This window comes from Mobula hypostoma, chromosome 10, assembly GCF_963921235.1.
Source record: "Mobula hypostoma chromosome 10, sMobHyp1.1, whole genome shotgun sequence".
Classification (NCBI taxonomy): domain Eukaryota; kingdom Metazoa; phylum Chordata; class Chondrichthyes; order Myliobatiformes; family Myliobatidae; genus Mobula; species Mobula hypostoma.
Genome location: NC_086106.1, coordinates 75,490,390 through 76,643,822, shown reverse-complemented (window position 1 = coordinate 76,643,822; position 1,153,433 = coordinate 75,490,390). Strand labels below are relative to the sequence as shown.

Sequence of the window (1,153,433 nt, the reverse complement as noted above, 5' to 3'; positions counted from 1 at the left end):
CCTAGAGGTTTATGGCAGGGAACTTCTCCCTTTTGCCGCCTGTTATCGGGGACTCGGGAGTCAATCGACTCGGGGACTTTTGAGACTTTATTTACCATGCCCATGGTTTGTTCTTCATCAAATTATGGTATTGCTTTGCACTGCTGTAACTATATGTTATAATTATGTGGTTCTGTCAGTGTTAGTCTTTGGTTTGTCCTGTTTTCTGTGATATCACTCCGGAGAAACATTGTATCATTTCTTAATGCATGTATGCATTCCTAAATGACAATAAGAGAGGACTGAGTGTTCTCATAATCTATCTAAAAAGTCAGATTTCTTTAAGTGGGGTCATCTGTCACCCAGGGAATTCCTGTATTTATTGAGTGGGTTCTGCTCCTGTGCTCACCTACTGAGGTGCATTAATATTACCTACCCATTTATCTTGTCTGTACCTGGAAGGAAAAATCATGCTGATTTCAAAACAACTTGAACCTGAGTGGTGCTAGGTATGATGTAACTGAGATACGTGGGATGGGCCAAGCCTCACTCTCAAGGCTCCTCTAAAAACTTTTACAGAGAAAACTGTGCTCCTCACTTTGCTATTACAGATTTTTCGTGCTCCTGAATATCCCTGATGTTTGGAAACATTGAAAAAATATTTATTTCAAATCACTGTAACCTTGATATCCTTTGCTTGACATTTTTTGAGGATTAATTAATTACTTTGACCTTGGCCCGAAATGTCGACTTTTTATTCATTTCCATAGATGCTGCCTGACCTGCTGAGTTCCTCCAACATTTTGTGTGTTGCTTTGGATTTCCGGCAGCTATAGAATTTCTCATGTTTATTTTTATATAAATTCTCATTCCTTGGTTTAAATTACTTAGCGCTTATTTCCCCCTCTGCTTGGAACTCTCACAATTTAAAGTTCTCACTTGTTTTTGTAAATCACTTGTTTCTGGTAATTCGCTCCCTCAGTGCTTTGAATCCATATCTGCGTGTTCTCAGGTTTCTGTTATTGCCATTTAGCTTATTTCCCATCATTCTTTCTCTTGCATCATTTTTTAACTTAATATTTTCTTCCGTTCAAATTTGGTTAAACACTGAATTGCCACATACAATTACAGAGCATTATTTTCATCTCAGTCTACTGTAAAAAGCAGCTTTGGACTTCATAATATTACAATTTTATCTATTTTCTCATATGTCCTTATGAACTTTGATAGAAATGCTCAATAATATAATTATGCTCAAAGTGGACTCCAACATATAATTATCTATCTTTGTACCATGGTATTATAATCCTGTTACTTTACAGAATTACAAAATATTAATGCTTCAAATATTCTCTTTGCCCAAATAATTTTCAGCTCCATGAATCAACATGCCCAATTCATCAGTAGCAGGGTTTGTTTTCCACAGTGCAAGCATGCCATCCTCTACCCCAAGGGCTTGCTTAAGAAGCAGTGCATAGACTCAGTATTTTGACTGTAAAATTCTCTGCTTATGGTTTCAATCTTTGAAGGACTATACATTTACCCAACACCATAACCCTCACATCCAATCCCAAACTTTTCATTCTTCTTGCTCTGGCATCTTGTGTGCCCAGATCCTTTATACCATTTGTCTATCTTCAGCCCCCACACCATGTTTCTCAATCCCTCACTAAATCCTTTCACCTGCCCTGCCTCCTTTCAGACCATCCTTTAATCTTGCCTCTTTGATCAAAACCTAGAGTTACCCCTCCTAATTTCTCGACCTTTGCCTTGTTTATTTTTGTGTTCTGGAGAGTGCCAGTCAGCATATCTTGACCTAGAGAAGATGGTGGTTAGTTTCTTCTCCAGGATTTAGAAACGGCAATAATGAATGGCCAGATAAATACTTCTAAATCAGGGAGGCATGTGATTTGGAGGAGGAACCAGCAGATAGTGATGTTTTCATGCCCATGTTGTCTTAATCACTCTGTGGTAGAGATTGTGGGTGGGGGCAGTGCTGTCTTTGGCCTGTGTCAGTAACTGTTGCGCAGTTTGTAGATGTGTGCCTGTGAAGTTTGTCAGTCTTTGTCGTTGTTAAAGTGCATGATAAATAAGTTTTACTTCAGACATAATATTTCTCAAGAACGGTTTACACTTGGCATATGCAATTTACTTGGAGACAGTTGTAACTCAAATAACAAAGGAAGAAATGTAAAGTTGGAGCAATCCAGGACAATGTTCCCTGATGAACTGCCTTAAGTAAAGATATTTCTTAACATAGAAACATAGAAACATAGAAAATAGGTGCAGGAGTAGGCCATTCGGCCCTTCGAGCCTGCACCGCCATTTATTATGATCATGGCTGATCATCCAACTCAGAACCCCACCCCAGCCTTCCCTCCATACCCCCTGACCCCTGTAGCCACAAGGGCCATATCTAACTCCCTCTTAAACATAGCCAATGAACTGGCCTCAACAGTTTGCTGTGGCAGAGAATTCCACAGATTCACCACTCTCTGTGTGAAGAAGTTTTTCCTAATCTCGGTCCTAAAAGGCTTCCCCTCTATCCTCAAACTGTGACCCCTCGTTCTGGACTTCCCCAACATCGGGAACAATCTTCCTGCATCTAGCCTGTCCAATCCCTTTAGGATCTTGTACGTTTCAATCGGATCCCCCCTCAATCTTCTAAATTCCAACGAGTACAAGCCCAGTTCATCCAGTCTTTCTTCATATGAAAGTCCTGCCATCCCAGGAATCAATCTGGTGAACCTTCTTTGTACTCCCTCTATGGCAAAGCTGTCTTTCCTCAGATTAGGGGACCAAAACTGCACACAATACTCCAGGTGTGGTCTCACCAAGGCCTTGTACAACTGCAGTAGTATCTCCCTGCTCCTGTACTCGAATCCTCTCACTATAAATGCCAGCATACCATTCGCCTTTTTCACCGCCTGCTGTAGCTGCATGCCCACTTTCAATGACTGGTGTATAATGACACCCAGGTCTCGTTGCACCTCCCCTTTTCCTAATCGGCCACCATTCAGATAATAATCTGTTTTCCTATTTTTGCCACCAAAGTGGATAACTTCACATTTATCCACATTAAATTGCATCTGCCATGAGTTTGCCCACTCACCCAACCTATCCAAGTCACCCTGCATCCTCTTGGCATCCTCCTCACTGCTAACACTGCCGCCCAGCTTCGTGTCATCCGCAAACTTGGAGATGCTGCATTTAATTCCCTCATCCAAGTCATTAATATATATTGTAAACAACTGGGGTCCCAGCACTGAGCCTTGCTACTCACCGCCTGCCATTCTGAAAAGGTCCTGTTTATTCTCACTCTTTGCTTCCTGTCTGCTAACCAATTCTCCACCCACACCAGTACCTTACCCCCAATACCGTGTGCTTTAAGTTTGCACACTAATCTCCTGTGTGGGACCTTGTCAAAAGCCTTTTGAAAATCCAAATATACCACAACCACTGGTTCTCCCCTATCCACTCTACTAGTTACATCCTCAAAAAATTCTATGAGATTCGTCAGACATGATTTTCCTTTCACAAATCCATGCTGACTTTGTCCGATCATTTCTCCGCTTTCCAAATGTGCTGTTATCACATCCTTGATAACTGACTCCAGCAGTTTCCCCACCACCGATGTTAGGCTAACCGGTCTATAATTCCCCGGTTTCTCTCTCCCTCCTTTTTTAAAAATTGGGGTTACATTAGCCACCCTCCAATCCTCAGGAACTAGTCCAGAATCTAACGAGTTTTGAAAAATTATCACTAATGCATCCACTATTTCTTGGGCTACTTCCTTAAGCACTCTAGGATGCAGACCATCTGGCCCTGGGGATTTATCTGCCTTCAATCCCTTCAATTTACCTAACACCACTTCCCTACTAACATGTATTTCACTCAGTTCTTCCATCTCACTGGACCCTCTGTCCCTTACTATTTCTGGAAGATTATTTATGTCCTCCTTAGTGAAGACAGAACCAAAGTAATTATTCAATTGGTCTGCCATGTCCTTGCTCCCCATAATCAATTCACCTGTTTCTGTCTGCAGGGGACCTACATTTGTCTTTACCAGTCTTTTCCCTTTTACATATCTATAAAAGCTTTTACAGTCCGTTTTTATGTTCTCTGCCAGTTTTCTCTCATAATCTTTTTTCCCCTTCCTAATTAAGCCCTTTGTCCTCCTCTGCTGAACTCTGAATTTCTCCCAGTCCTCAGGTGAGCCACTTTCTCTGGCTAATTTGTATGCTACTTCCTTGGAATTGATACTATCCCTAATTTCTCTTGTCAGCCACGGGTGCACTACCTTCCTTGATTTATTCTTTTGCCAAACTGGGATGAACAATTGTTGTAGTTCATCCATGCAACCTATAAATGCTTGCCATTGCATATCCACCGTCAATCCTTTAAGTGTCATTTGCCAGTCTATCTTAGCTAATTCACGTCTCATACCTTCAAAGTTACCCCTCTTTAAGTTCAGAACCTTTGTTTCTGAATTAAGTATGTCACTCTCCATCTTAATGAAGAATTCCACCATACTATGTTCACTCTTACCCAAGGGGCCTCTCACGACAAGATCGCTAATTAACCCTTCCTCATTGCTCAAAACCCAGTCCAGAATAGCCTGCTCTCTAGTTGGTTCCTCGACATGTTGGTTCAAAAAACCATCCCGCATACATTCCAAGAAATCCTCTTCCTCAGCACCTTTACCAATTTGGTTCACCCAGTCTACATGTAGATTGAAGTCACCCATTATAACTGCTGTTCCTTTATTGCACACATTTCTAATTTCCTGTTTAATACCATCTCCGACCTCACTACTACTGTTAGGTGGCCTGTACACAACTCCCACCAGCGTCTTCTGCCCCTTAGTGTTACGCAGCTCTACCCATATCGATTCCACATCTTCCCGGCTTATGTCCTTCCTTTCTATTGCGTTAATCTCTTCTTTAACCAGCAACGCCACCCCACCTCCCCTTCCTTCATGTCTATCCCTCCTGAATATTGAATATCCCTGAACGTTGAGCTCCCATCCCTGGTCACCCTGGAGCCATGTCTCTGTGATCCCAACTATATCATAATCATTAATAACAATCTGCACTTTCAATTCATCCACCTTATTACGAATGCTCCTTGCATTGACACATAAAGCCTTCAGGCGCTCTTTTACAACTCTCTTAGCCCTTGTACAATTATGTTGAAAAGTGGCCCTTTTTAATGCTTGCCCTGGATTTGTCGGCCTGCCACTTTTACTTTTCTCCTTTGTACTTTTTGCTTCTATGCTCACTTTACACCCCTCTGTCTCTCTGCACTGGTTCCCATCCCTCTGTTGTGAACTAACCTCCTCACGCCTAGCCTCTTTAATTTGATTCCCACCCCCCAACCATTCTAGTTTAAAGTCACCTCAGTAGCCCCCGCTAATCTCCCCACCAGGATATTGGTCCCCCTAGGATACAAGTGTAACATAAGTGTTTGCTCTATGTATTTTTGCCGCAACACAATGACTTTTTGGAGTATGTTTCTTCAACTTACCAAACTTTTTTTTGCTCTAACATTTTATACTCTGAAGCGAATGCACGGAACATAAAATAGTACAGGTCAGGGACAGGCCTTTTGGCCCACAATGTTGTGGCAAACCAATTAAATTAATAATCATTTATCTGTTCCTTGCATACTACTTCTTGTTTAAGATTGTCTCCAAGTGCAAGCAGAACCTCCCTGCATGCCTGGACAACAGGAGCCACTGCCTCATCTATATGAATTTTGTTTACCTCAGGTATGTACCCGATCCTTTGAAAGACTTCTGTGTACTTTTCCATGACTGAAGTGTGGTCATCTTTGGTCTGTGAAGCCACTATGAAAACTCTTTTCACCAGATTGAGCTTTTCACATGCACTCAGACATAATATTGGCTGTCAACAACAGGAATTCTGCAGATGCTGGAAATTCAAGCAACATACATCAAAGTTGCTGGTGAACGCAGCAGGCCAGGCAGCATCTATAGGAAGAGGTGCAGTCGACGTTTCAGGCCGAGACCCTTCGTCGGGACTAACTGAAGGAAGAGTGAGTAAGGGATTTGAAAGCTGGAGGGGGAGGGGGAGATGCAAAATGATAGGAGAAGACAGGAGGGGGAGGGATGGAGCCGAGAGCTGGACAGGTGATAGGCAGAAGGGGATACGAGAGGATCATGGGACAGGAGGTCCGGGAAGAAAGACGGGGGGGGGGGGGTGACCCAGAGGATGGGCAAGAGGTATATTCAGAGGGACAGAGGGAGAAAAAGGAGAGTGAGAGAAAGAATGTGTGCATTAAAAAGAGTAACAGATGGGGTACGAGGGGGAGGTGGGGCCTAGCGGAAGTTAGAGAAAGTCAATGTTCATGCCATCAGGTTGGAGGCTACCCAGACGGAATATAAGGTGTTGTTCCTCCAACCTGAGTGTGGCTTCATCTTTACAGTAGAGGAGGCCGTGGATAGACATGTCAGAATGGGAATGGGATGTGGAATTAAAATGTGTGGCCACTGGGAGATCCTGCTTTCTCTGGCTGTACTTTCTTTTCTACGATCAGTAGCTGTGCCTTTAGGTGCTGCCCCTTGTGCTTGAAGGCAACTATATAGCCCCCTTTTACTGGAATATTCTCTCCAGTATAGCCTGTCACTTCTAACTTAACTGGATAAACCTTGCTCTTTACTTTGAAAGTCTTGAAATCATCCATGGACAACAGATTCACCTGGGCTCTGGTGTCAAACTTAAATAGAATTACTGTCTCATTCACAGTCACTCAAATGATCTATTCTGTCCTACCAGCACCAGAGAATCTGCAAAGACTTCAGAATCAGAATCACGTTTATTATCACCGAGATGTGTCGTGAAATTTGTTAACTTAGCAGCAGCAGTTCCATGCAATACATTATATAGAAGAAGAAAAAAATGAAAATATTAATAATAATAAATGAATAAGTAAATCAATTACAGTACATATATGTATATTGAATAGATTAAGAATTATGCAAAAAACAGAAATAATATATATTAAAAAAGTGAGGTAGTGTTCACAGGTTCAATGTCCATTTAAGAATCAGTTGGCAGAGGGGAAGAAGCTGTTCCTGAATCACTGAGTGTGTGCTTCAGGCTCTTTACCTCCTACCTGATGGTAACAGTGAGAAAAGGGCATGCCCTGGGTGCTGGAGGTTCTTAATAATGAACACTGCCTTTCTGAGACACCACTGCCTTTCTGAGGCACCTTGAAGATGTCCTGGGTACTTTGTAGGCTAGTACCCAGGATGGAGCTGACGAAATTTACAACCCCCTACAGCTTCTTTTTGTCCTGTGAAATAGCCCCCACCATACCAGACAGTGTGCACCTTTCTCTTGTTATCCCCCACTTTACAGCATTTTGCAAAATGATTCTTCTTCCCAATATCATTGCAGAACTTTCCATAAGCAAGTCACCTGCTCCACATTTGCTGCATTTACTTTTTAAGCCTACCTCTATGCTATCCTGATGCTTTAGGAACCACCTTGTGCTCTGCCCCTGTGTTTACAGCATACACTGTTGTTTGTGCCCTGTGCAGCTCCTTAGCTTGTGATTGTGTGGTCTCCGCTGCCCTACACATAGCCACAGCCTTTTCCAGCGTTAAATCTTTCTCTGAGCCCATTATTTGAAGTTCTGCAAATGATTTTGTCTCGAACTAGGGTGTGTCCCAAACCTGCAAACTCATAGGACTTACTCTGTGTGAGATGCTCAGCTAAATATTAGTCAAAGCTAGCACCTTGTTTCTGGTCACAGAAAATTAACTTGTATCTTTCAAATATGATGTTTTTACTTGGGACAAAATGCTCATCAAATTTTGACATCAGAGTGTCCAATATAAAGACTATATCATCAGTTTGAAAGTTGTTGTAGACATCCAAAGCATCTTCACCAATTATATGTAGAAAGATAGATGCTCAATTTTTCATACACCTCTCCAGCTCTACTCGCCACTAAATATATATTGAACTGTGATTGCCAGTAAACTGCAAAGGTGCGGGAGGACTTGCATTATCCATGACGACATTTACCTGTATTTCTCTTGATGAATCTGGTGATCTTCTGGAAACAGTGTGATCTGTTGCCTCGCTGGCTGCCAACTTTACTTGCTTCTAGCACACTCTTTTCTCCCCTGTTGTAACTAGGGTCTCTTTCTCAGCCACACACTGGTCATTTATGCTCCATGTTTAGACCACTCACCGACTTCTGACACCATGTACTATTTGCTCTTGATAAAGTACAAACTTAGTGTGGGTAAAACTAATACATTTTATTTACAGTAAATGGCTTCAGCCCAACAAGAGAGTGTGCGACCAGCTCCCTAATGTCACCTCTGGGATAGCACACTGGGAATTGAAGTTCTTTATTATGTACACATAAAATAACACAATGACTACCTCATTAAAATCATGTTTCATCTGTGAGGTTTGCAGCCTCCTGGATGGTCCTGAGTAAATCCAGCTTCAGACCCATGTACCAATATTTATCCATACTACATTTTACCCAGTTTTTTGACTTGTGAAATTTGGGTTGATTTTCTAGGAATGGGATATAAAAACTAGTTGAGTGGTGTCACAGCAACAATCTTGCATTCAACATCAGTAAGACCAAAGGATAAGATGAGGGAATACAAACTTATTCTTATAGAGGGATCAGAAGTGGAAAGAGTGAGCAATTTCAAGTTCCAGGGTGTCGATATCATTGAGAACCTAACCGGGACCCAACATATTGATGGAGCTATAAAGGAGACAATACAATAGTTATATTTCATTTGGAATTTGAGGAGATTTGGTACGTCACCTAAAACACTCACAAATTTCTCATTATGTACTGTGGAGAGCATTGTAACTGGCTACATCACCATCTAGTATGGGGATGGGGGAGTTTTTGGGGCACGGTCTACTGCACAAGATCGAAGTAAGCTTCAGAGAGTTGTAAAATTAGTCAGCTTCGTCATGGGCACTAGCTTCAGTAGTATCCAGGATACCTTCAAGGACCGATGCCTCAAAAAGGTGGCGTCCGTCATTAAGGACCCCCAACACCCAGGACATGCCCTCTTCTCATTGCTACCATCAGGAAGGAGGTACAGAAGCTTGAACACACACGCTCAACTATTCAGGAACAGATATTTCCCCTCTGCCATCCGATGAAAACTACGTTACTACTTTTTCATCTATTTATTTTTGCACTGCTTATTTAATTGAATTATTTTTTATATATGTATATATATATTCATACTGCAATTCTGTCCTTTTCTCTATTATATATTGCATTGTACTCTTGCTGTAAAGTTAAACAAATTTCATAACATACGCCTCATGTATTTCTGTTCTTTCTTCCTTAATCTGTGCTCTTCTCATCTTCCCCAAATTGCTCACTCATAAATCAGAAATCTAAAATTATAATTGGTTAAAGAAGGATGGGAAAACATTGGAAAAAATGGACCAATACCAGGAATGGGCAACTTTTGGTTTTGCTAAAGGGTTGGACAAACTTAAGGGAGAGCCTAAAACAAGCGGTTACTGTTTAAAAAATTTTTTAAAATCATTTGTTTAAGACAAATGCAGTGATTTTTTTCCCTGAATATTCAGAGTCTTTGGAAAACTTCTCCTCAAAGGGCAGTGGAATCCATTTTTGAACAACTTTACTGCTGAGGTAGCTAAATTCATGGTTAATGAGGGTGTGAAGGGTTACCAAGGACAGACAGGAATGTGGAACAGATTAGTCAAAATAGTCATGATACGTTGAATGGCCAATTTCTGTTTAAAATACTTCATTTGCACTAAATTAGAGTAATGATTTTCCTTCAGGCGCTATGGGACATGCAAAGAAAAGGTTGAAGCTAATGGGCAGACAAGGTTGATGGTCCAGAAAGCCTTTGGGAATTGGAGTTGAAGTGGGGTGTTCAGTCTGTCCTTTGAATTTTGGGAATGGGATTCAGATCCGGGCCTCCACCTGGGGGAGTAGTAGTATCAGGGTTTTGGAGCATTGGGTTCTTTGGGGCATCAGGGAGTCAGGGTAATTGTGGGTTAGGAGTGAGATATGTGGATGTAGAGCCACTAGGGCTACAGTAGATGCTTGTTTGCTGTAGCTATGCATTAAGTATGGATAATGTGAGCTAGAATGTATGAAGGATGCTAAGCATTGCAATACTTTTAGTCAACACAAGGTGGTGGGCTTCTAAAATAAATACACCACTGTTCCTTTACTTTCATCGCAGGGCAGCGAGTCTAATACAAATCGAGAATGTTTAGCCTGTGTTTTGCAAGACAACACCACAGTTATCCTCAAGTTTGATGCATCCACGTAGCTGAGAAAAACTTCAGGATTTAGATGGCCATGGGGAGACAATGTACTATTGAGGACTCACTTATATCTATAGAAAAGAGTGACCAACACTTTGATTATGAATCCATTGTAACAACTGCATTGCTATATTTCCTTATTCATTTGTCATTCTGTACACCCAACTGCCACCTTCTCCATATCTTATGCCTGTGTTCTCCTGAGGTACTGTCACTCCATAGTGACCTCCCTGCCTGTGTCATTAGCTCTACTCATAGAAACCATAGAAACTACAGCACAGAAACAGGCCTTTTGGCCCTTCTTGGCTGTGCCGAACCATTTTCTGCCTAGTCCCACTGACCTGCACACGGACCATATCCCTCCATACACCTCCCATCCATCTATCTGTGCAATTTATTCTTAAATGTTACAAAAGAACCCGCATTTATCACCTCGTCTGGCAGCTCATTCCATACTCCCACCACTCTCTGTGTGAAGAAGCCCCCCCCCCATGTTCCCTTTAAACTTTTCCCCCCTCACCCTTAACCCATGTCCTCTGGTTTTTTTCTCCCCTTGCCTCAGTGGAAAAAGCCTGCTTGCATTCACTCTATCTATACCCATCATAATTTTAAATACCTCTATCAAATCTCCCCTCATTCTTCTACGCTCCAGGGAATAAAGTCCTAACCTATTTAACCTTTCTCTGTATCTGAGTTTCTCAAGTCCCAGCAACATCCTTGTAAACCTTCTCTGCACTCTTTCAACCTTATTTATATCCTTCCTGTAATTTGGTGACCAAAACTGAACACAATACTCCAGATTCGGCCTCACCAATGCCTTATACAACCTCATCATAACATTCCAGCTCTTATACTCTATACTTCGATTAATAAAGGCCAATGTACCAAAAGCTCTCTTTACGACCCTATCTACCTGTGACGACACTTTTAGGGAATTTTGTATCTGTATTCCCAGATCCCTCTGTTCCACTGCACTCCTCAGTGCCTTACCATTAACCCTGTATGTTCTATGTTGGTTTGTCCTTCCAACGTGCAATACCTCACACTTGTCAGTATTAAACTCCATCTGCCATTTTTCAGCCCATTTTTCCAGCTGGTCCAAGTCCCTCTGCAGGCTCTGAAAACCTTCCTCACTGTCTACTACACCTCCAATCTTCGTATCATCAGCAAACTTGCTGATCCAGTTTACCACATTATCATCCAGATCATTCATATAGATGACAAATAACAATGGACCCAGCACTGATCCCTGTGGCACACCACTAGTCACAGGCCTCCACTCAGAGAAGCAATTCTCTACCACCACTCTCTGGCTTCTTCCATCGAGCCAATGTCTAATCCAATTTACCACCTCTCCATGTATACCTAGCGACTGAATTTTCCTAACTAACCTCCCATGCGGGACCTTGTCAAAGGCCTTACTGAAGTCCATGTAGACAATATCCACTGCCTTCCCTTCATCCACTTTCCTGGTAACCTCCTCGAAAAACTCCAACAGATTGGTCAAACATGACCTACCACGCACAAAGCTATGTTGACTCTCCCTAATAAACCCCTGTCTATCCAAATGCTTGTAGATTCTGTCTCTTAGTACTCCCTCCAATAACTTACCTACTACTGACATTAAACTCACCGGCCTATAATTTCCCGGATTACTTTTCAATCCTTTTTTAAACAACAGAACAACATGAGCCACTCTCCAATCCTCCGGCATTTCACCTGTAGACAGCGACATTTTAAATATTTCTGCCAGGGCCCCCGCAATTTCAACACTAGTCTCCTTCAAGGTCCGAGGGAACACCCTGTCAGGTCCCGGGGATTTATCCACTTTAATTTTCCTCAAGACAGCAAGCAGCTCCTCCTTTTCAATCTGTACAGTTTCCATGGTCTCACTATTTGATTCCCTCAATTCCATAGATTTCATGCCAGCTTCCTTAGTAAATACAGACGCAAAAAACCTATTTAAGATCTCCCCCATTTCCTTTGGTTCCGCACAAAGCCGACCACTCTGATCTTCAAGAGGACCAGTTTTATCCCTTACAATCCTTTTGCTCTTAATATACTTGTAAAAGCTCTTTGGATTATCCTTCACTTTGACTGCCAAGGCAACCTCATGTCTTCTTTTAGCCCTCCTGATTTCTTTCTTAAGTATTTTCTTGCACTTCTTATACTCCTCAAGCACCTGATTTACCCCGTTTCCTATACATTTCATACAACTCCCTCTTCTTCTTTATCAGAGTTGCAATATCCCTTGAGAACCAAGGTTCCTTATTCCTCTTCACTTTGCCTTTAACCCTTCCCTAGTTCACTTGGCTCCATCTCCTTGTCAATCTTTCCACTCCTCCTCACCTCTTAAAACTGACTGTCTCACCTTCACACAGATCTGATGCAGATCTTGACCTGAAATATCAACTCTTTCTTTGCCTCCCTCCACAGATAAGACCATATGATATAGGAGTAGAATTAGGCCATTCAGACCATTCAATGTTGATTTATTTTTCTCTCTCAACTCCATTCTCTGGCTTCACCCCATAACATAGAACAGTAAAGTACAGTTCAGGCCTTTTCGGCTCATGATGTTGTGCGAACTTTTTAACCTACTCCAAGATCAATTTAACCCTTTCCTCTCACATTGCTCTCCATTTTTCCATCATCCATGTGCCTAATTAAGTTTCTTAAATGTCCCTAATGTATCTGCCTCTACCACAACCCCCCTGACTGTGTGTCCCATGGACCCATCAATCTTTGTGTGTAAAAGAAACCTCTGACAACCCCACCTATACTTCCTTCCAATCACCTTGATATTATGCCTTCTTGAATTAGCCATTTCCACCTGGGAAAAAGTCGCTGGCTGTCCATTCCACCTATATCTCTTATCATCTGATACACCTCTATCATGTCACTTCTCAACCTCCTTCACTCCAAACAGCAAAGCCCTAGCTCTTTCAACCTACCCTCATAAGACATGCCCTTTAATGAGGCAGCATCCTGGCAAATCTCCTCTGCGCCCTTTCTAAAGCTTCCATATCCTTCCTATACTGAGGTGACCGGAACTGAACATGATATTCTGTGGGGCCTAAAATCCTGTGAGTTTTAGAGAGCTGCAATATTTACTCATGGCCCTTGAGCTCAGTCTCCTGACAAATGAAGGCCATCACACCATGTGGCTTCTTACCTCACCCCACCAACTTGAACAGCAATGTTGAAAGATCTATGGACGTGCACCCCAAGATCCCTTTGTTGTACCACACTGTTGAGAATCCTGTCATTAACCCTATATTCTGCCCTCAAGTACAACCTTCCAAAGTGTATCACTTCACACTTCACTCTTTTTTCAGTGTCATTTTCCAGTGCTATGATGACCACTCTTGCCTCTCTTCTACTCTTTATATATCTGGAAAAAAAAACCTTTTGGTACCTTCTATTATATTATTGGGTAATTTTCTTCCTGTTTTATCATTTGTCTCCTTATTGTTTTTTTTTTAAATTTCTGTTGGTTTTTAAAAATTTCTTGGCTTTTATGCTCTCCCTGACTTCCCTTGTCAGCCACAGTTACCTCATCCTCCCTTTAGGATACTGCTGCTTCTTTGAGATGATCTGATCTTGGATCTTCTGAATTACACCCAGAAAACTCCTACCATTACTGCTGTACTGTAGGGTCTTCTTTCAATCAGATTTGGCTTGCCCCTCTTTCATGCCTCTGAGGTTACCTTTACACAATGGTAATACCAATATATCTGATTTTAGCTTCACCTCAAACTGCAGGGTGAATCCTAACATATTATATTACCACCTCTCAAGGGTTCCTTAATCTTATGCTCCCTAATCAAATCTGGTTTATTGCACAATGCCAAACCCAGAAATGCCTTTTCCTTAGTGGGCTTAATGCTGCTTGACTTGCTGATTTCTTCCAACAATTTGTTCATTGCTCCATCTTCAGTCTTTTGTGATTATATTTTATATCCATTCTGCTTAATCTTTCATCACACAGCAAACCCACTACTCAAAGTATGTGTCACTGCAGTCTGTTGTAAGTTTATCCTTCCATATGAAGGGACAATCCTGATTTCCTTTGTGTAGATCTAATTGCTCATGTAACCGATACAAGAAAGTGTTCTACATTTTGCATTTACAAGTTGTAAACTTTGCAACAAAGCTTCATAATGTAAATACCATTATCATTGCCCTAAGAGAAACACGACTTAGTATTTAAATCAAAATAATTCTATGCTTTGTACAGTTCTCTACTGGGGAATCACAATGGTTAGACATTAACAATCTTACAAAAGATGTGTTGCTAGGTGATTGTAACATTAGACTTGAGATTCAGGGTTACATTATGTGAACTCCGGAAAACAAATTGGGTGGAGGCCTTAAAAGTAACAAGAAGTTTGTCAGAATAAGTAAAACAGGTTATGAGGATTTTCAGTTCTTGAAAGCATTGAATGAAGGGTGGAGTGAATTACATATTTGAAAGATATTTTTCTTCAAAATATTTGAATTAATTTAGTTGAACATGTTTCGCATGAGGTATTTCAGCAAGATCTACTGGATAGAATAATAGAATATTACTCATAGTACATTAACATAATTGCAGAGTAAGGCAAATTACTGTGCAGTGTGCAGAAAAGATATACAGTATGCATAAACTTGCAAATGTAATGGACTTTTAAAAAATCTAAATCCATTCTGTTTGTCACTGACTGTCATCATTAATGTTGGAAAATATCAGCTTAGTGAATGAACTTTTTGTAATGTTAGAATAATTATTTATAAACCAAAAACTTTTTAATTTGAGGCAGTTTTGATTGATTTACATTCTTGTTTGAATTTTTTAACCTATACCTGTAGTTGATTTATGTTCTTGTTTAGTTTTTAACCTATACCTGTTGTTTGGCAATTGTTTGTGATACCTTTATCACTGGGTTCATTGCTCTGGGAAAAAGTAAACAGTTCTTTCCCAAATCACATCCCTTTTAAAGTTCTTCAATGACAACCATCAACCATTTAGACTTTATCTGAATCAAACTATGCAAAACCTATAATGTCATCCAATTGCCAAGGAGTTTGACTACATGATCCCCATAGGATGTGTATGTATGAATTAGAAAGGGCTGGTGTACCTCCCTTGGCCCAAAAGCTCTGGCATTTAGTAAGATCACAGCTGATTTGATTGTAATGTCAATTCCACTCTCCTGCCCACCCCTCATAATCTTTTACTCTCAAGCTCAAAACTTTTATCTACCTCTACCTTAAAATGTAAAAAGATAATTTTCTCTGGGGAGCTAAGAAGAATCATAGGATATGAATATAAATTTAGGAGTGGTATGAGGAGGAACTGTTAATCTTGCTGCACCAGATTGCTATGAATGTTATTTTTTGGACAGAAAGAATCTGAGGGTTACATGGAGCTGAAGCTAAGGATCAAATCAGCTCCCATCTTACTAAGTATGAGAAGGCCATATGGCTTCTTATGGTTACTGAGGGAACAAAAGATTATTAGATTAAATAATTGCTTATGATTTATGAGGGAGTGTTTAGAGAATGGTAGTAGTGGACTGATTGTGTGTATTTAATGTGTAAATAAAACTATTCGGTTTACAGGTCTGTCCACCCAGAAGATGGCTCTCTGATATAAAAAACATATGCAAGCAGTAATTGACGATCGCTCTTCAGACTTTGCAAGTAGCTGCAACACTCCTGTTCTTTGACAACCTACTTAAAGAGGGCCTTGGTCGCTTCTCCAATAATACCAACTTGTTTTAGCCCATGTTTAATTAATATGCACATTACATGTTCAGCTGAGCCACTGGGTACAATAAATTCCGATTTAACCAATATTTATGCATCCAAGACTCTTGTGCAAGTGGCAAAAAATTCTAAAAATATTAAGTAATTTCATAGCTTATGTAACTGTTTTATTTTTACAAATATACATTCACTGAACATAATGCAAAACTGGTGTCTATTTGTACACAAAGGGAGAGCAGATGTGGGCAGATTAGCAGCAATGTGATGGTCAGTACAATCATTTGATTTATTTTTGTTGCATTTTACATTTGCCTTAAAAAGAGAATTGCAAGAAAACACGGTTAGCTAAAGGGGTATAGAAATGACAGTTTTGAATCCAATGTATAGAATAATAGTTATGTACAAAAAAACAATTCTTGAGCAATATATGCCTATGGATAGCAGATGGTCCAGTGGATACCATATTTAACAAGGTCTAATCTTTCTGCCTTTGTGCCACAAGCCATAATTAAAGTAATCCAAGTAATAAAGTAAGCCTAGTGTTTGCGTTAGGATCTCATTTAAAAAGACAAGTGTCAGAACAAATAACATAGGGTGACAAAAGGCAATTTTTATCAAAAAATTTTATTTTTTTAAATTTCATGGATACATAGAAATTCATTCTGTGGTGTTGGCTACTTTTAAATTATCATAGCCTTAAAAGCTTCCAAGCGATACAAAAAAAAGATCTATTTGTATTAACTTAAAACAAAGCAATTTCTAACATCCCAGCATGTATGAAATAAAAGGAAGTGTTAAATTTATACAATTGTTTAAGAGACTGGTAGGATGATACAGTTAACAATTTCCAACATTCAAATGAATAGTTGAGATATGTACATAATAAAGTCAGTTGCAAAACTTTGAAGTTGCTTATTGCACAAAAAAAGCACACTGGGAGTAATTTTCTTTAGCCACAAAGTCTAAAATAAACAATGTATATAATGATCAGTTTTATTCTCCAAGCCTCTAAAATTTGAATCAGTGGTATTTCACTTAATACAAACATTATTGTTTGGAACAAAAATGGGTAGATCTTGTTTAAAATTAGAATGGTTGATGTCATTGTCAGTACTTCAAAGTAAGGTGTATTAATGTTCAGAGAACACTAGTTCTTAATTGGCAAATGTTATTTTAAATATAAATAAAATTTAATCTTTAGAAAAAAATTATTCAAAGTCACCAAGAAATTCTATACACCTTAAAATCTATATAGAATGCTGATGAATTAGTCATCTACAATAAAACACAATCCAACGGCAAAATGTCTTCAGAACAAAAAGGTCATCCATTTTTATAAATACCTAATTAATTATTGGCATACATATACTTGGGTGCATTTACAAGTAAATAAAAGCAATGACAAATAAAATGCTCTTTTGTGTATTGCTACTTGGAAATCAGTTTTGCCCAAGTGAAAATGGCACTAAACATAGTTTTAAAAAAGCCTTTCATATAATAATACACAATTAACCAAAACTTATCACCATTCAATATGCAAAGAGGAAGCACTGGCTCATTAATTGGGTATTCTCTTAGCTTGCATTTATTTTCTTTCCCAGTTTATGCACTTTATTCTTCATAGCATTCACCTTTTTTGTTACATTTGATTTCATTCTAACATTACAAACTAAAATAGCAAACCCTCATACCTACAGCCTTCAATAATATACTAAACAATAATAAACAGCACTTTAAAGTAAACTAATACAGACCCTTCAAAATCCATTTTGGCTAAGCAAGAAAGGACACCATGAAATGAGAAAATGTTGAGTAATTTCTGTTGCGAAAACCATTAAGTACCTCCCACTGCATTCAATTAGTCTTCAGTATGCTGAAACGAATTCCTAACAGAAAAATAAAAAAAATGGATTTTATGAAAGATTATTCTAGAATTTAGTCCTAATGTACTGTGTGTGAACATAAGCAAAACCATCTTCAATATCAGTAGCTTTAAGCTCTTCCATAGTTATCTAACTTTGCATGTTAAAATCTTTCTAATAAACACTACAGGGTTCATGAGCATTCTGCTGGTTACCCAACAGATGAAAGAATTAAATTAAACTTAGATGAAATGTACCTGTGTTTTTGTTTTGCTTAAAATCTTCCATTCCTTTGAATTAAAACAGTCTTTAATTCTTTACTTGGTGAATTTGGTTTAGCATCTTTCAAAAGGCCCAGAATTGGATAATCAAGGTATCTACAGTGTTAACAAAAAGGTAAAATTATCCTTCATTAGCATTCACATAGCAATTGAAGTAAACATACAAACTGGAAAATCAATGCACTACTCAGGTCCTAAAGAAGGGTCTTGGCCCAAAACGTTGACTGCTTATTCATTTCTATTGATGCTGCCTGACCTGTTGAGTTCCTCCAGCATTTTGTAAACATTGCTCTGGATTTGCAGCATTTGCAGAATCTTTTGTGTAGCACATTTCCTTGAAGCCATAAAATCTTTCACAGCAAATTAAATAAGGACAATGTTCCTTCAGCCTCAATCATAACACCATGGAATGTGACTCAGTAACTCCTCATAAGTTTAATTATCACACCAACTGTGGATGCCATTTTGCTCAACTGTCAATTTTTTTAAAATCAAGTATATTGTTAACAATAACAGAGTACCGATATATTTATTGAAACAAAGTAAATTAGTTCATTTTGAATTTGAATAATTCAAAGCATTGTTTCTCTGGATACAAAATCAAATTTTCATCATGTTCAAAATCTACCAAGAGATTTCCCCTTTCCTTTACTGTATCACCTCCTCTAGTTCTATGATCCTTGGACCTCTTCTTTCCTCCATTTGCAGCAACTTGAGCATTGAAATTTCCCTCATCCCACCAATGGATGAGATGTGAAACATTATCAAACAAGCTGAGGTGCAGGCAATTTGGCTGCTTGTGTATACTCTTCCAATCAAATGGATCACAGCTCAATTTTTAAATCTCAGCAACACCTTCCTGCATATAACCACATAATTTGTTTCTTCTAATATCAAAATACCTATCAGTCTTCACTTTGAAGATGCGCTTAGACTGAGCCTCCCAAAACCTGTAAAATTTAAGGAGTCATGATGTACTGGGCAAAGAAGTTTCACCTCAGCTCAGTCTTTGAGGCAGTGATTCTTGGTTCTAGCATTCCAGCTGTGGCAACCATCATTCTCACATCAAACATGTCAAGCTCCAGAAGAATTTGGTCTGTTCCAATGAGATTAGCTCTTATTCTTCAACTCAACATTTTATACTGTAGGTTCAATTAATTTAACCTCTCTTCATACAACATCTCAGTAATGAAACTGGTGAACTTTCACTGCATTTCCTCTCTACAGGTCTGGTCTTCTTGAGTAGGAGCACCAGACCTATACACAAGATTCCAGGTGCAGTCTAACCAGGACCCTATATAATTAGAGCAAACCAATTCTACTCTTAGATTCAAATTCTCTAACAAATAAGTTTCAAATACCTTTTGTCTTCCTAAATGGTTGCTGTAACTACATGTTAACTTTCAGGTTGTGATCCTCTAAACACCCATGTCTTTCAATTACTAACTTTTTAGAAAAATACAGTTTTCTACTTTCCTACCAAAGTAAATAACTTTATTTTTCAACCGTTATATTCCACTTGCAATGTCTTTGCCCACTCTCTTAACTTATCGACAACCTCCTCAGGGCCCACAACTTCCAGTCAGCAAACCATAATGACTTAATAGCTGGATCTAGCACCAATCTGTACCATATTTCAAACCATGACTATTTATTCAATCTACTTATTCACAATTCAATCTACTTGCTTTTATTATTCAAGGCACTGAATTCAAAAGTCAAGAGGTTATGTTGCAGCTTTATGGAATGCTGGTTAAACCACACCTGGAGTATTGCACACAGTTCTGGTCACCCCACTATAGAAAGAATGTTGAGGCTTTAGAGAGGGTGCAGAAGAGGTTTACCAAGATGTTGCCTGGTTTAGAGGGTATGGGCTATCATGAGAGGCTGGGCAAATTGGGTTGCTTTCTTTGAAGCAGCAGAGGTTGTGAGAAGATCTAACAGAGGTTTATAAGATTATGAGATGCATAGATGGAGTAGATAGGAAGCATCATTTTCCCGGGGTAGAAATGTTTAATACCAGACGGCAGCATTGAAAGTGGGAAGGAGTAGGTTCAATGGGGATGTGACAGGTAAGTTTTTTCTCAGCGAGTGGTGGATGCCTGGAATGTGCTGCCTAGTATGGTAATATACATTAGAGGCTTTTAAGACACGTTTAGATAGGCACATGGATATGAGGAAGATAGAGGAATATTGTGTAGGTAGGAGGGATTAGTTTTTGGGATTTTTTAAATTTAATTTTTAGCTGATACGGCACAACATTGTGGACCAAGGGACCTATTCCTTTGCTGTATTGTTCTAAGTTTTAGGTGATATATTCTACATATTCCTACAGTTTTCAATCCCTTAACCAATTTTCAATCTGCATCCCCATAGCTTGCTTAAAGAGCACTTGTATGACACCTTATCCAAGGCCTTCTGGAATTCGAAAGCAGTGGAAATCTAAATCTATGCATTTTGCTGTTCAAAAACCTTTAATAGATTTATGAAAAAAAATGTTTGGCAAGTCTATGATTCCTATGCCCAATCCAGTTGTTTTTAGAATGCCTTCTTAGCATTTCCCAAATAACATCTTCCTTTCTACTAACTTCAAGCTACGTGATCTACAAGTACCTTATTTTCTCTCTCCCTCTTTTCTTACAGAGTCAGATTACATTTACTACCCTTCCTATCTGTGGGAACTATTCCAGAGAAAGCTAACCTGGGGCCTAATAGCATGAGAGGAATTGTCTTGGAAGCTCAGTGGCAGGTGGTTGGAAGTTATCCAAAGTGCATAGCCTGAAGAAGGTATTACCATCACTACGGACCGTCAACTTCTATTGTCTTTTTTTTCTTTGATAACAAATTAAAACAGTCACTTAGCATCACCGTTATCCTCTGGATTAATAACCATCAATTGATGGCCCTACTATTTTGCTGAATCTAATGCTGTTTGGGACTCAATCATTCAAAAGTCAGTCTCTCAGTTACTCCACATGAACTTGAGATCTCACACAACAACCAAGAATGCATAATCGATATATTGTTTCCGATACTCTGGTTTCAAATCCATTTGTTATAAAACTGAACAACTGCAACAATTAATTCTGCCACTATTTCTTGCACTTTAATTGTCTGCTTGTAATTTTTCTTCCTTCTTTACTGAGGAGAATGACTGAAAATATAACCATTAAAACAGCGGTCCCCAATCACTGGGCCGCGTACTGGTACCGGGCCGCGAGGAAACGATATGATTTGGCGATATGAGTCAGCTGCACCTTTCCTCATTCCCTGTCATGCACTGTTGAGCTTGAACGCACACAAGGTCATTACCCACGCGTCATCCATGTCAGCGCGGGAAGGAGATCAACTCCTCGAGCTTGCAAATGACGGCGGGCTGAAAAGTATGTTTGACATAACATCTCTGCCGGCATTCTGGATCAAAATCAAGGCTAAATATCCTGAGATAACCATGAAAGCACTGAACAGGTTGCTTCCACTTCCAACATATCTCTGCAATGAATGCAACGAAAACTAAATTGCGGAATAGACTGGATATAAGGAACCCACTTCGAGTATCACTGTCTCCCATCACCCCTCGATAGGACCGTCTTGTTGCAGAGAAATAAGCCCAGGGTTCCCACTGATTCAGCAATATTGGTGTGTTGCAACGATTTTATATGTTCATACAGGGAAAATATGTGCTGTGTATTTAATATCAAAACGTTACTTAAAATGTTATGATGCTATTGACTTACTTATATAACCATATAACAATTACAGCACGGAAACAGGCCGTCTCGGCCCTTCTAGTCCACCAAACTCTTACTCTCACCTAGTCCCACCGACCTGCACTCAGCCTATAACCCTCCGTTCCTTTCCTGTCCATATACCTATCCAATTTTACTTTAAATGATAATATCGAACCTGATTCTGCCACTTCTACTGGAAGTTCATTCAACACTTACTTCAAGCTCCCCTGATAATTAACTTATCACTACATTCATGCGAGGAAAATATGCGCTGTGTTTAATATTAAATTCGTTAGATAAACCCTTTTAGAAACTAAATTGAGTGTATTAGCCACTTATTACTTATATTCTGGTCGTGATTAACACCCCCCCCCATACAGAATCGCCAAAAAGGATTTGCAGGGGAAAAATTGGCAGGTCACGACGCGCATGCGCACTGGTGCCCGCGCAAGGCTTAATGGTCATTGTAGTCTTTTTCTGGGTAAACACAATGTATTTGACTGCCAGTCCACAAGAATATTGTCAATATTAAACCGGTCCACAGTGCAAAAAAGGTTGGGGGCCCCTGCATTAAAAGGTAGTCATGCTGCAATGCAAGAACACCATTACTTTTGTCGGTTATCAAATACTGAATCAAAAGTTTTACAAAGATATAAACAATCCCCGTAGGCTCCTATACATCAGCAATACAACCTCATCCATGAAATATTCCATATGTTTATTTGGTAACTTATGATATGGCATTCTCCAGTGCTTTTATCAAGACTATAATTATATTGGCGACAACTAGTATCAAATTGGTTGGTACCCGTATGTTGGTTCAATACAATTGGCATACTACATCTGTTCTAGAGAAAAAACAGCACTAACTTTTTGAAAGCAATTGCTGACAGGTCAGTAGCAATCTAATAATCTTACAGTTTTTAAACAAATGTTAACATAGATTACCGTTTTGTGATGATTGTATGCGTCACATTATTTGACCCAAGTGATGAAGATTTCAGTCTCATGATTTCCTAAAAAGGAGATTAAAAGTTATCAGAGACTCTTTCTTGGAAATTCAACCACAATTCTTCATACAGGAGCACTCAAGGTATCATTCAATGCTCAGCAGGACATATTCCCAAACGCTATCATGGAGAATCTTTTCATGAACTTTAGGAACCCATTTTATTTTTTTAATAAATTTTAGACATGGTCTTGACAATTGTTTTCTGTACAAATAATAGCTGATCCTCTTGTGGCTGTGGTTAAATAATGTTGTCCATGCTAGCTTGCAGAAGGATTGTGATAACATCCTCATACATGCCAGGGAATAATTTAATGCCATGTTCCACTGACTACATATAAATTGAGTCACTCCCCGTGTTCTCAGGATTTATTTTTACTGCTTTTATAGCTTGTATATTTGCTGAACTCTTTTAAAAATATATTTACACTCTCTTTATTCTTGTTAAACCTATCACATGCGTTTTCAATTATAAAAAGTATTATTGACCAGCAAGATTACACTCAGCATTGGTGACTGAAATTACACCCACACAATAGCATTCATTAATAAATTAGAAGTCACAGAGCGCCAGGACATCTTTCTAGTAAAGTGTGAAGACAGGTTTAACTCTATTGCATCTGTTCGTTTGAGAGTTCCTATATTTACTGGTGTACTTACTTAAATTCAACTCCTAGAATATATGGATCAAATGTCATCTGAGGTTTATAAATGATCAACTCTTCTGATGTTCACTGTCCAGGTGTCAAAAGCTACCTGCTTATTGAAATCATTTACCAATGACAGCAAAATAGCTCTTCACCCACTGAAGGCAGGGCACCCATCCTAAACAGCCTCACCAATTCAAGTTCCTCGGCATCCACATTACTGAGGACCCCAGTTGGTCTGTACACACCAGCTGTGTGGTGAAAAAGGCACAACAGCACCTCTTTCACCTCAGACCATTGAGGAAGTTTGGTTTGGGCCCCCAAATCCTAAGAACCTTCTACAGGGGCACAATTGAGAGCATCCTGACTGGCTGCATCACTGCCTGGTATGGGAACTGTACCTCCCTTAATCGCAGGACTCTGCAGAGAGTGGTGTAGGCAGCCCAGGGCACCTGTAGTTGTGAACTTCCCATGATTCAGGACAGTTACAAGGACAGGTGTGTAAAAAGTGCCCATAGGATCATTGGGGACCCAGGCTATCCCAACCACAATCTATTCCAGCTGTTACCATCCGGGAAGTGGTACCACAGCATAAAAGCCAGGACCAACAGGCTCCGGGACAGCTTCTTCCACCAGGCCATCAGACTGATGAACTTACACTGATTTGAGTGTACTTTATATTACACTGACTGTTCTATTTATTATAAATTATTATAAATTACTATGATTCCACATTTAGATGGAGACGTAACGTAAAGATTTTTACTCCTCATGTTTGTGAAGGATGTAAGAAATAAAGTCAATTCGATAACCTCGGGCTTAGACTGGAGTAATATTTTACCAACAAGGCTATAATAGGCTGAGTTCCAATTCTAGTCTGTTACAGTCTGGAGATAACATCAATTGGTAGGTTTTCAAAACTTGTGATTTATGTGGTTACAAACTGAGACGTGTCTGTAAAATTATCAAATACTGACATCACTTTGCTGCGGCTTTGAATTCCCAGAAGGTAGATTGCAGCATTACTGAAACAGTGCCTTGGTTTACATGGTTGAAGCTCGACAACCAGAATGCTTCACATGGCTAGGACTGAATGAAATGTGCAGATACACCTTCCCAGATAGAAAGTAGTTTGCAATTAACATCACAGAAGTTGCATGCATTTCCTTATAACCAATTGGAGAGGTGGAATGGTTCCTGGGTGGAGAAGGGGTGTAGTGCACAACGTCCTAGCTCAGGACCATTAAAATTGTTGAATGATCCCAAGAATAGAAGAAGAACTTAGAAAAACTGGGCATAAAATAATTCAAATGATTTTCAATAAGAACAATATCAAGTTGGAGATATTCCACTGGAATACACCATAGGGTCAGAGAAAATCGCAGAGAAAACAGATTACAGATGTTTACATCACTTCTGGATGCTTCCACAAGCTGCTGCTAAAACAAAGAGAGGGAAATCAAGAAAACTCAGAAAATATTCCACACCAATAAAAGCAAGAGCTTTGAAACAGAGCAACCAAACTGAACTGATTGGAAGGAGGTAAAATGGATCTGCTGCAGACCTTTGGAGGCACACACACACAGTAAGACGCAACAGAATACTGCAGCCGCTGGATACCTGGAACGTGCAACAGAAGATACTGGAAGTAACAGCTATGGAGTGAGGAACAGAATCAATGGTTCCGTTCAATGATCTTTTGAATTGAGAAGTTGCAGTTCCAGTTTATTCATTCTTCAGAGTAAGAACTGACACGAGTTAGAAACTTGTAGTTTACTGAAGCTAAAAATGTTAGCAAAGCATGGCGTGATAGCATCAGAATTAATTCAGACACGTACAATGATGCCACACAATCAATGCTTGCTAGGTGGCTCTAAATGATGACTTTAGATCGACGTGCATGGAAAATATGAAGTCTAAACCCATGCTGGCACTGCACATCCTAGAACACAGCAGCGCTAATCCAAAACCACAATACTGAGCATTGTTCTACATTTGACTATTGATTCATTCCAGCGAAAATGAGACAGTGTCAATGAAATGAGACAAACCATGTGATCTTACCTCATTCTTTTTTTGGATAATGGAATCCTTCTCAGTTAGGCTATTACTGTATTGCATTAACTTCATTTGCAAGCTGCTGGTACTGTCTTGCCCTGATGACATTTCTCGTTTCATGTTGTTGATTTGCGACTAAGAGTTGTGTAAATAAATAAGGCATATCAGTAGTTCATATGTACAATGACCTCCCCCCCAAAAGGAACATTACACAGTGATGCCAGATAACACTAGCTTTTAAATGGCTAAAGTGTTATTAAAAGACCAAAGAACTGGACTTTTTTCAAAAATTTCTGTCAATAGATTTGACCAAATTAATAAAGAAACATTGGGAAGGTTGGCTTGGACAACAAGTATCAACAATCTGCATTGAAATGGCGCCTTTTAACAGAGATTGAATTTAAACAAAATGGCCAGAGACCCCAGTAAGAATGTCTAAATCGGTAAGTGTCAAAGTTTGATCAAAGATGCAAGAATCAAAGGAGAGAAACAGAGAAAGATGTAAATTTTAGGAGTTTAGGTGAAGGTTGGGAAGAAATGATTAGACTCGGCTAAGCAGTGTGGGATGTGTTTGGATGAGTACTTAAAGGTTGAAGTTGTGGGAAGGGAGGAAGGCATATACAAGGATGGAACATTTTTTTTTGAGGCACCTGGGGCCAGTAGTTTCATGGAGGAAGGCATCAGCTGGAGTTGGGTTGCAAGAGCCTTAACAGTGCTTTATTCATCCAAGTGGCATGGTGCTAGTCTTCAAAGGAAAGGTGCTCATACAAGAGAAGTCATCTTACCAATGTCTAATAGCAAAGCAGCTAAAAGCTGATGCCAACTGGTTAGCACTTTGGACTGGAGGAAGTATAGATTTCATGTCAATATAAATATTTAATTGAAATTTAAATTGAATATGTTTCTAAGATGTAAACACATTTATAAAGATCAGAGTAAGCAGGACTAGGTATAAATTTAATCTGGGAGAAATATTCAGGTGGGTACATATATCAAAGGATGTGCCAGGGTACCAAGCTGGTAAATAAACACCTACCCAATAAGTCTGACTAAGGAAATATAATAATTTTGATTCTGGAACAAGCAATTAACAATAAACGGTGCACAAGAAATATTAAAGCAACCTTCATCAAAAAACTCTCTCAAAATACCACCAGAGAATTAGAGTTATTATACTAGAATTGCATTGAATTCAGAAAAGTAGCAGATAAACCGGTTTATTTTCCAGTATCTTTGAAAGAGAGCAGTACCAATGAAGGAGTAAGACAACTTTGCCATGATAAACGCTTTCATGTCAAACTATTTCACAGATACATAAATATGTATAAAAGTAAAGTAACACTTTTGTACCCAAGAGGACTACAACTTACAAATGTCTATTTTGAAAAATAAACATACTCATGACCTTTCATTTCTGCTTACCCCAAAATAGGTATCCGCACAGTTCATTAACTTCACCTGTCTATGGGTCTTTTTAATTTTATGATGTAACCATGTTGGTTAGCATACAGCCCATCCTGTGTCATTACAAATCTTGGATTTTTGGCTCTTGAAGGTGTTACTTATTCAGTCACTTCTTTCTAACTCAAGTACTTGCCCATTTTTCTCTGCTGGCTTTCGTGTGTTAACTTCCAAAGAGGCAGAGATCAAGTAGAAATAGATAATACCAGGGGCATAATTTCAATGATGTATGGGGGGGGGGTGTCAGAGGTTCTTTACAGAGAGTGCATGGAACGCCATGTCAGGGGTGGTGGTAGAAGCAGATAGATACATTGGGGGGCATTTAAGAATCACTTACACTAGGCACATGGATGACAGAAAAATGGAAGGCTATGTAGGAGGGAAGGGTTAGATTGATCTTAGCATAGGTTAAAAAAGTTGGCACAACATCATAGACCAAGGGCCTATACTGTGCTACAGTATTCTATGTTCCCTGTTAAAACAACCTCAATTTCCTGTGCTTTAGCCAAATCTTACTTGGAAGCTCACTGGATTCACAGAAACATAGAAATAATTCCTCTGGAAGTGTACATGATCTTTGGGTGCCTATGACCATTCACTGTGTGAAATAAAATTCACATGCCCCCTATGTTTCTCTTTTTCATGCTTTTATTCTGTGTCCCACGTTCTTGACCCCTCTGACAATGGGAAAAGTTTCTCCATTTAATTTCTATCCTGCAAGATTTAAAATTCCCCGTCTGAATTTCACAGCTTTTGATGTTCCAAGGAGAATCACCACAGCTTCTCTATTTTATTGACACACTGAACTCCTTCAATCCTTGGCTATCGGTTTTTGGATTTGTTTAAATTGAACAGCACCTACTAACATTTTAATAGGTTCGTTAATTCTTTGCCCGGGTTTTTGATTTCAATTATAGTTTATTTATATAGATGACTCACAACAATGGGTAAATCAAATTCAATAGTCATTTTAAAATTTTGTATCCGATTATTGTTCTTACAAGGTAAAAGTTACTCAAAAATACAAACTGCACAGCAAGAATATTGGAGTGAGACTCATTGGATAGATCTTCCAGTCAATCCAGGCACAAGTGGTAAGATTTTACAATTTCCCACATGGGTCAACATAATGAAAAGAGTTTCCATACCCTTAAAGCACTGATCTCCTTGTCCTTTTCTTCATGGAGTTTATTGACCATTTCATAGTAATTATTTGAAATTTCTGTATTAAGTATTGCAGTGGTGGTTGGACTCTTGCTTAACTGTGAATAGAAAATAATAATGACAGTGTAGAACTATGGTTGTGCGGCAAGTTAAAGTCCAAGTCATTCATTAAATATCAATGAAATCAGTATTCTTCACCACTATATTTTATGTATGCAATACTCATTGTTACACTTCATAACCCTGCAACAAGTTACCCAACTGCTCACGTAAAAACATCCTCACTGAAAAACAGGTGCAATCCAAAGCATTCATTTTCACCCAAGATTTGCATGGTGACGTAGGGTAAAACAAATCTGTTCTGCAGAATTCTGGGCCCGTTTCCAGCCATTTGTGGGTAAGCTGGACAATAAGGAAAATATACAGCCTAGTGCACTTGCCACAAAATGAACTATTGTGTCAAAGTATTTTGGCTGCAGAAAATGCACAAATTAGAATTTGCTATTTAGGATACATTGTAATTGCCTTAATAGTATTCTATACAATTTCATTCATGTTGCACTGTAAAACCAAGATCTAATCACAATCATAGAATATCAGGGAATAAAAAACTGTACATTTAAGAAACTATAGAAATGCAGCCATTTTGTATAAAATTATTTAAAAATTCATAAGGTGCAATTTGGCCCAGGAAGTTGCTGCAGAATTCTAAAAATCTCTGTGATACAAAGTTTGGGCTCTGGCCTTGATTTAAAAAGTTTGGGCTGGGCTAAGTTTATGTAGAAGTGATCACGTTGCTTTGCTGGCTGCCAAAAGCTAATCAAGTTCTAACCTCAGAGGATACAGAGGATTTCAACAAAGATTACAAATCATGTGCTGAAAGGGCCGTTTCTTTTTTGTACAACTCTTACTTTGCCAGTAATCATGAAATGCCAATTATACAGTGTGAAATAATCTAAAGTGAAACATTTTAAAGTAATGGAGTTATAACCATAAGACTACAAGACATAGGAGCAGAAGTAGGCCATTCAGCCCGTCGAGTCTGCTCTGCCATTTCATCATGGCTGATCCATTTTCCTCTCAGCCCCATTTGCCTATCTTCTCCCCATAATCTTTCATGCCCTGACTTATCAATAACCATCAATCTCCACTTTAAATTCACTCAGTGACCTGGCATTCATAACTGCCTGTGGCAAATAATCCAACAGATTCATCACCCTCTGGCTAAAGAAATTTTTCATCCCTGTTCAAAGTGCATGTCCCCTCTATTCAGAGGCTGTGTGCTCTGGTCCTAGACTCACCCAAACCTTTCAATCACCACTCAAACGATAACCCTTCCATTCCTGCAATCATTCTCATAAACCTCAGAACCATCTCCAATGTCAGCACACCTTTTCTTAAGTGGCCCAAAACAGCTCACAGTACTCTATGTGAGGCCTCACCAGTGCCTTACACAGCCTCAGCATTGCATCCTTGCTTTTATATTCTAGTCCTCTTGAAATGAATGCTAGCATTGCAGATGCCTTCTTCATCACCAATTCAACCTGCAAACTAACTTTCAGGGAATCCTGCCTGAACTCCCAAATTCTTTTGCACCTTGGATGTTTGCATCTTCTCCCCGTTTAGAAAATAGTCTATGGCTTCATTTCTTCTACGAAAGTGCACGACCATACACTGTCCGACACTGTATCTATCTGCCACCTCTTTGCAAATTCCCCTATCTGTCTAACTCCTTCCGTAGCCTCTCTGCTTTCTCAACACTACCTGCCCCTCCACCTATCATTGTATCATCCACAAACTTGGTCACAAAGCCATCAATTTAGTTTTCCAAATCGTTGACATACAACATAAGAAGAAGTGGACCCAACACACACCTGTGACACCAGCAGCGAAAACGAAAAGGATTCCTTTATTCCCACTCTTAGCATCCTGCCAATCAGCCAATGCTCGCAACTTTCCTGTAAGATCATAGGCTCTTATCGTATTTAGCAGCCTCATGTGTGGCACCTTATCAAATTCCTTCTGAAAATCCAAGTACACAACATCTACCAATTTTCCTTTGTCTATCCTGCTTGTTATCTCTTCAAAGAATTCCAGCAGATTTGTCAGACAAGATAAATGCTGCATTTGGCCTTATTTGTCATATGCCTCCACGTACCCCCAAACCACAACCTTAACAATCGACTCCAATATCTTCCCAACCAGGCTAACTGACCTTTCCTTCTTGCTTCTTGATAAGTGGAGTGACACTTGTAATTTTCCAGTCCTCTGAAACTATGCCAGAAACTATTGACTAATGACAGATCATTACTAATACTGCCACAATCATTTCATCTAGCTCTTTTAGAAGCCTGTGGTGTAGTCCATCGATCCAGGTGACTTATCGACCTATAGGCTTTCAGTTCACAAGCTCCATCTCCCTAGTAATAGCAAATTGCACTCACTTCTGCCCCTTGATACTGTTGAACTTCCGGCATACTGCTAGTGCCTTCCACAGTGAAGACTGAAGCAAAATACTTATTCAGTTCATCTGCTATTTCCTTGTCCCCATTACTATCTCTCCAGTGTCATTTTCAGTGGTCCAATATCTACTCTCACCTTTTACTCTTTATATATCTGGAAAAAAAACTTTTAGTATCATTTTTTATATTATCGGCTAGCTTATGTCCATATTTCTTTGGGACGTTTCTATCCAGTGCATTCCTAATTGCTCCCAGAAACTCCAACCATTGCTGTTCTGCCATCAACCCTGCTAGTGTCCCCTTCCAATCAACTTTGTCCAGCTCCTCCTCATACCTCTGTAATTCCCTTTACTCCACTGTAATACTAATACGTCTGACTTCAACTACTCCCTCTCAAATTGCAGGGTGAATTCTATCATATTATGATTACTTTTCCCCAAGGGTCCCTTTACCTCAAGCTCCTTTATCATATCTGATCCATTACACAACACCCAATCCACAATCATTGATCACCTAGTGGGCTCAACCACAAGCTATTCCAGAAAGCCATCTTGGAGGCATTCCACAAATTCTCTCTGGAGATCTAGCATCAACTTAATTTTCCCAGTCTATCTGCATATTGAAATCCCCCATGACTAATGTAACATTACCTTTTAGACATGCTTTTTCTATCTCCCACTGTAATTTGTAGACCATATCTTGGCTACTATTCGGAGGCCTGTAAACTCCCGTCAGGGTCTTCTTATCCTTGCAGTCTCTTAACTCTACCCACAAGGTTTCTACATCTGTTGATCCAAAGTCATCTCTTTCTAAGCATTTTTTTAAACCAAAAGAGCCACCCAACACCTCTGCCTAACTGCCTGTCCTTTTTGAAACTAGGTGCATCCTTGGGTGTTAAGCTCCCAACTACAATCTTTCAGCTATGACTCTGTGATACTCACAACATCATACCTGTCAATCATTAACTGCACAATAATATCATCTACCTTATTTCGTATACAACATACATTCAAATATAACACCTTCAGTCCTGTATTTGACACCCTTTTCAATTTTGTCTCCCTTTTACACTGCAACCCACTCCATTGATTGTAATTTTGCCCGAACATCTAGCTGTTCTTCCCAACACCCTCACTACACACTACCTCTGCTTGTAAACCAACATCCCTATCCTCAGCCCCATCACTCTGGATCCCATCGCCCTGCCAAATTAGTTTAAACCCTTCCCAAAAGCTCTAGCAAACCAGCCTGCAAGGATATTACTCCCCCTTGGGTTCAGGTGTGGCCCGTCCCTTTGGTACAGTTCCTACCTTCCCCAGAAGAGATCCCAATAATCCAGAAATCTGGAACTCTGCCCCCTGCACCTGCTCCTCAACCATGCATTCATCGGCAAAATCATCCTATTCTTGTCCTCACTGGCACACGGCACAGGCAGCAATCCTAACAATGTTACTCTGAAGGTTGTGGTTTTCCAGCTATCTACCTAGAACTCTAAATTCTTTCTTTAGGTCCTCTTCTCTTTTCCTTCCTGTGTCATTCATACCAACATATACCAAGACACCTGGCTGCTCATCCTCCCCCTTTAGAATGTCGTGGACATGATCAGACACGTCCCTGACCCGGGCACTTGGGAGGTAATACCTAACATCTGGGTCTTTCTAGCGTGTCCACAGACTCTCCTGTCTACACCAATCACAATGGCATCTCCAATTACCACTGTATTCCTAGTCTCTGCCCCCTTCCTTACTGAGCCACAGCACCAGACTCAGTGCCAGAGACCCAGTTGCTGCAGTTCCACCCCCCCAGTAGATCATCCATCCCCCCCCCATTAATATTCATAATGTTATACTTGTCATTGATGGGAATAGCCACAGGGGTACTCTGTGCCAGCTGCCTACTTCCCTTCCCTCTCCTAACACTCACCCATTCACCTGCCTCCTGCAACCCAGGGGTGAATATCTCCCTGCACCTATCCATCTTCTCCCCAGTTTCCTGTATGAGCCGAAGGTCATCAAGCTGCAGCTCCAGTTCTAGAACATGCTCTCTGAGGAGCTGTAGCTTGGTGCACCTGGTGCAGACGTGGCTATTCGGGAGGCTGGAGGTCTCCCAGAATTTCCACCTCTCACACAGTCCCTGGAGCTATTCTTACTGCCCTAACTCTACACCTACAGTTGAAGAATGAGCAAGAGGAAGCTTAATTACGCCACTCATGCCTAAGCTTGTGAGCCAAGCTAAAAGTCTCCCTAACAATGGCCGTTCCATTTGCCCCACTTTATTTTTATTTGACCTTGCTATTGAAAAGCAAACTCCAATTTTTTTAAAGCCGTGTCTGTGACCTGGGTGAAGACAGTTATTTTTCGCCTCCACACTCCAATTAACTGCTATTCAAGCTCCAAGAAAACAGCTACAATGCAGTGATTTTTAAAGCTCTCTTTGATCTGAGTTAGTTCCGAACTCCAACTGGCTGCTGTTAACACTCTTATAGGTAAGGAATGGATGTTAACATCAACACTACTTTATGAAATAAAATACTATTTTATGGCACAAAACTAAACTAAAAAAGATGAAAATGTCATTAACAAGCAATTTTTTTCCCATAATGAAATAATTGTTGTTCCTTCCCAAGCATCCCGGGAGATGGGGAGGAGAGTGTCAAAATTTGCTTTTCTGAGCTGTTCATTTAATAACCAATGAATGGACCAGCAACAATCACTGCCTCACTGCAGCTAAAATATATGACTGAATATTTTATCAACTTTTATTACTAATCATATTACTCCACAGTCTAATTTTAATGATATGGTGCTCTAATCTTTATAACTTTAATGTGCATACTGAATTTGGTTTGTCTATTTGAGAAAATAAGTGTATTTGTAAACATTGGTGATGTACTTGTATACAAATAAATAATAAATATGTTTGTATACAATGCGAGTGCGCCCCAACTCTTCCTCCGCTACATCGATGACTGCATTGGTGAGTTTGTCAGTTTCATCAACTTTGCCTCCAACTTCCACCCTGCCCTTAAATTCACTTGGTCCTTTTCTGACACCTCTCTCCCCTTTCTCAATCTCTCTGTTTGAAAGAAATGAATGTGAGGAATATGGAAGGATATGGACATTGTGTAGGCAGAATGGATCAGTTTATTTGGTCATTTGATTACTGATTTAATAGAGTCAGCACAACATTGTGGACTGGAGGGTTCTGTTCCAGTGCTGTGTGTTCTATGCTCTATTTAACTTAAGCGCTTGAATGGCTTCAAATATTTTAATTAGTTTTGAATACCTCTTGCATTCAAGCTATTAAGCAAATTGTTCAAGTTGCTTGGGCATGGCACAACTGGATGTTAAACTATTTCAGTGTTCAGCAAGTTCTCACAAGGAGGATTCACACATGGTAGCCGATTTTTATGTATAATCAAAACATATAGTGAAATGCATCATCTGTGTTAACAAGCAACACACCCAAGGCTGTGCTGGAGACATCCCATAAGTTTCACCACACAATAGTTGCCAACGGAGCATAGCCACACCGTTCAGCAGAACAAAGAAGCAAAAACAAAACAAACCCATACACACACACACACACACACACACACACACCCATTCCCACACACACACACACCCACATTCACCCATTCTCTCTCACACACACACACACCCATTCCCACACACACACACACACACCCATTCCCACACACACACACACACACACTCACCCATTCACACACACACACACACACACACACCCATTCCCACACACACACACACCCACATTCACCCATTCTCTCTCACACACACACACACCCATTCCCACACACACACACACACACCCATTCCCCCCCCCACACACACACACCCATTCCCCCCCCCACACACACACACACACTTACCCATTCACACACACACACACCCACACTCACCCATTCACTCACACACACACTCACCCATAAACACACACATTCACCCATTCTCTCTCACACACACACATTCCCACACAAGCAGGCCTCCAACCCCAGGACAACCCTTCTCTGGCCCTTCAGTCCTTGGCAAGTCTTTCAGATTCACAGATAGTAGGCCTCCAACTTTGGACCGCTAAGCTCCAGGAGTCACCGATCACTGATTTGACCTATGGGACCAAACCTCATCAATCTTCAGTCCTCGGCTTCCAGGCTCACACAGATCAATGACCCCAGTGACCTGGGGAGTCACTGGCCCTCATGACTCCCACCGACACAGACCTTCAAGACCTGGGACTTGGTCTCCTCATCGCCTGTCCACCCGCTGACCTTCACCCGCAGATGCTGCAACCAGGACTCTGAACGGGAACTCTTCATATACACATGAGATGCTGGAGATGCTGGAAATCCAGAACAATACACACAAAATGCTGCAGGAACTCAGCAGGTCGGGCAGCATCTATGGAAATGAATAAACAGTCTACGTTTCATGCCAAGACCCTTCTTTGGGACAGGAAAGGAAGGAGGAAGACACCAGAATAAAAAGGTGGTGGGAAGAGGAAGGAGGACTAGCTAGAAGGTGATAGGTGAAGCCAGGTGGGTGGGAAAGGTAAAGGGCTGGAGCAGAAAGAATCAGAGAGGAAAGTGGACCATGGGAAAAAGGGAAGAAGGAGGGGCACTGGTGGAGGTGATAGGCAGATGAGGAGAAGACGCAAGAGACCATGGCTGTGGTAGTGAGTCTTGGTGAGTACATGGTTGAAGAGTTGGAGAGCAGCAGATATCACAGAGGGTGAATGGAGAGAGAGGGTCTCATTGAATTCCCAAAGAGAAGATTTAAATATCTTCAGGGTAGGCATCCCTCAAGGAGACTTTGCAGTGGAGCACAAATCATAAACACATGAGATTCTGCAGGTGCTGGAAATCCAGAGTAACACACAAAATACTCAGGTCAGCCAGCACCTATGGAAATGAATAAACAGTCGACACAGTTGAACAGACTCTGTATTTACTGCTGCGACCTCCAATTTCCCCTCATCTGTCCCTAAACCTAACTTGTCCCTTAATTCTCCATGACTATTGCTAAAAAGCTGAAAAAAAAGTAAATCTGAACCATGACATTTGACTGACATCGCCACTCTTTACCAGTAGCAGCAGGACATTGGCTCAGCACTCCCATCAGATTCTGGACTTCAACACTTTGCAAATTATTACTGACTCAAAATTTATAATATCCAGATGCACCATGTAAGCCCTGGAAATAATCAGGTCAATGGATGATTCAAAGCAATTTGAAGAGGTTAGTTTCATTGTCTCTGGTTTACTCTGGCAACCTCATTGTCCTCAATTAAGCTCTAACTTCTAGAATATTTACACATTATTGTATACAGATGGTCTTTATCTTTACCTGTCGCCGAAGTAGCTCATTTTCCTGTTCCAGTGCTCTTTTGCTGCATTCCAGCTCTTTCACACGGAATTGTTTATCAGCCTCTGAGTCCTTCAGAGACAAGATCAAATCCTCAAGGGATCGGTTGTTTGAACCACTCTCCTTTATGGCACTCTAAAAGGGAAGAAAATTACAAAGAGGGTTATGCTCATTTCAGATCCCTTTCCATTGTTCTATCTAATTCCTGAAGTTTTCCAGTAAGGCATATTGTCAACTAATCTAACAATTTCCATTGGAATCATTAGTCTGTGCATAATAAATTTTAATGTGAAAATCATTGATGTATTTGTGCATGTCAAAATAAACACTTTATGACACCTTTAAAAGTGTTGAGTTTTCTTGTCACCAAAGGCCAGTTCAGTATTTACAGTACTACACACTCGTAACTTCCAGTGACATGGTGGAGGGACGGTGACTTCTTGAACAACAGCAGTTCTAGTTAAGTTATTCCCACAATGCTGTTTGTGTAGGAACTTACAAGACTTCGACGCGTACAAAAGGGCTGGTGATACAATTTCGAGTGCAACTTGGAAGAGAACCTGCAGGTGGTGGTATTCCCATGTTCTTGCTGCCCTTATTCCTTTCGGTGGTCTGAGGCCACACATCCCCTACATGGCATAGGTGAGTAAATGCAGTGTATTTTGCACACGGTACACACTGCAGTCACTGTGTACCACTGACTGAGAGTAAAAGTGATTTTCATAGCAGGGTTGATTATTGAATACTGATAAAGGTCTTAAATCCCTTAGCAAGGATGGAAAGGAAAGGCATTCCCACTCATTGCAAGAATACTTTCCAGAAGTCATGAATTGGATAAATATATAATATTTTGCAAGTTCAGTATGTCATTAATCATAAATTATATGTACAAATTAAATTCTAGAAACAGACTCCATAGCAGGTTTTGGCTGACGTGTAGAATCATCTGACATTGATGCCCCTAAGCCTGTATTAAAAGATTTGTGGCATATCACAAAAGCTTTAATACAACTGATGAAACATAGAATGCAATAACTTCTTGGCATGTGGCCAAGTGGTTAAGGCGTTGGAATACTCACGTTACCCTTATGACAGTATGACTAAGCACGCTAATGCCATATTCAAGTTTGCTGACAACACCACTCTTGTAGGCCAAATCAAAGGTGCCAACAAATCTGCATATTGGAAGGAGATTGAAATTCTGAAGGAGTGGGTACCATAACAATAAACTCTTGCTCAATGTCAGCAAGACCAAGGACCTGATTATTGACTTCAGGAGAAGGAAACCTAAGGTCCATGAACAAGTCCTCATCAGGGAATCAGAGGTAGAGAGGGTCAGCAACTTTAAATTCTTTGGTGTTATCATTTCAGGGGTCCTATCCTAGTAAGTGTAATTATGAAGAAAACACAGCAGCACCTCTACCTCTTTAGGAGTTTGCAAAGTTTCTCTATGACACCCAAAACTTTGACAAACTTCTGTAGATGTGTAGTGGAGAGGATATTGACTGGTTGCATCACAGCCTGATATGGAAACATCAATGCCTTTGAACGTAGTAGATAAGGCCCAGGCCATCACAGGTAAAGTCCTCCCCACCAGTAAACACATCTACATGAAACACTGTCACAGGAAAGCACCATCCATCATCAGGGACTCCCACCACCTATGACAGTCTCTCTTCTCATTGCTGCCATCAGGAAGGTAGAGAAGCCGCAGGACTCACACCAGTCCAGGAACAGTTATTTCCCTGTAACCCATTCCTTCTCACATGCCCATCAAGTCTTTTATCATTCACCTATAGAAGGAATAATTTACAGTAATCCATCTACCTAACTGCAGCATGCCATTGGGACTTGTGAGGAAAGCAGAGCACCAGAGGAAACCGGGGGAATATATTCCCTACACAAATGGCACCTGAAGTCAGGACGGAACCTGGGCCCCTTCGGCTCTGAGGCAACAGACAGCTCTACCTGTTTGTACATAATAATGAGAAGTGAGCACTACAATCACAACCGACGTAGTACCAGTCTACCTGCAGCAGTCGATTGTTCTCTCGTACAGACTCCAAGAGCTTTAAGTATTCTGTGACTTGCTGCGATTTAAAACTCAAGTCTTTTTCCAGCATTTCCTTGTCTGTGGCAAGTTTCTGTAGAAATGAAAGAAGGGGATATTAACTTAAATTAAAATCTGATATATACAGTTCCATTCCTAATAAAACTTGAACTGCTAAACAAGAGTAAAAATGTAGAATTATTTATTATAATTATCTGAATGCCAACTTTACTTTCACTAGCAGAAAGGTTTAGAAAGTCTTCCTTGTTGCAGGTGCTCAGTAAAAGTACAGACTGCATGGAGCTGATTTCATACGTGCATAACTCATGTTCTAATTCTGCAGTAACTGAGATTCTGTATGATTCTACACAGAAGGAAAAGAAACTTGTATTTAAGCATACAAAAATACAAAACTAATTTCTTTCAACTGAGTTCCCAAAGTATTTCTCTAGATTGTTACCTCTATATCCAAGAATGGCAAGACAATTGATTTACTTCCTTTACTGCTTTAACATTACTTTAACAAATTTGAGCAAAAACAAATCTATATTTATAATTATGATTTGGAACCAAGTCTACATATTTAATTTTGGCCTTCACAGGCCAACCTATTTTATTAATCATTCTCAGTTACACATGTTTAAGAAACAACTCAAATTCTTTATATGTTATAACTATTTGACTTTAGTAACAAAATTACTACAGCTCTTGGACATACACTGAGGTCATCTTGCAGATGGAGCAGGTCTTCACGTAGACTGCTGAAAGTGGCCAAGAGAAGTCGCAAGGATTTGTCCACAGTAAGCCTCATCTGAAAAATCAACAACACACACTTTATCCATAACATCCAATGAATAAAGTGAAACCTTCTTCAAGTTTGATTATCTATCTGCAAAAATCAAACTGTTGACCTCCCCACAAACGAGGATTTCCCTGTGGCTGACGATTAACAAACACTTTACAACTGAAAATTTACCAAAGAGGGAAATATTGTTCATGGGTTTTCTGTGAGGTTATTAAATTACAATGCTAAAATTTTTCTTTCAGTCTATTGCTGAAGGCAACTAGGATGATGGTTTGGAGACTGCCTTTGTAAAATTTTAAACTACAAAAATAATTATAGCATAACATGAATAGCAAATTCAAGTAGGAGGCCACAGAATTATTAACCTGAAAATAACCTGTTTAAAACCTACAGCCAGGTACTCCTTTCCTCAGATTTTTTGAAAGTTCGCCATCCCTAAAAATGAACTGTTTCTGTGTTCAAAGGTACTACCTGAGCAATGCCATCTCTTTATATTTTCATCAAGCATTTACTCCAATCTGTACAAGAACAAAAAGAGCCCAGAAGGAACCCTAAATCCAATTGAAAGCCAACCTGAGAAAAACAGCCAGCTGGGACAGTCGATCAAGCACTGCATTTGACCACTACAGTATTCAACCAGAGAAGCAGAAATTGCCAGATTTCTTGCTCCTGTGTTGTTTGCTACTCAGAGAAGTACTATATGTTAGTTTGAACAAACACAAGTGTCTGTGAAAAGCATCACTGGAATACTCTTACATCAAGAGATACTATTGTGTAATGCCTTATTGTGTAGTTCCTATTATTTAGGCTGCTTGGTAATAGAAAGATTAAGGTGCTTGGGAAGCTGCAAGGTTTGATGGTTGGTAAGTACCTGGATCAGGTGAACTACACCTCCGGAGTTCTAAAAGAGGCAGCTGAAGAGATTGTGGATGCATTAATAATGCATTAGTAAAGACCATTAGTAAAGCTCTTTCAAAAATCAATAGATTCTGGAATAGCTCCGGAGGAATGGAAAATTGCAAATGTCACTCCACTCTTTAAAAATGGACAAAGGCAGAAGAAAGGAAATTGTAAGCCAGTTAGACTGACTTCAGTGATTGGGAGGATGTTGGAGTCCATTATTAAGGATGAGGTTTCAGGGTACTTGGAGGTGCATGATAAAGTAGGGCAAACTCTGCATGGTTCCCTTAAGTGGAAATCTTGCCCAACAAATCCGCTGGAATTCTTTGAGGAAATAACAGTCAGGATAGATAAAGGAGAGCCAGTGGATGTTGTTAACTTAGAATTTCAGTAGGCCTTTGACAAGGTGCTGCACACAAGACCGCTTAACAAGTTAATATCCTATTGCAAAAAAGATACTAGCACGGATAGAAGATTGGCTGACTGGCACGCGGGAGAGAGTAGGAATAAAAGGGACCTATTCTCGTCAGCTACTGGTGGCTAGCGATCTTCCGCTATTGGGACTGCTCCTTTTCACGTTCATTGTGAATGATTTGGATAATGGAATTGATGGCCTTTTGGCCAGGTTTGAAGACGATACAAAGATAGGTAAAGAGCAGGTAGTACTGAGGAAGCAGGGGGTCTGCAGAATGACTGGGACAAATTTGGAGATTGGGCAAAGTAGCAGATGGAAGATAATATAGGGAAGGGTAAGGTCATGCACTTTGGTAGAAGAAATAAAGGCACAAGCTCTTTTCTAAATAGGGAGAAAATTCAAAAATCAGAGGTGCAAAGTGACTTGGGAGTCCTTGTGAAATATTCCCTAAAGGTTAGCTTGCAGGTTGAGTCAGATGTAAGGAAGGCAAATTCAATGTTAGCATTCATTTTGAGAGAACTAGCATACAAGAGCAAGGATGTGATGCTGAGACTTTACAAGGCATTGGTCAGACCACACCTGGAGTATAGTAAGCAGTTTTGGACTACATATCTAAGAAAAGATGTGCTGGCATTGCAGAGGGTCCAGAGAAAACTCACAGGAATGATTCCAGGAATGAAAGGGTTAATGTACAAGGAGTATTTGATAGCTCTGAGGCTGTACTCACTGGAGTTTAGAATAATGAGGGAAATCTCACTGAAACCCATCAAATATTGAAAGGCCCAGATAGAGTGGATGTGGAGAGGATGTTCAAAGTTCAAATGACAACAAGCTACAAATACAAAAATAAATAAATAAAATTTCAATAAATATCGAGCACATGAGATGACAAGTCCTTGAAAGTGCGTTTATAGTTTGTGGGAGCATTTCAACAATGTGGCAAGTGAATTAGAGTGAAGCTATCCCCTGTGGTTCAAGAGTCTGATAGTTGAGGGGTAATAACTGTTCCTGAACTAGGTATTGTGATTCCTGGGACTCCTGCATCTTCTTCCCAATGGCAGCAGTGAGAAGCAAGCAGGACTTGGAAGGTGGGGGCATCTGACGACGGATACGGCCTTCATGTACATGTGCTCAGCAGTGGGGAGGGCTTTACTTGTGATGGACTGGGCCGCAGTCACTACTTTTTCTAGGATTTTCTGTTGAAAAGCATTGGTGTTTCCATACAAGGCTGTGATGCAACCTGTCAATATACTCTCCACTACACATCTAAAGTTGGTCAAAGTTTAATTTTCAGTTTATCTTTTGTAACAGTAAAGGGTAATGAAGATGGATTGCCTTTCTGTGTCTCAGTGCAGTGGGTTAAGACCATTTGTATGAGTGTTCTCAACTTATCAGTCTGTGGGGAACGTTCAGAGTCCAAAGCTTCTACCATTTTAGATAATGGACAAGCATGCAGTCCCTTTCTGAGATTAGCTGATTTTAACAAGAAAGAAATATGCCACAGGAATCACCCAAATCTGGGGCAGAGGCAACAAGCCTGATAAACATAGATGTTCAAAACTTAAAGAGAAAAGGCTGATAACTTAGTTCAGATATTTTCTGCCTACTTGGTGGAAAACTGAAATTTCTACGGCTTCTGCTCGAAGGTGTACGATCTGCTACACTGCATTCATGGATAGATTAGCATGTTTACAAATACTCTAAATGATTTTCACTGATAGACACCCTACAATAATAATTCAAACTCTCTGCCTATGCCAAGTCAAAACCAATACTGATTATCATCTTATAGTAAGTTCAGTGTGCTATAACAGAGCGCAGTTCTACCTCAGCATTCAGGACTCAATGTAGTCTTCTTTTGTAACATCAGCACAAATAGCACATATGCACCAGGTAGTATAATTGTAAATGCACCTATTAAAATTATGAGATGACTTTCAGTACACTGTTGTATCAGCTACTGGTACTGGTTGGGAACTAATTTCCTTCAATAAAGAATGTTTATTGATAGCTCTACCTTTGTTATTTGCATTGTTGAATAGTAGCACCAAAGAGCCTACAGACATGACACACTCATCCTCAGGGCTTCCACAAAGAAACAAGCACTGAGGGAGGCAGAGGGGCTCAGTGGGACATCAGACCCCTCGAAATGGCATACTGAACACTATAAGCTCAAGGACTAGTGAGTATAGAGGTAGTAGGATGGAAGTTCCTGGGTTTATGCATCAATAATATACTAATAAAAACACAAACCAATTTTCCACCTCTAAAAATCAAGGTATCTTGGGCACCTGCATATCTGCACTATGTACAGATCTGAGCTATATTAATTTTGCCCCAGGCTGAAGACCATATTTGAATTTTACTTTCATTTGTTAAAAATCACTCAGTGAGAAAGAAAATCTTATAATGCTTTGATGCAATTTATTAAAAGGTTTTCAGAAAATTGAGACTAACTATTTTACCTCTTGTTTTAAAGTGCAATTTTTTTTAAAGAAATTCGCTTTACTTGTCACACATACATTAAACATACACTGAAATGTATTTGTTTGCATCAAATTAAATTTACAAGGATTGTGCTGGACAGCCCACAATTGTTGCCATATTTCCGATGCCAACCACTTACTAACCCTAACTCATACATCTCAGGAATGTGGGGGTTAACTGGGACACCAGGAGGAAACCACGCAATCATGGAGACACCCAACAGTGGAGGGATCAAACCTGAAGCATACAACCGGTGTTGTAAAGCGTTACCTGAAACACTACACTATCGTGCTACCCTGTTTTGTACATGTTCTATGAAAAATATCAAAATTTCCACTTGGAATAATATCATGGGAAGTTCAACCTATAATTAATGAAGATAACAATGAAATGTGAATCCACCCCATAGAAATGGTGTATTTATAATAAATGAACCTCAAGTAGAAATACGATTCCAGTAGTTTACACTCATTAGAAGTAGAGTGATTTCCACTTTGTACTGACAATTGCCATGTAAGTATTAGACTTACCTGCAAGATATAGCGCAAGTGTTGTTTTGTCAATTCAGATACCCCTTTTGGTATCAAATCTTCAACATTTTCATTACCACCCTGGAAAGCAAACACATTCTCTTCAGGGCTTGGGATAATTTTAAAAGGCAGATACATCAGTGTATATCATAAATATTGTCACAGAATTATTAAAAAGATCCATGGCAAACCATTTTTAGAAACGTAGAAAACCTACAGCGCAATACAGGCCTCTTGGCCCACAAAGCTGTGCTCAACATGTCCTTAAGTTAGAAGTTACCTAGGGTTACCCTTAGCACTCTATTTTTCTGAGCTCCATTTACAAGTCTAGGAGTCTCTTGAAAGACTCTATCATATCCGCCTCCACCACCGTCACTGGCAGCCCATTCCACGCACTTACCACTCTCTGTGTAAAAAACCTACCTCTGACATCTCCTCTGTACCTACTTCCAAGCACCTTAAAACTGTGCCCTCACATGCTAGCCATTTCAGCCCTGGGAAAAAGCCTCTGACTATCCACATGATCAATGCCTCTCATCATCTTATACACCTCTATCAGATAACTTCTCATTTTCTGTCGCTCCAAGGACAAAAGGCCAAGTTCACTCAACCTGTTCTCATAAGGTATGCTCCCCAATCCAGGCAACATCATTGTAAATCTCCTCTGCACCCTTTCTATGGTTTCCACATCCTTCCTATAGTGAGGTGACCAGAACTGAGCACAGTACTCCAAGTGGGGTCTCACCAGGGTCCTATATAGCTGCAACATTACCTCTCGGCTCCTAAGCGCAGTCCCATGACTGATGAAGGCCAATACACTGTACGCTTTCTTATCCACAGAGTCAACCTGCGCAGCACCTTTGAGTGTCCTATGGATTCGGACCCCAAGAGCCTTAGCATTAATACTATATTCTGACATCATATTTGACCTACTGTAATTAACCACCTCACACTTACCTGGGTTGAACTCTATCTGCCACTTCTCAGCCCAGATTTGCATCCCATCAATGTCCCGCTGTGACCTCTGACAGCCCTCCACACTATCCACAACACCTCCAACCTTGGTGTCATCAGCAAATTTACTAACCCATCCCTCCACTTCCTCATCCAGGTCATTTATAAAAATCACAAAGAGTAGGGGTCCCAGAACGGATCCCTGAGGCCATTAGTGACCGACCTCCATGCAGAATATGACCCATCTACAACCACTCTTTGCCTTCTGTGGGCAAGCCATTTCTAGATCTACAAAGCAATGTCCCCTTGGACCCCATGCCTCCTTAATTTCTAAATAAGCCTCGCATGTGGTACCTTGTCAAATGCCTTGCTGAAATCCAAATACACTACATCTACTGCTGTACCTTCATCAATGTGTTTAGTCACATCCTCAAAAAATTCAATCAGGCTCGCAAGGCACGACCTGCCTTTGACAAAGCCATGCTGACTGTTCCTAATCATATAATGCCTCTCCAAATGTTCATAAATCCTGCCTCTCAGGATCTTCTCCATCAACTGACCGACCACTGAAGTAAGACTCACTGGTCTATAATTAAATGAACAGTGCAAAATGGGCAAAGTAGCAAGGTACAGTGATGGATCATTCAGAAATCTGATGGCAGAGGGGAAGAAGCTGTTCCTAAAATATAGAATGAACATCTTCAGCCTCCTGTACCTCCTCTCTAATGGCAGTGATGAGAAGAGGACACATCCTGTATGGTGAGGGTTCTTAATGATGATGTCGCTTTCTTGAGGCAACCTGCTTTGAAAATGTTCTTGATGGTGGCAAGGTTGGTGTCCTTGATGGAACTGGCTGAGTCTACAATCCTCCGCAGCTTTTCTCAATTCTGTGCATCTCAGAATTTCTCAGTTGTGTTATCAGCCAACATATAGATGGCATAAGAGGAGGCATTCATGAATACAAAAGGAGAAGCAAAGAGACTTCACAAACCATTGATGCTGCTCTCACTCGCCCAGTATTTACTTCTCATCTATGCTTTGGAAATTCTTCTAATTTGACACCATAATTTGTTGCGCGTCTTTTTATTCAACCTTAATACTCAATCTTATCTCTCTTCATGGAACATTAATCTTTGTCATGAATAAAATATATTTAATTTTTTACTGAATCCAGCTTATATTTATACTTATAATTTTTATCTTCTAGTTTATAAATTATAACTATTGATTTATTATTGAATGCCAGTTATTGTCAATTAAAATATTTTGACCATGTGTAAGTGGTTAGGAAAGTCAATACATATTGATTTAAAAAAATAATCACTCTATGACATGCTTATAGATTATGAGGAAACTGTGGTACTTACATCAAGGTCAATATTCATTTCCAACATGCTCTGTCTGCCAAAAAATAGAATTATAAAATCACTTTAAAATGGTAATATTTACTTAATCTATTTGTTGCATGTATACAGGAACAGTTATTGGCAACTACTATTAGGTCTTCATTAACTAACTAGTTTCAGTTTTCATAATTGCATGGTTTTGAAGTCAAGTTTATTAAGACAGTAATGAACAGTCAAGCCCATCAATCATCAGCAGGGCTTGACAGACTACACAAATGGTTAACCACACTGAGGGCTAAACAAAGGTCATTCGTTGAGTAAATATGCTTTGAATTACTCAGAGTACTTTTTAGCATGAGTGCACCAACAGGGGCCATCTGTACCCAATTTACACACTGTTTCATCAATTACACAGGACACCGACATAAGGCGAGGACGTATTCAGAGATCAAGTAACATTACTCCATGGCAACACTGGGTATAAGCAGGCAAGGTGGAGAACTGAATGCATTTGAAAATGCTTTCAATGATTCACTATTTCACGTGGAAAATCTGCACTTTGATAAATTGGAAAATGATGGCATGGGGAACTAGCACAGAAGAGGGGATGAAACTCGGAGCAGGCTACCCATGATTATACTGAGTGGCCACGTAGACAACAACTGCTATTTTCCCAAGTTTGTGTAACCCTCAGTTTCGGCTAGCGGCTAGTGGCGTACTCTAGGCGGGGGACAACCTCCGGCCCGGCCAAATTAGAGAAATCTTGTTTGGGTTGAATGCTGTGTGATGTGTTCCCCTGTTACAAATCAATACCACAAAATAACAAACAGTACACAACATGCAATTAAATGATTGAGCTTTATAATTCTTAATTTGACTATAGGGTTAGTAGAGAAACAAAAACAAAAAAGGGATCATTCTCATGAAGCAGTCTAATGTGCAACGTTGGAGCTCACTGTTTTCCTGTCTGTTCGTTATCTATCGATTCCCCCCCACCCCCCCGGGGTATCGACTCCCGACCCCGTTCCAAGTCCACTCCGCCCTGCAGACTATGACTTCCCCATTCTGGCATCTTCTCTCTCCATCTGTCGCCTGACAAAAACCCATGAAACCTTCTCTCAGGCCCATGAAAAAGAAAAATACACCTCTCATTGGGTGGCGCACATTCCAAAGCCCCCATTATCTCTAGTCATAACACAAACATTGCTGCTACAGAGAAACCATTACATTAGCAGTGAAACATTACAGAGCGTTACATTTGTATTAAAAGAATCCTGTTAAGTATTCAATTTTTAGTGTGAACGTTTTTAATACTATGCCTTTCTTTTCTTTATTTAATTTAAAACTTCCTCTTTTTATGTAAAAGAGCTTCCGCTCGGTGGCAAGTGCCCACGCTTTTTGGTTGCGGGGGGCAGGGGATTGTTGCTTGCTGCCGCTTACACACAGGAAGGAGGGGGGCTGGGGGGACTTTAGGATTCTAACCTTTAACTGTTGCTCATTCTTTGGGGCACTCCTCTGTTTTTGTGGATGGATGTGAAGAAAAAGCATTTCAGGATGTATATTGTATACATTTCTCTGACATTAAATGTACCTTTGAAACTTCTCAACAGAGATTATCAAGCCACAAAACGTCAGAGAAAGCCAGCAGGTTAGGCATCAACTATGGAGAGGAATAGTCTCTAGTTGAAATCCTTTATCAGGACTGGAAACTAAGAGGAAAGAAGTCCAAATAGGGAAGGAACACACACTAGGTAATAAGTGAGAGGGAATATCCCCAAAATTTCTCACATTTATCTAGTTCTGACCATTTGCAGATCCTTCAATATTTTATTTTAAAGAGATTGTGAATGTTAAATTCCATCAATGAAATTGTGCCATTATTTTAAACTTATTTTGATACTAGACTTAGTCTTTCATTAACCTAAACTGATAAATTTCAAATTTATCTCTTTGTGAAGATCACTATTATTGATATGCTGCTCCTCAGCAAATAGATTCAATTAAAAATGACTGACAATTAGAATTTTCACTACTGACAAACTACGCCTGCAGTCTCATTAGCCACAGGAGGCCCATTCTGAGAGAATCCCTTTAGAATTCAGCCATCTGAGGGCATTGTGGAATTGTTGAACCACCCCTAGTGGTGGATACTTAAGTGCTTCATTTAGAGAAGGTTCCCAACCTGCAGCTCCATGGACCCTTGTTTAATGGTATTAGTCCATGGCATAAAAAGTTTGGGAACCCCTGATTTAGGGTATATGCTCTGCCTTTGCTATTTCTGATAGCTTCCTGCAAGTGGGGTTCATCACAGAAAATCACTAAAATTTGTCCTTGCCTAGGTTAATATCCTCTCAAACTTCTTAGTATCGAGGTCAATCTTGATGATTCCAGACATCAATACCTCTTAACTGTTCACTGCTTTGCTACCACCTCTGGTAGAACAGGACACACCCAAAGACTTTAATGGAAATCTCTAAGTCTTTGGTTGGAAGGCATGATTCCAAGAAGACAGCTGTGAGTGATTGCTCCAGTCATCTCAATTTAGATACCTCCCCAACTGTCCATGAAAAAAACGAAGGGTCGACAGAGTGGGGCACATCTCCACATTGCCCAGATCTTACATCCGCCCTATTTTAGTCTTATTTGGGATTTAATCTACAATGCCTACAAAAAGTATTCAATGCCCCCCACCCCCCCCGGAAGTTTTTGTTTTTATTGTTTTACAACATTGAATCACAGTGGATTTAGTTTGGCTTTTTTGACACTGATCGACAGAGTAGACCCTTCCCTGTCAAAATGAAAACAAGTTTCTACAAATCTATCTAAATTTATTACAATTATTAAACACAAAATAACTGATTGCATAACTACGCAACCCGTTCAACTCAGTACTTAGTAGATGCACTTTGGCAGCAATTACAGCCTTCAGTCTGTGTGGATAGGTCTTTATCAGATTTGCAAATCTGGACACTGTAATTTTTCCCAATTCTTCTTTACAAAACTGCTCAAGCACTGTCAGATTGCATGGGGATCATGAGTGAACAGCCCTTTTCAAGTCCAGCCACAAATTCTCGATTGGATTGAGGTCTGGTCTCTGACCTGGCCACTCCAGAACACTAACTTTGATGTTTTCAAGCCATCCCTGTGTCACCTTGACTTTACGCTTGGGGTCATTATCTTGCGGGAGAAAAAAAGTCACAGTTCTCTTGCAGACTGCATCAGGTTTTCCTCCAGGATTTCTCTGTATTTTGCTGCATTTATTTTACCCTCTACCTTCACAAGCCTTCCAGGGCCTGCTGCAGTGAAGCATCCCCAGTTTGATAATCTGGTTTCTCTGGCTGGAATTTTTATGAGATTCAAAAATCAACAACTTTTATGGTGGCATGACCATTACCTTGAAACAACCTTTACACATGCTTTCCTACAGGGCTGAACTAAACTAATTAGGACAAAAGCAGTCACCCAAGCTCTTAATAAGGCAATAATTGTTCTGATTATAACTCCAACACTATGCTTCTACTCATCCATTTACATCCTTTTGCTTTATTAACTATTTACCACTGGTTTCACAAACATTCAAAGATTGTGCTTTTTGTCAAAAATAGTTCCAAAGACTTACGACATTCAGCGAGAAAAATAAATCACTTCATCTTTGTCTTAATTTTAAAATAGTGACCTTCAGTTATAGATTCTCCCACAAGAGAATGCAACTTTTTCACATCCAGGCTCAAGATTTAATCAAATTCCGCCCTCACTCTTTTGAATTCCAGCAGATACAGACTTAGAACATTTAACCTTTCCTCTTAAGACAACTTCCCCATTCCATGCATTAATTTAAGAAACCACATGAACTGCTTTCAATGTAGTAACTCCCTTTCTTAAATATGGTAAGGGACTTTCCAATGATTTTCACTCCCCTTACAACCAGCCACACTACAAAAGGAAACAGTAAAAAAAACCTGTAAAAATGAGGATGAAAATAAATAAGCAGCAAGTACACAGGGAATTCAAAAATACTCCAAGCTTGTAAAAGGAGAGGAGGGTGAATGTTTTATGTGGTATTTCTGAAATAATAACACATCCAAAAGCACAGAACAGGAGCATCAACAAGTAAATACAGACACTAGTGAAGATGATGCATTATTTGTTCAATGAAATTAAAGAATAATCTCCCAGCATTCACTTTGAATTTTCACTGACAGTGAAGGCAGGTATACTTATTCATAAGTTCTTGGAGAAACAGATGGGAATGGTGAAAAATATGGCTGGCCTAGGGGAAAATTCCATAAATATTTTAAATTGAGTGATAAACAAGAGCAGGGTAGGGTAAAGTAGGATTACTAGTTTCAAATTGCTGTAGGACAAGTTGTAAATTGGTTTATTACTGTCACATGTACTGAGATATAGTGAAAAAACTTGTCTTGCACTCTGTTCATATGGATCAATAGAGCCTGGAGGTAGTAAAAGGTGAAAGAGTAACAGTGCAGACTAAAGTGTTACAATTGCGGAGAAAGTGCAGTGCAGAGAGATAATAAAGGTGCAATAACATAACAAGGGATATCAAAATAAGAATCCATTTTATTGTACTAGGGAGCTATTCAATAAATTTATAACAGATCCATGGAATAGACACAAGAAAGGTTAAATATACACTTACTTTCCCTTTATTTTCTGTATATTTTCCACCAGGATGTTGTGGACTTCACTGGTTTTGCACATCAGTTCAGCCAGCAGCTCACCAAAGTAGCGAGGATCCAATTTCTCTGTGTTATGACTGTCATAATCCATCGCACTCTTGATCTGATATCAGAAAATTACTGCATAACTAGCTATGTTGTTCAGAATCATAATTATCAATTATAGTTAAAGTAAGAGGCATTATTTGGAACAGAATTCAATTAACAATTATTAAATAGAGAAAGGAACTGGAATAAATGGAAGAAATGTTTGTTCAGCCACAAATATAAACTTAAAATCAAAATCTAGTTCACACATTGGGTCAATGTATAATGCTCCACACAACTTCCCAAATGGTTCTCATTCAGTACCAAATCTTTTCACAAGGTTTCTCCATTCCAGTGCATTTGTCTGGCAACATAGTGGATTCTGATTAATTGGGACACATCGGGACCAGTACATTTTGGCCGTATTAAGCGGCTGCCACAGTTATTCAAAGATTCATGGAAATAGCCAAAAAGGTATAAAAGAGACAAACTACTGTTTAACTGAGTAACACATTGTGTATTTAAATGAAATACAGAACACATTAGAACACCACCAATACTACTACAGTACTATAAAATAGCTGTGTTCTTTTGATTGACCGTAAATGCCGCTGTTGCATTCTTTTCATCGGCTGTAAATGAACAAAATCTGTGCAGTCACCTAGTTCAGATAATGGTCTGCTTTCATTCAATCCTTTTGAGACTGCATCCTCCAAAATCTTCATTTTCATTGTAACTTTCAAGATGATTGTTGATACTTTCAAATTCTTCATAGTTCTAACTTGTTGAGGTAGTGAAATATTTTCGTTCCTAATCCTGGCTGTTTCAGGCATCTCCAAGCCTAAATTCTTGCACAGCGAGCTAAACGGTTCTGAATTGTCTTTCTGCTTATTTCACGCCAACTGCCAGTGACAGAAATCTCTGCTTTCTGAACACAAATGCACACAACTGACCTATTTAAAAACTGTTCACTCTGACCACAATATAGTGTCTAACAGCCAAGCAAGTGCACATGGCTGATGCTAGTTTGAAACTGCTCAGCAAAAGTCTCCTGCTCCAATTAAGCGGCATAGCATCCTAAACAAAGGAATCCAACTATTTTCTTGATTCGTTTTTCTGCTTTAAAAGTCGGCCCAAACAAGTGGCTGCCCCAATTAACTGATGGTCCAATTAGCCAGAATCCACTGTGTTTACATTTGTCTAGCATTGCCACAGAAATGTAAAAAATTAATCAATTGTTGGTGGCCCTTTTAAGCAATGCCATGCCATTGACTGCAGAAATAAAGGCTGTGTGCTTAGTTCCCTGCTGTATTCACTTTACACTTATGACTGTAGTGTCCACCCACCCAGGCCATGCTCTCTTCTCACTACTACCATCAGGAAGGTAGTACAGAAGCCTCAGGACTCTCACCACCAGGTTCAGGAACAGCCATTACCCCTCAACCATCAGACTCTTGAACCAAAGGGGATAACTTCACTTGCCCCACAGCCAATGTACTCACTTTTAAGGACTCCATCTCATGTTCTCGATATTTATTGCTTATTTATTACTATTATTTATTATTACTATTAGGAGGAGAAGATGGCAACGCGACGCAGCGCACAGCGGCCACTCCTGTGAATGATATCTGTAATCTGTCTAGTAGGATGCCGTGCACAATCCTGATTTGATGGAGACAGACACGCAAGCACGGAGGAACATCTGGAGGAACTGCTGAAATGCCTTCTTCGCTGCCGCTGCTACTGTGTGATCGGGAATCTCCGGAGAAGGCCCCAAGTCCTCGGCTTCGCTTGTTGCGGAGTGGGGTCGAAGTGCTCGGCAGAGGATGGTGCTTGGGAGGCTGTATTGGAGGGGCTGGTCGGAGGCTCAAAGTTTTCGGATGGACTCAGAGTCAGCTGTGGTCAGGTGCTTCCAATGCATCAGCAGTTGTCAGCGCCTGGAGGTTTACGGCAGGGAGAGTTTCTCCCTTCTGCCACCTGCTATCAGGACTATCGGGAGTCGATCGGAACTTTGAGACTTTTTTTTAACCGTGCCCATGGTCTGCTCTTTATCAAATTACGGTATTGCTTTGCACTGTTGTAACTATATGTTATAATTATATGGTCTTGTCAGTGTTAGTCTTTGGTTTGTCCTGTGATTTTTTGTGATATCACTCTGGAGGTACATTGTATCATTTCTTAATGCATGCATTTCTAAATGACAATAAACAAGGGCTGAGTGTCCTCATAATCTAATAGCTCCTCATTTTGATCACAATTTCTGACTGTGTTTTCAGATGGCTGAGAAGTTAATTCTTTGTGGAGCACTACTTTGATGCTAACCCTCTCACAAATGCAATAGATACATGGGAGCCCCAGTGCTTAGCTACAGGTAGACCAGTCCCACAAACACCTGCAGCTGTTAAAGGGATCCTCATAATCTAATCTAATCTATTTCTTTCATTTATATTTGTAAAGTTTGTTGTCTTCTGCACTCTGGTTGAATGCCCAAGTTCGGTGGGCTTTCATTGATTCCATTATGGTTATTGTCCTATACATTTATTGATTATGCCCATAAGAAAGTAGACCTTGTATATGGTGCCATGTATGTACTTTAATAATAAACTTAGTTTGAACTCTGAAAATGGCCTGAATAAATTAAAATGACTGGGGTGGAAAAAAAGAACACTATTTATCAAGCATGCTTTAATATCTGGGAGTCTTAAGAATCAAGCCATGAATTCTGCAACAGCAAACAAGAATAGCAACTGTGAATATGATGGTAATAACTAAACAAATGACTGGTGCTGACAGTCAAATGGAAAAACTGTTAACAACTTCGAACAAAAACCGAAATCAACATTGTGCCTCTTGTTGGTACGACAAAAGGCTGATAATTTCCCTTCACCTGCCGAAGCAGCTGAATGAAGAAAAGTGAAAAATTTTGTGATGAGTCACATATGATCTAATGGATTAAATTGGTCTGTTATTTTACACAACAGATCTTTTGGGTGAAGTTGTAACGCTAACATTAATGCAGTTGCCTCACATTTTGACTGATAGTATTTGAAAGAGGAGTTGAATTTAGCAAACAACTTAAGCTGGAAACTGAAGCAGATGTTGAGAGATTATTGTAATATGACAAACAGGAGCTTTACCAATTGGATATTTCGACCATAGCACAGAAGCAGAATTGATCCACACGGTACACTGAGTTTGCTCAGCGATTCCTTCATGGCAGATTTATTACTCTCTCAACCCAAATCCCTCTCAATCTCCCTGTAAGCTTTGACAACCTGACTAATCAGGACCTCATCAACTTCTGCAATAAAGATAACCAATGACTTAAGACTCCACAGGTGTTTGTGGCAATTACTTCGTCAGATTCACCACCCTCTAGATAAAGAAATTCCTCCTCATTTCTGTTCTAAAGGGAGATAGAGGGTGATAAATGGAGGCATAAAAGATGCAAATACTGGACTAAGATAAATAAGGAAGATGATTAGGAGAGAAGGGCATCTAGAACCAGATTGTGGAAGGAAACAAAACCAATGATGGGGTCTTGATGGGAGTACGGCAAGGAAAAGGAGGAAGGTGGACACACATGGATTGGGGGAGGGGTAAGGTTGGAAATAGATACACAAGAATAAGGGCTACCTTATTCACCATTCACATCATTGGGTTGAGGATTACTCACCTGGACTACAAGGCAATGCATTTGGTCTCACTTAAGCAGTGAAGGCCAAGGATGTACAGGTCAGTGTGGGGATGGGAAATGGAGTCAAATGCATCTCCATTTTCCCTACAGGACCAGTTCCTAATCAGGCATCTGAGCTGACATCTTAACATCCAAAATCTAATTCCGGCGAATACTGAGAATGCAGTCTCACCTTTAACAATGAGCAAAGTGGTTTCTAAGTGTCATGAATAATGAACAAAATTTAAAATCTGTGACAGCCAATCAAAGCGGGATATTCAAGTTCAAAAAGCGTTATGCAGAGCACATCTTTTTGGAAGAGGGAGAGAGAAATGGTCAAGTTTAAAATAAATTGTCTGAGCATCGCCAGTTCAATGATGGGCTTAATGATGTGTTGAGAGATTTAGTTTTGAAATATTACAAGAAAGAATCAAAAACTGCTCCTAACTGAAGCACAAATTGCATTTAAAAGAGGAGTTGAAATAGCTGTATCAATAGAAACAGCATAAGAGCATAAGAAATAGGAGCAGGAGACAGCCATCCAGCCCATCAAGCCTGCCTTGCCATTCAATAAGATCATGGCTGATCTGTAAACTCAGCTCCATCTACCTGTCTTTCCCCCATAACCCTTAATTCCTCTACTATGTAAAAATCTATCTAACTGTATCTTAAATATATTTAGTGAAGAAGCCTCAACTGCTTCACTGGGCAGAGAATTCCACAGATTCACCACTCTCTGGGAAAAACAGTTTCTCCTCATCTCCATCCTAAATCTTCTCCCCTGAATCATGAGGCAATTTCCCTTAGTTCTAGTCTCACCTACCAATGGAAACAACTTTCCTACTTCTATCTTATCTATCCCTTTCAAAATTTTGTACGTTTCTATAAGATCCCCTATCATTCTTCTGAATTCCAGAGAGTATAGTCCCAGGCAACTCAATCCCTCCTCATAGGTTAACCCCTTCATCTCTGGAATCAACCTGGTCCACCTCCTCTGCACTGCCTCCAAAGCCAGTATATCCTTCCTCAATTATGGAGACTAGAAATGCACACAGTACTCCAGGTGCAGTCTCACCAGTACCCTGTACAGTTGCAGAATGACCTCCCTGCTCTTGAATTCAATCCCTCTAGCAATGAAGGCCAACATTCCATTTGCCTTCTTAATAACCTGTTGCAAGCCAACTTTTTGCGATTCATACACAAGTACTCCCAAGTCCCTCTGCACAACAGCATGCTGCAATCTTTCATCATTAGATAATAATCTGCTCTTCTATTATTCCTTCCGAAGTGGATGATCTCACATTTACCAACATTGTATTCCATCTGCCAGACCTTGGTGCACTCACTTAAACTTTCTATATTCCTCTGCAGACTCTCCACATCCTCTGTACAATTTGCTTTACCACTCAGTTTAGTATCATCAGCAAATTTTGCTACGCTACACTCAGTCCCCCCTTCCAAATCATCAATGTAAATGGTAAACAGCTGCGGGCCCAGCACCGACCCCTGTGGCACCCCATTCACTGGAAGACTGCCAACCGGAGAAACACCCATTTATACCAACTCTCTGCCTTCTATTGGTTAACCATGCCAATACACTTTCTCCGACTCCATGCATCTGTATCTTACTTATAAGTCTCTTGTGCGGCACCTTATCGAACGCCTTCTGGAAATCCAAGTATACGACATCCATCTGTTCCCCTCCATCCACTGCACTCATTATGTCCTCAAAGAACTCCAGTAAGATTGTCAAACAGGAACTTCCCTTTCTGAATCTATGCTGCATCTGTCTAATGGAACCACTCCTTTGTAAATGTTTTGCTATTTCTTCCTTAATGACAGCTTCAAGCATTTTCCCAAATACAGATGTTAAGCTAACTGGCATATAGGTGCCCATCTTTTGCCAACATCCTTTTTTAAAAAGTGGTGTGACATTTGCTGTCTTCCAATCTGCTGGGACCTGCCCAGAGTCTAGAGAATTTTGGTAAATGATTACCAAAGAATCTACTATAACCTCCGCCAATTCCCTCAGCACCCTGGGATGCACCCCATCAGGACCAGGGGACTTACCTACTTTCAGGTCCTCTAGTTTGCTCATCAATATCTCTTTAGTGACAGTGATTTTATCGAGGTCCTCACCTCCCATTTCATACATAACATCATTCTTTGGCATATTAGATGCGTCCTCCACCATGAAGACCGACACAAAATAGTTGTTCAATGCCTCAGCCATCTCCTTATCACCCAATATCAATTTCCCCTTATCGTCTTCCAAGGGGCATACGTTGACTTTAGCCACCCTCTTCCGCTTTATATATTTATAGAAACTTTTGCTCTCTGTTTTTATATTTTGTGCTAATTTACTTTCATACTCTATCTTCCCTTTCCTTATTTCTTGCTTAGTTGTTCTTCCTTGTTTTTTAAAGTTTTCCCAATCCTCCAGTCTCCCACTACTCTTTGCGAGCTTTTAATTTGATACTACAGTATCTTTTATTTCCTTAGTTATCCAAGCCAGAGACGCAGTCGAGTTGCAGTTAGGAATGAAGGTGAGAGTGAGCAAAATTACAACGTCTAAACAGAAACCTGCTTGACCAAACAAATTTTGTTACCGTTGTGGCAGGGGCTCACATACATGAAAGCAATGCAGGTTTAAAGGTGAAATGTGCACAAAATAGGTCAGATATAAAGAGCACGTCAGGCAGACAAAAGTAAATGGACTGCACAGGGAGCAGAAAAAGAGACAAAAGTCAAGTTACAGTTTCAAACAGAGCACTAATCTGCATGCGGTTGATGAAATATCTGACAATGATGAGAGTGATACAGGACTGGGTAGCTTTGAGATTTAGAATGTGAAAACTAGCAATAGACAAGCAATATGGCTTACAGCAGAAGTGAACAACAAATTAATTCAAATGGAATTGGATACCGGCTTGGCTGTTTTCATCATTCCACAAAATAAGTTTGAACAGCATTTCAAATATACTTGAACTAAAGCCTACAGATATCCAGCTTACACTGGAGAAAAGACACTTGTGTGCGAATAACATTTGTAACAGTGAAATGCATCAAGCAACAAGCCTCACTAAGCTTGTGTGTGGTAAAAAGGAGGAGTGTCAGCATTCTAGGGGCATGATTAGCTGAGACAATACAACTTGATTGAAGATCCATCCACTATCTGCATGCCACATCTCCTGTAATAGAGTCAACTAGCAGCGAATGAAAAAAAGGTACTGGATAATGCTGCAACTGTCTATGCAGTACACCATGAACCATTGCCCAGATGGCACCAGCCTCCGTCTCTGGTTGGAAAGCATATTGGACCAAGGAAGGACCATGCTGCTTAAACGAATCGCGAGTGTGACTAAAGCAGAGGTCACACTACAATAGTTTTTGTAGGCAGCATATCTGAGAAAGTTTGCGATATGTTAATCAAATGTGAAATGTGACTTGGTTTTAAATTGGAAGAGAACTCAAGGAGGTTCAGGAAAGTTGCAAGCATTCGGCTTTTGAAAGTATAAAGAACCAGAGTCTACTCTGTGTGCATTAAGGTTACTGCACAAACTTCAAGTCTGAGATAAAAAGCTACTTGTAAAAAGTAGATGCAAACACAAAGCCCAGCTGGATGAATAGAAGGCCAACAAAAAAAGAAGTCAATGGAGATATGAAAACAGTACTGACAATGTTGATCAGATGATGTTGTGGATAAGGAAAAGTCACATTGTAAGGGGAGCAATAGAAAGATTAATAATACTCCAGTGAACTAATGACCTTCCCAAGATAAAGGTGAACATTCTAGAAAGGAAAAGAAAGAGGGTGACATAAGTGTCATGACACAAGAGGATAAATAAGACTTAATTTCTTGAGAAATTATCAAATTCAAAGACACTTATAAGAAAACAGAAAAAGGCGAGGAAAAGAAAGACAAGTTGAGAAGGAGAGAAGAGAGACAAGGCGAGGAGGAAGTGTCCAGAGCTGTCAGAACCACTTCCTGCAGTCGCAGAGTCAACTCCTACGATGGGCATAGAGGAGGCTCCAGAACACAAGATTGATTTCACGGCCACAAGTCTCACCTGCCAAGCAGAGTGATCCCTCCTGTCTGGAAAGATGTTATCCCACAACAGTAAGAAAGCCTCCACAGCAATTAAATCTTTAGGCCTGAATGGGGCAATTTAAAATTGACAATGCTATGGATGAGAAGATCCTCATCATCTTGTCTCTCTTCTCTCCTCTTCAACTTGTCTTTCTTTTCCTCACCTTTTTCTGGTTTCTTATAAGTGTCATTGAATTTGTTGGTAAGCGAAGATGGCAGCACGACACAGCGCGCAGCGGCCACTCCGGTGAATGAATATCTGTAATCTGTCAAGTACGGTGCCGTGCACAATCCTGATTTGATGGAGACAGACGTGAGAGCACGGGGGAACATCTGGTGAAACTTCTGAAATGCCTGTTTGGCTGCTGCTGCTATTGTGTGATCCAGAATCTCCGGAGGGGAAGGCCCTGAATCCTCGGCTTTGCCTGTTGCTTGGCGGCCGGGGCTGGGGTCGAAACGCTCAGCAGAGATGGTGCTCGGTGCTTGGTGTCAGAGGGCTGGTCGAAGGCTCGAAGTTTTCAAACGCACTCAGAGTCAGCTGTGGTCGGGTGCTTCCAGGGTGCTGCATCAGCAAGTTTACGGCCCTGGAAGTTCATGGCAGGGAGAGTTTTTCTTCCTTCTATCGTCTGCTTGAGATGATGGGGCTATCGGGACCTTGAGACTTTTTTTACCGTGCCCATGGTCTACTCTTTATCAAATTACAGTATTGCTTTGCACTGTTGTAATTATATGTTTTAATTATGTGGTTTTTGTCAGTTTTAGTCTTTGTCTGTCATGTGTTTCTGTGATATCATACTGGAGGAACATTGTATCATTTCTTAATGCATGCATAACTAAATGACAATAAACGAGGACTGAGTGTCCTCATAATCTAATCTAATGCCTAGATATTAGTTGTATTATATAAAATATGCAGTATACTGCATACACACATCATTTTGCTGCAGTACAATGCAATACATATATAGCTAGGTGCCCAAGACTTTTGCACAGTACTGTAGTAATTTTATGCATTATACTATACTGCTGCCATAAAATAAAACAAATATCATGACATGTGAGTGATGATAAACCTGCTTTTGATATGGGTCTCTATTGTGGACTGAGAGTGGGAACGGGCAGGGAGAGGGGAGACATAGTTGGGAAAAGGGGAAGGGAGTGGGAAGCACCAGAGAGACATTCTGTAATGATCAATACACCAATTGTTTGGAATCAAGTGACCTTACCTGGTGTCTTAGAGCTGGGTGAGTCTACACCTGCGCCACCCCTCACCCCGGGTACTCCTTACCTGCCACCTGTATCACACCACTCCCTCATCATTCCCAACATCCATTGCTCCCACCAGACTTACAAACTCACTCTCCACTCCACATTGACAAATGCAGAACTGTTCAAAAGTCTTGGGTAACTTAGCTCAATACGGTAATAAAGTCATCTGGATTTGTATTGCACAGTACTGATGGCATACAAGTTGAGGTCCATTCTACAGTGAGTTGGAGTGTATAGCTACGCAGGGAGGAGCACTATGTAATATATTGGTAATATTTGAGTAGTTTTGTAAATATATTGTTTGATTAAGCATTCTTTGTTTCAATAATTTACGATTACACATACAAAGTACATATACAGCACAAGTGATCGTGCCACCGCATCATATACACATGCCTCGCTTCAAGTAAAAACAAAAATGGACACTTTATTCCCAGTTCTGTCTTTGCTTTTAATTAGTTTGAGTTAGAAAACGTAGCAGTCAGAGGAAAATGGCCAGACTTGTCATGCTGAAATAACCACTCATTGCAACAGTGGTGTGCAGGAGAGCATCTCTAAACACACAATATGTTAAACCTCGAAGTGGATGGGCTTTAGTGGCAGAAGACTATGAACATACACTCAGTGACCACTCTATTAGGTAAAGTGGCAATTGAGTATTGCTGACAGCCTTAAAGTTACAATAATTATAGACACCTTTTAAATGAACAATTGATTTAACAGTCACCTATTTCTGCACTCACTATAATCTTTTGCTACAATGTTATTGTCACTTGTCTTGAAGCCACACATTCACCAATCAATTCATCCCTTAATCTCTGTTGCCTTGATTCTCACTGGATACATCACACATCAATTTCTCTTAAACAATGGTTGGTCTCACTTCATAAGTGTATCCAATCTCATACTTTGTTACTGTACTGAGAATCATTCGCTGGATTTAAGTGATCTTTACAAAATTAGTTTTCAGTTCACTCAATCTGATTCCTGGACCAAATACTTCCAATATTTCCCTAAAATCTTTAACTTGCTGAAACAGTCCAGTACACAAATTGCTGAACCTATACTTTATGGATTATCATGATGTTTTCCCCATTTCAAATGCTTCTTTTCTACTTTCTCTTCCAAACCAAGTCTTATCCAACCCCTGAGTCTTGAAATCAATTTCTGAATCTCACGCAGTGCAACCACTTCTTTCCCACAATATGGAGATCAGAACTGTATGATCCCATGTTGTATACAGTTCAAACACAATCTCCCTGCTCTTACATTACATACCTTGGCTCATAAAAAGGATCTTGTAATCCTATTTAACTACTTATTTTTCTAGAGATACAAGAGACTGCAGATGCTGAAATGTGGAGCACAAATAATCGTTTGGATGAACTCAACAGATCAAACAGCATTGGTGGGAGGAAAAGAATTGTTTTGGGTTTCTTTCTACAAGATCCAGAATTCCTCCATCAGCTTGTTTGTTATACCTAATTTTCCACCTATTGCCTTTAAAGCTTTATGAATTCAAATTAATAATTTGCCACATTATGTATTTCCTTGTCTTATTGAACCTCCCAAGTGATATCCTCACACTTCTTGGGATTAAATTCTAATGGTCACTTTTCTGCTCAGATGACTGAGGTAAATACTGTATACGTATTTTCAATAAGGAGGAAAAAAACTGCAAAGACCGAAAAGCTGAAATAGCAACTGAAAATATTTTAAAACTTTGTGGAAAGATACCAAGCCCTGTGAAATTCCACTAGTAACCCTTCCAAATACAAAACATTGACCAGTCATTACCCCTTTCTTCCCACCACAAAGTCAATTTTGAATCCAGTTTGCCATATCTCAGACTTGGGGGTTGATAAGTTAATTTGGTGCTGCAAATTGCTTGCAGGGTATTGGTGAGTGCTGGAATCTAGAGGTGTTAATGGGAATGTGAGGAAGGTAAACCAGTAATAACATAGAAATAGCAAAAATAGTATAAACAAGTACTGGTGATCAGAATGGATTCAATGGGCCTGTTTCTGTGCTGTCATGATGTAGTTGAAGACTGGACAAGAGGAAAGTAAGAATTAAGATAGAAAGATAAGAATTAGGATAGGAAGAATTGAGAGACGCAAAAAGAAACTGAATGGTTATACCAGGGCAGTCCTGCTGTGCATCTTAATAGCAGGAAAAGATAGGCTGTGCAAGGCTGGGGATTACGAAATTCAAGGCCAAATTTGCAAGGTCACCTGGAGTTGGCAATCATTCAGGGAACCATGATTCTAGATATTAAGTGGTGATGTCATGGGACTCTAGGCAGTAGGTGGTATTACAGAGTTGGTGTTCAGCCTTAATGTGAGATTGATCTACACAATAGTCCATAACACATCAAATTGAGGAATACACTAAAGCTTGGAAAATACTCCTCACTAATTAGCACTCACAAAAGATTGGATAGTTGCATAAAGCAAAATAAAATATTTTTGTCTGATGCAATGCAGTATTTCATTTCACATATTCCAGGCTTTACATCAATTTTCATTCAATGTAGATCTAATTAAGTGATAGGAAAAGATGCCACTGGAACTCCTCCTTGACCACAAGACAAAATATCTGTACCTTTGAAGTCGATCACAGTAGAATGTTACAATAACATTGAGCAACTTGCCAGCAGTTGGAAGCCATTAATAATAAATACCATGCCAAAGATTCATCAGTCCAGGTTTATTAAACTACAACACACACTGACAACTTTAAATTTGTAATTTCTTTTAATGCAAATCTTTACTAATAATTTAAACTATATGCAATTTAATTTTTAATGCCATTATCAATTAAACAAAAAACTTTGTTTCGAGCAAAGAACAGGAACTACAGTTAAATGGGGAAGGCTCATACAGCTTATTTTTGTTAAAGCAAGACAAAGAACATAAAATAACCTTAGTTCCTCTCAGAGGAGGGAATAATTTCAATCATTCTACCCACAGCCTTTTTAATCCAAGTTTGTTTTTCCATATGCTGGATATTTATTAACCTCAACAATTTACCCATACTTCCTCCTACCATCAACCTAATGAAAAGTCAGATGTATTTAAAATGCTCAGCACTGTTTTCCTCTCACTAACATGGAGTCATTTAATCAATATACCTCTTTACTGATTTTGATAAGGAAACTAATTTAAAGCTGTGTTCATTCCCAGATTATAGCTTTTGCTAATTACTGTATAAGTTTCTTCAATTATCTTATGTCACTTAATGTGCAATTTATATTTCATCATCTTGCCAAAGGTGTGTAGGCAGATACTCCTGCCCTACAGTTGCGTGAGAAGCATGTTATCTCAAAGAAGCATTGTAAGTGATTAAAGTCACCGCCAATTGATTTTAAGTTACTGTAAAGTTAAGTATGATCATCACTTAATTTGGGTGGATTTGTTAAAAGCCAATTACATTTCTGGTGCAATTGAAATTATGTTTCTTTCAACAGATCTTTAGAGACTGGTATCTATATATGAACTGTTTAATTGTGTAGATTAACTAGCGAAACAACAAGTGTGAAATCAAATTTTTGCATCAGTTAGTTCAGCAGAAGACCATCATCTGCAAATAATGCATAAATTGAGCCATGACACCAAAATTTAAACTACAGTGTTACGTACCCCGTAACTGGGTTGCCAAACCAGCAGAAATGGATCACTCAGTTGGAGTCTGGAGTACTAGAACTAAGAAAGTTTTATTAAAGAAACAAGCAACACAGTAATCGAAAGGATAATAAATGCAACAGTTCAGTGATGATAAACACACATGTGCACAGAATTAAGATAACAGCATCAATCAAGCTCTATCGTTGTCTAGGGGTAAATGACCAATTTCAAAATGACTCAAAGTTCAGTCCAGTTTAGTAGTTCAGTTCGCAGTAATCGTTGCCATGGCGGTGGACAACGTGGGGGAAGAGAGAGATAGAATAGGAACAACTCATCATTCAGAACGGCTTCACTCACAGACCAGCAAGATGGCTCACAGACCAGCGAGATGGCTCACAAACAGCTTTTGGGCGGGTCCTTGGTGATGTCACCTGAGGTCACCGACTGTGACCCCTCCTCCAGATGCGGTCGATCCTCTGCAGTGAACCCGGCACCCAGGCAAGGGCGGACACACACCGGGTTCCCGCTGATCGTACCTTTCCACCCTGGTCGTTGTCTGGCACTTCTCACCTACTCGTGAGAAGCGTACCGCTTCCAGGGTCTCGTTACCTCGGGTGGCGTGTGTGTCTGTCTTAGCGAACCTGTCCCTTTTTATCCCCCTGCTGGGGTATCGCCTGTCCATCACTTCAAACAGTTCAGGGTTCAAAGGGGGGAGCCGCTCCAGACAGCTCTTCCTCCCACATCCCTTCATTACACATCTCCAGACGCTGCTCCATTGTTCCTTATCTCTCCTTCCCCTGAGGGCAGGTGGCAGACCAACTGCTGATGCCACTGATGCTAGCCCAGGCCAGCAAACATCTTAATTTTATGTGTATTCTCGTAACAACAGTTAAACAGAATATTGGGCTACATTCTCACAAATTTAACAATTTCCCTTGAACTGGAGTTGGAATATGAAATTTGGGCTTTTGCACCAACCTGCAGCTCAACTTGATAATTAATCGTGCCAAAGACACTGGTAGAATAATCAACTCACATTACATCTTTTCTAAACAAAGATCCAATTTTTACAAAATTCCAATTGTAAAACATTACAAATAAATGGGAAAAAACAATTTAAAAAAATAGGCCAGCTTTGACTATGGAGGGATTTGAACTTCAACTTTAAACAGAAAGTTATATTTAAGTAACACAGATGTCCCTTACAAAATATCCATCTCTAAACTGAACCATTTAACTACAGTACTAACTTCTACTGCATTTTGATATTCCAAAGTTCTTGCATTGCCAAACTTCATGCCCATATTCCGCACAACTCTGGATGAATTCTTCCAATGCAATCTTTGTCATCTCCCCCCAACCAATGAACTGAGGTTTCCCTATCAAAATTACAAATGATATTTTCAGAGACTAATTATTTTGCATAATTTTTCCTGTTATTTCTGAAGTATTCCGTGCGGTTCATCAGTAAAAGCCAAGAGTGATGTGGGAACGTGCAGATTATTATGCTTCCTCTCAAAGTGAACAGAGATTTACTTAAGAGCACAGTTGGTCTACAGAGGAATGCTGGTTCAAAAACTGTAAAAGTAAACATGCAGGCAGAGCAAGCAGTTATGATCGCAAACACGTTATTTGCCTTTACCGCTAGATAGTTAGCGTCATGAAAATATACAGATTGGAACCAAGTCCTTTGGCCCACCAACTCCATGCTTGCTGTTGGGGCAATTATCCTACCCTAACCAATCCTCTTCTTCCCACATTCTACCATTCATCTACATACTAAAGAGCAAATTACAGTGGGCAACTAACCTGGCAACCTGCATGTTTGCTGGTATACAGCAGAAGCAGCATACAGTATCTGGTTTTGTACAAGACTTATGAAATCACAGTAGAAAGCATTTTCAGTTAACACATACATACAAGGATTTATTTAACTTGAGATGGGGCAGCGTTCATTTACTTGATTAATATTTGATGGGGTTGCCAGTAATGTATGTCTTCCCTAGAGATTAGACAAGTTGGTCTATAGTTGTTTAACTACTAGGATAACATCTGTTCTTACTGATATGCCAAAGGTTCTGATTTATAGGATAGATGCTGAGAGACTGCATCCTCTGGCTGGGAAGTCTAGAAGCAAACGATGGTTATGTGACAAGAATAAAACTTCTATGAATAAGACAAGGAGAAATTTCTTCTTTGTGGGTTGTATTGGGATTCTACAGCACAAAGGGCTTTGGATCCTTGGTCAATTGTATTCAAGGCCAAGATCAATAGTTTTTTTTTTGGAACTCTCAGGTTTTCAAAGGCTACAATGATCAGGTGAGAAGGGAATGAGGCACTGGATCTGCCATCATCCTGCTGAATGGGGCAGTAGATTGATGGCCCACTTCATCATCTTATAAAAGCCTCGACCAGTCCCCGCTCCCCTTTTGTTCCACCCTGTAGCACTCTCTCTTCTTTTTGCAGGTATAACCTGAAGTCTGAGAAAATTCATCTTCCTTTTTCCAAAAGTAGCAATACCTGTATACAATTTGATATTGTTTGGAATAAGTGACTTATAAATTGTCCACCAAAAACCACCGACAAGTTTGGAATTGTAATTAGATTTGCCAGCCATCAAAATAACTGGTTTAACCTCATTAGAATAGGTTTTAATGTAATTCTTGCAGAATACTAAATAATTCTGTAGATGTGATATCTTTGCTTTCATGAATGACTTCCGCTCAATTGCACTCACCCCCATCACTGCAAAGTGCTTTGAGAGACTGGTTCTATCACATCTGGAAGCCCGTCTGCCCACTACCCTGGACCCCCATCAATTTGCCTATCGCACCAACAGGTCAACAGAGGACGCCATCTCCACGGCACTTCACTCTGCCCTGATCCACCTGGACAGCCCTAACTCTTACGTCAGAATGCTGTTCATTGACGTTAGTTCGGCATTCAATACTGTGATCCCCTCCAAGCTGATTGCCAAACTTCGCCAGCTTGGTATCAGCTCATCCCTCTGTAATTGGACCTTGGACTTTCTGACTAACAGACCAGCCCTCTTCTGTACTCCCTTTTCACCTATGACTGCGTTCCTGTACATGGTTCTAACTCCATAATCAAGTTTGCAGACGACACCACGGTGTTTGGCCTGATCAGAGGGGATGACGAGATGGCCTACAGGGCAGCACCTGGCCACATGGTGTGCCGACAACAACCTGTCCCTCAACACCCAGAAGACCAAGGAGATCATTGTGGACTTCAGGCATGCTAGGAGCCACACTCACATCCCCATCTACATCAACGGAGCTGTAGTGGAGCATGCGTCAAGCTTCAAATTCCTTGGTGTCCACATTTCCGATGATTTCACCTGGTCCCTGAACTCCTCTATCCTGAACAAAAAGACGCAACAGCGCCTTTATTTCCTGCGGAGCATCAAGAAAGCTCACCTCTGTCCCAGGATACTGACAGACTTTTACCACTGTACCATTGAGAGCATACTCACCAACTGCATCTCAGTGTGGTATGGCAATTGTCCCGTATCGGACCGCAAAGCACTCCAGCATGTGGTGAAAACTGCTCAGCGGATTATCGGCACCGAATTGCCCACCATTGAGAACATCTACCATAAATGCTGCCTGGGCAGGGTGAAAAGCATTATGGGTGATGCATCTCACTCTAACCATGGACTTTTTACTCTCCTCCCATCCGGTGGGCGCCACAGGAGCCTCCACTCCCTCACCAGCAGGCACAGGAAGAGCTTCTTCCCTGAGGCTGTGACACTGCTGAACCTCACATCACAGCGCTAAGTAGTATTGCACCCATATTGTACTGTCTCAGTACTTTTATATTTGTGCTGTAGCACTTACTTTTTATTCACAGTTATTTTGTAAATAACACTATTCTTTGCATTTCTGGTTAGATGCTAACTGCATTTCATTGGCTTTGTATCTGTACTCAGCACAATGACAATAAAGTTGAATCTAATCTAATAAGCTATCATGTATTATGTGTACTATTGTGTGTTACACTCTGGTTCAGAGAAACATTGTTTTTTTTTACAAGAGATATATATATATACATATATATACACACACACACACACACACATATATATACACACACACACACACATATATATATATATACATATATATAGTTTATGGTAGATATATATACACACATTAAATGACATTAAATTTGACTTGACCTCACTTTCTACAGTGTGAGCAGACTTCAGCAATGCATTGGCAAAAGCTAAATGCTCAAATTCAATAACACAATCTACCTTACTTTAAATTTCGTCTAAGTTCAGACAGAACGATCTGGAAGAAATGAAGTATACTTTGTTTCTACATTCTCTCTGAAATGAAGTCTAAAAGCCCACTTCAAATATTGCCCTCCAAGCTGCATTGAATAACAAACTGCTTCAAGTACCCTTTCATTCTCTTTTGGATTTTGCTTCGAAAGAAAGCAAGTTTTCTACAAGCATGCATGGAAACAACAATGCAAGTTTTAAGTATCAAGTAATGATTTAGTACAAATGTCAGAAAAAAAATGCAGTACTTGACGTGTTTGAGGACTCTGAACTCTGACTGGTGTTGGACTCCGTCTTTCAGGGTATCTCACATGGGTTCCATCAGATCGCATGTCAAGTTCTTGAGACGTAACAGAGCTTCGAGCACTCCGAGACCTGAAGCGTTCACCGGGAGGGCTCAGAAGCTGCAATACAAAACATACCAACTCAGGTTTAATTTTTCATTCCCAGGCCTTTCTCAATTGATCATAAAAGCTTAGCATCAACTTTATCATTTAATAGCTCACTTCTTCATTTAATTCTGATCATCAAATCGTTGAAATGTTTAGCATCTACAGAAATGATTTTGCTGTCCCATTTCAATGAACATTACAAATAATAATGCTTGACCAACACATTGACAAAACAGATATTCATACAGTCATCAGAAAATACTCATCTAAGTCATTCATATCAAAACTAAACTTAATCCATTCTTGCTTGTTATTTTCACAGAATTTAACATAAATGTTTACAAATCAAAAGTTAAATCTCTTTGCTCAGAACTCAGTTTACTACAATATACTAGAGGACAGCATATGTGGTATGCTCAAAATAAGTAATTTTATCCTCCTATACGCCTGTAAAGACCACAATAGACAAATACATTAACTGCAAATAGTAGAACTTTGACTATGTTAAAACACGGAGTGTATATACAGTCAGTGGCCACTTTATTAGGTACAGGAGTGGAACCTGGTGTTGTCCTCCGCTGCTATAGTCCATCCATGTCAAGTTCGATGTGTTGTGCATTTAAAAATGTTCTTTTGCACACTACTGTTATAATGGGTGGTTATTTGAGTTACAGTGCCTTCCTGTCAGCTTGAACAAGTCTAGTCACTCTCTTCCGACTTCTCTCATTAACAAGGACTTTTTGCCCACAGATCCGCCACTCGCTGGACATATTTTTGTTTTTCACACCATTCTCTGTGACTGTTATGAACAAAGATCCCAGGAACTCAGCAGTATCTGAGATACTAAAACCAACCCATCCGGCACCAGTTATTCCAAAGACCCTTAGACCACATCCTTTCCCCATTTTGATGTTTGATCTGAACAGCACTGAACCTCCTGACCATGTCTGCGTGCTTTTATGCATTGAGTTGCTTCCACATGATTGGCTGCATTAACAAGCAGGTAAGGTGGCAGCTAAGTTTATGTTTTTCTTATCAAATATTCTTCTGCAAATTAAAGTGTTTCATTCTGTAAAAGTTTGCAGTATGTGAATCAAGAATAGAAAGCTCAAACCTACCCTACCAAATAAAATCCCAAATCATTAAACAATAAATCCAATCAGCTAACCACAAGTTATTTCAGTTTATTTCAATGCAACTTTAGACAGCATAAATTAGTCCATTATTCTTGGCTGAATAGCAAATGTAAAAATAATTTTCCTTTATAGTCTCTTCAGTACATGAAAATCATTGAAAAGCGGTGTTATAAATGGTACCTGCACAGGGCTATGCACATTTTGTGTGGGGCTTTCATTATACTTGACTTTTTCCCAGTGGGTTTGTGAGTTTCCGATGTTCTGATAGGATTGAAAGTCCCTGGTGTCATTGTATACCTATAAACAGAGAGTCAAGTGCCAGTTAGACCTGTGTAAGCATAACAAATGGTTTGAGAGCTTAACCCATACCATCATGAATGACAGATGCTTGAATATTTAAAGACTGTTCTTTGGTTAAGAAGGTTTTGACCAATGATAGCAGTGCAACCAGAAAGTACTAATAGATGAGTATAACAATGAGGATGATGGGAAGGCCCCAGGTAACTCTTCACGAGGGAGTAGGAGCACCGAAGCCCAGTACTGGATGTCTAGGCTGGGTAGGAGAGGATGGTTAAACACTGAAGTTCTTTGATGGGTGGCTGCTGTTGGGGGCAAAAGATATAAAAAAAACCCCATTTTAAAAAAAACATGCTGGAGAGTGATAGAAGACAGGAAGACATCAGAGCTTTGTGAATTATTGGCAAGATACTTCTGGGAAGAGGGTCAGTGGTCAGGGAGAAATTGTCTGCCAGGGAAGTCAGACACCTTGGATGCAGAGTGAGGAAGGCTGAAGACAACTGATTAAAGGGAAAATGTTGCATTGCGAGACCTTCTCCAAAGTATAAATGCTACAGGCAGTCCCACAAAGCATTTCAAGGACCAAAAAGGAAAATGGATTTCTCGAACTTCTGGTAATGCTCCCCCGCACCCCGCCCCCCCGACACCTTTTCCATTCCCATCTCTCACCTTGTCTCCTTACCTGGCTCCCTCCGGTGCTCCTCCTCCTTTTCTTTCTTCCATGGCCCTCTGTCCTCTCCTATCAGTTTTCCCCTTCTCCAGCCCTGTATCGCTTTCAGTAATCAACTTCTCAGCTCTTTACTTCATCCCTCCCCTTTCCCTGGGTTTACCTGTCACCTACTACCACGCTCCCCACACCCTCTTACTCTGACTTCTCACCTTTTTTCTCCAGTCTTGAGAGGGGCTTGACCCGAAACATCAAATGTTTACTCCTTTCCAGAAATGCTGCCTGGCCAGCTGAGCTCCTCCAACATTTTGTGTGTGTCAGCATTTTCTATTTTTGGTTTCAGATCTACAGACAAAGCTTTTTTGATGTTTACGTCAAAGAGCAGGTTATCCTGAATGTGGTGCACATTCCAGGGCATCCTCGTCCAAATGATCTACAATAGTCAAGGAAACCAGAGGCTCAAGACACTGCAGTTTCTGGAACCTGAGCAACAAATAATCTGCTTCAGGAACTCAGTGGGTCAAGCATCATCTGTAGAGGGGAATGGAACATCGATATTTCACATCAAACCCAACATCAGATAGAAAAGGGAAAACTATTAATATTGATAGTATTAATGCTGCATAGAGTTATGAAATTAATACAATCACATGTATTTTATTTTGAAAAACTTGTTTCTCAATGGTAATTTCACAGATACTCAGAAATGAAGAAAATAAAGACAGACGATGGCCATTCAGTTCGGAGCGTGTGCTCCCCATTCAATATATTCTTGGCTGGTCATTTATTTTAATACCATGTATCTGCTCTCTTCCCACATCTCCTTTTGCATACCAGTTTATCTACCATCTTCTTAAATACGATACTCAGTGACTTGGCCTCTACAGCTTTCTGATTCTACCATCCTCTGAATGAAGAAGTTTCTTCTCATCTCAGTCCTTTGACATGAGACTATGACCCCTCCAGCAAGTGGAGACATCCTACCTTCATCCATTTCATGGAGATCATTCTCATTTCTGGAAACACTAGCAAATACTAACCTAGTGTAACACACAAGATTCTGGATGAATTCGGCAGATCAGACCACATCAATGGGGAGGAATAAAGAGTTGATGTTTCGGGCCAAGACCCTTCATCAGCATGGGAAAAGGGGGACGAAGCCAGAAGTAGAAGGTGGGGGGGGGGAGAGAGAGGAGATGGAGATATGTGAAGCTAGGTGAGGGAGAGGCAGGTGACTGGGGGAGGGAGGATGAAATGAGAAGTGTGGAGGTGAGATAAGGAAAAAATGGTAGGAAAAGGGAACTGCGGCTGACGAAACACATGAGGCAACTCATCAAGAGGAAGAAACAAGCATATGTTAGATATAAGAAGCAAAAAGCAGGAGGGGCTCATGAGAAATATAGGGTAGCCAGGAAGGAGCTTAAGGAAGGAATTAGGAGAGCTCGAAAGCCTTGGCATGTAGGATTAAGGAGAACCTAAAGGCATTCTATGCGTATGTGAAGAAAAGAAGGATGACAAGAATGAAGGTGGGGCCGCTAAAGGATAAAGAAGGCAACATGTGCCTGGAGGCGGAGGAGGTTGGGGAGGTCCTAAATGAATACTTTGCTTCAGTATTCACAAGTGAAAAGGACTTTGATCAGGGTGAGGTCGAAATAGAACAGGCCTGTGTGCTGGACAATATGGAGATTAAGGAAGAAGAAGTGTTGGATCTTCTTAAAAACATCAAGCTTGATAAATCCCCAGGGCCGGACGTGATATACCCCAGGGTGCTGTGGGAAGTGAGAGAAGAGATCGCTGGAGTAGTAGCTATGATCTTTGAATCCTCTTTGACTGCAGGGGAGGTGCTGGAGGATTGGAGAATGGCAAATGTAGTTCCCTTGTTTAAAAAAGGTAATAGGGAGAATCCTGGGAACTATAGACTGGTGAGTCTCACGTCAGTGGTCTGCAAACTATTAGAAAGGATTCTTAAGGATAGGATCTACCAGCATTTGGAGAAGTACAGTCTACTCAAGGATAGTCACAAGATCACAAGACAAAGGAGCAGAAGTAGGCCATTCGGCCCATCAAGTCTGCTCCGCAGCTCCCCCATGAGCTAAGCTATTCACCCATCTACTTCCAATTTCCAGCTTTTTCCCCATATCCCTTGATACCCTGACTAATTAGATACCTGTCAATCTCCTCCTTAAACACCCTCAATGATTGGGCCTCCACAGCTGTATGTGGCAACGAATTTCACAAATCCACGACCCTCTGGCTAAACAAATTCTCCTCATCTCTGTTTTAACTGGGTACCCTCTAATTTTAAGACTATGGCCTCTTGTCCTGGACTCACCCACCAAGGGAAACAACCTTTCCACATCTACTCTGTCCAACCCTTTCAACATTCAAAACGTTTCTATGAGATCCCCTCTCATTCTTCTATACTCTAATGAATACAATCCACGAGCCAACAAACGCTCCTCATATGTTAGCCCCTGCATTCCAGGAATCATCCTCGTAAATCTTCTCTGAACTCTCTCCAACATCAGTACATCCTTTCTAAGATAGGGGGCCCAAAACTGCACACAGTATTCCAAATGAGGTCTCACTAATGCCCCATAGAGCCTCATCAACAACCTCCTTACTCTTATACATTATTCCTCTTGAAATGAGTGCCAATATAGCATTCGCTTTTCTTACCGCCGATCCAACTTGGTGGTTAACCTTTAGGGTATCCTGCACGAGGACCCCCAAGTCCCTTTGCACTTCTGATTTTTGAATTTTCTCACCATCTAAATAATAATCCGCCCGATTATTTCTTCTTCCGAAATGTACAACCGTACATTCGTCAACGTTGTATCTCATCTGCCATTTCTTTGCCCACTCTCCCAACCTGACTAAGTCTCTCTGCAACCTTTCCGTTTCTTCAACATTTCCTGCTCCTCCACCTACCTTGGTGTCATCCGCAAATTTAGCCACAAAACCATTTAATCCATAATCCAAATCATCGATATACATCATAGAAAGAAGCGGCCCCAACACCAACCCCTGCGGAACACCACTAGTAACTGGCAACCAATCAGAATAGGATCCCTTTATTCCCACCCTTTGCTTTCTGCCTATCAGCCAATGCTCCACCCATTTCAATATCTTTCCTATAATTCCATGGGCTCTCATCTTATTAAGCAGCCTCATATGCGGCACCTTATCGAAGGCCTTTTGAAAATCCAAATACACAACATCCACAGCCTCTCCCTTGTCAATCTTATTCGAGATTACCTCAAAAAATTCCAATAGGTTGGTGAGGCAGGATCTTCCCTTCATGAAACCATGCTGGCTTCGGCCTATCTTGTCATGCACCTCGAGGTATTTCATAACCTCGTCCTTGAGGATTGACTCCAATATCTTTCCAACTACCGATGTCAGACTAATAGGTCTGTAATTTTCTTTTTGCTGCCTCCTTCCTTTCTGAAATAGCGGAACTACACTTGCGACCTTCCAGTCCTCCGGAACCATGCCAGAGTCTATTGATTCCTGGAAGATCATTTCCAATGCTTCCACAATCTCCAAAGCCACCTCCTTCAGAACCCTTGGGTGCACCTCATCCGGACCGGGAGACTTATCTATTCTTAGTCCACTTAGCTTCCCAAGCACTTTCTCTCCAGTAATCTTGACTGTACCTAATTCTATTCCCTGATACCTCTGGCTATCAGGTATATTGCTCACGTCTTCCACTGTGAAGACTGATGCAAAATACTCATTCAGTTTCTCCGCCATCTCTTTGTTATCCATTATAATTACTCCAGCATCATTTTCAATCGGTCCCGTATCTACCCTTGTCACTCTTTTACTCTTCATATATTTTTTAAAACTCTTAGTATCCTTTTTATGTTAATCGCCAACTTCCTTTCATAATTCATCTTTTCTTTCCTAATGACTTTCTTAGTTTCCTTCTGTAAGTTTTTAAAAGTCTTCCAGTCCTCATTTTTCCCACTAATTTTTGCTTCCTTGTACGCCATTTCTTTTGCTTTTATTTTTGCCTTACCCTCTCTCGTTAGCCACATTTGTGCCATTTTTCCATTCATGATTTTCTTTTTTCTTGGAATATATTTTTCCCGCATTTTCCTTATTTCTTGTAGGAATTTCATCCAATTCTGCTCTGCCGTCCCTCCATTTAGCTTACTTTTCCAATCGACTTGGGCCAGTTCCTCTCTCTTACCACTGTAATTTCCCCTGTTCCACTGAAATATCGATACACCTGATACCAGCTTCTCCTTTTCAAATTTGAAACTGAACTCAATCATATTATGATCACTACTTCCAAGGGGTTCCTTTACCTCCAGCTCCCTAATCACCTCAGGTTCGTTACACAACACCCAATCCAAAACAGCCAGTCCCCTGATGGGCTTCTGGACAAGCTGCTCCAAAAAGCCATCCTGTAGGCATTCTACAAACTCCCTCTCATGTGATCCATTACCTTCCTGACTTTCCCAATCCACTTTCATATTAAAATCCCCCATAATTATCTTGACATTTTCCTTCTGACACGCTTTTTCTATTTCCAGCTGCAACTTGTAGTCCACATCCCGGCTGCTGTTTGGAGGCCTGTATATAACTGCTATTAGTGTCTTTTTACACTTGCCATTTCTTAATTCTACCCATAAGGATTCTACCTCTTCTGATCCTATGTCCCTTCTTTCTATTGATTTGATATCATTACTTACCATCAGGGCCACGCCACCCCCTTTACCTACCTTCCTATCTTTCCTATACACTGTGTATCCTTGGATATTCAGCTCCCAATCACATCCATCACTTAGCCATGACTCGGTGATGGCCACAATGTCATATCTTTTAACCTGCAGCTGTGCAGCAAGGTCATCCACTTTATTTCTAATGTTGCGTGCATTTAAGTACAGTACATTTAGATCAGTATCTGTTGCAGATTTTGCTATATTTCTATTTTGCAGCAAATTATTCTGTATATTCTCTGGCCTGTCCTTCTTGCCATCTTTGCTGCACAGTATTTTTGACTTATTTCTATTTTCCTCTTCCTCGACCCTATCATCTTTGTTTCCTTCCCCTTGCCAACTTAGTTTAAACCTTCCCTATCAGCTATATTAAATTATGGGGTAGTCAACATGGCTTTGTGAAGGGAAGGTCTTGCCTCACGAACCTAATCGAGTTTTTTGAAGAGGTAGCAAAAGAAATTGATGAGGGTAGAGCGGTAGATGTGGTCTACATGGATTTTAGCAAGGCAGTTGACAAGGTCCCCCACGAGACACTCATCCAGAAAGTCATGAGGCATGGGATCAGTGGAACCTTGGTTGTTTGGATAAAAAAATTGGCTTACAGGAAGAAAGCAGAGGGTAGTAGTGGAAGGAAAGTATTCTGCCTGGAGGTCGGTGACTAGTGGAGTGCCGCAAGGATCTGTCCTGGGACCCCTGCTGTTTGTGATTTTTATAAATGACCTGGATGAAGAGGTGGAAGGATGGGTGAGTAAGTTTGCGGATGACACGAAGGTTGGAGGAGATGTGGATGGAGCTGTAGGTTGTCGAAGGTTACAAGAGGATATAGGCAGGATGCAGAGTTGGGCAGAAAAGTGGTAGATGGAATTCAATGCGGATAAGTGTGAGGTGATGCATTTCGGAAGGACAAACCAGAAGGCTGAGTACAGGGTTAACGGTCAATTACTTAAGAGTGTGGATGAACAGAGGGACCTTGGGGTTCAAATCCATACATCCCTCAAGGTCGCTGCACAGGTTGATAGGATAGTTAAGAAGGCCTATGGGAAGCTAGGCTTCATTAATAGGGGGACTGAGTTCAAGAGTAGAGAGGTCATGTTGCAACTCTACAAATCTCTGGTGATACCACACTTAGAGTATTGTGTTCAGTTCTGGTCACCTCATTATAGGAAGGATGTGGAAACTATGGAGAGGATGCAGAGGAGATTTACCAGGATATTTACCAGATTTACCTGGATTGGAAAACAAGTCTTATGAGGCAAGGTTAGCAGAGCTGGGACTTTTCTCTTTGGAGCGTAGAAGGATGAGAGGGGACTTGATAGAGGTCTACAAGATTATGAGAGGCATAGATAGGGTGGATAGCCATTACCTGTTTCCCAGGGCACAAATAGCAAACACCAGAGGGCATATGTACAAAGTTAAGGGAGGGAAGTTTAGGGGAGACACCAGGGGTAAGTTGTTTTGTTTTACACAGAGGGTTGTGGGTGCCTGGAATGACTTGCCAGGGATGGTGGTGGAGGCCAAAACATTAGGGGTATTTACGAGACTCTTGGACAGGCACATGGATGAAAGAAAAATAGAGGGTTATGGGGTAGTGTGGATTTAGTACATTTTTTCAGGAATATATGGGTCGGCACAACATCGAGGGCCGAAGGGCCTGTACGGTGCTGTAGTATTCCAGTGTCTAGTGTCTAGAAAGTTGGAAAAGGTATAAGGCTGAAGAATGAGGAATATGATGGGAGAGGAAAGTGGACCATAGGAGTAAGGGAAGGAAGAGGGGCACCAGAAGGTGGTGGTTTGTGACAGGCAGGTGAGGAAAAGAGAAGCAGAATGGAGAATAGAAAATGAGGGGGTGTGGGATAAATTACTGGAAATTAGAGAAATTGATATTCATGCAGTCAGGTTGGAGGCTGCCCAAACAGAGTATCTTGCTCCACCAATCAGAATGGAGCCTCACCATGGCAATAGAGGAGGCCAAAGACCAACAGGTTGAATGGTATTGAGGACTGGAAATAAAATGGTTGGCCACCAAGATATCCTCCCTAATGCAGACGGAACAAAGGTGCTCGACAAAGCGGTTCCCCAATCTGTGTCGGGTCTCGCAAAATTAGAGGTAGCCGTGCTTTAGAAGGCCCGACAGACTTCCACGTTAAATGTTGCCTCACCTTGAATGACTATTTGGAACCCTAAATGGTGGTGAGGAGGTAAATGAGACAGTGTAGCACGAGTTTTGCTTGTAGGGATAAGTGCCAGAAGGGAGACCAGTGAGGAGGAAATGAATAGACAAGGGAATCATGGAGAGAGTGATTCCTGCAGAAAGCAACAGGGTGGGGTAGGTAAAGATGTGTTTGTTGGTAAAATCCCATTAAAGATGGCAGAAGTTGTGGAGAATGATGTGCTGAATGCAGAGGCTCATTGTGTAGCAGGTGAGGACAAGAGTATCTCTATACCTGTTAAGGTAGCAGGAAGATGGGGTGAGGACTGATGTCTGGGAAATGCACGTGAGGGGAGTGTCAATGGCAGACAAAGGGAAACCACATTCTTTGAAAGAGGACATCTCAGGTGTTCTTGAAATGTCCTGAGAACAGATGTGTCAGAGGCAGAAGGACTAAGAAAAAGGAATGGAATTTTTTTTCCCAAGTCACAGTGTGAGAAGAGCTATAGTCAAGATAGCTGTAGGAGTCAGTAAGCTTACAAAAGATGTCAGTAGACAGCTTGTCTCCAGAGATAGAGAAAGAAAGATTGAGACAGGGGAGAGATGTCAGAAATGGATGAAGTGAATTTAAGGGCAGGGTGCAAATTGGAAGCAAACCTGATGAGATTGATGAGGGGTCAGTATGGGTGCAGGAAGCAGCACCAATACAGCCATCTATGTAGCACAGAAAGAGTTGGGGAGCATTCCCAGTGAAGGCTTGGAAGACAGACCACTTCCCATAGCCAATGAAAAGGCAGGCACAGCTGAGGCCCATGTGGGTACCCATGGCTACACCTTGGCTTTGAAGAAGAGCTGAAGGAGAAATGGTTGAGTGCAAGGACCATTTCCGCCAGACGAAGGATAGTTGGGGTGGAGGGGAACTGGTTAGGTCTGTTATCTAGAAAGAAGCACAGAGCATTATGGCTTTCTTGATGGGAAATAGAAGTGTATAGGGAATAGATATCTGCAGTGAAAATGAGGTGATCAGGACCAGGGAACTGAAAGTTGCAGTACAGATCGAGAGCGTGTGAAGTGTCGCACATAAAGATGGGAAGGGACTGAACCAAAGGAGAAGAAGTGTAGTTGAGATGTGCAGACACAGTCAAAAACAATGGGCTAACTGATCTATAGATTGTGAAATCGTTCCCACAGATTGGAGAATGGTAAATGTAAACCTGTTATTTTTAACAAGTAACTGTATTAGGCAGGTAGGGCAGCTTGAAAATTCTAATATTTCACCAGTCTGCTGAATGAGAAGAGATTAGATTTATTGTCCCCAGAGTTTATTAAAAAAACTGCAGATGCCGAGAATGTGAAATGTGAAAAAAATCCAAAATGCTGGAAGGACTCAGGTCAGACAGCATCTATGAAAACAGGAAAAAAAAGTTAACCCTTCAGATCACAGAGTCTTTCAACACAAGCTATCCTATTTTAAAAATAGCAGGTTGGTGGGAACTATTTCACAATCTACAAATTTCTGGAAAATGATAACCAACGCATTGACTACTTCCACAGCCAAGTGTTGATGAAGGGTCTTGGCTGGAAACGTTGACTGTTCATTTCCCTCCATAGCTACTGCCTAACCAACCAAATTCCTCCAGCATTTTAAGTACGTTGCTCAAGATTTCTAGCATCAGCAGAACTTCCTGTGTCTCCATAAATAACTTTGAAACATCAAATTCATGAGTTAAAAATTCCTTTACAAATACAAGCGGTGGTTGGGAGGGGTGCGGGGAAGACGAAGAATTCAATTCTGCATTAGGTCTCACCAATGTAGGATCAAAGAGACAGATTCTCTGGTATAATGATAAAGAAACTGGTATAATGATCAGACTTTTCCACTGGATCATGTTAAGTCCAGCAGTGGGGAAATGGCGACATGCATCAGCATGTATCACTCAATTTCTCACTGACGAATGAATTCAGGGCATCCGTACTTACTTATTAGTAATTGAATGCCAGTGGTTTCCTTGGAAACACTGGTCGTAACCAGCTTAGTATGAACTAGTCATTGTTGCAGAAAAATTGATTTTGTTCCGACAAAAGAACTTAGATTCACACTTGCTCTGCAAAAGAAAAACTCTAAAAATTAGTCTCAGTGGAGAGAGTGGAAATAAAAATGTTTTGTTGTAATGGTTTCAAACTTACTGAAGTTCAGTCACTCTACAGGCTCCAGGATGTGTCAGCATAATAAGGGAGGACCCTTGGAAAAAAAAGCTAATTAACCTAAGAATGTACACAAATGAATCTAATAATTCAACTTTAATGTACAATCATAAACTCAAGTGCTGGAAAATGTTGCAGGAACTCAGCAGGTCAGGCAGCAGCACCTATGGAAATGAAAAGATAGTCCACTTTTCGGGCAGAGACCGTTCTTCAGGACTGAGAAGGAAGGGGGAAAGATGACAGAATAAAAAAGGTGGGGAGTAGGGGTAGAAAAGGAGGCTGCCCGAATGTGATAGGTGAAGCCAGGTGGCTGGGAATTGGTGGGATTATTTTTATTCATTCTTTTGATTTCTAAGAGAATATAAAAGTATTAGCAATTCATGCCTTTAAAATTAAAAATTATTTGCTTTAACACATACCTGTATGGAAGGAAGTTGATCAACCGTCAAGTACGTTTTATGTACGATGACTTCTGAATCTTTGGGCACATTTATTCCTTTCATGCTTTGGGCCAGCACGTACTGATGCTGTCTGTTTTGTATCTGTGTCACAAACAAATGGAAATTCAGATTTATACATTTATAAAGTCAAAACACCTCATTGAGTACTAAAGATATACAGCACAGAAACAGGCCATTTGGCCAACTGAGTCTATGCTATCAACCATATTGTTTTTACACTAAACCTACATTCCCATTAACTCTCCCTAAATTCTACAACTCAGGTATGCATCACAGGCGATTTATAGAGACTAATTAACTTTCCAATTTGCATGTTGTTGGGATGTGGGAGGAAATTGAAGAATCTAGAGGAAACCACAAAATACAGAGAGAAGGCGCAGACTTCACACAGACAACTCAAGGTCAGGATTAAACCTGGGTCTCTGACACCACTGTGCAACATTTGTTTTTAAAAATACTAACCCTAAATCAACCTCCTCATCCTAAACATAGCAAGCAAAGGTTTTATCAACCCAGGCATACAAAGACGACACATCACACAATTTAAACAAATGTTAATAGATAAGGAAAGTTTCATTCATACTGCAGTCTCATTCTTCAACATATCCCAAATCATTTTACAGCGAGTATGCTGGTCACATCTTCACAATTATTGATAACATGCTTCAATGAACAAAATTGCTTTATCTCATGCATTGTGACACTGCAATAAGGAACATAATCACAGCTCTAAATCATTGACTTACTGGATCAACATTTATCTTAAGAATCTATATTAGATAAAGCTAATTCTTAGTCTGTCTTTAATGTGGATATATAGTATGACGAGTTCAAAAGGCATTCTCCCACAGCAAGAATGCAGTGATGTGCATTTACATGTGTAATAGCCACAGCCTGCTCATGATTTCACACTTATTTATCTCTGGATTAAAACATTTTAAAAGTTCCCAGAACAAATAAATGTTTTGATCCAGTCTAATGTACAAATTTTTTTTAACAAAATCAAATTACAATGATAGTTCATTTATGCAGTGTTTCCTGACAATTAGAGACACAGCATGGAATGGGCTCTTCTGGCCCAGCAAGCTGTGCTGCCCAGCACCCCCAGCCCAATCACAGGACAAGTTACAATGACCAATTAACCTATGTACTAACTGGTACATCTTTGGTCATACAGTGAACTACAACTTCCATGAATCCATTAGTATTCAAAGAAACTTTGCTGTTGTTGGTTTTGTCATCTTCAGTTTATCTCAGCTCAAAGTGTTTTGGGCATGAAAGTAGAATTAAGGCCAAGGAGTAGAATAATTATGATAATTTAAAACAGTGGTGTAGACTTCAGAAGCAAGTTTGAATGTTGCCAGATTAAACAGGTTTAGCTTGTAACTTCTTAAATTTAGAATAGTGCATCTGTAGTTGTGAACATGATTCAGGACATTTACAAAGACAGGTGTGTACAAAGGCCCCATAGGACCCAAGTCACCCCAACCACAATCTATTCCAGCTACTACCATCCAGGAAACGGTATCGCAGCATAAAAGCCAGGACCAACAGGCTCCAGGACAGCTTCTTTCACCAGGCCATCAGACTGATTATCTCACACTGATTTGAGTGTATTCTATGTTAAATTGACTGTTCTATTTATTATAAATTACTACCATTGCACATTGCACATTTAGACGGAGACGTAACACAAAAATTTTTACTCCTCATGTATGTGAAGGGTGTAAGAAATAAAGTCAATTTAATATCTCACTGAAATGTTCAAGTTTCTTATGAGGCTTGCTAGGGTGAATATGGAGATAATGTTTTCCTATCTAGAACTTATGAACAAGAAAGTACCATCCCATAAAACGAAGTCAGCAATTTAGGAAAGAGATGAGGAATTTCTTCACCTAATGAAAAATGAACCTTTGAAATTTGGCAGGGCTACACAAGCTCAGACACTGAACATATTCAGAATACAAACTGATAAATCATTCCCTATCAAAGGAATCTAGGGATAAAGGATTTGTGCAGAAAAAGAGGTCGCAAAGTGGAAGATAAGCCACAATCTTATCGGATGACAGAGCAGACATACGGGATCAAAAGACAAAGCCTTGCTCCTCTTTCTTAAAAAATTTGGTTGAGATGGGGACAGGAACGGATGCTTAGTGTTTCAAGATTTCAGAAAAAAACTAGACAACGGGGTTACCCGTTGGGGCACCCTTTGAGAGAAGGGTGGTGAAGTCTGATGTGACCAGAATGAACATTAAATTTTCCTGAATGCTATTGGTATCACTTTGCTTTGGAAACTGAAGTAGAAAACCTCAGTTTATTAAAGAAGAAGGATGCATAGCAAAGCACATATAGCTGTTCCTCATTTAATGAAAGACACTTTTGATGGTATGATTTCTGGTTTATCTGCCACCCTCGTGCCTCTCGTTGTCATTCTGGAGACATGCAGCCCTTTCATCCCCCGTCTCTTCATCTCTTCTGCTGTTTGTTGTTTGTCTCTGATCCTGGAGACGTGCATGCCTCTCCTCCTCTGTCTCTTCTTCTCTCATCTCCTTTTGTCCTGACTCTTTGATCCTGGAGTCGTGCGGCCCTGGCCTCATCCGATTCTTGTTCCCTCCCTCTCCTTACCGCTTCCCGAAGACGTTTAGTGTCATCTTTTGACCATAATGTCCCCCTTCCCTTTCCATGCAGCATAATTAGGCTGACCATTTTTTTTTTTACCCTAATGCTGGATAGAAGATACGAAGCAGTAACACCAAAGGATGCTGATTATTCTTGATGATGTGGTTGGCGCTCTCCTAAATGGACGTGATATAGTCACTGCTGTCTTTTGACTGCAGCAAAGGGTTTTATGGGTGTCTCGAAGTACGTCATTACAATAAGATTTAATTATCTCTTATTGATGGGTGGCAGTTAGATCTGTCCCAATCCTGCACATGCTGATGGTGATTAGCAGAGTGTGACCCCTCGAAATAGAGCTGCCCTGCCCTTTTGCTCTGGTAAGTGTCGCTGCTGAGACTGGCCGTGCACATGCGTCAGGCTGTCGCGTCCCGATTTCCATGATGGCGGATCGGCTCTCAGGTTAAAAGGGAGCCTGTTGATTTTTGCGACTGAGCGATTTTATACGAATATATAACCCTGAATTTTGCCTGCGTTCTGTAAGTTAGCGCATTTTAATTCGATTTAGCCCAAAAAAGTGCCGCTGTAATTAATGGTTTGCGCTAATTGGAGGTCACAAACAGACAAACAGAGCATGAGAGTTTTAGTAGTATATAGATAGACTAAAGTTGAGGGGGGGAGTGGGGAGAAAGAGTTAATCAGGGACAATATCACAGCTACAGTCAGACAGAACATAATGGAGGGCTCAGCTACTGAATCCATATCAGTAGAACTCAGAAATAAGAAAAGGTGTAATTAATCTGACAGAATCTACTACAGACCCACAGTAGCCACCAGGACACTAGGAACAGCTAAGCAGGCAGATTAGGGAAAAGTATAAAAGCAACTGCATTATTGTTATGGGCAACCTAAGCTTTCCTAATAATAGACTGGGATCTCCTCTGTGCACGAGGCTCAAATGGACCAGAATTTGTTAAGTGCATTCAGGAGGGTTTTTTTTTAAATCAATATGCAGATAGTACAACAGGAGGTGGATCTGGTGTTGAATAATAATAGAACATAGAACAGTAGAGCACAGAACAGGCCCTTTGGCCCACAATATTGCTCCAACCTTTTAAGCTTGCTCTAAAATCAATCTAACCCTTCCCTCTCACATAGCCCTCCATTTTCCTTTCATCCATATGTCTATCAAGGAGACTCTCAAATGACCCGAATCTATCCGCCTAGACCACCATCCCTGGCAGTGTGTTCCATAAACTCACCACATTCTACATAAAACCCAATTCTGACATTGCCCCTTTACATTCCTTAAAATTATGCCTCCTCGTATTAGTCATTTCCACACTGGGAAAAAATCTCCGCCTGTCCACTCTGTCTTTGCCTCTTATATACCCCTATCAAGTCACTTCTCATCCTCCTTCACTCCAGAGAGAAAAGCCCTAGCTCACCCAACCTATCCTTATAAGACATGCTCTCTAATCCAGACAGCATGCTGGTAAATCTTAAACACAAAACACTCTGCAGATGCTGGGGTCAAAGCAACACTCAAAACACGCTGTAGGAACTCAGCAGGTCGGGCAGCATCCGTGGAAACGATCAGTCAATATTTCGGGCCAGAACCCTTCGTCAGGACTGAAGAGGGAAGAGGCAGAGGCCCTATAAAGAAGGTGGGGAGGGTGGAAAGGAGAAGGCTGGTAGGTTCCAGGTGAAAAACAGGTAAGGGGAAAGATAAAGGGGTGGGGGAGGGGAAGCAGGGAAGGGATAGGCAGGAAAGGTGAAGAAGGAATAGGGAAAAACACAATGGGTAGTAGAAGGAGGCGGAACCAAGAGGGAGGTGATAGGCAGCTGGGGGAGGGGGCAGAGTGACATAGGGATAGGGGAAGGGAGGGGGAGGGAATTACCGGAAGTTGGAGAATTCTATGTTCATACCAAGGGGCTGGAGACTACCTAGACAGTATATGAGGTGTTGCTCCTCCAACCTGAGTTTAGCCTCATCATGGCAGTAGAGGAGGGCATGTATGGACATATCCGAATGGGAATGGGAAGCAGAGTTGAAGTGGGTGGCTACCGGGAGATCCTGTCTGTTGTGGCGGACAGAGCGGAGGTGCTCGACGAAGCGGTCCCCCAATCTGCGTCGGGTTTCACCGATGTAGAGGAGGCCGCACCAGGAGCACCGGATGCAATAGATGACCCCAACAGACTCACATTGCCTCACCTGGAAGGACTGTTTGGGGCCCTGAATGGTGGCAAGAGAGGAGGTGTAGGGACAGGTGTAGCACTTATGCTTACAGGGATAAGTGCCGGGTGGGAGATCCGTGGGGAGGGACGTGTGGATCAGGGAGTCGCATTGGGACCGATCCCTGCGGAAAGCGGAGAGGAGTGGAGAGGGAAAGACGTGCTTAGTGGTGGGGTCCTGTTGAAGGTGGCAGAAGTTGCGGAAGATAATGTGCTGGATCCAGAGGCTAGTGGGGTGGTAGGTGAGGACAAGGGGAACCCTGTCCCTGTTGTGGTGACGGGAGGATGGGGTGAGGGCCGAAGTGCAGGAAATGGAGGAGATGCGGGTGAGGGCATCATTGATGACAGCAAAAGGGAAACCACGATCCTTAAAGAAAGAGGACATTTGAGATGTCCTGGAACGGAAAGCCTCATCCTGTGCAGATGTGGCGGAGACGGAGGAACTGGGAATAGGGAATGGCATTTTTGCATGTGGCAGGGTGGGAAGAGGTATAGTCGAGGTAGTTATGAGAGTCAGTGGGCTTGTAGAAGATGTCAGTGGACAGTTTGTCTCCAGAGATGGAGACCGAGAGATTGAGAAGGGGGAGAGAAGTGTCCGAGATAGACCAAGTGAACTTGAGGGCTGGGTGGAAGTTTGAAGTAAAGTCGATGAAATTGACGAGCTCAGCATGGGTGCAGGAAGCAGCACCAATGTAGTCGTCAATGTACCGAAGGAAAAGTTGGGGAGCAGTACCAGAATAGGTTTGGAGCACAGACTGTTCCACATAACCAACGAAGAGGCAGGCGTAGCTGGGGCCCATGCGAGTTCCCATAGCTGCACCCTTAGTCTGAAGAAAGTGGGAAGAGCCAAAAGAGAAGTTATTAAGTGTGAGTACCAGTTCCGCCAACCGGAGGAGGGTAGTGGTGGTGGGGAACTGGTGAGGTCTATTGTCCAGAAAGTGGCAGAAGGCTTTGAGGCCTTCTTTATGGGGAATGGAAGTGTAGAAGGATTGGATATCCATAGTGAAAATGAAGCGGTCGGGACCGAGGAACTAAAAGTTATTGAAGAAGTGAAGGGCATGGGATGTATCCCGGATGTAGGTGGGGAGAGACTGAACTATGGGTGACAAAATGGAGTCCGGGTAGGCAGATACAAGTTCGGTGGGACAGGAGCAGGCAGAAACTATGGGTCTGCTGGGACAGTCAGGCTTGTGGATCTTGGGGAGGAGGTAAAACTGAGCAGTACGGGGTGGGGAATTATGAGTTTAGTGGCTGAGGATGGAAGGTCTCCGGAGTTGATAAGGGCGGTGATGGTGTGGGAGACAATGATTTGACGTTTTTTGGTGGGGTCCTGTTCCAGGGGCAAGTAAGGGGAGGTGTCAGAGAGCTGCCGTTTGGCCTCAGTGAGGTAGAGGTCCGTCCGCCAGAGAACTACGGCACCACTTTTGTCAGCGGGTTTGATGGCGAGGTTGGGATCAGTGCGGAGAGAGTGGAGCGCAGTGCGTTCAGAGGGAGCGAGGTTGGAACAGGAGAGAGGAGTGGTGAAGCTGAGACGGTTAATGTCTTGGCGACAGACGGTTATGTGGAACAGTCTGTGCTCCAAACCTATTCTGGTACTGCTCCCCAACTTTTCCTTCGCTACATTGACGACTACATTGGTGCTGCTTCCTGCACCCATGCTGAGCTCGTCAATTTCATCGACCTTACTTCAAACTTCCACCCAGCCCTCAAATTCACTTGGTCTATCTCGGACACTTCTCTCTCCTTTCTCGATCTCTCGGTCTCCATCTCTGGAGACAGACTGTCCACTGTCATCTTCTACAAGCCCACTGACTCTCGTAACTACCTCGACTATACCTCCTCCCACCCCGCCACATGCAAAAATGCCATTCCTTATTCCCAGTTCCTCCGTCTCTGCCACATCTGCTCCCAGGATGAGGTTTTCCGTTCCAGGACATCTCAAATGTCCTCTTTCTTTAAGGATCGTGGTTTCCCTTCTGCCATCATCAATGATGCCCTCACCCGCATCTCCTCCATTTCCTGCACTTCGGCCCTCGCCCCATCCTCCCGTCACCACAACAGGGACAGAGTTCCCCTTGTCCTCACCTGCCACTCCACCAGCCTCCGGATCCAGCACATTATCCTCTTCAACTTCCGCCACCTTCAACAGGACCCCACCACTAAGCACATTTTTCCCTCTCCACCCCTCTCTGCTTTCCGCAGGGATCGGTCCCAACGTGACTCCCTTATACACACGTCCCTCCCCACGGATCTCCGACCTGGCACTTTTCCCTGTAAGCATAAGTGCTACACCTGTCCCTACACCTCCTCTCTTGCCACCATTCAGGGCCCCAAACAGTCCTTCCAGGTGAGGCAATGTGAGTCTGTTGGGGTCATCTATTGCATCCGGTGCTCCTGGTGCGGCCTCCTCTACATCGGTGAAACCCGACGCAGATTGGGGGACCGCTTCGTCGAGCACCTCCGCTCCGTCTGCCACAACAGTCAGGATCTCCTGGTAGCCACCCACTTCAACTCTGCTTCCCTTTCCCATTCGGATATGTCCATACATGGCCTCCTCTACTGCCATGATGAGGCTAAACTCAGGTTGGAGGAGCAACACCTCAAATACTGTCTAGGTAGTCTCCAGCCCCTTGGTATGAACATAGAATTCTCCAACTTCCGGTAATTCCCTCCCCCTCCCTTCCCCTATCCCTATTTCACTCTGCCCCCTCCCCCAGCAGCCTATCACCTCCCTCATGGTTCTGCCTCCTTCTACTACCCATTGTGTTTTCCCCTATTCCTTCTTCACCTTTCCTGCCTATCCCCTCCCTGCTTCCCCTCCCCCACCCCTTTATCTTTCCCCTTACTGGCTTTTCACCTGGAACCTACCAGCCTTCTCCTTCCCACCCTCCCCCCACCTTATTTATAGGGCCTCTGCCCCTTCCCTCTACAGTCCTGATGAAGGGTTCTGGCCCGAAATATTGACTGATCGTTTCCATGGATGCTGCCCAACCTGCTGAGTTCCTCCAGCGTGTTGTGAGTGATGCTGGTAAATCTCCTCTGCACCCTTTCTAAAAGTTACACATCCTTTCTATAATGAAGCAACCAGAACTGAACACAGTTTTCCAAGTGTGATCTAACCAGAGTTTTATAGAATTGCAACATTATCTCGTGGCTCTTGAATTCAATCCCCCGACTAATGAAGGCAAACATCCTATACACCTTCTTAACCACCCTCTCCGATTTTAACTATCAACTTGTGTCACGACTTTGAGGGATCTATGGATGTGACCTCAAGATCCCTTTTTTCCACCACACTGCTAAGAAACTGGCCATTAACCCAGTATTCTGCCTTCGTTTGACCTTTCAAAGTATATAAGTTCATACTTCCCTGGATTGAATGTCATCTGCCATTTCTCAGCCCATCTATCAATGCCTTGCTGTAACCTATGACAATCTTATCACAACTGACTTGCGTCATCTTCAAATTTAGTAACACACTTTTTCATTTCCTTATCTAAATCACTTATAAAAATCTCAAGAAGCAGGGATCCCAGAATAGACCTTTGCAAGTGCCCCACTGGTCACCAATCTCCAGGCACAACACGCTCCATCTACTCCCACCTTCTGTGGGTGAGCCAATCCTGAATCTATGCAGCCAAGTTCCCCTGGAGTCCATTCCCCTTGACTTTATGTGTCAGCCTACTATGGGGAACCTTATCAAACACCTTACTAAAATCCATATAAACCACATCCACTGTTCTACCTTTACTGATCTGTTTTGTCATTTCCTCAAAGAATTCAATAGCTATGCCAACTATCCCTAATCCATCTATGCTTTTCCAAATGCTTGTAATTCCTTTCTCTAAGAATTTTCTTCAGTAATTTGCCCACCACTGATATAAAACTCACTGGTCTACCATTCCCAGGATTAGTCCCATTATCTTTCTTGAACAAAAGAACACCATTTGCCAATCTTCTGGAATGATTCCTGTTTCCAGTAATGACGCAAAGATTCTCACCAGAGGCACAGCAATCTTTTTTCCTTGCTTCCTGGAGTAACCTGAGATATGTCCTGACAGGCCCCAGGGACTTATCTATCCGAATGTTTTTTTCCCCAAGGGTTCCAGCACATCCTCTTTCTTAATATCAACATGTTCCAGCATATCAGCCTGTTTTATGTGGTACTCACATTCATCAAAGTCCTTCTCACCAACAAACACTGAAGCACATTATTAATTTAGGGCCTCGCCTACCTTAACCGACTGTGGGCATATATTTCCTCTGATCCCCAATCAGTCCTACCCTCACTCTAGTAATCCTCCTGTTCTTCATGTACATGTAAACTGCTTTGGGGTTTTCCTTAATCCTATACACCAAGGCCTTCTCATGTCCCCTTCTAGCTCTCCTGAGTCCATTCTTAAGCTCCTTTATAGCTCTCTAGAATCCACTCTACTCCTTAAGAATGCTTCTTTCCTCTTGACTAGATATTCCTTGAAAAAAAAAATTCAGCCCCTGCAACTATTTTCACATTTTACTGTGTCATTTTCTAAACTTAAAATCTATTGAAGTAGGATATTGAAGTAGGATTTTGGAGGTAATCTACAAAACACTGTTCATCATGTCAAATCAAAAGAAAAATTCCAAAACACATCAACAACCTACTAAAAATTAAAAACCAAAATTGAGGCTGAAAAAGTATTCATCCCCTTTGTAATTGCTACTTTCATGAGGTGCAAGGTACAGTACGAGCATATCAACTCACCCAATTTGATGTAGAAAACTGGAGGATCACCTGTTTTCAATGAATTCATAACCAATACCCTTCTCTCTGTAAGGTCCAACAATATGGTAGATTTTCAACAGACCAAATAAAAATGAAGACAAAAGAGCATTCCAAGGCTATTCAGGGCAATGATCAGATAAGCACAAATTTGGGGAAGGGTTCAAGACCATCTCAAAGGTACTGAACATACAGAGTTTGGTGCGGTTCATCATGAAAAATTGGGGAAAATATGAAACCATAGCCACACTGCCTACGTCAGGACGCCTAAACTTAGTTGCCAAAGAATGACACTTGTAAAAGAGGCTACTCTGATGTTAACAGTCACTGTGGAGCCATGAACTTCATCTCCAGTTACAGCCACAGACTTCTGCAGCTCCCTCAATCTTCAAGTCCTTGCACAAAAAAGGGTATTTATGGAAGAGTGGCAAGGAAGACAACTTGGGTAAAAAAAAAAGAGATATCTTTGCCCATCAAGACTTTGCAAAGCGTCATTTATCAGATACTGTATACTTACAAAGCCTTGTGGTTGGGTGAGACTAAAGTGGAACTTTTGGCCTCAACGCTAAGCAGTACGTGTGTTGTAAATCTAATACTGCACATCAGCTAGGTTAACACCATTCCTACTGTAAAGTACAGTGGAGATAGCATCATGCTATGGGGATGTTTTTCCAGCAGCAAGGACTGGAAATCTGGTCAGGATCGATGGGACGATGAATACCGCTAAATATAGAGGGGTTCTGGATAAAAGCCTGCTAACCTCTGCCAGAAAGCTTCAGCTGTGGAAGAAGTTCAACGTTCAGCAAGACAGTGACCCAAAGCACACTGCCAGAGCAACCATGGAGTGACTTTAAACGAAAAAAATTGATGTTCCCGAGTGGTCCAATCAAATAACCCGGCATAGCTTGAGAAATGGGCAAATCTTGCTCCATTACATCATGCAAAGCTAATAGAGACTTACCCCAAAAGATTACTAGCTGTAATAGCTGCAAGAGGTGATTCAACTAAGTACTGAGCAAAGTGGAATAAATATTTTTGAACTACTGACATTTGTTTTTGAATTTTTTGCTTTTCATGCTTTACAATTTTACTTGATTTTTTGGCTCTACAACGGAAATTCACAAATAAAAATGACCAGTTAAATTGATCGAAATCCATGGTTGTAATTCTCCATGTGAACAAAGGGTTGGGGGTTGAATACTTTTACAAGGATAAAGATCTAGATTTGCTGGTTAGTAATTTTGCAGATGATAGAAAGACTGGTGATGTTGTGAACTACATAGAAGACAGGCTAAGGATACAGCAGGATATAGATCAGTTGCAGATGTGGGTGCAGAAGTGATAAATGGAGTTTAACCCAGGCAAGAGTGAAGTGTTGCACTTTGGGAGATAAATATTAAAGGGTCAGCACACTGTTAATGGCAAAACCCTAAATGCATCAATGTGCAAAGAAATCTTGGGGTCCAAGTCCTTAACTCACTGGAAGTGGCTACACAGGCCTTCTATAGGTCGTGGTCGGCCATGGATATTGTGTCCTGGTTATCTGTGTGATATGCAAGCCAGGTTAGTGCAATATGGATAGCAAGTTGTTACCCATGCAACAGGCTCCCCCTCTCCACGCAGCTGATAGATCCGGAGGAATGGCAGAGACCGATGCAGTTTGATAGAGTAGGCGTAGATAGGCATAGAGAGAGGAGCATGCTGACATCTTTCTCACAGGTTTCAAATGTCTAACAACAGTGGGCATGCATTTAATGTGAGGAGCCAAGTTCACACAGTAGTAGGTGCTTGAAATTCAATGCCAGAGGTGGTTGTGGGGGCAAATACGATAGAAATATTCAAATGCCTCTTAGACTCTTAGATAAGCAAACAGGTATGTAGGATATACAAGGATGTGGACAGTGCACTGACAGAAGAAATGAGTTTAGTGAGCATTCCATTACTAATTTAATTACTTTGGTACAATATTGTGTGCCGAACGGCCTGTTCCTGTGCTAGCGTTCTATGATTGTATTTACAGTCTGCTCCGGAATCTTTATACTCTCATTTAGGAAGAGGAGTAATAGGTAATTCAGGAAGTGAGAAAGAAAATAAAAAATTTATATTTCCCTATTTGTTCCCTTGTCTTAATAGGATGATGTAGAAAATTAGAAAGAACCATATTCTCCAGCTTCAAATGACTAGAAATCACATCTTCATGCTCCAAACAAATAACACAAATAACAGGCCTGTTGAGCTCCTCCAGCATTGTGTGTGTGTGTGTGTGTGTGTGTGTGTGTTGCTCTTAATAGGCGTGGAGACTTAACTGCTTCTGTAATTTCTTATCAATGGGAAGCATTTTTGATTTGCATTGATGTTGGAATGGTCATCTACTTCTGGATTCACACACAGAAATTTTTCCCCAAGAATATTACATCTAATCTTTTTGGGAGTAACAGACACAAGATTCTGGAGGAACTCAGAAGGCCTGACAGCATCTATGGACAGGAATAAAGGGGGCGACACTTCAGGCAGAGACCCTTCCTCCTTTCCAGTCCTGATAAAGGAAGAAGCCAGAATAAAAGGTAGGTGAGGGGAAGGAGAACAAGCTGGGAGGTGATAGGCGAAGCCAGGTGAGGGGCATGAAATGAGATGGTGGAAGACGATGGGTGAAGCCAGGTGAGGGGGATGAAATGAGATGCTGGGAGGTGATAGATGAAGCCAGTTGAGGGGGATGAAATAAAATGCTGGCAAGTGATAGGCGAGGCCAGGTGAGGAGCATGAAATGAGGTGCTGAAAGATGACAGGTGAAGCCAGGTGAGGGGGATGAAATGAGATGCTGGGATGTGATAGGTGGAAAGGTAAGGGCGGCTGCAGAAGGTATCTGATAGGAGAGTGGACTATGGGAGGAAGGGCACCAGAGGGAAGTGATAGGCAGGTGAGGAGATGAGAAGAAGGATTAAGTGGGGAGTCAGAATAGGGAATGGAAAAGGGGTGATTGGGAGGGGTAAGAATTACTGAAAGATGGAGAAATCAATATTCATGCCGTCAGGTTGGAGGCTACCCAAACAGAATATATGATGTTATTCCTCCAACCTGAAAGGTGCCTTTATCATGGCTGTACCAGATGCCATGGACCAATATATTGAATGGGGATGGGGAGTGTAATTTAAATGGTTGGCCATTTTAATTCCATGCCAGGAAATCATTCCTTTTGCTGACATAGCCAAGGTACTCAAAGTGGTCCCCCAATCCATGTTGGATCTCACCAATGTGGAGGAGCAGACCACTCCAGATACAGTAGATGACTGTACCAGACTTGCAGATAAAGTGCTGCCTTATCTGGCAGGTCTCTTTTCAGACCTGAATGGTGGTGAGAGAGGTGTAGCACTTGTTCCACTTGCAGGGAAAAGTCCCAGGAAGGAGATCCAGTGTGGATGTGTGAACGGACATGGGATTCACAGAGTGTGAGGTCCCTGTAGAAGCGGAGAGTAGTTGGGTGGTGGGGGTGGGGGGTGGTGGTAAAGATGTGTTTGGTGGTAGGGTCTCATTGAAGATGGTGGAACTTGTAGAGAATGATATGCTGTACATATACAGGTGGCCCCCATTTTCCAAACGTTCGCTTTACAACACCTTGCTGTTACGAAAGACCTACATTAGTTACCTGTTTTCGTTAACAGAAGGTGTTTTCACTGTTATGAAAAAAGGCAGCATGCGCCCAAGCAGCCAAGCTCCTCCCCCGGAACTGCATTCTAGCTGCCATTGCTTAAACACGTGTTTCATCTCAATTTATTTTGTGCATTCATTAGCAAGATGAGTTCTAAGGTATCGGAAAAGCCTAAAAGAGCTCATAAGGGTGTTATACTTAGCGTAAAACTGGACATAATTAAGCATTTTGATCGTGGTGAACGAAGTAAGGACATTGTCCACGCATTGAACTTGTCCACCATTCACACTATTTATACACAGAGAGAAAGAATTTTGAAAGCTGCCGATGTTATTGTTGGTTCTGCTCATAGCAAAGTGGTCTCTCTTAGTCGGCATCCAGTAATGGATAAAATGGAAAGTCTATTGCTTGAGTGGATTGATGGGTGTACAAAGCATGGTGTTCCGTTAAGTTTTCTTATACTTAAGGAGAAATCAGTCAGTTTTTTTTTTAAATAAGCTGAAACAGAAAGCACTGGACGATGGTGATGAAAGTGTTACAGAAGTGGAATTTAAAGGTAGTCATGGGTGGTTTGATCGATTTCTGAGGCGAGGGCAGCTTCATAGTTTAACATTTACTGGAGAGTGCGCTTCGGCTGATACTAAAGCTGCCGAAAAGTTCCCAGCAGAACTGAAGAAAATAATTACAGAAGGTGGTTATTCGTATAAGCAAGTGTTTAACTGTGACGAAACTGCAATTTATTGGAGTCTTCCCGATTCTGGTAAGTGAAACTACACTGTACATACATTATTTCTACTTTATATAGGCTGTGCATTTTTATGTGTTATTTGGTATGATTTGTTATTTGGTATAATTTGGCAGCTTCATAGCTTAAAGGTTACTGGAGAGCGTGTTTCTGCCGAGAGCGCTTCCGCCAAGAGTGCTGCCGTGAGATTTTCGCTGCGCTAGACAGTGCTGCAGGAAAGTATTTCTACTTTATATAGGCTGTGTATTTATCATGTCATTCCTGATTTTACTATATGTTACTGTTATTTTAGGTTTTATCTGTTATTTGGCATGGCTTTGGAGGTTATTTTTTGGGTCTGGGAACGCTCAATAATTTTTCCCATATTAATAAATGGTAATTGCTAATTCACTTAATGACATTCCGGCTTACGAACCGTTTCATAGGAATGCTCCACCTTCGGATAGTGGGGGAAACCTGTAGGGTGGCAAGTAAGGATAAAAGGAACACGATCCTGGGTAATGCGGTGGAAAGGTGGGGTGAGGGCAAATGTCTGGGAAATAGAGGAAATGTAGCTGAGGGCAGCATCAGTAGTAGAGAGGAAACACTTCTCTGAAGGAGGACATGTCAAACGTGTATTGGACTCTATAAAAGTCGATATGGAACTTCAGGAGAGGTATGGTTATTTAAATTTTATGTTCTGCTTTTACCACTTCACCATGAACCTTTTAGGAGTTCAAAATCATTAAGGGTATAAGTAAGATGGTTGCCAGCTGCTGCTTCAAAATTAGCCCATCAAAAAGGACACAGGGCCATTGGTGGAGACTAGTTGGGGGAGATTTCAGACCATCATCAGGAAGTATTTCTTTACACAGCGAGTTGTGGACACATGGAACAAACTACCTAGCTGTACAGTTGAGAGTAGTACCTTAGAGACTTCCAAATCTAAACTCAATAGTTATTTCAACACACTATGTGAATAGGAATTTGGCAAGCTTTCCTGGGCCGAATAGCCTGCTCTTGTCAAAAACTTTCTAATATTCTAATGTTCTAATGAGCTCTGTAGAATGAGACGTTGAAGTTACTTTCCCTCTTTGCGGTGGTATAACCACTCTAGAAAGCAGTCATTAATGAAATCTTCCGGTCAAGATGGCACCAGCAATCAAGATTCTCTAATAACAAACGAAAATAACCTTTTTTTTAAAGCTTCTTTTTAGAGCCCACGATTTAAAGTTTGAATGATCCAGTGCTTTGCTGTCTCCGAAAAGTGTGTGTGTGTACTCGGACTGTCTCGATACGAAGAAACTTTGAGATGGGGCGCGAGCCAAAGTTTGACTCCATTTCACCATCCAAAACGTCCATTAATCGCCGATAAAAGCATCGAGGAATATGGAGATATCGAGGCAAATGCAGAAGGCGAGCAAGAGTTTCAGCACCGACTGCCTGCCTTAAGTACGCGAGCTTGCTGTGTGGCTTGCTGTGGCAGGCAGGTAGGCCTCTCTACTTCATGTGATGTCTTTCTTTCAATGAGTGTTGGTGATATCGTAGGATGGTATTGTGGTTCTGCGTTTATGGATTGTGGACTTCAGACTTATGGATTTAGTATTCTGTTTTTTTCTAATAAAATTGCCCATCCCTTTTCCCTTTTGTTGTGCAAGGGGAGAATATTTGCAGGTTGATGTTCTGTTAGTTTTTGTGTGGGGAATGGGGGTTGATGTGGAATCAGGATGCCATTCTTTTTAGTACAGGGTGTGAGGTTGATGGCTCTCTCTGAATGACATTCATTTTCTTTCTTTGTTTTGTGGCTATCTGGAGAAGACAAATTCAGAGTTGTATACGGACACATGCTTTGATAATAAATGAACTTCCGATATACAACTGTCTGAAGATTCTAATATAATAAACAGACATCTTTCTGCAAAAAAAATGTCAAAAGGATTTTTCTCTTCAATAAATTATACAAAACTAAATTCAATAAGCATTGCTACAAGGTAGACTTTTACTTCAGTTTGGCATTGCACACAATGATCAGTGAGTGAGATTAAATTGGCCGCCTACCATTTTAAAATTTATAGGGCAAACTGAAAGTGACAAGACAATTATAGGCTCTGTTCGGATACGACATCTTGTAAAACTGACAACTCATACCTCTGCAGGGTTTGTCAGCCCCAATTGCCCATGGCTGCTCTGTACGTAGGTAACTTCATTTCCACGATGATATTGTTCATCATCTTGTACCTGCACAAAAAGATCTACGTTAATCAAGGATCAACAAGGTTGCTGTTCAGTAAGGTTATCCAATTTGTAGAAACCACTCCCTAGTTCAATTAATTTTATGGTTAGTTCTTAGGAACTATGATATTATGTTTTGTTAATCATTGCAGAACATTATTCTTATCTCTGGAAGAAAGGTTACTTTCACAAACAAAATCCAAAAACATAATTTAAATTAGCTAACATGCAAAACACAATATGATTCATAATCATGTGCACAGATTAAGGTGGTTCTATTAGATACAGAGTTCATGCAAAATCTGAGACAAATTAGCAATTCCTAGCTTCTGGAGTTTGAATCAAGCCAAAAAGGTTTATAATTTAATTAAATATTTTTATTTTTATTTCTATTTATTACAAACAAACAAAAAAACACAAAAAGAATACAGCACATCCACAAAAACCACAACCATAACAAAATCAAATTAAATATTGAGCAGCAAATGGGAGAAAAATATACAGGCAGAAGTAAACATACACAGCAGAGGTTCACCGCACCAAAAAACCTCGGTCCTCATACCGTGAGAAAGTCCAATACAGGGCCCCATATCCTTTCAGAGATGTCCCCTCTGTCCTCATTACATAGTCTCAGTCTCTCCAAATGTGAAGTATTTGCCAGTTCTCTCAGCCACAGATCCTACGTAGGCACAGAGTCCATTTTCCACATTTGCAGGATTAACTTTTTAGCAATTACCATTCCAAATAATACATATTTTCATACATATTGCCTGAAGGTAGGGAGCTTGTTGTTCCAAGGATGGCTATGACCGGGTCTGGTTCCCACTGCTTCCCAAAAGCCTCACAGAAACAGTGAAAATTACTTTTCTAGTATGCATAAAGCTTACAACATGACCAGAATGAATGTGACAAGTTACTGTTCACAGATTTACATCTATTACAAACTGGTGAAACATCAGGGTAGAAACTGTGCAACTTTTCTTTGGAATAATGGAGTCTATGTATCATTTTAAACTGAATAAGTCTGTGTCTGACGTTGACCAGACAGTCATATATACTTTTTAAACACTCATCCCAGACCTCCTCTGTCAGTTCTATACCCAATTCATCCACCCATGCCTGTTTAAAACCTGCAGTATTCACCCGAGCTCCATTACGTAGGATCTGATAAAAATAGGATACCGCACTACGAGCAACAGGATCAAATTTATTTATTGCCTCCAGGGACTCATGTTTGTCTAAAACTTCAAAGTTAGGTATATATTTCCTAACATAATCTCGAATTTGTAAATATCTGAAAAAACTAGATGCAGGGATATTGTAAACTGCTTGTTACTGCGCAAATGAGGCAAAGTTTCCATTAATATATAGGTCACCTATACTACAGATGCCTCTCTGTTTCCAGGTAGAAAAAAACAGTATCATTCAGGCCAGGCAAAAAGGAATGATTGTCACAAATCGGAGTGTCAATATATGTTTTGGGGCCCTAATATGTAGTTGAATCTGCTGCCAACCACAAAGCTGTTACTAAAATGTGACTTATTAACTGCAGTGGGGCTATTAAGGAGAGCTGGTAAGGAAGTCTTCTTACAAAGCCTTCGCTCTATGAGTAACCATGCTGGGCATGAGTCTGAAGTAGAGGGTGGGCCTTTCTTCCACCATGCTAAAATGGATAGGTGGGCAGCCCAGTAATACATTTTATCGTTCGGTAGGGAAACACCATCTGCTTCCTTGGGCTTTGATGGGTGTTTTTTTAGTAATTCTAAAGGCGTTATAATTCCAAATGAAGGGTATAGTAATTGAATCCAATTGCTTAAAATATGACAGATAAATAAAACTTGGATGGACTGAAAAAGATGAAGAAATCGTGGCAGTACAATCATCCTGATTGAGTTAACCCTCCCCACCAAAGAAATTGGAAGGGTTTTCCAAAAGTCAGTTTTGCGTTTAACCTGCTCAACTTTGTTTCACCAATTCACTTGCAAAAGGTCATCTGGGTTTTTTGTAATAGTCACACCAAGATAGGAAAAATTATCGCAAGTTATTTTAAAGGGAATGGACTGTAAATATGCTGTATTAACCACTGCAGTGACTGGCATTAGTTCACTCTTATCCCAATTAATAGAGAAACCTGAGAAACTGCTGAAATTATTAATTAGAGTCAGAAGGACGGGTATTGATGTTTGTGGGCTGGAGATATATAAAAAGGACATCGTCAGCGTATAACAAAAGATGATGTTTATGTCCATGCATATCAATGGGAGATATCAAAGGGTCCTGTCTGTTGCTAGCAGCCAGTAGCTCAATGATAACTGCAAACAAAAACGGAGAAAGGGGGCAGCCTTGAAGAGTCCCATGATGAATTGCAAAAGGGGAGGAAATATTCTGATTCGTGATAATGGAAGCAGATGGGTGTGAATAAATTATCTCAATCCATTTAATGAAAGATGGTCCAAATCCAAATTTCTTAAGTACAAACATCATATATGGCCATTCCACTCAGTCAAACACACACTGCACATCTAATGAAATGACTACAGCCTCTTCTGCATGTTTTGTATATAAAATATTGAAAAGATGACCCAAATTAAAATACATATGTCTACCTGGCATAAAGCTGGTTTATAATTTGCATGAATGATCATTTGCCCAAAGGTCAGATTAACATGTTCAATTACAAATTACTTCTAATAATGCTTGTAATTTTATCTCTGAAACATACAGATTAATATCAAAGGATTTTAAAAACCTTATCAAAGAGCATTAAATCAGAGGTTATTTTCCCAATAATCTGGTTAGGAACATTTACAAAGTTCTCAATCTTAAAAATATCTCATGTCAGAATACTGCAAATATTAGGCCACTTTTAATTCAAACCACATTAATTCGTTTTTACAATTGAGACATTTAACTTGGGCATGATTACATTAATGATTTCATTACTAGACCAATCAAATTGGGGGAAGTAGCTTGGAGGACTTTGTCTCAAAACAACGTGCCCTGGGAAATGCCTATAGCAGATCTTGTGTTGTATGACTCAAATGTGTTGCTGTAACCTAAAGAATTCCTGACTGATCAATCTCAAACTAATCTCATAATAAGGACAAACAAGAGAAAATCTGCAGATGCTGGAAATCCAAGCCACACACACAAAATGCTGGAGGAACTCAGCAGGCCAGCAAAAAGAGTACTCTTTTCCATAGATGCTGCCTGGTCGGCTAAGGCAGCGGTCCCCAACCACCGGGCCGCAGAGCATTTGATACCGGGCCGCAAGGAAGCGATATGATTTGGTGATAGGAGTCAGCTGAACCTTTCCTCACTCCTTGTCACGCCCACTGTTGAGCTTGAACACATGCGAGGTCATTACCCACGCGTCATCCATGTCAGCGCGGGAAGAAGATCAGCTCCTCGAGCTTGCAAATGACGGCGGGCTGAAAAGTATGTTTGACATAACATCTCTGCCGGCATTCTGGATCAAAGTCAAGGCTAAATATCCTGAGATAGCCACGAAAGCACTGAAAACGTTGCTTCCATTTCCAACATATCTCTGCAATGAATGCAACGAAAACTAAATTGCGGAATAGACTGGACAGAAGGAACCTCCTTCGCGTATCGCTGTCTCCCGTCACCCCTCGATGGGACTGTCTTGTTGCAGGGAAACAAGCCCAGGGCTCCCACTGATTCAGCGATATTGGCGTGTTGCAATAATTTTACATGTTCATACGAGGAAAATATGTGCCGTGTGTTTAATATCCAAACATTAATTAAAATGTTATGATGCTATTGACTTATATAACCATATAACAATTACAGCACGGAAATAGGCGATCTGGGCCCTTCTAGTCCATGCCGAACGCTACTCTCACCTAGTCCCACCGACCTGCACTCAGCCCATAACCCTCCATTCCTTTCCTGTCCATATACTTATCCAATTTTTCTTTAAATAATATCGAACCTGCCTCTACCACTTCTACTGGAAGTTCTTTCAACACTTACTTCAAGCTCCCCGTCCTCCCCTAATGATTGACTTATCACTATATTCATGCGAGGAAAATATGCGGTGTGTTTAATATTAAATTCATTAGATAAACCCTTTCAGAATGAAATTAAGTGTATTAGCCCCTTATTACCAATATTCCAGTCGTGATTAACATGCCCCCCCCGAACAGAATCGCCAAAAACGATTTGCAGAGAATAATATCAGCAGGTACATGCATGCGCACTGGTGCCCGCGCAAGGCTTCATGGTCATTGTAGTCTTTCTCGGGGTAAACACAACATATTTTTTGACTGCTACTCTTGTCCGTTGGCAACCCTACCCCCCCCCCCAGGGTCAGCCGGTCCGCAAGAATATTGTCAATATTAAACCGGTCCGCAGCGCAAAGAAGGTTGGGGGCCCCTGTGCTAAGGAATTCCCCAGAAAAAGGTGATAATAACATTAAGAAATAGCAGCAAGAGCATTGTCTCACACCTACTCTGACAACCATGCTGAATTTTAGCTTAAGCGCCACTTTTCTATACTAACCCCATTTCCTTCAATTTTCTTAATATTCAAAAATATGTTAATTATCTTGAATTTGTTCAATGACTGAAGCTCCACAGTTCTCTCAAATCCAAAAATTCCCTACCTCCCAGGCAAAGAAATTTATTCTTGTGTTACACACAAAATACTGGAGAAACTCAGCAGGTTAGGCAGCATCTATGGAAAGGAATAAAAAGTCGAGATTGAGCCGAGATCCTTCTCGGGCACCCCTTCTCCCCCTCATCACCTCTTCATTCCTCACAGCCACCACCTTCCTCCCACCCTACCTTCCCTGAATACCTCTACTCCCACTTCCTCTCTGACTCCTCCAACTCTCTTCCCCTATTGGGGGGGGGAAGAGGGGGGGAGAGAGAGGGGGAGAGAGGGGGGAGAGAGGGGGGAGAGGGAGGGGAGAGGGAGGGGAGAGGGAGGGGAGAGGGAGGGGAGAGGGAGGGGAGAGGGAGGGGAGAGGGAGGGGAGAGGGAGGGGAGAGGGAGAGGAGAGGGAGAGGGGGAGAGAGAGGGGTGGGGAGCCCCCTTACAAGTTGTTATCCTGACATCAACTGTCAAGAAAATTCTTCAACCTGTTATTCAAGTAATGGCACCTAGAAAACTACGTAAGCAATGATTTATTAAAGGGAAACAGAGTGAGAAATTCAGGCAGTTTGACAGCATAATGAGCAAAGTAGATATAGATGAACATCGATAAGAGCATTTCTGGCATTTGTCATACACAAAATGGAAATATTCAGGTTAAAACATTCCTAGATTCAGAATGTTGGTTAATCAGAAAAATGCTATATTGAATAAAGAAACACAACTTAATTCCAACTCCCAGCACCATTATTTTCATCTTATAGGTCACATCATTGAGGATACACGAAGGTATTGTTTAAATGATGAGATTTCCTGCCACATCCACCACGTCAAGAGGCATGTTCAATACCTCCATTCTTCCCCCCATCTCTCATAGAAGAAAAAATATTTCCTCAACTCCTCAAACCATCTATCAGTTTAACCATGTCCCCTGGTTGTGCCCTCAGCTTAGATTCAGAATTATCATATGTACGGTACATGGAAACTTGCAGTGAATGTGTTATTTATGTTAACAACCAACACACCTGAGCATGTGCTGAGGACAGCATGCAAGTGTCACCAGAACAGCATGCCCACAATGCTCTGCAGAACAACAGTACACAACACACAACAAGCGCTTTTCCTCCTTCCACCATCTCCCACCTACCCACACACAGTCCTCCAGCTCCAGGGCAGACATCCAGTCTCCAGACTTCAGGCCTCAACTTCTGGCCCTCTATTTGATTCCCGGACTCCAGGCTCAACTCTGGGAGTACTGATTGATCAACCCTCATGAGCTCTGGGCATATGGACATCTGATCCCAGGTCTCATTGCAGACATCCAACCCTACAAAAACTCATTTCAGGTCTCAACCGGAAGTCTCAACCTCATAGCAGTCCGTGTCAATGAATTTGTTAATTTTGCAAGACATCAGATTCACAAGTGTTTTGTGAGACAGCTGACTTCTGAATTCTGTCTTAATGTGCCGTGTTGCTGTCTTGGTTGATGAGCAGGCATAGTTTTTTGCTATTTCTGAATCAGGAAACATTTTCCTGAATAGCTTGCCTGTGTGCTTATACACCTGGAATGGCAGGTTATGCTCAACGATGAAAGATGTAAAGTACACGTCAGTTCTAGTGACCTTCTCTGTCAGACTTCGGTTTTCTGCTGAAAAGAACTGTGAAGTACTTGATCAGCCTTCCCTGCGCTTAGCCTACCTAATATGTTGTGGTCCCTAAAAGAAATAAAAGCATAAGGTGTATCCTTATGACAGGTGTGCACCGCTTAACATCCATTCGGACTACGTCCGATCACATATACGTCCGTAGTCTTTCTCTCTCACACACACACACACACACACACACACACACACAGCCTGCAATAGTCGGGATCAGAACTTACTTTTTTACATCGAAATGGGGGATTTTAAATGAGTGATTTAGAAGTTCTGTATCTTCAAGTTCAAGTTTATTGTCATTTGGCTGATTGTCCACAAACGCAACAACTTCTGTCCGGACCATGGTGTAGCCACAATACATATATCACGCACACCACATAAAACAATATATTACCATATTATTTAATAAAGTGTAATTCAAAATGCATATAAAGTTTGCAGCACAGGTAAACAGTTCACTGTCCTAATGACGAGATCTCGGTGGGGGGCCGGGTATTTATTAAAGTTGTTTTTTCTTCTGAAAATGGCTGCGCTTAAACCCAGCCCATTGGGGGCTTCGATGTACCTGTAAGTGGAAGTGTTTCAAGAAAAAAACCCCGAAGAATTTGCTTGCTGCGAGCACGTTTTTAAAGATGTCTTAGCGGATGATTTTGGAATTTCGCTCCAATTTAAACCCCGTTCTAATCCCCTTTAAGACGCCAACGCGCCCCACCCGTATAGGACAACCTCGCGTAGTCAGGTTGTCACCACCAGCCTTGGGAATTTCATCGCCAGGCTTTTGTACTTCATCACCGACAGTTGTCTGGATGATTTATTCTTGTGTTACACACAAAACACTGGAGAAACTCCGCTCAATCTCGACCTTTTATTTCTTTCCATAGATGCTGCCTAACCTGCTGAGTTTCTCCTGTGTTTTGTGTGTAACACAAGAATAAATTTCTTTGCCTGGGAGGTGGGGAATTTTTGGATTACAGATGGCAGTAACTGAACTGATGGAATATGGAAGAGAGAGAGAGTTCGACTGTAAAGCCCACCCACAGAGAAAACAGATAGGTCTACTTAGCACAAAGAGAAATCAAGCAGGATTCATTCATTTTCTTTCTTTTTTTCCCCTCTCCCTCTCCCTCTCCCTCTCTAAAAATCGATTTCCGGGATACTGTATACAATTTGCGGGCATCGGGGAGCCGCTATCGACATGCAGGAAACTCCCGGAACTCCCAGGAGAGGTGGGATGTCTGTCATTGACCTGGTTCAGCCTGCCATTCTCAGGTGTTCTTCGTCACCAGTCCACGTAGCTGGCCTTTGAGCTGAGACATAGGCTCTGGATATCCTTCATCTCCATGAAGATAACGCTGGGCTTCAAGCACAGAGTGGCAGCCTGGGACTCCAGACAGCCCCAAGCTTCACATAACAAGCCTTTCTTATTTACACTGAGCCCTTCAAAATTTTATTCAAAGTTAATTAGCCTCCTCCGTTCCACAGGAAACTACCCTTTGCTTATCCAATCTTCCCTCATACAATTTCCCATTCCTGGCAACATCCTCAAATCTTATTTGAACACTCTCTAGTCCAATCACATCTTTCCTGTACTTGCAGTGACCAGAATAGTTATGCAATACTCAAATAATGGCCTAACTAGTGTTGCACACACTTCTAATATAACATCTTATTCCTACTGGACTTGAGTACATGTTCTCCAAAACCATTTTGTTTTGCCAGACCACTCAACACCTGCCAAGTCCTGTTGTACCTTATCAAATGCATTGCATCACACTTTCCTGTGTACTTGTTTGTCCAAATAACTGAACATCTGCAATTCTTACTTTTCAAAGCTTTCCTCTGCATTATGATCCAAATAACCATCCAGATTTCTAGCTAAGTCATTTTCATTTCATTATCCCTTGTTTTCTGTAATGGGTCCTTGGGATCCCAAATGAAAACAACCTCAAAGACACCCAACTAGTTTAAATTTTTGTTTCCAGTCACCAGCCGTAATTTGAGTCCAAGGTGCCACTCCCCACTTGAACTCGGATTTTTACTTGTTTGACCAGCAAAAAAATGTAGGCCCTTCTCAAAGGCCTTGCTAAAATTCAGACAGACTCGAATCCAACATTCTTTGATACGCTGCTTAAAAAACCTCAATCAATTTAGTCATACACAACTGTTCCAGAGCAACTTGCTCCTATGTAGATGAAAATTTACACTGCTCATTTGAATGGTATCAGTAATTTGCCCATGATAGAACTTAAACTGACCGGACCATAACTAAAAACAAAAAATCCTTTTTTTTAAATAAATGTTCAATGGTGAGACAGCATTCAGGAAAAAGAATTATCCTTACACAATACAATTAATGTTTCCGGTTGTTGGCCTTTAGTCAGAATTGGCTTGGCATTATCTTTTCCACAACCTGTCTTGTTTTCCTGATTCTTATCTTTTATACTTTTCTACTTCTTTGCCATGTGAAGCTCGGATATAAACACACTTTTATTACCTTGCCCTATTCTCTGTGAAGCTTGCTCTTGACTTGGCAGTCACACCCTTTTCTCTTGTGCAAACAGTTTAAGCACACACCCTTTTGGTCTCTTTCTTAAGTGCCTTGCATTCTTGCGAGCAACTAACTTTCTTGGAGTCTACTCCTACTAAATAACTTCTCAGCTTTGTAGAAGTGGACTTTTCCCAGTATGGAAACTTAAATCTTATTTTAAATTTTCCTTCCCATAACTATGTCAAATCTAAATGAATTAATTATGATCACTACTCAAAAAAATGGTCTCCTAATAATTCTCCTTCCAGCTACCTAGCTTCATTTCCCAAAATCAGTTCCAGGATCACATCACCTCTTATTTGGCTTACTTTATTGGCAATTACAATTGTAAAGAAAGACCAACTTGTTCTTTTCCATCCACACAACTTGTTTTTGTTTTAATGACTGTTTTCAACTACACACCCCTCACCACCACCCTCCCTAGTGATCATTAGCAGCTTCTACGAGTTGGGCTAAAATTGTTCTCAGCAAGATGAGTAAGGAAACTTATTAACTTCTAGCTGGACAGCTTAATTCTAAAATGGCAAATCTGGACATACACGAACCAAAGTTCATTTTAACAGAACTTTTCCACTATTTCAATGAAGACAGCCTCACAGGGTCAAGAAGGGTTCTGACATAGTTGATGAAGCCAACACGAGATTGCCCCACATGCAGCAGGTGATTGATGGAACAGGTAGATGAAGACGTGGGGAGATGGCGAGATCTTCAGCTATTTATGCTGGGTATTATCGATGGCCTTTTCGCCATTTTGAGTGATCATGAGCCAGGAATGCCAATGAATCTTTGGAGTTTGTTTCTTGTGACCTCCAAGGGATCTCTTATCTTGGAGTACAGAATCTGTTTACGGAGCAGGATATTAAGAATGCCATGGCTTACCCACTGACTACATTTGAAACCCCGCTGACTTCCTTGGCTACGCAAGTCTAGGGAAAACACACTCTAGACCAGCTAAACCCGTGAGACTGGGTCGGCTCTGCTACTCCAAACCCCGGTTTGTGTGGATGCTGTGTAACTTGCAACCCTGTCACAAACTCAGAGCCAAGAAACAACAGACAGCATTCTGCGTGCAATTAAAAGGAATTATATCTATGAATCTTAACTAACGAGTTAGTAAAGAAACGAGAGAGGAAAAAAAACCAAAAAGGGCCCATTATAGTTAAACAGTCAAATGTGCAGCAGTTGGAGCTTAATTCGTCGATCCTCAGTCAATCTCGCCACCTGGGTCCATTGAATCACAATCTCTCCACTAGGTTGTATCCAACGACCGGTTCTCTCCAACGTTTTCTCTCATCTCACGCCAAACAAAAGACCCAGCTCACATTCCAAAGCATCCGTTATCTCTAACCATAACCCAAGCACTGCTTCTAAGACAGACCATTACATTAGCAGTGAAACCTTTCCCAGGGTTTTGAAGCTGGAGATGATGCTGAAATTGGATCACTTTACCTGTCAGAGGATTTGGAGGAATTTCCTGAAACAACCTCAGTGGTCTCTCTCCACTGTTTAAAGTACCCGTTGTGCATATAGGAAGGCAGGGATCACTATTACTTTTTAGGTTGTGAGCTTCGAAGTCTAACTCTTTAAAATACCACGTTTTTACAGATGGCCAAAGGCCATGCCAGCTGAGGAGGAGGGCATTAATGAATTTCATCACACCAATTGCCTGCCTTAATTCAGAAGTAGTTCCTGATATATGGGAAGTGGAACTCGCTTGTAGACTAGCATCTTTTACCGTTATTGTATTGTGCTGCAAGGGGGTAAATTAGCAAAGGATTTTTATTTTGTAGTTCTTGTAATTCTCTTGAACGCTTCAGAGAACGAGTCAGTGATGACTTACAGCTCAGTCTCCAAACCTGTGTGTACAGAAACACCATTCACACACTACAGCTTAATTACTAAGCTTGGAGTCATCTTGGCTCTGCATTATGGGTTAAATGATTTCCTACTTGCCTTGCACGTTAGGAAGTTTTTCCAGAAGTGAAGTGCAGCACAGCACTGAAGCAAAGGAAATGGAGGAAACGCTTGAGACTGTGATGTAGCCTTGCTTGAGATCAGTCTGCACTGATGTTGTGGCCCCTTGGACTGAGATCACAGCTTGCATGCCATCATGATGATCAAGATGAGTGGCTGTCCCACAAACACACACACACCTGGTAGTGTTCTTTTCATTATTCTGTACTTGCAAAAGCACACAAAATGCCTTCCTATTTAAAATAAACCCCATAAAAGTTGAAATTTGTTTGTTCAAGCGAAAGAATGAACAGTAATCCACACCTTGTTCTAGGGAAAAAAAAACTGGCCAGGCCACCTTAACTCACATCAATTTACCCAACCACAAATTAAATGAAAATATAAATAAAATCATCGCCTGTCACTACGTTGGAAAGCCAAGTTGGCTCGAATTCGATATTTGCAGTGTTGAGATGAAGAACATCAGCTTGATCAGCCACATTCTTTGCTTTGGACCTAATTGAAAAACAGCATCAAGACAAAACAACACAATGTGGTAGACTGACATTTGCACTAAGCCACAAATGTATACTCTGCAAAAATCCCACAAATCAAATGGCAGGAAGTGAAACAAGGACAGTGTCAAGGCTAGTATTGGCCAGGCCAACAGTTCAGGAATTGAGGTCCCAATTGCATTCATTCAGTTCTATCCATTAGGCTACATCACACAAATAACCTAACACCAGATTCCCAAAAGAGGTTCAGTATTCTGTCATAGAAAGAGCTTACCAAGTGGACAGAAGAATGTGTTAAAGGATTTTTTCAAAACCACCTTGCCTGACCAGCTGAGTTCCTCCAGAATTTTTTTTAATGTGTTTCTCCTTGAGAAAGTTAAACTTTCTCATCAACTCCTCAGAATCCCTGGCCCACTACCACTCAAAAAGGAGAGGAAACACCTGGAATAACACTGAAAACCTCTAGTCCATCCATTTACAGCTTAGCACAAATGGTGGTGCATCACTTCCCAAGCTAACCACCCCTCCACTTCACTGAGCACCTTCTGGCCTACTTGTTGCAAGATCTGCAGACTCACTGCTTCCTCAACACCACCTGCTCCTCCACCTGTCTTTATCATCTGCAAACTTGGCCACAAAGAAATCAATTCAGTCATCCAAATCATTGACATATCATGTGAAGAAGTAATCCCAATATTGACCCCTGCAGAACACCATTAATCACTGGTGTTGTGACTTAATGAGAAACATGGTACTGTAGTTTCAAAGTCTTTATTCGGCACACACAGGTGATGTTCTTTGCAATCACTCTGGATTGAGAGACTCCCTGACCCAATATTACATCACATTTTTATATGTTAAAAAACAAAGACAATTTCTATAGTTAAAATACATTCCAAATCTCCAGAATACACCCTATCAACCAGCAGCCAACCAACGTGGGTTCCCTTTACTCCAATTTTTTGATTTCTGCCAGTCAGCCAATCTCCTATCTGTGCTAGTATCTTTCTTATAATACCATGTGTTCTAATCTTGTTAAACAGCCTCATGTGTGGCATCTTATCAAAAGCCTTCAGAAAATCCAAATAAACAACCACCACTGACTTTGTCTATCCTCCCTGCTACTTCCTCAAAGAATTCCAACAGATTTGTCAGGCAAGAATTCCCCTCAAGGAAACCATGCTGACTTTGGCCTACTTTATCATGTCTCTCTAAGTACCCCAAAACCTCATCCTTAATAATGGACTCCAATATCTTCCCAACCACTGCTGTTAGGCTAACTGGGCTACAATTTCCTTTCTTCTGCCTTCCTCTCTTCAAGTGTGGAGTGATATCTGCAATATTCCAGTCCTCCGAAACCACTCCGGAATCTAGTGATTCCTGAAAAATCATTACTAAGTCCTCCACGATCTTTTCAGCTACCTCCTTCAGAACCCTAGAATTCTTTCAGAAGTGGAATGGAAACAAGTCATCCAAGATCATGATGGAACACCAAAGGAAAAAAAAAGGCTTTAGTGCTAAAAAAAATCAATACTTTCAATTTCACAGAACATTTAAGGATAACTACCAAAAATGGAGATGCCTGTTTAGTATAGAAATAGGCCATCTAATTTAGTGGCAATACAATAAATTCTCATGGATAGGATATAAATGATAATGTTTATCTTTAATGCAATTTTGAATTTGCTTGTAAGTAAAGTATACTGAGAATTAAACATTTGACCACAACGACATTCTGTCATTAAAACTATTCTCCACCTAGAAGATTCTGGAGGCATAAAATCATTCCACCAGATTGTATCAAAGAGCACCGTCCATAAATTAGAAACCACACTAGTATAGAACTAAGCATAAAAAGGTGATCTCATGGGACTGGTATTTTTGCCAAGAGCAAAAACAAGTCACAGTTTAGCAAATCGTATTCATAGCCATATGTCTCATGCTATACATATTATGTCTGAACATTACAGGGAAATTCCATTGAACAATATCTCTAAGAAATTCAGATCAATTTTGTATAACTATATTCAAACACATGGCAAATTTACACACACACGCTCAAGGAACTCAGCAAAACAGGCAGCATCTACGGAAAAGATTAAACAGTTGACATTTTGGGTCGAGTCCCTTCTTCAGGACACGACAAGTTTTGAGCACTATGCAATTGAAATCACTTTCCTCCTTCTGGAGTGAAATGCAGTAATGATATTTCTGAGTCATTTCTCATCACAATGGGAATTTCATTGGACACTTTGGGATCCGAATCATCCTTACTTCAGTATGATCTCAGTCTGGGATGCATGGCATAACATTCAACGTCACAATGGAATTTTGACCATGTTATTACTGGAGCATTCATCACTGGGTAAATTCTGCACAACCTAGTCCTCTGGGACTTTCGCAAGTATCAATTACTTACCTTCACCCTTCATGCTCAACACCTCCCACTGCCATCGAACTAGCCACAACACTGAACCTCACCCACATCAGCATCACTATCTTCTGATAGCCAGTATTCCACCCCAACTCTGAGTCCTAGGTCTCAAACCCTTTGTCGGCTGCCTGTATTCTGCCTCACCTTTGCTCCTTTGAGTCATAACAGCTTCAAACCTGGGCCATTGATGCACAATTATAGATTGTTGTGGCACCCCTAAAGGCCAGAATAGTTGCTAGTGCTCCATTATTGCACCTACTAAGTACAATAATTATGGCACATTATCACTTCTAGGCATATATTCTTTCAGGAAATTGGTTCAGTTCAGTCAAGTAGAACATTCAAGTTAGTAATGAAATACATCAGTAAACCTAAAAGGATTATTTTTTAAAAATTTACAGTAAAATGTAGCAATTTTAAGATTTGTGGATGGAAGTTTTTGTTAATCATAAAATGTTTAAGCATAAAATACGATTTGAAAGCCAGTATATCAATCGTGCGGAAGTCCATAATCTCAGGTTCAAAATGCTTGGTTAGATTCAAAACAAATATTAGTCTTGCAAACAAGCATCTAAAAATACCAAGTGTTTATATTGCCAAAAGATGCTGTCACAGCTTACATAGCATACCATACCATACAAACAAATTAACATCTGAACATGAACTGTTCACACTTCATATCAGTACATCTATGTGATAGTGAGGAGATATTGTTACAGAGTACAATATTCAAAGTTGATTTACTTCTATAGGTATGCTATGCAAATTGAAACACTACTTTTTGTTTGCAGAAACACATTGATCTAGTAGCGTCATAAAAGAATTTACAGTTTCTTCTTTCACATCTTCAGGACATGAAAAAGGTGTAAAATAGCCAATTTCTAATTTTGAAATAAAATCACTTATTTTGTGGGCAAATGGAGCAGTGGAACAGTCTAAATATGTAAAAGAACGATTAGTAAATTTGTTTCAGTGGCAGAGGACAAAATACCAGGAGGACTATAGAGATGAAAAGGCCCTATTGAATCTCACCAGGGTAGACAAGGCCTCTGATCAACATCTACTGTAGAAGTGAGTGTTTCCAAGAGAGTAGCATTTCTTTGGTAACTATGAATTTTCCTCCAAAATTAAAGTTCAAAGTCAAAATTAAATTTTATTGTCAAAGTACATAAACAGTATGTCACCAAATGCAGTCCTGAGATTCAAGTCAAGTCAAGTTTATTGTCATTTCGACCATAAGCTGCTGGTATGTAAACCAAACAACGTTCCACCAGGACCATGGTGCTACATGAAACAACACAAAACTACACTAGACTATGCGAGACAGCACAAGGCTACACTAGACTACGTAAAACAACATAAAAACTGAACTAGGCTACAGACCTGCACAGGGCTACATAAGGTGCACAAAACAGTGTAGGGCAGTACAATGATTAATAAACAATTTAATCGGCACAGAGGACAAATTACAATATAATAATAAATGATGTAGATGTCAGTCTTGACTCTGAGTATTGAGGAGTCTGATGGCTTGGGGGGAAGAAACTGTTGCACAGTCTGGTCGTGAGAGCCCAAATGCTTCGGTACCTTTTGCCAGATGGCAGGAGGAAGAAGAATTTGTGTGAGGGGTGCGTGGGGTCCTTCACAATACTGTTAGCTTTACGGTGCAGCTTGTGGTGTAAATGTCTGTAATAGCGGGAAGAGAGACCCTGATGATTTTCTCAGCTGACCTCACTATCCGCTGCAGGGTCTTGCGATCTGAGCAGGTGCAATTCCTGAACCAGGCAGTGATGCAGCTGCTCAAGATGCTTTCGATACATCCTCTGTAGCATGTGGTGAGGATGGGGGGGTGGGAGATGGACTTTTCTCAGCCTTCGCAGAAAGTAGAGAGGCTGCTGGGCTTTCTTGGCTATGGAGCTGGTGTTGAGGGACCAGGTGAGATTCTCCACCAGGTGAACACCAAGAAATTTGGTACTCTTAATGATCTCAACGGAGGAGCCGACAACGTTCGGTGGGGAGTGGTCACTCCGTGCTCTCCTGAAGTCAACAACCATCTCTTTTGTTTTATTCACATTCAGAGACAGGTTGTTGGCTCTGCACCAGTCTGTTAGCCGCTGCACCTCCTCTCTGTATGCTGACTCACCATTCTTACTGATGAGACTCACCACAGTCGTGTCATCGGTGAACATGATGATATGATTCGAGTTGTGTATTGCTGCACAGTCGTGGGTCAGCAGAGTGAACAGCAGTGGACTGAGCACACAGTCCTGGGGGCCCCTGTGCTCAGTGTGATGGTATTGGAGATGCTGCTTCCGATCCGGACTGACTGAGGTCTCCCAGTCAGGAAGTCTAGGATCCAGTTGCAGAGGGAGGTGTTCAGGCCCAGTAGTTTCAGCTTTCCAGTCAGTTTCTGAGGAATGATTGTGTTGAATGCTGAACTGAAGTCTATGAACAGCATTGGAACGTATGTGTCTTTTTTGCACAGGTGGGTGAGGGCCAGGTGGAGGGTGGTGGTGATGGTGTCGTCTGTTGAGCGGTTGGGACGACACGCAAGCTGCAGGTGAGGGGTGACATCAGGGTCTTTATGTGCCTCATGACGAACCTCTCAAAACATTTCATGATGATGGATGCGATTCTTGTGGGCATAGTCAATAAATCTATCGTAACTATAACAGGATCAATGAACGGCCAACCAGACTGCAGAAGACAACCAACTGTGCAAATACATATATAAACAAATAGCAATAATGAGAACATGAGATAACGAGTTAGAGTTCTTGAAAGTGAGATCATTGCCTGTGAGAACATTTCAATGATGGGGCAAATGAAGTTGAGTGTAGTTATCCCCCTTCATTCAAGAGCCTGATGGTTGAGGGGATGTACCTTTTCTTGAAACTGTTGGTGCGAGTCCTGAGGCACTTGTACATTCTACCTGATGCCAGCAGGGAGAAGAGAGCAGGACCTGTGTGGTAGGGATCTCTGATGATGGTCAGAGCCTTACCCAACAAAGTGCTTTCATCTAACCAAGTGCTGTTAATATAGAAAGACTACTACTATGTCGACTCAGGCTTAGGGGGCCGGCGTCAGGCAGAAAGACCATCTCAAGCTATTCCATGGAAGTCCAAATAGACAAAATTAGATGACAAATAGGTTGAAAGAGAGTTGACGATGTTCAGGGGTTAACTTTATCATAGCATTTAAACATTGAAATATTAATTGATTTTTGAATTCTATTAATCATCTTCCTAAAAGTTGAAATATGTTGGCCTTGGTGGTATAGAATGAACAAAACAACTTGCAAACAACAAGAAAATGACAAATGATCAAACACAAGGCATCATAAGCAGACACATGATCAAACCCTATGTAAATAAATGTCACTCAACTACACCCTTAGATGTGTGTCAAATCACAATTGAAAATCTTTTGTACATCGAAATTTAATTCACATGCAAATAGCAGCTAGGTTTCTACAGTTTGCAGATGTTTACCCTGGTTTTACCCCACCTGGGATATTTCCTTACCCTACCTTCCCAGCAATTTAACAAGTTTTTGTCTCCTACCAACTCTGATGAAGGTCTTTAGCCTGAAACACTGACTCTGTTTCCCTTCCCACCAAAGCAGCGCGACCTGCAGAATATTTCTAGCATTTTGTTTTTATTTTAATTTTAGATTTCTAGTATCTACAGTGTCCTTTTTCTTTTCAATTCAGTATGGATCCTGAAAGAAAAATAAGGGGCTAGTGTAATGCAAAGGTCTAATAAATTGTCATGTTGTTTTTTTTTAAAATCTTTTTATTGAGTAAGTATACAAAAAAGGTAAGCCATATAAACATTAATACAATGTTAAAGTATAATAAAATTCCAAAAGATAACAATACCAAAAAGAAAATACTACAATGTAATTTAAGCATAAGAAACCAAGATAACATAATAGTTTACTAAATTTTATATATATCAATGGAAAAAAAGAAAAAAAAAAACCCCAAAAAAAAACCCACCGTGCAACTAACTAAAAGCAAGGCAAAGCAATGGGCTAACTTGAAACCAAACAGAGTTAAACTTAAAATCACGTCCTCAATCCCGACCTCCATTAAAACAGTGAAAAAAAAACAAGAAGGGTAAATATTACATTAAATGAAAATATCGAATAAAAGGTCCCCAAATCTGTTCAAATTTAAATGAAGAATCATAAAGGTTACTTCTAATTTTCTCCAAATTCAAACATAAAATCGTCTGAGAAAACCAAAAAAAGGTAGTTGGGGCATTAAGCTCTTTCCAATGTTGTAAAATACATCTTTTCGCCATTAAAGTAAGAAATGCAATCATTCTACGGGCTGAAGGGGAAAGATTACTAGAAATTTTAGGTAGTCCAAAGATAGCAGTAATAGGGTGAGGAGAGATATCTATATTTAATACCTTAGAAATAATATTGAAAATATCTCTCCAAAAAGTTTCCAAAGTAGGGCAAGACCAAAACATATGAGTTAAAGAGGCTATCTGCCCCGAACATCTATCACAGAAAGGATTAATATGCGAGTAAAAAAGCGCTAACTTATCTTTGGACATATGTGCTCTATGAACCACTTTAAATTGAATTAGGGAATGTTTAGCACAAATAGAGGAAGTATTAACTAATTGTAAAATCTGCCCCCAATCATCCACAGAAATGGTAAGCCCCAATTCCTGTTCCCAATCTACCCTAATCTTATCAAATGGAGCTTTCATAAGTTTCATAATAATATTATAAATCATAGCCGATGCATCTTTCTGACATGGATTAAGGTTAATTATCGAATCTAAAATATATATAGGAGGGAACATTGGAGTCATGTTGTATTCAGCCAAATGCAAGAAACACATTATGTTGAAGAGTGTCAGAAGAAATGGGATGTAAAATACAGTTTAATACCATTAGTTAAAAACTAAAGATGATTTGATAACATGACATATAGCTTCCAGCTATGGTCAATTCTGCAATCTAATTTTGAGTTGAAAAGGTCTGGACCAAATTGTTTGCATTCAACTAATCTAAGTATTTGAAATAGATATGGTTACAGTCCACGTCTTCTGGGTTTCCATCAGGCAAACTTTGCACATGGCAATGCCATGAATGTTTTTCTAACCTTCAGGGTCTTGGGTTGTAATGTTTCCCGGTTTCGTCTGTAGTGACATCACAGAACTATAGAATGGTTCCAGCACAGGAGACCATTCAGCCCACTGTGGTCATGCTGTCTCTCTATCTGAGCAACCCTTCAGTTTCATTAATGTTCTTTCAGCATACATTTATCCAATTTGATTCCCTCTTCAACACCACAATGGAAATTATCCCCTCTACGTCTACACATGCTGCATAAAAAGTCTGTTTTGGTCATTCTTAATTCTCTTCCCATTTATTCTGCATCCATGACCATAGTTCGTGACCATTCCAATAAAGGGAAGAGCCTCCCTCCAACTGCTCTGTCCAAACCACTCACTTCCATTAAATTTCCATAGAGCCTTCCCTAAATAAATCAGTCCCAACCACTCTAATCACCTCCTCGCATTTGGATGGCAATGTTGCAGTCAGTATATCATCATGGGTCAAAGGGCCAAACTGTGCTTTAGTTTTATGTTCTATATTTTACCATATTAATATTTCTTCTGCCATGCATTCATCCATTCCAGCAGCCTGTTTATATCCCACTGCAGCTTGTTACTAAACTTTTCACATTTCACAGCTCTGCCCAGTTATGTACAAATCTGGGTCAATGAGGTTAAGCAATGTAGATGAAAAATACAATGATCTAACATTAAACATTAGGGAACAGCACAATTCATCTCCCTTCAGCAAACAGCCATTAGCTTTGAACTACTGTTATCAGTTGATTAGCTACATTAATTTAGACATTTTTTGCCATGTTTTTGAAGTTTGATGACAAGCCTGTCATCACATTGAACCAATTCGCCCATCAGCTGAGATGGAGTTACTGAGCAAATAGAAAGCTTAAAGGTTGTCAAAGCAGACAATGAATCAACTTCCAGATTCTTCCATTCCATTCCATATGGCTAGAAAGTGATTTATTCAACAATCTCTGCCAGCATCTACATCTTTGCTCTGGGCAAATTAACTGCTGTAGGGCATTTGTATTGGTACAGTAGACCAAGTATCACTGCATTATCAAATTCATCACTTCTTCATTCAGGGTTTATGTCTGTAGCATTCAAATCAGGTTTCCATCATCTTTAGAAAAATGTTGAGATATGACTTCAGTAAAACTAAGAGCCATGAGGTAATACCAGCCGAGTCCCAGATCAGTTGTGGTAGCATTTACACGCTATAACGACTACTACAAAGGGTCAGGCAGCATCACCTACAAAAGCATGCCCTTTCCAAATGAGCTTAACACACTCTATGATTATTTTGAGCAGTAGGGATTAGTATGTCAACATCAAGCCAACAGCCTCTAACGCACCAGAACCCACAGTCAGCATCGCAGATGCAAGATCAGCTTTTGGAAGAGTGTCCCTGGCTGCCCTTAGATCTATATTGTGCCTTAGATCCTGTGTAGATCAGCAGGCAGGGGTATTGCTCTTCCTTACTTCAATCTGAGATTTGCACCTACTCTAAGACCCTTATCATCATCCAGGTACCTAAAACATGCCTTAATGACTATAACCTGGTGGCCCTCATCTACCATTTTGAGAGACTAATCATGACGTGATTAACTCCAACCTCCAAGGTAACCACAGCATATTGCAATTCGTCTACTGCCATAACAGCTTCCACATGCCATCTCCCTGGCACTAGATGGTCCAGAAATAAATGTAATGACACCTATAAATCAAACTATTGTATATTGATTACAGCTGTGTTTAATTCTATAAATACCAAGCAAGCTCTTCACCAAGCTCCAAGAACTGGAAGTCAACACACCCTTCTGTATCTGGATCCTTGACTTCCTGACCAATGGATCATAATCAGTTAGGAAAGGCAGAAACTTGACTTCTTGGCCCATAGGTCACAATCAGTATGGAAAGACAGCAATACTATTCTGCACTCATGCTCCATGTGGCTGCATCCTTCAGCCTCTAACTCTACTCCCTAAATTCTTCTATCTGCACAGCCAGATTCTGTTCCAACTCCAACTGCAAGTTTGCAAATTGTAGTCGGTTACATCTCAAATTACAATGAGTCAAGAGTGCAGGGAGGAATGAGAACGCTTAGTAACATGATGTCATGACAACAATCTTTCCCTCAATGTCAGCAAAGCAAAAACAGCTGGTCATTTACTTCAGTAAGGGAGCAGAGCACAAGTTCCTGTCTTCATTAACAGTGCTGAGGTTGAGCGATTGAGACCTTCAAGTTCCTAGGTGTGATCATCACCAACAGCCCATCCTGATCCGAAAAAACCATAGTCAAGAAAGCTCAACAATCTCTTTACTTCCTCAGAACGCTAAAGAAATTTGGCATGTCCCATCACCTCTCACACTTTCCTCATCAATTCAGCATAGAAAGAATCCCATCTGGGTGCATCGTGGCTTGGTATGGTAACTGCTCTGCATGCGATTAAGAAACTGCAGAGAGTTACGGACACAGCTCAGCACATCACAGAAACCAGCATCCCCTCCACAGAATGTCTACTTCTCACTATCTTTGTAGAGCAACCAGCATAATCAGAGCACACCCATCCTTTTCTCCCCTCACCCACCAGGCAGAAGATACAAAGCCTGAAAGCATGTATCACAAGTCTCAAGAACAACTTCTACCCTTCTGTAATTAAACTATTAAATGGTCTGTAGAATGATAAGACAGATTATTGACCCCACAATCTACTTCATTATGCTCATGCAGCTTATTATCCCTACCTGCCCTGCACACTCTCAATAGCTGTTGCACTTTGTTCTGCATTGTTATTGTTTTACCTTGTATTACCTTAATGCATTGTGTAACGATTGATCTGTACGAACAATATGCAAGGCAAGCTTTTCACTGTATCTCAGTAAATGTGACAATAACAGGATTCCAATTCAGCCTAAGACAGCCATCCACATTTCCTCAATTTGTACATTGGCATCTTTCCAAACATATTTAGAAGGCTATCTATTTTATTTTTGGGAAGAGGGGTCATAGAGGGGTCACATCTACAATGTGGAAGACTTTTCTCCAACAGTAACTACATAGATATTGATCAAATTAAAATTTTAAAAGCTGCAAACAATTGATTTCTTTTGAACTAGATGACCCTTTTTAACCTGTTCAGTTATTTGAAATTCTACCTGCTGCCCTATCTGAAAAAAAATGTAACTCCTAAAATTTATATCTGCTTGTAAAAAATTAAAAACAATCTTCATTGATTAAGACCTCTTTTTAGAAATTCTGTAATCATTTTCTGATGAGCAACACTCCCTCTTAACACTGTAGTTTCAACCTAATCTCCTGTCACCATCTCAGGTTCAGAGGAATTTGACGACCTTACTTGCTGTTAAGTTTTTGTTTTCTTTTTTGTCTCTCATCTACAGGTGTATCGAGGAAATATAACTCAGGAGTCATGTGCTGTAAGCTTTGTGTTGCCTGTCAACACTTTGTCAGATGCTCATGATAGTTTGAAATAAGGGACCTTCAACATGTGCATCTATTAAAATCAACTATATACATAACTATTACCAAAATATTCTAAACTAAGTATGTAATAAAACAAAAAAAACTAAAAAATGCTGCAAATCACATTATTCTTCATTAGTCATTGATCATGATTCCTACACCAGGATCCATGAGATTTCCTAAAGGAAATGTTGGAATATCTCAGCCAGCTCTGCTAGAAAAAATACTTGTCTAATTTCAACACTTTGCAATAAGGAGGAAGAGTAAAAGGTTTTCACTGCAGACTCCAGGTATAGGACTAAGTAACCTGGAAATACACACATACTGATGCCTTTTGGCTCAAAAGATCAAATGTGTGAGATCCAGCACAAGATGGAAATCCAGAGCAACACACAGAAAATGCTGGAGGAACCTCACAGGTCAGGCAGCATCTTTTAAAATGAATAAACAGTTGATGTTTCAGGCCAAGGCCTTTCATTAGAACTGGAAAAGGAGGAAAGATACTAAAATTAAGGGGGGGGGGAGAACCAGAAAGAGGACAAGCTAGAAGGTCTTGGGTGAATCCAGGTGGGTGAGGAAGGAGAGAATGAAGTAAGAAGCTGGGAGGTGATAAGTGGAAAAGGCAAAAGGCCGGAGAAGAAGGAATCTGATGGGAGCGGACAGAGTGGACCATGGGAGAAAGGGAATGAGGGGCACCAAGGGGATGTGATACGTAGCTGAGAAGAGGTAAGAAGCCAGAGTGGGGAAATTAAGAGGGAAGAGGGTGGGGAGAAAAATTACCACAGGTTGGAGAAATCGATGTCCATGCTATCAAGTTTGAGGCTACCTTGAGGGAATACAAGGTCCAACCCGAGAGTGTCCTCATCATGGCTGAAGAGGCAGCCATGGACTGACATGTGGGAATGGGAATAGGGATAGGGATAGGAAAAGGAATTGAAATGGTTGGCTACCAAGAAATTCTGCTTTTTGTGGATGGAGTTGAGGTGGTCAACAAAGCAGTCCCCCAGTCTACATCAGGTCTCACAAAAGCAGAGAAGGCCACATCGAGAGATTCATCCTCCCCCATCTCCTTCCTAGCAATTGGCAGAAGTGCCACACACCCCTATTCACCCCCACCCACACCTTCCCATTCACCTCCATCCTCACCTCCACCCTCACTTTCCCATTCACCTTCACCCTCACCTCCACCCTTACCCCCACCTTCCCATTCACCTCCATCCTCACCCCCACCCACACCTTCCCATTCACCTCTACCCTCAACTCCACCCACACCTTCCCATTCACCTCCATCCTCACCCCCACCCTCACCTCCACCTTCCCATTCACCTCCATCCTCACCCCCACCCACACCTTCCCATTCACCTTCACCCTCACCTCCACCCTTACCCCCACCTTCCCATTCACCTGCATCCTCACCCCTGCCCACACCTTCCCATTCACCTCCACCCACACCCCCACCCCCACCCACACCTTCCCATTCACCTCCATCCACACCCCCACCCACACCTCCATTTAGGGCCCAAAAAGTCCTTCCAGGTGAAAGGAAGCTTCACTTGTGAATTAGTTGGGATTGTCTTCTGTATTCAGTGTTCCCAAAGCAGCTTCCTCTACACTGATGAGACTTGATGTAGATTGGAGGACTGCTTTGTTGAGAATCTCAGCTTCATCTGCAAAAAGCAGAATTTCCTGATGGCCAACCATCTCAATTCTTATCCCCACTCTCATTCCAACATGCCAGTCCATGACCTCTCCTTCAGCCATGATGAGGTCACTCTCAGATTGGTGGAGCAACACTTTATAGTCTGTCTAGATAGCCTGCAACCCAATGGCATGAACAGTGATTTTTCCAAATTCTGGATAGCTTCCTCTCCCCTCCTCTTTCCGTCTTCTTCAATTCCCCCACTTTGGCCTCCTACCTCTTCCCGTCACCTGTCTATCACCTCCCCATGGTGCCTTTCTTTCCATTCCTGATGAAGTGACCCGACCTGAAACGTGAATTGTTTATTCATTTCCATAGGAGCTGCCTGACCTACCAAGTCTCTTCAGCATTGTGTGCATGCCAATCAATGATCACATTTGTGGTTTGTATTTTTTTATTGCGTAAACAAATGATTGTCACTATTTTGTCTCAGCATATATGGTGCCAGCAACCAGGGCAGTATCCTACAAACAGTTCAAAACTACTACTACTGCTTTCAGATATGATTCTACTACTAAACTGTGTGCAATTGGAGCCAGTAAATTACAATTTGATGGCCTGTTTTTGGACCGATTGAGCAATCTTGCACTTTGCTATCTCTGAGGGAGCTCTGAGGGTGGGAGTGTAGGACCTGGAGACAGAGAGCAAGTTCAAAACCAGCTTCTCTCTGAGGGATTACTCAATCTTGAAGTCAACGAGGATGAGAGCCGAGGGTGGGTGGGTGCTCAGTACTGTCTGCCTGTGTCTGATCAGTCTTCCTCTCCCTCTCGCTAGTTGCCATCAGAGGAAAGTGCAGGAGCCTTGGTTTCCACATTGCATGGACTGATTGGCGAGGCTCGAGGCTGTAAACTCATTTTGGGGGACTGAGGCTCATGGTGCATGTGCTTCTGTATTATGGTTACTTTTTTACTGTTTTTGAGGAAATCAAGTGCTTTAGTACAATCTGGAGTACGTCAGCAAAGACTGGCACTGTGGCCTGCAGTTGGCTAGTGGTACGGCCCTGAACTGAACTAAATACTCCTGGTTTGATGTTTGGCATGCTGTGTTGTTCATTCATCTTTTGGCATTTGCTTTTATTTTTGTTGGGTGGTTGATGTTTTCTTTGAATAAGTTTCATGTTGTTTCTTTGTTTTGTGTCTGTCCGTAGAAAGAGGAATCTCAGAGTTGTATTCTGTCGATACTTTAATAAATGTACTTTGAATCTTTGAATTGACTGAAAGAGGTCAAAACTGTTCCCAGAACAAAGTTGCAGTAATATTTGAAAAATTTGTTAACTTCAGTAATAATAATTTCTCTATTACTCATAACATTTACATTGGGCACTTCAAATACTATATTTTACACAAATGTATCAAATATTTATTTTGCTTGATAATAATCGTAAAGCAAAAATGTGAGAGATGTACTGTAGCTAAATGCTTCACACCAAATGTTTTCCACACCACTTAAAAAACAGACATTCTGAGCATAACGACTGATATAGCTTCAGGGCATTTCCAAGAACAATTTCTGTTTCAGGAAAAGGAACGGAGAACTTTTTTTTTGAATCGAATATTTCATAAATTAGGTCTCCATCAGAAGATGCAAGGGAGGGGAAGTAAAGGAAATTAAGGGAACCAGGAACAGAAAAAGGCAAACAGATGAAAAAGGGAGACAAGGGAAGGGCAGACAGATCAGAAAGAAACAAGGGTGAATAAGAAGTCAAACAGAATGGAAAGGAGGAAAGGAAAGAGGGTGGAGTGATCATAAATATACAAGGATGGGGGAAGGAAGACAAGAAGTCAAATAGAATGGAAAGCAAGGCAAATACAGGAGATGAAAGGTAGAGAAAGGCAGTAATACAGTGAAAGATCCTACAGGGACATAATAAAGACAGGAAAAGAGAATGGGGTGGATAGGAGATGCCAAATGTTTGTTCAAAAGACAAAACTAATTTGTTCAAAACACTAATTTATGCCCAAGCATGTCAGAGAGATTCAAGAGTTTTTTTTAAATAAAAGATAGGTTTACCAGCTTGATTCTTCCTCTTCCCCCAAAGGCTGCTACATTGAATCAGTGAGCTTTCGAATCATAGAACACCATAGCCAGGCACTTCAGCCCATGCCAAAATGTTATTCTGCCTGGTTCCATCAATCCACAAGTAGACCATAGTCCCCTGTCCATGTACCTATCCAAACTTTCTTAAACATTGCAATTGAACTCATATCCACCACTTCAGCTAGCAGCTTGGTCCACACTCGCACTACCCTGAGTGAAGATGATCCCCCTCTGGTTCCTCTTAAATATTCCACCTTTCACTCTTATGACCTCTAGTTCTATTCTCACCCAACTACAGTGAAAAGCAGTCTGCTTGCATTAATCCCATTCATACTCCATATAATTTTGTAAGCCTCTATCAAATGTCCCGATTCTCGTACACTTCAGGGAATAAATTCCGAACATTCAATCTTTCCCTATAATTTAAGTTAATTTGGGCTTTGACCAAACATGGATTAATAACAAGATAGATAGAAAATGTTCATAATACATCAATGCTTACTAATTAGATGTAAATATACCTGCTTTATAGACTGCTGTATATATTGCAGACCAGACTTAATGGGCCAAGTGGCCTAATTCTGCTCATATGCATCTTATGCATAGGCTGAAGCACAAGTAAGAAAAAAAATTCCCCACCAGCAGTAAAAAAAAATGATCAGGCCATTATAGTGTTTTGCTACTTGAACAATGGTTAACCATTTTAAACATGGCTCCATATGAAATTTCTGGTAATCAGAACAGATTTGTAAATTATACATTAAATATTTTAATAAACGGGGGTAAAAATGTTAGTGGATATCTCTAAGAGTAAGGTAGGGACTGTTTTTGTCTCCCTCTTTTTCCAATTATTATCCACTGGAATTGCAAACAATTTGCTTTTAGTGTACTGAGTTACTCAAGATTGAGTAATCCCTCAGAGAGAAGCTGGTTAAAAATGTGTGCCTAAATTATATCAGCAAATAATCATTCTAATTGGCACTCTACATGAAATGTATTTCCATAAAATAGATATGAATTTGTGTCAACAGGAGAGCCCATTCTGCAAAGATTTCCCAGAGAAGCAAAAAGTTATTAATTACTTCCACTAAGATCTCAGTGGTGAATATAATATTGGAAATTGCTGGCTTGTAAATTCCCAAATTCCTCTATCTACAGCAGGTTTTATGATTTTAGAATAATTGTACCAGAGCAATGGTTTTCATCAGCTTCAAGAATCCTACTTGAATATAATGGAGGCAAGTTATTTACTATCAAACATTTGAGGCATAAAATGGATATAATCAATATACCACAGGCAGACCCCTCCCCACCGTTGGTAGTGTCCACAGGATATTATCATTAAAGACTCCCCACCATCTGGACCCATGCCATTTTCACACAGCTACCATCAGGCAGAAGAAAGTCCCACATCAGTTTCAAGAACAGCTACTTTTACTTCACATTTGGTTCTTAAACCCACCAACTAAATGCCAGTCACCCAGTTTAGAAACACTATAATCACTTTAATTGGTTTCCACTAAAGTGGACTTGGATTTTTTGTTCAAATTTTTTTTTTGTGTAAAAATTGTGCAGGATTTATGTTTTTTCTTGTGAATGCTGCTTACAGAATGCTATATGCCAGTGATGGTACTATAAACAAATTTATCTTTGCATCTTCACAAATGTGGCTCTGAGTTTTGGAACCACTTCCCAATTCTTCAGCTCACTCACAGGATACAACAGAGCTGCAGCTGATGAGGTGGTCACTGGGCTATAACACATTGGACATCCACAAGGCCCAAGCAACTATTCCTATTATTCTTCTTCAAACTCAACCTTGGGATGCAAATTATTGCCGCAGTGTTTTATATTACTACATTGTTTCCTTCAACAACAGAAAGTACATAACTAAATTGTTCTGACCCATCAACATTATCTTGTAATTTATACCATCTATAACAATAAAGAGCCAAGGCACTTCACCAATGGGGCAGCTAATACTAAAATTTAATCATATAATGGCTTCCCTAGCCTCAACTTATCAAAGCACTTTACAGCTGATGACAAGCATGAGAAAATCTGCAGATGCTGGAAACCCTAAGCAACACACAAAATGCTAAAGAAACTCAGCATCAATGGAAAAGAGTGAACAGTCAACATTTTGGGACGAGAGTCTTCATCTTGATGAAGGGTCTCAGCTCAAACTATCCACTGTTCATTCTTTTCCACAGATGCTGCCTGGCCTGCTAAGTTTCTCCAGCATTTTGTGTGTTGCTTACAGCTGATGAATTACTTCTGTTCTTAGAAAAGATGAGAATGCCTCAGGGTTGAGGATGACTTGTTTCCAGTCTAGTTCTGTGTGCTCTGAGCAACTGATGAAGCCAATGTAAGATAGGCATACTGAGCATAGGATGCTTAGAAGGAGCTGGGTGGGAAATTCAGAATTGGTACACCCCTCCCAGCACCTACGCGGTACTTTCCAATGCATGCATTTAAGCTTCTCAACCCCATCCCAAATGATGCTTCTCCATTTTGAGCAGCCCTAGCCAAAGGATTCACACATCATGGGAAAATAATAATTTCTACCAGAACATTTCTGAACCTTTTCTTGTTTACCTGGCGATGTCTTGCCACGACAGAGCTCAATATTGAGCAAATGATCCGTTTCTAATGTGCAAACACGATTACAACATAGGGAAATGCAGCAAGAAGCTTGCGTGCGACAAAGTCTCACAAATCACAGAAAAAGAATAACCAGATATACTAAAGTGACAAATATTGATCAATCCAGGGGGAAAAGCCACAGTGTTCTTCTAGTGGTACGAAAAAATATTTTATACCAAAGGAAAGTATGTCTGGGTACATTATACATAAAGTGAAACCTGGGAGCTCTACAATCACCCATTTTATTAAGTTAATAATTCAGAACAAGATATTTGATTCAATAAAACATGCATCCTAAACTCTAGTTTCCCTATCCTTTAGACTTTCATCATCATCTTAAATTCCCTCACCTGCCCCTACCCCTTGATTCCTAATCATAATGCCTGACCCAACAATGATTTCTTCTTATTCTTGAGCAAAACAATGGATAAACAGAAAAGCATTCGGTTTGACCGAAAACAGGCTGGTGAAAATGCAAATCAACTCAATGGTCCAGTATGATGAAGAGACTTCTTTTAAATCTGCTGACAATGCATTAAAGCCACGGAAAAGTCACTTGGACAGTGTATAAAACATCACTGAAGGATGTAACTGAGTGTTCATAACTGATGCAACTGTTCCGTGAATAAACACAGAAACCTACAGAGTTGTTAAAGGTGTCATACCAGAATATTAATCTTTCCCATTCAGATACTTGTTCTGCTGTGCCTCCAAACAAAGATACTATTCCTTCAAACCTCCAATGTTCCCTTTTCTATTTCTGCTACAGAAGCACATTAAAGGAAGACACCCACCATCTACCCTCTCTAGTAGCTTCATTATTCTGTGGATTCTGAATTCCAGCACCATAACCCCTGGGTAATTAAATAAATCACTTCTCAATAACTAGAAAAAAATGCAGTATAGGATAGTCTTGGGTACCAAGTAATATAAAAGCAGGTAATGAAATATTGAAAACACAAGAAGGTATGCAGTTACTGGAAATCTAAAGTAACACACACAATGCTGGAGGAACTCTGCAGGCCAAGAAGCATCTATGGCAATGAATAAACAGTCAATGTTTCAGGCAGAGACCCTTCTTCAGGACTGAAAAGGAAAGAAGATGCCCTTGAAGTATTATATCTAACAAAATGCCAAGTCAGTCAGCAAGCCATGGTGGATACCGATAAAAATAAGCAGAATAAAAATTCTGAGCAAAGATCTGAGCAGTGATTGTTAGTGGAGCAACAACAGCGACCAGTGGCTTAAAATTTTCTTCTTGTTTCATAATGATTTAATCAGTCTCCTTATTACATCAGGAATCAAAATGTCTGTAATTTTACAATGCACAGTAGTGCTGAGAGAAAATAAAGTCAGACCAGATTAGGCTATTCCCCAGATACCAGAGGAAAGTCAAGATGATTGATAGAATTAAATGATGCAGCATACTAGCCCTGATTAATATTACATGCAAAGTTTTATTTGCACAACAGTACTCATTTTCTAACTCAATATAATTTCTGGGCAAATCAGATCAAATTCTTTAATTTCTCAAGAACAAGGATTAATTTTAAACAGACTTTTCTGGTCCACCTGGGGGTCTAAAGGTATCAATTTGACCAGGTCACTTACAGGGCTGTTCAGTAAGAGATTAAAAATCTATTATACTCCAGTACCAGCTCAAAACAAGCAGACACTAAAAGACTTGCACTTCACACTGACTTTTCTTCTATTACTCCAATTAGATCAAAACTGCCCAGTTTTTTTCCCATGCAAAGAGAAAATGATCGGAAGCCATCTCCCAAATACTAATAAGCAGTGTGGAGTAAAGGAATTTGATCTCCAGTCTTTAAAATGTGTTCATACATGGAACTGGTGGATAGATAGGCAATTCCAAATAGATATTGAAATTACAAACTTATTTACTGAAACCTTGCTTTGTAATTGTTCCTACACCACAAGGTTTGACTTTTAAAATACCTCAGTAAATCCAGTAATGTGGCAATTTTAGCAGTAGATATTTGATACACTATTCGCTTTGGAATGAGGTTGAAGATTTTAGGGAAGGAGAGAAGGATACACCAGGAAGTTTATAAGTGTAAGCAAAAGATACTAGGGTGAAGTAAAACAAGACCGGAGAAGCGAGAGTCAGTCATGTTTATGATCACCGGCAAAAAAAAGTTAACTGTGAGCAGCCTGTAGGGGCAGACTTGTCACCCCGCACAGGTGAATCGCCCTGTTTAATCAGCCAGTCATATCAACCGTCTGTTTTCACCACAGATTGACAAATTATAGAAAGTTTTCAAGATCTGTATAACAGACATGTACAAAGGAACCCGTTAACATGAAAGAACAATGCGCGAAGTCTATTGAAACATCATTTTATTCTAGTAAACCCCTCAATGGTAATCGCAGCTGCATTTCGACAGTTGCCTCACCCGTTCGATGATCTGGGGACCACCGCCCTGTCGGATTACCCTGGTGACGGTGGCGGTGGGACTACCAACGGCGATGTAGTGCTTCTGCCCTTGCATGTTGAACATGGGATTGGGAGAACTGGCGCGCTCAATACTCTCGTAATACGAATTTTCCGAGACGGTGGACGAGCTCCCTGGTCGCATTCGCAATGACATGTTGGAAAACTGGCTTGCGAAGGGGGAATGGCAGCCCCACACAGAACCGACGACTCAGACAGGAGCGAAAGGTGACGCCAACGGAGTACAGAGAGTATTAACTTTCCAAGGCATAGGCGTGCCGAGGTAGAGACACACCTTTACTGGATCACAGGGAGGTGTCGCTTGTTTCGCATCACGCCCCTTTCCACTCAAGCCAGACCTGAAAGAAAAAAATAACTTTTTATTCTCTTGATTTCCTAGGCGGTTGAAACAGCTCTGTAAATATCTCAACTTGTGAGTTTTTAATAATGTCTAATCAGAGTAAAAGAAAGTTTCTTTCTTTAAAGGCCTTCCCGGAATCTGTGTCTTTTTTTGGCCTATTTTAAGGCAGCTGTTTGTTTATTGATTAATTGAGATACTGTACAGCGCAGACGCGGCCCTTCAACCCCCGATTTAATCCTAGCCTAATCAATTTGGGGCAATTTACAATGACCTTTCATTATCAGATTGCTATGAGCTGCCCATGATGTGCCATGGAATATAAATTGCAATATATAAGAAAACCTCCTAATATTCTTATTGAGTGACGAAGATGTTACAATGTCAGAGCCATACTAGCAAGGAAAGAGGCCTTTCTGCCCACATTGTTGTATAGATCATTGAACACCTATCTACGTTCATCTAATTTTACACACATCTCATTACCTTCAACGCCCCCACCCACATCAGTGCAATTCTACAATCAACTGACACATCAAACAGCACATCTTTGGTGTATGGAAGGAAATCGGAATGCTTAGTTGAAACACATGGTCACAGGGAACTCCACAAAGACAGCAACCAGGTTGGAATGAAATTGAATCCAATTCTGGAAAACCAAAAAAAAACACATAATATTGGATGATGTCAAGTGATGGAGAGAAAAGGCAGAATATTTTTGGGAAAAAAAGAAAGGAGACTTCAAGGTATGGTTTAAATTTTACCTGGACAGCCGCCTTCTATCAATACCATTAAAATTAAAATCACATGTAGAGAATATAGCAACACACACAAAATGCTGGAGGAACTCAGTAGGCCAGGTAGCATCTATGGAAAGGAGTACAGTCAATACTTCAGGCAGAGACCCTTTGACAGGACTGGGGGAAAAAAAAGCTGAGGTGTAGATTTAAAAGGTGAGGGGAGAGTGAAACACAAGATGATAGGTGATACCTGAAGGGGGAGGGATGAAGTAAAGAGCTGGGAAGTTGATTGGTTAAAGAGACAGAAGGCTATGGAAGAAAGAGAAGGGGGGAGAAGCATCAGAGGGAGACAATAGGCAGGCAAGGAGATGAGGTGAGAGAGGGAAAGGGGGATGGGAAATGGTGTCGGGGGCATTATCTGATGTTCATGCCATCAGGTTGGAGGCTATCAGACAGAATACAAGGTGTTGCTCCTCCAACCTAAGTGTGGCCTCATCACGGCAGCAGAGGTGGCCATGGATAGACATATCGGAATGGGAAGTGGAATTAAAATGGGTGGCCACTGGGAGATCCTGCTTTCTCTGGTAAATGGAGGGTAGATGCTTGGCAAGGTGGTCTCCCAATCTACATCAGGTCTCATCAATATACAGGAGGCCATACCGGGAACACCGGACACAGTAAATGATTCCAACAGACTCACAGGTGAGGTATCACCTCACCTGGAAGGACCGTTTGGGGCCCTGAATGGTAATGTGGTAGGAAGTGTGGGGGGGGGGCGGGGGGAGATGTGCTTGGTGGTGGGATCCCGTTGGAGATGGCGGAAGTTTCAGAGAATTATGTACTGGACGTGGAGGCTGGTAGGTTGGTAGGTGAGGACAAGAGGAACCCTATCCCTCGTAGGGTGGTGGGAGGGTGGGGAAGGGCAGATGTGCATGAAATGGAAGAGATGAGGCTGAGGGGAGCATTGATGGTGGAGAAAGGGAAGCCCCTTTCTTTGAAAAAGGAGGATATTTCCTTCGTTCTAGAATGAAAAGCCTCATTCTGAAAGCAAATGTGCTAGAGACAGAGGAATTGAGAGAAGGGGTGGGGAGAGGTATAGTCCAGGTAGCTGCAAGAGTCCGTGGGTTTATAATAGACATAGGTGGATAAACTATCTCCAGATATACACAGAGTGAGATTCAGAAAGGGGAGGGAGGTGTCGGAAATGGACCTGGTAAATTTGAGGGCAGGGTGGAAATTGGGGGCAAAGTAGATGAAGTCAACGAGTTCAGCACGGGTGCAGGAAACAGCACCACTAGTGCGATGTAGCAGAGAAAAAGAGCGGGATGGTCACCAGTGTAGACTTTGAACATAGCCTGTTCCATATCGCTGATAAACAGGCCGGCATAGCTAGGACCCATGTGAGTGCTCCTGGCTACACCGTTGTTTGAAGAAAGTGGGAGAAGCCAAAGGAGAAATTATTTAGAGTAAGGACAAGTTCCACTAGGTGGAGAGTGCTGGTGGAAGGGAACTGGTTAGTCTGGTCTCCAGAAAAAAAACGGAGAGCTTTAGGGCCTTCCTGGTGGGGGTGGGGGTGGGGGGGGGAGATGGTGGAAATATATAGGTACTGGACATCCATAGTAAAAATAAGATGGGCGCCAGGGAACCTGAAATCATTGAAAAAATCCAGAGCATGTGAAGTGTCACAGAGGTAGAGAATATAGATTGTGCTCGTACTTTGAGGTAATATGTCAGTCATTTTTAAAGATAAGAAACAGTGTGAGAAGGCATTACGTTTGAAGACTTTACTTGGCAGAAAGATAGTATCCACAATGCCTATAAAAAGTATTCACTCCTCTTGCAAGTTTTCATGTTTTATTGTTCTACTCCATTGAATCACAGTGGATTTAATTTGGCTTTTTTGACACTGATCAACGGAAAAGACACTTCAATGTCAAAGTGAAAAATTTCTACAAATTGGTCTAAATTTATTACAATAATTAAACACAAAATGCAATTGATTGCATAATTACTCAACCCTTCATGTCAGTATTTAGAAGATGCACCTTTGGCAGCAATCACAGCCTTGAGCCTGTGTGGATAGGTCTCTATCAGCTTTGCACATCTGGACACTGCAATTTTTCCCCCGTTCTTCTTTACAAAACTGCTCAAGCTCTGTCAGATTGCATGGGGATCATGAGTGAACAGCCCTTTCAAGTCCAGCCACAAATTCTCAATTGGATTGAGGTCTGGACTCTAACTTGGCCACTCCAGGACATTAACTTTATTGTTTTTAAGCTATTCTTGTGTAGTTTTGGCTACACCACCATGCTTCACAGTAGGAATGGTGTGTTTTTGATGCTGCGCAGTGTTTGGCTTACATCAAACATAGTGTTTAGTCCGATGGCCGAAAAGCTCAATTTTGGTTTCATCAGACCATAGAACCTTCTTCCAGCTGACTTCAGAGTCCCATACTTGCCTTCTATCAAACGCTAGTCGACTGTTCATGTGTTTTTTTTTTCAACAGAGGCTTTCTCTTTGTCATTTTCCCATAAAGCTGCAATTGGTGAAGCACCCAGGCAACAGTTGTGTGCGCAATCCCTCCCATCTCAGCCACTGAAGCTTGTAACTCCTCCAGAGTTGTCATAGATCTTTCGATGGCCTCCTTCACTAGTCCCCTTCTTGCACAGACACTCAGTTTTTGAGGACAGCCAACTCTAGAGGTGGTGAGGGGAATGAGCACGCTGATTGTTTGGTCAAAAAAGCTCTTAAGATTCAACTGTGGATATAGACACATTTAGTAAATCAGAAACTATGGAGTTGGTGGAGCTAAGAATTGGGGGTTATGGCAAGACTTGTAGGGCAAGGGGCATAAGGGGAGAAGAGAAGGAATTATATTAATTCAACTCAGAATTGGGCATACAATGCTTAATTATTCCTTGTATCTTGTTGGAAAACAGCACTCTGGGGTGTGTAGGTCTTGTCGTCATTATGAAACAATTGAACATGTTCTTTTACAATGTGAAGCATAGAAGGTTGAAAGAAATCAAATGCAGGCTTCACTACTATCTTTGAGGGTTGATAGTTTCAGTTTAAAAACTTCACTAAGTTATGGAAGTGTCTTTAATTCACAATATTGTCTTTCATTATTTACAATCTTTAGGACTTTTGGGGGTAATTTAGTTTTCGTTTGATAAAGAACTATTAGGGGTTTTATTTCCCAACTCTCTACTCCAGTCTCAGTTGGCGGTGGTAATGCACCTTTAAGTTGGACTGCCATCCGCCATTAAAAGTCAGGAGAAGAAGAAAATCAAATCTGTGTCTCTGGAACTATGAGGCAACAGCATTAGGCACTGCACCACTGTGCTGGTTGAGGATCAGATCTTCAGTTTGAGATTGAATAAAATACTTTACTTATTGATGTTAGCCTAAGATGCACCAATAAAGGTTCATGGGGTTCATATTGGAAGTATATGGATGTTTGGAGGAAAAAAGGTTTAATAACATGGTAATGGAAAAAGACTTGATTCATCCAGGCTTTGTTAGAATAGACAGTTTGTAAGAAATGCCCTAAAGTCTGTAGAGTTGTGTCATATGCCTTTGTGTAAGGTTTGCTTCAGGATGAAGGAATATCATGTGGTTAATAAATAGGGACCCAATTAAGAAATGTGTCATAAAGGGACAAGATAAATTATAGATGACAGAATCATGGACTTCCCATAAAAGATAACATGCAAGATAAGCATTTTATAGAGTACTTCATAAAATCTGAGACTTTAAAACTCACATCATGCAAATTACTTTCCGTAATACATTCTATTTACTACGTAACCATATCTGTCAGTTTATTTTACACATGGTAAGTTCCCTCAAATCATAATAAGAGGACTGAACTGCTTTTCTACTGTTAAATAATTATTAGAATATCAGCTAGGGAGAGCAACCTGCTATTTGAATATTATTTGGGAGAATGGAAGTATAATTATAAGGCATCAATATTTTACAGGACTTTAAAAAGGGAAATGGTGAAGATAAAACAGTAGTGTTTGCAAGGAAATCATTTGAGGAAGTAATGGTTTTAAAGATAGAGAAGCTACAGCAGGACATAAGTAGTTAACTGATAACACCTTCAAAGCTTTGGATGGAATGTAATCTACTGAGAGTGAAAATAAGAGTCAACCTCTCCTCATAAGACATGCTCTCCAAACAAAGCAGATTCTGAACAACTGATAAGAGAGAACTTAATAAAGGTATACAAGATGATAAGAGGGATAGATAGTGGAAAGCCAGAGACTTTTTCCCAGGGTGGAAATGGCTAATATAAGGGGTCATAATTTTAAGGTGTTTGGAGGAAAGAAGAGGGTATGAGGGATGTCAGAGTTAGTATTTTTTTACAGTAGGAGTGGTAGGTGCATGGAATACACTACCAGGGATGGTGATGGAGGCAGATACCTTTGCAGCATTTAAGGTGCTCTCTGATAGGCACATGGATAAAAGTAAAGTGGAGGGCTATGTGGGAGGGAAGGGTTCGTTTGATGTTGGAGTAAGTTAAAGGGTCGGCACAGCATAGTGGGCCAAAGGGCCTGTACTGTGCTGTGTTATGCTATTTTCTGTGTTCCATGTTTGAATTACATTTTATACACTTTAATTAATTTGACTGATATGTTTTATACTGGCTTTGTTAGTGTTTTATGAATTAGAGATTTTAGCACCTCCCAAAATGTTTGGTTCAGGTGTGATATTTTGCCTTAAGCTGCTGTACCATGGCCTCTGCTTGGACTAAGTTGTTCAAACATGTCCCATTTGCAGTCAAATCACAAATACTTTCTGGCCAGAGAAAATGTTGTGCCTCTTGCCATGAATGGCTTTGTCAGGACACTTTCCCAGATCTAAAACTATCCTATTGTTTTTTTTTAATATATGTAAACTGTAGAAATAAATTTATTCTTCAACAATTGAAGCTGAGCCAGAGGAAAAAAGGCTGAATATTAGAGGAAAATTATTTAAAGATTCTGGAAAATGTTATAACAGTTTAATGGTGTATAATTACAGTAAATGTTTTACAGAAACTCTGCTAATTCTTTCACATCTGCCTTTGATGAAAGAATTTACAAATAAACCTAATGTTTAGCATGCTAGAATCTGTCTGATTGGGTTAATCATTTTGCCTGTGTGAAAATGTTCTCATATTACTTGTTGGTAGTTCTTTCAAAAAATCTCGAGGAGATACTTATCTTGATAATCTCTAACAAGGATACTATCATTTTGTGCTATAGGCAATATACCACACAGCAAGGCATGTACATAATGAAAATGTTTGGTACCTTCCACTGACATTTCTGCTGTCAACTCAAATACTCCTATCATTTTCATGAACACCTTCACATAGTGAGTTAAAATATGACATCTTGAATGCATATGTTATTATAAGGTAAATAAAAGAGGCTAATAATTTACAGTGTTTTCACTGGGCTTTTAAAGAAACATGCCAAAACTTCCAACTAATCACACTCCTTCAGTGGTTTCATTCAATGGATATTATTGGCATTGAAAATGAACTTACGATTTTGATTCACTTGATGTTTAGGAGAGAAAAAAAAATTCCTGTTCCTTAAGTTTTGCTCAACATCAGCATATTTGAAAACTACAAAAGTTATATAGCTCTCCAAGCACAGCAGGATCAATGAACTGTCTGTGAGATTGCAGGGAAGTGATTAGAGATAGCAATTATGACACACAAAGGCATTGAGGGAACAAAATATGAAATTGGGCTGGGTTGAAACTACAAAGAACTGTCAAGTATATTATTTTAGCAGAACACTGGCTGAGTTCATTAAAGTCTTTCAAGTTGTGAGAGGTTTATTGGGAAAAATATCTAGCAACAAGCAGTGACTTGATAGGGAGTGTCTCGTTGCAAAGTAATTAACCTATATTCAGGCTGATGCATCAGAATTTATGCATTATTGTCGTGGGATATCAGCTTCATTGAAAGAAATTTACAAAGAGCAGTTGTTAACTAGGTGAACTCAAAGGGGAGTTCTTTTAACAGACCTAACTTTTTGGTATTTACTACATATTGATGATTAAAAAGGGGCACATTGTATTTGTCAGTTGCTGACTTGTGCTTCCATCAGTCACAAAATAAAATAGTTTCAGGTGGGTGTTGAATGAAGTATTTGGTGTCCCACCCAATGCCATTAGTGAAATACCGAAACAATTTTGGTGATTGGATTGGATCCAGTTTTCATTGGCATTTCTACTGGGCCAGGTAGCCTGCTGAAATGCAGCAATGGATTTCCAGGTGTTCATTTTACCTTCAAGTATGATTTCTTTCAGTTTATTTGCTGATTTTTACTGTACATGTGAGATGTTTTGAAACATGAGTCATTCTGTATGACCATTTAGATTTAGTGAATTAGCAGCAGAGATTCTTGACGCACAAGTGAAAACCACAGGGAAATATACACCAAGAGTACTGCAAAGTCCAGGCCATTGTTGTCTTTTAAATGTCTGGAGTCTGATTGTCCTTCCTGTGGAGTAGTTGGCTTCTGTAATTATCCTTTCTATAGGTAAATAGTAAGGGGGAGAAATTCAATGGGAATTTAATGGGCATATGAGAGAGAAATTGCAGGTCTACAGGAAAATACAAGAGGGAAAAGGAGCTCAGGGAATTGATCCGTTTGGATCCCATATTGGATCTGTTAAGAATAAATGAATTTCTGTGTCATAAGTTAACAGATCGAAACGTAGATGATAGGAGCAGGAGTGGACTCTTTGGATCTTTAAACCTGTTCCACCAATCGTTATGATTAATTCATTTCCGTAGTTCTTGCTCTCACAGAATACCTCCTAACACCTCTTGTTTCTAAAAATCTGTGTCTTATTTTAAATATATTAAGTGAATTGTCCCTCACTACTTTCTGTGCTTAAGAATTCCACAGGCTCACCACCCTCTGAGTGAGTCTTCATTTGAGATCTTTAGACCTTCCATCTCAGCTGAGGGAAACATGCAATCTATATTCAACCTGTCTAGGTCTATCAGAATTTTATACATTTCAAATAATTTCCTTCAATTCTTCACCACTATAGTGTTGTCGGTCTTTACAACCAAATCTCTCCACAAACAATAATCCTTCCAGCCAGGAATCAGTTTGGTAAAATCTCCCTTCATTCTATGGAAAGTGTACCTTTTGTTGGGTTAGGGGTCAGCATTTTTTTGACGCTTACCATAGTCAATTAACTTAGGTTAGGTAAATGACTACACAAATCTTAATTAATTCAAACTCTCAACATTATTGTATTAACTATTATTTCAATGCAAATATCCATGCAAGTTATGGTGACCCACAGGTCATCAATTCCTAAATATTTTTGTTCCTTTAGTACCAGAACTCACCCGAAATATACTCATCCCACCAAAACAGGGGAATTCCCATTGGATCCTTCTCCCTGCCCAGACACAGGAACTTCTTTTTGACAGTCTTCCCAGAGTTTTCAGTCTTCTAACTCTCAAATCATTGATTTGTATTATTTTTCCTTCTTTGGCAATACTTTGATTCCGTTTGTTTTGTCTTGTGTTCTGTCCTGTGTTCACTTTTCATTGGCTCTGACCTGAGGCTATAGATGGCAACACTTCATCACTCTTGCCAGTAATGAAAAGCCTCTGATGTCATTCCCCCAAATCAGGCCACTTCAAACCAGTTACATCCAGTTCAAGTTACACAGTGAGCTCGGGTTCATAAGCCTGTATTGATTCTTCTGCCTTATCAAAGGGCATCCCACAAAAAAACTTCACTGGAAATGATACGCAAACACGAGGAATTCTGCAGATGCTGGAAATTCAAGAAACACACATCAAACTTGCTGGTGAACACAGCGGGCCAGGCAGCAGCTCTAGGAAGAGGTACAGTCGACGTTTCGGGCTGAGACCCTTCGTCAGGACTAACTGAAAGAAGAGATAGTAAGAGATTTGGGAGGGGGAGGGGGAGATCCGAAATGATAGGAGAAGACAGGGGCGGGAGGGATGGAGCCAAGAGCTGGACAGTTGGCTGGGCCTCCCCCTCGTACCCCATCCATTATTTATTTATATACACACATTCTTTCTCTCTCTCTCTCCTTTTTCTCCCTCTGTCCCTCTCACCATACCCCTTGCCCATTCTCTGGGTTTTTCCCCCCCTCCCCCTTTTCTTTCTCCCTGGGCCTCCTGTCATATCCCTTTTGGCCAAATATCCTGTTTCCATATGGTGTAACTCTATGATTCTGACACAAAGTGCACATTATACTCAAACTGCTAGAATAAGCACAGAGAACACCCAGACAACTCATGCCCATACAGTTCAAAGAATACATACGTCACCTCCAGGAAGACCACAACCTTGTCATTGGATTTGGAGGCTTGCATGCCTCAGTGACCTGGAGAGCTACGTTATGTTGGCTGGGGTCAGGGCCTTGTGCTTTGACTCCTGGTACGGTCACCCATACCAAACAGGTCAAAGGGTAGAAGCCAATTTTAGAATGGTCCACTGGTGCTCCAGGTTTGGGGGTTCAGCTCAGAGCCGACAACCCTGACTGGTCAAAAAAATATTGTTACAGAAACAGCAGTGGTGAATCCGACATCTGTGCATGCACCGGATGTTCCTGAGTCTCTACACAGGATCTGCATGACTGACAGCAGAGAAAACAAGAGGAAGCTACTGCCAAGATCCGATCAAGTCAAGTCAAGTTAATTGTCATTTAACAATATACATGTATATAACATACGTAACCATATAATGTATTTAGAAACAAGACAAAGTTTCTTTGAACCAGGGTATAAGCACAGTAGTACACATAGCACACTATAACTTATGAAAGTAAAGATAAAATATACAGATGAATCACACAAATAATAAACTAAAGTACTTTAATGTTAAATGCAGAACAGGTTAATCAGTGACACTTCGAATAATACTAAGGGTCCTGTGTATGCAATGCTCTTGATAAATGATCCCGATGGACAGTAGGGAGACCTTATGATTCCTTCAGCTGTTCTCACAGTCCTTTGTAGGGACTTTTGGTCCAATTCTTGACTGCTCCCGTACCAGACTGAGATGCAACTTGTCAGGATGCTCTCAATGTTGCTCCTGTAAAACACAGGATGACTGGGAAGGGGTCGGAGCTTTGCTTGCCTCAGTTTTCTTAGGAAGTGGAGGGACTGCTGTGCCTTCTCGTTCAGGGAGGTGATATTAAGGGACCAGGTGAGGTCATCTGTGATGTGAGCTCCCAGGAGCTTGGTGCACTTAATTCTCTCTATGGAGGAGCCATATATTTGCAGAGGGAGATGGTTCATGTCACCTTCCTGAAGTCCACAAAGATTTCCTTTGTCTTCTCCATGATCAGGCTGAAGTTGCTCTCACACCGCTCCACGTCCTCTCTATACTCCATCTCATCATTGTTCTTGATGAGGCCAACCACTGTTCTGTCATCCACAAACTTGATGACACGGTTTGAGTGGATCCTGTGACACAGTCATGCGTCAGCAATGTGAACAGCAGTGGGCTGAGCACACGTCCCTGGGGAGCGCCAGTGCTCAGCATAATGGGACAAGAATATAGCTGCCCACACAGATTGGCTGTGGCCTTACTGTTAAGAAGTCCAGTATCCAATTGCAGAGGAAGGTGTTTTGACCCAGCAAAGACAATTTCCCTGTCAGTATCTGGGTTTGATCATGCACAAAACTGTTTTTTGGAATGTCTGAACCATGTACAACACAGGCAAGCTGGCACAAGTAATTGCAGAGATGTGTCATTACAACCTATGTATAATGAGCGTCTGTGAAAGCAGGTGGACAAAGTCTGGCAGACAAAAGGCAGCAACTGGTGAAACAGTTTTATACTTAGGAAGAGAAGGTAGTCAGCATCATGATGGTGTAGCTTCCATTTTGAAGAAAGCATTGAGAAGTGCTTGCTGGAGTGGAAACCAATCCACAGTCAGGCTGAAAAGGAAGCAAGTGAACATGACTATGATCCAGTGCTAAGCTCCAACTTACAATAGTGACATTGCAAAATATGGGGATCAACTGAGTACAGTGTCCAAACTCAGGTAAAGCTGTACCAGATCTATGTTCGGTCCCCACTCTCGTACAGGTCAGAATATTGGCACATGACAGAGAAGGACCTTGCCAAGCTGTCATCATTCTACACCATGAGCCTCCAGATGCTCCTCTGTATTTTCTGGCCCAGAAAGATCGCCAACCATGCACGATTCCTTCAGTGTCATCAAGAGGACATGGCCACAATCATCATGAGGAAACGTTGGAGACGGACTGGGCACGTGATGAGAAGAGAGGCCAACTCCATCATCAAGACAGCTCTTCATTGGACCCTAGAAGGGCAGCAGAAATGCAGGAGACTAAAGGCAACTTGGCACCATATATGGTAGAGGCAGAAATGAGGACCCTGAACCACACCTGGGGCACAATAGTGAAGATGGCTAAGGACAGACTGAGCTGGAGGACCTTCACTGCTGCCCTAATTGCCGGTGGCGTAACAGAAAGTGACTAAGTAACTATGTACAACCCTGAGATTAATTTTCTTGTGGGTTTTCTCAATAAAGCCATAATAGAATAATAACCATAATAGAATCAATGAAAGATCGCACCAATCTAGGTGTTCAACCAATGTGCAAAGACAACAAATTGTGCAAAAACAAAAGGAAAGAAATAATAATAATAATAAATAAGCAAAAACTATTGAGAACATGAGATGAAAAATCCTTGAAAATGAGGTTGTGGGAACATTTCAGTGATGGGGCAAGTGAAGTTGAGTGTAATTATCCCCTTTGGTTCAAGAGCCTGATGGCTGGGGAGTAATAACTGTTTCTGAACCTGATTCTGTGAGTCCTGAGGCTCCTGAACCACTTTCATGGTGGCAGCAATGAGAAGAGAACATAACCTGGATGGTCAGAGTTCCTGATGATAGATTCTGCTTTCCTGCAACAATGCTTCATATAGATGTGTTCAGTGGTGGGGAGGGCTTTACCTGTGATGTACAGGGACTTATCCATTACTTTTTGTGGGATTTTCCATTCAAGGACATTGGTGTTTCCATACCATGTTGTAAGACAGCCAGTCAATATACTCTCCACTACACATCTATAGATGTTTGTTCAAGTTTGAGATGTCATCCTGAATCTTCACAATCTCCTAAGGAAGTAGAAGTGCTACCATGCTTTCTTCATAATTGCCTTTATCTGCTGGACCCAGAATAGGTCCTCCGATAGAACACCAAGGAACTTAAAGTTGCTGACCCTCTGCACCACCGATCGATCCCCTGATCAGGATTAGTTCATGGACCTCTGCTTTCCTTCTCTTGAAGTCAATAATCAGCTGCTTCACCTTGCTGACATTGAGTAAGAGGTTGTTGTTGTGGCACCACTTCAATCTCCCTCCTATATTCTGAATCATCACCACCTTTTCCTTGGGCTATACAGTGGTGTCAGCAGCAATTTTAAATATGGCATTGGAGCTGTGCTTAGCCACAAAGTCATAAGTGTAAGGCAAGTAGAGCTGGAGCCTAAGCATACAGTCTTGTGCTCCACTTGTGCTGATAAAGATTGTGGAGATGTTGTTACCAATCCAAACTGTCTGGGGCTGCAAGTGAGAAAGTCGAGGAATCATTTGCATAAGGATGTATTGAGGCCAAGGCGTCAGACGAAGGGTCTCAGCCCGAAATGTCGACTGTACCTCTTCCTAGAGATGCTGTCTGGCCTGCTGCGTTCACCAGCAACTTTGATGTGTGTTGCTAATTGATTAGTTTTGAGGGGATGATGGTATAGAATCCCAAGCTGCAGTCAATACAGAGAATCCTGATGTATGTATCTTTGCTGCCCAGATGTTCCAGAGTTGAGTGAAGAGCCAACGAGATGGTATCTGCTAATAGCAGATTCCATCTCCTAATAGGATTATAGCAGCACTCTTGATAGGCACACCATTCACAACTTCACTCTATCACCGACGCACTGATGCAGCAGTTTGTCCCAACTGCATGATGCACTGCGGCATTTCACCAAGATTCCTCAGCACCGTCCAAGAGCAGCAAAAGCATAGGAATACCATCATCATGGGAATAGACACCACCCTCCCTTGGAAATATATCACTGTTCCATCACCATCACCGGGTCGAGGTTCTGGAACTCTCACCCTACCAGCACTGTGGCCGTAACCAGCCCTCGAGGGCTGCTTGCCACCACCTTCTCAAGAGCAAGGATGGGCAATTAAATGCTAGCTAAGTCTGTGAAGTCTATCTAACTGGAATAAATAAATTAATAATAAAGTAATCTTACAAATGGACTGCGTAATTACAGTAAAACATCTTTGCTGCTGTACTCAAATCAATGACTGGCGACATACCATTTGTCATCTAACTACTTGCTTTATTTGTACATCTGCTTTCTGCAATGAGAGTAATGGACACCTAGATCCCTTTAAAACATTAATATATCTTAATTCTCACTGGTTTAAATATTACCCTGCCTTTGGTTTTCTTATTAAAATATAAAATGTAACATTTATTCATGCATCTGTCATATATTTATTTGACCACTCACTCAACTTGTCTAAATAACCTTGACCTCTGCATTGCCCTCACAAACCCACTCAGTTCTATGTCGTTAATAAGCAACCTTGATTTCATATCTAAATTATTGATATACTTTGTGATTGGCTTTAAAACCTGATTTGAACAGCAAAGGCGAAATCATGTCAGGTTGGCACTCAAAACTTCTCTGCAATGTCTCACACTCCTCCTCCAGTCACTATAGAACATTGCAAAAACTCTACGCTTACTCAACCACACTTTCAACTTACCGCTTCTGCCTTCAAAACAGACACAGACAGCAATCTGCCTCTACCTGAATGTTTTCGGAGGGGCGGAGCACAGTAGGATGGTGCCTAACGGCAATTCCTTTGCTTGCATCTTCAGAAACAGCTCTATTTCCATCTTTAATTTCTCTTTTTTATCCCTTTTAAGGTTCTTTTGAAGACCCTGACCTGGAGTTACATGCTGACTTCGGTTCTTTGCGGAACTGGCACCCACTCGCAGGGCCTTACGACCGGCTGCTTTTCAATATGCCAAGGATGCGGCCTGGAAGACCAGCGCACTTTCAGGGGGCTGGATTTTCATGGCTCTGGAGGAAGGTAGGTTCAAGGCTGGTGTCGCCATCGCCGACTGATGTGTCATGGGAGATAGAAGGTCAGAAGCAGTGAGCTCCTTTGGGCAAGAAGCTCAGAAAAAGTGACGCAACAGACTTTTAACATCATAAATCAGCGAGTTGTTTTGTTACATCTCCCCTTTCACTGTGAAACGGGGACACCTCTTTTTTCCTTATTAGGGAGAGAGAGAGAGCCTGTGGTATGTCGAATTGCCGGGTGAACAAATAGTCTTTGGGGTACTGCAAGTCTGTGCCTTTATTGGTGCTTTGCTGCAGGCTTGAGTGCTCAGTGGGGGGGGGGGTTGTTGCTTTGCTGCTGCTTTTGCGTGGGAGAGGGGAGTTGGGGGGATTTGTGGTTCTGACATTTAACTGTCATTCATTCTTTAGGGCATTTCTCTGTTTTCATAGATGTTTGCAAAATAGAATTTCAGGATGTATATTGTATACATTTCTCTGACATTAAATGTACCTATTGGTGTAAATGTGTGTGTCTTTTTCCACTGGTCCCTACTCCAACATTTCACTCTGCATCTACTCCTCAAATACAGCCACCATCCTCACATTCCCTCCTACATTATGGGCAACACAGTAGTACAGCAGTTAAAGCTGCTGCTGGCTTGCGCAGCCAGAGAACTGGGTTCAATCCTGATCTTGTGTATTTTCTGCAAGGAGTTTTCACATTTGCCCTGTTACTTTATGGCAGGTGAGTGCTCTGGTGTTCATCCACATCCCAAGGATTAATTAGCCACTGTGAATTAGTCTAGTGTAAGTAAATGGTGGAATCTGTTTATTGCTGATGGGAATATGGTGAGAATAAATAAATATAAATCGGATTAATATGAGATTAGTATAATTGAATGGCTAATGCAGACACAGTTGCCCAAAGGCTGTATCACTCTAAGACTCTAAGTAGCCTTCAAAATCAGAACACGGCATTACAACACCAACTCACTAAAGCCCACAGCATCTAGGATAGAAGTAGAGACTCACAACCAATGGAGTGGTGGAAGCATTCTCCATTCAGGCCTTCTCACTGGAAGAGGCAAGCACAAGCTGTGCAGATGACTGACTGGTTAAGGCAGCTTGTTTCCTGAAGAAAACTACACCATGCTCCCAATTAGTAAATGTTCAGATTTTTTATAAGCACTTCCACAGTGTTCATGCATTGTCATTATTTAACTTCATAGAATTGTGTAGCAGAGAAACCGACCCATCAGCCCACACTATCTATGCCAACATTGAGCATGTTACACTACTGATCCCTTTAATCAGCACTTGATTTTGAAGACAGGGAAGTAGAGAAGAAAGAGTCGAGTGGAAGGATTGAAAACAAGAAGACCGACTTAGTCAGTTGAAGGGTCGAAGTGGAGGGAGGTCATGCTAATATATGAATACTTAGTTTATGTCAGTATTGGAACATAGCTGCAGTAATTTTCCATTTGAAACTTTTTACTGGGCTGCGTCCCTTTGAACTTTGCCCCGCTCCACCACCCACTATTCCTGATACCAAGAGATATAGACAATGTGATGGTATTGTGTACTAGGGACAGTATTATACAAGTCTAAGTCTGATAAGTGCAGACCAGATGGCTCAGGTGATTATGAGAAGCAGCAAGAATTTGAAGGTATCAAACATAATGTAGAAAAGGAGCCGGTTTTAGCCATAAAATAGGCTATAAACTCATAGCAATGTCTGAAAAGTTTAGAGAAAAATGTATAAAAAGATCCTCATGAGATAGCAGTCTCCCCCGAAATCAATGATTGCATGAGCCTCACCTTGCCAAATCTTGGCGCACTTCTAGAGTATGTAATATCTGAATAATATTCATGAGTTTTGGGATCCTCATGGTGCGTGTCCTACCCTCATTATATCCCACAAAATGCATCACGTGATTCTTATCAGGATTAAGTTCAATTTACCATTCCTTTTACCAACTGATCAATATTCAAGGATTCCCTCCTCACTAACACCAATCATCATATTATCTGCAAACTTACTAATCGTATCTGTACGTTCATATCAAAGTTGTAATGAATATAGAAAATGGTTGATTGTCATACACAAGTGAGATGAAGGGTCTCCATTGATGTGATATCTCTCTGTGATGCTACAGCAAAGAGCAAGGATCCCAGCATTGATCCCATTGACACAATTCTAATCACACGCTTCCAATTGCAAAACTAATCCTTCATGGTCACCCTCTATCTCCTAACTGACTTTGGATCCAGTTTGTCAACTTGATCTGGATCCAAAATGTGGTGCCTGCCCAGACCGCATTTAAACAATTTCATGGAATCCAGGCCAGAGAACTGGCCTTGGACAGGTGTCACACAAGCTAAAACTTTTATTCCTCAGTGCGGGTATGTCCACAGCATCCCAGAATGACCCCAGCACTAAACCAAAAGTGATCCCTTTATTTCAACCCCTTGTTTTCGACCATAAGACATGGGAGCAGAATTAGGCCATTTGGCCCATCGAGCCTGCTCCACCATTCCATCATGGACTTATTATCCCTCTCAACCCCATTCTCCTGTTTTCACCCTGTAACCTTTGATGCCCTTACAAATTAAGAACCTATCAACCTCCACTTTATACGGAATGATCTGGCCTCCACAGTTGTCTTTGGCGATGAATTCAACAGATTTACCATCCTCTGGCTAAAGAACTTCCTTCTCATCTCTGTTTCTATCCTGAGGATAGATATATACTATGGTCCTAGATTCCTCCACGATAGAATCATCTTCTCCATGTCTCTCTCTAGGCTTTTCAATAGTTTTCAAGATCTCCCCTCATTTTTCTAAATTCCAGTGAGTACAGTCCCAAAGCCATCAAAATCCTCTCATACGTTAACCCTTTCATTCCAGGAGAATTCTCATGAATCTCCTCTGGACCCACTCCAATGCCAGCACAGCCTTTCTTAGATAAGGGGCCCAAAACAGCTCACAATACTCCAGATGCAGTCCTACCAATGCCTTATAAAGCTTTAGCATTACATCCATGCTTTTATATTCTAGTCCTCTCAAAATGAATGCTAACATTGCATTTGCCTCTCTGTTGTAAAAAGCAAGTTGTTTGAGTTATGGTGTTGTGATAACATGGAGAGAATCTGTATTGCGGAGGGGACAGAGCGGGGAGGGTCAGAGTAAGGAGGGGTCAGAGTAAGGAGGAGACAGAGCAGGGAGGGGACAGAGCGGAGTGGGGAGGGGACAGAGTGGGGTGGGGACAGCGGGGAGGGGACTGAGCAGGGTAAGGGATAGAGCGGGGTAAGGGACAGAGCGGGGAGGGGACAGAGTAAGGAGGGGTCAGAGCAGGGAGGGGACAGAGTGGTGAGGGGACAGAGCGGAGTAGGGAGGGGACAGAGCGGGGTGGGGACAGCGGGGAGGGGACTGAGCAGGGTAAGGGACAGAGCGGGGTAAGGGACAGAGCGGGGAGGGGACAGAGCGGTGAGGGGACTGAGCAGGGTAAGGGACAGAGCGGGGTAAGGGACAGAGCGGGGAGGGGACAGAGCGGTGAGGGGACTGAGCAGGGTAAGGGACAGAGCGGGGTAAGGGACAGAGCGGGGAGGGGACAGAGCGGGATAAGGGACAGAGCGGGATAAGGAACAGAGTGGGGAGGGGACAGAGCAGGGTAAGGGACAGAGCGGGGAGGGGACAGAGCCGGGTAAGTGACAGAGCGGGTAAGGGACAAAGCGGGTAAGAGACAGAGCAGGGAGGAGACAGAGTGGGGACGGGACAGAGCGGGGAGGGGACAGAGCGGGGAGGGGACAGAGCAGGGTAAGGGACAGAGCGGGGTAAGGGACAGAGCGGGGAGGAGACAGAGCGGGGAGGGTCAGAGGAGGGGACAGAGCGGGGAGGGGACAGAGCAGGGTAGGGGACAGAGCAGGGTAAGGGACAGAGCGGGGTAAGGGACAGAGCGGGGAGGGGACAGAGCAGGGAGGGGACAGAGTGGGGTAAGGGACAGAGCGGGGAGGGGACTGAGCGGGGTAAGGGACAGAGCGGTGAGGGGACAGAGCGGGGAGGGGACAGAGCAGGGTAAGGGACAGAGCGGGGAGGGGATAGAGCGGGGAGGGGATAGAGCCGGGTAAGGGACAGAGCGGGGAGGAGACAGAGCGGGGTAAGGGACAGAGCAGGGTAAGGGACAGAGCGGGGAGGGGACAGAGCAGGGTAAGGGACAGAGCGGGGTAAGGGACAGAGCGGGGAGGGAACAGAGCAGGGTAAGGGACAGAGCGGGGAGGGGACAGAGCAGGGTAAGGGACAGCGGGGTAAGGGACAGAGCGGGGAGGGGACAGAGCGGGGTAAGGGACAGAGCCGGGTAAGGGACAGAGCGGGGAGGGGACAGAGCGGGGTAAGGGACAGAGCCGGGTAAGGGACAGAGCGTGGAGGAGACAGAGCGGGGAGGGGACAGCGGGGAGGAGACAGAGCAGGGTAAGGAACAGAGCGGGGAGGGGACAGAGCACGATAAGGGACAGAGCGGGGTAAGGGACAGAGTGGGGAGGGGACAGAGCGGGGTAAGGGACAGAGCGGGGTAAGGGACAGAGCCGGGTAAGGGACAGAGCGGGGAGGGGACAGAGCGGAGTAAGGTACAGAGCGGGGAGGAGACAGAGCGGGGAGGGGACAGAGCAGGGTAAGGGACAGAGCGGGGACGGGACAGAGCAGGGTAAGGGACAGAGCGGGGTAAGGGACAGAGTGGGTAGGGAACAGAGCAGGGTAAGAGACAGAGCGGGGAGGGGACAGAGCAGGGTAAGGGACAGAGCGGGGTAAGGGACAGAGCAGGGAGGGGACAGAGCAGGGTAAGGGACAGTGGGGTGGGGACAGAGCAGGGTAAGGGACAGTGGGGAGGGGACAGAACGGGGTAAGGGACAGAGCGGTGAGGGGCAGAGCAGGGTAAGGGACAGAGCGGGGAGGGGGACAAAGCGGGGTAAGGGACAGAGCGGGGAGGGGACAAAGCAGGGTAAGGGACAGAGCAGGGAGGGGACAAAGCAGGGAAGGGACAGAGCAGGGTAAGGGACAGAGCGGGGAGGGGACAAAGCGGGGTAAGGGACAGAGCAGGGAGGGGACAGAGCGGGGTAGGGGACAGAGCCGGGTAAGGGACAGAGCGGGGAGGGGACAGCGGGGAGGAGACAGAGCAGGGTAAGGAACAGAGCGGGGAGGGGACAGAGCACGATAAGGGACAGAGCGGGGTAAGGGACAGAGTGGGGAGGGGACAGAGCGGGGTAAGGGACAGAGCGGGGTAAGGGACAGAGCGGGGAGGGGACAGAGCGGAGTAAGGTACAGAGCGGGGAGGTGACAGAGCGGGGAGGGGACAGAGCAGGGTAAGGGACAGAGCGGGGACGGGACAAAGCAGGGTAAGGGACAGAGCGGGGTAAGGGACAGAGTGGGTAGGGAACAGAGCAGGGTAAGAGACAGAGCGGGGAGGGGACAGAGCAGGGTAAGGGACAGAGCGGGGTAAGGGACAGAGCAGGGAGGGGACAGAGCAGGGTAAGGGACAGTGGGGTGGGGACAGAGCAGGGTAAGGGACAGTGGGGAGGGGACAGAACGGGGTAAGGGACAGAGCGGTGAGGGGCAGAGCAGGGTAAGGGACAGAGCGGGGAGGGGGACAAAGCGGGGTAAGGGACAGAGCGGGGAGGGGACAAAGCAGGGTAAGGGACAGAGCAGGGAGGGGACAAAGCAGGGAAGGGACAGAGCGGGGAGGGGACAAAGCGGGGTAAGGGACAGAGCAGGGAGGGGACAGAGCGAGGTAAGGGACAGAGCGGGGAGGGGACAGAGCGGGGTAAGGGACAGAGCGGGGAGGGGACAGAGCAGGGTAAGGGACAGCGGGGAGGGGACAGAGCGGGGTAAGGGACAGAGCGGGGAGGGGACAGAGCAGGGTAAGGGACAGAGTGGGGAGGGGACAAAGCGGGGTAAGGGACAGAGCGGGGAGGGGACAGAGCGGGGTAAGGGACAGAGCGGGGAGGGGACAGAGCAGGGTAAGGGACAGCGGGGAGGGGACAGAGCGGGGTAAGGGACAGAGCGGGGAGGGGACAGAGCAGGGTAAGGGACAGAGCGGGGAGGGGACAAAGCGGGGTAAGGGACAGAGCAGGGAGGGGACAGAGCGGGGTAAGGGACAGAGTGGGGAAAACTGTGTAGTGGAATACTCCTCCTTGAACTAAAGGGCTAGTTGAATCTACTGTACACTAGCAATGAGCCAGGGAGAAAAATGCCGTAAGAGAACAGGCTACCTAAAGTACAACTAACACACACAAAATGCTGGAGGAATTCAGCAGGCCAGGCAGCATCTATGGAAAGAGTGCAGGTGACATTTAGGGCCAAAATCTTTCAGCAAGACTGGAGAAAAAAAGATGAATAGTAAATTTTAAAAGGTGAAGAACAAAAGTGCAGTGATCTGTGAGTGGGAATAAGCCATATCATTAGTAGAGGTAAACTTCTACCTAGATCAATATTATTGACATACCACTAAAGAATTCCCACTGCTACTTCATGAACCCAGTATACAGGCGAGTAGCTAGGTGACTGTCAGGAGAAATAGAAATAGGCAGTTAGAGCAGAGCACCCTGTGGCCATTCCCCTCAAAAACAAGTATACCCCTTTGGAAACATTTGTGGGGAATGACCTCCCAGGAGAATGCTACGGCGACCGTGTTATAGGCACTGAGCATGGGTCCATGGTGCAAAAGGGCAAGAGAAAAAAGAGGGAAGCGGTAGTGATAGGGGACTCGATAGTGAGTGGAACGACAGGAGATTCTGTGGATGTGGCTGGGACACCCGGATGGTACGTTGCCTCCCAGGTGCCAGGGTCTGGGATATCTCAGATCGTGTCCACAACATTTTGGCGAGGGAGGGGGAGCAGCCAGATGTCTTGGTACATATTGGTAGCAATGACATAGGAAGGAAAAGCAATGAGGTCCTGAAAAGAGAATTTAGAGAGCCATGTAGAAAGCTGAGAAGCAGGACCTCCCAGGTAGTAATTTCTGGATTGCTGCCTGTGCCACGCACCAGTGAGGTAGAAACAGGATGATTTGGCAGATAAATACGTGTCTGAGAAGCTGGTGCAGAGGACAGGGCTTCAGGTTCTTGGATAATTGGAATCTTTTCTGGGGGAGGTATGACCTGTTCAAAAGTGACGGGTTGCCCTGAACCCGAGGGGGACCAGTATTCTAGTGGGCAGGTTTGTTAGAGCTGATGGGGAGGGTTTAAACTAACTTGGCATGGCGGGGTGGGAACTGGAGTGAAGGGACTCAGGACAGGACAGATGGTAAAAAAGTAAAGATAGTGTGCAGTCGGATTGTCAGGAAGGGCAGGCAGGTGAAGGGACTTAGTTGTAGGCTGAGTATCATATCATTAGGGATGCAGAATCAGAAAGGACAGCAAATAAGGTACTCAAGGTGTTGTAACTACTTGCGCGTAGTATAAGAAATAAGGTGGATGATCTTGTTGCAGTGTTACAGATTGCCAGGTGTGATGTTGTGGCCATCACTGAATCGTGGCTGAAGGATGGTTGTAGTTGGGAGCTGAATGTCCAAGGTTACACGTTGTATCGGAGGGATAGGAAGGTAGGCAGAGGGGCTGGTGTGGCTCTACTGGTAAAGAATGGCATCAAATCAGTAGAAAGATGTGACATAGGATTAGAAGATGTTGACTTCTTGTGGGTTGAGTTAAGAAACTGCAGGGGTAAGAAGAAGTTGATGGCAGTTATATTCAGGCCTCCCCACAGTGACTGGGAGGTGGACCACAGGTTACAACAGGAAATAGAAAAGGCGAGCCAAAGGGGCAATGTTATGGTAGTCATGGGAGATTCTAACATGCAGGTTGATTGGGAAAATCATGCCGGTAATGGATCTCAAGAGAGTGAGTTTGTTGAATGCCTAAGAGATAGCTTTTAAAGAGCAGTTTGTCATTGAGCTACTAGATGATCAGGACTGGAAAACTGCAAATATACTCCACTCATTAAGAAAGGAGGAAGGAAGGAGGAAGGCAGCAGAAAGGAAATTATAGACCATTTAGCCTGACCTCAGTGGTTGGGAAGATGTTAGAGTCAATTGTTAAGGATGAAGTGATGGAGTACTTGGTGACACAGGGCAAGATAGTACAAAGTCAGCACGGTTTCCTTCAAGGAAAATCTTGCCTGACGACCCTGTTGGAATTCTTTGAGGAGATTACAAATAGGATAGATAAAGGGGATGTAATGGATGTTGTATGTTTGGACTTTCAGAACGCCTTTGACAAGGTGCCACACATGATGCTGCTTACCAAGTTAAAAGCCCATGGTCTTACAGGAAAGTAACTAACACGGTTAGAGCATTGGTTGATTGGTAGGAGGCAGTGAGTGGGAATAAAAGGATCCTTTTCTGTTTGGCTGCCAGTGACCAGTGGTGTTCCACAGGGGTTGGCATTGGGACCCTTCTTTTAATGCTGTATGTAAATGATTTAGATGATCAAATAGATGGCTTTGTTGCCAACTTTGCAGGTGATACAAAGATTGGTGGAGGAGCAGGAAGTGTTGAGGAAACAGGTTGGATATAGAAGGACTTGGATAGATTAAGAGAATGGGCAAGAAGATGGCAAATGAAATACAATGTTGGAAAAAGCATGGTCATGCACTTTGGTAGTAGAAATAAATGTGCGGACTATTTTCTAAATGAGGAGAAAATCCAGGAATCTGATTTGCAGAGGGTCATGGGAGTCCTTGTGCAGAACACCCTGAAGGCTAACTTGCAGGTAGAGTCGGTGGTGAGGAAGGCAAATGCCATGTTAACATTCATTTCAAGAGGTCTAGAATACAAGATCAAGGATGTGATGCTGAGGCTTTATAAGGCACTGGTGAGGCCTCACCTTGAGTATTGTAAACAGTTTTGGGCCCTTCATCTTAGAAAAGATGTGCTGGCATTGGAGAGGGTCCAGAGGAGGTTCACAAGGATGATTCCAGGAATGAAAGGGTTATCATACGAGCAACATTTGATGGCTCTGGGCCTGTACTCGCTGGAATTCAGAAAGATGAGGGGGGATCTCATTGAAACCTTTCAAATGTTGAAAGGCCTAGGCAGAATAGATGCGGAAAGAATGTTTCCCATGATAGGAGAGTCTAGGACAAGAGGGCACATCCTCAGGATGGAGGGGCACCCTTTCAAAACAGAGATGTAGAGAAATTTCTTTAGTCGAAGGATGGTGAATTTGTGGAATTTGTTGACACATGCAGCTGTGGAGGCCAGGTCAGTGGGTGTATTTAAGGCAGAGATTGATAGCTTCTTGATTGGATATGGCATCAAAGGTTACAGGGCGAAGGCCAGGAACTGGGGTTGAGGCAGAGATTCTAAAAAAAGGATCAACCATGACTGAGTGGCAGAGCAGACTTGATGGGCCAGATGGCCTAATTCTGCTCCTACGTCTTATAGCCTTTTGGCGGTATGACTAACCTATTCTGATCTACACTGAGTGGTACCTCCTACACCTAACAAAGTGGCCACTGAGTGTGTGTTCGTGGTCCTCTGCTGCTGTAGCCCATCCAGTTCAAAGTTCGATATGTTGTGTGTTCAGAGATGCTCTCCTGCACACCACTGCTGTAACGCATGGTTAGCTGAGTTACTGTTGCCTTCCTGTCAGCTTGAACCAGTCTGGCATTCTCCTCTGACCTCTCTGATTAACTAGGTGCTTTCGCCTGCAGAACTGCCACTTACAGGGTGTTTTTTCTTTTTTTTTTCAACACCTTTCTCTGTAAACTCCAGAGACTGTAGTCCGTGAAAATCCCAGGAGAGCAGCAGTTTCTTAGTCACTCAAACCACCATGAATGGCACCAACAATCATTCCATGGTCAAAATCACTGAAATCACACTTATTCCCTATTCTGATGTTTGGTCAGAACAACAACTGAACCTCTTGCCATGTCTGTGTGCTTTTATGCATTAAGTTGCTGCCACAGGATTGGCTGTTGAGATATTTGCGTTAGCAGGCAAGTATACCTAATAAAGTGGCCACTGAGTGTGTACATGACTTCATACATGTGTAATTTCAAAGCTGGCCTTGCGTGAAATTGTTATAATGTTTGCATATAAATTATAGGTGTGGCATTAGTGATCTGACATTTTGATAGTCTTTGGAAATGTGTTTTGAAAATATATATGGTAAGGATAATTATATTTGAAAGATTTGTAAAAGTTAATCAAAATCACAACATTACATGTCCATACATGGCCCCCTCTACTGCCATGATGAGGCCAAACTCAGGTTGGAGGAGCAACACCTCATATACCGTCTGGGTAGTCTCCAGCCCCTTGGTATGAACATAGAATTCTCCAACTTCCGGTAATCCCCTCCCCCTCCCTTCCCCTATCCCTATGTCACTCTGCCCCCTCCCCCAGCTGCCTATCACCTCCCTCATGGTTCTGCCTCCTTCTACTACCCATTGTGTTTTCCCCTATTCCTTCTTCATCTTTCGTGCCTATCACCTCCCTGCCTCCCCTCCCCCACCCCTTTATCTTTCCCCTCACTGGTTTTTCACCTGGAACCTACCAGCCTTCTCCTTCCCACCCTCCCTCACCTTCTTATAGGGCCTCTGCCCCTTCCCTCTTCAGTTCTGACAAAGAGTTCTGGCCCGAAACGTTGACTGTTTGTTTCCACGGATGCTGCCCTACCTGCTGAGTTCCTCCAGCGTGTTGTGCGTGTTACTGTGAAAACATCTGATGCATCACTGAAATGCAAGTGTCCCTCACTCAGAGTTGGCAGATCTGAAAGAGGCTGAAAGGAGACATAACAAGTTAACTGGTTATTTTTATGAAAGTTACCCAACAAAACTGATATATTTACCATTAGTCACCTCCAATGTAATTTTAATTCAACTTTTAAGAAAGTTACAAAGCGAATTTTCTAGTGATCCAAGTGTGTTTAACACAAGACTGGGAAGCAGAACTCAATGAATTTAGAGTGTGGGAAACTAAAGCCAGCGAATGGGATATTGAATCCCTGAGATTTTTGAACAATTAAATAGCAGATTATTGGAGTTTTAATGGAGGATTATGGATTTCAATAGTGCCTTTAACAATCAAATTCTTAAATTGAGCTGTAACTGAGGAACATCAAAAACAAATTTTCAGTCCGTTGGAAGTGGTTGAATACAAAATTGAGATAGCTACCCACGCATTAAACTGGTATACCCTCTCCGCTACTTTTCCCTAGTAAGACATGTTGTGAAATTTACCTCTTTGGCCAGGACTTTTGTTTATGTAGTTAAATATCTTCTTGTGGCTCACTGTAAAATTCTGTCCAATAACATCTTTGTCAAGTAGTTTGTTTAGTTTGCTATATATACAGTGGATCATAATTCTGGATAACATAACTAAGTAACTGGGAAAGAAGACAATTTCTAATTTGAAGATTGGATGTATTTGCAACATCCCTAACATCAGTTTGACTTCAAGGCATGCTCTTTTAGCTGAAGCTCAAATGTAGTGGAACAAACACTGATAGTAAACCATTAACAGGATATGAAATGGTCCTTGTATAATGAGTAGCCAGAAATATTTAAAGTCAAGATGCATTAGATCTTTCCTCCAGCACATGTGCGAGGCTGAAATATTTACCCTCGGTATTCTGAAGGTTCACCCAGGTTTGCTCATGGACTATCTGAATTCAGATTTTACAGATGAGCTTGAAAACCACCACTATTGATTCCTTACCCTCATGTTAGTCAGTTTACAGCCAGCAATGATTGCCTGTAACACCCAAAAAGTTAGCCCTGTAATAGCCTAATTAACGCAATGACCATCGATTTTAGCTTTATCTGCCTTATAAGCCACTTAATTAGGTATTAACGTTTCCAACCCTTCCCATTCTTCGTGTTATCCATAAGACCATAAGACATTGGAGCAGAATTAGGTCGTTCGGCCCATTGAGTTTGCTCTGCCATTTCATCATGGCTGATCCATTTCCCTCTCGGCCCATTCTCCTGCCTGCTCCCTGTAACCTTTCACGCCCTGACTAATCAAGAGTCTATCAACCTCCCCCTTAAATACACCCAGTAACCTGGCCACCACAGCCACCTGCCGCAAGGAATTTCACAGACTCATCACCCTCTGGCTAAAGAAATTCCTCCTCTTCTTCATTCTAAATGGACATCCCTCTATTCTGAGGCTATGCCTTCGGTCTTAGAGTCCCCCACCATAGGAAGTACCTTCTCCACATCCAATCTATCTAGGCCTTTCAACATTCAATAGGTTTCAATGAGATACCCTCTCATTTTTCTAAATTCCAGCGAGCAAAGACCCAGGGCCATCAATCACTCCTCATATGATAAGCTTTTCGTTCCTGGCACCATTCTTGTGTGCCTCCTCTGAACCCTTTCCAATGTCAGTGCATCCTTTCTTAAATAAAGGGCCCAAAACTGCTCATAATGCTCCAAGGGAGGCCTCACCAGTGCCTTATGAAGCTTCAACATTACATCCTTGCTTTTATATTCTAGTCCTCTCAAAATGAATGCTAACATTGCAATTGCCTTCCCCATCCCCACTCAACTAGCAAATTAACCTTAAGGGGAACCCTGCACGAGGACCCACAAGCCTCTTTGCACCTCGGATTTTTGAATTTTCTTCCCATTTACACCTGGTAGGGTGCAGTGGGCAGCTGAGGTGTTTGTCTAAAGCAGGAGGTACGTAATAAATCTCTGCATATCAGGATGCTCCTGTGTGATTGGGGTTATGGTCCAATTGGTCTGTGAGACACAAAGTCAAATATCAATGTGTTGCTTGCTGGGTATCATTAGAACATAAGAAATAGAAATCGTTCCAGGCCATTCAGCCCCTTGTGTCTGCCCCATCATTGTATAAGATTATGGCTGATTTTAAACCTCAGAGGTATATTTTGGCACTATTGTCATATCCCCCAATTTCCCCCAAAAATCTAACAATCTCTGCCTAAGCATATTCAAATGGTATGAAGTAATACATTTTAAGGATTTACTGACCTCCTGGGTGAAGAGGTGGCTTCCCTTCTTAATCATGAATGGTTGATCATTACTCCAAGGTTCTAGATACTCCTGCAGAGGAAACATAAACCCTTTGCAAACCACATTAGAATTTTACATGTTCCAATGAAATCACCCCACATTCTACTGAGCTAGGCAAGCTCTTGTAACAGCCCCCTTAATTTCTCCTCATGTGACAAACATGCCAGAATTCTCCCAATGCCACATGTGATTCCCCTACCTCCCTTCCATAGATGTGCTGCCATTCCCACAAGGATAGTCCTCTGGAATTCCTCTCCTTACCATTTCTACACATGAAATTGTGATGTATCATCTTCATGCCTGTTCTGATCAGCACTGGAAGTGATGGCCCAGAGGGTAAACTACACTGTGCCTGAAACACAGATCAGCAGTTCACATTTGGTCAATTCACCTGCCCAATCCATTGCAAACTGGTGCTCAGTTATCTCCAATCTGGCTCCCTAAATGTTCAGCGTTTGCATAGCTGGCCATTCTGATTGATTATTGTAAAATTATGGGCTGTCCTGGATTGAAAAAGAATATTACACAATTTAAGCTAGGAGCTTGTATCATAACTGGATGGAAGTCTTAATTTTCACTTTTGGTAACATGAAATGCACCAGCCTTCATAGGTTTGACCGGCAAAGTGAGGTCCCTGTAATAAACTAAAACTGATTGATAATGCTAGTCAAGAGTCATGTACAAAGGCTTTAAGGTATTGCTCATCTTCTGCACAATACTGGGTCCAAGTTGTTGGTACAGATTGAGTCATTGTTATGTTGCCTTAAAAGTGAACACAGAAGAGCTGTTTATTGCAATGCTTCTTTGAAGTAATACAGTTTATCAGAGGTAAACAGCAAACTGAATAAACTGTATAACCTAAAAGAATGCATACATATAAGCATGTTTACATTTGTAAACTATGGCAGGACATACTCCATGTAAATAATGTCCTGAAGCACCTTTGTTGATCTGTCTCAGCCCTGGAAGGAAAAGGTCAGACTGAAGCAATACTGCCCTCTGCTGTTCAGATGAGCATTTTTGAATTGAACTGACTTTATTACTTACGTCCTTACTTACATGAGAAGTAAAAATCTTTATGTTACGTTTCTGTCTAAATGTGCAATGTGCAACTTATAGTAATTTATAATAAATAGTATGTACAACAGGATAGTCAATATAACATAGAAATGCAGTTGTGTCAGCAGTCTGATGGCCTGCTGGAAGAAGCTGTTCCAGAGCCTGTTGGTCCTGGCTTTTATGCTGCAGTACCGTTTCCTGGATGGTAGCAGCCGGAACAGTTTGTGATTGGGGTGACTCAGGACCCCAATGATCCTTAGGGACCTTTTTACACACCTGTCTTTGTAAATGTCCTGAATAGTGGGAAGTTCACATCTACAGATGTGCTGGGCTGTCTGCGCCACTCTCTGCAGAGGCCTGCGATTGAGGGACGTACAGTTCGCATACTGGGCAGTGATACAGCCAGTCAGGATGCTCTCAATTGTGTCCCTATAGAAAGTTCTTAGGATTTGGGGGCCCACACCAAATTTCTTCAACCATCTGAGGTTAAAGAGGTGCTTTGTGCCTTTTTCACTACATAGCCAGTATGTACAGACCACATGAGATCCTCGGTGATGTTTATGCTGAGGAATTTAAAGCTCAAACCCAGATCCATTGATGTCAATAGGGGCTAGCCTGTCTTCATTCCTCCTGTAGTCCACAACTAGCCCCTTTGTTGTTGTGATGTTGGGGAAGACGTTGTTTTCTTGACACCACTGTGTCAGGATGATGACTTCTACTCTGTAGTCTGCCTCATTATTATTTGAGATTAGGCCAATCAGCAAATTTAATTAGCAGATTGGGGCTGTGGGTGGTGACACAGTCATGGGTATACAGAGAGCAAAGGAGGGGGCTTAGTACACAGCCCTGAAAGGCTCCTGTGTTGAGAGTCAGAGGGGCAGAGGTGAGGGAGCCCACTCTTGCCACCTCCCGGCGATCTGGCAGGAAGTCCAGAATCCAACCACACAGCGCAGGGTGAAGACCAAGGTCTCTGAGCTTTATGTCGAGCCTGGAGGGAATTATGGTGTTGAATACTGACCTGTAGTCCAAGAACAGCATTCCCACATAAGCACCCCGCTTCTCTAGATATGTAAGGATGGTGTGTAGAGCTGTGGCTATTGCATCATCTGTTGATCGGTTGTGTCAGTAGGCGAATTGTGGGGGCTCCAATGTGGGTGGTAGCAAGCCGCAGATGTAATCCTTGACCAGCCTCTCAAAGTACTTGCTTGTTATTGAGGTGAGTGTGATAGGACACTAATCATTCAGACATGTTACCTTGGTCTTTTTGTGTACTGGAACAATGCTGGATGTTTTGAAGCAGGAGGACACTCTACACTGGGAGAGGGAAGAGATTAAAAATGTCTATAAACACACCTGCCAGTTGTGCTGTGCACATCCTGAGTACCTGCCCTGGGATGCCGTCTGGCCCCGCAGCCTTGCGACTGTCCACTCGTTGGAAACACCAGCATACTTTGGCCTCAGAGATGACCAAGCTGCAGGTCACAACATCATTGCTCTTCAATACACAAGAACATAGAGGAGCAAAGCATTCTTAAAGCAGCAGAAGGAAGCATTTAAAGGAAATGGGAGGAAGCAGGATTACCAAGAGTAACATTCTTCATCCACCCCCCCCCCACTTCAGTGCGGCTTTGAGAATGTACTTGAATTTGTCCAGCAGGTATGCCTTACAATGATACAGCTCAGTAGTTCCTGTCTAGGACTGAGTGTTGAGTATGCGAATGATATGGCCTGCCCAATGGAGACAACTGAGTGTAACTTGGTCCTCAATACTGGAATGTGAACTCTTCAGTGCTTCGAGGTCACCCCATAGGTAGTCCATGTCTCAGAAGCATACAGAGGGACAATAATTACTCTGGCCTGGTTGACCATGAATTATGTGCTTGATTTGAGGTTTTAATCCAAAAGTTCTGTCTCTTTATTTCAGGTTCAGACTTCCAAATGAGTGGATCTAATGTGCAGGGTGGATGGAAAACTGTTCAACCCACTTTCTTCCATCAGGCTGAAATTGGATATCTTATCATTGAAGTCTAGCTTCTAAGATGTCACTGATTTGTTCGCTGTAGTATGACAGCAGGGGTGTTACACCCAACATCCACAAATAAAACCCCTATGCTAACCAACCCTCATCGTACAACACTGCCCTACAACAGTAAAGGTGCACGATGGACTTTGAAAATGTGGACTGTTTTATCCTTCCAGTATACCTCCTGTCACCCCTCCAGATGAAGGCAAACATCGCTGATGAAATTCACCATTGCCTTTCAGTGCACGAGCACAATCTTAGGCCATGTGAGGAAAAGAGACACTACCTTGCAGTACCCAGCGCATCTTTAGGTTGTGCAGGTTATTAATGCACACAATGCATTTCAATGTATATTTCCATGTATTCTGAATGTGGATCTGAATCTGGACTATGAGCCTTTTGAAGATCAGTCCCTCAAACAAACACTTCTAACTTCATGCTTAGCCAGGCAGCTATAACATATTCACAACTGCAGTACACAACACTCAACATTGATCCATACTTAAGAACATATAAGCAAATGAACAATCTATTTCTGAAACTTTGAGGGTGTGCCTTCAGACTTCTGTGTCTCCTTCCTAATGCTAACAATGAGAGGTTGCACACGTTCCTTGGCCTTGGGACATTCACCATTGTTTGAATTTTCTCAGCACACTTGTGTATTCCTTGTGTATGAATAGTAACTGATGCTTGGTATAAGTAATTCACACTTGTTGTATTGTGTTCTAATCTTTTAAACACTGTCTTGATATTTTGGAAATATTCCTTGACATCCTCACCAGTACTCATCCAGGTAACACTGGGTAACTGGACAGTCTGGTCCATGGCTTTCCACCAGAGTGCAAGTGCAGATGCTACTCCAAAAATAAGCCTATCAAAATGATAAAGCCCTTTGTGAGTGTTTATGATGAAAAACTCTTTGGACTCTTCTTCCATCTCCATCTGTAGGTAGACCTCAGCTAAGTCCACTTTGCTGGACTGTTTTCCCCCAGGAGGCCAGTGAAGGAGTGGAGCTTTGAGGCTTTGGCTCGATGGATTGTGCAGTCAAGTCAGTCAAGATTTGAATAGCTCAGACTCAGCAGAAAGCAGCTGATTGGGCAGTCGAGGTCGGGTGACCAAGCAGTTTGATTGGGCAATTGAAAATTGAAAAGCTCAACAAACAAATAAAAAGAAGGGTAGCTCAAGTGGAGCTTTGAGGCTTTGGCTTGAGAGGTTTCGGTGAGCAGAGGCGGAAGACGAGCTTGCTCCTAGTAAGGTAAGGCTGGGTAAATGTCTTTAATTAATTTAATCAACTTAGGAGTTGGTGATGGAGGCAGTAAATAGAGCAGTCCAGTGCTCTGATTGTAGGATGTGGGAAGTCAGGAACAGCACAATTGTCTCTGATGACTATACCTGCAAAAGATACATCCACCTTCAGCTCTTGTCAAACCCAGTTAGGGAACTGGAGCTGGATGAACTTCAGATCATTCGGGAGGCAGAGGCAGTAATAGATCGGTGTTTCAGGGAGACAGTCACCCCTAAAAGTCAGGAGACAGGTAACTGGGTGACTGTCAGGAGAGGGAAGGGGAATAGACAGAAAGAGCAGAGCACCCCTGTGGCTGTTCCTATCAACAATAAGTATACTCTTTTGGATATTGTTGGTGGGGACGACCTACCAGGGACAAGTTGTAGGGGTCGCATCTCTGGCACTGAGACTGGACCCTCAGCTCAGAAAGGAAGGAGTGAAAAGAGGAGAGCAGTAGTGACTTGATAGTTAGGGGGACAGATAAGAGGTTCTGTGGGAAAGATCAAGAATCCCGGATGGTCTGTTGCCTCCCTGGTGCCAGGGTCCACCATATCTTGGATCAAGTTCTCGGTATTCTTAGGAGAGAGGGTGAGCAGCCAGATGTCGTGGTCCACATGTGGACCAATCACATAGATAGGAGTAGGGATGAGGTTCTGAAGAAGGAATATAGGGAGTTAAGAAAGAAGTTAAAAAGCAGGACCTCAAGGGTGGTAATCTCAGGATTGCTGCCTGTGCCATGAGACAGAGAGGGTAGGAACAGGAAGTTATGGCAGATGAACATGTGGCTGAAGAGTTGGTGCAGGGGACAGGGGTTCAGATTTTGGGATCATTGGGATTTCTTCTGGGGAAGGTCTGACCTGTACCAAAAGTACGGGCTGCGCCTGAACTGGAAAGGGGCCAATATTCTGGCGGGCAGGTTTGCTAGAGCTGTTAGGGAGGGTTTAAACTAGTTTGCCGGGGGGTGGGAATCAGAATGTGGGTGCAGAGATTAGGGTAGAAGGACAAGGGCATGATGCTATGTATTCTGAGTTGGTGAGGAAGGACAGGCAGGGGACAAAGCATAAATGTAGCCAGTGAGAGGTGTTGAAATGTGTCTATTTCAACACTAGGAGTATTTGGAATAAAGGGGATAAATTTAGAGCATGGATCAGTACGTGGAACTACGATATTGTGGCTGTTGCTGAAACTTGGCTGGAGGAAGGGCAGGATTGGCTGATGCAGGTACCGGGGTTTAGGTATTTTAAAAGGAATAGGATGGGAGGTAGAAAATGTGGGGGAGTAGCATTACTAGTCAGGGATAGTATCACGGCTATAGAAAGGGAGGACGCTGCAGAGGGAGTGTCCATTGAGTCGGTGTGGGTGGGAGTCAGAAATAGGAAGGGATCAATCACTATGCTGGGAATAGTCGGTAGACCCCTAAATAGCCCTTGGGACATGGAGGAGCAGATAAGCAGGCAGATTTTAGAATGGTGCAGGAAATACAGGATTGTAGTTATGGGTGATTTCAACTTCCCTCGTATTGACTGGCACCTCCTGACTGCAAGGAGGACAAATGGGGCTGAATTTGTCAGGTGTGTTCAGAAGGATTCCTGACATAGTATGTGGACCGGCCGACGAGAGGAGAGGCCATACTGGATCTAGTTCTGGGTAATGAACCTGGTCAGGTGGCAGACCTCTTGAGTGGGGGAGCATTTTGGTGAGAGTGACCACAACTCCCTTAGCTTCAGGATAGCTATGGAAAAGGATAAAAACAAACAAAATGGGAAAGTGCTTAACTGGGGAAGGGCTAACTATGAAGGGATGAGGCAGGAACTAGCGAGAGTAAATTGGAAACAGATGTTCAAGGGTGAAAGCACAGAAGTAATGTGAAGGAAGTTAAGGGGCCACTTGTGCTGGGTTCAGGATAGGTTTGTCCCACTGAGACAAGGAAAAATGGTAGGAAAAGGGAACCGTGGCTGATGAAACACGTGAGGCAACTCATCAAGAGGAAGAAGGAAGCATATATTAGATATAAGAAGCAGGAAGCAGGAGGGGCTCATGAGAAATACAGGGTAGCCAGGAAGGAGCTTAAGAAAGGACTTAGGAGAGCTTGAAGGAGGCATGAGAAGGCCTTGGTATGTAGGATTAAGGAGTACCCCCAAGGTGTTCTATGCGTATGTAAAGAACAGAAGGATGACAAGAATGAAGGTGGGGCCACTAAAGGATAAAGAGGTCAACATGTGCCTGGAGGCGGAGGAGGTTGGGGAGGTCCTAAATGAATACTTTGCTTCAGTATTCACAAGTGAAAAGGATCTTGATCAGGGTGAGGTTGAAATAGAACAGGCCTGTGTGCTGGACAATGTGGAGATTAAGGAAGAAAAAGTGTTGGATCTTCTTAAAACATCAAGATTGATAAATCCCCAGGGCCGGATGTGATATACCTCAGGTTGCTGTGGGAAGTGAGAGAAGAGATTGCTGGAGCAGTAGCTATGATCTTTGAATCCTCTTTGGCTGCAGGGGAGGTGCCGGAGGATCGGAGAATGGCAAATGTCGTTCCCTTGTTTAAAAAAAGTCAATAAGGAGAAACCTGGGAATTATAGACTGGTGAGTCTTACGTCGGTGGTCTGCAAACTATTGGAAAAGATTCTTAAGAATAGGATCTACAAGCATTTGGAGAAGTACAGTCTACTGAAGGATAGTCAACATGGCTTTGTGAAGGGAAGATCGTGCCTCACGAGCCTAATTGAGTTTTTTGAAGTGGTAACAAAAGAAATTGATGAGGGTAGGACAGTAGATGTGATCTACATGGATTTTAGCAAGGTGTTTGACAAGGTCCCTCACAAGAGACCCATCCAGAAAGTCAAGAGGAATGGGATCAGTGGAACCTTGACTGTTTGGATAAAAAATTGGCTTAAAGGAAGAAAGCAGAAGGTAGTAGTGAAAGGAAAGTATTCTGCCTAGAGGTCGGTGACTAGTGGAGTGCCACAGGGATCTGTCCTGGGAACCCTGCTATTTGTGATTTTTATAAATGACCTGGATGAAGAGGTGGAAGGCTGGGTGAGTAAGTTTGCAGATGACAGGAAGATTGGAGGAGTTGTGGATGGAGCTGTAGGTTGTTGAAGATTACAAGAGGATATAGGCAGGATGCAGAGTTGGGCAGAAAAGTGGCAGATGCAATTCAATCCGGATAAGTGTGAGGTGATGCATTTTGGAAGGACAAACCAGAAGGCTGAATACAGGGTTAATGGTCGGTTACTTAAAAGTGTGGACGAACAAAGGGACCTTGAGGTTCAAATCCATCCATCCCTCAAGGTCGCTGCACAGGTTGATAGGGTAGTTAAGAAGGCCTATGGGATGCTAGGCTTCATTTATCGGGGGATTGAGTTCAAGAATAGAGAGGTCATATTGCAATTCTACAAATCTCTGGTGATACCACACTTAGAGTATTGTGTTCAGTTCTGGTCAGCTCATCATAGGAAGGATAGGGAAGCTATGGAGAGGGTGCAGAGGAGATTTACTAGGATGTTGCCTGGATTGGAAAACAAGTCTTATGAGGCAAGGTTAGCAGAGCTGAGACTTTTCGCTTTGGAGTGTAGAAGAATGAGAGGGGACTTGATAGAGGTCTACAAGATTATGAGAGGCATAGATAAGGTGGATAGCCAGTACCTGTTTTCCAGGGCATGAATAAGCAAACACCAGAGGGCATATGTACAAAGTTAAGGGAGGGAAGTTTAGGGGAGACATCAGGGGTAAGTTTTTTACACAGGGTTGTAGGTGCCTGGAATGACTTGCCAGGGATGGTGGTGGAGGCTAAAACATTAGGGGTATTTAAGAGCCTATTGGACAGGCACATGGATGAAAGAAAAATAGAGGGTTACGGGGTAGTGTGGGTTTAGTACTTTTTTTGGGATTATATGGGTTGGCACAACATCGAGGGCTGAAGGGCCTGTACTGTGCTGTAGTGTTGTATGGTTCTAAAGGTTTGCAAAGATATCCTCTATCCTGGGCAGAGGGCATTGATTTACTTTCAGTACTGGATTAATGAGGATCTTAAAATCACCACAGATCCTCACAGGACCATTCTTCTTGGCTAATGGGACCACTGGCATTGCCCATGAGCTCTACTCAACCTTGAAAAGAATTCCTCCAGCCCCCACGTGATCTAGCTCACTGGCTACTTTATCACAGATAGTATAAGGAACTGAACGGGCTTTGTGGAAGTTGGGTGTGGCATTTTCAGTGCACAATGATTTATCCTTGATATGTTTGAGTTTTACAATGCCATCCTTCAGCACTGCTATGGCATCATCCAGTACCGTTCTTAATTTGCTTTCAGCTGATTCTATTACAAGCGATGTGGCATGCAAATACTGGATCGATCTCCATCAAGTTGTGGTTGTCTCAGCCAATCACATCCCTACAATGTTGGCCCTTCTGGTTTTAATCACATACAAGTCCAATGTGGCTTGTTGGTTGTTGTATTTCACTGTTATGAATGTAATTACACAGGAGTCATTCTTTCTCCAGTATGAATTCTTCAATAGATAGCTGAAGGCTCCAGTTCTATGTCCTTGAAATGCCAATCGAACTTTTTGGAATGACTGAAACAGCCAAGCCACTGTCCAATTCCACTTCAATTAATTTACCCCTCACTTCTGGTGTAAACCATATTGTTTGTGTCTTGTTAGTTTTCACATCATAAATCTTAAGGCTACTAAGTTCTTGGTCACTCTAATCATTATCAGTTTTTTCATCAACGGCATGCAGATTAGTGCTCTTTTTGAAACTGTAACTTACCTTTTTAATCTCTTTATCTTCCCTGTGCAATCCATTTATTTGGTCTATCCAAGATACTCCATGTGTCCTACTTTGTTGCATTTTCTGCAATTTTCGCCTTTAAACATGAATTGGTTTGGTTTATGTGAGCCCTTGCCACAATATTAACACAATTTGTTCAACCAGGCAGATTTCTGTCTGGATGCTGCAATTTTGCTTATGCTCCCATTCTTTCCTGACTGAAGCTCAATTGCATCTCTAGTTGTTGATTCCATTAATATAGTGATTTCAATTGCTCTTTTAAATATACTTCAGTGAGGAGCCATTTTTAATGCTTTCTTGTAAGATTCCACAAACTAAATGATCACCTATTGCTTTCACTTGTTTTTCATTGGTTAATTATAGGCATCCGTTAGTCTCGTGAGACCATGGATTTGCGCCTTGGAAGGTTTCCAGGGCTCAGGCCTCGACAAGGTTGTATGGAAGACCAGCAGTTGCCCATGCTGCAAGTCTCCCCTCTCCATGCCACCAATGTTGTCCAAGGGAAGGGTACTAGGGCCAGTATTGTTGCAGAGCGATGTGTGGTTCAGTGCCTTGCTCAAGGACACAACATGCTACCTCAGCTGAGGCTCGAACTAGCAACCTTCAGATCACTAGACCGACGCCTTAACCACGGCCACACACCAACATTAATTTGCTTCAAAACACTGTTCAATTCATTCAGTATACAGCATCCATTTATCTGTGTCTATGTGAATGTGTCTAACTTTCCGACATAGCCAGCTATTTCACTATTTATGAACCCATAGCCGTACTCGTTGCTTGTTAATTTCTTTTTTTTTCCTGCCTCTTTTTTAAAATTCTAACATCTCTCTCCCCTTCCGAAGATAAGCATGCTGCACTTTTTTTTATATAACTGTCACTCCCCTTCTGAAGAAAAATGCACTGTGCTTCAAAAGGCAGGTAATTGTCTTGAGTTCATTTAAAAACTTCATCATCACCACTGTTATGCTTTGTAACTCCATAAACTAATTGAAAGCCAGAATATGTTTTGACTGCTTAGTATTTTTGGTGAGGCACGCATATATGATGTGGTGATGTAATAACATATGCTATTTACATACTTCTTACAGAAAACCCACAATGAATTATGTAAACAAAGAATGCTTAATCAAAAATATATTTACAATATTACTCAAATACTACTGAAATATTAAACACACTACAGTCATGCACAGTGTAGAGAGCACAAGCAATGTCAGAGATATAAAGCAGGGTATAAAAAAATAGAAACATAGTTGTATGTAACACATAATAAAATCAGCATCGTGGTTTTTAGGAAGTGATTACATCAAGTTTTAAAGTGTGAAAGCAGGTAATGTCCTCTAATAGATCATGTTGCAGTACAGACAGAGAGCAAATTAAGAGAAATAAAAGACAAGTGCTCAAAAAACAGGTTTCCAACTGTCTAAATAAAAGCTCTGATTAAATAAATAAAGGGATCCAGTTGTTTGTGCAGCTTCACTGTGAGTGAACTCACTCGTTAAGTCACAAAAAAGAAAGAACTCTGTGTTGAGACAGTTCTTACTGCATGTTGGAGCAGCTTGTGGTATTGGATAATTTCCAGAAGATCCGGATATGGAACTACCACTGCAAACCCAGTGGGTTTACCAGTTTAACAAGTTAGAGCAGGAACATTCTGACACCTGGTGGAAGACCTTGGTAAATTCTCCACCTTGCTGTCTTCATTTCTATGTTCAACACCGATACATATCATTCCTACTGGAAAAGATCACCAAAAGTAACAGACAGCAAGTGAAAAAGTTGAAGATAAAAACAGGTGAGAAAGCCCAAAGAGGATGCAGGTGCTGGAACCTGGAATTTAAAACAAAGCAAAATGCTAGAAAAATTCAATGGACCATGAAGCATCTGAGGAATTATAGTTGGAAGTCAACATTTTGGGTCAAGACCCTGGTGTCAGGATGAAGAATTAAAAATAGACGCAACATTTTCTGGTTTTATGCTGTTTTATATTATTTTGTATCTCAAGCTCAAATAAGAAGTGGAATTGGGACATTTTAAAAAATAAATTAGAGTATGAAACCTTTTACCTATAATCTGTTTCTAATTGTCAATTCATTAGACTTCCATTTTTGACCAAATATAGTGTCAACAGAAATCAATGGGGGAAAAAAACAATGACCTTTCCTGAATATTACATAACATTTTTAAATAACTGTGCCTTTTAAAATATAGCATCTGTCATTTAATAAATAGTTTTTGTGCTGATGTGAATGCTGTACAGTATACATTTTAAACCCTGAATCCTCCTCGGGTAACCATTCTGTTGCAAAGTCTCTAAAATGATCTATGTAAAAAACACTAACTTTTATTTGGATATTTGACTTCTCAAGATCACCTGACAATTGAAAGATGCCTTGATGCAGCTTGATGTTATTAGAAGGGATTCTTGCCACAAAAATCTAGCATTAGCACCAAAACATAAAAAGTCCCAATCAAAAACATGTATAAGCCAGCATAAATCTGCAGCTGATTCACAAGCTGATAAAAATATCCTGCCTGGGTTTTGGTGAAAGTGAAGAACCCTCCCTGCCTGTTGAATTATCTAACTGCTTCTTCATTGTTTCAAAGCCCATAAATCTCACTACTCCAAGTTGATAACCATTCAGTGCACCCATTGCTCTTTTATTTATTTATTTAGAGATAGGCCCCTCCAGCCTGCCCAGTTACACCCATGTGACCAATTAAGCTACTAACCCGTACATCTTTGGAATGTGAGAGGTAACCAGAGCACCCAAACGAAACCCACACAGTCACTGGGAGAACGTACAAACTCCTTATGGACAGTGATGGGAATTGAACGTGGGCTGCTGGTGCTACAACAGCATTACGCTAACCACTACGCCTCCGTGAAAGGTATATTTTGGACTGAATTCGGAAAATTGTTCATGGAAAGAATCAGTCCAAAACATACTCTTCAACTCGTAGTTGTATTTCTGTAGCTTAATTTGAAAACAAATTCAAGACCATCTCTTCCATATCTTTACCGTTCCCAAGCCAGGAAAACAGGAACTTATCATTCACACTTTTAGCTCACATCATTGATAAAGAAGATCAACCTCAGTGTCCTTATTTGCATTGCCTTCTGCTCTCAGATGATCCCTGTGTCTCCAGGGTAAGAAGTGAACATAGAACATAAAACATAGAAATTTACAGGCCATTTGGCCCACAATGTTGTGCCAACCACGTAAACCACTCCAGAGACTGCCTAGAATTTCCCTAGCACATAGCCCTCTATTTTTCTAAGTGAATGCAGTGGTTCAGAAAAATTAGGAGCAGGAGTAGGCTATCACTCCTATAACCCAGTCTGCTGTTCATCATGGCTGATCATCTACCTCAGTGCCATTTTCCAACACAATCCTCATATTGCTCGATTCCCTAAATATATAGAAAACTATTGAGTTCTGTTTTGAACAAACGTGATAGAGCAACTACCTGGAGTAGGGAGTTCTAAAAAGATTCACCACATTTTGAATGAAGAAAGTACTCATTTCAACCTAAAAAGTTGCTTCTTATTCTGAAGCAGTGCCCCAGGTCTCGACTCCTCAGCCAGAAATGCTCAGCAGATGAGACAGTACACAGACAGAGAAAAACAGATAGGCCACAGTGGGAAAGAGAATGGAAAAATGGGTCATTTTAATTGTCCCATGATTAGGTTAGGGTTAATCGGGGTTGTGGGGTTGCTGAAGCAGCGTGGCTCAAAGGGCTGGAAAGGCCCATTCCGTGCTTTGCTGCTAAATAAATGAACTAAAGTGACCAGAGATTTCCTTATTCCTTACCTCACTGAAGAAATTCCCTTTATCATTCCCATCCTTCCTCTGCCCTTTCTATCACTTTAGACAAGCCAGTTTTCTTATTTCCCTAATTCTGATGAAGGATCTTCCACAGAAAAATCATCTTTACATGGACAATAAGGATAATATGGGACACACCACCACATGGAATACATAAAGCAGATTACTTTAATATATTTATAAGGGTGCTTTGGGCAAAATAAATTGTGGGAGATGAGAATTGAGAAGAGGGAAGTAACAGTAGGAGGAAGAGGAAGCCCATGGAGAAACAGTTGGATTGTTGTTTTTTCTTTGCAAGAGCAAAGAATAGAAGATACTTCTCCCCTTACCTCATTGAACATTAGAGCACAGAAATAGGTCCTTTGATCCACCTAGTGCGTGCAGGACTATTGATCTCCTTAGTCCCCTCGATCTGCGCCTGCACCATAACTTTCCATTCCCCTCCCATCCAAATTTCTCCTAAATGTTGAATTTGAACCTGCACACATCACTTGTGCTGGCAGCTCATTCCACACTCCCACCCTCTGAGTGAAGAAGTTTCCCCTCAAGTTTCCTTTAAACATTTCATTTTTCACCTTTAACCCACAACCTCTAGTTGTAGACTTGCCCAGCATCAGTGAAGAAAGCCTGCTTGCATTTACCCTGTTCTATGTATACCCCTCATAAATTTTGTGTGCCTCTATCAAATTTCCCCTCAATCTTCATGAAATAAATTCTTAACTTATTCAACCTTTCCCATAACTCAGGTCATCAAGTTCTTGTAAATTTTCTCTGCACACTTTCAATCTCATTTACACCTTTCCTATAGGTAGGTGACCAAAACTGCACACAATACTCCAAATTAGTTCTCATCAATGTCTTATACAATTTCAACATAACATCCTAACTCCTGTACTCTACATTTATTTATGAAGGCCAATGTGCCAAAAGCTTTCTTTACAACCTTATCTACCTGTGACACCACTTTCAATGAATTATGGACCTATATTCCTAGATCCCTCTGGGTACTACCACACTCCTCAGTGCCCTACCATTCACCATGTAAGACCTACCCTCACCATATTGGTCCTCCCAAACTGCAACACATCACACTTATCTGCATTAAATTCCATCTGCCACTTTTCAGTCCACTGTTCCAGTTGGTCCAGATCCCATGGCAAGCTTTGATAATCTTTCTCACTGTCCACTACATCCTCACTCTTGGTGTCATCCTCAGATTTGTCGATCCAGTTAACCACATTATCATCCAGATCATTGATATAGATGACAACAATGGACCCAGCACTGATACCTGTGGCACACCACTAGTCATAGGCTTCCAGTCAGAGAGGCAAGCTCTCTCTGGCTTCTCCCACAAAACCAATGTCTAGTCCAATTTATGACCTCATCTTGAATGCCAAATGCCTGAACCTCCTTGACCAACCTCCTATGCAGGACCTTCTCAAACTGTCTTGCTTCTATCAACTCTCCTGGTAACTTCCTCTTTATGATTGGTTAGACACCACTTACCACACACAAAGCCATGCTGACTTTCCCTATTCAGTCCCTATCTATCCAAATGCGTATATATCCAGTCCATTAGAATATCTTCCAAGTGACTAAGGATGTTTTAAATATCTCTGCTAGGGTCCCTGCAGTCTCTGCATTAGTCACCTAATTTGCCTCGACAGCAAACACCTCCTCCTCTGTAATCTGTATAGGGTCCATGACCTTGCTGATGCTTTGCTTTGCTTCTACATTCTATATCTGTCTCCAGAGTAAACACAGATGCAAAAAAAAATCCATTTAAGATCTCCCCCATCTGTCTTGGCTGCATACATAGATTACCACTATGATCTTCCAGAAGACCAATTTTATCCCTTTCTATCCATCTGCTCTTAATATATCCATAGAAGCCTTAGGATTCTCCTTCATCTTGTCCGCTGGAGCAACCTCATGCCTTCTTTTAGCCTTCTTGATTTCCTTGCTAAACGTTCTCCTGCATTTCTTATGGCATATTCTTGGGGATTTGATCAAAGTGTTCAACAAGTCCATCAGTCTGTGGATGATGGTTTTTATAGCAATGATGTCCAGCTGCCAAGTTCGCTGCTTGGTCAGGTGGGAGGTGAAGTTGGTGCCCTGGTCTATGAGTATCTCCTGTGGGATGCCGACTCTGGAGAACAGCCGAACCAGTGCGCTGATCACCTTGGGTGTTGTTGTGGCTTGCTGTGGGAAGGCCTCAGGATATTTTGTGGCATAGTCAGAGATGACCAAGATGTTCTGCTCTTCTCCAAAGGCCCTACGATGTCCATCGCGATGCACTGGAAGGGAGTGCTGACTCCAGCAAGGGATGCAGAAGGGTCTGTTAGACCTGTGGACAGCACTGCTTTTCTGATAGGGCATGTAAAACAGTATGACTGAACATCAGTGTACATTGTGGGCTAAAGAAACAGGTACACATGCTCATGTACATATGTCTTCTGGTGTGCTAGGTGACCTGCCCATGGAATGGCCTTCATTGTGCTGGGACACCCAAGCGCTTATCGGTTCCATCATTCCCTCTTTTCCCATGCGGAATACCATTCTTTACAACATATTCCTCCCCACAATGATAAGAATTGGCCTCCCCCTGCCCCCAACCCCATATGCCTTGTCACTTGCAAAGCAGCAATATTATCATCAGCTTCCATTCACTGACATCTAACCCCGATACATCAATATCAGGAACAGGAGAACCCAATTGCTTCTCTGAACGTCATTGCTGGCGTGTAACACAGACTACCATACAAGTCTAGCAGTGGCTGCAAACCAACTTTCGCTTGGGCCCGGGTGACCACTGGTCATAACATTTTGACAGTAGAATGTAGTTCAAAGCATTTTGTAGCCATTAAAAGGTCATTCAACACAGGCAGATCCCTCCCCAAAATCATATCCCCAGGCCAACCCCAACATCAAGTACATTTGATCTTTTACAACCACAGTAACCTCTGTCATTGGATACAATTTACAGTCCCCATGAACACATTCAGCATGGGAGCAGTCCCTGGAATTAATACTACTTCTTAATCAAAGACAAGGAGCTGCCATTGTCTAATAATGCCTGTATTTGTTGTCCATTTACAGTCACTTCACAGCAAGCAGAATTACCGCCCCTCATCTCTCACCCCGGACAATCACCCTCCCATGGCACATAATGAAACCCAACCAACTTGGACTTCCTTACTGAACACACTGACACTTTGTGTCCTGGTTACTGACAGTAAAAACACGCTGACATTTTGTGTCCTGGTTACTGACAGTAAAAACACGCTGACACTTTGTGTCCTGGTTACTGACAGTAAAAACACGCTGACACTTTGTGTCCTGGTTACTGACAGTAAAAACACGCTGACACTTTGTGTCCTGGTTACTGACAGTAAAAACACGCTGACACTTTGTGTCCTGGTTACTGACAGTAAAAACACGCTGACACTTTGTGTCCTGGTTACTGACAGTAAAAACACGCTGACATTTTGTGTCCTGGTTACTGACAGTAAAAACACGCTGACACTTTGTGTCCTGGCTACTGACAGTAAAAACACGCTGACACTTTGTGTCCTGGCTACTGACAGTAAAAACACGCTGACACTTTGTGTCCTGGCTACTGACAGTAAAAACACGCTGACACTTTGTGTCCTGGCTACTGACAGTAAAAACACGCTGACACTTTGTGTCCTGGCTACTGACAGTAAAAACACGCTGACACTTTGTGTCCTGGCTACTGACAGTAAAAACACGCTGACACTTTGTGTCCTGGTTACTGACAGTAAAAACACGCTGACACTTTGTGTCCTGGTTACTGACAGTAAAAACACGCTGACACTTTGTGTCCTGGTTACTGACAGTAAAAACACACTGACATTTTGTGCAACACACATCAAAGTTGCTGGTGAACGCAGCAGGCCAAGCAGCATCTATAGGAAGAGGCGCAGTCGACGTTTCAGGCCGAGACCCTTCATCAGGACGAAGGGTCTCGGCCTGAAACGTCGACTGCGCCTCTTCCTATAGATGCTGCTTGGCCTGCTGCGTTCACCAGCAACTTTGATGTGTGTTGCTTGAATTTCCAGCATCTGCAGAATTCCTGTTGTTTGCCTGACATTTTGTGCCTGGTTACAGATAGTAAAAATACACTGACACTTTGTGTCCTGGCTACTGACAGTAAAAACGCACCAGTCCCTTGGTAACTGTTGTTACTTCCCCTTTAGCTCCTCGCCCCAAAAGGGCTACCCCCAGTGTCTGTCTGTTATCCTGGTCTGCAGGTCTCTATGGGCTGAGTGTGAGGCCCTCTCGGTGAACATTGATGTGCTACTGAGCCATTTTCACCGCTGTCCATCCATTGTCTGGTTCGAGTTCTCTGACCCAGGTCTCTGTCACAGGGTAGGACATAAAGTAGCTGCTCCAAGATGATCATCTCTGCAACCTGCTCGCGGCAGCTCTGCTTTTTGTATCCAGTGACGGTATTGTCCTTTAAGGCTGTGGTAGGCCTCGGTGGGTGTCTCTCCTAGTGGAGTTGCGGTTGCTCTGAAGCGTTGCCGGTAGGACTGTGGTGAGATGTCTAATTACTTCAATGGTGCTTTCTTCAAGGCATCATAGTCATTAGACTGGTCCTCATCTATCACAGGTAAGCCTTCAATGCATTGCCTGTGAAAAGAGGCACAAGTCGACAGGCCCACTTGAATGGCCATTTCCATGTTCTTTCCATGTGCTCAAACCACAGCAGGTAGCTTTCACTGTCCTCCCCTGCTGGTAAACAGGCATCTTTGGTTCTTTCCTCTGATATGGTAGTTGGAAACTGCAGCCAGACCAGAAGATCATCAGTTCCTGACCCAACTGGAAGTATGACATTGGGCCACTGGAGTGGGGGTTGTCTTTGGGTCGCTGGTGTGGACAGCAGGCTGTCCTCCTCTGAGGTACTGGAGGACCTTGCTGCACACTGCTCCTCAGATACTTCTAACTGATTGGCTCGAATGGAGTTCCACACACCTCGAAGCTCCTCTCTCAGGGCCTCATCCTGCTTCCCATGGGCAGAAAGAAAGTCTTTGACTGGAGCTAGAACCTTTGAGGAAGGGTCATCTCTTCTAGCACTGGTCTTGGGTGGTGTACCTTGATCCTTGAGCCCACTTTGCTCCTGTTCTGACACCTCTGATAATGCGTCCTCTTCCTCTTTTGCCCTCAGGTTACTGCCCTGAGACCAAAGGCCAATGTCCTTGTGCAATAAAGGACACACTTTTCTCTGGCTGGTGATCTCACTTCTGACAGCAAACGTGATGTATAGGCATTGTAAAGATTCCATGTCTCTTTAAGAATCTGGCTCCACCGCAATAACAGGTACACTCCTAATTTTTCCACAAAGTTCCAAACTGTGCAAATATATGTAAACATGAATATATATAAAGGCATATATAATTTAGTAGTACCAGATGTTTGGAGGGTGACAAATGTTATTCCTTCGTTCAAGAAAGTAAGGATAACACTGGGAACTGTGAATCAGTGAGTCTTACTTCAGCAGTGGGCAAATTTTTGGAGAAGATTCTTAGAGACAGGATTTACGAGTATTTGGAAAAGCATTGCCTGAGTAGGAATAGTCAGCATGACTTTGTAAGGGACAGGTTATGCATCATGAGCTAGATTGAAATATTTGAGAATGTTACAAAGTACCTTGATGAAGTTAATATGGTGAATATGGGTTTAGCAAGATAGTTTAATCTACATGAACAGCAAGAAAGGATTTTCATTATACCTCAGTAAATGTGATAATAATAAACCAATTCCAATTGTGAGGTCAAGAGTCCATCATACAAGAGACTTGTTCAATAGACTCATAACAAAACAGAAAGTTTCCTTGTGCTTGGTGGCATGTCCTGTCAGGTCTTGTATCTGCTGCCTGTTGGAAGAGGGGAGGACAGAGAATGTCTAAGGTGGACATGTTTGCTGCTTTGATGATATTGAGTGAATCACAAAGAAATCAAATTGAATTGAATTTACTTTATTTCTTACATCCTTCACATACACCAGGAGTAAAAATCTCTACGTCTCTGTCTAAATGTGCAATGTGCAATCATAGTGCAAAAATAATAATTTATAATAAATAGAACAGTCAATGTAATATAGAGTACACTCAAATCAGTGTGAGTTAATCAGTCTGCTGGCCTGGTGGAAGAAACTGTCCTGGAGACTGCTGGTCCTGGCTTTTATGCTGCGGTACCGTTTCCCAGATGGTAGCAGTTAGAACAGTTTGTGGTTGGGGTGACTAGGGTCCCCAATGATCCTATGGGCCCTTTTTACACACCTGTCCTTGTAAATGTCCTGAGTCATGGGAAGTTCACAACTACAGGTGCCCTGGGCTGCCCATACCACTCTCCGCAGAGTCCTGAGATTGAGGGAGGTACAGTTCCCATACCAGGCAGTGATGCAGCCCGTCAGGATGCTCTCAATTCTGCCCCTGTAGAAAGTTCTTAGGATTTGGGGTCTGTACCAAACTCCCTCAACCGTCTGAGGTGAAAGAGGCACTGTTGTGCCTTTTTCACCACACAGCTGGTGTATACAGATCATGTGAGGTCCTCGGTGATGTGGATACCGAAGAACTTAAAGCTGTTTACCCTCTCAACCCCAGATTCATTGATGTGAATAGGGATTAACCCGTCTTCAATCCACAACCAGCTCCCTTGTTTTTGTGATATTGAGGGAGAGGTTGTTTTCTTGACACTGTCAGAGAGATGACTTCTTCCCTGTAGGCCACCTCATTATTGTTTGAGATGAGACCAATCAATGTAGTGTCATCAGCAAATTTAATTAGTAGATTAGTGCTGTGGGTGGCAACACAGTCATGGGTATACAGGGAGTAAAGGAGGGGACTCAGTACACGGCCCTGAGGGGCTCCTGTGTTGAGAGTCAGAGGGGTGGAGGTAAGGGAGCCCACCCTTACCACCTGCTAGCAATCTTACAGGAAGTCCAGGATCCAGCAGCACAAGGCAGGGTCAAGGCCGAGGTCTCCGAGCTTCTTGTCGAGCCTGGATGAAACTATGGCTTTGAATGCAGAACTGTAGTCCAAGAATAGCATTCTCACATAAGCATCCTTCTCTAGGTATGCAAGATGGTATATAGAGCAGTGGCTATTGCGTTGTCTGTCGATTGGTTGTGTTGGTTGGCGAATTGTAGGGGGTCCAGTTTGGGTGGTAGCAAGCTGCAGATGTAGTCCTTGACCAGCCTCTCAAAGCATTTGCTTATTATTGAGGTGAGTGCAACAGGACGCCAGTCATTCAGGCATGTTACTTTGGGTTTTGTTTTTTAGGTATAGGGACAATGGTGGGTAATTTGAAGCAGGAGGGCACTCTACACTGGCAGAGGGAGAGATTTAATCCAGGTGTTATGGACAACATTTACAGTATAGGGCACTCAAAACTTATACTCACTTTGAAGTTTCAAAGTGCATTTATTAACAAAGAATGTATAAATTATACAATCATGAGATTTATTTGCAAATTGTTTGCAGTTGCAAAGCAAGGAACCCAAAATAACCCAATTTAAAAAATAAGACCAACCCCCAGTGCCCACAGAGAGAGGAAAAGAAACACAAGTCATATAAACAGTAAAAGCGAGCAACAACAACAGCATTCCGAACCAAATTGAGTCCTTAGCTCCTAATTCCTGGAGTAGGCCCAAACCCTCAGTATTCAGTTCATTGTATTAGTGGGGCAAATCACCACAAAGTTCACAGATATGAAGCACAGCAGTCTCACAGCCTTAGTGTCTTGGAGAGAGAGGTCCCCAGACTATCTGGACCAGCATTTAAATTGTCCAATCCTCACACTAGGACCCAGCCCCGCTGCTGGCAAATCGCTCCAGGCCTAGATTTTCCTGCTGAAGGAGCTGTTCTCAACCTCTCCAAAACACCTTGGTGCCCAGAGTAATCCAACCTCATCCAACTCTCGACACCCTGCCTATATAGGCTGGCATTTGCTTGACTCCTGAGTTTTATTGAAGGGTCTCGGCCCAAAACAGCGACTTTTCCATAGATGCTACCTGACCTGCTGAGTTCCTCCAGCACTTTGTGTGTGTGTGTGTGTGTGTGTGTGTGTGTGTGTGTGTGTGTGTGTGTGTGTGTTACTTGGATTTCCAGCATCTGCAGATTTTCTCTTGTTTCTCATTAATCTTATTCTGTTCCTCCCAGGGCAAGCTGCAGGGGAAAGTGTGCTCAATGCGTTACATCCACAGCATATGCTTCCCTCAATATGGAGTGTGAGGTAAAGGGCGGGCCAAAACAGGATTCTTTTCGCTGGAAAACTTTTAGCAACTCACCAGACTCCACCAAAACCCCGCCACCCACCCCAAACAAAACTTGCTGGAAAATCTATTAAAAATACTGGCTATAAACATAAATTATTTCTAAATGTACAATTTTAATACAATGAAACGACAAAATTATTTAAACTCAAAATTAAAATGATAATACCTACTTTAGTTCCTTACAGCAAATCCATCTGATGGAAATAAATGGAAATGGAAAAGGTCATTTAGTTGTATATCACAGTTGGTGGAGAACTGTGCAACTACTACTCCTGGCCTAGATTCTGGCATTGTAGGGCTGTGAAGAAAACTATCTTAAAGAGCTGCCTATGATCTTGGAAACTCTTTGGAGAGTGGTCAGTATATACAGAGAAAACAAGTAAGAAAGCCCTGCAAAATCCAAGATGTTCAAGTTTTGCAGAAGCTACTTCCCCACCCCACCCCCGACATCACAAATTACAAGAACATTGTTCCCTGATGGGTGATTGTGAATTTTTAAAACAATGATGCAGCCATAAGGAGTATTCAAGTTTTGAAAGCATCTACCAATGTTTCAAGCCAAACCAAATTTCCAAGGACCTCCTCAACTGGTTAATTTAAAATGACGCTGTCGTCAATTAATGTGGAAGTCATGCTTGTTCAAATTCAGTATGACGCACTCTTAGATGAAATTTTGGTGCTACCAGCCCTTCTTAGGTTATGAATACTCATGACTGAGCATTTGGAAGACGAGCAAGTTGGGTTTTCAGGCAGCTATGAGGCCGCAGGCATTTTCTCCTGTGTTGTGGATGGGTCATTTCAAAGTACCGATCCCCTCCCCAGTCCCTGGAGCTGCAACGTCTGGGCATTGGGGCAGACTCAGTCGCTATCAGTGAAGCCTGATGGCAGCTGATGTCCCTACACTTGGCCACTCTCCCCCCACCCACCCCCCACATCTGTTCTGTAGACTAGAGACCACAGTTGCTGGAATCTGGAGCAAAATGGACACTGCAGAGGTACTCGCTGCTTCAGGTAGCATCTGAGGGAAATGGATAGCCAACATTTTGGTTGTCATGTACATTGGTAGATGGAATGAAGGTATTTATTTTATAAGTGGGGTGTGGATTCAGAAATTGGAAGTGCAAAAGGATTTGGGAATCCTAGTGCTAATCCTAGTCCCTAAAAGTTAACTTGCAGGTTGAGTTATTAGTAAGGAAGGCAAATGCAATGCTACCATTAATTTCAAGAAGAGTAGAATATGAAAAGCAAGGATGTAATGCTGAGACTTTATAAGGTATCAGTAAGACCACTTTTGGAGTATTGTGCACAGTCTTAGGGCCCATATCTAAGAAAGGAAGAGGGGTGATCGCATTGAAACCTATAGAATATTGAAAGGCCCAGATAGAGTGGACATGCAGAGGACGTTTCCAATAATGGGTCTATGGGACAAGAAGGCGCAGCCTCAGAATAGCAAGAAGTGCCTTTAGAACAGAAATGAGGAGGAATTTTTTTTTTAGCAAGGGTTGGTGAATCTGTGGAATTCATTGTCACAAATGTCTATGGAGGCCAAGCCATTGGGTACATTTAAAGTGGAGGTTGATAAGCACTTAATTAGTAAGGATGTCAAAGGTTATGGATGGAAGGCAGGAGAATATGGTTGAGAGGGATAATAAACCAGTCAGGATCAAATGGCAGAGCAGATTGGGTGAATCAATGGCTCAACGTTAACTGGAGGGAAAAGGACATCTAACTGCAGGTGATGAATTTCTGGTCAGGCTGCATGTTAGGCAGCCTTGTTTAAACAGTATGTCAGCTACCAGGGCTTGATAGAATAAATAACTCCCTCAGAAGAATGACCACTGGAGTCAGAAGACAGAGGGAAGCCTTTTGCTCCCTCTTGTTTTAAACAGCTGCCTCACTAGCCCTGATTTCCTGCATGTTCCCCTTTCCCCTGCACTTCCTGTCCTTTTCAAATATAACCAAGTTCCCTTTCAAAAGTTATCACCAAATCTGCTTTGAACACCTCTCTAAGCAGGGAATGTAAGCACAGCAACGTGCTGCCAGAAAATATTTGCAGTGATAAGCCTTACCCAACTGCTAATTGTGGAATGAATTTGATTTACAGTCTCTCTGCGACTCCTTTCAGCTCAGAGATCTTTAAGGATGCTACATAAATTAAGTTGTCATGGGTATCCTTCTCAATAGTTCATTGTCTTCACTGCAGTTTCTCAATTTTAAAACCCCTGAACATGCAGGTGGAACAGCCTATTGAATCAGCCCATTGCAAAGGCAGCTTCAATGTTAATTTCCTTAGGATGCATTTGATTTCAGAAAGTACATTAATTATGTAAATAGAATGCAGCTGGCTTTTACAGGTGATGTTGACCTTCATCCGGTAAGTTTGAAGTGGGAGCTTTAGAATGTCCATCAATCAAATTCATTTACCTCAGTAAATCCAGTCAATTCATGGTCAGGTTTTTGGTTTATGTCTCACATGGGAGCAAGGTGCTATGTCTGAGAGAGTTGTAAAGTTCACATTTCAACTTGGTCAATTTATAATATTCTTACCTCATGACCTGAGAATGATACAGCTTTGATTTACTGAAGATATAAACTTAGTTATTTTTGTCTCAAAATTTCTATATTAAATAATTTACTAAAACCATATAATAATTTTTGACTAAAATTGTGAGCAGTTCTAAGCAGTTGCTCTAGCAATGAAAAATATTTAAATGAAAAAAATCTACTGCTAAAAACAACACAAGTTTTCTCCCTTTGGACTTTTCATCTCTCTGGAAGTGATGCAAAGGGAACCTTCCATTACCTTGAAGAAAATCATGAAAAGACCAAATTAATTTCTTAATAACTAGAAATCATGGAATCGATGGAAGACAAGCTGGATTGTGTTTGCCTGCGGCTGCATTAGTGCATGATGAGGAACTGCTGTATGCTTGTTCTTTCAGAAATGTAGCTCCAGAATAACATCCCATGCACCATCAATCTACAGGCCATGTCACTCAGGGACGTGAGCTATATTATTTTTGTTGTGACTATATGTTTTCTGCTATAATAACCACATGCCCTGTGTGTGACTGTTGGTACAGCATTTTCCACCCTTACCGCAGAGGAACACAGTTGTTTGTTTGGCTGTATTCACAGCTATGGTTGAATGGCAATTGAACTTGAACTTGATTAAGAAACTAATTGCAAGAATTCTCAAAGTTGTTATGGTGGAAGGACCCATTTTGGTTTTATGCAATTCTCTGGCCTATGATGGAGAGCTGAAACATTTATACACACTGCATTTGCTGGAAGTGTGAAATAAAAACAAAACAGTTGAGACAGCAGGTCAAGGAGCATCTGTGGATAAAGGGGTTCTGCTGAAAACACTTTGACATCGAAACGTTAACTGCTTGTCTTTCCACAGATACTGTCTGACCTATTAAGCATTTCCAGCATTTACTGTTTTTACTCTGGACACTGCATGTGAGCAATGGAGAGGCAACATTGAACAGGTTGCCATTAAAAAATGTGTACAAAATCATATGTAATGAAATAGCTATATTTTTTATTTATACAGGCAGAGGTAAGACACCAATTTAACTTTGGCCAAGGTGTTTTAGGAGGCAGAATCGGAATCAGGTTTATTATCACTGGCATGTGTCTTGAAATTTGTTAACTTTGCAGCAGCAGTTCAATGCAATACATAATAATATAGACATAAAACAGTCAATTACAGCATGTATGTACATGTATATTGAATGAATTAAAAATAGTGGAAAAACAATATGTATTTTTTAAAATGAGATAGTGTTCGTGGGCTCAAAGTCCATTTAGGAATTTGTTGTGTTCTTTATACGTGCTGTAGGTTACTCACAAAGTCACATATTCCAGAAGAACATAACTAGAACTTTTATTTAATCGCAAACAGCAACCATGTCTAACATACAAGCTTCTTGATCATTCTGTCAGTTCTGCGTATGCGCCGAACTCTGTCATGTGACAAATGATATCACCACATCCTCCTTTCCTTAAAAAGAAAAACAATTAGCAACATTAATCAAAACAAATACATAATTTAACATGTCTCTATCGGTCTCTCTGGGGGTTTATGAACATGAGTAGACCTTCTAAGTGGTTCACACAGTTCTTTTGTTTTGTTGTTATTTCCATGTTTTGTGTGGTCTGCATCAGTTAACTGAAACTCTGAAGTTGGCTCTTCCTTGAGGTCTTTGCGATTTCTTCTTAACACTGCTCCTTCTTCTGTTTGGACCATGTATGATCTGGGTTGTACTTCTTCAAGTACTGTAGCTTTCTGTGTCCATGTGTTCATTTTGTCTTGTATCCTCACTTCATTTCCTTGGTACAGTTCAGGTAATGGACAAGAACACCTGTCAAAGTATGTTTTCTGCTTTGCTTTGTGTTCATCTTTCCATCTTTTCACTTGTTCACTTCCCTCTGTTCTCAGAAGACTCTCATCTATTGGCAGATTGGATCTCAGGCAGCGTCCCGTCAAGAGCTGAGCAGGTGAAAATCCACATTCAAGTGGAGTACTACAGTAGGCTAACAAAGCTTTATAAAAATCACCTCCACTATCTTTTGCTTTGTGCATCAGTTTCTTAATAATTCCTACCGACTTCTCAACTAATCGATTGGGCTGAGGGAAAAATGGACTAGATATTGTATGAACAAAGCCCCATTCCTGAGCAAAATGTCTCATGCATTCACCATTGAATTGTGGACCATTGTCTGTGAAAACTTCATCAGGTACACCATGTCTGGAAAAAAACTGTTTTCATGCATGTAATTACATTCTCTGCTGTTGTTCTGCCCAAACCACACACCTCAGGATACAAGGGGAAGTAATCTGTTATTAATAGATAATCTTTGATCTGTTTGTCACTGACAACAATGCCTACCTTCTGATAAGGTCTCTGAGGACTAGCATGTGGATGCAGTGGCTCCTTAGGGTTGCTAGGTTGGTACTTAAAGCATATTCGACAAGAAGACACCAATTCTGCAATTTCTTGATTCATCCTGAGCCAAAACATCACTTTCTGTGCCCTTCTCTTACATTTTTCAATACTAGGTGACCTTCATGGATTTTCCCAAGCATTTCTTTTCGGAGACTTTTAGAAATTACAATTCTGCTACCTTTGTACAATATCCCATCCACAACAGAAAGTTCTGATTTGTAGTTCCAATATTCTTGTACTTCTGAGGTACAGTCATGCTTATTATCTGGCCATCCATCCATCACCACTTGTATTACCTGACTGAGAATTTTATCCTTCTCTGTCTCAAGACACAGCAGTTCCAACTTTTTGGGAGCAGCAGGTACAGTTTCTATGACCATATCAGTAAGTACCTGAACATCAATAACGTTCCTGTGACTGTCTTTTGTTGTTGGATCCACAGCTCTGGAAGGTGTGTCAGCTATTACAAAAGAATTTTCCACGTGTATATGACACATTCAACTCATATCTTTGCAATTTGATCATCATTCACTGAATTCGCAAAGGACATTCACTTAAAGGTTTGTTAAACAATGCAATCAAAGGCTTATGATCGGTTTCAACATCCATAGATTGCCCTGACACAAACTGTTGAAATTTCTCACAAGCAAACATAATGCTGAGCAATTCTTTTTCAATTTGGGTGTACCTTGTTTCTGGATCGGATAATGCACGAGATGCATACGCCACTGGTAGCCATTCCTGATCATGTTTTTGGAGTAATACTGCCCCTAAGCCTGCTTGAGATGCATCACGTGAGATTTTGATGGGTCTCTTAGCATCATAGAATTTCAACACCGGTTGTTTGGTGAGCACTTCCTTGAGATTATGCCATGCCTTCTCCTGTTCATGATCTCAGCTTCATTCGTTTTTCTTTTCTGTTAGCTGCCTCAGTGATGCAAGCTGTTCCGAAAGATTGGGGATGAATTTTCCCATGTAGTTGACCATTCCTAAAAACCTTTGAACATCCTTTTTACATTGCGGTCTTGGCATGTTCTCAATAGCAGAAACCTTCAATGGATCAGGACGCACACCCTCTTTGCTGATGATATCACCCACAAAGGTAAGTTCAGTCACTCCTAGCTGACATTTGTCTTTATTCAACTTAAGGTTTGCCTTGCGTGTTGCCTCTAAGGCTTGTCTGAGTCTGGCGTCATGCTCTTGTTTAGATGATCCCCAAACAATTATATCGTCCATATAAGTATCCACGCCCTCAATGTGCTCATATAACATGTGAATGGTTTTATGGTACACTTCAGGAGCTGATGCAATTCCAAAAGGAAGCTTAAGAAAATGGTATCTGGCAAAAGGAGTGTTAAAGGTACACAACTTTGAACTCGGTTCATTGAGTTTAAGTTACCAGAATCCAGAGGATGCATCTACTTTACTAAAGTACTTTGCATTAGCAAACTGTGACATAATTTCTTCACAAGTAGGCAACTTGAAATTCTCTCTTTTAATGGCTCAATTCAAGGCTCTTGAATCCAAGCAGATCCTCAGTTTTCCATTTTTCTTATCAACCATAACAAGTGAATTGATCATTCAGTTGGTTCATCAATTTTTTGTATGACTCCTAACCGTTCCATTCGGTCAAGCTCTGTTTTCAGTTGTTGACGTAATGCAAAAGGTACTTTTCTACATGGATGTACTAAGGGTGGCATTGTGTTGTCAATTTTAATCGTGTGCTCTCCTGGAAGACAACCAAGCCCTTTGCACAAGTCCTCATACTCTTTCATCAAGTCACTGTATTCTGACTCTGTGTCACTATCCAGGACTAAGACTCTTTTCACCAAATTCAGTCTCTCACAGGCAGATAAACCAAGAATTGACTGTACATTCCTCGGCACGACCACAAATGCAAGCGTGTGCACCATGTGTTTGTGTGATACTTTTGCCACACATGTTCCTTTAACTGGAATGTCTGCACCAGAATACCCAGTCACTTTTATATTTGTCTGCTGTAACTTTGGTCTTGGCTTTAATGCATTAAACTCAGATTCTTCAAGAACATTTACTTGTGCTCAAGTATCCAATTTAAACAGAATAATGTTTTGGTTCACTTGCAATGGCATAGTCCAGTCATTCTTACTTCATTTGTTTTCACAAAGCACATCTATGTAAAACTCCTCATATTCATTATCAAGCACTGCATTTATGTGCTTTATTTCCTTTCTACTTCTGCAACAGCATGAAAAATGATTAATCTTACTACAGATGTTGCACATTTTCCACTACACTGGACACATCTTAGGTCGGTGCTGCTGCTCACAGCGATCGCAAAGTTTTTTTCATTCAATGTCTTGCTCCCTGTCAGTTGCGTAGTTGCTTCATTATTTTTTCTAACATGTTCGCGGTTATTCACAGCTTGTACGCTGCAGTTCTCAATAAAAAGCTCTTTAGCCTGCGACTTTATGGTTTCCGAAGCTTTGCAGAGAATCAAAGATTTTTCCAAATTTACGTCTGGTTCTCTTAAGAGTCTTTATCTCAGAGCATTATCCAGAATGCCGCAAACAATTCTGTCTTTAACGAGAGAGTTCGTCAGCTCTGCAAACCCGTATATTTTACTGTGGCTTCTCAATTCCATTACAAATTGATCAATCGTTTGACCAGCTTTCTGCTTGCATGTAAAGAATTTATACCGTTTATATGTCATATTGCGCTTCGGTATACAAAATGACTCAAACTTGTCCATTATCACTTTTAGATTCAAATTATCTCCATCCTCAAAAGTAAAATGGTTATATACCTCAATTGCGTCATCCCCAATCACGTGGAGCAGAATTGCAGCTTTTGTTTTCTCCGTTTTATTATCTGCTCTGATCACTGACAAATAAATTTCAAAACGCTGTTTAAATCTTTTCCAGTTTTCAGCTACACTTCCAGTCAGCTGAAGTGTTGATGGGGGTTGCAAAATTTCCATTCTTGTTAGCAAACAACGAAAAGGTTTGTGCTCTTTTTTTTTTCCGATTATCTTCGCTTCTCCCATGTTAGCGAAACGAATTATTCTTCCAGTCCGACTTCTGACACCTTGTTGTGTTCTTGATACGTACCGTGGATTACTCATAAAGACACATATTCTGGAAGAACTAGAACTTTTATTTAACAGTAAACAGCGACCACGTCTAACATACAAGCTTCTCGATCATTCTGTCAGTTCTGAGCATGCTCCGAACTCTGTCACGTGACGCATGATATCACCACAGAATTGTATGGCAGGGGGAAGAAGCTGTTCCTGAATTACTGAGTGTGTGCCGTCAGGCTTCCCTACCTCCTTCCTGACAGTAGCAATGAGAAGAGGGCATGCCCTGGGGAATGGGGGGGGGGGGTCCTTAATATCGGACATCGCCTTTCTGAGGACTGCTCCTTTAAGATTCCTTGGGCACTACGGAGAAAATGGGATACCCCTGAAGTGAATGCCTGTGCTACCTTGTCAACATGTGGAGGTATGTTAGGGCACCTCGTTTTTGGTGGCACGCTTTTGTCTTCCTTCTAATTTCTGCAATACACTGTCCAAAAAAAGTCAAATGAAACATTCGCCTCAGCTCACAACGTAATGTGGATGCTTAAGTATCTTTATTGGTTATTATTTTCCTACTTAAGGAATATTTACAAAGATGCACAATGTAACAAAATACATGAACTTGAATAATATTCTGCTTCCAGTGACATTCGAAAACAGATCTCTATATCATCTAAAGCAGCAACAATACATTATACTCCAGTGACAAAACACCAAGAAAAATCTGTTGTTGCGCAGTCGGAAATCTTTCAGAGGGAAGGCCTCAAAATCCCCGGCTTTGCTTGCTGTTGGCGACTGAGAATCGTTCGGATAGAGATGATGCTCAGTACTCAGTGTTGGAGAGCTGATCAGAGCTTGACGTTTTCGGATGACTCAGAGTCGGACCGTGGTCGGGTATGGCAGGGAGAGTTTTTCTTCCTTCTCCCATCTGCGTGAGATGTGGGACATTTGAGAGACTTTGAAATTTTACTGTGCTCATGGACTTCTTCATCAAGTTATGGTATTGTTGCACTGTTGTAACTATATGTTATAATTATGTGGTTTTGTTAGTTTTTTTCAGTCTTGGTCTGTCCTGTGTTTTGTGATATCACACTGGAGGAAATATTGTATCATTTCTTAATGCATGCGTTACTAAATGACAATAAAAGAGGGCTGTGTGTCTTCATAATCATAATACCCATAGCCCTCTATTTTTCTGAGCTCCATATACCCGTCCAGGAGTCTCTTAAAAGACCCTATCATATCCACCTCCCCCACCGTCACCAGCAGCCCATTCCACACACTCACCACTCTCTGTGTAAAAAAACTTAGCCCTGACATCTCCTCTGTACCTACTTCAAAGCACCTCACATGATCCATATTCCTCCATTCCTTGCATGTTTACCTGTTTCTAAATGTCTCTTAAACTCTATTGTTACATCTCCTTCCAGCTCTGCTCCTGACATCATATTTTTTGTACCTACCATTCTCTGGTAGAAACCTTGCAACACCATACATCTCCGTTAAACTTGGCCCCCTCACTTGAAAGCTATTTTCTTCACTATTTGACATTTCTATGCTGAGGAAAGACCATCTTGATCTACCCTATCAAAACCTGTCATAATTTTATGAACTTCTATCAGCTCTAAATAGAAAAATGTTCCAATGGGAATCAATTTAAACGCTGAATTTGTATGCAAATGGCCAGTTTATGCAAATTAATATTTTGCAATTAACTAAGTAGATATGATAGCATTAGAATAAATCAGTAAAGAAACAATCAATGCTGTGCACTGTTTAGTGATTAACTATGGCACAATAAATTGGAAGATACAAGGGCCTGAAGTGCTTCTCCAAACACCACAACTGAACACACAATCTGCAGTTTCCTCTTACAGCAACTGCTAGCAGCTCTGTGGGAGGCATTAAATAAAATAAGACTTTTACTGCCCTCAGATATCCAAAATAATCCTAAGACAAAAGCAAAAAAACAGATACAACATCCACAGTCTTGCCTAGATGGAGGAGTGTTCCAACTGCAAAGCTGATGGTTACTTTGGGACAGGCCAACCACACAAGTTGCAATTTTAAAGGCAAGTACTGACTGAAGTTGAAAGATCATAACATATAGACTGGATTCTTGTCGTGCCCGCAGCAGAAACAGCAACAGAAACTATAGCTGAAAATGCTGAGATTATTCAGCTGTTCGACTGAAGCATCAACTCTCGCTCCACAGATGCTGCCTGACCTGCTGTGTACTTAGGTTGCCAGCATCTACAGTTCTTTGGCTTCACAAAGAAAAAGTTCATCTTACTTTTATTATCAAAGTACATATCTTATATACAACCTTGAGATTTGTCTCCTTACAGGTAGCCACAAAACAGAGAAACGCAATAGAACCCACTAAAATGAAGACTGTCAATAGCCAATGAATGTGCAGAAAAAAATACAAACCGTGAAAACAATAAAAACAAGCAACTAATATTCAGAACTGGAGTTTACAAAAGGAGCTCACAGCTGATTCAGGAGACTGTTAGTTGCAGTTCACAGCCTCAGTTCAGCGCAGTGACCAATAAACCTCGCGAGCCGTGAGCTAAACACCAGCCCATCCATCACAGGGTGAGCATTCACATGTGAAGTAATTTTACTGATCTCAATGTGCATTTGCCGTTCATTAATTTGAACCTACTATTCTTTTCATCATTGTCATTATTTTGTTTGCATTATGGTCAGCAATATCACATTCATGATATTTTAATATCTTATGGAACTACAAGGTTCTCCATTCCTCCCAATGAGGTATGATGCCCAGATTTCTCCAGTTATCAGTTCAGGAGTCTTTACAAAGTCCCAAGTGATAGACTTCAAAGTCAAGTTTATTGTCATATGCAGAGGCATAATGAAAAACTTACTTGCAGCAGGATTACAAGCATCTAGCATCACATAATTCTCTGTGCAGAGTTTATGTTCATTATGGTAACCAGTCACGAGTGGTAAAAGCAAAGGGGGTGATTTACATATTCTTGCTTATTTTGTGTCAGTTTGTAGCTTGGGAATGGCAGGCTACAATGGTTCAGTGGTTTTGCTGACCACTGAAAAGTGCCGAGCTTACACTTGTGTATGCTTAAATTGAATTGCTTCAAGAATTGACATTATTACTTACATCCTTTATATACATGAGTAAAAATCTTTACATTACATGTCTAATTGTGCAATATGCAATTTAGAGTAATTTATAATAAATAGTATGTACAACAGGATAGTCAATATAACATAGAGATACAGTTGTATCAGCATGAGTTAAGCCGTCTGATGGCCTGGTGGAAGAAGTTGTTCCGGAGCCTGTTGGTCCTGGCTTTTATGTTGTGGTACCATTTCCCAGATGGTAGCAGTTGGAATAGTTTGTGGTTGGGGTGACTCAGGTCCCCAGTGATCCTTCGGGGCCTTTTTACACAACGATCTTTGTTTTGAATAGTGGGAAGTTCACATTTACAGTTGCGCTGGGCTGTCTGCATCACTCTCTGCAGAGTCCTCCGATTGAGGGAAGTACAGTTCCCAAACCAAGCAGTGATGCAGTCAGTCAGGATGCTCTCAATTGTGCCCCTGTAGAAAGTTCTTAGGATCTGGGGGCCCACACGAAACTTCTTCAAATGTCTGAGATGAAAGAGGCACTGTTGTGCCTTTTTCACCACACAGCTGGTATGTACAGACCATGTGAGATCCTTGGTGATGTTTATGCTGAGGAATTTGAAACTGTTCACCCTCTCAACCCCAGATCCATTGATGTCAACAGGGGCTAGCCTGTCTCCATTCCTCCTGTAGTCCACAATCAGCTCCTTTGTTATTGCAACATTAAGGGAGAGGTTGTTTTCTTGACACCACTGTGTCAGGATGGTGACTTCTTCTCCGTAAGATGCCTCATTATTATTTGAGATTAGGACAATCCACGTAGTGTCATCAGCAAATTTAATTAATGGATTGGAGCTGTGTCCAACTGGGAGGGACTGAAAAGCTGTATGGTGGTGTTTGCCCGAAGAGTTTGGCCACTTGGTTCTGCTGAAAGGCTGAAGAATTGAATTGCTTCCATTGTTGAAAGCTGAATTGAATTTGCCTTTGTTTTGTCTGGTTGGAAAATAACATGAGTCCAGCTGGAAGCAGAAACCTTGAATCGAAGACGAAGAGAGAAATTAGACAAACGTACGATGTTGAAGGTCAGTTTGTCAGAGGAAATTAGAGTGGAGGCTGATTTAGCTGAGTTATCCACAAGACAACATATAATGAGGGATAAATACGCCTTGGAAGAACAGGAAGAGTAACTTCAGAGTAAAATGGAACAGCTTCGAAAAAATCAGGAGGAAAAGATGGTAACGCACATAAAAGTTGCTGGTGAATGCAGCAGGCCAGGCAGCATCTCTAGGAAGAGGTACAGTCAACGTTTCAGGCTGAAACCCTTCATCGGGACTAACTGAAAGAAGAGCTAGTAAGAGATTTAGAAGTGGGAGGGGGAGGAGGAGATCCGAAATGATAAGAGAAGACAGGAGGGGGAGGGATGGAGCCAAAAGCTGGACAGTTAATTGGCAAAAGGGATATGAGAGGATCATGAGACAGGAGGCCTATGGAGAAAGAAAAGGGGGAAGGGGGAAAGAAACCAGAAGATGGGCAAGGGGTATAGTGAGGAAGACAGAGGGAGAAAAAGGAGAGAGAGAAAAAGAATGTGTGTATATAAATAAATAACGGATGGGGTACGAGGGGGAGGTGGGGCATTAGCGGAAGTTTGAGAAGTCAGTGTTCATGCCATCAGGTTGGAGGCGACCCAGACGGAATATAAGGTGTTGTTCCTCCAACCTGAGTGCGGCTTCATCTTTACAGTAGAGGCGGCCATGGATAGACATATCAGAATAGGAATGGGACGTGGAATTAAACTGTGTGGCCACTGGAAGATCCTGCTTTCTCTGGCGGACAGAGCGTAGGTGTTCAGCGAAACGATCTCCCAGTCTGCGTCGGGTCTCATCAATATATAGAAGGCCACATCGGGAGAACCGGACGCAGTATATCACCCCAGCCGACTCACAGGTGAAGTGTCACCTCACCTGGAAGGACTGTCTGGGGCCCCGAATGGTAGCGAGGGAGAAAGTGTAAGGGCTTGTGTAGCACTTGTTCCGCTTACAAGGATAAGTGCAAAGAAAAGATGGAATGGCTTTGGAGAAAGCAGGAAGAGCAGCAGGGGGAACAGCTTTGAAGAGAAGAAGAACAACATCGAAGGAAGATGGAGGAACTTAAGTTGCAGGAAGAAATTGCAGCCAAGATGGCCAGAGTTGAAATACTAAGGGCTTCAAGTGCTTTGAGGGCTAAATATGCTCCAGCAGAGCAGTTCTCTGAAGAGAGTTCCTATGTTGACATGAAACAGATAAAATCCAGCAAACTCAATATCAATGTGGATACATTCGAGAAATAAAAGTCTATGAGCCATGTTTGAACCCCAAGGGTAGTTCAGGGTGCTCACTCTCAGCCTTCACCAAGGGGGCACTCTGAACTAATGCCATAATCCAATAGCACAAAGTGCTTCTGAGAACATTAATTCACAATCAAAAGACACTTGTGTTGCAGATGATAAAGATCTGGAGTCCATAAAGACACAAAAGGAAATAACAAGCATAGTGATGGAACAACAACAACACATGGTTCTCTACTGCCCATTAGTGCAACAATGAAGGTCCTCCATCTCTCATGGTGTCTAATGGTTCCTTCACCACGTCAGCAGCTTGGTTTTCACTACTATCAGTCATGGAAGCTCCGGTTGGAGACTCAGGAGTACCACTGCACTCAGATGTAGAAGTAGTCTTCATTGCTGTTTCTGTAACAATTTTGTTTTACCAGTTAGGATTGTTAGTCTTGAGCTGAACCTCTGAACATGAGGATCAGTGGACCACTCTTGGTCTAACCTTTACCCTTTGACCTGTATGGCATGGGTGACCCTACAAAGAGCCAAGGCATAGAGCCCTGACTAGGCACGCAAGTACCCAAACCCTATGACAAGGTTCTGATCCTTTTGGAGAAACAACATATTGCATCTCTGCCAAAAAGAGAGAGGAGATTCGAAGCTTTGATGGCAATCCATTGCAGTATCATTCATTTATGAGGGTTTTCAAGAATAGTCTTGAAGGTGAGACTGATGATTATGGTGACCATCTCTATTTTCTGAAACACTTCACTGAAGGTTATCCTAGAGAGCTTGTCAAAAGTTGCCAGTGGGCCGACCGGGAGCAAGGATATCTGAAGTCCCAAGGTTTACTGCAAGGACATTTTGGTGATGAGCACAAAATTGCTGTGGCCTACATGAAAAAGGATCTTTCTTGGCCACATATCAAATCAGAAGATGTGAAAGCTCTTCTGGGCTGCAGTCTTTTTCTTAGAGGCTGCTGCAATGCCATGGAGGCGTGCAGGACCTGCTTTGGTTGAACTTGCTTGCTAATAGGAGGATTGTTGTAAATAAATTGCCTGATGAACTTCGGGAAAAAATGGAGATCAGCGGTCTGTAAACTGCAAGAAAAACATAACCTTAAGTTACTTTCACTGACGTTGTTAACTTTATTGAAAGACGAGTAATGATTGTGTTACGTACCCCGTAACTGGGTTGCCAAACCAGCAGAAATGGATCACTCAGTTGGAGTCTGGATTACTAGAACTAAGAAAGTTTTATTAAAGAAACAAGCAACACAGTACTCTAATCAAAAGGATAATAAATGCAACAGTTCAGCAATGATAAACATACATGTACACAGAATTAAGATAACAGGATCAATCAAGCTCTATCGTTGTCTAGGGGTAAATGACCAGTTTCAAAGTGACGCAAAGTTCAGTTCAATTTAGTTCAGTTCAGTTCGCAGTAATCGCTGCCGTGGGAGATGGACAATCTGGGGGAAGGAGAGAGAGAGCAAAACGAATGAATATTCAAGGCTTCCACACAGACCTTCGCAGTCAGCTTTCGGACGAGTCCTTTGTGATGTCATCTGAGGTCACCGACCGTGACCCCTCCGTTTCCAGATACGATCATTTCTCTGCGGTGAACCCAGCACCCAGGCAAGGGTGGACACGCACCAGGTTCCCGCTGATCGTGCCTTTCCACCCTGTGCATTTATGGCCTGGTACTTCACACCAACTTGTGAGAGACGCACTGCTTCCAGGGTCTTGTTACCTCGGGTGTCGTGTGTGTCCTGCCTTAGCGAACCTGTCCCTTTTTATCCCCCTGCTGGGGTATCGCCGGTCCATCACTTCAAACAGTTCAGGGTTCAGGGTGCCAGCCCAGGCCAGCAACATCTTAATCTATGTGTATTCTTGTCACAATTGCTACACACGCAGTGTTTGGATCACCAGCAGTAAGCAAAGGTATGAACAAAACAGGATTACAAATTCGTTCTCAACCTAAAGGAAGCTGCTTTGCCACCACTGTTGCTACTGTAGAAGGTGAAGCTGAAACTGAGCCTGGAACAGATGAAAAGACTGCAGATTTGAACCAAGCCATGAATGGAACAAACACAGCAGCAAGTACCACCCTGGTGTCTAATGGCTATATGGGGGGCTGGTGATCATGATTGCAAATTTCCTATAATTCCAGTTCAGGTGACGGCTAAGAAGAGTAAAAACACGGTTGTTTTTTTTATGCTTTCCAAGATCAAGGAAGTACAGCAGTGTCCTGCACAGAGAGCCTCCTGAACATGCTCAACCTGACAGGAAAAGGAACATTAATTCTTTTAAGCACTACAGGTCAAGAGAAATGTGTGCGTAGCTACATTGTTTTAGGATTGGAAGTGGCTGGCTTAGAAAGTGAAAACTGTTGTGAACCATTGTAACGTCGATATACAGGATCGTATGCCTGTCCACAAAGGGAACACTCCTCATCAGGGAAATCTTCAAGACTACACTCTCCTGAAGTATGTTTACTTGCCAGTAATTGAGCTGCCAATAGGGGTAAATATGCCTAAAGGTTTGGAGCAGTTCCAAGTGATTCGCAGTGTTAATGATGGATCATAGCCAACCAGAACACTGCTGGGTTGGACTGTTAATGGACCATTGAAAAGAGACTATGGTGGTGGAAGAGACTAATGTTTGGCCACAGCTAACAATTAATGGGACTTCAGATTTGTGCTCGGATGAGCTTTGGCAGCGGCGATTCAAGACAGATTTTCCTGAATGCAGTCAAAGGGAGCAACCTGGCTGGAGAAGATCACCATCCAGGAAAGTCTACTTACCAAAAGAAGATGTTCTTCCAACTATTGAGATTTCATGCCTCCTGTGTTTTGGTAGCAGTATTTGTAATTATTGTAGTATAATAATTAGGGGCTGGAATTTAGGGGTCATGCATCTGTTCTCTATCTGCTTTGAATTCTGGGTGACGGAGTTTATTATGGAAATTAGTCACGTGAGTGGAGGAGTGAAGCAAGGGGAATAAGTTACATATTCTTGCTCATTTTGTGGGAGATTGTAGCTTGGGATTGGTGGAGCTTGAATCTTTTGCTGACTGCTGAACAGTGCTTAGCTTACACTTGTGTGTGCTAAAGTTTCATCGCTTTGGGATTGTAAGTTTGCTTATTTCAATAAAGGATTCAACTTTTGGAGCACTCACTGGAGCTGGGGGTGCATCATGCACGTATAACAACTCCATAGCGGTTGCAGGCTAGCAGCGATTGTTTTGGTTTCGCTTTGGTTTTGCCACTACAGAGGTATTTAATAGAAAATCATAAATGAAACATCAATCAGCATCATTTATTGCAACCTATGTGGCCTCCTCTATATTGGCAAGACACAATGTAGATGGGAGGGATTACTTCGGTGAGCACAAGATCTAGGAACAGATTTTGGCTATTCAGCCCTTCAAGTCTGCCATTTGATCATGGCTGATCTATTTTCCCTTTCAACACCATTCACCTGCCTTCTCCCCTTACTAATGAAGGATCTATCAATCTCTGCTTTAAATATGCACAATAACTTGGCCTCCCACAGCCACCTGCAGCAATGAAGATGTGCAGATTCACCATCTCTGGCTAACAAAATTCCTCATCTCTATTCTCTGCACTCTTGCTCCATCTCCATAGCTGGCAAGATCTTGTGGCCAGACGTATTAGTTCCATTTCCTGTTCTCATACCAATATGTCTGTCGATGGCCTCATTTACTGCTAAATTGAGGATAAATGCAGATGAAAGGAATGGCACCTCATATTCTGCCTTGGTAGTCTCAAACACATCTCTCTCTCCTTTGCACTTAACTGATTTTATCTCCTCAGAATAATAAAGCATTGAAAACTTGCTTTAAGCTTCATCTAGTTACATGGATGGCTGCTTTCGGCAAAGGAACAAAAAGATTTTGCAAACACACCACACCTACTTCTTTTCCAAATGTGTATGGTATATATCTGTATGGTAAATACAGTGCCATGCAAAAGTTTGGGCACCCCAGTCAAACTTTCTGTTGCTGTGAATAGTTGAGTAGAAGATGAGCTGATCTCCAAAGGCATAAAATTAAAGATGAAACATTCTTTTCAACATTTTAAGTAAGATTAGTGTATTATTTTTGTTTTGTACAATCTTTTTTTTTGGTATGTGCCTGCATGCGTGCAAGCCTATGTCTGCGTGTCCATGCATGCATCCATGATGATGCCTTTTTCATGGCTTTTTTTTTTACAAGGCGCAGAGCAAGAGAGAGAGAGAGAGACTGTGTGGCGCGCCACTCCCCACACAGACATTTTCGCAGTATTTTCCCTTTTTTTTTTAAACGAGGTCGAGTTGTGATCTCGACACTCAACCCAACATGGATGGAAAGCATACTCGGGAGTGGATCTGACAAGTTTCGAACCCAGGAACCTCCGCTCCCGAGTCCGGCGCCGATGTCGCTGCGCCACCAGCTGGCCCTGTTTTGTACAATTTTAGAGTGAAAAAAGGAAAGGAGCACCATGCAAAAGTTTGGGCTCCCCAAGAGATTTGAGCTCTCGTAACTTTTACCAAGGTCTCGGACCTTAATTAGCTTGTTAGGGCTATGGCTTGTTCACAATCGTCATTAGGAAAGGCCGGGGATGCAAATTTCAAAGCTTTATAAATACCCTGACTCCTCAAACCTTGTCCCAACAATCAGCAGCCATAGGCTCCTCTAAGCAGCTGCCTAGCATCTGAAAATTAAAATAAATGATGCCCACAAAGCAGGAGAAGGCTATAAGAAGATAGCAAAGCGTTTTCAGGTAGATGTTTCCTCAGTTCGTAATGTAATTAAGAAATGGCAGTTAACAGGAACGGTCGAGGTCAAGTTGAGGTCTGGAAAACCAAGAAAACTTTCCGAGAGGACAGCTCATAGGATTGATAGAAAGGCAAATCAAAACCCCCGTTTGACTGTAAAAGGCCTTCAGGAAGATTTAGCAGACTCTGGAGTGGTGGTGCACTGTTCTACTGTGCAGCGATACTTGCACAAATATGACCTTCATGGAAGAGTCATCAGAAGAAAACCTTTCCTGTGTCCTCACCACAAAATTCAGCATCAGAAGTTTGCAAAGGAACATCTAAACAAGCCTGATGCAGTTTGGAAACAAGTCCTGTGGACTGATGAAGTTAAAATAGAACGTTTTGGCCGCAATGAGCAAAGGTATGTTTGGAGAAAAAAGGGTGCAGAATTTCATGAAAAGAACACCTCTCCAACTGTTAAGCACAGGGGTGGATCGATCAGGATTTGGGCTTGTGTTACAGCCAGTGGCACAGGGAACATTTCATTGGTAGAGGGAAGAATTAATTCAATTAAATACCAACAAATTCTGGAAGCAAACGTCACACCGTCTGTAAAAAAGCTGAAGATGAAAAGAGAATGGCTTCTACAACAGGATAATGATCCTAAACACACTTCAAAATCCACAATGGACTACCTCAAGAGGCGCAAGCTGAAGGTTTTGCCATGGCCCTCACAGTCCCTTGACCTAAACGTCATCGAAAATGTGTGGATAGACCTCAAAAGAGCAGTGCATGCAAGACGGCCCAAGAATCTCACAGAACTAGAAGCCTTTTGCAAGGAAGAATGGGTGAAAATCCCTTAAGCAAGAATTGAAAGACTCTTAGCTGGCTACAGAAAGCATTTACAAGAAGTGATAATTGCCAAAGGGGGTGTTACTAAGTACTGACCATGCACAGTGCCCAAACTTTTGCTTCGGGCCCTTTTCCTTTTTTGTTATTTTGAAACTGTAAAGATAGAAATAAAAAAGTAATCTTGCTTAAAATATTAAAGAAATGTGTCATCTCCAACTTTATGCCTTTTGGAAATCAGGTCATCTTTTACTGGCTTAGCTATTCACAGTAACAGAAATTTTGACCGGGGTGCCCAAATTTTTGCATGCCACTGTATATGTATGGTATAAAAGTGGCCTTTTAATATTCATAGATTTCCTATGCATGGAATAAACAAGTGGTGAAATTGATAGGTTTCACAAAAGTAGAAAAATACAATGCTTACTGCATGTAGCAACACTTCTGCCACTGCTCTGCTCGTGAACCAGCTCTCCATTTGTCCTGCCATATCAAATCTATTTCGAAACTTCTCTTGGAATCTCACACTATAAATAAATTAATCAAAGCTGTGTCTTCAAACTAACACTTGGCAATCTCTTAAGCATTCTATTGTTTGGGCAACTGTGTAGAATATGCTAGTTCCCTGCTGAATTATCCAGTGGCTGGGTCATGTAACTGGCAACTGTTTTCCAATAAGGGAGACGGACCTTTTAAAATCACACTGCAGAAATTGTGACCCAAGAATTTTCTGAAAACTTCATAAAAAAAAGATAATCATTTGGAAATGTCCAAAAGATAACTATGTCTCACTCTCAATTGCAGCATTTGTATTGCATTGTTTCCAAGGTACAAAGAGACTGCCATCGTTGAGTTAAAAGTGTACTTCAAGGGTTAAGTCTGGAATTAGAATTGGTGATCATTAAGAATACAAGTTTATTTCAGGAGAATACTGAAGGAGAATGAAAATGATGGACATAATTGTAAGAGAAAGTCAAGTAATTAAATTATAAACAAAAGATCATCAAGGCTTTGCCAAAAGTACAGGAGCAAAGTTTTAATGATTTTGAAGGAGTTGATTTCAGGGCAGAGAAATTTGCAGAAGTAATATTCTGCCAACTGCAAAACAAATTATGAAAATCAGTAGTCATATTCATTTCTGAGAAAAAGTGAAAATGTGTTTGTGTACTTTAAAATATTAAAATCTGCCTGTGCAGTTTTTTACTTAGGTTATTTTTTTTTCTCCAATACACAATCATTAGTGTACTGTGATTTGTTGATCCAACCCACAATTTGTCTGGATGACAGGGTCGGCTGTACCTGAGGTTGGGGAGCAAGACTGGAAAAACAGAAAACACACCCAAAGAGTGGCAAAAAGGAGGCTGGAGATCACCAAAGTGGAGCAGGTCACATGACATAAGCCCATTTCAGGAGAGGCCCGATGAAGCAGAATCCACAATTTCCATGTTATTATTTAGGCCATAACTTAAAGCTCATCTATTTGGTTTTGCAATAAATGTAAACTGGGGCAAGGCAAGCTCCTTGGCTATTCTTCGAGTCATCCTTTGGGATGTTTTACATTCCCCCGAATGGACAGAAATTTAGCATTATTTGTATCTGTACTCAGCACAATGACAATAAAGTTGAATGTAATCTAATCTAATCTAAAAATGGCACCTCTCACGAGAACACCCTGCACTTACATTGAAGCACAGAAGGCAAACTCGAGTCTTAGTAACAAACCTGAACTTGGAACTAAAGATGCTTCTCTCAGCCAGTGACAAAAATGTTTTGTCTGCCTGCATGAGATCAGACTGAAATCTTATTGTACATTTTTAATGCACTATAGCCCCTTGCCCCTCAGCTTGCTTTCAAAAGCAGAACTCTCAAATACTTATGAAATTGTCAGCATCTGTACACATTACTGAAAATCACCAAGTGTTAAGTTAGAGCTCATGGCTTTTCGGGTTTGGATTTAGGCTGATAAAAATGGAACATGACAGATGGCTGCAGTAAGGAATAAAATTATTGAAGAGATATCAAGTTAAACAATTCGTGAAACTTAATTATTTTGCAAGAATGGATAGGGCAAAACTATTTCCTCCATTTGGACAGTTAGGGATGAGAGGTTGTAAATAAAACATTATTATTCTGCACAGAAGAGAAAGAAACTTAGATGCAAAAGGTTGTTGGAGCATGAAATATTTTGCCACTAGGATTGCTGCTCTAAGGTGACTGTTAAAGGAAAATTGAATACATATTTTTAAACAGATGATGCCACTGGGCTGTGTAGAAAGCATAAAAGCAATACTATTACTTGAGAGTTGTTCCTATAAAATAACATCATGGGCTGAATAGTTTCTGCTGTTAAATTGCACATTCGTTTTACAAAACTGTTGGGATTCCATTTCAGATTCTTAAGAACCAACTTTCTTGCCTCCAACAGACAATTAAACCTTTCTGAAACAATTCTCAGAGTTTAGGATTTTTTGCTGCCTGCATTGACCCATGTTTTTTCCTCCATTTTCATCCCAACTTCCAAACACATTCTGATTTCCTCAGTTATGATAATGTATGGGTGAAAATGATTTCTCTGCATCGACCAGTAGTCTCAAACTGCAAACGATCACTTGACATCAAGTGCTAATTCTTGGCCAATGGCATCTTTCAATAACTGAAATACTCCTGTCTTAGAAAACTGTCTTAGCATCCCTTTGTTACCTATAGTCCTCACATTTAACTTTTTGTCTCTCTCCCACTTTGCCCCCTTTACAGGGTAGAAGACAAACATCACAGTTTTCCTTGTGGAAATGCCAAGGAGATTCATGTTGAGTTGGAGTTTAGGGGCAATTGTAAGGTTGATGTTGTTGGGAAAGTGAGGCTTTGCTACAGCAGCAGACATGAAGGACAACTATAAACATGCTAGATGTCTCGTGAAATTAAATTTTGAGCTGCAATATAAGTTATTATATAAAAGCTCTGGCGAAGAGCAACATTTCTCTCATTAAAATCCCCACAACAGAACTATGAATTATGAAGCTCCTTACACCCATAACAATAAAAGTTTCATTTCTTGGTCATAAAATGAGTATAAAGACAACAGTACATCTTCAGACCTTAATACACATTGTTAACTAGAAATATGAGACACATGGATTTGCCCATCTGCTGCTTTGAGGACCAACAGCAACTCTTAAAACCTTTCCTCATTGTCAGTATATGACACCCTCCACTATGGAATAAATTTACACAACACTAATTTCTGACTTTTAATCTCAGCATTCAAGCTAATAATTTAAAATGACAGAACTGCATCAACAATCATACAATTAAGTACTCTGTGCTTCGGTATAGTTTTCTCCCCTGGACCTGAGTAGTGAAATCAATCTGGTATTCCTTAGATAAATGCAATGAACCAACAATTATTGAAACACTTTAGTTCATTTACTTAAATTGTGCAGAGGGGGAAGGGGCTAGTTTACTCTTCGGCTTTATTAGAAGCATTGGAGTATAGTCCAGCAGACTACCATTAAAAAAACCTCTATAGAATGAGACACGGAGAATCCAAAAGTTGAGCTGACTGAAAAAGGTACCTAGGAAAATCAATGGGCTGCAAACGTCCATCTGCAGCTCATATGATAGAGATGGTCAGGCCAGAGTGGGCTATGAGCTGTATCAGTCGACATTCAACATGGAGTGAACTACCGCCATCTTATGGGCCAGAGGCTTTGAATTGTAATCAATTTCCTGATGTGGGGAAATTTAGTTAACAGTATTTACTGGAACAAATTTCAGTAAAAGATTTAAAAGACCAGCTGATCTTTAATGCTGCTAACTTTCAAAGCAGACAGAGCTCCCTATTCAGACTCAATGAGGAGTGGGTATTTGGGAAAAGTACCCACAAATTGTCAGCATTTGAGGAGATACAGAAAGTGTATAATGTAGACCATTCATCCCATTGTGTCTCTATGAAGATTGACATAGAGCATAGAGCAGTACAGCACATTACAGTCCCTTCGGCCCACAATGTTGTGCCGACCCTTAAACCCTGCCTCCCATATAACCCTCCCACCTTAAATTCCTCCATATACCTGTCTAGTAGTTTCTTAAATTTCACTAGTGTATCTGCTTCCAGCACTGACTCAGGCAGTGTATTCCATGCACCAACCACTCTGAGTGAAAAACCTTCCTCTAATATCCCCCTTGAACTTCCCACCCCTTACCTTAAAGCTATGTCCCCTTGTATTGAGCAGTGGTGCCCTGGGGAAGAGGCGCTGGCTATCCACTCTATCTATTCCTCTTAATATCTTGTACAACTCTATCATGTCTCCTCTCATCCTCCTTCTCTCCAAAGAGTAAAGCCCTAGCTCCCTTAATCTCTGATCATAATCCATACTCTCTAAACCAGGCAGCATCCTGGTAAATCTCCGCTGTACCCTTTCCAATGCTTCCACATCCTTCCTATAGTGAGGTGACCAGAACTGGACGCAATACTCCAAGTGTGGCCTAACCAGAGTTTTATAGAGCTGCATCATTACCTCGCGACTCTTACCTCTATTTAGTGAAGCCTTTCCCACCTTCCAGCACTGGGTCAGTAGCCCTGCAAGTCATGGCTCTTCAAGTAGCACTTAGTAATACGTACTGTAGAAATGTGATGGGAGTGTCTTCCTTTACCAACCTTCTTAATAGCAGGTTCTGGACCTCTGGCATCCTCTGGGTCATATTCTGATTCATCTATTAATAGAAATTATTCATTTCTATTTGCTCAACACATGCACTTTAATATTTCAAAGAAAGTTAATGTGATTTACTTGGCCCTCATAACATCCTCAGAAATCTTCAGCAGACCCCTCCAGAGCAATCACAACTTTTGAGTTATGTACCAACCAGATCTGCACTGCGTGCAGTAGTAGATACCTAACTGATACAGAGCATACTTCTAGAAAAAAAAGTTTTACTTTGTAAGCTAATAAGCAAGCATTCCAGATGCTTTTTTTTAAACTACCTTTAAGAATCTGTGGATATATACTCCAAGTTCCCACAGTTCTTTCACTCTCAATACCTGCTCACTTATCCTTTGAATAAATAAAAGGTTGCACCTTATTGAGTACGTGACCTCACACTCATCTGTGTTAAGTTCCATTTGCTACTTAACTGACTAAATCTCTTCATTAATTGCCTTTAGTATAAAGTTTTCCATGATTTATTGATTTCCACCAAAATTTTCCCACCCAAAGTACTTGGATACCTGGAGTGAAACTAACACAATCGATTATCATCAGAATAAAGAATGTTGTGCAGTGGAAGTGTCCCTTGCAAAGGTTGTAAATCTACAGCCTCTATTTATTCCGGGTCTTTGGCCTAACCTGTCTGCTCTGTGTTCATTCTCCAGTCAACTCTCCACCCATTCACCCCTGCTGCATTGTTGTACTCTTCATATCCTTTATGACCCTCATCAGGCCTTGTCTGAATAAAACAGGTAATTCTCATGACTAATGTGAGAAAGCCAAAACTTTTTTCCTGCCACTCTAGTTATCAGTGGCATCACCTCACCAGGAGAGGATTTCAAACCTGACCACCAGCCGCGAAATAATTGCTCTGAAAGTCAATACATTTTGCAGTAATATGATTTAAATTTCAAAGATTATTACATTGGGAAAATAAAGCATGCAGTACATTTATTTTGAATCTCGTCATTGCTTATTGAATGTTAGTAAGTTACAATATATTAAAACTGTTTGTAAATCTAAAGAAAATATTACTCTATTTCACAACAAAATGAATCAATAGCCAAGGAAAACATTTCTAAACCACAAAAGCAACGCTTTATATCAACTGGCCATGATATAAGATGCTTTGGAGACTACAGCACTCGGTGCCAGTTGGATAGACGTCTTGTACAAAACAGGATTCAAAATTCACTGCAGTTAAAACTGCTGGTAGAGAAATGTATGCAGTAGCTAATTTAGTTTTGCACAATGTTTGATGCAAATTTAACCAAACCTTAAAGTTATTTAGTGAAAGGAATATCAAATTATATAAATATAAACTGTATAGAAACTAGGTTCTGATGAGAATATCTGAGATTTCTCTCTTGAATTTTACCCTTTTGCTGAAATGATTTCAGTAAATTAAACTTTTTGCGTTAGTAATACAAAGAATCAAGTGGATATATTATCTGTGTTGTGACTGAAATTTACTTCTCACTCCTTCCACTGGTCTCTGTTCTGTTCTCATTCTCTTGTTTCCTGCTTTGTTTTAGACATTTTCCTGAAAATTTGTGCTGGAGTGTGCTTGATCTCAATTATAATTTGTGGCTGGAAAGTTAAATCAGTTCTGGGTCAACAGTCAGGCAAAGACAAGGTAGCAGTGAGAAGGACAAAGCTGAAGAAAGGACAACTGTAGCTGGATGGGATTGAGCCAAAGGCCCACTTTCTAATCCCTATGGGGATAGGGTGTGAGAAGACGAGCACGTAGTTGATCAGCATTGATATAGAAGGCAGGAACATTGTCTGGTAAGGTTGTTCATTCACAGATTTCAGAGGTCTGGAGAACAGCAAATACAAGGGCCTTGTTCAAAGAAAAGCACGGAAGGACATGCTGGGCGCTACCAGCCTGTTAGTTCAGCCACATGGTGAGACATTTATTACAGCAGAGGAGTCTGTTTAGTCCCCTCTTTCTCACTCTATCCTTACTCTTACAAGCCTAACTTCCCTCAAATTACTCTTTGCCATTTAGCTGCATCAAAGGTAATTATACAACCTGTACACACAAAATAAACTGCAGATGCTGGGGTCAAAGCAACACTCACAACACGCTGGAGGAACTCAGGTCGGGCAGCATCCGTGGAAACGATCGGTCGACGTTTCAGGCCGGAACCCTTCATCAGGACTGAAGAGGGAAGGGGCAGAGGCCCAATAAAGAAGGTGGGGGAGGGTGGGAAGGAGAAGGCTCGTAGGTTCCAGGTGAAAAACCAGTAAGGGGAAAGATAAAGGGGTGGGGGAGGGGAAGCAGGGAGGTGATAGGCAGGAAAGGTGAAGAAGGTATAGGGGAAAACACAATGGGTAGTAGAAGGAGGCAGAACCATGAGGGAGGTGATAGGCAGCTGGGGGAGGGGGCAGAGTGACATAGGGATAGGGGAAGGGAGGGGGAGGGGATTACCGGAAGTTGGAGAATTCTATGTTCATACCAAGGGGCTGGAGAATACCTAGATGGTATATAAGGTGTTGCTCCTCCAACCCGAGTTTAGCCCCATCATGGCAGTAGAGGAGGCCATGTATGGACATATCTGAATGGGAGGGGGAAGCAGAGTTGAAGTGGGTGGTTACTGGGGGATCCTGTCTGTTTTGGTGGACAGAGTGGAGGTGCTCGACGAAGCAGTCCCCCAATCTGCGTTGGGTTTCACCGATGTAGAGGAGGCCACACCGGGAGCACCGGATGCAGTAGATGACCACAATATCATAGTTCCACATATTGATCCATGCTCTAAGTTCATCTGCCTTGCTTATGATGCACTTTGCGTTAAATAGACAGATTTCGAACCATCTGGCTGAGTGCATCTTTGCTCTATCATCTACTCATCCGTCTCTACTTGTAAACCAACTGTTCCACCCTCTGCCTCTTCACTTTTGTTCCCAGCCCTCTGCAAATCTAGTTTAAATCCTCCCCAGTAGCATTAGCAAACCTCCCTCCCAGGATATTGGTCCCCCTCCAGTTCAGGTGCAACCTGTCCCACTTGTACAGGTCACCCCATCCCCAGAAAAGGTTTCAAGAACCAAGAACTTGAATCCCTGCTCCCTGCACCATCTCCTCAGCCACTCATTCATCTGTGCTACCTTCCTGTTCTGACCTTCACCAGCTCGTGGCACTGGGAGTAATCCGGAGATTACCACCTTAGAAGTCCTGCTCTTCAGTCTCCTTCCCATCTCCCTAAGCTTATCCCTCTCCTGCCTATGTCATTGTACCACGACCTCTAGCTGCTCACCCTCTCCTTCAAGAATATTCGGCAACCATGCAGAGACATTCTGGACCCTAGCAACCGGGAGGCAACACGTTATGCTGGTGTCTCTTTTGCTGCCACAGAATCTCCTATCTGTCCCCTAACCATTGAGTCCCCTGTGACTATTGCTCCACCTGACTTCACCCTACCCTTCTGAGACTCAGAACCAACCACAGAGCTATTGGTCTGGCCGCTGCTGCCTTGCCCAGATAGGTCATCCCCCTCAGCCAGAAGAGTATACCTGTTGCTGAGGGGAATGGCCACAGGGGGACCCTGCACTGACTTCCCTCTCACTTTACCTCTTTTGGTGTTCACTCACGTACTCCCCAAATTCTGCACTCTGGGTGTTACCACCTGCTCAAAAGTCGTATCTATTAATTGCTCTGCCTCCCGGATGATCCTAAGATCTAGCTCCAGCTCCTTAATGCAGTCAACAGATGACCCCAACAGACTCACAACTGGAGTGTTGCCACCATTCAGGGCCCCAAACAGTCCTTCCAAGGGAGGCAACACTTCACTTGTGAGTCTGTTGGGGTCATCTATTGCATCCGGTGCTCCTGGTGCGGCCTCCTCTACATCGGTGAAACCCGACGCAGATTGGGGGACCGCTTTGTCGAGCACCTCCGCTGCGTCCGCCAAAACAGACAGGATCTCCCAGTAGCCACCCACTTCGCCATTTGCATGCCCCTTCCCTGTTATAGAATCAAATGAAAGCAAATTAGGAAAGGTACTGGATGATGCCACAGCAGTGTTCAAGGATGATATTGGAAACCTGAAACACATTAAGGTTAAAATAGTGTTAAATAAAAATGTAACACTCAAGTTTTGCAAAGCCTTTACCATCTGTGATAAAGTAGCCAGTGAGTCAATCGTATGGAGGCTGAAGGAATTCTTTCCAAGGTTGAGTGGAGCCCATGTGCAACACCAGTGGTTCCAGTAGCCAAGAGGAATGGGTCTGTCAGGATCTGTGGTGCTTTTAAAGTCAGCATCAACCCAGTACTGAATGAAGTTCAATAACCTCTGCCTAAGGTAGAGGATATCTTTGTAAACCTTTCTGGAGGAAAAAGTTCCTCTTCAGCAAAGTGGAATTAGCTGAGACCTACTTACAGATGGAGATGGAAGAAGAGTCCAAAGTACTTCTCACTATAAACACCCACAGAGAGCTTTATCACTATAATAGACTTATTTCTGGAGTAGCATCTGCACCTGCAGTCTTCCAGTAAGCTATAGACCAGGTCCTGCAAGGCTGCCTAGGCTCTCAGTATTATTTGGATGACATCAGGATTACCAGTAAGGATAATAAGGAATGTCTCCAAAATCCCAGGGCAACACTGAAAATACTAGAAGAGTATGGGCTTGAACCATGACATAAGTGTGAATTCCTTCAACCAAGAACTGCTTAATATGATCAAACCTCGACGCACAAGGATTACATAAGTGTGCTGAGATAATTCAGGCAGTGGTGGATGCCCCAAGGTCAAAGGACATGTCACAGTTGTGGTCCTTTTTAGGATTTGTCAATTACTATAACAGGGTCCTGCCAAATCTGTCTGCAGTGCTCCATTTTTTTTGAACTAATTAAAAAATGACAATGGACAAAGTAGTATGAGGTAATCTTCCAAAAGACAAAGGAAATGGTGGCATCAGATACTGTACTCACACATTATGATCCACATCATCCAGTGAAGCTTGTTAACACTTCCAGAACTGTCGGATCCATTTCCTGCAGTTGCAGAGTCAATTCCTACAACCAGCATAGAGGAAACCCCTGAACCTGAGACTGTTTCACAGCCACAAGTCTCTCCTGCCAAGCAGAGGGATCCCCTTGTCAGGAAGTACACTATTCCCCAAGAGTAAGAAATCCTCTACAGTGGTTAAATCTCTAGGCTTGAATGGGACTATTTAAAATTACTGATGCTGTGGATGTCTATATAGTAGTTGTATTATAATATACATGTATATACTGTAAGTTGAGATGCATTCTATATCAAGTTGGTGTTTAAGGGTAAAGCAGGGAGGAGTGTTGTGTATTTAATATTTCACTATCATTTGAGTAGTATTGTAAATACATTGTTCAATTAAGCATTCTTTGTTGTTTACATAATACATCACAGGTTATACGTATAAGTACATAAATGGCATACATCATTATGCTCCCATATCACACATGCACGTCTCACTAAAAGTAACACCAAGAAAGGACATGAGTTATTCTTGGCTCTGTGTTTTCCTTTCAATTAGTTTTTGTGTTTTGGAGTTACAAAACATAACAGTAAATATTACCTGTTCAACAATTCTTAGGCTACCCAGTCATTAGTTTGGTCCACACCCAAGGGGTTGAAGGAGTCATGTACTGTCATGATGCTTTAGGAGGCATTTAAATGACCATGTTTGAACCACGATTTAGAAGGCTTTTGACCAAGCATTGATAAATGTGATTAGTGTAAATGGTTAGTTTACAATGGGCACTAATATGATGACCTGAATGGGCTGATTTTTGTGTGTGTGTGTGTGTGTGTGTGTGTGTGTGTGTGTGTGTGTGTGTGTGTGTGTGTGTGTGTGTGTGTGTAGTATCTCCATGGCTAAATCTTCTCTGAAGTGCCTCCAATGTATTAGCATCATTCCTTACACAGCACTTCAAATCTGGTTTCATCGACAGACCAACTTAAGCACATTCTCTCACTTTCTGTATTGTTTCCCTAGCAATAAATACTATTATGTTAGCTTCCTTAATTAACCATAGCACTTGCACATAGCACTAGTCTTTTACAAATTACATACTGGGACACCCAGACCCCTACATTGATGGAATACAGCAGACTGCACCCCCTTATGTTTTATGCAGCATTTGAAAGAAGTGTCAAAGGACTGGTTAAAAATATTGAGGTCTTCAGAACTGAAGAGTGCTGGCAATATGACTAGGAAATCAATTTACATGCAGAAAACAGAGATTACCTTTCAAGGTGAAGGATGGCAAAATGCTGGTGTTCACAAGGAACCTTCTTTTGATGCAAGTCAATGACTGAAGGAATTGGTGCACCAGAGTAAAATTTCTGAATTTGCCAACGTCACAAAAGTTGGAAGCATGCTACGTAATAGCAAGGGTTATACTTTGGGCAATCATTTAACCGGCAGTTGATTTACCAGCTCACGGGTTACATGAAGGTTTCAAAGGCATATGCTGTCAGTTTAAAAAGCTCAGATTCCAGCTTTAAAAATCTGTCTCCAGAGAACGCAGTGAGAATATAACTACAGTCGTACAGTAAGTGCATTTGCTGCATTTAAGAGTACAGTACAAGTGCATTAGTGATCAAACCTTTCAAGTTTATTTACACCACATCGTGTTCAAGTGAGTCATACTGCACAGTAAATATGTCTGTAAATGTAAAGCTGTGAACTTGACCAAAAGCAGCGCTTGAGAAACTCAGAAATGTACTACTGTAAAACACAATGAATAAATTATAAATTAAGTACTGTGCAACCCATTTGGTGCCTTTTAACATGTCTTGAATTATCCATGGAGGTGCACCCCACTGTAATCTCAGATAATGGAGAGTTGACAGTAGCACATCACATCAGAGAAAAAGGCCAGGTGAATGGATAGACAATGCAGTTCAGCAGAAAATATAAACTGTCGAAAAATGACAGAGTTCTAAAAGATGTGCAGGACAGACGAACATGTGCATAAATCTCCAGCAGTGGCAGGGTACATTGAGAGTTGTAAGGTACATGAAATCCTGAGATTTGTAGAATATAAATGCAAGATACTTGTCTTGAATATTTCTATGCTTATGGATGTGACGCCATGGTAACGGTGCAGAAAATGCTTACGAGGATCATTACAAAGATGAGGGTGAATAGCTGAATATTTAAAATTAAATAAAGCTGGGGTTTCCCTGCTTTGTGTAAAGGCAGAGATTTGATAGAGATGTACAATATCATGACTAGCTTAAAGTGACCTGATAGCAGATGCTTGAAGGTTCAGGGGACGTGTGAGGCATTTGGGGGGGGGGGGCGGGTGAGGAGAAAATATTGCTACAATCTGGAATTCAAAGCTGCAAAGGTGATGGAGTTAATTAATGCCCTTGAACAGGACACTGAATAATTTGCAGGGCAATAGGGTAAGAACAGGAAAATGAGACTGATGAGATCACTATATTAATAACTAGTAAAGACACACTGGCCTAAATGCCCCACCTGTGCAGTAACAATTCAAGAATCCCTTCCGTTATTTTGAAACAAATAGCATGCAATGAATGATTAGGCAGCTGTCATGGAAGAGGTCAAAGGCTTATTATTCCTAACTTGTGGGATTCTGTGATCTTTGTAACAATTTGGGGATTACAAATTCACACTGCAATATATTTTCTTTGAAAATGTAAATTATAGCCTTGCCCATACCTTTCTGTAATTGCTGAAAGGAAGCTTCTTTTGCACATAGTTAAATGTGATAATGTACAAACAAAGTAATTTCCCTCTTCTGTTTTCTTGGAACCTTTCTCCTTTTAACATTGACTGTTCAAGTGCAACTTCACAAGTCTGGCACTTTAGATTTGATCATACAACCAATTTGCATTTAACTAGGTAATTCAACCAGAAGCATTGAAGAATTATGGGCCTTTACCACTCTTAGAGGAAAGTTAGTTACATCATTAACATGCTCTCACTGTTCCTAGATCAGAGGACAACCAAGGGCCTTTTGGTCTGCATTGCAGTTAGATTCTTACAAGAAAAATCAGGGCCTCTGTCAATTAACCTTGATGAATAAAATATTGTTAGTAATTTCCCCTCACTATTCCACTATCTGTCAATTCAATGATGCCATTTTGTGTGTACCGGTCATCTAGTGCATTACTGTATTATAAGGGTTAATTATATTCAATTATTTCATTTACAGCCCTGGGCAACCAGGATAAGTACATTTACTTTTAATAGAGAATGATCAATGGGAAGGATTAGATAAAGAAAATGTTTTAGATGACACAGAAGTAATCCCATTAAAAAAGTTATATACTACATTAGGAATGGATTTCAAGATAATTGACTTTCAAAAAAAATAAAACTGGTCCTCAGCATAAAATTGTTCCCAAATGTTAAAATGATTTAATGACTAATGTGCTTCTCAATTACATTAACTATAGATACTTTTGTCATTTTATATGGACGACTAATAGTCTTAATCTTTATAAATTTATTGCCCAATTCAGTATCATAGATTTAGAACATAACTTTTAGCTTTTAAAATATTATAGTTGTTTTACTCCTTTAAAGATTAGAATAACACATTAATTTAAGCAGCTAGGATCTGATAGCTTTGCAGTTAGTGGTAATATCAAGATATGAAAGGGATTGCAAGTAAAATTGTGGTGGTTTAATAAATACAACAGTAGGTGATATTGTATAGTTGCAAAACATGATGCAATTAGAATATAAACCGCTCTATATTGTAATACAGTGTAAAGGTCTGACCAGTTATTTTAAATATGCTTTCATCACTTCATGACAACCCAGATAGTTATTCCTAAGTTTCTGCTTTCCAATGGTCAATAACTTACTGTAACATTATGTCAATTCTATTACCGTCAACATGGTATAGTTTACTTAATCCAAAGTTTTATGACGCCATAGGATCATAATAGTTCTCAAAATTAATGCTGAACACTAACTATCTGATTTCTATCAAAATATCCAAACCCGAATTATGGAACAAAAAGGGAGATGGGCTACACAAGTTTACAATGTATCCAGATACATCAGGTAATATTATAACCATGCTGTGGTTTACCACAATCCATACTGCCAGGATTTGTGAAGTACTCTTCTTTTGACACAATTCAGCTTTCAATGTAATTTCTTTAGTTTTTTAATTCCAACCAAATAATAGAACCAATACCATTCAACCGGTACCCATTTGAGGTTCTGCACACATGCCCCAAACACTTGCAGCTCTACTGTGACTTCAGCAACCAGCCAGCATCAGCAAGGCTGCACTCATCTCATCTCCTCTCCTCGTGGTGTGTGGCTCACACTACTGCATAACAGCCCTTATTGCTCAAAACTAACTTGTAGCTCAAAGATGCAAGTTGTGACTACTGTAAATAATAGAATTCGTCAGGAAAATCATTGTGACTGGTAAGGTGGACTTTGGTGCACATGGGGATGGCTCTGTAATTTTCGGATGCTGTACTGAAGACCTTATTGATGAGGTGCAGGGACTGACAAGCCATTTCAGCAGCAGATCCTCTGAACATAGCAGAGTAATGAAGTGTTAGCTATGGAGATCAAGCCTCGAGTTCAATAACCTCACTAGTCTGGTCAAAGACAGTGAATGAATCGTCATATGCCAAGTCCCACCAATAACATCAGACATTGCCAGGTGTATCAGAATGAAGCCAACAATCTCCTTTATTCAGAACCTGGGCCAAACATTTCTCGGCTCCAACTCACTCCGGTATATTTATCACTGCAAAAGGACTCAAAAACATCACTTTTTCAAAATGCCACCTGTCAACAAGTTGCATGCCTGCAAACATTGTGGGTTGGACATATTTCCTTCTTGTATAGAACAAGGTGCTTCACGTCCATTTAACCAGCTACGTTTCATCTACTGTATAAGACATCTCTGTGGCTAAGTGATTTGATTCGCCCTGGTAGAGTGGGGTTGGTATCACCGTTTAGCTCATCTGTACACCTTGTTCGGCAGTGGAGAAATAACTGCACTCTCATACATTTCTCATCATATCCCACATTACTTTCATTGAAGCCAATTGATGCCCAGTATGATAAGATCTCCAATTCTATTTTAGAAACAAAAACAACAAATTTCCTAAAATGTTTTGGCCTTATGTTGCCATCTTAGGATAAAGAGTAATAGGAGTTCCATACTCTAATGGTTTCTCTTATTGTGTAGATTTTCAAACATGTGTACCACCATTAACCTCTTACTAAATCAGTGGCACTTTGATCAAAGTCACATCAGTCTCCACTTAAGAGATCACCTTCTGGTTAGATCCACATATTCTAAAGTTACCTTGATCACAATTCATATCTTAACCAAAACCAGACTAAAAGTCCCAGAGACACTGACAAAATATATTGCAGCATTGGATAAATTCATATTTTTCCATTTATTCCCCAATTCAATCAAGCTTCATTACTTTTTTTCTTCTACACATCAGTGGCAATGCTTGAAATCACATTTTGGCTTAAGTTTGTAAAGATTCCTTTTATTCGAAAAAAAATTTGTAAGATTCTCTCTCCACCCTTTATTCCACACATTGATCTATCTGGACCCAACAAGCTAAAGAATTAGTGCTAAGTCCACTTTTCTTCTCCAATTTGACTATCAAACTACTTGGGATGCTTGAGTTTTGTTTTTCTGTTTCTTGTATATTTCCATTATTTATTGACAGAAAGCAGGTGTGATAGAGAGCTGTTATTACTACAGCCCAGTTAAACTATTCCCTAAATGCTTTATAGTGTTTTTTTTAAGTGCAGCAACAAGTTTCTGAATTGCAGTGTTGCATGACTTACAGGGAAACACAGATGTGGTTTAATCTCCCTAATTTTGAATGCACTGTTCTTCCATGTGGTAGAAGTCACATTATTTTTTAGGGTGCTGCTGATATAGTTTAGGTTCATTCCTCCAGCACAACTTGCAGATAGTTTGCACTGCACCAAAGGAATAGACTATGGCAAATCATAAATTAACAAAATCTGTCATCTCCATTCTTTATATTAATTGTGCCAAGTAAATATACATTTTAAAGCCTGCACATGTAAATCATCTTACATGTAAATCACAAAACTTAGTTGCAATTGGTCACAGGGAGGCATATCAATTACAGGCTCAGTCCCATTCTTATTATTATAACCAAAAGTAGCAAGAATGTTGAAAGTAGGCATTTTAGCAGATGCCACCATATTCATCGTTGTTTCTTTGACTGCAACAGCAACTAATTGCTTTTTAATACTAGTAGCAAAGGACAATTAAGTTAAAGCAAACATGTTGAGCCACTTGGCCATTAATTTCAATTAGATGAAATACTTTCCAATATCAAAAATGAGTACACAGGTTTTAAAATAAAGTGCTACTTCAATCGAAACTTTACGTGAGAGTCCCTATAAAACAGCATTTAAGGAGATATTCTAGACATGATGTTTCATTAGCAAACATTTGCTTCTGCAAAAACATTTTCAAAAAGTTCTTCTTTTCTGCACCAATACAATTAAATGAATACACGAGTCAGATTTACTTCAGATAATTCTAAACTCTTCTTCATGCAAGGTATAAATAATTATGCTCAAGACCACTGTAAATAGAACAATAACCTTACATGCTCAGCAAAATATTTCTGAATGCATTTCGGTCAGAATTGAGCATGTGTTTGAAGTTTCTAAAATGTACATTGAGCAATATTGATATAAATAATTCTCAAATGCAACACTGAAGCTCCCCGCTCTATTTGCTTTATTCTTATGATTGTGAGGCTAAGTACAGCTCCAGTACCATATTTACGTTTGCTGACGACACCGCTGCTGTAGGCCAAATCAAAGGTCATGATGAATCAGCATATAGGAGGGAGATGGAAAAACTGGATAAGTGGTGCCATACTACAACCTCTCACTCAACATCAGCAAAATCAAAGAGCTGAGTATCGACTACTGGAGGATGAAACATGAGGTCCACGAACCAGCCCTCATTGGGGGATCAAAGGTGGAGAGGGTTAGTAACATTGAACTCCTCAGCATTATCATTTCAAAAGCCCTGTCCTGGGTCCTACCGATATTACAAAGAAGACATTTCAGTACCTGTATTTTCTAAAAATCTTGCAAAGATTTGGCCCATCATTCAAAACTTGAACAAACTTCCATAGAAGCACTGTGGAGAGTATACTGTCTGGTTACATCACAGCCTGGTATGAAGCCCTAGAACAGGATCATTGACAAAAAGTAGTGGATACAGCCCTCCCCATCCACAAGGAGCACATTTGCAGGACAGCAGCACCCGTCATCAAGGACCCCCGCCACCCAGAAAGGAAGTATTGTCCCACAACACATAGGTTCAAGGACAGCTACTGACTCTCACCCATCAGGCTCCTGAACCAGAGTAGATAACTTCACTCACTGCAACACTGAGGCCCCAACTGGCTCCACAACCAACAAACTTTCTTTCAAGGCCGCTAAGAGCCCTGCTTTCAATATTACTTATTATTTTATTTTTTGAATTTGCACAATTTATCTTTGGCACAATTCGCTGTTATTCATCTTTATGTGTTAATTTTTTTCTTTTTTGTTGTATTTCTTTGTATTCATTGTAAATTCTTGCTAGAAAATGAATCTCAGGGTTGTAAATGGTGACATTTATGTACTTCATTAATACATTTACTTTGAACTTTGAATCAGATGCATGGGCTGACCCAAACAATATTTAATGCATAGCACTGGAATCAATTTCAAAGCTGCTCTTTTCTAAACAATTACTAATCCAGGAATGCTACCACATACTGTATTTTTTTCAAAAGTTATTGGGACATCTTCCAAAGTTTTACATAAGAACATAAGAAATAGGAATAGGCCATCTAGCCCATCGAGCCTACCCCACCATTCAATAAGGTCATGGCTGATCTGTCATGACAATGTTATGCCTTTTCCCCATAACCCTTAATTCCCCTATTATGTAAAAAAATCTAACTTTTATTGTAAAGATTTCTAAAATAGAAGGCAGGCACTTTCTTTGCCAATCTAATTCCCCCAAATTCACTAGCAAAGATATTTAAGATTCTCTCCAGATCAGCTCAAGTTAAAAAGTCACCCTAATGGCAGCAAATGAATCAAGTGTGATTGCTCAAGCAAATGAATTCCATCAGAAATTTCAGCTGGTAGAATTTTGCTGGTACTACTCCCCTTTATATTGTCAGCACTTCCATGCCAGCTACTCTTAAAATCATCTGAGGAAAGAAGTCTGAAAATTGTCTTTAACAACATTGGTTTCTTTTAATAGCCTATTGCAGTAAGAAAACAAAAATAAAAACAAAGAAACTTAATGAATGTCTCTGGCCATGTTAATAAGTGTCTAGGCCATACTCAGGCCCATATAGATTTAGGAAACCCATAGGAAGGGGTTGTATTAAGGAGTGCCTGGATTCAACAAGCAAGTTGAAATGATGATTAGTGCAAGTCAGGTTACAGACAGATTTCTTTCCAAAAACCTCACAAAAATGTGTTAATTTACTTTAGTATTGTAGCAAATTCTTCAGATGGAAAAAAACAGCTTCATAAATCAAAGATTTTGTTGCAAAACTTGCAGTACTTTTAAACCTTAAAATGTTAATTATAACATTTAGATAGCCCTTCCCACATAGATAAAGGATTTATTTAAAAAAAGAAACTTGGTTATGTTCATTCAGAATATTTTCCATTAATATTCAGTTAGAAATGAAGTACTTTGATTCTTGAACAGTTTAATCCAATAAATAAATTAAGATGAAAGTTTTAAATTTTATTAAAATATTTCTGCTCCTGCACACAAATCTAGCACTACTCTATTCTCTCTAATTGAAGAATAAGTGTGTTTTGGTGAATGACTAAACATTTGCTGCTACTTCAAGCATCTGTGCAAGCCACACAAATTGCATATGTGGATGTACGACACAATGATATGTACATGCTTATTTAATGGCCACAAATTGCTATAGAATGTCACCAGGTTGCATATGATCAAGTAGAATTGTTCATGTTGAGAGTTTGTATCTTGGCAGAGGACAGCTGTGAAAAAGCTACCTGGGGAAAAGACTTTGAACATTACATATCCATAAAGGAAGTGTATTCATAGAGCACACAAGGGAGAAGATGCTGTTTCATTTGCATTACAATGTTTCCTAAATTACGAGGAGGTCTACAGTTCAAAAATGCTTAATTGGTTGTAAAGTGCTTTGGGACATGCTGAGGTCATGAAAAGCATTAGAAAATCTTGCACTTGTATTTCTTCAACTGATGGCAAAAGATAGAAAGGAAAAGGAACATTTAAAACTAAAAAGGCTCACCCAGAATGATTTCTGTATATTATATGACTTTTAAATGAGCAATTAAAATGGACAGCCAAAAGTACTAATCAGTAAGCAAGCAATCTTGAATCCATTTCTGCAAAAGAACTATTCTTCATTAACAGAAAAAATTGACAATATTAGCTGTGTTAACTATTTAGTTTAATTATAAAGCAAGATTTTTCAATTTGTCTGAAATTCCTTTTTATTGGTTCAGCATGGCAAATTGTGAACATGCTTTAATTTTAAAAAAAATTCAGCTACAGGAATAGAATCTGATTGGAAAACAAATTACAATGCTGTGATTTTTGCAACATTTTAATCACTTTTGTTTACATAGGCATTAAACAAGGAGGATTTTCACAGGTTATTGCACAGTATATGTTTTTGATATTGTACACTTTAGTCATGGAAAATACTACCTTGATCTGCAAAACATCTGCTGCTCCATCACATATCATTACAGACCCATTTGATTTTCCACTGAGAAAATTGTTCGCACCTGCCACCACTTTCTAAAGTATATTCATAACATAATATTAGCACTTAATTTTTTCCAGTAAACAATTTTTCAGAATGTTGAATGGTTTGTGTGTTTCTTGTCAAAAGAAATATTTTCTACGATTTATCATGAAAGATTAGGGCACAATACTTTGGGCAGCAGTATCATTGGAATAAGTGTTCCAGCAAGGCAAGCTGCAGCTTTGAATTTTATGCTTTAATTGTTTTTGAACATTCACATATTTTAGGCAAACTTATTTCAGCATTTGTTCCCCCTCATCTCATTCTAATGATAAGACAACAATTTGCTTTCAATTAGTGTGAACAAAGTTCAACATTTATCATCATTAGAATAGGTGGGGGTGGGTGGTAATGCAAACCAAGGAAAAATAGAAGGTAGAGGAAATTGTAACAGCAAGTGGATCTACAGTATTTGCTAGTTTATTTTTAAAGTCAGATAACTCAAAGGTTGTCCAACGAATTTTGATGCTCAATTGTGTTTTGCATGTTGCTGCATGTTAGAGTGACCTCTACATTTGGCGTTTGCTTCAATATAATTTGGAGCAACAGACATCCCCAATAACTTGACTTCTCCTACCTAAATACATTATTCTGCACCTTTTAGTTCCTCTGTTTCATTAATATTATTTTCCAAAGTCTGAGGATCTGACTTGGATTTTTCAGATTCTCCACCCACTTCCTTAGCAGTCAGTATTTCACTGGCTTCTTCCTTTTTATTATCACCATTTTCTGCAGTATCTGTGACTACATCTTTTTTTACATCAACAGTTTCTGAAGATTCTGAAGGAGAACCAAAGCCACCATTTTCTGGTTTTGCGCCGTCACTATCATAAATAATGTCTTCAGGGTTTGGAGCAGCAGGACAGAACTCTTCCCCAGGACACAGTTGATGGAAGATGGCTTCTGCCTAGAAAAAGCAGACATCAAGGCAGCATTGTGAACAATGAAAACATTATTCCTGAAGCATTTATACAGCATGATTAACTCAGAGCATAAAGTATCCACTAAGAGGAAAAAAAAACAAATTTCTATCTCTGGCCAGGGCTATTATGAAGGTCAAAGAGTTGTGGAAACCATCTCCAAAATGCTCACCCACTGAGAGATCTGTCACCGGTTAAGTTCATGCCTAGTAATCAATCGGCTATGACCCCTCCTCTAATCATCCTGTCCATATACTGTGACAGGAATCCTTCTTGAACACAACTTTAACAAATTCTGCCTCATCTAAACGTCCAGCACCAAGGAGGTGCCAATTAATATTAGTGAAGTTGAAGTCATCCATGACAACAACCCTGTTATTTCTGCCAAAATATGCCTCCCAATCTACTCCACCCTGCCTCTGCTGCTACAATTGGGGGGGGGGGGGTGTCGAAAGAAAAAGCCCAATAGAGTGATTGTTTCTTCCTGATTCATTCACCCCCAAACTCAGTCAATCCCTCCACAATATCTCCACTTCTGCAGCTGTGATACCATCTCTGATTAGTAATGCCAGACTCCAGAAGACCATAGGAACATAATTCTGCCATTCGGTCCGAAGAGTCTGCTTCACCATACTTTCATATCTGATTATTAACCCCCTCAACCCCATTCTCCTGTAATTAAGAAAATATCAGCCTCTGCTTTAAGTACACTTGATGACTTGGCCTCCACAGCCATCTGTGGCAATAGGTTCCACAGATTCACCACCCTCTGGCTGAAGATATTTCTCTTCATCTGCTCCAAAGATATGTCCTTCTATTCTGATGCTGTGCCCTCTTGTCCGAGGCTTCCTCAGTATAGGAAATATTCTCTCCATATTCACTCTCTCATCCTTTCAATGTTCAATCAGTTTCAAAGAGGAACCCCTCCCACCCCCCCCCCACTCTTCTTAACTCCAACGAGCAAGGCCCTGGAGCATCAAACGCTCCTCATTCTTAACCATTTAATTTCAGGATCAGTCCTGTGAACCTCCTCTGAACCCTCTGTCATGGCAGCACATCCTTTCTTAGAAAAGGGCCCCAAAACTGCTCACAATACTCCAAGTGTGGTCTGACCAATGCCTTATAAAGCCTCAGCATTATATTCTCTTTCTTTCTTTTATATTCTAGTCCTCTCAAAATGAATGCTAACATGGCATTTGCCTTTCTTACCACTCAACTGGGAAGTTAACCTTCAAGGAACTCTGCATGAAGACTCCCAAATCCCCGTGCACCTCTGATTTCTGAATTTTCTCTCCATTTATTAAACAGTCCACGTTTTTATTCCTATCAAGATGCGTGGCCTTACAATCCCCTACGTTATATTCCATTTGCCACTTCTTTGCCCATTCTCCTCATCTGTCCACGTCCTACTGCAGACTCAGTTTCCACAACAGTGTCTGACCCTCCACCTATCTTCGTATTATCCACAAACTTGGCGGCACAACGTCATCAATTCCATCAATCTCATTGACATATAACAAAAAACAGTCCCAATACTGAACCCTTCAGAACACCACTAATCACCAGCAGCCAATGACAAAAAGCATACTTTATTCCCACATTTTGCCTCCTGCCAATCAATTAATCTTCTAGCCATGCTAGTATCTTTCCAGTAATACCTTGGACATTTACCTTGTTTAGTAGCCTAATGTGTGGCACCTTGTCAAAGGCCTTCTGAAAATTCAAGTAAACAACATCCAACAACCCTTCTTTCTCTGTTATTTCCTCAAAGAACCCCAGATTTGTCAGGCAAGGTTTCCCCTGAAAGAAACCATGCTGACTTAGGTCTAGTTTATCATGTACCTCCAACTACCCCAAAACCTCATCCTCAATAATGGACTCCAACATCTCACCAACCACTGAGTGGTTAAAGAGTGGAGTGATATTTGCAATTTTCCAGTCCTCTGGAACCATTCCAGAATCTAGTGATTCTTGAAAGATGACTACTAATGCCTCTATAATCTCTTCAGCTACCCCTTTCAGATTTCTGCAGTGTAGAATATCTGTTCCAGGTGACTAACTACCTTCAGACCTTTCAATTTCTCAAGCACCACATTCTTAGTAATAGCAATGACACTCACTTCTGCCCCTGACACACTCACATTTCTAGAATTCAGCTTGTCTTCCACAGTGAAGACTGATGCAAAATACTTGTTTATCCACCATTTCTTTGTTCCCCATAACTATCTCTCCAGCGTCATTTTCCAGCAGACCAATAACCACTTTTCACTATTTTATTCTCTGTACTATATATCTGAAAAAACGTTTTGAGTCCTCTCTTATATTATTGACTAGCTTACATTCATATTTCATCTTCTCTCCTTATTACCTTTTTAGGTGCCTTTCATTGATTTTTAAAAGCTTCCCAATCCTCCAGCTTCCCACTCATTTTTGCTATATTATATGCCTCTCTTGCTTTTATACAGTTTTTGACGTCGCTCGTCAGCCACTGTTGCCTCATCCTCCCTTTAGAATACAACTACTTCTTTGGGATGAATCTATCCCGCACCATCCAAATTGCTCTGAGAAACTCCAGCCATTGCTGTTCTGCTGTCATCCCTGATGGTGATCCCTTCCAATCAAATTTGGTCAGCTCCCATCATGCCACTCTAATTTGCTCTACAGTCCTGATGAAGGGTCTCAGCCTGAAATGTTGACAGTTGACTCTTTTCCTTTGATGCTGCCTGGCCTGCTGAGTTCCTCCAGCATTTCGTGTGTATTACTCCATTGTAAAACTAATATATCTGATTTTAGCTTCTCCCTCTAAAACTGCAGAGCGAATTCTATACTATGAACACCATCTCCTAATGGTTCCTCTACCTTAAGCTCCCTAATCAAATCTAGTTCATTACACAACACCAATCCAAAATTGCCTTTTCCTTGAGTGGGCTCAACCACAAATTGCTCTGAAAAGACATTTAGTCAGCATTCTACCAAATTTTGCTCTTTGATCCAGAACAACCTAATTTTCCCAATCTGCATATTGAAATCTTCCATGACTAGCATAACATTGCCCTTCTTAATTGCCTTTTCCATCTCCTGTTGCAATTTGTAGCCCACATCCTGTCACTGTTTGGAGGCCTGTATATAACTCCCACCGGAGTCTTTTTACTCTTGCAGTTTCTTAACTCGACCCACAAGGATTCCACATCTTCCAATCCTATGTCACCTCTAAGGATTTAAATTTCATTTTTTTTTAAATCAGAGACACCCCCCTCTGCCTATCTTTTCAATACAATGTGTACCCTTACATGTTAAACTCCCAACTTGATCTTCTTTCAGCCATGACTGACACCCACGTCACACATGCCAATCTCTAACTGCACTACGAGATCATTTACCTTACTCCGTGTACTGTGTGCATTCAAACCTAATACCTCTAGTCCTGTATTCACTGCCCTTTTTGATTTTGCCCCCATGTTACCAGAGGTTAAATTCTTATCCAATTTTAAACTTTGTCTTTTTCTTTCTTCCAGAGACATTGAAACCTCTTTCCTTTTACATTATCCTCACTTTTCCAAACTGTTTACTAAATGGTTGATTGAGATTCAAGGTGGAATAGGCCCTTCCTGCCCATTGAGCTGTGCTGCCTAGCAGTCACCGATTTAACCCTAGCCTAATCATGGGACAATTTACAATGACCAATTAACCTTACCAACCAGGAAGTCTTCGGACTGTGGGAGAAAACCGGATCACCTGGAGGAATCCCATGCAGTCACCGGGAGAACACTGAACTGCTGAATCTACTATTTAGCAACTCATCCCACTGACTGCAATTTTACCCTATAATCTGCCTGTCCTTCCTCACAGTCTCACTGCACACTGTATCAACTTGTATACCAACTGCCCCAACCTCAGCCCTATCACACCGGTTCTGATCCCTTGCCATATTAGTTAAGAAACCCTCCCCAACAGCTCTAGCAAACCTCCCTGCAAGGATATAGGCCCCACTCCCCGAGTTCTTGTGTAATCTGTCCTTTTTGTACAGGTCACACTTTCCCCTGAAGAGATCCCAATAATCCAGAAATCTGAAACACTGCACCAATTCTTCAGCCACACATTCATCTGCCAAATCATCCTATTCTTACCCTGAATGGTGTGTCGCACAGCTGCAATCCAGAGGTTACCGCCCTTGAGGTCTGCTTTTCAGCTTTCTACCTAACTAGCTATATTCTCTCTTTAGGGCCTTATCCCTTTTCCTACCTACATTGTTGGTACCAAAATGTACCAAGACTTCTGGACGTTTACCCTCTCCCTTTAGAATGCGCCAGACCCAATCCCAGACATCTCTGATCTTGGCATTTGGGAGGCAAAATACCATCTGGGTACCTCCTTCATACCCACAGAATCTTCTGTATGTTCTCCTAATTACTGAATCCCCTATCACTACCACTCTCCTCTTCTGCCCCCTTCCCTTCTGAAGCACAGAGCCAGACTCAGTGCCAGCAACCTTACTTGTTATTAAGGTGTCCAGCCACAGGGGTACAATATACTGTTTGCCTATTCCCTTTCCCTCTCCTGACAGTCACCCAGCTATCTGCCTCCTGTAAGTTAGAAGTAACTGTCTCCTGAGCTCCTGTCCATCAACACATTCTCCCAAATGAGCCTTGGGTCATCCAGCTCCAGTTCACTAACAGGGTCTGTAAAGAGCTGCACCAAAATGCACTTCTCACAGATATAGCATTCAAGGAGACTGGAGGTCTGCCAGATCTCCCACATCGAATTCCGAAGCCTTCTGGTAAAATAGCAGTGTGTTTGATCACAGTGGCTTCTATGGAGTCAACCAAAACTGTTAGTCCTTTTCAAATGCATTTTTATGATCACAGGACCCTACTGGACATTAAAAACGAAAAGTACTACTGCAAGTCTACTCCATCAGCGAATTGCACGTTGGCAGAAAAAGGGAAAGAGCTGGACATGGTGCAGAGAGTGATGCTACCTGTGTCTGAGGAGTCTGTGTGCAGTCCAACAGTGAGTGATTGTTTTAATCACTTTCTTGTAGTTACAAAATTCCATTTTGTGGAATGCTGCGAATCCAGTTTCTGATTTATTTGCAGATGGCAAGGGGGTGGGGGACAGTGGGGAAAGCTGCATGGCCTTGGTCATAGTGACGACTGGGTCTCAAGCCACAGTGTCGCCTCTTTGCAGCCATCCAGGAAAGAGGTGGAGTCAGTACACTGCACCACAGGCAGTGTGGTGCAGCACCAAAGCTGGAGTTGGTGCTGCCTCCTAGTGTTTACTGGGCAGAAGACAAGCTGTATTGTGATTGACTGCAGACTCCTGCAACATTCAGACTCAGGGTCTGGGACTCTATTTTGTTTTACTGTATTTTACTGATCTTGTACGTGCTTGCTATGTTATGTGCTATATGTTCCTTGTGCTGCATGTGACTGTTGGTACAGTGTTTTAAACCTTGACCCCAGAGTAACACTGTTCCGTTTGGCCATATTCATGGGTATTCATGTATAGTCGAATGGCAATCAAACTTTAACTTGAACTTCCATATCATTGTGGGAGATTTCAACCAGGCCAACCTGAAGAAATCCCTGAACCACCATCACCATCATATCACCTGTAGATCCAAAGGAGCCAACACACTTTACCACTGTGAAACCACCATCAAAAATGCTTACAGTGGCATTCCAAGCCCACACTTTGGAAAGTACAATCACCTGACCTGTACTTCTACACCAGGTGTCCAGGCAGAGACTAAAAACTGCAGTACCAGTGGTGATGGACCAAGAAGGTATGGTCAAGGGAGGGGTAGGAGCATCTACGGGATGGCTTTGAGTCAGTGGGTTGGACAATATACAGGGATTCATCTTCAAATCTGAATATGCCACAGTTGTCACCAACTTCATCAAGATCGGTATGGATGAGAATGCGCGCCTTCGATAACACACCGGACATAGCCAAACCAAAAGCCATGGATGAACCAGGAGATCTATAGTTTGCTGAAGGCTAGATCTACTGCATTCAAGACTGGTCATCCAGAACCATACAAGTCGTCCAGGTATGACTATGGAAGGCTATTTTAAGAGTGAAAACACAATTCCAATTGAAGTTAGAGATGGAATCAGATGCACATCAACAATGGCAGGGTTTGCAGGTCATTATTTCCTGCAAGGTGAAACTCAAAATGGATGTGATGCTATACTCCCAGATTAGCTCAATGCCTTTTATGCACACTTTGAAAAGGAGAATAAAACTACACCTGTGCAAATCCTTGCAGCATCTGATAACCCTCAGATCTCTGTCCCGCATGCTCAAGTCAGAACATCTTTTGAGAGGGTGAACTCTTGCGAGGTGTCAGGCCCCGATGGCGTAACTGATAGGGCACTGAAAACGTGAACTGGGGGTGCTCAAAGACCTCTTCAATCTCTCATGGCTGCAGTTGGAGGTTCCCACCTTCTTCCAAGGGTGACAATCATACCAGTGCCCAAGAAGAGCAGAGTGAGCCTCCTCAATGACTCGCCCAGTTGCACTCACATCTACTGTGATGAAGTGCTTTCAGGAGGTTCATCATGGCCAGAATCAACTCCTGCCTAAGGACCCAGACCCAATGCAATTTGCCAATCAGCACACTAAGTCTATTGTGGATGCAATCTCACTGGCTCTGCATTTGGCCTTCGATTACCTGGACTTGCCATCAGGCTGCTGTTTGTATAGCTCTGTGTTCAACACCAACATATCCTCAACTTCCTCATTGGTAGACCAACAGGCAAAGTGGATTGGAAGTAACATCTCCTTGCTGACAATCAAGGATGCTACTCAGCCCACTGCTCTACTCTCGCTTCACAATATCCTCACGATAAAGGAGGGAGGAGAAGATGGCGGCGCGACACAGCGTGCGCGGCCGTTCCGAATGATAATGTGTATTAACTAGGGGGCTGTGCACAATCCTGATTTAATGGAGACAGCCGTGAGAAGCACGGAGGAACACCTGGAGAAACTTCTGAAATGCCCACTTCGCTGCCGCTGCTACTGTGCGATCAAGAATCTCCGGAGGGGAAGGGCCCAAATCCTCGGCTTTGCCTATTGTCTGTTGCCGGGGCCGGGGTCGAAACGCTAGGCAGAGATGGTGCTCGGTGTCAGAGGCTCGGAGTTTTCGGACGGACTCTGAGTCGGACTGTGGTCAGATGCTTCCAGGACGCTGCATCGGCAAGTTTGCGGCGCTGGAGGTTCACCGTCTGCGTGAGATGATGGGAATTTCGAGAGACTTTTGAGACTTTTACTGTGCCCATGGTCTGTTCTTATCAAATTACGGTATTGCTTTGCACCGTTGTAACTATATGTTATAATTGTGTGGTTTTTGTCAGTTTTTAAGTCAGTTTGTCATGTGTTTCTGTGATATCATTCTGGAAAAACATTGTACCATTCCTTAATGCATGCATTACTAAATGACAATAAAAGAGGACTGCGTGTCCTCAGAATCTAATCTAATCTAACGATGATTCTATGGCTAGGCACAGCTCAAACACCATAAGTTTGCCAACGACACAACTATCGCTGGCAGAATTTCAGACAGTGACAATGAAGCGAACAGAGGTGAGACAGATCAGCTGGTTGAGTGCTGCCGCAACAACACCTTTGCACTCAACATCAGCAAGACCAAGGAACTGAATGTGGACTTCAGGAAGGGGAAGTCGAAGGAACACACACCAGTCCTCACTAAGGGATCAGCAATGGAAAGGGTGTCAATATTTCTGCGGATCTATCCTGGGCCCAACATTTAGACGCAACTACAAAGAAGGTATGACAGTGGATATATTTCAATAGGAGTTTGAGGAGACACGAAAGACTCTCGCAGATTTCTACAGATGTACCACGGAGAGCATTCAAACTGGTTAGAACACTGTCTGGTATGCAGGAGCCATTGCACAGCATTGGAAAAAGGGACAGAAAGTTGTGAATTCAGCCAGCTCAATCAAGGGCAACAGCCTCTGCAGCATTGAGGACATCTTCAAAAGGTAATACCTAAAAAAAAAAGGCAGCAACCCTCATTAAGGACTCCCTGTCACACAGGACATGCCCTCTTCTCATTGCTACAATCAAGAAGCAGGTACAGGAGACTGAGGAGACCCACTCAACATTTTAGGAACAGTTTCTGCCCCTCCGTCACCACATTTCTGGATGGACAATGAACCCATGTGCACTACCTTATTTTTTTTTGCTCTTTTTGCAATAAATTTAAAATTATAAAACATTTCTTATTGTAATTCAGTTTTTTAAATTATGTATTGCAATGTACTGCTGCTGCAAAACAAATTTCATGACATGTCAGCTGATTCTGATTCTTGCAAGAGGAGCACACCACTAACGTGAGATCTATTCTCACTGCTCTAGCTAAGAACCAAGAAAGAAACAAAAAATTGACAAGAACGTCAACTAAGCCTCCACCTCTTGCTGAAATTTCTTGAGCCAAATCCTTAGTTCTCCACTCTAACTCTATCTATTCACACAATGCCCGCTCTGCTTAAATCTCACTTCCTTTTATTAGTCCAATAAGTCTAGCTCTTTTCAATGCTCGCTCTTGCTACTCTAAAGTAAATCCCCTATGACAAACATCATGAAAGCAACTTTTACTGCTTACCTCAAATGTTTGGGTTGCGATTTGTAAATTTTGTACAGGTGAACCTGTTTCCCTGAACAGTTGTAATGCAGGAGTCCCCTGCACGTCCTTAAATAGTTTGCAACCACCCGACATTGGATCATATGCTTCTTTCATTTATTCAAGTTCCAAAGTCAAATTAGGAGGTTTTTTATTAAATCACTGCTTCCACCCCATCCCAAAATAAAATTCCTAAAATTCCCAATTTTTCTTTAGAAATTTACCCACTTGCTTTCACCACCACTCCTCATCTACCTGTTTTTACTTCCCTATTAGCCAGTGTACCACAACTCAGTTTGACTTTTAAAATCCAGATTGCCAGCCAAAGCTTCCTCTGATTTCCAGACTGGTCCTCAACTATCATCTTCAATTGTGTAAAAGTTTATTGTAACTAAATCAATCCCATACTACAATTCAAATCCACAGCATGAAATATGGCTACCTATTACAACCAAAATATAATGCAATAGAAATTTTTACTCTAAAATTGAAAAAATATTTTGGTATTTAAAACAACAAATGTCATTGTTTAGCTCATTAACACTATTTCAAATAGAGGTCAAGCAGTACTCCAGAAATTCAGCAAAAAAATCTTTCATTTCATTACATTTGTACCAATATAAGAGTAACCTTGTCAGAGATGCTATCTCAAGAACATAAAAGTAATATGGGTGAACTTTGTTCAGATGGGAGACAAGAGAAGCTGCAGCACAAAGTGAAAAGCAACACTGGAGCTTGTCCTGTACTGTCCGACGTTGACCAACAAAGACAAATGCAGTTATCAGTATCAGATTTTTAATCAAATGCAAAATTATTGCTCTAATAACTTACTTTATACTTGTGATACCACTTTAAAAAACAATTCTATGGGTCTGAAACCCTGTGACAGATAGCAAGCAGGCACAATGCTAGTTCTCATTTTAGAACTTTTTAAAAAATCTGACTGTACCTGTTCAACAGACTGTTCAAATCCAAGAGTAGCACTAGGTCCAGAACAGACATAAACATTACTGGGAAGACCTTCATACGAGTTTCTGTCAACTGCAGATGAATCTCTTACATTGAAATACAAAGCCCAAAGCACTTTAGGTTTCTCTCCGTCATCTAGAAAAAAAACAGGCAAACTATATTTTCAGTCAAATGTATAACAGGGGTAGAACATACATATCAAAGGTGCTGAATATTATCAAGTTATTTGCCAGCTTTAGTGAGAAAATGTTTTGTAAAGTCTGGTATGACCCAGCCACGTTCTAAAATAAATGGCTACTTCTCAACCTGTGCTTTTTGAACTTTGGCTCTATAGCAGAAAATAGCCAGGTTGTGAGACAAAGATTTTGCTGTGGATGGCATATAAAATTGAAAAGCTGGTTGGTTAATGGTTGAACAAACCAAAATTCTGTCACCGTGAGATTTAAGACAGAATTCAACTCAAAGTTACTGGGGTAAACTAAAGGAATTGAAATAAGGATACAGCAATGAAAATGTCAACTACCATGTCAAATTGTCTCCGCCACCCTTCTATCACCATTAAAAGGCTTTGCATTGATTAGGAGCAAACAGGGAGAGTTTACACTTTCATGTGTTTATTTATGTTTCTTAAAGAAAATTAAATTCTGCCTCTGCCAGACAACCAAAAGTAAATGACGAGGATTAAAAGGTAGAATCTAACAACTCCATACAGTCAGTGGCAATTAATTGAAAACCAATTGTTTTGGTACATAAATTGGCATTTAATGATTACAGGTTTCCCCTGCCATCTGAAGGTAGAGCGTTCCTATGAAACAGTTCGTAAGCCGAAATGTCGTAAAGCGAAGAAGCAATTACCATTTATTTATATGGGAAAATTTTGTGAGCGTCCGCAGACCCAAAAATAACCTACCAAATCATGCCAAATAACACATAAAACCTAAAATAACAGTAACATATAGTAAAAGCAGGAATAATATGATAAATACACAGCCTATATAAAGTAGAAATACTTTTCCACAATCATTGCCGGCACTGTTCTCCATAGCGAAAATGTCACGCAAGCGCTCTGGGCAGAAAATCTCACGCAAGCGCTGTTCGCAAAAACACTCTCTCCAGTAACCTTTAAGCTATGAAGCTGCCAAATCATACCAAATAACACATAAAAATACACAGCCTATATAAAGTAGAAATAATGTATGTACAGTGTAGTTATCACTTACAGGAACTGGGAAGACAGCGCAGAGCACACTGATGATGGTGTGTTAGACTGAGGTTGGGTGGTGCAGTGGCCCCCACCCTCCAGGCCGCCAACCGATACATTGCCGCAAAGCACGCAGGGGTCCAACGGTAGCCAGAAGAAACACAGCACATCTTTAAGAAAAAAACCGAAATATACTAATTAATTAGGTGCCGCCCGACACGTAATTGTCCGCCCAGATCAGTGCCGATTGCATTGCCTCTGATCTGGGCTGACAATTACGTGTCGGGCAGCACCTAATTAATTAGCTTGTTTATTTTGGCTTTTTTCTTAAAGATGTGCTGTGTGCCTCCCGGCTACTGCTGCATTCTCCATGAATCGGTATCTGTCCGTGGCCCAGGGGTTGGGGTGGTGGGACACGGGGGTGTCATCTATTTCCATTAGAGCAGGCGGCTCATCTTCTCTTATGACTGCCCACCTCGATGTCGAAGGTCAAGGTTTGCCATCTGTTGTGGCTGATGTGGAAGGCTTGCTTGACTGCTGAGCCTCGCGCATTTTTCTATCATACAGTTCTTTGTAAGCACTCAAACCATCTTGCAAATATCCCCTAAAGCTACATACCCTTTCAAAATTAAAGTCGTACTTTATCATTACTCATTCAGTTTCGATTGTTATCCTTTCGTCTTCTAATTGCATTAGCTCTTCCTCTATCAGTTCGTGGTCACGGGATGCCAAAACCTCTTAAACATCATCTTCATCAGCTTCCACAAGCCACACTCATGTTGTTCTTACTTCGTTCACCATGATCAAAACGCTTAATTATGTCTAGTTTTACGCTAAGTCTAACACTCTTACGAGCTCTTTCAGGCTTTTCCAATACCTCAGAACTCATCTTGCAAATGGCTGCTTCCAGGCACGTGTTAAAGCAATGCCGTTCCGAATCCGGGGGAAAGCGGCTGCTCGGGGCACGCACTAATTTTTTTCGTAACAGTGAAAACACCTTCTGTTAGTGAAAACAGGGTACTAATATAGGTCTTTTGTAACAGTGAGGTTTCGTAAAGCGAACGTTCGAAAACCGGGGGGACACCTGTATTTGTGTGCAATTCCAGTCATCCCATTATGGAAGAATATCGAGGCTTTGGAGAAGAGGTTTACCAGGATGTTGCCTGGATTCGAGGGTATAAGGAGAGGCTGGACATACTTGGTTGTAATACCTATAAAGCTGAGGGAAGGCCTGAGACAAGTTTTAAACAAATTATGAGAAGCATAGATAAAGTTAGAATCTTTTTGCTAGGGTAGATATGTCAAATACTAGAGGAAATGCATTTAAGGCATAAGGGAGAAAGTTTAAAAGGAAATGCAGGAGGCAAGTTTTTTTTAAACATATACAGACAGTGGTATGTACTTGGAACAGGCTGCAAAGGAAGAGGTAGAGATGTTGTGGTATTTCAAGGCTTTTTAGATAGGTAAAAAAAAATAGGTAAAGGCAGAACAGAGTTTAGTTTGGCACAGACACTGTGGAACACAGGGCCTGTTCTGTGCTGTACTGTTTTATGTTTTATGATCCCATCTTGTAGCCTAATAACTCACTGCTAGTAAGGCATCAACTTCCCTTGCATTTTTATCAAGTGTACAATTTAAGACCAAGATCGTTGCTCACATTTGATCCAAAATGCTACATTTTAAGTCATTGTACCATTTACTTGATTTCACTTTTTTATTTGACACCTATTTATACTTAATATTTATATACACACGCTGTATCCCTTTCACTTCCACAGCTTCCCTCGAAAAACAGAGGCAAATATTTTTTTAAAATAGCACAGATTTAAGAAGAGCACAGTACTGTACTCTTTGCAGTTTAACCACCGAAGAAGCCAAGCTCATTTCCAGGTGCCTTTGTCGTTTTGACCTGCTATGGCTTACTGCTCACCTGATCTGGTGATTCGTCCTGAATGGCTCTAATAGAATCTGTCCTGACATTTTAATTAAAATACTGCCACTGCCACACAGACTGCAATCACAACCAGATGATAAAAAGGGCAATGTAAAACTCATGCATGCAGTATTTTGGAGCAGAACTACACCTGATGCTTTTTATTATCATCTCTGGCATGTGAACAAAAGAATTTCCATCATGATTAAAGCAATGTAAATGATAGTGAAGCTGTTCTTTGAAAATAGCCTAAATGTTTATATTACATTAATAAGGATAACATTAAAGGTTAACATGCATCATTATCTTACACAAAATATAAGCAGTATCTGCAGACTGTTTCTACTCCTTCAATACAGTTAACCAAAAATACAACCTAGCTAAAGTCTCAGCTTCTATAGACTTTTGCTCTATTGACAAAGGAGCAGGATTAGTGTCCCAGAACCTGCTTCCCAAAACAGTTTTGAGAACAAAATGAATGTTCTATGATATCAAGCAAAAACAATGACAATTGCTTTTTTTTTTAAATATAGAAAAAGAACAAAATTTCCCAAATGATAAAACATTGTTTTAAATTACAAAAACAAGCTATACAATGAGAGCAGTAGAGGAGGTCATTCAGCTCATTGCACTTATGCTTGCTCTTCTCACTAATTAGTTCCACTACATTGCTTTTTTTCTGTATAGTCAAATTAGCAGGCATTTACTCTTTTACTCAAAACAAGTTCTTAAAACTAAATATCATATTGATGCTTGAAATTGAAAATATATTAAAATTAAGCTGTCCTTAAAGATTCTGAACCAAAAATTAGCTTGATTTTTTTTTAAACCTTCAAATGGCTCTGTCAGGATGAGAAAATAATTATTCCTGGGAATCTCTGCATCGTCAGAAATAAAACGAGTCAGCATCTCAACCTGTTCAGCAGTCTCAGCTCAATGAAATCATAGTCAAGCTTATGAGTAATAAGTGTTTTTTGCTAACTTTTGTGAAGTGTGTCCCCAGAGCGCATCAATATTGTCCAAAATACACTGCAATTGGATGCAAATAATAAGCACACAATTTAACACTATGTGAAACTACCACCAGATGTTAAGTAGTAATAGGGTAAAGATAACTTTAAGTAAACCTCTGAGTAGGTTTTTTGATTACTTAAGAAGCATCAATGACAAAATTAGCTTTCATCAATCTTAAATGCAGTACAATTGCTTAATCATTAAAAAGATATGTTACAGTAGATAAAATAAATACTATTAAAATTCTGAAATCAGAGCATGAGGTTTCATTTGCACCTGTGACATATACACACTATACAACTCAGCACAGTAAAGTGCAACGCCCACAAGCCATACAACTAAACTAGTTGGACCATCAGCATGACAGGTAGCCAATCAGTCTATGCACTATTATGGCTTAACTAACAACACATTTAATAAACGCAACAGAATGTGGAGATGCTGGAAATCTTGAGTGCCATAAAAAAAAACTGCTGGAGGAACTCAGCAAGTCAGGCAGCATCTATGGAGGGGAATAAACAATTGATTTTTCATACTGAGACCTCAAAGGAAAGGGGCAGGAACTAGAATAAGGCGGTGGGGCAAGGGGAAGGAGTACAAGTTAGAGGGTGATGGGTGAGACCAGGTGAGGGTGAATGTGGGTGGGTCAGGAAGAGGGGATGAAGTAAAAAGCTGGGTGGATGAAGTTAGGGCTGTAAAAGGAATCTGATAGGAGAGCACAGTGGTCCACGGAAGAAAGGGAAGGAGAAGGGAACCAAGGGAAGGAGAAGCGAACCAAAGGGGGGTGATTGGGCAAGTGAGAAGACAAAAAAGGGCGAGACGGTACCCAGACAGGGGAATGGAAAAAGAAAGGAGGTGTGAGAAATTGTCAGAAGTTAGAGAAATGAATGTTTGCGCCATCAGTTTGGAGGCAATCCAGATAGAATAGGAGGGAAGTGTAGCTCACCCAACAGGAGTTAGCCCTCAACACAGCAGTAAAGGTGGCAATGGACAGACATGTCTGAATGGGATTGGAAGATTGAATTGAAATAGGTGGCCATCAGGAGATTCTGTATTTTGCAGCAGAGGAAATGAAGCTCCTTGACAAATTGGTCCCCTGATGTGGGTTGAGTCTCACTGATGTAGAGGCAGCCACACCAGGGGCAATGGGTACAAAAGATAACCCTGGAAGACCTGTAGGTGAACTGATGCCTCACCTGGAAGAACTGGGGCTCTGAATAGTGATGAGGAAGGTATGATTAAATACTTAATTGTTGCTTTGAATACAAAAACAATATTCTAAGAACAGGAATTACTCAAAAATTAGCAACAGATTTACAAATAACCTAGCAAAAACAAGTCAGACTCACTGCACACATTCACTACTTAAATACCCCATTGATCTCATCATCACTGATAAAGGTTATTTGCTTCTTTCGTGAACATGTGTGCAAATTGGCTTCTAGGTTTTGTACATCACTCCACTTCAAAAAAAACTTTAGAGGTAAATGTAATGTCATTGAAGATGCATGAAAGTTGATATTGAACTGCAAGTCTTTCTAGCTCATCTCCTGCTAATTGTGACTTAGATTGAAGATTCTGCATCTATCAAGCATTACCTCAACAAACCCCAAAATAATAAATGAGCTCTATACAGTCATAGGGTTCAGAGATAAAAGCTACTTTTTCCTCCAGCTGTAGAACATCCTGAGTTTTGATTCTGAAACTCATTACAGCAGTGCATGCATACAGCTGAAGCTGCACCAGTCTGTGAAGTGAAAGCTAGATGCTAGATTAATACACGAGTGTGTAATTATGAAGGATAGATTGAACAGGAATGATGAGGAATCTCAGGAAAAGATGCAGAAGAGGTTCACCAGGATACTGTCCAGATTAGAAGGAATTAGATACAAGGAGAATTTAGACAAACTTGTCTCTTCTCTGGGGCACAGGCCATACAGAAGTTTATAAAATCATGAGAGTTGACAGTCAGACTCTTTTCACCAAGGAACAAACATCATTTTTCTGAAACTTGTTACTCCATACCAATCACTCCAGTAAAATAGATTAATTTATTTTGACTTGGCAAATGCTCAGAACATCCCAGGCATATCACAACTGATGTAGTTGCTACTCCTTCTCCCAACATGCTGAACATCAAGCCTTATACCAAACCAGCACAAGCTTTCAATGCCTTTGTTTATAGATATCTAATGAAACACCATCTTCATAAAACATGAATGAATTATAACAATCATAATTGAATCCATTACATCAGAATTGCATTTACAGAAGAATGACTGTTAAAGGCAAGACGGGGGTGGGGAGAAAAATCGACTGAACAGTGCTGCAATATCATGTCATTTTTTGCGAATGTGTTCTCATTAAAATGTAACCAGAACAACAATTATGACCCCAGGTGTTATACATAATGTCTAGCTTTGGAGTGTGAAGAGATTGCTTCATTATGTGCATGAGTTATTGATGTGTTAGTGTGTGTGATTACTGTAAAGTCACGTCAGAAATTCACGTTGAGGTAGTTGGGTTCCAGAATAGTATTATCTGGTTCACTCTTCATATCTATTTCAAGACCATTAGTTATAAGCTCCTAATTTGTTTCCAGCCCCATGAGTGTATCACATTAGCTGGCAACTCCTTTTGGTAAATCCTACTTCTTGTGCAATTATGTCTCATAATAATGAAACTTTACTCGATATTTGCTTCTGATTACAAGTCACTGGAGACCAGTTCAGAATTACTGTAGACCAGTATTTTGATAGTAAAATACAAACTGTGTCATCATTTTATAAAATGAACTCTGCAGCAATACATTGACCAGAAAAGCCACAAAAGTTCGATGAAAGGCTCTCAGTTTCACCCTTGTCCAGTTCAGAATTTGATTCAACTGGATAAGATCAAAGTATCAAGCATTAGTGTTAATTTCAATGAAAGTCCTATTAACATGAACAGGACTTTTACACATCTTATGTCAAAGTCATGGCAACAGACTGTGAGATCAAGGGAAATATTCCAAACATTATGGTGGGCAGGGGAAAATGGAATTTGTTAGGACTGCAAGACTGAAAATAATGCAACCGAGTTCCCGAAGTATTAGCTGACCTCAAATAGGAGTTATATACACTTCAAGTGAACATCAGTGGTAAAATCAAATTTTTGAAATAGAGGATAGAAAACAGGAAAGCAGGAGAGTTAAAGTAAGAGAAGGTAAGGGGCTAGGATAGATTGAGGATAACTGAGTGCAAATAAAAGGAAATGAGAGGCAAAAATGTTGTGGAAAGACAGCTTCCATGCTTCTTCAGGTACTTTTCAAATTTGCTGGGCATTTGGATTCATGGTTTTCATTCTCGCTTTAATTTACTCATTCAATTCCAACATTCTTCCTCCCTTTCCCCTGTCATGTGCACACCAATTCTTCCCATCAGAATTCCATATTCCTTACTAATATACTTAGAGGCTTTACTTGTTTTCAAATACAACTTGGTGTACTATTAAACAAATTATGGGAACATTGGCACTACTAGTTTGAAGATTTCAGCTTCTTCATAATTCAACTTAAGTACTGAGGACAGGAAGATGGTTTTATGCATCTTAATAGGCTTCCTGAAGTTTAGAGACACAGGAGAACAGTAGAGAAGTAGCAAAGGACACATTATTGGCACTCAGATGCTGCAAGACTTGGATAAAATTCAGGCTTCACTGAGAAACAATAAGCAGCCCTTGCGTCACATCAGTGCTACGTAATGATCATCTCCAACAACACTTCAACCTCCTTTTCATAACACTGCCTTTGTGAAATCATCCACAACATCACCCATCTTCCAGGTAACCACCTTCTTACAGACTTATTACTGGAGTAGACACGCAAATAAAGCAAATAAAAAAAGACCAATTCTTCATTGACTTCCTCTGACTTCAAGTTTCTTGCATAAGCCAACCACCTGCATGTTTCCTTCGAGGTCAGATATCCTGAATTGCATATACATTATTATGGGCTATGGGAAATACCTGGAATCTTACCTCAAGAGAATACCTTCCCAATATGGCCCGTAATCACAGATGCTTGAAAAACACTTCCTTGCTAGTAACATTTGTATTTCATATACAATTAGAATAAATTTACTAGAGTTTAAATGTCTACTTAATATGGTGTGCAGAGAATAAAGTTATCATACCATTTTCTTCATTTCCACTGTATTGCGTGAAAAGTTTAGATATCACAGGCTCCAAGTCTTCTTTGGCAGTTTCATTCGACGGACAAGTTAAGTGGACCAAATCTATTTGCAAGTAGATCATAATGCATTAATTAAATTACTACAGAGCAATTAAAGTGGATAAAAATATAAGCAACTCAACTACTATCCAAAAGAAACTTTCTGAACTGTGTTCTAGCACAGTATCTTATCATATTTTTTATTTAACATATAAAGAATATAATCTAAAGATTTTATTTCAAAGTTCAAAGTTAACCATTATCAAAGCATATACATGTCACCAAATGATGGGGCAAGTGAATTTGAATGAAGTTATTCCTGCTGGTTCAAGAGCCTAATGGTTGAGGGGTAATAACTGTTCCTGATCCTGGTGGTGTGGGTCCTGAGGCTCCTATAACTTCTTCCTGATGTCAGCAGCAAGAGCAGAGCATGGTCTTGGTAGCAGGGATATCAGTGATAGATGCTGCTTTCCCATGACAGTGCTCCATGTAGATGTGCTTAATGGTATCTGCTACTTTTTGTAGGAATTTTCTGTTCAAGGGCATTGGTGTTTTCAAACCAGGCCATGATATAACCAGTCAAGATACTCTCCACTACACATCTGTAGAAGTTTGTCAAAAGTTTAGTTGTTACGCTGAATCTTCGCAAACTTCTAAGGAAGTAGAGGTGCTGCTGTGCTTTCTCTGTAATTGCACGTGTGCTGGGCCCAGGTTAGATCCTCTGAAATGATCCACAATATCCATTTTTCTTTTATTGCCAATCTGCACAGATTTAATCACTTTGAAGCAATCTTGCTGTGGTTTCAGCACCTACTCCTCCAACACAATGGAGGTAATGTATGTCACAAGCAATGGAAGTTTACACATCAAGGTTAGAGATCCAATTTATGTTCAGGCTCTTGGTATAAGCAACTTTATTAGTCACTATGGGATGTATATAGTTCCTTGATAAAGGAACCTTACAAAGAACATTTATTAGCCAAAATGAATACTGTGAATTTAGAAAAATAAATGCTTGACATTTCAAATTCAAGACAATGTTTATGACTTGGTCACCAGCGTAGTATTGTCAGCATCAACTACAACCTGAAGTTTAAGCAAAATGGTGGTGACGATTTTCCAAACACTATGATATAGCAATGTGCGCACAGAAAATACACCCGCAGTAAGTAAAAATGTTCCATTAAACCATTAAATTTGAATTCCAAAGATTTCCAAACTATATACTGGAAAGTGTATGCCTAGCTATTTAAATTGCATGTGCTTTTAAGGGAATCCCAAACCAATGATTTCCCAAAATTCAAAATTTTGAGCTTTAGATTAAAGTGGTCCTAAATTGCACCTTAGTGAGTAGAACTAACATTTAATTTTGTGTCCCTGGTAACAAAAAGTACAGGTAGCTGCACTTTCCCCTCTTTACTGCTTTCTCTGTGATTTTAACAGCAAGCCACACCCTGGTATAGGACCACCGACGGGCAGTCAAGATAGCATTGCTCTTGTGCAATTCCAATTTTTGATTTTCATGTTTAAAATGTTTTAAAAGTGCAGACAAAAATCAGGCAAAGACTATGGGAATGCTGTAAATGCCCACACTGCCCACCAACTAGAACCCTGATCACTGCTTTTGTCCACTGGCTGCCTGAGCTGAACTGGAACATGGGATCACGGTAACCTAGGAGCTGCTGATGGCCAGGGCGTTTGTCTTGAAGGGGTAGAAGTTGGGCACCTAACAACCAGGCTCCATGAGGTGGGACAGGTGCTTGCTCAGAACACTTCAAAATATCAATTTCTGAATCCAGGTGAACTTTCAATCATAGGGAAAGCAAAATCAAGGGGGCAAATTAATTCTAATGAAAATTCTCTAATTTTCAGCTATTATCATACAACTTGCAAAAGTGCTCCAAGTGGTATTAATACTAAACAATAAGTGACAATGATAAAAGTGAGCAGACTACCACTGTTGTGCTTACTCAATGCAGTGATAGTGTAATCCAATACAAGCAGCTTTGGACAGCGTGAAGTCCTGCATTTACTGTTTACTTGTGAGATTGTAACTCTTGCTATTTGACCAGATGGTACAATTCATTCACCACTTAAGCACTTTCAGAAGGTACAAGAGCATTGTTACTTAACAGTAGATATACTACTTCTGTTAAAAGTTGAAGCAACAAATTACTTTGCCTATTTAATTGCTCTCTTGCAAATCATTCAGAACTGTGCAAGCACATCCTGTATTTCCCGAGTTAATGAAATTTAAGACTACATTACCATTTATGACCATTGCCAAGTACTGCATTTGGACATCATTGTGTGATGTGCTCCCCATAAGAGACTTGTAAAATTATTAAAAGGTTTATATCTTAGGTATATAAAATGGTTTCTATATTATTAACTTTTTAGCTAGACTATTCACATTTTAGCAAAGCACAAGAGTTCTAGCTTTGCTCTTCGTTAATGGTTCCACTTTTATTCTATATAAATGGTAGAGATATTTTATGGACTATGGCTTCATCTTGGGTTCTAGACTACAACGTACCCAGAACATCTTCAAGGAGTGGTGTCTCAGAAAGCCAGCGTCCATTATTAAGGACCCCTAGCACTTAGGACATGCCCTTTTCTCACTGTTACCATCAGGAAGGAGGTACAGAAGCCTGAAGGCACACACTCAGTGATTCAGGAACAGCTTTTTCCCCTCTGCCATCCGATTCATAAATGGATATTGAACCCTTGAACACTACCTCACATATTATATATTTTATTTTTTGCATGATTTTTAATCTATTCAATATACATATACTGTAATTGATTTATTTTTTTCTTCTTAATATTACATATTGCATTGAACTGCTGCTGCTAAGTTAACAAATTTCACGACACATGTCGGTGTGAATAAACCTGATTCTGATTCCTTCAAACATTCAAAGCTGCCTCTTTCAAATAAAAAGAGCAAAGAACTGTGTCAAAAAAATTGTTTGACAATAAATTAACCATGTAATGGCTCAAAATAAAATAACTGTTTAGTTTATTCTTCAAATTATGCTTAGTTACCAAAGGCTTTCACATCTGAATATCCTTGAAACAGTCTTGTTGGGCAAGTGTACAGTACAAAGCATCCCCATTAGCAATGACAGCATACTATCTTATGCTTTCAACATGGGGGTGGGGGTGATGAGAATGTAATTTCCGTTATTGCAAAATGCCTAATGCCACAAAAACTTTTTACACAATTGAACGATAAATCAAAAATAATCACTGTATTTTATGGTGCTTCATACAGTCTTTACTTTATGCCCTCTGCAGAAGCCTGCCACATCAGTTTCTATTATCCAACACGTTTTACTCATTCAGGTATGACTGAATTAGTAACAGTAGCTGAAGCCATTTGTCATGTAATGCTCTCCTAGCAGGAAGAGCAATGATTTCAGTTCATGATTCAATCATTTGAGTTATATTTTCAGGGCAAGTGAAAGACTTCAGTTCCAGTCAGCTAGCAACTCTGATTACATGCGTGTAATCTTCAGAACACACGATCTGGGGTTTGAAGTATAAATGAATTAATCTTCAATAATCATTGACCAGGGTAAATCATTTGGTTCAAAATCAATTTAAATATGAAAATAATACAGCAATACAGGATTAAATATTGATTTCAAAACAAAATAGCTGTTTTTTTTGGGGAAGTAAATGTAAAATCTTAACTTACAGGTGCCTTGTGGACAGGTCATTGAAGATGGACAGAGTTCAATGATTCGTACAGATGGTTGGCAATCTCCCACTGCAGGCACATTCAAAATAGATATCTGTAAAATGTGTATGAGGTTAGTGATTGAGTGCAAACAAAACAAAGGTCACATTGTCTACATGATAACCTTATAATGGAACTTGCATGGTTTCGCCATTGTCATTTATGGTACCTTGCAATACATAACTGATCTGCCATATTTGCATGTTTCCGATTTGCTTCATTACAAAGATTAACTTTGTTGTTGTGAATACAGCAGCGCTAAGCAGGATACCCAAAATATGCATTGAACTTGCAAGTTCCCTATATCAGTAATACCATCGACAATCATGCTAAATCAGAGGTAAAACACTACTGCTAAATACATTACAGTAGCAATTTCAGTTGAGAAATGAGGAGGATGTGGCACAACATTTCTTTCAGGGTAGCTGAATGTTGTCCGCTATAATAGTTTACTTATCGTTATGTTGAATACAGTTACTCCCCCAGTTACGAACGTCCGACTTATGGACAACTTGTACTTACGAAAGGACTGCCATAAAGCCTATATTAAAAATTTGTTGGCTCGAGGAAGGAGAACGCTGTCCGCCATTTTAAGTTGGGTCATGTTGCTGTTAACACTGTGTTGAGTGTGTCCCATTTAACCTGTCTCAGTGCGGGTGGACTTTAGGACCCACGGCCCACCTGCAACGTGCTGAATCTGCAGTGTTTCTGTTCTGTTGGCGGATGCGATAAACGAGTTAAAATCATGAATCAATAATTCCCATCTCGTGTTTATTTCCCTCTGTGATGAAGAATTTGTTGCAAGGAGGGGTTGGTTCGATCGTTTCAAAGTGAGGGCAAATTTACAGAATATTAAAGTGCAAGGTGAAGCAGCGAGTGCCAATGTAAGTGCTGCAAGTGATTTTCCTGAAATGTTGAAAAAAATTATTGAGGGGGGAGGTTATTTGCCAGACCAAATATTTAACGTAGACGAGACTGGCTTATGCCTGAAAGGACCTACATTTCGAAACAGGAAAAAAGTGCACCATGGCATAAGGCATCGAAGGATAGGCTGACCTGTTCCAATCTGACGTAAAGACAGACTTGGGAACGGAACTCGTTCATAACCCGGGGTCTTCCTGTACCTATAAACTACAAACGTTTGTATATACAAAGTGGTTAATTTTTTTTAACGAGATACAGTACGGTAACAGACTGTTCAGACCCAACAGTCCCACACAAATTACATGTGACCAATTAACCTAAGAAGTCTTTGGAATGTGGGAGGAACCGGGACACGTGGAGGACACCCTCACAGATACAGGAAGAATGTACATTTCTGTACAGACAGCGACAGAATTGAACCCCGGTCGCTAGCGCTGTAATAGTGTTACACAAACCGCTACACTACCGTGCTGCCTCAAATATCTTATATTACAAAATATGACAGACTCATCATTCGAAATATCATCAATCACAGCATTCAGAATTTCCAGAACATATCCATAGTTTTTAATTTCTCCATACTACCGAGAAATCTATCCTGTTTAAAGCTCAATTATCAATTTTTGGATTTGGATCTTGGGGTTGACCATCCTATAAAATGTCCCTTCGCAAACACACTTGCAAAAGACTGACCAGGGATAACTTATCCTATGATTTATTCGGTGGTACATACACATTCCTCAGTGCTTCTTCCTCTTGTCCTCACCTACCACCCCACTAGCCTCCACGTCCAGCAGATTAATTCTCCATAACTTCCACCATCTCCAACAGGATCCCACCACGAGCTTATCTTTCATTCTCCACCACCCCACCCCGCGCCGGACCCGTTTCCGTAGAGATCACTCCCTATACGACTCCCTCGTCTATTCATCCCTCCCCACTGATCTCCCTCATGGCACTTATCCTTGCAAGCAGAACAAGTGCTACACCTGCGCCTACACCTCCTCCCTCACTACCATTCAGGGTCCCAAACAGTCCTTCCAGGTGATATGACACTTCACCTGTGAATCGGTTGGGGTCACCTACTGTATCCAGTGCTCCTGGTGTGGTCTCTTGTGTATCGGTGAGACTTGACATAGATTGGGAGACATTTCACCAAGTACCTATGCTCTGTCCACCAGAAAAAGCAGCATCTCCCTGTAGCCACTCATTTCAATTCCACTTCCCATTCCCACATGCCAGTTCTTGGCCTCTTCTACTGCCATGATGAGGCCATGCTAAAGTTGGAGGAGCAACATCTTGTATTCTATCTGGGTAGCCTCCAATCTGATGGCACGCACATCAATTTCTCAAAGTTCCGGTAGTTGTCTTCCACTACACCATTTCCCATTGTTTCCCTCTCACCTCATCTCTTTACCTCCCCCATCACCTCCCTCTGGTGCTCCCCATCATCCCTTTCTTTCATGGTCTAACCTTTCCAATCAGATTCCCCCTCCTCCAGCCCCTTCTCTTTCACCAATCAACTTCCAAGCTCTTTACTTCACCCCTCCCCTTATCCCAGTTTCACCTATCACCAGCCACTTTGTACTTCTTCCTTCCCTCCCACCACCTTCTTGCTCCAACTTCCTCCCCTTCCTTTCCAATCCTGAAGGGTCTCAGCCCAAAACATCGAGTGTTTACTCTTTTCCATATATGCTGCCTGTCCTGCTGAGTTCCTCCAGCATTTTGTATGTGTTGCTTTATCAGTGCTCAGATGTTCCAGTGATCAACACTGTAAAGTCCATCTGAATATTTAAAACATTGAAAAACTATAAACACCTAAACTGGGTTGTTAAAGTTTTCATTAACAGGTGCTGATTTCTGGTATATGTTCTAAACACTTAATCTTTGTAAAAGAAAATATAACAAAGCATTTTATCCACATTTAATAATGCATCTTGTAACCAGTTTTCAGTGTCTTAAAACTATTTATCCAGCTATCAGAACAACAAATTTTTGAAATGCTATTTGCTAATATTTCATTATACATTATAAGAATCAACAAGCTTCAGTGACTGCCTCTACCTGCTCAGAGTCAGCCTTCAAGATCGAAGAATCTGTGATGAGTACAGCTCTCGAAATGTACCTGATAAAAAAATTAAACAAAGTAAAAAGACTAAAATGAGATGTAGCAGCACAGATACAACAGCTAACACAATGGCAAGTGAACTGATTAAAAGTGTAATCTGGTATTCAATGCTGGGAGCTGGGACAAGATGCCAACAATGGTTCACTTATCCTGCCTATGCATTTAGAGGATTTTGCTTCAGTAGTCTCTCCAGTACCTGTTGCAAATAATTCACATCTCAGATGCATTTACCAGTTCAGAGACAATCTTTGCACAGATGAAGTGGATCCGAGGCTTTGAATTTCAAAAGTTCTTTTCCCAAGATGGCCAAAATCTGTGCTAATGCATTGTACACACTGATGATTTTCACTATCAGCATCTACCTTCATTGAGGTTTGTCTCCCAGTACAGGGAAGCAATCAATGTTTTCCAAGGTGTCCTTGTGGACTCAGTGAGTGGTGCTTTACAGTGGGATAGGTCAGTATAGCACCTTGCTTTGCAGAGATTCTTTTGCGTCTTTTAGAAAATAAATGGATGACTTTGAGTTCTGCTTCTAATGCTGTGTACGTACATGTGCATATTGCAGCTCAACTACCATTGACGTGATCCTGCTGGAAGAGAGATGCAGCTTTGCAAGAAAGACTGGAGAAGATGGGAAGATGCCAGAGCCTTACATGACACCATTCTCCTCAGAGACTGCACAATTGTGGGCCAGTGAAGATCATGGCTTGCATGCAAACATGCAGTGTAGTGATATAATGCTCAGTCAGTACAAGTAATTGAACAACTTCAATGGTAGTATAAAAACGGGTCAGTTGAGTGTATGCCAATAGATGCACCACCTACACAACTGAAAACCACAAATACAGAGGTACACATCACATGATCCAGAGCACATTACAATCATGTAACATCCTGCACACCATCATTAATTTTTCATGCTCCTTCTTAATCATTTCCACATTAGAAACTTATTAAAATCTACATTAAAATTCTGCCATGTTATTGCTCTTCATAATAGGAAATTTTTTTCATCCATGTAAATTTTGTTGATTGTGCTTTCTTTTGAATTACAACCTTCTTAAAGTGGTCATTTTTAAACGGGAAAATAGACCTATATTTGGCAGTTTAATAGGAATACCTATTAAAGAACAATGCAATAGCTCTTACCCGTAGTGGACATTTTTAGTACTTTTTTCAGGTAGATAGCCATCATTCACAATAAAATGTTCACAGTCTATGCGATAGCCATTACTGTCAACTACAGCTTTACATCTGCAAATTAACACACAATGCACAATGAAGGAAAATAGGCAAGATGATTGATTATACACAAACTACACAGGGAAATCAAAAAAAAGGTGGCACAAACAACTATACAAAACGATCAAGTGACAAAATTCTCATTTAAATTGATGATTTGTCAACTCGAACTTGATTATTTTACACTAAGATTGGTTTAAACTGTAAATATAGCATGATGACATATTGATAATGAAATTAATCTGTGGTATTCATGAAATTCTGTTCTCAAATTCTAAACTGAAATTAACTTTAACTAATGGGGAGAAAGCAGGACAATAGGATTGCGGGGGAAAATAAATTAGCCATGATCAAATGGCGGATCGATTGACCCAATTCTATTCCAATGTCTTTTGGGCTAACTGGAGTTACTGAAGTGTTCATACTATAAGGAACCAGACCTCACTAGAGTGTGGATTCTAGGGAATCTAAACTGTATAAACAAATGGTGATCATGTAGCAGAATTTAATTTATATTTAAATGTTTGGAAAGTTGTTTCTAAATGTGCAGGATAATGAAATTTGGAAAAAAAAACATTCACTAGTAAACTTAATTTCAAATCTCTGCAAGGTTTCTCAAAATGCTTGAGTTATACAAGGAATCCAGCTTGTAACTTCCTTGCCATGCTCTGCATGTAGATATATGGACCTTGATGTATAACGGAAGCAATACATTTTTTTCAGTGGCTAATTATCTAGACCAATGAATGCAAGTGGCCACCTCCTGAGAAACAATGCACCTTAAAGACAAAATACAAGCCATAGAGAAGATAGAAATACAAAGATACAAATATGCAAAATTTTTGCAAATTAAAGCTGTACAACAGATAATTGTGCCATCCTAAATCCATTTGCCAGATGCTTTTTGATTTAATTTAATTTACAATATAAATACCAGACATTTTCTATTAATCTATGAAGAGAATAAAATTTAAAACAAAATGCTGCAGGCAAGTTTACCCTAAAATTATAAACATATTGATATTAAGGTAAGCATAGGTCAAGAAACATTAAAAAACAAAGGTGACCTACCCATTCTACCAAGTATTTTATCACCAGATTTATGAAACAAAATGTACCCCATGCCCTGCTCCACATTGAAGGACTACACATTAATATTTTTCTAAAAACTTCCCACAAGGATGAATATAACATTTACTGAGATTAATGACTTAAACTTATGTTCTATTTGTTCATATGCTTCCCTTTTATTTACAGGGAGGGGAAAAAAATCAAGGTAACATGAAAATAACTTCCATTACAAGAGGAATTCTGCAGATGCTGGAAATTCAAGCAACACACAACAAAGTTGCTGGTAAATGCAGCCGGCCAGGCAGCATCTCTAGGAAGAGGTACAGTCGACGTTTCAGGCCGAGACCCTTCGTCAGGACTAACTGAAGGAAGAGTTAGTAAGAGATTTGAAAGTGGGAGGGGGAGGGGGAGATCCAAAATGATAGGAGAAGACAGGAGGGGGAGGGATAGAGCCAAGAGCTGGACAGGTGATTGGCAAAGGGGATATGAGAGGATTATGGGACAGGAGACCCAGGGAGAAGGAAAAGGGTGGGGGGGGGGACCCAGAGGATGGGCAAGGGGTATAGTCAGAGGGACAGAGGGAGAAAAAGGAGAGTGAGAGAAAGAATGCGTGTATAAAAATAAATAGCGGATGGGGTACAAGGGGGAGGTGGGGCATTAGTGGAAGTTTGAAAAGTCAATGTTCATGCCATCAGGTTGGAGGATACCCAGACAGAATATAAGGTGTTGTTCCTCCAACCTGAGTGTGGCTTCATCTTTACAGTAGAGGAGGCCGTGGATAGACATGTTAGAATGGGAATGGGATGTGGAATTAAAATGTGTGGCCACTGGGAGATCCTGCTTTCTCTGGCGGACAGAGCGTAGGTGTTCAGCAAAGCGGTCTCCCAGTCTGTGTCGGGTCTCGCCAATATATAGAAAGCCACATCGGGAGCACTGGACACAGTATATCACCCCAGCCGACTTACAGGTGAAGTGTCGCGTCACCTGGAAGGACTGTTTGGGGCCCTGAATGGTGGTAAGGGAGGAAGTGTAAGGGTATGTGTAGCACTTGTTCCGCTTACAAGGATAAGTGCCAGGAGGGAGCTCAGTGGGGAGGGATGGGGGGGGGGAACGAATGGATGAGGCAGTTGCGTAGGGAGCGATACCTTCGGAAAGCGGGGGGAGGGAGGGAAAGATGTGCTTAGTGGTGGGATCCCGTTGGAGGTGGCGGAAGTTACGGAGAATAATATGTTGGACCCGGAGGCTGGTAGGGTGGTAGATGAGGACCAGGGGAACCCTATTCCTAGTGGGGTGGCGGGAGGATGGAGTGAGAGCAGATGTGCGTGAAATGGGGGAGATGCGTTTGAGAGCAGAGTTGATGGTGGAGGAAGGGAAGCCCCTTTCTTTAAAAAAGGACATCTCCCTCGTCCTGGAATGAAAAGCCTCATCCCTTCTTGCAATTCCTCCGCCTCCGCCCCCTTCTCACAATTCCTCCGTCTCTGCCGCATCTGCTCTCAGGATGAGGCTTTTCATTCCAGGAGGAGGGAGATATCCTCCTTTTTTAAAGAAAGGGGCTTCCTTTCCTCCACCATCAACTCTGCTCTCAAACGCATCTCCCCCATTTCACACACATCTGCTCTCACTCCATCCTCCCGCCACCCTACTAGGAATAGGGTTCCTCTGGTCCTCATCTACCACCCCACCAGCCTCCGGGTCCAACATATTATTCTCCGTAACTTCTGCCACCTCCAACGGGATCCCACCACTAAGCACATCTTTCCCACCCTCCCCTCTCTGCTTTCCGCAGGGATCGCTCCCTACGCGACTCCCTTGTCCATTCGCCCCCCCCCATCCCTCCCCACTGATCTCCCTCCTGGCACTTATCCTTGTAAGCCGAACAAGTGCTACACATGCCCTTACACTTCCTCCCTTACCACCATTAGGGCCCCAGACAGTCCTTCCAGGTGAGGTGACACTTCACCTGTGAGTCGGCTGGGGTCATATGTGTCCGGTGCTCCTGATGTGGCCTTCTATATATTGGCGAGACCCGACGCAGACTAGGAGACCATTTTGCTGAACATCTACGCTCTGTCCACCAGAGAAAGCAGGATCTCCCAGTGGCCACACATTTTAATTCCACATCCCATTCCCATTCTGATATGTCTATCCACAGTCTCCCCTACTGTAAAGATGAAGCCACACTCAGGTTGGAGGAACAACACCTTATATTCTGTCTGGGTAGCCTCCAACCTGATGGCATGAACATTGACTTCTCTAACTTCTGCTAATGCCCCACCTCCCCCTCGTACCCCATCCGCTATTTATTTTTATACACACATTCTTTCTCTCACTCTCCTTTTTCTCCCTCTGTCCCTCTGACTATACCCCTTGCCCATCCTCTGGGATTCCCCCCCCCAGCTTTTCCTTCTCCCTGGGTCTCCTGTCCCATGATCTTCTCATATCTTTGCCAATCACCTGTCCAGCTCTTGGCTCCATCCCTCCCCCTCCTGTCTTCTCCTATCATTTTGGATCTCCCCCTCCCACTTTCAACTCTTCCTTCAGTTAGTCCTGACGAAGGGTCTTGGCCTGAAACGTCGACTGTCCCTCTTCCTAGAGATGCTGCCTGGCCTGCTGCGTTCACCAGCAACTTTGATGTGTGTTGCAATAACTTCCATTATTTGGGTTTCCTAATGCCTTTTCACACTACAGCTATTGATATTCTTTAACCTCTTACATTTATACCCTTTACCCACCCCAAGTTAAGCTTCATAATGTATACATCAATTATGTTGAACTTTGAGATTCGATGATAGCTTTCACTTTACATCTTTAATGGTTCATTCTTCATTGTGATTTTGCTGTAAGTGTTCGGAAGCATAACATACACATTTTGAATGACGACAGAAGAATGCAAACGTCAAAATCTAGAGTGACAAATAATCAGATACAGGGCTTTCACCCACAACATAGCCAATTCCTTCTCTTCCACCCACCTCCATCCCAACAAAAAAAGCTGTTCAAACCAAGCTTCCTCCAGTGGTCAAAGTAAAGCGGATTCCAAAACAAATTCAATTTGTTTAGAGTTGCCAAGCTGAATGACTTCAATCCTACTTCAATCTCATTTTCACTAACAGTCCTTGCATGAGAACACACTGGTGTAACTTACTCCCAAAGGGGTAAGAATTTACTTTCACCTCTTCCCACTTTCTTGTCGCTCTAAGAATTGGAATGCACTCGAGAACTTCATGCACATGGCTATGAAGGATGACGATGCAAGTTGAAAAATGCAAGAGATCAGAGGGTTGCCAAGCTGAGTGAGATAACAGGCATAAGGAAAATATTAAACATGCTGGAATTTACACAGGATCAAGGACAATGACAAGACTTCTAAATTTGTACTTGAAATGGAAATCAGAGGGTTGATGAGAGACTAACAAAGTACTAGAATGATAGAATGCAGGTAACAAAGACCTTGATGACTGTTTTAACAGCAGACTGGTTGTGGAAGAAAGATGGTGGTTAGGCAGACTGTTTAGGGGAACTATTGAACAATGCAATCTTTTTTAACGTACTAGATACTTAGCTACATAAATCAAACCTCCAGTGTTATGCCTCTTGGCGTCCTTACCCACCTCTTTCCTCCCTACACCATGTTTAATCAATGTTGAGAAATAATGGCTTGGAAAATTTTACATCACACAGTTTTCACTTCCTGTGCATACTTGCTTAACTACTCAGATTTTCAATTGTCAGCAAAACAGGAGCAGGTCAGTATTGAAGAATACAAGGAAAACCGATGAGAGGCAAATGCCAATAATAAAGTTTTATAGGCTTACAAATGTAAACCAATCTGGAACTGCCACTCACAAAACAAAACTATCAACATGAAAGAACTTAAGTGAGTCTCAATGTATATCATCTAAATTACTTCCTCTAATAGAAAATATGTGATTGTAATTGCCATAGGTTTGAGTCAGACTTTTCACCTCCATCATATTAGATTGTGAGCACCTTAAACAGCCAAGCATCCCATAATTCTTCTATGTTTCTAAGCACTGTTTCTGATAATATGTAAGACACTGCAGGAATGCCACATTTGCATTATAATTTTAAGTATATCCTCCAACCATCATTTTCTTTTAATTTAGTGACCATCAGATAACAGTGCCATTTCCCACATTCAGATTAGCCACATTAAGTACTTAAAATATTCTTATTCTGATTGGAATGCTTAATATGTTAATATCTTTTAAGGCACTGCAGCGTTCAAGTGGTCTAGGTTTGATATGATACTGTTTGCGAAGTTTCCTAAACTCTACAGATTCCTTGGTTGTACCACTGATTTCTCAAATACTTTTCAATTATGTTAGCAGCTGATAGTTTGTACAAAGGAAAACTTTCACATCAAAATTAAATGAAATGCAAATAGAACAATTTATTGGCAATCGCACCTTAGACAAAAGGTAGCTTTGTAGAGACAAAGGGAACCATTTCTAATCTTAAAATGGGAATACACTGGCTGAATTTTGCCGATTTAAATGAGTTTAACTAATGGGAAAGGGCAACCCTATTTACTACAATGAACTCTGAAAATTCATTAAAGTTTTTCCCAATTTTAGAATGACAAGCATTATCAACAGCGATTAATCTGGTGAATCTTTTGGTGAACTCAATTTATAAAATACAACAGAGAGGCTTTTTGTCTTCAGATGAAAATCAATTAGTGTACGTAAGGCCACATGGAAAAACTAACATCACTCATCACTGGCCCCTGGCTGCTCAAATGATTTGTCTTCCAAGCTTGGGTGATCAGGAGCTGCTGTAATATCTCGAAAATTAATTTCGTTTCTATATTCCAGACCTGGTTTCCTTGTTTGCTGAACCTTTACACAAATAACTTTTAATCAAGGCTGATCTTTGATTAATACTACAGTTAATCTCAGAAGGCGGCTCCTTTTTCTTGTGCCCTTACACTTTTCCCCAATCTGCTGCGTGATAGATAGGTCATTGCCCATGTCCTTACCTTCCTGTTTCTCTGTCAACCACCAAGCACTGCACTGAATGCCGTAAACAATATGTTCCACCAAAGACTGCAGACATCCTGCAGAAAAACAAAATCACTTACATTTAATTTTTTATATATATCTTAACATACAATTTGAAGCAAGCAGATTTAACAGCACTTTGGAGTGAGGTTTCAGCTTGGTTCTAGAGCTAACTGTTTCAGCTCTTATTTGAAATTACAGGCAATCCAGGATTTGCCAAAAAACATCAAAACAATTTGTGCCCTGACAAGAATTTGGAACTTCATTTTATCTGAGCACATGCATTATTCAAATAACTTCCTCATTGAAAAGAGAATTAAGGGTTTTTAAATGTTAATCACCTTCAAACAATAGTGAATTAAAATTGTAGCTTTCTGTTACTGTCAAATACAATTCATTAAACAGTAACTTTTTATCAAAGTAATCTTAAATCCAATTTTTCCTTAATACTAGTGGTCTACATATTTAGTAGAATATCTATATTCAGTACAGCAAAAACAAGCATCAACGACTATGCCACAAGCATTCAAGCTTTTTTTTTACTTAATACAAATAAGCAGGGTTTTTTTTGCAGCTTAAAAATCTGTTTTTCATCTGCTTTAGTTTTCCTGCAGTGACCTGCAGAGTAACTAAACATTTTCTAGTCATGGACAGAATTAGTATACAATGTATCCAAACCCGAATATTATTTCACTACATCAGGTGCCTAACATATTTGCTTGGATTTTACTGCAGCAATAGTGGTAACATTTTGGTATATTCACCCTCATCATTAACAAGGGACAGTTACCAAGTTCAACAATTTTGTGCATGCACTGCATAACCTAATTCCCAAAGATGCAGTCAGTAATTGCCACACAATTAAGAGAAATAGTTCCGCTGTTGTCCCCTGTAAAATACACTGAAAATCTTCCTTGTTGCTATGTACAAAATACCGTTATTTCAAAAAACATGGGATGCAGGTCCTCCTCAGGTTATGGCAGGGTTCCACTCCTACAGAGGTCCAACAGTGAACAGAGTTTCCAATGGCAGATGCCTGCAGCAATTGGGAAATCCATACCACAGCTCTCTCAATCACTCATAGAGCCGTGCACAAGTCGGGCAGCAGTTACTGGGAAGGACCTGTACTTGGCTATTGAGCACTAAAATACAGTGCCTTGAAAAGTATTCTGCTCTTGCAACTACTTTCACATTTTATTGTCTCATTTTCTAAATTTAAAATATGTTAAAGTAGGATTTTTGAGCTAATCTACAAAACATTGTACATTATGTCAAAACAAAATCCTTCACCTTTGTAATTACTACTCTAACTTTCCTAAGGCACCATATCAGTATTACTTTATCAACTCACCCAATTTCTTGAGGAAATTTGAAGGATCACCTTTTTCAATGAATTCATAAAAATAAATACCCCCTTTCCCTGCCAAGTCCAACAGTATGGTCTATTTTCAACAGACCAAACCAAAATGAAGACAAAGAGCATTCAAGACTAGTCAGGGAAATGATAACAGAGAAGCACAAATCTGGAGAAGAGTGCACGACCATCTCAAAGGCACTGAGCGTATATTGGAGCTCAGTCCATCATGAAAAACTGGAAGAAATACGAAACCACAGCCATGCTGCCTAGGTCAGGCCTCCCCTCTAAACTTAAGTCACTGGAGAAGAATGGCACTTTTGTGAGGCTACTGAGCCACCAACAGGCACTCTGGGTGAGTTACAGAAGTCAGTAGTTGCAACTGGAGATTAAGTTCATGGCTCCACAATCTCAAAGGCCTCGCACAACAAGTATATAGATGGAGAAGTGGCAAGGAAGTAGTACTGGCTTTTAAAAAAAAAGCATATCCTTGCCAAGCAGCACTTTGAAGATACTGTAAAGATGTGGAAGGAGGTCCTGTGATTGCATGAAACTAAAGTAGAACTTCTGGCCTCAACACCAAATGATATGTGTGCTGTAAATCTCAGCCAGGTAACATCATCCCTACTGTAAAGTATGAAGGTTGCATCATGCTATGGGGATGCTTTTCGGTGGAAATCTGGTCAAGATTGATGGGAAGATGAATGCTGCTAAATACAGAGATACCTACTAGCCTCTGCCAGAAAGCTTAAACTTGGGAAGTTCATCTTTCAGCAGGACATGACACAAAGCACACTGCCAGAGCAATCACGGAATGGCTTCAACTGAAGAAATTTCAAGTCCTTGAGTGGCCCAATCAAGGTCCTAACATTTACCCAATTGAACATCTCAGGCAAGACCTCGAGATTGCTGTCACTGCTGCTTCCCAAAGGAAATGGCACAACTTGAGCAATTATGCAAGAAGGAATAGGCAAATCTTACTCCATCACATTGTGCAAAGCTAATAGACACATCGAAAAAGACTACTGGCTCTAATAGATGCGAGAGATAGTTCGACTAGATACTGAGCAAAAAGGGATGAATACTTTTGAATGCTGACATTCCAGTTTTTCATGCTTTACAGTTTTCCCTGTTTTTTGGGGTGGCTCTACTGTGAAAATGAAGGAGCATGCGATTCACAAATAAAAATTCTCAGTTAAATTGATCAAAATCCCTGGTTGCAATGTTCATTTATGTGAGCAAAGTGTTGGGGGCTAAATACTTTTACAGACACTGCATGTGTCATTCCCTCAAATAACCAAAATAAAGTTCCTTATTGGATTGGGGTCAAATTTCCATTTTAATCTTATGTGAATATTCCAATATTTAATACTCCATACAACATCAAACAATTAAAATTTGTTGTTTCATTCTTGGTTTACAATCAATGATTTGCCATATAACAAAATGGAGAGGTCTATTAATATGAAAAATTGGAATAAGGCTACACAATGATTGTGTTTATTACAACCCAAAACCGACATGGACAGATATACTTGGGACAAAACATATCACCAAAGGGCATGAAAAAGGGATTTTCCCCCTCCCATATTACCTCAGTTTTGTAACTACACTCTTCGCCATCTTAAATCAGTAGAGTGCAGTAACCAAGCTACTGCTGGTCTTGGCCTGCAGTTCCTGACTCAAGAACATCCTATGCCTTTGCTACGAAGTGGAAAATCTGCATCCTTTGCTCACAGCAGATTAAACTCAGATCCCGAGTAAACTCAGTGGCATCACAATTGTAGGACATTTAATCTCCCTGACTTGATGTCTTGTAACAGGTCAGAAAATAAAGGTCCCATCACAGTTCAATTTCTTTGTTACTTAATGGACAGTGAACATTATCACTATCTATTGAATGACTTGCAAAAATTGTGTCATGCCATCTCTGGATTCACAATGATCTTCATAGTGCTACTGCTTTGCACAAAAGCACATTTAAAAACAAAACGCTCCTAGATCAAACCACAAACATGAAGTAGGTCAGATCAAGTATTTTGTCTTTAAAAGAATACAACTCTACTTCAACAGAACATATTGCACTTTGAATAGTAGACTGTGTTTGCCCTAATAAATCAGCGTAATTAAGTATGGGAGCATTGTTAATAATTTTGATGGATTTGAAGGCAGTGATGGGGGCAAGGGCTCACAATTAATATGGGTTAGAAATAGCGAACCTAAAGCAGTACAAACCCTTCCATATTCTAATTAAAGCATCTGTTGAAAGCTTTATATAGTAATTATATGCAGCTTTTATACAAAATGGGATTTGCTCATACACTTAAATAGTTAAACTATCCTATCCGGGAATTATGTTTAATAAACCATAGAGAACTACTGATGCTGAAATTAAAAAAAAAACTGAAATCCATCATGAATGTGACTACACTGCAACATTTGTTATGACATAACATATTTAGTCAATATGGGATCAATTTTTACAATCTAATCTTATTGCAATGACAAAACTATTTAAGGATGTAAATTATTATGAAAGGACAATGATGAGAATGTTTCCAATAAATGGTGAGGTGGTAGATTAGGTCAGAACTATGTTGAGACAGAAGGAGCTGGATGCAAGTCACTTTGATCTTTGGTTATCTTTTCAGCAAGATGTTTACATTAATCATGAACTGGAAAGTGCAAACTTTAGACACTAGATGTTAGATATTAATCAACATCTTAAACTTATGTTTTTAAATTAGTATCACCTTCAACAATGACAGTTCACATTCAGGTGGGAAATGAACTACTAGATTATTGAAGGCTAAAAATTACCACGCAAGTAAAGCAGTTCTGTCTTGTAGATTTGGTTTCTAATTAAATATTCTGGATTTGAATATTATCACCAAAATTTACTTCCAGTTTAAGATGGCAGTGCTGAGGACAAGCAACAACTTATTGGTCGCTAACAAGAAATACAACTACATTATTAATAACATTTTTTCTGTTTAAAAATTATGGTAAACAATCACCGCAAACAATGATGTGAACAAAGGTGAGGCTGAATTAAGGGTCGAAGCATGCAGGTACGAGGCAAAGTTGGAGCAAGGCAGAGGCACGTTCAAGACGAAGTCAGGGCAAGTAGAGTGGAGGAAAGTCAGAAACAGAGATTTGGGGGTCAAGAGCAAGATTTCATTGATCTAACTGCAAGGCTGATTTGGAAAGGTTGCGTACTGGCTGTAACATGGCAGTAGGGTCCAGGCCTAGGACGTACTGAAGCAACAGGACTCAGCATCTTCGAGCAAGGAATGACCCGATGTGTGGACATTTTAAACGCCCAGCTGGATGGATTGAAAAGGCAGGATGTCGGGACCAGAGGTGAGGGTCAGGCTGGTTCTGCTCGCTGCTCTGCAATGTTTACTCTGCTTTTTGTTGACTGAGGCAGAGGCTATGGGCTTGCTCTGGGCTTCGTGTCTGAGGGTTCACTTTCATTCTAGATGCCATTTGCTTATTTTTATTTTTTTTATATAATTTGGTTTTTCTCTGTGCACTTTGGTATTGGCCGGTATTTTTTTTTTAAATGGGTTCATTTGGCTTCTTGTTTTGTGGCTGCCTGTAAGAAGAATCTTTAGGTTGTATAATATATACATAATTGGATAATAAATGTACTTTAAGTCATAGCAATATGCTGCCAGTTAATACAGAAGTTAGAAATCTGCATAATTGATAAAATATGGAAAACTGTCAAACTGCAATAACTGAAAAGCCAAATACTGAAACTATTTTCCACATCAGGCAGCATCAGCTAAAAAAAAAGTTCATGTTTTATGTTAATGAAGGGAGGAGCACAATGTAGAATCCAGGAACAATTAAAAATGATGAAAGGATCATGCTGGAAAAGTCTTCAATATTGATTGAACTCTGGTTAAGTGTAATTGTAGAGAGAGGATATTTTTCAGTTAAAGGTAATGTATCTTGGTGGGGCAGTTCTGCTTCTGCTGATGACCTACAGCACCTTATAAGGTATCTGGTTTAGAATCACCAAATGGACTCAAAATACATCTCATTTTACATGATGGCATGCACATAACAAATTGAAGGGTTCTCTCAATATTAAAGAAGGGAATTGGCCTCACAATAATTCTATGCTAAATGTTAATGGGCAGATACGCTTAGGACAAAATACATGGTCAAGGATCATTATTGATTTCCCCCTCACCACTTACCCCAGTTTTGTAACTAGCTCAGGTCTCAGCCAGCCAGATCAGTAAAATGGAGCAAGTGAGCTGCTGCTGCTGATCTTGGACCTGAAGTTCTTCAGCAGAGAGTAACCTATGCCTTAGCTACCAAATGATGTTTAACAGTGAATTAAGATTAATTTAATTAGCTCAAAATCAGATTTATTATCACTTACATGACATAGTTTGTTGTTTTGCCGTAGTACAGTGCAAGGATAGAAATCTGTAACTTGCAAAACAAATAGTGCAAAAAAAAAGGAAGGGTTCATGGATCATTCAGAAATCTGCTGGTAGAGGGAAAGAAGCCTTTTCCAAATCACTGCCCACGTGCTTTCAGGCTTCTGTACCTACTCCGATGGTAATGACAAGAGGGCATAACTCGGATGGCGAGGGCCTTTAATGATGCATGATGCCATCTTGTGGCACTACCTCTTGAAGATGCCATCAAAGGTGTGGAGGGCTGTGCTTGTGATGGAGCTGTCCGAGTCTATAGGCCCTACAGGCTCTTGCAATGCTATGTATTGGAGGCTCCACACCAGGCTGTGATTCAACCAGTCAGAATGCTCTCCACTGTACATCTATAGAAATTTGTAAGTCTTTGGTGACTTAGCAAAAATGAAGTAGAGCCACTGATGTGTCTTCTTCATGATTGCACCAATATGCAAGGCCCAGGATGGACCCTCCGGAGATGTTGATACCCAAGAAATTGAAGTTGTTCACCTTTCTACAGCTGATCCTTGAATGGAGGGATTGATGTGCTTCCTCTGACTTCTTCCTAAAATCCACAATCAGTTCCTTTGTCTTGCTGATGTTGAACGTAACATTGTTATTGTGACACTACTCAACCAGTTTATCTATCTAAGTCTGGTAAGACTTTTCATCACCATCTACAGATTCTACCACCAGTGACATCATCTGCAAATTTATAGATGGCATTTGAACTGTGTTTAGCTAGCAATCATGAGTGTAGAAAGTGTAGAGCAGTGATTTATGCACACATCCTTCATGTTCTTAGTCACTGAGATGATGTAACCAACCATTTACAACAATTCCTGATGAGAAATTTAGAGATCGAAAAGCCCAGGTTCCAAAGCCTGGCTATTAATACTGAGGGAATGACGTCATTGAATACGGAGCTGTGAATTCATGAACAGTAGTCTAACGTACACGCTGCAGTTATCTAGATGCTCCAAAATTGAATGGAGATGGTGTCTACTGCAAGTCTGTTGTAGTGGAAGCTGAATTACAGAGGTCCAAGGCCCTGAGTTCACAGACAGGAGTCAACTCTAGCCATAACCAACCTCTCAAAGCACTTCATTATAGTAGATGTGAATGCTGATTGTGAATGTGATTGAGGCAGTTCATCCTGTCCCTCCTGGGCACTGGTATGATTGCTGCCCTTTTTGAAGTAGTGGGAAGCTCAGCCTGCAGCAGGAAAAAGGTTGTAGTTATCGTATGAACACTCTAGCCACTTAGTATATTGTCAGCCTGAAACCTTCCGATTGTTCACTCTCTTGAAGGATGTTTAGACACAGCCTCTGAGACAGATCATAGGGTTACCAGACGCTTTGAGGATTTGTACAAGCATAGTGTCATGCTTCCTTTCAAAGTGTGGATAAAATTGTTAAGCACATCAGTAAGTGAAGTGTCACTGCAATTTATACTGTTAGGTTTTACCTTGAAGGAAGTAATAACATGCAAACCCTTTCACAGTTGTATGTATCCAATTATGTCTCTCGCTTCACTCAATTGCCTTTTTGCTCTTAGGATGGCCTTTGCATCAGTCATACCTGGACTTTAGTTTTCTGAATTTTTTTTTAAATAAAGATACATCATGGTTAAGAGCCCATACCACTTAATTACACCTATGTGACCAATTAATCCTACAAACCTATAGTTCTTTGGAATGAGGGAAGGAAACCAGAGCACCCAGGGAAATCACACGGAGAACGTACTGTGACGGGGTCCTGAATTACCCCTATGAACTGTGCTTTTAAAAAGAGACAGAGAGGTGCCCAACACAAACACCTTGTTAAAGAGTTATTTAACACCAACATCTTGTTTTTGCGAGAGAGAGAGAGAGAGAGAAAGGCAAAGACTGCTCACAGCATGTTTATACTTTCTCCAAGGACGCCACCTGCTTGGAAATTCTTACAGAGAAGGGAGGAGCTGTTTGAGTGACAGTTGGTATTCAACACGGTGCGATAAATAGAAGGTCAGATGATAGACCTCAGACACATGGTTTTGGATACTGAATGAGCTCTATTGTGTCCACAGAAAAAGTGGGTTTTGGAGGATCGATCAGTGCCTCTCGCAGTGTGAAAAGGGGGTGACTGGTGAGGAGTTATGTGTGTGTCCAACCCTCGCCTGGGTTGATGATTCCACCACAGAAGAACGGTCCCCTTTGTTGTGGTTACCGGTTTCTTCTAAAGGATTTCGGAGGACAACCGGAAGATCAACCGCATCAGCTCATTTGAAGACTCAAATCTCTCCCGCTCTCTCTCTCTACATCACTACTCAACTCAATACCACGAACTGAACTGAACTTTACTCATCATCGTAAGACTGTATCTATTTACCCCTAGACTTGAAACAGCTTGGTTTTCATATATTTCCACACTTACTTATATATAATCATTACTAACCTGTTTTATATGTCTGATTTTATATTACTGTATTGCGTAGTTACTAATAAATACTACTAGTTAATAGCAATACTGGACTCCAAGGTGTTAACCATTTCTGCTGGTTCTTTAACCCATGACAATACAAATTCCTTCCAGAGAGTGGTGGAATTGAACCTGGGTCACGGATGGTACCAGAGCATTATGCTAACTGCTATGCTACCAAGCCATCCCAAATCCTGCTTCTTGTGGAATTCCAGACAGTTGGCCTTAAACATCACAGCTCTCAACCTCAGCAGACTGAGGATCTCCTGGTTCATTCAGGACTTCAGGTTTGCGAAAAGTTGGTATGTTCTCAAAAGGTACACACTTGTCCACACAGGTCTTGATGAAGCCAGTGAAGTCAGCACAATTATTCAGATCCAAAGATTAACTCCTAAATAGTGCCCAGCTCACCAATTCAAAGCAGTACTATAAATAGTCCTGTGCATCCCTTGTCCATATCTTTGGTGTTCTCACCACTGGTGTACATTCCAGGAGTAAAAAGTATAGCCAGGTAATTACCAAAGTACATGCAAGGGCATGGTATGCTTTCTTCATGGTCATGGAACAGCACCTGAGTATGTCGGCCCCCTCCCTGGGTTCTGCAGGTCATATGTCTGCTGTAGCTCATCAGAGATTTCAAGCAAGCTTCGTTGAATGTCAATTAAGAGAATATTGTTTGGCTGACACACCTGGCAGTGCCTTTTTAACAGAATACTTCAACAATAGGTGAACATTCCATTTTACTCATTTTCATATACGTGAGTGATGCATCCAAAAGATCTTAGGTCATTTTCAAACAGATGCAACAATTTAATAACATGCCACAAATTGAAAAGAACTGTGGTGTTTTGCAGAGGGACTACCAAGTTTTGCAGTGTGCATCCCGCACCCAGTTTAGAGATGGACAATGTAGAGGTGAAAATTAAGAGCAAAATTGATAGAATATTGTTTTTGAACTTGAGTGGCATAATAAATCTGCAAGTAATGACAATAAATAAAAAGTGCCTGATCACACTGCATATTCAAATACACAAGAATATGTGTGGGTGGGTGGGTGGGTGGGTGGGGGTGTGGGGAACTTTAGACAAATGCAATAGCACTGAACTTATGGTCGAGAATGTATGCATTGCAATAGCCTTCAACTGTGGAGACGGTGGAGAAACCTTAACTTTGGCTCTAGCTTGCATAATTTTTAAGACCCCTGAAGAACTACTCTAGCCTCCTACCACTGTAATCATGCTCTTACAAGTATCTGCTGATTCCTACTTAAAGTCAACCATTTTAAGCAAAGACTCACATACTATTATTCAGTACTCAGAGCCAGTTAATTTCTCTCTAATGGCTGATAAAAATCATAAGTGAAAGAAGATCTAATAGCCTCTTGATATTTTATTAATGGAAAATGATACTAGCGTAAAAATACAATAAAACAAAATCAAATAGTCATCTAAAATGTCAATGTTGCTATCATATTTTACCTTTTCAGAACTGTATGCATGTAATTGGAAGTCTTGTTTTATTCTCGTTTCTGAAATTCTGGAAAACATCTAGTTTTACTGTAAACGTGTATAAACTGCTGATCAGTACTAAGAGCCAAAAGAGTATTCAAAGCACAGCCCCAAGATGCAGCTCAATAATTGTGAGAAGGACCAACCAAGCAGTTTCAATTCTAGCAATTGGCATCCTGCACTGTGATAACATACCAGCTACACAACTCAGAAATCTTCAATATTTTGCTCATGCTAACTATGAGCTTCAAGCAGAAGCTCAAGGACAGATGGGACATGAATGATTCTCCAATACAGTAAGGTGAACATTTAACCTCAATCTACCTTATGACCTTGCATCTTATTGTCTACCTGCACTGGACTTCATCAGTAACGATTTATTCTGCATTCTGTTATTGTTTTCTCTTGTACTACCTCAATGCACAGTTGTAATTAATTGATCAATTTGAACAGTATGTAAGACAAATTTTTCCACTGTACCTTGATGCATGTGAAAAGAATAAATCAATTTACCAGCTCCAAATAACTTTTATTTTGGTCCAGTAGACAACTTTATTACTCAGTGCTGAACTCAAAATTGATCAGTCACATCCTACAGCTCAAGCTTTTCCTCAGTACACACTCTTGTCTTATTATTATTTTATCCCACTTCAAAAAATTCAACTTACCTTCCCTTGTACATCAAAATAAAACATTGCCAACAAAGTGTTCAGTCATTTGCAAACAAACTTCTTTTTTTAGAAAACGCAGAGTAGTGAATGCGTGGAATGGGCTACTGGCAACAGTGGTGGAAGCGGATATGATAGGGTCTTTTAAGAGACTCCGAGACAGGTATATGGAGCTCAGAAAAATAGAGGGGTATGGGTAACCCTAGGTAATTTCTCAGGTAAGGACATGATTGGCACAGCGTTGTGGGCTGACAGGCCTGTATTGTGCTGTAGGTTTTCTTTCTTTTTCAATCTTTTTATTAGTTTCATAAAATATAAACATAAGATAGCAATAATACAAATAGTTGGAGATACATTGTTGTACTTAAAATGAGTAATTATAAGACCAAATAGTATAAATTGACAAAACTCCCAATCGTATAGGATAACAATGAATGATACAGGACAAAAAAAAACTGGAAAAAAATCATGAAAAAGAAAAAAAAATAGAAAAAAACCAAAAAAAAAACTGAACTAAACAGAATTAGTCAACTAAACTAAAAGACTTGGGTAATTCTAACAACATAAAAATGGAAGAGAAGAAAACCTTAGTGTTGACGACTCCATTCTTCTCAACCAACAGTACAGAGAAATAAAATAAGTTTGGAAATGGTCAAATTACATCATATGAAAATGCTGAATAAATGGCCTCCAAGCTTTTTCAAATTTAATGGAAGGATCATAAACCACACTTCTAATTTTTTCCAAATTCAAACATAACATAGTTTGTGAAAACCAGTGAAATACAGTAGGAGGGTTAATCTCTTTCCAATTCAGCAAAATGGATCTTCTAGCCATTAAAGTAAGAAATGCAATCATCCGGCGTGCTGAAGAAGTTAAATAATTTGAGTCTATCATTGGTTATCCAAAAATAGCAGTAACTGGGTGAGGGTGTAAGACTGTATTCAAAACCGTTAAAACAATATCAGAAACATCTTTCCAATATTTTTCCAACAAAGGACATGACCAAAACATGTGAGTTAAAGAGGCCATCTCGAAATGACATCTATCACATATAGGATTAATATAAGAATAATAAAGAGATAGTTTATCTTTGGACATATGAGCCCTGTGCACTAGTTTAAACTGTATCAACACATGTTTAGCACATATAGAGGATGAATTAATCAACTGAAGAATTTTTTCCCATTTTTCAATCCGTATAATAATCTTAGGTTCTCTTTCCCAATCAGCTTTAATTTTATTGGAAACATCAGGACATAAATTCATAATCATATTATAAATAATTGCTACAACACTTTTCTGAGAGAGATTTAGATCTAAAATTTTTTCCAAAGTATCCATTGGATATGAGTGTGGAAAATTAGGAGAAACAGTAATTAAAAAGTTTCTAATCTGTAGATATCTAAAAAAGTGAGATCTGGATAAGTTATATTCATTAGAAAGTTGATCAAAAGACATGAAACAATTATCCAAAAATAAATCACGAAAACGTACTATACCTTTGGTTTTCCAATCAAAGTAAGCTTGATCCATAATGGAAGGTTGAAAAAGGAAATTAGATGTAATAGGACTTGCTAAAATAAATTGATTAAACCCAAAAAATCTTTGAAATTGAAACCATATACGTAAAGTATGCTTAACTATTGGATAAAGATCCTACTGATTGTGCATCATATAGACCGATATCTCTTTTGAATGTAGATACAAAAAATGTTTTCAAAAATTTTAGCAACTAGGTTAGAAAAGGTATTACCTCAAATTATATCTATGGATCAAACCGGATTTATTAAAAATCGTTATTCATCCTTTAATATTAGGAGGTTAATGAATATTGTTTATACGCCTTCACTTATTACCCCGGAATGTATTATCTCATTAGATGCTGAGAAAGCCTTTGACAGAGTCGAATGGCCTTATTTATTTAGTGTGCTTGAGAAATTTAATTTTAGTTTGACATTTATATCTTGGATTAAATTGTTATATTACTCCCTGGTAGCCTCGGTTTGTACTAATAATCAAAGATCTCCCTTTTTTCATCTTTTCTGTGGTACTAGGCAAGGATGCCCTGTTAGTCCTTTACTATTTAATATCGCCCTTGAACCTTTAGCAATTGCTATCCGTGACTCGCCCAATATTTTTGGTATTACCCACGGAAACGAAATACATAAATTATCACTATATGCAGATGATTTGTTGTTATACATCTCTAATCCAGAGAAGTCAATTCCTGCTATTCTAGCTTTGTTGGCTCAATTTAGTAATTTTTCTGGCTACAAATTGAATCTTAATAAGAGTGAATTATTTCCCCTAAATAAGCAGGTACCTATTTATGGACGTTTACCATTTAAATTGGTTACTGACTCATTTATATATTTAGGGATAATAATTATGAAAAAGTATAAAGACTTATTTAAAGCTAATTTTTTACCTTTAATTGATCAGATTAAACTTTTGTTTACTAAATGGTCACCAATTTCTTTGTCTTTGATTGGTCGGATTAATGCTATTAAGATGATTATTTGCCCAAATTTCTATATGTATTTCAATCGGTTCCAATTTTTAATCCCAAAATCTTTTTTCGATAATGTTGATTCAAAAATTTCCTTATATATATGGCAGAACAAAAATCCTAGGTTAGGTAAAAGGTATTTACAGAAATCTAAAAAGCAGGGGGGGCTCGCCCTCCCGAATTTTAGATTTTATCACTGGGCCATCAATATTCGATATTTAAAATTTTGGTTACGAGATTTGGATGTATTTTAAATCCACATTGGGTAAATCTTGAATGTAATTCATTACAAGGGCCTTCTTTGGATTCAGTTTTAGGAACTTCGCTTCCTTTACTTCTTCTAAATTGTGCTGTAGGTTCTCTATGTTTCTACGTTTAAAACTCAATTAAAGATATGAAGTTTACCTTTATGCACTTCCACCATCTTTCCCAAGTTCTAGTAAACCACAATCATTGTCAATATGAAAGGTGGTACACCGTTCAAGATTAATTGAGCTAAATGATACAGTGTGCGAGTCACTATCCGGTGAATGCATAATTCTAGTCTTATTTTCATGATAAAACTCTGCTATATTGGAAAAATATTCTACCTGGTGTAAAATGGCATCAGCTTTAAATGCGACCTGTTCTATTCAGCAGAATGTCTTTCTGCACTTCAGCAGATTTTAATCTCTTGCTATTTAATCTTTGTGATTTAAATTGATAGATTAGGACTTGTGGGTGTATTCTGTTAATTCAAAATAAGGTTGCATTCAGCATGTCTTACAGCTAAACTAATTTTAAAATTCCTTATTGCTTATTAAATTTCCCGGATCAACCTTTGCCTCCACACAACAGGATTAAATTTTGTTTGGACTGGAGTTCTCATTCATCTGCAGAATCAAATGTTCTCATTGATGGTTCCCCTGCCCAACCCCTCCCAAACACCCATCCCTTCTGCATGTGTGGAGCCTTCCTATCTGTACCAAGCAGTGATGCACCTTGTAAGAATGCTCTCTACTGCACATGGAAAAATGTCAGCCTGGGTGTGCGAAGTCCAGCCCTATCAGCTTCCTTAGAAAATAGAGGCATTGGTGAGCTTGCCTGACTGTGTATGGTGTGTTCTGGGACCATGGGAGGTTATGTGTGATGTATAGGAGTTACTGCCGCCGATGTAAGGGAGGATGGGGTGGTACGAGTTCCCCTCAAATCAATAACCATCTCCTTTATCTTCTTAGCATTCAGGAAGTGGTTATTTGCCTGACACTCTTGAGCTTTCCCACCTTCGCTCTGTTGGCTCCTCATCGTTAGTGATGAGTCACACCACAGTTGTGCCATTGGCGAACTTGACAATGTGATTGCTCAGGTGTTTAGCTGTGCCGTTATGTGTGAGCAGAGTGTACAGCAATGGGTTCAACACACAGTCCTGTGGGGCAACTGTGCTGAGGATGATGGGGAAGGGAGGAGCAGTTGTCTATCCGAGCTGTCAGTTCTGATTGTTTGAAAGCCCAACACCCAATATTTAAGACTGGGCAGGAGACTATTCACCAAGGTCTGTGGAACAATAGAGTTGGATGCCGAACTGAAATCCTGAAACAGCATTCTGCATAAGTGTCCGTGTTTTCTAGGTGCGTCAGGGCCAGGTGTATGACAGATGCTATAGCATTTGCCACAGAGTGCTTCTGTCAGTAGGCATACTGGTAAGTGTTTGGTGTGGCAAGAATGGAGTTTCTGATATGTGCCATCACCAGCTATTCAAAGCACTTCATGACAATTGGTGCCAGTAGCATTCATAATAAAACCAGACCCCGATTAAAAAAAATTGCAGTTCCCACACCCAAGAGGTATGTTGTTCTACTTTGGCTTAATGAGAGGGCATTTTTAAAATGAAACAAAACTAAGAACTTGCAGGGTAAATAAGTGCAGTTTATGACAATAAACTTGATTTGACCCATGGGTTGCTGTGCCATAATAAAGCTTCTCTACCAGTTGAATGATTCAGCAATATTACAGGTCTGGACCAGTGTTATAAAATGAGTTATAAACTTTATGTTAGAGTGTCATTGCTCTTAATTGACCACATAGATTACTTTTATCCATTTGGAGATCATTTCATTTTAAATAACTCAGCTGGCATATCAACCATCAGCTGGTGCCAACCTCATTATGAAATATGATTCTATCAAATTCATACTCAAAACAGTAAACGAGTCAGAATATGCATCATAAACTGCCATTCTCAGGTAAGGAGCTATTCAGAATCATGTGGTAATCAAATGGATTGAACAGAGTTAAATTCAGTAAATCAACAAATCCTACAGAAAGAAAAAGCAGAAAATACTAAGAAAAAGGGACCCCAAAAAAATTGTTGTAAAAGTCAAATACACAAAAAATTCAGCTCCAAAGAGGAAGGAAATTCAGAGAAAAGATAAAATAAAACAAATTGTAAACATGCTGATGATGACTGTGTAAGATGATAAATCTATACGTTGGGTTCAATTTTTGTGTTCTATCAAATGTTTAAGTGAAATAAAAACTTCAGCTTTATAAATACTGATTTGCAGTCTGAGAATTTTCCTCAATATCAATGGCTACTCAACCAGTTAGGTGTTAAAGTAATTACTGGGCATTAAAAAACATAACTAATTTCTAGCAGCAACCAAAGGGAAGGCCAGGTTATAAAGACTTTCATGGGAAGCTTGCAACATTCAGATAATCCAAAGACATGGCAAAGGGAGGGTCCAAGAAGAAAAATGTATTGACCATGATACATGCTAGATTGCTTTGGCAGATAATGTGAAGGTAAACCCAAAGGGTTTCTACAAGTATATTAAGAGTAAAAGGATAGTAAGGGACAAAATTGGTCCCCTAGAAGATCAAAGTGGTCGCTAATGTGTGGAGCCTCAAGAGATGGGGGAGATCTTAAACAATTTTTTTGCATCAGTATTTATTCAGGAAACTGGCATAGCATAAAAGGAAGAAAGGGAAACAAGTAGCGGTGCCATGGAACATATAAAGAGGAGGAGGTGCTTGCTGCCTTACAGCGAATAAAAGTAGATAAATCCCCCGGGGCTGACATGATATTTCCTCGGACCTCGAGAGAGTCTAGTGTGGAAATTGCAGGGGCCCTGGCAGAAATATTTAAAATATTTGTATGGTGCCAGAGGATTGGAGGGTAGCTCATGTTGTTGTTGTTTAAAAAAGGCTCCAAAAGTAAACCAGATAATTACAGGCTGGTGAGCCTGACATCAGTAGTTGGTAAATTATTGGAAGGTGTTCTGAGAGATCGGATATACAAGTATTTGGACAGCTAAGTGCTGATTAAGGATAGTCAGCATGGCTTTGTGCGTGGTAGATCGTGTTTAACGAATCTTGTAGAGTTTTTTGAGGAGGTTACCATGAAAGCAGATGAAGGAAAAGCTGTGGATGTTGTCTGCATGGACTTTAGTAAGGCCTTTGACAAGGTCCCACATGGGAGGTTAGTTCAAAAGGTTCAGACACTAGGTATCCATGGAGAGGTTGTAAACTGGATTCGAAATTGGTTGTGTGGGAGAAGACAGAGAGTGGTAGTGGATGATAGCTTATCAGACTGGAGGCCTGTGACTAGTGGTGTGCCTCAAGGATCTGTGCTGGAACCATTGTTGTTTGTTGTCTATATCAATGATGTAGATAATAATGTGGTAAATTGGATCAGCAAGTTTGCTGATGACACTAAGACTGGAGGCATTGTGGACAGCTAGGAAGGCTTTCAAAGCTTGCAGAGGGATCTGGACCAACTGGAAAAATGGGCCAGAAAATGGCAGATGGAATTTAATGCAGACAAGTGTGAGGTGTTGCAGTTTGGAAGGACAAGTCAAGGTAGGATATACACAGTAAATGGTAGGGCACTGAGGAGAGCGGAGGAACAAAGAGATCTGGGAGTTCAGATACATAATTCCCTGAAAGTGGCATCACAGGTAGACAGGGTTGTAAAGGCAGCTTTTGGCACCCTGGCATTCATAAATCAAAGTATTGAGTATACGAGTTGGGATGTTATGGTGAGGTTGCATAAGACATTGGTGAGGCCAAATTTGGAGTACTGTGTACAGTTCTGGTCACCTAACTATAAGACCATAAGACAAAGGAGCAGAAGTAGGCCATTCGGCCCATCGAGTCTGCTCCGCCATTTTATCATGAGCTGATCCATTCTCCTATTTAGTCCCACTCCCCCGCCTTCTCACCATAATCTTTGATGCCCTGGCTACTCAGATACCTATCAATCTCTGCCTTAAATACACCCAATGACTTGGCCTCCACTGCTGCCCGTGGCAACAAATTCCATAGATTCACCACCCTCTGACTAAAAAAATTTCATCGCACTTCTGTTCTGAATGGGCGCCCTTCAATCCTTAAGTCATGCCCTCTCGTACTAGACTCCCCCATCATGGGAAACAACTTTGCCACATCCACTCTGTCCATGCCTTTCAACATTTGAAACGTTTCTATGAGGTCTCCCCTCATTCCTCTAAACTCCAAGGAATACAGTCCAAGAGCGGACAAACGTTCCTCATATGTTAACCCTCTCATTCCCAAAATCATTCTAGTGAATCTTCTCTGTACCCTCTCCAACGTCAGTACATCCTTTCTTAAATAAAAACTGCCCACAGTACTCCAAGTGAGGTCTCACCAGTGCCTTATAGAGCCTCAACATCACATCCCTGCTCCTATACTCTATTCCTCTAGAAATGAATGCCAACATTGCATTCGCCTTCTTCACTACTGACTCAACCTGGAGGTTAACTGTAGGAAGGATATCAGTAAGATTGAAAGAGTGTAGAGAAGATTTACTAGGATATTGCCGGGTCTTCAGGAGCTGAGTTACAGGGAAAGATTGAACAGGTTAGGACTTTATTCCTCGTAGCCTAGAAGAATGAGGGGAAGATTTGATAGAGGTTTACAAAATTATGAGGGGTATAGACAGAGTAAATGTGAATAGACTCTTTCCACTTAGATTAGGAGACATAAATACAAGAGGACATGGCTTTAGGGTGAAAGGGGAAAGGTGTAGGGGGAACTTCTTCACTCAAAGAGTGGTGGAAGTGTGGAATGCTGCAATCTGACGTAAATGTGGGTTCACTCAAGTTTTAAGAATAAATTGAATAGGTACATGGATGGGAGAGGTCTAGAGGGTTATGGACTGGATGCAGGTCAATGGGACTAGCAGAATAATGTTTTGGTACAGACTAGAAGGGCCAAATGGCCTGTTTCCTGTGCTGTAGTGTTCTATGGTTCTATGAAATAGAAGAGAACTTACAACACATAAATCAGTATATGAACTGCTCACATCACTGCAAAAAGTAGGATAATGCAACCTGGGAAACACATGCAAATGTTGATCGCCTTACCTGGACTAACGGACTTAAGTACAGGGGGAAGGACTGTGAAATTTAAAAGCAGAGGATTTAATGACAAAGCATTCACAGAATTAGAAGTAAATTTAGCAACACCAACTTATGATAGAAATTGAGTAAAAACTATCCAAATTTAAACTTTTAATATTTTCAGCAATTCAAAACTGATAGGGACTTAAAACTTGCAACAGCTAATATTCAGCATCATGGAGCGAGGAGGTAACAGAAAGGAGTTATAGGCAGGTGGTCATACTGGGGCCATGGGAGACAGACAAGTGGGTAACAGTCAGGAGAGGGAAGGGGAAGAGTCAGGTACTTCAGAGTACACCTGTGGCTGTCCCCCTGAACAATAAGTACTCCTGTCTGAGTACTGTTGGAGGGGACAGCCTACCTGGGGGAAGCAACAGTGGCTGTGACTCTGGCAGAGTCTGGCCGAGGCTCAGAAGGGTAGGGAAAGGAAGAGAAAGGCTGTAGTGATAGGGAACTCTATAGTTAGGGGGTCAGACAGGCGATACTGTGGACCCAGGAAAGAAACTCAGATGGCAGTTTGCCTCCCAGGTGCCAGGGTCCGGGATGTGTCAGATCGCGTCCAAAATATCCTGCAGTGGGATGGAGAACAGTCAGAGGTCGTGGTACATATTGGTACCAATGACATAGGTAGGAAAAGGGAAGAGGTCCCGAAAACAGACGACAGGGAGTTAGGAGGGAAGTTAAGAAGGTCTGCAAAAGGTAGTAATCTCGGGATTATACCACATGACAGTGAGTATAGGAATAGAATGAGGTGGAGGATAAATGTGTGGCTGAGGGATTGGAGCAGGGGGCAGGGATTCATATTTCTGGATCATTGGGACCTCTTTTGGGGCAGGTGTGACCTGTATTAAAAAAAAAAGGATGGGTTGCACTTGAATCCCAGGAGGACCAATATCCTGGTGGGGAAGTTTGCTAAGGATACTGTGGAGAGTTTAAACGAGAATTGTTAGGGGGTGGGAACCAAACTGAAGAGACTGGGGAAGAGGAGGTTGGCTCACAAATACAGAAAGCTTGGAGACAGTGCGTGAGCGAGGATAGGCAGGTGATAGAGAAAGGACATGCTCAGACCGATGGTTTGAGATGTGTCTATTTTAACGCAGGGAGTATTGTGAACAAAACGGATGAGCTTAGAGCGTGAATCAGTACTTGGAGATATGTGGTGGCCGTTAGAGACTTGGGTGGCTCAGGGACAGATGTTTCAGAAAGGAGAGAGAGGGAGGCAAAAGAGGTGGGGGCATGGCACTGTTGATCAGAGATGGTGTCACGGCTGCAGAAAAGGAATGTCATGGAGGGATTTCTACAGAGTCTCTGTGGGTGGAAGTTAGGAACAGGAAAGGGTCAATAACTGGGTGTTTTTTTTTTATATATAGGCTGCCCAATAGTAACAGGGATATCAAGGAGCAGATAGGGAAACAGATCCTGGCAAGGTGTAATAATAGAGCTGTCTTGGTGGGAGATTTTAATTTCCCCAAATTGGCATCTCCCAAGAGCAAGGGCTTCAGATGGGGTAGAGTTTGTTAGGTGTGTTCAGGAAGGTTTCTTGACACAATATGCAGATAAGCCTACAAGAGGAGAGGCTATACTTGATTTGGTACTGGGAAATGAACCTGGTCAGGTGTCAGATCTCTCAGTGGGAGAGCATTTTAGAGATAGTGATCATAATTCTATCTCCTTTCCAATAGCATTGGAGAAAGATAGGAACAGACTAGTTAGAAAATTGTTTAATTGGAGTAAGGAGAATTATGAGGGTATCAGGCAGGAACTTGGAACTGTGGTGTACAAAGGCCGTAGTAAATCGAGTCAAGAAGAAAAGCTTACAAAAGGTTCAAAGAGCTAGGTAATGTTCGAGATTTAGGAGATTGTAACGCTAACAGGAAGGAGTTTAAGGAAATTAGGAGAGCCAGAAGGGGCCATGAGAAGGCCTTGGCGGGCAGGATTAAGGAAAACTCCAAGGCATTCTACAAGTATATGAAGAGCAAGAGGATAAGACGTGAAAGAGTAGGACCAATCAAGTGTGACAGTGAGAAAGTGTATATGGAACCAGAGGAAATAGCTGGGGTACTTAATGAAAACTTTACTTCAGTATTCACTATGGAAAAGGATCTTGGTGATTGTGGTGATGACTTGCAGCAGACTGAAGAGCTTGAGCACATAGATATTAAGAAAGAGGATGTGCTGGAGCTTTTGGAGAGCATCAAGTTGGATAAGTTGCCGGGACCGGATGAGATGTACCCCAGGCTACAGTGGGAGGCGAGGGAGGAGATTGCTGAGCCTCTGGTGACGATCTTTGCATTATCAATCAGATTGGGAGAGGTTCCGGAGGATTGGAGGGTTGCGGATGTTGTTCCTTTATTCAAGAAAGGAAGTAGAGATAGCTCAGGAAATTATAGACCAGTGAGTCTTCAGTGGTTGGTAAGTTGATGGAGAAGATCCTGAGAGGCAGGATTTATGAACATTTGGAGAGGTATAATATGATTAGGAATAGTCAACATGGCTTTGTCAAGGGCAGGTCACGCCTAACGAGCCTGATTGAATTTTTTGAGGATGTGACTAAACACATTGATGAAGGAAAAGCATTAGATGTAGTGTATATGGATTTCAGCAAGGCATTTGATAAGGTACCCCATGCAAGGCTTATTGAGAAAGTAAGGAGGCATGGGATCCAAGGGGACATTGCTTTATGGATCCAGAACTGGCTCGCGCACTGAAGGTAAAGAGTGGTTGTACATGGGTCATATTCTGCATGGAGGTTGGTGACCAGTGGTGTGCCTCAGGTATCTGTTCTGGGACCTTTACTCTTTGTGATGTTTATAAATAACCTGGATGAGGAAGTGGAGGGATGGGTTAGTAAGTTTGCTGATGTCACAAAGGTTGGGGGTGTTGTGAATCGTGTGGAGGGCTGTCAGAGGTTACAGTGGGACATTGATAGGATGCAAAACTTGGCTGAGAAGTGGCAGATGTGATCTGGGAGCCAGGGGGGCAGAAACCACTGGTGTAAAACTCGTGAACAAAAGTTGAATACTGAATTATTACGGAAAGATTATTAATCCACCTGACAAAATTGGTGCTGGTTGTTCAAATTTACATCACTTTTATAATTAATCGAATTCTATTGCTTTTCTCTGGCATAAATTTGTTGGGCTGAATGACCTTCCTCAAAGTTTACAGAATTAAATACAAAAACAAACCAGCCAGTAGCAAAGTTAGTATTTTGTGATTTGCTCTGTGAATTACTACAGAGTTTAAATTGAACATGTTGTACATGTAGGGCATGCAGTCAGTGATTTTATCCAGGTAAGTGATGAGAAAAATAAAGTTTACTAGATTTAAAACACAAAGCTGAGATGCACGTCCTTCAACCCACAATATCCACAAGGAATATGATGCCAAATTAAAACAAATTTTACCTGCCTGTACCTAATCAATATTGTTCCATTCCCTACATATTAGAGCTTCCATTCAAAAGCATCCCAACAATCAATCACAGCTGCTTCCACCACTACCCATGGCAATCTGTTCCAACATCTACTGCTTTCTATATTAAATAAAATTTGCAGCATACATCTCTTTTAAACTCTGCCCCCAACTCTCACTTCACCTTAAATACACGTCCTCTAATATAGGATATTTCTCCCTGGGAAAATCATTCTGACTGTTCACCATATATATGAATTTTATAAACTTTTATCAGAGTTGGCCTCAGCATTGAATGCTTCATAGAAAGCAACTCAAGTTTGTCCAACCTCTTCTTTTTGCTCATGTCCTCTTACAGGCATTCTCTTCTGAATCCTTTCCAAAACCTTCACCTCCTTTCTGTTTTGAACCAACCAGAATTGCACACAATACTCCGACTGCAGTTGAACTAAAGCTTGATATAGCTACAGAACTTCTTTACATTGTGCCAAATGTTCATTTCTTTCTCTTTGTGGAATATGAGAACTTGACCTTCAGTTTAAAAGACTAAAGCCGGATAAAAATTTCAAGCAATATGTTGATATGCCAGTGTGACACATTAAAGTCAAAAGAAAATATACTTTTTGAAGCAACATACACAAAATGCCTGAGGAAATCAGCATGTCAGGCAGCTTCTATGGAAATGAATAAACTATCAACGTTCTGGGCCAATTCCTCCGTCGATAAATTAGAAACTAATACAATTTTATAATACTGAGTTGTATTGGTAGTGTTCTACTTTATTCTGTATTTCATTTAAATACATAATTTGTTATTCAGTTGGTCTTTAATTTCTTTAATTATTTCCATGAAACATCAGCTAATTGGGGCAGCCACTTAAATGGGGCAAAATGTACTGTCCCTGAAGTATCCCATTAACCAGAATCCACTGTATATACTTCCAAAAACTGGAGTTGCCTCTTGCTTCATAACCCAGTATAAAGACTGTTCAAGAGACAACGCCCACATTTCAATAATTAGCATTATTTCTGAGGAAAAACAAGGATGGGCAATAGCTACTGGATACCTTATGATGGATAGCTTGTATCTGTACATTATAGAGCAACGCACACAAAATGCTGGAGGAACTCAGCACCTATGGAAAATAGTACAGTCAGACATTTTGGGCCAAGACCCTTCAGCTGGACTGGAGAAAACTGATTTTTGATTCAAGAATCAAGTTTGTCATGAGTAAATCAAAACACAGAGTGAAACTCGTTACAAACAAGAGAAAATTTGCAGATGCTGGAAAGCCAAGCAACACGCGTAAAATACTGGAGGAACATAGCAGGCCTGACAGCATCTATGGAAAAAAGTACAGTCAACATTTTGGGCCAAAACCCCTTGGCAGGACAGAAGGGTCCTGCTGAAGGGTTTTGGCCCGAAACATTGACTGTGATATGCTTTGTTTGCATTAACAACCAAAGTGTGCGCTGAGAGGAGCCTGCAAGTGTCGCCATACATTCCAGGGCCAAAAAAGCATGCCCACAATGCCACAAACAGAAAATACAACAAGCAACACACACTAATAGCAAGAACAAGCACCATTCCTCCCTCCCACCCACGCACATGGGTGCATGGTCCTTTAACCACAGTACAGGCCTTCAGGTCCAACTGACACAGACGTAGGCTTGAAGACACTGGGCTTCAATCTCCCAGCAGACTTGTAGAGATTCACAAACTTTGCTCCAACCAACTAGCCTTGACTTCTAGGCTTCTGATTCACCCTCTGGCTTCAATCCTTGGTATCGATTCCAAGACACTTCAATCACTGAAAACTAGGCCTCAAATCTGTTACCATCAATGGTGGGAACCCAAAGAAGAGCCCTCAAACTCTGGTCTCACTGATTTGTGAACCCAGAGGATTATCAATCTTGTTTCTCCAGCTCACACAAAACTAATTCCACAAAGCACCAACAACTCTCACATCTGGGTTCCATCATCTGCCTCCATCCACGTGGTTTTGTCAGTCTGACACCAGTCTGACCGGTGGTCCTCACGGCTGCATGTTCAGTCCGTTGCTAGTGAATGACTGCGTTGCTAGATCTTATTCAAACTGAATCATCATGTTTGCTGATAACACAACTGTGGTAAGCCTCATTAATAAGGTGATGAAATGGTGTACAAAAAGGAGGTAGAGCAGCTGGTAGAATGGGGCAAGCACAACAACTTGAGTTTCAGTGTGGACAAGACCAAAGACGTAACTGTGGACCTTAGGAAAGTACAAGCTGATCACTCCTCATTGCACACACATGGCTCCTCCATGGAGAGAGTTATGAACACTAAGTTTCTGGGTGTGCAGTGAACTGATGATCTCATCTAGTTTCTCAACACCACCTCTTTGGTCAAGAAAGCACAATAGCTTATGCACTTCCTGAGGAGACTGAGATGAGTGAGACTTCCCGACACCCCATCATTCTGATCAACTTTCACAGGAGGACTATTAAGACTGTCCTGACCAGCTGCATCATCCTCTGGTATGGGAATTGTGGGGCATCTGACAGAAAGTCCCAAAGGTTTGTGAGGACTGCGGAGAAGATCATTGGGGTGTCTCTTCCAGACATCAGGAGCACTGCATATGCAGGGCCCTTAGCATTGTCAATGATCTCTCCCATCCATCCAACAATCTCTTTCTTTCTTTTTAAATCTTTTTATTGAGTAAGTATACAAAAAAGGTAATCCATATAAACATTAATACAATGTTAAAGTATAATAAAATTCCAAAAGATAACAATACCAAAAAGAAAATACTACAAACAATGTAATTTAAGCATAAGAAACCAAGATAACATAATAGTATACTAGATTTTATATATATCAATGGAAAAAAAAGAAAAAAAACCCCCCCAAAAAAAAACCCACCGTGCAACTAACTAAAAGCAAAGCAAAGCAATGGGCTAACTTGAAACCAAACAGAGTTAAACTTAAAATCACGTCCTCAATCCCGACCTCCATTAAAACAGTGAAAAAAGAACAAGAAGGGTAAATATTACATTAAATGAAAATATCGAATAAAAGGTCCCCAAATCTGTTCAAATTTAAATGAAGAATCATAAAGGTTACTTCTAATTTTCTCCAGATTCAAACATAAAATCGTCTGAGAAAACCAAAAAAAGGTAGTTGGAGCATTAAGCTCTTTCCAATGTTGTAAAATACATCTTTTCGCCATCAAAGTAAGAAATGCAATCATTCTACGGGCTGAAGGGGAAAGATTACTAGAAATTTTAGGTAGTCCAAAGATAGCAGTAATAGGGTGAGAAGAGATATCTATATTTAATACCTTAGAAATAAACAATCTCTTTGAACTACTACCATCAGGCAGAAAGTACCACAGCATTAGGACAAGAACTGTTAGGATGGGAAATAGCTTCTTCCCACAGCCCATAAGACTACCAAACTCTGCCACCACCCAGGTCTCATCATGCATGAAGCCCAGAGCATAATAATGTAAACTTGTGTCATAAATGTACCTTTTTATTTGTTAATTTACTTGTGGTAATATCACTTGGTGTTTGGTGTGAGCTATATGTACTGTGTTGTGCAGCTTTCTCTAGAGGAACATTATTTCATTTGGTGGTATATATGTGTACAGTTGAATGACAAAAATTTGAATTTGAACTTTAAGTTACTGACTACAAAATAACTCTGGTTTTAGCTTGCACCATCAGGATTTAAACTGAACCACTTGGGCCATTGAAGAAAGGGTCATCTCCATTACCCTTCACATTAGTATATCAAAGACAAGCAGTTTTAGTCATATACAGAAAATAACTGAAAATTGCAGTTGAGGAACCTTTTCATGTTACTAACCCTAAAAAAATTGTAATGTCATTTGAAATATCCAACGACCTGCTACCATTACTAATGTGCATTTCGCTGTAAAAAGGATGCATAAACTGTATTTGTTCTCACCTTTAGCCTTCTAGTATCAAATCGTATTATGACTAAATTAACAACTGCAAAAACTTCAGACCTCGCATCATACTGCTTCACAGTCCTTAAACCTTAAATGGCATTTCAGTTCCTATCAAGACAAATCAGTGAAAGCAATTTTTAATGCAGCTGCTAAACAATAAGACCCATTAATAGCTGAACTCTGACAGCACTATACATGATGATTTATGGTTCTGTATATAATTTGATTATTCTATTAATTCTGCTGATTACTGTTTTTGCTAATATAGTGAAGGTCACTTCCAAAATAAATCTTCATTACACACTTACATTAATGGCGAGAAAATACTGCCTCTAACTAGTTGTTTTTCTTAATTAAAAGCTAACATAACAAGAACTAAATAGGCTTGAGGGCTACTTTTGCTTCTGTTACGGAGTTTGGATGTTGAAACCATTTCAACTTAAACTACATTTCCAAACATAGAATTGAAAATATAAAATCCCATGTGACTCATTGAATCTGCAAATTATTAACTATTTTTGTTAAAATGCATGATGACCAAGTTAAAACATTTTCATGTTTTTCATTAAAACAAACAAGTATAAACCATGTAAAAAATTGAATGGAGACAAAAAAAATCTGTAAATAATTTTACATTATTTCTGGTCACCTTGAAACACTGCAATTTAGACACAAACAAGGATATGGCTAAACCATTCAGAAAATGTTGCCAGCTGAAGCAGGAATGTTTGCATCTGAATATTACATTTTAAGCTCACAATGGCAAAGTTAATTGGGATTAACTATCTTCATTGTGTACTATTCAATTCAAGCTTTTGATCAAGTAAATTCTGTTCAAATGCTCTCAATCTGTTTCCCACAATTCCACTTAATTTTGTTTTGCTTGTTCAAAAAAAAAAGCGGATTCCGGTTAGTTGGGCCATTAGTTAATCAGGGAGGCGCTTATTTGGGACAACTCTTAAAAACCAAAAACTAATCAAAAAAATAGCTGGAATTCCATTTGTTTATTTGTGACGCTCTGCCACTTGATTAGGGCAGGAGACCACTGTTGAACTGGTTTTAACCAGTGTCAGTTGCAAGCACTTGTGTGGCCACTAGGCACAATTTGTAGACCCTACATTGTGCTTAGAAGAAACAGTTTTTAAATAGCATCATTGCCTGTGTTTATGTTCAAAGTTTGGAGGTCCGGTTTGCGGGAACCGACCATAGACTCACAGGGTGAAAAGGTACGATCGGCGGGAACCTGGTGTATGTGTCCGCCCTTGCCTGGGTGCCGGGTTCACCGCGGAAGAACAGTCGTATCCAGAACGGAGGGATCACAGTCAGTGACCACAGTGGGATAGAAGACACAAAAGGGTCCGCCCGAAAGCCAACTGCGAAGAACAAAGGTCTGCTTGAATCAAAATTTGCATCTCTCTCTCTCCCCCCAACGGCACAACAGCGATTACTGCGAACTGTACTAAGCTGAACTGAACTCTGCGTCACTTGATCATTTTACCCCTAGACTGCGATAGAGCTTGGTTGATTCCTATTACCCTAGTTCTGTGTACATGTGTGTTTTATCATTGCTAACCTGTTGCATTTATATCCTTACGATTAGAGTACTATGTTACTTATTTCTTTAATAAAAATTTATTAGTTCCGAGTAATCCAGACTCCAAGGAGCGTTCCATTTCTGCTGGTTTGGCAACCCAGTTACGGGGTACGTAACAGAAGTGGGGATCTCGTCCGCAATTTTGAACGCCAAATTTGGGACTGGGTAAATTGATTGGGTTAAAATTCCCGAAAGAAAGAAAAAAGGCGCCAACCTTGGAGGCATTAGAGGATGCCAGGAAATCAGAATTGGTGACTGTTGCCAAACAGTTGAACCTTTTTAAGGGGAAGTCGACAATGAGGAGAGCAGAGATGCAGAGAGCTGTCATTGAGCATTATGTACCTAAAGGTGTGTTTCCCCAAGGGGAGCTGGAGGTGGTATCTATGGGCAAACCTGGTGGAGAAGCAGTACAGCTGCAGATGGAAAAATTGAGACTCGAGCACGAGTTCCGGGTAAAACAGCTGGAGCGAGGAGAGGGATTGGCAGTTAGAACGAGAAGAGAGAATAAAGCAGCTGGACCGAGAAGAGGGGGACAGGCAGTTAGAACGAGAAGAGAGAGAAACAGAGGGAAAGGGAATTTGAGCTGGTGAAGTTAAGGATGACGCTAGCGCAGGGCCCCATGCCGAACCAAGGTGGAGGGTTCAGGGCGACCCAGGAGGTTAGGCTGGTTCCCCCATTTGAGGAGGCCGATATTGATCGGTACTTTCTACATTTTGAAAAAGTCACTGCAAGTCAGGACTGGCCGAGGGATAAGTGGGCTGTTTTGCTTCAGAGCGTACTTAAAGGGAAGGCTCAGCAAGCTTACTCGGCATTGTCCGCAGAAGATGCCCAGAGGTATGATGTGGTGAAAGAGGCGATACTCAGAATTTAGGAGTTGGTCCCGGAGGCATACTGGCAGAGGTTCCGGAATGTGAGGAAGCAGTGGGGCTGTACGTATTTAGAGTTTGTCCGTGAGATGCAGATGTAATGTGAGCGTTGATGCGCCTCGAAAGGGGTCAGTGGGGATTATGACAGACTGTTACAGCTAATACTGATTGAGCAATTTAAAGGTTGTGTCCCGGAAGGTATGAGGCCCTACCTAGATGAGAAAGAGGCAAAAGCCTTAGCCGCAACTGTTAAGTTAGCGGATGAATACGCGTTAACGCACAAAGCTAAGTTTACCCCAAGTAAAAGCTACCAGAAGGGTAGTCAAGAGGGCGGAGAGAGTCCGCCAAAAAAGTCAGAAAGTAAGTCGGGGACTAGTGAGAAGGGTACCGAGCAGTTTAGTAGGAAGTCTCCTGGGGTCGTATCCTATAATTGTGGGAAAGCCCGTCATTTTCCATCCAGGTGCTTTGCCCCAAAGAAGGAGACGGGGAAAGGAAAAACGACGATTCCAGCTGGCTGTATTGAGCTGGCAAAGAAACCGCTAGGGGAGAAGAGGTCTGATAGAGTTCAGGAAGGGCACGAGAAGTTTATTTCAGCCGGATTGGTGTCAGTGATGGAAGGGTCAAACCCAGTTCCAGTGCGGATATGGAGAGACACTGGAGCTTGTCAGTCACTGATCTTAAGGAGTGTTTTAGACTTTAGTTCAGAGACCGAGACTGGGGAGGTCAGTGTGATAAAAGGCATTGGGAAAGGGACTGAAGCAGTACCTTTGCACCAGATACACCTAAAAAGCGACTTGCTCTCCAGACAGGTCACAATCGGGGTGAGGCCCGAACTACCGATGGAAGACATGGAGGTCTTACTTGGTAATGACCTCGCCAGCGGAGAGGTGTACCCAGCAGTAAGATTGACAAGCCAGCCTGCCAGGATTGAGGCCCTGCCCATGGACTCACAGGTTTATCCTGTTCGCGCAGTGACTCGGCGCATGTCCAGAAAGGCTGCCAAAGCGAATGTAGATTTAGCTGAGACGTTTTTACCAGCCTTGTACCGGGGGGGGGGGGTTAGAAAGTGAGAAGAAGGAGCATAGTAGAGCGGAAGGAAGTGAGGGAGTTGAGGTAGACTTATCATTAGCAAGGAAAAAATTTATACAGGCACAGGAACAAGACGAGGAGCTAATGGTTTTGGCGGAGACAGATCTCTCCGAAGCAGAATTAAAAAGGGAGCCAGTGGGCTATTATGTGAAGGAGGGAGTACTAAGGAGGAAATGGAGACCAAGTACCGTGCCCGCAGATGAGGAATGCGGGGGTGGTGCACCAGGTGGTAGTGCCGAAAATTTATAGGGGCGAGATTTTTAACCTGGCCCACAAGGTACCCCTCAGTGGACATTTTGGGGTGAGGAAGACAGTCGATAGAATTATGCAAGAGTTTTACTGGCTGAACATGAGGGAGGATATTGTTGAATATTGTAGGCGATGTCATTTATGTCAGGTGGTAGGAAAGCCAAATCAGGTCCCGCCTAAAGCGCCCCTTCGACCAATACCCGCTTTCGGGCCATCCAAATCGGAATGGGTGTCCCCCCGTGTGGTTGTCCCGAAAGTCGATGGGAGCATACGATTCTGTACAGATTACAGAAAAGTGAACGCCATCACAAAAACTGATGCTTACCCCATCCCAAGGGTAGATGATTGCATCGATAAAGTGGGGAGAGCTAAGTACATCACAAAGATCGATTTGCTGAAAAGGTACTGGTGCGTTCCTTTAACCGACCGAGCTAAAGAAATCTCAGCATTTGTCACTCCGTTCAGGTTATACGAGTATAATGTTTTACCTTTTGGCATGAAAAACGCCCCAGGGACCTTCTAGAGAATGATTCATTCAGTGATAAAAGAGTTAAAGAACGCAGAAGCGTATATTGACGATTTAGTGGTCTGGAGTGACACGTGGGAGGAGCACATTGTGGCAGTAGAGGAACTATTTAAGAGGCTGTCTGAAGCCAACCTGACAGTGAACCTCGCAAAAAGTGAATTCGGCCACGCGAAGGTCACTTATCTGGGATTTGTGGTAGGACAGGGGCAGCTGGCACCGATGCAGGCTAAGGTGCGGGCTATCTCTGAAGTCCCCACCCCGACGGACAAGAGAGCCCTGAGAAGGTTCTTGGGAATGGTGGGGTACTATCGGAAGGTTTGCAAAAACTTTGCGGATATCACCCTCCCTCTTACTAAGCTCTTGCCAAAGAATGCGAAGTTTGTGTGGAACGACCTTTGTCAACAGGCCTTCGAGAGTCTGAAGGCTATTCTGTGTCACCATCCTGTGCTGAATGCACCTGACTTTTCAAAATCCTTCTCCCTAGCAACGAAGCAGCCGGGGCGGTGCTGTTGCAGACAGTTATTCCACTGTGGAAAAGGAGTTACTGGCCATCATACTAGCATTACAACATTTTGAGGTTTATATTTGTCTGGCACGGAAACCACTAGTAATTTACACTGATCACAACCCAGTGTTTTTGGCCACTATGAAGGATAAAAACAAAAGGTTGCTAAGTTGGAGCCTGGTCTTACAGGAAATTGATATTAAAATAACACATATAAAAGGAACGGACAATGTGATTGCTGACTGTCTGCCAAGGTGTTGAAAACTTAAAGTTCTTTGTTTTAGCCGAATAGCTGATGACCCTGTATATTAGTGTGTATCCAATAATGTATTCATGCCCATAATTTTTACCCCAGTAAAAATCCTTTGAAGGATAGAGGTGTGACGAAAAACCAAGTTATCAGAAGATTGATGCTAATGAGAGAGAGATAAGGGAGACAAATGGAGAAACGTTCAAAATGTTAATGAGAGAGGAGAGAGATAACGGAAAAGAAACACAATTGAGAATATTGACAGACCGGTTGCTTTGAACCTGAACTGTTTGAAGTTTGATGGACAAGCGATACCCCAGCAAGGGGATGAAAAGAACAGGTTCGCTAAGGCACCACACACACCATGAGATCACGAGATAACGAGACCCTGGAAGAGCAGTGTGCCCCCACAAGTTGGTGGGGGTTTGGAGGTCCGGTTCGCGGGAATTGACCATAGACTCACAGGGTGAAAAGGTACGATCGGCGGGAACCCGGTGTGTGTGTCCGTCCTTGCCTGGGTGCCGGGTTCACCACAGAAGAACCGTCGTATCTGGAACGGAGGGGTCACAGTCGGTGACCACAGCTGGATAGAAGACACAAAAGGGTCCGCCCGAAAGCCAACTGCGAAGAACATCAAAGGTCTGTTTGAATCAAAATTTGCATCTCTCTCTCTCCCCCCAACGGCACATCAGCGATTACTGCGAACTGTACTAAGCTGAACTGAACTCTGCGTCACTTGAGACTGATCATTTTACCCCTAGACTGCGATAGAGCTTGGTTGATTCCTATTACCCTAGTTCTGTGTACATGTGTGTTTTATCATTGCTAACCTGTTGCATTTTATATCCTTACGATTAGAGTATTATGTTACTTATTTCTTTAATAAAACTTTATTAGTTCCTAGTAAACCAGACTCCAACCAGTGGTCCAATTCTGCTGGTTTGGCAACCCAGTTACGGCGTACGTAACAGGCCACAAGGCACAATTTGTAGACCCTACATTGTGCTTAGAAGGAACAGTTTTTAAATAGCATCATTGCCTGTGTTTATGTTCAAAAAGCAGTGACTTTTGTCACTGATAGCTGATGAGAACTAAGCAGAGAGACAATTCAGTACTGGTTTTTCCTCACTGAGATTTCAAGCATTCAGGCTTGAGATGCCCAAAATGATTTTACCACTTCAACTTCAGAACAATGAAAACTTGAGGGTATAGACAATCATCTTCAATGGAAATCAAGACTCACAGGATACAATTGTCAAAAGTATTGTATGACGGCACTCTGTTACCTGCACAAGATGTCTGCGATGATTCTGTTCATTTACATTCAATCAAAAGAACACGACACAGTACACTGGATGAATTATTGTATTGGTAATTTACAGGAACAATTTTAGAGCACTGTGGTAATATTGGTAATATTCTAATTTGTTCTGTATTTCATTTAAATACATAGTTTGTTACTAAGTTAAACTGTAGTATGACTTTAAAAAATTACACCTTTTTTAACTATTTCCATGAAACTTGGGCAAAATGGAGCAGCTGATTATTTGGGTCAAAGTGTGCCAATCCCAATATGTCCCAGTTAACCGGAATAAACTAATTTCACTGTTTATTCAAACAATTGCCCTCACTCATTTCTGCTTTCATGCTAACTTGGGAGATGGTTAAGCAGCTTATCAATATTTATTGACTAAGAACTGTCTTCCCATTCTTCTGCCCATACGAAAAGGACTGCATGTGAAAAATCACCTTCATAATCTGAACACTAAAAAGGTATCAGTTAATTTGCTGATATGGAATATACTTTTAACACTGAAAATATTAATTGCAAATGTTAACTTTGTTAGTACCATTTTGAAAATGATAATCAAAATAAGTTGACCTATACCAGCCCCCTCAAGGACCCAAAATCAGGCAACTACAACTTTGTTGCCATCAGAAGCAATTTTATAAACATTCCGAACTGCTATCCTACCAGTCAGACCCAGAAAACATGTAAATTTAATAGCCTGTAGGAACATTACCAGGAGTTGAATTTTTAATAACATTTCATTCAGCATTTGAAGCATTTTCAGGCTACACTGTCAAATTATACAGCTTGGACAATACCTGTAAATGGTATTACTGGAAAGCCAAGCAAGAAAACCCTATTCTTCTGTGGCTAACAAACTAGTCTTGATGTGTAATCATATTCTTATGTGGATAACCAAACCCTCGCCTTGATATGGATAACAAGAGCATCTGCATTACATAGCTTACATCTACAAAAAGGATTTTCTGCTGAAAGAGTGCCATTTCATTCCCTTCCAAGCAACATTAATTTTATTGAGAAAAAGTTCCATTGATTCCATTAAAAATTCTGAGAAATAGTAACTGGCAACTTGAAAGCTGAAGATGACAGATAACTTAAAAATGTATTTTTTTCCTGCAAAAATTTCACAATATTGTTCAAAATTTCTGTCTCATCATATCTGGTCTGATGATATACATTTCTTTAAATATTCCTCAACTGTGGATTTCTTTCTATCAAAGAGGATAAAGGAATTGACCACGTGCACTAATTTTCCACAATTCTACTCAATCCCTCTCCTTTCTGAAAGGGCAAAGATTGAGTTTCGCTGACTGTTGCTAAGTCCCCTCTCAGCTTTGTGCTCAGTAAAAATAAATCCAACCCATCCATTCTAACTGAAACATCCCATTCCAAGCAAAATCCTGCTAAACCTTCTCTGCACCCTCTCCTGTAGGTGGCACGGTAGTGCAGTGGTTAGTACATTGAATACACAACAGTGATAACTGACAGGGGCTCAATTTCTGTCACTGCCTTAGAGTTTGTATATTCTCCTCATGACCATGTAGGTTTCCTCCAGGTGCTCTGATTCTCTTCCACATTCGATGTACAGTTTGGGCTGGGGAGTCGTGGGCATGCTGGCACCAGAATCATGGCAAAACTTGTGGGCACAATCTTCACTGATCTATTGCAAACGATGCATTTCATTACATGTTTCAATGTATATATGTGACAAAGCAAGCCATCTTCTCAGAACAATATCCTTCTTGCACTTTGCTAACTAGACTTCCATACAACATTCAAGCTGCAGACTAAGCAATGTTTTATAAAGCTGGACCAAGGTCTCCCTGCACTTTTATTCTATGGATACAGGGGTAGAAGGGTGGGTTGGCAAGTTTACAAACGACACAAAGGTTGGTGGTGTTGTGGATAGTGTAGAGGATTGTCGAAGATTGCAGAGAGACATTGATAGGATGCAGAAGTGGGCTGAGAAGCGGCAGATGGAGTTCAACCCGGAGAAGTGTGAGGTGGTACACTTTGGAAGGACAAACTCCAAGGCAGAGTACAAAGTAAATGGCAGGATACTTGGTAGTGTGGAGGAGTAGAGGGATCTGGGGGTAAATGTCCACAGATCCCTGAAAGTTGCCTCACATGTAGATAGGGCAGTTAAGAAAGCTTATGGAGTATTAGCTTTCATAAGTTGAGGGATAAAGATTAAGAGTCACAAGCTAATGATGCAGCTCTGTAAAACTCTGGTTAGGCTACACTTGTAGTACTGTGTCCAGTTCTGGTCGCCTCACTATAGGAAGGATGTGGAAGCATTGGAAAGGATACAGAGGAGCTTTACCAGGATGCTGCCTGGCTTAGAGAGAATGCATTATGATCAGAGATTAAGGGAGCTAGGGCTTTACTCTTTGGAGAGAAGGAGGAAGAGAGGAGACATGATAGAGGTGTACAAGATATTAAGAGGAATAGATAGAGTGGACAGCCAGCGCCTCTTCCCCAGGGCACCACTGCTCAGTACAAGAGGACATGGCTTTAAGGTAAGAGGTGGGAAGTTCAAGGCAGATATTTGAGGAAGGTTTTTTTTTAAACTCAGAGAGTGGTTAGTGCATGGAATGCACTGCCTGAGTCAGTGGTGCAGGTAGATACACTAGTGAAATTTAAGAGACTACAAGACAGGTATGTGGAGGAATTTAAGGTGGAGGGTTATATGGGAGGCAGGGCTTAAGGGTTGGCACAATATTGTGGGCTGAAGGGCCTGTACTGTGCTGTACTATTCTATGTTCTATGAAATCAATGTTCATGCCGTCAGGTGGGAGGACACCCAGATAGAATACAAGATCTTGTTCCTTCAACTTAAGAGTGGCCTCATCGTGGCAGTAGGAGAGGCCATAGAATGACATGTTGGATTGGGCAGTGGAATTAAACTGGTTGATCACAGAGAAATCCTGATTTGTTTCAGACTGAACGATCTTCACACTTTTTGCAATACAAAACTAAGGTTTCCTTTCCCAAATCTGATGGAGTGTACAACATGAACGATTAAATCTACTACAGATACTGCCTAATCTGCTGCATATTTCTAGCATCTGCAGTTCTTTTTAATTACACATTTTAAAATTACATCAATTCCTGCTCGTAAGGGTTACATCATCCAAATTAGAAATCATTTTACTTGTAGCATGACAGCACTTCAAATTAAAGCAGCAAGCACTTAGATTCACCAGTCCATCATATTTATGGTGAATATACAGCACTGTTGTGTTAGTACACTGTTAAAAGTCGAAAAGTGAGCAAGTTTTCTTCAATGCCCTACAATTACTGAAGCTACCTGCAAAACAAAAAAAAACATCATTTCCTGTTAAGAGTGTTTCAAGCTTGCTGTGTCTAAATCTAGGAGCTTCCTACCCAACTGCACTGAGAGCGTACCTTCATCAGAAGGACTGCAGTGAATCAAAGTGGCAGCTCATCACACACTGTCAATTAGCACGGCCTTATCAGGCGTGTCACAATGCCAAAATGTGAACAGTAAAAGTATCATACTCAATTCAGACTGTACTAATATAAAGGTAACAAATGTTCTATTCACTGCTCTCGCCACAAACAATACAGAACTAGAGGTTTAAACAAAATGGGAGGAATCAAAGTTACATTTCGGTTCATCATTCTGCATTCAGCCAACCGAAACGACGTCCAAAATCCTTGCCAATCATGCTCAGACTTTCAATGACTTGGGATACTTTGGAAAAGTAGTCTGATAACACCTGCTTTCATCATTAATTTGAGTATCAAGTTCACTTTGCAACCAACAAAATTCAGTATCTAATTTAAACATTATGTAAAATTGGAGCAAGATGTTTCAATGAACTCATGACATTTATGTTTAAAGTATTTTTGGTGTATAAATTCAGATAGTTGCAGCTCTGTGAAGAAATATACATACCTGCAGAAGCACTGTGGTAGTTCTCCAACGCCATACAAGGGAAAAAGGAATGGCGTGTTCCCATAGCGGCCAAGGCAATGTAAGAAATGCTGTGTTGCTTTGAGTCCCTCAGTTGTGCTAGCACTTTCAGAGACCATAGCAATGGAATGCAAAACGTAGTGTTGAAGACTGGCAGTTAACTTTGGTGTCTTCAAGAAAGATGAAAATGCACTGTCCTTAAAGGCTGTAAATAAATAAGTGAATGTAGTTAATTTACAATACAATGTCCAATTACCCACTCAAGTTTTGGGATCCAAACCACCACTGTATCTATAATTTACAGTAAAACCAAATGAGCAGCATTTGTTAGGTCCTGATTCTAGAAGATTTGAAGTAAAACTAAAAACTTTATTTGCACAATCCTTCTCTCCAAACAAAGTTTGGCAAGAAGAAATGTTGTAGAAACATAGTTGGAATTGCCATGAAACTTCCAGCTGAGTGCTGTGAGACATAATGGAAAGTGAAAGACAAAACAAAGAGCTATACTGAAAACAAAAATCTGGCAGGTATCATTATCTCAGCTACTTTCAAGCCATTTTTGATGATCCAATAATAATTATTTAAATAGCATTAAGTTTATGATATTGGTATTTATTTCAGAACCATGCCTAGACCCAAAGGTTCAGGAACTGGTGAACAGATTCTTTCTTTGGATCTTCCAGCAGTGGTAGGTTAACATAACATAGATAAACAAAAAAAAAAAGCCACAAATAACCAGCAAGTCAGGCAGCAGCTGTTTGGAGAAAAAATGTTTAATGTTTCAAGTCACTGATTTAGCATAATGATCAAGGGCCTATAATACAAAACATTAATGAGCTTTCTCCGCAGTGATGCTCTCTGATGAGCTAAGTATTTCCAACATTTGTAGTTTTCTCTCCTTTTCAATTACATAAAATACAGAGCCAAAATATTTAAAAAGTACCATCACCTTGTGCATATTAATATACTTGAACAAGCCTAGCTTATGCATAATTAAATGTTATTAATCATAAAGAAATAGTGCAAAGGTTCTCAGTAAACAGATAAGAAAATCTGAGAAAATACACAAAAACAAGTGGAATCATGGCAAAACAAGGAACTGAGTGGACTAAACCAGTGATATGCAAGTCTTTTTTTTGAGGGAAGGGCAAGATTTAAATCCAAAACTGCTTTTTGAAGGTCATTAGTGCAAAGATGGAAGCCACAAACTTTGAGAAATTTTGCCACTATTCATTCCAAGTGAGCTCCAACGTATATTCTTCATGAAGTCCCGAGGTAATGCTTCAACTTCATGCAGATTCCCCAGCAACTACACAAAGGCATCTAGATACCAGGCATGCGTCAGATTCAACCAAGCACGAGAGGAACTCAGCAGGTCAGATTGCATTTATGGAGTGAAATGGACCATTAATATTTTGGGCTGGAATTGACCTAGCAGATTTAGCATCTCCATTCACAGTACTGAACAATCACACCACTGGGGCAAGTTTCAAGCCATTTGTTAACACAATTTAAATGTATTTAATTATTTTAAATTTTAATAAAATTCATGCCATTAAAAATTGTTTTGGACTATTTTTAAACATTTAATAACGGCACTGACATTCAGACACTCAGTGTTTAGATAGCTGATTAAGTCTTCACACAGGGATCAACCAGCAGTTACAACTTAGAAAGGGAACCTGTCTACTGCGTTGGCAGTGGGCAAAGGCCCACTAAAGCTCACTGCCAACCAAAGATAACCATGCTGAGAACTCAAGTAGGTATTGCAAGTAAGTGTGGACATGGAAGCAATGAATGGGGGCAGCTCACTATTGACCAGAGAAGGCCAGATAGAACAACACTACAGACTGAATTAAAACCACATTCCACATGTTGCACAGGACTAAGTGAGTCACCTCCTAAATTATGAAAGGAGACAAATAAAAATACAGAATGGCTTTGGGCATTCAAGTACCTAGATATTCATCTGGATGTTGCTCATATTCCAAACAGAAAGTAAGGAACTTCATTAACATTCGCTTTTCTATCATGGTGAGACGTTTGCTGGCAAAGACATCTGCTCTGGAGCAAGGCACCTGAAACAGCAAGAGGAAAGAATCTGAAATAATCTTCCTTCAGAAAGAAGTACTGCAATATACAAACCAGTTGTACAGTATTCAAACAGAAAATTCAAAGGCCTCCACAAAGTAACAAACAGCAGTACGCAATGTAGTAAACTGTTTTTAAAGGTTACTTTTCAGTTCGCTTTGAATTGGCTATATTCATGTGTATGGTTGAATGACCAGTGAACTTTAACTTGATAAACATTTTAAGATAACTATACAACTATATTAAAACAACAAATTCTTAAAATAACTTTTGCTGCAAACAAACAGGCCTCAAAGATATTTCACAGCAAAGATTGGCAAAGTTGACCTGCATTTTCTGACCAGTGAAACAGACTTTCATGCTTCTTTGCCTTGGTCCACTCATGCAGAGAGTGCAACTTCATGAGGTTGTATAGTAAACTAAGATATGGAAGTTTTTGTGCGTTCTGATGAAGGGTCTCAGCCCAAAATGTCAACTCGTTATCTATTTCCATAGACGCTGCCTGACCTACTGAGTTCTTTTAGCATTTTGTCTGTGTTGCTCAAGGTTTCCAGCATCTGCACGATCTCGTGTTTATGATATGGAAACTCTAGTGCTTCATTTCTTCAGCAGTTTGAACAGGCCACGACTGCGCAAGCGCATGAAAGTCAGCCAGTGAGAACAGCAGGAGAGTTTAAAAAGCAAGCAGATTGAGAAGAGGAAGGTCATTTCTTCAGCAGTTTGAACGGGGCACACCTGCGCAAGCACATGAAGGTTGGCCAGGGAGAACAGCGCCTCCCGCTGTTAAAAAAAGCGAGCAGATTAACGGAGCGGGAGACGGCGTTGTGGGAGACAGCAGGAAAGCTTTGGCTGGAGAGGCTTCAGCGAGCAGAGGCTGAGGACGAGCCTGCTCCCAGTGAAGTAAGGCCAGGTAAGCTCCTTTAATTACTCTAACTTAGAAGTAGGTAATGGAGGCAGCAGTTAGGGCAGTCAAGTTCTCCGCTTGCAGTTTGTGGAAAGTCAGGGTGAGCACAACTGTCCCTGATAACAACATCTGTAAAAAGTGCATCCAGCTGCAGCTCCTGACAAACCGAGTTAGGGAACTAGAGCTGGAGCTGGATGAACTTTGGATCATTCGTGAGGCAGAGGCACAAACAGACAGGAGTTTCAGGGAACACACATCAAAGTTGCTGGTGAACGCAGCAGGCCAAGCAGCATCTGTAGGAAGAGGTGCAGTCGACGTTTCAGGCCAAGACCCTTCGTCAGGACTAACTGAAGGAAGAGTGAGTAAGGGATTTGAAAGTTGGAGGGGGAGGGGAAGATCCAAAATGATAGGAGAAGACAGGAGGGGGAGGGATAGAGCCGAGAGCTGGACAGGTGATAGGCAAAAGGGGATACGAGAGGATCATGGGACAGGAGGTCCGGGAAGAAAGACAAGCGGGGGTGGGGGGGACCCAGAGGATGGGCAAGAGGTATATTCAGACGGACAGAGGGAGAAAAAGGAGAGTGAGAGAAAGAATGTGTGCATAAAAATGAGTAACAGATGGGGTACGAGGGGGAGGTGGGGCCTTAGCGGAAGTTAGAGAAGTCGATGTTCATGCCATCAAGTTGGAGGCTACCCAGACGGAATATAAGGTGTTGTTCCTCCAACCTGAATGTGGCTTCATCTTTACAGTAGAGGAGGCCATGGATAGACATGTCAGAATGGGAATGGGATGTGGAATTAAAATGTGTGGCCACTGGGAGATCCTGCTTTCTCTGGCGGACAGAGCGTAGATGTTCAGCAAAGCGGTCTCCCAGTCTGCGTCGGGTGCCCATTCAGAACAGAAATGTGAAGAAATTTTTTTAGCCAGAGGGTGGTGAATCCATGGAATTTGTTGCCACAGGCGGCAGTGGATGCCACGTCATTGGGTGTATTTAAGGCAGAGATTGATAGGTATCTGAGTAGCCAGGGTATCAAAGGTTATGATGAGAAGGCTGGGCAGTAGGACTAAGTGGGAGAATGGCTCAGCTCATGATAAAATGGTGGAGCAGACTCGATGGGCCAAATGGCCGACTTCTGCTCCGTTGTCTTATGGTCTTAAATACGTGGCTAAGGAGTTGGTGCAAGAGGGAGGGCTTCATGTTTCTGGACAATTGGGCCTTGCTCCAAAAAGGTGAGACCTGTTCTGATGGGACAGGTTGCACCTGAACTGAAGGGGGACCAACATTCTTGTGGGAAGGTTTGCTAGTGCTGCTCTGGGGGGTTTAAACTAGATTTGCAGGGGGAGGGGAACCAGAGTGTTAGAGCAGATAGTGAGGTGGAAGAGGATAAAGGTCATGTGAGTATAGTGCATGGAGTAAAGCCAGATCTAACATATAAAGAGGCTTTGAGGAAAGAGAAGCAGAATAAAGGGTGTAAAGGTAGTAAGGCAGAAGGGCTAAAGTGCCTGTACTTCAATGCAAGAAGCATCAGGAACAAAGGTGATGAACTGAGAGCTTGGATACATACATGGAATTATGATGAAGTGGCCATTACAGAGACTTGGCTGGCACCAGGGCAGGAATGCATTCTCAATATTCCTGGATTTCAGTGCTTTAGAAGGGATGGGGGGGGGGGAGGAGGAGGGGAGGAGGGGTGGCATTACTGGTCAGGGATACTATTACAGCTACAGAAAGGGTGGGTAATGTAGCAGGATCCTCTTTTGAATCAGTATGGGTGGAAGTCAGGAACAGGAAGGGAGCAGTTACTCTATTGGGAGTATTCTATAGGCCCCCTGGTAGCAGCAGAGATACCGAGGAGCAGATTGGGAGGCAGATTTTGGAAAGGTGCAAAAATAACAGGGTTGTTTTCATGGGTGACTTTAACTTCCCTAATAATGATTGGCACCTGATTAGTTCCAATGGTTTAGACGGGGCAACGTTTGTTAAGTGTGTCCAGGACGGATTCCTGTCACAGTATGTTGACAGGCCGACTCGGGGGAATGCCATACTGGATCTGGTATTAGGTAACAAACTGGGTCAGGTCACAATCTCTCAGTGGGTGAGCATCTGGGGGACAGTGACCACCGCTCCCTGGCCTTTAGCATTATCATGGAAAATGACAGATTCAGAGGAGGACAGGAAAATTTTTAATTGGGGAAGGGCAAATTATGAGGCTCTAAGGCTTGAACTTGCGAGTGAGAAATGGGATGTTTTTTTTGCAGGGAAATGTACTATGGACATGTGGGCAATGTTTGGGAATCTCTTGCAGGATGTTAGGGATAAATTTGTCCCAGTGAGGAAAATAAGGAATGGTAGGGTGAAGGAACCATGGGTGACAAGTGAGGTAGAAAATCTAGTCAGGTGGAAGAAAGCAGCATACATGAGCTTTAGGAAGCAAGGATCAGACAGGTCTATTAAGGAATATAGGGTCGCAAGAAAGGAGCTTAAGAAGGGGCTGAGGAGAGCAAGAAGGGGGCATGAGAAGGCCTTGGCAAGTAGGGTAAAGGAAACCCCAAAGCATTCTTCAATTATGTGAAGAACAAAAGGATGACAGGAGTGAAGATAGGACTGATCAGAGATAAAGGTGGGAAGATGTGCCTGGAGGCTGTGGAAGTGAGCGAGGTCCTTAATGAATACTTCTCTGCGGTATTCACCAATGAGAGGGAACTTGATGATGGTGAGGACAATATGAGTGAGGTTGATGTTCTGGAGCATGTTGATATTAAGGGAGTGGAGGTGTTGGAGTTGTTAAAATACATTAGGACGGATAAGTCCCCGGGGCCTGATGGAATATTTCCCAGGCTGCTCCACGAGGCGAGGGAAGAGATTGCTGAGCCTCTGGCTAGGATCTTTATGTCCTCGTTGTCCACGGGAATGGTACCGGAGGATTAGAGGGAGGCGAATGTTGTCCCCTTGTTCAAAAAAGGTAGTAGGGATAGTCCAGGTAATTATAGACCAGTAAGCCTTACGGATGTGGTGGGAAAGCTGTTGGAAAAGATTCTTAGAGATAGGATCTCTGGGCATTTAGAGAATCATGGTCTGATCAGGGACAGTCAGCATGGCTTTGTGAAGGGCAGATCCTGTCTAACAAACCTGATGGAGTTCTTTGAGGAGGTGACCATGCATATAGATGAGGGTAGTGCAGTGGATGTGATCTATATGGATTTTAGTAAGGCATTTGACAAGGTTCCACACAGTAGGCTTATTCAGAAAGTCAGAAGGCATGGGATCCAGGGAGGTTTGGCCAGGTGGATTCAGAATTGGCTTGCCTGCAGAAAGCAGAGGGTCATGGTGGAGGGAGTACATTCGGATTAGAGAGTTGTGACTAGTGGTGTCCCACAAGGATCAGTTCTGTGACCTCTACTTTTCGTGATTTTTATTAACGACCTGGATGTGGGGGTAGAAGGGTGGGTTGGAAAGTTTGCAGATGACACAAAGGTTGGTGGTGTTGTGGATAGTGTGGAGGATTGTCAAAAATTGCAGACAGACATTGATAGGATGCAGAAGTGGGCCGAGAAGTGGCAGATAGATTTCAACCCAGAAAAGTGTGAGCTGGTACACTTTGAAAGGACAAACTCCAAGGCAGAGAACAAAGTAAATGGCAGGATACTTGGTAGTCTGGAGGAGCAGAGGGATCTGGGGGTACATGTCCACAGATCCCTGAAAGTTGCCTCACAGCTAGATACATCAGTTAAGAAAGCTTATGGAGTGTTAGATTTCATAAGTCGAGGGATAGAGTTTAAGAGTCACGAGCTAATGATGCAGCTCTATAAAACTCTGGTTAGGCCACACTTGTAGAACTGTGTCCGGTTCTGGTCGCCTCACTATAGGAAGGATGTGGAAGCATTGGAAAGGATACAGAGGAGATTTACCAGGATGCTGCCTGGCTTAGAGAGTATGCATTATGATCAGAGATTAAGGGAGCTAGGGCTTTACTCTTTGGAGAGGAGGAGGATGAGAGGAGACATGATAGAGGGATACAAGATATTAAGAGGAATAGATAGAGTGGACAGGCAGCACCTCTTCCCCAGGGCACCACTGCTCAGTACAAGAGGACATGGTTTTAAGGTAAGGGGTGGGAAGTTCAAGGGGGATATTAGAGGAAGGTTTTTTACTCAGAGAGTGGTTGGTGCGTGGAATGCACTGCCTGAGTCAGTGGTGGAGGCAGAATACACTAGTGAATTTAAGAGACTGCTAGACAGGTATATGGAGGAATTTAAGGTGGGGGATTATATGGGAGGCAGAGTTCAAGGGTCGGCACAACATTGTGGGCCAAAGGGCCTGTACTGTGCTGCACTATTCTACGGTCACATCTGGCTCTTTCAATAATACAACAAGAGCTTGCAAATCATCAGCTTACTACATATAGGTCACTAAGTATTATTTGGAACTGTGGGTCACTTGCCCAGGGAGAAACAGAGTTTGGCTCAAGAACATGGACTGAAGCACATTTATATTTCAGAATAATGGATTCTATTGCCGCACTGATAAAATTACACTTGTGTAACATGCAAAAATTAAATTAAGAACTGCACAAAAGTAATAACCAACAGTTCAAAAGTCTGCTCAACTGGCACCAAATTCCCAAGGGTGTTGGATTATTGAAGTTTCACTGCAATTTACTTTTGGAATGGATGCAGCTACTATTTCACAGGCAATGACAAAATTAAATTTACAGTGTAGAGTTAAAACTTTGCTGCAATTCCCTGCTTGGGGATTGGGTCACAATGCCACTAGTTTATCACTGGTGAATGATTCTTCATTTCATTCCAAAACTTCACCCTTCTTTCTCCCTTTTGCTCAGGGAACTACTCAGAAATGCTTACTTTGCAACCAGCCAAGCCTACAATGTTGCCCATCTTGATATCTTAATGGAAATTTAAAAAGTGCACATTTCAGAGCGAGCACTCATTGTCAAGAAAACTTCTATGGCGTACAACTGGCAAACTTGAATTCAAATACTTCAGTTTAGCAACTTCTAGAACACTAATAAGATAATATTCATGGAATTATTTCCTATAGAAAATAATGCCTTTGTAAACAAATATTTAAGAAACTTCATAAAATTGTTTGCGCTATATCATCACCCACATTCCTACACAAGCCCAATTGGAATATTTTAATTGTTGGAGTAGAGTTCCTTTAAAATTTCGACTCACGATATTAACTACAATTGATAGAGAAGCAATTTCTCCAATCAGAAGTCTCAGAATAGACCCACATTATTCCTTAAATTAGCTAAGAATATCCCCAAATGTCTGTGCAATCTCTATCTACTTCCAAAGACCTACAAACACTCCTCCTTCATATAAATCAATGTATTTAAACTTTATCTGCAGTACTAACCTGGCACTTGCAATCAGATATCCGCCTGCATAAAACAAAAGACCTAACTTTAAAAGTATACAAAATAAGCAGTAAAGATGGTATTAAGTGTTCAAAATGTCAAAAGTAAAACAAAAATCAATATAGTGGATATTTATCACGTAAGCACAAGTTACCTGCCAAGAACTTAAAAGGGAAAGAATGGATATGGGGTTAATACAGGAAAGTGCATCAAGGTAAATGAGCACACATGATACAGCTGCAAGGGACAGCAGCAAAAATAAGCTGGTCCTGGTTCTTAAGCATTTTTTTTGTTTAAATATTCTCATCTTCATAGATTCTTAGAAAACATATTGAAACAAACAGGCACAGGCACTGAGTGCAATGTCTAGCAACTGCCATGAGGGCATTATCATTTCTGTGGAGGAACAGACTTCAATATATTTTTCTTGAACCACAGCAGATGCTCGAAGTATACACATTACATCATTTGTCACAGAATGAACACCAATCAGCTGAATAAAGAGAAAATCACAACCATTTTCCTCATCTGATCCCTGTCAAGTAAGCTGCTCTGTATTCAGAACACAAACCAGCTTGCCTTGAGCCAAATTATCTTTGTTGATCAGGAGCAGTAACATTAAGTAGCAGTTGGATTGTAATTAAATATCATCTATTGATCTGAAAGCTATTTCAGTATATCAGCAGCTTTTCTGTGTCATGTTTTAGTCAATTTTCAATATTCCCTACAAAACTGGAACGTCTGGTGGTTCTAGCAAACCATCAGTAATTTGCCATTTTTCTGAAGAAAATAATCCATGAGATGCCTAAAAGACAAATCCTGAATCTATGTATCCTGAATCTAAAGTATGAAATCTCAAGTGTTTTAAAATGTAAAAGTTAAGTTTTTCCAGCCTAAAGTAAAATGCATACAAAGAAACTTTCCAGCAAACAAAAAACTAATGACAGAAAGTTTATCATTGGCTGGATAGGTGCACAAGTGAATGTTTATTCACCTTATAGACAGTTATTCACAGGGGTGAGCCGCAACCTGCATATTGCTTTGGGGATCTGTGATTTACCTGAAATTACATGCAAGCGATAAATAGTTCAGCAGTTTATGGGCTGTTAACCATGGGTCCACTTGCTAAATTAACATTTCAAAGTATATTGATGAATGAGTGCGAGCTTCAGAAATGAATCCTCAAACTTATTTTTGAAGGGTGGGAGGAGGGAGAAAAAGAGATCTTGCAATACCTAGCACACAAATAACAAAAGAAAAGCGAAATTTCAGCAGCACTATTAAAATGGAGAGATTAGTACCCAAGAATTTAAAAGGGGATAAAGTTAGTTAATTGAAGAACGGGATGTACATATTATGATAAGACTTTAGCAGGTATGGAAGAACAACACAATGAGACTTATGCATACAGCTACCAAAAAGATCCAAGCAGCAAGCACAAATATTTGGACATGGTAATCTCCTTAGTTCTGTATCTTCTTCTAACCCACTTCCCCACCACCACAAAAAACAAAAATGTGTAAGATGTCTTCCTACTCTTAAAAATGCTCATCAGCTTAACTGGGCAGGGAAAGAAGCTCGCATGAACATAACGATGTCACTGCGTAATCATCAGGTTTGCTGATAAAAACATGACACATCCGAGACAACATGGATATTCAACTTGTGCCAAGGGGCAGCTGTGCAAACACATCACACTAAATCAAATTTAAAATTGTAATCTGTTCATAGTAAAATTAAAGCTGCCTTCTAAGTTTCTTTCACAATTTGCAATGTAGTATTTATAATTTGGTTCACCATTGGATAAGGTGCAGAGAAAGATCGAGTCTGCAATTAAAGATTTACCAAACTAGCTTGACAGTTCACAGAAAACAGAACACGGGTTCATGCATTTAATATTTTTCCATATATTTGCCAACAGCCTCAATTCCAAGCAGCAAGTGCAAAGAGAAATGACGATACCTGCTCAACTTTTTCTCCTTGAAAAGCAAGTATCCTGTTAATATTTTTGAATTCAGCATACCGACTGACATTGGATTTGATAAGAAGATCGACAAGAGAACCACGGGAATACAAAAACTGGAAGAACACAAAATCACAGTTACATTTCAGTGAGACATTCATCTGAAACTCAACTTTATTTTAAGGTCACCATTGGTTTTAGGTGCCTTCTTTCTGTATGGTACATTAACTTCACAAAAATCTTAGTATTTACATACATAAAGACACTATAAACTCATGAGTTTGCTTCTCAAGATTTATTGACAAGCAGAAGTGCCAAGAACCTGCAACAGTCCTTCGCATAGTATAATGAAGAGTGGAATTAGAAGTTTCATGGCAGTAAATAAATATTTCTCCAGGTTATTTGTGCTCGATTTCAGCACAGAACTGAACATAGATGGCGCTTAAATGCCAATAACAGTCAATGAACACAGACTGCCCATATGTATAACCTAGGGAGGCTCAGAACTGCTCCATGCAAATCATATCAATCCAAACCACAATACAAAATTCCACAAAGCACAAGCCCTACTTCTAACTTCCATGGTCACATTTATAAACATCTTAAAATATTAGTGAAGTAGAAAGTCATTACCTTTGAAGTTAAATCAATGTTAAATTTTCTGCCATTCTTAATAATTTGTGAGTAAGTCCATTTTTTGGTTTGATTTTTATCTTCTTGAGCAGGAACATCAGTAGTGTGTTCTATACTGTCAGCTTCAATCTCAACTGAAGCTACATCATTAGCAATCAATTCTTTGGCCAGACTTGTATCATTGGTGGTGGATGAAGGAATGTCTGCACATGAAGGTTTGTCTTCTGGTTGAATTACTTCAGTTGAAACTTCCTTTGTGGAATGCGAAGTATCTTTGACCTTGATATTTTCTGGATTTTCTTCACTGTTGCTTGTACACTTAGACATCTGATTTTTCTCATCTTGGCTGCACACTGCTCCATCCTCTACCGCACTACTGGAACTTACATTACATTGCTTATTCTCAAGTGCTCCTTCTTCCACAACATCATCTTCTGCAACTGTGCTATCAAATAGAAAAAAAAAGTCATTGCAAAGCAGAAATATCATATAAAACAAGGGGTAAATGGTCTACCCCATCTTTATTTTCCTATCGGAATCTCAGTGACTCACCCCAAAAATGGGGAAAGAAAACAATCACACAACATTGAACAAAAGAAAATCTGCAGATGCTGGAAATCCGAGTAACACACACAAAATGCTGGAGGAACTCAGCAGGCCAGGCACATCAAAAATACAGGCGACATGTCAGGCCAAAACTCCACACATCTTGAGTTTGCTTACATGATTGCATTTTGTTGGTTGGAGGTCAACGAAAAGAAAACAAGTTATAAAAGGTACAAACACTGCTTATAAAATGTTCAAGGATTTACAAACAGAATGGAAAACCAAATGGAAAATTATTGGATCCAATTAAGGCTATGATATAGGGTGAACCTCAGTGACTTCTGGCTGGTGGCTGATGAAACAAGGAAAACAACTAAATACTTTGTTGGTAAATACTTTTCTGGTAAACTATCATTGCAAACAATAGTTTGTAAGCTCCCTTTGGACTTGGAGGCAACTTGAAGTGGCGGAACCAAGGTGAGGAGAGGCAGAGGGCCTATTGCCAAGAGTGAGGAAGACCTGATGATCGACTGACTTAAGCACCAGGTCGAATCGGAAAGGTCGGGTACAGGCCGAATCAACGTGATGGGATCTGGGATCCAGCCTCCAGCACGACTGAACCAGATATCTGGACCAACAATTTAGGTGCCAGGCTGGATTGAAAAGGTCGGGTGTTAGGGTGTTGGCGCAGAGGATGGGGACAAGCTGGTTCAGCTTGCTGCTCTGCGGTGTTTACTCGGCTCTACGCTAAATAAGTGTTTGGCGACGGACTGTGTGGACTTCGGTTTAGAATGCTTTTTGCTTTCATTTATTGTTGGCATGATTTGTTTTTTTTCCCCCGCTGCAGACTGGATTTAAAAAGGTTTAAAAGGTTCATTTTATCATTGAACTATGTGTGCAGAATACAACCCTGACATTCGTCTTCTCCAGACAGCCATAAAATACAGAAAACCATAGCAGTTGAAAGATAGACATCTCTCCACACAAAAAAAAACTCTCAAACCACAAACTTCTCCTTCACGCAAAAACTATCACCCAAGTAGTCCTTTTTTTAAAATGGGTTCTTTGTTTCATGCCTGCCTGGTAGGAGACGAATCTCAAGGTTGTATAACATATACATACTTTAATAAATGTACTTTGAAGAACCAAAGTGTTTAAGCAAAAATACTTACACCTGCGGCTTGCCAGAACAATGAGAGATTCAAATTACCGCAAAAATTAAATAGACTCAAACTGATGCTCCAAACAGCTTAGATTTGCTCCTTTGAATAAAAATTTGACCCATGTTTGTAATAAGATGATCTTTCCTATGCAGCCTCAGAATCATAGCATTTGCCAGTTGAGCCCAATATCAACTCTACATAAAAGCAATCTTGCTAATCCGATTTTGTTCACACTCTCCAAGGATCTGCAAATTATACTCTGAGACTCTTTCCGCTCCCTTGTAAATGCGACAATTGAATCTGCCTCCACTAATTTCATTAGCCATAGCCAATGTTAAAGTTCTTTGGCAGAGACCAAGATACTATTCATTAAGCAGGGTCGTGGTCAAATTCTCACTGCTGCCATGAGTAACCATCAAGACGTGATATGATCTATGAAAGTTTAATTACTTATCATGCACACCAAATAATCACTTCCATTAATTCAGCAACACACCTAGTCCATTAATCCTGTTACATCCACATTCACTCCACAGCTATCCCACAATCATCTTAGATGCAATATCTACATTCATTCAACCGCCTCATGCAAGAACAGGCATACATTGTGGGAGACCAGAAGTCAGATGGAGGTTTTTGAAGAGAATATGCTGGATCTGGTAAGCCTACAGCAGGGTGAGCCAGTAGCAGCGGAGTCCAAGGAATGGCATGTATAATTTCAATGCGTCTTAGAAGTAGCATGATGATACACTTTCCTGCAGTGTATTCCATTGCCACTTCTTTACCCATTCTCCTCATCTGTCCAAATCCTTCTGCAACACTACCTTTCCCTCCACTTATCTTTAAGGGGCCGTAATATTCTTACTGAGCTTACCCACATCACATTGTGGGCAGGGTGGTTGGGAGGGAGGGAAGAGAGCAGGAATGCGTTTCATATGGGGAGATACCAAGCATTAGTTGACTGCAGTGAGGCAGAAGGGTAAGTGAAGCTACTCTTCAAGTTCCAGAAAGGTCAAAATCTCTCAGTAGTTGCAACTTGAAGGTGTTCGATAAGCCAGGCAGCAGTACAGAGAATTTAATGAGCTGTTCTTGGGTAGAAGGTCTAAAATGGTATAACAGCACTTAGCCTATTTGATTAGTGTCATCAGATGACATGAACGTATTTGATAGTCAGTGCAGAGCTATTGAATCTTCATTTCCAATTTGGAAATTATTTGTTCTTCCCTGCGAGGCAATTGCAAAGGATCAGCTTTTATTCCAGCCACCCCCGCCCCCCCCTTCCCTGAGTGATATCCCATCACAATATAACAAATCTCTGTTGACTTGACCAGTGGCAGGTTGAAATCACAAGGAAAGCAGTTTGCAGTTCTTCAGGGCATTAGGTAGCAACAACTGTCCTCCAACAGATGTAGGCCAGCCTTGGTAGAGGTTTTTAAGAGGTCGAACTGGATGACAGTTGTGCCACCTGACTCATAAGATTGTAGTTAATAGTGCAGGAAACTTCAAACCAGTTCCTCATGCGGATATTAGATGGTTCTACAATTGCTGGTTCTCAAATCACTTTAGTTGCTAGCCCTGCTTCTTAAAATTGAGGCACACTGCAGTTTGTTCCCTACATCATGTAGCAGTCCCATCAAAAAGCAGGTGTTTACTCTGCATATCCCAAAACCTTTGTATCACAATGTTAAGAGAGACAGCCTTTCAAACACAGCTTCAATGTCATTTACACGTTTACAATGTGGTTACAATGTGGTTCCAAATAATTATGCTAAAACTTTTCGTAAAAGCACAATTTAAATATCTGATATGCAATTTAAATATCAGACTGCTTGTTTTATACTTAAATCGAAAACAAATTGAGCCTTGAACAAAGACACAATCGAGATGTACAGCATTCATATGAGAAGAACTTACTTCTCTTATCAGAGGGAGCTCACTTTCTTTTTAAAAAAAAGGCTCAGAGGGTAGATGAAGAAAAATGTGTTTCATTCAAAGATGCAAGCTGGAGGAACTGCCTGAAAAGGTGGTGGAGACACCCTGACATTTTAAAGCACCTGGGATGGTAGGTTATAGCACACAAGGTCCACATGGTCATTACTAAGAACAGGACAATGAGATTGGTTCAAAAAGATCCTTGCTGGTCAATGTGGACATGGTTGCCCAAGTCATACTACCGATTCAACGAAGTACCCAGAAGTGTTGGTAGACAAAGTGATATCATGTTTCCATTTCACCTTTTTATATTCTCATACAGGACTGAAGAGTAAAAAGCAGCCAGAAAAATTCCTGTCATTGTTTAGAAAAAGATAGTCCTGAATTTCAATGAACTCTAGTAAAGCTGCATTCTGAGTTTAATAATCTGCAGTACCAACATACCAGAGTGGGATAATTTCCCTAAGGAAAAAATAAAACTTTTCTAAGACAAACCTTGCAAAACAGAAGACTTCCACATTTTTAATGGACTTATCAATTTGATCAAGTTCAATGGCATCTTCACCTTCCAGTATCTTGTCCTTCCAGTTAACTTCTGCATTATTAGATTTTTGTCCCTGATAAAGAATTGAAATCAAGTGAAAGGAATATTAGTACTAACAAATATACTACAAAGTATAGTTTGCATATCATCTGATGTAGTTCAAAGAACTTGTTAGTGAACTAATTCAAATTTACTGAAGCTACGAAACACAAGGTTCTTTCCACTTTATAAAGCAATTAAAATGAATACTTATTTTACTATCAATAAATTTGAAACAAATACCTTTTTTCAAAAACGAGTAGAACTGTTTTTATGAACTTCCTAATTGTGAGTTGTTTAACATATTGAAATGCATTTTAAGATAGAAATGACAAAGTCCACTTTCTTCTTTTACTCAGAATCAGGTTTAATATCACTGGCACATGTTGTGAAGTTTGTTGTTTTCCAGCAGCATTACATTGCAATATATAATAAATGCTATAAATTACACTAAGTATATCTAAAAATAAAAATTAAATATGTAGTGCAAAAAGGAGGGGAAATACTAAGGTAATGCTCATGTGTTCATTGTCCATTCAGAAATATGACGGTCGGAAGAGGAAGAAGCTGTTACTGTAACGTCGAGTGTGTGTCTTCAGGCTGCTGTACCACCTCAAGGGCAGCAATGAGAAAAGGGCACGTCCTGAGTGATGGGGATCCTATATAGATAGATGCCACCTTTCCAAGGCATTGTCTTCAGAAGGTGTCGCGGATGCTGGGGAAGCTAGTATCCATAATAGAACTGGCTGAGTATAAAATCGTCTGCAACTACTGCGAAGCCTCTTCCGGTGATGCCTACACCGAAGAAGTTTAGATCCTCTCTTCGACGGGAGTTCAGTGAAACCATCTCTCACTGCTCCCCATCTGTGATTTCTTCGGCTCTTCAACTTTTCGACCAGACTTTGACTCAAACTCGCTATCACTGCCATGTATCCTTTCTTGGAACGTGCCTCCGTCGCCAACTTACTCCAGTTGGCTTTAGGATTCGTTTCCAAGCCTCTCAATTTGGACCTTCTGAGGATCCCAGGTACTCACATTTTATTGACTCTGCCTCTCGCCGCTTCTCCCGTCAAGCTCTGAAGGCGACGCTCTCCGCCATGAGGTGGTACTTGGTGTCCCTATCCCAGACCCTTCCACACCTTCGGGACACTTTCTTCGCCGTCTGTAATGGTCCTACCCGCTATTTCATCCTCCGTCGGATCCACACCTGCAATCGCCGTTTCTTTGACTTTGTCATGTTAGGCAAAGATCGCAAGATCTTACATCTACGGACTGCAGAGCCTGCCGGCCCCGACGCTAGCAGGCATGAACTTTCGGTTGCGGCCTCTGCCGTTGGTCTCGGCGGCTCCAACACCTTAGGACATATTCAAAACCCGGACTCCAGCAACGACCATGGAGACATTCAAAGCGATCGCGCAACCACCAACTGCGACTCCAGCCTTGAACTCCAGGCCGGGTCTTTATGTGCTGCTGTTGTGACTCCCGTCTCCCCTTCCCCCACCACCACTCCGCAGCCCCGTCTTCCTCAGATCCCACCGTCAGCTCCTGGGCCCTCAGAGGCTCCATCTTCCTCTCACCCCAACCCTCCCCTCTCCATTGACACCCCCAGCCTCCCCCCTCCCCCCTCTGATCCCAGCTCTCATCCGTGCCGGGTCTTTACCATCCCCTCCGACCTTCAACTGTCGGAGGCAGAACGCTCTGTTCTCAGTAAGGGCCTCACGTTTGTCCCCCTTCGCCCACACCTCAGCGAGTTCCGTGTTCGCCACGATGCGGAACTTTTCTTCCGCCGTCTCCGTCTCCGAGCCTACTTCTTCGGCAAGGACTCTTCCACCCCCACCGATGACCCCTTCTCCCGTCTTCATCCCTCCTCTTCTTCATGGACACCCCGCTCTGGTCTTCTGCCTGCTCTGGATCTCTTTATTGCCAACTGCCGATGGGACATCAACCGTCTCGACTTCACCGCACCTTGTCCCCATTCCAACCTCACTCCTTCGGAACGCTCTGCTCTCCACTCCCTCCGCACTAATCCTAACATTATTATTAAACCCGCTGATAAGGGGGGTGCTGTTGTAGTCTGGCGTACTGACCTCTACCTTGCCGAGGCACAGCGACAACTCGCGGATACCTCCTCTTATTTACCCCTCGATCGTGACCCCACTAAGGAGCACCAGGCCATTGTCTCCCACACTATCAACGACTTTATCCGCTCAGGGGATCTCCCATCCACTGCTACCAACCTTATAGTTCCCACACCCCGCACTTCCCGTTTCTACCTCCTACCCAAGATCCACAAACCTGCCTGTCCTGGCCGACCTATTGTCTCAGCTTGCTCCTGCCCCACCGAACTCGTTTCTGCATACCTCGACACTGTTTTATCACCCCTTGTTCAATTCCTTCCGACCTATGTTCGTGACACTTCTCACGCTCTTAAACTTTTCAATGATTTTAAGCTCCCTGGCCCCCACCGCTTTATTTTCACCTTGGATGTCCAGTCCCTATATACTTCCATCCCCCATCAGGAAGGTCTCAAAGCTCTACGCTTCTTTTTGGATTCCAGACCTAATCAGTTCCCCTCTACCACCACTCTGCTCCGTCTAGCAGAATTAGTCCTTACTCTTAATAATTTCTCCTTTTGCTCCTCCCATTTCCTCCAAACTAAAGGTGTAGCTATGGGCACCCGTATGGGTCCTAGCTATGCCTGCCTTTTTGTTGGGTTTGTGGAACAATCTATGTTCCGTGCCTATTCTGGTATCTGTCCCCCACTTTTCCTTCGCTACATCGACGACTGCATTGGCGCTGCTTCCTGCACGTATGCAGAACTCGTTGACTTTATTAACTTTGCCTCCAACTTTCACCCTGCCCTCAAGTTTACCTGGTCCATTTCTGACACCTCCCTCCCCTTTCTAGATCTTTCTGTCTCTGTCTCTGGAGACAGCTTATCCACTGATGTCTACTATAAGCCTACTGACTCTCACAACTATCTGAACTATTCCTCTTCTCACCCTGTCTCTTGCAAAAACGCCATCCCCTTCTCGCAATTCCTCCGACTCCGCCGCATCTGCTCTCAGGATGAGGCTTTTCATTTTAGGACGAGGGAGATGTCTTCATTTTTTAAAGAAAGGGGCTTCCCTTCCTCCACTATCAACTCTGCTCTTAAACGCATCTCCCCCATTTCACGTACATCTGCTCTCACTCCATCCTCCCACCACCCCACTAGGAATAGGGTTCCCCTGGTCCTCACCTACCACCCCACCAGCCTCCGGGTCCAACATATTATTCTCCATAACTTCCGCCACCTCCAACGGGATCCCACCACTAAGCATATCTTTCCCTCCCCCCCTCTCTCTGCATTCCGCAGGGATCGCTCCCTACACAACTCCCTTGTCCATTCGTCCCCCCCATCCCTCCCCACTGATCTCCCTCCTGGCACTTATCCGTGTAAGCGGAACAAGTGCTACACATGCCCTTACACTTCCTCCCTTACCACCATTCAGGGCCCCAAACAGTCCTTCCAGGTGAGGCATCACTTCACCTGTGAGTCGACTGGGGTGATATACTGCGTCCGGTGCTCCCGATGTGGCCTTTTATATATTGGTGAGACCCGACGCAGACTGGGAGACCGCTTTGCTGAACATCTACGCTCTGTCCGCCAGAGAAAGCAGGATCTCCCAGTGGCCACACATTTTAATTCCACATCCCATTCCCATTCTGACATGTCTATCCACGGCCTCCTCTACTGTAAAGATGAAGCCACACTCAGGTTGGAGGAACAACACCTTATATTCCGTATGGGTAGCCTCCAACCTGATGGCATGAACATTGACTTCTCTAACTTCCGCTAGGCCCCACCTCCCCCTCGTACCCCATCTGTTACTCTTTTTAATGCACACATTCTTTCTCTCACTCTCCTTTTTCTCCCTCTGTCCCTCTGAATATACCTCTTGCCCATCCTCTGGGTCACCCCCCCCGTCTTTCTTCCCGGACCTCCTGTCCCATGATCCTCTCGTATCCCCTTTTGCCTATCACCTGTCCAGCTCTCGGCTCCATCCCTCCCCCTCCTGTCTTCTCCTATCATTTTGCATCTCCCCCTCCCCCTCCAGCTTTCAAATCCCTTACTCACTCTTCCTTCAGTTAGTCCTGACGAAGGGTCTCGGCCTGAAACGTCGACTGCGCTTCTTCCTATAGATGCTGCCTGGCCTGCTGCGTTCACCAGCAACTTTGATGTATGTTGCATAAAATCGTCTGCAGCTTTTTCTGATGTTGTGCAGTGGCCCCTCCATGCCAGGCAGTGATACAAGTTTGAATGGTCTCCATGATACATCTGTAGAAATTTGAGTCTTTTGTGATGTACCAGTTCTTCCAAAACTCTACTGAAAAATAGCCATTGCCATACCTCCCTTGTTGTTGCATCAATATAATCGGGCCCAGGATAGATCCTCATAAGTTGACATCCAGGAACCTAAAACTGCTCACTTTTTTCTCTGACCTCTCGAAGACTGATGTGTACTGTATTCTCGCGACTTCCCTTTTCTGAAGTCCACAATCAATTCCTTGGTCTCAATGGCATTGAACGCAAGGTTGTTGTTGTGACACCACTCAACCTGCTGATCTATCTGGCTCCTGTATACCTCCGTGCCACCATCTGAAATTCTGTAAACTATTGCTGTGTCATCGGCAAATTTATAAGTGGCATTTGAGCTGGGCCTAGCCACACAATTGTGGGTGTAGGTTGCTAGTGAGAAGATGATGTTATTTTCAATCCGCAGAGACTGTGGTCTCCCAGTGAGGAAGTCAAGGATCCAGTTACAGAGGGTGGTACAGAGACTCACATTTTGGAGCTTGTTGATTAGAACCAAGGGTACGATTGTGTCGAACGTTGACCTGTAGTCAATAAACAGCAGCCTGACATAGATATTACTATTGCCTAGGTGACCCAAGGCCTAGTGGAGAGCCAGTGAGGGGACCGATTGTGGGGATAGGCAAATTGCAGTGAGTCCAGTTCCTTGATTCTAACCATGACCGACCTCTCAAAACACTTCAGAGTAGATGTGAGTGCCACTGGGCAATTGTTCCTTGAGGCAGCTCACCCTGCTCTTCTTTGGCACTGGTATGATTGTCGCCCTTTTGAGGCAGATGGGAATCTCTGAATGCAGCAGTAAGATTGAAGATGCCTTTTGTTGGCAGTTTTGTGCCTGCTGATTACAGTACTCAGTTAAATATTAAAAAATATTTAGGACATGGTGAATAGTCATCTTCTTAATTAAAAGGAAATTTCCACCTTAAAGTGAATCACAAAAAGGTCAGAGAATATATTTATATATACATACAAACACACAGTCCTAAACAAGAGGAAGCATTACAGCTAAAAATGCCAAATTTTTGGTTTGGGCATATTGCCATTATTGTTGCACAGATGCACAATGTCTGTACTACTTGCTAAAATTAACCACTTACTAAGTGCAATGTAAAGGAACCAATAGTATACTGAAGAAATCTGCCATTAATCAAAGAAAAACCCAGAAACATTAGGAATACTTTTTGCATGAACAGATTACATTGGACTGAAGTAACTGCTTCTGCTTGTTGATCTTTGCTTCATAAGATTTCAGCCAATTTCAGAATGCGTACACAATTTATGTAAAAAAATGCAAAAATGTTTTACAGTAGCCTCAATGCACAGGAACATATCAAGTAATGAATAGATACCCAAATAACCCATAACATTGAAAAGAACTGACTCATTTAAAGATACAATAGTTCCTTTTAAGTGCGTTGACAAGATATCTTGATACAAGAATCTCTAACATTCTAGTTCAAATAAACATACATATTGAACTGCAGTGTGGTCAGTTTTGCCATTATTCTTATCAGACTTACAGGTGATCAAACATTTAAACAGCATGTTCTAGACATCATGTGTGCCCTTGAAGTTCTGAACCCTGCATTTGAGAGTTCCAGATTTCCAAATTACACTGGAGAATTTTGATTGTGTCCTCCGCCAATTTAACTGTTTAGTCGATTGGGTTTTTAGAACTATTGATTATGACACTTAAATTATGAGATATGTTAAAATCATGTTTTAACTATTTTTTTAAGATTAATGTTTTACATATTTCAATATTAACACCTTATAAATAACACGTAATCAGAAATTTAGTTAGTAAAATAACTTCAATTTTTTACATCAGACAATCTTCTGCTTTTGACTTTGGCAGTTCTCTGGATTATGAAGTTAGCCCTCCAAAACTGGCTATTCAAAGCCCAACCGCTGCCCAGATCTTGCCACTCGACTCCAGGTTTGACAGAGGGATAGTCCATTTACTTTCAGCGAGGGGAAGGCTTGCAAGCTTGTGGCAATTCCAGTCCTGCAGGTTCAGCATACTAAAAACATTCATGTAAACTGTCAAAACAACTCACTCTGCATTCTTCAATCCACGACAGTAATCCAGAAAAGCTAAAGCTGGCCCAGTTCCCTCCATAGTAGTTGTTTCTGCAAGAGATTTTTTAAAAAAGGTAATAAATCAAAATCATGAGGTTTGAAGTGCTTATTCTTTGAGAATTGTCATACACCTTGAACACAAATTTTTTGTTAGTACATGTGGTTTGGACATTGCTGACAAAGCTGGCCTTTATTGCCAATATTAATTGCTCAAAAGACCATTTCACTGGCCAGTCACAAGTTAAATACACTGAAATAACAAGCAGGAAACCATGGAAAGGATACAAATTTTCTCTCCAAATTACATTGATGAAGCAGATAAGATTTTACAACAGCAAGTTTCATGATCACTTTGCTGATTCTATATACTGAATTCCAGCTTAGAATACTTGAATTTAAATTCCCTTGCTGCTATACATGGATGCATCAATGCTTTAGCCCTCTGAAGATTAGTCTAGTAACACAATTATTATGAAGACTGAACTATAATAGTTATCAGTACATTCCTCAAAATGGAGAGGTCTTGCTTGCTTCCAACAGGAGCAGTAAGAGTCACTGGCTTAAAACCAAATTTAAGCAGTGACAGTATCTGATACACAGGAAATAAAAATGAGTACAAACATTGCTCAATTTTATGTTTGTTGATTGTTGCACACAGCAACTTCCACTTAAACTTTACAAATCACCATTGCACAGCTGAAATTAAAACGTAAATGGAAAATAAAACCTCTTTGCTCCAGTAGAGTCAGGCAAGTAAGGTTCATGTTACTGATGGTCATAAAAGGTTGCAGTCCCTGCATTCTCTCCTCCCTCCCCCCGCCCCCTCCCAACAGACCAAGTCAGGAGTAACCACGTAACCTGCTTCATTTTGAGATGAGCAAAGGGTTTATTCCAGCAATTATGATTATCAAAAAGCAAGTTAGTGAATGAAATTAAAAAATTCATGACTTCATCCCCATTACATTCTCTTGTGTAATATTGAGCTATGTTTTCCCTTAAAATATTTACATTGTTTTCACTGTCCAAAAATTCTTCTGGTGTAACATGTTTCTCTCCTTTTACCAAAACTAGACTGAACACTGCTTACATCATTGCAGAGGAAACAAATCAGATAAGGAACCTCTCTAGCCAAAACCATAATTTATTCCTATTTGCCCATTATCCCAGTCGATAGCAAGATAATTGCAACTGTCATAATATCACTAATTTTTGCATTTCTTCAAACTGTATTTAATTCCTTCCTATGGAAATACAACCATTGAAGAGCAGAATGAATCCTTCATTCTTTAATTCTAATCCAGGTGCTGGATTTGCCAATCAATCTCTCCAAGGCTACAGAAAAATATTTGGTCAATAATACAACACTCTTTTCCTGATTATTTTCCTCCTCAAAATTCCTTAAAAAACGCAAAACTCTAAAGCAGACCTCTGCTATAGTCACAAAAGTACTCTGCCCCACAGAAGTTTGCAAACAGAGTGAGTGTGTGCACGCAGAGCCTGGATTATTTAAATGTCCATGCAATTCCGTCTATTTTGAAGTACTCTTTATTCTAGACTCTCAATCCTTTCACAGACCTATATGTGGTACCCTCTCTGATGTAACACCCTGTTACCCGCCATCCTTTTAAATAAGCAAAATTCAAATGATTGGGTTAAGACCCATTTTAAAAGTACAATTAGGCATTAAATTATACTGTTGCTTATACCAGTATTATGAAAAAAAATTTTTAGATTAACATACTTGTTTTATAAATGTCAATATCAGCTTCTTGTAGAACAAACGTCAATGGCAAAATACCTTCCAGCTTTTATGAGGCATTTCAAATACAATAAATCTTTCCTCATAAACACAGTAATAAACAATTCAAACATGAGCTGCAAAAGCATTTTATGAGATTATTTGCACAATATCCCAATGTTAACTTGGAACAGTAAACTTTCAACATCACTCTTAAATCAACTAAAAATGTTTATTCCATATTTACCGATTACAATGCGACAGATTAAATTTGCTACAATTTCAAGGCAAAATGTTTTCAAGCATAAACTTAGTAAAAGAAAATCATTGCATGTAAAATTTCATAAGAGAATTTGTGGTGGAAGTACTTGTAAGAACAACATTCATTAGACTGTAACCTTGTAACTTCTAGCAATTGTTTGTACAATTAAACACAGAAGTTAGCAGGTTGCTTTTCTAGTTGTATAATTTTTTTATGTTATTTGTTTAATTGGGTTCTCTTTATCTAGATTTAGGACATGTGAAGATCTGATCACATTTCAGGTCATATTTATGCAGAAATAGAAAAAATTCTGAAGGGTTCACAAACTTTCTAGCACCACAGTATCAATGTACACAAGCAGCTTACCCCACAAGGAGCAGAGCCATTTTTTAAAAATGAAACTGCCACCCAGAAGTATGAATACCATATTATCCAATAAATTGGATGCAAAATTCAATAGCAAATCTGTTGGTAAGGGTCACTATTGTTATTTAGCAAAGGAGCAAAATTTAATTCTGTACTTGGATATCCTCTACTGGAATGAAATTTAATTAAATCAAAATGACTATCCACAAGGATCCATGAACAACAGATGGCCATAAAAAGCAGCATGACCAACTCTCCCTAGTCTCTACCCATAAAGATTACGATGGGTAGGTGTTCAACTGGGCACCAGTGAAAGTTATGGCGCAAGCTAATACATGGCTTGCTAGAGAATTCCTAGAAGGGTGGCTTTCCGCTAACAATTCTGTAAACAAACATGTGGACCTTGGTCCTATTTAGGATTGAAGCCTGCTTCAAGCAGGCTTCAACTGTGAGAGTGCCCAAGAGCAAAATAAACTGTCTATATGGCCATTGCCCAGTGGCACTTACATCCATAGTGAAGTGTTTTGAGGGGCTGGTTGTGAAAAATATCAGCTCCTGCCTGAATGGCGACTTGGAACCGCTCCAATTCGCCTAATGATGCAACAGGCCTACAGGAGATGCTATCTCATTGGCTTATCACACAACTCTGGAACATCTGGACAGCAAAGATGCATACATCAGGATGCTCTTTATTGACTACAGTTCAGCATGTAATACCATCATCCCCTCAAAACTAATCAGTAAACTCCAAGACCAGGGCCTCAATACCCCCTTGTGCAATTGGATCCTGGATTTCCTCACTTGGAGACCCCAATCAGTTCTGACTGGCATAAACATCTCCTCCACAATCTCCATCAGCAATGGAGCACCACAGGGATGTATACATAGTCCCCTGCTCCACTCACTTTACACCTACGACTGTGTGACTAAGTACAGCTTCAACACTAATTCAAATTTGCAATAAACACCACTGTTGTGGACTGTATCAGCATACAGGAGGGAGATTGAAAACTAGTCTGAGTGATTTGATAACAACCTCTCAATGTCAATAAGACCAAGGAACTAACTGTAGACCACAGATCAGGGAAACCAGAGGACAATGAGCCAGTAATTGGAGGATCAGAGGTGGAGGGAGTTAGTAACTTTAAATTCCTGGGTGTCACCATCTCAGATGACCTGTTCTGGACCCATCATATAAATATTGTTGCGAAGAAAGCACGACAGCACCTTTACTTCCTCAAGTCTGTGAAGGCACGTCTTCGAAAACCTGGGCAAACTACTATAGGTGTATGGTGGAAAGTGTACTGATTAGCTGTGTTACAGTCTGGTATGGGAACACCAATACCTTTGAGTGGAAAATCCTACAAAAGGTAGTGGATTCAGCCCACGTAAACCCTCCCAACCATTGAGCACATCTACGTGAAAGATTGCCATAGAAAAGTAGCATCCATCAAAGATCCTCACCACCCAAGCCATGCTCTTTTCTCTCTGATGCCATCAAGTAGAAGGTACAAGAGCCTCAGGACTCGCGGCACCAGGTTCAAGAACAGTTACTACCACTCAATCATCAGGCCGATGACACTACATTGATTGGCCTGATCTCAAACAGTAACGAGGTGGCCTACAGAGAAGTAGTCATCTCTCTGACAGTGGAGTGAAGAAAACAACCTCTCCCTCAATGTCGCAAAAACAAAGGAGCTGGTTGTGGATTACAGGAGGAATGGAGATGGGCTAACCCCTATTGACATCGATGGATCAGGGATTGAGTGAGCAAACAGCTTTAAGCTCCCCAGCATCCACATCATCATGGACCTCACATGGTCTGTAAGGAAGTTTGGTATGGGCCTCCAAATCCCAAGAACTTTCTACAGGGGCACAATTGAGAGCATCTTGACTGGCTGCATCACTGCCTGGTATGGGAACTGTACCTCCCTTAATTGCAGGACTCTGCAGAGAGTGGTGTGGACAGCCCTGCGCATCTGTAGTTGTGAACTTCCCATGATCCAGGAGATTTACAAGGACAGGTGTGTAAAAAGGGCCCGAAGGATCATTGGGGACCCGAGCCACCCCAACCACAATCTATTCCAGCTACTACCATCCAGGAAATGGTTCCATAGCATAAAAGCCAAGACCAACAGGCTCTGGGACAGCTTCTTTCACCAGGCCATCAAACTGATTAACTCACGCTAATTTTAGTGTATTTCTATGTTACATTGACTGTTCTATTTATTATAAATTACTATGACTGCACGTTGCAAATTTAGACGGAGACTTAACAAAGATTTTTACTTATGTATCTGAAGGAAGAAAGAAATAAAGTCAATTCAATTCAACTCTTGAACAAAAGGGGATAACTACTCTCATTTAAGCACTTACATTGTTATTGCATGCTCGTTATTTTTTGTGATTTATTTATATCTGCATTTGCAGAGTTTGTTTGCAGGTTACAGTCATTGTTCTATAGATTTGCTTAGTATGCCCGCAGAAAAAGAGTATCATCCATTTTATCTACTCATTTGGAGATTCTAGATTATACAAGTGGATTTTTTTTAAAAACTGACACGGCCAGAACTCTGATCATTCACTGGGCCCCTCGATGAAAGATCTTATTTGTGGGATATTATAGCTTACCTATCAACATGAAGAACGCTCTTGCTGATTCGGGAACAGGCAGCTGCAACAATGGCCTCTTGCAGACCTGCAACAGAAAAATATTTAAAGGCATTGTGTAACCATTATACAGAGCATTGCTCGACTACTCTTCGACAGACTAAGGTTAGGACTATTCTACCGGAAAGAAAAATGTTTAACCTTAAAACTAAAACAAAAGGTGAACGTTGAACATATATTCTATATTCATTTCCCTTTAAGTAGCAAGCGACCTGTTGTTAGCTGAATCAAAGGTTGTGATGAATCAGCATATAGAACGTAGACAGAAAATCCGGCTGAGATGCCACAACAACAACCTCTCAATGTCAGCAAGACCAAGAAGCTAATTATTGACTTTAGGGGGAGGAAACCAGAGGTCCATGAGCTAGTCCACATCAAGGAATCAGAAGTGGAGAGGGTCAGCAAATTTAAATTCCTCAGCGTTATCATTTCAGAGGATGTATCCTAGGCAAAGCACACAAGTGCAATCACAAAGAAAGCATGACAATGCCTCTACTTCCTTAGGGGGGTTTGCAAAGATTTGGCATGACACCTAAAACTTTGACAAACTTCCATAAATGTTTGGTGGAGAGTGTATTGACTAGTTGCATTACAGCCTGGTATGGTAATACCAATGCCTCTGAATGGAAAAATCTGACAAAAAGTAGTGGACATTAGACAGCCCATCATAGATAAAGCGCTCCCCATTCATTGAGCACATCTACACAAAACGCTGTCAGAAGCCAGCAACATCCATCATCAGGAACCTCCACCACCCAAGTCAAGCTCTCTTCTCGCTGCTGCCAACAGAAAGGTGGTACAGGAGCTTCAGGTTTCACACCACCAGGTTCAGGGAACAGTTATTACCCCTCAACTCTCAGGCCCTTGAACCAGTGGAGATAACTTCATTAGCCCCATCACTGAAATGTTCTCAATATTTATTGCTTATTTATTATTATTTTGTATTTGGACAGTTTACTGTCTTTTACACATTGGCTGTCTGTCCGCTCTACTGGGTACATTCTGTCATTGATTCTATTGCGGTTATTGGATTTACTGAATATGCCCACAAGAAAACAAACCTCAGGGTTGAATATCTTGACATACAGCACATGCACTTAGATCATAAATTTTCTTTGAACTTTGAAAGCAGTGCAAAAGTAATCGGGGTTCAATGCTGACCTCCACTGCCCTCTGCCTGGAGTTTATACAGATTTTGACTTCAGATTCTCACTGGTGCTCTGATTTCCTCCCACATCCCAAAACTATGCCATTTGCCAGGTTCATTGACTGCTGTAAACTACATCCAGCACAGCTGGATGGTAGGAGAATCCAGATGGAATTGATAGGAATGTCAGACATCAAGCTCTCGAAAAATAAGCAAGGGAAATAAAATTTAGCATGAATTAAATGAGATGAATGGCCTTCTTTAGGTCATGGAGTACTGGGTTCTGCTGGCAAAGGGCCAGTATCATGTGAGGGGAAGCGCAAATGTAAGCTCCGAAGGGAGATAATAAGTGAACAGGGCATATGATTGGGCAAGACTGAAGGAGCGGGATGTAGAAAGGCTGCAGAAAAGGGGGAGTGCCAAGAAAGAATGTGATAAGGATGCAGCATAACCTGGTTTCCAAGAGCCTTGCATCACCTTGTTATTGCAAGACTCACGTCCTATCAAGACTGTTACAGGTGCTGAATGTGTAATATTCACTCCATGTTAAAAGAATTCATGCCCTGGCACTTTCTATTCCTTAGAAACAAAACTGAAGCAAGTCATTCGAGATTGCGAGCCATGTTGACAGGTTAAGTAAATGAATAAGGACATGGCTGATTAGTCAAATACAATGTCATTCACTGGGGCAGAGGAGGGAAGCCAAATTTTCTTTAAAATGGTGAGAGGGGCTGACAAATGAGTGGGATCTGGTTGTCCTTGTACTAGAAACTGAGTTAATATGCATCAGGAAGGCAAATGGCACATTATCCATTATAAAATGTAGTTATATTTCATCTATCTGATCTCTCTCACCAAAGAATCAATAAACTTTGCACTGAACAATTCACTAGATTACTTCCCGAGATGAGTCACGCTTAGGAGATTAAGCAGGATGGGTCCATGTTTTAAGAGTTCAGAAGAATAAGAGGGTAACAAATGAAGTATACAGTGTTTCCCCCTGGGTTTTTTTTTAAAAAAAAAGTATGGACTCAGTCTTAACTAGAGTGTCCAGGACCAACGTCTCAAACAAAAGGATTATTCGGAACAGAGAAAAAAAATCTCTACCCAGAGGAAAACGAATCTGTGAAATTCTCTACCCAAGAATAGTAGGGTTTCAAAGTAAACTGAAGAATGAATAGGTTTTCCCATAAAGAAAATTGTCTACTTCTCTTATTTTCTCTCTACATCAATGACTGCATCTCTAGTGATCCACCAGTAAAAATGATGAAGTTTACAAATGACACTACTGTCATTGGCCTAACCACCAGAGACAACAAATCCAAGTACCACCAGGGAGTAAACAAGCTTGCATCCTGGTGCAACCACAAAAACTTGGAACTGAATGCCCTCAAAAACATGCACTTCAGGAGAAATGTGTCTCTGCTTCGCCTACTCAGCATTAGCAACTCTACAGTTAGCACCATTTCAAGATTCACCATATCATTATTTCGCAGGACCTCATCTGGGAGAAATGTCTCCTTCATCAACAACAAGGCTTGGCAGAGGATGCACTTGCAGCAGTTGGTAAAATTTCATCCTCCTCAAAACATACTGGTGCAATTTTATACTGCTATCATAGAGAGCATCCTCATATCAACCACTGCTGTCTGGTATGGAGCAGTATCTCTGACAACATACAGAAACTACAGTTACCCGTCAGGTCTGCAGAACAGTCCTCGACTGCAGTCTACCTTCACTGCAGGGCATGTATATGTCCAGAGCAAAGGAGGAAGCAGGAAAAAAATATTGAGGACACAACCCACTCAGAAAACTGCCTTTTCTTAAAAGTTCCCTTATGAAAAAACACTCTACAGCTATTAAAACAAAAACTTCACATCTTAAATGATTCCCCCCTCCCAAGATGGTTAATCTGATCAACCATTCTACTTAGCCCCCCTTTTATTACCCCCATCATTGCACTGCAAATACTTTAAACCACGTTTTTATATAATGTTGCTAACATTGTAAATAATGCTAGTATTTATTTATACACATTTTATTCCATATCTGTACTTTAACCTCCAACTTAATTTTTTTTAAATATTCAATGGATTCATTGGGGCAGCTGCTTATTTGGGACAACTCTTAAAGAACAAAAACAAATCACAAAAATAGCCAGGGTTCCCTTTGATTATTTGGGAGAAAATGCCACTTAATTGGGGCAGGGAACTGTTGCTGAATATTTTCTAACTGGCATTAGTCATGTGCCTATTGTTTGACCATTAGACACTCCTTTATACTTAGAGCAAATGTTTTTAAAAAGCACCAGTTATGTGTGTTTGTATTAAAAAAGTAGCGGATTTTTGCACTGATAGTCCTTTTTATCGTTATCTATTTCTCACCACTAACGAAGGGTCTCAGCCCGAAACGTCGACTGTACCTCTTCCTAGAGATGCTGCCTGGCCCGCTGTGTTCACCAGCAACTTTTGTGTGTGTTGTACAAGAAGGATCTAATGCTTTCCCAGCATACATGACAAATGAACTCTTCTTGGGCTTCCAGCTGGGTACAGATATTGATTATAATCGACGCATCGACGACAAACTCTGCCATCTTCTTCAGGGTAGTACAACAATTCTGAACTTTTCTGTTCGCTGCAGTTTTGAGCATTCAGTCATAGAGATGCCCAAAAAGACCAGGAGTGCAAATGAAACTATTTCATTACCTTAACAAGTTAGGAACTACAAAGAATTTGAAGGCATCAAGAATCATCTTAAATGTTTCTTTTGGTCCCCAGACACTGTGTTCACCTGTAGCTCCAAGCAGCTGTTTGCATGTGACAGAGGCCACACCCCGGCACACCACTTCGACAGGTGGGCTAAACCAAGTGAGGATAGTTGCCAGGTCTCATACCCCAGTGAAATAGGAACATGACTGCCCGAGCATACAAAGTTAGTTCCGGCAGACTGGGCAGATGAGATCTACAGTGAGATGCAACGGTCAGGAATGCGGTTCTGCAATGCTATGTGGAGAGCAAAGTGCATAATGAGGCACAGAAGTAGTCAAGGTCACCCACTGCAACCAGGGAAGACCCGAGTTGTAACATCTACTCGTCCCACTGGACCTGGGCTTCCAAGGTTGATAGAGTGGAACTGACCCAGTGCAATTGCTTTTCCATTTTAAAAACACTCCCACACAGGTTTCCTGTTATCGGATACATTAAATAATCAGTGTGGTTTCAGTACCATGCTGTGATGCAGCATGTTAGGATGCTCTCTACTGCACAACTGTAGAAGGCTGAGAGTATTGACGTGCATGGCCCAACTCTCAGCCTCCTCTGAAAGTAGAGTGTTGGTCAGCTTTCTTAATTGTGTAGGTGGTGTTCTGGAAGCATGAGAGATTGTGTGAATTGTGCACTCCTAAGGAGTAAAGGATATGAGTGGTGCGGTTTCTCGTGAAGTCAATAACCATCTCTTTTGTCTTGTTGACATTAAGGACGTGGTAACTTGCTGGCGCCAGGCCTTGAGCTATTCCACCTCCTCTCTGTAGGCTGGTGATGAGCCCCACCACTGTCATGTCATTGATAAACTTGACAATGTGATTACTTAGGTATTTGGTCACGCAGTTGTGTTTGAGCAGAATGTACAGCAGAGGGCTCAGCACTCAGTCCTGACACCACCCATGTTGAGGATGATGAGGAAGGAGGAACGATTGTTCATCCTGACTTTCAGGTCTGCTGGTTATGAACACCTCTCAGATTTAAAGGTTTTGAATTCAGGCTTTGATACTGTTCAAAAGGAATCACAGTTAAAATTCAATTCGGAGATCAACACATGAATGCTTGTAATGCACCAAGATGTGGGAATGGAAGTTGGCAATTCCAGCAAAGAATCTGCACTTACTGTGTTTGCGGACACTGACACGCAGCTGCTATTGATTTTACATGTACTGAATTTTGTTTTCCAATTCTGCTGGAACAAATAGAAGCTAATTTCGCATTTGCCCATACACATTAAAAGGCACCAGGTACTACTTTACGTACAGAAGCATTGAATTTCTCTTGCACCTGAAAGCAAAAAGCTCCTTTAATCCTTCATAATGCAAACAGCTCTCTGCCAGTCTTCAGACTGATTTGAATAAAAACTTCAATTTTACATTCTGAAATTTTACATGTGAAAACCCAGCTAGCAATATTTTTCCAAGATTGAAAAAATATGGAATAAACACATCAAATAAAGGAATGGAAGACAATAGGATCTAAAGGAATAGAAATGTCAAGTGCCATTAGTAGAGGGCTAAACATATTTTAAACCCATCTTTGGTCACAAGGTCCCTTTTATCTTTGATGACAATTACAATCCAAATGAATTACAATAACAGCTGAGTTTTATTGTATTTCACTTTTCTTTACAATGTTTATTTCAAATAGACTTGAATTAGTACGAGTTCAACAATAGGTCTTTTTAATTCACTGTAGCAACAAAGAATTCTGAAATATGCAATATTTTTATATAAAAATGCTTTGAGGTTTACTATGTTATTAAATACTGAAACAAATGTTCCCAAAAAGACTCTGTTAGGCTAAACAATATTTTTCAGTCTAATCTATGGACATCTTATTGACTCTATATTCAACATTGGTGGTTGCAGAGCAAAGAAAACAATTGCAAACAGAAAAAGAAAAATAAACCTGTGTCCATTGGTACTGTCATTGGGGTGAGATTAACTTCTTTCAGTTTTAACAGATTCAAAAAATTATAATGTGCATCTCATGGGTTTCTTGACAACTGAGCTAGCCCCATTTGCCTGGGTTTGACCCATATCCTTCTGAACATTCCCAATTCACGTACCTGTTCAAATGTCCTTTTTAACATTGTGAGTGAATCTGCCTCTACATACCCACCACATTGTATTGAAAAAGCTGACCCGTAGAATTACTTGAAATCTTCCCCTACTCACCTTCAATCTGTACTCTCCAGTTTTAGCACCTCCATCCTGGAAAAAACATTATGCCCATGATTTTATGAACTTCCAGGGTCACTAGTCAGCCTCCTGCATACTATTGATAACAAGTCCTAGCCCATCCAGTCGGACCTTTTAACTCAAGCCTTCAAGAGAAGATCTGTTGTATATTGCATACATAGTTTAATAAATGACCAGGACCCCATGCAGTCTTGTACAATTATATTATGTCCTAACTCAATGCCCTGATCAATGTAATCAAACTTGTCAAACACCATCATCTACTTCACTTTCAGGGAACTATGTACCACAGGTCTCTGTTCTTCAATACTCTCCACACCTTGCCATTTACTGTACAAATCCTGTTTTAATTTTCCAAAAAGCAGCACTTCTTAATTATCAGAGTTAAATTCCATCTTGCCATTCCTTAGCCCACTTTCCCAGTTGATCTACATTCTGTTTAATTTTAACCTTCTTCACTATCTCCAATTTTGGTATCAACATACTTACTAAACATGCCAACTACATTCTTATGCAAATTGCTAATATACTGTAGACGACAAACAACAGTGGACCTAGGAGTGATCAATGCACCACATTATTGGTCACAGGCTTCACAATCACCAGGACAACCCTCCAATTCCTTCCACCAAGTTAATTGTATCAAATTAGCTAGGTCAATTTCCATGTTACCCAACATTCTGGGGCAGGGCAGCCTTCCACTTGGAAACTTGTCAAAGGCCTTTCTGAAGTCCGCATAAACAACATCTACTACTCTACCCTCGTCAATAATCTTTGAAAAAAAACAACAACAATCTAATTTGGGAGGCAAGATTTCCCCAAGCACACAGCCATGTCCAATATTTGTAATTAGTCCTTGCAGTGGTGCCACTGACCTGGCTGCTGTTATTGTCAAGTTCTAAGTTGCCACCCCAAGCTCAACAGCAAAGTGGTTCCCTTGCTTGAGGAATGAAGAACCACAGAAGACTCCTGCATTACCCACCTTCCCAACTTGGCAATCACTCACTCGCAAATTGCTACAGATGTACCATGGGGAGCATTCTAGCTGGCTGCATCATCATCATCATCATCATCTGGTATTGGGGTGGAGGGTTATCCATCAAGGATCCTCATCACCCAGGACATTCCCTGTTCTCATTGCTACCATCACAAAGGAGGTACAGAAGCTTGAAGGCACACAACAATTCAGGAATAGCTTCTTCCCCTCTGCTTCAATATTCAATGATTACAGCTCAGCATTTAACACCATCACCCCCTTCAAGACCTGAGCCTCAATATAACCTTGTGTAATTGGATCCTGGATTTGCTCATTTGTAGATCCCAGTCAGTTTGGATTGGCTAAAACATCTCCTCCACAATCTCTATCAGTACAGGAATACCACAGGAATGTGTACTTAGCCACACAGTCATAGGTGTAAAGTGAATGGAGCAGGGGCTAAGTACAGCTCCAACACCATACGCATACAGGAGGGAGGTTGAAAACTTGGCTGAGTGGTGTAATAACAACCACCTCTCACTCGACTGTCGACTTTAGGAGAGGGGAAACCAGAGGTCAATGAGCCAGTAAATCAGATGATCAGAGCTGGAGAGAGACAGTAACTTTAAATTCCTAGGTGTCACTGTCTCAGAGAACCTGTCCTGGACCCATCATATAAAGATAATTGTGAGTAAAGCATGATAGCACCTCCACTTCTTCAGGAGTCTGCAAAGATGCGACATGTCATCTAAAATCTTGGCAAACTTCTATAGATATGAGGTGAAAAGTGTGTTGACTGGCTGCGTTACGACCTGGTATGGGACCATCAATGCCTTTGAGTGGAAAATCCTACAAGGTAGTGAATTCAACCCAGTATATCGCGGGTAAACCTTCGCAACTATTGAGCACATCTGCATGAAACATTGCCATAGAAAAGCAGCATCCAAAGATCCACAACTCCCAGGTCATGTTCTTTTTTCGCTGATGCTATCAAGTACAAGTGCCCCTGGACTCACGCAACCAAGTTCAAGAAAAATTTCATGCTCATTTTTATTTATATTTGCATTTGCACAGTTTACAGTTTATCTACTGTTCTATACATTTGCTAAGAATACCCACATGTATGTGGTGACATGTACATACTCTGATAATAAATTTTACTTTGAACTTTGACAAAGACCAGTATGCCAATAACCTTCTTCACAACCCCATACACTTTCAGGAAACAAGGTACTTGTCCCACGTCCTTGTTCTAAACACTCCCCACAATACAACTACTACTGCAAAAGCCCTACTGTAATTTGTATTCCCAAAATGCAACACCTTGCACCCATCTGAATTAAAATCTATTTGCCATTCCTCAGTGCACTTATCCAGCTAACCAAGATCCTTCTAACTCCTAATAACCATCTTCACTGTATGACACCTAGTGTCATCGTCAAACTTAACTGTACCTTACACATTTTCATCTGAATTATTGATAGATATAGCCAATAATGGCCCTTAGCACTAACCTCTGGGGATTATTACTAATTATGGACCTTCAATAAGAAAAACATCCTTCCAACATCATCAACTCCTAGCACGGTCCAACTTTCCTGAACAGCTAGCGTGATCCCACATGTTCCAACTTTCCTGAGAAGCCAACCACATGTACTTATTGTCTGTTACATCACTGGTGTTCAGGGCAGCAAAGGCTCTCCATTTGGTTATCCCTGGCCATCTTCTCTATTGTGCTCCAGACATGGTTCAGGTTCCTCTTCTCTGCCTGTGTGGTACGGTGCCAAGTTGCCTTTGGTCTCCTACATTTCCTCCACCCTTCAGGGGTCCAATGAAAAGCTGTCTTGATGATGGAACTGGTCTCCTTTCTCATCGTGTGCCCAATCTCTCTCCAGCATTTCCTCTGGTGATTGTGGCCATGTCCTCTTGATGACACTGAAGGAGTAGGGCATTATTGGAGATCTTCCTTGGCCAGAAAATACAGAGGCTCTTCTGGAGGCTTGTGGTGTGAAACAAAGACAGCTTGGCAAGGTCACGATCACGTACCAGTATTTTGACCCGTACAAGACTGTGGATAGAACACAGCTCTGGTACAGCTTCACCTTGGTATGAACCCTGTACTTGGTTGATGCCCATATGTTAGTCATTGATCTGAAGACACTTCTAGTCTTGTCGAGTCTACATTGGATGTCGTCCTTGGTTCTACCATGACGCTGCCCAAGTAGGTGAATCTGCAGTGTTGGGCAAGTAGATGCCATATACCTTGATGGGAAGAGGAGACTCTACACTCAGGGTCATGGTCTCAGTCTTTCTCTGGCTGACTGACCAATCTGTCCACCAAAGGTACACAAGGTGCTGACTTTTTTCTTGTACATGATGGTGAAGATGTGACAGTAATGCAAGGTCACCCACAAAGTCAAAGTTTTCTGAAGTAGAGAATAGAGTCCACCTAATAACTCTTTATCTTTCATTATTTCCTTCATAACCCAGTCACCACAATGTTAAGCAATATTGCCGACATCACTGTAGTTTCAAACATTCAGGCTCGAAGATGCCAGAAACAGCAGGGAGTGAAAATGAAACAATTTTACCACTTAAGTTAGGAATTATGAATAAATTTAAAGGTGTTGACAATCTTGAATGTTACAATTGCATTGTATGAAGACAGTTCATTTCTGCACTAGGTGTCTGCATTGATTTTGTTCATTTACAGTCAAAAGAACATGGAAGATGAATTCCTCTGCCGATAACTATTATGACCTACAGTTTTATCGCACTGCAAGAGGTATTGGTAGTGTTCCAATTTGTTCTGTATTTCATTTAAGTACATAATTTGTTACTCAGTGAAAAAGGTAGTTTGTCTATTTTTATACCATTATTTCCATGAAACCATCTTATTGGGGCAACCAATTAACTGAGCCAAAATGTACTGGTCCTAATTAACCAGAATCCACTGTATATCCAAACTACATGATTACTTCTAACTTTTTCTACCATACTTTATTAGAATCATTACTATATAGATTGACTAATACAGTTGAACTACACAAATTCCATCCTGGTACAACATTCTAAACAATGCAACACCACCATCAACCAAGTACTTTGGATGCAAACTTTAATTGGCAAATATATTCAATTCTATAAAGTTGCCTATCCTGTTTGCGGTTAAAATTTTCTCAAGTCATTGAAGATACAACAGATCAGATGTGCTTCTTTCTCTCAGCCATGTGTAAAATGTAGATAAACGGTGAATTCCATTTCAAAATTTATATTGAGATAATCAGGATAACAACATGTACGAGTCTGTATCACGGCATTCCATCCTGCCACTTTTTTTTTTTATTTGGAGTTTACTCATTGGTTGTTTGGCCATCCTGTTGGGCATGGTCTTTCACAGTGTCTATTGTGCTTCTTGGGTTTATTGTGCATGTCCACAAGAAAATAAATCTCAGGATTGTATATTCCTGCCACTATTGACAAGGAACTTTGTATGTTCTCCCTATGACCGTGTGGGTTTCCTGCGGGTGCTCTGGTTTCCTCCCAGTCCAAAGCCTCACCGATTGGAAGCTTAATTGGTCATTGTAAATTGTCCTGTGATTAGGCTGGAATGAAATCAGAGGACTGCTAGGCAGCACGGCTCGAATGGTCAGAAGGGCCTATTCTGCGCTCAATCTCAATAAATAATATAGTGCCCTGTGTACTTTGATAATAAATTTACTTTGAACCTTGTTTAACGTAAACAGTTCTGTTACTGTTAAACTAAGTGTGATATTCAAGATACGATACAATTTAAAAGTTTAACGTTACAATTTCCCCTTAAGCTACAGCAGAAGTCTGGTTTCTTTTTAAAAATACACTAAATACCAACAGTAAATTCTTTTTAAAAATTGCTTGTATAAAAAGGCTTCAGAAGCAAGCCTAACTATACATCTTTAGGTCTTCCATTGATGAATGCTGCTTTTGGGTCCTTAAAATGTTTTGTTAAATTCTATTCAGAGAATCGTATTTCCACAGTTCTCTCCCCCCGAATACAGAAACACAATCCATAAAGTCATTTCCATTATGCAAGTGTAAATGTCCAAAATATTAAAAACTTCAAAAACCACTTTTTTGACATTTCTAACAAAATGTTAACCACAATATATTCATTCTTAATTGTTTTACTGAAAACATTCAACTAAAACACTCTGTTGGTCTGGTTACTTAAATATACTGTATATGTGCAAAACACGAGGCAAACTTTAACAGGAATTACTTCATATGTTTTTGCTCACTGTTCTAATCACCCAAAACTAGAAATCCCTCAATCAAATTTTAAAACCTCGCGTTTCAATAATAAGATGAAGAAAGGTACTAGAACTGAACATTCAAATTGGGATTACAGGAGGACCAGGCGTACTTCTGACAAAGTCAGTTGCAAAGTTATAGGGTGGATAAGAACATATGCAAACTGGCTTTGGTGATAATTCACAAACCTCATTCATATTTAAACACCAAACATGAAAAATACAGTTAAGGATACATTAAAGTGAGATTTTCTGCTAAATTAGGACAATATTCTTAATGATGTAATACAGATTTAATCTCATCAAATATGTATAGTCAGCAAAATTTGCCCACACAAGTGCAATAGTTATTTTTTTAAAAACCTACCATCTGATAGATTAAACAAATAATGCAAATATTACCCACAAAGGTCTTAATGATTTTACTCTTGAATTTTTAAGAACATGGTTGACAGACTAAAAAGTATACTGTAACACGAAATCTTAAAAGTTAAAACTGACACAATACCTCTGAAAAAAAAATTCAGAATTGTGACTTCAGCATTTTGTTGATAAGTAACATTTATCGCAAAACATTTTATTAACTTAACTGTAAATTTGCAATAAACATGATCTACAGGCTATAGAATCATGAAAATGGCTCAAAATATCAACTTACACTTAACAGAATACCAAGCAGAAAAAGCTCATGCAGAAATGATTTACTGCTAAACAATCCTCATCTTGATCCAAGTCACAATACACTCACAAACAGCTGGAGTGATACCTGTAAATGCAACTAAAAACTGAACACTGCCTTACTAAGATATAGTATTTGCTTTAAGCAAAATTCAGGGTACTGCTGGGTATAACTGCCCTTTTCAAATAATACAAACTTGTCACACTTCATAATTTAATCACTGCTAGAGGTCCACCTCCTGAAAAGCAACCTGTCAGCACCTTGGCAGGCATAAAGATACAAAGTCATTGTCTGAAGGGCAGTGCAGCAATCCTGTGGTCCTGATCAATGCCTCTTCAAAGTAAGTGGATTCTGATTAATTGGGCCAGCCACTTTTTTTCCTGGGACAACTCTCAAAGAACAAAATCTAATCCAGATTAGCTGGGATGCCCTTCATTTATTTGGGATACTATGCCACTTAATTGGGACAGGAGACTTGACAGTTTTTAATTACTGTCAGACGTGTGCACTTACGTGGACATTAGAGACTACATCATGCTTACAGCGAACATTTTTTTTTAAAGTAGCGTCAGTTGCATGCATTTGTGTTATGTTATCTATTTGGACTGATGGACGCCAATTCAAAAAAAAAGCAGTGATTTTTGATCATTTTATCTTGACTTTTAAAAATTTCAAACCCTTGACAAGGTGCCACAAAATGATTTGCTACTAGGTGAAAAAATTACCCAACTGGACTAAATTAAAAACTGTTCTAACACCACTTATTTATTGTTGGATTATGACACTATTTCACGCAGGAAGGCAATGATGGCAGCCCATTATCTGCACTAGGCGTCCGCACTGATTGTTGTTCATTTACAGTCAAAAGAAAACCACACCACGCACAGGATGCATTCCTCTGTCACTATCCATTAGAAACTAATAGTTTACAGTACCGTATGTAAGGCTATAGACAAACCCCGCAACCAGCCAACTACGTAAGCCAGTTTATGTGGAGGCTGCGTAAATGCCCAGTTCACAGATCAAAGAGAACACCCTAAGCGGTTAAATACGTACACTTTATAAATCCTACTGCGAATATCGGTTAACAAAGAATACACTCTAAAAGAATAAAACAAAGAAAGGCGCCCAAGTTCGAATACAGTTTTAAAAGTCAGTGCACTTCAGGTTTTGTTGGAGCTCAATATCCCACAGAACCTCGACCCTCTGCCTCCGACGACCCGCACGGGATCACTCCTCGGGTGGCCGACCAGAGCGCCTCCGAATGCGACCTTCCTCCGTCTTCTCCGCCCGAAAAACCCACCAAACCACACTGTCCCCAGCCATATGAGACAAAATATCACCCACAAAAATATCATTGACACTCATTGGTTTGTTCCCCTCCTTATCAATAATATAACCTAAACAAGCAGGGAGAGAGAGAACTCCTTACATCGCAGTTGTTACTACAGAAAAGCCATTTTAGACACCTCAGCAGCCAGTGTAACCAAGACCCAGTTACACTCTTCCCCCCACCAAATAAAGTAATGTCCTCATGACATTAAAGCAGTTCACCACTCCTCCTTGCAAAACACAAAACCCAACCCAGGTGCATAAAGCAGTGACAGAACTTCCCAGGACGGTAGAGATCACACCCTGTTCTCCTCATGCTACATAGGTCACCCTCTCTGGGGGGGGGGGTTCCTGCTTCTCTGAGACCTCCGTACCCCCTCTGGCGACCCTTCCGGCTTAGACACCACTGGAGACACCCCGGGTCTCCCTGTCGAACCTTCACCCGCTCCCTCACTGGGACCCCTCAGCAACTCGGAGCCCTCTGTCTCCGGTTCTAGTTCCACCCTCTCTCCTTCCAAGGCCGGCTGTATCCCAGGCTGCCCCCCAACGCTCTCCCTCCTCTCACCGAACTCAGTGGGGGAAGGGTCAGAAGCCTCTTCTTCCGGTACCGAACGGAAGCAGGTACCACACATCCGAATCATCATCTTCCAAATGAGTATACTTCTTCGGGGCCAGGCACAGTTCAGCCTTCCCCGAAGTGGGTTCTCTTGTCACCCTGCGGCTCTGTAAAATCCTTGTACAAGGCACAGGCTCCACATCGGGCGCTGGGTCCACCTGCATCTCCTGTCCTGGGGCAACAGATGGTTGCGATGAAGAACCTTGACAAGCCCATTCCCATTCTCTGGTCTCACCCAGTAAACAGGTAGGTTCTGCATCTAGGGGGTGGCCGCCCAGCGATCTACCAATTTGTGCTTACCAGGTAGTCCTAAGTTCCATATAAGGATCCGGCCTCCCGGCATAAGTTGGGTGAACTTCACTTTCTGATCATACCTCCTCGTATTCCCTTGATTCTGCTTGGTGGCCGCTGCCTCAGCCAACTTGTATGCCCTTTTCAACTTCCTCCTCATATCAGACACATACTTCAGATAGGGCTTCGAAGGTTATTCACTTGCTTCAGTCCCAAAACAAAGGTCAATGGGCAGCCTTGCTTCCTGCCCGAACATCAGATAATAAGGCGAGTACCCCGTAGCGTCATTGCAGGTACAATTGTAACAGTGAACCAAATGCCTGATGTGCTGACTCCACTTACTCTTCTGACTGATCTCCAGAGTCCCAAGCATGTCCAGCAGGGTCTGGTTAAACCTCTCGGGCTGAGAATCACCCTGTGGGCGGTAGGGTGTGGTCCTGGATTTCTCCACACCAAGCATATCCAGTAATTCATGGATAAGCCTGCTCTCGAAGACCCATCCCTGATCACTATGCATCTATTTGGGGAGGCCATAATGAAGAAAATACATTTCCCATAACACCTTCGCCACTGTAGTCGCTTTTTGGTCCTTAGTGGGGAAACTCCTGAGCATATCTAGTGTAGTGATCTGTGATGACCAAGACATTCGTGGTGTTGCTAGTGTCTGGCTCAATAAACAGGAAACCCATGCACACCAGGTCCATGGGTCCTGCACTCTGCAAGAGGGACAAAGGAGCTGCCTGCACAGGCAGGGTCTTCCTCCAGATGCAGCGACTGCATGTCTTACAGTATTCTTCAACCTCCCCCCTCATCCGGGGTCAGTAAAACCGGTCCTTGAGTGATCCGTAGGTCTTTTCCACCCCCAAATGCCCCGAATCATCATGTAGTGATTTGAGCGCAGTCTTCCGATACTTCTCAGGCAGGGCCAGCTGGCAACACCGGGGGCGACGTGACCTGGTATAAGATTTGGTTCTTCAGCTTCAACCAAGGCCACTCCTTCAGTAGTAAAGACACTGAGGCGTGTTTCGTCTTCACCGCTTGAGCCATATCCCCCTTTCTAACCGCGTACCAGATAGTGCCAATGCCCAGGTCATCTCGCTGAGCCGCCCCCACTTCCTTGGGGCTCAACTCCAGCAACTGCTTGTTTTTCAGAGCAGTCAAATTACAGTAAACAGTGGGCAGCGTGTCATCATCAACCCTCAATTGATCCACTGCCTGACCCTGGCTTTAGTGTCGCTTGCAAATTGACACATACTGATTGCCAGAAGTCTTAGTACACATTGGCACCAAGAACAGGACCTCCAAGGTGGTAATGTCTGGATTGCTGCCCGTGACACATGCCAGTGAAGGCAAGAATAGGTTGATTTGGTAGGTAAATGTGCGGCTGAGGAATTGGTGCAGGGGTTCAGATTTATGGATCATTGGGATCTCTTCTGAGGAAGGCATGATCTGTACAAAAGGGACAGGTTACACCTGAACCTGAAGAAGTCCAATATCCTTGCGGGCAGGAGGGTTTAAACTAATTTGGCAGCGGGATGGGAACCGGAGAGATAGTGCTGAGGATGAGGTAGCTTGTTTACAAACAGAGGCAATGCTTAGTAAGACATCTAGCAAGGAGAGGCTGATAGGGCAAAAGTGCAGTCAGCAGGATGAGTTGCAATGTAAAAGGCAGACAAAATTTGAAAAAGATAAATAAAGGACTGAAGGTGTTATATTTGAATACACTCAGTATACGGAATAATGTAGATGAACTTGTAGCAGTTACAAATTGGCATGCATGATATTGTATGCATCACTCAATCATGGCTAAAAGATTATACAGTGTCTATAAAAAGTATTCACCCCACTTGGAAATTTACGTGTCGTAGTTTTACATCATTGAATCACAGTAGATTTAATGTGGCTTTTTTGACACTGATCAACAGAGAAGGACTCTTCCGTGTCTAAGTGAAAACAGATCTCTACAATGTGACCCAAATTAATTACAAATCTAAAACAATATAAATGATTGCACAAGTACAGGTGTTCCCTTGCTTTTCAAACATTCGCTTTACGAAACCTCACTGTTACGAAAGACCTACATTAGTACCCTGTTTTCGCTTTCAGAAGGTGTTTTCACTGTTACCAAAAAAAAGCAGCGCGCGATAAAAAAAATTCAGCACGCGAAAAAAATCAGCGCGCGCCCTGAGCAGCCGCTCTCCCCCGGATTCAGAATGGCATTGCTTTAACACGTGCCTGTGAGCAGCCATTTGCAAGATGAGTTCTGAGGTATTGGAAAAGCCTGAAAGAGCTTGTAAGCGTAAAACTAGACATAATTAAGCATTTCGATCGTGGTGAACGAAGTAAGAACTAAGTGAGTTTGGCTTGTGGAAGCTGACGAAGATGATGTTAAAGAGGTTTTGGCATTCCATGACCAAGAACTGATAGATGAAGAGCTGATGCAATTGGAAGAGGAAAGGATAACAATCGAAACCAAATGCAGTAGCGAAATAAACATGAAGCAACTGCGTTAAGATTTTCGCTGCAATGATAAGTATGACTTTAATTTTGAAAGGGTACGTAGGTTTAGGAGATATTTGCAGCATGGTTTGAGTCCTTACAAAGGGGTGATAGAAAAAATGCACAAGGCTCAGCAGTCAAGCAAGCCTTCCACATCAGCCACAGCAGACAACGAACCTCGACCTTCGACATCGAGGCAGGCAGTCATAGGAGAAGATGAACTGCCTGCTCTAATGGAAACAGAGGACGAGATGACACCCCAGTGTCCCACCACCCCAACCCCCACGCCGCGGACAGATACTGTACCGATACGCGGAGAAAGCAGTAGTAGCCAGGAGGCACATAGCACATCTTTAAGAAAAAAGCCAAAATAAACATGCTAATTAATTAGGTGCCACCCCACACGTAATTGTCGGCCCAGATCAAAGGCGATGCAATCGGCACTGATCTGGACTGAGAATTACGTGCCGGGCAGCACCTAATTAATTAGCATGTTTATTTCGGCTTTTTTTCTTAATGATGTGCTGGATGCCTCCCGGCTACCGCTGGACCCCTGCATGCTTCGCTGTTCGGCATCTGTCTGCAGCCTGGAGGGTGGGGGCCACTGCACCAGCCAACCTGCGACTACTCAGTCTAACACACCATCATCAGTGTGCTCAGTGCTGTCCCAATTCCGGTAAGTGATACTACACAGTACATACATTATTTCTCCTTTATACGGGCTGTGTAATTTTAAGTGTTGTTTGGTATGATTTGGCAGCTTCATAGCTTACAAGGTTACTGGAGAGTGCTTGCGCCATGTTTTTGCCAACAGCACTTGTGTGAGATTTTCGCTACGGAGAACAGTTCAGTAATGATTGTGGAAAAGTATTTCTACTTTATATAGGTAGTGTATTTATCACATCATTCCTGCTTTTACTATGTGCTACTGTTATTTTAGGTTTTGTGTTACTTGGCATGATTTGGTAGGTTATTTTTGAGTCTGCGAACGCTCACAAAATTTTCCCATATAAATAAATGGTAATTGCTTCTTCGCTTTACGACATTCCAGCTTACGAACCGTTTCATAGGAATGCTCTACCTTCGGATGGCGGGGGAAACCTGTATTCACCCCGTGTTAAAATGACACACCAAAACATCATTGTTGTAACCAATTGGTTTTAGAAGTCATGTAATTAGTTAAATTGAGATCACCATGTGCAGTCAAGATGTTTCATTTGATTGTTGTAAAAAAAATACACCTGTATCTGGAACTATCCTGGCAAAAACTACACGATTAAGACAAAAGAACACTTCAAGCAACTCTGAAAAAATTATTGAAAAGCTCAAATCAGGAGAAGGATACAAGAAAATTTCCAAGTTACTGAATAGCCCTTGGAATACAGTTAAGTCAATCATTAAGAAATGGAAAGAATATGGCACAGCTGTAAATCCGCCTTGAGCAGGTTATCCTCAAAAACTGAGTGACTGTGCAAGAAAGGGACTAGTAAGGGAGGCCACCAAGGGACCCATGACAACTTTGGACGAGTTACAAGCTTCAGTGGATGAGATGAGAGAGATCGCGCACACAACTGTGGCCCAGGTGCTTCACCAGTTGCAGCTTTACGGGAGAGTGGCAAAGAGAAAGCCAGCTGAAAATAGCTCACATGAAATCTTGGCTAGAGTTTGCCAGAAGGCATGTGGGAGACTGAAGTCAGCCAGGAGGTTCCGTTGTCTGATGAAACCAAAATTGGGCTTTTTAACCATCAGACTAAACCCTATGTTAGGCATAAGTAAACACCAATCATCAAAAACATACCATCCTTACCACGAAGCATGGTGGTGGCTACATCATGCTGTGGGGATGCTTCACTGCAGCAGGTCCTGGAAGGCTTGTGAAGATAGAGGGTTTTATGAATGCAGCAAAATACAGAGAAATCCTGGAGGAAAACCTGATGCAATCTGCAGGAGAACTGCAACTGGGAAGATGATTTGTTTTCCAGCCAGAGAATGGGCCCAAGCATAAAGCCAAAGCTTCATAGGAATGGCTTAAAAACAAAGTTAATGTCCTGGAGTGGCCAAGTCAGTGTCTAGACCCCAACCCAATTGAGAATTTGTGGCTGGACTTGAAAAGGGCTTTTCATTTACAATCCCCATGCAATCTGACAGAGTTTGAGCAGTTTTGTAAAGAAGAATGTGGAAAAATTGCAGTGTCTAGATGTGCAAAGCTGACAGAGACCTCTCCATACAGACTCAAGGCTGTAGTTGCTGTCAAAGGTGCACCTACTAAATACTGACTTAAAGGGGGTAATACTTATGCAATCAATTATTTTGTGTTTTATATTTGTAATTAATTTAGATCACTTTGTAGAGATGTTTTCACTTTGACAGGAGAGCTTTTTTCTGTTGATCAATATCAAAAAGGCCAAATTAAATCCACTGTGATTCAATGTTGTAAAACAATAAAACATGAAAACTTCCAAGAGGGGTGAATACCTCTGGCACTGTTGCTGGGAGCTTAACGTCCAAGGACATACATTGTATCAAAAGGTCAGGCAGAAAGGCAGAGGGGATGGCGTGGCTCCGATGGTTTTAAAAAAAATTAAATCATTAGAAAGTGGTGACACAGGGTCAGAAGGTGTTGAATCATTATGGATAGAATTAAGAAACTCCAAGAGTAAAAAGACCCTGATGGGAATTGTATACAGACCCCCAAACAGCATTAAAGATATGTTCCACAAATTACAACAGGAGGTAGAAGTGCACACCAAAAGGGCAATGTTACAATAGTTATGGGGACTTTCAATATCCAGGTAAATTGGGAAAGTCAGGCTGATGTTGAAGCATAAGAAGGGAAATTTCAAATTCCAATGAGATGGCTTTTTAGAGAAGCACATGGTTAAGACCACAAGGGGATCAGCAATTCTTGGTTGAGTGCTGTGCAATGAACCAGAATTGATTAGGGAGCTTAAGTACAGGAATCCCAAGACGACAAGTGATCACAAGATAGAATTCACCCTGCAATTTGAGTCATGAGAGAGGAGTTGGCCAGAATTGATTGGAAAAGAACACTTGGAGGGATGCCATCAAAGCACCAATGGCTAGAATTTTTGGAAGCAGTTCAGAAGGCACAGGATCTATTCATCCCAAAAGGAAGACGTATTCAAAAGGCAAGATAACGTTACTGTGGCTAACAAGTCAAAACCAACATAAAAGCCAAAGAGAGAACATATAGTAGTGCAAAAATGAGTGGGAGGTGACAGTATTGGGCAATTTTTAAAACCAACAGAAGGCAATTAGAAAGTCATTAAAAAGGTATGGATGGAAAGGAAAAGTAAGCTAGCCAATAATATTGAAGAGGATACCAAAAGTTTCTTCCGAGATGTAAAGTGTTAAAGAGGGGCAAGAGTGGATATTGGACTGCAGGAAAACAATGCTGTAGAGGAAGTAATGGGGTGACAAGGAAATGGTAGATGAACTGAAAAAGAATTTTCACAGCAGAAGACATGAGCAGTATGGTGGAAGTTCCAGGTTTCAGGGGTCATGAAGTGTGTGAAGTTACCATTACTAGGTAGACGGTTCTTGGGAAACTGAAAGGTCTGAAGGTAAATAAAATCACTTAGACCGGATGGTGTACACCCCAGGGTTCTGAAAGATTAGCTGAAGAGATTGCAGAGGCATTAGTCATGGTCTTTCAAGAATCACTAGATTCTGGAATGGTTCTAGAAGACTGGAAAATTGCAAATGTCACTCTACTCTTTAAGAATGAAGAGAGGCAGAAGAACTATAGGCCAGTTAGTCTGACCTCAGTGACTGGGAAGATGTTGGAGTCGATTGTTAAGGATGAGGTATCAGGGTACTTGGAGGCACATGGTAAAGTAGGCCATAGTCAGCACAGTTTCATTCAAGGGAAAATCTTGCCTGACAAATCTGCTGGAATTCTTTGAAGAAATAACAAGCAGGATAGAAAAAGAGAATCGGTTGATGTTCTGTACATGGATTTTCAGAAGGCCTTTGATAAGGTGCCACACATGAACCTGCTAAAAGCCAGTGATATTGCGGGAAAGCTTCTGGCATGGATAAAGCAGTGGCTGATTGGCAGAAGACAAAGAGAAGGAATAAAAGGAGCCTTTCTGGTTGGTTGCTGATGACTAGTGGTGTCCCACGGCGGTGTGTGTTGGGACCACTTCTTTATATGTTATGTGTCAATGATTTCGACAATGGAATTGATGGCTTTGTTGCAAAGTTTGCAGACTATACAAGTTGGCGGCACAGGTAGTTTTGAGGAAGTGGACGGCAAGTAGACAGATTAGAAGAATAAGCAAAGTGGCAGATGAAATACAGTGTTGGGAAGTCTATAGTATGCATTTTGGTAGAAGAAATAAAAGGGTTGACCATTTTCTCAGTGGAGAGAAAATATAACAAACTAGGAACAAAAGGACTAGGGAGTCCTTGTGCAGGATTCCCAAAGGTTAATTTGCAGGTTGAATCTGTGGTGAGGAAGGCAAATGCAATATTAGCATTCATTTCAAGAGGACTAGAATATAAAAATGAGGATGTAGCGTTGAGGCTTTATAAAGCACTGGTGAAGCCTCACGGAGTATTGACAGTAGTTATGGGCCCCTTATCTGAGAAAGGACATTCTGAAACTGGAGAGGGTTCAAATGACATTCACGAAAATTATTCCAGGACTGAACAGCTTATCATATAAAGAGCTTTTGATGGCTCTGGGACTGCATTCACTAGAATTCAGAAAAATGAGGGGTGACCAAATTGAAACCAATTAAATGCCTTGATAGAGTGGATGTGGAGAGGATGTTTCCCATGGTGGGAAGAGTCTAAGACCAGAGAATACAACCTCAAAATAGAGGGGCATCCTTTTTGAACAGAGATAAGGAGGAATTTCTTCAGCCAGAGTGGTAAACCTGTGGAATTTGTTGCTACAGGCAGCTATGGAGGCCAATTCTTCATGTATATTTAAAGCAGAGGTTGATACATTCTTGATTGGTCAGGGCATGAAGGGATATGGAGGTGGGGGAAAGCAGGAGATTGGGGCTAAGATAAAAGATGGATCAGCTATGATGAAATGGCAGAGTAGACTTGGAGCAAATGGCCTAATTCTGCTCCTGTGTCTTATGGTCTTATTATTGAACATTATCCCTTTAGCCTCAGCACACTTCAGACTTAAAACGATATACATTTTATTTTACTGACATACAGTGCAGAATCGGGTCTTCGAGCCACGCCGCTCAACAATCCAATTTAATCCCAGCCTAATCATGGGACAATTTACAATGACCAATTAACCTACCAACCAGTTGTCATTGGACATTTGGAGGAAACCACAGCATCCGGAGGAAACACACACAGTCACATGGAGAAAGTACAAACCTCACAAGCAGCAGCTGGAATTAAACCCAGGTCACCTGTACTTTGAAGCACTGTGCCGCCCAAGATGTTACACTATATTATTTTAATTTTTTTTCAGTGAATCCAGCAAGCTTAAAGGAGGCGTAGTAAACATCACCCAATAATCCAGATACCAACCCATCAGGATTTCTGAAAAGTCAGATAGCAGATTGTGATAATTTTACTTCAATTGGCTCTCATACTTGCATATGCTTAGACTTCAAGATTTTACCAATTAACTGTAAAATTCAAATACAAAATGCTAGAATTACCAAGTAGGTCAGGTCAACTCTTTAGGAAGAGGAACAGTCAACATTTCAGATTGGAGACTTCCATCAGAACTATTAGAAGACAAAAGCTTGTAAACCTGTAGAGAGGATGGGGGTGGGGGGCTTCTCTTGTAGCGTGAAATGGTAGTGACAATAGAGACAAGCTACAAACAAAACTACCAGATCAGTGGGTAAATGGGAGCAGTAAGAGAGCAAAGACAGACAAAAGAAAGTGGGAGTTGCAAAAAAACTGCAGAGCAGGAGGGCATCCCTGCCAGGTCAGGCTAGGCATGCCCTTCATTCCCATAAAGAGAAAAAAAGTAAGATCAGTTAATACCAGTTACGTAACTGATATACACTGACAAATTAAAGACCACAAGGCATAGGAGCAGAATTAAGTCATTAGGCCCATGAAGTCTTCCCTGCCATTTCATGGCTGTTCCATTTTCCCTCTCAACCCCATTCTCCTGCCTTCACTGCATTACCTTTGACATCCTTCCTAATCAAGAACCCATCAACCTTCGCTTTAAATATAACCAGTTTTGACCTCAACAGTTGTCTTTGGCAATGAATTCAAGATTCACCACCCTCTAGTTGAAGAAATTCCACCTCGTCTCTTCTCTCAGGGAACACCCTTCTATTCTGAGGCTGTGCTCTTGACTTCTCAACTCTGCCATCATTGAAAACATCATCTCCATGTCCACTCTATCACAATCTTTCAATATTTGGTAGGTTTCAATGTGATATCCCCTCCTCCCACTGATTCTTCTAAAGTGGATACAGAATTAGGACCATCAAACGCTCCTCCTACTTTAACCTTTTCTTTCTCAGGACATTCTCAAACCTTCTCTTTCTCTGGATGCTAACGCCAAGACAGACTTTCTTAGATATGGGGCCTAATATACCTTTCGTAGACATACGTTGCTCTGAATTTCCACCAATTGCAGAAATTTCGAGTTCACAATACTCTGAATGTGACCTGACTAATGTCTTACAAAGGCGCAGCATTTCATCCTTGCTTTTTTTATTCCAACCTACTCAAAATGAATACCAACATGGCTTTTACCTTCCTCACTATTGATTCAATCTACAAATTAACCAAATTTTCCAAACCTGCATCAGGACTCCCAAGTCACTGCACCGCTGACTTTTGAATTTGCTCACCGTTTAGAAAATCTTCTTGCCTTTATCCTTCTACCGAAGAACAGTTGCCTATATGATATTCCAAGTCCCACTTCTTTGACCATTTGTCTGAGTGACCAACTCCTTCTGCATGCTCCCTGCTTCCTCAACACTACATGCTCCTCCACCTATCTTTGTATCAACCACAAATGTGGCCACAAAGCCATCAATTCTGTCATCCGGGTCATTAATATATAACATGAAAAGTAGCAGATCCAATGCCAGTCCCTGGGGAGCACCACTAGTCACCGGCAGCCAACTGAAAAAGGCCCCCTTTATTCTCACTCTTTGCCTTCTGCCAGTTAGCCAATCTATCCATGTTAGTTCCTTTCCTGTCATATCATGGGTTCTCATCTTGTTAAGCAGCCTTATTGTGGCACCTCGTCAAAAGTCTTTGGAAAATCCAAGTAAACAACATCTGACCCTTCTTTGCCTATCCTGCTTATGAAGACTGATGTAATATATTCATTCAGTTCATCTATATCTTTTTTATCCATTATTACCTCACCAGCATCATTTACCAGTAGTTCAATGTCTATACTTGCCTCTCTTTTGCTCTTTATATATCTGGGGGGGGGGGAAGGAACTTCTGTTATCCTCTTTTATATTATTGACTAGCTTACCTTCATATTTCATCATTTCACATTGCTATTTTAGTTGCCTTTTGTTAGATTTTTAAAGCTTTCCAATCATCTAGATTCCCACTTTTTTGTTAAAATGTATGTGCACGCTTTTGCTTTTCTCCGGTCTTTGACTTCTCGTCAGTCACAGTGGCGTCATCCTTTCTTTAGAATGCTTTTTCGTCACAATAATAACCTTTTACTCTATATCTTCAAGACCAAGGACCTGATTATTGACTTCAGGAGGAGGAATCCGGAGGTCCATGAGCCAGTCCTCAGGGGATCAGAGTTGGAGAGGGCCAGCAACCTTAACTTCCTTGGTGTTATAATTTCAGAGGACCTATCCTAGGTCATGCACACAAGTACAATTATGAAGAAAGCACGGCATGCCTCTACATTCTTCAGAGTTTATGAAGATTCGGTATGACATCGAACCGGAGAACCACAATTGGTGTGTATTGGTGATAATATCGCTCAATACCAACACTGGTGCACCTCAGGGATGTGTTGTCAGCCCACTGCTCTACTCCCTTTATACCATGACTGTGCGGCTAAGTATACCTCAAATGCCATCTATCAATTTGCTGATGATACAACCATTGTTGGTAGTCTCTCAGAAGTAGATGAGAGGGCCAACAGGAGTGAGATATACCAGCTAGTTGAGTGATGTCGCAGCAATAACTTTGCACTCAATGCCAGCAAGATGAAAGAGCTGGTTGTGGACTTCAGGAAGGGTAAGACAAGGGAACATGAACCAATCTTCAGTGGGATCAAAAGAAGAGTGAATGAGCAATTTCAAGTTCCTAGGTGTCAAGATCTCCGAGGATCTTACTTGGTCCTAACATATCCTTGCTGCTATAAAGGAGGCAAGACAGCAGCTATATTTCATTAGGAGTTTGAAGAGATTTGGTTTGTCACCAAAAACTTCTATATCTCTAGAGAGCATTCTGACAGGTTGGATCACTGCCTGGGCTTTGTGGGGGGGGGGGGGAAGGAATGCTACTGTAAAGGACCAAAAAAGTTGTAAAATTAGCTCCGTCACAGGTACTAGCTGCCATTGTATCCAAGACACCTTCAAGGAGCAGTGCCTCAGAAAGATGGCATCCATTATTAAGGATCCCCATTACCCAAGATATGCTCTCTTCTCATTGTTACCGTCAGGAAGGAGGTAGAGAAGCCTGTAGGCACACAATCAACAATTCAGGAAGGAACAGCTTCTTCCCCTCTGCCATCTGATTCCTAAAGGGACATTGAACCCATGAGCACTACCTCACTTTTTTTTTAAAAATACATCATTTCTGTTTTGCACTATTTTAAACTATTTAATATACATATATACTTGGTGTAATTGATTTTACTTTTTCTTCCCTTTCTATATTCTCATGTACCCCATTGTACTGCTGCTGCTATGTTAACAAATTTCACGCCACGTGCTGGAGATACCCGATTCTGATATCTAAAAAAAACTTTGACAAACTTCTCGACGTGTGGTGGAAAGTTTATTGGCTGCTCACAGCCTGGTATGGAAACACCAATGCCCTTGAATGGAAAAACCTACAAAAGGTAGTGGATACAGCCCAGCCCATCACAGGTAAAGCCCTCCTCACCATTGAGTGCATCCACACAGAGCATTGTCGCAAGAAAGCAGCATCCATTATCGGGGAACCCCCACCGCCCAGGACATGCTCTCATCTTGCTGCTGCCATCAGAAAAAGAGCCTGAACCAGAGGAGATAATAATTTCATTGAACTACATTTGCCCCATCACTGAACTGTTCCCACAACATATGGACTGACTTTCAATGACTAATCTAATGTGCTCATGATTTATTGCTCATTTATTATTACTTTTTTCCCCACTTTCTTTTTGTATTTGCACAATTAGTTGTCTTTTGCACACTGGTTGTCCACCCTGGTGTGGTCTTTCATTAATTCTACTATGGTTGTTAGATTTTTTTTTGAGAATGCCCAAAGAGAATGAGTCTCAAGATTGTATACAGTGACATATACCTTGACAAAAATTTTTATCAAAGTAAATTTATTATGTCTTCAGAATTACTATTAGAAACTCCAGCCATTGCTGCTCTCCCATCATCCCAGCTCGTGTGCTGTTATAATCAGTTTGTCTCTCGTTCCTCTGTAGTTCACTTTACTCAACTGTACGACCGATACATCCGATTTTACCTCCTCCCTCTCAAACTGCAGGGTAAATCCTGACACATGATCACTGTCTCATAAGGATTCCTTAATCAAATCTGAGTCATCACACAACATCCAATCCAAAATTGTCTTTTTGCTTGTGAGCTTGCCCACAAGCTCCTCTGATAAGGTACCTCATAGTAATTCTGTAAATTCTCTCCAGAACAAGCACCAACCTGATTTTCCTCACAATATACTTGCATTTTGAAATCCCTGATGACTACTGTAACACTGTTCTTTTTACATGACTTTCCCATCTGTTGTAATTTGTACCCCATATCCTGGCTACTGTTTGGAGGCCTGTATACAACACCCATCAGGGTCTTTTCACTCTTGCAGTCTGACTTAATTGGCTAGGGCCTCCTGTATCATTAGTGAGACCCTGGACAAGCTTAAGAAACGTCAGTACTTCTGTCTGAGCACACTGCTTTAGATTTCCAGCATCGGCAGTTCTGATTTTTACTTAACTGTAAAATGCATTCTGTCGCCCCAAAAACTTGACCTCCACACAGAGATGTAACAGGGTTATAAGAATGGTACCATCTTGCAATCAAACAAATATTTGAATCTCAAACAAGGGAAAATCTACAGATGCTGGAAATCCAAGCAACATGCACAAAATGCTGGAGGAGCTCAACAGGCCAGGCAACATCTCTGGAAAAAAAAAGTATAGTCGACGTTTCAGGCCAAAACCCTTCAGCATCCATACTACTGCCTAGCCTAGCCTAGCCTACTGAGTTCCTCCAGCATTTTGTGCGTATTGCTTGAAGAGTTGAATCCTGTGTTCCAATGCAGTCACAGAAATTCTTTTTAAGAGCAAACCAGGAAAAATTTTGAGATACAAGTTATGAATAATTTGCTTCACTACACAGCAGGTTAAGGTGCAATAGCACATTAATAGTATGTGGGGCAACAAAACAATAATCAAGTTACTTTTCCTCCATACAAAGGATAGCATTGCCCACAAACAAAAATCAGATTAAACATCATTGCCAACTGGGCAGCAATCACCTTGTTTAATGTACTTGATATTGATACCATTTCTATTATTAACTGAAAACAACCAAAGTGATGTCACAGTAGGCTTAACCACCATTATTGCCTATTCACACATCCATAAATTGCAGATTTGCTGATGCATCTGATGGTATTGATATCCTGCTTAACATTACACTGCAGAGCACACACTTCCTGTACCTTTTTTTTAAAAAAAAGACATCTGTTTGGCTTGCACACTGCATGCTGTATTATTTATTTTGCGATGAGGAGGTCCTTCCAGCCCTGCCACCCCAGCAACCCCAGAACCCCGATTAACCCTACCTAATTACAATGACCAATTAACCTACACAGTGCATCTTTGGACTTTGGGAGGAACAAGGGGCACCCAGGGAAAACCCATGCCTTCCACAGAGAAGATGTACAGAGACTCCTTACAGAATGGCCACAAACAATTCAGAATTTCAAAGGGAAAATTATCAGCTTTTGAATTTCCAAAAGGCAGTGATTACAATACAAATTAAAATATTTTTGGCTTTCCACATCAATTTAAAAAAAATAGGGCTGGTAATATTGCCAGCACAATGTTGTATATTTACATGATCATGACATGAACAGAATGGTGCTGGAATTGAACAATTAACTCCGGGACACCTCAAGCTGTAACCGCTTGCTCCCTCAGTAATGAACAGCCCACGGCTCAGTATGGAGAGGCTTTTGCACTGATTGGTGTTTGACAGAAAGGAGTGAGTCATGGACATGGGGCTCAAGAGCTGCAACATGGTCGATTTCAGTAATGCTTTCATTCCCAGGAATACACACTGAGCATCAGGTACTAGAAGGCACTTGATAATGCCAACATCTTTTAGACACAGCAAGGACAAGTCCATGTTTTTGTAAATGCTTTCTTTTACATTAAAATATTGCTAAGCAGCAGTGTTATCCAGCAACATATAAATTCCAAAAATTGCTTTGGCTTTTCTAAACATCAAATGAGTGAAGTTCAAACATCTGCCTCTCCTCATCATTCAGGTACGCACAGAAGAATAAGATATTGCAATTTAAAACCTGGTCACGCCATTATAAAGGAGGAAATTTCACTCTTGCACATCATAGCAACACAACAGAAAAATGTTTGACACAATTAGAGAACCTTGAGAATTAAAACTGCAGTATTTACTAACCAATTATTTTAAATTAACAGATTTGAAACCATTTTTTAATGATGGTAGTTTCACACAAGTCATCAATTGCAATCATCACTTTTCTCAGGCGGCATATTCACCAGGCAGAAGCTAAAATTAACTCAGGGGAGGAAAAGAGTAAAGATCAGCAAGTTGGTGAAAAGTTAAATCAGAAATTTTTGCATTTATTCTCACAGCTTTGAATAAAGTTCTATTAAAATTTATGAATTCCTTGGGTTCTTTTTTCCCCAAAAAGTACAAAAGTGATGCAAAAATACTGTTCTTACAACCACCACAATTGTTTGCATTTCCAAAATAATTTTAAAGATCTACTGCAGGTCAACATTGGTTTTGTACTTATAGAACCTTCAAGTTTAACCTCAGGGAACATTTTGCTGTGATTTAAGTTTATTCTATATCCAACTCCACTGTTAAAAGATTTTTAAAATGTTTTACTCAAAATATTAAAGTTTGCAGAGAAACAGTTTATTCAATAGCTTGTTAAACAAAGTGACTTTGTGGAAAGAGCACAGCCTATATAAGATTGATATTTATTGCACATTCCAATCTGTCAAGCAGCTAATCCAATCAGATGCATCAATTATGCCTGTCTGACCCAAAACGGAGGCTTCCTTCCCCAGAGGACAATGACTGTGACTGCAAATAATCTGTACATTTTAGTAAAACAGCTTTACATTTTTAAAATATAATGGTCTACCAGGACAGTTATAAAGAAAGAAAAAAAGGGAGAAGAGCTGGATCAGGGTCAGATTTAAATTTTAAGTGATCAGTTCTGATAGACAGAAAGGAAGTAATGTGGAACTGCTCAATTTCAGTTTTTTTTTGTGTTCTGAATCACTAACTTCTTCCATCAGCTCAATGAGTTTATCTGTCATTTAGCACCCAAACAACTTTTGATCTCACTCTGTCAGAGATATTTATTTTGTTCTAGCTATCCCTTCCATACAAGGTGCTTTTTCCTCTTGCCCAGTTTTGAAAGGGGTGTTTCATCTGAAACATTAACTGCTTGTTTTCCTGCAGATTTTGCCTGACCCAAGTGTTTCTTACACTTTTTTTTCATATTCCTAGTAGCTGCTATTATTTTCAATGTTCACTTCCTGAAAAGTAAAAATACGAGATTTTTCATTTGACAAAAGCCCCAAAGGGAAGAAGTGAATTCATTCATTTAAATAGTGGGATAGAGACGTCTGAAGTGGTCATTAACAGGGTAGTCACATACTGTTGCTGTTTACTTCAATCTTATTCTCAAATTGTAACTATGCCTATACTTCAAGTCGTACTAAGTAGCTACAAACACTTTGCGACGTGTCGCGACATTAAAACGCGGGTTTTCTGGCATACTCCTCGTACAGGGCGACTCTACATTTCATTGAAGAACCAAGGCCCAGCTTCAATACAACCTCCTGACAACTGCAACGCAGGGCTTGAAAGCTCCAAAACCCATGACTCAGGCTGACTCTGCCACGTCTGGGAAAAGCACAACACCAAGTAAGTCGCCTTCACTTTTTCCATCCTTACCTGTACCCAAGACTACCATATCCACCTCCGCAGGGAGAGAATCCGCCATCTTCGCATGCCCAACGTGACGCAGACTACGGAAATTACGACACTTATCCGCCCCGTAACTGCTGTCAATCAACAGGAAAACGTCACACTTGATGATAAATATATCTGTACTAATAAGAAAGAGATACTTACATCTCCAATCATACATAAACAAAACTTTAAAAAGGAATTCAGCTGAAATGGAATTATAAGACAAACATACAACATATTTCTCTCCCCGCACTGCCTCGAATTGTGAAGTCAATAATTGACGTATCACAATAACATGTAAACCTGGAAATACATTAAATAATGTAGCGGGTATTTTGGTGAAGATAGCTTTATTAGTTATTAGTTAGTAAGTATATCAATCATGTAACAATGTGACACATTTTTCATACTTCACTCTTTCATATATACTATACTGTATTTCTTGATTTGAAATCATTTTAAATGGTAATCTCTGTCAAATGCTTCGAACTATTCAACTACTTCCATTTTGCGCAAAAATAAGCTAACTTTCTAGGTTGCCCAAAAACGCCCCCTTTGCATTTTCGTTTGTTATCGAGATCGCTTACATTCAGAAAGTTATATGATTTTCCCCCCAACCGACAAAACTAACTTGCAAAATTAGAACTCTTTTCCATCAGACAGCGTATTATTCTCCTTCCTGTGTGGGAAAGTGATGGAGAGGGACCGTTTTAAGTAAATGTATTCAATTGCAACTGAGAACAATTAAATTGAACTTCTGTTTAGTCTCCTATTTTTTAAACCAAAGCTCTCAGATTATCAGTGTTCCACCTACATAAGGTTTGTTTAAATGCTTGTGTATTGAAAGTGCAGTTACAGTTGTACGTTTCCACAAATGAAGATTACGATCGTCTTCTGTTATAAGGCAATACAGGGTACTGACATTGTGCTGTCTGGGCTGCCTGATGAGCAATACAGTCTTATTTAGATGGCAGAGACCTCTAAATCGAATAAAAATAGTTCGAAGTTAGACCTTGATGTCGATGCGCCTGTCAGACTTTTAGTAAGCTTCTTTTCAATAACTAGTGCTTGCTCTGCGTGCGTTTGGTGAGGTTAAAAATCACATAATAGAAGTCTTTTTTGTGAATGAGGCTAGATTGATTAATAATAACATTGTTTTGGATACGACTCAAATTACAGAGATTGATTTTATCAACAATTTGGCAAAATGTGTTTAAAGAACAAATTAGTTTACTTTTCCCTAATTATACTAATGAGGCTGTTGTTGAATCACCCTTCCCGCCTTCTTTTTGCTATTGCTTCGGTTAATATTTATTTTAATAGATAGTTACCAACAATCATCCTCGAGTTCACGCAAAAGTGGAATTATCAACGCGTTTGTAAAGATAATTCGGTCACTGAGAAATTAATGGAAGTACTTTCCACAGGAGTTTTAAGAAGTCGTGTTTAATCCTGTATCATAATTATAAAGACTGGAAATTTAGACGTGCCTCAGACGTGAGGCAATAAAAACTTCCCTTAGCAAAAGTTCCAAATCATCAGCTGGAATATTTTGATATTCTAAACAGCTCGCACATCATTGTCATAACCGGCGCGACGCTTATTATCAATGATTAATTTCCGCGTGTTCATGTAAATATATGACATTGCTCTGGCAATATTACCAGACCTATTTTTTTCAATCGACGTGGAAAACCAGTAATATTTTAACTTGTATTGTAACCTCTGCTTTTTAGAAATTCAAAGGTTGATCGTTTTCGCTTTGAGTCAGTATTCTGAATTGTTTCTGAGAATTAGTTGTATTCATTGCTGTACATTATTAACTGGAAATTTAAATGAAAATACCTGTAATTTTTAAATTTTTTTCGGAGTTTCCACATTAACAATAATGAAACAAAAACGTGCATGATATTTAATTAACACGGTTAACTTCATGGACAGCAATGTTTATTATATACGTTGTAAAAGTTTTCGGAAATGTACATGTTTTCCGCAAGCACGACTGAACCGGTAATCCCAACCCTAGTTAGAATTCTGTGAAAGATTATGTAAAGTGAAAAGAGTAGAGGCAATGTAAATATATAAACTTAAGGCAATTTACATTTACGATCTTGGTTTTTCATTGCAAATTCTTTCCATCGTGCACAACATGATGAAAAGTTCAAAGTTCAAAGTAAATGTGTTATCGAAGTGTATATGTCACTATGTACAATCCTGAGATTCATTTTCTTGCCGGCATTCACAGTAAGTAAACACAATAGAATCAACAGGATGGCTAGATAACTAGTGTGCAAAAGACAACAGACTGTGCAACTAAAAAGGAGAATAATAATAATAATAATAATAATAATAAATAAGCAATAAATATCGAGAGCATGAGATGAAGAGTTCTTGAAAGTGAGTCCGTAGGTTGGGGGAACAGTTCAGTTATGATGTTAGTCTGCTGTCTTCACATGCAACTTTGTTTCACTTTTCCTATTTATTAGGAAAAGATATTCTTGCCCAAACTATGCTGCACCTGTATTCAAATTGATGCAGCGATAAGGGATCCCGCAACATCCACTTCCGGGTAATGTGCAGGTGTATAATCCTTGCATTTTCTTCCAAAATCTGAGCGTGCGTTGGTTAACTGAATTCGCAACGTTCTTTGATAGTACTTCATGCACTGGGTTAACAGAGATCGATATTTAAATACGGATTTGTCATTTTGTATTCCTTTCTCGATATCAAGCAGTGGATAGCTGCTGAAAAGTAAACATACGTTTTATTACGTGCATGATTACTGTTTTCCAACCTGTGACGTATGTGTCCGCAGAATCGCCTCCACTCACCGCAATCAGGATGAAAAGAGAAGAGGAATGGGATCAAAAGATTGTCGAAATTAAAACAAAATAAATATACTTATACTCAGACAACGGACCGAAAAATCTTCTCAAAACCAGTCGGTTTCAAATATTAAGTTGGATTTCGAACTGAGTTTACGATAGCGTTTATTGTTTTTCCGTCATTTCCAGATGTTAACCATTTCTATTGAATTACGAAGCACTTCATATTCAGTGGTACTTGTGTTAGGGCTGCTATTCCTTACATCATCTTGTGCTCTTCTGACACAAGTAAAATATAATTTGCAAGAAGGATGAAGTGTTGAAAAGGAAATCTGTTTCACGTCTATAGCCTTGTTTATTATACATTTTATGAGTACGACGTGTTATTTCTTTCTTCACAGGTGTTTCGCGATCTCAGGTGCGTTTCCAATGTCTTCTATATTAAACTTTCCATTACCTACGTATTCCAAAATGATTATGGGGTTTGCTTTTGACCGAATTGTTCTGTGCAAGTTCCATGTGAAAGGATGAAGTTGGTTCAGAGATATATGTACCATTTCCTTTGGATTTGGATTACGCTACCCCTGAAGGAAATAGTTGAAAATCGAAAATGTATCATATGAGCCAAAATCTCCAAATATCGCGAATATAAGTTTTTTTTGGTAAAAAGACGTAACAAAAAACATTCATAAATTTAAAGATATCCCTTGTCTGACTCCTTAAAGACGGAACACGCTTTCAAATAACACACATCAAAGTTGCTGGTGAACACAGCAGGTCAGTACCTCTTCCTAGAGATGCTGCCTGGCCTGCTGCGTTCACCAGCAACTTTGATGTGTGTTGCTTGAATTTCCAGCATCTGCAGAATTCCTGTTGTACACGCTTTCAAATTCATTAAAAAATCGTTTTATAATAATTAATCCAATGGAAGAATAATGTAAGCCAGAAAACATGCAATTCTGAAAGCTCGACAAACTTCAGGAAACTTACGGGTGAGTTCAGCTTTAAATTCAAACCGAGCGGCTCCTGTTCATTCAGTGATTTATTGATATATGCTCGGCACGTACTTGACTGAAGGCAGCAGTAAACTCCGCCTCCTCTTCCTGATTGGTAGAACCATAGCGCAAACGTGCAATAGGGAATGTCTCTGCGGAAGCCATGTCGCGGATTGGCTGCGTGCGATGTCAATTGGGCGAGAAGGGCGTAGTTGTTGCGAGGACTAGGTGACTGCGACTCCTCGCTTTTCCTTACTACATTACACAGATACTGAGAGGGAGAGAGACGCACACAGAGAGTACATGTGGAAAAGTGGCCATGGCTGTGTCAGCTCCCGTTATCCCACCACCCCCTCTCACTCCCACTTCTACCCCGTTAACAGGAGGCTTGTTCCGCACCGATTCTGTGTACACCAGCCCTTCGGAATCACCCAAACTTAGTAGCATTAATAACAACATCAACAGCGGCAACGAGTGTAAGATGGTCGAGCTCCGTGGAGTCAAAGTGGCGTCTTTCAATGTGGACGGGCAGGAGCTAATCTGCCTCCCGCAGGTTTTTGATCTCTTCCTCAAGCATCTGGTGGGCGGTTTGCATACGGTTTACACTAAGTTAAAGAGACTGGATATAACGCCCGTGGTCTGCACCGTAGAGCAGGTCAGAATCCTCAGAGGACTCGGAGCCATCCAGCCCGGAGTTAACCGTTGCAAACTCATATCCAGAAAAGACTTTGAAACTTTGTTCAACGATTGCACCAACGCAAGGTAAGCTCGATCTCCTATTCCCTTGCTTTGTTTCTCTTCTCACTCTTACTTTCCCCCTCTCTTTTTAGTTATTTCCTTCCATTTCCATTGTCACCTGTTTGGGCATTTATTCTAAAGGTCATTTGGGGATTTTCCAGTGATCTGTGGCATCGTGGTATTTCGTAATGAAACGATTAAGAATATTTCTTATTCATAGATGTTAAAATAAAACTGGAATGCATCATAAAATATTCACCGGCATTTGCACTTACTGTTTGCAAACTCCTTTATCGTCATCGGTAATGTTTCAGTTTCACTCATTTCAACCCCACCCCCACTCCCACCCCACCCCACCCTACCCTACCCTACCCCACCCCACCCCACGAATCCAAAGAGCTCAGAGCAGTAAAATGAATTCAAGTATGAGGCACCCGATTTTGAACCCGCTTTCTAATTATATATACGGGAAACCCACCGTCGCACGAACGTAACAAATCACATTTATACTTGTGCTGTGTTGGTGTTAAACTAACACAGGGGTGATTATGCACAACAGCACAGTGATCTGAGGGCACAAAGTTTGACCGAGGAGCTAAGGATGGTTTGTTCTTAAATTTCTCTCCTTGGGCACTATAACGTTTCTTTAATTTTATGGCTATCACGGAGCAGAGCCGCTTTGCTGGGGGTTGTATGTTTTCTGTTTCAGCCTGCAGGACTCGCTGTTGTCATTTCTAATCAGCAAAAACAAATAAAAACTTGCTCCAAAGTGCTAAAGACATTCACAATTAGCAGATAATGCGAGACGCAAAATAAACTAAGGTGCCAAACTAATCCGCTGGTTGATTATCTGGTGCATTTTTTTTTGTTCCCTTAGAATTGATCGAGAATTAATTTTCTAGAGCGTCTTATCAGACTGCAGATGCTGCAGTTTGTATAATAAATCAATGGGAGCAAATCTAAATGAATCGCCTTGGATTTGAATTCTGTGCATGTTTTGATGTTACTCCGTTCTTTGCATGTTAACTGACAGCTTTATAAATGGTAAGCATTTATTGCCAGATATGCTTCTGGGAACTTTGTACAGGCTGACCCGTCAAACTCAAAGGATTAAAACAAAACTTTTCGATCAGTAATGGTGGGCGAATAAAATAATCCTGTAAAATTCCTTGCTTTGAAATTGATCTGCAGGTTTTTATTGCATTCATTATTTATTGAAGAACTGCAAGCTAAACACAACGTTAAGCTATTTTGCACTTAGGGACTGCATTTAGAAAATTGGATGGAAATTGCATTACTGATGAACATCTGTGCAATTTTTCCATTGTATTGTTATACATAGGTGTAATGTCTCAGCAGAATTTTTGACCACATACTGTTGTTTTGTCCTTTTTAATTGTATTAAGAAATATTCTATGTGCAATTTATTTATTAGAGATATACTGAAAAATATCTTCAAAAATTAATTTTTTATTTGCCTCTAGCACAGGTTTAATAGAGTACACACTTGCCTGTTTGCAGAAATATTGTTTAATCACTTTAATATCACAGCCTGAGGAGGGAAGATAATTGTACAAATGCATATAGAAATATCCATTGCTAACTTTTTATGATTAAATTATGTAAATGACCCATCTACTGTCTTTTGGAGCACTAATCATCTAATTAGGAGTGATGTCTCGAATAGATGTTTCTGAATCTGGATATATGCAATTGGGAATGCATAAAATTGGAAATGACATTCATAATTCGAGAAAGTAGCTTGCAAAAGAAATGTTATCGTACATTCACATGTACTTGCTTACAAGGTAGAGGTTAAATAAGCTTCATTACTAGTTCTTTGATTACTGTCTCCATGAAAAACAAATGCCACAGAGATTTTTTTTGGTGTGGGCTAGTTTCTGGATTAAGCCAGCAATTAGAATAATGAATTGGACAGAGTATTTCCTGTAATGAATTAGATTGCTGTGTATTAATTCAACCAAAATATATGAAAACTATTTAGGTTATTAAATTAATGATTAAATCTCTTTCTTGTATTTTCAGTATCTTAACACTTTCAAAATTTGATAATCACAACACAGGTCCAGAAATTGAGGTATTAAGTTTGTAACTCACATTGCATTGATCAATGTAAATAGTGCATTGTTAACACTGTTAACAGGATTGAATCAGAGTATATTTTTTATACTGATTGCAGTATACAATGCTGATTTCCATTTACCTACAGTAAATAGAATGTCAAATGTGTCACAGGGAAATAAATACAGTGAAGTTTAAAGGGAGACAGGATGCCCCAAAGCATCACTCAGCGGATTGATTTATCTTGCATGATATAATGACTGCAGATGTGGATCTGTTATTCTAGATGAGGAATGAATTTGATGAGCTGATAGCACAAGCCAAGAAGCGTGGTTTTAATTACTGATGTGGAATTTATTTGTGAAGCACAAATGATTTACCACATTACTTTTCTGCTATTGGTAAATGACCTTGCTCTATAGACCAGAATATTGTTTTCAGATTATTCAAATGAAAATGCATTTTTCAAGGGCACAGCCACTTAATATACCATTTGATTGGTCAAGGAACAGGCTGAAATATGAGGATTATAACTGATTGGGTGACTATGCATTGGAAAACGTTGTGAGTTTCGTGGTTCCTGTTAGGGTGAGGATAGCTGTGGGGGGGGGGGAGTGGAGTCATGGGCAAGGGAGTTGATTAGGCTTGGTTTAAAACCCCAACTTTGCATCAGGCCCATTACAAGTTTCATGTTTTTCAGAACTGTTCTGATTCTCAGATGAAGTGAAATAAATTAAGCATCATGAAGTGAAATATGCAGGATATTTTATGACTTTCTTTGGAGAAACAATAGGAGTAATCCATACCCCTGATGTAATTTCCAGACCTTGGGGAGGTTTCAGAACACCTGGTTTACAGTTTTGGACAGCTGATAAAATAATAGTTAAATTTTAGATTCCTGTGGCAGCCTGAAGAGAAGAAAAATAACATGAGGTTTCTTTTGTAAACACAATAAATGGAGTGGGGAGATAAATGTCTCCCAAGCTCTTTAATCATTCTTTGTTAAGTAAGTTACTTTAAGGGATCAAAGTACCTGAAATGGGAGATTTGTTTTTCCTAGAATTTGTATTGGTAATTCAAGGAAGATACAGTATGTTTCAGTTTATTAAATTAATACTCTGCCTTTTGAAAGTTACATTTTATTTTTAAATCATAAGTAATATTGCCTTTCATTTAACTGATGCTTCACTTGAAGAATACCAGATAAAACAGTCTGGTGTAATACCCTCACAGTTGTGTGATTTGCATCGTTCCACACCGTAGAATTGTGGAGGGTGTTTGTTGTACAGCATTAGCCAAAATAAGACACCTTTGCCTCAGAAATATTCAGCAATGCATTGTGTGGGTTTCCCATTATTATTGAAGTAAATAATTGATAGTTTGGCCATTGTTATTTACCAGTTATTATGTCTAAAATGCAGTGACTGGAACACCAGAAGATACTTATTTTTATGAGGAGACTAGTAAACCTTACATAAAATTTTAATAATTGAAAAATTTCAAATAATGTTACTAAAATAAGATGGCTATTTCTGTCTTCTGCTTATTCTTAGAGTTCAAAGTGTGGAGATTTAAGAATTTAAGGAATAAATATATTAGATATAAACTGCCCTTAAGGGCAGCAGCATAACAGGCACTAGCTAAGTAATATTAGATATAAACATTTTTGTGTAAAGATTTGTTTTTGAATACTTGAGTTATTAACTTTTAAGATGCAAATGATTTTTCCGACTACTGGTATGGAATCACATTTTAATTAGCAGTCACAAAATAGTTAGAAATTTTAATGATTACTAACATTCATTTGCACATAACTTTAGGTCAAAGGGCCATCTGTCTCTCTTTCTGGGCACAGTGCTGTCTGTTTGCCTTCATCAATGATTATGGTAGCTGCAGGTTTATAAAATTCTTCATGATTTAATCTAATAGGTACTCAATTGGAAAAGTAATTATCTGCCAAAAAAATCCCATTTTATCACTCGAAATTTACACAAGAAATTATTGCTGTTATAGGATAAGGCAGTGTGAGAAACTAAATGCAACTTTGCATTGAAGTCTAAATTGTCTGGCTTAAAAAAGCAGGACATTTGCAATAGATTCAAAATCTCTTTCAGGTCTTTACTGTAAGTCAACAGTTGGTAAATGTGTCAAGAGAACTAACTGATTTAATATGCCCTCACTGAAGACAGGCCCCTGATTAAATCCTGACACAAGAATCACATCAAGTTCTTGTTATTTAAACTCAGATTGAATACCCCATTTAGTCAAAGTAAAATATCTAAATCAAACCCAACCTAGCCAAAGAGAGCAGTTAATAGTACCCTTGGTAATGACTAGCAATTTGCCATGTTGTCAGTTTTGGATGATGTTTATTTAGTATTTTGTTCCCATTTCTCTAAAGTTAATTTGGATACATTTCTGAGTTTCAGTATCATCTATGTTCTAGGTTTGCAATATTATTTACTTTCGTAGATTGGCAGATCAACAAAAGTAGAAAGTCAAGGAATTTTAAGTTATACATCTTCAATAGTTTAAAAAAATCAATACCAACCAATAACAGAAGAACATTACAAAGGCTGAAGATATTTTAACATTAAAATGTCCCCAAAACATAACAGTGCTCTCAGAAATGATGGAGAAAAAGATATCAGTTGACAATACCCCTGGACATTGAAAACAATTCAGATACAGAAGTTAAATTGCTCACACAAAGCAACAACACAATTGACTGCATTAGGATCCAATTAATTTAATTGAACATATAATTGCAGAGAAAGTGATTGTGTCATTGAAACTGTTCCAAAGCAATGTTGTTCCAAAAATAATGAGTTCCATGCTGCTTCAATGTGGGATGCTCCAGTGGTGTCTTTATATTTCTAAATATGCACTTGCTTCTGGTATAGACTTGTTTCTAATTAGATAATTAAAAATATGCCCAGAAAGGAGCACTGACTTTTAATGGATTTACTGAACCTGTATATTAGTGACATTAAATAGTTTAATGAATAGTTAATTATAAAAAAATATTAATGTTAGCATGCTTTATAGAATGTCACAATCATCACACTCCAGCTGACTAAACAGAAATTGAAGAGTAAGTCTGGGAATATTAAAAAATTAGATTTGTATAATTTGCTCAGACTACTTGTAGGTATTTGTTGAGGCAAAATGTAAACTAGAAAATAAAACCTGTATGTATTTTGCATCATGGTAGAAATATAGTGGGGGGGGGGGGAAGGGTGTGGCGGAGGCAGATTCATTTCATTAGGGCCTTCATTTACTTGATTGATGGAGAGACATCAATAATCAATACTTTAAAGGCGACACTAAAAAAATAACAAGCACATTATGTAATTGTTCCTCTCGAAGTCTTTCACAGCACCCTAGCAGTAAATTTGTGTTCAAAGTCAAATTACTTCTGTACATTGAGAGTCACTATGTGATTATGTCCCAACTGCTCATTTTTGTTTGCTTCTGTGTGATATTCTATATATTCTGATAACATGTGTTTTGGGAACTTGCAGTCCAATTTCTTAGTCACTATGCAAGTTAAAAGATTCTCATCCTTAGTAATGTGCGGATGCAGCTATGGACGTAGTATGAATTGCGCCTCCCAATCCCACATTTGTAAACGCTAAATAATGTGCCAAATATTTGTTCATCTGTTTGTTCCAAATTTTCATTTAGTAATGGCAATCGAGCTTAAAGTCAGTGGTGTATAAAATTCTGAAAAGTATGAATAATTCTGTTAATAGAAATTATGGCACAATTTAAAATAGAGCTATTGATCTGTTCAAATGCATCACTAGTTTTACAATGTCAGAAGGCATCTATTCCTTGAATCAGCTCCTCATGCATTTTAAGACATCACGTTCAGCCTTGGTAAAGGCTACTCTGTGCTGTTTTCATGCATAGAGTATTGTCTGTGGGAAAAATTTATGACTCAAATGTTGATTTTTCTGCCTGCATGTAAGGCCAGTGAATGAGGCAATAAATATGTCATTCTGATCAGACAGATCACATTTGAGTGTCAGTTATACTGGAAATATATGCAGGGTTAAACAGTAGCAAGAATGAAGCCAGACCTTTTTCAGATGTGATACTGGTTGGCCACAAATTCCTCCATCCATGTCTGGCGATGACTAATCAGTATAACTGTTCCATTTTGTGTTTGACATCAACCAAAGCTGCTGTACATAAAATTGTTTTAGATAATGATATCTCCATTTAACTATTTGCCTAGTTCAATTATAGTGTACAAAAGGGAACATAGTACAATTGTTACAGAATGCTACTATATTCAAGAAAATATGAAGTATTTCCTTTTCTACTTCAAAAATTTCAAACAAGGCTCTGACAGTCTAAACTGGTAGGCACAATTGGCAGCCTTTCCATTCACTCTAATGACCATTTCACTGACTCTAAAAGTCCAGACAGCCACGCAACCCAGACCGACATCATATTCAAATACGACAAAAGAGTCTATGACTCTGTTAATCTCTTTGGTTGTTTGCTAATGATATTCTCGGCTGTGCTAGGTGGGAAAACACAAGACTGCTTCTGGATAATCAGGCAATTTAAAAGGAAAGTCTTTTTGCAAATAGAATAATATTAAGATAAGATATAAATAAGCCATAAAAATTATTAGAGGCAATTTTAACATGAACTCTTTTGGGAACCAAACTTATAGATAACATTTCCATACTGGAGTCAAATAATGTTTACCATATTCTCCTTGGAGAGCATACAGATGCAAAGCAGCTTTTCAAACTTTGACAGGCAACAAGATTCTGATTCAAAGTGTTCATTCAGGTTCCGTTTTACTGGATTTTGGGATTTCAAGACCAATGTGTTTCGTAATTCTCTTCTATTTGGTATTTTAGTTACTTTTTTTATCTTGGGGAAAAATATGCCATTATAAATTAATAATAAGTAACAATTTTAATTATTACTTTTAATAATTAAAATTATGACATTGCTGGCAGACTAAGAACACAGAATCAGAGAGCATCATTGACTCAGATCCCAAGAAAATGAGTAAGAACAATTACAACAAGAATAATATAACTTAAACAACAGTGATGAAAAGATATCTGCAGAGTCTCTCAATGAAGAGAAACATTCAAATTGGGTTTGTATTATTACTGCGGAACATGTCAAGTCACAGTTTCAGAATTCTGAGATGCGAATTACTAAATATCTATTTCTGGCCTTTTGAAATCAGGTTTAGTGACATCATATTGCCAGCAAAATTAACTAGTATTAGGTTAAAATGTATGGTCAGTTATAACATGAAACTAAAGATTTGATCCAAATGTTAGATTAAAAAGTTACCGGTTATGTTAACTTCTCTAAGTATTGTGTAAATAGTGTATGCTAAAAGAAGGTGCTGTGCGCCTCGTAAGATGAAAGTAGTTCATGAAAAAATAAACCAGCAAGATTTTACTGAGTAAACTGCACAACTGTAATATCTGCAAGGGAAACTTCAAATTGTCCATTAGCTTTTCCAGATGAAACTGCTGTCGGAGCAATCTTCTGTTAGAGAGCAATACATGAGAAAGGTTAATTCAAACATGTTAGTTTCCAGTCAAATGCTATACTATTAGTAAGGATTTTGTGTCATGTGCCAAGGCTACCCATTTTGTAGCTTTTATCAAATTGGAGAGAAATGTTTGTTTAGGTATCAGTTGATAATTCTTCCTGTTTCCTTCATTTGCTTGACAAAATGGAAGTTCCATTGCTGGTAGTTCAGTATCCAATGTTTGAAAGCTACAGGGGGAGTTGAAATGCTGGAGAGCTCAGCAAAGAGCTGTAGCTTGTGGACAATTGGAGGAAAAAAAATCCTCTGCAATTTTTTTTTGTGTGGGTCAGCATGTCACCATCTGTTAGATGCAGAAAAATGTCTGTAATTGTGCATGTAGGACTTTTCCTCCTTGTGTGTGTTTATTCAGGAAAATTTAAAAGCAACCAAGTATTTTGTGATGGACCTACTGAAAGTCAGCCCAATTATGGGGAAATCTCTGGTTGGCTGAGTTTGAATTTGTGAAATTGACTTAATAAGAATGTCACTTTGAAAGGAGATATGGCAGCTTTAACTGCAGCTTCATCTTTATATTAGTTAATTAAATTATTTCAATTACTTGAAGCCAGGTTTATTAGGCGATGAGTCCAGAGAGTTCCACTAACACTGAGATAAAAGGAAATTTGTCTGTTGATGCCATTGTTTAGTTGAATCTCTTTGGTGCTGACAGATGTCCTATAGCACCATCAGGGCAGGGAGGCCCCCGTTAAAGTAATGGATAGCAGTCTCATGTAAAGATTGGTCCATTACAAGGATGGATTTTCAGCAGGCTATAAATCAGTGCCTGACTCATTTTCTTTTCCAGCACAGAGATGAGCTGCTGTTTTTCTTGCTATAATTGAACGTCAGCCATGAGCAAAGGGCAGAAAAGGGAATTTTATGTTGACATTCATTATTTTTTTCACCAAGTAAAAGACAGGAGGGTTTTTGTTAGGCAAATATTCATATCATATCTAGAACCTACATTAGCACATGAATGTGATGCCTTTTTCACCTCGTTTCAATAATTGCTGAGGGGTTCCAGCTCACTGTTTACTTATTACTGAATATGTCATGCTTTTATCAAAGCATTTTTAAAGTTGCAAGATTACAATGGCCTTAAATTTAAGAGAATGACAGTCACTGCTGTGTAAAGAGAGGTTAAATGCACAATTTACATATTCATTTCATGATTCATTTGTTTGATGATTTATATGTAGTTAGAGTGTGTTTTGCCAATTTTGTGGCCATATACCTTTAATCATTGTCTGGCAGATCTGATGGGCTTGGCTGAAAACAGTATCAGAGCATTACTGGAAATCCAAATTATTGTGTGTGTGTGTGTGTGTATGTATATATATATATATATATATATATATATATGTGTGTGTGTATATATTTGAACCCTTACATCATTTTTCTCTGCTTCTGATGCTGATTCTTACCTTCCTACATCCTGTTAACTTAAAGGTTGGTTGATCTAAGCAGTATAACTCTCCAGGTCATCAGTTAAATCTTTTTAGCTAACTAGGAGGAGGTGCATTTAAAGCAAGAAAAGGTGTCTATTTAAATTATTGCAGTATGCTTCTCTTTCAAGACAGAATGCTTTACTGGAAGTCCGAAAGGAAGCTAATAAAACTTAAACAATGATTCCAAGTGGAGTGCTGAAAAATTGGTTTCTAACCCGAAAGCTGGCAATTAAACACTCTTAACATTTTGCAGGTCAGGCAGCACATGGAGTGTTTCAAAGCAAGTTTTATTTTCAAACAAATACTTGTATTAATTAACACATTATAGATTTTCCATCACGTTTCAAACAAATCCGTTCTGGTTTATGAAGCAATTTCTTTTTCACATCCCTCTTTGTGTTTAAAAGACGTCTAGTGCCAAGAATGCAGATATTGAAACTATTCTTTCAGGTTGTGGATGGAGGTCTTTGCAATCCAGATTGGTGCTCCTACCATGCACACCGGGTATTGTGCTGTAAAGAGCTTTGGGATAGTAGAATAAACATTTTGACCCTGGATATCTACTTCTTGAGTTCCCAAACAAATCATGTTGACACTAGTTTGATATTAGCTAATTTTCCCATGTCAAGTGATAGATTAAAGGGCGAGACAGTTTGTGCCATCCTTTTGCACATCACTTCAGAATCAGGTTTAGTATCACTGGCATATGTTGTGTAGTTTGTTGTTTTGCGGCAGCAGTACATTATAATACATAATAATGAAAATGCTTTAAATTCCTAAATTACAATATTACAAGTGAGTGTGGGTGTAGATACTAGATGTAGGTGTGATATATATCCAGTATGTACACCAACACTCACTTGTAATATTGTAATTTAGGAATTTAAAGCATTTTCATTATTATGTATTGTACTGCTGCCGCAAAACAACAAACGTGTGTGTGTATAAAAAAAGTAATGCAAAAGAAATGAAAAAGTTATGAGGTAGTGCTGGTAGATTAATATGCCATTCAGGAATCTGATGGTAGAAGGGAAGAAGCTGTTCTTGAAAAGCTGAGTATGTGTCTTCTGGCTCCTCTACCACCTTCTTGATGGTAGCAATAAGAGGGCAAGTCGTGGGTGATGGGAGTCCTTAACGATGGACTCCATCTTCTCCAGGCATCACCTTTTGAAGGTGTCCTCGGTGCTGGGAAGGCTAGAGCCCATGACAGAGCTGACTGAGTTTACAACTTTCTGCAGCTTTTTTCAGATCTTGTGCAGTACCCCCTCCATACTAGATGGCGAAGTAACTCGTTAGTATGCTATCCATGGTACATCTGTAGAAATTTGTTGGAGTCTTTGGTGACATATCAAGTCCCTCAAACTCCGAATGAAACGTAGCCACTGTTGTGCCTTCTTTGTAATTGCATTGGTATGATGGGTCCAGGATAGATCCTCAGAGATGGTGATATCCAGTAATTTGAGAATGCTCACCCATTCCACTGCTGATCCCTTAACGAGGAGTAGTGTGTGTTCTCTTGACTTCCCTTTCCTAAAGTCCACAATCAATTCCTTGGTCTTACTGATGTTGTGGCAAGGTTGTTGTTGCGACACTACTTAGCAACCATCTGATCTGTCTCACTCCCGTACGCCTCCTTGTCACCATCTGAAATCCTACCAACAATAGAGCCATTGGCAGATTAGAGATAGTGATTGAGGTGTTGGTGGAGAGAAAGAGTAGAGCAGTGGGCTAAGCATGCACCCTTGAGGTGCGGATGTCTTGATTGTCGGCAAGGAGTTACTTTTGATCTGCACAGACTGTGGTTTCCCATTGAGGAAGTCAAGGATCCAGTTGCAGAGCTGGGTACATAGACCCTGGTTTTGGAGCTTGTTGATTAGAACTGACGGTATGATTGTGTTGAATATTGAACTGTAATCAATAAACAGCAGCCTGACATAGGTATTACTATTGTCCAGGTGATCCAAGGCCGAACGGAGAGCCATGAGATTGCACTGAGCATCGTCAATTCATGAGCGGTCCTGTCAGAGGCTTAGAAACAGATCACCTGTCAACCTCCTGTCTTAGAAAATGATGACCAAATAAATTAGAAAATATAAATACTTTAAAATATAGGTAATAGTGGACTGCTGGGGCCCAGAGAAACATATTCTTGTAAGAGGGAGCAAAGGCAATGAAATATAGATGTGTTACCTTTAAAGTCATTGTAAGGTTATACTTCATCTCCGAGAAAGTAAATTGATAAATGCTCAGTAGAAATAGATGCTAATGTTTTAAGTTAAATATGATGGCATGTGTATTTGGATTCATTAGTATTTGGTAATTTTATTATTTTGGTATTTCTGCTGCAGTTAATTTATAAATCAGAACAATTAATGTACTGCTCTTCTAGTTAATGTGCCTTTATCTTAAACAAAGATCAACAATGCCATGAAACATTTATTTCCTGTCAAGAAGATGTGAGATGCGTACTTTATGAAATGTTTTGAAATCAGTGGGGCTCTTTATTTGACACTCTTGTTCCCTGTGGCTGACACTGGAAAATGTTTGTTTAGATTATTTATTTTCTGAGTTGCTGACTCAAAATAACTGATGGAAGATATCTTCAGTTATTTCAGCAAAGTGTTCCACTTGGTAGATTGTGTTCTTTGGTTCCTGAACAACACCAGATGGCGTCACTTTAGTCGTAGTGCAGGTAGGGTGGAGTGTGCAGATAGAATAAATTCCATGCTTCTTGAAGTCAGATTTTAGAATCAACAATACATAATTGTCACAAGTTTGCTATAGGAAGGAAAACCAACATATGATATTTGATTTGAATTGGAGAAAGTCTTCCAGAGGTGATCTTAATTTAAACAAGGAGGAAAATGCTGAGCAAATCATGATATCAACATTTTCAGAATATATGTAAAAGAAAGAATAACTGCAAGAACAATAACAATTCCATCAAAATTTATTGATATGCTGGGTCTTCTCCATTTTTGTCTATCTTCATTTGTTCTTTAATTTTTTTCCTGTTTGTGTTGGATTCTGTGCCTTGTAATCTTTGTTCTGAATGACGCAGGAACTCTAGCAGCCTGCTGTCTTATTAATTTTTAATATATTAAGTGTTTTACCATCGGGAGCAGGTGTCAGGAAAATATTTTAATTGTCAGCTTTAGGCAAAAAATATTGAATATTGGTGTCAGTTCTCTGAGAATAGACTGCAGAGAAATCAGCGAATTCTTGCTTATGTTAAGTGTTCCTGACATTTGTTCGACTGGAATTATATACAGTTTATCTGCTAAGCTGAACATTTTATCAGCATGACAATTGAATTGTGCAGTGTATATGTGGCAGAAAAATGGTAATTGAGTATTTTATCAGAGGCTTCCATGAAATGGACTTTGTAGTCATAAATGAAGATTAAGGCTGTTGTTCACAGAGACGAACAAATTGGAGTGATTTATTATCTGTGACATCAATATGTCATTGCTTGGATACAAAATGAAAAACACTGAATTGCAGCTAAGCAGCGGAAGGTAAATACAGGTTTTAATTATTTGCTCCAAACCATTAAAACTGAGATGAAATTGTCATTAAGATCGCACAGCTGTTACACTAGGATCATTTGTGTGGATTAAAAAAAGACAGTAATAAAGGATCATGTCAGAACAGAGGAACAATGAATGCATGATTCATTGTAAATAATCATTAACACAGAAATCCTGAAAGGACTTTTTGACTTACACAGTTCGCCTGGCACTAATCTGTATATGCTTATTGAATTCTTTTGAACAACCTAATTGAAAATAGGTTTTTAAAACAGCCATTAGACTTCTCGACTCTTGCTGCACCATTCAAAACAGCAGACAATTCAATTAAGGCACTGTTTCTGAATTTCTATTTTACAAAAACAATTTTAATACTCAGAAGTATCAAGCAGTAAAATGATTTTTTAAAGAATATACTCTCTATTGAATTAAGTTTGATCATGCACTGCAGTTAAATTGTAATTAATTTGATTACATTTCTGATTTTTACAATCTTAAATTCAAGTCTGAATTTTACTTTGGTAAGGTTACGGTTTATTTTTGAGAATGTCATTGTTCTATCAGTAAGTATTTATTTTCTCGGCATTAGTTATGTTATCAGTAGTGTTAGATTGTATTGTGAATTATATGATAATACTTCCACTGTTGAGAAGCTCTTTTTACAGGAGATGACATTGTTGGTCTGTAAGTTGTTTCTGAAGCTCATTAGCATTTTAAAAGCACAAAATGTTTTGGGAATTTTGTAACATGCTGTCTTATAACTAATACTTTAGTATTTATATTAACTCTCCCTCCTTCAGTCATGCAATAAGAACACCACAATTTTTGTCTTCAAAATGGCAGCCTGTAGAATTACCTTTAGTTCCACCCGTTTCATGTTTTATTTCTCTTGATACATACATTTCTAACATCGCATTTTAAGATATCAGAAGTATTAATATAAGGAAAAAAACATGGTTATTTGATTCCAAGATCAATTACAAGTTAATTTTTGATGCCATTGGAGCATTAAGCTGGTAACGTGCCGTGTGTATTCCCTGCTAAACTAAAGCTTTAAGCAACTTTATGCTCTCAAGACCATGCGCTAATTTGCCACACGTGAGTGGTCAATTGGGGATGGATACTTGTAGATCCTCCGGAAATCAAGCAAGCTTTATTGAGTGCAACACTTCAGGCTGGTTGTTGTTTTTCAGAACCAATTTATTTTTCTTTTCAGTTCATACTGATGGTTTACCTCATCTCATAAAAATTTTAACAATGATATAATTATTTGGTATTTAGAAACACAATTATGACGTTTAATGTTTAATAGGTTTGGTGTGCCTTAAAATGCATGCACAGTTCCTTATGATATTAAACATACCTGCATTCAGTTATGGTTGTATACTGCATATTATATGTACTAGATTTCCATCATTACACTATTATTGATTATTAAGGATGTCAAGAAGGAAACAGTCAGAATTTTCTGTATAAAAAGTTTCCCCGTATGCTGCCTGAATCTTTTGTCCATCCACTAAAATCTGTGCCTTTAGCTCCTTGTAATATATGGTAATAGAAAGGCTTCCCTCCACTTATCCCATTAAACCCCATTATAATCTTGCATCGCTCTATCAAATCTCCCCCAGTCTTCCTTTTTGAAAAGAGGACAAGGCCAGATTTTCTGTTCTAACCTTGCAGCTGAAATTCCTCACCCCCAAAACGATTCCAATAATTTTCCAAACTCCACATTAAGAAAATGCAGATTGTGAAGCAGGAAAGAATATTGGCAAATATGTCAGCTGCTTCTTATCTGTCATAACTTTTTTTATGAAGGGAAAATCCTACTAAACTCTGATCTTACCAATCTTTATTTCACTGTGGTTATATTTGTTAACTTAAGAAGGGCCAAACGTGAAAATTTTGCAGATTTTGGAGTTGCAAGTATATGCATATAAGTGGTTTTTTGAATAAAGTTGTTTCAAAATTATAAGGCACCAGGTGAGGGGATTCTCAGCCCAACTTTCAAAACCCAATGATACCCATTGTTGTTCTCTCACTTGTTGTTCATTTTTGTGTGCCTGTGACCATAGTGACAGAATGACAGACTATGTAAATATTCCAGACCATTTTTATATCTCTAGCCACAAGACCCTTTATTGTTTGTCTCCTTCTCTGAGGGGTGATTGATAAGTTCATGGCCTAAGGTAGAAGGGGTCAATTTTAGAGAACCTAGCACATTTATTTTTCAACATAGTCCCCTCCTGCATGTATACACTTAGACCAGTGGTCGTGGAGCATACGGATCCCTTCTTTGTAGAAGTGGTCCACAGCAGGCATGATGGATAAGTTCGTGGCCTAAGGTAGAAGGAGATGAGTTATTAACTTCAAACTTTCTGCATTTTCACTCAAAGAGTTGAGCTGCACGTGCATGTAACGAGAGCGTCTTGGACCTCCAGGTGGTCCACAACAGGGGTGATTGATAAATTTGTGGCCTAATGTAGAAGGAGATGGGTTATACAGCTCTTGTTACATGCCCGTGCAGTTCAACTCTTTGAGTGAAAATGCAGAAAGTTTGAAGCTTCTCCTCATCTCCTTCTACCTTAGGCTACAAACTTATCAATCACCCCTGCTGTGGACCGCTTCTGGAGGTCCAAGACGCCGAACTATACAAAGAAAGGATCCGTATGCTCCATGACCGCTGGACTAAGTGTGTAAATGTAGGAAAAATAAATGTGCTAGGTTTTCTAAAATTGACTCCTTCTACCTTAGGCCACAAACTAATCAATCACCCCTCATACCTTTGTCGATCATATATGGCTACATAGTACTATTGTAGCATTGCAAACTTGATTTATAGTAGGTTGATGATTTACACTAGGGCATTGTCCAAACGCCTCAGAGGATAACATCAAGTGGCAGGCCTATAAGATCTGGTTTTGGGCTCTCAAGCAAAAGCAAAGGAACTGAAGTAGCATTAAGAGATCAGACTTGCTACTTTGCTGAGAGAATATGAGAGATTTGTGCTTCATAAAACCTGTCACCATCTCATGATAATATCCTCCCAATCATAGCAATTTATTGGGGATCAAATTGTTGTATTGGTTTGATACACAAAATCCCATGATCCCTGTGGGGTGGCTATTGCAGGACCCAGCATTGGGTAGCTTTTGGTTGTTTGACAGAGATATCAGTCATAAGACATTGCACAGTATATGTCCCGACAAGTGTTAATAGCATTGGCCATGACTGGCAGGCCCATTTAAAGAAAAACAAGAAATTAATTATCTCTTTTTTTTCCTGGAAGTTCTCTTCTGAATCCTTTCCATCAGAACTTGTTACACACTTTCCTTTCTCTCTCCCCTGGGAACTGGCACCCGTTGAGGAGAGCTGTGAGAGCAGGATGGCTGGGCATGGAAAAAGATGTGCCAGTTGCACACACAGGAGAAAACAAAAGGTGTGTTTTTTTTCCCCCATTGCAGTTTTTAAATGGGAAATTACTCTGAGATACGATCAAAATTAGAAGGTGAAGAGAGGATTCTGTGCATGGAACCATCATCTTCTGTGTTGGTGATGGCCACAGTACCATTGAGGGACTTGCTACAATATGGAACTTTTTGCCTCTTCACCATTAAAAAGCAGAGGTTGCTTTGCTGTTCCTGGACCAGTTAGCTTCTGATGCCCCTTATCTCTCTATGTAATCAACAGTAACAGGCCCAAGAAGCCGATGCTACCCAATTACACCCACGTGACCAATTAGCTTACAAATCCATATGTTTTTGGAATATGGGGTGGGGGGGGAACTGGAACACCTGCAGAAGACGCATCCAGTCATGGGGAGAACACACAAACTCCTGACAGACAGTGGCTGGACGTGAACTCTGGTCACTGGTGCTGTAATCGTGTTACACTAACTCCTACAATACCACGCTGCCCAGTGTTTATGTTCAACATTGTTATGCAAGAGAGTGGGAAGTTTATTTGTGAGGATCACACAAAACAATGTGAGTGATATGCCTCTCATGGAGGAGCGATCGGCAATTCTTGCAGCGTTTGAGGATGCAGTGGCAAAAAAAAGATGGAGATTTTTGATAGGTGAGTAGTTTGGGTGTGCTGCATTGAGCAGAAACTGTTGGTGTGGTACAGCATTGAAAAGTTGCCCTGACCACTTGTATGAGGATTTCTTGCAGCAATTCTTCCAGTTGCTTTGGGCCTGATACCCGTCTTTGGCCATCAAATTATCTCTTTACCTTGCCTTTGCGGTGTTCTCCTGGAGCTCTCTTGTTCTTCTTTAGGTAGATGGCATCAATCCTATATCTCACCCTACTGACAAAGATCTTTAGTGTAGTGCTGTGTCCAGAATTGATGGACATCTTCCCCGTATGATGCTCCATGGCTATACTTATATCTACCTGCAGCAAACGCCCTTGAAATAATAATGGTGCTGATCATTTGATATTGGGCTTCTTGCTGAGGAGCCGAATCTTTCCCTGTACGAGGTGAAATCATGGCAATGAACAGTTGGCAAAAGTTGTTCGGCTTCCTGTATCAGATCACTCCTGTGCCCATTCTCAAGGACTATTCAGTTTTACTTCTGAAGAGAATAGAGTACGCATCACAATGGTTGCTGACACTTTTCTAGCTGTTTTGTGTTGAGGATATAATGTATCCTGCATGCTGTCAAGAAAAATAACCTGCATAATAATTGCAATATTACTTTAGATTTACCAAACGCGAGTAACCATTAATTTTCCCTCCTCAAGAAAAGGCCATCTGTTTGCTTCAGTAACTTAAAACCATCAAGTATCTACCCTTGCCGTCTTTCTCTTACTGGAGTCTTTAGCAACACCCCTCACTCCCACTGAGTTTTCTAATAGCTTTTGCCACAGTCCACATAATAAAGACTCTTTGCAATATAACGCCACCAGTTACAGTGGTAGCTCCCATATGTGGTGTCTACTAAGTTCAATCATAGGACACCTTGTCAACATCCCCTTTTGTTCTACTTCCAAAATCTACAATATTTTCACTCATGATGCAATAAAACATCCAAAATAACACTATCCTGGATTAAAACTATTAAAATCCCAAAATCCACTCCTTCACAGGATCTGGACTGACTGCCATAATACAATTTGGGCATTGTATTTGTATGAATGCAGGCTGAAGAATTATGACTTGCATGAAAGAATTTTATACACCAAGTCCCATATATACACATTATAATATTACATTCTTGTTTGTGTAATATTTTATATACATTTACCCAAGTAAATTTAAAAATCACAGCCAAAACAGTAAGGAGAATATTTTAGTTGGATTTGTGACGTACCATACTTATGTGCAGAAAAAAATAATTGAGGTGTTGCTTCCTTTTCCCAATTTCTTTCTTTTGATTTATTTATAATTAGCGGATTTTTTTTCAGGTGAGAAAAAGTGTTTTTTTAACAATCTGGGATGTGTTTGAGTTTGTTTTTCAGGTTTTTTTTTGTTCTCACCTTTGGGTAGAAGTAGCGGGTGGAGGAAGAACTTCCACAGAACATGGAACATGTTGCAAAGTGTCTGAAAGGCAAAGAAATTTTTTTAAGTGTAGTCCATTAATGAAGGGAAATTCTGAAGAGCAAAAGCACACAGGCAGCATCAAGAGAGTGTGAGAAAAGTTACCATATAATTGTTTTCTGTGGAGGTCAATTTGTAAATGTTGGTGAAGGCACTGAAGAATTCCTCTTGAATGATGATATGGCTTCTGCTATTCACCTGGGGAGTCCACAGAACTTCACTTTATGATCTCATCCAAAATCCTAGGACTTACAGTCTTAGCACTACCAATGTAGTGTAGACTGCTATGGTCTCCAGAGCAGACTTTACCCCATGGTCTGATCCAAAGAGAAGGAGAGTAGTGCCATCACTGGGATAGGCTGATAAGGTATAAATAAATCAAATATGTTAGAACTTTGTTACTTCGACTAACAGTTCTCCCATAGCTTGGCTCAGAGGTATGCTACTGTAGGGTATATTTCATAATTCATTATTCCAAGAATAATGTGTGGTTGTGTGCAACGTTGACTATTCCTTTAACATCACTACGTGTCATTTCTGCATCACGTCATCTCTGGTCTTGTTGCTCCCTGCAGATCAGTATCACTCACCTATAGCAAGAAACTGATGTTTCAGATGAGTTGACAGGATGGGACATCATCCCAGGCTTAAATTTTCTCAAATTTATCATCAGCAAATTTGCCTCCATATGCAAGACTGCTCTTTATTGTTTTTCTTTTTCTGTTTTTAGAAAACACTGAATGCAGGATTCTGTAATTTTGATTTTTTTCCCCTGAACCTGTGTTTGTGGAACATAATTTCATTTTTTCTTATTTTTCACCAAATCCAAACATACTGACTCTGCCAATAGCAGAGGATGTGGATTTATGAAGTACTTTGAGCCTCCCTCAGCAATTCCAATGTACATTACAGCCATTAGGAAAGTGTAGTTGTTGATTTAATGCAGAACATGTGGCAGCCATTTTGTGAACAGCAAGCAGCCATGCAAAGCAATGGAAGCATGGCCAAAGAAAGTCTTTTAGGAATGTTGTGTCATTGAGTCATACAGCAGAGGAACAGGTCCTTGGCGCATCACATTTGTGCCAAACAGTTACTACATTAATCTGTTCTTATTTTTCATACATTCCCATTAGTTCTCACATAATTTGATCCTATTATTTCACTGGGGACAATTTACAGTAGGCAATTAATCTGTCAATCTGCAATCTTTGACACCTGGGACGAAACCAGAGTGCACAGAGGAAGCCTAAAGCAACATACACAAAATGCTGGAGGAATTCAGCAGGTCAGGCAGCATCTATGGAAATGACTAAGCAGTTGATGTTTTGGGCCGCCTTTGAGACTTGTGGTCACGGAGAGAATGTGTAAGACCATAAGACACAGGAGCAGAATTAGGCCATTTAGCTGATCGTCTGCTCCGCTATTCGGTCCTGGCAGATTCATTATCCCACTCAGCCCCATTCTCGGGCCTTCTCCCTATAACCTTTGACACCTTTACTAATCAAGAACCTATCAGCCTCCGATTTAAACACACTCAGTGATTTTGCCTACACAGTGCCGGGGCAATGAATTCTACAGATCTGCCTGAAGAAATTCCTCCTCACCTCTGTTCTGAAAGGACATCCTTGTATCTTGAGGCTGTGTTGGAAATGCCTTCTCCAGATGGACTCCTCCTGAGGTCATGACTGAACCTCGGTCTGTGCTGCAAGGTCACAGCTCTACCAGCTGTGCCACTCTGTTGAATGAAGGATAACTCTGGAAGCAACAGTCTTCTGAAGGAAGATTTGGCGTTATACCAACAAATCTTGGGATGTAACTCAGGATCAAATCCAGGAATTTGCTTTATTGGAACTCCAAAGATATTAAAATAAGCTCTGGATCACTGCAGGTACAGAAGTCTAAATCATCAGACTGGCAGATATGCCAGCATTTCTCCAGGTGTCCAGTTAGAATTTGCAATCTGAAGTGTCTTAGAGTCAATAAGATAGGCATTTTGGATGGTTGACAAGTAAAATAGGTTTCTTTTTTATTAAGAGAGCTATTGCTTGCTGAAGTACCTTGTTGAGAAATTAATTGTCAATAAGGGGACCAGGCCTTCCTTGTCCAGATTTCATTTTGGATCCCAGTATGAACGGGATCTTTGATTATGTTGGATGCTTTACTGAGGTAGCAAGAAATGTAGATAAGTCCGTGGAGGGGAGGTTTCTGTTATGTGCTGAGCTGTGTTCTAAAGTTTTCTACGGCTTCTTGCAGTCATGAGCAGGACAGGTGACATACCAAGCCATGATGCATCTAGATGGGATGCTTTCTACGGCACATCAACCAGAACTGCTGAGGGTCAAAGGGGACGTGCAAATTTCTTTTGCCTTCCGTGGAAGTTGAGCTGCTGATGAGTTTTCATGGTTGTGGTGTCTGTGTTGGCCCAGAATAGGCTGTTGGGATGTCCACTGTTAAGAACTTTAAGCTTTTAACCCTCTTGACCTTAGCATCACTGATGTAAAGGGGATCATGTACACTGTCCCCTTCCTGAAGTCAATGATCAGCTCCTTTGCTGGCATTAAACGAAATGTTGTTGTCATAACACTATGTCACTAGGCTCTCTATCTTCTTCTTCTGTTCCAAATTTTTGTTTCTGAGACACAGCCCATTAAGGCAGTATCATATGCAAACTTGTAGCTGGAGTTACAGCTGAAAAGGGTATATGTTTGTGAGTGTATAGGGAATAAAGTAGGGGGTGAGGATTCTGTTTTGAAGGTTGTGAATAATTGTTGTGGAGGTGTTGGTGCCTGCTACTGATTGCACTCTCTTGGTCAGGAAGACAAGGTTCCAGCTGAAAAGGGAAGTATTGATTCCCAGGTCTTCCTACACCAGAGAGGAATGTGGGGCCAGGGAGATGGCATCCACTGTAGACTGTTTGAATGGTAGGCAAATTGTAATGGGTCCGGGTTGTCTGGGAGGATGGAATTAGTGTGTGCCGTGACCAACTTCTCAAAGCACTTCATGATGGTTGATATTGGAACTATTAAGGTGGTCATGCTACCTTGTTTTTCTTGGGTACCAAAATGATGGTGGTTTTAAAGCAGGTGGGTACCTCAGATTGAAGTTGAGAGAGGTAAAACATTTTCAAATACCCTTGACAGCTGACCTTCACAGGATCTTAGAACATGGCTAGGAATACTATCTGGGCCAGATGTTTTCCTTGGGTTCACTCTCCAGAATACTGATCTTGCATCCATAACAGTGACTGAGAGTGCAGGTGCATTGGAAACGGTTGGAGAGGGGGATGGCATTCAAATCTCTTTCTTTTCAAAATGTGCATAGAATGCTTTAAGCTAATTGGGAATGGATTCACTCTTAGTGATGCCTCCTGACTTTGTCTTGTCGCATGTAAATCCTGCCACAACTGATGGCTGGTCTGGGATTCCATTGTGGACTGGCATTGTGTCTTGGCATCACCAACAAGTTCATATCTCTATATTGTCCTTCTGTTCCCCTCCAAGTTTGATCTTGCAGTTGTACTCCTGGCTTTAAAACCACACCAACACCTACCCATCCTGGGCAGCTCAAGGCTGGCATCCTTACTCTTTCATCTGTCTTCCAACCCAATTGTTCTACCAATCTGACAGCATATGTACTTTTCTAATCGCTGGCTGGGCACGTCTGCTATACTGTCGTACCAGCTTGTCTCCACAGTGGCGAACATCTAATGGTGCACACCTGTTCACTCTCTAATTGCTTTGGGCTTCCTAGCTACTAAACCTTTTGGTAGTAATTTCTCAGGCATATTAGTCATTGGTTCCCTGTCAATGAATAATTTACAATTGCAAATAGTTGCTTTCAAAGTTCTAGGCTTTTGCATTTAAAAACTATCCTACAGAGCTCAAAGCAGTACGTGTCTGCAATTCCAAAATATTAGTGTCTCCCCACAACCTGATCAAGAACTAGCTTGCTAAGCACATGTCAGTGTTGTCTTTGTTCCATTGAACAGTTTATGGAGGCTGTCCATCACTGACAGCTCGAGGTAAGAACTCCTGAGTAAATCATGAACCAATTGTTGTCCATCTTCAACACCTTCAGAGCAGATGCAGCTTTGAATTTGGACCTGAAGACAGGGCCAGATTCATTGCTAGATCAGTGAGTAAAATTAAAGAAAAAAAATGGCATACGAAGCTTTCATTATAAACCAATTAAAACTTCGTTAAACTTCAAGCTTGGAAGTTATGGTGGGTAATTTATGGTGTATAATGGGTTTTAAATCATTGTTAAATTAATAGAAAACTGATTAAAACTTCTCCTGATGAAGTGCTTTACAGCGACAACAAGATAATCATTTTCTTAAGCAGTACAATTGCAGGATTTTCCTCTATGGTGCGGAAATAGTATCACTACTGACTTTCATCACAGACGGTAATTTTCAGCTTTCAGGGTGGAAGCATCGACACAGATATTTTAATTGTCCATGCCTCCATCTGTCAACAGGAAACAGGGAGACATCATGCTACCATTCAGTGGTAAAAACTAGAGATCCAGGCTGAAGTGAAAGTGGCTCCTGAAAGCAATTATACTTCTAGTAAGTTGTGTAACATAAGACCGTAGCTGACTGGCAAACTTGGGAAGTATCTCCATGGTCAGAGGGATAATGTCAAAATTTGCGCTGCCTCTCCACCGCTCATCTTGATAAAAGTCTGAAGCTCAGGTGTGAAGTGAAATCTGGAAACACCGCATAACCTGAGATCCTTCCACTTGGTGCAGGCTACAAAATGTATATGATTTTTTTTACATCCACCTATGCCAGATTGTATATTGTTGGTATGTTTCTGATTAAATTATCATGGTATCACACTAATTGAACCCAAACAACAATGCATTTCTGCCAATTTTTGGGGAGCTCCTGGTTGAAGAGACAGTGCTGGAGTTCTGCTGCCTTGCATTGTTCACCTGTTCCTTGCAGCAATAGGGCCAGTTGCTACTAATTGCCTGCCTGTCCTTTTTCTCTCTGGTTAATAGAACTGTGGTCAATATGTGTGGAAATTACTTTTTAAATAAACCAACGATAAAGGACAAGTGTATTTCAAAGCCAAAGCTTTCCATTTGTACTGGGTTAAGCATCGAGCTAGCAACCTGGCCTTGTGAAAAAAACAGAAAAATGCTAAGGAAACAGTAAAAAAATGCCACCCAATGTGCCACAATATGCGAAAAGGAACAAGAATCAACCAACTTAATCTAAATATTAAAAAACATATTTGAAATATTTTTATAAAATCCTATGTAACCATTAAAATATTAAGCTAAAGTAAACAATGTTTTAAATAACCACTACTTTCCCCATTCTGCAGGTGGCATTTCCTGTTATAGTGAATGGGACCAAAAATTACTCAGGAAATACTATCACCTGCCTTCATGAGACTTTCGTAAGGAATCTCCAATTTTCCTTCTGCTGAGTCACCTATGCCTCTTTTACTTCATGGCTGCAATTTTGTCTACAAACTTGTTATATGCTATTCTATCCAAAACCCTTTGAAAATTTCAACTGCATTGCTCCCTTTAACTGACTCTGTGACCTCATTACCGACTCAAGTTAGTTGACCAGTATTTATCTTTCCTTTATTAAGCCACATCTTGCTCAGATGACAAGTAATTTTCTGCCTAATTATTGTTTTCATTAGCCTCCCCATAACCAGCTTTAATTTTAGTGCCTTTTAATTCCAGGGTTTATCTTTTTCGATCAAGGATGTAAAATATTCAATAATATGGGACCACAACAATGTGCATTTAAAGATTATGCTTAATAGTTCTGTAGCTTCAGCTCTTGCTTCCCTCAGTTACTGGGTACAGACAATCTTTGCAAAATGAGCAGATGTAATCTTCAAGGATTAGGCCCACCACATGGTATAGCTGTTTTTTTCTGTACACATGAGAAAATAGACTATATGTAGGGACTGTATGCAAGGGATTAGTTTAATTAGGTGTCATTTGCTTAATTAGTTCGGCACAACATTGAGGGTCGAAGGATCTGTTCCTGTGCTGTACTATGTTCTACTATTCTCTATACTTCAGGTACATTCCATTCAGACATTATCTACATTAATGTCTGGTCCTTATTATTAATTAACCTGCTCAATATCACATTTCCTGGATTTCCATATTTCCTTATAACATAGAAAGAAACTATTCGTCCCTCAAATTGATATTGCTTTACAAAGCAATCCTATTCCTCAACTAGTTTCCCCCTAATCTGTTCTCCCCACATTCCCATCAATTCTAGCACATTCTACCAATCCCCTACCAGGGATAATTTACAGTACCTAACCAAGAGCACCAAGAGGAAACCCAGATAGTTTCAGAGAAAACTTGAAAATTCCACACAGACAAGTATAGAGGTTGAGATCAAACCTGCATTGTTTGATTTATGAGGCATCTGCTCTGCATGCTGCACCACTGTGATACCCTGTTCATCAGTTGGAAAATGCACTAATTGGACCACGGATTAGATAATTGGTCAGTGGACCTTGATCTGTGTATCCACAGCTCGTTTCTGATGGAGTTAACCCCCCCGCCCCCCACATACCCCACAAAACTACGAAGAACACCAACAATGCAGCAAAATGCAAATGTTAAGTTTCCAAGTTGATTTTAACTGCTTTCTGGCCCATCTTCCAACCGGCAGGTAGAACTGTGGTTAATATTTTGGAATTTATTCTTTAAATACAAAAGCAATGAGAAAGAACTTGTCTGTCTCAAAGCCAAAATAGTGGACAATGACCCATTGTTACAATATCTGGTAATGCTATAACCTTCTGCAAAATATTGAGCTGCAAATCAAACTGCAGTCAAACTGTTCAGCCAGCTATGACTGTTGGGGAGAACTGGTTTTCTTGGAATCTGTCAGGATCCAAGAGTGTTGGCAAAAATGGCAGCTGATGAGGTTTTGTGGGCAGTTTAGATGCCAACTGGAGTTCCAGTAGGACGTTGGAGGAAGGTGTGATGGGGTGGTGTGGTGGGAGTAGAGGGGATGAGGTATGTGGTTGCATCGAGTGATTAGGACTTTGGAGGCCAGAGATTCTGGGTCACGAGGTGGGAGAGTTAAGATTCAGAAGGGCAGTCGGATTCTCGGGGATGGAGTGTGAATGGAACTTGAGGATCATGCTTGAGTTTTGAGATCAAGAACTGGGCTGAGAATATGAATGGGATTCATGGGGATGATCAGGAGCTGGGGAATGGGGAGTGGAATTAGGGGCCCATGGCCAGATCAATAGTATTGGGGATGGTTAGTTATGTATAAGGACTTCCACGAGAATCATATCCAGTGTAGAGCCAAGAAAATACTTTTTTCTTCTGGGAATCACCATCAACAAGTGGAACAATATGATTCAAATTACTTGCAATCCACCAAAGGGAAGCAAGGGTCATCCACAAGTTCTAGGTCAAACCTTTGGCACACCAAAAACCATTGCTCCTGTTAATGTTGCTTACCAATCCATGTTGGGGAGATTAAAAAAAACTGTGACAGATATAATGTTGAATCTCAAACTATCTATATTGTCAATGAAAAGGAACACATTTCAATTAACAGTCTGTGTAGATTCAAGTGAGTGAAAAGTCCAGAGCCTGCAGGGCTTTAAAGGGCATTGGCCACGTCAGGTGATATTAGGAATACTTTGAAGCTGACGTAGTTTTGTTTGATGCTCAATGATAGCTCCACAACATCCAGTTTGTTATTAACTTCTTTCTCTTGTTCAACTATGAACAGAATTTCATTATGTGAACTGGTCAGTTTTAATTTGAGGTATCATTAGGCAGAATAACTTGGTCTTGATGAAAAACATTTTGGAATGCATTAATCAGTAGCAGCACATCTCAGGAGCAGAGAGTTCAGCGCAGTCTTACTTTTTGACTTGCTGGAACAATGATGATTTTAGGTCAGTTCGAACAATGTTCTTGTCCGTGTCAGTCAATACGGTAATAATTACACAAAAATCTGCAGACTGGTTGATTTTGACTTTGAACTTTGCTTTTGGTCAGAGTCAATGAAATTTTTAATTATAAAGGTTTGTTCTCATCAAAAACATGTCTTTGTAACTGTCAGTTGCACTAGTACTACAAAGTGAATGAAACTTCTCTCTTCCCCACCCCCTCCCGCCTCGCCCCCCACTGAGGTCAAAGGTTCAGTGGTTAAGTTTGTGGTAGCAGCACAAGTATAATCAAAATAGGAAAGCTGCTGCTATGAGCAAAAGATTGATAAAGTTCAACCAAAATATAACATTTATTCATCCATCACAACATAAACCAGAGCTGGAGTTTCCATTTGGGTTCTACCAGCAGACTTGATGCATACTGACCTGTTTTGAGAATTTTTTTTCTTCAACTTCAACTCAAATTCATTTTCATGAATTTATCATGAAATTGTGCAATTAGGCAGGTTTTTAGAAATGTCTTGTTATAACTTTGATTAATTTATCAGAAAATGAATTAAATCACAGAGAAATGCAAACCCACCATCTGTGACTAACTTATTTCTAAATTATTATAGATGTCTTTTTAAAGTGAGTAAGAGCCCCCATTTACCAGTTGTATTAAAATATTGTCATTGATTTCATAAAAATTAAAATACTATAGTTCTAAAATTGTTGTCATTGCCCCTTTCCCCATACAAAAAACACTTAAGGTTTAGAGCCAGTTTGAAAGCTTACAAACAAGCACATATAGTGAAAACCACAAAGGTCATTAATCTACCTTGGGTGCATGTCCAGCTTTGAGAGCGGCTCGGTTCTTGTGCAATGTGTTTTTAAACCAGATTTCTGAAGTTGTACATAATGTAAGCTGTGCTTAAAATTTATGAACCTCTCCACTATTATTTCAGAAATTGGCTGAATTATTCAAACAATCAATCTAACTGGGGAAAAACTCCTCAAGTACAGATCTCAGTGACAATCATATTATCAGTATTACCAAAATAAATAGAAATCTGCTGGATCTACACTAGGCACCTGTGTGTGTGTGTGTGTGTGTGTGTATATATATATACACACACACACACACACACACACACACACACACACACACACGATAAAAGGTCAAGTTACTGTTTGGGTTTGACAAAGGTATCCAAGACAAATGTTAGCTTGTCTCTTCTTTTGGATGCTTTCTTCAGAATTTTCTGTCTTTATTTCACATGTCCAACACATTTAATTATAAACACTCTTTTCCTATGTGGATACAGAGTTGATACGTAAGTGTAATTCTTCCTGATGTCCGTATCTTGTCCCATGGGCAAGCTTCTTGGGATCTTGCCATTGTGGGCCCTAATTATGTATTCAGAAAGAAATGTGGACCCGTAACAGACCTAGCACTGGGAATTGAGGGATCAGCAGCTTAACTCCTCTGTAGATCTGACAAGAATATTCAGCATAGTATTCTATTCATTCTAAATTAAGTTTTCTATCTTGATGATGATGAGCGCAGAAGAAAGGCTCCAGTCAGTGGAAGGTTGATGGTGGGTCTTTCTGGCACTCTTCTGCCAAGAATGACTAAAAGCTGAAGCTAAAGGTAGCAACTCTCCTGCCTGAAAACTACCTTCTCATATTATACAGTATTATATATATAATTATTGAATTTCAAATCTTCCATTCCATTATATTGGTGATCTATTCCATTTGTACGACTCCTAAACAACTGACTTTAAATAGTTGACTTGAGCTGAAACATTGAACAACAGGATTTCCTTTCTATCATATCTGCTTTTATGGAAATGTAGAAGTCTTTTTGGTCTGGTCGGTAATATTATTAATTATAATAAGTTGGGCTTTCGGGTGTCCTGACCAGCTTTGAATCATTAATCACTGCCATCAACTTATTGTGGAATCATGTTGGCACCATTTGTTTGGTGGATCTGATTATTTGATGCCAATCCCTTCTCTTTCTCCATAGTGTGAACATTTTACTCTTCAAATCCCCATCCATTTCTCTTTTGAATGTTGCTATTGAATCTGCATCCCATGCACTGTAAAACACAGCGGTGCAGATCACAACTTGCTGTGTAAAATACCTCTGCTGTATCTCTTGCTCTTCAGCTAAAATCTGTTTTATCTGTTTTCCCAACCTTTTGCCACTGGAAACAGTTTCTTTTTATTTACCTGAAACATTCAATGCAAACCATGTACTATTTCAAAATGTTCTTGTGTATATTTGGCTGCTGTGTTTGCTCTTTCCTGAAGAGTAATCCAAGCACTGGGAAGTTCTTTGTTTCTATTGTAATGAAAGGATTTAGTGTATTAATACTGGAGTGAACTTGTGTGAGATTGTACTTATGGAATGCATTTCAAGCATGGCAGTTAATAATTGACTTGTTTCTATCTGTGGTAGAGGAAGACACAAACTGAGTTGATATAATTGCAGATGTCACCATGTGTTTCCTAGTGCAGTGACTTTTAATGCTCAGTAACATTTTTACTTTTGTCCCTATGTAACTATACTAACCACAGAGTGAAAAAACTTTCAAGGTCTAATTAAAATATGTAATGGATCCAAGCTTGTTGTAAGCTGTTATTTTCTGTTCATGTGAACTATAATATTATATTGTTGAGTAATGTTCTAACTCCATAGGAATGCAGAACAATGTCATTATTAATCTCAACAGTAATATAAGAACTGACCTGAGATCAACAAGTCACCTCTAGCTGATGCTCAATTGCACTATAAGTGGTAAGTCAGGAAGAATTTATCTGTAAAGTGAGATTTCATTTATTTATATCCTCCCACATTGTATTTCTCAGTTTTTGACTCACTCATTTGATGGACATGCTGTTCAAATAAGAAGGGTGAACGTGATGTCCACTGTGGTATTATAGAGTTGACCCACTAGGAGGTACTCTAATGCTGCATGGGAATCAAATGTATTATGTTGCAATTGCCCTCTTTGCCTCCCTATTTCAAGCCCTTGCTCATCTGTGGCTTCAGGTACAATCGTTATTTGCAATACTTTTCTCCTCAGTCATAGATAGGTATCTATATGATTTGGCACTATGTACACAGGCTACAAGAAATGACTGGCTACTTGACTGCAGTTGGTATCCTAAACAGGCCCAATCTGGCTCTCTTTCAGCCATGCCAATCAGGGAATACTGGGTGGCTGTTATGTGCAGGGAGCCTGGCTGAAAATTTAGCCCTTGTCCATGAGATGCTTCTTATTCCTTAGTTGGACCAGCTGAGAGCAGACATCAGACATGAATGATTCTGATTTGTATCCTTCAGCTAATCACTGGATGAATTAGAAGACCCACCTTCCTCATTCCTGTTTAGAGCAAATGTCAAACTGAGTGACGGTATTCCCTAACAGAAAAAGCTAAATATTTTGTTTGACTACAGAAAATTTGCTGCCTTTAGAACAGTGCTAGGAGTGAGTTGAACTGCAAAGTAAAATGCCTGCACTTTGATTAAATATACTATTCTCCATTGTTTTGGTTTGGGAGTTAGAGATTTTAATGCATACATGTCCTCAAATGCTTGTTTGCTTCAGAGGTTTGAATGCTGTATGTCATTATTCATTTAATGGCGACATCTGAAGGAACTCCTGTCCCAATCCAACTCATGTTATATCAACTTTCTTTGTCACTTTCAAATCATGATCATGTTTCTTGCCATTTAATAGTGAATATGAAGCCTCCGTAACAAAATAGAATTTAAAAATAGGAAATACTGAAAAAATCTTCCATGTTGCAAAACTGAAGAGAAAATAAATAGATTTATCAGTTTTTGGAATTGCACATAATAGTTTCTATGTACACATTTCACTGAAGGGAAGTGTATTCTTGTTTTTAGTGATAATTTGAGTGACTACCTCACTCTAAGTTCTGTCATTTTGATATATAGTAATGCATGAAAACAGAGGCCAATAGGCATTCAGCAAACTGTCACTAACACCAGTGATAACAATTAGGTAACAATTTGTTCAGTCTGTAGGCCAAGGGATAACTGTTGACCATGTTGGTGAGATCTCTCATGCTCTTCAAAGTAATTGTACTTTGCAGATGAAAGGCTGTAAAATGAAAGAAAGCTACTCAGTTAATTTAAATTACTTCATTATCAAAAAGCCAATTCCTTGCAGTAACATTACTTAAATAATACTGAGATGAATAGCCAATCTCTGTGGCGTTGTTTCTATGCAAGTTTTTTTTTCCACATCAATTGATGCTCTCTATCCTGCCACCTCTCATTACAACCACTGTTCAAGTCTAACATAACTACGTACATAGGTAAAACGGGCAAGCAAATCAGTTATTTTGATCGGAGCACTTCTTTATGGTCCCCCTATATACAGCCACACCCATGTTTGGCTGCATAGTTCTGGAAGCATTGGATCTTTCTATTTATCATGGTATTCTGGTCAAATGATTTTTGAGGTAGAACATTGAAAGCTGATTAACACAAATGATCATGGAACGGGATAATCTATGGTGGTCTTTAGCTTGGGTTCATAATGGAGTTATTTGCTGTGTGGCTATCACAACTGTTTGGGGGGACAAGATTTTTCTAGGAAACAAGACTGTTACTGACAAAGCATCTTTTACTTGTGATCGATAGTACTCTATATATGTATATCTCCATAGTAATTTTGAAGTTGACACATGATGGTAGTGTATTTGTAGTTCTAATGGTGGTTGTTTGTTAGCTGTTGTACTCAAGAGCATTATTACTTACATGGTTGCTATGTTACCTGACTCTGGCAAACATGATGTCATGCTTGTTGGTACATGAACATGCCAACAAAAATCAAGTAATTTGCTTTTCTTATGGTCTAGGACTATGTTTATCTGACTGGGCTAATTTCTTCTTGGCCATTTTCCTGTGGGTTCACCTCAGACACATTACATGAAGTTTGTGGTTAGTTGCCAAATAATTGCTTCTGTGGCATTTGAATGAGATGTTCAAAGGAAGTATACATTATACAACCTTGAGATCTGTCTCCTTGCAGACAGCCATGAAACAAAGAAACCCAAAAGAACCGCTATTTAAAAAAGAAGGCTGTCGAACACCCAATGGGCAGAGAAGATAAAAAACCAAATTGTGCAACAAGTAGAAGTAAGCACATAGCATTCAGAACAGAGGTGAGTCCACAGGTGCGAAACCCAGAGCACGCCGCAGTCTCAGTTCAGCACAGAGCCGAGTAAATGTCGCAGAGCCGTGAGCAGAATAGCCCGACCTTTGCCTCTGGTCCCGAAACCTTGCCTTTTCAATCTAGCCCAGCGTTTAAATCATCCAAACATCAGGTCATTCATCAGTCTAGGTCCTGGGCTTTGTCATTTTGATGCGCTCCGAGCCTGGACTCTACAGCTATATTTCAGTCCGTAACTGACCAAAATGTTTTAGCAGATGGTGGTTTCGTGTAATATCCATATAAAGGGTGGCGTCTCCGGCAACGCAGCATACTGTGATGATAACTTGAAGTGTTAATCTTCCCTGCTGACTAACTGATGTTTGTGGTACCCAATAGGATTAGTCTGACACTTACAGTTGAAGTCAGAAGTTTACATACACCTTAGCCAAATACATTTAAACTCAGTTTTTCACAATTCCTGACATTTAATCCCAGAAAACATTCCCTGTCTTAGGTCAGTTAGGATCACTATTTTAAGAATGTGAAATGTCAGAATAATAGTAGAGAGAATGATTTATTTCAGCTTTTATTTCTTTCATCACTTTCCCAGTGGGTCAGAAGTTTACGTGCACTTTGTTATTATTTGGTAGCATTTCCTTTAAATTGTTTAACTTGGGTCAAACGTTTCGGATAGCCTTCCACAAGCTTCTCACAGTAAGTTGCTGGAATTTGGTTCCATTCCTCCAGACCGAACTGGTGTAACTGAGTCAGGATTGTAGGCCTCCTTGCTTGCACGTGCTTTTGCAGTTCTGCGCGCAAATTTTCTATTGGATTGAGGTCAGAGCTTTGTGATGGTCACTCCAGTACCTTGACTTTGTTGTCCTTAAGCAATTTTGCCACAATTTGGAGGTATGCTTGGGGTCATTGTCCATTTGGAAGACCCATTTGCGACCAAGCTTTAACTTCCTGGCTGATGTCTTGAGATGTTGATTCAATATATCCACGTAATTTTCCTTCCTCATGTTGCCGTCTATTTTGTGAAGTGCACCAGTCCCTCCTGCAGCAAAGCACCCCAGAACATGATGCTTCCATCCCCATACTTCACAGTTAGGATGGTGTTCTTCGGCTTGCAAGCCTCACCCTTTTTCCTCCAAACATAACGGTGGTCATTATGGCCAAACAGTTCAATTTTTGTTTCATCAGACCAGAGGACATTTCTCCAAAAAGTAAGATCTTTGTTCCCATGTGCACTTGCAAACTGTAGTCTGGCTTTTTTATGGCGGTTTTGGAGCAGTGGCTTCTTCCTTGCTGAGCAGCCTTTCAGGTTATGTCGATATAGGACTTGTTTTACTGTGGATTTAAGATACTTGTCTACTTGTTTCCTCCAGCATCTTCACAAGGTCCTTTGCTGTTGTTCTGGGATTGATTTGCACTTTTCGTGCCGAAGTGCGTTCATCTCTAGGAGACAGAATGTGCCTCCTTCCTGAGTGGTATGACGGCTGCGTGGTCCCATGGTGTTTATACTTGTGTACTGTTGTTTGCATAGATGAACGTGGTACCTTCAGGTGTTTGGAAATTACTCCCAGGGATGAACCAGACTTGACATCATTTTCTGACCTCAATCCAATAGAAAATTTGTGGGCAGAACTGAAAAAATGTGTGCGAACAAGGAGGCCTACAAACCTGACTCAGTTACACCAGTTCTGTCTGGAGGAATGGAACAAAATTCCAGCAACTTACTGTGAGAAGCTTGTGGAAGTCTACCCAAAAAGTTTGACCCAAGTTAAACAATTTAAAGGCACTGCTACCAAATACTAGCAAAGTGTATGTAAACTTCTGACCCACTGGGAAAGAAATAAAAGCTGAAATAAATCATTCTCACTACTATTACTCTGACATTTCACATTCTTAAAATAAAGTAGCGATCCTAACTGACCTAAAACAGGGAATGTTTTCTGGGATTAAATATCAGGAATTGTGAAAAACTGAGTTTACATGTATTTGGCTAAGATGTATGTGAACTTCTGACTTAAGCTGTAAGTGCCAATTTGCTTTGATTTTTTTTCTCTATTTATTTAGGTCCAGAAGTACTAGTTTAATCCATAAAAGGTATTATGCATTTGTGCTTTGTGGGTGAAATGTTACAAAATGGACTTACAAGTTATAGTCTGTTAAGCACATATGGTAAACTATCTTCATTAGAAACAGAAAATGAAGGAAAATGTTGAATGGGGATCCAGTTAAACAGAAGTGTTTGGCTCAGAATTTTAAGCTATCTTTAATTGTTAATGCCTTAAACTTGGCAGTTTTTATCTCTATTTGTGGTATATTTTTTATTGAGGCAAAACAATAGAGCTTTTTAAAAAAAAAGTGAAATCATAATTCTTTCTTGCTTGGTATTCATTTCTGCTCTTTGCCCTGGAGAAGAGACACATTGAAGATCAGCGCATTATTGAAACTCTTGAACAAATATTGAGTAATTTGTGCAATCACAAGGGTAATGGGAACTTCACACAAAGGGGAAAAAAGGTTGATATTGCAGTGTAAAATGATGACATCAGCAAATAGGGAGAAGAATGTTCCCGTGTATGACAAATAAGCTCACAATTAAAGAGATCATTAACACAGACCTATACATAAAATATACACAGAGAGCTGTTTGAGCTGAGCTCTCACTTTCACAAAAGAAAAAAAATAGATTACACGCAGCTGAGTAAGCGCTAATTTTCTCCGAGGAGGTCAGTGTCTCTTGAAGGCTGGGTTCAGGAGTGAAATAATTACTTAACAGCGTGTAAACAATTGGAAATTTGAAGTGCAGCCTTGCAAAGAGAGACTTCTTCTCTTTAAGCTCCACTGGGACAAGCAGCAGAGAAATTTGATTAAATGTTGCCCAGGTCCTGACACTGTCTAAACATGCTTCAGCTCTCAGTGTTAATCAAAGAATGTAAAAAATTTCTGACCTTGTGGCATACAGTGGATTCCGGTTAATTGGGACACATCCAGACCACTACATTTTGGCCCAGTTAAGTGGCTGCCCCAATTAGCTGAAGTTTCATTGAAATAGTTAACAAGGTCTTAAAAAAGACAAACTGAGAAACAAATTATGTACAAACGTTTGTACTTAAATGAAATACAGAACAATTTAGAGACTACCAGTACTATAAACAGTACACAACAGTACTATAAACCTGAGTATTAGTGCCTAATATTTAGCGATGGAGGAATTCAATGCTGCTTTGTTCTTTTGATCGACTTTAAATTTGACTTGATTTTAAATGAACAAAATCAGGACAGACACTTAGTGCAGATAATGGACTGCCTTCATACAATGCTATTAACGATTGCTGCCTCAAAATCTTCATTTTCATTATAACATTCAAGATGGTTGTCGATACCTTCAAACTTTTCAAAGTTCCTAACTTGTTGAAATGGTGAAGTAATTTCATTTGCGCTGTTGGCCCTTTCTTGCAGAGTTCTGAATTGTCTTACTACTTGTTTCTCTCATTCTATGAGTGATAAAAATCATTGCTTTTTGGAAGGAAACACACCCAACTGATGCTATTTTAAAACTTTTTGCTCTGTGCATGTTATAGCATCCAATGGACGCACATGTGCACGCAACTAACACTAGTTAGAACCTGTTTGGCAAAAGTCTCCTGCCATAAGCGGCGGAGCATCCCAAATAAATGAAGGCTGTCGTGGTAATTTTCTCAATTGGGTTTTGTTTGTTAAGAGTTGTCCCAAGTAGGTGGCTGCCCTGATTAACCAATGGCCCAATTAACCAGAATCTACTGTGTTTGGAATCATGTGAGCCAATTAGGAAGAGAGTTGAATTATAGCAAGTGACTTTGAAGAATATGGAGCCCCTTTGAGTAATTTAATATGTAATATTTAGTAATGCTTCAGTATTATGAGGGAAATGCAAAGCCTACTTTGTCCTCTACTTAACTATTCACTGTTACAATATTATAATTTATAAAATCTTCTGAACAGTTACTTCCAACATATAAATGCTTGCTTCTTGCTAGGAGAAAATGCATAAAAAAGGGAATAGATTAATCACCTTCTTCACTCAACTCAAAGTTTTAGGAATAGCTTCTTCCCTTCTGTCATCGGATTTCTGAATGGTCCATGAGTCATGAACACCATTTATTTATTAAATATTTGTTACTGTAATTATAGCAATTCTTTTATTATTGCACTGTACTGCTGTTGCAAAGCAATAAATTTCATGACAGGTAGTATGTCAGTGATAATATACCTGATTCTGATTCTTTTTTAAAATTATGCTTTATTTCATACTATTTAATTTTGTCCATGTGTATATTTTGTTGGTAGCTGGTTTGAAAATAGCCTCGCTGAAGAGGAATTTTCAAATGATAGACATTAACATTTGGTTAGTATGAACAGTTATTGAGAGTTCAAGAGTGCTATGTGAAGCTGTCATTTTCTAAATGTATTTCATCTTGTTAAATTCAATAAATTGCTTCCAAACTTTCCACCATCTGGATCATATCAACACCTGGAATTAATGCAAAGTTTGGTCAATAGGTTTTTCAATGCTTTTCTGAGCTGTGATACCAGTATATCTCTGTGACATAACCTTTTGAAGAAGTTCAAGATTAATAGGAGAACAATCATTTCACAGTGTACTAGACCCACTAAGCTGCTACTGAATTTTAAAGATATATTCTTGTTTGTCAAAGTAGTTAAATAACAATCTCAGCAAAATTCCTGTGAGGTATGTAACACACTTCTAAATGTCAGTCAGTACAAAGTAACAAGGATACATTCTGTATGTTATTCAGTGGTTCAATGGTCCCATTTAATATCAGAGAATGCATACAACCTGAAATTCTTAACTCTTCACAGACATCCACGAAACAAAAGAAAAAAATCCCAAGGAATGTATGACATTAGAACCCCAAAGCCCCCCTCCCCCTCACAAGCACAAGCAATAACAAAGCCCCTGAAGAGACTATGATCTAGAATCCATCGAAAAAAAAAACACTGTTCATCCGAACACTTGGACGTGCCACAGGCTGTTTCTCATGAATGAGGGTGAGAGAGGTATAACTCCAGCCACGCAAAAGGGGAGGCAGACAGCTCGCTGTATCGATGTTCCATTCTGCAGCGTCGCTTATTTCGACAGCAGCGTACATTACAGTCTTGACGTTCCGATCTCCCGTGACACTTGAGTCGGCAAAACCAGCAAGGAATTGGGGCCACTCTGGCAGAAAACACTAGGCCGCTTGGCGAGTTCCGAGAGCAGGAACCCACTGCCTTGCAGAACCACAGTTTGAGTGCAGCTGTAGATCACGGACTCTAACAGGATCCCAGCTATCTAGAAAAGGGAAAAAAGAGACATTAAAGAGAATTTAAACTGTTTCGTAGATGATCTGGAAGAAGTTGCCCTCTGGTGCCATCTCAGCACAATTGTGGTGTCCCAAATACCCTTTCTGAAGTGTACGGAAAGGGAAAGTGTGTACAGGAGAAAACATTGCAGCATTGTGTGTTCCTTTTTGTTCAAGATCTGCTTGGCCAGAGATGCTGTACAGTTTTTGCAAATGACATGGTTCCTTTTGGCACAATTTTGCAATCGAGCAGTACATAGATTTCCATTACATATATTTTATCAATAGTTTTCAATGAGTACTGAGTTACGTTGAGTTGGGGCTCTCCAGCTTTGCCCCTTGGTGTCTGCTTTGTTTGTGGATCTTATTTTGATCAGGCACAATTTGAGAATTCCCAGATATCGTCCAGGATTCCCAATTCAGATTACTGGTAGATGAGCTGCAGTGAAAATATTTGGATGTTAAATGGGAATACTAATGGGTCAGGTTGTGAGTTCCTTTCTATAGTTGCATGGGCCTTCAATACCATAATGAACAATTCTCCTGTGACCAGAAATGAGAGAATGAAGAAAATAAAAAATAATTTATGGAATTCTAAATGAATGATGACAATTATCTTTAATTGGCAAACATTTTCATGAGCATGCTGTGCCTCTTTAAAGTGAAGGCTCTTTGATTTGTCAGACTACATAAGTTGCTGCTATTTGCATGTAATGTTGAATTTTGCTTTTACTTACACTTAGCCACTATGAGTTGAAAAAAATATTGCTCCTGGTACAGATCTATGCTGACTAATATTTATACAGCAAAGAAAAGTGCCCTTATGGCCTATCTTGTCCATGCCAATCATAATGACTATCATTGTTAATCCTATTTATTCATATTAGTTCTGTGTACTTCTGCTACTCTTCCATTCAAGTTCTTGTCCAAATACCTTTTTGGTGCAATAATACTATCTGCTTCCTTTGACAACTAATTCCAAATATTCAGTACCCTCTGTGTTTAAAAAAAACAACTTACCCCTCAGATGTCCTTTAAATTTCTCTCCTGTCTTTAAATCTGTGCTCTCTGGTTCTTGATTCCCCTGGCGGGGAAAGAAAAAATCTGACCATCTCTATGTTCCTCATGATTGTGTTAATTTCTGTCAGGTCACCCCTCAGCATCCTACATTTAAATGATAAGAAACCCATCCTATACAATCTCGCCTGTCATCTCTCCATTCCAAGCAATGTCTCGGTGAATCCTTTCTTCACTCTTTATTGCTACCACATCCTTCCTGTCATGTGGTGACCAGAACTGTCTACAATATTCCCAATAATTCCTTCACCCTCCCTTCCCCTATCCCTATTTCACTCTGCCCCCTCCCCTAGCTGCCTATCACCTCCCTCATGGTTCCGCCTCCTTCTACTACCCATTATGTTTTCCCCTATTCTTTCTTCATCTTTCCTGCCTATCCCCTCCCTGCTTCCCATCCCCCACCCCTTTATCTTTCCCCTTACTGGTTTTTCACCTGGAACCTACTAGCCTTCTTCCCACCCTCCCCCCACCTTCTTTATAGAGCCTCTGCCCCTTCCCTCTACAGTCCTGACGAAGGGTTCTGGCCTGAAACGTTGACTGATCTTTTCCACGGATGCTGCCCTACCTGCTGAGTTCCTCCAGCGTGTTGTGAGTGTTACAATATTCTCATCTGCCTCTACTACAAATATTGGGCATTAGGCAAGAAAAGTCCAAAAAGACCAAGCAGCTAGCCAAATCCTTTCTGGTCTACTTTTAGAATGATTACATAGATGTTAGATATTATAAAACTAATCCTTTAGTTCTGCTCAAAACAAAATATTTGGACTTATTTCAAAATACTTTTTGGGTATGCAAATAGAAAATGTGATTGACTGGGAACCAGAAAGTCTGGGACCAAATATAATTTAGGAGTTGACCCACTTGAATAGGAGATTCCTGAATTCATTTGCTGAGGGTGCAAAGCTAATAATGTCCCTGGGGTAAACATTCTAAAATTAAGTAAAGGGTTTTGTTCTGCTCCATTCCGTACCAGCTATCCATATTCTGGAGAGTTAGGGCATCTAAACCTCGAAACCTGGTGCAGTCGGGTGCACATCATAACAAGAAATGGTATAAACACACCCTGAAGACTTCCCTAAAAGACTTTTGCATCAACTCCCACACATGGGAACATAATGCCCAGGGTCGGGTTGAGTGTTGATCCTCCCTCCATCAGGGTGCAGTGACATGAGGCAGAAAGGATAATTACAGCAGAGAGACGCAGGCCAGCCAGGTAAGTCCAAACCAGCGACCCCATCTCCCAGTCTAACGTAGTTGCCATCTTTTCCCACAGATCAGCCCAGCCCCAATACATCGCGCAAGTCTAGAGTGGTTCTCATCATTGCACGATAGATGGACATATAAAATACAATATGTGTACTGTGTTTTGCAAATTGGTTCTGGGGAGTGCTGTTTTCTTTAACTGTACATGTGTACAGCCAGGGATGATAATATAGGAACACAAATTCAAATCCCATCATAGCAGCCAAAGAAATCAAATTAATTTCTGTAGGACAGAAGAATTATGAGCAGGTGCAGGCCATCAAGCCCTTATTGCCATGCATTAAGATTATGGATGATCTTCTAACTTAGTATTACTTATCATCAGTACTTTAATATCCCTTAATTATTTTGAAATCCAAACATCTATTAATCTCTGTATTGAACAAACTGAACAACCAAGCCTCTTCAACTTGCTCAGTTAGAGAATTCCACAAATACACTGCTTAATAAGTCAAGAAATTTCCCTCCATTTCAGATCTAAATGGCTTACACTTATTCTAAAACTATCCCCCTAGCCTTAGATGTTTAGCCAAGGGAAACATCTTCCTTGTGTCCAGCTTCTCAGGACCTTTAGGAATTTTGCAGGTTTCAATGTAATCACCTCGCATTCTTCTAAACTGAGAATTGAGTCCTAATTTATACAATCTCTCCTCATATGGCAAATCCTGGAGACAGTCCAGTGAATCTTTACTTCACTTTCTCAAAGGCAAGTACATCCTTTATTCGGTAAGGAGAGCAAAACTGTGTATGGTCCTCCAGGAACTTTCTTACCAAGGTTCTGTGGAATTGTGATAAGACTTCCGTCCTCACATCCTCTTGTAGTAAAGGCTAACATATCATTTACTCTTTTTAAATTAAATTAAACCAGGAGTTAAAAGCTAACATTAGTAATGGTCACTACGAAACTACTGAATAGTCACAAAATTCCATTTGTTTCACGAATGATCTTGAGGGAAGGACATCTATCATCCCTGTACAATGTGGCCTTCATGTAACTGTGGACTCATGGTATTGTGGTTAGTTCTTAACTGACTTATAAAGTGACTGAGTAGGCCACTCAGTTTAAAGACAAGGAGGATTGGGCAATAAATGTTGCCTTGCCAATGATGCCCACAATCTTTGAGTAGATCGGAAAGTAATGGGATTTGAACCAAGGCCTGAGAAAGGTTATCTTCTGTGGGAAATTAATAACTTAATTCTCGAGCTTTCACAGCTGCAAATTGGCTGCAATAAGTATGTGAAAGTATTCCACCTCTGATTTTTTTTTTAACACCAATCTCTGCTCAATGCCTCTTTAGACTGACTGGATTGAAAACTTGGTAAATCTGGGGATTGAACCTGCCTCCTGCCTGCGCTACAATAATAATACAGACGGAGTACACACATATTAACAGCAGCTAGTGGTGAAGATCTGACTGTATTTAAATGCTGAGTGCACGGCTATGCCAAGCCACAAGGTCAAACTGAATTGGAGACTTTAGGTGCATCTTATATATTTGATCTGTGTAAATGATGTTCAGAATTCATCTATATGCTGGCATGACTTTAGTAGCAGAATCTTAAGTCAGTGTTTGATCTCTGAAGGTCAATTTTATATTGAGAGGAAAACTTCAGTCGCATTGCATTAAATTTTGTTGTTGACAAAATGAGTAAATCCTGAGGTTGGCAAATTTTGCTGGAACCTTAAATCTGCATGTTCAATCTGCAATGGAGCAATTTATATGAGGGTAAGAGAAGGGAACACCCACCAAACATCAGGGGGATCAGAAGTGGAAGGAGTGAACAATTTCAAGTTCCTGGGTGTCAGCATCTCTGAGGATCTATCCTGAGCCCAGCATAATTAAGGCAGATACAACAAAGGCACGGCAGCGGCTACGTTTCATTTGGAGTTTGAGGGGATTTGTCACCAACGATACTCGCATATTTCTACAGGTGTACCGTGGGGAGCATTCTAACTGGTTGCACTGCACAGGATCAAAGTCTGCTGCAGAAAGTGGTGAATTCAGCCAGCTCAATCATGGGCTTTCGCCTCTCCAGCATCCAGACATCTTCAAGGAGCGGTGCCTCAAAACGGTGGCATCCATCATTAACAACCCCCATCACCCAGGACATGCCCTCTTCTCATTGCTACCAACAGGGTGGAGGTACAGGAGTCTGAAGACACACCCTCAACAATTCAGGAATGGCCTTTTCCCCTCTGCCATCAGACTTCTGAATGTTTATTGAACCCAGGAACACTACCTTACTTCTTGTTTGCACTATATATTTAATTTAACTACTTAATACACTGTAATTCACAGTTTTTATCATGTATGCAATGTACTGCTACCATATATCAACAAATTTCATGGCATATGCCGGTGATATTAAAACTGGTTCTGACTCTGAGTTAAACATACTGGGTTATTCCTCAACAATTTTCTTCTCCAGGTTTGGAAGGAATGAGCAATTTTAAAACTGTACAAGGCCATCAATGCCTTGATGATCCACATGTGGATTTACTCAGCTGATCTGTGTTGGTTTAGAGAGATGACAGGAGATCAGAGTAAGCATCAGCAGCTAGTTGTCATCCTATTTGAAGTGACAATGCAAATGAGAGGGACAAGACTAACTACAAGCAGAAAGTAAATGTTATCTGTTGTAACGCACTGTTCAGAATAACACAGGGAGATGGAATTACTTCCCTCAAGAACACATACCAGAAGATTTGGCTTGACAATATTTTTGGCAAAATCATTTGCCCACTCCCCCCCCCCCCCGGTATCAATGGAGACTTGTACTAAACTGTTTCATCATCACACCTGTACACATTGGTTATGAATGTGAAAAACAAACTTTGAGACAAGTCTCAGATAATAAGACAATCCAACAATCACCATTCCGTGAGTGTCCATATTCAGCAGATCACTCTCCATAACTTATGTTATTTACTATCAAATCCTCCCACAAGGCACATCTCCACCCCACCCCACCTCCCTCACGACTTTCCATAGGGATTGCTGTTTATGTGACTTGCTTGTCCACTAGGCCCTCCCCACTAATCTCCCTTGTGGCACTGACCCCTGTAAGTGGGAAAAGTGTTACACCAGACCCTAAACCTCCTCCTCCATCACCACCATTCAGGGCCTGAACAGTGCTTCCAGATGAGACAACACTTCACCTGCAGATTTGTCGGGGTCATCTACTTTATCCAGCGCTCCCGAATTGGCCTCCTCTACACTCATGAGACCCAATGTACATTAGGGGACTGCTTCCAGCACCTTCGCTCTGTCTACTACAAAGGCCAGGATTCCTCACTGGCCACTCATTTCAATTTGACTTTGCATTCCTTTTCTGAATGTTAGTCCATGGCCTCCTCTGTTGCCATAATGAAACCCTCTTCAGGTTGGAAAACACCTTGTATTCCATCTGGCTAGCCTCCAACTGATGACATAAAGGTCAATTGCTCTAACTTCCTATACTTTCACTCCCACCTACCTTCACTCTTTTTTCCATTCCTTATTCTGGTTTCTCTCTTTTCCTCACCTCCCTTGAGTGCCCCTCCTCCTTCCTTTTCTTCCTATCAGATTCCTTCTTCTTCAGACATTTACCTCTTCCACGTATCACCTCCCTGCTTCTTACCTCATCCCACAACCACCGACCTTCCCTCTCACCTGCTTTCACCTATGTCCTGTCGGCATGTACTCTTCCCCTGGATGTGCAACTGGATCTTCATGTCCACTCGAGCAGGCAAGCAAGGCTGGCTCGTACATGAGAGTGTTGCAAGCCAAAGATGGACTCAGTGGAGAATAGTTTTTAATTTTGAATTTGGAAGATATGGAATAGTATATCATTAGCAGACACAAGTGGCTGATATACTATTACTGTAGGAATTTCTTTAGCCAAAGAGTCATGAATCTGTGGAATTCTTTGCCACAGGCAGCTATGGAAGACTAGTCATTGGGTATATTTAAGGCAGTGGATGATGTATTCCTGATTAGCCAGGGCATGAAGGGATACAGGGAGAAGATAGGAGTTTGGGATTGAGAGGGAAATGGATCAGCCAGGATGAAATGGCGGAGCAGACTCGATGGGGCAAATGGCATTATTCTGTTCCTTATGGCCTATTCCTGTATAAGCACAAATTTCTTAAATCACAAATGTAGGAGAGAAGTGTGCTTTTTGTTGCCAGTGAAAGTTGGAAGCAGATACTCTTGTACCAATTTAATGTCAAGTTCAAACAATTTGAGCTTTTCCTTATTGTTTAACCAATCCAAACAATGCACAGTACTCTGAGCAACACACACAAAATGCTGGAGGAACTGGCAGCATCTATGAAAAAGAGTAAACAGTCGATGTTTTGGGCTGAGACCCTTCATCAGGACTCTAATCGATGCAAAAATATTGATTAATTAAACCTTTTTGTAATAATCAGCACATTATATGTTAAATGTAAACATAATTTAAATATAATATGTTTAAAATAGCCAGAAAATTTACCATTGGTACAATTGCTCTTGTGTTTAACACATACCCTTTTACAATTTATTTTCAGGTGAATGAATGATTAAAATACCTCTGCTATAAGCTGGATATTTTTTATTCTTATACTTAGGGATGTAGAAGCAGGGATGTAAGAATTCTGTGTGATCTGTTTTTTGATTTATGTGAACAGGCTTTATAGACTTTGATACACATGGATGAAGTTTCTTACTGGACACGATAAAGCTACTATGAAATCTTTTGTTGTGTTTACAAAATTTAGACAGTTTAGGATGGCTTAAAGAAACTTAGATATATGACATTTACTCTAACTACCCTCCAGTAGTTAGTGAATAATGAGGTGTTAAACAGACCCATTTAAATGAACAATTAACACATTAGCTTTTACAAAGACAAGAGTGGGGCTATTAATCTACTGCTTAAGTGTGCATTGTGTGTATAGACTGCAAAATTATACACTTAAAAGAAAATTATCCTTGTTATTGTAGACATAGCAGAACAGGGTTTGATTGTGATGAATGAAGATAACTTTGCTACTTGTGAACGATGATGCACTTAAAAACCAGTGCACACTTCATAAGTATATTCCTAAGTGGAGTGTTTATCTTAAGTGGCATGTCTAATTACTTTTATTGGTAATAACTTGATTGCCTTTTAGTGCATTAACCCCTAGCTTACTGAATAAACAATTAGAAAGACAAAACAAAGGAATATTTCTTGTTTTAACTCCCTAGTTTTCGTTATTTCATGCTGTGCCTTCAGTATTGTCATTACTCCATCACTGACACTCATGTTTTTCATGCCAAACCACTGCTTTCAAGCAACACACATAAAAGTTGCTGGTGAACGCAGCAGGCCAGGCAGCATCTCTGGGAAGAAGGACAGTCGATGTTTCGGGCCGAGACTCGCCCGAAACGTCGACTGTACCTCTTCCTAGAGATGCTGCCTGGCCTGCTGCGTTCACCAGCAACCTTTATGTGTGTTGCTTGAAATTCCAGCATTTGCAGATTTCCTCATGTCCACTACTTTCAGTGTGGTCTGGGTTAGTACGTCAGACCTGTTAATGAAGGAGTGATTTGATGGGTCATCAGGTACCTCCTGGTGTCCGGTGAGCATGGATATTTAACTGTTATTAAATCCAGCTAGATGAGGAGGCACTGTTACAACCAAAGGTTTAAGACCTGTTCTTTGTCCATCAGTAGATTGATTAGATGAATTGCTGTACTTTATCATTCTGTGCCTATTGAATAGACAAGGAAGTAGGGATGAGCCATGAGGGTTGAGAGTGCAGCCCAGAGTTACACCACCCATGCTCTGAATAACAATGCCCCAAACTTTCCCAGTGCTGAAGTGTAGAGGTGTTCTTCCCAGCCATATGCTGAGGCTGATACAAGTGAGTAATGTACCTGAGAAGTAGTCGAATCTATTTTATGGAAACTGAGGACAAGGTTATTTGAAATAGCCGGCAGACTTCGTAACAGGTACAAATCTAGTGGTGCTTGTTATTCTGAGTCTTGGACTATCTCCAATAAGCATCTCAAAGTACTGGAGAGATACCACCAGCACTGTTTCCACAACATCCTCCAAGGACAGACAATCCCTTGTCTTTGAGGCTAATGTCCCCAGCATTGTGATGCTAGGCTACGATGTTAGCTTGTCCAACACCTGACTCATGAAAATCCAATCACAAACAAGAGACAATCTGCAGAAGCTGGAAATTCAAGCTGGAGGAACTCAGGCCAGGTAGCATCTATGGAAAATGGTACAGTTGATGTCTCGGCCTGAAATGTTGACTGTACTCTTGTCCATTGATGCTGCCTAGCTTGCTGAGTTCCTCCAGCCTTTTGTGTGTGTGTCGCTTGAAAGGCCAAGTTCTGTCACAGAAAAAAATTGCCAGATGGACAGAGAAAATGGTTCAAGGATATTTTCAAAGTCTTGAAAAAATGCAACATTACTTGGTCTCCTGGATATTTGTGGCTTGTAACCACTCTAAGAGGAATAGGAGGGTTTGAGATGGCAAAGAGGATCTCAAGTCCATGCTTTGCAAGCATGAAAACACTGCACTACCTCACAAAGCATCCATTTATCCACCCTGCCTGCTACTTCCTCACCCATCTGTCGAAGGGCCTATGGTTCTCACTTTGGCCTCATCAATTGCATTAGAACCCACAGAAGTAGAGTATAAACAAGTTAGGCTTGATCCCAAGGGATGCCTAAGAACGTGTAATAACAATAGATCACGTTTAAGATGACAATTCATTGTCAGCTGGAGCCCCACAATTAGAGGTTTTAAACGAAAAATGTATTATAAAACCAAAGTGAGAACTTGTCATCACCCTGAGTGATATTTATTTTTTCAGTGAACCTTTCCATCCCCAATGGTTACAACTGAAATGTACTTTTGTGATAACCTTGTCAATATGAATACGCAGTGAGTTTTCTGATACAAATTAAATCTAACTCTGATTTGTGGAGAGTCAATTAACGCCCAAGAACTCTGTGTCTACATTAGCTGCCATTCAGCCCATCGAGTCTGCTCTGCCATTTCATCACGGCTGATCCTGGATCCCATTCAACCCCATACACCTACCTTCTCACCATATCAGTTGATGCCCTGACTAATCAGGAACCTATCAATTTCTGCTTTATGTATACCCCACAGACGTCCTCCACCGCAGTCTGTAGCAGAGCATTCCACAGATTCACCACTCTTTGGGGGGAAAAAAATTTCTTAGCTTTGCTCTAAAGGGTAGCCCTTCAGTTTTGAGGCTATGCCATCTAGTTTTGGATACCCCCATGAGAGGAAACATTCTCTCCACATCCACCTTATCTAGTTCTTTCAACATTTGGTAGGTTTCAAGAGAGCCTCATGCATTCCTCTAAATTCCAGTGAATACAGGCCCAAAGTTGCCAAACACTCCTCATATGTTAACCCCTTCATTCCCAGAATCATCCTCGTGAACAAATGACAATACATCCTTTCTGAGATAAGGGGCCCAAAACTGTTGAAAATACTCCAAGTGCGGCCTGACAAGTGTCTTATAAAGCTTCAGCATTATCCTCCTTGTTTTTGTATTCTATTCCCCTTGAAATAAATGCTAACATTGCATTTGCCTTCTTTACCACAAACTCAACCTGTGAATTATCCTTCTGGGAGTCTTGCATGAGGACTCCTAAGTCCCTTTGCATCTCTGATGTTTGAATTTTCTCCCCACTTAGACAATAGTCTGCACTATTGTTCCTTTTACCAAAATGCATTGTCATACATTTCCCAACACTGTATTCCATCTGCCACTTTTTTGCCCATTCTTCCGAGTTGTCTTAAGTTCTGCTGCAATTGCATTGCTTCCAAGCACTACCTACAATTCCATCTATCTTCATATGATCCACAAGCTTTGCAACAAAGTCATTAATTCCACGATCTAAGTCATTGATAAACAATGTGAAAAGTAGCGGTTCCAATACTGACCTCTGAAGAACACCACTAGTCAACTGGAAAAAAACCCCTTTATTCCCACTCTCTGCCTCCTGCCTGTCAGACATTCCTCTATCCATGCCAGTATATTTCCTGTAACACCATAGGATTTTATCTTGTTAAGCAGCCTCAAGTGAGGCACCTTATCAAATGCCTTCTGAAAATCCAAGTAAGATGACATCCACTGGCTCTCCTTTGTCTATCCAGCTTGTTACTTCCTCGAAGAACTCTTAACAGATTAGTCAGGCAAGATTTCCCCTTACAGAAACTATGCTGACTTTGACATTTTATCATTAGTCTCCTAATAATAGACTCCAATACTTTTCCAACCACTGAGGTTAGGCTAACTGGCCAATAATTTCCTCACTTTTGTCTTCCTTCCTTCTTAATGAATGGAGTGACATTTGCAATTTTCCAGTCCTCCAGCACCATGCTGGAATCAAGTCTCTTCAGCAACCTCTCTCAGGATTCTGGGATGCAGTCCATCTGGTCCAAGTGACTTATCCACCTTAAGATCTTTTAGTTTGCCTCACACTTTTTCCTTTGTAGTAGCAATGGCACTCAGTCCTGCTCCCTGACACTCACAGACCTCGGCATATAGCTAGTGTCTTCCAGAGTAAAGACTGAAGCAAAGTACTGATTAAGTTAATTTGCCATTTCCTTGTCCCCCATTACTACCTCACCAGCATCATTTTCCAGTGGTCCGATATCAATTCTCACCTCCTTTTACTCTTTATATAACTTAAAAAAAAACGTTTACTATCTTGCTTTATACTACCAGCTAGTTTGCCCTCATATTTAATCTTTTTCTTTCTTATAGCTTTTTCAGTTGCTTTTTGTTGGATTTTAAAAGCTTTCAATCACCCAACTTCCCGGTCCCTTTTGTTAATTTATATGCCCTTTCCTTGGCTTTTATGCAGTCCTTACCTTCCCATGTCAGCCATGATTGCCTAGCTGTGCCATTTGAGAACTATTTCTTGGTGACAAATCTGTCCTGCACTTTGTGAACTATTCCCAGTAACCAGCCACCTCTGTTCTGCCGTCATCCCCATCAGTATCTCCCTCCAATTCACCTGGACAAGCTCCTCTTTCATGCCTCTGTAATTCCCTTTATTCTATTGAGATATGTGACTTGAGCTTCTCCCTCTCAAATTGATGCATGAATTCAATCATATTACAATCATGGCCTCCAAAGGGTTCCTTTGCGTCAAGCTCCCTAATAAGATCTGGTTTATTACACAGCATCCAATCTAAGATAGCCTTTCCACTAGTGGGCTTGAGCACAAGCTGCTTTTAAAAAGCCATCTCGTAGGCATTCAACAAAATCCCTGTCTTGAGATTTGACACCAATCTGATTTTTCCAATCCCCTTGCATATTGAAGTACCCCATTGCAGTTGTGTCATTACCCTTATTACATACCCTTTCCAGCTGCCTTTGCAATCTCAACCCCACATCTTGGCAACTATTTGGAGGCATATATATGATTCCCATCATGATTTTTTAACCCTTGCAGTTTCTTAACTCCATCCAGAAAAATTCAACATTCTTTGACCCTATATCACCTCTTTCTAAAGATGTAATTCCATCTCTTACCAATAGACCCACGATACCCTATGCCTTCCTGCCTGTCTTTTTGATACAAAGCATAACCTTTGATGTTAAACTTCCAACTATGGCCTTCTTTCAATCACGACTTGGTGATGCCCACAACTTCATACTGGTCAATCTCTAATTGTGCCATAAGTTTGTCCACCTTATTCTAAATGCTACATGCATTTAAATGCAGTATCTTCAGTCCTGCATTCTTTGCCCTTATGAAGTTTGCCTCTGTGGTACAACTTAACTCTTTGCCCTGTCTGCAGTTGTACCCAGTTATTGGTTTGTCCTTACATTCATATTACATATTCCATCATCTATTTGTAAACCTGCTGGCTTATTCTCAGCTGTAGTAAACTTGCCTGCAAGGATATTGGTCCCCCTCCGATTCAAGTGTTACCTGTCCTTTTTTTTTTACAGGTCATATCTGCCCCAGAAGAGGTCCCAATGATCCAGAAATCTGAATCCCTGCCCACTGCTCCAATTCTTCAACCATGCATTTATCCGCCACCTCATTCAATTTCTATTCTCACTGTCGCGTGGTACACCTGCTCATTAATGCAAATATCTAATCAGTCAATGATGCGATCTAAGTGACTTTGACCGTGGAGTGACTGTTACTTCCAGACAGGGTGGTTTGAGTATCTCAGAAACTGCTGAGCCCTTGGGATTTTCATGCACATCAGTCTGCAGAGTTTACAGAGAATGGCGCAAAAAACAAAAGAAAAATCCGTTGAGCAGCTGTTCTGTGGGCAAAAACACGTTGTTAATTAGAAAGATCAGAGGGGAATGGCCAGACTGTTTCAAGCTGACTGGAAGGTGACAGTAACTCCGATAACCACGCCTTTCAATATGAGTGTGGAGAAGAACAACTCTGAATGTGCAACCCATCAAACCTTAAAGTGGATGTTACAGAAGGTACCTAATAAAGTGGCCACTGAGTGTACAACTTTATTTGACTGCTGTGCTAAGAATATGAAAGGTTTCCTTTACCAATTCCACAATCATTTTTCTATTAGTTTAGTTCTTTTCCCCTAAAATGTCAATTTGTAAGGAAATTCCTGAAAAAATGCAGCATTTTTAATCTACCTCAGGACTGGCAATAAAACCATTCATCAAGGTCTCTTTTTCTCCTTATTTTGTTTTGTTTTTCATTATGAGAATAAATTGAGGACAGTAAAACCTAATGACACAATGTGTTTACATTAATAATTATCAGCCCAGTGGCAAGGTGCTGAGCTTCACTGTAAATGTCAGCATGTATCTTGGAGAATAATCTGAAATTTAAACAAAAACAGGTAGACTGGTCTGATTGTTGTTTATGTCTGTGTGCTTTGCTTATTCAGTCATGCTGAGTGTTTTTCACAGAACGAAATGCAATTTAGCTTTTCCCAGGCCGTGAAATAAACATTGGACCATAAAGCTTGCAGGATAGGGTGGGAGGAGAGAGGAGGGGGCAGGGTGGACGACTGAGCTTTATTTAGGGCTATTAATATATCTCTTTATTTTCTGAATGCAGGACATGTCTTCTTTACTTTTTTAACATTGTTTCTCCAGATGTTCTCTTTTGCTAACTGGATACCTGCAATATACCCTTTCAGGCCTTAGGTTTGTGAGATGATTGGACTTCTGTTTGAAAGAGGCACAGAAAACATGCCTACAGTAGAACTCATTTCCTCATTATTGATTTCATGCACCAGCTGTCTAGCGTATTCTTTGTCCACTTAAACCTCTGGGTGTCAGGGCAACATTTGTGGCCAGCTGCCACGCTTAAATGTGCATGGTTACAATAAATGACTTTCTTTTCCCCAGTCATTCCCATACAAATGTGCTATTAGACAGGAGTGAAATAAAGTATCAGTCGGGCTATACCTGTGGCTCAGCGATTGCTTCTTGTTTAAGAGGAGAAAAGTTGGTGAGAAGCTGAGTATTATTTCTGCATGAGCGATAGCATTATAAGCCAAATATTTAACCCAGGAATCTTGTATAAAAGCTATGCTGTCAAGTGGAACTTAAAAAATAAAAAGTTGTCTTAGCACAGAGTACAATTATGGCATTGGCCAGTAGAATTATGAAAGCTCCATGAAGGCTGACTCTAAAGATCCCGTTGCAGATTCTATTATCTGTTTGTTCAGATTTTGGGTATTTCTGGCTGCTCAGTTAGGTGTGAACTCTGGACGTCTCATGGCAAATTCTGCAGGTCTACATGGGTTCAAATGAACTTAACTTAAAGGAGTTTTCAAATTAAAAGAAATATTTGTCCTTTAGACCTGGTCCTTAAATAGACTAGCAAAACCACTTAAAATGCACAGGAGAATTTTATTCTGCTCACTTCAAGCAAATCAAACAAAATTCTATAAATAACTATATTTTATTACATTTTGTTGAGGAGTTATTTTTCTCGCATAATATTTCCAGATTAGGAATCGTTATGAAGAGCATAACACTTGACTATTTCTAACTTATAACCTTTGGTCACACTCCATTTACTTCAATCTACATTATCTGTTTGCTGCCTCAGCGTTTTAATACACGGATTAGATATCCACTGAATTTATCATGAGAGAGATGGAATTCCTTGTATTGATTCACTGAAAATGTAGCTGATGTTTTTTTTAAAATCAGCATTATGGAAAGAAACAATTTCATTTCAATTATCCCTCAGCAACAACAACAGCTGCCTCCATTAAACACCAACCTTCCTGTTGTCTAATTCCGTCGGGCTTTTCACAGGAGTTTTATCAACCAAAATTTGGAACTGAAGCACACAAGAAAGGATTGAGACAAGTGACAAATAACTAGTCCAAAAAGGAGATTTTTAAGCAAAGATATCAAATTAAAGAAACATAGAGATAGAGGGGAAGGGATTTCCAGTGATCAAGAAATTAGAATCAATGATGTATGATGAGTATAGAGGTAGAGCAATGAGGGTGTTGAAGTAATGGTTGTTGGCCTGAAGAAGATGGCGCCAGTGAACAATACAACCAAAGGCGACCTCTGTCAGACAGTTCACGAAGCAGCTAGTTTTACTCTTCCTCCTTCCTTCAAATAAGATTCTGCTACCGATTGGAACCTGTGATTTAAATTTTAATAGTGTGATTGAGTGATCTGGTGCTTTGCTGTCTCCAACGGAGTTTGGCAAGGTTTCAATGGAGTGTGCAGCCTGGAGCCCACGTTCAATTCTATTTCTCACCAATTGAAGTGTTGAACAAGTTTGAAATCAATGAGGACGAGAGCGGAAAGCAATTGGGTATTCAGCGTCATCTGCCTGTGTTTGACAGGTCTTTCTCGCCCCCCCCCCCCTCACTTCTTGCTGCTAGAGGAAGATGCTTGTGTTAGCATGGTCTCTCGCTCTCTCGCTCTCTGCTCCAAGAGGAAGGTGCCTATGTTTGACTGGACTCTTTCTCCCTCTCACTCGATGCTGCTGAAGAATGGTGCCGGAGTCTTGGGTCTTGGGCAAAGTTTAATCGATGTGGTTTGTGGATTGGACTCTGAAGTTCCTGTTTTGATGTGATTCTGGTTTCTGGTTACTCTTTTTTTATTATTGCTATTTTGTGTGATTTTGATTGGGCCCTCTGGCTCTGTGGCTTGCAGTCAATGAGACACACACTGCTAAGTTGGCCTGAACTAGCCACTTTTAGACTGTTTCAATGACTCAATGTAGTTTGACATTTTACATTCTCTCTTTTTCACTTGTCTTTTGCCATTTGCACGATTTTTTGATTTTTTTGCTTGTTGGGTGTTTGATGTTTTCTTTGAACTGGTTCCATGGTGTTTCTTTGTTTCGTGGCTGTCTATGGGAAGATAAATCCCAGCGCTGTATACTGCATACATCCTTTGATAATAAATTCATTTGAACTTTGAACTTTTCGGACATATTAAGGACGTATGTGGAACACTTCTAGCCAATGATAGCACAAGTCCCACCCTTTTTGGCCAACGATAAGTCCAATGCCACTCGATTTTGATGGGCCATAGTACAGTGTGGACTGTCCCTACTTTGACGGTGATGACATTGACGGCCGGACTCCTATCATGTATCAGTAAGGCTATATCATTAGCCAATTATCCAGTGCTGAAGCCATATTGATGCTGTCATGCACGAGTCTGGCAGGTCCCCGGAAAGGGGATGCTTTTATCCAGATATGCTCAGTTTTGCAATTCCCCTTCAATGGCGGCCCTTACAGTGGGATTTAAAGGGAGTGTGGACAGGTGGTAAATCAGACACGATGATTCAGGGGGGTAAGTTGCATGGGCAACCCACCTTCGAATGTATAGACCCTCTAGAGCACACCTAACAACCTGACTGGTTAGTACATGACGCATATTCATAACTAAGGTGAAGAAGAGTGTTAGGAGTATTAATGTCATTAGGCACTTCTGCATTTAGGCAGAAAATAGATGTCCAGGTTGCCCAAAACATTAAATGCATATTGGTTACTTAAGGTGCCAAATAGCAAAGATCAAGAGTTCAGTCCATCGACAATCTTGTGGCCACCTGTTCCCTAGTCAGGTGGCATCACTGGCTGAATGGGCTAATCGCGTGTGCATGTTGGCTTTCCTTTGACCTTTAAAGCTGTGTAGTGTGCGATCAGCGACAATTGGAATGGACCTTCCAACCGAGGTTCCAGGTAGTTCTTTCGTCAGTAGGCTCTCACAGGAGCCCAACCAGTTTGGGTGCAGCCCATTGTCATGAGGGCCAGTTGTGGGCCACTCTAGTCCAATTCCCTCACACAATTTAGCCAGCTTGCTTTTCAGGGCCCCGTTCTGTCTTTCAACTGCCCCAGTAGATTGAGGTTGGTAAGGACAGGGGAAATGGCAAGGCTTTCATTCCTTTCTGTATCATCTTGCCTGTGAAGTGTGGGCTGTCACTATTTGAGATCTTTTTGGGGATTCCAAACCTCAGTGTAAATTCTCATAATAAGAGTTTAGCATCAGTTATAGCATCATTTGCACAAGCTCAACAGGCTTTTACCCACCAAGAAAACAAACGATGATGAGCACATAATTATTCCAACGCACACAAAACACTGGAGGAGCTCAGAAGGCCAGGCAGCATCTATGGAAAAAGAAGTACAGTCGACGTCTCAGGCTGAAACCCTTCTGCAGGACTGGAGAAAAAAAGATGAGGAGTAGGTTTGAAAGGTGGGGGGAGGGGGGAGAGAAATGCCAGGCGATAGGTGAAACTTGGAGGGGGAGGGATGAAGCAAAGAGCTAGGAAGTTGATTGGTGAAAGAGACAGAAGGCCATGGAAGAGCACCAGAGGGAGGTGATGGGCAGCAAGGAGATAACATGAGAGAGGACAAGGGGTTGGGAAATGGTGAAGGGCAGCAGGGGTGGGGTGGAGGCATTACTGGAAGTTTGAAAAATCTATCTTCATGCTATCAGGTTGTGGAGGCTATACAAACGGAATATAAGGTGTTGTTCCTCCAACCTAAGTGTGGCCTTATCCTGACAGTGGAAGAGGCCATGTATGGACAGTTTGGAATGGGAATAAGAAATGAATTAAAGTGGGTGGCCACTGGGAGATCCCGCTTGCTATGGCACACAGATCGTTGATACTTGGCGAAGCGGTCACCCAATCTTTAAACATAATTATAACCTATACATTTGGGTAATTGTATAATGTCCTTTTGGAGATGCACAAATGGTCTCCAGGGGGAGGGTCCAACAGCGGCTGGTACCAGTGATTGCTACTTTGCTCACTAAGCCTGGAAACCTTGGCGCATACCACTCATTTTTGATCATTGCAATCATTCCCACTTTCCCACATGTGTCAAATCGTGTACTGCAAGGGCATGCCAGGGGTGGAGAGCGGAGGGTGCCACAGAGGATGACCATCGGGGCGAGGCCAGAGTCTTATACACAATGTGCTTTAGTCCATGAAATCTTTTTGACCTCACTGAAATTGTACAAGTTCATCAATAGAATTTGAAAAGAATTGGCAATCTGAGAACACTGGGGTACCAAATGCCCATAAAGATTCACTGCTGCCCTGGTAGTAGAATCAGCCCATTCATTACCTTTAGATGTTTCATAACTTCCATTAGTGTGAGCAACATACATAATAACTGGAGTGGTAGAAGGTAATTGAATAGAGGTGAGAACTTCAGCGATCAATCTGCCATGTTTTATTGGAGTTCCCCAAGAGTTGATAAATCCACATCGTTTCCATAATTGTCCACAGTCATATGCCACTCCGAAGGCATCACACGGGGATGTACAAAAATTCACAGTAGTTATGGCTGAAGGGATGCTAGCTCTTGTTGAAGCAAGAAGCTCAGCTGTTTGAATGGAACAGGAGGAGAGGAGTTGTGCTGCTTCAACGGTTGCTTATTTTCCCGAATCAGATTGGGAGGAAGAACCGTCCAGAAAGAATATTAGACGTAGGTTTTACAAACATGTATCTTGTCGGTCTAGTCATGGCAGGGTGCTTCACATTGACAGGGTTCCCTGTGATCTTCAGTCGGTGGGGTTCAGTATGCTAATAGAGGGTCAGACAGCAAAGCAATCTTGTAACGAGCCACTTGGGCGACTCTTAAATGTTGGGTGCTGAACGATTAAGTGAAGCAGAGACAGCATGAGACACTTGAAGCACAACTGGGTCGACCAGAGTCAGATTTTGAGATGAATTATTGCATGGGAGGCTGCAGCCACAGCTTTCAGGCGACCAGGGTAACACTGAGCTACAGGGTCCCGGTGAGGACTGTATGATTGGAGTCCTCCTTCAAAGAATAGCTTTTCCCTTCCGCCAGCTTTGATGGTGCCCCCGCCTGTATCTCCTCCATTTCCGGGACATCTGTGCTCACCTCATCTTCCCACTGCCTTAACAAGGGTAGTATCCCTCTTGTCCTCACCTACCACCCCATGAGCCTTTGCACCCAACACATCATTCTTTGCAACTTCTGCCATCTCCAAAAGGGATCCCATCACTAAACACCCACCTCCTTAACCCCATCCACCCCACCCTCTGCTTTCTGCAGGGATTGCTTCCTCTGTGATTCCATTGTCCATTCACCATTAATCTCTCTCCCAGCACTTAGCCCTGCAAACAGCCAAAGTGCTACACTTACCCATTCACCTTCTCCCTCACCTCCATTGAGGACCCCGACAGTTCTTCCAGGTGAGACAGAATTCTACCTGCGAATCTGTTGGGGTCGTCTGTTGTACTCAGTGCTCCTGGTGCAGTTTCCTGTACATCGGTGAGACACGTCATAAATTGGGGGAACTGCTTTGTTGAGCACTTCCACTCCCATCTGCCAAAAGCAGAATTTCCCAATGGCCAACCATTTTAATTCCTGTTCCCGTTCTGACACGTTGATCCACGGCCTCCTCCTGCCACTATGAAGCCATCCACTGGGTGGAGGAGCAACAGTTCATATTCTGTCAAGGTAGTCTCCAGCCTGATGGCATGAACATCACTTTCTCCTTCCAGTAAAAACTTTTCCTTCCCTCCCCCTTCCCTCCTCTTCTATTCCCCACTCTGGCCTCTTACCTCTTCTCACCTGTCTGTTGCATCCCTCTAGGTCCTCTCTTCCTTCCCTTTCTCTCATGGTCCACTCTCCTCTCCAATCAGGTTCCTTCTTCTCCAGCCCTTTACCTTTCTTGCCCACCTGGCTTCACCTATCATCTTCTCGTTTCTCCTTCGTCCACTCACCCCACCTTTTAATTCTGGCTTCTTCTCCCTGCCTTTCCAGTTCTGAGTAAGGCTCTCTGCCTGAAATGTCAACAGCTCCTTTGTTTCCTTAGATGCTGCCGATACAAGTGTTTCATCCTCACTTCCTTTAACAGTTCTAATCTTTTGATATTGTAAAACATTTACTACTTTGTTTAACTCTTCCCCCTCTCATCCCACCCAATTTGCAGCAAGCATTTCTTTTAACCTGGGCTGCAGCCCTCTCACAATGACATTTAGCAAGGCGGGCATCCCTGTTTCTGAGGGTAATCCAGAATATTATTGAAATGCATCACACACATGTTCGAGGTATTCATCTACATTTTCATGTATTCTCTGCATGACACTGTATCTTATGCCAATCTCAATGTGAGAGAAACACTTCCTCAGTGATTCTAGTAGATTAGTCCACAGTGCGTTCAGATCAACATCTTGGCCATTCAATATACTCTCAAACTTCTTTCCACTTAACTGTCCCCAAACACGTCCATTACTTCATATATATCATCAACACTTGGAGCATGACATTTATGGAGGGTTCACATTTTACGGTTAAGTTTTTCTACGATCAGGAGTCAAATCTATTATAGCCCTGTAATTCAGAGCTAGACTACGGTTTGTAAACTTCAACCGGGTGTGCGTCCTGTCCTGAAAGTGCACCTAAGGTACAGACCCACATTAGAGTCATGAGATCTTGTACATATGACCACCAGATCTTTACCTAGTGAACTGGTAACGCCTCCCACACCCCACTGATGTTCTCTGCCTTTTGAAATGGTAGTCAAAATCTCAGACGGTGCTGGAGCACTGGTTGGCTCAATAGGTCCCGAATAATCGGGAGGCGACACCTGGCTTAGGCTCATTGGTCATGGTAATTGGAGATGAGGATTATAGTCATCTAATTCGTCTTCAGATTCTGGCTCAGTTTGTTTAAATTGTTTGTTTTCCCCCCCTCAAAACAGGTACCATCACCTTTGCCTGTTCTTTTTGTATCTTTTCCGTCTCGAGCTATTCATTTTATCTACTTTTTCTACAGGGTTCATCTAACAGTTTCTGCATTTTGCCCTTCCATTGAACAAATGCAGACTACCCTATGATCTTCCCATCCTTCCCTTTCTCTAGTAACACCATTTGCAAGCATTCCGAATAGTCTGTATTAAACGTACCATCTGGAGGGAATCCCTTTTGAGCTCCCTTGGTCCATTTACTCACTTCCCAATATACATAACAGTTTCTGATCCATAGTGTACAAACATATACCATGCCGGAGTCCCCTCAAGGGGTGTGGAACAGTCTTTGGATATCGTACTTCCCATCTCAGTCATTGTTAGCCACCCGCGCACACACCGTGCATGCATGCATGCACATATACATGCACATGCACACGCACACTCACACTCACACACTTTGGAATTGCTCGTCATTTTTCAACACACTCAGCTAATTTTCATATGGTTTGTGTGGGTTCCAGCCTGGATCATGGCAACACCTTGTACAGGGCTTGGTACAGGCTCCAACCCAGATGACAACGCCTGGTACAGGCTCCAACCTGAACCACAACAGCAGCTCGTGTTGGCGCTAACCCAGACCACAGCAACACCGCTTGTGGGCTCTAACCCATATGGCAACCTCATCTTTTCTTTTTAATGCTGCAGCTTTTCTATGTTGGCGACTAAGATGGCACTCCGTGACTACTCCACACAGGAGGAAATTTGGTTTCCAGCAGCAGACTCATTTCCTTGCTCGGATATGAGAAGCCTATGATTTAGGACTGATTGGCTACCAGAGCTAAATTCCTTTCTTCCGTATAATAAAGCCAAGGGTTTGCCACCTCGAATGAACCTCCAAGTAACTGTTGTTACTGATGATAAAATAAAATAACTGGGCCCAGAACACACGCACTCTTATGGCTCAAGCATTCTTTTTATTTTACTTGTGCACAAGGAAAGCAGCTTGGGCCCACATCGCCCACACTGTTCCGAAGTCTGAACAGGAAACTGTTGTTTATATACAGAATTGTTTAGCAGTTATGGTTATTGATTATTGTAAATTGTATGTTTGTATTCCTTAATTATAAGATCAAACATCAGTCCTAATAGAAGTGTTAAAGTCAATCGAAACTTCAAGCTGACAGCTGATGATATTTCAAAGTTAGTAAAGACAATGGAGCCTTCGTTGCTGGGTACATTTAACATCCTTCCACTATCTCATCTGTCTCTCCATCCCATGTTGGGTAAGAGGAAGCTATATTTTCCGAAGATATTTCTGGAAAAGTCTCACCCAGAGGCCTCACTCATTTGGCTTGAGTTACACTATCTTGTGTGCAGTAAGCGGAGGTGGTCTCACTTCAATGCTCTCGCTTGACTGCAGCTGCTCCAGGCTCACCTTGCCTTACCATGACTTCCACAAGTGTATTTGAATGAATGAACGAGAGGCTTTAAGTCAGCATGTTACATATCTGAATTTCAGTTATCACTGAAGTTATCCACTTTCTTTTTCTTTATACCCTGAAACCCACCTTTTCCTTTCATCACCTGAACTTGCACCTTCCAAGTAATATCTGACTTCCACAATTTTTCTGCAAAAATGTACCATCTCACACTTGCCTATATCGGTTCATTCATCAATTATTTGCTTGTTTTTCATTCATAACTTATTGCAATATTATTCAGCATTTTCTCTTCTCCACCACTGTCTCATCTGGAAATTACTAATTGTAATATTGATTTAAAAATCTAAAATGCTAATGTAAATTGTAAATAACTATGCTGATCCTTATGAAACACAGCCAACTTCTTCTTTCTTCTGTGAATAGCTATCCTTTCACTCTGCTTTTTGTCTTCAAACCAGTTGGTGATCCATTCTGCAGTTTGCTCCTTGACTCCAAGCTCTCCTACATTGTCCATTCGTCAGTTATGTGGTGCCTTTTCAAAAGCCTTTTGAAAACCTGGATAAATTATATCTACCGAATTACCATTGTACATCTCCTCTATTATCTTGTCAAAAAATTCAATAAAGCTAATGAAGCAAAATTTCCCTTTCGAAATTCCATTTCGCATCCATTATTACACTTTCCATTTTCTGTTGTTTTTCTGTTCTCTCTTGTTTGGATTCCATTATTTTCCCTATCACTGATGTTAAACTGATTGGTTTATAATCTTTCGGTCATGTTCTGTCTTCCTTTTTAAATGTAGGTATTAAATTTGTGATCTGGCAGTGCTTTGACACTATAGCTTTTCTCAATGTGTTATTTACTAGGTGTAGTAATGCCTCTATTATCTTTCCACTAATTTTTAAAATATAAATTTACTGATGCAATCCATTTGCATCAGGGTTTTTCCCGCTCTGATTTGTCAGTTCATTCGACATATCTCTTTTTCTTAATTTTAAATGCATTATTCCATTTCTCATCTCATCATCCAATGGTGTGTTCACCTCCTCCCACAGCATAACAAATCAAAATAACGATTTAATACTTTTGTCATCTCCATAATGCTGTTTGTGGTCGATCTTTGATGGCTTAATTCCCATTCCAACCTTCCCTTTTCCATTGATCTCTCCATAAAGTATTTTGTTTTATGTTCTTTGGGCATTTAATTTCTTAATTCCAATTTGTCTTCCTAAATGATTTTCTATTTTCTCTCCTAATCCTTCATATTCTGTTTTATCATGTATTCCTTTCCTGTCTATTAACTTGATCTATGTCTCTTTGCACTCTTGCAATAGTCCCCCTATTGCTTTATTCATCCATGAAGTCTCACGAGTGTTTAATCTGTTATTTTTTTGTTGTAGGATACATTTTTGAGTACTATTTTCCATTGTTGCTTTCTGTCATTGTTTTCCCATTGTTCTCTTCCCAAGTTTAACTCTCCCCCTTCAGATCAGCTTTTCTTTGATCTATTAACCCAGTTTTTGCCAATTTAATGCCCTCCTCCATTATCCTCTTCAAGCCATTATTTTACGGTTATCATTGCCTATGTGTTCCTTACTTTTACTTCTTTCATTTCTGCTGCTTCATTTCCCATCAGCAGATCCAATTACAAACCCACCCCTGTTGCATTGGAAAGGAGTCACATGTTAATTGCAGTAACAACAATTGATGGTCCCCTTCACCACCACCTCCCCATTTAGCTTGCGTAAAACTTTCCAAAACCCAGGCATTTGGAAGAATCACACAGCCAAATTACATCTTTGCAGTTATCAGAACTTCTTTTGACCATTAATATGTACCTGAAGATCTCAATATTTAAGGAGAAGGATCAGATTCGGATTGATTACCACTGACGTGAAAATTATTGTTTAATGGCAGTGGTATAGTGCAAATACACCAAAACCTGTAAATTAGAGAAATAAATTAATAGTACAAATAGAACGAAATAGACGGAATGAGATGGTAGTCCAAAAATCTGATGGCGCAGGAGAAGAGGCTATTCCTTAGTTTTGGTTCATTGTTGAGTTCAAAATTCGAAGTAAATTTATTATCAAAGTACATACATCTCCATATACAAGCCAGAGATTCATTATCTTGCAGATATACTCACTAAATCCATAATAGAATAATAACCATAATGGAATCAATGGAAGACCTCACCAACTTGCACGTTCAACCAGTATTTAAAAAACAAGCTGCAAATATAATAGAAAAAATAGTAATAATAGATGAATAAGCAATAAATATCAATAACATGAGATGAAGAGTCCTTGAAAATGAGACCATAGATTGTGGGAATATTTCAATTATGGGGCAAGTGAAGTTGAGTGAAGTTACCCATTTGGTTGCAGAGCCTGATGATTGAGGGGTAATAACTGTTCCTGAACCTGGTGGTGTGATCCTGAGGTTCTTGTACCACCTTCCTGATGGCAGTTGTCAGGGAACAGAGTTTGTAGTAAACAATGAAGTTTACTTTTAGTTTTCTTTACATTTGGAGATAGAGATTTTCTAATCCTGAAATAGCAGAGGATACAAAAGCTTCCGGTTTAAGATGGCACGACTAAAGATGGGCGATAGCTTACTGGCGGTTCATAAAACAAGAAATACAACTAATTACTTGATTAATAACACTTTTTCTATGGCAAATTGTGGTAAACTATCATTGTAAACAATGAAGTGGGCTGTGATTTGCAGTTGTGTTGCAAAGTCGGAGGGAGGTTGAGGCATGTTCAAGATGGCTTTGGAGTGAGCGGAGCCAAGGAGTTTCGAGGCCTGTCCACCTAAATTGAGAGTGAGGTTGGATCGATCTAAGTGCCGGGTCAGTTTGGAAAGGTTGGGTACAGGCTGGAATGTAGAGGTGGGGTCTGTGCCCAGAGCATATCGCTGTGGCAAGGCCCGGGTCCTGATGTGGGGGACGACCTGGTGTTTGGACAATTCAAAGGCTGGGCCGGGTGGACTGTAAAGGCAAGGTGTTGGGACCAGAGGCGAGGTTTGGGCAGGTTTTACTCACTGCTCCGTGACGTTTACTTCGCTCTCCATGGCGCTGAGGCTGTGTCCTGCTCCAGGCTGCGTGTCTGCGAACTTTGCGACAATTCCCTCCACTGTGTGATAAACTGAGGCTGAGGCTGTGGGCCTGCTCCCTGCTTTGTCTCTTTCATCCTGAATGCTGCTGCTCGCTTTTATTGTTTGCGCAATTTGTGTTTTTTTCTCTCTCTCTGCACCTTGGCTGTTGGACTTCCTTTTCACATGGGCTTCTTTCGGATTTCTTGCTTTGTGGCTGCCTGTAAGCAGGTCACTCTCAAGGTTGTATAATTTATGTGTACTTTGATAATAGACGTACTTTGAACATTGAACTGAGGAAAAAGCTTCAGGACAATTTAGAGGTTGTGAGAGAGGATGGGCTAAGACCCAAATGCCAATATATAAGTGGAGTGTGTGTGTTTGGTTGACGTTGCTGAGGAGTAACACGCCCATAAGACATTGAGTTATCCTCTTAAACCTGCTCCTCTGGCTATAGGAGTGTCTCAGAGCTGCTCTCATTCCTAGTTCTCCTCTAACCTATCCAAGTAGGTATTTTTAATCGGTGTGGTCAGGACTGCAACACTAGAAGAGTGCATTGAAGACAACTGGAATTAAAATTACTTATGGTGAATAAATACTTTCTCTTAAAGTAAGTATTATTTTATGCGTTTGGGCTGATTATTGCAATCACCTTTGGATGTGCATCACTACAATTCAATAGGGAGTCGGATGAGTAGGACACCAGGTCAGATACCACCAAAGCTTCTGAAAGGTCAGTGCAGACTGAAGTAGGAAAGGACAGTTGACAGGAGTCCATCCATTGGGAATATTTCAGGTGAGTAATATTTTGTCTACACCTGATGTCTACAAACACATATGCACACGTGTCCACACAAACCCACACACACAGCAGGCAAATTGTTGCAGCTGTGATCAGTTAACTTGCCTGACCAGGAATTGAACCTGTGATAAAAATAGAAAATGGGAGAAATACTGACAGGTCAAGCCAAACTGTTGGGAGAAAAGAGAATTAATATTTTATGTGGATGATATTCACCAGAGCTGGGAAAACTAAGACATTTTTAAAACTTTTATTTAATTTTCTTCAAAGTAAATTTATTTAAGTTCATATGTCACTACTTTACTACCTTTCTGTTTTTCTGCGCAGATGCTACTTGATCTGTTGAGTATTTCCTGCATTTTTCTGCTTTTACTTCAGATTTCCAGAATCAGCAGTGATTTTTTTTTAGGATCAAAGTTAAGATCTTCCTGGTTAAGAAGGGTTGTACAAAATATTTACCTCCTAGTCACTGAGAGAATCTTTCTGCAAATAAATCACACAGGTTGTGTTGCTACAGTGGGATCACAGACACATCATTTTCTCAATGTATGGTTTCATCCACTAGGTCAGAGTTGCCTAATATTTTGCATTGCCCACATTTTCAGAAAACTAGTCCTGTGATATAAACAGGTCAGCAGAACATCTCTTGAATAGTAACCACACCTGGAGATATTGATCCAGGTCAGTACATGAATGCGGCAAGATATCGCTCCTTTCAACAGCAATTGCTTTTATGCTGTCCTTTTGCACTCATCTGGCCAGCAGTCAGTTTTGGGAAGCAGGTGTTAACCCCATCCTAAATCTGGACAATCTTCATAAACACTGATCATTTTTGGAAAAGAACCCTCTAGAAATTAGAACTATCAGAACTCTGTCTATATGGTGGAGTTCACATGAGTACAGTACCCATCCTTTTGAGCTTCATGTTAAGGGCAGTCTGTGCACTATGTAGTGCTGCTTCCTGAGTATTACACTGTACATATTGATGTAGCCTGATGGTATTTTGAAAATTATATGCATGTGTATAATGTATGTGTGTGTATGTATCTATATGTGTGTAAATACTCTGTGTGTGTGTGTATATATATGTGTGTGTGTGTGTGTGTATATATATATATATATATACACACACACATATATGTATATATGTACATATGTATGTATGTATGTATGTGTGTGTGTATGTATATATTTATATCTCTGCAAAATAGAGGACCTGTGAAAGCCCTGACCTAATGTAAGGATAGATTGTGAAAGTAGACAGTCTTGAAGGCAGTTTTGACATGGGAGAGTTAGGCAACACGGAAATAGCTATTGATTAAGTTGAAGGAGGAAGCTGCATTTATGAGATAAGGGTCTTGACACAGTAATTATATTGGACGGGTCTGGGCTCAAATAACATTGGTTAGAGTCCAATTTGGTGAATGTGTAACTATGATGTTGTAAAATAGGAACAAAAAGAAAATATGTTATTTTGTGGCAACAAATTCCCTGGTTGAAATACATGATTAAAAAGTAAAGTCTTATTAGAAAATTTATTATTTTAATTTGTCAATTAAATTTTTATGATTGTATTTGCTATTTCAAAGCTAAGGTGTGAAAATCACATTTGATACATTTTGAAGCTAATCAAATCCTAACTTAATTTTACAATGATTTGAAGTTTCTAAACATCTAATACTGATAAAGTATTCCAAATTGTTGGCATTTTGTATATTCTAATCACTAATCTGTTAATTAGAGATGGTGAGATATAACAAATATAGGAGCTGTTTAGGACAAAGACATTTTGTCAAACTTGCTTACAAAGCAAATTACAGCCCACATTAAATTTTAATACAGTTGGTGCAGTGTATTGGAAAACCAAAAAATAAAGGTGATTGTAAAGAATGCAAGCAAACATTGAAAACAGCACACTTATTGATATTTTCATAGACTGAAGCCACATTGCACAAATTCAAAGGTCAAACTGTAAGATTAATACAAGCCAAGTGGTAATTGCTGTGCCCAGTGACTGTTCTTTTGCAATCAAGATTTTATATTGATTTTTGACTTCAGGTGGCTCTGAAAATTGTCCACTATAGCTTTCCTTTCTGCTAAGTTGTATGTTTCTTCCTATATTGAATGTTATTATCATTCATAAACATGTGACTATGGTTTGATGCTAAGTGAAGCATAAGACATTGATCCTATTTTATTGACCATGAACGTTTACAATTAATTTCCTTTCTAGTTTTGAATAATTTATGTATCAAGCAGCTTCTGGCATGTTGTTTTGCACAGAGCTGGAAAATTAATGCTCGTTAGAACACAGAAATGATCAGAGACTATTCTCCAAGTACAGTGGGCGGATCATAATGGGAACATACACAAGTCTGATAGTTTATGTGCATTGCAATAGTTTCCAGAATGACTTTGGCTGTTGATATTAAGCTATTTTAGTTTTCAAATAGGGCGTTGAACAAATTGCACATCTTGCTCATATACTTTGCATGTAATTAGGTAACTTTATTTTGCCTAAAGTCAGTCAGGCAATTTATTATGATGTTATGTAGGTGTATATACATGTGCATATGCAGGCGTGAACCTGTTGCCGGATTGGTCATCTATGTTGCTGATGTGGACTGGGTTACACATAATGACAGCACAGGTGATCATTGAAGAAAGTGGCTGGTTACCAGGGTCTGCAAAATGGGCGCAGGCCTCCTTAAAAACATGCAGAAAACATGTTGAGAATGTTCTATATTGTATGTAATTACAAGACATATTCTGTCAGAGGAATACCTGAAGTGACGAGTTCAAGTGGAGTTGAAAAGCGTTGTGGAAAAATGAAAATGCACAATTTGTTTTGGGTATTTTCACATTTCAACAGATAAAAACCAGTTGGTTATTCTGCCTCGTACTTGGACCAAAGGTTTCCTCCTGTCCTGTCAATCGTCAACTGCTTCGAATCAGCCCTCTTAGACACACAGTCACTCATACTGACACTGACACTCACACTCACACTCACACACACACACCCCCCTCTATACTCTGCACTATAGGATTAGAAAGAATAATTATAATTATACAATCAAGACCAGAAAAGTGATTAAAATTGTGTCCTCCATTAGTGACCGAAACCATTACCAATAATCATTTTTGCCCAATCCATTGTCCTCTTGAATTCCAGCAATATCAGCACCGACTACATAGTCCCAAGAGGTAGTAACTGTGGCCTCTTGTACTGTTTCAATGCAAGGCTGAGGAACAACCATTCAATATCCAATTCTCCAACTTCATTTAATGTTTGTTCATTGATTGTTGAATTGATAATAACTATATTGTCATTAATACATAATGAAAAATGATGAGCAACAAGGTTTATATTATTATTTGACTTCCATTTTTCAAAAAAAATTCCCAAAGAATGCTGTTGAGTGTTAAAAGGTATTTGCAATCAGATTTTAATATTTATGTTTTGCTTAATGAAAAATAATTAGCTAGAGTAGACAAATGACATGATGTCCCTTATGTGTTTTGAGTCCCTAGGAAGACCTTATTGGTAATTTTCATGTTTGAAGCGATCAGGTTAAGGATTGTATTTGACTGTATTGGTTGCAGTGACCTGTCTAGGTACGATAAACCTGATGGAAATTGAACCCCAGCTGGAAGGCTAGCAGCAAGATATTTTCTTTAATAATGTTCATCACAGGGAATTAGCAGAGTGAATTCATTGAGAAGTACAGAGCATGCTTAATAGAAAGAGATATATTTAAAAAAAACATTCGATTTGTTTTGTCTGAATTTTCCCAGCAGGCTATCAAGAAAACGGCATGGGAGGGGGAGGTGTGGAGATTCAGCGAGACCGAAAATGGTGTTGAGGTGAATGACATACTACTAAGATTTATGAAATGACGGTGTTTTTCTCAAATTTCATTTGACCCAACTGCTGGGAGTGCAGGCATGGAGATAGTGTTCAACATCTGGTTATCTAAGAATGAACTGGAGAGGTCTGACAAGAAACGAATAATCCGACGACTCCTGTCTTTGTGAGCCTCATCAGCAACCACCTTACAAATGTCTTATGCCATTTCATGGAGACACCGAAACCATGAGGCTTGAAGAAGAATTGATGAACTTTAGATTCAGAATGTAAATTTTGAAGTTTTAAATAATATAGAAAATTATCCAAAAACAATTAAATGTCTAGTGGGATCAAGGTTAATTCACATTATAACAGGTCCAGTTAAGTGTATTGACATTTTACAGACTATATTGTATATATTGATCACTTTGGAATTAGCATATTTATCATTCCCCTGAAATCCAGATAATTGCTCTTTTTAAAGGCAAATTTCTTTGCAAGGTTAACATGTAGTTTCATATCATAACAATACAAGAACAATGACTCTTGACTATCCTACTACTGTATGTTGGCTGCACTTTGTAGTTCAATGCAGCCAAAAGTAATACACTTTGAAATGTATATTTTCCTAGATGACCCCTATATACCAATTAAAAATACTTCCACAAACACTACAACTTTCTCAGAATGCACAGGTACAGTATGTTGGTTTGCTGTGATTTTGGGAATTTTAAATGTCATCAGTCATGGAAAGGTATACCATATGTGTTCTGTCTGAAAAATAGCTTGCTGTACATGACATATAGACTAGTTTAATGAAATTAATTCATCTTCTACTTGTATGTGACGGACAACATAAGAAATATGTTTGAAGGAGGAGGAGAAGATGGTGGCACGATGCAGCGCGCAGTGGCTACTCCGGTGAATGGTATCTGTTATCTGTCAAGTAGGATGCTGTGCACAATCCTGATTTGATGGAGACAGACACGCGAGCACGGAGGAACATCTGGAGAAACTTCTGAAATGCCTTTTTCGCTTCCGCTGCTACTGTGTGATCCGGAATCTCCGGAGGAGAAGGCCCTGAGTCCTCGGCTTTGCTTGTTGCTCGGTGGCCGGGGCGGGGTCGAAGGGCTTGGCAGAGGATGGTGCTCGGGAGGCTGTATCGGAGGGGCTGGTCGGAGGCTCGAAGTTTTCCGACGGACTGAGTTGGCTGTGGTCGAGTGCTTCCAATGCATCGGCAGTTGTCAGCACCTGGAGGTTTATGGCAGGGAGAGTTTCTCCCTTTTGCCACCTGCTATCGGGACTATCAGGAGTCGATCAGAACTTTGAGACTTTTTTTTACCGTGCCCATGGTCTGCTGTTTATCAAATTACGATATTGCTTTGCACTGCTGTAACTATATGTTATAATTATGTGGTCTTGTCAGTGTTAGTCCTTGGTTTGTCCTGTTTTTTTTTGTGATATCACTCTGGAGGAACATTGTATCATTTCTTAATGCATGCATTTCTCAATGACAATAAACAAGGGCTGAGTGTCCTCATAATCTAATAGCTCCTCATTTTGATCACAATTTTTGACTGTGTTTTCAGATGGCTGAGAAGTTAATTCTTTGTGGAGCACTACTTTGATGCTAACCCTCTCACAAATGCAATAGATACATGGGAGCCCCAGTGCTTAGCTACAGGTAGACTAATCCCACAAACACCTGCGGCTGTTAAAGGGAACCTTAATTGGTGATTAAGTAGTTAGTAAGTTGGACGAAATTGTGCAAATGGAGAATTTTGTTGAAGGTAAGGTGGTGTAGTGGCATCAGCACTGGACTTCAAGGCAGATGGTCCTGAGTTCAAACCCAGCCGGGTCCCAAACTGGGCAGCAGCAGTATCTACACAGAAGAAAGGCCTGGCAATCTACTGTCATGAAAACCCTCTGGTCCATGAGCTCACGAAGAGTTGGACTCAGCTGAACGACTGAACAACAACAACAAAAGACATCCATAGCAGATAAGCAGGGTTAACGAATATAGTCCTTATCCTGATACGCTGATGGACGGCAGCCTATGCAGGTAGCTCTTACAAGTCCTCGCTATACTTCCTGCTGTTCTGACTTCAGCCACCCCTTGCATCTCTTTCCCCTTTGTCTCACCAGTGACATCTTAAGTTGCCTCAGCCTTCTGTTCTGAATTTTCTCCACCCCCTTCTCCTCTGCCCTTTCCTTTCAAAGATCTTCCTTAAACCGACTGCTTTGATCAAGTTTTTGGCCACCTGCTTCTGAATCTTACTGAATATGATCTTCGATGCCAGAGATTCCGCAGATGCTGGAAATATTGAGCAATACACAGAAACTGCTAGAGGCACTCTGCAAGTCAGGCAACATCTGTTGAAGGGAGTAAGTATTTGACATTTCAGACCAAGACCCGTCACCAGGAGTGGAAATGAAGAGGCTGAAGCCAGAATAAGAAGGTCGGGGGAGGGGATGGAGTACAAGCTGGCACATAATAGGTGAAGCCAGTTAGAGGGAAGGTGGGCAGCTTATTGGTGGCGGAGGGGGGATTGATGTAAGAAGCTGGGATGGGAAAGGTGGAAACAGGTAAAGAGCTGAAGAAGTAGGAATCTTAGAAAAAGGACTGTGGACCATAGAAGGAAGGGAAGGAGGAGGGAAACCAGAGACATGTGTTGGCAGATGAGGAGAAGAGAAGGCATAAGAGGGTAACCAAAATGGGGAATGGAAGAGAAGATGTGGTGGTGGGGGGTGGATTTGGTTTGAGAAATTACTGTAAGTTGGAAAAATCAGTGTTCATTCCATCAGGTTGGGGGCAACCCAGATGGAATATGAGTTGGCCTCGTCATTGGCAGGAGAGGCCATGGCAGATGTGTCATGATGGGAAGTGAAATTAAAATGGGTAGCCATTGGGAGATCCTGTCTTTTATGGCGGACAGAGCAAAGATGCTCGATAAAGTGGTCCCATAATCTATGACAGGTCTCATTGATGTCTCTGATTCATTTTATTCTGTTTAGATTTCTGTGAACTCCCTCATTATATATGTCATTGTTAAAGACACTGTTTTAAAACATTTGTTTCTTTCCATAAGAGAAGATACTGCATTTTAGTAGTGAAGTGCTCAAATGAATAATCAGTAGCAGAAGATCAAGAATTTCTGCAGTGTATGCATGAAACTCTGAAGGCCAGAAAAACATGGCAGGGCAGATTGCTGCTTCAGTTGACAAAGAGTTAATGTTGCTTTGGATCATGAAACGGTTCATGATTCTGAGAACTGGCAATCATGACAACAAATGCATCACTGTTTGACTGTTAGCTTTGCCAAAATTTCTCTACTTTAACATCTGGAAATGTACAGATTGTCGGGATGGCAACAATGGGAGGAATATGGCGTGAGTTAGGGGGAAGAATATGGTCATCACTTTATGGAACATCCCTTGCTTCTTTTAGTTCAGATACATCAGCTAGAATTTAAAATAGTTTGTGGATTAAATATAGTCTAAGCATTGTGCATAGAACATTCCAATTACAAATTTGGTCTTTGGAACCTCTTCTTTGCATATACACTTTGTTTTATGTGTTGAAGGGTGAGGGAAAATAGAAGCAGAGGGTGGAAACATCATTCAACTGCATTCTTGTCTCAATAAGTTTCAAACAGTTTAAACTGATTAAATATTCATCCTTTGACTCATGTGTCTGGTGTTCTGTGGCAAAAAACTATTGAAAAAAGCGCACCAAAGGAATATTGCATGACCTGACAGCGAATGCGTGGTGTGTATAAGTATATGAGCGTTCTTCATTTCCTTTGCACAATGATGCTGTGTAAAGGAGGTTTCATTTTTTTAATATAAAAAATGCTTTATGGATGAAACAAGAGAATAGACCAAGAAAAACCACATAAAATGCTGAACATAAGTTTTAGCCAGTTTTACAATCAGCAGGTGAAAAAGCAAGTTCGTTCTTCTTAATCTATCAAAGTGAGTCTTCTCCACTGTGATTAATGTAATCAGAAGGGGAACTGTTCTCTGTTTAAGGATGAATTGCGGATGAATGAGGACACTATGGATTTTTTTTTTGCTGATATCTATTCAGTAAGCTGGAGAATTTGAAATGCAAGAATATGAAGATATTATAGAATCTTACTTCACAAGCAGATGAAAAACAAGTATTTTAATCATGCATACGGTATCAACTATTGAAACTAATGACTTAAATAGCTTAATTCTTTCTATAACTTGCATTGCTCATACAGAGGACACTGCCATGCAGTTCACATCATCCAAAATATTCTGCTTTAAATGACAATTGAATGACTCACTGAGACTTTTTCATTGTTTTTCCTGCTTTGTGTTGGCAGGGAGGAGAATATAAGGTCATTTCAGGTGAATCATACAAAATTATAATGTCCACTCTAGGCATTAGCTGTGGAGGCCAAGTCTTTGTGTACATTTGAGGCAGAGGTTGATTAATTTTTCATTGGTCAGAACATGAAGAGATACAGGGGGGAGGCAGGAGATTGGGGCTGGGAGGGAAAATGGATCAGCAATGAAAAAATAGCGAAGCAGACTCGGTGGGCCAAATGGCTTATTACCAATCCGTGATCTATCTAATAAAGATACATTTTTCAGTTCACAAAATGTATATATGCAAAGGGCTTGGCAGATTTGTGACTATTAAGTTATATTTACTTTGACTAAGGGGTTCACTGTGCTATATTCTTTCAATGGTAGGTCTGTACATTGAAGTTAATTTGAACAATGAAAATATGTAATCACAATTTGATTGTGCTGTGCTACTGATTAATGTCACAAGTGACTGCAATATTTTGCTAGAGCAGTTTTCCATGCCTCTGCATTTTGGTCCTGAGTCTCAAGTTTGTCATCTGTATTACTGGATTTATTTTGATTTGGATTTTTTTTGCTGCAACATAACATTTGGCTTTTGATTTACCATCCAGATACATTGGGTAAATCAGTATAGACAGATCTCTGGGGATTCTTGTTGCTTTAAAAGATTTTTGACCTTATACAATATGTATTAAACAGTATCCAATACAATCAATCTTCAATTCTTTTTCTTTCTGAGCTTTGGCATCAGTTCCATTGGCATGCCCCCCCCCCCCCAAAAGAGTAATTCAGAACTCCCACAACATGGTAAACTAATAAAATTCAGAATACTTAAATAAAAATACCTATAGTGAACACAGTGAAGAAGCTTGCATGTATTTCTGCAAAGCCTCTTCTATCATTCACAAAAAAGCACGAGTAGAAAAGGGTTGCTTTTATATTTCAGGTTAGAATAGTAGCTGTTTATCAGAATACCAATCTTCTCTCGTTTACTGCAGGATCAAATAAGGCATTTGTTGAAATCCAAATATTTTGAGAATAGAACTTGTTTCAATAAAATCTCTGTACAGGCCAGTGAGTTCAACTACAGGGCAAGTTTATGCTATGCAGCAGAGATGCTAATCAGCCTTTTTGAACATGAGCTGTGCTTGGGTCATCAGCAGTAAATAAGGGTGAATGGTTCAGAACCATTTAATAACAGAGTACCAGTCCATGTGGTGGAAATGCTGAGAGAATCAGATCCTATCTTTGGAGAAAGAAACAGAGAACAACTTCTTTCCACTTAATATTTAATAACACAATCTTGAATCACAGATGTGGTTCCCAATCTTTTGACAGTTAATGCCAAGCACAAGAAAAACCTGCAGAAGCTGAAAATCTTGAGCAATACGCACAAAATACTGGAGGAACTCAGCAAGTCAGGCAGCATCTGTGGAGGAGAACAAACAGTAAACATTTTGGTCAGAACACTGATGAAGACTCTTGGCCTGAAATGTCAACTGTTTATTCCCCTCCATAGATGCTGCTTGACTTACTAAGCACCTCCAGCATTTCATGTGTGTTCACAGTGAATGGTACTTCTCTTCTGATTTAGAACTCCTTTGGACACATCTTTTGTTTCTTTACCTGTGCCATTATCATTCTGTTTTCCCTCCTATTATTATTCATGTTGTCATTTAATTATTCCTGTCATTGAAATCAACTCAAGCTTTCTCTTCTTAGACTTCCCTTTACGTACTGGTTCCCTGACTGCTTAAAATATGCTGCAGCTTGACCTTTGACCGAGGACTTTAAATAAAGTATTTGTTACCAAAAACTTTGACAAACTTGTATAGATGAGGAGTATCCTAACCAGTTCCTTCATGACTTGGTATGAAAACATCAATGCCCAGGAATGGAAAAGGCAACCGAAGTGGTGGATGTTGCCCAGTCTATCACAGGCAAAGCCTCCCCCACAATTGAGCACACTTACTTGGAGCACTGCCTCAAGAAAGCAGCATCGATCATTAAAAAACCTCACCATCCAGGCCATGCTGTCATCTTGCTGTTGCAACTGGGCAGGAGCTACTGAAGCCTTATCTCCCACACCACTAGGTTCAGGAACAAATGTTACCCTACAACCATCAGGCTCCTAAACTAACAAGGATAACTTCATTCATCATGATTGTGAATTGAGGCGGGAGGCGAAGATGGCGGCGTGCTTGCGCGTGCGCAGCTCTCTGGTGAAGAATGATATTGTATCTGTTAAATAGGGGCCGTGGACAGTTCTGATTTGATGGAGAATGGACATGAAAGCACAGAGGAACATCTGGAGAAATTTCTGAAACGCCCGTTCGCTGCTGTCGTTACTGTGTGGTGGGGAACTTTCGGAGGGTAGGCCTCAAAATCCCCGGCCTTGCCTGCTTTTGGTGACCGAGAAGGAGGTGGAATCGTTCGGACAGAGATGGCTCTCAGTACTCGGTGTCGGAGAGCTGATGAGAGCTCGAAGTTTTCGGATGACTCAGAGTCAGATTGTGGTTGGCATGGCAGGGAGAGTTTTTCTTCCTTCTCGCACCTGCGTGAGATGTGGGACATTTGAGAAACTGAACTTTACTGTGCTCACAGACTTCTTCATCAAGCTATGGTATTGTTACACTGTTTGTAACTATATGTTATAATTATGTGGTTTTGTCAGTTTTTTCAATCTTGGTTTGTCCTGTGTTTTGTGATATCACACCAGAGGAAATAATGTGTCATTTCTTAATGCAGGCATTACTAAATGACAATAAAAGAGGACTACGTGTCTTCATAATCATATATATAACCTGCAGCCTTACTTTCAAGGACTCTTTACAACTCTTCCTCTCAGTATCGTTTTTATTTGCACAGATTGTCTTCTTTTGCACATTGGTTATTGTCTGTTTTTGTCTGTTTATGTAGCGTTCTTTTTGGAACATGCTATTGTACTTTTTTCTTTGTAATTTCCTGCAAGAAAATGAATCTCAAGGTGGCACATATAATAAATTTACTTTGAACTTTTCTACCGGTGTTAATTGTGGCTTATCAATCTAGGAAGTTTGAGTTTGGCTTTCTCCAAATTGATGCTGGCCGAGCTGCTGAGTGTTTCCACAAAATTCTTTTTCTTTAATCAGATCCGCAGCAATGACAGCATTTTGCTTTTATTTCCATAATGGGGATTCCAAAAACCAGAGTTGATTGGATGGGAGGGGAAGGTGATGAGCAACAGGGCTTGTTGATATTGCCCCTGACCCCTACGTTCTACAGAAGCCAATGACTATAAATAAAATATTCCCAGTAATTTAATGTTGTGTTTGGAAATCACGGTTTTAATACTCAATTATGTATTTTCTGTTGTTCCTCTATATTGAGATCTTATCTCACTTTGCATAGTCTAATCTATGATTGAATGCAGTTACAGCAAAAATGACTTAAGTGCTTACATTCTGACACTAACAGTGTAAATGTTTTCCCAGTGTTTCAAATTTGGCTTCTGATTCTTCTGTTCCAGAGCCTGGTACTTTGAAGGTGTATCAGTAAGTGGTAAAACTTTCACATTTAATATCCTGAAACTATTAATAGTGTTGAAAGAACTACTCAAATTCACCAGTACGTGATTTATTCCCTTAATACAGGATCAGGTCTGTGCGACACCGCTCAGTGATCTGTTTATATTCATAATTCGACCTCCTTTGATTGAGTGTTGTTCATGCCATTGCAGCCTGACTTGGCTTCATCAGAGGTGGAAAGCTATCATTTAGAGAGGACCAGATGGATGAATATAATTACATGGCTTGGTCACAAAATAGTCTTCTTTCATTTGACAACAACATGGCACTCAAATTTCATTCAGAATTCATCCCAACAGTGATGTTGGAATTCCATCTGGCTCAAAATCATGATGGCTTTCTTTCCCTTTTCACTGAAGTCTGAAGTGTACTGTGTGAGGTGGGAGTACCAACAGACAGACACCTACTGCTATGTGAACAGAAGGAAAAATATTGAAAGGTTCACTTACCATTTGAGCTTCCAAAAAAAAAGCTCAGCTTGGCATAACATTACCAAACTGGAAATTATTGGCATGTTGGAAGTTTGGACTCACTATTGCCGTCACTTAAAACGAAAAGGTTTCCTGAAGCACTGGTGGGAAATATATTAAATGTTCCTGCCAAGGACTTTTAGATACAGAGCATTGTTGTTTATTTTCTTTTCCAGTGCCACCGTTGCATGCATTTTTGGATCAAACAGCAGATGCTGGAAATCTGAAACAAAAAACAGAAAATGTTGGAAAAACCGAACTGTGACATTACTGATGCGAGAAACAGTGACGATATTTTAGATCACCGACCCCTTCAACAGAAAGGTCAAATTAACCAATCTGGACTTTCAACGAGAAGGTTCCAGTCCTGAACCTTAATTTTTGGAAATTTGTTGAGAAAATCACTACTACTTGTTCTTAGGATGCTTATGGCACCCAAGCCTGGTTTTAATAATGCTAATCTGGCCTAGGACCACACATACATAAGACACATCACTGAACTGTGTAACATTCCTCACCATCTGCAAAACTCTCCTTTACAGTATCATTCTCTGCATGTGGTCCGCACCCTTTTCCCTGGCTCAGCCTTGCACCCGGATGACCCTGAACTCTTCAACCACTCAAATTGCTCGGACTCTGTTTGCCTTGACTCCCTCCTACTCCAATTTCATTGGTTCCCCTTTGTGTCCCAGGTGTTGAATCTCCAGCCAACCAGTACTGTCCACTCCTCTGTCCCAGCATAGCCAACAGCTTCGGCGTTAATTATATCCCTGAACACCAAGCCTCTCTCACCCCACTCCCAGGCCAGTATCTCATCACATACAACATACAAAGAAATGTGTGAGGGTGGCTCAGCAATGAATCTGGGTGGGGCCCGATTGTCAGTGACACATTTCATAGCATCACTTTAGGCTGCAGATCAATTCTATCCATTCCTCCTTGTTGCAGCAAGTTGACTATTTGTGCTTCTTAGTAGTTTTTGTACACAGGTGGCTTTTAATCTCATTATTTCAGCAATTTCAAAAAGTGAAATTAATCTGATTTCTTATGCAGAAGTTTTGACAGAAACTAAAGTAGCCTGGCTTCAATGCTTAAAAATGAGCAAAAGTGCATCCTGACAAAAATCTGTTAAAGGAATCAGCACTTCTGATGATTTTCCAAACACTGTAATGTAAATTTCAACAAATTAGCGCATTCAGCGGAGGGAGAGGGGGAGAGGAAAAGAGAGGGAGAATATGTATGTATGTTCAGAGAGTTCTTTTCCTAAGACACAGCATCAATGTGCATTTATAGCTTTAACATCGTCAGATCCCCTAAGCAACTTTACAAGAATGTTACGAAATAGCATGAGACACCAGTCCATACATGCAGATTAGGATTGATAATCAAAAGATTGATCAGAGAGATGTTTTAATTATTGTGATAAAGATGAAAAAAATAGGAATAATGGTGAGGAGCCTCGTGGAGGAACTTTCGAACGTTTTGTGTCTTTACCATCATCGAGAAAGTGATTAAAGTCAGGAATGTTCATGTAAATCCAGATATCAGGGCTGTACAGCTGAAGGAGCTTGTAGAGCACAAGGGAGCAGCAAGGACATAAAGGGATAGGTTAACAATGAGAAATTTTTAACCTTTTGATGGAGTCTGGAATGCATTGCCTCTGCGTGTGGTAGAGGCTTTTTCTATTGTAGCTTTAAGAGGAATTGAATTGGTATATAACGAGGAAAGTATAGTACTTCTTCCCCCTCTCCCCCCCAACCTCCTCCTTCTGACTTCTCTAAGTGACTTTGACCATAGAATAATTATTGGTGCCAGACAGGGTGGCTTGGGTAGCTAAGAAATTGCTGATCTGAGATTCACACACACAACAATCTGTAGAGTTTAGAAAAAATGGTGCAAAAAAAACCCAAAAAACAATCTAGCGAGCTTCAGTTCTTGTGGGTGAGAACACCTTATTAATGAGAGAGGTCAGAGGAGACTGGCCAGACTGGCACAAGGTGACAGTAACTCAATCATGTGCTACAACAGCGGTGTGCAGAAGAGCATCTCTGAATGCTCAGCATGTTGAACCTTCTGGATGGGCCAGAGCAGAAGAAGACCATGAACATACAGACACACACTCAGTAGCCATTTTATTTGGTACCTTCTATAGCTAGCAAAGTGTTCACTGAGTGAATAGATGAATAAACAATCTCAAGCTATTTCATCGGAAAATGTGCTACTAGAAACAGACCTAAAATAATTAACGTGTATGGTACTTGGATCAGAAAATGCTCTGTCTTAGAAACCCAGTAGCACCATGTGCTATTCTTCAAGTCACAGTAAGGGTCCCTTTGCATGCAAAATTATCAGTGATCTTTAGCTGGTGGCTGAAAGTGACCTTATGTATGTGTGGCAATTTTTGAACCTTTGGCTCTGTGTCTACCATGTGCATATATCAGAAGCTCACAGGGTATTCAGGGTGATGTGTGCAATCCACTTTTGATTTCCTGCCACTTAAATTGGTTTGCATTTGTATAATGAGCACAGATTTGGGTCTCCTGAATACCAGGAAGCTACCCAGAAGCATCATATGTAAATTTATAATCAAATACTTGCAGATTTTCAAATTTTCTTATAATACATTCCTTTATCCGAAATTCTGAAATCCAAAAAGCTCCGAAAACCAAAGTTTTTTTCGCCAACAGCTGACGTCACTCGTGTAACGTGGCAGCACTAGCAGAGGCCGCCAGACATCGGTTGTGGCTCAGCGCTCGTACTAATTACATGTGCATTTGCTGTTCACTGATATTTTGTGTTCACTGTTGACTTTGTGTTTAATTTAAATGTCAAAAAGAGCTGCAGATACCCCTATGGGTAACAATGAGAAAAAGAGAAGGAATCTTCTCTATCAATAACACAGAAAGTGGAGTTATTGCAGAAGCTTGATGGTGGTGAGTCTGTGCGGTGTCTTACTGAAGAAAATAGTGTCGGAGCTACCACTGTATATGATTTAAATAAACAGAAAGACAAGTTACTGAAGTTTTATAGTGACAGTGACATTATTCCAGTAAGTCATTTACCATGTGTTTAATTCAGTTTGTTTGAAGCTGTATATTTTTATGTTTTATTGAATGTTATTGTTGGAAATAAAGTTTCTCCTTGTCGTAATTCCCTAAACAATACAGTATAACAATTATTTACTTAGCATTTACATTGTATTAGGTATTATAAGTAATCTAGAGATGATTTAAAGTATACAGGTTTGGTGCGCCGCTGGGTCTTAAAGTCCACAGCACTGAGACATCTTAAATAAGGGACTTGAGCATACGGGTCTTTTGATATCGGGGAGGGAGGGGAGAGTCTGAAATCCGAAAAATTCTGAATTCTGAAATGCAACTGGCCCCAAGGATTTCGGATAAGGGATTGTGGACCTGTACAGAAGGAGGCTACTGTCCCATCATGTCCAAGGCAGCTCACAGAGGAATCCCAATCTCCCACTAGTTTTCCTTTCCTTGTCACCTATTTACACCACCCACCTACACAAGGGGCAATTTACAGTGGCAAATGAATCTGCTAAGTTGCCCCACTTTGGGAAGTGTAAGGAAAATGGAGCATCTGGGAGAAAGCTGCATGGTCACAAGAAGAACAGACAGATCTCACACAGACAGCCTGGAGATCAGGATTGCACCCAGGTCCCCAGATCTATGGGGTTTCTAGTTCTTGGAGTTGCTTAGGGTGAGCTTGTCATGGTGAGTTGGCGGTGTAACAATTGAGGAAATTGTTTGCCAGGAAGCCTCTCTAGTTTTATTTCCCCCAAACTATACCAGATTTGTGCTCCACAGGGTACTGATAGTCCTCCAGGTTGGGACAGTAGTGACCCTTGCAATCTTATTGTCTTGTCGCTCTGCTTTGGAGCCTCTAGACAACAGAAAAACATGCTAGTCTGCTGTTTATTGATTATAGCTTGCTGCTCCATACCATCATGATCTTATTCTTGTACACCTCTTTGCAATCTAAGATTTTTTCCAACAACAGTACATGTTCACAGATATGTTTGATCTGTTACCCGCCACACTGTCAGGAAGAGAGAGTAGAGCAGTGGCTAAGTACAAATCTTTGAGGTGAATGTGTTGATTATCTGTGGGGTGGACATGTTATGACCGATTCACACTGCCAGTGACCTACTGATGAAGAAATTGAGGATCCAGTTGCAGAAGGAAGTACAGAGGCCCAAGTTGAGAAACTTGATGTTTAAAACTGAGGGGATGATGATGTTAAACACTGAGCTGTAATCAATATACATCAGCCAGATGTACACACGTCTTGCTGTTCAGGTGTTCCAAAGCAGAGAGCAGAGTCAATGAGATTGTATCTGCGTAGGGCACAGTGGGATTCATTGGGCTTGTGCTTTGCCCTCTCTTTCAGCCAATACTGGAGGATTTCCCGGGCCACTGCTTTTGTGTCCACCAGGGTACCATGCTTAATGCTGGAGAAACAGATGCCTATGCAGCCACTCTGTAAACAGCTCAGCCAAACGACACAATGAACTGCAGTCAGTGCTCACCTGTCCTGCAAGAGTTCCAGATGTGGCGTAGATTAGCTCAGTTAATTTAATCCGATGCACAGAATTGCTGAAATTACTCACTGTTACTGTGTGTGACTTTGATAGGTTCTGCTTAAACCCAGAGACCCAGGCTTGCATGTCTCATGCAATGGTCCCGCATGCTGTGCTATTTTTGTGCATGGTTTCACACACAATGGAATTTCAACCCCACTGAGTTCAGTCTGTTGATCTGTCATTCAGTTTTAAATGCAGGTTCTGATTTGATCAATTCACTAACATTTTGGGCTGGCTTCAGACATTTGCTGGACTGTTGTATATGCAATTAATGCTTTTGAATGATTCTGATAGAAGATAGGTTTGCACTTACAATTATGCCTCCATGCAAACTGTAGCTTCAATCTTATTTGAATGGAAATCGGCACCTTGTGTCATAAAAATGTAGCATATTGACTGAGTATGTCCTATTTACACATAGATTAATTTATAACTAGTGCAGTCTAGACTCCTGAGACTGAGGAAGGAATCTTTATATATCCATCCATTTTTAAAATATTTGCCTTTAACATTTATGATACCTGATGAAAACAGAGATAGCAGTTATTATGTATGCACTTAAAGGAAGATTAGGATATTTATTGGCTGCTTTTGAAATCTTAGTTTGCTGCTGATGTATATTCATACATAATGTGCTTCCAAATGAACTATGGATTGGAACAGGTCTTCTGCTGGCACTATTGACTCTGTCTGCTTACATATATTTCATCCCCGAAGTCCGAAGCCCAGTGCTGGCTTAAGCCATCAGTCACTGTGATGTCTGTGATGTCTGTGCTGCCAGTGGTATGCATATGTACCAGGCAAATATCGTATACCTGCCAGCTTGCAGCTGGTGAATTCACCCACTAACTCTGAGCAGGGTTGAACTTTGGGTCAAAGCCTTGCAAAACTATGGAAAGTAGATATTTGATTAAATTTAGTATTTTAAATATGTTGAGTTCTTTTAAAATGTGTTGGTATTTTAGAGCTTTTATCTTAAATATATAAATATTTACTACTTCCTAGTGTTTTTCTTTTGTATCTCATTGGCTGTCAATGGTTTCTGGGGGCTGGTCAGTCACTTAGTTTGGAAAAGACTGCAGTACACTCTGGAACAAACTAGTACATTAGGAATTAGCCTTTTGGTGAAAATATGCACCAGAGATGTCACTGGAATGATGTGGTCCAAGCGTTGGCAGTGAGCAATTTCAGAGCAGTGAAAAACTTGTCTCATTCTCTCTATTTGTTTTCAAGTTAATACCTTGGAGAATTTTTCTTACAGAGCACCATCTCTGACACAGTCGTTACAAACCCCATTCCCATACTGACATTGAGGATGATTTTTAGATTAATAACCCAGCGTTGTTGTGTAATATTAAAACTCAGTTGGTTCATGTGAAGTTTCTATTTGCTGCCATAACAAAACTTTTAATCCATTATACTAAGATTAGCAATTATTAAAATGTGAACAGATATTTGAAGCCATTTCATCAATTCAGATGTTTGCTATAACATGTGTAATCCAAATTGTGCTAAGTACATGCACTTCATTGCTTTAGACAATATAGTTCAAAATTTTGTGTAGCAAAAAAAAAATTAACTAAATCAGAAGAAGCAGGAAAATGCTTCCAGCTTGACTCAACTGAGTGGTGTTTTAACCTTGATCTACCAGCCATCAGTGAGGTTTATTACTTAAAAATATAATCATTGCATTAGTGTGTGTAAGAGCAGAATGTGAAGGTGTGGTCACCCTCATTCTATCACACAGAAATGAAGGTTGGACATAGTCCAAGACTTATTTGCAAAGCTGTACACTTCCTGCCAACGATTACTGATGTGCTGCAGAGGAAGAGATACAATGTTGGGAAGTAAGCCCGTTGATGCAGAGTCATGCAATGCCCACCCTGGAGCCCACCCTTCAGACTTTTTATTACCAATGCAGTTTATCAGTATCCTCGAGCCATCACTTTGACTTCACTAAAAAAGGGTTTGTTTTCAAAGAAGTACTGCCACCGCTGGTATTCTTGGCTACATTTTAACCGACACATAGAGACTCACATCCACCAAAACATCCAACTGTCAGTTCAATGTAGCTTTCTCCGTTCCTCATCCATAAAGCTACAAAGAAAACAGCCTGATCAATCTTTGGCTCTAATTGAAGGGGTATTTGCAAAATATTTGCCTGGAAGTTGTTTCATGTACTAGCTTGATTTTGTAAGCTACAAAATTTAATTTAGATGAAAAATCAATTGTAAAGGAACATCAGGGGTTTGCTGGAAGCTGCATGAAGACTGGGATTTTCTTCCAGCTTCTTCCGTTTGGCAGGCTGACTCACTGAGTAGCCTAAACATGCAGTTGTTTCTTACAACATGCAGCTTGATGCTGCTTCTGAGGTTTTCAGCTGTGTGTGTGAGGTCCATGGCGGGCATGAACCACTTATACAGAAGGATGTCTTTGTAGCATCTAAAGCCTGCATGTGGGTTATTTAAAGTGGATCACCCTGAGCAGATCCTAGCCTAAAGATTCTGCAGTGGTTCAACTTTTAAGTGTAGTGTTTACTTGGTCCTTCCTTCTGTTCTTCATCCATTCCCACCGCTACTGTTGTAGGCGACACTTACTCAATGTAGTTTAGCTACAGGCCTTCCACTTGACCATCCATCTGTCAAAATAACCAATGATACACGTACCTCCTTCCAACCTACGCCAGTCTGACTGTGCTTCACTAAACCCTGACAACTAACTTCGTGCCAAACCACTTCCACCTGCTTCCTCACTTCCAAGTGCCATTCTAATCTCCAGTGACCCTTCTCCCTTTCTTAGAATATTTGTTCTTTATTCCCTATATAATCTCATTTGATGAGCTTTGCAATATACGGATTCTTCCTGCAGCTGTTATTGTTTCTTTAATCAATATTGGCCACCCTGCCATTCCCTTTTTTCTTCCCATCCCTTTTCCCAGTTTGTCTGAATGTCCTATAAACAGGAATATTAAGCTGCATTTCTGTTCCATTTTAATGCAAATTGGGAAAAAGAATATATTTCATGTATTCATGCCTTCAGCTGATCTGCCTTGTTCGTTGTGTTTTGGCTTATAGGAACATAGAAAAAGAGGACATTTGACTCCATTTTTAACTCAGTACTACTGTCCTATATTAATGATAGCCTAACAGCATTATGGAAGAATTCTACAATCCACTTAATATCTTGAATGTACCTCACAGGTGAAGCTTTTGAGGTGAAGGAAATTATTCTTATCCAGTAAATTGCTGACCTTTTATTTTGAGCCTGAGCCCTTTGTTTCTCGACCCCTCCAATCAGAGGGAAGAACATCTTTGTATGCACTAGATCAAGTCCTTTAAGAATTTTTCAGTTAGATTACTCTTCTAAACTTGAAGATAACATTCCAATCTGTTTAAACTCTCCTCATATAATTTCCTCCATCCAGGAATATTTGTTCCATTCTTTCTGCCATGAGGTTGTCCCTCCTTGGGTAGGATGACCAGACCTGAACACAATATGTGCTCTACAAGTAAGTGAAGAGCAAGAGGGTAAGACATGAGAGAATAGGTCCAATCAAGTGTGACAATGGAAAGGTGTGTATGGAACTGGAGGAGATAGCAGAGGTACTTAATGAATACTTTGCTTCAGTATTCACTACGGAAAAGGATCTCGGCAGTTGTAGGGATGACTTTCAGCAGATTGAAAAGCTTGAGCATATAGACATTAAGAAAGAGGATATGCTGGAGATTTTGGAAAGCATCAAGTTGGATAAGTCTCTGGGACTGGAAGAGATGTACCCCAGGCTACTGTGGGAGGTGAGGGAGGAATTTGCTGAGCCTCTGGCAATGATCTTTGCATCATTAGTGGGGATGGGAGAGGTTCTGGAGGTTTGGAGGATTGCAGATGTTGTTCTCTTATTCATGAAAGGGAGTAGAGGTAGCCCAGGAAATTATAGACCAGTGAGTCTTACTTCAGTGGTCGGTAAGTTGATGGAAAAGATCTTGAGAGGGAGGATTCATGAATATTTGGAGAGGCATAATGTGATTAGGAATAGTCAGCATGGCTTTGTCAAAGGCAGGTTGTGCCTTATGAGCCTGATTGAAATTTTTGAGGATGTGGCTAAACACATTGATGAAGGTAGAGCAGTAGATGTAGTGTATATGGATTTCAGCAAGGCGTTTGATAAGTCTTGTCCCCCATGCAAGGCTTTTTGACAAAGTAAGGAGGCATGGGATCCACGGGGACCTTGCTTTGTGGATCCAGAATTGGCTTGCCTACAGAAGGCAAAGAGTGGTTGTAGACAGGTCATATTCTGTATGGAGGTCGGTGACCAGTGGTATGCCTCAGGGATCTGTTTTGGAACCCCTTCTGTTCATGATTTTTATAAATGACCTGGATGAGGAAGTGGAGAGATGGGTTAGTAAGTTTGCTGATGACACAAAGGTTGGAGGTGTTGTGGATAGTGTGGAGGGCTGCCAGAGGTTACAGTAGGACATTGATAGAATGCAAAACTGGGCTGAGAAGTGGCAGATGGAGTTCAACCCCAGATTAGTGGGAGGTGGTTCATTTTGGTAGGTCAAATATGATGGCAGAATATAGTATTAATGGTCAGACTCTTGGCAGTGTGGAGGATCAGAGGATCTTGGTGACTGAATCCATAGGACACTCAAAGCTGCTGCACAGATTGACTCTGTGGTTAAGAAGGCCTTCATCAACCAAGAGGTAATGGTACAACTATACAGGACCCTGGTCAGACCCCACTTGGAGTACTGTGCTCAGTTCTGGTCACCTCACTACAGGTAGGATGTGGAAACTATAGAAAGAGTGCAGAGGAGATTTACAAGGATGTTGCCTGGATTGGGGAGCATGCCTTATGAGAATAGGTTGAGTGATCTCTGCCTTTTCTCCTTGGAGCTGCGGAGGATGAGAGGTGACCTGATAGAGGTGTTCGAAATAATGATAGGCATTGATCATGTGGATAGTCAGAGACTTTTTCCCAGGACTGAAACGGCTAAACACAAGAGGGCACAGTTTTAAGGTGCTTGGTAGTAGGTACAGAGGAGATGTCAGCCATAAGTTTTTTATGCAGATAGTGGTGAGTGCGTGGAATAGGCTGCTAGCGATGGTGATGGAGGCGGATACGATAGGGTCTTTTAAGAGACTCCTGGATAGGTACATGGAGCTTAGAAAAACAAAGGGCTATGGGTAACTCTTGGTAATTTCTAAAGTAAGTACATGTTTGGCGCAGCATTGTGGGCCAAAGGGCCTGTATTGTGCTGTAGGTTGTCTATGTTTCTAATATTCCAGGTGCAGCTTCACCAGGATCTACACCGACCTAGTAAGACAAATTCACTGCTATAGTTAACCTCATACACAAAATACTGATACACTATTGGCTGTTTACTGACAGGAAAACTTTCAGAGATTCATTTAATGTGTTTTAATCTCAGCATTTAAAAAATTCTATGATTTTCTATTTCTGTCAAAGTGGATAACGTCACATTTTCCGTATTTAATCTGCAATTTAAACTGGCCTCTATCTGAATAAAACTTCTCTGCATTCTCCTCATATTTCACACTGCTACCCAACTTTGTAACATCAGCAAACTTGTATATATTATGCACGGTACCTTAAGCAGATCATTGATATCGAATGTGAACGACTGTGATCCCAGCACTAACCCATGCAGAATTTCACATGTCACAGCCTCTGAGCTTGAAAATGACCCACTTATTCTTATTCCGTCTTCTGCCTGTTCATTATTTTCCATTCCACACCAGTGTATTTCTACCAATCCTATCTGCTCTTTTTTATATGTGGCATCTTGGTTCCTCCTTATTGTGCCAATTAGAATCTCAAATACAAACATACTAATGGATTTATCAAATATGATTTCCCTTGCAAAAGTCATTTGTTCCTCACTATCCTTTATTGTTTTCCAAGTACTTCATTGTCACTTCCTCAATAGATTCTAGCACTTTCCCGAACTAATGATGCGAGGCTAACAATTAAGCACAGCCAGATACTTCATTTCCTTTGCCTACTAAGCTGTCTCATTACTTTTCTACCTTCCATTTCCATTTTTGCTTTTCTACCTTTTGCATCGCTGCTCAGCTTCTCGTCCCCTGCCAGGTTAATTTAAACTTTCCCCAACAACACTGGCAGATGCACCACAAAGATATACTGGCTTCTCATGGAGAGCCAATGTAAATTCAATAAGGTGTTTTTATTCTTTGTTATCAGTCCTTTTACAATAAAGGCGAGCGTGTCATAGACCTTCTACATTTCCTCATAGACCTTGAGGAAACGGAGAGTCTGCAGAGAGACTTGGATTGATTGGAAGAATGGGCAAAGAAGTGGCAAATGAAGTACAATGTTGGAAAGTGTATGGTTATGCACTTTGGCAGAAGTAATAAACGGGCAGACTATTATTTAAATGGGGAAAGAATTCAAAGTTCTGAGATGCAACGGGACTTGGGAGTCCTCGTACAGGATACCCTCCAGGTTGAGTCAGTAGTGAAGAAGGCAAATGCAATGTTGGCATTCATTTCTAGAGGAATAAAGTATAGGAGCCGGGATGTGATGTTGAGGCTCTATAAGGCCAGCACTGGTGAGACCTCACTTGGAGTACTGTGGGCAGATTTGGTCTCCTTATTTAAGAAAGGATGTGCTGAAGTTGGAGACGGTACAGAGAAGATTCACTGGAATGATTCCGGGAATGAGAGGGTTAACATATGAGGAACGTTTGTCCGCTCTTGGACTGTATTCCTTGGAGTTTTGAAGAATGAGGGGAGACCTTATAGAAACATTTCGAATGTTGAAAGGCATGGACAGAGTGGATGTGGCAAAGTTGTTTCCCATGATGGGGGAGTCTAGTACGAGAGGGCATGACTTAAGGATTGAAGGGCGCCCATTCAGAAGAGAAATGCGAAGAAATTTCTTTGGTCAGAGGGTGGTGAATCTATGGAATTTGTTGCCACAGGCAGCAGTGGAGGCCAAGTCACTGGGTGTATTTAAGGCAGAGATTGATAGGTATCTGAGTAGCCAGGGCATCAAAGGTTATGGTGAAAAGGCGGGGGAGTGGGACTAAATGGGAGAATGGATCAGCTCATGATAAAATTGTGGAGCAGATTCAATGGGCCGAATGGCCGACTTCTGCTCCTTTGTCTTATGGTCTTCTTGAGATGCAACCTTCACCAGAACCGATGGCCACACAGTCAGGATTGTTGAGACAGTAAAGCAGTGAGTTAATCAGACATCCTTGCTTATATTTGTCAGTGAGGAAGAGAGATGTTATTACCAATCTGTAGTGACTAGGATCTTCTGATGTGGAAGTCATGGGCAGGATCCATCTTGGACCCAACATCCTGATGCAGCCATGAAGGTGGTATGCCAGAAACTATATTTATTCGGAGTTTGAGCAGATTTGATGTGTCTTTTGTAGAGAGAATCCCCAAAATTTGAATCTTGTTGATCAGTACTGAGGGGATAATGGTGTTGAAAGCTGAGCTGTAATCAATAAACTTGACGTATGTATTGCTATTTTCCAAGTAGTTCAAAGCTGAGTGGAGAGCCGGTGAGATGGCCTCCGCTATAGGCCTATTGTGGCATTGGGCAAACTGCAGAGGATCTGGGTTCTTGTTCACGCAGGAGTTAATTCTTGCCACGATCAACCTCTCAAAGCACTTTATTGTAGTGGATGTGAGCACTACTGGGTGATGGTTGTTGAGGGAGCACAGCCTGCTCTTCTTGGGCACCGGTATGATTGATGCCCTTTTGAAGCAGGTGGGAACCTCCGACTGCAGCAGTGAGAGATTGAAGATGTCCTTGAATACTTCAGCTAGTTGGTTGGCACAGGTTCTCAGTACCCAGCAAGGTGCACAATCAGGGCCTGACACCTTGTGAGGGCTCACCTTCTTGAAGGATGTTCTGATGTCGGCCCCCGAGACAGAGATCACAGGGTTGCCAGGATTTATGGGTATTCACACAAGTGTAGTTTTATTTTCCCTTTTAAATTGTGCACAAAAGGCATTGAGCTCACTGGAGAGTGAGGCATCACTGCATTTATGCCCCATAAAACCGTGTCAGCCTCCGTCTGCCTTGCTAGTCCCAATTCCCTGCATTCAGCCAGTAGTCATCTGGGTCCCTCCCCTCCATATACCTATCCAAATATTCTACATCCATAGAGTAAACTATAATTTCTGGCGTAAAATCAATCAAAGGGTGATTGTGCCATTCATAGCTGTTAATGCAACTTCTGATGTAAAAACAAGATAAATTGCCAGGCAGGTGGTTTTAGTCATCACTTCACATACCTGAAGTATTAACTTGGTTCCTCTCACTGCTTTCTCCTGCATATTAATTTTTATTTCAGATTTCCATATTTTTCATTTGTAATATGACTTTGGGCTGGGTGCTTCAGTGTATGCATGCAGATGTGTGAATTTGTAGATTGCTCGTGGGTGACGCCTGTTTGTGGGCAGCAAACCAATTGACAGCTCCCCTTTGAAATCGAATTGTAGAATATAACTGACACCCATCATGGACCAAACACAGGAGAGCAGATCTTAATAGCAGGGATTAAGTCTGTGTTAATAGCTATGCTAATAGCCACCAGTTACTTGCAGGGTTTGTTTGGAGAAAGATTTATTGCACTTGATGGGTCTATAGATGGCAGATTGAAGACATGGTGAGTCTCGGTGGTTGTGGTTGACTTTAATTGCTAATTATTATGGGTGCTTTAGTGGTACTTCCACTGGGGTTTTGGGAATGAAAATAATTCCAGGGGAGAGTGAAAGAGGGTGGGGTGAAGGGCTTTCAAAGCCTTATTTCCTCCATCCTCCACCGGCCCCCCCCACCCCCCAGCAGACTCAGGACCATCTTATTCCAACTGTCTGAGCTAAGTATACAGGTCCTAATGTTTTCTAAGGGACTGATGAAAGAGACCTTTTCCTCCTGTGATCAGTGCCCCAGTCATGTAACTCCGTCTGGTCCCTTTCTCTGGGGAGAAAGGCTATATTCAACATGTGCTTCACCCTCTGAATCATTTTGGGTGGAGCCATTGAAGCCCTGCATCTATCACAGGTAGCAGCTGAGTACCGCAAACTGTTTTTTATTCAAGGCGAGGATTCGTCATTTTCTTGCCTTTGAGTAGAGAGCAGCTGGAATTGCACACATGTGGATCTGTCCAGGCTGTGGGCTTCCTAAAGGCTCAACAGTGATAAACTGCACATACCTGGAGCCCAGAGCACTGAACATGGCTGTTCATCATCTTCAAAGGCTATCAGCCCCAAAATACACAGATGGTGTGTGATCATCTGCAAAATCCATTTACAGTTAATGCTGTTCATGTAGGAAGCTCAAGTAACGTAGTGGCTACAGCATGCTCCTCTGCAAAATGAACTACAGCTACTTGGCCAGGCCACTGTAACAACCCCACCCAACCCGCGAGCCTCTGCCACCAAAACGGCCTCCTTTTTGTGCTATCGCACTTTTTATTTACTATTCTAATTGTTGGACCTGTTTATTTTCTGATTCTTGGGGTTCTTCCGGGAGTCAGGAATGCCAAGCAGTCCTAATTTCAAGATTTCAGTTTATTTTAGTGTACAAACATACACAATACGAAGCTAACTAAATTAAAGAGCTGAGAAACAATGCGAAGACAAAGGAAAAAAAGAAGCCAAGCTGGTGCCTTTGAAAAATCTAACAATTTAAGGAAAATTCCATAGACAGGAATGAATTAGTTAATAGGCTACATAACTTAAACAATTACATCACACGGGGAATGCTCTTTTTTGTGTGTTTTGCTCTCCATTCAGTCACATTTTTCCATATTATCTTCCTAGACTTCACCCCCACTGAACTCTGGTATTATACTTCTGCCAATTTCAACACCCTGCACAATTATCATTCACTGATGAATCTTCACTGTATCAGTCCAAATGAAAATCACAACTTTGCTTATACTAGGAATGGAGACCAGCTGGACTTGATTTTTAGCCCAACCTTGATTAAATCTGTACAGACATTGTTTTTATTGCTTTTGCAATTTTATGGTCTAAAACATTCTCAGAAAGCTTTGTTATTAAAACAGCTCATTATAGCATCAATAACTATGGGTCGTGGCTCAGGAAAATGGAAACAAAGTTTATCAAAACATTTTGTGTTTTGTGGGCATGTTAAGTCAAGGATATACATCAGTAAACAATAGCAAGATTCGATGTCAAACTTTGCTTAACTGATGTTTGAAATAAAATCAGTTGTCCATTCAGTATAGCAATACCACAAGGTAAATGTTACTGCTTTAGTTTCCCTATTAGTAATTCCCTGTCTTTAACCAAAGTTCAAAGGTCCCAGTCTAACACTGCCTTATTGCCTTAATGTCATTTTATAGCAGCATAGTTCAAGAAGACTCTGGGAAGGTTTCGCAGAATTTTCTGGGTCACAATATTGGGTTTGCTATTGTGCATCTCTGACTTGTGGTGTGCCAAACTTGTGAGGTGCAATGTTTCCTGGTGTTTCCAAGGGAGTGTGAGATGCGGGTTAGTGGCAGGGGAAAGAAGTGGTGCCTTAGTGCCTTTAACAAGTTTAACCTGTCATGTTGTTCTCATAGATTTTCACATATGTAGGCAAGAACATGCATTGCTTCCATATAAAGTACCCATATTACAACTCAAAAACTTGTTTAAATAAAATAATTGGCTGCGAGCTGTTGTTATTTTCCAGCAAAATGGCACCAGCAAGCAATGGTGACATCTTGAAGACCGCTTACAAAACAAGATATTCCTCTTCTTCTAAATATACTTCTTCTGAACTATGATCGATTGCAGCCTGTAATTTCCTTTTTAAGATAGCCAACTAAATGATCTGACACTTCTGTGATCTCCTCAGGGATTCGGCGTGGGTGAAAGCAGAGAGTGCAGTGATGGCCATCACTGGGGGTGTACAGTGATTCCTAATGGCCGAACAGGAACCCATTGTTAGCTCCATAACCACACCATATTAAAGTGTCAAGCAAGATAATATTGTAGAGGGTGAGAGTGGGAAACGGAAATGTGTTCGGTGCTGTATGTCTACGTTTGACCGGTCTTCCCACTGCTGCCGGCAAGAGTCTTGGGTTTTACACTGCTGGCTTCGCGAGCAGCTGTTGCCCTGTAGACATCAGGATCCTGGATGGGTCCAGTTACCTTAGCTACAGTGCTGTGGACTGACTTTCGGGGACTCTTCAGGTCATTTTCCTTGTGTTTTAGTTTACTATGAAAATACTTTGTGCAACTTGATCAAGGTGCTTCAGCGCTGAACTGGCTCTGCAGCTGTGACCTGTAACAATGGCACGGTGCTGTGGACTGACTTTCCAGGGTCCCTGCAGTTAATGTCATTTGTTTACTTTTTATTGTTTGCACGATTTGCTCTTCCTTCACACATTGGAGCGCCTTGTTTTGTGGGTTATTCTTTAAATGGGTTGTAATGTGTTTTTTTTGTTTCGTAGATACCTACAAGTAGATGAACCTCAAGGTTCTATACTGTATACATACCCTGATAATAAATGTACTTTGACCTTGAACTTTACCAACTGCATTAACTATCTTGTAGAACTTTTTTCCTTGCCTGTTACTTTTCATTTTGGTAAAAGCATTCAGTTTAAGTTATCGGCATTTTCTCAGAGTGCTGCTGCATGCTAAGATACACGTGACAATATTGGGAGGATGGGATTTCTCCTTGAGTGTAGTCTTCATGCTACATGGATTTACGAGAAGATATGAGGGAAAACCGTCATTCTGAATTGCAGTTCAGAAGTTTGTCCCCTTCTGTGATTTCCAGAGAGCTGCCTTTACAAATCATAACACTCCTTGGATCCGTCAGAGGGGCCTGTCTTCACTAACTCTCCATGCCAATGTCGAACAACTGACTGATGTCAAGTCTGTAAAGAGTAATGTCTTCATTATTATCTCCGTGGAAAGAAGAAACAAGCTGAATGGACATCACACTTTTATTAGCTGCAATGTATCCCGAGGGTCCAATGAATTATTGGTAGAAGTCTTTTTGCCAACAGATCTAATATATACATAAAGAGAAGGGGGCACACCAACCCTAATGCACATATGAAGGGAAAGGGTCCACCTGTAAATTAGGTATCAGTGTCCTAAAAATGTAGGCTATATTTGTGAAATATTCTCTTTGCTTCTATAATATTGCAATAGCTGGTAATTATTGGAATGTGCTAAGACAGAAGATACACGGCAAAGCAAATCTTTGCAATCAAAATGGATGGCTCGAAGCCTCCCATTTAAACAACAGCCCCAGATTACAGTGAAGTCCACACCACAATTGTGATACCTTCATATTCACACTAGAATGCCAAACAGAGATTTTGTTTCTTAGACTAATCAAAGGAAATTGTAGTCTGCAATCCCAGTGAAGGTCTCTTATTTTACTGCTGCCATCTGCATGCTGCCAATTCTATCATCTAACAATGATACCTTTCATTTAGTTAGATTGTTTAACATTTTAGAAACAGTCTAAATTGTTAGAGTATTACCAAGCACAATTTGACATTTAGTTCCATATATAAAGAGAACTAAAGTTAACTATTTATTTGAATAATCTTTTAGCTGTACATAAAGGAAGCACGAATTAGAGAGGCTAATGGGCTTGGGGAGAAATTCCTGACCCTCAGGCCCAGGCTGCCTGATCACATCTCCCATTGGTGGAGTTACACAAACAGATGGAGGCCTGGTCAGAGAGAAGTTGTTCCAACACAACAAAGAGCCTATGTAGCTGCAAAAGGACAATGTCCATCTGGAGAGTGTTGAAGCTGAGAGAGTGGCTTCCACAGAGAACACTGATGAAGAACCAGTTACACCTATCTGCCATTGACTCAAGATAGTTTGCTTTGAATATCCTGACATTGTTCCTCTGCCTCACCCTCTTCCAGCTAAACTAAAACATCATTTAAAAATAGCAGCATAAGATTATTTTCTATTATTTAGCTACTTCCCAGGCTTCATATTTCCCATGGCTCACCCAGTAAATATATAAAACAAATAATACATTTTTGTTTGCAGCGATTTGCTCCACTCACTGACCACACGTACTCCTCCCAGATTTCCAAACATAAACCAAAGTTATTTCTCACAAGCTTCTTGAACACGAGGAATAATCTCATGATGACTATGACTGTTTGGATTTGGTCATGAGGCCATGCAACTATCACACGCACTCACACACACACTCACACTCACACACTCACTCTCTCTCTCTCTCTCTCTCTTTCACACACACACACACACACACACACACACACACACACACACACACACACACACTCTCACTCTCTCTCTCTCTCTCACTCTTATTGTAACTTAGTTTTGCTTTCTAATGCCAAACATGTAAAGAGGGATTAAGCGATTTCAGTTTCAAAAATCACTAAAAGTCGCAATGTACATTAAAAATAATGTACAAAGTAAGCTACGTTCTTGGGTTTATCTCCGGGAACTAAGACTGAATAATAATTATGCAAACCTGCATTAACTTTTTGTTATCGTCATCTTGGGGTGCTTTGTAAAATAATGGTTTCATCTATAGGAATGATACATGAAATGCAAGGTGGTGCCTACCTGGAAGAGATCAGCAGACTTGGGTCTTTTATTTAAAAAGAACATGGGAAATTAATCTACGGCCTTTGAAAATATGAAAAGAATAAGGAAACATGGAGAAAGTCTTTCCACTTACGGAAAGGGCAAAACTCATGATCCTCAAATATGCCATTGACAAGTGAAATAAAATACAGAATTAAGAAGGAATAATAGAGTAATCTCATATCATTAAAGCACCTAAGGAGGGTCTAGATAAGAAAATGAAGGAGCAGGAAATTGAGGTCAGCACAGATGGAGTTACAGGAGGAAAAGATGGGAGCAGGTTTGAGTGAAGCATTTTCTTTTCAGGAATTGGGCTTTACAGGTAAGAATATCAGTTACTTCTTGTCCCGAATTGCCCTTGAAACAACAGTTACTTCCCATCCCAAATTGTCCTTGAAACAACAGTGCAGGATTGGCTTCTTGAACCATTTCAGCCGTCCAGGCGAAGGCACTGTGGTCAGTGAGTCTAGGATGTAAACCCTGTGACAGTGAGGGAAAGTGTTCCATTTCTAAATCATAATCAGTTGTGAAGAAGTTGAGCTGAATGTTCTGTTTATGAGCTCTAAGTTCTAAGTAATTCACCTGTCCTTCAAGGAATAAATGATCAACTAGCAAAGAGATAAGCTGACTCATTTGACACACATATACCAATCAATGGGCATCCCAGTCAGAAGATCAGCAATCATCACTGGACCAGGCTGTAATGTCTGTCTTCAGCAGATTAAATTCACGTCCCTGTTCCGTGCTCCCATTTACTCTGGTTGTGCCAAGCTCCTTCTGGTTTCGCCGAAGCTGGTTATCATGAGCAGGGAGCTTCAGCCGGCTCTGTAAAGGATTTTCTCCTGCAGCTTGAAGCGGCAGCATGAGGGCAGGATGCTGCAGTGAGCTGTAGTGATGAAGAATACTGAGGAGACGGGTGAGCAGCCTGTGCTCAAAATTGTTGGCCTCCTGGGGAAAGATCATACTGCAGCCGTCACATCTGTTACATTTGAACTCTTCCCAAGCAGCTTAATATATGAACAGGCAGAATGAGGCAACATCATTATTATTGTTTTTCTGAAATGTACATCTCAGAAGCACCTTGCACTATGTGTTTTTCATTGATGCCATATTTTTGCTTACCCTCCCATTTTATGTTTCTGCAAGGCAGTATTCCAGACCTAGACGTAAAGGGATTGATTGCTTCCTAAAATTCTACATAACAGGGTATTGGTTGGTAAGGTTTTCTTTACTTGGATAAGGTTGGCTTTAGGTTTGTTAGACTGCTCTTGAAAACTCTTATGTGAGGAACGACTTAGGAGGACAGGGAATTCTGGAGCAGTTAGTTAGCACCTTGACCATTCACTTTTAATGATTTAATTTTTGCTGAGAGGATGACTATCTCTCTTCCCTGTCCAATTGGAAGAGTCCAATTTGAAGGGCACGCCTCAAACCAGTTCCCAGAAGGGGAAAGAAAAAGTGGTCTACTGCACAGTGAACCTCTTCACTTTCCAATTTGTTTTTCAAGGAGAGGTGTTTGTGATGAGTAACTGAATTGATTTTTATTTCATTTCTTATCCAAAAGCAAGCATTTATGACCTGTCATGACCAAAATTAGAGTTTTGTTTACAAATACTTTCCACGATTATTGTGCTTCACTGAAAAGGATACACTCTGGAATACAGGTCGAGTACCCCTTATTGGAAATGTTTGAGACTGCAAATGCTTCAGGTTCTGGAAGATATAATCAGACTCTGAATTTATGTGCTACTGCTAAGCATTCTTTGTCTTACACTTGTTCATCACATGTATAGTATTCACTGATGCTGCCACTCACCATGTTAGATTTTCATCAGTGAGATCTTGGAGCAGGCACTTTATCACCACAAATCATTAAAAATTTAATGCTGTGTCTTAAATTTCTGTAACCAACCTGCTGAATATTCATGGTTACCTTCAATTTTCAGTTTGTTGTGATAGATCTTCGCTTGTTTTGCGATCAGCATACTGTTAAGCGGCATATTTTCACTCCGCTGATGAATCCACTCTTTCAATACATGATTGAGATCTTCATTTTTTGCTTTATGCACTGCTTTTCTATTTCATTAACTGCTGTGGTATGCAGAGACCTGAACGTCACCTGGGAACCTTCTTAGCGCCTTGTGGAATTTTTCCATTTCAGCGCACAAAAATTTCGGATTTCAGAGGTTTTCAGATTTTGAAATTTTGGATAAGGGGTACTCGAACTGCATTATAAACTTATCCAGTGTCTACATCTTAATGAGTTTGATATTTTCCACTGAATTCTGACCTGGAATTGGTGTTCACTTTGACGTCATGCCAGATTTCGATCAAACTAAGGGGACTTCTCACCATAATGCTTCCATGGAGAAGAATTTTGAGGAAGTCTCTGCCCTCCAGAGTAGGTTACTTCCATTGCTAATGCCATGCCCTGCACAAGTAAGGCTGGCACTGAAGTAATGCATGGGGATGGGGGTGTGTTAGTGAGTGTTGATTTGTACTGATGGATGCTCAATGTTGTTAAGGCATATTTATTCCCTCGGTTTGTACGTTCATGATTTAGACTCAAGTTAGTCAACAGCAGAAGATATCTAACATCAGAACTATGTGTTTGTTTGTTCAGGATCTCTCATAGGATGTGTATATTGTTTGAAATTCAGTTTTACATTCACCATCTCAAAGTGGTGAGGACTTAATTTGCTGGCTCACACTGATGCCCATGGCACTCTTGTGTTGATCCTCTAAGAACAGCTCCAATATGGAGTTAGAACAAGCACAAAGGAAAATGGGGTTTAGATATACAAACAACAGGAATTCTGCAGATCCTGGAAATTCAAGCAACACACATCAAAGTTGCTGGTGAACGCAGCAGGCCAAGCAGCATCGTCGACTGCACCTCTTCCTACAGATGCTGCTTGGCCTGCTGCGTTCACCAGCAACTTTGATGTGTGTTGTTTAGATATACAATGTAAGTTCAAAGGTACAATTTATTGTCAGAGTGATGTATACAATATACATCATGAAATGCTTTTTCTTCGTAACCATCCACAAAAACAGGAGTGCCCCAAAGAATGAATAACAGTTAAATGTTAGAACACCAAAGGCGCACCCCCCAGCTCCCCTCCCTCCAGCACATAAGTGGCAGCGAGCAACAATCCCCCCTCCCCCCACCGGCAAAAATAAAGTGCACCCGCTACCAGCACTCAAGCGTGAGCAAAGCAATAGCAAAGATACAGACTTGCAGTTACCCCAAAGACTACATTGTTCACCCGATAATTCAACATGTTGCAGGCTCTCTCTCTCTCCTAATAAGGGAGAAAGAGGTGACTCCATTTTCCAACGAGCAGGGCGAGATAATAAGCAACTCACTGGTTTATGATGGTAAAAGTCCATTACATCACTTTTTTTCAAGCTCTGTGCTTAAAGATCGTGAAGATCCTGGGTCCCCAGGCATACGACAGATGTTCCGACTCCCCCAACAACACACGACACCGACCCTTGATCTGCCCGTCTCCAGTTACTCGAGATCCCAGGCTTCTGAATCTGTGCCGAAATCTTAGGCCGAGACTTTGGTGTGCCAAACAGCGGCCAATTGTGGAACCCCGAGAGCGGGTTCCATTCCCGCAAAGAACCGTAGTCAGTGTGTAACTCCAGGTCAGGGTCTTCAAAAGAACCCTGAAAGGGAAAAATAGAGATATTAAAGATGGAAATAGGACTATTTTCGAAGATGCAAGCAAAGGAGTTGCTGTTGGGCACCATAAATACTTAGCTCTGCTAAGAAAGCAGAGGTCATAGGACTTGACCCGGAGTGGGGCAATGATCCAATGAAGACCAGGGAGATCGAAGGAGGATCGACGTAGGGGGAACCGTGACCTCCAACTTGTGCACCTTAGACTGTTTCGCCCTTTTTTTTTGCTTGTTCTTTACTAACCCTTTAGTCAAATTAAGAATTATGAAGCTAAATCGTTTAATTATATGTGGTGTACTGTGTTATTTCATGGTACTCATTTGTAACAGGGTAACAAGTCACACAGCATCCGCACAAACAGGGGTTTTGGGGTGGGCTTGTGCCTCAATTTCACACGTTTGGCGGGGCCAGAGATTGTCTTCCCTAGACTCACACAGCTGCCAGAACCAGAGTGTTTCATAAGATCTTCAATATGTTCAGAAGAAAGCTGCCCTTGCTCTTCTCTGTGGTACAGGTCAAGGCTTTTCCTTGTGCTGGCAAGGAAGGTCTGAGAAGATGCACCTTACTCATTCATGAGCACTGGACATTGTGTCAGGGTTTGGTTCATTTGAACATTCACGGTAGTGATAATGCAGCAGACCACTTTATACTGAATGAGTTAAAGTTTCTTGATTGTCTTTGGAGGTGCACTCATCAAGAGACATTGGGCGATACCTTAGCAGTTCTGGTGTGTTTTCATAAATGGTTGAAGTCTTTGTAGATCACTCACTGCGGCATATGCAGCCTCCAATGAGTTCTTGAAGCCTTTGTAATTAATTGGCAGATGCAGGAGGGTTCCTAGTCAACCACAAGTCCAGGATGTTAATCGGGGGATTGGGCACTGGGGATGCCATTGAATGCTAAAGGCAAGTGGTTGGATATCCTGTTTCTGGAGATGGTCATTTTCAGCCACTTTGCATTGGATAAAACCATCACAGATTGGCCAATCACTGTCTGGAATACCTGTGTACAGTCAACTGGGGTGACCTTGAGTTGACTGATTCTTGCTACTTAAATTTTTAATTCCTATCCCACTACGAACTGTTGGGTTTTGGCCTGATGTTTTGTTACAATGAAGTCAACACTGGCTTGAGGAACAGCACTTCATCCTCTGTCTTCTGTGTTCTAATACTGAATTCTACAACTTCAGGTCATTTTTTCCTTCTATACCTGTGATAGTGGCTCACCTTGTTTGTTTCTTTTTCTGCACTTTTCTGTGAGCAGAGGACATACCCAGTTTGACTTGCATTCCACAACTCCTACATTCTACATACCCCTATACTCTGTAACTGATCCCATTTGTTAATTGACCTGATAATTTTGTTTGAGGGTTATCCCCATGGTTACCCTGGTTTTATCCCATCAGAGACTTCTCGCTCCATCTCCTCCCTGCAGTTGAAAGCATTTCTTTTGCCTCCATCTCAGTAATGAAGAAATGTCTTTGACCTGAAATGTTAACTCTCTTCCTACAGGTGTGTCCTGACCTGCTGAGTATTTTCAGGCCTGAGAATATATCCTCTGCACTTGAGTGGATGGTATCTGTAATGTCAGAAATACAATAACGTATTGCAAATTGTGACTTCTAGAATAAAGTGACCAACATTCAGGACCATTGTGATGGCAGAGAGACCAGTTCAGTGTTGCAGGGAGGGAGTACTGCAAGGGAGGTGTATGCCTTTCCTTAGTGGCTTCCTCTAGTGAGGAAGCCTTGCTTTTGCTTTCTTTCCTCTTCTGGTCATGTTGAAGGATCAGTTGAATCTTTACTAAGGCACTCATGTTTAGCTTAAACATTGTAGTTTCCAGTTGAAATATGATCTAGGATTCTGTCAGGTGCAGATCGTGGGGGCTCAAAATTGGCTCTATAAAGTTTACAGGTGATTGGCAATCTCATCAAATAACACAGATTTGAAGTTTCAGCTTGTTCTGTTGTGATTCCATCTGCATGTGGTTGAGATTAAGAGTGAGGTATGGTGGATGAATAGGATATTGAAGTCCTGCAGTGACGTTGGTGGGATGAGCGATAGATTAATATCTGTGCTAAATATCTATCACTCAGGCTTCCAAGATCAATGGACGCACAATGTAATGATCAGTGAATGGAGGAAGCCTGGTGCAGCTTGGCTATCTGAGGAATTAATGCAAAATAAATGACTTCCCTATTGGGGTCCCAGTCCATTTCAGTGGCCCCCAGCACATTGTAGACTGCAGTACTCCAGAAGGGATGTTACACTGGGAATCCTATCAGGAGCATACAGGTGATGTGCACTTAAACCAGTCATTCAAATTTTTTGGAATGGTGCCAAATGATCCCGAAACGTAAGTTGTTCAGGAAATATACTCTGTGGCCACTTTATTAGGTATGCCTGTACCCTTGCTCAATCATGCAAGTATTTAATCAGCCAATCATGTGGCAGCAACTCAATGCATAAAAGCATCCAGACATGGTCAAGAAGTCAGTTGTTGTTCAGACCAAACATTGGAATGGGGAAGAAATGTGATCTAAATGACTTTTACTGTGGAATGGTTGTTGGTGCCATACAGGGTGGTTTGTGCATCTCAGAACAGCTGATGTCCTGGGAATTTCATGCACAACAGTTTCCAGAGTTCTCAGAGAATGGTGCAAAAAACAAAAAGCGTCCAGTGAGTGGCAGTTCTGTGGGCATCTTTCCCTCCTCCTCCCCCCCCCCAGTTTCTGCTTTCCACAGGGATTGCTCCCTATGTGACTCCCTTGTCCATTCATCCCTCCCCACTGATCTCCCTCCTGGCACTTATCCTTGCAAGTAGAACAAGTGCTACACTTTCCCCTACACCACCTCCCTCACTACCATTCAGGGGCCCAAACAGTCCTTCCAGGTGAGGTGACACTTCACCTGTGAGTCTGTTGGGGTCATGTACTGTGTTTGGTGTTCCCAGTGTGGCCCCTGTATATTGATGAGACCTGACGTAAATGGGGAGACCGCTTTGCCGAGCACCTATGCTCTGTCTGCCAGAAGAAGCAGGATCTCCCAGTGGGCACCCATTTTAATTCCACTTCCCATTCCCATTCTGATATGTCAGTCCATGGCCTCCTCCACAGTCATGGTGAGGCTACACTCAGTTTGGAGGAATAACACTTTATATTCCATCTGGGTAGCTGCCAACCTGATGGCATGAACATTGACTTCTTGAACTTCAGGTAATGCCCATACCATTTCCCATCCCCCTTTCCGTCTCTCACCTTATCTCCTTGCCTGTCCATTGCCTCCTTCTGGTGCTCCTCCCCACTTTTTGTTCTTTAATGGCCTTCTATCCCCAGCTAACAGACTTCCCCTTCTCCAGCCCAGTATCTCTTTTACCAATCAACTTCCCAGCTATTTACTTTATTCTTCCCCCTCCCAGTTTCACCTAACAACTTGTGGTTCTCTCTCCTCTTAAATCCACTCCTCAACTTTTTTTTCTCCAGTCCTGCTGAAGGGTCTTGGTTCGAAACGTCGACTGTACTTTTTTCAACAGATGCTGCCTGGCTTGCTGAGTTTCTCCAGCATTTTCTGTGTGTGACTTTGAATTTCCAGCATTTGCAGATTCTCTCTTGTCTGTGGGCAAAGTTGTCTTGTTAATGAGAGAGGTCAGAGGAGAATGGTTCAAGTTGACAAGAACGCGACAACAGTTCAAATAACAGTGCATTACAATAGTGGTATGCAGAAGAGCACCTCCAAATGTAAAATATGTCAAACTTCGTAGTGTAGAGCTACAGCAGCCGAAGACCATGAACATACACCCAGTGGCCACCTCCTGTACATAGTAAAGTGGCTACTGAGTGTGGTCAATTCTGAACTGTGAAATCAAGTTTTAGCCAAACATTTCATTATTTAATTCTGCATACAGTATTTAACTACATGTGCAAGTAATCATCAGCAAATAGTTCAGACACGTACTTCTGTTCACTTGCTACCAGCATGCTGCTGTATAACGGACAAGTGAAGCAAAGTGCAGCTGGAATTAATGGGCTAGATCTTGCTGCCAGCTGCCAATTCCAGATGGACGTGGAGGGGGAAAAGCGGAACAAACCCCATGTTTCAGGCGTAACACAAATGAATGAAGCCACGTGCCTGGTTTAGCTAGCTGTCAAACCTGTCAGAAACATTGAATGTTTCTGAATATCTTTGTCCACGAGGAGCCTAACCTCAGATGGCAGTCGAGACATCACTTGTGTAGCACAGCCAATAGGTTCTGGAATGCAGCACTCACACAGGAATACAAGATCGGGTGATATATTCCAAGAAATTCCAGTGGTTCTGCATGGAGGATCAAGCTATTAATAAATACTTAGTGGGAAAAACAAGAAGCTTTTGTTGCTATCTTCCAAAAAAGATGCTAGTATTTAGTATGATAGTAACATATGGGAGTAAGTAGTATTTCTTTTGGAGTAAGTTTTGACGTTCTAGCCTTGCTGTAACTTGATGTGTCACAGAGTAGTTTGGTAGGGTTAATGTTGGCTGATAGCATATCTCAACAGCTGTAAGTAATGTAGCCAGAGAGCTACCACTTGTAAAGGCAGTGCACCTGTGGTAACAGACTGTCAGACCCATTTCTGAATCCCAAGAGTGCTGCTGTTTCATTTGGAAGTTATAGCAGCATTTGGAAGTGCACTGGTTGCTCCTCTTACTCTGCCCCAGGGTCACACGTAGAGACTTCTATTTTCTTTGCTGCATAATTTTTGTTGATTAATGGTAGTGCTGTGAAGAGTCCCAGAGCAGGTTCTTTTGTGGATGATTTGACAGGGGTACAGCCTGGAGCAGGGGCTGTCAAGTGATAAGCTTTGAAATTGAGCTAGCACTATTATTAACTGGGGAATAACGGGCCATGCTGTGCTATAGCTCGCTTGCATTGGCTTGGCTCTTGGTGGCTGTGGCTGAATACAATGTGGCTACCTCTAGCCCTTAGTTTTAAATAAGTTCACTGATAAACTAAAGAACAGCTGATTCTGGTAAGCCTTGAGTGTTGTAATTAAATCTGGAGCAATTATGTTATCAAAAATACATACATCGACCATGATTATACGTGATCAATAGTTTTACTGAAATTGCTGTTCCTTTCTGATTTAACAACAATCAAATCAGTAAACATAATCATTAGAGATGCATAGGAGGTAACTATTTGGAACTTTATCTCATCTTATGCTATGACCTATGTTTTTTTTTGCAAAGGTGTTGCTGTTAACATTTGTTTTTCATCCGTATTCTATAGGTTGATTTTTAAGCTCAAAAGTAACTTCTCTCAATTACTTGCCAATGTCCCTGAAGATTTTTTTCACTTCACAAGTGTAGATAGAACCATGCTGCTATTGACTTTCTATCAGCTCAGTGATTTATTTCAGTGATGATACTTGCATAATAGGCAAGATTGAAGTTTGCAGTGCCTGGTATTTGTTCAAAGACTCATGTGTGTCTAATACATTAGGATGGCCTACTAGCTTCCTCAGAGACCTGTGGATCTTGGAAGGGTACTTGTGCGAGTATTGTGAAAACTGCAAGTAATGAATGTGAGGGTTATCATAAATTCCAAACTCTACAGCTGGATTCTGCAGAAAACTGCCCCATGGGAAGGGAATCCAGTCAGCACATTTTTCAGATCAACTTGGTTTGAAATTTGCTTGGTAATCCAGGGTTGCAGGAGTGCTCAAAATAGGAAAAATAAATATGCATTGACTGTTTTGTATTATTCTGAGATGTTACTGCATTAGAGTTATAGAGTCATACAGCATAGAAACAGAGCATTCAGCCCATTGCATTTTAGTATAGATAGTCATAGATTGCTACACCACAGAGAAGGTCTTTTTGGCCCATTTAGTCTGTGCTGAACTATTATTCTGCCTGGTCCCATCCACCCATACCTAGACCATAGCTCTCCATGTCTCCCCATCCACGTACTTGTTCAAAGTTCTCTTAAGTGTTGCAATCAAACCCACATCCACCACCTGCACTGGCAGCTCATTCCACACTTGTGCCATCTTTTGAGTGAAGAAATTCCCCCTCAGGTTCCTTTTAAATATTTCAACTTTAACTAATGATTTCTATTTCAAGTTTCACCCAGCCTCAGTGGAAAAAGCCTGCTTTCATTTACCGTCATAAATTTGAGCACCTCTATCAAATTACCCCTCATTCTCCTACGCTCCAGAGAATAAAGTCCGAACCAATTCAATCTTCCGCAATAACTCAGACCCTCAAGAATTGGTTACATCCTTGTAACTTTTCACTGTACTCTCTTAATCTTATTGATACCTTTTCTGCAGATAGATGACCTGAACTGCACATAATACTCCAAATTTGGCCCCACCAATGTCTTGTATAATTTCCACATAACATCCCAACTCCTGTACTCAAAACGCTGATTTATGAAGGCCAGTGTTCCAAAGGCTCTGCTTACAACCCTATCTACTTGTAACACCACTTTTAAGGAACTATGGATCTGTATTCCCAGATCCGTCTGTTCTACCACACTCCTCAGTGCCCTCTCACTCACCATGTAAGACCTATGCTGGTTGGTCCTTTCAACGTGCAGCACATTGCATTTGCCTGCATTAAATTTCGTCTGCCATTTATCAGCCCATTTTCCAACTGGTCCAGATCCTACTGCAAGCTTTGATAGTCTCCCTCGCTGTCCACTAGGTCAACTATTATGCCAATTTACACTAATCCTATTTACCTGCATTAATAAAAATAACCTTCTGCATCTCATTCATTCAATTACCAACTGTCAAAGCTCTAATTACTATGGTTTAGCAACATTATGATCACTTTGACCACTTTGCACTTTTGCTTATAAATTTTTTGTGTACTTTACGTTTGTGTGATTTCTTGTGAATGCTGCTTCTCCGATGCCCTGTGCCTGTGAATCAGAATCGAAACAGGTTCAATATCACCAGTATACGTCATGAAATTTGTTAACTTTATGGCAGCAGTACAATGAAATACATGATAAGTAAATATAGAGGGAAAGCAGTTTTTTTTTAGTATATATATGACTATTAAGTAGTTAAGTTAAAATAAGTCGTGCAAAAACCAAACAGGAGAAAAAAGGAGTGAGGTAGTGTTCATGGGTTCAATGCTCATTTAGGAATCGGATGGCAGAGAGGAAGAAGCTGTTCCTGAATCACTGAGTGTGAGCCCTCAGGCTTCTTTACCTCCTTCCTGATGGCAACAATGAGAAGAGGGCATGTCTTGGGTGGTGGAGATCCTTAATGATGGACGCCGCCTTCCTAAGGCACTGATCATTGAAGATATCTTCAATAGTACGGAGGCTAGCACCCATGATGGAGCTGACTAATTTTACAAGTTTCTTCAACTTACTTCGATTTTGTGCAGTAGCCACCCCACCCCACCCCCGTACCAGATGGTGATGCAGCCAGTCAGAATGCATCTAGATGCTGCCAGAAGTGCATATGATATTCAGCTTGATTTTAACTTAGATTTTTACTTTACCTGCCAAAATGCCTCTTGAACATATCTTGAACCTGCCTCCACCAGCTCCTTTGGTAGCTCATTCTAGATATCAACTACTTTGTGTGGAAAAAATTGTTGTTTAGGTCCCCTTGAGCTTATGCCCTCTTGTTAGACATCCCTACCATGAGAATCAGACATTGGCCATCTACCCTACCTACCTATGTGTCTCATAATCTGTATACCTCTTTCATGTCACCTTTCAACCAACTTATACGAGCCCAAGCAGTCTCTCTTGATAACTCAAGCTCTCCTGTACTTATAAAATCATTGTGAATCTTTTTTACATTCTCTGTAATTTAATTGTCTTTCTGGAGCTGTACACAATACTCCAAGTGCCACCCGATTAACTCTGTTGGACCTTCTCATTACCTCCCGACTCTTGTGCTCAGTGTTCAGGCTAACAAAAGCAAGCATCGCTCTTGCCACCATATTACACAGAGGAAATACAATCAATAAAGGAAAATCCAAATCTTCAAAAATAAATAATGGGATGAAAACACTACTGGCCAGGACAGTATTTATTACTCATCCTGAATTGCCTTTTGATAAGGTGGTAGTGAGTTGTTGCCTTGAATGGCTGTAATCCTGATGCAGATAGTAAAGTCGGATGGTCAGGGATCCCCAACCCTTTTTGTACCGCGGAACGGCCGACCGGGGTGGGGGGGGGGTGTTCAAGGTCAATAGTGCGTGATAGGGAATGAGGAAAGGTGCAGCTGATTCATATCGTTTCATATCGCCAAATCATATCGTTTCCTTGTGGCCCGGTACTATCACACAGCCTGGTGGTTGGGGACCACTGAGATAGGTGGTTCTAGGCTTTTAAGTCTGCGATAATGAATGAATAGTGATATATCCCCATGTCAGGATAGTGTGTGATTTGAAGGTGAACTTGATTTATTTTTATTTGTTTCAATTCAATCATGTTTTCTGAACATCCTTCCCTCTGTCCATTTATGATACAATGCTGTAGACGGCCATCTTCTAATATGAAAATTGCCTTTCCCTGAACTGTGTTTCTAAGAGGTTACTAATATGGTTGAAGATTGATAGGAGGAAAAGTACTTTTTTTTTACCATTTTAGTGATGGTCACATTTGTCACAATATTTTGCCATTCACTAAACCAGTCCATTTCCAATTGTAAGCTCTGCCACTCTTCACTATTCTTCAAAGCTAGGTGACATCAACAAATGTGGAAGAGTTACTCTGTCTATCTGAAATGTGTAAACTCTTCATCTATATTAGTGTGAAGTGAAGTTTTAGCGGTGTACGGAGAATACAGCTGGTAACAAATTGTCTATCAATTATAAACCCAAACTGACTTTTTCATAATTTCATGGAATGGGCAAAATGCCTAATCACTGATGCACTATTGTCCTTGAAAGATTATTAATTCATAGAAATAGTAGCGCAAGTTCCTGTGTGGGGAATGGGCTGGTTTAGCCTTTAATTTTCAAGGGAACAAATGGAATGCAGAGAAGGTTGGCACAGGTCTACAGATCACTGCCTTATCCAATAAAATATTGCAAGGAAATAAGGAAACTGAAAAATCCATAATCTTATCCTGTAACATGAAATTATTCCTCTAATTTGCACAATGTTAAGCGTATTTACTAAAACTTCCATCTTAAAACAATAAAGCAGCGTACTCCTAGCAATATTATTAAGCACTTCAGTCTGCTTTAAAGTACGCTTGCCGAAACTGTGGGATAATTAGAAACCTGGATTGTGATTAGATTCTGCTTTCTGTGGCATTTTACTGCAAATAGTAACACTGACAGATGCAACATTACATACTTAGCATAAGCCAAGAACTTTATTATCTCAAGGGGCTAAATCAGTGACAGCAACAAACTTAAAAAAAGAAGAATGTTAATTTGTATCCTTGACTATATTTATGTATTAATTACAGTGCCAGGAAAGCACAAATTACTGTGTGGTAACTGTTTTTCTCAGCAGTAATGTTGAAATTAATAAATAACAATTTTGAAACAGAGTCAACATAAGTAATCATATCCAGCGGACCAGGTTACTGCTGAGGCTCAATCCTGTTTCATCTACATGTACTCCCAGGTCATGACCACTAATGCGACCAAAATGAATACACTTGTCAAAAAAAGTACTTTTCCTGTATTTACTGTGAGCGCTGAGGAAAAACGTCAATATTGTTGAACCCTTTAGAGAAATTTGCAGGGGAGGAACGGGGGAATGTGACTAATTGGAAAGCTCTTTCAAAGATCTGGCACAAGTGGAGGGATCAAACGGTCTCCTTCCGTGCAGTACAATTCCTGCTTTCTTTAAATGTTTTAACAATACAATTATAATAGTCACGTTATCAAAATTAAATCAAAAAATCTTTGTGTATGCATTAGGGGACTTGCTCTTCCTTTATTTAGGCCCATACAACAAACATCAGACCAAAGACCATTCCCCAAGTTTTCCTTTCTGCTTGTCCTCGGGATTATTAGGAGGATGAAGTAATCTATGAATGGATATATCCTCTTTAATATTCTGAGGATTGGCTCCCTGATCAGAAATAAATACTGAATAATTTTGAAGGCCTGTTTTAAATTCTTCTTACCTTTTCTTTGAGTTGGCCAACCCCATCAGCGGTATTTAGATTTTGGTTCACATTCAGTTCATTCTTAAAGAAATGGCAGTCTGCTTGTTCAAACAAAAATGCTGTTTCCAGTCACATTTTTCATTTGTATTGGATATGCAGTTTGCAGATCAATACTAAGCCAAGTACGAGGTTTGTGAAGTACCGCCAAGTTTACTGGGAATTCATGATCTGTTAACATCTTCCAGGGAGTGCATATGTCACATACTCTTTAATTAAGCTGGTGACAGAAAATAAAAGACCAGGTCTTACTGCTTTTCCTCCCCTTACAACTTTATCTGATTTAATTTAGGAACTACAAGCTTTGTTGTTGTATTTCGGTATCAAGTTCATAGGAAATTTTCTAATCTTGCTGTATATCCCATTCTTCCAGTTGGTAAGTTCTTCATAATTAATATAATTGGTTCAAAATTCAAAGTAAGTTTATTATCAAAGTATATATATGATACTGCAAACATCCCTGAGATTTATTTTCTTGTGGTCATACTCAATAAATCCAATAACCATAATAGAATCAAAGAAAGACTGCGCTAACTGTGTGTACAACCGGTGTGTAAAAGACAACAAACTGAGCAAATACAAAAATAAATAATAATAATAATAAATAAGCAATAAATATGGAGAACGTGAGATGAAGAGTCCTTGGAAGTGCTGAATTGGTGCTGAAACAGCTCAAGTTTGGAGTGACTATCTACCCTTATGTGGTTGGGACAAGTGTGACCAACAGAAAACCATTAGTCCTCCTGAAATGTACCAATTCTGAGATAGAAATTTTCTCAGCACCAGGTTGCCCATGTTCACCGATGAGCTCTGAAGAATATTTGCACTTTATCTTGAGTAGTTGTAACTTTCCAAAATTGTCAACAGGTACAGCTCCAACGATCATCATGGTGCCTTGCACACTGGGTGACCTTCCATCACTTGGCTCCATCAAGGGTTAGAAAAAGCTCCACTAAAAAAATTATGACAGCTGGCTACTCTGTTGAGCCCAAGGCAGTGAAGGAACTGAAATAATTATAGCATCTCCGGAAATGTTCAAAACTTACTACAATCTGTTCAAATTATTAACATAAATGAAACTTGTAAATATTTGCAGGAGGAGAAGGGGGTCGCGCGACACTCTCCGGTGAAATGATATCGTATTTGTTAAATAGGGGCCGTGCGCAATTCTGATTTGATGGAGACAGATGTGAGAAGGCACAGGGGAACATCTGGAGAAATTTCTGAAATGCCCGGTTTGCTGCCACTGCTACTGTGCGATCAACAGTCTCCGGAGGGAAGGCCCCAAAATCCCCGGCTTTGCCTGCTGCTGGCGACCGAGGCTGGGGTTGCAGTGTTTGGCAGAGATGGTGCTCGGTGTCGGAGGGCTGATCGGATCTTGAAGTTTTCAGATGACTCAGAGTCGGACTGTGGTTGGGCATGGCAGGGAGAGTTTTCTTCCTTCTCCTGTCTGCGTGAGATGTGGGACTTTCGAGAGACTCTGAACTTTTTTACTGTGCTCACGGCCTGTTCTTCATCAAGTTATGGTATTGTTGCACTGTTGTAACTATATGTTATAATTATGTGGTTTTTGTTAGTTTTTCAGTCTTGGTCTGTCCGGTGTTTCTGTGATATCACACCAGAGGAATATTGTATCATTTCTTAATGCATGTGTTACTAAATGACAATAAAAGAGGACTGTGTGTCCTCATAATCTAATAATCTAAAAAATAACCAGAACCTAAAATACTTCAAGAATTAAAATACTTGCCTACCTTCAAAAACTGTTCCTTACGTAGGTCACTCACAACCATTCTCCTCCATTGGTATCAGGTTGCTTGCATGGATTCCCTATGGTGGGAAATTACCACGGCTTCATAATCCTTCCCCTGGGTTTAATGTTCATACCCAGGCAAATATATACACACAATTTTGGGATTTTGTATCTGTGGAACTGTGCAAGTTGTGAACCTACCTGTATTACTGGCAGGGTTTTGAAGCTTAATCATGCTGAAGGGGAAATAGTGGGTGGGTGTTTGTATCTTTAGTAGTGTAGCATACAAGAAGCAAGGAAAGCACCAAGTGGAATGACCTGATTATTCATTTCTCTTTTAGATTGCTCAGCAATTTATGTTTCACCTTCTTCATCATAACTGATGTCATATTTACTTTCATTACACTACAGCCTTTAAAAGGAAAGAGTGAAAGTGTCAATAACATTTTACATTAACCAGTTTACCTAATTAACTGAACTTTGAATTCTCTTTGATCTTCATAATAATTGGGTTGCTTATATTAATCACGGGGATCTTTGTTCTCATTAAAGGTTTCATTTCTGGACTCACTTCTGTTGTGTTCTGCTTCTACAATTGTAGACTCATTTCAGAAGAAGATTAAACTCCCAATCTTACTTATTATTCCCTTGGCTATCTTGTGTTGAGATGATACTTCATGAACTTTGATCCGTTTACCTACTCCAAATCGATTACTCTTGAGAAATAAACTCTCCACAGGCTCTCTAATGTCAAATTTTGCAATTTCCAACATGTCTGAAGGTGTGAACACATGAATGTTATTGTGTCTTTCATTTATGGTATGTGTTGTACTGTTTGATTCTGCTACCTTTCTTCCATGTTTCATTTCAGACTGAGTTGAGTTAGACTCCCAATTCTTCAGAAACTCACTCAGCAGTGGAATAGGGCACCAATCCCTAAATCAGCAGAAAATATGGGAGTTGATGTTTCATGGTCATACTTGATTTGCCTTCCATAAATATATTATTTTTCATCCTCTCAGTCTTTTTTCCTTATGAGACTGGATGGAAAGGAAATTTAAACTAATGGTCCATTCCAGTTTATTACAGAAACTGTTCAAATTGAATGACTGAGATTTTGGACCATTATGTAATATAATTATCCTGTGAAAAGCATGCCTTGCAAAAATTTGATGTTTTTCTTTAGTGTGTTCAATGGTGTTGCAAGACCAAACAAGCTTTACCTCAGTCTACTTTGACTGACTGTCCACCAACACTTGGAAGAATTCACACTTTTTCCACAGAAATTAATATACTAGATTGCCTTTCGGGCTAATTGCCGTGGTTTTCTTGGTGGCTGTGATCTGTAGCCTTGGCAGATTGTATTCCCACTTGACACTGGTTTCAGATTTTTGCCCATGTTGGGTTAATGGATAAAGCTGCAAGCTATTGCAATTCTTCCATTTTCCATCTTGGAAGTTCTTTTGGTATAACCGCCCTCCAATCCCATTCGATTCAGTCCCAGTTTGTGGACCACTTAGGATATTTGTGGAAGTACATTTCTATATTCTTGTTCAAACCTGTGTTTGAATCAAGCAAATCACTAAAAGTAGACCAATATCTTTCTTAGCCACGCTTCTGATAAGACAACAGTGCGCTCAGATGCAGCAGCCACTCTGGGTCCAATCAATGGTGTATTTGACCGTCTCTTTTACGATCGCAGCTCACTGCTGGATACTGAAAACATTAAGTGCTGCAGTTCTACCCTATCAGCAAGTTGCTTGATAGCGATGAAGCTGGACTTATTGTGTACTGTTGTTTTGTTGTCACCCGGACTTCTGTTCCGTTGAGACTGTGGCCCGGTCCAACAATGGTGTGAGTGATTGTCTTGAACATTTTTATTGTGACCGCAAGACCCTACTGGACATTGATAACATAGAACACGGTGCAGCACATCACACAAATCAATCTTCCGTCCTTGGACTCACTTTACACCGAACACTGTCGGAGCAGTGCTGCCAGGATAATCAAGGACACGACCCACCCAGCCAACGCACCTTTTGTCCCTTTTCCCTCCGGGATAAGGCTCAGGAGCTTGAAGACTCGTACGGCCAGATTTGGGAACAGCTTCTTTCCAAATGTGATAAGACTACTGAACGGATCCTGACCCAGATCTGGGCCGTACCCTCCAAATACCCGGACTTGCCTCTCAGTTTTTTTTGCACTACCTCACTTCCCATTTTTCTATTTTCTATTTATGATTTATAATTTAAATTTTTAATATTTACTATCGATTTGTAATCCAGGGAGCGGGAAGCGCAGAATCAAATATCGCTGTGATGATTGTACATTCTGGTATCAATTGTTTGGTGACAATAAAGTATAAAGAATACTGCAAGTCCGGTTCACTGGTTCATTGGCACGACTGAGGGTTGGGGAGTCGCGTTGCCTCACTTGTTGCGTGAACAAGGCCCTCGTGCCTCGGAGTCTCCTGTGCAGTCACTGGTGAAGGAGACACTGAAGCTGCTATGTGCCACTGGATTTTGTACTGGGTCTGGGGCTGCCCTCTCCCATCATTGCTGCTTTCTGGTGTTCACTTGGTGCTGCCCTCCAGTGTTTGCTCAGTCCTTCTCTCCAGTGTTTGTTCAGTGGATGGACAAGCTGCACCAGGCCATCTCGGGGACTAGTGACTATATTATGTTCTTTCATTATGACTGTTTTTTGCTGATATCATAATCATTGTGCTATGTGTAGTGTGCTGTGTGCTGTTGATGATGTGTTTTTTTTTCCCTTGACCCGGGAGGAATGGTAAAGAAATTTGAACTTGATCTTTGATTCAGTACTGGGTCCTTCTGTGTCAGCCTTCCCATGTGCAAAGGAAAATCTTCCTTAACTGTCTAAAGGGTGAAAACTGCATTGGCTATACTTGATTTTATACTTGATTTAAACTAAAATGGATAATATGTCTGCTGGTTGGATGCCTGATATTCAATGCATAAACAGTTTCGGAGAGGAGAATGGCTCATGCTGTATTTTTGTGGGTGCCATTGTGGGAATTATCATCTTAGGCTTTAATAAAATCCAGCTAAGGTTCTGATTGGCACCAGGCAGCAGGCCTCTGGTTCTTCCCCCTCCCCTCAGTAGGCTGCACTGTGGCGGACAAGGGGGCTGTCCAATAAGGACAGCTGCCAGAAAACGTCAGCAATCTCACGAAGAATCCCACGAACCCTGCTTATGGACTGTATGTCCCACTCCTATCAGGGAAGAGGCTATGTAGCATCCACACCAGGACCACGAGGCTCAAAATTAGTTACTCCCACCAAGCTGTCAGGCTGGTCAACACTTGCAGCCGTTAACCCACCTCACCTCCCCCTACATACACATAAAGCTAGCATTACTTTATATACATAAAATTATTCAATGTATATAACAGTTAATTGCACAATTTTTTGGATTGCTTTTATGTTTACATTTATTGTGCTTTTTTTGTGTTTCCTATGCTTGTTATGTATTCTTGTGCTACTCTGGATTTGGAGGAACAATATTTTTGTTCTCCTTTGCAGTCGTGTACTGAAGAATGACAACAAACAATCTAGAATCTTGGTTGAGGACCTGCACAAGTGGCCCACCTGACAACGACATATTTGTAATCCTAAGTATGATTGCTGATGCTGCCTTCTCTGTTTGAGATGGCTTTTCTTGCTGTTGCCATTGTTCACACTCCAAAGCCAGTGGTTCTTTCCTGGCTATATGTGGTTTAGCAGTTCCCCAATTACATCTGTATATCCTCAACTCTACAACCGGATGTACTGCACATGAGCTTCAGTGCACAGACAATGTCACAGCACTTCATGGAGGACTCGCTACTGAAACTTCTTTTATGCCCTCTGCTATTGTATTACTTATCACTGTGCTTCATCCTTTTGTTACAGTCAAAAGGAGAAATGCCAGTACCATTGCAAGATCCCACATTAAACTGGTAAGACATGGAGGTTCAGTGACATTCTCACCTTTAAAATGACCTCAACTTTTTTTGACCACACTGGTACCCTTTAATGAAATTGGTGCAAAAGTGGTCCTTGTATTACGATATGTACAGAGAGATATTTACAGCTGGGAACCTGGGTATGAATCCTTACCATTCATTGGCTTTTCCATTGTAATATATCACTCATTGTTTGATGTGGAAAGGCAGCCTGGGAGGGCTGACGTTAGGCAGGGCAAATTGTGTGGCGTTCCACTGTTGAGACATAACACACAGGCTCACGCAATGGTGAACATGACCGTGATTGAGTACTGACAGTGGCTGCTTCATACTTTGACAGACGATCTGGACACGATGGTCGCCCATAACCGTGTGGCTAGGCACAGCTCAAATGCCATCCATAAATTTGCTAATGATGCAGCCATTGTTGGCAGAATCTCAGTTGGTGACGAGAGGGCGTACAGGAGCAAGATGTACCAGCTGGTTGAGTGGTGACACAGGAACAGCCTTGCACTGAACATCAGTAAGACCATAGAGCTGATCGTGGACTTCAGAAGGGGTAAGATGAGGGAACACACACCAGCCCTCTTAAAGGGATGAGAAGTGGAGAGAGTGAGCCATTTCAAGTGTCGGGTGTTAATTTCTCTGAGAACCTAACCTGGTCCCAACGTTTTGATGCAGCAATAAGGAAGGCAAGGCAGCAGCTATATTTCATTTGGAGTTTGAGGAGATTTGGTATGTCACCTCAGGCACTTAACAAATTTATACCATTGTACCATGGAGAGCATACTTCCTGGCTGCATCACAATCTGCTGTGGGGTGGGGTTGAAGGAAGCTGCAGAGATTTGTAAAATTAGTCGGCTCCATCATGGGCAATAGCCTGTGTAGTATCCAAGGCATCGTCAAGGAGCAATGCCTCAAAAAGGTGACATCCATTATTAAAGACCCCAACTCCCAGGACATGCCCTCTTCTCATTGTTACCATCAGGAAGGAAGTACAGAAGCCTGAAGGCACACACGCAGCAATTCAGGAATTCTTTTCCTTTGCTATCCAGTTTCTGAATGGACATTGAACCCATCAACACTACCTCATTACTTTTGTATTTCTGTTTTTGCCTACTTATTTAATTTTTAATTTAACATGTATATATGTGTGTGTGTGTGTGTGTGTGTGTGTGTGTGTGTGTATGTATGTGTGTGTGTATATATATATATATATATATATAGTTTTTCCCTATATTATCATGCGTTGCATTGTGTTGCTGTGGCAAACTCAACAAATTTCATGACATATGCTGGTGATATTAAACCTGATTCTGATTTTGATTCTGTGCTGGATGCTACTGCCTTTCTGTTTCTTTGGCCACAGAGTACTCCCAAACCCAGAGTTTTCTCCAATATTTAGCAATCACTTTTCAGTCCCATATGTCTTTGCTGAATGGTCGCACCCCTTGTCCCAGCCATCCAACACCAACCCCTGCAGACTGATTCTTCACACTGAGCCGCAGGTGGCACTTTGCTGTGGGAATTGCTGAAGGAGGGCAAGAATTAGCATTAGGCTTTGAGAACAGCACTGCATACCACAGAGTCAAAGTGGGAGTCTCTTTAAAGTAAATTGCATACCGTGGTGTGTTCAGACTGGAGGACCAAGAATGTTTAAACAAATCAGAATTCAGCCATTTGCCAGCAAATTTGCATCCAACTTTAGACTAAAGCAAACTATTCCTTTCTGCAGAAAGGCACATTTAGTCTTCTGAAGCTTAGCGTGATGCTGGTGACTTTTCAGGTGTTCAGAGATTTTCCCTTTTTCTGGCATCTGTGATAAAAGTGTCACCTTTGTCACATGGACAGTGGTAAACTCCCTTTAAAATTCTACTAATGGTGATCAAACCTAAAATATTTTCAGCAAAATTCACACTGTACAGCAGAGTGGTATTTGCAAAAGTCTGGTGCAGCTGCCAGACTTTGAGGCAAGTGGTCCTGAGTTTGAATCCGGCCAGCCCCTTGCATGCTTTCTAATCTGTGCTGGGTTGAGTGTTGAGCTAGCAACTTGGCCTTGTGAAAAACAGACAAATGCTATAAAGAAACAGCAAGGCTGCTGCCCTATGTACCATAGGCACAGAGAGGAACTACAGTCGACCCTCCGTATCTGCGGATTCAACCAACCGCGGATCAAAAATACTGTACCGGTTTCTCCCACGGAAATGGCGTAAAGCGAAGAAGCAATTACCATTAATTTACATGGGAAAATTTTTGAGTGTTCCCAGACCCAAAAAATAACCTACCAAATCATACCAAATACAGGTTTCCCCCGCCATCCGAAGGTAGAGCGTTCCTATGAAACGGTTCGTAAGCTGGAATGTTGTAAAGCGAAGAAGCAATTACCACTTATTTATATGGGAAAATTTTGTGAGCGTTTGCAGACCCAAAAATAACCTACCAAATCATGCCAAGTAACACATAAAAACTAAAATAACAGTAACATATAGTAAAAGCAGGAGTGATATGATAAATACACAGCCTATATAAAGTAGAAATACTTTTCTACGATCATTGCCTGAACTGTTCTCCGTAGCGAAAATCTCACGCAAGCACTGTCGAAAGAAACACGGTACAAGCGCTCTCCAGTAACCTTTAAGCTATGAAGCTGCCAAATCATACCAAATAACATGTAAAAATACACAGCCTATATAAAGTAGAAATAATGTATGTACAGTGTAGTATCACTTACGGGAATCAGGAAGACAGCGCCGAGCACACTGATGATGGTGTGTTAGACTGAGTCATCAGAGTTTGGGTGGTGCAGTGGCCTCCATCCTCAGCAACCCGATCCCGATCCACAAATGTAGGGGTCTAGCGGTAGCTGGGAGGCACACAGGACATCTTTAAGAAAAAAGCTGAAATAAACATGCTAATTAATTAGGTGCCACCCGACACGTACATGTCGGCCCAGATCAGAGGCGACGCAATTGGCAATCACCTCTGACCTGGGCGGACAATTACGTGCCGGGTGGCACCTAATTAATTAGCATGTTTATTTCGGCTTTTTTCTTAAAGATGTGCTGTGTGCCTCCTGGCTACCACTGTACCGCTGCATTCTTCGTGAATCGGTATCGGTCTGCGGCCCGTTCGCTACTGCATTCGGTTTCGATTGTTATCCTTTTCTCTTCCAATTACATCAGCTCTTCATCTATCAGTTCTTGCATGGGATGCCAAAACCTCTTCAACATCATCTTCGTCAGCTTCCACAAGCCAAATTCACTTTGTCCTTACTTCATTCACCACGATCAAAACGCTTAATTATGTCTAACTTTACACTAAGTGTAACACCCTTACGAGCTCTTTTAGGCTTTTCTGATACCTTAGAACTCATCTTGCAAATAGCTGCTCACAGGCACGTGTTTAAGCAATGCCAGCGAGAATGCCATTCCGAATCTGGGGGAGAGTGGCTGCTCGGTGCACGTGGCGCGCTGATTTTTTTTCGTGTGCTGCCTTTTTTCGCACACTGCTTTTTTTCGTAACAGTGAAAACACCTTCTGTTAGCGAAAACACCTTCTGTTAGCGAAAACAGTGAGGTTTCATAAAGCGAACGTTTGAAAAGCGGGGGACACCTGTAACACATAAAACCTAAAATAACTAACATATAGTAAAAGCAGGAATGATATGATAAATACACAGCCTAAAAGCTTTTATAGATATGTAAAAAGGAAAAGACTGGTAAAGACAAATGTAGGTCCCCTACAGACAGAAACAGGTGAATTGATTATGGGGAGCAAGGACATGGCAGACCAATTGAATAATTACTTTGGTTCTGTCTTCACTAAGGAGGACATAAATAATCTTCCAGAAATACTAGGGGACAGAGGGTCCAGTGAGATGGAGGAACTGAGCGAAATACATGTTAGTAGGGAAGTGGTGTTAGGTAAATTGAAGGGATTAAAGGCAGATAAATCCCCAGGGCCAGATGGTCTGCATCCCAGAGTGCTTAAGGAAGTAGCCCAAGAAATAGTGGATGCATTAGTGATAATTTTTCAAAACTCGTTAGATTCTAGACGAGTTCCTGAGGATTGGAGGGTGGCTAATGTAACCCCACTTTTTAAAAAAGGAGGGAGAGAGAAACCGGGGAATTATAGACCGGTTAGCCTAACGTCGGTGGTGGGGAAACTGCTGGAGTCAGTTATCAAAGATGTGATAACAGCACATTTGGAAAGTGGTGAAATGATCGGACAAAGTCAGCATGGATTTGTGAAAGGAAAATCATGTCTGACGAATCTCATAGACTTTTTTGAGGATGTAACTAGTAGAGTGGATAGGGGAGAGCCAGTGGATGTGGTATATTTGGATTTTCAAAAGGCTTTTGACAAGATCCCACACAGGAGATTAGTGTGCAAACTTAAAGCACATGGTATTGGGGGTAAGGTATTGATGTGGATAGAGAATGGGTTAGCAGACAGGAAGCAAAGAGTGGGAATAAACGGGACCTTTTCAGAATGGCAGGCAGTGACTAGTGGGGTACCGCAAGGCTCCGTGCTGGGACCCCAGTTGTTTACAATATATATTAATGACTTGGATGAGGGAATTAAATGCAACATCTCCAAGTTTGCGGATGACACGAAGCTGGGCGGCAGTGTTAGCTGTGAGGAGGATGCTAAGAGGATGCAGGGTGACTTGGATAGGTTGGGTGAGTGGGCAATTCATGGCAGATGCAATTTAATGTGGATAAATGTGAAGTTATCCACTTTGGTGGCAAAAATAGGAAAACAGATTATTATCTGAATGGTGGTCGATTAGGAAAAGGGGAGGTGCAATGAGACCTGGGTGTCATTATACACCAGTCATCGAAAGTGGGCATACAGGTACAGCAGGCGGTGAAAAAGGCGAATGGTATGCTGGCATTTATAGTGAGAGGATTCGAGTACAGGAACAGGGAGGTACTACTGCAGTTGTACAAGGCCTTGGTGAGACCACACCTGGAGTATTGTGTGCAGTTTTGGTCCCCTAATCTGAGGAAAGACATCCTTGCCATAGAGGGAGTACAAAGAAGGTTCACCAGATTGATTCCTGGGATGGCATGACTTTCATATGAAGAAAGACTGGATGAACTGGGCTTGTACTCGTTGGAATTTAGAAGATTGAGGGGGGATCTGATTGAAACGTATAAAATCCTAAAGGGATTGGACAGGCTAGATGCAGGAAGATTGTTCCCGATGTTGGGGAAGTCCAGAATGAGGGGTCATAGTTTGAGGATAAGGGGGAAGCCTTTTAGGACTGAGATTAGGAAAAACTTCTTCACACACAGAGTGGTGAATCTGTGGAATTCTCTGCCACAGGAAACAGTTGAGGCCAGTTCATTGGCTATGTTTAAGAGGGAGTTTGATATGGCCCTTGTGGCTACGGGGATCAGGGGGTATGGAGGGAAGGCTGGTGCAGGGTTCTGAGTTGGATGATCAGCCATGATCATAATAAATGGCGGTGCAGGCTCGAAGGGCTGAATGGCCTACTCCTGCACCTATTTTCTATGTTTCTATATAAAGTAGAAATAATGTATGTACAGTACAGTGTAGTTTCACTTACCAGAATCGGGAAGACAGCAAGCACACTGGAAGGTTCACACATTTTTCTATCATACGGTTCTTTCGAAGTACTCAAAACATCCTGCAAACCTGCCCTAAACCTACGTGCCCTTTCAAAATTAATGTTTTTCTGCAATTATTGCAGCACTGTCAATCGTAGCGAAAATCTCACGCAGTTCAAAGCTGTGGTGTGCGCGCTGCCTCTATAACGGCTCGCTGCAAAACAAACGCTGAACGCTATTTTCGCTGAGGCAGCATCAGCGTTTCCGAAAGAGCTATGATGGTTGCATCTGTACTGAACATGTACAGACTTTTTTTCTTGTCATTATTCCCTAATCAATACAGTGTAACAACTACTTACATAGCATTTACATTGTATTAGGTATTATAAATAATCTAGAGATGATTTAAAGTATATGGGAGGATGTGTGTAGGTTATATGTAAATACTGTGCCATTTTATATAAGGGACTTGAGCATCCGCGGATTTTGGTATCCACAGGGGCTTCTGGAATCAATCCTCCACGGATACTGAGGGACGACTGTACTACTAATTCTACTAAGTGCTGCAACTTGGGCAAGGATATTGTTCATAATCTACAAATTGGTTGAGGCTTATTTTCGAATCCTCCAGTTTAAAAAGAATAGCATGTTTCCTATTTAAATGATGCTCATCTTATACCACTTTAATATTACAGATATCCTTCCCAGGTATTGGAAAAATCATCCAAATCAAATATTGGACCTTGGTTTACCAAAAAGTTAGCTCTTTCTTATGGAAGGAGAATTCAGTGGTTGAGCAATTTTTGTTTTTTGTTAGTTTCACTTGATGAAAAATATTTTGTGTGTCTGCAGGACAGAAAAACTGTGCAGATGAAGTCATGTTTGCACCAAATGTGTTCTACAATGTTTTATAAATTGTTTATCACGGAGCATGAGCCCTTTTTAATGTAAATTACTCTGAAGAAATGCAGAATATAAACGCAATGATGGCAAATTCTTGCTCCAGTATACTCAAACTCATGGGTAATAATTAATTTTCAAATATTAGCAAAAGTAGATTTTCAAGATGATAAACAACAGTATTTTTTTTAAAACTTATGACTGTATCAAGTATAATTTTCTTAAAAGAAACCAAAAGTCATCTGATCTAAGTTTGCATTGACACTGTCCAATGCGAATCTTGTTTCTAAGTTAGCTCTTACTTTGTGCTTCCTGGTGCAAATACACCATGAAAAGATTCATGGATAACTGCAAAAAAGATGCTCCGGGAAGGGAATGAGGTTGAATATCAATCCCTGAAAAGAACTAATGTGCTTCGGGACAAAGAAAATGAAATGAACAGAGCTGAACACCAGCGACCAACCATATGTTAGTAGCAAAGGCTGAAATAAAATACTTCATTTTAGAAATGAAGTACATTCCAGTGCAATTTACACAAGTATAAACCTTAAGCTTAAATTTAGATTTTGGGGACTTGTAACAGAAAGCTTTTATTTCTAATGTGTAGAACAAAATGTTGCCAAGGAACTATGAAAGAATATGAAAACAACGCTTAAGGACTGCACAGATGTCAAAGACATTACTCATTCTGTACCAATACTCAAAACTGTTTCAGCTCATGAATTAGCTATGCACAACTTTGTACTGTGAGCTGAACATGTTAGCAAGCATTCTGCATTGGTAATTAGTACTTTAAACCACAGGAGAGTACCTTCTTTAGAACAGTGACAGAAAATTGATCAGTTTCGATCACCATAGCAACTGGTATGCCCTTGTATTTTCTGCTATGCTGAGCATATTATGCTTTCAGAAAGTTAAGAAATGTACTTGTGAATTGTTCCGATAAACTACTCAAAACTGCAAATAAATGCCAAGTGGTGAGGGAAAGAGGTAGGGGAGAAAGCATTGTTTCATGAACTGTCCAGCACCTGATAAAAAGCTTAAATGTTCAGCGGTTGTCATGACATTTCTTTTGGACAACAAGTGATGTATGGAAACACCTTAAAATTAATACAAAGTGCATGGAGCTTTATGACGGTGTGAACCTGTCACATTTATAATGGCAGACAATAAGTGATGATTTATGAGCTGTCACTATGGTAACAAAACCTCACAGTGCTCTTTGGCTACTTTATAATAGAGTTTTACAGACTTCTGGGGTGTTTGTTGGAGACCTTTCAGAGAGTCTTCAAGTATCTTAATCCATTTGGATTCATTTAAATAGTATGCAAATAACACATGAATTGTTTCAAGAATTACAATGAATAAGTATTCTGAAGTTTTGCTTTATCATTTAATCCATTTCCTAAAACTTTACGGAATATTTTTGGACAGTTATTTTAACGGTTATGGAACTCCTTAGTTTGCCTTCTAAAATTTTATATGATTCATTAGAATCTAGACTTATACTTTTGATGTATGGAAACCATGACTTGAATATTGCTGTTTTCATCATCTTTGAGAAGCAGTACCAAGCCTTTGGTATAAACAGTTCTGACAAAACCCTGGTGGACACTCTGTTTATGTCACCAAGAAAATATCAGACGATGCAATGCCCCATAAATAGACTTAAACAAAATGTTTGAAAAAGCTTGGATGGGTACAATAAGGAATGTAGCAGACTCCATCGAGCTAAAAGATTCGCAGACAGATTCCAACAGTAATGCCACGATATCTTGCTGTATTGACATTAATGAAATTGAAAGTGTCTACAGGAAGATATCTCATTTTAATGAGACTACTAGGTGAATGAGCCATTACAGACACCACTTGGATATCTGAAAACACCACCTTGTTGGAACCTCTGGCTAGTATTGGTGGCTGCTGGGAATTATTGATTATCGGGTTCGCTTGTACCTGGAATCTCTGCACCAGAAAACTCAAGTAAATTGTCCCATGTTGTACACAACAGAAACCATAATTTTGAGGACAATGTTACAATTTGTATTTCTATAGCACCTTAGATGTAGAGAAATAATACAAGTATGATTAAAGAATTATCAAATGTTGAGAACTTTTGCAACATTTTACAGCCAATGACGAATGGATTGGTCAAAGAAATTTGCTTTGTGGTGTTTCTTGATGAGAAAAGAGAGACTATAGATCATAAGACCGTAAGACATAAGAGCAGAATTAGGCCATATGGCCCATGGAGTTTTCTCTATCATTTCATCATAGCTGATACATTTTTCCTTTCAGTCCCAGTCTCCTGCCTTCTCCCTGTATCCTTTCATGCCCTGACCAACCAAGAATCTATCAACCTCTGCCTTAAATATTGAGACAGGCTTGGCATCCATAGCTGCCTGTGGCAAAGAATTCCACAGATTCTGGCTAAATAAATTCCTCCTCATCCCCATTCTAAAATTATGCCCCTCTATTCTGAGGCTGTGTCCTTTGATCCTAGACGATCCCACCATAGGAAACATCCTTTCCACATTCATTCTATCAAGGTCTTTCATCTTTCGTGATGTAGAGAGAAGGAGGTTGAATTGGAATTTAAGAGTTGAGAGTCTTGCCTTTTGATGTATAGCAATCATTTTGGGATGTAGACTGATAAGAGCAAGATATTTGGAGGATTATACTTCTTACATGGGTCCTAAGCTCCCAATGGAGCGTAGGCCATTGATGACCTCCCATCTCTATTGTCATCTTAAACCGATGGTATGGTTAGAGTTCATCAATGCTTCTGCAATCCATTGCATCCACTGTACAGGGGATTGGCCTGTACCGCTGTTGGTCGACCTTACTTGTTTCCACCACTCATGACACGGACGTAGGTTTGGACTTTGAGAGACTTGGAGGATTATAGATCTGTAGTAAGTTACACAGAGAGGAATAGATAATACAGAGGGTTATGAAAACAAAGGTGAATATGTTGAAATCAAACTGTAGACTAAAGCCTAAAGAATGGGTGAGTTTGATTTGTCACAAGATGGAATTTGGAAAGCAGAGACTTTCAAAGTGGAAAACAGAATGAGGGAGGATGGCTGGGAATATTTTCTTATAGTAAAATCTAGGCTTAGTAAATTATGGATATATTTTTCAGCAGCCTATGAGATGATGTAGGGTGATGTTGAGTGATGTTACAGAAATAGTTTTAGTGCTGGTGTCAACACATGGTCAGAAGCTTAATTCAGAATGAAAATATATCAAGCTTGGGAATAATCTTGTTCAGTTTCCGACATTTGCCTGAGGATCACATCTATGTAGAAATGATAGTAGAAGCAGATTTGGAGTGCTAGTGGAAATGTATCGTAACCTGTTTCCAGAAAGAAACCATGCAGTTTTCTCATGGGGCACAGTATCATGAAGATTACTGCAAGATACGCCACACTGTTTATGTTGTGATGTCTTGTATTTTTGCCTTTTGTCAGGATGTAATGAAAGGACATTGGCACCTGAAATATTGACTCTATTACTCTCTCCATAAAGCCTCCCTGACTGCTGAGTGTTCCTAGCGCTTTCTGTTATTAGTTCTGATTTTGTCATATGTTTTGCCTTAATTAAAAAAAAATTCATGTACATAGAAAGATTGTAGTTTTCCTTAATTTTAGTATAGACAGAGTATTTCTTCCATCATTTCTTCAGGATTGCTATAGACTGAATATTTGTTGTACTACCTTAATTTGTATGTACTTATTATTTCTATTAAAAAAACCTCCCATTATATCTAAATATCAGAGACATTCAGAAACTGTGCAGAAACCTTTAACAAAGTGACGAATCAGAAACCATTCAGGGAAGTCATTGAGCTGGTTCTGGCTTCTATCACTGTGGCCTGTTCTTTGCAAAATGACCTAAGCAAAAATGGCTGGAGGTTATTAGGATTGTGGTGGGGATGGGTAAACACAATGAGCAATCTGCATCCAGTGAGATCCATCCTAATCATTTGGAGTTATCAATGCTTGGGAATGCAACATTTCTCAAAAGGCTTTATCCAACATTAGCAGAAGACTCAAAGGCTCAGTATAGAATTTGTCTAATGAAGCCAATGCATAGTGTAACATCTTGGCTTATTCCGAACTAGTTGCAAGTTCACTGTAAGATATCCATTTTTAACACAAGTGCTAGCCATCTACAGTAAAAACAAAGGTTCCAATTTCAGATACAGTGTACGTCCAAAAGTGATTTTGCCTGTAAGTTGGAAAATACACAAAAGTCATTTAATATGTTAACCAAGCTTCCATGCTATTGTAATGATTGGCATCAAAAGCACGTAAAACTGATAAGAAGAACAATTACTGAAAGTAGAAAGCAAGAGGAAACTGGTATTGCCATTCCTAGGAACAAATGTATGCATGTGTGCCAGAATTTTGAATTAAATGTTATGGGAGCTTTTTGATACATAGGGATGTCCATTAAGTGAGGCATATATAATTTTGGGAGGCTGATTCAATCTGTGCTAAATTATAGACAATACCATGTATGTATGAGGATTTGTACCAATTGCTTTGCCAGTATTCTTGGCCTTGGATTTAAGTAACATAAATCCAAAATTCTATATTTTGCTTTTGAGTTCAGGTGATATGAAATTGATTTATAATGCTGTGATGGCAATGTTTTCATGAATTTAGATTCAGATCCCTGGAGGCAAGTACAAACTATATTTAAAAAATATGGGGCTTGATTTTCTAATTCAATGGCCCAAACTTCTACTGGTGAATTATTGCACAAATTATGTACTTTATAAGATAAATTCCTAAGATTCACAGTCTTGAAGTTTGAGTAACGGAGTATATTTTGTTTAGTTTGGGAGACACCCGAACTGAATCCAATGTAGAAGTAAGTGTCAACATCTTTCCTGGATTTCTTTCTCTAATTAACACCAAAATTGAATTTAATATACCCTGTAAGTTTTCAGTTTCCTCGCAGTTTTTGCAAAAAAAAAGTTCATTTTTACAAAGGTTTTAGGACAAGATTGAAAAGGAATGGAGGAATCATGCATCAAACGTGCTCATGGGAGCAAAACCATTTAACATGTCATTATCTGGAGGACTCCATTTATAAAGTGTCTGAAAGGGATATGTTGCAATTTATTCAGAAGAAGAAGTTGTATTTTGAAATTTATTAATTTAAAACACCATTCTGAATCTAGCATCTGAGCATCTATAGTTAGTGATTTAGTATAAAGTAATTTTGTTTTAGTGATTGATTTGTTCATTTTCATGAGGGCCCCTCTTCTAGAAGAGCTTAAAAAAACAATGGCCAGTTTGGTCTGTATTTGGGAAACCATAATCCAGTTAGTTGCACTTTTCTCCACTTTCTGCATGCTGTATATTAATTTCCTCTTAAACATGTCTTTCATTACCTTTTGTAAGTTGAATCTCTTTCCATCATTCTTTTCAGATTTTGCATTCCAGTAACTTGAATCTTTTTCAGCTAATGAAGATTGGTCAGATAGGTGATCTTAATGGGCACCTATTGCTTTATGTCACTTCCACTGGACAGACTTAAAGTTTAGATTGGGAGATCATGACGTGGCAAGTGGAATAGCCTTTACAGCAATTGAAGATAATTCAAAGAGAAAAGATCAAAACCACCCTAGTGGAATTACAACCCTCCTACTGTTGCAAGGACAAGAAAAATCTTATGCAAAGTGGAAGTACTAGCATTGACATGAAAAGGTTTAACAGTTTTCTCATTTCTGTTTCATTGCAATATTTCTGATGGCTATTACTAGTATAGTAACTTCAAAAAATCTGCATGTGTCTCAACAGGGGGACACTGCATTGTCGAGACCATACAGTACTTCCAGAGAGCTTCTGCTTGTCTACTATGTCCTTTTCAGACATAGTCCCAGCAGAGCTAATACGTTCCATAATTTATGGGACTGGGTTTAACTGTGACATTTTGTCCACACACTCACTATGCATTTCAAGGTGCATTACATGAATAAAGCAAACATCGTCCATCTGCAAATCAATTAAATATGGAATGAAATAAACTAAAGCAAATATAGAAAATGTTATGTTAGTGGAAAATATTTCTAAGCTCATGGTCTTCTGGAGTAATTGTCAGAAAATCTCTTTTCAAAAGCATTATTCTCAAAAGCTCTAAAACTCAATGATGTACTGTGATGCATATTCCATTCTTAAAAATCTTTCAGAAGATGAAAAGCTTTTCAGAGAAACCATTTAAATTTCCCATTTTCCAGCATTGCTTTGGGTCTTTCACTATTCTGTTAAGTATTTAGAACATATGTTATAGAAAACGTCCGTTCCTCAAATTGTATCTCCTTCAATTTAGCCTTTCAGTATATCTTTCTTTTTCTTTTTTCTCTCATGCACTCAATTAGTTTCCCATTGAAAGCTTTTGATCATCTTTCCTTCAAAGGGCTGGACTGTGCGATAAGTGTAACTCCTCTTTCTGGCACTAAAATGGTTTACTGATTATTAGGAGGTGTCCTTCGGGGCTTTCTACCTGAGGTTTGAATTCCAGTGCCGTACTGTGTATTCCTCGAAACTGCATTTTCCAATAATGTCCCTTTTGGAAAACACTATAGGCTTATTAAAACAAAAACTTCACAGCCTTAAAAATTTCTTCCCCTGGGCAGTTAATCTGAACAGCCATTCTATTTAGCCCCCCACACCCCCTTCTATCGATAACCCCATCACTGCACAGTAAACAATTTGAAACGTCGACTGCGCCTCTTCCTATAGATGCTGCTTGGCCTGCTGCGTTCACCAGCAACTTTGATGTATGTTGCTTGAATTTCCAGCATCTGCAGAATTCCTGTTGTTTGCTTTCTAATGCTGTTTGCATTTTGAATACGTGCTGGTATTTATGTATTTATGCATATTTTATTCCATATCGGTACCTTAACCTCTAACTTTATTCTTTATAACTTTTGAATGCTGTTGTTTTTTGTTGCCTGGTGCACAAACAGACCACAGCGAATTCCTAATACATGCAAATATACATGGCGAATGAAACTGATCTTTTAAATCCTTTAAATATTGAATAAGTTGGAACTTTACTCAATTGTCAACCTACTAATTGAAGCTGCAATTTGAACCTGTGGTCTTGTTGAGTTGGGAGTCCACTGAAGTACAGCTAACCTTTCAAATGACATTTTTATAATGTTTTATCTGAAGTCATTTCTAACTGCATCATTCTATAAATATCCAGGCCGAAATGTTTTGCCTAGCATAAAGTATTGCAATAGTCACACAATGCTTGGACTTGCCATTATACAATCATTAAAGGATAGTATAACAATATTGCTAATTAGGCAGGAAAACATGGATTTGGACTCTGTCCCAGCTGTTAATTTTTTTTTGCAACGTGGCTTCTTTGGCTGAGTGTGCTGTGCCTTCATGTTATTACCATATAAATAAGACCAGGAGTTGCTAATCACACAGTGAGAGGGCAGTAAATGCAATATAAAGAAATGCTGAAAAGTTTCTATTGAGTCTGCATGGTTGTAGGGTACAAAAATATCACTGCTGGAAGCCCACCTTCTTGACGTGTTTTCAAGAATTATTTAATGGTCATATTCAGTCACCCTGTACAAGTACTTTAAAATGAAAATCTCAGCTGGCACCTATTGTATGTAGATTTGAATATTATGTTATAAAATAAATGATCCTCACCAAGGCGTCTAGTTTTTCTCTCTTCAAAGCAGATTGAACAATGAAAAATCATTCCAGAGCCTTGTATGTAATTATGTTAAATGAATAAAATATGGGACAATGAGTAATTACAAAAATATGAGCTTTGGCAATCTGCAAGAGCACCTGTTGTCAAAGGAACTGAATTTTAAGGCTTTTTTTTTGCTCTAACAACTGCTTGTGAACCGAATGATCTTAGGTTAAAATTAATTAAACAGCATAGGACATGTTGGTTGTTTGAACTTTTTTCCCCCCATATATGTAAATTGTGTGTTGCTTTCAGCTGAAGAAAACGTTGATTTGTCCTAAAATATAATTTACTGCAATTTAATAGTAGATGATAACAAATTGAGGGCATTAGTGAAATCAGAATCCAGTTATTAATTCAACCTTCCATTACCTTGTTCCGTTACACAGTTCCTGTGAAAAGATATCACAATGGGATGAGCTGACAGGGTCTGCATCTTGTAGAGCAAGAATGACTTTGTTGTTTGGACAACATATCTCCTCAGCATTTCAACCACCATTTTAAGTCATGTCCGCCTAATTGTGCTTGGTGGTATAATTTGGTGCACAGGCTTTTGTGTATAACATTTGCACATTAACCATTTCATTTTGTCACTAAATCTAAATATTGTGACTCATCTCTGATCTTATGTTGTCCTATGCTGTTTAATTAATTTTAACCTAGGATCATTGGGTTCACAAGCAGTTGTAAGAGCAAAAATATGCCTTAAAATGATTCCAGGAATGAAAGAGTTACCATAGAAGGAACATCTGGCAGCTCTTGGGCTGTATTCCCGAGAGTTCAGGAGAATGAGGGGGGATCTCATTGAAACATTCCGAATGTTAAAATTCCTGAAAAGATTAGATATGGCAAAGTTATTTCCCATGGTAGAGGAGTCTAGGACAAGAAGGCATGAATTCAGGATTGAAGGACGTCCATTTAGAACAGAGGTGCGGAGAAATTACTTTAGTCAGAAGGTGGTAAATATGTGGAATTTGTTGCCACGAGTGGCTGTAGAAGCCAAGTCATTGGGTGTATTTAACGCAGAGACAGAATGGGTTCATGATTAGCCAGGGCATCAAAGGGTATGGGGAGAAGGCAGGGGAGTGGGGATGACTGGAAGAATTGGATCAGCGCATGATTGAATGGTGGAACAGACTCGATGGGCTGAATGGCCTACTTCTGCTTCTATATCTTATGGTCTTATGCTTGGAATGGATCCATGTTCTCAATCAGTTGGCCCCACAACAGTGTACACACCATGGTGTGTGTCACTTTAACTTGCACACATGTGTGGTACTGTATAGGTGGTCAGTTTGTTTCCAGAGAAATTGCATGACCTGCACAGGATGGTAGTTTCCATGGAAACCCTGGGTGGAGTAGATGGCTCTAAGCCTCTGCAAAATCAATAAAAGATACTTAGCTGTAAAGTGCAAGGAAGTACTTGCGGTTTCTGTCACCTGCAGTGGGGGAAGAGATGAAAGGAGCATCGGCATCCATCTTGATCTGTGCCATCTGACCTCAGCATCACAATGTAAATCTGACATGTTGGCATTTTGGCCGGCTGAATTGATGTTGCCAGTAAGAGAAATAACTGATCGTTCTTTCAGTGTCAAAAATATCGAAAATCCTCTGCGTGTGTGGGTAAATTGGAAAGGTAATTTCAGTCAAATGACAGCTTGATCTCTTTTTGAAGATTAGCTGCCTACTAGTAACGTTTGGAAAGAAATGGTGTCCGTTGTAGAAATGATTTTTGGTGAAAGATACTAGAGTTTGTTACACACAACAATCTACCACAGTGAGTACTGAAAATGTTGTCACTGGGTACCTGTTGGGAATATTGTGGAGTACTTTTGCTTGAAACCATACTTTAAGGTCTTGCCTTTCAATAAAATAGTTAACTTCGAGAAAGATTTCAGCCCTTTTATTTCCTTTTAGATCAACATTTATTTTGAAGTGGTACTTAATATAATAAAGCAATTAATGCAGCCTATGAGAGCTCTTTAAAAATGAAGCAGGCTTTCTTTCATGTTGTTTGGCTTAAAAGGAAGGGATTGGTGATGGGGAAGTGATGCTGTACTCAGCTCTGTATTTTTTAGTTAGTCTCTGCAAGTCTAAAAGCAGATTACAAAGAAAATGAAAAAAAAGTCAATTGGTAAATCTGTTTGTGCAGGATAGATTTTTACAACAAAAAGAAAATATTTTTGTTACCAGAAAAAATCCTGTTACACCGTCCCATTTCCTCCATTTGTTAATAGTGTTGGATAATTAAATCTAAAGAATGTTGTCGTTATTAAGCAGTCGATGTCAGCTTTCCTTCGCTAATGGCAATTCCGAGTCCTATACAAATGTGTCGCTTTCTGCAAGCTAAATTGAGTCTACTTTTCTTTATGTTACTTTAGATTTTTAAAATCTATTTTTAATTTCCACTCACTATTTCAATTGCACCTTCAGGTAGGAAAATTGAACAATTCAGACCAGGAATTCTCCTAGTTTCCATCAATACTCTCAGAAGTTAATTATACAGTTTTAGTATTAGATTGATTTTTTTTCCCTTGGTGCAAACAGGAATAAGTTAATGCTTAAAATTTTAATTTCACTTTCCAAAAATATACCTATAGCAAACCAGAAAAAGAAACTATCTAGTTTTCTGCTTCAAAGTCGATATTTTGCAATTCTATTTTACTGTCGAAACATGTCACTTCCAGCTGGAAGTGACCAAGACGATTAGCAAAACATTTCATGAACAAAAATAAACATTCAATTATTAAACATTTGGTTGCTAGGAAAATAAGTTCATTTTTTATCTACCAAATTTCTGAGAAAAGCAGTTGTGTGAAAGCTTTGTTTACGCGAGCTGCATGTTGAGGCTGCAAGTGTGAAAGGTGAAATGCACATGAAATTTGACTGTATCTCCTGGTGCTTAAATGTGATGGAATGTTGATTAATGAACAAGATAATAGACCCAAGAAATAGGGAATAAGACTGGCAAAATGTTTGTATGTGTGGGTGATGAGGGCACAGTCGTGGGCCTCAGGACCTTTGCATTATTAACGATTATCAGACAGCTCTTTTATGCTTCATTGTTGAATCACAGAAATCGAGAAAAACAGCTTGCTGTCTTTAATAGTTTAATATCGTAGAAAACTTGACATTTGATTCATCAATTCTCCAACTGGACTTATTAATGTATATGCTATCAAACCAGAGGCTAAAATGTGTGGGACTTGCAGTTTGATAATTACTGTTGAAGCCACTTACAGTACATGCATTCTGTTTATCAGGTTCCATTTGTGGCATAATTTTGATCAGATCAATGCCTTTTCCTGAAGGCCACAATCATCAGCGTATCAGTAACACAGAATAAACATTTTAAGGAGGTTAAACAGCTTTCATAATTCTGTAGTAACTGCTGATGTCAAGAATAGTGCAGAATTTAGCCAATATGTTCTTTTATTTGAGGATTTTTATTGGTATGTATTTGCTTTTCATATCGCTGTTTTAAATTTGTTTTGTAGACATTGATCTTTTGTGACAATTTTATCTTCTGTGTTCTCTTGACCATATTATTGTGTCACAAAGGGTGCAAACTACTGACAGCCTCTGCCACTTTTCCTCAAACAGCCAGCAAATGCTAGACCGATCCCAAATAGACCAAAGATGGGCCTTACTCCATTTGGTGTTCCCCTCAGGGGAACCTTAAAACAATTTTTCAATGTGTTCCTTTTGACTGTGAGCAGGCAGGAGTTGGGAACTCAATGGAATGAGATTCTTGAGAGAAAGCAAATCTACATCCCTACCTGAGGGTACCAATAGTCATTGATCCAGTGCTCTGAATTATTGCTTTGTGACCAATGGACCAAAATACCACTCAATACATGTAATGTAACAAGTACAAAAAATCAGCAAAATAATTCTATAAAGAATAAATGAAATGCAAGTCTTGGCCTGATGAGGGGAAAACTTGTATCGACATAACCTTTTTATGTTGTAATTAGCTTTTATAATTTTTTTGGAAGTTTAGATTTCTTAGTTGTAAGTTTTGAATTCTTCCATATAACTTGATGATGCAGTTTGTAAAAGAATACCTGCACCTTGTTGCATCCAGTAGTTGATTTTTAGCATTTGATTTAATTCCCAGATGGTTACTGATGTTTTAATAATCTCTTATAATACAGTTTTGTGATTCCAGCCACTAAATGCTTTTATGAGCAATCTCCAATTGACAGCTATCTCAGAGTCTATGGAATTAGTGAAATAAACATAGAACATAGAAATAAGCCCGCAATGTACTGCTGACCACGTAACCGACTCTAGAAATTGCCTAGAGTTTCCCTACTGCATAGCCCTCTATTTTTTGAAGCTCCATGTAGCTATCTAAGAGTCTCGTAAAAGACCCTGTTGTATCCACCTCCACCACAGTCGCTGGCAGTGTATTCCACGCATCCACCACTCTCTGTGTGGAAAAATGTACCTCTGGCATCTACCTTGTACCTACTTCCAAGCACCTTAAAATTATGTCACCTTAAAAAATGTGGCGGTATATAGATGTAACTGTTTATTCCCTGGTTCATGCCAAAGTAAAAGATTTTAATGTGATTATATGTTCAAGGGCCATTATTGGTCCAAGTGCTTCTGAATTATGAAGGTTAATATTATAACCTTCCCGGACTTCTGCACCTGAACATTCGGCATGTCTGTGTGTATACCGGGTAAGGAATCAATCTTGATATTCTCAACTGTGTCACTACTGGTCAAGGAATGTCTGAGGTACCAGAATACTAATGACCTTGTGACAGGTATGTTACATAAAAAAAAATAAAAATCTGTAGAATAGATGGAAACACATGAAATAAAGAGAAATGTACTGAAATAGAATCTTTTGCCTTTTAGAAGATGGTCCCAAAACTTAATGTAATACATGAAAGAAATCACTGATGCATTAGAATGATCATATTTGTCTTGATTTGGCATGGTAGATGTCAGGAGACATGATCATGTATGTGCACCGTGAGAAAGGTTGTTTCCAGTTAATAATGTAAAAATGCTCATTTAAAATGTGTAATCGCCCATTAAAGATCAGATTATTGATCCTTAATTTTTGAAATCTCAGTGAATAATGGATTCCAACAACTAGTGAATTGTAGTAGCTACAAAAATTCAAACAAGAGCCGACATATGCTGCATCTGTTTATTATTTAGATTCGGAGATAATAAAAGAGTCTTTTTTCCCTAAAGGAACTTTTATAAAAATGCTCATTAATTTCACTGTCTGGGAATTTAATGACAAAATAAATAATGTAAAACACAGATGTGCAGTTAAGTTTGGTTGACACTTAGTCTCTAATCACACTAGACTGGCTGAAGGGCTCCATGGGTGACCTTGCTTTTCTGTGCATCTGGACAGGGAGGTGCAAAGATGACAGTGAATTTACCCCATGATCAACCATGGTGCTTACAGACCTTCTACCCATGTACTGTAGGTATTCCAGACTATGAATTAAACATTGAATAAATCAAGTACTTATCTCTTTGGAGGCTGGTTTCTTACTTATTATACTTAGTGTACTTTTGCCCCACTAATTTATTTCATTTCCATACAATATTTTTTTAAAAACTGAAGTAGGAATAGCATGTTCTTCATCCACTTTCCACCCCTGTTGGCATATCCTGCAGTTCCTTTGCTATCCAATAATCGATCAATCTCAGTCTCACTCCGTGAGGGAGCATCCATAGTCTTTCGATGGAGAAAATCCCAAATATATGCAAACAGATCCTAAAGAAATTTCAGCAGCTAAATGTATGACCAGTTACACTGAGACCATGCTCCCTTGTTCCAGACTCTTCAGCTGGAGGAAGCAGCCTTTGGGAAAACTACCGTGATTATCCCTCTCAGAATCTTGTATGGACTCAGTGAGATCATCTTGTTCTTTTAAATTTCAGTGGGTGTAGGCCCATCTCCAATTCTTCCTACAGAAATGCATGCACTTAGTAGTCACTTTATTAGATACCTCCTGTACCTAACCACTTGGCCACTGAGTGCATATTTGTGGTCTTCTTTTGCTGGAGCCCATCCACTTCAAGGTCTGACGCACTGTGCTTTCAGAAATGCTTTTCTGCACACCACTGTTGCAATGAATCACTGTCATCTTCCTGTCCGTTTGAACCAGTCTGACCACTTTCCTCTGACCTGTCTTATTAACAAGGCACTCTCGCCCATAGAACAGCCGCTCGCTGAGTTTGTTTTTCGCACCATTCTCTGTCAACTCGAGATACTGTTGACCATGAAAATCTCAAAGGATGAGCAGTTTCTGAGATACTCAAACCACCCTGTCTGGCACCAAAAGTTATTCCATGGTCAGAGTCACTTAGGTCACTTTTCCTCCCCATTGTAATGTTAGGTCTGAACAACAACTAAACCTCTTGACCACACCTCCATGCTTTTATGCATTGAGTTGCTGCCACATGATTGGCTGATTTGATGTTTGCATTAATGAACAGGTACCTCAAAGTGGTCACTGAGTGCACTTTCAGATTAAACTCCAACTGCCAATAACTTGCTGGCTTGCTTAATAATCCGTACCACTTCCAAACTATTTGTAATCTAGTCTCATCTGCAAACCTACATCTGCCAGATATAGCTTCTCACCTAATTTCAGGATCAGATTCGGATTTATTTATCACGTGTACATCAAAACACACAGTAAATTGCCTCGTCTACATTAACAACCAGCACACCCAAGGACAGCAAGTGTCACCACACATTCGGCCGCCAACATAGCATGTCACCATGTTCTGCAGAACATAATAAAACAAAATGTATCAATCTCAAAGTAGCAAGAGCAAAACAGCTCCTATTTCCCCTTTCCAGCCACCGTGAATATACACATTTATCTAATTCCAGACAGAAATCCCTTCGGCCTCCAACCATCAGCAGGCTCATGCATTCATGTGATATTGTGCTTCCACCGCGGACTCACGGAGAATTGGGCTCCAGCCATTGAGCCTCAATCTCTGGACTTCAAATCAACCTTTGGGCTTCGATCTGGAATTCCAGTTGATCTTTGGGCTTCAATCTGGACGTTCCGGTCAACGCTTGGGCTTTGGTCTTTGATATCAATCCTGGACGAAGAATGAGGACCTGAAATCCAGGCCTTGAGCTCCAGACTCTGCAGTAATGGGACTCTGAAAATGAGATCTTGAACCCCGCTCTCACAATTCACATATCTCGGGAGTCACCGACCCATGTCCCTTGTGCCCGTGAGGAACACCGATTCCAGAAGACAGCGACAACTCCAGCCCTTGTACTCGCTGGTTTGTGGTCCAGTGTTATACCCGCTGGTTTGTGGGTACAACATTCAACAACATCCCTGTTGCTGAACTTTGCATTCGGAGTGGAGTTTTGGACTTTGGGCTGTCCTCTAATTCCCCCACATCCCTATCTCTAAACCCTAACCTGAGCCAGTGCACATTTCTGTCCTTAAAACCATCTGTACCATCCTAAAATGCAGTAAGTCTGAGCTTCTAAGCTGTGATCTTGACAGAAACAGGGCTATTTGAGCAAATAATATAAATTATCATGGATGGAGGACACAGGAATGATTCCTGGTTATTCCTGAGGAGTAATTGTTTGTAAACCTGAAAATGCCAAATTTTGTACTGGTTCTTCATTTTGTAACTTGGTGAAACTTCGATCCATGACAAGATGTTACCTCAAGTCTTTTGAGCTCTCATTGTCTCCAACACCATTTAATTGGCATTGTATCAAATACAGTGGATTCTGGTTAACTGGGCGATCGGTTAATCAGGGCAACTGCTTGTTTGCGACAGCATTTAGAGGGAAAACTAATTGAGAAAATAGCTAGGATTCCCTTCATTGATTTTGAATACTATGCTGCTTAATTGGGACAGGAAAGTGTTACCGAACAATTTAATGAGTGTCAGTCATGTGTGCCTGTGTGGCCGTTAGACACTATACCGTGCTTAAAGCGAACAGTTTTTAAATGGCGACAGTTGCATGTGTTTGTATTCAAAGAGCAATGGTTTTTGTCACTGATAGGTGGCAAGAAATAAGCAGTAAGGCGATTTGGAACTGTCTGGCATCTCCAAGCATTGAGGCTTGGAGATGCCAAAAAAAGCTCAGAGTATAAATGAAACTATTTCACTACTTCAATAAGTGAGGAACTATGAAGAATTTGGAGGTGTTGACAAACATATTGAATGTTACAATAAAAATCAAGATATTGTGGATGCATTTGTCGAGGCATTCTATGAAGGCAGTCCATTATCTGCACTTGGTGTCTGCACTGATTTTGTGCTTTTGTAGTACTGCAAAGAACTCCTTATCCAAAATTCCAAAATCCCAAAACCTCTGAAATCTGAATTTTTTATGAGCGCTTATATGACATCACAAATGGAAAATTCCACAAGACACTGGGAAGGTTCTCAGGTGATGCGCAAGTCTCTGTGCAACACAGGCACTTCTGAGAAATGACCTCATATATGTAATGATCCAGTCACGAAACTGCAGAGGAATTCAGTGATGTGCTTGTAAAGATCATCACTGATGAAAACCTTACACCAGAACAAGTCTACAATGCTGATTGTTTTTTATACCTTAACATAAAACTGAAAAAGAGGTAAAATACAAATACAGTGTGTTGTGTATCTAATGTTTCAGGAATAATTGATTAATATTTTAAATATATTGTTTGATTAAGCATTTTTGTTTAAATAATTGCGAGTTATACAATAAAATCCATAATGGTACATTTAATTATGGGTTTTACTGTGCAGTAAAAGCATGTCAATGGCGTACGTTGTTATGCCACCACGTCATAAGTGTGCATCTTGCTAAAAGTAATAATGATGTTTTCACGCGTCTCTCTTTCAATTAGTTTTTTTGTTATGGAGTTAGAAAATGTAACTGTGGTGACGAGGTATTTTTAAAATGAACTCGAGAGGGCAATCTACCTGTTGAAGTGCAGCGAGATGTTAGAGCTTTAAAAAAAAACGCAGCGAGGTGTTCGAGCCATACTGTGATCTGGTGTCCAGAATAAGTGCAGCACTGAGGGGATGCTGCTTTGTCCGAGGTGGCCCATTTAAAATGAAGCATTAGATCAAACTGGGAAGAGATCCTCGTGAAGTCCTGGACAATATTGCCTCCAACTTGACAGTTACTATCGTATTGCTGTCAATGTGATCTTGCAAGTGGACTGTTGGATTTGTCTACATGACAACAGTGACACTTCAAAGAGGTCCTGAAGATATAAAAGGCAATGAGAAATACTTCAATGCCACAACAATCTTTATCTGGGTGATGGAGTTAAACGCTAGCACAATTCATTCACTGAGGAATAACTGAGCAGTTGTCAGAATCACTGAATCAATATTTAGATATTATTGTCACTTTAGAGTGCAAACTTCAACAGTAGAGCAATTTTAAGAAGAATTTTAGGTTTCATTTAATAAACCCAGTTTATTTAAAATCCATCGGGAATTCTTATATTAAATATTCATTCTTCCTCTGGTTCAGTGTGATGAATATATGTGCAAAGGATAAATCAGTTCAAAGGCATCTTGTGTGTTGTAATGTAAAATACTCTCAGGAAATTGAAACAATATAATTGAAGTAGTTTGCATGAAGAAATAATTGGAATATTTTCTCAGTTTCATGTCCTGCTAAGTGACTCAATGGTGCAAAAATGAGAATTTATTTTCTTTTCTTTAACCGAACCTCTTATTATAAAAGTTAGAAAGTGGCAAAACTGCAAAATTGAGAATTGAGAGTCAATAAAATTGCAAGACAATTAGAATAATGCTTACAATTTTCTGTAATTTTCGAATTCTGAGCATTTTGATTTTTATTTTTGTCAGTGTTTAAGAATCTGACACTATTGTTGACAACCAGTGGAACTCTGGGGATATTTGTAGTGGAGGTTTAATGTATTTAACATTTTAGTAATGTTTGAGTGGGAGCAAAGCTGAGTGAGCTGATCCAGAACGGACAAGACAAGCCCCTTCACCAGAGGTGCTACTCCTCTCTGGAAACCCCATACACCCCTTAGTGTCACCGGACACTCAGCTCTCACCTGTGACTCCATGTAGCTGTTTGCATGTGACAGCGGCAACATCCCAGCACACCGCTTCGACAGGTGGGCTAAACCAGGTGAGGGTAGCCAGCGGCTTCATACCCTAGTGAGATAGGGGCATGGCTGTCCTAGCGTGTGAAGTCCGCTCCCATGGACTGGTTGGATAAGATCTACAGTAAGAACCAATGACGAAAATGACTGTAATGCAATGTTCTGGGAGAGCAAAGGGCAAAACAAGACATAGAAGAATTCATGGTCATCCACTGCAACCAAGGAAGACCCCAGATTTTGATGCTTGTTTGTACCAGTAGACCCAAACTTCTGAGGTGGAGTGAGTGGAACTACCCCCAGTGCAAGGGCATTTCCACTTTTAAAAAAACTCTCCTGTGCCGGTTTCCTGCCATAGTTGGACATGATGGACAACTACCAATACTCTATTGTGAAAATATTGTTTGATTATGCATTCTTTGTTTACATAATTCATTATGGGCTAAATATAAGAAGTATGTGAATGGCATACGTTATTATGTTAACATGTTATGTGTGCACCTCACTAAGAGAAAAATGAAGTAGACAAGTTATCCAGAGGTCCTTCAATTAGTTTCTGAAGTTATAAATCATAACAGTGGCAATGAGGAAGTTTTAAAACAAACCCAAGATGACTACCTACCAATTCAAGCTCAGCAAGGTTTTTTCTTTGGAAGGGGAGAGTGAGATGTTCAAGTTTGGGAAAGAAGCACAGCATATGTTTCTTTGGAAGGGGAGAGAAAAATGTTTGAGTTTTTAAAAAAAGACAGAACATGGATGAAATTCATGGGTTCATAAACAGTGAATGCCAAGTAGTAATAATAATAAATTTAAAAAAGTAGAAATGCCTGGTTACATCAGAAAGATAGATGCATTTGATTGCACAACTGACAACTGCATGTGAATGAATTGAACAGTATTTTGATGCAAATAGAATAGCCAATGAACAGTGAGTGCTAGAGTTAATGAGTGCAATAGGCGGAAAAGACTATTAGATTAGACTAGATTCAACTTTATTGTCATTGTGCCGAGTACAAATACAAAGCCAATGAAATGCACTTAGCATCTGACCAGAAATGTAAAGAATAGTGTTATTTACAGAATAACTGCAAATAATAAAAAGTGCTACAGCACACAAAAATAGAAGTACTGAGACAGTACAATACGGATGTAATACTGCTTAGCGCTGTGATGAGAGGTTCAGCAGTGTCACAGCCTCAGGGAAGAAGCTCTTCCTGTGCCTGCTGGTGCAGGAGCGGAGGCTCCTGTAGCGCCTACCGGATGGGAGGAGAGTAAAAAGTCCATGGTTAGGGTGAGATGCATCCCTGATAATGCTTTTTGCCCTGCCCAGGTAGCGTTTATGGTAGATGTTCTCAATGGTGGGCAATTGGGTGTCGATAATCCGCTGGGCAGTTTTCACCACACGCTGGAGTGCTTTGCGGTCCGATACGGGACAATTGCCATACCACACTGAGATGAAGTTGGTGAATATGCTCTCAATGGTACAGTGGTAAAAGTCCGTCAGTATCCTGGGACAGAGGTGAGCTTAGTTTGTTTAGAAGTTTAACTGCTCCAGCCTAACCATCTAAAATGAGTTGTATTGATATTGTGAAAGCAATGCAGGAACGTTTAGAACCAAAACCATTGTTGAGTGCAGAACGCTTTTGGTTTCATAAGCAGAATCAAAAGGAAGAGGAGTCCATTTCAGCTTACGTGGCTGAAATTGAATAAATTGTCTGAGTGTTGGTAGTTCAGTAATAGGCTTAATGATGCACTGAGAGATCATTTAGTTTGTGGAATCTTTCAGGAAAGCATTCAAAAACTACTAACTGAAGTACAACTCGTATTAAAAAGAGCAGTTGAAGTTGTTGTATCAATGGAAGCAGCAGCCAGAGATGCAAGTGAGTTGCAATCAGGACTGAAAGTGAGCCTGAACAAAATTGCAATGTGATTTACACCAGAAGTGAACGGCAAATTAATTAAAATGGAATTGGACACTGGCTCGACAGTTTCAGTAATTACACAAGATGAGTTTGAGTGGCATTGTAAAGATAATAAACTGAAGGCTGCAGATATCCAACTAAGAACTTGTACTGGAGTAGAGATAAGTCGCATGGGAATGCCACTGGTAACGGTGAAATACAACATCCAACAAGCCACACTGGGAGGGTTAGCAGTGTGTGGCCGTGATTGGCTGAGGCAATTACAAATTGTTTGGAGATCCATGCACCATTTGCAAGCCACACCCTCTGCAACAGAGTCACCTGAAAGTAAATTAAGAAAGGTACTGGATGATGCCACAACAATGTTCAAGAATAGCATTGGAAAACTCAAACGTATCAAGGGTAAAATAGTGTTAAATGAAAATGCTACACCAAAGTTTTTGAAAGTAAGTCCAGAACCTTATACAATCCATGATAAAATAGCCAGTGAGCTTGATCACATAGAGGCTGAAGGAATTATTTCCAGGTTTTTGAGTGGAGCAATGGGAAATGCCACTTTCCCAGTAGACCAGAAGCCCAGTATTGAAAGTAGATCAATACCCTCTGCCCAGTATAGAGGATATCTTTGCAAACTGTTTTAACAGAACCATCCTTCAGTGAAGTGGACTTAGCTGAAATCTACCTACAGATGGAGAAGGAAAAAGAGTCCAAAGGGTTTCACACCATAAACACTCACAAAGGGCTTTATCACTATAATTGGCTTATATCTACACTTGCATTCAGGCAGAAATCTATAGACCAGGTGTTACAAGACTGCCAAGTACTCAGTATTACCTGGATGATGTCATTGTTACAGGTGAGGATGACAAGGAATGTCTCCAAAATCTCAAGACACTTAAAAAGATTAGAAGATTGTGGGCTCAGAGCACAACACAAGTGTGAATTCTTTAACCCAAACATCACTTAGTGTGGTCACACCATTGGTGAACAAGTTTACGCAAGTATTTTGAGAAAATTTAAGCAGCAGTGGATGCCCCAAGGCCAAAGGACCTGTCACACTTGGGGTTTTATTTAGTATTTGTCAATTACTATAACAGGTTCCTGCTGAACCTGGCTGCTGTGCTCCGCCCCTTGAACTTACTACTGTGAAGAAATGGCAATGGACAAAGCAGTGTGAAGTGGCTTTCTGAAAGACAAACGAAATGCTGACATCAGAAATTATACTCGCATATTATGATCCACGTCATCCTGTGAAGCTTGCCTGTAACACCTTGCCTTATGGTATATAGGTACCGTCATGTCACATTTATCAGTGATGGAAGTGAATGCCCCATAGCCTTTGCACCATGCTCCCTTTCTACTGCAGAGAAGAATTATGGACTGATTGACAGAGAGGACTTGAGTCTGATTTGGGGTGTAAACCATTTTAATCAGTACTTGTATGGGAGGGAGTTTACGCTTGTTGCTAATCGTGAACCACTGGTGTCCATTTTCAATCCACTAACAGCAGTAGAATGAATGCCGACCTGGGCTCTGTTTCTTGGAAGACACAACTACAAGATTGAATTCAAGAGTACATCTAACCATGGAAATGCTGATGGATTGTCTCATTTTCCTTTGGAAAAGGAAATAACTGTACAGTTTACAAAAGAGGACATGCCTTTTGACATATCTTTGCCAATGCAATTCGAAAGTCTTCCTTTTATGGCAGAGATGATCCAAAGGGAAAGAAGAAAAGTCCCCACATTGGCTCAGGTCGACATGGCAACCCAAAATGGCTGGAATGTGCAGCTGAAATTCCAGCTCCTCTTTTTTTTTTAAACCTGTGCCGGGATGAACTTGCCCTTGATGGGAGTTGCCTTATGTGGTGGTTGAATGTTGTTGTACCATCCAGGCTGAGAGCTGAAGATTTGAAGGAGCTACATGCTGGTCACCTAGGCAAGGTGAAATCGAAAGCTTTGTCTGGTGGCCTGTGATAGATCAGCAGATCGAGCAGCTTGCCATGCACAGTTTGGGATGCCAACACATCCAGAAGATGCTCCAAGCAGTGCTTCTCCATCCCCTTGAGTGGCCTTCATTGCTCTCTCAGATGATTCATGTGGAATTTGCCAGACCATTCTTAGGCACATGCATCTTGGACATAGCTACAAGGTGGCCAGCAGTTTTCGCAATATCCTCCACTACAGCCTCACACACTGTTGATCTGTTGAGAAGCGTCTTCTCAAGTTCTGGTCTCTAGAGCTCTCTTAATCAGTGATAGTGGGCCACGTTTGTCATAGAACAGTTTCAGCCATTCCTGAAAATGTAAAGAATAAGACATATTACATCTGCACCGTAACCCCTGGCTACAAATGGCTAGACAGAAATGCTTGTCCAGAGTATAAAGAACACACTGTGAGCAATATCAGCACACAACACTGACACTGAATCAGAAGCTCACCAATTTCTTCTCATGTCACAATGCAGCCCATTCCACAACCAACAACTCACCAGATATACAGTTCCTTGATTCTCCACTGCGCTCATATTTGGATCTCAAACCTAATCTCAGCAGGACAAACTGCTGAGACAAATTGAGGACTCCTCAAACAAGGAGGTCAGATGCTTCACTCGTAGACTAACGGTTCTCGCAAGGGACCGCAGAAGTGATCAGAAGTGGACAGTTGGAAAGATTAAGGACAGAACTGGACCACTCTCTTACACAGTGGAGATTACGTTTAATGTCATCTGGAGACGACACATCGATCAGTTGAGAGCAGAGTCAATTGTTAGAGAAGAAAGATGTCCAGAGCAGTCAGAACTACTCCCTGCTGTCCCGGAGTCAACTCTTTCTTGGAGGAGGCCCCAGAACCCGAGCTTGTTTTAAAGCCACAAGTCTCACCTGCTAAGCAGAGTGATCCCACTTGTCAGAAAAGACCTTATCCCATAAGAGTAAGAAATTCACCACAGTGATTAAATCTTTAGTCCTGAATGGGACAATTTAAAATTCACAATGCTGTAGATATGTATACAGGTGTCCCCCGCTTTTCGAACATTCGCTTTATGAAACCTCGCTGTTATGAAAGACCTACATTAGTTACCTGTTTTTGCTAACAGAAGGTGTTTTCACTGTTATGAAAAAAGGCAGCGCGCGCCCCGAGCAGCCAAACTCCTACCCAGGAGCTGCATTCTAGCCGGCATTGCTTAAACACGTGCCTGTGAGCATCTGCGCTTTATGTCGATTTATTTTGAGCATCCCTTAGCAAGATGAGTTCTAAGGTATCGGAAAAGCCTAAAAGAGCTCATAAGGGTGTTACACTTAGCGTAAAACTAGACATAATTGAGCGTTTCGATTGTGGTGAACGAAGTAAGGACAAAGTGAGTTTGGCTTGTGGAGGTTGATGAAGATGATGTTGAGGTTTTGGCATCCCATGACCAAGAACTGATAGACGTAGAGCTGATGCAATTGGAAGAGGAAAGGATAACAATCGAAACCGAATGCAGTAGCGAACGGACTGAAAGTGAAGTCATCCAGGAACTGAACGTGAAGCAACTGCGTGAGGTTTTCTCTGCAATGATTGCAGAAAAGTACGACTTTAAGTTTGAAAGGGTACGTCGGGGTAGGGCATATTTGCAGGATACTTTGAGTGCTTACAAAGAACTGTATGATAGAAAAATGCGCGAGGCTTAGCAGTCAAGCATACTGTCAGTTTTTGAGCCTTCCACATCAGCCACAGCAGATGATGAACCTCGATCTTCGACATCGAGGCAGGCAGACATAGAAGAAGATGACCTGCCTCCCCTGATGGAAACAGATGACACCCAGTGTCCCACCACCCCAACCCCCGGACCGCGGACTGATACATTACCGCGAAGCATGCAGCGGTAGCTGGGACGCGCCCAGCACATCTTTAAGAAAAGAAGCCGAAATAAACAAGCTAACTAATTAGGTGCCGCCAGGCACGTAAATGTCGGCCCAGATCAGAAGCGATTGTCGATTGCATCGCCTCTGATCAGGGCCGACATTTACATGCAGGGTGCACCTAATTAATTAGATTGTTTATTTCAGCTTTTTTCTTAAAGATGTGCTGGGTGTGTCCCGGCTACCGCTGCACCACTGCATGCTTCGTGGATGAGTATCGGTCCGCGGCCTGGAGGTTGGGGACCACTGCACCACCCCAACCTCCGATGACTCAGCCCAACACACCATCATCAGTGTGCTCGGCGCTGTCTTCCCAATTCCGGTAAGTGATACTACACTATACATACATTATTTCTACTTTATCTAGGCTGTGTATTTTTACGTGTTATTTGGTATGATTTGGCAGCTTCATAGCTTAAAGGTTACTGGAGAGCGCTTGCACCGTGTTTCTGTCGACAGCGCTTGCGTGAGATTTTCGCTGCGGTGGACAGTGCGGCAATGATTGTAGAAAAGTATTTCTACTTTATACAGGCTGTGCATTTATCATATCATTCCTGCTTTTACTATATGTTACTGTTGTTTTAGGTTTTATGTATTATTTAGCATGATTTGGTAGGGTATTCTTGGGTCTGCCAACACTCACGGATTTTCCCCATAAAATAAATGATAATTGCTTCTTCACTTTACCACATTCCGGCTTACGAACCGTTTCATAGGAACGCTGTACATTCGGATGGCGGGGGAAACCTTTATAACAAATATATATATAGATAACTAGAGAGCAATATGTTACATATTTGAGTTAAGATGCATTCCCTGAGTGTAAGCAAGGAGAAGTGTTGTGTATTTAATATTTCAGTAATATTTTTTGAGTAATATTGTAAGTATATTATTTGTTTTAAGTATTCTTTGTTTACATAATTCATTATGGGTTATATGTAAAGAGCATGTGAATTTTATATGTCATTACGCCATCACATCAAGACAAAGCTGACAAGTTATCTTGGGCTTCTGTGTTTTTCTTTTGATTAGTTTCTGAAGTTACGAAATATAGCAGGAAGGAGCTTGAGGAAGCAGGAAACAGGGGACAGAGGAAAGATGTGAGTAGGTGGGAAAATTTAAGTGAGCAAGGGAGGAGAGAGAGGGGAGGGTAGAGTAAATGAGAGTAAGTCAGACCACCCATGAATCATGGATGCAAATGAAATTTCAACTGCTGGTAATGGATGGCAAAATAAAGTTTTTTTGCATTGAAAAACTATTAATTTTGGTTCAATAGTGAATACTGGAAACCTGAAATAAAACTAGAAAATGCTCGATATACTTAGAACATCTGTGCGAGAGAAGCAATGTTAGCTTTCCTGGCCTTGACACGTCATTGTGAAGAGATAACTCTACTTCTTCCTTCACCAATGCTGCCTGACTTGTTGAGTATTTCCAGTCATTTCAGTTCATATTTTAAACTGAGTATCCAGCTAGTGGCACTTGTGGAAAATAAATATCTGTGTGTCATACTTGTGGGATGATGTAACTGGTTCCAGCTATGAGATTAAAAGGACATGTTAAAGAGACTAACTTCATCAAGAAGTGGAATCATAGATAAGCTGACTGCAATAGTAACCAATTAGCCTTGACACCCTTAAAACTTAACTGTTAGTTGATTTCATGACACTGGATTTTCAACTCCCCAATTGCCTGCTTTTCCCCCAAATAAACTGCATTGTGTGTGGGCCTTAAATTCTAATTTGGCTATTTGATACAGTTCCCAAAATAGGCCTTTAAATGACGATTTGCCATTTCTGCCCATATAGTCAGGAACTGTTTAGATATGCAAATTGGGGACGGATTGCATTTATACAATCCCAGTTGCAATTGTCATGGAGAAGTATACAGACCATGCAAACTGGCTGAAAACCCAGTTGTTGAGAGGCATAATCAGTGGAATCAGTGGATATTGCTTCATAAAAGTGAATTGGAATCCTCAGTGTTTGTGGAAGATGCTTCTTAATTGCAGCTTAATTACTTTTAATAATTACATGAGGCCAGATAAATGCTTTTCCCAGTTTTGCAATAATTTTCACCCTGTTCTCACCCCCAGGTTCTATATGCCCCTCCTGCTCACTTGATTCCAATTGCTTTGCTTTGGTGAGCTGCAAAAAAGGCTGTGGCCTGCCAGTAAATTTTAACCAAGGTCCAAGCTCAGTAATGGAGAAGACTGGTGTACTTAAACAGGCTTTGTGAGTTCCCTTCTGATGATGGACTTGGACTGAAATGCCCTCAATTGATAAATGAGCATATATTAAAGAATAGTTGTGATAAAATTGGAATTATGTCAGTGGTCTGCAATAGGATTAGACTCGAGCAAAGTGTTTGAGGAAGATTTTTTTTAGAATTTCCTGCAGTTAGAAAGAAAATCAGTTCAAACTATTTTAGGATGTCATGTATCAATGTATGACAGTGGAAAGTGGAACATTACTTCCATTGTGAAATGAAGCACTGCTTTACCTTTTTAAACTTTTGATTATATCTTCTGAGGGCATTTTGCTGCAAGCTTGTGTTCATTCAGTATAAAGTGAAATGATTGTGCTGATAATTTTTCCAAAAGATTAGTGAGAGGTTAAGCAAAATATATTTTACAAGGACACTTGCTGATCAACATTCACCTGTTGACATCATTACAATCTATAGCTCCAGCCCTTCTATCCATGTTCAGATCTTTTAGCAAAATTACCAATGGAAAGGGTTTCACCTATGCAATACTGCTCCTAAAGCAGTTGTTCCCAACGGATTCCAATCAAAATTCAAGATGATTAATGAGTGTGATAGTTGGCTCCTTTAATGACCTCTGAAAGACCCGCACAGCCTGTCATTCAGAGGTAATTAAAGATGAATGATAAATACTGGCTTTGCCTAATAATCGAATAAATGAAAATACAGTGGATTCTGGTTAATTGGGACACATCCGGACCAGTATGTTTTGGCCTAATTAAGCGGCTTCCCCAATTAGTTGAAGTTGCATGGAAATGTTCAAAAAGTATAAAAAAGACAAACTGAGTAAGAAATTATGTATTTAAATAAAATACAAAATAAATTGGGCACCACCAATACTACTGTTGAACTACATACGGTAGCTGTATTTGTTCCTAATATTTATCGATGGAGGAATTCATCCATGTCATGTTCTTTTGACTGTAAATGTACAAAAATTAGTGCAGACACCTAGTCCTGATAACGGACTGCCATCGTACAATGCTGTCGACAACTGCATCCTCCAAAGCTTGATTCTCATTGAAACATTCAATATGATTGTTGATATCTTGAAATTCTTCACAGTTTCAAACTTGTTGGAGTAGTGAAATCATTATATTTTCACTCCCGGCTGTTTCTGGCATCTCCAAACCTGAATGCTTGAAACCTCAGTGAGCAAAACAGTTCTGAATTGTCTTACTGCTTATTTCTCGCCAGCTATCAGTGACAAAAGCCGCTGCTTTTTGAACTCAAACACATGCAACTGATGCTATTTAAAAGCTGTTCACTTGAAGCACAGTGTTGTGTCTAACAGCATGTGACTGACGCTAGTTAGAAATTGTTCAGCAACAATTTCCTGCACCAGTTAAGTGGCACAGTATCCCAAATAAACAAAGGGAATCCTGGCTATTTTTTTCAATTAGCCTTTTGTCCTTTGAGAGTTGTCCCAAATAAGCGGCTGCCCCAATTAACTGGAATTCACTGTATACTAAGCCTTTATGCTATAATTCCACCATTGCATTAGTGTTGAGTCAAATGTAATTTCTGTACATTCTAACAAGAGAAGTACAATGGATGATATCCATACTCTTTCCTCATAGAGTTTGAGGGAAGTATAGTTCTGAAGAATGAGCTAATAAATGAAAACAATATGTATTGGATTGACTTTCTGTTCACTCCATTTCTGATAAAGTAAGCAAGCAGCACAAAATCCAGTGTCTTCCTATTACCTGTCATCCACCATCTGCTTAATTTACAGTATCCGTATGCAGTGAGTGAAGAATCAGTAATGTCCACTTTTTATGAGACAATAAAGCAGCCATGTTCAGAAGCATACACCATAAACACAGATATCATTACACATGCCTAAAAGAGCACTGAAGCAATATCTTGATTGTAGTTAAAATAGCTGCCACAGCTGTTCCATAAGAAAATATTGTTATTGAAATGTAGAGTTCAATATTGAGGGAAGTGGTCTATGTAGATTTTTCCATTGGAGAAAAAGTTTCCTACTTTTGCTTCAATCGGGACTCACCTCAGGCTGATTAGTGTTTCCCAATCAGCTGCAAGTGATTCCAGAGGTGACCACAGCTAGGGTAATTTGCTTGCTATATGAGACGGAGTGGGGTGGTGGTAGAGTTCTTTTGGGGTCCCAGGATGAAGATCTACTTCTTGTCTTGGGGCTGTTTGAGGACAGGTGATGGACAACTTGGAAGGCTAGGCTGAAACACTGCTCTTTTTTTGGGGTGTAGTGAACTCTCTTCAAATTCCAGGTTTCTCAACGCTAAGAAGCTCCACCAACTGAGATTATAAAAGGAAGCATGCTTGTGAGCCTTCCTGTCGTGATTAAATAGTTAATTGCCCATCCTGTGGTATGAGTTGCCTCTATGCTACAGACTGGGAATCTGGGATAAAGCTGGAATTAAGAACAGGTTAGATATATGATATTTAGTTTAATGTCTCACCCCAGCTTCATCCCACTTGTCTTTGCATCAAAGTTTCAACCCATGTATGGTACATATAAAAATGAGTAGAACCAGTCTAAATTAAATCATGAACTATTCTATTCTTCTACATAAAATATAAATGGTTATAATAAACTTTTACAGTTCTTTTTATGTGCTTTTCCAGTCTTGTACAAAATGCCACACATAATTTATTTTACAAAATAGAATCTTAAATCTCCATCTCTCTAGATTTCTGTACCGGAGGCATTGACTTATAATGGACATAGTTGTATGCCACTAGACAATCTATTATACATTGCCGAACACGTTATACTGTATTTGTGAAGTGAACTTCAGTTTGTTAATTGTAGCTGAGTACCTTGATAGCAGTCAAAAATATGAGCTTATTTTTCTCCTTAGGTTCAATTGAATTTTCCCCTAATTGCTTACGCATTGCAAACCAGGAACTGAGTCTTGGGCTGACTCTACTGTATGGCTTGTGCTACCTCTGGCTATAATATTACCATTAGGTAATTGAGTAGATCCGAGGTGAGTCTTGATGACAAGTATAATTGTGGATCAGGCAAAGACCCTCACTCCTTGAGTGATATTCAAGGGCCTTAAACTGAAACAAAAACAGAAATTATGTTCTTAATAAATACTGTGAAATACTAGGTTTATTTAATTGGAAATTTTACTTTTTCAGAATCACTAAGTTTATTTTCATGATTTCAATTGGAGGATTAGAAATGCCTAACTCATTCAACCATTTCATGCTGTTAACTGGTTGGATTATTGACAATATTGTTTGTGATTTGTTACCCTCTGAAGTACAGTCTTAAGTAGCAAGAATTAACTGAAATGGTATTAATGAACTAAAGCTTTTAAAAACAAGGATGGATTTTATTAAAGATGAGTGAAATGAGATTTGTTTTGTAGCACAATAAACGCTATGGACAAGCTTCATTTGCTTTATTCTCCACTAGAACAATTCCCTGTCAGTAATCTTCATCCATAGTCCTTTCAATTAAAGATTTATTTTAACAAAGTTAAAATGAAGTTTAGAATTATGAAAATGAACAGTTTAATCAATGGTTCATAGTGTTCTTAGTGTCGTGATCTTGTATAGCTTTCTCCTAGTGTGAACACACAGTATACCGTATATTCCATGTCTCCTTATTTTTCCACAATGCTGCATCAATGTTGCTATGACCATACAGGAAAATACTTGATGTTTGATTTGACTTGACATGATATCATTAACGACCTGTTTGCAAAGATGTGACTGGTGTAACTGCATTGATAATCAGGTGGCTATTCAACCAATGAACCTATGTAGATGTTTGTGTCACATTCTCTAAGTTCTATGGAATCTGCGGGGACATTTAAATTTCACAATGTCCCAATCACAATAGGAACTTAAATTGGTGAGACCTGATGTAAATCCAGCAAAAACAAAATTTCCCGGTGGCCAACCATTTAAATTCCTATCCCTATTCCTGCTCCAACATGTTAGAAACATAGAAACATAGAAAACCTACAGCACAATACAGGCCTTTTGGCCCACAAAACTGTGCTGAACATGTCCTTACCTTAGAATTACCTCGGCTGACCCATAGCCCTCTGTTTTTCTAAGCTCCATGTACCTATCCAGGAGTCTCTTAAAAGACCCTATCGTTCTGTCTCCACCGCTGTCACCGGCAGCCCATTCCACGCTCTCACCACTCTCTGCGTTTAAAAAAAAACAACTTACCCCTGACACCTCCTCTGTACCTGCTTCCAAGTACCTTAAAACTATGCCCTCTCATGCTAGCCATTTCAGCCCTGAGAGAAAGCCTCTGATTATCCACACGATCAATGCCTCTCATTATCTTGTACACCTATATCAGGTCACCTCTCATCGTCTGTCACTCCAAGGAGAAAAGGCCAAGTTTACTCAACCTATTCTCATAAGGCATGCTCCCCAATTAAGGCAACATCCTTGTAAATCTCCTCTGCACCCATTCTGTGGTTTCCATGTCCTTCCTGTAATGAGGCGACCAGAAATGAGCACAGTACTCCAAGTGGGGTCTGACCAGGGTCCTGTATAGCTGCAACATTCCCTCTCGGCTCTTAAACTCAATCCCACAGCTGATGAAGGCCAATGCACCGTATGCCTTCTTAACCACAGAGTCAACCTGCGTAGCAGCTTTGAGTGTCCTATGTACTTGGACCCCAAGATCCCCCTGATCCTCCATACTGCCAAGAATCTTACCATTAATGCTATATTCTGCCATCATATTTGACCTGTCAAAATGAACCACCTCACACTTATCTGTGTTGAACTCTATCTGCCATTTCTCAGCCAATGTCCCACTGTAACCTCTGACAGCCCCTCCACACTATCCACAACACCCTAAACCTTTGTGTCATCGGCATGTTTATTAACCCATCCATCCACTTCCTCATCCTGGTCATTTATAAAAATCACGAAGAGAAGGGGTCCCAGAACAGATCCCTGAGGCACACCACTGTTCACCGACCTCCATGCAGAATATGATCCATCTACAACCACTCTTTGCCTTCTGTGGGCAAGCCACTTCTGGATCCACAAAGCAATGTCCCCTTGGATCCCATGCCTCCTTACTTTCTCAATAAGCCTTGCATGGGGTACCTTATCAAATGCCTTGCTAAAATCCATATACACTACATCTACAGCTCTACCTTCATCAATGTGTTTAGTCACATCCTCAAAAAAATATTCAATCAGGCTTGTAAAGCACAACCTGCCTTTGACAAAGCCATGCTAACTATTCCTAATCATATTATGCCTCTCCAAGTGTTCATAAATCCTGCCTCTCAGGATCTTCTCCATCATCTTACCAGCCACTGAAGTAAGACTGTTAGTCCAGGGCCTTCTCTTTTGCCATGTTGCAGCCACTCTCAGGGTGGAGGAGCAACGCCTCATATTCTGTTTAGGTCCCTTCAATCTGAGGTTACATCGATTTCTCCTTCCAGTAATTTTTTTCCTTTCCTCTTCCCTCTTCTTTTATTCCCCACTCTGGCCTCTTATCTCCTCTCCTCACGTGCCTTCTCCTTTTCCTGGTGCCTCTCATTCTTTCCTTTCTCCTATGGTCCACTCTGTTCTCCTATCAGATTCCTTCATCTTCAGCCTTTTACCTTTCCCACCTACCTGACTTCACCTATCACCTTCTCACAAGTCCTCCTTCTCCTCCTCTTCACCTTTTCAGTCTGGTATTGTCCCCCTTCCCTAACCAGCCCTGATGAAGGATCTTGGCCTGAAATGTCAACTGTTTACTCATTTCCATAGATGCTGCATGGACCTGTGGAGTTCCTCCAGCATTTTGTATCAATTGCTGTGGACCACAGCACAAGTTATTGATGATACGACAATTCATTCTTCCTATGACAAATTATTCAAATCAGCAAGGAAGGTATAAAACGTATGACTAAAAATTTTAACAGAAATCAGGATTATTCTGCAGCCTATTACGAAGTGTTTGGCTTGGTTTCACATTGAACCACACAACTCCAGCTTGAATGCTAGTAACAAATTCTCTGCTGAGTTAGAAACAATTGAGAATGGTGGATTACTACATCTGACCATTCTTGGAGTGAGGTAAGGAAAAATAAAACTTGCCGCTCTTGATTCATGCTAACTATCTACACATATCCTAAACACAAAATTCTCTGCAACTTCCTCCGCAACTTCCACCACATTCAACAGGACCCCACCACTAAGCACATCTTTCCCTCTCCACGCATCTCCGCTTTCCGCAGGGATCGGTCCCTCCACGGACTCCCTGGTCCACACGTCTCTCCCCACGGATCTCCCACCCGGCACTTATCCCTGTAAGCGTGAGTGCTACACCTGTCCCTACACCTCCTCTCTTGCCACCATGCAGGGCCCCAAACAGTCCTTCCAGGTGAGGCAACACTTCACTTGTGAGTCTGTTGGGGTCATCTATTGCATCCGGTGCTCCTGGTGCGGCCTCCTCTACATCGGTGAAACCCGACGCAGATTGGGGGACCGCTTCGTCGAGCACCTCCGCTCCGTCCGCCACAACAGACAGGATCTCCTGGTTGCCACCAACTTCAACTCTGCTTCCCATTCCCATTCAGATATGTCCATACATGGCCTCCTCTACTGCCATGATGAGGCTAAACTCAGGTTGGAGGAGCAACACCTCATATACCGTCTAGGTAGTCTCCAGCCCCTTGGTATGAACATAGAATTCTCCAACTTCTGGTAATTCCCTCCCCCTCCCTTCCCCTATCCCTATTTCTGCCCCCTCCCCCAGCTGCCTATCACCTTCCTCATGGTTCCACCTCCTTCTACTACCCATTGTGTTTTCCGCTATTCCTTCTTCACCTTTTCTGCCTATCCCCTCCCTGCTTCCCCTCCTCCACCCCTTTATCTTTCTCCTTACTGGTTTTTCACCTGGAACCTACCGGCCTTCTCCTTCCCACCCTCCCCCCACCTTCTTTATAGGGCCTCTGCCCCTTCCCTCTTCAGTCCTGACAAAGGGTTCTGGCCCGAAACGTTGACTGATCGTTTCCATGGATGATGCCCGACCTGCTGAGTTCCTCCAGCGTGTTGTGAGTCCTACGCATATCCTTGTGGAATTCAGATGAAAATAACACTTGGTTGTGATGTCGAATGTGCCCAGGAGTTTGATGATGGTTTCTGTGCTACAGAACTCAATGAAAATGATCATGCTTCAGGAATCTAGATTAAGCAATTAAATTTAAATTAGGAAGGAACAGAAAGATTACTTCAAAAGAAAATTTTAAACTAAAGATCAAAACCGCTTTTTAAAAGTGAACGGTGTGTTGGCTGTGGTGCAAACAAGCAGGAAAAGAGGGTGCTCTGATCTTATGTTCAATACAGTACCAGATTTACTGATTTTAATTCCAATCCAAATTTATACAGCAAAACAAAAAGAGATATATTTTCTAAATATTGGAATACCAAAGTAATGAAGAAAGAGAATCATTGCTCTGGAAGTATGAGTCAGTTGTTCTGTTTGTTTAGTGACTTGTGATAACCTTAGTTAAATATTAGTGGTGGCAGTTGGGTTGCAGCGACAGTAAATCACCAAACTTCATTTATCTGTCCCCACACCCAACACATGCAATGCACTAGTGAAGCTTATTTTTCAGAATTTAGAACTTCAATCTTCTTCTGATAAAACAGTGTTATGTTTTGATGACACAACTCTTGGTAATACACTACACAAAATCCTTTGCCTTTTTTATTTTCTTTAATATATTCATATATTTTCAGAGTTTTCATCAGAATATTTGCATGGTTCTCAAATTAAAACATTGGTTATCCTTGACCAGAGTGCACACCAACCCCTACAGTGCTCTCTGGCCCTGGAGAGCATCCAGAGATCCAGTGGCTCTATCTCCAGGCATAGCTCAGCGGAACCCACAATAGCCAGCTGCCTGGAGCTGTGACTGGGAGGTGCTCCAGCAGACCCCCCCCCCCCCACCATCTGCACTGTGTGCCCAAAGATCAGGAGGTGGGGGCTGAAATGCTACCAGAACTTGAGGAGTAATCTCTTCAAATAATCAGAGGGCCTACAACCTCTAATGCTGCATACACACATGGTACGTGGGCTCCTGCAGTCTACAAAAGTGGCAGCCAGACTGAGAGTTTGTGAACTAGCTTAAAAACCTTTTGCACAACACTGATCTGTGCAATACTGCCCACCCTAGCTCTTCGACGTAAAGGGGGAGAAGTGGGGCAGGGGAGGGCTCCCACATAGCAAGACCTCCTTGCTGGGAAAGCCCATCATTGCTGGTTGCCAACCCTTTTTTTTTAATATTATGATATCATCATATAAAGAGCAGCAAAAGTTCAAAGTAAATTTATTATCAAAGTTCATATGCCGCCATATACAACCCTGAGATTCATTTTCTAGTGGGCATACTGAAAAATCCCTAATAGAGTAATAACCGTAATAGAATCAATGAAAGAGCAGAAACAAGAGAAAATCTGCAGATGCTGGAAATCCAAGCAACACACACACATAATGCTGGAGGAACTCAGCAGGCCAGGCAGCATCGATAGAAGGGAGTATAGTTGAAGTTTCGGGCCGAGACGCTTCATCAGGATGAGAGAGCAGGTTCACTTTTGCAGTTCTGTGAAAGATAGGATATCTATCAGTGCTTTGTGAAATGTGATCGACATAAGGAGTCAGAACTTAGTAAAAGAACCAGAATTAAGGCAAATTGGCCCATGAGTCTGCCTTTCTATTCAATTTCATGGCTATCTCTCACCCTCAAGCCCACGTTTGTGCCTAATGCAACACTTCTATAATAAGGCTAATGTAGATATTTGGTAAATGGTTAGCAGGTCATCAAGTCTACCTCACCAAATGCTGATGGAAGTCCATCTGCAGGCTTTCATGGCAGGTTGTTCAGTGCCAGGAGTCCACAATCTTGACCTCCAAACAACTTAAGAGGATGCACGGACAGAGGCACATGAAACCTTTTGCCTGTAAGCCATCTCATCTGATGCAGATTGAGGTGTGGTCTCTGTCACACATGAGGAGCTTGAAGCTCTTTCAGAATAACTAGATGTCATTATTGAATAGAGAGACATCACTCATGAACAGTTTACTTCTGTCAATGGGCTTGGGAATATAAGCTCAGAGCAAACTGTTTTTCCAGGAGCAAAAGAATACTGCTTGTAATCAGTTGGCTGGTCGTTGTGAACAGAGAGCTGCTGGGTGCCTTGCAAGAGCAGATTGTTCTCCTGTGATGGGAGTAGACCTCGTCTCTTTTCTTTCGAGTGATACTTGCACCCATTGGGCTTCCAGTCACACCATCCTATCTTGTGAGCAGAACGCTTCTCAGTTTGCATGGAGAGCTGAATCAGAAAAAAGGAGAGAAGGCAGTAGGGGCTTGATTGAGGATCAATCATTTACCTTCATTCCACGAATGAAGGTCTCGAAAAGCATTGATTTGGGTACATCACTGTGTCCAAAAGGGAGGCCATTGTAGAATCAAGTCTTTAAGGTCTCCCCTCAAAAGGGCACCCAGCCACCCTCCCACCATGGCTTTGCATGCAGCTTGCATGGAGCCAGCCATCCCATACTGCTTGAGCAGCAGTCTGAAGCTGGCCCACGTAGAGCAAATGCAGACCCAGAGATATTGGGGGCAACTTCCACGGAGGAAACACGGTGGCGTCAAAATCCACTAACAAGGTTGTGAGGATATATAAGAGACTGCTGGCGCAGTAATCTGGACCAAAATATAAACTGCTGGAGGGTCAGTCAACATCTGTGGAGGCAAAGGACTGGACAATAGTTGATCAGAATGAGTTTGTGCAATTAGGTTAAAATCAAAGCCCAAAAATTACGACTTTTGCTATGTTTTAATATTTTATATTTTGTTATTAGAAATAATTCTGAAGATACTAACAATCTTTAAACACCATCTCCGAAGTACATCTTTCATTGGGTAAAATGAAATGACACTGGTGTGTTAGTGCCTATCATCGCTATTGATCCTGCCATGCAATGTCCCACCTTGGAAAGATTGCTCGTGGAGTTTATTTATTTGTTCTGTGACACAGTGTGGATTAGGCCCTGCTGGAGAAAATCCATGCATCCTGCGGGGAGGATGTGCAGAGACTCCTTATAGGATGGCGCCAGAATTGAACTCTGCACTCTGGAACACCTGAGCTGTAATAGTTTTGTGCGAACTGCTCTGCTACTGTGGTGCCCATGGTATCAACACTTAAGGAACCTATCAAATGAATATGTCAGCAGCTAAGTGGAGGAGAGCACACTCATAGCTTTAGCACACTTAGCGGGCTTCACAAAGTGTTTGTCTAGTCAGGTCTCCTGATGTCATTGTTCTATGAGCAATAAAAAGGTGTAAAGTGCTCCAAATTGAATTGAAAACACGAGAAATTCTGCAGATGCTGGAAATCCACAGCGGCACACATAATGCTGGAGGAACTCAACACGCCAGGCAGCATCTGTGGAAATGAACAAACAGTCAATGTTTTGGGCCGAGATGCTTCTTCAGGATTGGAAAGGAAGGGGGAAGGTGCCAAAATGAAAATGATGGGGGGAGGGGAAGAAGGATAGCTAAAAGGTGAGTGGGGAAGCCAGGTTTGTGAGGAAGGTAAAAAGAAGGAGATGAATGAAACTGATAGGAGAGGAGAGTGGACCAAAGGATAAAAGGAAGAAGGAGGGGCATCAGGGGGAGGTGATCGGCAGGTGAGAAGAGGTAAGAGGCTGGAGTATGGAATAGAAAAAGAGGGAACAAAAAATTACTGGAAGGAGAATTCAATGTGCATGTCATCAGGTTGGAAGCTACCCCGACGGAATATAAGGTGTTGCTCCTCCACCCTGAGGGTGGCCTCATTGTAACACAGGCGGAAGCCATAGGCTGACATGTTGGAACGGGCATGGGGAAAAGGAATTAAAATGTGGGGCCACCGTTAAGTTCTGCTTTGGACTGATAGAATGGAGGCGCTCTACGAAGTGGTCCCCCAATTTACGACAGGTCTCACCAATGCAGAACAGGGTGCACTGGGTACAATGGACAACCCCAGCAGATTGGCAGGTGAAGTGCTGCCTCACCTGGAAGGGCCGTCTGGGGCCCTGACTGGAGGTGAAGGAGGAGGGGCCACCTCATTCTTTGAAGAATGAAAACATCTCTGATGTCCTGAAAAAGAAAGCCTCATCCTCGGGACGGTTGCAACTGAGATGTAGGATCTGAGAAAAGGGAATATTATTTTTTCAAGAGAGAGTGAGAAGAGTTGAAGTCAAGATAGCTGAGGGAATTGGTAGGTTTATAAAAGACGTTGGTTAACTGTTTGTCTCTAGAGATTGAGAAAGGGGAGGGAGGTGTCAGAAATGGACCAAGTGAATTTAAGGACAGAGTGGAAGTTGGAGACAAAGTTGATGAAGTTGATGAGCTTGGCATTGGTGCACGAAGCAACACAAATGCAGTTGTCTATGTAGCGGAGAAGATTTTGGAGAGCATTACTGGGGAAGGCTTGGAACATGGACTGTTCTATGTAGCCAACGAAAAGGCAGGTGTAGCTGGGCCCTGTTGGAGGAACCGAAGGAGAGATTGTTGAGGGTGAGGACCAGTTCTTCCAGATGGAGGAGAGTGGTAGTGGAGGGGGACTGGTTGATTCTTTTATTGAGAAAGAAGCAAGGAGCTTTAAAGCCTCCCTGATGGGAGACTAAGTATATAGGGACTGGTGAAAATGGGCTGGCAGGGCCAGGGAATTTAAAGCTGGTGAGGAGATCGAGAATATGAGAAGTGTCATGGATGTAGGTAGGAAGACACTGAACCAAAGGGGACAGAATGAAGTCGAGGTATGAGGTCATGAGTTCATGGGGCAGGAGCAGGCAGAGACAATGATCCTATCCAGGCAGTCAGGTTTGTGGATCTTGGGTAGGGGGTAAAAGTGAGCAGTGCGGGGTAAGGGAACAATGAGATCGGTGGCAGTGGATGGGAGTTCTTTAGAATTAATGAGGTCATGGATGGTGTCAGAGACAGTTTTCTGGTGATCCGGAGTGGGATCCTCCTCAGGGAGCAGGTAAGAGAGTTGACACCCGGCTTCAGCAAGGTAGAAGTCAGTCTGCCATACTACAGGAGTACCCCTTTGTCTGTCATTTGATGGTGATGTTTGGATTGGTGTGGAGAGAGGGAAGGGCAGTGCGTTCAGATGGGGTAAGGTTCGAGGAGTAATGAGGAGTGCTGAAGTTGAGCTAGTTGATGACTCATCGGTATTTACAGATGGAAAGATTCATGGCAGGTAGAGAACTAGTGTGGTATGACCAAGAAGTGGAAGAGAGTTGGGGAAGGGAGAAGGGGTCATCGGTTAGGGGTTGGGAATTCTTGCCAAAGAAGTGGGCTAGGAGATGGAGGTGACAGAAGATGCTTGGTGTCATAGTGGGCGTGGAACTCACTGAGGTGCAGGCGAAGGGGTCAAAGATGAGGCCCTTGCTGAGGGATATAATATTCCGTCCCAAAGAGGGGAAAGTTGGTGGAAGTGGTGAGATATGGCTGGGATTAGAGCTGAGATTGAATGGGGAGAAGAGTTGGAGGTATCAGAGGAGGGGGAAGATTAGAATGATTAGGAAAGGTGGGGTGGGAGGAAGATGGAGGCTCCAAGGAAACAAGAGGTGTTGGAGACGTCAAAGGAGGGAGGATGGTTAGAGTGTTCAGGGAATGTGGGGTGGGAGGAAGATGGTTGGAGGCGTCAGAGAAGGGGGGGCGATTGAATTTAAGCTGTTTTGTGAAAATCATAGTCTGGCCTTTCTGGGCTGAAAGTGAATGGCACATGAATGGTGATCCGATTAGGTGCACGTTTGATACTGAATAAACAATAGGTGTGCTAATACAGATGGGTTGAATAATTTTTGCTAGATTAATCTGTAAAGAGTGAATACTCACCGTTTTGGAATCTAGTACTTTTCGAAATGATGTCACAATTATGATGTAAGAAATTGCCACCTGTTTCAGGCTGCTTTTCAGTCCCAAGGCAAGTCAAGAGAAATAGCTTTGTTTATGTTTTAAATTCTGACAATTATTTAAAGTAGTGCTAGGTTACATTGAAATAGTTCTCCCCATTTTATAGGACCAAAGATACAGAAAGAGTAGCCCTACTTGACAATGCTGAGTAACGTTGCTTATCTGGGACCTCTGATAAAGTAGGTTTGGCATTTAAGTTGTGTCTGCATCTTAAAACTGATGTCATATAGGTCTCCTTTTACTCTAATGGGGATTTTGGCCTTAAAACAATACCTTACAATATTAATAAAAGGACTCCAAATGTGTGCATCTGAAGTTTACCCTCTACTTTTTTGGAAGGAGTTGAATTATTTAAAATAAATATATTACCATCTCAATTATCCCTTCTGTTGCTATTGTCAACACGGCAAATGTCTGCAATATGTTAGTATCTCACAGAATAAAGACAAGCCCCTTGTGTTGTAGAATCTAGCCATTTCAGCATTTTAAATCAAGTCAGTAGGATTGCATCAGTAGAATTATCAGACAGCCAGCCCAGCTACACAATACTTTCGAGATCTCACAATTGTTGGCTAAAGAACAGTGTTTGGATGAATCATGGTTCAGTGCATTAAGATACAGTCACAGCAGGGCAACAGACTCGGTATGCAGATGAATTCACAGAGAACTTTAGAGCTGAGTGTTGCTGCAACATTACGAGAGCGAGCTCCTTGCAATTGCAGTGCAGCCCGAAAGCATAATGTCTGTTACTGATCAATGCATATCGAAAGTGAACATTTTGAAATGTTGAAAATGTGTATACTCCAGTAGCTCCTTTGTCCTTCATATTCCTTTAATTTCTAGGATGTTATAGACTTGGAGAGAGTTTGAACTCTTCATTTTCCAGAACTTGGTTAGGTGGTCCTTTTTATGTAACACAAAAGAGAAGTTGCAGAATAAAGCGATGAATTATATAATTACTTCTATTTTCTTGTTAATCATTTCATTCCCTCCTTTCATTGTTGCTGATGTAACCATTTTCCCTGCTCAGTTCCCAATGATCAATATATGAAGATAATCACCAGGATCCACAAAGATTCCACACACTGCCCTGGAGTTCCAAGCACAGCTGTTACTCCTTCATTTAATTTCATTTCCCTTCAGTGATCCAGTAGAAATCAAATACACTATGATTCTGCACCATTCAAATAATGATAGGCTTATTGGTATTTCTACTCCATTTAACTGCCTTTAGTTCTTAATCCCGCTGATAAACAGGATTTATTTCAAACACAGTTTTGAAACTTCCAATTTACTTACCCGCAACACTCTTCTGACAAAGATAATTCTGAATTTCTGCCACTGTTTGTATAAAGAAGTGCTTGTTGATTTCATTCCTGAGTGACTTAATGCTAATTTTGAGATTGTGTCCCACGTCCTAGATTTCCCAAGGGACAGGGTAGTATTGGAAAAATGTTAAAATTGCTGCCCAGGTCTTTGTTGAAGATGACTGAAGCTTTGAACCTACAAATGCTACAACGCAAAGCACCAACTAAAATATAGTTCGAGTACAGAGGAAGGCCATTCTGCCCTTTGATTTTGGGTTGACTTTACAAAAGAAACGCATCTGTTCCTACTTCACACCTGCTTTTTCCCTCGGAGTCCCACAAATGCTTTTAAGTATTGATTCAGTTCCTTTTCAAAAGTCATGATTTAATCTACCTCCACCTACCTCTCAGACATTGCATACTAGATGCTAATCTATTTACAGCATAAAAACATTTTTGCTTAAGTCACTTTAAGCTCTTTTTCCTATCTGAATCTCAGCCCTATCTCCCACTTTGATACAATGATTCTTTCGGGTGATGTTATGTCTTAGTTTGGAAAAAATTAGAAGTCGAACTTTTGATCCTAAATTTGACTTCGAGAAAAGGTGGGGTTCTTTTGCCCGTTATTATCATTTGACTTGAGTTAATAAAGATGGTCCTTTTCTGATGCTTGGGTATATGGATTTGGTTGGCGGTTTGATGTCTTTTTTTTTTATGGAAGCTTGTGTGGCGCATAGCTCCGGGTTTGTACTCCAAATGGGTTTTTTCCCCCCTTTTTTTAGTTATTAGAGGTCTTCTCTGTTTTAGTTAGTAGGGGTTCCTTTTTTCTTTCTTTCCTTTTTTCCAAAAAAAAGCTTTAATACTTTGTTTTTTGATTATTATTGATATACTGTTCAGCCTGGTTGATAGTTTTACTCTTGTTCTACATATGGATATGTTATTTGATTATTTTGATGTATTTTTTTCTGTTGTTGATTTTCAATAATAATTATTAAAAAGACTTAAAATGAATCTCAGCCCTACAACCAATAAGAATAGTCCATCTAGACCTTTGCTGTCACATCTCCCATCACGAGTCTTCACATTCTTTTTAAGCCTCATGATCCTTACTAGGTGTGCTTTTTTTTAGCCAAACCAATATTTTTAAAAAATGTCACCAAAACATCTTATTTTATCCTCTATTTGTGCATGTTTAACTACTTTGTCAACCTGTCCTGCTACCTTTAAATATTTGTGCACCTACCTTTGAATTATACCTTTCATACTGCCTTTCCTAGTTCTTCCTAATAAGATGTACCACTCTTTATTAAATCTCATTTTCCACATTTGTCCATGTTGCCAACCTCTTGCTTTCATGAAGTCTATCACTATCCTCGCCAAAATGTTGAGATGTCCTCAGCATTCCCAAATTCATCATGTCCTGGCACTGACCCTGGGGATTCATCATTGTATTCCTGTGTTAAATGGCAAAACACCTCCTTCATGTTTCTAAACTAGTTTCTTATCGGTGCTGCCACTACCCTTTTTATTCCCTGGGCCTAAATTGCTGACAAGCCTATTATGTGCTACTTCATTAAATGCCATTTGGTAACTGCAGACACCATATCAACTACATTGCATTCATTAATCCTTGGGTTAACTCATCAAAGAACTCAAATCAGGTTTGTTAAATACATTTGTCACTTACAAACATAATTAATGGATCCACATTGGATCCATAGTTATCCAAAGGGTTGTTGATTTTATCCTTACAATTTTGTCTAAAAGTTTTTCCATCAAGAAGGTTAAACAGATTAGTTGGTAGTTGCGAATGTATTATTTTTTTTATTTGTCTTAGCAGTTCTTCATTCTTTTGACGCTACCTCAGTGGCTAAGGTTGGTTGAAAGATTATGACTAGTAAATCCAGCAAATCTACCTTTAATTTTCTTTGATCATATGTGAATGCGAATTATATATTTCATTTTTTTTAATAGTTGAGCAAAATAGGCAAGGTGCCGTCCTGGGGGTGAAAAGATTAACAAAGAGTATTTGATCATTGTTTGCCATTTTGTGACGCATGAAAAATTCATACTCTTCTGACTGTGGAAAAAATTACTGAGAAAAAGATCTGCAGTCCCCTCCAAAAAAGCAATTAGCCTGAATCCAAAATTAATTCCAAAAAATAGGCAATTGGAAAAAATGAACTGAGGATGGCTGAAATTGGGCCCATTTTGTGTGGATGGCAATTGCTGAAAATCACTGGAAAGAGTTAACAGTACAGTTTTTTTTTGCAGCATACAATATGTGACTTCTTTTGAGTTCTTCAGTAGAGTTCGTGAAGAATGGACATATGGAAGTAGCTTCCTCCAGAGGTACAGCGGGCACAGTTTGTTTCTCATTTTGCATGTTGGCACAGTGGCAATCAGCTCCCAGGGAAAGGCAGTGCTTTCAAACATGAGTAATTGATGAATTGTATGTAATATGCAAATAGGAATGCATAAATCTCCTGAATGACAGCTTAATTTATGTGAGCCTTTAAGAATGCAGGATTAGATTTTAATTAAATATCTTCAAAGGCACCCTGACTTGTAAGTTTTTGGCCTCATTTTTAAGCATTGTTTTTTAATATTACAATGTTTGATGGAGTGGTTAGATTACTGAAATAACAAAATGGTACAAGTAAGATGCCATGTGCCTCTTAATGTTATCTAATTGTTGGGTGTTAACATTCAGCTAAACAAAATGCAGATGCTTAATAAGCTAACGGGAAGCACCTGTGTTTCTTCAGGAAAGAACTCTTCTTAATTTTGACAGTGTACATCCATGTGTAACAAAAAGAGAAAATGTGTTTTATTCATCCTGAGGGAGCCTTGGATCTCTTGTTAAATTCACCTCATGGAAAATAAGCACTGTATGCCTCGAGTCTCAAAGGCCATCAGCTTTAGTGAAGTGATACATTTAGATCCCTTTTCTCTTTCCAAAACAAGGCAGATGAAAGTGTTGTATATACAGCACTGCACAAAATCCTTGCTTTCCAGGTGAGCACAGTTAACCAGAGCCTTTGCCTTTCAATGCTCTTAGAAGTTGTAATTTGTTTCACAGTAATGGAAAGGTTATAACAGTAAATTGGCAGTTCGAGATATGTTTTCAGTTTTCATTATTATTTTCTCAGAAGCACATTAGCACCGAGAACTGGCAGGTGTTCTGGTCAACTGTGAATGTTCATTTGGCACAACAGCACAAAGCTGGTAAGAAGATGGCTTGGGATGAGGCAGTAGTGAAAGCAGCAATCTCAGTCTTTTCCGACTAAATTTGCTTACAATATTAAATTAGAACCTGAACTGTTTATGTTCTTAGATGCATACTTTCACTAAACAAAAACATAGTAATGTTTAATTGTACAATATTCACACTGAGGAGCAACATGGATTTTAACAACTGAACACCCTGCTGTATTGTAGTCAGTATGGAAGTCATCTATTGGTGATGATGTGTTCATGCCACCAGTGAGAAATGGAGATGTATTTATGTATTTGTGCATATAAATGTGTATATATGTACTGTAAATGTACTCTGTGTATATACAGTGGACTCCAGTTAATTAGGCCATTGGCTAATCAGGGCAGCCACATATTTGGGATAACTTACAACAAACAAAAACTAATTGAGAAAGTAGTTGGGATCTGCTTCATTTATGTGGGACACTATGCCACTTAATATAGGTAGGTGATTGTGGCCGAACAGTTTCTACCGAGGGTCAGACACACTCACTTGTATGGCCATTAGACGCTACAATGTGTTTACAGTGAACAGTTTTTAAATAGCATCAGTTATATGTGTTTGAGTTTAAAAAAAAGTAGCGATTTTTGTCACTGATAGTTGCCGAGAAATAAGCAGAAACACAATTCAGAACTGTTTTGTTCACTGCGGTTTCAAACACTTAGGCTTGTAGATGCCAGAAACGGCCAGAAGTGAAAACGAAAGGACTTCACTACTTCAACAAGTTAGGAACTACAGAAAATTTGAAGTCAACAATCATCCTGAATGTTACAATGAAAATGAAGATTGGGAGGATACAATTGTTGATAGCATGGTATGAAGGCATTATCTACACTAGTTGACTGCACTGATTTTGTTCATTTACAGTCAATCTAAAGAATGCAGCAGTGGCATTTACAGTCAAATAAAAATGGCTTTTTTATAGTACTGTAGTAGTATTGGTAGTGTTCTAAGCTGTTCTGTATTTCATTTAAAACATAATTTTTACTCAGATTTTTTATACCTTTTTAAGTATTTCCATGGCACTTCAGCTAATTGGGGAAGCCACTTAATCGGACCAAAAATGCACTGGTCCCAGCGTGTGCCAATTGACCAGAATCCAATGTACACTGGTCCCAGCGTGTCCCAATGTACAGTGGATTCCAATTTCCTAAATGCACTGGTCCCAGTGTGTCCCAATTGACCAGAATCCAATGTACAGTGGATTCCAATTTCATGGAAGTAGTTAAAAAGGTATAAAGAAGATAAAAGAAGTAACAAACGACGTGTTTCAATAAAATACAGACAAATTAGAACACTGCAAATACTACTACAGTACTATAAAGCTGTGTATTAGTTTCTAATGGTTATCAACAGAGGAATTCATCCATTGTACACAATGAATAACATCAGTTCAGACACGGGTACAGATAATGGACTGCCTTCATGCAATGCTATCAACAATTGCATCCTCCAAATCTTCATTTTCATTGTAATACTCAAGATGATTGTCAATACCATCAAATTCTTTGTAGTTTCTAATTTGTTGAAGTGGTGAAATCATTTCTTTTTCACTCCTAGCCATTTCTGGCATCTTCAAGTCTGATGGCCCAATTAACCAGAATACCAGAATCCACACATATCTCTCTATCTGTGATTTGGTAAGGCTGGCTGCACAGTTGAGCTGGAGATGTGACAATTCCCGCTCAACATTTGGTGAGGACTGAGGACTTTTTCCTGCTGATTTCCTGCCTGTCACCAGCTTGTTGCCAGATTTGGGCCCACCAAGATCTTCCCCTTATTTCTGAGATAAAATGATCCCTGAACAGTGATCCAGCCATAGTTCCAGCATGAATAAAACTCATCCTCCCATTACCACAGATCTAACATATCCAAAAAGTGTCCTGAACAACCATCCATGATATCTTCCGTGAAAACTGAACTGTTTCCAAGACCAAATTTTCCAGGTTGTAATTTTCTTTTAAAATCAAAAAATTATCTTCCACCATGTGTATCGAAATACAGCTGGCAGCAGTCAGCAGTTTTTCACCCTTCTTCATGGTTAAGTTGATTGGAATGAGATGTGCTGGGAAGATTCATTGACAAAGATATTGGGTTACACTGATGTCCCTAGCATTCTGGGGAATATGGGCATCAATGGGAAAATTACTGGGTGGCTTTCCACTCAACCGAAAGGACCAACCTGGCTTCTTGGTATCAATGTTAACATCTCTTCCAGCCATTTTGGGACATTCTGACTGTGAGATTTTTGTCCTGTACAAGATCTGTTACATACATCTACAGGTGCGTAATGCCTCACAAACATAAAGCAAACTTTTGTTTTAAAAACAAAATGTATATGGTACTGTATAAAGGAGGGTTTTTTTGAGTCCTGGTTCAGATATTCCTCCAAAATGGAGCGGCTTAGTTATGATATGTGGTAATGATTTACATACCTTCCGTATTGAAAGACTGCTGCTTAAAAATGTAGGAATTTCAGTAATTAACCAGTCTTAGCAACTTAAACACAGTCATAAAATGCATATACACTAGTGTGTGAATCCTTTCCCATTCAGTGACAATAGAGGACATTGATCACTTGGCAGCAACATCACATGACAAACTTTGCAGCTTATGCCTTTCTTGCAGCAGTAAAGGTCTGACCATATATACTGGGCTTTCAGATTATGAAGTCATGTAACAGCAATTCATCAAGATGTCAGCTAGGCTTGATCTGAGTTAGATATATTCGCCATTTAGCCAAGAAGTATGCCTGAATAGATTAAGGTTTAATGAATGTTTTGGGACCTTTTCAGACTGATAACTACTATTTAAAATTATATTTTAAGTCTTGCGGAGAAAAAAATGAGATTGAAAGCCAGCACAGCTTGTTTCTATTTATAATAAAGATTGCAGGTAATGGTCCGAATGTAATGGAGCCTTTGTCTTAATGCCACAGTTTACATGGCTACTGTGTAAGTGACAATATTCAAATCCTGGTCCTAAATAAAATATGCACAGATCACATGGTCTCTAATTTATGTAAAACCCAGTCGTGTGAAACCTAATACAGCAAAGCTTTTGTTTTACTAGAGTACAGAAGAAATAGATTATAAATCAGTAAATCCATTTTGTTTGAATGCATCCCAAGGAAAATTATTGTGAATATATGTACTGGATGTGAGCTGCTGCATGATGTTTATTTAATGAAGTGGATTTGTTTATGGAATTACAATGTAAATTTCTTAAAGGATTGGTGGGAAAATTTGTGTGATGGTGTGCTTCAAAATAATTTTCCTTTCTACATCATGATTACAATATTTATTTAGGTAATAGTGATTGCAAATAACTTTATTTACTATGTATTTTACTGTACAGGAAGATAGGCTGCTGGGCAAATCTACAATGTTAACATCAAATGCGGAATGTTTTTTTATTTGTTCATTTAATAACTTTGGGCTGCATTTTGCAGTAAGTAAACTTGCAGTGTTCCCGAGTCTTCTCATGGCCCGTGGGCAGGATGTTCCTGTCAGCCAATCATCCAGAATGCCTCACTCTTTTATGAACATGAGAAACAACTGCCTATCTCTTTAACCAATTAAATTGAAGGACTGTGAAAAGAACAATACACAGTTCGAACTGCCAAGTGTCAGTCGAAATAGTTAATTCTTTTTCAATAGGTACAGCAAATGTAATAAAAATGGGGAAAGAAGATGTTGGCTTATAGTGATAAAAGAGAGCAAAGAATTTAAATTAATTAAAATCTTTATCTATTTTTCATATAATCTCCTAATTAATGTTATTCTGTTGACACGATGCTCCATAATTTGACAAAGTTAATTTTCAGTGCCGCAGAGGTTGTTTGGAAGTCTTATCATGCTGATAACAATTTCATTGAATGGCCAAACCTTACTTTGTTTCTGCTGAGCTAAGTGCATTTTTGTCATGTTTGTCCAATAATTTCACAGCAACACACACAAAATGCTGGTGGAACTCGGTAGGTCAGGCACCATCTATGGAAATTGTGTTTCAGGCTGAGCCCCTTCAGGACTGGAAAGGAGGGGGGAAGATGGCAGAATAAAAAGATGGGGGAGGGGAAGGATGACAAGCTAGAAGGTGAAGCCAGGGTGGGTGGATGATGGGATGGAGTAAGAAACTAGGAGGTGATAGGTGGAAAAGGCAAAGGACTGGAGAAGAAGGAATCTGATAGGAGAGGAGAGTGGACCATGGGAGAAAGGGAAGGAGGTCAATTTCACACTACTTCAATTTGATTCAGTGGATCAGATGGAAAAGATTCCATGAACACAAGAAAATAAGAGCTGTGGTGGGCTGTCAGGTTCCTTAAGACTGCCGAACCATTTAGTATGAACATGGCTGAGCGATGCTGGCCTCAACACATCTTTATTCGCCTTAGCAGGTTAACATAGCTTTAGGAGGAGCATGGCATCTCCGAAGATCCTTTCTGATTTCTGGCTTTTTCTGTATCAGCGCAGTTGCTGGAATCACAGTCTGATATATATACATATACACACACACACACACACACATACATACATACATACATACATACACACACACACACACACACACACACACACACACACACACACACACACACACCAATTTCCCTCACAATTATTTCAACCAGGCTCAAAATATCCCCTCAGCTATCTTCTATTTACACAATTATTCTTTTTTCCCTGTTTAGATCTTTTTTTAATGCCATGTAGTATTTCCCAGACTGAGAATTCAGTCAGTTTACTACATCTTGTAACCAACTTCAAGGAACCAGCGATGTCACAATTGATTAATTTTATGGAAGCACTTCTTTGTGTTGACTTGGGCTGATTCAAGTACTGATTTGTTATCCCTCTCTTTGGAGGCCAGTCATGTTCTGATGACATTGCTCTAATTAAGAACTTAGCCATACAGGGAATCTGACCTGATGTGCATTCATGGATTTATTTCTACAGTGTTAGGGGTCAAATCATAATGCCCATGCACTGAGAATGGAGATGATTGGAAGTCTATTTTAGAGTTGAATAAAATTTCAAAGAAAGTTATGGAAGAGAAAGAAGACATTTAACCCATTTTTTTTGTCTTAACCTTTGGTTACATACGCCAAAGATTGGTAGAGATGGCCATCTTGCAGGACTGACTCAGCCCCACGCACACGTGATACCAATGTCAATGACATTGTGTTTGATCCAAGAGATTCTGCTGAGGCTGGAAATCTTGAGTGGTGTGCACGCAACGTCGGGGAACTCAGCAGGTCAAGTAGCAGCTATGGACAGGAATAAACAATCAAACGTTTCAGGCCACGGCATTTCATCAAGACACGTGTTGTATTTAGTTGGAAACTGAGTAGCTTCACCTTTTCCCGTCAATTATTGAGATGAGAAGACACTTAAAATTGGGTGGGTTCTGTTTGTCGATGAGAACAGACCAATAAGTATTACTGCTGTGTGCTCCTGCCGCTGCAGAAATACCTTGTGTCCTGCTTTCTGTCACTGCAGAGCAAGTGTGCAAATCACATCAGTTAGATCCACATCCAGGAGTGGGTACCCAGTGGGACACATTGTAACTTCAAGGATTAGGTTGTTTTATGTTGTGTACCATGTCAAGATGAGATGGTAAGGGTTGGGCAGTAGACAGCTAGGTTAAAGGAATTGGGAAATGGATCATCAATGAGTGAGGTTGTATACCAAATTGCTGGGGTTGTGGATTTAGGAGGATTCAAGCTTCATGGAGTGGGGAATGGTAATTCAAGTGACAAACCAATAGTGAGGGTGGGGGATGGGGACATAGATTCAGTAGACAGATTGTCAGTGAACTGGGTCAAGTTAAAGATCATTTGATGTGATAGTGAGTTGGGTATATGATTAGTGGAAGGGGAAGTAGTGAGGGTCACAAGTGGTGCGTGTGGGTTGGTAGTGAGGTTCCCAAGGAGCAGCTGTTGCAATATAAGTATTTATCTTGCATGTGGCCCACAAGAGGCGGGTTCCCAGTGCTAAGTACCAATGCTTTGGACCCTCGCACCTGCTCAGGTTAGTTACCTTTAAGTAACATTGACATGGGCCTTAATATATTATTGCCTGCACCCTCTGCTGGCCATTTATTTGTGGTCCTAAATTACAGGAGTGACATGACGTGTGAGCTGTTCTTGTGTTGTATGGGTTCTTCCTTGCATTTGGTGTAAGTAAACCCTTTTCCTTTGCAAATTGATTTGCTTTTATATTGAAATTGAATCATGCACTGTAGAAAAATGTACACAATCCAATTTCTGCTTATTCTCATATAATTCTCTTGGATACTTAACATTGGTATAATGTTATTAAGTGGTCTAAAATCCCTGAACGTGTGCATAAAGACTTGAGTTTAAATTAAAATTAAAATTATGGCGTCAAGGATTTCCCAATACCATATAAATGCAACACACATCAAAGTTGCTGGTGAACGCAGCAGGCCAGGCAGCGTTGTGTGTTGATTGAATTTCCAGCATCTGCAGAATTCCTCGTGTTTACCATATGAATGCAATTGACTTTTCCATTCTATAAACCTTCATTATGTGTTGTGTTTTTAGTGTGATGTAGAATTAGCTATTAATATTTCAGTATATCAATAGCCGACATATGATTCATAACATCAAGATAGCGGAGATAAATTTGACCTAAAACATGTCTCTTTAAATTAATACTTTGATCATTAATGATAGTACACTTTGGTGAAAATGCCAACTATATTTCAATACTTATTTATTCTGTAGACTACTGTGGTAAATCATATATATATGTTGTAATTGGGTTAACTGGACATGCCCCTCTGCTGACTGCCCCTGTGGCTCCTCCCACAGTATCCTGAATAAAGGTGTTTCGCCTTGCCCCTCCCCCTCAGTCCGGGGACAGACACTCACCGTGGAGGTCGTATTGTACAGCGAATAAAAGCCTTTCGGTATTTTACCTAACCTCAGTCTTTTGGAGTTATTGAAGGTGCTTCAATTTTATTCGCTGTACATTTTAAAGCATGGAACACGCCTTGAGACCTGACAAATTAGACCTTGATCCGCCAACGCCAGAAGATGGAAAGGCTCTCGAACTCTGGCTGGCCTGCTTCGAAGCATACCTAGAGGAGTTTAAAGCGACTGACCCCGTAGCGAAGCGCAGAGTTCTACTGTCCAGGGTCCGTCCACGGGTCTATTCGCTGATCAGAGACCAGCCGAGCTACGACGGCGCGATGAGCGCACTCAAAGGACAATACCTGCAGCCGATAGACAGCATCTATGCTCGGCACCACTTAGCGACACGGCAACAATGGCCTGGGGAATCAAGTGCTGAGTTCGTCCAGGCCCTACGGACACTCGTGTGAGCCTGCAATTGCCAGGAGCTGACGGCGGCGCAGCATGCAGAACTCCTAGTGAGAGACGCCTTCGTCACGGGGACCAGGTCAGTGTATGTGCGCCAGCAGCTGTTGGAGAAAGCCGATCTTACCTTAAGTTTGACGATCGAGCTTGCCGACATGCTGGAGGCCGCTCTGCATAACTCTGAGGCTCTCCAGGCACGCGATCCCCTGATGGCCTCGTGGGAGCCGCAGACCCCGCAACCCGCCGGCGAATCGACCTCGGATGCCGTCAGTCACAAATCCCCGCAACCCGCCAGCAAATCGACCTCGGCTGCCGCCAGTCGCGAGTCTGCAAAGTGCTACTTCTGCGGACTGGAGAAGCACCCCCAGAAACACTGCCCGGCCCAAGAAGCTACCTGCTCCAGCTGCGGAAAGAAGGGCCACTTCGCAAAGGTGTAAGTCCAAACCGCGAGTGAGACATGGGGGTCGCCATCTTCCCTGCATGCCGCCACCACGTGTGAGACATGGGGGCGGCCATCTTGGTCGGCACCACCTCCCACCGCCTACGACCAACGGGTGCTCACGGGGCACCCCAACGCGCCGGACCAAGACGGTGACTCAACCCTGGCTTCCGTGACCCTCGATCAAAGTGCTCCCCACCAGCTCGCAAGGTCAATGATGGACATCCTGGTGGAGGGGCACAGGACAAGCTGCTAGTTTGACACAGGCGGTATGGAGAGTTTTATCCACCCGGACACGGTGCAGCACTGCGGACTGATGATACGGCCGTTAAGTCAGAGGGTCACCATGGCTACCCGGTCGCATACAACAGACATCCAAGGGGGTGTTGTGTAGCGACACTAGTGGGGCAGGGCACAGAATATCGAGACTTTACGTTACTGGTTATGCCTCAACTGTGTGCCCCTGTGCTATTGGGTCTCGACTTCCAGAGCCACCTGAAAAGCGTGACACTGAAGTATGATGGGCCCCTCCCACCAATCACTGTCGTAAATCCCCAGTTTTAGAAACATAGAAACATAGAAACATAGAAAATAGGTGCAGGAGTAGGCCATTCGGCCCTTCGAGCCTGCACCGCCATTTATTATGATCATGGCTGATCATCCAACTCAGAACCCCGCCCCAGCCTTCCCTCCATACCCCCTGACCCCTGTAGCCACAAGGGCCATATCTAACTCCCTCTTGAACATAGCCAATGAACTGGCCTCAACAGTTTGCTGTGGCAGAGAATTCCACAGATTCACCACTCTCTGTGTGAAGAAGTTTTTCCTAATCTCGGTCCAAAAAGGCTTCCCCTCTATCCTCAAACTGTGACCCCTCGTTCTGGACTTCCCCAACATCGGGAACAATCTTCCTGCATCTAGCCTGTCCAATCCCTTTAGGATCTTATACGTTTCAATCAGATCCCCCCTCAATCTTTTAAATTCCAACGAGTACAAGCCCAGTTCATCCAGTCTTTCTTCATATGAAAGTCCTGCCATCCCAGGAATCAATCTGGTGAACCTTCTTTGTACTCCCTCTATGGCAAAGATGTCTTTCCTCAGATTAGGGGACCAAAACTGCACACAATACTCCAGGTGTGGTCTCACCAAGGCCTTGTACAACTGCAGTAGTACCTCCCTGCTCCTGTACTCGAATCCTCTCACTATAAATGCCAGCATACCATTCGCCCTTTTCACCGCCTGCTGTACCTGCATGCCCACTTTCAATGACTGGTGTATAATGACACCCAGGTCTCGTTGCATCTCCCCTTTTCCTAATCGGCCACCATTCAGATAATAATCTGTTTTCCTAGTTTTGCCACCAAAGTGGATAACTTCACATTTATCCACATTAAATTGCATCTGCCATGAGTTTGCCCACTCACCCAACCTATCCAAGTCACCCTGCATCCTCTTAGCATCCTCCTCACTGCTAACACTGCCACCCAGCTTCGTGTCATCCGCAAACTTGGAGATGCTGCATTTAATTCCCTCATCCAAGTCATTAATATATATTGTAAACAACTGGGGTCCCAGCACTGAGCCTTGTGGTACCCCACTAGTCACCGCCTGCCATTCTGAAAAGGTCCCGTTTATTCCCACTCTTTGCTTCCTGTCTGCTAACCAATTCTCCATCCACACCAATACCTTACCCCCAATACTGTGTGCTTTAAGTTTGCACACTAATCTCCTGTGTGGGACCTTGTCAAAAGCCTTTTGAAAATCCAAATATACCACATCCACTGGTTCTCCCCTATCCACTCTACTAGTTACATCCTCAAAAAATTCTATGAGATTCGTCAGACATGATTTTCCTTTCACAAATCCATGCTGACTTTGTCCGATCATTTCTCCGCTTTCCAAATGTGCTGTTACCACATCCTTGATAACTGACTCCAGCAGTTTCCCCACCACCGACGTTAGGCTACCGGTCTATAATTCCCCGGTTTCTCTCTCCCTCCTTTTTTAAAAAGTGGGGTTACATTAGCCACCCTCCAATCCTCAGGAACTAGTCCAGAATCTAACGAGTTTTGAAAAATTATCACTAATGCATCCACTATTTCTTGGGCTACTTCCTTAAGCACTCTAGGATGCAGACCATCTGGCCCCGGGGATTTATCTGCCTTCAATCCCTTCAATTTACCTAACACCACTTCCCTACTAACATGTATTTCACTCAGTTCCTCCATCTCACTGGACCCTCTGTCCCTTACTATTTCTGGAAGATTATTTATGTCCTCCTTAGTGAAGACAGAACCAAAGTAATTATTCAATTGGTCTGCCATGTCCTTGCTCCCCATAATCAATTCACCTGTTTCTGTCTGCAGGGGACCTACATTTGTCTTTACCAGTCTTTTCCTTTTTACATATCTATAAAAGTTTTACAGTCCGTTTTTATGTTCTCTGCCAGTTTTCTCTCATAATCTTTTTTCCCCTTCCTAATTAAGCCCTTTGTCCTCCTCTGCTGAACTCTGAATTTCTCCCAGTCCTCAGGTGAGCCACTTTCTCTGGCTAATTTGTATGCTACTTCTTTGGAATTGATACTATCCCTAATTTCTCTTGTCAGCCACGAGTGCACTATCTTCCTTGATTTATTCTTTTGCCAAACTGGGATGAACAATTGTTGTAGTTCATCCATGCAACCTTTAAATGCTTGCCATTGCATATTCACCGTCAATCCTTTAAGTGTCATTTGCCAGTCTATCTTAGCTAATTCACGTCTCATACCTTCAAAGTTACCCCTCTTTAAGTTCAGAACCTTTGTTTCTGAATTAACTATCTCACTCTTCATATTAATGAAGAATTCCACCATATTATGGTCACTCTTACCCAAGGGGCCTCTCACGACAAGATCGCTAATTAACCCTTCCTCATTGCTCAAAACCCAGTCCAGAATAGCCTGCTCTCTAGTTGGTTCCTCGACATGTTGGTTCAAAAAACCATCCCGCATACATTCCAAGAAATCCTCTTCCTCAGCACCTTTACCAATTTGGTTCACCCAGTCTACATGTAGATTGAAGTCACCCATTATAACTGCTGTTCCTTTATTGCACACATTTCTAATTTCCTGTTTAATACCATCTCCGACCTCACTACTACTGTTAGGTGGCCTGTACACGACTCCCACCAGCGTCTTCTGCCCCTTAGTGTTACGCAGCTCTACCCATATCGATTCCACATCTTCCCGGCTTATGTCCTTCCTTTCTATTGCGTTAATCTCTTCTTTAACCAGCAGGGATACGTCACACACCCCGCTACTGACCACACACACACACACCGACCCGCACATCCCACCCAACACCATGCCAACTGCCACACTATCGACGCCACTTGTGGCCTCTCCACCCTCAGGATCCCTTCCCCACCGCTGTTCGCCAGCCTGACCCCCGACTGCAAACCTGTGGCAACTAAAAGCAGGAGGTACAGCGCGGGGGACAGAGCTTTCATTAAGTCAGAGGTGCAGCGGCTGCTCAGGGAGGGGGTCATTGAGGCAAGCACAAGTCCTTGGAGGGCGCAGGTGGTCGTTGTTCGGAACAGGGAGAAGAATAGGATGGTCGTGGACTATAGCCAGACCATCAATAGATTCACGCAGCTCGACACGTACCCTCTACCCCGCATCGCGGATATGGTCAATCAGATAGCACAGTACAAGGTGTACTCGACCATAGACCTAAAATCCGCTTACCATCAGCTCCCCATCCGCCGGGAGGACTGCCCTTACACCGCCTTCGAGGCAGACGGCCGGCTTTATCAATTCCTGCGCGTCCCCTTCGGTGTCATGAATGGTGTATCTATCTTCTAGAGGGCAATGGACTGGATGGTGGACCAGTGCCAACTGAAGGCCACGTTCCCATATCTGGATAACATCACCATCTGCGGTCACGACCAGCAGGATCATGACAACAACCTCCAAAAATTTCCCCAAGCGGCCAAAGCTCTCAATCTTACCTATAACAAGGACAAGTATGTATTTAGGACCACCCGACTTGCTATCCTTGGGTGTGTCATGGAGAATGGAGTCATTGGCCCTGACCCTGACCCTGACTGTATGCAGCCCCTGTTGGAACTCCCTCTTCCCAACACCCTCAGAGCCCTCAAAAGGTGCCTGGGCTTCTTTTCTTATTACGCTCAATGGGTCTCTAACTACGCAGACAAGTCCACCACATTCTCCCTCTCAGCCAAGGTCCGCGCGGCCTTCAGCCGCATAAAAGGGGACATTGCCAAAGCAGCAATGCATGCGGTGGATGAGTCCATCCCCTTCCAAGTAGAGAGTGACGCCTCCGACTTTGCACTGGCTGCTACCCTCAACCAGGCGGGAAGACCAGTGGCGTTCTTCTCCCGTACTCTTCAAGGCCCTGAAATTCGGCACTCCACGGTGGAGAAAGAGGCCCAGGCCATAGTGGAAGCTATTAGGCACTGGAGGGACTATCTCACCGGCAAAAGGATCACCCTGCTAACTGACCAGCGCTCAGTCGCATTCATGTTTAATAACCAACAGCGGGACAAAATCAAAAATGATAAAATTCTGAGGTGGAGAATCAAACTCTCCACCTACAACTATGACATCATGTATAGGCCTGGGAAGCTCAACGAGCCCTCCGATGCCCTATACTGGGGAACGTGCGCCAGCGTGCAGGTCGACCAGCTATTTGCCCTACATGTAGAACTTTGCCACCCGGGGGTCACCCGGCTTTTCCACTTCGTGAAAGCCCGAAACCTGCCTTACTCCCTTGAGGAGATCAGGATGATGACCAGGGACTGCCAAGTCTGCGCAGAGTGCAAACCGCACTTCTACCGACCCGAAAAGGCACAACTCATCAAGGCCACCGGCCCCTTTCAGCGACTGAGTGTTGACTTTAAGGGCCCCCTTCCCTCCACCGACTGCAATGTGTACTTTCTTAACGTTATCGACGAGTACTCGCGGTTCCCCTTCGCCATCCCCTGCCCCGACACCACTACCACGTCAGTTATAAAAGCCCTGCGCAAGCTCTTCACTCTGTTCAGATACCCATGCTATATCCACAGTGACAGAGGGTCCTCGTTTATGAGTGACGAGCTGCGCCAATACCTACTGGCTCGGGGAATTGCAACCAGTAGGACCACGAGTTATAATTCCCGGGGGAATGGACAGGTGGAGAAGGAGAATGGCACGGTGTGGAAAGCCACACTCTTAGCCCTCAGGTCAAAGGGACTGCCGGTCTCCTTCCCGAGGCACTCCACTCCATCCGCTCCCTGTTATGCATGGCCACCAATGCCACCCCTCATGAGCGGCTCTTTTCATTTCCCAGAAAGTCGACCGCTGGGACCACCCTCCCAACTTGGCTGACGTCCCCGGGGCCAGCGCTGCTCCGGAAACATGCGAGGAGTGATAAATACTCCCCGATAGTCAGAGGGTTCACTTACTTCATGCGAACCCCCAGTATGCCTATGTGGTTTTACCTGATGGGCGGGAGGACACGGTCTCCATCCGCAACCTGGCGCCCGCAGGAGCACCGGGCCCCTACCCTGAACACTCCGTGGTGACTATTGACCCCGTACCCACCGATGTATGTACCCACGAGACACCGCGCACTCGAAGCCCTACACAGACACTACACAACACTCCCATAGCGAATAAAAGCCTTTCGGTATTTTACCTAACCTCAGTCTTTTGGAGTTATTGAAGGTACTTCAACTACAAGTTGTGGAGGTTAGTTCAAAAACACAATACTCCACTTCCTGTTTGGTTGAGCATTAAGCTGTCTTTCCAGGTATATTTACTAAAGGACAGCCACACTCTTTCCAATACGTTGCTCATTACAAAGTACCATAGGTGTTCAAGATCTTGTGGATAAAGTCAGGTGTTGCTGGATGATACATTACAATTTGAAGGAAGATGTTTATAATTCGATTAGCATTAGTTGCAAAGAAGGCTCATACAAGTTTTAAGGTTTGTGTTCTTTGGTTATCACCTTTGCTCACGAAAGCATCCACTCAAACTGAATGAGTAAACAAGTGAAACTGTCTGATAAACTGAACGTCATGTATTGGGTCCATATTGTGTAATAAAACAGTGTTTGCTTGTATACCCGTTGTAATAAATAACATAAAGTATCAAGTTAAGAGCTTGAACACCGCAAAAGTGATTAATGTTGATTGTTCATTAAGCATCGATAGCACTGCTTGGCTATAATCAGATTAGTTGTGTAATGGAGTGCATTTGTTCTGCCGCCTGATTGTTTTGCCATCAGTGAGTCAAAGTATCATGTTGCTCATGACTCTGGATACATTTTGCCTTGCTTTTTTTAAGTAAAAAGCTTCAAATGAGGTGTCACTCGTAAAACTAAAGCAGGCTTTGAAATAAGAAAGCGATATATTATTTTCCTCTTGCTTAATCTCTGAGCGGGCAATGATGCACAAGCTCTGAATGCCAAGGCACCTTCAGCGCCGAACTAAAGTTCTGAATCTCCAGGATTGATCAAACTCTCTACAGTCAGAGTGCACTTCAGACAGGTAAAGTTCATCAGCTGCTCGCCCGTGCAATCTCTGACGCAGGCCTAATCCAATTTAGGTGACAGCTAGGTGATAACTATTAGACTATAAGGCAGACTTGAAGAAGCCATTGCTGCCATTATTGGGACTCCAATCCCAGAAGGAAAGATAAGGAGAGAATGTGAGAAGGTAAGAAGGAGATTGATCGTCAGTGGCATTAACCCAGGTCAGTCAGTTAGAACCCCTTGTCTCTGACAGGTACTTTTTGCAATTTTTTCTTTGAGAGAAGTTAATAGAACCATTTTAGTGCCATTCACCAACCTATTAAATTAGCACAGGAGTTTGTATGTGTAGCTCAGTCAGAAATGTATCAATGTAATGAAAAACAAACCAATCTAAGCATTGTCACTTCTGTTAGATTATCACAAACAGAGAGACAAGGAGGAGCAGGAGGATGGGTTGATTGTAGGCAATTCTTTTCAATTCATACAAAACAGTTTTTTCTAGTTTGGAAAATCTAGTTCATTACACAGAAATTGTTCAAGTATGCTACTCAGTATGCATCAGATAAAGGCCAAAGCATCCTTCGGATACAAAAATGCTGGTAATTTTAAATCTAGCTAAAAATTCCTTCATTAGTACAGAAACAGCTACTTGTATTCCATGCGAATAGAAAGAGAACTCTGCTGGTATCTGGGGACTTCTTACTTCCTTGGGGAATGCTACACTCAAAATGTACACTATCCATCTGGGATAAATTGGTTATCGCAGAAAAATTAACAGAATGAATTCTCGCCAACGTTCATTTTTCCATGTAAATTGTATTTGAATACATTATAGATTAACAAGAAACTCTTGGGTTAACTGCAGTTACTCAAAATATATTGGTTACAGGCAAAAATGTGAAAAAGAATATTAGCCAACTTTCATTTGACAAATTATATTCAGAGCAAAGTGACAATAGATTATTAATTCATATTATATTTCCAATAAACCTTTACATTCAAGTGCTCTTGCTGAGTGAATTGAACACCACTGCTAATTCCATGATAAATATGTTTCTCTGTGTGAACTGTAGTGCAGGTTAAGGATGTACTTTATTTTTCTGTACTAAGCATTACAAATAATTGCAGGTTCATTTGGTTGCAAGAACTCAAAATAAAATGCATTCACTCTGGACAAATACATCACCAAGCATATCTTTACTTTGTGATATCAGAATTATTGTAACCAGAAATTATGCACAATAGGATAGTAATTCACACTCTGTAAAAGCTCTGTGTGCTGAGGAATTTTAACAGTAGGGGTATGTTCACAGTAGGGCAGTTTGAATTCAAAATAGGTATGGTTGTGTTCTTTAATGTTTATTTCAATACAGCTGCGTACTTCTTAAATTGTTCTTCCCCGGCTCCATTCCACTCTTATTATTTTAAAGCAAGAAGTTCAAATTCTTTGAGTTGTCATTAAGAAGGGAACTGTGCTCTGGTTAATAATGATCATTCGTGGCACACAGAGTGAAGGAGTTCAGTCAGAATTCCTAGTTACATTCAGTGATGCGAAATGACTGCGAGGTGTTGAACATGCGCCTTTGTTCTTGAAATGCACAGCTCAAAAAATATTCATAGGCCTTTAAATTCTGCTTCCTGCTCCAAAAGAGCCCAGATTTCTGGATTTGTTGATTGATTACTAGATTACTTAGTTTGCTTTCTTCTCACAAAATGTACAGATTGCAATGTTAACTCTATTTCCCTTTGGATTAGGAAGCTGTTAACATTTGTGTCTGTTTTTACAAACTTCTCAAATCTTAAATGCATTGATTGGGGCTGGAGCACCTTTGAGGATCAAGATAGCAGAAAGGTTAAGTTTGTTTTGGGCTTTCAAAGTTATCTGGTAAGTATCTAAAGACATTAGAGGAACACCTTTCTGAATGAAAGGAAACAAGGTGTAATTAGTTTGATAAATGTCCTTATTTACAGAAACCATCATGAGCATTTGTATTGATTCACTTCGGTAGCTAAGAAGTGGAGCTTTGGGAGAGGTAAGGCCAAAGAGCTCAGTTGAAATGTGCCTGCTCCTTATCACCATTGTCAGAATGATTGGCCTCTTAGGAGAGTACAGACTGGTCATGGGCTTTCTTCAGTCTCTGCTGATAAGTTAGAAACACTCATTTGAAAAGGTATTGTTTGATGGTTTGTGAAGAGCACCATTACGTTGATGCCAGTCTGTCAGCATTGGGTTGATGACCTGGAGAGAATTTTGAGCTTCACAAGAGTTGCTTTGGAAATACAGATGTACATTAAACAAATGTCTCATAAAAATAAAAGTAATAGGGTAATGTTCAGCAAGTCCCCCCATTTACCTCAATTGTGATCCTTTTGGCATTAATGCAGAAGCAAGTACAGTATATCAGTGATAGTGTAGATGTTTGAGCCTGCTTCCTTGGATGAACATACTCCATGTTTTGAGGAGTATGTTTTTTTCTGTCAAAACATCACTGAAGCATATTACCTGACTGAGTATATTCTCTGGGCTATTTGTCTGACAATCAACTTGAAACAATTTGTATTCATTCTGTACCACCTATGTAGTAAATGCAAACATGCAAATCAAAAAAGGAAGAATGAGGGACAGAAAGGTTTAGGGAGGGAACTCCTGCGAAAGAGTGATGAAAATAAAGGACAGACTCATTTTCTAAAATAAATTTCCATATAACTGATGTGAGTCTTGCAGTCCAACCTCTTGGGCTGGTTACTAAATTTTGTCAGTGAGAGTTCTGCAGTATTTTTGTGTTGCTCAATATTTCTAACGTCTGCAGAATCCTGTGTGTTTTCAATTTTCCCTTGCTCCCTGGGGTTTGGTGCTGGGCTTTATGAGAGCATCCTATCTACCTGCCAGTGTAGGCACAGCTAAACCACATGGTAGGTTGCAAAGTGTGCGAGGGAAGAAGATGATGCATAGGATACAAACCTAACAGCACCTTCTGCACTGCTTGTTCGCAGTTAAAGAGAACATTGTACACTCACCTTATAAAAATGGTGAATCAGTAGTACTTTTTAAAGATATTATTGCAGTTTACTGACCCATATTTCAAAAACACTGTCTTATTCCAGTCAGTTCTACATGCAGTTAAGATGCGGAAGCCTTGCAACTTGTTTGATTCATACTTAATCTAAAGTTTTGCAATGTATATCCACAAAGGATTTTAAGATTTTGTTGACTCGATGATAGTTGTACTGATAAATTACTTACAGAGTTTGCTTTGTTGCTGAATCTTAATGTTCTTTAAAAAGTTGCATTTGAATACTTTTAATTTATACATACATACCAGCTTAAAGTTTAATGCTGGAAAGACATCTATGAAGTTATCTCTTTAAGAAGTTTTCTAAAATAAAAAATAAGCAATCTTAAGAGCTTTCTTGAAGTGGTACAGAGAGGTGAAATGAACTTAACCTATAGATATTACCATAGTTACCTGCCTTCCAATGCTATGTTTAAATGAGGACAAATAATTGCAGAACCTTTAATGTGTTTGGTAAGATGTGTGCTAATATTGCATCGATCATTTCCACTAGTTAGGCTGATGGCAGTCAAGTTGCAATGGAACAAATGGGGCCATCCATTGGAAATTTTGTCCTTGTAACTTTACGGCTGGATGTCATAAATGGCTTTGGAATTGAGAGTACTTCAAACACAAACTCTCATTAAGTGTGGAGCTCTAACTGAATAACCCTTTTGCATGAACTTACATGAGGCCAGTTGCGGACAAATATAAAGACAGAGCAAATGTCAATAAGTACTCTGTATATATAATTCTTATTTTTAAAAAATTCCAGTGTTAAAATATTATTTGATGGATGTGATATAGTAGAAGATATTAGTTTACACTTTGCATGTGCATTATCATAGGACCGGGAAATATTCTGTAGGCTGCAGCATTTGTCCATTAATGGGGTTCAGGGTTACCTCTAGCTCTCGGTGCCCGTTATTAATTTTAAATTCTGCACATCAGTTGATAATTTAACTTTCTGACCAAAGATAAATGTCAAGCTACAACTGTTCACTCTCATCATTGCTGGTTTGTCTGGAGCTCCCTTGACACTGGATGGCAAAATCACATTCATGACTCCTGAGCATCCAATCTGCTGCAGGTCTTCCACATGGGATACAAACTGGAAGGACAGATGAAAATGAGTTAAAACAGAAGATGCAGGAGATACAGAGGAGCTCAGATGAAGCCAAGTCTCTGGCAAGCTTTTGCTGACCCCAGAGCAGCTTGGTGGATTTCAAAGTTGACATTCAGTTGAAATATGATGTATTTGATGAGACCTGTCATTACTAGGACCTTAAGACACCTTTCCCAGGGGACTACAGTGCCCCATGTCTGGCAGAAGTTGATTGCCAGAGGGCACAGTGAAATGATAATCCCAGTATCAGGAAACAGAAGTGGGAGAGATGGTTTAAGCAATCCAGTAATATAAGGTTAACCAATCAAGTTAATTTTTTTTCATATTTGATACTCACCCACACCTTCAAGCAACCTTACAATTTCTTTTTTATATCTCAGTTATATGTTTATCTATATACAGCTGGATACAGTGTTATGATGTACAGAAAGTACGTCATAACACAAGTACAAGTACAGAAGGTGCTTGGCCACATTTCATATTCTCTGAGGATTTATTGTCGAACATTTCATGGCAATGTTAGACCCCTGCCGTTAGGGAAATGTCCCATAATGGTGGGACTGGGCTTAAGAATGCCTCAGTATTCAGTGGCAAAGGGATGAAAAATGCTAACAACTTTTACCACATCAAAAATGATTCATTTATTTCCTATGTGGGTAGCACAGTACCTGATGTTATAGTACTGGCTGGACTTGAATGTTTGGTTATTGGTTGAAGACACTGATAGATTACTAATTAGTGCCCATACACTCAGTGGCCACTTTATTAGGTACACCCGTACAATGCATTAATGTAAATGTCTAATCAGCCAATCACATGGCAGCAACTTAATGCATAAAAAGCATGGAAACATGCTCAAGAGGTTCAGTCTAAACATCAGAATGGCGAAGAAATGACAAAGAAGCGGGTTTGACTGTGGAATGATTGTTGGTGTCAGACAAGGTGGTTTAAATATCTTAGAAACTGCTGGAATCTCTTGGATTTCCATGCACAACAGTCTCTAGAGTTTTCAGAGAATGGTGTGAGAAACAAAAAGAAAACATTCGGTGAGTGGCAGTTCTTTGGGGAAAAGGCGCCGCTTTAATGAGAGAAGTCAGACTCGTTCAAGCTGACAGGAAGGCAACAGTAATTCAAATAACCAAGCATTACAGCAGTGATATGCAGAAGAGCATCTCTGAACACACAGCATGTGAAACCTTGAAGTGGATGGGCTACAGCAGCACAAGACCTCAAACATACACTCAGTGGCCGCTTTACTGGGTACAGGAGGTATCTATTAATAATAGCCACTGAGTATATGTTGCAGAGTTCATCCTGGTGACAGTGTTGCCCTTTTTTACTTGAGAAAGCAACAGGACCGTTGAGAAGCATGTTCCCAATGGAAGCAGTCTGGGTCTGCTGATCTCCCCAGTATCTGGAATTAATTTACAGAGGGATCTTGGAGTCCAAGTCTATAACTCATTGAAAGTGGTCACAGAAGTAGAAAAGGTGGTAAAGAAAGCAGCAGTATGCATTCCTTCATTGATTGCAGTATAGAATAAAAGAAGCAGGAAATCATGTTACAGCTACATAAACTTTCAGTCAGGCTGCACTTGGAATATTGTGTGCAATTCTGATCACCCCATTGTGGGAAGGATGCAACGGCACTGGAAAGGGTACAAAAGAGGATTACCAGGCTGTTGCCTGGATTAGAGGGTATGAACAACAAGGAGAGGTTGTATAAACTCGTGTTTCATCTGCAGTATTGTAGGCTGAAGGAGACCTGATGGAAGTTTATAAGATGCTGAGAGGCAGGGATATGGTCAGAACGTTTTTTTCTAGAATACAAATATCAAGCACTGAAGGACATGCACTTAAGGTGAGCAAGAGGAAGTTCAGAGGAGTCCTGATGAATGGTCTCAGCCCAAAACATCAACTGTACGCTTCCTCCCTTGGATGGTGAAGCAGAAATGACTGGTGTTTAAGAAGCTCTTAGATAGACAAATGAATAGGCGGGGAATTGAAGAACAGTGATCATGTGCAGCCCGAAGAGTATTAGTTTAATTCGGCATTTTTGGTGAAGTCATTGTGCTTGGAGGCTCTATTCCAGTGTTTTACCCTCCCTTTAACCTTATGATAAATCTTCTAAAAGCAGATCTACCTTCACATGAAAGTGTTATTCTTGGTGAGATGAACACTTCTCAAAAATTGTTTTAAAGCAAGCTGAGACTTGTTTTTGCTGTGTTGGAGGATGCTTGTTGAAAAGAATGGGGCCAGGGGAGCTGGATTCAGTGCACCAGCTGGATCCATTGTACTACCCACACCTGGCTACCCTTACCTGGCTTGGTTGCAGAGGGCCAACCTTGCTGTCTCTCTAAACCATACAGCTAGAGATCCATCTCCCAATTTCCCAAAGTATTCCTGCCACCAATAGGACGGAAGTCCACAGCTGGTTGTTAGAGTGCTTTCTATTTGCCTGGCTGAGTATTCTCCCAAGAACACTCGAGCAGTTTTTGGGACCACATGGGCCACTTAACTGGCATCCTGTCCACTATCCTGAACACTTGTTTCTTCCACTGATAACACACTGTAGATGAAGTGAATATCATCAACCAGATTCACTGCACATGTTGAACAGCACCATTGTACTTAACTGTTGTGCTTATTTCTGCAGAAGCACAAGGGTGGCAGATGCTTAGAAAGACCACCTCTTCACTTGGAAATATTTTACTGTTCCTTCATTATTGCTGGCTCTAAATCTGAGCTACTCTCACCACAGAACTCTGGGAGCATTTCCACAACACTGTGTTCAATATTTCAAGAAGAGACTCACTCTACCAACTCTTCCTCCTTTACAAGAACAATTAGACATGGACAGTAGATGCTGGCCTCGTCGATGATGCACATAACATATAAATGACTAAAGAAAAACAATAACGACAAAGATGAGGGTCAGTTCAGTGTAGATTTCAACCATGACCCCAGCAATAATTTCATGAGCTCAATTTCTGTCACACTGAACTCGGACACCTTGGGTTAATCAGTTTGTATTGTGATCGTAAAACTAGGCTCAGAAAGTGGTAACCATCTGTTAGGAAGGAAAAATTGTGTTTAAAAAATGAAACCAGTTCTAGTTTAAAAACTAGTTGAAGTGCAACCTTGTATCAAATAAGCTGGTGAGATTTTGAGTTTTCAGCAGAAACTTATTTTTAAAAGGTCTCATTAAAACTGCTTGTTTACAAAATTGTACTTCATCCTCTTGCTTCTGACAATTTTAATAACTTCCATTAAACTTGCTGAATTTCTACTCTGTTAAAGCCATGTTAAATCAGATGACTTGTGTTCTGTTGAGCATTTCAGTTACAAATTGAGTGAATATCTTCTTGCCGTTTGCAGTCTATTTATCCAGTAATGCATGAAAATATATGCTATTGGTCTGCTTGGGAATTTATGATTGCGATTGTTTTGCTGTAGGGGATTCTGCACAAATGAGATCTTCAGGCAGTTAGAATAAAGTTATTAATCTCTGAACATGTTGGTGATGTATTTACAACTTAACTGGTAAAAATGTTTTCGCTTTCATCTTTTATTCTTCCCATTCACCACGTTGTCCTAAGTTTGTGGAAACTTATTTAAATTTGCTCTCTGGAAACACTTAGGCAAGCCCGTTCCCTTTCTCTGCTGTGATCTGAACAATCATTTCGAATTCCAATCTCATTTGCAGGAACCCCCTCAGGTGCTTTGAAAACCAATTCAAAACAGATCACGATTATTTTCTAAATTCAGCTCCCCTCCACCACTACCCTCCGCCGTCTGGCCGTTTTTCTCAACAAAAGACCCAACTCGTTCCTTTCCACCACCACACTCCTCTGTCTGGCTTTCCTTCTCAACAAAAGACCCAACCAGTTCCCCTCCACTGCCACCCTCCTCAGTCTGGCAGAGCTGGTCCTCACCCTCAACAATTTCTCCTTCAGCTCCTCCCAATTTTCCGGACTCAAAGGATAGCCATGGGCACCCATGTGTGCCACAGCTATGCCTGCCTTTTTGTTGGCTATGTAAAACAGTCCATGTTCCAATCCTTTGTAGGTGGTAACACACCCCAACTCCTGACTGCATTGGTGCTGCTTCATGCATCCATGGTGAGCTCATCAATTTCATCAACAAATTTCAGAACATATGTCAGTGATATTAATTCTGATTCTGCCTCCAACTTCCTCCCTGCCCTTAAATTCACTTGGTCCATTTCTGACATTTCCAACCCACCTTTTCTAGATCTTTGTCTCCATCTCTGGAGATAAACTGATGGCCAACATCTTTTATAAACATACTGACTCGCACAGCTATCTTGAGTAAACCTCTTCCAAACCTGTCACCTGTAAAAATGCTATTTCCTTTTCTCAGTTCCTTCATCTCCACTGACTGTTCACAGGATGAGGCTTTCCTTTCCAGGACATCAGAGATGTGCTCCTCCTTCAAAGAATGAGGTTTCCCTTTCTACCACCATTGATGATGTCCTCACCTGCATTTCCTCCATTTCCTGGACATCTGCGCTCACCCCATCTTCCTGCTACCTTAACAGGGATAGAGATACTCAGCTACCACCCCAGGAACCTCTGCATTCAACACATCATTCTCCATAACTTCCGCCATCTTCACTGGAATCCTACCACTCCCTCCACTTTCTGCAGGGATTACTCCTTCCATGATTCCCTTGTCCATTCATCCTACCCCACTAATCTCACTACTGGCACATATCCTTGCAAGCGACAGAGACACTACACCTGCCCACTGTTCTTTTCGCTTCCCTCTGTTTGGGGCTCTAAGCAGTCCTTCCGGGTGAGGTAACACTTCACTTGTGAATCTGTTGGGGCCATCAGTTGTATCTGGTGCTTCCTCCACATTGGTGAGACCTGGAGTAAAATGGAGGACTGCTTTGTGGAGCACCTCCTCTCCATCCACCAAAAATGAAATTTCCTGGTGGCCAACCATTTCAATTCCTAATCCCATTCCCATTCCAACATGTCAGCCTATAGCTTCCTCATTTGCCACAATGAGACCACTCTCGGTGGGGAGAGCAACACCACATATTCTGTCCAGATAGCTTCCAACCTGATGGCATAAACATCGATTTCTCCTTCCAGTAATTTTTTTCCATTCCCCACTCTGGTCTTTCAGCTGTCCTCCACACCTGTCTGTCACCTCCCCCAGTGCCTCCCATTCTTCCCTTTTTCCCACAGGCTTCTCCTATCGGATTCCTCCTTCTCCAGACCTTTACCTTTCCCATCCACCAAACTTCACCTATCACCTTCTAGCTAGTTCTACTTCCCCTCCACCCATCTTTTTATTCTGGCATTTTTCCCCTTTCTTTCCAGTCCTGGTGAAGGGCCTCAGCCTGAAACATGAACTGTTTATTCATTTCTATAGATGCTGCCTGACCTGTTGAGTTCCTCCAACATATTTTGTGTGTTCCTTTGGATCTCCTGTGTCTGAATAATCTCTTATGATTATTTTGTAAATTACTTTTCTCTGAGAAACATTTCTTTTTAAATCCGATTCCTGGATTGTTAAAACATTTTTTAATATTGAGACCTTGTAGTTTTAAAATAAACATACTTTTACAGAGTTAATTTTACTTGGAAAGGAACCACTTATTATCCTTTTTTGACTTGCTCGCTGATGAAGGCCACCATATTATTTGGAAACTTAGACTCTTTCCATTCCTTTCAGATCTTTGCATTTCAAACATTATGCAGTGCAATTCAGACCCAAGTTTTTGCTTTACAACTTGCATTTGTTTGGAAATCAATAGACATTAACAAATCCCACTGGTGCAATAAAGGCATTTAATTTAACATGGTCTAGTAATAAAATCCCTTCGATTATGAATAGTGTTGAAGGAAAACGAGGTTCTAATATTTTTTTTCTGTTTCCACCTCACGACCTTTCCCCGCGCGTTCCCCACGAGCAAAATGGGTATGGTGGTTAATGAGAATGGAGTGGCCTGGGCTATTGATCTGAAGGCAGGAATTGAAATCTTATCACATAGTTATGGAATTTAGATTCAGATAGTTTAGTAAATATTGAATAAGTAGTTAGTTCAGTAATGGTGACTGAAAATACTGGATTGTTATAAAAATCCATTTTGTTCACCCATGTCCTTTAGGAAAACATATCAGTCACCTTTTCCTAGTCTGATCTCCAGACCCGTAACAATGTGATTCAATCTTGATCACCCTCTGAAATGTTGTGCTAAGCCACTTGGTTTAGGGACAGTTAAGGATGGACATTAAACTCAGGCCTTTGCTGCAGTGTTCATATTCCCATGGATGAGTAGAAATAGAGAAAAGTACAAATTTGGTAGATTTCTGCAGGATTTACATTTTTACATTTCATGCTGCTATTAAATGGAATTTGGGAAACATATTGGTACCAGTCTAAAATGTTATTTGTTTGAAATTAACTACAACAATTAAAATAAACCTCTTTCCTTCTATGACAGCTCGAGGCCTGGAAGACCCCCAAAACGTACCCTGAGTGTCTCTTTGCCAGAAAATTCGCGCATCATACCCCATGCTGTCCCAGGTCTCTTATCACCAGGAATCATCTCACCAACAGGTAATGAAATCCATAAAATCATCAGCACAGATATTGTACAGCTCTTCAATTGAAATGAACTAATATTGATCGAATTGGCTTGTCCTTCAGGGAGTTTATGCTTCAGTAGAGGTTGGAATATTGGATTTTTTGATTATTCATAAAAAACAACATAGTTTTACTGTTACATTGTTTCAGATTCAGTGTTGTTTGATACTCTCATTCATTGTTCAAGTTATATATTTCAATTTTCTCCGAAGCTCCAATGATAGTTGGTTTTATCAATAAGAAATAGCAACAAATAAATAAAATTAATTCTCAGATTTAGTATTCTAACTTTTTCATTTATTTGTAAGTTTTATAATGGTATTATTGATCATTTTTATAATCAAAATCTTAAATAGTTTAAAGCTCTATCTGAAAATTTTTTGCCAATTTTCTCCCATGTCCTGTCCGGTCTGTTGGTCTCCTGCTGGGTATCATATGACAGGCACTATACTAATTGCCCACTGTTCAGATGTGAGATTTAATTATTTTGGTGATCTACTTAATATGAGTAGAATGAGGGTGATCCTCTGCCTACCTGAAGGCTATGCACACAGTACTGGAATTATGAGGTAAGGGCCCAACTATTCACTTTAATCGAAGGCCCCCATGGGTCTCTCACATTGCTCTGATTGGTTGAGAAGCCAAAAGGAAATAAAATATCTTTTTATGGGACCTTAGTAACTTAGAGCACAAGAGTTTGTCAGTTGGCCTGTTCTCTCCGTGTTTGTCCTTTGCAAGCGCTTCAACCCATGCTCTTGCTTGTGCTGTACAAATTCAAAATAGTATCTTCTTGAAAAGGCCAGCAACAGCCTGAAATATTCTTCGGCCATAGGTTGTTCAACTCTATTTGCATATTTGGAGACATTTTATTCAGTTACTTGTGTGGCCCATTGGAAAAGTGTGAAATGTTGCCTCGTCACAGTTTCAAATATTGCAGCAAAAGGCTTCCTTTAAATCTGATAACCTGATTGAAGGCATTGATTGTGCCACCAAATGCTACTCCATGCGAAGCTGGATAATAGGCTTTGCAAGGTCGTCTGGGAAGTAACACTTGTTTTTCACAGTTCTACTGGAAGTAACTTAGAGGAAGGAACTATGTTATTTTTTAGAATGGGAGTTTCAAAACCAGTTAGGGTTTTTTTTACTATTGCAAAAGAACAAAGAAAATCATACTGTCATACATAATGAAAGCTGGCACTTTGGTGTAAGTCGTCCATACCAACCATGATTCCCCTAAAAGCTAGTCGCATTTGCCTTCATTCAGCCAACATCCCTCTAAACCTTTTCTATCCATGTACCTCAATAACGTGGTGGTTAGCGTGACGCTATTACAGCTCAGGATGTTCTGTTGTCCACAGTTCAATTCCGGTACCATCGATAAGGAGTTTGTACGTTTTTCTGGTAACCGCGTGGGATTCCTTTGGGTGCACAGGTTTCCTCTGGGTGCTCTGGTTTCCTCCCACAGCCCAAAGACGTACTGGTTAGTAGGTTAATTGGTCATTGTAAATTGTCCTGTGATTAGGCTAGGGTTAAATAGGTGGGTTGCCGGGCGATGCAGCTTGTTGGACCAGAAGGGCCTAGTCTGAACTGTATCTTGAAAGAAAATAATAAATACCCAAACAAGTGTCTTTTGAATGTTGTTAATGAACTACCTTGTGCATTAAGAATTTTCCCCTCAGGCCTCTTTTAAATCTTGTCTCTCTCACCTTAAATCACTGCCCTCTAGTTTTTGATTCCCTGAGAAAAAGGCTGTGTGTCCTTACTCTGTCTATGTCCCTTTTGAATTTATGCACCTCTATAAAGCCATTCCACAATATCCTATGCTCCAAGGAGTAGTCTTAACTTGCCCAGCCTCTGTTTGGGCCTTTGATACTGGCAACATTCTCGTAAACATTTTTTGCACTCTTTCCAGCTTAATAACTTCTTTCCTGTAACAGGAAACAGAACAGAGTGGCACGTAGCAGAGTGGTTAGCACAATGCTTTACAGTACAAATGGCACAGGTCAATTCCTGCCACTGCCTGCAAGGAGTTTGTCCGTTCTCCACGTGACCGTGTGGATTTCCTCCTGATGCTCCGGTTTCCTCCCACAGTCCAAAGACGTGCCGGTTGGTAGGTTAATTGGTCATTGTAACTCGTCCCTTGATTAGGCCAGCATGAAGCTGAGAGCTTGCTAGGCGGCATGGCTCGTAGAGCTGGAAGAGCCTACTCTGCATTGTATTTCAATAAATAAATAAATGAACGAATGAATATCAAATCTAGACGCCAATGTCTTTCACAACTGCAACATAATATCCCAACTCCTGCACTCAATGCCAGTGTGCTAAATGCCTTCTTCATCCTCATGTCTACCTGTAATGCTGTTTTCAGTGAGTTATCTACTGCCTTTTCAAGGTTCCTCTGTTCGACAATATTCCTAAGTAAATGTTATATATAAAATTAAATTTCTGCATAAGTAAGTTGGAATTTGTGATCTAGTTTAAATTAGGATAAAGAATTAAGGTTTTAATAGCTTAGAATTACTTTGAGGTTTTATTCACAAGTATTTTCATTTGTGTGGCAATGAAAATTGTGATGTTGAAAGCTGTGGACTTCATTAGATTTGTTTGAAATGGAATAGTCCGATGTCACACGCAAGAGGCCCGCTCAACGGACGGAATGCGCTGCTGGCATTTGTTACTGTGACTTTCTCCTGCTTCCAAAGAATAAAGACTGATCCCACAGTCTGAGGGCCAGCAAGCACTCAAGTGAATCCTGCGTGGGCAGAAAAAGCAGGGGAAATAGCACAAGGGAAGAAATAATATTTTGAAGGCGCACACCATTTTAATTGCTCTGAATATTGATGTGTGGGTTTATCTTTCATCATAATATAACCTAGAGTCAGGTCATGTTACTGTGATATTTTGTGTGCTTTGAATTTTGTTCACCAGTGTCATTGGTCATAGTGAAATTTAATGACTGGAAAGAGTTAATGAGTGTCAGACATTTTGAACTACGATGTGAATATTGGTTTGGTTGGCTCTCAGTATTACTGCTGCTGGAGTTAGGCAGAATTACCTTCTGAATGATAGAGGCTCTGTAGACAAGATGTTTTTTGTTGCTTCTCTATCTTCAAAGGAGTCAGGAATTGCAAAGTATAGAATGGGTTAGAGGGAGGGTCAACTAGAGTACTCATGTAACATAAAAATGATCATAGTCAGTCTCTCACACCCATTGTAATCATAAAGATCTGTGAATATCATGTACTGTATAAACAATGGAACCTTCTCTATAATGGGTTAGCATTATGCAGTATTTTATGAGTTGTGACTTAAATTCAATTTAAAATCTCTTTATTTCCTTGAAAATCCAATATTGCTACCCTAAAGCTGTTACATATGAAAAGGGATGACTTATCCAGGGCTGCTAGGAGCACTTCTCCATACCTGCTGTCACTGTGATAAATGATACATCCCATAGTGTCTGAACTCCATCTGCTTCGCCCCAAAACAGCTAAAGAGAATTTGCCTTCTACAGTTCTTACACATATAAAATAGAAAAGTGTTTGAAAATTGCCGAACAAACAAGATCGTGGCCCACAGTGAGACAAGTGGAGGTACAGTGACAATTTTCATTAACCTTTAAGCATCGGAGAAGTATTTGCGCACTGTCGTTATTAAAAATGACAAAAGGTCACCTTTAATTGTTCATGACAGGGCTCTGCCTAATCATGCACTTGTAGTTCACGAATCCAATTGCAGCATGTACTGCATTGCATAAGCTTCTTCACAAAAAGGGTTACAAAGAATTAGAATTGAATTGAAGTAATTGAACTTTATTAGTCAGTGACCCAGATTTACATAACTCAATAACTGCCTTTAAATTGCATTTAACTCATATGTTCTTTTTCTCAGTGCTAATTCTTCTATTCTGGAACAATACCTGCAAGTGTTATTTTTCAGCAGGTTCTCTTCAGGTTATAAACCATAAGCTGGTTAAAAGCATGATTCAATTTAACATTGAGTCATGCACACCAGAGAGTTCAATCTTCCATTTTTGGTGAATGAGTTAAAGTCAACTGATCTGCACTCATGGTTATTGATTAGGATGGCTAGTGGCATATTAATTGTGATTGCTTTCTATGATCCAACAAGATAGGACACAGTTGTAATGACCAGCGTTTCAGATGCAAAACCATTATTTCTAATCTCATGTAGACACCTTCCAATTCTCTGATAGCTTCTGCTGTATGACAGGTGTCAGTAGAATGAATGAAGGACTTTCAGGTCAGAATCATAATAATCTCCTGGTATTGCAGATCAGGATTTAGATTCTAATTCAAGATCAATGAAAATAGTGGGTAAACTAAAGCTGGGTGTTGGATGTTACATTTGTTTATATTGCTTATTTGGTGATAGTTACTTCAATGTACCTATGGAACAAAGTGATTTTCATTCTGCAACATAGTGTAGGGGATTTAAAATGCTATTTTCACAATTGGCATGCAATTTGACCAAAAATAGTATAAAGTGAGAACTACTGAAGTGCAAACTTTGTGGCAAGCAGTCTTTGGTAAAGATTGGCTCGTCCAAGTAATCTTCCTTATTTCAGATTTGGTAAATGATTCTCGGTTGAGTATCAAATTTAATGTTATGCTAGATGTTACCACAGCTTTTAAAACCAGGAACAGAAAGAGTTAATAACCATGTTAATAAAATCTCCGTAGTGTGGCAGGAAACACGTTGATGTGTTGTATTCTTCACCAGACACTCAGTACTCAGCAGATTAGGATTGACTTGGCCTTTCTCAGCATTGAGCAGGTGACTTGATTACATATAAATCAAGCATAAAATGTCCTGTTCTGGGCGGTGAAGTGAATCAGTCAAATTATCGAGTGGCAAAACTAATCCTGTGCCTTGGGCCACAGAACCTGCCAGTTCCTATAAGTCAGGCCTTCACTCAGTGTAAAATTGTTTTTATTTTATTCTGTTTCATTTAATATGGCAATTCAAGCTAATCCATGCAGTAAACCTGAGCCTGTAGATCTGTCAGAAGTATTCCAGTTACCAGTCTCACCACAGTACGTAGCAAGTCCCTCAGAATTAGGCCATTAATGCTACCAAGAACTATTTTACATGAAACAGTAATCACTAACTTACAGTCTATTATTAGATTAGCTTCATAGGGATTGCTTTCCTTTGCTGTGTGCTGATGCATAAATGACATGTTATTCCCATATAAATATGAAGGCAGAGCAGCGCTGACATTCTGTTCCTATTCTTAGATTCTACTCACAGACTCTGTTTTGATTACTGTATAATTTTATGTTAGCATCCTAAATGCTTACTCTACATGTACACATACAGCACCCGAGCTACAATAGAATTTTCAATCTAAAATACCTTATTGATTAGATCATACTGCTCATGCATGCATTCCCATATTCTTGTCACAGGGATTTTCGGCTGGTCGCTTGTGCATCATTTCTCTACTGTGCCCACTTAGCCAAAAGTTATTTTGATTTTCCTCTTCAGAATTTTCTCTGGTGCTTGTGGGTCGTGGAAAATGGGATTGATTCAGAAGAATAAATGAGGAAGATTGCTTGTATTAATGAGATAGTTTTCAGTTTTATATTAGTTCCAATATGCAAATGATCAAGTGAGAGTTGCTGTAGATTGCACTTACAATATATATTCATTGCATAAACTGAATAATCATAGACTGTACCAGTTAGACACTATAATGGATTCCCTTAAGAAATAACATAGTCATTTGATGTCAGGAATGATATATTTAAATGGCAACTTTAAGGTACACCACAGAGGGGAAGTGGATGCTGAACAATTATACGAGAGAGGTGATTGAAAAATTATCACTGAGACAAGGTTTGAGGAGGTTTTTACAAAGTAAGGAGAAAGGTACTGAAGGGAGAGTGAGACAGTCTGACAGTTTTCACCAACGGCTTTCTTAAGTAGATGACATGGAGGGGCGCTTGGTGCATGGGAGGTCAAATCATTCCTCCCCCACCTTCTCTGGCACTGAAAACTAACTTATTTTCTCTTTTTTTACATTTGGGTAAGGTCTTGATCGCAAAGCATTAACCTTGTTTCTATTTCCTGACCAGCTGTGAATTCTTTCAGCAGTTTGTCTTCTTGAGATTAAAAAAAATAGGAAATGCTGGAAACACAGTGGGTTGAGTAACATCTGTGGGGTGGGGGTGGGGGGGACGGGTAGGGAGGAATGGTCGCCATTCCGAGTCAAGGGCCTACTTCAGGACTGAAAGTGTTGAGGGGTGGTAGGCTTTGTAGAGGGGAGAGGGAGAGGGCTGAGACAGGACATGAGGTTGTAGGTAGACTGAAGGATGATGAGCAAAAGGAGGCAGGAGGGGGAGGGGTGGAGCTGGGAAAGGGATGGAGGCAGGTAGGTGATAGGTGGAAGCACCATATGGGATGCAGACGCTGCTGGCAAGGTTGACATGCGTTGTCCGGCATTGATTGCTTCTGAACTGACAAGGAAGTAAGAATCATTCAGTTTGGTGGGTTTATAGATAAGTATAGACCAGACTTGGCAAGAATATCAATTGTGAAATAGATAGGTTCTTACAATAACCTTGCATTTACTTGGTCACAATTAGTTAATATTTAATTACTGGAGCTTGTGTCTGAATCAGAGTTTGAGTTGTGCTCACTGTTCTTGTAATATAAACACAATGTCGTTGGAGCTCTGTCACAGTCTCAAAGCTTCTTGCAATAGTGCAATCCAGAGCTATGATGGCTTCATCTGAGCTTTGCCTGCAGAAAGTTATATCCAGATGGCAGATGTGCCTTTTCAAGCTGCTAACAGTGTTTAGATTCTGTGCTGTAGGTATAACATTGGTTTGTGCTGGCCAGTTTCAGTTAGGTCTCCTGAAGTTATTCATGATGATGTTAACTGCTGTGGAAAGCATCCATTGGTGTCGTCATTTGCTCACAGGAGGTGCTGCCTGAAGTTGTCATACTAACCTCATGAGTTTAAACAAGTGCAGGTATCCCATACAACCCTATTATAAATACGAGAAATTCTGCAGATGCTGGAAATCCAAAGCAACACACACAAAATGCTGGAAGAACTCTGCAGGTCAGGCAGTTTCTATGGAAATGAATACACTGTCGCCGTTTTGGGCCAAGACCCTTCTTCAGGACTTCAACCCTATTGTAGTGCATTTCCCTTTGTTCCAATGTATTTCTGGGCCGGAGGAATTCAGTACCCTGCAATTAAATGCGGTGATTAGAGTTATCACATTAACTTACTTTTTTAATGTGCTAAAAAAAGCAATGTTTAAATGTGCTGTTCTCAGATCCACATACATGGTGGATTTTGTTTTCAGAACTGAGCAGTTTTCCTGTTCCTGTTATTAAGTTCAGATTGGAATCCAAGGATGAAGAGGAGTATTGAACAGTCTGAGCACACAAAGCAAAGTTTTCTGGAGCTGACCTCAAAAGCTTGAATATTATGATAATGAATTTGTTGTATTTCTTTAGCTCCTACATAAATGTAACTCAGCAACAATTATGAGCAACCATGCTATTATTAAATTCAGTCGCTTTATAAATTGTCACTGCCCTCAGGTCAAAATTAGAAGGATTGATCAAAGTCTATACCACAACTAAAATTGTTATTGCCATTATCTTTTAATACAAAATGTACCCCCCACTTACCCTGATCACAATACCTTTGCCTCTTAATAGAAGTATTGTTCCTATTATTTAGGTCCCAGTCTTTCCCAATGAATCTAAATAGTTTCCTCATCTGATAATGAATGGTTAATTACTCAGTATTGTTAGTTTTTAAATATAAAATTATTTCATGGACATACATGTACCTCTTCGTCTAACTTCATTTACCTATTTTGACAGCCCTGAAAACTCACAGATTGAAATTAAGACCTGCTGGATAAAATGGTAAATTAAAAATGCTGATCAGCTGATCACAAGGCCTGACCTGCGGTATCAATAACTCTGACAGTCATAATGAAAATTTATTGCTTATTCTCTTCATCGGAAGAAGACATTATCCATTGATTTTGGGGAAGCAGCGCATCTGAAGGTCACACAGCACATGTTTATCCAGTGCAACTAGCATCTTTGGAGGCAACACCCTGAATTCGTTTCCCATTCAAACTTTGCACATGACCACAAAAAGAAATGGCACAAAATATACAGTGAAATGCCTCAAGGCAAGCTGCATTGCACATCGTTCCCAGAGATATTTGAATCAATGTTTTTGTACACACACGTGTCACTTAAATGGTGCCCCTTGTAAATAGGGCCAAACTCCATGCACATTATTCTAGAATGACGATTAAAGTACCATTTGCTCCTTGCGTGCAATGGTCTTGGCTCTTGCATAACATTATAGAAATATGCTCTGAGGATGAAAGACCTCATGAATTGCCAACGCTAATTTAGAAATATTTGTTTAAAAAGTGAAAGGGGTTCTTGAGAAAATGCAATTTCCTTTTTTTTGGTTTGTTAGTACTAAGAGGCCTGTGATGTAATTACTACTTCTAATTTTACTTTTTTTTTGACATTAAGTTTCATTTATCAAAGTTGAGTTATCCGAGGGAGAGTAAAGTAGTGTGGCATTATATGGACAAGAGAGCAAGGATAACTTCTATGTACCCTGAACCTCCCAGAGCATGTTTCATCAAAGTAATCCTGCTGAATTGGTCTCACTTTCAAATAGCAGTGCAGCAATAACCAGATCATCAGCTTTTTTAGTACATTGACTGAGGTTTAAATATTGGGCTGAGCACCTCTTCTCTTCTTAACTTTACCAGTGTGAAATCTTTTATGTTCATCTGGTGCAGAAGGTTTGGTACTGGAGCATGAGTCTAGGCTTTCGTGATCAAATATTTGGAACAGAACTTGAATCAGCAACTTCCTACTCAAAGACAGCCATTTGATACCTCCAAATAACTGATATAATTCCTCTGATTGCGAGGAAAGAAATTCTGCAAAAAGAAGCTATTTGTTGTCAGAGATTATGAAGTAAATCTATTTATTTTAACTGATAATTACTGCACTAGTTTTAAGGTTTCAGGATAGAAGGCAATGCGGTATGTTCTTGGGATTCTGTTGTCTTTTGTAACCTTCCATTTCCCAGGAGATATTTAAATGGAGAATGAGATACTCAGTTTAGTGTTCATCTTGTTTAATAGCTTAGCACTGAATAGTAAAATAATAATTAGATCAATTAATATTGTCAATAGTTTTGCAGATGACAGCTTATAAACATCTGGAAATTCACTGTTGCAGCCTGATTTTTTTCCAAGCCAAACTGAACAGCGTTTGTTGTAACTGAAAGACTGTTTTTATCACACAATGATATTGCATTCAAAGCATTACTCCCCATATTTTTTTCCTTTTTTTTGCAGAAAAAGTATTGAATCTTCCCTCAGCACTGAATCCTGATGTACTGGCTATAAAACATTGGGAAGTTGATTAAACATCTTTTAGTCACAGATTTGTGGGACAGAACAGAGCAGTCGTGCCACTTTGCATTGCACACAAAATGCTGGAGGAACTCAGCAGGTTTGGCAGTATCTATGGAGGGGATTGTCGACTGTTCATTCCTTTCTACAGATACTGCCTGCTTGTTGAGTTCCTCCAGCATTTTGTGTGTTGCTCAAGATTTCCAGCACCTGCAGAATCTCATGTGTTCTACCAGAATCATCTAGTTCCATTGTGAAACTTTGGAATTATACAAATTCCATTAAAAAATATCTAAGAATATTGCAGAGACAGTAGAATGACAGTAGATTCTTTCAATGACAGATCAGTAAGCGGAAACTGAATATTCCTGATCACACACAAGAGACAATGGGCTGGAGGATCTCAGCAGGTTGAGCAGCATCTACAGGGGCAAAGCAGTTTTAAGTGTTTTGGGTTGAAACCCTGCATCAGTCCTGATGCAGCAAAAAATACTTCAATTCTACTGCTCGCGCCCCCACCCCACCCCGCAAGATTCTGCATGGCCCACTGAATTTCTCCACCAGATTGTTTGTTGCTCCAGATCCCAGTATCAGATTCCAACACCTGCAGTCTCCATTCCTGACCTGACTAGCAGTTTGCATCCTGTGGTAGTCTTGATTTCATTCAAACACCTGATTGTGCTGTAAATTGCTGCTTTGCTAAAATGTAGTATGCTTCATAAGAATATCAAGAGCAGATCAGGTTGTCTTCGATCCTGAAACTTTAATAATAATGCAAGTAATGATCAGTTAAAATAAATATATTTACTGAATATTCTCTGACAGCAAATAGCTTCTTGTCATAGAAATTCTTTCCATGCAATCCAATGAGTTGTATCAGCCATTTGGAGTATGAAGAATGAAGTACACAACTTCAATAAAAAAAATAGAATCAGCAAACTCCAGCTAAAGACCACCAGAGCAAAATGTGTCATTTTATTCAACAGTTTCTATTTTCCGGTTCTGGATTCTCCTGCAGTGTCAAGGACAGTTTGGTGGGTTTACAGGTCGAATATAATGAAGCCTGCATCATGGATCAGATGTTAGTTTTACTCATTTGGGTGCTTGTAACAGATGGCTGAATAATGTAGCTTCCGTTTTAGTAATGGAAGCCACCCAGAGCTGTGGCCTAGTTTCAACTCCTTTGTTTCAGTTGTTTCTTTTTGCCTCGTGGAAAACTGAACATGGGAGATAGTGTACATTCAGTCAAGCTATTAATTCAGCTTGGGGGAGAAAATGAGGAGCTTGTAGGGTGCAAGCTGATCTGTCACTGATGTTACCATCAAGGAATGACCAAGTAATCCACCATTGCTGCTTTTTAATCAAGGATTTAAAGATTCAGAGTACATTTATGAGCACAGTATGTATGCGGATTTATCTTCCTACAGACAGCTGTGAGACAAAGAAACACCATAGAACCCATTCAAAGAAAACATCAAATATACCCAATGTGTAAAAAAGAACAAATCATGCCAACAGCAAAAAAAAACAAGTGAAAAGCACAGAATATAAAACATCAAGCCACAAAGTCATTAAAACAGTCTAGGGATGTTCATTTTAATTCAGTTCAGTTCAGTTCAGTTCAGTTCAATCTCGCGCTGTATCATTCATTGACTGCAGGCTGTAGAGCCATTCTGCCCAGATCTAAATCGCACAAAATAGAGTAACCAGTATCTGAAGATTCATGTTATCAGCTTCCAGAGTTACAAACAGGTAGGCTGGTACTTCAGCCAGCGATACAAAGCACAATCCAACACATGTCTGCATTTCTGTGCATTATGACTTAGCAAAAGACTGCTCAGGTTTTGCAAAGCAATCCCCTGAAATATGGCTGTTGACTGCTGGGCCTTGGGTTTCCTCACATCAGCTGGTAGCCCATCGGCTGTGTCAGATTTCCACCCCTGTGTGGCCAAACATTGAGATCCAAGGCTTCTTGAGGGTCAAATGCCAGTGCATTCATCTGTTCACCCAGTTACTTTCTACCCCACTGAGCAGCAACTGCCTGAAGCGAGGTCCTTCAAAGAGAGGTGACAACATTGCTCTTAAAAGGGACAAAGATAAATGCAAAGTGCTACTTACTTTGCATTATTCTAACATTTTAAATTTTTAGTTAATATTATTTTGTTAAATTTGTATTTGAATAGTTTTAAGATGCCTCAGACGTTAGGAACATTTCTCATCAGCATCTGGGACATGCCCTTTTCCAATTACTGCCATCAGGGAGGAGCTACAAGATCCTGAATTCCCACATTCAAAGATTTAGGAACAGCTTCTTCCTTTCTGCCATCAGATATCTGAGCACTTTGCGAATACTATCTTGTCATTTTGTTTTGTTTGCACTTTTTTTTGGTAATTTATCGTATTCTTTATGGCTTGCACTACAAGTTTTGCATCATGTAAGTTGGTGATAATAGACCTGATTCTGATCCTATCCTGTAGAGGCTTTCTGGGGGTGTAGCCCGCTTATCACTTGGAGTCCGCTGCAGCTCATGGGCAGCTCTTTGCAGAAGGTCAGATCACTCAGCACCCCTTTCACTCACCCTAACCCTGCAATTGTCCCCAGTTCGAGAGAGCCACATCCAACAGAGCTGATTATTTTGCCTGGTGGTGAAACTCTTCTTTAGAGAATGAATTATTTTGATCTAATCTTGGAGTTGTATTCAAATCAGTTTAAAAGATGCAATTCCCCTCTGTAATGTGTCTAGGTGCAATTTTCCTTTTTCGTGCATTTTATACAAGTTAAGTGACCTGTTCCTTGACCAATACTCTAAACATCCAACACTAAATATATCTGATAATGATGTCATTATGGTCCTTGCCAAAATATGATTGCCTTTTCCTTTCCCATGTTAAGTCTGGCTTCATTACTTGATTGTTATTTTATTTCTACATTTGGTTTTCCACCAGCTGACAATCAAATTTCTTCAGAGCTCTGAGGTTATGACGATGAGCAAATATGCATATCTCTCGTGACACTATTATGATGCAAGTTTACTAGCCTTCTATAGCCGATAAATAATTCTGCCTAATTGGGTCAAAGGTTCAAAAATCCATTCTTTATGTCAGGTAACAACTAACCCCATATCCTGCTACTGATTCTGCTGTGGAAGTAAATGCAGAGTCGTTGGAACATTTATTAAATTAAAAAAAGAATAATAAATGGACAAACAATTTGTGATTCATAGAATAGCATAGAATTCATAGAATAATTGAGAATAACAATTAAGCATATCTTCACCCAAATTAATAACTCTATCTTTGAGTTTCATTTCCATCAAAGCAAATATGAAAAATTTGAAGTTCTGACTTTCCTGCCTTTAGCACCCTCGGATCAAGGACTTTATTGAGTATTCCCACATATGCCTCAAAGTGCAGATGACCAAAGATTGGTACTCTGCACCTCCTCTGGTCCATTGTTGTATTCTTTGCAGAAAGAAATTAATATGAATGTCTGAACTGATGTGAGTTTCTATGGTTTCCAATTTATTGTCACTGAAAGAAAGTCCTGAAAAGTTTAAGTATTGTATAATGAAACATCAATGAGTTATTTAACCCTCATAATTACTGGAATCAAGTATTGCCATCCTGAAAAATTTGGTTTATACTTGAGTAATTTCAAATTTCTTTGTGCCACAATAACAGTTACATTAGTTTAAATGAGTCATAATGTACTTTAGAAGCTCACTTATGAATTTCCTTTTTGTACCTAAATCTCAATTGCAAATCTCAGTCTTAATTTTGCTTTTATAAAATATTCTGAAAGTGAATGAAAAAAACCTGCTTGTAAATTTCTGATTAGCTGTCTAAAAATTCTTCTCTGTGCTTGATCACTTCACTGCCCCTTGTCTCTAGTGATCCCAAACCCAATGTCAGAGTGAATTAACTTTGGGAAAGATAAACTCCATATCTCAAAAGACTGCAGGATCTTGTTAAGGACGGGTTTTGAAGAGCAGTGGAGAGTGTGCCACGACCAACTTAAAAAAAGCTCTTGAATTTGTATGTTGTATGCAAGCAGTCATCTAGTCCTGGGACTGACTGCCTACAAATACATTGGGGAGACATATAGAAATGGGGATGGGCATCAATGTGAAAGATGCACAGTAGTTATTTAATTCAAATTATGTGCTGATTATTATTGCAACTATAGATTAAGCGTTCATGCACTCAAAAATGACCAGAACAAGGAAATTGTGAAGTGAATCATAACATTGATGTTGGATGGAATATTTGTAGTGGATTTAATTTGTAGCAATGCATTCAGGCAGAAATGACTATTCAGAGATAGGAGGAACAAATCCCATCTTACTAAATGCACTTGCTGGCACTCCACTCTGTAGTACCAAACATTTGAGACAAGTGGACCAATTGTACAAGAGCTGACTCCTATGGCAGAAAATTTGTTTCAGCAGATACAGTAGTCCAGCTAAAAGCAACACTACTCAAATCCAGGCACAAGCCACTTTTCTTCTGAAGATGAATGCTTGTGTTTACCTGAACAATAGAATTCTGTATTGTCATAGTTGTATGGACTGTTTGCATCCTTTCCATTGACAAGGTTGCACAGTTCCTGTCAAGTTTTATCAGCAATTGATGAAATACCCTCATGTTCATTTTACTTGAAGAAAGCCCAATCCTGCATCACAGGCAAGTAGAATTGACATACAGATCGGCAGCAACTACATCACTCAGCTTAAAAGCATTTCATTTGGGACAAAGTGGTCAGGGGGCAATGAATGGTAGGAGAGTGCAGGGAAGATCATTCAAACAAGAATGTAAATAAAGCTCATACATGGATGAGAAAGCCCACAAAACACAAAGGTGAATGAGTCAAATGTTAATACCTGTTTGCTTGGCAGCGTAGTGGTTAGCGTGACGCTATTGCAGCTCGGGGCGTCAGAGTTCGGAGTTCAATCCTGGTGTCCGCTCTAAGGTGTCTCTACATCCTCCTCGTGGAATATGTGGATTTTCTACGGGTGCTTGATCCAAAACATCGACTGTACATTGCCCTCGACATATGCTGCCAGGCCCAGTGAGTTCCTCCAGAAGTTTGTTTCTGTCGCAGATACCAGCGCGTACAGTCCCTTGTGTCTCAGGGGCTGTAAAATTAATTTTACTTTCTTATTTAGAGTAACAGCATGGTCCTTCTGGCCCAACGGGCTGCAGTACACAGTGACCCAGCATTTAACCCCAGCTGAATCACAGGACAGTTTACAACGACCGGTTAACATGCTATGAAGGCAGGTGTATGGGGTTGACTCGATGGGCTGAATGGCCTAATTCTGCTCCTATGTCTTATGGTGTTAGTAACTGGTGTGTTTTTGGAATGTGGGAGGAAATTGGAGCACCCGGAGCAAACCCACGTGTTCATGGGGAGGATGTACAAACTCCTTACAGATGGCATTAGAAGAACTTAGAACTCTGATGCCTCGAGCTGTAACAGCATCATGCTAACTGCAATGCTACCATGACTCAGAATTTGTCAAACATGCATTAAAGTTAGTGTGCATAAGAGTAAAAGTGTTTATGGTAACCAAAAATGTTCTACATTTTTCTATTGATATTTGTGATTATCACATTAATTGTTAATGCCTTTAACTACTTTCTGAACATATAAAATGAGCAGAACCAGACAGAGGAATTAATAAAATGACAGTGGCTACATTTATATTTTATACTTGTTCTGGGATTGCAGGTTCAGAGCATTCATTTCTTACACGTCCTGAGAGTAAACTTGGTGAGACTGTCTGGCTGATTTTCCCTCTATAGACCGAGGAATAAACTTTGGAGTTGTCTTTTCTTTTGGCTCTGTAGCATACTGGGCAGGACAATGGCCCGGTGAACTGCAGGCAGCCGAGCAGATGCTTTTGCCAAATCAGGTTACCAAAGGAATGTTTCAAAAGCAGAGCTTTAAATGTGTTAGAAGACGTCTATACTTTGCACTAAAAGCTTTTGTGCTGGGGCCCACTTACAATATAATTTTCTTTGAAAATGTGGAATCTAATGCTTTGTCGGAAATCAGTTTGAAGTAAAAAAAAAGAAACTTCAATAGAATTTTAATTACATGTCCGGTCCTTGGAAAAAAAATTGAAGATGCAATCATACTTTTATATTTAAACAAGTTTGTAATCAATTTCCTAATTGTTTATCCCTCCAACAATTTGTGCTTTAATATACTTTCACATTAAGCAGTCTATTAAAAAAAAATCTGGAAATGGCAAGTAAGTGGGAAATTAATTCAACAGTTTAATCTAGAGCTAATAACAGTTGCAACCTTGAAAAAGATGGTGCAGCAGGGAGGTAATTAACAGTGTATTCCCATTTGATAAAAATAATCCACTTTAATTCCATTGTAATTTCACCTCAAAATATGGAGCCACAGGCTGATGCTGTTCGCTGTAACGATTAGCTACTTATTGCCATCTTATTTACAACAAGAATTACAAATGCCTCATTGTTGAATTGCTTTTAAAATATAATCGGTTACCAATGTGATGCATCGAAGAACTGGTAATGGGCAACAAAACAATCACGGTGGTGTACCAAAAAAAAATCTAACATGCCAGTGGCAACTGTACCTTTTAAATGCCCTATTTAGAGAAAATTGTTCACAAGGAATCACATTTCAATAGTTCCAGTATGCCACGTCACATTTGTTTTGGTGCATATTTATATGCATTGTGTTCACCTTCTGGCTCTTTATGAATCATTTAGAGAAAGAAAAGAAGTGGATAAAAGTGAAATAATGAACTTTTTTCCCCCAAAGTATAATGCTACAGCTACTTTATGAACAGAGTATGGCTGTTGATGCTTTGTTTTCCATTATTACGTAAGATCCCATAGAAGGGATGAGCACATTAGCTCTGTTCTTTGTTGGGAAAAATAAATGGTTTAAAAGGGATCTTTTCTAAATTGCCCCACTTTTTACTGTTTGGTTTTTCACAATGCAAGATTTAAAGGTATGATTACAGCTGGGGGCCATCTAAAAACCCATTTCTTTTGTTCCATTTTCACAATAATTCTTGGTTGCTGTCCTCTGAAATACAAGAATGGTGAATCAGAAGGTTTGAAACCTTTGCTTTCCACAAACATGAATAATACAGGAAAGTGATATCTCGATGAGCAATGATTTATCCTTGGGAAACAGGCAGCAAAGCTCCCAAAAGGTCAAGATCATTACTGTTTTCGAAGTCCGTACAACTTCTCATTAACATCTCTATTACATAGTTTAACCACTTGAATGCTAAACATTCATTAATCATTTAAATTCATTTCTCAATGTTTCTCGGATATTCATCCTAAATTCTTAATGCAGAGATTAAAAACGCAGAATGCTGGAAAGAGAAAAGTAGAATATTCCGCCAGGTATGTGATAAAGGACTCTTCAGAAAACATTAACATTTTTCTCTTGTGAATATTGAGAAACCTGCAGTACATTCTTCTGTTTGCTTAAATTGTGGATGCATTTGATGTAATTTTTGTCCTTGTATATTGCACCAGTCTGATCTGTAAACATAGGAAATAATTGTTTTAGACTTAGGCTTTTTTAAACAGAATAACAATAAGAAATAGAATCTGGGCATCTGACCATTTGAGTTTGCTCTACCATTTGCCAAAATCATTTTCTCCCTCATTTATACTTCCATTGGTATCTCCATATCCCTCAATTCCTTTTAATGCCTCAGAGACAACCTATCTCTGTTTTGAGTGAGCATTATTTCTGAACCTTAGCAGCCCTCTGAGTTCATGAACTCAAAATATTTATCACCCTCTCAGTGAAGAAATTTCTCCTTATCTGAGTCCTAAATGACGTATTCCCGATTCTCACACAGTGCCCCCCGATTCTCATCTGCTCAGTCATTCATTAAGTCTGTCAAGCCATTGAAGAATTGTTACATACTTGTCATCTGTGGGACAGGGACAGATAGGTCTGAGCTCAACAAGAGAGCTTGAGCACACAGTATTATCTAGTGGAGTACTGAAGTTGTGTTTCTCCGTCGCAATTTAGTGGACATGTTAAACTTCCTTCCACTGATCCTGGTGGTCGGTACAATTTCCATGACCAGTATAGCATTCACAGCAATATCACCATAAAAAGGTTTGAATAATTATCCCATGATGCTTGTGGGGGATTGCGTTACACAGAATGGTTAGAGTGACTAGATTTCATCAGATGCCTCCATTTGCTTTGCTTTTTAGGAAAGTACTTGATTAGGAAAATGTAAATAGGTAACTGTGAGTCATCACAGTGATTTGAAAGGACTGAAACAAGAAGTTATACCAGGAGATTCCAGTTGACTCCACAGCACATAGGATGGTCTCAACCAGCAGGGCCCTAGGTCTAAAGCAGCACCAGACCTGCTAGGGCCAGCAAGTCTAATATTTTGGCAGGTTTGTTTCATTATTGTTATTACTCATCAAGGATCCAAACCAAGCTTTTACATTTCTTTATTAAAGGCAGAGCAAATTTAACAGAGAGTTTATTAGTTGTGAAACACAAACATAGACTCGCTTCTGCAGTACAATTGAACCCACTGTTAGCTTGGAGTAGTAGATCAAAGCTGGGCAGGTTAGGAGTCTGGTGAAGTGAAAGTGAAGCTGCATAATTTCTTCAGCCCTCTAAGCAATGCTGAAACGAGGCTTGCCATAATAAGGGCAGAGACCCGAGCACTAGATCATTGCCCATTCCAATTTGTCACGGAGAAGCTCTATACCAAAACAGACTCCCCAACTCATGCTTCACCCCTGAGACTCGACGTCCAATTGTCCACCCATGTTTAGTAGAAAGTCTGTCCCAATTGGCTCATTGGTAGAGGGGAGGAGAAGATGGTGGTGCGACGCAGTGTGCGCGGCCGCTCCGAAATGATATTGGTATTTGTCAAGTAGGTACCGTGCACGATCCTGATTTGATGGAGACAGACGTGAGAAGCACGGAGGAACATCTGGAGAAACTTCTGAAATGCCTGCTTCGCTGCCGCTGCTACTGTGCGATGGAGAATCTCTGGAGGGGAAGGCCCCAAATCCTCGGCTTTGCCTATGGCCTGTTGCCGGGGCCCGGGTCAAAGCGCTTGGCAGAGATGGTGCTCGGTGCTCAGTTTCGGAGGGCTGGTTGGAGGCTCGAAGTTTTTGGACGGACTCGAGTCGGCTCTGGTCGGGTGCTTCCAGGGTGCTGCATTGGCAAGTTTGCGGCGCTGGAAGCTCATGGCAGGGAGAGTTTTTCTTCCTTCTACCATCTGCATGAGATGATGGGACTTTCGAGAGACTTTAAGACTTTTTTTTTTACCGTGCCCATGGTCTGTTCTTTATCAAATTACGGTATTGCTTTGCACTGTTGTAACTATATGTTATAATTATGTGGTTTTTGTCAGTTTTTTTAGTCTTGGTTTGTCTTGTGTTTCTGTGGTATCATACTGGAGTAACATTGTATCATTTCTTATTGCATGCATTAATAAATGACAATAAAAGAGGACTGCGTGTCCTCAGAATCTAATTCCTGTACAGTTGCAGAGGTCTGCAACAATAGCGCGTCTACCCAGGGGAATATTGCCCACTATCAGCACTATGTCCAGTTAAAACAAAGGGAATTTAAATTTTCCCCGAACATATTATGTTACAGAATCTACTACCTTGACAAATGTTACACTAAAAAAAAGACTGCAGAGCATCAGTGATTGAGTTAGTCAGCAAATAACTTTGTTATTTTAACGTTAAGATAGATAATAATCTTAATTATTTTACAATAATATCTAATCAGAATCAGGTTTAGTATCACTGGCATATGTTGTGAATTGTATTGTCCTTGCAGCAGCTGTACAGTGCAATACATAATAATAGAGAAAAAAATTGAATTGCAGTTAGTATATACTGTAAATATTTAATTGTTAAATTTAAATCAGTAGTGCAAAAATAAAACTTAAAAAGAATAGTGAGGTAGTGTTCATCGGTTCAATGTCCATTCAGAAATCAGATGGCAGAGGGGAAGAAGCTTTTCCTGAATTGTTCCTGAAAAGTGATTCTGGAACAAAGAAAACACCATTAACTTCTTTAATTGTTGAAACAAAAATCCATAAAGATAACATCTAGAAATTTTTCCTTGTCAATTATAGTAAATATACTAGGTAATTGTGCCAGCACATTGCATTCTGTTTCTAGAATTCATTCGATTTAAAGTCAATGGAATGAATTTTGGATGTAGCTTACATTACACTGACAGGACTGCATAGCCCATTTAGTATCACTAACTGGAGGGGAATTTCTGGGTAACAATCAATTGCTTTCAAAGACAAATGAGAAATATATATAGGAACAACAATAGGTGGTATATTTGTGTTCAAAGGAAGAAGAACCATGAAAGCAAATTTCAATTTGCTAACAGTAGGTTAATGTAGATTCTGAACTAATAACAAAGAACAATTTTAGTAATGAGTTTTATTTTCTTTGTATGCTGTTTATGTGACACCATTTTGTGGAGTTTGGATGAAACTTTTGTTTGTAACGCTATTGTTAGCCTTTTTAAAGCACATAGGTTTATAAGGTTAGCGCAAGTATGTTAACTTCCTCGTTAAATATAATGGATAGAGGAAACTAAACTTTCACTGCTGCACTTGTACACTTTTGAGAAAACTACAAATAAGGTCAGCATTCTAACAGATACTAAGGAAATAAGAGATTAATTGCATAAACTGTTTCCCTTATTTGCATGATTATTATATTTGAAAGTGCAAGTTTTTACAAAAGTAATAAGCAATGATTATGACAAATCTTTTATCCAAGAAGAAGTGTAACACTGTCTCTAACAATAAAAACTGAGATCATTTGGCTAAGGTGGAAAGCAAGATTTATATTCCTTTACATGGTAAGTGATTCTCTTTCATCTTTGGTGTTCCAGTTTCTCTGAGTACGACCTTTACAAAACATCTATTAATTTTACTTTTTGATCTTGGCCCTTTGAAAAGGTTTTGTTTAAAATTTCTCACAGAGACAATCATACTATTGTGCATTATGCAGCTGGAGATTGTGAGTAAATAGGACTCCTTGATATATGTGATGGAACACTGGTGTAATTGTACAACATTTTTTTGTCGGTGACAAGAATTAAAAAGAACCTTTCTTTCAGGGTTTATTAACTGGAAAAAATGCCTCAGGTCAGTGGAACCATGTTAACTACCAGCTTTCTGACTGGTTTTGCCTCTTTGATGAAAAGGCTGTGTAAAGTGATATGCAAGGATAAGAAAAATAAATACAGCTTCACTAAGGCACAGTTATTGTAATTAATCAGGTATAGAGAACGGTAATCTAAAGTCATTACAAGTTCACAGTTGATAAAATTATATACCTGATAACTATTAAATGCAATTGTTGTTTTGGAGACCAACTTACTAAGGATTAGTCTATTGATCATTCTGTTTTATCTGACATTGGTGGGATACAATAGCAGCTTAATACTAATTGTTGAAAGTCAATAGAAATTGAACCATGGTTGTAAAGAGATGAGAACAAGTAAACATCAAAATCAACTTGTTTCCTTCAACAGTCTTTGAAGTTTAAAGGATAATGAAATCTCTTGGCCATGGCCATTTTAATATTTTCATCAAAAATTATTCATTTTCAACTTTATCAGCAAATTAGCTTTTCTTGATGGATGTACATATTAGGTAATTATTAACTTGACTACAATTTTGAAAAATTACCAAAACAAAATGTTCTCACTTAAATAACAAAATGACAAAAATTCATGAATATGACAAAATCACTTATTCCATTAAAGTTTACCACTCTCAAATCCTCTATCTTTCATTTGTCTGTTTTTTGAAACTCCTGTGTATTTTACTCTTGGCTAGTGCACCTGAGGTGATCCCAAACATTTCACACTGTGCCTTTCTAATACGTTCTAATTTATATTTTAAGTTAATTTGTGGAAATTCCATCTTAACTTTCTATTCAGTTTTGGTTCTTTTGTCCTAATCTGTCCCTGTAAAATTAGAATCAATCTCTCTAGTGACCAGAATTACTATTCGCATTTTAAACTTGATAATTGCATTATGAAGCTTCAGTAAATTCTATTTACTTCACTTGTTGTATTGGCAATTGTAGTTGCTTTGAAATATTAGTTGGGCATTAATTACATTGTTTGCCATATTTTCAACTGCTTTATATTTTTAGCTGTTAGATATCAATTGCCATTTATGTGCCTAATTGTGCAATCAATACAAATCTTTGTAGAGATATGGCTTGGCCTTCAGTAAGCCATCAGTTTCAGGTCGTGCGTTCAGCAAAATCATATTTGCTGATTTACGTTAGGCTGCATAGATTAGAAATAACAGGGTACAAATACTGCAAATGTTGCTCATCACCAATAAGATGAACAGGACCTTTCACAAATTATTTAATCTCTTTTTCTTGGGTTTTATTAAGATTTTCTGTAAAGTTTTGCCAAAACTTCTGGAAACTCTAAAATAAAAATATGGGACATTCTATGTTTTGCTTGTTAAATTGTTTGTCAAAGCAGATTTTTAAAAATTTTCTAAATCTGGACAACTGCTCTTAAGATTGACCTTCATGAGAGGACAGTTTTACTTCTGGTCACTCCAGTACAGGAAGGATGTGAAGGCTTTGGAGAAGGTACAGAGGAGGTTCACTGGGATGGTACCTGGATTAGAGGGTACGTGCTATAAGGAGGGATTGGACAGACTGTGATTCTTTGGACTGTTGGAACTGAGGGGCGAGCTGACAGAAGTTTATCAAATTGAGAGTCAACAGTAGGGTAGATTACCAGATCCTTCTTCCCAGGGAAAGAGTGGCAAATACTACAGGGTCGGGAGTAAGTTTAAGGGAGGTGTGTGGGACAAGTTTTTAACATAGAGAATGTCACTTAAAATGTTATATGAGTTACCACGTGGTTACATATTTCCACACCCAATTGTACAACTGAGCTTGGATCTTCCTGTTCAGTGGCAGGGTGAAGCAGGAGTGAGTCAACCTCATGGACCTGGATCAGTTTTACAATCACGGACATGTGTCGCAAAATGTGCTGGTTTGTGTTAGTAGTATGTTGCAATACATGAAGAATTATTATAAGTTATAATATTAAATAAATAGTGCAAAAGAGGAATAGTGAGGTAGTGTTCGTGGGTTATTCAGAGATCTGATGGCAGAGGGGAAGAAGCCATTCCTAAATGTGTGGGTCTTCAGGCTCCTGTGCCTCTTCTCTGATGATGATGATAAGAGGCTATGTCCAAGATGGAGAGTGTCCTTAGTGATGGATGCTGCTTTCCTGGGGCATCACCTTTTGAAGATGATGGAGCTGGCTGAGACGACAGCGCTCTCCAGCCACTTTTGATCCTGTGCATCGAGCCTCCATACGAGACAGTGATGCAACCAGTCGAGGTGCTTTCCACCACACATCTGTAGAGATTTCCCAGAGTCTTTGGTGACATACCAAATCTCCACAAAACTCCAGATGAAGTAGAGCCATTGGCCTGCCTTCTTCCTGGAGCTCTACTTGGGGACATGAAGTGCACTGTGTGGGCATCAGTTACACTCAGGAGAATCCAGGATGATACTTACAGTGAGCAGTGTCTAAAGAAACAATGAGATTTTGACGCAAAGTAAGAGCTTGTCTCTCTGTGAGGAAAGGAAGAAACTGGACATAGCCAAACCAGTGTGCAGGTCAATGAAGCAACAGCTTCACCAGCCCAGGTGAGATGCAGAACAGGGCCACGTTTGAGTAAAGCTGGATAAAACAGGCAGCAAGACGACCCACTGGACTCTGTTCTAGTCAGCAGAGGTGCTCGTAAGCTAGAAGACAATTAACATGACTAGCAGGAGTAGTGTGCTTTACAGAACACAGGGAACAGACCTGCTCTTCCCAGAAACGTAGCCATTTCTTATGGCCCTTTTAACAGTCGCAATATTGGGTGTAAAATGTACAGTTCAACCTGCATGGCATAAAACATGCACATCTGCACAAAAATCAGAATCAGAGTTAGTACCATTGGCATAGGTTGTGAAATTTGTTGTTATACGGTAACAGTACAAAACAATACATGATAATAAAGACAGTAAATTACAATACGAAGTGTTGAGAAATAAGAGGTTACATTAGTGCAATAAGAGAGAAAAAAAGAAAAAGTAGTGAGATAGTGGTCATGGGTTGAATGTCCATTCAGAAATCTGATGGCAGAGGGGAATAAGCTATTCCTGAATTGTTGAGCTTGTGTCTTTAGGCTCCTGTACCTCCTCCCTGATGGTAGCAGTGAAAAGAGGGCATGTCCTGGATGGTGGGGATCCTTAATGATGGACGCCGCCTTTCCGAGGCATCTCTCCTTGAGCGTGTCCTGGATGCTGGTGAGGCTACTGCCCACGATGGAGCTGACTGAGTTCACAGTATTTTACAGCTTGTTTTGATTCTGTGCCCTGCCCCCCTGCCTTGCCAGACAGACAGTGATGCAAACAGTCAAAATGCTCCGTGGAAATTTTCGAGTGTCTTTGGTGACATCCCAAATCTCCTCAAACTCCTCATGAAGTATAGCCAGTGTCGTGCCTCCTTTGTAACTGCATCAGTATGGAAGGCCCAGGATAGATCACCAGAGATGTTAACACCCAGGAACTTGAAATTGCTCACTCTTTCCAGTTTTGATCCCTCGATTCTTTGGTCTTACTGACGTTGAGTGTGAGGTTGTTGTTGTACCACACCAGCCAGCTGATTTATCTTGCTCCTATATGCTTTCTTGTCACCGCTAGGGTCACTCGGGTCCACTAGGCTCAGATCTGTATGTGTAGCACACTTCAGGACTGCTTCCAAAAAGGTGTCCATCAAACTTACGAGCAAAGTCACCATGTGGAAGTTACTACCTCAGTAACTATTGATTTTGTCTTAAGAAATAGAGAAGGCAAAGTAGATTTCTTCCCTAAAATCTATTAATGCATTGCTAATGTCTTTTTAAACTTTGTCTGCTTTTTCTAGCCAGCCACTCTCAGACATTCAGAACTGCCTGTTCATGCATAAAGTAACAGGCAGAAGTCTTTGGACAGAAATTTAATAAAAAGGACATTCGCATGTAGTTTATCTTCCAATTTCCTTTCAGATAGCTTGGTGATCCGTGCATCAACAACAGTTTCACTTTGTTAATTATCTTGGAGGAATGTGGTCTTTGCGATGTTCAATGTAAGTGAAATAAAAAACAGATATCGTTGGCAATGTTTAGCAGTTTAGTTGGAATTTGAGGAGGGAGAAGCACAAACTGGGATTTTGCCAAGTGGGTTTGCCATCTGCACCCACTGCACTAAATAGGGATCCATAAGGACATCATAAATTCAATCAGGAAATCTGTCTGGTTATTTCCTCTTGTGCTGCGCCCATACAACTCTACAATGGCTGATCGGTTAATTGCTCACCATAAATTGAACAGCGTTTGATGTCAGGTGGTAGAATCTGAGACAGTAGATGGGAATGTGTGTGTGTGGGGGGGGGGAATAAAATGAAATAAATGTAAATGAGTGTTCACTGGTCAACACCATGTCAGTGGGCTGAAGGGCCTCTATGTCTCTATACAAATTGAAACAGCAGTGTCACGTGGAGTGACAACATCTCCAGGGTAATGCACTGCAGGGTGCTATACTATACTGAGATGCTGGTCACTGGCCACTCCTGGGGCACCGTACAACACCAACCTCAGAGACCGGTGCCCTCTTTGTTATCTGCCACTGTTAACAAGCTTTTGGAAAGCTTCTGGATACCTAGACTAGCAGAAACTGTCAGATATTATTACTGACAAAAATAAATAATGGAGATGTATCCCTTTAATTTAAAATAGAATAGTGATTTAAAATAACTGGAATTCTTTCTCCCTTGCACCTGTAAAATTTAAATTAAATGAATGGGTTTACAGAGACTTCCTGTTTCAGTGCTGATCCAGTGATGGAGCTTACCAATTCTTTGGAAAAGCATGCAGCAAAATCCCAGACATGCTAGAGTTAACAAAAGGAAGATAGCAGCAGCTGACCATAGATCTGGCAACATTTCCCTGCTGGCTCCTGTTCATTGTTAACATTTCAGGCTGGTGCTTCTTAGTCAGTACTGAAACTTCAACTTTTTCTCGCCCTGCACATGCTGCCTGACTGGACAATCATTTCCACCAATATTCCTTTTTATTTCAACATTCCAGTGATTTCTGCACTTTACTTGGAACACAGGACTTAAAACGGTTCAGCAAAAAAAACAGGCCCTTCAGCCCATAATGTTGTGTCAAACTAATGAAGCTAATAATGGTTCATTAAACTACTTCCTTCTGTCTGCACATGGTGCGCGTCCCTCCATTTCCTACACATTCATGTGCCTTTCTAACAACCTCTTTTGTATCTGCCTCCACTACCGCCCCTGGCAGCCCATGCTAAACCTCCACCATTCTCTGGGTGAAAACCTGTGTAAATGCAAGCAACTAGTGTTCGTGAAAAGCACAGCAAATGGATGCTGAATGTTCCACCTCTGGACTTATGATACAGAGTGTGATACAACTGCAATTGTCTTGCACATGTTGGATGCCGTAAATAAGTTGTTAATTTTGTAAAGAAATCTATCGCGTCTGACTTGGGTTCTTTTTTGTTGCCATAATTAGCAATCTGGAATAATTTTATTTTAGCGGCGAGACCTTCTCACAAATGTGCAGAGGTTACAATCCCATTTAAAATTTATTTGAATTAATAAGCTTGTGCAGGATCTAATGCCTAAAATTCATTGCATTAGAACTCTTGGAGCCTTGATTAAGAATTCAAATACTAACAGAAATTGATCTAATTTAGTTTGTTATGGAACCACGGTGTAAGTAATGCTCCTGTCAGCCTTTACAGTAGTCCTGCAGGTCAGCTGCAAATCAGATGGTGAGTAATGGGCAAAGTATTAGAGTGTGATTTGTTTTTTTAAGAGTCATAATATTCATGTTCTTGATCATAACTTTAGTCATGTTGATGAAATCTACATGATAAATGAATAACCGAGCATATTTAATTTTATCAGATTTCCAGAACAATTTTAATAAGTTTGCCAGTCATTCCTGATGAATTAACAAAGATACAATCATTTGAATTAATATTGGCCAAATCATTGGTCAGAGTGTTAGAACTCGTAGCTTAGCAACACTTTCTCGCATTTGAAAGTTGTTCTCTTGCTGATCGTTAGAAAGCTGGATGCTTTTGGCTGGGTGCAAAAAAAGATCTGTGATACTTCTGGAAGTATTAAGTGTTCATGGTTATTCTGTACAATAGAACATTCATTAGCAATTTATATTGTCATTTGTATATATTTAGAGTGGATTACAGTTTGAAGTTAACAAAACATACTGGTATTGTTGAAGTGCATACATTAAATCACTTATGCAGTGAACCTCATTGCAAGAGGTGAAAACTCTGCCTTTGAAGTTGGCATTAAAATAATATTTTTTTTAACCGATGCGTGTTTTTCCCTTATTTATCTAGGTGCTTATAAAGAGGCTTGTGCTCTTAGCCAGTTGCAATGTGTAGTAAAATCTGAGTAATACAACAGCCAAAAGCTGCACTGAGTCTATAAAATGCTGAGCCAACTGTGGCACAATGCAGGGAATGCAAAGTTGCTCCTTTTGTGTCATTTTTGTAAGCGCTATGTGAGCCAATGAACCAAGAGTGCCTGCAACATGTAACCCAATGTATTTAGTGTCTGAATTTGCAAGTCTGGGTCCAGGTTTAACTGGAATCCATCCAGTGATAGAGCTATGTGCTATTCACTGTAATGAGTGCTTGATGTGACCTATAAAATCTCCTAAAATATTGTCACAGTGTCATTTCACTTCTGCAGGCAAGCAACATAGTCATAAATCAGATATGAATAAAAATCTAGCCTCAGTCCAAGCAGCAGAAATCACAAGCTACTTATGATTGACTCGTATTAGCTCAAATCTGCAATAGTTTAATAACTTTGAAATGCAATAACTCATAACACTGCCCTCAAGCTCACAAGAAGACCAGGAGACTATGAACAGAAGTTTGGCATCTTTGGAAAATAATTATTACCATAAGAGATGAAAAACCGAGGAGTGAGAGAAAAAGCTGTGGAAGATGCATGGGTGTCCTAAGTGGCTGCCTGGAATTTGGTGGAGTGGACTGACTAGTAGAAGCTATTGTCCTCACTTGAAAGCCTGTGCATGCCAGAAATAACAAAATGTTCTTGTTGGGATGTAGGAATGGAATAGAAAGAAGCGTGTATTTTTCCTGTATTAATCAGGATATATCAGGACTAGTACATTTAGCCCATTTAGGCGGCTGCCCCAGTTTGTCAATGTTTCCCGAAAATAGTTTTTTAAAAAAAAAGGTATATAGAAAAAAGACAAACTACCAGTTAAATGAGTAACAAAATGATGTTTTCAAATAAAATACAGATCAAATTTGAAGATTGTCTTTGGATAGAAGGCAATGCCCATTCAGCCAGCTGTAATACATGAGCAAAAGTGGAAAGGAGGGTATTGCAGGGCTGTTGAATAGATGAATGTGCCTCTTTTACATTTTGTTGGGAGGTCAAACCTAACATTTTTTTGCATTTTGTTAATCAATGGCTTGAAGATCTAGCTGGTAAAACAGTAACATAAGGCTCCTTCACTTCATGGGTGTACAACCAAGTCCAATATAGAACTAGGACTATGAAGATGTAAAACATTTCCATTTTTCCAGTAGTGGGTCTACTATGACAATTTGCATAGAAAGAGAGAATATTTCCATGGCATAGTGCTAGGTTTTTCTGTGAGGCAGGTGTAAAAACACTGGCGTGGAGAAGCAGAGGGGTAACAATGTAGGGGGGAGCATTGTATAACATCGGCTTATTAGTTACATTAACAAATAATGCTGAGAGGATAATTCTAAGTGCTCCCACAGTAATGGTTTTTGTGTAATTTTACATCTAGGATCATCACATGCTTATTGTGTTTCTTATTAAACACTGTATTTTCCTTTCTGTAGACCACTAAACTTGGCTGTTGCCTGGCTTACATAGGGAAAGAAAGATTTAAGAACAGATGGTAGTGAGATGAATTACTAAGGCGTATGTAATCTCCTGGGGCCATGTGTACCTTTGTATTGCATTTCCAACCATCTGTTATTCTATATTGTCCACCTCAACAATAATACTTGTAAAAACTCTTACGTTATTACTCAGGGCAGACAGACCAAACATACTATGTACTACTGTAGTATTCAATTGTGTTCCTAGTCTTCAACCATTTAATCTTTTGAGTAGTGATAGATCTATTAAGCTTTCAAAATACTCATTTCACTTCCTTTCTACATGCAAGGATTTTATCCATGTACATTTTCCATATCTTTGTTGTAATAAATGGTTCACTGATTAGAATAATATGAATAGATGGAAAAAGTGCAATTTATGGCTGAAATATCACAGTCCTCAAAAGGATTTAGAGACTCTCACGACTTCACAGTTGGTTAAGTGAACTGACAGATAAAACAAATGGCTGCCTTTGATCTGCAGAAGCTGTGCACTGAAATCCTGAGCTGTAAAGGGTAAATCAGACAGCAGGTGTTTGATGCTCTACTTTTGGTCCAATCATATCAGACTCAAAAAGTGCAGAGATAAAAATTCATCCTACTTGAAAATAAACAGTAGACTAAAACTGGATATCATTTCAGATGTGATCACACAATTGCAGTTTATTCTTTCTTTTGCTTAGCCTAACCCTTGCTCAGCTTTCTAATTAATAATGTCTTATTGGAACTTCCTCCAGCTAAGGGGATTGACAGGCTGATGATAAGACCATAAGGCATAGGAGCAGAATTAGGCCACTCAGCCCATCAAGTCTGCTCCACCATTTCATCTTATCTCTTTCAACCCCATTCTCCTGCCTTCTTCCTGTAACCTTTGATGCCCTGACTAATGAAGAACCTATCAACCTCCGCTTTAAATATACGCAATGACTTGTCCTCCACAGCCATCCGTGGCAATGAATTTCACAGATTCACCACTTTACGGTTAAAAAAATTTCTCCTCATCTCTGTTCAAAGTCAATGTCATCTATTCTGAGTGTGGCCTCTGGTCCTGGACTCCCCACTATAAGAAACATCCTCTTCATATCCACTCTATCTTGGCTTTTCAGTATTCGATAGGTTTCAATGAGATTTCTTCCCCCCCCCCCCCCCACCATTCTTCTAAACTTCAAAGCCATCAAACATTAATACTTTCATTCCTGGAATCATTCTTGTGAACTTTCTTTTCTCAAATCTGGTGCCCAAAACTGCTCACAATACTCCAAGTGCGCGGTGTGCGCAATGCCTTAAAAAGCCTCAGCATCATATCCTTGCTCTTGTATTCTAATCTTCCTGAAATGAATATGAACATTGCTTTTGCCTTCTTTACCACTGACTCAACCTACAAGTTAACCTGTAGGGAGTCCTGCACAAGGACCCCCAAGTCCATTTGTATCTCTGATTTTTGAGTTTTCTCCCCATTTAGAAAATAGTCTCTGCTTTTATTCATTCCATTAAAGTGCATGACCATACACTTCCCTACACTACAATCCATCTGCCATTTCTTTGCCCATCATCCCAACCTGTCCAGATCTTTATGCAGACTCCCTGCTTCCTCAACACTGCATGCCCCTCTACCTATCTTTGCATCATCTGTAAACTTGATCGCAAAGCCTTTAATTCCATCATCCAAACAGTTGTCATACTGTCCAGAGGTGCTCCCAGTACTGACCTACCGACCCTTGTGGCACACCACTAGTCATTGGCAGCCAAACAGAATAGGCCCCCTTATCTCGATTTTACTTTCTGTTAGTTAGCCAATCTCCTATCCATGCTAGTATCTTTCCTGTATACCACGGTCTCTTAACTTGTTATGCAGCCTCATGAGCAACACCTTGTCAAAGGTCTTCTGAAAATCCAAGTAAACAACATTCACTGACTCTCCTTTGTCATTCCTACCTGTTAAAACCTCTAAGAATCCCAACGTATATGTCAGGCAAATTTCCCTGTAATGAACCATGCTGACTTTGACCTACTTTATCATGCACACCCCCCCCCCCCCACCAAATACCCGAAACCTCATCCTTAGTAATGGACTCCTGCATCTTTCCAACCACTGAAGTCAGGCTAACTGGCCTATAATTTCCTTCCTTCTTTCTTAAAAATGGTGTAACATTTGCAATTTTCCAGTCATCCAGAACCATTCCAGAATCTCGTGATTCTTGAAAGATCATCACTACTGCTTCTACAGTCTCTTCAGCTTTCTCTTTCAGAAACCTGTGGTGTAGTCCATCTGGTGACTAGGTGACTTATCTACTTTCATAGTCTTTAGCTTCCCAAGTACCCTCTCCTTAGTAATAGCAACAATAATCACTTCTGCCCCCTGACAGTCTTGAACTTCTGGCATTGTGTCTTCTACTGTCATAAAGCACTTAATAAGTTTGTCCGCCATTTCTTTATCCTCTTTGATATTATTGGCTGGCTTTCCTTCATATTTCATCTTTTCTCTCCTTTATAGTTTTTTAAAGTTACCTTCCAGTTTTTAAATGTTTTGCAGCCTTTGTTGTTCTGCCCTTTAATGTCCCCTTCTAATCAACCTTGGTCAGCTGCTCTCTCATGCCACTGTAATTACCTTTATTCCACTGTAACACTGAGACATCTGACTTTATCCTCTCCCTCTTAAACTTCAAGGTGAAATCTATCATATTATGATCACTGGCTCCAAAGGGTTCCTTTACCTTAAGCTCCCTAATCTAATTGTTTTATTACACAACACCCAATCCAGAACTGCCTTTACCCAGGTGGATTCAACCACAAGCTGCTCTAAAATGCATCCCATGGGGATTCTACAAATTCCCTCTCTTCAGATACAGCACCAACCTGATTTTCCCAATCTACCTTCATATTGAAATTCCCCATGACTATTGTAATGTTGTGGCGACCAACTTTCTAGCACACATGAACCGGCGCGCGCCGGCAGAGAGGCCGCCCCCAAAAAAGGGCGCTAGGCCATCTTCACCAGCAGGGGGAAAATCCCGTGTGCGGGAAGGGTCGGCGATTATGCATTCCCCACAGCAGTCCCGCCCAGGGAGGGCGGGAACGGGAAGGCTTCAAAGCAGGCTGCGAAGTTTGAATAAATCTTTTTCATCACAACTCTAACTCACCGACTACGTGTGGTTATTTTAGCGCTGTGTGTAGCACACCGCTACAATTGGTGAGCCCGATGGCCCAAATGATATTTGGACCAGAGATGACCGACGCTGCATCTGTTCATGCAGTTTCGTTAAAACTGCCAAGCTTCTGGACGCTACGACCCCGTCTGTGGTTCGAACAAGCAGAAGCACAATTCCACATTTGGCAGATAACCTCACTTTCCACTCGTTACTACTACGTGGTGAGCTCACTCGACCAGGAGACAGCTGCACAAGTTGAGGAGTTTATACAGTCGCCCCTGAAGGACGGCAAATACACAGCATTCAAAGCCCTGCTCATAAGGACTTTCGGACTTCACGGCGTGAACGAGCACACCGCTTACTGCACCTGGATGGTTTGGGAGACAGGCTGCCGTCAGCATTAATGAACGAAATGCTGGCCCTGGCTGAAGGACACAAACCCTGCCTCATGTTTGAGCAGGCGTTCCTAGAGCAACTGCCCGAGGACATATGCCTGCTGCTGTCCGACGCAGATTTCAGCAACCCCCGGGAGGTGGCGGCCCGAGCAGATGTGCTGTGGAATGCCAGGAAAGAGAGAGGGGCGTCCATCGCACAGATCACCAAGCCACATGCCCAACGACAGACCAGACCGGGCCCGGCAGCAGAGCCTACAAAACCCAGCGACGGGAGTGAGGAGCCCAACGAACAATGGTGCTTCTACCACCAGTGGTGGGGCACAGAGGCCCGCCGCTGCAGACCGCCCTGCAAATTCCCGGGAAACGCCAGGGCCCAGCCGCCACTGATGGCTACAGCGGCTGGCCATCAGGACAGCCTCCTGTACGTCTGGGACAAGCAGTCGGGACGCCGCTTTTTGGTCGACACCGGAGCGGAGATCAGCGTCTTACCTCCAACGAGTTACGACACCCGCAACAGAGAACCGGGACCCACCCTGAGGGCCGCTAATGGCAGCACAATACGAACCTACGGCACCTGCACGGTGCGGCTACAGTTCAGCTCCAGCCGGTTCACGTGGGACTTCACACTGGCTGCCGTGGCCCAACCACTGCTGGGGGCAGATTTTCTACGAGCCCACAACCTGCTGGTCGACTTGCAAGGGAAGCGATTAGACCACGCCAAGACTTTTCAAACGTTCTCCCTGGGTGAAGCACAGTTGCCAGCCCCACACCTGGACTCCATCACACTGTCCGACGATGAATTCACCAGGGTCCTGGCGGATTTCCCATCAGTACTGACACCACAGTTCACGGCAGCCATGCCCAGACACGGAGTACAGCACCACATCCCGACCGAGGGACCACCCCTCCACGCCCGTGCTTGAAGGCTTCCCCCAGACAAGCTCTGACTGGCGAAGGAGGAGTTCAAGAAGATGGAGGAATTGGGGATCATACGACGGTCCGACAGCCCATGGGCCTCCCCCCTGCACATGGTGCCCAAGGCAACGGGGGGCTGGAGACCATGCGGTGACTACCGCAGACTGAATGAGGCTACAACGCCAGACCGCTACCCTGTGCCGCACATTCAAGACTTTTCAGCAAACCTACACGGCGCAAGGATCTTTTCCAAAGTAGACCTCGTCCGGGGATATCATCAAATCCCGGTACATCCGGACGACATCCCCAAAACAGCACTCATCACCCCGTTCGGCCTTTTCGAATTCCTCCGAATGCCGCACAGACGTTCCAGCGGCTAATGGACGTGGTGGGACGCGACCTGGACTTTGCATTCATCTATTTGGACGACATCCTCATAGCCAGCAGTAGCCGTCAGGAGCATCTGTCCCACCTCCGCCAGCTCTACTCCCGCCTGAGCGAATTCAGCCTTAAAATCAACCCGGCCAAATGCCAGTTCGGACTCGACACCATCGGCTTCCTGGGCCACAGGATTACAAAAGACGGGGCAACCCCGCTGCCCGACAAGGTAGATGCGGTCCGCCACTTCCCCCGACCCAACACAATCAAAGGCCTGCAGGATTTCGTGGGTATGGTGAATTTCTACCACCATTTCCTCCCCTCAGCAGCCCGAACCATGCGCCCCCTGTTCACCATGATGTCGGGTAAGGGCAAGGACATTACCTTGGACGAAGAGGCAGCAGCCGCTTTCGTTAAAACCAAAGAAGCCTTGGCAAACGCCGCGATGCTAGTGCACCCCAGAACGGACGTCCCTACTGCCCTCATGGTGGACGCATCCAACACAGCAGTCGGTGGAGTGCTGGAACAACTCATCGATGGTCGCTGGCAACCCCTGGCCTTCTTCAGCAAACACCTATGACCACCAGAACTCCAATACAGTGCTTTCGACTGGGAGCTATTGGCACGAGACCTGGCAATCCGGCATTTCAGGTACTTCTTAGAAGGTAGGCCCTTCACCGCGTTCACAGGCCACAAACCGCTTACCTTTGTGTTCACGAAGGTGTCCAACCCCTGGTCGTCCCGCCAGCAGCAACATCTGTCCTATATCTCCGAGTACACGAGGGATATCCGTCATGTCTCGGGAAAGGACAACATCGTGGCGGATGCACTTTCCAGACCGACCATACAGGCCCTGTCCCAGGGGGTGGACTATGCAGCGCTGGCAGAGGCTGAGATCCCCAGTTACAGGACTGCAGTCTCCGGTTTGCAGCTCCAACACCTCCCCGTAGGCCCAGGTGAGAGGACCCTACTATGTGACATAGCTACTGGCCAATCCCGCCCTGTTGTCCCAGCAGCCTGGCGCCGGCGGGTTTTCGAGTCCATTCACAACTTAGCGCACCCCTCCATCAGGACAACTGTCCGGCTGGTCTCCAACAGGTTCGTGTGGCATGGACTTCGTAAACAGGTCAGTGAATGGGCCAAAACGTGTATGCAGTGCCAAACGGCCAAGGTGCAGCGGCACACCAAGGCTCCGCTGCAGCGGTTCAAACCCACCCGCCGGAGCTTCGACCACATCCATGTGGATATCGTGGGGCCCCTGCCAGTGTCACGAGGAGCGCGGTACCTCCGAACTATGATAGACCGGTTCACCAGATGGCCAGAGGCAGTCCCGCTCACTGACACCACCTCCGAATCCTGCGCCTGAGCACTGATCGCAATTTAGGTAGCCCGCTTTGGGGTACCGGCCCAAATTACCTCCGACAGAGGCGCCCAGTTCACCTCCAGCCTGTGGTCAGCTATGGACAACCTTTTAGGATCACAGCTACACCACACAACTGCCTACCACCCACAGTCAAACAGACTAGTGGAGCGTTTCCACCGTCTCCTGAAGTTGGCTCTCATGGCCCGCCTGGAAGAGCCTAACTGGGTGGACAAACTTCCCTGGGTCCTGCTCAGAATCCGCACGGCGCCCAAGGAGGATCTGCACACCTTGTCGGCCGAGTTGGTGTACGGCGCACCCCTGGTCGTCCCAGGAGAGTTCATACCAGCCCCAAGGGGGCAAGAGGAAGAACCCACAGCAGTCCTGGACAGACTACGGGAGAGGCTCAGTAACCTGGCCCCAATACCCATTTCACAGCACGGACAGAGCCCGACCTGCGTACCCAAAGACCTGCAGAACTGTAAGTTTCTTTTTGTACGACGGGGCAGATACTGGGCACCGCTACAGCGGCCCTACGACGGGCCGTTTAAGGTGATCAGGAACAACGGGTCCACGTTCGTGCTGGACATTGGGGAGAGAGAGGAGGTTTTCACGGTGGACCGACTCAAACCGGCCCATGTGGACTTGGTGCAGCCGGTCCAGGCTCAGGCACCGCGGCACAGGGGCAGACCTTCCAAACAGAGGCCGATCCAGACTGTGGACATTGGGGGAGGTATCGCCGGTTCTGGGGGCGGGGGGTTATGTGGCGACCCACTTTCTAGCACACACGAACCGGCGCGCGCCGGCAGAGAGGCCGGCCCCAAAAAGGGCGCCAGGCCATCTTCACCAGCAGGGGGAAAATCCCGTGCGCGGAAAGGGTCTGCGATTATGCATTCCCCACAGCAGTCCCGCCCAAGGAGGGCGGGAACGGGAAGGCTTTAAAGGAGGCCGCGAAGTTTGAATAAATCTCTTTTATCGCAACTCCAACTCACCGACTACGTGTGGTTATTTTAGCGCTGTGTGTAGCACACTGCTACAATGTTATTCTTGTGGCATGACTTTTCTATTTCCCATTGAAATTTATATCCTACATCTTGGCTACTTTTCAGGTGCCTGCATTTAACTCTTGACAGGATATTTTTTATACTCTTGCAGTTTCTTAACTCTACCCACAAGGATTCTACACCTTTTGATCCCATGTCACCTCTTTCTAAGGACTTGATTTCATTTCTTGCCAACAGAGCCACCCCACCCCCTCTGCTCATCTGCCTGTCCTTTTGATGCCAGGCATATCCTTAGATATTAAGCTCCCAACTTTGACCTTCTTTCAACCAGGACTCGGTGATGCCCACAACATCATACTTGCTCATCTCTAACTGCGCTTCAAGATAATCAGGGCCCCAAACAGTTCTTTCAGGTGAGGCAACACTTCACTTGTGACTCTGTTGGGGTCATCTATTGCATCTAGTGCTCCCGGTGCGGCCTCCTCTACATTGGTGAAACCCGTCGCAGATTGGAGGACCGCTTCGTCGAGCACCTCCTGCTCCGTCCGTCACAACAGACAGGATCTCCCGGTTGCCACCCACTTCAACTCTGCTTCCCTTTCCCATTCGGATATGTCCATACATGGCTTCCTCTACTGCCATGATGAGGCTAAACTCAGGTTGGAGGAGCAACACCTGATATACCGTCTAGGTAGTCTCCAGCCCCTTGGTATGGACATAGAATTCTCCATCTTCCGGTAATTCCCTCCCCCTCCCATCCCCTATCCCTATGTCACTCTGCCCCCTCCCCCAGCTGCCTATCACCTCCCTCATGGTTCTGCCTCCTTCTACTACCCATTGTGTTTTCCCCTATTCCTTCTTCACCTTTCCTGCCTATCACGTCCCTGCTTCTCCTCCCCCACCCCTTTATCTTTCCCCTTACTGGTTTTTCACCTGGAACCTACCAGCTTCTCCTTCCCACCCTCCCCCCACCTTTTTTTATAAGGCCTCTGCCCCTTCCCTGTACAGTCCTGACGAAGAGTTCCAGCCCGAAACGTGGACTGATCGTTTCCACGGATGCTGCCCAACCTGCTGAGTTCCTCCAGCGTGTTGTGCATGTTGCTTTGACCCCAGCATCTGCAGAGTATTTTGTGTTTAAGGTAATCTACCTTACTGCATACTGTATGGGTTCAAATATAACACTTTGACTATGTATTCATCACCCTTTTTGCTTTTGCTCCCATGTTACCCTTAAACTCATCCCACTAACTGTAACTTTGCCTTATCATCTGCCTGTCCTTCCTCACAGTCTCACTACCCACTGCATCGATTTGTATACCCTCAGCCCAATCACTTTGGTTCCTACAAACCTGCCAACAGATCTAGCAAACCTGTCTGCAAGGATAGTGGTCCCCCTTGGGTTCAGGTGTCACCCGTCCTTTTTTCACAGGTATACTTTCCCTAGAAATCATCCCAATGATCCGGATGCAGATGCTTGTGTGAAGTAGGGTTGCAAATTCTAATTGGACAAGTTCGTAGAAATTACATCAGATAGCTCCGCACCTCTGTCCTTAATGAATATGTGTAAGCATTAAAAAATTGAGAGGTAACTTTTAAAAAAAGCCATGGTTTTAGTCATGGATGCTTAGAAAATTTCCTATCAGATTAACCTTTGATTCCTGCATATTTTAGCTCAGATCTTCCAAAGATTGACAGCTCTGGACTGAGGGCAATAAAACAATTTGAGTATCTGTCCAAAAGGCTGTCTGGTTATGGAGGGTGTTTACTTCAATTTCCCCTCGCTGGATTGGAATGCTTTGCTCATCTACTGGGCTTGGAACACTTCAACACAATAATGACTTGGAAATATAAAATGTAAGGACTCCAGCTATTATGGAGTCATTGCTGCAAAAATGCACCATCTTTACAGTTGGTGTTCAATTGAAAGTTTTGGGAATGCAGTTGACAATTTGTGTATGCCATCCTTTCACTGTTGGAATTTTTTTCAGGGACTTTTGTTGTTACGCCATAGTTAAAGAGACATAGTGTACTGCAGCAAGGGAACAGAGCCAACGGCTCATCGAGCCTGTGCTCATCTTCAAAGACACACTTACAATAATCTTCCACTAATCTAATTTTTCCCTCCCACACCCTAATCAATGTTTCTCTTTCTCACTCCCTGCACCCCTCCCCCTCCCCCACACACAAATTCCTTCAGCTCACCTACACACAGCTGAGCAGTCACCATTTGCCCATTCAGCCTTTGGGATGTGGGAGAGAACTGGTGCATCTCTTGGAAATCCATGCAGTCACAGGAGGAAAGTGCAGACTCTACAGTGACGACACTGGAGTCCCAATTGAACCCGAATCGTCAGTGCTGCGAGGCATTGGCACTGTGCTGAAGATATTTGCATTATCTTACAAATACACACCTTTTAGTGTCCTTCAGCACAGTGTTTTTGAATATATTATGAGTTACAGGTATACAGTATTAGAATTATAATGGGAAATTACTACATAGTGATTGTTTGCCGATTCTCAGCCATGTGCTTTAGAAAGCTAGTCACTTGTTTACACTGTGCATCTGTATTTTCTTCTGAAAGTTTAATTCAAACAAAAAAAATTGAAGGATTAAGTAGACTGAGGTGGAAAGAAATAAATTGGCTATTTAGTAGCATGTGGACGATCAAATCCAAAAATAACTGACAAGTTTTGACTACTTAACAGGATTAATTCCACAATATTAAGTAATTGAATATAAATATCAGAGCAGGTGAAAAGATAGGGTTACCAAAAAAGCTGCTGAGAAATCATGGAAGTCCTTGATTTAAAGAAAAACGTTTTGTTGTTTATAGAGGCTTTATTGTCCAACTTGTGCTTTCCCAGATGACAACAGCATCAACATGCCACAGAGGTGAGGGAGTACGGGGAGGAGGGGAGTGTAGGAAAAGGAGAGAGAGGCAGTGGAATTGTTGGGCTCCATTGTGGAACTAGGTCACTACAAAAAATTCACTGGAACACCGTGCTACCTAACGGCAGATGAAGGAAAGAATGGAGTGGGGTAATGGCACACAGTTCTCCAGCTGAAGGTGCTACTCTACATCCATGGCAGGGCATGGACAGGAGCATTCAGGACTTGGGCCACAGTACCACCAGGTCATTCAGGGAAGTGGTACTGGACCACGGTTTGAGGCACCTGTGACCTGAAGACCTCAGTGCACAGATAATGCTGGAGGTGCTCAGCAGACTGGGCAGTCTCTGTGCAGAGGGACAGAGTTAACGCCACATATTGATGATCTTTTTATCAGAATGCAGGTGCACAGATGATTTGATCTGGGTTCATCGCCGCTTGCAGTGAAAATTTTATTATCGTAGAACAGCCAGACATGGAGAAAATTATAAAGAAAAATGTAATGCCCAAGTTGGAAATGTTAAATCATGCTGCATTCACTATTTTCAGTATGATGAATTGTGTATTAATTATGACTGCTTTATGCCTCAAGCACATGACACTACCAAGCGTGTAAAGTACAATATCTACAGCCAGATGAAATACAACAAGTAGTTCCTGCTTCAATTTCCCTATAGACTTAAGTTCAGCAAGAAATGAAGGCAAGTACATCGAAACCCGCTCAAAACACTTGGCATTTGCATTGAAACAACGAGCTTAAATAGGTTCTGTTTCATGAAAAATGTTTCAATGTCTGATGAAGGACAGGTCCTAAGAGTATTAAACTTTCTTCCAGTTCATATAAGAAATACAATGCATAATTTAATCCTGTATTTTTAATTGAACACTTTGTTTCCTTTTGATAACCTGTCATGATTTTTAATCCAAAAACAGAATGGTCTGTGGTCCCTGACCATTTTCTTAAGTTGTGTCAAAATTCTTGGGTTGTGAGTTGTTGAATTGATTGAAGTACATCTGTGAATAGAAGTGACCTGATATTGTTTGTCATACTCTATAGTGATTCCTTGCAACATGATCTAAATGCAACTCAATGATCATTGACATTCTGAGACCATTTAGCTGTACCTTCGGTAGGTCTTTTCCCAGGTTGAGGTAGACTTGAGTATTTTGTTATGTTGAGGTGTATGCTGCTTTCAGGTTTGCTTCAACCAGACTTTCGGAGGAGACAAATTCCAGTTACTCAGACTTCCCTAAGAAATAGCAGTTGTACAGTGCTCTGCAAAAGTCATAGGCACATATATATAGCTGGAGTGCCTAAGGATTTAGCATAGTACTGTGTTTATCGATGTGGAGCAGAAAGTGAGTTTGTAAATCTGGCGGGAGCAACGAATGTTGGAATTGGCAAGGGTGGAGTGCTGCGGGAGGGATGTGGGATACGTGGCAGAGAAGGAGTGACGGGTCAAGTGCCAGAGTCACTTGATTCCAAACAATTGGGTTACTGATCATTACAGAATGTCTCTCTGGTGCTTCTTGTTCCCTCCCCTCTCCCTTCCCTTTCTCTAAATCATGATTCCCCTCTCCCTTCCCCCTTTCCACTCTCAGTCCACAGTAGAGACCCATATCAGAATCAGGTTTTTCATCACTCACATATGTCATGAAATTTGTTTATTTTTTGTGGCAGTAGTGTAGTGCAAATCATAAAATTACTCCAACTGTGCAAAAGTCTTAGGCACCCAAGCTATATAGTGTGTGTGTGTGTGTGTGTCTGTGTGTGTGTGTGTATAATATCTAAGACTTTTGCACGGTAACTTAGGGGCACCACCAGTGGTATTCTTTAGTCTGGATATCAGTTTGGCAGGTCACATTATTTTCACTTAGGTAATATTAAGTCAAGTGAAATTTATTGTCATTTAAATATATACACGTATATAATGTGTATAACCAAATAATGTATATAGAAACGAGACGTTTCTTTGAACCAGGTTGTAAAGCATGGCAGTATACATAACACCCAATAACTTATGAAGGTAAGGATAAAATCTACAGATAAATTACACATAAATAACAAACTAAAGTGCATTAATATTAAATATTGTAAGTACGGAACAGATTAACCAGTGACACTTCGAATATGATGTGGCTGGGAGTTCAGAAGCCTAATGGCCTGTGGGAAGGAACTGTTTCTCATCCTGACCGTTCTTGTTTTTATGCATCGTAGTCTCCTGCCTGATGTTAGAAAGTCAAAGAGGATGTTGGATTGATGGGTTGGATCCTCAATAATACTCAGGGCCCTGTGTACACACCGCTCCTGATAAATGACTCCAGTGGATGGTAGGGAACCCCCATGATCATCTCAGCTATACTCACAGTCCTTTGTCGGGACGTCTGGTCCAATGCTCGACCACTCCCATACCAGATGGAGAAGCAACTTGTCAGGAAGCTGTCAATAGTGCTCCTATAAAACACAGTTAGGATGGTTAACACGGAGATTACTGCCATCTTTGATTATCAAGAAAATTATTTAAATCATGTCTTAGGAGAAAGAGTGAATGCAAGTGTCAGAGAAATGCACTTGTAATTGGGATTCTGTCTTGGAGTCCACTGCTTTAGAATTAATGTGCAGAAAGTTCAAATACTTCGAGTTTGACTTATAATCTAACTTTTGAATAATACTTCCAATTTTTCTACATGTAAGTGCTTGTCTATCAGTTTGAAATTGGCTGCTATAATGTTTGCTTTGGTGTTGTAGGTTTCTGATAGCAGTTTACTTGTTAACTTCCAAGTGGATATGCCTTCTTATCATTTGAATCAAGAGTCCAAATCAGGTTTACAATAACTATTATATGACATGAAATTCATTGTTTAGAGGCATCAGTATAGTGCAAAGACATAAAACTATGCTAAATTAAATCTTTAGTTTAAAAGGAGGAATAATGAGGTAGTGTTCATGGGTTCATCAACTGTCCAGAAATCTGTTGCTTGAGGGGAAAAACCTGTTCTTGAATTATTGAGTGTTGGTCTTCAGACTCTTGTACCTCCTCCCTGGAAATAGTAATGAGAACAGGGTATGTCCTGAATGGCGAGGGTCCTTAACAATGGGTGCCAACCTCCAGAGGCCTTTGATGGTGGAGCGGGTTGCCGTGATGGAGCTGGCTGCGTCTGCTACCCACTGCAACCCCCTGCGATTCTGTTCATTGGAGCCTTCATAACAGGTAGTGTGTAACCAGGCAGAATGCTCTCCACCGTAAATTGAGATAAATTTGACAGAATCTTAGCTGACATCTCCTCCAACTGCAGAGGTGTTTTGCACAGGCACTGTGTATTCCATAGTTTTCCATTTTATATCTTGATTATTCCCTTTGAAGCAATGATACGTTATCTTTGTTTACTAGGTCTAACTGCAGCAGCCATGGCTGAAGCGATGAAGTTACAAAAACTGAAACTTGCCACAATGAATAATCTTCATGGGAATGGCAGTCAAAATGGTGCAGAGTCAGAGAATGAAGAACAGAATTCCAGCACAGGTAAGTTACCAGCCTGTAAGTACAAGCTACTCAAAAAGATACAGATCATTTTGAAATGGTTTGTTATGGTTAGTTTTCTGCAGATATTTTATGCAATTACAACAGTATTACTTTTCTTAACCTATCACATTTTTTTTTCCAAAAGTTTGTACAACTTTGCAAAATGCACACTCAAAAGTTTGTGGCCCAGAATCTGCTGGGCAGTAATAGTGAGTTCATAATAATCAATGTAAATAATAAGGGTGAAAGACTTGATTGGTTTGTGGCAAAAAACCAGAACACTGGCACTCAAGAATTGTCAGCATTGTTGGCGATTTGCACTGCTTCACTCTCAGTCCTACAGAAGTGGAAGTCCATCATTAAACCAGTTTCACAGGTTATTCTGCTTGTGTTAATCGTGGTGCAAAGAAAACATTAATGGAGTAATTTTCAGATCTGACATTTGATCCAAGAGTCCAGAAAGAAAAGTCTCATTCCTGTATATAGCAAATTATTCTTAGAAGTTAATTAAATTTTAGATCCATTTTCCTTAAATTTACATTTCCCATCTCATTTTCTATCTCTAGCTAACCTTTCTGTATCTAAGCTGATTGAAGCTCTCCCTTCATTCTCTGCAAATTTCATTAGATAAGAAAGTTAGCTAATATTCTTTCTAAGCTTCAGCAAGATCCTAAATAGTTTGTTGTCCTCACCCTGTTATAAACAACTTACACATTCAGCATTTGATATGCTGGCCCAGAATGGTAGGGTACATGAGACCCAAGATGTTTTAAGTTGGTGAAAGTAGAGATTAGTCATTGGTTGTTGTTTGACTGGAAGTCAGTGTACTGTGGTATAGCAGGAATAAGTGCTGGAAATTACGCGCGCGCGCGCACACACACACACACACACACACACACCACACACACACACACACACACTGGGGTCTGATAGGTAAGTTTGACGATGACACAAGGTAAGTGAAAAGTGAAGTTGTAGATGGTGAGGATGGTAACAGGAAGACATAGTTCAGCTGGAAAGTTGGGTGGATCGATGGGTGATGGAACTTAATTCAGACAAGTTTGAGGTCATTGACTTGGGACATCGAATATTGGCTGAACATGTATACTAAATGGTATGGACATCTAAAATCATTGAAGCTCAAATGGATCAAGGGGTACAATTTCTTAGCTCCCTGAAAATAGCAATGCAGGTGGATAGGGTAGTGAAGATAACGTGTAGCTTGCTTTTTTTTCATCAGCAGGAGTACCATGTGATGGAGAATACTCGGTAAACGCACTCCTTACACCCGCACATTCATTTGCACACAATCATTGCCTTGTCATTCTGCTGTCTTTGTGCCAAGTGTACGCATTTCAATGTCTCCCTTGGTATATTTTTATAATTAACCCACTGTTTTTGCTCCACATCGCTACATACATTCAGAGTCAAACACCAAAGTTTAGTTTAATTCTAAACCTAGCTGATGTGCTCCGGTTGGCGTTATGGTTCCTTTACTGCTATGCAGGGCGGAATATTCCATTTATTTAGTAATGGGATGTGTAGATGTGTATACTTCAATTAAGGTAGATATTTATTTTCTTATATGATTGTAACTGCATTATGGAGTGCATCATATTCTAATTCATGTGTAGTCTTAAGTTAACTTTGTTGATGATTAAAGATGGTATGTCTTAATACCTGAAAAAAAGGAGCTCTTTACCCTCAGTAAGAGAGGGAGAGATAAGGGCTGTCCGGAGTTCACACTGGACCAAAGTAAGTTTGGAGATATTATTGTGTTTTTTTTTGTAGGTATCATTTTGTCAATATTGGCATTTTTCTTTTCATTATTTTCTTTAATTTTATTCAGTTTGATTTTAGATGCACCTAACAAACACCCTTGCACTGAAGTGCTAATCGACTCCAGCCATTTAATGCTTTGGTCATCACCCCTGTATCCAACATACTGAGTTGTAAGAGCTTGGACGTCATGTTGTAGCTGTACAAAACATTGGTCAGGGCACTCTTGGAATATTGGTGTGTCACTCTGGTCACCATTGTGTAATAAGGATGTGGTCGTGCTGGAAGGTGCAGAGGAAATTCACCAGGATCGTATCTGGAGCAGAACATTTTAGTTACAATGCAGGACTTTTTAAAGGTTTATAAAATAAGGACAAAGATTGGATAGCTATTTAGTCTCTTTCCAAGGACAGGGAAGTCTGAAACTAGAGGATATAGGTTTAAGGTGAGAGGGGACATGTTTTTTTTTCACACAGAATGTGGTGGTACAGGAGACCAGCTGTTGGAGGAGGTGGTAGAGGCAAGTGCAATTACAGAGTTTGAAGACTTTTGTTTAAGTATATAGATAAACAAGTTCAAGGCATGGGCCAAAGGCAGGAAAATAGCATTACCATAGATAGGCATTGTGGTCTGCTTGCTTTGAAGCTGTGTGACACAACAAGTCTTTTAAAAAAAAATCAGAGCCGAAGTGTGAGGAAGAGAATTCAGATTGCTCACTCCAGAAAATTCTTTGATATTTAGTGTGTTTATATACTATAAATATCTAGGTGTTTGGTTGCAAAATAATACACCTAATCTAATTTACCAGCTTTAGCTGTCGTTTATCCATGCTAACATTGTAACTTAACAATAACGAGGAAGTATTATATTAACTCATTCAATGGACTGCACTGTATTTAAGTCTGTGTTTTCACAGTGTGTACATTATTTGTAAGAGAATATGTAAAAGAGTCCTTAAAATGATAATGATTCATTCAGAATCCTGTGCAATAAACCTGTAGTAATTACCACAAACTGGACTCATACCTCTGGAAAAAGTACTGGCAAATCAAATAATGAGAGGCTCTGCAATTGAAATGAAAATACAGTGGATTTCAGTTAATTGGGACACTGGTTAATCAAGGCAGTCACTTATTTGGTTCAACATTTAAAGAATAAAAACTAATTGAGAAAATAGCCAAGATTTCCTTCATTTGTTTGGGAAACCATGCTGCTTAACTGGGACAGGAGACTGTTCCGAACAGTTTTTAACTTGTTAGTCATGTGCAATTATGTGGCCGTCAGACACTACGCCATGCTTAGAGCAAACAGTTTTTGTATCATGTCAGTTGCACACCCTCGTTATGATTTTTATTAGGCCTAGTCGATGCCAAGTTAAAAAGCAGTGATTTTTGACACTACTTCATACAGGAAGAAATTGAAGGCAGTCCATTATCCCCACTAGATGTCTGTGCTGGTTCTGTTCATTTACAGTCAATCAAAAGAACAAAGCCAGTGTACACTGTATGAATTTTTCTGTTGATAACTATTAGGAACTAATACACAGTTTTATATTACTGTAGTACCATTCGTAGTGGTCTCATTTATTCTGTATTTCATTTAAATGTATAATTTGTTACTCAGTTAAGTGGTAGTTTGTCTTTTTCAAACTATTTCCATGAAACTAGCTAATTGGGGCAGCCGCTTAATTGGGCTGAAATGATGCATCCCAATGAATCGGAATCCACTGTATTCCAAAACATTACTTAAAATATTTGCATAGATTACACTTGTAAAGTTTAAAATAGCAATGTTCTTATATATATAATAGCATGGTATTTAAGGATTTTGGAAGTTTGCCTTTTGCTGAAAACAAGCTACAGAATTATATTATTGGCACTTAGCTCAGGACTGTTGAACAGAGCAAGGAGCTTGAGAGTGGAGACAGTAGGCTCTTGAGAAATTATGATATTCAAAAGAAAACAGGAAGACTGAAAACAAAGTCCATACGGGCTGCAGATTGGAGTAGTAGGAGAGGGTGACAGGATCTCTGTGAATGAACTGAAGCAGTGTAGGCAAAGTAATGATGTGGGAAGTAGATGTTTTAGGGAGCTAGGATTGGACCTGGAGCACAGAAGAAAGCGCAGGAGGAATGAAAGCAGAACACGTGGAGAGAGGAAGAATAGTGATGGCTACTGAAGAAATTTATGTTGAATAAAGGTGATGCTTTATATCATATCTTAATACAGCTGTCAGTGGGAATAATAGTTTTGCGCTGTATCATCAATGACTGGTATGGAGATGCAACAGTATGTGGTAGTTATCAGTTGTGAAGTGACTCATGATGATTATTTTCATGGAAGCAACTCTGTCTGTATTAATGTTGTTAAAATGATACATTTATGTAAACTACTGTGCGGTTATTTGAAAGGCACATTCTAAATAATTGTTATTGATTTAGTGTTTGAACTATGTGTGTGTTCCAAGTTGGCAGGACAAAATATCTGCCTTCCATCAGTACTGTGTGGTTCCAGCTTGTGTGCTTTCACTGTATAGTTACAGATTCTAAATCTATCTTTACCTGTAGTCATATTCCAACGTTTTGAAAAGTGGAAACAGAATCACATCAGTAATAGTTCTGTCATATTGCCATGTTATGCAGCATTCCACAGGGTAATGTGTTGACAAACTCACATCTGTAGTTGTATTATGCAACGATAAAGTTCTGCAAGTACTGGAAATCAGAAAGAAATTGAAAGGCTGGAAATGATCCAGCCTGCTGAAGGAGAAGAAGAATTAATATTCTGAGCCTTTAACCTTTCAAAACTGGAAAGAGAGAGAAAGCAAGTTTTATGTTGTAGAGAAAAGGGTGAAGAAGAGGAAGGGAGAAGAGTCCGTGCTAGGTTAGAAAACAGGAGAGATTGACATAAATGATGGTGGTGTTACAGAAATGCTAATGTAAGGGGAGGTGCAAGGTGGAGGAGATGAATAGAACCTGATGTTACCAAAAGAGTGAAAAGAGATATTACTAAATCCTAGAATTTGGATATCCATTCACACTTACACTATTCAATGGTCCTGCTTGCTACCCCGTCATAGAACCTGCATTTTGTTCTGTACTGTCTTCCCCGCTTTCTCTGCAACTTATGATTAATTTTATCTGTAACATTTCTAGAGTACTAAAGAGATTTGTTGACCAGAAATATTAATTCTGTTTCTCTCTTCTTCGGCTGTGCTTGTTCAGCATCTTGTGTTATATTTTCACACTTGTACACACCCTCCTTTTCCAGCAATTTATTTAGAATATTCCTTTGTGGTTGAGAAGGATTTAAGAGGAGAAACTGATTTGAATGAATGTGAGTGAATCAGTAGGAAGAGGCTCAAATAATTATTGAAAATGCTCTCATCTTTCCCATCCCACAAGCTGCTGGAACATGGATGCTTTTGTACTTTATGCTCCAGTAATACCTCCTGGGTTATTCTTTGATTAGGACACAGTATATTTGAAATTCTAGAGACCCAAATGCTTGATTTAGTAACATTAGAATTAATACTTATTTACATGCATCTGATTGGCTTTCACAGTTACTAAGACTGAATTAAAATTAATATTTAAGTAATATCACATCAATAAAACTGCTTCCAGTTAATTTGGATTAACATTACTTTTCCATTGACCAAATTGACAAGGTCTTCAAATTAACATTATGATTGATGAAGTTAAATACTCTTCCTATTTTTTTAAAACTTTTTGGCTTCAAGTAGTGCATAGGTTAATGAAATGCAACTTCAAAGCTGACATAAATTCATATAAATAAATGTTCTGAGTACTACTGTTTGGCAAATTACATCATCAGTTCTAGATTGTAGTCCTTTGTGAGACAATGCAACTCATTGAACGGTCAGTTTAAATAGTCAGGGGATTCAGACTTGAGCAATTTTTACTTTATCTGTCAGTGGGCTTAGCCTTTATTTAATGGTTTCCACATGACTCTGCATCACCATTCCCTCATGACCAACAGGCTGTTGCTATTCTGCTGTGCTCCAAATTTGAAATACCATGCTTTATTGTTTTAGTAAATTGCTTTGCGATTTATTGCTGCCTGTGTTTTGTAATCCATGAAAGATTAAGACTTGTGCAAGTTTACACAGAGCTTTTAGCTGATTGATTCTGCCACTTGCTACATAAGCAGAGGTAGATATTTGTGTAAGTTTTACATCTCATTGTCACCTTGCAGCTTCTTTACAGGAAACAAATCGCATTAACAGTCCAAAATTATTTCGTGCAGCGCGGAATGGAGGATTTTTGCCAACTGTAGGATGTTCAAAGTATCTTCGTTATCGTTATTCATTTTATTGCAAAAAAAACTAAAACTTGTAAAGCTTTGAACCTGCAGTAAAAGCAGTTTTTTATATTTAAAGAGTACATTAATATAAAGTCAAAATATAGAGTTGAACAGACAGGTGAAAAGCATGCCTCCCTTTTTTAAAATGCATTAACATGGTGTGTATACTGATGGTTTGACTTTCTGCTACTTGGGTAATATTAACAAGTTAATAGCACCAAATTAATGTAAGTTCTCAGGCACTGAAAGGGCACAATCAGTGACTGAGAATGAGCTGTGCGTCAGTCAGGTAATAAATCCACAGCCAGGTTAATCCATTGAGAATGCAGTTACATTGTACGGGGATGAATAAAATCAGTGCTCTGATTGATTGAATAAAGCATACACAGATCGCATCAGTTCTGAGTAGTAACTTCGTGAATTACTAGAACAGGATCCACACATCTGAAGTACAGGTCGACCTTCACTAATCCAGCACCATTGGGACCTGAGGAGTGTCGGATTAGTGAAAATGCCGAATTACAGAAAGATCACATGAAGCATAATCAGTGCTGGAGTATCAAAGGAACCGGATTACAGGTAGTCGGATTAGTGAAGGTCGACCTGTATAATGTTTAGAGGGCCGTTCCTTCTGAAAATATCCTTTCTGATACAATCTGGGTGTTTTCCTGTCATTCAGTTGCTGAATCTGATGAAAAAGTGAAGGAGTCTTTAAAGAGACTACTCGTGTTGGTTTGGATTTGTTTTCCTGTCACTCAGTTGCTGAATCCGATGAAGAAGTGAAGGAGTCTTTAAAGAGACTACTTGTGTTGGTTTGGATTTGACTGCAATATATTCCATCCTCCTTCAGTGGGCAAATCAAACATCATTCAGATCTTTTGAGGGTACTCTCATTTCCAAATGGTATTAGTTATTTTGCTTAATAATAAAATAAGTGAATTCACAATCACTTCAGAGAATCCATTTTGCAGTCCGAAATTACTTTCCTCTTTTCCTGAATGTTTCATTGAGATCATCTTTCTTAAATGTTACATCCTCTCAATCCTGTGGCAATCTACTCACGCTGGAAACCTGCAGTGAGCCGTCATAACACTCCCTCAAATGCAAGTTATTCCTTGGGTAAGAAGTTCACAGTTTTCGAAGTGTGGTCTCACCAAATACAACTTCTCAAGATTACTTCACTTTTCTACTCCATTCCTTTTGTTATAGCTAACATGTGAATATGTTTCCATAATTACTCCCTCTACCTATGTTTACTTGCAGTCATGTACTGTATATGCATCACACACTTCTGAATTCCATGTTGCCCAGCTTGCCCAGAAAATATTCTTTTTCATTTTTCCAGTACAATAGAAAATTTCATTTTTTAACATTAATACAATGGATTCTGGTTAATTGGGACATTGGTTAATCAGACCAGTCATTTATTTGGGACCACTCTTGAAGTGCAAAAGCTAATTGGAATAGCCGGAATTCCCTTCATTTATTTGGGACCCAATGCCACTTAATTAGGATAGGAGAGTGTTGCGGAACAGTGTCTAACAAGTGTCAGTCGTGTGAACTTGGATGGACTTTCAGACAGTGCACCTTGCTTAGAGCGAACAGTTTTTAAATAGCATCAGTTGTGTGTGTTTGTGTTTTTTTTGTCACTGATAGTTGGTGAGAAATAAGCAGTAAGACGATTTAGAAATGTTTTGCTCACTGTGGTTTCAAGCATTAAGGCTTGGAGATGCCAGAAATGGTTGGGAGTGAAAATAAAATGATTTCACTACTTCAACAAGTTCAGAACTACAAAGAATTTGAAGGTACTGACATTTATCTTGTACGTTACAATGAGAAAAAAGATTTGGAAGATGCAGTCATTAAAGGCAGTCCATTACTGCACTAGGTGGCCGCACTGATTTTGTTCATTTACAGTCAATCGAAAGAACATGCAGCGTACACTGGATCAGTTCTGTCATTGATAACTAATACAGTTTTATAGTACTAGAGTAGCATTGATAGTGTTCTAATTTGTTTTGTATTTCATTTACATACATAATTTGTTACTCAGTTAAGCAGCAGTTTGACTTTTTTTATACCATTTCAATGATTTCCATGAAACTTTGGCTAATTGGGACAGCCATTTAATTGGGCCAAAATGTATTGGTCCCAATTTGACCCAGTTAACTGGAATCCACTGTATTCCATATACCTACTTTTTTATCCATTCACACAACAGGCCTTTATCCTTTTGTAGTTTATTTAAATGCTTAATACAGCTTATTTTCTCGTATAGCTTTGTACAGAAGTTTGATTGCAATACACTCAGTCCCATCACCTGTAATTTATATGTGTTATAATAGTTCAGTCCAAAACAGCAACCCTTACAGTATCACACCATTTACAACCTGTCAACATAAATGTGTCGCAATTGTTCTGACTTTACTTTTTGTCTCAGTGCAGTTAAAAAAAAGTAATCCCCAGACTCAGAATTTTGTTTAATAACCTGATCAGGCCTTTCTTTGAAAATCCATTAATTTCTCCTGTACTTTTTCATTACTGGTGCTAATATATTTAGATTAATCAATGCTACTGGATCATTTGATTACCACTGTTTCTAAGTATTTGTATTTTGCCTTCTACTGTTAATGTCCTTCTTCCTCATTATAATTTCTTATAAATGGATCTAATTTACTTTGTTAGTTAAATTCTTAAAAGCATTCTTAATACATTTGCAAATAATTTTCCTTTATTAATCCACATTGACTATGCTAAGTAAGGCTTTTTGTCATGTTGCAAATAATAGATCATAATTTTTTTTCTGTAAGTGGCCTATGGTTCCATTTTATTTTATTCTGTTTTCTGAAATGGACTCGACCACAGCTAAATTTTCCAACTTCCAATCTTCCCGGAACATTCCAAAATCTAGGACAAACCACAAGATTAAACCAATGCATACACTGTCAAATCTGTCATCTCCTTAGAATGTAGGACATTAGGTCCATGCATTTTGTTGGCTTGTAGTCTTATTAATTTCTCCAAGACTGGTTTTTACTAACATGATTCCCTCAATGTCACTGGATTATTTAATTGATTCTATTTCCAAGACGTTTTATTTGCTTTCTATCATTTCCTTGCCTTCATTTTAATTCTGATTTCTTTCCCTTTAGTAATTGATAATCTTTTTCTTTCTTTTTAACTAACCTGCAGTAGTTTTTACAATTGTTTTACTTTTTATTGTCTTGCTAATTTACTCTCATCCTTTATTCCTCTTTGCAAGTATCCAGACATCCCACCCTGCAAAAACTCATTTCAGGGAGGTAGCACCATCAATTTGCTGGAGACTTCCGGGAGAGGTGGGATGTCTGTAATAGAGTAGCTCCTTAGCAGCCGGCCAGCTAGTTTAAATAACGTTAGCTATGCTAATGAACGAATGACACCTGTTAATCTCACCTCAACACGTCTTTTGCAGTCTTAACCCACCATGGGCAATAGAAAATTCATAGTTGCAAACAGTGCAGCGAGCAACACTGTCATTATTTTGACCCCTATTAGGCAGGAGTACACTTTAGTGTAGCCTGGGGTGACGTACGTTTTATATTTTTTTTGGGACACTCTGCCATGGCGCGCTCTCTCTCGTGCTGTCTCTCTCTCGTGGTCGGTCACGCGCTCTCAAGCACTCTCGCTTGCTTTCTCTCTCGCTCGCTGTCTCTCACTCACTTGCTTGCTCTCGCTCTCTCCTGCCCTCGCGCTTGCGCTCTCTCTCGCTCACTTGCTTGCTCTCGCTCTCTCTCACGCTCGTGCTCTCGCTCGCTTGCTTGCCCTCGTGCACACACTCTCTCTTGTGGTCACTCTTGTGCTCTCTCTTGCTTTCTCTCGCTTGCTCTCAAAAAATTGATTTCCATGATATTGTATATAATTTGTGGGCATCAGGGAGCCACTATTCATATGCGGGAGACTCCCGGAACTTCCGGGAGAGGTGGGATGTCTAAAGTATCTTCATCATCATTTGCTAAATTCTGAAAATATTTTCAAAGGCCTTTTTATTTTTAGGGACTTTTTGTCAATTTTGAATTATATTTGTAATAGTGACAAGTGATCCATTTTCTATTATGTTAGTTCTGGGACATCTATAGTTCCTAATGACATAGAAGGGGACTAGTTGACCCCCATCAAGTCTATGCTGGCTTACTGAGCATTTACATCGGCCCTCTAAATTTCCCTGCAACCTATTCTCCTACCATCAATTCACACCAAATTCTACCATCCTCCCACACCAGGGGCAGTTTGCAATGTCCTCGGAATGTGGGAGGTAACCAGAGCACTCAGAGGAACTCCATGCATTCATAATGAGAACTGGCAAACTCCACACAGACAGCACTGGAAGCTAGGACTGAACCCGGATCTCTGGAGTGTGAGGCAGCAGCTTAAGCTGTTGCATTACTGAGTTGCTGTCAGTGTTCAATAAGTCAGCTTCTAAATAGATTCCCTTCATATCAACAAATAACTTGAAATAAAAAGTGATCTCCCATCCTCTCAAAAACTAGAAATTCTAAACTATTAGCTCAGTAAAATTTGAAAATCATGAATTTAACGAAGTCAGAATGTTAGTTCATATTGATAGAATGCTGACAACAGGAATTCTGCAGATGCTGGAAACTCAAGCAACACACATCAAAGTTGCTGGTGAACGCAGCAGGCCAAGCAGCATCTATAGGAAGAGGCGCAGTCGACGTTTCAGGCCGAGGTCCTGACGAAGGGTCTCAGCCTGAAACGTCGACTGCGCCTCTTCCTATAGATGCTGCTTGGCCTGCTGTGTTCACCAGCAACTTTGATGTGTGTTGCTTGATAGAATGCTGGTATGGATATACTAGATGTATTGCTATTACTAAGATAACTCATGATTAATAATTATAAAGGACAACAATTTGTTGATTTGAATGTTATCCGTTGAATCCTGATCATAACATGAAAATTACTTTGCTAAGTTGATTATCTTGCTGTTTATGGAAGTTTGGAAATAAGGAATTCCTACAGAAGTCACTGCATTAATTCTTAGTCTAAGACCATTTTCCCTCAGATCATCTTCAAAGGCCATGTGATAAATTTAGATTCTTGCCCTCTGTAAATCCTTCCATGTTCACAAAAGAATCTACTAGTACTTTGCACTTGACAGTTGGATTTTAAAAATAATATATTTTCTGATAGTCATGCAATATTGAAAATACTATTTATTTGAAAATCCATCTTTTGGGATACGGGTGGAGACAACATTTACTGGCAATCCATTATTGCCCCTGAGAATGCGGTGGTGAACTGTTTTCTTGAACTGAAGGTGAAGGCACTCTTGCTTTGGTTGACTGAGGAGCTTCAGGTTGTAGATTCAGTTCCATTAGCAAACAATATTGTTGGGATAGCATGCAGCTAGGAGGGAACTTGCAGGTATGATATTCTTGTTTCTATAAAGCTCTTTATGATATTGCAAGATCATGGAATGCAGTGGCAGGTGCTGCCTAACATTGCTCTGATACTTTTACTGATATTTCTCACCTCAAACTTGTATCTTGCTCCAACAACCTTCCTGCGAGAGTGAACCTCGTCTTTACAACTGATGGGAAGTGCTTTAACCTGTAGTGACCGTACAGCAAAGCCAGGAGCAGTCCAAGCTCGTCAGCTGAGCTGTAGTGCATAGGTGACACTTGGATGCGTGCACTATGGAGGCCAAGCTCTGAGCTATCATTTACATGTTCATCGATCATCTTGCTGTGTTTTGTGCGGGAGGAGGGGGTTTAGGGGCTGGTGTTCTTGTTGCATTTTGTGTGTGTGTAGGAGGGGTTGATGATCATGTTGCTGTGCTTTATTTTTGAGCGGGGGTGGGTGCATGGATTTGCTGTTTCTCTCAGAACTGACTTCCATGGATTTTCTTGGTTACGTGGCTGTCTGGAGAAGATGAATCTCAGAGTTGTATACTGCATACATACTTTGATAATAAATGAACCTTTGAACCTTTGAAGCAAATGTGATAATAAACCTTGCATTTGACATCTGTAGGATCAGGTTCCTCTCGGAATCTGCTTCATGTGCACAATATTGCTCCTTGTAGTCCTGGGTATGACTCCAAACCGCAACTGGTGATGAAGCTCTGATTGGGGACCTTCAGAGCTTTGGAGAAAATGGAGTTACCCCTGAGTCATTCATTGCTCCCAGGGCCACTCTGACCCGGAACGGTAGCACCTGCAAGGGTTCCTGCTCAGGATAGGAGCGAAGGCCAACGGCAGATCCAGCAGGTTCAGTAACTGAACTTATGATGGAGAAGGCGGATGAGCTAGGACATCAAATGTCAACGGCTATAGTACAGGCAGATGAACATTTGGGAAGAGAAACAGCGGTTTCTTTAGTTCACCCAACGGAAGGCAGTAGCAAACCACTGTTGCTAGATAGTAGGTTTCCTAGAATCTATTTGCTAAGAAAACCATGGTCAAACTCACAAAATGTATCGCACAACAACAGCATCAAGGGGATCTTCAAGACAATTCTGAAGATGCTTGGCTTGGTAGCGTTGATTCTGGGCAGAAGGGGATCCCCGAGGACTGTCATCAAGCTACTGCTCATAAAATTCAAGTAACGCAAAAGAAAATTATTGCCACTTGGAATATAAGAACCCTATATCAAGCAGGAAGATTGGACGATGTGATAAATGAAATGGAAAGACTAAAGATTAACATCATGGGAATTAGCGGGTGGACAGGTGCTGGAACATGTCAGAATAGAAATAAAACACTAATTTATTCTTGTGGAACATCCTATACTAATGGAGTAGGGATTCTTATGGATGAAAACATGGCAAAAAGTGTTTTAGGACATTGGACAATAACAGAAAGAGTGCTCCTTGTTAGATTCAGAGGACAACCATTTGATTTAGCAATTATACAGGTATATGCACCAACAACAGATGGAACAAATGAGGATATAGATAAATTCTATGAAGAGCTTTAACAAGCAAAGAATGGATGCAAATCTCAAGATATTGTTATTGCCATGGGAGATCTAAATGCTAAAGTAGGACAAGGTGCTGATGGAAATACCATAGGAAAATTTAGGCTTGGGGAAAGAAATGAAAGAGGTGAGAAGTGGGTAGAATGGTGCAAGATGAATAATCACGTCATTATGAATACCTACTTTAAAAACCATTCAAGACACTTATGGACCTGGAAAAGTCCAGGTGATAACACCAGAAATCAAATCAACTTTATTACTATAAACCAAAGATTTGGAAACTCAGTGACTCAATGCAAAACATATCCAGGTGCAAACTGTAATAGTGACCATAACCCAGTAATATGTCATGTAAAAGTAAAACTTAAAAAGAAGCAAAAACCTGAACATTCCCTTGACTACTCGCAATTAATGAAATAAGAAAACTTAAGACAAAAATTTACAATTGAAGTAAGGAATAGATTTCAAAGTCTAGAAATAGAATCTGTTGAAGGTGATAGCAATCATGTAGAAATGAAGTTTAACTCTCTAAAGGGTGCCTTGGTAGAATCAGCAAAGTCAGTGATTCCTAAAAAAGAAAAAAAGCTCAAAGAATAAATGGATGACAGATGAAATCAAAAATATAATGGAAGAAAGGAGATGGAAGAAAGCAAATCCTATGGAATATAAGTCCTTAGAAAAAAAAGTTAAAAGCTTATGTCAAAAAGTCAAAGAAGAATGGTTAAACCAGGAATGTGAGCAATTAGAAAGAATCCCTATTACTGATCCAAAAAGGTTACATCAACAAATTAAGAATATCACTGTTAAAAAGCTCCTCTGTTCTTCAGGTGGATGTTTGAAAGCAAAGGACAGTACCATTATCATGGAGAAAGATGGGATTATGAACAGATAGACTGAGTATTTTCAGGAATTGTTTGAAGACCATCAAGGTGAAAAACCAGAAATTAAGAACAACATTGAAGGTCCAAGTATTTTAAAATCTGAAGTTCGTAATGCAATAAATAAGATGAAGAAAGGAAAGGTAGCAGGTCCTGATGAATTAGTAATAGAACGAATTATCGCCCTTGAAGATTATGGAATTGAAAAACTTAACTGATTTAATCAATGACATTTATGAGACTGGAATAATACCAGAAGAGATGAAAAAAATCAGTATTTAACACTCTTCCTAAGAAACCTGGAGCAATGGAATGTGAATTACATAGGACCATAAGTTTAATGAGTCATATCACCAAGATACTTATAAGAATTTTGATGACAAGAGCTAAAAGTAAGATACAAGCTGAAATAGGTAAAGAACAATGTGGTTTTGTGAAAGACAAAGGTACAAGAAATGCCATATTGATGTTAAGGACACTATCGGAATGAGCTATTCAAGTGCAAAAAGATTTGTTTGTTTTTAATTGATTACACAAAAGCATTTGATTAAAATGAAGCACAATAAGTTATTTGAAATATTATAGGAAACTCTAGATCTGGATTCGAAAGACCTCCACCTAATCAGAAATCTGTACTGGGAACAAACTGCTGCTGTAAGAATAGATGGAGAAGTGAGTCAGTTTAGGAAAATCAAGAGAGGCGTTAGACAAGGGTGTGTTTTCTCCCCTGATTTGTTTAATGTGTGCAGTGAAAAGAAGGAAAATCCTATCTGCAGGCTGAGAATAAACGGTGAAGACATAAAACGTGTACAGAACTTTTGCTACTTAGGAAGCTGGGTGACATCAGATGGCAGGTGGGACATGGACATCAAAAGAAGAAGAGATGGCAAAAGACACCTTTACGAGAATGAAGAGTATACTCACCAACACTAAACTAGGCATGACAACCAACCTCAGAGCACTGAAATGTTATGTTTATCCAGATACGTTATATGGCTCAGAATGTTGGACAATATCTAGTAACATGAGGAAATGAATTGAAGCAGCAGAAATGTGGTTTTTGAGGAGAATGCAGAGAATATCATCTATGAAATGAATATCTAATGAGGATATCATGAAAAGAGCAAGCACAGAAAGAGAAATAATGTATGAAATCATGAAAAGGCAACATGACTTCATTGGACATGTGATTAGGAAAGAGGAGTTAGAATGCACGGTAATTATGGGAAAGATTGAAGGGAAGAAAGCAAGAGGAAGGCAAAGACAAATGATGATGGAGACAGCAGCTAGAGAACTGGAAGTGAATACTAATGAATTGATCCACTTGATCTGAAACAGGAGTGTGTGGGCCATGGCAGTTAAAGCTCAAACTGGGCATGGCACCTGATGGTGATGATGATTGCTCTTTGCCAATGGAGTCCTGGATATCATGGACTTGGGAGTGAAGAAGAATCAATTATAAGCTAAGTTTTGATACTGTGCAGAAGACCTCAGATAGAATGGAGTGCATTACTTCATAGACTACTCATGTACCCACCCACTCGCTCCATCAGCTAACTTTCTGCCCTATCTGTGGAAGAGTCTGCTGTTCCCACATTGATCTCATTAGTCACCAGAATGGAAGCGGGTCATTCTCAATCCCAAAGGACTACCTTGAAGGAGACGACAAACATAATTCTATCATTTCTTTTAAATATACAATCACAGTTTGTTTCTCCTATTTTGCTTTTATTAACCTCTAAAACCTGATTTTACATTGAACTGTTTCAGCAGCTAATGTTGGGTCCCTAGCTGGTTTCCTCAGCATCACTGGCTTTGCCTGGCAATGCCACCTGTGAACATGGCACCATTTCATAAGATTCATGAAAAATCCATCTTCAGTCCTTTACGGCTACAGAGCCACGCAGAATGAACTGGTTTATGCCCCTAAATGCGACCAATGGCAGAAGAGCTGTATGTCTTCTGACTGATCTATCTCCTGGTAAAGTTGAGAGTACTTCACAATATAATCATCTTGAGAAAATTGAGTGCATAGCTCTGGAAAAGCAGAAAGCCAAAATGAAGGTGAAAAAAATTACAGTAGCTCCAAATCTACAGTTTTACTTGTCGGCAGTCAATTGTAATGGAATCTTGTCAAGGAAAATCAAAATCACTGAGGCTTTTGCAGTGAGGTTGGGACTAAAGGTTGACATTTTAAAAGACTTGCATGTATTATTCAACAAACGAGGAATCATGATTGCAGAGCCAGCAAGGAAAGGTGGATGCAGATTAGGGCTAGTTGATAACGCCTGGGCTGCAATTCATAGCAGAACCTTTTAAAGTATGCACCTGAAACAAATCACTTGCTAGTTTCTGACATGGCCCATGTTTTCTTTATTTTAACTGCATAATATTGATGCTTTGATTCTTGCGTTAGTTTTAAACAGCTTCCCACACATGATTCATTGTTCTACCAATACCCAAATTGATGCTGATCACAAAAAAGGAAGTGATTTCCTTTTAAATAATATCTTTGTTCCAAACAACCTCTATATGTTCAATTCTTTTGTTTGAGCCAGAACTGAATATTTTTACAAAACTGTCAGCTCAGATCATTGGCAAAAATATAGTGCAATTCAAACCACATTTCTAGTTTTCTTTCGGACAAACAGTACAAATGGTATACTGTATGTATACATTATGTACCCATGAAAAGCATTGTCGCTCCCATACCATGCACCTGTATCATAAAAACAAAAAACTACTTCATTTTGTTTATCCTATATTGGATCACTCAAAGCAACCTAAAAGTAGTCCTTCTGAATTTTTCTATTTAGAGCTCCATCCACTCTAGAAAGAATATTTTATTCAACAGAATTCCTCTTGAAGGCAAAATGATTTAAAAAAATATATAAACAGAATTATAGTAAAGGTAATATCCATTGCGTGCTGCAAGAATTAGCATACAGGTTGGCCTACCGTCACATTAAATATTTGTATGTTGATCATTGCATAGCATAATTTCAAAGTCAAAAAATCAAATTACACGATGATGCCATTCAGAATGCAGTAAAGTGGTACAACAAAAGTAGCCAAGTCCAATTTATTTGTGTTTAAATTAATCTTGGTATATTCTGTTTGTATTTTATTGATGAGGAATAAATGGGAAAATATTTACTATACTAATACACCAAGAACTCATTTATAAAGAGGGTCATCTTATACCAGGTCAAATTTCTGCTGCTCCACATTCAACAAAAACTGTTCCAGTTTTAATATTCTGCCGTTATGGTGCTTTATAACCCAAAGACTTAAGGTAACACAAGATCAAAAAGGAGGTCAAGGAGGAATTGCTGAGATAGCAAGGAAAGAACACTGTATGCAGGTTCATGACTGAAGCTCTGTGATTTTAGTCTCCATTTCCACTCTTGCTGATGCAAATGTATTTTGTTTAATGACCCTGAAATCCTGGTTGTAATTAGATGTGGGAATTGTTCATAGCTTACAACAGATGATGCTCTTATAATAAAATGAATGGTGCTAAAATGGGCCCCGTAAACAGGAGTCAGATTTAGATAATCTTATTTTGCTGCCATGGCAACAAACTTAAGAACTGCAATAGAAATAAACATACAAAGTTTCAGTGCTGAGTTTAAATAAATGAAAGTAAGTGTATCAAAACAATTTGATTTTCCATCATCAATGTGACACAAATATTACTTATTGGTTTCCAGCCAAGTCGGCACTTATTGTGTTCATGCCGCTTATTAAAATGCTCAAAAGGATTTTGAACTTACCCCATAAAATCTTTGCAGTAAATCCTATGTGGTATGGTAACACTTAATTTTTCTTGTCCTTTTTTTGATAAGCCATTTTTTAACAGAATATTATACAACATTAAAATATTTTGTCTCAATTTGAATGTATTGAGGGCTATCTTTTAATTTCAACAAAATATTAAAATAGTTAAGATAATTCCATAATCACACATTCTCGAAACAAGGATCTACAAGGAAAAGCAAAAATCACATTCGTACTATGAACGAGCTACAAGATTGACCTAACCAGCACTGGCAATGTAGAGATTTGTTTTAACATTTGTGACACCTTTTTCTAAACCATATGACAGCTTAGAAACAAGTCTCGAACTTGATTCTATTTAGGAGTCATGTGGAAGATTGTATCTGAATTGTGCCATACCTCTTCTTTTCCCACAATTTGTCATACCTTCATGCTCCACCTAGGGACATAAACTTGCTACAGTTCCCATGCTCTCCGTTAATTATTAACGTGGAAAAATGGAGAAAGTCAGAAAGCATTTTTCTGCCTGAAACCATATTTGGGGTTTTATTTTAATTTTAGTAATTACAAACTCTGGGAGAGGAGAATCTAAATTCATGGTTATTCAATGAAATTACCATCGCCAAATCCCACTGTTAACATTGTGGGCAGTTACATTGAGTAGAAACTTAACTGGTATAGCTGGAAAAATATAACAGCCTATGGGCTGGCCCCATCTCTTGCTCTGTACCCTCCCCCCTGCATGCCTCTCCAAAGCCATAACACCTTCCATTTCCACACCTTACTACCTTGAAAATTCAGTGCAGCAGGTGCATGAGAGCACTATTTTTCCAATTTACATGCCATTTTGACTTGTAAATATGTCAAGCGGATCACTGTTTCTTCACAATAGCTGGATCAAAGTCAGCACTGCTGCCGAACTTACGACACATAGCTTGCAGTATCTCAAGACAGCAGTTCACCATGCTTCAGTTGATCGTTGATATCCAGCCATACTGGCCTTACCAATAATACCCACATCCTACTAAAAACAAATGACAAAGTATCACATGCATTGCACTGAGGCCATTTATCGCATGGAGAGGTGGCATCTTTTATTTTGAATTGAAAGTTTCCACTTCAGCATTGCATACTTGAGCATGATTGCCTTAACTCCTTCTATTAGACCAAAGAATTTGATACGATCTAGAGTGGGGTCAATGATGCAAGTAGATGCATACACTTTTCCACATTGGATCAGTATTCAGGTCCGTCTCTCCTAGCATCAGAGATGATTTATAAAACAAATGCAACTATAAAACAGTGCCCTTTGTTATTAGTAACACAAGTAGGTGGATTCCAGTTATCAGAAATGTTCAACAAATCTCTCCACAAAAGAAAATACCTGTACTCAAATTTCTATCCACTACTAGATTTTAATTGGATTTTGATATTCTTGAGTGTAGTGAAGGTCCAACCTATCATAGTTAGCACACAGTATTTTGTAACAATGAACAGTTGTGGTGAATGTTGCAAGGCAGGTTGTCCATTTGCGTTGAAAACCTCCTTATCATTTACGAGCGGAGTGCAATTTAAATCCATCAAAATTGGAAGTATTTCTGCTTGTTTCCCTGATACATTAAGTAGAGTTGGAATATTGGCACCATTGTAACTAATAATCTTTTAACTGGGACTGAACAGCACTGATTAAGACTATACCTGCCACTGAGTGAAACGTGGTGGCCACCTTGTTCCCCATCACCTGTAGCTTGGTTGGAAAGAAAACTGAGTTTCCATTGACATTAGTAGAGTCACTGTTCACGGCAGTGTGCCATTGGAGAAGGTGAGATCCTGTTTCTGCAGTTCTTGTTGAGAATTGCCTCGTATATTAAAGGAATATTATAGAAAGACCGAGAGTTGAGAGCGCAAATGGAATGGGGATTGCAAAGGTGAGCACTCCATACTGTGAGTCTCGCTTCTTGAATGAGCTGGGAAGCTGGGATAAGGAAAAAATTGGAGCTTGTGCTGGGACTGGATTGTAAATGATCGATTACAATGTGCTTTTTTTCTCAATCAAAAATTAATAGTTGTCAAATATACAGTACAGCAACCTGGAGTTTTAGTGGCAAAAACAGGTTTAAATTTTGGATTATAGTGCTGAGATTCCTGCTATTACACAGCCTATAAAGAGAAAGCCTTAAAACGATGTTGACTTTTAATAAGCGTCCAGTCTGTACATTTGAGGCACTTTTCATTATTTTGCTTCGCCAGTGGGTAGGACAAGTGCTAACCCTATGTTGGAACAAGTACAACTGATACTCCATATACCAGTTTGTTTCTGTGAAAAGCACCAGTGTAACCATTCGTGCATTTATTCCCTTTATTTGATCATGAAACTGTATATAGGACTACAGTGACTGCCGTATGTTAAGCATATTTTACTCTCTCATAAATTTCAAATTGATTAACAACACAAGGAAATGTAGTTTGACCTGGCTCTTTGATCAGACGTGCAGAAAATATCCATAAACATGCTGTATCAAAGGGGAAATGAGTCTTTTTGTCCCAAGGTTGTTTTTGTGTATGTATGATCAAAGTGGGCACAGTAATTATTTTCTTGAACAAGCCACTTCTTTAGAGAATTTGAAGGAATTTCATCTTTGCAATGTATTCTTAATTTAATTGCTTTTTTTTACTTCCACGTAAGTCCTGATAGGCAATTGTTTTTCAACTGACTTATCCCTGAAGAATAGTGGCTCCTGCTGACCAGACCCCTAAAGTGGCAACGGTAACAAGGTATTTATCCCCCAATGGCCCTCAGAAGGACTTTCAGATGATGCATTTTGTGTAAATTTGAATAAAAAATATAATTTTTTTCCCACTCCCTTTAGTACCATGTTGAATCTTATAGGCTGAATTATATTCTGAGAAATCCCAAGCATAGCTTTATTAAATCTATATAATCATGCTGCTGGTATGGGAGGAGGAGAGAATTTGCAAAAATTTCTCCCATTTACTCGTTGCAACTTTAGTAAGGTATCAGAATCTGTTGCTTACAAGATTCTTATGAGTCTCGTGAATCCAGTTAAAATAATCCAAACAGTCTCTCTGTCAAATAAATATTATAATATTAGGCTACAAGTTCTGGGGACCACAGCTCAATATTGCAGTGCTTCCATTTCAGTTTAACCCATTTAAAAATTCACTTTCACCCTAGTGCATTATATTTTCTAAGTGCCAGCTCTCTATTCCCTTTCTACCAGCTCATTTTCACAAGGGTGTCACCATTTGTTCATAACAACCTTTAGATCTGCCTTAGGTTACCAGGGTTGTGGTCTCATACCCATACAAATCTTAATAAAATGACCATCCACTCATGGAGATGACAGAAATCCAAATTCTTGTATAGCTTGTCCCAGACGGGAGCTAACCTTCTCTGAACCATTGGTTTAACATCTCAGCCTCCTGATCTTGGAGAGAGCAAACATGCAATCTCCCTTTTAAAGAAAACAAAAGCATATTTGAGAGTAAAAACGAAATACGTGAGAATACATGGAATACAGAATGGAAAATCAGTTGTTGAAAATAAGAAAATAACTAACATCAGAACAACAAGTAACATAGAAAGGAGGGAAGACGAGAGAGGGATGGAATCCATCAAAGGGATTCCAACTGGAGACAATTCATCAGGGAAGGAAAATTTTAAGGAAAGCTGAAAGCAGCAGAAAAGTAGGAAGATAAATGATTAGATTACCAGGTGTACAGAGGTCAGAACAGAAGAAAACTAACACATAATTTAAAAGACCACTCTCTCGTGACTTCAGTTAAGTTTTATTTAAAAAAACATTCTGTTTTTACCACAACCCTCACTTTTCCAATGGTAGCATTGTATAGCGTTGTTTGATGTGCTCTGAATGTCCTGTATATTATTTCAATTATTATTTTAGTTCCCCCATCAAGATGTGCAAAGGAATTTGATAGTTGGATATTTCATTTCCTGGTACAGCTCACATGCCCAAATAATTTTATTGATAGATTTGGGTCATTTGACTGAATGGAATTATGGACTATGGAAATTCTCTAATTTAAAAAAAGTGGAAGCATCTGTTGGATTTGCACCATATTAATGGATGTCATTATATTGTTATCTATACAGCAGGGTCAAAATTCTTAACTTAATCTTCCTTCATTATACTTTTACCTCTTGTGTGTAATTATCAAAAACAAATTCTGTTCCTTGTTCATCCTTCCATTTCTCTGCAACTTTTACCAACTCCACAGAGCAGTGAATGTGAAGTACAGCTTTGTTCAAGCCCATCTTCTGAAGGATTGTCTTAAGTAGCTAACAACCTATCTACTTTTTCCAATGTGTTATAGATACAGTCTATAGGGTGTAGATATATAAACCAGTAGGTATGAAAGGCTAACTTAGTAGAATAATAGAAGAGAGGAAAAAAAATCACTGTAACCTACCTCATTCAAATTCCTTTCATAGAAAACATAGAAAAGGTCTGAAATGTAAATATCTAAAATATTAGTATTAAGTAACAGAGTGAAGCATCTCAGCATAAAACCGTATTTAGATAATGAAATTTGATATGGAAAGCTACTCAATGAATATTAAAATTAGAAATGTTGCACATTTGAATACAGAACATCATTTAGTTTATAAACAACGCACTCGTTCTTTTTGGTTGTTTATTGGATGCAGAAGTCCAAGGGAGACAGTCCAAGAACACAGCTGTAAAGGCTGGTGAACTAATTGCTTTTCCTTCCACCTCCTCATTCATCTTCATTCTTCACCAGTTACAGAAAATTATCAATATTCTCAGTTGTATTTCATCCTTAATCCCTTTTTTGTGCAGCATTAGGCACTGCCAGATGATTCCTTGGCAGGAGTCAGGGTGAAGAGCCATGAAATGCCACTTCTGGCAGATGGCATTGCTCAGAAGAAATATGACAAACACATGCAATTTGTTAGTGAGCTCTGGTATTACTAGCAATGCGAGCTTTCATAATCACCCAAGTGGTATTATGGTGCAAAGGTATGGAAAGCTAGGCTTTTAGATAAGAACTGTCATGGAATTGCTGAACAAAATAGACCCACATACAGAGCTTATTCCTGCCCAATCAGTTCAAGGGCTCAGCTATACAGATCTATGAAGAATCCCATCTTCAGTCCAGTGCAGAAACAAAGGAATATGCATGCGACAGGGCAGCTATGTGTTACACGGTTAAAATGTGGCCAAGTGAATTCCTATCAGTGACCAAGGGGCTGTTTATCCGGCTGCAAATAGGTCATCATACTAATTACTCCTGTATAGTTGTCTGATGAATTCTTACAACACAGGTTTTTATTTTCTAAAGGTAGCTCTGAAACACATTGACTAAACATGGTGTTATCAGGCTTATGGAGCAAAAGCTAAGAATTGTGAAAGCAATGTTCCCTCTAATTTTTACTAGTCAGTGTGCACAAAAAGCGTAAGTTGTGCAAATTATTTTCCTGTGACAAAAGTATGTGCGCACTGAATGCACACATGGCACAGTTTATGTAGGTTTACAAAATATTTGACATAAAACTGCACAGAATAACAACAAAATAACATACATATTTAAGTCACTCAGTTTTTTCTTCTCTCTCCTGTCTTTGGCATTTACCCATTCTTTGTAAACTCACTCTAGACTACTAGAACTTCCATCCAGTTGATAAATTTTGATTCTCGTTAACATATCCAAATGACATTCACCTAAACGGTTTCTCAGCTTGTTTTTGAGTTGATTCATTAGGCTAAAACCTCGCTCACAGTCCGCACCAGACGCAAGAAAGGCTCCCCTAATGTCCATCAACTGTGCAAGTTCGCAAAACTGTTCATTTTGAAGTACAAATGCCACCATTTGAGCAAAGTTTGAAATCAGTTTGGATTTAATCTTTTCTTGCGTTGGAAAATTTGAAATCATTAAACTGTCTAACTATTACAGTATTTTCAGCTAGAAAATTATGATATTTTAGACATGAGGCATTAACTTGTTCATCACCAAATGTGAAGTCACAATCTGCAATTGAGGAGAAATCAAAAGCTGACCATTCTTGTCCCTCATCTTCAGGAAATCTGTCTTCTAAATGAACACGAAGACTATTTATAAAAGTCAATGGTGAACTTGTATCTACTGTGACGTTTTCTTCATGTTGTTGGCTTTGCAAAACTTTAACTTTGTCACTCCATGAAACATTGTCTCCCAGATACTGCTTTCTTATCTTGTTAATTTTGCCTCGCGCAATATGAAGTGAATCAATCAGTGTCAGGCCACTCTTTTGCAGAATCTTGCACAGTGCAGCCAGTTCATCAAAGACATCACTTAACACCTGTAAAGCTACTTTGTATGTGATGTTTATCAATTTCTTGTGACAGTATTTAGCCACAGGGTCATTTGACTGATCTTTTTCAATAAAAACTTAGTAAGCTATCTACAAGATTTCAAACAGATCTTTGTAAACTTTACGATGTGAACGCTGTCTGCCAAAGATGGCTGCCGCCGTGATGCAGCTGTGCAAACCGGAAAAGGAAAAGCGAGGTGACGTAAATTAGTGACGTGCATTGTGGTATTTGAGACATCAACTAACTAGTTAACAGAAACATTTAGCTAAAAGATTATTTTCAATAAGTATAATTATTAATTACTACATTATTTTAGGTAACTAACCTTTTGTGCGCACATTAATTTCCTTTACGCGCTGGTTGAAAAACGTGTGCGCACACACGCGCACAGCTTAGAGGGAACATAGTGTGAAAGGGAAAAGTTTCCCACATTGTGTTTAAGGAACATTTTCCTCTTTAAACAATAGGATACGATATCAGCAAATGTCAGCACTACACTTTTAATGTTCTTATTCCTGAAAAGGAAGTTGGATATAAATCAGGTTTGTAGATAAATGGCAGTAAAACCTGACAATTTCTTAGTGCAGTGCACATCATTGCTCAAAAGTAATTCCATGGGTTCCAAACAATTTCCTCAGAGTATAACTTTCCATTTAATAAACTGCACTGAATATAGATAAATTTCTATACAATTGCAATGCTCCATGCATCACACAACTTTTGAGAAAGCTGACAATGAGCACCTTCACAAAGTCACCAGACCAATGTTCACAAATGCGTAACTTGAGAGAAATAACCATAATTGTATTTGATTACCTTGGAAGGCAATGATTCTGAATAATTTAAGCCCATGCATGTGCAGCGATTTATGTTTGGATATAAAGCATTTAATTGCAATTGCCAATGGAATGTTTTGCTGTTGGTTCAGCTTGATGCAGACATCTTCATTACAGTAAGCCAGAGCTTGCAACTGAGCCAAAGTCAAAGTTGCACCTGAAGCCCTCTGGGCAAAAACATGTTTGTTTGAATTTCTACATACATATGAGCTAAAGCAGTATGGGAAAATAACATTCTTGCCTGAGAATAGAGGAGTAGAAACCTATGTTTGCAAGATTGACAGATACAATGCACTTTGTTTTGCAGTATCCCAGGAAAGTTACAATTATTTTCTCAAGATCTATAAACCCTTTCATTGCAAAATAGATATTTTAGCCAATATTCATGAAACAAACCTTGTAAGATGTTCAATATTTTGATTATGTTTACATAAACAATAAAAGCACGAACATTTCTACCTTCCAGGAAAGAACACTGACACAATGTGACTTTACTTTAAAGACTCAGTGGAAGTGCTATGATTAATCCAAAGTTTAATTCATTTGCTGTTGGTTTTGAATTGGATAGTTTTAGTGCTTCCAAGTAATATTCTCTTCAACTTTGCGCACACATCACTACCCTTACTTCAAGGGTACATTCTTGAACTGGATTTTGCAGTAGATATGATAAGTCTCATCATGGTTGAATTGGAGAGCAACTTACAGAAAGCCCACATGGTTTTAACCAGGAGATCAGGAAGTTATAGCCAAGTTGTCTTGCTCCTCCAAAAAAATACACAGTAATATCAACCCAGAGGTCCCCAACTTTTTTTGCACTGCGGACCGGATTATTACAGGTATTGACAATATTCTTGCAGACCAGCCAACCTGGGTGGGGGGGGGGCGGGTGTGCAGTAGGGTTGCCAACGGACAAGAGGAGCAGTCAAATACGTTGTGTTTCCCCCGAGAAAGACTACAATTACCATGAAGTCATGCGCGGGCACCAGTGCGCATGCGTGACTTGTGCATGCGTGTACGTGCCGATTATTTTCTACAAATCGTTTTTAGCGATTCTGTTCGGGAGCGGGGGTTGTTAATCACGACCAGAATATCGGTGATAAGTGACAAATACACTCAATTTCGTTTCTAAAAGGGTTTATCTAAAGAATTTAATAGTAAACACACAGCACATATTTTCCTCGCATGAATATAGTGATAAGTCAATTATCAGGGGAGGACAGGGGAGCTTGAAGTAAGTGTTGAACGAACTTCCAGTAGAAGTGGTAGAGGCGGGTTCAATATTATCATTTAACGAGAAATTGGGTAGGTATATAAACAGGAAAGGAATGGAGGGTTATGGGCTGAGTGCCGGTCGGTGGGACTAGGTGAGAGTAGCGTTCGGCACGGACTAGAAGGGCCGAGATCGCCTGTTTCTGTACTGTAATTGTTATATGGTTATATAAGTCAATAGCATCATAACATTTTAAGTGACGTTTGGATATTAAACACACAGCACATATTTTCCCCGTATGAACATATAAAATAATTGCAACACACCAATATCGCTGAATCAGTTGGAGCCCTGGGCTTGTTTCCCTGCAACAAGATGGTCCTATCGAGGGGTGACGGGAGACAGCGATACTCGAAGGGGGTTCTTTATGTCCAGTCTATTCCGCAATTTAGTTTTCGTTGCATTCATTGCAGAAAACTCTGCTTCGCAGAAAAATGTTGGAAATGGAAACAACGTTTTCAGTGCTTTCGTGGCCATCGCTGGATATTTAGCCTTGACTTTGATCCAGAATGGCGGCAGAGATGTTATGTCAAATATACTTTTCAGCCCGCCGTCATTTGCAAGCTCGAGGAGTTGATCTCCTTCCCGTGCTGACATGGATGACGCGTGGGTAATGAGCTCGCGTGCGGTCAAGCTCAACAGCGCTTTACAGGGAATGAGGAAAGGTGCAGCTGACACATATCATTTCCTTGTGGCCCGGTGATTGGGGACCGCTGTATTAACCCACTGACAGACATTTCATTTAAAATACTACGTTATAGAAAATAGCTGATATACAAATACCAAGCCCAAAGTTAGGAATTCTTCATTCCAGATTGAGTATCCTTTAAATGGTGTGATGCATTTTGATAACTGTCAATCAATTTTTCTGACTTGCATGAGCTGCTGCTGAAATGCCACAGTAACCCTTTCTTTTGACTTACTTCCTCTTATAGTAGTTTGTTAGCTGCTCATTCAGGTGTATTACAAATTGGAGAAGAGATAGGCAGAAGAGCTCATGAATATAAGCTAAATCTGATATGTTAGAAGTTTCACTAATGATGGAAAGATAATTTTTTGGAAAAAAAAGTGGATCTAGAGACTACTGCCTGGGCTGGAAGTGGAGATAGACTCAATTGTGCTTTCACAGACGACCTAGGAAATGCATGAAAGGAAAATAATTTGCAGTTCTGTAGGAAGAGCACAGGGAGTGTCACTTACTAGGTTATTGTTGCACAGAGCCAGCATGGACATGGGCCAAATGGTCTTTTTGCACCATAACCTCAATGACCCTACATTAATTTGGCTCATGGATAGTAATTCAGGATTACACTAATGATAAAGTTTGATGTAAGTAATCCTCAATTCAGAAGGGTGTAGAATTAAAGAATATTCTAAAATTATGGACTAAAATTATTAGCTTAAGAATATGATGAAGACATTAAACAATGCCAGTGTGTGTGGTAGTAGAAAAAATCAATACTACTTTTGCTATAAATTATATAATTTTATTTATTTTATTTCATTTAGTGATATGATGCGGTATAGGCCCTTTGAACTGTGCAGCCCAGTACCCTCAACTTTACCCTAGCCTGATCACGAGACAATTTACAATAACCAATTAACCTACTAATCAGTACATCTTCGGACTGTGGGAGGAAACCAAAGGACCCAGAGAAACGCTACGCATTCCACAGGGAGGACGTACAAACTCCTTACAGAGGACTTAGGAATTGAACTCAGAACACCAACACCCCGAGCTGTAATAGTGATGCGCTACTTGCTGCAGCTCTGCGGTAGTGAGATTGAGCCTGAATGATTTTTATGCAGCAAAGTATGTAACGTTGGCAACCATTGCTTTTGTTGCCTTTGTACCCTTCTGTTAATAAAATTTGACCCACAAAATTGCTGGTAAAGCAGGCTGAAAAGCCGTGCAGCAAAATTAAACTGTGCATCAGGGATTTAAGTGAAAAGAAGAGAAATGAACAGGTTATCTCATTGACCAGTGAGGTACAAGGACTAAGAAATAAACAGCAGAAGCACTGAGAAGAAGGGCAAATTTAAGTGAATTTCATGTCAAAATAGTTGCAGAAAAAAAGAAAGAAATATTGTCAAGTTCAAGTTTAATTGTCATTGAATTAAACTTGCATTATAAAATGACATTGTGGCTTGGGTCGACACTCAGTGGCTACTTTATTAGGTACAGGAGATTTGTTTGTGGTCCTCAGCTGCTGTAGCCCCTCTGCTTTCAGAGATGCCCTTCTGCACACTATTGTAATGTATGGTTATTAGAGTACTGTCACCTTCCTGTCAGCTTCAACCAATCTGGCCATTCTCCTCTGGCCTCTCTCATTAATGACCGTGGTTTTCACCCACAGGACTGCCGTTCACTGGGTGGTTTTCTTTCTTACGCCATTCTCTGTAAACTCTAGAGATTGTAGTGTGTGAAAATCCCAGGAGATCAGCAGTTTCTAAAATCTCAGCCACGATGGCGTTGGCGAGACACGGCAAGGCTTTGCAGGCAGCAAGCGAAACTGCAAACAATTCTATTAAATATACTTTTTTGGGATTATGATCATTGCAGTCTGCAGCCTATAATTTCCTGCTGGGACGTGTGCTTTTGAACCGTCTGAATGACCTGGCATTCAGCGAACTGGACTCTCGGGAATACAGGTATGACACGGTGGCTGTCACTGCAGTGGACTTGGGACCAGACTGAGTCTCCAGGCCAGACTGAAGCAGCAGGGCCCGGGCCCGGGCCCAAGAGTAAATAACTTCCAATGTTTGGCCGTTTTAAGCACTCAGCCAGATTAAAAAGATTACGGTGTTGAGACTGAGGGCAAAGAACAAACCCGAGTTCAGCTCATTGTTCTGAGCTGCTTTACTTACCTCCGCGCTGAACTGATTGCAGCTGCAGCCATTAGCACTCACGTCAGCGCTGAACCTGGCTCCTTGGCTGTGGCTTGCAGCCTATCAGTCTCCTGAATCGGCAGCAGCGCTGAACTAGCCGCTTGCCTCTGGACTTACTTTTGGGAACTCTGCAGTTCATCTTCTGTGGATTGTTTGTTAGCTTTTTCTGTTTTTGCACAATTTGTTCTTCCCCCATTCTGATGTTTGGTCTGAACAACAAGTGAACCTCTTGACTATGTCCGCATGCTTTTATGCATTGAGTTGCTGCCACATGATGGGATGATTTGATATTTGCATTAACAAGCAGGTGTACAGGTGGACTTAATAAACTTTCACTGAGTGTTTACTCTACCACTCTATCTGACCTCGTGGTTGGGAAGATGTTGGAGTCGATTATTAAGGATGAGGTCTCAGGACACTTGGAGGCACGTGATAAAATAGGCCATCGACAGCATGGTTTCCTCAAGGGAAAATCTTCCTTGACAAATCTGTTGGAATCCTTTGAAGAAATAACAAGCAGGATAGACAAAGGGGAATCAGTTGATGTTGTGTACTTGGATTTTCATAAGGCCTTTGACGAGGTGCCACAAATGAGGCTGCTTAACAAGTTATGAGCCCATGGTATTACAAGGAAGATACGAGCAGGAATGAAGCAGTGGCTGATTGGCAGGAGGCAAAGAGTGAGAATAAAGGGAACCTTTTCTGGTTGGCTGTGGCTGACTAGTGTTGTTCCACAGGAGTCTGTGTTGGGACCGCTTCTTTTTACGTTATATGCCAATGATTTGGATGACGGAATTGATTGCTTTGTTGCGAAGTTTGTGGACAATCGGAAGATAGGTGAAGAGGCAGGTAGTTTTGAGGAAGTAAAGAGGCTACAGAAAGGCATAGACTAGGAGAATGGGCAAAGAAGTGGCAGATGGAATATAGTGTCAGGAAGTGTATGGTCATGCGCTTTGGTAGAAGAAATAAAAGGGTAGACTATTTTATAAATGGAGAAAAAACTCAAAAATCTGAGGCACATAAGGACTTGAGAGTACTTGTGCAGGATTTCCTTAAGGTTAATTTATAGATTGAGTCAGTGGTGAGGAAGGCAGATGCAATGTTAGCATTCATTTTAAGAGAACTAGTATATGAAAGCATGGTTGTAATGCTGAGACTTTATAAAGCACTGGTGAGCCTCACTTGGAGTATTGTGAGCAGTTTTGGGCCCCTTATCTTAGAAAGGATGTGCTGAAACTGGAGAAGGTTCAAAGGAGGTTCACAAAAATGATTCCAGAATTGAATGGATTGTCATATGGAGAGCATTTGATGGCCCTGGGCCTGTATTCACTAGAATTCAGAAGAATGTGGGGTGACCTAATTGAGACCTATCAAATGTTGAAAGGCCTCGACAGAGTGGATGTGGAAATGTTTCCTGTAGTAACTTCTACTTTGAAAAAGGCACACTCGACAATTTCATCCCCAAGAAACAACTTTATCTCGAACTTCAAAACCATTATGTACATACAGAGGCTTTTTACAACCTGTACGGCATGGCGGGAACGCTATATACAAAGCCCACCGGAAGTAAAAAGAACGGAAGTAAAACCCCCCATTTTTCTAATTAGTATTAACTTACTTTTAATAATGCTTACATTACAACATTTCCTAAGGTGGGAGAGTCTAGGACTAGAGGACGCAGCCTCAAAGTAGAGGGACATTGTTTCATAATGCAGATGAGCAGGAATTTCTTTAGCCAGAGACTGGTTAATCTGTGGAATTCATTGCCACATACAGCTGTGGAGGCCAAGTTTTCACATATATTTAAGGCAGAGGTTGATAGATTGGTCAGGGCATGAAGGGATATGGGGAGAAGGCAGGAAAAAGGATCAGCCATGATAAAATGGCAGAGCAGGCTCGATGGGCCAAGATAGCTTGATTCTGATCCTACATCATGCGGTCTCATGTAAAGTCATTTCGGGGTTGCATCAGTGGCCATCTTGACTGTGGGCCTCCTGCTTAAAACCCAGGCACTACTGATTTAGCATCACAGTTCTTTAGTGAAGGCGAGTGCACGATGTGTGACCAAGGTCATGATCATGGGGGGATTTCGTCAAGGAGAAAGGGAAGGAAGTCAACGGTTCCATGGCCAGTTTCAGAGTGGTTTGTCCATCAGAAGTAATCACAATATGGTGTGTCAGAAAGGTATGAGGATCTCAGCAGAACTTCAGTACGGAATGGGCATCACAGTAGTGTAGCAGTTAGTGTGACCCTATTACAGCTTGGGGTATCTGGGTTCACTTCTCATTCGTGTAAAAATATAGCAATATGTAATCAAGTTTCTAAGCCAAACTTTTTTTTTAAATTTCCACAACCTGAATAAGTGGACTTCACATTTCATTTATTTCACAGCTAGAGTGTTTGGTAGCCATTAATTCCTGGCTGTATAAGCATATCTACACCAGCAATATTAGCCTTAATTATCTGCGGTAGGTTTAGTTTGCATCTTGAGACAAACACAGTGTCTGGTTATTATGAGGGACTAAGCTGCTGTTTTCACAGAGGTAATGACAATTTAGCATATTTGTGCCAAATAGTACCCCTGGCTTCTTGCTTGAAGTTGCTCTACCATTTATGTATAATTAATGACGAGGATCATTCGCCTGCAACAGTTTGACAGGTAAATCTAGCCACTTGTTTCTCCAAAGTAACAAAGTTCAATACCCACATGTATCACATATTTATGTCAGGAAATTCAGGATATCCTGCCAAACTACTCAAACCTAATGAAGAACTTTGGGCAAAAAGTAGTGCCTCTATCTACATCGATCACATTCAGTAGCTTAGATCTAGACATAGAATAATTTTTTCACTTCTGTGTTACACAACATACTTACAGTAGTGAAAATTTATAAGAATTTAAGCATGGCAATCTGTTTCATGCATAACTTTTTTGTACATAATACTAACCAGGTTTAGCAGCTCATTTGCTTCTCTATTTTGCATCAAACAGGTAGACCTCAAATTAACTCAAGTCTGGGCACCTGTTTACAGTTATGTAGCCCCTTTAATCGAGCAAAATATCCAAAAAACATCAAAATTTTTTTGGGCTCATACTGTCAATCTATGACTTCTGAGATTCTTTTTAAGTACTTGAGAGAGTCTGCAGATGTTGGAAATCCAAAGCAACACACACAAAATGCGGCAGGTACTCAGCAGGTCAGGCAGCATCTATGGAAATGAATAAGAATTGATGTTTCGGGCCAAGACCCTTCTTCAAGTCTGGAAAGGAAGGGGAAAGATGCCAGAATAAAAAGGTGGAGGCGGGGGGAGTGGGGGAGGAGGATAGTTGGAAGTTATTAGGTGAAAGGAAGGGGCAAGATAAAGGCCGGGAGAAGAAGGAATCTGATAGGAGAGGAAAATGGACCATATGAGAAAAGAAAGGAGAAGGGCACCCAGGTGAGAAGAGCTAAGAGGCCATACTGGAGAATAGAAGAAGAGGGGAGGGGGAGGGTAATTTTCTTTTAACCAGAAGTGGAAATCGATAACATGCCATCAGGGTGGAGACTACCCAGACAGTATATAAGGTGTTGCTCCTCCACCCTGAGGGTGGCCTCCTTTTGGCAAAGTGGAGAATGATGCATTGGATGTGGGGGTTAATGGGGTGGTATGTAAGGATAAAAGGATCTCTATCATTGTTACAAACAGGAAAAAATCTACAGATGGTGGAAATTCGAGCAACACACACAAAATGCAGGACAAACTCAGCAGGCAAGGCAGCATCTATGGAAAAGAGTATAGTTAAAAGTTCAGGCCGAAACCCTTCAGCAGTGCTGAAGAAAAAAAGCTGAGGAGTAGATTTAAAAGGTGGGGGAAGGGAGAGAGAAACACAAGGTGATTGGTGAAACCTGAAGCGGGGGTGATGAAGTAAAGAGCTGGGAAGTTGATTGGTGAAAGAGACAGGGGCCATGGAGCACCAGAGGGAGGTGATGGGTGGGCAAGGAGGTGAGGTGAGAGAGGGAAATGGGGACAGGAAATGGTGAGGGGTGGGATAGGGGGCATTACTGGAAGTTCGAGAAATCAATGTTCATGCCATCAGATTGGAGGCTACCCAAATGGAATATAAGGTGTTGTTCCTCCAACCGAAGTGTGGCCTCGTCACAACAGTGGACGAGACTATGGATAGACATATTGGAATGAGAATGAGAAGTGGAATTAAAACAGGTGGCCACTGGGAGATCCCACTTTTTCTGGTGGATGGAGCATAGGTGCTCAGCGAAGCAGTCTCCAAATCTATGTCAGGTCTCATCAATATACAGGAGGATACATCGGGAGCACCGGACACAGTATGTGATCCTAACAGGCTCACAGGTGAAGTATTGCCTCACCTGGAAGGACTGTTTGTGGCCCTGACGGGTACTGAGAGAGGAGGTGTAGGGGCAGGTGTAGCACTTGTTCCACTTGCAAGGATAAGTTCCAGGAGGGAGATCAGTGAGGAGGATCGAATGGACAAGGGAGTCATGTAGGGAGCGAACCCGTTGGAGATGGTGGAAGTTTTGGAGAATTATCTAGAGGACACAGATGCTGGTGGGGTGGTAGGTGAGGACAAGAGGAACCCTAACCCTGGTAGGGTGGCGGGAAGATGGGGTAAGAGCAGACGTGTATGAAATGAAAGAGATGCAGTTAGTGTCAGCATTGATGGTGGTAAAAGTGAAGCCCCTTTCTTTGGAAAAGGAGGACACCTCCTTCATTCTAGAGTGAAAAGCCTCCTCCTGAGAGCAGATGTGACGGAGACGAAGGAATTGAGAGAAGGGGATGACGTTTTTACAAGTAACAGGGTGGGAAGCTGTGTAGTTCAGGTAACTGCGAGAGTCCGTGGGTTTGTAATAGACATCAGTGAAAAGCTGTCTCCAGAGATAGAGACAGCGAGTTCAAGAAAGGGGAGGGAGGTGTCGGGAATGGACCAAGTAAATTTGAGGGCAGGGTGGAAGTTGGAGGCAAAGTGGATCACTATTACTGTTTTATCACTGTTAAGGCGGTTGGAAGATGGGTTGAGCGTGGATGTTTGGGGAATGTAGGGGATGTGGGTGAGGGCAGCATCAATGGTGGAGGAAGAGAAACCCTGCTACTTGAAGAAGGAGGACAGCTCTGATGTCCTGGAAAGAAAAGCCTCATCCTGGGAACAGATGCGGCAGAGCTGAAGCAACTGAGAAAAGGGAGTTGTATTTTTACAGGAGTGGAAAGAGGTATAGTCACGATAAAAGAGCAAGATCTTTTTAAGATTTTACTCTAGTTTGAATATCATTTCCCTAACTGTAGTTTTGCTGTCTCAGCCCTCAGTATAAAATATGGACCAATATGAATGTCCAGCAGTACAGTCCACTGAGAAGGAGCATGTGGACAACTTGATTAATAGAGGAAAGCTGTAAACACATCCTTTAGATTCAACAAAGAAATGACTGACTCCATACCAATCTTCTCACATCTCCATTCTTACTCTCCAGTTCTAGTATGTCACTAATTCCTGATTCTTATCTGTAGTTCATGTTTTAAATCAAATATTGTGAATTTTAAGTCTGCTAGTTCTTAGATACTGTACATTATTATTTACGCTTTTATCAAGTCATACTGTCCTCCAGTGACAAATATAGGACACCTTGCAATTAGATTCACAAGATTAAATGTTTGGGAATACAGCTATGGATTTAAATATTCATTTCTTGATATTAATCTTTTGAAGGCTGAGTATTATGATAATATCTTCACACACTTGACCGATGGTTAAATATGGTGTAATGACCACCCTGGTGTGTTTTATGCTGGAATGGTTGTCAGAAAGCTGATTAGAACATGAGGTACAGCTGAGTGCTTTCATCAGTTTGAATCTCTGAATATCAGCATAATTCAGACTGGAACATTAATTATTATTACCATTAATATATTGTGATGCTAACACTGAATTACAGTTAAGCTCTTTCTAGAAGTACTGACTTTAAATATACATTAACCATCCATGGCGTAAAATGGAATTGCCATGATTTCATAATCTCTCTCATGAAATTCCTGTGGTTCTCAGAATACCAGCAGCAATGAGGATTGCTAAAGTCATGTTATCATTAAAAGTTTATAATACAAAATATTACTGGTGTTGGAATAAATAGGGAAATCCGGGAAGTACAAATGGCAACATCTGGAGTGGAATAAAAAACAAAATTACCACTTCAGATAGATAATCTTTCAGTCAGATTATTTTGATGAAAGGTTATTGATCTGAAATGTCAACTGTGTATCTCTCTCGGTGTGTGCTGTCTGACTTGCTGAGTATTTCCAGAATTATGCATTTTCGTTGAAGGTATGGGATGAGGGATTTAAAACATATAATCTTTAGGAACGTAGAAGAACATTCAAATATGTATACTTTTGGTCCAAGTGAGCTGGATTCTTCTCTTTTCAGTGAAATTTTGGAATTTGGTCCATTGTTATGCCTTGCCATAATCGTGATCTTGTCCTTGGTTGGAAGTTATTACCTGTTGGGGCTCAGCAGTAATAAAGTGTTTTACAAGGATGAGACTGCCCTCAGGTACAGATCGGAGATTTTCTTTAAAATGTATCATTGCACATTGATTTTCTTCACAATACATTTTGTGTTAAATGCTAAATTTGAAACCAAATCAAGTCTTTTGTGTGCACAGAAGGTAACTTTGTAAATTCGTTCTGGGTTTTGGACGCCACTAGGTTTGCATAATAGTGTGATCAGGATTTCTTTGTACATTTGAGGCCTGCTTCATCATTAGTTTAAGGAAACCAAGGTTACCTGTTCCGCTGTTATGACATCAGGTCAAGTCAAGACAAGTCAAATTTATTTTTAAGCACATTTAAAAACAACCCATGTTGACCAAAGTGCCATACGAACCATGACAGGTAGCTAAAATCACAAATACAAGAAACACAGATATAAACAACAAGGCACACAGCTTATAGGCACAAAATAAACAACACGTGAGCCTAGGCACGAGCCAAAAATCAGCCACATCAGAAAGATTCAAACGCTAGTGAATAAAGGTAAGTTTTGAGCCTGGACTTAAAAAGAGTCAATGGAGGGGGCAGATCTGATAGGGAGGGGAATGCTGTTCCATAGTCTAGGGGCTACAACAGCAAAGGCGTGGTCACCCCTGAACTTAAATTTAGATCGCGGGACAGCCAGGAGCCCCAAGTCAGCCAACCTGAGGAGTCCATGGTTATTTGCTTAGGCCCTTCTTTTTAAGTATTTTCTTCAATGTCCCACATCTCTCTCCTTGTTGATGTATTTAAGGCTCCACACTGTCCCACAATCCAATTACATGTCCAACATTCCCATTCTATCCCTCAATTTCAAGTCCCATTGTCACTCTTCCCACCTTCTCCATTATCCCAGGGCCTTCCTCTGCAGAGTATTGGGCAAAAACAAACATGTTGGTCGGGGAGCACACCCACTAAACTAAGGGCCCCCTTCCATCCTATGCAGCACCACTCTTATGGTGCAGTACTTCTGAATCAGCATGTTAGATTTGTTTGGCTTTAGGTAAGATAAAGACACTATTGGTACAAAATAGAAGGATTTTGGTTGAAATAGAGCCTCTGCTTCATTTAAAGTACCTTCCAGATCTACAGTTATTATGTACAATACATTCTAGATGATGGACTTGGGCTATAGCTCGGGTGGAAAGAGGGACTTGAGCAGGCCATGAGGCCGCAGTTCTTTCCAATATATACTTAAAATGAGTGGGGAAAGGTAGCATGCTTACTGCAGATCAAAGAGATCTAGAACCAGGCAGTTAGCCGTTAGAAAATTGTAACATCACGTTTTCTCTTCCTTTTTAGCTGTAAAAAGTTCAAAGTACATTTATTATTAAAGTACATGGATGTCACCATATACAACTCTGAGATAAGTTTTCTTCCAGGTGTTTACAGGAAAATAAATAAATCGAATAGAATTTATGAAAAATTATAAATAGCAAAGGATTACAAACAACCAATTTGCAAAAGAAGACAAATCGTGCAAATAATAAAAGTTAAATGAATAATACTGAGTTGTAGAGCCTTTGAAAGTGAGTCTATAGGTTGTGGAGTCAGTTTAATGTTAAAGTGAGTGAAGTTATCTACTCTGGTTCAGGAGCCTGATGGTTGTAGTGTAATAACTGTTCCTGAACCTGCTGGTGTAGGACTTCAGACTCCTGTACTCTTTTACGATGCTAGTAGTGTCACCCCCTACTCTGAAGCTTTATTTCAGATGATTGACAAGTTGGGAGTGCTTAGTAATAACATATGAGCCAGAAATACTCTGCAAATTGTGAGTACATATTTCCCAAGTGCATACAAAGCAAAGCCCCAAATTAAACAAATGAAGGACAGTGGTAATTAGGAAACAAAACCAGTTGAAGATTTCCTGTATTTGCTCTAACTAATCAATTTGTAAACCTAATGGGTCTAAATATATTTTTTCCCTGCTTTATTTAGAATGATCAAAGGCATTACTCCTCAAAATTTCCTTACTGTCATTTGCTGTAGAAATTATACAGATGATCACAGCTCACAAAAAGAACAAAACGCAATGACCCTGAATCTGGATATCTGATGTCACCTAAAACTCTTTAATGTCAATGATGTGTATCTCGAAGCTTTTACAGTTTGTACCTTCAGCTGTTCACGTAAGTGTGTGTGTGTGTGTGTGTGTGTGTGTGCGCGTGTGCGCGCGCGCGCAGTTTAAGATGAATTGGAATTCCACTGATTGCAACTACTGATTCAACCTGCTTTGTAGAACCATGCTTACTTTAACTGGTAAATGGAAAGTAATACCCTTGATGGATTTATGCATTGAGGACCTGTGCCCATTTGTTCAGAATAATAGTTGCTGGTACACTGGGGTCTAATTACTGGTAACCATGACCTGTAGCTCATCTAGAAAACTGGAGAATGAGGCATGGCATCTTGATGTTAAGTATTATAATTAGTGTAAAGATCCAAAACAATACAAGTGGGTCCGAGGCTAGCATCTATCAGTTGTTGGAAATGCACAAAACTACTGACTATACACATCACATCAAAAATTTTTATGAGCTGGATTTTTTTCATGGACAGACAATACAAGATTATGCAACACAATCTCCATGCATCTAAGATCCAAATGAGTTTCTAGGACGCCAAAGCTTTTTTCTAAATGAGTATTTTTCAGGGACGGTTAAGGGCTTGAGTACAAAGAACGGTAGAATAAAGGCAGAAGTATGAACTGGCTTCCTTTTATCTGAGGAATAGTTTTAAAAAGGACGTTCCCTTGAATTGGTTTAGTTGTTCCAATTTATTGAGAAAAACATGTTTTTCAATGTTTCTGATGTTTTTATGCAGACCTCTGTAGGTTAAATATCACAATATAATCCAGGTTTGATCATTAACTTCATTATTTGAGAAAATCTTTGATCAATATTTATTCATGTTGCTTTTGAACTTCTTTGCTGGCTTCTGGACTTTCAAGTTATTTGGATAAATGTAACTGAGAGCAACAGCAACTGAAGTGTTTGCCTCCATTTCCAGTTTCTGGGGGAAAAAAATACAAAGTATAATGACGTTCTGCTGCCACACACATGAAATACTGGAGGAACTCAAAATGTCAGGCAGAATCTATGGAGGAAAATAAAGAGTCGACATTTCAGGCCAGTTGACAGTGTATTTTCTCTGAAGTAGCTGCCTGACTTGCTGAGTTCCTCCAGCATTTTGTATGTGTGTTCAAAATTTCCAGCATCTGCAGATTCCCTTGTGTCTCTGAAGCTCTGCTGCACATTTAACTGTAAAGGGCATAACAAAGCCGTCATCACTTGCCGTGCTTTATTCTGGGGCCAGGTTTACAGCGGGCTTTCACATCAGTGCATAATGTTGTGAATCTTGGACTGAATACAATGGCCAGATCAAGCACTGATGTGTGTAGTGGTTCCACAGAGAATTGCCAACTATCCGCCCTACTTTCAACATGTTACTGACTAAGCAAAAGTTGGAGACCTACAGGAGGTAAGATGCCAGTGCGATGGTCCTCTTATTCTGCTGCTGGACCCAGAAGCAAAGTGCAATAATCACTCAGCATCTGGCTTCTCAGCTTTTCAGCCAAGCCTTTCTGACTTACTGTCATTTGAATGGGATTGACAACCTTCATTAAAAAGGACAAGTTCAAGTTAAATTTTGTGTTCAATTTCACTTTATATTTTTAGTACAATAGTTTAATGTACTTTACATTTATAATTTTAAAAATTTTACCATCTCCAACTAAACTAGGGACTTCATTGTAGCATAGCAGTTAGTGTAATGCTATTACTGCACCATCAACATGGGTTCAATTCCACTGCTGACTGTAAGGAGTCTATTATGTTCTCCCCACAACCGCTTGTTTCCTCTGGGTGCTCCGGTTTCCTCCCAAATTCCAAACAAGTCTGGGTTAGTAGGTTAATTGGTCACTTGGGTGCAATGGGACTATCGTCCAGTGGCACTTAAATGTGATGAAGTGCTTTGAATGGTTGATGATGAAACATATCGACTCCTGTCTGAGAAGTAACTTGGATTTGCTCCAATTTGCCTACTGTCACAACAGGTCTATAGCAGATTCCATATCATTGGCTTTTCAATCAACCCTGGAAAATCAGGACAGCAAAGATGCATACATCAGGATGCTCTTTATCAACTACAGCTCTGCATTCAGTACCGTCATCCTCTCAGAATTCATCAATAAGCTTTAGGACCTTGGGCTCAATACTTGCTTGTGCAATTGATTCCTCCATTTCTTAACTTGTAGACCCAGTCAGTTTGGATTGGCAATAACATCTCCTCCACAATCTCCATCAGCACAGATGCACCATAAGGCTGTGTGCTTAGCCCCGTGCTCTATTTGCTTTCAACTTATGTCTGTGAAGCTCAGCACAACTCCATTGTCATACTTAAGTTTACTGATGACACCATTGTAGTTGGCCGAGTCAAAGGTGGTGAACAATCAACATATTAGATTAGATTATGAGGACACTCAGTCCTCGTTTATTGGCATCTAGATATGCATGCATTAAGAAATGATACAATGTTCCTCCAGAGTGATATCACAAAAAAAACAGGACAAACCAAAGACTAATACCAACAAGACCACATAATTATAACATATAGTTATAGTAGTGCAAAGCAATACCATAATTTGATAAAGAGCAGACCATAGGCATCGTAAAAAAAAAGTCTCAAAGTTCCGATTGACTCCCGATAGTCCTGATAGCAGGTGGCAAAAGGGAGAAACTCTCCCTGCCATAAACCTCCAGGCACCAACAACTGTCAATGCATTGGAGGCACCTGACCACAGCCGACTCTGAGTCTGTCCGAAAACTTCAAGCCTCCGACCAGCCCTCCGACACCGAGCACCATCTCTGCCGAGCGCTTCAACCCTGTCCTGGCCACCGAGCAACAAGCAAAGCTGAGGACTCGGGGCCTTCCCCTCCGGAGATCCTGGATCACACAGTAGCAGCGGCAAAAAAAAAGGCATTTCAGAAGTTTCTTCAGTTGTTCCTCAGTTCTCTCACTTCTGTGTCCATCAAATCAGGATTGTGCACGGCACCCTACTTGACAGATTACAGATATCATTCACCGAAGTGGCCACGCAAGCTGCGTCGCGTCGCCATCTTCTCCTCCATACAGGAGGGAAATTGAAAATCTGGCTGAGTGGTGCCACAACAACACGCTGTAACACAATGTCAGCAAGACCAGTGAGCTGATTTTGACTTCAGGAGCAGGAATCCGTAATTTCATGAGCCAGTCCTCATCAGAGGATCAAAGGTGGAGAAGATTAGTGACTCTAAACTTCTCAGTGTTGTCATTTCAGAGGATCTGTCTTGGGTCCAGCACGTGCCATTATGAAGAAAGCACGACAGCATCTCTACTTCTTCGAAAGTTTGCAAAGTTTTGGCATGGCTTCTAAAACTTCGACAAACTTCTATAAATGTATGGTAGAGAATATATTGACTGGCTGAATCACAGTCTGGTATGGAAACTCAAATGCCCTTGAACGGAAAATTCTACAAAAAGTAATGGATATAGCCCATGGGTAAAGCTTGCCCCATCATTGAGCATGTCTACACACGAAATGCTGTCACAGGAATGCAACATCAATCATCAAGGACACCCACCACCAAGGTCATGCTCTCTTCTCACTGCTGCCATCAGGAAGAAGGAACAGGAGCCTCAGGACCCACACCACCAAGTTCAGGAACAGTTATTATCGCTCAATCATCAGGCTCTTAACCCAGAGGGGGATAACTTCACCGAACTGCTATGGATTCACTTTCAAGAATTCTTCATCTCTGATTCTTGATATTTATAGCTTATTTATTTTTTTTTTTGTTAATTTTCCTTTTGTATTTGCACAGTTTGTTGTTTTTGCACATTAGTTGTTTGCCTGTCCTGTTTGGGTGTAGTCTTTCAATGATTCTATTGTGTTTCTTGGACTTACTGGGTAAACCCTCAAGAAAATGAATCTCAACGATGTATATGGTGACGTATATGTACTTTGATAATAAATCTACTTTAAGCTTTGAATTTATTTGGGTTGCACAGTCCCATTGAGCCAAAGGCCATTTACCCTGCTGTATCTCTGCGTTTGAATGTCAGAGATGTCAAGGTGGATCTTGGAAACAGAGCTGAAGATTTCATTACCTGGCACCAGGTCCACATTCATAGCCATGGGTATCACAGGGGTGAATGTGAGCTCCACCCTGATCCACTGCATTGTGTTTTGAGTGGTGATTTGCAGACAGGCAGAATCAAAGTGTACATCAACTTCTAAAGATTCTGTTGTGGTCACAACATTGATACTTAACTCAACATTTGTTCATAGAAGATATGACCTCATCACTTAAATTAAAATCATTACAAAATTTATTACAAAGCATTTTTTTTGTTTCAGTATGAGACTGAAGATCCAGCAGTTAAAGTTATGCTACTTTGTTCAGATTGCTTATCAGCCAATAAGTGCCTTCCTATTCATAAGTAGTGGCTTTTTAAATTCTGAGCATGTATTAATTTTCAGTATTCATGGTTTTCTATACAGTAGGACATAACATGCATAAATTTGAATCAGAAAGCATTCTGTTGAACTATGTTATCCAATGCAGAAAGGCCCTACACTTCTATCATCAAGATATACAATTGTTTCTCTAGTTATTACAGGGATTACCACCATTATTCTATATGGGTCTATTCTAAGCATTAATTGCTCTGAAGAATTGTTTTCCAACAAGGCTTCATTCTGTTACTCCATGTTAGAATCAGAATCAGATTTGGTATCATTGCCTTGTATGAGCAGTACAGTGCAAAGACATAAAAGTACAGTAAATTCCAAAATAAATAGTGCAAAAACAAGAATAATGAGCGTGTGTTCATGGGCCGCTCAGAAATCTGATGGTGGAGGGGAAGAAGCTGCTCCTGACACTTAGGATGCTTGTCTTCAGTCTCCTGTACCTCCTGCCTGATGGTGGAAGCAAAAAGAGGGCATGCCACAGATGGGGAGGGTCCTCCGCGATGAATGCCACATTCTTAAGGCATTGCTTTGTGAGGATGTGGAGAGAGTTGTGCCTAAGATGGAGATGACTGAGTCAGTAACCGTGTATAGTCTCTTGTAATCCTACGCATTGGAACCTCCATACCAGGCCCTGATGCATCTCGTGAAAATGCTCTCCACCTTACACCTGTAGAAGTTTGCGAAGAGTCTTTACCAACATGTAAAGACTTCCTCAAACCCTTAACAAAGTTGAGGTACTGGTGTGCCTTTTTTGTGATTGCATCAAAATGTTGGTCCCAGGGTAGATCCTCCAAATTGTTGACACCTTGGAGCTTGAAAGCTGTTCACCCTTTCCACTTCTGACCACTCAAGGAGGACTGCTATGTGTTCTCCAAATTTCCCCTTCCTGAAGTCCAAATCAATTCCTTGGTCTCGCTGACATTGAGATGAAGTTGTTGTTGCAACACCATTCAAATAGCTGATCTATCTCACTCTTGTACACATCGTCCTCACCATTGAGCGTTACCAACAACAGTGGTGCCATTGGCGAATTTATTGACGATGTTTGAGCTGTGCTTAGCCACATAATGATATGTGTACAGAGAGCAGAGCAGTGGGCTAAGCACATACCCTTGAGGTGTGCCTGTGTTGATTGTCCGGAGGCCCAGATTTCGAAGTTTTGCAGTTAATACAGAAGGGAAGATGGTATTGAACGCCAGACTAATCAATAAAACAGCAGGCAGATGTATGTTTTGATGTTGTCTAGGTGTTCCAAAGCAGAGTGGAGTGCCAATGAGATCGCTTTTTGTTGTAGACATGATGCAGTGGTGAATTGTGTGAGTCCTTGCCTGGAGTGGAGTTAATTCTACCCATGACCAGCCTCTTGAAGTTCCTCATTATGGTAAATATGATTGCTATCAGTTGATCATCATTGATACAGCTCACCCTGCCCAAGCGGAATGCTACCCTTTTAAAGTAGGTGGGAGCCTCAGACCGCAGCAGTGCAAGGTCTAAATTTCTCTCTGCCTCGGTAAAGCAGAGAGCACAATCAAGGATCCCACTCTGGTCATTCCGTCTTATCCCCTCTCCTGTCAAGCAGAAGATAGGAAAGGCTGAAAGCACGTACCACCAGACTCGACAGCTTCTACCCCATTATTATAAAACTATTGAATCGTACCCAGTGCAATGAGATGGGCTCTTGACCTCACAATCTATCTTATTATGATCTGGCACCTTATCGTCCAATTGCACTGCACATTCACTGTAGCTGTTACATTTTATTCTATATTCTGTTATTATTTTACCTTGCTTTACTTCAGTACGTTGTGTAATTTATTGATCTGTCTGAACAGTATGCCAGACAAGCTTTTTACTGTACCTCGATGCATGTAACAATAATAAGCCAATACTAATACCAGGTTGAAGATGTAATTGAACACAGCAACCAGTTAGTGAGCACAGGTTTTTAGTAACCGGCTTGCTATACAGTAGGCTTAATGCTTTGTGAGGTTTTACCCTCACAAAGGATGTTCTGACATCAGCTTCCGAGACAGATCATGGAGTTGCTGGATGCTGTGGGGTTTTGCACTGGTGTAGTGTTATCCCTCTGGTTACACTCAGAACACTGTTACCCAACTCTTGATGTAACTCTTTATGTCTTCAACAAAGTACAAAATTTATTTATTATCAAAGTATATACATCTCACCATATACATCCCTGCAATTCATTTTTTTGCCGGCATACTCATTAAATCCAAGAACCATAGTAGAATCAGTGAAGGACCACACTTTAACAGGTCAGACAAACAACCAATGTGCAAGACACCAAACTCTGCAAATACAAAAGAAGAATCAATAAGAATAAATAGGCAACAAATTTCGAGAACATGAGTGAGTCTATAGTGATGGGGCAAGTGAAGCTGAGTGACTTTATCACTACTGGTTCAAGAACCTGATGGTCGAGGGGTAATATCTATTCCTGAACCTGGTGGTGTGGGTCCTGAGGCTCTGTATCTTCTTCCCGATGGCAGCAGTGAGAGAAGAGCGTGGCCTGGGTGGTGGAGGTGCTTGATAATGGAACTGCTTTCCTACGAGAACACTCCATGTAGATGTCCAATCCAAGATGGTGTTGGTGAAACACAGCGAATTGCTGCAGGCTGCTTACAAAACTTCAGCAGCCAGAAGTACTAATAACTTTGCACTTTATTGCAAGTCAGACATAGAACTGTCCAGTTTCATACGTGGACTAAATGTTAACCTACCATGAAAGGTAATCTATTGTTTTTTTAAGGTCATAAGGTTATAATTAATGCAGCCTGACGATATCACTCTGCAAGCATCCAGTGAATTATGGATGTCAAGGTGACAGCACATTTGCCTCAGGTATTTACCAAAGCCATTAGTGTTGCTGTAGGCACTCTCTGCCTATTAAGAATGTTCCCTTATGTAATAGTCAGAACTCTACAGAGAAGAAATTTAATTCATATTATCATTGAAAATAATCAGTCTTCAAATCTGTAATGAAAAACACCACCTGCTTGTTTACCCACAGATCTCTCTCTGCATAATGAGCAATCTCATGCACATTGATTTTAAGATTTCTCTATTACCCATTTAATGTGTTCTCATTTTAAACATGATGCACCAGTACGTAATAAAAATATTAATTTCCAACATGACTACTGCACTGAGTATTACCAGTACATTGTGTTCAAACAACTGAATGGATATATTATTATAACACTTACATAATTGGAAGAAGATTGCAAAAGAGAAAAAAGTTGGGGCATCTTAAACAATTTATATCACATGATAGAACACATTTCTTTGATCCAGTACATTTATAAGTCTAGACTATCATAAAAATGTGAATAATAGAAAAATCCTGATGAATATTAAATTAGGTTATTATTTATTACGGTGCCCACTATAGTTGTTATAGAAATAGTAACGCCATTCACATAAATTTTGCTTTGTGATGACCAGATTTTGTTTGGAGGTATTTTCAAGTTTTACCATTGCCAGTATTATTTGCTATAAACATATAATTTATATATGGGAAACACTTTGGAAAAGATGCACATTTTCCATTCTGGGAATTTTGCAGAATAGACAAAAAAAAACATTACTTTTGGTAATACTAACCACTGAAGAAGAAACTCCATATCACAATACTTAAATTTATCTGGTTTTTCATAATGTTAATACAAACAGTTCCTATTAATGTTGCCCACTTAGTGTACAAACATATATAATTAAAACAAAGAGCATCTTGGTGTGCGTATGGCAATTTGCCAATACACCGGCACCACAAAACAATGCTATGTGTCAAACAAAGGTCATATCCTGTCTAAACTGATTGCCGTTATTTCAGAGAACATGCATTTCATGGGCTATTTAGTAAAAGTTGCCAAAAGCCATTCAAATATAATGATTTTGTAAAAAGGAAAATGTAATGATGGAGAGAATTGTAGATTTGGACAGGACTTATGGATAACTGATATATCAGTGGTGCTGCCTACAGTTATGTTGTATTGCTAGATTATCAGGTGCTGGGAAGGACATGTTCCTATTTGTAATGCCAGAATAAGAAGGTGGGGGAGGGGAAGGAGGACAAGCTGGTAGTGGTGGGTGGGGTGGGGAAATAAAGGAATAAGTTGGGAAGGAATAGGTGGAAAACCAAAGGGCTGGAGATGAAGGAATCTGGGAGGAGAGGAGTGTCGACCATAGGGAAAAAGGATGGAGAAGGGAGGTGGTAGGCAGGTGAGGAGAAGAGGTAAGATGCCAGAGTGGAGAATTGAAGAGGAGGGAAGAGGAGGGGGGAAGATTCCAAAAGCTTAAGAAATTGATGTTTATGCCATCACATTGGAGGATGCCTAGTTGGAATATGAAATGTTGCTCCTCCAACCTGAGAGTGGTCTCATTGTGGCCATGGACCAATGTGTCAGAATGTGAAGGGGATAGAAATTAAAATGATTGGGTCTGCTTTTTGTGGATGGAGTGAAGATATTCATCACGGTCCCACAGTTTGTATCGAGTTTCTCCAAGGTAGAGGAGGCTGCAACTGGAGCTCCAGATACAGTGGATGACCCCAACAGATTTGCAGGTGAAGTGTTGTCTCACCTGAAGAACAGTTTGAAACCCTAAATAGAGGTGAGGGAGGAGGTGAATGGGCAGGTGCAGCACTTTGGCCACATGCAGGGTAAGTGCTGGGAGGGAGATATGTGGGGAGGGATGGACGAGGGAGCAATCCCTGTGGAAAGCGGAGAGTTCAGGGGTGGGGGAGATTAAGATGTGTTTGATGGTAGGAACCCTTTGGAGATCATGGAGGTCGCAGAGAATGATGTGTTGGATGCGGAAGCCCATGCAGTGGTAGGAGAGGACCAGAGGAATTCTATCCCTGTTAAGACAGTGGAAAGATGGGGTGGATGTCCAGGAAATGGACGAGATGCGGGTGAGGGCACCATCATTGGTGGAGGAAGGGAAATCTTGTTTATTGAAGAAGGAGGTCACCTCTGATATCCTGGAAAGAAAATCCTTATCCTGGGAACAGATGCATTGGAGACAAAGGAACTGAGAAAAATGTCTCAAACAACAGGAATTCTGCAGATGCTAGAAATTTAAGCAACACACATCAAAGTTGCTGGTGAACGCAGCAGGCCAGGCAGCATCTCTAGGAAGAGGTACAGTCGACATTTCAGGCTGAGACCCTTCATCAGGACTGGTATTTTTAAAGGAAACAGGGTGGGAAGAGGTTTAGTCAAGATAGCCATGGGAATTGGTAGGTTTATATAAGATATTGGTAGATGGTTTATCTCCAGAGATGGACACAGAGCGATCAAAAAAGGAAGAGAGGTTTTAGAAATGGACCAAGTGAATTTAAAGGCAGGGTAGAAGTTGATAAAACTGTCAAGCTCAGCATGGGTGCATGAAGCAGCACCAATGCAATTGTCAATGTAGCACTGAAAGAGTTGTGAAGAACTACTAGGGAAGGCTTGGAACATGGACTGTTCCACATAGCAATGGAGAGGCAGGCATAGCAGGATCCCATCTGGTTGTCCATGGCTACACCCTGAGTTTGGAGAAAGTGGAGCAGCCAAAAGAGAAATTGTTTAGGGTGAGAACCAGTTCCACCAGACAGAGAAGGGGAACTGGTCGGATCTGTTGTCAAGAAAGAAGCGGAGAGTTTTAATACCTCCCTGATGGGGGATAGAAGTGTATAAGTGTCTAGTCGCTTTGCATGTGGGATATGTTCCAGGTACAGTTCCATGTTCCAAGCCTTCCCTGATAATGCTCCCCAACTCACTCTGTGCTACTTTGACAGCTGCACTGGGGCTGCTACATGAACCCACTCAAGCTCGTCAATGGTATCAATTTTGCTTTGAACTTCCACCCTGACTTCCCACCCCTTTCTTGATCTCTCTCTGTCTCTCAAGATGCAGAAAAACTGTCTACCAATATCTTTTATAAACCTACCAACTCCCACGGCTATCTTGACTATACCTCTTCCCACCCTATCCCCTGTAAAAATGCCATTCCCTTTTCACCAATCTTTTGTCTCTACTTCATCTGTTCTCAGAATGAGGCTTTCCTTTCCAGGACATCAGGGATGTCTTCCTTCTTCAAAGAACAGGGCTTCCCTTCCTTCACCATTGATGCTGCCCTCACCCACATCTCCTCCATTTCCCAGACATCCATGCTCACCTCATCTTCCTGCCACTTTAACAAGTATAGACTTTCTTTTGTCCTCACCTTCCACTCCATGAGCCTTTACATCCAACACATTATTCTCTGCAACTTCCACCATCTGGGTAGCCTCCATCCTGACGGCATGAACATCGATTTCACCAACTTCTGGTATTTTTATTGTCTGTCCCTTTCATCTTCAATTCCCCACTCTAGCCTCTTACCTCTTCTCCTCACCTGCCGATCATCTGATCACCTCCCCTTGGTGCAGCTCCTCCTTCCCTTCTCCCATGGACCACTCACCTCCTCTCAGATCTCTTTTTCTCTGGCTCTTTGCCTTTTGCATCTTCACCTCCCAGCTTCCTCCTCCGTCCACCCTCTACTCTGTCCTCCTTCTCCTCCCCCAACCTTCTTTTCCTGGCATCTTCTCCCTTTCTTTCCAGTCGTGACGAAGGGTCTCAGCCTGAAATGTCGACTGTTCATTCATTTCCATAGATGCTGCCAGACCTGCTGAATTCCTCCAGTATTTTGTGTCTAATCCTCTGGATTTCCAGTTTCTGCTGGATCTCTTGTGTTTAGTCTTTAACAAAACTCCACTTTACATTGCTGAACGAACTCCAAATGTTCTTATTAATCTTCCAGCAGATCCCAGTCCAAAACCTCATACAAGTTATTTGTGGATGACTATTGAAAGCACTCCAAACTTGGAGTGAAAGTGAAATTATATCAGATGATGAAATGTTATTTGAAGAAGCTTAAAAATCCATTTGATATCAAAGTCTCAGCTTCTGAAAACAGATTGAAAAAGAGATAACTTCAGTTTTTATGGCGCATGAGTCAACTAATTTAAAGTCTACTTGCTGTCAGTGTTATGTTGCCTGTTTGCACATAACATATTGGAGTCACTGCTGATAAGTACAACACTATAAACAGAAGATGTTATGATAGCCCTCAGATAATTTATATACCTTAAAAGTGTTACCTTACACTCTTTGTTTCATATCCACACATTGCTTCAACTGTACCCATGAACCCGTCACTCAGTCTACCAAGAAAAGGAAGCATGTATTTTTCAGTGGGGTTTAATTACCTAATTTATGATCCATCTGTTCATGCACTTCAGGTGGATGTGAATCTTTGTGGGACAAAGTGAAACTCCAGTCACTCACTACCACAGGGTCACAGCATGTAGCCAACCATGCCACACTGTCTGCTCATCACAATTTTGCAGCCACATACCTGCTTAGCCCACTCCAGCAGAATCACCTTATAGCCAACAGTAAGCATAGTCTGCATACAACTGTTTTTTTTTCTTTAGGCTTGCAAGGGCTTGCTAGTGTTTGCACGTGTGTGATGGTGTTGGACAACTACTGCAAAGTTAGGAACTTAGTGCACTAAAGCATATAATGAGGCAGACATCCCACCCTGCAAAAATACATTTCAGGGAGGTAGCAGCCCCACCCCCCACAACCCCATACCCCCTCCCCCTCAATCGACCTCCAAGGGTGTATGTAATTGTTTAGTGATTTTGTCTAATCTGTAAACCAAGTTGGATATATGCAGAAAATGTGACATCAAAATATGTACTTATATTATCATGTTTATTCTATTACAACTTTAAGCAAGTCTACAAGAAGTTTGGCCTCATCACGTAGGACATCAATAGAGTAGCTCCTTAGCAGCTAGCCAGCTAGTTTAAATAACATTAGCTATGCTAGGGAACGAATGACACCTGTTAAGCTCACCTCAACATGTCTTTTACATTTTAACCCACCATGGGCAATAGAAAAGTCACTGCTGCAAACAGTGCAGCGAGCAACACTGTCATTATTTTTGAGGTCGACTGTAAAGCCCACCTACAGAGAAAACTGGTAGGTCTACTTAGCATGAAGAGAGACCAATCGGGATGCTCGCTCTCCCTCTCCCTCTCAAAAAAATCGATTTCTGGGATCGTTATATAATTTCTGGGCATCAGGGAGTCACTATCAGTATGCCGGCGACTCCCGGAACTTCCGGGAGAGGTGGGATGTCTGAATGAGGGAAGCCCAGACTTAAATGAACCATGTTGGAAAGTACGTAGACCTAAAAAAAAGTTCTGCAGCAACATTGTACCTTTATGAAATATACCCCAACACAAAAGGTGGATTAGAGGGCAAAGGAGAAATTAAAAGAAATATTACAGAGCAGCATGGTTTTTTCCTTCACATAGCAGCACATGTTGAATTGATTCTATACTAAGGGCATTTCAGTAAGATTAGACACAGTAGCTAGGCTCATATTATAAGTAGAACCAGCAGAGAAATCATTCTTGTAGCAGCCTCTTTGCAAGAACCACAACCACTGATGATAAAGCTTCACTTGCAGCAAAAGTCCCAAGGTATTTCTTGATCTGCTGGGTTGGGAGGATTTATAGCCAGTTATGAACACAGGAATCCTCATTCACAGCAATTAGTGTAACACTCATGTGGCTCCTTGGGAACTTTATACAACTCATCATGTCATCAATAAAATCTGTTACACTAAAGTACCATTTCATGCCTATTTGTAAACATTCTGTTTTAAGGATATCCAAATAAAATTTAACATTATGATTTATACTGTATATGACACACCCATATACACTTTCCTCCTATACTAAATATTACTGTGAGAGAAAAGAAATTCAATCTGGCCTTGCTGACACTTGAAAATATGGCTTGAATTGTAATGTTTCTCTTTTTGATCATGAACCATCAACTTGATATAGAAATATCTCTATTTTACTTGAGAAGAATCTCTTTCATCATGCCATTATCGGAGTGCTTAAGAATTAGAGGCGATCAAGGAATAGTTTGGGAGAAAATTTTGTAAAGGGGAGAAGAAAGGATCTCAGGTTGCGAAAGAAATGAGTAACAGTCTTCTTAAGTAATGGTAATAAAATTTCATATACACTAAAGTTAAAAAGAATGAAAATTTATGTCATCTATCAAATCTTTATATATCGGCCTGTTCTGATCTAATAACTAATGGTTGTGTTGTGGTTTAGGGATTTCCTCAATATCTTTGTTTTATTAGCCATCAAATTGTAATGTTTTTGCATGAACAATTTGATATTTATTGCCAGAATTGAACCCTTTAAAGCTTTTCCAGTAATTATTCAAATCTGCTGCAGCCAATCATACATGATGAAATAGTTATGACTATACATTGATGATGAATCAGTCCTTGCATATTGTCTATTGTCCATTCCTCTGTCAAATACTTTAACAAATACAGTTGAATTAGTACCTGGAACAGAAGCCTTTAATTGTAACTGTTTCCTCATTCATTAAGTTGGCCTGGTCCCATTAACAGTTAATATTTAGAATTTTCCCTCCTTATCAGGGATTGGTAACATCAAAGCAGCAGTAAACTGGGTTTACCAGGTTCATGATGTATTCACAACAGATTTTGATTGACTAAGGTGGTGATGCACAATGTCTGGGGCAGAGTGAGGCAATTTTAGATTATTCCAGGAATTGCATCAGATTAGGACCACTCATATAACCTCCTCTGACAGTTTACACTCTCTTTTTCATATTGGTATCAGATCAGATAGGAGATTGGATATGTTCTATGATGACTTGGAAAACAATCAATAGATTATTACGTTGGTCCATACTCTGTTACTAAGAGTATAATTAGCATGTGGAGGTTGAACTCTGGGTTGCATGGAGGTGGGGTCGCTCAATCGGAAACGTCAACTATTTATTCCTCTCCCTAGATGCCACCTGATCTGCTGAGTTTCTCCAGTATTTTATGTGTGTTACCGTGAATGTTTCAAATGTCTCTGATGTTTATACATCAAACAATTAATAAAATTGAAATCAGTAATCAAAACATGTAAACTTATTAAAACATAATTAAAATATTAACCAAAATTAAGTTGCCTTCTCTATTTCAAAGTCCTAGAATTCATTATGAAAGTGCCTGACAGTGCAACATCTAACTTCACACGAGATCGAATAGTGGAGTCCCAACCCATGACAATGGAGAATCTCTCAGCAGGACAGGCATCCAGCAGTGAATCAGACTCAGCATTCCAAATCTATCAGGTCCTCCAGCACTTGTGCATTTCAGTGTGCAAGCACAAATTGTGGACTTCAATTATTCAAAAGCCTAATGGAACCAACTGTAGAATTGGACAGCAATATCTGGCCCAATCAGTTTGCACATGAAAGGTTCATGAGGAAGAGTGTTATCGAGTGAGCATCTTTGAGTTCTGCATTCAAGATATTACAGAAAACTGTACAATATTATTTGAAGTGTTATGTTGCTTGCATTAAAAATTAAAGGGGACAAAACAAATAGGTCCACAACCGACCTATTTTTTGTGCAGACTGGTGCGAACAAATGTTGTATCATTGCATTATCTTGCCACAATAATGCATCTTCCCTCCAATAAGAAACCCAGAGTGAGTGGATCTGCAGTTCCAGTGGAAAATATTCAGACTGTGTCACCTCCACTCCAAAATCAAAGCGGCACAAACCTTCTTAATTAATCTGCAATACACAGACAACTCTTGCATTTCATAAACATCAAGAACAAACTTAAAATTATTTTGACTCATTCATTGAAGTGTACAAGGAAACAAAATTTATACTTCATATTTGCATAAACAAACATCTGTACTATATGTTTCCTCTAACAATAAAGGTTCAAGACAAAATCCTGGTAAATATGGATCTAGTCTCATATTAACAGATTCGCCTGTCAGTGAAGGCAATCAATCAGTGTAGCCTTCCCATAACTTTTTGTGGAAAAGAGTGTTTGGAAATCAAAGCCTCAAATCTGGTGCAGCTCATGATCTGTAAGACGGTACTAATCTCTGCCCTCCTATAAGCTTCTGAGATCTGGCTACCATGAAATCCCCAGATCAGAGTACAGGAAGGCGATAGAGTCTAGCAATATGATGTCATGACAACAACCTCTCCCTCAATATCAGCAAAACAAAAGAGCTGGTCATAGACTTCAGGAAGAGGTAGTGTTCAAGTTTATTTGTACCTCAACACATGACAATAATAAACCAGTTTAGCAAATTCAGTAGCAGGATAAGTAAACCAACACTCGTCTCCACTCCCAGGCCAACATCCATAATGTGCTCTTTAATTACATTATCACCTTTTGTCTATGTTTCTGTGAAGTAACAATGTGCCACTTTTATTTTGTTAAGGGAACTTCATAAGTGCTGGTTGCCACTGTTTGTCTCTGATGGCAAAATATATAATGTGCCAGTGTATGTATGAAAACGCTTGGGTGATATTTGAGTGTACTGGCAGAAAACCAAGTCTTGTCACAGTTTCATTTCCTACAAGAAGAATGCTCCCTTAGAGTTACTCATCTATATCATGCACTCTTGCAACGTTGGGAGCTGAATCAGTGTACTAGTAGTATTGGAAAAGAAATTGCTCTCAGTTGTTCATCAAATAAAATTACATTTCAAGCTATGGAGTGTGTTTGGCACCCTTTCTGTATCTCTCCAAGTGTGAAATGGTATTCATTTTATGGAGATCAAAGTGGTCTACTCTATCCACCAGATGTAATTTTGGACTTTAAATGATGTGTGATGCACAAACAACCCATGGTTGTTTGTATTCTAACCCTTTAATGTTTGTGCCTGGTACTTGAAGCCATCTCTTTAGGTGCCAGAGTTTTTTTTTATTTTGTACATGCTGAAAATTAAGAAGATGGCCATCATCCAACCTTCATGGGCAAGGTTCATTAACTGACATTATTAACCAACTGAGTCCATTTACAGAGCAACCACAGGTAAACCCTTCCCATGTCTTTGAATCTGGCTACCTGAACACAGTAGGAACTTTACAGCAGCTGGGTTAGAAACATATCTTCTGTGAGGAGAATAAAAAAAATAGGGTCACTAACAGTAAACTTTTCTGCTAGGTAGATCAGCCCCAGCATACAGGATGAGAGGCCACCTATAATTTTTATCCATTTCTAAAATATTTTCGGAAGTTGTTTTGGTACATCAAGTAGCATCCTCAGCAAGGTAATTGGTGCTGATGGTACTGAGGAAGTAAACCATATTGATGCATTTACTCACAAATTGGCAGATTATTGCATAAAATCAGTCATTCGTTATAGACTAAACACCTAACACTGAATCTATTTCAAAAACATATATTTGATATCATTGTAGGCAGTAGGTGTAAAGGACTAGTGAGAAGTAGTGATCATACTGTATATTATGGCATCATTAACAGTTGCTCTCAGAATCTTCAGTTATTCAATACCAGTTAGAAGGCAATCAATCAAAATGATACTCCTCATCTAACCATCAATAGTTCTGCTAAAAACCTCTAATAAAAATTTGTTAATGCATCCTTGCTGAATCCATTTCAGTAAGTGTTAAAACAGAGATACGATAATTGAACACAGCAACAGATATATAACAAGTGAAACTGGTCATATTAAAACAGAAAAGAAAGACATTACAATTTCTTTTTCTGTTTCTTTTAATATCAAAGGGCTGGAGTTGCCATTCATGATGATGCCCCACCCCCTCATACCCGTCAGCCTACCTCCTGCATCGGTTACCATGGCAATGAGCCAGATGAGTCACCTCAGCACCATAGCTAACATGGCAGTGGCAGCCCAAATGCACAGTCCCTTATCCAGAGCAGGAGCTTCTGTTATCAAGGTAAGACTGAAAGCACTGCACTCTCCACTTAATAATGACTGGTAATCATTTTTCTTCCATGATCAATGCCAAAACTGTTGAATGTTTTATTTCCAAAAGGCTGTTTCTAATCCAGATGTGGCCTGACATTATTTGAGCTTAATAGGAATGAATACACAAGGTTAAAATAACAAAAAGAAAGCACCTTGTATTGACGGTTTTACAGCAGCTTGGTCTGTGATTTAGTCTGTAAACTTGATTTTAAATCCAGATGTATTAACTAAAAATATACAACATAGCTACAAAAACAACTGCTGGACCTTCTTTAAAAGGAGCAGCCACCAAATGCTAATAATATTTTATGTCTGATAAATGAATGCAACTGTATTAAATGGTAAACAGTTAAATCTTTGAGATGACAAGTTCTTGTTCTTTCCTCAATAATAGTAAAGGTGGAGACGGACGTGATGGAAAAAGAAAGACAGAAACTGTTGGATAAGCTTCAGAAGGCTGATAGAAATTAATAATTCTTTTACACTGTTTTAAAAGTCCACCTTGCACATTAGATGCATTTGATCTAATTGAGAATAGACAGTAATACAGTTGTCTCTGCAATTTGACAGCAAGGCTGCAGGGAATTGTGAAAAGTGGTATGGGTAAAGGTGTCCTTTCTAATCTAACATGAGGTCCACCAACATTCTAAGAAAAATATGCATAAATACTGTCATGTAAATGCCTCAAGGCCATTCTTTAATATCCTTACTATGGAGCACCAAAAGGTTAAAGGTGGCTAACCATTGCAGTTACTTGTCATTTGGTCTAGCCAAACAGTGTCGCTGCCAATGTCGCCGTGTACAGCAGTTAATTTCCATGGCAAAAGATAGTCGCTCCCTTTCCACAGACAATAATGCAGTTGCCTGATTGTTCTCTTGCATTATATTGGTTCAAAAGCAAAAAAAATACAAACAGTCTTTTCTAGAAGAGTTGTTAGCATTTAATGGTTTCCACCATTTTTGACCGTATGTTTTCTTTTGATAGTGTTACCTGTGACTGGGAGGACATATGGGTGGCTCATTCTTGGTCCTCTCACCAACTTGGTATTTCCACCAGTGGGCATGAAGAAGCATCCAATTTTCCATCCATTTTATGCCAAATTTCATATTACCAAAAAGCATATTCAGTATATTATACAGCATGCTAAATGGGAGCTGAATAGCAGTATACCACACCAGGAAGACTGTGTGCAAACAAAGTACAACAAATCAAACATAAGCATATGAATTTTACCTTCATGGTACATTGTAATGCTGTAGAAATTTCCATTCACTAAGTAAAGCTGATTAAAATAAAAAGTGATGTGACAGCTGACATCTGCCAAATAATTGCCGGCAATAGCTTGAGAGCTCTCTGTTTTTAAAACTGGATATACTTATTTAGTTTAAATTCATCGAAAGTATGACATGAAATCACACTATTCAATACATTTCCCAGTATTGAAAATACTTCCTGCAGAGACAGGGGATAATGGTGCAAATCTTTGGAGATTAGCTTTGTTTAGAACCAAAAGGATAACCTTCATAAACCTGTCAGAACTGGTATTAGCTGCTTTGATGGTTGAAAATATATAAAAATAAAACCACAACCATCTGCATTCATATGATCTTTTTGTCCAAAATTGTAATTGGGCGAGATTTGTCTTTAAGGTAGATCTGGGAAAAGAAACTCTACATTGCTAGGAGCCCTATGGAAACAAAAAGAATTGTCTTTTTTTCAGTCAGATGATCTTGAGGCCTTCCGTTGGTTGGGTCGACCATGGATGTTGCATCACAGCTGTCTACATGACACATAAGCCAGGGCAGTACGATTCGGAGAGCAAGCTGTGGTCCATGTAGCAGGCTCCCCATCTCCACACATCTGATGAATCCAAAGGAACGACAGAGAAGGTTACAGTTTGGCACCAGTGGCATTGCAGAAGTTGCCAGTCAACATTGAACTCAACATAGGATTGTCTTAGGGACTCCAGCTCCAGATTTTTCCTTGGGGTGTACTCCCGAAGACTTCCCCATGAGTGGGTATAGCCGCAAAGCAATGGAGATTTTAGTTCCTTCTCCTAGATGAGCTGCCAACCATGGCTGATAAGCCCCACCTGCCCGAAGTGACTGGTTTTAAGGAGCCAGTAACCTGCCTTTGCCCCTTTTTCTGTCTGTAGAAACAGTTCTGCTGGGCTAAGTAGCTAAGCCACATGTAAAGACCAGGAGCTGGAGATGGTTGTCAGAGGCTATTTGAGACACACACTATTAAGAGCATTTAATAGGTAGTAGAAGCTTATCTCTTCTACTACCCCTGACTTTAACAACCTTGAGCCCCAGACTATCTATTAGACAACCTCAGACAATCTATCTTTAAGTCTAAGGCTAGTCTTCCCGCTGTTGGACAATTAAATTTCACTTGATTTAGGGCCGAGCAAACTTCTGATATTCCAGCGAGATATTCTTCTCTCAACATCACAGAATTAAATAAATCAGTCAAATATCCTGGTTTTGCTTTGTAGGATGGTGCTGACTTAGAATGGATGCTACAATAAATTTTAAATATAATTCACTGTGTAAAGTACTTAACAAGATTAGGACCCATTATGTGAATGCAAATAATGTAGTACCAATATCTAAACACCATAAGCACTATAACTATGTACTTTAGTTGCTTATCCTTGCCAGAGAAAATAGATTGGAATAAATAGACTTGACAAATTTTCTCTCTGTGCAGACTGATACTTTCAAGTGCTCACACATGTATGATTACTTTCATCGTTAAGCTTTCAGTGCTTGGTTTAATGTCATACCATTAGTCACTTGATTTATTTAGCAAATGATATAGTTACTTATCAGATTTAAAACAGGCTTCCACAGGATAGTGGTTACCTAATGAGGCGATACTTGTAAGGCTTGAGTAACAAAATGCATATTGACTCATTAGTTCACTGACTGATAATAGGTTTGTTTAGTTACATGCTTAAGCATAATTCCTAAACTAGTCATGCCTTAAAATAACAAGGCACTAAAATGGTTGCCTAGTCTGATATTTAAATGGTCTCCAGGGGCACTATGTTTCATTGCATGAAACAAAGCCCCACTTCATTTATGTTTTAGGAATTGAATTTAGAAGTTAAATTCTGTTTCTGTCAAATTTCTCCTTTTTTGTTTTCTCCAAACAGAAGGCACTTGAATGAAATTTGTTTTTTATGATAATTTATCACCTGTTGTAGTAATTGATTGAAAATGTCTCAATGGTGTCCAACTGCAGTGGGGAGTTTACAACAGGGTTTGATTTTTCCTCATCACTAGAATAGCTCAATCATGACACTGGGCAGTGTTTCCCCTCCAAACCACTTATGCTTTTCAAAAACTTTAAAACTGCCAGCATAGCAGCATTGTCCATTTTGAGCCTTAATCATCCTCTGGCAAAAGCAGCTGAATCAATGGGACAATATTTTGCATGGATTTGTATCAGCTTGGCTTGATTAGCAGTACTCATCATCAAGACAATTTGGATTTAAGCCTCAGTGCAGATTTTGAGAATAAAATTTTGACCAACTCTCCAGTGTCACATCAGGGAAATATTCTGTTGTAGGCCCTATCTGCTTTTTCAGTGGCTCAGTTGGATGTTTCAGTCACTGCTGAGAGTAAAACAGGGACGTGTCCCAGTGGACTAGCCAGTAATACGCTCTCAACTGTCACAAACATATTTAACTTGTCATCCGTTGGAGTGCCTTTAGTGGATTTATTTGTGTGTAAGGAAAATTCTGCCAACTTTCTATCCATAAAAATCTGCTGTGAATGAAACCACTTTAATTGTGATCAATTCGATAGGACACCCTTGTCAATGCAAGAATTTTAAAACACAGATTAGATGTTCACCTAGATTTGGAGACAACTATAATACACACTAGACACTGTTTTTAACTAAGCAACTTTTGGAAAAGGGAAATCATTAGATAAATTATAATAAAGCTGCAGCTAATTTAATAGGTTCAATAGGTACATTTAATGTCAGAGAAATGTATACAATATACATCCTGAAATTTTTTTCTTCACAAACACCCACGAAAAAAGAGGAGTGCCCCAAAGAATGAATGACAGTTAAATGTTAGAACCCCAAAGCCCCTCACCCAGCTTCCTCCCCCCCATGCACAAGCAGCAGCAAGGCAATGACCCCCCCAATCAGCAAAAAAGCATCAGCCCCCCCCCCCACCGAGCACTGCAGCATGCAGCAAAGCATCAATAAAGACACAGACTTGCAGTACCCCGAAGACTACTCGTTCACTCGGTAACTCGACATACCAAAGTGATGTCCCCGTTTCACAGCGAGAGGGGAGACATAACAAACAACTGGCTGATTTATGATGTTAAAAGTCTGTGCGTCGCTTTTTCCGAGCTCTGCGCCCAGAGAGCTCATGTCTCTGGACACACAGCCAGTAGCAAAGCCGCTGCTCCCAGTGTTCCGTGTTCTCCCATGATGACGCAATCGAGGGAACCAGCCTTGAATCAGCCTGTCTCCAGAGCCATGAAAATCTGGCACTCTGAAGGTGCATTCGTCTTCCAGGCCACGTTCTTGGGATATCAAAAAGCGGCTGGTCGTGAGGCTTTGAGAGCAGGTCCCATTCCCATAAAGAACGGAAGTCAGAGTGCAGATCAGGTTCTTCAAAGGGACCTTGAAAATGAAAAAAAGAGATATCAAAGTTAGAAATAGAGCTGATTCCGAAGATGCAAGCAGAGGAGCCGCCGTTTAGCGCCATTCACCCTGGCCCCAGAGTAACTAGATTTTATGGAGGAATCAAGGATAGAAATTCAAAAAGGCAAAATGTTGGATTCTTTGCTTAGCTTAAGACACTCCACTGATTTAAAAATCATGTTAGTTCTATAGTCTGCTGCCACTTTAAGAATATGGATGTTAGTAGTTTTGACAGTTATATCGCTGGAAGGTGGAACTCTATCTGAGATTAGCACCTGCTCACTGTCCAAATAGTTTATTAAAACAACCCCACTGACTAATGCAATTTATTTTATGCCCACTCAGGATATTTCTGGCAAATAACCTAGTCAGTTCAAGTCTGGTAAACACAGGCCTATTTCCTGTAAGGTTCAAAAGGGTCATTCTGAAAACCTCACTCCTTTTATTGGCTGTGCACTTTCTGTGCTGGAACTTCTTCAGTCAATATCATGCACTGAGTTAAATGTAGAATGAATACAGGTTTAATTTAGATTTTTCAAAAATAATGGGATTTATTTTCACTTTTTTATTTAACCCAAAATTGATTTCTGAATCTTCTGACAATGTAACTATGAACATTGCTCTTCTAGATTAGAAGAGCTCAGCTGGGTGCTTTAAAGAATTTGCTGGTGTGTTCAGGGGAGTCATGCAAAACTGAACTAGAACATTCTCTCACTGAGAAATAAATTTTAACATTCTTGCAGTGTTTGTTTTTCTTCCCCCTCTTTACCTGTTAATCCTTGTCCAGCCAAAAGCTTTCCTTGGATTTGGGAAAACCCTCCTAAAAACCTTCTTGCACTCCCTGAAAACTCATATTGGACAGGACATGTGAATATTCAATTTCTCGCAACAGCTTTTTCTGTTTTTTTTCTTCCTGGAATTTCTCTCTCTCATTTCTTCTCATCACCACAAATATCATGCAAAATGCACTTTCGTCCTCCGTATAAGATCCCAAATTCTGGTATTGTTCTAAAATCTCAAAATGATCCTTACCTTCATGCATTTCCCTTCCTCCTACATTAATTTTGCTTTTAGTTCCGATTTTGGGTCACTTACCTGCCCTTTTCATCTTTCGAACCTTTGTACCACTGTATTCGGAAGTCCTTCTCTTCAACTCATAAAGTTAACAAGTTGCCTTGTTTTATCTTCGTATTCATGTAGCTATTCTATATATTTTAAAATTTAATGGGCTAAATATTTTTACTTTACAATAACCTTTATGCGAGCTTTATCTATTACACCATGGACTATATTTTGAAATGATTGATTTATGTTTGGTAGAGAAATTGCTCAGAGGCTTGTTGTTCACTCATTCAGAATGCAGAAAATGATTCAGCCATTCTGTCTATAATAAAGTCATAGCAGACCCCCATTGTATGTCATCACTTCAATACATCAATTACGTCTGGCTATCTTACAGAAGCAGCTTTGTGTTAATTTTTATTTGCATTACAGTGCAATTTACTGAACAAAATCTTTTCCTTTCAAACAATGTTTATTTTTTTTTAATTAAATAAGAGACTCAGAGGTTAATTTTGAGAGAAATAGAGGTCCACCAACATTCAGAGTGTCCGTATAATACAATCGATTTCTATATTTGTGTCAGCCTTCCCTCCCACCACCCCAAATCTGAGTCCCCAATAATTCCTTTCAACTGTTCTTCAGCTATTTGAGTGGATGAAAATTGGATGCTTGAGAATACTCCATTTTTGTAATGGTCTGATACCATGATGGTATCCACCAAACAGGGTCATTGAAACTGCAGAACTTTAACCTTTGGAGGGATCAGTCTTTGAACAAAATATGAGCCTGCTGGACACATATTGATCTTCTTGGGGGGGGAGGCGGGGAGGATCCAACAGGATCTCCAGTTCACCATTCCTATTTTTTATATCACGATAAACTTTGTTTTTACCAGCTTAAGTATTCCATTTGACCTTAGACATGTAGAGTACAATACAGGCTGTGTAAGTACAGGTTTAATCATGCTAGAAACCAGCTGGCACAGATCAGAAAATATGGGAGGTAGAACTGGTTTACTGAATAAAACTGATTGCAGTTCTATAAACAAATATGTGTAACTCAAAAAATTGAACCATTAAAATGTTAAGTTTTATTTTGAAGAATAAATTATTTTTATTACCTGTATTTCATAATATTGCATCTACATGGGAACTACTCTTATTTTTGAGTTTGTTTTACAACAAATAAGATTTAAATGTAAGTAGAAAACAGATTGATTTTCAGATATTAACAACTATTAATGTTAAAGTGGATTTTTGCTGTTATTGATTATACCCATATTGGTTCAGAAATTTATAGAAATGTAGAACTTTAATGTTTTCATCATAAATAGTAAAAAGATATTAAGTATTTACAAACCCAAATGAATAATGAAAATTAACCTTGTATTTCGGAATGTAGGGAATGCCACTACAAGCCAGTAAAGGTTACACTCATCTACTTGGACAACCTCTTGAATTTTTGTTCTGCCACCAGGAGCGGGTTCATAATAGCCCATCCCCAGAACCATCCCTTGAAGATAATCAACGGCCTGGGAGTCACCCATCTTCACACCAGAGCAGCAGTGTATCTAGCTCGCCATCCCAACATGACATTGCCTCTGACAGGATATGTAAGCAAGTTTCTTTTGTTGTTAAACATTCAGAATTATTATACACTGCCCAGTAATTCCAGCTCTTACTTGATTCATTTAATTATCTCTGAGATTTGACCCCCGGTGTAAAATGCAGGTTGTGCAACCTAACTTAAATAAACGGATTATTGCAGAGTTGCACAGATTTATTTTCCTCTCTATTCTTATATTGGTGTTGGCATATGCAATGCTATTAAATTAGATAGGAAACTTTGTTTGTTAAATTCCAGAAATAACCTAGCCTGAGATAGTGTTGGTCACCTTGAATTTCCTATTTTGAGGCTGCAAGATTATTTTGTTCATTTAACATGTTTACACTGAATGCCATTGGCAGGTTGCCATGATTATCAATGGGTAGATGACTACAGAGAACTGGAATGAATAAAAGTGGTGTCAATATTCCTAAGCTTATAATTAGCAATTTAATATTGAGTGGATTTACAAAAAAAAAGTCAACATTTTCAGAAGCTGAATATTTTCCAGACTCCACAAATCAATCAAAAACAATTACGCACCTACAAACTTCCATAGATTTCCCATGTCATTGAGACTGTAATTCAAATATTTGTAATTGTGACTCTTCTAATGACAGTATTTGGAAAGTGATGTATGTAAAGGTTTCTATGGAAACTACAAAGTAAGCACATTGTACCAATTTCATAACATTGAAAATCTATATTGATCTTGGCTATGGACACAGTTATCCTCTCTGTTTTTTTGGTTTCAACATTGACCCTGTCTAAGATCCTGTGCCCATAGTTCTGATGTGGTTAGCTTATGTATACTTGTCACTATTACAAGCAATCTGGGCGCTTAGGCGCTTAAAAAAATATCTTATTTGCTAATTTACTTTTATTTCTCTCAGTAACGTCATTTATGATGATCAACATAATGAATTTAAACAAATTTTAATTTATTGGCAAATTCACTGTAACATGATCAAATTTATCAGTGTTAGTGATAAATTTATATTAATGTTATCATTTAGTTTAATACTAAAAGCTTCAGCCTCTCCAAAATTCTGTATTTTGGACAATATTTTTGTAGGGTTGTGATTGAGCCAGTTATTCTTTGTGCAGCCTCAGCATCTATTACTTTTAATGTTTCAGGACATATTGCTATTGCATAGCCAACTAATTTGATAGCTCGCTTCTGTAGCTTCCTGTTGCATACATTCTAAATATAATTTTGAAAAATAAGTGCAAGAAGGTCACGTTAAGTTATTTTATAAATGTGTATGATATTGGTATGGGCGGAAGTAGTGGGGAAATGAATCACCATGACAAAACTGTACATGCATTGTTACCTAAGCTTGATATAGTTTCAAAAGGTCTACTTAGCTGTGGATATGTACAGTCGATGGAGGAGGTGCAAAAGGAAAACTGAGCAAATGGGTTAAGGGAGAGTGCAAATAATAGCTAGTTTGTTAGAAAAGTAGAGGGAGAAAACAGTTAGTTCAAAATTAAACCAAGACGCTCTCCAATAGAAATTGGAGGAGAATAAGAAGGAAATAACTTGAGGACATAGAGCCTTAAGCTTTCTCACTAACTGCTTTGGGCAGCAGAACATATAGAACATAGAACATAGAATAGTACAGCACAGTACAAACTCTGCTTAGGCCACACTTGGAGTACCGTGTCCATTTCTGGTCGCCTCACTATAGGAAGGATGTGGATGCATTGGAAAGGGTATGAATGGTAATAGAGATCTATAGGTTAGGAAAGTGGAATTGAGAAATATCAGTGGGCTGGACAGGTAGTTCATGTGGGAAGAGGTAACAATAGCAACAGGAATAAAAAGTAGAGGCCCCAGGAGTGAGATCATGATGGGGAAGATTAAAGAAACACATTGTGCAATAATCTCACAACTTGTAGTCTTTGAAGGCCTTGTCTTAATAATAGACTGTTATCTTTGAATCAGAAGGATGTAACTTTAAACTGTTATCTGCATACTGAAGCACATGTACTATAATTACACTAAGATCTGTGGCATTCAAGTCTGGTGATCCAAGACTATACAAAAAGGCCAGGTACAACTAATGGAGGGCTATCTCAAACACAAAGGGACAATTCCAATCGAGGGTAGAGGTGGAATTGGATGCACATCAACTCTGGCAGGGTTTACAGGCTATTACTTCCTACAAAGTAATATGTAACATCATGAATGTCAGTGATGCTTCGCTCCCAGATAAGCTGAAGCCTTTTATGCACACTTTGAAAGGGAGAATAGAACTGGAGGATCCCCACAGCAGCTGGTGACCTTGTGATCCCTGTCTCGGAGGCTGATAGCAGATTGTCTTTCAAGAGGGTGAACACTTGCATGGCGACTGTCCCTGATTGGGTACCTGGTAGGGTTCTGAAAACCTGCGCCAACCAACTGGCAGGTGTGTTCAAAGACATTTCAATCTCTCATTTTTACAGTCAGAAATTCCCATCTGCTTCAAAAGGGCAGCAGTCATACCAGAGCCCAAGAAGAGTAGGTTGAGCTGCCTCAATAACTATCGTTCAGTAGCACTCACATCTACAGTGATGAAGTGCTTTGAGAGGTTGGTGATGGCTAAAATCAACTCCTTCCTCAGCAAGGGCTTGGACTTACTGCAATCTGTCTATCGGCACAATAGGTGTACAGCAGATGCAATGTTACTGACTCTTCACGCGGCCTTGGATCACCTGGACGATACTAACACTACTGTCAGGCTGCTGTTATTAACCACAGCTCAGCACTTAACACAATCATTCCTACAGGTCTGATCAAAAAGCTCCAAAACCTGGGTATCTGTACCTCCCCCTGCGACTGGATCCTCAGCTTCCTCACTGGAAGACCGTAGTCTGTGTGGATCAGAAATGACAACTGCACTTCATTGTTAATCAACACTGACACACCTCAGGGGTGTGTACTTAGTCCACTGCTCTACTCTCTCTATATCCACGACTGTGTGGCTAGGCACAGCTCAAATACCGTCTATAAATTTGTTGATGGCACATCCATTGCTGGCAGAATTTTAGATGATCTCGAGAAGGTGCACAGGAATTAGATATCTCAGCCAGCTGGGTGGTGTTGCAACAAGCTTGCACTCAAGATCAGTAAGACCAGAGAACTGATTGTAGAATTCAGAAAGGGTAAGATGAGGGAACACATACCAGTCCTCATATAGGGACCAGAGCGGAAAGGGAGAGCAATTTCAAGTTCCTGGGTGTCAGCATCTCTGAGGATCAATCCTATGCTCAACAGTTACAAAGAAGGCATGGCAGTGGCTATATCTCATTAGGAGTTTGAGGAGATTTGGTATGTTACCAAAGACACTCAAAAATTTCTACAGATGTACCATGGAGAGCATTCTTACTGGCTGTGTATGGGGGATGGGGCACTGCTCAGGATTGAAATAAGCTGCAGAAAGTTTTCAGCTCTGTCAGCTCCTCATGGACACTAGCCTTCCTAGCATTCAGGACAAATCTTAAAAGGAGTGATATGTCAAAAAGGTGATATCCATCATTAAATATCCCCATCACCCTGAACATGCTCTCTTCTGATTGCTACCATCAGAGAGGAGGTAGAGGAGCCTGAAGGCACGCACTCAATGATTCAGGAACAGCTTCTTCCCCTCTGCCATCAGATTTCGGAATGAGCATTGAACCCATGAACAATACCTCACTACTTTTTTTCCCCTTGTTTTGCACTGCTAATTTAATTTAACTTTTTAAATATACACATATATACACTTACTGTGATTCACAGTTTTATTATTATGTATTACAATGTACTGCTACCAGGTAACACCAAATTTCATGGCATATGCCAGTGATGTTAAACCTGATTCTAATTCCAATTCAATGATCTAGAGTGTCAATGGGACGTTACATGATCATACATACACGAGTTCATATTTTACCCCAAAGTTGATGATTTGAAGAAGATTTGTATAAAAATGTTCCTAAAGTGAATTTCCTTCTGTTTTTTCTGCAAATCATTTCTAGTTGGAACAACAGAATACAAGAGGGATTTATTAAGAAAGCAACCTATTGTATTATTTAGACTCTTGGCTTTTATTCAATCACAAATCATTTCAAAGTTTAAAGTAAATTTATTATCAAACTACATATATGTCACCATATACAACCCTGAGGTTAATTTATTTTCTTCTAGGAATATTCAATAAATCCGTAATAGAATAAATGAAAGACCACAGCAAATTGAGCATTCGGACAGTGTGCAAAAGACAACAAACTGGGCAAATACAACAGAAAGAAATAATAATAATAGTAAATAAATAAGCAGTAAATATCAAGAACATGAGAAGAAGGATCCTTGAAAGTGAGTCCATTGATTGTAAGTGAAATTGAGTGAAATTATCTCCTTTGGTTCAAGAGCCTGATTGTTGAGAGCTAATAACCCAGTGGTGGGAGTTATGAGGCTCCTGTACCTTCTTCCTGATGGCAGCAGCGAGAAGAGAGCATGACCTGGGTCGAGGGGGTCCCTGATGATGGATGCTGCATTCCTGAGATAATGTTTCGTATAGCTGTGCTCAATGGTAGGGAGGGCTTTACCTGTGATGTACTGGGCCAAATCCACTACTCTCTGTAAGACTGGCTTTCAAGGGCATTGGTTTTTCTGTATCAGGTTGTGACGCACCCTGTCTGTAGAAGTCTATCAAAGTTTTAGATGTCATGCCGAATCTTCACAAAGTCCTAAGGAAGTAGAGGCACTGCATAAGGGCCTGTTGTTAGGGCACCCACTGAGCGAGATTTTCAGTCTCCCTGATTTGTCACCACCTTTGTCTCGGCCTGTGACAATGGTGTTGCAGGCAAACTTGAATATGGCATTGGAGCTGTACTTAGCCACACAGTCATAAGTGTAAAGCAAATAGAGTAGGAGCTAAGCACACAGCCTTGTGGTGCATCTGTGCTGATGAAGGTTCTTGCCACAACTGTCAAGCATTCTTCATTCGGAATTGCCATTTCACCTATTGAATGGTTTTCCAGAAATCATGCCTGGACCTCTTGTAACTATCTTGAATGCCTCTGACCTAGCCCTCAGCAGATTGCAGATCTCATGGTTTATCCAGGTGTATGAGTCAGATACACATTGAATGCTTTAGTCTGATTAGTCTGGGTACTGGGACAATCAGAAGGCTTAAGCTTCTCAGAGGGACACAAGGCGCGACAGTTATTATAAAATATCATAGGTGAAATACAACACTTATGTATATAACATAAAACACAATAGATTTCTGAAATTTGTTTCTTTTATAAACATAGGTTCACTAGGTTAATTCCTGGGAGGTCCGGACTGTCTTACGCAGGGAGGTTAGAGAGACTGGGTTTGTACACACTGGAATTAAGGAGATTGAGGGGATCTGATTGAGACATATAAGATTTTTCAGGGATTGGACAAGATAGAGGCAGGAAATGTGTTCCAGATGCTGGGAGAGTCCAGTACCAGAGGGCATGGTTTAAGAATAAGGGGTAGGTCATTTAGGACAGAGTTGAGGAGGAACTTCTTCTCCCAGAGAGTTGTGGAGGTGTGGAATGCGCTGCCTCAGAAGGCAGTGGAGGCCAATTCTCTGGATGCTTTCAAGAAGGAGCTAAATAGGTATCTTATGGATAGGGGAATCAAGGGTTATGGGGACAAGGCAGGAACCAGATATTGATAGTAGATGATCAGCCATGATCTCAGAATGGCGGTGCAGGCTCGAAAGGCTGAATGGTCTACTTCTGCACCTGTTGTCTATTGTCTATTGTCATAGTTTTTGATAATCCAAGATATTGTTTCTTGTTCATATCCAATTCATTTGTTTACACATTGATTGTACTTGTTCACTGAGCATTCTCCTTTGATTAATCAGTCCTTTCTTTAGTTTATCGTGAGTTTTTTTTGTTCCATTTAAACAAAATTTGAACTAAATTACTGGAAAGTTTACAATTCCAATATTCCAGTTCATGAGATATCACTTGCTAAGTGTAAAAACAAGTAATGGCCCACTCAAATTTGCCATTTGCAGAAAAAAATTCATCTCATATTCACATACAATTTGGGGGTACCTGTCATCTTGAATGCTTGGTCAGTAAATGGGCAGGATAGGGGAGACGAACTACTCATTAGAAACCCTGTTGTTATTTGCATTTCCATTGATTTCAGTGGGGAAAATAGTATAATATTTCACATTGTCATTGTGTAAGAACTATTTTCAATATTAATATTACATCACATTAACTAAACGCAAAATACTCATAGGAAATTTTAAGCCTGTAAGTAGAGTTCATTTAGTGACTATACAAAAATAATCAGAAATAATTTCAGAATAAATTACAAAGTATTCATTTTCTATTTAGAACATTTGGCAACTATACCGTTGATGTTATCCTAGGCGTTTAATAACTTAAAACAAACATTTTATGTAATTATTTTTAAAAGTAAACATTTTCTCAAGAAATTGCTTAGTTATTTTGATTATGAATTTTCTATTTTGTTTTCAACAGCATTTTTTGTTCCAAAGTGAACTGTTTAAAGCCTTAATCAGGAGGAAATGATATCTACAACAGCTCATCCAGAAAGATGGCATTGCATTAAATCTGATTTTTTTTTAGTATTTATTGGAATTGTGTTCAACTATTACCTTAAGGGAAGAAAGATCATGAAGTTGCTTTAAAAATTTTACTAAATTTTATTCTATTCAGAAATTAGCTCTATACTTTAGGTACTAAAATGTTTAATGTCTGGCATTTGTGAGAACGAGGAGGACTGGTTAAGGAAAACTTTCTGGTACTGTTTCAGCTGAATAAACTATGGAACATTGTAATTCTTTGCCAACAGCTGGTCAGCCAGGGACGAGAGAAGGAGAGATCATTGATCATGATAATGGTCCCAATATAAAGAGAAGCCAAAAGGAGAAAGGTAAGACAGATCCCTGGATTAGTTCAATTTAAGGAAAATAAAGAATAAGCAACTATATAACTGTGTTCTTAATGCCTCTCAAACATGCGTAATTTCTTAAGGGCTTAATTTCTTAATTGCTTAATCAGAAAGTTCATAATGTCTTTGTCACTTTCCAATATAATTTTAGACCCATCTATTTCTCTTCTTCATTCTAATTTTATCATCTTAGCCTTCCTTTTCTGAAATCCATGACTTTTAAGTGGATTAATGCCAGTGTTAAAATACTGTGGGAACAAATATTTAAGTGAATGACCTTAAAATAGAAGGAATTCAGTCGTGATATACAGTTCATGGATATTGGCAATGTGTTAACTGGGACACATGCAAAATATGTTTCTGTGGTGATCTGAGAACTCAAACAAAACCTACATGACTATGTCGTGGTTGCTATAAGTAGTGTCAGTATTATCATGTGAATAAGTTAAAATAGAGAACCACATGTTTTATACATTAGGGTTCATATATTGTTGCATAACATTTCCCTCTGCAGCAATTTTCTTCCATTTAATTGTGAGGAGAAATTTCCAATAACAATTTTGCTTGGGTTAGGCATTGATCCTATCAAGAATTCTTATTGCTTTTATTATCGTCGATCCAGAGTTTGGTATGAAACAAAAAGTCATTCTTAGTCAGTGAGATTAATAGACAAACCCCAGAGTAGTACAATTAAAGGCCTTAAAGTTGATTGATATCGGGAAATATGTATTAAATAAGGAATCGACAGTGGACCAATTAGTGCTCACAGCCATATTCTGCAGCAAATAAGGCTCAAGGTACTGTAGGTTTCATATCAGGTCTTGCTTATTTTGAATACTAGAGGCCGTACTTTCTCATGAAGTTTAACTGGAAGTTTAACAGGATAAGAGGTGCCTAGAATGTGTTAGTAAAGGAAGCATTTAGGATCTCAAGAGTCAGATCTGGCATTGATGGTGAGTGGTGTGTATATGCTTGGGGTCAAGGTCAGTTGGGTGGTGACAATAGGGCATGTAATCGGGTTGGGATAGTGGTCGTTTGTAGCTGAGAGTGGGGCACTTAAGATCCCAAGGAGGAACCATCGTGAAAGTCAAGTTCTTACCTTGGAGAATCTACTTGACGTAGGTTCCTGGTGCTGCATTAAGTGACACAATAGGCCTCTCAAGTGCTGTAAAAACCTGCTTCTGTACAATTAACCCATACTATCCATGGATTCTGCATACTTGGATGAAAATCACAGACTTGCAATCGAAATTTTCAATTGGGCACCACTTTACATATCCTACAACCTCCACGTGTAGCGCATTCGTCACACAGTGGACCTGCTATGCTCTGCATGTTATTTCCTGGCAAAGTTGCATCATTTAGCATGCAAATTCATTACACTGTGGTACAAGTTCTTGCCACAGACATGATTCTACTGATAACTGCTGTGATAAGAAGACTTCAGGTAAATGTGGCGCGGTCTCACTGAAAGTAGCTTTTAACCAGTCATTTTGACTGTGGTTAACTTAAAAGTAAAATATAAGTAAAATGCCAATGTGGAGGAAATTTAGTTTTGATGGAATCATATCCGTGATTTACATTTGATACAAGTACAAATCTAGCCAAAGCAATTAACTTCCTTTATGTGGAGAGGAAAAGAGAATCAGAAGCGGAAGGTTAGGTAAAGGTCCTTGCAATACTGTGAGACTGGGCCACAAATCTTTCATCGACTTTTCATGTAACTGGATGTGTTCAAGAAATACTAAACATGGATATTCCAAAATGAAAAGGAAAACATGACTCTCAAGATGGCATGGCAATGTAGTGTTTAGCGCATTATTTTGCAGTGCCAGTGATCACTGATCAGCGTCCGATTCCCTCTGCTGTCTGTAAAGAGCTTGTACATCCTTCCTGTGACTGTGAGAGCTCTGGTTTTCTCCCACGTTACGAGGACATACAGTTAGGGTTAGTGATTTGTGGGCATTCTGTGTTGACGCTGAATGTGGAATGACACTTGCGGGCTGCCTTGCTGATTTTGTAGGGCAATGTAATGGGTGACAGATGACACGTATTGTTCATAATGGAAACTGTTCTACATATTTCACTGAACACTATCATTGAGTTGTTGTGTTCATTTTAAACAATCGTGCCTGATGTAACAGCAGCTCTATAAGGTGACTGCTTTTGATTTGTTTGTAATGGAAGTAAAGGCCTGCAACTTTTGTTAAACACATAAAACAACTCACATATTTCATTCACAAAATCCTACAATTTGACAGAAATGATGCATTTTGCTGTATGTTTTGATGTACATGTGACAAATAAGGCTTATCTTTAAATCATTATCTTTAGGAAAGTTTCACTGCTTTGATTATGTTTTAATTCTATCAAAATAAATGTTGTTTACTCAATGGTGAGACAGATTGATATAGTGTAATATTAGGGGAATTATAGTGTTACCCCACCGAGTGAATCATAATGAGGTGTGTCCTTACTACTCAGGTGTTTTGTAGTATAATCCAAGAACATTAACATCACTTGAGGACATGTTACCCAGCCTTCCTTGGCTGAAAAATTGTGAATGATATGTAAAGGAGGGATGGAAGAACACGGGCACATTGAAAAGTAGTAGAAAATCTAAAAGTAAAAGCTACAAATAGGTTCACATTTGTTCAGAAATATTGTCTCATAGTAACAATGTTTGTTGCAAATTTGGAAGTTTGCTTGTATGTATTTTCACACGACATTACAGCTAAAGGTTTCTCTGTAGTAAACTTCCAATCCATCATTGTCAGGTAGAATTAGGTCTTTGGAGACAAAAAACAGGTGCAAAACACTTGATATGATTGCTGACAGTGAATCAAGTGCAGTGTGTTTGTTCATTGTGGGACATTTCCTGAGTTTTTCTAAACATTTTACCAACTTAAAAAAATTTAAAGATTAAAAGTGTACTTGAAGGGACAAGAGGATGTGACCTTGTCACTGAACAAAAAGGAACAGAGAGACCCCTGGCATTGTAAGGAAATACTGCACTGATTAACAGCCACTATCTGAAAAGTGCATATAACATATGGATTGATCAACACATTTTCCTTTCAAGTTGCACTCAAACATATCCAAAGTTATGAATTCTTTGGAATTAAGACATGAGTTCCTTTAGAATGCACCTGCAGTCAGAGCTGGAAAAAGGTATCAAATGCATGCCAAGGTTTGAGCTTTTTGTCATGAGACAAGCCTTTGGCAGTCAGTATGTCTGAGCAATGTCTTGCATGTCCATGTTCTATCTTGACTGTAGATGCTAAAGAGCTTGTTCAAAGTTGGATTGTTGCAACTGAGTCAAAGAAGTAATGTTCCCAAAGTTTACTGAGATGCTTCATCAGTGCAAGTGGAAAATTGATTCCTGAAAAATGCAGTATTTTTTAAACCTTTTGAACCATATTTGGCAAGATGCAAAGCAGGAGGGTGAAATGGAGATGAGCTGGGTCTAGTACTGGTTACAGCGAGTGTGTAAATCATTTCTGTGGACGTGGAGCTTACCATGTGCTACTGCAATACTTCACCGATTCAGTCGGTCTTGCTTCCTTTTATCTACTAAGTTTCCCTAGAGTTAAAAGCAGAATTAGAGGCATTGACCTCCTTAAATCCTTCCATTCTAGTAAAATCCATCTCTGGAGAGCAGATTGGTTATCCTGGCTTTGTCCTTCTACGCCCCACTTCCATTTTAATCAGGTGAGAGGATCAAAGCTTGGTCTGGCAACAATTATCAAGGAAGCTGTACTAAAACTGTGTGCAGAAAGTTATTTTTAAATGAATTGTGACTTAATTTCTTAGATTTGGGGAAAAGTGTATGGAATGTGCCAATATTTCAGGAGCAATTTGTGGTGAATGGTACATAATTCCTATGAAGAATTATTCTCTGGTGACACATTCCAGCCAATTCCTCTTTTATGTCTACTCTTGTTGTTAGAGGGCTGGTAAATATGCACTTATTTGCAATCAAACTGACATCAAGAGGAGGGATTAGTGACAGTTCACTATCCCCTAGTGTCCTTGATACTTGCTCCTTTGGAATAAATATATACCATGGAACCCAGATGAAAGATAAGTACATAATTTATACTATTGTGGCATCCAGAACTTCCTAGAAATAGGCTTTGCCATTGCTCTGACACTAATTGAAATACATTGATAGTCTATACAATTCATAGTCTTGTAATATCAATAATTATTGTCATGACTCACAAGCAGAGTAGATGTTGATCAAAGTACCTACTAAGGTAAATGTTCCTGATATTAAAGGTTGATGAAATGCACTCCCATTTGTGTGTGTGCACGCTCATGCATGTGTCGGCATGAGCCTATATCGCTCCTTAGAGTAACATAGCTTAACTTTACTAAAATTGTTCTTTTATGCTTCAGTTTATGCGATAACAATTGTGTAAATGCATTCCAATTATATTACTCAAGGCTGCTCATAAGAATAGTGAACAGCGATTCAAATGAGTGTAATTCTACCACCTAATGAGTGAAAAATTACCACTGTCTCCAGTAATGTTGGCTTTAGATTGGCTTCTGCACATGGCAGTAGGGGTATATCACGAACAGATCTCTGCTACTCTGTTGAAAAAAGGAAGGCAATTAAGACCCATAGATGATATGAGGGCAATTGATCTTGACTCTGTACAATTTTGTAGTCACAGATAGCAGGTGGGAGAAGTTAATATTCAGTCAGCAAAATAATTCTGATCAATCCTTCAGATCTCTCCACAGAAAAGCTTTCCCCGTGATCGATTAAGCTGTCAAAAAATAAATGATGATTTATTGTGGAATCTAGTCCTCTGCATTAACAGTGCAGTGCAACAAATCTCTGAGTTACAGATCTGTGACAATGTAACCTTTATTCCGGAGCACAGGAAAAGAGCATGTATGCAGGGATTCCAGAAATATATGCATCTTTCTGACAAATAGTTCAATTAAGAAGTCAGTTCACTACTTCAGATTAAAATAAGTTTTTGTTACATATTGTAACTCCAAAACATACAACTAATTGCAAGGAAAAGACAGGAGTTCAAAATACGAGTCTAACTTCATCTTTGCTTATAGTGAGTTATACACGTATCACATGGTGACGTGATGATATATGCCATTTACATACTTGTACAGATAACCCACAATGCATTATGTAAACAACAAAGAATGCTTAATCAAACAATATATTTACAATATTACTTAATTATTGCTGAAATATTAAATACACAACAGTTTTAATTTTTGTTCATATCAATGTTTGATGTCTGCCATTTTAACCTATTGGCATTCCATCTGTTTTGACGATTTGCTTTTATCACATGGATGCAATGATTTTCTTTTTCCCTCTCCAACATTTTGCTGTGAATCGCAAGCAACCACAACCAGTTTCACCAATTTTTATCCGTAAACCAAGCTCTAATGCACCAACATTGTAATTCCCAACTGGACTGTTGAATAATGCTAATTTTAACCAGAACTAATGTTCAACAGTTCCTGCTATTTGGAACAGCTTTATTGCAAAGATTAATGACAACCCTATGGCTAGTCTGAGCTCACATTCTACACCTTTTTCCTATAAAAAAAATAAATTCCATGTTTTAATATTACCAAGCTGCCGAGTAGACCTTTGTTTTAGCTCATATACACATATAAAAGCTGATGTACATCAATCAAAATTAATCGATTGCTTTGTGTTTCAAATATAATGGCACATTGCTGATCTTGCCACAAAGTGAAAGGTTTTGAGAACTGTGAAGTATCTAAATTCAGGCATTCTATTTATTTACCTTGTCTAGCTGTTAAAAATAGGACAGTTTTATTCTCTAAAATCTTCTGATCTTCTCCATAATTTGCAGCAAAAGATGTGAAGATATCATAAGGAGTAACATTGTAAGTGTGTTAATATGAAATGACTCCCAACTGCTTATAGAGTATCACTTCTACTACCATGTCGACTCCGGCCTAGGGGGCCGGCGTCAGGCACGATGATGGACTCTTCACTTCTTCCTCTCCCTCATCAGTGTGTTCAGTTCATCTACGTTAGCTGCGCCGTTGTCTTCTAGGAGCATATTGACCGTAGTCTTGGGAGGGCACCCAGGGTTCATCCCTCCATGCTTGGGCTCCCATATGATGACTAGACTGGCAGGTAGCTCAGGGTGGCGAAGACAGTGCCCCGCTAGTTGCAGTCTTCTCACCTCGAGTTTAGTGGCGAGCATCAGTAGGTCATCATAGAGCTCGACGTTCATCATGTGCTGTTGCCAACTCACGTCAAGAGCCATCCGGAGCATTCGTGTATAGCAACCATCTAGAGACTTTCACATAGCCTTGGTGAGTGTCCACGTCTCGCGTCCGTATGTGAGAATGGACTCTATGACTGCTACGACGATCCTCTTTTTAAGTCCTCTGGTCAGGTTTGACTTCCAGATTTCCTTCATGTCGTTCATAGTCCTCCATGCCAGCGCCTTCCGTATCTTTATGTCCTTCTCCGAACTCATCATTTTTGACCGGAGGTACTAGTAGTCACTGCAATCATTTAATTTTTTAATGAACCAGAGCATATTGAAGATTATATTTAAAAACATTAAAGTAAATGCAATATTTGATGGATATAATTCACACTTCTGTTCTGAAGAGAAAGTCTGACAGTCAGGAAATAGTTGAACCACTAAGAATGAGATAATCCCATCTTTGGTCCTGATGCAATTTGCTTTAGACAGAACAGCACAAAATTGTAAATAGAAAGAAGACATGGTTGCAGTGAGTTTTGTTCTTCATTACTCCTAACGCTCACAAAAGGAAGATCCATTTTATTGAATATGCTTGAATATCCTGGGAGTTCACCATTTGAATAGCAAACAATTCTGCTCAAAGGCTGATCTCCCAGGATAACAAAATAAAGTTAAGGTTTGATTACCAACAAAGCATTTTATTGGGTTTTTCACGTGCTGTCATCACATGGCATAAATTTGTACCATCCCTGGGAGCACATACTTTCCAGATATTAACATGTCACAGTATTTACCCTTATCCACACAGTAGGTGTTTGGAAAAACATTCTCCGGTATTTCCAGTAATTAATCTCTAATGTTCCTTTGACTGCTTTTTGGCGCTGAACCTTATAAGAATCCTTTCAGATAAAGAGAAAAGTTTCTTTTGAGATATAAATAAATAAAAATGAAAATCACAGCTTATTGCAACAACAGTTGACGGGCATTGGACCTCCTGCTGCCTGTCTTGGTGATCTTGAAGCTGCCTAACAAAGCAGATCAAACCATTGGACATTTCCATGTACATAGAGCATGGACAGTTGGTCCCAACAATGGACGTTGACCTCTGGGACCAAATCCAGTAAAGGCAACTTGTTCTGGAATTTCCTGTCACCTGGTACAATAATGGAGCCAGAAAGCCAGATGACTCATGATTATTTCAAACAAAACCTGATGATTTTATGTAGATAATTAATTTCCACAGTTTTCCATTGTGCAAAAATCAGCAGGCATGTTGCATTACATAAGGGAAGGAGTTGTTCAACGAATCATCATTTGGAGTGCTGGCAAGTAGCCGAATAATATGTTCAACTATCCTATAGTGTTTTAATTGGATAATTCCTTGAAACTGCTATTAAGCCATAGAACTGACTGATGAGAAAGTATGACGGACACAGATTTACTGTTAGCTTTCAAAAGGAAATTGGATGAAGAGTCAAAAGTAGTGTGTAGAAAGAGCAGGAGAGTGGAATTATTTAGCAGTTCTCTCAGAGAGTGGAATTATTTAGTCAGCCGGTGGTACAGTGGCATCTGCACCAGACTGAGAAGTGAGTGGCCCGGGTTCGAGTACGGCTGGCTTCTTGCATGCATTCCATCTATGCTGGGTTGAGCAACTCGGCCTCATGAACATAGACCAAAATACTACAGAAATGGCAAGGTTGCTACCTGACGCACCACAAGGCACGGAGAGAAACAACAATCCCTCGGAGATGCAGTCCAGGTGTGACGGGCTGACGTACCCCTCTGTGCTTTAGGAATCTACACATTTTCCCAAGTCATTAGTTCAGATGCTGAGATTTACCTCAGCCAGTCTTTTAGGTAAGTATCTGAATAACCATAAAAATGAACAGGAAGGTTATAATGCATTTGAATCTTTGAAGGCAGTACACCGAGAGTCTAGCCATTCTAAATATTTCAGTGTTCAGATAGAGCTTACCAACCATTTCACAATGCAATTTTTCACTGAATCCTCAACAATATAATTTGGAGTATTTAAAGCCAGCCTTCAAATTTTAACATTGAAGTGCCTTCAGAAAGACTGTCATCAGGAGACAGTCTTCTCACTTATCAATGCGCCTTTTGCTTTTCACAGTGGTTCAAATGTAGATGGAGCAGTTGAATGAATGCATCATGTTTGTTTAGAAGTACAGAGCATTTGCTTGTGTTTTGTCACATAACCAGCTGCTCCCTGCCAGCATGGAATCTCATTCAGTTGCAATAATTACTGAGTTTATCCTGTGAAAGTAATGTGTATTCAGTCACTGGGATTCTGACCCGAAATGAAGCCCACAAAATAATGTACATGCAGGCATGCTACTCAATTGTACTAGAACAAGTTCACTGTCTGTAGTCCTTGCATCTATACTTACTTGGGATGTTTGAGAAGAGGAATGCCTGTGTGAACTTGCAAGACTTGAAGAAATCAGTGTGAACAGAAGCTTGTCTGCAAAGTAATGATTTTCAGTAATTGGAGTCTTTTGTAACTTTAAGAGATACCAAGAAATCACCAAATCCTTTTTTAATTGTAGTGATAGAGAATGCAACTCAAGTAACTAACCTGCAAGTAGCTGATGGTCTTCAAAACATGCACCATTGGTTCTTCTTGTGGGGGAGGGTGGCACTCCAGAATGACAAAACAAAAAGAAATCATCCAATGTCCCTATAATTTCTTCATAGGGAAAATAGTAGCATGATATATTACCACAGGCTAACTCATTTAGTTTGATGGTAACACAATCGATGAAAGGGATGATTTATTCTGCATTGAAATCTAATTGAATTGTTACATTGACATTTTGTCTTTTTTAAATCTATTAAAACATAGACTACATTTGCTTTTCTCCCCTCAATATTTTAAAACTGTATAGAGGCATAGAGATTATGCTTGTTTGCTAGTGATGTTAATTTGAGGTGGAATATTTAAGATCAAAATGTTTTCATTCAGATGCGATGTAAAGGTAGTTAGCAAAAGTCTGGCTAATTTTCTCTCAATGGCCCATTCTTACTTTGCAGCTATACTTCATAAAATTTGGAGTTCTTCCCTTGTTTATTAGTCCAGTTATTTCATTGAAATATACAGAAAACGAGAACTTCACCAGAGAGATTGTTATCAATTAGAAGTAAATAATTGTCCTGAAATATCATACTTACTTTCTAACACAGTTACAAAGTATTTCAGCAGGAAGAGATCCTGGGGTAAAAAAAATCATGTTATTCAGCGCTTACTTAGGACACGTCTAAAGCTTCATATATAGAATGAACCTTTACGGCCTGGTGACTTTGACCAGAAACCTTTGAGCTATCTCATTGGTTCTACGCCACCTTTTTTGTTAATCAATGTGATATTCATCTGCATTTTATACTTATCCATGCTGATGGAAGATTTCACTATGGGAGAGTGTTATCTTAAAACTAAACTAGTCTGATACCTGTTCTCTTAATTTAATTTGTCAGACTATTGACTGTTAGCCCCTACTATTTGATGTACTGCACCAGTCTGCTCAATGACTTCATCAGTCAAGCTTTGTACACTCTGCCCCTGCATCAACATTTCTCCTGCTTCTGTCTCTCAAGCCTACCACTTTCATTGGTTCATTGCAGGGAACATGATTACACCCTGTCCTTCACCCCATTGCTATACAATGTTCAATAAAAGATAATTTTGACTCCTACAGATCTGCTTCTGGCTGCAGCTCTTGGCATAGCAGTTCTTTTGTTTACATATTTGAATACACCTATTCACATAACATGCCGAATAATTTTAAGAGCTGTACTTCTGGAATCAGCAAACACGAGTTAGGTTTCATTCTACTCAGTATTCCCTCCATCATATTTTTTTCTCTCTCTAAACCTTTTTATTTTTTTTTAAATAACTAAAGCAATGTTTCTGTGTTTTAACAAAGGATAAAGATTAGGAAGAGTGCAGGAACCGGATTCCTTGTTCTTAGATTGCTTTGTTTGTCTTGAATATTTTGTGCAACTTTCTTTGAATAACCTCTTAAGATTATAAGTGATGCTCTTCCTTGGATTCAGAATCAGAATCCTGTTTAATGTGGCTGGCATATGTGATGAAATTTGTTGCTTTATGGCAGCAGTACATTGCATTATAAAATAATTTAAAAGTATATATTATAATAAGAAATATATTTTTGAAAATTAAATTATGTAAGCAGTGCAAAAAGACAGCAACAGAAAAAATAGTGAGATTGTGTTCACCGGTTCATGGTCCATTCAGAAATCTCATGACAGAGGGGAAGAAGCTGTTCCTGAAATGTGGAGTGTGTGCCATCAGGCTCCTGTACCACCTCCTTGATGGTAGCAATGAGAAGAGGGCATGTCCAGGGTGAGGGAGTCTTTAATGTTGGATGCCTCTTTCTTGAGGTATCTCCTTTTGAAGATGTCCTCAAAGCTGGGGTGGCCAGTGCCCATGATGGAGCCGACTGTGTTTACAACATCCTACAGCTTTTTCCAATCCTGTGCATTGGCCCCTCCAGTTAGAATGTTCTCCATCGTGCACCTGTAGAATTTTTCAAGAGTCTTTAGTGACATGCAAGCCTCCTCAAACTCTAGTATCTGTCCCCCACTTTTCCTTCGCTGCTTCCTGCACGCATGCTGAGCTCGTTGACTTCATTAACTTTGCCTCCAACTTTCATCCTGCCCTCAAGTTTACCTGGTCCATTTCCGACACCTCCCTCCCCTTTCTAGATCTTTCTGTCTCTATCTCTGGAGACAGCTTATCTACTGATGTCTACTATAAGCCTACTGACTCTCACAGCTATCTGGACTATTCCTCTTCTCACCCTGTCTCTTGCGAAAATACCATCTCCTTCTCGCAATTCCTCCGTCTCCGCCGCATCTGCTCTCAGGATGAGGCTTTTCATTCCAGGACGAAGGAGATGTCCTCCTTTTTTAAAGAAATGGGCTTCCCTTCCTCCACTATCAACTCTGCTCTCAAACGCATCTCCCCCATTTCATGCACATCTGCTCTCACTCCATCCTCCCGCCACCCCACTAGGAATAGGGTTCCCCCTGTCCTCACCTACCACCCCACCAGCCTCCGGGTCCAACATATAATTCTCCGTAACTTCTGCCACTTCCAACGGGATCCCACCACTAAGCACATCTTCCCCCCCCCCCGCTTTCCGCAGGAATCGCTCCCTACGCGACTCCCTTGTCCATTCGTCCCCCTCATCCCTCCCCACCGATCTCCCTCCTGGCACTTATCCTTGTAAGCGGAGCAAGTGCTACACGTGCCCTTACACTTCCTCCCTCACTACCATTCAGGGTCCCAGACAGTCCTTCCAGGTGAGGTGACACTTCACCTGTGAGTCGGCTGGGGAGATATACTGCATTCGGTGCTCCCGATGCAGCCTTCTATATATTGGCGAGACCCGACGCCGACTGGGAGATCATTTTGCTGAACACCTACACTCTGTGCGCCAGAGAAAGCAGGATCTCCCAGTGGCCACACATTTTAATTCCATGTCCCATTCCCATTCTGATATGTCTATCCATGGCCTCCTCTGCTGTAAAGATGAAGCCACACTCAGGTTGGAGGAACAACACCTTATATTCAGTCTGGGTAGCCTCCAATCTGATGGCATGAACATTGACTTCTCAAACTTCCACTAATGCCCCACCTCCCCCTCGTACCCATCCGTTATTTATTTATTTATTTATATACACACATTGTTTTTCTCTCTCTCCTTTTTGTCCCTCTCACTATACCCCTTGCCCATCCTCTGGGCTTCCCCCTCCCCCTTTTCTTTCTCCCTGGGCCTCCTGTCCCATGATCCTCTCATATCCCTTTTGCCAATCACCTGTCCAGCTCTTGGCTCCATCTCTCCCCCTCCTGCCTTCTCCTATCTTTTCGGATCTCCCCCTCCCCCTCCACTTTCAAATCTCTTACTAGTTCTTCTTTCAGTTAGTCCTGACGAAGGGTCTCCGCCCGAAATGTCGACTGTACCTCTTCCTAGAGATGCTGCCTGGCCTGCTGCGTTCACCAGCAACTTTTGTGTATGTTGAATGAAATATAGATGCCGTCTTTGTAATTGCATGAATTAATTGGACATGGGACAGATTTTCAGAGATGTTACCATCCAGGAAGTTGAAACTGCTCACCCTTTCCACTACTAATCCCTCAATGAACAGTGGTGTGTGTTCCTTCAAATTCCCCTTCCTGAAGTCCACAATCAATTACTTGGTCTTACTGACATTGAGCACAAGGTTGTTGTTATGACTCCACTCAACCAGCTGATCTGTCTCACTTTTGTATGCCTTCTTGTCACCATCTGAAATTTTTTTTGAATGAATCAACTTTATTTCTTGCATCCTTCACATACATGAGGAGTAAAAATCTTTACATTACGTCTGTCTAAATGTGCAATGTGCAATCATAGTAATTTATAATAAATAGAACAGTCAATGTAACATACAATACACTCAAATCAGCGTGAGTTAATTAACCTGATTCCCTGGTGGAAGAAGCTGTCCCAGAGCCTGTTGGTCCTGGCTTTTATGCTGCATTACCGTTTCCCGGATGGTAGCATTAGGTATATGATCAGCAAATTTAGAGATGGCATTTGAGCTGTGCCTAGCCACACAGTCAAGGATGTAGAGAGAGCAGAGCACTGGGCTAAGCACACATTCTTAAGGTTCACCAGAGCTGATTGTCGGCGGAGGAGGAGATTGTGTCTGCATGTGCTGTAGAAATGAATTAACATTTCAAAGCATAGAGCAAGACACACACTATCAACAAACAGAACTGGCTTTATTGACATAACTAAAATGCATTCACCATGTTTACAAGGAAATTGAAAAATACCATCGAATTATATTATTCTGAATCCACAAACAAGACTAAACCAGAATGAATTGTAATAATCTGGTTCTAAATATTTAAGTTTCCGATAGATAAATAGAATATCCAGAAGCACAGAGATAAAGCTTCAGGCAGAAATTTATGTTAAATAAAGACAATTAAATGACACATTATGTTTTTCAGAGAAATGACCATTAGCAATACTCTCATATAAAAAGTATGTTAGTAATTAATGAAATGCTAACTATTCACATGTGTGTAAAACTAACTATCCAACTTTCCCTAGCACAACCTCAAAACAACACCTTCCTCTGGAAATGGTATCTGATTCAGATTTGCTCCCTGCTTTGCCAAGTTTTTCTTTTTTCCTGGGTGAATCAAAATTACTTTATTTTTCTGTAAATGGAAATGATTACTTTATATGAACAGAATGGTTTTAATTAAGCAAAAAATGGTCCCAGATGTATAACATATATTTTGGTCTGGGGAAAATTGGAAGCAACTGTGGAATTATTTCAGCTGGGTGATATAGTATGGATTCCTTACTCCAGAATTTGTCCTTTAACTGTGATTTAATTCATAAAATGTTTACAAGGGATCAATGGAAAGCTTGATGCTGCATTTCAGCATCATAAATTTCATATCCAAGGTATTATATTTGCCAGATCACCTAAATATTAACAGATGATCTTAATCCATATTATTGGCTGGTTTGAACATCTTTCTAGATGATTGGATCATTCCTGTCTAATTTATAGCGAGAGGCTTTGGATATTGTCAGGCTGAAGAGATCAAGCAGTGCCTCATTTTCTCAAAATTTTATTTTACAACAGTCTACAAGTTCAAATAGTTTTTTGTTTTGGCTGTTACTGATCAGTTTTCAGTCAGGGAGACTCTTAAACAAAATGCTATGCAATATAAAATTTCATTTTCAGCCTATTATACTATGTTGAACCCTGCTAAGTTGGTGCTTCTTTGGGTAATAGAATAACCACTCGTGTTTCCTCAGATTGTTGTACTGGAAATGTAGTTGGTAATCGATGCAATAGAAAAGCTGTTTACAAGGACAGGATTGGTTCATTATCTATTGCTGGAGAGATTTAGTATGCTGTCTCAACGAGACACCAACATCACTCATCAGTGCTCCAGCTGGAGGACTCCCTCGCTTCTAGTTTCTGCTACTGTCAACATGTAGACAATCTTCACAGAACTGGAACCTCCAGTTATTCAAGACTCTTGTGTCATCTCTAACTTCACAGTCAATGATATGGATCAGCCTATATCAGAGTGGATCAAAACTTGTTATCTACATCTATTCCCACTGAAATAATAAGTTAAATAATATTAGTTTGTTTTAATTATTTTCATATTTTATGGTTATGGAGACACCTCTGGAAAAACTGTTCAGTTCTAATGTCAAAAGTGCATCAGTTTTCCAATTTAGTTAGTGCAAGGGAAAATTATTACACAGCAACAGGTGTCTCCAGAAATTCTTAAACTGCATTCACCCGAAACAGCTAAAGCTTAATCCAGTTCCTGTGGATGTTGCTGACAGATATAAACTGGGAACAGGTTTGCCTAAGCAACAACATGAGCAAAAACTCCACCAACAAGATGAACAAAACTTAATGTTCTTCCATGAAATTTCATTGTCAGCCTGCAGCCTCTACTGTTGCATTTATATTATTGCGCAATAAAGGAGATCCCCATTCTCAGCACAACATTTGATAGATGTAACTTAACGGTGCAGGCTAATAAAGAAATATACAGGCAGCTATGTTTCAATGTTAGTTTAGTTACATTGGAGACGCAAGAGACTGCAGATGTTGGAATCTAGTGCAACAGTCAATCTGCTGGAAGAACTCAGCAGGTCAAGCAGCATTTGTGGAAAGAAAGGAATTGTCATTGTTTTGGTTGTGTCTCATACCCCGTGATGGGTTAAAGAACCAGCAGAGATGGAAAACAAGTTGGAGTCTGTTATTGCTATTAACTAATAATATTTATTAGTAAGAACGCAATACAGTAATATAAATGAAGATAAATCAAACAGGTTAGCAATGATTATACATAAGTAAGTGTGGAAATATATGAAAGCCAAGCTTCTTCAAGTCTAGGGGTAAATAGATAGTCTCACAATAACGAGTAAAGTTCAGTTCAGTTCGTGGTATTGATTTGAGTAGTGATAGAGAGAGAGAGAGGGGGGGAGAGATTTGAGTCTTCAGATGAGCTGACGCTGTCGATCTTCCCGTTGTCCTCTGAGATCCTTTAAAAGTCACCGACTGTGAGCACAACAAAGGGGACCATTCCTCTGTGGTGGAGCTATCAACCCAGGCGAGGGTTGGACACACAAATAACTCCCCACCGGTCACACCCTGTCCACACTGCGAGAGCCACTGATTGATCGGCCTATTTGATCCTCCAAAAACTCACTTTTTCTGTGGGCACAACCAAGCTCATTCAGTGTCCAAAATCATGTGTTGCAGGTCTATCATCTGACCTCCTATTTATCTCACCTTACTGAGTACCAACTGTCATTCAAATAACTCCTCCCTTCTCTGTCTGTGTAAGAATGTACAAGCAGGCCATGTCCTTGGGAAGTATAAACACGCTCCACAGAAACTGTAACATCAATTGTCTATCAAATAACGCCGCCCTCGGTCACCATAGCGACTTCTGAGCTGCTCGGTGCCCTCTCTCTCCGAACTCAGCAGAAATCCAAAATTTAGTCCCAGTTCTTCCTCGTGCCTTAAGGTGACAGTCCACAGGAAATGTGTAACTTAGGGGTTCATAACACCATCTCAAAGCAGTCTTCATCTCTCTCTCTTTCTTTCTTTCTCTCTCTCTTAAAAACAAGATGTTGGTGTTAAATAACTCTCTCTCTCTCTCTCTCTCTCTTTTCAAAAGCGCAGTTCATAGGGGTAATCGAGCACAGTTCATAGGAGTAATTTAGGACCCCGTCACAGTTGACATTCTCCATCAGGAACCCTATAACTAGTTTAGTTGCAAATCAGTTTCATCCAGGCTTCTTCCAATAAACGTAGAACATCACTTCCTTAATGCAGAAATGCTCTGAAAACTCTACAAACACGATTATTCATCGTCATGATCACTTTCTTTCATCTCCAGTGTCAACAATTGTACCGTTTCATTCCAAACCCCTTATTGCCTTCGGACACAGGTCCCCCATCACTCCATCACAATCTATATTCAAATATGCATTGAGATTCACTGTCCATTTCCCGAGTCCTCATTTTGATGATTTTGGAATGTCGGTAACAGAGGGAGAGAATTTATAGGATACTGGATGATGTGCCAATCAAGCAAGCTGCCTTGTCCTGATTGGTGTTGACCATCAGTTTTGCCAGGCTACACTCATCCAATTGAGAGTATCTTATCACAGCTCTGACTTTCCTTGTCCAAAGGCTTTGGTAGTCAGGAAGTGAACCCTTATCACAGGGTATCAAACTTCTGATTTGGCGCAGTGAGCACTATATGTAACTTAACAGTACAATACATTCTGGTCAGTGGTGAACTCCAGGTTGTTGATAGTGAGGTAGTGCCACCAATGTAGATGACTACATTGGCAATGTCATTGAATATCAAGAATGAAGGCTAGACTGTCATTCCCTGGCACCTCCGTCAGCTGGTTATTACTTCCATTTATAGAACTCTTAGATAGGCACATGGATGAAAGGAAAATGGTGGGCTACATGGGAGGGAACAGTTAGATTGATTTTGGAGTAGGTTAAAGAGTTGGCACAACATCATGAGCCGAAAGGCCTATGCTGAGTTGGTTTCCATTCCCATCATTTACACTCTCTAATGGCAACAGTTCACACCTTTCACCCAGTCCCCTCAAACACTGAATTTAACAGCCTTTGTGAGAACCTTCAGTTTGCTGCTGCCTTCACCCTACTAAGTCCCACTTATATGTTTCTCTTGTTCTCTCTTCCCCTTTTTCTCTCAAGTACTTGAGGTATTTCTCTTTGTGAGGACTGCTATAACAATGCATGTTGTACCACTAAATTTAACCGCTAATTCCTGAAATGTGGGAACCCTGGTGATAAAACTACTGTTTACCTTTTGAAGAAGTATTTTATGGTTCCATTCTGGTCACTAAGCTTATTATGCAATGCTTGTTTACACAGGTCTAGAAACAAAAGTTGCAAGGAGATCAATCAGTGGTTGAAGTGTTAATATCGCGATCTCTACTTTGATATTGCTGGTGTTTTTTATATAAAAATAAAGCACATCATTATTTATTAGTTACACAAAAGTGCTTTTTTTTCAACCAGTTCTACATTTGTAACAGCAGTTCTGAGATTTAATCATGTGTGTCTAACTCATTGAATATACAGCTTTTTCAATCAAACCATTTGTCTTACAGACTTAAACGTCTGTGTGCAATGCAGATTGCAGTTTAGCAGCATCTTTACTTGTGTAGAGTTATCATGAGTGATTAACTTAAAAATTGAACTGTTTACAAACACCATAGGTCTTTATCTGCTGTTGGTTAAAAACAGACTGGTCAGTAAGCACCTAACTTTAGTCCCGCTCTGTATTAACTATCAAATACATTTACTGTTTGACAGCCAGTTTTATTGTTGCAACAAGAGGAGATTGTCTTTGTGTCCCACTCTTATGAAGAGCATAGGAAATAGAACAGTACAACACAATACAGGCCCTTCAGCCCACAATGTTGTGCCAACCCTTTAACCTGCTCCAAGATCAATCTGTTTCCTCCCACATGGCTCATCAATTTTCTTTCATGCATGTGCTTATCTTAGAGTTTCTTATATGTCATTAATGTATCTGCTTCTACTGCCACCCCTAGCGTTCTACGCACCTACCATTCTCAGTGGAAAAAGAAACTATTTTTGACATCCTCCTGTAGTTTCCTCAAACACCTTAGTGTTGCCCCCTCATATTAGCTCGGTCCGCTCTGTGAAAAAGTCTCTGGCTATTCAGTCTATCCCATGCCTGTTGTCTTGCACACCTCTATTGACTTACCTCTTATCCTCCTCGTCTCCAAAGAGAAAAGCCCTAGTTTGCTCAACCTATCCTCATAAGACATGCTGTCTAATCCAGGCAACATCCTGGGCATATCTCTGTACCTTCTCTAAAGCTTCCATATCCTTCCTATATTGAGGTGACTAGGTTTGAGCACAACACTCCAAGTGTGGAACTAGAGTTTTATAGAGCGAGGGCTAGTCTTCAGTTCCTACCATGGGAAAGTAAGATAGATTGGATTATGTTCTCTGAGATCAATAAAAACATTAACTGGATGTTGATGATACTTTCCTATCAGCTGAAAATATACAGTGATATTGGTAGCATTTTTAAACTCTTTATACTAAATTGAATACTTTAAGCCATGTTGATGAATTCAGAGCAATCATATATTTCATGTGAGTTGTGTAATTCTGCCTTTGATGGATATTAATTTCTCATGTTGGATACTTGAGCTGAAATTTCAGTCGTACAGTGCAAATTTCATACTACCTGCTGCTTGATTAATTTGTAGTGCAAAATCACATTAAGGGTTACCCTGAATTTCCTAGCTATTGGATTAATCCTGGCAATGGCCATATAGCAGAATTTGCAGCTCAACCTGCACATGACACCTCCACTTGAACTATTTTTCTTCAAATCTCCATCACTGTGAGTAGTGAACCGCAGAAGCTGTGGGAACATGGATGACTCAGGGAGTGAATGTATCTCCATTTATGACTCTCCACTTTCCACACAAACTCAGACATGGTCATAAACCACAGATACTCCATGAATGGACAGGGCCACTGTGACTGTCACAAGAAAATGCAGATGAGAAGTTTGCTGAGCACCTTCATCCTCTGTTGTCTGTAAGGACAGATGGCCCTTTGGCAACAAGAGTCAACCCCTCCTCGCTTGGCTCTTCATTCGTTTCTAGGCTTTTGGTTGTAGTTCGGAGCAGAATTATAATCCCTGCCAGGGATCCAATAAACACCAAATGCCAACAAGCTGGAGTTCCACTGCATGGATTGGTCAAGAACGCGATGCAGTATATCCAGGGGGAATATTATTCCTTGTATTTATCAACTGCATTCCCCATACCCTGGCCAACATGAATCATATAGTTGTGGCGTGCAGCCTAACAAGTCCTCACCAGCCAGAGAATGCAGAAAAGTGTGGCGAGATTGTCAATGATGAGAAGGCCTCTCTTGACATGTTGCTAGGATACATCTTATAGTCCCTAAATCCATGCTTTCCACATTTCCTTACAACATCTTTATGAAACTGCAACTTGACTTTTTATCCTTTTCCCTTCCCAGTGCAGTCCATTTATGTTTTTCTGCCCAACATGCTCTTCGCTTGTGTCTTACTTTGTTGCATTTTCTGCAAGTTTCTCTTTTAAACCTGCATTGGTCAAGGTTATGTGTGCCCCTGCCCCAATGGTAACACAATTTGTTCGGCCAGACCGGTTTCTGTTCAGACATTGCAATTTTGTTCATGCTCAATTTCATTCCTGACTGCAACTCAGTTATGTCTCTGTTTGCTGTTTCCATTGATACAGTGGTTTCAACTACTCTTTTAAATGTGAGCTGTGCTTCAGGTAAAAGGCTTTTTTGAATACTTCCCACAAACTTAACAATCACCCAGAGCATCATTAAGCCTATCACTGAACTGACAATATAACATAGAACTTAGAATAGTGCAGCACAATACAGGCCCTTCAGCCCACATTGTTGTGCCGACCCTCAAACCCTGCCTCCCATATAACCCCCCACCTTAAATTCCTCCATATACCTGTCTAGTAGTCTCTTAAATTTCACTAGTGTATCTGCCTCCACCACTGACTCAGGCAGTGTATTCCACGCACCAACCACTCTCAGACTAAAAAACCTTACTCTAATATCCCCCTTGAACTTCCTACCCCTTACCTTAAAGCCATGTCCCCTTGTATTGAGCAGTGGCGCCCTGGGGAAGAGGCACTGGCTATCCACTCTATCTATTCCTCTTAATATCTTGTATACCTCTATCATGTCTCCTCTTATCCTCCTTCTCTCCAAAGAGTAAAGCCCTAGCTCCCTTAATCTCTGATCATAATCCATACTCTCTAAACCAGGCAGTATCCTGGTAAATCTCCTCTGTACCCTCTCCAATGCTTCCACATCCTTCCTATAGTGAGGCGACCAGAACTGGACACAGTACTCCAAGTGTGGCCTAACCAGAGTTTTATAGAGCTGCATCATTACATAGTCATAGTCATATTCATAGTCATACTTTATTGACCTCGCGACTCTTAAACTCAGGTAATGCTCAGGTAATCTCTTCAAATCAGCTGTTTACACTGAAATGGACTCCCCTTCCTTTTGATTCTGCTTATGAAACCTAAAGTGTTCTGCAGTTAACAATGGTTTCAGTTCTAAATGTTCCTGCATTACTTTCACAATATCAGCAAAGCTCATTTTGACTGGTTTAGTTGGAGCAGTTAAACTTATAAGCAAACTGTATGGTCTTCCACCCAATGCATTAGCAAAATTGGCACTCAATTTTCATTTGTTATTTCATTTCCTTCAAAATACTGCTCAGTTTGCTCAGTATACAAAATCCAGATGTCTTTTCTGCAATCAAATGTGTCTATCTTTCTGATGTAGCCAGCCATTTCTGCTCTTTTTTTAAATTTAGGATTATTATCACTTGGTACTCATTGGTTATGAATCTGTGAATTCATCTATCCTCTGTCTCTTTTCTAACTCAAACATTTTTCACCTCTTGTGAAGAAAAAGAAATACACATTTTTTCAAAGTTGAATGTCTCGCTGCAGTTCTTTTTTAACTTGCACGTTTCTCTGCACATCAACAGGTAGGGAGTGGTCTCAATCATCTCAATTCATTTTAACTCCAAAACCTAAAACTAATTGAAAGCAAAAACATAGAGCTGGGAATAACGTGTCTTAGTTTTGTTTTTAATTGTAGTGAGATGCACATATATGTGATCTCACGTGATACCATATGCCAATCGTGTACTTTTACATGCAACCTGTAATGAGTTATTTAACCAGAAAAGAATGATTAATTAAATAATTACAATATTACTCAAATATTATTGAAAGCGTAAATACATAACTAGCATGGACAATTTACAGTGGCCAGTAAATCTACTAACCCATACATCTTTGGGACATAAGGAGAAATCGGAGAACCAAAAGGAAAATATCACATAATCCCTGGCAGATCATGGAAATAGCACACAGACAGCTCCGGAAGTCAGAATTTAACCCAAATCACTGGAGTCATGAGGCACCAACTCCACTAGCTGTGTCTCTATGTTGTCCTGAAGATCTCGCTCCCTTAATTTCCCTCACAAGCGGGTGGACAGTTAGTCACTCAATGCTTCCAGGTTGAATGGATTGGAATTTCAAGTGTTAACTTAATATCATCACATCAGCTATTGGGAATGACGGTCTCCATCATGTGAAGGCCTCTTGCCTTAACTCTCCGTGGTATGTCTGTTCCCTAGCAAAGAAACAGAGCAGAGATCAAATTTGATCATAGAATAATATCAACCAGGCAATAAATTATTGAAAATATACCAACATGTCAGAGTCTGCCAACACAGTAGTGATGGGATGAGATGCTTAGCTTGCAAAACTGTCACTCTGTCTCCGAGACTTGAATCTAGGATGCTGCAAAAATCTGTTGAAACTCCAAGGATGCTGATGAAATCTGTGAACTTGCTGCAGTGAGAATAGCCACACTTAAAAGGATTGGAACTTTTTATTTGCCATCTAGATACTCGTCGTGAATTGCAATTACCATCTATCATTGTTGCTATTGTGGATTAGATAGTGGGATAAATCTTCAACTTGCCCCATCTCTAAGGGCCATGACAGCTATAGGCTGGACGTTTGGACCCCTGGAAGATGATCACTTGGAAGAAGCTCCTTTCTGCTTGACTGTTCTTTCAAACCCTCTTTGGAGCTGGTCCAAGGACAAGCAATATGCCTTCAGCACGAGTATACAGTAATGGGAGTTCAGCTAAACTACTCAGTGAGAAATAACCATACATACCAACTGCCGATAGTCCTGAAAACCCCAATGTTAATGAATAAAGATTACAAGCCTTATAACTTAATAGTCTTAAGTGCGTAAGATACAGGAGCATAATTAGGCCATTTGGCCCATCGAGTCTGCTCTGCCATTTCTTCATGGCTCATCCAATTTTCCTCTCAGTCCCGCACTCCTGCCTTCTCCTCGTATCCCTTCATGCCCTGACCAATCAAGAATCTATCAGCCCCTGCCTTGAATATGCATAAAGACTTGGCCTGCACAGTTGCCTGTGGCAAACAGTTCCACAGATTCACCACTAAGGAAATTCTTCATCTCCATTCTAAAATGACACCCCTCTATTCTGAGGCTGTGTCCTCTGGTCTTAGACTCTCCCACCGAAGGAAACATCTTCTCCACATCCACTCTATCAAGGCCTTTCACCATTCAGTAGGTTTCAATGAGGTCACCCCTCTTTCTTCTGAATTCCAGCGAATACAAGCCTAGAGCCATCAAACACTCTTCATATGACAAGCCATTTTATCCTGGAATAATTTTCGTGAACCGCCTTTGCATCCTCTCCAGGGTCATGTTGGTATCTCTCTCATCATCCCTTTCTACAATAAAAAGCCAGCAGTTCAACATCAGTAAGGGATTTGTGTATCAGTCAATGACAGAATAATACAAACTATTCTAAACACTGTAGTGACCACTTTGTAGCTTCTTGGTATTAATGGCTAGAACCACTGTGGGCACTACTTATTAATGAACAGTTGTACCCCGGTGGAGAGGAGACAGCAAATGTCAATGAAAGGTAAAGGTGACTGGATGCAAACTGGACATACGCCATTGTAAAATGTCATTTGGAAGTTCAAAAATATAGATTCAAAATAGTTTAGATTTATTTATTCTATGCACATCGAAATATACGGTGAAGTGCATTATTTGCATTAACGCCCAACACACTCCAGGAATTTATGGGGGCAGCCCACAAGTGTTGCCATGCATTCCACTGTCAAAATAACATGCCTATAATGTTCAGCAGAACAATACAAACAAAAGCAACAACAAAACAAAACAACAACAGCAAAACAATCCTCTTTCCCACCTTCCCACTCACTCACACAGACCTCCAATCCCAGGACAGATCACCTCCAGTCCTTGGCCCCAGACTTTCAGACTGTCATACGTCAGACCTCTGACCTCTAGTCCTTGGCTCAGACTCACTGATATTGGACGTCTGACCTCTAGACTTGCTGACTTTGGCCTTCGATCTTTGGGCCTTAACTTCTGGATTCAACTTTCAAATATTTGGTTTCGTCTGTCAAAAGTACCTGCTCACAGAGTGTGTAAATTGAAATACTATATAACTCTCTCATAGGCAGTACATCGAGTCACAACATTTCACAGCATTGCAGTGCCTGATTAAATAGAAACAGCTCTAAGTATTTCGTACCAGTAATCTTGAAAGCTATTTGTGGCATTCAATTAGTGTTTCTATTATCATGATGAGAGATATTATTGTTGGAATATCAGAATCAGGTTTATCATCACCGGCATGCGATGTGAAATTTGTTAACTTAGCAGCAGCAGTTCAATGCAGAGAGAAAAAAATAAGTAAATAAATTATGGTATACGTAGATACATTGAATAGATTTTTAAAAGTGCAAAAACAGAAATACTGTATATTAAAAAAAGTGAGGTAACGTCCAAAGATTCAATGTCCATTTAGGAATCGGATGGCAGAGGGGAAGAAGCTTTTCCTGAATCGCTGAGTGTGTGCCTTCAGGCTTCTGTACCTCTTACCTGATGGTAACAGTAAGAAAAGGGCATGCCCTGGGTGCTGGAGGTCCTTAATAATGGAAGCTGCCTTTCTGAGACAATGGTCCCTGAAGATGTCCTGTGTATTTTGTAGGCTATTACCCAAGATGGAGCTGACTAGATTTACAACCTTCTGCAGTTTCTTTTGGTCCTGTGCAGTAGCACCTCCTCCCCATACCAGACAGTGATGCAGCCTGTCAGAATGCTCTCCACTGTACAATTGTAGAAGTTTTTGAGTGTATTTGTTGATATGCCAAATCTCTACAAACTCCTAATAAAGTATAGCCACTGTCTTGCCTTCTTTATAACTGCATCGATATGTTGGGACCAGGTTAGATTCTCAGCGATCTTGACACGCAGGAACTTGAAACTGCTCACTCTCTCCCCTTCTGATCCCTCTATGAGGTTTGGTATGTGTTCCTTCATCTTTCCCTTCCTGAAGTCCACAATCAGCTCTTTTGTCTTACTGACATTGAGTGCTAGGTTGTGGTTGTGGCACCACTCCACTAGTTGGCATATCTCACTCCTGTACGCCCTCTCATCACCACCTGAGATTCTGCTAACAATGGTTGTATCGTCAGCAAATTTGAAGATGGTATTTGAGCTATGCCTAGCCACACAGTCATGTATATAGAGAGTAGAGCTTTGGACTTAGCACACACCCCTGCGGTGCGCCAGTGTTGATCATCAGCGAGGATGATATGTTATCACCAATTCACACAGATTATGGTCTTCCGATTAGAAAGTCGAGCATCCAATTGAAGAGGGAGGTACAGAGGCTCAGGTTCTGCAACTTCTCAATCAGGATTGTGGGAATGATGATATTAAGTGCTGAGCTATAGTCGATGAACAGCATCCTGACGTAGGTGTTTGTGTTATCTAGGTGGTCTAAAGCCATGTGGAGAGCCATTGAGATTGCTTCTGCCATTGACCTATTGTGGTGATAGGCAAATTGCAATGGGTCTAGGTCCTTGCTGAGGCCGGAGTTCAGTCTAGTCATGACCAACCTCTCAAAGCATTTCATCACTGTCGATGTTAGTGGCAATAGTCATTAAGGCAGCCCACATCATTTTATTAGGCAAATGGAATTTTTCCTACTAATTATTAAAATTAAACATTCCAAATTTGGTGAAATATGATTGAATACAGAATAAAACTTGCTTCACCCAGTTCCACAGAAACTTAGAGGATCATTCCGATTTTAAATGAATGAGACTTCTCTTAAAAACATTGGCTTAATAGACTATACAAGTAAATCTATTGTTATGGAGTCCTTTCCACCTGAAATTAAACTCAGACTACTCAGATTCAGGAAGAATTCTTGCAGTGAACAATGTGAGAAGAGTTTTAGTCAATTTGTTCAGTCTTGGACTCACAAAATAGAAGTATATAGTTAAAGTAATTCAGTCACATGATGCATATGTGCTATCTGTTGATTTTTTTTAGGTTATGAGGACACGCAGTCCTCTTCTATTGTCATTTAGTAATGCATGCATTAAGAAATGATACAATATTACTCCGGTGTGATATCACAGAAACACAGGACAGACCAAGACTGAAAAACTTTGACAAAAACCACATAATTATAACATATAGTTACAACAGTGCAAGCATTGATGAAGAACAGGCCATGGGCACGGTAAAAAAAATCTCCAAGTCTCTCGAAAGTCCCACATCTCACGCAGATGGGAGAAGGAAGAAAACTCTCCCTGCCATGTCCGACCACAGTCTGACTCTTGAGTTGTCTGAAAACTTCAAGCCTCCGACCAGCCCTCTGACACCGAGCACTGAGCACCATCTCTGCCGAGCGCTTCAACCCCAGCCCCGGCCACCAGCAGCAGGCAAAGCGGAAGATTTTGGGACCTTCCCTCCGGAGGTTCTCAATTGCACAGTAGCAGCGGCAGCGAACCGGGCATTTCAGAAGTTTCTCCAGATGTTCTTCCGTGCTTCTCATGGCTGTCACCATCAAATGAGAATTGTGCACAGTACTCTATTTAACAAATATGATATCATTTCACTGGAGAGGCTGCGCGTGCTGCTTCGCGTCGCCATCTTCTCCTCCCTCCTCCTGATTTGAAGCAGAAAATCATGATCAGTACTTGCATGTTTCTCCAGTTTGTGACATGCCTATGGATCAATCAATATGCAGGGTTTGTGTTATTTCTCTTCTCAGCAAGTTTAGAGTATTGAAGAAATCACATGTCCTTGGTCTGGAAAAGTTGTGTATCTTATTGGGATGAAAAACTGCTTGAGTGTAAGGTAAAGGTCTCATCTTTAAAACAAAACTACTGTCTCCATTCCAATACTGAAGCCAGCCATCAAATCCTCATAATGGACCAGATGTTCCAACTAAGACCTTCATCCTTTGGTACAGTTGAAGCAATGAGAGAGGTGGGATTATTGGTATATTGGGCATCGACCAGTAAAATGCCTAATGTCCACAACAAGCACAGGTATCTAACCTGTCATTCCTAGTCTGAACATCCCATTTGAGGCCCATTATCTGAGAAAGATTCTTGCTGGGAACTGCATCTCCAAAAACCTATGCATATTGTACTTTTGAGATTTTACACCTCACACGTAATTATCCTGAAGATGCATCAAATGTGCTGCTTATGTCCATAGCCTCTTGCATCTCACATGTGTAAGATAATCACTCCCTCGATACCCTCCATCAACCTGGCATGCATCCAATCTGCAATATTATTTTAGTGTGCATTTCCAAGACCCTTACTATTACTAGCCCTGCTTTTCTTCATTGCGTTAAATGGATCAGAAATATTTCCGACTTCAGAATAATAGAGGAAACATGTTCCTAATCAGTGTTTTGCAGTACAGGGTCCTTTCTAATCAAGTAGCTATCATAAAGCTGAAATATTTGTTTAAATTCTTCTAATCATGCTGAGTTCCGAAAAGGGTGAATGGTATGAATTAATGCATTGCTAAAACACATTAGATCAGCATAAAAGCTAGATGAAAACATGGCAATTCTTTGGAAAATGCGTTTGACAGATTTGCTGCCTATTATTTGGCTGCTTCTTAAAAATACTTTCACGAACTTTCTCTTTAACTATCTAGATTCAACTGAAAACAGTTGTAAAATCATGAGCACAGTTGCAGCTTATTTTGACAGATTTGCATCAAAATACGGCAAAAGGTCAAATAAATTCTTATGTGGCTGTGTATTGCAATTTAAATAGAGGTTGTTTTCTGTTTTGAAATATAACTAAGCATTTAGTAGGATGCGTAAATTCAAAGTGTCTTAAAATGATCTATGGACTATGTATATTGGACCCTCTGATTACATTGGTCACATTAGCAACTGAGATACTTCTGGCTGGCAGGGAGCTGTTAGTTTTGCGATGTATACAAGCAGAAGCTCTCATATCTTTAAACGGCTGGTCCATGGTGACAGCTTATAAATCAATGGATGCTATCTTCATTACAAATACAGTAGCTACTGGCTATCAAATCATTCTTTCAATGATGCTACAGAGGGATTGTACTTGGAGTGACTCCTCTAATATCTTACGATGTGTGTCTCTGCAGTAAAATGCAGCTGAATTTCTCTCATCTGCCCATCGTACAGTTCCTAAAGAAAAATAAATACGAATTGAGGGTTAGTCCAATAGTATTGATGTAGAAAAAATAGCACGTCATCCATATGTTCTCTGAAATTAATCCCAAAATGTGTGTAAATAAATTAAATCACTTTAGCAGCTTTTATTGATCCGGGACAAGAGTATGAAAAAGCTTCTGAGAAATAAACAAGCCATTAAACTACAGTGATCATTTTACATCTTGTTTTAATTATGCAGTTCCTGAAAAAAATTGGTTATTATTGAGAACCCTACTGTTATCATCAGTGATCAAACCAGTAAACTGCTGGAGAAAATTGTGTATTAGGATTAAAAAGTCAAAAGAACACATTACCAAAATGAGGCCACGGCACTGGCAATACTTGTTAATGACTGATATTGTGATTTATGACCCAAAATGATCACAGATGTGTTTCAGAATCTCACCATTGGGATCCAGGCTGCAGACTGCCTCTTTCATCCAAAAGCATTTATGGAAATGTGACAGCAGATAATTTAATACACGTTTTAAAATTAATTTAAAGATGCAGTGATTCTTCTCCAATGAGATTGGTATGTTTGAAAAAAACCTGCAGCTTTATCAAATAATTACATTAAAAGGATTTGAAAGCAGGTGATGCCCTTGCAAACATATCCAAAATATATTTCTTGTGGAATAGGAAGCCAATGAACAAAAGGTAAGAGAGAGCAAGAGGTTATCTTATCATTGGAAAATCCTGTTGAAGATGGATGTGACCTCTGCTACTGTCAACCCAATTCCCACCTCCAGTGCACTGCCTGTCCTACTTGTCTTCTCCTAGAAGCACAATCTAGTGTGTGATTTCCTTTGCTCTCTGGAGGCAGGTTATCACAATGAATCACCCAGACTACACTCACACTTCTATTTATTTCCCCGTGTTGGTGGGATGGTGTCAGGGAAAGTTGGAGGGGTGGTGGGGATGGTGGAGAGGTGGGAGGGAGGACATAGGCACCAGTTACTGATAGTGGTGGAAATTTAAATGACAATCTCCCTGCTAAACATGATGTAGGCTGGGATATAGATACGGGGAAATTCATTACAGTATGCTGCAAATGCTAAAAAGCAGGCTGAAATCCAGCTGTCAAAAGGAAAATGAATACCTTTGGATTGATAAAAAGGTACTTCAAGTATGTTTTTTGTGCTTTCAATTCAGCTATACAGATTATAGTTTATGGTGCTGTGCTGTATTGAATTGAGGAGTTCACATCATTCAGTACTATGCTATGAACACATGTACTGACAAAACTATAACAGGAACGAGATGACCTATTTTCACAGCTGAAAATAACACAACGTCTCTATTGAATATAGAATTAGCCTTGTCCACAGAGGTTTCAAGGTCTGTGCAGAAAGTGGGCAGAAAATTTCAACTGTGTGTCCGACCAGTTAGTGCTTCATGGATGTATATACCCAATTATACAAATATTACCAGAACTAGTAATTGGAGCAAAACACAAAGCAATTTTTTTTCTTTGACACATGAATTCAACATTACCAGATTTTTCAGATTTTATTCCATAATTTTAAAAAGAGGGGGCAAGGGGAAGACTGGAAACTCATTAAGATGAAACGCAGTTTTGTCATCACTTACTACCATACTACCTCACGCAGAATTTGTATACAACTCGAAGTTTGATTATAAACAATGCATACCTGAAAGATAGATTTAGATCTGGTGTTGGTATAAGGGGGAAGACAACAAGGCCTAGAGATTATTCTGAAGCTGTATAGGAAGCATATGCCAGTTTGGTGCCAGGGTGCTCTATTCTGTACATACAATAGCCAAATCATTGTGTATTCCAGAATTAAGATATCCCTACTCAGCCAGCCTGTGGCGTAGTGACTTTGAGGCAAGTAGTCCCAGTTTCGAATCTGGCTGGCTCCTTGCACACTTTCCATCTATGCAGCAACATGGCCTCATAAAAACAAGTGGACAAATGCTAAAAAAGAAACTGCAAGTTTGCTACCTGATATGCTATAAGGCACAGAAAGGAACAACAACAACCAGCACCATGCAGTGTAAAGACAATTCCTCTACAGTCTCTTATAAATGCAGATGTTGAAGATTGCAGCGACAATGTGGTGGAACAAATTGCAGGAAATGGGGGTGATTGGATCTATGGATAATAGGAGAGGAAGATTGAAGATGGGATGTGTGTTATAAGCTAACATGGAAAATTGTTCACAGCATAATGGGCAGGCAGCGTGGTCACTGCATTGGCTGAGTCTTGTACAAAGTTCTGTTGTATTGTGTACAGAAACGTTGGGCAGCGTGTCAAATTTTCCGCTTTAAAAACATTGGAAATAGAAGCTGAAGTAGACTATTTGGCCCCATGTGCTTTCTATAAAGTTAGGGCTAATATTTTACCTCTGTGTAATTTTCCTCTGCAGACTCTGATTCCTTTAATATTCAAAAACTTGATGATCTCCAGTCCTGAATGTGTACACAATTAGACCTCTCCAGCGCTTGTGGTTAGAATATTCATTGATTCATCATCTCTGGGTGAATGGATTTCACCTTAGCTCACCTCCAAACACAGAATTCCAAAATGGTGGTTAACATTGTTTTAACAGTAGTAGGCAGCCGCCGATCCAAGGAGATCGGGGTTTCCGTCTCTGATGGACTGTGTCCTCTCCAGGGCATAAGCGAGGGCAGGAAGATTTGAAGAACTGGCTGCTGCCCATGCATTGGGTTCCGCCTCTCCATATCACTGATGTAGTCCAAGCGAAGGGCAAGCGCTGATACAGCTTGGCACTAATGTTGTTGTAGAGGTTGCCAGAGTGAAGTTGTAAACAACATCAAACTGCCTTCGGGACCCCGATTCCAGATTTCTTCCTCAGAGTTTACTCCCGAAGCCTTTCCTATGGGTGGGTATGGCCGCAAGGCAGCAGAGGTTTAACATCAGGGTTTTCTTTCTCCTAGGTGGGCTGACGAGCCCTACTTACCCAAAGCAACTGGTTTTGAGGCTCTACTGGTCCGCCTTTCCCCTTTCTCTTGTCAGTAGAAACAGTTCTGCTGGGCCTAGTAGCTAAGCCACACATGAAGGCCAAGAGCTGAGCTTGGTTATCAGAGGCTGTTAGAGTTGCATGCCATTTGGAGCACTTTATAGGTATCCCCACTACCACCCCAGCTATGACAACCTTAGGAACCGTTTTAAAAATAGAAAATAGAAATATCAACACCAGAGAGTGTGAGTAATGAAAAAGAAATTCCTGGAAATGTTCATCGGGTCATTGCCATCCTTAACACATTGTAATGTGGCATAATGGGTAGGCCGTGACTACATGGATTGCCATCAGATGTTAAAATGTACATATATCACTGAAGCTTTTGGTTACCGGAGAGCCAGCCATTGAAGGCTTGATGATGGCCTGTTCTTGATGGAAGATGGTAGGAATAGCTGAAATTATCTTGATAAACATTTGGACTTTGCTTCCTGGCTTAAAAAACTATGAGCAGGAATGAGTTATACAGACTACCGGTAAAGATCTTACTGTAACTTCAACCCCACATTCCTGCCTTGCCATGTTAACCTTATACTCTTTGCTTATCAAGCATCAATTTCTCTCTATCATAGAAAAAAATTCAATGAATTTGCTTCCAAGGCCCTTTGAGTAAAAAGGTTCCATAGACCAATACCGTCTGAGAGGAAAATAATCCCTTTATCTCCTTTTTAAACGGGGGACCTTATTTTTACACAATGACTGCTACTTCTAGATTCTCTCACAAGAGGAAACATAATCTTTGCATCATGCCATCAACACCCATTGGGACCATATATGTTTTAGTGGTCCCACTTACTGTTCTAAATTCTAGCAGATGCAAGCTTAACGTATTCAACTGGTCCCTACAAGACCACTTGCTCATTCCAGGTATTAGTCTTGTAACCCTTCTCCACTACTCCGAGCTTATTAATATACTTCTTAAAATACAGAGACCAATACCCTAGTTACAATTTCAAATAGGATGTCACCTCCTGCCCTATACAGATGAAACATAACCTCTTCACTTTTGTATTCAATTCTCAGCGTAATATGTAATAAAATTGTGATATTTTTTCTTATTACTGGCTGTACCTGCATACTAGCCTTTTGCGAATCAAGTACAAGGGCACCCACATTCTCCTTGCATGTTTTGGTATGTCTATTGTGTGCAAAATAAAACTCAATCATTAAAAACCAACAACAATTAAAAATTATTGATATTTTTAAAAAATTGATAAAGAATACTTAAAATACTTACACAAAAATAGAATTGGTTAACTATTCGCCTGTGTTCTCCTCCATTAAAATGAGGTTCAGCTTGTACATTTACCCTGTAGCAGCCGGGGACTTGCAAATTTGTGTTCTGCTCCTGAACTCCATGAGGTGTGCAGTCAGGAAGGTGACTGTGATGCATAGCCGTAAACACGAGAAATTCTGCAGATGCTGGAAATTCAAGCAACACACATCCTTGGAACTCCCCCTCCCCCTCTCACTTACAAATCTTTTACTAGCTCTTCCTTCAGTTAGTCCTGACGAAGGGTCTCAGCCCAAAACGTCGACTGTACCTCTTCCTAGAGATGCTGCCTGGCCTGCTGCGTTCACCAGCAACTTGGATGTGTGATGCATAGCCAACAAGTTTGAGACTTAAGTGTTGTTGCAGGAATCCTGAAATTGGTGGCACTAAGGCATGTAAAATTCCCTGCATAACCATCAGCATTTCCTAGCAAGTTCCAGATTAATATTACATCTATGTTTAAATGAAAAAAACGTGAATGGAAAAAGGAAAGAGTTCTTTGTAAGTTTCCATTTTCGAAAAAATATATATGCAGTTTACTGATTTCATGAGGTATTACTCACCTATTACTTAGTAAAACTTATGGAAGCATTTTTTTCTCCCAGCTGAAACATCCAAGCTCAGCGTCAAAATAGATTGAACATCTTTACTGGATCTTGGCATAAACATAATTCACTTTACTGATGCAAAACTACCTTGTTCTTTGTTTTATGATTGTTTTAAATAATTTAATGGCTTATATAAAACTCAGCCACTTTAAAAAAAACTGTCTAACTTGAGGTGATTTTCCCTTCATTTCACTATTCAAATTTAAATTATTGTATAATTGTAAAATCTATATTCAAGAACCTAATGAAAACTGTAACTCATATTTGGAACTTTTCTTTACAGTGACCAAGCTGCATTTGATTTTAATTACATAGGATTCACAAATGTTTTTACAATCACACGTTATAATTCATTTGGAATGAATAACTATAACAGTATCTAACATGGGAAAACAACAATCTTATTCCAGAAGTATTTTCCTACTGTTTTCATTCATTCCACTATTTCTCTGCAGAGGTATGGTTGTCTTCTGTTCTATTGATTACCTTCATTCATACCTGGCAAAATGTAACACCTGTGTAGCAGTTACCAATAAATTGGGCTACTCTACCACCCAAACCCCACCCTCAGTTGTACTATATTTTTGATCAGAGACTTGTAACTTAAAAATGTTTATCCCTTACACTCTGTTTTGGCTTGGATCATATAAATAAATGAATTGAGTACTTCCTAACATATAGTGACTCAGTAGTTACTCATAGTTAATTTTAGTTATCAAATTCCTTCAGTTTCTGCTTGGTAATTTTCTGTTCGACACTTGTTGCTAATTTTGATCTGTCTACATTTAGTCAGATGGCTATTTGGTTTCTTAGATTAGTGCTTTTTGGGCTAGTCATAACAATGGGTGTGAGACTTTGAAGTTGTGAAGTCTTGAGGTGTAAACTTGGAGGTGCAATGCCCTGAGGCCACACTTTCAAGTGTGATTCCTTTGAACGGTGTGAAACGAAAGACCCAAGTTAGTTGCAGAACTTTCTCATTATCCATTAGCAAGTAACCACATCAATTATTACAAAGTGATTCGTACAACGTCATTTGTTTTCTGGTTTTGTTTTGCACTTCATGTCTCCCAACGTATTTCTACTCCTCAGAGTTGAAACTTTCAGTGTTAAAGTTTCGAGACACAACCAAAATGTTTGCAATTGCACTTGCTTGCCCTTTTCCTTGAGCCTCTCACACAGTTTGTGTTGGTTGCTCCATTGAATGTTGAAATATCTAAAAACATGGTTGTTGAGATTATTGTAAAATGGACGATGAGCTTAACTCATTGTTATAGTTTTTAAAATCTATATTTAATTGGGAGGTTAGTCAAAAAATATCAGTCATCTCAAAAGTATTACTGAAGAAATACATCATGTATACAGAATATTCTTTCTGCCATAGTACATAGTGCCTGTAAAAAAAAGTAACAGATAATTATAAAATTGTGTGAAATGCTGTGACTGGGACTGTTTTCCTTGGGGTGTAGGAGGCTGGGGGGTGACCTTTTCGATATTTATAATATCAGGAGTATCATAAATACGGTTGATGATCACAGTCTTTGTCCAAGGTATGGTTGTCTAAAACTAGAGGGACATAGGTTTAAGATGAAAGAGGAGGAGATCTAAATGAAGGTTGAGCTTTTCGCACAGTTGGTGGTGGGTATATTGAATGAGCTACCAGAGGCAGTGATAGAGGTTTAAGCATTTAAAAAAGCTTTAAGGCAGGTTCTTGATTTGGAAAGATCGGAGCAAAATGTGGGCTTAAAGGTTGTTCTGGTCGAGTTGGGCTCTAGGGCCTGTTTCAGTGCTGTATGACTGATTCTAACTGTATGATTTAATTTAGGGAAATTACACCATTGTTCTGTAAAATTGATATAGCTTTCTAAATATGACTTTCCATACAATTACTTATATACTCCTGTTGCTGGAAAACACTGGAAGATGACCTAATAAATGCTGACATTTCTTGGTGTCAAGCAACCTTATAAGTTCCATATGAATGCAGAAGTTCTGAAGTTGCAGATGGATGTTTGAAGTTGAATTCTGTTGCTAGTTTTTGCTTAGGAATGCCAAATTGAAGAGCTTCTCTATTTTTTTAAACCGTAGATGAGCATCAGGTTGGATCCAGCACAGAAGCAGCTTCTTCACTTCGGTGGAGAATAGTTGTAAGGGTTGACAGGAAGTGCTAATATTTTAGATGTTTTTAAAAATTATCTGAACTTATTTTAAAGTTTTTAAGTATTTTATTCCTATTTTTGCTATCTGGAATAAATTTTGAATTACATGGGTGCAGCTAGCAGCACTAGAGATCTGGGTCAATCATAACCTTAGATGTTGTCTGTGTGGTGTTTTCATGTTCTCCCTGTTCTTCTAGGTACTCTAGTTTCCTCTCGCAATCGAAAGACCTGCATCTTGTTAGGTTAATTGGCCATTGTAAATTGCCCCTAGTGTGCAGGTTCATGATACAATCAGGGGAAAGAATGAGGAGAGAAGGAGGAGTATGTAGTGAGAATAAAAAACAGGAAGGATGATTATTGATTGTTAGTCATTGTGGAATCAATGGGCCAAAGGACTTGTATCTTCACTGTATAGTTCTATGAAAATATGACTGCATAAACATTCAGTGCTTTTCACGGTTTTGACAGCTGGTTAAGCTGGTGGGGGTAACAGTGACATCACCTAAGATGGGCACATGTTGACTTTCCACCATGATTCCAACCCCACTCTACCCCATCCTACCCCACAGAATCATAGATTGATTTCAGCACAGAGCAGGGCTATTATTTCACAGAAGGCCCCTTGCCAAACAGGACTTTATGACGACAGATGGAGCTGATTTCTCTCTGCAAGTTGTCCTGGGAGAACAGCACAAAGGACAGTCTGTTTCCACAAGTCAACAGTGAATACAAGTGACTCACCACTGACCACAAATTTGGGGTCATTGATTATCTATAAAGCAACAGCGCAGGCAGGCCATGGACTGTGTGAAATTAATAAATATTTTATGACTAGTGTTTGCTTTACAATTTCAATTTTCAGTTTGCTTTGCAATGAATTATTTCGATGGTGGCAGCTGTAGTTGAAAAACTGTCTAGGGTTAGACCTTGAGTAGAGCTGACATTGTGAACACTGATTTCCTGGTGACTTATCAGATATTTTCTATGACTGCAGCAAAGCGTAAAAGTGAACTCTTCAAATGACAGGAATATATTTAATAAAAAATGACATGCAATTTGTAGGTACTGGGAGGAACATAAATTACCCAGCTGAACTATTCGATTGGAGGTGGGGAAACCAAATCGGTTGACTTATATTAATAAAAACTTGAAATGGAAACAGCTCAAATTTTATTGATCATTTATTTGAGACATTTCTTACGTACTGCCCGTTATGCCTGCTAGTGTTTAGGGCAGCAATGAAGGTCTGACATGTCCGCCATCTCTGTCTGTCTTTGGCCATCTTTGGTCTGGTGGCGTTCAGAGCTTCCTTCGTTGGAACAGTAGCTTCCTCTTAGCTTTCACTGCTGTCAACCATGCAAGTCCTGGGTGGAGACTGAGGAATAGAGTCGCAAACAGATGTAGAAGGATTCTTCATTGCTATTTCCGTATCAATTTTGTTTAACCAGTCAGGTTTGTTAGCCCTGAGCTGAACCACTGAACCTGGAGGATTGGTGGACCGCTCTTAGTCTGGCCTCTATCCTTTGACCTGTTTGGCATGGGTGACCCTACCGACAGCCAAAGCATAAAGCCCTGATAACAGCCAGCATAGCTCTCTGCGTCATCGAGGCACACAAGCCTCCTAACCACGACAAGGTTGTGATCCACTTCAAGGATTAGAGACATTGAATAACTGTCATCTGTATGGAGTAACCCTCAATTCAACAGAGCTGAAATTGTCCATAAGGAGTTGAAAATACATCTCATTCTGTGCCTTTGTTTTGACACTTTGCCCTCTCCCACCCTCATCTGGCTTCATTTGCCCATAAATTACTCTTTATCCATTTCTAACTGTCAGTCACAATCCCCCTCTCACTTCTCTCTCCCTATTGCACAGTCAGTCCTGGTGCTGATTCTTGACCCGAAAACTGAACCAGTGTTGCCTCCCTGGTTTCTGCTTGATCTGCTGAGTTCTTCTAGCAGGTAGCCTTTGCTCCATCTCGTAGCCTCTCATTTTGTCTCAATAACTGATAAAACCTAAAAAGCAAAGAGCAGAATTGAGTGGTAGGAAGAGAAAAGTATGCAATGTTGAAAGTGGTAATTGACTTAATAAGGTAGAAATCTTCCATAGATATATGGGCAAAGTACAATGAATAAAGATTCATTTTCACAGTGAACACTATGAAGAATTCTTTACTTCATAGAGCTAGGATTTTTATATCTAAATGTGGAGAAATTATGAAAAATAGAACATCATTAATATGAATCTGAAAAGATGGGGGGAATTGCTCAAGATATAAGAAATGCTTGTATCAGTTTAATCTTGTAAGCTATTTCTTGATAGCCTGCATCTGGTTTTATTAATATTTTATGTAACTTAAGCAAGACACCCAAGAGTGTAGATTTTTTTTAGTAGAGTTCCATAATAAATTCTGATTTAAAATTCCTTGTAATGCACATATTGCTCATTTTAATAATAGGATTCTACGAATTCAATTACAGTGAGGGTGGGCTCAGTACTGAGTGACATTTATTTATTGTACAATTATATCTTAGGCATCATAACCCTTGTTCAATACAGTTACGTTTTCACCCATGCAGTCAACTCATCAGCTGTAAACAAGGGGAAATCACATTTACTGTACACATTACAAACTGACAAGTGATAAGTCTGCTTTGCTTTAAGGTAATTGTAACAGTGTATTAAAATACAGAAAGAACAGGAAAAGGAATATCGTAACTTCTGTCTTCACCTGAAAGCTGCTGATGAACATTCCCTCATTCAACTTCTTGATCTGGTTCTCCATAGTGCTGTGGGAATCTGCACAAGCTTGTGTCTACACAGTCCATGGCTTTTTCATAATTGAGAAGTTGATGGACAGAGATGAATCCCACTCAAGTGACTGCTCGACTATGATGCATAGTTTGCCTACTTGGTCAGTACATAATCTGTTCTTGCAGAAACCTGCTTGTTCATCTCTTAGTTTAGCATCTGCAGGATTCTTCAGCCTCTCCGGTATTACCCTGTAGAAGACTTTTCCTGGGACTGACAAGAGTGTGATGCTTCTGTAGTTGGAGCAGTTGTAAAGGTCTCACTTCTTTGGAATCTTAACAAGGTGGCCCTGTTTCCAGTCAGTTAGTATTTGATTTTCTTCCCAGATCTTCTGAAAGTGAGAGTACAGCATCTCTACTGTAGTGTCCAGGTCTAGCTTGAGACCTTCCCAGGAATGTCATAGGGACCAGTGGACCCAATGGAAACAACTAGATGACCTGATGATATAAATCTCCTGTCCCATACCCACAAGCAGATACAAGTAAGAAAAACAGACTTGGCAACTCCATGGGCACAAGTTGGTCTTAAGATCCAAAAAAGGAAAATTAAAGTTCTCTAGATGAACTCAACTTGCATCAACCCAGTCACTCTCGAGGGAAGTCCACTTGAGGTGGAAGCCTTCACCTACCTAGCTAGTAGGCAGGTGTATGGTTTGCCATTTGCGCAATTTTTTTTGTGCCTTGTGGGTTTGATGTTTTCCTTTGAACATGTTCCATGGTTTTCTTTGTTTCATGGTTGTCTGTGGGACAACAAATTTCAGGGATGTATACTGCATTGGTACTTTGATAATAAATGCATATTGAATCTTGAATCTCATTGAAGCCTACCAAATATTGAAAAGTCTGGATAGGACAGGCATGGAGAGGATGTTTTCAAAAATGGGAGCATCTAGGACCAGAGGACACAGCTACAAAATACAAGATTGCCCCTTTAGAACAGAGCCGAGGAGGAATTTCTTTAGCTAGATGGTGGTGAATCTGTAGAATTCATTGCCACAGATGGCCGTGAAAGCCCAATCATTGGGTATACTTAAAAAAGGAATTTGGTATGTTCTTATTTGTTAAGGGTGTCAATGGTTACAGGGAGAAGCAGAAGAATGGGATAGTATATTAGCCGCAACCAAATGGCGAAGCAGCTACAATGGGCTGAATGGCCTAATTCTGTTCCTATATCTTATGGTTTTATTGTCTATTTCAATTTAACAAATGCGGTTTATTTTTAATTCCAAAGAAAGCACCATCATTCAGTATGGATTTCAGACTTAAGTTTAACTGTTCTGCATTGAAAGTGTGACAATTTTTTTTTCACCAACTGTTCTTTTTGTTTGCCATGTAGATGAAACTCAGCTTGTGATGCCTACCATCAGAACCAGCATCGAGAAGTTCCACATGGCTGGCCAAGCCTTGCCCCCAGGGTTTCCTGCACCATTTTTATTTGCTGATGGACTGTCTTCAATAGAAACACTTCTAACCAATATTCAGGTAAACTTAAGTATCATCAACACACTATAAATTGAGTATGGATAAGTATTTTTCCCTGCTTAATGCAATATTGTGCATTACTAAACAGTAAATCCCAGTGACAAAAGCAAGCAGATGCTACAGAAGCAACATAAGGAAATTTCATTCATAATTATTATGTATTTTGAATTAAGAATGAATCCTTTTAATCTTCATGTACTTGCAGCAAAATTATAATACCTAGCTAGGTACAGAGAATAGTGGCAGAGGCAGCAACAAGTTTTGTATGCTCAACCTGAATTAGACAACTATCCCACAGTTCTGCATAGGATATGAAAAGAAAATGGACAATAAGTTAAACCAGTGGTTACAATAGGTATCACAGAGTGCAAATAAAAAGAGATGTGCAGAGGACAGGTTCATAGATAATGATCTTAGGAGAGAAATGTAGAATATTTTGACACACACAAAGTGCTGGAGGAACTCAGCAGGTCAGGCAGCATAGATGGAAATCAATAAACAGTTGACATTTCAGACTATTACCCTTCTTCAGGACTTCTGCAGAACATCTGTGCTTATGATGGGGTGAAAGGAGGGTCTGTAGAGTAAATCAGAATTGGAATAAATTTGGTAATGAGGGAACAGTGGGTTGGAGGAAGTTCTAGAGATGGAAAGACTGTGGAGAAACGTAAACATGAGGATGAGAACATTAACTATAAATTGAGGGAAGGGAAGCCAAAACACAGGAGATATTGGCAAGGTAGAGTTATAGGAGTGATGACTTTAATGGTGTGGGGGGGGGACAATGGAAGTCATTAGCAAACTTGAAAATAATCAAATCTGAAAATGACAAGGACATGAATGACAGGTTCAGCAGAAAAAGCAAAGGTCTGAGAGAGATGACTTTTTGAAGTGGGGTTTGGGGTGAAAAGACAGTATGTTGAATTTGGAGTTGAACAGTCAATGTTCAGGCTGAGGCTACAGCTGGTGAAGAGGAAGGAGTCAGTGGTGAGAACACTTGACAGTTAATGAAGATTATAGGTTTCCCAGTATATTACCCTGGAGGAAATTAGTGTTTTTCTAAAGCATTGATGGCCACTCATGTGAACACTCCTGCAGAATGGAGCTGCATTACAAGGTACCGAAGAAATTTATCTTGTAGCCATCCCATCATTTTGCATATTGTGACCATGTAACAGCATACACATGAGGAAATTTGCCAAAATTAGATGTTTTGGAGCTGTTAGATGTAATGAAGGAGATCTTTCTCCAGTACAGTAGAAAGTTAGAAGATTTAAAGAAGTCCAAGTTAATCTTGTCTGTCCATCTGTTAGCAGTTTTCAAACAGCCGGGTCATGAGATCTCAATTACCGCACGATATGCCAAAAAGGATTATTATGCTGTGGCTCATACTGAAAATTATTTGATTACATGCAATAATCTGTTCAAGAACTCATTTGGAACAGGGCTTCAAGTTGGATTTCAACCCAAAATGTTGACAATTCCTTATCCCCCACAGGTGCTACTTGACCCATGAGACCATAAAACATAGGAGCAGAATTAGGCCATTTGGCCCATCAAGTCTGTTCCACCATTCCATCATGGCTGATCTATTATCCTTCTCAACCCTATTCCCCTGCCTTCTCCCTGTAACCTTGGCTGATCAAGAACCAATCAATCTCCACTTTAAGTGTACTCATTGATTGCGTCCACAGCCATCTATGGTAATAAATCCCACAGGTTCACTACCCTCTAATTAAATAAATTCCTCCTTATCTCTGTTCTAAGTGGACATCCTTATATTCTGAGTCTGTGTCCTCTGGTCCTAGACTCACCCACTATAGGAAACATCTTCTCTACATCCACTCTATGTAGGCTTTCAATATTTGATAGGTTTCAATGAGATCCCTCCCCCCCCCCCACATTCTTCTAAAGTACAGTGACTACCCAGAGCCATCAAATAGTCCTCATATAATAACCCTTTTAATCCAGGAATTATTCTCCTGACCTCCTTGGAACCCTTACTGAAGCCAACACATCTTTTCTGAATCAGAATCAGGTTTAATATCACCGTCATATGTCGTGAAATTCATTAAATTTTCTTACTAACAATACTCCAGGTATGGTCTAACCAATGCCTTATAAAGCCTCAGCATTACATCCTTGCTCTTATATTCTAGTCCTCCTGAAAAGAATGTTAACATTGCATTTTGCCTTCCTTACCACTGACTCAATCTGCAAGTTAACCTTTAAGGAATCCTGCACGAGGATTTCCATGTCCCTTTACACCTATGATTTTTGGATTTTCTCCCTGTTTAGAAAATACTCTAAGTCTTTATTCCTTTTGTCAAGGTGCATGACCATACACTTCCCTACACTATATTCCATCTGCCACTTCTTTGTCCAGTCTCCCAATCTGTCTAGGTCCCTCTACAGACTCCCTGCTTCTTCAACACTATCTGACCCTCCTCCTATTTTTGTATTGTCTGCAAACGTGGTCACAAAGCCATCAATTCCATCATTCAGATCATTGACAATATAAAGCTGATTGTTTATTGCTCTTGATTCCAGAATCTATGGTCTCTCATGTCTCCACCAGATGCCTGAGTACAGGTACTAGGTAAAGATAGTTTGTGTTGAGGTTCAGTATCCCAGCTGGAGCTTAATTTATAAAGTTTCAGCATGACATTGATGTTTTTATACCCTATAGCTTTGTTGATAAAACCCAGTGAGTGTCTGTTTTACTAACCCTTCTGATCTTGCCCTACTAGTGAGTAAACAGAATAAATAATGACTTTCTTTTCTTCCAGAGATCAATTAGTTGAAATAGGTTTTTAAAGTTTAAAATATCCTGGTGAGTTTATTCTTAAGAAGCTCTATTCAATTTCAAGTTATAATACAGCAGTATACAGTATGTCCTTGATGATATAATTACAATCTTGCATACCAATGCATATATTGTTTGCTGCTTTTAATTATCTCTAATATTAAACACAATGCAGATCTCCAAAGAGAAGAGAATTTTTTATTATCTACAGAACCTGGAATATAACATAGAAGTGTAATTCATATGAAGTTAAAAGGCACCCACCATCTTTGTGAATGCACAAATACAAACAGTTGGCTTATCTATCAGTCCATTATACAGAAATTCAAGAGATCACTTCATCCATCTTTTGCTAACTGCATATATTTGAAACTTCCCGGTGTATTTCAGCACATTGGTTCCCCATCACCATTCCTGTCTCATGCCCTTTTATGGTCCTTTTTACTAGTCCTTGTATGCAAGGCACCCTTTTCCTCCTTAATGTATCATTGGCATTTCATGCATATTGGAACTGCTGCATATCACCTACTGTATATTGGTATGGTCACCATGGATCTCAGGGAAGTAGATTTCTTTGGTCGGTGTGGTCAGCAACACACAATGAAAACAGCTTGTCTCCTGTAAAAGTTTTGTGTATTCAGAATTTTAGCCAGGGAAAGGAATTTGGTTTTGGTGGAGGAAGGGAAAATTGAATCATATGAGGAATGAAGCAGGAGTTGGCGAGTTTGGTTGGGTGTGGGTGATGCATTAGCCTTAAGTACAAATACAAGTTACCTTTCAATTAATTGATAGCGTGGGAGATACGTTTACAGATTCTATTTCATTTTAGAGAATCATTCTGCCCAGGTCTTTCTGCATGTTGGGTTAGAATTACATCCTGAATTATCCCATTGCATTTCTGCTCCTGCCACCTTTCCACATTGAGAGCCTCACTTGCTTTCGTAGCAGTGCAGGGCATGAACATAATCCCTTCCTTTCGCCAAAAGAAAATGCAGATCTAATCATGAGAACCAGTGATGCAACAAATATGGAAAATTGTAGTTAATTGTGATTAATTATATCATCAGCTATTCAACATCTTATGTGCTGCAGAATAAATAACATTGACATGAGCTGAGTTTAATGGAACTCTACTTTGTTAATTTTAAATTACAAAATATGTTGGAATAACATTTCCAAATGCTAGCCTGCTTTTAGTTGGAAAGCCTAATTTCAGTCTGGTGTAACGTTGATATCCTTTTCCTATGTTAAAGTGTTAATTTTGTAGTTTCACTTATTTTGGAATAATTTAATAAAGTTTTAAAAAGAGTCTTATCTATTTTTAATGCAAGATCATATGTTTTTGCTGGCTCAATGTTCACTTTCTCCATTGCTGTTCTCATTGTTTTTTTCCACAATGCAACTACTCAGAAATCTTTGGCACATATTTCCTTTTAAACATGGTCCAAAGTGTGATTTTTCCCTCTTTGTAAAAACGTCCCCTTGCCAACAATTTGATTTACAAGCAATGATCTTCATTGAAGATGATTTTGTCCATCCAGCCCTACTCCCAGCCCAATCTACATTCCCCTGCTGCATGTTTTTATACAGAATCTGACTTCATTCGTACTGGATTAAACATTACCTGTCACTGCTCTTCTCTAGACGTTAACCATGAACTCACTAAATCTCTCTTATTTTTGATGCTTTTCTTGCCACGGTCTTTCCTTAACTCTCTACAACTTAATCATCTTTCCCTGCTCCGCTTTTCCCCATCTTGTTACAAGAGCACAACAAGCTGATGTATTTGCATTTTGAAAAGATTGGGGACCAAAGTGTGCAATATATTTATATGTCGCAATATATCTACAAAAGATTTACAATGAACAACTTATTTTCCAGCAGTAGACTTCTGACATTCTTCTCTTTTTTTGTAAATATTTCAAAATGTTGTGAGGTCTTTCAACTTTAAAAGATCCTCTACAAAAACATCCAGCTGGGGAATGTAGACTGGGCTGCGTGTAGGGCTGGATGGACAATGCAAGTAGGAATTTATTTTTTTTCAATCATGTGGGAAGTCATACCGATCCTGATGACTGAATGAGTTTTCTCTGGGTGCACTGGTCTATCCCCATATCCCAAAGAAGTGCTATTAGGTTAATTGGCTGCTGAAAGTTACCCCTAGTAGATCTTAATAGTAAAAAGATTCAAACAGGGTGAAAATACGTTGCAGGAGTATAAGCAAATTAAAAATTGGGGTCATGGGGAATAGGCCAAATAGTCTTGCTCTCCTAGGAGTCAATATGGAGCTGATAGGTTGAATGCCCATCTCCTTTTTGTATCATTAAAAGTGCAAAGTAAAATTGTACATCTCTTAATGGGTAGATTAGGCTGAGGGTAGTGCTGCTGTTGCACTATCATCTTCAACGAGGATTGTTATCAAAATCAAATAGCTGGCAGCCTAGTATTCCAATGTCAGTTATGTTGAGTTCTGCTTTTTTTTGTAACAATTAAACTGAAGCACAACAGAAGCTAATTAGATACTCATAAGGTATCTGCACACCTTTCCATAAGTTGTAACTCCATACTGCTTCTGAACTGCTTCTCTCCGTGTATTGGAAGTTCTTCAATTCCATTGCAGGACTGCTTGTGAAAATTCCACAGCACTACTAACACCATGAATGTTACTTGTTGTGTTTTTGTGAGTCCAGCTTATCCTTTGCCATGTTGGTGTCCAGACTAAAAATTCTTAATAGGTACAGAATCTCTAAAACCATCTATTCTTCCAAAGCATATGTTGTCATTTGCACATTTTTAAAGATAATTGAATTGTGACATATTTATAGAAACTGATATAAGAAGGTATAAGTTAACAGAAAATGTCAAAATATTCTCGCAAACATGAGGAAATCTGCAGTGCTGGAATTTCAAGCAACACACATAAAAGTTGCTGGTGAACGCAGCAGGCCAGGCAGCATCTCTAGGAAGAGGTACAGTCGACGTTTTGGGCCAAGACGCTTTGTCAGGACTAACTGAAAGAAGAGCTAGTAAGAGATTTGAAAGTGGGAGGGGAAGGGGGAGATCCGAAATGATAGGAGAAGACAGGAGGGGGAGGGATGGAGCCAAGAGCTGGACAGGTGATTGGCAAAAGGGATATGAGAGGATTATGGGACAGGAGGCCTAGGGAGAAAGAAAAGAGGGATCTCCCAGTGGCCACACATTTTAATTCCACATTCCATTCCCATTCTGATATGTCTATCCATGGCCTCCTCTACTGCAAAGATGAAGCCACACTCAGGTTGGAGGAACAACACCTTATATTCCATCTGGGTAGCCTTCAACCTGATGGCATGAACATTGACATCTCAAACTTCCGCTAATGCCCCACCTCCCCCTCGTACCCCATCTGTTATTTATTTATTTATATACACACATTCTTTTTCTCTCTCTCCATTTTTTCCCTCTGTCCCTCTCACTATATCCCTTGCCCATCCTGTGGGCTTTCCCCCCCTCCCCCTTTTCTTTCTCCCTAGGCCTCCTGTCCCATGATCCTCTCATATCCCTTTTGCCAATCAACTGTCCAGCTCTTGGCTCCATCCCTCCCCTCCTGTCTTCTCCTATCATTTTGGATCTCCCCCTTCCCCTCCCACTTTCAAATCTCTTATTAGCTCTTCTTTCAGTTAGTCCTGACGGAGAGTCTCGGCCCGAAACGTCGACTGTACCTCTTCCTCGAGATGCTGCCTGGCCTGCCGCATTCACCAGCAAATTTTATGTGTGTTGTCAAGATATTCTGCTGTTTCTGTTTAAGGAGAATTGGATTAGCTGTGAATGGTCATAATTATGGAAAGAATATGAGAAAGTAGAACTTAGTTGAATGAACATTTGCCAGCTTCTACACTTAATTAGGATTTTTGTGGTTTGCAGTTTTACTGGAATTCAGGGGCTCTTGCTGAAGCTGTTTAATGATTATACAGGGCCTGCTGAAGGTGGCTGTTGACAATGCCCGTGTGCAAGAGAAGCAGATACAACAGGAGAAGAAGGAACTCAAGTTGGAGCTGTTCAGGGAGAGAGAAATGAGAGAAACCTTAGAGAGACAACTCACAGCGGAACAGCACAATCGAGGTAGGTCTTAAGGTAATCAAATGGGATATCAAGAGTGAAGATGGTTGACTATAAACTTAGTGCTCTTCCTGGGGCTGAGCTGTCTTATTGGATTTCATTTTGATACCAGAGCAGCAATAATTGCATAAGGTTGAAATAAAACTTCGGTGATATGGTAATGACGACGGTCCTTCAGGGCAAATGCTTTGCAACAGAATATTCTAACCAAGAATTTCTCACTATAACATTCTTATCATAACAAGATCATCCAGAGCAGTTTTCTTGCTGAATAGGTGACATAACCCAGGTGGTTTTAGATCAAGTTCAAGTTCAAGTTCTGTTCATTGTTATTTAACTGTACCCATGTATACCACCAAATGAAACAATGTTCCTCCGGACCAAGGTGCACAGCACATGTAACTTATACATGTAATACATAAGTTAAAATTACCATTAGAAAACCAACAAATAATTAGGTGCACTTATGACACAAGTTAAAAAGTAAACAGTGTAATGCTACTGGTACTTTGTACGTGATGAGACCTGGTTGGTTGCATGGAATTCAACAGTCCCGTGTCCTGTGGGAAGTAGCAGTTTCCCATCCTATCAGTTCTTGACAATGCAACGGTACCTCCTGCCTGATGGTAGGGGTTTAGAGCGATTGTTGGGTGGATGGGAGGGATCATTGATAATGCTGAGGGACTGTATATGTAGCGCTCCTCATAAATATTTCTGATGGGTGGGAGAGAGACCCTGATGACCTTCTCGGCAGTCCTCACAATCCTTTGTAGGGACTTGAGGTGTGATGTGTTGCAATTCCCGTGCTAGACGATGATGCTGCTGGTCAGGACACTCTCGATGCTCCTGTAAAAATTAGTTAGAATGGGGGGGGGCAGGGGGCCTCACTCACTTCAATCTCCTCAGGAAGTGGAGACATTGCTATGTTTCTTGACCAAGGAGGTGATGTTGAGGGACCAGGTGAAATCATCTTTTAAGTGCACTCCCAGAAGCCTGGTGCTCCTAACTCTCTCCACGGAGGAGTCATGCAGGTGTAGTGAGGAGTGATCAGCCTGCACCTTCTGAAAGCCCATGGGAAAAAATGTTGGTTTTTATGAGAGATGAACTTTTCTAACAAGGCTAACGTTTTTACTTCCTCGAAGAATGTAGTGTTCTTGGAAACTGGGATATGGTGACAGTAAAATCAGTCTAACTGCAGTTATTTCAGAAGCAATATTGATTCCCAATGTTCAATATTAAAAACAAAAATTATGTTGCAATACTCAATAATGCAGCACTATTACAGCACCAGTGATCGGCAATCAGGGTTCAATTCCTGTTGCTGGCTCTAAGGAACGTGTACATTATTCTTGTGAATGCATGGGTTTCCTCCCACATTCCAAGGACATACTGGTTATGGTTAGTAAGCTGTGGGTATACAATGTTTGGCGACACTTGCACATATTCAGATCGTGTTGCTTATTGACATAAATGATGCATTTCACTGTTTGTTTCAATGTCTTGGCGTACTTGTGATAAATAAAGCTAATCTCATCTGATGTATTCTAATAAGAAATTTAAACTGTTTTGAAGATGTTGAGGTGTATATTGGATGCTGAATCTTATTGCTCATGAGTTGATTATCCAAAGCAGTCCAACTATTCATTCTGATGGGAGTTATTCAGAAGCATGAATTGATTAAAAATGTGTAAAGTTAACTTCGGAAACTTTTCTGATTTTAATTTCTATAACAATTTTTTTTACATCACTTAAGTTGTATAAGCTCTTCCGCAATTACTTTAAGAAATTAGGAAATAATTTAATTTCCCTTTGATGTTTAATCATGCTTAACAAAAGAAAGTACCCACCCTATTTGTTATCCCAAGCCTTTATTAATATTGGGAAAGCATCACTCCATCTTGCTTCCGCTGAATTGGCACGGTCTCAGACAAGCTGCTGAGATGATGAACCTGTAATGTGGTAAATCTTTATTAAAAGTCTATCTGTGGAGCACAGTACATTACTTCACTACGTCCCGGATGCCAAATACAGTATGTTTTGAGCATACAAAATGAAATCAATCCTAGTTGCAGTGGTATAATCATTTATGTTTCAAATTCAGATTTTTGCTTAGATTAAACTATCGATTACATGTAAACAGTGACCTATTGATTCATAAATTTCTTGTACAAATTTGCACACAAATTCCTCTATAAATATATTTGTATTCAGAAGGCATTTTATTCTCTGACATATATAATTCTGATAAGCAGTAGTTTACAACCATTTAGTAAGACTGCAGCTGTTTTTATAGCTTGAGACTGTTGCTCATAGAACCATTAAACATCTAAGAAAGATGTCCTGAAATAACATTGTTGTCTTTGATGTGTCTTGAATAAATTCATTTGAAATAGCTTTGCATTATGATTGTTGCCAATGTGACCATGATGTTTGTCAGCTATTTTAATGCTTCAAATAGATTAATTAAGGACTTATGGAAGCAAAACAGATTGATTGACCCAACTGAGTTGTGCCTATATTTTAGCTCCACATTCTTATGTCCCTCCAGAAAGGCCTAGAGTAGACAAGCAAGGATGTAATGCTGAGGCTTTAAAAGCCATTGGTTAGACCACACAGACATTGTGAAAAATTTTGGGCCCTTAATCTAAGAAAGGATGTGCTGATACTGGAGAGGATTCAGAGGAGGTTCATGAGAATGATCCTGGGAATGACAGGTTTAATGTATGAGGAGCGTTTGATGGCTCTGAGCCTGTACTCATCGGAGTTCAGAAGAATGAGGGTGATCTCATTGAAACCCATCAAATATAGAAAGGCCTAGACGGAGTCGATGTGGGGAGGATGTTTCTTATAATGGGGAGTCTAGGACCAAAGGGCACAGACTCAGAATAGAAGGACATCCCTTTAGAACAGAGATGGAGAAGAATTTCTTTAGCTAGAGGATGGTGAATCTATGGAATTCATTGCTACAGATATCTGTAGAGGCAAAATCATTGGGTATATTTAAGAGCGGAGGTTGACAGATTCTTAATTAGTAAGGGTGTCAAAGATTTCTGGGAGAAGGCAGGAGAATGGGCTTCAGAGGGATAATAAATTAACCAAAATGGATTGGTGGAGCAGACAAGATGGGCTGAATGGCATAATTCTGTTCCTATGTCTTATGGTCTTATAATCATATCAGATGAAAAAGTAGAGCTGTCTAGAAGTTTGTATGATGCAACTTTAATCATCTTCAGCATTGTTTAAGTTGATCATTTGGTGAAAATAGGTGTGTTCACGTTCTAAGTTTCCAGCAGCAAGTTGAAGGGATGGTAAGGTTAAGCAAATGAAATGTTTTGACAGGTTACCTGGCAGCTGTTAAACCTGTGCATTAATATCAAGTCCAAATAGAGCAATCAGAAGTTTTGCCCCTCTGTGTCCTAGTTTGTGCAATAAAAGCAACTTGCCATGTAAATGTCTACTGCTGTTCTCAGATATTGAACAAACTAGCAAGTGGCAATTTAAACAGCGGAATATGCTCAACTATAACTTACAGTTTTGTGAGCTGTTTTTTCTAAAGCAACTGATGATTTTCAGCAGTTTTATTTGGACTCATATATTGGCATGATCATTACACAGCCATTGACAACCACCTTCTCATTTGCAGTTTACATTTTCTAAGATTTTTTGAACAACATCAGAGAGGATATCCAAAAGTATTAGATTAATTTATCCACTAATTAGCAAAACTGCTTTCCTTTCAGTGGCTAGTACTTCCTAGAATTATCTGAATTGATGCACTATGGTCGTGTAGAGGTTAGCGCAACGCTGTTACAGTTGGGACATTGGTGTTTGGAGTTTACCTCCAATGTTGTCTGCAGGAAAGTTTGTATGTTGTTCCTGTGTGCTCTGGTTTCCTCCCATAGCGCAAAGATGTACCAGTTAGTAGGTTAATTGTTCATTGTAAATTGTCCTGTGATTACGCTTGGTTTAAAATAGGTGGGCTGCTGGCCAGTGTGGTTCTTTGGGCTGGAATGGCCTGTTCTGTGCTGTATCTCTAAATAAATACAACTTTATCCATCTGATCTCATGATGGATCTTCTTTCAGTTTCATTTCATAATTTTATATGTGCTTAATCCGATGTATTCACTTTTAACAAGATGGCACAATGAGTGAGAACATAAGAACAAAGAACCTAGGCTCGGATGAGGTCAAATTGCCCTTGAGTTATTCTCTCATTCAGTAAAATCATGCTTTAGTGCTCAAAATCTATCAACCTCAGTCTTGAATATTCTCAGTGACTGAGCACCCACTGCCTTTAATAGTAGAGGGCTTCAAAGATTCACATATCTAAGCAGAGACATTTGTCCTTATCTCAATTCTAAATTCTGACCTTTTACCATGATGCTTTGACCTTTAGAGCCATCTCCTTTCCAGCTGAGTTAAATAGTTTCTCATCTCCTATTCTGTTCATTTTGTATATTTGAGGGAGATCATTCTGCAGTCTTCTAAGGTTAATGTATACGGTCCAATTCTACACAATTTTCCTCCACAGAACACCCCAGAAATCAAACCCTGGTTGTAGCGAATTTAATATTTCAGTAATATTTGAGTGGTATTGTAAATGTATTGTTTGATTAAGTATTCTTTGTTGGTTATATAATTAATTATGGGCTATGTGTAAGAAGTATGTGAATGGCATATGTCATTACACCACCAAATCATATATGCGTGCCTCACTAAAGTAAAACTAAGCAGACCCGTTTCCCTGCTCTGTGTTCTTCTTCTGATTTGTTTCTGGAGTTACAAAATATAATAGTGGCGGTGAGGAATTTTTAAAATGAATCAGAGGTGAATACCTACCTGTTGAAGCTCAGCATTTTTATTCTCTTCACAAGGGAGCGAGAGAGAGAGAGATGTTCAAGTTAAAATAAAACAGAGCACTTGTTTCCTTGCAAGATTAGAGAGATGGTCAAGTTAAAAGTCAAAGGCAGAAAATGGTCAAAATTTACAGGTTCATAAGCAGTGAGTACCAGGTAATAATAATAATAAATAAAGCAAAAATGGCTGGCAACATCAGAAAGATAAACACATTTGATTGCACAACAGATAACTGGATGATGTATACTGAACAAATTAAGCAGTATTTGAAGAAAATTAAATTACCATTGAGAAATGAGTGCCAGTATTGCTGAGTGTAATAGGTGGAAATGTATACAGTTTACTTAGAAGTTTAACTGCTCCAACCGAACCAGCCAAAATGAATTTTGCTGATATCAGGAAAGTAATGCAGGCTCATTTAGAACCAAAACCCTTACTAATTGCGGAATGCTTTAGTTCTCATAAGCGGAATCAAAAGGAAGAGGTGTCCATTTTGTTGTGTATTTAATACTTAAGTAATATTTGAGTAATATTGTAAATATATTGTTTGATTAAGTATTCTTTGTTTAAATAATTCATTATGGTTATATGTGCAAAGTACATGAATGGCATACATCATCTCACCACTGCACCATATGTCTGAGCCTCGCTTAAAAGTGAAAACAAAGTTAGACTTGCATTCCCGATTCCTTTCTTTTCCTTTCAATTAATTTATATTTTAGATTTACAAAACATAACAGTGGCAATGAGATATTTTTAAAATGAACCTGAGACGGCTGCCTATTTGTCGAAGCACATCAAGATGTTTGAGTTAAAAAAAGACACAGTATGATTCTTTTTCCTTTGGAATAGCTCATTTTCTTGGCAAAATGAAGGATGAGCAAGTTAAAATAAGGCAGAAAACAGAAGAATTCTGATAATGATTACTGAAAAAGGAGCAGAAATGGCTGGTTATATCAGAAAGATAGATGCGTCTGAATGCTCAATGGATAATTGGCTCGTATACTGAGATAATTGAGCAGATTTTTGAGGAAAATGAAATAGCTGATGAGAAGTGAATGCCAGTTTTGCTGAGTGCATTGGGATTAAAGACATACAGCTTGTCAGGAGCTTAATGGCTCCAACCAAACTGGCTGAAATGAGCTTTGCTGATATTGTGAATGCAGGAACATTACTTCTGAAGCCATTGTTGATTGCAGAATGCTTTAGGTTTCATAAGTGGAATCAAACGGAAGGAAGTCCATTTCACTATATGTGGCTGAAGTGAAGAAATTGTCCAAGCATTGTCAGTTCATGATAGACTTAATGATGCACTGAGAAATTGTTCGCTTTGCGGAATCTTACAAGAAAGCATCCAAAAATGGCTCTTAACTGAAGCAATACACACAAAAATTGCTGGTGGAACACAGCATTCCAGGCAGTATCTATAGGAAGAGGTACAGTCGACATTTCGGGCTGGGACCCTTCGTCAGGACTAACTGATAAGAGATAGAAATGAATATTGACTTCTCTAACTTCCGTTAATGCCCCTCCTCCCCTTCACACCCCATCCCTTATTTATTTATTTAATATATTCCCCCCCCCCCCACCCCACTTTTTTTCTCTCTCTTTTTTCTCCCTTGGTCCCTCTCTACCCTCCGGGCTCCCCTCCCCCCTTCTCTCACTCCTCAGGATTCCCATCCTTTGATCCTCTCCCTTCTCCAGTCTGGTATCCCTTGTGCCAATCAACTTTCTAGCTCTTAGATCCACCCCGCCCCTCCTGTCTTCTCCTATCATTTCAGATCTTCCCCTCCCCCTCCTACTTTCAAATCTCTTACTAGCTCTTCTTTCAGTTAGTCCTGACGAAGGGTCCCGGCCCGAAACGTCGACTGTACCTCTTCCTATAGATGCTGCCTGACCTGTTGCGTTCCACCAGCATTTTTTGTGTGTGTTGCTTGAATTTCCAGCATCTGCAGATTTCCTCGTGTCTGCATTTTCTTAACTGAAGTGCAACTTACATTTAAAAGAGCAGTTGAAATTGCTCCATTAATGGAAACAACAGACAGAGATGCAATTAAGTTGTAGTCAGGAATGAAAGTGAGCATGAACACAAAATTGTAACATCTAAACAGAAACTGGTCTGGCCAGGCAAATTGTGTTACCGTTGTGGCAGGGGGTCACATACACAAGACCAATGCAGGTTTAAAGGTGAAACTTGCAAAAAATGTGACGAAGTAGGAGACATACAAAGAGCATGGCATGCAGACAAAGATAAATGGAATGGACTTCCTAGGTAAGAGAAAAAGTTTAACAAGTCAAGTTATAATTTTAAAAAACATCTGCATGCTTTCAGTGGAAAATTTGACAATGATGAGAGTGATAAAGGATTGTGTAGCCTTGAGATTTCCAATGTGGAAACTAACAATAGAAAAGCAATATGATAAATTAATTGAAATGGGGTTGGACACTGGCTCACTTGTTTCAGCCATTCCACAAAATGAGCCTGAATGCCATTTCAAATACTGAACTGACACCTGTAGATATCCAGCTATAACAGAGAAAAGATAACTCCTATGGGAATGGTATTTGTAACAGTAAAATTTAACATCGAACCACCCATATTGGGTGTAGATGTGGTAACAGGTGGGCCAGCACTGTGGGGCCATGATTGGCTGAGACAATGACAACTTGATTGGAAATCCATCCTTAATTTTCAAGTCAAATCCCCTATAATAGAGTCAACTGAAAGCGAATTAACAAAGGTACTGAATGATGCAGCAGTGTTCTGAGATGCAGTTGGAAATCTCAAACATATCAAGGATAAAATTGTGTTAAATAAAAATGCCACACCCAACTTTTGCAAAGCCCATCTGGTTAGTTATCTGTGATAAAGTAGTCAGTGAATTAGATCACATGAAGGCTAAAGGAATTCTTTCCAAGGTTGAGTGCAGCCCTTGGACAATGCCAGTGGTCCTAGCAGCCAAGAAGAAAGAGTCTGTCAGGATCTGTGGAGATTTTTAACCTAGTACTAAATGTTGATCAATACCTTCTGCCAGAGTAGGGGATATTTTTGCAAACCTTTCTGGAAGAAAACAAAGTTGTCTTATCTGAGGCTTACCAACAGATGAAAGATGAGTCCAAAATGTTTCTCTGCGTAAAAACTCACACAGGGCTTTATTGCTTAATAATAGGATTATTTTTGGAGTAGCATCCAAACATGCACTCTGGCAGAAATCCATGGACCAGGTGCTGCAAGGCTGTCTAGGCACTCAGTGTAACCTGGATGACATCTTTGTTACAAGTGAAGATGTTGAGGAACATTCCAAAATCTCAAGACAACATTAAAAAGATTAGAAGATTATGGACTCAGAGTCCAATATGACAATGGTGAATTCTTTAAGCCAAACATCACTTACTGTGGTCACACCATCGACATACATAGAACATAGAATATTTTAGCACAGTACAGGCCCTTCGGCCCACAATGTTGTGCTGACCCTTAAACCCTGCCTCCCATATAACCCTCCACCTTAAATTCCTCCATATATCTGTCTAGTAGTCTCTTAAATTTTACTGCCTCCACCACTGACTCAGGCAGTGCATTCCACGCACCAACCACTCTCTGAGTAAAAAACCTTCCTCTAATATCCCCCCTTGAACTTCCCACCCCTTACCTTAAAGCCGTGTCCTCTTGTATTGAGCAGTGGTGCCCTGGGGAAGAGGCGCTAGCTGTCCACTCTATCTATTCCTCTTAATATCTTGTATCCCTCTATTATGTCTCCTCTCCATCCTCCCTCTCTCCAAAGAGTAAAGACCTAGCTCTGATCATAATGCATACTCTCCAAACCAGGCAGCATCCTGGTAAATCTCCTCTGTACCCTTTCCAATGCTTCCACATCCTTCCTACAGTGAGGTGACTATACAAAGATTGCACAAGTAACTGAGAAAATTCAAGCAACGGTGGATGCCCCAAAGCCAAAGGATGTGTCACAGTTACAGTCTTTTTTAAGATGTGCAGTTACTATAACACATTCCTGTCAAACCCAGCTGCTGTGCTCCACTCCTTGAACTCCTCACAAACGATCTGGAAGGAATTGCAATGGACAAAGCAGTGTGAGGTGACTTTCAAAAAGATAAAGTAAATGGTAACATCAGAAACTGTACTCACACATTATGAACCACAATGTCCAGTGAAACCTCGCCTTATGGTATAGGTGCAGTCATGCCACATGTTATGAGTGATGGAAGTGAACATCCAGTAGCCTATTCATCACATTCTCTTACTACTGCAGAGAAAATTATTCACAGATTGATAGAGGCCTTGAGCCTGTTTTGGGGTGTAAAACGTTTCAACCAGTACTTGTATGGGAGAGAGTTCACCTTCATTAATATCACCAACCACCACTGTCCATTTTTATCCACAGAAGGGTATTCTCTTAAGAGCAGCAGCATGAATGCAGAGATGGGCTCTGTTTCTTCCAAGGCATCGGCAAGTTGACGGTGCCTGGAGGTTTATGGCAGGGAGTTTCTCCCTTTTGCTGCCTGCTATCGGGGGACTTGGGAGTCAATCGACTCGGGGACTTTGAAACCTTTTTTTACCATGCCCATGGTTTGTTCTTCATCAAATTATGGTATTGCTTTGCACTGCTGTAACTATATGTTATAATTATGTGGTTCTGTCAGTGTTATACTTTGGTTTGTCCTGTTTTCTGTGATATTGCTCTGGAGAAACATTGTATCATTTCTTAATGCATGTATGCATTTCTAAATGACAATAAAAGAGGACTGAGTGTTCTCATAATCTAATCTAATGGGTGGAGAGATCATTTAGTTTGTGGAATCTTACAATAAAACATTCAAAAACTGCTCCTAACTGAAGTACAACTTGCATTTAAAAAGAGCAGTAGAAGTTGTTGTATCAATGGAAGCAGCAGGCAGAGATGCAAGTGAGTTGCAATCAGGACTGAAAGTGAGCATGAACGAAATTGCAATGTCTGAACAGAAACCTGCCTGGCTAAACAAATTAGGTTGCCATTGTGGCAGAGGCACACGTACACCAGACCAATGCAGATTTAAAGGCAAAACTTTCAGAAAATGCAACATAGACACATTCAAAGAGCATTTTGGCAATAAATGGACTGCACAGTGAAGAGACAAAGATTTTTAAAAAGTTGCAATTTCAAAAATGGTTCTAATCAGCATGCTATTGATGAAAAATCTGATAATGATGAGAGTGACACAGAGCTGGCTCGCCTTCAGATTTACAATGTGAAGACTAACTAGAGACAAGCAGTATGACTTACACCATAAATGAACGACAAATTAATTAAAATGGAATTGGACACTGGCTCGACAGTTTCAGTAATTACACAAAATGAGTTTGAGTGGCATTGTAAAGATAATAAACTGAAGGCTGCAAATATCCAACTAAGAACTTATACTGGGGTAGAGATAACTCGTGTGGGAATGCCACTGTTAACAGTGAAATACAACATCCAACAAGCCACATTGGGAGGGTTAGCATGGTGTGGCCGTGATTGGCTGAGGCAATTACAAATTGATTGGAGATCCATCCACCATTTGCAAGCCACATCCCCTGCACCAGAGTCACCTGAAAGTAAATTAAGAAAGGTACTGGATGATGCTACAACAATGTTCAAGAATGGCATTGGAAAACTCGAACATATCAAGGGTAAAATAGTGTTAAATGAAAATTCTACACCAATGTTTTCCAAAGCAAGTCCGATTTCTTATATAATCCATGATAAAACAGCCAGTGAGCTTGATCACATAGAGACTGAAGGAATTATTTCTAAGTTTGAGTGGAGCCATGGGAAATGCCACTGGTCCCAGTAGCCAAGAAGGATGGGTCTGTCAGGATCTGTGGTGTTTTAAGGTCACCATCAACCCAGTACTGAAAGTAGATCAATACCCTCTGCCCAGGATAGAGGATACCTTTGCAAACTTTTCTAACAGAACCACCTTCAGTGAAGTGGACTTAGCTGAAATCTATCTACAGGTGGAGGTGGAAGAAAAGTCCAAAGTGTTTCACACCGTAAACACTCACAAAGGGCTTTATCATTTAGGCTAATATTTGGAGTAACATCTGCACTTGCATTCTGGCAGAAATCTATAGACCAGGTGTTACAAGACTGCCAAGTACTCAATATTACCTGGATGATGTCATTGTTACTGGTGATGATGACAAGGAATGTCTCCAAAATCTCAAGACACTTTTAAAAAGATTAGAAGATTATGGGCTCAGAGCATGACACAAGTGTGAATTCTTTAAACCAAACATCACTTAATGTGGTCACGCCATTAGTGCACAAGTTTACACAATTGTTTGAGAAAATTTAAGCAGTAGTGGATGCCCCATGTCACACTTGGGGTTCTGTTTTGGATTTGTCAATTACTATAACAGGTTCCTGCCAAACCCGGCTACTGTGCTCCACCCCTTGAATTTATTACTGGGAAGAAATGGCAATGGACAAAGCAGTGTGAAGTGGCTTTCTGAAAGACAATGGAAAGGCTGACATCAGAAATTATACTCGCATATTATGATCCACGTCATCCTGTGAAGCTTGCCTGTAACACCTTGCCTTATGGTATATAGGTACCGTCATGTCACATGTTATCAGTGATGGAAGTGAATGCCCCATAGCCTTAGCACCATGCTCCCTTACTACTGCAGAGAAGAATTATGGACAGATTGACAGAGAGGACTTGAGTCTGATTTGGAGTGTAAAACATTTCAACCTGTACATGGGAGAGACTTTACCTTCGTTACATATCACCAACCACTGGTGTCCATTTTCAATCCACAGAAGGGTGTTCCACTAGCAGCAGCATGAATGACGAGATGGGCTCTGTTTCTTGGGGGACACAATTGAAACATTGAATTCAAGAGGATGACCAATCATGGAAATGCTGATAGATTGTCCCGTTTAGAGGCAATACCTGGAAAATTTTACAAAAGAGTACACTGCTCTTGATGTAGTTTCCCTAATTTAAATTGAAAGTCTTCCTACTACAGCAGAGATGATCCAAAGGGAAACTAGAAAAGGCTCAACACAGTCTCAAGTCTACATGGCAACCCAAAATGTCTGGAATGTGCAGCAGATATTCCAGTTCCCCATTTTTACCCATGCTGGGATGAACTTGTCCTTGATGGAGGTTGCCTCATAAGGGAATTGGAAGTTGTTGAGCCATCCTAGCTGAGAGCTAATGTGTTGGAGAAGCGATATACTAGTCATCTGGGCGTGGTCAAAATGAAAGCATTGGCTTGAAGCTTTGTCTGGTGGCTTGGGATAGACCAGCAGATCAAGCAGCTTGCCATGCACTGATCGGGATGCTAACATGTTCAGAAGAAAGGTGTGCAGAGCTATTAGACTCACTTCCTGCTGTCCGAGAGACAACTCCTACAACCACCACGGAGCATGGAGGAGGCCAGTAAAAATACTAGAGAGCAATATGTTACATATTTGAGTTGAGGTGCATTCTATATTGATAAGTGTATCGCTAAGTAGGGAGGAGTGTAATGTATTTAATATTTTAGTATTATTTGAGTAATATTGTAAATATATTGTTTGATTAAGCATTCTTTGTTCACATAATTCATTATGGGTTATATGTAAGAAGTAGGTGAATGGCATAGGTCATTACACCACCCTGTTATATATTAGCACCGCACTAAAGTAAAACTAAGTAAATCTGTTTCCTGGCTAACCTGTTTTTCTTTCAATTCACTACTGGAGTTTCAAAACATAACACTGGTAAACCCTTCTTGCATCCGTTCTGAGGCAACTGCATTTGCTGGGACATTCCAAGAAACCCATTGGGTGCTACTGTAGTCATCAAATTGTAACTGAGGATCAAGACCTTACCCAGCTGACTGAGTGGCACACTGGCAAAAAATAAGCTCACAATGCTTACTGGAGTCTGTGTGAGAGATTGTGATAAGGATCGAGTGGGGTTGAAGGGATTGCAAACAGGGATCTGTTGATAATTGGTCAAATATACAAGCTGCAGTCAGTATCATTTAGAAATACACTTGGGTCTAAAGAATCAAGATGCAATGAAAGCACATTGAACTATTGATCTCTGATTGGTTCTCATTTATGCCATTGACCTTATCTGAAGAAATCTCTGTGCATATGTACCAGCCAACATAACTGAGCTCTATTTAGTAAAATTTTAAGGCTTGAATATTCGGATTTTACTGCTGGGTGATGCTGAAGGTGAAATCATTTCATTCACCCTGTAGTCAGGGTGATTGTGATATCATCTTCATTTGCAGCAAGCAGTTTCTAGCTTTAAGGACTTGTTCCATAATTTGCAAATAATTATATTTGTTTAAGATATGTCTCTATTTCACTGCTGTTTATAAAATCTGTGGTCATAAACTACACAGCTAGAGGGAAGATATTTTGACATCCAAATCATTTTAAGTAGCATGAGCATCCATCAGTCAAAGTGCTCGCTGAATCAATATGAGTTTTAGAATTACAGGATTATCACTGTGCATTCTGGAAGCTAGAAGTGGCACTTGTATTCTATCAAGTCTGGAGCAGAAGTGACAAGTTGCCCAGCGACTAACTGATTTAAACTCATTCTTTGATGATGGTGGATTTAATGGGACTTCACCAGAGCTGCTCCAACACACAAGGAAGGAAAGAACCGTGGATGGAAACATTTTCAACATTTTTTTTTACTCCAGTCACGCTTGCTGGCATTTTGGATTCACTCGCTAGTTTCACTAATATTTGTACCAGAGAAATATATCCTACTGTGCGTAAAGACTCTTCAATATGTGCACAAAAAACTGTGCCTGAATCACTAATGGATCCAGGCAGCTCATTAAAGGCATTCTTCCATGTAAGTGTAATTCTATTTAAGTAATGGATATTAATTAAAGCCATAGAAATTACTAGTATTAGACAATACATGTTGCAGTATGGGAGATAATTCATGTACCCTGTCATGCTTATTGGTAGGCCATGGTTAATATATGGAGGATGAGGTTTGCTGTAGTTGTATGATCAGTTAGTTATCACCAAAAACATTAATATTGGTATTTTAGTTTAAGATTGAAATCATTGTGGTACAACGGTTGGACAGTCATTTTGGTCAGTGAGCGATTTACAACTCAGCAAAACTTCAGATGCAGATTTCAGCTGCTCTGTGCTGTTGTTTGGGTATGTGCACTGGCTATGTGTTTTCTGTATAAAACAAGATGAATGCTGCTGGATTCGTCGCACTCATCCCACGGGCTGCCCCATTGGAAGTGCTGGGAACACTTGCACTCACTCCACAGTGAACTCAAATGAAATTTTTCAGCTTGGTAATATTATTAGGAGGAATTTAAGTTTGATTCTACTGCCCTTTACCATGTCACCCAAGTTTAGGCAGGAGGACAGTGGAATCACATGAGAGATGAGCATGAGGTGTGAGTATGGGGAAATGAACATAAGGTGGTACTTTAATTGCCATGATGAAATAAATCTGTATTCACTGTTATCCTTGCACATGATCACAGACTGAAGTTTCTAATCTGTTGAATTGTAATGTGCTTCTTGAAATCTCAACATTCTGGTGTCGGGGGTATTGTATCAGTTGGCAGTGCTGGATTTTAGATTAGGTTAGATTAGATTTTAGATTATGAGGACACACAGTTCTCTTTTATTGTCATTTAGTAATGCATGCATTAAGAAACGATACAATTTGTTCCTCCAGAATAATATCACAGAAACACAAGACAAACCAAGATTAAAAAAACTGACAAAACCACATAATTATAACATATAGTTACAACAGTGTAAAGCAACACCGTAATTTGATGAAGAACAGACCATGGGCACGTAAAAAAAAAGTCTCAAAGTCTCTCGAAAGTCCCATCATCATTTGATAACATTTGATAACATTTTTAAAATTTAATACAGAAATTAATGAGATTTGATAGCAAAGATGATATGATCATCCTGATATCACTGTCTCTGTTTATAATCAGTTTCAAGAAACACAACTTACATGCCCACTCTTATTTTTAAAATCCCTTAATGGCATTGTTCTTCCCTAACCCTGCAAACTCTTCCAACCATTGATATATCTGCCCTCCTTAGTCTGCGCTATGACCCAACCCCAATTCAAGTTGATTTCAAAGAAATTCAATTAAAAACATTACTAAGAACACATTTTTTGAAGTAAATTGTTGTAAACTATCACAGCAATCAATAAAAAGGTGAGCGAAGGCAGAGCGAATTCGAGAGATGTGTCCTGCTGCTGTGCTATGAAATCAATGCACTTAGAGATGGAGCTGTGCTGGTTGGAGTGAATGATTCAGTGAGCAGACGATGAGGCAGAGGAGTTCCGACGCCCATCCAGCTAACCTGGTTGCGAGGGCAGATCGCTCTAAATGCCAAGCTCATTTGGAGAGGTCGAGAACGTTCAGCAGTGAAATCTAGGTCCAAAGTGAATTTAAACGCAAACAACAGGAATTCTGCAGATGCTGGAAATTCAAGCAACACACATCAAAGTTGCTGGTGAACGCAGCAGGCCAAGCAGCATCTATAGGAAGAGGCGCAGTCGACGTTTCAGGCCGAGACCCTTCGTCAGGACTAACTGAAGGAAGAGTGAGTAAGGGATTTGAAAGCTGGAGGGGGAGGGGGAGATGAATTGCTGTGCAGCACATCTTAGCCCTGGAGTGATTCGCCATGGTAGAGCTTGGGTCCTAATGCTAGGCAAGATCTTCTGCTTGGACAATTTCAATATGCAGCACAGGAAAACTGGAAAGGCAGGGTGTTGAGGGTCAGGCGAGGTTGGATCGCTTTGGGCACTGAGCCACTTCGGAGAGGTCAAGAACGGCTTCTTCTATATGCCTGAAGTGAATTGCTGGCAGGATATTCTAGGCATGAAGCGACTTGTTGCAGTGGAACCCAAGTCCTAATGCAAGGTACAAACCACTGTCAGACTATTTAAACGCCAGCCCAGGTAGACAGGGGGCTCCACTCTCTGCGACACTCAGGATGTGAGACCACCCCTGGCTGCTATGCTTCATGTCTGCGAACTTTGGGGTGATTTGCCCTGCTAATATGTTGAACTCAATACTGAGGCTTTGGGCCAACTCTGGGCTGCTCTGGGGATTTGGATCTAAGGACTCATTTTGGTTTAGAATGCTGCTGTTGTTGCTTGTTTCTATTGTTTGCATGATTTGTGTATTTTTTTTCCCTGTCTCTATGCACATTGGGGGTTGGTCTTTATTTTTATTAATTGGGTCCTTTCAAGTTTCTTGCTTTATGGCTGCCTGTATGCAAACAAATCTCAAATTTGTATAACTTATACATTCTTTGATAATAAATGTACTTTGAATGTTAACTCCTTGATGATTCTTGAGTGCATGTACCTGTATTTTATCATGAGGGTGTCCTTGAATAACTGCAGGGTTTCCTGAAGTTCCAGTTGGTTGTCGAAGGAACTTATGACAATGTTTTCTGACCATTTAGTCTTTGGGAATTCACATTGCTTAGTCATAGTCATAGTCATACTTTATTGATCCCAGGGGAAATGGGTTTTCGTTACAGTTCCACCATAAATAATTAAATGATGTTTTCAGTAGCCAACACTACCCTGTAGAAGGAGTCCTGGGGATGCCAGTGATTTCTCAGAGCTATTTGCACTGTGTGGAGACCCATTGACAGCCCACAAATTCCAGAGCCAGATCAGAGAATGTTGATGCCCTGAAGATCAGATTCTGTTGTCCATATCAGTTTGGGAGTGAGCTGCAGGTATAAAGAATTTACAGCAGTGTAAACCAAGCTGCAGACCTTTGCAGTAGAGGTAATGCAGGGTGTATCACACTGTTACAAAGTGCCAGAGAAGAGCACAGTGTTATTAAGCCCCAAGAGCACAAAGTTATTAAGCCTCAAGACTGACAGTTCTCTATGCGATCTGCTTAGAGTAGCAGAGGTGCATGATGGAAAAAGGATCTCAGTTCCTGAAGAAAAGAGAAAACGTCATGCTTGCCAGATCTTTGACCTTGTAGGGGAACAATCTGCTCACACTTGGCACCTCCCAGCTCATGTGCAACATCTCTTTGCTCCTGGAGATCTGTAAACTGTTCTTGGATGTCAATCAGTGTCCAGTCTCAATAGCTACAGTGCTGCACAATGAGGACAAAGAGCAAGCTGTTCTCTGTTGGCATGTCACTGTTTCCAACAGAGCATCAATCTGGTCCCTAATGGAAGACTTCACCTGGATAAAGGTGGTATAGAAGCAGAATATTATCACATGACCCGTATCTGTAACTCTGTGGCAGTTGTCAGCTATATCAGTAAGTGCTGTGTGGCAGGACTGGAGCCTTTGCAAAAGAGATTATCAAATCTCAAACTGAGAACATGGCCTCATACAGTTATAGAGCTATGCAGCATGAAATAGACTCAACTCATCCATACCAACCATGCTGGCTCCAGGCTCTGCACAAGTTCTTGTGAGTTCATAGAATTAGACTCTTTTGCAGACCTTGCAAAAGAGTCCTGTATCGAACCATACAAGCCTGAATATACAAACCATCCTGACGTACATCAGTTTCAGCTGGTCAAGAAGAAATCTCATTTTGACCCTTGTCTGAGCAACACAGATGAATTAACTCGGCCTCCTCATACACACCCTGGCCATTGCACTTGATTTCCTCACACCCTTTGTGGACTGTGGTCCGCTGGTGCATTTCCTCAGGGCACGTGTCTTTCCTATCTCCTTTGCCCATGGTGCCACTCGCTGAGGTGGTGCTCTGAGGTTTGGTGCACAAAGACAGACAGTACTCACCATTGTTACTCAAATCCCACTTCTCCTTCTCCTTCCCTCCTATGCTGCATTTCTTGGAGGAAGAAAACTGGAGGCCATTATAAAGTAACCTGAAATTCTTAAGGATAAAATTTTAAATATAAACCACTGCTCAAAAAATGCTGTGTTTTATTCAATGAAAATTTAAGGCAGCGAATTCAGTTCAGATTTTTATTTTGTAGTATTTTATATACAGAGTATAAAACAAAAAACAACATGGAAATTGATGTCATGCAGCTGTATTTTGTAAACAAAACAACATAGATTCATTCATTATGTATGTGTACAATTCCAGCAACAATTCAGAAACGACTGAAGAAAGAGAAAAAGGCAAAAAGGAAATTACAGGAAGCACTTGAATTTGAGTCAAAGCGACGAGAACAAGTGGAACAAGCTTTACAACAGGCCACATCCACAGAAAGTCTCAGGGTGCTTAATGGTATACTTTAATTTCTTTTCATTTAATGTTGTTTTTCTGGGTGGAAATGTAAGAAATGCGAAGAAAAATATGAATTAACTAATATAGTTTACAGTTCGAACTGATGAAATATTGATTTAAAACATCTTTTACAGATATATAATCAGGAGGATAAAAGGATAGCTCATGTGAATAACCTGGCTAATGTTCAATTAAAGCAAGCGTCTGACAATTAGGAACATAAACTCTTTACAGAAAATGCTGAATATTTTACCTCAGACCCTGCTCAGTTTTCATTGTAAGTTTGAATTCAATGGGAATTTATCAAAAGCCGAAGGGAGCACTTTGCTCCAACACTATCCATCATGTACAGACATGGGTGGCTACCGCAAATGCAAATCGTTTTTGAAGAAGTGAATCAATTTCTTCCTTTTGCATTGTGGAAGCTTTTATTTCCCTTTGTGGAAATGCAAACAGGGGACAGATCAAGCTTCAGATAATATAATTTAACTATTAACATGCTAGCCATATGGAGTTGTTTATTTGGCAAATTAAGTTTAATGTTTAACTGAACCATGACACTGAGCTTTCCAAAGTTCATTACTGAATATAAATTTAAGGTCATTGATTTTCTGTTGCTGTGGGGGAAATGGGGAGAGCTCTTTGCATAGCCTTACATAACGGGTTGTATCATGATTGATTACTCAGTTATGGATGGTGTATTTGTACAAACAGCTGACATGAGGGAGTGTAATATGTTGATTTGTTCCCCTGATTATATTGTCAGGTGCAAATAAACATAGAATTTTCTTTTTAATTAAACATTACAGCACAAAAAGCCAGAAAGTGCAGATTAAGCAAAGGGTGATGAATGGACACTGAAGAGTTGTCTTTGTGCATGGAAACTAAATATTAGGCTTTGAGGCCACATAATCCTTGAACAAAAATATGCTAGTAATGCTTTGATATAAATGCTGTCCAAGATTATAGAAGTTCAATTTTAGCCTCAAATTTGGCCTGCCTCCTATTAAAGCTAGGATATTTAGTCCATTTAGTGAATTAAACCAGTGCAGTGACTCATCATCCAGAATTGAATCCCATCATCCAACTGCGGCCACACCGGAAACCACACGGTGTGAAGATAATAACAAATGAATTAAATGATTTTTGCACATGGCTTGGACTAATTTCCAAATTGTGTTATAGCTTTTCATTATGCATAATGAACACATTTTAATTATAGTCACACACATTCTGATGTGTGTAAAAATTAGCCACGGAACATTATGCACATTGTGGATTTGATGGGATCAGAGGTTAATAGAGTTACTGAACTGTTGGAACTAAACCCTTTTGCTCATTAGTGATCACATGATAAGAAAGCTTACAACCAAAAACACTCCTTTTTGAGCTGACTTATTATATTACAGCACAAAAATGATGGTCACTTTTTAAAAAGAATTTAAAGTCAATTGAAAAAGATATCACCTGATTGAATCTCCCTGTTGTTAGATGCAGTAATTCCTGAGATGGAAGCTGAACACTGTGGAACTCAGCTTGACACAACAGCAACAGTACAAGGTAAGCATAGGCTTTATCCAAATAAGTGAATTCAGGGCATATATGGAGAACTCAGGTGAGAGCTGTAGAATAGAGGACTAGATGATTTTGGCTTTTCTGTATATTGAAAGATAGTTTCAGGTTTCTGCTCTTCTACTTGGTTATTTTAGGCAATGAAACAAATTAAGGAAGCAGTTTTAAATTCTTCATTTCTTTATCTTGGCCTCTTGATCACACGCTGTCATCCAGCTGGAGAGAAGGAACCTCTCTAGCCCATGGACTGTTAGACTTTCAATTCAAATCACAGAAGTGGTGCCTAAAGTAATTTTATCTTCTCAACACCAAAGCTTGCCTTCAACCATCTTCAACAACTTAGGAACTATCTAATGAAGTGCACTGTGTGATAGATGGAAAACAGTAACATTGGAATGTAATGCTGTTGGAAGCAGATGTGTTGCCGATATTACTGAGCAAACGGGACAGTAATTTTTTATAAGATGTGTGTTGCCAGTTCTAGAAAAAGTTAATATTTGTGTTAATCTTTGTTCTTTGACATATAAAAATTCACCACACCATTAGTTGTAAAATGAATTGAAATATTAAAGTAAATTAAAGGTGCATTGATTGAAGATAGCAAACAGAGCAATGTAAAACCCATGAAACACAGATGACACATGGCAAAGTTTCACTGTCTGTATCTGCATTTCCCCTACAGATATTAGTTTCAGTCTACATTTACAGAGTAAAAACATTGAGGGAATTTTCTCTGTTAGCTTGTTTGTACTTTCCCACAGGAAAGATCTTCATGCACATGTTGAACCCAGATTTTGTGTCTCATTACAGCTGATACGAAATAAACACAAACTTTGATTGTGGACTGCTTCTTCCTTTCCTAGACTTCCTTTGTTTGTTTGTTTACTTCTCTTTTATCGTGTCTCAGCTCCTTTATCACTCATAAATTCACTCTTAAACACTTAAATGGAAACATCAAACAAAGAAAACAAAGCATCCCTAGGTTTTCTTGATCATGAAGCACGCACCTAAAAAAAAAGTTCAATGGCTGATATCACTGCCAAGTAACAAACTTTGGAAAATATTTAATAAATCTGCTTTAATGTTTTAACTTTTCTGGAAGTTTTATGTAAGTTGTAATATTTTTGGCAATGAGTTATGATAATGGTGTGTAATTAGTGAAATTAGCAAAGTTCACTTTTAACAAATGAGGAAGATAAATATTTAATTGCACAGCATAATTAAACACTTGGAACGTCACCTCTCTAGCCCTTTACCTTTCCTACCTACCTGGCTTCACCTATCACCATGTAGCTATGCTCCTTCCCCTCGCCCCACCTTTTTATTCTGTTGTCTTCCCTCTTCCTTTCCAGCCCTGAAGAAGGGTTTTGTCCCAAAACTTGACTGTTTATTCATTTCCATAGATACTGCCTGATGTGCTGAGTTCCTCCAGCATTTTGTGTATGTTGCTTTGGATTTCCAGCATCTGAAGAGTTTCTCATGACTAATAAAGATGCTGGCTGTAATCTCTTTACTGGCTCAATGTCTTTATATAATTGCTCTCACCAGTCTATTGAAGAATTTGTACTTGTACTCTGTACTTTTGATTATTTACCATTTTGTGATAGTTTTATTAAATGGAATAAACTTAATGAAAGTTCTTTGGCCGATAACACGAAGATTTAAAAGATAATGAGGCATTACACTCATCCTTTTTGTTAATTGTCCACTTTTGAGATGGTGATTGCATTTATAAAGAGTAAGTTGGGTATGTCTGCCACAAACATGAATGCAAACATTGAAGACCTTATTTTAAAAACAAAATTCTTGTGGTATATTTATAAAATTTGTCTACCACCTTAAACAATTAATTAACAGATGGAATGTGCTCACCTGTACGCACGGAAATGTGAGATGATATCTTATTCCTGATTCACGATTATCTCCTGAAGTTCCTGGCAATAACCAACCTCAACCTAGCCAAACTGTTTCACAATTATTTAGAGATGGGTCTTTCTAAATTCATGGCCCTGTCTCTTTGCTAGTTAAGCTCTTGGCAAAGCATTTTTCTCCAGGCAGTTCTCTTTGACTTCTGACAGCCTGACAATAGAAAGGCTTCTGCAACCCCACGATTGATCCAAGACAATGTTGTGGTATATTTATGGCAGAAAGGAAATCACTTAACTTTGTTCAAGTGTGATGTTAGACTGGGATCACTTCTTTGCCATAGTCCTAACCTTCACATAAGAACCATATAGAACATAGAACAGTATAGTACACAAACAGGTCCTTCAGCCCACAGTGTTTTACTGTACTATTAAGCTAATTATACCAATTTCTTTATGCCTGTAACACACATCAAAGTGGCTGGTGAACGCAGCAGGCCAGGCAGCATCTCTAGGAAGAGATACAGTCGACGTTTCAGGCCAAGACCCTTCGTCAGGACTAACTGAAGGAAGAGTTAGTAAGAGATTTGAAAGTGGGAGGGGGAGGGAGAGATCCAAAATGATAGGAGAAGACAGGAGGGGGAGGGATGGAGCCAAGAGCTGGACAGGTGATTGGCAAAGGGGATATGACAGGATCATGGGACAGGAGGTCCGGGGAGAAAGACAAAGGGGGGCGGGCAAGGAGTATAGTCAGAGGGACAGAGGGAGAAAAAGGAGAGTGAGAGAAAGAATGTGTGTATAAAAATAAATAACGGATGGGGTACGAGGGGGAGGTGGGGCATTAGCAGAAGTTAGAGAAATCGATGTTCATGCTGTCAGGTTGGAGGCTACCCAGACAGAATATAAGGTGTTGTTCCTCCAACCTGAGTGTGGCTTCATCTTTACAGTAGAGGAGGCCGTGGATAAACATGTCAGAATGGGAATGGGATGTGGAATTAAAATGTGTGGCCACTGGGAGATCCTGTTTTCTCTGGCGGACAGAGTGTAGATGTTCAGCAAAGCGGTCTCCCAGTCTGCGTCGGGTCTCGCCAATATATAAAAGGCCACATCGGGAGCACCAGACGCAGTATATCACCCCAGTCGACTCACAGGTGAAGTGTTGCCTCACCTGGAAGGACTGTTTGGGGCCCTGAATGGTGGTAAGGGAGGAAGTGTAAGGGCATGTGTAGCACTTGTTCCGCTTACACGGATAAGTGCCAGGAGGGAGATCAGTGGGGAGGGATGGGGGGGACGAATGGACAAGGGAGTCGCGTACGGAGCGATCCCTGTGGAAAGCAGAGAGAGGGGCAGAGGGAAAGATGTGCTTAGTGGTGGGATCCCGTTGGAGGTGGCGGAAGTTACGGAGAATAATTTGTTGGACCCGGAGGCTGGTGGGGTGGTGGATGAGGACCGGGGGAAACCTATTCCTAGTGGGGTGGCGGGAGGATGGAGTGAGAGCAGATGTACGTGAAATGGGGGAGATGCGTTTGAGAGCAGAGTTGATAGTGGAGGAAGGGAAGCCTCTTTCTTTAAAAAAGGAGGACATCTCCCTCGTCCTGGAATGAAAAGCCTCATCCTGAGAGCAGATGCAGTGGAGACGGAGGAATTGCGAGAAGGGGATGGCATTTTTGCAAGAGACAGGGTGAGAAGAGGAATAGTCCAGATAGCTGTGAGAGTCAGTAGGCTTATAGTAGACATCAGTGGATAAGCTGTCTCCAGAGACAGAGACAGAAAGATCTAGAAAGGGGAGGGAGGTGTCGGAAATGGACCAGGTAAACTTGAGGGCAGGGTGAAAGTTGGGGGCAAAGTTAATAAAGTCAACGAGCTCAGCATGCATGCAGGAAGCAGCGCCAATGCAGTCGTCGATGTAGCGAAGGAAAAGTAGGGGACAGATACCAGAATAGGCACAGAACATAGATTGTTCCACAAAGCCAACAAAAAGGCAGGCATAGCTAGGACCCATACGGGTGCCGATAGCTACACCTTTAGTTTGGAGGAAGTGGGAGGAGCCAAAGGAGAAATTATTAAGAGTAAGGACTAATTCTGCTAGACAGAGCAGAGTGGTGGTAGAGGGGAACTGATTGGGTGGGCCACACATTTTAATTCCACATCCCATTCCCATTCTGACATGTCTATCCACGGCCTCCTCTACTGTAAAGATGAAGCCACACTCAGGTTGGAGGAACAACACCTTATATTTCGTCTGGGTAGCCTCCAACCTGATAGCATGAACATCGACTTCTCTAACTTCCGCTAATGCCCCACCTCCCCCTCGTACCCCATCCGTTATTTATTTTTATACACACATTCTTTCTCTCACTCTCCTTTTTCTCCCTCTGTTCCTCTGACTATACCCCTTGCCCATCCTCTGGGTTCCCCCCCACCTTGTCTTTCTCCCCGGACCTCCTGTCCCATGATCCTCTCATATCCCCTTTGCCTATCACCTGTCCAGCTCTTGGCTCCATCCCTCCCCCTCCTGTCTTCTCCTATCATTTTGGATCTCCCCCCCCCCCCACTTTCAACTCTTCCTTCAGTTAGTCCTGACGAAGGGTTTCGGCCTGAAACGTCGACTGTACCTCTTCCTAGAGATGCTGCCTGGCCTGCTGCGTTCACCAGCAACTTTGATGTGTGTTGCTTGAATTTCCAGCATCTGCAGAATTCCTGTTGTTGCGTCTTTATGCCTCCACATAGTTTGCACTTTCCACTCTCTGCATTTTCATTTGCCTATCTAAAAGTTTCTAAAATGCCTCTGGTACTGGTTTTCTACTCTCTGCCTCTCATGATTTTATAAATTACTGCCCTTTCATCCAGGCAGCATCCTGATAAACGTGCACCCTCTCTATAGCCAGCGCTTTATAAAACAGCAAACCTGATTCTTGACCTCAGTAAGTTGACTAATAAAGGCGAGCATGACATATGTGCTCTTTACCATTCTATCTACTTGTTCAGCCACTTTTAGGGACAATCAGGTGTCAGTGGTTCGGGTAATTTCAGTGAGTTACAATGTGATTGAACAGTCTAAGCTACCTGAATATAATTGTATACAGTAGGCAAGTGTATATCATGTCACAGATGAAACTCAAGCATGGAATGGTGAATGCTGGTAGGCATCACCTGAGGACTGGGTATGAAAATATTTACAGGATGGAATACAATGGAACTAAGCTGTGAATGAGGCTCCAATGGCACAATATGTACATATAGAAACTGTGATTTGATGTAAATTTTGTAGGTTTTAAAGAGGTCCTGGGTGCTTCATCCAGCAAGGCTTAAAACCCCGTCCCCTATCTCCTCAGCACAGGTACACCACAAGGCTGTATGCTACACCCCCTGATCTACTGGCTCTACACTTGTGACTGTGAGGCTAAGCACAGCTCAATGCTATAGTTAAGTTAGCAAACAATACCACTGTCATCGGCGGAATCAAAGATGGTGAGGAATCAGCATATAGGAGGGAGACTGAAAATCTGGCTGAGTTGTGTCACAACAACAACCTTCATTCAATGTCAGCAAGACCAAGGATATGATTTTTGACTTTAGGAGGAGGAAACCAGAGGTCTATGAGCCAGGCCTCATTGAGGGAATCAGAGGTGGAGAGAGTCAGCAACTTTAAATTCCTCAGTGCTATCATTTCAGAGGATCTGACCTGGGTCCAGCTCATAGGTGCCAATACAAAGAAAGCACGGCAGTACCTCTACTTTCTTAGAAGTTTGTGAAGATTCGGCATGTTATCTAAAACTGACAAGCTATTATATATGTTCAGTGGAGAGTATATTGACTGGTTGCATTACGACTTCGTATGGAAACATCAATATCTTTCCACAGAAAACCCTACAAAAAGTAGTAGATACAGCCCCATCCATCACGAGTAAAGCCTTACCCACCATTGGAGCACCGTCACAGGAAAGCGGCATGCATTATCAAGGATCCCCAGGCCATGTTCTCTTCTCACTCCTGCCATGAGGAAGAAGGACAGGAACCTCAGGACCCACACCACCAGATTCAGAAACAGTTATTACCCCTCAACCATCAGGCTGTTGAACTAGAGGGGGTAACTTCACTCAATTTCATTTGCCCCATTATTTTCATCATCTTGTATTCTTGATATTTATTGCTTGCTTATTTATTTATTGTTATTATTTTATCTTTCTTTTTGTATTTGCATAGTTTGTTTTTTTTGTACATTGTTTGTTTGTTGTCTGTCCTGTTGGGTGCAGTCTTTCATTAATTCTTTCTTGTAAATGTACTGTGATTGCCCACAAGGAAATGAATTCAGGATTGTATATGTACTTCGATGGTAAATTTACTTTGAACTTTGAATATGTGATATATTTAATGCATATTCCGTTTGGGAGTAGCTGAGAAGTACCACCTTCATTCCTGTGCAGTCAAGAAAGAAAGGTGTAGACTACTGAAGCCTGTATGTATTGCTATAGATTATAAAATATGCTTCTATTTTTAGATGTTGCCTATTGTTTTCTTGGCTGTTACGATACCAAAGCCATGTTCCTTATGTAATATACAGTATATTTTTACTGGAAAGTGTAGGGCAACCCTGATTGGCTTTACATTATGAAAAATAATGTTAGATAGTTGAGAAACAAACAATGTCCTTTTTTGCTCTCTCTGTTCCTCTTTTAATGTGTGTTTGTTGGAAATGAGAAAGCAGCCTGTTAGTAGATTCATATGAGTTCTCAAGCAAATCAGGTTTTGCATGATACCAACATTTAAAACATTGTTTTATGGCCAAGTTTCCATTCTGTCTTGGAAAACAAAAAACAAACTCTCAAGCTCTGATTTCGTACCAGGAGCACCACAGATCTTGGACTTCACTCCCTCTATGGGAAAAGCTGGCACTTGCAGGAATCTAAAGAATGTGGGGAACTTTACCAGAGTTTAAGACATCTTGCAATTTCCACATGGTGCTTATCAGATGCAACATGTCACAGGGATGATGAAACAAACAGCAAGCAGCTCTCTCAATAATTAACCTAAAAATTTCTAAGTACCTATTTTGCTATTTAATCTTCCCTCTGAATTTAGGATTCCCATATTAATTTATTCTTGCTAACAAGTACACGTCTTGTTTAATTCCAAAAATGCTGTCCGATAAAATTACAAGGTTGTAGGGCTGGGGCAGCAGGGGGTAGATTTCATAGAATGAGGCAATAAGAGCCAATAAATATTTGGAATAGTTGTGGAAAAAAAATGAACAATACCATGAAGGAAAGAAGGTTTTACTATTCATTTGGAGTTCTATAAGACCTTTTACAATTACTGCTATAGAATCCACTATACATAGATTCAGAATATCCCAAAGTTGGATTTTGAAAACCTTGTTAATTGTTAATACACATTAGATATTAGGAAAAAAGTGTGAATTGAATATAATTGTCTTATTTTGAATTCTGTGTATTATTGTTTCGTAACAGCTGACACCCTTTCAGAAGAATATTTTACCTTTTCAACTGGGAAGGAGTACTATCATTTTTAATCTTTATATCAACATTATATAAAGATGGCAGTATCTGAGTGAGAAATACTTTGATTTAGTTGAATGACTTATCCACACAACACAGAAGTATTACAAGTATGTTAAACAGTAGTGGAAAAGTGGGCATTGTTTCTGAGCAAGTCTTGCTTCGGATGGTGAAATCCCTGAGCTGCAATGAAGCATTTGCACATTCAAACTGTTCCTTTAGCATCCCCATAGCAACCTTGTTAGCGCCTATAGTGGGATATAGAAGTCATACTCTAGCTGCGATGAATTACATACAGGGCTCTTTCATGAGCGTGAAATGGCCTTTTGTCACTCATGAGCCAAGAGGTCCTTTCTCAACAGTTAACTTGCATTTCAAGGTCCATTTCAAATGCAGCCTAATTGAATGCAAAATGGAAGATTGAATAATATAGGCAAATGTGACTATTGTATGCAAAATTAAGTCTGAGTTTGGTTTAAGGTGGAAGGGTGTGCAATTGTGTGCTGAATTTGTATATGCTGCTTTGTCACTGTTTATGTGCAACAGCAGCTGTCATAGCAGCGTTATCCAAAAGTTTATTAAAATGGTTGAGGCAATGTGTTTTCTTTTTACATACTCTGCATGAATTTTAGAAAACTGGAAACTTTCAAAGTGCGTTTTCATTTGCATCAAGCCACCATTCAGTATATGCACAACCTAGGGCATTAATGTATTGAAATGACTAGAGAAAATAAGATGAGACACTAATTAAGCAACCTAATCATGATTTTTTTTAAATTTGCAAACTTGTCTTTTTAAATCAATGCTGCATTATGTTTATGGTTCACAGCACTCCTAGTTTCTGGAGCAAAAGTAACTGCTTATGTGTATTTCAAGCCAAGTGCAATGAAGATCTTCCCCATGAGTCTGCAGAGTGTCCTCCCTCCAAAGCCTGTATGATTCCTTCTGTGTTTTATACCTTGTGGTTAAAACAATAAGCAGGAGCAGGTCATGTAGCCCTTCAGTCTTGCTCGGCATTGTGATAAGATAAAGGTTGTTTCTGTTCCTCATGTTTGATCACCATATCCTTGATTCCTTTAGTGTTCAAAATCCTACCGTGCATCCACAACATAAATCAATTACAATCCACTTCATAAATTTATTGGTCTTCACCTCAGTCCCAAATATATAGCCCTTAATCTGAAAATTTGTTTCCATATTCCATGCAAGACTATTTTTCACTGCCGGAGTAGTTTAGGGTTCGACCCAAGTAATTGCATGTACTATTCCTATCAGAGCTGCCTCCCAGAAAAGTGTACTATATGAGTTGCATTTCTGTAACCTGGGAGCTCACTTCCCTACTCCCCTCTCTGTGGGTGGGCAATCACAGATCTTTGCACACCAGAGTATAGACGAAGAATGGATTTACGTTTGGTGACATAAAGTCACAAGCAGAACAGCAAATTGAAACATACATCCAAATGCACACAGATCACATCACCTTTCCACACACCACAGATGAGCACCGAAAAGAAGATGTAACCAGACAGCTACAAGTCCAAATTTAATCATATCGGACAGGGAGAATGCGCAAAGGCCATGAATGCCCTTGCGATTGTTTTTTTTTCCTTGCCTACTGGGCTTTTTCGTGGTGACTAAAAAAAATCAGTCAGAGACTTCTCTCCATGACACGCTAATGAACACAATGCTCAATGATTGCATTAAATAGGCATATTTTTTACTGCAGTTTGATTCTCCAGTTCCTTGGATGCCGCAGCTACTTGAGCATGTGATTTTCTACAAACAACAACTAATCTGGATTCTGTTCTGAAAGCCAGTTAAAAAACACCAAAGCCCATTTCTGAAAATGGAAAAATAAACAATACAGTTTCAGAGGAAGCTGAAAAATATAACTCATCCTGATCCAGAAACAACAATAGCTAAGGATCCCTAGACAAGCAATCAATGCCCTTGAACTATTTCATCTTAATGAAGATCACCAATGACCTAGCAGCATTTCAGTATGTCAGATGTACACATTTTCAGTGTATACCTCAGCATTAAAAAAAGAGTATAAAGGAAGTTCCAATCCAAGGAAGCTTGAGGGCTCTCCAATAACATTTAGGTAGAGTTTTAAAACATGAAGTAATGCATATATTTTAATCATTAAATAGAATGAGATAGGCATTATTTTGTAGGTGTATTGATGTGTCTCACTTATCAATTCTTAATGACATGTTACAGACTGTAACAGAAAGGCTGGCAACTCAGATAGTGGAACAGGGTGGCTTTCCTTTGTTCTCTATATGTTAACCAAATCGTAATTGTAAAGTGTATATAATTTTCTCATTTATGAAATAAATTAATACAAAAAGCAAACTATGAAACATAGCACTTGCTCACTTATTCACACCAATTAATATTTTGTAGACTATGATGTGACACATTCTTCCGAACATCAATTTCACCAGTACAGAGACTTACTCATTCCATTTGTCCGAGGCTCTGTGCCAGTTAAAAATCAGAGATGCCGATTGATGAAACAGGGTCAGATAAGTTAACAGAAGGAGTGAGCAGCTTTTAAAAGGAACAGTGTAGCACAGTGGAAAAGTCTGAAGAATGGAAGCAATCGCAGATTCTTTTGTTGATGTAAAACAAGTATTAAATGGTCTTTCATTTGGGATTTTATAATCTGGTAAAGTTTTCTTTCTTTTTAGTTGGAGATAGATTGCTTCTGAGAAAGCAAGCCAATTAATTGATGTTAATCAGACAGATGAAACTGAGTTGAATTTCTTTGGGGCCATCCTCAAACTTCCTGCTGAAACCTGCACAGAAAACTACTGAATAGCCTAGAGAGGCAGAGTGCCATTTCTCTGGAGTTCCTGCAGATCCTGCAATGGGGCTTTAATCATTTATAAGGACACCAGTTTAGAAAGTTTTTTTTGCATGACATTCAAAGTTGATGAGGGTAACTTAAAATCTAATCAGGATGTGAATGGTAACTGTCAGTACCTGCCAACATGGAGAGTTACAAATTCTCATTAGTCTCTGACTTAATTTATTGACATAGCGTGGAGGAGGAGAAGATGGCGGCGCGACACCGGTGATGAATATCTGTTATTTGTCAAGTAGGATGCTGTGCACAATTCTGATTTGATGGAGGCAGATGTGAGAGCACGGAGGAACATCTGATGAAACTTCTGAAATGCCTGTTTTGCTTCCGCCGCTACTGTGTAATCCGAAATCTCCGGAGGGGAAGGCCCCAAATCCTCGGCTTTGCCTGTTGCTTGGCGGCCAGGGCGGGGTCAAAGCGCTCGGCAGAGATGCTGCTTGGTGCTCAATGTCGGAGAGCTGGTCGGATGCTCGAAGTTTTCGGATGGACTCTAGAGTCGGACTGTGGTCGGGTGCTTCCAGGATGCTGCATCGGCAAGTTTGCGGCGCTGGAAGCTCATGGCAGGGAGAGTTCCTCCCTTCTACCATCTGCGTGAGATGCTGGGGCTACCAGGACTTTTTTTTACCGTGCCCATGGTCTGCTCTTATGAAATTATGGTATTGCTTTGCACTGCTGTAACTATATGTTATAATTATGTGGTTTTTGTCAGTTTTAGTCTTGGTCTGTCCTGTGTTTCTGTGATATCATACTGGAGGAACATTGTATCATTTTTTAATGCATGCATTTCTACATGACAATAAATAAAGACAGAGTGTCCTCATAATCTAATCTAATCTCTTCACAGAGTTCTGAGTTGGCAAATAAAGAGGTGTTTGGTACTTAATTGCTTAATTCTCTAAAATATATTTCAAGTTCTCATGGTGAGAGTATAAGTAAGTGTTACAGAGGGATTATTTGAAAAGTCTAAGAAATGTAACTTTTGGTTACTTGTGCAAAGGGACTTTGGAGTCTTGTGCAGGATCCCCTTGAGGATAACTTGCAGGTTGTGTTATGGGCAAAGAAGGCAAATGCATTGTTAACATTTATCGTACAAAATGATCCCGGGAATGAAAAGGTTAACGTATGAGGCACTTTTGATGGCTCTTGTCTTGTACTTGCTGGATTTAAGAAGAATGAGGGGGTAGGATCTCATTGAAACCTATTGAATACTCTAAGTAGAGTGGACATGGAGAGGATTTTTCCTAGGACCAGAGAGGACAGCCTCAGTATAGAAAGACCTCCCTTTAGAACAGAGATGAAGAGGAACTTCTTTAGCTAGAGGATGGTGAGTCTGTAGAATTCATTGCCACGTATTGCATGGTGGCCAAGTCATTAGGTATATTTAAGAGGAGGTTGACAGGTTCTTGATTAGTAAGTGTGTTAAAGGTTGGGGGTGGGGTGCGTGATAGTCAGGAGAGTATGGTTGAAAGGGATAATAAATCAGCCATGATGGAATGGCAGAGCAGACTTGATGGGCCAAATGGCCTAAGTATTCTACTTTGTCTTATGGTCTTACAGTTTATGTCAATGGAGATATTACTGACTAATGCTGTCATTCTTTACACTCCTAGCAATTTGTTCATGATCAGTGAAGACCTGCTTAATATAAGTGTGAAGCCTTATCTGATAAAGAATTTGAACACAAGCATATTGAACAGTCAATAGATGACATTGCAGCCGATAACCTTTAGCTTATTAATATAAACAAATGTCTGTGTGTAGCAGTTTATCAGTGTAAAGTACTTGACCACAACTTACAACATGTGGTTTGCTCCTTGCTTAAGTGTAAAGAAACTGTAGAATACTTGAAGTTATGGTGCAGCAGCTACTCAAAATTTAACACTTTATGCTCAGTTCTATTCTAAAGTATGGATGTTTGGAGTGTTTTGTGGCACATCTCCTGGTAGTTGATTATTGTCAGAATTGAGGATGATCTGCGTAAGATTCATGCAGATATGTGAAGCTTTTCCTAGACCAAATACTGTAAGTGCCTGAATGGATACTTTGAGACACAGTGATGTTTTAAATTTTATCTTGTGATGATTAGCTGTATGTTCAAGATTGCCACTTTGTCGGGAATGTTGAAAAGATCATCTACTGGTGTTAAATTTGATTGCATTAAAGCTAAATTTAATTTAACCCAGTATTGTCACATTAAAACAAGCTCTTGATTTCCGTACTGAAGGCAAAAGAAATAATGAAAGTAACGTGGTCAAGGAGTTGAGAAATAAATATATAGGAAAAATGATGCAGAAAAACTGAAGTATTATTTCCCATTTACACCTTATGTTAGAATACAGAAGCAAAAAAGAAAGCTGGAGGGAGAAAAGAGGAATAATCATGACACCATAGCTTTGCACTGGGCACTGGATGTAATGGATTGTACTATGCGGCAAAACACCTTTGCACGGTCAAATCATAGTTTTCTCAGACATGGTGTGATGGCGATCCCTCAAGGAAACCAAAGTATAAGTGGTAAAATTTATGATCTGAAGTATGGGACTCCATCAGTTTTGATGAAAGAATAACACCTTACAAATTTATGAACTGTCACATAAACTAAACACACCACATGAAAGATGCAGTTTCCCTGTTTTTGGCTGGAAAACATTGTAGGCGACATAGTTCTTGAAGAAAATTCTAGTAATAGAAGGGAAAGTACTGATATCCATAGAGTGCCAACACAAAATAGAAGCAATCAAAATGTAGGTAAGGACTGGACATGGTACATCACCTGATTTTTGCAACTAATATTGGATGAGAGTTAACATTGGCCAGGATAGGGGCTCCATGTTTCTCTTCAGATAGTTTGATGCCATCTTTGTGTCTTGAGATGGGGAGAGAAGGGAGATAGGAAGGTCGGGGAAAGGACCAAGCAGCTCATTTTATTAATAAAACTGATCAACACGGTTGAGAGAGCTGTCTGTAGCCTAGATTGCCCCATTCTTCCGGCTGTGGAAGAGTACACAACAAGAGGAAGGTAAGGGCAGAAATGAATAAGCCAGTATTACCAAACAAGAGTTGAGAGAGGGGGGAGAAAAGGCTACTTGGATTTAATGAAATTTCAGGATCCTCCAGAGCAAAGTGCTTAATCTGATGTGATGGGCCTGGAAGAATTATGGTGTAGGGAAAAAAAAACAAAGTCATTTCAAATTATTAGTCCCACACTATATTTTGCTGACTGATGCAGGATCTAAGTACAAACTCCGTTGCAGCTTTTTTTAGGCTGTGTATAACGGTACTGACAGTGGCTGACCACAGAATGTTTTCCCCTTAACGGCCTCCCCCATTTATCCATTATACCAGAGAAATCTAATTATTTCTCTTTACTCTGTGTCAAACTTCAGAATTTTGCTGGGCTGGCACTGACGACTGATTTCATTAATTTTGATTACCTTTGTTGGGACTGACTCCATTTCACAAACGGAGCTAAAAGCTGCTTCAAAATCCCCAGCCACACATTATATCAACACAGTTTCCTAAATTAATTTGTACATAGAGTAGCAAATAAAAAGTGCTGACCATCATTTTATTGACTAAGTACAGATGCTGAGAGAATGGTGTTTAGCTGATTGAAGCTGTTAAGGTTATTTGTACTCAAGAGTCAATAGGTTATAGTTTCAGCAAGCCATGTAGCAAAGGAAGTCCAAGTGGTCTGTGCCAAAATAAGCATCAAATTGCAAATAAGGATAAGGGAATTATTATGTACAAATCTTGGTCAATGTTTTTTATCTGGAAAAAAAAGCTTAATTGAAAGTAAAATGTCCTTGTGATTAATGTTAAGGAATAGCATTTCTGTTGTAGGCAAATTTAATTCCCACTCCTCTTGAAAGCTTTTTATTTCTTATGACTAATTGCAAAAGTAAGGCTAATCTTTAGTACATCACCAGCCATTATTTTAGTTTAAGCCTTTCCTCTGACTGTCAGCATATATTAGAATGTGGGAACATCACTTTCAAGTGTGACTTTGTTCTCTGCAGTGCCTGAAAGATACAAGTGTTGCTGAATATAATGTTCAAAATCAAGAATGCCGACCAGTTTTCTTCCCCCACTAATCTAATAGTTCCAAGCCTAATTGCATTTCTTCAGTCTTTGCACTAAGATCAGCAATGACTGGAATCAACCCGAACTACTTTGAACTGCATTCCTCAACTTTTTACTAAAGACATACTGAAGTTTGGGAACCTTTTAGGCATGCAAATTTCAGAACTCTGATTACACAAGTTGTTATTCTTTTAATTTTGACATATTGCATGCTGCTACAACATCAACAATGTTATAAAGATAACGTTAAGCTATCCCATATTCTCATCTTCATAAAGGAAGAGAGTTTTTGACTTGTGAAGTATTGTGCACTTCCGAAAAATTTTGGTGTTTCACATGCAAGGCTTCAGTTTCTTATTTTAACTGAACAATTGCATTCTGTGTTTTAGCTGTACAAGATACTTGTACAAACACACTTAAAGTATGATCCACTTTTAGTTCCCTCACAAGATAATTAGCATGGGAAAATTTATGACAAACTTTTAAGAGCTGATTGTCCAGATTTTTCAAACTAGCTGATGAAGCTGAGATTGAAAGTATGCCCACAGTAAAACTATGCCCACAGCTACCTTGTGCATAAAATTCCACTCAGAACATCACCAATTTTATCCCACCAGCACTAGAGAGTAAAATTTCCTTGTCTGATAATTCTTGGATTAAAACCAGAAATGATAGTCATACTGTACCTACGGGAGAAAGAGCATAAACATTTTAGTTAGATGTGTTTTACTGAGAACTGGAAGTTAAAGATTTAATCTTTTGTAGACAGAGATAGAGACAGGAAAGAAAACCTAAAAAGGAAGGGTGGAGAGATTAAAAGACAAAACACAAAAGTAGAGAATAAAAGGCAAAAGAAAGATAAAAGACAAAAGAAACAAGTGAGCAAAAATGGACAAAAGGAGTGGTGGAAGGTTTAAGAGTAAGAGCAGAGTAAATTCCAGCAACTACTTGAGCAACGGGAAATGTCAAGGACAGTTATTTCCATACTTCCCTACAACACTGAAGGAGGCCATTTTGGAAATATCTTCTCCTACCCGCTGACAATCATCATTGGCACACCTCAAGGATGTGTCCATAGCCCAGTGTTCTACTGTCTTTACACCCATGACTATGTGGCTAGATATAGTTCAAACACCATCAATAAATTTGCTGATGACATAACTATTGTTGGCAGAACTTCAGATGCTGACTGGGAAGCATACAGGAGTGAGATAGATCAGCTGGTTGAGTGGTGTCGCAACAGCACCCTTGCACTCAATGTTAGTAAGACCAAAGAATCGATGGTGAACTTCAGGAAGGTGAAGTCAAGGGAACACACACCAGTCCTTATTGAGAGATCAGTGGTGGAAAAGGTGAGCAATTTCAAGTTCCTGAGTGTCATCCTCTCTGACTATCTATCCTGGGCCCAACATATGGATGCAATTACAAAGATGGCATGACAGTGGCTATCTTTCATAAGGAGTTTGAGGAGACTTGGTATAACACCAAAGACTCTCACAAATTTCTACAGATGTACCATGGAGAGTGTTCTAACTAGTTGCATCACCGTCTAGTATGGAGCAGTGACTGCACAGGATTGGAAAATGTAGGAAGTCCTGAACTCAACTCTCTCCATCATGGGCACTAGCCTCCCCAGCATCAAGGATATCTTCAAAATGCAGTGCCTCAAAAAGCCAGCATCCATCATTAAGGATCTCCGTCACCCAGGACATGTCCTCTTCTCATTGTTGCCATCAAAGAAGAGGTCCAGGAGCCGAAAGACACACGCTAAATGTTTTAGGAACAGCTTCCTCCCTTCCACCATCAGATTTCTGAATGGACAATGAAGCAACCCCTGAACACTATGGCAATATGTCTTCTTTTTTTTTCTCTCATTTTGCACTACTTTTTAAATTTAATTTTAAAAAAATATATTTCTTATTGTAATTTATAGTTTTTTAATTATGTATTACAATGTACCGCTGCCACAAAACTACAGATTTCACCTCATAAGGCAGTGATATTAAACCTGATTCTGATTCTCATTCTAATTCCATTGCATTTATGTCAGTTCACCTCACAATCCCACTCCCCCAGTAATTTTCCCTGTAACCTATTTTCCTCACATTTCCAGCAACTCTCTCCATATTCCTCCATTCACCTGCACATTTTCTAGTGTTTGACTAACCTGTCTATCTCTGGGATGTGGGAAGACCACTGAACCATCTTGAGAAACCCACATGTCTTGGGGAGAGCGTACAGACTCCGCATTCACAGCACCAGAGCTCAGCTGCTCTATTACACGGTGCATTATCTAAAATTGTGGAAGTTAACAATGAGTTAGGAAGTTTGTGAACCAGCCAATTTAGTGATGACCAGCTGAGTTTCACTGAGTCCTTGCTGGAGGCCAATGAAGGAGTGAGGGTGGGGCACGGAATCAAAGAAAGAAGCAAGCAAAGGGGTTGGAACAATGGGACAGATGATACTTATGGCATGGAATAGAATTTCTGGTTTTGTTGTATCCATGAATTGGCATGCTCAGAGTTTCTGTATCTGTGCACTGCTGTGTAAAACTACTAAATGCATTGAAGGTCCGATGTGGATGCAACAGATCTTTTGCACTGCTGCAACAGTTCCATGTCGTCTTGACTGGGGGGCCAAGTACAAATAAACCTTGGCTAAAAAGATGAGAAAGTTAAATTTTGCCTTTTTTATACCCACTTTACATTTCTTTACTTAATTTACAGTAGTTAATTAATTTTTTAAAAAAACCTTTCTAATCTTAATTATGTGTGTTTGGACTATTTCCGAATGATCAACAGAGACAATTGAGGAAGGCTTTTGATAGCAGGAGCTGTCCAAAGGCCATCAGCCGGTCCAGAGGCTGTCTGTGCTTCAGTTTCTGCCGCCTAAGGCCTGGTCACTTATTATGGATGCACTTTGTAGTTCAGACGTAACAGCAAAGCCTCAAAGATTCTGGGAGTCATGTGGCTTCAGAACAGAAGAGTGGCTATAGAAGTACCGGGGTTAGTGAGTTGGCGGGTGCAGTGGGGGTCTGTGGGTGGGTTGAGGAAGGTGTGGACTATTTCCAGTACATTCCTGATCAAAAGCTCTGTCAGCACAGTCCTGTTTGTCAATGACAGGAGGAGTCTTGAAATGGCTATTCTAGATTTCTCAGGTTAACAGTGCAAAACCCGCCCCTTATCTAACTTTACAGAGAAAACAAAATTAATAATCTATTTGGGGTTTGAATCGTGTTTTCTAAAAGGCACTGGATTTTTCTGTCCTGATGAAGAGTCTCAGCCCGAAACTTCACCATAAATGCTTCCTGGCCCACTGAGTTCCTCCAGCATTTTGTGTGTGTTACTCTGGATTTTTCTTCTGGTTTTGTGTTAGTATCTAAAGTGGAGTTGTTAGCTCCTATTTTGCTCTTTGGAAGTTTAAGATTGTTGATGTCCAAAACTCTATGGATAACATTCCTGCTAGTTTTTTGAATAGTGGACTGTAGCTTATCCCCTATTCTGTCATTAACTTTCTTGCCTTATGCTTAAGGTCTGCAGTCCTGTGGGTAAGATAAGCCAGTTTGCCTTCCTTCACCTTCCTTCATCGTCTCTCATTTCATTGTCTGCAAACACAAAACAACTGATGGTTGAGATTCTCTCAGAATTCATTGTAGGGGTTTTGGACTGGTTATTTAGCACCTGGCAAGATTTTTCTCAACCTTCATAATTAAGGAGAAGCTAATAATAAAGCAGCAGAATCTCTTTGTTTTTTGTTAATCTTGACAAAAGCATTTGGATCTTTTAATTATGGTGCACAGCGGGAGACTTGGACGCAGAGGCAGATTTGTGAATGTTGCCCAGCAATTAAATCTTGGTATGATGGCCTGAGTTATAGACCAAGGCCTGAGTTCAATACCATTTGTAAGCACCAATACCATCAAACAGCAGCGTACTTGCCCCAGGCAAGATCAGCAGACGGTTTGTTGTGGTGCGCGTGAAGTGTGCAGAAAGCTGCAGCTTCAGCCTCTCCTGGCTCTCTGCCAAAATTAGAGCAATTCCGCTGGTCATTTGCAACTTGGTCTTTGCCAGTGATTGTTGGAGAGTAAACACAGCCTAAAGGATATTCAGCTGTTATCACACTGCTTTGCTCATGCAGTGCAAGCAATTTAAAAGGCTGCTCCATCCATTCCCTAGTTATTAGAGCTATAGAGTCATCGAATCAGACAGCATAGAAATGGATCCTTCAGCCCATCAATGCTAACCATTTTTCTGCCCATCTAAACAAATCCCACTTGCCTGCATTGGATCCATCCTCTTCTATGCCTTGTCTGTTTGATTGCCTGTCTATATGTCTCTTATTCATAGTGATTGTATCTGATTCCCCCACTTCCTCTGGCAGCAAGTCTACTTTTGAGTAAAAAAACCAGTTCCCTCAGTTCCCCTTCAGAACTCCTTCCTTTCACCTGAAACCCTACCTCTTCTTGTTGATACCCTACTAAGGGAAAAGAGATTCTATCTTCTGTATCTATTCCTGTTATAATTTTACATACCTGTACTTCTATCTGATCACCTGTCAGACTGCTTCATCACAGGGAAAAATAAGGTCGCACTCCCTGAAGTCGTGATCAGTGACAGACTTAAGGTCTTGTACTAATCATGATTGCTGCCATTGTCCTTTGTAGGTTCTTTGTTCGGCGACATCTGTTAGTTACTTTGCCAATCAGAATCACTACATACTAGATGTTATCCTCACAGCCTACTGTGTGAATTGGAATTGTGGATCTTCTGGCAAAGTTTCAACAACATGATCATTTCTATTTACCAATGAATCATTTACGGAGGGCAGCAAGTAGTAAGAGTGTCTTATTCTGAGGCACGCGTGCATTGGAATCCAACTTGATCTTTGGACTAGTGGCATGTAGAATTCCCAAAGCTTTGTTCAGCAGGGAACTGCCAATTGGCAGAAACAGTAGGATATCTAAAGCACTCCAACAAAGCACATGAGGGCATTTTTAAATGTAGTGATATCACTGCCAACACTAGTGGAAATGCAACAACCAATGGACGTGAAGCCATGGATCTTATTGAGAATTAGTCTCAAAGCAGGGGAGGCTCTTCTATTGGCTTGATGGGAAACTCCAGTAAGTATATGGATAAAAAAACAACACCCCCATACCCCAGTGGGAGGTGTGAGACTAGAAAATATTTTAAAGATGTGTTTCCAGTTCATCTGGTCATCGAAGGAAGGCTCTCAACCCAAAATGTCCACTGTTTACTCCTCTCCAACAACTCTGCCTGACTTGCTAAGTTCCTCTAGCATTTTGTGCATGGTACTAATTAAGGCTGTATTCTTTTTTTGTGTCACATGTTTGACTCACATAAGGCGTCAATCAGATTTTTAACTTCCACTGAATCCTCAATTCAAAGTTGCTTTCAAAAATGTGGAAGGAACTGGCAGTCAATCAAAATAACAATCAGGTCAACTGACATCTCAAGGTAGATCTTTTGAAGTCACTGTTTAATCCTCACTCACTTTACAGGATTGCGAAGGCAAAACAGTAAGACTTTTGCTTTACATCAATCATTTTACCATCTGATCTGATGAGCTTACCAATATAGTTCACAAACTCGATGTGGAAAATAGAAATATAAAGGCTGATTCTGCTACTGTAGAATTTTAAAGTGGAGATGTACTCACAGGGGACATGGGTTGGAAAATTGAGGGGGTAACATGTTTGAACTACATTTTCTGCAATTATCCCTTTGCTCTAACAAAAGACAAAGACCTTGACCTGAAGTATACCATGTTTAGATTTCTGAATGGCAGTGTTTATTCTGTCAGGAACAAAATGTACACTAGAGGGAAGTTTGGTGTTTGAATCTCTTTTATTGATGTTGTAGATCTTAGGAGACAGCTACAAATAACTTCTAGAGAAGGAGGAGTGCTTCTCGACCAGTCCTTCACCTCATCACCCTCCACTCTATCATTTGCTCTCAGTTACCTTGCGCTAAGAACTAGCTACTGATTTTTCACCTATGACTTTCATTTGCAAGAATTGTTCTCCAATAGTTAAAATTAAATGTGAGGATAGAGGAAGGATTACAACATAAAGAAACAATCTATAATGGTTTCTGATAAAGCTTTGGAAAAAGTATTAGGTATTTTGAATACATTTAACAATGTAGACTGACAAATGAATCCATTTACATAGAAAGATTTCTATGAGAATAAATTGAATTGTCCTACGAACAATTGCTGTGAGCAATGTACCAGACGTTTTAGCAGAGTCTATTTGACTCACTTAACCCATGCAGTTTAAGTAAAACACATTTACAATATCATAAAAAGAACTACTGAAAGGTAAATTTCCATCATAGATTAACCAATTCTCCTCTGGGGAAATTTACGATCTCCATCTACATCTATTTTCTAATAATAGACCTATGTGAAAATAGTGATTATGGTTGAATAATTAAACATGTTCAGAGATTGTGTGTCTGGATTGCCTTCCAGTTTTACCTTGAATCTGTCCTATCCTACTACAAAGCAAATGTTCAAAGAATCATTGAATCTGGAATCATTTGAAGCTGTTAATGTGAAGTTAAATATTTTTCATTTATTCTCCACAGTTGTTTTCAGCCCCACAAAATTCTGTTAGGGGTGGGGTGGAAATATTATTTGATTTGAAACAATCCCAAATATAAAGTTCAGGGGAACATTTTCATAAAAGGAAGAATGCACAGAACATTGCATATGTAAGGCAACAAGTTTCCCCTTTTCTATATTCAGTTTCTGCCACATGGGGACCATTTCCATTCTTTGAGAGCTATCAAGTGAGCTATGAATTTCTCACTGGCTTCTGATACCTTTACAGGATGGATTATTGCTAGTGCCAACTGCATAAAAATCAGCCAGTGGCAGATGGTGCATTTTCCACAAGAAAGAAAACAAATCCAGACATCAACAAAGAGCACTGACATTTAATCAGATAGATAAATGCAATCACCATCAGAACAGGAGGCAGTTGGTTAGTTTCTGAATAAAAATGTTGATATCAACCTATACAAATTGGAGAGAAAAAGCCTACAGTTAATTCTAAGCCCCTGCACAGGAGGAAAATATGCAGAATCAAGTTGTTTATAGAGTTACACTGATGAATAAAAAAATAACCATGCTCTGAGTGAATGCTCACTACATTATGGATTTCAAAGTAGTAAGACACAAATATTATATTTTGTTCAGAATACTTAGCCTTATGTGGGACATTCCTTCTTCCAGACAATGGTGGGAAATTTTTGCATCACTTAGACAATGCATCTTTTGTTAAGAAACTTTTACGAAATCTCCTGTGATTGTCTTAGAGATGAACTATAACTACTTTCTTAATGCTGCTGGGAAGGCTCCTGCTTTTCTATTTGGTTTATCTCTGGAGAAATTTTTTTTTGCTCTGATTGTGGAGTCAGCAGCAATACAGCTGAAGTGCTGGTGTGGTATTAGCTCTTTTTAAAATCAATTAACACATTTAACGCAGAGAACAACCTTTACCCAGCATTAGCTTTAGCATGTTTTTTTGCAGCAAACATTAAGGGACTTGTGCATTGTCAAAATGCATAAAACATTTCAAATAAACTACATACACAGCAGTCAGACATTGCCAAAAATAATTGCGAACAATGAATGCATTAATTAAAATCGTAAAGCCGGAATAATGCAATTGAATTGAATCATTATAAACACAAATAACAGAGGAAAGCTCGGTAGACTTGCACGGTACAGACTGAGAACTGACACAGTTTGTCAGCTTTTGCACATGCTGCTCGAGGGTTATCTCAACAGTTCCTGCAATGATTTCAGCCTCTGGCCAAAGATGGACGAGAGCATGCGTTGCTGGATTTTAGATGTAGGCATTATGCAAAGCACCTAAAGAGGAGTGTAGGAGTAAACACAGGTGAAATGGTTGGCTGTAGTGGTGAGGTGTAGAAATAGAACGGGTGACTGGGAGTACAGCCCTAGGAATCCAGACATAGTTTACAATTTTGCAGTGTTTTCTTGTGAACCACCAGGTATTAAATAAATAATTTATCTTTGGTTTAAATACAAGGAATGTATTCTCCTGTGGTATGGTTCACTTATTGGAGTATTCTGCTGTATGACCAAGGTCATGGCTAAGTGTGCATTCTACTTGTAAAGCATCAATGAAGTATTCTAGTCATAAAATTCCCAAGCCTGGGTGACACTCTGGAGAATTCCCATTCCGCTTTCTTCCCAATTGCTATTCTTGTTTATATCCTTCCTGTCCCTGCCTGTATATTAGATCATGTTGCAGGCTCTAAAACACACTGTAAACTCACAAAACACTCTGTTACTAATTAGCCTCTTCCTGTTCTTAATTAACTAAACAGTGGTTTTAGAATTAAGATTGGATTATCACGGTTCTGTCTAGTTTTTATTTACTCTAAAAGTTTGTGTTGAAAGACAATACAAAATGAGTAACTCGCTGCACTGTACAAAACAACTGTTGTACTTGAGAATTTTTTTTAGAAACATGCTTACTTTTCATTAAAGCTGAGATCAGTGCAGGCATTGCACAAATCAGATGTCTCCTTGCTTACTATTGCATTTACATAGTGTTTCTGAGCAGAGTTTTCCTCCCCTTAGTCCCAATAAAATTAAATTTAGGAAGGAAAATGGAATAGTAGCAAATGAGGGTGAGGAATTCCTCAAGAAGCCGGTAGTGGTAAATTCTAACTCTTCTGAAATGCTATATGTCTGATCCAATTAAATGTTGCAATCCAGTGTGCGGTCCAATTAGCTAAAACAGCATTGATCACAAGGAATAGGAACATGGACACTTAAGATCAGGACACCAAGAGTTCTGACCACTGAAAACAAAACTGGCAGCAGGAGGCAGGCGCCAGCTACTGATTTATATGATGCCCCTAAAGAGAAGTACATTAATATTACTTGGGGAATGGAGAGATGTCAAGTGGAAAATGAAAGGGAAAAACTTGTTTGTTCGTGGGAAAACCAAGAAACCAAAAGCACTGTTAAAAAGTTTGATCTGAAAGAGCTTTATTTTAATAAATTCAGGCATTTGAGACATTTGCTTAACAAAGTGTGATATGTTTCAGACTTACATACTAGTGGTTTATTAGTTTATTGTTGTCATGGCTACTGAGATACAGTGACAAGCATTTTGTTTGCATGTTGGCCAGGCAGATCATGCCATATTGAGAAAACAGTGCTGTACATGGTGTTGTAGCTACATAGAAATTGCAGTGCTGGTACAGAACCACCAATTTCTAGGAATGGAAATGTTTACAGAAAGTGGTAGATATAGCCCAGTCTGTCCCCAGGCAGAGCTCTCTCGACTATTGAATACATTTATATGGAGCGCTGTACAAGGAAGTGGCATCCATAATCAAAGACTTCTTCAGTCCAGGTCATTCCCTCTTTTCACTGCTACAATTCAGCAGGAGGTACAGGAGCCTTAGGTCCCACCCCACGAGGCTCAGGAAAAATTATTACCCTGCAACCATCAGGCTGCCGAATGCACGTGGATAACTTAATTCACCATTCCTTATGATCCACCGTCTCACTGTCAAGGGATCTTTGCAATTCAGGTTCTCAGCTTTATTTTTATTTGCATAGTTTGCCTTCTCTTGCACATTGATTCTTTGTCAGTCTTTGTTTATGTCTAGGTTTTTTGTAAAATTCAATTGTATTTTGTTTTACCTGTAAGTGCCTGCAAGAAAGTAAATCTCAAGGTTGTATATGGTGACATATACATACTTTATAATGAATTTACTTTGAACTTGAATAGCGCACATAAGCAGTAAAATGCAAAGGCCACAATGAGGTAGACTGGGATATCAAGCAGTCATCTTTAATGTACGAGAGGTCCATTCAGGAGTCTGCTAACAGTGGAACAGAGATTGCCCTTGAGTTTGGTTGACATGCTTTCAAGCTTTTGCTTCTTCTTCCCAATAGGAAAGGGGAGAAGGGAGAATGGGTGGGGTCCTTCATTATGTTGGCAGTGGGTAGTAGATGGAGTCAATGGAGGGGAGACTGATTTGCTCTGACTGGACTGCATTCACGACCCCCTGCAATTCTGAGCCAGGAAGCAATAATAAAGATAAAATTGGTTCTTAGTAATCATTAGTAACCTCCTGAAATAATGTAGGACTCCATATGGACACCAGAATGGGAGTGCAAAAATTTCTGACAGCTTGGACAATTAGCACTGATTGTGATTTGCCACCGAGAGTGTTTTTGGATTTCAGTGGAAGAGCAAAGTATAATAAACAGCAAAGTGTCTGCACTATTTAAGCAAACAGAAGTTTTAGAACAAAATTAGAACTTAATTAATTTTCAACATTCATTCGTGTAACTTTAATTCTATTTAAATATCAGAAACATTCAGAATTTTTAGAAAAAAATAGTTGCCCATCAACAAGAGCAATCAGCCTTCCACTAAAGTTTTGTTTTTTAGCTGTTTTGTGGATGGGGCTGGTTTTAATTGTCCCATAAAAATCATCTGTATTGCTAAAGGCCTTGTCAGTGTGTAGGGCCTAGACATGAGGACGAAGCCTGCTTCTATCTCTCCTGATGGGGAAACTACGCAAACTGAGAGCTGATCTCTGGCAGCAAATTCAGGGCCAACACGTGAATCAAGCTTGTAACTTAGATGTGTAAATTTCATTTAATTCCAAAGCTGGGATGCAACTGGGATATAATTATAAATAAATAAGTAAATTATAAACAGGATTTATTTCCTCTTTCCTTAAACTGTTATAATCAGCTGTATATCAAATTGCCTGCAGTTATACAAAACCGAGCATTTCATTGTAGTCAGTTGAATGAGATAGTTAGCTAACTTACCAGTGTGGATATTTATTCATTGTTAAAATTAATAAATAGGTCATCAGCATAACCAGGTATAATTGATGATGTTGGTGGTAACACGGTACAGGAGGTACAAAAGACAAAGACAGATGCTTCCTGTCTCTGTAGTAATGATTGTAATTAGATAGGGCAACACCTTTGCATTTATATAGCACTCAAGAAAAAGATTAAGACTGGAGGAGGCAGACAGAAAAAGTAAACACTAAATGAGACAAAAACTACAGAGGAAGGAACCAGAAGCCAAAGAAGAAAATATTTGTGAGCAAGTGGAACTGAAAGAAAACTAGAAGTCAGGGTAGCAAAGGCTGAACAAATGCAATCTGACACTAGAAGAAAAGCTAGGAACAGCAAACTAATTTTGTGCCAAAGAATGGAGCAGATGTTCAATCCCCTGCACTTGTGTAAATGGCAGAGCAGACATTAGAGGATTGGAAATAATCTTGAAGTTGATTAGTTGGCACCCAGCATATTAGTGACGAAAAACAGGAGAAGTACAGTGGTGATGTGAAGCTTGTACAGTACAACTGGGCACCACATGAAGTAACATGAAGACTTCCTGTCTTGATACTATAAGTAGGACGTAGACGCTCTGGAGAAAATAGAGAAGGGCTTCTAGAGATAGGACCAGAATTGAAAGATTAGAGCTTTCAAGAAATATTGAACAGATTTTGACTATTGAGAAATTAAGGCAGAGTTATTCCAAGATTGGTAGTGGGGTCATCTGGAACCTGGAACATCTGGACAGCAAAAGATGTATACGTTGGGGTGCTCTTTATCGACTACAGTGTAACACTCAATACTATCAGCCCCGCAAAACGAATCAATAGCTCCACAACCTTGGGCTCAATGCCTCCCTGTGCAATTGGATCTTCAATTCTTTCGCTTACAGATCCCAGTCAGTTCAAATTGGCCACAACATCTCCTCCACTATCTCCATCAGCAAGGGTTCACTAGAAGACTGTGTGCTTAGTGACCTGCTCTGCTTGCTTTACACTATTAGCTGTATAGCTAAGCACAGGTCCAATGCCTTATTCAAGTTTGCCAAATGAAAGGTGGAGATGAATCAGCACACAGGAGGGAGGTTGAAAATCTGGCCGAGCGGTGCCGTAACAATAACCTCTTATTCATTGTCAGAAAGACCAAGGAGCTGATTATTGACTTCAGGAGAAGAAAACCAGAGGTCCATGAGTCACTCCTCATTGGAGGATCAGAGAAGAACCTTAAATTCCATGGTGTTATTATTTCAGAGGGTCTGTCCTGGACCCAACACGTAATTTCAATTATGGAGAAAACATGGCTACTCCTCTACTTCTTTTGGAGTTTGCGAAGATTCTGCATGACATTTAAAACTTCGGCAGACTTCTGCAGATGTGTAGTGGAGAGTATATTGACTTGCTACATCACAGCCTGGCATGGAGCACCAATGTCCTTGAATGGAAATGCCTACAAAATATAGTAGGTACACCCCAGTCCATCACGCACAAAACCCTCTCACCATTGAGCATGTCCACAGGAAATGCTGTCGCAGGAAAACAGCATCCATCTTCACGGATCCCCACTACTCAGGACATGCTCTCCTCTCACTGTTGCCATCAAGAAGGTACAGGAGCCTCAAATCTCATACCACCAGGACACGAGAAAACCTGCAATGCTGGAAATTCAAGCAACACCCACAAAATGCTGGTCGAACACAACAGGCCAGGCAGCATCTATAGGAAAAGGTACAGTCGAAGTTTTGGGCTGAGACCCTTCATCAGGACTAACTAAAAGAAGAGTTAGTGAGAGATTTGAAAGTGGGAGGGGGAAGGGGAGATCCGAAATGATAGGAGAAGACGGGAGGGGGAGGGATGAAGCTAATTGCTGGGAAGTTGATTGGCGAAAGGGAAACAAAGCTGGAGACACGGGAGAAAGAAAGGGGGAGGGGAGCACCTGAGGAAGACGGAGAGCAGGCAAGGAGTGATTGTGAGAAGGAAAGAGAGAGAGAGAGAAAAAGGGGGGGAATAATAAATGAGTAAGTAAATAAAATAGGAAATGGGGTAAGAAGGAGAGGAGGGGCATTAGCAGAAGTTAGAGAAATCAATGTTCATGCCATCAGGTTGGAGGCTACCCAGACAGAATATAAGGTGTTGTTCCTCCAACCTGAGTGTGGCTTCATCTTGACAGTAGAGGAGGCCGTGGATAGACATGTCAGAATGGGAATGGGACATGGAATTAAAATGTGTGGCCACTGGGAGATCCTGATTCCTCTGGCAGACAGAGCTTAGGTGTTCAGTGAAATGGCCTCCCAGTCTGTGTCGGGGCTCCCTCACCACTATTCAGGGCCCCAGACAGTCCTTCCAGGTGAGGCAACACTTCACCGGTGAGTCGGCTGGTGTGATATACTGCATCCAGTGCTCCTGATGCGGCCTTCTATATATTGGTGAGACCTGATGCAGACTTGGAGACCGGTTCGCTGAACACCTACGCTCTGTCTGCCAGAGAAAGCAGGATCTCCCAGTGGCCACACATTTTAATTCCACGCCCCATTCCCATTCTGATATGTCAATCCATGGCCTCCTCTACTGTTGAGATGAAGCCACACTCAGGTTGGAGGAACAACACCTTATATTCCGTCTGGGTAGCCTCCAACCTGATGGCATATACATTGATTTCTCTAACTTCCGCTAATGCCCCTACTCCCCGTCTTACCCCATCCCCTATTTTATTTATTTATTCATTTATTATCCCCCCCACTTTCTCTCTCTCTCTCTCTCTCTTTCCCTCTCACAATCACTCCTTGCCTGCTCTCCATCTTCCTCAGGTGCTCCCCTCCCCCTTTCTTTCTTCCATGTCTCCAGCTTTGTTTCCCTTTCGCCAATCAACTTACGAGCTCTTAGCTTCATCCCTCCCCTACCTGTCTTCTCCTATCATTTCGGATCTCCCCCTCCCCCTCCCTTCAAATCTCTTACTATCTCGTCTTTCAGTTAGTCTTGGTGAAGGGTCTCGGCCTGAAACGTCAACTGTACCTCTTCCTATAGATGCTGCCTGGCCTGTTGTGTTCTACCAGCATTTTGTGGGTGTTGCTCACACCACCAGGTTCAGGAACAGTTTCTACCCCTCAACCATCAGGCACTTGAACAAAAGGGGATAGCTACACTCATTCTATTTCTGGTATTCCTACGACTGTTGGTTTCACCTGAAGGACTTTTTGTCTTGTTATTTCATGCTTGTTATTTGTTGCTATTTATTTATATTTGCATTTGCACGGTTTGTTGTCCATTGATCCTGTTTACAGTTACTGTTCTATAGATTTGTTGAGTATGCGCTCAGGAAAAAGAATCTTAGGGTTGTATCTTGAACCAAAAGGGATAACTGCGCTCAACTTCACTTGCCCCATCATTGAAGTGTTCCTGCAACCTATGGACTCACTTTCAAGGAGTCTTCATCTCATGCTCTTGATATTTATTGCTAATTTATTTATTATTATTATTTTTTTTTTGTATTTGCAAAGTTTGTTGTCTTTTGTATACTGGTCAAATGCCCATGTTAGTGTGGTCTTTCGTTGATTCTGTTACAGTTATTATTCTATGGATTTACTGAGTATGCCCACAAGACAATGAATCTCAGGGTTTCATATGGTAACATATATGTGCTTTGATAATAAATTTACTTCAAACTTTGGACTAGACAAATTGTGAACATTTATGAAGCAAGTTTCCAGGTGGAAAAATCTAGTACAAGAAATCAAATATCCAAAATAATTTAATAGAGAAATAAGGAAAGAATTAATTACTGAGACAGTATAAATGTCTTTGAAAGGCATCTAGATAAGTATGTCAGAGGAAATAGTTGTGCCGAAAGGGTGGGATGAGGTACATGGAATGGAAGGAGAGGAATGTGGATAATAAATATAAATACAGATTATTTGGGCTGAATGCTTGTGTCAGTGCTGTAGATTCTGTCTCATACGCAGGCCCCAAAATTCTGAATTAGCTGATGTTGGTTGATAATGGAGGCATTAAAACCAATTTGTTTTATCGTTATCACAGCTTTAAAAAAATAAGGAAATTCTGAATGTGGAAGTCTTTAGGTAGATTATCATCATGGATAAGTAAAAGGCCATCCTCTATAATCTTCCATTAGCGTACACAACTACTGTATCATACTTTTGCTTTTAATTCCATCACTTGCTGAGCAAATAACTTCCTCATTGATTAAACTATTGTCCAGCAATTAAATCTGAACATTTAAATCTGAGAATGCATTAGAGAGAAGGTTAAGTAGAGTTGATTTAGTGATAAAGGTTGCTTGTAGATAAAAATAACATTTGTTTGATGGATTTTAGAGCAAGGGCTGAATCACCATTGCTCATTCCCAGTCTTGGTATTCCTTCAGCTCCACCACCACTCTTGTGGTAGTTTCAAGTATCGTGACTTTGAAATCCTCTTAAATAAGGAAGAGCTCCATCTAGTTGCAGAAGGATACCCAGTAATAACAATAAAGAAGTTGACGATGCACAGAGCTTATATCTGTGGAAAATGGCACAACAAATTATGATTTGATGATTATTGTATCTGGTTTTGGGTCGATGGAATTTATGATAACTATCAACCACCCATTCATTTTTAAATTCCAGTTCTTTGTTTCTGTTGCAGACTAATTGTTTCTATTCTCTTGCAGATAGAACATACATGAAAACATCAATCCTGTACTGAGAGACAATTTTACCAAACTGAACCATGTAAGGACAACATTTCCACACTCTAGTGAAACAAGGCTGGGTACAGCAAACACTTCAAGCCACTTTCAATCAAAGAACCTCAATTCATGCATTTTAATAAGGATAAAAAAAAGTAACCACATGCATTGTGGTGGATTAGTGCTGTAGCATCGTTTGCGCTGCAGGTAACGTTGCCAATGTGGTGAAGATTTTATACTAGATTTGCTGCACCAGAACAATGTACCTGGTAAGAGTCATGCCTTGTTGGTTAAAGCATAGTGTGCCATGCTGTTTTGAAGCGCACCAGCAGCCAACACAAACAGAAGACATTGCAGATTGGTGAATTTACAGCACGTTAGGTCTTATACAAGGCTGTTGAGAACAATTAGCCCAGAGGCAACTGAAGAGCTTTGTAATTAATGGCTGAAGAAATCCTGCAACAAAACTGTTTATTGTAATTATTAATAAAGCTTTCTCTGTTAAAACTGGTCTATTTAAAAAAGGGCCCTACTTAGATAATATGACGGAAAAACAGCAATGTTTTGCTGAGTAAAGGCGCCCTTCAGTTTTGTGATCCATCTGCAAGAAAAGCATTGATTTGTCATTAACATCTTTTGCACTCCACTCAAATATTGGGGAAGGAAGTGAAATATATGCAGTAGAATATTAGAAAATGAAACCTTTTTAAATGGCTAGTTGCTCATATACGCTACCATAATTTCTTAAAAATATTTAGTTTAAATTTCAACTTCTGACCAGTAAAAAGGAATGTTAACTAGTAAAGATACAATGTTAATAGAACTTTCAGTTTGTCTTTTGTCTTTGCAAAGCTGTTCACAAAACATTGTCCCTGCTGTTCAATCCAAATTGACAGTAAAATTGGTGCTGATGTTAATTATTGTTTATAGCTTTGTAGTGAAGTATAACTACCACAAGCTCACTGCATATCACGTGCAGACATTGTTAAAGCTTACACTCAATGCGGCACTGTAAAGTTCTCAGTTGCAAATGGCTTATGTCTGCACTCTGTTCCAAATAGGAACTTGTTCCAATGTAATCATCACTTTAAGTGAAGAAATGAATTGTAAATAACTGGAAGTCAATTAAGAGTCTTCTGTTGGGTAGCACAGATCATTTATATTTTTGCTTCAGTTAACTGCCTTATTAATGATTTATGGATGTGTATGCAGCTGGAAAAACAGCTGAGTTACACTCCCTATCTCACACTTAAGGAAAATTATACACGAGAAATCTTACTGCTTGCCTCAGGCAGGAGGAGAGAAATCATCAACATAAGACATTAAAAGAATGAACAGGGTTGTAAGACAACATTTTGTAGTGCACACACTACATAGTTGGAACCTGTACAGTTAACAATTGGTTATAGACAACAAGGTATACATTGCAATGCCATGTTACAACATAAATCATATCTGGAAGATAAGAATAAACAGCTTATTATCTGTCCCATAGAAACGGCACAGCCTACCTTTTCAATGTAATCAGTGTCCTCACATGAATTCAGTTGTTCATGAATTTTACTGCACTACTTTAATAAGCCATCTCTTCTCATGGACCAGAAATCACAAGGTTTGAAATGGTGTAAAGCATATGCCATTATTTAAAGATTCTTTTTTGTTAAATAGCCCCTTTGGTAATTCAACTTATAATATGTTGGCAACATGCAAGAGTAAAAGGAAATTCAGTCAATTCATTGGTGATAGTTGTGCTGAAGAGCTTCACTCATTCTAAAGATAGGATTCTACCCAAAGAGCATGGTTCTTTGATTTAACTTCAGCACTTATGTTAAAGTATCTTAAAATATTGTCGATAACTTTTGCACTTGCCCAGCCGGCGATGTCATTTGAAATGCTGCAGGGAGCACACAATATTTAACTCGGAGCTTCTGAATGTTGAGCTACATTGTTTTCTTAATTACATCATTTCATTCCAATGTCACAAAACAAATGACAATACACATCAGGAACATCTTTTTTTATAACATAGCTGCTGTTACTTTAACTAAAACACGAATTTCCCTTCCTGTACTTATGATATTGTTTTGTTTCTGAATCATTTCCTTTCATATGGATTTGCTCTTAAATATGGCAGGCTGATTATGTTCCATTCTCATTATGAGAAGCTGAATCACTGTGTATTCACATGATCAAATTACACTATGAGATTCTGTGTTAGATTCTATGTGGGTAAAAGTGTGCACTCAATAAGCAAATGATACACTCTCATGTTTTTCCAACAAGATAAAATGAAAATCTTAAAATGTTCCTCCTAACATTCTCATTGTTTTTAGTATTGGAATTTTGGCTATTAACTTCGCTACTCATAAGGACCATTATGTATGAAGTCCTTTCAAATCCTGCAGGCAATGGCAACTATGTCACTGTAAATACAGATTACTGGATAATGTGCTCAGGGTTTCCACATCTTATATTGAATTGAATGCAAGTAGTTTTTTGTCTCACACCCATAGCTAGTCAAAACTCAGTCAATTTCAGCCACAAAGTCAGTTTAAAATACTTTCACTATCAACGACTTCCAGGAATATAATAGTTAGAGTGAAATAAAATTATAAAATGTGAGCAGCATTGGTTTTTCATGAAAATAGGAAACAACTGAACATAGAACAGTACAGGCTTTTTGGCCCACGTTGTTATGCTGACCCTTTAACCCACTCCAAGATCATTTTAACCCTTCTCTCCCATATAGCCTTCAATTTTTCTTTTATCCATGCGCCTATCTTAAAGTTTCTTAAATGTCCCCAATGTATCTGTCTCTACCACCACCGCTGGCAGTGCATTTCATGCACCTACCACTCTCTGGGTAAAAAAACTTACCCCAGACATCCCTGCTATTCCTTCCTCCATACACCTTAAAGTTATACTCCCTTGTATTAGCCATTTCTGCCCTAGGAAAATGTCTCTGGCTGTCTGCTCTATCAATGTCTCTTATCATCTTGTACACCTTTATCAAGTTACCTCTCATCTTCATTCACACCAAAGAGAAAAGCCCTAGCTCACTCAGCCTATCCTCATAACACATGGTCTCTAATCAGGCAGCATCCTGGTGAATCTCTTCTGCACCCTCTCTAAAGCATCCACATCCTTCCTATAATGAGAAGTTAACACAAAACTCTAAATATGGTCTATCCAGAGTTTTATAGAGCTGTAACCTTACCTCTTAGCTCTAGAAATCTTCAAGATGGTGCCAGTGAACAACATGACCAATGGCGACGTCCTACAGACAGTTCACAAAACTACTTTTACTTCTGTTTTTCTTTCAAATACAATTCTACTATTAAGCCGCATGTGATTGGAACCTGTGATTTATATTTTGGTAGTGTGCTTTTAGACTGATTGAGTGATCTGGTGCTTTGTTGTCTTTGAGAGAGTTTGGTGAGGGTGGGAGCAGTGTGTGGAGCCTCGAGGCCTGGAACCAGGATATGAGCCCATAATCTCCATTGCCTCTCTCCGATTGAGACGTTGAGCAACGTTGAAGTCAACAAAGATGAAAACAGAGTGTGAGTGGGTGTTCAACACCATCTGCTTGCATTTAACTGGTCTTGCTCTCCCTCGAGCTAGCTGCTGTTGGAAGAAAGTAGTAGTAGTCATACTTTATTGATCCCGGGGGAAACTGGTTTTTGTTACAGTTGCACCGTAAATAATAAATAGTAATAGTAATACTACTATTAGTAAATAGTAATAGTCATGGAAATAATAAATAGTAATAGAAAAATAGTAATAAGTAGTTAAATAGTAATATGTAAATTATGCCAGTAAATTATGAAATAAGTCCAGGACCAGCCTATCGGCTCAGGGTGTCTGACCCTCCAAGGGAGGAGTTGTAAAGTTTGATGGCCACAGGCAGGAATGATTTCCTATGACGCTCTGTGCTGCATCGCGGAGGAATGAGTCTCTGGCTGAATGTACTCCTGTGCCCACCCAGTACATTATGTAGTGGATGGGAGACATTGACCAAGATGGCATGCAACTTAGACAGCATCCTCTTTTCAGACACCACCGTGAGAGAGTCCAGTTCCATCCCCACAACATCACTGGCCTTACGAATGAGTTTCTTGATTCTGTTGGTGTCTGCTGCCCCAGCACAAAGTGTGGGGGGGCTTGGGTTCTACATTGCAAGGATTGTTCAGTAAGGCTCAAGGACCCGTTTTGGGGGGACTTCGAGATTCATGTTGCATGTGTTTCTGGATTTCAATTACTTGGTTTGATTGGGGTGATCAGTGCAGACTAGAGCACTTCGGCGAAGACTGGCTCTGGGGTCTACAGATGCCGAGGAGCGCAGCACTGAACTGAATACTCCTGGTCTAATGTTTGTGTTTCTGTGTTGTTCGCTCACTTTTTGCCGTTCGTGCAATTTGTTCCTTTCTCGCTTGTTGGGTGTTTGATGTTTTCTTTGGCTTCCCTGGTAACTTTTTCCTCATGGTTGACTGCGGGAGGAAGAACCTTGGAGTTGTATTCTGTATACATACTTGGATAATAATAGTACTTGAATCTTTGAACTCAAATCCTTGACTACAGAACGTCATATGCCTTCTACCAACTTACTCTTCAACTTTGAGAGATCTATTGACGTGATTCCCAAGATCCCGCTATACTTGCACACTTAAAGAAGCCTGCCATTAACCTTGTACTCTGCCTTCAAGTTCAACATTCCAAATTGAATTACTTCACCGTTTTTCAGATTAAACTCCCTCTGCCACTTTTCAGCCCAGCTCTGCATCCTAACAATGTCCCATCACAACCTATGACAACCTTCTACACTGTCCACAACAACTCCACCAACCTTCGTGTTATCTGTAAACCTACTCTTTCTACTTCCTCATCCAAGACATTTATAAGAATCACAAAGAGTTGGGTGTCCAGATCAGATCCCTATGAGCACCACTGGTCACCAACCTCCAGGCAGATTGCAGTCCATCTATACTACCACACTCAGCCTTCTCTGGGAAAACCAATGCTGAGTCCATACAGCCAAGTTTCCCTCTACCCCATGCCTCCTGATATTCTGAATGAGCCTAGCATGGAAACCTTGTCAAGTGCCTTTCTAAAGCCCATACACAACACATCTGTTGCTCTGTCTTCATCAATTTGTTTTGTCACTTCCTCAAAGAATTCAATCAGGCTCATGAGGCATGACTTCACCTTCACAATGTCATGCTGACTATTTGTAATCTGACTGCTTCTCCAAATGCTCGTAAATCCCACCTCCAAGAATCTCTGCCCAGCTCGTCTGTCCACCACTGACGCAAGACTCACTGCTCTATAATTCCCAGGGTTATCCCTGTTACCTTTCTTGAACAAAGGAATAAGATTTATCAACCTCCAATCCTCTTGACACTACTCCCATGACCAGTAAAGACACAAAGATCTTCACCAAAGGTGCAGCAATTTCTTCTGTTTCTTCCTGTAATAACCTGGGGTATATCCCCAATGTCATATGAAGTTGCAATTATTCCAATTGATTATGAATGAACAAAAACAAGCACACAATGGCAATTTTAATTTGCTAATAGAATTGAATAGAAAAAGACTGTAATAGCATCTGCTATCTACATAGTGCATGACCCATCCTTTTTAAGCCCAGGGAATGTTACTGATGAAGATTACACAAGATAAACCAAACATAACTATGTTGCCAGGTGGCAACATATAATGATAATTTTTTTTAAAGTAATGCCAGCAATTATTTTCTCTTCAAATAATCAAAATGCATTAATGATTCCAAGCTTCTGGAGCTTGGTGATTACCTGAGCCAAGTTCTCTTCCTGGCATCTTTAGCACCTCATATTAAGCAGAGATATATTGTACCTAATATTTTCCTTGAATGATAAGACCACACAGAAAAGCAAGCTCATTTTATGACAACGTTCATCTGATAAAGTGATTTCACACACAGCAAAATAAATGAATTAATTTAATCACAGTTGTTGCCTGTTTTACGTATTTCTTATGAACTGTGAAGTTTAAACAGCAAATAAGCAGCACCTGCATTTATTTCTCTCTGATACTAGTGGCAAACATCTCAGCAAATGGATCTTTGTGTCACACATTAATGGAAGATGTGAATTACAGAGATACATGCTTAACTATCAGAGTGTGTATGTGTATTATATTAACTCTAATTCATTGGTATTATTACTACTACTACTACGTCAACTCAGGCCTAGGGGGCCAGCGTCAGGCATTAGTATTGGGTCAACTGAATTCTATGAAGCTCTTGAGATTAGTATGCTGCTGTGGTCAATGAATTGCGACAACTCCCTTTGTTCATTTTGCTGTAGTGTTTATTGAACTGCATACATTTCATTCAAAACTGTGACTGTTTTATGAAAAGCTAACATTGGAGTCACACAAAGGTTAGGGTTAATGACATCTGGATCAACGTCTATTCGAAGCTGGAAAAAGCATGTCTGCTGTCGAAACATGGAGGCATCTTCACAAACTTCCGCAACCCCTCATGCAAAGGCTGACGTGAGAGCATCCTTCAAGAGAGTAAACTGATGGAAAACGTCTGTCCCAGATGGGATATTTGGCTGAGTACTAATGAGCTGTGTTGATCGACTGACTGGAATGTTCACTGATATCAAACCTCTCGCTTTGGCAGTCTGAGGTGTCTGCTTCAAGTGGACTTCAAATATACCTGTGTTTAAGAAGAATGTGGTAACCTGCCTCATTGACTATTATCCAGTAGCACTTGCGTCCACTGTGATTAAAGTGCTTTAAGATGTTGGTGATGAAACCTATCAACTCCTACCTGAGAAGTGACTTGGATCCACTCCAATTTACCTACCATCACAACAGGTCAACAGCACTTGCTATTTCACTGGCTCTTCACTCAACCCTGGAACATCTGGAAAGTGAACGATGCTCTTCATTGAATTTCAGCTTTCAAATCCAATGTTGAAAGAACTAGATAAGAGTGGATATGGATAGGATGTTTCCTATGGCGGGGTATCCCAAACTAGAGTGCACAGCCCCAAAATTGAGGGGTGACCTTTTAGAACAAAAGTAAGGAGGAATGTTTTTAGCTAGAGAGTAGTATATCTGTGGAATGCTTTGCCACAGACTGTAGTGGAAGCCAAATCCATGTGTATGTTTAAGGTGGAAGTTAATAGTTTCCTGATCAGTCAGGGGATCAAAAGATATGGCGAGAAGTCAGGTATATGGGGTTGAGTGGGATCCGGGATCAGCCATGACGGAATAGCGGAGCAGACACAATGGGCTGAATAGCCTAATTCTGCTCCTATATCTTATGGTCTTGCTATCATCCTCTCAAAATTAATCAATAAGCTTCAAGACCTAGGACTCAATACCTCCTTGTGCAGCTAGATTCTGGATTTCTTCACTTGCAGACCCCAGTCAGTTCAGATTGGCAACAACATCTCCACAAGGCTGTGTGCTTAGTCCCCTGTTCTACTCGCGTTATGCCTATTACTGTGAGGACAAGCACAGCTCTAATGCCATACTTAAACATGTTGATGGCACCCACTGTCATTAGCCAAATCAAAGGTGCAGACAAATCAACATTTAAGAGGGAGATTAAAAATCTGGCTGAATGGTGTCACCGTAACAACTTCTCACTCAAAGTCAGCACAAGCAAGGAGCTGATTATTGACTTCAGAAGAAGGAAATGGGAGGTCCATGAGCCAGTCCTCATCGGATGATCAGGGGTGGAGAGGGTCAGCAACTTTAAATTCTTCAGTGTTATCATTCTGGGACACCTACTCTTTGTGATTTTTATAAATGACCTGGATGAGGAAGTGTAGGGGTGAATAAATTTGCTGATGACACAAAAGTTGGGGCTGTTGTGGATAGTGTGGAGGGTTATCAAGCATTTACATTGGGACATTGATACGTTGCAAAACTGGGCTGAGAAGTGGCAGATGGATTTCAACCCAGATAAGTGTGAGGTGACACACATAAAAGTTGCTGGTGAACGCAGCAGGCCAGGCAGCATCTCTAGGAAGTCCTGAAGTCCTGATGAAGGGTCTCGGCCTGAAACGTCGACTGCACCTCTTCCTAGAGATGCTGCCTGGCCTGCTGCGTTCACCAGCAACTTTTATGTGTGTTGCTTGAATTTCCAGCATCTGCAGAATTCCTGTTGTTTAAGTGTGAGGTGGTTTATTTTCGTAGGTCAAATATGATGGCAGAATGTATCATTAATGGTAAGACTCATGGCAGTGTGGAGGATCAGAGGGATCTTGGGGTCTGAGTCCATAGGACACTCAAAGCTGCTACGCAGGTTGACTCTGTGGTTAAGAAGGCATATGGTGCATTGGCCTTCATCAATCGTGGGATTGAGTTTAAGAGCCGAGAGGTAATGTTGTAGCTATATAGGATCCTGGTCAGATCCCACTTGGAGTACTGTGCTCAATTCTGGTCACCTCACTACAGGAAGGACGTGGAAACCATAGAAAGAGTGCAGAGGAGATTTACAAGGATGTTGCCTGGATTGGGGAGCATGCCTTATGAGAATAGGTTGAGTGAACTTGGCCTTTTCTCCTTGGAGCGACGGAGGATGAGAGGTGAACTAATAGAGGTGTTCAGGATAATGAGAGGCATTGATCATGTGGATAGTCAGAGGCTTTTCCCCAGGGCTGAAATGGCTAGCATGAGAGGGCATAGTTTTAAGGTGCTTGGAAGTAGGTACAGAGGAGATGTCAGGGGTAAGTTTTTTACGCAGAGAGTGGTGAGTGTGTGGAATGGGCTGCTGGCAGCGGTGGTGGAGGCGGGAACGATAGGGTCTTTTAAGAGATTCCTGGATGGCTACATGGAGGTTAGAAAAATAGAGGGCTATGGGTAAAGCCTAGATAGTTCTAAGGTAGGGACATGTTCAGCACAGCTTTGTGGGCCGAAGGGCCTGTATTGTGCTGTAGGTTTTCTATGTTTCTATGTTTCAGAGGATCTGACCTGGGCCCAGCACATAAGTGCCATTACGAAGAAAGCACGGCAGTGCCTCTACTTAAGATTTTCCAAAGATTCGGCATGTTATCTAAAACTTTGACATACTTCTATAGGTGTGTGGTGGAGACTATATTGACTGGTTGCTTCATGGCCTACAGAAAGTAGTGTATGTGGCCCAGACCATTACTGGTGAAGCCCTCCCCACCACTGAGCACATTTACAGGGAGAGCTGACACAGGAAAGCAGCATCCATCATCATGCAGGCCATGCTCTCTTCTCACTGCTGTCATCAGGAAGAAGGTACTGGAGCCCCAGGACCCACACCACCAGGTTCAGGAACAGTTAATACCCCTCCACCAACAAGCTCTTAAATTAGAGGGGATAACTTCACTCAATTTTACTTGTCCCATCACTGACCTGTGCTCATGACCTATGGACTTAGTTTCAAGGACTCTTCATCTCATGTTCTTAATATTTATTGCTTGTTTGGTTGTTTATTTATTTATTTATTTGTTTGTTCATTTAAATTATTTATTTATTTCTCTCTTTCTGTATTTGGACAGTTTGTTGCCTTTTGCACATTGGTTGTTGTCTGTCCTGTTATCCGCGGTCTTTCATTGATTCTATTGTGTTTTTTGTATTTACTGGGACTCCCCACAGGAAAGTAAATCTCAGGCACGTGTATGGTGTCATATATGTACTTTGATAATAAATTAATTTTTAACTTTGAATTTAAAGTGGAAACCAGATTTGGCTGCACAACTCATCTTCAAAGGGACCCGATGAGATGTTGCTGTGAAGTAATCATCTACTGTAAAAAGCTTTTTGTAAATGACCAACAATCTTTTTTAATCCCGTAACTAAAATGATCATGGCCACTGTAATTGTTGAAATTCAGCACCCCTTCTGTGTTTCATTACTAAGATCTGCACATTTGTTTATGTTCCTTCACCTTCATCTTCCATCAGTTTTAAGATACAAAAAAATAAGATCTTGTATTTTGATAAAGTCTGACAAACTATCATTACAAGAGCATGAGCTTGATCACACAGACTCATTTGATACTTATTTTCTATTTAATAAAACTGATTAATAATTAGACATAAGCAAATAATCAGAATGCTTACCCCCCCTCAAAAACAGATTTTGCAATAGCTCTGATAGATTATTAACACTTTTCTGTTCAGCAAGTCTGGAGTGCAAATTGCACAACTTGAAAACTGATGTTAATAACCTTCTTGCAATTAGACTAAAGGAAAATACAATTTGCTTACTATCTCTTCAACAAAATGTTATCCTTTTCCTAACACACCCTTAGTTTTGAATTTACATTTACAAACTAAATATTCACAACGGCTGCTTCCAGTTTTCATTTGTTTTTTTTAAAGATTTGGCTTGTCATAAAAGTCCCAAATGTTATAAAATGAGGGGGTATGTACATTTTTAGAAGCCTATTGTTGTGATATGGCCTGCTTTTGGACGGCAACTTAGAGACAGCATGGAAACAGACATGTTGGGCTTACTCTAACCATATAAAATCAGGGTTGTTCAAATAGGCTGCAATCAAACTAATAAAACACTGAAACATGAACCAAACCTGTCCACTTGTGGATTCACTTATGATGGGATGAGGTATGGATGGCTACCCTTCCCAAGGATCAGATGTGTTGTGCTCTTTATACGTACCATGGGTTACTAAGAACAAACCATATTCTGGAAGAATTAAAACTAGAACTTTTATTTACAACAGCAAACTGCAACCACGTTTTCACCACACAAGTTTCTAGATCATTCTGTCATTTCTGCGCATGCTCCAAACTCTATCCAATCACGGTCTGACACGTGATATAACTACATCTTCCTTTCCTTAAAAAGAAAAACAATTAGCAACATTGACCATAATAAATGCATAATTTATCAGGTTTCTATCAGTCTCTCTGAGGGTTTATGAACACGAGTAGACCTTCTAAGTGGTTCACACAGTTCTTGTGTTTCATTGTTATTTCCATGTTTTGTCTGGTCTGCATCAGTTAACTGAAAATCTGAAGTTGCCTCTTTCTTAATGGCTCGATTCAAGTCTCTTGGATCTAAGCAAATCCTTAGTTTTCCATTTTGCTTATCAGCAATAACAAAAGAATTGACCCATTCAGTCCGTTCATCAATCCTATGACTCCTAACTTTTTTTATTTTTATTGAAGGAATGACACAATACAGAATATATGATGGAATACATTTTCCTCCATTTTGCTTTAATATCGTACCCCCAAAGCAAACCTCCCTCCACCTGCCCTTCCCGAACATATCATGGTAGCTAATATATTTACAACACAACAATTCACAAATACAAATACAGACATTTCACAACCATACCCCCACACTACTTCAAGACGACGGCTCACACACATCTGCAACATGTCAGATGATCCAAAATACACTCATATTTACAGTTCATCAACCACCCCGTGAAGTAAATTATAAGCATGTTAAATGGGAGGCAACTTCCCAAGTACAATCAAATGCTCTCAACTAGTAGGTAATTCCTTAAGACTCCCAAAATATGATAAGAAAGGTCCCCATTTCGAATAGAACTTTTTCACAGACCCCCTCAAAGTGAATTTAATCTTTTCTAATTTCAGAAAAAACATTACATCTTCTAACCAAGCAGCAGCAGTTTGGGAAGTGGCAGATTTCCAAACCAGCAAAATTCTCCTACGGGCCAATAGCGATGTAAATGCAATGATATCCGACTGGCTTGCATTTAAACCCAAATCATCATCTGCCACACCAAATACAGCTATAAGCGGGCAAGGTCTCAGTGTCACCCCCAAACCTCACTGATAATTTTAAAAACCAGTGCCCAATAGTCATCAAGCCGAGGGTATGACCAAAATGCATGTACTAAACCAGCCGGAGAGAAGGAACACCTGTCACAGCCAGCGTCTGTCCCAGGGTATATGTCTGCAAGTCTGGCTTTACTTAAATGTAACCTCTGTAAAACTTTAAATTGTATGAGCCCCAGTCTAGCACATGATGATGAGAAATGAACTTTATTCAATACTTTTGCCCAATATTCCTCAGCCAGATCCATACCAAGGTCATCCTCCCACCTACTCTTAGTTTTGTTTAGATCTTGAACTCCCAAAGACATCAGCTGAGAGTATAGTTCAGAAATCAGTCCTTCATTGTTAAAGCTAAGAGTGAGTTTTTCTCATAACATAGCAGGTGGTAGATCAGGAAAAGAGGGAAATTTTTCCTTGACAAAGTGGCGAATCTGCAGGTATTTTAAAAAATGATTATGCGGAAGGCCATACTTACCGCGCAGGTTATCAAAACTATCAAATATGTTATCAGTATACAAATCCTTAATGCGCATAAGACCTTCCAAACCCCATTGTCTGAAAGCTGAATTGAATGTGGAGGGAGGAAATAAATGGTTTTTATAAATGGGGCCCAAAACTGAAGCTGATATGAATAGTGGCAGCGAAATTGATTAAAAATGTTGAGGGTGGAGAGCACGACTGGGTTAGATGTGAATTGGGAGGATTTCAATGGTAAGGAAGAATACACCAAACTGGGAGAGATGAGGAGTGGCAAGACCATGACTCAAGCAGGCACCAGATTACATCTGGCCGGTGGAGCCAAAATAATACTTTTTGAACGTTTGGTGCCCAGTAATAATGAATAAAGCTGGGAAGACCCATTCCACCTACGTCGCGACCTCCTTGGAGAGTGTGCTTATTAACCCTTGGGACCTTATTTTCCCAAATAAAAGAGGTTATAGCTTGGTCGACTGATTTAAAAAATAACTTAGATAAGAAAACTGGCAAACACTGAAACGAATAAAGAAATCTAGGAAGTATAGTCATTTTCACTGACTGAATTCTCCCAGCTATAGTAAGGGGTAAACTGCGCCATCTCTCGAAATCAGCCTTCATTTGGCTAACCTGAAGCTTGTGGTTAGCTTCAAACAGAGATGTAAAAGAGCGAGTAATACGTATTCCTAGGTATACAAAACCATCTTGAGATAAAGGAAAAGGCAAAGATTCCTGTCGGATCTGTGGGGCCAAGTTATTAATGGGAAAGCATTTGCTTTTTTGAAAGTTCAGTTTATAGCCAGAGAAGGCTCCAAATTGATCTAATAATGACACAATAGCAGGACTACTACCTACAGGGTCGCTAACATAAAGTAAGAGGTCATCAGCATATAGGGATACATGGTATTCCATGTCCCCTTTTCTAACACCTTGAAATAATGTAGTTGACTTAAGTGCAATAGAAAGAGGCTCAATTGCAATTGCAAAAAGAAGAGGGAACAATGGGCAGCCTTGGCGAGTGCCACTTGTTAATGGGAAATAGTCAGATCGAAAATAATTTGTCTGTATACATGCTAAAGGCGAGTGGTATAATAGCTTAACCCAAGCTATAAATATTCTGCCAAATCCAAATTTCTCCAAAACACTAAACAAGTATACCCACTCCACTAGCAAACACCTTCTTCGCGTCCAAGGAGATAACAATCTCTGGCCTTGGAGAATCACTGGGTGAATAAACCACATCAGCCAGTCAACAGATATTAAAAAAAGAATAGTGATTTTTAATAAAACCTGTTTGATCGTCTGAAATTATCTTGGGAAGGGGACGTTCTAAACGGCATGCAAACACTTTAGCCAAAATTTTCACATCTACATTCAAAAGTGAGATGGGGCGATATGATCCACATTGAGTTGGGTCCTTGTCCTTTTTAAGAAGCAGTGAAATAGCTGCCTGTGAAAGAGAAGGGGATAAGGAGCCATTCTCCAAAGATTCCTGAAACACTTCTAGTAGGACCGGTATGAGCTTATCCTTAAATTTCTTATAACATTCTATCGGATAACCATCAGGACCTGGGGACTTACCACTCTGCATTGCCATAATGGCATTATTAATCTCTTCCTGCCCAAGAGCCCAATCTAGGTTCTCCACCTCCTCTGGTTCAGGAGTTGGTATTTCCAAATTATCTAAAGAACATTCCATTTTGTTTTATCTGAGGGGGACTCTGAGGCATCTAACTGCTCTACTCTGTCAAGTTCTGTCTTCAATTGATTACGTAATGCAAAAGGCACTTTTCTACATGGATGTACTATGGGTGGCACTGTGTTGTCAATTTTAATCGTGTGCTCTCCTGGAAGACAACCAAGACCTTTGCACAAGTCCGCATACTCTTTCATCAAGCCACTGTATTCTGGACTCTGTGTCACTATCCAGGACTAATACTCTTCACCAAATTCAGTCTCTCACAGGCAGGTAAAGCAAGTATTGACTGTACATTTTTTGGCACCACCACAAATGAAAACGTGTGCACCATATTTTTGTGTGATACTTTTGCCACACATGTTCCTTTAACTGGAATGTCTACACCTGAATACGCAGTCACTTTTATATTTCTCTGATGTAACTTTGGTCTTGGCTTTAATGCATTAAACTCAGATTCTGCAAGAAAATTTACGTGCTCCAGTATCCAGTTTAAACAGAATATTGTTTTGATTCACTTGCAATGGAATAGTCAGCTATTCTTACTTCATTTGTTTTCACAAAGCACATCTATATAAAACTCCTCACGTTCATTTTCAAGCACTGCATTTACATGTTTTATTTCCTTTCTACTTCTGCAACAGCATGAAAAATGATTACTCTTACTGCAGTTGTTGCACATTTTCCGATATATTGGACACTTTTTCGGTCGGTGCTGCCACCCACAGTGATCACAAAGTTTTTTTCTTTCAGATGACGTCTTGCTCTCTATCGCTTCATTATTTTTTCTAATATGTTCGTGCTTTACAGCGTCTACGCAGCTCTCAATAAAAAGCTCTTTTGCCTGTGACATCACAGTTTCTGAAGCTTTGCACAGCCTCAAAGCTTTTTCCAGGTTGATGTCTTTTTCTCTTAACAGTCTTTCTCTCAGACCATTATCCAAAATGTCACAAACAATTCCGTCTTTAATGAGGGAGTCTGTGAGCTCTGCAAACTCACAAGTTTTACTGTGGTGTCTCAACTCTGTAACAAATTGATCAATCATTTGACCAGGTCTCTGCCAACATTTGAAAAATTTGTATCATTCATATGTCACATTGCGCTTCGGTCTACAAAATGCGTCAAATTTGTCCATTATTGCTTTGAAATCTAAATTCTCTCCATTCTCAAAAGTAAAATGGTTATATACCTCAAATGCGTCGTCACCTATTAAGTGGAGTAGAATTGCAGCTTTTGTTTCTTCCAATTTTTCATCTACTCAGATCGCCGATAAATAAATTTCAAAGCACTGTTCAAATTTTTCCAGTTTTCAGCTACGTTTCCAGTCAGCTGAAGCATCGATGGGGGTTGAAAAACTTCCATTTTTAAAACTGTTAGCATACCAAAACAATTCACGCTGTTTTGTTCGATTATCTTTGCTTCTCCTGTGTTGGCGAAACGTATTATTCTTCCAGACCAACTTCTGACACCTTGTTGTGTTCTTTATATGTATTGTGGGTTTCTAAGAACAAACCATATTCTGGAAGAATTAAAACTAGAACTTTTATTTACAACAGCAAACAGCAACCACATTTTCACCATATAAGTTTCTAGATCATTCTGTCATTTCTGCGCATGCTCTGAACTCTGTCCAGTCACATTCTGACACCTAATATCACCACAAGATGGGTTTGTTAATGTAAGTTCTTAAAGGATCTGCATGTCTTTATTTTAACACTGTTCAGCCCAAGTACTGAATCTCCTGGCCTTTGGCAAGATGGTGGAAGTGAGGGAGAACTGGTCTGTTACAGGGCTGTTTGTGGGCTGGGAAGATGAAGCGTAGCTCCTTCATGCCCAAGAAGCAAATCTATTTGATCTTTTTCCATCTCTGCTGACTTTATGCCATGTTCAACCTTGACCTTCCTATAAATGTAGCACCCATCATATCATCTCATCATGCCTTAAGCTGTTACTATTTCCCCCCAGTCACTGAACCTCCACTGTGGAAAAGATTCCTTTGAGTTCTCTAAGCCAAATTTCTGCCTGAAAAATTTTGCTCCCAGCTGTCAGCTTCTTCTTCAGGTGGGTTCAGCAAATTGGTAGGCAAGTTTTGGGAATGAGACCAAGGAGATGAAAGGATCTGCCATTGGGATTAAGTAGGGGCTGAACTTACTTCCTTGAGCACTAATTCTGAAAGGTGTTTCCACATCCATACCCCAATATTTATGGACATTTGTTATTGATCCAACAACAGTCTATTGATATGTACTTTGTCAGTATTGCAGTGAATATGGGTTACAGCTAGGAAAATGGCAATTATAACCTCACTGTTTAAAAAAGGAGGAAAAGCTTAAAGAGGGGATGATAAAACATTTCACCTGACATAAGCAATCGGAAAATACTAGAATCTATTGTTATGGATGTAGTAAAAGGGCACTTGGGAAATCATAATCAAATTGACCAGATTCATAATGTATGAATCATAATGTACGAATTCATGTAGATATAATTATGAAAGGGAGATCATGTTTGACAAACCTGCTGGATTTTTTCAAGGTTGTAATTACCAATTTGGGCAAGGCCAGAGGAATTGATCTTAAAATGAGGATTTTAGGGAAGTCTTTGATCAGGTGCCATGCAATAAATTAGTGAACAAATTAAGAGTGCATAGTATTGAGGTTATGAGTTGAGAATTGGCTTATGGAGGGAAACCAGAGAGCTGAAATAAGTGTATCACTTTCAAGCTGGGAGATTATCACTAGTGAGATCCTCTGGGGATCAGAAATAGAGGCCCAACTGTTCACAAACTAAATTAATAACTTGAATATGGGGATCAGGTGTAAGGTGGAGCTGATGTTTTCTGTGATAGAAGTGTGTAGAACCAGAAGTAAACTCATTTAGAATAAAGAAGTTGACACTATAGACAGAGGTGAGAGGAAATATCTTCACCTAATGATACTGATTCGGTGCAAGATAGCAGAGGAGGCTCAGGTACTGAGTATATTCAAGACAGGGATTGATAATTACGAATGTTAGGGGATATGGGATTAATAAAGGAAAACTTTCCTGAAGTAAAAAATCAGTCCTGATTATATTGCACGGTAAAACATCGCTAGCATTTGGATAGTCTACTCCTGTTCCATTCCTTCGCTTTTTGTAAATAATTAGAGCAGAACTGGGCCAGTGTATACACAGATTATCGTGGACTGAACGTGAACAATGGATGGATTTACAATGAGAAGGCATGTTTACCACATAAAGCCCGAGCTTCTTTATTTCAGGCATTGGTGAGGCCTCAATGCCTATGAGAAAGGTCCCTTTGGGGCTTTAAGCACGTAAGTCCTTCTAGCTAGTCCCGCAGGCCATAGGTACCTTTGTCTGCACTGCACAGAGGAAATACTGTCCTGTATGATAGGCAGAAAATTATGTCCATAAATGACTGGGTGTGTGCCTACTTGTGTCAGATTGCAGCAGACAGAGGCCACATTCTTGAAGATATCCTTGGCTCTCTCTCTACATATGTCTTACGAGGTCATATTTTATTCTGCATGACTGCAAATAACTCTCCAAAAAAGAGCATTTCAGCAGGCAGATTGTCATATCATTTGCTCTTCCCAACTTCTTTGTTTCCTGATTCACAACGTTACTCTCCATCAGTAGCTGATAGACAGGAGCATGATTGTACATGAAATTCAAAGAATAAACAACAAAACCCATGTTAAAGCAGATTTGTGCCTCTGTAGTAATATTGTAATCTTAATGTATAATAGCACATTCAGCTTAGCTGTGCTGGGCAACATTTGAATGCTGCAAAATGAGCTAATGAAATTTTAGGCAAATGTTTACATTCACAAAATTAGTTTTTAAAAAACACCTAAAATTGGCTGTGAAATGATATGTGTGTCATTATAGATTATTACACAGTTTAAATTTTCATCTGTTGAAGCCAAATGCATCATCTTCTTTCTTTTCAAAATGCAAGCAGAGAGAAACAACACAATAGTCACTCTTTGAGAAGTCACAAAGCAATGCTGTCATCAGATTCTGTAACTACATGGTGAATAATATGGTGTTCTTCTCCACATATGGCCTTCAAGGAGAAGGTTGTTTCATTTTGTACATAAAAGCATTTCCCAAACCAACAATAAGAGGAAATTCTTGTAATTGCTGCACTACAAAGTCCAAAGAGAGTTCCTTCAATGTAATATTGCTGGCACCACTTACTTTCTATTGTTGTTTTGCCTTAAAACTACAATTTACTTCTTATGTGAATGTTTAACGAACAAGAAATAATTCTTGGCATACCTATCGGCAGAAAAACGCATATTTTCTCCATTTGAGATGCATTTTAGAAATGCAAGATCAAGAAATGTGCAAGATCCACTCAAGGGACCATCTTCAACTAATAAATGAATCTTCTTTGTTTTATTTAAGACTTAATAAATTTTAATGCCATAATCTCCAGAGATTACTCAGGATTCCACCTAAAAGGTCCTTGACCTCAACTGTTAACTGTTTCTATTTCTATGGAAGCTGTTTGACCTGATATCTGTTCCCAGCATTTCCTATTTTATTTCAGTTTCCAGCATTTGCATGTTTTCACAACACTCACAAAATGCTGGAGGAACTCAGCAGGCCAGGCAGCATCTATGGAAAAGAGTATGCAGTCGATGTTCTGGGCCGAGACCCTTCATCAGCATCTTGTGTTGCTTGGATTTCCTGCATCTGCAGATTATCTCATCTTCCTACATTTTTAAATGATTTTCAAGGTTAAAAAAACCCCATGAGATCTTCTACTGATTAGATGGCATTAGTGAGCTGATACTCAGGTTGGGGATGAAACAGAGCCTGTATCTCAGGTCTGCTTTCCTTCTGTTCTGAGCTAATTTAATTTGATTGGGCTATGGGAAGAGAAAAACTGTGTGTAGGTATTTTCTGGTCTTTCTTGGTAGAGAACGCAGACAATGCCAGAGAATAGAGCATGTACCTACTCTCTCAAATGCATGTCCGAGGCAAACACTTTTAAAATATTACTACTACTCAAACACTGCACTACAATCTGTTTCTCTTGATTCAAACCATCTGGTATCTCAAATTGCACACTGGACACACACACACACACACACACACACACACGCGCACACACGCGCACGCGCACACACGCGCACACACACTCACTCTCAACTATTCTGGAACAGCTTCTTCCCCTCTGCCATCTAATTTCTGAGTGGACATTGAACCCATGAATATTACCTCACTACTTTTTTATTTTTATCTTTGCAATGCTTATTTAATTTAACCATTTTATATACACTTGCTGTAATTCATCTGCTTGCATTTATCCTGTCTATACCTCTCATCATTTTGTGTACCTCTGTCAAATCTTCATTGATATCTTTCCTGTAGGTAGATGACCAGAATTGCACACAATACTCCAAATTTGGCCTCACCAAGTCTTATACAACTTCAACATAAGATCCTAACTCTTATCCTCAATACTCTGATTTATGAAGGCTTATGTGTGATCCTATCTAACTGTGAAACCACCTTCATTATGGAGCTGTATCCCCATATCCCTTTGTTCTACTGCACTCCTCAACTCCTTACAGTTCACTGTGTAATTCCTACCCTAGTTTGTTCTCCCGAAGTGCAACACCTCGCACTTGTCTGCCATTTTTCAGAAAGCTTTGATAGCCTTCCTCGCTGTCTACTACAACCATATTCAACTAATAAATGAGTCTAAGGCATAATAAATTTAAGTTCCATTATAACTTGTCTTGAGAGTTTTCTCACAGTTCTGACACCAGTGACTTCAAATGAGAAAGGAATTGCATTGCAGTGTGGTGTATATGACAATGAACTAATCTGAATCAGTATTAAACTTGGTGAGCCTTCTTTGCACTGCCTCCATTGCAAGCAGGTACTTCCTTATACACAGAGAATATAACAGTATGCTGTGCTTAATGTGTCATCTCACCAGTTTCCTGTAATCTTACTTTGACATTCCTATATTTCCTTATCCCTTGCAAGAAAGTCAGCATTTCATTAGCCTTCCTAAACATTTGCATCCAGTCCCCTTTGTTTCATACACTAGGAACACTCTATCACTTTGAATGCAACATTTTGTAGTCTTATTCCATGTCTTTTTCTAAAGAGGACAACCTCGCATTAAACTCTGCCTGCCTTCTTGCCTGCTCACTTAGCCTATCAAAATCCCTGCCCAGGCTCCATGTGTTCTTGTCCTTCTAACAGCCTGCTAACTGTCTTATCTGTAACATTTAGCCCCAGTACTCAGTCTCTACCTCTGGGTTTTTAGAGTGGCATGGTAGTGTAGAAGTTAGCAGAATTGCTTTACAGCGCTAGGTATCACTGATCGGGGTTCAATTCCCACTGTTTTCAGTAAGGAGTTTGCACATTCTCCCCATGACAACAGGGGTTTCCTCCACGTGCTCTGGTTTACTCCCAGTTCCAAAGCCGTATGGCTAGGGTTATTGAGTTTTGAGCATGCTATGTTGGATGCTAGCAGGGTAGCAACACTTGAGTTGGTAATTGGCAAAAAATGATACATTTCATTGTGTTTCAATGTACAGGTGACAAACAAACCTAATCTCTATAATCTGATGAAGAGTCTTGGCCCGAAACGTCGACTGTTTATTCATTCCCATAGATGCTGCCGGACCTGCTAAATTCCTCCTGTGTATTGCCTTGGATTTCCAGCAACTGCAGATTTTCTCACGTTTGTAATCTTTATAAACCTTTATGTGCATTAAAAATAGTGCCCCAGCTGAAAATAACCCATTTGTCCTAATCCCTGCTTTCTGTTAGTTAGCCAGCATTAATGCCCGTATTATCAGCCTAAACCCCATGAATTTTTATTTTGTGCAGTAACATTTAATTTGGGTTTTGTCCAGTAAAATTTTATATACAAGTTCATTGAAAATCTGAAGATTTGACCCTGTTGTATCTTTACAGAACTCGAGAACACAGTTTCCCTTTTTTTAAACCATGTTGACTGTGCTTGATTGTCTTTAGGTGTTCAAGATGTCCATTGATTATAGGCATAATCGGCAGAGTCTTGCAACAGTTAGTGCTGCTGTTTCACAGCACCAGGGATTCAGCCTCAATGCCAGCCATGGCTTTGTCTGTGCAGATTTGCATGAGGCCACATGAGTTTCTTCTGGATCCCTCAGTTTCCTTTCCCAAAGATGTGCTGGTAGGTTAATTGGCTTCTTTAAATCACTTTTATTGTAAGTGGCAATAGAATCAAAAAGGATTTGAAAAGAGAAATAGGGAATAAATTACTGAGGTATAAGATAATAAAAGAGGGAGAATGGGACTGATGGGATTATTCATAAAGCCATACAGTACGAAAACAGGCTTTTCGGCCCAACTTGTCTGTGCTGACCAATTTGCATAACTGATCCCATTTTTCACTGTTTAACCCATATTCCTCTAAACCAGTGGTTCCCAAACTTTTTATTTTATGGGCCAATACCTTTAAGCAAGAAGTCCGAGGACACCAGGTTGGGAATCCCCACTCTAAACTTGTCATATCCTTTAACTGCCTAAATAAATATCCATGTAACTGTCCAGAGGATTGGTTCTCTTGGACCTGGCCTCAGACTGACAGGCCAAGGTGAATATCTTCAAAATTATTATATACATGAGATATAATACCTCCTAAATAAAAGAATCTGTCACATTCCAAATAACATACGTGGGCTAACTGCCCTATTGTTTCCTTCTTTCTCCCATTATAACAATAGGATTAAATTGTGGTTCCCAGTCCTCCAAGATCTCTCTAGATTAGAATCAAGGGAATTCTAAATGATAAACAAAGCATTAGCTTTCTCTCTTCTTTAAGGCCCTAGTGAACAGACTATTGAGTCCAGGGGACTTGTCTACCTTTAATCTCAATATTTTGTGTAGCATTTATCTCTAGCAATAGGTATTGTTTCAAACTTCACCCTCTTTGCATTCCTTCATTATCTACTGTCATTGGAACCTTTAAAAGTCTTCTGCCATAAATGTCAATCCTAAATAATTATTTGGAATTCTGTCATTTTTCTATTTCTTATTATTAATTCCCCATTCATTACAGACCATTATTAACTCTTGCTAATCATTTTTTAACATTCTGTACAAGCTGTTATTCTCTGTTTCATACCATTTGGTAAATTATTTTCATACCATGTCTCCTCCCTTTTTATATTTTTGTTCATCCTTTGCTGGTTTCTAAAGTTTTCTGAATCTTTTAGTCAACTATTAATTCTCACTGCATTGCATGTGTTTCCTTTCAAATGTATTGCATTCTTGACTTCTTTTATGGAGAGTACTTCATTATTATTTAAATGTACTGTATTTCACTGTTGTGAAATATCTTCTCAAATGTTCATCACTGCTTAGTTACCATCTTGGTAATATGTTGGTAGCATCCTAGACCATAGAATTCTGCATCCACTATCTGCACAGCCAGCTCCTTCCAGACTCTGGGATACAATACTGTGGGTCTCAGAGATATGTTGCTTTCCATTCACAGTAATATCAACAATATCAGTCTGTTTTTACTCGTGCTAGTTTTTGAGCCCCTTGTTTACTCTCTATCTGAAGACATTCTTTAGTTCTGAAAAGTTTTCTCTCTCTGCTTCCCTGAAGACAGACACAAAATACCTCTTTCTCAATTTCTGAGCAGCTTCCATAAGGCCATAAAACCATACGACATAGTAGTAGAATTAGGCCATTTGGCCCATTGACTCTGCTCCGCCATACCATCATGGCTGATTTATAATCCTTCTCAACCCCATTCTCCTACCTTCTCCCGATTATTTTTGATGTCCTGATTAATCAAAACCCTATCAATCTCTGCCTTAAATCCAGTGAAGTGGCCTGCACAGTTGTCTGTGGCAATGAATTCCGCAGGTTCACCACCTGCTGGCTAAAGAAATTTTTCCTCATTTCTGTTCTTAATGGCCATCCCTCAGTTCTGATGCTGTGCCCTCTGGTCCTAAATTCCCCCACTATAGGAAACATCCTCACCAAATCTACTCTATCTTTGCCTTCAATAATGAGATCCCCACTCATTGTTTGAAAATCCAGTGAGTAAAGGCCCAGAGCCATCTAATATTTTCATATGTTAACCCTTTCACTCCAGGGATCATTCCCATGAACCTCTTCTGGACCCACTCCAATGCCAGCATATCTTTTCTTGGATAAAGGGTCCTTCTGTCCCATTATAATTTTTCCTATGGCACAATGGGATGCATATCCCATAGTGCATAGGCCAGTTAGTCTGACCTCAGTGGTTGGGAAGATGTTACAGTTGATTATTAAGGATGAGATTTCAGAGTATTTGGAGGCACATGATAAAATATGCCCTAGTCAGCATGGTTTCCACAAAGACAAATCTGTTGGAATTCTTTGAAGAAATAACAAGCACGATAGACAAAGGAGAATCAGTTGATGTTGTGTACTTGGATTTTCAGAAGGCTTCTGACATGGTGCCACACACGAGAGTGCTTAACAAGCTATGATGCGATGATATTACAGGAAGGATTCTAGCATGGATAAAGCAGTGAGGGATTGGCAGGAGGCAAAGAACAGGAATAAAGGGAGTCTTTTCTGGCCGGCTGCAGGTGACTAGTAGAGTTCCACAGGGGTCTGTGTTGGGACCAATTCTTTTACATTATATGTCAGTGATTTAGATGATGAAATTAAGGGTTTTGTTGCAAAGTTTGCAGCTGATATGAAGACTGGTCAAGGAGTAAGTAATTTTGAGGAAGTAGAGAAGCTGCAGAAGGACTTAAACAGATTAGGAGAATGGGTAAAGAAATGACAGATGGAATACAGTGTTGTGAAGTGTATGGTTATGCACTTTGGAAGAAGAAATGAAAGGGTTGACTATTTACTAAATGGAGAGAAAATTCAAAAATCTGAGGCACAAAAGGACTTGGTAGTCCTTGTGCAGAATTCCTTAAATGTTAATATGCAGGCTGTCCGTAATGAGAAAGGCAAATACAATGTTAGCATTCCTTTCAAGAGGACTCGAATATAAAAGCAAGGATGCACTGTTGAGACTTCATAAAGCACTGGTGAGGCCTCACTTAGTGTATTGTGAGCAGATTTTTGCCCCTTATAGAAATATAGAGAACCTACAGCACAATACAGGCCCTTTGGCCCTCAAAGTTGTGCCAAACATGTCCCTACCTTAGAAATTACTAGGCTTACCCATAGCCCTCTATTTTTCTAAGCTCCATGTAGCTATCCAAAAGTCTTTTAAAAGACCCTATTGTGTCCGCCTCCACCACCGTTGCCGGCAGCCTATTCCACACACTCAACACTCTCTGAGTGAAAAAAAACTTAGCCCTGACATCTCCTCTGTACCTACTCCCCAGCACCTTAAACCTCTGTTCTCTTGTGGCGACCATTTCAGTCCTGGGAAAAACACTCTGACTATCCACACGATCAATGCCTCTCATCATCTTATACACCTCTGTCGGATTACCTCTCATCCTCCGTCGCTCCAAGGAGAAAAGGCCGAGTTCACTCAACCTGTTTTCATAAGGCATGCTCCCCAATCCAGGCAACATCCTTGTAAATCTCCTCTGCACCCTTTCTATGGCTTCCACATCCTTCCTGTAGTGAGGCGACCAGAACTGAGCACAGTACTCCAGGTGGGGTCTGATCAGGGTCCTACATAGCTGCAACATTACCTCTCGGCTCCTAAATTCAATTTCATGATTAATGAAGGCCAATACACCGTATGCCTTCTTAACTACAGAGTCAACCTGCGTAGCTGCTTTGAGCGTCCTATAGACTCGGACCCCCAAGATCCCTCTGATCCTTATCTTAGAAAGGATGTGCTGAAACTGGAGAGGGTTCAAGGAGCTTCACGAAAATGATTGTAGGATTGAATGGCTTGTCATATGAAGATCATTCATTGTCTCTCTGCCTGTAATCACTAGAATTCAGAAGAATAAGGGATGACTTCATTGAAACCTATTGACTGGTGAAAGGCCTTGATAGAGTATATGTGGAAAGGATGCCTCCTGTGGTGGGAGAGTCTAAGACCAGAGGACACAGCCTCAGAATAGAGGGACTTCTTTTCAGAATGGAGATGAGGAGAAATTTCTTTAGCCAGAAAGTGGTGAATCTGTGGAATTCTTGGCCACAGGCAGTTGTGGAGGCCAAGTCTTTATGTATATTTAAGGCAGAAGTTGATAGATTCTTGATTGGTCAGGGCATGAAGGGATACGGAGAGAAGGCAGGAGATTGGGGCTGAGAGGAAAATTGGATCAGCCATGATGAAATGGTGGAGCAGATGTAATGGTTAAAATGGCGTAATTCTGCTCCTATATCTTATGGTCTTATATGAACATTTATAACCTTCTAATTACTAACCAATTTATGTTTTGTGCTGGCCTGTTCTCATATGCTACCTTCATTCTCTTTATCAAAGACTAGGTCCTGCTTTGCATTGCAGGATATCCTTAGAGACTTGCAGTTTCAATACTCACTGCAGGAGGATGAAGAGGAAGAGAAAGGGAATAGTGATGCAGAGGTAGAGAAAGAAAATCACGCTGCTGAGCACCACGTGAAATACTGGTGTTGCAAAGACAGAACGGAACAGATTCAAAGGGCAGGTGACACAAGCAGAGTTATGAACGGTTGGAGAGGAAAATTGGTATAATTGTTTGGGGGTGTGGAGCACATATTAGCAAAGGGAAAAATACGCTCAATGGGTCAGGCAGGATCTGAGGAAAAAGAAACAGTTAGTATTTCAGGTCTACAACCCTTCATTTCTTTGATTTTCATTTATGGCCCAGTGCTTGTGGATGACAACTGTGAAGCTTGTTGCACATGAACAGAGAGCCGATGATAAATTGTTGAACATGCCTGCACAAGATGGCAAGGAGCATGGAGCAGTCTGTCTCCAGCCATCACAGGAGGCCATTGCCAGTTGGAAGAGCAGCCTTTCACCCTGGAATGACATGCAGTGTGGCAGGATTCAGCAATAATTTCATCTCATAGTGGCTGATTGCCTATATTCTTCATCTTCTGTGGAGGCATGGGACAGAGGCCATTTGAACATGTCTTGGCTCTTTTGAAAGTTGTGTTGCCCCTGTGAATGAAAGGATGCCATCTGTCAAGAGCAGATTATTTCTCTCTAGGAATGGAGAAATTCATTCAACCCTGGGGTTATATCTGACCCCATTCATTATATATTGTTGTTGAAGCATTTCCAGCTGACTCATGTGAGGGCATTGAAGCGGGGATGTTGCATGTAGTTGTTGGCTTTGGTATATTAATGCTAAATGATAGGATTTGTAGATCTTCAGAGGATCTTTAGGCATTTCAGATAATGTTAACTCAGTTTATATGCTCCAATGAAGTTATGCCAATCTACAGCAGGACCAACAGAAAGCTAATCCAGGCCAGTGATTATCAGGTCACCATGCGCTGAAGAAATATCATTCCAATTACTATTCCTTACTATAGTTTCCATCAAACTAAAATATCTGAAATCCAAATTCCAATAAGCTCTTGGTAATATTTTCACTTCACTCAGTTTCATCCACCAGATAGGCTCCAGCAGAGGCTTATCAGAGTGAGATATTAGAGATTCTATAAGGAGAGAGGTTATGCACAATGACTGTCACTTGTTGAACACTTTTCTTCTACCCTCAGCCTAACCGCTTGCCTTGTCGAAATAGCTCTGATAAGCATTTCCAGTTTACTCCTATGATAATCATGGCTCCAAGGTGCAGTCAGTAAGGAGAATACCAGAGTCAGGATGGGACTAATTTCACAGACATATTTTCACCACTTTGGGATCCATTGATTGGTTTAAAGAATATATTATTGAATGAGATTGGTCTTTAACCTGTTTCAATTGCTGTCTATTATGCTTTCACTGACATTAACTAGATCAATTACTTTAAGTGAATCTCATAACCCACCTCATGATGAAAACTCTGCACTGACTGCGAGCAACAGGATAGATATGTAGAGCTGTTTGGACAGGTAGATCGATTAAAGGGGCTTAGATCCTGATGTTAAAAATTATTACAATGAAGTAATACTCTATGAAAGGTCCTTGTAACCACAGTTGGTGTGATGATAAAATTATAACCTTTTTGCCAAGGCACTTCCATAACCACATACTTTGAAGAGAATGACTTACGGTTTGGTATTCAAATACCAAGCATTCTTTTGGCTTCAGAAAGCTTGGTATGTTCTAGTAGTATTGACAGTGTATGATGTGCAGTCCTTTTGTTGGCAACTATACTACTATATTTCATTTGACTCCTTCTGTAAAGTTAAATGTATTTAAAGGGGACGCTGACCATGTTAAAGGACCACTTTCACTCTGAGCCTCATTCTCAGTAAAATGATTTTTGTAATGTGTAGGCCAGGTATGTAGTTTCATAACTGACACCTTACACAAAGTTTTGTGTGAACATGTATGATAATCATAGGTATATTTGGTATTTCAGATTGTCACTGACTGCACAACCAGAGATAATTTCTTTCCTGTATATTGGCAGCTACAGTAGCTTATGTTCATCTTGCCAGCTGCCTTCTGAGGCTCATCTCTCTGTGATTTCTTCTTCAGCTCTGCCCGAGGGAAAGGCTGAGTTCTTCTGTAGGCAATTTTGTGCAGGATGGATAGGAGCACGTTGAGGTAAGTGATCCTGTCTGTGGTTCTGGAAAGTGCTCTCATATTGGTCCTGCCAGCAAAATCTCACCATGAGAGGCTGATGACAATCTCCACCAGTCTCCTGGTAGTGCAATGAGAGTGATGCTCCACACATGCTCTTAAAGTCACATTGTTCTCACTAAGAGTAAAGGATTCCTTCTTCTGCACCATGCAGCAGGGAAGATATTATGTATGGAAAAAGCAAACAATGAGACATGGCAGAGATCAGCCACTGTCACTCAGAAGGATCTGAATCTAAGGCATGAGCGAGACTGAAGATGTTGGAGATCTGGACCTGCTGAGTTCCTCCATCATATTGTGTGTGTTGATCCTGAATCTATGGGACTGGCTGAGTTCCTACAGGATACTGTGTGTGTTGATTCTGAATCATTGCGACCGGCTGAGTTCCTTTATCATTGTGTGTGTGTGTTGATCATGAACCTACGGGACTTTCTGAGTTCCTCTATCATTTTGTGTGTGGTGATCCTGGATCTACAGGGCCTACTGAGTTCCTCCAGCATTTTGTATGTGACGATCCTGAATCTATGGAGTTAAACATGACAGTGGCATTTAGTCACATATATATTGTTGGATACCTACCCAATATCACTGTGGCCTCTGCCTTAAAAAAGTAGTGTAAGGAAATAGGAGACAAAAGAGATTGTAGATGTTGTAATTTGGAACTAAAAGCACGCTGCTAGAAATCAGTGGGTCAGATAGCATCTGTGGAGATGGAAGGATGGTCATCATTTTGGGCTGAGTCCCTTTATCAGAATCTAAGTCATCTCTCTGCCTTCTCTGATGATCTTTGACCTACTGAGTTTCTTGAATAGTTCACTTTCTGCCTATTCAAGTATAATACCTTACAGCGATTTAGTCCTGACAAAGGGTCTCGGCCCGAAACGTCGACTGTACCTCTTCCTAGAGATGCTGCCTGGCCTGCTGCGTTCACCAGCAACTTTGATGTGTGTTGCTTGAATTTCCAGCATCTGCAGAATTCCTTGTGTTTGCGTTAAATATGATCTTCTTTGCCACCTTTGTCGGGGTTCCTGACTTTACCGGCTAACTTGAAGCTCCCATTCAAGAAGTGCATTGCATCTTTTCATCAGCAAGCGCACACCTAATGATGTCAAAACATGCCCAGCAGCATTTCTTAGCTTTCCTCTGGTAGTAGTTCAGGGAATGACTGTCAGCGGTCACAGACCAAGCAGCTCGCTAAAGTTTTAAATGGTCTTTTACAGGGCAACACACGCTAAAAAATTAAGCTCTCAAGGCTGCTGTACAGTTTCTGAAGGTTGTTTTCTTGTTGTTACCGAGATCTTCTTGTTACCACAGACACTTCTCGAGAGATCACTTGCCATTGTAGCAGCAGAAGTTGATTGCCGTGGATGCTCCCACAGTCTGCAGAGGTTTGCAATAATATATAAGTGCTGACGTGACATGAGCTTGATAGAAATGTCTGTGCTGATGAAGACTTTCTTTCAGCCTGAGCAAACAACTTCTGAAGACAATGCAGCAACCAGGAAGAGTTAACACTTTCAATGTGACTGGCCTTTAAATGGCTCTGCCTGAGGGCAAGCTGAACTATGTGGACCTGCTTGTTTGACATCTGCTGAATGGCAGTCATTAACCTGAACCATCATTGCCCAATTTATAGCAGGTGAGTTTCGAAATGCTGGTGTACAAAGACTGGATCATTAGAAATGTATATGTTGCTGATTACACATATATGTATATATTGTAATCAGAAATGTCCAATAAAATTCCACATTCATGAACAGCATCCTGGATATGGACTCATCTGCATTCCACTCCAGATAAAACACACTTTCATTGGATAAAGCTGTAGATGTCATCACTAGGCAACTTAATTTCTAGGCATAACAGTGGCATTAGAAATGATCACAGTTTTAGCTTAATTTATTCTAGAAAGTAGTAAATGACACAAAATAATAATGATAGTGTAAAGCATTCATAGAATTACAGAATCATGTTAAAGAAGAAGTAAGGGAAGCATGTATATATCAGGAGATATTCGATACTATTATAGAACACAGGACATAGAAAATACAACAGCACATCACAGTACAAGCCCTTCTGCCCACAATGTTGTGCCAATCCTTTAACCTATTCCAGGATCCTCTTAACCCTTTCCTCCCACATAGCCCACCATTTTTCTTTCATCTATATGCCTGAGAGCTTTCAAATGTCCCTAACGTATCTGCTTCTGCCACTGCCCTGTTCTATGCACCTACCACCCTCCATATATTAAAAAAAAGCAGCATCCATCATCAGGGACTCCCACCATCCAGGTCATGCTCTCTTCGCACAGCTGTCATTAGGAAGAAGGTACAGGAGCCTCAGGACTCACAGGTTCAGGAACAGGTATTACCCCTCAAACATCAGGCTCTTGAACCAGAGGGGTTAACTTCACTCAACTTCACTTGCCCAACACCAAAATGTTTCCATAATCTATGGACTCACTTTCCAGGACTCTTCATCTCTTGTTCTCGATATTTATTGTTTATTTATTTATTATTATTATCTTCTTTCTCTTTTGTAGATGGACAGTTTGTTGTCTTTTGCACGCTGGTTGTCCACCATTTTGGGTGTGGTGTTTCATTGATTCTATTATGGTTATTGAATTTACTGAGCATGCCTGCAAGAAAATGAATCTCGTGGTTGTATATAGTGGCACATATGTACTTTGACAATAAATTTACATTGAACTTTGAAAAAACCTATCTCTTCCATTTCCCCATATACTTTCTCCCAAATGCCTTAAAGCTATGCCTCCTTGTATTAGCCATTTCTGCCCTGGGAAACAGCCTCTGGCTGTCAATTTGACCTCTGCCTCCTATCATCTTGTACACCTCTATAAAGTCACTTCACATTCTCTTTCTCTCCAAAGAGAAAAGCCCTAGCTCACAAAACCTGTCCTCGTAAGTCATGCTCACCAAACCAAGCAGCACCCTGGTAAATCGCCTCTGCACTGTCTCAGAAGCTTCCACACCCTTCTTATACTGAGGCTACCAGAAATGAACACAATATTCCAAGTGTGGTTGGACTAGAGTTTCATGTAGATATGACATTACCACCTGACCCTTGAACTCTGCCTCCAGGCTAACGAAGACCAGCACACCATACACCTTCTTAACCACCCTATCAACTTGCAACATTGAGAGATCTATGGATGTGAACCCCAAGATTCTTTGATCTTCCACACGGTTAAGAATACATAGAACATAGAACACTACAGCTCAGTACAGGATCTTCGCCCACGATGTAGTGCTGACCTTTAAACCTACTTTAAGATCCATCTAACCTTTCCCTCCTACATAGCCCTCCATTCTTCTAATATCTATGTGCCTATTTAAGAGTTCCTGAAATATCCGTAACTTATCTTTCTCTACCACCACCCCTGATCAAGAAGAAGTTAACTCTGACACCCCTGCTATAATTTCTTCCAATCACTTTAAAATTACATCCCCTCATATAAAATGTCTCTGGTTATCCACTTGATCTATGCCCCTTATCATCTTGTACACCTCTAACAAGTCACCTCTTATCCTCCTTCACTCCAAAGAGAAAAGCCCTCGTCATCATAAGACATGCTCTGTCATCCAGGTAGCTTTCTGGTAAATCTCTCCAACCTCTCTGAAGCTCCTAAAACCTTTCTGTAATGAGGTGACAAGAACTGAACACAATATTCCAAGAGTGATCTAACCAGGATTTTATAGAGCTACAATACTACCTCACAGCTCTTGAAATAAATCCCCCCCCCAAGTAATGAAGGCCAGCACACTGTATCCTTTCTTAACATGTGGATCCATGGACATTGACCCAAGGTCCCTCTTGCTTCCACACCCTCCATTAAAAATCACAAAGAGGAGGGACTTCAGAACAGATCCCTGTGAAACACCACTGCTTACTAACCTCCAGGCAGAATACACTCCACTTACAACCACCTTCTGCCTTCTCTGGGTAAGCCACTTCTGAATGCACAGAGCTAAGTTTTCCTGGATCCTGTGCCTCTTACCTTTCTGAATGAGCCTACAATTAACTCTTCAAGTTCAACCTTCCAAAGTGAATCACTTTTCACACTATTACCTAGTCTTTATTTTACCCTTGTTGCTTAAGTTGTGCAGTGCTAATTAGGATTACATCATATTTGACACGGCCAATCCACTAAATGAGCATATTTAGTAATCTGGTCCTGGAGTTTTTTTTGTGCGTATGGAGAACTTGGAAAGCATTTGCAGCCTAACACACACAAAAATTGCTGGTGAATGCAGCAGGCCAGGCAGCATCTGTACGAAGAGGTACAGCTGACATCTCGGCCCGAAATGTCGACTGTACCTCTTCATATAATGCTGCCTGGCCTGCTGCATTCACCAGCAATTTTTATGTGTGCTGCCTGAAGTTCCAGCATCTGCAGATTTCCTCGTAATTGCAGCCTAATTTGTGTTGCTATTTTTTTATATAGAGAAATTAGAACTGTGAGAGAACTGGACGGGAGTTAAAAGCAGTAAAAGAGCAAGCTGAGTTTGTAGCAGTGAAAAGAGTGAGCCAAGAATTCATTTCAGTGAGAGTGTAAACTGCAGGATTAGAATGAGAGAGCAGGCTCGATGCTTAAAGAATTGACTGGCTAGTGAATATCGCAACTTTTTCTTTTGACAATGGGCTAAATTAACAACTAAATTATTACAGAGATTTAAAAAATATACATACCTGATTGCAAAATAGCATTTCAAAGTTTATTAGTTAATCAGTTAGGGTATAATCATAAACCAATTGACAATCAAATCTCAAACCCGATGTAGCTGCAGCAGACAATGAATGCGTGTGAGTCTCATAGCCACCACCCACTGAAAGTACCTGCAAGTTGAAGAATGTTGGCTCAAAACCGATGGAAGCTAGATCTGTGGACAATGTCATACACTGAGGAGGAAGAAAGGTTCTGGACCTTTCATTCCACAACGCAGTCAAATGCATTAAGTTGAGAAGCACTTTAAATTTAGTGCAATGAGTCAGGCAGGTTTAAGGACTCACAGTAATGTAATGGTTAGCATAATGCTTTATAGTGCCAGCTTGTAAGATTGAGGTTCAATTCCTGCTGCTGTCTGTAAGGAGTTTGTACTGTATGTTCTCCCCACGACTGTGTAGGTTTCCTGATGACATTCCGGGTTCCTCTCACATTCCAAAGACAAACGAGACAGGATTATTAAGTTGTGAGCATGATATGTTGGTGTCGGAAACATGGCAACACTTGTGGGCTTCCCTCGGCATGTCTCAGATAGTGCAGGTCATTCAAGCAAACAATATATTTCCACAGACTGATGTACAATAAAGCTAATCTTTTAAAAAATCTTTTTAATGCTGGAGCAGAGATGGAAGAGATTTTCAATTTTTTTTAGATTAGATTATGAGGACACGCAGTCCTCTTCTATTGTCATTTAGTAATGCATGCATTAATAAATGATACAATTTGTTCCTCCAGAATGATATCACAGAAACACAAGACAAACCAAGACTAAAAAAAAACCAACAATAACCGAATAATTAGAACATATAGTTACAACAGTGCAAACCACACCGTAATTTGATGAAGAACAGACCATGGGCACGGTAAAAAAAAGTCTCAAAGTCTTTCAAAAGTCCCATCATCTCACGCAAATGGTTGAAGGGAGAAACTCCCCCTGCCAAGAACTTCCAGTGCCGTAAACTTGCCGATGCAGCATCCTGGAAGCACCCGACCACAGTCCGAATTTGAAAGGAAAACTGGAGAGGAACTTAAGAAAACTAACCACACTGTCCTGGCGGAGGAGATCATTCAAGTGAGAATGCAATTGGTAGAAATCAACATGATCAGACGATAAATGCTGTTCTCTGGAGCCACAAGGTAGACTACTGAAGACTTTATTTGCTAGTTTAGGAAGTCACCTCAGGGTAGGAGACAAACTTGGAGTGGAGAAGGAGAATGTGTATGTCATAGTCCACGTGGGATAGCACATCAGTCACTTACAATGGCGATCAAGAGCAATTTCTTAAAGGTTTTGCAGCCTTAGAATTTGTTACCACAATGAGTTGAATTATTAGGGCTGAAATGGATTTAATTTTAGCCATCTGTACAGAGATTTGGGAATCCTTTAGGAAAATGGAGATTCTGCCCATGTTCTTACTGAGAATGAGAGCTGACTCAATGGGCCACTCATGCAAAAATAGTTGAAATGCATCAATTTAATTTAATAAATGACTTAGAAATAATTTTGTTAGAAATAAATAGCATAATTAAAAAGTTAAATATACAGTGAATGAAAAAAAATCATAGCTTTTTAATAAACATTAGCAAACCCATTCAAATGAAAGCAGCTGTGTAGGTTAGTGTAGATCTACGGGGCCAGAAAATGTACTCAGCTCTGTGCCTCTTTGTGGTATAGTGATATTTTGAAGAAGTTTGTCCGCAGTTTAAACAGAATCTACTATATATCCATTGGGAAAGTGGGCAAAGGAATGTTAAATTAAATTTAACTCAAGACATGTACAAAGTAATGCATTTTCAGAAGTTAAATCAGGGAAGGATATGCACAGAGAATGCCAGGGCCTTAAGATGCATTGTAGAACAGATATTCCTTGAAAGTGTTGACATAACTAGACAGGGTGGTGAACAAGCCTTGGTTCATCGGTGGGACATTGATTGCGGGAGTTTGGATGTTATGTTACAGCTTTACATGATATTGGTGAGACTATACTTAGAGTATCATGTGCAGTTCTGGTCATCGTACCATGGGAAACATGTGGTTAATCTAGAGGGTGCAGGGAAGATTTATAAGGACGTTGCTAGTACTGGAGGGCTTGAGCTATGAAGAGAGACTGGATAGGCTGGAATTAGCGACTGAAGTGCGACCTTTATAAAATTATGAGGGATGCAGATAAGGTGGGTTGTCTAAATCTTTTCCCAAGGTCAGAGTCTATAACTAGAAGGTTTGAGATGAGAGATGAAAGACTTAAAAGGGATCTGTCAATGATTTGCCAGAGAAAGTGATAGAGGCAGACAATGCTTAAAAGTTATTTGTAAGATTTGTAAGGGCACATGCATAAGAAATAAAGTGGATGAGCCTGAGGCACAGTTGGAAATTAGTAAGTATGATGTTGTGGGAATAACAGAGACATGGCTTCAAGTGGACAGGGCCTGGGAAATGAATATTCAAGGTTATACGTCCTATCAAAAGGACAGACTGATGGGCAGAGAGGGTGGGGTGGCTCTGTTGGTGAGGAATGACATTCAGTCCGTTGCGAGGGGGGACATAGAATCAAGAGACATAGAGTCAGTATGGATAGAACTGAGAAATTCTAAGGGTAGAAAGACCCTAATGGGAGTTATCTCCAGGTCCCCAAACAGTAGTCTGGATGTAGGGTGTAAGTTGAATCAAGAGTTAAAATTGGCATGTTGCAAAGGTAATGCTACAGTTGTTATGGGGGATTTCAACATGCAGGTAGACTGGAGAAATCAGGTTGGTACTGGACCCCAAGAAAGGGAGTTTGTGGAGTCCCTCCGAGATGGATTCTTAGAACAGCTTGTACTGGAGCCTACCAGAGAGAATGCAATTCTAGATTTAGTGTCCTGCAATGAACCGGATTTGATCAGGGACCTCGAGGTAAAGGAGCCATTAGGAGGTAGTGACCATAATATGGTAAGTTTTAATCTACAATTTGAGAGGGGGAAGGGAAACTCGGATGTGTCAGTATTACAGTTGAACTATGGTGCTATGAGGGAGGAGCTGGCCAAAGTTCAATGGAACAATACCCTAGCAGGAATGACAGTGGAACAGCAATGGCAAGTGTTTCTGGGAATAATGCAGAAGGTGCAGGATCAGTTCATTCCGAAGAGGAAGAAAGATCCTAAGGGGAGTAAGGGGAGGCCGTGGCTGACAAGGAAAGTAATGGACAGTATAAAAATAAAAGAGAAGAAGTATAACATAGCAAAGACGAGTGGGAAGCCGGAGGATTGGGAAACTTTTAAAGAGCAACAGAAGGTAACTAAAAAGGCAATACGTGGAGAAAAGATGAGGTACGAAGATAAACTAACCAAGAATATAAAGGAGGATTGTAAAAGCTTCTTTAGGTATGTGAAAAGGAAAAAAATAGTTAAGACCAAAATTGAGCCCTTGAAGACAGAAACGGGTGAATTTATTATGGGGAACAAGGAAATGGCAGACGAGTTGAACAGGTACTTTGGATCTGTCTTCACTAGGGAAGACAGAAACAATCTCTCAGATATAATAGTGGCCAAAGAACCTAGGGTAATGGATGAACTGAAGGAAAATTTATTAGGCAGGAAATGGTGTTGGATAGACTGTTGGGTCTGAAGGCTGAGAAGTCCCCAGGACCTGATGGTCTGCAACCCAGGGTACTTGAGGAGGTGGCTTTAGAAATCGTGGTCACATTGGTAATCATTTTCCAATGTTCTATAGATTCAGGATCAGTTCCTGTGGATTCGAGGGTGGCTAATGTTGTCCCTCTCTTCAAGAAGGGAGGAAGAGAGAAAACAGGGAATTATAGATCGGTTAGCCTGACGTCGGTGGGGGGAAAGATGCTGGAGTCGATTATAAAAGATGAAATTACGACACATCTGGATAGCAGTAACAGGATCGGTCCGAGTCAGCATGGATTTATGAAGGGGAAATCATGCTCGACTAATCTTCTGGAATTTTTTGAGGATGTAACTATGAAAATGGACAAGGGAGAGCCAGTGGATGTAGTGTACCGGGACTTTCAGAAAGCCTTTGATAAAGTCCCACATAGGAGATTAGTGGGCAAAATTAGGGCACTTGGTACTGGGGGCAGAGTACTCACATGGACTGAAAATTGGCTGGCTGACAGAAAACAAAGAGTAACGATTAACGGGTCCCTTTCGGAATGGCAGGCGGTGACCAGTGGGGTACCACAGGGTTCAGTGCTGGGACCGCAGCTGTTTACAATATATATTAATGATTTAGATGAGGGAATTAAAAGTAACATTAGCAAATTTGCTGATGACGCAAAGCTGGGTGGCAGTGTGAAATGTGAGGAGGATGTTATGAGAATGCAGGGTGACTTGGACAGGCTGGGTGATTGGGCAGATGCATGGCAAATGCAGTTTAATGTGGATAAATGTGAAGTTATCCACTTTGGTGGTAAGAACAGGAAGGCAAATTATTATCTAAATGGAGTCAAGTTAGGAAAAGGGGAAGTACAACGAGATCTAGGTGTTGTTGTACATCAGTCACTCAAAGCAAGCATGCAGGTACAGCAGGCAGTGAAGAAAGCTAATGGCATGCTGGCCTTCATAACAAGAGGAATTGAGTATAAGAGCAAAGAGGTCCTTCTGCAGTTGTACAGGGCCCCGGTGAGCCCACACCTGGAGTACTGTGTGCAATTTTGATCTCCAAATTTGAGGAAGGACATTCTTGCAATTGAGGGAGTGCAGCGTAGGTTCACAAGGTTAATTCCCGGGATGGCGGGACTGTCATATGTCGAAAGATTGGCGCGAATAAGCTTGTATACTCTGGAATTTAGAAAGCTGAGAGGGGATCTTATTGAAACATATAAGATTATTAAGGGATTGGACACGCTGGAGGCAGGAAGCATGTTCCCGCTGATGGGTGAGTCCAGAACCAGAGGCCACAGTTTAAGAATTAGGGGTAGGCCATTTGGAACGGAGTTGAGGAAAAACTTTTTCACCCAGAGAGTGGTGGATATACGGAATGCTCTGCCCCAGAAGACTGTGGAGGCCAAGTCTCTGGATGTTTTTAAGAAAGAGATGGATAGAGCTCTTAAAGATAGCGGAATCAAAGGTTATGGGGTTAAGGCAGGAACTGGATATTGATTGTGGATGATCGGCCATGATCACAGTGAATGGCGGTGCTGGCTCGAAGGGCTGAATGGCCTACACCTGCACCTATTGTCTATTGCGTAGGAAAGGTTTAAAAGGATATGAGCCAAATGTGGGCAAGTGGGATTAGCTTAGGTAGGCATCTTCTTTGCCATGGATGTTGGGCTGGGAGACCTGTTTACATGCAATACAACTTTACAAATCTATGCTGCTGCTGGCTCATAGTGCCCTGTTTTCAGTTGTTGGGTGTGTTCTGTATCTCCTTCTCTCACATCCCAAAGTCGTGCTGATTGGTAGGTTAATTATCCCTACTAATAGCAGATCAGATAGGGTGTTGATAGGGGTATAAAAGAGAATGAAAAACTGGGGCGAAAATACTGGAGGACTAGGATTGGTGGAATTGGCATTAGGCTCAATGGGCTGAATGGCCTCCCTCTGTGTAAGAAGGTACTATGAAATATTGCAGCACATGATAACATGTACGATGACAACACAATGAGGGATGTCCTTGATATTGGACTAGGTCTCACAAGGGCTGCAAAGGTCACTCCCCATCAGCACCTTCATGAACAAATGCACAGCAACAGCTAAGATGACAAAAACAAGGTCAAAAGTGTTTGTCCTTCACATTATTTCTCACATAGTTGCCAGTGTTTGATAGCTTTGTCCTCTAAAACTCATTTAACTAAGCAGTGGTGTTAATGAGCCACTCGTGGTTGTGAACATTTAACAAGAATATATTAGAGTAGATTCTTAGCAGTTGCTGCTCTCAGTACTTCTTCCAAGTGGTGTTATCAAGTGAGAGAAGCCTGTAGTTCATATCAAGAGGTCTCCACGTCCGTGTCTGTGCTGATGTCATAAGACACCCTAGTGTCTGGGATCATGATTAAGGAGAGCCACAGGCATTCTCATCTAACTGTTTACTTGCATCCTATCATCTCTAGCACGGCCACCTTGCTGATCACGTGGGACATGTAGAAAGACACTGATGGAAGTGTAGGACATCCTGTTTTAAATAAATGATTCTGAAGCTATCCCTTCCTTTCCTAAAATTCAATATACCTCCAAGTTCCACCTTGAAATCACATTTAGGGAAATCTACCTGATGTATTTCTCCCATAAGTCCCTGCTAATTAATTAGATAGACATGTATTTTAATTTCACAGAACTACATTAATATATACATGAAATAACACCTCATTAAGTTAGTCAAAGCTTCAATATAGATTGATTTTTCTTTGTTGAGGTAGGTTTTGTGTACGAAAATCGAACATGCAGATTTGTTTTTCATCTTGCCATTGCATCACAAGGTACCTATCATTGAGGACAATGCTTTGAGAGATTTGGCATTTTATCTATATTCACATTTAATTTATAAAAATAAAGTTGAAAAATGATGCTTAAGACTCTTTTTCTCAATTTCTTTCAGATGATATTTGAAATACTAGTTTGAAATACCAAGGGGGAGAAAATCAAATCACATGCAATGTTCTACAGTGCATGAAAAGACCCAGTTAATATATATTTCCATTATGCCATTCAAGATTATCTTTTTAATCCATAATCTTTTCTGAACTAGCTAATTTTCCTCACAAACTGAGAATGCAAATTAACTGTGATTCTTTCTAATTTGACACAGATGAACCATATGCTACTGGATAATTTATCTTTATTAACTTTTAATTTGCTTACAGTGTGAAAACATTTGATTATTTGAAGCACATTATTTGACGGAAAGTTCTTTCCAACATTCTTCTCATTTTTGTTGATAATTCCAGTTAAAGTTTCCATCTGCTGGGCTGCACATTACTTTTCCACTTATTAACCATGAGTGCATTACCCCACAAAGACTAGTTTGATTAGCTTTGATACTCGCACAGCCTGTGTCTAACAGGGATCTGGAGTGAGTGTGTGTAAACTATAGTTGGACAGGTTTTATGGTGAAGTAAAAATAACTAACAATTTTTGAGATTTCATCTGTAAACGTTATGTAAATCAATTGTTCATCAGATCTTCTTTTTCAGTTTCCTTACTGGTTGCTAGTGAAGTCAGCATATGGTGACAACGTTCTTTAAGGTGAACATCATATGAAAATATTTCTTGGAGGATTAACATTCTTTTAAATTTAGCCTTGGATTCTGTAGACGAGAATATTTAACTTACGCAATCTTCTTCCTACTCCATTTCATCTAGGCCGCTTGGATTTTGTTGTTTGTATACCTTTCTCCCTCGGTTACCATATAGATTTCAGTTCAAAGCATCACTATCAGTCCTTCTCATAGCAAATTCAGATGAAAGCTGCAATTTTCAGCAACCTGCTTAGCAGTTAGCATTATTTTTGTAATAACCTCCAGACAAATGAGTGGGAAACAGGTACATATTTTAGTACAGCTTTGCAACAAGCCACAAGCAGCCAGAAAACTTGAACACTTATGGATAAGTTTCTCATAGATGTGATATTCATATTTAGTGATTTTATGGAGGATGCACGTATTAAAACTGCTTCATTTCTTAACCTATTTCTGAACATAAATTGCCTACCAAGCCACCAATAGTGTCGCATAAAATCAGTTAGTCAGCTGGTCCCCAGAGGCCTCTTTTGAAGCCTGGCTACCTGACCCAAACCTAAAAGGAACCCACTGTGTGTATGGGCATAGTCTGTGATTGAACTGGGACAACTTTATAGGAATATGCTGGCCTGTTCAGTAAACTATTGCATCTGTAGCTTGTAATTGATCAATTATGATATGTGTGCAGCACAACAAGCCACTTCTTTTGCTTTTCTTTAAAAATCTCCAATTCAGGTTCGGCATTGACAATTAAATATTTTAATGTTATACTCATCCGAGGAGACCCCTTGTCTTGAGAGAACAGACAATGTTTTCCATATGCTACCAGATTAAAATAGAATACCAGATAGAGATTCACAATATGCCTGACACAAACCTGTCACTTTGTGTTTCTCTGTTTTGAGAATCTGCATGATTTCTGTTACATTTCTTCTCCTAAACTGCTTCACTCAAAACCTACTCAGCTTTGAAAGATTTCAGATTGGTCAGAGTCAGAGTTACACAGTAAGGAAACAGGTCCTTTGGTTCTAATTTACTATGCCAACTAAGTAACAGTATGCAGCTATTTAAAAGGAACTGCCCACTTTTCTTCAAATCAAGTTTTAGGTTTTTTATTAAGGAGCCTTTCTTCATCAGACAATGGTCATAACCAAAGTATACACCAGCATTTCAACTGAGTTTTCACACTGAACTTCACATGGAATATTTTAGCTAAGTAAAAATAAACTAGAGATATAGAATCAGACAAAAAAAAAGTAAGGGAGCTGGAAAATAAGCCTAATTAAAATCTGCAAGCTTCAGATTCCAAGAATATTCCCATGTGTGTCCAGGAGTTCAATCCAGGGGTTAAAGAAGAGAAAAGTGTGAGATTAAATGTTGGTCTATATGAAAAAGCATTTTAATAAAATTTTGAAGAATTGACAAGTGAACATCAGCAGATGGTGTGGTTTAATATGGGTTTAAGTCCAACAGCAAAGGAGAAGAATAGGTTCAAGGGGGCTGGAAAATATGTCTCAGATTCATACGGCTACATCTATATCACTTGTGGCAGATGCAATTTTCTCATGAATCTTTCAGACTTAAAACATACAATTTTTTTTCTGCAGCTTATATTTATTCACAGTAAAATAGTTCCATCTTTCAGACAGAATGTTTTTTCTAGAAACAGAATGTGAAATATGTGTATCTTTGATTCCTTTATTCAAATTGTCCAGTTAACTATTCAACTAAAACTTAATAGTTGAAAGATTAAGTGTAAATGAGGAACAAAAGGAAAATAAGTTCTTCAAATCCAAACTTTTACCAGAGCTCACCGGGTAAAAAGAGAATCTCAGCAGTAAGTAGAAATTTTCTGGTGGCTGTTAACAGAGTCAGTATTAAGGATGGACCTCACTCCAGACCATAGAGAACTGCCTCCAACACCATCACCAAACTCATCAGTTCTGGAGAATTTCCATCCACTGCCAACAAACTCATCATTCCTTTATCCTGCACTGCTCTCTTCTACATCCTACCTAGGATCCACAAACCTGACTGTCTGGGTAGGCCCATTGTCCCTGCCTACTCCTGCCCCACTGAACTTGTGTCCTTATACCTTGACTCCATTCAATCCCTCTTGGTTCGGTCTCTTCCCACGTACATCCATGACACTTCTCATACTCTCACTTTCCTCATTTTCACCATAGATGTCCAGTCCCTTTACATTTCTATCCCCCATCAGGAAGGCCTTAAAGCTCTCTGCTTCTTTCTCGATAGAAGAGCCAACCAGTTCCCCTCCACCACCACCTTCCTCCATCTGGCAGAACTGGTAATCACCTTCTAAAAAAAAATCACTCTTTTGGCTCCTCCCACTTCCTCCAGACTCGAGGGGTGGCCATGGGCGCCCACATGGGCCCCAGCTATGCCTGCCTCTTCGTAGGCTATGCAGAACAGTCCATGTTTCAAACCTTCCCTGGTAATACTCTGCAACTCATTGATGACTGCATTGGTGCTGCTTCATGCACCCATGGTGAGCTCGTGAATTTCATCAACTTTGCCTCAAACCCTGCACTTAAATTCACTTAGTACATTTTTGACACACCTTTCCCCCTTTTGGAGATCTCTATCTCCATCTCCAGAGTTAGACTGACATATTTTATAAACCTACAGATTCCCATGGCTATCTTGACTATAGCTCTTCCCGCCCTGTCACCTGAAAAAACGCTATTCCCTTTTTATCAGTTCCTTTGTCTCCACTACATCTGTTCCCAGGATGATGCTTTCCTTTCCAATACATCAGAGATTTAAGAGACCATAGAGGGGAATAGAAGAAGAGGAGAAGGGGATTGAATTTTTTTTACTGGAAGGAGATGTCAATTTCCAAGCCACCAGGTTGGAGGCTGCCCAGACAGAGTATAAGGTGTTGCTCCTCCACCCTGAGGGTGGCCTCTTTGTGGTACAAGAGGAGGCCATGGACAGACAGCTTGGAATGGTAATCAAAATTAAAATGTTTGGCCCCTGGGAACTTCTGCTTTGGGCGGATGGAGTGGAGGTGCTCAACAAAGCAGTCCTTCAATTTACGACGTGACGAGTGGAGTGATGATGGCGCTAAACAGCAACTCCTTCACTTGCATCTTCAGAAACAGCTCTGTTTCCATCTTTAATATCTTTATTTTTCCCTTTTACGGTTCCTTTCAAGACCCCGACCTGGAGTTACATGCTAACTAAGGTTATTTGCAGGAATAGGACCTGCTCTTGGGGTTTCATAACTGGCTGTTGTTCTCAGGGCTCTGGAGATGGGCGGATCGAAGGTTGGTGTCATGGCAGGAGATCCGTGTGTCATCAGGGGAGTTGGAATATCTATAGCAGTGTGCCCAGATCTTTGGGCACAGAGCTCGAAAAAAGTGACACAACGGACTTTTAACATCGTAAACCGGCGAGTTGTTTGTTATGTCTCCCCACTCACTGTGAAAACAGAGACACCTCTTTCTCCCTTATTGGGGAGTGAGAGAGCCTGTGGTATGTCAAAAACCAGGTGAAACACGGAGTCTTTAGGGTAACTGCAAGTCTGTATCTTTGCTGTTGCTTTGCCCACTCCTGAGTGCTTGGTGGTGGGTGCCAGTGCCTTTTTATTGCCTATGGAGGGGGGTGGAGAGGATTGTTGCTTGCTCCTGCTTATGCGTGAAGCTGGGTGGGGACTTTGGGGTTCTAACATTTAACTGTAGCTCGTTCCTTAGGGCACTCCTCTGTTTTCGTGGATGGTTGCGAAGAAAAAGCCTTTCAGGATGTATATTGTATACATTTCTCTGACATTAAATGTACCTTTGAAACCAGTGTAGAGGAGGCCACTTCAGGACCACCTGATACAATAGACAACCCCAGTAGATTTGCAGGTCTAGTTTTGCTTCATGTGGAAGGACTGTTTGGGGCCCTGAATATGCATGAGGGAGGAGGTGAACAGGTAGGTGTAGCACTATGACCGCTTGCAGGGATAAGTGCCGGGAGGAAGATTAGTGGGGAAGGATTAATGGACAAGGGAATCATGGAGGGTGCGATCTTTGCACAAAGCAAATAGTGGGGGGGAGGGGGAGGGAAAGATGTGTTTGGTGGTAGGAACCCTTCGGAGATGGTGGAAGATATGGAGAATGATGTGTTGGATGTGGAGGCTCATGAGGTGGTATAATAGGTAGGTAAAAGAGGAATCCTATCACTGTTAAGGCAGCGGGAAGATGGGGTGAGTACAGATATCTGAGAAATAGAGGAGTGTGGGTGAGGGCAACAATGGTGGAGGAAAAGAAACCTCATTCTTTGAAGAGGGACATCTCACCTTCATTCAGGGCCCCAAACAGTCCTTCCACATGAAGCAACACTTCACCTGCGAATCCGCAGGTCGTCTTATTATATCAGGTGGTCCTGACGCGGCCTATTCTGCAATGGTGAGACCTGTCGTAAATTGAGGGACTGCTTTGTTGAGCACCTCTGCTCCATCCACCAAAAGTGGAACTTGACAGGGGCCAGACGTTTTAATTCTGATTCTCATTCCCATTCTAACATGTCTGTCCATGATCTCCTCTTGTTCCATGATGAGGCCACCCTAGGGTGGAGGAGCAACACTTTATATTCTGTCTGGGTAGCTCCAACTTGAAGGCAGTAAAAAGAAAAAGATCACTCCCCATCCCCTGTTCTTCTGTTCCCCTCTATGGCTTCTCAGCTCTTCTCACCTCCCTCTGGTGCCCCTTCTCCCCTATCAGATTCCTTCAGCTCCAGCGCTCTACCTTTTCCACCCACCTTGCACCTTCAAGCTATCCTCCTTCCCCTCCCCCACTTTTTTATTCTGGCATCTTCCTCCTGCCTTTCCAGCCTTGAAGAATGGTCTCGGCTCAAAATAGCGACTGCTTATTCATTCCCATAGATGCTGTCTGGCCTGCTGCATTCCTCCAGCATTTTGTGTGTGTTGCTTTGGATTTCCAGCATCTGCAGAGTTTCTTGTACTAATTAAGAATGGAGTTGCTTTCAAGCAGCATATATATATTTGCTCAGGATATGCAATATGAATAATACTGAGAATATTATTATAATAGAGGAAATATAACAACAGGAATACATATTGAATGTGTAACTCCTGGAGTTGCTGTCAGGGATAGACTGACATTCCAAAGAGTGCATTGCTCTAATCTTTACCAACATAATCAATGGAGAATGAGGAATTGATGTGAAGTGATAAGGGATATTTTTGTATTTAAGTCCATTTCCATTGTACAGCTAGATTTAGCTGACCAAACTCAATTCAGTTCTGTATTTCCCAAAGTAGCTTGATCAGGGATAACAATCACATGGCCACAAACTACATTCTGACTGTCAGTAAATGCCAGTGCAAATACACTGATGCTTGTGTTTTTATATGAAACTCCAGAACAAAATTTCTGCAAAGACAGACGGCAAACTGAAGCTTAAATAAATTTTTTTTTCAGATAGAGTTACAGAGAGCTACAGCACAGAAACTAGTCTGTGCTGAACTGTTATTCCGCTGATTCCCACTGACTGCAACCACACCAAAGCCCTCCAAACTCCTCCCATCCACATACTTATTCAAATTTCTGTTGAACCTGCATTCATTACTCACACCACCCTTTGAGTGAAGAAGTCCTACCCCCACCCCGGTTCCCCTTAAACATTTCACTTTTCATCTTTAACCCATGACCTCTAGTTGTAGTTGCACACAACCTCCTCAGTGGAAAAAGCCTGCTTACATTTACCCTGTCTACACCACTCATAATTTTGTATACCTCTATCAAAACTCCTCTTATTCTCTTACGCTCCAGGGAATAAAATCGTAACTTACTCAACTTTTCCCTATAACTCTGGTCTTCAATGCTGGCAACATCCTTGTAAATTTCCTCTTACTCTTTTAATCTTATTGATATCTTTTCTGTAGGTAGGTGACCAAAACTGCACACAATACTTCAAATTTGGCCTCACCAATGTCTTATACAACTTCAACATATCATCCAAACTCTTGTATTCAATACTCTGATTATGAAGGCAAATGTGCCAAAAGCTCTCTTTATGATCCTATCAACCTGTGATACCACGTTCAAGGAATTGTGTATATGTATCCCCAGATCCCTTTGTTCTACTGCACACCTCAGTGCTCTACCGTTCATTGTGTAAGTCCATACCCTGGCTTGACATCCCATTCTACACTCGCCTGCATTAAGTTCCATCTCCTATTTTTTAGCCCATTCTTCCAGCTGGTCTAGATCCCATTGCAAGGTTTGATAGTCTTCCACACTGTCCACTACATCCCCAGTTTTGGTGTCATCTGCAAATATGTTGATCCAGTTTACTACATTATCATCCAGATCATTAATACAGATGACAAATAGCAATGAATGCAGCACAGATCCCTGCAGCACACCACCAGTCCCAAGCCTCCAGTCTCTGGCATCTCCTTCTCAGCCAAAGTTGAATCCAATTTACTACTTCACCCTGAATGCCATGAGACTGAACCTATGCAAGACTTTGTCCAAGGCCTTGCTAAAGTCCTTCTGAACTACATCCACAGCCTTTCCTTCTTCAACTTTCCTGGTAACCTCCTTGAAAAACTGTAAGATTGATGAGACACTACCTAGCTTGCACAAAGCCATGATGGCCATCCCTAATGGGCCACTATTCAAATACCTACATACGCTGTTCCTTCAAATACCTTCCAATAACTTGCCTACTACAGATGCCTGGCTCACAGGGCTATTATTTTCTGGTTTATTCTTACCACCTTTCTTGAACAACATTAGCTATCCTCCAGTATTTCACCGTAGCTCAGGATATTTTAAATACCTCTGCCATGGCCCCTGCTTTCTGCACTTGCCTCTCACAAGTTCCAAGAGTATACTTTGTCAGGCCCTGGGGACTTACTCAACCTAATTTGCCGCAGGCACCCCCTCTTCTGTAATCTGGATATGCTTCTACTGTTTTGCCTCAGTTCTTTAGACTCTGTGTCTACCTCCTGAGTAAATAGATGCAAAAATCTATTTAAGAAATCCCTATTTTTTTTGGCTACATCTATAGATTATCTTACCTAACATCAAGTGGACCATTTTTTCCCTTGATGTCCTTTTGCTCTTAATATATAGAAGCCCTTGGGATTCTCTTTCTTGTCTGCCAGAACAAATTCATGCCTTCTCTTAGCCTTCTAGATTTCCCTTTTAAGTGTTTCCTTGCATTTCTTATACAATGCCTCATTTGTTCCTTGCAGTCTATACCTGCCTTGCACCTCCTCCTTCATCCTCCTAACTAGGGTCTCAATATCTTTTGAAAGCCAATGTTCCTTAAACCTGTTAGTCTTGCCATTTATTTTCAACAGGAGCATACAATCTCTGTACTCTCAATATTTCATTTTTGAAGGCCTCCCACTGACCAAATAACCCTTTGCCAGAAAGCAACCTATCCCAAGCCACACCTGTCAAATCCTTTCTGATGCTATCAAAATTGGTCTTCCTCTAATTTAGAATCTCAAGCCGAGGACCAGTTCTATATTTGGCCATAAATGTTCTATGTTCTAAATATCTTGAAAATAATGAAATGATGATCAATGGATCCAAAGTGTTCCCTTATATACACTTCTGTCACCAGCCCTGTCTTGTTTCCTAATAAGAGATCCAGTATTATACTCTCTCTAGTTGGGATCCCTTTATATTGATTAAGGCAACTTCCCTGAAAACATCATCCCTTTTTTATTCCTCAGTTCTCCCCATATAGCTTCAGTAGATGAGCCTTCCAGTCTGACTTGTCTGAGCACTGCTGTGACTTTTTCACTGACAAATAATCCCTACCACTCTTTAAAGCCTGAAAGAAACGACCCCCAGAACATTGAACTGCCTGTCCTGCCCCTCCTGCAACCAAGTCTCACTAATGGCTAAAATATTGTAATTCTACATGCTAATCCATGCTCTGACATCATCTGCTGAACCTAAAATACACCTTGCATTGAAATAAATGCAACTCAGAATATTAGTCACATTATACTCAACCTTTTGGTTCCTGTCTTTGTATGCAAGCTTAACATTTACTTTCCTCATAACCACTACTCCACTTGTGTTTAGTTAAACTTTTCATAAAGATCCAAGAATTTTAATGAGGAAGTATATTTTATTATAGTTATAAGAGCTATTGAGTAATGATTACAAATTTTTATTTGCAAAGGCTCTGTATTTTTCATTTAGTATGCTTGAATCTGCCTGCATGAAGTCTATATTAACTATTAATAAACTCTGCTGTTTCTAGCCTAAGATATTAATTTCTCTGAATAATTTAAAAATGATCACTTAACTCAAAATGGCGATGTCCTTTGGCTAGTAGTAAATACTAACAATAATTCTTTGGAATAAGAGAAGAAAACTCCACATTTCTTGGTTATTTTCTATGACCATCTGAACATTAAAAATCTAATTATCCTATAGATTAGAAAGATTGTTTCCTTACTGACCAGCAATTTATAACGTTTAGCAGAAGCCCTAGCTCCCAACGTTGTGACCATTTAATAAATCTTAAAATAAACAAACTCAGAACAGCTGCTGAATTAGGTGCTGGAAATAAGTTTACTATTCTGTTATTTCAAGTATGCATTGCATTACAGAGGTAGAACACACAAAAATGTATGTTCAAAGAATAAGCATCGATAGCAAAACAATATTGCACATTATTACAATTGTAATAGAAATAATTAGCATAAACTTCCTGCAATCTGACTCAGTGTCTATTCCTTCATTATGAAGACATCATCACAAAAGGTAGACATTGCTGGTCATAGTTGAATGGATCTGCAGAGTCAGATATATATGCTTTTTAATTAACATTTTACAAACACAAACATTTAAAGCACACAGGTCCACATCCTGATGATACACAAGAAATAATTAAAACCTATTTATGATTGTGCTAGTCTCTCAAAGGCATTGTTTAACATTCAAATGTGGCATTCAAAGCATAAAGGCTGTCTGAGATTCCCCAGTACATTCGAACATCTGCATAATCTTACAATCTTTATAATCACATTTGTACCATGAATACTTAAGGTCTCCTGAGATCTCTGCTTCTGACAACAATAACATGGAAGTTTTTTTTAATGAAATCCATCTTGTAATTCCTGGTGACTTATTATCAAAATCGTCAATTTTTCTCCCCTTACCTTCACATTTTAAAAAGAAATCTTAAGCATGATTTATGCTTTTGAAGAATACATAATATAATTTGACATTTTCCAGCTGAGGTATAGCCTAGTTACAACTACATGCTTCATTACATACGACTCCCTATGAGCGGATGAACGGACAGAAATAGCAAAGCTATTTAAATATATAAAAAAAGATGAATTCATGCCAGATGTCCATTTTTCCCCTCAACTGAATAGTACTCTCACTGACCAGATGCCAGTTTATGAAGTTGATACCGTTTCCAAACAATGTATAAAATGCATACTTAATTTTGAAATAACAATTTTAATTTTTACTGCTTCTCTATATATATTTGCTGCTAAACATTCAAACTTTCTGCCAATATTATATCTCGAATATTACACTTAAAATGTCTTTTACAAACAATTAAACATTGTTAGTATGTTCTACAAAATTCAGTGAGGATTCAACGGGCTGAATAGCTGCCTTCTGTGCTGCAACAGTTCTATAATTTTCATTACTGATAAGATGGATCAATCATTTCTATGCATGTGTAAGTATACACTAAGAAAAAATATTGTGTGTGTGTAACTAAATATTTCTAAGATCATTTTGATTAATGAATGCTAAATATTGGGCAACTTACTGTTACTAAGATTTATAAAGCAGTTAGTCATTCATCACTGTTTTCATTAATATTTAAAGTTTATTTGATTATTTCATTATATTGGAACTATTTAACACTTGCTATATACAAACTGTTTTTAACATTTACCATCATCATAAAGTGAAACTGACAATGAGTTTTGCAGTACAAGTCTTCGTAGTTAGATGTGGAAATCTAAATGTAGAAGTCAAAGTGGTGTATTCAGTGACTTTTTGATCATCTGTACAATGTGCTATTTTGCAATCTCCTCCAGCATGATTAAATGAACTGAAATGAACTTCAGCCTCTGCCAGATTATTTTAACTGTATATGACACAGTAAATGTTAAACATGTTGTAGATGGTGTTAACTAGAAATCATAGCATAATTATATTGCTTTAAAATCTCTATGATCTTAAAAAATAATTTTGAGGGTTAATTTTCTTGGAAAAATATTGCAAAATATAATAGATATTATAAAGAAACAAAAGATATATTCATTTTCAAAGGTTAGGACATCTCAGCTTCTACTTCATCCTGGCATATTCCACTCTGGTAAGAATTTAAAATATTGCATGGAAGTCATGGCTTTTCCTTCCTAGTTTCCTGTTTCAAAGAATCCTTCAATAACATTGACTGCTTAACCTGCTTATTAACATGAATGTTGCTGACTACTTTGGATCCTCCTAAAATTGATTCTCAAAAGAAAAGAGCACTAGAAAATGTGAATTAAATCACAAGGAACTCTAGATCTCTGTGGGTAAGTTACTTTAATTGTCAGTGTTGACTACAAAATCTTTTACTGAAGCAACAGATCACTAATTAAAATATCCTAACATAAAATGAGAGTGAGTATTGCATTAATTAGTACAATATTCTCAAATTTATAGCAATCTAGATGTTTATTTTAGCATTGTGGTCATATATGGAAGTCCTTGTTAAAAAGTTTAAAGCTACCAAGCACTGTGTTGTAGCTCCAATCCAGCTATTTAAGCTACACATCTGATAACATATCATTATATTTAAACATTCTTGATTTTATAACAGCACCAATTTAGCAACCTAACATATTGACTGAAAGAGTAGCAAAATCTATAGTGGCATACAATGAATTAAGACTTCCTGAATATATAATAAACTAAAAATTGAAACAGGAAGAAAAATACAAACCTATTGATTCTTTTAAAAGTAAGTGCACATAGGCAAAACAGACTTGAATATCATGGTGGCCCCTGGGAGAGAAATTAGGTTTATTAAGTACTAAAGAATAACATTTCTTAGGATGCTGAAATTAATATATACATTCAGTGGCCACTTTATTAGGTACACCTGCTTGTTAATTCAGATATCTAATCAGCCAAACATGTGGCTACAACTCAATGTATAAAACCATGGACACATGGTCAAGAGATTCAGTTTTTGTTCAGACCAAACATCAAAGTGGGGAAGAAATGTGATCCTAAGAGACTTTGATCATGGAATGATTGTTGGTGCTAGATGGGGTGGGTTATGTATCTCAGAAACTGCCGATCTCCTGGGATTTTCATGCACAACAGGCTCCCGGGTTTAGAGGATGGTGCAAACGCCAAAAGCTTCCAGAGAGCAGCAGTTTTGTGGGTGAAAACACCCAGTTCATGTAAGAGGTTAGAGGAGGATGGCCAGACTCCTTTAAGCCGACAGGAAGGCCACAGTAATTCATGTAACCATGCATTACCACAGTGGTGTGCAGAGCAGCATCTCTGAACACACAGCACATCGAATCTTGAAGTGGATGAACTACAGCAGCAAAAGACCACACCTGGTTCCACTCCTGTACCTGAGTGTAGAATGTGCATAGTATTCCTCAAATTTGAAATAAGGAATTTGGAAATAATTGTAATAAATATATCATTTTGAACAATTTTAATTTAAGTCCCTGTTATTGAAATATTAAGCTCCCTTAGTCTGAACAAAAAGTTTTCAGACATATGATGCTAATTTTCAGAAATTGTTGCAACATGCAACATTTGAATTTTTAAGACTTGGCTAGCAAACATGATGGATGGAATTAACTTCAAGTTCCACTCCAAATCACACACAATGCTGACTTAGAAACTCACCACTCTTCTTTCATTGCTACTATGTCTAACTCCTGAAACAGCCCCCTGATCAAATCTGTGGGAGCACCTTCACTGGAAGAACTAAACTGATTCAGTACTGCAGTTTACCAGCACATTCTCAAAGGTAACTAAAAATGAACAATATCCTTTTACTGGGTAGAAACAACATTTCTTTTATATTCTAGATCTTCATGTGATGTATTTCGGCCTATTGCAGATGTTGATGGACTTCCTATCAACTTCCTATGTTGTTTTATGACAGGAGCTTAGCATTGACAGTCTTTCTTTGCTTAGCTATTGCAAATATTAGCACAGCCCTTAATTTTACCAACACATTCAATTATTTTTCTTCTTTAAGGTGCGTAGCACTTTATAAATAGTACCCTGGACAGTTATTGGTCGATCAAATATTTGAGGTGATATCAATTCTAAGATTACCAGAATAAATTCCACTGTGATGGGAAAAGTCTACTGCTGCCAAAGCTAATTAATGTGGAATTGGAAAACACTAAACAACCCTTCTGCTAGTTTGTAATTACCAATGAAACAAAGTATGCAAAAAGAAAGATGGTTAATAAAAAGCTCAATAGGCAATTACAGAATTCTATTTTTATCTCATGCTCAAGGTAAGCATTATAACATCAGTCACATTATATATAAAGTCTTTCTCATGCATGAATTTAAGGCTTAAAATGGTGTTTTATAGAGAATCCTCTAATCAGCAACAATCAACAGTTGACATAACAGGATCTGAAACGGATCGTTTTCTGGTGAAAAATCCAGCTGGAGTCTCCCATGTAAATAAAACTCAAACTTTGAATGGAAATACAATTTATATTTCTTTAGAATATCAACAATTCAAACTGAGATGTTTGTAATAAAAGACAAACTTTGAAGCCTTTTAATTATGGACATAGTTTCTACAATTTTTATGATTTCCTCAGTGATTTTACACAAGCTCTAAAGCTCAATATATACCAAAGTGATTTAATGCTTAACTAAAAAAAACAGCCACACATCTTAATTTTGGGCTAAAAACCTTATTATTACAGAGGAGTGGTTGACTCAACCTTCAACTCATAGAAGTAATTCCCCAACTCTAACTTGTCTACTCCCTTCGGCATTTCTTCTGACTTGAAGAAATAGCTTCCTTCTGTTACTGATAGGACCACAACCATGTTGTGGTTTGGAGGCTTGCGAGCCTCAAAGACCTGTACAGTTATTTTGGCTGGAGTCGGGGATTTATGCAATATCTCTTGGTTGGATCACCCATGCCAAACAGGTTAAAGGGCACCCATCCCTCGGTTCAGGGGTTCAGCTCAGGGTTAATAACCCTGACTGGTAAAACAAATTTTTTACGGAGATATCAATGAAGAATCCTTATAAGTCAGAGTGCAATGGTATTCCTGAGTCTCCATCTGGGACTTGCGTGCCAGACAATAGTGAAAGCCGAGAGAAAGATACTGATACGATTGAAGCAATCCTAAACACTGTCAGAGATGGAGGACCTTCATTGCTGCCCTAAATGCCAGCGGTGTAACAGGAGTAAGTAAGTAGTAATAAAGAAATAGTTCCGCATGGAAACAGGGAATGTGGAGTCCTTCTCGAGTTTGCTCTTCCTTGTTTTGCTCCATCTTCAGGAGTTCATCTAGGATTTTGTTCAAGTTAATAATAAAAATCCAATGAGCAAGATAAGATCCAATGCAGAGTCTTGCAGGCAAATCTTCTTCTCAGCTATTACGTGAAGCAAAAGGTGGGGGTGGGATGTGGAGAATGGGGGACAGGGGGTTGGTTTGAAAAAGACAAAGTTGGGAGAAAACAAATGGTTCTGGATCACTGCTTGTTCAGCCAGATCAAAAGCTAGACAATTTGTTCTTCTTTTAAAGAAAATATACCACTCCATCAGCTCCTTTATGTGGTCAAGTCAGAGCTGACTCCCTACGTCAGGGTAGTTGGAAATTCTGTGAGAATTTCAGGTGTCATATTTATAATACCCTACATGTTATTTACAGGATTTTGTATTTTTTTAAAAATGTTATATTTAAAATCAATTTAAAATCGACAGCTGAAATTACTTGCACTTCAGTTTAAACAAGTACTAGTGGAGTACTGACAGTCTTGCTGAAAAATCATTGAGCAGGCCACTAGGAGGAAGAATTAGAGTTAAGCATCCATGTGACTAAATTCCACAGATACTACCTGATTGGCTGAGAATTTCTACCATGTTTTATCACAGGAAATCTGTGTCCAGAGTTTAGTTTGCTTTTGGTTTAGTAATTGATTGGTTTGAAGATGTGAAGTACAAGTACAGATGTGCACTCAAACATAGTTCTATTATCCATATTGGTAAAAAGCAGATTTATCTAAGAACAGTTTATAAGTTTAAATTCACCAATATACCTGCAAAAAATTATTCAGAGTGATGGGGAAAAATAAGGTCCACTGCATCAGAAATAATGGGTGACTTCAATCTACATGTAGACTGGGTGAACCAAATTGGTAAAGGTGCTGAGGAAGAGGATTTCTTGGAATGTATGCAGGATGGTTTTTTGAACCAACATGTCGAGGAACCAACTAGAGAGCAGGCTATCCTGGACTGGGTTTCGAGCAATGAGGAAGGGTTAATTAGCAATCTTGTCGTGAGAGGCCCCTTGGGTAAGAGTGACCATAGTATGGTGGAATTCTTCATTAAGATGGAGAGTGACATAGTTAATTCAGAAACAAAGGTTCTGAACTTAAAGAGGGGTAACTTTGAAGGTATGAGACGTGAATTAGCTAAGGTAGACTGGCAAATGACACTTAAAGGATTGATGGTGGATATGCAATGGCAAGCATTTAAAGGTTGCATGGATGAACTACAACAATTGTTCATCCCAGTTTGGCAAAAGAATAAATCAAGGAAGGTAGTGCACCTGTGGCTGACAAGAGAAATTAGGGATAGTATCAATTCCAAAGAAGAAGCATACAAATTAGCCAGAGAAAATGGCTCACCTGAGGACTGGGAGAAATTCAGAGTTCAGCAGAGGAGGACAAAGGGCTTAATTAGGAAGGGGAAAAAAGATTATGAGAGAAAACTGGCAGGGAACATAAAAACTGACTGTAAAAGCTTTTATAGATATGTAAAAAGGAAAAGACTGGTAAAGGCAAATGTAGGTCCCCTACAGACAGAAACAGGTGAATTGATTATGGGGAGCAAGGACATGGCAGACCAATTGAATAATTACTTTGGTTCTGTCTTCACTAAGGAGGACATAAATAATCTTCCAGAAATAGTAGGGGACAGAGGGTCCAGTGAGATGGAGGAACTGAGCGAAATACATGTTAGTAGGGAAGTGGTGTTAGGTAAATTGAAGGGATTGAAGGCAGATAAATCCCCAGGGCCAGATGGTCTGCATCCCAGAGTGCTTAAGGAAGTAGCCCAAGAAATAGTGGATGCAATAGTGATAATTTTTCAAAACTCGTTAGATTCTGGACTAGTTCCTGAGGATTGGAGGGTGGCTAATGTAACCCCACTTTTGAAAAAAGGAGGGAGAGAGAAACCGGGGAATTATAGACCGGTTAGCCTAACGTCGGTGGTGGGGAAACTGCTGGAGTCGGTTATCAAAGATGTGATAACAGCACATTTGGAAAGCAGTGAAATCATCGGATAAAGTCAGCATGGATTTGTGAAAGGAAAATCATGTCTGACGAATCTCATAGAATTTTTTGAGGATGTAACTAGTAGAGTGGATAGGGGAGAACCAGTGGATGTGGTATATTTGGATTTTCAAAAGGCTCTTGACAAGGTCCCACACAGGAGATTAGTGTGCAAACTTAAAGCACACGGTATTGGGGGTAAGGTATTGATGTGGATAGAGAATTGGTTAGCAGACAGGAAGCAAAGAGTGGGAATAAACGGGACCTTTTCAGAATGGCAGGCGGTGACTAGTGGGGTACTGCAAGGCTCAGTTCTGGGACCCCAGTTGTTTACAATATATATTAATGACTTGGATGAGGGAATTAAATGCAGCATCTCCAAGTTTGCGGATGACACGAAGCTGGGTGGCAGTGTTAGCTGTGAGGAGGATGCTAAGAGGATGCAGAGTGACTTGGATAGGTTGGGTGAGTGGGCAAATTCATGACAGATGCAATTTAATGTGGATAAATGTGAAGTTATCCACTTTGGTGGCAAAAATAGGAAAACAGATTATTATCTGAATGGTGGCCGATTAGGAAAAGGGGAGGTGCAACGAGACCTGGGTGTCATTATACACCAGTCATTGAAAGTGGGCATGCAGGTACAGCAGGCAGTGAAAAAGGCGAATGGTATGCTGGCATTTATAGCAAGAGGATTCGAGTACAGGAGCAGGGAGGTACTACTGCAGTTGTACAAGGCCTTGGTGAGACCACACCTGGAGTATTGTGTGCAGTTTTGGTCCCCTAATCTGAGGAAAGACATCCTTGCCATAGAGGGAGTACAAAGAAGGTTCACCAGATTGATTCCTGGGATGGCAGGACTTTCATATGAAGAAAGACTGGATGAACTGGGCTTGTACTCGTTGGAATTTAGAAGATTGAGGGGGGGATCTGATTGAAACGTATAAAATCCTAAAGGGATTGGACAGGCTAGATGCAGGAAGATTGTTCCCGATGTTGGGGAAGTCCAGAACGAGGGGTCACAGTTTGAGGATAAAGGGGAAGCCTTTTAGGACCGAGATTAGGAAAAACTTCTTCACACAGAGAGTGGTGAATCTGTGGAATTCTCTGCCACAGGAAACAGTTGAGGCCAGTTCATTGGCTATATTTAAGAGGGAGTTAGATATGGCCCTTGTGACTACGGGGATCACGGGGCATGGAGGGAAGGCTGGGGCGGGGTTCTGAGTTGGATGATCAGCCATGATCATAATAAATGGCGGTGCAGGCTCGAAGGGCCGAATGGCCTACTCCTGCACCTATTTTCTATGTTTCTATGTTTCTAAAACATTTCACTGTAACACCATCCATGGTAGTCTGACAAAACAAAAAAATGACCTTCACAGTACTTCTGTCAGATACCAATTCATAGTAATGTTATTGATACATTCATGAAATATTAAAGAGACCACTGGTAAACAAAGCTGGCCTATGCAACTTATTTGGAAGGTTCTTACAAAGTGTCAGAGTTATCACCTTAATTTATTAACCTCATTAAACAAAAAATTAAAAGTTATCAATCCCCGAGGGCAAGCTGAAAAAATGGAGGTCATTTGTGCCAACAAACTAAGAGCAGAGCCTGAGCAATAAGCTTTATGTGCACTTGCCAGTAATTATTTAGAAATTAGCCCTACGCTTATTTAATATTTACACCTATTAAACATGCAAATTTTAGTCAAGGTTTACAATGACCTAGCATTAAGCAACCAATTTTAAAAAAATAAACTATTCATTAGTTCTATTTTAAATCCTTGCGATGCAACAATGCTGATTCTTTACATGGAGGGTAGATGTTAAAGATAATGCATATTCAGGTTATATTTGCTTTATAAAAAAAAACAAGAAAATGGATGATCAACATACGCATGGAAACCCATTATCTGTTTTGCACATGAACGGACTATTCACACAATCCTCTGAACAAATTGTGCACCCACGTTTATATAAAATCCACTCTAATAGCAATTAATCTAATGCAAACATACTTTTAAAAACCCTCATCATCTGAAGTTGAGAAATGTAAAACCTCATAACAATACATGAACTTCAGTCGTCATTAATTAAAAGTAACCAAAAAAATACAACGACATAAACAATATCCCTCGAAATTCTTAAGTATAAAGAATGTCACCAATTGCAAATTATCTCATATTAAGGAGAATCTCGAACTCTATGACCCTGGAGCCAGCTTACAAATGACCTTTATAGCTTTGTGACATGCATTTCGGAGGAAGGTTGGACAGGAAGGTCTGGCTGTCAGCTGCTCTATTGCCACTCGAAGCTCATAAAACAATGTCCTGTTAATAAAGAGTAGAAGGCTAGTTAGTTACTTCAAAGCACAACACACATATCTGCCATGCAGGACAATGTAGGCAGAGCACAGCAATAAATTAAAGGCCTATCCATTTTATATTGACTGGATGTCTTATCTACTTACAAGTCTGTTCATCTAGCTAATGTAGAATGGCTGCTCACTTAAGTGGAATTGATCAAATTAATATAGGAAAATTAAAATATTTAATAAATCACCTCACAGCATCCTTTAAATACATTATAGGTTTCTTGAAGAATTTATGATCACAATTAAACTATCGATGATTAGGTGTTCTCCTGATGTAACAGATTTTCATTTATGATAATAACCAACATTATAAAGTTATTTATCAATAAACAAAGTCATAAGGTCACATTTTGTTCACATAGGGGCAGAGTCCAACGGTTTTATAAAATATTTGACCAGTATCCAAAGCATGCCATGCTGCAATAGCCTGACTCCGTCTTTCAAAATTTGATCCTCATTTTGCATTTTAAAAGCACATTTTCCAATGATATTAAGAATTTTTCCACAATATACATGCTTAGAAGGAATAACAATTAGTATTTACCCATCAAAACTTGAAAACTTGATTACTTGCAGTGCTCCAGAATTACTCAGGGCAAGTTATATGATGGCAGGACAGATTTATACTATTTTTTCCTGAGCCCCGTGGCTAAAAAAAAAACCCATATGCAGCCGAACGTGTGAGCTGATAGCAGGGCTGCAAACACAACAGGAACACTGGTGAATGCTGGGAAAACTTTGAAAGATGGGAATAGACCAGATTAAAAGGTTCAGAAAGGACCAAATCACTGAAGTGCAAATTATAGTGATGAATTCAACATACAACGTGTATAAGAGGTACTAACCACTCCCCCCCCCCCCGGGAAGTTTTCATGTTTTACAACATTGATTACTGTGGCTTTAATTTGGCTTTTTTTTTAAACACTGATCAACAGAAAAGGCTCTTTCACGTCAAAGTGAAAACAAATTTCTACAAATTGGTCTAAATTTATTACAATTATTAAACACAATATAATTGATTGCATAATTACTCACCCCCTTTAATATGACACACTAAGTCATCACTGGTGCAGCCAACTGGTTTCAGAAGTCACATAATTAGTTAAATGGAGATCACTTGTGTGCAGTCAGTATTTCAATTGATTCTAGTAAAAATACACCTGTAGCTGGAAACTCCAACTACCACACCGGGTGTCAGATGGTGTTTCTGTCTTTGCAACAGAATTATTAGTAATCCTCTGGGCCTTATGGTGGATAGAAGACTCTTATCCATGTAGGGTTATCATCTGTTCGGATTCTGCTGCTGCCTTAGAGGCTATAAAAGGGAGTAAATCAAAAGCTCGTCCTGACATAGTTATTGAGATTCTCTTAGTGTTGTTTAGAGTAGGGAAGATGGGTTGTGCAGTTAGATTTTCATGGATACCTGGGCATTCTGGAGTGGAGGGAAATGAAATTGTGGATGGCATTGCAAAGTCTTCCTTACAGAGCAGGCAAGTAGAAATTAGAGTTCCCCTAGGCAAAGCAGAATTGAGAAGTAGGATTAAAAAAGGTATAGAGAAGAAGTAGCAGGAGGATTGGAAAAATGAATTAAAGGGGCAGGCATTATTTTTCTAGTCACTCACTAATTAAAAAGGTCTCAGACTGTTACCTTTTAAATCGTAGAGATATGGTGAAATTAACAAGACCTAGTTTGGGGCATTGTGGGCTAAACTATTATTTAAAGATAATAGGAAAACATCCTACTGGATTATGTGACTGTGGTAGTCCAGAAACAGTCCAGCATATTTTGCTGAGCTATAACTGATATAAAAGTGAAAGAAACATATTGTTCAAGAGGCTATCTGGCTTAAATCTATTTTGGTTTTCTATTAAATCCTTGCTTGGCCATCAAGAGAACCAACATCTGATTGAAGAGTTTATTGTTCAGTTTATACGTGAGACTAGGTTATATTTGAGAATTTGAGTTCCTTGAAGTGCTATAATTAATTATTCATCCTGCCAAGGGCAGTAATACGCCTAGATGTGTCTAAACTGCCGGAAATAGAAGAAGAAGAAGAGGAAGTCCAACTACTGCTGAATCAGTATCCTGGCAAAAACTACATCACGAAGACAAAAGAACACTCCAGTCAAATCCGTGAAATGGTTATTGAAATGCTCATCAGGAGATGGATACAAGAAAATTTCCAAGTCACTGAATATCCCTTGGAGTACAGTTAGTCAATCATCAAGAATCATCAAGCACAGCTGTAAATCTGCCTAGAGCTGGCTGTCCTCAAAAACTGAGTGACTGCGCAAGAAGGGGAATAGTGAGGGAGGCCACCAAGAACCCATGACAATTCTGGAGGAGTTACAAGCTTCAGTGGCTGAGATGGGAGAAACTGTGCATACAATATCTGTTGCTCGGGTGCTTCACCAGTCACAGCTTTATGGGACAGCGGCAAAGAGACAGCTACTGTTGAAAGAAAGTCACATGAAATCTCGGCTGGAGTTTGCCAGAAGGCATGTGGGAGACTCTGAAGTAAGCTGGAAGAAGGTTCTATGGTTTGTTGAAACCAAAATTAAGCTTTTTAGCCATCAGACTAAATGCTAAATGGAATGGCTAGCACAAGAGGGCACAGTTTTAAGGTGCTTGGAAGTAGGTACAGAGGACATGTCGGGGTAAGCTTTTTTTACGCAGTGTTGTGAGTGCGAGGAATGGGCTGCCGGTGATGGTGGTGGAGGTGGATATGATAGGGTCTTTTAAGAGACTCCTGGACAGGTACATGGAGCTCAGAAAAATAGAAGGCTATGGGCAACCCTAGATAATTTCTAAGGTAAGGACATGTTTGGCACAGTTTTGTGGGCCAAAGGGCCTGTACTATGCTGTAGGTTTTCTATGCTTTCTACCATCAAAAACACAACATCCCTCCTGTGAAGCATGGTGGTGGCTGCATCATGCTGTGGGGCTGCATCACTGCAGTAGGCACTGGAAGGTTTGTGAAGGTAGAGGGTAAAATGAATGCAGCAAAATCCTGGAGGAAAACTTGATGTAGTCTGCATCAGAACTTCGACTTGGGAGAAGATTTGTTTTCCCAGCAAGACAATAACCCCAAGCATATAGCCAAAGCTACACAGGAATGGCTTAAAAACAACAAAGTTGATGTCTTGGAGTGGCCAAGTAGGAGTCCAGAACTCAATCCAATTGAGAATTTGTGGCTGGACTTGAAAAGGGCTGTTCAGTCATGATCCCCATGGAATCTGACAGAGCTTGAGCAGTTTTGTAAAGAAGAATGGGGGGAAAAATTGCAATGTCCGGATGTGCAAAGCTGATAGAAACCATACAAACTCAAGGCTGTAATTGCTGCCAAGGGTGCATCTACTGAATACTGACTTGAAGGGTTGAGTAATTATGCAATCAATTATTTTTTGCTTAATAATTGTAAGAAATTTTGACCAATTTGTAGAAACTTTTCCTGTCAAAATGAAAACAAGGTCTTCTATGTTGATCAGTGTCAAAAAAAAGCCAAATTAAATCCACTGTGATTCCATGTTGTAAAACAATAAAACATGAAAACACCCAAGGGGTGGGGAGCAGGGGTGAATACTTTTTATAGACACTGTAGCTGCAAACAGCGAGGCAGAGAAAGTCCTGAAGAAGGGTCTCGGCCTGAAATACAAAAGTTTGGACACCCCTGGTCAAAATTTCTGTTACTATGAGTAAAAGCGCGTAAAAGATTACCTGATTTCCAAAAGGCATAAAGTTAAAGATGACACATTTCTTTAATATTTTAAGCAAGATTCTTTTTTATTTCCATCTTTTACAGTTTCAAAATAACAAAAAAGGAAAAGGGCCTGAAGCAAAAGTTTGGGCACCCTACATGGCAGTACTTAGTAACACCCCCTTTGGCAAGTATCACAGCTTGTAAATGCTTTCTGTAGCCAGCTAAGAGTCTTTCAATTCTTGTTTGGGGGATTTTCACCCATTCTTCCTTGCAAAAGGCTTCTAGTTCTGAGATTCTTGAACCGTCTTGCATGCATTGCTCTTTTGAGGACTATCCACAGATTCTCGATGATGTTTAGGTCAGGGGACTGTGAGGGCCATGGCAAAACCTTCAGCTTGCGCCTCTTGAGGTAGTCCATTGTGGATTTTGAGGTGTGTTTAGGATCATTATCCTGTTGTAGAAGCCATCCTCTTTTCATCTTCGTCATTTTTACTGACGGTATGATGTTTGCTTCCAGAATTTGCTTGTATTTAGTTGAATTCATTCTTCCCTCTACCAGTAAATGTTCCCAGTGCCACTGACTGCAACACAAGCCCAAAGCATGATTGATCCACTCCCGTACTTAACAGTTGGAGATGTGTTCTTTTCATGAAATTCTGCACCCTTTTTTCTCCAAACATACCTTTGCTCACTGCGGCCAAAAAGTTCTATTTTAAATTCATCAGTCCACAGGACTTGTTTCCAAAATGCATCAGGCTTGTTTAGATGTTCGTTTGCGAACTTCTGACACTGAATTTTATGGTGAGGACGCAGGATGACTCTTTCATGAAGGTCATATTTGTGCAGGTGTTGCTCCACAGTAGAACAGTGCACCACCACTCCAGAGTCTGCTAAATCTTCCTGAAAGTCTTTTGTAGTCAAAGGGGGCTTCTAATTTGCCTTTCTAGCAATTCTACGAGCAGTTCTCTCGGAATGTTTTCTTGGTCTTCCAGACCTTAAATTAGCCTCCACCATTCCTGTTAACTGCCATTTCTTATTTACATTATGAACTGAGGAAACGGCTACCTGAAAACGCTTTGCTATCTTATAACCTTCTCCTGCTTTGTGGGCATCACTTATTTTAATTTTTAGAGTGCCAGGCAGCTGCTTAGAGGAGCCCGTGACTGCTGATTGTTGGGACAAGGTTTGAGGAGTCAGGGTATTTATTAAGCCTTGAAATTTGCATCACCTAGCCTTTCCTAACGATGATTGTGAACAAGCCATAGCCCTAACAAGCTATTTAAGGCCTGAGACCTTGGTAAAAGTTATCCAAGAGCTCAAATCTCTTGGGGTGCCCAAACTTTTGCATGATGCTTCTTTCCTTTTTTTCCACTGTAAAATTGTACAAAACAAAAATAATACACTAATCTTGCTTAAAATGTTGAAAAGAATGTTTCATCTTTAACTTTATGATTTTTGGAGATCAGTTCATCTTCTACTCACTTAACTATTCACAGTAACAGAAATTTTGACCGGGGTGCCCAAACTTTTGCACGCCACTGTATCTATTAATTTCCATACAATTTGCCTGACCTGCTGAGATCCTCTAGCATTTATTGTGTGTTGCTGAGGCGCAGAGAGATTGGGTTTTGGGACAGTGACAGACAACAAAAGACAAGTGAGAAAAACAAGTGAGCTATTTTAACATTGACTAAATCCATTCACAATTTGAGTAAATAATACAATGCACTATTTATTTTTCACGTTCTAAGATAGGCTGTTGTGCGCATTGATTACAAAATCCAGATGACTGTTGAGCTATTAATTACTGGCCTTACCTTTATGTGGTAAGTTTATTGAATAATGCGTAATGCAGCAAAATGATAAGAACTGGAAGGTTAACACGAGGGGTCATTTCCATCAAGCAGATGGGAGAGCAGCAGAATTACAAAGCAACTCCAGGTGATTCACAACTCAAAGGATTGCTCTTGTTTGCTTCAAGAGATTTGCACATTTGAAAACTGTGTGCTCTGAGAATCGAATCTATACCTGCAAAGCCTAGGAACTCCTCAAAGGGAGGCACTGTCCTTTTGTTTCAAGCGAAATGCTAATGAACTCTGCTCTCCGAACAAACTAAGTCTCTATGACCCTACTGGTAGAGTACTGGGTTGCAAACTGTTGTGTCAGCTTTTATGGCTTCAGATCTGTGGCACAGAAATTAATTGCTAAACTCATCTTTACTTCATGAGCAGGGTGGCCAGGGCCCTATTCTGTAACTGCATCTGGATGATGTGGCAGATTCCTTGACCAGATCCATGGAGAAAACCTGCCTCCAAAGTACAAGCTTGCAGTTAAAGGATTATCTGAGACATGCCCATGAATGGAAATTTGTGGCCACTTTATTCTTTCTATTCTAGCAGGTAGCCCTGCTCTATTTATTCCCATAGGACCATAAAATATAGGAGCAGAATTAGGCCATTCAGCCCATTTTGTCTGCTTTGCTATTCCATCATTGTTGATTTATTATCCCCCTCAACCCTATTTCCTGCCTTCTCTACGTAATCTTTGATGCTCTGACTAATCAAGAACCCATCAGCCTCCGCTTTAAATATAGTCCCACAGCTGTCAGTGGCAAGGAATTCCAGATTCACCACCCTCTGGCTAAAGAAATTCTTCCTCATCTCTGTTATAAATGGATGTCCCTCTATTCGGAGGCTATGCTCATAGACTCATCTGCCGTAGGTATAGGAGCCATGTATCTTTTCAGTCTATCTGTATTGCATTTTGTGCTGCATGTTTATTATGGGTGACTTGTCACATTTGTTGGGGCGTGATAAAAGTGACAAGTATAGTTGCATATTCATGCTTTGTCTTTAGTTCAGTCTTAGTCTGGTTAGACTAAGCAGCAAGTGGGAAATTATATTTTTTTTGTTTGCTTATCGTTTAAATATGTTTAATAATTCTCATACCTTTGAATACGTTTAGACTGCTTATTTCGTTCTATCGCTAGTCTTTGTTTCATTAGTTTTATTATAACAATATCATTCCCCTTTGCTGGTTTGTCAATAAAGGATTGAATGTACTTTCTTCAACCTTAGAACTTTGTTATTTGTGGAACATGTCTGAAAGTAACTGCTATAATAGGAAACATCCTCTGCACATCCATTCTGTCTAGGCCTTTCAATTTTTGATATGTTTTATTGAGATCCCCACTCATTCTTCTGAATTCCGGTATGCACAGGCCCAGAGCTATCACATGCTCCACTTTCGTTAACCCTTTCATTCCCGGGTTCTCTTGTGAACCTCCTTTGGACCCTCTCCAATACCAGCCATCTTTTCTGAGAGAAGGGGCACAAACTGCTCACGATACTCCCAAGTGCAGTCTGATCAATGCTTTATTAAGCCTCAGCATTACATCCTTTCTTTATATTCTAGTCCTCTCGAAATAAGTGCTAACATTGCATTTGCTTTTCTTACCACTGACTCAACCTGCAAGTTAATTTAGGGAATTCTGCACTGGACTCCCAAGTCCCTCTGCACCTCTGATTTTTGAATTTTCTCCCCCTTTAGAAAATAATCTCCATCTTTATTCCTTCTTCCATGACCATTCACTTCCCTACATTCCATTTGCCACTTCTTTGCTCACTCTCCCAATATGCCCAAGTCCTGCTGCAGACTCCCTGCTTCCTTAACACTAGCTTACTGGCTAACTTACCTCATAGTTCATCTTTTATCTCCTTATGGCTTTTTTGTTGCCTTCTATTGGTTTTTAAAAGCTCCATAATCCTCGAACTCGCCAATAATTTTTTGGTAAATGATATACACTTTCTTTTCCTTTTATGATGTTTTTGACTTCCCATGGTTGCCTTATCCTCCCTTTAGAAAAAAGTCTTTTTCTTTGGGTTGTATCTTTCCTGCATCCTCCGATATTGCTCCCAGAAATTCCTCCCAGAAATTCCAGCCATTGCCATTTGGCTGTCTTCCCTGCTAATGTCCTCTTCCAATCAACATTGGCCAGGTCCTCTCTCATGCCTCTGTAACTTACTTCACTGCACTGTAATTCTGATAGATCTGACTTTTTCTCCCTCCCAAACTGCAGAGTGAATTCTATCAGATCATGATTACTGCCTCCTAAGGACTCTATTACTTTAAGCCCCCTAATCAAATCTGGTTCATTACACAGCACCCAACCCAGAATTAACCACAAGCTGCTCTAAAAAGCAATTTCACAGGTATTCTATAAATTCCCTCCCTTGGGATCCAGCACCAACTTGATTTTCCCAATCTAACTGCATATTGAAATCCCTCTTTACTTTTGTAACATTGCCTTTTTGACATGCATTTTCTGTCTTCTGTTGTAATTTATATCCCACATCCTGGCTACTGTTTGGAGGTCTGTATATAATTTCCATCAGGGTCTTTTTATCCTTCCAGTTTCTTAACTGTACCCACAAGGATTCTACATCTTCTAATTCTATGTCACTTCTTTCTAAGGATCAGATTTCACTTTTTTTACCAACAGAGCCCACCTCACTCCTTCTGTCCTTTTGATACAATGTGAATCCTTGGATGTCAAGCTAACAAATAATGACCTTCTATCAGCCACAACTCAGTGATGCCTATATCTCATACCTGTCAACATCTAACTGTACTACAAGATCCGTTACCTTATTCTGTATACCTCATGTATTCAAATATAACACCTTCAGTCCCGTATTCATCATCCTATTTGATTTTGTCCCCATGTTACACTTCATCTACTGACTGCAATTTTGGCCTGTCCTTCCTCATGGTCTCACTACACTCTGCATCTCATTGTACACCAACTCTCCCATCCTTAGCTCAATCATCCCCCTGCCAAGTTAGTTTAAATCCTCCCCAATAGCTCCCTGAAATGTTCAACTCTGCTCTCTGGGCAAATCAATCTCTCTACAGATTCAACTACTGCAATTCAACCCCCTCGATATAAACAACAGACGATCCCTTTAACACAGAGCATGAGGGTGCGGTCTTTTCCTGCAGCAAGTTCATTGACATAGCCCAATTTGGCAGTGTTTGTGTGAATTCTGTATTGCCTGTAGCTTTACGCCATCAGCTGGCCATTCCACATACTTCTCACACTGTATGCATTACATTACCTAAATTTCCGGTTGCTGTGAAGTGTTGAGACTATGTGCAACCAGGTTCAGTGCTATAAACAAAAGGTACTCCACTAACCAGAGTACAAAAAACCAGCAGCAAGCAGCCCATTATATCCCAAAACCTCTGGTTTCTAACACAAAAGCAGCACTGCAGAGAGGTCATATGAGGGTCAATGGAATGAAGGGAGTGTTCCTTCTAAACATTTGAATATTAATTTTACATTCTTCCACTGATGTTAACATGGAAACCCAAATTATGTAGAATTTAGTGCAAAATTAACCTTTCTGTCTCATCTGACAAGCCAATAATTCATGTATATTTTTAAAAAAATGGGTTCATATGATGAGAAAAACAGAATTGTTGTAACCAACACAGACACTTGCAACTAATGTTCAATGCATCTTTTCCTGTAAAGGGATTTATTTTATTACCAACACCCCCACTCGCTGCTTTATTAATACTCAGAATTTCCAATGACAGCAAACACATTAACTGTGCTTGGATTGGGAATGCAATCAAAGGATTCATTGCTCCGTGACAGCTTCAATCAATACAGCAGCAGATACAGGCAAAGCAGCCTGATGAAGGTGCATTTATGCTTATAATTTTTAAACTCCCTGGGCCATGCACATAAACAAATTGATTGAGTTTTCAAAAGGAGCATTAGACTAATATCATAGGGTAAAAATGTAGGGCACATGTCAATGAATGCATCTCACTGGTTAAAACTTGAATGACATCAATCATTTTCATCCAACTGAAATTAAATACCATTAAGTTCCATCCCGCAGTTTTTCCTAGAATTGTTTCCATTCCCTGCATCTTCCACTGTGTATTCATTCAGGTATTGCAATGGCATAAATTAAAACAAAATTGGGAAAGAAAGGAAGGGGCACTGAAATGCTGTATCTCTACAGCAGTGACATTTTTCCATAAATTAATAAAATTCGCTTTCCTTTTATTGCATTGTTAATTAAAACAAATTGCTCCGTTACTGAAAGCTTTTAGTGAATAACAATGCTGCACTGACTTCTGTTAGGCATGGAAACCTGTCAGCCCTTTAGTAACAGCAGGAGATGTACCCCACAGTGGTAAAAACAAGCTTAAATCATTAGATTTTTAGGAAACTAAGTATCTTCTGGTGTAGATAATTATGATAGTTGGATTCATTAGTCCGAAATTGCATACTTTCAACTAAACAATTAAAAAGAGAAAACTTTTGAAGATTGATAATGCTAATGTTCTATTCAATACATTCTCCTTTTAGGCCTTCAGTGCCAAAAAACAATGTTATCCAGTTGCACTTGCCAAGTTGTGAAGAAAGGCTGTTCAGAAGTTCTGCTGTCAGATGACCTCATGGGGCTTCAGGCATTCTTTGCATATCATCAGCTATCAAACGCACTGATGGGCAATGGTCAGATGCTGTGAAGCTTAAACCAAAGACTTGTCTTAATCCCTGTTCTGTGACATGATTAATGAGATGGAATTCCCATTCTGGGCTTCCTACCAATCAATAGGCAGATGGGCAGCGGTAGATGCAGACATTCAAAATAACGAGAGAGTAGAAGCTGCTGAAGCCCTTGATAATTTCAGCTCGGGCAATTGGGTTAGAAAGAATTTTTTTGACATTTAATGAAAATTTGATTGCACCCTAGACTATTGTACAATTCTGACTGGCTGACAAGGTGCATCAGTACACATTACACACAACATTGACTTTGGTTCCATTTGTAGAAGCTCAATCCCATTAGTTGTGACAGTTGAGTTCCTATATCTTTGCAGTTTTATACACAATTTTTTCTTTACTCTGGCTAAAAGGACATATCACTTGTTTTAAATAACGCCTAGCAGAGGTTTTAATCATTGGTATTGAATCAAAATAATGGTCTGAAATTTAGTGGGTTTTAGGGTATTTTCTGCATTTCTCAGCAGAGATGCCCAGAAGTTTTAACACCTGCAGAAACACAGAAATCCTGAACTTACTAGCCTAGCTCTGACACAATTTCTTAGCTATATTGTGCCACTGGATTTCCCCATGGAGCCCAGTAGTGTTGCAGGAGCTGGCTGAGATTTCCCAGCATAAGCTCTCAGATCCTGTGCCAAGTCAGACCTGGAGTGGGATTCACAAGCACTTCATTTGAATGGAGATTTTTGGGCTGTGGGGAAGAAGGGGAATAACTTGTATTTTTTTAAAAAATGACATTTAATATTTTATTTAAAATAGTTTAAAATGATTATCAATTTGTTTTTTTAAAAAATATCAACAATATAAAACTGCATCGACCTTATGTTTAGATATTACTGTTTATCTTATTGTCACAATTACATGGGGAACTGTTTCAAAAGGGGAGACAAATGGTTTAATTCAAAACTGCTTGCTTCCTTTATGATGGCTGATGCTATCCAACATCTCAATTATTAAGCATTTTGATAGGAAAACACTTCTCCACTGTCTGGAGAAATATAAATTCATAATCTATATAAAGCAAATGATTGACAGAATATTTTAAAATCACAGTTCAAAACAGAAAATGGCATCTCTGAAACAGTGATGTTAGTGGAATCCTCAGAACTTTAAAAAAGTAGTTAAGTTTGCAAAAAGAAAACTTATCGAGAGAGAAAAACTGTAAGAGAATAGGAGTAGAAACTCAAAACACAGTAATGGTTGCCCTAAATGGATATAGCAGTGTGGCACCATCAAACATCAGGTGCAACTCAGCAACATCAGATGAGGAAGATGGATAGGAGAAAGAGAAGGGAAAGCGAGATAGTGTCTTAAAGTCAGAGAGCTGAGCTGCCCAAGAACAGGAGCTTCTGGAACATCCAGGGTCACAACCTCTGACACTACCTGACCACCAGGGTGCGATTGCACTGGGAAGTGTGCAAAAGAGTTTTTAATCACATTTAGTGACAGATGAGAGTTGATAGGGTAGGGTTTATTTTCCTTGGGGTGATGAAGATGGACCTGATTGAGGAGTACAAAGGTGCAAAGGGTATTTCATCTCAGAAAAAGTGTCTCTAACCAGAGGGCATAGGAATCTGAATCTGAATATTTCTTACTGACATATACAGTGAAATATATTGTTTTGCAGTAGCAGTAACAGAACAATACATAAAAACTTACTATAGTTACAGAAAGGGATGTGAAAATAATTTTTTAAAAAGCAGAGCAAAAACAGCAAACTTGTGAGGTAGTGTTCATGAACTGTTCAAAAATTTGATGACAGAGGTGAAGAAGCTGTTTCTAAAACATTGAATATGTATTTTCAGATATTCAAAAAATATCCCAATCAGCCCTTCAAATATCGCAGTATTAAAGACTATGTGCCAAATGCTGGATACTGGGATTAGCATAGACAGATACAAACACTGAGGGGCAAAGGACCAGTTACCATCACTCTAAATTTCCTCATAATACTGCAAAAGGAATGTCTCAAGTAGACAGAAACAACTGATCTCTACAGTATTGCTCACTCTCAAAGGCAACGCACAAAATGAAAAGTCTGGGCAAATTATCAATCTGCAAATGGTGAGGACCACAACATTCAAAATTGGGAAAAGGAGAGATTTTTGAAAGAAACAAGCCATTAAACAATTTTTCATTTAGGGTTAGTCACCAATAGATGATTAGTTCATTTGAATCACATTATCTGTTTGTTGTTTCAGACAGACTAACATTATCCTTGCACCCAGATACATAATCTTGGACACCTAAATCATGACTGTAACTGTATGATGCAATCAATATTAAATCATCACTGCAATCTTTTGACAAAAGCATCTATCATTCAATTGGCTATGTTGTATTCTGCAACATTTTGCAAATTATGTCATTTTAAAGATTCTCAGAACGAGTTTTCACATTATCATAATTTAAGTCGTTTTTCCAAAGTGACCAACTTTATCAGCAATAAATATAATTTATAGATGCATGGGAATAACTATATTCATTAGGCAATTTTTGCCATTATTGATAACAAATTGGTTATACTTTGCAACTTGCTTATTCCTTTAGCCTTATGTTATGGATTTTTTTTGCCACTTGAGATTAATTTTTCATGAATAATCATTTTAACATCAGGTTCTGCATTGCAACAACGCAGCTTTAACCATTTCTGCTTCACTCTTTTAACTGATTTCAACAGTTGCTGCTTTCCATTCATTCCTGTAATGGGTACTAGATGAATAAGCATATCTCAGATATTGTCTCCTTTTTACTCTCATGCATATACTCAATCTGCTGCCTTTAGGAATTCAATGATTCACGACTGATTAATTGTACCTCGGTATTAATTGTTTTTTAAAGATGATGCCAAGGATAGTTCAAAAATTCAGACTGCGTATGTAACTTGATAATGCACTGTATCTGCATAAAATTCACAGATGGCTCTCGTAGTTTGCTTCTGTGAATGGATGGTGTTCACAGAGAGGAGTTCAGCTCAAATTCTATGGTTGCAGTTCAGTCTATTACAACAGTCACTGCCCAAATTCTTTCATGCTGTTCACCAAATAGCTTCACCATACAACTGTAGTGTTGTCTGTTATCACTTCAGCCTTTCTGGAATATCCAGATAGGTACAAGTTGCTCTAAGGATTCTGGATATCTGTGCTAAAACAATGCATCTGGCACAGTGTTCTGTATTTCTAAAGGAGTTTCAAAATTTGCACCAAATTTCAAAGACTTGTAGATTCCTTTTAAGTCACATCGTCTAATAATATCCAGGTATTTTCTTTCCTATTGCTCTTCCCCACATCAATAGTCTCCTCTCAACTATATTCTCAATCCAGCCTTAATTGAAAAGAAAAACAACAGAATCAACTACTCTACCCCTCAGAGAATACGCTTTTGGGTCACAGCTCATATTACTAAACAATGATCTTTTCTGTATCCTACAACAGGGTCAAGAAAATCTTAATACTTGGAGACAATTTCATCTTGCTCTTTGAAAGTTCAACCAACAAACATCCCTTACATTTGGTGGCATTGACCTCATTGGATCACATTCTTCACTCGCTAGAATTGTTTCCGAGATGATTCGTTATGTCATGCATATTGAGCACTCTATTTTCTCCTCAATGACTCTCAATTTTCTCCATCAAAGTCGTATATCTGGGGAAATGCTTCTGACATATCTTTCCTGCTTCAAGATGAAAACAGGATGATAAGCTTGTCACCTGATTGGTGATTCTGTTATCTTCACTCTTCACCTCCTTTCCTGTCAACTCAGATTCTATTTTTCTCTGTTATATGAGATGACTTTGGTCAATGCTTCACTGACTTCTGCTGTTCCTCCAGAGCTTCATATTTTCCAAATTACATTTCTCTTTAACAGTGTACCATAATTCTGTAGAAGATTTATGTATTCTTCTGTAGTTTTCCTATGTTGGCATCATGCATAAAATTAATATAGAGAAACACCTTGCATTTTGGTACTAAGAGACAAAATTCCTAAGATTCAGTAATCCCAACCCTGCATCATATAGAGATACGAAAATTACTGAAGAAATTCATTCTGCCATTTCACTAAAACAAATTTAGTATGAACTTACTCCATCATTGCAACAACTCAACATATTGCCAAACTTTCCATTGTCAAAGTATGGGGCCACAGTGAGATGAAGCTCTATTAATGCATCAAACCAAAAGTGTGCAGTCTGGATAATGACAAATGAATAGGTGTAGCAAATTTAGTTAATTCTTAAACAAAACAAAAAGACATCTGATGTCTGACTTTTCCTAGTTCTGTAACAGGTCAGCCAGCTGAAATGTTAACTATTTTGTCTCTCCAGAAGTTCAGCTCAATGAACTGATTACTTCCAGTATTTTCTTTTATTAAACACTATTGCATTCTTACAACTGAAACTAAGTTTACAGTCAAATAAACACATAAACTAGGAACAGAATGTGGCTATTTAGTGAGATACTGAATAACCCAAATTGTATCCTCAGCACAGAAGAGATTCTGCAGATGCTGGAAATCTAGAGCAACACACAAAAAATGCCAGAGGAACTCAGCAGGTCAGGCAGCACCTATAAAAATGAATAAACCGTCGACGTTTCAGGCAGTGACCCTTTTACAGGCCTGGAAAGGAAGTGGGGAGGGTAGCTAGAATAAAAATGGGGGGGGAGCTAGAATAAGAATGGGGGGGAAGTTAGAATAAGAACGTGGGGGGGGGCGGGGGATGGAGTAAGAAGCTAAGAGGTGAGAGGTCAAAAAAGTAAAGTGCTGGAGAAGGAATCTGATAGGGAGAGAGTGAACCACAGGAGAAAGGGAAGGAGGAGGGGGAATCAGGGGAGAAGAAGAAGCGGTAAGAGGGGTGCCAGAGTGAGCAATTGAAGAGGGAAGCGGGGAGGGGGACGATTACTGGAAGTTGGAGAAATTGATGTTAATGCCATCAGGTTGGAGGCTACCCAGATGGAATACGAGGTGTTGCTTCTCCAACCTGAGAGTGGCCTCATCGTGGCAGAAGGGGAGGCCATGGAGCAGACATGTCGGAATGGGAACGGGGATAGGAAATAAAACAGTTGGTCACTGGGGAATCCCATTTTTTTGCTGATGGAGTGAAGGTACTCAGCCCCCGAATCTACATTGGGTGTCACTCATGTTGAGGAGGCCACGTCAGGAGCACTGGATAAGAAGACAACACCAACAGATTCACAGGTGAAATGTTGCCCCATCTAGAAGGACTGCTTGGGACCTGAATGGCAATGAGAGGAAGAGGTGAATTGGCAAGTGTAGCACCCTTTTTCTGCTTGGGGATAAGTGCCAGCTGGGAGATTAGTGGGGAAGGATGAAAGGACAAGGAAATCAAGCAGAGAGTGATCCCTGCAAAAAGTGGAGTGGGGGAGGGGAAGATGGTGGAAGTCGTGCAGAACGATTTGCCAGATGTAGAGGCTTATGGGATGGTAGGTGAGGACAAGAGGAACTCTATACCTGTTAAGACAGAAGGCAAATACTGTGAAGGTAGATGTCCAGGATAAGGAGGAGATGAGGGTGAGGGCAACATCAATGATGGAGGAAGGGAAAACCTGTTCTTTGAAGAAGGTGGAACAGATGAAACAGGGATGAAGGAACTGAGAAAAGGGAATGGCACTTTTGCAGGAGACGGGTGGAAAGAGTTATAGTCAAGACAGTCATGGAAGTTGGTAGGTTTATAAAAAAAATATCGGTAGACAGTTTGTGTCCGGAGATGGAGACGGTGTGATTGAAAGAGGGGAGAGACACATCAAAGATTGACCAAGTGAAGCTGTAGGTACAATTGATGAAATTAATGAGCTTAGCATGGATACATGAAACAGCAAACCAATGACAATGTAGTCGATGTTGTGCAATGTATGCTAGCATTTCATCTACTCCTAGCTCCCTTTCACCCATCCATCCTGTTTCCAGTGCCATTTGGCTTAAAGGGACAACCCGTCGTTCTAGATTCTCCCACGAGAGGAGGCATCCTCTGCACAGGCATTTTACTGTCATATTCTATGATGTCTGAAAGAATTCTATTGGCTTTCTGTGAATGTAAGTGTACACATCTTAAATCCTTAAGATTCTAAAATTAAGAAGTTTAAGCTAAATCTTAAAAGGCCCCTTGTTTTTAAGAAAATTATATTGGAAAATATGCTGCAACGGAGTGAAATAATATTACCATCCGAGGAATTACAACATGCAAAAATAAAATGCACAAAGCAGCATTTTTATCTCCCTTCATCTCAAAATATTATATCAAAATTACTGAAAATGAATGAATTTTGATTCAATTGAATAAATGTGGTAAAATAATAAAGTAAATATAATTTCTGTGTGAATTCACAATTAACTGACCAAATGATTTAAAACATATTGATTGAACATTGACAGAAACTGAAAAATTTCCATGCAATTCCAAGAGTTCTCAAAACAGATATCAAAACAGAAAATGATCTGTTTTGGTGTGTTCAGAACTTTAAGCCTTGTGAATTTATGTCCAGCAGTTTGAATATTTAAGAACTGTAGCAAGAATGGTTTAGCTACTGCTCATAATATTTAGGGTTGAATATAGTATTTCTGAAGATTGTCCAACTAGTTATTACTTTATCCATTCTGTAATATTGATCACCACATTCAACAATGGCAGATGGAAAAACAATGTTTCACCTACCTGCAGTAAGGGTTTCTCCGTGACACGTATCTTAAGGTCAGGAAACGATAATAGAAAAAAGGGAGGAATATATGAGCCCGGCCACTGTGAAGCAAACACACACATTTTATTGATAAATTAATTTTGAACATAAAAATTAAGATTGAATTGATAGATCAACAGCATTCACGTTTTACTGATACGTACACCAAGTACTGACATAAAGATTTAAGTAAGAAAACATGCTTTCACAAGAACATTTGATTTGTTCTGTTCCTTTTGCATATATTAAATAATATTGTTAAAATATAGGAGAATTAACCAATGACCATAACCTCTATATCTGAGCTATCAAGGATTGAGCTAGTCAGACTTTACTAAGGTGACCCAGCAGAAACTGTAGTTAACAATGTTTTTTTCTTGGTGCTACAATTTTCTGGCTGCATGCAACTGATCTGGGATTTGACTCATACTGCTGTGTATTAATTTGTAAGATAGTTTGTAACAATTGCACCCCCTTAGGAAAAACATCAAGACATCTATGCCTTTTGAACAAGTTCTTCAATTTCTCTCAACATATATTATGGGGGGAGGTTAGAAATAAATCCTTAAGCTGCTTTGTTTCATGACAAATCTCACAGCAACAAATACAATTAGAATCAGGTTTACTCTCACTGTCATATATGATGTGATGTTTGTTGTTTTGCAATAGTACAGTGCGAAGACATTAAGAATGACTATAAAACAGAAAATGCAAAAAAAAGGAATAACAAGGTAGCATTCCCAGATTGTTCAGAAATCTTTTGGCTGAGGGGCAAGAGGCTGTTGCTGAATCATTGAGTGCTATTCGTCAGGCTCCCATACCTGCTCTATGATGGTGGTAATGAGAAGGGGGATGTCCTGAATGGTAAGAATCCTGAATGATGGATGCCACCTTCTTGAGGTCCCACCTCTTGAAGATGTCCTTGGTGGTGGGGAGGGTTGGTGCTTCGTCTACCACCTCTGTAGCCTCTTGCAATCCTGTGCAATGAACCAGTCAGAATGTTCTCCACCATAGATCTATAGAAATTTGCAAGAGGTGTTGCTGACATTCCCAATCTCCTAAACTACCTAACAAAAGAGCAACTAGCATGCCTTCTTCATGATTGAACAGTGTGTGGGCTGAGGCAAGATCCTCTGAGATGCTGACACCCAGGAACTTCAGGCTGCTCACACTTTCCACTGCTGACCTCTCAATGATGACTGGTGTGTGTTCTCCTGACTTCCTTTAATCTATAATCAATTCCTTGGCCTTGCTGATCATGAGTGTGAGGTTGTCGTTGCAGCACTACTCAATCAGGCAATCTGTTTCACTCCTGTATACTTCCTCATCACCACCTGCTATTTTACCAACAATAGTTATGTCATCAGTGAATTTATAGATAACCAGCCACACAGTCTTGAATGAGAGAGTAGATTGGTGGGTTAAGCACACATCCTTGAGGTACAACTGTGTTGACTGCTAGCGAAGAGATGCTATCACTGATTTACAACTGATTGTGGTCTCTGGATGATAAAGTCAAAGATCCAATTCCAGAGGGCAGTACAGAAGCCCAGGTTTAGAAGATTGGTGATGTATACTGAAGGAGTCATGGTACTGAAAGCCGAGCTGGAATTAATGAACAGCAGCCTGAGACACGTTTGGCCATTGTGTTCCAAAGCAGAAGGGAAAGCCTGTTGACTTTAATGCTGTAAATCTGTTGTGGTGTTAAGTGAATAGCAGTGCATCGAGGTCCTTGCTCAGCCATAAGTTAATTCTAACCATGACCAACCTCTGGAAACACTTCATCATGGTAGATCTGAGTGCCACCAGTCAATAGTTGTTGAGACAGCTAACCTGGTTCTTCTTTGGCATTTGTATGTTGCTGCCCTTTTGAAGCAAGTGGACACTTTGAATGCAAAAATGAAGATCTCTTTGAACAGTTGGTTGGCATAGGTTTTCAGTACCCAGCCAGGTACATGGTTGGGGCTGACAGCACATGAGGGTACAGCCTCCTGAAGGATGTTCTGACTTCAGCCTCTAAGGCAGACGAATGAATGAACGGAATTTATTTCAGTCAGTACAAACATAACAAAAAGTATCATTTTCAACAATGATTTCATAGGACAAAATAACAACCAAAAAAACATAGATAGTCTTTAAAACAGACCAAAAGGGTGTAGGCTGAAGCTACAGCTTATTACGCCTACCCCTCTTACTTATACAACAACATATCTGGCATCAATCATCACAGCAAAACAAAAAATTTCATAATCTTTTAACACAAAATCCAATTCCAAGTATCAATTATTTACATTATACTCCCATTCATTTTAAATCATGTATTTTAATGTCTGAGAGACCACACATATAACATTTATATACAAAATGAACAGCAATGGACCAAGCACTGAACCTTGTGGAACCTCACAAGTTACCCTCAAAAGTTTTGAATTTTGTGTTATTTATATGTACATAATGATACCTGTCTTCCCAAATAACTTCTTAACCAGTTATGTGCCACCCCTCTAATACCATATCTTTCTAATTTTGTTGATAATAATTTATGGTCAATGGTATCAAATGCTTTCTTTCGATCAAGGAATATTCCCACAATGTATTCACTTCTTTCCATAGCGTTTGATATTTCTTCTACAAAATCATTAATGCTATTGTAGTGGTTCTGTTTTTTCTGAAACCATATTGCTGTTCACAGAGTATATTATGCTTTGTTGTGAAATCATTTAACCTTTTTACAAATATTTTTTCCAATATTTTGGAAAACTGAGAGCAAACTAGTCTGTAATTTGAATATACGTGTTTATCTCCAGCTTTGTATATTGGAATGACCTTGGCTATTTTCATTTTATTGGGAAATTTTCCAGCAAAGACTGATTACAAATATGAGTCAGTGGTTTCACAACACAGTCAATGACGTTTTTAATTAAGTATATATCATAATCATTCCAATCTGTTGATTTCTTGCTCTTTGATTTATATACTATATCAATTATTTCTTTTTCCTCAGTTGCTCTAATAAACATAGTGTATTTATATTGATAATATTACTATTTACTCTATCTTTATTGCTGGGTTCAGTAATTGATTTAGCTAATTTAGTTCCCACATTAACAAAGAAAGCATTAAACCTATCTGCAACCAAATTAGTATCTTTTATTACCATATCATTGTTTGAATTAATGTAGTATGGTAAATTGTTTTTCTTTTATCCTTCTTAATAATTTCATTTTAAACTCTCCAAGTATTTTTAATATTATTTCTATTATTCTCCAATAATTTACTATAACTCCTTTTACTAGATCTCTTAGTACTTGTTAACTTATTTTTATATATCCTGTAATTTATTTCAGCTTCCTTTGTTCTATGTTTTAAGAATTTCTTATATAATACATTTTTCTTTTTCCAAGCATTTTGTATTCCCTTTATTAACCAAGGCTTATCAATATACTTCTTTTTGTCAACTTTTTTAACTAGTGGGCAATGTTTATCATACAAATTAGTTATTACAGAAACAAATGCTTCATAGGCTTCAACTACATCATCTACATAGACTGTATTCCAATCTTGTTTAATTAACCTGCTAAAGATTGGAGCGACTGGGCTTGTATACACTGGAATTTAGAAGGGTAAGAGGGGATCTGATTGAAACATATTAGAGTATTAAGGGATTAGACACACTCGAGGCAGGAAACATGTTCCCCATGTTTGGGGAATCCAGAACCAGAGGCCACAATTTGAGAATAAGGGGTAGGCCATTTAGAACGGAGTTGAGGAAAAACTTCTTCACCCAGAGAGTTTGTGGATCTGTGGAATGCTCTGCTTCAGAAGGCAGTGGAGCCCAATTCTCTGGATGCTTTCAAGAAAGAGATAGAGAGAGCTCTTAAAGATAGCGGGATCAAGGGATATGGGGAGAACCAGGAACGAGGTGCTGATTGTGGATGATCAGCCATGATCACGGTGAATGGTGGTGCTGGCTCAAAGGGCCGAATGGCCTACACCTGCACCTATTGTCTATTAAGAGATTTAATGGTACCTTCTGTTATATGTCAAATTAACCTACTAGTTTTAATTTCATTATTAATCATGATGCAGGTCTCAAAAGCTACTAAAACAGGCAAGTGATTGCTAACAACATTTATGAGTAAACCACCTGTTATTGTCCCAACAGTAACATTTGTAAATACTGTATGATATCGATGAGTGTAGCACTATTTACAGTTATCATGCTTCGTTGTGTGATTGAAGGATATAAACTCATGCAAAACATTCTATTGATAAAATTTGTTATTTGTGTATGTCCATGAGGATTTAACAAGTCAATATTAAAATCCCCACAGACAAAAACCACCTTCTTAATCTTATCATGTAACCCAGCCAGCTTATCTTTAAGTGTATCTATGTTGAATCCTGGGATTCTATATATAAAGCTTATAATTATAACTGGGTCACTGGGTCGCCAAATGTTGTGGGGATTCACACAAGTGTGGTGTTATTTGCTACCTGTAGTGTGTAAAAAGGCGTTGAATTCATCAGGGAGTGAAGCATCACTACCTTACAGGAAGTAGTGGCATGCAGACGCTGCCACAGCTGTTCTGCATTTGGTTGTGTCTCTAACTTCACAGAGAATTGCCTTTTTGGTCTGATGACGGTCTTCTGTAGGTCGTACCTGGACTTTTTCTGAGACTCTGGATTGCTGGCCTTGAACACCACAGATCTAGACCAGAGCAGACTGCAGATCCCCTGGTTTATATGGGACTTATAATTTGGGAATATTGGATATGTTTGCGAAAGCACACACTCATCCACGCGAGTTTTGAATGAAGGTAGTAATGGTCCTGGCATGTTTATTCAGGTGCAACGATGGATCACTCAGTTGAATTAATACAGGTTATCTTTATGTAATAATACAGAAATACACCATAGCTCAAAATAAATAAGTGTTTTCACAAAGTATACAAGATAATTAGAAAGTCTATTCATCATTCCAGAGAAGACCTTCATGATGTTCCATTTTATAAAACCAGAAGATACACGAAATAAAAAATTTGGTTATATGAAAGTATAATTAGGATTCCAAAAGCATACTTTCTAGTACATAATATCTTTTTATATTGCATTACCCTTTTCACAGATCAACAGCAAGATGCAAGAGCTTCTCAACATAATGAGTGCAAAGGTGTTTTTCAATTACCCAGACAAGGTAACAAATTAGGAGAACTGAGGAAAATTGTTTTCAGGCCAGTGACACCAACCTAATATTTATTTATGGAAGACCCAAAATTTTGTAGCTTGTTTAGTATTAGAGTTACAAAGTCATAGAACACTACAGCACCCAATCAGGCCCTTTGGCCCATCTAGTCTGTACTAAACCACGGATCTGCCTTGTCCCATCAACCTGCACCTGGACTATAGCCATCCAGGCCCCTCCCATCCATGTACTCATCCAAATTTCTCCTCAGATTTGATATTGACCCCACAACCACCACATGCGCTGGCAGCCACTCTCACCACCTTCTGAGTGAAGTTCCCTCTCACGTTCCCCTTAAACATTTCACCTTTCACCCTTAACCATTGACCTCTAGTTCTAGTCTCACCCAACCGCGACACAAAAAGCCTGCTTCCAATTACCTAATCTATACCCCTCATAATTTTGTCATCCTCTATCAAATCTTCCCTCAATTTTCTACATTCTAGGGAATAAAGTTCTAACCTATTCAACCTTTCCCTATAACTCGGTCCTCAATTCCTGGCAATATCCTTGTAAATTTTCTCTATACTCTTTCAATCTCATTGACATCTTTCCTGTAGGTGACCAAAATTGTATAGACTTGTCAAAATTAGGCTTCAGCAATGTCTTATACAAGTTCAACACAACATCCCAATTCCTGTACTCAATACATTGATTTATAAAGGCCAATATGCCAAAAGATTTCTTCATGACCCTATCCTCTTATGACACATATTTATGAACATTTGGAGAGGCATAATATGATTAGGAATAGTCAGCATGGGTTTGTCAAAGGCAGGTCATGCCTTATGAGCCTGATTGAAATTTTGTGGATGTGACCAAACACATTGATGGAAGTAGAGCAGTAAATGTAGTGTATATGAATATCAGCAAGGCGTTTGATAAGGTACCCATGCAAGGCTTATTGAGAAGGTAAGGAGGCATGAGATCCAAGGAGACATTGCTTTGTGGATCCAAAATTGGCTTGCCCACAGAAGGCAAAGAGTAGCGATAGATGGGTCATATTCTGCATGGAGGTCGGTGACCAGTGGTGTTCCTCAGGGATCTAGAAGCATAGACCATTACAGCACAGAAACAGGCCTTTTGGCCCTTCTTGGCTGTGCTGAACCATTTTTCTGCCTAGTCCCACTGACCTGCACCTGGACCATATCCCTCCATACATTTCTCATCCATGTACCTGTCCAAGTTTTTCTTAAACGTTAAAAGTGAGCCCGCATTTACCACTTCATCTGGCAGCTCATTCCACACTCCCACCACTCTCTGTGTGAAGAAGCCCCCCCCCAATATTCCCTTTAAACTTTTCTCCCTTCACCCTTAACCCATGTCCTCTTTTTTTTTCTCCCCTAGCCTCAGTGGAAAAAGCCTGCTTGCATTCACTCTATCTATACCCATCATAATTTTTATATACCTCTATCAAATCTCCCCTCATTCTTCTACGCTCCAGGGAATAAAGTCCTAACCTACTCAGTCTTTCTCTGTAACTCAGTTTCCCAAGTCCCGGCAAAATCTTTGTATACCTTCTCTGCAGTCTTTCAACCTTGTTAATATCCTTCCTGTCTGCACACAATACTCCAAATTTGGCCTCACCAATGCTTTATACAACCTCACCATAACATTCCAACTATAAAGGCCAATGTACCAAAAGCTCTCTATAAGACCCTATCTACCTGTGACACCACTCTTAGGGAATTTTGTATCTGTATTCCCAGATCCCTCTGTTCTACTGCACTCCTCAGTGCCCTGCCATTTGTGTCTACAATTTACCTTGTTTGTTCTACCTTGGTTTGCCCTTCCAAAGTGCAATACCCCACACTTGTCTGTACTAAACTCCATCTGCCATCTTTCAGCCCATTTTTCCAGCTGGTCCAAATCCCTCTGCAAGCTTTGAAGACCTCCCTCACTGCCCACTACACCTCCAATCTTTGTATCATCAGCAAATTTGCTGATCCAATTTACCACATTACCATCCAGATCATTGATATAGATGACAAATAACAATGGACCCAGCACTGATCCCTATGGCACGCCACTAGTCATAGGCCTCCACTTGGAGAAGCAATTCTCTACTACCAATCTCTGGCTTCTTCCATTGAGCCAACGTCTAATCCAATTTACTACCTCTCCATGTATACCTAGCGACTGAATCTTCCTAACTAACCTCCCATGCAGGACCTTGTCAAAGGTCCTACTGAAGTCCATGTAGACAACATCCACTGCCTTCCCTTCATCCACTTTCCTGGTAACCTCCTCGAAAAACTCTAATAGATTGGTTAAGCATGACCTACCATACACAAAGCCATGTTTGACTCTCCCTAATAAATCCCTGTCTATCCAAATACTTGTAGATCCTACCTCTTAGTACTCCTTCCAATAATTTACCTACTACCGACGTCAAACTTACCGGCCTATAATTTCCTGGATTACTTTTACAGCCCTTTTTTAAACAATGGAACAACATGAGCTATCCTCCAGTCCTCCGGCACCTCACCCTCAGATACCAACATTTTAAATATATCTGCCAGGGCCCCTGCAATTTCAACACTAGTCTCCTTCAAGGTCCGAGGAAATACCCTGTCAGGTCCTGGGGATTTATCTACTCTGATTTGCCTCAAGATAGCAAGCACCTCCTCCTCCTCAATCTGCATAGGTTCCATGACCTCACTACTTGTTTGCCTTATTTCAATTGACTCCATGCCAGTTTCCTTAGTAAATACAGACGCAAAAAAAACATTTAAGATCTCCCCCATTTCTTTTGGTTCCACACATAGCCGACCACTCTGATCTTCAAGAGAACCAACCTTATCCCTTACTATCCTTTTGCTCTTAATATACCTGTAGATGATCTTTGGATTATCCTTCACCTTGACTGCCAATGCAACCTCATGTCTTCTTTTAGCCCTCCTGATTTCTTTCTTCAGTATTTTTTTTGCACTTTTTATACTCCTCAAGCACCTTATTTGCTCCCCGTTTCCTATACATGTCATACATCTCTCTCTTCTTTTTTAACAGAGTTCCAATGTCCCTTGAGAACCAAGGTTCCTTATTCTTATTCACTTTGCCTTTAATCCTGACAGGAACATACAAACTCTGCACTCTCAAAATTTCTCCTTTGAAGGTCTCCCACTTACCAATCACATCCTTGCCAGAGAACAACCTGTCCCAATCCACGCTTTTTAGATCCTTTCTCATTTCTTCCAATTTGGCCTTTTTCCAGTTTAGAACCTCAACCCGAGGACCAGATCTATCTTTATCCATGATCAAGTTGAAACAAATGGTGTTATGATCACTGGAACCAAAGTGTTTCCCTAAACACACTTGCGTCACCTGTCCTAAATCGTTTCCTAACAGGAGATCTAATATTACATCCTCTCTAGATGGTACCTCTATATATTGATTTAGAAAACTTTCCTGAACACAGTTTACAAACTCTAACCCATCTAGACCTTTAACAGTATGGGAGTCCCAATCAATATATGGAATATTAAAATCCCCTACTATCACAAGTTTATGTTTCCCGTAGTTGTCTGCTATCTCTCTGCAGATTTGCTCCTCCAATTCTCGCTGACTATTGGGTGGTCCATAATACAACCCCATTTATGTGGTCATACCTTTCCTGTTTCTCAGCTCCACCCATATGGCCTTGGTAGACAAGCCCTCTAATCTGTCCTGCCTGAGCACTGCTGTAACATTTTCCCTGACTAGCAACGCCAAACCCCACCCTTCATTCCTCTGTTTCTATCACATCTGAAAAATCAGAACCCTGGAACATTAAGCTGCCAGTCCTGCCCCTCCTGTAGCCAAGTTTCACTATTCTGTTCTGGGACCCCTACTCTTGGTGATTTTTACAAATGACCTGGATGAGGAAGTGGAGGGATGGGTTAGTAAATTTGCTGATGATACAAAGGTTGGGGGTGTTGTGGATAGTGTGGAGGGTTGTCAAGAATTTACATCGGGACATTGATAGGATGCAAAACTGGGCTGAGAAGTGGCAGATGGAGTTCAACCCAGATAAGTGTAAGGTGGTTCATTTTCGTAGGTCAAATATGATGGCAGAATATAGTATTAATGGTAAGACTCTTGGCAGTGTGGAGGATCAGAGGGATCTTGGGGTCCGAGTCCATAAGACATTCAAAGCTGCCGTGCAAGTTGACTCTGTGGTTAAGAAGGTATAGGGTGTAGTGGCCTCCGTCAATCAAGGGATTGAGTTTAGGAGCCGAGAGGTAATGTTGCAGCTATACAGGACCCTGGTCAGACCCCACTTGGAGTACTGTGCTCAGTTCTGGTCGCCTCACTACAGGAAGGATGTGGAAATCATAGGAAGGGTCCAGAGAAGATTTACAAGGATGTTGCCTGGATTGGGGGGCATGCCTTACGAAAATAGGTTGAGTGAACTCGGCTTTTTCTCCTTGGAGTGACGGAGGTTGAGCGGTGACCTGATAGAAGTATATATGATGATGAGGGGCATTGATCTTGTGGATAGTCAGAGGCTTTTTCTCAGGGCTGAAATGGCTAGTATGAGAGGGCACAGTTTTAAGGTGCTTGGAAGCAGGTACAGAGGAGATGTCAGGGGTAAGTTTTCTTATGCAGAAAGTGGTGAGTGCGTGAAATGGGTTGTTGGCAACGGTGGTGGAGGCGGAAACAAAATGGTATTTTAAGAGACTCCTGGATAGGTACATGGAGCTTAGGAAAATAGAGGGCTATGGGTAACCTAGGTAATTTCTAAGGTAAGGACATGTTCGGCACAACTTTGTGGGCCGAAGGGCCTGTATTGTGCTGTAGGTTTTCTATGTTTCTATGACACCACTTTCAAGAATTATGGATCTGTATTCACAGATCCCTGTGTTGTACTGCACAACTCAGTGCCCTATCATTCACTGTATAAGACCCCCCGGTTGGTCGTCCCAAAGTGCAACAAATGCATTAAATTTCATCTGCCATTTTTCATAGGTCCAGATGCTGTTGCATGCTTTGATAGTCTTCCTCGCTGTCCACTACACCCTAATCTTGGTGTCATCAGCAAATCTGCTGATCCAGTTTACCACATTAACATCCAGATTGTTGATAAACGTGACAAACAACAACCCAACACTGGTCCCTACAGCACACCACTAGTCACAGGCTTCCTGTTAAGACAGGCAACCATCTACAACCACTGTCTGGGCTTCTTCTGCAAAACCAATGTCTAATCGAATTTAATACCTCATCTTGAATGCCAAGTGACTAAACCTTCTTCATCAACCTCTCATGTGGCACCCTGTCAAAGGCTTTGCTAAAGTCCATATAGACAACATCTACTGCCTTGCCTTCATCAATTTTCCTGTTACTTCCTCAAAAAAACTCTGTAAGACTTGTTAGATGTGACTTACCACAAACAAAGTTATGTTGACTATCCCTAACCAATCCCTGTCTATCCAAATATTTATAAATCCAGTTCCTTAAAATAACTTTCCCACTACTGATGTCAGGTACAGCAGCCAATAATTTCCAGACTTATTCTTAGAACCTTTCTTAAGCAACGGAACAATATTAGCTATCCTCCAATTCTCTGGTACCTCACCTGTGGTTAAGTATGTTTTAAATATCTCTGCTAGGACCCCCTACAATTTCTGCACTAGCGTCCCACAGGGTGTGTGGGAACATATTGTCAGGCACTGTGGATTTATCCACCCTAATTTAGAAACATAGAAAATAGGTGCAGGAGTAGGCCATTCAGCCCTTTGAGTCTGTACCGTCATTCAGTATGATCATGGCTAATCATCCAACTCAGAACCCGCTTCTCGCCATACCCCCTGATCCCTTTAGCCAGAAGGGCCATATCTAACTCCCTCTTAAGGATAGCCAATGAACTGGCCTCAACTGTTTCCTGTAGCAGAGAATTCCACAGATTCACCACTCTCTGTGGGAAGAAGTTTTTCCTAATCTCGGTCCTAAAAGGCTTCCCCTTTATCCTCAACTGTGACCCCTCGTTCTGGACTTCCCCAACATCGGGAACAATCTTCCTGCATCTCGCCTGTCCAATCCCTTTCAATAAGATCCCCCCTCAATCTTCTAAATTCCAGCGAGTACAAGTCTAGCCGATCCAGTCTTTCATCATATGAAAGTCCTGCCATCCCAGGAACCAATCTGGTGAACCTTCTTTGTACTCCGTCTATGACAAGAATGTCTTTCCTCAGATTAGAGGACCAAAACTGCACACAATACTCCAGGTGTGGTCTCACCAAGGCCTTGTACAACTGCAGTAGTACCTCCCTGCTCCTGTACGCGAATCCTCTTGCTATGAATGCCAGCATACCATTCGCCTTTTTCACCGCTTTCTGTACCTGCATGCCCACTTTCAATGACTGGTGTACAATGACACCCAGGTCTCGTTGCACCTCCCTTTTTCCTAATCGGCCACCATTCAGATAATAAACTGTTTTCACTACCAAAGTGGATAACCTCACATTTATCCACATTAAATTGCATCTGCCATGAATTTACCTCGAGACAACAAACATCTCCTCCTCTATAATCCGTATAGGGTCCATGACCTCGCTGCTGCATTACCTCACATCTATACACTGTATCCATCTCCACGGATAAATACAAGTGCACAAAATCTATTTAAGATCTCCCCCATCTCTTTCAGCTCCATACAAAGATTACCACTCTGATCTTTCAGAGGACCAATTTCATCCCTTGCTGTCCCTTTGCTCTTCATATACCTGTAGAAGCCCTTGGGTTTCTCCTTCGCCTTGTTTGCTAGAGAGCAACCTCGTTTCTTCCTTTAGCCCTCCTGATTTCCTCCTTAAGTGTTCTCATTCATTTCTTACTCTTCAAGTACCTCATTTTTTCCTGCTTGCCTAAATCTATGAATCTCCTACTTTTTCTTAACCAGGGCCTCAATATCTCTCAGAAACCAAGGTTCCCTAAACCTGTTATCCTTGCATTTTATTCTGACAAGAACGTGCAAACTCTCCTCACAAAATTTCATTTTTGAAAGTCTCACATTTACCAAGTACACTTTCGGCAGAAAACAACCTGTCCCAATCGAATCCACACTTGCCAGATCCTTTCTGATACCTTTCAAAATTGGCCTTTCTGTAATTGGGAATCTCAACCAGAGGACCAGACCTAACCTTTTCCATAATTACCTTGAAACTAATGGCATTATGATCACTAGATGCAAAATGTTCCCCGACACAAACTCCTGTCACTGCCCTGTCTCATTCCCTGGATCTTGTATTCCACTCTGTCTAGTAGGGACTTCTAGGTACTGCTTAAGGCAACTTTCCTAACACATTTGACAATCTCTTTCCCAACCAGCCCCTTTACAATAAAGGATTCCCCATCAATATGTGGAAATTTAAAAGCACTAATGGTTACTAAGTCATAATTCCACATGCTGCTCCATGTGACGAGCTCATCTACCTTTCCTTCAATGCTCCTTGCATTGAAATATATACACAGCTCAGAATATTAGCCCCACCGTGCTCAGGCTTTTGGTTCCTAACTTTGTATGTAGGCTGAACAACTATCTGTTCTGGTGCTCTGGTTATCATTCCCCTGCAACTCTAAGTTCAAAACCCCCAGTCAGCACTAGCAAACCTTCCAGTGAAGATATTAGTCCCCTTCCAATTTAGGTGATGACGATGATGATCATCAATTTAGGTGCAATCCATCACTTTTGTACAGTTCCCACCTTCCCTGGAATAGACTCCAATGATCCAAAGATCTGAAGCTCCCCCTCCTATACCAACTTCTTAGCCACATCTTAAACCTTATGATTTTCCTATTTCTGGCCTCATTGGCATCTGGCATGGAACATCACAACCCTAGAGGTCCTGTCCTTTAACTTAGCACCTAACTTGCTGAATTCACTTTACAGGGCCTCATCACTCCTACCCACATCATTGGTACTGACGTGGAACACAACGTCTGGCTGCTCACTCTCCCACTGCTAGGCCATTCCCAACAGTATCCAAAGTGGTAGACCTGTTGTAGAGGGGAATGCCACAGAGGTACTCTGCACTGGCTGCCTATCCACCTTCCCCCTTCCCCCTCCTGACGGTCATCCAGTCTACCAACCCCTTAGCCTCCCAAATCATCCAGAGTTCATCTAGTTCCAGCTCCAGCTCCTTAGGTCTGTTAGAAGCTGCATCTTTGTAGCGGACCATACAACCCAATTTACATCGGTGGTGCACAAGTGGAACAATTGTGTTTTTGGTTATATTAAAACTGCCTAATTTTATTTTCAAATAAATCACTCTAACTAGCAGAGTGGAGGGAACATTTAGCTTATCTAACTTGACTAGGTTGATTTAGGCCTTAGGATAAAAAAAAAATTTGTATAATTTAAGATGGGTAAATACAATTTTTAATTATAAACAGATATTGTAATATTTTCTCCTCCTACAGGATCACTTCAGTAATACAAAGGAAAGAATGTAGTAATACTAAAACAGCTTTTGATGGTTCCTTTTTAAAAAATATAATCAAGCTATCCACACAGTGTTTAATTGATTTTAGATCAAATCCAGATTGGGTAAAAAGACTGCTTTTGGCACTTACATTGTGGCTTTGGCATCAAATTACTTTTATTTGTATATGTATAAATTTGTATAAATCTAAGATATATACACAACCTGAAATTTATAACAATAATAGAGAATATTATTTTTGTTATCATTTGTGACATTTTGCCATACATGGCTGGAATATTTAAAGTCATTGTCACTGGTCAGTTCATAATCAGCATGTTAATATAACTCCGGGTTCTAATACAACCATCTAAACATCAAAAGGTACTGTTTCCTTATCAAAGGTATCAATACTATTCAAAACATGCAAATAAATTCAGCCAGAATCTCTTGATTCAGTTGTTTACCTCCTTTGCTTTAATCATTCCTAATTCTATATATCAACTTGATTTACAACTAATTAAACTTTTATTTAAGCTCATTATACATCTCACTACATATGTCTGTGCTTGACCAAAAAAAAAATCAAATTTTCACTCCATGAAGTCTCAGAATTTTAAAACCAAAGTGGTTATGTTTTACATTTGATATTCTAGTCCAACAGTGTGGAGCAACAGACGAGGTAATCTGCGAAACTAATAGCCAAACAAATTCAACCAAAATAACAGAATCCAATTATGTAAATTTTCCTCACATACACTTACTCTGAATTGTTAACATGTTACAGTTTTAACTCGTCTTTACTCAACTGGTAAATGATTTCCTGTCATGCTTGAATCTTAAATTACATTTCCTAATTTCATGAACTGGTCTATCATTTTGCAGGTCTACTTACAAAGTAGAAATCACGTATAGATTAAGCAACTGTAGATGCTGGATTATGGAGCAAAAAATGAGCGACTGAAGGATCTCAGGAGGTCAGGCAGCATCTGTGGAGGGAAATAGGCAGTTGACATTTCTGGTTGAGACCCTTCATCAGCGCTGAAAGAGTCATTGTGAGATCGCTTGTATAAGGAGGTGAGTGGGGGGGGGTTAGGGGCAAGAAAAGGGTAGATCCAGTTTAGGAAGGATGATTGGCAGATGGAGTCAGGCTGGGGATGAAAGGGTGGAGAAAACGACAGGAGCTGGGAGATGATAGGTGGAGACAGCAGAGGGCTGCATATTGTGGAATCTGGTTTAAGAAAGGAAATGAAGAATGGAACCAATTAACTGTGGGTGATGGGTGGATAAGGTAGATGATGGGAAAGAAATGGGGTGACGGGGGCTGGTGTCAGAGCTTGGAAAAAGGATGTGTGTGAGGACCTGCTTTGAATAGGAGATAGAAAGTGATAGAGGGGGAACATGTTACCTGAAATTAGAGAACGGGAATTGGAATTGCAATTAGTTTTATATACAGAACAAGTCCTGGTGCTTTCAAATCTGATGGAAAAAAAATCCAGAACAACGTTATATTGATAAGAGTGGGAAAAAAAGACATGGATGTTGCTGTAAATGACTGTATTACATAACAGTTTTGTTTCTTTGGAAATGAGGTACTATTACTTCCTTACACCTAAATGTCACACTAGCCAAGATAATATAAAAACACCTTACCCTGCACGTAACCATTATTTGTAACAGTAAAGAACAAAATGGGTGCATTAACCTTTTCAGTGGAAAAATGCTTAACATTTAGTCCTTGAATGAGTCACACTTTAATTCTTGAAAAATACCAAATGGCAATGCAGGAATAATTTTAACTCTTAACTATTTAACACATGTGCCAATAGATCTGTTAACAATCTTATGTACTGGTACAAATATAACCTTGAACATTTTCATGAAGTCAGTAATGTTAGGACAATAAAGCAGTCCTACACAAATAAGAAATGAAATAAATGCAACAACAAACTATCCATTTTTCCATCTGAATAGCTTGAGAATCAAATTTAAAAAATAATTTTTGCAATTGATCCTTTGAAGGAATGAAATTAAATTTTAGTTTCACTTTCTCTACTTGATATGACCTGATGCTTACAAAGATGGTGTGAATTACATAGGATTGAGATTTCAAAATTTGATCCATTTTATATGCAAGACAAATAAGTTTCTTGTGCTTGTCCTGCTACATTAGGTAATGCCTTCATGTTATGTGCTTCTATTCCAAGTTACTGACATCCTATAAAATGTAGGAATACACTTGCAAAACACAAAGGTTGTTAATAGCTTGGTTTAAATGTGAAAGAGTCTCAATAGTTTATAAGCAGACAAAATGACTGAAGGTTTTGTAACAGCAGGGGAAGCATCCAATGCAACAATTAAGTGGTAACATATGCCACTATTGCCAAGAGGATTTTTAATCCCTTTAAACATTAATGTAGTATTTCTGCCTTCACTGCAACAACAGAGCCATCTGTGTTGGTATTGAATGGAAACATGCCAAATGCACAATTCAGTACTCCATTTGCTCATTTGATTTCTCCAATACAGCAAAGGGGGAAAATATTTGCAGATTTTCCTTCCAGAATTAAGAAAGTAGTTACTTCACTGTACGTTACATCTGGATTAGATGCTTACAAATCAAAGAAAGAAGATATTAAATTTGAATACTTAAAAGCTCGCTGGAAAGAAAACATGCAAATAACACAAACAAATCCAACATTTAGTTTCCATGATGAAATGGAGCGGATTCTCTCTGACTGCTGGCAATTAACATGTTTTTTTTTCCTCCACTGAAAAGCTGGTCACAGCTTGTAAATTCTGTTTGATATTGCTGCATAAATGCAGAGTTTGATGAACATTCACAGAGAAAATGATGAAAATATTTTTAAAGGACTCCCTTATTTGCCTAGATTTCAATAGCTTCTATAGCACAAGCACTGCCATGAACATTTCTTTTAAGTACGTATTTACTTTAAACGTCCTTTGAAAATCATTTGAAGTCTAGCAGTTTCTTGAAAGTTACATTTATAAGAGTTAGAACAGAGAATAATACAACAGAGGACAGGCCCTTTAGCCTACATTGTCTGGCCCAACATTATTGCCAATTTAAACCAACCCCATCTGCCTGCACATGGTCCATCTGCCTGTCTAAATGCCTCTTAAAGCTCCTGACAATGTGTAATTTATTCCTTTAGCACCTGTCAAAGCGAAGTTTGTTGGAAAATAATGAAATTTGAAAACAAATGGCAATTTGATTACCAAAGAGAAAACTGGAGTTCTATTGTCTGCAAAAGATCTTGCGTAGGTCTTTAAAATTATGAAGGCAATAAATGTGGAGAATGATTCTCAACTGTTCCACCAAACAATAAGTTCCACAACTTTTGGCAACTCCCCCTTGAATTGTTGTGTTACTGATTATTATCCTGTACTAATCCACTGTCACTGTTCAACAATATTCAACTAATCATCAATGAACATTGCTCAGATGCATACACAGAGAAGACAATAATACAGAGCAGGTTGAGAAATAGTAACTGGAATGGGAAAGGGTTATATGGTGTATAAACACCAGTGAGTTGGAACAGCCCAGTTCCATGTCACATAAATCTGTACACTGCATATCAAACTAATTATTGAATAGTGCTCAAATGTAAATGTCAAAGATTACTGCTGTAGGAGAAATTCATTGTATATGAGTAAGATTAACCTTTCAAGCTATACATTGTTTTCAATTTTCCTCCTTCTTTCATTTAGTACATTTGGGCTTCAAAGACATCAAGTCTTGGTTAAATGAAAACTATTTGAATTATTGCATCAAAAAAAGTAGAGGGCATAAGAATAAATCAAAATTAAATTTTGTTTCCATGCCAGCAATTATACTAAGCTTAAAAATGTGAAAGACTATCCAACCGATATGAAAATATATATTATTATTTAATAAAGCTAATTAGAATGCAATAATGATGGGGTTTCCCATCATTCTGTCATTGAAAGAGTTTTAAATCTAGCCTAAAGTGATAGCTGGTTCTTTTTCGTTGATTCTATTTAACCAACTCGTTTATTAATATCTTATACAATTTTCAATTCCAATGATTTTTGCAGACAAATTTCCCAACAGGATACAATCTTTTCCCAAGGATTAAAGAGGTATTTTGTAAAATTTACATCATTGCAGTTTGGAATGTTTTAGACACTGGGCTAGAAACTAAAACGTCTGCTTGTTGAGGCAGATTTGATGTAGATACAGATTATAAGAATGAAAATCTTATTGTCATATGCCCACAACCAATTACTGTTTTTGCAACCTTAATTCTATTTTAAAAACTGTCAAAGAGAGGCTAATATCCATTCAAAGAGGTCCCATCTCAAAAGCATAGTCTCCAAATATATTTGTATGTGTATGTATTGAACTTTATGTTAAATATTTTTAGGTTACAATCCTAGTTTAATGGAAATTACCAATCTTTACTCCAATTCCTTTGCTTCATGAAAAATGAATGGTTTTCATGAAATTTCCATTGATTTCATTAGAATTTGGGACCAGTTGAGAGCTGATCGAGAGCCAGAACATCCAGGAAATAATACCCCAACCACGTGGGAAGCAATGTAGACCACGATTTTTTTTCTTGGGTTAACCTGCTCTGCGTACCAGTGAAGACTCAATTTCATCTGAGATTACGGGACAGTACTGGGATGCAAACAGGTCCATCTTCTTTTATAGAGTGTGCAAATTTGTTCTGAGGGCAGACATGCAAAACCCTAAACATAGCACAGTACTTAGAGCTAATCTGACTCTGGAATTCACTAAGATGTCATCACGTAGGATCTCCCAAAACCATCATGCTTGGCAATTCCTGTTACTCAAAAGTTTGTGAGTGCTTAGTTGGTGTTTTATTTGAAAGATCTTATTTTTGTGCTGATCAACCAAACACTTGCAGCATTCACAAGGGAACAAAATCTATTCCAGCTGAAAAACATGCTCAAAACTGACTCCTATGGCACTGCGAGAATTACAATTCACAACGCAACTCTGATCTTGCTTACTCTGTTTTGCATCCAAATGATGTTACTGTCAAGCCAGTAGTTTGGTATACGTCCAGAGCATTGCAATAACTCTGATGGAAACCAAGATATCAATGCAGAAACAAGACAGAAATCAATGGAATAATGACAAAAAAAATCTTAAAATACTCAGCAAGTCAAGCAGCATCGGCAGAGAGAAAAGCACATTTTTGAGAATGATAACTTTTTATCCAAATGAGAACTGGCTTTTCAGTCAATAAGTAAGTCCTACTTCATGCTAAAGGTGTCTGGGCAGGCAGCTGAGATATCAGTCAGTATACAAAGAAAGATGTATGTCACCACTAAAGCATTATTGTTACATGCTTCTGAAATGGCATGGACTTCAAATGCAGGGAAGCTTTACCATTTGTTTAAGGCTGTCTCTACTTGGTGCAGGTTGGAAAATTGGCTGTGAGGTTCTGAATCCTCAAGCATGGTCAGGATGTTATCTACCTCCAAGCCACATTTGGGGTTTGGTAATGATGACCAATGACTATGCACTCTGGTTCAAATGCACGAATTCTCAGAGAAGCTTAGTGTCTGGCCCCATCATTCTCCTATGACTTCAGTGCAAATTTGCTCCAAGGTGGAAATTAGTCTGCCCAGTTCATGTTTTACAATAAATAGTTTGTTCTGTGTGTAGCTGCAGAGAAGGCCCAGGATTTGCAAATTCACTGTGTGATATACTGTACACATTTGCATTAGAAAATTACTATCACTAAGTTTCCTGCACAACTGAATTTGTTCATAAATGAAGCATCTAGGGATTAGTACAGATTTATTCTATGTATTTACCTTAAATAATAGAAATGTGAAGAATATGAATAATGGTGTTGTTTTCCAACTTCACTTTCTTCTGAACCATTAACTTACAATATTTATGTTGCAGCTAATTTGAAAATGTAAAAAAAAACTTGTCCTGAGAATTTCTTGTGTGATTAAGCTCAACCACATATGCTCAGATATGCACAGCCAATGGAAATAGTAATAATGGTTATATAAACTGAAGCTTTCTATGTCATCAAGGCTTAGATAATCCTTTAAGCAATAAGGGAGGATTATGATGCCAACATAAAAAGCAATATGCACATTTTCTCTAAAGGAAATTCACATCTGCTGAGGTCCCTAATATTTGTTGATAATCTAAACATACACTAAAGTATAGTCACTGAGATGACAAATCACAGACAGAAACAGAGTCAAAAGTAGAAAATCATGAGACATAAATAAAGCAGGATTAAGCTACTTGGCTCTTTGTATTGGCACAAAGACCAGAAAAATCAGCAGATGCTGGAAATCCAGCAACACACATAAAATGCTGGAGGAACTCAGCAGGCCAGGTAGCATCTATGGGAAAGAGCAAACAGTCAATGTTTCAGGCCAAGACCCTTCATCAGGACTGGAAAAATGGATAAGAAATTAGAACAAGAAGGTGGGGGGAGGGGAGGAAGTAGTACAAGGTGGTAGGTTATAGGTGAAACTGGGAGAAGGGAAGTAGAGTTGGGAAGTTGATTGGTGAAAGAGGTAAAGGCTAGAGTTGGGGGAACCTGATAAGAGAGGGTAGAAAACCATGGACGGGAAGGGAAGGGAAGGGGGAGAACCACCAAAGGGAGGTTATGGGCGGGTAAGGAGAGAGGGAAACAGAAATGGGAACGGTCAAGGTGCCCCCTCCCTTCTGTGTATGGCTCTTTGTATTACTCACCAGCAGTTTCCCACAGTAATTCAATCTCTCTCATAATATCTAAAAATCCTCTACAGAATATTCAAAAAAAACTTTCACAGCTTTCAAAATTCAATTCCAAAATTTCACCACTCCATTAAATGAAAAATATTCTTCTCCTCTCTGTCCTGAATGATTGACTCCTTAGTTTTAAACATTTTTTTTTTGTTTTTTTTTATTTGACCTGTTTCTAGATAGCCTATCAGGAGGAAACAATATTTGGAAATTTACTTTGTCAGATCAAGTACCAGAATCATTTTGTAAATTTTAATCCAATTATCTTTTATTCTTCTAAAGTTGAGAAAATATAAGTTCATTCTACTTAATAAGTTCTGGTGAACTTTTGGAGCACTTTATTTCAAATATATTCTTCCTTTGGTTAGAAGACCCAACCAGGGCATTACACCCAGTAGCAGGCTCACCAGTGCCACGTGTAATTGGAACAAATTATTTGTACTGTACTCTAGTCCTCAAATATTGTTGCAACATAGGACATTTGCTTTGCTAATTTCTGATTACACATCATCTTGATTTTCAGTGATTCGTTTACAAGGATACATAGATCTCTCAGAACACTAACACTTCCTCACCATTAAAAACACATAGGGATTATACTTTTGCTACCGAAGTCGACAACGTCTCTTTAATACCCCCACATTATATTTCATTTGCCATGTTCTTTTTCATTCACTGAACCAGTCTATATCACACCCCCCCCCCGCAAAAGCCACTATGGATTCTCAACTAATTTTTTTTCTCTTTGTGAGACCTTATTGAAGGCTTTCAGGAAGTCTAAATACTCTTTGGTTCACTTTTATACATTAAGCTAAGTACACAGATAAAAAACCTCTAATAGATTAGTCATACATGATTTCAACGTCATAAATTATGTTGACTGTTCAATCAGATGATTATTTTCTAAATCACCTTATCAACTGAGAATGGATTCCAGCATTTTAAAACAAATTTAATTTAACTATCAGTTTCTTATCCCCATTAGTAAAGAACACCCATTAGTAAATATTTTTCTTTGTAGAAGCTCTTACAGCCTTTAACTATTTTCAGTAGTTACTCTTTTGTTTTATTTTCCCCTTCATTGTTAACCCCCAGGTCTTCCTCCGCTGAATCCCCAGCTCTCAGGTTTACTGCTTCTTTTGGTATCATTGTAAACCTTTCCCTTTAACCTAACACTGATACACAATACTAGATCTAAAATATTTTGTTCCCTCGTTTCCTCAACGTACTGATCTAGCAAACCATCTTCACAACATTCCATTAATTTATCTTCCACAGTACTGCTGCTAATTTAGTTTGCCTAGTATATAATATAGATTATAGGCACCTATATTTTCCTGATTTATACTATGTCCAACATTACCAAAAGCATTATTGGTTGAAAGGCTACTTATATCACCTTTTTAAACCTTCAATAAAAAAGTAGAACAACCTATTAGATATTAGCTCACATAAAGGGAGGTATAGCTACTTTAATTTTTCTTTTCCTCTGTCTAGTTGACCCGTTTTCAGCTATTGAAAATACCACTAACGACTGCTGCTAAACAATTTGGAGAATATTTCAATGATTAATGCCGGAAAAATTTCAAATGCTGCAAGTAAAACTTCATCAGGAGTTGCTGCCCGGCACAGCAAAGATAATCTCACTTCCTGCAGTGTCAGTGTCTATATATGCTTAGAAATTAAAGAAGAGTTGCTTGGAAATCCATTCTTGGCCAGTATCCGTAAAATGCCAATACAATACTGTCACTGTATTGTTCTCCATCTCCAAAATTCAGTTTCATTTACTTTAATGGAAATATTCTTATGGCCCAGAAGGGATTTTTTTTACATTAAGTGATCAATAATTTTACTGTAAAGAGTAAGCAAAATACGTAACATCTTTAAAAATAGCCAGAAAAGTCACAAGTCTGAATATAAAAGAAAGTGGAACACACAAAATGCAGAAGAAACACAGCAAGTCAGGCAGCATCTACAAAGAATGACCAGTCGGCATTTTGGGCTGAGACCCTTCATGAGGATTGGAAAGAAGTGGGTCAGAAGCCAGAACACGGTGGGGGGGGGGAAGAACAAGCTGGAGGGTGGTAGATGAGACCAGGTGAGAGAGAGGGACGATAGGTGGTTGGGGGGTGGGGTGGGGAAGAAGTAAGAAGATGGGAGAGGATACATTGACTGCTAAACTTGCTGAGTTTCTCCAGCATTGTGAGTGTGTTGCTCAAGATTTCTAGTTACTGCAGAATCTCGTGTTTATAAAAGTGTGCGCTTCTTGTCACTGAACTCAATGGGATCTTGGACAAATTCCTGCAGCACAACTATGGACTATCTTAGTGAGGGGGTTTTATTTTACTTTTCTGTGTTGAAGTGATCAATACTTTTAATGTAGGGTGCAAATTATTTACATTATAAAAATAACCAGAGGAGTTACAAATCTGAACATAAAAGAAAGCACAGTGCTTCTTATCACTGAGCTCAATGTGATCTCAGAGAAATCCCTGCAGCACAACTGTGTTGTCTCAGTGAGAGCACTTCATTCTACTTCTGTTTTGAATAATAAAATACACAGTAGTCATCTTTTTGTTTCTCACTTTGCAGCAGAATTATGTCATATGTAATATAAACTTCATACAACCTTGCAGATTCTAATTTTCAGAATACAGAAATATGTTCCAGAACAATTTTAATATTCTTCAAAGCCAAGCTCAAAAGGTTCAGCATCTATAAATATAATTAATGAAGTTGGATCATGCAAAGAGATGAAATCACCTTCAGAAATAAAATTATTGCATAACAAAATTGCACTACGAAAACAGAGTCCTCTAGCAGTCATTAATCCTCAGCTTCCTATTGAGCAAAGGTACACCAACCTCTCCCAGCACAATATTGCCCACAAGTTAAAAAACAATGGACAAGTCATTATCTCAATCAGGGGAATGAAAACATTGCCAGTGAACACAGAAGCAGTTGATCATACTTTACAATTTTCTTATCTTAATCAAGTCTGGTTTAATGTTGAAAACAAAACCCGTATTTTCAAAAGACGACTGGTAAAACTATATTTTGGGCCAATCACAATCAAACATGAAAGCACCGCATCATTCACTGAAGGATAGAAATGTAACAAATATTGAGAGAGAATATAAAGAACATCAGGTCACCTTTTCATTATGAAACACACCCTGTACACATTAAAATGCTCCAGCATACTAATATTTCTAGACGGAATCAAACACATAAACCAGTTTAAATTTGGAACAGTTCACTTATGTTTATTTAAGCTGACTCTTTCCTTCCCACAGAAATCTTGTATTAAGTTTCCGTTCTTTAGATGTTTACAATTTTATTGCATTACAATCTGGTAATGGGAGCTTCCAAGTAAAATTATTGCTCTTACTGAGTCCAGGAATTACTTTCATTTATTATACAAATTAAATTATTTTCATCTGTGCAGTGATTGTGACCGTTTCTTTTTCTTCACAATTTTCTCACGAGATCTGAAACATTTTTATTCATAGCACTTATATTAGTAAGGATCAACATTGTTAGCATTTCCTCTCCCAAGGGATATTAAACGATTTTATGTCAAACTACTCAAAAAATTTTCAGAACTTTAGTAAGCATTTGTCTGCCAAATTTTAACATGCTATAGTAAAACATACACAGCGGAGGAAACTGAAGCAAAAAACATTAAAGAAATATTAAGTATTCATACAGATGCAACTTCAGATAGATTACATCCTTTAAGAACCATATTCTAAATAGGACAATCTATGTTCTGATATCAGATTTTTATGAACCAATGTAAATAATATAAATATATTAATATGAGCAATTCCAAATAACTTTATGGGTTGTGATGGAGATCAGTATTCAATCACAATTCTGCAACATTAGTGGTAGAATATTCTCTGTGTCTATTTTCAATCATTTTAAAATGTGGGATCCTCTTTCTGCAAACTCCTTAATAATGACCTATCAGGTCTTTCGCATAGAGAAGATATTGTATCAACCTGATACATTATTCTGTTGATTTAGTTCTTGCTCCTTTCACACTCTTCCATTTGTCTTTTTTCTACCTTACAAAACTTCTGTACATTGGTAGAGCAAGGACTTATGCAAAGCAGTGAATCTTAAGGATGATTCCCAATATTTTTCAACAATTATATTAATTTTGTCACTTAAGAAAATGCTTAATAGATAAACAGTGGTGATATCATGCTGTTCCCTGTGGAAAGAAACTGTAGTGTACTTAATATTTCAGTAAAATTTGAGTAATGTAATACATTGTTTAATTAAGCATTATGTTTGTTTACATAATTCATATGGGTTATATGTAAGTACATAAATGTCACACATTATTACACCACCATGCCATATATGAGGACCTCACTAAAACAAAAAGAGGAAAAAAAACTATGTAGGCAAGTATCCTGGCTCCTCCTATTGATTAGTTTCTGGAGCTGCAAGACATAACAGTGGCAATGAGGAAGTTTATAATCAAACCCATGATACATCTGCATGTTGAAGTGCAGCATTTTTTTCTTTGGAAAGGGAGGGAAATGCTTGAGGAAACAAAGAAAGACAGAAATTGGACAAAATTAACAAACAATGAGTACAGCCACGGAACAGAAACAGTGAGTAGCGGGTGATACTAATAGGAACGATTTTTTAAAAAGCAGAAACCGCTGGCTACGTTGGAAAGACAGACGTGTTTGATTGCACAACACATAACTGGGTGATATACACTGAATGAATTGAGCAGTGTTTTGATGCAAATAATACAGCCAATGAAAAATGAGTGCCTGTGTTGCTGAGTTTAATGAGTGGAGAAGCATGCAGTTTGCTTAAGTTTAACTGTTCCATCCAAACCAGTCAAAATGAGCTTTGCTGATATGGTGAATATAATGCAGAAACATTTAGAGCCAAAACCATTGTTGATTGCAGATGCTTTAGGTGCAGATGCTCAAGCAGAACGAAAAGGAATGGGAGTCCATTTCAGATTACATGTATGAATTGAAGAAATTGCCTGAGCATTGCCAGTTCAGTGATGGGCTTAATGATGCACTGAGAGATCATTTAGTTTGTGGAATCTTACAAGAAAGCATTCCAATTGGTTCCTAACTGAAGCAAAACTCACGCTTAAAAGAGCAGTTGAAACCACTGTATCAATGGAAACAGCAGCTAGAGGCATAGAGTTGCAATCAGGAATTAAAGTGAGCATGAACAAAATTGCAATGCCTAAACAGAAACCTGCCTGGCCGAACAACTTGCGTTACTGTTGTGGCTGGTGTTCACATACACCAGACCTATGCAGTTTAAAGGTGAAACGTGCAGAAAATGCAAAAAAAAAACGTAGGACACATACAAAGAGCATGTCAGGCAGACAAAAATAAATGGACCGCACAGGGAAAAGAAAAAAATAAAAAGTGAAGTTGATGATTAAAAATGAGCACTAATCTTCATGCTGTTGATGAAAATCAGATAATGATTAAAGTGACATCGGATTTGGTAGCCTTGAGATTCAAAATGTGAAAACTAACAAGAGACAACCAATATGGCTTACACCAGAAAAGAATAGCAAATTAATTAAAATGGAATTGGACACCGGCACAGCTCTTTCAGCCATACCATAAAATGAGTTTCGATGGCATTTTAAATATACTGAACTGAAGCCTGCAGATAAGCTACTAAGAACTTGTACTGGAGAAAAGATAACTCCTGTGGGAATGACACTTGTAACAGTGAAATACAACGACCAACATGCTGCAGTGTGCTTGTATCTGGTAAAAACAGGAGGGCCAGCATTGCAGGGATGTAATTGGCTGAGACAACTGTACTTGCGTGGAGATCCATCCACCATTTGCATGCAACATCTCCTGCAATAGAGTCAACTGAAAGTGAATTAAGAAAGCTACTGGATGATGCCACAGAGGTGTTCAAGGATGCTATTGAAAACTCAAACATATCAAAGCAGAAATAGTTTTAAATGAAACTGCCACACCTAAGAAATACCAGATTAATACCATCCACAAAACTGTAAGGAAGCTCAAATTCCAGCTTATGTGAGTCAAAGATGAGCTGGAACACAGGACAGCCAGTGTTTACAGGATTCCCTGTGAAAGCGAAGTAGCATATATTGGCCAGATGATGGGGTGCATGCATGGTGGAAACCCGCACTGAGCATAGGAGTTATACCTGTTTGGGTTACCTGGAGAAATTTGCGGTAGCAAAACATTGCAATTGCAACGGCTATAGGATTGACTTTGATGGCAAAGCTACTGTGCCTCATCAATGGCTTTTATGATCCCCTGGTGAAGGAAGTCATTGAAATAATACTAGAGGAAAAGAATTTTAACAAAGATGAAGGTCTCACTCCAAGTAAGAACTAGAACTCAATTGCAAACAAAGAGGGACAGCGGAAACCTGATTGGTTGAGGACTAACCAATCAGGAGGGATGGACGATGGTTGTATATATATATATATACCTACCGGACTAGATATGCCTAGGCATCATCCCTGATGAAGATGGCAGAGTTTGTTATTGAAACGTTGGTTAAAATTGATACCTGCACCCGGATGGAGGCCCAAGAAGAGTTTATTTATCATATATGCTGGGAAAGCACCAGATCATTTTTCATGCCACACCAAAATTTTACAAAGCCCGTTCAGTTCCTTATAGCATCCATGATAGAGTTGCCAGTGATGTAGATTGCATAGAGACTGAAAGAATTAGTTCCAATGTTGAGTGGAGCCCGTGGGTAATGCCAGTGGTTCCAGTAGCCAAAAAGGATACGCACGATCCGTGGTGACTTTAAGGTAACCAACAACCCAGTACTGAAAGTTGATCAATATCCTCTGCCCAGAATAGAGGATATTTTTGCGAACCTTTCTGGAGGGAAATACTTCAGCAAAATGAACTAAGCTCTAGTCTACTTACAGATGGAGATGGAAGAAGAATCCAAAGTGTTTCTCATCATAAGCACTCACAAAATGCTTTATCGCTATAATTACCTTATTTTTAGTGCAGCATCTGCACATGCACTGTGGCAGAAAGCAATGGACCAGGTGCTGCAAGGTTGCCTAGGCACTCAGTGTTACCTGGGTGACAAGGAAGGTCTCCAAAATCTCAAGACAGTGTTAAGATTATGGGCTCAGAGCATGATGTAACACGTGTGAATTCCTGAAACCAAGCCTCACTTACTGTGGTCACACCATTGATGCCCAAGCACTACACTGCTGAGAAAATTCAAATAGTGGTGTTTGTTCCCAGGCTAAAGGACATGTCAAAGATACGATCCTTTTTAGGAGTTGTCAATTACTATAACAAGCTCCTGCCAAACCTGGCTACTGTGCTCCACCCCTTGAACTCATTACTACAGATTGAGAGAAAATGGCAATGGACAAAGCAGTGTTCGGTGGCTTTCCAAAAGGCAAAGGACTACTAGTGTCCATTTTCAATCCACAGAAGGGTGTTCCACTAGCAACAGCAGTAGGAATGCAGAGATGGGTTCTGTTTCTTGGTGGACACAATAACAAAACCAAATTCGAGAGGACAACTACTTATGGAAATGTTGAGAGATTGACCCGTTTACGCTTGGAAAAGAAAATACCTGAACAATGTATAAAAGGACACTGCTCTTGATGTATTTTCCCTAATGCAAATTGAAAATCGCCCATTAAGGCAGATAGGGCAGGAAACACGAAAAGACCCACACTGTCTCAGGCCTACATGACAATCCAAAATGGCTAGAATGTGCAGCTGAAATTCCAGTTCCCCCATTTTTACCAGTGCTAGGATGAACTTGCTCTTCACAGGTTTTGCCTTATGTGGGGATTTATAGTTGTATCATCCAATGTGAGAGCTAAAGTGATCGAGGAGCTGCATGCTGGTCACCTAGGCGTGGTCAAAATTAAAGTGTTGGCTTGAAGCTTTGTCTGGTGGCCTGGGATAAATCAGCAGAACAAACAGCTCGCCATGAACTATTCCGGATGTCAACCTATCCAGAAGATGGTAAGAGCATCGCTTCTCTATCACTGTGAAAAGCCTGCATTGTCCTGGCAGAGGATTCATCTTGATTTTACTGGACCACTCATGGGCACAAATTTCTTGGTAGTAGTGTATGCAGCTACAAAGTGACCAGAAGTGTTCCCAGTAGTGTCCACTACAGCTTCACACATTGTTGACATGTTGAGAAGACTCTTCTCAAGGACTGGTGTTCCAGAACACTTTGTCAATGAGAAATGGATCACAGTTTGTTGCAGAACAGGTTCCGTCATTCCTGAAAATGATTGGAATATGACATATTACATCTGCACTGTACCACCCAACTCCAAACGACTTGGCGGAAAGGTTTGTCTAAGAGTCTAAAGAACGCTCTGTGAGCAATGCCAGCAAAACATACTATACTCCTTGCGTATCACAATCCGCCATCAATAACTCACCAGCCTATGCTGTTCCTGGGTTATCTCTTGTGCTCATGTTTAGATATCCTCAAACCCAATCTCAGGAAGAGTACGCAGGACAAACAGCTGAGACAAATTGAGGGCTCTTCAAACAAGGAGGCTCAGTGTTTCACTTCTAGAGAAACAGTCCTGGTGAGCACCTATAGAGATGATAAAAATTGGATACTTGGGAAAATTAAGGACAGAACAGGACCACTTTCCTACACAGTGGAGATAGCGTCTGATGTCATCTACAGACAACAGATCAGTCAGTTGAGGACAGCAGTCATTTGTTAAAGAAGAAAGATGTCCAGAGCTGTCAGAACCATTTCCTACATTCTCAGTCATCTCCTACAATCACCACAGAGGAGGCCCCAACACCTGAGACTGTTTCACGGTCCTAAATCTCACCTACCAGCAGAGTGATCCGCCCCTTTTGTCAGGAAAGATGTTATCTCACAAGAGAAAGAAATCCTCCACAGTGATTAATTCTTTTGGCCTGAATGGGAAAATTTAAAATTTATATGCTGTGAATGTTTGCATATAGTAGTTGTATTATATAATATACTGTGTGTACAAGATGACTGAAGAACAATATGTTATATATTTGAGTTGAGATGCATTCTTTACTGAGTTGGAATTTATCTATGAGATAAGAAATAGGTGAATGGCATATGTCATTATGCAACCATGTAATATGTGAGGACCTCACTAAAACAAAAAAAGAGGGAAAAAAAACAAAGCAGGCAAATACCTTGGCTCCCGTGTTTTTCTTTCGATCAGTTTCTGGAGCAACAAAATATCAGAAAAAAACAAAAGCAGCCTTCACCTACTTTTCCCTCAAGTCCCACTTCAACTTCAATAGATCTGGCAATTAAAAAGAAATTGCTGTGCTATACATGTCGGTACATCATATATTGTAGATACCAATCTACAAAACCATTTCAAAAATATAATTTTGATTTTTAAAAATGGAGACAAACGGAACAATGAATAGAATGCATATTTAGAAATTAATATTACAGATTCTAAATAATAGAAATTACTTGAGGTAAATCTAGTATGGCATAAAATACACTGTTCACTGTGATTTAGCAATAGCAAAATTACTTTGAAGTTTATCCTCAGTCAGCAACATTAAATGTATGGCAATGTAGCATCAGTCTGTAAATTTGAAAGGATTTTCTAGACAGAGGATATACTAAATGGGGCATTTGTTATTACTTCCCAAGATTGAAATTATTGGCAGTTGCAATTTTCCGAAGCGACATTTTATGGCAATGGCATACACTGGTCTTTCAACACTCAAAATTTCCTATTACGAAATACCACAAGGTGGCAGAATTTCTCATCAAAGTTGTCAATTTTGAGACTTGAGATGAAAACCTGTCATTCCTCTGGTCGATGCCAACTTGTATAAAACCTAAACAACAGGAATTCTGCAGATGCTGGAAATTCAAGCAACACACATCAAAGTTGCTGGTGAACGCAGCAGGCCAGGCAGCATCTCTAGGAAGAGGTGCAGTCGACGTTTCAGGCCGAGATCCTTCGTCAGGATTAATTGAAGGAAGAGTGAGTAAGGGATTTGAAAGTTGGAGGGGGAGGGGGAGATCCAAAATGATAGGAGAAGACAGGAGGGGGAGGGATAGAGCCGAGAGCTGGACAGGTGATAGGCAGAAGGGGATATGAGAGGATCATGGGACAGGAGGTCCGGGAAGAAAGACGGTGGGGGGGGAACCCAGAGGATGGGCAAGAGGTATATTCAGAGGGACAGAGGGAGAAAAAGGAGAGTGACAGAAAGAATGTGTGCATAAAAATGAGTAACAGATGGGGTACGAGGGGGAGGTGGGGCTTTAGCGGAAGTTAGAGAAGTCAATGTTCATGCCATCAGGTTGGAGGCTACCCAGACGGAATATAAGGTGTTGTTCCTCCAACCTGAGTGTGGCTTCATCTTTACAGTAGAGGAGGCCGTGGATAGACATGTCAGAATGGGAATGGGATGTGGAATTAAAATGTGTGAATGGGATGTGGAATTAAAATGTGTGTATGGGTTGTGGAATTAAAATGTGTGTCGACGACTGCATTGGCGCTGCTTCCTGCACGCATGCAGAACTCGATGACTTTATTAACTTTGCCTCCAACTTTCACCCTGCCCTCAAGTTTACCTGGTCCATTTCCAACACCTCCCTCCCCTTTCTAGATCTTTCTGTTTCTGTCTCTGGAGACAGCTTATCCACTGATGTCTACTATAAGCCTACTGACTCTCACAGCTATCTGGACTATTCCTCTTCTCACCCTGTCTCTTGCAAAAACGCCATCCCCTTCTCGCAATTCCTCCGTCTCCGCCGCATCTGCTCTCAGGATGAGGCTTTTCATTCTAGGACGAGGGAGATGTCTTCCTTTTTTAAAGAAAGGGGCTTCCCTTCCTCCACTATCAACTCTGCTCTTAAACGCATCTCCCCCATTTCATGTACATCTGCTCTCACTCCATCCTCCCGCCACCCCACTACTTCCCCTGGTCCTCATCTACTACCCCACCAGCCTCCGGGTCCAACATATTATTCTCCGTAACTTCCGCCGCCTCCAACGGGATCCCACCACTAAGCACATCTTTCCCTCCCCCCCCCCCTGCATTCCGCAGGGATTGCTCCCTACGCAACTCCCTTGTCCATTTGTCCCCCCCATCTCTCCCCACTGATCTCCCTCCTGGCACTTATCCGTGTAAGCGGAACAAGTGCTACACATGCCCTTACACTTCCTCCCTTACCACCATTCAGGGCCCCAAACAGTCCTTCCAGGTGAGGCAACACTTCACCTGTGAGTCGACTGGGGTGATATACTGCATCCAGTGCTCCTGATGTGGCCTTTTATATATTGGCGAGACCCGACGCAGACTGGGACCGCTTTGCTGAACATCTACGCTCTGTCCGCCAGAGAAAGCAAGATCTCCCAGAGGCCACACATTTTAATTCCACATCCCATTCCCATTCTGACATGTCAATCCACGGCCTCCTCTACTGTAAAGATGAAGCCACACTCAGGTTGGAGGAACAACACCTTATATTCCGTCTGGGTAGCCTCCAACCTGATGGCATGAACATCGACTTCTCTAACTTCCGCTAAGGCCCCACCTCCCCCTCGTACCCCATCTGTTACTTATTTTTATGCACACATTCTTTCTCTCACTCTCCTTTTTCTCCCTCTGTCCCTCTGAATATACCTCTTGCCCATCCTCTGGGTCACCCCCCCCTTGTCTTTCTTCCCGGACCTCTTGTTCCATGATCCTCTCGTATCCCCTTTTGCCAATCACCTGTCCAGCTCTTGGCTCCATCCCTCCCCCTCCTGTCTTCTCCTATCATTTTGCATCTCCCCCTCGCCCTCCAACTTTCAAATCCCTTACTCACTCTTCCTTCAGTTAGTCCTGATGAAGGGTCTCGGCCTGAAATGTCGACTGTACCTCTTCCTAGAGATGCTGCCTGGCCTGCTGCGTTCACCAGCAACTTTGATGTGTGCTGCTTGTATAAAACCTTGCCACTTGTTTTCAATAGATAATGACACTGCCAACCTAACGATCATGCTATTGCCAATGCTTTAGCAAGTTTCAAAATAGTTACCAGAACTATCACAGATAATATATTTTGCACAAAATCTTATGAAAAGAGGAATTATTTTACAATTATATACAAATGCAAGAATGTTGAACATAAAAAGAATGGGTGATCATAACATACGCTTTTATAACACTAAAGGAAAATTTTATTTTAGCTGTTTGAAGATTCATCCCATCATTATAATTAGCCTGCAGTAAATATGCACACTTTGGCTAACACAGTGCAATAACTAGGTCAATTATCCTAATGATTAAGTTGAAAGAACATAATTTTTAAATTCATACTTTGCATGAAGTTGCTGCCTGTCACTAGGATTAATACCGCTTTAGGGGCTGGGCAATAAAAATCTGGCACTTAATAAAGTTGAATTCATTTGGCCAATGAACTCAAATCACTAAATGCATTTGCAATTGTCTGAATGCCCAGCACCAGAACTACTAATAATCGTTTTGCATTACGGAGGTCCAATCATGCAGGCAAAGTGAATAGCTTTGAACTTTAAAATGAATATGAAGTCACTGTAACCCTGTTTCGTAGGTAACTATAAAGTCTGTGGAAGATTCAGCTGCATCCTATGTAATGTTTTAAGGTGCTCAGTTCTGCAACACTCGAACTGGCCTATCCCTGATTGCTTGAGAATGTACATATAATAAATTAACACATCTGTCTCATTGTTCTGGACATTAACTTACTATGATATATCTGGAAAAAGATGGCATCAGCAATCAATGCTACCATGGGCAACATTCTCCAGATGGGCCACAAAGATGTTTCCTTCATGTCTTCTTTTTCTTTTGTGTGGTTCTGGTACTGTTGGAGCCTGTGATCTACGGTTTGTATGTTTCCAGGACAATTGAGCAACCTGGCACTTTGCTGTCTTCGAGAAGGTTCTGGGAGGCGAGAAGCCTCAAGGCCAAAAAGCTTAGAGATGGGGCGTGAGCCCATGATCAACTTCAGTTCTCTCCGATCAAAGCGCTGAGGAAAATTGAAACATTGAGGAGGGTGTGAAATGAGTGTGACCAGTGCTGTCTACCAGCCTCTTGCTTGCTGCTGCTGGAGTAAGGTAACTGCGTGCGATGGTCTCTCTCTCCCTCGCTGTGTGCAACGGTCTCTCTCTCTCCCCCTCTCACTGCGTGCGATGGTCTCTCTCCTTCTCTCACTGCGTGCGATGGTCTCTCTCTTCCTCTCACTGCGTGCGATGATCTCTCTCTCCCTCTCACTCGCTGCTCCCATAGAAGGGCCCCTGCGATCAAATGGCCTATCTCTCTTCCGTGATGGTGTCAGAATTCTGGGTTTGTGGTTTGTGGATTGGACTAATGACTAATTGGACTCTTGATTTTGTGCTATATTTTCTGTGTTCTTTCTTGATACCGTTGGTGCAATTTGTTGGCACGTGGGGGTTGATGTTCCTGTTGCCAATTGCACCATTAGTTTTTTTTGTGTGGGGGGAGCTTGTTTTTGTTTTGAATGGGTTCCATGGTTTTCTTTGTTTCAAGCCTGTTTGTGAAGAAGATGAATCTCAGGTTGTATTCTGCATAGACAGTTTGATAATAAATCTACTTCCAATCCTTTGAAGCAGCACAAAAATGACAACATAAAAACACCTTTCTGTGAAGAGTTTCTAAAAATATATATACCATTTAAAATGTTTTCCATGCACTCAGTGCAATATAATTTCAACAGTAAGTAATAACAAATGGAAAGGTAACCTTTCCTATCACAAAGACCATTTAGCATTCTGCATGTGAAGTTATCACCAGATGATTTTCTGTCAAAACTGGATGAAGTTGAGTATTACACAATCATCAGGTGCCATGCCCAGATTGAGCTTTGACTGCCATGGCCCACACACTCCTGTTTTGGGTCAACTGGATCAATTCATTGGTATTCATTTCCAATTCTCTGGCTCCTGTCCCCATCATCATTTGTCTTTGCCTTCCCTTTGCTTTCTTCCCTTCAATCATTCCCATAATTAGCGTGCACTCTAACTCCTCTTTCCTAATCACATGTCCAATGAAGTTACATTGCCTTTTCATGATCTCATACATTATTTCTCTTTTTGTGCTTGCTCAGTTCATGACATCCTCATTAGATATTCGTTTCCTCCATGATATTCTTTGCATCCTCCTCAAAAACCACATCTCTGCTGCTTCAGTTTGTTTCCTCATGTTACTAGATATTGTCCAACATTCTGAGCCATATAACATAACTGGATAAACGTAACATTTCAGTACTCTGAGGTGGGCTGTCATGCTTAGTTTCGTGTTGGTCAGTATATTCTTCATTCTCGTAAAGGTGTCTTTCGCCATCCCCATTCTTCTTTTGTTGTCCATGTTGCACCTGCCATCTGATGTCACCCAGCTTCCTAAGTAGCAAAAATTCTGTATTTGTTTTTATGTCTTCCCTGTTTATTTTCAGCCTGCAGATAGGATTCTCCTTCTTTTTGGATATCACCACACATTCTGTCCTTTTGCGATTGATAGATAGACCCATTTTTGCACTTTCTTCAACAACTGTATCAATCAAGTTTTGTAGTTCTTCCTCCGTACTTTCAATTAGCACAGTGTCATCTGCATATCTGAAATTATTGATGTTTTCACCACCAACTTTGATTCCCAAGATGTCTCTTATTTTTTGTAATATTGTTTCACTGTACACATTAAACAAATCAGGGGAGAAAACATATCCTTGTCTAATGCTTCTCTTGATTGTCTTGAATTGTTTGAAGATGATCGAGGTGAAAAACCAGAAATTAAGAAGAACATTGAAGGTCCAAGTATTTTAAAATCTGAAGTTTGTAATGCAATAAATAAGATGAAATAAGGAAAGGCAGCAGGTCCTGATGAATGAGTAATAGAACAAATTATCGCCCTTGAAGATTATGGAATTTAAAAACTTACTGATTTAATCAATGACATTTATGAGACTGGAATAATACCAGAAGAGATGAAAAAAATCAGTATTTATCACTCTTCCTAAGAAACCTAGAGCAATAGAATGTGAATTACATAGGACCACAAGTTTAATGAGTCATATCACTAAGATATTTCTAAGAATTTTGATGACAAGAGCAAAAAGTAAGATAACAAGCTAAGATAGGTAAAGAACAATGTGGTTTTGTGAAAGACAAAGGTAGAAGAAACATGATATTGATGTTAAGGATACTATCAGAACGAGCTATTCAAGTGCAAAAAGATTTGTTTATTTGATTGACTGCACAAAAGCATTTGATAAAGTGAAGCACAATATGTTATTACACAATACAGAGCACTAATGAGTAGTTAATTTTGGGTGTTGGGTCCTAAAGGACCATAAGATATAGGAGCAGAAGCAGGCCATTTGGCCCATCAAGTCTGCTCCACCATTCAATCATGGGCTGATCCAATTTTTCCAGTCATCCCCACTCCTCTGCTTTCACCCCACACCCTTTGATGCCCTGGCTAATCAAGAACCTATCTATCTCTGCCTTAAACACAGCCACTGAGACTTGGTCTCCACAGCTGCTCGTGGCAACAAATTCCACAGATTTACCACCCTCTGACTAAAGTAATTTTTCTGCAACTCAGTTCTAAAAGGACGTCCTTCAATCCTGAAGTCATGCCCTCTTGTCCTAGAATCTCCTACCATGGGAAATAACTTTGCCATATCTAATCTGTTCAGGCCTTTTAACGTTCGGAATGTTTCTAAGAGAACCCTCTCCATTCTCCTGAATGCCAGGGAATACAGCCCAAGAGCTGCCAGACTCATTAAGACAGATATTGAGGTGGAATGGTTATAACTACAAGTGGAAACTGCTTCAAGTACGTATTTATTGATTCAAAAGAGGAAACACAAAAATCAGGATACTTTGCTAATGAGTAATAAATATTAAACAAGTCTCTTAAAGTACATGCCATAACAAAATCATATGAATCATCAGTGCCACTCTTGGCTGCTTCCTCCTCACCCAAACAACTTCATTCCATTTGCTGGATGGGATGGAAGTAAGCGATGATGCAATCACCTTGATGTTATCTATCAGAAAGGAAAGAAAATAAAATGCCACACAGAGACAATGCTTCATGCATCATACAAAAACTGCCGCAAAATGGTGTGGTCATTTCTGTGTTCAGTCTAATTTTACGTTTCACCTTTCAGGGTGTTACTGGTTGAAGCAGAATATAAGAGCAGTTTAATTTCAAAATTCACATTTCAGTGTTATAGAGTTCATCTTACGGTCATTGTAACAACTGGTTTTTCCATACTAATGAATGGGGATGGGTTGGAGATGAATCACCATTTTTGTGTTATACCGTAATTCAATAGCAGCTTGCCACTAATAGCAACACTACAAGGATGCATATTCTCTCGTTGACTACATGAGCACCCTGATTTTTTGCTTTCCACCCACATCCCAAAGATATGCTGTTTAGATGGCTACTGTTAATTGCCCCTTAGAGCAGGTGGGTTATAGGAGATTGGAGAGGGTGGGAGTAGGTACGTCAGAAGAAATAGATTACAGAAAAATAAAACAGGAATGATTCGAGAGCTGGCTTAGACTTGATGGGGCTAATGGGCTCTTATGTCTATATTTAAAAAAAAGTTTGAGAATTATGAGAAATCAACTGTTCGACATCTAGAGGATCTTGGCTAAAATTACTGTTTTACCAGTGTTCCAACAAAATCACTGTTTTCTTTGTGAAAATATGCATGACAAATTCTTTTCTACAATTTTCAGGTTATTGTAGAGCGATAGCTGATGGCTAGTAGGCAGATCTGCATTGATCAAAGACAAATATTTTCAAACCCTTCTTCGATTTGAACACAAACTACAATAGAACAATTAAGAAAACATGAACAGTTGCCAGATGGTAATGAGCAGAAAGGAGAAAGAAAGTCCTATGGAAGCAAAGCACCGGAAAAACAAAACTAAGTGCTAATAATCCCACCACAAATTCATTTCACTCCATGCTTATAACAATTTTTGAGTGGTTATTAAGAAATGATAAATCTGAGCTTCCCTCAGCAACTTTCTGTGATGCCAGTAAACACAATGCATTCAACACATGTACCAACATACCAATGAAACACAGTTAATGGTGCCTTGGTTCATGCACTATTTTTTCCCCTTAATTATCTGGTCTTAAAATTCAAATAGAAGCTCCTACATTATAGCAGTGGAGGATAAAATAAGGCAATAAGAGTGGCTACTGCAATTCAAACCTTTAGAGATGTGTTGAGATAAGTAGCAAATAGGCAATTACTAAGAGGAATAGTTGATACAACTATGAATAATAGTTTGCATTAAAACATTCAAATCTTTGATAACCATAGGGAAGTATTTATATATTGCTGCAGAGGGTCAAAGTTTCCAGAAATTTGGAAATTGAGCACTGAATCCGATTATAAAATAATTATGTTTATGGTGGTTGTTATGGTGAAAATTCCAGTCTCAGAGTGCTGCCTAAATTTCAGAATTATTGCCAAATATTTCAAATGAAACATCTGTGATGGGGAAACAGCAGCTTGAAGCCCCCTGCAGGATCTAATTGCTGTTATTCTAAAGTGCAATAAACAAACAAAGAGACACTCCGAGCTGGTGTTATCGTATTTTTATCATGCAATTGCTGTTCTTAAATAAGATTGATTTATGGTAACCTTCCAGAAGATACAGAAATATTTCATTCAGAGTCCCAGATATTTTCAACACCTCAATAACCATTTATGTCTTTTCCAACAAAATTCTTCAGCTTACGAAAGTAGATTCTAAAGCAAATTTGTTCAGAGGGGAGATATTAATCATAAAATAATATCTTAAAGATTTCTTCCAATGGCATAAAATGTCTCCAATTATTACATGACAACATTATGATACTGCTAGCTTTTATTTTGAGAAAAGGACATATGAAATATTTTAAGTAGCTTTTTGTGCCGACAATTACAAACAAATCTGTTCGAGTTTGTACAATAACAGCTCATGCTACACTTCATTTGACTTTCCATGTAGCTGAACTAAAAAATCCACATAGTTGCCAGTTTGTTTTGTTGTTCCTTATCTTTTGAGCACATACTTACAACAAATCTAAACTTTAGACATACTATCCAAATCAAATTTCCAATTTAAACCTGAGATTCAAATTCATACAAGTTATTTTGGATATTTGAAATGTCTGTGCGCACTGAATTGTTTACTGGTGAGTAGATAAAACAATTGACAGATCTGAGACTTCGTATGGATTCAACATGGTAGCAACAACTCAGAAGTTTTGCCAGGCACACTGAGCTTTAAAACCTCATTGCACCTTTGGTTCAAAGAGCCATATTCTAAAGAAAAGGTTATTATGAGATCAAGGTTAAACTTGACAAGTGTGGATACAAGAAACTCAGCAAACCTGAAGTCAATGGGAATGAAAGGGAATATCTTCTGCTAGTTAGAGACCTATCTTGCGTAAAGGAAGACAGTCATTATTGTAGAGATTCACACAGTGTCTTACTACCAGTATCTTCAGCTGCTTCATCAATGACTTTCCTTCCATGATGAGGTTGCGTATGGGGATTCTGCTGATGATTATATAATGTTCAATTCCATTTGCACCTTCTGATATACTGAAACAACCCACGGTTAATTGCAATATAACATGTGAGAAAGTTGATTAAAGAACTGTTTTCTGCAACAGTTCCTCTACGTTACCATTGGAACATTTATTGCATAATCAGCCAGAAGTCATCCCAACTTTTATGTAGTGACTACACAATAGAAATGTTGTTCTAATTCTGTACAAGATCTTTTTTATTAATAAAATCCTTCTAGCTTAAGTAACATAGTATCATCCAGTATCTTAAAGAGGGTATGGGGAAGATACTGAGATAGCACTAATACACAGACAAGGGCTAATACATGACAAGTCACACACATACAAGCCACACATGGCGGGCACTTTCCTTTTCCCACAATCTCCAAACCATGAATTCAATGGAATCATTACTGTAGTCATCTACCATCAACATTCTAAGAAACCAAAACTCAACTAGATCAGTCGTAATAATCAGTCACCAGAAAGGTGACAGAATCCCTTTTCATTTCTGAACGGTAAAGCTTCAACAACATTGAAGACGTTAATCATTACCGTGCACCCATTCCCTATTTCCGAGCATTTACTTGCCAAATAAATGGCACACTGTATGAAATGGTGGTATGCACCATCTACAAAATGCACGGAAGCATCTTGCTAAAGCTTTTACCAAAGCATCTACCAAGCTACCACCTCTACTACCAAAGACTAAGATCAGGGGTCCCCAACCTTTTTTACACTGTAGACCGGTTTAATATTCACAATATTCTTGCAGACCAGCCGACCCCGGGGGTGGGGGTAGGGTTGCCAACGGACAAGAGTAGCAGTCAAATACGTTGTGTTTACCCAAAGACTACAATGACCATGAAGCCTTGCGCGGGTACCAGTGTGCACGCGTGACCTGCCCATGCATGTACGTGCCGATTTTTTTTTCTACAAATCGTTTTTGGCGATTCTGTTCAGGGGGTGGGGGGGGGGAGTGTTAATCACGACCGGAATATAGGTGGTAAGTGGCTAATACACTCAATTTCATTTCTAAAAGGGATTATCTAATGAATTTAATATTAAACACACAGCACACATTTTCCTTGCATGAATATAGTGATAAGTCAATTATCAGGGGAGGACAGGGGAGCTTGAACTAAGTGTTGAATGAACTTCCAGTCGAAGTGGCAGAAGCAGGTTCGATATTATCATTTAGTGAAAAATTGGATAGGTATACGGACAGGAAAGGAGTGGAGGGTTATGGGCCGAGTGCAGGTCGGTGGGACTAGGTGAGAGTAGCGTTTGGCACGGACTAGAAGGGTAGAGATGGCCTGTTTCCATGCTGTAATTGTTATATGGTAATATAAGTCACTTATAAGTCAATAGCATCATCACATTTTAAATAACGTTTGGATATTAAACACACAGAACATATTTTCCCAGTATGAACATATAAAATCATTGCAACACACCAATATTGCTGAATCAGTGGGAGCCCTGGGCTTGTTTCCCTGCAACAAGATGGTCCTATCGAGGGGTGATGAGAGACAGCGATACTCGAAGGGGGTTCCTTATGTCCAGTCTATTCTGTAATTTAGTTTTCATTGCATTCATTGCAGAAAACTCCGCTTTGCAGAAAAATGTTGGAAATGGAAACAACGTTTTCAGTGCTTTTGTGGCTATCTCTGGATATTTAGCCTTGACTTTGATCCAGAATGCTGGCAGAGGTGTTATGTCAAACATACTTTTCAGCCCACCATCATTTGCAAGCTCGAGGAGCTTGAGGAGTTGATCTCCTTCCCGCGCTGACATGGATGACGCGTGGGTAATGACCTCGCTTGCGTTCAAGCTCAACAGTGGGGTTGACAGGGAATGAGGAAAGGTGCAGCTGACTCATATCGTTTCCTCGCGGTAGCACATGTTTTGCGGCCCGGTGGTTGGGGACCGCTGACTAAGGTAACGGACTGAAGGGGGAAAGAACCATCCACTGCAGTTTCATCACTAAACTCCAATCCATGTTAACTTGAAAATATATTGAACTCCACTGCCACTCATACAGATCCCTAATCAACAATGCTGTGAGAGTATAGTTACCGGACTGCAATAGATCAAGAAGGCCATTCACCCGCATTTCCTTAATGTATAGGGTAATAAATGTTAAAGCATTGTTCCCCATTTCAGGGAACATCTTTCCCCATACTCTTGCACATGAACATTTAGAATATTGAGCCTTGACAGCATATCAGCAGTTTAGAGGCTACCTCCAAGAGAGAATAATTAAGGAGCCAATATTGTTAGCTTCAGGGTTTGATCCTCTGTGGGTATTTCACATTGCAATCATTTTATCAATTCTAGCATTAGCCATCATCTGATGGTTAATGAGGAAGAGGTGGCACAGCCCACTGCAGCCATGCTGCAAACTTTCCAAATTCCCCAATTTCTCCAGACAGGCAGGTCCACTTACAGACAGGTTGGATTGGATAAATACACATCAACAAAAAAGTCTACAAACACTGAAAATCACGAATAAGAACAAAACCAGAAACTGCTAGCGCTGCTAATTCTATTTATAAGATAGCCTTCTTGAAAAAATATTTTGGTCAGCATTGCCAGCAGCTATGAAAGATGCTTCAATACACCGACACAAACAAATGAGCAGATCTTGCTTCCGAATTCAGTATCACCCCTACAATCACTGACTGTGTGTGGTCATTATGAATGTGTATTAACTGGGATATTAAATGAAGCTCATCATCACACCAGAAGGCATGAGCAGCAATATTGCAGGAACATCATTAAGATCTCCCTCTTGTTCACGACAATTGAATGTGCCAAATAAAAGCAGTGCTCACAATCTAAGAAAGTACTTTAAAAATAAGTTGATTAAAGTTTTTAAACCACTGAGCTTGAGCTCAGCTTTGCTTCCTGAGGGAGATGGTCAAGGGTGTTGCCAAATATATCCAAAAGAAAATTAGATTCCGGTTCTGATATAATTATTCAGATGAAAGCCTGTCTAACTTTTATTCCTTCAAAGTATTGAGCAGATTTTATAAAGACTACTGTTGTCTCTTGTACTCTTGTCTGTGTTACTTATCAGCTATCTCATTAAAATTAAGTTTATTCAGGAAAAAAAACTATTGTTATAGAGGGTTTTCATTACTTACGTTGAGAGACAAACAACTGTTTAGAATTGAAAAACATTAAGAGTGATTTCATAGAAGAATTTTGTATACAATACCATTAGGCTAACTATGCATGTGACAATTGTTCTGGCATCTGCTGATAAAAGTATTTCCTTACTCATCTTGTAACATAAGTTTCAAAGGTACATTTAATGCCACAGTAATATATACAATACACATCCTGTAATACGTTTTCTTCGCAACCATCCGCAAAAACAGAGGAATGCCCCCAAAGAATGAATGACAGTTAAATGTTAGAACCCCAAAGCCTCACCCAGCTCCCCCATACTATGCGTAAGCGGCAGCAAGCAACGATCCCCCCTCCCCCACCAGCAAAAATAAAAACAATGGCACCCACCACCAAGAACTCAAGTGTGCAGCAAAACATCTGCAAAGACACAGACTTGCAGTACTCCAAAGACTTCGCGTTTCACCCAGAATTCGACATACCACAGGCTCTCTCTCCTTCCTTAATAAGGAAGGGAGCAGGGCAGGAGATTCAGGGCCGGGGTTTTAGGCAGTAGTTTCAGGGCATGAGATTCAGGGCAGAAGTTTCAGGGCACGAGATTCAGGGCACGAGATTCAGGGCAGCAGTTTCAGGGCAGCAGTTTCAGGGCAGGAGACTCTGGTGTTTTCGTTTCACAGCAAGAGGGGAGACATAACAAACAACTCGCTGATTTACGACGTTAAAAGTCCATTGCGTCGCTTTTTCCGAGCTCTGACCCCAAAGAACTCAGGTCTTTGGGCACACAGCCAGCTTGTTGCTTTCAATCCTCTGTCTCCCACAACATACCAGATTTCTACAGAGACACCAACCTTCGGTCCACCCATCTCCAGAGCAATGAGATCTTGGACCCCTGAAGGCGAGTGAAGCTCTGAGGCCGCATCCTCGCATATTGTATAACAGTCGGTCGTGAAACCCCGAGAGCGGTCTCATTCCCGCAAAGAACCCAAGTCAGTGTGTAAATCCAGGTCAGGGTCTTCAAAAGAACCCTGAAAGGGAAAATAAAGATATTAAAGATGGAAATAGAGCTGTTTCCGAAGATGCAAGCAAACGAGTTGTCATTAGGCGTCATTGTCTCCTCCTAAGCTCCTCTTCTGTTTCAAGTATCCAGTCCTTTGGATTTTACTGTTAAATCGGCTTTCAATGCATTTTCCAGATCACAATCCAATAGTTCAAAACAAGCTGCCAACAACTGTAGGGTGGTCCAAGGATTGGTGCTCAAGGTATGAAACCCAAGGCCTACCTACAAGGTCAGAGCACATTGGGTACTTAACCAGCCCTCTTGTCCAGGTGTGGCAGACACAACCAGCAACAAATCAGATGCAGCAGAACCTGCCCCAATCTGTAAAGATATATTACTTTGCTCAACATTTTGGTTCTCCATCCAACGTCATTAAATGTGAGTCCGCTAACTACTAATCCATCCATCATGGTAATGTGTTTCTCCTCATTCACTATCAAATTCACTAATCTCCTCTTAACTTTTTATGTCCTCAGGACAATTAATTATTATTTTCTGAACAAAATTTCTCCATATGATCAAAGTTCCTTAACCTTGATCTATTCTTGTGCATCTTTTCTTCACAACAATCAAGATCTGGACATATTTCTTAATGTGTGTGGTCCTAAATTAAACACATATTAGCTTAGTTTTTAGCTTCAAAACTATTTAGTGGTTCTTTCTTAATTTTTTACTCCATTCCTTTATGGAGATGGGACGAAGGGGCAAGTGTTATAAAGGATCAAATGCCTTTACCTTGTTCAGTTAACCTCAAAGGTTTGGGTGCAGAACTGTCAATGTTGTCCTGTATCTCCCTTGGAGCAGTGCTATTTAATTCAGACTGCCTGTCGTTTTACCTTGAAATAAAATATAAAAATGCACAATATCCATGCACAGCACTTCAACTGACTTTACCCATGTTCTCCCGAAATATATTAACAGTTAGCACATTTAAATTTTAGCTGGCCAGTGGTTTGTGACATTTGCACCAGACCTCAGGTTGAGTGGCCTTGGGTTTGAATCTGGTCGGCTCCGTGCATCTTGCTGGGTTGAGTGTCGAACGAGCAACTCTGTCTCGTAAATAACAGACAAAAATGCTAAAGAAACAGCAAGCTTGTCATCTCATGAGCCACAAGGCATGCAAAGGAACAACATTTGAATTTTGAATCATTTGAAAACTTAGAAATTCCATGGCATTGATACACATCAAAACCATGTTCTTAATACTGGGCTCTAACTTGAAAATCTATTTGTTAGTATACTTTGCATTCTCCATTTGACAAATTTGACTCAAGCTGACTCTTAAATTCTAAGAGCATTTATATTTGCGTGTGACTACTCTGTGATGCTGGAAACTGACCTATTAAATCTCCAGTTCTTTACAAGGATAGACTCTCTCTCTATCTGGCCCACCAACCATTTTCAGAATCTTGTATGTTTCAATGATCCACTTTTCATTTTTCTGCACTTGCGAAATTTATCCCTCTCCTCCAATTTCTCATCAAACACAGAAACTGTGAGCTCAAGATCAAATAATAACCTGCACATGATTATCTGGAGCTAAGAAGTATTTTAGAGTAGAAATTGATAGGAATCGTTGTTGGGTTTTTACTTACTGAACTTGGAATTCTAGCTAATTAAATATATAATGAATATTCACGATGTCTTAAAACCCCTTTACTGTTTTACAACTGCAAATGTCTTTTTATAAGATAGGAACAATTTTTTTTGTAAGAATTAACAATCTGTATTTTTAACTCTAATTTAGTAAGTCTTTTCGTCTGAGTCACCAGCTCATTTGACAGGAACCTATCAGTGCTTGGATGTTGTTTATGCTTTTCACCTATTCCAGCATTGGTATTTCAAATGAAGCTCGGCTGTTGTCCTTCAGCAGTGACAATAATGGATTTGTTCCAGCTTTGAGCAGACTTCTCTACCATTAATTCTGTTCCACAGATCTTCAAAGTTCAAAGTGCATTTATTATCAAATCATGTGTAAGTTGTACAACCTTGAAATTCGTCTTCTTACAGGCAGCCACAAAACAAGAACCCTTGAAAGAACCCATAAAAAAGACCCTATGTGCAGAACAACAAATTGTGCAAACAATAAAAGCAGGAAAATAGCTTTTAGAATGAAAGTGGGTCTTCAGACACAAAGCCCAGAGCAGGCCCATGGCTTCAGTCACAGTTCAGCACATAGCAGAGTAAGTGTCGCAGAACCAGCCCACCCCTCACCTCTGGTCCTGACACCCTGACCTTTCAATCCATCTGGCCCGGTGTTTAAATCATCCAATCATCAGGTGGTTCTTCGCTCTAAGACAGGGGCCCTGTCACATCGATATGCTCTGGTACTTATTCAGGTGTACTGGCTAAATCAAGCATACAAGTCAAAATGGTGTCACTGCACTCATTTTTTAATTACATATACCATTTAAAATCTGTAAATAACTTGCAATGTAATATGTTGTTCCATCATTTACAATTACCATATAAACGAAAGTCGAGAATAGATTCAGAACTCCTTTCAACAGAGAAACAGTCCAGCTAATATCCTTCAAATCCAAGGAGTACTCAACTGAGAAGTTTCACCCAGAAACTTAACCTCTTGCAAATCTTAATTAATTTAGACATCAGTGTGATTTGGCTACACACTGTGGTAGAATTTCAACTTACTGATCAATCAGTAATCCAGCACTGTGAATTGACCACTCATTGTAGAGACTGTTGAATTTTCATTTCCGTTGCTTTAATGCATGTAAACATATTGTTCAGCTTTTAAACTGCAAAATCAGCTACATTCTACTCATTGCTCTACAATCTCAATAGCTATGTCAGGACATGATTTTAAGCATAAAATGCTTAGCAAAATATTTTCAATTTTCTATCAAAAACTGTAAAACTATCAACAGTTTAATGTGTAATGTAAAGTAGACAGACATCATACAATATAATGAACTGTGAATGAAAAACTGTAAAGTGGGGATGGGCTGAGTATTTTGTGACACAGAATATATCTTGCTCAAACGCATAAATAGATAGTAAAGATAAAAGCATCAGTGCAATATGTAGCACAGTCAAAGCTGTTTGACAATCCATTGAGCCTTATATAATTTGAACAGGAAAAATGATGCAAAAAAGTGTGATGAATGTGACTATTTATGCCAAGTATGGTGCGATGAGATTGTGACAAAGTCGCAACATATGTTGTGTGACAGCACCGTCAAAGGAGCAAACAATCTTCAGTAAATATGTAGTAAATAATACACTCAGAATAATAGATGATCATGCTAAATTAAAGAAATTTTATCTCCCTTTGTATATAACATTTATAGTCATCTGTACAAGTTATAAAGTTATAAAAGATTCATGCTCTAGTAATTTATTCCAAACTTTTCATTTGCAAAAAGGCCAACTGAAAGAGATTACAGTTGCATTACAGTGGGAACCTGGCATACCTTCAATTATTAACTGCCTATACCCCAAACTCCTATTCATCCAAAGATTTTTTTTAAAAAGTTGAGCTATATTACGTATTTAAAATTCTTAATTTGCTTGATTTCATCATTTGCCTCATGCTCCCCACTCTCCAAGTTTCATAATACCCATCCCATAGATGCAATAAATATTCAACCCTTATTATCAACATTTTTGGCCCAGGACCCATTTTCATGATCACACCTGTGCAGAACCTTACGTAGTTTTTGTGAAAGGAGCTTTATAAATGTCAATTACTGCTTCATATCTTGGGATAACTAACCTTTGCAGAGACTTCTCACCTTCTCTATTTAGAGGGGCATGGTCTTCATAAGAGTGTAACCCTCTCGTATGCAAACTTGGCTCATTAGCTACCTCAGCGGTGAGAAGGCCACCTTTCATAAACAATATATGTCTAGGGTTGGTATGATTTGGGGTTCAACCAGACTGGAACATCATGATGTTTTGGTTAAAGAAACCTTGATTTGAGCGAATGCTGTGTAAATACTGCCCATACACAATTATTGGTTGGCAAGAAATAAAAGATCGTATACCACATAAAATTATAAATAAAGTATAATTACAAATTTCAGCTTTATCAAACAGATATTAGGAAAAAGAAAAGGGCTCATTACAGATAAACCAGTCCAATGTGCACATAACCTTTGGAGCTTGTCTCTTCCAAAACTGGGTATTCAGGGATGCATCTCTTACTTGCGTGCTGGACTCCACAGCCTGCTTGAAAACACTCGCCACATTTTTCAACTCCCCTCAATGACCACCTTGAGTGAACTCTCTCTCTCTCTCTCTCACACACACTCACACAGGAGCCCTCTATCCTTGGAGCCATTGGAGCACAAAAACACTTCTTGCAATGGGGACTCTCCTCCCCACAGCATCCTGCAGCAATTTTCCATCTGTCCCGGTCCACAGCTCCTCCCAAGAAACCCCAGACTACTGTCCTTCAGAAAATTCTTCCCCACGGCTCTCTACAGCCTTCTCTCACATCCCACAACTCTGATTGGCTGAGTCACATTCCTAAGCTGGACAACATGGGTCCTTATATTAGTCGAAGCCTAAACACACTTTCCAGCATGGCACACTGCTTTTCCAGAAAACAGCTGATATAAACTACCTCATAGCATGGAGTAGAAATCTTAACCAATGGGTTACACTTTACCCCCCACACCCCCCCCAGCGAAAATAGTCATGTCCTCATGACCTTGAAACTTATTAAACCATTGTTAATAACACAGTATTCAAATGAATTTTGTGATTTCCAGACTCCCAATCCATTTGGAAATGGCAGTAACATATATCACAATTGGGGTAGACACAACACTCTGTTTCCCTGGTGCATCATATGCCAGCCTATCTGGGGGTTTCCTGACTCTGAGACCTTCTTATCTCATCGTCAGCTTCTTAAGCCTCAGGCAATTCTTGTGACTTTCGGCAGCTCAGGTCCCCCTGCCCCATGACTGAACTTAGCTTCCTTCAGTTTAAGCAGGTGCTGCCGAACATCTTCAACCTCCGCTAGTGCTAAATGGCGGACGTCTCTGGGGAAAAACGTGTCATCTGTCACTCTAATAGTACGGCAAGCACTCCAGGAGCAATCAAAATTGTCAGCAGAAAAGATACCTTCACGTTCCAACGTCTTCTCAGCTTATCTTCTTTTCCATTCCTCGGGCATCGGTGAATCACCAAAGTTGAGTGACTTCGACGTCAACTTCCTCGATCCATGAGACTGCTTCTCTTCCTCTTTCCCCGGAAAACTAGACACTACTGTCACAGGAAGAAGATGGGCAATCGGTATTCCACGTCTGAGGGTAACATCTATTCCTGAGTTGTTTCTGACGTCCTGTTTGCTGTAGATTTCTGCATTCCAGGATTCACCAGTACTCCTATAGGTAAGCATGACTCTTCCATGGGTTTTCTGCCTTGAGGAACCTCACTATTTCAGCCACCAGACCCTTCAAACTCTCTACCAGTCTCTGAGTATCGCCATTCATCCAGTAACTGAGGTATCTGCTCTGCCCAAGCCTCATTCTTCTTCCCCATCGGGTGTGGGCTTGACTCCCGAGAACACTCCCAGCCTAAGATAACTTCGGCGCTCTACAGGTACACTTCTGCATTTATCAACTAGTGTTGTAATAGCCAAAACCAGCTCAGAATACAAATCAACTGCTGAAGGACCCATTATACATTTCATATCACACAATTCTTTTCCATCACTTCGCAGAAACGGGAAAAACTTATCTTTAAAGTCTTCACTCTCAGCTACATTCCTCCCTTTGCTAAAACTTTGGACTGCTCATGGTCCCACCTCTCCAGGGTATCCTAACATATTGGGCAGCATGACTTCAGTCACGTCACTGCTAGTCAGGACTAAATCAACATCCTTACCAGCTGATTGATAAAAATGCTATTTAATCAGCATGATTTTCCCCAACACTCTTATAGAACCCAGCACTCTCAGTAACAGTTCATCTGTACTTCAGATATCCACCTGCTCAGAACACAAGCATTATTTGTGGATAATCTCTTTGAATCGCACCAAACCTTAATCTCTGCAGTGTCCTTTATAAAGTAACTGAATCATTTTCCATGACACCAGTATAAACATAGCTTAAACACAAGCATATTTAGTCAATTCTGAAACAGCAGTCAACAGCATCTGAGAAATCTTGGATGAGCCCCCTCACTGGGCTCGCATGAAAACTTGGCTTGTTAGCTACCTCTGCTAACAACCATGTGACTCAGTGTTGAGAAGAACACTTTTCATAAACAACATACATCTAGGGTCGGTATGATTTGGGGTTATACCAAACAGTAACGTCATGTTCTGATTAAAGAAACCTCAATTTGAACAAATGCTACATAAATACTGACCATACACAATTACTGGTTGGCAAGAAATAACATTATACACGACATAAAATTATAAAGGAAGTATATTTACTAATTTCAGCTTTATCAAACAGTTATTAGGAAAAAGAAAACAGTCCATTACAGTTAAATGAGTCCAATGTGCACATAACCGCTGGAACTTGTCTCTTCCAAAACTTGGTATTCAGGAGTGTATCTCACACTCACACGCTGGACCAACTGTCCACGTGTAAACATCTGCTACATTTTCAAAATCCCCTCAAAGACTTCTTAATATCTCTCTCTCTCTCTCTCACTCACTCACAGTACTGCTCCTCCTCCCTGGAGCCATTCATCTGTACAAATCACTTCTTGCAATGGGGACTCTCCTTCCCATTGCATCCTGCCATATCTTCCCTTCTGTCCTGCTCCACAGCTCCTGCAAAAAGACCCCAGACCAGACTACTGCCCTTCAGAAAACTCTTCCCACAGCTCTCTACAACCTTCTCTCACATCCCACAATCCTGATAGGCTGAATCACATTTCTAAGTTGGACAACATGGACGCTTATCTTAGCTGAAACCAAAACACACTTTCTAGCATGGCACAAACTGCTTTTACAGAAAACTGCTAATATTAACTACTTCACAGCATAGCCGTAGAAATCTTAACCAGGGCATTACAAGAGCATTTGGGCTTTAGACATCAGAAATGGTACAGATTTTAATTTTACAGAGAGTGCAAATAGAAAATACTTAATCAACAGAAATACATGGTTCCTTATATGAATAAAATCATTTTATGACTATAATAGTCAGGTAGGTTTATGTGAAATGCAGCATGCAATGCTTAGCACAGAGTAAAAGGTATCAATGTACTCTATCCATCATAAACAATGAAACCTATAAATAAGAAAAGTTTTAAATGCATAAAGTATAACATTGTTGATGATGCCTATGTAATGGAAGATTGTCCATGTCATGACAGGCGACTGTCTGGAACAGGGAGTTAGTGAAAACAGAGTTTTACATAATACATATGACAAAAATTTAATTTGGAATTATTCACAACTATATCAGTATTGTAAACACCTTTTTAGCTCTCCCCACATGCCATTACTTAACATATACATTTACCACTGAACTTGAAGAGTATACACAAATGTTTTGACTAGATTTTTTTCTCCTGAATTGAGCACAATTGGCTAAATTCTGTTATTTGATTATTCAGTGAAATTCCTCTTCCCTCCAATCACAGCAGAAGTCAGCTTAACAACATTATAAATTTTAGAGCCTTACAATGATTCTCTAGGTCAGGCACAAAAGCCTTTGAAGTATTTTACAGAAATATTTTCAGTTTAACAAGGATTTCAATAAAAAAAGAGTTTCTGCTTTGAACCAAAGTCCAACTGAAATTATAATTATAGGAAAATGTTTAATGGCATTCTAAATCATTTACCCGTGAAATCAAAAAGAGGTAAAAGTATGTTAGACTTGGATTGCTAATCATTCAATAGACTGAATAAAAAAATAACATAAATACCCATCTAATTTGTACTGGATCAAATAAATAAATCAGATTTATTGTAGAATGCTTTTATTCTGCTGCAATGGAAACAATCTTCTGCAGATAGCCAAGTGTCTTCAAAATGGTGTCAATTGTTTTACTAATCCCCTTCCGCAGCAGAAATCTCCATTACTCCAGCTCAGTACCTGGCCACAATATTGCAAAGCTTATTAGTCCCATTCCCACTATTTATTTCCCTGTAGCCTGCATCCTTCTTGCTCACACATGCCCATCAACTCTCTGTTGATTTTGTTTTAATCAAGGATAAACATGCTGTGGGATAGTCTATCTTTCAAACAGGTACTCTGAATACTGCTTGATTACTTGTTTAAGTGCTTTCTACGATACTTTTAACTGAACATTTTATGTAGTCTGTTGAACTCATTTTGCACATCCCAAGTACCCTCTAGATTCAATAGTCATTGCTAAATTATGCGCACTTTTCTGTAAAGTTCAATGGCTCAATCATACTTGTCCATCACCCATACCTTACACATGCAGCCTACAACTGCACTATTGCTTCCATTACATTGGAAGCCTTAACCCAGTGGTCATTTCCCAGGAAAGCCTGATGGTCTTTGACATTTAAAAAAAATTAAATGGATTTAATTAACTAAAAAAGGTTTTCATTAAAATACATTAAACTGATGCAAACTAAATATAAAAAGGAAAGAGAAACTTAAACCAAACACTGTAGGCCGAAGGGCTCATACTGTTGTATGATAACCTACTTTGCTCATGAAAGTATGAAGCTCAATGTGAAAATCAGCATGTTCCAGGATCAGCAATGCAGTCAGTGGCACTACCAGCTGTGGGATGAATACACCAGCACATTTAACTCCTAAGTTGGTACGTAGGGAACAGGAAATGGAAGACATTGCTAGATTTCACAGCTTCAGGGAATTCGCATCTCCTTCCTGCAACCACGTGGGCTTCCACCAGGTGTTCTCACATCCCTAATTTGTGCAGATTTGTGGTAGATACTGTAAATCTCTAAGGTATGGTAAAAGGCAAAATAATCAGAGATGGGCATGTTGCAATAAAATGAGGAGGGATGGGACCAATTGTTCTGTCCAGAGCTGGCACGAGGTGGCATCTTGAAATGCTTCCTCCTGTATTGTAATAACTTAAGTAAGCAAACGGCAAAATGCAAGAGCCAGCTTGCCACATTTGATTTCAAGGTGGCCAAGACTTTAATGTAAATCACTAATGTCGGCATTTCCAAGTCCACTCTAATGATACGCTCCTCACTCCAAAGTACATGTTCTAACAAATACTTGTTCCTTTATACTCATTTACATTGATTCCCTGGCACTTTAACATGAACCAGCATAGTCTTCTATCTAGAAAACTCAAATTCTTTTCAGAAGTTAAGGTAAAGATAATGGGGTCTGCAATAACCAACTCAGAAAGTGTTTCAGAAACACATGGTTACATAGAAAACATTTGCCTTTCCAATCTTCTTCAGTTGTCCATCGAAATCTGATGACGACGTCCACTCCTTTAATGGTGAGATCTTTGATGACTATACAGTCCTATCCTGGACCCACAAGCTCTACTGCAGGTGGGACATGTATATGTGGTAGTGGTGGTGATAGTGGTGGCAATCATGGCTGCATTTCTCCAGGCTCTCTTCTGCTGTCTTCTGGTTGTTCTTTCCATCGCCAGAATACGAACCCCATCCCTACACAGCTGTCGCCAAATGCTATGGTCAGCAGCAACCTCCTCCAGGTCCTCGGGTCTGATCTTGCACTTCCTTAAAGCAGTTTTCATCTGACCCTTATAGTGCTTCATCAGCCTTCCAGCTGAGCGTCGACCAAGATGTAGCTGGCCGTATAACACTCTGCAGGGTAGCCGATATGGGGGCATGCTTATCACGTGCCCCAGCCACTGCAGCTGATGCTGGGTGATCATGGCCTCAATACTTCTGCAGTTGGTCTTTACAAGTATTTCAGTGTGAGTCACCACATGCCAGGTAATTCCCAGGATGCGCTGGAGGCAGCTCATGTGGAAGCGCTCCAAGGACTTGATGTGACGGCTATAGGTTATAAAGGAGGGTGGTGACACAGTCCACTTGGTATACAGTGACCTTTGTGGAGGGACGAAGGCTCCTGTCCTGAAAGACTCTATGCCGAAGTGTCCCAAAGGCAGCTGATGCCTGTTCAATGCGGCTCTGGATGTCGTTGTCAATGCCACTGTCCTCAAAGAGAATGCTCCCCAGCTATTTGAAAGATGGCACTGACAGCTTTTCATCACCAACAGTGAAGGCAGGTAGAGTGGGTGGGACACTGGTACTCCATTGGCAAACCACTTCTGTCTTGGTAGTGTTGACAATTGGCCCCATCCTGCTGTATCCTCTCACCGCCACAGCAAGGACAGTCTGAAGGTCCTCCGGAGTATGGGCCACAAGAGCCCAGTCGTCTGCATACTGCAGCTCCAGAACCCGCTCTCTACGGAGTTTGGTGCTTGTGTGGAGCCTCCTGAAGTCAAAGAGGTTGCCATCTAATCTGACATTCACTGCCACATCGCTGCTGTCTTCAATCTCGTTGTGGAGAAGCTTGGTAACACACAAGAGGAAGATGTTAAAGAGCACTGGCGCTAGTACATACCCCTGCCTCACCCCTGTGCGTACAAGGAATGGCTCAGACTCTTGTCCTCCTAAGCAGTCATCCCATCGTGGCACAAGCAGAGGTTGTTAACAAGTTTATTGGGACAGCCAAACCTAAGGAGGACATCCCATAACAGCTCTCTTTGCACAGTGTCGCATGCTTTGCAGAGGTTGACAAAGGCCATACACAGGTCCTGATGATGCTCTCGGCACTTTTCCTGAAGCTGCCGGGCTGTAAAAATCATGTCGATCGTGCTCCTGTTCTTCCTAAGTCCACACTGCGATTTAGGCAGCATTGACTCGGTGATGTTGCTAATGAGTCTCTGAAGCATCACCTTAGCCAGGACCTTTCCAGCAACAGAAAGGAGTGATATGCACCTACTATTGCCGCAGATGGCCTTGTCACCCTTGTTCTTATAAATGACAATGATGTTTGCATTTCTCCATTGCTGTGGGATGTTCTCATCAGTCCAGGCCTTGGTGCTGTACTGGTAGAGGGTGTGCATACACATGTACCCTCCGTTCTTCAGTAACTCAGCAGGGATATTGTCAGTGCCAGGGGACCTGTTGTTTTTAAGGGAATGGACAGCTTATAGGACCTTCTGGAAGGTTGGTGGTAGACTGAGGTCATGGATAGGAGGAAGTTCAGGCAGTTCGTCCAGGATGGTGGGGTCTGCGTCAGAGTCCTGATTAAGCAGGATGTTAAAATGCTCAGCCCACTTCTGCAGAATGGTATTCTGATTCTTTAGAAGTGTTAGACCATCTGCTGATTTCAGGGGAGTAACACATCGATTTATTGGGCCGTAGATGGTTTTGACAGCGTTGTAAAAATTATGCATGTCATTATTATCGGCAAAGGTCTAGATTCCATGTGCCTTTTCAGTCCACCACTCATTTTGGATGGCCCGTATTGCCCTTTGCATTTTCCTCCGAGCTGCCTGCCAATGCTGCCTGATGCTGGTGGATGACAGGTTGCCTAAAGTTGCCCGGTGTGCTTTGTGCATGTCCTTAAGCAAGTTGTGGATGGTGTCTGAGTTATCGTCAAACCAGTCTTAGTGGTTCCTGCTCTTATGGCTGATGGATTGGGCTGCTGCCTCATAGAGCGCAGAGCTGATATAGGTCCACTGTTGTTCCATGGTATTTTCTGAGCTCAGGCAAGGTACCAACTCCCTTAGTTGCTCAGCTAGGATGTGTCGAAACTCACTTCTTGCTTCTGTGTTTCTCAGGCAGTTGCAATTTAGCTGCTTTTTATTGGGTTTTTGCAGCCGCAAGGGGGGACGCGCTTTCATATGGAGCTTGGCCACAATCATAGTGGTCAGTCCAGCACTCTACACCTCTCATGGCACAGGAGATAAGAACATCCTTGATGTCACTACGTCCCACAATGATGAAGTCGATCATGTGCCAATGTTTAGAACAAGAGTGCATCCACGAGGTCTTATATTTTGCCTTCTGCTGGAAGATGGAGTTGGTTATGGTAAGGTTATGCTCAGAGCAAAGAGTAAGTAGCCTCATGCCATTTGCATTCACTTGCCAATACCATGCCTACCTAGCACTCCACTCCATATCCCATTGTTCTGTCCCACCCTAGTGTTGAAGTCACCAAGCAAAAGGATCTTATCATTCTTAGGGATCCGGCAAAGAGCTTCATCCAACATCTGATAAAAGCCTTCCTTGTCCTCATTCTCAGATGGCAAAGTTGGTGCATAGGCACTGAGAAGTGTGGCATAATGTTTCTTTGCCAGGGGGATATGGAGGGTCATTAGTCTTTCACTAATGCCAACAGGTGTTTCTGTGAGACTTGGTAGAAAGGTGCTCTTGATGGCCAAGCCTACTCCGTGGAGATGTTGTCCACATGGGGGGAAACCTTTCCAGAAGGTGGTGTAACCCATCCCTTCCTCTGTTAAACAGCCTTCATCCAGGAGCCTGGTCTCACTCAGGACAGCAATGTCGATGTAGCGCCTCAGCTCAGCAGCAATCAAGGCTGTTCTCCGGTGAGGTCTGTCAGAGATGCCATACATGTCCAGGAGAGTCCTTACATTCCATGTTGCCAGTTTTAGGTTGTATTGTTTCTTATTTCGACCGCAGTAGTGGAATAACCCGATAGGCGTGGTAACCTATCCAGGTAAGTGAATGAATGGGCAATTTTTAGGCCACCTTTTCTAGACCCTTCCCCAATTGGGGTGAGCAGTGCGGTCCCTAAATGGGGCTGCTCAGTCGCACAGGGGTCTGCTGAAAACAGCTGCCACTCAGTCCCAGCTGCTAGTGACCAAAATACCTGTGCCGCTGCCATGCAGGGTTCTGACAAGGAGCTCGCAGTCCATTCGTACCTGCTCCTGTTGCCAGACACCCCATCACCATCAGACTTCAACCATATGTAAGGTCCAGATATTGTTCACCGTGGTCAGAGATGGAGACCTGCGCAAGGAAGATTTTAAAGTGCCATGGGGGTGCGTCATCCCCAGTAGCACTATCTTCACCATGATGAGGTAAATCCCACTGGCAAGGGTGATCCCAGGACAACCAGTTCCACATCTTGGCTGCAGGAGGCTGCCAGATCCTTTGTCTGTTAAGGCACCATTGTGTGAATGCGCCCTGGCGTCCATCAACCACTGTCCCAGCTATGGGCAAATAGCCCCACTGCCTTGCTGTAAGTCTGTTGAGACAAGGCTAAGGGAGCACACCCTGACAGAAAAGCAATGCGCTGGCTGCGTGCGATAGGCGGGCCTTTCTAATACCATATGGACAACTGTTTCCTAGCAGAAAATCATCCCGATATTCCTGAAGTGCATTCCTGATAATCAATTTTGCTAACTTACCTGGGAATAAAAGGACTAATCTAACTTCTGGCTTCCTCTGTAATTATGGGAATAAATGTCATCCACTCTTAGATCTCATTTATATAGAATCCTTTCAGCCTATCCTGGACTTCAACTTCATTTATATTAATGTTGTTAAATCTGCTTGGGTTACTGCTATCTTAAGAGGTCAAATTGCTCATCTCTTCTCTAGTCAGAGCACTAAGGAAATAACTGCTGGATATAAATGATCACTTATCTATTCTCAGTTTCAACTTTGTTAACATTTTAAATTCTTACCTCTTCCCTGAGGCCCTCTTTATTTTTACAGCACTGATAAAAGGTTGGTTAGAATAATAGTTATCAATGTTAACACAGCACAATGACTATTCCAAACACATTTAATTCTGGTTGAAAACTTAGCAGGAAGATCAAAGTGGAGCCAGAAAACAGCTAATAATTGATATACATTATGTATCCATACTGGCACATACATTGCCTTGTTAGGGTAACGATGCTGAAAACAACACACAAGAACGTAAGAAAAAGTAGCTGCCCGCCTTGCCCCACTCCCACATACAAGCGCACACTATTCAGTAAGGTCATAGCTGATCTTTTTCCCTCAGTGTAACTTCCCTGCACTGATTGCATATTCCTTGATTCACTTAATATTTAAAAATCTAATGGTCTCTCCTTGAATCACTGTGGTAATTAATCCACCTTTTGGACAGAAAATTCCAAAGATTCATTTCTCACTACACAAAAACATTTCTCAACCTTCAGAACAGTCGACCTTTTATTTGGAGATATTGGTTTGAAACTGTGCTGCCAGTGGAAACGTCATTCTGGTATGTGTCCTATCAAGTCCAGTACATTTCAATGAGATTACCTTTCATTCTTCTCAAATGGGAGTGTGGCCCCAGTTTACTTAATTTCGCCACCTACAACAAAACCACCATCTCAGTTTTGCTGCAGTCCCTCAATCATCTTTTCTTGGGTACAGAGGCCAGATGAATATAAAGAATTCCAGCTGTGGGCACACATGCTCTCAAATAATTGGAGTACGAGGTCTTTACTGTTGCACTCAAATCCAGTTTCACTAAATATCAACATACCATTTACCTTCCTAATTGTTTCCTGTACCTGTAATCTCTCACTTAAAAATTTCTATTTCTCTATCAAATCTGTGATCAACTGAGTGACCTGGAGGAGATGGTAACTACTCATACTGTAAAAGGACTGGCTTTTTAAGATACAGTAGCTAAAGAGACCAGGCACATTAGTACATTTTCTAAGACTCAGTGTTTCTCTCATCACAAAAAGGCTGACAGAGGAAAGCAGAGTGACAAGGGACAGACAAACCTAAATAAAACAGTAGCAAAATTGCAGTTATGGGATTAATATACAGAATTGGATTTTGTCTCTGAAGATCATTGCAGTGAATATCAAACTGGTATGGCGAGGGCACTTCTGAGGCTGCTTTGAATTCTAGTGTGATCACAGTAATAATAGAATATTGTAGCCTCCACCCTGCAACGGATGGTGCTTAAATTCAGTTGAGCTAGTAAAATTAGCTGTGATATTTTATAATGTTTTCAGTATAAATTATGAAGATATTACAATAAAATATCCACATTTTAATTGCATAAGAGCATGTCTTTATAGTGTTAATTTTCTCAATTTGCATATTTTCCCAAACTACCTTCAAAAAATAATGTCATAGTGAAGAGCTACCATAATAAAATATACATTTTCAAAGCTAATATAAAATCAAAATATACATTCAGTGGCCACTTTAATAGGTACAGGAGTGGACCCCGGTGTGGTCTAACCCATCCATTTCAAGGTTTGACACGTTGTGCATTCAGAGATGCTCTTCTGCACACCACTGATTTAACATGTGGTTATTTGAGTTTTTGTCACCTTCCTGTCAACTGAAACCAGTCTGGCAATTCGCCTCTGACCTCTCTCATTAACAAGGTGTGTTCAACCACAGAACTGCCGCTCATGGATATTTTTTGTACCATTCTCTGTAAACACCAGAGACTATAGTATGTTAAAATCCCAGGATATCAGCAGTTTCTGAGACAACCATTCCATTGTCAAAGACACTTAGATCACATTTGTTCCTCCTCCTGATATTTGATCTGAACAACTAAACCTCTTGACCATGTCTGCATGCTTTTGTGCACTGAATTGCTGCCACATGATTGGCTGATTAGATATTTGCATTATAAACAAGAGAAAATCTGCAGATGCTGGAAATACAACAACACACATAAAATGCTGGAGGCTGGACAGCATCTATGGAAAAGAGTAAACAGTCGACGTTTTGGACCAAGACCCTTCATCAGGACACAGGATATCAGGATATTTGCATTAATGAGCAGCTGTACCTTTGAAGTGGCCACTCACTCTATACCTTTTTAAATTTAGTCCTTGCCTCCAATTCTCTCAAAAGATATTCAGTTGCAGATATTTTGACATACTGTGCTGAATAAAAAAAAATGAGTAAGTAAGAATTATTTTTCTCTGGAGCGCAATGTGATACTTTCCAGATCACTTAGCATGTTGCCAAAGGAATTTGTCCAAGTGGTTCTGAGGCTCGCTTGTCATTGGACATCTTCAATATAAGCCAAGAATAGCAATGTTGCAGCAGTACAATTTTAAGGTCCTGAACGGGCGTACGAAAGTAATTAAATTGAAGAATACCCAACTGAGATGGTTCTGATGGTCTGACTCACTTTTAATTTAATTACTTATCTGCTCCCTTTTAGGCCAATGTCTTGATTGACCTTTCCCATTCTGCCCAATCTCCCATCACTAATCATCTCTTAACAAGCAAAACACAGCCCCTGCACACATTTGAATCTCGTGCTTCGATGTCTGGATGCTGTTCTTTCATTTGTAAATTTCCTAACATCACCAGCCTATCACCAGATCCTGATCTCATCAGCTTCCACCCTTTTCCATACACACACACTTACACCTACCAATCTCCCAAACCCCAGGCCTTCCTGTCACCCAGCCTTAATCTGTAGACTATGATCATTCCCACTCTGGATTCAGTAACAAAACCAAAACGCCTTGCTTTTTCTGTAATCCGAATAGTTGGATTTCTCTGCACAAGCACTGCAATGTTTTGGCATGGGAAGGCATGTGTGCAAGGCCATTCAGTTGTATCCATGTTGCTGATTATTGGAACGATGGACTAACTTATCGTCCCAACTGCTCAACAGATGACGCCATCGCCACCACCCTCCACTTGGCCCTCACCCACCTGGACAAAAAAGACACATACGTTCCAATGCTGTTCATAGACTTCAGTTCAGCATTCAACACAATCATTCCTCAGCACCTGATTGGAAAGTTGAAACTGCTGGGCCTGAACACCTCCCTCTGCAACTGGATCCTAGACTTCCTGACTGGGAGACTTCAGTCAGTCCGGATCGGGAGCAGCATCTCCAACACCATCACACTGAGCATGGGGGCCCCTCCAGAGCTCTGTGCTCAGCCCACTGCTGTTCACTCTGCTGACCCATGACTGTGCAGCAATACACAGCTCGAATCACATCATCAAGTTTGCCGATGACACGACTGTGGTGAGTCTCATCAGCAAGAACAACGAGTCAGCATACAGAGAGGATGCAGCGGCTAATAGACTGGTGCAGAGCCAACAACCTGTCTCTGAATGTGAACGAAACAAAAGGAATGGTTGTTGACTTCAGGAGAGCACGGAGCGACCACTTTCCGCTAAACATTGATGGCTCCTCCGTTGAGATTGTTAAGAGCACCAAGTTTCTTGGATTTCACCTGGTGGAGAATCTCCCCTGGTCCCTCAACACCAGCTCAATAGACAATAGGTGCAGGAGTAGGCCATTCGGCCCTTCGAGCCAGCACCACCATTCACTGTGATCATAGCTGATCATCCACAATCAGTATCCAGTTCCTGCCTTATCCCCATAACCTTTGATTTCGTTATCTTTAAGAGCTCTATCCATCTCTTTCTTGAAAGCATCCAGAGACTTGGCCTCCACAGCCTTCTGGGGCAGAGCATTCCATATATCCACCACTCTCTGGGTGAAAAAGTTCTTCCTCAACTCCGTTCTAAATAGCCTACCCCTTATTCTTAAACTGTGGCCTCTGGTTCTGGACTCACCCATCAGCAGGAACATGCTTCCTGCCTCCAGTGTGTCCAATCCCTTAATAATCTTATATGTTTCAATAAGATCCCCTCTCAGCCTTCTAAATTCCAGAGTATACAAGCCCAGTCACTCCAATCTTTCAACATATGACAGTCCCGCCATCCCGGGAATTAACCTTGTGAACCTACGCTGCACTCCCTCAATAGCAAGAATGTCCTTCCTCAAATTTGGAGACCAAAACTGCACACAGTACTCCAGGCGTGGTCTCACCAGGGCCCTGTACAGCTGCAGAAGGACCTCTTTGCTCTTATACTCAATTCCCCTTGTTATGAAGGCCAGCATGCCATTAGCTTTCTTCACTGCCTGCTGTACTTGCATGCTTGCTTTCAATGACTGATGTACAAGAACACTTAGATTTTGTTGTACTTCCCCTTTTCCTAACTTGACTCCATTTAGATAATAATCTGCCTTCCTGTTCTTACCACCAAAGTGGATAACCTCACATTTATCCACATTAAACTGCATCTGCCATGCATCTGCCCACTCACCCAGCCTGTCCAAGTCACTCTGCATTCTCATAACATCCTCCTCACTTTTCACACTGAAACCCAGCTTTGTGTAATTGGCAAATTTGCTAATGTTACTTTTAATTCCCTCATCTAAATCATTAATATATATTGTAAACAGCTGCGGTCCCAGCACTGAACCCTGTGGTACCCCACTGGTCACCGCCTGCCATTCCGAAAGGGACCCGTTAATCGCTACTCTTTGTTTTCTGTCAGCCAGCCAATTTTCAATCCATGTCAGTACTCTGCCCCCAATACCATGTGCCCTAATTTTGCCCACTAATCTCCTATGTGGGACTTTATCAAAGGCTTTCTGAAAGTCCAGGTACACTACATCCACTGGCTCTCCCTTGTCCATTTTCATAGTTACATCCTCAAAATTCCAGAGGATTAGTCAAGCACGATTTCCCTTCCGTAAATCCATGCTGACTTGGACCGATCCTGTTACTGGTATCCAGATGTGTCGTAATTTCATCTTTTATAATTGACTCCAGCATCTTTCCCACCACTGACGTCGGGCTAACCAGTCTATAATTCCCTGTTTTCTCTCTTCCTCCCTTCTTGAAGAGAGGGACAACATTAATCTACAGGAACTGATCCTGAATCTATAGAACATTGGAAAATGGTTACCAATGCATCCACGATTTCTAAAGCCACCTCCTTAACTACCCTGGGATGCGGACCATCAGGTCCCAGGGACTTATCAGCCTTCAGACCCACCAGTCTATCTAACACCGTTTCCTGCCTATTATTTTTTCTTCAGTTCATCCATTACCCTAGGTCCTTTGGCCACTACTATAGCTGGGAGATTGTTCGTGTCTTCCCTAGTGAAGACATATCCAAAGTACCTGCCATTTCTGTCTTCAAGGGCCCAATTTTGGTCTTAACTATTTTTTTTTCCTTTTCACATACCTACAGAAGCTTTTACTATCCTCCTTTATATTCTTGGCTAGTTTACCTTCGTATCTCATTTTTTCTCCGCATATTGCCTTTTTAGTTACCTTCTGTTGCTCTTTAAAAGTTTCCCAATCCTCCAGCCTCCCACTCGTCTTTGCTGTGTTATACTTCTTGTCTTTTATTTTTATACTGTCCATTACTTCCCTTGTCAGCCACGGCCTCCCCTTACTGCCCTTAGGATCTTTCTTCCTCTTCGGAATGAACTGATCCTGCACCTTCCGCATTATTCCCAGAAACACTTGCCATTGCTGTTCCACTGTCATCCCTGCTAGTGTATTTTTCCATTGAACTTTGGCCAGCTTCTCCCTCATAGCACCATAGTTCCCTTTGTTCAACTGTAATACTGACACGTCCGAGTTTCCCTTCTCCCTCTCAAATTGTAGATTAAAACTTATCATATAATGGTCACTACCTTCTAATGGCTCCTTTACCTCGACGTCCCTGATCAAATCCGGTTCATTGCACAACACTAAATCTAGAATTGCATTCTCTCTGGTAGGCTCGAGTATAAGCTGTTCTAAGAATCCATCTTGGAGGGACTCCACAAACTCCCTTTCTTGGGGTCCAGTACCAACCTGATTACTCCAGTCTACCTGCATGTTGAAATCCCCCATAACAACTGTAGCATTACCTTTGCCACATGCCAATTTTAACTCTTTATTCTACTTACACCCTACATCCAGACTACCGTTTGGGGGCCTGTAGATAACTCCCATTAGGGTCTTTCTACCCTTAGAATTTCTCAGTTCTATCCATACTGACTCTATGTCTCCTGATTCTACGTCCCCCCTCGCAACGGACTGAATATCATTCCTCACCAACAGAGCCACCCCACCCCCTCTGCCCATCAGCCTGTCCTTTCCATAGGACATATACCCTTGAATATTCATTTCCCAGGCCCTGTCCACTTGAAGCCATGTCTCTGTTATTCCCACAACATCATACTTACCAATTTTCAACTGTGCCTCCATAGACAAGAAAGCCCAGCAGTGTCTCTACTTTCTGCGAAGGCTGAGAAAAGTCCATCTCCCACCACCCATCCTCACCACATTCTACAGAGGATGTATCGAAAGCATCCTGAGCAGCTACATCACTGCCTGGTTCAGGAATTGCAGCTGCTCAGATCGCAAGACCCTGCAGCGGATAGTGAGGTCAGCTGAGAAGCTCATCGAGGTCTCTCTTCCCGCTATTACAGACATTTACACCACACGCTGCACCCGCAAAGCTAACAGCATTGTGAAAGACCCCACACACCCCTCACACAAAGTCTTCTCCCTCCTGCCATCTGGCAAAAGATACTGAAGGATTTGGGCTCTCACAACCAGACTGTGCAACAGTTTCTTCCCCCAAGTCATCAGACTCCTCAATACTCAAAAGTCTAGACTGACATCTACATCATTTATTATTATATTGTAATTTGTCCTCTACTGCAAGGGTCCCCAACCCTTTCTGCACCGCAGACCTATTTAATATTGACAATATTCTTGCAGACCAGCCGACCTGGTGGGGCGGGGGGAGGTGTTTAAGCAGGGTTAAACTTACCTCAACATGTCTTTTACAGTTAGGGTTGCCAACTTTCTCACTCCCAAATAAGGGACAAAAGTAGCAGTCAAATACGGACACTTGTGTTTACCCTGAGAATGAGCACCATGACCATGAAGCCTTGCGCGGGCACCCGTGTGTGCGCACATACGTGCCGATTTTTTTCCACAAATTGTGTTTGGCTTAATCTTCCCGACTACACGTGTACATACATGATTTCTACTTTATATAGGTTGTGTATTTACCATATCATTCCTGCTTTTACTATATGTTAGTGCTATTTTAGGTTTTATGTGTTATCTGGTATGATTTGGTAGGTTATTTTTTGGGTCTGGGAACGCTCAAAAAATTTTCCCATAAATTAATGGTAATTGCTTCTTCGCTTTACGCCACTTCGGCACGGAAGGTTTCATAGGAACGCTCTACCTTAGCGGGGAAATACGGGACAAGGGCAGTCCCGTATGGGACAAACCAATTTAACCCAATATACGGGATGTCCCAGCAAATACCGGACAGTTGGCAACCCCATGTTCCAGTTCAACAGTGCGTGACACGGAATGACGAAAGATGCAGCTGACTCATAGCGTTTCCTCGCAGCCCAGTAGCTTTGCGGCCCAGTTCCGGTCCGCGGCCCGGTGGTTGGGGACCGCTGCTCTACTGTGCCTACTGTCTTATTAATTATTGTACTGCCCTGCACTGTTTTGTGCACTTTATGTAGTCCTGTGCGGGTCTGTAGTCTAGAGCAGTTTTTATGTTGTTTACGTACTCTAGTGTAGCCTTGTGCTATCTCACATAGTCTAGTGTAGTTTTGTGTTGTTTCACGTAGCACCAGGGTCCTGGAGGAACGTTGTTTCGTTTTTACTGTGTACTGTACCAGCAGCTTATGGTCGAAATGACAATAAACTTGACTTGACTTGACTTGACTTATGGCTATCAATGAATGCCTAGACCTTTTTTCTTTTGGCTAGCAATTATGAACCATATTTCCAGTGCCCAAGTAGTAACAATCAGAAATGAATAGGATTCCCGTTTCACTCTCTTTTTCCTGGGCATCTATAAAAAAAAGGCTGCTCTCATTGATAAGTGATGCTGACTACATGCATTTCTGTGCATCCTTTGTTCCCCAGATACAGCATTGATAGAGTTTTGTTAAACTGCACCGTTCTTATGCCCAGGTTATTACTAGTATACTAGACAGCGAAATCAAGTTGAGAGCTAAAGAAATAAAAAAAAAGGCTATTATATCCAAGGGGGAATATCATGCTATGTGATGGGGGCTCGTGGAAGTTCCTAGGAGCCTCTTGCTCTTGTTCATATTTCTATTCAAGAAGGCAGTTTACTTACATTCACCATATAAAGCAGAACCTTCTTATTCTGTTGCTTGACACTCTATAACAGTACTGCAAAATATGACAAAACAACTGACCAAATTTGACAGAGGAATAGTCTTAATAAATGACTCATAAAGAAAATTTTCCAACTAAGATATATTGTATAGCTGATGCCCTCTTTATGTGTCATGAAACTGTATGCTTCTAGATAGCCTATTTTGTCTGCCTCAGTATATCGCAGTACAAGACATGGCTTTAAATCGGAAGGCTAGTGTTAAGATGCAAAACTTTCAAAAATTTATAGTGCAATCAGCAACAGAAAGTTTCAGTTATGAGCAAATTCAACTCAGTTGTGCATTATTTCCTAAAATTAATGACAAGCAATTTGGTCTCAACTACGAATTCTCGTAGATTCCAAATGTGCATGTATTGGTCACAAACAAGAGAAAATCTACAGATGGTGGAAAGCCAAGCAACACACACAAAATGCTGGAAGAACTTAGCAGGCCAGGCAGCATCTTTGAAAAAAAAGTACAGTCGACGTTTCCGGCTTCGCAGCAGCCCGGCTAAAGGGTTTTGGCCCAAAACGTCGACTGTACTTTTTCTCCCATAGATGCTGCCTGGCCTGCTAAGTTCTTCCAGCATTTTTTGTGTATGATGCATGTATTGGTAACTTAATTAAAATAACTGAATAAAATATTTACCCGCAATTCTATTTCAAAATATCAATAGCTTTCTTGATATGTTTTCATGAGTATACTATTGCATTGAAGTAATTTCCTTACTCCACATACCTTTTATATACAATATACAGTATATGAAATTAATCAACATGCACTTATTAATCATATATAAAATGTGACCGTAGACACAAGCCACAAAACTAAAAGCTGATTAGACCATGAAAATTATTAAAGTGAAACCAAATATATAAAAATCCTCCCCTGAAATGGAACACAGTACAGGCCCTTCAGCCCCTAATGTTGCACCTACCATTTAACCTATGTCAGGATCTATAATATAATCTGCAAACATTGAGGAAATGGGCTCAAATGGAAGCCTGGTGGTGCAAAATCTTTATATGCAGTATGACAAATTATTCTATTCATTTTAAACTTATTAACAAATTTGTCATGTTGCATTGCAGCTCATAAGTACTTAATATTGCTAAGGCAGTTTTTAATTGCATCAAACTGACGAGGCATTCAATGGTGATAAATTAGCTTACTCCTGCTAATTCTTTCCCCAGCTTAACTCTTCCTCCCTAAGGTTCAATGACCGCTTTACTGAAGCTCTGGAAAATTGCAAACTATAAAGCACAATAAATAGCTTTGGCAGATATGCTGATTTACCAAATGAACCCTTTCAAAAACAGGTTCTAGAAAGCCTACTTAGCAACCACATGCTGACTCTCTTATAGACAACAGCCTAAATAATAGATGAAGATTACTTAACAGACACATATGACAATGCCTGCCATTTTAAGAGGTTTTTGCCATTTTAAACAGATTAATGGCTCAACTAAATATATGCCAAAAGAACAATGTAAGAACATGTTATGCATTATCATCATCAATTTGACTGAAAGTGATTCCATCATCAAATCTAATATAGTAAATGGTTGATGGCTCTCCCTGTAGGTGATCTAATTTATCCAAAGATCAACTGAACTTCACAGAGCAGAAAAGTTGTAAATCTAGATATTTCAGTGCCTATCTAGATTAGCTATACTTACAACTTAATTCTCAATAATCAAAACCATCTCATCAAAAGTGTTTAGTAGAAAAAGCAAAAGAGGAAACCATGTTGGATTTTTGATTATGGTTTCACAATGATCTCTTAAATACACGCAAAGCGCCAAATTGCCTGAAATACCAGGTGATATTCTCAACTGATGAAGCACATTTCTTCAGAAGAGGAAGGTATAATACAAATAAGGTCTGAAACAAAATTCAGGTTTCATAGAAATTTTGGAAATACAAAATATAAAAGTAGCAATGTTCAAGCACAAGGAGGTAAATTTCTCTTTGAATTGTTTTCAGAGGCTGGCCGATGACTATTTGCTGCATTCAGCCAAGCTCAGAGCAAAAACTGCTCAGCCAACGTTGTGGTCAGTATAAAAATGACTCCATCTTTGATATTATCAAACCTCCTCAGTGAAACCCATCTGAAACAAATTCAAGTGATTTTAATGGATGAGTGCATAAAAACAGCAGGAAAGCAATGAAACCTTTTACTTTGGATATTCATATCTTGCTTGATGTCTGCTACCGTGTGTTACAGCACCATTTCAGCTTGCTCAACACGTTGAAGACCTCAGCTCATATTGTACTTGGAAGAACAACGAGTTAGAAATTAATATAAATGATGCAGCCTCCACGCCCCCATACGTCACACAGAAAAATTAATTTTTATGATAAATGATGACATTCAATAGTTTATTTCTAGTTGTCAATCACCAACATGACTCACATGTCAGGCAACAATGGAAAGAAGTTATTTTGCAAACAACATTCTTTTCCATCTCAAAACGAACTGTGATAACAAATTTACTTTGAATTTCCTGATCTTCCCAAAGTCATTACTTTTGATCCTAATACGGTTTGTTCTGACAAAGCCCAGCTTGTTACTATCCCTCTGACCAGTCTTCATCCACTCAGCTTTCTTCTGTTAATATGTCAGGGCCTTTCACTGGTGACCAATGCCTGAAACTCAAGAGCTATTGAGTTTTGAAGTGGCAGATGCAACCCAGGCATCCAGTGTTTTACAGCATCTCCTCTGGTGTCAATGTAGAATTCCTCTTGATTGTGCATGTAAAGTTTTTACAGCAATTATGTAAAAAGTAAAAGTGCCATATTGTACATCTCTCTCCCCAGACCTCCAATTTCATACCCAGTTTCTGGAAACCTTTACTCAATGGGCTCCAGGTCAATTCACCATGCAGTTTCAGATAGTATAATAAGTCTTGGTAGAAAAATCCTCATGGACATTTCTAACATAAAATGAGTATCTCTAACACTAGAGGGCATGAATTAAAACTGAGAGGAGGGAGATTCAAAGAAGATGACTGGAGCAATATGTTTTTAAAATTCTGCAACGAGCTATTATTGATCATCAGGGAACTGCAATGATTTGTGCATACTTCCCAAAGATCACAGTTTAAGTAAACTTCAGTGGGCCTAAATTTTGCAGGCACAGGCCTGTTGCAGACAGCTACCACGCCACCCCAGTATTAAATGGTCCAGAGAAGCAACAGCAGCTTTGCCCCAACAGTTTGCTAAGCAGCAAATCCCAGCCCTCCCATTTATCCAGTTATCAGAGTGTTTAGTAATTTTCAAAGTTTTTGCATGTCTATCATTCGTAAAAGTTCAGAAATTATCAAATTTGAAATGGTACAATGATTGAGAAGTTATTTTGCCCACAATAAGAAAAAAATGATAACTCAACACAGGATCCAAGAGTCAAATATCGAGATTAAATACAAAGTAAACCCAGGAAGGTCCAGCATTGTCACTGGTCTCCATTCGGACCATAGCAGTAGAGTAAGAGATACAACAGACTGAAAATACTATAGTCTGGAGCAACAAACAATCTTCTGAATGAACTCAATGAGTCATATAGGATATGCAGGAGGAAAGGAATCTCTCATGGAATAAAACCTTCCATCAGGACACGATGCACCATTTCAACCCAAAACGTCCTCCCACACATGTTGGCTGAATCATTGAGCTCCTCCAAAGTGTTGGTAGTAACAGAACATATTGAAACAAAAGTACCAAATCTGCGATTTTCATGGTTAAGTTTACATTTGTTGAAGTCCCATAGTTGTTGCTGTGTAAATGGGTAAATGCAAGTAGTAACCAACAAAATCCAGATCATTACCTTTGCTGTCTGAACTTAAATCTCAACACACCAGACTAAGACTCTGATATGTTAACCCATTTAAGGGGCAAGGACCAGTAGGGGCACAATGAACGGTAAATATAATAAATACATAATGTCTGATGTATCTGAGAAGTCCAGCCAAAACTGGACACACTTGAATGCCTATGCATGGTACTAAACCCAGGAAGCACCAATACCAAAATGACAGTAACAAGAATAAAACTGGAGCTGTACGAGTCTTCACAGTGTAGTACAGAACTGCATGTTTTAAGGATATTACATATTAAAGATTTGGATGGAAATGTATGAGCCATGATTATAGGCATGCAGATTTCACCAAAACTGGTGGTACAGTGGAGTGTGAAGGCTGTCCAATTTGACAATAGGACTGATCAGCAGGGAAAATGGGCAAAACATGGTGGATGAACACAACTCACACAAGTGTGTAGTATTTACATGTTGGGAAGTTATACGAAGTCAAGACAGTTTAATGGCAGGGCCCACTGGAGTGTTGTTGAATAGAGAGACTTAGGGGTTCAAGCACATGGCTCCCTGATAGTGAGAACACAGATAGAACGGGTGGTGAAGAAGTTATTTGACACTCATGTCTTTAGCCAGAGGGTGGTGAATCTGTAGAAGTCATTGTCACATATGGTTAAGTACTGGATATATTTAAAGAGGTTGATAGATTCTTGATTATTAAGGATGTCAAAGGTTATGGGAAGAAGGCAGATGAATGGGTTGAGAGGGATAATAAATCAGCCATGATGGAATGTCAGAGCAGACTTGATGGGTCAAATGGCCTAATTCTGCTCCACATCTTATGGTCCATAGCGAACCAAGGCATTGAGTGCAAGAGTGGGCCATCATGTCACAGCTGTGAGACAGAATTAGGGGGTACCATGTGCAGTTCTGGTTACCACACTACAGTAAAGTTGGGATTAAGTTAGAAAGGATGAAGAAAAAATTCACAAGGATGTTGACTGGATTGAAGAGGTTGAGATTATAAAGAGAGATTAGAATGGCTGGGTCTCTTTCCCTGGAGTCGAGGAGACCAAGAATTGGCATGATAGATGTTTATAAAGTTATGAGGGGCAGGAATGGGGTAGACAACCAGAGTCTGTTTCTGTGATAGTGGTGTCTAAATCTAGAGGACATAGACTTAAGGCGAAGGCAGGAAGTTCAAAGGAGATCTGAGGGGTAGATTTTTCACACAATGAGTAATTAGTATCTATTATATGTTGCAGGTAGTGAGGCAGGCACTTAAAGGAGATGGGCAGAGAGGGGTATGAAATAAATAGAGGTAAGTGGGATGTATAGATGGCCATGATGGTCCGGATAGACATGGTGAGCCAAGGAGCCAGCTTCTATGTTATCCAATCAGCGACTCTATGATAACTGATATGCCACTGGAAGAAGACTTTAATGCAACTATGCTCCCAGACTTACATCAGAAGCACACTTCAAAAATTACCTGTACGGCAAAGGCCAATGAACTTCAGCAAATGAAGAGACAGAATGTGTTTACTCTGCAGGATCAGCACTTTGATGTATTCATATATAAGAGAGAAGTTGAAAAACCTATGACATGGCAGACTTGCCTTTCAGGTAAGAAAGGCAAATCTACTATTATATAAATTTGAGATACAAAGTAATGGGGAAAAGACATTGTCTGAGGAGCTATGTGGAATGACGACAAGTGCAGAGTGCAGAGTCTCAGAAATTGTATTTTGTCTTGTGGAATTTATATTTTATCTGTATTAGGCAATAGTAAACTAAAAAGGACTGCCGAATCTGGCTGAGGTAGGCCTCAGGAAAAGAAGATATTTGTAGATTAGTGAGGGATTGACAGTAACACATTGACTGCTGACAACAATCTTGAATATATCCTTCTAGTTAAAGACAAAGTTGGACAATTGACTGTAACAGAAGAGATTTAGTTCAAGGTGTCAGAAAGATGGGCTTGTCAAAATGCAAACAACATAGGCGGCTATCAACCTCACAAGTTCTCAAGTGAATTTGCCACCTATCGGCTGCTGAAGTCTGCAAAGGCAGTAAGTACCTGGTTTCCAGAATTTTGACCTGGTGTAGGAATCTTGCATTATAATGTAAACAGTTTCAAAATATTCACAGGGATATTAAGAACTGTATTTTTTCTACTTCGATACGCCCAAGATAGTCTTCACATTTACCCACACTTCACTTTGACAGTGTTTATTCTGAAACATTCAGAATATAACACTGTGCCACACAACGGTCCTATGAAGCTATGAAGTGCAAATTAGCCCTAATAAATTGGAGAACTTTGAGAACTGTATTGACAGTGGAAAATAAAGAATACATACATGAATTACAACAATTATTCTTTCCTGCTCAGCCCCATATGTCAAGAGAGACTGCTACACTATTGTATACAAAGAAATTAAGTATAGAATTAGATTCAAAGAGAAGACATTAACAATTCTGAAAAAGCTCCAGTCTTGAGCATTGGTAGCAATTTGCAATTCATCAGATGACTAAAAGATTGATTTGGAGGAGAAGACAGAGTCTTGGAGTAAGCACGTTCTGAACATTAAAAGAGGAACAAAACCCTTCAAAAACACGCAAGGTTAATGAAAATAAATGTAGGTATCTGAAGTCAATGTGAAGGGTTAACAGAGAGGAAGGAATCAATAAAGATCAGTATTGATAAAAGAAAGTGCTAGCAATTATTAGAGTTAATGACTGACAAATTTACTGGATCTGGTAATCTACATCCCAAAGTACTAACGGAAGCACACCAGGAAATGGTCGAGTCATTCATGCTCATCTTCCAAGATTTCTGCCATCTGCAGGTTTCACAGCTGAATCCTAAAAAATGCCCAACTCCGCCAAGTTTTAATGCTATTTGATGACTGATTTCAAGTCACAACGAGTCTCTACAAGATTAAAATAACCAATGAAATTCAGTTCTGATATCATAATTCATCATAATCGGACCACAATATTGTTTGAAGTATCAGCATTATTCCCGTCTGTCAAGGGGGAGATTGCAGAATCAGTTGGAGACAGCTCCCTGTGGACTTCACCAATCAGGCTTAAAAAGCCACTGGGGCCTGTCAGGACATATCTGCCAAGCAGGAGTTTGCTTGTATTATTAATAACTTAACAAGGGTCATTAAAAAGAAGAGAGGTGTGAGGAAGTGGCCATTGTAGGAGTGCCCGTTGTTGGCATGCACCAGTGTTAAGTGGTCAGGCATTGGCTCAACACACTCCAGCAAGAACAGGTATAGGCTAAGGGTGCTGAGTCATTTGGCATCTTTCAGTTGATTGTATAAGTTAAGCTTAAGAAGTTAGAGCCAAAGGTACAAAAAGTGTAGGCAGGATGGTAGTGAAGGCAGTGGAACTGGAATGCTCTCCCTGTACAATGTGGAATTGCAGATACCTAACGGTATCCCTGATGAATACATCTGCAGAACGTGTAGCCAACCTCAACTCCTGACTGACAAGATCAAGGAACAGGAGCTGGATGTGCTCAGGATCACCTGGGAAGCTGAAAACCACATAGATGAGATATTTACTGCGGTGGTCACACCCAGAGTGCAGGCTTCAGATAGTAGATAGGTGACCACCAGGAGAAATAAGGGGAGTAAGCATTCCCCTGTGCAAAAGATACACCGCTTTGGATACTTCTGCAGGTGATGACTTATGAGAGCACAGCAGCTGCAGCCTGGCCAGTGGCACTGTGGCTGGCTCTGAGGGAAGGGATCAAGTCAGATAGTGATAGGAGGCTTAATAGTTAGGGGGATAGACAGAAGATTCTGTGGACACGGAAGAAACGCCAGGATGGTGTATTGCTTCACAGGTGTTAGGGTTAAGGGTGTCTCAGAGCAACTGCAAAATATTCACAAGGAGGGTGAGCAGGCAGCGGTCATGGTGCACACTGGCACCAGTGACACGGGTGGAAAGGGGGAAGAGGTCCTGTGCAGTGAGTGTACAGAGTTAGGGAAGAGGCTGAGCAGCAGGACCTCCTAGCTAGTGATCTCTGGATTACTCCCAGTGTCATGTGTTAGTCAAGGCAGGAATAGGGTGATGGTACAGATGAATAAGTAGCTGAGGAATTGGTGCAGGAGGCAGGGTATCTGATGACTGGGATCATTGGGATCTCTTCTGGGGAAGGTACATATGACTTGTACAAGAAGGACAGGTTACATCTGAACCTGAGGGAGACCAATATCCCTGGTGGCAGGTTTGCTAGAACTATTGGGCAGGGTTTAAACTAATTTGGCAAGGGGATGGGAACCAGAGTGATAGGGCTGAAGATGGGGCAGTAGGTATACAAGTAGATACAGGGTGTAGTGAGACTGTGAGGAAGGACAGGCAGATGATGGGGCAAAATTGCAGCCAGTGGGATCAGTTGAAGTGTAACATGGGGGCAAAATCGAAAAGGGTGATGAATACAGGACTGGAGGTGTTACACTTGAGTGCATGCTGTATACTAAATAAGGTAGATGATCTTGTAGCACAGTTAGAGATTGGCAGGAATGATGCTGTGGGCATCACTGAGTCATGCCTGAAAGATCAATGTTGGAAGCTTAACATCCAAGGATACACATTTTATCGAAAGGACAGGCAAGTAGGCAGAATGGTTCTATTGGTAAAAATGAAATCAAATTCTTGGAAAGAGGTGGCATAGAATCAGAAGATGTAAAATCCTTGTGGTAGAGTCAAGAAACTGCAAGGGTAAAAAAGACCTTGATGGGAATTATACACACCCTCCAAACTGTAGCCAGGAATGTGGGATATAAGTTACAATGGGAGGTAGAAAAGGAGGTATGAAAGTCAAGGAGGATTTCAATTTGCAGATAGTTTGGGAACATCAGATTGGTTCTGGATCTCAAGAAATGGGAATTGTAGAATGCCTAAAAAATGTCTTTCAGAGCACCTTACCGTTGAGCCCACTTGGAAAAAGGTAATTTTGGATTGGGTGTTAAGTAATGAACTGGATTTAATTAAGGGACTTAAGGTAAAAAAAAAACATTAGTAATGAAAGATCATAATATGATAGCATTCACCCTGCAGTTTGAGAATTCAGATGCATCAGTATTATAGAGAAGTAAAGGGAATTAAAGAGGCGTGGGAGAGGAGCTGGCTAAAGCTGATTGGAAGGGAACACTAGCAGAGATGATGGCAGATAGCAATGGCTGGAGTTTCTGGGGGCAAGGCACAGTATAAATACATCCCAAACATGAAGTAGTATTGAAAAGTGCAGATGAGGCAACCATGGCTGACAAGGGAAGTCAAAGACAGCATAAAAAGACAGGGCATATAATATAGCAAAAATTAGTGGGAAGTTAGAGGATTGGGAAGCTTTTAAGACCAACAGAAAATAACTAAATCCATAAGGAGAGAAAAGATGAAATATAAAGGCAAGCTAGTCAATAGTATAAAAGAGGATTCAAAAAGTTATTTTCTGATATATGAAGAGTAAAAGGGAAGTGAGAGTGGATATCAGACAGCTGAGAAGTGACATTGTAGAGGTAGCAAAGGAGGGAGACAAAGAAATGGCAGATGGACTTAAGATATTTTGTGTCAGTCTTCACTTTAAGACACTAGCAGTTTGCGAGAAATTTGAGAGTGCTAGGAGAAGTGCGTGAAGTTGCTATTATTAAGGTGAAGGTGCTTGGCAAGCTGAATGGTCTGAAGGTTGATAAGTCACTTGGACCAGATGGACCACACCCAATTGTTCTGAAGGAGGTAGCTAAAGGATTTTAGAGGCATTAGTAATGATGTTTCAGACATCACTAGATTCTCAAAATCTTGGATTTTCAGATGGCCCTTGATAAGGTGCTGCATATGAGGCTGCTTAAAAAGATAAGTGCCTATGGTATTACAGTAAAAATACTAGCATGGATAGAAGAATGTCTGACTGGCACAAGGCAGAGTGGGAATAAAAGAGTTCTTTCCTGGTTGGCTGCAAGTGACTAGTGGTGTTCACAAGGGTTGTGTTGGGACCGCTTCTTTTCATGTTGTATGTCAATGATTTGGATGACAGAATTCATGGCTTTGTGGTCAGGTTTGCAGACAATATGAAGATGGGTGGATGGGCAGATAGTGATGATGAAGAAGGGAGTCTGCAGCAGGACCTAGACAGATCAGGAGACAGGGCAAAGTAGCAGCATGCACTTTGGTAGACGGAATAAAGGAGTAGACTATTTTCTAAACAGGGAGAACATACAAAAATCAGAGGAGCCAAAGGACTTGGGAGTCCTCATGCAGGATTTCCTCAAGGTTGCTTTGCAGGTTGTGTCAGTGACAAGTAAGGCAATGCAATGTTAGGATTTGTTTGGGAGGACTAGAATATAAGAACAGGATAATAATGCTGAGGCTCTATAAGGCATTGGTCATACCACACTTGAAATACTTTGAGCAGTTTTGGGCTCCTTATCAAAGGAAAGATGTGCTGGCATTGGAGAGGGTCCAGAGGAGAGCCATAAGAATGATGTACATGCTGGAGTTTAGAAAAATGAGGGGGAATCTCATCAAATATTGAAAGGCCCAGATAGAGTGTATAGGGAGAGGATGAGCCTAGGACCTGAGTGTAGAGCCTTAGAATAGAGGGACGTCAATTCAGAACAGAGATGAGAAGGAATTTCTTAAGCCAGAGGGGTGGTGAATATGTGGAATTCATTGCCACAGACAGGTGTAGAGGTCAAGTCATTGAGTATGTTTAAAGCAGAGGTTGATAGGTTCTTGATTAGTCAGGACATCAAAGTTACAGGGAGAAGGCAGGAGAATGAGATTGAGAGGGATAATAAATCAGCCATGATGAAATGGTGAAGTATACTAGATGGTCTGAATGACCTATTACTGCTACTGCCTTGTGGTCTTACTAATAATCCTTAAAGAAAAGTAAACTCTGCCAGTTAGATTATTTCTTTATTATTTATATGTGCATACACATATTCAGATACTGCATATCAAATATTTCCCTTCTGATACTAAACTGATTTTATGATAGCTCTTGGAACACTTTTATTGCCTTAAAACTTACTCTCTAACACTTTAACAACAGGAATTCTGCAGATGCTGGAAATTCAAGCAACATACATCAAAGTTGCTGGTGAACGCAGCAGGCCAAGCAGCATCTCTAGGAAGAGGTACAGTCGACGTTTCAGGCTGAGACCCTTCGAAGTCCTGACGAAGGGTCTCGGCCTGAAACGTCGACCGTACCTCTTCTTAGAGATGCTGCTTGGCCTGCTGCGTTCACCAGCAACTTTGATGTATGTTGTTTCTCTAACACTTTACTGGCTCTCCTATTGCAGGTCCGCACAACAGGTAACTTACAATAGCCAATTGACGTCACAAGCAGCAGTTCTTTGGGATGTAGGATTTGGAAGGAAACTGGAGCACACAGTCCATATTACAAAGAGAATGTGCAAATTTCTCATAGAGCGCACTGGAGGTCAGGATTCAACTCAGATCACTGGAGCTGCAAATAGCTGCAGTACTTGCACTGCCACTCTGACCCCTTTTTATCCCCACTTAGTTCCTAAGGTTAATTATGCTTTACTCATCTGGTTGAGCCACTCTGTACTTGACTGAACTATGCTGACAGAATGGACTGCTCTTGCAACTACAGGGGATTCTGGTTAATTAAGCCATGATTTAATTGGGGCAGCTGGTTATTTGGATCACATCTTAAAAACGAAAACTAATCGAAAAAATGGTTGGGATTACCTTAGTTTATTAGGGACTCTATTCCTCTTAAATGGGGCAAGAAATTGCTGCCAAACAGTTTCTAACTGCTGTCAGACATGTGTCCTCGTGTGGCCATTAGACATTACACCATGCTTAGTGCGAACACATTTTAAATAGCAGCAGTTGCTTATACTTGAGTACAAAAAGCAGTGATTTTTTTGTCACTGATAGTTTGTGAGAAATAAGCAGTAAGACAATTCAGGACTGTCTTTCTCACTATGGTTTCAAGCATCCTAGCTTGGAGATGCCAGAAATGGCCTGGAGTGAAAATGAAATGATTTCACTACTTCAACCAGTTATGAACTATGAAGAATTAAGGTATTGAAAATCATCTTGAATGTTACAATGACTTGGAGGATGCAGTCATCAATGGCATTGTGTGAAGGCAGTCCTAGGATCTCTGCTGATTTTGTTTATTTACAGTCAATCAAAAGAACAGAGCAACTGTTACTCAGTTAAACAGTATTTTGCCTTCTTTTTTATACCTTTTTAACTATTCACATGAAATTTCAGCTAATTGGGGCAGCGGGTTAATTGGGCCAACCAAAATGTACTGGTTCCAATATGTCCCAATTAATCAAAATCCACTGTATTAGAATAAATTGTTGAATGGTGAACACAGTTCCTTTACAAGCCCCTGAATGACATGTTTGCATTTGAAGTGAGGGAATGATAGGGCAAGTGAGACCATTAAAAACAAGTTCACAGCTACCATTAATTCTCAGTAGGTTACAGTGCAATATTTAACTGTTCTGTGGAAATGAGTGAACAAAGTGGCTTGGCAAGTGGCAGAGCAAAATGAGGAGTTCAGATGGAAATTAAACACAGTTTGTGACCTGGTATACTCTATATCTTTCAACTAAGCTCTTGCCATTAAGTCAAGTTAGTCCATAAATCCACAAAATTATTTAGAAATACATCTAAACACAGGGTGTAAGTAAGGATACAAAACTCCAAGATACTGATACTAGTTATTATATCTTACAATTTAAAAATTAAAAGTATCAAATAATTTCAGCAATATTCATGAATACTAAGCAAAGTGCGTAATGGGTCCAAGTTTCAATTTTTAATCACATTCAGACTTGTTATTAAACTGTTTTTAAAATGTTAACCATGCAAATCTAAGGCTAAATAAATGCAAAAATATATTAGAATATTAATTTTTCACAAATGATAATCTATTACTGCAACATGTAAAGTGCAAGCATTTTATTCCAATAACTATGTAGACTCAACAAATCCTGGAGGGGTAGTTTTAATGTTCAGAAAGCATTAAATAAAATACCAGCAAATATAGAGATTCATTTCCGATTTAGGGAACACAAGCTGCTCGGAAATTAATAAAACAAGTTGTTGTCATCACTGATTATAAAATGTAATGCATTATTTGATAGATGCTAAATGCAATTATTTTTCAAGCATGATCTTCAATTCTTCTTGTAAGGATGAAGAGAAAGCTAACTGTTGAGTAATTTTTCCAAGTCAGATACAATTAAAATTCAGAGTGACCCAGGAGGCTACAGGTGCCAGAATCTGTAGTGAAAACCAAATTGCTGGAGGAATGGACGGTTGAGATCACTGGGCAATTAAAATTTGAGCATACAAACAGGAGATACTGCTAAGCAGGCCAATTTTAAATTCATAAGTGTATAGGACTACTACAGTTTAAAAACTGTTCAATTATGCCAATCAATTTATATACACCATCAGATTAATGCCAGTACTTGAGAGACAAGAACCATGAAAATGTCAAACCACCTCCCACATTATGCCCCATGAGTGGATACAAAGTGTGTAATACCAAATATGAGCCTTTAAACCAGGGGTCGACAACCTTTTTGCCTCTGTGGGCCGGATCGTGTATTAATGAGCGGACAGTGGGCCAGATAAATGCCATAAAAAAAACTTGAAATATGGGAATTATCCATTTAAATACATCTAGTTATGTTTTGCCTCAAATTAGTGAATTACGCATGCTAGAAAATCACTTGTGCTTATGGTTGCCTACCCCTGCTTTAAACATTACACTACCTAATTCAAGCAGGTGGTGTTGTTAAAAATTGGGATTAGTGTTTTCAAGATTAAACAGATCGGTACAACAATACAATTAAGTTTGTTTAATATTTACCCAAGCAACATAAAGACACCTGCAGGCATCAAGAGAATCTCATTGCATGCGATGAACTTGAACAGGATCTGCTGGTGCATTGTCATCTTGTCTAAGAAGGATCTCATCCATAGCATAGAATTAGGGCCAATAATCTACAAGAAATAAGGAAAAATACTAACTGAATGCTGGCTTAATTATTATTCCCTCAACAAACTACTTAGAAGTAACATCATACCACAATGCACTTCATAGACATGTACAAAATTATAATGTGTTGTCTATACATTGTAAAGTAATATACCTCAAATTAGAAATTAGGTAAGTGATATTTTTAAAAGAATTGTTGTTGCAGACAGTACTCTGTGAAACCTTTTAAGTAAACTGTCAATACAAAACTTATCTGCCATTTCTTTTACTTTCTATAAATCATATTTGTTTTAATATTTTTATCCCAATCATACAAATAAATAGATGGATACAATTGCACTGTCAGGGAGCACCAATCATATTATTTCACGATTTAAGAATGCTATAAACGGCTGAAAAAAAAATCTTCGCCATTCACCAGATATTTTCAAACTAATTGTGCAAGTGTTTCATTTGTAGCACTGAAGTTAGAAGCCTTAGTTATAGAACCTCATCAGTCCGTGTTTTAATTGAAAACTACTGCCATGCTTAAACATTTTTTGATTCTTCACAATTACAGGAGAATCTATTATTTATTTTACTGCAATGACAAACATGTTGTCTACACTGATGCAAATTAAGTTTTAGCTGGGAAACCAAAACAAAAGTTTAAATATCGGTGAGTTTTAATTTTGAAATATTTTGCCAAAAAAAGCATTTGCACAGTCACCTTAAATAGTACACGCTTAACATAACAGTTTGAATATTTATATATTTATTGAGATGAAGCACAGAATAATCCTTCTGACCTTACGAGCAGCGCCACCCAGCAACCCCAGATTTAACCCTAGCTTAGTTACAGGACAATTTACAATGACCAATTGGCCTGCTAACTGGTATGGTTTTGGACTGTGGGAGGAAACTGGAGCACCCAGAGAACACACACACATTTCATGGGGAGGATGTACAGACCCCTCAAAGTTAAAAAATGACGTTTTTCTAACAAGACTCTAACCTATTCAAAGCTACAACACAGGAGATGCACATTTAGGTGAAAACTATATTGGCTTTAAAACATTCTACAATGCTATGCTTTGAACTTGTGTCTTAATAATGCTCCCTCTTAACTGGCACAATGTGGTTTATATGTGGCTATATTAACCAATGTAAGTGAATCATTTTCGTTCTTATTCCTAAATGGTGTTAGATAGAAAAGGAAATGAATAACTATAAAGTAACATTGCTAGAGATTTCTGGTCATGCCTAGATTTAACAGCAAAATATTTTATTAGGTATTTTAGGGACGGAGAGGTTGTAAAGCAGTGATTTTGCCTCAGTAAGCCTTTAACCTCAGTTATTCTCATGTAACCAGAGCAAAACAATTTCAGATTTTTCAAAGAATAAACAGCAGAATGAATTTGCTAACACTTTACATTTTTGCAGGTTCACTGAAACTAAGATTACATTGGAGAGGCAATACTGTACACCTGATGGAGATGCAGTAAATCACTGACTGGAGTTTAAAAGAACATGAGCACACCAAATGATGCCGTATTACCTGATTTCAATGATGACTGTTTTATGTCTCACTGTTATTCATGGTGCAAATACAAGCCAAAATATTAAGGCCAACTTAATTCAGTTAAAACTGGTACAGGTTTTACAATATACATAATGACTACATGAAAAATTTCCCCGCAAAAAAAAATCAAAAGAACCATTTTAGTGATCAAGAATGTTTTAAACAATAGCAATCCTTTTCATCTCTTCTCTTGAAATTATTGGAACCATTATGCTCATTTAACATAAGATGAGTTACCAACTAGACTACCTCTAGATGCCTGGACTATTGCTCTGGAGATACATGTTCCATTTGCAGCCAGGTAGCTCAAAAATTATTCAGATACTGAAAAGTAGCCACACTTGTCAATATGGCTGCTCCTCAAGTGTCCTCCAGAGTAGTTGAACAGCAGTAACTAGCACCCATTCCATGAGAATTAATGCACAAGTGATGGACAATAAATGCTCCGCGCTAGAACCATCTACTTCTCACGAACAAATAAAAGAAAATAACGATATAAGCTTTTATAGATGCAATTCGAAGCATTTCTTCATCAAATCTTATCATACCAAAACTATGCAAATTATAAACCAAAATGCTTTTGGGGAAGGAAGGGAAATGGGAAGCTGGCTAGAGGCTAAAGGACACAGCTGATCTTGAGGAACACAAAACTCTCATATAGGTACCAAAAATACAACATGATCAACAATAGTCAGGTGATTAAAAGCAAACAAAATATATATGTGAAAATCAGGAAAAGATAGAAAATAAAAAGGACCACTCAAGCTCCCTGACATTCCCTTCAATATTTTAATTAAGTCATTTGGATTTAATTGCATCTTGAACTCCTGTACAATCTCACTTTTTGTAAGTCATTTCTAACAGTTTATCACCCAAGATATCCTACAGATGTGTTAAGTTTGCTGGCATTAAACCAAATAGGAAGTTTCTTAATGCAGCTTCCTGCTTATCTTTTAGGCAATATTTGGTGTAAAATGCAGCTTTAGCCTTAAAAAAAAATAAAAATGAGGTCAAGTTTTCTGATCTATTTTCCAACTATTTGCTGCATGCTATTATCTCTAATCAGGGTCCATCCCTTCGCCAGTGGAGCAATCAACATTAAGTGAGACATGATTAGCATATTACATTTATAATACTTTAGGTCAGGGACAGTGGAATTCTGACAGCATGTGCCCAAATTGACGATTATCTTTTAAAAAATTCTCTCGCGTGCCATGTTAATTTTGAACAGAGATTATCATTAATTAATGAATTAGTAACAAACATTATGGACTTCAAGGAAAAAGGTTGAATCCTGTCATTTATTGTTTTACTGTTAATAAAAGTATAACAAAAACAGACTGCAATAAACAAAGCATTTTAGAAAATCTGTTAAAAATTGTAAATAATATTGTTATTCTACTTCAATTATAAGAAATATTAATGTAAAATTATAAGCTTTGGTGCATATTCATAAAAGATTAAGGAAAGAAAAATAAACACACTTCACTCTCAGTGAGACATTGTTGCTGCACTAATATCTGGCTTGCATTTAGTTGTTCTGAGAGCTATGCACATAGTATTGGTTTCATTAGTAAGTCTACTCGTATAATTGGAGCAGACTAGTTTATCACTGAAAACAGTAAAACACACGAATCATTTGCTGCTTCATTTGGCAGTAAAGATAATCATTATGTATCTTTTTATTATGGGTGGGGTTTAAAGAATTGAGGGGTGGGACATCTTGCCACATGCCAAGGAAACTTATTGCACATACCCCATTTCGCCACCTCTGGGGGTAATTATTCAAATATTCCATTTTGTTCCTATATTATTGTAACATTGAAATTCAACAACTTGCCATTTGCTTTCAAAGTCTCTTAGTTAATAAATTTATTGAAAAAGGGAACTACCAATATAAAAACAGCACAAATTTGTATGGTAAATGCTCCACATGTACATTTTAGGATCACTTGAAAAAGTACTGAATTTTGCAATTCTGCATCAATTATATCTTTACATTTGGCAAGAATCTGATATTATTACCATAATTGCCACCTCCATTATCTTCATTCATCTTAACCCAAGTCAGTACACCAGTGTCAAGAGGGAAGAAATCACAACAAAATATGGGCAAGTGTGCCAAACTATCATGATCAATTTTCAGCATTTACAACAGTATTTCATTCTTTTATACATTAATTTGGTGATGCCCAATTTTAATCTTTCTCTACATGAATCACCAAGGAAATTTTTCTGCATAAAAAGGCACATCATGATGGTAACTGACTCCAGAGAAAACTAACAGATGGAAATAACTTCCCAATTATTTTTGTCCAGTTTAAACTATTGATGATTGACTATCTCCAAGATACTGAATGAAAATTAATGGTGGATCCAATCATGATAATTTGGCTCTCATACCACACCCAATTTCAGTCCTCCACCTTTAAAGCATTTTCACTTAAATGATATTCTTATCATAAATTACAATCACATTGAGAATGGCTTTTGTTATTCTATGAAAAATTTGCACAGAAGTTATTATCCATTATACACGGAATTATTTCTGAGCACACTCAGGATTTGGCAGCATCTGTGGAGGCAAAGACATGGTAAAATTTCAGATCAAGAGCCTGCATCAGGATGCTATGCATAGGCTATTGATTAAGTACAATCAAGAAAGGTCGAGAGACACAATCTAGAAATATTCTGCACCAACCTACAGTACATTGAATTGACCGAATAAGGCCATGTTCTGGAAGATGTTTTGATTACAAACCTCAATTTTTGAATCCATACATTGTTCAGTCACCTGTATATTTAATCCGAGAGAAAAGAAAAACAGAATTTAATATTCCAAAGATTCAGAAATCAATTTATGGGCTGGCTGGTGGCGTGATGACATCAGCGCCGGACTCTGGAATGGAGGTTCCTGAGTTCGAACCCAGCAGGTCTGCTCCCGAGTATGCTTTCCATCCGTGCCGGGTTGAGTGTCGAGTTTGTAACTCAACCTCGTAAAATAAAAGGGAAAAATGTTGCGAAATGTCTGTGTGAGGAGTGACCCGCCACACAGTCTCTCTCTCGCTCCGTGCCTGCAAGGCATGAAAAAGACATTGTCCCGCTAACATCACACACGCACAGATGCACGCACGCGCGCGCCAAAAAAAATCAATTTATGACCACATTTTTCCGAGATATTAAGGCGTTAACAGAACAAAAATAATCTCATCTTTCCAGGCAGTAATGTAATCCTCATCACCAATTCTTTCTGTTTTTTTAAATTTAGGGCTACAGCACAATAACATGTTTTCCAGTCCAAAGAGCCCAATTACATCCATGTGACCAATTAACCTACTAATCCATACATTTTGGAATACGGGAGGAAACCGAAGGACCAGGAGGAAACCCGTGAGGCCACAGGGAGAATACACAAACTCCTTGCAGACAGCGCAAGATTGAAATTCGGTCACAGGTGTTGCACGTGTTACGCTAGTCGCTAGGCTATCGTACCACTCCAGGCAGGTGGCTATGTTACCTGCATCGCAGATGGTGAGGTGCAGACAACTGTAATAAAGGCTAAGAACATATATAACAATTTGCCATACATGTGTTCTAAAAATATTCGGTATGCTATACTGGTATTTTAATTATACAAATGCACCAAAGGAAAATAGTCTTATTTCTTTAGCAGAAATTATCAGCAATAATCAGACATGATAGATGGGACTGAAGACCACTGGAAACAAATGATTATTTAGATGAACTAAAATATGATTTTTTTTGGTATTGGGGGCAAGGGTGAAGAGGGGGCAGGCAACTGAAAAGGAGGGGCAAAGAGAGAGTGTGGAGGCAATGGGCAGAGGGAAAGGGAGGCAGGGCCAGAGGAGGAGGACAGAGGGAGAGAGGTTGGACTGGGGAGGCAGAAACTGACAGAGAAACTCCTGGACCATTAATTCCGACAATGCCCAGTCCGTCACAGGTAAAACACTCCCCACTATTGAGCCCATCTACATACAATGCTGTTGTAGGGAAGCAGCACCATCATCAAGGTCTCGCACCATCCAGGCCATGCTCTCTTCTCGCTGCTGCAATCGGGAAGGAGGTACAGGAGCCTCATGTCCACACCACCAAGTTTACAAACAGTTATTACATCTCAACTATTAGGCTCTTAAACCAGAGTGTATAACTTCACCTACCCCAATACTGAACTGATTCTACAATCTATGGACTCATTTTTAAGGACTCTGCAACTCATGACTTAATGTTTATTGCTTATTTTTGTTTCCCTTTTTTTGCATTTGCACAGTCTTTTGCACATTGGTTTTGTTGTGTACCATTTTCATTGATTTTATTGTTTCTTTTTTTACTGCAAATGCCCACAAGAAAATGAATCACATGGTGACATTTATGTACTTTGATAATAAGTTTACTTTGAACTTTACAACTTTATAAGTTCGCAATCTTTTGTATATGACAGCAGTCTTCAAACCACCAACAATAATCAAAATGGAAAGAATTATTAATACTAAATATAACTGAGTGCAATATTTACAATTGCAAGCTTTGTGGTTCACAAAGGCATAAACTAAGTCCTTATTTGCACAAAGCCAGGTTTTGGGCATTTTATTTAAATGATTGTCTCCATTTTAAAAAAATTCCTGCTGCATAGAAAAATGCTACTTTCACAATCAATGAGAAATATACGACCCCACTGCTGATGTCAGCTGCAACTCGTAACACTCTTGCTCAAGTGAGAGTATTGAAAATTCGAGTCTCACTCCAGAGAATGGAGTAAAAAAACAATTTAAACTGGTATTTGTGGTGCTGACAGAAGCATCTTTCGGATGAAAGACATTGGGGCCAGTCTGATCTTTACGAAGGGAGTGAAAAAACCTAACACCTTTTAGAACAGCAAAGAACTTGTCCCTAATGCAAATAAGAAAAACTTGCCAATACTGGAAACACTCAGCACTGACAAAGGGTCGCAGGCATAAAATGTTAATTGTTTTTCTTTCCACAGTTGTTGCCTGACCTGTTGAGTGTTTCCAACATCTGCTTTTATTTAAGTTGGCCCCAATATCCTAGTTAACATGTATCCCTCAATTAAGACCACCAAAGAGATTACCTGGTCATCTATAGGGGAGCTTGATGTTTAAACATTGTCTGCTATGCATCTTGAAACAAGGATCACATATTAAAAGTATGGCATTGCATTAAAACTTGTAGAACAACCCTAAGATCCATAAAAGGATCAAAGTAACATGCCATTTTCCTTTGGAGAATGGATGATAAAAGCTAATAGCATTTCAATGAGTCTTTCTGTTTTAATGGAGTGCATTAAACAATTCTGCATAGACTAACTTACTTTAAAACAGCATAAAAGTAATGTCAAATGATCAGATGAAGCTTCCATTTAAAATTTCAAGACTTACAAATTAAAAATAATGCAATGTGGGGGGGGGGTGCGGGTGTTGAACAGTATTGAAAAGACTCATCAAAACTGGTTTCCTCAGTTTACTTCTAGATCAGCTTAATTCTTTCAGAAGCCACTTCACAAAAGCATTGGTCTGAACTTTATTCCTAAGTGCTTCATGGAACTACAAGCATTTCGCAAAATTTCAGAGGTTTATGAGTTTTTTGACGATTTGTTTTCTAAAATTGTATGTTATTCTGCAATAGAGGATATTTACTTATCATCTGTACCTAGAATTTCATTGCTGACATGTTTGGCAGGATGGAGACATTGGGCAGCAAGCACAGGTACAGTTTAAAAACCCCTCCCATTTTTTTTTCTTTCAGTTATGTTAGTTTGCAATGTGCGCCATTCTAGTAGCAGACCCCTTAATCAGGAATGTGGAAATGGGACAGACTTGATACCAATCTATTTGATTGATTATTTGGAGAAGAATGCTATTAAGGTTTACTGCTGGAATTATAAGTATTACAACTCACTTTTTAGTGGTTCCTTAAGGCTGTTATAACTAAGGGGGGGGTGGTTGTGGGAATATGCTCCCACTACCAATTAAATGCTCCCAATGACAGACGCCTCAAATACCCTCTGACAAGCAAGTCCAGCTCCTGGCCTTCATGTGTGGCTTCGTTGCTAAGCCCTGTGGAACCGTTTCTACTGACAGGAGAAGGGGCAAAGGAAGGTTACTGGTGCCTAAAAACCAATTGATTCAGGCAGATGGAACTCGTCAGCCGTGGTTGGCAGCTTATCTAGGTGAAGGTTTCAAAGCTCCGCTGCCTTATACAGAGGGAAGGCTTCAGGAGAAAACCACGGGGAAAGATCCGGAGCTGGAGTCCCTAAGGCAGTCAAACATTCAACGTTGACTGGCAATTCCTGCAACACGGCTGGTGCCAAAATGTACTGGTCTCTGCCGTTCGTTGGACTCATCAGCAGCAGAGAGGGGGAGTCTGCTGCACGGGCAACAGCTTGCTCCCCATACCGTTCTGCCCTGGCTTGCATATCACGTAGACAGCTAGGATGCAGCATGCATGGTCAATCCCAGGCGGCGAGAGGGCCTCACATTAGCAAGCACACAGCGCGAAATTTACCATATTCGGCTGTCATACTACAATGACCTAGTATTTTATTTTTGTGTCCATCACACCAGGAGAGAACATGCTTTTAACATAAGAACACATGATGTTCATACTTGTCTAACCTATATGCTTCTACAGAAAATTTTCGCCACAAATTTTGGAAACAAGTAAAATGGAAGCAGATCTATGAATCACTGCATATATTTTTGGGTGAGATCACACTATGGTACGTTTTAAAAGCATGCACAAAATAAAGATATGATTAGTAAGAAAATACACTATTTGAAAATATGAAATAATTTAAAATATCATTTTAATTGTCAAATCCAATTTATACACTCTCTGAAAGTATAAAAGTGCCACTTATGATCATAATGACTGCACACTAACTATTTACATGCAGAGCATACAGAAAATATAACAGTCTCGTCAGGGTAAGAAGTTGATCAAACAAAGGAAATAGCTAACATTCTCATTTGGCCCAAATAGTTCCACACAATTAAACTGCAAAAGCAAGATCTAGGCCAAGTTACAAACTAGACCTTGTTACACGAGAAATTACAGTTGGTGAAAAACCCTTAATTCTTCCATGATAGATGGTAACAAATAAAAATGAAATACAAATTACATTTATTGCAATAAACACATTTCAAATTATTTAGCATACAAGATAAATTTATTATGAGGAAAAATGAAATTGCTTACATCAAAAGTGCTGCCCCATCCACAGGTCATTCTATTACTTTCAAAGATTAAAGCTATAAAATCTCCATTTTCTCACACTAAGGGCAAGTAAATTTCAAGCTTGAAAAAGTAATAAAACTTGTCAGTACTTCCTGGAAATTAAATTAACTGCGTGTCAAGATGTTATAGGAAGTGATAGATGAGTGTGGAGAAACAAAACAGAAAAATGTTAATTTCAGTTAAACCACAGGAAAAAAAAAGGTCTTTGTGGCAGAAGGCTGAAACTTGAATTAAGAAAGTAGTAGATGTCTTGACTGACTGGTAGGAGCAAAAATGGAATGTACTTACCACAGGAGATTCACATCCAAATCTTTGTTTGTTATATGTGAATCTTCCTAGCGCCGAAGTTATTCTAAAATTGTAGCCAATCACTTGCGCTTGGCCTAGTCTTGTATTTCACCAATAGGATAGGAGCTGAGGTCCCACTGACCTCGAACTCGAACCACACTGAAGGAAATAGAGAGGTTCTGGGCAAACAAATGACAGCCTCACGTAGTTTGCTGAACAGTAAAAGATCTAACCTATCCATATTGCACAAGTTATCCCCACAGTATTAATTGCATTTGAAAACATCACAACTAAACCACAATAAGGCAGAAAAGTGTTGAGGAACATGGGGATTACTTTGCACGTTCTTTAGCAACGGCAGTGAGTGGAGTCAAAACCGTAATTGCTGCATTACAGGGGAAGCTGCAAGAATATCAAAAAGAAATCAAAGAGTATACTGAGAAAGTTAGAAGAGAAAGGATAGGAGGGTTGAGGGTGTATGTGTGTGTCTATATATAAAAACAAATTTCATGACACGTGGATGGTGATAAACCTTATTCTGATACGAGTCTCTGTTGTGGACCGCAGTGGGACAACAGCAGGGAGAGGGGAGTCATGGTTAGAAAAAGGGGAAGGTAGAGGGGAAACGTGGGAAGCACCAGAGAGGCATTCTGGAATATTCAATCAATAAATCAACTGCTTGGAATGAAATGACCTTGCCTGGTGTCTCAGGCTGGGTGTGTCTGCACCTGTGCCTCCACTCTGCCACTGGCACTCCTTTTCTGCCAGCTGTCCCACACCCCTTCCATGATGCTCCACCCTCACCATTCCCAACATCCTTTGCTCCAGCCAGATTTACAACCTTGCTCTTCCGCTCCATGTTGACAAATACAGTACTGTGCAAAAGTCTTCGACACCCTAGCTATATATCTGTGCCCAAGACCTTTGCACAGTACTGTATGTAATCAATGAAGCAAACAGAAACTTCTATTAAAATAAAATGAAGCAAAGATGAACATTAAAGAAAATGCTTTAGTATTCAATACAAAATCTGGCAGCATAAAGTACTCTGCAGTAGCTGACTGCTCATTATAATTCCCATAAATTAATATTTGAAGGAAGATGCTTTAATAGAAGCAGCTAAAAGCCTTTTATGCACAATTTTTGACAAACTGTATTAAATAAAAGGAATGAATGCCAAGTAAGGGGCTTCCTGCCAAATGTAATGTAAATGGCTTGTTCTGCTGAAACAATCTGAAGATTAAAAACGTCTCGTGAATGACAACAACGCACCAGAAAATAAAATTAATGCAGTACTTTCATTAGTAGAATTGCATCTCCATGTGTTTTCTTCTATTATATCTGGAAAAACAGTGGTACAATGGCCTCTTGTGTCACAACAGGCTTTTAGGCAAATCTCCAGCATCCCAGCACACCTCTGTACAATTCCGCCCAATGCCGCTACTCTCTTTAATGAAAGCAAACTAGGCAATAAACCACTTGCTCCCCAAAGCCAGGTCCCTCTTGCAACAAACAGAATCTGATAAAAGAAAATATGCTTTCATCTCAATGCTTTTTTAAAATCAATTATGTCTAGCAGATAAAAAGATAGATATCTTTTTACAAATAGGTTCTGATTTACTCAACAACTGAACAAATATGTACAAAAAGGCAAAGAATTTTCCATAACACTTTATTGCTGCTTATTGAAAGCCTTTTTACCTCAATGCATATTATGATTAAATCAAATGTCAACAGATCAAATGATATTTCATTACTGTAAATTAGGCTTTCCAGCTAGTTGACATTTTTTCCACTAACTGTCCTATTTAAACACGACAATAATTTATGAGTTTGCAATTTCTGACTAACATGAAGACATCTACTACATGAACTTGCTGCATTGATCACCATGCTTCAAAGCAACTACAGCGGCATGAGGAAATCTTATTGCATTCAGTCGGCACTCTGAGGCACACACAGATGTTCACTGCATGTTCAAAATACAAAAAGTTCTGCGTAATTTTTATTAATTTATTCATTCTGCACATGGTAATTTAAAACTCTATCAAAGTACACCTAACAAACAAAATTAAGAAAACAAATTTCAAATCTTTTACATATTCTCCATAAAAATCCTAAAACTAGAGGGAAAAAAATAGGGCTGTGCCCTGTGATTACAGTTCAATATTCATGTAGCAGCCACAGCATGATTGAGAAGTAGGAAATTCTCTTCACAATCCTATTACTTCATAATAATAGCCTAATAATTACAACTGCCCATTCAAGTCAACTATTACTATAGAGTCTGATTCTTTAAGTAAGAAATTCTAAGTGACTTCAATAAGCTACAAGTTTATTAAAAAAGGGCAACATAAACATGGGTAATAAAATGATAACCTATATTTAGTTATGTTGTTACACCAGATGTTAGCAAAGACTGGATCAGCTTTTTCTGTAGTCACTGCCAGAATAATCAAGCAGGATTGATATTAATGAGCCAAACACCAGTAATACTTTATGTATTTAATTTAATATTCAAATGAAACCACTTTATGTCAATATTTTTGGAAAGCTTAAAGAAAATGAATTATAACAATCACAAAGATAGGTTTGAACAATTTCTCCATCAACATAAAATATAACGTTTGATTAAATGATTTTTATATTATTAAAACAGAGAACCCTAGCATCTGCTACAGAAGGCAACTAATTAGCATTTGAAAATAAGCTTCCATTTAAGCACTTCAGATGAAATATGGTCACCTACTGAATAACATTTTAGCCATAAAAAAATGAAATTGAAAATGAGGTTTTGCTTGTTAATTGAAATATTGCCAGCTGTTTACCACATGCAAAGGCCCAAGATGTGGCTCTGCAGTACAAAATCTTGTCAAATTTGAAACCCTTTGGACTACTCGAATTACAAATTCAGTAAGCATTAGCCAGCGGACATCAAAATTGAACACTGCTGCTATCTAGTGGACTTTCCAGGCATTGCAACTATACAGGATGGAAGATGACATTGGAAAAATTCTCCGATGTTCCACAAGAGGGAACTGGAAATACCAATACTGAATAAAATTATAGTATTTACTTATGAAGTTGATTTGGAAAAAATACAACAATTATTCTGAAAAGAAACACTCAATTCTTAATCCATGTGCACATAACCTAAAATGAGGAAGAAACATAGTACTTGAGAAATTGAAGATAACAAATACTGGAAGAAGAAAAGTCCAGCTGGACTCATGGAGTCAGCTCTATTAGCAAAGAGACCTCCAGTTCTCCTCATTCACTGCCTTTGAAGTAAATCACTTGATAGAAGCAAAATACTTCTTTAAAAATAACACAGGCTAGACTATTCCAAGGCAAAATTCATTTTGGAATTCTTGTATCTCCAATTATATATCAGAACAAGCTGTTAATTTTGCTCAAAAAGTGAGAAAAATATCTTGAAATCAGATTACAACAATGGAACTACAAGAGCTTACATTAAAATATTTATCTTCAGATATGAACTTTTTCTTTAAAAACATTAAGATTTTTCATTAAATACAGTATATTTTTACCCAACCTGGACGCTTACTTCCATAAATGCAGTAGCAGCGATGAGAATTAGGATGAAAAGTTACATTTAAATTGGTTCTTTTTCTGGGTAAGTTTATTTTTTTCAGTCTCAAAATACTGATCCTCCTTAAAACATTAAGGAATGATTGATTACCTTCTTCAGGGGAACAATGAAAGTTTTATTATTCGTATCATTTTATGGGCCTTCTGCCACCAAATTATGCTCTAGCTTGAGAGAGTTGTACAGTTCAGTCTCTCACTGAATGGTGAGATTTTGTGATCTCTTAAGAGAATGCAGAATCAAATGCTGAAAGATTTCACAATATTGCTTTTTTCCAGAAGCATGAAGGCATTTTTTCATGAAACAGGTCAGCACAGATAGCAGAGGCCATGAAATTATAGAATAAGATGCCAAAGGAATTGTAAAATTCTGAATGGATATTAAATGGGAGAAAAAGTGCATTAAGTGAAGCAATCATTGAGAACCTTTACTGTAGATGTGGATGTGGAACTTGTTGTTTGCAGACGGCCTTCTAACAACAATCTTTCTTTTGGCTATAGATTTCTCTGCCTTTTAGTGCTGGGATGAAATGAGACAACTGGATTATAAAACTGATATAAAAACATATGAACGAACACATAGGAATAACCATAGGTCAAAGAACACCATACAGATGATCTATAAATAATTGTTGTTACCCCTGTTTAAGATAAAACTTTTAAAAACAAGCTGAGAGGTGAAAATATGCCGTGAAAAGTTTCCTCAAAATGCTAGCAGTTAAGGTTGGAGTATGCAAATCAAATAAAGCACGCGGTGATTGAATTTGGAATTAAAATTCTTCAAAGCCCTTCACGTAAAATGACTCTTATTAATAAGTGACCATTGTAGCCATTTTCTATACAGCAAAGTCTTCCAGACAGCTACGAACTCAATGACATAAACTGGGGAGAAAAATGTCAACTAGCTCAAGGAGAAATCCTATTTTTCTTCTGCATTTACTCAAGTCCCACTAGCAAAGATTCAATTCATAGAACATCTCAACCAAAGTACAGCATCTCTGACCTTGCAGTACTTCATCAGCTGTGCTCAAATATGCCAACTTAGATTAATTTTAACATTGATGCAAAACTCTTGCTGCCCTCAAATCAAAAATATTAAACACTTCATAAATCCTACTCAGGAAACAAATAATCAAAGTTATTTAGAATCTATTTTTCAGTATTCTGATAGTTACATCTTATGAAAATAACCTTTTGTAAAAATTGAGATTCTAAAAGTCCTTTCTAAATATTACAAATTTAACTGTGTGTCAAATTAAACTGCCACCAGTGGAATTTCATTGTATAAGAAATCGTAGTGCAAAATTGAAAAGTTGAAAGGCTTTGAATTTTATTTTGCAAACCTGCACATTAGAATTTGCTAATGAATAAATCACTTTCTACTGAAGGACAAACCTGACTGAATTATTAAATCATACATCAAGTCTAAAGTTGTCACTTCCCAGCTACAGCACTGACAAGCCATATACATTTGTTAAGCATCTGAACAAAAGAGATATACTGCTGTTTTATTTATTTGGTAGAGTACAGATGGAGGGCTGCAATTTATCAAAATGACAACTAAATCTATCTTGTCATACCTATAGCTATAATAAGAGTGTGCTGAGATCAACAAGTCTTTTCTTCAAAATTACTGATCTGTAAATTGCCCTTGACTGATGTGGCAAATAAAAATCACTTTCCTCTGTCAATCTCGATGTTGCAAACATGACAAACATTTAGTAACTACAAAAAAATAGATTGCTAAGTAAAGCATTTAAAAAAAGTCATTCACATTAGCTGATATTAGGGCGTGACTGATGAATAAAACTTTCAGAATAAATGAAATTTTTCCAAAAGATTATAAATGCACACAGTAATATTAGAAACACATTTTGCCAAGCTTAATTCAATTCAATTTCAAGCAGTTAAATGTTAATTCTACAAATGAACAAATATGAAATAGTTTATCATTGAAAGTATCATCTTTGAAGTAATATGATCTCAACTGATTAAGCACATTTGTCACCTGAAATGTAATAACATCACCTCACCCACCAGCACCGCCTCCCCTCATTGATTGTCTTTAAGATCCACACGTCTTGTTCTTCTTGATCATACTTGCCAGCATCACTAATTAAAATAAAAATGCTGGAAGCACCCAGGATGTCAGAAGGCATCTGAGCAAGGTGAAACAAAATTAACCTTTCAGGCTAACGCTACAGGAAGAAGTCATCAACTTGAAACACTGGGCTGGGTCGCACTTTTGGCTAGCTGGTTGATCTCCAGAAAAGCACCAGCTGGCTCAAGTCAGCATTTTCCAGACTTGAGCATTCGTGCAAACCAGCAGAATACACAGTGAGTTGGAGTTCGGTGTTGGTGTAAATGGCCTCCCACACCACAGGTGGATGCAGCAGTTCATAGCTAGAACCTGAGCTGTATATCAGGCATCTCTTTAAAAAAATCTAAATGATATTGTTCGCTTTTTATCTTGCACAATACTTCTTTAAAAATCAATTCATCCAAGTTAAAGGTTCATCATCAGGTATTAAGAAACAGTGGAAAATGGCTTTATACCATGAGCTGGTCAGAAAGCCATCTGTGCCCCTAAGTCATGGCCTTAGCCTCCACTGCTGGTTTCCTGATCACAGCTCATAGACTACTCCACAACAGCCTCAGTGGTGAGTTTGGCAGGACTTGGGAGCTGGGCAGCCGTAAAACACAAGTGTGACAGTGGTAATCCCGGAAAAGGCAAAAGGTCCATACTGAATCAGCATAATGTAGCCCAATAAGTGTGTCTCTACGGATGCCACATCTGCCAGGAATCTCAGCATTCTGCAATTTCATTTCAGATTTCCAAAGTCCCCAGTGAATTTGTTCTTGTGAATCTTTAGCCATGGCTTTGCCTGTGGCGATTTCCTATGGTAATACCCTGAATTAATGTTGAAGGATGTAAGAACAACAAGCAGTAAGCTGTCATTTCTCCAGTATTTATACAGCAGGTATACTGATTGCAATTGGTAAAGTTTTAAGTATTTGATTTATTTTTTATTTTACTTTAATACTGTTTAATCTTAAAATATGGAACTGCAGTGTAAAACAATGATGTTTCAATGCAAGAAGGCATAGTTGGTAATTTATTTAAATGTTTAGAAAAAGAATATGTGATGTAATTTTTGGAGCAATTCTCATGAAATTGGCACTCCCACATTCCTCAGGAATGCTGAATAGCTGGGACTATAGGTTAAATGTTAAAGAATACAAGGATTAAGCTGAGTCAGCCTGGTTAAATGAAAGGAAAATAATTATAGTTGAACTGCAGGAGGTTCCACATAGGTTGCCAACAAAGATAAGAGCACACAACAATGGAGGCAATATACTAACATGGATTCAGAACTGGTAATTGGACAGAAAGCAGAGAAGGAATAAACAAATCTTCCTCAAGTTGACAGAGGGTGAAACTGTAGGGATCAGCATTCAGATATTTACAATTTGGTTGAGAAATCCATGTATGTACTGGTCTATTAATAATAAACAGTAGGTGCAGTTGCAAGTATGATGAAGGGTCGGGGAGGGGGTTAGCAGGTGGGGCAGAGGTTAGTGGGAATGTAGATAAAATCAAGATTGAAATAGTTGTAAGTAAATGGCAGGTGGAATGTTATCTGGAGAAATGTGAAATGTGAAATTACCCACTCTGATGCACCAGGCCTTTTTTTTAATTGTGAGCAATTGGGCAATGCTGATCTTTGTACAGTACACAAGACACTGAAAGCCATCAAGCAGGTGAAACAATCAATTAGGACAGCAAGTGGTATGTTGGCCTTAATTTTGAATGGATTTAAGTACCGATGTTTTAAAGCAATTACAGAATGCCTTGGAGAGATCCTACATGGAGTACTATATATAGTTTGACTTCTTGAGCTAAAATACATTTTTACTAAAGGGAGCGAAGCAAAGATTCACTAGGTAAGTCCCTAGGATGGTACCTGGGTTGGGTCATACAAAGAAATATTGGGTAAGCCAGTGTTCCCTAGATGTTACAAAAATGAAGAAAGATTTCATTGAGACTTAAAATTCATACGCAGTTTTGCTGTTCCTCAGGCTAAGGAGCCTAGAATCCATGGTCACTGTCTTGAATATGGCATGGCTAATTTAGGTCTGAGATTAAAAGAATTCATTTTCACTCCAAGTGGTGAATTATTGGAATTCCTTACGCTTGCTGCAAAGGTTAAATCATCATGTTGATTTGTTTTTAGATATTAGGCAAATGGGGACAGTACTGAGAAATAGCTCTGAGGTAGAATATCAGAGATTATTTTGATGATTGGTAACATAGGCCCATATAGTCACCTACTGGTACTATTTCTTGAGTAAGGTCCTCTGCAATAGGATCATAATGTTCAGTGACAAAGGTGAAGCTGCACTTTGTTTGATATGGTCCTTTAAGATCAATTCTCATGCAGTCTTAAGGGGCAAATATCCTAACTGCTAAAAGCCTGATATTTAAATGTTGTTGCAAATTAGTGAGCCTAAATTCCAAAGTATTTTTACTTGCTTGTAAATCTCAAGCTTCTGATCTCAGGAGCAGGCCAGGTTCTGAAAGTCAAGAAGCCGCCACAGAAAGAAAAACATGCTTTTGGGAATACTGGAAACTAAAATAGATTCATTTTGTATGGGCTAATTTGGACTGATCATCAATTTCCAAATGGTCATGTTTTCAAAATAAAAGAATGATTACACTGGACCACAAATCTTTTTGGAAGCGTTGCTTCCTCAATTTTTTTCTTTTTGTGTTTACAATAGATTGCTTGAGGCTGAACACAAATTTGAGACTGCTTGTATCATGCAGGAATTTGGAGAAACAACAAATTAATTTTTATTGAAAATAAAGCATTTAATTGCTTAATGGTGGTGATGCTTTGCAATAGTTCAACTAAACTGAAAATGTTTTGATGATTTTCATTTGCATTCAGTATCTGAGGCTTCTCATTTAAATGTCCCAACAATAATCAGCCTGCATTGATGGACTCCAGTTGCCCTGATACCATTTCTCCATGACTGCAACGTCCTCATCAGTGACAGCACCAATATTTGCAGGAAAAAAGTCTAAATGAGAATGCAATAATGAATCTTTAGTGACATTGTGCACTTCATGTATTGGTATGCTTGAAGCATGTAGTCAACCAGCTGCACGTAGTTTTGTGCTCTGTAGTTGCCAAGAAAATTTTCACCAACATCCTTGAAAACCTTCCATGTGATTTTCTCTGGTCCCACTTGAAGTTCTTCAAATTGCCCGTCGTTGGTGACCTGTTCAATTTATGGACCAACAAAAATGCTTTCCTTAATCTTGGCATAAGCTACCTGACTTGAATTATGAATTGAAGTAACAAATATAGGCGATTTTAAAATAAAATGGTGCTTGATTTCCATGGTGATTTTCATGATCGGTGGCCCAAAATCCATAAGATGCATCCAAAAGTATTCAGGAAGCAAAATCAGTGTTGTCCAATGTTATTGAACACACAAGAGATTCTGCAGATGCTGAAAATCTTATTACTGAATCTGGTTATTGCAGCAGTTTAAAACTTTTACCCTCTTGATTTAACCCATATATGATTTAGTCAGTCCTCACAATTGGTTCAAGGATGCAATGCATTATACCAATTGTACGGCTAATGAGCACTAAATGTACCCCTGAGCTTACTAACATTGACTCTCAAGCAAGCCGAAGTTTATTATCAAAGTACATATGTCACCATATACAATCTTGAGGTTTATTTTCTTGCAGGCATACTCAATAAATCCAATAACCATAATAGAATAAATGAAAAATCACACCCAAAAGTGCAGACAAGCAGTGTGCAATAGACAAGCTGTAAATACAAAAAGAAATAATAATAAATAAGCAATAAATATCAAGAACATATGAAGAAGAGTCCTTCACAGTGAGTGCATAGGTTGTGGGAACAAATCAGTTATGGGGAAAATGTAGGTGAGTGAAATTCTCCCCACTGGTTCAAGAGCCTGATGGTTGAGGGGTAACAGCTGTTCGTGAACCTGGTTGTGTGAGTTTTGAGGCGGCATGAAGAAAGCATGACCTGGGTGGTGTGGGTCCCTGATAATGGATGCTGCTTTCCCGTGACAACACTGTCTAGATGTGCTCAATGACGGAGAAAGCTTTACCTGTGATGGACTGGGCTGTATCCACCACTTTTGTAATATTTTCTGTTCAAGGACATTGGTATTTCCCTACCAGGCTGTGATGCAGTCAATATATTGCCTACCACACATCTATAGAAGTTAGTCAAAGTGATAGATGTCATGCTGAGACCTCACAATCTCCTAAGGAAGTAGAAGCACTACAATACTTTTCTCGTAATTGCACTTATGTGCTGAATCCAGCACAGGTCCTCTGAAATGATAACACCAAGGAATTTAAAGCTGCTGACCCTCTCTACCTCTGATTCCCAACGGGGATGGGGTCTTGGACCTCGGGTTTCCTCCACCTGTAGTCAGTAACTATTTCCTTGGTCTTGCTGACATTGAGTAAGAGGTGGTTGTTGTGACACCACGCAACTAAATTTTCAATCTCCCTCCTATATGCTGATTCATCACCATCTTTGATTTGGCCTCGCACAGTGGTGTTGTTAGCAAACATAAATATGGCACTGGAGCTTTGCTCAGCTCAGTCAAAACTTGATTTTCAAATTCTCACCCAAATTTTCAAATCCACATCACTAACTCTTTCCCAACACTGAAATCGCCTCCACTCTTCAATTCACTGAGGTACAGTCAGCGATCTAAATCTAGTTTTCTGATAATCTCTGAATACAGTGGTGGATGTGTATCCATTACGATGGGCCCGAGCTTGGGAATTCCTTGTAAAAAATTCCATCTTTACTTTATAAGTAGTTTAAATTTTTCCCTTCAAGAAAACTTTTGGTAAACAGCCTTGATCTTTTTAGGCATTCAGCAACTTATTTTGTTCCATAATGCTTCTGTAGGGTGGTTTGGTGTATTAAAAAGGTGTTGTATAAGTAGAGGTTGCTACTATTATTGAAGAGGCTTTCTGCTAAGGACTGTTACTTTATTACAGGTATATTTCCCATACAAGTCCCATTCCTAAAAGTTGAGATATGGGTTCATACAGCCAATGAAACAAAATCTGTTGGGGTCAGTACACCTGGCAGCTGATATTTGTGCACAATTTAACAGAAAGAAAAAGCAAATTTCTATCCCACACTGTTTTGCAGCTGTTGATATTACATGCCCCCACAATGAATTTCATTAATTGCCATGGGTGACAAAGGAAGTTAAGGACATCCTGAACGCTAAAAAGAGGGCGTTTAGCGATGGAAATAGGGAGGAGCTGAGGGCAATACAGAGGGACCTGAAAGCCAGGATCAGGGAGGCTAAAGACAGGTACAGGAGGAAGCTTGAGTGGAAACTCCAGCAGAACAACATGAGAGGGGTCTGGAGGGGGATGAGGGCCATCACTGGGTTCTGGCAAACTAGCAACAGAGGAGCTGAAGGCAGTGTGGACAGGGCCAACGAACTTAACCTGTTCTTTAACAGATTTGACATTGTGACCCCTGCCCATCCCCCGCATGAGCCATCTGTTGTCGGCCCCCAACCAACACATATTCCACTCTCCCCTCCTACCCCTCCTCACAGTCCCCCACCCTGCTCTCATGACTATACCCCTTCCCCACACAAAACCACCACGGTGGGCTTCACAGCTGAACAGGTGAGAAGACAGCTGAAACGTCTCAACCCAAGCAAGGCTGCAGGACCGGATGGTGTCAGTACCAGGGTGCTCAAAGCCTGTGCCCCTCAGCTATGTGGAGTACTTTGCCATGTATTCAACCTGAGCCTGAGGCTCCGGAGGCTTCCTGTACTGTGGAAGACGTCCTGCCTCGTCCCTGTGCTAAAGACGCCGCGCCCCAGCAGCCTCAATGACTACAGACCGGTGGCATTGACCTCCCACATCATGAAGACCCTGGAGAGACCTGTTCTGGAGTTGCTCCGGCCTATGGTCAGGCCACACTTAGATCCCCTCCAGTTCGCCTACCAGCCCCGACTAGGAGTTGAGGATGCCATCGTCTACCTGCTGAACCGTGTCTACGCCCACCTGGACAAGCCAGCGAGCACTGTGAGGGTCATGTTTTTTGACTTCTCCAGTGCGTTCAACACCATCCGCCCTGCTCTGCTGGGGGAGAAGCTGACAGCGGTGCAGGTGGATGCTTCCCTGGTATCATGGATTCTTGATTACCTGACTGACAGACCACAGTACGTGTGCTTGCAACACTGTGTGTCCGACAGAGTGATCAGCAGCACTGGGGCTCCACAGGGGACTGTCTTGTCTCCCTTTCTCTTCACCACTTACACCTCAGACTTCAACTACTGCACAGAGTCTTGTCATCTTCAGAAGTTTTCGGATGACTCTGCCATAGTTGATGCATCAGCAAGGGAGATGAGGCTGAGTACAGGTCTATGGTAGGAAACTTTGTCACATGGTGGGAGCAGAATTATCTGCAGCTTAATGTGAAAAAGACTAAGGAGCTGGTGGTAGACCTGAGGAGAGCTAAGGTACCGGTGACCCCTGTTTCCATCCAGGGGGTCAGTGTGGACATGGTGGAGGATTACAAATGCCTGGGGATACCAATTGACAATAAACTGGACTGGTCAAAGAATACTGAGGCTGTCTACAAGAAGGGTCAGAGCCGTCTGTATTTCCTGAGGAGACTGAGGTCCTTTAACATCTGCCGGACAATGCTGAGGATGTTCTACGAGTCTGTGGTGGCCAGTGCTATCATGTTTGCTGTTGTGTGCTGGGGCAGCAGGCTGAGGGTAGCAGACACCAACAGAATCAACAAACTCATTCGTAAGGCCAGTGATGTTGTGGGGATGGAAGTGGACTCTCTCACGGTGGTATCTGAAAATAGGATGCTGTCTACGTTGCACACTATCTTGGTCAATGTTTCCCATCCACTACATAATGTACTGGGTGGGCACAGGAGTACATTCAGCCAAAGACTCATTCCACCGAGATGCAGCATAGAGTGTCATAGGAAGTCATTCCTGCCTGTGGCCATCAAACTTTACAACTTCTCCCTTGGAGGGTCAGACACCCTGAGCCAATAGGCTGGTCCTGGACTTATTTCATAATTTACTGGCATAATTTACATATTGCATAATTTACATATTACTATGTAACTATGGTTCTATTACTATTTATTATTTATGGTGCAACTATAACGAAAACCAAATTCCCCCCGGGATCAATAAAGTATGACTATGACTATTAAGCCTCAAGAGAAAGTGGATCAAATTATAGATACACAAATTAAATCTTTAATTTTTGAGAAATTTAAAGAACTCTACAAATCCATACAAAGAACATACATATATAGGATAGTTATCTCAATTATATAAACTATTTTTTAGTTTTAATTGAGATGCATTGACATGAACATTAAATTAAACGTAAAGTCTTGTTTAAAATTACTTGGTCTTAAACAAAAGGCATGTATTTAGAAGTTACCACCACAACTAAATATCACTCACAGAAAGACACCTATGAGGGAGGAAGTCATGCTAATATTAACATGTACAGGTATGGGGGTACGGATCAAGAGCCAGTAAGACCTGCTGAGATAAATTTGAGAAGGCCTGATTGCTAAGTATAGCAAATGTCTGGTAACGTGGCATGCTAGGAACTTTACTGGTGAAGTTACTTCTATTAATACCTCAACATTCTTTCAATTCATTTTGCTTCAGACATCAGAGAATGATAAATTTTCAAATGATCCAAGCAGAAAGGCAGCATAGTAAACAGTATTTGATGAACCAGATGCTCAGCCACTGGGATTTACAAATAGTAAAGTTATGCACTACCAGTGTTTTATTAGAGTAATTACAAACTGTGAAGCAATAACACACAAATGGGAAAACATGTACTATTCCTGAATTTATAACTCCAAAGCCATATGCTTATTGTGGATGTACTAGATTCATGCAGATGTCATTTTTCTGACAGGCTGGGTTTTGTGCAGAGAAGTCCTTTGCTTTCAGTCTCAACATTTCTTTATAAGAAAGGTTGGATATATATTTCAGTGGAACTTCCAATTTTTTTGTGGAGACTTCAAAATTTTCTTACGGCTTCAACAATAGTAAACAACAGCCATTAATTCAGCAGCAAAAAAATTGCTAAAATTATTGTTGTTGTTGTCCTCTAGTAATATAAACAAAACATTGTATTAATTTGACCACTTAATAATGTTGTTTAGGACTTATATGTGGTTAAAATGACTGAGCAGAAGGTTTGCCTCAAATTCAGCCTCGAAGACTCTTTCATGAAACATTTTTCCTTATGCTTAAGTGAAAGTAAGTATATTACAAGAATAAAAATTCAAATATTTGAAATTCAGTGAATATGAATTCAATTTCTACCACCAGAATTTGCGTTTGAATTCCAAATAATAAAGATAATTTTGATAAAATAAGGTGAAATACAAAAGAGGGAACTTGAAGGCTATCAGACTATGGTAAAAATCCTCACACTACTGGTAAACTGACTATCTCACGTGGTCTGGCGTATATGCCACTTCATTCTCACCACATGGTTGGCTCTCAACTGACCTCTTAAGTACCTTTATAAATTCTTTCGCACAAACAATAATGCTGCTGGATTAAGGTAGCAATCCACTACCACCCTCAAGGCAACCAGGTCATAGGTTAAAAAATGCAAGCAATAGCCAGACCCCAAGAATGAAAAAAAAGTGCATCATATGACGAATATGTTTTTAAATCAGAAGATGGTTGATATTAAACTTCCTACAAGTGCAAAAGATCCAATTTTATTATACAGTAGTTTACAGAAACAAAATCTAGCCATTAACATAAACTTAAGCTTCAACTTTACATTGTACATTATTGCAGTGCTATGGTTAAGAGTTATTAGAAAGTGCACGAGGAATCATAACTTACATCTAAGATTTTCCTGCTGTAAGCAGTTGCATGAAGTAGAGAAAACATTGCCACTGGTACCAAGCATACTGTACAGATCTGGATAAGGAAAAGTTTTAAAAATACAAGTCGAAGTGGTCAGATAAAGGATAACATTATTGTAAAACTACTGTCCAAGCAGAAACCATACTTTCAAGCTTTTTGACATCTGAGAGGACGGAACTGAAAAGAAATAGCGCAACATCAAATTCTTGAAGCAGTTTACTTAACTTCAACCAGAATTTTCCAGAATGATGGTAGAGTTTGTACAATTTGCTATAAAACAACCTTACAATCTAATGATTTTTCATAACCACATTTATATTTTGATTGTGGGTCTTCTGTAAGCCCATAAAAACTAATTCACAGCTTATAAACAACTACCATCCTTTACCAACTGCTTTAAATGTTAACAATGTGGTAATAGAGATATAGGGGAAAGAACATCCTTTCCTTATCACAAATATTCTCTTTTGCAGCTATTATCTATTTTAGCTAAAGTATGGTCCACAGAATTCAGCAGACAGAATATAGACATCTGCACTGCCATTCAACAGCCCCATGGTGGATTTACCATTTGTTTGCCACATATCCCTTAATACTTCAGATATATTAAAAAATCAAACTCACATTTAAAATTGACATTTGACCTATCAATAGTAGTTTGTGGATGTGAATTTATACCATCCTATTCCCCTGAAAAATCTGCTAATTTTTGGTCATTGATCTCTAGTCCTGAACGCCTTAACCAACAGAAATAGAGTAGCTTCTAGCTATCCAATTATCTTTCCTCAAAATCACAGAAACTTCATTCAAATTGCCCCTTGCGCTCTCTAAATTCTATGGAACAGAGATCAAACTTGGTAATTTGTTTAATGAAGCACATCATCTTTGTAGTTTGGTCTAGTCAACAAATGAAAACATTCTCTTTTATAGAAGGGTGTCTTATGTCCTCTTCCAACATCTCTTCGTATACATTTTGCTAACTGAGTCAGTTCAGAGCTAATCCTGAAGAGACACCATTCTGTTTAAATAGCAGCTGCATTATCATCAAATTATTCAAATCAAAGATTTTTTTTTTAAATACAAAAAGATGCACATCTGGTCCACCAAATTTTAAATGTTTAGCTTTTAACTGGTAGGTAGATCAGTCCTTTGCTATTGAAACTGAGCCATTATACAGATGTCATTGCTGGTTCTCCACCTGCGCTATTTAAAATCACCAGTCAACAATTGTGTTTATTTCTCTACAAGTAAACACACCCACTGGATCAGAGAATAAAACTTACCACAGTCAATGGATAAGTTCCCATTCCCTCCAAAATTCTAACGTTACTATGTCTACCTTTGCATTTTTTTAAGATTGCCCATTGCTTTTTTCTGCATGCAAATGTTTCCTTTCCTTACCTTCCTTTCCTTACCTTCCTTCCCATTTCCTTCTTAGTCCTCATTAGCTTTCACTGCCTGCTGAATACCGCCTATCACAATCCTTGCTTTCCTGTTTTCTCTAGCTCAGTGTCTCTTTGCCGTACTTTGCCTATTTACTACTTCTCCATTTCCTCAGTGTGTTCAGACTATTGGGCAGAATGAAATTACAAATTATCAATACTATTGTTTTTTTTTAAAAAAGGTTTATTAATAGCTATTGAATCCAATTGTTGAGTAGAACAACTTATTGCTGTTTATCTATTATTCAATTTACTTATAGAAATATAGGCAAGTGACTACACAAACCATATCTACTTTTAAGAACATATTTAAAGCAACTCAACATATGAAAACCATCAGAAATATTGTTAGTATGTATTTTCATTGGTTTATCCTATCATAAGAATTGAAAGAACCATAATGGGGCATTAATAACTTCAGACAGCATCAGCAATTTCCCTGTGTAGAAGGGTAGACTATGATCTGTATGTCACTGAGATAACTTGCAGTGAGAACCCTAATACTTAATGTTAGCTGGTCCTTTTGAAACAGCTAATTGAATATTCCTATGGGAAGTGAAAAGGGGAAAAAAAATTCAAATTTTATGTAAATAAAATTTAGTTTCCTTACCTTTGCAAAAATTTCATTTACATTTTTGAATTGCTATGCCAACAGTTGGATTTTCTCACATCTCTATCAGTTTTAGGAATATTCTTTTACAAGTACTGACAGAAAAGTACATAGCTTAGCGTACCAACAGATTCCAATAGCATTTGAATTAAAGAATAATCAACTGGTATAAAGGTCAACCAAGACAATGTCAAGATGATAAGTCATGCTATTTGACACAAACTTAAATAAAAAGGCAGCAAACTAAATTTATAATGTTAATAAGGGAAAGCCTATTTCTTTATTGCTAAATATTTCACTAATTGTGTGCCTTTCATTCAAATACCTGAGTCATTAGTTAGAAGATTCTCTAGTATCACACTATTATTATGAATTTATGAGGGGGGGGGGTGTAATTATTAGGTATCAAAAGCCAGGTGAAAGAAAAATCAGAAAGCAACCAAAGATTACTCTCCTCCGCAAGACTTTATGGATTCCCAAACGTTAAAAAAAAATCTTCCCATAGGATTTGATTGCTGTTATGAAAATGATTTAGCTTACACAATGAAGCACAGTGAAGGATACACGTAATGGGATAGGAGGTAATAAAGATAAGTGAGTACAACAAGTAGTGACAGCTATCCTCCAGAAGTGCCTGTGTGATAGAGGCTCTGCTGAACTGGAATCTGGGAAGCCTTTGGTGCAGCCGGCAGGCACTAGTCAGGGCATTAGCCAGTAATGCTCTCTGGTAGAAATATCCTCCTTCAGCAACTCTAAGGGCAAGAAATAGACACAAAACATTCAACTCTGGTCATTAACAATCAATACAATTGTGTTAAGGAATTGTAGAACCATACAGGGGTAATTCAATGTGGGGAGCAGTTATCACTAATGCTTTCATCTTTGTAAATTATTTATTTTGTTGTTTTTGTTTTTACAAATGGCATTTATATCTATGGCTTTCGTTAAGTCATTTGGGTGACCAAAATGTGTAAACCTGTCACTATCTACAATTTATAAAACTGAAAATGCAAGATGTACAAGCTTATTTTGCCTAATTTATGAATATGCACTGCAAATCTAGGTCTGGAGAAATTAAATGCAACCTTAAGTGCTGAGCCTTATAGACATCAAGGGTGGAAAGGATGCTGCTGGAGCTATACTATTCATCTGAAAGGATTACCAACGAACTTCACACTGACTTATCCATGTAGAAAGACAGTAAGAGCCTGAGACCCAAGATATCTACAGCAAAACACCAGCCCTCCATGACGTCTAAATCTTTGGGTTTCCACTAATGAACTAGAATAACCACTGAATTACTATTACTAGCAGTTTGGGATATTATGAAGATGTCTGGCTGATGTACTGCAATATTAAATCTGCCACAGAAGGTTGATACGATCCTGAGCCCTATTGCTAGATATGCCATAGTGCAGACAACCCTTCCCTTCGTGGCAAATTGGAATCAAAAGGCATTCAGAATGCAGTATACGATGGAACAGAAACATACAATGCCACTATTCCATTGACATTATCAAACACTCATGCCAAATCCTGTTTAGCACGGCTCCATCACTGGAGATATGAACTTCAACAATGACCACTATATTTAATGAATAATGGCAAGGACTCAACTCTCAGAATATGAATATGCTCACATCTAGTGTCTGGTTAATGCTCCACAATACACTGTATGGAACAGATATTCTTCATTAACAGTGGCTTAGATGACAATGGCCTAGTTTAAGCAAAATAAACCATAATGGCCACCTGGAGTCATGCCTGTTGCCAAAATATTTTAGATACAAATTTCCAATCCCACAGACTATCTTGTTATTAATTAATGAGTCCTACATATTCTTTAAAAGGTTTAAGGAGAAATGTGCATTTTCACAAATTTTAAAAAAGCATTGGAAACACTTAGTAGGTCAGACAGTATCTCTGGATGTTTCTGGTGAATGATCCATCACCATTGAAAAAACGTGGAAATATGTGCAATTAAGTGGCAGAGAGAGGAAGCAGGGAGAGAACAAAGGCTGTGTCTGAAATAAGATGAAAACCAAGCTTGTGAAAGTGACAGTATGTTTGCTATGCCATCTAGTTAATAGATGAATCAGGGCAGCTAGAGAGAGAAAGCAAACTAAAGATCATGGCGATCTGCGAGATGCAGAACACAGCAGTTGCTTGGAACTTAAAACTGGAATATAACCAGTAGATCAGGCAGCATCTGTGAAGGGAGAAACTGCTAATGTTATAGAGGGTAACCTTACTGAAGAATTGATCAAGTTTGATGATCATAAATTGTCAAATTCAATATTGCACCCAAGGGATGTAATTAGCCTAGAGACATGTTTAGTTAGTGCTTCTTGAACTTCTGCCAGACTTCACTGAAACAGTGAAGGAGACCAAAAATATAAGAGAGAGTGCGAGTGGGATGAAAAATTAATGTGGCAGGCAACTAGAAACTCAGGCTGCTCTCATACCAGCTTCACATTTTGACATATTTATTTCACGGGTTTTCCCAAGATGGTACAAAAATAGCCAAAGATTTCTTAACCAAAGAGGGAACCATTGTATTAAGCACAGAATGTGTACTAGCACCACTCAATCATTAGAAATCAGAGAAAACAAAAGTGCCAGTACCCTTTGTCAGTGCAGACCCAACAACAATGAATGGAATGAAGTAAATCCAGAGGCTAAGCTATTGTGATGTATCACTATTAGCAGCACCTTTAACTTTCAAACACCTTCTTTGTTAGAGTTTTTTTGGAAAGCCAGAACATTATAGCCAAGTCTACTCGTAATAAGGACATATTTGGAATGCTGCATCCAATTCCGATCACGTACTCAAGTAAGTACCTACAGGATACAGGAGAAGCTGCATACAGGAGGGAGACTGAAAATGTGGCCGGGTGGTGTAGTAACAACAGCCTCTCACTCATTGTCAATAAGACCAAGGAACTGATTGTAGACTTCAGGAGAGCGAAACCAGAGGTCCATGAGCCAGTACTCATCAGAGGATCAGAGGTGGAGAGGGTCAGTAACTTTAAATTCCTGGGTGTCACTATCTAAGTGGACCTGTCGTGGACGCAACATATAAATATAATTGCAAAGAAAGCACAAGAGTGCGTCTACTTCCTCAAGAGTCTGCAGAGATTCTTGGCAAATTTCCGTAGATATGAGGTGGATAGTGTGTCAAGTGGCTGCGTTACGGCTTGGTATGGGAACCCAAAAGCCTTTGAGCAGAAAATCCTACAAAAGGTAGTGGATTCCGCCCAGGACATCGTGGGTAAAGCCCTCCCAGCCATTGAGAACATCTACATGAAATTTTGCCGTAGAAAAGCAGCATCCTTCATCAAAGATCCTCACCACCCAGGCCATGCTCTTTTCTCACTGCTGCCATCAGGTAGAAGGTACAAGAGCCTCATGGCTCACACCACCAGGTTCAAAAACAGTTTTTACCCCTCAACAATCAGGCTCTTGAACAAAAGGGGATGACTACACTCATTCTATTTCTGGTATTCCTACAACTGATGGTCTCACCTTAAGGACTCTTTATCTTGTTATTTCATGCTTGTTATTTGTTGCTACTTACTTATATTTGCAATTGCACAGTTTTGTTGTCCATTGATCCTGTTTACAGTTACTGTTCTATAGAATTGCTAAGTATGCCCTCAGGAAAAAGAATCTCAGGGTTGTATGTGTTGATATGTATGTACTCTGATAATAAATTTTTACTCTCTACGTTACTTTGTACTTTGTATAGGCTCTAGAGGGTGCAGAGAATATGCAGGAGGGTGGATTCAGAGATGAACGACTTCAGAAAAGATGGAATTGTTCTCATTTCAGCCAGGATGGCCAAGAGGAGATTTGACAGAGGTGCACAAGATGATGATGGGTTTAGACAGGGTGAGACAAAGGAAGTTGTTCCTATTAGCATATGCTTCAAGGACCAATAAGAACAGATTTAAAGTAAGGGGCTAATGGTAATAGGGAGCTCTGAGAATAAACTATTTTATGTAGAGAATGGCCTTCTGCAAGGCTGATAGAAAGAGGCAATCAAGGATTTTAAAAGATAACTGGATCAGCACTTAAGGGAAAAAACTTATCTGCTAACCCAACATCTCTGATTTGTAGGAGGCACCTGTCAAAACTTACCCTATTTCTTTATTTCATAAAATTGGTCTAGTTAATTGTAAAATGAACCTAGTGTATAAAATAAAAATACCAGGAAAATATGTACTTACTTTTACTAATATCGTCAGAATTTTGTGTTTGATTTTCTACTATCCAATTTCTTTTTTGTATTTCATTTACTACAGCGACATTTAGTTTCATTTGATCTGGAAATCTTAAGTGCAAAGTGTACAAGTATTAAGACTACATTATCTATTATTTTTGAAATAATTAAGCATTTTGGAAAAATACCACTCTGCACTAAAATATCACAGAAAAAATTGAGATAAATTTTCAACAATTTTGTATATAATATCCTATTTTCAGTGTCAAAACTGAAGTCTCATCTATTTCTTTTTTAATCAAGGATATGGATTTTTTCCACTGTTTCTGTAATCAACATTTATAAACAAAAAGCACCGACTAAGACAGTAAACTTGCTTAGAATCATTGATCCTGCTGTGACATATGATCAGCAACAGTTGTAATCACATATGTACAATTCATTTGGTCATTTCCATCATGTAATTTCCTCATACATCCAAGTTATGAGTACTCTGAGAAAAGGTTTTATCTAGTGAAAAGACTCACCAAACCACTCATAAAATTACTTGATTTTACTAGTTTGCAAGAAGAGCACAGTTTTTTTTTCTTTTTGCAGGCTTTGGTAAGTTGATGGAGAAGATCCCGAGAGGCAGGATTTATGAACATTTGGAGAGGCATAATATGATTAGAAATAGTCAGCATGGCTCTGTCAAAGGCAGGTTGTGCCTTACAAGCATGATTGAATTTTTTGAGGATGTGACTAAATGCATTGATGAAGGTAGAGCAGTAGATGTAGTGTATATCGATTTCAGCAAGGCATTTAATAAGGTACTCCATGCGAGATTTATTGAAAAAGTAAGGAGGCATGGGATTCAAAGGGACGTGGCTTTGTGGATCCAGAACTGGCTTGCCCACAGAAGGCAAAGAGTGGTTGTAGATGGGTCATATTCTGCATGGAGGTCGGTCACCAGTGGTGTGCCTCAGGGATCTGTTCTGGGACCCCTTATTCATCGCGATTTTTATAAATGATCTGGATGAGGAAGTGGAGGGATGGGTTAGTAAATTTGCTGATGACACAAAAGGTTGGGGGTGTTGTGGATAGTGTGGAGGGCTGTCAGAGGTTACAGCGGGACATTGATAGGATGCAAAACTGGGCTGAGAGGTGGCAGATAGAGTCAACCTAGATAAGTGTGTGGTGGTTCATTTTGGTAGGTCAAACATGATGACAGAATATAGTGTTAATTGTAAGACTCTTGGCAGTGTGGAGGATCAGAGGGATCTTGAGGTCTGAGTCCATAGGACACTCAAAGCTGCTCTGCAAGTTGACTGTGTGGTTAAGAAGGCACACGGTGCATTGGCCTTTATCAACCGTGGGATTGAGTTTAGGAGCCGAGAGGTAACGTTGCAGCTATATAGGACCCTGGTCAGACCGCACTTGGAATACTGTGCTCAGTCCTGGTCACCTCACTACAGGATGGATGAGAAAACCATAGAAAGGGTGCAGAGGAGATTTACAGGGATGTTGCCTGGATTGGGGAGCATGCCCTATGAGAAAAGGTTGAGTGAACTCAGCCTTTTCTCCTTGGAACGATGGAGGATGAGAGGTGACCTGGCAGAGGTGTATAAGATGTGAGAGGCATTGATCATGTGGATAGTCAGAGGCTTTTTCCCAGGGCTGAAATGGCTAGCATGAGAGGGCAGTTTTAAGGTGCTTGGAAGTAGGTACAGAAGAGACGTCAGGGGTAAGTTTTTTTTTAAATGCAGACAGTGGTGAGTGCTTGGAATGGGCTGCCAGCGATGGTGATGGAGGCGGATACAATAGCGGTTTTTAAGAGACTCCTGAACAGGTACATGGAGCTCAGAAAAATAGAGGGCTATGGGTAACCCTAGGTAATTTCTAAGGTAAGCACATGTTCGGCACAGCTTTGTGGGCTGAAGGGCTTGTATTATGCTATAGGCTTTCTATGTTTCTATGCTTTAAATGATTGCTTGCACAGGACAATTAAAAAAAACTATAAAGGGCATAATTTAATCAGCACAGATTTAAGCTTTTGTGGCAATTTTTGAATCATTCAATTAGTTACTCCTTTGTAATAATATTTTGGAAGTAGGATAGCAGGTCAAAGATAAATCAATTCTCAAAACAGGAAATGAATTGAATTTGTGAATCAGATTTTCCAGCTAGTGTAGTATGTTTAAAAATTTGGCACAAGTACATTTAAGCGTTCACTAAAAGATAAATTTATAATAAATATAACATTTATTTGTCACTAATCTCTGTACTAATTGATTAAACACACTATACTTGGCTCTAATAATCTAACAATTATAAAAGCACACCCACGTTGCTTTATACTAGAAATTGACTGCTCCATTTACGCTTAATCCTAATCAAAAACAAAACAGTATCACAGAATTAGAGACTGTAAACAAAAAATCACAGAGCACATTATACAGTACAGTCAGTGAACACAGCTCTAAAGTTATGAGAAAACATCTATGTGAACACAAAGAGCTTAGCACTATCTTGGTCAGGTTAGCATCAGCTAATATTACCTGGTTTTCAATATAAACTTGTTACTGCTCATGAACAATATTTCAAACTTCAGTCACATTATGTCAGCACAAAACAGCAGCGATTGCTATTTGGGAATACAACTTAACTTTTTTTAAAATAAGACGTGTTCAGTGGTTGATCAAATACGCACCAGGTTTAAAAATTGCTAACCATCTATTTTTCTAAACTTTAGTAGCATTCAGTATGGCACTGCCAATATTTTTATTGCCAGTAATTTCAGTCCAGTATTTTGGCTAATGACCTACAGACAACATTTTCTTTCAACTTAAAAATTTCACCATTTTTCTCAGTACTCTGTTCGTGTACTCATACCTAATATTAAAATCAGTGCAAAATTCTACTCACCCAAAGACAGGAAACAGAAAAAAGAATATTGACACCAGTGTGAATATTCGAAGCAACCACATTATTGATTCCGTCTTGTTGCCCATCATGAATTGCTTTTGTTTCATTAAGGGGGAAGAAATAATGAGTATGATTAAAGAAAGGTAAATTTTAAATTAAAGGAAGGTTAGTATGTAGAAGTACAGAATGAACCACCTCAACGATCAATACTGGGACCCTTGTGGTTTGTCACTGAACCCCTTTTCTGAATTTGAAGCATCAATAAAATTTGTTCAGGTCAATAAAAGAACCAGCTATTAAGTTGAATATACACAAGTATAAAGCAGAAAACACTACAGAAAATGAACAATACTGCATGAAAGGTACAAGACATAAGGTAAAGTTGAATGATAATCAGAAGTCAAAACAGAACAGTAACTTAGAAATCTGAACCATAAATCAAGCCATGTTTAAATTCTGTGGAAGTTAAATTCAGTTAAGTAAATGATCTGGAATTAGAATTGGTCTCAGTTCTGGCAGCTATGAAACTGCTAGATTGTATAACAGAGGAAATCTGTCATACTGAACTAGTCTGATCGGCTCAAAAATAACCTAGCATAATCACCAGACAGGGTCAATACCAGGCATTGAACCAATAACACATGGTATAAACTCATGACCTCCTCACCTATCTAGCTGAAGCTGATGCAGATGCATTTGTCCCTTCCCATGTCAGCAATGTCACCATCAGGCCTGTGTCCTGTCACCGCACCAAAGGAACCTTACCTCCCAGCCTGTAATCTAAATCATTTTATGTGGCACAATTATCAATCTGGCAAAGTTACACACAGAGCTACACAACTTTCTAAAGAGCATGCAATAGGCATAGTTTACAAATTTCATGATCAATTGACTAGTTTGAAGCTCTGCAGTCCTTTGCCATTATTTGATATAAATTCTGGAAATCCTCACACTAGGTTCGGTATGAAATAGATTCAAAAATTATGAACTCCAATCCATTGTGAACTATTCATAAGACCATGAGACAAAGGAGCAGAAGTTGGCCATTTGGCCCATCGAGTCTGCTCCACCATTCTATCATGAGCTGATCCATTCTCCCATTTAGTCCCACTCCCCCCCCATCCTAGCTTATTTAGTGAGAACCTAATTAATTGAAACCTATTGAATATTGAAAGACCTCAACAGAGTGGATGTGGAGAGGATGTTTCCTATGGTGGGAGAGTTTAGGACCAGAAGACACAGCCTCAGAAGAGGGACGTCCTTTTAGAACGGAGTGGAAAAGGAATTTCTTGAGCCAGAGACTGGTGAATCTGTGAAAATTGTTGCCACGGGCGGCTGTGGAGACCAAGTCTTTACATATTTTTAAGGCAGAAGTTGATAGATTCTTGATTGGTCAGGGCATAAAGGAATACAGGGAGAAGGTAGGAGACTGAGGCTGAGAGGTAAAATAGATCAGCCACGATGAATCAGCAATGCAGACTCGATGGGCTAAATGGCCTAATTCTGCTCCTAAATCTTATGGTCTAACCTGCCTGCTGCTAACAGTTAATAATGACTACATGCTAAAAAAAAAGTATTGTATTGTAGTATGTGAGTAGTGCTAATTTAAAGGGTATACTGGATACTTAGGTCAGCAATGTATCAAAAAAACACTTAAATCGCACTTGGAGTCAACACACAATATTACCTAAGTAAACCAATAAAGCCGTTTCAAATCTAATAGTGAGGGAATGAAGGCACAAACGGGAATCTTGTATTTAAATTGATCTTCGCATACTTCTGAACAAAATTTCTATGGATCTCAAGTTATAGAGCTTTCATGAAAGAACACAAATTAATCTTGCAATAATTTTATTTTAAATGTAAACACTAATATAATTAAAAATCAAAAGGACACATAACTAATATATCACTTTTCATTGCTGCAATTCTACCTGATTATATTTATTTGTTTTAATAATCTCAAGAAGTATTCTTGATGACACATTATCATTAGTTAAAATGATGAACAAAGTGCAAGCTAGCCTCATAAGTGAGAAATAATAAAATTCGCTGATAACGTCAAGGCAAATCCCCTCCAATTTTCAAAACGAGTTATCTAAATAGTAAGGCAACTAAAAGACATAAATATTAAAGAATTCCAATTTTTAAAAACTCACCCTTTTTGTCTTTGTAAGTTTAGCCCTGAAGTACAGATTCATAATCGCACATAATATCAAAATAAGCAGATGCTTACCGAAACTGAAATTGATGGACTTGCTTTTGCACTATCACCAAATCCAGAAGCTTTAATTGTGTTGGGAGCAACTCCATCCTGGGTCGTTTTATGTGATTCCTGATCCGCCATCTCAATGTTTTCTGATTTGAAACAAAAGCACATTTCTCATTGAGTCACAAAATACAATGCTGTCTCCTTGCTCATACTTGACATGGATTTACATAGCATATATAACAGATAAGTACCTCAGACAGATTCACAGATAATTTATTTCTCAGATGTCCTGGAGTGGAAGGTCCACTTCAGTCATCCCGCCAGCCTATGAATCCAATACATCATTCATCACAACTTCCAAGTGAGGCAGCCTTTACTGCTTCCAGTACTCCCAATGAGGCCTCCTCTACATCAGTGAGACCAGACGGAAACTGGTACATCAATTTGTTGAGCACTTGCATTCCATCACCACAGCTATCAGATGCTCCCAGTTGCTAACCATTTTAATTTTGCACCATCGTGCCCATTTTCTGCACCTTCTACTGCCAGGGCAAGGCTAAATGCAAAACAGAAGAACAGCACTTCATATTCTACAACCTAAATGCATGAAAGCTGAATTCTCAATCAGGTTTGTAACACAAAGCCATGATGACAGTACCAATAAGTCCATGCCTTGCCAAATGTGTTCAAGTCCTATACATAAGAACCTTCTCCAATAGACTCCCAACCACCAATGAGAAATTCACCCTAAAAATTGTGGAATTATCTCCATTTCCCTTCTTGAACAAATGAACAACAATGGTTACTTTCTAGTCCTCTGGGACCTCAGCTGTTTGCTAGTGCGGATGGAACGATCTTTGTCAAGGCCCCTGCAATTTCCTCTCTTGGCTATTTCAATAACCTGGGATATATCCTTTCACACTTTGGTAATTTATCATCTCTGAATGCTCTTCAAGAGACCCAGCATCGTCACCTTGATTTCAAGATGTCGTAGCGTATGTCCTATAGTGATCTCACTATCCTTCTCCTTGGTGAATAGTGACTACAAAGTACTTGTTTAGTACCTCACAAATATCCTCCAATTCCAAGCATAAACTCCCTCATTTACACTTGAATGCTCCTACCCTCTCCCCTAGTTAATCTCTTATTTTTAATGAAAAATGCCTTGAAATTCTCTTTAATCTGCAAAGAACATTTGCAACTGTTTTGAGTCCTTTCCTGCTTTCTTCAGATTCCAAGGTCCTCATCTGATTTTAAGTTCCGAAAAATTATACACGTTTCCTTTTTAACTGAATTCGCAACTTCTTTGGTCGTCTAAGGTCCCCTTACCGCGCCGATCTTGTCCTTCCTAGAACATACTGGTCCTGAACTCTGATTAGCTGGTCTTTAGACAACTCACACATATCAGATGGGGACTTGCCCAACGACAGCTGCTCCCTACTAATTCTCCCTAGCTCCTATCCAATAATGTGGTAGTTTGTGGTAGTCTGGCAAAGTCCAGACTTATACTTATTCATGACTACCTTAAAATTTCAGGATTGTGATCGCTGTTCCCGAAGTGCTTTTCACCTAAAGGCTAGTCACCTGGCGTTCTCATTTCACAAAACCAGGTTCAGTAAGGTCCCCCCTTTTACGGGACTATCCATGCACTGCCATTTACCCATTGTATACATATATTTTTTTATTCGCACTCTCAGCTTTGTCCATGCACTTTGATTTGGTACTAAGAACAAAATGAGCTGATTTTCAATCCCTATTTTGCAGAAATTAGCAAAAGAAGCTTTACTCTTGCTTTTACTCACTCCATTTATTTCATTTTAAAAATTACTTAATTCAAGAAATTCAAGAAAAGGACTAAATCATCTAGCTCCTCAAATTTACCCAACCATTCAATAGGATCATAGTTTATCTGTCCGACTTGACATCTGTGCCTGTTCCCCGTAGCCCAGAATTCCTCAAATTTTAGAGCATAGAACATAAAAATCTACAGCATATTACAGGCTCTTTGGCCCACAATGTTGTGCTGACCTCATAACCGACTCTCGGAACTGCCAAGAATTTCCCTACCACATAGCCTTCTATTTTTCTGAGCTCATATTTTCTAAGAGTCTCTTGGAAGACCCTACTGTATCCGCCTCTACAACTGTCGCTGGAAGTGCATTCCACGCACCCACCACTCTCTGTGTGGAAACACTTACTCTGACATTCCCTGTGTACCTAGGTCCAAGCACCTTAAAACTATGTCCCCTCGTGTTAGCCATTTCAGCTCTGGGAAAAAGCCTCTGGCTATCCACATGATCAATGCCTCTCATTGTCTTATACACCTCTATCAGGTCACCTCTCATCTTCCATTGCTCGAAAGAGAAAAGGCCAAGTTCACTCAAACTATTCTCATAAGGCACACTCTCCAATCCAGGCAATGTCCTTGTAAATCTCCTCTGCATTCTCTCTATAGCATCCACATCCTTCCTGTAATGAGGTGACCAGAACTGAAGATAGTACTCCAAGTGGGGTCTAACTAAAATCTTATATAGCTGTAACATTACGTCATAGCTCTTGAACTCAATCCCACGGTTGATGAAGGCCAACACACCATATGCCTTCTTAACAACAATGTCAACCTACGCAGCAGCTCTGGGTGTCCTATGGACACAGACCCCAAGATCTCCATACTACCAGGAGTCTTACCATCAATATTATATTCTGTCTTCAAATTTGACCTACCGAAATGAACCACTTCATACTTATCTGGGTTGAACTCCATCTGCCACTTCTCAACCCAGTTCTATCAATGTCCCGCTGTAACCTCTGACATCCCTCCAGAACCTTCACAACACTTTGAACTTTTGTGTCATTAGCAAACTTACTAACCCACTCCTCTACTTCCTCATCCAGGTCATTTATAAAAATCACGAAGAGGAGAAGTCCCAGAACAGATTCCTACGGAACACCACTGGTCACCATCCTCCATGCAGAATGCAAACCGTCTACAACCACCCTTTACCTTCTGTGGGAAAGCCAATTCTGGATCTGCATAGGAAAGTCTCCTTTGATCCCATGCCTCATTACTTTCTCAATGAGCCTCGCATGGAGAAACTTATCAAATGCCTTACTGAAACTCATATACACTACATCCACTGCTCTACTTTCATCAATGTGTTTCCAAAGATTTATATATGAGCAAACCTGCACAACCTTGCACAGCTGAGAATTCCAGAGATCCACAATGCTGTGAGTCTATGTGTGGTTATAAGTTACCATTCGTTAACTTTCACAAAATATTTTTATTGTTTCCTAATTCACTGAAAAAAAGCTAGACCACAAAACAGACTTCTTTTTTCCATTCAATTTTGGGTGCAGAACTCCATTAGCAAGGCATGCATTTATTGCCAATTCCATTTCCCCTTGAACTGTATAGCTTACTAAGCCATTTAACAATTAATCATATTGGCAGATCATGGTGCATATAGGGCTTCTGCTTAATGATACTAAATCCTTTTCTTGAATTATCACAATCTATATTGATAATTCAGTATTGAAGGATTGCCATTTTCTAAATGAAACTTGAAACACATACCTCATACGCTTTGTCAGTTGGAGGAAAAAAGATCCAATACTTAGACAGCAAGTGCCCTTGAAACAATGTTAGGCTTAAACAAATTAAAACAAAAAAATGCTCAAGTTGCAATACAAGCAAAACCAGTTATTTATGCATGAAGAATATCTGAAAATAAAACTCAGGAGGATTTATGTCCACAAAAAGGGTAATAATTATGAACAAAGATAACTGAACTGAAAATTGATTTGGAACACAGGCCTGAAGCAGGTCATTAAGTCCCTTAAAACTTTTCTTCCACTGAGTGAGATCAGGGCTGATTTATGACCAAGAACCGTACGCTCAATTTTTCTCTACATTGCTTAGCAAATCTGGTTAATCCTAGAATCTCAAAGTAAAAATACCCATCTCATTTCAAAGTAAGTTTTGAGGGGGAATTAAGTTGATACCCATAACAAAAATGGAATTCAGCACAATTAGAAACGAACCCATGATACACTGAAAAGGTGGTCTCAATAATCCAATTATTTTCCTATTACTGTTTGTTATAATTCAAAGACTGGCAAACATGTATTTCTCTCCTCCCTAAGTTACTAATGACAAATTTACAGTGTGAACAATCCTTTGTTAGTTAGCCATGTGTCAGCACCATTACAACTGATCTACAGAATTAATTTCAGAATTAAAATGCTTGATGGTAATTCCTCTCTACATCAGCAGGTATCTACATTTGGGCACCACAGGAAGTAAAAATAAATCAACAAGATTTCATGATGTATGACAAATTCATAATAATAGTTTTTTTTGAAATTCACCCACCCCTGCAGGAAGACCAGAAGACTATAAGATATACGAGTAGAATTAAGCCATTTGGCCCATTGAGTCTGCTCCGCCATTTCATGTGGCTAATCCAATTTTCCTCTCAGCTCCAATCTCCTGCCTTCTTCCCGTATCCCTTCATGCCCTGACCAACCAAGAATCTATCAAGCTCTGCCTTAAATATACATAAAGACTTGGCTTCCACAGCTGTCTATGGCAAAAAAAAATCACACAGATTCACCACTCTCTGGCAAAAGAAATTCCTTCTCATTTCCATTCTAAACGGACAACCCTCTATTCTGAGACTATGTCCTTTCATCTTAAAATCTCCCACCATTGGAAACATCCTCTTAACATCCACTCTATCAAGGCCTTTCACCATTCAATAGGTTTCAACTAGGTTACCTCTCATTCTTCTGATTTCCAGAAAATAGAGGCCCAGAGCCATCAAACGCTCTTCAAATGGGAAGCTATTCAATCCTGGAATCATTTTTGTGAAACTCCTTTGAACCCTTGCCAGTTTCAACACATCCTTTCTAAGATGAGGGGCTCAAAACTGCTCACAATGCTCCAAGTGAGGCCTTCCCAGTGCTTTATAAATTCTCAACACTACATCCTTACTTTTATATCCTAGTCCTCTTGAAACTAATGCTAACACTGCATTTGCCTTTCTCACCACAGACTCAGCCTGCAAATTAACCCTTAGGGAATCCAGCACAAGGACTCCCATGTCCCTTTCCACCTCAGTTTTTTGTATCCGGAGGAAAACACACAGAGGATGCAGAGGGGGAATCACAAAGCCGAGGAAAGAGGACCGGGTCGAGACAATAGAGACTTTTGGAGAAGAGGAGTTCGGTGGGTAGTACCGTTCTGCCTGACCGGAAGTGCACTGAAAGCAGTAAGCGTAAAGGAGTTGGTTCTGGCTAACAATGGATGGTGCAATCCGGGGCACATTACGATCGAGGAATGTGTTTGCAGACTGGATATTGAACTTTTTACTGCTGGACTTCGGCCACATTCCACCATGATACAACACTTGGCGGCATGAGAGGTCGTTCCTGCCTGTGGCCATCGAACGTGCAGCTCCTCCCGTGGAGGGTCAGACACCCTGAGCCAAATAGACTGGTCCTGGACTTATTTTCCATCTGGCACAGTTTGCATTTTCTTGTTTGATTGTTGGGGTTTTTTGTATTGCTATATTTACGCTCTATTCTTGGCTGGTGCGGCTGTAACAAAACCAAATTTCCCTCGGGATTAATAAAGTATATCTATCTATCTTCTCTCCATTTAGAAAAAAGTGAACCCTTTCATTTCTTCTACCAGAGTGCATGACGATACACTTCCCGACTCTGTATTCCATCTGCCATTTCTTTGCCCATTCTCCTAATCTAAGTCCTTCTGTAGCCTCTCTACTGTCGCCTTAAAACTACCTGCCCCTCCACCTATCTTCATATCATCTGCAAACTTTGCAACAAAGCCATTAATTCCATCACCCAAATCATTGACATATAACATAAAAAGAATCAGTCCCAACACAGACCCCTGTGGAACACCACTAGTCACCGGCAGCCAACCAGAAATAGCTCCCTTTATTTCCACTCTTTGCCTCCTGCCAACCGCCCACTGCTTTATCCATGCTAGAATCTTTCTTGTGATACCATGGGATCGTAGCTTGTTAAACAGCCTCATGTGTGGCACCTTATCAAAGGCCTTCTGAAAATCTAAGTACACAACATCAATCAAATCTCGATTGTCTATCCTGCTTGTTACTTCTTCAAAGAATTCCAACAGATTTGTCAAATAAGATTTTGCCTTGAGGAAACCATGCTGACTATGGCCTATTTTATCATGTGCCTCCAAGTACCCCGAGACCTCATCCTTAACAATCAACATCTTCCCAACCACTGAGATCAGACTAACTGGCCTATAGTTTCCTTTCTTCTGCCTCTCTCCTTTATTAAAGAGTGGAGTGACATTTGCAATTTTCAGTCCTCTGTTCTTGAAAGATCGTTACTAATGCCTTCACGATCTCTTCAGCCCCCTTGTTCAGAGCTCTGGGGTGTACACCTTCTGGTTCAGGTGCCTTATCTACCTTCAGACCCTTCACTTTCCCAAGAACCTTCTCTCTAGTTATGGTAACTTCACACACTTCATGACCCCGACACCTGGAACATCCACCATACTGCTAGTGTCTTCCACCATAAAGACTGATGCAAAATACGTATTCAGTTTGTCCGCCATTTCTTTGTCCCCAATTACTACCTCTGCAGCATTGTTTTTCAATAGTCTACTCTCGCCTCTCTTTTATACTTTATGTACCTGAAGAAACTTTTGGTATCCTCTTTAATATTATTGGCAAGCTTTCTTTCATATTCCATCTTTATCTTCTTAATGACTTCTTTAAGTTGCCTTTTGTTGGTTTTTAAAAGCTTCCCAATACTCTAATTTCCCACTAATTTTTGCTCTATTATCTGCCCTCTCTTTGGCTTTTGTGTTGGCTTTGACTTCTCTTGTTAGCCACAGTTGTGTCATCTTACCTTTAGAATACTTCTTCCTCTTTGGGATATGTGTATGTATATATATTCTGTGCCTTCTGAATTGCTTTCAGGAAATCCAGCCATTGCTGCTCTGCTGTCATCCCTTCCAGTGTTCTTTTCCAATCAATTCTTGCCAACTTTTCTCTGTAATTCCCTTTACTCCACTGTAGTATCTGACTTTAGCTTCTCCTTCTCAAATTTCAGGGTGAATTCTATCATATTATGTTTACTTTACCTTAAGCTCTCTAATCAATTCTGGTTCATTGCACAACACCCAATCTAGAATCCTCTGGACCCAATCCTCAATCCTCTGGTGGGCTCTAGAAGCCAACAATGTCTGTCACTATTAGTTTCATTTCACTTGGTAGCGAAGTACAAATCTTGAATGAAAATATTGGAAACACTCAGCAGATCAGGTAGAATCAGTAGAAAGAGAGCAGTTTACATTTTAGGTTGAATATCCCACGTCAACCTCAGTTTAAGAAAAAATATTTCTCACTTGTTCTCCCTCAAATTTCAATTTATCATTAGTATATTGAAGATAAAGAACAATGTTGTTTTGTGAAAGACAAAGGTACAAGAAACGCAATATTGATGTTGAGGGTATTATCAGAATGAGCTATTCAAGGGCAAAAAGATTTGTTTGTTTTATCGACTACACAAAAGCATTTTATAAAGTGAAGCACAATAAATTATTTGAGATATTACAGGAAACTCTAGATCTGGATTAGAAAGACCTCCGCCTAATCAGAAATCTGTACTGGGAACAAACTGCCGCTGTAAGAATAGATGGAGAAGTGAGTCCGTTTACGAAAATCAAGAGAGGCATTAGACAAGGGTGTGTTTTCTCCCCTGATTTATTTAATGTGTACAGTGAAACAATATTACAAAAAATAAGAGACATCTTGGGAATCAAAGTTGGCAGTGAAAACATCAATAATTTCAGATATGCAGATGACACTGTTAATTGCAAGTACAGAGGAAGAACTACAAAACTTAATTGATACAATTGTTGAAGAAAGTGCAAAAATGGATCTGTCTATCAATCACAAAAAGCCAATGTATGGTGATAGCCAAAAAGAAGGAGAATCCTATCTGCAGGCTGAAAATAAACGGGAAAGACATAAAACAAGTACAGAACTTCTGCTACTTAGGAAGCTGGGTGATATCAGATGGCAGGTGTGACATGGACATCAAAAGAAGAATAGGGATGGCAAAAGACACCTTTACGAGAATGAAAAGTATACTGACCAACACTAAACTAGGCATGACAACCAGCCTCAGAGCACTGAAATGTCACGTTTATCCAGTTATGTTATAAGGCTCAGAATGTTGGACAATATCTAGTAACATGAGGAAACAAACTGAAGCAGCAGAGATGTGGTTTTTGAGGAGGATGCAAAGAATATCATGGATGAAACGAATATCTAACGAGGATGTCATGAACAGATCAAGCACAAAAAGAGAAATAATGTATGAGATCATGAAAAGGCAACGTTACTTCAGTGGACATGTGATTAGGAAAGAGGAGTTAGAATGCACGGTAATTATGGGAAAGATTGAAGGGAAGAAAGCAAGAGGAAGGCAAAGACAAATGATGATGGAGACAGCAGCCAGAGAACTGGAAATGAATACAAACGAATTGATCCACTTGACCCGAAGTAGGAGTGTGTGGGCCATGGCACCTGATGATGATGATGATATTGAAGATATCACAAATTGCTGTTTCATCTAAGCTCATCTTCACAACAGAGGGAGCACAGTAGCATAGTGGTTAGCTTAAACCTATTACAGTGTCAGCAACCTGGTTCAACATTGCTACTGCCTGTAAGGAGTTTCCACATTCTCCATGTGATTATGTGGGTTTCTTCCAGGTATGTCAGTTTCCTCCAACATACCAAAGATGTACGGGTTAGTTAATTGGTCACATGGGTGTAATTAGATGGCACAGTCTCATTGGTCTGAAGGGCTTATTAACCCGCTGTATCACTAAATAAAAAAGACCATATGTTTATAATATTGCTCACAATATTGCTGAGTTATTGCTTGATAGGTGATATTTTTCACTTTACTTTGTTGAGCATAGAGTAGTACAGCATAGTATAGTCCCATGATGTTGTGCTGTCCTTTTAACCTGCTCCAAGATCGATATAACCATTCCTCCCACATAAACCCTAAGTTTTCTATCATCCATATGCCTAAGAGACTTTTAAATGCCCCTAATGGATTTGCCTCTCTCACTAATCCTGGCTGCATTCCATGTACCACTCTGTGTGTAAAAATTTACCTCACCCATCCCCCCACATTTTGCTCCCATCATCTTAAAATTATGCCCTCTTGTATTAGCCATTTCCACCTTGGGATAAAGTCGCTGGCAGTCCACTCCATCTAAGCCTCTTATCATCTTACACACCTCTATCAAGTCACCTCTCATGCTCCTTTACCCCAAAAAGTCCTAGCTCACGCAACCTATGACATGCCCTTTCAGCCGGGCAGCACCTCGAGAAATTTCCTCTGCACTCTCTTGAAAACTTCCGTATCCTTTCTGTAATGAGGCAACCAGAATTGAACACTATACTCCATGTGGTCTAACTAGCACCTCAGTTTCTTCAATCTCTTTATCAATGGTACTCTGAAAACCGCCCTGCAATCTTTCCTTATACTTTCCATTTAATTAAAGCTACAAAGTACTCCAATAGTCCGTCTCAACATTTTTTCCCATTTGTTACTTTCTGTCCTCAGCTATTCTTATCTACGGCTTCAAAACTCCATTAACTCTCCCACTACATTGCTCTGCTTGTGCGTGACAGCTCAGCAGTAAGCCAAACTCCACACAACTGAACATGGGAGTCAGTATAGAGCGCCCAAACTCCAGGTGTTTTATTTCGCAGCACACACACATACAATTTTGTATGAATAAAAATATCATGGTTTACGCTGTTACAAACAAATGAAAGACAACATAGGATTGTGCATCAGTCTGATGCAAAAAACTCCACCAGAACAAAATGCCTGCCCTCAAGTGATCCAACTGAATTTCAAATTTTGAGAATAAAAGTCAGCAAGGCAATATATCAAAGTAAAAGCCCGAACACCTACCATTTGAAGAATCATTAAAAAATAATTATTTTTTTTCTTACCAGATAAAATGACATTGGAGCAGCTTCTTCCCATCTACTATCAGATTTCTGAATGGTCCATGAGCCTATGAGCACTACTTTGTTATTCTTTCTTGTGCCATTTATTAATTTTGAAACACAGTGGATTCCAGTTAATTGGGACATATCAGGACCAGTACCTTTTGGTCCAATTGAACAGCAGCCGGTCTCATGGAAATAGTTAAAAAGGTATAAAAAAAAACAAACTATCTTTTAACTAAGTAACAAATTATGTATTTAAATGAAATACAGAATAAATTTGAACAGTACCAACACTACTATAAAACTTCATTAGTTTTTAATAGTTATTGTAGAGGAATTAATCTAGTGTATGCTGTCATGTTCTCTTGATTGACTGTAAATGAATAAAATCAGCGCAGACTCCTAGTGCAGAAAATGGACCACCTTCAAACAATGCTTTCAATGATTGCATCCTCCAAAATCTTTTTAATTGTAATATTCACAATGATTGTCAATACCTTCACATTCTTCATAATTTCTAACTTGTTGAAGTAGTGAAGTAGTTTCATTTTCACTCCCGGGCATCTCTGTCATTTCCAAGTCTGAAAGCTTGAAACCATAGTGAGCAACACAGTTCTGAATTATCTCACTGCTTATTTCTTGACAAATATCACTGCCTTTTGAACACAAATACACACAACTAACACTATTTAAAAACTGTTCACTCTAAGTACAATGTAGTGTCTAATGGCCAATGTGCAAGTAACTGATGCTAGTTAGAAACTGTTTGGCAACAATTTCCTGTCCCAACTAAACAGCACAGAGTCCCAAATAAATGAAGAGAACCCCAGCTATATTCTTGCTTTGCTCTTGTTTGTTTTAAAAGAAGCAGCTGTCCCAACTAAATGTTAGCCCAATTAACTGTATATAGTAATATATACGTCTTTATTCATTCACGTTTTCTTTAAAATGGCATTCTGGGCTTTTCTTTCATTCTTACACTTCTGTATTTCTTCCTTTTAAATGAGATATCAATTGATCCTTACTAAAAACTAAATATGAAATTCTGCTAATGCTTGAAATCCAGAGCAACATTTAAAATGCTGGAGGAACTTAGGAGGCCAGGCAGCATCTATAGGGAGGTATAAATAATCAATGTTTTGGACTGAGACCCTTCATCCGGACTGTAAAGGAAGGGGGAAGAAGCCAGAATAAAAAAGTAGTGGGAGGGGAGGGGAAGGGGGATGAGCTAGAAGGTAGTAGGTGAAATCAGGTGAGGGGGAAGACAGTGAGGAGGGGTATGAAGAGAGAAGTTGGGAGGTGATAGGCAGACGAGGTAAAGGCATGAAGAAGAAGGAAACTGATAAGACAGTGGACGATGGGAGAAAGGAGAAAGGGAAGGAAGGATGACGGGCACCAAAGTGAGCTGATGGGCAGGTGAGGAGAAGGGGCAAGGGAGGAGTCAAAGTGGGGAATGGAATTTGGCATCACATCTAAAACTTTGACAAACACCTGTAGATGTGTGGTGGAGTATCTAGACAGGAAACACCAATGCCCTTGAACAGAAAATCCTACAAAAAGTAGCTGATATGTCCCAGTTCATCACAGGTAAAGCCCTCCCCACGTCTGAGCACATCCACACAGAGTGCAGTCACAGGAAAGCAGCATTCATCATCAAGGACACCTATCACTTAGCATACTCTCTTCCTGCTGCTGTCTTCAGTAAGGTGATACAGGAGCCTGAGGACTCACACTACCAAGTTCAGGAACAGTTATTACCCTTCAACAATCAGGTTCTTGAACCAAAGCAAACAACTTCACTGAACTACACTTGCCCCATCATTGAAATGTTCCCACATCCTATGAACTCACTTTCAAAGACTCTTCATCTCATGTTCTTGAAATTTATTGCCAATTTATTATTTCTTTCTTTTTGTATTTGCACAGTTTGTTGTTTTTTTTCACAATGGTTGATCACCCAAGTTGGTGCAGTCTTTCACTGATTCTATTATGGTTATTATTCTATTATGGATTTATTGAGCATGCCCACAAGAAAATAACCGACAAGGGTTGTATATAATGACATATATGTACTTTGATAATAAATTTACTTTGAATTTTGAAGTTAGTGAACTTCATGCCAGCAGGTCAGAGGCTACCCAGATGGAATAGGAGGTGCCATCACACCAAACTGAGAGTAACCTTATCGTGGCAGCAGATCTCCCTCCTGCCACTTACCCTGCCTGTGGGCTGAGTGCTATACCTGCCCCTTCAGCTCCTTCCTCACCACCATTCATGGCTCCAACAATCCTTCCGGGTCAGGCGACACAACCTGCAAGTCTGTCAGGGTCCTCTACTGTAACCACTGCTCCTGTTGCAGCCTGTCATCAGTGAGATCTGACATAAGATTGGGGCATGCTTTGCCAAGCACCTTCATTCCTTCCTCCACAAAAGTTCGGATTTCCCGATAGCCACTTATTTCAATCCTACTTCCCATTCACATTCCGACAAACTGGTCCATGGCCTCCTCTACTGCCACCATGAGGCCACTCTCAGGTTGGAGGAGCAACACCTCATCTGGGTAGCTGGCAACCTGATGGCATGAACATCAATTTTTCTGACTTCTGTTAACATCTCTCCCTCCCCCTACTCTCATTTTACATTCCTCATTCTGACTCCACTTCTCTTCTCCTCACATGCCCAGCACCCCTCTCTGGTATCCCTCCTTTGTCCCATGGTCCACTCTTCTCTCCTATCCTTCAGCCCTTTCAACTATCATTTCCCAATTTCACACTTCATCCCCCTCACCTCATTTCATCCATCATATGCAAGCTTGTACTCCTGCTACTCCCCCATCTTATTCTGGTTTCTTCCCCCTTCTCTTATAGTCCTGAGAAAGGAGCCTGGCCCAAAACATAATCTGTTTATTCCTCTCCATTGATGCTGCCTGGCCTGCTGAGTTCTTCCAACACTTTTTTTTTAAACTGAAGACTGAAGTGGCTGCAATATTAATGTACAGTGAAAAAACATTTCCTGTTCATGAGAAATATTATCTACCTGGTACCAGATCTGTATTTTGCAAAAATTGCCCACAATTATTTCAAATGATGATCCTGTCCTGGCTACTCAAGACCTCTGATTCTTCAATAGTCAATATTACCATCTCCTTTTGGTCTTAACCTGTCCCGTCATCACTCCATCCCCAACGTATTTTTCTTTTGTTCTTCTCCAGCTTTCAATGCATCTCATCTTCCCAACTTTATTTTTCGCCTGAAGTGTTAATTATTCCTGTCCTTCAGATGCCAAGTGACCATCTGCTTTTTTACTGCCACTCAGCTGCTGGGTACAGGATAAACTAGTCACAATACCAATTCATTCAGACAGCTCCTTCAACCAGCGGGCAAGCATGTCATTAGTAATTTAGATTCCGGTCAAAAACCCAAGGGGTGAAGGGTGCAGGGTACAGCCAAATGCAACCGCTTCTCAGCCCTAAGGCCGGCTGGATGAAGGCCAACTAAGCACAGAGGAGAGTTGGATGAAGCTGCTTCCTTGCGACTGACCGTACATGATAATACAATGAGTTCAGGTTATGTTTCGTCCAGCCTCCTTCAGATACTTACACGCATTCGCCGAACTTACCGCAAACCCCTCGCTTCCGGCTACTCTTATCCGGAGAAAGATCGTCTCACCGGCCGTCTACCGGCGCCTACTCAACCAAACGCAATAAAACCCAATGACTGATAAGACGATTACCCACTCAGAATGTGGGTGATGGGCGGCACCTTGGGGACATTGACCATTCAAAACTTAGCAGGAATAAACAGGTTAGGTTGTCAGTTGGCAATCGGCAAAGTGGGATCAGCGCTTGTGCGGATGGAGAAGGGGACAGTTCCAGGTGCACGAACTTGAGTCTTCATCCAGTTTGAAGCGGCGTTCAGCGGGACTGAAAGCAACGATCACTATATATGTGGCTATTGCGTTAATAATCATGTACAATGTTCTCTGAAATTGATATCATAGGGAGAACTGGATGTCCCGCCATGGCACCAAAAATGATTTGGTGATTACACAATGGCAGGATGCTGGTGGGGAACTCCAGATTTTATTTTTTGTTAAGATATTGATTACGCTAATTCGCAGTCAAATTACTGCAGAAGAAGGCCAACACTTTCCTGTAAGTGTAAAGGAAGGACAGAGCTAACAGGTATAAGGTATAGCGTGGATGCCAAGGGATACTGAGGGTAGGATGGGGGAGGGGGGAACATATGACAGCTGTGGGGAAGAAATGACGGGGAGGCTTGTCAGAAATATTGAAAGTGGAGGAAGGTACTTAAAAATAAATTTAGGAAAATTAAGAGATTAATGCAGATTACCTCATTTTCACCATGGTTGGCCAATCCCAAAACACTTCTATGCCTTATGAAGAAGGCCTTAGAGCTCTCCAGTTCCTTCTTGACAAAAGACCCAACTAATTCTATTCCATCACCACCCTCAACTGTCTGGCAGAACTGGACCTCACCCTTGACAATTTCTTCTTCAGCTGCTCCCACTTTTTACAAGCTCAAGGGGTAGGCTTGGATACCCACGTGGGCCAACCATGCCTGTCTTTTCAATGGAACAGTGTCATGTTCCAAGCCTACCCTGGTAATGCTCCCCAGCTCTTTCCGTGCTCCTTTGATGAATGCATTGGTGCTGCTTCTTCAAAGAATGGAGTTTCCCTTACCCCCACCATTGCTGCTGCCCTGAAACGCATCTCTATTTCCCAGACATGCCTGCTCATGTCATCTTATTGCCACCATAACAGGAACAGAGTTCTTCTTGTCCTCATGTACCAACTGAATAGCCTTTGCATCCAACACATCATTCCCCACAACTTACACCATCTTCAACAGGATCCAACCACTAATCACATCTTCAGCTCCCCCCTACTCTCAGCTTTCTGCAGGGATCATTCCTTCCGTACTTCCTTTATCCATTTGTTCCTCCCCACTAATCTTTCTCCTGGCACATATAGTGATGGAAATGCTATACCTGCTCATTCACATTCTCCCTCACCTCCATTCTGGATCCCAAATAATCCTTACAGGTGAAGCAACACTTCACCTGTGAACCTGTTGGGATTGCCTATTGTATCTGATGTTCCTGATACGGCCTCCTCTACATCGGTAAGACCTGTTGTAAATTGGGGGCCACTTGGTCAAGCACCTCCACTCCACCTGTCAAAAGCAGAGTTTCCCAGTGGTCAACCATTTTAATTCCTCTCCCCATCCCCATTCCAACATATTAGTCAATGACCTCCTCTTCTGCCATGATAAGCCCACTCTCAGTGTGGAGGAGCAACCCCTCATATTCCATCTAGGTAGCCTCCAACCTGATAGCATGAGCATCTATTTCACCTTCTGGTAACTTTTCCTCTCTCTCTGTATTTCCTTTTTTTCCTTTTTCCCATCCTAATTCATTCTTCTATTCCCCACCTGGCCTCTTAAATCTTCTCTCCTCCTGCGTATTGCATCCCTCTGTTGAACCTCCTTCTTCCCTTTCTTCCATGGTCCTCTCTCCTTCCTATCTGATTCCTTCTTCTCCAGCCCTTATCTTTCCCACCTGGCTTCACCTGTCACAATCCAGCTTGTCCTCCTCCCCCCCCCACCTATTTTTTTATTCTGGCATTTTCTCTCTTTCTTTCCAGTCCTGATGAAGGGTTTTGGCCTGAAATGTTGGTTGTTTATTCATTTCCACAGATGCTGCCCTACTTGCTGAGTTCCTTCAGCACTTTGTGCGGGTTTCAACCATCTGCGGAATCTCTTGTGTTTCTAAAGTTCAAAGTAAATTTATTATCAAAGTATGTATATTTCACCAAATACTACCCTGGGATTAATTTTCTTGCAGGCATTCACAGTAGAGCAAAGAAATACAATAGTATTGATGAACAACTACGCACAAAGACTGACCAACAACCAATGTGCAAAAGAAGACAAACTACAAATACAAACAAAAATAAATCATAATAATAAGTAAGTAATTACACTTATAATAATTACTCTGATCCCCTAATGAGCACTGGCTCATGCTCCCGTATTTCTTCCTCGTGTAGTGAATAATCAACTCTTTGGTTTTGTGGACGTTGAGTGAGAGGTTGCTCTTGTTGCACCACTCAACCAGATTTTCACTCTCCCGCCTATATGCCGATTCATCACTGCCTTTGATTTGACACACTTAAATATGGTGCTGGAGCTGTATTTAACCTCACAGTCACAGTATAAGGTGAATAGATGTCACAAAAAATCTCTGGATTTACTCTGTATCCAGTAGTGCTCTATAAGTATTGTGATAGTTATTCTCCATCCAGAGCCAGGAGCCTTTCCTTTTTCCAAAGCTCAGCTATCTGACATAGCAGCCAAAACTTCTACAGATCAAAGGGTTGTTTTTGAATAAGATTAGCTTCCAACTAATAACCTTTGTTTAGCTTCTTGTTGTAAACGGAAGCCAGTCTTCAGTTCTTAATGTAAATGGCAAGCTGTAACCAGTTTGAAGTTAAAATAAAGCCTTTGCAAACAAGCACACACTATCTGTAGAACTGGTTTAGAGCACCTGGGTTGATTTTCCAAGAGTTGCAGTGTAAAACAATGGAGTAATTTAATTAGGCTTGTTTCAAACCAGACAACGTGGCTAAGTTGTTTCGTTCAAAGAAGCTTGCAGACCAGATTGAATCTCAGATCATTATTCTGGTACATAGTCCATGCAAGGATATGTGCAAGAGGAAGTAGCTCCACATTCTTACCAGATCCAAACAGAGCGAGGGACACCTCTGAGAAGGAACTGTGTGGATTTACGACCACAAGCTACAACCCATAGTTGTCACACATTACCTGCTAGTAAACCAAAGGGGCCAGCAGATGTAAAAAATGAACGTGTTGATTAGAGTTCTCAGAATGACACTCATATTGATGCAGCAAATGAAAGCAATACATCTCTGCAAACAAGTAGCAGACCGAAAAGAATAACCAAACCCCCTCAGAGACTGATTAAAATTTGATGAGTGAACAAGGGACTGTATTTGCTTATTACAATTGAAGTTAATGTAGATAACTTTGTTGAAAGGGATTATTGTTCTTGCAGGTCTATGAGGAGATAGCATCATGTTTGCTTGACTTTAATGTGGAAGATGTGTTACTATGTGTGTACAAAATACAGAAATTCAGTTTCCAGCACACATTGCAGGTGATACGCCCGGAACTGGAAATGATGTTGGTGAACTGGTCACATGTGCTCAGGTTGAGCTGAAGCTGTTCTGTAAGTAAAATGTTCTAGCATTTACCCATGCTGTTTATCTTTATTAAGAACAAACATAGCACATACAGACTCCTTACTGGTAGCAAAGGCAATTGAACCTGGGTCGCCTGTACTGTAAAGTGTTGTGCTAACTGCTATGCTACTGTGCTGCCCAAATTAATGCCCTAATTTCAGGCTTTTCTCTGAAACCTATGTTCTGTAGGAGCATGTATTCTTACAGAATTTTCTTTATGTTCCCTTTACTTACAATGTACATGTCAGGTTTATAAGGTGGTCCCTTTGTTTTGTTTTGGACAATGTATCTCAAACCAAATCAGACTGACGTTCATCCAAACTGAATCAGGTACAGTATGATGGGAATATAAGCTGGAGTGAAATACAATATGCTTTCTTGCTAGAATCAAAGATGGAAGTTATTCATAGATATATAAAGTGGCACTATTCATTAAGCTCAGCCATCACAATTATTCAATTAAGACTATTAAATGGATTGTATATAGAGTATTTCAGTACAGTGTTGACTGAAATATAATTAAGATTTAAATCGGTTTTGGCATGCTAGTTTAAGGTGATTACAATGGTGCACCATTAGTGAGATGTACTTAGTAATTATATTGTTAAACTTCAAATTTAAGATCACAATACATCACAGCAAGGTTTCAATCTATGTTCATATTACTATAAGTTACCAATATGCTGTAATGTTACAAGAATACTGCATTATCATTTTTGTTGTGATAAAAAAGGAGGGCAGTTTTAATGTCATTATCTCTGAATTAAAGTGTAACATTATAAGTCAAGTCACATTTATTGTCATCTAACTACTGTATATACATGTATATAACCATATACAGTAATGTATATAGAAATGGGATAACTTTTCTCTGAATCAGTGTGTAAAGCAAAGTAATACTAATAATAGGCATTCGTTAGACTCGTGAGACCATGGATTTGCACCTTGGAAAGTTTCCAGGATGCAGGCCTGGGCAAGGTTGTATGGAAGACCGGCAGTTGCCCATGCTGCAAGTCTCCTCTCTCCACGCCACCGATGTTGTCCAAGGGAAGGGCACTAGGGCTGATACAGCTTGGTACTGGTGTCGTCGCAGAGCAATGTGTAGTTAAGTGCCTTGCTCAAGGACACAACACGCTGCCTCAGCTGAGGCTCGAACTAGCCACCTTCAGATCACTAGATCGATTCCTTAACCACTTGGCCACACACCAACACAGTAATACACACAACACACATTACACACAATAACCTTGAAGGTAAGGATAAAATCTACAGATGAATCACACGTAAATAACAAACTAAATAGCATAATTTAAATATTGTAAGATATGGGACATATTAACCATTGACACAGCAGAGAGTTCAGAAGCCACTGGACTGAGGGAAGAAACTATTTCTCATCCTGACCGTTTTTGTTTTATGCATCATAGTTACTTGCCTGATTGTAGAAAGTCAATGAGAATGCTAGATAGATAGGTGGTATCCTTAATAGTACTAAGGGCAATGCGCATGCAGTGCTCTTGATAAATGTCTCCAGTGGATGGTTGGGAGACCCTACGGTCCCCTCAGCTGTTCTCAGTCCTTTGTAAGGACTTCCAGTTTGATACTCGGCTGCTCCCACACCAGACGGAGATGCACCTTGTTAGGATGCTGTCAATGGTGCTCATATAAATGTAGTCAAGGTGGTGGTGGGGAGCCTTGCTTGCCTCGATCTTCTTAGGGAATGGAGGTGCTGCTACACCTTTTTGTTCAGGGAGGTGATATTAAGGGACCAAATGAGGATATCCATGATATGAACTCACAGGAACTTGGTGCACTTAACTCTCTATATGGAGGAGCCATGTATTCGCAGAGGGAGATGGTTCATCTGCTCCTTCTCGAAGTCTACAATGACTTCCTTGGTCTTCTCCATGTCCAGGATTAGGTTGCTCTTATCACACCAATCCACCATTCACTCCACTTACTCTCGGTGCTCCATCTCTTCATTGTGTAATCTGCAAACTTGATGACACGGTTTGAGCTGAATCCTGTGATGCAGTCGTATATCAGCAGTGTGAACAGCACTGAGTCGCAGCCTTGGGAGCACCAGTGCTGAGCGTAATGGGACTACAGATGTTGCTGCCCACCTGGACTGACTGGCCTTACCAATAAAAAGTCTAGTATCCAGTTGCAGAGAGAAGTGCTGAAACCCAGTGAGAAGCATAGTTCTTGTAAATGTCATCATATCTTTGGAGTACTGTGTTCATTTTTTTGTTATCTTGCTATAGGAAAGATATTAATAAACAGGAAAGAATGCAGAAAAGACCTACAAGTCTGTTGCTAGGACTTGAGAAACTGAGCTATAGGAAGAGGTTACAACTTTTTCCCTTGGAGCACAGCAGACAGAAAGGTGATCTTATGGAGGTGTATAAAACCATGAGGTACATTGGTATGGTGAATTCATTTTTTTCCCCAGGGTTGGTAATTACGAACTAGGAGGTATAGGTTTAAAGTTAGAGAGGAACGTGAAGGGCAACTCCTTGTTTTGAACAGATGGTGGTACATATGTGAAACGAGTTGCCAGAGGAAGTGTTTAAGCCAGGTACAATAACAGTGAACCAGTTAGGTTAGAGGACCTCTTTCTTTATTGTATGACTCTATGGCCTGTTTCCGTGCTGTAATTGTTATATAGTTATATATGAATCAATTTCTAATATCACTCAATTGTTCTCTTTCCATAGACACTGCATGGTTTGCTGGATACTTCCAGCATAATCCTTTTTGTTTCTGCTTGTAGAATAGCTCTGACCTGAAATTCACAGCTTTGTACATCCTTGGCTGTTTTTTTGCAGACTAACTGCTCTCATTGATCTAAGATGAGCAGATGTATTTTCAATCAGCACCAGCTAGTCTCAGCTGGGTTCAGTGGATCAGCAAAAATAAATATTTATTTATCAATAATGGGATGATGAAATCATCTTAATGAGGTTGGAGCCTGGTTTTCAGGTAGCCTGTTTTGTTTCACAAGGATATGAATTAATAACTCATAACAATCCCTGCATACATTTTCTAGCACAACTGAATTTAACTCACGGTGCAGTAATGGGTACTTTGGACAGGTGCAAGATTATCATGATAATAAAATAATAGCAAATGCCTAAATAGCATTTGTGTTTGTAACTGCAGTGGAGGAAGAGGATAATAATGTACCAGCAATAGAAGAGAAAATAAACTTAAGTCATGTTACTCATAAGTAAAAAGATAATAAAAATGTAATGGGCTTAATATATTCTACAAATAATTAATTATATTTATGTGAGCTTGTATTTACATTTTCAATTTTGCAGTGCCAGTTTTGTTTGATATCATTTAATTGTTTTTCTGTAAGGGTTGGTGCCATTAACTTTAAGCTATATTTCTTGCCCAGTGGTATGTCGTATTGCAAGATAATAACATTTTGACTGATTTTTGCCTGCTAAATAAGTAATCCATTCTCAGGACTTGGTGACTATAGTGAACAGTTAAAAGAATATATATTGTAAAATGCAATAAATAATACTAGCTTTAAAGGATATCAGAGAGCTAAGTTTTCCTTGCACAGAATGTTGTGAATATGTGGAATGAGTTTCTAGACGAGGTGGTTGAGACCTTTAACAAACATTCGGAGAGGTACTTGGAGAGGTAAAGTCTAAGGGATTAACGGCTTAATGTGGCAAGTAGGATTAATGTAGGTAGGAAGCATGGGTGAGGTGGGCTGACAGGGCCTCTTTCTCTGCTGAATGATTCTATATTTGTATGAAGATGTTGACTAGTTTTGTAGATAGGTTATAGTTTACTGAAATGGAGAAAAAAATCAACATGGTAGTTGTAATGGGATTTTTTTGTTTTTTTCATGTGTTTACATGTACGGTACTATACATTACATTCCTTGATTATGTAGGTTTTATCCTCTTTAGTAACCTTTTACATACTTGACTGTTAAAGGCCATACCAAAAATGAGCTCAGATTCTATTTTGAGAAACAGAACAGGTGGTAGAAAGCAAATTGCTTCAGTGTTCAGATGACATATTATATTAAAATTTGTGAGAAATCCTGCGAATTCAGTTTTCAACATTTTGAATCCACTGAAGGAATATTTAGTATGATGTGCTTTCAAAATAAATTCATGGAAATTTGAACAGTTTCTGGCAAAGAAATTATACACAAACCAGTATTTCCAACTGTCAATTCAATTTGGACTTAATGGATCATTGAATGATTAAGCATTAATATGTCTATGAAAGTGGATCAATGAAGCAAAATGAGAAAAATACCTCCAAATAAAGATAAGGGTGTTAAGAAATTTTCTAGCTTTGTTGAATCGAGCTGACTTAATTAAAACTATTGCTATAACAGAAATCAATTAAACATTAGGGTTCTTTACTTTCAAAATACAATAAGCTTTTAAATGTTAATTTGAACTTTCTATAGTAGAATACAAATATGAATGTTTATTATCAGTTGTTACAACTGGTTATGAATGGGGATATTAATGGAAATATTATAAGGTGCTGAGATACGATGTGGTGGGACACATCAACAGCGATATAACCTGGGGTCATTGAGTATTTTGGGTCTTTCAGCATCAGAAACTCTCACCTAGGCGGTCCAGCCAGGCTGAGTTTGCTAACATTCTGTGCAGGTCGAATAGCCCTTGGGCTTCACCCTTCCACATGGTTCCTAAGCCCGATGGTGGTTGTCATCCACCTTCTTAATGAGGCCACCACCCCTGATAGCTACCCAGTCCAACGTATTCAAGACCTTTTGGCATGTTTAGCGGAAAAGATTATTTTTTTTTTCTAAAGTGGACTTAGTTAGGGGCTATCATCAGATTCCCTTGTGTATTGAGGATGTTCCCAAGCTGCTGTTATAACCCCGTCTGTCCTATTTGAGTTTCTGTGCATGGAGTTTGGTCTGAAAATGCAGCATAGACTTTACAGTGACTAATGGACTCTGTATTAAAAGATTAATATTTTCTTTTTGTTTACCTGGATGACATACTTGTCACCAGCATTTCCAAAATAGAAGACTTACCAGATCTTCACAGACTTTTCAAGCGCTTAAGACAGCAGGGCTGATTATTAATTCCATTAAATGCCATTTCGGGTTGTCTACTATTGATTTTCTCAGCCACTGCATCTCCACAGAAGATGCGACATCCCTGCCGTCAAAAGTCACTGCTAAAATGGAGGACCTTCCACTGCCCCGACTACCAAAACACTGCAAGAGTCTTTAGGTATGATGAACTTATGCTCCACTTGTATAGTGCCGTTACGTGCAGTTCCCCTAGTTGCATGCTTGAGTGGTCAGCAGACATGGCCAGAGCATCTGATAACATCAAACGAGCTCTTTTAAATGCGACGCTACAGGCGCATCCACCTCCCAATGCACCTATAGCCTCAGACAATGCTGTGGGTGCTCTGCACAAACAGTTGGTTGGAGCTCTGGCAACTCTGCCTCCCCAATCCCCAGCAGGAAGTACAACGAGTTTGACTGGGAGCTTCTCGATCTCCATATGGCTGTCCATCATTTTCACTGGAGGGTTGGCATTTCACAGTGTTCTTTGACCACCAACCCTTTGTGCACGTGACAGCCAAACCATCAAACCATTGCTCTGCATGGCAGCAATGCCACACCTGGCCTATATTTTGGAATTCACGACTGACATACAGCACATCGAACAGAAAAATAATGCTCTAGCTGAATGCCTCTCACGGCCTGCCGTCGATGCCATACACATCTATAGCAGCAAACTACCGACCCAGATATTCAGGCTTACAGGACAGCAGTCACGGGTCTTTGGTTGGCTGACTTTCAAGTTTGGTGACACAGGAGTTTCTCTTCTGTGCAATGTCTCAACTGGTTGCCCTTGCCCCATAAAGCCTGCATACTGAAGTGTGCTGTCTTTAACTCCATTCATGGCCTCTTGCATCTGGGCGAGAAGGCTTCACAGAACTGGTTGCTTTAAAGTTTGTGTGGCACGGCTTTAAAAAGGACATGTAAGACCGGACTGCAGCCTGTGTTGTGCATGAGCAGGGATAAATTAATGCTCATGTTTGAACACCATCAGCACCTTTAAGGTCTGAATGACAGTTTGACCACGTCAATGTGGACCTAGTTGGTCCTCTCACACTCTCCCGTGGTTTCACACATCTCCTTACCATGGTGGACTGAACCTCCAGGTGGCCAGAGGTTGTCCCTCTAGCATTGACAACAGCTACAGATGTGGCTCGCGTGTTCTTCAACATCTGGGTCACTTGGTTCGGCACCCCATCTGATATTTTTCCAACCGCGGTCCCCAATTCACGTCACACCTCTGGGTCGCAATAGCCCAGAAACTCGGTGTTAAGTTGCATCGCACCAGCATGTATCAGTGAGTGGTTTCACACTTAAAGTCTGTGCTGAGGGCCTCTCTGACAGACAAGAGTCCCCGACAGCACTATTGTCTCCTGTGGGTCCTGCTGGGCCTCAGAATAGCTGTAAAAGAGGACTGTTGTCCTCTACAGCTAAGTTGGTATGCAGGCATCCACGATGAGTGCCAGGTGATTTTATTCTAGATGCCACAACCGCCTGGCCAGTACCTGAGCAGCATTCCACCCTCCTCAGTAAACTCAATTCTTTTATACCTATTCCTACCTCCCATCATAGCATACAGCACTCTTGGGTTCCAGTTGACCTGTTTTCTACCTTGTTCGTTTTTGTCCACCATGATGCACATCAACACCTGTTTAAGCCGGCTTATGATAGCCCGGTCTGCATTTTGGAATGGGTGAAAAGACTTTTATTGTAGATAGAAAGGGTAAACCTGAATGTACAGTATTTTTGTAGATCGCCTTAAACCAGCCCACCGAGACCTGGATGGTTCCACTACCATACCCCACTTGCATCATGACACAACCATGTTCATGTCAGCACACCCCTGAATGAACCAGAGACATCTGCTGTTTCTCCAACCAAGGCACATAGGACCTGAGCCAGGCGGCTTGTACAAGCTCCAGACAGACTCACAATGCCGGTTTGGAGGGACCTGTGTAGTGTAATGTAGGGTGCAGGGTGACAGATAACACATTGTTCATAATGAAACTGTTCTACATAATTCACGAACTCTGTCATTGAGTTGTTGTGTTCACTTTAAGCAATGGTGTCTGACATAATGATGTCAGTGTAAGGCAACTGCTTTTGGTTTTGTTCATAGTTGAAGTTGGGCTGAGGATTGTGTTAAGCACTTAAAATGACTCTTGCATGTTTTATTCACAAAATCTTACAAGGATTCTCAGAAGTGTTGGATGTATAAAAGATAGTGAAGATGGCTTTCAGCATGCATGCCTTCATAAGCTGAAGGATTGGATACTGGAATTAAGATATCACATTGCATTTGACAAAATGTTGGTCAAGCCACACTTGGAGTATTGTTTACTGTTCTGATTGCCACATTACAGGAAGGCTGTGGTAGAACAAAGCTGCTGAAAGTATTAACGGGGATGTTTCCTGAACAGAAGGCATTGCTATAAGGAGAGACTGAATAGTTTTGGTTCATTCTCATTAGAATGTAGAAAGCTGGGGAGAGATCTTGTGTACGTTTATCAAGTTAGAAAACTATAGATATGATAGCTGCTCACAGCCTACTTCCTAGGGTGGTCAAGTCTAAAACTAAAGGGCAAATGTTTAAAATGAAAGAGGAAAAAATTAAAGGAGATCCAAAGGGCAAGTTTTTTTTCCACCACAGAGTATGGTGGTGAAATGGAACAAGCTACCAAAGGAAATAGTGCAGTCAGATATGGATACATTGTTTAAAAAAGGGCATTTGAACAGGTAGTGTACTTGAAAAGGAAATTAATATAGAAACATGGATGCAATGCAGGCTAATGCGATTAACCTACATAGGCATCATGGTTAGTATTAATGAATTGGACTGAAGTTCCTGTGCTGTACAGCTAAAAGAAATCTAGATCTTAACTCAGCAGCATAATGCAGGCAGAACTTTGAAAGGACTGCAAAGAAAACTAAAAAACAAACCTAAGAAATAATATTCTGTACAGAATCAGATTTATTATCACTGAAATATGTTGTGAAATTTGTTGTTTTATTGCAGCAGTATGGCACAAAACAAACATTGTTATAACTAAATTGCTATAAATAGTGCAAATGAATGTGGCAGCATTCACAGGCCATTCTGAAATGTGAAGGCCGAGGGGAAAAGGCTGTTATTAAAACGTAGAGGGTGGGCCTTCAGGCTTTGTATTTCCTCCCTGGCTTTTTCTATAACCTTCTGCAGCCTCTTGCAATCCTATGCATTGGAGCTTCCATACCAGCCTGTGATGCAACCAGTCAGAATGCCTTGCAACATACAGCTATAGAAATTTACAAAAGTCTTTGGTGACGTACCAGATCTCCCCAAACTCCTAAAGAATTAGAAAAAAGCATGGGCATGCTATTTTTCATAATTACTTTAATGTGCTGGTCCCAGGATAGATCCTCTGAGATGCTGACTGCTCATCTTTTCCACTAATGACCCTTCAGTGGACTAAGTTTGTTCCCAAGTTCCCCTTCCTGAAATCTACAATCAGTACTTTGTGTTATGATATACAACTCCAAAACATAGAACTAATCAAAATAAAAACAAGCGAGTCTGAGAGGTGCATGTCTGAGTTTTGATTTTGCTTTCATTGTGGTGCACAGATATGACTTGGTAGTGTGATAATGTACTGTATGCTATTTGCATACTTTTACATATAACCCACAAGGCATTATGTAAACATCAAAGAATGCTTAATCAAACAATAGATTTACAATATTACTCAAATATTAAATACACAACACTCCTCCCTGTTTAGCTATAAACTCCAACTCAATCTAGAATGCACCTCAACTATATACGCAGTATACTATATAACACAACTACTATATAGACATCTGCAGCATAGTAAATTTTAAATTGTTCCATTCAGGCCTAAAGATTTATTCACTGTGGAGGATTTCTCTTTCTTGCGGGATAATGCCTTTCCTGACTGGGTTGGGGGAGTGGGCACTTCGTTTGGCAGGTGAGTCTTGGGGCTATGAAACAATCTCAGGTTCTGGGACCTCTCCCATGGTGATTGTAAGAGTCGATTCTGGGACTGCATGAAGTGGTTCTGACAATTCTGGACATCTTTCTTCTCCTAGATACATCTTCTTAAGGTGTTGGCATCTCGTACAGTGCATGGATAGCTGCTTGATCCGCAAAGCAAAGGTTTCATTTTGGCCATACCTAGACCAGCATATAGCTCCTCCAACACTTTAGCTCTCAGCTCTAATGATGCAGCAACTTTCAATCCCCATATAAAGCAAGTTTATCCCAGCACTGGTAAAAATGGGGGAACTGGGATTTCTGCTGTATATTCCAGCCATTTTGAGTTGGAATGTAGACCTGAGATAGCAGGGGAAATTTTTGATTTCCCTTTGGATCATCTCAAAATACTGCTCAATGCATTTTGCATACAGCAACCAATTACCTTTTGTGCAATCAAACACTTCTATCTTTTCAACGTAGCCAGCTATTTCTTCCTTATTTATGTATTATCATCACCCAGTACTCACTGTTTATGAACCCATGAATTTGTCCATTTTCTGTTTTTTTTTAAAACTTGAATGTCTTCTCCTCTTGTGAAGAATGAATGCTGTGTTTTTTTTAAACTTGATCATCCCACTGTGCTGCAGCAGGTACGTAGGTAGTCATTTCAGGTTCATTTTGAAATGTTCTCATTGCCACTGTTATGTTTTCTAACCCCAAAACATAGAACTAATCAAAATAAAAACAAGGAGCCTGAGAGATGCCTGTCTTTGTTTCGGTTTTACTTTTAGTGAGGTGCAAGCATAGGACTTGTTGGTGTGATGACGTATGCTATTCACTTACCTTTTCATTTAACCTGCAATGCATTATGCAAACAACAAGGAATGCCTAATCAAACTATATATTTACAATATTACTCCAATATAAAATACACAACACTTTGGACTCACTGACATTAAGTATGATTTTGTTGTTGTTTTATTACTCAACCAGCTGATTACCACCTCCTGTACACCACCTCCTCAGCACCCAAGATTCTGCCAACAACAATAGTATCATTTGTGAATTTATATGCCCAGCCACTCCATTATGAGTGTAGAGAGAGCAGAACGGTGGGCCAAGCATACATTGTTGAGACATGCTTGTACTGATTGTCAGTGAGAAGATGTTTTTACTAATCTGCACTGACTGTGGTCTCCTAATAAGGAAGTTGAAGATTCATTTGCAGAGGGAAATACAGAGGTGCAGGTTTTGAAGCTTATTGATTGATAGTAAGGGGATGATGGTATTGAATGCCAAGCTGTAATTGATAAACAGCAGCCTGGTCTACATATGTCTTGCTGTAGTGCAGGTGCTCTGAAGCAGAGTAAAAGAACCAATGATATTACATCTCCTAGACATGTTGTAGCTGGTCCAGGTCCTTCCTCAGGCAGGAGCCAAGTCTAACAAAGACCAACCTCTCAGCACACTTAATCACAGTAGATGTGTGTGTCCCAAGCAGCTCACCCAACTCTTCTTGAGCCCAGTACAATTGCTGCTCTTTAGAAACAGGCAGTAATCTGCACCTGCGACAGTGAGAGGTTAAAAGTGTCCTTAAGTATAGTACTTACATTCCCGTGATCATTCTTGTAAACCTCCCCTAGACCCTTTCTGATGCCAGTACATTCTTTCTGAGATATGGGCCCAAAGCTGCTCACAATATTTCACAGGTAGTCTGGCCAATGCCTAAAAGAATCAGTGTTACATCCTTGCTTTTATATTCCAGTTTTCTTCAAACGAATGCTAACATTGCGTTTGCCTTCTTTAATGCCAACTCAACCTGCAGGTTAGCCTTTAGGGATTCCTGGCCTCGGACTCCCAAGTGTACCAAAATAGATCTGTTGCTAGAATGTGGCAAATGTGCATGCGTCATTTGAAAGTGTGGTGAGTTGATTTGGCCTGAGAACTGTCTCTCTTATGGTGCGGCCTTTTGAGTGCATATCTTTTTCATCTCAGCAGACCCGGTTTATGACTCCCACACTGTAAATTTCCCCGTGTGTATCATACTGACATGACTCAGTATAATGTCTAACCATACTACTCCATTGTCATTCTAGCTCCATGCATACATAACACCATCCCTTTGAATTTGCAACCCATTTAGAAAATAGTCTATGCTTTCATTACTTCTACCAAACTGCTTGACCATACACTCCACTGCGCTGTAAACCACCTGCCATTTCTTTGCTCATCGTCTCATCTGTCCCAGTGCTACTGCCGACTCCCTGCTTCCTCAGCTCTACCTGCCTTTCTGCCTATCAGGAGCAATAATCAGAAACCTTGGCCACAAAGGCATCAATTCTATCATCCAGATCATTAACATCACAACTGAAAAGTAGCAATCTCAATGCTGATCCTGAAGAATGCTAGTCACCAGCAGCCAACCAATAAAAGGCCCTTTTATCCCTACACTTCCTTCTGCCAATCAGCCAGTCTTCTATCCATATTAGCACCTTCCCTGTGTAACCATGGGCTTCTATCCTGTTTAACAATCTCATGTGTGGCACCTTGTCAAAGGCCTTTTGAAAATCCAAGTAAACAACATCCACTGACTCTCCTTTGTCTATGCTTCCTGGTACTAACTCAAAGAATTCAACAGATTTGTTGGGCAAGATCTCCCCTGAAAGAAACCATGCTGATTTCAAAGGTTCAATTTAATGTCAGAGGAATGTATACAATATACATCTTGAAATGCTTTTTCTTCGCGAAACATCCACAAAAACAGAGAAATGCCCCAAAGAATGAATGAGTGTTAAATGGGAGAACCCCAAAGTAACCCCCAGCTCCCCCTCCTGCACGTAAACTGCAGCAAGGCAACAATACTCCTCCTACCCCAGCAAAAAGCACACCTGTTACTGAGCACAAGCGTGAGCTAAGCAATAGCAAAGACACAGAGCTTGCAGTTACCCCAAAGACTATTGCATTTCATCCGGCATTCGGCACCCCCCAGGTTCTCTCCCTCCCTGTCAAGGGAGAGGCAGGTGTGCCCCATTTTCACAGCGAGCGGGAGATATAACAACATCCCACTGGTTTAGGATGTTAAGAAGTCTGTTTCTTTGCTTTTTATTGAGCTCTGTGCCCGAAGATCGCAAAAATCTCGGGTCTTTGGGCCCCACAGTGAAAGATGTTCCAGTCTCCCTGATGACACACAAGTCTCCTGCCATGACACTGACCTTCGATCCACCCGTCTCCAGAACCCCGAGATCTTAGGTTTCCAAACACTGGGCCGCCTCTCAAGCCAAACCCTTGGCGTGCTGAACATCGGTCAGTCCTGAAACCCCAAGAAGGGGTTCCATTCCCACAAAGAGCTGAAGTTGGCATGTAACTCCAGGTCAGGGTCTTCAAAAGAACCCTGAAAAGGAAAAATAGAGATATTAACGATGGAAATAGAGCTTTGTCCGAAGATGCAAACAAAGGAGTCGCCTTATAGTGCCATCCTAACTCCGCCTCCAATCTTCTATTGGCCTATTTTATCATGTGCTTCTAAGTACCTGAAACCTCATCGTTAATAATGGACTCTAAGCTATTACCAACCACTTATGACAGGAAATTACGGACTAGTTAGCCTGGCTTTTGCCTCCCTCCCTTCTTAAAGAGTGGAGTGAATTTTGTGATTTCCTAGTCCTATGGAACCAGTCCTGACTCTCATGATTCTATTAATGCCTTGACAATCTATTCAGTTTACCTCTTTTAGAACCTTGGGGAGGACTCATCTGCGGGAGCAACTCATCTGCTCCAGGTGACTTATCCACCTTCAGATCTCTCATCACCTGAAGCACCTTCTCCTTATTAATAGCTTCTACATTCACAAAGAGCAGGGGTCTAATCTCCAGGCGGAAAATGCTCCATCTATAACCACCCTCTGCCATCTATAGGCAAGCCCATTCTATATCCACGCAGCCAAATTTCCCTGGATTCCATGTATCCTGACCTTCTGAATGACTTCCTCAGTTAATCTGCCATTTCTTTGTTCCACATTACTTTTCCAGGATCATTTTCCAGTAGTCTAAAGTCCACTCGCGCCTCCCTCTTTTTTTTAATATCTAAAGAAACTTTAGGTATTCTTTATATGTGATTGGTCAGGTTAGATTCATATTTCATCTCTCCTCATTGCTCTTAAAAGCTTCCCAATCTCGTAACTCCTTGCTACTTTTTGCTTTATTGTAGGCCTTCTTTTGTTTTATGCTGTCTTTGAATTCACTTGTCAGTAATAGTTGTCTCATTCTCCCATAAGAATGTTTCTTCTTTCTTAGGATGAAAAGATCCTGCATTTTTTGAGTTACTCACAGAAACCCCTGCCATTGCTGCTCTACCATCACCTCTGTTAGGGCCCCCTTCCAATCAGCTTTGGTCAGCTTTTCTCTCATGCCTCTGTAGTCGCTTATACTCAACTGTGATAACAATACATTTGATTTTAGCTTCCCTCTTACAAACATTTTTGGAGAATTTTATCCTATTTTATCACTGACTCCTAAGGGTTCCTTTACCTTAAGCTCCCTAATCAAATCTGGTACAGTGTACAACTCCAACAGAAAACCCACAACATGCTGGAGGAACTCAGCAGGTCGGGCAGCATCCATGGAAACGATCAGTCAACTTTTCGGGCCGGAGCCCTTCGTCAGGACTGAAGAGGGAAGGGGCAGAGGCCCTAAAAAGAAGGGTGGGGGGAGGGTGGCAAGGAGAAGGCTCGTAGGTTCCAGGTGAAAAACCAGTAAGGGGAAAGATAAAGGGGTGGGGGAGGGGAAGCAGGGAGGTGATAGGCAGGAAAGGTGAAGGAGGAATAGGGGAAAACACAATGGGTAGTAGGAGGAGGTGGAACCATGAGGGAGGTGATAGGCTGCTGGGGGAGGGGGCAGGGTGAAATAGGGATAGGAGAAGGGAAGGGGAGGGAATTACTGGAAGTTGGAGAATTCTATGTTCATACCAAGGGGTTGGAGACTACCTAGACAGTATATGAGGTGTTGCTCCTCCAACCTGAGTTTAGCCTCATCATAGCAGTAGAAGAGGCCATGTATGGACATATCCAAATGGGAATGGGAAGCAGAGTTGAAGTGGATGGCAACCGGGAGATCCTGTCTGTTGTGGCGGAAGGAGCGGAGGTGTTCGACGAAGCGGTCCCCCAATCTGCGTTGGGTTTCACCGATGTAGAGGAGGCCACACCGGGAGCACCGGATGCAATAGATGACCCCAACAGACTGCATTTTTCCTAGTTGTCTTGACCACAAGTTGCTCAAGAAAAAACTTGTTGGCACTCTACAAATTCCTTCTCTTGTGATCCAGCACCTGCTTTTCTCCAGTCTAGCTGCAGTCCCCCAGTCACTGTAACATCACCTTCTTAAAAGCCTTTTCAATCTCATGTTGTAGTTTGTACCCGACATTCTGGCTATTATCGGGAAGATTGTATACAACTCCATTGGGTTGTTTTACCCTTGCAGTTTCTTAACTGTACCCACAAGGATTATACATCCATTGGTCCTATGTCTCTTCTTTGTAAGCATTTGATTTCATTTTTTACCATCAGAGCCACCCCACCCCCTCTTCCCACCTGACTGTCTTTTAGATAGGAGGTGTATCCTTGGATGTTTAGGTCCCATATGTGATTTTCTATCAGCTACAAATCTGTGATGCCCAAGGTGTTGTACCTGCTAATCTCTAACTGCGCTACAAGATAATATACCTTGTATACTGCATGCATTCAAATATAACACCTTTGGTCATATATTTACCACCCCTCTTCTCAAAATTGACTCTATGTTGTCTGAAGTAAAATTAAAGCAATATAATTAATGTTATCTTTTTCCAAACTGTCTTTTTGTTTATTCTGGATACTTAACTAACCTCTCCTGCACTCTCTATTTATACTTTATCCATATGTTTTCCAATCTGTTGAACCCACCCCCTACTATTTAATTTAAAACCTTATACACAGCCATGGCTATGCGATTCGCCAGGATAAATTATTCTGGTAAGATTGCAGCACAGTCAATCACAGTGACTTTACAGGCTTAACCAAAAATGTTATTGTCTTTTTAAACACATCTTTTATGATCACAAGATGTTGCTGGACATTAAGAACTTAATGTGCTCGGAACTGCCCCATCAGCAATTTGCTCGTTGGTGGAGAAACTGAATGATTGGACATGATGAGGATTGTGCTGGTGCCCGCATCAGAGGGGTATCGGTAGAGTTGGTGCGTGAAGCCATTGTGCAGTCTAATAGTGAGTGACAGTCTTAGGTGCTTTTCTTGTGATCATAAGACCCCGTTGGACATTGTTAATGTGCAATGCTGCAAGTACAATAAACTGAGTTATTGGCGAACAGCAAGGGTGGATGGTGTGGGAGCTGTGTGACCTTGTACTGTGTATGACTGTTTGTGCTATGTTTTGCATCTTGACCCAGAGTAGCACTGTTTCGTTTAGCTGTATTCATGTATGGCTGAATGGCATATAAACTTGAACATTACTCACTCTTCCTTCAGTTAGTCCTGACGAAGGGTCTCGGCCTGAAACGTCGACTGTACCTCTTCCTATAGATGCTGCTTGGCCTGCTGCGTTCACCAGCAACTTTGATGTATGATACTTGAACTTGACACTGGTCCAAGTATGGTTCAAGTGTAGTTCGTCCCATCAGAACATCTGCCTCTTTCCCCAGTAGTGATGCCAACGTTAGACGAGTTCAAACCTACTTCTCCCACACTAATCCTTGAGCCATATATTCAATTTTGATTTTATTGACCCTGTGCCAGTTTGCACATAGATATCCAGAGATTACCACCTTTTATGTTCTGCTTTTTAATTTAATCCCTACCTGCTCATAGTTCATCGGCAGAACCTCTTCTCTCCTTGTTCTACCCATGTTGTAGGTACCCACATGGACTACAACAACTGGATCGTTCCCCTCGCACTCCAAGTTCTTTTGTAGATTAGATGAGATTTCTTCAATCTGGACATCGGGCAGGCAACATAGCCTTTGGGACTCTTAGTCTTTGCAGCAGAGAATATTCTCCTGACAATCCTCAACTGCAGTTATATTTCTCTTCTCTTTCACCCCCACACCAAGTGTTTCCCTGAACCACAGTACCACTGTCAGCTTACTTATCCTTCCTGCGCAGGGAGCAAGAATTTTAGATCTGTTAGACAACCTCAATTTCTAAGGCTCCTTCAGCATTATCTCTTGCATTCCATACCTGTGTCACTCACTATCACACCCTATAATTCTTTACCACAGAGCAAATTTAAAGCAGTTATTTTAAAGGACATGACTGCCTCCTGAAACACAACATCCAGATAACTCTCCCCTTCACTGTTGCACCACAATCTTTGAAGCTCAAACTCCAGGTTATCAACTTTGAGCCCGAGTTCCTCAAATAACCAACACCTGGTGCAGATAGATACGGTCATCAGAAGTTACAATTGGGTCCAGCAGCTCCCAGAACATATAGTTACAACAAATCACCTGATCCTGCATTCCTGATTTATTTAATTTGTTGTAATTTAATGTCTTCTTATTTAATTACTATGTTGTTAATAGCCTTATTTAAGTCTCAACTACAAGTCTGCTAAGCAATTAGTAGTTTAAAGGTCTTACCTCTCACAAACAAGAAAAAAAAATCTGCAGAAACTGGAAATCCAGGCAACACACACAAAATGCTGGAGGAACTCAGCAGGCCAGGCAGCATCTGTGGTAAAAGGTACTGTCGACATTTCAGGCTGGGACCCTTCAGCAGGAGTGGAGAAAAAAAGATGAGGCATCAGAGTTAGAAGGTGGGGAGAGGGGAGGAAGAAACCCAAGGTGATAGGTGAAGTAAAGAGTTGATTGGTGAAAGAGATACAGGGCTGGAGAAGGGGAAATCTAATGGAGAGGAGAGAAGGTCATAGAAGAAAGAAAAGGTGGGGGGAGGGGAGAGAAATCACCAGAGGGAGGCAATGGACATGTAAGTAGATACGGTGAGAGAGGGTAAAGGGGATGGGTAATGGTGAAGATGGGGGGGGGGTGGGGTGCATTACCGGAAGTTTGAGAAATGGATGTTCATGCTAACAGGTTGGAGGCTAACCAGACAGGATATGAAGTGTTGCTCCTCCAACCTGAGTGTGGCCTCATCACGACTTTAAAGGAGGCCCTGGATGGACATGTTGGAATGGAAATGGGAAGAAGAATTAAAATGGGTGGCCACTGGGCACTGGATATAGTAGTGTCGCCTCACCTGGAAGGACTGTTTGTGGCCCTGACTGGTACTGAGAGAGGAGGTGTAGGGGCAGGTGTAGCACTTGTTCTGCTTGCCAGGATAAGTTCCAGGAGGGAGATCAATGGGGAGTGACAAATGGACAAGGGAGTTGCACAGGGAGCATTCCCTGTGGAAAGCAGAAAGTTGGGGGGAGGGAAAGGTGAGCTTGGTGGTGGGATCCTGTTGGAGATGGTGGAAGCTACTGAGAATTATGTGCTGGATGCAGAGGCTGGTGGGGTGGTAGGTAAGGACAAGAAGAATCCTATCCCTGGTGGGGTGGCAGGAGGACAGGGAGAGAGCAGATGTACGCAAAATAGAAGAGATGTGATTGAGGGCAGCATTGATGGTGAAGGAGCTACACCACTTGAATTTACCATTCTTTTATTGGCCTTTGCTGCCCAATTAGCCTTTTAGCTCATCAACGAGGCTTGTTGTTTTAATTCCTTCCCACTCTTGCACTCACTCTTGTCAAGCCCTTTCTCCTCAAACACAGATGTATATGGATGAAAAACCTTCTTGTGTATTTAAGTGCATAAGTTTGGAAACTTGTGTGCAATTAAATAACATTTCTGGGAGGGCTTATTTAAAAAAAAGCATGTTCCATACAGCACCATTTTTAGACAATTTTTCAGGCATGGCAAAATTTCTAGCACACCGAGATCTGGTTTTAATGTATAAATGTAGAGCACCATGTATTAAGTTAATAGATTGTTTTCAATCTATTTACTAAAGTGAATGATTGCAATGAACTTACAGAAGTACCTACCCTCTATCATGAAAAATCTTACAGAAGATTATGAGTACTTTCAGGTGCAAATTGGTTTTAATTTTCATTATATTGCTTTAATGTTACACCAGTTGAAAATGCAAGAGCAGCACCGAGTGCAAAAGCATTTCAACTGATATAATATTAAAGCAATGAGTTTGTGCTCTATGTTGCTGTCAAAGCTAATTTGAATAATTATTCACAACTTAAATTGTCAACTCTGGTGGATGTCACAAGTAGATACAAGGTAGACCTTGAAGTCCTGATTGGGGTTGGAGCAAAGGATGGAGTCTATTGTTGGGCCTTGCTCTCAGGTAGAAAGGGGGGCGGGGTAGAGATAACAGGAAGCTAGAGAAGATGGAGGTCGCGGACGGGAGGTGGGTGATAGGAGTTGTATGGAGGAAGGTGAATGGCAGGTTTCTGGGAAATGGAAAAATAAGTGGCTGATTGAAGATTAGAGCTTATCATTCAGTAATGAGGGCAGTAAACAGAAGTAAATAAGAGAAGGAAGGAAGCGTTTATGGCTTTGTCGAGTTTTGAATGTGGACCTGTTTCTGATACCAATCCAATTAGACTAATAAAAATTTGAAAAATGCAAGATGATATTGTGGGCGCAAAACCTTTATGAGATGGGGCACTCTTAGTATTTTGTAAAAGATAGTAAGTAATGTGAGAAAGCTTTGGGGTTAAAAGTTGTGGGAGGAACAAAAGTAACACCAAGGAATTATATTGAATGACTGTGGCTTTGGGGAGTAATCTTTATTGAGTGCCCCAAGGCGAAATTAAAATAATTTAGTTGGAGGAAAATTTGTGGATGCTAAAGACTTAAAAGAGTTTTGTGGTGGAGTAAGAGCTGATAGTATATTGGTGTTGATTAAATTTGATGCAAAAATGTTGCTGGATAGGGATAATTTGGTTAAATGAGTTATATGGTTAGAGTCTATGTGCCGCCCCCTCTGAGTTGTTTTCAATGCCGGAAGTTTGGCCAAGTAGCAGCCGTCTGTAAGGGTAAAAAGCAGTTTGACAGAAGTGGTGGAGAATACAGTTATGGCAATTGTGGGGAAGACATTAGGCTAAAATATAGCAACTGTGGAGGAGAACATAGTGCTGCTTATGGAGGGTGTCCTGTACATAAGAAAGCTGTGGAAGTGCAATGTGTTCAGGTGGAAATGGGCATATCATATGCAGAGGCTCTGTAGAAAGTACAGAAGGCAGAGTCAATGGAACCTATTAATATCCAGAATACAGATAGATATATGACAGTCCGTAAAGTGCATGGTTGTATAACAAAGGATATGTTGATTGTTGATAAACTAAAGTTTGTCAATTTCATAAACATGAGGAATTCTGCAGATGCTGGAAATTCAAGCAACACACATCAAAGTTGCTGGTGAACACAGCAGGCCAGGCAGCATCTCTAGGAAGAGGTACTGTCGACGTTTCGGGCTGAGACCCTTCGTCAGGACTCATATCTGTCAATTTCATGGCAGATATAAATTGTATAGCACAAACAAGAAGTAGGACAAAATATAAAATGATATTAAAAGCTGCAGAAAAAACATATAGAATAAAAAAAAATTAATGATGCTTTTAAAAGAGTGGTAAATAATGTTCAGACTTAAAAGGAAGGTTGCTAATGTCTTTTCAAATCTTGCAATGGAATGCTGGAGGCCTGTTAGCTAATGACCAGGAACTTAAGGAATTGTTGAAGGTTTACCAAATAACTTATTTACTTTCTTGCTGCCCATTACGCTGCTGGTAGGTGGGTCAGCAATGAAGGTCCTCCATCTCTGGTGGTGTTCAGGGCTTCCTTCATCAGGTCAGTAGCTTCCTCTCATTTTTCACTACTGTCAGTCATGCAAGTCCCAGGTGGAGACTCAGGATTACCATTGCACTCAGATGTAGAAATATTCTTCACTGCTATTTCTGAGACAATTTAGTTTTACCAGTCAGGGTAGGTAGCCCAGAGCTGAACCCGCAAACATGGAGGACTACTCTTAGTCTGGCCTCTACCTTTTGAATTGATTGGCATGGGTGACCCTAAGAAGAGACTCCAGCCAACATAGTTGTCCAGATCATTGAAGCTCACAAGCCACCAAACCACAGCAAGGTTGTGGTCCTCTTGAAGGATTTACCAAATAAACCAGATGCTATATGTGCACAGGAAGTCTGGTTGAAATCTTATCCAAGTTGCAAGATACAAGGTTATGTTGATATAAGCTATGGTTGAAAAATAGTGGAGGAGATGTGGCTACCTTTGTCAAAAATGGGATAGTACATAGAGCTATGGAAATTAGGGTTGTTTATGATTCAATTGTGGTTAGAATTTGGGGAAAGAATAGTATAGTACATATATTAATTTTTTTTCTAACCCTTGTGAAAAGCTAACATCTGATATATTGGAGAGCGTAGGTAGGAATGGAAAAAGTTAGGCAATATGGTGTGGGGATTTTAATGCTCATAGTACTATATGGGGCTCTAGTGACACAGATATTAATGGGGCAGTGCTGGAAGACATTCTGGAAGAAAAATGTTTGGTGTGCTTGAATTACTGTAGGAGTACAAGGATAAATCAATTTAACAAAACTGTTTCAGCTATAGACCTCATGCTGGCATCTGAGGATACAACAAGTGTGTGCAACTGGCAATTGTATAATGATATAACAGTGGGAAGTGATCATTTCCCTATTATATCTGTACAATGGGAATAAATGTGTATGTCAGGGCACTGAAGCAGGGACCCAATTGCAGACCAAGTACTGTGTACACTGTAATATTTACTGAGTAGCAAATCCAGTGGGGCAACAAAGTCAGCATCAAAGTTCAGGCAGAGATCAAAAATTCCAGAGAAATCCAAAAAACAGAATCAGAAAGCAGGCAGAGTCAATATTTGGACAGACGGAGTTCAGATACAAATGCTGGAAAGGCTCAGGAAAACTCACTTGCACAATCTGGCAACAAACAGGTGAAAACACAGGACTAAAATATACTGAGCAATAAACAGAGAGGCAGATGATAGGTGGAGCACAATGAGACACAGGTGGTAGCAAAACAGGTAATAATGAGAAACAGGTGAGAGGCAGAGTACTCAATAATACAGGGGCCGGAGTAGAGCAGGAGCACATGGGGCATGAAAACAAACAAGAGCACATGGCAATACCAAAACACAGACTGACAGCTAGGGGGAAAGCACACAAAAAGACAAAGTTCAACTGGAGGTGCTGACAGTGTATCAGGGGAAAGGTTTTCATGTCCCCTGTGGAATTTTAAAAATACATTGGGAGGTATCTGATGATTTATGTGAAAGTACATTTCCTAATCATTTGGTTTTGGAGGATATTGAGCTGAGTAATAATACCTTGTGCCCTATACTCAAGTCAATAGCTAAAGAATCAACTGGAAAAGATCATAATAGGTGGCACAATGTTCAATTGGATTCAAGATTTTTTATGTGATAGGAAGATACAGGCTAGGGTGGGAGCAACATTCTGTAAGGAGTATGAGATAGAGAGTGAGGCTCCACAAGAGAATGTGTGTAGCTCACTCCTTTTAAATATTATGATTCATAATATTTTTTAAATGTTGGTTCTGACATTTTCAAATCATTATATGCAGATAGTGGTGCAGTGTGGAAGAGGGGCAGGAATATAAATCATATAGTTAGGAAAATGCAGGCTGCTATTAATGAAATAGAGGAATGGGGATGTGGGTGAAGGTTTAAAGTTTCTGTTGCAAAAGCTCAAGTTGTTTATTTTTCTTAAAGGGACATTACACTTACAAATGATGTCAAGTTATATGGTAAATCTCTTAAGCAAGAGTCAGTGGGAAAGTTTCTAGATATGTGAATGGACGCAAGGCTAACATGGAACATGCATGTGAATAAAATTCTGGAGAAGCATTAAAAAGCCCTTAATGTACTTTGGTGCTTAGTTGGGTATGAGGAGGCGGTCACTTAAACAAATGTATATTACTTTAATCAGACCTGTCTTTGAATATGGATGTGTTGCTTATGGGTCAGCTTCACCAGTGGTCTTAAAGACATCTACACAGGTTACAGTTAGGAATGGTTTATTGGATTAAAGTAAGAGAACATAAAGTTAAACATCCAATATTTGCAACAGAAGTAGAATGTTGGGAGCATTGCATTTGTAAGGTCTTCTGTTTTGGGTGGATGGGAAATGAACATGCACTTGTTTGTTTAATATGGAATATGGTCCCAGTATAACCCCTTTCTGTTGCTATTCTATTATTTTTCCCTTTGCTGGTGATTGATTTAAGCCTTCAAGAAAAGATCAAGATGAATAATTGTATATCAGTAGCACAGGAAGTTTAGCAGTATCTTAATAAGTAATTAATATGGAAGGCAGATATTATGGCTTCTTACCTATCTACACAGATGGTTCAAAAGATATAGTGACAGGTCATAGAGTGTTTCTGTTTATGTTCCAAAGTTTCAGGTGACTTTCAAGAAAAGATTATCACAACTGAGATGATTGCTTTCATTTTAGCCCTGGAATGGGTGGAAGAAGTATGCACTGATTATGTACTTCTGTGCTCTGATTCATTTTGACATCTATTAAAACAGGTACAGTATCTCAAATTGTAGGCCAGATGTTCTTCTTGAGATTGGACAACATCTGTTCAAGCTGCAGGGTCTAGGCTTGTGTATCCACTTCTAATGGGTCCCTGGCTGCTTTGGTGTTGAAGGAAACAAGGTGGCAGATACTCTTGCCAAGTAATCACTTAAAATTAAGTATATAAACATAATAATGTCTTTGCATAAGGGTGAGGTGAAAGCCATAATTAAAAAAATCAGTTCGATCACTATGGCAACAGTTCGGATAAGGAAAATAAGGACGGCTTTTCTATAAAATTCTGAGGTGGTGGGAACTCAATTGGGAGATGAGTGTAAAAAGAGGGAATAAATTATGCTTACACGTTTATGTATAGGACATACTAGGTTGAATGATTCCTTGCCAAGAAACGATGCAGCATATATGGTTTGAATGCAGTTCCTATGAGGTACAAAGAAAACATCGAATTGATAAATAGAGATCTTTGGGGCAGACAAAGTTTAACAAATTTCATCACATATGCTGGTGATAATAACTGGTTCTGACTTGGAAAGATTGTTAGGATATCACTGCCATCATAATGCATGTAATTGTGCATTTGACTTTCTAAAAAGCATTAGATATTTTGATATTATTTGAGTAGTTTTTTTAGGGGGTAGTTTAGTGCGTATACTTCCTGTTTCTTTGCTCCACATCCCAACTCAATAGGTAGCGGTAATGCACTTTATGTTGGTTTGTCAACCGATTAAACTTTACAAGAAGAAGAAGAAGATATCACAGGTAAAAAAGAGGAAGATGAACTGAATTTCAAGAGACTGGGATAATTAGTTGCAATGTGACAGAAAGAGGACCAAGTTTCTCAGAAACATTAAAAGTAATTTTCACATTATGATCTTTCATAAGGTTGCAGAGGTGTAAGATTTTGCAAATATGAACCTTGAAATGATTGTGATGTGCAGCATTTGGCCTTCTCCACAATGACTAATATTGTGGATTTGATGTTACATTTGATGCTCGTGAAGAGAATTGCCCTCCCTACCATACTGTACCCCACTAGAACACAGGTGAGCACAACAGCATGCCTGCAAAGGGAAGCAATCAAGTTCCAGAAAAATGTTTCACCAACACTGTCCCTGTGTGTGTTTACAAATTCTAAGGTGAGCATAAATGATAATGATATTTGTCACTGCTCAGTATCTGATCCTCTTGGGAAACACAGGGGTAGGTTCTCCCAGAAATTGTTGTTCTGGCTCTCAGTCTGGTCCCAGATCTCATATACTACTCTCTGATCCAATCACTTCAAAGCTAACAGTTGCTGAATGGAGCCGTCGAGTTGCTTCCCCAAAACAACTTAGTGATTGGTGAAGTAATTTAAAAATGGTATTTTGTGCTTGTTACATCTGTGATAACATATTTACCTCTCCCCCCTCAGAACTTTGAAGGAGTGAGGAGCAGGGCTCATCAAACAACAGCTTCTTTTGGTTAAATACCAATAGCCATACAACTATACAATATATATAACTATACAATGCTTGTAGATGGTATTAATGCAGACACTTTACTCCTGCTCTGGAGAAGGCCTGGAAGTCTCCAGGCTGCCTGTGAAGGGTGTGGACATAGAATATAATAGGCTTCCAATTGATTCTTCCCCTTGTGTTTGAGAACTGAGTATTTTCCTGATACATTGCCCTAGAACAAGAGTGGCAAACCTTTCTGAGAATGTGGCGATGATCTTCTAAAAAATTCCCTCAATAATTTTGAGCAGATATTATCCTTGATTAATGAATTAGTAACAATAATGTGAACATTTCCAAGGAAAAATGATGAGTATGTTGCTTATTCATTGTTTTACTAATAAGAGTATAACAGATACTTATTGAAATAAATTAAGCATTTTAGAAAATCTGTTGAAAAATTATTAATCTTATAGAAAGGCAATTGAAAATTTATTTCTAAATTGTACTGTTAGTATAACTATTGACTATCCAAATACTAATGTTTACAGCAGGTCTGTGACAAATTCAAAAATGTATTATCCAATATCACATATTCTCACAACCATCTAGCTGTCATCTAGCGGCATGAGATGTTTCCTGTGAAAACATCTCACTGCTCTTAGGTTGTAAAAAAATGCTGCCTCAGTTGATAGTAAAGATAATCATTATACACCTTTACATTTTGGGGGGGGGTGGTTTAAAGAATCGATAGGTGGAACTGTATGCTATGTGCTAGCAAACTGTAGGTGTGTGTTATCTTGGGCATGCCACCCATGCTTCATCAAGGTCCTTCATACCGTTGGGAACTTAGGTTTGCAGCATCAGCAGTCAGCAAATAGAATTTCAATTATTTTTTTCTAAGTCATACGAACAGTTTAAAGCTGGAAACATATTCCAAGCAGAATATTTTTGCATCTTTCCCCATTCATCATCAGCTGAGGTTTATGTTTGATGACTCAACAACTTTATGCTCTAAGATGTTCTAAGAAAAATTTCCATACCAAACTCAACATCCAGAGATAAACTAAGTTGCTTTTGCTGATAGTTCATCCACCATCAAACAGAATCTCCATTAAAACTGTAGAGTAAGAGAAGAAACACCCATAGAAGTTTCAGTGCAACACAGGACAATTTTAAACCTAAGGCTCATTAGTTTGTTTCTACTTGAATCCAAAGAGATGAGGTCAGAAATAAGGAGAGCTGCAAGAGTGGTTTTAAGCATGAACAGAAGTATTTAATGATTGTGGGGAAAGGGAGGCTGATAGCTTCCATCTCTGGGCTCATTCTAGCTGGGGGATGGGCAGTAAGATGTTATGTGAAGGCTGTGAAATTTTTTTCCATTCTCAATAACCTCCCGTCACTTTAATTTTTTGACTGGTTTATAATGTTCAATTCTGTTATGCCAAACTAAAGTTTATTTGTGACTAACTAAATCTTTTCTGAAATATTCTCTTTATTTTACCAGCAGTGTTTTGGCAAAATGCCCCTCTAAGCTTTTCCTTCTTGACCTTTTGGACGTTAAAATACACCATCCAACGTGCCCTTCCTTATGTGTTCTCATTTTTCTGAAGCCATGCCATTATCAATGTAATTATAAAAGGGCATCATTGCTCTGCAACACTGAACCTCGTTACCTGTTTTGGTGTGTTTCTAGTGCCAAGCTTGATGTCTCTGCATATTGCTTCCTGATGAATGCTTTTTCTTTCCTTCAGCATCAGTTGTGTGTTGCAGCATGTGCCGGGGCTCTTCATGCTATAGTTTGCCTAGGAAATAAACATCTTGTAACCTAATACACATTTATTAGAGGTTAGATCTTTATACAGTAGGTCTGGCATATATTTGAAATAAAGCTTTGATATGTTTGACAGCATATTGCAGATTGGCCTCTCAAATGTTTGATCCTCAGACTGTGCCTATTTCAAACCTCCAGTGCTGCCGAAGGATCCCAGCACAAAATGTTGACTGTACTTTTTCCATAGGTGCTGCCTGGCCTGCCAAATACCTCCAGTGTTTTGTGTGTGTTATTTAAAACCTGCTTATTGTTCTATGTCTCTTATAAATGAATAATGGCAAAGATTGATAAAAAGTCTGATGGGGTAAACTACTTGAGTCTAACCAATCACCCCCTCCTCTGTATTAAGAGGGAATATTATGATTATAAGCACATACTTCACTCCAACTTTGTAGTTAGAAACAGTTAGGCATTGAATGCATCATTGAGTTGTTAGAAATAATGTCATCAATTTTCACTCATGGATTTGAAAGCATTTTCTCTGCTAGCAATACACAAGCTGCAGTGCCTCTGCTATCAATTGTATTTCCTGAAACAAGGCAAGAATATAGCTGGTGATGGATAATCTCTTGCCATTGGTAAAAACGTCTATTTTTCATTATCAGGTACCAAGATTTTTATCGGGTAATAAAATTGTAGATCTGCTGTTCCTTCAGTCAGACTTTGCAGCTGATACACAGACATGATCAGATTTGCAGCAAACATCCGATGTTCCACAGGGATCAGTACATATTTCTTTCTGTCTCCCTTTAGAGTGACACATTTTGAGCCTCTCTCTGCTTAATTTGTTGTTTCATTTCCTAGGTTCTGGTCTGAAAATTTATAGTTAATGTCCAGTGTTTCTTATTGCAGTCAGAATTTCATCTCACTGTAAAGTTCCGCTAAGAAGAGGGCTGCATCTTACTACTGTATTTTCAAGTTCACTGCCTAGAACCACCACCTGTGATTTCCCAACATGTCTGGTAACTGGAATCGGCTGTGAAATGCCTACTATGCAGCTTCAGAGATGTAACTGGAGGCACATTGATAAAGCCTTTCTGTAAAGCTCCCCTTACAGCTTAGACCACTGGTAAAGCCCGACTGCCAGCTTTGTCGTCTGTAAAAGCTGTTGGGATTTTTAAATGTCACTGTCTCAGGCAAACAGAGGAATTTATAATGAAATAAATAACTTAAAAATAAAAAAGTTAACAAAAAATAAAAATAAAATAGCAATGGATAGGGATAGGAACAGACAACTTAGGGAAAGGTTTAATTGGAATAAGGGGAAATATGAGGCTATCAGGCAGGAACTTGGAACCATAAATTGGAAACATACAGAAGAAATGTGACAAATGTTCTGGGGATATTTGTGTGGGGTTCTGCATAGGTACATTCCAATGAGACAGGGAAAGGATGGTAGAGTAAATGAACCGTGGTATACAAAGGCTGTTGTAAATCTAGCCAAGAAGAAAAGAAGAGTTTGTGAAAGGTTCAAAAAACTAGGTAATGATAGAGATCTAGAAGATTATAAGACTAGCAGGAAGGAGCTTAAGAAAGAAATTAGGGGAGCCAGAAGGGGCCACGAGAAGGCCTTGGCAGACAGGATTAAGGAAAACCCCAAGGCATTCTACAAGACCAAGAGGATAAGACGTGAGAGAATAGGACTAATCAAGTGTGACAGTGGAAAAGTGTGTATGGAACCTGAGGAGATAGCAGAGGTACTTAATGAATACTTTGCTTCAGTATTCAGAAAAGGATCTTGGTGATTGTAGGGATGACTTGCAGCGAACTGAAAAGTTTGAGCATGTAGATATTAAGGAAGAGGATGTGCTGGAGCTTTTGGAAAGCATCAAGTTGGATAAGTCACCAGGACCGGACGGGATATAACCCAGGCTACCGTGGGAAGTGAGGGTGAAGATAGCTGAGCCTCTGGCGATGATCTTTGCATCATCAATAGGGATAGGAGAGGTTCTGGAGGATTGGGGGGTTGCAGATGTTGTTCCCTTATTCAAGAAAGGGAGTAGAGATAGCCCAGGAAATTATAGACCATTGAGACTTACTTCAGTGGTTGGTAAGTTGATGGAGAAGATCCTGAGAGGCAGGATTTATGAACATTTGGAGAGACATAATATGATTAGGAATAGTCAGCATGGCTTTGTCAAAGGCAGGTCATGCCTTACGAGCCATTGAATTTTTTGGGGATGTGACTAAACACATTGATGAAGGTAGAGCAGTAGATGTGGTGTATGTGGATTTCAGCAAGGCATTTGATAAGGTACCCCATGCAAGGCTTATTGAAAAAGGAAGAAGGCATGGGATCCAAGGGGACATTGCTTTGTTGATCCAGACCTGGCTTGCCCACAGATGGCAAAGAGTGGTTGTAGATGGGTCATATTCTGCATAGAGGTCAGTGACCAGTGGTGTGCCTCAGAGTTCTGTTCTGGGACCCCTACTCTTGGTGATTTTTATAAATGACCTGGATGAGGATGTGGAGGGATGAGTTAGTAAATTTGCTGATGACATAAAGGTTGGGGGTGTTGTGGATAGTGTGGAGGACTGTCAGAGGTTACAGTGGGACATTAGTAGGATGCAAAATTGGGCTGAGAAGTGACAGATGGAGTTCAACCCAGATATGTGTGAGGTGGTTCATTTTGCTTGGTCAAATATGATGGCAGAATATAGCATTAATGGTAAGACTCTTGGCAGTGTGGAGGATCAGAGGGATCTTGGGGTCCGAGTTCATAGGATACTCAAAGCTGCTATGCAGGTTGACTCTGTGGTTAAGAAGGCATATGGTACATTGGCCTTCATCAACCGTGGGATTGAGTTTAAGAGCCGAGAGGTAATGTTACAGCTATATAGGACCCTGGTCAGACCCCACATGGAGTACTGTGCTTAGTTCTGGTCGCTTCACTACAGGAAGAATGTGGGAAACCATAGAAATGGTGCAGAGGAGATTTACAAGGATGTTGCCTGGATTAGGGAGCATGCCTTATGAGAAAAGGTTGAGTGAACTTGGCCTTTTCTCCTTGGAGCAACGGAGGATGAGAGGTGATCTGATAGAGATGTACAAGATAATGAGAGGCATAGATCGTGTGGATAATCAGAGGCTTTTTCCCAGTGCTGAAATGGCTAGCACAAGAGGGTATCATTTTAAGGTGCTTGGAAGTAGGTACAGAGGAGATGTCAGGGGTAATTTTTTTATGCAGAGAGTGGTGTTAGCGTGGAATGGGCTGCTGGCGGTGCTGGTGGAGGTGGAAACGATTGGGTCTTTTAAGAGACTTCCGGATAGGTATATGAGCTTAGAAAAATAGAGGGCTTTTGGTAAGCCTAGGTAGTTCTAAGGTAAGGACATGTTCAGCACAGCTTTGTGGGCCAAAGGGCCTGTATTGTGCTGTAGGTTTTCTATGTTTCCATGTAAAAACAGGAGTGGATCCTTTAGGAAACAAGGGAGGTGATAGCTGGGGCTTGACAGAGATTATTGCATCTTTGTTAGCCCTAGGTAAGGTAACAGAAGGCTGGAGGATGTCTAAATTTGTTCCTTCATTTAAGAAAGACAGCAGGGATAAACCAGGTAACTAGGCCTGTTGAGCTTTAAATCAGTGGTAAGGATATTACTGGAGAAAATTCAAGGAATAATATTTATATCCAAGGAAAAGTCAGTATGACTTTGTGTGAGGTAAATCCTATCTCACTAACTTGATTGAGCTTTTTCAGGTGGTAAGCAAAACAGACTGATGAAGGAATAGTAGTCAGGAGTTTAACAGGGTCCCACATGGTAGTCTGGTACAAAAAAAATTATTATACCGATTGAAAAATGGGAAGAAATTCTTCAATTAGTTAATTCATCCTCTCTATGTGCTAAACATGAGTTGACACAGTTTAAAGTAGTCCACAGGGCTCATATGTGCAAAGATAAACTATCCCATTATTATTCTTATATTAATTCTATATGTGATAGATGTCATTCCAAGATAGCTTCTTTAACTCACATGTTTTGGTCATGTCCTTTGTTGGAAAAATATTGAAAAGATATTTTTGGTATTATTTCAACGGTTTTGAATACAGACTTACAACCTCACCCAATTACTGCTATTTTTGGATTACCAATGATAGACTCAAATCATTTAACCTCTTCAACTCATCGGATGATTGCTTTTCTTACTTTAAAAAAATTAAGAAATCAAGGATCCAAAGAGAGCTGGCTAAATTGGTTCAAAACTGGCTTGGAGATAGGAGGCAGGGGGTCCCAGTACAAAGGTGTTTTTTCCTATTGCAAATAATTGACTCAGTTCGTACCAATGGAATCAGCATTGTGACTTTTGCCATTGTGCAAAATATGAATGATCTGGATCTCAATATCAGAGATTTTGGATAGTAAAGAAGCTCTCAAAGGTTACAGATGGATATACTGAAGATCAAATAGAAAGTTGTGCAGAGAATCCTGATAAATGCACGATGATGCATTTCAAAGTTCAAATTCACAGTCCAAAGCAAACTTATTATCAAAGTACATATATGTCACCATATTCTATCCTGAGACTCATTTTCTTGTGGGAATTCGCTGTAAATACAAAGAAGCACAATAGAATTATTGAAAAAGCATACACAGAGATGGACCAGCAATCAATGTGCAAGAGGCAACAAAAAGTGCAAATACAAAATAATAAATAAATAAACAGACAAACAAACAAACAAATAAATATTGAGAACACAAGTTGTGGAATCCTTAAACGTGAGTCTATGGGTTGTGGAATCATTTCAGTGTTGGGGTGACTAAATTTATCCCTTCTAATTCAAGAGTCTGATACTTGAGGAGTAATAAGAAAGCCCCCATGCTTCCTTGCTTACTGGGTGCAAGAACGTGGTCTCTTAAACAACTTAGTAATCCTTGAAAAGCCTTGAAATTGTTACAATTTTACAAAATCACTTGAGCCCTATACCAATGGTAATAGCTGAGAGATTTAGATTATATAAAAGGAATCAAAGGATGAAAGCATTTCTGAATGCAATGCAGAACTGTGCAAACTTTCCCAGTACTGTGACTTTAGAGATGGACTTTCTGATGCATTAAGGGACAGGCTCGTATGTGGCATGCATAGTCAAAGCACTCAAAAGAATCTACTGTCAGAAAGAGACCTAAACTTGGAATGGGCATTGACCATTGCAATATCATTGGAGATTGCAGCAAAGGATGCAGCAGAACTACAGAAAAAGAGTTTAGAATGTGAAAATGTCCCTGAATGGTGCAGAAAGCCAAAACTGTTATCGATGTGGCAAATGCTCCTATGATGCAAATTACTGTGGGTGAAAATAAAACATTTGCAGAAAGTGTTACAGACAAGGTCACACAGAGAGAGTGTGCAAGGCAGACAAAAAGCACAACGAAAGAGAAAAACCACACCAGGTGAGAAGTTTCTCAAACTAAACTAAGCAAGTACATAAAGCGACCAAATGAGAAACAGAATCAGACAACACTGAGTCTGATAAAGGTGAGCTGTCGTGCTTAGAACTGCACAGTATTACTGAAGCAGATCACAAAACATATGGATCGCAATAGATGTGTCTGGTGTGAAACATAAAATGGAACTGGACACAGGGTCATCTATAATTTTAGGGGCTGACTGCAAAAAAGCTGTTTCCTAAACTACCATTAGAAAAGACCTCAGTGATGCTAAAGCCCTACACAGGTGAAAAAAGTGTCTCCAAAATGCAGACTGAAATTGAATGTGATGTATGGAGGACAAACATAGCAGTTAGAGCTTTATGTGTTGAGAAGTGGAGGGCCAGTACTTTTCAGACATGAATTGATGAGAAAAATGCAACTAGACTGGCACACAATCAAAGCTCTCAATGTGTCATCAACAGGCAACTGCAGCCCAAATGGTGGTACGAAGCAAAGACTGGCACAGCTGCTTAATGCTAATGAAAAGGGGATTGGTAAACTCAAATGCATGAAGATCAGAATTGAATTGAATGAAGCAGCAACACCAAGATTTCATAAAGTGTGACCAGTGCCTTATGCACTACATTCTAAAGTGGATGCTGAACTTCAGAGCTTGGAGACATCTGGAATTCTTTCCAAGGTTGAGTGGATTGGGTCACATCCATTGTCCTGGTGATCAAGAAAGGGAAGGCCACTGCATATGTGGGGATTTCAAAATGAGCATCAACACGGTGCTGTATACTATGCAGTATCCCCTGCCATGAATAGAAGACATTTTGCATCTTTGGCAGTTGGAAAGAGGTTTTCAAAGATTGACTTGTCACAAGCCGATCTGTAAACGGAGATTGAGGAGTCAAGTAGGAAGTTCCTCACAATCAACACTCACAAGAGACTGTTCCAATGTAATAGTCTCGTTTTTGGTGTCACATCAGCTCCAGCAATTTGGCAAAGAGCAATGGACTAAGTGCTCGAAGATATCCCAGGAACACAATGTTACCTTGATGACATCATTATGACTGGCAAGAACGATGAAGAGCTCCTTGAGAACCTTGTTAATGTGCTTACCAGGCTGAGTGAGTATGGTCTGTAGGCAAAGAGAGAGAAATGTGAGTTTTTCAAGAATGAAATCTCATATTGTGGACATGTCATTGACAAGCATGGCTTACATAAGTCACAAGAGAAGACTGAAGCAGTGCTACGGGCACCCAAACTGGAAAATGTGTCACAACTCAGGTCATACTTGGGCCTTGTAAACTACTACCATCGGTTTCTCCCAAACATTGCTAAAGTGCTGCACCCACTGAATGCATTGTTGCAAAGTGGGAATGGTTAGAAAGATGTCAAAGAGCAGTCAAAGAAACAAAGAGACTAATAACATCAGATGAATTGCTCACCTACTATGACCCATCGCTGCCCATCAGACTGGCATGCAATGCATCCCCTTATGGCATTGGAGCTGTTTTGTCACACAAATTGAAAGATGGATCTGAATGTCTGATTGTGTTTGCTTCAAGATAACTGATAAGTGCAGAATGCAACTACACACAGATTGACTGAGAGGCCCTTAGTCTAATATGGGGAATAAAGAAGTTCCATCACTACCTCTATGGACAAAGGTTTACACTAGTGACAGATCACCAACTCTTTGACGATTTTCAGTCCCTGGAAGGGAATTTCAGTGATGATTGCTACCTGATTACAATGTTGGGCATTGCTCGTAAGTGCCCACTTTTATGACATAGAGTTCAAGAGTATCAGACAACACAGTGATGCTGACAGCTTGTCATGTCTTCCACTGTTGGCAACTGAAGAAGACATGTCTTCACACTGTGATGCAGCAGAAGTGTTCCACACAGCATTAGTGTACCAGTTGTCGGTAACAAATGCAGAAATACAAAGGGGAAATAAGGAATGTTCTGACTTTGTCAAAAGTCTATGAAAGGATGGCCAGCTCATGTTAACCCTATGTTTCCAGAGTTCTCAGCAAGACAAGATCAACTGTCAGTATGTAAAAGAACGCTGATGTGTGGATCTCGTGTTGTGGTTCCCTCTAAACTGCACACAAGAGTGTTAGAGAATCTGGATGAAGGACACCTGGATAGAATCAAGATGAAGTGTCTCGCCTGGAGCTACGTGTGGTGGCCAGGAATAGATAGGTAGATTGAAGACATGGCCTAAAGCTGTTTGGGATGCCAAGAAGTTCAAAAATGCACCTCCAAAGGTACCGTTACACCCATGGGAGTACCGTCTTCACCATGGCAAAAGGTACATATTAACTTTGCTGGAATAACCATGGACTCCATATTTCTGATTGTTGTGGATGCTCATTCGAAGTGGCCGGACGTTATACAATGAAGGCAACCACTTTAGCAAAGACTGTCTCCACTCTGAGGATTATCTTCGCCAGAAACAGCTTACCTGAACAAATGAGTGAAAATGGAACACAATACACAGCAGAAGAAATAAGGCTTTTCATGAAGAAAAATGGCTTCAGACATTTCACATCAGCTCTTCACTGCCCAGCAACAAATGGGTTAGCTGAAAGGCTTATCCAAACATTCAAGAAGTCCATTAAAGCTATGGACAAGGAGGACATTTCTTTACAGCACAAGGTGGACAACTTCCTTTTTGTATATTGGAACTCTGTTCATGTGATGACAAATCAAACACCTGCAATGCTGTTCATGAGCAGGAATCTGATATCTCGCATAGATCTTCTAAAACAAGACCTACGGAGGGAAGTGCAGAATAAACAGTTCAACCAGTTGCCAGGTGAATCCGCAAGGGGCTTTGAGGATGGGATGTGGACATAAGGCCCTGTACCTTCTTAAGACCATAAGACAAAGGAGCAGAAGTCGGCCATTCGGCCCATCCAGTCTGCTCCGCCGTTTTATCATGAGCTGATCCATTCTCCCATTTGGTCCCACTTCCCTGCCTTCTCACCATAACCTTTGATGCCCTGGCTAGTCAGATACCTATCAATCTCTGCCTTAAATACACCCAATGACTTGGCCTCCACTGCTGCCCGTGGCAACAAATTCCATAGATTCACCACCCTCTGACTAAAAAAATTTCTTTGCGTTTCTGTTCTGAATGGGCGCCCTTCAATCCTTAGGTCATGCCCTCTGGTACTAGACTCCCCCATCATGGGAAAGCACTACCGGCCCCTCCACCTATCTTTGTATCATCAGCAAACTTAGCCACAAGGCCATCTATTCCATAATCCAAATCGTTGATGTACAATGTAAAAAGAAGCGGCCCCAACACAGATTCCTGTGGAACACCACTGGTAACCGGCAGCCAACCAGAATAGGATCCCTTTATTCCCAGTCTCTGTTTCCTGCCAATCAGCCAACGCTCTATCCACGTATGTAACTTTCCCATAATTCCGTGGGCTCTTATCTTGTTAAGCAGCATCATGTGTGGCACCTTGTCAAAGGCCTTCTGAAAATCTAAATATACAACATCCACTGCATCTCCCTTGTCTAGCCTACTGGTAATTTCCTCAAAAAATTGTAATAGGTTTGTCAGGCAGGATTTTCCTTTAAGGAATCCATGCTGAGTTCTGCCTATCTTGTCATATGCTTCCAGGTACTCTGTAACCTCATCCTTGATAATCGACTCCAACAACTTCCCAACCACCGATGTCAAGCTAACAGGTCTATAATTTCCTTTTTGCTTCCTTGCCCCTTCTTAAATAGCGGAGTGACATTTGCAATCTTCCAGTCCTCTGAAACCATGCCAGAATCTATCGACTCTTGAAAGGTCATTGCTAATGCCTCCGCAATCTCCACAGCTACTTCCTTCAGAACAGGTGGGTGCATTCCATCTGGTCCGGGAGATTTATCTACCTTTAGACTATTCAGCTTCCTGACTACTTTCTCTGTCATAATTGTGACTGCGCACACTTCTCTTCCCTGACACCCTTGAGTGTCCGGTATACTGCTGATGTCTTCCTCAGTGAAGACTGATGCAAAATACTTGTTCAGTTCCTCTGCCATCTCCTTATCTCCCCTTGCAATTTCTCCAGCATCATTTTCTATCGGTCCAATATCTACTCTCACCTGTCATTTACTCCTTATATACTTGAAAAAGCTTTTAGTATTCTCTTTGATATTATTTGCTAGCTGCCTTTCATAGTTAATCTTTTCCCTTTTAATGACCTTCTTAGTTTCCTTTTGTAAGGTTTTAAAAACTTCCCAATCCTCTGTCTTCCCACTAATTTTTGCTTCCTTGTATGCCCTCTCCTTTGCTTTAACTTGGCTTTGGCTTCTCTTGTCAACCACGGTTGTATCCTTTTTCCATTCAAAAATTTCTTCTTTTTTGGAATATACCTGTCTTGCACCTTCCTCACTTCTCGCATAAACCCCAGCCACTGCTGCTCTGCCGCCTTTCCCGCCAGTGTCCCTTTCCAGTCAACTTTGGCCAGTTCCTCTCTCATGTCACTGTAATTTCCTTTACTCCACTGAAATACTGACACATCAGATTTCGGCTTCTCTTTTTCAAATGTCACAGTGAACTCAATCATGTTATGATCACTGTCCCCTAAGGGTTCCTTCACCTCAATCTCTCTAATCACCTCTGGTTCATTACACAATACCCAATCCAGTACAGCCGATCCCCTAGTGGGCTCAACAACAAGCTATTCTAAAAAGCCATCTCGCAGACATTCTACAAATTCTCTCTCTCGAGATCCAGTGCCAACCTGATTTTCCCAATCCACTTGCATGTTAAAATCCCCCATAATTATCATAACACTGCCCTTCTGACAAGCCTTTTCTATTTCCTGTAGTAATTTGTAGTCCACATCACTGCAGCTGTTTGGAGGCCTATAAATAACTGCCATCAGGGTCCTTTTACCCCTGCGATTTCTTAGCTCAACCCATAAAGATTCTGCCCCTTCCGATCCTATATAACCTCTTTCTAATGATTTAATATCACTTTTTACCAATAAAGCCACACCTCCCCCTCTGCTTACCTTCCTATCCTTCCAATACGCTGTGTATCCTTGGACGTTCAGCTCCCAGAGACATGCATCCTTTAGCCACGTCTCAGTAATGGCCACAATATCATACCTGCCAATCTGTAGCTGTACGACAAGATCATCCACCTTATTCCTTATGCTGCATACATTTAAGTATAACACCTTAAGACCAGTGTTTGGTACTTTTCGCTTTGATTTCACTGCAACTTTATTGCACTGCAACTCATCCCAATGGCTACAAATTTGCCCCATCACCTGCCTGTCTTTCCTGACATCTTTACTGGTTACTATCTTAGATTTAGTTCTGTTTTCCCCTTCCTCCACTCTGTCATTCCAGTTCCCATCCCCCTGCCAAACCCTCCCTAACAGCTCTATTAAACTTTCCCGCCAGGATATTGGTCCCCCTCGGGTTCAGGTGTAACCTGGCCTTTTTGAGCAGGTCGTACTTCACCCAGAAGAGATCCCAATTATCCAAGAATCTGAAGCCCTGCCCCCTACACCAGTCTCTCAGCCACGCATTCATCTGCCTGATCCTACTATTCTTGCCCTCACTAGCACGTGGGACGGGTAGCAATCCGAAATTACTACCCTGGAGGTCCTGCTTCTCAGCTTCCTTCCTAACTCATGGAAATCTCTCTTCAGGACCTCCTCCTTTGTTCTATCTATGTCATTGGTACCAACATGTACCAAGACAACTGGCTGCTCACCCTCCCACTTCAGAATATTCAGGACCTGATCCGAGACATCCCGTACCCTGGCATCTGGGAGGCAACACGCCATGCGGGTATCTCTATCAGGCTCACAGAATCTCCTGTCCGTTCCCCTGACTATAGAATCCCCTATGACTACCGCATTCCTCTTCTCCCTCCTTCTCTCCTGCACAACAGCGCCAGGCTCAGTGCCAGAGACCCAGTCACCGTGGGCGTCCCCTGTCAGGTCATCCCCCTCAACAGCATCCAGAACAAGATATTTGTTGCTGACGGGACAGCCACAGGTGTGCTCTCCACTATCCGGGCATTTCCCTTCCCTCTCTTGACAGTGACCCAGTTCTCTGACCCCTGTAGCCTAGGGATGACTATCTCCCTGTGGCTCCTGTCTATCACCTCTTCACTTTCCCTGATAAGGAGTAGGTCATCAAGCTGCAGCGCCAGATCCCTAACATGGTCTCTGAGGAGCTGCATCTCGGTGCACCTGGCGCAGATGTGGCCATCAGGGAGGCTGGAGGTCTCCCAGGATTCCCACATCTGACACCCTGAACAAAGCACTAACCCTGCAGGCATGCTACCTAATTCTACAGGAATGAAACAGGAAAAATAAGTCTACTCACCCACTTACCTCACCAAACAGATGAACTTTTTAAACAGTTAGCTCATACCGTTAGCTGTGAGATCCCTGCTACTCCTGTCTGCCCAGGCCGATTCGCGAAAGGCGGTGGGGGGGGGAGAATAAAAGAGTTGGTGCTTCGCTCTCGCCTCTTCCCATTTACCGCTGAAGCCCATTGAAGCGAAAGCCCTACACTCTGCTCCCACTCACTCCGCTGCCCGCTGTATAGAGTGATCTCCTTTTTAAACTCTCCGCGCTGTCCTGTTGATGTCACGCGCCTGCGCAGTCTCGTCCTTCTTGCACTCGAAGAAGTCTTTAAAAAAACTGCCTTCCTTCAGAATTCAGATCCCACAACGCTCCGTAGTCCCGATCCAAAAGACAGCCGTTGGTAGCAACCTTCCTTTTAAAACTCTCCGTGCTGTCCTCCTGATGGTAGCAATGAGAAAAGAGCATGGCCTGCATAGTGAGAGTCTTTGATGGTGAATGCCGCTTTCCTGTGACAGCGCTCCTTGTAAATGTCCTCGGTGATGAGGAGGGCTTTACCTGTGATAGACTGGTCTTTATCCACTAATTTTTGTAGATTTTTCCATTCAAGGATGTTGGTGTTCCAATACTAGGCCGTGATGTAACCAATCAGTTTACTCTCCACCACTGATCTACAGTATAGAAATTTTTCAAAGTTTTAGATGACATGCTGAATTTGTGCAAACTTCTAGGAAAATAGAGGCTGCTGTGCCTTCTTTTTTAGTGGCAGTACATGCTGGATCCAGGATAGATTCTCTAAAATGGTAACACTGAAGAATTTAAAGTTGCTGCCTCTCTCCATATCTGATGCCCTGACGTGGACAGACTTGTGGCCCTCTGGTTTTCTCCTCTTGTAGTCAATAATCAGCTCTTTGTTTTGCTGGCATTGACTGAGAGGTTGTTATGGCACCAATCAGCCCAATTTTCAGTCTTTCTCCTACATGCTGATTTGTCACCACCTTTGATTCAGCCTGCAGCAGTAGTGTCGTCAGCAAACTTGAATATGGCTTTGGAGCTGTAGTTAGCCTCACAGTCATAAATATAAAGTGATTCAGACAGGGGACTAATCACACAGCCTTGTGGTGCATCCGTGCTGATGGAGACCTTGGAGAAGATATTGTTGCCAATCCGACCTGCTGGGATCTGCAAGTGAGGATATCAAAGTTCCAGTTGCCCAAGGAGGTATTGAGGCCCAGGTCTTGGGGCTTTTTGATTAGTTTTGATGGGATGATTGTATTGAATGCAGAGCTGTAGTCAATGAAGAGCATCCTGATATATCCTGACATATGCAGATATATATGGGTTGGGTGGAGAGCCAATAAAATGGCATCTGCTGTTGACCTGTTGTGACAAAAGGCAAATTGGAACAGATCCACACCACTCCTCAGGCAGGAGTTGATATGCTTCATCACCAACCACTCAAAGCACTTTATCACTGCCCTGGGATTTTGGGAAATCAAACCAGGGCAGGTCATATACAGTACAGTAAATGGTGGGGCATGAAGGAATATTGATGAATAGAGAGAGAGAGCGAGGGATCCAAAACCCCAGTTCCTTGAAAGTGGCATCACAGACTGATAGGGTGGTGAAGAAGGTATACGGCATGCTTGAGTTCACTGATCAGGGCCTGAAATAAAAGAAATGTGACATTACATTGCAACTTTACAGAACATAGGTTATGTTGCACTTGGAGTATTGTGTGCAGTTCTAGTTTCATACTATAGGAAGGATATGATTGAGCTGGAGAGAGTACAGACAATAGACAATAGATAATAGACAATAGGTGCAGAAGTAGACCATTCGGCCCTTCGAACCTGCACCGCCATTCTGAGATCATGGCTGATCATCTACTATCAATACCCAGTTCCTGCCTTGTCCCCATAACCCTTGATTCCCCTATCCATAAGATACCTATCTAGCTCCTTCTTGAAAGCATCCAGAGAATTGGCCTCCACTGCCTTCTGAGGCAGCGCGTTCCACACCTCCACAACTCTCTGGGAGAAGAAGTTCCTCCTCAACTCTGTCCTAAATGACCTACCCCTTATTCTTAAACCATGCCCTCTGGTACTGGACTCTCCCAGCATCTGGAACATATTTCCTGCCTCTATCTTGTCCAATCCCTTAATAATCTTATATGGCTCAATCAGATCCCCCCTCAATCTCCTTAATTCCAGCATGTACAAGCCCAGTCTCTCTAACCTCTCTGCGTAAGACAGTCCGGACATCCCAGGAATTAACCTAGTGAACCTGCGCTGCACCTCCTCCACAGCCAGGATGTCCTTCCTTAACCCTGGAGACCAAAACTGCACTCAATACTCCAGGTGTGGTCTCACCAGGGCCCTGTACAAATGCAAAAGGATTTCCTTGCTCTTGTACTCAATTCCCTTTGTAATAAAAGCCAACATTCCATTAGCCTTCTTCACTGTCTGCTGCACTTGCTCATTCACCTTCAGAGACTGATGAACAAGTACTCCTAGATCTCTTTGTATTTCACCCTTACCTAACTCCACACCTTTCAGATAATAATCTGCCTTCCTGTTCTTGCTCCCAAAGTGAATAACCTCACACTTATTCACATTGAACACCATCTGCCAAGTTTCTGCCCACTCACCCAGCCTATCCAAGTCACTTTGAGTTCTCTTAACATCCTCATCACATGTCACACTGCCACCCAGCTTAGTATCATCAGCAAACTTGCTGATGTTATTCACAATGCCTTCCTCTAAATCATTGACATAGATCGTAAACAGCTGTGGTCCCAATACCGAGCCCTGTGGCACCCCACTAGTCACCACCTGCCATTCTGAGAAACACCCATTCACTGCTACCCTTTGCTTTCTATCTGCCAACTAGTTTTCTATCCATGTCAATATCCTCCCCCCAATGCCATGAGCTCTGATTTTACCCACCAATCTCCTATGTGGTACCTTATCGAATGCCTTCTGAAAGTCAAGGTACACCACATCCACTGGATCTCCCGCGTCTATCTTCCTGGTTACATCCTCGAAAAACTCCAATAGATTAGTCAAGCATGATTTGCCCTTGGTAAATCCATGCTGGCTCGGCCCAATCCTATCACTGCTATCAAGATATGCCGCTATTTCATCTTTACTAATGGACTCTAGCATCTTCCCCACTACTGATGTTAGGCTAACAGGGCAATAGTTCCCTGTTTTCTCCCTCCCTCCTTTCTTAAAAAGTGGGATAACATTAACCATTCGCCAATCCTCAGGAACTGATCCTGAATCTAAGGAACATTGGAAAATGATCACCAATGCATCTGCAGTTTCCAGAGCCACCTCCTTTAGTACCCTAGGATGCAGACCATCTGGACCTGGGGATTTGTTAGCCTTCAGTCCCATCAGTCTACTCATCGTTTCCCTCCTAATGTCAATCTGTTTCAGTTCCTCTGTTACCCCATGTCCTTGGCCCATCCATACATCTGGGAGATTGCTTGTGTCTTCCCTAGTGAAGACAGATCCAAAGTACTTATTAAATTCATCTGCCATTTCTCTGTTTCCCATAACAATTTCTCCCAATTCATTCTTCAAGGGCCCAACATTGTTCTTAACTATCTTCCTTCTCTTCACATACCTACAAAAACTTTTGCTATCCTCCTTTATATTCCTAGCTAGCTTGCGTTCATACCTCAATTTTTCTCCCTGTATAGCCTTTTTAGTTAAGTTCTGTTGCTCCTTAAAAATTTCCCAATCATCTGTCTTCCCACTCACCTTATCTGTTATACTTCTTTTTTAATGCTATGCTATCTCTGACTTCCTTTGTCAACCACTGTGGCCACTTCCTCCCCCCCCCCTTTGAATCCTTCCTTCTCCGGGGGATGAACTGATTTTGCACTTTGTGCATTATTCCCAAGAATACCTGCCATTGCTGTTCCACTGTCTTTTCTGCTAGGATATCCGACCAGTCAACTTTGGCCAGCTCCTCCCTCATGGCTCCATAGTCTCCTTTGTTCAACAGCAATACTGACACTTCTGATCTGCCCTTATCCCTCTCAACTTGCAGATAAAAACTTATCATATTATGGTCACTACCTCCTAATGGCTCCTTTACTTCAAGATCACTTATCAAATCCTGTTCATTGCGAGATTCAGCAGTAGTTGCCTGGAGTGGAGGACTAATTATGAGGAGAAACTGTTCTCCCTGGAGTGGAAGAGGCTGAGGATTGATCTGATGTAGGTATAAGAGAATACGAGAGGCATAGATAGAATAGGCAGTCCAAATCTTTTTCCCATAGTAGCGATATAAAAAGACACAGGATATAGGTTTCATGTGAGAGAACTGTTTTTAATGAGGGGTAACTTTTTAACAAAGAAAGTAGTTACTATCTGGAATGTAGATGGAAGTGGCAGAATTGAATGCAGTCAATGCATTAAAGTGATGTTCAGACAGGTACTTAAATAAGTAAAGTTTAGTGGAATACTGTCCTAATGGGGGCAAGTGGAATTAATGTAGATTGGGAAAAATATATATATTGGCATGGATATGGTGGACTGAAGATCGAGTTTCTGTGCCGTACAATTAAAAGATAATTATAAATAATTAAAATATTACATTGACTGAAACAACATAAAATATGGAAATTTCTTTGTCTTATGCCACAGCCATATAAACTTCATTGAATCAACAGGGAAGCAGATCCTATTCCAGATTTAGCTTGGCGGATAATTCATGAAGTGACTTAAAGTACAAATATGTGGTCTAGTAATAGTGTGAACTGACAGATTTTGCTCTACAAATAAGTCAGTAGATTTTGAAAATTTATGTTTGACAATTTGTGCACAGTACTGTCAATATTCTTCCATTTAAGTCGGTAAGTACTGGCTGTGTTTCAAACAGAGCTGTCAATATTTACCAGCAATATCCAGGCCTGAATCTTTGCCGTAGATAGACATTTGGAACATTACTGACAATATAGGATCAAATTGCAAACTGGACAGCAGGATACAGAATCGGTCCTTGGCGCTCACCTGAAAATATCAGAGACTAGGATTGAAATTTCAGCGGACATGTGTTTGATTAGGTATCCTCTAGAGGTTGGGAGAGAAGCAGAAGAAGCGTTTGTGTCTGGAAGGTGAGGTAAGTGTGGGAAGTGGAAAATGGATTGAAAGGCCAGCAGTGGTGGAGAGAATGGTTGGGGAGACATGAATAAACCAAGGTGTCCCAACACAACAATGTTACAGGCGTCAAACTGGTCCCACTGGAGGCTGCTTTAGAATAACGGACCCTATGGAAAATCGTGGCAGTTCTGGATAATGTTTCTCACATTCTGCCTTCTGCCTTGGCTGAACAGAGGAGCACTTTTAGTACTAGACTAAGACAACTGTGCTGCTCCAAAGAGTACTCTATGAGGTCATTCTTACCCTCGGCCATTAGGCTCTATAATGAGTCAAGCTTATAGCTGGGGAAGTGATGACCCCCTCCTGTTGGACTGTTTGAGGTAACTTTTTATTATTCTTTCCTACTTCTCTTCTAATATTTGTATATTTGTATATCTGTGCAATTGTAATGCTACTGTGACACTGTAATTTCCTTTGGGATCAATAAAGTATCTATCTATCAAAATATAAATAAAGTTGCAATGGTAAATACAGAATTTATTATTGTTGACAAAGTGAACCTGAAAAGTAGTGAAACAAAAAAATCCTGAATTAGTTATATTGAACTTCCATACCAAAGCATTAACTATTTCACAGTCTCCTTCCAAAAGCCAAGAATTTTGTGACTCTTGATGGACGTGTTTTGAATTTGAAGGAAAATGTTAATCTCTAACACAAATTGCTTGTTCCTCTTCATTAACTCATTGAAAAGTATTAGGACAGAAAAATAGTATCACTTAGGATTGATTTTCCTGGACATCTAATTTGGTTTGTTGCATTTGATGCTCATGCTGTGATTCACTCTACATTGGGATAATCAAATGTGATTGGTCAGTCATTTTCAGAGTCTTGTCATCTTCAGAAGTTTTCTGATGACTCTGCCATAGCTGGATGCATCAGCAAGGGAGGTGAGGCTGAGTACAAGGCTACGGTAGGAAACTTTGTCACATGATGTGAGCAGAATTATCTGCAGCCTAATCTGAAAAAGACAAAGGAGCTGGTGGTAGAGCTGAGGAGAGCTAAGGTACCGGTGACCCCTGTTTCCATCCAGGGGGTCAGTGTGGACATGGTGGAGGATTACAAATACCTGGAGATACGAATTGACAATAAACTGGGCTGGTCAAGGAACACTGAGGCTGTCTACAAGAAAGGTCAGAGCTGTCTCTATTTCCTGAGGAGACTGAGGTTCTTTAACATCTGCCGGACAATGCTCGGGATGTTCTATGAGTCTGTGGTGGCCAGTGCCATCATGTTTGCTGTTGTGTGCTGGGGCAGCAGGCTGAGGGTAGCAGACAGCAACAGAATCAACAAACTCATTCGTAAGGCCAGTGATGTTGTGGGGATGGAACTGGACTCTCTGACGGTGGTGTGTGAAAAGAGGATGCTGCCCAAGTTGCATGCCATCTTGGACAATGTCTCCCATCCACTACATAATGTACTGGGTGGGCACAGGAGTACATTCAGCCAGAGACTCATTCCACCGAGATGCAACACAAGGCGTCATAGGAAGTCATTCCTGCCTGTGGCCATCAAACTTTACAACTCCTCCCTTGGAGGGTCAGACACCCTGAGCCAATAGGCTGGTCCTGTACTTATTTCCTGGCATAATTTACATATTACTATTTAACTATTTATGGTTTTATTACTATTTATTATTTATGGTGCAACTGTAACGAAAACCAGTTTTCCCCGGGATCAATAAAGTATGACTATGACTATTTTACATGCTATTGTCAATGTGCTGTGTGCTTCTTGTGCTGTATATGTTTTGCTTCTTGGCCATTGAAGAACACTGTTTTGTTCAGCTGGTTGAATAATAATTAAACTTGAACTTGGATAGTGTGCTGGGACTGGAGGCTGCTATTTTGTGGAGCTATTTTATGTCCTCCATTTTTTGAGCTTATTGCTGAACTTGATCAGTGTTTTAAAGTAGACACAATGATGCCACAGGTAATCTGCTGGACTGAGGATCATTTCCAAATAAGAAGTTATTTGTGAGGTGTGCTTTGGTTGGATATAATATGCAGGTTTGTTAATGTTGGGGTCAGGGCCTCCCCTGAGTTATTCAAGGTGGTTGCTGATGGAGAACAAGGTCCCATAGATTACCTATTGTCACTTGCTGGGAAGAGGGCAATAAATGGATGATTGCTTGTAGCAGAGCAAATAAAAATGTGTTAAAGATCAGACACATGATTTATAACCAATGACAGTGGAATGTAACATTTCAACTGGGAAGGAATGGATATAAAAGCAGTGGTTTTCAGATACAAGATTGTGAGGACTCTGTAGGAGATTCACTATTGTGGAAGTATGGCTCCCCACAGACGTGAAGATTCAAAATTGGACAATGAAGAACATGTGGCCAGCAGCAAAAACTCCTTTTTAACTGGTCTTATCTTTTCTATTCTTTGACTGTTCATGGAATATCAGGGAAACAATAGGTGTGCACACAGGTACTTGGTTGTGTAAGTTCACGTGTTCTTCCACTAAGACAATAAAGGTACTTGTCAGTGTTTACAGATTGTTTCTTTGCCTTCTTGATCATTATTATAAGGGGTGATTCTGGTAACAATTTCTAATTAGGTTCAGTTCTGATGAAAGGTCATTAACCTGAAACATAAAGTCTGTTTCAAATTCCATGATGTTGAGTAACACGATCAATAATGTCAATATTTTCCATTTTTATCTCAATTTCCTGACATCCTGAATATCTTAATTTTAAGATCCAAGGTCTGTTGATAGCAAGTTGCTAATAATGTACCTTGGCCGAGTGGCAGATAAATTTTGGGTGAAGAAATCTGTGGTTAGTCACTACCCTTAGTTAGGAGCATGGTCTTAAATCTATTTAGTAGTACCTTTGAAGCAACTATGTACATGCTAGGTTAGAAAGGTCATTGTTTTGTGTGACTGATACTTTGCACCTCTGCTGGTAAGGTTTAGCTTGAATGCACATATACTGATTTTCTAAACTTGTATATGGATACACTGTTGAGGTGGTTTGATGATAACATCAAACTTGCAAATCTACAACTCCAACTGACTAGCAAACGGGATAATGAAGGTGCGGTGCAGTTATAGCCTAACATGTGGAACGAACCCTCACTCCACACCTCGGATTACTCAGTTACTCAGGGAAGTGGAGGTCGGAAGCTGAGCACGAGGATGCAGAAGCATAGTAAGCACACTGGTATTCGAGTGAAACTTAAAGCAGATCCCTACAGGTCTGTGCTCCCAACGATTTAACTCACACACATCTGATCACTAGAAAATAAGATGGATTACCTACATCTGCATTTGAACCAGGAGGAGATAAGAGTCTGCTTCACACTTGTCCAGACAGAAACGTGGCTCCAGAGCACCACTCCAAACTTGGGCATCGAGCTAGATAGCCTAATCTACTATTGTGCAGAAAGAAATGCTGGGACCTCCGGTAAGATCCGCCAAGAAGGGCTGTGTGTCAATGTCAATAAGAACTGGCATGCACGAATGCCTCAAGTGATAACAGCCCATTGCTCACCGCAGACAGTTTAAAATGGTGAACTAGAGGCTCCTCTACGTACCGAGGGAGTTCACTGCCAGTGTGGTTATTGTTGTTTACGTCCCCTCAACCCCACCCCCACCCCCACACCCACACCCACACCATGCAAGTGCTGGGAAAGTGGTGCCATTTGTGACCTTAAAACCAGTCACCCCAATGATTTCTTCATTGTTGCTGGTGACTTCAATTATGTCAACTTAAAAGCAGTCCTGCCAAAGTTCTACCAGCTTGTCAACTTCATTACAGAGGAGAGAATATATTAGACCTCATCTATACTAACAGTCGTGGAGCCTACAAAGCTGCCCCTGCCCTCACCTCGGATACTCAGACCATATATCCATTTTGCTAATCCTTGCAAACGAACCACTAGTTAAATGAGTCACAAGAGTTTACAGGGACATTGGCAAAAAGTGCAATTTCAGTGCTACAGGTCTGTTTTGAAAGTGCAGACTGAAGCATATTCAGGGAGGCATCTCCTTGCAATCATCATGGCAGTGTTGATGAATGTATGGGATCTCTGACTGGCTACATAGGAAAATACACTGAGGACACTACCGTGATTAAACACTACACTGCCAGGGCAAACCAGAAGCCATGGTTGGCGGCAGAGGTTTGTGAATTGCGTAGGGATCAGAATGTTCCTTTCAGACTGGGAGATAGGATGACTTTAAGGTCAGGAAGAGCCGTGCTTTCAGGTGCCTTCAGGAAGACAGAGCAAGAGTACTCACAGCAAATTCACAGGCACCTTTGTGGCACCAGGGTCAAACAGTGCATGTGACAAGGTATAAAAACCAGAACAGATTATGTCCACTCTGTGCGTCAAGACAGTGTGCCTCCGATCCTGATCAGCTGAATGCCTTTTCTGCACGATTTGATGGATTAAATGATGTGACATCGAGGGAAGCCCCTCTTCCCCTGAGGAACAGGCACAATGTCTGGCTGCAGCCAAGGCAAGGAGGATCCTAGCTGGGTAAACCCACACAGAGCTGCGTGTCAGACAACATACCTGGATGGGTGCTGAGGGATTGTGCAGCCCAGATAACAGGGAACCTAACGGACATCTTCAATATCTCTTTGTAACAGTCCACTGTCTCTGCAGCCTTGTAGGTGGCCACCATCAGTGCCCAAGAGGGAGACAGTAACCTGTCTAAATGATTACCACCCAACTATCCTTAACTATCATGGACTGCTTTGAACGGCTAATATTGGATTGTATAAAATCACACCTTACAGCTACATTGGGTACTTTTCTGTTCACCTACCACCCAAACTGGTCAACCAACCATCCTATAGCCTCGACCCTCCACTCCATCCTATCCTACCTAGAAAATGACGACTCATATGTCAGGTTGTTCACCAACTTGAGCTCAGCATTTAACGTGACCATGCATCAGAGACTGGTGGGTAAACTGCCCTCATTGGGACTCAACATCCCTCTCCCTAACTGGATCTTGTATTCTGATGGAAACATCCTGAGGACTGGTGCCCCCCTCACCCTCCAGGGCTGTGTGCTCAACCCGCTGCTGTTCACACTGCTGACTCATGAGTGCATTGCCAGATCCAGCAGAAACTTCATCATCAAGCACACTGATGATACAAGAGTAGTCAGCCTCCTCAGCAACAGTGATGTGTTGGCATTCAGTGAGGAGGTAGAAAGGCTTGTCAAATGGTGTGAGACCAACTACCTGAGTCTCAGCGTGGACAAGACAAAAGAGATGATTGTGGACTTCAGGAACATGCAGGTGGAACACTCTTCATTGCATGTCAATGGCTCTGTCGTGGAGAGTGAAGAGCATGAAGTTCCTTGGTGTACACACGACAGATGATCTCACTTGGTCCCACAACATCTCCTCATTAGTCAAGAAGGCACAATAGCATCTACACTTTGAGGAGATTGAGGTGTGCAAGTCTCTCTGCCCCTTACTAACAACTGTCTACAGGAGCACCATCAAAACTGTCCTGTCTAGCTGCATCATTGTGTGGAATGGAAATTGCAAGGCATTGGACTGGACTGCAAGACACAACAGTGGATAGTAAAAACCACAGAGATCACTGAGGTCTCCCTCCTCCCTACCTATGATATATACTGGGGGCATTGTAATTAAAGGGCCTGAAGCATTGTTGAGGATCTCTCAGGATGCTGGAGCAGGGCTCCAATCACAGACCCAGTACTGTGCACATGGTGATATTAATTGAGTAACAAATCCCGAGGTGCAAACAAAGTTGACATCAAAGTTCAGGCAGAGATCAAAATATCCAGAGGAATCCAAAAACCAGAATCGGGAAGCAGGCAGACTGGATATTCAGACAGACAGAGTACAGATACAAATGCTGGAAAGGCTCAGGGAAATTCACTGGCACAATCTGGCAACAAACAGGTGAAAACACAGGACTGAAATACACTGAGCAATAAACAGAGAGGCAGATGATAGGTGGAGCACAATGAGACCCAGGTGGTAACAACGCAGGTAATAATGAGAAATAGATGAGAGATGGAGTACTCAGTAATACAGGGGCTGGAGTAGAGCAGGAGCGGGGACAGGAGCACATGGCAATACAGAAACACAGACTGACAGCTGGGGGAAACACACAAAAAGACAGTTCAACTGGAGGTACTGACAGGATCCCTACCACCCATCCCGCAATATCTTTGAACCACTACCATAAAGAAGGAGGTACAGGATCATCAGGACTAGGACTGCATGACTGTCAGCTTAGGTAGCTTCTTCATTCAGGGCGTGAGACTAATGAATACCTTGCTACCACCAAGGTCTCATCATTAGGACAGCGAATTGTTTACTGAATTGTTTACTGTTTACCTGTGCTGTACATTACGTGCACTTTGAATTATATTTTATTAATTTATCTGCAGTAATATTTTATTTTATGTGTTGTGAGTGATATATGTATTGTAGGTACACTGTGGTTTATAGGAACATTGTTTCTATTGGTTGTTTATACTCTATGTACAGTCAGATGACAATAAATTTGAACTTGATATTGATATCAATATCAATAAGCGTGCATCAAGCTTCAAATTCCTTGGTGTCCACATTTCTGATGATCTCACCTGGTCTCTGAACTCCTCTATCCTGAACAAAAAAGCACAAAAAGGCCTTTATTTCCTGCGGAGCATCAAAAAAGCTCACCTCTGTCCCATGATACTGACGGATTTTTACTGCTGTACCATTGAGAACATACTCACCAACTGCACCTTAGTGTGGTATGGCAATTGTCCTCTATCAGACCACAAAGCACTCCAGCGGGTGGTGAAAACTGCCCAGCGAATTATTGGCACCCAATTGCCCACCATTGAGAACATCTACCATAAACGCTGCCTGGGCAGGGCAAAAAGCATTATCAAGGATGCATCTCACTCTAACCATGGACTTTTTGCTCTCCTCCCATCCGATAGGCGCTACAGGAGACTCCGCTCCCGCACCAGCAGGCTCAAGAAGAGCTTCTTCCCTGAGGCTGTGACCCTGCTGAACCTCACATCACAGCGCTAAGCAGTATTGCACCCATATTGTACTGTCTCAGTACTTTATATTTGTGTGCTGTAGCACTTACTTTTTATTCGCAGTTATTTTGTAAATAATACTTTTTTTGCACTTCTAGTTAGGTTCTAATTGCATTTCATTGGCCTTGTATCTGTACTCGGCACAGTGACAATAAAGTTGAATCTAATCTAATCTAAGTATCTTCGCGGTATCTGCATAGAGTTATTCATTATGTGCTGTGTTGTATGACATGGGTGATTATGGTCTTTCCATGACCATGATTGTTCTTGGAAAATTTTTCTACAGAAGTAGTTTGCCATCGCCTTCTTTAGGGCAGTGTCTTTACAAGACAGGTGACTCCAGTCATTATATATATTCTTCAGGGATTGTCTGCCTGGCATCAGTGGTTGCATAAACAGGACTTGTGATATGCAGCAGCTGCTCATATGACCATCCATCACCTCCTCCTATGGCTTCACGTGACCCTGATCGGGGGGGGGGGTGGCTAATCAGATGCTACATATTGCCCAAGGGTGACCTGCAGGCTAGCAAAGGGAAGGAGTACCTTACAACTCCTTAGGTAGAGACATATCTCCACCCCATCACCTGCTACACAGAGATCAGTGGGTGGATGGCACATAGGCAAATTATACCTGCAATCATGCTGAACTACTGCAATCCAAGGACAGCTCACCATTTTTTTGAAGAACCAGACAGAAGATCTTATGAAACTTAGTTAGAAGACAAGTCCTGGTTAAAATGATTCTTCGTAATGGGGAAGATACAAGACAAAATGAAGGAGTTGGAGATACAAAATATGTGAGCAACTATGAGATGTAGAAATGGATTTGTGAATTAGTGAAATTAGTGCAAGTCTGTAGTTTGAAATGGTACATGGTGCACTTGAGGAATAAGATCCAAAATGTTCATCTTGAGCAAATGGTCACAGCAAAAGGCATAATGGAAGATGCTGAAGGAATACGTGAGGGATAGGTTCATTCCCGATGTGGTCATAGAATCAATGACTGTTGAAGAGTTGAACATGGAGGCTACACAAGGAACTGGTGCAATGTCAGAAATCAGTCTACAGTTCAGGAGGCCAATATGTATGAGGGAGCAGGTAACAGACTGAATCTGCAGTGACTCTGTGTCTGTGACTACATGTAAAGTGTTCACACATTTACTTTCAAAGAGGGAAGGCATCACAGTGTATTAATGCATGTTATGTAAATAAGCTATGTAGATATAGAACATAATGATGCCAATACATGTTAAAATGACAAAAGTGCCAGATGTTACCATGTCTTCCTTTGCACATTCATGTCTGGAAGCTCCTGATATTCCTGGCAGCAATCAGGAATGGGGCCGGTGACTGCTCATAATATTCACCCACTACTGAAGAGAAGGGATGGTGTCTGGGTGTGAAATAGTCAATGAGCACAGGATCAAAAGGGATATTAAGTAGATAATCAAAAAGAAGTGTTTTTTTTTACCTTTGATGTTCCCTTCCATGTTATTCCAAATCAAGACAGAACTCAGACACCCCAGCATACACACTAGTGTTTAAGGTGCTCCAGTGTAGAATCTCTCATTATCCCAGCTTCCTCTCCACCACGTTTTATGCTCCTACAAAAATATTACATGGAAATCAACATACTCAAAATTTTATAGCAAATTTCAAAATCTACTGATGATATTTAGATCCACCACAATCAAAGGAAACCAGGGTCGCTATTTCCCAATTCTTCCCCCCCTTCTTCCTTGACTTTGATCACCTTGAAACCTTATTTCTTTATTTTTCTTAGCACAGGGCAAAGTGCCCTCAAATTACTACTCACACCCACTGAGCATCTCATCGTTACACTGGGTTCAGGAGCGACTTCATATTCATATAAGTTCTTCTAGTCAGGCATGTAAAAGAGGAATTCAAATTGATTAGTTCACCTCTTGAGTAATTATGTCCAGCTACTGAAATTGTGCCTGATCTATAATCTCACCACATACCCGCATTTTCAAAACATCCTTTAATACCTTTGGTTAACAGAAATATGTAAACGACGGAATTGGAATGAGCAACTGCTCCACAGTAAATTAATTCCAGAAGAGATCAGATACCATGTTTATTTAAAATATCTCAAGTGAGTTTTGCCCTCAGGTCATTAGGCATTATTATGGACTTGGCTTCTCCATAGATGATCTGCCAGAAAGACTGCAACTCATGTGCTTCTTAGGTGTTGTGATTTTGACCTGGAAACTTTGATCAGAACTAATACCCAGGTAAGTACATTTTCCCAGATAAGAGGTCTTCCGTAGGCATATTTATAACAAAATACCAATTCACCAGACATTTAAGTTAAAATAATTTTAAATAGAAACAGTGAGCTTTCTGAAAAATCAGATGAAAATAATGTTTTATTTCAAGCATAAGCTACAGTTTCATTTAATCTGTGGTGTACTTTGCCTTGTTTTAAATTCTACAGAAGGTAATTGCAGAGGAGAACAGACAGAGCTCTGCATCTGGCTGGCCAACAAATGCTTCAGAGTAGAAAACACAGAAGTGACTGTCTAATCTGTAGGAATATTTGGTAGGTTCACACAAAGTTTCAAAATGTTTGCATGTGATGCAATGCAGTCAGGGCATTGTTTCAATCTTGCCTTTACCAGGACTGAAAGATTGGTATTGGTATTGATCTATTGTTGTCACATAAGACCATAAGGTATAGGAGCAGAATTAGACCATTTGGCCCATTGAGTCTGCTCCACCATTTCATCATGTCTGATCCAAGTCCTTCACAGTGCTGATCTCCTATCTTACCCATTGTATCCCTTTATGCTCTGACTAATCAGGAATCTGTTGAACCCTATTTTAAATATACCCAATCACTTGGCCACCATAGCTGCCTGAGGCAACAAATTCAACAGATTCGCCACTCTCTGGCTAAAGAAATTCCTTCTCATCTCCGTTCTAAATGGATGCCCCTCTGTTCTGAGGCTGTCCTCTGGTCTTAGACTCCTCCACTATAGTAAGCTTCCTCTCCTCTTCCACTCTATCAAGGCCTTTCAATGTTCAATAGGTTTCAGTGATAACCCTTTTAATGCCAGAATCATTTGCGTGAACCTCCTTTGAACCCTCTCCAATGTCACACATCCTTCCTTAGATAAGGGCCCAAAACTGCACACAGTACTCCAAGTGAAGCCTGACTGGTGCCTTATAAAGCCTCAACATTACATCCTTACTTTCATATTTGAGTCCTCTGGAAGTAACTGCTAACATTGCTTTTGCCTTCCTCACCACTGACTCAATCTGCAAAATAACCTTCAGGAAATCCTGCACAAGGACTCCCAAGTCCATTTGCACCTCAGATTTTGTCTCCCTCTCCATTTACAAAATAATCTACACTTTTATTTAATCTACCAAAGTGCAAGACCATACACTTCCTGACATTGTATTCCATCTGCCACTTCTTTTCCCATTCTCTTAATCTAAGTCCTTCTATAGCTTCCCTGCTTCCTCAAAACACCCTGCCCCTCCACCAATCATTGTATCACCCATTACCGTAGCCACAAAGCTCTTAATTCCATCAACCGAATCAATGACATATAACATTAAAAGCATTCCCAACACAGACCCCTGTGTGAACACTACTAGTCATCCACAGCCAACCAGAAACATCTCCCTTTATTCCCACTCTTTGCCTCCTACCAATCAGCTAATGCTCATACCTTTCCTGTAATACCATGGGCTCTTAACTCGTCAAGCACCCTCATATGTGACACCTTTTCAAAGGCCTTCTGAAAATCCAAGTACACAATATCAACCAATTCTCCTTTGTCTATCTTGCTTGTTATTTCATCAAAGAATTCCAACAGATTTGTCAGGCAAGATTTTCCCTGAAGGAAACCATATTGGCTTCGGCCTGTTTTATCATGAGCCCCCAAGTACCCACATCCTTAGCAATCAACTCCAACATCTTCCCAATCACTGAGGTCAGATTAACTGGCCTATAATTTCCTTTGTTCTGCCTCCCTCCCTTCTGGAAGAGTGGAGTGACATTTGCAAAATTCCGTTCCTCCAGAACCATGCAAGAATCCATTGATTCTTTAAAGATTACTACTAATGCCTCCACAATATTTTCAGCCATCTTTTTCAGAACCTCGGGTGTAGATCATCTTGTTGAGGTGACTTATCTACCTTCAGGCTTTTCAGTTTCCCAAGCACCTTCTCCCTAGTAATGACAACTTTACTCATTTCTGTCCACTGATACTCTCCAACTTTTGGAAAACTGCTAATGTCTTCCACAGTGAAGACTGATGCAAATTAGTTATTCAGTTTCTCTGCCAATTCCTTGTCCTCCATTACTATCTCTCCAGCATCATTTTCCTCTCCTTTACACTTTATATAACTGAAGAAACTTTTGGTACCCTTTTTAATACTATTGGTTAGATCACCTGTAAAGCTTGTCTTGCATTTTGTTTATATAGATCAAATCATTACACAGTACATTTAACAGTAACAATGCATTATACAATGTACAGTAAAAGCTCCTGAAGAATGCAGTGCAGGTAAACAATAAAGTGCAAGATCATAATGAGGTAGATTATAAGGCTGAGCATCTATCTAATGACACAAGAGGTCCATTATTATTCAATTGCTTCTTGTCTCGGATTAGGTTTAATACATGTGAAATTGAAGTGTTATTCTCAAGTGATATGACCACATATATATCAATTCAGAAATCACTTTAGAATGATGAAAAATTCAGAATGGACAACTATGTATTTCAGGAGGATCATTTTTATTTGCTCCATTTAACTTTAAGGATATTTTTACAGTTAATGTATCCTAATTACCATATGATAAACACAAACATATAATATTACAAACCACCATCATAATTGTCCTGTTTAAAATTATTTTCATTAATTGGCATCAAAGTTTCACTAACAGATATAGCAATATACTAAACTTCACAATGTTAATACGGATGTTGCAAGTTACTCAATCTGCATACACAACAATCTAACATGTTGTCTTGGAATTCTGAAATATGCTTGAATATTTTCAGAACAGCTTCATTATCCAACAATGTCTGAGTAGATTTGGGATTTATTTTGACCTTTTCCATGTTTCCTTGAAAATTCAGACTTAGAACTGGTCAGTAGGGGGTGCTAAAAAGCCATGAGCTGCATGAATCAACCAGTTCCTCTGTCTCAGGGTCTTTTGGCAAGATTGTCATGCATTTATAGTTAAGGCACCAGATGGCCTCCTCTCCAAGGAATCTAGGTTATTACACAAATGATGCAGGTTAAACTCATTTCTCTTGTAATCTTGAGTTTTCAGTCACAACATGAAAATTGAGTATTTCCACATCTCTTACTTTCAAACGCAATTTTCTATTGTTTGTACATTTTTAAAATTAGCTCAGCAAGGTCTCACAACCTTGCAGAATTACTGCTGCTCCAGGATTAACACACTAGTCTACTTATGTTTATTGCTTAATTAATTTTCCTCCATCAAAGCTAGTTGTCATGCTGTGGGATATTTATTTTTAACTACTATTCCATTCTCTGTCTGTGATAGATATGTTCAGTGGCCACTTTATTAGGTACACCTGCACACCTGCTGGCTAATGCAAATATCTGATCAGCCAATCATGTGGCAACAACACAATGCATAAACACAAGCAGACATGGAGAAGAGGTTGAGTTGTTTTACAAACTAAGCATCAGAATGGGGAAGAAATGTGACCTAAGTGACTTTGACTGTGGAATGTTTGTTGGTGTCAGACGGCTGTTTTGAGTATCTCTGAAACTGCTGATCTCCTGGGATATTCACACAAAACAGTCTCTACAATTTACAGAAAATGGTGTGAGAAACAAAAAAAAATCCACTGAGTGGCAGTTTTTTGTTAATTAGGGAGGTCAGGGGGGAATAGCCAGACTGGTTCAAGCTGCCAGGAAAGCAACAGTAACTCAAATAACCATGCGTTACAATAGTGGTGTGCAGAAGAGCATCTCTGAATGTACAACATGTCAAACTTTGAAGTGCATGGGCTACAGCAGCAGAAGACCATGAACATATACTCAGTGGCCCATTTATTAAGAATAGGACGTACCTGATAAAGTGGCCACTGTGTGTACATAGACATATAGTAGAACATTACAAAACAGTATAGGCTCATTGGCCCTCATTGTTGTGCCAAACTTTTAATCTACTCGAAGATAAATCTTACCTTTCCCTCCTATGCACCCCTCCATTTTTCTAACATCTGTGTGCCTATCAAAGAGGTTCTTAAATGCCCCTCATGTATCTGCGTTTACCACCACCCCTGGCAGTGGATGTTTAGTGAATGATCATTTTGAAATTTAATGTTGTTGTAACACTGAACATAACTACTATGCATTAGTTACATGAGTTGTTCTGTCAGAAAACATACATGAAATGTCCAGGGGACAGATAATTAAAGGACATTTGACTTTTGTTCCAAGCAAGCAGTGCAGGATCTGCCTCTTGTAAACGTACATAGAAAAGATTGTAACTGGCCAACACATAAAATTTACAAAGGCAACCTCAAATTTTCTTGCAGATTTTTAGAATATTGAAGACAAATCTGTTGGCTTGCCACCTACGATTTCCACACTTCCCCCAAAGACTTCCTCACATGCTGAAATAAAAACACTATATTTGCATTAGCCTCTTCCCTGGAATAAATCCCATTGAAATGTGAATTTTTGTCTCAGCCTAATTTCATTTCTCTCAGTTTCATTTCAAATCAGCTACGGCTACATCACAAGAAATATTCATAGGTTTTGAGACTCAAGCGCCCATAATGGGCAGCATTTCTTCAAAGAAAGAAGCCTGCTGAGGTATGTTAATGTATTTAATTCTAAGAGGTGGCTGTAGAGATTATGGAGGCATTGGTAATGGTGTTTCAAGAATCAGTGGATAATGGCATCATTCTGGAGAACTGGAAAATTGCATTTGTCACTCCACTCTTCGAGAAGGGAGAGAGGCAGAAGACAAGGAATTATAGGCCAGTCAGTCTGACCTCAATGGTTGGGAAGATGTTGGAGGCGATTGTTAAGGATGAGGTTTCATGGTATTTGGAGGCACATGATAAGATAGGTCGTAGTCAGTGTGGTTTCCTTAAGGGAAAATCTTGACTGACAAATCTGTTGGAATTCTTTGAAGAAACAACAAGCAGGATAGACAATGGAGAATCATTTGATGTTCTGTACTTGGATTTTCAGAAGGCCTTTGACAAGGTGCCACACATGACGCTGCTTAACAGGTTGAAAGCCCATGATATTACAGAAAAGATCCTATCATGGATAGAGATTGGCTGATTGACAGGAGGCAAAGAGTGGGAATAAAGGGTGCCTTTTCTGTTCAGCTGCAGATAACTAATGGTGTTCCACAGGGCTCTATGTTCAGACCATTTCTTTTTATGTTATACAGTATGTCAATGATTTGGATGATGGAATTGATGGCTTTGTGGCCATGTTTGCAGATGATATGAAGACAGGCAGAGGGGCAGGTAGCTTTGAGGAAGCAGGGAGGCTACAGAAGGACTTAGCCAGATTAGGACAATGGGCAAAGATGTAGCAGATGGAAGACAGTGCCAGGAAGTGTATGGTCATGCACTTTAGTAGAAGAAATAAAAGGGTAGACTATTTTCTAAATGTGGAGAAAATTTAAAAATCTGAGACACAAAAGGACTTGGGAGTCCTTGTGCAGGATTTCCTAAAGGTTAATTTGCAGGTTGAGTTGGTGGTGAGGAGGGCAAATGCGATGTTAGCAATTATTTCAAGAAGACTAGAATATAAAAGGAAGGATGTAATATTAAGGCTTTATAAGGCACCTGTCAGGCCTCACTTAGAGTATTGTGAGCTGTTTTGGACCCTTTAACTAAGAACGGATATGCTGACATTAAAGAGGGTTCAAATGATTCCAGGATTGAAAGGTTTATCATATGAATAGTGTTTGAAGGCTCTGGACCTTTACTCACTGGAACTCAGATGAATGCGGGGAGATCTCATTGAAACCTACTGAATGTTGAAAGGCCTGTAAAGAGTGGATGAGGAGAGGATGTTTCCTATGGTGGGGAGTCTAAGACCAGAGGACACAGCCTCAGAATAGAGAGATATCCATTTAGAATGGAGATGAGGAGGAACTTCTTTAGCCAGAGAGTGGTGAATCTGTGGGATTCATTACCACGGGTGACTGTGGAGGCTGCCGTTGGGTATCTTTAAGGCAGAGGTTGATAGATTCTTGATTAGTCAGGGCATGAAAGGATACAGGGAGAAGACAGGAGACTGGGGCTGAGAGGAAAATTGGATCAGCCATGATGAAATGGCAGAGCAGACTCGATGGGCTAAATGGCCTAATTCTGCTCCTTTATCTTATGGTGTTATGGTCTATCATAATATCATTAGTATTTTTTTTAGACATTGGTTTGCTACTTCATGAAACTACTTTTGGTTGAACGTTTGACCCTAGGTTGTATAGATACAGACTGATTCCAATATTGTGAAAGTGGTCCAGAAGATTATCTGTTCAGGTAATGAAGAGGTCATTGAAAATCAAAAGAAACAAGCTACTCTATTTTGAACATACTTAGAGGCCTTGACCAATTCAAAGGCTGAAAACCAATTGTGTGTTATCTCTGAGTGATAGCTGTATTCAACAGGTTAAGGTATTTGATGGTGGATATCCTGGCTTGAACTTTGAGAAAAAGATGAAGGTTTCTGAACTGAGCTGAATCTTTAAGGAGGCTTTTCCCACTTCTTGGTTCATCAAGGTTAAGGTGATAATTTGATCATTCTGACAAAGAAAATGAAAGCTGCTTACAAGATTTGTGTCTATAATAATTGCAACAGCATAAGATGCTCTGTGCTTGATTCTACCCATTTAATTGCAATCAGATTTAGTTTTTCAGTTTTATCTTGAGTAAACCTAATGCATAACTTGTAGCCTGTGTCACCTGTTCTGACAGATAATTTCTGCTGTGTAGATGTGAAAGGGCTTCTGTTAATTCTATGAGAAAAGCAAGTTTGTTTTGTGACCTTGTGCAATACATCATCGATGGATATTAGCTACAGAAGTTAAACATCAGTTCAATGGATACTTACTGGTTTGCTGGTGTGTGTGTGTGTGTGTGTGTGTGTGTGTGTGAAAAATATACAGTGATGCTCTAAAATTGTAGCATATTAGATTTACAGGAGAATAATATTACAGAAGGCATGTCAGGGTTAGGAATTCTTCAAATTCCTGTTCCTTCACTGGAAAGAACTCAGACAGAAGGCCTCTGGGCTGTCCTGAAATTGGTGTCAGGCTTCATTCTTTCTAACTGAACTTTGGGCCTTATTAATATTAATTGTGTAAGCTGTCTGGCTGCTCATCAATTTGAATATATGAATACTGAGTTGCTGACCTTAGAGGGTAAGTTTGAGGGTAGAGCAAGGAGCCTAATACAGGTTTGACATGGTTGCAACAGATAGCTTAAAAGGGTCTAGCTTAAAATTAAGTTGGGTGCCCTTTGCCTCTTGGGTCTTTGAAATTGACTCTTGTTTTGCTAGTTTATAATGAAGCTCCATTTCTAATATATTCTGCCTATTTTGATCATGCATTAAACAATTTTTGAACTGAACGGATAAAATACATGCCTTACTTGAAAATATACATTTCCTTTTTCAACAGTCCTGATTTTGCTGGCACAGAACAGTTCCTACAATCATTGCTTGCAATATTGTGATGTCCATTCTTACCCAGAAGGCCTGCTCTGGAGGAAATGATGCGAACTGCCAGGGCAGGACATAGTCCCAAGGCTTCTCAGTGGGTGACAAAGGAAGTCCTACCCTGAAACCTTCTGCAAGCTCTGACAGTGAGCAAAGTCAGACCCCAACTTTCACCCTATCCAAGCTGCGGTAAATGATATTAAAACATAGAAGTATAAATTATAAACTTAAAATCTATATTTTAAATAAATAAAACACATCACTAAGTAGAAGGCTTAAATCTTAAAGAAAGCTTTTTTTTAAGAAAGAATGTTATTTTCAATGGGCTGGTGAATTCTGTCACAAACAAGAGAAAATCTTCAGATGCTGGAAATCCAAGCAACACACATAAAATACTGGAGGAACTCAGCAGTTCAGGAAGTATCCATGGAAAAGAGTAAAGAGTCATCATTTTGGGCCGAGACCCTTCATCAGAACTTGAGAAAAAAGATGAGAAGTCAGAATAAGAAGGTAGGGGGAGGGGGAGGAAGAAATGCAAGGTAGTAGGTGACAGGTGAGGCCGGGAGGAGGGCAGGGGTGGTAAAGAGCTGTGAAGTCAATAGGTGAAAGAGATAAAGTGCTGGAGAAAGGGAATCTGATAGGAGAGGAGAGAAGAAAGGGAAGGGGGAGGAGCACTAGAGGGAGGTAAGGAGATAAGGTGAGAGAGGGAAATGGGAATGGGGTATGGTGGGGGGGGGGGCATTACTGGAGGTTCCAGAAAATCAATGTTCATGCCATCAGGTTGGAGGCTGCCCAGACATAATATAAAGTGTAGCTTCTCCAACCTGAGTGTGCTCATCGCAGTTGTAGAGGAAGCCATGGACTGAAATATCAGGATGGGAATGGGAAGTGGAATTAAAATGGGTGGCCACTGGGAGATCCCACTTCTTTTGGTGGATGAAGTGTAGGTGCTGAGTGAAGTGGTCTCCCAATCTACATTGTATATCACCAATATACAGGAGGCCATACCTGGGGCACTAAATACAGTAGATGACCCCAACAGACTCACAGATGAAGTGTCGCCTCACCTCGAAGGACTGTTTGGAGCCCCGAATGATAGTGAGTGGGGAGGTGTATGGGCAGGTGTAGCACTTGTTCCCTTTGCAGGGATAAGTGCCAGGAGTGAGATCAGTGGAGAGGGATGCATAGACAAGGGGTCAGGTAGGGAGTGATCCCTGCAGAAAGCAGGAAGTGGTGGGGGGGGCGGGTGGTGTGGGGAGGGAAAGATGTACTTGGTGGTGGATCCTGCTGGAAATAGCAGAAGTTATGGAGAATTATGTGCTGGGTGCAGTGGCTGTTGGAGTGGTAGGTGAGGTCAAGAGGAACCCTGTCCCTGCTGGGGTGGCAGGAGGACAGAGTGAGGGTAGACGTGCATGAAATGGAAAAGATGCAGTTAAGGGCAGTGTTGATGGTGGAGGAAGGGAAGCCCCTTTCTTTGAAGAAGGAGGATATCTCCTTCGTTCCAGAATGAAAAATCTCATCCTGACAGCAGATGCAGCGGAGACGGAGGAATTGTGAGAAGGGGATGGAATTTTTACAAGTAACAGGATGGGAGGAGGGATAGTCCAGACAGTTGTGAGTGTCAGTGGGTTTGTAAAAGCTGACCATGGATAAGCTATCTCCAGAGACAAGACAGAGAGATCGAGAAAAGGAAAGGAGGTGCTGGAAATGGACCAGATAAGTTTGAGGGCAGGATGGAAGTTGGACACAAATTTGATGAAGTCGATGAGCTCTGCATGGGTGCAGGAAGCAGAACCAATACAGTCGTTGATATAGCGCAAAATTATCTCATCCGGGATCTCCAGCAGCACAGGTGCACCACAGTACTTGCTTTACACCTTTGACTGTGTGGCTAAACACAGCTCCATGTTTGCTGATGACACCACTGTTGTGGGCCATATCATATGGCAGTCTTCTTCGGCTGTCCATCGATTTCGATGTCGTCTGAGGTCTGGGCAAGGTTGTATGGAAGACTGGCAGTTGCCCATGCTGCAAGTCTCCCCTCTCCACGCCACCAATGTTGTTTAAGGGAAGGACACTAGGACCCATACAGCTTGGCACTGGTGTTGTCGCAGAGCAATGTGTGGTTAAGTGCCTTGCTCAAGGACACGACACACTGCCTCAGCTGGGGCTCGAACTAGTGACCTCCAGATCACTAGACCGATGCCTTAACCACTTGGCCACACGCCACAGATAGGTGGTAATGAGTCAGTACACAGGAGGGAGATTGAAAATTTGTCTGGGTGGTGTCATAACACCAACCCCTCACTAGATGTCTATAAGACCAAGGAACTGATTGTAGACTTCTGGAGAGGGAAAATAAAGGTCCATGAGCCAGTCTTCATTGGAGGATTAGAGGTGGAGAGGGCTAGCAACTTCAAACTCCTGGGTGCTACTATTTCAGAGGACCTATCCTGGACCCAGCATGTAAATGCAATTGCGAAGGAAGTACAACAGCGCCTCTACTTCCTTAGGAGTCTGCAGAGATTCGGCAGATTTCAAAAACTTTAACAAACATCTATGCATGTGTCGTGGAATGTGTATTGACTGGCTGCATTGTGGCCTGGTATGGAAATACCAGTGCCTTTGAATAGAAAATCCTGCAAAAGGAAGTGGATTTGGTCCAGTACATCACGGATAAAGCCCTCCCAACCATTGAGCACATCTACATAAACCATTGTTGCAGGAAAGCAGCATCTATCATCAGGGATCCTCTCTGTTAGAGTGATTTTTGGGTTTAGGTCATTTACATTTAGCATATGGCTTTAGCTACCAGACTTCTGCCTTTGAATATGTATTGTCGATTTAATATAGAACAATGGATTCCTAAAAACTGTGAATCCCAGTCCAGAAGATGCTGGCATCTGTGGTATGGATGCGAATCAGGAGGTGTGAAGTTTGTATGTGGTTTCAAAAGAAAGCATTGTCTATACTTTGTAGATATGGAATAGTCCTTCGTCTTTAGCACATAAAATATTGAGTCACGTTGGGCCAGCAGACCTTTCCACCAAAAGGGTCTCCATATGATGCCTGCTATAGCTTGTTTTGTCGAATAAAGAAGCTGCTTTGTATCTACCAGTAATTTTCTCCGCCAATTTCATCCATGCAACGACACTCACCACCGAGGCCATGCTCTTTTCTTGCTGCTGCCATCAGGCAGAAGGTACAAGAGCCTCAGGGTTTGCACCACTGGGTTCAAGAAGAATTCCTACCCCTCCACCATCAGGATCTTGAACAAAAGGGGTTAACTGCACTCACTTGCCCATCCACTGGGATGTTCCCACAACCAATGATCTCACTTTGGGATTCTATATCTAGTTATTTCATGTTCTTGTTATTTATTGCATTTGCTCAGTTTATTATCTTCATCACTCTAGCTGATCTTTCATTGATCCTGTTATAGTTACTATTCTATAGATTTGCTGAGTATGCCCATAGGAAATGAATCTCTGGGTTGTATGTAGTGATATATATGTACTGTGATAACAAAAATTTACTTTGAACTTTGTTATTGAAGTATGCATATGTCACCATTTATTACCTTGAGAACTTTTTCCCCTCCTCCTTCCCTCTTCAATTCCCCACTCTGGCTCCCTCTTACCACTTCTCTTCTCCTCACCTACCTATCACCTCCCGTTGGTGCCCCTCCTCTTTTCCTTTCTCCCATGGTCGACTCTCCTCGGATATCAGATTCCTTCTTCTCCAGTCTTTTACCTTTTCTACCTATCACCTCCCAGCTTCTTACTTCATATCCCGTTCTGCACCCACCTGACTTCACCTGTCACCTTTTACTTTGTAGTCCTTCCCCTCCCACACCTTCTTATTCTAGCTTTTCTCTCCTTCCTTTCCAGTCCTAATGAAAGGTTTTGGCCAGAAACATCAACTGTTTATTCATTTCCATAGATGCTGCCTGACTTGCTGTGTTTCTCCAGCACTTTGTGTGTGTTGCTCAGGTTTTCCAGCATCTGTGGTATCTCTTATACCTTAAGATTGATTTTCTTGGGGGGGACTTCCGGGTCATCAAGGGAATGGCGGCGTAAGGAAAAGGTCTCTCGACAAAAAAGAAGGTAAACTGCCCCAAAATCGAATTTAGACAAATACTTAATATTGCATAACTATATTAATAAAAGGGGCAAGGATGATGTCTAAGAACAAGATTAAAAAGTCCACTCCGAAGGCTGATAAACATAAAGAGACGCAGCAAGGCAACGGGCCTAGCTCCCCCATGGCAAGCCAGGACGGAGATAACGAGGGGGAATTTGATTCTTTGATTCTTGGAGAGATTCGTGAGTTCCGACAAGATAACAGCAAACAGCTGGAAGATATTAAAGGAAAAATAGTAAAAACTAACTCGCGGATAGATGAAGCCGAAGCGAGGATTGTTGGAATTGAAGAGAAGCTACAAAACGCAGAGGAGGTGATAGCAGAAATGCTGAAGCTACAAGACCAGCTCCAGTGGAAACTAATAGATCAAGAAGGCCACTCGAGGAGGGAAAATGTGAGGATCTACGGAGTTCCCGAAGGAACTGAAGGTAAACCCGGATTGATGATTCCCTTCATGGAGAAGCTACTTAGAGAGAACCTTGATATACCGGCCGCAAAAGACCTACAGATAGAAAGGGCTCACCGCGCGTTGGCACCACAGCCTCCGGCAGGCGCCCAGCCCAGATCGATTCTGGTCAGATTTCTCAGTTACAGAACGAAGGAAGAGGTGCTTAAAAGGGCATGGCAAAAGAAAGGTTTCATGTGGAACAACTGTAAAATCAGTTTAGACCACGACTACGCACCGGGGATTCTTGCCAGACGGAAGGAATATACGGAAACACGGAGAGTCCTGAAGGAAAACAACATCAGATTCCAGACCCTGTATCCAGCTCGGCTGAGAGTCTTTTACGACGAAGGGACAAAAACTTATGCTACGGTGGAGGAGGCAACGTCGGACCTGGCAGACCGGGGACTACCTATTGAAGTTATCACCCAACCGGAGTCGCTACTGGAGAGGATTCGGCAGAAGTCGTGGCAGTTAGTGGGGCGAGGATGCTCCACACGAACCAGAGTGTCAAACTACAAGGAAAAGCTGCAAATATTCAGACGCGAATGTACAGAGAACACAGATTAATTAAGAGAAATGACTGAAAAGAGTAAATCGGACTTAAAGGTAAAATGAAAACTGGTAACTGAAAATAAACTAGGCGGAATAACTTGAATGATAGCAATTTGGTCGAGACATAAATAGGAGAAAATTCTCTATGATTATTCAAATTGCTGAGGGCCCTCTAACACAGGGTGAAGATAGAGGTTATCCCTCTGAACTGAGGCGGGTTGGTGCTCAGGCCTCACTGTGGGAAGTCGGGAAAAATTTTCAAATGTTACACATTCAAAAATGTCTAAGGTGTGGTTATATGTCTTGGTTTACTGTTGAGAAGGGATTGCTTACTGTTTGGTTAGAAAAAGAGAGTGTTTTTTTTCTACTAGAGAAAAATGCAAACTGAACTGGTAAAAATAATTTCCTACAATGTTAATGGGGTTTTGAATCCAATTAAAAGAAATAAGATTATGTCTAAATTGAAAAAAGAGAGGGCACAAATAGCTTTCCTCCAGGAAACACTTATGAGCCAATCTGAACATGGAAAATTAAAAAGAATGGGATTTAAGCATGTATTTTATTCATCATATAAATTGTGTCACAAAAGAGGGGTAGCTACTTTAATATCAAGTACTCTTAATTATGAACATATTTCAGAGACTAAAGACAAAGAAGGACAGTTCGTAAAAATCACAGGAAGAATAGAAGGTACAGAAATAACATTGCTGAATGTTTATGCTCCTCCAGGTTGTGAATGGTCATTTTATAGACACATTTTTGACCTAATGGTCAGTTCTCAAGGGGTAGTAATTTGTGGAGGGGATTTTAATATTAGATTAAATCCTATATTAGATTCTTCAAGAATAGTTACTCAGAATAAACCTCTGACTCGGAAAGTGAATTCATTGATGGAGGAGTTGGGAATTATAGATGTCTGGAGGGAATTACACCCTACTAGTAAAGGTTATACATATTACTCTTTCCCTCATTCAGCCTATTCAAGGATAGACTATTTCTTTACCTTTAATACAGATAGACTCAGGATAAAAAACTGTAATATTGCAACAATTGATCTGTCGGATCATAGCCCAGTCTCTATGTCTCTAATCCTGGAAAGGAAAATGAGGAAAACACTATGGAGGCTAAACTCACATATACTCAATAACCTGAAAGTAATGGAGAGATTAAGGGGAGAAATCAAAGAATATCTAGACCTTAATGACACGGGAGAAACATCACCAGTGATCTTATGGGATACATTGAAAGCTGTACTGAGAGGGAAAATTATTTCCATTACCACTTACATGAAAAAAATCAATGCACAAAAATTAGCAGACCTTCAAGGAAAATTAAAACAACTTCAAGTTGTAGATAGCAACAAAAGTAAATCAAATCGAAAACAGGAAATTAGGAAATTGCAAAGTGAAATTGATGATATTTATATGTTGGAAACTCAAAGAAATTTTCTTTACCTGAGGCAAAAGAATTATGAAGTAGGAGGTAAATCAGCTAGATTATTAGCATATAAATTATGAAAACAACAAGCAGACAATACAATTCATAAAATAAAGAATCCAAAGACAAAGCTTGTGGAGGGTACAATAGGGAAAATTCAAGAGAGTTTTGAAACATATTATCGAGAGCTGTACTCCCAACCCCGGGCCCCCAATGAGCCCTATATAGACAGTGTATTGAATTTTTTAGATCTACCTAAACTTACAGATTTACAAAATGAAAGTTTATTAGAACCAGTAACTGTCAAAGAACTGAATGTGGCCATCTCTGGGTTAAAGGCTGGAAAGTCCCCGGGTTCTGATGGGTTTACCTCAGAGTGGTACAAGTCCCTGAAGACACAGTTAGCCCCATTACTACTTAACACCTTTAATTGGATCTTGCAGAGAGGAGAAACTCCACCTTCCTGGAGAGAAGCGATTATTTCAGTTATTCCTAAAGAGGGTAAAGATAAACTAGAATGTGGCAATTATCGGCCAATTAGTGTTCTTAATTTAGATTACAAACTATTTACATCTATATTAGCGCGCAGATTGGAAAAGCTTTTACCTGGCCTAATCCACTTAGACCAGACTGGATTTATTCAACAAAGACAAACACAGGACAACATAAGGAGAACTCTGCACATATTAGAACAGGTTAATAAGAACGAGACAGAGACAATGGTACTAGGATTGGATGCTGAGAAAGCTTTTGATTCGGTTAGTTGGGCATTCCTATACAGAGTGTTAGGAAGATTTGGCTTTCAAGAAAAGTTTATTAAAGTAATTCAGACTCTATATGACAGCCCTACAGCCCGAATTAAGATAAATGGGGACCTCTCTGACTCCTTCATCTTAGAGAGAGGCACTAGACAGGGATGCCCAATTTCTCCTCTCCTTTTTGCGCTATATATTGAACTGCTTGCCCAACTAATAAGACAGAGCGAAATCGTAAAAGGTATCAAGGTGGCAGGGATTGAACAGAAAGTGGCGTTATTCGCAGATGATGTTTTGGTCTATCTGAGTGAACCAGAGAAATCATTTATAGGATTGTTTACACTGTTGAATGACTTTGGGAAAATATCAGGTTATAAAATAAATGTAAAGAAAATGTAGGTTATGCCCCTAAATTATACACCATCCAAAAAATTGCAGTATACATACGATCTTAAGTGGGAAGCTAAATCATTAAAATATTTAGGAATAACCCTGCCGAAGGATCTTTCAACACTGTCACAGGTAAATTGTGGGCCATTAATCTCAGAGATAAAAGCAGATATGCATAGATGGAATCTTATCCCCTTTTTAAGTTTAAATTCAAGGATAAATACTATAAAAATGAATATTCTTCCTCGGTTATTGTATCTTTTCCGTACTTTACCGGTGGAGGTGGATGATAATCAATTCAGGGAATGGGACAAATGGATTTCCTGCTTCATTTGACAAAGAAAGAAACCTAGAATTCTATATAACACCTTACAGGTAGGGAAGGAAGGAGGAGGTATGGTTCTTCCTTGCCTGAGAAATTATTTTTATGCCTCACAGATAACCCCTCTATTATATTGGTGTAATAGGGAATATAAGGCTAGATGGAAGGAAATAGAATTTGGATTAGTTGACAGTTTTCCTCTACAGGCCTCAATAGCTGACAAAGGATTGATGGCCCAGTTGGAAAAATTTAAAAACAGTTGGATAAATCTTACATTAAAAGTATGGCAGAAGGTGGTTAATTCATGTGGAATTAATAACATGTTAAAACTCTTTAGATGGTGTGCATATGATACCGAATTCCTTCCCAACAGAGAAGATAAAAGATTTGAGCTATGGATAAAGAAAGGTCTTACAACCTACCTCTCATTTATAGACAAAAAAATATTACAAAGTTTCCAAATCCTGCAGGACGAACATGGCCTAGAACATAATGACTTTTTTAGGTACCTTCAAGTATGAAACGATGTTAACCAGAGTTGTAGATATACAGACCTATCAACAGTAGAATTAGAATTTTTCAAGATTCTGAATTCGGCTTGCAGTTCAATACCTAGTAAATCAGTTTCTCGATTATATAATGCACTCTCCCATGCTAAAAATGTAAATACACTGTATATTAAAGGGAAGTGGGAGAAAGAAGCGGGGTGGGTACTTTCAGAGGAGGCTTGGGGGAAAATCTGCAGCTTTCAATGGTCCTCGACTAATTCTTTGACTTGGAGAGAACATTGTTGGAAAAACATTATAAGATACTTCAAGACCCCATATCAGGAAAAATATGAAGATACAAATGTGATGTGTTGGAGAAGGTGTGGCTCCAAGGAGGCAAATCATTTTCTTAATTTCTGGTGTTACGAGAATACACATAAAATTAAGATGTTTGCTGGCCTGGGCTAGCATCAGTGGCATCAGCAGTTGGTCTGCCACCTGCCCTCAGGGGAAGGAGAGATAAGGAACAATGGAGCAGCGTCTGGAGATGTGTAATGGAGGGACGTGGGAGAGGGAGCTGTCTGGAGCGGCTCCCCCTTTGAACCCTGAACTGTTTGAAGTGATGGACAGGCGATACCCCAGCAGGGGGATAAAAAGGGGACAGGTTCGCTAAGACGGACACACACGCCACCCGAGGTAACGAGACCCTGGAAGCGGTGCGCCTCTCACGAGTGGATGAGAAGTACCAGACAACGACAAGGGTGGAAAGGTACGATCAGCGGGAACCCGGTGTGTGTCCGCCCTTGCCTGGGTGCCGGGTTCACTGCAGAGGATCGACCGCATCTGGAGGAGGGGTCACAGTCGGTGACCTCAGGTGACATCACCAAGGACCCGCCCAAAAGCTGTTTGTGAGCCATCTCGCTGGTCTGTGAGTGGAAGCAGTGTTCTGAATGATCAGTTGTTCCTATTCTATCTGTCTCTCTTCCCCCACGTTGTCCATCACCATGGAAACGATTACTGCGAACTGAACTTTGAGTCATTTTGAAATTGGTCATTTACCCCTAGACAACGGTAGAGCTTGATTGATGCTGTTATCTTAATTCTGTGCACATGTGTGGTTATCATTGTTGAATTGTTGCATTTATTATCCTTTCGATTACTGTGTTGCTTGTTTCTTTAATAAAACTTTCTTAGTTCTAGTACTCCAGACTCCAACTGAGTGATCCATTTCTGCTGGTTTGGCAACCCAGTTACGGGGTACGTAACATAAGTGGGGGCTCGTCCGGGATTTTGAACGCTAAATTTGGGACGGAGTAAATTGATTGGGTTAAAATTCCCGAAAGAAAGAAAAGACAAACAGCAGAAATGGAGGTTGAGGAATTTATAAAGGCGCCGACCTTGGAGGCATTAGAGGATGCCAGGAAATCGGAATTGATAGCTGTGGCAAAACGGGTGAATCTTGCTAAGGTGAAGTCGACAATGAGGAGAGAGGAGATACACAGAGCTATTGTAGAGCACTATGTATCTAAAGGTGTGTTTCCCCAAGGTGAGCTGGGGGAGGTGTCTATTGAAAAACCTGCTGGAGACGCGGTACAGGTACAGCTTGAAAAACTGAGACTCGAGCACGAGTTCCGGGTACGGCAGTTAGAACACGAAGAGAAGCAGTTAGAAAGGCAGGAGAAAGAGAGAGAGTTAGAAAGGCAGGAGAAAGAGAGAGAGTTAGAAAGGCAGGAGAAAGAGAGAGAGTTAGAAAGGCAGGAGAAAGAGAGAGAGTTAGAAAGGCGGGAGAGAGAGAAAGAGTTAGAAAGGCGAGAGAGAGAGAAAGAGGTAGAAAGGCAAGAGAGAGAAAGACAGTTGGAGAGAGAGGAGAAACAGAGGGAAAGGGAATTTGAGCTGGAGAAGTTAAAGATAAGGGCCGAGCAGGGGCTCGTGCCGAATCAAGGTGGAGGGTTCCGGGCGACCCAGGAGGTTAGGCTGGTTCCCCCATTTGACGATACCGATGTGGATCGGTACTTTCTCCACTTCGAAAAAGTAGCTATAAGTCAGGACTGGCCGAGGGATAAGTGGGTTGTTTTACTTCAGAGTGTACTGAAAGGGAAAGCCCAACAAGCTTACTCCGCTTTATCCGCGGAAGATGCCCAGAAGTATGAGGTGGTGAAGGAGGCCATCCTCAGGATTTATGAGTTGGTCCCGGAGGCATACTGGCAGAGGTTCCGGAATGCGAGGAAGCGGTGGGACTGCACGTATTTGGAGTTTGCTCGCGAGATGCAAACATATTGTGAGCGTTGGTGCGCCTCGAAAGGGGTAGAGGGGGATTATGACAGACTGCTGCAGCTGATTCTGATTGAGCAGTTTAAAGGTTGTGTCCCTGAGGGTATGAGACCCTACCTCGATGAGAAAGAGGCAGCCACGTTAGCCGCAACTGCTAAGTTAGCGGATGAGTATGCGTTGACGCATAAAATGAAGGTTGCCCCGAGTAAAGGCTACCAGAAGGGTAGTCAGGACGGCGGGGAGAGTCCACCGGAAAAGTCAGAAAGTAAGCCGGGGACTAGTGAAAAGGATAAGGTAGACCGGGAGCAGTCTGGTCGGAAGTCTCCTGGGGTCGTCTGTTTTAATTGTGGGAAAGTCGGACACTTTGCGTCCAGGTGCTTTGCCCCAAGGAAGGAGACGGGGAAAGGAAAAGCGGAAATTTTGAATGGCTGTATTGAGCTGTTAAGCGAACCGCTAGGGAAGGACAGGTCTGAAAAAGTCCAGGAAGGGCGCGAGAGGTTTATCTCGGCCGGACTGGTGTCAGTGAAGGAGAGGTTAAAACCAGTTCCAGTGCGGATCTGGAGAGACACAGGAGCGTGTCAGTCACTAATACTGAAGAGTGTATTAGAGTTTAGCTCAGAGACCCAGACTGGGGAGGTAGAGGTCAAAGGTGTTGGGGAAGGGACAGAGTCAGTCCCTTTGCACCAGATACATTTACAGCGCAACCTGGTCTCTGGACTAGTCACGATCGGGGTGAGGTCCGAATTACCGATGAAAGACGTGGAAGTCTTGCTCGGTAATGACATCGCCGGAGGAATCGTGTTCCCAGTTGTGAGATTGACGGGTCAGCCTGCCAGCATGGAGGCCCCGCCCGCGATGGTGAATTTGGCTGAAACATTTCTGCCAACCTTGTATGAGACAGGGTGTAGTGAGATAAGAGGTAGTGAGGGAGCTGGGACGGACGTAGCAGTAGCCAGGAAAGAATTTGTGCAGACGCAGGAGCGAGACGAGGGGCTGATGGTTTTTGCCGAGACAGCTCTCTCTGACACAGCCTTGACAAGGGAACTAGTAGGCTATTGTGCGGATGAGGAAGTGCTAAGGAAGAAAGGGAAATCAAGTGTACAGCATCCGCAGATGAGGAGTGGGGGGTGGTGCAAAAGAGTTATGGGGATGAGGTTTTTAACATGGCCCACGAGGTACCCCCCGGTGGACATTTTGCGGTGCTGGAGGAAACAGTTGGTGGAATCATGAAAGAGAGTTACCGGCTGCCCAGGGGGAAGAATGTTATTGATCATGACCGACGCGAACTGAGACGGTCACCGGCTTTTGATATGCTAACACACCTAGTCGGTGTTAGCGTGGAAATCAATGAAGCTAGGGGCCCCCTGCTAAGAGGAAAGAACCATTTTGAAAAGATTAGGATGGGATCGGTCAGATGGGAGAAGGCTATTGTTTTGGCCAGGTCTACTGATAAGGTCTCTCCCTTAATCCCCGAAGGAGTAATTAAACGACTCGCACCCATGTGTTTGATTGTCCCGAGGAAATGCAAAGAACTGGGACGTTGGGTGATTGTGGTTACAATAGGGCGGCCAAGTAAACAACACCCATATTTTTTGAGTAATTCAGTGACTAAAGGGCTGATGAACACAGAGGTGTGTATTGGCAATTTAACACGGCTGTCTGAAGCCAGCTTGATAGTGAACCTTGAAAAAAATGAATTCGGCCACACGAAGATCACTTACCTGGGAATTGTGGTGACACAGGGGCAGCTGGCAGTGATGCAAGCTACAGTGCAGGCTATCGCTGACCTCCCAACCCCGACAGACAAGAGGGCCCTCAGAAGGCTTTTGGAGATGGTGGGGTACTGCAGGAAGTTTTGCAATAACTCTGCGGTCAATACCCGTCCCCCTCCTACTAAGCCCTTGCGAGAGAAAATTGAGTCGGAATGGGACGACCCTTGTTATTGTGGTCCGGGACAAAACCAAATGAGAGGTTACATTGGTCGCAATTCATCAGTGTTTTTGGCCACTATGAAGTTTGCTGAGTTGGAGCCTGGTCTAAGGGATTATTAATAACACGTGTAAAAGGAACAGAAAATGTGATGACTGTCTGTCAAGGTGTTGACAGCTTCAAATTCTCTGTATTAGCTAAATAACTGTTAAAGATGTATATTGTGTATGTATCAGATAATGTAGTCATGTTTGTAATTTTTACCTCCCGGTAAAAATCCTTAAAGGGGGGAAGTGTTACGAGAATACACATAAAATTAAGATGTTTGCTGGCCTGGGCTAGCATCAGTGGCATCAGCAGTTGGTCTGCCACCTGCCCTCAGGGGAAGGAGAGATAAGGAACAATGGAGCAGCGTCTGGAGATGTGTAATGGAGGGACGTGGGAGAGGGAGCTGTCTGGAGCGGCTCCCCCTTTGAACCCTGAACTGTTTGAAGTGATGGACAGGCGATACCCCAGCAGGGGGATAAAAAGGGGACAGGTTCGCTAAGACGGACACACACGCCACCCGAGGTAACGAGACCCTGGAAGCGGTGCGCCTCTCACGAGTGGATGAGAAGTACCAGACAACGACAAGGGTGGAAAGGTACGATCAGCGGGAACCCGGTGTGTGTCCGCCCTTGCCTGGGTGCCGGGTTCACTGCAGAGGATCGACCGCATCTGGAGGAGGGGTCACAGTCGGTGACCTCAGGTGACATCACCAAGGACCCGCCCAAAAGCTGTTTGTGAGCCATCTCGCTGGTCTGTGAGTGGAAGCAGTGTTCTGAATGATCAGTTGTTCCTATTCTATCTGTCTCTCTTCCCCCACGTTGTCCATCGCCATGGAAACGATTACTGCGAACTGAACTTTGAGTCATTTTGAAATTGGTCATTTACCCCTAGACAACGGTAGAGCTTGATTGATGCTGTTATCTTAATTCTGTGCACATGTGTGGTTATCATTGTTGAATTGTTGCATTTATTATCCTTTCGATTACTGTGTTGCTTGTTTCTTTAATAAAACTTTCTTAGTTCTAGTACTCCAGACTCTAACTGAGTGATCCATTTCTGCTGGTTTGGCAACCCAGTTACGGGGTACGTAACACTGGGATTGCCCTAAATTAAGTCTATATTGGGAAGGTATTCATAGAACATTAGTTAAGGTACTTAGGTCCCAGATACCTCTGAACTTTGAGACGCCCTATTTGAGGCATGTATTGTTTCTTGAACAGCAGGAAGATATAAAGTTGCTGCAGGCCCTCTTAGCGGCAAGTAAGAAATCAATCACTAGAAAATGGCTAAATCCAATACCACCTACATTAGAAGATTGGTACGAAATTATCTTGGAAATATTTAAAATGGAAAAGTTGACTTACTCCCTGAGAATTCAAAAAGAAAAATTTTATCAAATCTGGAATAAATGGATTGAATATATAACCCCAATGCGAGCAGACTTTAGATGACTCTCCTAATGATTTATACTGCTCTTCTCATCAACACAGTAATATTGCTAACGTAAGCACCCCTAGTCTAAATGTCTTTTTTTTTGTTTTCTTTTGGAAAATAGAAAATTAACACTAGTAAAGGGAAAGATTTGGGAAAAGGATAAAAAATGAAAAAATTAAGTAAATAAGTACATAGGGATTGGATAATTATGTCTGCGGGCAGGAGCAAGCATGAACAAATTAGGATATAAACACCTACAATGGTTGTTACATAGGCTTATATACAACATTTTGGACCAGTGGAAATGGTCCAGAAGGGTTATATGGAAACTATTATTACCATTTTTCTTAACAACTAATACCATTACTTAGCCTAATAGGTTAGATTTACCACAGTACATAATTATCTATTTAAGTGTTTATTTTCCTTTTATATCATCTCAATGTGTACTTAAGAATGTATAAATAATTGTAGTTTTATACATATAAAAAAATGGAAAAGGTTATATGTGTGAAAAAGTACATGATATTTGTGAATTCCTTATCCAAATAAAAATAAAAATTATAAAAAAAAGATTGATTTTCTTGCAAACGTTCACAGTGGATTAAAGAAAAACAAAAGAATTGATGAAAAACTACACACAAGGAAAGACTAAAAAGAACCAACACACAAAAGAAGACAAGCTGTGGAAAAATAAGTAAATGAATAATACTGAGAACATGATTTGTAATTTCGCAAGTTAGTCCATTGGTTGTGGAATCAGTTCAGAGTTGGGGTGAGTCAAGTTATCCATGTTGGTTCAGGAGCCTGATGGTTGAAGGGTAGTAACTGTTCCTGAACCTGGTGGTCTGGGACCTAGTGCTTCTGTACCCACTTCCTGATGGCAGCAGAGAGAAGAGAGCATGGTCTGGATGCTGGGAGTGCTTGATGATAGATACTGCTTTCTTGTGACAATGCACTTTGTGTATGTGCTCAGTGGTGGGGAGGGCTTTTCCTGTAATGGACTGATCTGCATCTCTCACCTTTTGTAGGCTTTTCTATTCTTGGGCATTGGTGTTTCCATACCAGGCCATGGAGCAGCCAGTCTGGATACTCCCCATTGTGCATCTATAGAAGTTTTTCAAAGTTGTGGATGACAAACCAAATCTGCGCAAACTTATAAGAAAATGGAGTCACTGTCATGTCTTCTTTGTGTTGGCAGGTATGTACTGGTCCTGGGACAGATCATTTGATCTGATAATGCAAAGGGATTTAAAGTTACTGACCCAACTTCACTGTTGATCCCCTAATGAGGACTAGCTCATCGACCTCCAGTTTCTTCCTCCTGTAGTCAATAATCGGCTTATTGGTCTTGCTGATCTTTGCTTTGGTTTTGAGGATTCAAAAGCACAGAAACATCAGAGAGATGATGAAATAAATTTTAGATTTCAACAGTTAACATTGCAGATACGTTTTAATTATTTTGTAATTTTTCTCTTTATCAGATTATCATTTTATAAATTGTAAAGCTTGTTGAGAATTGAATATTCCTGCAAATCTGGAGAAGTTTTTGGTAATATGGGGAGAATAAAATAGGATTAGCTGAGCATTAGTACAAATGGGTGGTAAGTATGTTAGAATACAGTGTAACACCTAAATAAGTGAACTGAAGATATACTGGATTAAAAATGGAAATTATATCCAGTATTCTAGAAAGTCTTTCACTCTGACATCAGCAAAATTCCAAGGGTGCTGAAGTTCTATGCTAATAACCATTTGACTACTTTTTATGGTGGGCAGTTAATATTAACAACCCACCACATGCTAAGTGAGGAATAAGATTTATGTGTCTTCATCAAGTTGAATATTGCTCTTCACTACAATACACATTTTTTCACTCCTCATGTTAAAACAAATTAAAAGCTAATTGTTATCACCCATGTATTAGAAGGGTTGTTGGTTATCTTTGATCAGACACAGAATCCACCAGATTATAACCACTATCTGCAGGAGAAAAGCATTTACTTGCCACCACTGCCTCAAATAACAACAAATACTGTGTTGATAAGAGAGACTGTCAAAATGGTCAAAGAAGCTATTTGTTCCAAGGACTAAAGCTATTGTTCGCAGTGCCAAAAGCAATGCCTTTCCCCAGCCACCAATTCCATCACTTTCCTAGGCAAACTGAGTCAGAGTGTTTGCATCCTTAATGTAATGTAACCTTGAAGAGAGCTTTGGGATGCATTTCAATTCCCATTACCACATTTATCCATTTCCACATCTATACTAGAGGCTGAGTCTATCACTTTAAAATATGTTTGATTAAAAACTATTATAACTACATTGTTTTAACAACATAATTCCAAGCATTAACTATCCACAACATTTGCAAGAATTTATCCAGGAAACTAAAGCATTTGCTCTATGATTCATGTTCTCCTCAATAAACATCTATTTCAATAATCTAATCTTACCTTGCATGCCAGATTTATAATGGATTGGAATTTTGCTTGCTAGTTTTACTTGATAGTGATACCAGGTCTTTAATGTGGATTTAGCAGATTAAATTCCATGAATTCACTTGCTTTTTCAGTGAATGCTAAAAAAATGTGGTCTTAGTTTTTGGTCATTGCCAATTCATTACCCTTCCGTGTGGATATGTTACAATGGTACAACTTACAGCAGCTCAGTTGTTTGCTGACCAGAGAATCACAGTACATGTAAATGTACTTGTCTGGGCCACTGAAGAGGACTACTGTCACATTCTTATCTGTTCTACATGGCAGTGCTATCACAAAAGATGACAACTTTAAGAATCTTTCTGCGGTAGTTAATGGCTATCTATTTACTATCACATAAATAGAAGGATTCAGTTTGAAACTTATTTCCAGTGACAACACTGGAGATGAAACAACAAAAGTGAATTAGTGTTAGGGGCTAGATTTTGATGAAGTCTTCTAGGTATTAAATATATGTTGTTTAGAGCCCGTAGCTTTCCATTGTGCTGTAATGCTTTTCTTTAATAGTTTCTGTCACAGGCAGCTGGAAATGAATCTGCTGCGGACATATACTTTAATGGGTCATTTCTCTGCAAAGCTTCCAAGGTGATGTTCACTCTTGCTGATCCAGAGCCTGATGGCAAACTTATGTATATTATCCGAATGTTTTATGATAGCATTTTCACACACCAAAGGTTATAATTAAAATTATTTTATGATAATTTTAAAATAACATTTGCTGGTCTCAATCATGTTGGGACAATCATGCAGTTGGAAAAATGTATCACAGATGCTCTCACTTGAAGTAGGGTACTCCATCCTTTTGATTAAGCTAGCAAAAAAGTACCACACATAAAAATTGCTGGTGAACGCAGCAGGCCAGGCAGCATTTATAGGAAGAGGTACAGTCGACGTTTTGGGCCGAGACCCTTCGTCAGGACTAACTGAAAGAAGAGATAGTAAGATCAAGGCATCATGGGAATGTTATTCAAATATAATATGACATTAGGCCAGTTATAAATTTATGAAGGAAGTGTGAAGAATTCCATCTTTGATGCTTCCTTTGAAGTATTAATGTTTACTAAAGTTCAGTAGAGAATATAATACAATGTTTGAGCTATTTTTGAGAGTAACAGAAAACTGGATTTTTGGAAGTGATTACTGACATACTTTCAGAAACTAGAGTTTTGAAGATTCTGGCAAACAAAACGGAAGGATCGAGGTTGAAGAATTTAGGAAGGAAACTTCAGAGCAATATGGTTGAAAGCTCAGTTGTAAATGTTGGGTTTCAGGAAGTGGCATGCATAGCCAGCTGGAGTTGAACAGAACTGCTCAACTTTTCAGATAAATCACTCTAGAAATCAAACTCCAGATATACTTGCCATCATAGGCCTAGGCATTGAGTATAAGAGTTTGGATGTTATATCACAGCAGTACAAAACATTGGTGAGGTGGCATTTGGAGTTCTAAAACTAGAGAGCATAAGTATAAGGTCAAAGGAGACAAAATGTAAAGGACATCTGAGAGGCAAATTTTTCACATAGAGGATGGTGGTTATGTGGAACATGCTACAAGATGAGGTGATAGAGGCAGATACCATCATAGTGTAAAAAAAAGTATTTTGACAGGTTCTTAGGCAGAAAAGGAGAAGCGGTACAAATGTAGCAAATGGAATTAGCAGAGCAAGTCATAAAGGCTGGCATAGCCGAAGTGGGCAGAGAGACCTGTTTTAGTGTTGCACAGCTCTATGAGTCTATATTATTTGTATTTTTATGGTCATGCTAATGTATGCCATATTTTCATTGATTTGTTCCTGACCCCAGATGTATTTATAGGTAGTTACAGAATAGGGAAATTAATATAAACCATTATGAAAAACAAAAAAATTAAGGCATCATTAAGCCAAGAGCGTGGAGTCCACAAAATCCTTTTGTTGGTTGGCAAGTTCTCAGCAGTGCACTTAATTCAGATAATAGCCCAGAAACTTTTGGAATGGGCAGTCCTGGATTTTAGCAACTGAAGAGTTCAGGCAAAGGTAGAAAGGAATATTCAAGGGATAGATGGAGGCACTGTTAGTGGAGAACAGGACTGGTGACTGAAGCTCAAGTTGGAGTTAAATGAGATGCTGACGACAGGGCAGCCTGGAAGTATTCAGGAAAGACACTGGAATCAGTGGGAAATTAATAGATTGTGGTGGTGCTTTAAGACAATACATTTATTCATTTCAGTGCTTAGGTAGAGGATTTTTTTTACTCATTCAGGTGGAAAGAGAGTTCGGGTGCAGAGCAGCTGGATGTTGTCAACATACTTGCAGAATCTGAATTATATCTCGAAGGGAAGTCATTTGGGGACAGCATTGGAAATGAGAGGAGTAGAAGGTTGCATCTTGAATGATATCAGAGAAAGAAGAAGCAGAAAAGAAATTACATTGCTTCATGTATTTATTAGCATGATAAATTTTGTTGCAAATATGAAACTGTAATAGAAGTGTCCATATCTGTTTTCTTAATTATTTGCCTAAAATTTTGCAGAATAAGATGACATCTACTACACAGTCCACTAACACAAATTTCCTGTTGGACTTGACTTAACTCAATACTTCAAGGAGAATTCAATCTATTTTCCATTGTTTACATTTGGACTTACTTCTATATCCATGCATGATAATGCAGTACCATATGTGTAAGGACAAATTTTAGAGATACTGTGTGGATTACCAATTTTCATCATAGAGCAGAATTTTTTTTTTCATTTTAGCAAGTAATGAAGATTCCACTGTAAAGTATATTGATTTCATTCATTAGGTTAAACTGAATAAATTTGTTTGATTGAAAGCTTATGAAAACAAACAAAACTTTCCTGGACTACAGCATGCCCAATCAAATTCTCTCATTTTCATTTACATAGATGTGGGTTTTACCTGCCACACAGCCTTGTTTCTGAAAGTTGACCTTTAGGAAACTGGATGAAGTAAGCAAGACAAAAAGTGAAGCACAAGGGAGGAAGAATTGGTCTTGGACTGCTGGTGCCTGGATATTGTCTGCTAATTGAATTTAACCCCACAATAGAATGAATGTACAGACATGAGTACAACCAATAGCTGAAACTCTCAGATGTATGCAGCACTGGTGACAAAAGACAAATTTCACCCTTAGATTCTAGAGGGCCATACTGGTTCTGGAAAAGAAACCCAAGACAATCCATGAAAAGCATTGTGATAAATGTACATTATTTTGAGTTCTATCATCTCCTCATAAAACTCTAAGCTATGTGAACTGAGGTTAGAAAGTTGCCAAGGCCACTGTAAAAACTTCAAAATCTGATCTTAAACAAGAGAAATGTGCAGATGCTGGAAATCCAAGCAACACACACAAAATGCTGGAGGAAATCAGCAGACATGGCAGCATCTAAGAAAAAGAGTACAGTCTATGTTTCAGGCCCAGATCCTTCATCAGGACTGGAGAAAAAAATGTGGAGTCAGAGTTAGAAGGTGGGGAAGGAATAAACAAAAGGTGATACTTATACTTCATACTTTATAGGTGAAACTGGGAGTCAGGGAGGGGTGAAATAAAGAGCTAGAAATTTGATTGCTGAAAGAAATACAGGGCTGGAGAAGGGGGAATCTGATAGGAGAGGACAGAAGGCCATGGAAGAAAGAAAAGGGGAAGGAGCACAAGAGGGAGGCGATCGGCACGTAAGGAGATAGATGAGAGATGGAAAAGAGAATGGGGAATGGTGAAGGAAGGGCTTATGGGAAGTTTGAGAAATCCATCCTCCCGCCACTCCACCAGCAACAGGGTTCCTCTTGTCCTCACCTACCACCCCAGCATCCTCCGTGTCGAGCACATAATTCTCCATAACATCCGCCATCTCCAACGGGATCTCACCACCAAACACATCTTTTCTTCTTCCCCACTTTCTGCTTTCTGTAGGGATCACACCCTATGCGACACCCTTATCCAGTCGTCCTTTCCACTGATCTCCCATCTGGCACTTATCCTTGCTAGTGGAACAAGAACTACACCTCCTCCCCCACTACCATTCAGGGCCCCAAACAGTCCTTCCAGGTGAGGAGACACTTCATCTGTGAGCCTGTTGGGGTCATCTACTGTGTCTCGTGCTCCCAGTGTAGCTTCCTGTATATCGGCGAATCCCAATGTAGATTGGAAGATTGCTTTGTCACACACCTACACTCCGTCCACCAGAAAAAGCGGGATTTCCCAGTGGCCATCCATTTTAATTCCACTTCCCATTTCCATTCCGACATCAGTCCATGGCCTCCTCTTCTGTTGCGAAGAGGCCACATTTGGTAGGAGGAGAAGTGACACCTTCTATTCTTTTTAGGTAGCCTCCAACGTGGTGGTGTGGACATCGATTTCTCGAATTTCTGGTAACTCCCCCCCCCCACCCCCCTCAACATAATTCATCCAATTTTCTCTCTCTCACCTCATCTCCTTACCTCCCCATCACCTCTCTCTGGTGGTCCTCCCTCTTTTCTTTCTTCCATGGCTTTCTGTCCCATCCTATCAGATTCCCCCTTCTCCAGCTCTGTATCTCTTTCACCACTCAACTTCCCAGCTCTTTACTTCACCCCTCCACCCCTCCCGGTTTCACCTATCACCTTGTGTTTCTTCCCCCCCTCCCCACCTTCTCAGTCTGAATTCTCATCTTTTTCTGTCCAGTCCTGATGAAGTATCTCAGCTGGAAATGTCGACTATACTCTTTTGTATAGATGTTGCCAGGCCTGCTGAGTTCCTCCAGCATTTTGTGTGTGTTGCTTCAAAGTCTGATATTGATTTCTTTTATATTTACATGTCAGGTAGATCTTGCCATATTTTGATACTTATTTTGAATGATAAGGACGGAGAGTTTCTAATAGATTTAGAATGTGGCTTGAAATCATTTGCTTTATTGGCAAAATTTTGTCATGGAATTTTAGATGCAAATTCTTCATGCAACAAATTATTTGAAAGCAGATCCTGGCTATAAATTACTCAACATTGTAATTCTACTTATGGTGTTTAAATTTTTTTTAGTAATGACTATGACACCTCAAAAGAGCTTTAGATTGATCCCTTTAGTTTGTGAAATAGATATTCAGTAAAATCAGGTGATTCAAAAGATAGCAATTGACACCATGAGCTTAAATGCATTTTAAACCTAAATCCACTTATCAGCAATGCTCATCACATCAGCCTCGTTGTATGATTACAGGCTACACTGTACATAATGTATATTGTTACGTAACCAGCAACAGTGAATATCAATCGAGACAGGTTATAAAAAAACAACCAAACATTTATTAAACATGGATAAACGATAAAAAACACAAAAACCTTAACCGGAAGTTAACCGTTATTCAGCCGTTCAACAAATCGTCACTCGGCACTGGTTCTTAAAGCATTAAATGCGAGAACAGTTCTTAAAGCGGCAAAGTCAGATATAGTTCTTAAAAATGGTAAATTCAAATGTCCAACAGATTTATACGTTCAATTGGGAGAGACTTCTCTGGAGAAAGATTTCTTGATAGATGCGACTTTCCTGCTGGTTCTATGCAAAGGATTCACGATACAGTAAATAAACAGTTTAAAACAACAGACCTTAAATTCTAGAGAGAGCAAACCTTTGCATAAACTCTTGGCTGTTTTGGCAAGAGTTATCTTCGATGCAGGTCACTACTCCTTCAGCGAAGATTCAATAAGGTCAATCCTTTGTTAAACTGCCGAACGATGCCGACTCCTCTCAATCCTTCGGTCCTATACTTCGATAAAGTCTTCACTCTCCCTTCTACTGCTGGAATAAGGTACATCAGCACATCTAGCAAAAATTTCCAGTCCAGAAATATTGTACCTTGCAACAGAACACAACACTCCGTTTTAAAAATGAAACTGCATCATAAAAACAAATACACAATAGAAATGAAGGCACAGTACGTTCTAGCTGGAAACCTAAAAACTAAAAGCTAACTGCGTCATCTGGGATCTTCCCTTTATATACCCGTGGTACACATGTCATCACGTGACCTCACATCGGCGGGAAAATTACATCAGGTGACCTCCAAAAGACCATTACGTCATTCTCACAAAAAAACCACAGATCTCCTTGAAGCATGTAACAATGTCGAAGTACTATTATATCTTTAATATCTGAATTCATGTGATTTTTAATACATTGTAGTACAATAGGTTGTAATACATTGTAATACATTGTAGTCACTCCTGTGTTTTGGAAAAGTTGCTCTATATCTTGTTCCCAGTGGCATATCTAAGGTATGGCACGTGCCCTGGGTGCCACTTGAAGGGGGTGCCACTAAGCAGTTTCTATTAAAGTCAGACAAGCCATCCTCAGATAGTGAAAAAAGAATTTTCTTCAGATGTATGATCTGTTTTTGATTATTATGGGTGAGAAGAACTAGGATGGCCTTATTTCAAAGCATTGTGTAAGAAGACCATGAAATGTTTCTCATGAAGAAGAAGGAAAGTGGAGCTGAAGGACAGAAGAGATGAAAGTTGGAAGCGGAGGAAGCCAAGAAGTCGAGTAGGTTCTTCAAACCCTTCTTTGAAAAACCCAGAACAAGTAGTTTGACACGTTCCAAGCACCTGCTACAAATTTGTTAGAATCTGAAGGTGGATCAAGTAGAAATGCGTCACAAGCCGAGGAGGAAGTCAAGTCAGATAAATCCGAGTGTGACAAGATTAAGAGTGAGGCTGCCACAGAGAATGTGGACATGACAGGAGGGGAAGACGATGGTGGTGGTTATGTTGAGTTTATTGATGAAATGGAACCTGATGACACTGAACCTAGTGAACTGGATGGTGTCAAGAAAGAGCCTTGAACTGTCATACCAGAAGTGATTGAACAGCATGACATTCGACTTCTGAAGTTCGACAAGGATACTGGAAAAGCAATTCTGCCTGACACGTTAAGAACAGAAATAATAAAGCTGGTTTTGGAGTAATTCCAGAACAGTGAGGGGCCTTTCTACCAACAAATAACCACTCAATGAACAAAACTTGGTTTGAGAGGAAGTTGGGAAATGGAAGTGGTGAGGAAGTAACTTGCTCATGGCTGGTCTATTCCCCTTCTAAAAAGTCTGCATTTTGTATCTGTTGTCTTCTCTATTCCCGGTCAGTCCATCAATCCTCATTGGAGCAGGAAAGTGGATTCAACCAATGGAAAGCACCTGAAAGGATTAGTGTTTATGAAAATGCCAAGAATCATCGGGAATGCTTCACACAGTGGAAAGAAATGGAAAGAAATTTAGCTGGAAACAGAGGAGTTATTGAATCGGTATTTCAGTCACAGATTGAGAAGGAAAAGCAGAAGTGGTGTGATATCTTGACGAGAATTCTTCACTGCATAAAATTCCTTGTGATTCAGAACCTGGCTTTGCGAGGACACAGGGAGTCACTTCAGCTAGACGATAACTCCAATGTGGGACATTTCCTTGGCTTACTGAAAGTACTGGCCATTTTTGACCCTGTCATGAAAGAACACCTCACTCATTTGGAAAGTCATCCTGGATCCACGTCTTATCTTTCACCAGGTGTCTAGAATAAACTCATTCACATGATGGCATCCACTGTTCGCCAGAGTTTACTGAGAAGCATTCGTAAAGCCAAGTACTATGGTCTCCTATTCGACTCGACTCCTGATCAGGCACACTGTGAGCCCATGTCAGAAGTACTGAGGTATGTGGAAGTTAATTTTGAGAGGAAAACAGTCCGTGTTAGAGAGTCCTTCCTTGGTTTTATCCAGATAAGCCAGAAGGATGCTGAGAGCTTGGTTGAAGACATCTTGAAACAGCTAGAGAAGGACGAAATGGAGCTACAAGATTGTCGGTCACAGTGCTATGACAACGCTGCTGTGATGGCTGGACACAGAAATGGTGTTCATCAAAGAATAAGTGAGAAAAATAACCTGGCAGTGTTTGTGAATTGCGACAATCACGAACTCAGCATGGTGGGTGTACATGCAGCCAAGCAAGATACATTGATGGTCATGTTTTTTGAAACTATCAAAGCTCTCTACATGATTTTCTCTTGTTCAACACAGTGCTGGGTAAAACTCAAATCGCCGTGCCTGTGGTTGTTAAGTCGGAGTCCGAAACCAGGTGGAGTGCAAGGACAGAAGCAATGAAGCCCGTCAACAAGTACCTTGAGAAGATACTTCAAGTTCTCCAGGACGTGATAGACAATGAAAACGAGACCAGTGAAACAAGAAGTGACGCAAGGCAGCTGTACAACAGAATGTTGAGTTACGATTTTCTGATTTTGCTAGGATTTTGGATCAAAGTACTCATTCGCATTGACAGTATTCAAACGAGGCTGCAGGATCCTAGCATGAACTTCCACGATGCTGCCCTAGATTTCAAAACCCTCCAAGATCATTTTTCTGATGAAAGAGAAGTGTTGGTCTGTGAGTCACTCGAAGAAGGAGTTGGTCTCTGTCAAGAATGGAATATTGAAGTTGAAAGACATCAGAGACGAAAGAAACGAATGGCTGATGAGAACTTGAGAGATGCTGGGTTAACAGCTAAGGAGGAAATGGAAAGAGTCATGAAGGGAACACTCGACCATCTTCCCAGAGAAATGCATGAAAGGTTCGCTCGTTTGCATGACACTGACGCCGAGTTTGGGTTCCTTCTCGATGTGTTATAGCGCCGACAGTAACAACCTAAAGAAGAAGTGTGAAAGTTTGGGTGAATTGTACTGCTCTGATGTTGATGGACAGCAGCTATATGAAGAAATTTTGGATTGCAGAATGTTGCTATCAAGATGGTTCAACCTGAAAATATCAAGACCTGAAGAGCTTCTTGAATTTATTGCTCAGTTTGGAGATGAGAGCATCTTCCCCGATATTCGCATCGCTATTCAGATAATGGTAACCATCGCAGTTTCCATCGCCAGCTGTGAGAGATCATTCAGTAAGGTAAAACTAATACTTTTGTATTTGAGAGCCTCCCTAGGTCAAGGCAGACTCTGTGATCTTGCTGTGCTGAGTATAGAAAGAGAAGAAACTGAAAAAACTGACTTTGATCACATCATAGACCAATTTGCATCAGTGAAAGCAAGGAAGGTGCAGTTATAATTTTCATGTAGTGCCTTAATTTGTTAATCAAAAGATTAACGAGCTTGACTTGTATTTTTGAGCTGATAATATGGTAAAGTTATCTAAAAGATTGGGTGTCAGATGTTTGGATAGGGGCGCAATTTCAGTGCTTGCCATAGGTGCTATTTTCCGTAGATATGCCCCTGCTTGTTCCTTGCCTTTGCATGTAGTAACACTAAAGAGCATGAGAGTTCAGGAGAATAGAGGGGAGACAGAACATTTAGAACTTTGAAGTGTAATCAGTGCAGGATGAACCGAGGACTAAAAGTGAGTTCCTTGCTTGGCGGGTGTGCATATCCAAATATGCCACATGGAATGCTGATGAAAGCTTGCCTATGAATTTCTGATGTTCATTTCAAAGGGGCAGATTTGCTGATGACCGTTGGAGTCAAAAGCCTTAAATCAACTCCAAAAAAAAATGGAGAAAATGATCAGAAAACCCCAGGATCTTCCTTGAAGGATAAACAAGAATGGGTCGATTGTCATCATTTTATGATTTTGTGAACTTGGTAAAAATTGTATTTGAATATCATGTTAACACTCTTAATATTAATATTTGTTAATACTTGTAAGGTATAATTTCAACATGTTTCCCACAGAATTTTAATGACATTCTATTATTATGTCACTCCAGGAACTGGAATGATAGAGCGGAGAGGGGGAAAACAGAAATAAATCTAAGATAGTGAGCAGTAAGGATGTCAGGAAGGACAGGCAGGTAATGGGGCAAATTTGCAGCCATTGGGATGAGTTGCAGTGCAATCAAGGCAAAAAAGTATCAAATACTGGTCTTAAGGTGTTATACTTAAATGCACGCAGCATAAGGAATAAGGTGGATGATCTTGTCGTACGGCTATAGATTGGCGGGTATGATATTGTGGCCATCACTGAGACGTGGCTAAAGGATGCATGTCTCTGGGAGCTGAACATCCAAGGATACACGGTGTATCGGAAGGATAGGAAGGTAGGCAGAGGGGGAGGCGTGGCTTTATTGGTAAGAAATGATATTAAATCATTAGAAAGAGGTGATATAGGATCTGAAGGTGCAGAATCTTTATGGGTTGAGCTAAGAAATCGCAGGGCTAAAAGGACCCTGATGGCAGTTATATACAGGCTTCCTAACAGCTGCAGTGATGTGGACTACAAATTACAGCAGGAAATAGAAAAGGCTTGTCAGAAGGGCGGTGTTATGATAATTGTGGGGGATTTTAACATGCGAGTGGATTGGGAAAATCAGGTTGGCACTGGATCTCAAGAGAGAGAATTTGTAGAATGTCTACAAGATGGCATTTTAGAACAGCTTGTTGTTGATCCCACTAGGGGATCGGTCCCCAACCACTGGGCCACGGACCGGTACTAGGCCGCAGAGCATGCTCTACCGGGCTGCGAGGAAACGATATGATTTGGTGATAGGAGTCAGCTGCACCTTTCCTCATTCCCTGTCACGCCCACTGTTGAGCCTGAACGCACGCGAGGTCATTACCTGCGCGTCATCCATTTCAGTGCGGGAAGAAGATCAACGCCTCGAGCTTGCAAATGACGGTGGGCTGAAAAGTATGTTTGACATAACATCTCTGCCGGCGTTATGGATCAAAGTCAAGGCTAAATATCCTGAGATAGCCACGAAAGCACTGAAAACGTTGCTTCCATTTCCAATGTATCTCTGCAATGAATGCAACGAAAACTAAATTGCGGAATAGACTGGACATAAGGAATCCCCTTCGAGTATCGCTGTCTCCCGTCACCCCTCGATAGGACCGTCTTGTTGCAGGAAAACAATCCTAGGGCTCCCACTGATTCAGCGATATTGATGTGTTGCAATGATTTTATATGTTCATACGGGGAAAATATGTGCTGCGTGTTTAATATCCAAATGATACTTAAAATGTTATGATGCTATTGACTTATATAACTATATAACAATTACAGCATGGAAACAGGCCATCTCTGCCCTTCTAGTCCATGCTGAACGCTACTCTCACCTAGTCCCACCGACCTGCACTCAGCCCATAACCCTCCATTCCTTTCCTGTCCATATACCTATCCAATTTTTTCTTTAAATGATAATATCGAACCTGCCTCTACCACTTCTACTGGAAGTTCATTCAACATTTACTTCAAGCTCTCCTGTCCTCCCCTGATAATTGACTTATCACTATATTCATGCGAGGAAAATATGCGCTGTGTGTTTAATATTAAATTCGTTAGATAAACCCTTTTAGAAACGAAATTGAGTGTATTAGCTAATTATCATCTATATTCCGGTCGTGATTAACACCCGCCCCCCCCCGAACAGAATTGCCAAAAACGATTTGTAGGAAAAAATTGTACACGCATGCGCAGTGGTGCCTACGCAAGGCTTCATGGTCATTGCAGCCTTTTCGGGGAAAACCCAGCGTATTTGACTGCTACTCTTGTCTGTTGACAACCCTACCTCCCCCCCCCCCAACCGGTCGGCCGGTCCGCAAGAATATTGTCAATATGAAATCGGTCCGCAGTGCGAAAAAGGTTGGGGACCCCTGCACCAGGGGATCGGCTGTACTGGATTGGGTACTGTGTAATGAACCAGAAGTGAGTAGAGAGATTGAGGTGAAGGAACCCTTAGGAGGCAGTGATCATAACATGATTGAGTTCACTGTGAAATTTGAGAAAGAGAAGCCGAAATCTGATGTGTCGATATTTTAGTGGCGTGAAGGAAATTACAGTGGCATGAAAGAGAAACTGGCCAAAGTTGACTGGAAAGGGACACTAGCGGGAAGGACGGCAGAGCAGCAGTGGCTGGAGTTTATGCGAGAAGTGAGGAAGGTGCAAGACAGATATATTCCAAAAAAGAAGAAATTTTCGAATGGAAAAAGGATGCAACCGTGGCTGACAAGTCAAAACCAAAGTTAAAGCAAAGGAGATGGAATACAAGGAAGCAAAAATTAGTGGGAAGACAGAGGATTGGAAAGTTTTTAAAAGCTTACAAAAGGAAACTAAGAAGGTCATTAAGAGGGAAAAGATGAACTATGAAAGGAAGCTAGCAAATAATATCAAAGAGGATACTAAAAGCTTTTTCAAGTATATAAAGAGTAAAAGACAGGTGAGAGTAGATATAGGACTGATAGAAAATGATGCTGGAGAAATTGTAATGGGAGATAAGGAGATGGCGGAGGAACTGAATGAGTATTTTGCATCAGTCTTCACTGAGGAGGACATCAGCAGTATACCGGACACTCAAGGGTGTCAGGGAAGAGAAGTGTGCGCAGTCACAATTACGACAGAGAAAGTATTCAGGCAGCTGAATAGTCTAAGGGTAGATAAATCTCCCGGACAAGATGGAATGTACCCTCGTGTTCTGAAGGAAGTAGCTGTGGAGATTGCGGAGGCATTAACAATGATCTTTCAAAAGTCAATAGATTCTGGCATGGTTCTGGAGGACTGGAAGATTGCAAATGTCACTCTGCTATTTACGAAGGGGGCAAGGAAGCAAAAAGGAAATTATAGATCTGTTAGCTTGACATTGGTGGTTGGGAAGTTGTTGGAGTCGATTGTCAAGGATGAAGTTACGGAGTACCTGGAGGCATATGACAAGATTGGCAGAACTCAGCATGGTTTCCTTCAAGGAAAATCCTGCCTGACAAACCTCTTGCAATTTTTTGAGGAAATTGCAAGTAGGCTAGACAAGGGAGATGCAGTGGATGTTGTGTATTTGGTTTTTCAGAAGGCCTTTGACAAGGTGCCACAAATGAGGCTGCTAAACAAGATAAGAACCCATGTAATTACAGGAAAGTTACATACGTGGGTAGAGTGTTGGCTGATTGGCAGGAGACAGAGAGTGAGAATAAAGGGATCCCATTCTGGTTAGCTGCTGGTTACTAGTCGTGTTCCACAGGGGTCCATGTTGGGGCTGCTTCTTTTTACGTTGTACATCAACGATTTGGATTATGGAATAGATGGCTTTGTGGCTAAGTTTGCTGATGATACAAAGATAGGTGGAGGGGCCGGTAGTGCTGAGGAAACAGAAAGTCTGCAGAGAGACTTGGATAGATTGGGAGAATGGGCAAGGAAGTGGCAAATGAAATATAATGTTGGAAAGTGTATGGTTATGCACTTTGGTTGAAGAAATAAACAGGCAGACTATTATTTAAATGGGGAGAGAATTCAAAGTTCTGAGATGTGACGGGACTTGGGAGCCCTCGTGCAGGATACCCTTAAAGTTAACCTCCAGGTTGAGATGGTGGTGAAGAAGGCGAATGCAATGTTGGCATTCATTTCTAGAGGAATAGAGTATAGGAGCAGGGATGTGATGTTGAGGCTCTATAAGGCACTGGTAAGACCTCACTTGGAATACTGTGGGCAGTTTTGGGCTCCTTATTTAAGAAAGGATTTGCTGATGTTAGAGAGGGTTCAGAGAAGATTCACTAGAATGATTCCGGGAATAAGAGGGTTAACATATGAGGAACGTTTGACCGCTCTTGGACTGTACTCCTTGGAGTTTAGAAGAATGAGGAGGGACCTCATAGAAACATTTCGGATGTTGAAAGGCATGGACAGAGTGGATGCAGCAAAGTTGTTTCCCATGGTGGGGGAGTCTAGTACGAGAGAGCATGACTTAAGGATTGAAGGGCGCCCATTCAGAACAGAGATGCGAAGAAATTTTTTTAGCCAGAGGGTGGTGAATCTGTGGAATTTGTTGCCACGGGCGGCAGTGGAGGTCAAGCCATTGGGTGTATTTAAGGCAGAGATTGATAGGTATCTGAGTAGCCAGGGCATCAAAGGTTATGGTGAGAAGGCGGGGGAGTGGGACTAAACTGGAGAATGGATCAGCTCATGATAAAATTGCGGAGCAGACTCGATGGGCCGAATGGCCGACTTCTGCTGCTTTGTCTTATGGGCTTATGGTCTTATTATGATATTTTTTGGTACAAGTACGTCATTACTTTGCCATTATTTACAAACAACTGAAGATTATTTTAATAGGAAGCATTGAAAAGTCAGAATTGGGAGGAGTGAGACCTCAGTATAATGCTACCTGGGCATTAGGGCATTTTGGCAACCTTCCCTGCACTTGTATATGTTCACAGACATTCCTCTTTTTCTGGCTAGCATAATTGTTATAAAACTTTACTCACTGATACTAAAGAGAAATTAATTCACTTTCAAGAGTCAATAGGAACATCAGGAGAGTTAAGTGCTGTAGAAGAGGTAATGCAGATATTTGTCTGAACAAATTCTCTAGAATAATTAAATCTGAGGACATTCATGGATGTTTCCAAAAAGTATAATGGCATCCTCATTATGTCACTAAACTAGCAATCAGAGACCTGCGCTAAATTATCCGATGATATTAGGTAAAATCTCACTGGAGCATCTGGAGAATATAAATAAAGTTAATTGAGAAAATATGCAAAAGAGAAAGATGCATAATCACTGGTGATTAAGTTGTTGTAAACATTAATCAAACTCACTAATGTCTTTAATAACTTTCACTATTCTTTCCTGGCCATTATCCGAACCCATTGCTCAGCCTTCTAAGTGGAATAGAGAGCACCTCATTATGTCAATCTGCTATTAAAAATTATCTATGGGATAAAACTGGATGAGAAATGTTATATTCACATGTTCTATAGGTGCCTGATCGAACCATTAACTAGTTTTTCTTTCCATGGATGCTGTCTAATTTTCTGAGTTTTCTAACATTTCTGTTACTGTCACTGAGGAGGATACTTAACACATGTAAAAATGAAATGACAACATGGTCTGGCCACAGCAAAGAACCACATGCATTTAAACAGCAGAGTAGGCATGCCATGGATTGAGTTACCTGAATCCATACCCATCTGCTTAGATGGTAATGGGTTATTAAACAAGTACAAGGAGGAAGTGCCATGAAAGTTCCCATCCAAAGCAAAAGCTGAGCCAAGCAAATAATTGAAACCTTGAACGTTTGCTATCATCTTCAAACTAAAGTGTCAAGTGAGTGATCTGTTTCAGCCTTCTGAGCTCTATGCCATCAAGGAAGCTGGTTTTCTGCCAAATTTGTTCACATTGCATTGTATGGGAAGATAGTGCACTGATACTGCAAATGTTATGGGCTCCAGTAGCATTATGACCACAGAACTGGAAGCATGTTCTCCAGATCCAGCTGTGTCTTTTGGTAATTAGGTTCTACATACCCAACATTTTCGTCTAGATACTGGAAGAGGTACATTAAGTAAAGTCTCTGTGACTGCTAGAAAGTGGTTTATAGTCATCAAACTGCTCATATGATGTACAGTTTTGAGTCACTGCAAACCTCCCTAAAGCACTTTAGGGGTCCCAACAGCAGAGGGATGCAAAGGTTGAAGGCAGAGGTTCTCCATCTTCTCAAATGAAGTTCGGGATGGGCAATAAACGATGCCTGGAGACTGAGCAATTTACATATATGAAATAAAACTTTGGTTAAAAATATACATTTCTTATTCCTCCAAGTGCCTTTCTTGAATAGATGTAAGTATTTGGCAAAAATGAATAGTTTTCCCATCGAACTCAGTTGATATAAAATTCAGTAACAATTGAAAAGATTAAGTCTATGACTGTCAGTAAAACATCTCACCATTCAAGACTACAGGCTCATAATATTAAACACACAATGTTCTTACGAATTTCTCTTTACTCTTACTATCAGGATTTACAATGTTATTGTATAAAGCTTTGTGGTTGATTTCATGTTGAAACTAACTCTCCTTGTAGGTTATTGTTCAAATCAATCACTATACATATTTGTGACTCTTGTATCCTTTCATTTGATAAATATCAGTTCCATTTCTGCTATTCCGCTATCCAATTCCCTTAAATACCACATTGTCTTTTAAGGGACCTGCTGTGACCAGTAATGGAAATGATAACACAGGAATGAGATTCTGTGAGCATTATATTTAAACTACAGCATATATTAAGTAGACATTTCAGTGAAATACTGACCAGATTTTAAAATGAACTGAATTGCTGTTCATTTCACCAGTGTAATTGTTCAGTTGGCATTAATAAAACTATTTGATGGATCGTTTTCTGGGACTTGAGAGTCAAATACGCTGCCAATCTATGCCAGTGTTGAAGACACTTGGAAATGTCACTACCATTATAAGATTGTTTTTAATTGTTTTAATTGGCTTATTCTTTAATGACTTAAATAAATCATAGCTTTATGAATTAACACATTTTGAAATATATATGAAATATCTAACCTGCCTAATTGAAATTCTATCTTCATGATACACTGTGTGATTTCTTCATAATTAATGATAGGATGTTATTGTTGTAGTTCTCTTCAATTAGTCTTTCTCAGATAGCTTTTCAGAAAACATGTACAAACCTTCTCTTGAAATTTTAACAAGATGTACCATATGATATTGTTTCATAAGGTTTTGGTCCAAGAATATCATATTGGAATCAAAATGAGTTGATTGATTTTACCATTTGTTTTCTATATATTATAAGCAATCTTGGTCTGGAAAAATAAGAACAAAATCATAGATACTTAAATCTGCCCTGAAGTGAGGACATTGTATCATGTTTTGATAGCCTGTGTCAGACATGGAACGTTTGCTGTAAACCTCAGTGGTGTTCTGGGTTTCCACCAATTGTACATCTTCCTGTGTGTGAGCAGCAGCATAGAAATGAAAATAAAACGTCTCAGCTTGAGGCTGAATTTAGAGGTTGTGGATGGAGGTGGGGGGAGGGGCAAGTGAGAACATTGAATTGGCGGCATGATGGGGTTCTTGTTGAGCTGGATATTACGAGCCCAATTAGGAATTTTGTGGTTAGAAATTAATACTGATGATGGTTAGCTGTTTCTTGGTGCTTATTACAGGGGTACATAAAACCTTCCAATGGTACCCCTCTTCTACTGCTACCAAAAGAACAACTATTTCAACAGAATGTGGAGAAATCTCTTGTTTATTCATATTACTGATTGGTATACATAGATATACACATGATGGAGCCATATATCTACAACTGGCTTGACTGAGGTCATTTAGTTTATTACCTTTTTCTCCTGAGAGTCCACTGACCAAATTCTTGTCTGGTCTGGTTAGCAGACTACAGACTCAAGATTGGCTAATAATGTTTTTTTATCAGTGCATCCAGGCAAACACAACAACATCCTGCTGAAAAAGTTCTATTTCATAGATGTCTTCTGAGTGCACTTTCAGCAGAAGTATAAAAAGTCAGAGAAGGAAAATATATATTTTAAAAATTTTCTTTCAAAACTTGCTGTATAACCACATAACAACCAATAATTAATGGGTAATAATTGTGGATTAGTCTTAGCATTCGTGAGCTTCACCACTACGTCCCATTCTTTCATTCATTTATTTTTGCTTGCAATGGGGCCAGCATTCACTGGCCATCTCTGTTGAAATTGAATTGAGAAAACACTTAAGTGCCAACCACTGTTATGAGGTTCACGCCCAAATTTCATAATCTGCACTTTTCCTTGAGGGATAAGCCTGTGTACGTGTGATGAATAAGGAAGAATCTAGAGTGCTACAAAGATATCTGTCATTGGGGAGCCAGTCGTCACATTATGGGAAGGGCCAGCATTTAAGTCTGTGGCCATTTGCAGATTGAACCCATTAAAAGTGAAATCACCCACATTTGCTGATCTTTTAAATTAAGCTGCAGGTTGAATTTCTTGTGTTTTGTCCTTCTTAATCACACCATGACCCTCTCCTATTTGCCTCCAGGTAACTCAGAAACAGTAACTTTTGCAAATTATGGAGCAGGAAAGAAGACAGCTAAAGGAAACATTCTCCATTCCTCAATTTTAATGTCACTACGATCTGCTTTGACATTGACACTCCGTATGATTTTGAGGGTAAGCTCAGGTAGAACTATAAATGGCTTGAAAATAGACACAAAATATATACTGTTGCCCGGACAGGGGTAAGCGATAATGTTGCCTCTAGCCTACTGGAGGTCAAAATTATAATCTGTTGCAGGGGGTGCCCAGATAATAATTACCATGAGACACCTGGAAAAGGTGAAAAAGTCCATGTATTAATGTGGAACAGTGACAGAAAATGCTGGAAAACCCCAAGACAGGTATCATCTGTGGAAAGAGAAACTGTCAACATTTTGGTCTGTGACTCTTCATCAGTGTGATATACTGTATATGTATATCGAGTTACATACAGTATGTGTATTGCTGTTAAGTGCAGTTGTTGTGACCTTAAGAGACAATGTCATGTGATGCATCTTGCTATATTGTTTGTACCATGCTTGCACTTCAGTCAAAGATCTTTGCCCAAAACAAAGATTGTCTTTAGTTGAAGTACAGGTCTGAGTGAATAAATGAGTGTTAATGATACTCTCCTCCAGAGACTAGTTCAAAGGAACTAAAATAGACCAGCAATGAGGTTTGGGATATAAGGCAATCCCATGCCACAGAAGGAAAGGAGGGGTGAAATGGCAAAAATGTGATGTTTTTTAAACTTTAAGAATTATAATAACTCATAAGAGATGTTCAGCTTTGAGCAGTTGAACATGTCCCTCAAGCCTTCCAACACTGTGGAATTTGCCACTGACAACACTGAAGAAGATATGCTGTGATCTATGAACGAAAAAAGAAAGCACATTATTAGTAGGGCTGGACTCCAACCCTGATGTGACACTGGCAAACCTTTTGGCACAATAAATTCCAATAGACTTTTTCATGATTAAATTGTTACCAAACTAAGATCATAGTTCAACCCAGCACTGTCCAAAATAACACATACAAAATTATGGAGGAACTCAGCAGGCCAGGCAGCATCTATGGAAAAGAGTAAACAGTTGACATTTCGGGCTGAGACCATTCATTGGGACTGAAACTTGGCCTGAAGCATCAACTGTTTACTCTTTGCCATAGTTGCTGCCTGGTCTGCTGAGCTCCTCCAGCATTTTGTGTGTATTGCTTTGGATATCCAACAACTGCAGATTTTCTCTTGTTTTTGACAATCCAAAATATTTTAGTTTTACGCTTGGTACACGTAATTGGATTCCAGAGGAGGTAGCTGAGAATTACATTGAAAGTCTGAGGGAGTTAACAATACAGTGTCACTCAAGCACAGAGCTTTGAGGATCAGTCAGAACTGAACAGCCAGAAGTCTTGGTACACATTGGTACCAATGACATAGGTAGAAAAAAGGAAGAGGTCCTGAAGAGAGAATTCAGGGATTTGTGTAGGAAGCTGAAAAGCAGGACCACCAGGGTAGTAATCTCAGGATTGCTGCCTGTGCCATGTGCTAACGAGCGCAAGAGTAGCATGATCAGCCATATTAATGCGTGGCTGAGAGACTGGTGTAGGGGGCAGAGCTTCAGATTCCTGGATCACTGGGGCCTCTTCTGGGGGAGATACGACCTGTACAAAAAAGATTGGTTACCCCTGAACCCAAAGGGATCCAATATCCTAGCAGGCACGTTTAATAGAGCTGTTAGGGAGGTTTAAACTAATTTGGCAGGGGGTTAGGAACTGCAGTGATAGGGCTGAGGAAGGGGAAAACAAAAATAAATCAAAGATTGCGTGCAACAGAGATGATAGAAAGTACAGGCAGAAGATGAGGCATAATCTTTTTCTTTCTTTCTTTTTAAATCTTTTTATTGAATTAGTACACAAAAGGTAAACCATGTAGAAACTAATACACTGTTGCGATATAAATTTACAAGAAATATTAATACACAAAAAAAGTAGTACAAACAGTGCAGTTTAGTTATAAAATAACGAGGTAATATAATAGTATACTAATTTTCCATGTATATCAATAAAGAGAAGAAAACCCCCCAAAAAAGACCCCCAAAAAAACCCACCGTGCAACTAATCTGAAAAGCAAAGCAAAGCAATGGGCTAACTAGGTATCAAGTAGACTTAAACAACATAAAACAATCACATCCTCAAACCCGACCTCCATTAAAAACAGTTAAAAAGCAAGAAGGGAATGTAAATATGGTCAAAGAGGAAAAAAAAAGTTACATTACATGAAAATGTTGAATAAAAGATCTCCAGGTCTGTTCAAATTTAACTGAAGTATCATAAAGATTACTTCTGATTTTCTCCAAATTTAAACGTAGTATCATCTGAGAAAACCAAAATAACGTATTTGGGGCATTAATCTCCTTCCAATGTTGTAAAATACATCTTTTCGCCATTAGAGTAAGAAATGCAATCTTTGTACGGGCTGAAGGGGAAAGATTACTGGAAGTTTTAGGTAATCCAAAGATAGCAGTAATAGGATGGGGAGAAATATCTGTATTCAATACCTTTGAGATAATATTAAAAATGTCTTTCCAAAAAGTTTCCAAAGTAGGACAGGACTGAAACATATGAGTTAAGGAAGCTATCTCCCCATGACATATGTCACAAAGAGGGTTAATATGAGAGTAAAAATGAGCTAATTTCTCTTTAGACATATGTGCTCTATGAACAACTTTAAATTGAATTAGGGAATGTTTGGAACAGATAGAGGAAGTATTGACTAGTTGTAAAATATACGCCCAGTCATCCGCCAAAATAGTGAAGCCTAATTCCTTTTCCCAATCTGACCTAATCTTATGGAATGGAGCTTTCCTAAATTTCATGATAGTATTGTAAATAATAGTGGTTACACCTTTTTGACATGGGTTAAGGTTAATTATAGTATCTAAAATATATGTAGGGGGTAACGCCGGAAAGGAAGAAAGTATGGTACTTAGGAAATTTCTAACTTGGAGATATCTAAAAAAATGTATCTGTGGTAAGTTATATTTGTTAGATAATTGTTCAAAAGACATAAGGGAGCCATCTAAAAATAAATCCAAAAACCGTGATATACCATTGGTCTTACAAATTTGAAAGGCACGGTCCGTAGAAGAGGGGGGAAATAATATGATGCCTAAAATAGGAATTGCTAGCCCAAATTGATTAAGATCAAAAATTTTTTGGAATTGAAACCAAATGCCTAAGGTATGTTTAACTATCGGGTTACAAACCTGTTTGTAGTGTTTCAAATCGAAAGGAAGAGAAGAACCTAAAATGGAGCAAAGTGCATAACCTTGAGCAGATTGTAATTCCAATACTACCCATTTAGGAATGGATAGTGTATCTTGGTCAAGTAACCAAAATTTCATGCGTCGAATATTAATTGCCCAATAATAGAATCTAAAATTAGGTAATGCCAAACCTCCATCCCTCTTAGCTTTCTGTAGATGTATTCTACCCAGTCTCGGGTTTTTATTTTGCCAAATAAATGAAGAAATTTTAGAGTCAATTTTGCCAAAAAAGGATTTTGGAACAAAAATCGGTAATGCCTGAAATATATATAAAAATTTTGGCAGAATAAACATCTTAACAGCATTAATATGACCAATCAAAGTTAAATAAAGTGGAGACCATTTAAGTGAAAGTTGTGTAATGTGATCAATTAAGGGTAGGAAATTAGTCTTAAATAAATCCTTACGTTTACGGGTAATTTTAATCCCAAGATATGAAAAATGATTATTAACCAATTTAAACGGGAGGTTCTGATATAAGGGAACTTGCTTATTAATCGGGAAAAGTTCACTCTTACTGAGATTTAACTTATAACCTGAAAAAAGACTAAATTGTACTAATAAAACTAAAGCTGCAGGAATAGATTTTTGAGGATTAGAAATATATAAAAGTAAGTCATCAGCATAAAGTGATACTTTATGAGACTTTAAACCACGATTTATACCAATAATATTAGGAGATTCTCGAATAGCAATTGCAAGATGTTCTAATGCAGTATCAAATAATAAAGGACTAAGAGGACAACCTTGTCTGGTACCTCGAAAAAGAGGAAAAAAAGGTGAGTTTAAAGAGTTAGTACAAACTGAGGCCATAAGAGAATGATATAACAATTTGATCCAGGATATAAATTTCGGGCTGAAGTTAAACATTTCAAGCACCTTAAATAAGTAAGGCCATTCGACCTTGTCAAAAGCTTTTTTAGCGTCTAGGGAAATGACACATTCAGGATCATTTTGTGATGGGGTATAGACAATGTTTAAAAGTGTACGAATATTATAAAAAGAGTAACAATTTTTAATAAAACCCATTTGGTCTTCCGAGATAATATAAGGAAGTGCTTCTTCTAGTCTGTTCGCTAATAATTTAGAAAAAATATTAGAGTCAACATTTAACAAAGATATTGGTCTATAAGATGCACATTGAGCAGAGTCTTTATCCTTCTTTAATATTAAAGAGATCTATGCTCTATAAAAGGATTTGGGTAGTTTACCAAGTTTTAATGAGTTTTACCAAGTTCCAGAACCCTGAATAGCCAAGAGATTAATGAAGATGCAAAAAATTTATAAAATTCCACGGTCAACCCATCAGGACCAGGAGCTTTCCCCGGGTTCATAGAAAAAATAACATTCTTAATCTCATCAGTGGTAAAGGAAGTGTCTAACATAGAAGGTATATCGTGTGAAATCTTAGGGAAGTCTAGGTTATCTAAAAAGTCATACATATGTTTAGAATCTCGTGGAGACTCTGATTGATATAAGGAGGAAAAAAAGTCAAAAAAGGATTGATTAATCTCAGCTTGATCAAATGTCAGTTGATCTTTTTGATTATAAACCTGATTAATTTGAAATTTAGTATAGTCTTCAACTGATTAGTCAACAGTTTACCAACTTTGTCACTACGTATATAAAATTTGCTTCTTGTTTACATTAATTGATTTGCAATCGAGGACGAAAGTAATAAACTGTGTTCCATTTGAAGTTCAGTTCTTTACTTATACAACTTCTCAGAGGGAGCTGTAGCATATTTCTTATCAATTTCCTTAATCTTGTCCACAAGAACCAGCTCCTCCCCCTTCAACCTTTTCCTCAAAGCAGCAGAGTACGAGATGATCTGGCCACGAATATAAGCTTTAAAAGTATACCAAAGGGTGTTCATGGATATATCCTCTGTACAGTTGATTGTAAAAAAGAGATCAATCTGTTCATTCATAAAGTTAACAAAATCCAAGTCCTGAAGCAGCAGCGAATTAAAACGCCATTGTCTGTTATTTTGTGTATTGGCCAATATTTTAATAGAAAGCTTAAGTGGAGCATGATCCAAAATCGTTATAGAGTCATATTCACATTTAACCACTGAAGAAATAAGACGAGAGTCAATAAAAGAAATAATCAATTCTTGAATAGGAATGATGAACATGTGAAAAAAAAGAGAAATCTTTCTCCTGAGGATGCAACAAACGCCAAATGTCCGTCGACCCGGAATCTGAGAGAAATGAGTTAATCAAGGTTGCAGATTTATTGGGTAGAGTCCGTAAAGGAGCTGAACGGTCCAATAATGGGGATAAACAAGTATTAAGATCTCCGCCCCAGATTAGTGAAAACTCATTCAAATTCAGGAACAAATTAAATAATGATTTATAAAATTCCGGACAGTCCAGGTTAGGAGCATAGACGTTAACCAAAACTACCTTTTTATTAAAGAGTAAACCACCAACCAATAGAAATCTACCATTCGGATCAGAAATAATATCATGTTGCACAAAAGTGATTGAGGGATCTATAAAAATAGAAACGCCTCGAATTTTGGCGTTGGAATTCGAATGAAAGTGTTGACTCTTCCAGAACTTAAAAAACGTAATCTGTCCCCCGTCTGCACATGGGTCTCTTGTAAAAATAGAATACGTGCTTTAAGTCTCCAGAATACTTTAAAGATTTTTTTCCTTTTTATTGGATGATTAAGACCGTTAGTATTCCAAGAGACAAAATTAATAGTAGACTCCATAATCCCTAAAGTCAACCCTCAAATAAAGGAGGATTGACAATAGGTTCGACCCACGAACCCGGAAAGGGAACAGAATAAACAAGAGATAACGGGAAAGAGAACGCAACAAATACTATAATAAGTAGCCCAAAAAGAAAGAAAAACTAAAAAGTGAAGCCCGCCCACCCCACGCCCCGTGACCCCAAAGCTAAATCTAAGATAGACTAGCCAGAAAGAAGCAAGCACTAGATCTACCCCCATGACTTCCGATAGATGCTCACTAAAAAAAGTGTATATATAAAAAGATCAGCTAAAGTTATAAAACAGTAAAGGAGTAAAAAAAAGTACACCGATTAAAATGAAAACGATATAATACAAAGAAAAAACAGGTACTTATAAAGAAAACCATTAACCTACAACAGACCGTATAATTAAACAAGAAAATGAAATATTAACAAAGACTAGCCAAGAAAACTACAAAAAGTACGTTTGAAAACTACAAAGTTGAAGGCCTCCAGGGATATGCGTAAAATGATGCTGAGGGAATAGCCACCCAGAATCCCCAGGGAAGAAGAAAGGGATGACGCAGTTAAAAAAAAGTTTGGCAACCGTATTAATTAAACTGAAAAAAAACATTTCTGCCCTCATATAAAACAAAAGAAAAAAATTAAACCCAACAGATTAACTGCCTCCAATCAAACAGAGATAATTTAATAGTGCGATTAGGATGTTGAAGGCAAATGTTGATCCAGGTAATTCTGGGCTTCCAACGGAGAGTCGAAAAAACGGGAAGACCCATCAGACAATCAAATCCTCAAACGTGCGGGATAAAGCAACACTGGTTTTAAATCCATCTTGTAGAATTCCGACATCACAGATCTGTAACGGACACGTTGATCACGAACCTGCTTACTAAAATCCAACACCAATCGAAAACGGAGATCCGAGAAATCAATGTAACTTTTAGGTCAAGCAAAGCGAAGCAGCTTCTCCTTGTCTTGAAAATAATGAAAACGTAAAATAACATGCCGAGGTTTATCTGACTTAGGCGAATATAATGGGACTCTGTGAGCCCGATCCAATGGTGGTGGTTGATCAGGAAATAAGGTGGGAAATGAATCTTTTAAAAGTTGAGAGAAAAACTTTATAGGGTCATCAGATTCAGCAGCTTCACGAATACCAATAATCCTTATATTCTGCCGTCGCATTCTGCCTTCTAAGTCAGAATTTTTAAAGGTCAGAAAGTCAAGTTTTTTCTTCATTGCAGTAATTGTTTCTTTAATTTTCCCCATCTTGAGTTCATTCTGTTGCGTGGATACTTGGAGATTAGGTATAGCAGTCTGATGTTCCGTGATAGATGTTTTCATTTTATCAATTTCATCGATGATTTTCTGCAGTTTAGATGAAATTTCCGCAGGAATCAGATCCGATATAGCTTGCATAGTTACCGCTGGTTCAATCGGAGGGGGGTCGGTAACTTTCGGTCTAACTGGAGGTTTGCCGTTTTCCTGTTCTTAGACATAGCGGACCTTAAAAGCATCCAAATATATAATAGCAATCCTCTGCAAGTTATTGTAAAAGTCGGTGTCTTAAAAGTTAGCTTAAATGTAGCTGATCATAGGATAAAGCTCAGAGGTAATGGAGCGAGTCAAGAACACGACTTCACTCCATGAGCTCTACCGGAAGTCTCGAGGCATAATCACATCCAGTGGAATGATTTACAGGGCAATAGAGGCGTGGTGCAGGTAAAACAGAAAACAACAAATACTGGACCAGAAGTGTTATATTTGAATGCACGCAGTATAAGAAATAAAATGGATGATCTTGAAATTCATCTACAGGTAGGCAAGTATGACATTGTGAACATCTGAAACTTGGCTAAAGGATGGCTGCCATTGGGAGCTGAACGTCGAAGGATATACAGTGTATTGGAAAGATAGGCTAGTAGGCAGAGGGGTGGTGTGGCCCTGTGTATAAGAAATAATATTAAATGATTAGAAAGGGATGACCATAAGACAAGGGAGCAGAAGTTGGCCATTCGGCCCATCGAGTCTGCTCCACCATTTTATCATGAGCTGATCCATTCTTCCATTTAGTCCCACTCCCCCGCCTTCTCACCATAACCTTTGATGCCTTGGCTACTCAGATACCTATCAATCTCTGCCTTAAATACACCCAATGACTTGGCCTCCACTGCTGCCCGTGGCAACAAATTCCATAGATTCACCACCCTCTGACTAAAAAAAATTTCTTCGCATTTCTGTTCTGAATGGGCGCCCTTCAATCCTTAAGTAATGCCCTCTCGTACTAGACTCCCCCATCATGGGAAACAACTTTGCCACATCCACTCTGTCCATGCCTTTCAACATTCGAAATGTTTCTATGAGGTCTCCCCTCATTCTTCTAAACTCCAAGGAATACAGTCCAAGAGCGGACAAACTTTCCTCATATGCTAACCCTCTCATTCCCGGAATCATTCTAGTGAATCTTCTCTGTACCTTCTCCAACATCAGCACATCCTTTCTTAAATAAGGAGACCAAAACTGCCCACAGTACTCCAAGTGAGGTCTCACCAGCGCCTTATAGAGCATCAACATCACATCCCTGCTCCTATACTCTAGAAATGAATGCCAACATTGCATTCGCCTTCTTCACTACTGACTCAACCTGGAGGTTAACCTTAAGGGTATCCTGTATGAGGACTCCCAAGTCCCGTTGCATCTCTGAACTTTGAATTTTTTCCCCATTTAAATAATAGTCCACCTGTTTATTATGACATAGGATCAGAACGTGTAGTGTCTCTATGGGTTGAGTTAAGAAATGGCGAGTGTAAAAGGACCCTAATGGCAGTTGTATACAGGCCTCCAAACAGCAGCCGGGATGTGGATTACAAATTACAGCAGGAGATAGAAAAGGCGTGTCAGAAGGGCAATGTCGCGATAATTGTTTGGAATTGTAACCTGAAAGTGGATTGGGAAAACCAGGCCAGTACTGGAACTCAAAAGAGAGGATTTGTAGAATGTCGAAGGGACAGCTTTTTAAAACAGCTTGTTGTTGAGCCCACTAGGGAATCGAAGGGAAGAAGGACACTACTGTGGCTGACAAGTGAAATCAAAGCTAAATTAAAAGCAAAAGAGACAGTATCCAAGGAAGTCAAAGCTAGTGGGAAGATAGAGGACTGGGGAGCTTTTAAAAACTTGCAGAAGGAAACTAAGAAGGCCATTAGGAAGGAAAAGATGAATTATGAAAGGAAGCTAACGACTAATATCAAAGAAGAAACTAAAAGCTTTTTTTAAGTACATAAAGGGTAAAAGAGAGTTGAGGGTAGATATAGGACCAATAGAAAGTGACACTGGAGATATTTTAATGAGAGACACAGAGATGGCAGAGGAACTGAATGTGTATTTTGTATCAGCCCTCATAGTTGAAGAGAACTGCAGTATTACGGACATTCAAGAGTGTCGGGGAAGTCAGGCGTACGGCGCTGCTTGGAACTCACCGGAGCACCGCTCCAGCACCTCTGTAAAAAAAACATCAAAATAAACATTTTAACAGCGGCTGCATATTAAGTAGAGGGAATTTTACAGAAGTGGGGGGTTGGGGAGAGGAGTTGGTGGCTGGTGGGGAAAATACCACTAATAACATTAGGATAGGATATTTGATCGTTTTTAGTGAAATCCTGGAGCTGTGACTGTTTTTTATTTAGGTATTTGTGAAATTCGTCCTCGCCCGACCCGTTGTTTTCCCAGCATACCCTGCTGTATCCTCCCGCCATTTCACAGATCCTTAGTCTCTCTCCAGCTGAGGGACGACTGTACACAAGTATGAGCATTTTTCCGCTCTTTCCAATGGATATCATTGGATTCCAGCTAGGAGCTATATTAAGCAAGGGATGAACATCGAAACCTAATGTTAAAAGTCGAAAATAATGAAAGAAAAATTCACTGCTCCCTTATCTTCGGCCTGATTTTGATGAAATATTCAAAGTAATCGTCCAAAATCCTCTTCTACACCTGGATAAAGTGAATTTAGTTTTTTTTAACAAGCCAAATTTTAGTTTTTTTTACAAGCCAAATGGAGAAAGAAGATTTCTAGGCTATAAGCTAGTTTTACGTCATTTCAACTATCATTAATAGTGGATCAACCCCTTGGCCGAACTCCACCAACTGTAGTTGATTGGAAAGAGGCTCTTTTTCTCTTTGTGTTGATAGGAAAAAGAGTAATTTAGTGAGGCAATGAATGAGACGAAATGCATTTCCAAACCTCCCAAATGGTTGCTCTCCTTCCCTGTTAACATTTATCACCTCCAAAATACGATATTTTTAATCGTATAGATACGATAATAATTTACGTAAAGACTCAAGCTTCTTTAACTTTTTATATATTTAAAGACTAAACAAGATCTGTATTGGTCTAACCATGTAATACCTGATGTGTGAGGATATTGTGAGTATCGACACTCACAGGTACGCTTCCTGTCCAACCATTTCTGTGAGAGAAACGGTACGAGGCAGAGTTGCTAACCTACCGCTTTCGATACTAATATTCAGCAATGTTCGTGGCTTTAGCAATAGTTCATTAGATGTTCTTTTTTCATACTTGATTACTTGGTTCCAATTTAAGTGGCTAAAAGTGTAAAAAGCTTACTTGCTTTCCTGTTATTTTTATACCTGCTTAGGAACACTACTAAGCGCTGCAGGCCCTGCTGTCTGCTCTGACTCAGTCATATTAGTCAGGCTACATCTGTGGTGGTCTGTGCATTACTCACTAATACAAAAGTAAAATTTTCTCACTAACAACCCTATGGCTTCTATGCAAATAATGTTAACTTCTTTCCTTTGTAAATGAGCTGAGGAGTGTAACAAGAATAATGTACAAGAGAATGATAACAGTAAAAGTGACAAAAGCTGTGTTTCGCCCGCCTCTAGTTCAAATTTTCTAACCGAGTCCAAATGCAGTTCTGAAGGTAATGGTCCTTCGAAGTCAGGCTTGTATCCCTGTTCAGATGTTTGGACTGAAGAAATGCGGAAGAAAAAGAAGGAAACTTATCCCTGGTTAGACCTCAAGGATGATAAACTTGGGTGTAAAGTATGTGCAACTGCAAACAAAAGCAATCTGACACTTTTCACTTCTAAGGGTTTGAGGCTGTCAAATGAATGGCAGGTGTACCAAGTATCCTATTATGGAGCCGATCGAAGTACACGTTTGAAGTCTCCAGAGAAAAAAAATTGTTGATCACAAACTATCAAAAGCTCACACTGCTGCTCTAAGTGTTAAAAATATAGTTAGTGAAGATGCTGTTGGAAAATTATGTGACACCATGAATGCTTCCCATCTAAAGGCAACTTGTTCAATTTTTCGTTCTGCATATTATTGAGCTCAGAATGACAGACCATACTCTGATCACTTTGGCTTATTGGAACTTCAAAAAATTAATGGTATTGACATTGGAATTGGACTGCACTCCCGCACTAGTGCTACAGAGATAATTAATCACACAGCCATTAATATGAAAATGAAAATTTGCCAGCATATCAAGCAGATAAATAGCAAATTTCTGTTCTCATTCATGAATCAATAAGCCTGAGCATTAAGACCACCCTAATAATTTATTTGAAATGTGAAAGTGATAAGGAAGATGATCCCTGTTTTATGTTTTTAGATCTAATTGATCAGAAAGCTGCAACTATTGCTAAGCATCTGTTGAACTGTCCCAATAACAATAGGTTTGATGACTCTTACTTGAAACAGAACCTTGTAGCATTTGCTAGTGATGGGGCAAGCATAATGCTTGCCGTCAAATCTGGTGTTGCTACAATTCTCAAGGAACATTACCCTGATCTGATAATTTGGCACTGCCTTAATCACAGATTAGAACTTGCAGTAGGTGATTCGGTGAAATCATTTTCAATTATTTATGGAGAAATTGTACTCTGTTTACAGTAGATCACCTCTAAATCAAAAGGAACTGCCTGAATGTGCCTTTCAACTAGAACAACAAATTTGCAAAATAGGCTGTGTTCTGGGCACCAAGTGGGTAGCTAGCTCGTTTCGAACAGTTTCAGCAGTGTGGCAAAATTATGAAGCACGGTGTTTTCATTTTGAAAAGGCAATGAAAGATGAAACAAGATCTGGGAGTGACAGAAAAACCTATGAAGGTCTGTTGAAAAGACTCTCTTCAGAACAGTCTCTATTAGACTTAGCTCTAATGTACGACACGTTGCATGAACTTGGTTTACTGTCAGAGTGTTTACAGAAATGCACTACTATGATTGTTTATGCAGACAAACTAATCCAATGGAGTATAGGATCACTGCTTGGACTGAAAGAGCAACCTGGTACAAAAACTGTAGAAGCTCAAGAGGCAGTTGAAAAGGGGAAGTTTGGAGAAATTACCTTAATAAGTAACAATAAAATGGTCTCCATTAATTATCTACAGTTTCTTACTAGTCTTATAAACAATTTGCAGCACCGTATGTTCACGGCAACATCCTTGAAAGGTTCTCAAGCTTCTAAACCTCAAAGTACGTATAAATCCCTGCTAAATGAAGTGTGTGTCCTTGATAACGATAACTGGCCTGCTGAGATACCTCCTAATTCTGAAGAAGCTGCAATATCATCTCTCTGTATGAGGTTTAAGCTTTCTTCTTCCTCTGTAATAAATGCCTTCGGAGGTTACGGGGAGGATTGTGGATGCCGCATTATCCAAGATTTACGCCCATTACTGAGCTGTTCACAAGATATCCCTATTAGTACTGCTGAGTGTGAGAGAGGATTCAGTCACATGAACTTGATAATAGCAATAACACGCTCAAGAATTCTCATAAATCATGTATCATCACTTATGTTTGTTAAACTACACGGACCACCTCTAGTTCAGTGGAATCCTGAGCCGTATGTCACATCATAGCTGCGGTACCACAGATCAGCTGATGACACCAGGGCAAGAGTTGCTTCAGACCCCCAAACACATATTACATCTGACCCTTTGTGGGAGTTATTGTGAAACTTCTCATTGGTGGCATTTGGTAAGTAGGTAATTACTTTTAAATTGGTAAAATACATGATTACCGTCTTTTTCTTTACTTGATTGATAATTATATTTTATGATAATTAGTGAGTGCAACCATGCGATACTTTGTCATATTATTAAATTACGTATTATATGTTGTATTTTACCAGTTATGCACTGAAATGTAGTGATAGGCTATAATCTCGTTAATGTCTTAACCATCACTATATTTCTGTGGAGCTCTGGAATTCATGTATTTCTTTCATCTTGGTTTAGTGCTTGACATTATACTACTACTACGTTGACTCAGGCCTAGGGGGCCGGCGTTGGGCATGTTAACAGACTCTCCATTTCTCCGTCTCCCTCATCAGGGTGTTCTGTTCATCTACATTAGCTGCGCCACTGTCTTCTAGGAGCGTGTTGACCATAGGCTTGGGAGGGCACCCAGGGTTCTTCCTCCCGTGCTTGGGCTCCCATATGATGACTAGGCTGGCAGGTAGCTTGGGATGGCGTAGATAGTGCCCCGCTAATTGCAGTCTTCTCGCCTCAATTTTAGTGGAGAGCATCGGTATGTTGTTATAGAGCTCGACGTTCGTCATGTGCTGTTGCCAACTCACATCAAGAGCTATCCGGAGCATTTGTGTATAGCAACCATCTAGAGACTTTCGCATCGTCTTGGTGAATGTCCACGTCTCGCATCCGTACGCAAGAATGGACTCTATGACTGCTATGAAAATCCTCTTTTTAAGCCCTCTGGTCAGGTTCGACTTCCAGATTTTCTTCATGTCGTTCATAGTCCTCCACGCCAGTGCCTTCCGTATCTTTATGTCCTTCTCCAAACTCATCATTCTTAACCCGAGGTACTTGTAGTCAAAGACTTTCTTAATGGTATCATTCTCTACGGTCTTGAGAGTACTTTTGTTGCAGTTAAATGCCATGTACTCTGTCTTTTTAGCCTTTAAGTGAAGTCCAACTTTATTGCACTCAATTTCCACTTTTGTCAGTAGCTGCTGTGCTTCCTCCATCTGGTCAGAGAGCAGGACTATGTCATCTGCAAAATTGAGATCTGTGAGTGTAACTGGTTTGACCCTTTTGGTTTGCCCTGGTTTTATGGTAAAACCAAGCTTGTCATGATCTTTGGTAGCTTGACGCAGAGCGTAATCAAGGACGATTATAAAGATGTAGGGTGCCAGAGTGTCTCCTTGCAGCACACCAGCGAGGAGCTCGAACACTGCTGTTTCTCCATCTGGTGATACAACTTTCGCCATGGTTTTGGTACAGCTGGACTCTATTGCTCTCAGTAGATGGCCTGGCACTTCGTAAGCTTTCAGGATCTTCAGCATTTTACCTTGGTGAACGGAGTCAAAAGCTTTGCAAAAATCGATGTAAGTAAGCACGGCTGGTAGGTTGTTCTTCTTGACTTCCTTGATGATCCTATGGAGAGCAAGTATTTGCATTACTGTTGTGTGCTTCAGCCGAAAACCATTCTGATTGAATCTTATCTTAGGGTCAATGGCGGTTCGAATCCTGTTCAGGATCATCCGATTGTATGACTTTGCTAAGATGCAGGTCAAGCTGATACCGCGGTAGTTATCTGTCTTTCTGAGGGATCCAGACTTGGAGACTGGGATAATGTTTGAGAGTGACCACTGTTCTGATTTGTCGCCTTTCATCAATGCCGTATTACATATGTCCAACAAGATGTCATCCAGGTTGCAGTTCTTCAGGACATCTGGTGGTATCCCATCTGGTCCAGTGCTCCTGCCCTGTTTGAGTGCATATTTGGCCTTCTTCTGTTCCTCAATGGTGAATGGGCTGTCATCGATATCGACTTGTGTTAGTATCGTGGGTATGTCCTCTTCTTCTGTGATCATTGGAGGGCTTCCCAGCAGGTTCTTCAAGTGGGTAAACCATGTCAGGGCACGGTCCTCTGCTGTTTTACCACTTATTTGACCTAATGGGGACTTCCTCCATCTACTGATCTCATTGACTAGACGCCATGCTTCTCCATGCTGCATGTCTTCATAAGCAACTTCTATCTCTCTAATCCTCTCAGCTAGTTCCTCTTCCTTCAGCTGATCGTAGGTGGCAAAGAGATTCTTCTTTGCTGTCTTGAACTTGTCTCTAAGCTCTTCTGTTTCGCTCCTTCTAAGTTCGGCATGACGAGCATTGACCACACTTCTTGCTGAGACGAGGTCAGGATGTTTCGAGATCCGTCTCTTCTTGATTCGCTTCACAGTAAGCAAACTCTTTGTTGCATCTGTGTGTGCGTCTGTGAGCCATTGATAGCGGTCGGTGGCAGTCTGTTCCTCCCCCCTTTCCAGTGGGCCGAAGTGATTTCTCACCTCCACTGTGTACTGGGCTTGAAGAACGTTTGCAGATGACACAAAGGTTGGTGGTGTTGTAGATAATGTAGAGGATTGTCGAAGATTGCAGAGAGACATTGATAGGATGCAGAAGTGGGCTGAGAAGTGGCAGATGGAGTTCAACCTGGAGAAGTGTGAGGTGGTACACTTTGGAAGGACAAACTCCAAGGCAGAGTACAAAGTAAATGGCAGGATACTTGGTAGTGTGGAGGAGCAGAGGGATCTGGGGGTACATGTCCACAGATCCCTGAAAGTTGCCTCACAGGTGGATAGGGTAGTTAAGAAAGCTTATGGGGTGTTAACTTTCGTAAGTCGAGGGATAGAGTTTAAGAGTCGCGATGTAGTGATGCAGCTCTATAAAACTCTGGTTAAGCCACACTTGGAGTACTGTGTCCAGTACTGGTCGCCTCACTATAGGAAGGATGTGGAAGCATTGGAAAGGGTACAGAGGAGATTTACTAGGATGCTGCCTGGTGTAGAGCGTATGCAGTATGATCAGAGATTAAGGGAGCTAGGGCTTTACTATTTGGAGAGAAGGAGGATGAGAGGAGACATGATAGAGGTGTACAAGATAATAAGAGGAATAGATAGAGTGGATAGCCAGCGCCTCTTCCCCAGGGCACCAGAGCTCAATACAAGAGGACCTGGCTTTAAGGTAAGGGGTGGGAAGTTCAAGGGGGATATTAGAGGAAGGTTTTTCACTCAGAGAGTGGTTGGTGCGTGGAATGCACTGCCTGAGTCAGTGGTGGAGGCAGATACGCTAGTGAAGTTTAAGAGACTACTAGACAGGTATATGGAGGAATTTAAGGTGGAGGGTTATATGGGAGGCAGGGTTTGAGGGTTGGCACAACATTGTGGGCCGAAGGGCCTGTACTGTGCTGTACTATTCTATGTTCTATGTTCTATGTTAACAGGTTGTGAGGAGAATGCCTTTCAGTCTATCTTCTCCTGTGGCTTTGGGTTTCCACAGGATCAGTCTCACGTGCATTGACACTACTGTGTGATCAGAACCGACTGAGTTGAAGGTGCTGTAGGCTTCTGTATTGATCACACAATTACGCCATTTTGTTCTTACGAGGATATAATCGAGCTGCTTCCTGTAGATGGAGGCTTTGTTTTCATATGTCCACAGTTTACCAGCTCACTTCTTGAATTGTGTGTTGGTGGCAATGAGACTGTGTTCCTGGATGAAATCAACTAGATATTGTCCATTTCTATTGGTAAAGTCTTGGCATGAGTATGGAACATCTTCCAGTCTGACGTGGGCATTAAAATCGCTGAGCACAGCCAGGAAGTTATATGCCGGTATTGAAGTGACAGCTTTGTGAAGTTTACTGTAGAAGGCCTCCACCTCCTTCTCCTCACTGCAGTTGTGCGGGGAGTAACAGAGGTCGCCGGGTTTCCGTCAAATTCCACAGTAAGGATTCTGTCACTGACTGAGACTACGCCCCTCAGTGCCTCCTTCACCTTGCGGTTGAACATCAGCCCTAGTCCACCTTGTGCTGACATCGTTGTCGGCTCTCTCCATGCAGACGAGGTGATGAGGTGCATCCCCTCTACCTCTGTGAACCTTATCTCTTCGTCAGGGTGTACATGACGGTGTTCTTGGATCCCCAGGATGGCGATCTCGTAGCTGCTTGCCTGTGATGCCAACTCTGTGCATTGAGGCAAGAAGGGGATGGTGTTTGCGTTGAAGGTTGAGATGGTCGTTTTTACCTTACAACGCAAAAGAGGCGCAGTTCGCTCAGCCCCCTTGTCGGATTCAACCCTCCCCGAGGGGTTTGAGGTCTCATCTTCATACTGCCTGTCTAGGCCAGAGTCTGGGCATTCCACAGAGTTCCTGAGCACTCCCGGCTCTGGAAGTATAGGGTTTGTTGGCTTGTCTGTCATCATAATGCCTTAAAAGGCGCGAAACAAAAGACTGTGTGGCGTGCCACTCCTCACACAGACAGTTGGTGGCCATTGACTCACAAAGAGTTCATCAGCCCTTTGACAGGTTTTGTTTTCAGTCCTGCTGGGTGCCTACACACCCTCCTCCCTGGTTAACCGAAGTGCATCGGGTGTGTGCTGGTTGAGTGGCCGACAACCCGACCCGAGACAGGTAGTACTGGGCTACGTGATACCAGTAGCAAGGCAAGGCCCTGACCTGACATTGTAAGAAGCCCTATTCATATATATATATATATATATACCTGCTCATTACATGAATGGGGCAAGAAAGTTGCCCAGTACATGAAATGAGCAGGTACACAATTTGGGTGTGACATAGGAGGGGTGATTGATAAGTTCATGACCCAAGGTAGAAGGAGTCAATTTTAGAAAACCTAGCACATTTATTTTTCAACATAGTCCCCTCCTACATGTACACACTTAGTCCAGCGGTCGTGAAGCATATGGATCCTTTCTTTGTAGAAGTGGTCCACAGCAGAGGTGATTGATAAGTTTGTGGCCTAAGGTAGAAGGAGATGAGTTATTAATTTCAAACTTACTGCATTGTCACTCAAAGAGTTGAATTGCACGTGCATATAACGAGAGCATCTTGGACCTCCAGGTGGTCCACAGCAGGGGTGATTGATAAGTTTGTGGCTTTAGGTAGAGGGAGATGAGTTATGCAGCTCTTATTACATGCACATGCAGTTCAACTCCTTGAGTGAAAATGCAGAAAGTTTGAAGTTAATAACTCATCTCCTTCTACCTTAGGCCACTAACTTATCAATCACCCCTGCTGTGGACCACTTTCTGGAGGTCCAAGACGCCGACTTCTACAAAGAAGGGACCTGTATGCTCCACGACTGCTGGACTAAGTGTGTAAATGTAAGAAAGATAAGTGTGCTAGGTTTTCTAAAATTGGCTCCTTCTACCTTAGGCCACAAACTTATCAATCACCCCTCGTATTAGATATGGCAAAGTTATTTCCCATGGTAGGGGAGTCTAGGACAAGAGGGTACAACTTCAGGATTGAACAATGTCAATTTAGAACAGAGATACAGAGAAATTACTTTAGTCAGAGGGTGGTAAATCTGTGAAATTTGTTGCCATGGGCGGCTGTGGAGGCCAAGTCACTGGGTGCATTTAAGGCAGAGATAGATAGGTTCTTGATTAGCCAGGACATCAAAGGGTATGGGGAGAAGGCAGGGGAGTGGGGATGACTGGAAGAATTGGATCAGCCCATGATTGAATGGAGGAACAGACACGATGGTCCAAACGACCGACTTCTGCTCCTATATTTTATGATCAAGTCATCAGATTAGATTAGATTAGATTATGAGGACATGCAGTCCTCTTTTATTGTCATTTAGTAATGCATGCATTAAGAAATGATACAATATTCCTCCGGTGTGATATCACAGAAACACAGGACAGACCAAGACTGAAAAACTAACAAAAACCACATAATTATAACATATAGTTACAACAGTGCCACAATACCATAACTTGATGAAGAACGGGCCATGGCACAGTAAAAAAGTTCAAAGCCTCTCGAAAGCCCCACATCTCACGTAGACGGGAGAAGGAAGAAAACTCTCCCTGCCATGCCCGACCACAGTTTGACTCTGAGTCGTCCAAAAACTTCGAGCTCTGATCAGCCCTCCGACACTGAGTACCGAACACCATCTCTGCCGAACGCTTCGACCTCAGCCTTGGTCTCCAGCAGAAGGCAAAGCCAGGGATTTTGGGGCCTTCCCTTTGGAGATTCTCGATCGCAGCGGCAGTGAACCAGGCATTTCAGAAATTTCTCCAGATGTTCCTCTGCTTCTCACGTCTGTCTCCATCAAATCAGAATTGTGCACAGTTACCCTATTTAAGAAATACGATATCATTTCACCAGAGAGCTGCGTGCGCTGCCATCTTCTCCTCCTGCCATTATGTGTATTCAGTAACAAAACAATACAGGTCAAACTGTTAACATGTAAAACCTTACCTTGAAAAAAAAAGAAAAAGAACATGGCTTTGATGGAATTCACGCCGAGAGACATAAAGGAGTTTCGATCAGCTCAAGGTACAGACGTGAGTTTATGGGGAAAAGCTATAAGGGCATCACCTTCTCCATCAGTATAATGTCCTGTCAGAAGTGCTGATATGGGTCACATGTTTATACATGAGTGTAGACCATGGATCTCATGGAACATGGATAGGATTTAGGGGAACACACATGATTTCTGTCTACACACTGACAGCAGCTGTTGTTATAGTTGTAGTTAATGTGAATAATTGGCACCATTTTGTAGAAATAAAAATAGAATTGCAGCCCATTTCAAATATAAGGAAATACAGCAACTAAAAATACCCGGAGTGGTGCTGTGAAGACTGTGCCATTAAGGAAAGTGTGCTGCATTGTATCCAAACCAATTATGGGAACATGAAGAAAGACTATACCTAGTTCACATTTACCATTAAAATAAATGTTCAGGGTACTGTAGTTGGTTTGGATACAGGAACAGTCCATTCAGTATTGGGACAATACACCCACAGTTCTCACTCCAGCCAAGTCCTACTTACAAAATGTAGGGTCCTGCAACACAGTGTTGAAAACATTGGAAGATATGAGGTGCGGTGTGGTCAAAGGTAAACAGAACATGGAGCTGTTGATAAAAAAAGCAGGTTGTATCCGGAGGTTGACTACATTATAATTTGATTGGATTGTGGAATTTGGATTAAAAACAGGATTTCCATGTAATCATTATTTAAGGCGGGATGGGAGCAGTGCAATTATCCTCACAGTGATTCTACCAGCATTTTTTTCTACTTCTTATAGTCAGATGGGACAGCGAGCAGTTTCAGACCAGCAGATGTAGTATCACAACTGACAGAAGTAATAGTAGGGAAAAGCCAGTGGCCAAGATTAGCAACCCGATGACCCTGCCCAAGGAGGCAAGCCTCTCTGATGACAGAGGTTTACACAAGTTACAGATGGAAGGGAATTTGGCTGAATGATAGAAACCCGAACCTGAAGTTACATTTTTATCTGCCAGAATTTCAGCCAATGAAAACTGTGACTATGTTTACCCTGGAACCAAAAGAAGTTGTTAATGAAATCAGTACACTTAAACATTGAGAAAGGCAGTTACACTAATTCAGGCGTTGAATGTAGTAACCTCAGGTTGGTAAAACAGGAACACAAAGGTGCTGAAATAATCAAAAATGTGTATCCAGAATATAATAAAGATAATGTACAGAGGGAAACTAAAAATATATGAACAGGGTTAAGTAGTCAGTGAGAAGGGGATAACTGGAGTCAATGACTGCAAGTCTATTCTGCAGGCATGAATCCAGCTGTGATCTGGCAATGTCCAAAAAGCTGGGATTCACAAGTATTGAACAACTTATCTGGAATTGTTGACCGCAGAAATCCAGCAGCCTTGTACGAAGTAGGAGATTCAATGCTGTTACTGATTGCTACACTTGGGACAGCTGACCCCAAACTGATACATCTGTGAGACTTTTAGTAGTCATGGAATTCTGGAATGCAGTGAAACAAATGCAACTGTTGTGGAAACAAAAGCAGAAAATTCTGAAAGAATTGAACTGAATTGAATTGAGTTTATTACAGGTGCAGATTCCTTTATCCGAAATTCTGAAATCCAAAAAGCTCCGAAAACCGAAGTTTTTTTCGCCAACAGCTGACATCACTCTGGTGCGACGTGGCAGTACTAGCAGAGGCCGCCAGACATCAGATGTGGCTCAGCGCTCGTACTGGTTACACGTGCATTTGCTGTTCACTGATATTTTGTGTTCACTGTTGACTTTGTGTTTAATTTCACTGTGAAAATGTCAAAAAGAGCTGCAGATACCCCTGTGGGTAACAGTGAGAAAAAGAGAAGGAATCTTCTCTATCAATAACGCAGAAAGTGGAGTTATTGCAGAAGCTTGATCGTGGTGTGTCTGTGCGGTGTCTTACTGAAGACAATAGTGTTGGAACTACCAATGTATATGATTAAAATAATCAGAAAGACAAGTTACTGAAGTTTTATAGTGACAGTGACGTTCTACATTTATTCCAATAAGTCATTTACCATGTGTTTGATTCGGTTCGTTTGAAGCTGTATTTTTTTTATGTTTTATTGAATGTTTTTGTTGGAAATAAAATTTCTTCTTGTCATTATTCCCTTAACAATACAGTATAACAATTACTTACATAGCATTTACATTGTGTTAGGTATTATAAGTAATCTAGAGATGATTTAAAGTATACGGGAGGATGTGCATAGGTTTGGTGCGCCACTGGGTCTTAAAGTCTACCGCACTTGTACAGGTTAAATAAGGAACTTGAGCATATGTATTTTTTGGTATGGGGGGGGGTGTGGGGTGGGGGAGGGTCTGAAATCCGAAAAATTCTGAATTCCATAATGCAACTGGCCCCAGGGATTTCGGATCAGGGATTGTGGACCTGTACTTACATCCCTCATATACATAAGGAGCCAAATATTTTTACATTGCGTCTCGGTCAAAATGTGCAATGTGCAATTATAGTAATTTGTAATAAATAGTATGTACAACAGGATAGCCAATGTAACATAGAAATACAATTGTATCAGCATGAATTAATCAGTCTGATGTCCTGGTGGAAGAAGCTGTCCCAGAGCCTGTTGGTCCTGGCTTTTATGCTGTGGTACCGTTTCCCGGATGGTAGTAGTTGGAACAGTTTGCACTTGGGGTCACTCGGGTCCCCAATAATTCCTTGGGACCTTTTTACACACCTATCTTTGTAAATGTCTTGAATAGTGGGAAGTTCATAACTACTGATGTGCTGGCTTGTCTGCACCACTCTCTTCAGAGTCCTCTGATTGAGGGAAGTACAGTTCCCATATCAGGCAATGATGCAGCCAGTTAGGATGCTCTCAATTCAGGAACTCAGTCAGTCAAGAAGCATCTGTGGAAAGAGAAACTAGTAGAGGTTTACTATTCTTAAAACAGAGATGGGATGAATCAGGTGTAAGTCAAAAAGCTATATGGAGATTGGTTAAGGCAGAGCATGTGTTGTGGAACATGAGTACTGGATATTGAGAAGTAATTGCAGTGAAATAAAGTGAGAAAAGGACATAAACACAATAATGGGGCAACTATGAGAATGTAGTTTATCTGAAGATAGAAAATTCTACTTTCAGTCCACCAGGTTGCAAAGTGCCCAGATAGAAGATAAGATTTTGCTCCTCTTGTTTACATTATGATACACCTTGCAAAGGAGGAGGCAGTAGATAGACAGGGTGGAATGGGAGTGGGACTGATAATTAAAGTCGTATAAACCAAGAATCTTTTTATCTCTATCAGTTTTCTACAGCTGTAGCTGGATAAATAGTGGGAAGAATTTATTTTGTGTTATGGAAACAATTTAAATATTCCAAACCAGAAGACATGGAAGTAGACATAGTATAATTTATAACTCTTTTGTAAAGTGTGACAAAAGCCAGCCACAGAAAATCCTTGCTGGTGGAGATCACAACAACAATCAAAAGAGAGAAAGCAGATGAAGGAAAGAAGAGCAGAACATCTGGAACGAGAAGTGCAGTTGATGGTACAAGGCTGCACGGATCTGTAGTGTTAGGGCAGCAAAAGAGTGAACATTTGGCTGAAAGGGAAGATCCTACAAAATAAGGAAATGCTTGCTTCTGCGGGAAGTGATCCATTTGCTTCCTAGACAAATTATTAGAGCAAACTAAATTGTATTTACCCCTCTATGTGTAAAAGTTTAAATATTAACTCTTTAAATGTCATATTTATAAATATATAAATACAATACATAGAGCTATCAGTAGTTAATGGAATTTCTTATCATGCAAATAAGCTTGTGAATATAAATATATTACTGCTGTACAGTGTCACTCTTCTATAAAGAGGAAGGAGCATAGTATATGTGCATTCAGAATGGTATATTAGAGTTTGGTAGGGTCACTGTTACTTTAAGAAACTGTTTTGTATGGTTATAACTTGTTACCTTGTTTGTGCCAAGCTTGCAATTAAGTCAAAGACCTGATTGCCATAAATAAATGTGCTTATACTAAACTCCATGTCAAGTGAATATATGAGCAATAGTGATATTCTGATCCAGAGACCAGTTCAGATCAGCCCACAATACACTGTATACAAAGTGGGAAATCTATCACAATAAAAAGTACTGGAGGAGTACTCTATCATTTTGACACCAAACTTGGAGATCATACTTGATGGCATGGTTGATGGCATGGCATAGTTAATAAAGTGACCACAGAGTGTATTTCTGCTTGGTCATAGTTTTCTGCTGCCATAACTCACCCTCTTCAAGGTTTTTGATGTGTTATGTATTCAAAGATGCTTTCCTGCACACTACTGTCGTAACTTGTGGTTACTTGAGTTACTGTCACCTTCCTGTTGGCTTGAAACAGTATTCTCCTTTGACAGCTCTCTCATTATCAAGGTGTTTGCACCCACAGAACAGCTGCTCCCTGTACGTTTTTACCATTCTCTAAAAACTCTAGAGACCTTTGTGTGTGATAATCCCAGGAGATCAGCATTTTCTAAGATAATCAAACCACTCCATCTGGCACCAACAATAATTCCACAAAGTCACATGGATCACATTTCTTCCCAATTTTCATGTTTAGTCTGAACAAAAACTGAACCTCTACGATGTCAGCATGATTTTATACATTGACTTGCTGCTGCATGATTGGCTGATTAGATATTTATATTAACCATCATGTGTACAGGTGTACCTAATAACGTATGTAAGAGAGTGAACCTGCAATATGATCTAACTAATTAGTTACCAAACATAATTAAAATATTTGTGATTAGTGTAATGTTCAATGTTAGGGTGAGCTAATTACTGCATTTTATCTATCCTGTACCAACAATTTAAATTTGAATTTGAAGGCTTAGATTTGAAATTGTTCAGGCTTTCATTAATTCTGGAATTTAAAAAAATAATTTCTGCCAATTTTTAGTCATTTCCTCTTAATTTTATCCTCTTTTTCCTCCCTTTATAGTTCATTTTCTGAATTAGCGTTAAATCTAGTTCATACTCATTGGCTTAAACTCTACAAACAACATTGGGCCTGATAATGCCTTGGCATTCAAGTTGTATAAATGTGAACCCTTTCTCAATGGTAAAGAGATTAGCACACATGTGGATGCATGTGGAATAAACAAACTCTGACATCTACGAATGGTGTGAATTTGGTGCTACTGCCAAGTTGGAACACTATTCTCCAGCCATTGACCTTCCTTAATCTCCCTCTGTCAAACTCACCTCAACAGCATGGAGGAACTATTATATTCAATTATAACAATAGTCCATAGGGAACAATCTGATTAGAAAGTGGTGCTTATAAATGACCTCAAGACAAAGGCTAATTTCAGACATAGGTAACCTCATGGGGCTTTCTCTTGGCAGTGGGCCTGATCAGAGCCAACACAGAGAAGTAAAAGCATCTAGAGGAGAGAGCAAACAACAGGAATTCTGCAGATGCTAGAAATTCAAGTAACACACATCAAAGTTGCTGGTGAACGCAGCAGGCCAGGCAGCATCGCTAGGAAGAGGTACAGTCGACATTTCAGGCTGAGACCCTTCGTCAGGACTAACTGAGGAGAGAGGACATTTTTCTGGTAGAAGGCCTCTCAAGAGGGGGCTATACATGATTTCAGGGAACATATTTGTCAGGAAATAGATTGTAGATCTGCTGTGATGTTCTGGAGTTGCTTTGGCATACATAGCATTGACAGCAGTTATCAGAACTTTCATGGGAAGAAGGTGAGATTACATTACAGCAGTTTGTCTTTCATATTACATATCTGATAGTTTCTGGTTTGACAGTTTTGGAAACTTAGACATCAGCCATCAGATGCTGCCTCATTGTTGACTCCACATTTGCATTGATGGAGATTGTCACCTATTCTGTAAGAACAGAAAACTTCTGCCACTGACTGAGTTGAAAGTGGCCTAAATTCCTTAAAAACAGTTTGTGTTTCCTAAAGGGAGATGGAATATGACTGCAGGAAGTGATGGAGTTCATTGTGTAGTTGATTTTTGCTTGATGTGAAAATGTTCGGACCTGGAATAAACCAAGGAACTCCTGGAGCCTGCTCTGCCATTATTGAGAAAGTGCTATGTCATATCATGTCAGAATCTGGAAAATAACAAGCTCCAAGCTCCGCAACTCTTCAGTGTTGTACTGAAAACACAGAGAAGGAGAGATGCTCTGTCTGTTCTGCAGATGTACATTCTTGGAAGTCCGTCGGGAACGATGTTGTCAGTGACACCTCTGATGAAAGCAAAACCAGAACTGGGAAGCGCAGGTGCGCCCGCTGATCAGGCATGTTACGGCCATTGAAGGGTCGGGTCACCTCTTCTTGTGGCCCTGGTGCTTTTGGTCGAGGTCCTTCAGCCGCTGCTCTTCGAATGTGCTGGTGCATTTGTAGACTGCCAGGCACCAGGAGTTGTGGTCTTTGGTCAAGGCCTCCCAGCCAGTCACAGGGATATTGCATGCCTTCAAGGACACTTTCACAGAGTCTTTATAGTGCTTTGTGGGGCCTGCCTGCTTTTTGGTGCTATGTGCCAGCTCGGAAAAGAATACCATCTTTGGAAGGTGGTTGTCTTCTATACGGACCACATGTTTAACCCATCAAAGTTGAGCCTTCATGATCAGTGTCTCATGACCAGAGCTCTCGGCCCCAGTAGCACTTCTGTGGTGGGGACTCTGTCTTGCCACGAAATGCTCATGATCTTGTGATGGCATCGCAGGTGGAACTGGTCAAACATCTTGATGTGCCTGCAGTATGGGGTTCATGTTTCACAGCCATACCGCAGAGAAGTCAGGACGACTGCTCTGTAGACTGCCATCTTGTTCTTCAGCCGGATGCCACATTCTCCCCACACACGTGTGCATAGCCTGCCAAAGGATGGCCCAGCTTTTGCAAGTCTGTTTGAAACCTCTCAATCTAGTCTGCCGGAGGATGTGAGGCAGCTTCCCAGGTAGGTGAAGGTGTCAACATTGTTGAACTGTGTGCTTTCAATCTCAACTTGTGGTTCTGCAGGGTTGGTATGGGGTGCAGGCTGAAGTAGAACTTCTGTCTTCTGCAGGCTGATGGTTAGGCTGAATTTTCTTGCTGCCACGCTGAGGCAGACAGCAAGCTCCTGTAGGTCCCTTTCACTGCGCACTGCAAGAGTGCAGTCACCGGCAGAGATGAAGTCTCGTACTATTGCTTACAGCACTTTGGTCTTGGACTTGAAGTGTCACAGATCAAAGAAGTGTCCATCAGTCCCGTAGCGAATTGTTTTTCTCGCATCAGTCTGTGAGAGAGCAGAGAACAGCATCGTAGCAAACAGCAGGCTGAACAGAGTAGGCACGAGGACACAGCCCTGGTGACACCGTTAGTTACTAGGAAGAGGTCAGAGGTGTAGCTGTTTTCGATGACCCTGGCCATCATGCCCTTGTGGAATGACCTGACAAAGCTGACCAGCCTCGGGGGGCAGCCTAACTTGGTAAGGATGAACCAAAGGCCTGTGCGACTGACGGTATCAAATGCCTTCATCAGATCCAGAAGGAGGGTGCAGAGATTCTCATTCTGGTCCTGGCACTTCTTCTGGATCTGCCTGACCGCAAAGATCATGTCCACTGTCCCTCTGTTAGATCTGAAACCACTTTGGCTCTCTGAGACAATGTCATCAAGAAGGTGAGAGGTAATCCTGTTCAGTATGATCGGGCCATGATTTTCCCGGCTATGCTCAGGAGCGATATGCCTCTGTGGTTCTCAGAGGATGCCCTGTCCCCCTTGTTCTTGTACAGGTGGATGACGTTTGCATCCCTAAAGTTCTGTGGTACACAGGCTTTCTCCCAGAACTGTTGCAAGAGATATGGCAGCCTCTGAAGAAGGGATTTGCCACCCTCCTTGAAGACTTCTGGTGGGATCCCATCCAGGCCAGGGGGCCTACCCAGCTGCAGCTGGCTGACTGCCTTCCTAGCTTCTACCAATGGAGAATCATCAAGGGCCTCCAAGACTGGGCGTTGGGGCAAGTCTTCTATGGCCTGGTCATCTATCTGGGAAGGCCTGTTCAGTAGCTGGTTGAAATGGTCTGCCCAGTGTTGGACAATGTTGCCTTTTTCAGTGAGGAGCGTTCCATCTAAGGAGCAGACTGGTGCCACGATGTTGGAGGAAGGTCTGTACACTGCTTTTAGACCATCAAAAAACGTCTTTGTGTTGTCCTGGTCAGTGTAGTGTTGAAGTTCTTCCGCTTTGGCCTCCCACCACTGATCTTTCATCTTCTGCAGCTCAGCCTGGACTTTAATATGGAGGTGCTTCAAGCAGACATGCTTGGAGGTTGACTGCTTGTCACTGAGCCAGCTTGCAAAGGCTTCCTGCTTCTGCTTGAGAAGGGTGGTGATATCAGAGTTGTTCTCATCGATTCAATCCTGATGCTTCCTTTTGGGGTGCCCGAGAACGGCACTTGCAGCGCTGTGCAAGGTGTCTCTGAAGACAGCCCATGCTGTTTCTGGGTCTGCTTCCTCAGGCAGTTGCTCAAGTTGTTCCTCCAGTTTGCTGATCAGCTCTTCTTTGACGTTGGGGTCAGTGAGCCATTGGATGTTCAGCTTCTGCGCGGTGTCAACCTGCTGGCGCCTGTGCACACTGGGCTCTCAGCCGGATCTCATCAATCCAGCAGTCTGCACCCCTCATCACCCTGGTGATGATCACATCCCTGATGTCCCAGTGCCTTGTGATCACGTAATCAGTCAGGTGCCAGTTCCTGGAGTGTGAGTGCATCCAGGTTGCCTTGTGGATGTCTGGAAGCTGAAAGAGGGTGTTGCTGATTGTCAGCCCATTTTCTGCACAGAAAGTGAGTAGTAGCTGCCCATTTTAATTCCCCTTTCCAAAGGCCATGCTTGCCAATGACTTCCAGCCAAGACTGATGATCACTGCCTGCTTGGGCATTAAAGTCGCCAAGTAGCAGGATCTTGCTGTCTTTGGGGACGGAGTGTAGTAGTTGCCCGAGCTCCTGGTAGAGCAGTCCTTCCTGTTCAGAGGTGTAGGTTATGGTGGGGGCATAATCACTGATCAGAGTCTGATGAGTCTTGGCTTTCAGAGGCAGCCTCATTACCCTGAGGCAAACGTTGATGCCTCTGGGGAGGGACTCCAGGTTCCTGACGATTGTGGTCTGGATGGCAAAGCCAACTCCGGCTTTACTAGCCTCATCTTTTCCCTTGGCACGCCAGAAAAACCTGTAGCTAGCCCCTCCTTCTGTGATTTCACCAGTCTTGGCCAAGCGTGTCTCACTGAGCACTGCAATGTTGATGTACTTCTGAAACACGTGTCCTACAAGTGCAGTTTGCTGCTCTGGTCTGTTACTGCTCTTGAGTGTCCAGACATTCCAGGCTTCAACAAAGAGTTTGTTCAGATTTCAGGCGGTTCTTCTTTCTTTTGCGGTTTTTCAATAGGTTTCAATAGGTCCGTTTAATGTCAGAGAAATGTATACAATATACATCCTGAAATTCTTTGCAAACATCCATGAAAACAGAGGAGTGCTTCAAAGAATGAATGACAGTTAAATATTAGAATCCCAAAGTCCCCCCTCCCACACACAAGCAGCAACAAGGCAACTACTCCTGTCCTCCACCAGCAAAAAAGCATCAGCGCCCCCCCACACTGAGTACTCAGGTGTGCAGCAAAGCATCAATAAAGACACAGACTTGCAGTACCCCAAAAACTACTCGTTCACCCAGTAATTTGGCATACCACAGGGCCTCTCTCTCTCCCTAATAAGGGAAAAAGAGGTGTCCCGTTTCACAACGGGGGGGGGGCATAACAAACAACTCACAGATTTATGATGTTAAAAGTCTGTTGCGTCGCTTTTTCCGAGCTCTGCACCCGGAGACTCAGCCCCAAAAAGGCTCCGGTCTCTGGACACACAACCCCAGACAGCTTACCTGCTGCTCCCAATGTTCCGTGTTCTCCCACGACGCTTCAGTCCGGAGCACTGGCCTTGAATCAGCCCGTCTCCAGAGACATGAAAATCCGGCACCTTGAAGGCTTGCTAGTCTTCCAGGCTGCGTCCTTGGGATATCGAAAAGCAGCCCGTTGTGAGGCCCTGAGAGCGGGTCCCATTACCGCAAAGAACCGAAGTCAGAGTGTAACTCCAGGTCAGAGTCTTCAAAAGAACCCTGAAAAGGAAAAGAGGAGATATTAAAGATAGCAATAGAGCTGTTTTCGAAGATGCAAGCAAACAAGTCGCTATTTAGCGCCATCATCACTTCGCTCCACAAAGGTAGTGAGGTAGATCGACCATAAAATTGATGTCCAGTCAGTTGCAGTATACTGACAGGATAGGGTGAGGCAAGCTCTCTTTAGGTCACCTTTTCCAGACCCTTTCTCGTGAGGGGGGAGTAGTGCAGTCCCTGCAGAGGGCTGCTCCATCACCAAGGTGGCCGATGAACACTGTCCTTGCCTCATGAGAAGAGAGCAGCCATCCTGCCTTGGGTGCCTGAGTGCAGGTCCGTGACTAGTGGCTCCCAGCACCATCTTATCACCACCATCATCACTGACTCATTGGCCACAGGTCTTGAGTTGGTTGTGAAGACTGGCGTTACCAAATACTGGACAGGAGGTGTATGAAGACCATGAGTTGCCCAAGCATCATGATCCCCCTCTCGGTCCAGGCGCTGATGTCAAAAAGGATATCAGGCATAACGCTTTGTTGATGGCTGCACTGCAAGAGCTGCCAGAATAATGTTGAATCAACATCAGACTGCCTTAGGGGCTCTGACTCTGGATTACTTCTATCTTGGGGTTTACCCGCAAGACAGCGGAGGTTTTAAATCAGAGTTTTCCTTCTCCTGGATGTGCTGCCTTCCCAGGCTAATGAGCCCCACCTGTCCAAAGTAACTGGTTTTAAGGTGCTAGAGACTCACCTTCGCTCCTTCTCCTGTCAATGTAAACAGTTCCTCCACATGATGGCCAGGAGTTGGTTATCAGAGGCTACTTTGAGATGCACGCCATTGGGAGCACTTTATAGGTAGTGGCAGCTAACCCCCACTACCACCCCAATATGACAACCATTTGGAATCAAATGTACATGATGATGATGATGATGATGATTATTATTATTAACATAGAAACATAGAAAATAGGTGCAGGAGTAGGTCATTTGGCCCTTCAAGCCTGCACCGCCATTCAGTATGATCATGGCTGATCATCCAACTCAGAACCCTGTACTAGCCTTCCCTCCATACCCCCTGATCCCTTTAGCCACAAGGGCCATATCTAACTCCCTCTTAAGTACAGCCAATGAACTGGCCTCAACTGTTTCCTGTGGCAGAGAATTCCACAGGTTCACCATTCTCTGTGTGAAGAAGTTTTTCCTAATCTCGGTCCTAAAAGGCTTCCCCTTTATCCTTAAAATGTGACCCCTCGTTCTGGACTTCCCCAACATCGGGAGCAATCTTCCTGAATCTAGCCTGTCCAATCCCTTTAGAATTTTATACATTTCAGTAAGATCCCCCTCAATCTTCTAAATTCCAGCGAGTATAAGCCTAGTCGATCCAGCCTTTCATCATATGAAAGTCCTGCCATCCCAGGAATCAATCTGGTGAACCTTCTTTGTACTCCCTCTATGGCAAGAATGTCTTTCCTCAGATAGGGGACCAAAACTGCACACAATACTCCAGGTGTGGTCTCACCAAGGCCTTGTAGAACTGCAGTACTACCTCCCCGCTCCTGTACTCAAATCCTCTTGCTATAAGTGCCAGCATACCATTCGCCTTTTTCAACGCCTGCTGTACCTGCATGCCCACTTTCAATGACTGGTGTATAATGACACCCAGGTCTCGTTGCACCTCCCCTTTTCCTAATCGGTCACCATTCAGATAATAATTTGTTTTCCTGTTTTTGCCACCAAAGTGGATAACCTCACATTTATCCACATTAAATTGCATCTGCCATGAATTTACCCATTCACCTAACCTATCCAAGTCACCCTGCATCCTCTTAGCATCCTCCTCACAGCTAACACTGCCGCCCAGCTTCGTGTCATCCGCAAACTTGGAGATGCTGCATTTAATTCCCTCGTCTAAGTCATTAATATATATTGTAAACAACTGGGGTCCCAGCACTGAGCCTTGCAGTACCCCACTAGTTACTGCCTGCCATTCTGAAAAGGTCCCATTTATTCCCACTCTTTGCTTCCTGTCTGCCAACCAATTCTTTATCCACATCAATACCTTAACCCCAATACCGTGTGCTTTAAGTTTGCACACTAATCTCCTGTGTGGGACCTTGTCAAAAGCCTTTTGAAAATCCAAATATACCACATCCACTGGTTCCCCCCTATCCACTCTACTAGTTACATCCTCAAAAAATACTGTGAGATTCGTCAGGCATGATTTTCCTTTCACAAATCCATGCTGACTTTGCCCGATGAATTCACCGCTTTCCAAATGTGCTGTTATCACATCTTTGATAACTGACCCTAGCATTTTCCCCACCACCGATGTTAGGCTAACCGGTCTATAATTCCCCGGTTTCTCACTCCCTCCTTTTTTAAAAAGCGGGGTTACATTAGCCACCCTCCAATTCTCAGGAACTAGTCCAGAATCTAAAGAGTTTTGAAAAATTATCACTAATGCATCCACTATTTCTTGGGCTACTTCCTTAAGCACTCTGGGATACAGACCATCTGGCCCTGGGGATTTATCTGCCTTTAATCCCTTCAATTTACCTAACACCACTTCCCTACTAACATGTATTTCCCTCAGTTCCTCCATTTCACTGGACCCTCTGTACCCTACTATTTCTGGAAGATTATTTATGTCCTCCTTAGTGAAGACAGAACCAAAGTAGCTATTCAATTGGTCTGCCATGTCCTTGTTCCCCATAATCAATTCACCTGTTTCTGTCTGTAAGGGACCTACATTTGTCTTAACCAATCTTTTTCTTTTCACATATCTATAAAAGCTTTTACGGTCAGTTTTTATGTTCCCTGCTTGCTTTCTCTCATAATCTTTTTTCCCTTTCCTAATTAAGCCCTTTGTCCTCCTCTGCTGGACTCTGAATTTCTCCCAGTCCTTCAGTGTGCCGCTTTTTCTGGCTAATTTGTATGTTTCTTCTTTGGAATTGATACTATCCCTAATTTCCCTTGTCAGCCACGGGTGCACTACCTTCCCTGATTTATTCTTTTGCCAAACTGGGATGAACAATTGTTGTAGTTCATCCATGCGATCTTTAAATGCTTGCCATTGCATATTCACTGTCATCCCTTTAAATATCATTTGCCAGTCTATCTTAGCTAATTCACGTCTCATGCCTTCAAAGTTAGCCTTCGTTAATTTCAGAACCTTTGTTTCTGAATTAACTATGTCACTCTCCATCTTAATGAAGAATTCCACCATATTATGGTCACTCTTACCCAAGGGGCTTTGCATGACAAAATTGCTAACTAACCCTTCCTCATTGCTCAATACCCCATCTAGAATGGCCTGCTCTCTAGTTGGTTCCTCGACATGTTGGTTCAGAAAATCATCCCGCATACATTCCAAGAAATCCTCTTCCTCAGCACCCTTACCAATTTGGTTCACCCAATCTATATGTAGATTGAAGTCACCCATTATAACTGCTGTTCCTTTATTGCACACATTTCTAATTTCCTGTTTAATGCCATCCCCAACCTCTACTACTGTTAGGTGGCCTGTACACAACTCCCACCAGTGTTTTCTGCCGCTTAGTGTTACGCAGCTCTACCCATATCGATTCCACATCTTCCCGGCTAATGTCCTTCCTTTCTATTGCATTAATCTGCTCTCTAATCAGCAATGCTACCCCACCTCCTTTTCTTTCATGTCTATCTCTCCTGAATATTGAATATCCCTGAACATTGAGCTCCCATCCTTGGTCACCCTGGAGCCATGTCTCTGTGATCCCAATGATATTATACTCATTAATAACTATCTGCACATTCAATTCATCCACCTTGTTACAAATGCTCCTTGCATTGACACATAAAGCCTTCAGGCTTGCTTTTACAACATTCTTACCCCTTATACAATTATGTTGAAAAGTGGCCCTTTTTGACTTTTGCCCTGGATTTGTCGGCCTGCCACTTTTACTTTTCACCTTACTACTTTTTGCTTCTACCCTCATTTTACACCCCTCTGTCTCTCTGCACTTGTTCCCATCCCCCTGCCACATTAGTTAAATCCTCCTGAACAACATGATTATTATTGTTATTATTATCATTATTATTAAGCTGATGAAAGGAGACAATTCTGGAGGTCAATAACAGACATTTAGCCTTGAGGACTGTAATATTATTTTCAAAAATCTTAATGATTTCAGCTAAATGACCTACCAACATATTCTCACAATCAGAACTGATACTATACACATATGCTTCATAATGCATACTGCTCTAATAAGAATGATATTCTAATTACAACAATCACAGAAGAAGACAACCTTCAAGTGTGAAGCTTAAAAGAAGCATTTTTATTTTCATGAAAAAATGAAGTGATTGACTTCGGTGAGTAAATGAAAATAAATCATTGCCAGTTGAAGAAAAAATGGATACAGAAATCCAGAAACATGACAGAGCTCTGGGTCATTGCTATGGATGTGTCAACATTGTGCCAGATTTCTACTGACTTTGCCAAAATGTTGATATCACTTCACCAATTATGAGAAGACCATAAGACTATAAGACATAGGAGCAGAAAAAAGTCACTTGTTGAGTCATGGAGTGGGGCAAAGACATACAAAATGTTTATGAGTTGTGCAAGATGAACAGTGTAGAGAGTAGTTTTTGGTGCATTATGAAATTAACAAAAATATTAAAAATTTCTTATGATACTTTCAGCTGTGGCATTGGGGCCATGATCAACTATATCTTGGATCACGGTCATGAGAAGCCAATTGCTCATGAAAATCAGGCACACTGACCAAAGTGAAAAAGAAATAATGCTCATATGGAAGGATTTCTGATTATATTCTGTTACAATGCTTCATCAGTTCTTGTTGGGAAGGTTATTCTTCATAGCTGCTGATTATAGGCCATTGTTGACCATTCTGAAACTGGCCTGCTACTCTCACAATGACAGCTTCAAGCTTGCAGAGATGGACAATCCTTTTGCCTCGACATAATTGTATTGGAGCATCTCGGTGGAGTGCCACACTTGATGCCTTGATGAGAGTCCTGCAAGAAGAAGCAATAAAGAATAGAGAAAACAAAATTATACTGTACAGACAGCTGAGTATCATATCAATGCAAATAACTTGAGTTACACAGAAAGAGCCTGTAGTGCTGTAAATCGTGTAAATTTCACTTTGACTACTTTATCATAGTCAATGAAGACTATGAAATCAAAGTTATTTCTTAAGTGAATCTAACTGTAGTTCTCAAGTGGTCAGTCAACATATGATGTTTCTCATGAGAGTCAAGAGGGGAAATCATAGAACATAGGATAGTACAGCACAGTACAGGCCCTTCAGCCCACAATGTTTTGCCGACCCTTAAATCTTGCCTCCCATATAACCCCGCACCTTAAATTCCTCTGTATACCTGTCTAGTAGTCCCTTAAATTTCACTAGTGTATCTGCCTCCACCACTGACTTAGGCAGTGTATTCCACACACCAAACACTCTCTGAGTAAAAGATCTTCCTCTAATATCCCCCTTGAACTTCCCACCCCTTACTTATATACAGAGTTGGATGAAATTTCAGCAGTACCTGGTAAGTCTATGAATTTCATAGAGAGTGTCTGGCTGGTTGCATCATTGTGTAGTATGGAGCGGCAGGGCATCAGAATGGAAGATTCCACACAGAATAGTAAAAACCACCAAGAGGATCCCTACCCCCTATTTGTTGTATATGAAGGACCCGAAGCATTGCTGAGGATTTCTACTACGCATCCCACACTCTCTTTGACCCACTACCATCAGGAAGGACGTACAGGAATTTCAGGAATAGGACTGCCAGACTTGTACAGGTTTCCCCCGCCATCCGAACGTAAAGCATTCCTATGAAACGGTTCATAAGCCGAAATGTCGTAAAGCGAAGAAGCAATTACCATTTATTTATATGGGAAAATTTTGTGAGCGTTCGCAGACCCAAAAATAACCTACCAAATCATGCCAAATAACACATAAAACCTAAAATAACAGTAACACATAGTAAAAGCAAGAATGATATGATAAATACACAGCCTATATAAAGTAGAAATACTTTCCCACAATCATTACTGCACTGTTCTCCATAGCGAAAATCGCACGCAAGCGCCGTCGGCAAAAACACGCGCAAGCGCTCTCCAGTAACCTTTAAGCTATGAAGCTGCCAAATCATACCAAATAACATGTAAAAATACACAGCCAATATAAAGTAGAAATAATGTATGTACAGTGTAGTATCACTTACTGGAATTGGGAAGACATCGAGCACACTGATGATGGTGTGTCAGACTGAGTCGTCGCAGGTTGGATGGTGCAGTGGCCCCCCACCCTCCAGGCCGCTGAGCGATACATTGCTGCGAAGAACGCAGGGGTCCAGCGGTAGCCGGGAAGTACACAGCACATCTTTAAGAAAAAAGTTGAAACAAACATGCTAATTAATTAGGTGCCGCCCGTAATTGTCGGCCCAGATCAGTGCCAATTTCCGATTGCGTTGTCTCTGATCTGGGCCGACAATTATGTGTCGGCGGCACCTAATTAATTAGCATGTTTATTTCGGCTTTTTTCTTAAAGATGTGCTGTGTGCCTCCCGGCTACCTTTGCATTCTCCGCGAATCGGTACAGTATCTGTCCGTGGCCTGGGTTTTGGGGTGGTGGGACACTGGGGTGTCATCTAATCGCCTGTTTCCATTAGAGCAGGCAGCTCATCTTCTCCTACGACTGCCTGCCTCAATGTCGAAGGCCGAGGTTCGTCGTATGTGGAAGGCTTGCTTGACTGCTGAGCCTCGTGTATTTTTCTATCACACAGTTCTTTAATAAGGACTCAAATCATCCTGCAAATATCCCCTAAACCGACGTACCCTTTCAAAATTAAAGTCGTACTTTATCATTACTCATTCGGTTTTGATTGTTATCCTTTTTTCTTCCAATTGCACCAGCTCTTCATCTGTCAGTTCTTGGTGATGGGATGCCAAAACCTCTTCAACATCATGTTCGTCAGCTTCCACAAGCCAGACTCACGTTGTCCTTACTTCGTTCACCACGATCGAAACGCTTAATTATGTCTAGTTTTACCGTAAGTGTAACACCCTTATGAGCTCTTTCAGGCTTTTCCGATACCATAGAACTCATCTTGCAAACGGCTGCTCACAGGCTCGTTTTTAAGCAATGCCGGCGAGAATGCAGTTCCGAATCCGGGGGAGAGTGGCTGCTCAGGGCGTGCTCTGCCTTTTATCGCGCGCTGATTTTTTTATCGCGTGCTGAATGTTTTTCATAACAGTGAAAACACCTTCTGAAAGCGAAAATAGGGTACTAATGTAGATCTTTCGTAACAGTGAGGTTTCGTAAAGCAAACGTTCGAAAAGCAGGGACACCTGTAGCTTCCACAGTTTCTTCGCTCAGGCTGTGAGACTAATGAATACCCTGCCACCACTGAGGTCTTGTCATGAGGACAGCGAGCTGTTTACTCTTTATAGTTTACCTGTTTTATGCACTACATGCATTTTGAATTATATATTATTAACTTATTTGTGGTAATATTTTGTTTTATGTGCTGTGAGTGATAGATGCTTTGTGGGTGCACTGTGCTCTGGAGGAAGGTTGTTTCGTTAGGTTGTCTACTGATCTGTACAGACAATAAACTTGAATTTGACCTTGAATGCAATTCAACAAATTATCACCTGCACCACGGTAAAGTCCACAGAAAGTGTGAAAACCATTGATTTGATTTAATTTGCAAAATATACAAATATGATAAATCAGTTCATGTTTTCTTTTATTAAAAATATGAAACCAGAGATGGACATGTAGAGGGATCTGACCTAACAAAATAAACATCAAAATTCCAATTACAGGTATATTGTCCCACCCCTTTCCTTTTCCTCTCTGCTCTTGATTTACTCAGTTCTTTCTACACTCACCCCAGCCCCATCACCCTGTTTCTTTCCCATACTGCACTCACTCCATCTGATAATAATTCACACTCTCCCCCTACTGTTCCCATTTACCTTACTCATCCTCTCATTTTATTCTTGCATCACCTTTCTCTCCTAACTTCTGTCGCAATTTCCACTCTCCTCTCCTCCATTTATCTTATCTTCCCTCCTCTACAGGATCCACCTATCATTTGCTGGCTCTTGATCCACTCCTCTTCACTGTTATTTACTGCTATCTTTCCTCTTTCTCCATCCAGATGAAAGGTGTCTACCAGAAACATTTCCCTCTGCAAATGCTGCCTTATCCATTGAGTTCCTCTACCATCTTTTTTCTGAGGTACATGTTTGTGAAACATATAAGATGTTTGCAAACAGTGATTGTTACTTAAGGTTGTCAACCCCTTAAACGGATTGTGCCTTGTAACAAACTTCTCTTGTGGTTGCTCAAATGCTTAGAGAAAATTTTGCATATGGTTAGTTTGAGCTCCACATATGTATCGGTGTGCATTTTCTGCTTTCGAGCTTAAGAACCAACAAGCACAAATGTTACTGATGTGATAACTAAAGAAAGGTTGTTTTATGATGCCATGTGATTTAAGTTGCCAGGACACCATTCACTTTAAAAAGAGGAATGAAATGCCATGAATCTGACAAACCTGTCCTAATGAGACGTTGCAGGAATGGCTTCCTGGAAATTCACACTTCATACCAGTATTTTGTCTGGCATGTTTCTAGATTTATTAGCTGCAATGAATCACACCAAGGACTTTTGGGAATTCTGTTGATTGTCAGGAGCTGACAGTTTGTTGTGACTTTGGCTCAATGACATGCTTACCTGATCAGTACATCGATCATTTGACTCATAGAATGACAGGACTAACTGTTTGATTTCTAAAACAGAGCTGATCGAGTGCACTTTAATGCTAATACGACCTTTAATGGGAACAACACAGCATGACGTTCACATTGCTAGCCTTGAGATGAACCACTGCAGAGAGTCAATGCTGCATTCTTATCAGCCCTGTGCTACCTGATAATGTGAGTGCTCATCTGATCTAATGTGACATCAGCTTTGGTTGGTCTGTGGGAGTTTGGAGGAGCTATTAGCATTGCTATTACTTCTGAGGTACAAACAATGTTAACTAGAAATCTGAAAGCAGTGTAGTTTTTAAAATCATAGGAATTCAAAACATGAACCATTTTTAATACTTAAAGGGAAATGTTTCACTGACAATACAGTAATCTGTTTTATTACATTTGTTCCTCAAATTTTTGCAACAGGGCATGAACTAAAGCAAATTCGTTGTATCAAAATGAAGAAAATACATATAATGTCACAACGTAAATGGGCAGCTATAAGATTTAATTATTCTCTTTCAGAAACAGTAGGTCTGTGCACATCACTGAATCATGAATACTGCAAAAGTATAACGTGTGTGTAAATTCTGTGCCTAATAACTACACACAATAATTACTTTACAGATATAATACAATGAAAATTCTACTGTTATCTTCATCTGATATTTTATCTGCAAAAGGTATGGGCATGCATACATTGCCATGTGTCATATTTAATACTCTAATGCTTGTTAGCTATAAAAAGATTTTAATGCCTATGAAATAGGACATTCCCTTGTGAGATACTTTATAGCTTTGCTTCTTCAAAATACAGCCCAGTTTGTCTTCCAGCAATATTAACGTCTAATGTTTAGATTCAAACTAATTTTCCCAGTGCTGAGGTTGTTAGTCATATAAAAGTTGTCAAACCTAGGTGAATGGGAACATAGGGAGAATTTTATGGGATTTGTGTAAATGGGTGCTTGACCCATAGAACACAGACATTACAGCACAAAACTGCATTTCCAGCTCATCATGTCATGCTGAAATAATTAAACAAGCAATTAAATGCCTAACTAAGCTAAGTTATTCTGCCTATTTATAAAAAAAAGCAAATAACAGTGGTCCCAGTACAGATTCCTGTGGAATATTACTAATCACACAAGAATGAGTCCCATTGACCACTGTCTTCTATGGATAAACTAATTCTGAGTGCAGACTACCAAATCACTGTGAATCCCACGCTTCCTTCTCCTTTGATGAACCTACCACGAAGGACCTTCTCAAATACCTTACCAAAATCCATGTAGACAACATCCACAACTCTACCTTCATTTACTGTCATCCTAAATCTGCTCATCTTCTTCAACTCCTTTCCTCAGTATCAGCAGGGCTGATGGTCTGGGCTAGAAGGGGTGGTATTGAGCCGGGATTGGTGAGTAGATTTGGCAGATAGTTAGCAAAGCAAAAGAAAATATGAGGGAAGAGGGTGGCATTATGTCAGGCAAATAAAAGAAGTTTTAGGCACGTAATGAATGAGGTTTGGCAAGTGTTGGCTTATGCAAAGGAAGATATGGCAAGTGAGGTTTCGAAATGGGATTTATTACTAAGGATGGAAAGAAGTGACTCTCTTAGAGCAGTCCAAGTAGAATGGAATTCTATTACAAGCTCATAGTAAAGAGCAAGTTTGGTATTCTTTTCAGAGAATAGACTTCTGTGTGTGTATGTCACTTGTGACGGTATTGGATTTGCTGACTGCAACATTCTATACTTGAATAAAGACCTTAAGCCCTATTGAATATAAATAGCCATAAGTACTCTCACTAAAAGGAGATTATACTGTAGATACCCAATCTTCAAAGAATAGTTTAGCTGCCAATACCCACTATTTAAGTAGTGAGTTCACTCTCCCTACCAAGAAAACACTTCCAGTTAACGAAGTAGTTTAAAGCACACTTAATTTATTTTCAGTGATACTTGTTTAAATTCAAGCAACATTCTTACAACCCATTTAAAACTCAGAGGATTTCTAGCTTAAACATTTCCAAATCACAAACCATTTCTAAAACACAAAACATTTTGAAAGCACAAAGCATTTCCTAAACGTAAAGGATTTACATAAACATAAACATAGAGCTCTTTTTTAAACTTCAAGCTGATTACTGCTTTCCACTTACATTTTAAGAACTGAAGATAGACTTCCATTTATCACAAAATGAAGAATTGGTTGCAACTTGATTTCACTACATGAACTCCATGGTTTAATAAATCATGTGCATGGAAGTGCTCGGAATAGTATTAGCTTGGAATTTCTTCTGCTCCCTGAAACTGGCCCTCAATGCCTTTACATGTGAGCATCTGTAATTTATAAGTTTCTTTCTGTTTCGAGTATAAGTAACTTTAGACATTTCTTCACATATACATCAACTAAGGTTGAATACCTGTGCTCAATGTTGATAATATTAAGCCTCATTAAGATCCTATTTTAGTCATTTTAAAACCAAAGTAAAAGTCTGAGGCACCATTGAAATCCTAAGCAACATCTTGGCTTGCATACTGATAACCCATTGCAAATGGATGCAACATCTTTCATTCTTTGTAATTGATTTTACTAGAATGAGGCTAAATGAATGCCATGCATTACCTTTGAATGGGGCTCTGATAACGCTACTTGTTCTACATTTGCTTTAAAGTTGTGTTGTGAATTGGATACTGTTGTTTTTTTTCCAGTATAATTATACTTTCAGCTGCAAAATCAGGACTTGTATTCCCCATCTGATTTTGATTCAGGGAATAATTAGGAGATATGAATAGAAGTGAAACTAAGCATAGGTCAATAGAAATGAAAATCTGATGTTTCTATAAGAGACATCCAGTTCACAATGTCAATTTATGTCCGGGTATCATGTTGGAGGTTATCTCAGGTTAAGAAGGTACATCTGGACAACTAAAGACTCAACAATTGTAAAACTTCCATTTCTTGTATAATAGCATGAAAGAACTTGATTTCAAAATATTGATGAATATAATTGTTATTGGGGAAGTTAGCGATTACTGTAATCACCAATTTCTTTTTTACTGAATCTTTTATTTGACCATTTCAAAACTAATTAAAAGTCAACTATATTTTCATGGTATTGGGATGAGATAGACCAGACTGGCTAAGGACGGCTTTGAACTTTCAAGCTGGCATTCTCATAATCATCAAGATTATTTATTTCCATCAATGTAACATCCCATATTTCTGCTCCTCCTTCAGGCCTGATTGTTTTAGGATTCATATCTGAACTCTTGTTTCATCTAAATTCCACCACTCCTGTGCTTTCCTGTCCAGTCTCCTATCAGCACTTTCTTAAAACTTCAGAAACTGATTTTCTTAAACTGTTTCCCATGTTCTATGCTGTACAAAACTTCTATTTCCTCCCAGCATCTATGTGCACTTCTTTTTCAAAATTTCATCCTAATTTTCAAATCCATTTATGGTTTCACACCTTTCTACTTCTGTCACCTCCTCCAGAGCTACAACTCTCTCTTTATTTCTTTAAATTATTTTTAAAAATCTACCTTATTCTCCAAATTTCAGGTCACCAATCCTGCTATTTCCTATTGCGTCTCCAGACCATATTGTATTTGATACTTCCTTTTGGAGTGCTTTGGGATGTTTTATTGCATTAAATGTTTCATATACATGGGAGTTGTTTTTGTTTTACATCGGTACAGGGACAGTACTCAGCGCATTGCCTTAGGGCTCAGTGATGGGAACATTACTATTACTAATTTACATAAATAATCTGGATCCAGAAACTCAGTGGAAAAGGGTTATATTTAAATTTGATATCAGAGAATATAGGCCAGTGAAAACAAAGCTTTTCAGGAGTCAGAAAATAAACTGGAAAAAAAATATCTGAAGGGGGAGAACAATTGCAAATATAATTAGCTGATAAATATTAAAGTGGCATTTGGAGGAAATGAAAGCAGACAACATTTGTACTTTGGAGCCGCACTAATATTTGGAGCAACAAAAAAAAGTGCTGAAGGAACTTAGTGGGTGGGGCAGCATCTGCGGAAGGAAATGACAGTAAAATAGAGCACTTCATTAACAATGCCAAGGCACTCTAAGATTAAGAGGACCAAGTCCTTGTGTAGAATTTAATACTTACTGTTGAGTTGAAAAATATCACAGGTTAATATCAAGATTAATATCACCGACTTACTTACTGTACATGCCATGAAATTTATTGCTTTGCAACAGCAGCACATCAAGCAGAAGTACAGCTGTGTTCTAAAATCCAATGAAATATCAAACGATTGAGCAAATACAATGGACCAAATATTTTGATGTTTGGTCACCCCACTTCCAGGGTGCTATTACGAAGGTGACCCGTGCAAGCAGCTCCAATGGAAAATATCAAATATTCCTGTCTTAGACTGCTACAGCTGAAATCCACAGGTACAGCAATGGACATTACAGTAAGCAACATTGTATTAAGGTGATTAAAATATCTATCCCTACTCAATGTCGACGAATCTCGGACTCAGCCATCGATTGCAAACGCATTTCCCCTTTAAGACTGTAGAAGATAAGGTGCTACGGTGGGTTAAAAGTTCATTTAAGGGAAGAGGATTTTGACTTCCAATACAGATTATTCTGCTGGCAAACGTACAGTCTCTGGTAAATAAAATTTAAGACCTCGGAGCAAGTTTGCTGTACCAGAGCGACATCAGAGTTGATTGTGCCTTATGTTTTGCAGAGACTTGGATATCCTCCGCCATTCCAGATGCAACAATACAGCTTGCTGGCTTTATGGTTTACTGCCAAGATTGCTCTGCTGAGTCTCTCAAAGGTAGCAGAGGTTGTGTATGCTTTGTGATTAACTCCTCATGGTACACAAATGTGATAGTTCTCTCCCAGTCCTGCTCTCCTGACCTGGAAATTCTCATGATCAAATGTTGTCCATTTTATCTGACGCAGTACTTTTCAGCCATCATCTTGGTAGCGGTGTACGTCACACCTCAGGCCCGGGTCAAACAGTCTCTGGATTAACTGAGTAATGTAATCTACAGGTATGAAACAGCGCACCCTGATGCCTTCCCCATCATTTTGGAAAATTTAACCAGGGTAGCTTGAAAAAAGTCTTTAAATAATTATCACCAGCATATCATTTGTGGAACCAGAGGAGCCAATACACTGGACCATTAAGAGAGCTTACTTAGCCACACTTTGGAAAGTCCGAGCATTTGGCTGTATTTCTACTCCCCGAGCATAGGCGGAGACTAAACACTGCAGCACAGGTAAAGACAACCAAGAAGTTATGGACCAGGGAGGTGCAGGAGTGCTTACAGGACTGCTTTGAGCCTGGCGACTGGACTGTATTTAGGGAGTCATCTTTGACTCTGAATGAATATGCCACACTTGTCACTGACTTCATTAAAACCTGTGTGGATGAGTGTGTGCCAATGAGAACATACTGTACACACTCAAATCAAGAGCCATGGATGAACTAGGAGATCTGCAGTCTGCTGAGAGCTAGATCTGTGGTATTTAAGTCTGGTCTTTTGTCTCATCCAGGACTATACAAAAGGCCAGGTACAACTTACAGAGGGTTATCTCAAGAGCAAAAGATCAATTCCATTTGATTTTAGAGGTGAAACCGGATGCACATCGACTCTGGCAGGCCGATACTTCTTATAAAGCAAAACCTAACATCATGAATAGCAGTGATGCTTCACTCTTAAATGAGCTCAACACTTTTTATGCACACTTTGAAAGGGAGAATAATACTACAACCATGAGGATCCCGGCTGCTTCCGGTGACCCGGTGATCTTTGTCTCGGGGGCCGACATCAGAACGTCTTTCAAGAGGGTGAATCCTTGCAAGGTGACAGACCACAATGGTGTACCTGGTATGGTTCTGAAAACTTGTGCCAACCAGCTGGTAGGAGTGTTCAAAGACATTTTCAAAGTCTCATTGCTACAGTCAGAAGTTCCCACCTGCTTCAAAGGGGCCGGGTTCACCACAGAAGAACGATTGTATCCGGAATGGAGGGCTCACAGTCGGTGACCACAGCGGGGATTAGAAGACATAAAAGGGTCTGCCCGAAACCAACTGCGAAGACATCAAAGGTCTGCCTGAACCAAATTGCATCTCACTCTCTCTCTCTCTCTCCAACGGTACAACAACAGCGATCACTGCGAACTGCACTAAACTGAACTGAACTCTGCTTCACTTAAGACTGCTCATTTTACCCCTAGACTGCGATAGAGCTTGGTTGATTCCTATCACCCTATTTCTGTGTATATGTGTGTATTATCATTGCTAACCTGTTACATTGATATCCTTATGATTAGAGTACTGTATTACTTACGTCTTTAATAAAACTTTATTAGTTCCTTGTAATCCAGACTCCAATGGAGCGTTCCATTTCTGCTGGTTTGGCAACCCAGTTATAGGGTACATAACACAGTGATGCTTCACTCTCAAATGAGTTCAACACCTTTTATGCACACTTTGAAAGGGAGAATAATACTACAACCATGAGGATCCCTACTGCTTCCGGTGACCCGGTGATCTTTGTCTCGGGGGCCGACATCAGAACGTCCTTCAAGAGGGTGAACCCTTGCAAGGTGACAGACCACAATGGTGTACCTGGTATGGTTCTGAAAACTTGTGCCAGCCAGCTGGTAGGAGTGTTCAAAGACATTTTCATTGCTACAGTCAGAAGTTCCCACCTGCTTCAAAGGGGCAAGAAGAGCCCAAGAAGAGCAGGGTGGGCTTCCTTAACTACTATCGTCCAGTTGCACACACATCTACAGTGGTGAAGTGCTTTGAGAGGTTAGTTATGGCTAGAATCAATTCCTGCCTAAGCAAAGATCTGGACCCTCTGCAATTTGTCTATTGCCACAATAGGTCTCATTGTCTCTTATTTAACATGCGATCTCATTGTCTCACAACAGAATCATTCCTACAGTTCTGATCAAAGAGCTCCAAAACCTGGGCCTCTGTACCTTGCTCTGCAACAGGATCCTTGCCTTCCTCATCAGAAGACCACACTCTACATGGATTGGGATTAACTTCTCTACCTCACTGATAATCAACACTAGTGCACCTCAAGGATGTGTGCTTAGCCCACTGTTGTACTCTCTCTACACCCATGATTATGTGGCTTGCCATAACTCGGATGTCATCTGGTGACGAGAAGACATACAGGAGTGAGATAGATCAGCTAGCTGAGTGGTGTCTCAGCAACGACCTTACACTCAACATCAGTAAAACCAAAGAATTGATCATGGACTTCAGAAAGGGTAAGTCGAGGGAACACACACCAGTCCTCATCGAGGGATCAAGTTTCAAGTTCCTGGGAGTCAACATCTCTGAGGATCTATCCTAAGCCCAACCTATTGATGCAATTGCAAAGAAGGCATGGCAGCAGCTATGTTTCATTAAGGGTTTGAGGAGATTTGGTATATCAACAAAGACACTGATAAATTACTACAGATGTAGCATGGACAGCATTCTAACTGGCTGCATCACCATCTGGTATGGCGGGTGGGGGCACTGCACAGTATCGAAATAAGCTGCAGAAAATTGTGAACTCAGTCAGCTCTAGGACACCTTGAAGGAGCAATGCCTCAAAAACGCGGCACCCATCATTAAGGACCCCCATCACCCAAGACATTCCCTCTTCTCATCAGGGAGGAGGTACAGGAGACTGAAGACACACACTCAATGATCCCAGAATAGCTTCTTCTCCTCTGCCATCAGATTTTTGAATGGATGTTGGAGATATATATATATATGTAAGTTACAGTAAGAAGTATATATATATATACACACACACTTACTGTAACTTACAGTTTCTATTATTATGTAATACAAAGTACTGCTGTTGCAGAACAACAAATTTCATGATATATGCCAGTGATACTAAATCTGATTCTGATTCTGATATTGTTGATTTTTTCTGGTACTTCCAAAGAGAACTGGCATTATTTGACAATAGACAATAGACAATAGGTGCAGGAGTAGGCCATTCAGCCCTTCGAGCCAGCACCGCCATTCACTGTGATCATAGCTGATCATCCACAATCAGTACCCTTTTCCTACCCTCTCCCCATATCCCTTGACTCCACTATCTTTAAGAGCTCTATCTAACTCTTTCTTGAAAGAACCCAGAGAATTGGCCTCCACTGCCTTCTGAGGCAGAGCATTCCACAGAACCACAACCCTCTGTGTGAAAAAATTTTTCCTTAACTCCGTTCTAAATTGTCTACCCCTTATTCTTAAACTGTGGCCTCTGGTTCTGGACTCCCCCAACATCGGGAACATGTTTCCTGTCTCTGGCTTGTTCAATCCCCTAATAAACTTATATGTTTCAATAAGATCCCCCCTCATCCTTCTAAATTCCAGTGTATACAACCCCAGTTGCTCCAATCTTTCAACATATGACAGTCCCGTCATCCGGGGAATTAACCTCGTGAACCTACACTGCACTCCCTCAATAGCTAGAATGTCCTTCCTCAAATTTGGAGACCAAAACTGTACACAATATTCCAGGTGTGGTCTCACCAGGGCCCTGTACAACTGCAGAAGGACCTCTTTGCTCCTATACTCTATTCCCCTTGTTATGAAGGCCAGCATGCCATTAGCTTTGTTCACTGCCTGCTGTACCTGCATGCTCACTTTCAGTTACTGATGAACAAGGACACCTAGATCTCGTTGTACTTCCCCTTTTCCTAACTTGACACCATTCAGATAGTAATCTGCCTTCCTGTTCTTGCCACCAAGGTGGATAACCTCACATTTATCCACATTAAACTGCATCTGCCATGCATCTGCCCACTCACCCAACCTGTCCAAGTCACCCTGCATTCTCATAACATCCTCCTCACATTTCAAACTGCCACCCAGCTTTGTGTCATCTGCAAATTTGCTAATGTTACTTTTAATCCCTTCATCTAAATCATTAATATATATTGTAAATAGCTGCGGTCCCAGCACCGAGCCTTGTGGTACCCCACTAGTCACTGCCTGCCATACTGAAAAGGACCGATTAATCCCTACTCTTTGTTTCCTGTCTGCCAACCAATTTTCTATCCATGTCAGTACTCTACCCCCAATACCATTTGCTCTAAATTTTGCACACTAACCTCTATGTGGGATGTTATCAAAGGCTTTCTGAAAGTCCAAGTACACTACATCCACTGGCTTTCCCATGTCCATTTTCATAGTCACATTCTCAAAAAATTCCAGAAGGTTAGTCAAGCATGATTTCCCCTTCGTAAATCCATGCTGACTCTGACCTATCCTGCCACTGCTATCCAAATATGCCACTCTTACATCTTTTATAATTGATTCCAGCATCTTCCCCACCACTGATATCAGACTAACTGGTCTATAATTGCCTGTTTTCTCTCTCCCTCCTTTCTTAAAAAGTGGGATAACATTAGCTACCCTACAAACCGCAGGAACTGATCCTGAATCTATAGAACATTGGAAAATGATTAACAATGCATCCACGATTTCTAAAACCACCTCCTTAAGTACCCTAGGATGCAGACCATCAGGCCCTGGGGATTTATCAACCTTCAGTCCCATCAGTTTACCCAACACCATTTTGTGCCTAATGCGAATTTCCTTCAGTTCCTCTGTTACCCTAGGTCCTCTGGCCACTATTACATCTGGGAGATTGTTTGTGTCTTCCCTAGTGAAGACAGATCCAAAGTACCTGTTCAGCTTGTCTGCCATTTCCTTGTTCCCCATAATAATTCCACCCGTTTCTGTCTTCAAGGCCCCAACTTTGGTCTTAACTATTTTTTTCCTCTTCACATACCTAAAGAAGCTTTTACTATCCTCCTTTATATTTTTGGCTAGCTTACCTCCGTACCTCATCTTTTCCCCCCTTATTGCCTTTTTAGTTATCTTCTGTTGCTCCTTAAAAGTCTCCCAGTCCTCTGGCTTCCCACTCATCCTTGCTATGTTATACTTCCTCTCTTTTATTTTTATACTGTCCTTGACTTCCCTTGTCATCCATGGTCACCCGCTACTCCCCTTAGAACCTTTCTTCCACTTTGGAATAAACTGATCCTGCACCTTCTGTATTATTCACGGAAATACCTGCCATCGTTGTTCCACTGTCATCCCTGCTAAGGTATCTTTCCAGTCAACTTTTGCCAGCTCCTCCCTCATGTGTCCATAGGCCCCTTTGTTCAACTGTAATACTGACACTTCCGATCTTCCCTTCTCCTTCTCAAATTGTAGTTTAAAACTTATCATATCATGGTCACTACCTCCTAATGGCTCCTTTACCTCGAGTTCCCTTATCAAATCTGGCTCATTACACAACACTAAATCCAGAATTGCCTTCTCCCTGGTAGGCTCTAATGCCCTGCTTGACCAATCACATTGAACTGTCTCTTAGGCACATCCGAGTGCCTGAATCTCACCGACAAGCCAAAGAATGCTAAAGAATGCTCCCTTCAGATAGAAAAAATATGACATGAGGAACTATGTACACAGTGAAGTACCACAGGCGATTAATTGGATTGCTGAATAAGTTCTGCTGGTGTTGGCTGAGAGACAAGTGCCTGCCAGGATACCTAAAGAACTTGATATGCTGCCACAGTGTCTTTTATTTCATCTCAGCAAACTTTGGATCAAGATCTGTTTGAAAAATGGCCTTTTCTCACAAATAGGTTATCTATGAAATCTGAGCTTGATACACAACTTTGATTCAAAATTAAGAGTGAATCAAAATTACAGTACATTAACTAACTATATCGTTAGCTTATTGTTAAATGAACGTGTTGCTTCATTGAAAGTCAACATTTTTTAGTCAACACAGAAAAAAATGCTCTGCTATATTTTACCCTCTTAGATCAAAATATATAATGGAAATGGGGAAGCAAAATAATATGGTAAAGATCTTCTACCTCATCATCTGGATGGTACAACAATAAAGGATATTTTACTGCTGCACAACAAGAATATTTTCAATGTCGTGTATGTTCCAAGTACTTCATCAAAACCATTAAGTTAACATTTTGTTTTGATAAATGAATTACTTAGCGAAAAACTTTATACTGTCCCAGATCAATGGAAGAACTGATCCCTCAGGGAAGCATGAAGCAGATTAAATAATGGCATCAATGTACAAATTAAGCTTTGTGGCATATGCATTATAAATCTGCCATAAAGCAATAAAACCCAAGATCCTTTATTTAAACACCTACACAGCTCCCTGTGGAAGGGAGAACAAATATGGCACAAGCTCAGCTTTAGAACTCAACAGCTTCCAAAACAACTACAGATTTATTTTCTCTATGAATAAGGATTAGACTCTCAGAATATGATTTGTTCCTAACCCCTTGAGATGGCTTTGTTGGAGCTTATCTCCAATAAGGTTTGCTGCAAATGGTCTAAAATCGGAAAATGAAGTTTTACTTTCATAAAGAGGAAGATTTCCATGTGTGAATCTTCCATTAATCAATTCCTGAGTTCCTGATAATTCCCTCAACAGAAGGTTTACTACCCAATGAACAATACAGGAATGGGAAATGCTAATAAACATTGGCAGTAAATTCAACAATTCTTATAGTGTTTGATGTCTTTTGAAGTTAATTTGAAATTTGTGCTATTTTGGGATACATTCCATTCTTGTTCTTCTTTCCGGCAAATATGCAACATTTGTGAGTAGTATTAATTAATTAAGTAGTCAAAAGTAATTCACAGCATGGATATTGGCCATATAGCTTGCAAGTCTAATTCATGAAAATTAGTGGGTCTGTAGTTACATGTAGGCCAGGAACTTAGGTTCCATCCTGACCTCAGGTCCATTCTGTAAGGAATTCTTGTGGGTTTCTGCTACACTCTCTGGTGACTGAGGAACTGGATCAAATTCTCTGGAGTCAGATCAAATCAAATAGAGATATTAACATTACTGATGAAGGGTGCCCAGGTATTTAGGAAGGAATTTATTCTTACGTGGATCGAGGAAAAAGTGAAATGGTAGGATTATATTCATGGCATAAATAATTGTAGAATGGCCACCCATGATGTATCTGTCTCATTTTGATGCTAGATCTGCCACAAAAACTAAAAAAAGATTTCCATTATTATAAAATCTGAGCTAAGATAAGAGATAGAAGTAAATAGAAAGAAACATACCAACATGAGAAATGTATGAACGTGCAATGCGCTGGATACAAAACCAATTGATTCATGGTGAAAAGACCTTCACTTATTTGAGATGATGAAGAAAAGTCAGTGCATCAAAATGAAAATGATATAGCCACCAGGAGGGACTCAGAAAATGGGTTTTGCAGCCCTTAAGCATACCATGGCAGGAAGACTTAAAAATACATTGTCTATGAACGTTTGGACATTCAGTACGTATGGGCATGATATGCAGACAATTATTGCTGCCAGTCTTTTAAGATGAGCTCAATTTCCTTCATTTTTTAATTGAGTGAGCATGAAGTATTTCTGTATACTGGAAACTATATTGGATTAGAATGTGAACGTTATTTTGTTTTGATTACTACTGTCAAACTTGTACCATTGTCAGAAGCCCATTAATACTAATCTAGAAGCTTGGGTAATTGCCCCATAGACATTAGTATTTCTAGACCAACTACTGTAATGATAAACCTATTGTAATCTACAAAGTTATTTGGTAAATATTATTTTCTCTTTAAAATGACAAGCAAAATATTCTAAACTCTAGGTCCAAACCCTTTGGTTTAGCTCTGTTTTAACAAGACCATAAGACATAGGAGCTGAATTACTCCACTTGGCCTATTGATTCTGATCCACCATTCCATCAAGGCCGATTTATTATCCCTCTCAACCCCATTCACTTGCCTTCTCTTCATACCTTTGTCTCCCTTACTAATCAAGAATACATCAACCTCTACTTGACATATACCCAAAGACCTGGCCTTCACAGCTGACTGTGTCAATGAATTTACCAGATTCACCACCTCTGGCTAAATAAATTCCTCATCATCCCTGTTCTAGAGGCATGTCATTGTATTCTGAGGCTGTGTCCTCTGGTCCTAGATTCCCCCATATAGGAAACATCCTTTCCACATACACTCTATCTAGGTCTTTAAATATTTGATAGATTTCAATAAGATTCCCACTTACTCTTCTAAACTCCACTGTATAGGCCCAGAGCCATCAGATGCTCCTCATACATTAAACCTTTTATTTCTGGGGTCATTCGCGTGAATCTCCTCCACACCCTCTCCAATGCCTGCACAACTTCTCTTAGATAAGGAGCTAAAAACTGCTCACAACACTTCAAGTCTCATCAATGCTTCATAAAGACTCCACATTTTATCTTTGCTTTTATATTCTAGTCCTCTCAAAATGAATGATAACATTGTATTTGCGTTTCTTACCCGACTCTACCAGCAAGCTAATTTACGAAAACCTGCACAATGACTACCAAGTTCCTTTGCACCTCTGATTTCTGAACTTGCTTCCTGTTTAGAAAATAATCTACACTTTTGTTCCTTCTACCAAAGTGGATGACCATACATCTCCCTACACTGTATTCCACCTGCCACTTCTTTGCCCATTCTTCTAATCTGTCTAAGCCTTTTTGTAGATTTCCTGCTTCCTCAACATTACCTAGTCCTCTACATATCTTTGAATCATCTGAAATTAGGCCACAAAACTAACAATTTCATTATCCAGATCATGGACATATAACATGAAAGGAAGTGATCCCAACACCGACCCCTTCCGAAAACCACTAGTCACTGGCAGCCAACCAAATTAGCCTCCCTTTATTTCCACTCTTTTCCTCCTGTGAGTCAGTCAATCTTATATCCATGCTAGTATCTTTCCTGTAATCTTGCTCTTATCTTGTTTAGCAGCCTCATGTGCAGCACCTTGTCAAAGGCCTTCTGAAAATCCAAGTAAACAACATCCACTGATTCTCTTTTGTCTATTCTGCCTGTTACTTCTTCAAAGAATTCCAGAAGATTTGTCAGGCAAGATTTCCCCTTAAGGAAATCAGACTGACTTTGGCCTATTTTATCATGTGCATCCCAGTACACTGAAACATCGTCCTTAATAATGGACTCTAATAACTTATCAACCACTGAATTCAGGCTAACTTGCCTACAATTTCCTGTCCTTTGCCTCTCTCACTTCTTAAAAATTAGAGTGACATTTGCAATTTTCTGGTTCTATGGTACCATTCCAGAATATAGTGATACTTGAAAGATCATGACTAAAGCTTCCAAAGTCTCTTCAGCTATCTCTGTCTGAACCCTTGAGTGTAGTCCATCTGGTCCAGGTGACTTGTCTACTTTCAGACCTGTAACGCTTCCCAAGCACCTTCTCCTTGGTAATAGTGATTGTAATCCCTTCTTCCCTGTGCCACTCTTGAATTTCTGGTTAATTTTTGCTGCTTTCTACAGTGAAGACTGATGCAAAATACTTATTAAGTTTGTCCATTATTTCTTTGCCCCTATTACTACCAGTCCAATGTCTTCCACCAGAGGTCCACTACACACTCTCGCCTTTCTTTTATTTGTTATATATCTGAAGAAAACTTCTGTTACCCTCTTTTTATTGTTAACTAGTTTACCTTCACATTTAATAATTTCTTTGCTTATTTCTTTCTTTTTGTTGCCTTCTTTTGGTTTTAAAAGCTTCTCAATCCTCTAGCTCTTCACTATTTTTTGTTATATTACTGGACAACCGGGTGACCCATTAGGGCACCCTTCGAGAGAAAGGTAGTGCAGTCTGATGTGATGCACTTTGGAAATTAAAGAAGAAAAACTCTGTTTATTAAAGAAGAAAGAAGTGTGGCAAGACAAATATAGCTCCTCCTCGTTTAACGAAGGACACTTCTGATGACAACATTACTGGTTGATCTGCCACCCTTCAAGAATTCTCTAATGTTTTCATTTCTATTTCCCCGGCTTAAAGCCACATACAGCTGACCATACTGGAATACCGGTTTCTGCAGAAAAATCAGCACACTCTCCATGGTTTGGCCTTGTGCCTTATGTATAGTCATAGCAAAGCATGACTGTATCGGGAACTGGCTCCATTGAAGAGGGACATCTTCACCTTCTGATAAACTGAGAGTAATTCTTGGGATCATTACAATGTCATTTTTGAACGCACGCACCAATGTTTATCTTTGGTATGATGAGATTGTCTTCCAGCAATATTCATGTTCCATTGCAAAGCCTTGGTGGATCCAAGTTCCTCATTGACATGATGGGAGATCCTCTCTTCAATTCCAGTTTATCTGGTGGCAATCCAGACAGTTCAACCGAAACAAGGAATTGTGTTGGAAAATGAATGGCATTAGCTCCTTCACTTACAGCATTGAAGAACAGTATTTTTTCATGATTCCAGGGAAGCATCTAATGCATGTGAAGTTTATTTTTCGCATCATTTCATTGGGAGGAACCAAGATAGAATTCCTCGAGAACAGTTCTGCAGGATTGTCGAATGTCGGGTAGATGAAATCAATGCATTCTTTCATAGTTTTTGCTGGCAGAATCATATCTTCAGGTAATTCTACTTCATCGTTTTCATTTTTCTCACTTCTGTCTTCTCCAACATCCAATAAGAACTCAGAATATCATCCTTCTTCCTCACTCAATCACATGTTTCTCTTCAATTGAAACTCGATGAAGCTTCTCCATAAGCAGGATTTTTTATGCATGAATCCTCCACATCAGCATCATTTCCGCATTTCACAACTGCTAGAAGCTGATAGAAATCGCCACAGCAAATGGTGAAAATACACCCGAAGGCCTCATTCTTGCCGCATACATCACGAAGAGTCCAGTCCATGGCTTTGAAGCTTTCCCTCCTAATCATGGGGCACTCATCCCAGACAATAAGCCTCGTATTTTGGAGTAAATTTGCAGTATTGGTGTTTTTATTTATGTTACAAAGGGCATCTTCATTGACTTTGAGGGGTATTTTGAATCTTGAATGCGCTGTCCTACCACCAGGCATCAGTGTTGCTGCAATACCTGATGATGCTACAGCAATAACAACACCTCTGTCTCCCCTAACTTTAGCGGGGATCAAGTTGATGATAAATGTCTTGCCCGATCCTTCTGGTGCATCAATGAAAATCATTGAAGAAGATTCCTTTCCAAGCAGTCGCACACATATTCATATATATCTCTTTGCTCATTATTCAATAGGGTACACTTTGCCGCATGTTCTTGAGATTATCTTTCCTTTTCTCCTCTGTCTCTTCCTCTCTCCTCCTTCTCTGCCTGTTTTTGTCATTCTGGAGATGCGCAGCCCTTTCATCCTTTGTCTCTTCATCTCTTCTACCATTTGTTCTCTCTCTCTGATCCTGGAGTTGTGCGGCCCTGGCCTGATCTGATTCTTGTTCTCTCCTCCTTCTGTGCCTACTGTTGTCATTTTGGAGATGTGCATGCCTCTCCTCCTCTGTCTCTTCTTCTCTCATATTTTTTGTCCTGACTCTTTGATTCTGGAGTCGTGTGGCCCTGGCCTCATCCAATTGTTTTTCTCTCCCTCTCCTTGCCGCTTCCTGACGACGTTTGGCATCGCCTCTTGACCATAATGTCCCCTTTCTCTTTCCACGCAGCATAACTAGGCTGACCATATTTTTTTACCTTAATGCTTGACAGAAGATACGAAGCAGTAACACCAAAGCCTCCAGGATTCTGATTTTTCTTGATGATGTGGCACTCTCCTAAATGGATGTGATAGCCCTGCCCTTTTGCTGCAGTTGGTGTCGCTGCGGTGAGCATCGTGAGGCGTTTCTGAGGCTGGCCATGCGCATGCGTCGTGGTATCGCGTCGCGGTTTCCATGAAAGGTGGAATCGGCTCTGTGAGCATCGTGAGGCACTGCTGAGGCTGACTGTGCGCATGCGTCATGGTGTCGCGTCACTGTTTCCATTAGAGTTGGAATTGGCTCGGGTTGTGCAAAGCGGGGCCTGTTGATTAACGAGTGAGCAATTTTATACAAATATATAACCCTGAACTTTGCATGCATTCTGTAAGTTAGCGCATTTTAAGTCGATTTAGTCAAAAAAAGCGCCACTGTAATGCACCGTTTGGGCTAATTGGAGGTCACAAACAGACAAACAGAGCATGGGAATTTTAGTAGTATATAGATATGCCCTCTCTTTTTCTTTTATGCTGTTGTTGACTTCCCTTTCAGCCACGGTTGCCTCATCTTCCCTTTAGAATACTTTTTCTTTGCGGGGAATCAATCCTGTGCCTTCCAAATGTAAACATATAGCATTTCAAGTGGGTTTATTTGGAGTCCATTTACTTCCTTGGGAAGTTTAAATGAAGATCAATAGCCAGAGAGTTCCAACCTTATTTAGGCTGCAGCTCTCTGCCTATTTCAAATGTAATTCATTAAACAATAAAAAGCTGTCATGTGTGTATGCATCTTTCATTGCATACATCAGTCTTTCCTAACCTAATGAGTGTTAATGAAATCCAGGGAGATCATGGTAGGGATTGAGTTTTGAAAATTATACCTCTCCTGGCCACATGTGGAATCAGAAGACATGTATTCCAGATAATTAGCTGGCTTAGCATCCTGAGTAATCCACCTGCACCACCATCCTGAAAATATGTTCCTTAAACATGAGTTGAATAATTTAGAAGAAAATGTTGGATACTCAAAATGATGCAATTAATTTTATCTTCTGAAAATGTTGTCTCTAGAATTGCATGGGAAAAAGCACAAGCTGAAGCGAAATAATCATCCTGAATAAATTAATTTATTCTGATATTGTTATCAAGACAGCATATCCATCTTCTCCTGCAATTGACACATACCTGGGTAGCTGTAAAATGCAGTATCAATGGAGTTCTTCATTGTTATTTAACTGATTGCCAAGAGCTCTACTCTTTTTTTTTCTCAATTAATTCTTACTGTTGAAAGAGATAAATGTTTGAGAATAGACAGGTTACTTAAATATGAAAATAAAGTCAACACCGGGAATTTGATGGGACTATGAGAAAAACTGAGGGATTTAAAAATTGTTTTTTGTTTGCAGATCGGTTGCAGTTTGGGTGGGAGCATCCCAAATTACTCAAGTTTAAGCACATCCACTTTCAAATTAGTATTTGTGCCACTATTGTTTTTTTGGTTCAATGTGCATCTATGGTATCAGTGCAAAATGTTAGGTATCATCTGCAGCAGAAGTGCAAATCCTGATGGTTGCGGGTGAATAATGTGAGAATGATGGATAAGGATGTATCTACTTGGGGAATAAACAACTTGCAAATAAAATCAATGCAAACAACCTTCTGGTTACAGCTGAAGAAGAGCCAGAGAGAATCTGCCTTATATAGAGAACATTGGAGAGGAGGTATAAATAAGAAAAAGCAACTCAGGTGCAATAATTATGGGCAGAGGAAAACAGTTTTGAATGATTAAACCATAATTAAGCAAATTATACAAATAAATCTGGCAGTAACACAAACAATTTCCCTGCACCTGTGACTGCAGCAGTCAAAGGCAAATTGCATTAGATTACAACTCAGATAAACTGTCTTCACACAAATAATTACAGAATGAATGTTTCCAACTGTGCTCAATATTAAAGATGTTTTATAGACAAGGTGTTTTAAAGATGTTTTATGACATCATACACTCTTTGCTCATCAAAACAAAAGAAATCATTTATTAACTCCATTTGTCTTTTCACAGATGCTGCCTGAATGCTTCCAGCATTTTGTGATTTTATTTTTGATCTTGCACAGGTTTTTTTATTTTCTTTTTTTTTTGGTCCTACTGTACAATAAGTCAGATAGAGGTTGGCTGAAATAACCGCTGAAGAGTGAAGGTCAGTGTCTATTTTGCCCTGAAGAATCAAGAAGAATGAAGAACAAAACAAGAGAACAAGAAGCCATGGTGGGGAGATAAGGGATTAGGATAAATAATTCCTTCTTACGAATAAGGTGGGGACATCATTCATGTATAAATGTCAAGATTTCTCAGGAAAACAACAAATGCATAACATTTTACCAAAAGTCATAAGCTCAGACAACACAAAAACAACCCTTTGTCCCTGAACTGACCATCAAGCATGCATATATATCAAAAATATATGAATTCCTTATAACTTTCCCCATATTCTAACACAGGTTATTTTATGCCATGGATCCCTACCATTAACCATGGGGTCCATGGTCCCCAGGGTGGGCACCCCTGTTCTAACAGCATACCTAGATCCTGCTGTACATCCATATACTAGGGACTGTTTCCGGTGTCCAATTAACCTATCAGTCTAGATGTCCTTGGGATGTGAAAGCAAAGCAGAGCATCCAGAGGAAACCCATGGGATAAAAATGCAGACGCCATGCGGAGAGCACCTGAAGTCAAGGTTGAACTTGGGTGTGAGCACTATGAGACAGTGTCTCCTATTTTCTACACAATGCAAAAACATGCTGACAACTTGGAGAAGATCATGATGATCAATCTTTTCTAAAGATAAATGTACATGAACTTGTGGCTGATTAGTTCAGTCCAACAATAAATGAATATGCCACAGTTGCCATTTAATTTATAAGGACATGTTGATGAAAGTATACACACAAAAACACTTGAGTCTTCCCCAAGCAGAAGCCTTGGATAAATCGGGTGATTTGTAATATGTTTAATTCATTTAGGGCTGGCAGACCATAGTCATCTCGAGAGTCTAAGTATGACCTTTGGAAGGTCACTGTGTGCATAAAGAAGTAAATTTGGACTGAAATGAAATTACACATGGATGCATGACAGTTCTTGAACAATGACCCATCACGCCCCCCAGTTGAGTTAATTGCCTTTAATAAGAAGAAATATGACACACCCAAGCAAGCCCCTTACATCTCCAAATAACCCTGCAATTTCAGTCTCTGAGATGACATCTTTAAAGACGGTGAATCTATGGAAGGTATCAGCTCAAGATGGCATCACTGTCTGAGTACAAAAAAAAGGTGTGGACCAACTGGCTGGAGAATTTTGGACATATTCAGCCTCTCACTTTTTCAGACTGAGGTTCCTACCTGCTTCAAAAAAGTATTTACTGCACCAGTGTCTAGGAAAAGCAGAGTAACCTGCTTCAGTGACTCCTGTCCAGTAGCACTTATATCATCTGTAATGATGTGCTTCAAGAGGTTGTTTCTGGCACAAATCAGCTCGTGCTTCAGAAATGACCTAAATCTGCTTCACCACCACAACAACAGATAAACAGCAGGTGCAATTTCTCGGGCCCTTCACTCTGCTTGAGACCACAGGGATGACACAGTTACCCGTCCAAACTCATCATCAAGTTTTAACACCTAGGCTTCACACCTCTCTCTGCAACTAGACACTTGATTCCCTCATCTGTATACCTCGATCAGTGAGGTCTGGTAACAACTCCTCCTCAATGTGCATCAACACAGGTATACCTCAGGACCGTGTGCTCAGCTCCCTGCTCTACTTTCTATACACCCATGACTGTGTGGCTGAGCATAACTCCAATGTCATTTTCAAATCTGCCCACACTACTGTTGTAAGACAAATCTCAGGTGGTGATGAGTCAGTTTACTGCAGACACAGTCGGTGGGTCATATGGTTAAGAGGTGCCGTAACAACAAGCAATGTAAGGATGCAGAGAGCAGTGGACTCTGCCCAATACATCGTGGACACATCCGTCCCCATCACTAGTAGTATTTCCAGGAGGTATTGCCTCAAGAATGGAACATCCATCATCAAATATCCTCATCATCCTAAGCCATGCCATCACTTTTCAATTAACATTGACCAGGAGGTACAATAGCCTGAAGCCCTTCAGCAGCAGGTTGAAGGACAGTTATTTCCACTGCTCTCCCTTAGCTGTGTGGTGCACGGCCACGCAATAACTGAAATGATCCCACGCACATAGCCTTTGTTGCCGCACAGCTGGAATTTTCTTTTATATAATGTTAATATAATTTTGAAATTATGCTAATATGATTATGACATCTATGTAAATATAATTATGAAATACCCTGCAATTAATTATGTGTTGATGAATATAATGCATACATTTTCTAAATAATGAATGTACCACCACCTTTGCTTGGAAACATTGTAGAGCTTCAACATATTTACATTGTCTGTGTTTCAGGTTACAACACTGTTATAAATTGTAACAATACACACAGAATGGAAGTTGGAAGCTCTGAGTTAATAAACTGCGAACCTGCCGAATGCCGTTTAAGCTTAAAATTTACGAAATGTGAAGGATTTTCTTTGTTGTACTATATTTCATTATAGCCTTCAGTAATAAATAAAATCAAAAGTATGGTAAGTGATATTACTATTCCAGTTTTGCTGGAAATAGTCAATTTATTATGTATAGATGGGGCCTTTGATGCATGGCGAGAATTAGGGATACACAGCGTTGGAGACTTACACGTACAAGGGATTTTTGCATCATTTCGGCAGCTCCAGGACAAATTCGGATTGCAAAAGAGTCATTTTTTCAGGTATCTCCAGGTAAGACACTATATAAGATCACATCTTTGTGGTTTTGAGACGGCAGAGCCTGATAAATTAGATAATCATTTAAGATCATGTTTAGGGACAGAACACATATTCGCCTAGCTGTATTATGTCAAACAAAACAATTGCCATACAACAATAAATAATATTAAAAAAAGAGTGGGAAAATGAGTTGGGTACAGAGATAGAGGAGGTTCTATGGAATGAGGCTGTGGAGTATGTTAACTCCTGTTCCATCAATGCCAGGCATTGTTTAATACAATTTAAAAATCCTACATAGACTACATTACTCAAAAGTAAGGATTCATAAAATATTCCCAGAGGTGTCCCCAATGTGTGAGAAATGCAAGTCTTGAGAGGCAAATTTGTTACATAGTTATGCTTTATGTCCCAGGATACAAGAGTATTAGAAGCAAATATTTGAGGTCCCATCGAAGGTACTAAAGGTTCAGATATTACCAGACCACATTTTAATAATTTTTGCAACTTCTGTGAGGCCAAATAAATTCCAGGCTACCCAGTAACAACTCCTGACCTATGGCATACTTAATGGAAAGAAACTCATACTGATGTCCTGGAAAAAGGAGGAAACTCCATCACTCAGACAATGGCTGGCTGCATTAATGGATACTCTGCATCTAGAGAGGACAAGATACGTTATCAAGGACAGACTCAAGGAATTTGAAAAAACCTGGCAACCATTACTGTTGTATTTAGAAGAGACCGACAGCTGAACTAAGTGTGGGGGGGGGGAGGGGGTGCGGTAAGACCTAAACAGAAAATACGGGAGGGGAGGGCTGGGAAGGGGAAAGGAGACGGGGTTGTAGGGTTTCCTTTTCTTTTTGCTTGTTTACTATATATACATACATTTAATTTTCATTATGTTGTTATAAGAAAGAAAAGGAAAAAGAAGCATTGTACATTAGGACATTGTTATGGTTAAGCTGATGGTGCTTCACAATAAAAACATTTGAAACAATAGTACAGTATGTGAATTTTTTCTTTCTAAATATTTACAATATACATATAACAAAAATGAACTCTTCAGTCCAGAACTAGCAAAGCCCTAATCACTGGAGTTTAAAAACGCTCTGAACACTTTCCACAAAAATTAATTTTGCTCCTCGCTTTGGTTGTATTTTCCCTTGTAAAAATTGTGTATAATTTATGTTTGCATGCAAATAGCACAAGTGCTTATCTTGGACATTTCTTTTGTGACCGCAAGTCCCTGTGGACATTGGTAATGTAGAATACTGCAGATCTGGTTCACTGGTTCATTGGAAGAGACCAACGGCGGGGTAGCTGCGTGGTCTTGGTTGTTGTGCATACTAGGCCTTCAGCCGCCCAGAGGGGGAGACACCAGGGACAGTGTGAGAGACAGCAGAGCCATGGAAGGTGAGCTGGAGTCCATGCTGGGTTGGGGGCAGGGCCCTTCTATCAGTGCTGCCCCACAGCCATGTCTGTTTGGTGAAAGTCAAACTGGATTGCATTCATTTGCAGCTGCACTAATGTGTAATGAGGAACTGCTACGTGCTTGTTCTTGCAGAAACGTGGCTCCAGGACAACATCCCATGCACCATCAATCTACAGGCCATGCCACTCAGGGACTTTGACTGTATATATATTTTTGTGACTTTATGTTTTTTTCTGCTATCATAACTATATGTGCTGTAAGTACTGTGTGCTGTGTGTGACTGTGTTTTGTGCCTGGACCTGGAGGAATGCATACATATTGATAATTCAATGTTCAACTCAAGATTATTATAAAAGTATATATTTGTCACCATATACTACCCTGAGGTTCATTTTCTTGTGGGCATTCAGAGTAAATACAAAAATAAACTTTAGTGTGCTGCAATCAGCGTTCATTAGTCATGCAGCATGGGGTTTAAAATGAGCTCAGATGCTTTCGGGAATTTTCGGCAGCCTGCAATCATCATGAGAGGTCTTTCACTGGTGACGCAGTGCAAAGTTCTAAAAAGAGCTTGGGTACTTTCAGGACTTTTCGATAGTCTGTAATCATAACAATCTATTCGGCATTCAGCAGGAGAAAGTAAAAAGAAGTGAGGTTTAAATGAGGCGGCCGTCGTGTGAGTGGACAGTGTGAGAGTGGTCAGGCCTTGGCTCAACTGGCTCAGCTGAGATTCAGAATCCAGTTTAATATCACCGTCATATGTCGTGAAATTTGTTAACTTGGCGGCAGCAGTACAATGCAATGCATGATAATATAGAAAAAATAAGCAAATCAATTACAGTAAGTATATATGTATATTAAATAGTTAAATTAAAAATAGTGCAAAAACAGAAATAGTGAAAAAAGTGAGGTGGTATTCATGGGTTCAAAGTCCATTTAGCAGAGGAGAAGAAGCTGTCCCTGAATTGCTGAGTGTGTGCCTTCAGACTTTTGTACCTCCTACCTGATGGTAACAGTGAGAAAAGGACATGTCCTGGGAGATGGGGGTCCTTTCTGTGGCACCACTCCTTGAAGATGTCTCGGATATTACAGAGGCTTGTACCCAAGATAGAGCTGACTAATTTTACAACTTTCTGTAGCTTTTTGTGATCCTGTGCAGGAGCACCCCAACACCAGACAGTGATGCAGCCTGTCAGAATGCTCTTCATCATACACCTGTAGGTGTTTTCCAGTCTGTTAGGTGACAAACCAAATGTCCTCAAATGACTAATGAAATATAGCTACCAAATTGCTTTCTTTATAGCTGCATTGATATGTTGGGATCAAGTTAGATCCTCAGAGATCTCAATACCCAAGAACTTTAAAATGCTAGCTCTCTCCACTTTCGATCCCTCTATGAGGATTGGTTCATGTTCCCTTGTCCTATCCTTTCTAAAGTCCACAATCAGCTCGTTGGCCTTACTGACATTGAGTGCATGGTTGTTGCTCCAACATCACTCAACTAGCTGGTATGTCTCGGTCCTGTACGTCCTCTCATCTCCATCTGAGATTCCACCAACAATGCTTGGGTAAGTACAGGCGGAGGTTCTAAGTAAGTTTCTGGTAAGTTTTTTTTTGTTAATGTATGCCCAGAGCACTGAGAATGGGTCCAGAGTTCGTGATGTGTTCCTTGTGTGAATTGTAGGAACTTTGGAAGACATTCAGTCTCCATGATATCTACATCTTTACAATGTGCACCAAGTGCAGCTCCTTAGAGACTGTGTTAAGGAACTGGAGCTACAGCTTGATGACTTTTGGCTCATATAGGAAAATGAGGAGGTGATAGATAGGAGCTACAGGGAGTTTGTTACTCCGACATTGCAGGAAGCAGGTACCTGGATGACTATCAGGAGAGGGAAAAGGAATAGAGTACCCCTATGGACGTTTGCCTCAATAATAAGCATACTGCTTTGGATACTGTGGGGCAGGAGACCATGATCTACTAGGGAGAAGCCGCAGCCTGACTTGATCTCTGGCAGTTGGTCTGTCTCGGTGGTTCAGAAGGGAAGGAGGGAGAAGAAGAGTGCAGTAGTGATAGGGTATTTCATAAGTAGAGGAGCAAACAGAAATTCTATAGACATGAAAGAGACACCCAGATGGTATGCCGCCTCCCAGGATAGGGATATCTTGTATTGTGTAGACAGCATTCTGAAGGGGGAGGGTGAACAGCTGGAAGTCATGGTATATATTGGTAGCAACAATATAGATAGGAAAAGGGAGAAAATCCTGAAGAGAGAATATAAGAGGTTATGGAGAAATCTGAAAAGCAGCACCCTCTGTGTAGTAATCTCTGGATTACTGCCTGTCCCATGCACCAATGAGGATAAGAATAACTGGGTTTGTGCTGGATCCCAAGAGAGAGAATTTGTAGAATGCCTATGTGATGGTCTTTTTGAGCAGCTTGTGGTTAAGCCCACCAGGGGAATGGCAGATCTGGATTGGATGCTATGAAATGACCCAGATTTGATTAGGGAGCTTAAGGTAAAGGAACTCTTAGGAGACAGTGATCATAATGTGATGAAATTCACTCTGCAATTTGAGAAGGAGAAGCTGAAGTCAGATGTATGAGAATTACAGAAAAGTAAAGGAAATTATAGAGACATGACAGGAGTTCAAAAGTTGATTGGAAGGAGACACTGACAGGGATGACGGCAGAACAGCATTGGCTGGAGTTTTTGGGAGCATTTTGGAAGGTGCAGGAAAGAATCACCCCAAAGATGAAGAAGTATTCTAAAGGGAGGATAAGGCAACTGTGGCTGATAAGCGATGTCAAAGACAGCATATCAGCAAAAGAGAAGGCATACAATATAGCAACAATAAGTGGGAAGATAAGAGTTTTGGGAAGCTTTTAGTAACCAGCAGAAGGCAACTAAGAAGCCAAAAAGAGAAAAAAAAAAGATGAAATATGCAGGTAAGAGAGCCAATAATATAGAAGAGGATATAAAAGATTTTTTTTCAGATATATGAAGAGAAAAAGAGAAATGAGAATGGATATTGGACTGCCGGAAATGACTCTGGAGAGGTATTGAATTGAATTAACTTTATTACTTACATCCTTCATACACATGAGGAGAAAACATCTTTATGTTATGTCTCTGTCTAAATATGCAATGTTCAATTATAGTAATTTATAATAAATATTATGTACAACAGGGTAGTCAATATAACATAGAAATACAGCTCTGTCATCATGAATTAAGCAGTCTGATGGCCTGGTGGAAGGAGCTGTCCCAGAACCTTTTGGTCCTCGCTTTTATGCTGCAGCACTGTTTCCCGGATGGTAGCAGCTGGAACAGTTTATAGTTAGAGTAACTTGGGTCTTCAATGATCCTTCGGGCCCATTTTACACACCTGTCTTTGTAAATGTCCTGAATGGTGGGAAGTTCACATCTACAGATGAGCTGGGCTGTCCGCACCACTCTCTGCAGAGACCTGTGATTGAGGGAAGTACAGTTCTCATTCCAGGCAGTGACGCAGCCAGTCATGTTGCTCTCAGTTGTGCCCCTATAGAAAGGTCTTCGAATATGGGGGGCCATACCAAACTTCTTCAACTGTCTGAGGTGAAAGAGGCGCTGTTGTGCCTTTTTCACCACACAGCCAGTGTGTACAGACCACGTGAGATCCTCGGTGATGTTTATGCCGAGGAACTTAAAGCTGTTCACCCTCTCAACACCAGATCCATTGATGTTTATAGCGGTTAGCCTGTCTCCATTCCTCCTGTAGTCCACAACTAGCTCCTTTGTTTTGGCAATGTTGAGGCAGAGGTTGTTTTCTTGACACCACTTTGTCAGGGTGATGACTTCTTCTCTGTAGGCTGCCTCATTAATACTTGAGATGAGGCCAATCAATAGTCATAGTCATAGTCATACTTTATTGATCCCGGGGGAAATTGGTTTTTGTTACAGTTGCACCATAAATAATTAAATAGTAATAAAACCATAAATAATTAAATAGTAATATGTAAATTATGTCAGGAAATAAGTCCAGGACCAGCCTATTGGCTCAGGGTGTCTGACCCTCCAAGGGAGGAGTTGTAAAGTTTGATGGCCACAGGCAGGAATGACTTCCTATGACGCTCTGTGTTGCATCTCAGTGGAATGGGTCTCTGGCTGAATGTACTCCTGTGCCCAACCAGTCCATTATGTAGTGGATGGGAGACATTGTCCAAGATGGCATGCAACTTAGACAGCATCCTCTTTTCAGACACCACCGTCAGAGAGTCCAGTTCCATCCCCACAACATCACTGGCCTTATGAATGAGTTTGTTGATTCTGTTGGTGTCTGCTACCCTCAGCCTGCTGCCCCAGCACACAACAGCAGACATGATAGCACTGGCCACTGACTCGTAGAACATCCACAGCATCATCCGACAGATGTTAAAGGACCTCAGTCTCCTCAGGAAATAGAGACGGCTCTGACCCTTCTTGTAGACAGCCTCAGTGTTCTTTGACCAGTCCAGTTTATTGTCAATTCGTATCCCCAGGTATTTGTAATCTTCCACCATGTCCACACTGACCCCCATGGGTCACTGGTGCCTTAGCTCTCCTCAGGTCTACCATCAACTCCTTAGTCTTTTTCACATTAAGCTGCAGATAATTCTGCTCACACCATGTGACAAAGTTTCCTACCATAGCCCTGTACTCAGCCCCATCTCCCTTGCTGATGCATCCAACTATGGCAGAGTCATCAGAAAACTTCTGAAGATGACAAGACTCTGTGGAGTAGTTGAGTCTGAGGTGTAAATGGTGAAGAGAAAGGGAGACAAGACAGTCCCCTGTGGAGCCCCAGTGCTGCTGCTCACTCTGTCGGACACACAGTGTTGCAAGCACACGTACTGTGGTCTGCCAGTCAGGTAATCAAGAATCCATGACACCAGGAAAGCATCCACCTGCATCGCTGTCAGCTTCTCCTCCAGCAGAGCCGGGCGGATGGTGTTGAACGCACTGGAGAAGTCAAAAGACGTGACCCTCACAGTGCTCGCTGGCTTGTCCAGGTGGGCGTAGACACGGTTCAGCAGGTAGACGATGACATCCTCAACTCCTAGTCGGGGCTGGTAGGCGAACTGGAGGGGATCTAAGTGTGGCCTGACCATAGGCTGGAGCAGCTCCAGAACAAGTCTCCCCAGGGTCTACATGATGTGGGTGGTCAATGCCACTGGTCTGTAGTTATTGGGTCTTTGGCACAGGGACGAGGCAGGACATCTTCCACAGCGCAGGAACCTTCCGAAACCTCAGGCTCAGGTTGAAGACATGGCGAAGTACTCCACATAGCTGAGGGGCACAGGCTTTGAGAACCCTGGTTCTGACACCATCTGGTCCTGCAGCCTTGCTTGGGTTGAGACGTTTCAGCTGTCTTCTCACCTGTTCAGCTGAGAAGCCCACCGTGGTGGTTTCGTGTGGAAAGGGGTATAGTCAATGTAGTATCATCAGCAAATTTAATTGGTAGATTGGAGCTGTGGGTGGCGACACAGTCATGGCTATACAGAGAGTAAAGGAGGAGGCTTAGTACACAACCTTGAGGGACACCTGGGGTCAGAGGCACAGAGGTGAGGGAGCCAATTCTTATCACCTGCCTTCGATCTGACAGGAAGTCCAGGATCCAGCTGCACAAAATAGGGTCAAGGCAGAGGTCTCTGAGCTTCTTGTCGAGCCTGGAGGGAATTTATGGTGTTGAACACTGTAGTCCAAGAACAGCATTCTCACACAAGCATCCCTCCTCTACAGATGTGTAAGGATGGTGTGCAGAGCTGTGGCTGTTGCATCATCTGTCGATCAGTTGTGTCAATAGGCAAATTGTAGGGGGTCCAGTGTGGGTGGTAGCATGCTGCAGATGTAGTCCTTGAACAGCCTCTCAAAGAATTTGCTTATTATTAAGGTGAGAGCGACAGGACTCCAGTCGTTCAGACATGTTACCTTGGTCTTTTTAGGTACAGGGACAATGGTGGATGTTTTGAAGCAAGAGGACACTCTACACTGGGAGTCGGAGAGATTAAAAATGTCCATAAACACACCTGCCAGTTGTGCCACGCACATCCTGAGTACCCGCCCTGGGATGCTGTCCGCTCCCGCAGCCTTGTGACTGTCCACCCGTTGGCGTACTTTGGCCTCAGAGATGACCAAGCTGCAGGTGTAACATCTGCATGTCTCCTCAGGGGCTCAGTATTGGCAACATTGAATTGAGCGTAAAAAAGATTTAGCTCATCTTGGAGAGAGGCAGCGATGTTGGAAACTCCACTGCATTTAGCTTTGATATCTGCGTGCAGACCTTGCCATAAGTCTGAATCTTGTCTTTGTATTGTCATTTCGCTGCCTTAATGACTTTGCGTAGATCGTAGCTGCATTTCTTGAGTTCATGTTGGTTACCAGCAGTGTAAGCTCTGTCTCACTCGGTAAGTGCTGCTCGCATGGAACTATTGATCCAGGATTTCTGGTTTGGAAAGACCCTGACTGATTTCTAGGGGATAACATCCTCGATGAACATCCAGATGAAATTCGTGACCCCCTTCCATGAACTCGGAGAAATCCTTATCATGGAAGACATTCCAGTCGATGTCATCAAAGCAGTCCTGCAGCATGGAGACCAATTGGTCGGACTAATAGTGCACAGTTTTAACTATGGCTGCCTCTTGTTTCAGCTTCTGTCTGTACTTTGGCAACAGAAAATGGAGGAGTAATCTGATCTTCCAAATGGGGGGTGGAGGAGCGCTTTGGAAGCATTGCGGAAGGGAAAGTAGTAGTGGTCGAGTATTCTATCTCCCCATGTGCTCACCTGGATGTGTTGACAAAACTTCAGAGAGACTTTAGTTAGCGATGCTCTATTAAAGTCACCGCTGACGATGAAGGCAGCCTCTCGGTGAGCAGCCTCCAGGGTGCTGATGGTCTCTTACAGTTCCTTGAGAGCTAGGTCAGTATCAGCCTGTGGCGGAATGTACACTGCTGTGATAATAACAGCCGTGAACTCCCTAGGCAGCCAGAAAGGTCTATATAGCAGCACCAGGTACTCCAGATCTGGGAAACAGAAGGATTTGAGGGCATGCTTGTTCTGGGGGTTGCACCAGGCATTATTGACCATGAAGCATATCCCACCTCCTTTATTCTTCCCAGAGAGGTTTTTACACTCAGAACAGGGAGAATTCAGAGAGCTCAATGGCATGATCCGGTATCTCCTCTGTCAGCCAGGTCTCCCTGAAGCACAAAACATTACATTCCTTTATTTCCCATTGGTAGGAGATTCTGGCTCTCAGTTTGCACAACTTTTTGTCCGGGAACTGAACATTAGCCAGGAGTATGCTAGGGAGCGGGGGCTGATTAGCACGCCGTCTCAACTTCACCAGGACACCGGCCCTTCTCCCTCACCTCCAACGCCGCTTCAGAGGTCGCAGCGGTGTAGTAGGTGAGTCTCCCATTGATTGCGCAAGTAGGGGATCCCAGTGTAGGAAAGGCGACTCATAGTAGGTAAATGTCGTCTTCCTGACGTTCAGGAGAGTCAGTCTATCATTTCTTTTCAAATCTTTTTATTGTTATACAAAAGATATAACATGAGTACATTGAAGTAACAACACTTACAATGTCTCAAAAAAGACATTATCTTAAAGATTGAAAAAAAAATTGTCATAACAAAAAAAACCTACTAAGCAGAAAAAGTGGGGGAAAAACCCATTCAGTGTACAACCCTGGAGCCGTGCGTCATAGAAAAAGCTTCTAAAATTAAATATCAAACCACCACCAAGAAAGGAAAATATACCAAAAAATTTACCAGTCTATCATATCTGATATGACTATCAGCTACCTGAACAAGAAATGCGAAGGAAATCGCAGAAATTAAAAGTATACTGTCAAGTTGGAACGGAGCTTGCAACATGGCCATCGCACGTGGCGCCATCCTGGGCAGATCAGTAATGGGGGCAAAGAAATAGCAGATGAACTAAGTCCTGACGAAGGGTCTCGGCCTGAAACGTCGACTGCGCTTCTTCCTATAGATGCTGCCTGGCCTGCTGCGTTCACCAGCAACTTTGATGTATGTTGTTAGATGAACTTAATATGTACTTTATGTCAGTCTTCACTATGGAGGCCACTAGCAGAATGCCAGAAATTGTAGAGTATCAGGGGGCAGAAGTCAGTGTCATTGCTATTACTGAGGAGAAGGTGCTTGGGAAGCTGTAAAGTCTAAAGGTAGATAAGTCATCTGGACCGGGTGGATTAAACCCCAGCATTCTGAATGATGCAACTAAAGAAATTGTGGAGGCATTATTAATGATCTTTCAAGAATTACTACATTCTGAAATGATTCTAGAGAACTTGAAAATTGCAAATGCCACTCAAAAAGTGAGGAAGGCTGAAGAAAGAAAATTAAAAGCCAGTTCGCCAGTCTTTAGTGGTTGGAAAGATGTTGGAGTTTATTATTAAGGATGTGGTTTCGGCTACTTGGAGGCACATGTATACTGGGCTGTGTTGATGAGACCCAAACCATTTGAGCGTCCAGGCGATATAGTCATAAGCATACAAGCACAACAAAGTAATTTAAGCCTAATTTATTGTGGTAAAATAGAAAGCACAAATAAACCACACAAAATGCTATGTAACAAGTCACAAAGATTTCCGAAAGATTTCAGGACTCATGATTCTTACTCACCACTTGATTGTTGCTGCTGTCAGGGATAACAGCAAATTCTGACTCACTTGTGAAACCGCCCCTGGGTCTCAGGTACCAATCACGATTTCTGACCCATGGTTAAAATCCAATCACGCTCGGAAAGATACTCAATAAATATGAGTTTAACAAATGCAGGGAGACCACAGAGACAGACAGATTATTTGTTCTTTTGTCTCAATACAGGCTGTCTTTTTCAAACACTTTCTGTGTCCATTAACACAGTGCTCATAAATCAGACCCGGTAATGGTCACTCCACATTATCTTGCAGCATACAACATTCTTTGGACTTACAAAAGAACATTAATATTACATAGAAATGATAAGCTGGAAAGCTAAAAAGAATCCATCAAGCCAACTTGATGCCTGAGACTAAGAAAGAATCCAGCTGCAATCATCAATCCTTCTGCACATATTAACAGTATTTACCTTGTACAGGCACTATGCAAATATTACTCACCAACAGACATACAGACCCCACATGCTAAGGGTTCAGAAATAATTAAATTGTCATTTTGAACTGTTCAGACATTCATTCGCTTGTTTTACAAAATGTAATATGACACCAGCAACCCCTTGGATGTCTGGCAGGTGAAAGAAACAGAACTTTTCCTTCTGCTTAAAATGAAGGATGCATATTAATATCCCTTGGATAATTAAAACCTATATCACAACTGTTAAAATATGAAAAAATATACAGATCCATTTATTAACCTCAGCATTCCCATTAAAATACATGTCCTCATCACTAGGGGCTGTTAACAACATCTTGTTGACAATTCAAACAGAATAATATTTACTAACAATACCTTGTGTTGTAGGATGCAAGATTCAAATTACAATAAATTTGGCACTTGTTTCATAGGAAAAAGTCGTATGAGGCCAGTCACTCAAGATCTACAACATTCCCTCAAATTTATTGGCCCACATACTCCCAGTGAGCACATATCAGATAATATTCATCTTTTCCTAAAACACTAATACTATTTTCACTAATCACAAGGTTATCAGTGGCTTATCACATCTCAACAGAAGTCCGACATCCAACAAAACAGGACGAGCATTAAAACAGAACAAAGCAGCATTCCGGCAGGAACCTTTAAAAATAAAAGCAGAGATATAGTTAGAAATCTTTTCATTCTTCCTTGGTCAATTTACCCTTATCCACCCACACAGGATGGGTCTGTCATCATACCATTATCCAGTACGTATTCCCTTGTCTGTCATCTATAATCTCACCCTCCACTGGAGGGGAAGATGGATATGTCACAAACACTTTACCCTACTTGCAGAACTGAATTGGCCCTTTACCAGTGTGTTCAGTTGTGCCATCAGGAACAAAATGAATAGATTGTCCTGTCAGTAACAAAAAGGGTGTACCTCCTTTCAAGAGGTGGTTGTTCAAATTATCCAAAGCACAGGGAAGCACAGGTAACCATCCTGATGAGGTCTGGGCAGGAGTAAGTAAGCAAATTTGCTGTTTCAATAGGCCATTAATTCAATCATTTAGACCACTGACCTGAGGATAATAGGGGATAAAGAAGACCCACTGTACACCATTAGAGACAGCCCACTCTTGTACCCTGGAGCTTGAGCAGTGTGAGTCATTATTGGATCACCATATGCTGAAACAAGATGTTTTAATCCCTGAACGATACCATCCTGACTAGCTTTAAAAGTTGGGATTGCCTTCAAAAGATCACAATAAATGTCCAGCATAGTGAGGAGATACTGGAATCACTTCTGTAAAGAAAGGGGACTAACAAAGTCTCTTTGCAAATCTGATTGGTGGAAACACTCATGGGTTATGGCTATTGGTCCTCAAATTCTGAACATAACCCACAATTCCCCACCACTGTACAAGCTATGTCCTCGCTCCCTAGACTAGTCCATTGTACCCTGTTCTCCCAAATGACTGGAAGATTCATTAGGCCATTGAGCAAGTAGCAATAGCGATATTTGAGGCTGGGGGATAGGTGTCACTGTGTCAACTCAAGTGTGCCTGTCAACAATGTTGTTAAGTCTTGCTGTCAGTGAATCATCTTTCAAATGGGCATCAACATGATAAACTCTAATGGTAGCATGCAATGATTGGCTCCAAATGTCCTTCCAGAACTTCACTCCCCAGAAAGGATGCCCATAACAGTACAAGACTGCTGGTTCTATTGAGGCAATGAGACAGCCAGTCCATTAGCAACAGCCCAAGAATCAGTATAAATATGAGCTTCTTCAATTTCATGTTGTCAGGACACTGAAGCAGGGATCCAATTGCAGACCCAGTACTGTGCACACAGTGATATTAATTGAGTAACAAAACCCGAGGTGCAAACAAAGTTGGCATCAAAGTTCAGGCAGAGATCAAAACACCCAGAGAAATCCAAAAACCAGAATCGGGAAACAGGCAGAGTCTATATTCAGATACAAATGCTGGAAAGGCTCAGGAAAATTCACTGGCACAATCTGGCAACAAACAGGTGAAAATGCAGGATTGAAATACACTGAGCAATAAACAGAGGCAGATGATCGGTGAAGCACAACGAGACCCAGGTGGCGGCAATACAGGCAATAATGAGAAACAGATGAGAGACGGAGTACTCAGTAATACAGGGGCCGGAGTATAGCAGGAGCGGGGACAGGAGCACATGGCAATACAAAACCACAGACTGACAGCTAGGGGGAAACACACAAAAAGACAGAGTTCAACTGGAGGTACTGACACATGCATAATGACAGCATGCACTGCTACAAGCTCTGCCTATTCATTAGATCCATCAGAGCCTGCCTTCTTCAGAACTTGTTGGGTGAGAAGCTCAAAGGCAGTAGCTTTTCAACAACGGTACCAGACTTCCATATCACAGAGCCGTTGGTGAACCAGGTGTGCTGCAGGTGAGCAGGAGTCAAAAGAAATGCTCACACAGCAGGTGAGACTTCGACAACAGTAGCTTCAGGCATGGGTGACATAACCTGAGGGGACTCAGCAACCAGTGCATGTATTTTATTTATTCCTTTTGATGCTCATGTAGAAAAATACCACTTCCACTTGACAATTGCACGCCCTACCTTATAGATGAGAGTGTCAGAGAGCCCCCATCCCATAATGGGAAGGTCAGGGCAGAGAGGGACGAGAGAATCTCTTTGCCTGTGTTTCAGTATCTATCAAAGCTCAGTTTCAGGCAAGAAGCTGTCTCTCAAACACAGTGTATCTAGTGGCAGTGCCAGGAAGCTTTTGGGACCAGAAGCCCATAAGCATATTCTTTCCTCCTTGCTTCTGCCACAGGCTGCTGATAGCCACATCATCTTTAACAGAAACATACAGTTCGAAGAAGAGGCCTTCTTGACAAGGAGACAAGGGTAAGGCTGCCATGATGGCCTGCTTTATAACTTTAAAAGCTGGTTGTTGCTCAGGACCCCATACAGAGCTAAATTTCACGGCATACAGGGGTCAGAGGAACATAGGCAAATGGGGTATGTGGTACAGCCAGTATTCCAAAAGGCCAGCAAAGCATTGGGTTTCTTGTTGTGTCATTGGGGGGTGGGGGGCTATGTCTAGGATCTTATTTCTGACCCTTTTCTGGAATTATTCTATCACCCTTAGTCCAGTGTATTCCCAGAAAATGAACAGTCATAGCTGGGCCCTGTACTTTATTGGGGTTAATTTCCCATCCCCTTGATCACATGTGATCAATCAATCTATTAAGGGCTTTGGAAACCCCACAATAACACCTTATCTATATAGTGAGCTACTTTTATGCTGGGGGATAGGACACATTCATGTAAATCATGTGCCACCACACTATGGCAAATAGTAGGCCTATGGACATATCCCTGTGGAAGCCCAGTAAAGAAGTACTGAAGGCCATTACATGCAAATGCAAATGAATCTTGGGACTGATCAGCAATAGAGATGGAGCAGAAAGCATTAGCCAAAGCAATAACAACATGGTAACTGTCAGTTCCACTAGAAAGGTCCTTGATCAGTGTCACAACATCTGGAACAGCTGTAGAGGGACAACCTGATTTAACTGGAGATAATCAATAGTCATGAACCCATGAACCCTCAGGTTCGCGTACTGGCTCAGCAGGGCTATTATAAGGGGATAAGGCAGGACAAAGAACCCCCAGGTTTAAAAGTGGCTCGACTGTTTCATCAATTTCCGTATGCCCTCCTCGGATATGATATTGCAACTGCAAGGGTATAAAGGCAGGTTCCCATTTTGCCCTTCTAACCAGGTTAAACACCTTCCTAATAGGGTGTCATGATAGAGGATCCCATTAACAAATCATTTCCCAAAATGTTTTCAGGTACTGGGAAGATGGGCATGGAGACAGATTGGGGGGGCCCTAGCCAAAACCAAGACAAACCTCTATTCATACAGCATCCATAGGCAATCCTCCATATCCCTGAATACTCACTTTTTCTCCTGTAGAGATATCTAATTCCCATCTAATAAGGTAACCACAGTCCCAGTGACCACCAGGGCAATTTGCAACTGCTTGTTGCCGTGGTAATAGGTACGTGTGTCTTCAGCTCTCTCTCTGGGTCACTGGGGATATGAATTGCCATAGCAACAGCGGCAGTCCTGGCCATACCCCTAGGCGATAGGCTGAGTAAGCTGCCGTCCAGGGTCCAATTCACTCAAGTCTGGATATAACTGGGGACATCCTGCTTTTTGGGATTAACATTACATTCTGGTGTAGGGGCCAGAAGGGAGACTCTTTGTCTGGAATATCAAATGCAACCCACTTGAGTCAAAATACTCACAGTATTGAGTGGAAAACTCCTATAAAAGGTAGTGGATTTGGCCCAGTACATCACAGCTAAAACCCTCCCAACCATTGAGTACATAAAACATTGCCGTAGAAAAACAGCATCCATCATCAAAGATGCTCACTACCCAGGCCATGCTCTTTTCTTGCTGCTGCCATTGGGTCGAAGGTGCAAGAGCCTCAGGACTTGCACCGCCAGGTTCAAGAGCAGTTACTACCCGTCTGCCATCGGGCTCTTGAACAAAAGGGCATAACTACACTCATTTAAGGACTCTTTTATCTTGTTATTTCATGCTTGTTATATATTGCTGTTTATTTATTATCTACACAGCTTGTTTACAGTTCATAGTTCCTGATGTTTAGTTTACAGATCCTATTTATAGTTACTGTTCCATTGATTTGTTAAGTATGCCCGCAGAAAAAGAATCTTAGGGTTATATGTGGTGACATGTATGTACTCTGATAATAAATTTTACTTTGAACTTTGAACTTTAACATATAAAGGGTACCAGTCAGTATACCATTAATGTTTTCCTTATACAGCCCTACCTTCAGCAGGGACAGAAACATTTCCTTTCTAAGACAGAAAGAAGTGATCTTTGATACTGATTGTTGAGGCACAACCTGGCCTTTTTCAAACAAATTCTGTGTCCATAAATACTCTTCATAAATCAATTAGACACTATAATGGTCACTCGCCATTATCTTCTAGCATGCAACAGAGGCTTTTTCCAAGGGTTGAAATGGACAGCACAAGAGGATATAGTTTTAAGGTGTTTGGAAGTAGGCACAGAGGGGATGGCAGGGGTAAGTTTTTTTTACGCAGAGAGTGGTGAGTGCGTGGAATGGGCTGCCAGCGGTGGCAGTGGAGGTGGAAGCGATAGGGTCTTTTAAGAGGCTCCTGGATAGATACATGGATCTTAGAAAAATAGAGGGCTATGGGTAAGCCTGGATAGTTCTAAGGTAAGGACATGTTTGGCACAGCTTTGTGGGCCAAAGGGCCTGTATTGTGCTGTAGGTTTTCTATGTTCTATGTTCTAGACATTAAATTTTTACTTTGTACAGAAATTCTGCAATGATTACTCACTAACGGACATACAGACCCACATGCTAAGGGTTAAAAAGAGTTAAATTGTCAATTTGAACTGTTCAGGCATTCATTAAATGTTTTACAAAATGTTAAATAATGCAGCATGACAAAATAGGCCAAAGTCAGCATGGTTTCCTTAAGGGGAAATCTTTCCTGACAAACTTGTTGGAATAATTTGAGGAAATAACAGGCAGGAAAGTCAGTGGATGTTGTTCATTTGGATTTTGGAAGGCTTTTGACAGAGTGCCTCATATGAAGCTACCTAACAAGATAAGAACCCATCTTCATTCCCTCTACTATTTTTTTATAACTGCAAGGACCAAACATTGCACTGAGTGGGAAATTTTTACATGGCCTGAAAACTGCACGGCACTTTAAATGTTTTTTTTAGTAATATGCATACTGTGAATACTTGAAAATTACTATGAAAAATCACATACTTTTATTTATTAATTGAAAGGCATAATGAAATACAATACAACAAAGAAAATCTTCCCATTTCATAACTTTTGTCTCATCTGTCTTTACTACAAATCCGTTCTCTTAAACAGTGTCCAAATTTAATTTCACATCCAGATGAAAGATGTCTTAATCTTCATTAGATCATCCAAATGTTTCACTTAGCCTGTTTCTAGATTTACATTTGAATGATTTCGTAAGATTGAATCCATGTTCGCAGTCAGCACTAGAAGCTTGATACATTCCAACAATGTCAACAAGAATTGACAGTTCTTCACATTCTTCATTTCTAAGCACATAGTTAAACATATGAGTGAACATCTTAATGAAGCCAGTCTTAACTTTCACAGAAACAATAAATTTTAAATCACAATGTTACTGTGATGTTTTTGAGGCAATCATAGTTCATAATATTAGCTGAGTATTTTTTGCCAGTCATACAACATTCTCATTTCCAAGTTCAAAATTGGTTGCATTTGTAATAGCAGCAGAGTAAAAGGTTTGCCTTTAATCTTAACTCATCATCAGGTAATCTATTATCCAAGTGATTACACACACGTTGAATAAATCAAATAATTGGTGCAGTTGTGACATCAGCTAATTCTTCTTGCATTCCTTTTTTAACCAATGCCCTGCTGAACATTGTATATACATTGTAGCAGTGTTTCTATATCCTGCAAAAATGATGCTTACTTCATGCACCATCTAATCCCAGGTCTTCTCTGGGTGCAGCACGAAGTTGCTCAGATAAATGCTTTATTTCTTGTAGAAGAATTGCTGCCACACCATTATTCTTTCCAAGCATTACATTTGACCCATCTGATGTAAACATCACCATTTTTTGAATATCAAGATTATTGCTGATTTTTTTTATTGCTTCAACAATAGTGATACAATCACATGCAGTTAATTTCAAAATATCCACAAACAGTCTTATTGGAAGTTTCATTTTCTGTTTGAAACTTAAAGTACAAAATTAACATTTTCTGTACAGATATGTCTGTACTTTCGTCAAGAATTAGTGCTTGGAAAGCAGATTTCTGCAATTCTTCCATTATGTGCTTCTGAAGCACCGTAATGAAACACTCAACAATTTAAGCACTTAGTTCTTGTTGCACCAGTTTTCTGGTATACTTGCATATTTGGCCACATGCATAAATTCATTTTGATTGCAAAGATAATGATATCAATTACCACTTTGACTATATTGGAGTTTGATGTCTTTCACCCATTTTGTTTCATTCTTGCTTCACTTTCTATTGGAGTTTCAGTTAGCATGCAGGAAATTACACATTTCTTCTTGTTGCATAATTTGGAAACTGCGTCTATATAAATCCTCTGGTTAAGATGTTATTTTAAGTAATCTAACTTCCATTCTTCTATTTTCCCACTACTGAACTCACCTCCAGCATTCACTTCTGCACAAATGTTGTGTACGACATCATGACATATAAAAATATTGCCAATTTTTATTCTGTGTTTTTGATGTGAGGACGGTAGTTCAATGTATACAAGTTACAAAAGGTTTTCTACCTTTAACTTTGTACAAGCTTTGTTCTTCAAAGCATTTAACTCTTCTTCTACATTGATTAGGATAACAATTATTATTATTTGGAAGCTGTAATCAGATAAGTTAGTAAAATTATAATTTTAATAAAATAATCACAGTCATGTGAACAGTTTTATAGAAAGACATTTTACCATGTTCTGGCAATTTTTAACTAAAAAATTCTTTTAAAAAATTACTTACAAAAATAAGTCAAAATATAGAATTTTTACTCAAACCGACACAAACTACAACTCACAGCACACGTAAGTGATGTCAGACAGTCATCACTGACAGGCACAATGACAAAAATAAAATATTTTTCACTCTGCATTCAGCAGGCTGATGGTTATTAACAAGCTACCAACTGTTCTGTCTTTATTGTTACAATATGTAACAGTGTTGCAACTTGAAACAGACAATGTAAATATATTGAAGATCTAAAATGTTTCAATGTAAAGGTTGTGGTGCAGTTTATTACTTAAAAATATATGGATAAAATTGATTAGCACATAATTAATTGCAGGGTATTTCACAATAGTATGAACATAGATTTTTAAATTATATTAGCATAATTTCAAAATTATATTAACATTATATTAAAAAATTCCAGCTGTGTGGCAACAAAGGCTATGAGTGTGGGATCATTTCAGTTATTGCGTGGATATGCACCCACACAGCTTAGAGAGAACAGTGAAAATAACTGTTCTTCAATCTGCTGGTGAGGGGCTTCAGGCTATTGTACCCTCCTGGTCAATGATAATTGCAAAGAGATGGCATGGCTTAGGATGATGAGGATCTTTAATGATGGATGTTTCATTCTTGAGACAATACCTCCTGGAAATACTACTAGTGATGGGGACGGATGTGTACATGATATATTGGGCAAGTCCACTGCTCTCTGCATTCTTACATTGCTTGTTGTTGTGGCACCTCTCAACCATATAACCTGCTGACTGTGTGTCCAGTAAAGTGACTCATCACACCCGAGATTTGCCTTACAACAGTCGTGTGGGCAGATTTGAAAATGACATTGGAGTTATGCTCAGCCACACAGTCATGGGTGTATAGAAAGTAGAGCAGGGAGCTGAGCACACGGTCCTGAGGTATACCCGTGTTGATGAACATTGAGGAGGAGTTGTTACCAGACCTCACTGATCGAGGTGTACAGATGAGGGAATCAAGTGTCTAGTTGCAGAGGGAGGTGTGAAGTCTAGGTCTTAAAAATTGATGATGAGTTTGGATGGGTAACTATGTCATCCTGGTGGTCTTGTGCATAGTGAAGGGCTCGAGAAATTGTACCTGCTGTTTATCCGTTGTGGTGGTGAAGCAGATTTAGGTCATTTCTGAAGCAAAAACTGATTTGTGCCAGGAACAACCTCTTGAAGCACATCATTCCAGATGATGTTAGCGCTACTGGATAGGAGTGATTGAAACAGGTTTTCCAAGACACTGATGCAATGGATACCTTTTTGAAGCAGGTGGGAGACTGAATATGTCCAAAATGCTCCAGCCAGTTGGTCCACATGTTGTTTTTAGTACTCAGCTTGTGATACCATCTGAAATAGACACTTTTCATGGATTCAGCCTCTTGAAGCATGTTGGTCTCAGAGACTGAAATTGCAGCGTCATCCAGAGATGTGGGGATTTGTTTGGGTGAGTCATATTCCTACCTATCAAATCATGTATTAAAGGCAATGAGGTCATCTGGGGGTGATGGGTTATTGTACAAGAACTGTCGAGAGTGTATCTGTAATTGCAGTTCAGTCCAAAATTACCTCTTAGCACTCACACTGGCTTTCCAAAGGCCGTACCTAGACTTCGTATATGCTTGTGGATTGTCAGCCCTATCCGATAAAAACATAGCCTTGGCATATTACAAATGACTGATTTATCCATAGCTCCTGATTGGGGAAGACTCAGAATGTTTTTGTGGGTACACTTTCAATCACACATGTCCTTACAAATTAAGTGGCAACTGTGCCATATTCATTTATTGCTAGATTAAACCAATCAGCCACAGGTTTATGTACATTTATCTTTAGAAATTTATAGATTATATTCATTAGAACAAAATTAGTTGAATGGTATTTCACAAATACCATCTTAAATATCTCTATTTTTCCCTTTCAAGGTTCTTTTGAAGACCCTGACCTGGAGTTACACACTGACTATGGTTCTTTGCGGGAATGGGACCCGCTCTCAGGGTTTCATGATCAGCTGTTATTGTTCGGCACGACAAAGGCTTGGCCTAAGAGTCTGGCTCAGATTTGGAAGCCTAGGGTCTCAGGGCTCTGGAGATGGGTGGATTGAGGGTCGGTGTCACGACAGGAGACCCGCGTCTCATCGGTTTATCTGCGACTGTGTGCCTGGAGACCCGGGATCTTTGCGATATTCAGGCACAGAGCTCAAAAAAAGTGACCTGATGGACTTTTAACATCGTAAACCAGTGAGTTGGCTCCCTGCTTGCTGGGAAAATGGAGACACCTTTCCCTTCCTTATCAGGGTGAGAGAGAACCTGTGGTAACAGGTTCTGAGAGAGAATCTTTGGGTAACTGTCTGTGTCTTTGGTTTTGCTTTGCTCAGTGGCAGCGCTGATGCTTTTTTGTTGCCGGTGGGAGGGGCGATCGTTGCTTGCTGCCGCTTACGCGTGGGAGGGAAGAGCTGGGGGGGGGACTTTGGGGTGATAACATTTAACTGTTATTCATTCTTTGGGACACTTCTCTGTTTTCATGGATGGTTGTGAAGGAAAAGCATTTCAGGATGTACATTGTATACATTTCTCTGACATTAAATTGTACCATTGAACCTTTGAAATAATGAAATTAATTTCAAAATCATACTAGCATGATTTCAAAATTATACTAACATTATAATTCCAGCTGTGTGGCATCAAAGGCTATGTGCATGGGAGCATTTCAGTTACGGTGCAGCAGCTGAGAGGAAGCAGTGGAGCGAATGGTATTACAAGGAAAAAATACTTGCATGAATAGAAGATTGGCTGACTAGCAGGAGGCAAACAGAAGGAATATAGACAGCCTTTTATGGTTGGATGAATATGATTTGTGGTGTTCTGCAGTGGTCAGAGTTGGGAATGCTTCCTTTCATTTTATATGTCGATGATTTGGGTGAAGGAATTGATGGTCTTCCCCTCTGCCATCCGATTCCTAAATGGACATTGAACCAGTGACCACTACCTCACTTTTTAATATATATTATTTCTGTTTTTGCATGACTTTTAATCTATTCAATATACATAAACTGTAATTGATTTACTTATTTATTTACTTATTATTGTTAGTTTTTTCTATATTATATATTGCATTGAACTGCTGCTGCTAAGCTAACATATTTCACAACACCTGCCGATAATAATAAACCTGATTCTGATTCTGATTCCAAGTTTGCAGAAGGTATAAAGATGGATAGATCATAGTGTTGAGGAAGCAGAGTGTCTGCAGACGAACTTAGATAGATTGGGAGAGTGGGCAAAGAAGTGGCAGGTGGAATATTGAAGTGTATGGTCATACACATTGGTAGGAGGAATAAATGCGTGGACTATTTTCTAAATGGGGAGAAAATTCAGAAATCAGAAGGGCAAAGGTACTTGGGAGTCATCTTGAAGGATTTCCCAAAGATTAACTTGCAGGTAGTAAGCAAGGTAAATGCAATGTTAGCATTAATTTTGTGATGACTAGAATAAAAAAGTAAGGATGTAATGTTAAGGCTATATAAGGCATTAGTTGGATGGCACTTGGAATATTATGAACAGTTTTGGGCCCCTTATCTAAGAAAAGATGTGCATTGGAGTGGATCTAGAGAAGATACATGAAAATGATCTTGGGAATTAAAGGGTTAACATATGAGGAGTGCTTACTTGCTCTGGTATAGAAGAATGATGAGGGATGTCATTGAAACCTGTCAAATATTGAATGGTGTAGATAGAGTGGATGTGAAGAGGATGATTCCTACACTGGGGGAGTCTAGGACCAGAGGCTACAGCCTCAGAATAGAGGAAATTCTACTTACAACAGAGATGAGGGAAATTTTCTTTAGCTGCGGGGGGGGCGGGGCGGGGTGGTGAATCTGTGGAATTCATTGCCACAGATGGTTGTGCAGGCCAAGTCATTGTGTATATTTAAAACAGAGGTTAATAAGTTCTTGATTAATCAGAATGTCAAAGGCTCCGGGGAAAAGGCATGAGAATGGGATTGAGACAAGTAATAAATCAACTATGCTGGAATGGCAGAGCAGACTTAATGGGCCAAATGGCCTAATTCTGCTCCTTTGTCTTATGGTCTTTTGGTCTGAGAACTGCACGCAACACAGACTAATGAACAACCTAATGTTCAAAAGACACCTAACTTTGAAAATACATAAAGAAAAAAAAAGCATTAAGTATCGAGAACATTTGCTGTAGAGTCTTTAAAAATAAATCCATAGGTTGTGGAATCAGTTCAGTGTTGGAGAGAGTGAAGTTGAATGCAGCTATTCCCTCAAGAGGCTGACAGTTGAGGGGAAAGACTGTAACTATTCCTGAACCTGGTGGCATGGGATCTGAGGCTCCTGTATCTCCGTCATGATGGCTGTAGCAAGAAGACAGCATGGGCTGGATGATGGGGGTCCTTAATGGATGTTGTTTTTCTGCAACAGTTCTCCATGTACATTTGCTCAATGGTGGGAGGGTTTTACTTGTGATGGACTGGATTGTATTCACCTTTTTGTAGGATTTTGCCTTCAAGGGCATTGGTGTTTGCAACTAAGTCAAGTCAAGTTTATTTTCATTTAACTATATACATGTATCTAACATATATAACCATATAATGTATATAGAAACTAGACCACATTTCTCTGAGCCAAAATGTAAAGCACAGTAGTGCACATGACATACAATAACTTACGGTGGTAAGAATAAAATCTACAGATGAGCCGTGCATAAATTAAATACTGTAAGGTACGGAACACGTTACGCTTCAAGTGCGATGCGGGAGGGAGTGCAGAAGCCTAATGGCCTGAGAGAAGAAACTGTTTCCCATCCTAACCATTCTTGATTTTATGCATCAGAGTTTCCTGCCTGATGGTAGAAAGTCAAAGAGGATGCTGGATGGATGGGTGGGATCCTTAATAATACTACGGGCCCTGCGTATGCAGCACTCCTGATAAATGTCCCAGATGGATGGTAGGGAGACACCTATGATTTTCTCCGCTGTTCTCACAGAACTTTGTAGGGACTTCCAGTCTAATGCACAGCTGCTCCCATATCAGGTGGAGATGCAGCTTGTTAGGATGTTGTCTATTGTCTATTGATGCAGTCAAACCTCCTGTAAAATGCAGTTAAGATGGGGGGGGGGAGGGGTGTACCAGGGTGCCTTAATCTACTCAGGAAATGGAGGCGCTGTGGTGCTATCTTGCTCAGGGAGGTGATATTAAGGGACCAGGTAAGGTCATCAGTGATGTGAACTGACAGGAACTTACTGCACTTAACTCTCTCTACAGTCAGTATACCCTCCACTGTGTATCTTTTGGCCACTCAATGCACTCAGGTCCATTTGCAACTGAAGTGAGTTAAACAGGAAGCAAGGATATCTAAAATTCAATATAATCTATAAACTTTCATGTTCAGTTTGGTTGAATCAATCAAGAAAAGAAAGGTTGCACTAGAAACATGCTGAATAGTGATGGTATGAGAAAACAGCCAGTTGAAACTCAGTAATTTTAGCACAACATCAGATGAAAAAGTAGACAAAGTTGAATTAACATTTCTTGTTTTTGGTCACATTCATTAACTTGGTCAAGAACGATAGATATGAGGAGTGGTATCAATGACTACCCTTGCTTAATCAGATATCTAACCACCCCCCCTCCCCCAATACTTCAGTTCTCCAGTAGCATAAGGAGGTTTTAAGCACCATCCACCAACTTGAAGAAAGCCTTCCACAGACTGCTAACAAGAATATTTGAACTGAATATTGCTAATTCCCTTCTATAATCATAGGGTTTCTTGCTTCATGTTGCTAGAAATGTGATATCCAGGAACTTCAGGTTTAATGGAGTTATTCAGGAATATTCAGGATTCAGGATTATTCAGGAATAATCAGTCATCATTTTGACTGATGATGAAATAGTGGGATGATTGGGCTTATTTTCACTAAAGTTTAGAAGAGAAAGACCTTACGGAAGCTTGTATAATTCAGTCAGAACTGTACAGACTAGATGCATGAAGGAAGAACCTGATGGTGAGCAAGTCTCGAGCCAATTGTACACAGCCTAAGGACATTGTGCAAGCAATTTAAGACCACACTGAGAAGAAATTTCTTCACCCAGAATGGTGAACCTTTGAAATTCTCTACTAAATTATTATATATATAGTCAAGTAAAAGTTATTTGCAGCTTGATTACTTAAGAGATCTAGAAATATGGGGAGAATGAAGTATGGATGATCAACCATAAATTTCAATGTCCAAACTGCATTTATTATCAAAATATGCACACTACATACAACTCTGAGATTTGTCTCCTTACAGGCAGCCACAAAACAAAGAAACACAACAGAACACATTAAAGAAAAAGACTGTCAAACACCCAATGTGCAGGAAAAAAAACAAATCATGCAAACAATAAAAGTAAGCACATAACATTCAGTATTGAAATTCACGAAAGTGAGTCCAAAGCCATGAAGTCCATGACAGTCAATCCGGGAGTGCTTTAGTTGCAGGCCACAGCCTGAGTTCTATGCAAAGATGAATTAACCCCACTTAGCTGTGAATTGAATCATATTGCTTAGTGGTGTGGGCTAGCAAGGCTGAATAGCCTAATTCCTGCTTCCATTTTCTATGTTTCTTTTATTTAATAAGTTCTTTAGTGCTTAGGCCAAGAGTACAGACATGTTTGTTTGGTCACATTCAATTATCAGCACAAAGCATATGCAAACATGGCTCCATTCCAGTTAAGAATTACACATAAATGACAGGCAATTGGTAAGTTGAAGTACCATAAACACTTAATTAAGTGACTAACTTCATACTTCCATAGTGGTGCATATTTCCATGAATCAGAATCAGCTCATTGTTCAATGTTTATGAACAATGTATTTTTTTCAGTCTGAAGCTATCATTAAACACTGACCTGCTGTAGATATGACTCACTTTGCATTTAATGTCCCCATTGATACTGTGGGTCTGACAGATATATCTGAAAAGACCAGTGAAGAACTGATTTGTGAGATTGTTACTGATGCTTTCTGTGCCCAGACTGATAGAGAGCTGCAACTCTTAAGATATAGTCTGATTGATGAGTTTCCTTGAATGTGACTGACAAGATCCTTCTCACACAATGTCATCATAGTATAGAGAACTTGTGGAGAGTAAAGCTTAAAAAGGAACAACAGTCAAAGTAGAACTAGGAATAGACTTTCTGTCTGCCAATACTCCAGCCACTTGTGTAAGTGTAAGGAAGTGGGCTCTTAACGGGGTCTGTGATGACACTATTTAAAAGATATGAAATGTTTGGTAACCTGATAAATCCCATAAAATTACGCCATCCACGATCCCATTTTGCGTAATTTTATGGGATTTATCAGGTTACCAAACATTTCATATCTTTTAATTAGTGTACTAATTTAGAAAGGGTGGGATATGCAAATACTGGGAACTAAAATGAAAAGCAGAATCAAGTTATACATTAATATCATTCAATAAAAAATTATGTTTTCATATTTTATGAATCTTCATGAAGTTAGAATTTGAAATCAATCAACAATACAGTAAACATTAGCACATTTTTCTTTCAAACTCTGAATTAATGTGAATTTCCTGGACAATTTTTAGTTGCTATGTGAAGTCCAAAATGAGATGCACATTGTATAGCATGCCTTAACAGTCAGTGTGTTAGTGTGTGTACGCTCAATTCTGGCAGAAGGATACAAATACACATGAAAGACAATTCAAACTAATATTATCAGAACATGATCAATTCAGGCTTCATTCTGTATCTCACTATAAGATATTTCTATTTTAATCAGTGTGAATCAGTTTTGCATAGATTCAGAAGGATTTTCCCCGGTCAATTTCCCTGTTTTATTTGAGGAAGTGAATAGTGGTTAACCCTACAACATGGTGAACTTAGTAGGCAAACTAAGTTAGCATTAAAGTCAGAACTGTGACAACATATTTATTTATCCTACAGCACTAAGTAAACCTTATCGGCACTTTGAGCTACACTACGCCAGCGCCTCCCAACAAACCTGTTTAACCCTAACATTGGTGATAACATCTCCCCCTCGCTGATGATCAATGCTGGCGCAACTCAGGGCTGTGTGTTTAGCCCACTGCTCTACTCTCTCTATACCCATGACTGTGTGGCTAGGCATAGCTCAAATACCATGTATAAATTTGCTGATGATGCAACTATTATTGCTAGAATCTCAGGTGGTGAGGAGTGGGCCTACAGGAGTGGGATATGCCAACTAGTAGAGTGGTGTCACAGCAACAACGTTGCATGCAACGTCAGTAAGATGGAAGAGCTGATTGTGGACTTCAGGAAGGGTAAGATGAAGGATGCATACCAATTCTCATAGTGGGATCAGAAGTGGAGAGAGTGAGCAGTTTCAAGTTCCTGGGTGTCCAGATCTCTGAGGACCTAACCTGGTCGCAACATAACAATGCAGCTATAAAGAAGGCAAGACAGTGACTATGCTTCTGTAGGAGTTTGAAGAGATTTGGTATGTCAACAAAAACACTTAAAAACACCTGTAGTTGTACCATGGAGAGCATTCTGACAGGCTGCATCACTGTCTGGTATGGAGGGAGGGGGCTACTGCACAGGACCGAAAGAAGCTGCAGAGGGTTGTAAATTTAGTCAGCTCCATCTTGGGTACTAGCCTACAAAGTACCCAGGACATCGTCAAAGAGCAGTGTCTCAGAAAGGCAGCGTCCATTATTAAGGATTCCCAGCACCCAGGGCATGCCCGTTTCTCAATGTTACCATCAGGTAGGAGGTACAGAAGCCTGAAGGCAAACACTCAGTGATTCAGGAACAGCTTCTTCCCCTCTGCCATCCGATTCCTAAATGGACTTTGAACCCATGAGCATTACCTCACATTCTTAAATATGTATTATTTCTGTTTTTGCACAATTTTTAATCAATATACATATACTGTAATTTATTTATTGATTTGTTTATTTTTTCTTCTATATTATGCATTGCATTGAACTGCTGCTGCTAAGTTAACAAATTTCATGACACATAAACCTGATTCTGATTCTGATTCTGACCTAATTATGGGACAATTTACAATGACCAATTCACCTACCTGGTGCGTCTTTGGACCGTGGGAGGAAACCGGAGGAGCAGATTTGTCAAGGATGACCGGGTAGCCCAAAGCTCTGAAACAAGACTCCAACAGTTGCTACCTTACTGCATTGACCTGCATTATCAATAAACTCAATGGAAATTAGACAAATATGTAGATACTACCAAATCTGGGGCAACAACAAAATCAAGAAAAATAACTCGGAAATTATAGAAAGCATTTGATGAATTCTCAGTGAAAATTGCAAAAGCGGATCACAAATGAGTTTGAAGTAATATGCTTAATTTAACAGTTTTACTCTGGTTCCTTAAGGTTGTTACAGCTGAGGGGTGGAGATGCGGACAAGCTCCCATGACCTATTAAATGCTTCTAATGGTGTACTTCTCAAATTGCCTCGGAAAAGCAAGTCCAGCTCCTGGCCTTCAAGAGTGGTTTAGCTACTAAGTCTGGCTGAACCATTTCTATTGGCAGGAGAAGGAACATAGTTGGGTTACTGGTGCCTTAAAACTGGTCGCTTCAGGCAGATGGGGCTTGTCAGCCGTGGTTGGCAACTCATCTAGGAGAAGAAAACCTCTGATCTCAAACCTCTGCTTCCTTGTGGCTATACACACTCATGGGGAAGACTTCAGGAGTAAACCCTGAGGAAAAATATCTGACGTTGGAGTCCCTCAGGCAGTCGAATGTTGACTTCAATACTGACTGGCAACTCCTGCAACACCACTGGTGCCAAATTGACTCTCTGCCGTCCCTTTGGGATAGATGATTATATCTCCAATATAATTAGGTTAAAATTTGGAACTGTCAACTTCACAGCAGCCTCACTCAATGCTCAGTGCTCTCAGCACACCAGGGCTTGTGTGGGTAGTAATTTCATATGGGAATAAATAAGGATAAAAATAAAACTGTGCTGTCCAAGACTCTATATTCCCAGTGTACATTTCGTCTGCTGTGAATCACCATAGAGAGTGGTTGACACCAGAAGTAGTAGAATAAATCAATGTCAAAAGTCGTATTTAAATAGACAGTCATTGCAAACAACATAAATAGGTTCAGTTGTCACTGTCATCCACAGCTAGTTGAGGTGGCTGCCTCACTACTCCGGAAAACTGATTTGATCCTTGAGCTCTGGTGCTGCGTGCATGGCACTGAGAAGTTTTACACTGAGCCAGGTGGCTTTTCTCCAAGTGTTCTAGTTTCCTCTTACATCCCAAAGATTCACTATGTTTGAGGTTAATTGGTTACTGTGTATTACTCAAAATGTAAATGCATACAGTGTTGGGCCTATGTGTGATTGGTACAGGTTATATTGTAGCGATGTGCTACACACAGAGCTAGAAATAACGACACGCAGTCTGTAAGTTGCACTCGAGACTCGTTTATTCAAACTTCGCGGCACTGGCTTTTAAGCAGTTCCCTTCCAGCCCTCTCCGGGTGGAAATGACGTCAGAGGTGCATTACAAAAGTCTCTCCCCACGTGTGGGCTATTTCGTGAGCCAGTTCGCTTGTGTAGAAAGTGAGTCACCACATAACCCCCCCCTCCCCCCAGAACCAGTGATACATCCCCCAATGTCCACAGTCTGGATCAGTCTCTGTTTGGGCGGTCTGCCTCTGTGCCACGGTGCCTGAACCTCGACCGGCTGTGCCAAGTCCACATGGGCCGGATTGAGTCAGTCCACCTCCTCTTTCCCCCCAATGTCCAGAACGTATGTGGACCTGTTGTTACTGATCACCTTGAACAGTCCCTTGTACGGCTGCTGTAGTGGTGCCCAGTGTGTGCCCCCTCGTATGAATACAAACTTACAGTTCTGCAGGTCTTTGGGTACGCAGGTTGGGATCTGTCCGTGCTGTGAAGTCAGTACGGGGGCCAGGTTGCCGAGCCTTTTCCGTAGTCTGTCCAGGACTGCTGCGGGTTCTTCCTGTTGCCCCCTTGAGGCTGGTATGAACTCTCCTGGGACGACCAGGGGTGTGTCGTACACCAGCTCAGCTGACGATGTGTGCAGATCCTCTTTGGGTGCTGTGCGGATTCCAAGCAGGACCCAGGGAAGCTCGTCCACCCAGTTAGGCCCCTCCAGGCGGGCCATGAGAGCCGACTTTAAGTGACAGTGGAAGCGTTCCACTAGTCCGTTCGACTATGGGTGGTAGGCAGTTGTGTGGTGTAATTGTGGTCCCAACAGTCTGGCCACAGCCGACCACAGGCTGGAGGTGAACTGGGTGCCCCTGTCAGAGGTAATGTGGGCCGGTACCCCGAAGCGGGCTACCCAGTTTGCAATCAGCAGTCGGGCGCAGGAATCGGTGGTGGTGTCAGTGAGCGGGACCGCCTCTGGCCATCTCGTGAACAGGTCTACCATAGTTAGGAGGTACAGCGCTCCTTGCGACACTGGCAGGGGCCCACGATATCCACATGAACATGGTCGAACCTCCGGCGGGTGGGTTCGAACTGCTGCAGCGGGGCTTTGGTGTGCCGCTGCACCTCGGCTGTTCGGCACTGCGTGCACGTTTTGGCCCATTCGCTGACCTGTTTGCGAAGTCCGTGACACACGAACCTGCTGGAGACCATCTGGACGGTTGTCCTGATAGATGGGTGCGCCAAGCCGTGTATGGAGTCGAAAACTCACCGCCACCAGGCTGCTGGGACGATGGGGTGAGGTTGGCCGGTAGCCACGTCACACCGGAGGGTCCTCTCAACTGGGCCTATGAGGAAGTCCTGCAGCTGCAAACTTGAGACTGTGATCCTGTAGCTGAGCATCTCGTCGTCTGCCTGCTGTGCCTCTGCCAGTGCTGCATAGTCCACCCCCTGGGACAGGGCCTGGATAGCTGGTCTGGAGAGTGCATCTGCCATGACGTTGTCCTTTCCTGAGACATGCTGGATATCCGTTGTGTACTTGGAGATGTAGGACATATGTTGCTCGCATGAACGCAAAGGTCAACAGTTTGTGGTCTGTGAATGCGGTGAATGGCCTGCCTTCTAAGAAGTACCTGAAATGCCGAATTGCCAGATATAGTGCCAACAGCTCCTGGTCAAAGGCACTGTACTTGAGTTCGGGTGGCTGTCGGTGCCTGCGGAAGAACACCAGGGGTTACCAGCGGCCCTTGATGAGTTGCTCCAGCACCCCACTGACTGCTGTGTTGGATGCGTCCACTGTGAGGGCGGTTGGAACATCCGTTCTGGGTGCACCAGCATTGCGGCGTCTGCCAAGGCTTCCTTGGCTTTAACGAAAGCGGCCACGGCCTCTTTGTCCTAAGTAATGTCCTTGCCTTTACCCGACATCAGGGTGAACAAAGGGCGCATGATATGGGCTGCTGAGGGGAGGAAGCGGTGGTAGAAGTTCACCATACTAACGAACTCCTGCAGGCCTTTGACTGTGTTGGGTCGGGGGAAGTGGCGGACCGCGTCTACCTTGGCGGGCAGAGGTGTTGCCCCGTCTTTGGTAATCCTGTGGCCCAGGAAGTCGATGGTGTCGAGTCCGAACTGACATTTGGCTGGGTTGATCGTGAGGCCGAAATCACTCAGGCGGGAGTAGAGCTGGCGGAGATGGGTCAGATGCTCCTGACAACTACTGCTGGCTATGAGGATGTCGTCCAAAGAGATAAATGCAAAATTCAGGTCGCGTCCCACCGCGTCCATTAGCCGCTGGAACATCTGTGTGGCATTCTTCAGGCCGAACGGCATTCGGAGGAATTCGAACAGGCCCAACGGTGTGATGAGTTCTGTTTTGGGGATGTCTTCAGGGTGTACCGGGATTTGATGGTACCCCTGGACGGGGTCTACTTTGGAAAAGATGCTTGCCCATGCAGGTTTGGGGTGCAAAGTCCGTATGTGCGGCACGGGGTAGTGGTCTGGAGCTGTAGCCTCGTTCAGTCTGCGGTAGTCGCCGCATGGTCTCCAGCCCCTGTTGCCTTGGGCACCATGTGCAGTGGGGAGGCCCATAGGCTGTTGGACCGCCGTACGATCCCCAATTCCTCCATCCTCTTGAACTCCTCCTTCGCCAGGCGGAGCTTGTCTGGGGGGAGCCTTTCTGTGCGGGCATGGAGGGGTGGTCCCTGGGTCAGAATGTGGTGCTGTACTCTGTGTCTGGACATGGCTGCCGTGAACTGCAGTGCCAGAACCGATGGAAAATCCACCAAGATTCTGGTGAATTCATTGTCAGACAGCGTGATGGAGTCCAGGTGTGGGGCCGGCAACTTGGCTTCACCCGGGGAGAACGTCTGGAAAGTCTTGTCATGGACAAGTCTTTTCCCTTGCAAGTGGACCAGCAGGCTGTGGGCTTGCAAGAAGTCCACACCCAGGAGTGGTTGGGCCACTGCGGCCAGTGTGAAGTCCCATGTGAAACGGCTGGCACCGAACTGTAGCTGCACTGTCTGGGTGCCATAGGTCCGAATCGTGCTGCCGTTTGCGGCCCTCAGGGTGGGTCCCGTCTCCCTGTTGTGGGTGTCGTACCCCGTCGGGGGTAAGACGCTGATTTCTGCTCCGGTGTCGACCAAGAAGTGGCGTCCTGACTGTTTGTCCCAGATGTACAGGAGGCTGTCCTGGTGGCCAGCCACCGTAGCCATTAGTGGCGGCTGGCCCTGGCGTTTCCCGGGAATTTGCAGGGCAGCCGACAACGGCAGGCTTCTGTGCCCCACCGCTGGTGGTAGAAACACCACTGTTCATTGGCCTCCTCACTCCTGCCTCTGGGTTGTGTGCGCTCCGTTGCCGGGCCTGGTCTGGCCTGCTGTTGGGCGCGTGGCTTGGTAATCTGTCCGATGGACGCCCCGCTCTCCCTCTTGGCTTTCCACAACACGTCTGTCTGGGCCACCACCTTCTGGGGGTCACTGAAATCTGCGTAGGCCAGCAGCAGGTGTATGTCCTCGGGCAGTTGTTCCAGGAATGTCTGCTCAAACATGAGGCAGGGCTTGTGTCCTTCAGCCAGGGCCAGCATCTCGTTCATTGATGCTGATGGCGGCCTGTCTCCTAAACTGTCCGGGTGTAGCAAGCGGGCACCTCGCTCACACCGTGAGAGGCCAAAGGTCTCTATGAGCAGCGCTTTGAATGCTGCATATTTGCCTTCTTCGGGGGGTGACTGTATGAAATCCCCAACCCGTGCGGCTGTCTCCTGGTCCAGAGAGCTCACCACGTAATAGTAACGCATGGAATCAGAAGATATCTGCCAAATCTGGAACTGGGCTTCTGCTTGGTCAAACCACATGCGTGGTCGCAGCATCCAGAAAGTTGGCAGTTTTAGCGAAACAGCATGAACAGATGAAGAGTCGATCAGCTTTGGTCCAAATCCCGTTTGGACCGTCAGGGTCACCAATGTAGCGATGTGCTACACGCAGAGCTAGAAATAACGACACGCAGTCTGTAAGTCTCACTCGAGACTCGTTTATTCAAACTTCGCGGCACTGGCATTTAAGCAGTTCCCTTCCAGCCCTCTCCGGGTGGAAATGACGTCAGAGGTGCATTACAAAAGTCTCTCCCCGCACACAGGCTGTTTTGTGAGCCAGTTTGCTTATGTTGAAAGTGGGTCGCCACAATATCGTAACAAATGTTGGAGATAAATTTCACACTGGTTGCACCACAGCCTGGTACAGAGGCTCCAGTATACTGGTCCAGAAGAAATTCCAGAGGGCTGTGCACTCCATCAGCGGACACCGTCCTCTCCACCACTTTCAAGTGAGGAATAAGGAACCTCACTATCCAGAACAGGCCCTCCTCTGTTACTACCACTGGAGAAGAGATACTGCAGCCTGAAAACCTACACTCAATAAACTGGCAACAACTTCTTCTTCCTCACTCTCAGGTTTCTGAATGGTCGATGTACATTACCTCATTATTCCTTTCTTTTTGCATTGTTCATTTATATTGTAATTTTTTGCAATTTTATGTCTTTCCACTGTACTGCTACCACAAAACAGCAAACTTTACATTGTATAAGTCTATGATTCTGAATGGATTAGCCAGGATTGTGCTGAGGGCTGGCATGAACATAATGGATTGAGTGACCTTCCAGTGAGAAATGTCATTAGAAATACCATTAGTGTCCACACCCTGCATGCCTTTGACAGCGCCAAGCTCCTGTGCGATGCTTCCTCGAAGACTGCAGCTGACCTGCTGTGTTGGAGGTTTCAGATGACCTAAGGGGCCAAAATAGTGTAGCTTTGGGCCAGGAAGGCCCAGCAACAGATCACCCCACCCCACATGAAAGTAACAGCTTGAGATGACTGACTGACAGTGCAGGTGGGGAATAGGTTTGGTTGCCAATACTGCCATCCTAATGGAGGGCAATCATAGTGTGGCCCATGGAACGCTGCCAGTCTTAGCAGAGAGCCTCAGCAATCTTGGTTAGTTGGAGGACTTTGAACTGTAGTGCCGGGAGTCATGAATGCAGCTTCCCTAAGTTCAGCTATCAGCCGTCAAATGATTAAATGTTACAACAGAGAATGGGTGCCGTAGTAGCGTAGCAGTTAACATGATGTTCTAACAGCTCAGGGAATTGGAGTTTGGAGTTCAATCCTGGTGTCCTCTGTAAGGAGTCTCTGTACGTCCTCCTTGTGGTATACATGGGTTTGCTCCGGGTTCCTCCCATAGTTCAAAGACATACCAGTTAGTAAGTTGAAGGTCATTGTTAATTGTCCTGTGAGTAGGCTAGGATTAAATCAGAGGTTTCTGGGCGGTGCAGTTCAAAGGGAGTTTTTAAAATTTATTATTATTAGTAATTATTATTTATTACTTATTCCTTTTTATGATTGTTCATATTTATTACTTTTTTGAATTTGCATAGTTTGTCTTCTTCAGTACGTATTTTTTGTTTGTCCATCTTTGTTTGTGTGTAGTTTTATTTATTTATTTAGAGATCCAGCACGGAATAGGCCTTCTGGCCCATCAGGCTGTGCCACCCAGCAGCCAACTGATTTAACCCTAGCCTAAAAACAGGACAATTTACAATGACCAATTAACCTACTGACAGGCACGCCTGAGGGAGGAAACTAGAGCACATCGAGGATACCTATGCACTTCACAGGAAGGATGTGCAAACTTTCTTACAGAGGACTCTGGATATGAATTCTGAACTCTGAAGCCCCTGAATGGTAATAGTTTCATGGCCAACCACTACGCTACTGTGGTGCCCCATTTTTCATTGATTCTATTTTGTTTCTTTGTATCTACTGTGAATGCCTGCAAGAAAATGAATCCCAAGGTAGTATGTGTTGACATTCATAATAAATTTACTTTGAAATTTGGACTTTGTTCAGGCAACTGGCGGGTGCAAATTCATTTCAATGGCAATCATCACCGAAACCAGAGATTAGAATAGGGTGATATCTGACAATTGTTATGGTACTCTTTTTTTCTATATGTTGTCAGGGCTCATGCATGAAGCATAAATAGCTAATGTATATCTACATTCAGAGTACATTTAGATCCTTAGGATCAGCAGGGATGTGGTGGAAAAACATTCAGTATCATAAGAACATAAGAGCATAAGAAATGGAAGCAGGAGTAGGCCATCTGGCCCATTGAGCCTGCTCCGCCATTCAATAAGATCATGGCTGATCTGGCCATGGACTCATCTCCACCTACCTGCCTTTTCTCCATAACTCTTAATTCCCCTACTATGCAAAAATCTGTCCAATCTAGTCTTAACTATATTTACTGAGGTAGTCTCCGCTGATTCACTGCGCACAGAATTCCACAGATCCACCACTCTCTGGGAAAGGCAGCTCCTCCTTGTCTCCATCCTGAATCTACTCCCCTGAATCTTGAGGCTATGTCCCCTAGTTCTAGTATCATATATATGTGTGTGGGTCAGGCAGAATCTGTGGAGGCAAAGAAATAGCCTATGTTTTACTTCAAAACTTTTCATCCTGTTTTGATGCAGGGTCTTGATTTGAAACATCGATTATCCTTTTGCCTCCACAGATGCCGCCTGACCCACTGGGCTCCTCCAGCAGATTCTGTTTCTTTTATGTACAGCAATGCTCTCTTTCATCACAGCCACTCCCTGAGCTACTGAGCAAATACAGCATTCCCTGTTGTTATTTAAACCTCCAGGCTGTTTCGTTCTTTTTTCGCTTTTTGACCTGGTGTCAGAATTCAAAGTTTTTTTTCTCGTTGGCACACAATTCATTAAAAATCTCTGCACATTTGTGCGTTTTCAAAATGGTTTTACAATTCTGCAAAAATAATTTCAGAGGTCCATACATATTTTTGCCAGTCAATGAAAATTTCAAAGATTTATTGAAAAATCCTCAACTATCTATACTTGGCAGTTCCAAGACAATTATACTTTAAATGACTAAACTCCAGTGAGTGAATAAGGGAAGTTTAGAAGCTAGCTACATCCCTTTGCACTTGAACACCACAAATTTTGTTTTAATACTTAGAGAAAACAAGGATATGATGTCTGAGCTCAGGATTATTCAGTGTATATGCTGAGGGAAGTGAAACGGAAAACAATTATCAGCAACTTCCCCTCAGAAAGGAAAGTGTTTTGGGGTAAAATGTGAACATTTATCAGTCTTTGAAGGGCAGTGGAAAGAGGAAGCAGGCTGCTATTTCATTCTCCAAAGTAATTGGTCATTAAAAATACTGAAACAAAAAGCAGATTTATTGTCACTGCTTAGTGAAAAGACACTTCTGTTATAACAAGGACGAAAACACGACTTTAGCCTCTGGATACACAACTGATTTGACAGAGTACTTGCATCTCCTGCTCTTTTACTTTCAAAGGTAAGAACCTATTTTTTTGCTGTCTTATTTGTAATTGCTGCAGTCCAACCTTGGGCACATTCTCCACCTGGATTGTGCTAATACCATAGTCACTGTATTAATTAATACATCTGGTGAAAAGACTATAAAGCAATATCAAGCAATACACACAAGATGCTGGAGCAACTCAGCAGGACAGTGAGCATCTACGGAAAAGAGAAAACATCGACATTTTGGGCCAAGACCCTTCATCAGAACTGCTATATCAGAAGCTATATCAAAACTCATTTGAAACATGGATATTAGGCTTCTGGAAAAGAACAGCAGAGTTGAAGTAAGCAATGTGACTGTGCTTCCTGACTCAAGCTTTTCTCTACTAACAGATATAATTTCTGACTATTTCTTCTATAGATACATAATCCCTGTCAACTGCTTTACGGCTGGATCTCCCCAGAGTTAATGAATCAGGATGGTTTACATCAAAAGTATACTTCTGTAGAAAGTGCAGGTTTTATTTAAAAGAATAATACCGTATCAAAATATTTTAATGTAACTGTGTTCAAGGAGCAACAAAAACAACATTTTCTTTTGATTCTAGAGTTAAGATACTGGGAGACGAGTCTTGAATTAAACAGCTGTGCTGAAAGAGAAATTCTCAATTGTTATGTCAGTGCCTGGAAAACTGAATATAATAAACTTTGCGTTGCATTGAAAATTATAAGGCTCACAAAGAGCTGAGAAAGCAAAATGGATTTGATTTTCATATAACTAATTCTGTATTCTGTCATGGTTAATGATTCCTTATTCTTTAACTTCACTTGTTAAGTGCCTTACAGGTGTCCAAATTTACATTAATTGTACAGCCTAATATTGGTGTGGATTTTTTAAACTGTATCTATAGTTTGTATATAACAGCTTGGTGAACAGTCCAAATATCTCAAGTGTCTTTAAACCTGGCAAGGAATCAAACAGAGGGACAATTTCTGTACCAGTGGAAGCAACAGTTAGGCAGTGACTCATAGTCAATCTTTGCAATTCATCCGAGCTCATTCTTAGAATTAAGCTAAGCTTGAAAAAACTCCAATATCAACATTTATAGTGGATTTTTTTCCTGAAAATAAGAGAAAATTCAGGATTATTTGCTTTTGAGGAAAATGAATGCAAGTTTAATAACCATAAATTTTACCAAGACTTGTGATAATTAGATTGTTTCCTGAGTTACACCATTCTTATATACTAAATGCAGACTTTAACATGATGATTCAGAATAACACACAGTTGTATCATTCAAAGTATGTAAAACACCTCCCAGGATGTTAGTATTGCTTGGAAATTTGAAGAGAATACTGCTTTGAAGCATTGAATGCATATGCAATGATATATTCTGTTGTTTTGTTACAGTTAATGTTTTTCCCATCTCCTGTCAATAATTGACCACACCGTTGTCAACTAAATTTGCCCAGAATGCAACTGCTACATAGCTCCTTTATCAGAAAACAGGAATGTAGAGATTACGGTGTGAATTAACGAGACAAGGAATGCTGAAGGTTAGCCATTTCCCGATTCAGTATACTATTGAAAGGCCTCTCATAAACTCAGATTCCTAACAGAATATGAGATGCTTCTCTAATCTGTGTTCCATGATTAGCTGCAAAGCGCAGACCCGGATGTCAGGAATGCACTGGCTTTGCCAGTGGATCTCGTCCAACTCCCTAACAAGTGCAAAGTATTCTCCATGTTATGTCTGCAACTTTACTCAAAGGTTGTCCGTTTCGTAAGTAAAGCAAAGAAAGAGAAACTGTTTAAGTGTTATATTCAGGATTCAATAATATTATTATAGACATTTTGATGACCTTAGATTTGCTTCTGTAGGTCACTACTCTTCAAACTGAATTAACTTAGAACAATATACCAGAATGTGCACTCTTTGCTCTGTGATGTTGTGCTGACCTACCATATATAAACCTACTCCATAATCTATCTAATCCTTCCTCCTACATAGCCCATACCCTCAGTTTTTCTTACATCTATCTGCCTATCCAAGAGTCTCTGAAATGACCCTATTGTGTCAGCCTTTACCTACCACTCTCTGCAATGCTTTCCAGGCACCCACCACTCTCTGTGTAAAAAGATCTATTTCTGATATTGTAACAAAAATATCTTTAAATTCATCCCTTTTTATTTTCTGATCCAGCAGCAAGAGGTACCTGCAAACAAATAAGACAGTGTATACATATTCAAGAAATTACTTTGTTAGATTAATATAATGAGTAACCACAGAAAGAAAGGAAACTGGTTAATGAAGTAGTAAAAGGGACAAAATACTATTTATCAACCAATCACTAAGCCACTTTATACAATAAACTGTGGGAAGGAACTGCAAATGTCTGATAGCTTTTCCATTCTTTCTCTCTCTCAATGTTCTTTGCCCTATCTCTAGCTTTTACCACTGGTCAGGACCCAGATCCTACTTGTGCAAAGAATTTGCCCCTTTTTATACCCTTCAAAAATCTAAATTGCTTTACACCATTTCTTTCCGTCCTCCAGTGTACCAGCCTATGCCTTCTTAGCTCTTATCATTATCCTGATGAATGGCCTTGGCCTAAAACATGGACTGTTTATTCCTCTCCATAAATGTTGCCTGACTTGCTGAGTTCCTCTAGGATTTTGTTTGTGTTAATTGTTATCTCTTGCAATCTTTGGCCTGGGCACATAACTTAGAAACAGAGACAGCAGGTCTGCAAGAGAAAAAAACACTCTTCACCAGTGTCTAATCTCAAGATGTGTGTTCATGCACACCTACAGATTAATACCACATTCCAAGATGACACCATTTTACCTTACTTCTATTTTATGTTACATATTTTAGCATATACCTAAAAGGAATCAAATTTAACTCCTTCCTTACAATTTCTTCCTTAAACTTTCCTCCACTCAATTTAAATGTGTATCCTTTGGTATTGGCCACTACCACTCTGGGGGAAAAAGAGGCTTGTTGTCCACACTATCTATGCCTCTCATAAACTTCTGCACCTTTCACAAGTCGCCTCTCACCTCTGGCACCCCAAAGAGAAAAAGCCCTAGCTTGCCCAGACTTCTCTGGTTGGCTGCCAATGACTAGTGGTGTTCCTCAGGGGTCAGTATTGGGACTGCTGCTTTTCACATTGTTTATCAATGATTCAGATAATGGAATTGATGGTTTTGTGGATAATACAGAGATAGGTGGAGGGGTAGGCAGTGCTGAGAAAGCAATGCGACTGTAGCAGAACTTAGACTAACTGGAAGAATGGGCAAGAATATGGCAGATGAAATACAGTGTTGGGAAATGTATGATAATGCATTTTGGTAAAAGGAACAATAGTGCGGACTATTAATGGGGAGAAGGTTCAAACATGAGAGGTGCAGAGGGACTTAGGAGTCCTCGTGCAAGGGGACTTGAAATCGTCGGACAAAGTAGAGTAGATGACTTCTATGACTCCCAAAAGGCTAATTTACAGGTTGACTCTGTGGTAAAAAAAGGCAAATGCAATGTTAAACATAGAAACATAGAAAATAGGTGCAGGAGTGGGCCATTCGGCCCATCGAGCCTCCACCACCATTCAGTACAATCATGGCTGATCATCCAACTCAGAACCCTGTACCTGCCTTCTCTCCATACCCTCTGATCCCTTTAGCCACAAGGGCCATATCTAACTCCCTCTTAAATATAGCCAATGAACTGGCCTCAACTGTTTCCTGTGGCAGAGAATTCCACAGATTCACCAATCTCTGTGTGAAGAAATTTTTCCTCAACTCAGTCCTAAAAGGCTTCCCCATTATCCTCAAACTGTAACCCTTCGTTCTGGACTTCCCCAACATCGGGAACAATCTTTCTGCATCTAGCCTATCCAATCCCTTTAGAATTTTATACGTTTCAATAAGATCCCCCCTCAAACTTCTAAATTCCAGAGAGTATCAGCCTGGTCAATCCAGTCTTTCATCATATGAAAGTCCTGCCATCTCAGGAATCAATCTGGTGAACCTTCTTTGTACTCCCTCTATGGCAAGAATGTCTTTTCTCAGATTAGGGGACTAAAACTGCACACAATACTCCAGGTGTGGTCTCACCAAGACCTTGTGGAACTGCAGTAGTACCTCCCTGCTCCTGTACTCGAATCCTCTTGCTATGAATGCCAGCATACCATTCGCCTTTTTCACTGCCTGCTGTACCTGCATGCCCACTTTCAATAACTGGTGTACAATGACACCCAGGTCTCATTGCACCTCCCCTTATCCTAACTGGCCACCATTCAGATAATAATCTGTTTTCCTGTTCTTACCACCAAAGTGGATAACCTCACATTTATCCACATTAAATTACATCTGCCATAAATGTGCCCACTCACCTAACCTATCCAAGTCACCCTGCATCCTCTTAGCATCCTCTTCACAGTTAACACTGCCGCCCAGCTTCATGTCATCCGCAAACTTGGAGATGCTGCATTAAATTCCCCCGTCTAAATCATTAATATATATTGTAAACAACTGGGGTCCCAGCACTGAGCCTTGCGGTACCCCACTAGTCACTGCCTGCCATTCTGAAAAGGTCCCGTTTATTCCCACTCTTTGCTTCCTGTCTGCCAACCAATTCTCTATCCACATCAATACCATACAATACCATGTGCTTTAAGTTTGCACACTAATCTCCTGTGTGGGACCTTGTCAAAAGCCTTTTGAAAATCCAAATATACCACATCCACTGGTTCTCCCCTATCCACTCTACCAGTTACATCCTCAAAAAATTCTGTGAGATCCGTCAGACATGATTTTCCTTTCACAAATCCATGTTGACTTTGTCCGATGATTTCATTGCTTTCCAAATGTGCTGTTATCACATCTTTGATAACTGACTCTAGCATTTTCCCCACCACCGATGTCAGGCTTACCGGTCTATATTTCCCTGGTTTCTCTCTCCCTCCTTTTTCAAAAAGTGAGTTTACATTAGCCACCCTCCAATCCTCAGGAACTAATTCAGAATCTAAAGAGTTTTGAAAAATTATCACTAATGCATCCACTATTTCTTGTGCTACTTCCTTAAGCGCTCTGGGATGCAGACCATCCGGCCCTGTTGGCAGTTGGCACTCACTTCAAGGGGAATAGAATATAAAAGCAAAGAGATAGTGCTGAGGCTTTGTAAGACACTAGTCAGGCCGCACTTAGAGTGTTGGGCCCCATATCTCAGAACGGATGTGTTATCATTGGAGGGAGCCCAAAGGAAGTTCATGAGGATGATTCCAGGAATGATGGGGTTAACATATGAGGAGAGGTTGGCAGCTTTGGGCCTGTACTCACTGGAATTTAGTAGAATGTGGGGGGATCTCATTGAAACCTACTAAATGTTGAAAGGACTAGATAGGGTGAATGTGGAGAGGATGTTTCCTATAGTGGGGGTATCCAGAACTAGAGGGCACAACCTCAAAATTGGGGGCTAACCCTTTAGAAGAGAGGTAAGGAAGAATTTTTTTTAGCCAGAGAGTAGTAAATCTGTGGAATGTTCTGCCATAGACTGTGGTGGAGGCGAAGTCCGTTGGTATATTTAAGGCAGAAGTTGATTCTTTCCCGATCAGTCAGGGCAACCAAAGGCTGTAGCGAGAAGGCATGTGTAGGGGCTTGAGTGGGATCCATGATCAACCATGATAGAATGGCAGAGCAGACTTGATGGGCTGAATGGCATGATTCTGTTCCTGTGTCTTATGGTCTTATAGTCTTTTGGTATACAGTATTTAAGGTGGAAATTGATAGTTTTTCTGATCAGTCAGGGCATCAAAGGATATGGCAAGAGGGCGGGTATATGGGATTGAGTGGGATCCAGCATCAACCATGATGGAATTTTAGAGCAGACTTGATGGGCTGAATGGCCAAATTCTGCTCCTATGTCTTATGATCTTATGGGCATATTTTCTAATCGAGGCAGCATCTTGGTAAATCTCCTCTTCATCTTATCTAAAACCTTCAATCAGTCCTATAAAGTCAAAGTCAAAGTTAAAGTAAATTTATTATCAAAGTCCATACTGTATATTTCACCATATACTACCCTGAGATTCATTTTCTTGTGGGCATTCACAGTAGAAACAAAGAAATATAACAGAATTAATGAAAAACTACACACAAACAAATATGAACAAACAACCAAAGTTCAAAAGATGATAAATTGTCCAAATACAAAAAGAAAAAATAATGAGAAGTAAATATGTAATCAATAATATTGAGAACATGGGCTATAGAGTTTTTGAAGGTGAGCCCATTGGTTGTGGAATCATGTCAGTGTTGGGGTAAGTGAAGTTATCTAATCTGGTTCAGGAGCCTGATAGTTGAGGGTAGTAACTGTTGCTGAAACTGCTGGTGAGAGAGTGTGGTCCTAGATTTTGGAGGTTCTCGACGATAGGTGCTGTGACAGTGCTCCTTGTAGATCTGCTCAATGGTGCGGAAGGACTTTTCCAGGGGTGGACTGGACTGTACCCACTACTTCATGTAGGCTTTTCTGTTCAAGGGCATTGGTGTTTCCATACCATGCTGTGAGGCAACCAGCCAGTATACTCTCCACTGTGCATTTATAGAAGTTTGTCGCAGTTTTAAATGACACCCTGAACCTTCGCAGTCTTCTAAGAAAGTAGAGGTAATGCCATGCCTTCTTTGTAATTGCACTCATGTGCTAGTCCCAAGCCAGATTCTCTGAAATGATAATGCCGATAATTCAATTTAATGATAATTCAAAGTTACCAACCCTCTCCACCTCTGATCTCCTGATGAAAACTGGCTTATGGGCCTCTGGTTTCCTCTTCCTGATCAGCTATTTGGTTTTGCTGACGTTGAGTGAGTGGTTGTTGTGTCAGTATTCTGCCTGTTTTTTTATCTCCTTCCTATATGCCAATTCATCACATAGACTAGAACTGACCACAATACTCCAAGTGTGGTCCAACTAGGTTTTCAGAGAGCTACAAAATTATCATGTGCTTATCATCGTCTATGCTGTAGACTTTCCTCTGGACACATTCAGTGTTGTCTCAGAGTGTGATGAATTAAATATTCTGATCCTGCAATAATTGCCTTAACAGTTTTTTTCTTTCTTGCTCTGTTTTACTCACTAATCACTCTCTTTTTCCACCGCTATTTAGTTCTTTCACTTGGTGAATTCGTCATTTACCTTACAAGTGATCAAAGTTGATCATGTAACTTCAAAAGGACTGACACTTCTAGTAATTTGTTTCCATGTCAAGATTTGTTAAAGCATGTCAGATCAGAGTAAAACCGATTCAAAGCAGCCTTGTAGTAAGCCTTAAATCCTTGGTCAAAAAATGCATCATCTTCCACACTGCCATGAAATTTCAGTTCTCACAGCAACATCCAGCACAGCCAACAATGCAATGCACCTCAATATCAAATCCTGCTATTGTAACCTGTGGCATCTACACTGCAGTACGAATCATCCACAAAAACAGAGAGAGGAGAAAGTAGAAGGAATTTCTTTATGTAACAGGTTTTTGACCCATATAGTGAGTGATTGAGATAAAGGCTACTAAATTTAAAAGGAGAAACTTCAGCTGGAAACAGAGAATTATGCAAGAGCATGTAACAAAACCAGAATGAAATAACAAAACCCTATGAATTGAATACTATATTTTCTGTGCTGTAAACAATTGGAGCAGCTTATGGTACAGATCTACTTCCCAGACAGCAAGACTGGACAGATGGAGTTCAGCACTCTTCTTTCAATCCAAGCTTGTTTATTCTTTACAAATCAGTAATTTTCATCCAATTACTTTAATTGATTAAAGTATCAGTTTTTCCTTTTAATTGAATATAAACTGTTGCCATACAGTAAGCATTTACATAGAATCTTAAACTTGATCACTTTTATTATTAATTTCTTGGGTTGGACTGTTGTTTGAATGCCAATTTATGGCAATGCCAAAAGAACAATATCATGCTTCTTGTTCTAATTGAATAATGAATTGTGGGGCTAAAATCAACCAGTAATAATTCTTCAAACAGAACACAAAAAATAAAACGTTGTGCTTGATGATAAGATGTAAAATCTGCAGTTAATGTCTTTGTATAGAATATAACTACCTATCATCTGGTCTTTTCTATACTGTAAATGCACACAACAGGCTGTTACAGTGCCTTGTAATAATTCCCCTTTTGCTAGTGGCATTATTGAAGGACAAGCAACTTGAATCCAAAGAATGAGTGCATGCTAGCATTGGTTCTGCTTGGCTAAAAGCTGAATAAACAGATACTGGTTAAATGCTCCAAGGAATATAGTCGCCTCTCTGTTACTAGAACAACAAATGAGTCATTTGTATGAAGCAATTGTTTACAGGCCAGTAGTATCTTGGAAAGCTGTATAAACATTTGGGTATGTTGCTTTTAGAGATGAGAGTGTTACAGTATTTTATTTTCTTGCCAGTTTGCCAGTGGTGGGTATCCTCCCACAAGCATTTCACTAGTTGACTAATAGGGAGTTTGTATATCGTGTGTGACAAAATTGGGTGAATTAGTGTGCTTTCATTTCAAACACTCCCTTCATCAAGAACATTGCTTTAATAGAACACTTCTGAATGCAAGAACAGAGAATGAGTGGAGAGAATGGTTATAGTAAAATTTAAAGGCTGCAAAGCTCCTTACATATTAAGCTGTTGAAAATGTTGGGGGATTCCTTATTCATATCCACCTTAGTTCAAGAATGTAGTTGATCTAAATTATTAATAGTATTTCAGCATCACAGTCTCCTTAGGGAGAAGCAGCAGAGGGTTGAAGGGTAACAAATGAGAGATGTGCTCATATGATTACCTCCCTGCAACACGCAAGTAAACAAAATCAATCCTCTTACCTTTTTATCATTGTGAGTTAAACAATCTAGTTTGTCCTGAACTGTGAAACAAACATATAACTTTTATTTCTGTGATAACCAATTCTAAAATTAACTACTACCTACTAATATGTACAGTATAACCAAATAAATATTTGATCTAATGCTGTAATGTGAAGTAACGTGGATTTTACTCCAGCAGGCATATAACTAGTAAATTGTACCAGCGTTACTCTAGAAAGTTTAAACTTCAAATTTAGATGTCACACTTGGCTGGAATATGTATACTTGCATTTATGAATGTACTATAATGAGTGCCATAATGAATGTACCAACAGTGTGTTTCTTGGATAATATGTAAATTTTTTTCAAAGGCAATGTTGTTGTTTGGTTTATCAGAGAAAATACTTTCCTTTTCCTTCCTATAGTTCAGCATGAATGAATAAATAGCTATCAGACTACTGAATGTTCAATGGGAATTAGTTAGGTGAAACTACTTTCTTATGAGGATGTTGTTAAAGTGCTTTTGGTGTGAAAAGGCCTCAAAACAATAAACGAAGGAAGGAAATTTAAAAGAATAAAAACCTAAGTGGGATGACGTTAAGAGGTATGTTAACACAATCCCTTATGAATAGCTAATCACATCTGCTCATTGGTTTATGTTGCACATAGAAAAGTGCAATGTTGTTCGATGGATCATTATTTACAGCATTGATCTTACTGCATTATTTTTGTGTGATTTTCCCTCTTCCAGCTCTCACTCCCTATTTCTTTATCAAGGCTTACTTAACGTGTGAAGTTTTAACTTTACTGTGTCTGCATTCTTTGAGAGGATTTTGTGCATTTGCTCACTTCAAATAATTTTTTTTTTGTTGTTTGATGCTTCAGTTTGGCTGGTTATTCACCAGAGATGTTTGATTTCCTTTCTCAAAAAGGTTGTGTTCAAGTGCTGCAGAATATTGATGGTCTGTCTACTGCCCTCGCTATGTGTATGGACACAGCTATGCAGTGAGCTAAACAACTCCTGACAAAACTCCCGATAGGGAAGCTTTCTTCCAGAATTTTTAGATGAGATTTCTTTTTCTTTCTTCTTGTGGAAAGTTTTAAGGGCAAATAAAGAGTGGATGGAGGTGAATGCCTTTCTACTGTGTACTTCAAATCAGAATAAAAAACTACTCACACAGGAACTAGTATTAAAAAAACAGCTGATGGACAAGAACTGATGCTCATACAATGTGAACTGCACTCCTCAATGCCAGGACATCCCAAGTTGGAGTATCTGAGGAATTTAAAATCAATTTCAATTATTATAACATTGCCTTTCTGACACACACACATATGTGTTAAGAATTTTGCCTAGTACTGCATTTATCAACGCTGAGTGGAAAGTGAGCTTGTAAATCTGGCGAGAGCAAAGGATAATGGGAATGGCAAGGATGGAGCACCAGAGGGTTGTGGGACAGGTGACAGAGAAGGGGTGCCAGGGTGGGAATTGGTGAGGGTGCAGACACAGCCTGCCCTGAGACCCTAGGCAAGGTCATTTGATTCCAATAAGTTGGTTTATTAACTTTTAATGAATGTTGCTCTGGTGCTTCCCACTCCCTCCCTTCTTCTTTTCCCTTTTCCCAACCATGATTACCCTCTCACTTTTCCCTTCCCACTCTCAGTCTGCAATAGAAATCCATATCAGAATCAGGATTATCATCACTCACACATGTGCAGCGCAATAAATAAAATCACTACAGTACTGTACAAAATTGCCAGGCACCGTAGCTATAGATATGTGCACAAGTCTTTTGCACGGTACTGCATTTAACAAGTTTCAGTTGCTAACCTATCAAGTACTCTAGTAATGTTTGCTGGTTTGGTATAACTGAAGACAGATAGATTCTGCTAGTAGCCAGATGGGGAGGTCTCAAATAATTTGTGAGAAGAAACACAGAGAGGCAAATGTGATTTGTTCTGGCAATCATGGCACAACATGGGAAAGAATGAGCTCCACGGATAGACAGGAGTCATTGGTTGATGTGACTCAAAAAAGAAGGAGAGTCCTCTGTTTGTTGGGGTCCAGGACGTCCATGAGGCATAAGCTGTTATGTCAGCTGGAGATCACCCTGGAGCTGAATACATGGACTCAGTTGCCAAGGCCCTGGGTGGAGTTTTGTAAATCATTTGGTGACCTTACATATGTAATCAAGGTCAGCAGCCAAATGCAAATGCCACTGTGACAGCTTTTAAAACTGCTCAATGCAACCCTGCAATAACATCTATCAAATGGACTTGTATTTGTATTCATACACTACGTTCTCTTAGCTAAACTGCTAAAAGGGTCCTTTTTCACATCTGACACAGTGTCAGACATTCATTACTGACAGGTATAGGACCTGATTGAAAGCCATTTATATACATGCTTCCCTTTCTTTTGCTGGTCACATAATTACCAGGAATATGTATTAAAATGGTGGCATTCAAATGCTTTTGGATAAACGAATCCCCACATGAGACAGTGTAGTCTATAATTTGTGGGGTGTGTGTGTGTGTGCGCATGTGAGAGAGAGAGAGAGAGAGGGAGATGCAGTGGCCAGTGATAGGGTCAAAATCAATGCGACATCTGATCTCTTGCCCTCCTTTTATTCATCTTGCAAGCTCTTTTGATGTGCAAATTTCCAGTGGTGCAAGAATGGTTATTCATCTTTAGCTTGATTCAAAGCCCAGAGTCCTGAACTCATGCCTTTCTTTATTCAGAGAACTAATAAGCAGCATCTTGGTCAAGCAGAGTCAAAAAATAGGAAAAGTGAAGAGACGCCATCTTTGAGGAATGATTCCTAGATGCTGTGTCAGATATTGAAAGTATTGCCCAGGAGAGGACAGCTCAGATGATAGCTACCACAGAGGATGAGAAATGAACATTGGTGCAGAGGGCTCAGAGGACAACTTCAGTGGGACATCCTGCAGAATGTGCTCAATGCACAATAAGCTATTGTTGACAACAGGGTGCCAGAAAGTATACAGAAATGTTAAGCAGCATGGGGAATTTGAGACAACCTTATGTATGGACATATACAAAGCTTGGAGCATAAATCTTTTAGTCATGCTCAGAGTGCTCAGAGACTCCACCAGCGTGCCTACAGAACCAGACTGGATGCTGCAGTTTCAGCTGCCAACATATGCAAGCAAAAGTTGCTGAGTGATTGTGTATTGCAAGGGAAGCTTAACCTCCTGCCATTATGACTCCTGATACCCGTATACAAAAGAGCTTGTAGGGTATCACCGAATGGGAGTGGCAATTTCTCTGATCTCCCTCAAGTTAATTGTACTCTAGCTTTCAGTCAGGATACCAGCTCAAGGCCATCATTCAAAGCTACTTCCAGCCCACTTCCACTGCAAGGCAGACTCCATGCCTCAGCCACAGAGCAAAGCCATTTTGGTGCAAAGGAATACAGGCACAGAAAGAGTGGAGGGTTCATAGCCGTTTGTATGGCCTCCAGCATAACATGGCTACGTTTGGAATGTTTATTTAGATGTGGCATTTAGATTTGCTTTAAGGCCAGATGGCTGTCAAGATTTCTTCATATTCTCCTCTTCTATTCCTCCTGTCTCCTTCTGTTCGCTGGTGATAAGGGATGAGACGTCATTATAGCATGTTTTGTAGTACACAGCAGACCATCACAAATCTCAAAACACACTCTGCTGATTGGTACAGGCTATCTCCATTTTGAAGCAAACAACATAATGTGATCAGCAACATGGATAAGGACCCATAAGTGCAAGCGTTAGCCCTCAGTTCTCTATGGCCATCTGGCCTTATATATCAAAGACTCAGGAGAATGGACAAGAGAGACATCATGATCACTGCATTCCTTGCGTGGTCTCACGTCTGCAGGGTAATGGAAGGGTGGAAGCTCTTCAGGTTTTGATCGATCTTTGAATTGTTATCTGGTGCCCTCACTGTGAGTGCAGTCAATAACAGTCTGAAACTATATACATTCTGGAGTCTTTCTTGCTCCATCAGCTGCTCTTTAGCAACAGAGAATGAAATGGATTCGGCTCTCTTGGAAAATGGTGTATCCATGACTTAGCCTGAACTGCACTGGAATATTTTGCAGATTATTTTCTGCTCTATCCGGAACCAAGGCCAAAACATTGAAAATAATGACTTCCATTACTAAAACAGTCCTTAAGTATTTCCATATTTGGATATATGGCTGCAGAATCTGGCAGTTTTTAATGAGGATCTTTAGGAAGTGCAAGTCTTTCAGACTCTGTTCTCAGATGTGCATGGGAGAATTAATTATGGAAGATCCTTGCTGGATGAAGTTTTCATTTGACAGCATTTTCTCCCTCAAACCATGTTTTGCTCCACAAGGCCTCTGCTCATTTCCCTATTACACAGCAGTCCCAGACAATGTTTCTAAAATAACCAGTGTCTAGGAACATCTAGTTGTTTTCGGCATTTTCAATAAAAACAAACTCCTCAGCAACTGGAATATCACTTCCTACAGAGCCTATTGACTTTACAAAGAAAGCTTAGAAACATCAAACACCAGTTGAGATGAACACTCAATAGAAACGTATCGGTAACTGACCATTAAGAATTGCTGATACATCTTGAAGATGTTCTGGTAGGTTCCTTCCTGTGACTCTTTATTGTGTTCGGCTGTGATTGCAGTATCAGGGATGTGCATTAGAAATGCATGAGTTAATTTCTTTCTCAACATGGTGACCAACTGAAACTTATATGCTCATCAGACACCATTTTGAAAACAAATGGAGATCTGTGGTGACCAAAAGAAAGCTGTGCAGCTGAATTTTATAACAAAGAATCATGGGAAGTTATCACACAGAAAATGGGTATTCAGATCTGCCCTGCGCATCTGGAAGTTGTGTAAAGTCACACATCTGGCTTTTGTCCACATCCTCACACCTTGCCCAAATCTTCTTTTAAATTTATTTCTGGGATTAATTTTGATTATCTTTCCATTACCTTTTCAAAGCTATTCCAGATTTAACAACTCCAAGAAAGAAAATCATTGCCCATTTCTCTCTCTATTTTCCTCCAGTTTCCTAGCCTTGTTTGCCAGAGGACTCCTGGGACATTGCATTGGTCCTTTGAGGTGGCACAATGTTGTATCTAATAGAGTGCTGCCTGTTAACTCCAGTGATCCAGATTCAATTCTGGCTCCTGGTGCTTTCTCTGTGAAGTGTGCTTATTCTCCTTGTGGCTGTATCTCATCCTCCCCAGGTGCTCTGGTGTTCTTTCAAAGGGATTCATGTTGGTAAATAAATTGGCTACTGTAAATTGCCCTTAGTGTGTAGCTGAGTGGCAAAACCTAGGGGAATTGATCGAAGAGGAAGGAGAATAGATTACTGGGAACATTATTAGGGTAATAGAGTTGGTTTGTGAGCCAGCAAAGATTTGCTGGGCTGAAAAGGCCTCCAGTCATTTTGTTTGGAAATATATGGAAGGTATCACTGTAGCCTGAACAAAAAAGAAATGTCCATGTTCATGAGTATCAGGTTCAAACTGGTAAGCAACTTAAGATATTTTATTATTTTAATGGCAGTGCGGCAATTTTTCATACCAGTCAGGAAGGCATCTGCAATGAAGAACAAAATCTCTGTACATTTTCTTTCAAAATAAACCAAAAAGATTTAATTTTGGTCATGTATAATTATCCATGTCGACATTTCAGTTAAATGCTCAAGATCTTGAAAGTAACGACAATATTATTTTTTGGCTTAGAAGTGCAGAGAAAATATTTTGGTGTAAATTCAGAACACATCACAAAAATGAATATACATGATTGTAGTAATTTTTTTCTTAAATTTCATTATTGGTGATGATAATTTCATTATCATTAAATAATTTTATTGGTCCTATAACAGTACATTAATAAAATGTTATTTGTGGAATTGGATTATATTTTAATGTAATATTAGTTTGATAAACACGATAGAAGGTAATTGCAAATTCCAGTGGTATGTGTAATATATTATGCTGGTATTGAAAGCAGTGTTTCCAGTTAATACCCTTCCAATTAACTGCAATCTGCTAATTTTATGTGTTCTGTACTTACACATTTGAGTTATTTATAAACATCACCCACATTGCACATTGCACTCTTCTTGGCCTAGTTAGGCCTTTGTTTCAGAGCAGAGTCATTACAACCTGCAGCTTTCACACCTGCTCAGTTTGCCTCATTTACTTTTTGGTTTCCCATTATCTGATGATGCTGGCCTTTAAACTTAATGCCTCATATACTTTATATATACTTTCAGTTGTCTTAAAGATGTTTAGCCTGGTATCATTTTCCTCTAATATTTACAGACCCTGATTGTGAATTTATAATCTGTAGTGTAAAGAAACACTTCAGCCTGAGAGACACCCTGCCATCCAGCAGTTGTAGTGTTATTGTGTTGGCATGGTAGCCACAGCAATCAATTCTCACAGACAATAAACATGGATGCAAATGCAGAAATGTTAATTAACGTTTTACAATTATTCAAAATTTAAATAAATATTGGAGCAAACTCTTATGATTACAGTTAAATCTGGCTACTAATACATTAAAATAATTTTTGGCATAATAGAGTCCTTTATAATTTTGAAATAATCAAATGAAGGAGCTTCAATTCACTTAGGCAAAATTTATTTATGATTAATTGCCCAGTCTTCTAATAAAAATCTGATCGAATCTCATTTGAGAAAACATGAGATTTTTAGAGGTTAGTTTATAAATGCCCTAATTTAAATATGTTCTATTGATTTTCCTTGATTCTGTTGGACAAAATGAGGGACAGTGCAGCCTCTTGAGAAGAGTTGAACAACAAAGCAATGTCAGGATTTGTGCTAAGTTAAGTATGTGTGTGAAGTTACTGTCAGCTTCATAAGCTAATCACAGCAAAAGCCAGTAATTCCACTGTCATTACTACAGGGCCATTGGATGCATTTGAAAAATGAAACTGCTATTTTAAGTTTAATATATGCATGTCTGAATCACATTTTCTTTGATCCTTGGTCATCCTTTCATCAAACACTCTGTTCTTTTTTGTACACTCGATGTATCGGTCTTGCTGAAGGGTCTCAGCCCGAAATGTCAAATGTACTTTCTTCCATAGATGCTGCCTGGCCTGCTGAGTTCTTCCAGCATTTTGTGTGTGTTGCTTGGATTTCCAGCATCTGCAGATTTTCTCTTGTTTGTTCATTTATGTACTTGTTGCTCGTGTTCTACCTTTCATTGGTAGTAATGTAGAGCAACTGCTGGTACTTAAATCACGGAATGTCTCCTGACAGTGTTGAATTTATGTTTTCTGATGCTGAAGAAGATGTCTGGATTGCGACAAGGACAGCAAACTATGCACCTGATGAAGCATAGTTACATGCTCCTTTCAATAATCTCTCGATTTGTTTACTTCCTCTTCTGCTGGGGTTTGTAGAAATAATGTAACACTATTTTCAAAGGGTATTTGTTGAAGTCAAATCAGTACAATTTCTATAAATAGGTCACAAATTTGGCATGGTATCAGTGGTTTAAATATATGCCTTCACGTATCCTACCCAAACAAATTGCATCTTTAAGCAAAGTTGCAACTTTACCATTTTAAAAAATACATTACTTGCTGCGTCTGCATAACTCTGCGACCTGCTGCGTCCTTTACTGAATTCCTCCCTTTTCTGCTTGGCTGAACATTTATTTAGGCCGTCGGCTTCCACAACATTTCCTTCCCTTGACAAGACTATTAGTCAATTAAATACAGCAAAACTTTTACCATATAGTTTGATGGGTTTTCTTTTTTTATTTTTGCATTAATTTTAGGGCCTGGGTGTGGCTAACCAAGCTGAAATTTATTGCCCTTGACCAGGTGGTGTTGAGCCATCTTTTCAAACCGCTGCAGTCCTTCTGGTTAAAAGACTTTCACAGTGCTGTTAAGTAGAGAAATCTTGGACTTAGGTGAAGCAAGGATGAAGAACTGATGATAAATTTCCAGGAATTATCCCAGAGCAGCTAGTTCTGGAGCTCTGTACTTTGGAACTACAGCTGGGATGTTATCTAATCCCAGAGACTTTGCTGCATCCAGTGTTCCAAGCCATTTATTCATAGCTGTTCGTGTGACTGCATTTGGCTTCTATGATGGTGGTGATTTCAGGCAGGAGCTGAGGTAGATCATCCATTTGACACTTTTGAGTGAACATGATTACAATTGTTTCAGTCTTGTCAATAACACTCATATGCTGCACCTGCTATCATCAAGGGGAGGATGTTCTTGAAATCTCTTCCCTGTATTAGCTGTTTTTTTTGCCCATTGGTATTTACTTTTAGATGTGCTTCGACTGCAGAACTTTGATGTGATCTATCGTCAGCATTGTATTTATCTTCATTTTCACCTCTTATTTCTTACCCACATTCTTGTTTGCATTTACCTTCTTTTTCCTACCTTCACAAAAATATTTTCTACTGCAGTGCTAAGTTAACATTTTGCAAAATGGTATAGTATAAATTTTCATGGTGATGCGTCAGTTAATTCCTAGCGTTACAGGAAGATCATTCCTAGGAATATTTCTGAGCATTAGAAATACCCAGATGTATTCCAATCATACATTTAAAGCTAAAGGCAAACTTGAAATAGATTTCGAACAGCATGTGATATTTGATCCTGATTCACTTTCAGTGGAATTTGGAAAGAAAGTGTGGTTATCTCCAGTCAGTAAAATCTGACTAGCATTGTTGGACTGGATTAGACTTTAGCAAAGAAGAGAGCATTTAATTCCCCAGAGCTATTACAGCGAGGGAAAATGTATTTCAGTAGTTCCATCTCCAGCAGGCCTGGGATAAATGAGTGTAGAAAAGGATGTAAATGCAATAATCCTTCTTATTGGCAAGATCTAAAAAATCGTAACCTTCATATTCCAACTTCATCCCATTTCTTTTTTTTCCTGGAATACAAAACGAATTTTGATTTCTACTTAGAAAATATTTTGGTTGATCAAGGTAAAACAGTATGGAACATGAGAATAGAACATGAGAAAAAAGAGCTGCACTTTGAAAATGAAATGCCATTTTTACCAGGCAATTCAGTGAGCAAAGGTGGCATTGACAGTTTCATTGCTAGTGTTATTGAGGAAAGAAATTTGCACAACTGGCATTGATTGAATATTTCCAGTAACTGCTGCATTTTTCATTGTTACTCATTTGAAATAGTGCTAGGTTCTTTAGGAGATACAACAGATCATTTTAAAATCCTGTGGTTATCTTTTTTATTAATAAATCTGTGAATTTTTTTGCTTACTCAAAGCCATGGACTCACCTTATGAGATGAGACTCATACCAGTGACCAGAAGAGCAAGGTGAGCTGCCTTGACAATTATAATCCAGTAGCACTCACGTCTGTAGTGATGAAGTGCTTTGAGAGTTGGTTATGGCTAGAAACAACTCCTGCTTAAGGAAGGACCTTACTCATTGCAATTTGCCTATCACCTCAATAGGTATACAGCAGATGTGATCTCATTGGCTCTTCATGCGGCCTTGGATCACCTGGACAATACTAATACTTACATCAGGCTGCTGTTCATTGACTACAGCTCAGCTTCTAACACAATCATTCCTACAGTTCTGATCAAAAAGCTCCAAAACCTGGGCCTCTGTACCTCACTGTGCAACTGGATCCTCAACTTCCTCACCAGAAGACCACAGTCTCTGCAGATCAGAAATAATGTCTCCACCTGCTGATAATCAACACTGGCGCACCTCAAGGATATGTTCTTAGCCCACTGCTCTACTCTGTCTACACCCATGACTGTGTGGATAGGCAGACCTCAAATGCCGTCTATAAATTTGCTGATGACACAACTATTGTTGGCAGGATTTCAGATGGTGACAAGAAGGTGTACATGAGTGAGGTAGATCAGTTGGTGAGTGGTGTCGCAGCAACAGCCTTGCACTCAATGACAGTAAGACCAAAGTATTGATTGTGGACTTCAAAAAGGGTAAGATGAGGGAACACACACCAGTCCTCATTAAGGGATCAGAAGTAGGAAGTGTGAACAAGTTCAAGTTCCTGGGTGTATCATCTTTGAGGACCTATCCTGGGTCCAACATGTCGATGCAGTTACGTTTGGCTATATTTCATTAAGAGTTTGAGGAGATTTGGTATGTCACTAAAGACAGGCCTCAATTTCTACAGATGTACTGTGAGGAGAATTCTGAGCATTCTAATTGGCTGCATCATCGAA

General features: G+C 40.5%; 4 protein-coding genes across 6 annotated transcripts; 1 reads left to right on the top strand and 3 right to left on the bottom strand.

The window, feature by feature from the left end:
- Positions 1 to 16,679: 16,679 nt before the first annotated feature.
- On the bottom strand, positions 16,680 to 135,311 carry pof1b (POF1B actin binding protein). The gene is made up of 17 exons (XM_063060637.1): positions 135,162 to 135,311; positions 126,651 to 127,047; positions 95,461 to 95,550; positions 79,288 to 79,410; positions 69,001 to 69,117; positions 67,541 to 67,696; positions 50,259 to 50,401; positions 45,623 to 45,656; positions 43,302 to 43,382; positions 38,883 to 38,975; positions 38,145 to 38,258; positions 36,097 to 36,249; positions 28,256 to 28,369; positions 25,653 to 25,781; positions 22,881 to 22,948; positions 18,178 to 18,297; positions 16,680 to 17,944 (listed from the first exon to the last, which is right to left on the bottom strand). Exons 2-16 carry the CDS (start codon positions 126,843 to 126,845, stop codon positions 18,195 to 18,197), a joined length of 1,713 nt encoding a protein of 570 aa, XP_062916707.1. The 5' UTR covers positions 126,846 to 127,047; positions 135,162 to 135,311; the 3' UTR covers positions 16,680 to 17,944; positions 18,178 to 18,194.
- A 78,859-nt stretch (positions 135,312 to 214,170) lies between these two features.
- Positions 214,171 to 343,582, bottom strand: chm (CHM Rab escort protein). Its single transcript, XM_063060636.1, has 16 exons — positions 343,577 to 343,582; positions 339,744 to 339,901; positions 309,537 to 309,603; positions 304,518 to 304,590; positions 298,013 to 298,134; positions 293,877 to 294,321; positions 293,243 to 293,359; positions 284,858 to 284,978; positions 282,883 to 283,105; positions 246,846 to 246,923; positions 240,680 to 240,784; positions 239,467 to 239,527; positions 236,437 to 236,533; positions 232,696 to 232,797; positions 224,356 to 224,510; positions 214,171 to 214,743 (listed from the first exon to the last, which is right to left on the bottom strand). The coding sequence occupies exons 2-16, from the start codon at positions 339,790 to 339,792 to the stop codon at positions 214,423 to 214,425; spliced, it is 2,136 nt and encodes a 711-aa protein (XP_062916706.1). The 5' UTR covers positions 339,793 to 339,901; positions 343,577 to 343,582; the 3' UTR covers positions 214,171 to 214,422.
- Positions 343,583 to 343,864: 282 nt separating this feature from the next.
- dacha (dachshund a) lies at positions 343,865 to 740,210 on the top strand. Of its 3 annotated transcripts, XM_063060635.1 has the most exons (12): positions 343,865 to 344,343; positions 531,670 to 531,785; positions 573,804 to 573,935; positions 623,363 to 623,518; positions 628,744 to 628,916; positions 636,165 to 636,300; positions 643,132 to 643,212; positions 681,987 to 682,132; positions 688,892 to 689,039; positions 707,006 to 707,149; positions 708,641 to 708,709; positions 738,607 to 740,210. In XM_063060635.1, exons 1-12 carry the CDS (start codon positions 343,901 to 343,903, stop codon positions 738,639 to 738,641), a joined length of 1,779 nt encoding a protein of 592 aa, XP_062916705.1. In that variant the 5' UTR covers positions 343,865 to 343,900; the 3' UTR covers positions 738,642 to 740,210. The 3 variants fall into 3 exon arrangements, with proteins under 3 accessions (XP_062916705.1, XP_062916704.1, XP_062916703.1); XM_063060634.1 differs by lacking the exon at positions 623,363 to 623,518; XM_063060633.1 differs by lacking the exon at positions 623,363 to 623,518 and having other exon boundaries at positions 636,090 to 636,300.
- Positions 740,211 to 794,942: 54,732 nt separating this feature from the next.
- Positions 794,943 to 927,285, bottom strand: LOC134353332 (transmembrane protein 33-like). The gene is made up of 7 exons (XM_063061365.1): positions 927,181 to 927,285; positions 924,939 to 925,033; positions 918,377 to 918,564; positions 915,737 to 915,804; positions 891,910 to 892,043; positions 813,085 to 813,168; positions 794,943 to 796,082 (listed from the first exon to the last, which is right to left on the bottom strand). The coding sequence occupies exons 1-7, from the start codon at positions 927,283 to 927,285 to the stop codon at positions 795,956 to 795,958; spliced, it is 801 nt and encodes a 266-aa protein (XP_062917435.1). The 3' UTR covers positions 794,943 to 795,955.
- Between the last annotated feature and the right edge of the window lie 226,148 nt (positions 927,286 to 1,153,433).

Excerpts from the sequence above, each read along its gene's own strand:
- pof1b (XM_063060637.1), bottom strand. The coding sequence starts at position 126,845 with ATGTCATTGCGAATGCGACCAGGGAGCTCGTCCACCGTCTCGGAAAAT. Across the intron at positions 67,697-69,000 it reads ATGTGCATAGCCCTGTGCAG|CTTCTGAGCCCTCCCGGTGA; the intron begins GTACCATTTATA and ends TTTGTATTGCAG. Across the intron at positions 38,976-43,301 it reads ACTTGCGCTATATCTTGCAG|ATGAGGCTTACTGTGGACAA; the intron begins GTAAGTCTAATA and ends TTGATTTTTCAG.
- chm (XM_063060636.1), bottom strand. The coding sequence starts at position 339,792 with ATGGCGGATTCTCTCCCTGCGGAGGTGGATATGGTAGTCTTGGGTACA. Across the intron at positions 246,924-282,882 it reads CTACCACAGTGCTTCTGCAG|GATGTCTGCAGTCTTTGGTG; the intron begins GTATGTATATTT and ends GTTTTTCTGCAG. Across the intron at positions 236,534-239,466 it reads TGAAGGCTGACTCTGAGCAG|ATATCTATTTTGAATGTGCC; the intron begins GTAGAGGCAGTC and ends CACATTTTACAG.
- dacha (XM_063060635.1), top strand. The coding sequence starts at position 343,901 with ATGGCTGTGTCAGCTCCCGTTATCCCACCACCCCCTCTCACTCCCACT. Across the intron at positions 344,344-531,669 it reads AACGATTGCACCAACGCAAG|CTCGAGGCCTGGAAGACCCC; the intron begins GTAAGCTCGATC and ends CTTCTATGACAG. Across the intron at positions 636,301-643,131 it reads CATTGCCTCTGACAGGATAT|CTGGTCAGCCAGGGACGAGA; the intron begins GTAAGCAAGTTT and ends CTTTGCCAACAG.
- LOC134353332 (XM_063061365.1), bottom strand. The coding sequence starts at position 927,285 with ATGGCGGATCAGGAATCACATAAAACGACCCAGGATGGAGTTGCTCCC. Across the intron at positions 915,805-918,376 it reads TACCTCCTATCCCATTACGT|TATGCTTGGTACCAGTGGCA; the intron begins GTATCCTTCACT and ends AGATCTGTACAG. Across the intron at positions 813,169-891,909 it reads GGTGTCTTTATGTTGCTTGG|TGGCCGGGCTCATATATTCC; the intron begins GTAAATATTAAA and ends TTTGCTTCACAG.